The sequence below is a fragment of the Aythya ferina genome, assembly GCF_964211825.1.
Source record: "Aythya ferina genome assembly, chromosome: 15".
Lineage (NCBI taxonomy): Eukaryota > Metazoa > Chordata > Aves > Anseriformes > Anatidae > Aythya > Aythya ferina.
In genome coordinates, this window is record NC_140314.1 from 3,970,508 (window position 1) to 4,941,963 (window position 971,456).

Below are 971,456 nucleotides of genomic sequence, written 5' to 3' on the forward strand. Positions count from 1 at the left end.
AAAAGCAGAGAAGTGAATGCTGAGTGCCCAACCCTCAGTCCTCTCACCACAAGTGGTTCAAAGATAAAAATGAAGACACTTTTAATACAAACATCACATGGCACTTATAATAAAAATTCCGCAACAAGAAGCATACTACACAACTTTGGAACTAGAAATGTTTGCTTAGAACACAGAATTAAATAGATTTAGTCAGGCAAAAAAAAAAGGGGGGGCAGCATTTAATCAGCAGCAACAGACATATGGACCGATACTTGTCCCATGTAACTCCATACATAAATGGAAGCAGAGATTAATGCTGACCTTGGAAATGAGGCTTATTGATGTTTTCATTAGGAACCCAAGCACAAGGATTTGTTTTGTCCTTTTGCGAGTAGTCTGTTTTCAAAACTATAGTGACTACTTTGTTTCTGAGTGCTGTTTCTTGGTTACTTTCTTTTAAAAAGGTGATTAAAGCTTCTCTGAAATCTTTTGATTTGCATTATGTCACTTTTTTTTTTTTGTAAATAGAACCTGAAGACCATTTAAGTTAATATTTTTTTTTTTTTTCCCCAAGAGCTTTTCTCTGGGAATGTGTGTAACAACGTAAAGACAGTTTCACCGATTTTAACAGTGACAGTAAACTTTGAAATCTTCATGTTATATTTTGGTTAAAAAGCTTGCCACTTCTCATGAGGCTGGACACGGATACATTTACAAAAACTTAAGCTCACCTCACAGACACATGTAAGCTTTAAAGAGCATAAAGGAGATGTGTAACATAATAGTTCTCCCAGAAGTAACATGAAGAGCACTCAAACTGAAGCAGCACTCTTACCAAATATCTATCATTAAAGATTTGCAACCACTGAAACATACCTAGCACCAAGGTCACCGACACCCTCCTACTGCCTGGTTCTGCTAGGACTCCTGACTCCCAACCAGTTGCTTCATTTTTATCTGTGAGCTGGAGCTTCTGCCTCTCAGAGCGCCTGTCGTGCCAAGTTGTGCAATGACTGATTCACAGGGAGAAGCGTAAGGTCCAAAAGGAGCACACTAACATCGGCTGGAAGTGACCTTCTCCATGTTTTTACTTAATGAAAACGTATTACATCAAGGAGAACCCACAAACCAGCCGCTTCTGCTTTAGAGGTGGAGTGTTTTCAGGCAGAGTTCCAGTCCCAGCCAATAACTCAAAACCCTCAAGTAAATAAAGCTGAAGGCAACACGGAGTAAAGAGGCACGACAACCCTTGTAGTAACAGATACTACGCCACGAGACAATGTCACTACACAGAGCACCCATGAATGAACATGAAAAAGAACTTAAGCAGGAAAAAATAGAAAGCTAAAAGCAAGATAAAACATTTCCCAGTTGTTGCAATTCCTGGTGACTGAAAAGCTACGGCAATTTTCATGTAGGCCATATTCTTTTAAGTACCAGCAAGCCAATTTCGGGAGTAAAACCCATCCCTAAGCTCACCTCCTTCCTACAGGAGGCAGTAATTAATTATCAAATCCTCCATTAAGCCCAGAAAAGATTAGGCTGACACCTATTCTTACCAGCAAGAACTATGATCTTTTTTTCTGATGCACAGCAACTGGCTCTGCTGTCTAGGTAAGCCAGGTGGATCTGAGCAGGCGTGGAGCTGGCACCTTGCTGGAGGTAAAAGCTTTACTGCAATAACAATGCACCCCTGTTATTTTTGTCCAGTTCTGTCTGTCAGCAAGTTTTCTAATTGCTGGAACACACCTTAAAACGTGATGCGAGCCCTGCTGGCTCGTGAGATGTAAACAAAGCTTGCCTTGCACGTGCTGGCCGAAACAGCGTGCAGTTGCTCACCTTGCCAGGCTCAAAAAGGGCTTCTTTTACTTGGAATATAAATTTAAACTAAGTCAGCTTTCTGAGACCCAGCACGGGAAAGTAGTTAATCCCCAGTTAGTTCTTTTCAGCTCTTCTCACCCAGTAAAGAGTGACCTTCTAGATACTGATAACAGCATGATAATAAACCCGGACGGCTGACCGCTTGTTTCGCTATTCAAACGAGAAATTAAGAGATACCATAGGTGGGAAAAATATAGATAAATCATCAAAAACTTTAGTTTAAGATGCGTAAGGCTTACAGTTTTACACGTGCTTTTTTCTTGACCAGATTTCTTCTGAGACACTATCAGAAAGACAGGATACCTGTTCCACATCATCCATCTGCCTCCTTTGTTTCAAAGTGGCCTTTTAAGTTATTCCTCATGATTTCAAGACAACAATATGAACAGGAGCCCTTTCCTATTTATATAGTCTCTACAATGGATATCTGAAAACCCCCAAAGATACTAAGATGACAAGACTTAGTACTCCAAGATTTTCAATCACAGAGACATATAGGCCAGATTAGGATCATGTAAGATAATTGAATCACCACCAAATCTCATCAGATCATCGCAGGGTGTTCTACATATATTATCTATACACACGCATAAACACACAGACACACACAGAGCTTGTTCTGCCCACACAATCGACATTCGAATGCTGAATACCAAAACCAAATTGGCTATAGCACAGAAACTGAGTAATACTTTCAGGTATTTATGGAAAGGACATGGGAAAAATAACAAAGTTACACAGTTGAGGTTTAGAAAAGAAAGAAATTATTACTCCCTTGTCCTTCCCCATCTTCCTAACTCAAAATTAAAAATAAGTCACACAGAGAAATGTTTCAAGGTGTACAAGTTAAGGAAGGCCTAGATAAATTTATATTACATTTACTTCTGTTTTATTTCAGTCTCAGGTCTGGTCTGAAGGCAAGCCTGGCACTGTTTTGTTCAGAAGAAATGTATATTTTTTGTCACAACTCAGTGATCTGTAAATACATCCAGCTCTCACCAAAGGTAAGGTGCAACCAAAACCAGGCAGTTGCTTTAAGGAAGAAGTGGTGAAGCTTTTAGAACACCACGCGGGACAGCACAGTGAACCTCAAGAGCTTCTATAATGACCTCTGTAAATCACAGCAGGAACAGGTGACAGATTTGCCAGGTGTGATGACTTGGTTTTATCTGGTAATGGGTAAAAAATGGGTGGTATCTGAGCACAGCATGGGCACGCTTCATATGTGGAATGACAGCGAGCTGTGCGTGGTACTTGATGAAAAACATGAAGAATAGTTGGAGAAGTCTTTGAATCAACCCACTGAACTGGTAATGAGTTACTTACAAGTGCACAGAAGACTCTCTCCCTCCACCCTGTCACTTATCATGCATTAAAGTCTCCTGCCTCAGGTCTATCCAGCTCCAGTTGCTCATCTCCACCCCAGAATCTCCAACATAACCCACAAAAGCAGGGTATTTCCCTCCTTGGTGTGACCCTGCTCCAGTCTTCTGGCCTTCAACATTCCCACCTGCTACAACCCACGATGAAGAGAGTCAAAGCTTTTACAAGGGCAAGGTACTGCTTGTAAGACTAACAAACAAGTTGTTTAAAAGTCACCACAGCACATGTGGATTACATTCAGTGATGCCAACCTGAGATCATTTCCTCTTACTCACTTCCTAAAATAAAACTCCTCCTTTCACAAGTTCTTTTGGTTCCTTCCCACTGGTTTCATCTCACTGATATTTAAAACAGCCAAATCCTTCTCCAGTGCTCTGCTTCCAACCACCAGCAGTTCTTGAGATGAAAAGCATCGCTCTTCAATACCCCACAGATGAATTACTATGCTCTGATCCAAACGTACTGAGACTGTCAAATAACAGCAGGATGTGTAGCATGAACAATCTGATCCTTTGTAGATTGAAACCAATTACGGAAGCTAAATGCAAGCTCAAGGACCATATGAGAGAGGCCTCTTTCAAAATGAAAACCCAGAAGAAGAACGAGCTCATGAAAATACCTTTACACCTAAGGCATGCTGCTTCACCAGAAGAAAGCAGGTGAACAGACAAGGGCTGTATGAAAAGACAGCACCAGTGAGCTTTGGGACTATGGCTGGTAGCTCCTAGGAGAGTGCCGGAGAGCAAGGCTGAGGTCCCCTGGGCAACAACCAGGATGAGAGAGAAGACACTGTGCAGCAAGCCCAGCTCGAGCAGTGCCTTCACTCTCAGCTGCACATCCCCACGAGCGTAGCCTCACACCCTGCAGCTCCACACACAACCCTGGAAACAAAGAGGTGGGGGCATGTGCCATCCTTCCTACCCCCTCCTGCAGTGACAAAGCAAACCCAGCCCCACAGCAGGGCAGCTCGGGGAAAGGCTGTGGAGTGTTTGCAGTGGGATGGGGTGGAAGCAGCAGGAGGTGGTGGTGGTAGTGGTGTGCGGGAGAAATGTCCAGTTCCTCAGGGCCTCTCCTGTCCTAGAGACCCCATCATCAGGGCCTTCCCTGCCCCAAAGATCCTGCACCCTAAAGAACCCCCTGCTCAGGCCTCCCCCACCCTAAAGACCCCCCTACCAGGGCCTGCCCCAAACCCTTAAGACCTACCCCATCAGACCTTCCTCGCCCCCTAAAGAATCCCCGTCAGCACCTTCCCCTCCAGGACCTTCCCTCCTCCCTCAGAGCCTCCCCCGCCCCAATGACCCCCTCCTCAGGGCCTCCCCCACCCCAATAATCCCCACCCTAAACACCCCCCTCCCAGAGCCTGCCCCACCCCCTAAAGACCTCCCCCCTCAGACCCCCCTCACCCCCTAAAGAACCCCCTCAAGGCCTCCCCCTCCTCAGCACCTCCCCCACCCTAAAGCCCCCCTCAGGGCCTGCTCCACCCCCCGCCCCCCCCCTCCTCAGCACCCCCACCCCCCCTAAACACCCCCACCCCTCACCCCACCGCCCCGTACGTGTTATCTTGGTTGAAATTAGCGAACAGCAGGTGCCCGCTGCCGGCCTCGCCGCTCTGACCGGCCAAGTTCATGACGGGACGCCACAGGCCTCACCGCCCCCGGCCGGCGGGGGCGTGAGGGAAGACGGTGGGCTACTAGGGACCGGGCCGGGCAGGGAGGAGCCCTCCTCCCTTGCACCAAGGACCGGTCCGGACCTGGCTCAGGCCTCTTCTCGCCTCAGCCCCGGCGGCCCCGGCCCCCGCTGAGCACCCGCGGCCTCCCCATGGCCGCCAGCGCCTTGTTTACGCCCTCCCGCCCCGCCGGCCACCGTCCGGCCTCTGCGCATGCGCGCGGGCCCCGGCGGGGGAGGAGCCGCGCAGGAGGCGGGGCGGTGGTGGCGCCGAACTTGTGTTATGGGGGGGGTGTTGTGAAGCTAAGCAGGGCACAGCGGGGTCCGCGGGTGGATGGGTGGCTGGAGAGTGAAGGCGCGCAGAGGAGCCGCGTCCGCGCTGAGAGGGTGTTTGGGGGAGGTTTTGTGAAGCTAAGCAGGGCTCGCAAGGGTCGGGAGTGGATGGGTGACACGTGAGGAGCACAGCGTTGCCTGCTGGTAGAGGAGATTTTGTAAAGCTAAGCAGGGTCCAGCGGGGTCGCCGGCTGGATGGGTGACAGTGAGGGGTCTCGGTGGCCCCGCTGTCCCCAGGCTGCGGCCGCTCGTTGTCGCCGTGGGAGCGGCCAGCCCTGCACGGAGCCGCCCCCCCGGTGCCTCTGCAGTTCCTCCTCGTACCACCGGAGGTCCTCCAGGCTCAGCGGATGTGGCAGCAGGGGGACAGCGGGCCGCGTGCCCTGTTTTTGGGGCCGCTGGCAGCGAAATGGGCCTGCCCTGAGGGGCCCCGGCTGGCAGGAGGGGACAGCCAGGGGCACTGGGGTGCGGGGAGAGGCTCCTCAAGGGATTAAACCAGCCACCAAGGACAAGGGAACTTGGAAAATCTGGAAAATTGCATCAAAATCATAAGGCTTGTGCCTGGAGGGAATGAATCCGGGACACGAGCCCTAGTGGGATTCCTGAGCTGGTGTCAGTGGTGCTTGGACTGGTGAAACTGGGGGGCTCCAGCACCCGCTGTCACACCTGTGCCACACACAAGCCATCCCACACAGGCTGCCAGTGCCCCCCTAAAGCATAAGGGACCCCCTGGGATCCCCACCATAACCCACCCTCACCCCCAGCTGCTGCCCCCGGCCCTCAGCTCCTGCTGCCCTACAGAGCCTCTTCCCTCATGGGGGGGTTTCTGCTGTTATAGGATGACAGATTTTATCTCCAGCTCTTCCCTTACCTGCTGGCTCCATCGGCTGAATGCAGGGGAAAACCTCGTGGGAAGCCACGGTCGCAATGAGGCAGCCCAGTGCCACCACCATGGTGCCCAAAATCATGGTTATTCACACCATTAACGGCCAGGATCCAGCACAGAGGTGTCTCCAGCTGTGGGATGCCTGCACAATTTGGGACCTTACATGTTTTGGGGGAGGTTCATGACCTGTTCCTCCATTTACACAAGAACCCCCATTCGGTGACATTACCAGAATACCATTCAGAGCACCTCCTAATTAAGAAACTGGCAGTACCATCATTAGCAATTACCAGATCTTTGCAAGGAAGTGGGGACAGAGACAGGGATGGGGGAGGAAGGACAAGGAGGCATGGTGGCCAGACGATGCTCAAGGAAGCCTCCAGGTGGGGAGGGGACGCATCCAGGCTAATACTGGTCCAGTATGGGTCTGGTACTGGTCCCAGCACCCACCAGCACCCGGCCGCCCGCTCTGGAGGCAGCGCTGGTGCCGGAGCCCTTCCCCAGCAGGATTCGCAAGGCTTTGGTTGCCATAACAACTGGAGCCAGGCTTCAAAAATAGTAACTTATTTTTCATTCAATTTGCCTTTTGCCCTCTGAGACGGATCTATTTCGGGACTGACGGTTCGCTTCAGGTGCCCTCTGCCAGCACCCCTGGCCAGGGGTTCAGGGGCTGGGGTTATTTTGTTCAATGTGGCTTTTCTCTGCTTTCCCTTCCTCCCCCATCCAGGCCCGAAGAAAGGTAAAGCAGGGAACAGGCATCATTAAATAGCCTTTGCCAAAGCCTCGTCATCTTGAAGGAAGGAACTTGAAAAAAAAAATCCCTTCCCAGCTCAGTGGCAGAGCGTGGGAGAGGTTTGGGAATGATCTCACCCCATATCGTGCCTTGGACCTGGCACCCTCAGCAGGGCTCAGCTGCCCCAGATCCCGCTGTCCCCAGCCTGGTTCCCCCCAGGTGGCTTGGATCCATGATGGGAACTGTGCAGAGAGGCTGGATCCACCAGATCCCAGATCCTTTTGCACCACATGGAGGCACACAGAGCATCCCCACTCTGGATCCTACAGGGGAACAAGGTTGCATTTGGAAGGGGTTGCAGGGGATTCATTCGTGCCTTGAGTTAAGGGGCACATGTGTGCCTCTCTCTCTAGGGATTTACAATTCATCTGTACACAAAAAAAAAACACCTTAAAAGCATGATTTGGAAGATGGAAGTGGTGTGCTTTAGGAAATTTTTAATTGTTTCAGCTTTGGGGAGAGGCGTGTGATTGATTTCCCATGGAAGTGGCCATATCAGCCTGACCCTTCAGGTGGAGATGTCCGTGCCTCTTCCACCCTCCTCCCACAAATATTATTACAGCCTCAGCAAGGACAGGTTGTGCTGGGGAGATGAGCTCCTTCCCCAGGTGCTGCTGGCCTCATGTCACATTTCTTGTCCCTTACTTGCTGTCCTGAAAGCACCCACAGTCCGTGGCATGATGGGGGCACAATGCCAGCCATCTGCTCACAGACACGTCCCCAAAACCCTTTACATCCCCCCTCTGAGCATCCCAACCTCAGAAATAAGTCACAACATCTCACTGCCCCCCAGTGCATCCATGCAGTCCTCTGGGGGCTGCGGGATGATGGAGAGGACAGAAAGGGGATGAAGGCAAGCATGAATTCCCCAGGCTGGGACAAAACCACCCAGCCCTGCCGGAGGCCCTGGAACACAACAAACAAAATCCTTCAAATCTAACAAATAAAAGCAAAACCAAACCCAGCAACTCCCCGGGGATGCCGGGGTGGGCTGGCCCTGCCCCGGGGCTGGCGGGGATGCCTCGGACCTGGGACCCACAGTTGGCCGCTCCCCGCTCCCTCCATCCCCCCGCCATGCTTTAATTACATTTTCAATCCCAAACTGCTGCTATTTGATCCGCCGGGGGTGGCAGGAGGGGGTATTTTTAGCTGTGCTTAGAGCTGTCTGGGTGGATAAGGGAGAGCGCGCAGGTTGCCGCGGCCAGGCGGAGCGGGACGGGATTTGTGTCCCCCCCCCTTTCTTCTCTTCTCCTCCTCATCTTTGCCCATTTGCTGGCTGCGAGCAGGGCTGGCTCCCTCGCCGGCTGCCTCCCTTAGGTCGCCTTTGTGTGTGTTTTTTTCTTTCTTTTTTTTTTCTTTCTTTTTTTTTTTTTTTCCCTTCCCCTTGTATTCTTCTCTTGTGCAACAGGGGGGCGAGGCTGGCCTCCGCTTCTCCTCCTCGGCATTTCAGCCCCACCAACGAGCACCCTAGCCCGGAGTGGGAGCCCATGAAGTTGCCGTGGGTCCCCAGGGCATCGCTGCCCTCGGGGGGCTCGGGGACCCCCGGGAGCCTCGCTCCGCGTTGAGCCGCCCGTGGCTGCATCCCTCCGCCGGCCCGGGACGCCCATGGCAGTGCCGAGATGTTCGTGTCCCGAGTCCTGGACTTCCAGAAGACGCGTTACGCCAGGTAAAACCCTCGGCATGGTGTTTTCCTTCCCTCCTCTTTCTGCTCTGTGCTGGCAGCTCCCCGGGACGGCACCCAGCCCCTGCCCCTCCACAGGGCTCCGGCCGAATCCCAAACCGAGCCCTAAGGGACCTTCAAAAGATGCTGAGTGCCTCAAAGCCCAGGGCAGGTGCGGGCTGCTCCCTTCACCTGCGGGCACACGGTGTATTTCGGGATGAGGATGCCTGCCTTTTTGCCTCCCTAAAGGATTCGGAGCATCCCCAGGATCCCTCGCTCCCTGGAGGGGCAGAGCAGGGATGGGGTTTGCGGGTCGTTGGGGTGCTGTCTGGCTGAATTAACCCCAAAAGCCACCAGCCAAGACAAAGGGATGCTGACTGAGTTGGTGCTGGGTTTAAGGACCGGTCCTGGACTTCCCCTCGGTCCACATTGATTTTTAAACTTCACATCTGTCCTCCCCCTGCTGGGGCACCGGGAGCCCAGCTCTCAGCAGGGACAGACCCCACTGCTGGGTGCCAGCTCCCATGGGGGGGGTCCCAGCATCACCCCGGGGTCCCACTGCACCCAGCTGACCCCCCCAGCCCATACCCAGGGATTTCAGGCTCCCAGGGGACTGGCAGGGGTTGCACCATGACAGATCCTTCCCCAGAGCTGTTAGGAAACCTCCTGGCATTACCTACTTGGGGGGGGGGGGACCCAAAGGCCACTCGATGCCTGGCCAGGGTGCTGGGGGGCTTCCAGGGGTCTGGTATTGAGGACAGGCTTTGTCCCCAACCCCTGTGACCATGGTGGGGACATTTTTGTTGCTTCAGAGAAATCCTTGGGGGCACTCAGCTCTGCTTTCACCCCTACCAACCTCCCAGTGGTGCTGTTACAGGCAGATAAAAGAGATTTGGAGAGGAGCGGTGGTGGTTGCTGCACACAGAAGCACCCTGAGGCATGTTTCCCTGTGCTGGTGACCTCCTGTCCTCCCCAAGCCACCAGCTCCTCTTTTTTTCCAGCCATCCCATGGGGAAAAAAAAATAAAAAATTGCTTGCACCTCCAAAAGCTGCCTGAGCTCAAGGACCAGCCTGATGCTGTGGCTGCCTCTCGGTTACCTTCACCGGAGGGAGATGCAGAGGCAGCCAACAGGTCTGCACAATACACCCAGCCCAAAAATCCTTGGGAAAAAACAGAATCCAGGCTTTTTTTCCCCATCTGGCACGCAAAGGACAGGGGTGGGGGGGATGGAGCTGAGCCAAGCTCGGTGCCCCCACAGCAGGAGGCAAACCACACATTTGCTCCATGGAGGCTGGGGGGCAGAGCAGGAGCTGCCCCCAGCACAAGCCACCTGCCAGCCTAGAGCCTTGATTTTCTCCCAAACCAGCATCCTCAAACCTCACCGTGGTCCTTTATGGAGACAATTTATCAAAGAGGCATCAGGTGTTAGGGCATCGCAGGAGCCCACGCGCAGAACCAGGGCTGCCAGGTGGGGACAGGGATGGGGCATTCCTTGGCTTTCACCCCAAGACACACTGATGTGGTCACCAGCACGTGATGTTTGCCTGGAGATTCCTACATCACCGCAGAGATCCTCTTATCCTGGTGCTTAAAAATAACCAGTGGCTAATCCCCGTCCCTCCAGGCTCCTCGCACCCACCCTCCTCATTGCACAGATGCTTTGCTGTGCCACATCTCAAGAAATACCCCAAATCTCCCCCCTCCCTTTGTGCCAGAGATGCACTCAGCTCCCCTACACATACTGGGGACCAGGCTCTGGCATGGGGACTGGTGTGAGCAGGAGCCACAAGCTCACAGCAGCACAAAACATGAAGGAGGCACGTGCCCTTCAAGGCATCAAAGCATCTTGCTTATCTTTTCAAAGGATGAGAAACTCTTGTCTCCTCAGCCCTTTGGAAGAAAAAGAAATACACCAAAAGTTTTCCTTGTGATGGAAAAGCCTGGAACAGATTTATTTTTAATGTCTTTTATCTAATTTAGAGAGAGAACCAAGAAATTAGGAACTTGGCCATCAATACACCTGCCAACAGGGATAAATAAAATACGGCGTCACGATGAAAGACCGGTGGTGTGAGAGCTGCAGCGAAGGCACCGGGCTTTGAATGAGGAGATGAAAGGCAGTGGGATCAATGCAGGAATGATTGGAGAACCACGGGGAGAAAATTCAGGGCTGGAGGGCACCGGGGTGTTCCCAGATCTCCATCATTCCCTGCCTGATGTGACTTCAGCCACAGCACCAGCACGTAGTTACAGAATGCACATAGCCATAATTCCTCCCATGTTACCAGCCACCTGATGGTTATTCCCTGATATTTCTCCTTCTTTCTCCCAGCTGATTGTGCTGGTTTCCCCACAGAGCAACAGATGGGTGCCAGTCACATCATCCCTGAAGCTCCCCGGCCGGGTCACCCCGGGCCAGTAAGCGATACCCCCTGCACATCACTGCTTGGCTCGCTTTTCACCCTGGATTCAGTTGTGGCCGGGTGCCTGCCCGCCAGCCATGCAGGCAGCAAGCAGAGCTGAGCCAGTCTGCCCACAGACACACGAAATGCTTCCCAGGCTCGGGCCAGCGAGAGCCATAATTGAAAGGAAACACGATTACGGAGGGAGCTGCTGCATCTGGGCAGCTCCTGCAGCTCTGGAGCAGCCAGGGCAGGGGCTGTGTGGGGAGCTGGAGGCTGTACGGGGCACTGAATCATTGTAATTAACTGATAGCAGTTCAGGATTTGATTTGCCCACGTAAAAAGCTCCAGGTCTTACCGCATTTGCTTGTCTTGCCTTGCAAGCCAAGGAAAATCCACATGGATTCAGAGCCCAGGAGCAGCAGGAGCCCCTGCAGGTGGCTCCAGGCTTGTCCTCACCTGCCTGGTGCCCGCAGCGAGGACACTGGCACCTCCTCACCAGCATGAGGGGATGGAGAGCTGAGCTCTGTATTTGCCCAAAAAGTCATCTGGGTCTGATGGGAGGCAGCTGGGAAGAGCTTCCTTGTGTAATGAGCAAGGAGATGATCACTGACCCCATCCTCCAGCATCTCAGGAGATGGGAGGGAGGGGAAAACCAGCAGGAATAGGAGGGAGAGGGGACATCGGGGTGCTCAGTCCCCATACGTGCAAAGAAAACACTCACAGCCCAGGCAGAGCTACTGCACAGGGAGGATTTGATCCCCATTCTCCTTTGCAAAGAAAGCATGAACAGCCCTTGCCTGCTCCCACGCTCACAGAGATGCTTTCCAAGAGCTCTGCTTCCCCCGCAGCCTGCGTGGGATGGAGCGGGGAGAGGGGAAATGCTTCCAGCATCCGCATGGCAGCTCCGAGCTGCTCGGGGTCCCTATTGTGCCCAGAAGGACCCCCAACACCCTCCTCAGCTACCGAGGTGCTTCCCCAGGAGATGGAAGGCCCCTGGAAATACCTAATGAAAACAGGATCAACCCATCTCACCAGAGATCAGCTATTAGCCACCCTTTGGAGGCAGTTTGACTCAGATACCCACTTAAGACAGCACCGATAGGATTAATTGCTGGCAGTTCTCAGCACACAGAGGGCAGCTCTTATTATGTCCAGGTGTTTATAAGGCAACAAGTGCTCAGAGCATCACCTGCACAGCTGGCTGGCGGTTGGGGCACTCCCCAAGCCCCCCACTCCTCTCCCCTGGGAGGGTCAGGGCCAGGCAGAGATGGGCAGCAGTGGCTGAGCTGAGCCTCGTGCCCCTGGGAAGGACAGGCTTTTCCATCCTTCAGCGGGTGTTGGGTGTCAGCCTGGTGTGATTCCTTGGCACGGCTCGCCCCGGCCCCTTTCAGGAGATAGCAGTCAGCAAGGCACGTGGAAAACACAAGCCGCTGCCTCATATGGCACAGCAGGGTGCAGGGCTCTGCCAGGCCTCCCCTTGAAGCTTTCCAGGTGAAATCAAACCCCAAACCTCAGCATTTGTTTCCATAGTGCTCATTATTTCCATATAGCTCTCACAATCCACAGTCAGGGGGACTTGATGTGATGCACGGCACCTTCTGATGGTGAGACCAAGTACCATGAGCATCACAGTCCTGCTGCTTGCTTCAGACACCAATTAGCTGAGCTTTAGGGAAGTTTGGGTCCAAGGCTGTGCTCCTGCTGAAGTTTGGAGTCCAGGCTTGCTGCTGGTGAGGGGAGGATTTTGTATTTATGCAGAGGGAGCTCTCTAATGGGGCAGTGCCTCCCTCTGTGCTCAGCAGCACAAGCTGGTACAGGTGCATCAGGGCCCTGCTCTTTGATGCAAATAATCCTGACTGAAACCACAGTCCCTGCCTGCTGAAATGCACCATCCCCCAGAGGCATTTGCTGAATTATTTACAGATATCTGCTCAGTAGCACCCTGGAGTCCCCAGGGAGACCAAGGCCACGTTTCCCTGGGGATGCTACGGGGACACCTTACAGACCTGAGGAACAGCAACCCACACACTAATCCCACGGCATGGTAGAGGCCAGGATGGAGAAGGAAAGAGCCAGAGATGAAGGCTGGAGCCTGCCCCATGCATCTGCACCACAGGGCCACCATGCTTGCTCCTGGCTGCTGCAGGGCTCAGCCAAACTGAGCCTGCTCAGGACCTGTCCCACTGTCCCCTGTGCGCAGGGTAATGCAGGCGAGGATCATGCACAACAGCTTCCCAAACAAGCAAACAGGGAATAACAGAGAGGTTTCAGCTCTGGAAGCAGCCCTGCTAACATTCACCAGGCACCTGGGACGTCATTTTGTGACTAATCAGCTGTTGTCTGAGGTCTCATGAGCACCAAGTGAAACAAGAAGTCCCAGCTCGGGAAGTAATTTGGGAAACACTCCCTGATCCCATCTGTCGCGAATAAACAAGCAGCTCTGCTGGAGTTGCAGGGTTGTGAATTGCCTTGGAAGAGTTAGAGGCTGTCTGTAGAGAGAGCAGAAAGCCTGCCAGAGAGAAAAATAGATAGCTATATGTAGAGGTTGGGAAGGTGGATGGTTGTGGCCATTGGGGGTATCTCTAAGGCAGCAGGGGGACATATTCAGCATCTCTCAGCCTGCAGCATGAGGACTGTTTGGTGTCAGCCCAGCACACTCCCATGTGTCAGAGCTCTGGGAATGAATGAAATGGGGATGGGACAATCAGAGGTGGTGAGGGAGTGTTTGACCTGCAGCCTGATCCACCTTGTTTTGGGGAAACAGGGCTCGCACCGGGAGCTGGGTGCTGCAGGAACCTGGTCATCTGCTGGTGGTCTGCCCAAAAGCTTCTCTAGCTGGGATGCTTGGATGCTCCCTGTGCAAATTGTCAGCTCTCTGCATGCTGCCAGGAAGCTATACATAAGAAAACACTGTGCCAGCTTGTGCCATCAGCCCTCCTGCCCCTGCTCACGTGGGACAGGTTGGGGTCAAAGCAGAAGGAAAAGGAGAAGCCCATGGAGAGGCTCGTAGTGCCTGACCCCTCTCCCCCAGCCTCACAGCACACTGAGAGCTCACAGCACACGCAGCTCAGCTTCCCAAACCAGGAGCACCATATGTTCATGTGGGAGCAGGCAGGCACCAAGAAACGGGCTCAGGAACAGGGGCTCAGCTTGGTATCAGGGCACCACGCAGCACCCGTGTGGGTGGCTCCGCAGATGGCCAGGCAGCAGCAGCCTCTGCGCTTCCCCATGGAAAGCATCAGCAGCTTGCAGGGCCCTGCTCTGCACCTTCAGAAGCTAATTACAAGCCTCAGAGGAGCTTGATGGGATGAAGCCTCTTACAGGGACCACAGCTGGAGCATTACCAGATTACAGGGCAGCAGCAGAGCACACACCAAGCCCCAGCTTATGGGGATGCCACAGCAGCTCACGCACGGGCACAACCCCGAGGATCAAGCCCTGGCTTTTGCACCAGGCATGCTGCCTCCAGGCTCATCAAGGCAAATCCAGACCATGAACTGAGAGGGTTCAGGGGCTGCTGTGCCCTGCAGGACCACGTATGCTCCATCACTGTCACCACAAGCATCACAACACACAGAATAACCTGAGCTTCACCTTCACTCTACCAAGGGACAACCAGAAGGACCACAGCAGGACTTACCCCTACCACCAGCATCCCCTGTTGCTTCCTCCATCCTTCCTGGCAGGCTGCCACCATCAGGATACAATCCCTCAGCTATTTGAAAAGCAGCTGTGACAGTCACAAGAAGGGGAAAACCTTCTGGTTCACCCAGCCTAGAGACACTCCAGCTCCTTGGACAGGGGTGTGCAGACACACAGCAAACCAGCTCCTTCCTCTGAGGACATTAAACCAAGGCCTGAGCCAACCTGGCCCTTTTCTACACCATCCACAGGTGAAACCTGTGGCCATGAGGTGCTTGGGGAGATTCCCATCACCTGTGAGCTCCTGGCCAGCATCACCTGTTTCATGGGGCCCTTGTCACAGCCATGGCCGTGATGCACGGATGTGGCACACGTCTTGCTGGACATTAAGCATCTCTGTGCCTCCCACATGGGTCATCTTTTCTGTATGGTGTCCCACAGCTCTGACTCCCAGTCGGGGTCCCCAGGTGCCCCCAGGAGTGCTCAGGTTCTCCAGTGCTTCCCACATGAGCCGCCCCGAGAAATAATTCAATTTAATGCCATTTCTACCTTCTTCTCCCCCAAGCCTGGCAAAGCAAGAGCCGGGCGGATCTGCGTGATTTTTTGAGGTCAGAACTCTGTTCTTGGAGAGAAGTCTTAAAAAAAAAAAAACAACAAACAAAACATAAAACCAACCCAAACCCACAGAAAAACGGAGTGGGAGAAAGAGAAGGAGAAAAGGAAGCCTGGGAAGCCGGCTCTGCACTTTGCCCCGGCTGCCTGGGACAAGGGGCTCTTTGTTCCTCGGGCTGGAGCTGGGTGCATTGGCCCTTTTCAGTCTCTTTCCCCGGGCAAGGGGCCAGGGGGAAGCAGGCACAAGGAGGGCAGGCAAAAACCCGGGGGCAGCGATGAACAACCGGTGCTCATCCCCCTCCAGCACTGGGAGAAAAAAGTGCTGGGAGCCTTGGGGCCGATGATGCTCCTTAGAAAGCAGGACAGGAAAATAGGGGCAATCTCCTCAGAGACCCCCAAAACCCCAAGCTCTTTAAGGCCATTTCACCCCCAACAAAAACAGGCTGCCCATGGGGACAGCGGGGTGCCCCGTGCAGCGTGTGTGAGGGAGGGAATTCAGCCCCTACCCTGCCCAAAGGTCCCGGGGGGGGGGTTTGTGGGAACCACCCCACACCCCCAGCTCCCCGTTCCTGCCCCTAACAGCAACCACTGTGGGTCGGGGATGGAGGGGCAGATGGCACAGGGCTTTGTTAAAACAAATACATTCAAGGAAAAGGCCTTGCGCGTGTTTCCCCAGCAACTGCGACGTCACGCGGGACGTCTGGGCCTTTGTCCTCCACCCCCCCCCCCCCCTTCTTCTTCTTGTTAAAAGGGAAAAGAAAGAGAAGCAGAAAGCGAAGGGGAGCTGGGGACAGTCTCCTGGCAACGTGGGGACAGCAGTGGCCTCCGGCAGGGGGGACATGGCTGGGGCACAGGGACTCCAGCCAGGGGGTGGCAGGATGGGGACGGGTCCCCGGTGTCCCCTGGGACGGAGGTGGCAGCCCCAGGGTGGAGGTGGCAGCCCCAGGGACTCTCAGCTGCTTCCCAGCCACAGCCACCCTCGGTTTACCCAGGGCCTAATCCTGTTCGTGCCTTGTGAGCGCCGTTCCCTCTATTTGCAGCGCACGGGGAGCTGAGCCCCTGCTTGTCCATCTTAACTCGAGGTATTTGGGAGGGGACGTGGCCAGACTCCTGCGTGCACTGTGCCTGGGTCCTGCTGTGAGTGCAGGGCTGGGGACAGGGTCCCCTCGTGGGCTGTCACCGCTGCCTGCCGGGCATCACCTCGCACACCCAGGCATGCTGCAGCCAAACCCTCATGAATGCTCAAGCCTCACTATCCGAGTTTTTTAACATAAGCTGACTTTCTTTGCATGGACACCAGTGAAATGCTCAGAGGAGATGCCCATGGATGGCTCAGAGATGGGTTTTTGGGGGGCTTCCAGCACCTTCCCAGCACCCCAGGGTCACCCCAACCCCGCAGCAAGGTCCCGTCGCCCCCCCCCGAGCCGCTGGCTGGGTGCAGAAACGTGCTGCAAATCGTGCTGGAACTGGGAGCAAAAGCGGTCAGGAAGTAATGAGACCATCTCCTGCAGGGCAGTCCCCGAACCCTGCTGTCCTGAGCCTCCCACTGGCACTGCTTTTATTGCTCTGCATGTGCCCATTGATCCGACGGCAGCAATCGATACGTTCCTCCACACGCCGAGAGCAATCTGATGCTGCAGCCTCAGAGCAACAGGAAAAAAAAAAAAAAGATAAAAGTTTCCTAGGGAGCACGGTGGGGCTTCCCCTGGCAGCAATCAGTGATGGGCCAAATGAGGGGGGTCCCAGGGGGGCGCAGGTGGGACCCAGCAGCCAAAGCATCGCTGGGGATGCCCTGGTGGCACTCAGGCTGCTGTGACGTGGGGTGGCATCGCAGGGTGGTCACAGCCCCACAGCAGGTCCCCCCCCAGCCCCATGCACCCTATTCTTCTCTATGGGGCTGTGCCGGGCTCTGCCCAGAAGCTCTGGGCTGTTTCCAGCAGGGTAAGCAGATCGGGTTGCTGCACGCTGCTTGTTTTTCCACCTGTGAAATGGAGATGGGGAGAGGTGCCAGTGTTACAGAAGCTGGTTGTCACCCACACCCGGCCCTGGGGGATGCTCCACACCTCATCCATCCGTCCTTGTGGCTTTCTCCTGCCTCCTGCCCACTGCTGCCATGGGGTCACTTTGCTCAGAGCCTTCCAAAAACCCTTCCCCCGTGTGCTGTCTCCTGACTGTGTTTCGCTCCTCGCTGCAGGTTCATGAATCACCGCGTCCCCTCCAACCGCAGGTACCAGCCGACGGAGTACGAGCACGCAGCCAACTGTGCCACCCACGCCGTGAGTCCCTGTCCCTGTCCCCGTACCCGTCCCCATGTGAAGGACAGCACTCAGCCCTGTGGGGCCACCTGGGACACCCCAAGGGCCACCTAAAAATGCCAGTGTTCAGCCCTGCACCTCCTGAGGGTCCCGGGGGTGGGATGAGCAGGTGGGCCTGGTGCTCCAGGGATGCTCTTCTTCCTCCTCTAGCTATCACGGGGAGCTGGTGTGGCGCTGTGGGATGACCCCTAGTGGAGCAGGCACACATCCTCCTTGGGCCTTCTTCCACCTGGAGAAGCTCTTTTGGAGAAACCCAGCCTGCCCCTTACAGGTTCTGGCTTTTGCTTTGGCCAGAAGCAAAAAAAAAAAAAAACAAGACACCTGAAAGGAAAAGCAGGGTCCTCACTGTAGCTGCTCGGTGGAAATGTAGGTTGTGAGCAACCGGCTTGCTTCTCCCTTCCAGTTCTGGATCCTGCCCAGCATCCTCGGCAGCTCCATCCTCTACATCCTCTCCGATGACCAGTGGGAGACCATCTCGGCCTGGATCTATGGCTTTGGCTTGTCCAGCCTCTTCATCGTCTCCACCATCTTCCACACCATCTCCTGGAAGAAGAGGCACCTCAGGTACCAGCCCTGCCTGCTTGTGGCTCAGGAGGGGGGGACAACAGTCCGAGAGCCCTGGCAGCCCCTTGGTCAGAGGTTTTTCTGATCTATGTCAATAGAAAACAGCACTCCAATGCATCTTTTATTTTATTATTTATATCATTTATTTTATTTTTTATCATTTGTTTTATTATTTACATAATTTATTTTATTTTATATCATTTATTTTATGATTTATATCAGTTATTTCATTTTATATCAGTTATTTTATGATTTATATCAGTTATTTTATGATTTATATCAGTTATTTTATGATTTATATCAGATATTCTCAAGTGCATCATTTTTAATTTTTTTTTTAAGTTTCTGGTTTGACAGCACACCTTGGATCTGTGGTGCCACAGGCTCTGACGTGTCTGTCTGTCTGTCTGTCCCGCAGGACCGTGGAGCACTGCTTGCACATGTTCGACAGGATGGTGATCTACTTCTTCATCGCCGCCTCCTACGCTCCCTGGTGAGTGCCCAGCATGCGGGGCCAGAGGGGAGAAAAGCACCCCAGCAATAAAAGCTTCCTACTTTTCACAAAAACCTTCCTATTCTCCGTATTCCAACCCCTGTCTGTTGATGTTATGGGTTGGGAGGGCTGTTCTGGGACACATGTGGGGTGAGGGCCACATTTCCCCGTGCCGCCATCCTTGGGGTGCGGCTGTGCTCACCCCAGCCCTGGGTCTTGCAGGCTGAACCTGCGGGAGCTGGGGCCCTGGGCCTCCCACATGCGCTGGATCATCTGGATCATGGCATCGGTCGGCACTGTCTACGTCTTCTTCTTCCATGAGCGGTCAGTACCCGTGCCTGGCCCTGCAGAGCCCGTCCCTGCTGCTCCTTCCCCTTAGTGCCCTGATGGGACAGCAGGAAGGATGGACACAGACAGACAGACAGACAGATGTGGGGGTCCTGGGCAGCCCCCAGGCCAGCAGGAGGGCTCCCTTGAACCGCGTCCTTTCCCACCCACATCTTATTTTTGGGAGGCCACAGCCCTGGTGGCAGGGATTTGGGAGCAAAGATGTTGTGCCATGAGCGGGTTCTTCCACGGGGTGGCACCAAATAGAAAGAAAACAGTTCCCAAAGCCTTCCTGGAGCCCTGCCTTCAAGCTTCAAGCTCCAGAGCCAGTTCTGTGCAGGGCAACCCACTGTGGGCTCCCACAGGTGGGATATGGGTCCCACCATGGTGGCACCGCCACCCCTTTCCCTATAGCAGCATTTGGGCTTGATAAGCGTAAAATTCAGCCCTGCCTCCTCTGTCGGTCGCAGGTACAAGCTGGTGGAGCTGGTGTGCTACGTTATCATGGGTTTCTTCCCCGCCGTGGTCATCCTCTCCATGGTAAGCCACCACCGGGGAGCTCACGGGTCCAGCGGGGCTGGGTTGTCCCCAAGGGGGTTGGCGCAGTGTGGCCCGGAGGTGAGTAAGGGGATCTCCAGATGTGCTGTGGCTTGGTTCACATGCAATTTAGGTGCCCAGCACACCCCAGTATGTACCAGTGGGCACCTCCAGAAGACATCCTACGGGGTCTCCATCATGTTGGGAGAATCGCAGCAAAGTCCAGGGCTTCCCTGCAGGATGGGAGGACGAGGAGAAAGGCAGCGCAGGGCTCCTCACAGCCGTTTCCTGGTTGTGACCAGGCTGTCTCTGTGCTTTTATTTTTTTTTACAGCCCAACAGGGATGGCCTCCCGGAGCTGGTGGCCGGTGGGCTCTCCTACTGCCTGGGCATGGTCTTCTTCAAAAGTGATGGCCGCATCCCCTTCGCCCATGCCATCTGGCACCTCTTCGTGGCCATCGGGGCCGGCATCCATTACTATGCCATCTGGAGGTACCTCTACCGGCCCAGCACGCTGGAGGCCAAAAGGCCCCGATAGGTGCCTTAAGGACGCTGCTCGCCTCAGCGGGGACATGGGGACATGGAAAGGGGGACGGGGAAGGGAGCCCGGGTTGTGGGCTCACCCCGAAGCCACCCGCTGTCCCTGTGGGTACAGACAGAAGAGCCTTCCCACACAGACAGAAGAGCCTGAAGGTTGATTTTAAACAGATTTTTTTTTTTTTTTTTAACCATGCGAACGGTTTATTTTTTGTTTTTAGGCGAAGTTTTTGTAATACAGCGACCAACCGAGGGGTGACAGGGGAACAACCACTTGCAGGGGGTTAGGGGAGGCTTTGCCCACCCTGCTGACCCCGAGCATCCCATGGGAGCAGGGGCCCTGACCCCACACCCCACACTTGGCTGGTGACAACCTGGGTTTGGCTACTGGAGCCCTTGGTGTGGGCCACCCATAACCCACAGTGGTGGGGCAGAGCTGGCAGCACCCAGAGGTACTCCAGGTCCCTGTGGCCTTCTCGATGGGAAGGTCCAGAGTCATCAAAGCCTTACAAGTGATTAAAACTTGAATTTCTTCCTCCCAGGGCACTGCAGAACCCTTCCTCTGAGCCAGTGTTAAGCGCACAACCCAGTGCACTGCTCCTAGACAGGCCCTCGGAGCCCCTCACCCCCTGACGTTTTCTCCGTGGGGCTCTCGGTTTTCCCCACTGGTCTCAGTGCTGGTGGCACCCCAAAGCATGGCCCCGCTCAGCCTCTGCCACATGTGGGCCTCTGCCTGTCAGGGAGGAGGTTCTCAAGGTCCATTCAGTCCATCTCTGTCGGGGTATTTTCTTTCTTCTTGAGGAGGGAAGGGAAACTCCTTGAATTAGGATCACAGGCCTAGCTGCCTGCTGCCTCTGGTCCCATTTTATGGTTTGCAGGCTTGTGCCAGCCTCTTGCTCATCATCAGAATTAAATCCACTTTGAGGAGGGTTTCTGGCATTCCCAGGAACACCACAAGGAAGGGAGGCACCTGGGTGGTGCTCAGAGGTGAGCTGTGATGGGGAGATCCTAGTGATAATCAGTTCTTAAACACCCAAACGTGGCTCCACGGTGCTGTCCAAGCCAGGACAGCGAGGAAGCAGGACTCCTTGTTCTCCCCCTGGCCTTGGGGAGGGCAGTGCCTGGTGCTGCCCAGCATGTGGGATGGGCTGTGCACATACCGACCCGACAGCCAGGTCCTCCTGGATGGGAACATCCCCTGGAGAGGATCATCACCTGGAGGGGAACATCACCTGGAGGGGAACATCACCTCCTTTTCCTCCATCGGCCACTGAGGACTGAAATCCACCACCCAGCGATGTGAAAAGCCAAGCTAGACTCGATGGAAAATGAAGTGCTGCATACTGCCAAGCCTCCAGCAATTCTTCAAGCTCCTCGGGCAATTTGTCACCGCTTCTCTTTGGGAGGAAGACTGCAGACTGGGCTGAGCATGGACCCTGGAGTCCATATTGCCCAGGCTCAGCCTTGTTTTACTTACACCAGAAGAATATATCGGGGTCTACTGCGTGCCAGGGTCCTGTGCAGCCCCACAACCTCGGTGCTGCCCTCAGCCCCACCTGCACCTTCCTCGGGAGCTTCCAAAACATCGATGTCCCACTGGCTCTGCTCACCCCATGATTGATGGCAGCTACAGCAGCCTCACGCGGTGCTGCCAGCAGAGGAGCTTTGCAGCTGCCCTTCTGCATCTCCCGTCCTTCCTGCAGCCTCATGCCGAGCTGAGCTCCTGGACCCAGCCCCAGGACCAGCTCTGCACACCCAAATTACCAAAGAGAAGGCATCTCGGTACGCTTCCCCTCCTGGCCTGGTGGCTGTGGCCACCAGGTAGGCAAGAAAACCCGTAGGGAGAGCGTTCCTATAAGGGGCTGTGCCCCATGTCCCTGGCTTGGGGCTCTCTGTGGTGCCCCAAAGCAGCCTTTGGGATGGGATGGCTCTCGGGGTGACTGGTGGTCTTTGGGGCAGGAGGTGATGGACCTGGTGGGATCTGTGCTGCTGCATCCCCTGGAGTGCTGTGCATTGAGCAAAGGGCAGTTTGTGGGGTGATTTGGGGTCAGAATAGAGGGAAATGTGGTCTCAGAGCGCAAGCTGCCATTTTTGCCCTCTGGCAAGCCACTACCCTTCTCCATGCCTCAGTTTCCCCATCTGTAAAATGGGGGCAAAGACAGCGACTGACCGTGGGGGGGCTCCTGTGCGGGCTTAGTAGGCACGGGGAAGATGAGTGGGGTTTTGTGAGCACCGTCTCCTATTTTATACTAATTTTCAACAACTCATAACATTCGGGACATCTGTGGAGGAGGAGCGACCTTTTTAGCATCTTGTACTTTTTTCACCGTCCGTCCTCGTTCAGTCGCTATTTTCTATTTAACACGGTACTGGAGCGAATTAAAAACAAACCGAAGGAAGCTAACGCTAGTGAACGTCGTTTCCCGTGGAGTAGGACTGAAATAAAAACCCGAGATACCTCACTATTGCCTGCCTGCTGAGTCAGAACGAGTTTCCCCAAAGTGCAAGGAAATAAACCCATTTTCTGTCTGATTCGCCCCGGGGTCCCAGGAGGGGGAATTTCATGTGGTGGTGGCAGAGTAGGAAGGGGGAGCCCCCTGATTGCTGGGGGTCCCAAGAGGGAGCCCGATCCCTGCCCTCCCTGCTCCTCTTTTACCTGCAGGGGGAATCTAGCCCCATCCAGGGAGCCCAGCAGCCTCCCCTGGTCCTGCACGTCCCCAGGCTGCCCTCTTGCTCGCACCTTGGGGGATTTAACTCCCCATGGAAACCGTGCGGGTTGGCAGCTTGCGCTGACACCCAGGGAGGGGGCAGCCACCAAGCTTCTCCCTACACCTAGCCCAGGACCTCCACCTCGCAGGGCAGGGGGTGGCTGAACCCCTCCCAGCTCCTCTCTGATGGGAATTCCCACCCAAAGCATGACCCTCACACCGTCAGCTTGGGATTTATTTTTTTTTTATAAATAAATTTAATTTAATTTATTTTTTTTTAAGTAAATCACTCAGCACCATCCCTCCCTGCTCCCAGCCCCAACCTGTTCCGCCAAAGCCACCCCACAAAGCCAGTGCCCCACAGACACCAGTGCCCATGGGCCTGTCTTTCTGGCTCGCTGGGATTTTGATCACGCTGCCAACCCCACGCACCGGTGGCGAGGCCATTTCGGAGCCCCAGTGCATGGGCAGGGAGGTGCAGCTCCAAATCCTGCCTGCCAACTGCTGCCCGCCCTTCCCCGGGGCTCAGTGAGTTGGTTTTGAGCTGGGAGCTTCGCTTTTTGGCTGTTTTATATTATTTTGTTTTGTTTTATTTTGTTTTATTTATTTTATTTTACTTTGTTTTATTGTACTTTACTTTGTTTTATTTTTTTTTGTTTTGTTTTATGTTATTTTTTATTTTATTTTACTTTGTTTTGTTTTATATAATTTTCTTTTCTTTCCAATTTTTTCTTTCCAATTTACTTCTCTTTTCTCTTTTCAATTTTCTTTCCAATTTTATTTTCTTTCTGATTTTCTTTTCTTTTTTCTTTCCAATTTTCTTTTCTTTTCTGTTTTCTTTTCAATTTTCTTCTGTTTTCATTTTTCTTTCTGATCTCTTCTCTTCTCTTCTCTTCTCTTCTCTTCTCTTCTCTTCTCTTCTCTTCTCTTCTCTTCTCTTCTCTTCTCTTCTCTTCTCTTCTCTTCTCTTCTCTTCTCTTCTCTTCTCTTCTCTTCTCTTCTCTTCTCTTCTCTTCTCTTCTCTTCTCTCTTCTCTTCTCTTCTCTCTTCTCTTCCTCTTCTCTCTTCTCTCTTCTCCAAATTCCTTTTCAAATAATTTCTTTTCACTTTTCTTCCCTTCCCTTTCCTCAAAGCCCCCTCCCCTAACGAGCATCCCCCCCAGCGAACCCCTTCGTGCCCCCCAACACCCCGCCACCTCCGCTCCGCACCGGGGGATGCTGCGGGGCGCTGGGCGCTGCGCGGAGGCCGCGGGGTGGCGCCGCGGGGCCGCTCCGCTCCGCTCCGCACCCCCCGCTCCGCTCCGCACCCTCCGCTCCGCCCCAGCGGCCGCACGGCCCCGCACGGCCCCGCACAGCCCCGGCGGCTCCGGGCGCTGCAGCCGCCGGGGCCGCGCCGAGCTCCGGGTGAGTACCTGCCGGGGGAGAGGGGGGGGGGTACACGGGGGTGGGGGGGGGTGGCGAGGCCGTGCCCCTCGGGTTTGGGTTCTTATTTCCCCCTTAAAAAAAAAAAAAAATTAAAAAAATCCCCCCTTTTCCAATTTTATTTCCCCCTTTTTCATTTTTTCCCTCTTTTTTTCATTTTTATTTCTTCCATTTTTATTTTTTATTTCATTTTTTCATTTATTTTCCCTTTTCCATTATTTATTTCCCCCCTTTTTTTCATTTTTATTCTAATTTTTATTTTTTCATTTCCCCATTTTTCATTTAATTCCCCCTTTTTTCTGTCTCTTTCTCTCTCTCTCTTTTTTTTTTTTTTTTAAATTTCCCTTTTTAATTTGTTTATCCCATTTTAGTTTTTTTTCCCCCCATTTTTGTTCCTCCCCCCTCCTTTTACTTAGTAATCTTTATTTTTGGGGTAGCACCTCCTGGCACACATGCCACACACAGGCGCAGATCCCCTCACTTGGCCCCACAGGATGCACCTAGTGGGACCCCCCCCAAACCTCCCCAACCCCTCCCTGCCTGCTCGGAGGGGGCTGTTTGGGTTTGTTGCCTGTGGAAGTGGAGGCAGGAGGAAAGCGCTGAGAGTTGAGGCTTGTCTGGTTGCCACTGGAGACCAGCGCTGCCCTGCACACCTCTCCAGCACCTCTCCAGCCTCAGGGAGGGCACTGCCAGGAGACTGTGCCCTGGCTCTTACCCTAACACCCCCCCTTGGCACCCTCATCCCCTCACCTGCCCCTCAGGAACCCTTCCCGACTGCATCCCCATGGGATCTGTCTCTCCTTTCCGTGCCCTTTGGGGTCCTTTCCCCATTGCACGCACCCCAGGGGCTCGCTGCTTGGTGTCCCACCTCTGTCGCCCCCCCGCACGCACCTATGGGTGCCATTCCACCCGCCTTTGGCTGCTCTCGCTGCTCTGGCATCCTTGGCAGAGAGGTTTTGGGGTCAGCCACATCCCCATGAGGCTGGAGCAGTTTCTTGCTCAGCTGTAACTTTAGCAGGGAAAACTCCGGGGAGTTTGCTACTTGCTTGGGAAGTGCTTATTTTCGGCGCTCTCCAGGACCAGTTAATTATCACTGGGGAAAAAAAAAAATAAATTATTGCTAAGATCTCGTAATTAGGCAGCCTACCGAGGCTCGGCTGCTCAGGAGGCAGCAGAAAGCAAATGTATTTTGTAAAATGCTTCTTGTGCGCGCGTGTGAATAGAGCTGCACGGGCAGAGGGCTGGCATCTGTACTTGCGCCCGACTGGAGGGCTGGTGCACGCTGGCAGCTCAAAAAGACCAGCGAAATAATGATTCAAAAAAAAAAATAAAAGGCAAGGAAAAAATAAGCCCTGCTAAAAGGCCTCCTGTTGTCCTAGCAGAGCTAGGTCTCAAATCGTTATAATCTATTTGTGAAACCGTTGCTGCTTTTGGGAAAAAAAACTGTTAGTTAATCTTTGCAGGGCCAGGTCTGCCTCGATATCCTGTTGGAGCAGCCTCTGGGCCGGGGGTCCAGGGCACAACCGTGGTGCTGCTGCTGCTAATAATAACACAATAAGGAGTTTACCCGCTCTGATCCGGCTAAAGACGGCGGCGAGGCTGGCACTGACACGATCAGCCCCCGGCCTGTCCCCACGTCTGCCAGATAAAGCTCACACGACAAAGGGCCGGGCAGCGGAGCAGAGACGTGGTCCAGCTTTTTTGGGGAGCAGGCGCACGGGGGGGCTTTGGGGAGGGCTGCAGAGGGACCGGGCTGTAGGGATCTGCAGAGGGCAGGGTTTGCAGCCCAGCAGCGCACGCCAACGCGGCTGAGGCCAGGGTGTTCTCATTTCCTTTGCTCTCCGAGTTATAATTTGTTCCACATTGCAGTGCCGGGGCGGCCTCTCCCTCCGCTGGCAGCATCCAAGCTGCGGTCGTTTCCATTATACCAAAGCTGCGAATCCGAGAGGTTTCCGTTAAAAAAAAAAAAAAAAAAAAAAAAAAAAAAGGGAAATTTTCAAATAGGGATCTGAGCAAATAGCTTTTCTGGGATGGTCGCAGCTGAAATCTCGCTGCCCATCTGCAGCCGTGTGGAGCTGCCTTTGCCTTGGGACGAGCCCTGGGGAAATTCCAGCAGATTAAAAAGTGCTTTAATGGTGCTGCTGCTCTTCCCAGGAGGCAGTAAGATGACCTGGTAGCTACAGGTTGATTGGCTTGATATCATCCCCCCGGGGAGGAGGAGGAGGAGGAGAAACCTAGCTCAGGCTTTGATTGATTAAAGGCTTGAGCACCAGGAAGAAATTCCTGCCACCCAACGTGGCTGCGTGGAAAATAACTCCTGGCGAGTAGAAACGATTTCGTTCTCTGACAAGAGAGGTGACTCTGTGGATGTAGCACACTTTTGTGCAGCGTTTGAGTTATGTGATGTGATATTCTCATAGAAATCTGCACTCCGCAGTATTAAAAAAAAAAAAATCAGTCCAGTATTTAGAGCTGGCATTACACAGCATCAAGAAAGCCCCTATTGAATAAACCCGATCCATTTCAAAGGCAGTTATCAGAGGAGATTATCACTGCTGGGCACTGCTGGCTGGTAGCACGCCCTCGGTGTTTCAGTGCCTTTATCACTAATCGGGAAGGAGATCCAGGAGATTTCTGGAGAAGCCTGCGGCTCGCACAGAGCAGCGCAGTGTTAATGGTGTGGACAAATACGGGCTGCGAGCTGGGCAAGCGAAAAGCATCCTAATTAAAGGCGGGCGGAAAATGGAAATATTTCTTTGTGCCCAAAACCAATAACTGGAGTTTCACACGTTTTCCTGGCCCTAATCTGGGCGATGAATTGAGCACTCACCGTTTCGATGCTGGGAGAGGCTGAGCGGGGGCTCCCCCATCTCTCCCCATCCAGCAGGAGCTGCTGGGGGGGAACGTGTCTGTCTGGATTTCTGTGCTGGAAAAAAAAAATGAAAAAAACAGATTAATAGAAATTTTTAGTCTTAAAATAAACAAACAAACAACAACCACTGAAAACAGCCATTTACAATGCGGGTGTATTCTGTTCTGGCACTACCAGGACTGCATTTGGGCTTGTGGCAGCCAAAACCATCTCCTACTTTGCAGTGGGGAGATGCCAGACCCCTCGCAAGGGATAGAGGGGCTGCACAAAGCGCCTTGCAGCAGGAGACGAGACCAGCACCCATTAAATCCACTTATCAATAAAATCAAGGGGGCAGGGGGCTTGATCAAAGCCTCTAAATGCTCTCACGGAGGAGAAAACACACGATAGCCGAAAGCTCGTTAATTGAGCAGCGCAAAGCACGAGGAGAATCAATGCCTGGCAGCCGAACTGGACGTCAGGCATAAATATTTAAGCAGCAGGAGCGATTAATCACAGAAGCAGCCGCGAGAGGCAGTGGCGGGGGGCTCAGCACCTCTCTGCCTGGCAGAAAGTTCCTTCCATAGCCCCCACGTGGGGCTGGCCTCAGGGGCTGGGCTGAGCCCTCTCCCAGGCCTTTGTTAGATGAGTTAATTAGGTGGTTCTTTGGTCTTTAATCTCACAGAGAAGAGCCTGTCTAGTGCCCTGCTGCCTCTTTCCAAGAAATGCTCGTGAGATCGGCACAGGCACCTGGCAGGTGCTGCTTCTGCCTTCCAGTTTTTGTTACCCCTGGTCCCGTTCCTGCGGATTCGTGACAAGGAGGGTGAGGGGACGGTGCTTGGTGCTCAGCAAGATACCCAGGAAAAATAAATCCTGGTGAGCATCCATCCCAGCATCTGGAGGCAGGAGCCAGTGCAGGATGCAATGTCCTCCTCTGAATGCAGGGTTCCCAGCCTGTGTCTCCACCTGGGCATGGGAGGGGGAGCTGAGGGTCGTGGGCTTGGTGCTGGTCCCATCTCTTTCTGATAATCTTTTTTTTCTCTTTTCCTTTCCCCTCTTCCTCCTGGGACCTCCTCTTTCTCTCACAGGGCACCCGCAGGACGATGCGTGCCAGGGGAAGGCCAACTCTGAAGAGGGGGACAGATGGAAGGACAGGCGGGGTGTGAGAAGGATGGCAAGGTAAGGGGGACTTCGTGTGGGGTGAGGGGGCCAGGAAAGAGGTGTGGATGAAGCAGGACCCTCGGGACAGCAAGTCCCAGTGAGGCTTTTGGGGCCAATACTCAGCCCTGAGGGCAGGGTGCAAGCACAAACCATGTCCCAGCCCCACCTGCTAGGTAGGGCTCTCACCCCAGCTTCCACAACCCAGGCAGCAGCAGACCGCAGGGACACGGCCACCATCTCCTCCCCCTCTCTGGAGCTCCAGCACCTCTCCTTCAGAGCCACGGGGCTGTAAAAAACACAAACCTGAGTATTTTCACAGTCCTCATGGCACTGGGGCATCCCTGCGTGGGAGAGGGGTGACAGCGAGCAGCTGGCTCCCAGGCTAATCCTGGGGTTGTGGCTCTTGCCCGTGCCTCAGTTTCCCCATCTGTGGCATTCAAAGCGCCCCCGGCCCTGGAACAGGAAGCTTTACACCCTGCAGAAATCATCCGTGCACAGCAGCAAGGCTGCTTCTGGGTGAGAAGGTGACCTCTTCCATTAGCAGCAGGGATGCTTTCTCTTCCCGAATTAGATGGTGGCTTGGAGGCTGTCCAGGGCCAGCACCACTCTGCCTGATAGCGCTGGGGCTGCTGCACGGCCAGGATCCTGCTCAGGCAAGACAGTGCTGCAGATGCAGAGATGCATCCCACACCTCTGTGGCCGAATCATGCTGAACACAGCCTCAGTGGCACATTTTGGAGATCTGAATCAGATCCCTGCCCATGCATGGGAGCTGTGCACATCTCAGGCACTGACACCTCCCAGCAGGGCAGTGCATTATCGGGTTGGAGGTGAGGGAAATCCCTGTCCTGTCCGAGGCAGAGAGGCATAAATTCCTCCTGGAACGCTCCCAGCAGCGGTTTGGGATGCAGCCGGCTGCATTATCAGCGCCGTGCAAGCACCGGGTGGTTTTGCATCCAGGATGCGATTTCAGAGCTGGCCCCAGATGTTGGCGGGGACATCAAGCAAGAAAAAATCCAGCTGGCTGCTCCACCGCGGGCTTGCTCCAGGGAACCGGCTGTTGTTTTCAGGTGGAGGGGTTTTACAGTGTGCATGGGCTTTTTTTTTTTTTTTCTTTCCCCTCCAGTGGAAGCAGACGACAAATTCACATTTCAGGCACCGCGGTTGGCGATGTCGCCGTGTGCTTTAACGTCCTCTGCACACCAGTAGCAGCCAGAAGATTTGCTGGAGTAAGGATGTTTTTAGGAAGGCTAATTAAAGCCCATTTTCACCCTGTGCCTCTCGGCGAGCGAAAGCGTTTAGCAGTGACCTCAGACTAATTCAATTTGCACTTGAGCTTTCTGTTTCACCTCTAAAAAAAGAGATGGGATTGCTCCATAAACTCGTTAGAGAAAGTGACTCCCGAAACGCTGGCTCCTAACCAGGAGCTCCTAACCGCTGGGCTCTGCTGAGTCCCGCTGCAGATAAGCACGTCCTGGCTCAGCAAGAGGGACCTCTTAATATGCATGATGGAAATTAACTTTTCAGGGACAAAGCCATCCTGCGGTAACCGTGGGGATGCTGAGGAGCCTGGCTGAGCTCGGTCACTGATGTTCAGGGCTGCATAAGGGAGATCTCCTTCCCTCCTTGCTGGGCTTTTCCCACTTGGAGGTGGCTGCTCGCTACCCAAATCCCTTATTTCTCCCTTTTTCCAGACCCCTGATTTCTTTTCCCCCTTTTTCCCCAGCTGCGCCCCATGACCACCTCCCGCACCATGTTCTACGGATCCTCCTCCACCATGGCTCCGCCGTCCAAGAGCCGCCTGAAGCGCCAGAGCCGCCTCCTGTCCCAGGTCCTGCAGCGCACGCTGAGCTACAAGGACCGCAGCCCCACCTCGGCATCCCCCGCAGCCGGCGGGGACGACCCGGCCGAGCTCTCCACCCAGCTCTCGGCCCCAGGCGTCCTGAAGATTTTCGGGGGCAACATCTGCGCGGGGACCAACTACAAGAGCGTGCTGGCCACGGGCAGCTCGGGCGCCCGGGAGCTGGTGAAGGAAGCCCTGGAGCGCTACGGGCTGAGCCAGCTGGGCGCCGGGCACTACGCCCTATGCGATGTCATCGGCCGGTTTGAGGGCCCTGAGAAGCGGTGGCACACCGAGGGGCTCAGGGTGCTGGGGGACCATGAGAAGCCGCTGCTCATCCAGGACCTCTGGAAGCCCAGGGAGGGCTTCTCGCGGCGGCTGGAGCTGCGCAGGAGGGCGGAGGTGGAGGAGATGGCGGCCAGGGATGTGGACACCACCACGGCAGGTCAGCGGGTGCACCGGGGGCTTCACGGGGGATTTGGGGTGGTGCTGGCACCAGGTGGGACAGGAGATGTGTATTGGCTGTGGTGCTCTTGGTAGCGTTGGTACTTGGCATGCTGTGGGGGAAATTCGGGACCTGTGACCTGAAATATTCACCCCAGCATAGGAGCAATTAAGCTAAATGAGAAGATAATGAGGAGAGAGTGATATAGGGCAGCAGAGCCCCCCAGAGGTGCCTCATCTCCCCCTGCCACCCCTCACCACGAGGTTATCACAAGGAACCGACAGGTTTGTCCGTGGCCTGAGCACAGAGGAACCAAGATTTCCTCCTCCCACCCTCAGCTACAAGCCCACGAGGATGAGGACAGGAAGGTTTACATCAGGTTTTTAATTGCACAGGGTCCTCCATGGGCCTGACCCGGTGATGAAGGGCTCTGGTGAGGCTCAGGAGATGCTGGCCGGGTGGCTTTGCCAGGCAGGATGCCACAAGGGTGGGCACGAGCAGTCCCTCAGGCCTGTAGGACTGGGCAGGAGCTAAAGGGACCCAGCTCCCCCATGCAGCAGGAACCACATTCCCCTGCATGGATAGGGGCAGCTTTAAGGATCATCTTTCAAATTTTTGGCAGTCCTCTAGCAAGTCCCAATACATTTTATCTCCCCCTTTTAAAAGTAAACAGAACAGCCGAACCACGAGCCTGGGCATGCTGAAGGCAGACCCTGCTGGGGCCCCGTGGCTGGAACTCACTTTACTTTTCAGTCCAGGTTCCCCCATACCCCAGGGGAAGGTATATATGATGGGGAGGAAGGAATAACAGCCCCCAGACCATGCTGTAATGCATGTGCCTGCTGGTCAGAGCCCCCTCCTCATCCCTCCATCACTCCCTGTGCCCCCCCAGGGCAGGGAAGGGACGCTGGAGAACTGCTCCTGCCTTGCACGATGCACAGAGAGAGAAAGGGGCAGCTGCCACTCACCTTGGGGTCAAGGATAAAGCTGCAGAGGTGGATGCCCTTCTCTTCTCCAGCTGAGATTGGAGATGTTAAGTGCTTCAGAAGAGCAGTGACAAAAAAAAAAAAAAAAAAAAAAAAAAGTTTTTTAAATAGAAAAAGAGGGCAAGATCTAAGATCTAACACCCAGAGTTATGCAGGCAGTTGCTCTATGGACTTACCTGTTAAAATCCCACTGCTGCAGCCATTTCTTTCAGTGGCACCACTCCCATCCCAAACTCTGCCACCACCCCTATCCCACACCAGTGGCATTGTCCCCAAGGGACATTGCACAGGGACACTTCTCAACCCCATCCACGGGCTGCTGGGGGTACATGGGAACAAGCCATCTGCTTCCAGCAGTGCCTCAAAAAGAAATAAAAGCCTTAGCGTGATGGGGGCTGAGTGCCACCCACCAGGGTCACCCCCACCGCCAGCCTCAAGGTCCCCTTGCCACAAGCTGAGCACCAGCTGCCAGCCTAGGGCAGCAGGGCACTGGGGTGGAAAATGCAGCTTCTGTGCAAAAATAAAGAGAATTTGGGCTTGGGGTGACCTAGGAGAAAAGCATGGGGGTGCTGCAAAGTGAGACCCCAAGGGAAGTACCCATGGGGACCTTCCCCATGCAGGGATGCACGCGTTGCAGCCTGCCCTGCTGCTGAGCCCAAGGCTTAGGGAAAGGCCCTGCACCCATCTGTGACCTGTCAGCACCTGGCTTAAGAGTTTTATCTGCTCATTTAGCCATTATCCTAATTGGTTTATTAGCTGCTGCCCGGTGGGGAGGAAGGTGCTCGCTCCTCACACCGCTAATTAGCAGTGCAGGTGGAGCACCTCTGTGCTAAACGAGGCTGATGGCCTCCCTCCTGAGACCTCCAACCCCTCAAGTTTTGGGGAGCAATGAGGCAGCAAATAGGGAGCACGTGGGGTGTTTGGGGGAGCACCCAAAAACTGGGGGTGCAGTGCTCAGCTTCACCAAAACTGCCCCGTTTTGCCCCGAGCTCATGGGGGCTTCCCCAGGAGCAAATCATGCCTGGGTCCCACAAAGTTATTTATTTCTTGACTGATTTACGTGGCCAGGAACAAGGACCCTCTTTCCCAGGCTGAAAAAGAGGCAGTTCCCAGCCAGGCTCTCGAGCACCAAAACCCGCAGGATTTCCCCCAGGATGCAGGAGGGGATTTGGAGGCAGCAGCTTGGCGATGCTTGCCTGACTTTTTGGGTGGAATCACCCGCAAATGCTGGCAAGGAGAAAACAGCACTAGAGGACCGAAAATAAAACAAAATAACCTGGTGTGTAGACGGAGTTTGTTACGCTCAGGAAAAGGGCCGTGTTTATCTTTCCAGTGCAGCTCCGGGGTTAGCGGGGTGCCGGGGGCTCTGCTGGCAGTGCAAAAGCAGCTTTTTCCTCTGTGGTTTTCCTACACAAAGTAAATACAGAAGCTTCCTTCCCCCCAGATAAGGGGGCAGCGATGGCGTGTCCCTGTGGGCGGGGGGACCCCAGGCCCTGCAGCTCCCGGTGCCCCCCCGGTGCCAGGAGCTGGAGTTGGTGCCACCGGTAGGATCCGGCCCCTCTTGGGCTCGGGCACGGGCTGTGGGGTGACCCGTGGCCACCTGCAGACCCCTGGGGATGGCCACAAGTGTCCTCAGTGCCTTGGGTCCGCTGGTACCCGGGCATGCTTGTTGCACCCCCAAATTTCACATCTGGGGGGTGCAGGTGGGGCAGAGGCGCTGCTGCGGCCCCGTAACATGGGATGGGCCCTGTAAGGGGTGATGGGACCCATAATATAGGATGGGACCCATAACACAGGATGAGACCCTGCCCGAATCCCAAGGTGTGAAAGCAGCAGGGGCTATTTTCTCCCTCTCCCACCCCCCCTTCCCCATCCCCATCATTTTCCCAGCAAAGGAGCGCTCGACTTAAAACAAACAAACAACAAGATGTATTTCGGTACCGGCGGCCCGTTCCTCACCAAATAAGGCAGATGATGTTTTTTTTTTTTTTTCGGGGGCTGAACCTTGTCAGCATCCCTTTAAGCAGCCCCAGGAGCCCGGCTCTCCGCTCAGCCATCCCCAAATCCCACCGTCCGTCCCCAAAAACCTTCTCTCAGTGCCTGGCCGGAGCAGCGGAGCTGCGGGCAGGGCTCTGGCTCGGCGCTGCACCGACGCTGCCGCAGCACAGCTCCCGCAGGCAGAGCCTTCAGGCTTTCCCCTCTTCATCCTCCTCCTCCTCCTCGGCCAGCCCCGAATGCCAGCGCCCTGCTCCCGGGAGGCTGCCCACCAGAGGTACGAGCCGGCCGCCGACCCCACAACTTCTTATTGCTGCCGGAGCCCAGCGGGCAGCCTGGGGATGGGAAGCGGGGGGGTCCCGAGGGAGCCCCCGCGCTGGGGACGCCGCTGCTTCGGTGGCTGGGCCAGGCCTGACTTATTAATTCGTCCTGCAGACAGCGCTGCCCGGATTGATGCTCGGGAGAAGTTAATTACAGCTCGCTCCTGCGGCAGGCGAGCGGGCAGGCTCTGCTGCAGCTCCCTGCCTGCCTGGGGGGGCTCCCTGCAGCCCCCACCCTCTGCTGCCCACAAGCCAGAAGGCGGCATCCAGGCTCTATTTTTTTTCCTCATTTTTTTTTTTTTTTTTTAAAGATTGAGGTTGTAAAGCTTCCCTTTTAGCACAGCTTTCCTCTCCCCCCCCTGCCCCGAGCCCCAGCAACACGGGGGATGCTGAGCCCCTCCCCATCCACCCCCTGCTCCGTGGGGGTTTGGGGTCGTGGGGCTGGGATCCCTCTTTTTTGGTGATGGGGAGGGAAAGGGGGGGGCACAAAACTCCCCACTCTGGTGCCCTGCAGTTGGGGTTGGACACGGGGTGGGCAGTGGGACGCCAACCCTGGGGGGGGTTGCTCTCCAGCTGCACTCCCCAGGGCCCCCAGCGGTTCCACCGCATCCCTCCGGCACCCGGGATGCTGCTGGGACAGCATCAGGGCTCCTGGGACAATTTTAGGGCATTTGGGACATCGTCAGGGCTTCTCCTCCCGCAGGCATCAACGCCCAAGCGCGGAAACTGCAGCGGCACCGGGCCCGGGGGGCCATGCGGGTGCTGGCGGGGGCTAAGCGGCTCAGCACCCCCCCGGCCCTGCGACGCAGCCTCAGCGAGAGCAGCCTGGGCCGCCCGGCGTCGCGGGACGAGGAGCAGCTCCGCAGGCACTGCTCCACCTTGCCCGACAGCCTGCGGGCTCCGGCCAGCCCTCGGGGCCCCGCGGCGGAGGAGCGGAGCGGGAGCAGCATGCGGTACTCCCTCTACCAGTCCCCGCACCTCCTGCTCCTGCAGGGCTACAGCCAGCAGCATGTAAGCACCGCGCAAGCCTTCCTGCTCACCTCCCTGGCATTTTTTTCCTTCCCTTCTGTGCTTTCATGGCACCCCTCCACGCTCCTAAATCCGCGGGGATGGGGAGCTGCTTGCATGGCCGGAGCTGCTGGGGGGGTGTTGTGGGGTGGGTGGAAAGGGCAGTGGTAAGGGAATCAGCTGTGCAAGTTCAGGGTGTGCAATACCTCAAAGCACGCAGCTGGGTTGAGTTTTTTTTGGGGGATCTGGCTGTGGAGCCGTGGGGAAAGCCCTGGAGCTGCATCCTTGCCCCGGTGCGAGGCAGACCCAGTTCTGCAGGAGGAGGGCTGGGAGCTGCCCCGGCCCCGTCTGGCTGCCTCGTTACTGGCAAACGTAATGAGAGGCAGTGATGAGACATGTCTGGGTGCCTCTGCGCCCCAGCCCGGGAGGCACTGGGAGAACTGGAAAGGACTGGGACAACTCTTTTGGTTAATGGCTACTTTGTCCAGGCTGAATATCTGGCTAGTCCGAGATTTCCAGCTCTGTTTTGGCGCTGCAGCTCTCATCAGTCTGCTGCAAGCCCATTAAACACCTGGGGAAACTGAGGCACGGGGCGGTTCTGTGCACTGCCACAGGCAGGGACAGGGTCTGAGAGGGGGCAGCTGCCCCAGGGTCCCCATCCTCACCTGGGCACGCAGGTGGGATGTGGATGGAGGGCTCCTCCTGCCCTGAGCAGCCCCAGAGCTGCCCCATTTATCGCGTGCACAAAGCTCCTGCACCCACGTAGCTGCGTGCCCAAAGCAGCCCCGCTCGTTGGGCTCGGTGCTGAGCACTTGTTCGTCTTTGAAACAAAGAAATTGTCAAAGAAACGCACGTCGGGGTGCAGGAGTTACGGGGGGCTCGATGCACACATCCTGCCTGCACCACCCACGCTTCTCACGGGGCAAGGAAAATAAAGAGAGGGCTGTGGTTCTGCTGGCGCGAGGTGCGGGCAGCGGGGGGGTCGCAGCACATCCCGCACAGCCCCCCCTGCTCACGCCGCGTGTCCCCGCTCGGCAGGACAGCCTGGTGTACCTGCTGAACCGCGAGCAGCACACGGTGGGCCAGAGGACTCAGGCGAGCAAACCCAGCATCAGCCTGTCTGCCCCGGACATCCTGCCCCTGCACTGCACCATCAGGAAGCTCCGAGCATCCCGGCACCTCTCCGAGGAGCAGCTGGTGCTGGAACCCAGCGCCGGCGCCGGCGTCTCCATCAATTTCTGCCAGGTGGCCCGGACGGCCGTGCTGCGGCACGGGGACCTGCTGTCCCTCGGCCTCTACTATTTGCTCCTCTACAAGGACCCCATGAAGGCTCAGCCTCTGCCGGCGCAGACCCTGCTGCGCCTGCGGGCGCTGCACCCCGAGGGCCCCCCTGTCTGCGGGGCGTGCGGCAGCCTGCTGAAGGAACGGGGTTTTTCGGGGGCTCCTTCCAAAAAACGGGGGCCTTCGCCCACCGGCGGCCCCAGGGCTCCCCGCAGAAAGCTGCTGTTGGAGTTCGAGCCGGCGGCTGAGGACGTGCTGCTGCGGCGCATCGTGACCCTGATCGAGCCGGGGGGGGACGACCACAAGCTGACCCCCGCCTTCCTGCTCTGCCTCTGCATCCAGCACTCGGCCACCAGCTTTGAGCCCGGATACTTCGGGCAGCTGCTGCTCAAAGCGGCCAAAATGATCCAGAGGACGGTGTGGGTCAGTCACCGGGGGGGCGAAAGGGTGGGGGCAGTGGGGACCCCCTCCGGGCTTCCCCAGCCTGGTCCCCACGTGTGGCCGATGCCCCTGATGCTGTCAGGGCGGTGCTCCCCCCGTGGACCCCATGCCCAGGTCATCACTCGTCCTTTCTCCTTCTCTCCCTGCCCAGGAGCGGACACGGGAGCTGGCTGAGAAGCAGTCCCAGCAGTAAGTGCCACCCACCTCCCCTCCAGGCCCTGCCCCAAAACAGGGGGAATTCAGCCCATTTCTCCCTCCGCAGCCGGGTGTAACCACCCCGGTGCCTGCCCAGCCTGCCAGCAGTGCTGCACACCGCGTTTTTCTTGCTAAATCCCACAGATTTGGCTCTCTGGCCCTTTTTGCCAAGGTGCCTGCAAAGCCCCTGCTTGGGAACGTGGGGCTGGGAAAGCTCGGTGGGGAGGGGACCCAAAGCAGCTTTGGGACTTCTCCTGCTCAGGACCTCACCCAAACGGGACCCAAATTCCCTGGGGACGCAGCCGGGATGGCCTTTACTATAGCAGGAAAAAGTGGTTCAGCCGTTGAGAAACTTCCCAGATGTTTTTTATTTGGTTTGTTTTATTTTTGACCGGCCTGGCATGGGCAGGCCGGGTTTAACCGCCCGGAGCTGGCAGGCGCGGTGCATATTTCTCGGGGAAGGAAAACCTTCCTCAGCCACGGGCGCTTCCTGCAGCTGAGCTGGGCCCATGCTGGGGGGTGCCCCAAAAAAACGCCAGGTTCCCTCTTTGCCATCCCACAGAGCCACCAAATTGACGTGTGCAAAGGGTTTTCCTAAGCAGGGTGCTGGGCTCAGCGAGCAAAAGCTCTCCAAACTCATCCTGAGGGCTGCTTTTTTGGCTGTTTTCACCCCAAAAGCCCCCGGCCACGAGCTGGGGGGCAGCAGCTGTAACTCCCGCTGTGTCTCCCCAGCCAGGACCCCGCTGCCCTGTCCCGCTTCGGCATCGCGGACCTGCTGCCGGACCTGCAGCACATCCTCTTCTGGATGTCCAACGCCATCGAGGTCCTCTACTTCGTGCAGCAGAAGTCGCCCACCTACATCCAGAGCATGGAGGAGGAGCTGGACGTCAAAGGTGGGGGGCTCGGGGCTGCTGCTCGCCCCCACACGGCCGCTCCCGCCGCCTGGGAGTGATTTTATCCCTCTGACCCCCGGCTGTGAGCAGCTTTTGGTGCTCCCCGAGGCTCCTTCAGCCTCCTGCAGCCCTCACCCACAGCACAGGAGGGTGATCTGCATCTTTGCACCGTGCCCTGGCCATGCTCAGGAGCACAAATAACCCCCATGCTGGGGAATTTGGGGAGCTGTGAACAGGGCTGCCCTGCACAGCCACTCGGTTCTCCAAGCTCTGCTGAGCAGGGAAGGGCTGATGGAAAGAAACAGCCCCAAAGCGAGCCAGGAAGAGGGCAGCGTCTCGATTTCCACCCCCAAAATAGCTGCCAGAACAGCTTCAGGTGTGCAAGCATCAGGCAGCCCCGGGGTGGGGATACAGCAGAGCCCTACAAGGGGAGCTGGGGGTTTCTGCACCCGCTTGGAGCCGGTGGTGGTGATCTTGTGCTGGGGACCATCCCCGTAGCACCACACAGCCCTTAGATAGCTTTGCTCCCAATTTTTCCCCCTTTGCTCCCAATTTTTCCCCTCCGCTCTCACATTTTCCCCTCCGTCCCCCAGGCTCCAAGGAGTCCCTGTTCTCCTCCACCATCACCGCCAGCGAGGAGGCGATGACGGTGCTGGAGGAGGTGATCATGTACACCTTCCAGCAGTGCGTCTACTACATCTCCAAGGTAGGCACCCCCCAGGAGGGCAGCAGCTCCCCGCGGGCACCGCGAGCATCCCCAGCAGCGCTCGCGGGATCCTTTAGGCTCGTGTAGCACCGAGGAGCTTTCCTTTGGGCTGCAGCGCCCTGATTTTGGGTTGCAGCCCAGGAAAAGTGTGGAATTACCTCGGCGTGCTTCCCTGCTGGGGAGGAGGTGTTTGGGGAGAGCTCGCTTGGCTCCGGCCGCTGCCCAGCGCGGCGGCCAGCCCCGGCATAATGGTGCGATTCAGGGCAGGAGGGAAAGGGGCCCCTGGGCTGTCACCGTTGGACCGGGCGGCACCGCGGGGGAGCAGGGAACAGAGCGGGCAGTGTGAGGCAGGAGAAAGAGGGGTTGTGTGCGGGACACGGCCTGCAAGGACCCAGGGGATGCTCCTGGGCTGCTCCGTCCTCGCCTCGCTCTCAGCCGCGGCGCAGAGCAGGGGGTGTTGGATGCTGCTTCTGCAAAAAGCAAACAAACAAACCAAGAACGGAGCGTGGTGCTGCCGTCAGCTCTCAGCTCCTTCTGCCTCCCGGGCAGTGTCTGTACGTGTCGCTGCCGGCCCTGCTGGAGTGCAACCCCTTCCCAAACCCAAGCGAGGGCCGGGAGGGCTGGCGGGCGTCCCCGCCGCTGCCCGAGGAGCTGCGCAGGGTGGTGCTGACCTACCAGGCCGTGCTGGACCTGCTGCGCCAGTACGAAGTGCACCCCGAGATCACCTCCCAGATGTTCGCCTACCTCTTCTTCTTCTCCAACACGCTGCTCTTCAACCAGCTCCTGGACAAGGGTCAGTCCTCCTCATCCTCCTCCTCCTCCTCCTCCTCCTCCCAGTCCTCCCTTGCCCAGCCCTCGCCCCCGTCTGTCCCAGTTCCTTCTGGGGGAGGTCCAGGAGAGATGGGCCCAAGGTGGGCAGCCTCCAGCGTGGTTATGGGGACGCCAAGCACAAATCCAGCACCCGTCTTTGCTTCCTCAGGCTTTCCATCCTCAGCATCCCTCTTGGGTCACTCCTCACATGGGTTTGGCTTTTGTGGTGCCCATCCCCTACCAGGCTCACGCTGAGCTGTCCCCAAGCAGAGCTCCCTGTCCCCCTTGCAGCTGCCCCCTCCAGCTCCCTGTTCCCAGGAGGGGCTTAGCCCCATTCCCACCCATTTTGAGTCCAAACAGAGGTGGCTGAAAGCACTTTGCTCCACGGAGGGCTGCTTACTAAAGAGCCACCGCAGCCTGCTTTGTAATTGAGGAGCAAGGCGGTGCTCGTTAGCCCTAATTATCATGGCAGTGCTGCTGCATGGCAGAGCTGGCTCCGTGCCCCAACCCTATTAGTGCCACCGTGAGTCACAGCCATGGGACACAGGGGACATCAACCTCGGGGCATTAATTGGGGGCGTTAATCTGGGTTTGCCCTGCCATGCTGGAGCATCTCTGCCCCTTGGTGAGGGGCTGGGGGCTCCGGCTGAAGGAGGGAGGGTTTTGTTCCCCCAAAACCACGCTGACGGGGCACTGCTCTGCCTCGCAGGCTCCTCTCTCGGCTGCTTCCGCTGGTCGCAGGGGGTGAAGCTGCGAGCCAGCGTGCGGCTGCTCCTCGAGTGGCTGCGCGGCGCCGGCTTCGAGCAGCTGGCCCAGCAGTTCTTCACCAAGCTGGCCAGCGTGGCCAACCTGCTGGCCATGCCCAGCTCCCAGCTGCTGCAGGTGAGTTGGGGGGGGACCTGAGGCCGCGATGCTTTGGGCAGGGGGCGATGCGATGCCACTTGCCCCCTCCCCGCTGTCTCCTCGCCCAGATGAGCTGGCCGGCCCTGCGAGACGAATTCCCGGCGCTGAGCCCCGCGCAGCTCCACCGGGTGCTGAGCCAGTGCCAGGCGGTGATGGACGTGGGCTTTGTGGCAGCGTGGCAGCCCGGCGAGGAGGAGAGCACGGCCGCCTTCCAGCACGGTGAGCCCCTGGTTGCGTGCTCGGTGCTGCTGCGGTCACCGGGGACCTGGTGCCCGCAGGATCCCTGCGAGGTTTTTACGCAGAAATTGAGCAGGAGGTGCCCTTCCCCTCCCCGGGGCTCCTGCAGGTAGTGGTATTGATCAGGAATAACCTCAGTGCTGTGATGCTGGGGTATCGCAAAGGATGCTGAGTGCACTTAGAGGGGTGTGGGGCCGCTTCTGTGATCCCAAAGGAGGGATGCTCCTGCTGCCTTGAGGCTCTGATCCTGGCTGGGGAGACCCAACGGGGCCAGGAGCAGCCTGGTGATGCTCACCTCCCTCCCGCTGCCTCTCAGAGGGGATGCTGGAGTCCTTCGACAACCACCCGCCCATCATCCTGCCCAGCGGGGGCTTCAAGGTGGACCTGGAGGTGGAGACGTTGGACGACAACATCTACCGGCACCTCCTCTACATCCGCCACTTCCTCTGGAGCCTGCAGAGCAAGAGCCCCCACGGCGGGGAAGGGCCAGGCTCAGCACCCCCTAAGGTAGCCTCGGTCCCCGTGCCCCACGGAGGGGCTGTTTTTGGGGTGGTGGTGGTGGGAGGGTGCTGAGCCCCCTCCGAGCCCGGACCTGAGCTCTCAGCCCTCGCCTGCAGCCCTGGAGGTGGGAGCTCAGCGTGTGGAGCTGCTGGGAGGATTAATGCTGCTAATCACCCCCCCGTGGGGTGTGGGAAGGGGACAGGACAGCACAGGACAGGCTCCTTCCAGTGGTCTCATTAGCAGGGAGAGTGGAGGACGGGGGTGTTTGCAGGCAGCTCTCCCCTTCTCCCCAGACCTGACCCTGTCCATCCCCACATAGCTGAGCAGCCTTTCCCAAAAAAAAACACCACTAAGGGTAAGTTGTGGCCACAAAGCTGCAGGGTGAGAGCTGTGAGAAGCCAGGGCAGGCACCAGCAGCAGCCAAATCGCTCAGGTTTCGAAGGGGGCCAACAGCCACGATGCGCCCAAACCCCGGGGGATGGCGGGGGGCACAACACCCACCTGCCCTTGATCCCACAGAGCGTTTTTTGGGTATCTTTTTCTCCTTTTTAAGAAAGAGCCACACACGACGCCAGAAGTCCTGGAAGAGAACATGAGCCTGGTGGCAGCCCCGGGGGTCTGCACGGTCACCCCAGGGGGCTGCTGCTCCCCGGGGGGCTGCACGGAGCCGGAGGTGGACGGGAGCCCCCTGCCCACCCTGGCTGCCAACGGCTGCCCCCGGCAGCACCCTGCTGGAGAGCCACAGCTCCAGGAGAAGCTCCAGCAGCTGCAGCTGGGCAGGGGCACGGCCCCCCCGGCCCCCTCCTGCCTGCTGACGCCCCCCACCACCCCCCTGAACTTTGACTCCGCCAGCCCGGAGTCCCCGCAGGGCACCGGCAAGGCTCTGCAGGACCCGCGGAGGAATGGGATGAACGGCACCAAAAGCAGCACCCCCGAAGGTACCCAGGACCGGTGCTGCCCTTGGAAGGGGTGCAGGAGGAATTGTAAGGCTGAGTTTGGGGGATGGCAGAGCCATAATAACCTGGTGTCCCCGCTGGCAGGCTGCTCGCCGACCCCTTACGATTACCCCACGCCAGAATCCTCCAGCCGCAGCTCTGCCACCGATGACTTCTGCTACGTCTTCGTGGTGGAGCTGGAGAGAGGGCCCCTGGGGCTGGGGATGGGGCTGATCGACGGCTTGGTGAGTCCCTGCCAGCCCCGGGATGGTGCCACGGCTCTGCAAGGGGCTGCCCTGGGAGGGAACGGTTCACACCTCGAGGAAGGTGATGGCTTTGCATGGAGCCGAGGAGCTTTTATTGGGGAAAACGAGGCACGGAGTGATCTCTGGTAGATCCCTGCTGCTGTGTTGCTGAGTGCCAGGCCCATCACAGCTGCTCTGCAGCTGGCGAGAGCGAACAGCTCAGTGCTGCTGTGGAAGGAAAATGACTCAGGCGAGGTCTTTCCTACGCCCTGCAGTGCGTGGTGGAGTGAGCACAGGGGGGGACCTGCCCTGCCCGTGCTGGCGGGGTCCAGGGGCTCGCAGGGTGCCAAGCAGCACTGTCAGACACGGTGCTCGCTGCTCTCCCGGCTCTGGCACACAATCTGGCTTAGCCCAGCGGAGCATCTTACTAAGGTGGCCTTTCACCACCGTGTGTGTGTTAGTCAGTAGGAAACAAGGCGTCACCGAGCCCCAGGACAGCCGGGAGCAAACGGTTCCCAGCCCAGCTCCGGGTTAACGATGCTTCACACTAATTGAGCCAGAAAAGATGGCCTGCCTGGCCGCTCACTACTTTTCCCCCGACAGCACACCCCTCTCACCTCTCCCGGCATCTACATCCGCACCCTGATCGAGGACAGCCCCGCGGCCGCTGATGGCAGGCTGTCCATTGGGGACCGCATCCTGGCTGTCAACGGCACCAGCCTCATCGGGGCCGACTACCAGAGGTGAGGTTACCTGCGCAGGACCTGGGGGGATAGGGGGAAGTTTGGGAGAGGCAGAGGGGAGAAAATACCTGGAGGATGTTCTGGCATTAAAGCTGACCCCAGAGGTGGGTTTTAGCAATGCTGAGCTGCTCCAGGTGCAGCCCACCCTGGGCGTCTTTTTCCAGGCTGCAGGGTAGGGCAGCTCACACCCACCTTGCTGTTAGTGTTAGGGGCAGAGCTGCTCTGGACTCATTTTTTTTGGGCTGTCAGCCTGTGGCTGGGCCCCCAACGTTCACCTCTCCCCCTTGCTGCTCTCTGCAGTGCAGTGGACCTCATCCGCTCCGGAGGAAAGAAGCTGCGGTTTCTGGTCGCCAAGTCAGACATGGAAATAGCAAAGAAAATCGTCTCCAGCTCCTCTTCCTCTTAGTTCTGGTGGTACAAGGGGCTCTCTGCAGCAGCTCGTGGGTGCAGCTCCGGTTAAGGCTAACCTTGTGAAGCCCAGAGTGCAGGAGGGAGGTCTAGGACTCCACAACTGCCCTCGATTTGCTTTTCAACGCCTTGCCCTGCACTGCAGCGGACAGAAGGACACAGGAGGGTGGTGCACGCTTCTCCCCACTGCACCAGCTGGGAGCAGCATTCCTGATCCATCGCCCAAGCCTCACCTTCCAGCCTGTGTCATCCTTCTCAGGAGCTTTCCTGCTCCTCCATCCCCCAGCAGAGAGCAGGAAGGGGTGCTCGCCCCACGGAGGCTGTAAGCGGGCTCCTCTGTTCCTCCAGGCTGACAGCCCTGCATGGTTCTCCTCGCTCTGGCACAAGCGTTCAGGAATGCGTTTCAGTTCTCCTGTTACTCTTTCACGTTGGCAGGGCAGGCTTGAAACAGCTTTGGGATTTCAAGATTACGTAGCCAGGCCTGGGGTTCACCGCGACAGCAGCAGGTCAGGCTGGAAAATGGGCAGAGCCAGCGCAGGCACCCAGCTCCGGGGTGGAAAACGCAGCAGCAGGAGCGGGATCCCAAGCAGGATGCCTTGCTAGGAGTCCCAGGGGCCGTGCCCGAAGCCAGGTGCCTTTCTGCTGCTGGGCTACAACCACACTGCCCCCACCCAGGCAGAGGGATGGGAAGCAGCTTCAGCAAAGGGCTGACACCACCAGCAGTTCCCCAAGTGCTGGGGAGAAGAGGGGTGCTCTCATCCTGCCCCACACAGCAGGTTTACTGCCCGGCTCTGCCACCCTGTCTCCTACCCAGCCCAGAACATCTCAGCAGTGCGTGCTGCAGCCAGGCCAGGCTCCCTTTGGGAGGTTACGAGCCCTTTAGGAGGTCAGGATCCCTTTGGGAGGTCAGGCTCCCCTCCAAGTCCCAGCAGCAGTTCTGCAAACACAACCTCAGCAGAGCCGAGCTGGCAGCTCCACCGTGCGGCTGCCCGGTCCCCTGCACACGCAGCCTCCTTCCTGCTGTCCTGTGCGTGCTTTTAGCGACATTAACGGGATAAACCCGACCTGATTTCCACATATAGATGGATGGCGAGACCTAGTTTAGCTGAACCCTATTAAAACAGCCTGCCATAAAGCCCTGCATCACACCCTGCACTTAAACCTGCGTGGTCCAGGCTCTGGCAGCAAATCAGACATTAAGGTGGCATCTCACAACGGCTCTCTGAGGATTGTGATGCTAAAAAGGGGATGCTTAGAGTGGCTGGCCTTAATTAAACCTCAGATATTTCACTGCTAGAGTTTGGTTTCAGTGCTTAGCCTTGCACTTCGAAGGAGAGAGATGTCAAAATAATCCATACAGGGAAAAAAACTCCACATACCGGATCCGAATGGAGCCTGGCCTGCCTCTTGTAGGGCGAGATGGACGAAGCACCTTCACGGAGACACTTGTGCCTTGCTGCCCTGCTAGGCTGTGCTTGTGCCACCCAGCCTGGCTCCAGCAGGCACCGAAAACACCGCACCATTTGGCCACTGACTCAGCTGCAAAGGCTCAGGCCTCCTGGTGATTCACTCATCTTTGAATTGAGTAGGCTGGCCTGGATACCCTCTGCAGAGCTCGGCAGGAGCCCTCCTGAGGCCCGTGGAGCAGGAAATGGGTTGCCTAGAGCCCTGGGGAAACTGCATGCACTCCTTACCACCCTCTGCCCTTGAGCCAGGGCGCAGGGGACGCCTGGTTTGCACTAGACAGCATCAGGGCTGCACCCTGACCAGTTCTGGTAGTACCAGAGCAAAATCCTCAGCTCCCCATGGAGCGTGACTCCCCGGGCACACCTGGAGGCTGGAAACAGCCCCAGAGCTGGATGTTGCTCACAGCGCAGTCAGGTACTGACACAGCCTGTAAATAAGCCCTGCTATTTACTGTTGTGCATGAGAGCTTGCTTCTCCTGGGAGGAGCAATGGGACCCATCTACTTCCCCGTTTGTTAATACTGTACAGCTCTACCGTGTATAAACTCCTTGTGCAGATACAGAACGCAGCATGGCACCTGTGCGACATGGGGCTGATGTACACTACGAAATGCTCTTGGTGTCAACAATAAACTGGATCAGTAAATCTCTCTGAGCTCCTTGTCTGGTCCCTCGGATTTCTACATGTTCACTGTGACAGTAAGACAGAAGACCAGTGAGAGCTCACAACAGATTTAATGAAGTCACTTCTGCTTCCCCCACCTCACACAGGAAATGTGCTAGCAGGGGATTAACGCAGGCACTCACTCACTCACCCCATTCACACAAATCCACTGGTATTTTCAATCCATACTGGCCAAGGAGAGGTAGGACAAATACAGGAGGTAGAAAAACAAGAAGTGCTAGAAGAGAGATGTACAAACAGGCTCAGACCAAAAAAGCGGCCTCAGCTCTACTTATTCCCGGTTTCTGTTTCACTCACAATCATTGTTCCTCATTCCCAGCTCAGAGCAGGGCCTGAGCCTTGAGTGTTGGCTGTGTCAGATCAGTCACAGATGAGGTTGGAGCTTCCCAGCAACCCCAAACCCTCAGCCTGACGCAAAGCCAGGAGCTGGCTCGAGGAGCCGGGTCACTATTCTCAGGGCAGAAGGGAGGGTGTCATTCACCTCCTTCTGAAACCGGCTGCGGGACGCATCCACAGATGGCGTGAAGACGAACTGAGCCACGCTTGGCATTTTCAGCAGGTTCATCAGCTCAGTTGCCCGGGTAAGGATCTCCTCACGGTCCTCCTCACAGTACACAGAGGTGACAGCAGGGCTCTGCAGAAACGTTCTCATCTTGGCCAGGAACAAGGACACTCTGCAGAAGAGAAGGACACGAACTCAGCTGGCAGGATCTTCACACCCTGCGTACCCCAAAAGCTTGTTGAAGGCAAACACCAGAAGCCAACCACCCCTCCTGCTGGTGCACAGAGCGTTAAGTCACCAGAGGAATCCCACTTCCCCAAACTTTGCACTTCCACAACTTTTTTTCTCAGTCCTCTTTTAGTTTCAGGTTCCATCGTACAACACTGGCAAACATCTGTGCTCGGACTCATCAGATCTGTGTGTTTCAGCCCTTTGCCCTCTGTCCTCACCTGGGGATCAAGTCCTGGCTGCGAGCTGCCAGCTTGGTCAAGGCAGTCATAAGGACAGTGATGGCACGGGGAGCATAGCTGGGGATGCTGGCCAGTGGTCGGACCTGGGTGACCTCAAACAGCACGGCCTCAAGAGTCTCAAAGAACCTGTTGATCTGCTCCACAGTGCAGCGCTTGTCGTAGGACACAGACATGTACTCTCCGATAGCCCAGACCTGAAACAAAGGTGAATGTGCTCAGGGAAAAGCACAGGAAATGGGATCTTATCATTTTTAGGGAATGGCAAATCAAAGTATCTAATGCTAGGACAAAGTAGAGGAGGAAAGGGAAGGCAGCCAACAGACTGCACTGCAGCTGGAGCGCCCTGGGGCAGACGCAAGCAGGCTCCACTTACCACGTGGGTGAAGACAGCCTCCTTGTTCTGGATGTTGCTGACAGTCCCCGAGAACTCCAGAAGCTCCTTGGACAGTTCCACAATGAGTGCAGGGTGCAGCTTGCACAGCATCACCAGCTGCGAGCTCAGCACCCTGGGAAGAGAAGAGAAGAGACGGAGAGAGCTCAGACCATGGGATCCAGCAGGGCTGAGGGGGTCCCACTTTGCACCCTCCCCAGATGAGCCTCAGCAGCGACTGAAACAGCTCCTGGGCTGTCCTTGGAACCCAGGCCACAGCCAGAGGGAGGGCTGAGAGCGTGGCCATGCCTCCCTTTTCGTCTCACCTGTGCACGTCATCTTTAAACGCTAGGATGTCGTAGAGCTGGTCGCTCCTCTGCAGCAGCAGCACCACCAGCTGGTTTATCAGCGGACCATCTGCAAACTGAGAACAGCCTGCGCTTCAGCAACACCAGTGACTCCCAGCAGCCGAAAAACAAACTAACCAGCCAGAGAAGACTAAGTTAGCACAGAAATAGCCTGATTTAGCACAAAGGGAGCAGTGCACAAAGGCAGCCAGGCACTCACTTTGCACATGCACCTCCTTTACAGCTGCCTGAGAACAGTTTGAACACTGCACCGTGGAGCTTTTCTGCTTTCTGGATGGAGTGAGCAGCTCAGTGTGGGTCTAGGCTAGAATTAGACCATCCCATCATCCCCTCATACATCTCTCGACGTTGCAGTGTCTTAATGCTTTTGTGTCTGTGACTGTTCTTCATGTAACAAGAAATCCCCACAGCACACCTGGGATTTCCCCAGAAGGGCCTACCTCTGCCACCACACTGAAAAAGAGCTCCAGTAAGACAGGGACGGTATCTGCACACTGCACAACCCTTGGGCTGCTGGCCAGAGATCCCAGCAGCTGCCGAAGTGGAATCAGCCTGTGGGCAACAAAAAAGGCCTGTTCCCAACTATTCTTCAGGTCTCTCTTCCCTACACCCCCATAAAGCCTTTCCCAACAGTCCCAGAGCTGCCTCCTAGACCTGGAAAGCTGACCCAAACCCTCGTGGCAGTCCCCTGCATCAGCCTCCTACCTCTCTGGAGAGTCTTCAGGAGCAGACTCGATGCGGAGGAGGTACTGGAAGGCACTCTTGTAGAGGGGATGGCGAAAGGCCTCCAGGCAGGTGGCTGGCTTCACAGCGGGGTCGCTGGAAGCCCTCTCGGAGGCATAGGTCGACCTAGCAGGAGGGAAACACAGAACGTGATGAATTGTGAGAATGATCCAGGCTGCAGCTGGATCGTAACAGTGGAATAATATCTTTAACACTGAAACAGGGACAGCAGGTTGGTCTAATCCAGGCACCCTGGAAGCCAGAGAACCAGAGTGTCTGAAGTGATGAAAAAAAGTCCCCACACTGACCTCAGAGCCCTGGACTCAGGCAATAGTTCCAGAACTGCTTCTGTATCACTCCTGGGAAACAGGAAAATGACACCCTGCACCCTCAGGCACCAAAGCCCACCAACTCCTTGCTTCTCGGATGACTCCCTTTTCTAAGCACTCCAGAAGGAGCTGCTAATGACAGGAAAGAAAATGAAGAGCAGAGATACAGACTCCTCCACTCCCTAATGACTTCAGAAAGAACTTCTGTCTGCCTCCAGGAGAACAGAGCCACTAAAAAGGGGTAAGGGCAAGGAGGGAAAACTAGCTAGTCCACACCTCTGTGTCAAGGCAGTGGCGCATGCAGACACTCCAAGCAGCACAAGGCAACAGTTTGGAGCTGGATATAGAGAGGGGAATTACAACTCCCTAAGCCTCAGAGGCAGTCCAGTATTAAAGAGTAAGAGCTGGTTAACCTCTCTTCCCATGCACACCACATTACTGGGAAAACTGGGCTGATGCCTGTGCAGCTTTGTGTTAACCTGACTACAATAAATTCGTCTCACTCTCTGACAGCAGCAGCCAGAGGGCAGCTGAGGCTCAGAGAAGAGTGTGGTCAATGTTAAGAGTCTGATTAGCAAGTGGAAGAGAAGAAGAGAGGAAGAGAAGGTAGCGTTACCTCATCTGGACATCCAGAGCTGCTGTCAGACAGGGCAGGTCAAGCAGCAAATGGAAGATCTCAATGGCTGTACCTGCATCCAGCAGAAATGGGAGAAGGTCCACAAATTCAGAGATAAGAGGTGGGCTGTTCCACGCCAGGAACTGCAATAAAAAAAGCAAAAAAGTTCTGTACTGTCCTGTCCCCTGTGCTCCACCATGCAGCCCAGACAATTCTCAAACTGTGATTAAAAGGGATGGGAAAGGGAAAGCCACTTCTGAAGAGCAAAAACAGAGAAAACTAGGGATTCAGTGAAGAGCTGGGGATGTTGCTGGTGGCTCACCACATGAATCTAGCAGCTGATTCAGTGGCTGCCAAGCTGCAACTTTTCGAAGTTTACCAAAAGCAAACTGCTGTGTCCCAACTGTGCTCACTGCTTGTAATACTAAACCAGACTCTCCTCTCCTGGCAGTGCTAATCACAATCAGAACCCTCTTTCCACCTCAGACTCACACTTGCTTCTCACCTCTCACAGAGGCACACAGCAGGCTCTGGGGTGTGCTGAAGGGCAAACAGAAGGTTCTAGAGGCACAGAAGGGAAGTGCAGCAGGCTGTCTCCTGTGCTGTTCCTGCAAACTGTACCTTAAAGAGGTTTGGGAAGCTCTGCCTGAATATGCTGGAGGTCTCAGTGAAGAGCTGGCTGTTTTCTTTGCAGAACAGGACAAATTCAAAGGCCAGGGATGCGTTGTGGAAGAGCTGAGCCGGGATATCAGTGAATAAGTGTTTGTAGATTGCATCCGAGTCCACAGCTGCCATCTCACCTGGGAGGATACAGCACATTCCTGAGCACAGCTCACCCAGCAGCCCTGCCAACAGGGGCTCTAGGGGATATGGAAAAGCTAAGTCTGGAGCATGTTTTTCTTAAAAAGCAACAAAAACAACAAAATAAAGAAAAAGAGCCACACACACACACAGGACAGCCCAGCTCCTGGGTCTCCAGGCATGGGATCACCATCCTACAGTATAGCCAAGGCTCAATTATGACCTCTGGCAGCCAGCAAACTGCCAGGACAAAAGGCTGTGCTGTTAGAATGCTAGATCTTGGAAGAGAGGGGAAGAGCTGATGGCTCACCGTGATTCAGGAAGAACTGGGCAATGGGCAGCAGAGCCCTGGCATAAGTGGCATCGCCGCTGATCCTGCTGTGCAGGACCTTGAGGAAGGCAGCCGCGCGGTACACGTAGGAGGAGTCCTGTTTGCAGATGATGTCCATGATGGTCACCGCCTCAATGAGACACTGCAGGAGAGCAGAGAGCCAGGTCAGAGTGGGGGAAGCCACGGCACAGCTTCCCAGAGTTCCAGCCTCCACCTCTGTGTACTTACAGCTTTCTGCAGGTCTCCATCAGCTTTCTTCAGGGCCTCTGCCAGAGACAGAAGTCAAAGTTAAACTCTGGGTCCAAGCAGGAATGAGGCTGTCAGTTTGAGCACTAATCCAAATTTCAAGATAGGTGGGAATACGTACTGATCCCAATCCCGGGCTAATAAGAACCAGGCTCTACAGCCCCCCTGCAGATCAAGGGTTGGAAGCAAAACGAGGGCATTGCCTCTAAATCCCTCCCAAAATCCCAGCCCGGGGATGGTCACTGGCTTGCACCAGCAGCTGCAGCCAGTCCCGTGTCTCCAGCCTGCCTGTGGGCTCCAGGGAGTGAGATCCCAGCCCACAGAAGCAGCAAAGCAGAAGCATTTTCAACAACACTACCAAAAAGGCTCCAAGGCAAAACTCACGCCTGTTGCTCTGCTCAATAAGCCGCTGGCAGTACTCGAAGGCTTTCTCCCGGAGCCGCTCCTTCGGGGGAAGCAGGTGACTGGATGTGGATGTAGCTGAGACCATGGACATAACAGATTTGTCCATTTCTGTTCTGCCACCTACAGAATAAACAGAATACCACATATCAGGTCCCATCACAGGCACTGTAGCTCACTAGCTGCTGAGCAACAGAGAGGGAGCTGTCTGTCCCCAGGTGCACTGAGAGGTAAAGGAGGCTGGGGTAGAAGGTTTTCTCACAGGAACAATAAGGAGATGTTGTCTTCCACCCCCTGGGCCTTTTTTCTCAGGGACCCATGGCATTTTGCCTCAATCTGGGGAACCCACTGAGTTAGCAACCCCTTACAAAAGGGTCGCTAAGGATCAGTCAGGGGGTTTTGTGATATTCCTTCCCACATTGGTCTGCAGCCCTTCAGCTCGTACCTGAACTGGGTGCGTTCAACCCCTTGCCCCCGTAGCACAGCAGCCACTTCCGCAGCATGGAGAAGGTCTGCATGTTGAGCCACTGGTCCTCCGTGTAGTGCTGAGCCAGCGAGAGCACCGTGAAGAAGTCTGTGGCAATGGCACCATCCACCTCTGTGACAGGGCCAGGCTGGGAGAAAAGGTGCAGCAGGTTAGACCCACGGGGAGAGACCACAGGAGAAGGCAAAGAAACCTCCTCTGAGCCCCTCTTTATCAAAAGAAGTTGATTTGGGGGACTCGTAACAGCAAGCTGCTGACTAGAAAATGCCTGTATGAGGTAACAGCAGCAATTCAACACTGACCTGCCTGGTTCTGGGATTGGAGAAGAAGCCTCCAGAAGGCTGAGCGACTCCTTGCTGAATGCTTGCATACCTCAGCCAGTCGGCCATCTTTTTGCTGACTACATTGGTCTGCTCTGTACGAAGAAAGTCACAAGGTCATTGCTAAGACCCAGCAGAGAAGCAGCCTCTGCAACACCCCCGCCGCTGCCCTTCAATTGCTGTGGTTTTTCTCCAGCTTAGACCTGTCTCTGATCCAGCTGTCAGCAAAGAAATCCACCCCAAGGTGGATGCCCTACCCTCCTCACACCACTTTAGAGTCCTGGTGTCCTCTCCCTGCTAGCCATGTTATTGTTTTGTCTGCTTCCTCAGAGAAAAAGTCAGGGAGAAAGTGCTGGAACCAAGGACTTTTGGTACCAAATCACTCCGGAGATGGTTTTTCCTTTGTCTCCACTCACAGCTGTTATTAGGACAAAGGTGCATAAACACTGTCAGACCCATCCAGACAGCGGCTGGCTTCACCTCTGCAGACAAAGGCAGAAATTCCTCACACAGGACACACCGAAGCTAAGGCAGGTAATCCTGCCTGCTCAGCCAGCTCTTCGGGACAGCTACAGTTTCACACACCTGCGGTATCTGAAAACCTTGCCTAGGGTACAGCTTCATTTGACACAAATCTGCACAGAGCAGAGATTCCGGCCCCTGGAAGGAATCCAAGCAGCTGAAGGCCCACCCCAGTTTTTAAGGGGTGGAATGTACCTCCCCCAAGAAGTTCACTTCCCCTGTGGCAGAGATGTCACTTTTAGCAGCCGTTTCCAAGTCCTGCTCACATCCAAAGCCCTCAGAGACCCTTCTGATCAGTCCACAGATCACTGCCAGACAGCAGTCCCGGGTCTCCTATATATTTACCTTCAGTTAGAGCTTCTGGTGAAAGACTGATGACGTTGGACAAGATGGGAAGAAGGTACCGAGAACTCTGACCCTCAGGCAGCCTTCCTTCAAGGACTTTTACGACACGCTGCCCCACAGCAGCCACTTCAGCCTTGTTTCCCTTCAAAGCAAAGCAGAGGTAAAGGTAGGCAGGTGATCTAACGGTGCTAGAGACCAACACTACATAAAACAAAACTCTTTGATCAAGTACCAATACCGGTGTCAAAGATAAAAAGAACTCACAGGCTATTTTACCACCCATTACAGAGTTCTTCTGCAATGTGAATCCACAGATCACAGGGCGGGAGAGTACTTGGATGGAGCAACATGCCTGTGGACAATCATCACCTCAAGTGGAAATTAAAAACTGCAGTGGATGTCCTCACATTAAACGCTGCTCTGAGCCATCGTTTTGAGAGCAGAAAGCATTAACTACTCCCCAGGTGGTCTGTTTGCTAGCTCAATTGTTAAGTCAGGAATTTATGAACAGAAAATGGACTGCTACAACACATCAGAGGACTCTCTGTTCAGGCTGTATCCTCACAACGAGCAAAATAAAGCTGTTATAGCTGTGGTTCTGAGGTGCCATCAAACCCTTCTGTCCAAGACGACTTTGTTAGCGATGACAGGTGGGCTCAGCCTTCCCAGAGATTTTCTTTCCCTGCAAATGTCATCACACCAACAAAAAGTAAACCTTCTCTGCTGCTCAGGGTCTTGGACAGCTGGTTGCTGCAGGCAGTGAACAAACACCAAACTCTGACACTCCCCATCTAATAGCCAGATCTGTACCTGATCGCTAGAAGCAATTAGGAAATTACAGGCAAGCTTCCAGTGAGAAACTTCATGTCAGAACCTCATCTATGACTGGGGCTACTTTACGTGCTTCTCCAGCAAATAGGTGGGGATAAATTGATGAAAGGAACGTACAGACAAGGAATTTTAAGGTTTGTGGATCTGTGCAGTGAAGGAAAAAGGACGAGACAACCTCTCCCCACCCCACAGATATATTGCTGCTACCTATTGCAAATGACAGCGCTGCTTATTTGTGTTGCTGACACATCTCTTGCCCCTAGAGACTGTGTAATTTTAAGCAGCCTTTGTTATCAAATACTAGGAGGAAAATAAAAGTGCCCTTTTTTTTTCCCTACACAAAGCGGAACAATTAAGTTCCTTAAATGAGCACAGAAATAATTCTGGCTTCTCCTGGGTACGTTCAACTACTTTTCATTCTCCTTGAGCTCAACAAACAAGGAAGAATCAGAAAACAAATCCGTATCGATGAGGGAACACTTCTGGCTTGCATGTCATTTACCTGAGCCAAAAGGACGGAGGACACCAGACTCAGGAGCTTCGGGTCTTGAATGTTTTCACAAGAGAGGCTCAGGTCGTTGCACGGCGACATCTCTCTCAGGATGGCCGCACATAACAACTGAATCTGCTCGGGACACTTGGGGGAGCACAGCACCTTCTGCAGCAGGCCCACAATCTCGCCATCTAGGCTGCAACATCACAGTAACGCATCAATGCAAGGCAACAGATTGATACATTTATTTTGTGAATATTCATGGCCTTGGGATGATCTCCCGTGACTGAAACCCTGGTCAATGTGTTAATTATTATCTTCACTTTGGAATTTTGTCCCTTCACGCTTGAAGGAGCGCAGGGACACAAACGCTCGCTTCACACACTGCAAAAGGTGGTTGCTTTCTAGTTTGTAATGGGAAAAAGCAGCCAAGGAGGCTTTATTTTCACACCAAACCCAGTGTTTTAAAACCAGAGAGCGTGTTTTTTGAAGCACCAGCCCCTTGTTTTGTCCCAAACCATAACGTTTGGCCTCCAGAGAGCCGCTGAGGCCCGCACCGACCTGCGGGGGTACTTGCTGGCGGCGACAACAAGGTGCAGCCTCTGCAGGCAGGCGGCGGCCTCGGGGCCCGGCTCGGGGCCCTGCAGCTGGGCGGCGACGCGGGCGGCGAACCTCTGCAGCTCCTCCGGCTGGGCCTCCCTGCGGGGGGAGAGAGCCGACAGGGGGGGTTAGGGCCGAGCTCTGGCCCTCACAAAGCCTCACAAAGCCCGGGGACCGGCCCGATTCGTGCCCCCCTCCCCCAAACCGTGCCGCCGGTACCGGGCCTGCCTCAGGAAGCTCTCTGCCGCCGCCGAGAACATGGCGGCCGCCCCGGTCCGCGCCCAAAGCGGCCCCCCAGAGGCGGGAGGTCCGCCGCGGATGGCTCCGGGGGGACGCGGTGCTGCTACAAAGGTTCCGCCCCCGAGCGAAGGTTCCGGGGAGGTGGGGGGGGGGGGGGCATTGGGAGAAATAACGCTGAACGACCCCAAAAGGGGTGATGGAAAAACGCACTGTGTAAATTTGTTTGGAGATTATGTTGGTATTACTCCCCAGGTGGGAGAAGGGCAGCTCTGGGTCTTCATGTGGCGAAGAGCACAGCCCTCACTGTGGCCAGGAGCCCTACAGAAGAAGGGCCTTCAGCCAGCACAAACATCAGACACCTCGTTCAGGAGCTCAAAGCAAAGCTTGGCTCCGATGCCATCCTGCACAGCATTAAGGAGAAGAGCTCTCAGGATTCAAACCTACAAGAAAGCATGGCAGAAACATGGCAAAAAGCGTGACAGCAGAAGATGCCATCAGCCTTTTCTGTGACCCGTTCAAAAATGATGCTCTCCAAAAAGGGCAAGAGATGATATAAATAGCTGCTCAGCAGGTGGTCTCCACAGCTTCCAAAAGGTTAAAAGGCATTAACATTTCCCCATTAGACGCGTCTTTCCTCCTGACTGCTAATAAGCCTGAAGCTCTTACTGCAGCGCTCTGCATCAGCCTGTGGGGAGGAGAGGACGCTGCGCCAGGCAGCTTGGCGCGTTGCCCTTTGGTACTTCTCTGCCCTACGGTTCCCCCAGCATAAAAGTTCATTAACAGTGTGCCTTGGCAATTAGCCACCAAAGCATCAGCTCCCATTCGCCCTCAGAAGCAGCAGCAGCAGCATCCATCATCCCAGCTGTTAGCAGTCAAAGCTATTAGAGGCAGCAGGCTGACGCACAGAGGGGAGCAAGCAGAAGATTCAGATTTTCCCAAACGCCTTGTCCTCTGGCTGCATTAGGAAACATGCCTGATGTGCACAGGGAGCCAGAGATGAAAGGACAATTTTAGGATGCCAAAAAAAAAAAAAAAAAAAAAAAAGGCTCTGGGTGAATATCTTTGCTACACAGCAAACATTTCTGTTTTAAGCATTTGGAAATGTTAAGTCATACACAGCTACTTTATGTCAACTGTGGTCTTAAAAAAAATCCTATTCAATGTTGGAACTCAGAATGTGTTTCATTAGTCAAATAAACCAAGAACTTAAATTTTACCTCCTTCACAAAGACAAGGGAGGACAAAGGTAACTATTTAACCTCGGTAGAGTGGGTACAGAAATATTTTGTCTTTATATACATGAACAAAACAATTATAATCAATTCTAGGCAAATATACCAAAGTAGTTTACCTTTCAAAATACCACTATGTTTTGGTTCCTGATGAAATGAAACCTAGAGTTTGAGGAATGGTTTATAATCCCCAAAGGGAGGATTATGTATCTCAAACACTTGTACAGATATCTGTAAACTCTGAAATCCAGCTACTTGTCCAAACACATACTTCCCTCCTACATGATTCAAAGAAGGTAATGGAGGGGAAAACATGCAAGAATACTCTCTCCTAATAAAATCTGCTATAGGAAAAATACCTGCTTGCTCAGAGTGGAATAGTGAGCTGCCAAAATCATTGCCTTCACATTATTACGAAGGTTTGCATCTCATTTGAAGCCAACCACAACTTGTTAAGACAGTGCTGTGTCCAGAAGGATCAACTGCATGAGTTTCATTGTGAGAAGGTGGCAGGCTTGACCACCGACTGCTGCAGGAATCTTACCCCCTTCAGTACTAGACTGGAAGCATGCAAGTCTGTCACTCAAAAGCAGCAAGCTATTTCAGGGTCTCTTCTCTTTCATATATAATTTTATTTCTGGTTATAGAAACAAATGCTAAGAGGAGAAGCAACACTCCCCAACCACATACATCAAAATTAAGGTAACAGAACAGAACAGTTAAAATAAATGAAAAAAAAAAATAGTAGAAATTTAAAACTTTGTTATAGCTTTAAAATATTAACGTTCTTGATACATTAGAAATCACATTCAGATCTCAAATTACTTTAAAAAAAAGTATGGCTCCATATTAAAAAAACAAAAACAAAAACATAACCACTGTATCCCATTTGATGCGAAAATGCAGGTCCTGCTCCTTGGATGCTTGTATTCGCTGTCTCAGCAACACTGGGATGCAGCTGACCCCCTCACATGAGCCAGGGTCTGCCCATGTGGTTCAGCATCTCCCAGGAGCGGTGCTGCAACGTGGCTGGTAAAGACAAACTTCACATCCACTGCCCCAGCTGGAGCTTTCCCCTTTGGGATACGCACCTGCTTTGCAAAAAGCACTGATAATGAAAACAAGTCACAAAAAATACTTTTGATATCGGCTGTAAAAAAAAAACAACTGTTGGAGGTGTCTTGTACAGGCAAAACCATGAACTGAAATGCAAGCATGGCTTTAGCCTGCCCCATCACACGATTCCTTAAATTAAGTGCCAAATCTAGGAGAGGGGGTAAGGTTTGCCTCTCCATCTCCGTAGCAAAACCAGTCAACAAGTCCGTCAAACCACTGAGGTATTCCAGGTCCTTGTCTCACTGCAGCCTTCCCTGGAGGACTCGGTGGGAATGCATTCGCACAGAACAGGTGAAGACTCCAATTCTTGATTGTTTTGCCTTTTTTTTTTTTTCTTCTTTAAAGCAAACATTGCAGAATCTGACCAGGACTTCCAGCTTTACCATCCGTTGCTCGTGTATCTTTTGATTCATCTTAAAACACCTTTTGATAGTCCTTTGGGTAACAGTTCTTTGGATAGCTGCAGACTCTTGAGCACATTTCTCAGCTACGCAGAGGTTGGCAGGCTGGACACAGCCAGCCTCATCGCGGTACAAACAGCACGTCCAGAAACCAAGACAACCTACTGTCTTGTAAGATTTTTGTATTTTAAAACCATTCCATATTAATACATTTGAATACTTTTTTTTTTTTTTAAACTTTTTTTTTTTTTCTCCATTAAAAAGATCTTACAAACAATACTCCAGTTCCCCTCACTTTAAGACCACCAGGGAGGGGAGGAATAAACTGAGTTTAGGCTTACAGCAAGCCATTTGCTACAGAACCAACCTGCCTACTTAGCAGCCTGTCCACATCCGAGGAGCAGCACATAGATCAGCAGAACATTAGGATCTTCTGCACCAGACTTTTAGCAGCAAGGCAGTGAAACAGAAGGAAATGTCACTTTTTCTGCTCCATTTAAATCTCATTTTTCTTTAGCTAACAGACGTTTCTCCTCAACATTGCCCTTAGCTTTAGGGAAGGCTCTCTTTTGGACTGCTTTAAATGAAACCGAGTGGGGTAGAAGTGAGAATAAGGGTCTTGATCTTGGCAAGGGTGCCAAGGTCTGGGGTACTGGGTGCATTCCTTAATCCAGTGGCAGACAAAGAATCCAATACTAGGGGAAATCTGTTTCTTGCAAGGGCGTTTGTTTTTCTGCTGAGGAGGAAAGCTGTTTCCTTTCTATGCCCTTATTCTGGTTACTCTTCCTATCACCTTAATATCCTGTTCTCCCTTAAATATCTCAGCCCAACCACCAGAAAGTAAGGAGAAACGGAGGCAAAGCATTCGCTCAGGTCCTTACAAAGGAACTGCTACTTCTGTAAGAGCCCTAAGGGTTAGGAAACCAAGGATGATCTGTTTTAAGAATAGTTCTCAAAAGGCCGAAGTAGGTCAAAATGCAGGGAGTTAAACCAGGACTGAAATTTGACCGGTAAGGTAAAATTCACTCTCTGTGAATGTGAACATTAGAAAAACCTTACATATTTGCTTTTAAGGGTATACACACACCTCATGCACCACATAAAGAGAGAAAAGTATTGCAAAAGGAGAATAATCTCACCATGGAGGAAAAGAAACTCTTTCTCAGTGCACCAGTGCTAGCTTATCCACCTGACAGACGGACAGACAGGGAGGAATTCCTCAACCTCACAGCATCCCCACGGACCCTCCATCAATTTCCTCTGTTGCAATAAGGTCCCATTACTTACAGAGCAGAATCTGTATAGAGCTCCCTGATACCGCATCTAGAGATAATATGAGACTAGAAAGGCTTCCAGCTTTCATTAGTGCCATTTTGGGGATTTTCTTGCCAGAAAAGCAGCACAGACTGGGGTTGCTGAAAGCATGACAAAGCCAGAAGCAGGGCTCCTGCACGAGGAAGATGCAAGTACCATACCACATCATCTCTTCTGCTCTGTGAGAGGAATGAAAGCAACCGCTGAAGTAAAGCTGCTTCTACAGGCTGCCCACATCTGTTACAAAAATAGGAACATCATTCTTTTAGAATCAGTGTCTGGTGCGGGAATTTACTAACATATTGTATAAAAAGTCTGTGTAAAGTACCATTTAAGAGAAAGAAATAGTCATGGACCATTTATATATCTATATTTACACACTCACACACACACATTAATAAATATAAATTTTATGTTTACACAGATCTAATTTAATATTCTCTGAAAAAAATATTAAAAAGGTTTCTACCTTAGCTGCTACCCATGAATTAATTGCCAATGGTTTTTCTACCTCGAGAGTGAAGGGGTAGATGTGGCACAACAACCCTCTGCAGCTTAAAGTGACAAGTAAGGAGAGGACCAGCCATACGTTCTGAAGGATTTAATTCAGTGTTTGTGAATTTAAAAGGTATCAAAAGGTTAAACATCAAGTTGATTAAAAATTTGGAATCTAACCAATAGTGCTCCAAGAAAACCTAGTATTTTTTCCAAATGTTTTGCTCAGTCCAAAGTGAAATGCTCACTGTTTTATTACTTCCCTATGGAAAACAAGCTAACAGAGAAAGCCCACCATCACAGCTAGCTATTTTCCACCACATCATATTACTATATGTGCATATACCCACGTGTGTGCCCAAACACATGCACTGTCCTGCAAATAACCCACCCGGCAGAGAGAGAGTTTGCTGAGCTAACTAATCACAGCCCAGCAGCTGCTAGGCAGCCGCAGCGAGGGGATGCTCCAGCACAAAGCCACAGCTACATTTTGATCAGGTCCCGACCAAACTGCAAGAAAGCATCACTTCCCAGCCTCATCAGTTCCACAAACCCCAATGACATTGTAGTACGACTGTTTTCCGCAGCACAGCTGGCTCCATGGTAAGCTACGCTTTATGGCAGTAGTGTATGCTACAGTAATAGCAGCTTTGGCATAATTTTTACCCAGAAGGAAACAAGAAGTTACACGACTGAACAATCTGTTGTGTAACTGCAACCCAACACGCAGATTCTCGCCAGATGCAGACCTTCAAGCAATTGCATTAACTTTAAAGGATTCCAGAGTTGATAGAAACAACTACAAGTACAGAGGGAAAACCGGGATAGGGAGCAGAAGCAGGAGCTTGCCCAAGAGAGTGGCTGACAAGGGAAGACGGATCATTTGCTGCAGGATGGCATTTGCAACCTCAAAAGCTCAGTGTGAGGCAAGGACAAAGTCATGAAACCCAGTTGTGTTCCTTTAGAAATTCCTTCTTAATGCCCAAGTACAACTTACTAGCAGCAGGATTAGCAAACCTGTGAAATTGTGCATCAGTGTAGAAGCTCAAGGTAAGATCCACGTTGGAATAGAATTATCTTATTATGAATAGAATTATATTATTATGAACCGACCAGGTTGGTTCAGCCTTTGGAGGAGAAAGCAAGAGAGAAGGGAACCTTACTGATGTCCATTGCCTATTTGGAAGATGCTGAGAAGGCAGAGCCAGACTCTTCTCAGAGGTGTGCAGTGATACAGAGGCAGCGATGCAGGGATGCAACGAGCATCCTTCATACATCACTGCACGAAAGCTCAGGTCAGCCACCCTCACTTGCTTACACACAGTTCCCTAGCCTTCAATGCTTCCAGTTTTATTTTACTGCAGGTATTTCCCTATTAAAAAAAAAAAAAGGAAAAATGTGGAAGTAAACTCTGAATGACAGTTCTAAGTACACAAGACAGATGTCTGAGACATGTGCAAAACCAAGTTTACTCCCCTCAAAAAACCTGGAGCCAGACCATGGCATTGACTGCAGAAACACTGTGAAGGCATCAGGTGTTATTTAACTATTTCTCCTCTCTTACAAAGCTTTAACATAGTTCCAAAAACACTCTCCTGAGCAGTGGAGAGTGCCCAGCACTCCTCTCCTTGGCTGTTTCCAACAGTAACATTTCTAAAATACATTATGAAAATTAAGTTAGGGTGACCTTATTCAGTTCAAGCCCTATGTATCCCCACAGGTATTTTCATCCACAAGTCCTTGGGCAGAATTTAATGCAAGGTGCTGCTCCTGCTAGTGGATAAAAATGACTGTGTATGCTACAGGCGACAGCATTAATTGTAAGGGGGAAGGAGGGATATGGGAAGAAGGAGGAGTAGAAAAGAATATATGAGCTAATCAAGAACTTAATTTCTGTGTTCAGCACTGTGCTGTGTTATCACTATAAAAACTCATTTCTGGGTCCAGCACTGTATTATCACTGTAGAAAACTTCCTGTATCACAAGAGACAAAGGCAAGACAAAACAATGACTAAGGAATTCAGTCGAATAAAACCAAGAATAACTGCATTCAGCCTCTGCTAACTGAGGCAACAAAACTTGCTATAAACTGATCACAATCGAAGTAAAACTCTCTGTCATTGCCTTGGAAAAAAAAAAAAAAAGGCACGGTGAACAGAGAATTCACATTTTGTGAACCCAATTTTAAGGTCTTCCCATGTCCAAGTTATGGCAGGTTAAATATTCCACATGCCTTGACCTTTGTTATACAGATAGCAGAAGATGCACTGAAACCTCCTACTCCCCTCCCCATCAAACCTCCCTCAGTCAATTAATTGAGGACACGAGATGCAACTCCTTAGACAAAAAAGTTAGAGAATTGATTTAATATGACCCCACTACTGCATATAACCATTAAGGCAGCATTTTCTCTGTAGCTGAAAGCCGAACTCTACCATCACATTAATTTTCATTCCTCTGCAGTGCTCAGAGTTGAAAGCCTGGGGAATCAGGATATATGAGGAAGAGCAGTGCCATTAAAAAGAAGCAAAATGGAAACAGAAATTTCAAACCAGAGACTCTGTTTAGGATTTTCACCTCAGCACAGCATTTGATGGTACCAATAATCAATTAGAAACAGAAGATGAAAATTTTTCAATTCAACTTTTCTTAAGAAGATTCTAATGGTTTCCCTGGGGAGACAACACCGTCTTTCTTGCAAGGAAAACCCATCCCCACAGCATCACAGTTCTGTGAACTGAGCGCTGATGAGGAGGGAAATCAGGCGACAGCACACTGGGATGGAGCTGCATGCAAACACAGTAGCGCAGAAAAAGTCACTTGTTTTTCAAGATAACCTTCAAATTGTGCTGGATTTAATCAGAGAAGAACCAAGTCAAGTAAAAGTGAAGCAGGAATGACAGCCAGCTGAAGAGAGATGGCTTAGAGAAGTGAGGGGAGTAGCCCAAAACCTCCTGCTTGAATCCCAGACACTGAGAGCAATTCCACCCCCATGCCCCCACCCCATTAAGTAGGGCTTATCTAGTCTTTTGGTCATGATACCGAATGCAATCCTCAGGGCGAGGGAGGATTATTTAAATGACAGCTGCTCCTGGAACGGCAACAAACTTCTGGGAACTTCTGTCACCTCATACTTCCATCCACAAACTGCTAAGATTTGCTGATACAGTGCATTTCGATGTCCGCCTGTTCCAGCTAACATTTTTATTTTCAACTATGAGCTCAAAAATGTTTTTAAAAATATCAGCAAATGTGTAATTGGTGTATACATATGTTACCCTGTATTTTAAAGGACTGCAAAGGCATTTTAAAAGAGGCCAAAAAGTTATCTACTCAAAATGATCTCCAGAGATCCTAAACTATTCTGTGATTCAAGAACAAGCCCAAAGATTCAAACTCATTTTTATGATTTGACACATTCTGAGGCTCTTCTTGTCTGGTCTGTTTTTCTAAGCACGCTGCTATCCAGACTGAGCAGTGTGTTGAAACAATTCATCTGCAAGCCTGAAATACGATGTGCCATCCCTCCTGTGCTGCAGATGAGAACAAACATTTTTCCCACAGCTCTCAGCAGGATTTTTGTAAGAACTGATATTTTATCTAGTATCAGGCAGTGATATAAGACAACGTATAGGCAAGCCTACAAAAAAAAAAAAAAAAAAAAAAAGAAAAAATAATCAAGTGGCATGACTGCTTTCTACAGTAGCAGTGGAATGCACCAGACTGATAAAGAGAAAAATCCCGATAGGATGAACTGATGGGTTCCAGGCACCTCAAGAAGAATGGGCGAGCAGATCAGAGCTATTTGCTTATCACAAACCTGCATTTTAGCCACCAGGCACTAAGCCACAGAAGGAAGACTGAGGAAGCATTATTCCGTTCTGAAATACTGAGGAGGCAAATCTATACAGTCAACCTGAGGATGGACTTGAGAGGTATCTATAAAGCAGCAGCTGGTTTATGGAAACACCATGGTTCAGCTGATGTATTCCTCTGGTGCTAGACTAGTTTAGGTCCTAATTACTTACACTTTCCAAAAGAAGAGAAGCAGTAAAGATATCCCCCCAAACTTTGGCAGCTTCACACCCTGAACAGCATTCTGCTGGTTGCTCATCCTGTGCTGACTCACCTAACGTCCTGGAAAACCAAAGACTGCTGCAGGAAAGCTCCCTCGCCTCGGGGCGGTTTCAGAGGCGTGCCTGGATCTAAAACAGCATTCATCCAAAAGTAACGATTAATCACAGATAAGCTATGCTGCACTCTCACTTGTTTGTTCTTCCTTGAAGTCTGTTTTATTGAATTCTGGCTTTGAGAAAGCTTCAGAAAGCACAGGACACATCCATGTGCTTTTTCCACTGTGCTGCACCTCGCTTTCCTAGCGGGAAATGTGACAGCTGGAAACCTGCCTGCTTCAATTACTTTGTGGTCTGTAACAATCCTCCTTCACAGAAATGATTTCAAGGTACTAAAATCCAATCTAATAACGTGTCACTAAAGGCACACTCCTAAATTATGAAGGCCTAGCTGTAGATGAATGAACTGTCCTGAATGCTTTGTGTGCCTGTAACCATAGACTGTAACCGCGAATCACAAGACCAAGAAATTCTTTCCTTCTTTTGGAAATATTTCTCACAAAACAATTGGCTTGAGAATAAAACACACTTGGGTTTTATTCCAGTGCTAGGACTTAACTATTGAGTAGGATTTGGCAAACAGAAAGGAAACCCTGAAGTGATGCCAGCTGTTACCTTGTGGACTTTCTCCCCCTCCCCAAATTTTAGAAGACATTAACGTGTTGTGCTTTACCCCTTAATCCCTAAGGACAAACTGGAAGTATAATTTACTGCATATTGGGGAAATCTTGCCAAATGTTTATGCAGTCTCTCTGCTCTGTGACAGCATTGTCCGATTCTACAAGACAGTAACCCGACCACGTATCAGCACAGGTAGAGGGATAACCTACTGAAGACACATCCCAGCCCTGTTGTCACTTTTGCCATTAACAAAGCTGGAACATTTTCTAAGATCTCTGCTGTGTTGCCAAAGACAAGCCAGCCAAAGGAATCACACGCGGGTGTAAACCCACAGAGGTTAGCTGCAGCTATGCAGAAGTTGATTTATTTGCCAGTTCCGAAGTATTACACGCACTCAACTCCTCCCTGCGGTGAAAGTGACCCGAGTCTGCTTTACCCATGAGATGTACTTGTACGACATGAAGAGCCTGGAACACACTTTAAGTAAAAGCCTCCCTCCACTGGCCAACCCAAACAGTCCTCAGGGTAGGAGAGACAGGAGAGGGAGCTGAGGAATGAAAGGAAACCTCTGAATTCCTTTTGGAAAACCTGTTTAAGACCTCCAATGACTTTTGCCACATGGAAAATAAAAGGTCTTTTTGCCTTGGTCTCCACACACTCACAGAATTGGTATTAAATACCGTATGAACTCTGCTGCCTCTCATGATAGCCCTTAACCTCCCTCTCGGAAGAATAACACAGGAGCCTTGCTGTTAGCCTCTTCCAGCCACGGGAGAGGGGCAGGGACAGATTTCTAACCCACCTCTGGCCTCCTGGACATCATCCATCTCGTTGAGGACCACACTACCAACAGAGGGTGAAAGCAGACCGCGTTAATGCAGTTAACCAACTGACATTTTCTCAGGTTTACTGAGACAGTGGGAATGCCTCTGATCTGCAGTGCTATTTGGAACAAACCCTGCTGCTCCAGCTCAGTATGTGATTACAGAAAAAATAAAAATACACACGCAACCTTTTGGAGACACCCTTCCCCACGCAATCCTCAGACATCGAGATACTTCGGCTGTTGTCCAGAACAAGTGATGAATCATTGTAAGAAATCACTGAAGGTACAAAACCCTTTAATATCTTTACAGGAACCAAATTAACACAGTTCCTCTGTCATCTTATTCTCCCTCAGAGGGAATGGAGAGAAATTGCATCTGGAAATCCAGGTGGTTGAGCCCTTTAACTCTTCCTCCTGAATCCCCACATAAATAAACATTCATTCATACTCAGAATTTTTCTGTTTTAGGAAAAAAAAAAAAAGATCATTTGCCTTTTTCTTTAAGCTTGGTACCATGTTTCTTTAATGCTGTTATTGTGAGATACTGCACCCATCTTTCAGTATTTGATTGCCTTAGCTGGCCTTTTAAAAATGGTCCTATGTTTCAAAGCTCTGAGAAGCGCAGTATTAAGGCATAGAAAATGAGGAGTTTTCTTTCCAGGGAGCAGACTGTATTTGTGTTACATTCCTCTAGATGCTGAACTGCAAATACCATCCCCTTGGAGCCAAAAGGGGAAAAGACAGTTTAAAAAAATCCCAGCAGTCATACAATCAGTTGTCTGTATTTTTTTGAATCTTTAAAAAAAAAAAGAAGAAAAAAGGAAAAGTATCCCATATGTAAAGACAGAACAGAGTTCCAGGTATGGGTTCTTGGGAGGGGTTTTCCATTCTTTTCTTTTTGGCACCTTGTGATTCTAACAACTGTTGGCCTCCCATTTATAAAAATCTGATTTTAAAAAGAGCTCTTTATTTGCTATGTTTAGAGCTGTTACAGTTGTGGTTTGTTTTCTTTGAAAGCTGCTTTAGGGGCTGCTGCCATCCCATGCCCACCCCGCACCACTCCAGCTCCTCCCACCGGTTCTTCATTCACTGGTTGCCTGTCCTTGTGGCACTGTGGATGTGATGACTCCAGTTTGGGCTGGGACTGCTCCACTGGACTCTTCTATCCGGGGTCTTTTGACTTCGGGTTCACTGCTGTCTTGACTTCGGGAAGCTGCTGCTGGTTCTTCGGTCCCTGTCTCACATACCCGGCTGACTACAACAGGAGTGGACGAGCTGGCCTGGGCTGCAAGAAGCTGCAATGGATTTGTAAGAGCTGGCAAGAAGGACAAAAGAAAGAAAAGAGAATTAATGTGACAAGTAACACATGTGTTTGCCGTTCCAGGAAACAAGAAAACACCACAATCAAATGCAACACCTGGGCACGGACTCAACTGTAGTGTCCAAATCCATTTTGTAAAGCCCACAGCAATCTTAGCTCTGTCCAAATTTACCAAACTGGGAAACTGTTCTCTTTCAAAGGAGAACTTCATCCTTTCTATCCACTGTGAAACAAGGCATTGCCAGCTAAGCATTCTTCTCCAGATGAGGAGAACCAACCCTCTGCTAAAACTACAGCACGCCTCTTGGAGAGGTAGCCCTCACACCACCTACAATTAGCTTTTTGCAAGCTGCATCTCTGTGCTGCACCTTTGTTTTAGAGGGCCCTCTTCAGCCCCTCTGAGACTGCCAAAAAAGAAAAACACAACCTGGGGCAAAGCTTGCACAGTAGGAACAGCCAGCCTGTTGGGACACTAGATTACAATGCAAATATTGACTGTATTGACATCTCACTTGTAAAAGGGGCAGAAAGGTTTAACAGCTTACCCCAGACAATCAAATGGGTTTCCATCAGAACTGGAATCCAAATTTAAGAATTTCTGGCTCCCAGTCTTGTATTTTAGTACTGACAAAAATCTCTCACCCTCCCATTAATAGACGTTGTGAGAAAATAAAGAAGGTTTAAGTAGCAACCCTGAGTAAAAATGTCTACAATTCCTTGTTCCAGACAAAGAATGTGCTTACACACTGGCTTTGGCACACACCACCGCTTGAAAAACAAAACACATGCAGTTTTTGGACTCTGCATCAATAGGAGAAGCAGCCAAAGGGGACTCAGGAGACAGTACATCCTCTGCCCTCCAGACTGATTTGCAGAGGATGGAATGACAAAACATTAATGTGTGCTCGCTGCTAACTGCATCAAAAAAGAAGTCCTAAGATAAACAAACAGTGGAAACAGAACAAAGGCCCTCAAAGCCCAGCAACTTCTACCAAGGCATGGGAAGGAGGCTATGCAGTATCAAGGGGATGAAGGAAAGAAACAGAGTAAGGATGAGGGCAGACATCAATTACTATTTAATTACTGATAAAGAACCTAAACCTTGCAGTTGAATAGAAGTTAACTTCATACAGAAGAGTCAAGAGAGTCAGGCTCCATTTTGTCAACTAGAAAATTCACTACTTATCACAAACACAAAAAAAAAAAAAAAAAAAAGAAAAAGAAAGAAAACCACCCATCTTGGATGCACCTGGAATACTTTCAATGTTAAGAGAGAGCTACAAAAATTGGTAAGATCAGAGTATCTTCATGTAAAAAAAAAAAAACAAAAAACATTACATTAGACAAACACTACTGTAGGGTAATAGCAACTGCACCTGTTTGATTTATTAAATATCTTTGATGCATAAAAAAAACTTATCACTGACATTTTTTCATCGCTTCAATAAGATTCTTGCAATTCAAAGTGCAAGCCAGGTGATAATGCAAATACAAATATCAGAAAATTCGGTAGAAAGGCTCCTACTTTGCTTTAAGAATGCCATCAAAACCTCAATGTCCTTCATTTCAAACTCCCTGTAAGCACCAGCCTGGGACAGTAGAGGTACTTAGCATCTCTTGAGGAGGGCAGTAAGAAGCTGGGATATTACCACCCTAAGTCATCATCCTTAACTGCACAAACCTGAGGTGCTGAGCAAGCACAAGAAGAGGCTGCCAAGACATAGCTAGTATGAGATTTTAAAAATCAGGGTTGACAAATGACTACAACACATCCTGTATATAAACAATCCTACATTCATTCACCTGATGAAATAGATCTTATTTCTCTCAGGCTCTAAGACCTTAAGATGGGAAAGTATGTTATTTTCTTAATACTCTATGGAGTCATATTTCACAAGATCTAAAGAGCACCACTGAAATTTTATTATTTAGCATGCTGAAAGCAAATGCTGTTTGTCAGAGGAAAACAAATGATAAAGCAGACTCAACGCAAGAATCAAGAACGCTTTCAACAAGTAACTCCCAAAGGTATAAGCAATAATACATGCAGAGCCAAGGACAAGGAGAGAGACGAGACTTTTCAGCAACAATGGTAGATAGCAGAACTTTCCCATCAAGGAGAACTGAGCAAACCAGTGGGCAGAAGGGTATCTACCACTGATGTTTACAGCCACAGAAGTTGCACAATTTATATAACCTGTGGAATTGAACACGCAGAATAACTTGCATAGCAAAGAGGATAAAGACACAACTTTACAACTGAACTGGAAAGCTCAGAGAGCAATCAAAACAGAGCCTACCGTAAGCACTGCCCGTGATGCTGTTGGTGGGGACAGCATGTTTCCCGTTCTGGGTGACTGCCCGCACGGGGAGTTGGTGCTGCCCGATGGCCACTGGAGCTGCCTGCTGAAGGATTGTGACCGTCTGTCCCGGAACACCCTGTGCCATTTGACTGGCAACTGTCTGAATAACACGGCTGGCTGTGGGTATTGTGGCAAACGCGATTGTTGGCTTTTCATCCATGCCTGCTTGGAGAGAAGAACAGACAACCACCATTACCACCCTGCTGGTTTAGGAGCAGGCTTTCTTCTCATTAACGTTTTAGTACTAATACCTACCCCAGGCTTACAGATGTGTGAGTACCTCAGTACCACAAAGTCACTTGTCTTTGATGTGTCTTACAAGGTTTACAGAGTGGGAGTGGAAAGCATTGCTTCTCAGGCTAAGGCAGCTTAGTCACAAAAGTAACATATTTGGGCTCCAAGGAGCTCAGAGGGTTCCTAGAGCCCTGTGAAAACTGCCCAGAACACTTTAGGCAGGATCAGGCTCTAAACACACATTTTCTGTGGGCTGATTCATACAGCATAGTCAGCTCTGAGAAGGTAACAATTCACTCACCCTGCTCATTAGAGGAAGAACACTGCAACCGGGGACATAAGAATAGAGAATATTAGTCCCTCTGAAATGCTTATTCTGAAGCACATCAGAAGTCTAGGGATGAATTTTTGAAAACACTAAATTCTGTATATATATACTATAGAGTATATATATATATATATATATATATATATACACACTATGTATATACTCTATGCATATTAAGAACATTTTCTATTAGAGCATAAGCCGCCCAGCTGAAAATAAAGACCATAAATTTGACCCTTTGTCCTAAACGGACACCGACTCCCTTATTTGTACATTACAGCTGTGATATGGACAGCAGCCACTACAAAAGTAAGCTATGAGATATTCACAATTGCAAGCCAATTGGCCTGACTCTGACACCACACAGCAGCAGAAGCCATTTAAGATCCCAAACAATGCCCCAGGCATTGTCTGCAACAGCTTGCTGTCAGGCCTGTGCGTAGGTTGATTTACAAGGTCTCCGCACAGTCACAAGCTTTCGCCAGCTATGGAGTATGGGAAGAAACCAGAAGGGAATAAATAATAAAGGACAAACTAACTAAAAAATAATGAATAAATAAATAGGGCTGAAATCCTGCAGAGAAATAACTTGGAGCATTTGGCTGCCTATCTCACTTCCCAGGACAAGTAAAAAGGTTCAATTCAGCAGGTATGGAGTGGCTGCAGGACAGCCTCCTGCTGGACATGCGTGAGCAGAGAGCCACTCATTTTCCAGGGGCTCTGCGGTCTTAAAGCAGACAAGGTAGGCAGGAAGCACAAATTCATTAACCCTGTAGGGAGGGAAGACTTCTTCCATGCTAACATCAGAAGACAATGGGAGTGGAGTTGGATGGAACATGAGCATTGAACTGAGACTTGCAGGCAGGATGTTTGAAAGCAAGAGGGAAAGAAGCAAGGAAAGCTCAGAGAGTAGGAAGAAAAAACAGGGAACTAAAAGTGGAAATAAAATGGACAAGTAGGGAAAGAACAAATGACAGACAGCAAGAACTGGTGAGTGAGAGAAAGGAGCAGGTGACAGGCAGCTGCAACTGTTAGTGCTTCAACAACGTGAATGGGATCCAGACAGGAATTTCTAGAGAATGTGAATGAAATTCAAGCAGGATAACCAGTGAAGAACTAAAAATGCCAATGGTCCTGCCACTGCTGTAGAGGAAGGTTTTTGTCATTTCTTCTTTCCCTTAGACCTTGTAAATCAACCTGAGAACCTTTACACCACTGCCCACATATCATCAGTCAGAGTAGCCAGTCTTGCTGCTGGTGCAACACAACTGGATGAACTCTTATTTGTTAAGTTTTATCAAGAGAAGATCTTTTATAAAGGGCTAAGCACCCACAGAGTGAAACAGCTGTCTGACTTCCCCCCACTCCAAGCGAGCTCAAGACTTATCAACGAAGTAGCAAGGGAGGTGAAAAGCTACCTCGGTGGTCACCGGCTAAGTCCAACACTGCTCCTGCAGCTTCATGAGCTCCTCCTGCTGTGCCCTGATTTGTGAGGATGTATCCGTTTGCAGAGTTTGCAGAGGAGGTCACCACTCGGACCATTGTAACAGTGGGAGCTTGCTGAACTACGTGAATTGCGTGACACGAAGGCTGCTGAGAAGTCACTATTGATGCGGGCATGTACGCAACTGGTTTTGCCACCAGAGTAGATGGCCGGGGAGGAACAGCCATGATCACTGGCTGGGCACTGACTGGAGATCCTAAACAGAAAAGAGAAGCACACGTTAATAGGAGAGGCAAAAAAGGCCTCCACTCATTTTGCTTATACACTTCTAAATCTTCAGTACTCAATCCTTCAACATCAGCAAGGTGTGGGGGTAGGTTAAAAAATAAAGTAAGGCTTCAAAAATGTCACCTTCAATCTTCTATGTACTCATATAAAAAAGTACTTGCCATCTGAGCACATTTTTGTGAACAAACACCACGATATGCCCCAAAACATGAGGTTCTACACTAGGAGCTTTGCCTTCCCACTTCGACAGGAACACCCTATACATCAGGCCAGTTACAGTACAGCTGACCAGCAGGTACTTACCAAGGCTTAACAAATTACCAAGGCCACAGAACCACGGAGCTCTGCATAGACAAGATGATCTTATCAAAAAGCCTGGCAAATTAATGAGTGAGCTACGCACTACCAAGGCTACTCCGCTGTCAGTTCCTTAGAGACACCTAGTTTAAGGCAAGCTTGTGTGTGTCCACACATTCCTTTACCTCCTGCCCTTTAATACATAGACTAGTTAGAAAAATGATCTGAAGTTGCACAGGCATGATCAGTCTGTAACAAGAAGCCAAAAAAGAGCCCTAGATCCTCCTGTAGCAGACTGGTAGGAGCATCCCTGCAGCGTCCCCAGCACTGCACTCAGCGCAACGGAACAGTCACTTGCTGTGAAAGGAGAGCTACTCACCAGGTGCACTCTGTGAATACCGATACTCTGGAACTGAGGCTAACTTTGACCCAAAGTCGTGATCATGTGGAATGGGCGAGCCCTCCCGTGACAGGCACTCTGGAGTCTGTAGGCCACTAGAGTGAGGGGACAGCAGGCCAGGGTGAGTAGGGGAGGCAGGAGCGCTCCTGAAACACCAGAACATAGAATTGGCAGGTGTAGATGTGTTTCAAACACAAGACAGCAGCAGAGACCGAGCATGATCTTCAGCAGAGGATCCTCTAGGGAGAAGGAGAGCCATTCTTCCACATTACCCACAGTAGTCTTGCTGAGAAGAGTACACAGCGATCCCAAAAACCCTCTAGCACCACATGCAGTCACATTAATCCCTGCTGAAGGAAACTGGACCCTTCAGAGCACAGTTAGCGTTTCATTTGAAGACTCACATGGAGAAATTGAAAGTGCCTTATGTTTAGATTTTATTTTTATTTTTAACTAATTTCAGGGCATTCTCTAAGGATGTTTGTCAGTGTTTGAGGAAGAAAGACACAGTGTAGATGAAAGGTCTGGCCTCACATATGCTTGCAAAGCAGTTCCTACCCCTGTTGCCTCCCTCACCCAACCACTTGGTTCCCACCTCTTGTCCCACGTGGCCACTAAATCTGTACGGAATCCAGCAGTTCTTTAGTGACAAACAAAAAAGCTGATCAGCCAAAAAATCTCTCCTCCTGCTTTTTCCCCATTTTAAAAGACAGAAAGGAAGCGAGGTGTGGGAGGAATGCTACATGAACCTGCTCCAGCTAGGGGTGTACATGGCAAGTCCTGGTCCCACAGCTACAGGGCTCAGAGAAGGCTGTCACTGCACGCAGCTCCTCTTTGCAGTTGTGCTGCTGACTGCAGCAGTTACACAGAACATCCCCCCCCCCCCAGTGTTTCGCTGCTCACGCTGACGATCAATGTGATGTTCCCTATAGGAGAGTGCTTTAAATAACACAAAAAGTATTCCCACTGTGATCTAATCCACATATAAACACAGCTTTCCTGAAATGAAAGGCTGGCATCTGAAAACATTTACTTCACTGATAAACGTTTTGAATTTCTTTGAAATGATGCCAAAACAGATACGGTATTTGATGCATTTTTAGTTTGGTTCTGGCTTTTCTTTTTTTTGTAAACACTTAAGAAGTCGGAACAATTTTCAGATTATGCCTTGGGACTACCTAACCTATATAACCACTCAAAAACTATAAACAGAAGCATGCTCACTGTACTTCAGACGAAGTTTTTGTTTGTTTTTTTTTTTTGCAAGGAGTTTGGCACAGAGATTAGAGGAAGGTGAAGTTACCTGGAGGAGAGAGGCCCAAAAGGTGTTCGGAAGCAGGACACTCCTCTTTGCCTTCGTTTTCTAAATGCTTGCTCTACTAGCTTGGCTTCAGAGGCAGGGTCAATTCGCCAAAAGGAGCCCTTTCCAGGCTCCTCCTGGGAGCGTGGGACTTTAATAAAGTAACGGTTCAAGGAGAGGTTGTGCCGAATGGAATTCTGCAGGAAGCAGAGGAACGAGATGATTATTTTGCCATGAGGAAACATGTAACAAAGACGGACGGGTTTCGCTGCACAGCTTGGAAAAATAAAATCCATACTGCCAGAATCAGCGTTGAAGACAGAAACAAGTCACTCAACTCACAGAGCTCCACAATCATGGGAGAAACATGAGAGAAAATCTGGGGAAATTAGTGAGACAGAGCTTCTACTAACCACGCAGAAAGATGTGTTTACTTGGTACTGTACAATCACTTAAATACATCTGGAGTCTTGGAATATGGTAGCTTTTCTATGGAAAAAAAAATGAAAGCAGAGCTTTTTTCTGAGGCAGGGGGAAAGCAGTGCAAACCACATCAGAACTCTCTCAAGACAGGCTTTGTTCTAGGCAAGCGGAAAAAGCTGTCTGAGCCTGTGCTAACTGCTTACCTGCAAACGATCACTGGGGTGCCCAAACATGCCCTAAAGGACACTGCATCTCGTGGTAATCATAAAGCAAGCCAGCCAACATGCCCTCAAACATCTAGCTCCGAGAAGAATCCATTATTTATGTGGCACTAGTCTAGCACCGTAAGGCTCTCCAGGTGTTGACACGACTAATCAGCCTCTCCATTGAAAAAGCCCACCTCTGACTGGGCGTAGCACTGTCTGTAGGGCCAGGGGAAAGGCTCAGCAAGCCCAGGTATGCACCAACTCATTCCTCTTCCACTTTCAAAACAAAAGAAGAGCTTTTGTAGCAGCCTTAAACAAGCTCTTCAGAAGTAAAGCCTATACACTGTGTTGGGGAAAATAAAAAGAGGCAACTTCACCCTCCACTGAAACGCAGCTATCTTTGAAGCAGGATGCAGCAACTGGTTCACAAAGCACAACTCTGCTGAGCAGGTTACGGCAGGAAATGAATTCCACAGTTAATTAGAACTGCAGGGAAAAGCCAGGGAGGCAGAATGTATTTATTCCAATTGTACTCAAAGTGCACCAAGCCATACTGCTCCTGCCAGTTGAACACAATGAAATCAGCAGTTGCAAGGGGCTCTTCAGCTGCATTGGTGTATTATATTCAAATGACAACACCCATTTCAGAGGTGTGATGCCAAGAAAGTCTGAAAGCAGGTGGAGCTGAAATTTCTGAGACTTTGAAAACAGCCCTCAAGTGATCACTCTAGTCTGATTTAGCATGTGTTAGCTACATCCAAACCCTCCAGTGAAGCTGGTCAGATTTCCTTTAATACCACACGGAGGGCACAGATTCAAGTTTCCTCAAGTTCCCATTCTGAGATTCAAAACTCAGAAACTGACTTAGGCAACGCAGTAGAGAAATGGGGAAAAGAATACACCTGTGATGATTTAAGGCAATATTAGGATTTCAAAATACAATTTCAGTTTTAGGTTGGACATCTGCTTGGACAGACTACTCCAAAGAAAGACAATGTGCAGGATTATGCAAAATTCAGGCAAGTATCTGGGCAGGGGAGTTACCCATAGGAAGGACGTGGAAAAATAAAAAAAATAAACAAATATGAAAGACAGCTGACTATGGAACTAGAAGAGTTTCAGAAAACAGCCCAATGGTAACACTACATTGCCCTATAAAATATTTCAAAAAACTAATCACCCACAAACAAACTAGTTAGCTTATGTTAAACAAATTAATTCTGGGAATAGTCAAAGCAGCTCTATTCTCAGTGCTCCAAATCTTTAATAAATGTATTATAAAGTAGATAAGACCTGACAAAGTAGTTTAAAAGCTTGTCATATCAAAAACTTACCTGCCAGCCTTTGTCAGCAGTTCTGTAATATGGGTAATGCTTGGTAATGTGGGCATAGATCCCACTTAGTGTTAATTGCCTGTCCTGTGCTGAAGAGATAGCCTGCACAATTAGCTGAGCGTAAGAGTAGGGTGGCTTGGACTCGTCCTAAGGAAAAAAAAAAGTTTAGTTATTTCCTATGCAACCCCATAGCAACCCCAATTAAAAAAGTCCTCCTCATCCCTTTCACTCCTGCTTTACACTCTTTACACTGTCACCTCCCAGTTTAGGGCAAACGTGTGCACAAACAGAACTTAAAACAGATTAAATTATCTTCTCCCTTCCAACATCCCCACTATCAAACACAGACAAAAATGGTAACTTTAATCTGCTTCCATTCTCCAGTGAATTTGCCACATGTGCTTCTATCAGTACAAGGGACAGAACAAGGACAAGCAATTGGAAGCAAAGAGTTACAGGGCATGGTGCACATTCAGTGCTTTCAGGGTTCATGAAACTAAAGCCTTGAATTCTGCCCAATTACAACTAAAACTTTGTCAGAAAGTTTCATGCAAGATGCTACCAGCTCTCTTCCAGCCACAAGCCCAACATGAAACTTGATCCTGTCCCTTCAGTCTCCAGCAAGACTCGTTTCATTCTAGGAACTTCAATTTGTTTTACAGATCTCATATTCCCAGCCCTTCACACTACTCCGTCAAGAACAGCCCTTCTTGTCTCAAGGGAGAATTCAACCTACAAAAAGAAGTCATCTAGTGTTGTGCTTCTCCACCCAATCTCAAATCAGGTGGTTTTGAACCTAGACCTTTAACTTTGATCTGAAGATCAGCTCACCAAAATTAAGTTTTATCATAGTAACTCAGTTATTTTTTAATCTAAATTCCATTGTGACTCTCCTCATTTAACGCTTGCTTGGCAGGTGTTTGTTTTAAAGTCTGACTACAGATTTCTCATGACAAGGATCTAGTTTCTTCCTGTTTCCCTTTTCCTCAACTGCGTTTTGCAAAATACCATTAATTAAAAGGAGAAAACAAGACTGAATTCTAATGCTCCGTTTCTTTATGGGTTCTTGATTTATCAAACAAGCAAGACAAATTATTCTTGCTTAACCCTGTTAGTGAATGACTTGAATACATTTTGGGCAGCTAAGCAAAGCAGATTCATCATCTACCACAAACAAGAAGCTGGTTTGAAGGCATGGTCTTAAAACCCTGGAGGATATTGCACACAGCGCCCTTATGGCCAGGGTATTCTTAGACTCATTTAACTGCATTCAGTACTGGTAATAAACTGCCAGGTCTTAATAAGCCTCCCAATGAGCCCTGTTGGGTAAGTAATGTTTCTCTGAACCTTTGGGCTGTCCCCGCCAGATGCATCTGCCTGCTGTTCTGATGCTGCTTTTGCAGCATACTCCGCTGCCAGCTGCAGATCCGAGGTAATGTTGTGAACAAAACGATATCCTGAGGATCCAGCACCACGTGGACTGGCTGGGCAAGAGTTGGGAACACTGGAAAGACAAAAAGAAAAAAAAAATTTACCTTATTTAGTAACAAGACACATGGTTCTTATTTCCTAAGGTACAGGAAAGCTCCCAAGTTGCTGAGAAGCATACATGCCCTGAATTTATTTTTGCCTTCGTGGCTTATCCAAAGCACAGAAAGATGGGAAATAAATACAAATAATCAGAAACAATCAGAGAATAATGTGGAATTCCTACAAATCCTGACACCACCGCCCCCTTCCCACAATCACAAGAAAACAGTCTCAAAGCACTGAACAGCTTCTCTATGCAAGGGACTTAGACAAATATACACTGAAATTGGGATGAATAACTAACTACATAGCTAGAGACAGGTATCGCCTTGTTTCACCAAGCACACAAATGCAGCTAAGAAGGGAGCTGCAGTCACTGCTACAGAAGGCAGCTCGTCTCATCAGCTTTGGTTAGCGTGGGGAAGAGACATCTGAGTCCTGGGACGACCACGAGATGGCATTACAGGAACAACTACAGAGCAGGAAAGGCACGCTAAAGCTGATGAAAACCTACAAACAAATAAAAGGTCGTTGTAATTTGCAGCACCACTCAGGCACACAGAAGTGAGTGCTACAAGATGAGAACTAATCAGAAAGACTTGTCTAGGGATCACACATCCTTGATTGGCAGGGTACAAAGGACAGGAGGAGAGGGATGAGGCTGGGAAATTTAAGACCTGAAGTTCCCCTCTTCCATCTCTCCTCCATTCTGCAGGGAGGGGTGCAAAGCCAGAGTGGCACGACATAGAGCCAAATCCCAGGATTACATACGTCTTCTGCCTAAGAGCTGAGAAACAATGAGCAAGAAAGCAAAACAATACACAGAAGATTAACGCAGCAAAACAAGCGGTTCAAATTGTATGACAAGATGCAAAATGAAGCCCACAGCTGGAACCGGCAGTCAGGAAAACCGGTATAAAAAATCCTCTTAGCAGTAAAATGCCCAACAGCAGTGCTAACCCTGATGCAAATAAAGGCAGTGATACCCACACTGTGCAAAGTGCTGCACGGGAAACACAAAACACGGTCCCTTCCTCACTAAGGTGGCTGGCCAAACAGCCTTCCCCATACACACAGAGGAGAGGAAACGGTGAGACAACCCTTGTTTGCTCAGTGGGTAACACCTCCTGTGCACGAGCAATGTGACAGGGTAAAGAATGACCGTTTCCTAGCAGTCCACCCCGTCAACTGAGAAGTGCAGCTTCTCCTGCCTCTGTGACACCTCTGCAAATGGCTGTGGTGCTGAGCTCAGCACCACCCAAGGCTGTTTTCTTTTAAAAGGGAATTACAGGATTAAAGGTAGAGGCTGGGTGAGAAAAAAAAAAAGGCAACAAAAATAATCCAGCCACAACAAACCCCTGCAATAGGAAACCCCAGCTCATCCGTCTGGCATATGGGGTGAGCCATACAAACCACTGCACAGGGCTTGGTAACGTTTCCAGCACCCGCTGATGGTCCTTTGTGTTAGTGGGTGATGCTGTTCAGAAGCATGGCAGGAGGTGAAGCTTTCAGGAGGTGTAAGGCAAATAGTCTCAATGAGCCCATACATAAATCTGTCTTTGCAAGAGATAAAAGTGTTTCTTACCTAGTCTTTCAAAAAGCTGAGACCTGTTTGTGCTGAAAAATTAATCCAAGTTTGCTATTCCACGCTTTGAGCCCACTTTGGAAGCGGTAACACCACACCACAGAAGACACTCTTGATGTCTTAGTACTCACACGCAGAGCTGGTGTGAATTTAATTATTCTGCTGTCATTTTTCAACAGCTTTTCCCTATACACACTTCTTATAACGTGTAGATAATTACAAATTAAAGTAATTTTCATACATGAAACAATGACAAATCAAAAACGTGGCAATTCTTTTTATCTTAGAATTTGGCACGTGAGCAACTATTGTAACGCACAGACTAGGAATGGAAGAGCATGAAACAGTTTGCTGATTCTTCATTTGCAGAAATACATGAAAAACAATCCCTATAAACAGCACCCAAAACTAAGTTCACGGATATTGAAAACAGCAGTTTTCCAGTAAAAACACACTTCAGAGCTATATTTCTATCCTCCTCACCTCCGCTCTTTATGGCTTCAAAAATCGTCCCATGCAGTTCAGACACAGGAATTGATTCATTCTTTGAGGAAGAAAATGAAGTAGCCCCATTTTTACTGTTCAGATTTGAACTGTTGGAGCTGATCATGAGCTTTAAGTATAACTTCTTGCTTTAAATAAATAAGCAGTCAATCAAACAAACAAACCCCCTCCCCTTGCAGGGCTGTGATTCTGTTAAGAGTGCTGACAAATCCCCTCCAACCTAAAGAGCTGTTAACTCTTTGAAAAGCCCGTCTCTCCCAGCAGATAGCTGCTGAAGAGCCTGATAGTCCCCTAAGGAAGGAGCTGCCCCTTGGGACAGCCACAGCAGTATCTGAAGATTTGGGAGAAGTACTGGGCTTTCACCAGGATGGTGCGCGTCCATCCAGGTGGACCTGCCTCCTTTCAGCCTGGATCAATCATCAGATCAAGAGACCCTGGTACAAAACATACAACACGATCTTTTAGCCACTCCATGCAAAGAGCCAGGGTAACACGCTGCTGAGTGCTCAAGCTCTCCGTCAATCATCGGAGAGCTCTTAAGACGAAGGGAGAGAGAGCTGACATGGGGAAAAAACAAGGTGACACAATCTGTTCCCCCCCAAACACAGGACAGAAGGAGTGAAGAAACGGTTTTACTAAAAATACCCTCCTGAGGGTTAAGTTAAAATTAAACACTAGTGGGGTTTAAAGAAAACAAGCAAACACAATGCAGTGACATCAGTTTCCTGGAGTTCCTGGAATTCTCCTCGCCACCCAGAGCAGGGGCTGGCCAGGGACGCTGCATGTACTCCCCCCCTTATTAAGAAAAACTAAGAAACAAAGACTTTTTCCTCCAAACACCTGCCTGTGCTATAATAACACAATTAAATATGGGGATAGTGACTACAACTTGCTGGATATTGACATCCCCTCAGTGCTTGAAGGGATAACGTGACCCATTTTAAGACTACAAACATTTAACGAGCAAAGCTATGGCCAGGTATGCAATTTCACCCAGTCCTCAGCCACTCGAGCGTACTGCTGTGATCCATGCTAACTGTCCATGAGAACACTCGTTAGCTTACAAGCAATCTAAGCTAATTTGCATTAAACTTGTCTGTTTGGAAGAGGGCAGGCTGTGGAGAGGAAGCATGCATTTTATGCCACTGAAAGACACCCAGCATGTAAGCAAACCAGCTGCAGTTGGCCACAGCCTTAACCCCACGACACCATGGTTAATGCCCCAAGCCCCAGAGATCTTCAATATCCACCAAGAGGATTCAGCATCTCGACTTGAAGCACTTACTGCAGGCAGCCACCGAGACACAGTTCCTCAAACATCACGCCGAGACTCAGCTTCAGAACCAGACCGTGACCACGTGCTGAATCACAACAGCCCTTTGCTGCGTGTTTTCCATTTAATACTTAACCCTTGTTGTAGGGCCAACAAGCTGAGGGCTGAAAGCAGTGTCTGAAATACACTCACCTGTGTAACAGGCAGAATGTCATAATCACAGGGCTTACTTCTGGCTATTAAGAACATAACAGATCTCATAGCGTGATTTACTTTTGACTACTGCCAACGAGAATCCGGCCTCTTAAGTTCACAGCACTTTTTAACAACTAGAAAATCTTTAAATACCAACTATTGGAGAAGATGTGCAATTTACTGCATTTCTGCTGGAACGCTTCAAGTCACTTTGTTTTAACTGCAGAATCAGAGTGCAAAAATAGGATGCACCACTGTGTGCATGCTGCATCCACACCCAGGATGCTGGATGCTGTTCTGTCTTACTTCATTAAAAACTAAACATAAATATCACATCACAATCACCACAGCTAGGCTCAGAGAAGGTACTGACTGGGATAACTGGGCTGATCAGAGGTAGGGAATGGATTCCATACAGAAGACAAATAGTTGAAGACAGAAAGCTGAGGTGCGAGGTGACAGGCTATAAAAACAGAGCCAACAGAAGGCGCACAACTCCTGGCTTCTTCTAAGTGAAGTGCTGGTGAACATGAAATGAAACTAACAGCGGGTCCAAGCCAAGAGGAAGTCCTTCTATGTTTGTAGTCAAACTGTGGAACGACATGCTATAAGACAGGGCTGATGTTAAGTTTATGTGAACACAAAAGGCCATTATAAAAGTTTGTGGGAAAAGGAGGAAGACAGGGAATCGTCAGGGGTTTTATGAGACAGAAAGTTAAAAAGTCACTGCTCCAAGGCAGTCCTTGAACCATGACAATGGTGGAGGCAGACTGAACACCAGTTAGCATTACTGGGTATTTTCTATGTTCTTAAATTACCCCAAAGACACCTGTCTGAGGCAGAATACCGGGCTAGATGGATCCGTTGCCTGAACACACGCAGTGGTTCGTATGTAAAGATCTCCAGACTCTCTCCACCTAACCACATTTTACAGACTTGGGGCGGGGGAGCAACAAGTGCTTAAATGATTTATTTACGGTCATATTACAAGTCTGTGAGCAAGCTGGGAACAGGAACACTCCCAAATTCCAGTGCCAATTTCCCCAGAAGGACAGGCAGTAGGGGAATGCAGGAAAACTGCCGTTACTTAATTCCATTCTTTTCTGCAAGAAAGATATCTGTAGGGCTCAAGCCATGGAAGCTTAATTTAAGCCAGGTGTATGGATAAAGCACTTTCCCTCCCTAATGGCAAAGAGGAAAGATTACCTGGGATTCCACATAAAATTGTTCACCTGACTTGGAACCTGCATTGCTGCAAAGAATATAAAAAAAAAACTCTTGTGGTTTGGGATACGGTATTCACATGAGCAGTGCCTTTGAAAAATGCCTAAATGCACATTTCTGAGGCAGGTACAAAGACACAGCAGTGATAAGAAACCACCTTGGCAACACTGCCAATACAAAGATTCCTGTCTGAGCAGGCTTTTTTTTTTTTTTTTTTTTTTTTTTAAAGTCCCAATTCAGTACAAAGGGAGGATCCTTGTTTCTTAACAGGATCTTTTCTAACTGGAGGTATGCTTCCCTGCACACAAGGACTGTATTAGAGAAATGCCACAAATCTCAGACTACTCCTGTACTCCAAGTGCCTTCACATGGTATACTGAAAGATATAGGGACTTTTTTTTTCCTCTCCATGTGCAACAAGCAAGAACCAGGTCAAAGTACAGCACTTCAGCTTGCGAAACAAGCATTTCCACGATACACCAATCAGAAGTAATGGGTGCGAATCCTCTGCCACTGTCTCCTTCCCCAGCCTAGCCCCAAAAACATAACTCAAAGAAAGAAAGGCAAGCCCTTGCACGTTGCACGTTTCAGACAGGTTTCAGAAACAATCACAAGTGGCGAGATTGCCAAACCACGCTGGATTTTGATGTGAAAAGGGAAACATGAGAGCTACTCTGCCTGCTTAATGCTGAAAAAAAAACGCAAAGCTGTTGAACAAGCCACAGCGAGAGAAAGTTAGCTATCCACAAAAGTTCAAATTGTTTTTACTTGTCTCCACTCCAGCAGTTCCCCTCTTAGAAAGGAAGTGAGCTCACTCTGGCTGTGGATTCAGCGAGCGTTTTACACCAGCGCTGATCAGGGGAAGTGAAGGGAAGAGGAAGTGCTCGTGTAGCTGGTGACTTCTGCAACCCTTCCTCCAGCACATGGCTTGGCGCTTCTCCACTAGCACATGGCCCATTATCTGACATAAACATGCGTAGGAACTCCCGAGCCCGGTATAGATCGCTGCAGTTCTGATGGGATGTATGTGCATCGCACTACTTGGCTTGTGGTTTGGAGACAAGGGCGATTAAGAACAATCACCATTCTGTCCGATTGTGGGAGTTACCAGGGCTGTATATTCTGCCCGAATGCAGGAAGTAATGGATAACCAAGACAATGCAAAAGAGCCTGCAAAAATCCTGCCTTCGAGCTCTTCACTGGCTTTTCAGTTAAGTGGCTAACAGTGTTATAGGAAGAAGGAAAGCCTGAATGAATTGGAACATGCAATATTTATGCATCCTGTCCCACTGAGTGCATGCAACCACTGAAGTCAGGGTTCACTCAAACTCCCATTGCATACCTTTCAAGAAACATGCAAGTTCATTTTAAGACCCAAGAATTCTGAAATGGTGTTGTAAGGCTGTCCTAGAGCCTAGAAAAAAGCACGCCCTCGTTAGCAAGCCAAGTCTGAAGCAAAGCATATCTAGCACTTACACATCTAATATAACACGGCTCGTAAGAATACATACATACACACCACCCCCTGCCAACTTACACTTCCATGATGCTTTACAGAATAAAAGCCCAATCCATAATTTATCTACTACACAGTCTTGGAAAGTAGTTATTACGCTCTACATGCATAAAAAACAACCAATGAATTTAAATGACCTGTAAAAGGCCACAAAACACATTGGTGACTTAACCAACATAACTGCAGTTCCTGAAATGCAGGCCTCTGAATAACCCACAATCAGGGCATGCAGCATGTTACTGAGCTCATTTGGCCTCGTGAAAATAAAGTGAGTGTGTGTGTAGGGGGGCAGGGAAGCAAATAAGGTTGAAAAATTTATAGCTTCTGGAACCATAAGAGTTCAGCTCACGTCTTCTGTTTTGCTAATCAAAACTATAAAACAAAAGTGAAGAAGGATGTCAGCTGATCTTTCATTTATTCATCTAATTAATTTCACTGCAAACTAGGTATTGACTATTCTAGCAATGACTGAACATGGGCAGGCACATTAATTGCTAAAAATACTCTAAAATGTAAGTTTAGGCCCCCACACAAACATGGACTACTTTGACTATTAGCACTGACCCTCACCAGGTACTTCCCATGAGGTTCTCACAGGGCTCTAAGGGCTCTTCCTCCTGTATGTCAAAAATTTTTATTTTTATTTACTGATAAAGTCTGCATACGTGAGCTACATATCCATCCCCTTTCAGTGAAAAAGTACAAGACAGTGTTCAAACCCACAGTCATTCTGGTACACAGATAAGTCAGAAGTAACTGCTGGAAAATGTGAACATTGATACTGACTCCACAGTGCAGCACTCTGAATTGCTTTACTGTAGCATTTATTTTATGAGTGAGAACATTACTACTGTTTAGAATAGGGAAGAACATGCAGAGAAATTAGTTTTTAGAAATACCGCAAAGAAACAAACCAATAAACCTGAAGGGCAGTACTTTAGAGAGATGCTGCTGCTTCGGAGGCAACTTCAGAGTGTAAGCTCTACTTCAGAGTTAAGCTACCACTACGGGGTCACTAACACCAACTGGAAGATTATATATAAAAAAAAAAAAAACGTAACTAAACACTATAAATCTGAACTCGAACTCAGCATCTTTTCGCTCCAGCATCATACCTTGCCTCTGTGGATCTGTTTGTAATCCAAGCACAAGCTGCTCTGAAGACTGGATTACAACACACATGGAGGTACATCCACGTAGGTATTATGGATTTACAGCAAAACCAGGCAAAGTTAACGGGGTTGGCAACACAGGTGAAGAACTCATCCTCACCAAAAGAGGATGCTCCAGATGCAAGTGGAGAACCCTAAAGCCACATACTGAAAGCCAGTCCCCTAACTCCTGAGATTGATTGTGAGCATCAGATGTCTCCCAATGGGCAGAGCTGAATTTAGCCAAACTGCACATGGCTTTCAGACAGCTTTGCAGTGCCCTGAGTCTACTGAAAAGAGATTTCTGCTTGAATCCAGGCGATACTCTGCCCTTTCTTATGACGTTCAATATGGACAGGCTGCTTCTACTAGTTTCCTGCAACCACAGCAGCCTTTTTGTTTCAGACTGTGGAAGCCTGATATTTTTTTTTAAAGGATTTTTGAACTCAAAGCAGGAAGAAATAAGTTATTGCCTGTGTGTAAGCCTCACAAAGCATGCTGCCAGCCAACATTTTCCCTTAAAGCCGTACAACAGCACTGAAAACATCTGCAAAACAGCCCCTCCTGGAGATAAAACACCTAGCTAAGAAAACAGTAGAAACGCTTCTCCCTGGGAACAAGCAGGAATCTTGCTTTGCAAAGCTGCTGAGGGTGGCAGGTTTGCTTTTGTTTAACTAAAGCTCATTCCTTCTCTAGGCGGTGCACTTCGTGGAGGGAAAATAAATAGGCTGGAAAGAAACCCAGCAGCTTGCGGGGGGGGGGAACCTGCAGGGAAGCGAGCTGCAATGGGAACGGGGAGGCAGAGCAGGGCTGGGGGCAGGAATGGTTGTGGGACCAAGGGGTGTCTGGGCGCAGGAGTGCAGGTAAGGCCCCGGCCTGCGGCCTGCTGTGGGGTGGAGGCAGGAAGAGGAGGCCGGGAGCCGCTTTCCAAAAAGGAAATTTCACCCGGCCAAGGATTTCCAAAGTGCACTAATTTTCCATGGGCCAATCAGGGAGGAGCGAGGCAAACGAACCAAATTAGGAAAGTAAATACTGGAAAGGGGGAGAGGGAGGAGGAGGAGAGCAGAGCCTGTGAAAACGCCTCCCGAGGCAGCTGGGGAATGGGGTGAGGGTCCCAGCCTGAGCCCCCTGCAGCCCTGCTCTGGGGAAGGGGCTGAGGACACCGTGTTAGCCTCGAGTGCTGATAGAAAGACACCAAAAAAGATAGCCAGAGTGCACATCAACACGCTCCCGAAGGGCAACATTCCCCTTCTCAGAGCAAAACACCCAAATCGTGTCCCAGATCACAGCCCCGCAGGAGGCAAGAGCTGTGAGACCCCACGGAGGCAGAGAGGGAGGTTGAAGGGGCTGAGCAGGGATGTTTACAAACGTGTCAGCCCCTCCTCTGGAAGAGGAACTCAGAAACGAAAGGGATTTGGCAAGTGAAACCTCAGATGTCTTTTGAGGTTTTCTGAAGACTCTGCTGGGTTCGCTTCTGCTCGAGACAAACGGATGCACTCATTAATCATCTTTAGTAAACACCCCGTTAGGGGCCGAGCACAATTCAACACCACTATTTCCACTTTCTCCTTATGCAAAAGAAACATTCTCGGGGAGTCAAATATCAGTTGCAGGCATATGCCAGAGTCAAAAGATACAGCCTCCGTTAGTAACACAAACCACACTGCGCTGCTCTGCACAGGATGACTGAATGGAAACTAAATACCATATGTTGGCAAAGAAACCATCCCCCTCCCCTCCCAGCAACAAGCTTCATCTAAAAAGAGAAGGTTAAATATAAACTAAAAGCAGTGCCTGAACAGAGGGCTGAAACCACAGCTCCCTCCAGCCCCCTCTTTCTAGAATATCTGCACTGCACATCTGTGCAGCTCTGCAAGAGGGGGGAAAAACCCAAACAAGCAAGGGCCTCCAGCCCTATGCAAAACCAAACGGGCTCCACTGTGACCCTGAAGTCATTCTCAGCCATGTCGATTTGAATACTACTCACCAAATTAGCACTAACTGACAGAATGTGTTTGTTTATTACAACATTTTACAAATCTATGGACAAGAAAACAAACCAGCAGCTATTACTGTTACCAGGTACACTCTCGTTATTCTGGGGTCTGCACTTTTTAAAGCTGTAATACATCATCCTATACCATCAGCTACTGCTTATTACTTTATTAACTAATTACTACTACTTTATTATACTTTAAGTAACAGCTTCAATGTTAAAAGAGATCAGTGCAAAGCTGTAACATCAGGTCTTTGCTGAGAAAGGAGAGAAAACAGTCGAGACAGTAACTTGATGTTCAGGTTATGTGTACTGCACATTCTTGAATCGGATAGCTTACAAAACAGGATACTCGCACAGACGCCCATTCAAATCGCTACAGCCCCTCGGTGCATGGTCAGCATCCTCCCCGTTTCCTTCTATTCCCAGGAAACCACATGCCAGTGGCCACCCTCGTCCCTAGCTCCAGATAGCACCGGCACCACCCAGCAACAACAGAATGTTATTGAGATAAAAATAAAATAGGCCGTCCTAACAATATTTGCCTGCTTTCTTTTCTCCGCGTATATAGGTGGGTCTTGACAGATCTCTCTAATTCCTCTGCCAAAGATAAACAGCTCCATGCTGAGGCCAGCCCCCGCCCTTTAGAGCTCTTAAACAAAAACCCTGAGCCCTGCATTTAGGCAACAAAATTTTAGACTGTGCTCCATCATTCTGAACATCAGATATTTCACAGGTTATTTTTAATGGGGCATTTCATGCATCAAGTATAGCAGATAAAGAACACAAGGCTGATAAAGGCCGGTGTCAGAACAGAGATGGAGTTTCCAGAATACACACAGAAAGATGAGAAGAACCTCAGGAGGGTGGCAGGGGATGGGTAACATCTTACCTGATAGTGCCTGTGGGGGACGGGAGGGGACTGACCACGCTCCGGAGATCCGGCTCCGGGATGTGGATCTTCAGAGGCGATATTTGAGGGTAAAGTGGCCGAAGGGGAGGCGATGAGGCTTCTTCTTTTACTTCCTCTTTATGGTATAAAGATGTGAACTGGATCTTTATAACCGTGCTAGGGAATCGAAAAGTACACCTGTACGGGAAAGAAAGGGAAAGTCACTGTCACACATGATGCTAAACAGTTTGAATGTTTTTATATGTAACTATTGAATCATTAATAAATTAACAGCATAAAAATCCACCACCCACTACAGCATCTTTCTGCCCAGACTCCTAGGCAGGAATTGTTCATCATTCACAAATCACTGCATATACATCACAGGGATTTCAGATGCAAGCTGAAGGCTTGGGTAGGCTAAATGATTTCCCCAAGGCCATGTATTCCATCAACGACTAAGCGTGACATAGAACTACAAAGACAAACCGTTGGGTTCCTGCTTTATCAAGGTCTAGAATTTATCTTTTATTGGCTCCTTGCACATAACTCAGGAAGGTACGAGTTACTAGAAAGTATCAGGCCACGAGTAACACTCAACAAAAAAAGCCATAAAGACCAGACAGCCCAAACAGCCCCCAGGAAGACCAGACAGCACCATTTAGAGACCGGCCTCTACACACTGTAAAACTAATACCCATTTATATCTCTGCACATGACACTAAAAGATAATCTAGCAGGTTTCCTATTAAAAAAAAATACCTTTATTTACAAGTGGCTCCTTTGGACGGCGTGGCTTATAGCTAAGAGGGTCAGAACAGGGCAGCTACAAGTCTACAGGGTTTCATTTCTTTTATAAAAACATTTCTTTCCAATTGTTACTTAGAAAAAGCAAATGATCACACATCTACATGTGTAGCCTTCAAGAGATGCTGTGAAATTCAAAAGGAAATAAGCACTGACATTTTCTGTATTTGAACAGAAAGCTTTCTAATTTATAGTGTCTACAATAGGCACGGGGCTGTAAAAGCGAGTGTTCTGCAGTTCTACTTATTGCGCTTTAATTAGACAATAATGTGCAATCAATACAAGCTTTCCAGGGATCATTTCACTGATACTAAGGTTAAAGAAGCAGGAAATAAAAACCAGGTTTCACCGTGGGAAAGGCCAGCAGAGCACAGCGATTGTGCTGGCTTCCAGCACCTCGCCTATAGAAGGAAATGAGGGGACGTGGGCAGCGTTGTTCTAGCACCATGAGCACGGCTGAACATAATCCCTTTAACCAGGGTATTATTGAATCCTGTAGGTAACAGAGCCAGGTGGTAGGCAAGTAAATCAGCGTTTGTGACTGCCTCGTCTCACCTCTGCTAGTGAGAGAAATACAGGGAAACGTTTTGTTGCTGCTCTAAAAACATACTTTCCTGCTCTTGGTGTCTCACAATTTAGTTCTACTGTAAGGTAACGTTCAGAAACCTGCTGTGAAAAGAGCAAAATTATCATTCTGGCATGGGAAGCTCCTCCTCATCTCCCTTCTCATCTCGAGAGAGCTGGCTCAGCATCCGGCAGCACGGAATCGCCGTGGTGCTGCTACGTACAGCAGGAGCTTGTGCAGCTTTTCATTCCCTTCAGAGGTCCTGTGCTAGTTACTGCATTAAATAAGAACACCACTGCTGCCCATGCAGCCTGGCCATGCTTACCGAGCCCTTCTAACCGAGCCCAGGACAGTCCAGACCTCGTTTAACAGTGCTCAGTGTGATCCCAACAGGTCTGGCTGCCCTGCAGCAGCTCTGCAGCACGGCCGAGGCCAGCCCCGCACCATGGTGCACAGCAGCAAGGAGCCCAGTCCCACCACCACCACATTTTGCTTTTCAGAGGAACCCAATAATATGAGACCAGCATCTCCTCCTGTCGCTGCCTCCAGGTCATGCATCCAGCTCCTCAACTCCATTTTATTTCCTGATGCTGTAACGTTAGATAAGAAGGTGCTAACTGCACCCAGGCTGGTGCCAGCAGTCCAGGAGCAAGGACAATCTTCACAAAGCCAACTTTTGGTTTTCCTAAATCCTAAATCAAGCTAACTGTGAAGTTTAAGGCGACCCAGCAGCCGTGTGCCTAAGAGGCCTGTCTCGCACTGCGTCTCCTTGGGAGCCCTCCCCGGAGCTATCGGGTTCAGCCACGTGATTTACCCGCACTGGAACAAGGGAGAGAAACGGGGAGGCTGGGCTGGGCTGGGCTGGCTCCACAGGCAAACAATTTGTTGGCTGCTGGGATTTCATTTTTAGAAAGACAGCCCTCCCGGCCCACTGGAGCAGAACCCAGGCCGTGCAGCTAGCTTTAACATCTCGCTAGCCAGCACGTACGTGGCCCTTTTGTAAGAACCAGTCCCACAAAAAGCAGAGGGTGGAAATCTGGGAGGGTGGGCATGGTTTCAGAAGGCTTCTGAAGCTTGGGCTGTGCTAGTTCCTGCTGCCTGGCAGAGTGGGGGCAGCTAGTCCAAAGTGCCTGCATGCTTTCAGTGCTGTAAAAACCGGGGACACAAGAAATGGAAGCGCAGTGCAAAACGCAGAGCACAGATTCCTGCACAACTCCTCCCCTCCCTCAGGGGGAAGGTGCCTGGGATTAGCGTTATTGTTGCAGTCCCTGTTCCAACAACCGCAGAAATACCAGCAGGGACAGCCTCGGTGCAGCCCAGAGACACTGCCCCAGGTCAGCCGACACGCACTGACACCGGGGAGCCGTGTCACCGGGAACTCGGGACAGCCTCACCATGAACCATGTCACAGCCAGCTCGCTTTTCATTACACTAAAGCTGGATGCAGTTTTAATGAGCTTTTCTAATTGTTCCCTTAATTAACCTCTTTCCTAGCAAGAAGGATAAATGCAAATTGTATCAGGTAGTGCTATTTAGAAACCGAGGCACATTAGTGCAGGATTTAAGCCTATGAGAATTGTACTTCCCCAGAAGATAAGCTGGACAAGACAGGCAGCCCAAGCAGAACTGAGCACGCGTTCACTAAGATTACTGTATATAATTAACGTTATTTAAGCTGAATTAGACTATTTGATCCATGTTGCATGGTTCCTATCAAAGATGCACAGCAATTACCACCACGGCTTAATGTGTCCATCATGAGAAAAAGATCAATCTGAAATTTAGACTCAGCATATAAAGCATAACGAAGACAACTGCTATTTCCAAAGGTGTCTAAGATGCAACTCTTTTAAGCACCTCAGAAATTCCCAGCTGATTACAGAGCAATGAATTAACGGTCCACAAAAAGCTCTCGGTCACCTGCAGGCAGGAGGCAGCCTGCCTCGATTGCGGAAGTGCAGAGCTGTCCTCGATAACCTGCTCCAGACAGGTCCAACCTGCAGTCCCAGGCCATATAAACCTCTCCTATTGTATAAAACATGATGTAACTGTGTGTGAGTACATCTGAAGTCCTTCTGGGAAAAGGATTCTCATTTCTCCAGGATCCTTGCGAGGCGGGGAGAATATCTGTCTTAAAACCAACAACACATGCATGCAGCAGGCTCCAGAAATTGCATGGAAACAATTCTTGCCTTGTGAGATTGCAGGCAGGAGAAAGTCAAAGCAAACGGATTGCTGGCTCCCTGCTGCATGCCTGAGCTCCCTGAACGCACGCTATATATACATTGGAGACCAAGGGCAGGAGGAGGAGTGCACATGCCACACATTGCTACAGCGACGTAATAAACAACAACAACAAAATGTTGCTAGAAATGCTTGTTTGCTTTAAGTACGACAGAATTTCAAAAGTTTCCTGGACAAGCTCCTCACGCTGACAACACAGCGCCCGTGCTATTAGGCTTCCTTCATGTGGTGAACCAGCGACAGTGACCACAAGCATTTCATCTACGTAAGGCCTGAAAATAAAACGCTAGGGAACACTAGACTTTACATAAACATTCACCCCTAATGCATGCTTCGGGGAAAATGGTTAGGGGAAAAAAAAAAGGCAACATGACAACTCCATACCCTGTGTGACACCATAAAAACCAGAAATGTTCTCCCCCCTCCTCCAAGTGCCTTTTACTCACAGATGCAAAGGAGATTGAGGTGCATTTGCCAAAAGGTAGTGCCAGACTTGGTAGAAATGGAGGCTATTCACTGATTTCTTTGTTAGAGCACTCTGTGTGCTGCTCCACACCAAATGGCTTCTGCTAAAATCTGTTTCACAAGGGCAAGAAAAGGCTGCTCGAAGAGACTTAGAAAGGAGACAGGAAATGGAGCTGGATTTGGGGCTGTGCATTTACACCGCAGAAAAGCACGGTGTAAAAACAGAGAAGACAAAGATCATGAAGAAGCCAAGTAAAATAAAGAAGCTTATGTACATACGCATGTATTTATTATATATATTAAACATCATTCTGGTAAATGCAAAGGGGAGTAACCAGAAGAGCTGTCACTCGAGTTGCCATCACTGAGCCAGCACTACCTCTGCCTCCTCCATCGTGCTGCAGTTTCTGGAAGCCGCTGCTCCTGCGAACACGCCCCGAGCACCCGTGCTAGGAGCAGTGCCAGGGCGCAGGCTGAGCAAGAAACATTTCGTGAGATGCTTCATTGAGAGTAACGCTTTTCGCCATCTGAATCAGAACTGAAACACGGGGCTGTGGCTCCATTCAGAAAAATTAGTTAGGCATGATGGTCTCCCTCTGCTGCAACTGCCACCTTTTCTTTTTAAGCTCACGGCTACCGGTAGCACCCCCTGACCCTGACACCCTTCCCTCTGGCACACCACGCCAGGGGACAGCAGCCACAGCACACCCTACGAGGTGGCAGTCACCTCCCCAGTCAGTGCCCTGCTCAGACCCAGCCAACGCTGACAGGCAGAGCTCTCACCACAGCACCAAGTGCCATGGCGAAACAGAGCCATCACTCGCTAAAATTTGACTGAGGAGCCCCACAAAAGCCTTTGTAAGAGGTATTAAAATCCCCAACCAAACCGCACACACCAGCCTTTATTCTGTCCCCTCCAACTCCTCACCAGTCCCGTGCCATTCACCCAGAAGAACACCGTATTATTCCCATGCACAAAGCTCCAAAACCACGCTGGGTTTCTCAGCTTGACTGAGAATTTGCCTTCGTTCACCTTTGTTAAGCCATTACCATTTCCAGTTATTTCAAGGTACCTGATTTCACCAGAGGGCAAGATGGATCCTTCTCACCCTTTAATGCAAGGTGTAGGGTAAACACCAAAATTTCAGCGTGCAGGTAGTGCATGCAGCTGCCTTCACAGAGAAAGAAGTGCCCCAATTACCTCCTGCAGCTAATTTTCCTGGTATTCCGTAATCAGCTAAGGGAAGAACAACGCGCTAGCATCTATGAAAATCACGTTCCCATTAAGTCATAAATCCACTCCCTGTTCCTGCCATACTTTGAAGCAGCCTGAGAGGAGGTGCCTTGGCCAACATGAAAGACTCACTGGGAAAGTTTACCCAAGATCAAACTACATTTGGTTAGGAGGAGATGAGAGTTTGCTTCACTTACCTAAACACGGATCTAAGCCCTGAAGGCCTGCCCGTGGACAGATAAGCAAAACTACCTGACACAAGAACAGCTACCTCAGATTCCCATTTCTTCCAAAATAAGGTGCAAATCATTGCTGCGACCACTGCATGACAAGATCTGTTGCGTTGTGATGCTTCGCTCTGACTGCAGGGAGCCTGACCACAGACAGACAACACGTTTCAAAACAACAAAAAACCGTAAAACACAAAAAATTCAACTGCAAAATGCTTAGAAGGGTTCCTCCCCCACCCAACCCCCTTCAGTAAGGGAAACAGCCAAATCAATTTTCTCCATCTTCTCCAAAAGGAAGGTAGCCCCTTGCTCCCTGATGGCAATAATCATCAGCAGCATTGTGCTCACGACGATTATTTTGCTGGAACTGCAGCTGTCTGAAGCAGCGAGGTAAGCAAAAGCATGAGTAACAAAACCACCTTTCAATCGCGAGTGAATTATAGTGAATATTATTTTGAAGGGATGTCATGAAACCATACAACAAGCTCTGTACAGCTGTCTTAGCTGTCACAGGAGATTATGTACTACTCACCCCTCCTTTACAACAAACTAATAATATCATCAGCCAACATTTCCTGTTCCCCTCCCCACCGCAGGGATTTATTTATTTTTTTTAAATAACATTTTGTAGCCAACGCCAGTAAGAAACCTGCTTTATTGTCTACTTGGCTGGTGCTATCTGGATCCCAAATGAAAAAGTTAATTGCACCAAGACTACAGGAGGAGTTCTGGAGGAGTGAAGACAAATAGGTTTTATTCTCCTAAGTCTAAATCCACATTACAAGACAGGCATGCACCTATCACCATGGCAATTTAGAAGTCGTTCTGTTTGTTTTCTTCACATCTCTTTAGGCTAGGGGACACGGGCAGCATAACTGCCAGGTTTTTAAGACTGCCTCGTCCATTTCAGAGGTTACCACAGTCTTAAAGCAATGAGGTTTTCAGCGTTTGCTATTTCCCTTTCAATTGCACCACTGGTCTGACCAGATTTAACACAGAAATCCTACTGAAGGCTAACCCACAGAGTCCAGAGAAGTATCTGTAACGTGATTGTCAGTAAAATAACCTGCTGCTTCTACAAAGAAAGAACCGAGGGGCCTGTAGGTAAATGGTGAAGCCCCGAACCCACTGCTCCTTGACAAAGGCCACGGGGATGCTTCAGTACATTTGTTCTTCCCGAGATGGACCAACTCAAGCCAAGACAAGGCAAGATGAGCATGTTGTCAGACAGCAGCAGGATAAGGAAATAAACTGTGGAGCTCCCTGTAAACACACCTCTACTGTCATCCACTGCTGTTTAGTTAGAAGAAAAGCTACAGAAGTCACCGTTAGTGTTTCTAACGTAACTGAAGGAAAACTGGGATCAGAAAGCATGGAGCTTAACTGCAGATAAAGGAGTGCAGCGACCTCCGTAACCACCACAAAGACTGAGCAACCCATTGAAAAGTTTGGTTATGGTTATTGTGTAGGGCACGATAGGAGTTTAGATCCAGGAGGACTGGTTTCTAACTTTAAAGTCACCACAAGTTTACAAATCGCTTGCCTTGGATGCTTTGTAACGCAGTCACTGTATGTTGTCCATGCTGTCCTGCTCAACGCCACAGATACACAGAGGAGGTAATGCCAGTTGGATGGAACTGGGATGAGTGAGTCCAGGCTTGAAATAAGGAGTTGAATTCAAGAGACAGAGATCTTAATTCTACTTCACAAATAGCAGTTTTCTTCTGTTGGGAACTTTTTTCCAGAATAATGCCAGCAACCACTTCCATTGCCCTGTGACAGCAGATATATAACTCAACCTCACTGTCCTGGTCCCTGCATTAGCTGCCTCCTGGCTGTCCTGTCTGCCCCAGAACTAGCACCAAACGGTGTTTAGTAAAGGCAAACTCACCGGGAAGCAGTGAGCATTCCTCACGCCCAGTCCAGTGGCACTAGCAGCAACTAGCCTATAGCTCTGCATTACTGGAAGGATTTTCTGTCCTTCCAAATACCTGTGGAGCTGACATTCATTCTCTTTTTTTTGGAGGGAGCTGCCAGGCAGAGCAGCCCCCTGGCCTTGCCCTCCACGTGGCAGCACCGACACGAAGGAGGCGGAGGGGACGAGACTCGAGGGGAGGAAGGAGGTACCAGCAGCAGTGCTGCAGATTTCTGGCAGATAATTAAAAAACAGAGTACGTAACCACAGACTCAGATTTGAGCATCACATGATCCAAACAGCGCCTTCTCCTCTCAGAGGACGAAATGCAGCTCATTCATTTTGAGAGAAGCTCCGCTCTCTATCAGGTACGTCCCATCAGCTACCACGCCGATGCTTTCAGGCTGGAAATTTTCAAAAGTTCCTGAAACTGAAAAGTCGATTTTATTTTAAATTCAGCTTAATTATTCCAAACCCAAAGTCAACCAGCTGGGGCAAGACACCAGCGGCATGAACAGAGCCGGGAAGTGTTTTCTGCATCCCAACAAGCCTTCCCATGTCCCGTACCCACAGCAATTCTCGCAAGGCAGCAAGGTCAGGGCTCCAGGAGTGGGTTTTGTCAGCTCGAAGGGGCTTCACACAATGCACAACACGTGCTTTTCAGCATCTTCACGCTTCCAGAATTTATTCACCCATTGTCCTTGAGGGAAGCAAGCACATTAAATGGCTGAACAAGGACAGCACGTCAGAAAAAAACAGAATAAAATAAAACTGCCACTTGGTCACAGACGTGACCTTTTCCTTGGACTTCACGCTACCGCTTGCTTGGCACCGTACACGGGTTAAGGGATTTTTTTCCTTAATGAGAAGGCACCACAGGTTACACCGGGATTTGCCTAACACTGCATATTGCCATGTCTAAAATGAGGTTTCCAACACAGCCAGACAAGATTTCAAATGGGCAAAGAGCGTGTGCGGGCAAGTGTATCTATTTAAAACAAATACTACCAGCAGCATCAGGCAAAACCACAACTTATGAATAGCTATGCCTCTTAAAAGCACCAAGTAAATTAGCTATAATGACTGTTTCTATTGAGCTCAGTTGCACTGGGCTTCCCTTTATGTCGTTTCATCAAGGCTCGCAAACGCACCAAGAAACGCTTCCCCACGCAGGCTCATTTTGAAACCTTCAGCGAGCCCCTCTGAAGAAAGTCACGTTCACAGGAAAGTTTGGGCAAACTCTGGGATTCCCCTCCTGGCCAGCACCACGCACGCAGAAGGACACGAACAGAATTTTTTTTTTCAATTTTCAGCCCTCTCCGGCCGCTGCAGACATCCCAGGTGGCTGCTGCCCATCCCAGGGAAACGGAGCCAGGCAGGTGGCGGAGGGGGAAAGGGTAAACACCCCCAGGCAGATCAGGAAGGCTAAAAAGGAAAAGAGATACCAGAAGCCCAACCCCATGAACATCAAAATGCTGTTCTGGTTCACATATATCTTCCTTAAGAGCACACAGAAAATAGGCTGCTTTTTTTTTTTTTTTTTTTTTTCTTTTTGAGGCTCTGACGACTAGATGTTGAAAGCAAAACCTTCAGGAGGGTTTGCACTGAAACACCATGCTGGGCGACTTAAAAAACAATCATTTTATTCTACACAGCTTCCCTACAATTTCTGATAGGCTCTCTAGCAAACCTTTTAATTGCTGTCAGAGAGCAAACTGATAAAACGAGCAACAACACCGCCAGGAACAATGGCAGTTAATTTTTCAAGCGAGAACGTGCTAGGTTCTTCCACACTGGAGAATTAATAGCGAAGAACCAAGGGCTGTATTTTTATTTGTACATCCCTCACAGCTCTTTAATGACGTTCTGATTTTATTCTTTGAAAATTATTTGAGATGTCAGGCACAGCTTTACTTCAACATCCTCCCCTTTCAAGAATAAAGCACAGTACAGGAAAGGGAAAAAAACAAAACAAAACAAAACACAAGATATTGCAGTTGCCTTTTTTTTTTTTTTTTTCTGTGTAATGAAATACCACAGCAAGGTCAGGGAATAAATTCTGTGAGTATGAAAACAGAATCTCGTAGAAGAGCAAGGAAGAATATCATCAAAATTGCTGAAAAGGGTGTTTCAAGGAGGTGGTGGAGAGCCAGCAGGAGCGGGAGGAGGTTCCCCCTGGAGTCACCACCCTGCCCACGTTATGGATGGGTCCTGTCCAGATCCTATATCCCCAGCACTGCTGGACAGGTCTTACAGCAGAGCTGCTCGGTCCAATACTGAAAAAAAAAAAATCTACCAGGAGCTGCTCCAGAAAGCTACTAGAGTGCAAAGGGACAAGAATCTGCAGTTTCTGAAAAATAACCTTCCTGAAACTTCTCCAGAAGCCACTCTAAGTCAGCTCGTTGTGTTTCTTTATGCCTGCAAAAAAAAAAAGCTGAAAGATATCCTTGAAAAAAACATAATTACCACTTGTTTCTGAACACAGTGGAGCATCTGACTGGGTTAATCCACACCTGACTGGATCTGAATTCATCTATACATAAAAAAATAAAATAATTTAAAAAAATCTACAAACACTTATGTTAAAATTAATCCAAACTTGGGTCTGACAAATATCTCCAGGCTGATTATAAACATGCAGGATGATGTCAGAAATCAAGCCCTGCTGTAGTCAAAAGAATATCCGTAGCAGGCTTTTTTTAACAAATACCATTAAGGCAGATTATTTTTGGTGCTTGGGTCAGTGACTCTGCTAGAGCCCACCACCAAGCCAACCTTGTTAAATAGGTACGTCAATAAAAGATGGAAGTTACTTGATGCCTGTCCGCGAGGAACGGAGAAACAAAGAGGTGATGCTATAATTGTACCTCAGTCAGTTTCGCGTTTCAAAACATTGGAGTCAGCTTCAAAATATGCCATTCACTCCAAACGAGGAGCGCCGGGCACAGGACTCGCTATCAGAAGACGAATTCCTCTTCCCCTCCCAAGCACTCCCATTCCTTTAGAAACCAGCAAGCTGCAGCTCGGTGCCACACAGGGAGGATGGCACGGAGCACGGCCAGCCTGCAGCATTTTAAAGGTCTAACTCGGCTGTGATTTTACATCCATCTCAATTAATCTGCAGCATCAACAGCCACGGGGATTGGAGGGTTTTATTTGTATTATTTGTAAGGTCTCTGAAGGTGAGCTCCAGCCCCGCTTCTAGCAGCTACAGAGGCTGCTCTGTTCCCCTCGGTTCTCCTTACTGTAAACAACTCGGTGTTTCTGAGCAAACTGCTAAGATACAGTGCACTTTTTTCCTGTGTGTGTCAGATGGGAAGCCACGGCTCAACCCACCACCGCCCCGCGTGTCAATTCGAACCTCTCTCCTTTACCGGGCCTCTCGGTACAAAGGCAGGGGAGAAAACAACCTCTGTGTTGGTGTGCAAACAGTTACCTGCGGACAGCATCTAGGTGACTGCCTTTCAGGTCTAAAATTAACCGTAAAGCTGCTGTTTATTTTGAAGGCTGGCAATAAGGAGCTGGTTTAAGTGTCAGAAAGAGCAGCCTGATGAAACCTCAGAACCTGGTGCGAAAGCTCGCCACCGAAGAAGTGGGCTGGCACGAGGTGCAGGCGATGCCTCTGTTTAAACAAGGCTGGCTGCCGGCCCCAGAAAGTTTCGCTATCAACGCTGCAGATGGCTGATATGATCTGCAACACACAGCACACCCATTATGTTGTTTTGTTGTGTGTGTGGTTGTATACATAAAAATAACCATAGGTAAGAAGCTCCGTGCAACACGCACGGGCCCCTGTGTGCCCACTGCTGCCGTAATCAGGTATTTTAGCCTGTAGAGGTCTAGATCGTATCTCAGCAATTTCTTTACCAAACACTAAATATCTGATCTTCAGAGAAAATGTAAATTATGTGCAATATTGGAGGGGCACCTCTCTCTTTCATCATCCAGTCTCATAACTGCAAAAGTCCCTTTCCACGCTGGGCTGAGCAGTCTATTACATTTCTTACTGTATTACCTTTTTTTTTTAATTTTTTTTTTTAAGCTTAAAGCCTGAAAGTTATCAATCTTTTTTTTTTTTTTTTTTTTTTTTTTTTAATAAAAAAAGAACAAAACTCCAACATGCTACATACAGCGTTCCTCAAAAGCTAAACAGCCATTTAACCCCACTGTTTGCACGTAACAGAGAGGCTAGGAAACGCTGCTTTAGCTCAGAAAAGATGGATGGCTTCTTACGAACCTACCCCTTTCTAGCTCTGATGTTTCTCTATTTTCATTTATTTTCCTAAAAAGAGTGCTCGCCTACCAGCCTTCCTTTTTCAACCTCCTTGCCACCTGTACACCAGCACTGCCTCTTAAAGGGTTCGTGCCCAGCTCGGCCTTCACCCCATTGGCATGTTTGAAAGCCGGATCTCTCTCGTCACCTCGAGAAAGCTCCTGGCCCCCTTCTCGAGAGCAGCGGGGTGATTTCCGCGCCCCGAGCTCAAGAGGAAGGAGCACACGGCCCTAGCTGAGCTCTCAGCACGCCGTGCTGTGCCGGCAGGGATCAGTCCCTCGCCACCGTGCCTTTGAACAGAAGCCTGTCTGATACGCCGCGGCCTCAGACACGTGTGCGATTCCAATAACATCGCCCGCGGCTGGAAATAGACGCAGATGTCCAGCCAGCCGCTCCCTCCTCCCAGCCTCCTTTATGTCAATAAATCTTAACCTGGCTGTTTGAGCAATGTTTAATCATAAACAGCTCGGAACGGGCTCCAGAACATAAACAAAGGGGAGTAGGAGCAAAGCGGGGAGCCCAGTCCCGAGACGCTGCGGAGGAGCCAGGCAGCAGGGCGCAGAGCCTGGGACCTGCAGAGGAATGGGACACGCACCTGGTGTTATCTCAGCCAGCCTTGTGCAACAACGCTAGGCATGCAGGACTGCTACCACAGGAGCATTTCAAGGATTAAATGCGTTAACAGCCTCAGTTCCCTTAAGAAAAATAATGAAATTGCTTAGAACACCCACTTAGATGCATGAAAATAAACTCCCCTCGTTGATCTCATCCCACTGCCATCTCCAGCGCAGTCAGCTTGGTTCCCTTCTGTGTTGCCAATCAAGCTAAAATTAACTCCTCTCCTCCTGCTCACTGCACGTGCTAGCGCCGGCGACAGCAGCACGGGGCAGGAATTGCACCTTGCTTTAGGGAACAAGAAGTGCTCGGGATTTGCAGAACCTCTCCTGAGATTTTAACTGCACCACTTTGAGGGGCTGCACAGCTCTAGTTCAAATATTTCTGAATACCTTCGAGTCAATATTGGCCTCTTCTGATGGCCATGTGGAAGCCGTGGCTCCCGTCCTGCTAAACCAGGGTCCAGCTCAGAAGAATCAACACCACGCTTGTCACTCCTGCTTTGACTCTGAAGAGCGGACATCTGCCTTAAGACAGGATTTCTGCAAAGCCTCGGAGGTCTTTTCATTGGCATGGCACTTAGTGAAGTTTGGGGCATCCTTAGGACACAGAAATTCACTTTATAGGGGTTTCTCTCCGACAGCATCAGCAATAAATATCTTGTCCTAGTGTTCACTTTTAAAATTGATCCATTTTAGAGCCTGGTGTGATTCCTCAAATGGGGAAAAAAATCCAAATCAAAAATAAAATCCCAACCCTATCAGATAACCACTAAATAAAATTAAAAAACAGGTCAAATTGGCAGAAAAACATAACAGAAGCAAAAAAAACAAAAACAAAAACAAAAAAAAAACACCACACTGTGAAAACAAATATTCTCAACCGTGTGCCTGAGAGCAGCCAAGGCTTTATGCAACAAAAAGAAAAACCAATACACACCACGACAGCAAACGAGGTTATTCCACCCTTCCCCACACTAACTTGCTGCTCTACAAAGTAAATTCAAGTGCACAAATGGCTCTGTCCATGTTCTGCTACCACCACCCTCATCCTCCACGAGTCAGTGGCAAGCCCTGCGCCTTCAGACTTAATGGCAGACCCTACAACAAGCCTTGGATCATGAGCACGTTTGGCTCAGCGTTCACCGAGGTCTCAGAGCCATTCCTGCAGGAATTTGCAGGTCCTGGTACCACCCCAGTCCTGGGGACGTATGGGCAAACCACAGCTCTCAGGCTGAGGAGCACTAACACATTGCACCCAGCTGCTTTGGCACCCCCGAGCACAAAATTGGGGCAGCACCGAGCACCTGGTTTCTTTTCGGAGGTGTTGCAGCAACGGCGAGCACCAGTTCTCTAACACACACACACGCCTGCCTGCAGGGAGTTTCTGCGCAGAAAGGACTGCCCATTCCCCATTCATTCATCACGGGCTGAGTTTTTCCCCCCTCCAAGACAGCCCTCAAGATAAGAGCAGGAGCCTGGCTTCAACTGCACCGCAGCGCAGACCACAAGGGGTGACTCAGCACAGCCTGGCCACGACCAGCACCTCTCATTTCTTCCCTGCTTCTGCGAAACTTGAGAGCCGTTCTGAGCAGCTTTCCAAGCCTCTGCCGCTCACACCGACCTCGGTTAAAATTAAAAAGGTCAATATTAACTATTTTCCCTCTTTGCTCATCTTGGCAGAACCGTTCGGCTAAGTACGTTTCTCCCTCAATCATAAACCACAATTAACACCTACCTCAGTGCCAAAAAAAGCCCCACCTGCACCCACGCTCTGGGGAACTTCCCCGTAACAGCTCCTACAAAGAGTTCTGTTTTCAATAAGAAATTAAGCAGTGCACCGAGAATTAAATACGTAGTGACAGCATGGAACGAGTGGCAGTGCCAGCGCTGGCCTCGACAAGCCGTGCTGGTTATTCATTTCCATACCGAACTCAACACCAAGATTTTTCAAGCTTTGCTCAACTGCTGGGGAATTTCCAGCTTGCCACAGCTCCTGCCCCTTCCACCACAGAAATCTGGCCACGCACAGCACGCAGCATGTGTCCTATCCCCCTTTTCATGCCCCTTTCCAGCTTCCTGGGAAGACCCTTCCCTTATTACTACAGGTTTTTGAGTATTTTTATATCCCGGAGAAGGAGGAGAAACTCCCCATTTGAAAAGATCAGTTCATAAAAATCTCTCAATAACCATCCCGGAGAGGGGCACTTGTTTCAGCATCTCTGCTGGACGCACTCGAGCAGTTTGATTCTCATGTAAATCTCATTTGCAATGCCATCAACTTCCTTCTAATGGGCCATTCATCATCCTAGGGCTGGCTTTCAAGGAGCCAGCTGGTCTCCTTGAAAGGTCTCAGCAGCCACCTAGGAGACGTATTTCCAAAGCTAAGACCTACCTATAAACACATTAGCGAAGGCTGTGCAAAACAAAGTAACCTCAGTAAAGCTCAGGAAAAGATCTTAATTCCCACATCCATATGCCAGAAAAAACTTGTGTGTGGGATGTTGCTAACCTTTGCATGCAGTCAGACTCTCGAAGAGGGCTCTAACACACAGAGCATGACTATGATGTATTTTCCTTTGAGGCTGGTTCAGTTCATTTAGAAAGTGATTTGGAAGGAGCTAATGTACTATTTATGTACATTATAAAAAACGATCCATATGGACTCAGACTTTGCAAAATGTTCACTCAAGTCCGTTCTGCTCCCTCCGAAGACATTTCACAACCCATTCAATGCCCAGTAGAGGAAGCCAGGATTAGTGTTAAAGGCTGCTCCGAGGGTAATTTAGATGTTTTAAAAGCTGGCATCTTTTGGACTCGGAGCCAAATAAGCATTTGGGGCATCAGAGAGCATCCCTCACACATATGTCTACAAAGTGACACCCACCTGCAGCCTCCGAAATACTGACATTGGAAATGAAGGTTAGAAGAGGATCCCAGGCACAGCTTGGTGAGACAAAGCCTTCCTACTAAAGAAGCAGAAAAGAAATTCATCCTACTGTGGTTTGTTTTAAGGCAAAGGCATACTGGAGACTGGCTTGGGAAAGACCACGTAGCAGGACACGGCTAAGATGGCAAACAGCAAAAAATAATCCCAAAACTGTTCATGTATCCTAAATCCTGACAGCATGTATGACTGTACTGAGGAGTTTCTTCCTTGAAAAGAATTTAACCTACTGAAGTGACAGACTTGTGCAAAAAGACAGGACACTTGTATGCTGCCTCCACAATGGTTTCATTACCTTAAAGCAGGACATTTTAAAGAGTTCACTTGTCCTATTACCAGCATATTCAACTACACCCCTGCCTCCTTATAGTATACAGAGCTAGGGAAACATTTTACTTTGGTGCATGTATCTTACCTGGAAGCTTCACACAAACTTCACAGTTTGTAATACCAGCTTTTTGAGGAAGAGGACTCTAGCCCCTTTCTGCTACAATTTTGTCAATTCTCACACTTGTAATGCTTTCTGGTGAAGCACAAAGCAAGATGAAAGCGAGAAGAAACCGAATCACGTGGAAAGGAGGATGCACCCACATGTCACCCAGAGACCTCAGATTTAGTATCGCCGTTCATCAAAAAAATTTGTCTCCCGAGTTCATTTGAGGCTCAGTTTGCAGCAGAGCGCTGATCTGGGCCACTCGGTTGTAAACAGACCACGTGTAAGTCTGAACTATGTGACTGCACCGATTTCTAGCAGCCAGTTTGCTTACGCCTTGTTTACACAAAACACACACACACACAAAAAATAACCGTGCTAGCAACGCGTTTACTGAACCAGTGCACATCAGGAATATTCTCCTAAGACCTCCTGTGCCTGAAGAAAACATCAGTGCTCGCCTTAATACTCCATAAATAAAGGCATCAGCCACAAAGCATGTGTCAGTCTTTGTCTTCCTTCGCAGGTCTTAACCAGGGCACAAAACAGTTTCATTACGGCTTGTCTCATTAGCCAGTGTCTAAGGGAGACGTGGTGGAAGAACCGAGATAATAATTGTACAGCCAAACGGCCAAGACAGAAGGAGGCAAAGCCACCCAATTGCCAGGCTTGTTGACAGTCAACACCCCTTTACACATGATGGGCTGGCAGCCAAGCCAAGATATGCCACCTTACGCAAGTCATGAAACAATTAAAAAAAAAGAAAAAAAAAAAAGATCAATAAGTAAACAGCAGTTGGCACATCTCCGACACCGAGAGCCTGCCCTCGCTGGTTTGGACTGCACTCAAACTGAGTACGAAATGCAAAACCACTTCTGGCCTACCCATCAGGTGGAAACAAAATTTGCTTTCTGTGTCCGGTTCTTTTCTCCTCCCACAGCATCAGGATTGTGAGTGTTTCAAGAGTCCAGAGTTCTTGTGCCCTGGAGAGAGGAAAGGCCTTCAGTTGCTCAAGAACAAATCCTTTAGCAAGTGCACAAACTGGCTCTGCAGGGAGTCCAGTCTTGCTTAGCCAAAATGCTGGTGGCTTCCGTCCGTGGCCTTAAGGGAGACAGAAGATTAAAACAGTTTGTGTGGGAAGCCTTCCCAAGGCTCTCTTTAAAGTGGCACGAAGCAGAAAAAAAGGGGCATGGCTGTAACATCGCGTTTCAGGGAAGGGGAGGGATGCTTCTTCCACTCTGCTTATGCCACGGGTTTTGTGTCTCCCTGATCCACCCCAGAGGATGGAGTGTGCTGTAGGTGCACGTGGAGAGTCGCAGGCTCTTCTGCTCGACAGCCCTGAACGCAGGCTAAGTGATAAAAACGTGCTCGAAGTTTCCTTCCACTCACCCTCCTCTACTAATCACGCAGCGTCTATTAACAGAACCGAAGACCGTTCAGCTTTGCTCCCTCGGCTAAGGTGGAATTCCCAATTCACTTCTGCCTTATTTCTCGGTAACTGTCAAGGTGTCATCAAACAAGAGGCAAATTGCTGAGCTGCTGCGCTGAAAGGCGGGAGAAAAACACCGACACAAATCGGAGCGTGCATGCACACCCAGCAAACGACAGCCCGAGAAATTAAACTCCTTTTCGAATCACTAAAAATAGAGTGGGTAAGGGAGGGAAGGGACTATCAATCACATCTTCCCGAGAGTTGCTGAATATTCAAAGAACAGGCTTCTGACAGAGTGCTCTCCAAAGACTGCTTGAAATTTTTATGATAAGAAATGTATCAGGATGAGAGAAAAGGCACAGCAGCCTAATGAAGAGCAAAACACACAAGCCAGAAGTGGATACAGAGTATTAATTAGGCCATTAAGACCCTTAAATGTCCAATAAAATATGTATTTCATAAAAATTAAGTGCCATGCAAAAGTAATGCACGCATGCATTTTATTGAGCTGTTCTGAAGGAACCGAAGACGTAAATCACTCGCAAAAAACATTTATGGACAAGAGTGAACAGACAGTAAAACTGCATCTGTATTACGAAAACAAAGAATATACTGCTGCAAAGAAATCTTCACTCATTTACCTAAGCAGGAGATCAGTGCTCTGCCTAATTGCAGGCAGCCTGCAGTCAGCTGGAGTGGGGAAACTTGAAAATACTCAAAAAAAAGCTATTCAGTGATTAATATGGGACTAGGCACTGAGGTGAACAAATGCATCAAGACCATAAAATCATTTGTACTCACAATTAGTCAATTAACCAAATAACCTGGAAGTACGTTAAGGTGTCTGTCATAGCCCACGCATTCAGGAGACAGAAGAACTGCTTGAACCTCGTCACCTTACCGATTCCTTCAGATCCCGGCCACAAAACGAACCTGTAATTCCCCACACCTCCAGCTCCCCGTATTTTTCAGTCTGCTACATCGGGGCCTGCCAGTCGCTTCTGTTTCAAATGTTTTAAACCAACATTTAAAAGTCACCCAAGCTAACCAGCCAGAAAGCACTGAACCAGCTCTTAGAGCATTTATCACCTGTCCCAGACATATAAAATTGTCAGATGACAAAGGCCTTAACCACTTAATAAACTCTGGAAAGCATATTTAGCTTTCTTTCTTGTTTGTTTGGTGCTGCTCCCCTTTTAAGCAGGAATCCAGAAGTAGGATAGCCCAGCTGTAATTCTGCAGCCTTAGGAAACCCTTCAGGGGTTGATGCTTGGAGCAAAAGCAGCTGGAGGTAACTGTCAGATCTCAGACAGGCACCAAATCCCTTACCAGGCACCAAATCCCTTACCAGGCACCAAGCAGCCTGTGTCCTTGCTCCCCCAAAGCACACCGCAGCTCGCCCAGCTCCAGCCTCCAGTGGCTGCAGAACCTCGGGTCGATGGCAGACACCAAGGACTACACGTGGGCCAGCAATAAGAGTTTATTTGTGTCTCATGAGTAGTAAATTCAAGTAGTTTCCTGTTCTTTACCAACATCCTGTTGCCACATCTACTCCTCCAGGAAACTGCAACACCGAGCAAGAGCATTTGGCATCACACACAGCAGCTCGGACGCCAAATGGCTATCGGAGCGCAGTTACTAGGAGCTTGCTTACAAAGAAAACAACCACTTCAGGCTGGTCCTCATCTACACTTTCAGTTCGTCGGTGGAAGGCTGAGTCCCATTTTCTGAAATTAAAAAAAAAAAAAAAAAAAAAAAAAAAAAAGGTTCTTCTGATCTGTTGCCTGAAGTCAAAACAGGAACCCTGCAGCGGGGATGCTCACGCAACTGGCACCAAAATAACTAAGATGCGAATTACTGAAGGTCTCATGATTTTTATTCCTGTGTTTGTAAGAGCAAAACCTCTCACACTCATTCATCCCCTAGACTTCTGTACACAGACAGCAACTGGAAGCATCCCCGAGTCAGCTGAGCGTTCATGTCAGGGTTGAGAGTTTGTGAACAGAGAAGTTACACCAGCACAACTTGAACCCACGTTACAGCCTCAGCCTTTACAGCTGAGATCTGCACAAGAATGCACAGGACAAGCGCGGCGTGTTCTGGTTACATTAATCTTTTCATCATCAACACATCAGCTAAACTGAACCCAGCTTGGTTGAAAGGAATCCCTAAGAGAGCAGACACCGAGTTTTGCATGGCATTAGTTTACATTCGCAGCCTGACTTCCAGCACAGCTATTTTTGAATCAACAGATCGAGCACCAGTCTCACTTAATGAGAAACTCGCCTTAAACATTTAATGTAACCCATGACAAATTGAGGCGCGTAGCTAGGAATTATTACTCGACATAAATTCCGTAATTAAAATGAAGCAGCCCTTTATCACAGCCTCGCTGCGCAACAAAAAAAACCTGTTCGGTCTTTGAAATCAGAGCAGGAGAAACGTCAGATAAAGAACTAAGACAGCAAAGCTTGAAAGAATTTCTAGCAAGAGCAAAACCACCATCCACTAGCTGTAGCAAAGCGAGCGATGCATTTCGAACAAAGGAAAAAAACTGTTGTAAATGCCGATTACGCAATCTTTAAGGGCTAAAACTGCACGAGGAGTTAACAGAGTCAACAGACACACGCAGCATTTCAGCAACGAGCAGCTCTGCAGTCGTGGTTCTGTGGTCAAAGCACTTCCTTAGCACGCGTACGCAGGGCTCGCAGTTCCCTCCGAGCTGTAAGGATACCCACACTCGCACCCACCGTGATGGCATCGTCCTAACCACAAGAATGGAGGCCGAGTGGTTAGTGAGGTCATCAAAACACTGACACGCCGTGCACATCTCCATTTTTCAAGAGCGGGTCAATTTTTACTTGAAACGGAGCCTCGGGTTCCTGGCTAACAGCCTGCCCCGTCTCCCTTAGGGAATGGGAAGACTGCTGGATCCAGCTCTCAGTTTTGGGTTCCCAGACCCCAAAGGCAGCGACACCGCCGCTGCCCACAGCATTTTGTGGGCTCAGCACCCCGATAGCTGCTCGGAGCATTGCGCTGTTTATTTTTGTCAAGTTTATTAAGTGCCTAGCAAAATGCCATTATAAATAAAGCAGCATGCTCTTCGCATGCAGAGCAAGTTTTCAATTTATAATGGGGCTCGTACACATAATAGATTTTATTTTTAACTCCACGGTTTAATTTTACACATCCACATATTTACTCTCCAACTAAAAAAAAAAAGTAAAAAAAATACTCCATTCACCCCTTCCAAAATGCTGTAAGAACTTCGGGTTTTAAAACTTTTTTTACGCTTATAAGTCTCACGCTGAAAATATCAGCTTACACTGAAAAACACCAACTTTCAGCTCCATTAACAGCTCTACTGCAAAGCTACAGAACGGGCACAAAAGCAATAAGCAAATATCCCATGAAATGCTCGCAGACAAGCACCATTTTCCAATCTATTGAGCTCCCAGTTCAGAAAGCTCAAGTGCCATTATCGGGCTACGCTCGATCAACATTTGCAGTTTTTAGTCAATAGGACTTTTGTACTTCGGAGCATTTGAAAACCTGACCCATAGCTGCTTAAAATTCAGGTTAGCAAGCTTAAACTTTCAACTTCTGTTTCAGTTCCTTCGCTTCTAAGGGCGGAAAACGCTTATTTTAGTTATTGGAAGTCTCTAACTTGTTACTGTCACTTCTTTTAAAAATTGAGTCATTCTGAAGATTGCAAAGAAAAATTTAATAATCCAATGTCGCCCTGATCCTGCAAACACCTGATTGCACGGTAGATTTGAAGCTGTACCAAACAGGACTGTAGTGTTACCATTAAATAACATTCAGAGAAAAATTATAGTTTGAATCATAAAGTCTGTGTACCAAGACCCATCTTTATTTTTTCCCCTCCTATTTTTTGACAATATTATCGTCCTCAGCAGGAAAAATTACTCCAGCCAGTGATTCCAGCTGTATCTCAAGTTTTTGCTTGTATCAACAGTTTAAAAATCCAGTGCTTACCCTAACCAACAGCCTTGATTTTTTTTTTTTAAATATAAAACTCAGCAACATTTCTCTACGGATTTCCAGCCTCCACTAGCATAGCTAAACGGAGTTTCTAGCGATCCTTAATTTTCGTTAAAGCACTTATGCTCAATGTAAGTACTTCCATGATTTCATCTTGATTTATTTGTAATGCCTGCTGTAGTGCGACACTCATGTTAATTAAACAGATTAAGGGGGCTTTGGCCGGACTGCCGGCCCTCCGCTCTCCTACCCACTTTGTTTCTATCTGTCATTAACCTCTAGGAAATGCCCTTCTTGTTGGTCGTTACTGTTTAATTACACTTCACAGTTATGTCATCACATCTGTGAAATATAATCGTCCGTAACAACACAGCTGTGCAACACGACACTCCTGCCCGGCAGTGAAATCCTGCTCACAGCGGATTATTACACGTACACACCGAGGGGATGGAGGAAGTGATACGAAACTTTTCCAAGGCCCTCAATTTTGAACGGGTCTATTGTTTTAGGAGGTGCTGAGAGTCTTCAGAAAGAAACATCTCCGAACTCTTCCTCTTTCTTCCCCTCCCTACTCCTCCCTGCAAAATCTTCTGTAAATTTTAGGAATTACTTCTGGACTCAGGAGAGGGCTGACAACACAGGAATGTTTATGTAGAGCGAGTGAAACGGGAAGAAACCTCAGAAACAGAATGTGCAAGTCCAGGATTTATTTTTTTATAGTATGAATTACATCTGAAAGACATTTTTTCCATGGAATCCTCTGCTTCCATTCATGATCTCATGACCCACAATCATCTCCTTTGCTTGTAATATCAAAGCAATGACTGTACTCCTAGAGAAGAAATTGGACTTTGTATATTTTTTGCTATCCTTTACTAGAAGGGGGAAAAAAAGAAAGGGGACAGCTATTCACACAAGCAGTTCTTCGAAGTTTACCAGCAAGCATTCCCCATATCACAAGGGGCTTCCATCTAAATCACTGTGTGGAGCAGCCACTAATTCCTAAAATTTAATATAAACTGTACATTTTAGTGGCAGATGGAGATGATGTGGCTGTACCAAACAGGACTGTAATGTTACCAGAAAATGATACTCAGAAAAAAGTGTCGTTTGAGTTGTAAAGTCTGTGTACTCAGACCTATCTTCATTTTTATTCCTCCTGTCTTTGACAATATTAGTTGGCTAGCAACAGGCATACAGACTTCTCCGCAGAGAAGAAATGGCAGCGACCAGCGCTTTGTTTTGCTTATGTGGTGGGGGTGTGTTTGTGGGGGGAGCAAGGGTGGGACTGGGAGGGAGTTGTCTGGGATAGCAGTGAACAGGAGAATAGGTTTAAACCTCAATAGAAGCTGTGTATTATAAGATTTGATAGGATTTTTTTTTTCCCCTGGTCTTGATTACAAAAACCCTTGCCCTGCCAGGAAAAGAAAAGGAGTTGTTTACCTGCTAGAAGCAAGGGGGCAAATTCCTTTAGATTGATGCAAAACATTTTCCTACTCCAGAACTCAGAAAGGGAGGAGCATGGCGTTTATTTATGTAGCTCAAACAGTGACCAAGCAAAGAGGATGGCTTACCGAACAGTGTTCCTAACTGCACGTTGAACTCCTCCCTTTGAACTGATGAAGAAGGAAAATTGCCATTCCCACACCAGAAGTCGTGAGCAAATGGAAGTGGGGGGAATAAGCAACCAATTTGCTGCCTGAGAGAGTTTTCGAGCACAATGCTTATGATTAACCAAACGAAGAAACAGAGCGACAGGGAGAAGAGAGCTTGCACAAACAAACCCAGGACCAGAGGGAGCAAAACACCAGAACTGCCCTGGGCTTTGGGTGGTCTTGTTTTACAAAGCAAGATTAATTAAACAGACACTAAAGGACATCTCTTTTAGAAAATGAAACACGTTACAAACCAAAACGCCTCGGAGAGCGAGCAGCTAGGGAGTTATAACTAAATTACTAAGTACAAAATGAAGCAGCCTGCAGAGGAAATGAGTAATTAAAAAACCCTCCCCTGAGCAACAGGCTGGCGAGAGAGGGATAACTCCGGGACCCTTGTGCTGGAGGTGAGCAGTACCAAAGCCAAATGCTGCCAGCTGAAAACGGATGTTTTACACAAGCACCGAGAGGCAGAGAAATATCGCTCCCTGCCCTTGAGGGGGGGTTCTCTCGGGGATCACAGCAGACACAGCCTGCCCAGCGGGACCTGAAGAGATGCACGCAGGAATTACATCACCCACCGCCGCCACGCTGCCACCTCCGGGGTGAAGCGCTGCAGTAGTTGGACAGTGCTCAGCAACCGTAAACAGCGTTTTCGGAGGAAGAAATAGATCGGCGTCGACCTCATCCTTCTTTCTGCGCTTTCCCCAAACAAGAAAGCTTATCTAAAACATAACACAGACAACAGCTGCCCCGCTGCTAGCACCAAAGCCACTCCTGCAGCCTTCTCTGTAAGAGGAAGGTACCCGAGGTAGCTGCTCTGCGGGGGTCCCGGTGGGCAGCACCACCCTTGGCCACCATCCCCACGGGATGGGACACCACTCCCTGTTTCTCTGTTGCCCCGTAGAGACACGAAGAACAACACGCAACTTGCCAACCCTAAAATAAGCACTCAGACGAAGTGGTTTTCCAACTTTTTCCACTAGAACTTTTCCAGGGAAGACAAACCCTGGGCGTAGCGAGTTTCGGCCCACTGGTAAGAGCCTTTCTCGTTTATCTTCTGGGAGACCCTTAAGGGCCACCGGTTGAACGTGAGCCTGGTGGCAGGCAGAACCACCACGGGGACAGCTGGCTGAGAGGCACCCTACAACAACGGGGTCATGCTTCGTCCCCAAACGTGGTTCTTCTGAGTGATCCAGGCCTGATGCACGTTCCCCTTTACACTTGCAGATGCCCAGGAAGGCGAGGACACCCCTTGCAGAGCCACAGCAGGAACTAACGCCCTGCTAGCTGGCTCTTCACCGGGTGGACATCCCCCACCACCACCCTGTGCCCCCCATGGGGCACCCTGAGCACACCCCTCACCCACTGAGGCCTTTTTGACACCAGGGGTCCCTCACCACCCCCTCACAACCTGTGGCCGGCCCCCAACCCTTTCAGGGGAGTTTTAGGTTGGATCTTAGGAAGAACTTCTTTACCAAAAGGGTTGTTAGACATTGGAACAGGCTGCCCAGGGAAGTGGTGGAGTCACCATCCCTGGAGGTCTTTAAAAGACGTTTAGATGTAGAGCTTAGGGATATGGTTTAGTGGGGACTGTTAGGGTTAGGTCAGAGGTTGGACTCGATGATCTTGAGGTCTCTTCCAACCTAGAAATTCTGTGATTCTGTGACTCTGTAACCCCACCTCCTTCAACAGCAGCCCCCCAGCGGGCAGCGAGACCCCCACCTCAACCACAGGCCACCCTTTTCACCACCCCCCGACCCCCTTTCCCCAGCGGGACCCCCTCAGGACCCTCCAGCGGGGGGTTCACCCCCCCAAAACCCGACCCCTTCCCCCCTTCTCCCCCTCGGGCTTCCCGCAGGGGGGCGCCGCCCCCGGCCCAGCCCCACTCACTGCGGCGGGAGCAGCAGGGCCGGGCCGCCTCGGCGCTGGAAGGCTCCGTCCACGAAGACGCCGTTCTTGCCGAGGCAGCGCAGGTAGAAGTGCGGCTCCTGGAAGCTGAGCTGCAGGTGCCGCCGCGAGATGAAGCTGGAGTGCCCCATGTTGACGTCCACCGAGCCCTGCGACGAGTTGCGCCCGATGGTGACGGCCGGCTGCCGCATGAGGAACTCGAACTCGCGGCCCTGCAGCCGAGCCAGCACCGGCCCGGAGTTGGAGGCGGCGGTGGAAGAGGTGGTGGTGGTGGTGGAAGAAGAAGAGGAGGAGGAGGAGGAGGAAGCAGCAGCAGCAGCGGAGGAGGCAGCAGCAGCAGCACCGGGCGGCCCGGCCGGGGGCGGCGGCGGCCCGGGAGGGGGCGCCGCGGCGGGGCTGCAGGGCGCCGAGCGCAGCGCCAGCAGAGCCCGCGCCCCGCTGCTGTCCTCCCCGACTTCGGCCATGTTCCCAGGCACCGAGCGAGCCAGCGTGCCGGCCTCCGGGGCGGAGCCGGCGGGGCGGTCGGGAGGGGAGGAGAAGCGGGGCGGAGCAGGAGCCGAGCCCCGCTGCCTTCTTCTTCCCCCTGCCTGCCGCCTCCCCGCCAGCTCCGCCGGGCAGGGCCCGGCCCAGGCAGCGCTTTAAGTGGAGGTCCGGAGGTGGTGGGGGCTCGCAGCGCCGCCTGCAGGGCTGCGGAGCGATCGCTGCCCGGCCTCGGGTGCTGCTGCTGCTCCGGGGAGAGGGCCTCGAAGCGCCGTTAGGCGGGGCAGGTGGCCCGCGGACCGCTTTTAGGGGCTGGGGGGTGGAGGGTGCGAGGGCGCAGAGCACCCCCAAAGTGGCTCAGCCGCCCCTCAAGGGGGATAAGATCACCCCTCAGGCGGCTCAGTCCCCCTGCAAGGTGGTCCAGACATCCCCAAAGGGGCTCAGACACCCCCAGCTCAGTCCCACTCCAAGGTGGCCCAGACACCCCCAAAGAGACTCAGACACCCCCTCAGGTGACTCAGATACTCCCCAAGGTGGCTCAGTCCCCCTCCAAGGTGGCCCAGACACCCCCTCAGGCAGCTCAGTCCCCCTCCAAAGTGGCCCAGGCACCCCCAAAGGGGCTCAGACACCCCCTCAGGTGGCTCACACACCCCCCAAGGGGGCTCAGTCCTTCTCCAAGGTGGCCCAGACACCCCCAAAGGGGCTCAGACCCCCCCCTCAGGTGGCTCATCCCACTATTTCTTCCCCCTGGAGAGGATAAGAGGGAAAAGCCCACAACAGTGGGCTCCACGCGTTGAAGCAGCACCCCAAGGGGCTGCCCAAGTTCATTTTGTAGCCCCCTGTATCCTACAGAGGTCCCCCCTGGCCTTCCCCGCCTGGTGTGGCCCTGGGGCCCCACAGAGAAGCAGGGCTGCCACGCTTCAGGCTGGCTTACACCTGGTGAGACCACCCGGCATCACCCCTAACCATTATACAACTACACGGGGATTTAATTCCAACACGACCGTAATCCCCTGAACTGTCTGCCAAGGGGAAAACATCCCTGGTACACCGAGGTGGGAGTTTAAAAAGTAGGTTTTATACACACACAGTTCTTCAGTGTAAAGGGTATGTGTGTGTATGGGGGTTGTTTAGCTTACATTACTGTACTAATTAAAATTACCTTTTATTTTTTTATTTTTCCTGAAGTTATTTATATTACCTACTTAATAAAGATCATGTTCTTTGCAACACCACCACATCTGTGGATCATGTATACTCTACTGTTTAGGATATCCAGATTGAAAAGGTAAAACTTTTCTGCATAGGCAAGCCAGTGACACTATGCAGAATCCCAAATTGTTAAGTAACCAGAAAATGCAATAAATTTGAAAATCTTGAGAGAGGGAACAGCCATAATTGCTTATTGCTTTGGCTCACGTGGGGAGTGTGACAGCTCTTAGCAAGGCTGCTCAACAGCTTAGAGGAGATGGGAAAAAAATAATCCCATAACCGGTCAAAAGTGCAGAGCAAATTTCAGATATGAAGACTGTAATTAAACGAGCTGGAATTGGTCCAAGACCACAAGGTTAACATCCCCGTTCCTGGAACGTCTTCCTTGAGATGTTTAATGACTGCTGAGCAGTTGGGACCTGAGTTAGACATCTCACCCGAGACATTGTCTTCGGTTAGAGTGCTCTTTGCCACTACAGTTCAATACCAGTGGAAAGGAAGAAAGACCAGTGCCACTTAAAAAAAAAACCACCACCAATATCACTTCCTATGCAGCAGTGTTTGCTCTCAGTGGGACTGAGCCTGGCACAGCAAAGGGTTGTGGTCTCCAGGGCAGGAGATGAAGTAAAGGCATCCCCGGAGGGGACTTGGGAAGGAGGGAGGTGGACAGAAGTGGCCTCCCTGGAGGCCTGGAATTAAATTACTGCTAAAATAGCACTCTCAGACATCGAGGAACAAATAAATGGGGCCATGGCTCACAGCAGTGGCATGCGCTGCGTAACCTGGGCTCCAGCAGGCAGCTGCTCCTCTCAGGCATGCAAGCTCCTGTCCTGCCCCAGATTGCTCAGCATCAGCAAATGCTTGTGGCCACCAAGTAACGTAACCATCTGGTAGGTGAGAGCCAGTGTCACACGCTGCCTGACATCAGAGCTGGCTCATGCCTTTTGTCTGTTCACACTGGGGTGAGAGTACTGCTAAGCATGCTTTAAAATGGCCCCAAGCTGGTAGGCGTGCATGTGCAGACAGGCAAAGTGAAACCAGGCGCTATATTGGAGCAACTGTTGAGCTGCCCAAAGAAAGGGAAAGCAGCACTGGAGGGGTGTGGATTTTAGTTCGTGTCTAAGGCTCTTCCAGAACCCAGCACTGTGCCATCCATTCAGCAGGGCCCCAAAAATATCAGAACTAGGGTGAGGCAGTTCCCAGACAGCGTCAGTAAATATTTCCAAAGCTGCATAGGAAAATGGGCTGTGATGCAGTCGTTCCACACACAGGAGGTACCAGCAGCCCTGGGGACCCATGTGGACAACTGATGTACAGCCAAGAGACGTGTCGCTGCAAGGGCTGCATCCCATTACCTGTCCCACACTGGGTATAGGCTACAGATTACTGCAGCTCCAGTCGGAGAATAACTCGCACACAGCATCTGTGCACCAGGAGAGCGGAGCTGGGGATGCCGAAGGGCTCGTTCACACATGTCACAGCCACCCCCCACCACCGAGACACTCTCACTGCATGAATCAACCAGCGTGCATCTGCGTTTCTTCCGACAAATCTTTTTCTTTCTGACGGAAAATTTCTTCCGAGAGGAATTTGCTGCTTACGCTGGAAGCGCCGCTGAGATAAATCCCAACTTCACGCAAAATGCGATCAGGTGGCAGAAAGAAACGGGGTTCCTCTTGGCTGCCTGGCGGGTTATGCTTCGCATTGTGTCTCACCAGCCCGCTTGCCTGCGGCATCCGTTCCCTGAGCTCGGTGCGTGGCGAGCAGCAGCACGCTGTGCTCGGCAGCCTCTGACGCTCTGCTCGGCTCTAATCCACCCTGCAACAGCATCAAACTGAGGGCCCTTCAGAGAAGGAAACGCGCTGCGCTCCTCCAATCGCCTAATCCTGCTTAAAGTCAAGCCGGCTATCCCAGTGTAAACACCTGATGTAAATGCGCTCCGAATTGTTTGAATGAATCTCATTCCATATGGCTGGATTGACTTTAAAGTGGTTCATTTTCCTCGGCAGGTTTTGGACAGATGCGTCTGCAGGTGTGGCCAAACTTCCTGACTCTACAAGTTGCATACCAAAACATTCAGGTGGCTGGGAGCCACCAGATGGATACCACAAAATGGGAACAGCCGCAGCCCCTGGGGATGGGACAGGGTGGGGGGGACGACACCACGGTACCTGTGCCACCCCTTCAATATACCTAGGAACTGGAGCTGTGCAAAAAAGTGCCATCTCCAACTATTTCTCTGTGCTCCAGACCGGCCAGATGTGGTATGCCCACACCCTGCCTACACAGCCTGTGCACAGGCAGAAATAACCTGCTGCAGGCAAAACCCTTTGCAGTGACACCCTGCGCCCTTTTGAGGCATTGCCCTGTGCCACCACCCCTGTGCCAATAGGCCAGCCTGAGCTGGGAGGGGAAATTAAATGCTCAAAGCAGCTGGGAAAGGGACAGGAACAGCAAGCAGCGAGGACAGACCCAGCATCATGCAGAGAAAGGTGCAGAACCCGACTTTCCTTTGTCAAACATTTGCTTGGCAGTGTGTCATTGCTGACTGTCTTCATGTAGCACCATACAGCAGGAATCTGTTTTGTGCTATCAGTTGTGGTCAAATGAATGCAACGGGTTGTTCTGGTCACCCAGATATCACTGCACTGGGAAAACAAATCTCATAAAAATGGTGATAAAAGGCTATGTTTCTAGGTCTATCTGCTGGGTGGCATCTGCTTAAAAACACTTAATTTCTGTAAGTTAAATGCTGCGTTCCTCGAGCAGTTCGCAGGGCTGTTTCTCTCCATCCTCATGCACGAGACAGAATACATATTTATCAAGCCCCAATTCAGCAAAGAATCTGCCCAGCTTCAACACCGCAGGAAATCTGTTCTACCCCCAGACCAAAGCGTAATTGAAAAGCAGCCTCGGCAGAGAGGAAAGAAGTGAACTGCATGCTGGGCATGAGCCGCTTGATGTATTTACCCAGCAGCTAGACAACACATTGATGCTAACAATGAAAGCCAGCCTAATGCGCGCAGCCCTGACCCAGGGAAGGAGGAGGAGAGGAGCGAAGGAAAGCAATTACTCCAAGTAAAAGAGGCTCTGCTGTCTCCGTGCAAGCCTAGTCCAGCATTTCTCAGCCTGATCGGGTTAAGGGGGATGTAAAGCGTGCATCGTTAGCGAGCAAGCAGACGCTTTGGGTCCATCACACATACCTAGATGAAATAAAGAAGAGGGCAGCATTCCCTCCAATTCGACTGCTCCTGCACGGCTCCCCACAACCTCTTTCCCTTCTCTCAGCCATAAAGGCAGCTTTTAAACACTTTTATGGCTTCTGTCCAAGCTGATTGGAAGCAGATGCAAGTGATAAGCACCATGCCCTGTAAGTGGGGAGCTGCTTTCCCTTACACACCTGTGTGCGGGAGCGGCCTCACTTCTTTCTCCACTTGGATGGGTTTTAATTCCCTTTTCTGTCTCTGAAATCACAACACTGTGACATGGGAGCGAAAGGGGGTTTGCTCTCACGCTCCTTTGTTAGGATTTTCTTCTTAACCAAGCTGTTGCAAGAAGTCAAATCGAATTTGGGCTGCCAGGTTTGTTTTGAAACACACGAGGCTATCTGTCCCGCATGGTGCCTGCCCCAGCCTCCCATGGGATTTGTACCTGTTTTCTCGATCCTGTTGAGTGCTCTGTGCTTTTAACCCTGATCCGTGTGCCTCCCCAGTGATGTCCTTCGGCCCTGACCTGGGACAACCCTCATATACCTACAGAAACTTCAGCCACAGTGTGGGTGCCTGACCTGTGAAGCCTGCAGCAGCGAGGATGCAACCTGCTGCTGAGGGTCTGGGGAGCGCAGCAGAGCCCTGATCTCCTCAGGGACAGCCACAGATACCCCTCCTCAACCAGAACAGCTTTACAAATCCTTCACAGCAGCTCTGAGCCGGGGTTTGATCCAGATGGGCTGATAAGAAAGGGCTGGCCTGTGGAGGAGGTGATGCATTGATACAGGGGCTCTTTCTTTTCCTGCACAGCTTTTAAGCAGCAGAAGGCTGAGGAAAACAACACTGGTGATTTGGCGATGTGCTGGGAACACTCACGGTCCCAAAAGCTCACAAGGGGTGCCAAACACCATTTCTCCTGATGCCAGCAGGCTGCTAGGCTGAAGGGAGCAGCGTCAGAGACAGAAAAAGGTGGGCAGACTGTGGGACCTGTCCCTTGAACAGCACAGACCCCAACAGCCAGGACTGCCCCCTGTGAGGGGCTGGGGGCTGAGCAGGGCTCAGCACCTGCGAGACGGGGCTCGATGAGACGCTGCATCCCACAGCTCCCTCCTGGGAGCAGCACCACCCAGGGAGGTTGTTCTTTCTATTGCAATCAATTTGTTTCTTTTCTGAATCAGCTGCCATCCTGTTTACTGTAAGCTCCACGATGCTGGAAATATTTCCCTCACAGCTTATTTAGTTTTCAGAAAGGGATTTTTTTTTTTTTTTCAAATCACACTTATCAGAAATGTATTTTCACAGCAAGTTCTCCGAAACACAATAAAGACCCAGGAACATCTGATGCCCAGACTCTGCCGTTGCCTAAAATATTATATGATCTGCTCGTTCCCAATGCAGATATGCTGTCGCTGTTCTAGAATCCATGCCAGGGACTGCCTGATGTACGATCACCCATTTTGGAAAGCCTTGAACGAGACCATTTGTTGTCGAGATAATTTTACAAAAGCAATCCCATTTCACAGGTTGCAGTTAAAATAATTCATTAACTTTGCACTGTTGTGTGTGTTTTGAGCTTTAAACCCACTCTGCTAACTTTCTTTCAGTTTGGCTTGAAACTCAGGCCTCAGCGAAATATATAACACAAGCCAGCTCTGAATTATTTGCTTTGGTCCGTTTTTGAGTGATCTCATTTTCTCGCTTTCCATCAATGTGAACAGAGAAAGAAAAATAAAACACAAACTTCTCAACAGCTAAAAACAACTGAACCAATAAATATAAAATCTGATATCAAACATGAAACATTTCAGCCTGAAAGGAATATGTTTTTGGACTTTTATGATCAACTGTAGCATATACTGCCTGTCTGCTGCTGAAAACAAGCTCTGTGCAGTGTCTGGAGGGCTGGAAGCAGCAGATCTGAAGTATCTTGCTTTACAACCTGCCCAAGAAGCTGGAGAAGCCAGTAAAGCTACAGAATTTACCCTGTATTATTACAAAACATTTAAACAGGAAGGCCAGGACCTGCATGTTTGCTGTCCCAACATCCCTCGTGATTCACAGCTCTGTAAAGCGGGTGCCACGTGCTGCCCAAACCACAGTGGCCACACCTGATCCCAGCTTCCTTCCTGCGTTTTTACAGGCACAGAGCCCACATGGAAGGTCTGGGTGATCTGGAATCAGATCCATGACCCACGGCATGGGCATGGAAGGCATTCACGACCTCTGTGCTGTGAACAACCCAGCAGCCTCCACCCTGTGTTATCCCAGGCATTTGGAGCGGTTGCATTCAAGCATTTCTTGAGCAGATCCCCCTTCCAGCAATGGATAACCTTCTTTTTAATCAGCTTCCTCCTTTTTAATTTGATTTAATCAGCCATCAGGCTGCTGGTGAAGAGTGACACACCAAAAGATGCCCTTCAAAAGGAAAAAATAAAAAATAAAAATAAAATCAACACTGGGCAAACCATGCCAAGAAAAAAGGAAAAGGTGTGGATTCAGCCATTCTCACCCAGGCAGCTTGCTCCAAACATCCTTAAAACACAAACAAAACAGCTGGGTTGGACCTAGAGGAAGAACGTGGTGGCCGTTCTTCATGTGGCTTTGCTTCCTCTCCAATAATGGCCAGAAAACCAAGGACAGAAGTGAAGAGTACAGCATCCTATCGCTGAGCTGCTGAGGTGAGCAGGGGCCTGCATGGGAACTGCCCTTGTTTCCAGCCACTGTGCTGCACCCTGCAGAGGAGATTTGAAGTCACTGGGACCTGTTCAGAGGTCTGGTGCTCTCTGGGTTATTAAGCAGGGGCCAGCAAAGGCACCTGTAAAATATATTTATTTTCTGTGGCCTCCAAGCATCCTTTGGGATTGCTGGAGCAGACGCTGGGGAGAGTCCCCTGTAAACATCCTGCTGCTTTGCAGTGCCCTCCAAAGCACTGAGCAAACCTAACCCTCAATTATAGTTCCAGCACTAACCCTGCTTCCCAGTAAAATCCTGGATGAAGTGTGAAACTGTGTCCTATTTCCCGCTCTGCTCTGCCCCTTGCAGCTGGTTGCATTGGCTGGATATGTTAGTGTGATACAGGCATTTGCTCTACGTGCTGGAAAACACCAGATTTACAATCACTGTGTGTCACTCTAAGGGCACACTGTCAACTTTAGAAAAACATCTGCTATAAACTGTTTTACTTACTCACATTACTAATAATACCATACAGTATTAAAAGTGAAAGGATTTTAAAAATCCAATTTACTTGTCCTTCAGCCTGGCCACTGAAAAAAATCAATGAAATAGGTTTCACTTTTGTTTAGAGTAATTTTCACTTACCAGCACCCTCATGCTAATGTGCTTGCTTTACAAGCAGGAGGGGACATGTTTATTTGCCTAGACAAAAAACGTGTACCCTGGAATTTAAAAGAAAAAAAACTCCAAAAAAAAGGGTGAAAGACATAAGAAGGCACGAAAACATTTCTATTGATTTTTTTATAAATACATGTTTTGCAGAAATGAAACAGTTGCAGAACGTAACCAAAGGTCATTCTTCATCAACAAAATAATAATTATGTAAGCGTTTAATGGCTGAATCTAATTCAGTTTATGTTAGCAAGAGATTACTATTATGGAGTAATCTTTGCTAAAATTAAGAGTCCTGTTTTTCTTTTTTAAAAAGGCAGGCTTAAAATAAAAACAACACCAAACATTAAGAGTAGCCATTATAGCAAGTTTGGGTCTTAGATGAAGTTTGTGCCAGCCAAACTAAAACAGAAAATAGGAACTCTGTAGCCTTCAGAAAATGTGAACCTAACCCCAAGGGGTTAATTAATGGTATAAAATATAACCCCAGGTTATATGTTTGATTGGTGATAGGAAGGGAGAAACCAAGGGAATGCACTTTGAAACAGGTTCATGCATTTTGGTGCCTTCGTTCTCATTTTGCCCAGGGTGGAAGGAAATTTGGTGGCTCCTCACCAGCACCTGGTGGGTCTCATCCCCTCCAGCCTCCTTCCACCTGCCCGCGGGCATCATCCTCCCCAGAGCTACTGCTGGAAAACCCTGGCTCAGCATCCCCAAACTTGCAGAGAAGCAATCTGGATAGCCAGACGGGATAATTTCAGCAGGGGTTTCCTGCTCAGACAGTGCTGGTACAACACATCATCCCCCAAAACGCTGCTCCCAGCAGCTCTTCAGCCCTCACTGCTAAATCCCCATCATCGCCACTTGGCATTTTCTTTTTCTCCCCCTAGCCTGCCTGTAATAAATCGATGTGATGTTATCTCAGGCCTCCTCCTTGCTTCTCCTGGAGCGCCTCGCTAAAATTCGGCATTAATACTCTGTGCCCCTGGAATAAAGCCTCATAAAATATTGTTAGGATTGCTAGGCAACCGGGAAGCACGGTGGGAGCTGAAAGCAGCTGAAGTGGGCGTAGCGAGGCTGCGCCGGTGTGCCAGATGAAAAAGGGAGGCTATTCTTTGTCTCTTCACACCAGCAATGCTTCGCCTTTGGTTTTCTTTCGGAGGGAGGCTGAGGTATGACGCTGCCGGTGCACAGAGGTGCACATCTGCTCTAACCTCAGGTTAATCAGCCGGATGAGAGATGCACCTATCCGGAGCTTTTTGATAGCAATAAAAGTAAAATGAAGTTTTTACAGTCATGAAATTACCCATATTCCAGCTGTTTGCATCCTCCGAATGCTCCTTGTGCAAGAAGAGAGGCCACGCTCAGTAATGACTTGCTTTATGTGCCCTCCACCCCTTCTGCACACCGCAGCAGTGCTTAATGCCGACGGGCTCTGGAAGGAAGGGGAACAAATAAAAAGCAAGCGATTTATTGGCAGGGGCCAACACTAGTAATTGGCTATTTACCGATACATACGCAAGGATAAAAAGAAAATTGAATTGGGCTTGCAAGAACAAGGAGAGGAATTACGGGAGGTGTAAACAGGTGACGTTTACGGCTAGTTTCATTAGCTAAAATGATAAAAACCTGTCTCTGTTTTACCCCTCCTGTCTCCTTCCCCGTGAGTTGCTCACCCACAGCCCAGGCTCATTGTGAGGTTTGCTTCCCAGGGCTTCATTTAGCATTTTGTTTTCTGCTAAAGCAGCCAGTGCCCAAGCTGACCATCACATCGGTCTGCGTGGAGCCTGTCCAGGCTGTTAGCATCACGGCCTGCTCTCACCAAGTCGATTTTGGATGCTGTGAACAGCTTTCCCTCAATCTCCAAGTTCCTGGGGTGTCTGAAATCCATCATTCAGGCACCTGCAGAGCCTCCCCTGCTTTACTCCCATACCAACACCAGGCTTCATCTGCTCTGTATTCAGGCTGGGAGTACTTACTCATGCAAGACATTTCATCAGCACGGATGAGGGTTGCTGAAAATCAATGATGAGAGCAGGACCTGATGGTTTTGGTCCATCTCCTGTCAATGAAGATGTTTTCTGAGAGTCCAAGGCTCCTGGATATTCCTATATGGTACCAAAAGGGACTGCAGTCAGCCACATACACATCTCTCAAGACCAGTAATGAGTGCTAGGGTGAGGCTGTTGTTGGGGTCAGGCATCCCACAAGACCATTTTGTTGGAAGCTGTTTAGGGCTCCCCAGCTCCTGCCACCCTGCTCTCTGTCCCCAGCATCATGGGTGAGTTGTGGAGACAGATGAAATAAGGCCAGACCTGGGTTTTATCTCATCCATCTCAGAAAGCTCCCTCTTTGGTTGGCATCAGGGAGGAGCTGGTCCTCGTTGTAGCCATGGTAGTTATTTTAATAAAAAATGTGGCAGCTGGAAGTGTAAGAGGGATGGGAACCAGTGACCTTAAGAAAGGATAATTGCAGACTTGGAAGCAGTGCTAGAGTTAACAAAGGGACGTTTAATCCAATTCTCAGCTTCTATTTTAAGATGCTTTTAACTTTCCAAATCAAAAAAGGACAAGGGGAGGAATAAAAAAATCTCCATCGCGCTGCGATTTCTTAAGCTTGTTCGCAGCCCAAAGGTGAATTTTTGTGCGTGTGAGGAGTTTGAAGAAAATCCATTCAGCTGTTTCAGAGGTTTCAGAGCATGAAAGCAACATCTGGTTTAAAAATCAAAAATAAAAGAAATTCCCTTTGCTCATCAGAGTCAAAATGGGTTTTGGTTTCATGCCTCTGATTTGGTGTATCTGGAGCTGCCCTCTGGAGAAAGCTGGCCATTTCTATATTGATTTGGAGGGGATGAAATTGTTTTGCAAACAAAAAGAGAAGACGAGAGGCAGGCAGAGAGGAGGGCAGATGGGACTTACACCCCGAGCGTGCTGCTCGCATCCTGTCCAACATGGCACAGGCCACAGAGGCAGAGGTGCCCTCCTGCTTCCTACATCCCCACTTTAATTAATTGCACAAAGGATCTGGGGGCATTCAGGTATGCTTTGTGCCATTTGCTGTGCTCAGCGCCGCGCTATAGATGGCAGTGCAGGATGGAGCTTGCACACCCACTCGCTGCGATCACCGCCCCGCGATGCAACCTCGCCTGCAGCTCGTCCCAGGGCAGGGGATGGGACTTTCTGCAGATCTGTCTGAAATCTGTTGGGTTTTTACCCAGTTATTTAATGACAATACAACTGTCACCCCCAGAATTTACTGTGACTCCGTTGTGTCATCACAGGCAAAAGCATGAAGGAAGCTCTCTGCAAAGCAACTGCTGCTTCTAAGAGAGCACGCAGGTGCTCAAAATCCGCTAGCAAATTTGGGCATGATGTTGCAACATGGGAATAGTTTGCATTTCAAAGGGACCAAGCGGCTGATTTTTCTCTATGTTTCTCGGTCCAAGATCACATCTATGAAAATGCCCTGCTTGTACCGGAGTTTGCTGCTGTAGATGAAAGCACGCACCTTGTCAGCATGCTGTTGGTATTTATAAGGACACCAAAATCTCCACAGATATAACCATCCGCAGCAAATCTTGCCCGTTTTGTTCTCTCTTTGTACATCTTCCTGGAATTCCGGGACTAGGAGGAAGAAAAGAAGCAAAATTCAGCTCAGTTCTGCAATAGAAAATGCAATGCTGGCAGGAATAGTGATGCTGCCGAAGAGATCATGACAGGAGTGCAGAATATCATAAACAGTTACAGCAAGATGCTTTTGAAAAATCCCTCCAGGTACCCAGCTGCATCTGTTGATGCTTAAACACCTTTAGAAACCTGGCCACTGGCCCACTGCTCAAGATGTTAAAGAAAAAGGCAGAGAACAGCAACAGGCTCAAGAAAAGCAAATCTCTTTTGCCACCAGCAAAGGGAACAACCCTAACTTTTTACATGAACAGGGTGAAGAAAATTGCAAAAAAATAAAATGCCATGACAGTTTGTTCCTATGTTCATGGCAGCTGAGAATTGTCCTTACCTTTGTTTGGAAGATGGAGCCAGACTGGCACTAAGTACCAGCAGGCTTTTTTTGTTTTACCTTCATGCCCGAGGAAGAGCTGCCTTCTGCCTGCCCTGGCCCAGGCTGGCGGGACGCACCAGCACAGCCTGCCCTGACAAGGAGAGCCGCAGCACTTCTCTCTTACAGGATTTTAATGTCATCTTACACATCAAGAGGATTCAAATGACAAGAATGAATGGCAGTAGCCAACCTCATGGCTTGATATTCTGATGAAATGATGCCCTGGCACATCCATCATGCTGTTTTGCTGTCAAGAGAGCTCCCATCTCTGCAAGATGAGTGTGTTTTTCTTTCACAGTGTTGTTTCTTTTTTTTTTTTTTTTTAAAAAAAAGGAGCAGAAAAAGAAGAGGCAAGCATCTGTCCTCAAGCTTAACTACTACATAAATGTAACTTTGATACCAGGCACAGCCAGATACGCAGGATTCAGCTCTGAGCAGAACACACGAATGAACCCAGCTCCATCTGAAGGTGCACACGGGTGCAGCCCGCAGCGCGTGTAAGCACAGGGCTGAGCCTCTGCAAAACACAGCAGCTTAGGCAAGCTGAAAGACTGGAGGAAGATTCATTTCTTGCCAGCAGCATACTTAGACTCCGTGTGCCAGACCCTACCCGTTTCCCCAGCCGGCAGCTCAGCGAAGCAGAGGCGGACACGAGCAGGAGCAAAGCTCGAGGCGTGAGCGTGCAGCAAAGCAGCACGGCGAGGACGTTTGCAGGGGCTGCAGGGCTGCAGATGCTGTGCTAGTTGCCCAGGCAACACACACCCTTGCAAGGTGCCCCTTTGTCTTTCCCAGTTTTTAACTAAGGTGCCTTGCTCTAAAATGCAGATTTTCCAAGCTGTAAATAAGACTTGTCTCCTAATGCTCTTCCCCTCATCTTTTCAGTGCTCGCTACCAGCAGCACTGCTGGTGGCTAAATAAGACATAAAATTAAGAGCAGCTCCATGAGTACAGCTTGCTCAGGGTGGGAGAGGAGGTCTCCAGCAATCTCCCACAGATCTCCCATAACCAGGGCTCATCCCCTCTCCGCTGCCTTAAAATCTCAGGGTTAATGCCTTGCAGGAAGGGGGGCACAGTCAGCATTTTACCAGCGTGTCCCAGTTTTGCAGGATGCAGCCCTGTGGCTCACACTCATTACCAGACACTGATCCCATTGTTACGGAGCAAAATCACCAAGTGCTGAACGGAGCGCAACAAAAAACAGCAGAAGAGTAAAACTTGAAATGAGCTGGAAATAATGTCTGCTGTGTCCACAAGGCCCGGATTTGCTAATTCAACATTTGTGAGGTCAGTACGCTGGGGCGAGGAAAGGACGGTGCTGTGTGTGGGAACGAGGTCTGTCTGAAATTATCCTTCCTAATGGAAGGTCAAGCAGGAGACAACCAGGACAAGTGGTGTCTGTGCACCCCCGCCTAGAGAAGGGGACTGAAATACAGGAAGAGGAGCTGGCAAGGAGCCTCTGCTCCCAGCGAGGAGGTGGCAGGGGAGGGAGCAAGAGCATGGAGCAGCAGGTTTGCACATGAAGAGATGGGGAAGGAGGAATGTGGAATGAAATCATGCACTACATGCCCTGTGTAAGGCCCTGAGATATCCCCAGCCAGGTGCTTGTCAGTGTCCTCATGAGGCCAGCAGCCCTCGTTGGCAGGGTGACGTCCCCGTGCACAGCAAGGAGTGGGGAGCAGAGAGCTCGTTCTGACTCCTACGTAGCGCTTGGTCGCCCTATTTTGCTGCCTTCCCTTTGATGCAAAGAGCCTGTGGGGAATAAAGCGCAGTGGGAGACTGCTTACGTGGTTTCTAACCCATTAGTTTCTTTTATTGGCTGTTGCCTCAATAAAATAAAAAAAAAAGAAAAAAAAAAGAAAAAAAAAAAAAGAAAAAGAAAAGACGAAGAAGAAAATCAAGGAAAAGTAGTTCAAGGTGTGAAGAATTCATATGACAGGAAAAATGCATAAGATGTTATTGGCTCTGTCCCCCTTGGCTCCAACCTCAATCGTCTCACCATGCTGTGCACTTATCCTTCTATTATTACACATAATGACAGGGAAATTTTAGAGAGTCCTATGCAAAAAGCCAGCCTGCCCTCACCCCCCACCAAGCAAGGCCCATGCTGGCTCGAGCTCACATCACTTGGCATCTGATTTCAGCCTAGCGGGGTGTTTCAATACCAATAAACATCTTGTTTTCACGCGAAGAGCTGTTGCAGCTACATCCTTTCCCCTCTTTTGTGAGCATCCAAGGTTCCGTGTAAAACTTTTCATCGATCACATAACCAGCAGCTCGGCTTCCCTACAGGCCCTGGCTGCACAAAGCGTTTTGACATCGGAAGGATGCGAGGTTCGATAGGAAACTCATCCCCTCGGCTCCCCGGGGCTGTGCCCTTGGACAGGGTGTGATAGGGAGGAGAGCAGGGAGATGAATTTTGCCTTGTCCCAGGTGACTTTGAAGCTGTGTGTGGAGGCACGCAGCTGGCCTGCCACCACACCAGGAGCTGAGAGATGATCATTAAGGATTTAATTGGTCTGAAAGCTTCCTGAAGTGCTGAAGAGAGACCTACACCATGCAGCGTGGAGCGGAAAGCCTCGCGAGCTGAGAAGGCTGAGAGAAGTGGCCTGAAACCCAGGTGAGTTCCTTCCCATCCCTGTCCCCTCTGTCAGACCTGTGGCACTGTCACACCTTGTGCAAATGAGCCAGGGAGAACACAAAACCTCTGCAACAGCAGCCACGCACTGCTTGGGGGGAATAAGATTAATGGGAGCTACCGGGAGCCTCATCAGTCCTTGTTCAGGAGTCAGAAATCCTGATCGAAACCTGCCGTGACTCGTGGCTGTGTGCTGGCACCAATTCGACCTCGTTTGGATAACAAAGGGCAGATCCTGTTCCGAGCCATGTTATAAAACCATGACGGGGTGTTTATCACAGGGGGCGAAAAGGGCGCGGTCAAAATTTGCTGAGCCTGCTGCTTGCAGGTGCCAGTACGTGACAGTGCACCGGTGGCACGGTGGCATCCTCCGTGCACTGATGTCACCTTCCTCTATCCAAAGGTCCAGCCGGTGGTGGCCGCAAGGGAGTTGAACTGTGATGAGTTCCCTGTGGGATGGATGGGACAGAGCATCCTCTGGAGGTGTCTGTTCTGCCTTGATGCTGACACTTGAGGAGAGCGATTCAAGCAGCAGCAACTGCTTGATATCCATGTGTCCTGGGAGAGGAGATGCCTAGAGCTATCTTTATTTCATCTCCGGGGTGCAAAGGAGGGGCTTGCCTCTTTTCTGGGGTCCTGCCAAGTGTGGACCTACTGTCAAACAGCTCTTATCCATGGAGAAAAAGGTACAGGAGATCCCAGGCAGAATTTGGTGGCCAAACCAAAATCCAACATATCTTTCACTCAAGAATGCTCAGGCAACTGCTTTCTTATTCCTCAGCTAGAGGAGCTGACAGTGCTGGGTTATGGGGTTGTTGTTTTGTTTTTATCATTTTCCTTTAGTAATTTTTGAGATTTTTCCATAGCTTTTCTTACAGGCAAATCCACACATAAATATAAAGGTGAAGCCTGTTTCCATACCAATGTCTTTCTCCCTCTGCTTCTCATACAGCTTTATTTGTAGGCTGGTGATAATAAGAACTCTGCTACTATTGATTTTTTTTTTTATTATTTTTTTTTTTAAAGCATATATAGCTCTGAAGCACTGTAGATATTGCATGGACTTTGGAACAAGATAAGGAAAAAAAGGTAATCACATATGCAACCTTTCCAGCTCTCTAATTAATCTGGACAGCAAATCCTCGAGCTGTGGTTTCGGGTCCTAGAACAAACTGACTACCTCCTCTGCATGTTCTCATTTTCTACAGAAATTTATAATTACTCAACGTATATCTTTCAGACCCCACAGGGATCCCAATTCTGACACAATATTTTTTTAACAGATAGGAGAACTGACATGGTCCTGTCCCTCTGAGACTGACTGCCACACAGCTAAAAACCAGAAATATTTGCTTGAATTCTTCTAAAATAAAAATTTCCCTTTCTCAATACAACCTGGAGATGGAGTGAAACAGTTAAAACAAGCTGCTAGAAGTACTGCAGGGAAAGAAGGATAGAAATCAGAAAATGATAGGTCCAGCTTCCCAGTGACCCGATTTAGGAACAAATCTTTCCTTCTGGAAGAGCTTGTCCCCATGTGCTAGTCCTGTCCCCCTGCTCTGCTGCACTCCTCACCCAGGCTCTGCAGAGATCAATGGGATTAAATGAGCACAAATGAGATGGGAGCCAGGCTCCCTCGCTGCTGGGGGAAGTCAGCGTGGAAGCTGGCCTCAATACATCTATCTAAAGCTCTGTATTGAATCTCGTCTGACAGCTCCAATAATGATAATAGATATGGCCAAAGCCGCTCTGTGTTTTCTTTGGAGGAGGCCAGGTTCCTCTTCCTCCTCCCTCGCAGACAGGCTCGCTGCTCTACCAGCGCTTGTCTCCGATGTATTTTGACTGTTTGATAAGCCAACTGGGCTCCTCACACTGCCAGAGCCCAAAGGGACAAAGAAGTACGACCTGCTACCGAGCACACTTAGCCCAAGCCCTTACTGGGCTAGCTAGCCCTTCTGCATGATGACACACCTGGGAATCCCTCTGGCTCAGAGGTTTGCTAGCATCCAGGGGTGTCCCAGGCTTCACCTTTAATTTAACCTGAAACCTTCCTTGTTTGGCACAACAAAACCACTGATACCACCAGGATGCCACAAGTGCATCCTGCAAACTTCTTCTCCAGGCAGAGGCTGCTGCTGCTGCAGAGCAGCCAGCTCCCAGAGCCAGGGACAGAGATACATGGTGTGGTGTGGGCACAAGGATGCAGTGCCGCGCCTGACCACCCAAAGCCAGGCTACCCTGCAGCTCAGCAGCAGAAAGTTGAGCCACATCAAATCCCAACGTGAAAGACCTCGAGAGAAACAATAAATCATGCAGGAAAGTTAAAGCAGCCAGACTTCATTATGTCATTATCCATGTGCACGTCTCAAAAATCCCTTCCCACACTTGGCCCCTGCAGCAGAGCCGTGCCAAGCTACAGGTGGAGAAACCCTGTGGCTTAAGGATGCTCAGCTTCCAACCCATCTCACAGCCCAAAATGAGCCAGGCTTTGCGGGGCCGTGCCACTAAACGATGCAGGTCAGGCATCGACAGAGCATCTCAGGGACGCTGTTAAAAACAGGGGAGATGAACCTGAAAGCAGAGGCCATCCCATGCGTTTGGGCAGCTAAGCGAGCAGGGAATAAATTGGGCTGCTCGCACCACGAGGCACGGAGGGCAGGGCGGGTCGGCACCTCTGTGAGCTTTTGGCACTCTCCGTCTTCCCCGTGTTTGTGCTGGTGATGGGGTGCTCTCTGGAGCATCATCAGGTTTTATGGCTGGTACGCATTATTAGTGCTTCACAAGTAAATAATGTCATATTTCATTGTTTATTGCTGAAAATGCACGGTAAAAGGCTAAAGCCTGAAAAGTGCAGAAAATAATTTATGTGGGAGGAATGAATTTCCCATCACTTCAAATGGCTGCTGGAATTTATCACAGTGCCCTTCAGTTTGGGTCTCTGTCCAACATTTTTAAAGGTCTGTCTTTGTCATGCATTTAGGCTCAGGGAAGCTGAAGGTTATTGGGAAGAGTGGGAATTGCTGCTGGAGTAAGCATGTTCAGGGCTCCAAGGAGCCCTTCCCGCAGCACTCACAGGAAAACTGCCTGCACAGCAGCACCAGGAGCATCCTGGTGACGGGATACAATGGAAGGATTTCAGTAGCAGCTCTGAGAGAAGCTGAGCTTTGATATATTTCTGCAGTTCTTCTTGAAATGCAGAAATCAGTACAGGGGTGAATGAGGACTCCTGGCTGACCTCGTGGCCCATGCTCAAATCTACCCTAAGAGCCAAGCTCAGCATCTCATTCTCATTCCTCACTTAGGTACTCAGCTCTGGTAACTGGGCTGGATTGCACATGTAAAGGTTTCTTGGGTGCAGTAGCATTGCAGGATGAGGCCAGAAAACTTCAGAAATAGGTTTTGAAACTGCTGTCCCTACCGCTGCTTTTTCCTTGAGAAGCTGACACGCTGCTGGGCACGCGGGCAGGAGTGTCAACCTAGGGGAATAATTGTGCTTTAAAGCTGCTATTTTTGTCTGTGCCATTTATATAAATATACATTTATACGTGTCTTGTCAGATTTGCACCTGAACTCCCCTACCAGGCACTGCCACCAGCTCCTTTCCAAGATACACTTCTCTCTAAATTAAAAGAACAGCCGACAAAGCCAGGGGCAGCACAAGTGTCCTTATTACAGAGGTAAACTCTCCATTCCTCAAAGTGCCCAGAGGATTTGGGGCTGGACACTCCATCCTTGGTGGAACCCAGCATTTCTCATCTCTGCATATGGCCAAGGTGCCTCTTGCCAAAAAAGTTGGAGCTGGTGTTGGTAAGTAAAAACCTAGAGGGACACCTAATGGCATAAAAGCACAGGAGGCTCAAATAAAAGCCTCCTGATTTGGAGGAACCTCATCTCCAGTTTTCTGGCACTGGTAGAAAGGGTTTAGATGGGACCCGTCCTCTTCCACGCCCCCCGCTCCATGTTTCCAGGCCCAGTGTTTTGAAATGCTGTCACACAGAGTTGTAGCTGGTTAAATATTCAACAAAATAAACTGCAGGAGCAAATCAGGCAGCGAGAGATGCTTTTACATACAGACCTGTGGTCAGAATCTGTGACATTCCAGGGGACTTGTTCATACAAGCGCCCGAGCTTAGATAAGCAGGTCCCAGGGACAAAATGACCCGGATCCATGCTGCTGGGTACTTTAATCTCAGCCTTGCTACCTTAACCCAAGTCCTAAAAACTTATTACAGAGTAATCCAAACCCCACCCCATGTAGCCGTGATGACCTGAATGTCCATATTTGCCTTACATTATTCTAAGGATTGCTTCTTAAAACAATCCCATTTACATTTAACAGAAAGAGAAGATATGACCTAAAGCTGAAATTTTAGTAACTGAAGAAACACTACCTAACAACAGAAGAGAAAGAGAATATATCAGGATGCACTGGCACGTGATGTGACAATGACCTTGAGATGATCCTTTTCTAACATTACAGGTAGCGGGAACATCAGATGGATGACCAGAAGGAGTGGGGATGACAAAGAAGCACTTGTGGAAACACTGATATTTAGAAGAAATGCATTAAAAAAAACAAAAATAGTAACCTTTGTTATTGTGTACAGACCTTTCCATAACCTTCACGTACAGCAGCCCTGACACCCACCTTTTTTACACATCTTTACCGTGAGAAGAGAGGCTGCCTCACCTATCCTGGTCCATCAAGGAGCAAAGAAGCAAACCTGGCTAGTCAGATAGTGGAGAGGCAAGCGACCCATGGTTTAGAAGCACAAGAAGGAAGGATTCCTGTTTCTTCTATGGCAAAGACTTCAGTCTCATGACCCTTGCTAACTAGGATAACCACAGCGGTGGTGGAGCTGAGCCTGCTGAGTTACAGCCAGCACAGGTCACCCCGTGGGAGGCTGCAGCGGTGGCAGGGGACGTGCAGGAAGCCGTTACGTTATCCCTGCTCTCGGCACAAACTTATGCAGTGCTTTACGTAACACGGTCCTAAGGCTCTGGATGAACAATTTGTTTTGTCACTCTTTAAAAAATCCATCACTTTGAATGAGTCATGTGCAGTGACTTCACCGGGCGCTGACATACCAATGCTTGTGCAATGACTTGCACGGACACTTCTTGTGATGCCCTTGCCAAAATTATGGCATAACAAAGCAGTGCTCACATGCAACCGCCCCATCGAGATACCCTCACTGTGCCTTCTAGGAAAGAACATGGCCTTACAACTTGTGCTGGAAATACAGCTCTTTTATTTTGTATTTGCCCAGGAACATTGTTGTTGCTCGCTTCTGGGACACAGTTTTGTCTTTCATTACATCACAGATAAATCATAGCACATAGAGCTCGTAGAATTTTTTTTTTAAAAAACTCATTTTACAAGGTTCAACTGAGAGAACCTGAAACACACATTTTTATTGGATTGGTCAAAAAACCGCAGTGCTCAGAGTTAATTAGCTATTCAGGTACAATATAGCTTTTATAGGCATCATTTCTTAGTATGAAAAGGTATATAATGATATATTGTAAAGATTATGGAGGAAGATTGGTATGTATCAGGGATATTACTTTAACTGAAAAACATCAGAAAAATGTCCTAGTTTCTATGTAGTTCCAAAGCTCAGTATATGGAACAAAACATCCAGGGGAATTAATTACTTTTTTGTTGATTTTTTTTGTGAGCTTTTTAAATCCCAAGGAAATCTGTGTACAGGAGGGTATCAGTCATCCATACACAGAACTACATAAAGTATCATTAGAGACCCCTCCGAATACATTGATTTTTTTTATCCAGCAGCAGTGTATCAATATTTTAACCACTGACAACAAGATGTAGCCTTCATTATGAAGTATTTTCCTTTGGGTAACTAAACCACTACGTATCAGGGAAAATAAATAGGTTACCTCCCCACAGCTTCTGCCTATGCAGAAAGTGAACTCCTCACACTGCTCTGGCAGAGGAGTGTTGATAAGAAATTTAATATATTGCTCCCTCCTCCCACCAGCAGCTGTCTTATCTAGTCCCACTTTACATTATCTGAGCTTTTTTTTTTTTTTTTTCCCCACCCCCAAAACCATGATGGGAGGACTCCTGTGCTTTCCAGGCCTGGACTGTGCTCATTTCCAGCACAGTATTTATTCATGGCTGGACTATATCCATTTGTCTCTACGCCAACACCATAATGTGATGAAATCGCTCTTCTACCTGGCGTTTATCTCCCACCAACCACCTTCCAGCTCAGCTATTATTCAGCCAGACTAAACAAACACAGCTTTATGGGGCACATCTCCAAGGGGGCAAGGAATGCCACTGATCTGCTGAACCCCACTAATTGGACCCCAGTGGGCCAGTACTTTCAAGCACAGGGCTGCTCCTACTTGGGCACAGAAACAACCTCCTAACCCTGATGATCTTAGGAGCAGAACAAGCAGTGCTGTACCTCCAACTACAAAGCTGCTGGTTTTTTTTTTTTTTTTTTTTTTTTTTTTTTTTTTTTTTTCTCCCCCTCCTATTGGTGTGGCTTGTTTCCAGCACCTTTATTAATGCAGCTGCTCATCCATCTGGGTGTAGGGTCCATTTGTACAGGCTCTCACACAACTAGCTGATAGTATTTGCACCTCTTGACTTCTGGAGGAGTCTAGGCATAGTCCACATTAAAGGCCCAGACCTTCTGCTGGATCATTTCATCAATTTTCCTCTTAGCTTATGCTTCCACTTATGGTAAGCTAAATGAACGCATTTTGCTCAGCCCAAGGAAATTTTGCTCCTAACCGTTCTCCTATAACATCTTAAATTACTTGCCAACACCAAAGCTGAACCAGTTCCACTACTTGCCAGTTTTGGTGTTTCTTCAGTGCAGAGATCTGCCATCTCCCATACGGAGACTATCTGAGCTCTGCCGCCATCGGTAGCAGTTTTCTGATCTGTATCTAGAGAGTCTGAAGTACTCCATAATGAGATAACTCCCCAGCAATATTTATATCCCAAGTAGCAATGCAGAGTCCCTACTGCAACTGGTTCAGCCCTGGGAATCTAAAACAAATTCCCTAAAGTATCTCAGGAGATACTTTCATGATCACACTGCAAAGTGAATTAAACCTAAAAATTCAGGCTTATCCAGCCTGGCCCTCCTTATTCCCGTGCAGTCCTTTTCATCATCAACACAAAATGCTACCCACTGTGGTTTTTTTCTTTTCTTTTTTTTTTTTTTTTTTTTTTTTTTTTTTTGGCCAACAGGTCTTTCCTTTCTGAGCAGTTCTTTCTTCTCCACACCTGTTCCCCAGTCATAATTGCTATTCCACAGTGTTTTTCTTACCCTACATCATTTGGTTTCACGGCCTGTGAAAGAAATACATGTTCTCCCATTTTACAGCCCAGCCCCCTGTCATTATTATACAAGAAATCCCTGCTGCTCATCACACCTTGTTCACAACCTGGATTAGGAGTACTCCTTTCATTACACTGCAAATAACAATGTGGTGTTATTTTGCTTTCCTGAAAGCCATTAATCCATTAATCTGAGCTACTTAGCGGCATTAGAAATGGAAAAGCAGCTCAGTTCGCTTTGGAATTTGCTGTAAAGTTTGCCTTTTTAAACCTCTTGCTCCCAGGGTGCTGGAGCCTACATGGCAAGGGTGGGCACTGCACAGGCACCCTTCACTGCACACCATGCCACTGTGTCATCAGGAGGCTGTTCCCACAGGTACCATGGCACCTCCATTTGGGGAATGCCTTTTCACAGCCCCCCAGCAGCACATTGTTGCCAGCAGGTGCCCAGGGTTCACCCAAGACCATGATGAGATGCAGCACAATTCAAAACATCTGGTATGCCCAAAAGCTCATGGTGGTAAGGAAGAAGACACGTCTAAAGGACTTAGATAAGGTGAAGGGACAGTTCGTGGGAAGAAGGAACATCTCTAAAGGAGTAAGCTCGTTCTGTTCTCGTTTCCATGAAATTCTTCTCATGGAGAAACTGCAGTGATGGCAAAACCCCGTGTGTCGTTGGCTCAAACCACTGTCAAGTTAGGATATAAGCCAAGCTCTGAGATGGACTTAACATATGACGTGAAAAATCAGTCATTCATTGCTCGGTCATTGACTTTCCTCTGCCATGAACTAGGCAGAGGATTTCTTTCTTTTTTTTTTTTTTTTTTTCTTCACCTATCAAGTTCTCAGCTTTTTCTCTCTTTTCTTTGTTTCTTCTTTTTTTTTTTTTTTTTTTTTTTTTTCTTAAGGAAACAGGTACAGTCCACTTGGCAGTGGTCATAAGACCCCAATGCAAAATCAGAGAGACTATTTAGAAACTACTGTTATCCCTAAAAATAACTGACACAAGGCAAGGACTGAGGCTTATTTTTCGTGAGGATGGAAAACCCTACATCAACCTTATTTTTTGGCTAAACCGTATTAACTGGTTTCCTAACACAGAGTCAGGAATATTTGGAGCCCACTAAATTCAGACTTCAAGGAAATGTCACAATGAAAACAATCACTGCTGTGACAAACGCCTGAATGGGAAAGCACCCATTTAGTCACACACACTTTCAACATCTCTGAGTCAAGAGAGGTAGGACCCAACACAGGCTTATGTAACCATGTTATGAACTTGTCTGTTCATGCCAAGCTGGCATAGAGTGTTTATTACAAAATAACCCCTCTCTGAAGTTCAGAACAAGGGTCAGGCAAAGGTGAAGTGAGATACAAATAGTCTTGAGATAAGTCAGATGGTAACTCCCAGAAAGTCTCACATCACCACCTGGACGGAGATGCACTCATTCGTTAACCCAGCATCAATCGGAGCATCTGGTGCTCCTAATATGTGCAACACCAACCCAACACCAACCTGCGCATGCAGTCAACTTTCTTTAGAAGATGACAGCTCTGTCAACAGGAAGAGAATTGCTCATTTTAAAGTCCTGAATGAAGACCTAAAGATGTCATAGTACGCATCTTTGCAAAGCACATAACCTCATGCCACGGTGCTAAGATCACCTATAAACACCATCCAAATGGCAAAACTTTCTCCACCATCATAACCTTCTCATATCACATCCACACCTCTAGGATGCTGGTATTTTTCTGTTCCTTCCTTATGAGACAACCATTGTAAAACTAGTGTTTTCCCTTTGCTTGTGCTTTTCTTCTAACCACCGCAGAAAGATTTTTCATAAGCCTTGAGCTCCTGTTTGGAACTGATGGTGCTTCAGTCAAGATCTGCTCATAGTTGTGGAACAATACTTCTCTTACAAAATGCCCAGCCACAAACCCAGCAAGAAAAGTTGATTTGTAAAGTCTTCATGGCCTATCGGGGCAAATAGGGCAATTCCTGCATTTGTTAGAAGCTGTTCCTGACCCACCCCAGAAGGAAGCAGGCAGCACTTCTTCTTCACAACACATACAGAAATAAAGATATTTTAAACAAAATCTTAAGTTCTGCCAAAGTTAATTCAGCTGCCAGAAAACATCCTGTCATACAATATTCCAATAACCTTTTCACTTTTCTTTCCCTTAGCCTTTTGTAAACCAACTCTGACACCTGCTTTATGATTTACCTTTTCACTGTAACTTGGTTTTATTTATTTCAGTATAGGAGCCCAGGAGCATTACTCAAGAAGTTTTTACTTACTATTGCAACAGAGAAGCTAGCTGAAATTCTGAAAATGTATGTTTTAAATAATTTGAACCTTAGTTACTTCAGCCAGACATTTATCTATCACATGAACTATGTTTTTCAGATTAGCATACTGTGCTACCTTTGCCTTTCACTCCTCCTCTTTCATGAGTGGAGGCCAACCCCTAAATCATGATTGGACACCAAAGACTACACATTGTGAAACTCTCCTTTTTCCTGCAGACCCGGGACAGAGGGTCACACGCATCAAGACAGAACTCAAAACCAACTAGAGAAGAGCCAAGATGAACCTTCTTCCTTCCCTCGCTCCTGAAACCTGGGCCCTTTTGCTTATTGTTGTAGCCCTCCTGTTCGTGTGAGTAAATTATTCTTTATTGGCTCTTTGCTCTTTCTGTTCTTGCCGTTGTTCGTTCTCATGCAACCAGCCTGTTGAAGAGCAAACAGGTAGGTGTGAAAGGCTCTGGGAAGTAGCAGAGGAGTCTAACGGTTGTATGGACGAGGGATCTTACTAAGGTCTGGAATAATCCCATGGACTGTTACAATGCTTTTACTAAGTGCCAAGGCAATCATTAAATTATAATGGTGCCAAGGGTTCGTTACCACAGGTTGTATATGTTAGTATAGGTTACTGTCCACAGAAACAGCCTGAGGAAGGCTGTGCCTCTCTGACTGAGCAGCTGTAGGATCAGCTCTTACTCCTGACCCCTTCTGTAGTGCCCAGATGAGATGCTCCATGTACAGGCACCAGCAACATGCATGGCACACTGCAGAAATTCAACATTTGGTGCTCCTACAGGAACATCACCACATGTACTGCCCCCAGCCTACCCTTACACGGGGAGGAAAGGAAGCCCAGAGCAAGGTCAGCTCTGGCTCCTGGCTTTCCAGACAAATTCCATCAGGCAGGAGTTGTACCCTGCTGCTGCAGAGGCAGCCATGCCAATGAGAAATGCTTTTGTCTACTTAGCTGATGCCATTCATCACATACAGTCAGCCAAAAAACCCTTCTGCTGGGATGTGCAGCACCTCCACTGGAAGTCCCTGCCTATAAGGCTGGACTGACAAACTTTGTGGTGTTGACAAGCCCTTAGGCAGAGACAGCATGTTGGTAGCCATAAACCTTAATGATTAATGTGGTGCACATGGGCACAATACATTTATCTACCCTGGGCAATGTTCCAGCCACAGTGGTTCAGTAAGTTCTGAAACTTTTGGCCATGTTTTTTGAACCCTTTCCTATGATTTGGATCACTCAAAAATTCATTTGGGGCAGGCTTTTCCAAAAAGAAAAACCTTATTTTTGACCCAGACCTTCCTATTTCAATAACTGTGGTGATGTAGGACTGCTGGCTACCGCACTCCCCCTCCCTCTGCAGCCACTTGTAATTTCATTGGGGCAAGAAGGACAAAGCCCAGATGCCTGTGCTCTGATATCTGAGCTAAAATAGACATTTCAGTGCCATCAGCACCAGGAGGCTGCTCAGATGCCTTGTGTCTGTCCGGGGCAGTGCTGTTCCAGTTCACACATGAACAACCATCAGGCATTTCTGGTTCATTTCCATGGTAAGAAGATCTAATGATTATTCCCTGGCTTTACGCTGAATGGCCCTTCTCAGCCTGCTGAAAACCGTGTCATGTTTTAGCCATAAGAGCATTAGATTTCATTCTCCTGGCTGTGTTTCAAGCAGATTAAGCCTCGCCTATGTTTCTATAGCATCGCTAGGCTTTGCACTCAGCTGAATCTGGCATTTCCTGGTACTCCTGCTCCTCAGCTGCCTATGAACTTTACAAGTGAGAATCCGCAAATGTTTTATACTTTGCACTGAAACAACATTTGACAGAAGAGGTTAAAAATTGACAAGCTGAGCTCTGTGAAACATTTCCGCACCCACAAACACCCTGTTCCCTGGTTTCTCCCTGCTCTTTTGGACCACAGGATGAGGTCCATTTCTGTGCTTCAGCAGAACCTGTGCTGGGGATCCTGATCCTATTGGTGCCCTTCCAGGTTTGGAGGAGTAAGCGTTCATAATCTTAAGGGAAACCCCTCTCTTTCCCCAGCTTTAAAGCAAGGTTTCCCCACGACATGGGCTGAGCAGCCACCAGCTCGTGGCCCAAACAGGATCTCTGATAACAACCATTTACCAAACCTTTGCAGTTTTACATCCCTTCTGCAGTGAACCACTCACTTGGGAAGCTGCAGCTGCTTACCAAAACCAAATATTTTGAAGAGCTCTTTCAACACAGACAAAGACAAGCTTCAAAGGGCTGCAGCCCAGGCCCTTGTTGAGAAACAGAAGGCCCCGAGGTAGAAGTAATAACTTTACAGCTGCCAAAAAGGGGTGCTTCAGAGGAGAGGAATCTGTAAGGCTGTCAAAGAAATCTAAAGAGAACACCATCAAGACAAGACTTCCTAATGCATGACTGAGCTAATGCAGGCTAAGGGGAGGGAGAACAATAAATGAAATTAAAGCACAGCTTGACAAAAGCCCTGTTTGGGACATCACTTCTGGCATGACTTTGATTTCCTTTCAATGAAAACATGTAAGCTTGGTGTTCCTTCTTCCAGCTTTCTTTTCTGCCTCTCCTTCAGTTGGCAATGAGCTCCTCTTTTGCATTTTGCTGAAGGCTTTAAGGTCCTGCTTCCACCAGAAGGCAACAGCTTTACAAGGCAACAGCTTTTACCCCGAAGCCATCTCTCTGAAGGTGCATGGCAGCAGTGAGCCTTGCCACGTTTATTTTGCAGGGCAATTTTGGGCCACTTTTTCTCACCTCCTGGCTTGACCTCCGCTATGCAGAGTCAAGGGGACATTGCTGCAGTCCCAGGGCTTCAGGGAGCTCGCAGCCCCGTGGTGACACAGTGCTCAGTTGTGTTTTCTGCCCCACAGATATGGAACCTGGCCGTTTGGTGTGTTCAAGAAGCTGGGTATCCCTGGGCCAACACCTCTGCCTTTCTTTGGGACGTGCCTGGAATATCGTAAAGTAAGTGACTGAAGCCCTCCCGGCTCCAGAAATATCTGCGTTTGCTCATACAGCTGTAGCTGAGCAGATACATGGCGATGATAGGTTATCTCCAAATGCCAAGCTCCGCTCTAACGCACAGGTTGTGCAAAGGCCAGCGTGGGATAATGGCTCAGGAGCACAGACCACGGGGCCTTTCCTCTCCCGTGTCTCTAAATGAGCACTTGCAGGTGGCTGATTTACAGCTGCCCTTTTACTGGGGGCCTGGCAAGTAGCTCATCCACAGCCTCCTTTGCACAAGCACGATACGAGCGCTGCCCTTCAGTGCTTTCAGGGAGGCAGCTCTGAATATCAGCTTGAAGATATTCTTCCCAACCACCTCTCCAACACCGTCCCCTCCGCTGTGTCCTGAGTTCATTTTTAAATTGCTTTCCACAGGGTTTCTTGGATTTTGACAACAAATGCTTCCAGAAATATGGGAAAGTGTGGGGGTGAGTACTCATATAAACCAACGATCTCTTCTGAAGCTAAAAACCAGAATCCTTACAACAGGAAAGAAAAAAAAAACCTGTAGGAAATCTCCCTTCCCCTGCAGCCCCGATGGTGCAGCTTGCAATAGGGTGCAAGTGGGGGCTCACCTTAAAGCCCATGGATTGCAGGGCTGTGCCACTGCCACGCTGTACAGAAATTGCTTTAATCTATACTATGAAAGCTGTTTCAAAGACCATAACAAAAGGTCCTCACCCATTCCTAACAAAATCAATAGCAAAACTACTGTTTAAGGGGGAATGTGGAGCTGGGAAGTCAAGTTCTGGTTTCAAACAGCAGAGGAGGGTGAGCAAATTCCCAACACTGAGCAAAGCCGCAGGTGCAGATCCTGCCCTGCTGCAGTGGGAGCTTTGGCAGCTATCATTGCTCTGCTCTGGACATCTCCTATGGCTTTTGTAGCTGCTGTTATATTTTGGGCTGCAAACATACAAATTCTCCGTAACACATCTATTGGCCCCTACAGCAACTTAAAAATTTGAGCCTGGGAAAGATATCTTTGCGTGAAAGGGGATGACATGTAAACCTGCTTAAATCTATATCTGTTCCAGGAAAACATTCAAAACTGGCAGCTTAAATTGACAAAAACAAGGATCAAGTTTTATCTCTGAGGATATTTCAGAGCTGCCAGCCCAAGTCTCCAGACACCCAATTCATGAGGCTGGAAGGGGTCGAACAAGTTTCCTTCTAATACTGTAATGTGTTTAAGTGCCTGGAAAAACACTGAGTCTAGGGAGAAAGTGAAGACACTTGCTTCATTTAGTATCTGCTCCTTTGAGGGTCTGAGCCCAGCTCATTTCCCAGAGAATTTGGAAGGTGCTTAGCCCCTTTATCATTTACAAAAACAGATGGGAGGTGGCCTGGGAGTCCTCTTCTATCCCTTATTTCTACATTCTTGTACTTCAGCATTTGTAGAACAGCAAGGCTGGTGATAGAGGAGCATTTGACATGTTTTCTTTCCCAAGCATTAGCCTGCAGCTCAACTATCTGGAGTTGTTCATCCATCTCCTCTTCTTCCCCGCCAGGATTTACGATGGCAGGCAACCTGTGTTAGCTGTCTTGGACCCCAAAATCATCAAATCCGTGCTGGTTAAGGAGTGTTACTCCACCTTCACCAACCGCAGGGTAAGAGCAGCAGCACTGTGATGTACAAGAGACTCCAGAAAACAAAGTACAGGAGGAAACAAGCGTGCAGCAGGGTTTCCCATAGGGTCTGCGTGACTGCACTATGGGGATTACTGTAAGTGGCCACTGTATGTCACTGTTCCCCTGCCTTACAACAGCCTGGGGACTGCACGCCTGGGCTATATGCCTGCATTTCAAATTCTGCTCATCCCTTTGCCCATATACACACAAACAGGATGAATTTGAGCCTGTGTGAGCATGCAGGATCCTGCCAGGGTCCCGCTAGTCCCTGTGCCACCCAGCTGGGTGCACTGGGTGTCACGGCCAGGTGTGGGCATACACGTGCCCAGGCACTGGGTGTGCTTGGTTAGTTGTTCGGGATATGAAAATAGCCTCTCATGTGGCTTACTGGAGGAAAAAGCATTATGTATTTGCATGTATAATGTGTATACATTCCCATTCTTGGGAGGAAGCTGCGAACTTCTGAGGTTAACACCTTGCCTTTTCCCTCCAGCACATGGATCTAGCAGGGGTGCTGAACAACGCTGTCTCATTAGCTGAAGACGAGCAGTGGAAACGGCTTCGTACAGTGCTCTCTCCAACCTTCACCAGTGGGAAGCTAAAGGAGGTAAAACACAGAGGATCGAGTACAAGCTAAATCAGAAAGTCAGTAGGCTGTTTTCAGGCTGAGATAGTCACGGGGGTTGATTTCTGTAGTCAGAGCCTGGCAGCTGAGCTGGCCTGTTTAACTTATGCCTGATGTAAAAAGGAAGAAAAAAAATTAACAGAAAGATCTTATTTGTAAATATTCATGAAAACCCCTGTAGTCTTTATAAGCCTGTCTTAAAGGAATGAAGTGTGCTGTACTTTAGTGACCATCTTTGTTTTGTGTTACAGATGTTTCCTATAATGAAGCACTATGGGGAAGTGCTGGTGAAAAACGTTCAAAAAAGAGTGGAAAAGGATGATTCTATACCAGTGAAGGAGTAAGTAGCTGCTAGGAGCAGCAGGCTAAGCAACAAGCCTTGTTAGCAAGTGCTGTGGTTTGTTCATTACTGGCAGCACAGATCACTTGCTAGGCAAACCAGACCTCTGAAACAAAGAACAGGGCTGGCTGCGAGCCTGGCTGGAAATTCATAAGGGGAAATTTAAACTAGGATGTTAGAGAAACTTCCTAGAAGCAGAGGCCCACAAAAGCCTTCTAAAGGGAATTAGATGGGAGAAAATATGCATGAGCCTAGCCTTGTATATCCACAGAACCATGACAACTAAATTCCACAGGAAAACCCACTTTTCCCCACATATGCTTGGGGCCTATGAACTGCCTCCTCACCCTGCAGCAAGCTGGGGATGCCCGTAGGGCCATGGGCCTCCCAGCCCTACACAGCACCGTGGGGCCCTCTTCTACCACCTGCCCCCGCTGCTGGGGTGGGACTGGGCAGGGAGGCAGTTACACAGCCCCATGTCTGTTGTCCTTCTCCACATCCTTTAAATGGGCTCTGGAACAAAAGCAACTTGCTTCACAACCTGTTTCACCCCTGCTACAGCAGCTACAATGCAGAAGGGGCAGCAGCACACCAGCAGACACTGTAGCCCCATAAGGAGAAGCAGCCTGAAGGACAGCTTGTACCATCACAGGGCTTCACGGGGTCAAACGATGCTGTTTTTGTGGCATGTTTGAAGCAGGGTGTGTTACCACCCCTCCCTGAGAAGCTAAGATGCTCAAGAGCCCCATGCTGTCCTTGCACTAACATGCTCATGCAGCCACATGCTGTTTAACATCTCCAGGAAGGCTGTCTGATTTCTAAACACACACAGGCACCAAACCTTTCTAAAATCCATCCCTTTCACTCTAAGTGCCTCCCAGTTGCCATACATCCAACTTCCTTTTCAACAACCAGGCAGGGGGTCTTACAAGAATTTATATTTGAATGTGACTTAGGCATTAGGAAAAAATATATTCACATCATGCAAATATTTAATCACAGTACCTTTTCCATCTTTTCTCAGCATCTTTGGAAGCTACAGCATGGATGTGGTTACCAGCACTTCATTTGGTGTGAACATTGACTCCATGAACAACCCCAAAGACCCCTTTGTCAGAGAGATGAAGAAACTGGTCAAGTTTGACTTTTTTGATCCAGTCTTCATTGTGTCATGTAAATCACTTTTTGTTGAAAGCTTTATTCAGGTGTCAGAGTACTATTGATGTATGAGTTTAGCAAGCATATCAGACACTTGTGAATCCTATACATTGGCCAACCAACTGTTGCTTAGATAACCTCACTAGCCAGGATGGAAGTCCTAATGGCTCTTGTCTCGTTGTTTCCTCACTGTTAGCTTCATACTAGAACCCTGGGAAGGAGATGAGTAAAAGCTTCATTGACTTTTGGCATCCACAGGGCAACAAACAAGAACATCCCAGCCAATATCCAAACACAGGCTGGAAAATGATCCTTAAATTGAGAGCTCAGGTGTGAGGCTTGAGGAGAGTGGTGCTATCTGAAACGCATTTTCTGGAAGAGTTCTGAGTGGGGATTGTAATTAGATGCAATTTTCTAGCAGTGATGATGATGGACCTTAAATCACTCGCAACCTTAAGTCAAGATTAGACACCTTGCTAATACACAGGGAAAGTTGTGATCTGTGTGTAGAGGAGATTCTGGTGTTATAGATTTTTATGAACCTATAAAACAAGCCCAGGATAGAGAATTCCTATGATAAAGGAAGTGGTCTGAAGGGGATTTGAAAGTGTTTGTATGAGTACAGAACAACACTGAACAGCTCAACCTGAAAAAAAATCAGAATTTGAAATATTTCTCTTCTAAGCTACCTTTCTGTTGTAGTGCTGCACAAAGCACAGACATAACCTGCCCTTAGAAAACCATGGTAAAAGGTGGCATATCCTTTGGTCATCTCTTAAAGCTAAGATTATACCCAGTTCAGTTATGTCCAGTTAACAGGAAGACGGGAGAGGGTTGTGTGAAGACAAATGATCCCAAGGGAAAGAGAAAGAGGGGAAAAAAGCCAAAGCCTAGGCAAAAAAAAAAAAAAAAAAAAAAAGAAATAATTTGTGATTACCATGATGACTGCTTCAGTAACATCCATAGCTATCTTATATGAGGTGGAGTTTACATTATTCAATTCCATTTTCAATTTGTTTTTCAGTTGTATTTCCATTTTTATGCCCTCTTTTGGCCAAGTTCAATGTAAGCGTTTTTCCCAGTGATGCTGTAGATTTCTTCATGAGATCCATCTCCAAAATTAAGCAGGATCGTGAAAAGGAGACTCAAAAGGTAAGCAAACATGAATTTGCTAGCAGTTGTGGCAGCAAATTCCCTCTTCTCAATACACACAAATGAAATATCATTCAAGGGTGATGATATCAAAGGTGAAGCCAAAGTCCAATGACTCAGTAAAACCCCAAAGTTACTAAACTGCAAGCACTTGATTTTAATGCCTTTGGAAAGTCTGATTCGACCAGTTCTGGCATGGAAGCATGGTGGACTTCGTACATCCATGATCTGAAGTGGAGTACAGATAAAGGTTTGGCAGAATGACTTTAAGCTTGGGCTTGCAAAATTTCTGATAAGTCAGCAAAGTAAGCCACTCATCTTCCTTGAAGATTAGTAAGAGGATAAGGGAAAGCAGAGTAAGCAGTGCAAGAGCACCGGACAGCAGTGCCAGATCTGTGCCTTCCCCTCTCACTTTTCAAACACGGAAGGTGTTTCCCAACAAAACTCTCCCTCTTAGAATGTAAATGCCTTTCCTGAAACTCACTTGAGACATTACTCTCTCACCCAATGCTTTCACGAAAAGGACAGGTTGGTTCCTGAAATAAAAAGCAAGTGTCATGCTTTACTACAAGGAAGCCATGTGCATCAGGGTGATACCTTCAGTTTAGAAGCAGCGCTTGGGCTCTGGAAGCTGTTTGTGCAAGCTCTCCCTGCAGAACCTGTCACCAAAGAAACTCTCCTGCTTTTTTCCTCAGGGCAGGGTAGATTTCCTGCAGATGATGATTGAATCCCAGAAATCACCCACTAATGGGAACAATGAAGCGAATCACTCCTACAAAGGTAACTATGTCCAAATACTCATCGGGGAATGGGGGCTGTGGGAACGAGAAGAACATGGGGAGCCATTTCCCAGAGAAAGGTCCCTTGGCAGGGAATCAATCATTTACACCCAGACAATTTCCTGGATTCTCTAATCAAATGACTTTCCACACAGATTGAGTAGCTATGCATTACCAGAAATGCACCACAGCAAACCTGCCCCAACCCCACCCATTGCTCCTTGTTCCTTGCTGAGGCCGTCCACACCAGTTTTGCTCATCTCCACGTCCTCTCTCTTCACAGCCCTGACTGACATAGAGGTCCTGTCTCAAGCATTCATCTTTATTTTCGCTGGGTATGAGCCCACCAGCAACACGCTTGGTTACCTGGCTTACGAACTGGCCTTGCACCCTGATGTACAGCAGAAACTGGTGGATGAAATCGATAGCGCTTTTCCCAACAAGGTAAGGGGACGCTGAGCAACAGCAAACACCTCTGACCCTGCTGTTCTCCTAGCTCAGTCCAAAGAATGACTCTTTAGCTCCTAAGCATCATCCTGAGATCTTTTAAGAGCTCCAAGACACTCACTGACAACTTAGTCCTGTAGCAATTTTCTTTTGGCAGCTACAGCCTTACAGGCCCTGCACAAACCCATTTGCCATACCCTGCATCCATGCACAAATCAATGTGAATTTATCATCAGTCTCCATCATTCAAGGATAGAAAATTTAACCAACTCTGCAATATCTACCTTGTGTTTTGTTCTTCAGCAAGCCAGACACAGTTGAGGCAGAAGGGGTTGGGGGCAGTCTGGTTTCAGCAGTCATTTTAGGAAAATCCCGTCCTCACACCAACATACCTGACCACCTTTCTCCTGTTGTCCAAAGGCTCCTCTCACATACGAAACAGTGATGCAGTTGGAGTATCTTGACATGACCATGAATGAAACCCTTCGTCTCTTTCCCCTCGGGGGACGGATTGAGAGAGTCTGCAAGAAAGACGTGGAAATAAATGGGGTGACCATTCCAAAAGGAGCCGCTGTTATGATCCCACCTTACATCCTGCACCGCAACCCTGAGCACTGGCCAAACCCAGATGAGTTCAGACCAGAAAGGTACAAAATTGCAAAACACGTAATGAAAGGGAAGAAATATCCTGCTGCTTTTTCTTCACATAGTAATTAAGTATTAATCTGATTAGCTTCCTAATGGTGTTCTTCCTATCTTTCCACAAACAATACCAAAGAGAAATTGCAGGCTCATGGGAATGTAATTTTAAGACGAAAATGAGCTTTGCAGCTAAAGCAGGGTTTCAAACAACATAATCTAATTGGGAGAATAATATTGATACTTTACAACATCTTGTATACAGCTTTTAGGCTTGCTGAAGAGGCACATGTAGATAATATTTTGGACTCCTAGTCCATCTTTCTGTATCACCTTCATTGCCAACTTTTTTTTTTTTTTTTTTTTTTACCCTCCACGCAAGCTTTGCTTCAAAGTGTATCAGAGCTGATCTTCCAAGAGTTGTCTTCTCCTTGTTTTCAGGAAAGTTACTTATCACTAATTGGTTATTTTCATAAGCAGCCTCTTCCTCTCATTCCTAAACAAGACTGAAGACATAAGCTGCTCCTACCAAAGGTGACTCATGGTTTCCCTCTCACAAAAAGCAACAGAAAGGAAATATTTTCGGACAGCACATTGCCTAGATTTCCATGTGGTTTCTGCTGGCCTGGATGGCCAAAATTAAACTCAAACACTGGAAGGGGATCCCACCACCTGCCCTGGACTAGGGCCCTAACACAGCACTCAATTGCTGAGACACTTTGCATAAAAATGAGCAAGTTTCTGTAGGGCCTCAGCAAGAAATCTCTGAATAAGTAAATAGAGAGATTTTTGATTTCTTGTCTTCATTTTTTTTTTTTCCCCAACACGTCATTATCCAGGTTCAGTAAGGAAAACAAAGATACCATAGACCCATACACGTACCTGCCCTTCGGAGCTGGTCCCAGGAACTGCATTGGGATGAGGTTTGCTCTCCTGAGCCTGAAAGTTGCCATTGTCGCCCTGTTACAACATTTCACCTTCCAAGTCTGCAAAGAAACTCAGGTGAGGAACTTGCATTACATTTGGAAACTTGTACATGAGCCAGGTTACCCTGGGTGCTGACAACAGTTACTTTGCACTTTTGGGGACTGGATCCCTCTCCTGAGCACTAAGGGAGGCCAGAGGTGGGTGATGGGACCTGGGAGAAGGGCCTGGGTTACCAGAGCTCCCTTCACTGTTCTGGGATCGCCTGGTCCCTTAAGAGGCTGCAATGAGCAAGCACAGGGAAAATCTTCCATGAGGAAGAACAGCAAAAAAACTAGGAGGCAGGTCTGTATTTCCACTGGAGCTCAGCAACTCCCAGAAATAGGTGTTATTTTATTTTATTTTTTTTTTTGCCAATGTGAATTTTCTGAAACACAGCTCCAGGCTGGGTGGGAGTTCGACCAGATTTGTGTTCTGAAGGAAAATTAAGAGACCGCCTCAAGCCCCTGAATAAAATCACCCCTATGGACCAAGTTATGCCCAAACCATGGCCAAGCTTCCTTTAATCTCTCCTTATTTCATTTGTCTAACTTCAAGTGTGCTTTTTCCCTCTCACCATTGCAGATACCTCTCAAGCTGAGCTCACAGGGACTCCTATCACCAGAGAAGCCGATTATTCTGAAGTTAGCCCCTCGGACCAACGCCACACCCGCAGAGGCGTAAAACCCAGCTGCGCCTGCAGCAGCTCTCCAGTGCCTAATGAGCACTGCGCTAACAAAGGGATCGCACATCACAGGAAATCTCTCATACAGACACAGAAGAGCAACTCTAGTTAATTCTGGAAGCAACTACTACATATTTACCAAATAACATAGCTGTCAAAAACGTAACATGGATCACTGGGCAGTGACAATATACAGCCCCCTTAATTTTGATTGCAGAAATCAAGAAATAAATCCAAATGAGAAGCTGATCATCCACTCACTTCTAAGGGGACTTCTCCATCTGGAGAGAAGGAATTATTGTCACATCCAAGAGAAACAAGGTGTTATGGAAATTCAAATTGCTAGACCTTGCTGGGCAGGGACGGGTGACTTTCTTCTTGGTGTACTGATGCTTGAAATTTTGTGTTATAATTGAGCCGATTGGTGTGAGACTATATCCTAGTTACCAATCCTCTCTTGTGCCATGTGTTAATTAAACTAAAGTGTGTACAAATACTGTCATTAAAAATGTTTGAGAGCTGTTCTGTGTTGTGTATAGCAGCTGATCACTTCCTATTTAAAAAAACGTATTCAGCCTAAGCCCTTGAAATTACCCATGTACATTGCTTTCCACTTAATTTAATGAATCTGATCCTTCATTTAATGCGATCAAGCCCTCCCATTTGTACAGTATTTTACAAACACTATAACTCCCACCTCTTAGTCTGATTAAGAGGTTGCCTTGGGTTCAGCACTGGCCAGCCCTCAGCCACGCCGGGGCTGCAGAGGACAGACTGCAGAGCGCGTGCTCCAGGAGCAGTGACAGGAGGACGACTGCTCCTGGACACAGCTCATAGCAGCTGCCTTGCCTCCTCCCAGAGCCTTGCATTGCCATCGTGGGAGGTCAGCCTGGTGTGAGCAAACTTAGGCCATCCTCGACCACATAGATGGGAATTATATATCAAAAGACAGGTGGGAGGTTCTCCTGGATATGACTTTCACGTGCCAGTTAGCCCCACTATCTTGGGCTGGTCCCAAGACCTACAAACCAAGAAAGAATTAATAAAATGGGAAAGGCCTGTGGAAGATCCGCAAATGGTTCAAGTTACCCTTTAGCTTTATTCTGGCGTTCTTCACTCCAAGGCATGTTTTCCAATCCACTTATCATGGTCTATAATTTCCTCTCACGGCAGTGTGTTTTTCTCTTTAGTCTAGCAGCCTAAACAGCAACATGATCCAAATGCTACAACCCAACATAGCACAAATTTATTCAAGAATAAATATCCCTTTAGCTATGACAGCAATTAACAGTTTGGGAGAGGTCAGACTGTGTGGTAGCCTCCTAATCACTGGAAATCCTTTAACCAAATCTACCCCTTCTTCAGGAAGATACAGTAACATTCCCCAGGCTTTAATTCAAGAGTTAGCAGCTTGTGCTGTCCCAAAAGGCAGATAAAACAATTATAGTGCTCCCTTCTGATTCATCATCTGTGAAAAATTGTTTGGGTTTTGCTATGTACACAGAAAGGCACGGTTGGAAGTGCTGCCAATAACGCCCCTGCTCCATTTAAACTGTTGCTCATCTCTTAACAGGGGTTAACAACCCCCAGTGAAAGAGCTGGACCTGCCGTAACACTGCAGCAGCTGGCTCTGATGGGAGAGAACAACGCCCCTGCATGGACAGACTAGCTTAAAAATGCATTTTTAAAATATAGAAAAATAGTTATAGCTTAAGTTTCAGACTCAAGGAAGGGGAAGGAAAGGGGAAACCATCACAAAAATACTAAGTTGCTTACAGACCAAGCAACCCCTTCAAAGTATAGGGAAGCCTGTAGGTATCAGGTGAACAAAGTGAAGCTCCCAGGCACAGTGCTCGGAGCAGGATGGGGTTAACGCAGCCATACCCCGATGCAGGCAGTCCCTGCCCAGCACATGGCATCTCTGGGAATGAAGTCATTAGTGTAACCGTACAGATCATTCTTCCAAATGTGAAAAATGTGACTAATTCTCTAGCTTCAGCCAATTATGACCTGCCAGGACTATCATAACAGCCCATAAATAATGTGTAACAAAATCATGGTAATGAGCCTTCGAGAAGAAAATTAGATCCTCTGTGTCTTAACTCCATAAAATTACTTTGCCTATATGGGCTGCCTCCATCATTCCCAGCACTTCTCCTTGCCTTGCTGCCCGTCACCACTTGTGACCACGCGTCTACTTGTCCTGATAGCTGTGCAGTATTTGAGCTAGTTTTCACCATTTGGGCTGTTTCCTCTGAAGAAAACCAGAGGCATCACTGTTGGAGCTAAAAATCCCAGTGCATGCTGCTTTGAGTGTTTTCATTGATAAAAAAAGTTATTTACCCAGAACTTCTCAGCACATCATTGTGGGACATGGTGTTGTCCCAAGAAATCAGTATCTTTCTGTCAGAGGGAAGAGCTTCCTAACACCATACAACATGGAAATTATTTTGGAGACACTTCTGTTTCCTTCCTATCCCTAAATCCTCCCAGATTCCAAATAAGAAGGAAAATGAGAACAGAACAAAAGAGCAATGCAGCAGCATATTAAAAAAAAAAAAAAAAAAAAAAAAAAAAACAAACAAAAAAAAAACCATTTTCTTATGTTTTCAAGCACACCTCATCTTTGCCAAAGGGCTAACCTTTACCATTGTACAAGGGTAAAGGGATGGCACCCTGATAAATCACGAAGCATTGGCCCATCGCTTAGGAAGTCTTCCTGAAGCATGCAGAAGTATATTCCCCAGCCTACTGAAAGATCTGCTGGGAGCTCTTCAAAGCAGATGCATTCCCCATGACGTGAGAACTGTTCTTGCATCATTTCTGAGCAAAGATAAAAACGTAAGTGGGGAAACTTGTTTCCTCTTCAGTTAACTACGACAGAGTAACCATCAGTGTTACAGTAACTTGCCTAAATGATATAAGATTTCCAGTTGGTTGCAGTGATCAAATGGATTTTTATGAAAAAAAAAAAAAAGTTTCCTGATGCTTACAGCATAGAAATATTTTTTGTGCCTCACCCAAGCAGTTATTGGGTGTTTCAAAATCAGACTGAGCCCTGACAGACAGAAAAATGGCCTATTACCAAACTAAGTGTCCCTAAAGTATTGAAGTCTTTTGCAATTCCATCTTGCCTTTAAAGTGAAAAATGAAACATTTTCAGACATTTTTCACCCAAAAGGAGGAATAGGCAGTGTTGGTCCTTTTTCTTTCCCCTCTGCTGATGATTCCATAGATTCTCTATTGATACCCTGCCATCGGACGCCTACATGCAAGAAGGTGCACAAAGAAAGAAGCTGGCAAGCAGAACATGCTTGTCACAGCCCTTCCTTCCTCCATCTCCCTATTAGAAATAACAAGCCAGTGCAGGGAATTACCAGGGCATGACAGATAGCTTGGAAATGTGGAAAACCTGTAGCTGGATTTATGCTCTGACATAACCTTTATCTGTTGTAATGGAGAATTAGGCATATTGAATTCCTCGCCATACAGATACGGAATTTTGAAAACCCTTACTATTGCACAAATGTTGACAGCATATTTTATTTACTGCATCATTAAAGGTTAAAGAGACTCATTCTCCAGAGGATTCATTTTTTCAGTGCTTAATATCAATTAAAGCTAATTTCAGCTCTACCCTAATGATTAACATAAAATATGGAAAAAGCTCTAACTGAGCATTTCTGTTCATTACTTCAATTCTCCTGTACTGCTGGGGCACTGAAGCAGCTTTACATCACCCGTGACACACTTTTACCCCCAGAGTTCTTGGTTACCGAACAGATGATGTTGCAAAGATGCACAAAACAGCTTTGATTTTATTGATCAAAGTTTCCGCTTAACCAGTTCATAGCTGATGATCAGGAAATACTCTGTGGGTTTAGATACTTCTGCAAGTATCTAGATTCAAGTCTGCTACACAGCCTACAGCCTCCATATTGCGTGTATGTGTGCACTGATACATTTGTGCAGTCAGAAGCTTGCAAATGGAGTGTTAAAGACAGTATAACTGTCCAAGGGAAAAATGAAAAACCCTCACCTGCCACTCACAAACTAAAGCCAGTCCAGCTGGATGCATTTATCCATCTTTGCTTGGCAGAACGCTCGTTCTATCAACACACCAGGGAGTGCCAAGAAAAATAAGTTACAGCCCATCCCCTAGACAGTATCAGAGCTTCGTGCAATCCAGCTTAGACAATGCAGGTGCCAGACTCCACCATCCTAGGGCTGCCCAGCTGTTTGTGCTCTACAATCAAAGGCAATAGGACTGGAAGACACTTGTGGAAAATAGATCTCACAGACCAACCTCCAGCATGGAGAGCAGGGTCTTGCACTAACTTGCCCCAAGCTTATCTAACCTTTTCAGAACTTCTCTGCTTGGATCCTAATTTTAAAGTATTTATTGTTAACAGACACTAATCTGGGATCGATCTGTATCCAAAGGTCACAGCAAAAGCCAGAGGGAAGGTGAGCGGCGATACAGATGCTCCAAAGAAGGTCAGCTGCTGCCACTCAGGCTGCTCTCCGGTGGTAACCACACATCAGTCAGCCACCAGTAGCCTTAGCAACATCCATGGAAGTGAGCAGATGTCTGATGCTCCCAGTAATTATAACAGACTTCAGTGGAAATCAGCAGGATATAAAAGTGGGGGGTGTACATTTGCAGATGCCCCCTGCTAGGAAATGAAGTGCCTTGCCCAGGCACTTGTTTTTGTGTGTCCCATCACATCCAGCTCTGGCCCAGGACTCTGCATCGAGCTGTGAGCATCTTCCCAGGCAGGTCACCGAGCCCCCCACACTGCTGGTCTCCATCATTTCAAGATTGCAGGTGGCTTTCTGCTTCCTCCTCCTCCTCTTGAGTCCTCATGTTTAGCTTTCAATCACCAGGATTCATTTGGCTGGGAGTAAGTGAAACAGCTCTCTTAAGTGGAGGAGCTACCTAATAAAGTTTTAATGGAAGATATTATTTCTGTTCTTTACATTCCATTAAAAGCCAGTCAGGAAATGAAAGCCCAGGAGGGTTAGCCATGCTGGAAACACTCAGCAAGAGGCTTTTCTTCAGGGACTTCAGTCTAAATGTTGCCCTGAGAAACAGAATGTGCCACAAACACAGACAGCTTGTGCTGGTTCTGACTTAGCAAGCACGAGCATATTTATACACACGTGTCTGTGTGAGCATATAGAAACACCTACATGCACACTCCACATAATAGCAGGAGCCCCAGGGAAAAACCTCCATGCAGCCAGCGAGAAGGGCAGAGGGCATTTTTTTTGGCCTTTGAAAAGGTTCTCCAAAGCCAGGTTTGATATCCACCTGGGGAAAGTATGAGCACAGCCCCCGGCATGGTCAAAGCTGAGCAGGAGGCAACGTAGGGCCAGGGGGGTCTGCCTGGGGAAGCAGCAGTTTGTCTGTGCCTGGCTGCACTCAGCTGCCTGTGAGCCCCAGGGCATCTGCGGCCAAAATCCATCCTGGGAGAGAAAATTCCTGGAGATTCAAAAATCTGGGAAGTTGCCTGAGGATCTTGGTATTAGGAGAGCATCTGCTGCTCCTGTCACAAGCAGAGGAGAGCTGCAGCAGTCACAAGGTTGGGGTGAGGAGCTCAGTGCCTGAACCACAACATAGCCTAGTTTCTGCTTCCCTGTGTCCTTACCTATACACCAAGGTACACAATTGCTTCTCACCAACAACATTTAAATACCAAAAACACTGCTTATATTTTGTTTTAAATTGCAGTGGTCGATCTGTGCTTTTCACTAACCCACAACCGGAATTGACTTCCTACCTGTCATTTTCTTGCTGCACTAAAATTCTGTGCAACAGCAGCAGGAGCAGTTACAGGATTCTGTTTTCTGGAGGAATAGCAGAACTGAACGGTTCTCAGCCTCCCCAGGGAGGGGAGCTGACATTCATGCACATATCAGGGAAGACAGTTGAAAGAGGCCAAAAGAGCACTAACCATTTTGGAAATACTAAACTGAGTTTAAAAAGTCTACCTTTCAGGTTTGGGCTGGCTGAGGGGCACCTTCTGCATCAGACAGAAATCTGCAGTGGTGCCAACAGCATCCGACAAGGAGCCATCAAGGGGAAGCAGCCTGACCCACTGCTGTGCTAACCCAGGGCTAAGGACAAGAACAATAAGACATTAAAATGCACGGTCATAAAACCCCAGTGCACAGCAACTCCTGGCACTGCTTTGGTTCATTACAAAGCCACGTTGGCTTTGTGCTGGTTTTTCCTGCCTCCTCTCTGCTGGTTGGCAGCAGCTCCAGAGAAGATCTTTGGCACTTTGCTGAAAGTTTCAGATATTGGTTTCCTTTGGAGCACCTGCTCCTTTGTGAAATGATAGAAGCTACCTCCAGGCTCCCTCCCTGGATGTTTGCTGCAGCAGCACAGCTTATTATTTGCTACATTTATTTAAATTCCCAAAAAAAGTTCTTGGATTTTAACCTTCCTTGCCCCTACTTGTCCCTGTATTTGCTCCCAGGTAAACTTGGAGACCCAGCAGCCAGCCCTGCTGGGGTGTTCAGGCCCCTTGGGAAAAATCCCCTTCTCAAATTCACCCTTGAAGCCACAAGCAGGGAAAATAAACCCATCAATCAGCCTCACCTTTCCTCACATTCATAGCTGGAAGAGCAATGCAGGAAAGATCAGGCCACCCATGCACAGCTGCACGTGCCTATGTCTCAGGGCAGCAGTCACCAGGCAGGGAAACCTCCTGGGTCCTGGGCTGCTTCTGACAAATAGCTGCTGAAATTGTTGTCTATTTGAGTATTCGTCTTTCATTCGTAATTTCATTTGAAAATCATTTTTGCAGGGCTTGCTGGACTTCAACCAAAATTGCTTTCAGAAATATGGGAAATCTGAGGGCAAATTTTTCCCAGGAACTCTTTATCAGTGCAGCCTCTAAAGCACAGCACAGCCATCTCAATCGGAGGGTGCAGGAAGGATCCATCCGAAGCAGCAATCCTAAAAGCACATCACATACTCGTTAACCTGGCCTGCCAGGTGAGAGCACTGGCTAGTTCGTATCTGACTGCTTCTGCTGGAAACCAGTAATAAAAAAAATGTTTTTTTTTTTTTTTTTTTTTTTTTTTTTTGAGACAAGTGGGAACTGAAAGCGTTTTTAACCCAGGCAGTTTCTCAGTTAAAGTTTTGTGGAAGAGGACGGGCACAGGCATTGCTGAGCTGAGACTCAGGGGAGGAGAGCAAGGCAGGGAGCAGCAGTGGAGCTGGCTGGGAAGGATCTGCAGCTTCAATCGTGCTGCAGGCAATAGGTGGGCTTCTTGAATAAGGAGAAAATTCATTAACTTGATGTCAAAGATTGCATAGAAATTTAACTAAATCCTTAAGTAAAAGATGCAAAGCATTTCTTAGGACTCCTGGATCTTTCCTTGAAGATTTGCAAAGAAATGTGAAGGAACTGCTCCACTTTTAGTGCCATGCTGTGAGATTAGATGTCATCCCGCTATACATTCTTTTTTATAGCCCACTTCTATTTTTATTCCTGTTACACTGTGGAAGTGTTTGCTAATAATGTATGATAGGATGCTTTGTCATGAAAAAGCCTTGTATCATTTATCTGTTTCTGAAAAGAAATTCTCAGTACAAATCTAATAAGGAAAAAAAAATCCTATTCTAACTCCTGTTGGAGGAAAGGGATTGATTTATGGAGAGAGATGAAAAGCACTAAGTATGTATTGCTTGGCAAAATGAGGAATTGTAGAGAACTGTCTTTATGCATTTGAAGGGTGTAAACATCAAAGAGGCAGAAGAGCTATTTAGAGCATTAGGAGGAGGCACATCGAGGAGACAAGAGTTGAAATTAAATGAACATCGTTAACTTAAAAATCATACTTCTGCCTGTGAATCTATTTCCTGATATTACTACTCGTAGCACTCTGATGAGTAAAAATGAAGCCTGTATGAAAAATAGTTTAGATATTTTTTCCTATCTGATCAAACAGACCTTCCTGGAAAGTTTATAAAGCCCAGAACCTGCAGCTATTTCTGAAAACTTGGGAGAAAAGCTTCCTTTAAATTCCCCCCACTTCTCTTGCCAGTGGTGGTTGTTGATCAGAATAATGGGCTGTTTTCCCCCGTGTTTTCTGACTGCAGGCAGCCCGCTTTGGTTGTCTGGGACATGACTCACTGACACTGTGTGGGTGTGAGAGCTTTTACCCCAGTGGAGGGGCAAGTTTGCCATCGCTAATAACCCACCTGGAGAAACAATAGCATCCTTGTTCACACCCCCCAGGAAACCCGCACGTGGTCCTGCAGGATGCCCAAACTCCTCTGCCTGGGACTCCACTAATTGCCCATGGTCCTCAAATAAAGCATCAGGCAGAGGAACGGCTCCATGGGAAACGAGCATCCTTGCTCTCAGATGAGGCTTTTGACTGCACTTCAAAAGGCTGCTGAATGCTACATGTGTGGGGATCTCAAGGACAAAGTTCTGCTCCCATTAAGCCAGGCTGTGCGAGCTGCCTGTGCCCATCTGGGGGAGCGGGGCTGGGTCCTCTGCCCACGCACCAGCGAGGCAGGGGTCTGCGCATGCATATGGATGTGCTTGGATAATTGGAAGCGTACAGCTGGGGGCTGGCATCCAAAACCCAGCATTTGGCTACGTGCCTCCCTTCCGATTGCTAGCAGCAGCCCACAGTACCCAGAGACACCCTTCTCCGTGCCTTCAGTCCTCGACCAGCTGAGCAGCATTCATGGTGGCAGGTGAAGAGAGCAGGGCTCGCTGTTCTCAGCCTCTCCAGGGAAATCCCCAAATCCCTGAAGAATTATAGATGCCTTTTTTTTTTTTATCCCCAGACTTTTAGTCTAAGGGGGATAGTGGACTCTGTTCTCACATTAGCAGTGAAAAAGAAGCACAGAAGGAGTTTTCTGGGCTCCCTAGCCACCTTCATGAGTGGGGAAAAAAGGCAAAACCCAGGGGACCAGATGCAACTAAATTGCTAAGTCAGAGCACAGAGGGCACGCAGACTGAGACTTTTCTAACAGACTGCTTTCTCCAGTCAGAAACCAATCATTAAACACAGTATTTCATGTGTGTGGGAAAAAAAAATAAATAAAAAAAAATTGAAAGTTGTTAGAATAGCAAGTGTCTGATAATAGACCAGATTCAGAAGTAAATGTGTGCTATCTGAACAATAAAAGTATATGCATGTATAATAAATATGATGCCTGCCAATGACAAACTCTGATTTATATTCCTGGTGTTTCTAGCCCTAGAGCACCACAAAAACATCATAATGAAAAACATTCAGAAATAAATAGGAAAGGATGAACCTGCTTGTGCAAGCAGGGAATTACACTGCTTGCTGTGCCCCTGCCTGCAGGCCCCAGGGTCCTGTGCTTGTTCATGGCCAAAAACATCAGATCCTACAGGAATCTGGTTTCTGACGCAGTCACAGCTCTGTGCAAAGACTAGGTTGAATTCATGCAATGCAGGGAGCCAAGGAAACATCCTCCAGACTGCAGGCTAGCAAAGTGAAAAGAGCAGAACGTTGCTCACCAAACCACCAGTTTTAATCTGAAATGAGAGCCTTACCATGGTAGCAGTAGGTGGAAAGCCCCCCCCCTTCTTCATGTGGATCTTCAGGGTCCATGGCCAAGTAGTGTGGCTATGCCTGAGCTAAAGACCTGCCCTCCTCCAGCACAACTCAAAAAGGAACAAGGGCACCAAGATGAGCTTAAATGGTCCCCAGGGCCCTGGGTGTGGGTGTAATACCCAGGTGAGGCTGGTCAGGGCTGTTAAGACCAGTCAGTGCCTCGGGGCCTGGGCAGGCTCGTGCTTTGCACCAGGTTCTGAAGATTTTCCTCTTCCAGCCTCAGCTGGAGAAAATCTTTGTTAAGCCTTGACAGTTTAAGGCCTGTCTAGATGGGTTTGAGTGTCTGTAAGTTTGGTGCCTGGGTTTTAAAGCAGAAGTTTATAAAGGCCCATTACAGGGCATAAATACTGAATCTGTGTGATCTGTTCTACCTTTAGTCACCAGGTGTTTGGATCTGACAGCCTGGGTATGGCACCAGTAATTCAGAACTAGCACTGAGACTGTGAGAAGCCCCGGAAACCCAGCTGTCAGAGTAGGAACCAACTAGTTAATTTGGAAATTATTTTGTCCTTTTTCCCCTTAGCTGCAAGAGGAAAAAATATTTTTTAAAGTACCACTTCGGCTTTCAGGTGGCTGGGATGGACTTTTGATGCTCAAGTTCTGTGATCATCCATCCCCTCTTGCTGCTTGCATCTAGCTACAGAAGAGAGCAGCTTCAGCAGTTAGCAGAGAGGAATCAGTACAAGATCACATCGGGTCTGTAATAGGTAGCAGGCAGGAAAGGCTGGAACAGAGCAGCACTTTGGCAGCTGCTCCAGCGGTTTGGGACACGAGAGACCGAGGAAAATTCAAGACGGTCAAACAACACTTTGCCTTTTCACCTCCCCTCAACATGAATGTGACATTTTCACTGCAGGCTTTCATAAACTGCAGCAATAAGTGGAGCAGAAAGGCAGTAACCCATCCAAGGGCCAGTGCGGAGCTCCATTGCCTGCAGTGGAGTTGAAGAAATCAGCCTGCCACGCATTTCCCAATGCCATAGGCTGCTACAGAAGATGCACCGTGCCAGGGTATCCGGCCTGAGAGCAGAGTCCATTTATTTCAGGACTGAATTTGGCCTGGGGCTGGTGCTATTCTGAACAAAGTCGGAAATCAGTGACCTGTGGAAAACACTTGTTCAGCACCTGGTTCAGTTAAGAGCCCAATCTGCAAACAGTAAAGTCTGGATGCTTCACCAACCAGAGCGAGTCCTAAAGCTCTCAGAGTTTACTGTTGAAGTTAGGTTTACCCATCTCTTAATGAAACAGATTTTTGTTCTGGGGGCATTGTGTCCATTTCACAATGCGTTTCATTGTCTTCCAGATGTATGTCCCCTCTTTGGTCCTTCCTTTGAAAGGGTGAATAGGGAAAGGGAAAAGGAAAGGGAAAGGGAAAGGGAAAGGGAAAGGGAAAGGGAAAGGGAAAGGGAAAGGGAAAGGGAAAGGGAAAGGGAAAGGGAAAGGGAAAGGGAAAGGGAAAGGGAAAGGGAAAGGGAAAGGGAAGGCACATATGACCCCTTCTGGGGTACATCAATCAGAGCAGAGCAGCGAAAGATAACAGGCTGCATAAACTCTTCTTAGGAGCCACCTACTATTTACCTAAATTGCATTTCTCAGCACTGTTGAGAAGCATTCCTCCTTCTTTGAAAGGAGAGATGAAAGCAGGAGTCCTGTGATGTCTCTGCCCCTCATCCCTTCTCACACCTCCCACCCACATGGGAACTGCTCTGTGCTGCAGCAGCTGCCTAATCACTAACCCCTGTAACACACAACAGACTAGACTAAATTTACCGATTTGGCAACATTCTGGCTGCTGCTTTGGCAGTGATGGGCAAATCTGAGATCCAAACACACCTGTTCACCATTTTAACCCCATTAACTGGATTTATAATGCTTTGGGTGTAGGAAGATATGGGAAATGTGTTCTCTGCATCAGCCCCTTTTGTTGGGTGACAGAGCTGCATTCATCTGTCCCTTAGACCAAGAATGTTTCACCAACTGATTTAATTACATGAAGCTTATGCAGGAGTTACAGAAGGATTATCTGGGTTTTATCATGGTTATTATAGAAAATGATTATATTGTTACTATTACAGAGTTACAAAACGTAAAGAGGAATCACAGCAAACTTGGCAAGAGCTCATTAGGAGTGTGGTGCAGTCTGCAGGAGCTAATTAAAAATGCCTATATCTCATAATAACCATTTATCTCATCACAGCCTCCATTCCCTGACTTTCTTTCTCTGGATGGAGTGAGAGCGAATGATCTCTTCTCACTGGTGTATGTGCACACTGTAAAACACACCGAATATGCTGCAGTACACATGGTTTTGTTCCAGGGTAAGAAGCCACCAGCTTCGTCCTTGCCCGCCTGGGCTGTGGGCTGACTGCCCTTCCCGACCACATGAGGCCATGTTAGATGCTCTGGGGCTGCCTGGAGATGCTTTAGGAAATAACTTATTCAACTATTCCAGAAAAAGCTTCTTGACATTTTAAATTGTTGGCCCTGTGAAGCGTTATGATGATGAAGGTGACTCACAGCTCCTCTTCTGCTCATGAGGTCACTCCAACAAACTCCAGCTCTGTCCAAGCTCTCCAGAGGTGAGCACATCTCTTGCCTCCAAAGGCATCCACTTTAATTTTGTTAAATGCCGCTTATCTACAGGATCCATCTTAATTTCCCTGGATCTTCTCACTACAACTGTCACACAAGTCCCTGACTGCAGTATCACTGTCTCCTCGTGGCAATAAGGGTAAGTGTGGAGCTGCTGTCTCCCAGCGGGAGGGATTGCCATGGCTCATCTAATTCTCTCTTTCCCCCATGCCCTTGAAACAACAGAGGAAATCTTCACTAATACATAAACCTGTGTGCTCCTCCAGGAGCTCTTCTTCTCTCCTGCATCTGTCACACCAGAATTGCAGGGGGAAGGCAAGGCAGGTGACACGAGGCAGCTCGGTGGTGGCTGTCTGACCCTGCTCTTCCCCCCACGCTGCATACGGGACAACAGCTGCAGCAGAGGAGGAGGAAGGCTGAATGCAAGAAGATGGGGACTGTAACCCTGCAGGAGATGCTGGTTGGGAGACATGAAAATGGTATTAAAACAGCATAGTAACACGGGTATTTGCATTTATTGTACTCAAAGTCTTACTGAAGTGGCTGGTACCTCTGGTATCTCTCCGTTTCCAGCAATATGTTGGTCTGCACTGCTTACTATGACTGCAAGCTTTGCTGAGACATCTGCATCTCTTCTGTAGGATTGCTCCTTCTGTACGTTTTCACAACAACAGAAAGACACAGCTTCTAGTTAATCTGTGTTATCTGGAAAGATGAAATCAAAGCGAAATTCGTTTTGTCAACAGGGGTGTGAGTGCTGACAGGAGATGGATAAGAACAGGCGAAAACTAGCTGTAGTGGTGCCCGACAAATCATTTCTCACACTTATGGTGCCTGGATGCAGGGGGATATTCTCGAGATGACATTTGATGAACCTGTTTTCTTTTGGAGCTGGAATTAAAAGGCTCTGTAGGAAAAGAAGAGAAATAACTTGCAAAGGCACACAGCTGTGATACCATTTTCTGTGCAGCCCCACGACACTGGGCAGCCTGCAGGGGAGCAGAGCAGAGAGGCACAGCCTGCCTTGCTCTCCAGGGAAAGGAGGGTGTACTTACACTTCTTAATCCATCCCAAAATATCAGTATCTTGGAAACAAATTCCTTGTCATGTTTAATCTTTGCACACATTTTCAATAAAGCAGATGGAGAGGCTGCTGAATAATGAAATCCTTGAGCCTGTTGCAGCTGAAGTCAGATGTAAAATCAACGTCAGCAGCACGGAGATTGTGCTCCTCGTGACAGCAGGAACCAAGTCTGAGGTCTGTTGGCCTTCAGTGCAACCCAGCGGATCCTCACCCCTCCAAGACACTGCTCTTCTGCTTAAAATTTCTTGGTCAAATAAAGACAATTAAGTAACTGAGGAGCATAAAAACGTCAGTGTGAGTAGCTCAGCCTGTTCCCAACAGTGCCGGCAGCAGATGCTCATGGAAAAGCCTGGGAACAGGGTGAGAGTTAAAGGTACTTCTCAGAAATACTCTCTCAGCTGCCTGGCCTTTGTAGTTCAAGGAGTCCATAGATACGCTCAGGAAGGGAAATACCTCTTTTTGCTTGTACTGAAAACCTTCCAGTTTCAATCTTTCAGTCTTTAGTTCTGTTGGTACAAGTCATTCCCTCTTTGCCCTCTCCTTGTCACTCACAAGTGACATCAGGCAGCAGGAGATGGTGACTCTTAACCAGCTGCTGGAGTCCTGGCTACAGCTGAGCTAAAATAGACAACACTTAAAGTTTTTGTTTTGTTTGTTTGTTTTTTCTCCAAAGAATTCCTGCTGATTTGCAGCCAGACCTTGCTGTGTCCATAGGGAAACTTGCTGCATTCTCTGCTGTGGGAGCTGTCTGCTGACCATTGCGCTGGCTCCCCCCTTTCCCAGTCATTATTTTGACACCAACTGGCCATGGTTTTACTGGGTTTCTTTGACCATATAGACCTCATGTCCGTAACTTCAGATAGACATCAGAACTATTTTTCCCCAAACCATATATTTTAAATTGTTTCATCCTAAAAATAATTTCTTTTTTTTTTTTTTTCTTTTTTTTTTTTTTTTTTCTCCTATTATTGTTATTTATCTACACATGTGATGAAGATGATAAAATGAGTAGTGCCTACTCTTCACTTGTCTGTACAGCCTGGTGTCTCTGGTGACTAGGAACACTTTATCAAAATCAATCAATTAAACCTAAACAATCAATTAAACCAATCAACTAAATCTAACCACTCAATTAAACTTATCCACTATGCCCATTGGGCTGGCATGTCCAATATACAGAAAAAGAAAACATGTATTTAAAATCCTGGCATTTTCCCAAAAGTTGTCACTCCCCCTCTGAAAACAATGCTGGAGAAATCAGGATTTTGCTCCTGTAACTTCTGCACACTTCTCCCTTTTAAGCTTTCTTTGCCAAACTTCATTTTCAGATGTATTCCTGCCTAAAACTCTGTTGTATCAGCCCTTCTCTCAGATGTCCTCTGTTTTCAGAGGCAGTTTTGACTGCACACAAAAACTCAGCTGCTGCCCAAGATGAGGAAATCTCTTTTTGCAAGGACAGCAGACAGGGAAGCTCTTGGCAGATGGAGCAACCTGTGAGTCACTTCCGTGGCTTTTCCAGGAGATGTTGCAGACAGAGGCAGGACATTGAACTTAGCTGAGATTTCCCAACTGTCATGTTATTTGGGTGGCCAAACATGAGTCATTTCTAAACCTAGATCACACTGGTTTTGTTGTTGTTGTTTTGTTGGTTTTTTTTTTTTTTGTTTGTTTGTTTGTTTTGTTTTGTTTTCCCTGAAAACAGACTATCTACTAAAATAAAACAAAGCACAACAGATATTCCTGGTGAAATCAATCTGTGTCAGCTTTCCTGAAATCAGCACCATATAACAAGCATGAATTTTTCTCCTCTAAGTTATTTATCCTCATGCCTGGTACCAGACTGAGGAAAGAGGCTGGAGAGGCCGTTATGTCCCACCAGTAGCTGTCCTCTGAAAGCAGTCCTGCGAGCTGAACAGGGATGCGATGCTGCAGTCTCATCTCTGGATGCTGAAAAAAAAATCTAATGAAAAAATGATTTTCATATGGTCAATGACTAAGACAGTAATTAAATGAACTATATAAAATGTTTTGGAATTAGTAGAGAAAAACACAGTTTTATAAAGTGTAATAGAGGCTAAGAAAAGCAGCAGTGTGACCCCCAAGATTTTGACATGTATTCAGCGCGTGTAGCATGAGGTGTCCTGGTGTACACGTACAATGGGACTCGTCTGAAAGGAATGAAGAGCACCAAGGAGCGAGAAATTAGAAGACAGAAAAGAGGGAGGGGGATTAATCAGCATTAGTGCTGCTTTCAATCACTGTGTTCCCTATAGAAATTAAATTGCTTGACTCATATCAAGTTACCCATTACCAATACACGCCGTTGCTTTCGTTCCTCACTTTGCTGGGCAGACTGCAGTGATGTCCTTGTGCTTCAGCCTTGTCTGCAGAGTAAAGGGGTTAATTTGATCTCCCTCTCTGTCTCTTTAAATATAACTCCTAAATTTGATCGTTTGCCTTTTTTTTTTTTTTTTAATTATTACTACAATAGCTGCAGCTTTTCTGGAGGAAATAGCTCTCCCACCAATACACTGCAGTTTTCCAAAGCAAAGTTTGAACCACCTCCATCAAACCTAATGGTCGCAGCTTTTAAACCTTTCAATGAGGGTAACAAGCTATTATTAACCACAGCACAAAAGCAAAATACAAGCTCTCCCAGTCCAGTATCTGCAGCTCCAAAACCAGATATAACAAGACAAGCACATCATTTACACATACGTAATCCTGTGAATATCTGTCATATATACACATGGTACACACTTTTGGTTCTTGCATAGATATCCATATATTTGGAGTAGCCACAAATGATAGCTGCAAAAAACAAGTCTCCGATTTTCATTACCACCTGTAATTCCACCTGGGTTCATTACTTCCTCTGCTAAAGTGATAAATAAAGTAATAATTCTCCCTAAAAGCTGTGCTGTGTATTGTACTGCTTGAGCACCCTCCTGGTACATTAATGGGGTGCTGGGACAGGCATTATGGATGTTTAGATCCCAGTATATGAGCTGAGTATTCCTCCCCACCTCAAATTAAGAAGAAACCCAGCATTTTGAGGAGATTTACATTGATTTTCCTGCTGTAAGCCAAACCAAGCTAGAGCATCTGGAGTTCTTCACAAAGTGCTCGGCACGTGCTGGAAACTTGGCCTCGTGTCCCTGAACAGGCCAGAAATAGCCTGTCCCCAGGGATCAACTGACCTCCATGCTGCCTTCCCAGGTCTGTAAATTTTATCTGATGGTCTTCAAGGGATTTCCTCTGATTATTGCGGGTGCCTCTGGAGATAGATTTGAAAGGATCCTGAATGCCTGTGAGACCTCTCCCTCTGAAGCCAACCCATGGAGAAACCTGGTGGAGGAGCTGTAAATCTTGGGAGGTTTTACAGCAGCTCCCCAGACATCTGTATTGCCTGTATCAGCAAACGCTCCATGCATCGCTATGGGAGTGGGATGTGGCGAGGGGAGAGCTTAATTTAGAAAGCAACTATTTAATACCTACAGTTCTACATGGCAGCCAAAAATGTAACCCCAGACAAATAGCTTTCCTAACGCAGACTGTATTAATATGTGTATATATATAAAGTAACAGCATTGCACTCACATGCTCATTTTCCACTGGCTGATCATGGGCAAACCCTCAATCACATCCAGACCCTGCTGTGCTACCACGAATGCTGGAAAGAGGTAAATATTCACGTGTCTAGGCTCCATGTTTCCCTTCCAAAAAGAAGGCACACTACTGCCCCAGCCCAGCTGCAAGGGAGGCATTTGAATTAAGAGCAGAGCTGCACAATAAATCTTCCTGGGTGGGAACAGAGGTAGCACAACGGGGTTGAAAAAAGAGGGAGTGGGAAGAAGGTTCTGGGGCATGTTGGTATTTTGATAGCATACATAGTTTTGGCCAGAAAAAAAAATATCTCAGATTGGTTTAGTTGCAGTGATGTGATGGGTTTGCAACCTTTCCTACAAAACCTGATGTGCTTTGTATAAAGAGTGCCATAGAAATGAGAGGAATCAATACAAAGATGCCTCTGTGCGTGCATGTTTTATATTAAGACTTAGTTGATGACTTCTCGTCATTTGAAAGAAATGTTCAGCCTCAGTGCTTGAAATTATCCAGCTGCAGCATTTTCTACTCAAACCAATCTCCAGTTAATTTGATCCTTCATTTATCTTGAACAAAGCCTCCTAATAAAAACATTTGTATTACAAATGATACACTTGATCAATGGGATTGCTTTAGGCAAGTATTTGATAATTTGAACACTAGCTATAAAAAGTTCTCATTTAATAAATGTAACTGGCCCAAATTTGCAGTGAGAGAAAGCCCCAAACCTGTACATCACTAAACAAGCCAGACTGTAATTAAATATAGGGTTATTTAGATGTTCTTAACAACATTATTGTTAGAACTAGCTAGTGTAATCTCTGTGATATTAGCCGTAATTATTTTTAGGTAGCACGATTAATTATTTAGTTCAGTCCAAGTGACAAGAATGGATTGATTCAAAATAAGAAGCTGACTGGGTGCTAAGCTATTAATTTCCTTTCAATCCTGTAATTCCTTTGGTCAAATTGGTGAGATAAATACACACATGAGAAAGAGGCAGAGACCTCTCCCAGGCACGGACTCATGCACACAAATACCTGCACACCCTACCCCTCACACTACAGGCACCTCCTTGACAAATCTGCCTGTTGATGGCGGGCAGAATATTTACTGCTGTTTTCCCACAAAACCTGCCAGAAAACTTCTGACTTGCGTTTCGGGCAATAGCACCCTGGTCATCAACAGCAGCCAGGTCCTGTGCAGTACAGGAGATAACACGGGACCCTTTGCAGGGGCTGGAAGTGGGGAAACAGCCACCAATAACATTCATGTCTGCATTTCTGAGATCGCTTTTCAAGCATATGAGCACTTCAAGGTCGCAGACTGCTTTGCTATGGATGGTATGTTCCCCCTCACAGGCCTGGGTCTGAGCTAGGAAACATTACCCCTTGACAGTCAAAGCGGATTTCTGCTTTGTTGCATTTGCTGTTATCCCTCACTCCTGGATGCTTTGGGAAGCAGTCCCGCTACTTGGAATTTTATGCTGTGTTTATTTTCATTAATGGTGGCATTAATCAGCTGTTTTCCCTGGGTCTCCACAGACTGCTCAAGGATACTCTTGGAATGCAAAGACAAATTCCAGCTCAGAATTCCTGTTGCTTGCTATTATTACGGTTGAAAAGTGAAATCACTGCTCTCTTTGTTCAGACTTGTGCACGAGCACACTAAAAAACTGCCAGCAGCTCCAGCATCCCTTCTGCACCCTGGTCAAAGAACTCTGTTCCGACACAGCTACCAGCATCTGTATTATGAAAAAAATTGAAGTCTACAACAAAAATGTCACACCATACATCTGCCTATTTTGTTTTGCTTCTCCAACCCTTTTAAATCAGCATTTTTAGGACTTCATTTAAAATGAAAGACCAGGAAAGGGCACAATGAGGATTCTCTCCTGTCACATCACGCACTGAGTTGTACACCATAACAGCCTCAAATCTCTTCCAATCCATCACTTATTTCCCTCTAGAAACTTTTCCACTCTATTGTCTTTGACTGTTATTTATTTATTTGGTTAGCTGACTTCAAGGGACATTTCTCCTGGCTGGATAAAGACATTTTGCAAACAAACGTGTGGAAACATTTCTGATAACGCTGCAGAAAGCTGGGTCCCTGTGGGCAGGTGATGCTCCGTGCCGTCCAGCAGCCACCACAGCCTGGTTCAGGAGCAGCATTTTCACTGCTGGCTGCAGCAAGGGCTGAGGTGGGAGGAATTAAAGGGTTGCTTGAGGATCCACCGGGCTCTAAGGACTCCCCTGGGGAGGATAAAAAGGAATTAAGAAGGACTTTTATTGACGAGGATATGTTGCTTGTGCACACAAAAGAGCGTAATTGTAAGTATTAGGAGGGAGGTTTGCTATGGCAGAAACTATCGTTTACACCCCATGGAGAGTAAAAAAAGGTCTTTTTTAAAAAATAATTAAAAAAAAAAAGGCTGAGAACTTGGGTTGATGCTCTACCTTTTCTGGTGCTTTACAAGTCAGTCCAAAAGGCCTGAGGCCCAGATAAGGGTTACTAAATAGGAAAGCAGCAATAAATAAATAACATTGTCGCCCCTGTTCAGAGAGCTCCACATTTTGCTGCAGCACCCTGAGACACTGAGCTGGAAGAAGAGATGTAGGTCTCCATCAACAAAGTGTGTTCTGTGGAAAAAAAAAAAAAACACCTTTGGGCAACTCTGCAGCATCCAAAGGAGAGGAGAACACGGTGCCAGCATCTGTTCAGCGCCGGGAGAAGAGAGCATCTGCTTCGAGACTCTCTGACGTTTACTTCGAGTGAGAAATCGTTGCCCTAGCCATAATACTTCAGGAGCGAGACACATAAAGTGAATGGAATCCACACAAATGAGGTAGTTAGCGTAACTGAATACGCTGTTCATTCCTTCAAGAATGAAAAATATGAGTAATTCCCTGGCAAGGCCCAATTACAGCCTGCCAGCCCTAGCACATGGGTTATATCTATTATGAAATAATAAGATAACATTAATAAGATTCCCAGATAGAACATCAGATAGCCATTCTCCCAGCTGCATAAAGCTGGTCTGACTATTCAAGTTGTCTCCTGCCTGAGGAGCCCAGCACTCACCAGGTCTTTCTAGTCATCTTTGGCCAGAAAGGTGCAGGTCTGCCAGCTTTTAAGCAAGCGGCTCTGAGTGGGAGATAGGGCAAGAGCTGTGGGAGTGCTAAGGAGCTTCTCTCTTTTAGGGAATTTCAGTATCAGGCAGGAACTGGGTGCATATTCTTCAGGTGAATATTGCCACCCCCCTTCCTGAGATACCTATGGAGGTAAGCTCAGAAAAAAAAAAAAAAAAAAAAAGAAATTAATATAATATAATATAATATAATATAATATAATATAATATAATATAATATAATAATAAAAAGACATAGGTACAGTTGATTGTAACATCGCAGGTTGCTCAGAAGCCCAAAAGGGCAGGAGACAGCTGTGATTTCCATCACTGATTTAGCAAGCTGCTTCTCAGACACTGGTAGGGGGCAGCCAGCTCTCCAGGCCCAAGGAGTGAAGCTACCAGCAGCCAGAGGCTGTACATTTGGCAGGTGGCTAAATTGGCTCCGCAGCCTCACCCGGCCTTCCCTTCATGGGGAAGGGAAGATGCTGAGTCTCAGCACAGAGGGTAGTGTAATGAGAATTAATAAGGCGTGTGAAGATGCTATGTAATTGTCCGGCTGGCTGTTTCCTTTGCACCTTATGCTATCATTTATGCTCATGCAAAGTGGCTGTAAAATGCTCCTGGTCTGATTCAATATAACTCCATGGACCCTCGTACAGGTGTAAATTGCTCTGTGATGTTCAGGGCAATGTCTAAATGCCCTGAATCTAGGCTCCTAATCTAGTCGTCTCCATTGTCTTTCCTTCTGTCCCTGAAATTGCACACAGCCAATTGAATATTTTAGTGCCCAATGAGCTACAAAATGTTGGCTATTTCATGCAAAATAATGCATGAAATAAATAAACAAATAAATAATAATCCCTGCCTGGGACTCCCCAAGAGGTGAATTTTCCGTTCTAGCCCCTCAGGGACTGGAGCTGCATGGAGGTGCACAATGACCACGAATCCGAGCCAAAGACAAGCCGTGAAAAATGAAGTTACAACATCGTCTTGGAGGAAATGGTCAAAAAGCCCATGCCTGACCTTGTCCAGACATAGGAAAAAGCAACTGCAGATCAAGAGCAGCTGTAAAATGAGCCTGAACTAAAACGTATTACAGGGAATAACCCTTAAAGAGGTGGAAGGCTTTGCTCGATGCACTCCTACAGGTAATTTCAATCCCTGGCAGCTGCAATGTTTCAATAATGAATGTCAGACCGCTGGACAGCTGAGAGGGGAATAAATATCTATTTGCCTTCACTGGAAGTAGCATTAGTTTGACATATGACATTCAAATGATATGAACTTTAAAAGAGTGGTTAAATGACTGCTGTTTGACTTGAAACCTTGAATCCACCGAAGCAGCATCCCAACCGTTTACCTTCGCTCCGAGGGGGATTGAAATGCTGGGCTTAAAAATGAGAGATCAGAGCATTTCTGCAAACACAGCCCGCGGGATGCAGCGTGTCCAGCTGGTAGCATACGTGCCCCCGTGGGACGAGAGGGGGAAAGATGGATTCTGCTGTATGGCACCGTCCTCGTGTCCCCATCACTGCAGACGCCTGCTGCCAGCACAGGGGGAGCAGCACAGAGCTGGGTGACGGAAGGGGAGAGGATGGAGGGACAAGCTTTGGGGCCATGGGAGAGAATGGGGTGCGAGAGCAGGGTGCCCCTACCTGGTCCCGTCCTCTTTCTCCTGGTGTCCTCCTCCTCCTCCTCTTCCTCCACGCTGCTCTCGGAGGCTCTCCTGCACTCTGCCTCCCAGGCAGCCAGCCCAGCCTGCGCCGTGCCCGTCAGCTCATTTCGGGGTTGTCCGAGAAACCAGTGCTGCGAAGCATTTACCTCTCTATTTTGGGAGACCTTGTTAAGCACTTGTCACATTAGCCTGTCAGCTTAATACCAGCAGTCATAACACTTTTATAACCTACCTGCTGAAGTGCCTTTGCTTGCAATCCTTGCACTAAAGCAAGAGCTCAGGACCAAAGCTGCTGCAAGAAAAAAAAAAAAGAAATCGCTGCTTCCTGACCTTTGGGCAGACTCTGTGGGCTAATTATTCCATCGATTTTAACCGAATCAAGCGTTCAGTGAGGCTGTCTGGAGGCCTGCCTCTCTTCAACTGCAGGTCTCGTACCGCACCAGCAGCAATCATGCGGACAACCTTGTCGCGAGCTGGGGTCAGGGTCAGCAAAGCTCCGAGTGGCTCGTGCCTGGTGGCAGGCAGGGCTGGTGGCAGGCAATGCTGCCCTAGCAGGGGACAGCCCAGGGACATCCCCACTCGCTGGCTCATGCCACTGGGGGAGAGGACCGAGAGCCAGCAGAGCACTGGAGCATGCATTAAGCCCAGCAGTGACACCCCTCCCAGCACCATATTAAATGCAAGTGGGTGCTCTTGCTTAAAATTGGACTAAATAATTGAAGCACGAGTGAGTGGAGCCAGATTTGAATGTTGCAGCTTCGTGGTGAGCTCTCCTTAGAGCAACAAGAGCTTTCCAGGAGCTGCTGCTAAGCTGAAGGCAGGTTAGCTTCAGGAAGCAGTACTGTGCTATGGGAGAGAAATCAGCACAGCAAAGGAGCTGGCACTGAGGGCCTTTTATAGATCCTATATGTGTTTCGGGGGCAGCAGGAGACTTGATTCAGCAGCTGAAGCACATTAGATGAGCTCCTGAAGCACTTGTGGTTGAGGGCCGTCCAACTGCAACCCATTTGCTCACTCTGTGACTTCTCTAGGATCTGAGTCAAAGCATGGCACAAAGGCAGACATGCACCAGATCTCACTGTTGGTTAGCTGTAAACATTTTTATTTTTTAAATGCATTTGCAGGTAAACTGAGGCACGGCGCTGCTGAAGCCTTAAAGCTCCATTTCCCTCTGGCTGCAGGGGAGCTGTGCATGTTCAGCACCTCTGGAAGTCAGAGCAGCAAGGACAGGCACAGACCAACCCCAGAACTGCGGCACCAACCAGAGGAACACCAGAAATCAATCCCATCCCACAGGCTATGCCAGGCTTGTGTCTATATGTTGGAAGGCTCCCAGGATCAGAGCGATTCCCCACTGTAAGCTCCCACCCAGCTCCCCTACCAAGCCAACATCTGAACCTCATCATTGAAAACAGCATCCTGTTAACCTTTTCAATGCCGTTTTCCCCTAATCTTCCTTTCTGCTCTTCATCGCTACCAGGTTTAGCAACCCCTGCCTCTGTGTCAGCCCCATTAGCAGCAGCACTGCTATCGATTCTCCTGGTCACAGTGAGGTGGACATGAAGTTTCCTGGTTAACAGAGCAGAGCCTGGGAGCAGCACCACTCTCTGCCTCCCCTCCCCGATTCAAGGTGAAGGCAAACGGGCAGATCAGCCTCCTCTCCTAATCCTTCCTACAAGCCCAAGTGGGAAACAGCAAAGGCCTGCACTTGCTACTCTCCAGCGCTTCTTGAATTCAGCCAAATGGAGGTGAGATTTGGCATGCCCCAACATCACCTTGTCTTTGCCAGAACCCAGCACAAGCACCTGAAGATAAAGCCAGGCAGCACCACGAGCTCGCTGGTGGGTTCTCCGCAGGTAAATCCGCGTTGCAAGCTGCAGCTGCTGGCTCACACGCTTAACCGGAGCAGAGAAGCAGCACCAGGGTGCCAGCAGATGAAGATGCCTTTGAACAGAGATGAGAAAGGCTGAAATCCTTTGACACCTGAAAGTGAACTGTATATTACTAAAATGTTAAGCAGCTTTGTGAGAGAGATTATCCTGAAGGATATTTTCCGCAGTGTTGACATTTGTGTGTGAGTGATTAATTCCAGCGCGGGCATGGAGCAGGGAGGCAAAACCCTTTGTGCATTGCTCGTGACTTTCCTCGCTACCACCAGCCAAGCCACAGCCTTCAGTCTAGCGAGGTCATTAATGCCTCCCTGACCTGTGACACTGTGTTACTTCATCACCCTCATCTGCTCAGTCACCTCTGAAGGCAGAGACCTGGGGATTTTCCATGCCCCTTTTTTGTCAACCACTGTGGCAGCAGAGTCACTTTTCTGCTGTTTGTTCTCCCGGTTTTTGACTGCCTCTATATTTTGTTGTTATCTCTTGAGATGCTCCATCACAGCCACAGTGAAACACAGAGCAATGGCTTTAAAAGAGAGGGATGGTAACAGAAGAAAACAAAGATGAACCCTTGCTTTTGTGCAAGGGCAGCAGAAGATAGCTGTGCAGCTGGAGGTCGTGAAGGCAAACAGGGAAGCTGGAATTTTCTGACCCTCCCACCCTGCTCATTGCTGACTCTCAAGGGAAACAGCCTCATCCTTTCCCTACCCTTTCAGGCAAGGATGTCTTTCACTGGGGAATTTAATCACTGCAGAAAGGTTTTTATGTGTCTTTTGGGGTTTTCAACTAAATTCTTCAAAAGTATGAAGAAAAAAAAAAAAAAGAAAGAAAATATAAACTATAAAAAGAAATAAAAGATATATAATAATATATATAATCTATCTGTCTATAAAAATAGTATATCAGAACAGAAAAGCAATATAAAAAGAAAGAAAACAACTGCTGTCTAGTGACTGAAGTTCCTAAGCCCATTTTTGCACTGGAGACCACTTCACACTTACACCATCAATGGCTCTCCTCAGCCATTTATTTTGGACTGGAGTGTCTTAAACTCAGCATCTCTACATGCAGCTCTTACTACTGATGATATATGTTAGGTAACACCTTAGATGCGTTTAAGACACAATGAGTTTTCATCCGCCAGGAATCCAAGCATTATTATACATGGTAGTGACCGGGGTAGGTGCACTTGCAATTATTTCAGCCAGCACTGAAATTTGACAGTTTGGAAGCAGAAGACTCTGTGATGGGGAAGGGTACATCAGAGCAGGTGCATGAGTTGTCCAGGAGAAAGCACGGACAGCACTTTGAACCCTGCATGAAGTCATTGGATCTGCAGCATGGAGCAGACCCTGGAATCAAACCTCTTTGCTCTCACAGAAAGACGAATGCCTGGCTAAGACAAGCTAGTCAGCACCTTTGGTAATTTGTGTTGTTACCACGTCATAGTAGAAAAATGAACTGCCAAAACAGGCTTCTGTATCCATTCTGTGGCCCTGACTTTTGAGGCAGAGGTACATTGAGGATCCCACCTAAGCAATGAGGAAGCCTTGCTAGGAGAGGTGGTGGGATGGGACCACACTGTTTTTTGGCCAACAGCTTGTTAGACCTGCAGATGGATTAACTTGTGTATGGAGGAAAGAGCAGAAGTGGAGACTGGCTTCAGTTGGGTACAAAAGAGGTAAGCAAGCTTTTTATTGTGATTAACTTCTCTTTAGCAGTTTCTGGACAAGTAACACGAAGTGGGAGAGTACAGAGCATTAGGTCCTCTGGAATGTAAAAAAAACAAAGTCTGGGCAAGACTTCCCAGCTCTCAACAGCCAAAGGCAACGTCTTTCTTCCAGACCAGGGTTCCCCAGGACATCCAAAGGCTCTCAGTGCTACACCCTGTGTCATTTTTAATTCAGTTAATTTGGTCTTACAATGGCCTAATACACATCAGAGACTAAAAGGTGTCACAGTAGCAGTGTAGATGGTGCCTGTACTGACAGTCACTTCTGTGGGAGATGGCTGCGTGCCCGGGGTAAAACAAGCAAACAATCAGAAAATACACGCAGGGCACTTCTCTCCCACTCCACAAATCTCCAGTCATTAGGGGGAACTGCTTGTCTCTGGGCTCCTCCAGTTAACTCATCTGCAATCTGAATCACTCATAAAATCATAAGAAAATCTAAATAAATCAGCATCAGAAAATTTGCCATGGGCATTCATTCCTGCAAGGACGTGACCACTTTAACACTTGTCAGGGTCAGAGCACACAGCTGAGGAAATATCCCTGGACAACTCAGCATCCCCAGGAGTATAAAACCAGAAGACACACAGAGCTGCCCAGCAGGCAGTAGGAACAGGAGCAATGGTAGCATTACTTAACTGTGTGCAATTTGCTCTCCCTCTCCTGATTTAAATTACACTGCCAGAAGAGACTGACAGCGTCTGGAATCAAATTGCTGAGAAAAGTGCCTCTTCAGAAGTAGAAGAAAAAAAAAACACCCAAATAACTTGAGTGGAAATGGTCTTGCAAAATGCCTATTGTGATCTGGGACAGCAGGATCTGGGACTGAGGAGTTTTCATTAGGCTAATGTTCATTTAATTATGCCAGGCCAACCCCCTAAATGCCATGTTGTGAAATGGGGATTTGCACCACTGACATTTTTACAATGCACACATCAATTTGGGTCTCTGCCTAAGATTTAGGCAGACAAAGCACCATAAAACAAGAGTCTCTGATCTGTTCTTTCACTTTTCCAGGTCACTGCGGACTCTGGGGACCATCTTCAGGACGATGGGCTTCTTTGGTTGCATGAAACCTTTTGTGTCCAAAACCAGGGGGATCTTGAGGAAAAAAGAAAAACAAAAGTACCACGTAAGATGGGGAAAAGGGCAGTCATGAAAATGAGAGAACCCCTACAGCCCACACACATCTCAGCCACCCCCCATTTTCAGTGCATTTCCTGACTTTACAGGTGTGTTTATAGGGCTATCACTAGTGCTCATGTAAAACAGACATGAGCTGGAGCTCAGTAGCCCTCAGCTCTTGATGAACTGGTCAGTGAACGCTGGTGTCCACATGGATAGTAAGAGGCACTCAGTGCTTGATGGGCTGCACACAGAGGGAAAAGCAGCCAAAATCCATCCAGGGAGCAGCAGCTGAGGAGGGGCACACGGTGCCATTTTGTTTAACGCTGAAACGTGTCAGCACTAAGGGGAGCTGGGCCGTAATGGGAGTTAGAGGAACAATGTTACCTGGGAAATGAAGAAACAGAGAGAACTGCTTGAGCTGAGTACCAAAGAAAAAGCGTCCTCGTGCAGAAAAGCACCAGGCTCCCTTGGGGTGGAAATTTCAATAAAAAGAACATTCACAGCTAGTGGTGAAGGGAGTCATCTTGTGGGGCAGGGAGAAGTGCTTCACTGAACCTACTCCACCGCCACAATGCTGCTCATGTCCCAGCTCTCCTCCTCCCCTGCAGGACACAGGCAGTACACCCCCATCCGACAAAATGCGCTAAAAGCCCCAATAAGCTTTGCTTCAGGAAATTTCAGCAATGTGGCTCTGAGCCCAATGTGCCATCAGTGGAGGAGTGAGAGGAGGTGGCAGCTCCCATGTCTATATTCCAAAGGGATGTTCTGAGGTGAATTTTTCCCTTCCCCTCTGATTCAATACACACGACATCTTCTGAAGGAAAAAAGGGCTGAAAGAGACCCATAAACCTATGGGCACCAATAATACAATACATATTTAACTTGTCTCCCTTTAATTAAAGGCAGTTATAAAAAGAATCAATTTTATGGATTGCAGAGGACTAGAAAAATGTCATTAGACTTGGGGGAGGGTGGATAGGTCACCACATTGTTAATGGACTATTACAGTCTTTCACCTCCGGGTTACTAGTTGAGTCACAATCTGAATCTGCAGAGATTCCAGCTGAGTGCTTGTGCCAAGTAATAACTCTGTGAGTATTTTTGTTTTATACAACAAATGTCCTTTGAATGCACTTGCTGCCCCCTCTGCTCTGATCTCCTAAGCTTGTCTCATGAACAAAATGTATTAATGGCAGCAAAGCCAGACTGGGGCTGGAAACTGAGTGTCCACAGCCGAGAGTAACAGCAGATGCTACCTGCCTCTGAGTCATGGGGAGTTGCCCTGTTTTCAGGATATGCTGCGATGATTGCTGGAAAATTACATCAGGCATTTCCTTTATGTCAAACAGCCCCGTCCTGCAGGGCCTGTCCCATCAGCACCGTGTGCAGCAATGTGGGAGCCCACACAAAACCAAAAACGGGTGCGAAGGAGGGAGGGAGCCTGTTCCCTGTTTCTCCTCTGCCTCCGAGGACCTCCATAGCCTCAAAGGGGGAAGAGTCACCAATTAAAATTTATCTCAGATTGCACTTGGCTTAAAATTGTTATGCTTTAGAGGTCGCCTGGTGGCCCGTAAGAAATGAATTCTGCTGTCTCAGGGTCTCAAAGCGAATGACCATGCCTGTGTGGCAAAGCACAGCCTTGGAGCAGGGATAATCACTCTCTGGAGCAGGATCTGTCTAAGCTGGGTCAAGGCAGAGTGGCAGGGAACAGTAGGGGCTGAGCACCCTGCAGCTAGCTGCACCCCAAGCAAAGCAGAGTACTTCAGGGACTTCAGCCTGATATATTCCACTAACATCAATTCTGCTTCTGCAGAGGCTTAAAAAATGTATCAGTAACTTGTGTCAAAACATTTAAAATAACTGAGAGCATTTAAATACGGTTATTCCCACATGCCTCTCTAATCCACAGTGAAATCTTCCTCCCTGGTCTCTGTGTGAAGCAGTAAAAACCCAAGTCTGCAGACAAGGTTCAGTGGTCGTGAAGCTATCAGTCTCTGAACTCCTCGGGGATGGGGGATTTAATGTTCAAGTGGGACAGTTCCCTATTTGTCCTGAGATGCAGGCAAAAGAGAGTGCACAGGACCACCCCAGTGGGGCCAGAGAGCAGGTAACAGCACACATCATCCCAAATCCTCACCGGAGTGTCTTTGCAGGGTCTGAATGAGAAGTGTTGCAGAAGGACAACCACAGCCATTTTCACCACGAGGAGAGCAAACCTCATTCCGATGCAGTTCCTGGGGCCGGCCCCAAACGGCAGGAAGATGTAGGGGTCGATGGATTCTCTGTTTTCTTTACTGAACCTGATTACAGAGAAATATGTAAGGTTAGAAAGAGCTTCTGTTCTAGGCTCTCAGATCTGAAGAGATGAGGGGTCTGGGAAGGCAAAGGCTTTTTGTGTTTCTGTGCATATTAGAAGAAACCAGCTAAGTCCCTTATTTCTGTCTCAATAGGTGCCTTATGCCTCTGCTTTTATCCTGCTGTTTGGAGTTGGCTGCGCATCTCTGGGTGTGTCAGGTGAACAGGGAAGACCTGAAATATGCTAACAATTTCATAACTACTCTTTTCTCAGAACTCCCTCTAAGCTCGAAAACTGAACCCAGATTTCAAACCCTAAAACACACAGGTCTACAGCCTCACATCTTCCCTTTAGATCAAAGGCCTGAGCGAGCACAAAGACGTTCTCCCCCTGTGTGACTAAAAGGAGGGTTGCTTTTGAGACACACCAGCCATTCCTCTCCTCATCATGAAAAACAGGGAAGAACAATCAGCTTCACAGAGGAATTTTCCACTGAGCATTTTCAGCAATGCTTTTCAGTGATCAGTTAGTTTTCACGTCAGGAAGCTTTTCATTCCCAGTGCATGAGGTCTGGGTATAAACCTTAACCACGTTAAGCCAGCAGTGAAATATCTCGCTACCAAGACACCAGCACAACCCGATGATGAGTTTCCAGTGAGGCAAGTGATCCTTAAAGAGTTCCTGTCTACCTACCCTTCCCTGTTTGTCACCTGGTGTAAGAACCAAGCTGCTGGAGTTACTGAGGTGCAACACGCCCCTTGCCAGATGCTCCCACTGGGGTGGTTTCTTCGGCAGCCAGCATGAGGTACATGGCCCATAAGGGTCCATGCTGATTTCAGCAGTACACGTCCCCCTCTACCTTATGCCTGATTCCGCTGCCATGCTGTGTCCTGCAGGGGACCACATCCCCACACCAGGGTTAGCTTCCAGAGGCATTTGAGCTTGCGGTGCAAGGGCACAGATCTGGGCCTGCCCTCCCTGGGCCAACCCTCAGTGCCTTCTTGACCACCTGAAGGTGAGCAAGCCCAGGGTCTCCCAGGCTTGCCTCAGGCCTTTGTCTCGTTTCCCAGAAGCTGGCAGAGCCTCCAAAGCAAGGATTGTTTCACAACTAGAGTTGAAAAATTAAGTTTTATTTCCTACCTGTCTTTGCCCTTCCACTGCTGATTTGCACGGCAGCATGCCAGTCACCCAATGGCTCTCGTTTTAATATCTGGCCATAAACCCCTCAGTGTTACAGCTGCTGGGAGCTGCTCTCACTGTCGCTTCCTTCAATGCAGTTAATTAAATTCCATGCACAGTTTATGGATGTAGATCATAAAACTCCCCTCACAGTAATGCTGGGACTAGATGTCAGACAATGATAAATGCCTAATTTAAATGTTATAATCATGCATTCCCCACTTTCACTGCCATTTCCCCTCCCAGGAACCAGGTCAAATGTGCAGCTATTTCTCGCACCAGGCCCTCACCTCTCAGGCCTGAACTCCTCCGGCTCAGGCCAGTACGCTGGGTCGCGGTGCATCACATAGGCTGGGATCATGACCACCATGTCCTTTGGAATAGTCACCCCATTGATCTCCACTGTCTTCTTGCAGACCCGCTCGATTCGCCCCCCGGGGGGGAAGAGCCGGAGGGTTTCGTTCACCACCATGTCGAGGTACTCCATCTGCATGACAGTGTTGTACGTGGGAGCAGCCTGGGGACAGCAGGGGAGACAAAGGTCTCAGGATGGCTATGAACACAGGACCTCAACCCCCCGCCAGAAACCAGAAAATGGGAAACCTCAGCCCCAGCATCAATTCCATTCTGGGTTGCTTCCAGCCTGGTTTGTGGTTCAGGATCCAAAAAAAATATGTGGGAATGAGCCCAGAGTTTCCCCATCCTCTTTACCTTGTTGGGCAGGTTTGCATCAATCTCATCCTGGAGCTGCTGCTGCACATCAGGGTGTGTGGCCAGGTTATAGGAGATGTAGCTGAGGGTGGAACTGGTGGTTTCGTAACCAGCAAAGACAAAGACAAGAGCCTGGGCCAGAATCTCATTGTCACTTAATGCTGAAAAGAGGCACAAGAAACGTGTAAGAAGCTGAAATCTACAGCACAAGTGTGATTAACCCTCAGAAATCCAGGATCCCACTTGTCAGTCCAGGTAATACTATCAATAACTACTTAACACCTGGTGAAGGAAATGTCCAGCTAACTTAGACTGGTAGCCTCTGGCACAGGGCAGAGTGGGTCTAGCACTGGTGTGAAGCCAGAAAAACACTTTCAAGGTCAGCAGAGTTACTTTGCTGTATTTAAGGGTAGAATTGCACCAGCAAAGATATGCATAGCCTGAGCCTGATTTAGAAAATCTGTTATCTTCTGGAACTGTGCTATCTGAGCAAAAAAAAAAAAAAAAGAAAAAAATGGGTATGTGCCAGGAAAAATTGGAGGTGAGGAGATGTCCAGCAACTGCTCTAAGCTCTGAGGTTAGCCACATGCTGCTGAGGGATTAGTAGCCCTGAGCGTAGTTTGACAGTGGTGATGAAGACAATACAGGATTGTGGTATTGCAGCAGCATCCCAGTGCAGCCTGCAGTGCAGGGTGCCACACAAATTCCCTGTCTGTGAATATCAGAAGTTAACAAGCTTCCTGCCTTGATAGAGGCTGATGGTCTGGGCTATGCCTTGGCTGACCCTTTATTTTCTGAATCTAACAGTTAACCTGGGATGAGCAACAGAGATGAGCTTATCGATGAGCAAGGTACGTGCAGCATATGTGGTTTGTGTGCTTTATGAAATACAGCCAGCATCACTGGCCTTCAGAGAAGACAAAATAAGAAACAAAGAGGCAAGGAGATATTCACTCTGTTTGCTTTTTGTTGGATAAACGGCCCTCAGGACTCACCCCAGCAAATGGGATATAATAAAATATGGCTGATATGTGATAAGCATCATTATGGCCCTGCTACTGAGACCTTGAAACTCCCATAGAATAAATGACTACAATCCTCTCCTACTTCCATTCTTTAACCACATGAAGAACCACCTGCTCTCTGCTGAGGGCAGGACAGCTCTCAGGACGTACTTTTGTACGAGTCATTCTCCTCAGCAGACTTGGAGTTGTTCTGTGAGTCCACCATCAGCTGCAGGAAATCAACCCGGTCCTGGGGAGAGAAGGAGGCAGTCAGAGCAGAGGTGGGTGGGCAGGGAGCAAAACTTGTTCAGCACAAGCTCCTTGAGGAGATGCCTGCTCCACTTGCAGCCCCCCAGCTTCAGAACATAATCATGGAGAGGAGCAAATGAATACCCCACAGCTGCTGAAGGCATGACCAGGGCCCTCCTGCACTCAGAAGGACAGTGCTACGGACAGAAAATGCCCTCTGGGCAGGACTCACCACGTGGTAGCCATTGTCCCGTTCCTTCTTCATTTTCATGAAGTTGCCATTGAAGAAATCCATGACTTTTGAGGGTAACAGAGTCACTTTCATCTTTTCCAGTACTGGGACAATGAAGGGGAACAACACTAAAAGGAGAGAAGTGAACAACATATTATAGCTCAAGGAGGACGTTATGAAGCGTAGAAAGAAGTGGGGTGAATCTGAGTCCTGACCCAACGAATTGCCTTTCATTGCCTTCAGATCTTTTTTCTTATAAAAAAATAATTAAAATAAATAAAAATAAAAATTAACAGGCCTCAGCTGACATGCAATAGCATTTGAGAATCTTCTGGCCTTCTACTATGATATGTCCTCAGTTCTGCACTGAGTGCAGCTCTTGGTGACACACAACAGCAGCTTTCCACTGCAAAAAGGATCTCTGCTTGTAAGATGATGGAGCAAAGACCCACATGGGGCTGTGCAAATCTTGGCTGTGATTTCCCAGGGGAAATATTTCCTCAGTCCTGCTAGGGTGAATGTAATCCTGCAGAGTGCACCTCTCAGATGTCAAAGAGGACTCTGAGGTACTGAGGGAGATAAAACGAAATGCAGGTGGTCACTGCACGTGGCCGATTCAGGGCTGTATGAAATGAGGTGTGTCATACCTAATAATAGGAACACGGGGTTTAGAAAACTGAATTTGAGAAATTTCTTTATGTTGGTGACAAAGGGGTCATTGGGGTTGTTCATGGAGTCAATATCCACACTGAAAGAAGTGCTGACCACTACGTCCATGCTGTAGGCTCCAAAAATGCTGAGTAGAGAAGAAAAAAGAGTGAATGGGATGAGTACAACCAGAGCAGTGAATAATAGCCAATTTAGGAGCAATCCTTGAGAGAGGGAAGCTCTTTTACATTTTTATCTGTAAAAGAGACTGTAAAAATGGCATGTAAAAATACCACATCTGTGACTTGCAGGGCTTCTGGAATGGGCCCAACTGCTGCCTTGAAATGCATCCCCAATAAAATGAGATGGGGAACCGAGCACTGTTACCCAGCCTGAGCTGAGCAGAGCACAGCAGGCCCACTGCAGAGGAGCACAGCTGAGAAGGGCTCTGTGCTGCAGCACGGAAATCACAGAATTGTAGGGTTTGGAACGGACCTCCAGATAGCGTCAGGTCCAACCGCAAAATGGCTCTCCAAAACAGCTCCTTCCCCACACTGAATACATACTCTTTCCTGTCAGCCTCACAGAGTTACTCACTCCTTCATGGTCACGAGCTCATCGTTAGCCGCTTTCTTCTCAATGTTTTTCACTAATTTTTCACCATAGAGCTTAATGATAGGGAACATCTGAAATGCAAACCAAAGCAGAAGGCACTGAGACTCTTTCACCTTCTCTAAGCAAGGCTGGGCAGCTCCACGCTGCCATCTGCAACGGGCCACAGTGAGCGAGTCTTTGGCTTCTGGCGGAAGGGGAAAGGTCCCAGCACTCCTCCAGCTTTTGGTGCAAAATACCAGCGGCCTCTGCTTTACCTCCTTCAGCTTCCCACTGGTGAAGGTTGGAGACAGCACCGTGCGGATCCTTTTCCACTTCTCATCTTCAGCCACATTGAGAGCTGACTCCAGGATCCCGTTCAGACGGAAGTTCTGCACGAGAATTTGGCAGGAAAAGGGACGTGGTTATACAGGGCAATGGGTGAAGGTTTCTGCCCCCCTTTGACATTACAGCAATGCAAAGAGGCAAAGAAAACAACAGCAACAACCAACACAACAAAACACACAAACAAATATCACGGAGCATTGACTTGGCCCCTAAAGTCATAGCAGCTCTACCTCAAACAGCAAACAACAGAAATGGAAACAGCGCAAGAGGCAGAAACAGCTCAGTTCTAGCATACATCCAGGCTGATGACCCAGTCAGAATGGCCTCTCCCACCTCCCTTGCATAGTTTTGTTGTCAGTCTTGTCAATAAGCTGGGGCACAACAGAGAGCAAATACTTGCTGAAGGGCACATAGAGACTCGGAAGCAGAGAGTAAGAACAGAAACCAAGAAGAAACTCTTCCTTTCTTGCTGCATTTGCTCCCCACCAGAGAGGAAAGCAGAGGACGAGATACCCACCCGGCGGTTGGTAAAATTGGTATAGCACTCTTTCACCAGGATGGTTTTGATGAGGATGGGGTCGAGAACAACCAGCAGAGGCTGCCTGCCGTCAAAAATCCTAAGCCAAGAGAAAGCCACGGTCAGTCCATTGCTCACAGGCAGCTGGAGTGAGAGCAGGCTGCTTTGCCCGGGGACAGAGCACTGCGCAATGAGCGCTGCAGCCCACGGGGTTTGGGCCAGCTGAGTCCCCTCTGACAAAGCTGCTAAAGGGATGGGGCTGAAATGATTTTATTATGCCGTAAAACCAGAGAGAGGGGAAAAAAGGGCAGTGCCAAACACGGACAGCATGAGCACTTCTAGCCATCATCTGTGCTGTTACAGAAGGATTTCCAAAGCAGTGTGAGTTCAGATAAAAGGCAGCTTTGGCTGCGACATTGATCCCTGCATTTGGGCTGTCTGAGCTGTGGTTCGGTAACTGGTGGCTGCAGTCAATAAGCCCATACTGAATGGCCACCTGTGGGGTAAAGAGATTTCCCTGTGTGGCCTACAAGGCAATGAGAGGGGAAAAAAAAAAAAAAATCTCATCTGCCTCTTCTGTTTTCCGGTCACCAGAGGCAGGAGAACTTAAAAGCCAAAGGGCAGGAGCCTTGGGCCACAGCCGAGGGAAGCTGCCGTCTTCAAGAGGTTTGAGAAAAATTTAATCTTTCCAAAAATATGCTTAGTTTCATGAAGCTCCTACGATCTTTGTGCACCAGTTTTGCTTTGGTCTGCAGGTTCCCAGGAGAAGCACGATAAGAGCCCCGTGCCTGTCTGCACAGAGCCAGCGCTGGGCAGGGAGCGGGAGGAAGGTTTAAAGGTGGCTCGTGCCCTGGCTCTGGGAGAAGCAGGGAGCAAGATGAAACACACCACGGCAGCCTGCAGCTCGCTTTCTGCTCCAGACAGACACAACAGAGGCTTCAAAGGCTTGAGGCTCAGTTTGACACCAGCACTGGAGTTTTCTGGGCAGGCTGCGTGGCTGGGAAATGATCGGTGCCTTCCCTCGCTAACGCAGCTGGAGCTAAGAGATAAAGGCACGGCTGTGCTGATGTGGTGGGTGCTGGAGGATGGGGGAGCTGCCTGTCCCCAAGGTCACTAGCACCACTGTTTAGCTCTGAATGCTCCCAAAGTGGGGAAAAAAATAAAGACTCCCAGCTTGCTGCCATCATCCCATCCCAGCAAGAGAGAAGTCCTGGAGAGAAGGCTGGAGACTTCCCCAGCCATGAAACTGTTTTTTCCCCATGCCCCAAGCCATCACTGCAGGAATGACAGTGCAGGGACATGGTAGCAAGCCACCCTTTCCCATTCCATTTTGGGACAGAGAAACACCCCAAATAGAGAATTTTGTTCTGCAGAAAGAAACTCACCCCCAGATTTTACCGTATTTTTCAAAGCACATCTGATCAAAATTTAAGAATCCCTGCAAAAGAAGAAAGGAGAAACGAACGGTTTGTGAGCGAAGAGTGATCAAAGCAGGTCCCAGCCTGCAGCTGGGAGCATCCCACGGACCCATCCTCAGAGGCAGAGGCTGGCGGGTGCATGGCAGCCCTTAAGAGCCACATAGACTCTGAGGGGACATTTGCGCTGGAGGTAAAAAGAGAGCAGAGAAAGAAAACTGCACTTTTAACTTCCACCAGCCAACCAGCGCTAAAAATATAATGAAGACAAGGTACGACAGGGTACACAGCTCTAGTGTGAGCAGAGTTAGCAGGCAGAACTAGATCCCAGTGTGTCCTTTCATCTTCAGCTCAACAGGTTAGAGCTGCTACTGCCTTGTCCTCCTGAGATCTTCCACAGCAGTTACTGAACCAGAGTGATGAGGGCTCTTCTGTTTTCCTTTGTTCCCATTAAGGTTTTAACTGATGTTACATGTAAGGATGAAACTTTTGGGACACATAACACTCACCATGCATCAACTAAACCATTAGTAAGAGACCATGTGTCATGCTGTAAACTCAGCAAACACAAGTTTAAACTCCCCTTTCATTGAAGCTGAAGCTAATACATTTCATCCTGCGTTTCCAGGCAGTTATCTGGAACCAGCTGATACCCAGTTATTTGATAAGGTTTGCTAACTTGGTCATACTTGTTTTATTTGGAAATCTATTCAGCTGGATTAGTTTTAGGATGGTGGAACAGATGGCTGGACAGGGCATTGCTGGGGTGTGACACAAAGCACGAAGAAGCACACAGTTCTCAGAAAGTGGCAGCTCTAGGTAGCTCCTCAATATATTTTTTCTTTGTTTCCAACAGTTCTTCAGCTGCTGAGGAGTGGGTAGAAATCTAAAGGGGATCTAATAGCTCAAATTATGAAGTGAGTGAAAAACACAACACCCCTTGTTCAGGTCAGCAAGAACCTTAAAGTAATTTTTGGGTTCTCTGTGTATCCACGGAGCTTCCTACCTGGAAACATCATTGCCATTACCAAGGAACCAAGGATAGGGGAAAGATGTGACCAAAGAATGGAAAAAAACAGCACCACCTACACGTAAGCCCCTAAGGCAGATGTGGATCAGCAGCTGCCCATACTCACGTGCCGGTACTCCAACAGTGTTCCCAAAAATGGCAGAGGCCGTGGCCCGGGGATGCCCAACTTCTTGAAGGTCTGGTAGGGCCATATCCCATAGCTGCCAAGCAAAGCCAGTGTATGAGATGCATTCATGTAACAAGAAGAGAAGGCTCTTCACCCTAAGCACAGTGAGCAGCTTACATAGCTGCTTCTTGCCACACAGAAAAAGCTGAAATTATGGACAAGCAGTGGCAGACCTGCTGAGGCTGCTCTGCTACTGCAAGAAACCCAAGAGCATTTGGGGTACATCTCCATACAAGACAAGGGCTGATGACAGCTGCAGCCCAGCCTAGGCAGATGCAGACATCTCAGACCTTTGCTCAGGGGCTGCATCCCACTGCCCAGGTCAGACAACGGTGACTCAGGAGGCTGAAGGGAACCTCAGAGGGACCAAGTTCCCAAGCTGAGACCTGCCTTTGGCTTTGTGAAGCCCAGGTGGAAGAGCCAGAGCAGCCCAGCAGCCAAGCAGGGGCATAAATTAAAAGAGCCAAATTAAGTTTTTGCCTGCGTAGCTCACTGCAGCTCCCACGACTGCTGTAAGCAAAAGGGCAATTTTTCCAGCATAACTATTTAAGCAGGGGCTTCTGCTTGCAGAAGCAGGGCAGACTTTACTCGCTGCCTACTCCCAGCTTGCACAGCCCAGCCCTTTGCAACCAGGCAGTTTGCTGCAGCAAAAATAGAATTACTCCTCCCTTTGGCTCTGTGTGGCAAAGCAAAAACAACAAACAAAAGAAAGAAAGAAAGAAAAAAAAACAAACAACAAAACACAGAGGTTCCTTTTAATCCTCCCAATCGTTTCTTGCTGACAGGGAGGCAGGAAATACTCTCTGACTTCCTCCAGCAAAGATTTCCTTCGTCCCACCCACCTCCTTTATCAGCCCTCATCTCAGCCTTGCAGGTAGCACAGGAAGAGTCAGGATTGTTTTTTTTAACACTAATTAATGCACCAGGGCACTTCCTATTGAGTGTGATACCCCTGTGAGCCCCGGCTGCCCACGCACAGGGACTTGTCCTCCCCAGGCACCCGTCAGGACTAGCCTCTACTCACAGAATCAGGAGGCTAAAGAAAATGATGAGGAGTGTCCAAGTGGTTAGGGAGAAGTCTGGCAGGAGATTCATCGTGCCTCCCGGCCTGACAGCACCTGTCTCCTGCACCGCCCAGGCCTCGGTTTATGAGGTTTGGGGCTGACCTTCAGCTGCAGCCGCGCTCAGATGACGCGGAAGGAGGAGTTGTGCTGCCTCGGTTGCTCAGACTTTAACCCTTGGGCAGATTTGTCCCTGGATGGTGCCAATACCATGCCCAGCCCTGAAAGTTTTGTGACATGAAACTGCTGAAGGTGCAATTTTCAGCAGGGGAAAAGGTAGCGAGGGGGGAAGACATCCATAAAACACCTTCCTGGGAGCGGTGAGGCTCGTGCGGGGAGCTGCCAGCTGCTCTCACCGTGGCTCGGCTCACCCCCAGCTGTGCTTTCACCACGTCCATCGCTTTTATCAAGGGGTGTGATCGGGAGGGGCTAGGCAATGCTAGGAACTGCCAGGTTCCTAGACAGATTGCATGGGGCTGTGCCCCTGGGCCAGCAGCATTTTTTGCCTCTGTCCTACTGTTCGCAAAACAGGTCCAGGCTCACCTCCAGACCTGTACTGAAGAGCCAAGAGGCAGCACTGACACCTTTCCTAGGAAGACATCTTGGACGTGCCCAGCTTTGCACGGCCATGATGTGCTTGGTGATTTATGTAATCAGTGACAGATGGGAATCAATTAAGCAGTTTACAGGGGCATGTGCCTGAGTTCTGCCCCCTAGCCTGCACTGAGCAGCCAAAACCCCATCAGCATGGGGCTACAACTGCCACGTGAAAGGAACCTTACTTCCTTTTTGCTGGGCTCTTACAAAGCAGCTGGACCTGAGGAGGCCATGCTCAGGCACTCATCCTGTATCTTTGCATCCAAAAGCAGGTTCTCCCCACACGGGTTGATGCTGGGGACCTCCAGCAGGATGTCAGGGGCTGCAGTTTTAGAGGTGCTCGGGGGCAGATGTGTCCCTGCGAGGGCTGCAGGCACGGGTTAGCTGCCTTGCTTCCCTCTCACAAAGCCTTTGATTTTCCAATTACCTCTGCTAATAACTGGTGTGATATCTCAGCAGGAGCTGGGTTTGTGGTTGGGTATTTTCTCCTCTCAGACAGAAACTGAGGCAAAGCCTCAGCAGAGGGAGAGGCTAGCCCCCCTTCTTGCTCCCTCAGAAAGTAAATAAACTGTGCAGCAGCTTCACACACAAGGAAATCACTCCTTTCATCCCAAATGGGTCTGGTGGGAGCAATTTACTCATCTGTAGGTGACTGACAATCTAACAGACCAGCCAGGAGTAGGAGCAAACAAGATGCAGAGCCCAACAAACCCACGGTGCTGCCGTGCTGGGGCTGGCAGGTGACAGTGGCACCATCCTGACCACACCAGGAGCACATTCCCTCCCACCAGCAACCTCCCCGCAACCTCATGGTGATGAAGAAACCACATGCAGGAGGGGAAAACACGCTGCTGCAGCTGGAGGTGTTCCTGCAGCTGGGCAGTGGAGGGTCACTATTGAAAGCCACATCCACTGGGCTCCGCACCTGGCTGCTGAACTTTTACAAAGTCTTTACTTACCCAATTTTTCAATATATATATATATTTTCTTGCTCGTCTCCTGGAGCACTGTTCTGTCTCTGGCTTGACAGACTTTGAGAAAAATCACAGTCAATAAAAGTCATTTCTCCTCTGAGAAGTTGCCCTTCATGGTCTTCTCAGCCCCTGACCACCCAAGTACTGCTGTCTGACAAGAGAAGACTCAGAAGGAGAGGGGGGAATTTATCCTATCTTACTAAATTAGGTATTCCCCCCCAAATTGCCACCACCGGTCAGAGCTGCAGATCCTGAACACATCACATAATTTTATATGAAATGAGGGTATTAAAGCAATCCTGCTATACATAGACAGTGCTTTGGACCAGACGCGATGGGGGAGCGTGTCCTTACTGAGGCTATTTCTGTAATGAGAATATCACTGAAATGGCACCCAGGAGGGAAGAAGCAGAGCAGAAGGCTCTCTGCAGGATGATTCTGGAAACATCTGAGGGCTTGGAGGGCACCCGGCGAGTGCCTGTACACAGGCACGGTCCAGAGTCCTGCGGTACTGACCGGAGTGTGCCGGGTGCTTCCCACCTCAGGTGTGCAGCAAACAGGCTAAAACAAATGAAAAATAACTGCACCGAGCTGATGTCAATTCTCTTAATTTTGAGTGATTCATAAAATTGTCCCTTTTTTCCCCCTCTCCCAGCTCAGCTAATGGTTTCCTTAATAAGCAATATCTCCGTGAGAGCTGTTAACCCCAGCAGTAAGAGTCACGCTGGTGACCAGCAGGCTCTTGGTGCACAGGGTCACAGAAGACACACGAGACAGGGATGGTTTGCAGCCACAGCCACATTCCCAGGGTTAACGGCGTGCGACCACAGAGGAACCAGCACGGTCCAAGCAGAGCCTCTTCCTCCAGGTCACGAGCAGCCGTGGCCTCAGCTCCCCTGACATCACCCTCATGCTGACACCAACACAGTGCTGCTGCTTCTCCCATCAATAAGAAAGCCCAAGGGCACTTGAGAAGCTTGTGAGAGCCCTGGCTGTCTGCAGGGAGCTGTAAAAAGGCTGTGCTATTGTACCTCAGGGCGAGCAGGGGGAGCTCAGTGTGACCCTGTTCCCCATGGCAGGGCAGCAAGGAAGGTATGGGTAATTCACAAGCTGCTGGTCACCACGCTTAACACAAACAGAAGGTGATTTGGGTGGTGATAGCTGGTTGCAGTCACCGGTATTGTCACAGCTGCAAAAATGGGCTTGTCACAGGAACAGCAATTCATCTTGGAGCATCAGGGAACTGATGACTGAATTGATGGGGCATGGAAGATGCAGAACTTCAGAGGAATGGGGCTGACAAATGAAAATGCCCTTCTGCTTGTAAAAAATCCTGGAGAGACAGAGGTTTGAAAACCACACAGCCTTTCCCTGAGGAGAGGTGATGTTACCACCACCCGGCTGGCAAAAACAGGACCGAGAAACACAAGGGGAAGAACAGTCCTGCATGGACACAGACCACTGGGCTGATGACCACCCCAAGCAGTATCATAGACCCCCAAGGTTTACATTTCTTCCACAAGCTAGGGAAAAAAAAAAAGAAAAAAAAAAAAAGAAAAAAATAAAGAAATACACACAAAAAAAACATACTGTAACACACACCAGACTTCTAACGGACAAAGTATTTGCATTGACAAACTGCCCTTCACTGACTGTCACACATTTAACAACTCTTTTCTTATGTTCCTCTCATCTCACTGTAGTCTTCTGCCTGAAGTCAAATTTCTGACCAGCTGTGCTCTCACACGAGCCTCCAGAAAGGCCTCAATGGGCAAGCACCACGCACACAACTCTTTACTCTGGTAACACCTCTGAAGGCTCCCGAAGCGTCAGCAGCTAAAACCCATCTCCCTTTCACTCCTCTATAATTTCCTAGCAAAGGCAGAAAATTACAACCCACAGCCGGCACTCCACATAAAGCCAATTACAAGAAGCGTGGGGGTGGCAGTGCTCTCTGACACCAGCCCCGCCAAGGACGGTCCATCCTTCGCACGTCTCGTCTGGTGCGATGGAAGAGCTCTTCTCTGCACCGCAGCCTCTGTTAATGAAGTACACTCAACAGAGAGCTATCCGAGGGTGAAGGGGCAACACCACATTCACAGTGACCTCAATTTGTGCCTAGCCGCTTCAAAATCTGCCCAGGCAGATAAACAAACAAATATGTAAATGAATCATGGGACGGCCTTAATGACACCAGCTCCAAACATGCAATACCCAGCCTTTTCCACCACGGTCCCCTTAGCCCAAACCCACCCCATATCATGGGACATGTTAGGAACATATGGTGATTGCAGAGCCAGACCCGGCTCTCAGCAGGGCGTTGAGGCCCATGGGCAGAGTTAGGCCCAAGGCTCCAGGGCTGCAGTGGCTCTTCCTAGAGCACACCACGACTGCAGGTCGGGCAGCATGTGCATGACAGGGCTGCTTGGCCCACAAGTCATTCACTGCCAGCAGCTCCTTATCAGCGGGAGTTGGATGTGAGCCTTATCCAAGAAGGCCGGGCACGATCCCTCCTGAGAAACCCAGCAGGCTCAGCTGGAGGCTTCTTGCTCGCGCCTGGCTGGAGGGTTTCTGCTGTAACTAAAAGCCAGCACTGGGCTGTCTGGGCTAAGCCTGACCTGCTCAGTGAAACACAGACATCTTCTCACTTTCTTTGTTTCTTCTGTGGTGGGGATCAGTGGAAGCACCTTCATCAATTGGCCTGGAAGGCTTTTGCCAAATGGAAGACTGAAAAGCTGAAACCTTCTTTTCCCGGTCACTTCAACGGTAGGTGGTTAAATGTTTCCTAATTTCCATCTGGTTGCATGAGGTTGTATCCCAGAGGATAAGTTCTCCCAGACGATTAAGTCACAGTCCCACAAATCAGTCTGGAAATTTGCCCTGCTTCAACCCATATTTTCCACATTTCAGCTTCTCTGATTACTCTTAATTGCCCGTCTCGTCCCCGGCCCCTACCTCCAGGGTGTTTGTACCAATCAGATGTGCTTGTACGTACACAAAAAAAAGAACCCAAGATTAAAAAAAAAGTTTGTATTTACCAGTTGAGTCTTGTACTGCTGGAATTAATCTCTAATTAGGTCAGTCATGTTCCCCTGGTATGGTATGAGTGATAGCACTGGAAAACAAAGACAATTTATTGAGACCCAAAAATAACTCATCCTGCTGTTTTGTAAGAAAGATGGGTTTTCTTTGCCCTGCACGGAGGACGTTTGCAACTGAGGCCACTTGGGCACGCAAACTGCGGCTTGGTCCCATAGGCAAAGCTGCCCTGTGCCTCAATTTCCTCCTGTTAAACAAAGAATATTAATCCTGTCCAGTCTGACAGGGTTGTGGTGAGGTCACCTGTATTTGTAAGGCTTTTTATCACTCTTGGCACAAGGCCCCGGGCTATATTACACATGCCTTTTTTTTTCAGGACCGCCTTTCAGCCTTATCTGCACGTTCTGTTTAGTGCACAAAGTACAAGCATTGGCACGGTCTCATGTTATCAAGGGTTGGGGTGAAGAATAGCAGAGCCATTTGTGCAGCTACTGCACGGCTGCTTTCCTCAAGTGCATATCACAAGGCCCATGGTCACGAACAGTGACCTCAGCCTGCAGAAGTTGCACAATATGGAGAAGTCTCCTCTCATAACATCATGGGCGTTGGTTGCTTCCTCCTCTGACACACTGTTTTCGCTGTAAGGCACTGATAATTTGCAGCTTTTTTTTTTTTTTTTTTCTTTTTTCTTTTTTCCATATATAGGTGCAGATTCTCCAATTTTGCAAATGACTTCATTGGTGTCAGCACTATTGGCAGCTGAGACATTTGCGTGCCTAAACTCTGCAGGATGACTTCATGCATTGAACTCACCTGACTTAATAACGCCCTGCCTAACAAACAGCGATGCACATGCCAATTGCCTACCTAACAGAGGTTTTTACAGGCCTGGGAAGTCAGCACCAACGCTTCAGCAACCACATCGCCAGGGCTCATCGCCTACATTTCTAAGGAAATGGCACAGCAAAGCAAAAGGACCCCTTTTCTTGGGATGTGGTGGAAGCGCAAGAAAAATGAACAAAAGCATGTGTTCAGATAAAGTTCCTTTTGACATGGTGGGAACTGTGGGTTCAAAATGAAAACAATTAACAAAGCAAGATGAGGAGAAAAATATAAAAAACAAGAGGCAGGCTTAAAATTTTAAAATAAAGGGAGCAAGGAGAAAAATAAATAACCCCAGAGCAAAACTGCAGGGGTAAGAAGAGGAAACAAATGAGACAAATAGCAGGAAAAGGGCCAGTAATGAAAGCTCAGATTACTTGATTCACTCAAGCCATTGCTTTTGCTGTTCAGGGCAGGGCGGGAAGCCAATCTGTTTTCTCTGGTATTGTTTAGGCTACAAATACCATGGCAGATTTCCCATCCACTCCAGTGTTTATGGCCATGCTCCACTCCTAACCACGAAAACATGTGCAGAGGAAACGTGTCCCGAGAAGAGTGAGGGCTGGAAGCAGGAGGATGATACATTTTGGAGCTGAATGACCTCAAAAAAGCACTTCTGCGTTTTTCTGGCAATTTTGTAGAATAATGTCTCGTTCACAAAATTCTACAGTGCAAGGATTTTCATCTTCAGAATGGGTACATTGATACCTCTGGGTTATTACAAGCTACCAGCCACAGAGGGCTGCCTGTATTTATACAACACTGCATTGTTTATAATATCCCTTTCAGAAGCAGGAAAATAAAAGTTCTTTCCTTAGCAGTTTGACTCCCTCCCCATCTCCCACTTGGAAAATATTGATTTCCCACCATCGCCTCTCCCAGCAGAGCTGCAGCCAACCTGGCTGCACTTGGTTTACTCCTCTAGGCCTGATCCTCACCTGTGTAAAGCCACAATTACTCCTGAATAGCAGCTACACGGATTTACACTGGTTGAGATCAGGCCCGGCCTCACCAACATCAGCACGCTTGTGGGACCTGAATAATGGCTGCTACAGGGCTGCAGGGGATGACAAATATTTGTGAAGGGACAAAATCATACAAACTGGTGGCCCCCTGGGTTTTAGCTCTCGTGTACTAAAGATGTGGGGGAAGTTTATCACCATCAAACACCACAAATTTCAGGCTGATCAAATTTTGGGTGTAAACTATTTGAGAGTGCCATTTTAGCTGAAAAGCAGCAGGGGATTATAAGATTTTATAGTCCAGAACTAACAGCGTGGAATTTCAGCCCGTGTTACATTTTCACTGTCCTGAGCTGTTAAATCGTGAGCATGCTGGCAAGGCACCAAGACATTTCTGCAAGCCAAAAATAACAGAAGAGGCTTGAACCCCCCCTCCCCCCCCCAACCTCCCCACCAATAAAAGTACCAAGGACACACACATTCAAAAAGGGTTCTTTTAATTAGAAGCAATTTTGCAAAAGAAGAAGTAACTTTCTCATATAAAATAGTGGAGTGGTGAAGGTGAGGCTAACGAGGGGTGTGAAACAAAAATCCAGGGCAAATTCCCAAGGAGACACTGAAGTAAAAGCAACGGCCCAATAACCATAGTACACTAAAGGATAACTCTGAAACAGCTGGGTAAGGTGTTCCTACCCCTAAACTGACAGCAGATACCAAATCAGAGGACGGACTCCATCCAGAGAGTAGCAAAGCAACCGGCTGCCAAGCCACCCTAGCACCGTGTTCTTGCACCTTTCTGCTACCCGAGAGCTGCTGCAACATCCCCACAGGTCACGCCACTGCCCCCATGCTCAGCGTCACCAATTGGGGAGTGCTATATGTCCTATGGGACACCACCAGCAGAAAGGTGGCACTTCCAGACATAGAGAATCGGACATAAACCAGAGAACACTTTGACATAAAGTGCTGCAGTCCCATTCCAGTCTCTATATCCAGTGATTCAAGCCCCGAGAAAGTGCACAGTGATCAAACAGTAATCAACCGAAATAATGAATTTCGTGTCAAGTCTTGAGGCTCTGAAGCCATTTAAAATGGGCAGGTGGCAGCTCCGAGAAGATAAAAACTTTGAGTCAGTGCCCAAATCTCAAACCACAAAGGTACCTCGCCCCTTACTCAAACCCGTCCCACCTGTCCCACGTGACACTTGTGTGCTTATCAGTGCTGGCTCTACTAGAGTGGGTGGCAAGCTTTGCACCTCTACAAAGTCCACACCGACTTTATTTGTCTGGGAGGGCTGGGGTTGAGATGTGAGGGAGAAGAAGAGGAACGTAGAAATATGAAGAAATTAAGGGACTTGTCAGGTGAAGCCGCTTAAGGCTCATGACCAGCCCAATCTGTTCAGTCTCGGGGTTAACGTGCTCCTAATTGAAGGGTGGCTTTCTGTGAGAAGGAGGTTTTAATGGATTCTGTACAACCACATTGTCATGCATGTGGCTTCTGTGTACACTCAACAGCAACAAACCTCTCCCCACGTGACCTCTAGTAACACCAGGATGTCGTACGGACTCCACACACACTGGCAAAAACCTATAAAAACAACCTAAGAAACGTGATTGAACTAGCAGGAACTCCAGGCTGAATGAAACTCCTTTACAATACAACCTGCCTGTCTAGCAACCGTTCTGTGACAGCTTTTCCTCTTCAAATATAATCCCTCATTGCATGTGCCCTTTTGGCTACTACTGATAAAGGAAATTGCCAAAGATAGGGGGTTTGGGGATCGAGTTCTCTTCTGTCTCAGGTTTCTAGGGCTGCTGATTTCTAATGGCCCTGCCAAAAGTTCTTTCTTTTTAAAAATTCCCTGACAAATTCTCTCTCTAAAAAGATTTTTCTGAAATAGGTTGCCTTGTTTAGTCTGAAAATAGCAAGTGGGAAAAGATAGCAGTGCTCTGTATGTATAAACAGCGCTCTCTCCTCCCTTTTTGGAGAGCAGATTGGATAATCTTTGGATGACCCAATGGATTTCTTGAGGGAAGCAATGACAAGGATAATAAATGTAACCCCACCTCACGACAGACATGGATATTTATTCTAAAATTTGCTAAAGCAGCTTCTGGCAGAGACCTGGGTATACGCAGGAGAAATGAGATCTTGGCCCATCTGCAAAGCATCACTGCTTTTAGCACTCCAAATGATGAGAAAAAAAAAATCTTTTGGGTAATGGATTAGTTTCCTTTTCTCCTTTTCTTCTCCAGTAATACCAACTGCCTCCAAACTGGGGTCACTGGCCACAGTGTGATTCCTTTAGTACGTGCTGCTGAACTCCTTTGCCTTGCATGTTGCCCCCACTCCCTGCTTTCCTCCCAAAGCAGTTTCCAGCTGGTGACTCCCAGGATGGGGAAGGAGAGGCTGTCACTGACTGAAGTAGGAGAGTGCCCCCTCCTGTCCCTTCCCACCACTGCCCCATGCACCCCAGCAGCACCAGCCTTGCACCAACCTCAGAGCACTGAGATGGGAATGGAAAATACCCCACCTGAGGCAGCAGGCTCTGGCTGGGGACACTCCATGTGAGAGATGGAGTTTTGGAGGACAAAAAGGCTCCATTGGCAGTGGCTTGGAACAATACCAGGGGCTGTGGGAGGCTCCTTCGTTCCATATGCACTTGTGCACATGGTTTGTAATAGCGCTGAGCCGATCCTCAGTCCCGTGGGGAGGGCTGCGAGCATCGCTGACTGATGGCTGGTGTCAGCTCAGCCCTGGGAGGGGGGCGAAGGCTTGGGCACTCTTTTCCTGCAGCGAATGGGATATTTCCATGGCTATTGCATGAAAAATGAGCTCCTGTTAAACTGTTCCCTAAAATGTCTCCCTTGGTCATTTCATAGCACTGTTTTTATTTTTTAATAACAGTCACCCAGAGACCTGAGAAACAAGGCAAAGTAAATAAATAAATACAGATAAAATATCCTAACAAAGAGTTTTCCATAGAAGCCTTCATTTTTCAAGACTGTTCTAAATAGAAAAAAGGAAACAGAAGTAGATTTGATGGGTGAAGTTATTGTAACATGACAGCTAATGTTTAAAAGTTATATTTCAAAGCTGTAATTCCCAAAGATTACAGCTATGAAAGAGAGCTTTTCTTGCTAACTGATGGAGTGTTTCCTTCTAGATAGAACAATTTACCTGATATTAGAGGTAAATAAAACCTACCTATTCATCATATTTTGCAAGTGCAGCATATGAATAGGAAGGCACAGGCATCATGCACGTAGCTATACACGTCCTGGGCAGGAGAACGTATATCCTCCTCTCATCTTAGGAGTGAGCAGGGTAGTGCATGTCCATGATTAGTGAATGCCTATGTAAAATAAACCCACACGTACAAAAAGCCAACTCCTAAACAAAACAAAACCAGGAGTGATAATAGCCTGGAATGGAACAGAAATGGCTTTGTTCAGATCAACGGGTCCTAAAGGAATCCAATCTAACCTTTTCATTTGGTGGCAGTCAGAAGAAAAGGGCCATACAGCCATGTCAGCAGGCCCACAGCAAGCACAAGCACTTTTGTTGCAGATGGCACTGAAAAAAAAAAGGGATTGTTTATTCTCCTCACTTTGTACAGACTGTACTGCTCCCCATGTTTTCCTTCAGTCAAACTGTGGCCACAAAGTCCTTTTTCTTTATTCCCCATGGTTTCCTTGCCCTTTTTCTCAATGTGATATCAGAACAGTCCTAAGGAGTAACTTCACCTTATATCAATTCAGATCTGACAATATTCAGGAGGTATGGAGCTACTCACACAACACTATCCTTTGGAGCAATGTCTTCAACATTTGATCTACCTTATTCTAAACTAGATCTTTAGGTCCCTTAGTGATCCTTGAAAGGTTCCTCCCATGGCACTACCTCTGTTGGAGTTAAGCCCCATTAAAATTCCAACATCAACGGCATTGTTGTGTCCCACGTATATATAACAAGAAGTTCAAAATACGTAATCTGATGCAGAAAATAACAAGGAAGAAAGAAAACAAATCAGAAAGTCACATAGATAATTTTGCCTAAGAAACAAACAAAAAATAATCAGACTGAACAATTTTTTGTTCAGTTCAGTAATTAAAGCAAAGTCCATATGGCTTAAGAGAACAGTCAAAGTGCACAGAAGGCAGCAGGGTTTTTTTGTTTGTTTTGCATTCCTCTTCACATCATCCTCTTTGGAGCCTCTTCTCCATCCCACACACATCCTACCCAGGTGCAGAGAAGGGGGTGCCTCACAAGGGTTTTGGCTCAAGCTTGTACCTTTGCAAGTCACTTGTTATCTAATGAGCTGTGGATAATTATCCCAACCTCAAAAGCACTTAAACACACCCACCAGAGTTTTCGGTTCTGAACCTTTTTCTTTCTGGAGCCTGTGGAAAAGAACAGCAATCCAGTGCCAATGCTATCCAGAATCTGTATGCACCAAGGGCAGCAGTGCTCAGAGGTAGTGCCAGAGAGTAAAGGCAGTTCTGAATTGGTTTGCCCTGTCTGAGAGGCACTGAAAGGTGACAGCAAGGCTGAGCATGCCCTTGGACCTTCCCTGTCCATGTGAGGTGCCACCAGGCTACTTCTAACCAGTCCCAAAAGGCGGGGGCAGGCAGCTGCTGAAATGAGCGTTAGGTTGGTTTCAGCAGCCTGCCTTGAAGACACCACCAGGCAGTGCCACAGCTGTCCCTCAGCCCTGCAGAGAGGACAGGGACAATTTGCAATAGGAGCAGTGCCCACACGTGCCCCGATGCGACGTTAGCAAGTAGCAGGATGCCAACTTTCCTGGCTGACCTACATCCACCTGGGAGGAAATGCCAGATGCTGGAGTGGCAAGGACGTGCCTCCTTCCAAATTTACCTTTCAAACTCTCGCAGTAAAAAGCGTAGTGATTCAGGACTGCTGCTAGGTCCAAGGGCTGGACTCGGTTTCTTTAAACCCCTGACAATTTTCATGTGAACAAAGAACATGCTGCTAAACATGGCAGACTCAGGAAAAGGACAGAAAACAAAAATAAAGCTGTACAAAAGGAAGGAAAATAAACAAACCATCTCCCTCTTCTTTCCAAAGCCTGTAGCTTCAAGTGCACAAATCAGCCTGTAAATGTGCACAAGGTAATTCATGACCCCAATGCTTGAAAAAAATGTGTTAGCTTTATTTGGAGACACTTTGTTGCTTTTCCTAGATAAGAAGCTGAAGAATCAATAAAAGGCACCTGTGGACACCAAAACTCACCCAAGCCGTGTGACGTGGCTTCAAAAATCAAACAAACCCAACTACCGTGTACCATTTTTACAGATCAGCAAGCAGTACTGCAGAGTCTGGGCAAGAAAGGATGCTCAATTTCTATTGACAGGGCAGGATAACTTTCATGATCAAAAACCTCATCAATTAGTAGATGCTCTAGCTTGTCCCTGCAATCTTAATTGAAAGATTCCTCTGGCTTGCTGGGTTGTGTCCCTTGACTTTTAAAAAATGAACAATTCAAATGGCACATGCAGTCCACAAGGGAGGATTAGAGCCACACCAAAAATAAATCGACCTCGCATCTGAATTCTTCCCACTTGCTTCACCCACTGCTGCCCACAGTGCTCTTTTGAGCCATCAACTCTTCTAGAGGCCCTGGAGTTGGAATATTTAAAGATTGCAGCAGGCCCCATTTGAACAAGAAAGGAAAGCAGGTCAGCAATTCAGCATACGGACACCAGTAGTGAGCCTAGAGCAGACACAGTGACACATCTGAGCCTAAGTGAATCAGCCAGTGCTCCTAATGTGGGGAGCAGCCACGGGGAGAGGGGAGAGGAGGGGTCTGCTTTTCACGTCAAAGTCTGTCCCTTCTCTGTGTTTTCCTACTTGACCCTGATGGTAGGGAAAAATTGAAAAGAAAAATAAAGAGAGTAAAGCAAAAGGAGCCTGGGAGGTTTTATGTTCTCTCGTCAAATCACATCACAAAGTCACTCATTGCATCTAGGGAATTCACCTCCTTGTTGGACATGGGATAGGAGGAGGGCAGAGAAAGAAAGAGGGAAGAGAAGGGCACGGGAGCTGCTTCCTGAAGCAGTGTTACAAAAAAGTGGTTAAAAAACCCCTACTATTCACAAGTGGTTAAAATCATCACTTTGCAGAATTCCTTTTTTTTTTTTTTTTTTCCTTTTTTTTTTTTTTTTTTTTAAACAAAGGTTCGGCTAGTTCAGCTCCGTACTTTTAGAGTTGATTGTCTTCGGGAAAAAAGGAAAACCAAAACCAAAACAGCCTCATTCGTGTTCCCATCCGCTCTACCCTGATAGAGAAAGTTATCACCCCCAAGTTCACCGCCCCGGCCACGCGCACGCGGTCGCTGCGACGGGGCGCCCCGCGTGCTGCCGGCGGCTCGCCTGGGCTCTTCTCTCCCGGCCCGTGTCAGACGAAGGAGGAGAACCCTGTCACTGGAGTCCGGGAGCCGGGTGCGGGCTGTCCCGTTGGGGTGTACACCCCTCCTGAGCTCTGTGTCGTGATGACAGTCTGGAAATAGGGTTCTGTCTCGCTGGCTGCGCACTCCTCGTATCTGTAGGACGCCGGGTGTTTCACCCCTTTCTGCTGCCGCTTCCAGGAGTTGTAGTACGTGGGGTCGCTCATGTAATGGTTCACAAAGGAGTGCTTGGGCAGCTCATCTTCGTAATCCGAGTCAGTGGCCTGGAGGAGCAGGGGGAAAAAAATCAGCCATTAGCATCTGTGATTTAGCTTGCTCTGCTCTAAAAGAAATCAGAGAAGTTTAATATCAGCAGCTGACAAAAGCTGTAATTTTAGGGTAAGGTGGGTTGTAATCCAAGTGTAATACATTCTGGACTGAAGGAAGCAACTGCTCTGGTTTAGCCAGGCTTTGTTGCTAGAGGGAAGGTTCCCCAATGATCTCTGATGCTAAGAGATGCAGAAAAATCCATTCTAATTCACCGCAGAACACTGCTGCAAGTGCTACAAGTTCCTGTTTTGACAGAAGATGCTGAGAAGGGTAGAGACACTGTAGGGAAACCAACAGCTTTCAACCATATAATCAAAAAGATTGCAATTACGACAGCAATTGAGAATCTGTCTTCTTCTGCTGCAAGGACTGACAGAATGCCTCTCATGCAAATGCATACAAGTTAGCCAGACGTGTTGTTGTTTATGCTGGTCAGATCAGGGCACCTGCACAGTGCTCCGAGTCTGGCTTGCAAGCCCCATTAAATATTGAAAATTAGTTATATCACTGAAAGGGAATTAAGCAAAATTGCAGTTTATTTCAGGCAAACAACTCCATTCTGTATGTTCCAGCTGATTATCGGTGGTGTAACAACGCACCCAACCAGCAGCGATACAGGAAAACAGAAATGCAAAATCTGGGAAAGAACTGCCAGAAGGAGGGGGTCACTCTCCTGACATGGCTCACATATAGGTCAGCGTTCAGAGAAGATCTTGGCCCTTCAAACATTTACACACAGTGCCTGGTAGCTTCAAAGCTTGTATCAACGTCTAGCTGGAGCTGAGGAACTCTACTGAGATGCAACCAGATCGGCTTTGTGTGCCTGCCCCTTCCCCCGTACCACTGCTGTGATGCAGCTGGAGGAAGCACAGAGGGCTCATCCATCTCCTCTGAAGAGAGACCACAGCAAAGCCTTGGCCACTGTATCTGAGCGCACATTTTCCTTCTGTTCCCAGTAACATTCCCACCGATAACAGCCACATCCCATACAGCAGACAAACATTTACTCAGTCATTGCCATATCTCACGCCTTCCCTCAAAATCTCTTGTTTGAGTATGCAAAAGCTTTCACTTCTCTTTTTTTTTTTTTTCTTTTTTTCTCCCGATAATCTGCATAGCCAATTCAAAAGGCAATTAAATATCAAAGCGGTGGCTGCCTAAGACATACAAGAGAGAGATGGGTAAGTGCAACTCGCAACTGTTAGTTGCTGCAATTAGTTTCAAAAAGTTGGTATCATTCTGATCTATGACACCCCACAGCAAACACACATCCTCCTTGATCCTGCCTGCCACACAACTAGTCTCATCTTCTCTGAAGCTCCTTTTTAATGGTCTCTGAAGAACAACCCTCAAATGCCTTGCAAACCATCATTTGAAAAGGGCACCGCATCCATCATCCTACTTCTTTGCTTAGATAGCTGCTTCAATACTACTTCGTGAACGTTTTCCAACACAGTGGGTGATGGACAGGGATGAGAAAAATTTCCCAGAGTTTTCCAAAAGCCTGAGCAACGCAACTCTTAACAGCTTTGCAAAATTTCCCTTCTGCTGTTAACCATGCTCTGGCTTTTTCAGAATTACCTCGTTTGATTATTTTATGAATGTGAAGCTCCAGGTGCCTTGACACGTAATTAATATTACAACAAAACCCCACCAGCGTTTAACAATTATTCCAGAAGGAACCCAGCAAGTCTATCACCTAGAAAAACCCTCCTTTGCACCAGCTGCCAACCTCAGGAAGCCAACACCAGACTCTCTCCAAAGGCCATCCTGAACAGGTGGTTTTTGCAGCATGCCTGGAATATCCCCAGATTTGGAATACTTCACAGCCAGTGGGTGCAGAGAGCACTTCCAGAGTCTTGGCACTGCTGCAGGAACCATCCTGCCAGCACTGCCCTGTCTGTTTTGTAAGGCGCTCCAACAAAAGCGCCTCTGATGACTGCAGATGTGGCAGCATGACAGGGAGGGAGGGCAACAGCTTGGGCAGGCCAGTCCTCAGCTGCAAAGGCAACCAACCTTTCCTGCAGATCTGATTTCCTCGTTCCTATCAAGAAACAAGTTGCACTTGGCACCAGCCTACATCTCCAAACATTATGCTGCAGCTTCACAGTCTGATGTTAAGGTAGAAAGTGCGTGGGGATCTGGGGGATGATGGCAGCACCCAGAAGAAAAGTCTCTGCATCCTGAGCAGAGGCAGGTGGCTATGGTTTATTACCAGAAACTTGTAATTGAGCTCCCAGACGCCATGGATGGGCTCCCTCTATCAAAGGTACAATGCTACCACTGCCCTTACCATGTATTCTGACTCCTTCCCCAGTCCAAAGTCAGTCTTAGTGCCTTGGGCACGCTCAGCCACCCCCAAAGAAACAAGCCCCTGCTGAAGAGAGGGATCACATCAGCTTAGTTGAGGTGTCACAAGGTGACACACTAAAAACAAACAAACAAAAAAACACACTTAGTGGTCTTTCTGATGACCCCACAGATGTACAGAAACATAAAGATGGTTAAAAGGGCAAGAGATCTAAGAAGAGATGCTGAGAAGCAGCTGTATCCAGAAAGCAAACTCATTACTTGCTAGGTATAACAACACCGATGCAGCCACTTGATTTCTGTCCACTGCTAGGAGAAAATACTTACCCACAAAACTAATATAATTTCTGTACCCAAGCCAAATCCTTCTGAGACTGCCAGAAGTCAACATAATAAAGAGGAGAAATACTGGGAACACTTTTAGATGGGCTGCTGCCACTTGAAATAGTGTCACTTGGACTTGCCATGAACAGAAAGAGGGAATTTAAAACTAGGCCACCTGCTGATAATCTGTCCGCTAATTAGTCCATTATCCCTACTGAAAGAGAATACTAATTTAGTGTAAATAAGGCCAGTGCCTTTCAGAAGGGACTTGCATGAAACTTGTGTACCTGCACAAGCATCATCTAACTTCAGCCTTTCACCTTTGTTTGTGTTGACGCTGGAAAGGATAACCTACTCATTAGTCTTGATACATTGTTTTTTCTTTACATTTCCTTCAAAATAGGCAGGATCTGATTAATCTGGCCATGTTTCCAAAGTATCTTCTAAGGTCTACTTCGAACAAGGTACTAATAACTGCCCTGACCAGCAAGGAATTCTCCAAATTACAGTCCTACATCCCCCTCTGCCCTGATGAAAATCAAGCACTAGAAAGATAAACGTTCTGCATGACAATACAGACAGCTTATACTAGGGGATTACTTTCTAGTGTTTTTTAAACTATTGAGTAAACAGAAATGCTGCAGGGCTTTTTGCTTTGTTTTTCCATTTTCCCCGCTCTGCGTCGCCCTTCAGTGCGGCTGTGGCTTTGTTACCTTGGAAACCTCCATAGGCTGGAGCACGATTGGGTGTACTGTGACATTACCGACTGTCAACCAGGGGTGCGTGGATGCCTATGCAACAATAAATACAGAAAATGAGAGGCTTTTTACGTATTTTATTGATAGCACAGAATGCACAAATGCTGTTCGGAGGCAGAACAGCCACCAGTGCCGGCTAGCTTAGTCCATGGGAAATTTGAAAATAGTTCCAATTATGTAAGTTTATATTTATATTAAATTATGGGAGAAGCGGCTTTTGGAGATTATTTCTAAAAACGTAGATAGCAGCAGCTTCTCTTGGTTGACATGAAGTGCATATGCTGTAAGAGATGAGATGACCTAGAAGGGCAAACAGATTTCTCTGGACATGGCAGCCCTTGCTCATTGAATGTGTCATCTGCAGCTGACTTCCACATGGTGCCCAACTTGTCAAAATCACTTGAGAACTTTATTGGAAACGAGTTAAATCATTTTCCCTAACAAATGTTAAGTGGGAACTTATAATATGAGAAAGGGAAAATCAGTTAGACTGTAGAGAGCAGCCTGGAAGACCAGAGCATTGCCAGCAGTCAGCACTGACTGATACTGGGTGCAATCTGTGAGAACGTTATCTCCTGAAAACAGTTTTTCGAGACCAAAAAGATGCATGAGAGCAAGCAAACATACAACACCCTTCCCTACCCCCCAGTAAAACTGCTCTTCCATGGCTGGATGACACTGCAGATATATCATCAAGTTTCTGCACGTGGTGAACACCAAATTTCTTCAGATTGTCTGTCCAGAGCTTTGTCCACTTGACTCATTATCTAAAAGCCTATTATTATTAATCATTTAGAAATTACACTTTTAGCACTCTCTTGCTCCATACCTGCCAATTAAACTACTTTAACCTCATTAACAGTACTGGTGCTTGGCTTTCGTGACATGGAGTAAGTTAACCACTTGATTTATGAATTTTAGAGTACTGCTTGGTCTGCTACATTTTCTCGTCATTTCTCCCTTGTTCTCCTCTTCAGGAGGGAGCTCAGAGGAAAGCTCCCAGGCAGCTGTGTTGTAAATGCAGTCAGTCAGCCTGAGAGTTTCTCACAAACTTCTTCTTCATGTTCAGTAAACCCCACGAGACTTGAAGCCAGCGAGCTCCCTTCTTTTCCATGTAAAATCTTGACACCTCAGGCAATAGGGGTAAAACTGAGAAGCAACAAGATGACACGTGGGTTGAAAGCAAAAGCACAGTTTTTGTCCTTGCCTGCCCTTATGTGCATTGTATTAAGTGAAATTTGAGCTCCACACAAAGACGTATTAGAGGAAAACAGCATCAGGACCCCACCCTCCTTTGCTGGAAAGAACCAAACGTGTGGAGCTCCTATATAAAAAAAAGATATCTTTAACTTTTCATATAATAGGAAACACCCTCGCCCGCTAAAAGAGATGGAGATTCTGAAACTCTCAGAAAACAGCTTGTCTGTTAAGATATCCTTTGAGAACAGAAACCAAAAGAACAGCAAAGACAAACAGGAAGAGCTAATAGGTACACAAATATTTGAAAACAGAGCGGTCAAATATCTACAGCCACCTCTGCCCCCCTCCACCCTCACCTCCTGTCTATACCAGCCAACGTAAACAGCATTTTCAGGCTGATCAAAAGGCAGCATCTCCTCTTGCTACCTCTACTGGGAGCCTATTAACATTTCATGCCTAAAAGCACTCCCCACAAAAAAAAAAAAAAAAAAAAAAAAAAAAAAAAGCAAGCATCAAAGACATTATACAGAAGGGCTGCATATCTAAGCCCCAAGGAAAAACAGGAGGCACATTTTGTTCACATACTCACATGCACACACAGATTCACGAAAACACAAGAATCTCAACTGAGACCTTCAGGCTTGACAGCAATACACAGTAAATAAATAATATTAATAATAGCATGAGAAAACAAAACAAAACAAACCCCACTTTCTTCTGTGTTGCACAAACAGTGCATATAGAAGGCAGTAATGACACCCTGTAAGACAACTTCTGCGCATTACCAGGAAATACCACACGGGGCATTGAAATTAATGTCAGAAGGTGCTAGAGCTAAATTCACGATCATGCTCAGCGAACTGTTTTAATGACAGGTTTAATGCTGGGTTGTTACAGTGACATGACCAAAGCACTGTGGGTTTAATCTGGAGGTAACACTTGTGCCTCGCGCAGACAGCAGCTCCAGCTACACCAAGGAAAGCTGCCGACACGCTGGGTCGGCCATAGGGCAGCACAAAGCAGCAGGCTGTCCGTGGTAATTAACAGGAGGTGAGAGCTAGGTGGCCAGGAAAAGCAGCTGTAGCTGCAGGTGCAGAAAAGCTACAGATGAAAACTGTCATCTTCTTTCACTACTTGCTGCTCTTGATTTATTCTTGCTGGAAGGGTAAGGGTTGGAGTGGTTTGGCCCACTGCTCGCTTCTTGTGCTGTCAGCTCAGATTCGTCAGGCTCTCAGCTGACAACACACAATTTGAGAGACAGATTTACCTTTCTGTACGTCCCTTGAAGTCTGCCTATTCACCCATGGCCACTGTTGGGCTTCTGCAGACCAAAATCACTTTACTTCTTCTTAAAGGGGACGTGAGATAGGGCACAGCCAAAGGTATAATGCTGGCATACAACCACCTTCCTTGGAGAACAGTGTCTGAAAGCAACCCGAGCAGAAGGCTCCTTTAGTGCTAGCCTAATGTTGTGGACTGGAGTGTTTCGAAACCTGAATGCTGGGCTCTCACAGCAATTGCTATCCCTGGCAGGTTACTCATTCTTCACTTACTCCCACTGTGCCTGTAGCACAGGCAGCAGTTATCACCACTGAAGACCACACTTCCGAAGCTTAGTGTTTGCTGCAGCTGTCTAAAAAAGGCACTGTGAAAACTTCAAAGCACATCCCATACTTCAGTCACTGCAGCCATCCAGAGCGTGTCCAGGCAGTAGCTGCAGCCAGCTGGTTGTTTTGCAGCATGTACTTGTTTGCCCAAAAACACTCCATCGTTACAGTCCATGCGCAGAAGGGGATGTGCAGCTCCTTACCAGAGGAGTCAGCACACGCTGACTGACTGGTTGTGTTTGCCTTTCTGTGTAACACTGGAAAACTGTGAATATCTGCCAAGGACAGATCTGGAATCTGCCCTGGCTGGGTCCTGTTTGTGATTCCCTCTTGGGACATTTTAATTTTAAAATGTGATGTGAACAGCCCGAGGAATAGGACATTTTAAAGTCACCAAGACAGACAAATAATGACAACGGTATAAGGCAGGCATGGGAATGGCATTTCAAAGACTTTCCATGATTAAGGGGGGAAAATTGGTAAGCACTTGGCAAGGCAAAGGCAAACACTTACTTCTGACTCTGATACTTCTAAGGTCTTCTCGTTCAGGCCCAAGCCCTCGGTCAGCACGGCTCCGTTGTACTTGTTGCAGATATCCTCATCAGAGTAGTGCAGCCCTCCCGGGCTTGGGCGAGGTGGAGACCTAGGAAACAGTAGGTGAGTGTATAGGATACTGTTTTTTCTCTGAAATGACACAGTTAAAAATACAATTAAATCATGCTTAGAAGCCAGCCTCAGCCTAGGGCAGTGACTCGGGTAGTAAAGTTCTCCCTAGATCCTCCAGACAACAGTCTAATTTTGTCTATTTAACAGCTGCCTGAACCTAGATGAAAAGCCATTTCCAGGAGCATGGTGTTCCAAGCTTCTTACCTGGTTCCATTTTTCTTTGAGAAAGTGCTCTTGATGTTTAGGTGTCTGCTGTTGAGCTCCAGGGCAGTGAAGCCTCCGTTATCTAAGGTGACCGACTCTTCCACGTTGGAGATGGTTTTACCTGGAGCCAGGCAATGAAAAATTCAGCTGAAACATGGGTATTTTTCCCCCAAGTACAACTGTAAGGAGTCGCTATCTTCCCCTTCTTTATGTTTTATGACATTATTATTCTTTCTGAAAATCTCTTTACCTTTGTTACTGGCAAATGAGTACAAAGTGAAAGAAAAGAGCGTATCAGGAATGTAAAAAGGAAGAAGGAGCCAAAAGAGGGGATGAAAGGAGTCATGGATGGATGTGTTTCACTTGGAGGTATCTAAAATAATGCAAATGAACAGTGCTCCACATGTGATTATTCTTGTCTTTTGTCTATGAATGGAATACAGGTGAGTAATTCAGGTAGCCACTGAAGATGCCCTAAACCAGGTGACAAGAATCCCATTTATGCTGATGGAAAGAAAGCAAGAGAAAGTAAAACTAGGATATGCAAATAAATAAATAAATAAATAAAACTAAAAAGGAAGGACAAGAAGACAGCAAAGAAAGAGAAAGGGTCAGTGGGCAGCAAACAGGAAAAAGATGTCAGAGCTGTAATGAGCGTAAGACATAGGTGTGAGACATCACCAGACAACATAAGGCAGGGAAAAGGACAGGGGACTGGCAGAACAGGGAAAATACAGCAAAGTACACCTTTTTTTTTTTTTTTTGGTGATCAAATATAGCAAGAGCTTATTCTTTCCCATGCTCTTCTTTATAATCCCAAAGGTGTGAGCTCAGCTAGTGTCCTGGGGAGAAAGACCGGTTGCACATTGCCACTTTGCAGCAGACAGGTACTTTATCCTCAACTTCAATTTCAATGCTACATTAAGACTCAGTGTGAACACTGATATCTGACAGTACAGGTCAGACCTGTCTTTTCATGTCTGTCCCCCAAACACTGAGCAAAACTAAGAAGATGAGCGATTTCCTATGAGCTATGCATACAAATATGTAATAGCATTAACTTGGTAAAATGCCGTGGTATTCTTTCATCTCATATCGCATGGGACTAAAATCTGATTTTCTAACGCTTTTTAGAAGTGAATTATAAAGAAAGAAAAGATCTTCTCTTTGGGACTGAATTGCTAAATATTGCCTGGAAGATTCTTTCAAGACTCCTTCATTACATTAATCCCTCAGAATGGGTAGTGCAAAGACTCATCCACCTGATCCTACTCATTAATGTGCCTTTTTGGTACCTTCTAGCAGCAGAGCAATTTCTTGCTGGAGGTGGAGAAGGCTATCTGAGAATTAACACACGTGAACAACCCTTCCATGTAAGAAGAAGAAAAGGTTCAGAACAATATTCAGTGCTCCAGAACAAGGTGCTTTGAAAGGGGACTCTTTTAACATTCCTAGTTACAGAGCAGGTAGTTCCTGTTTCCTTTCAAAAAGGAGACTGGTAAAAATTGTAAGTAAAGGAAAATTCTAAGCTAGATGCTCATGGTGCCTTAAAGTTTAACAGGTCCAGATAACAAAGACTTCTAAGCTCCTTGGTCCCAGCCCAATAACTGTAGCTTGGCTTAGGGAATGAATGTGAGATGCTGGGCACCCTATTTAATGTAAAAGAGTTATGATGTAGTCCTTACACATACAGGCATAGGATATTTGCACTGGGTATGGACATGGAAAAGCAGAACCCTTCTTCTCCCCATCTATCAGGGAATGACAACTAAGCTAAATAAAGTCTCAGCTTATGTCTCAGCTGTGGTCTTCTGCCAAGCATTTGACCCAGACTCCTTGGCTTTTGCTACAGTCCCTGGGACTTCCAGATGCTGTCCTGTCCAAGCCCATGGCTGGTTAACTTCCAAAACCTGATAAGATCCAGCACTCTTTGCCCAGTAAAGCTATGGGCAAAAGCCATTTCTACCAAATTAGATAGTAAAAATATCCAAGTCTTCTGCCAAACAAAATACCTATAAAGAGAGTCCATGCTGATGAAATCACAGATTCAAAGGGAGGACATTTCTAATTCCTGCAGCTCTTGAGAGTATGTGTACAGCGCAGAGATGATGTCTTACCTGTGCTGCAGTTCTTGTACTTCTTGCTCTGGCCATGCAGGACCAATGCAAACACCACCAACAGGATGAGAATCAGACTTGAGAGAGCCATCACCAGCAGAAACCACCACTCCTCATAGAAGGGGGCTTCTATTTGTGCTGAAAGAGCAAAAGACAAACAGCAACTCCTTACACTCCTTCACAATTTCCCCTTCTTCCCCACAGTGAGCGACATCCATAACAGTACTCAGTAAAGAGGTGTTCAAAGGAAATAACCTAGTCCATGTGAAAATAAGACCCTCAAAAGGCTTTCTGACACTTCTAGATATATAGGACCATACCACAGCTCCAACTTCTCCACGAGCGTCTCTCAGACTTGGAGCAGTGCTGCAGAATCCCCTAGCTAAGAAGCAGTTATCACCAAGTGAAGGTAAGAAGGTTTCTTCCCACAGCCCATCACACCTGTATTTCTCAGCTCCTGTGGTATGCTTAATACTCCCTGGGTCAAAGGAGCCACTAATATACTTGTCATGACCCATGGCTACTCCACTTTTTAAGAGGCTTGCCTTGCCAAAATGCTGCTCAATGGCTCTTTGAAAAATACAGCTAGTGCCAGGGAGCAAGGTACATTCGAGTCAGTACCTCCGTAGTTTAAACCCCAAATTCCAACATTGACTCCTGTTCTATATGGTATTGTCAGTGACTTAAGCCAAGCCCAACATGCGGCACATTGACATTAATTCAGTTCCCTGAATTTTGTGTTATCTCAAGTCATTTCATTCCATTTGACCTCAATTGTAGGCACAAAATGATACTAACTTCCTTTTTCTAGAGTTATCTTGCCACTCTGGTTTGAAGTAGTAAGTACTATTATTTTTTTTTCAGTGATATTCTCTTTGTCAGCATCCCTCAGCTCTGAGAAAAAGCGCTGCCACTGTAGCACAAATCAGCAGTTGTATATTATTTCCCTGTAGTCCATAAGGTAGAAGAACACCCATAAGAGTGGGTGATGCCAGGAGACCAGCTTCAACCAAAATCCTCATTATCACTGAATCCAGGCACACTTTTTCCCCGCATCATCCTGGACCCTGGATCTAAAAATGTCTGTTGTAAGCCTTACGATATGGGCTTAAATTTGTTCCAGACTGCTGGGTGTTCTGTAACAGTGAAAAGTAGCCACTATCTTTCTTTGCTAGGAGGCCAGTCCAGGCCAACAAAGACCTAAAGGCAAACTGCACAAGCCATGCTGGGCTGAGCAGATTCAGTGCAATTTATACCTCCCTGCGCTAGCTGAAGTGGCCAGCCTAAAATACTGTATACTTTTACAACTGCGAATCTCAATGGAAACCTCTTACGTTCATGCAGCAATTTGAGATGAACACTGAAGCATCAAAAGGAGGTGAATTAAATAGTTCTGTTCAAGCGGAGAACTTACAAACAAGCAGTTTATTTATAAAAAGCATCAGAAGGAGCTGCATGCCTGGCTTCAGGGGAATAATGTCTTCCGGGAAAGGAAAGATTGACATGATTACTGACCCTTTACATTGTGTTACAGCCTCTGTGAAACCACAGATAGGAAAAAGCACTGACTCTTGGTGTTTGAAGTAGGTTGTCTATGCCCTTGTCCTGAAGGAGAAAAGGAAGGGTAGCACTCACACTGAAATCCATAGACAGCTCTCACAGGTTAAGTGGTTAATTGTGTAAGGACAAATGCAGCCGTGATGGAGATAGCAGCATTTGCTACTCCAGCCTGCTGGGTAATCGCTGAGTGGTGTTTATGCTTTTCACTCGAGAAGCAGAGATAAAAGCCACTCCAGAGACTGGATCATTGCCAGGTTCTCAGGACTCTCCAGAACTTTGAATCACAAAGACATTTTATCAGGTTCTTTTATTCCTCGTCTGTCTTTGCTGACACAGCAAGGATGAGACCTGTTGCTCAAAAGCAACCTGGAGCACAACCCTCTCTGCAAGGGTAACAGGAGAACTGAGAAAAACTTTTACAAGGGTGAGCTTCCCACTTCAGAAGAAGCCATCGAACTTGAACTGTCCAAACATGGCAAGCTGAGTGGAATTTGCTTTTCAAGGTATAGAAGCTCCTTCAAGAAATCAGAGTGCTGGTCAAAGGGACCCTGGAAGCATGCTCACATAGCCCTCTTTACCAGGAATAACCACAACAGAGCAGGTGGGTGGAAAGAGTCCGTGAGCACCACCAGCAAGCTGTTGTGATGGAGGCTGGAGGTATCACAATATGCTGGAATTACCAGCACAGAGGATATCATGAATAATTTGGGGAAACTATAATTCTACATTCTTGAGAGCTAAATACAAAACAACACAGAAATTGCTTATCACAGAACCTTGGGAACAGAGAAGAAAGGAGAGTAAACAAAACAACAGACTAGGAGAGGAGGAAGAAGAAAAAGCAAACACACTGTGGACTTTATAAATTAGTCTTAGGCAAGAAATCATATATGTAAACACTCACAAACTTCCTGAGAAGTTTGTCAAGCTTAAAAATGGCACATGACTATTTTTCCCCTTGAGAGTAAAGTATACTGTAATAACAAGCCTTGATTCACTCTGCTTTTGTCTTAAAATAAGTGAAAACAAGCTGGTCTTGATGATTTATTGTAACAACAGAAACTTCATTATTTTTTCTCCTCCACTCCCACTAATTCCATTGGAAAAGGTAACAAAAAGCTTGATTACCTGATACTGCCACAGAGGGAACACTTGGTTCTCCATAGCCAATTTCATTGACAGCCACCACCCGAAATTCATAGGTCACACCCTGCTTGAGTCTGTCCAGGCTGACTGTGTAGGAGGTAGCGCTGCGAGGGATGTCCTTCACAAACATGTCCCACAGTCCTTCATCTGGGAAAGCAGCAAGGAGAGGAACAGCATTAACTGTGTGACTTGGCACTTCCTTCTGCTCGTGGAAAATAATTGTCATTAATTGTGTGCTTTAACCGCAGGCAGTGGACATGCTTACCTGAAGGCTGCTCAGTGATACACACAGATGTCAGATTGCCCTGCAAGACCCCATCTGTAAAAGGATTTACTCGTGACAGGGGTCTTACAACAGCCCAGATGGAAGAGTTCTCTGCTAAAATCTGCAGCAGCACCCATGGTGACCTAAGCTGGCTAGAGCAGCTGCCAGCCATCTGGGTCCCTCCTGACCAGGTATGGTTGCTGCATCTGCATGCCCGTTATTTGACAGAGCAACTAAGCCCACAACAACCTGGTATTTTAATGAGTCCTAACTGCAAAGGATTTGCCTACTTTTTACATTGCAAAACTGACTTCACTATCCCAGTGCATAGGTTAGGTTTGCAGACTAATGTCAGATTTGGGTCTTGGCAGGAAGCACTGTGGCCTTGCATGAACTGGTGCCTGGTGGACTGGTGCCACTGGCGTGCTGCTTGCTTCACAATATCAATATAGAGACATCCTTTTGCATGGACTGGTCTGCAGCATGGCACAGCCCACAGAGAGAGGCAGCAGGCACTGCACTTCTGTGCCATGCATTTTTAAGCAGGAACGAGTTTTTGTTTGTATTATAAAGCTCTAAAAGTTGCTGGAAACACAATGCCTTCTGCATAACTGATGAGAGTGTTTCAGTAGGGTAATCTCGATTCTCAACAGCCTTACTGACATTTATCCTGATGTGCATCCTGACGAGGCACCGTTCCGGTCCCTGATCCATATGCGTAATCTTATATTCACTTGACTTCAATGGAAAGGACTTTCAACAAGATGGATGCTGTTACCAGTAAGAACAAAACCAACTATAATTAAAGATGCCAGTCAATAATTTTGAGTGCAGGAATCAAACATTAATCTAAACAGACTGCTTTTCTATAACAACCGGTGCCCAGCACTTTTTTTTTTTTTTTTTTGCCACTGACAAAATGGCTGTCTACACAAGGTGCCAAACTCTCAGCTAGCTTAAGCCAGTACAGCTCTTAAGGATCTGACCTGATCAGGCTTTTACTTTTAGTTATCAAAGCTGTTCAAGTAATGCCTATTTTTCTCTGTATGTCCCACAGCAATAGAAGTACAGTGATAACCTCTGCACAGATACTATTGCAGCGCAGGAGCTGCCTGCTTTGAAAGAAAGCCCTCTGCACTGTGAGACTCAAGCATCAGCATGACTTCTGTAGCTTGAGGTGTTATCAAGGTAACAATAAAGCTGGAGCCAGCAGCACCACCCTTAGCGACTTCTGCTGCTGTGACAATGGAAGGCCAGAATCAGTTCTCGTTTGCTTTGCGTTTACCTGCGTGTAAACTAATTGAAGTCACTGCAGCAATTCTGAAACTGTGCTGGTGTAACAGAGCAAAATTTGGCCCTCTGCCTACTTTCTGTGCAACAGGGAACAAAAGCAAAGATGGATTGATTAACACTGCAGGTGCATTTCCATGTGAATATTTTAACTTTGGCACCAGTAAATATTGGCTCTGTAATTTGTAACGTGCTGCACGTCTAGCAACGCACACATTGACTAACAGCCCCCAAACTACATCTTTTCTGATCATGAGCTTTGGCAGTCTCAGTGGATGCAAAAAGCAAGCTGAAATGTTATTGTTCCAGCTACATTGAGAAATACTGAAGAACAATAAAAATAGGTAATTTTTCTGTCATGCTTAAAATTCAGACCAATACATTATTCACCAGCATGATCAGAGTATAATGAAGTTATCATAATGTACCATTGTTATGTATTAGTTGGATATTACAATGGCTATAAAACAAGAGATAAAATATTGACTTCCCTTTTACAGGGCAATAGATGGCTAGATTATTTCTACCACGTAAACTTACAATGTAATAAAAAGGGGGTTTGGGATTTAGTTTCTCCGAAAAGGGTGGAGTGAGGGATGCATTTTCAAAGTTGGATTGTTGCAACCACCAATACTAAGAAGAAGCATCTCAGACTATAAAATATTGCCATAATTGCTAGAATTGCCTGAGCTTTCATAAACACATTTGTAAACAGCAATAAGAGAATTTGAGCCCATTGTGAATTGTCTGAAAAGCAATTTGTTTGCATTGAAAGACGCTTAAATGATGGAAGAAAAGGCAACAGTAGAAATGAAATGTTCAACGCTCATTGTCACAAACACAACTGTACACACACACACTTCCTTGCTCATTTTCTCAAACCTATCAGGGTGCACAGTGCAGAACATCAAACAGACCAAGGAAGTGTAAATTTAACCACTTGGTAAAGCTTGCAATAACTTGGTAAAACTACCCTTGAGAAGCTAGTGTGACATTTCTACCTCCCTGTCCCCTTGGCTATTGTGATGATGGTGTGAGGCAACGACGGCTGCTGGTGGATGCTTTTTTCGGGGGGATTCCTGCCTCACTGGGACTCAGCAATGCTCTGGAAAGACGGGGACATCCTTATGACTCCCCCATTGCTGACACCAAGCAAATGTTATGCGCAGGGTAGTTTGCAGCTTCCCCAGCTCTGGCCAATAAGGTTTTTAATTACAGAGCTTCAGTTTATCTCATCTCCATCTGGAATATTCAGGCCTCTCTTTGTAGACAGAGATTGCAGTCAGATATATCCAAACTAAAAAAGCATTTTATTTCAGTACTGAGCTCTGTAATTAAATATTGAACAAAGACTTGTGAATTCATCCACCACATCTCTTCCCCCATCCCTTAAAACTAGGTTTGCTCTAAATGTTAGAAGTTCAGCTGAGATAGAATTCATTAGAAGGTCACCTGTGATAGCAAAGATTGGCCTTTAAGTTCAGTAGAAAATCATTAGTATACTGTACACATCATTTTCCACTCAAGTTTGGGGAGGAAGGATGTGCATGCCATGGTTGGGATATCAGCTGAGTATTAACCCAAGGAAACTATCAAGATAAGCCAAGTTTGCAATGCTGGACACCTGCAAGGAGGTACAAGACTCAGCCAGCCCCAGTCAGCTCCTGGTTCATGTCCTGTGCCACGCAGCACAGCTGGCATTGCACTTGTATTGGAGCAGAAGCCTTTGTGAGCAGTAACATCTGTACCCTTCTGTATTTCACATAGTCTTTCAGTGGGCTCTCAGCCTCTTAACAATGCATGGGGAGAAGACCTAAATTACGAGAGAAGTCACAACCATCTCCAACCTACCATGAGTCCAGTGTGCCCTGGACATCCTCCTGTGCAGGCAACTCACCACCCTGGTGAGGTGTAGCCCAGGCACAGCACCCACAGGCCTGTCTGTTTTCACCAGCAATTAATCGGGGGCCAAATAAAACTGTCACGAAGCTACGAGGGCTCCTGGCTCTGCTAACTCCAGCTGCTAACAAACGACTGTAGTGCTGCAGCCAGGAAGATGGAAAGCTGTCAGTTATTTGGGTCTTAAACACCAGCCTTCCCCCTTGGAGAAAGAGGAGGGCTGTGCTGTAAAACTTTCTCCTAATTACGCATTAGGTGGTTTATGAGGGGAGAAGCAGCTGAGAGTTAAGGACCAGCTGAATGCGAGTAGCATTCCTCCTACAGAGGGAAAAATTAAAATGGGGATGCATTTGTTAGAGGGCTGGATTATCATGCAAACTAACGAAAGGACAAGAATGGGAAGTGAAGGCTGACAAACTGTCAGCCTCAGCATGTTGTTTGCAAGCAGAAGCGAACCAAAGGCCCCATGGCAGATGCTGGCAATGCAGCTGCACCCTTCACTTTGAATTTACTGACTTTTGCTGGTTTGAGTCCATGTTTGACACTGCACTCCCTCATTTGTTTAAAAATAAATAGAAAAGGAAGAAAACATGAAAACATTACTCAAGACACCAGAAAGAAAACTGAAGTGAGATCTGCCCTTGGGGTGTGGGAAGCGAAAACCAGCATTTATGGGAAAGACAATCCTCACTCCAAACAGACAAGTTCTTCCCCAAAACGTCTGCCGCCTTCATGGAACTGATCAGCTGAGGGAACAAAAGAAAACACTATTCTGACTTGTCTACATCCTGAGCATATGATTTGTAGCTTATCTGAGGCCTAACCAGCCTATTCATGCCAGCCAGAGCGCTAGAAGTGTTATTATTGGAAACATATTAAGCTGCAATTAGCTCCCACTGGCCCGAAGTCATTCCCTACTTGGGGAAAAGCAAACAAACAAAACCCAAAACACATGGTGGGGAGAGAGGAAGCACAAGAGGAAACCTCTGCAGTCGTATCTTGGGTCAGAGGCTTTCCCGAGATGCCACCAGCTGTAAAACAGATTGACTGAGCATCTGCTCAGCTGTCCCACAGCTCGAGACGACCGTAGCAGGCCAATACGTGCGTGAAGGCCTACACATGCATGTGTCCTCCTGGCAGAGGGGGTCCCTAGGACACTGTGCAGAAACACCTGCTTTGTGAATAGGGGATAATTGGGAAGGAAAGCCCGAGTGGGCCTGCTCAACGCTTTACAGGCCACGCAGCTGCCATTAAAGCACAGTACAGAGAGAGGAGCCTTGGAGATGGCACACAGTGGGGAAAAGAGGGGCAGACCCACCTTTCTCCACGCCCACCAACAGTGCTGGGAACTTTATTGATGTGCCATTTCTGTCTTTTGCTCTGCACATCGAAACAAAGGACATGATCTAATACCCATTTCTTAGCCAGGCTAGTCGATGTCTGGGGAGTGCTTACTATGGCAGCGACAGAGGCTGCTTAATTGCATTTCTTGTAATGCACAAGAAGCTAAACTGGAATCCATTTCTCCAGGGACAGAGGAGCTGAAGGAAAAGAAAAACAGTTCTGTTTCTGTACTGTCTTCCTCTAGCACAGATCACTCTGGAAAAAATATTGGTTTGCCTGCTCCATGCTGGTGTCTGAGTATATTCAAAATGCACAAGAGGTAGTCAGTCTGGTCACCTTCCATAAATCCGAGGGAGAAACGGGCAGATCAAATGAACAATCTCAGCTGCCTGCTGCCACCACTGCTAAACGCAGCAGGACGGCTAGAGCCCTGTGAAACACAGCAGGGCACTGAAAAATTCTAAGGGAAGTGACAAAAGGGGGTAGGGGCTTGCCATTTATGACAGAAAGCCACCCTCTTACTCTGATGGAAGAGCCTTGGCAGGGAGCTACAGCAGGGAAAATGAGATGATACAGCATTTAACGTTTGGGGTAATGAGGCCTATAATAGATGACACTTGAGATGTGAAATACTAAGGTAGTGGTATTGCATTTGAATATTGGCAACAAGCTAAAGCTTTTCATCTGTCTGTTCAATGCCCCTTTTTTGATCTCGGAAGGATGAATATCTTCTCCTTCCTTGATTTTATGTGAAGGGCACAAGTCAACTGCTCTTCTCTTGGACAACAAGTACTTAAAAATAAAGGTTGCTCCAAACCATGCTCTACTACCCATATAAATCAACATGCAGAAGCAAATTCTTAGAATTATATTAAAACACAAACGGCTCTGAATGGCCAGACCTGACAGGAGGAATTAGTTCTCTGTCTTTGTTAAGCTCATAATTCAGATTTCAAACTCCTCCATGCAGAGATGAGGAAGAAAAGTGGTACTGAAAGGAAGCCGACACTTGCGTGAAATAAGCAAGTGCTCCAATTAGTTCGTCTCCTCTCTTGGATCACATTTCACGCTTTCTACAGCTGCAACCAGAACTAAGGGTGAGAATCCAGCATACAAATGGCTAGTTCATTTGGTACAGCAGCATGAATAGGATTAAAATAATCTGAGGAGGAATTAAATGCCTCAACAGTCAGGTTGCAAGAGCAGGAGAATAAGACCTCTTCTGTGTGTTTCCAAGATCAGTGGAGTGGGGCCAGCTGGAATGACCCAGGGTTAATGCAGCTCAGACCTGCTTTGGAAGGACTATTTTCTTTCTACTCAAAACGAGTGGACCACAAATCCTACATCGTTAACCATGAACTGTAAAGTGTTGGTGCACATCCAAAGGTGAGACAACCCCAGAAACATCCAATCAGTTTGCAGTGCTGCAACTCACAAGTTGAATTTTAAGCTGCAAACAATCTGTACATATGGTACAGGTTTCCCCCCAAAACAAATTTACTCTAAAAATTGTGTTTGGGGAAATGTAAGCTGGTAAGAAAGCCTCAGTGAAGGGTTTTGTTTTAACTTTACCTGTTAACGTTTTTACCTGTAAACAGCGTTATTCAAATGAGAGAGGGTATTTTCTGCATACACGGAGATAAAGACAGAGCCAATAAGCTGATGTAAAGCAAATGTAAGCACTGGGTGTCATGCTTCTAATTCAAAAAACTCTTGATCACTCTGGGGAACTCCAGTGCTTTGAAAATGCACACATTTTCCTTCAATTTGTTTTTGAAAAAAAATTATGTTAAATGACAAAAATTAAGAAGAAATGTTAGAACTTGCTCTGCAGTGGCCCTATCAAAGGCAACTATGATTTTGCTCATTTGCAGCTTCAGTGATGACCAGAATTTGTTGATTTTGTTACTGGTCTGGTTAAATGCAATTAAAATTGTTGGGTTTAAATACAACCTTACATTTAAGACACATCCAAGAAACAGTTAGGATCCTTTATATAGTCAAACAGATAAGCATTCACTTAATCAATATATAATCAAGCAATGTGTAGGCACCTAGAAGTAAAAAAAAGGAAAGAACAAGCAGCCAACATGGATATGTCAAGTATAAATCATGTCTAATTTCCTCCTGTGACAGGGTAGCAGACCTTGTCAATAGAGGAGAAAGAACAGACATCATCTATCCTGACTTCAGCAAAGCTTTTGACATCATGACATTCAAACACGGCCTACATGAAACAAGTATCTGGTAGATGCATCAACGGCTGAAAACTGTACTTGGAGAACGGTTATCAGCATTCCCTGTCAGAGTGGAGGGAATTTATCAAGTGAGATTAAACAGGGGTCTGGCAGCATTCACTGTTTTTGTTAATGACTTGGCTACCAGAAAGTGTGTGCTTAGTAAATATGCAAGGGGTACCAAACTAGGAGAGGCTGCAAACAAGCTGGAGAGCACACCTAAATTTAATATGATCTTCTCCAACTGGGAAAATATTTGGGGAAAAAGCAGAAAGCAGCTTCAGTAAAATGCAAATGCCAGAAGCACAGGAGCTCTGGGAAAGCACCAAAAAAAACCCAACACACGGTGATGAGGGGACTCCTCTCACCCACTTATGCCCTCCCAGCAGAACAAACAGGGGAAGCCATGTGTGCATGCTGCTTCAGTTCTGGCCCTGCTATTAATGGTGATTAGCTGCTGAGTTCTGCTGCCGAAGGATAGATCTTTATCTGTGGTCCTCAAAACACAGTTTGCAAGTATTTAAAGGTCCTTGTGCATGAGAGATGCTGTAAGCATTTAAATGAGTTTTAATTATTAACTCTATTGGTTCATCAGTTGGATGATTTACCAGTGATGTGGCACAGTGGAAACTAGAGCTCTTAGGGTAATTTTCTGTGACTATTCCTAAACAGGATAAAATCTGGTAAACCATGGAATAAATTAGCAAAGGCTTAATACTGGGTGGTGATGGTTTTCTCTCACAAAATCCCAGCAGCTTACTGGGACGACAAACAATCCCTCCACTGAAGGATAGGTTTCAGCATGGACCAAAGGAAGGGAACTCAAAACACCAAGCTGTCCATGTTTCCCATGGCTTACCTGAGGGCCGTGCCTCTATAATGTACCCGGTTGTGGGTTTTTCTCCCGAATCTCCTTCAGTCCATTGTAGCGTCAGCCCAGAAGCAGATTTTGTCACCAGAATTTCCTGAGGGGAGCCAGGAGACCCTGAAGGATGAAATGACATGGCAAATGTGGGTGGTATCAGAGACACAGTGTGGTATTATTCATTTCTTCTAGTGACAAAGGAAAAAAATAATCCAGAAATATTGGTCAACACACATACAATATAAAACAGCTCAATAGGCTACTGGCCTAATTTTTGTACTGGTTCTAGTCCCACCAGTTACAAACAGCAATGGCTAGGTTTTACAGATGTGCCTGTTAAGAAAAAAAAACAATATAATTTGAGGGATTTTACCCTGTTAGACTATCTGGTATCACTGATCAAATAGGAGAACCGACTGTTTTGGTACACACACTGTATCAAGCAGAGAATGCTGAATTTCAGCCTCCTCTTGGCATATCAGGATATCTGCAGACATCTCCCTGTGCACAAGCCAAAGTATTAGGAGGAAACAATTGTAAATTCTTCCTGATTTTACATCCAGGAACCTCTGCTGGTTTAGGCAGAATTATTCTAGTTCTGACTCCAAAGCATAGCACTACAACCAGAATTATGAACCACGCTGTCTGGCTATAGCTTTGAATTCCCTGGGTGGCTAGTTTGCGCTATGATTTATTCACGCTGTTTTGTTTATTCACATCAGTCTTTTAGATTTCAGAAAAAAAAAGGAGATGTGTTTTTCATGGGTAGTTGTGAAACCCACTGAATCATGCCCTGAGCTCTTGTGACTCAACTTCTCCTTGGCTTAGAAATCCATGTTAAGCCCCAAGTGCTTTATTTCCTGCTGCTGCACTGCGTTTGCATAACTTATCTAGCTCATGACATGCTTTTATGGTTCCACTTACCTTCTGCTGGCCCAGCTGTGACATTGGCTTGCAGTTCAGGTCCATAGGCAATGGTTCGGGCTTGCACTCTGAATAAATAGGTCATGCCCTTGGTGAGATCTCGGACCTTCAGCCAGCGTTGCCAGTTCCCTTTTATGTCCACAGTCACCACCTTACTGACCCCTGAAGTAGCCACAAAGATGAAAAATAAGAGAAGGTTGCAGTGATAAAAAAAAAAAGGAAAGAAAAAATTAGCTTATTACATCTAGTTGGTAAGTAAAATTATCTAACCGTTTGCTAAGAAAGTATTTCTTACAATTAGAAGGAGTTTAAGTAGTGATAATAGCCAATTTTCAGCACTGATAAGTATAATTAGAGTTTAAGCTTGATAAGTGGGTACTGACAAGAAAAAAAACTTACAACACAACTGGGAAATTACCAAGAGACTACATGCAACTTCACTAATTACTCTGGGAAGAAGGGAAGAGGTAAATGAGGAGGACTGCAGCGTTGCAGATTGCTTCCTATGCAAGCATTTCTCTGCTCTTTCTTTGCCAAGTAACTTGCAATGCTGCCTTGGAGGAGGACGTAAGGGAGGATGGTCTTCCCTTTGTTCTTGTCCTGGCTTCCACCATTACCAAGTGAATGCAGAATGAGGGACAAATATCTCACAGGTAACTTCTGGGTATAAATACCACTGCAAAAGGGGATGCAGTTAAAGCACTACTAATTTGAACAAGGCTAAAGTCATGACTTATGTTTCACTCTTCCTCACTCTTTAAGAATTTTTCTTGCATGGATGATTTAAACTATAGTTCTTGCTGATATTTTCTAAAACTAAGTTAATAGGAATAATTTGATACATGAAGTATTTTACAAAACAAAAAACATTTGAATTAACAGAGCCCTTTTGGCATTTTTTGGTCCTGTAGATGTACGTAACATTTCAAACCAAAAAGATACGAAGTGGAAAAATATTTTTCCCACTTGAGAAAGCTGTCTGCTAGTTTCCTCTCCAGAAAAAATACAGAATGAAGAAGTGTTTCAATCTGAATGCTTATTTTATGCAAATCAAGGTGCCTCTTTCAGTTTTTATCAGTTAAATAAAGAATAATGTCCAAGTGATTTCTGTTCAAAGTTTTCTTCCAGACAATTTATAATTCTGAGAATCTTTCCTCAGTTAACAAGGAAGCAGTAAAAGTGCTCCTTCCTTCCCTAGGTGTACTATTTCATTTCTCAGAGACAAATCATGAAGCATTTGTCATTTCAAAGTAACGTTCTGAAAAAAAAGAAGGAACTGTTAAAAAAAGGCTCCAGGGCAATTTTGTTGTCTATTATGGTGTAAAACATAACACTGTAAAGCTTAAACAATAAAAGGTCAAACAGGGAGAAGACTGCACTACAGGACAGATCACTGTTTGAAAGTTTTGCAAAACGTGCAGGTTTTACTTGGTGGCTCATGAGCAAGAAAGCAGGAGGTGTCACAATGGCAAAGAGGCTCAGCCAAGAACCACAGATGGGAGAAAAGTCAAAAGATACAGGAAAATGGTCTGGTCTGGGTGTTTTACTGTAGTGCAGAACATGAGACCTGGGGCTGGGAGGACCCTGCAGGATGTGGGGATCTGGCAGGTGGTAGCCCACAAGCCCTGCTGCCTGGTGGCATTCAGCACCACTGTGTGCTCCATCTTCAGTGAATTTGGCTTTGCCTTGCCCCCTAAATAAATGAGCATGGGTTTTCTATCTTTCCAAGCAAAATGATGGCTTTGAGGGAGGGATTACTTACCACAGAGGGAGAATAAATGTTTGATGAAAGAAAAATGTTGGCACAAGAGTAAATGGGTAGAAACTGGAGAATAAATGTAGGCAAAAATTTAGAATTGAAGGAAAAACCCTCTATAACCTCCTTGCTCGCCCCAGAAATCTTCTACAGGGGAAGAGGAGACAATGCAGAGTCAGAAAGAGCACAGGCAGAGGTGGGCAGAAGAAAAGAAAACAAAGATTCTGAAGAGGTTAAATCAAACGCATTTAGAGAAAATATGACCTGACACTTCCATACTTTCAGGGAAAAAAATGTATTCTTAAATATTGTGTAAGAATGAATCTAAGGCAGAAAATGTCCACAGAGCCTGAACCTCCTGCATACCCTGTGCACATTTCTTGGTCAAAATTAGAAATGCTTTCCGCATTAGCTCTTTGTGCTTGGATCTGCCAGCCATAAAGGCTGAAAGTGCTTTTATTCTCATGTTTTCATTCCTGAGTATAATTTTCTCAGTGCACGAGACATGGATATTCAGACAATATAGATCTTTATTCCTTACAGAAGCAGCAAATACTGGTGGTTGATATCCTCATTTCTTTGGAAAAGAGTTCAAAATGGATTGGCAATGGCTGAAATTACTCTCCGTGCTGTCACACTGCCAAAGTTGGACATACTATTGAACTACTGGCAATCTACCAGGAATACAAAAATATTAATAAGACCATCCCCAAACTGCAATCTTTTCTAATTCACCTTTGAAATTAATTTACATTTGTTTTCAGATAAATTGCCAAATTATTTTCTGTTGCTGTTCTGGCAAATGAAGGAAACATTTGTGGCCACCACATTGTTGTGGTGTAGCTTAAATCTAGTGCTGGGTTAAAAATGCTGCCTGAAAACTCTGTGTAAACAGACACGACTAAAACTCTATCACAGTTATTCTCCCCTGTCAAAAGTAGCAGTGGTACCAGTGATGACTAACACATTTGATGCCCAGGCAATCTTTGCGATAACAGAAGTGACACATGATGTGATCAGAAACACAAATGAGCCTGACGACTATTCTGGGATGGAGCCCACTCAGCAATTTTATAGTGCAACACGGGGAGACAATCAGGCACGCTTAGGCTGAGTTTCCTCTTCTCCCACACTGGGTAACAATGGCAGTAAAATGACTTTTCAAATCATGCAGAATATAGTTTGTGTAAGAAAATGAGAGAGGACAGACAAAAGCTATATTCCACAATATTACAGTTTGCTGAATAGTTTTGGCAAAAGCTGAATTGTTTTACTTACCCTCTGCCACCTGGCCTCTCTTGGAAAATGGCAGAGAGCAAGTAGGAAATTGGGCAGAGATAAAAGATGCTTCAGTGCATTTCTGTCATTTTCCTATGAATATGTATGATCTTAGGTCTTTCTTACCCTGGACGGGAGCCAAAGGCTCATAGACTACTCGATAACCCTGCAGGACTCCATTCGCTGCTGTCGGCTCGCCCCAAGACACGTTGAGTGTCGTGGAAGTGATTTCAGAGAATGCCAAGAAGCTGGGAGCACTGGGTGCTGAAAGGATTACAAATATATTGAGTTGCAGCAGGCATAGTGAATCTGATATACATATGTATTATAGAACATTTTTTTTCCCAGACTAAATCTAAAGGACACAAACTAAGAATGGGATTTACCAATTGGATCAAAATTTCCCAGAATCAATCATAAATACAGCCTCTCCTAAGAAAACCACCCACTCCACTGCAAAATTGGATCTCAAAAGCAAGCAAGGAGACATGACAAAGAAGGAAAAGACTCTCACAGGGACACTAAGTTTGTCTTCACTCTCTATCTAGCTGCTGATTTTCAGAAAACTTGCAGCATTTACATGTTTGATATCCCCCTGTCATTTCTGGTGGAAACGTGCTGCAGATGCTGGGATTTCTCAAGTTAACTCCCTCAGAAGAGTAGCAGAATTATAGGGCTGACAGACAAAAGGGTACTAAGTGAGCACACGGATCAAGTGCATGCTTCCTCCTCATGGCCAGCCACAACAGTGCTGCCTGCTGCACTGCTGGAGCGCTCCCACTGCGGTCACATCCAGCACAGCTCAGCCTGTGTGGCTTAAAAAAAAAAAAAAAAAAAAGAAAAAAAAGATGAATTGCAAAAATCTCAGCACTTCTCTCACAAGACTGCTTGGGGAATTTCCAGGCTCTGTAGACAAGTTTAGATTTTCAGATGTGATAGCAGCGGCCGCAAAGAGACCCACAGACAGTTTCATTCTGGATCAGCTCGCAGAGGGATCAGTCGTTCTGCCTGCCTGTTCTAGCTTCCACTGCACTGTTCCCTTTCTCACGATTGCCTTTTCTGATCCCCTTTTTTCCCCCCTCCACAACCATTATAATGTAATGTCCTATCTAAAGATAACTCTAAACACCAGTACAGTCCTCCTGGACAACCACCCCAGCTGCTGCCCAGTTACTTGCTGGTGACCACCAAGTCCATGCTTTGAGGCAAAAAAGCGATCCCATACCAGCCTGGTGTGTCCTGCCCTGCGAGGGGCTGCTCCTCGGGCCATCCCCGGCTGCATTGAAGGCAGAAATGCAGACCATGTACCGCGTGTGGCTGGTCAGGTTTTTGAGCCGGACAGTAGTCTCCGGAAGGAAAAGGACCTTCACTTTCTCCGTGTCATTTTGGACGTCGCTTTCCCAGTAATAAATCTGTTGGAACAGGGAGACGTTTTAGCACATCCACACCTCTAAAACATCCTGGCTTTACAGCTGTAAAAGATCAGGAGGATGGAGCAGCCTTGCTAGGATGCTAACGCTTTTCACCATAGGCCCAATCTTTTCTTCTCCTTTGGAAATTACCCTGAGTCTTGTGACCATGTAACTGAGCACATCATTCAAAAATAGAGCACAAGTTGAAGAATGTGGCCTAATGACAATAGATAGGAGCTGCCAGAGCTCAGCAATGACAGGTCAGTTTCTGAATTCTTCCTAAAATGCTATCTGCCTGTCAGCACTGGCACCGTGATACAATGCTCCCATAATTTGCCTCCTTATGCACACAACAGATTCACCATTTGTGTTCACAGGACAGCCAAGCAAATGTCTTCCTGAAGATGGTAATAAAGACTTTCCCTAAAGTTCCTTGAGGTACTTTTCCCCATTCTCTCCTTACATAATTTTTATCCCGATGCCATAAAATTAGTCTTTGGAGAAGACGATTCCAAGAGAAAAGTGGTGCCAGCCCTACTTATTGGACAGGCCTGGCACGGAGAGCATTACAACAGGCCAAAGCAAGCCAGAAAGTTGAAAGAATGAGCCAAGGCAAGACTCTACCTTGGCTCTACAAGCCAAGCTGTTAGAGCCATCTATATACATAGAAAAGGAAAAGAACATGAATTGATATATAAGGTTGCTTGTTACTGCCAAGAAGGGATGCCAGATTATTCACATTGGCTTGGCTTTTCTTCGCTTATGGATCTAAATTCATGGAGAGAGGCAGAGCCAGACACTGAACCCCAGCCAAGCTCCAGTGTTTGTAGACTTGCCCATTTCCACTCTCTGAGGGTCCATTCTCTTGCTGGAGAAGCTAAACAACATGCCTGCACAACGTCCTTGTCCCCTATGAACCAAATGCAATTAATACTATGATTTAATTTTGTTAAAGTTAAGGAAATGAAATAATTCTTGTGAAATCTGACCTGGCTCAGGCTTCTAGCTTGGAGGAAGTACTGCTTTTCCTAATAGCTTCGGAACAATTGATAGATAGAAAGCTCAGTTAGTATTCTTCAACATTTTTTTGCCCCAAGCTCTGCTGTCTCTGTTGCTTTTTGGAGCAGATATGTTGCCTGAGTAAGTGTAGCTGCCTCCCTGTCTGCATGCCCTGTTTCCCCGTGCTCTCCTTTCTCTGCAAATAGCAACACTCTTTTCCTTTTCTCCCCCCTTTCCCCTGCCTCATTTTCTTTCTTTAGATTTCAGGACACAGTGCCATTTCCACACCACAGTCTGAATGCTGTTTTAATTTGCCTTGTGCAGTGAGGGCAGCTGTAGTTATAGAGCTATCTTACAAGTCAGAGCAAAGCCAAGCAAGACAAATGAAACCAGCAGAAGCAGAAGTATTGCCTTGTAGCCTTGTATATTCCCATTTTGGCTGTCGGCGGGAGGAGGGTCCCAGGTGAGCTCCAGCTGGCTCGCAGAAAGGGAGTTTACTTGGATGTTCTGTGGGGCCATCGCCGGAGCTAGAGAGAGGAGGACAGAAGAATTAATAGTGACAAGCAGAACTAGTTCATATCCAGGCTGCAATGTTCCATTTGCGGAAGGACCCAGGACAGGCTCTGTTTACGCCACCAGCCAGCTAACAGAGCTGGCCCTGGAGGCGTCAGCATCGCGGGGAAGTCTCAGGTATAAAGCGGCAGCGCGCGTGGACTGAGAAGCTGCCGAGCCTCCAGAGAGTGCGATGCTCTGTCTCACACAGACCGGGTTAGACAGTGAATAAACTCAATCCTGTCAGCAGCTTTGGGAAATAAAAGCGAATCTTTTCTTTATTCTGTGGTGATGTTTCAGGCTTGCCTTTGGCAGCGATGCTGGGCTCCTCAACAGCCTTGAAAGCAACTGTGGGAGCGAGGTAGGCCCCTCGCATCGGCAGCCCGGCCTTTCTTACAGGCCTTTGTAGCACTGAGAATGAGGACCAAAATGCTGCTGAAAACCACCTCCCAAAACAGATACTAATCGATTCAACTAATATTTTATGTATGACAGAATGGCTTTTAGCTTGCTACTTGTTAGCCTTGATTTCATTACACCTACCCATACACATACTGGATCTCCTGGGCTCCCGGTGGCACTTCTTTGCATTGTGCTATGCAAGAAAACTAGTATTTGGCTTCCTTTGAGTGCACCTGGGTCACACCAGCTTTCCCTTTTGTTGGGATCCAACTCGGTGCGGATGGATTTTCCTCCCCAGTGGCTAGCAAGGTCTGCTTTCCAGACCTGCTGCCTCTGCCTCCAGCAGATCTTAACAAAACAGCACGTTTTGTTTACAGGAGAGATGCCGAAGCGTGTCATGTTCAAACTCCAGAAGTGGGAAGGGAAAGGCAGGGCAAAGGGCACGCTTCCCCTTTCTCTGTGCTCGTGATGCTGCAGCCTTCACCCAGCCTACCTGAGAAAGCTGCCTCTTTTCTCTCTGCCCGTTTATGGGCCATAAATAGAAGTGATAAAACATTCACCACTCAAGTAAGATAGCCCCGGTTATCTGTTCCTCTGGAGACTTCCTTCTTTAGAGAGAATGACCTTCATAAGTCACACTTTTCTACCGATACTCCCTCCCCCCAGCGTTATAAAATAAAATAGTAATTAACACCCACTCAGCCTGACACCAACTATTTATTTTGTTCTAACTGTGTGGTTTCCATATTATCACTGCCCACCCTGCCGTTAATGGAAATGTTAATAACCAGCGCCAGGTTGTTGTGACAGATGCTTGGGCTCATTATCAGAAATTCTTATTTACCGCTCCATTAAACGACAGAATCGCACAAAAAAACAATTCAATCAAAACTAACTGGAGGAATTTTAACAGCCACATTAATAATCCAAAACATAAATAAAGTTCATGTCTTTTGCATGTTTGCCACCGGCAACTCTATTGCAAAATTATTGCTGTACAATTAAAATGTGAAAGGCAAAATTGAAAATAGCCATTATCCCAGTGCTCAGCTAAAACTATTTGTTTGTTATATTTTTTTGTTTCTTTTTTTGGCTGGATGTACCGAACGCACTAGGTGACAATGACTGTCAGTAAAACATAGGTTTGGCTTGTTCACAGGGGTGCTCTCGTCTAATTGCTGCCCTGCCTTCCTCTGTTTCTCTGGGGTATTGAAGGGGGCAGCTAGCTGGCTTGCTGGCTGCATTCACTGCAATGTAGTGCTGCTAAGGACCAAAAATCTCAGGATTTTGAGACTTTTGCAGCACATACCAGAGTGCGAAGCCAAACCGATCACATAATACAAACCTGAAAATACATCTCAGAGATTTGCAGATGATGACATGCTCAGAGAAACAGGAATATGTACAATCACAGGAAAATGGATCACTTTAGCGATGTATTTTCTTTCTAGGTAGTCACACTACTGTCTGTCCTGAGTTGACAGCTTCAAAGTGCTTTCAATACCCATGTCTGAAGCGGTGTCTGCAATAGCATTTTTCTTTGGATCCTACACACCAGCCTGGAACAATTGCTGCTTCCGAGCTGCGACCATTAGAAGAGCCGGCGTGTGCAGCCTGCTGCCACAAAAACACCATTTTTCCTCAAACCCTTTTTATAGAGCACGTCTAAGAAACACAATGGTTAAAAACTGCCAGTGATCACTCTCCACTGACACCGTCGCTGCTGGAACTGCACTTTTGCTGGCACGGCGGTGGAGAATTTGATGGGAGGGGAAAAATAAAAAATAAAAGACTGTGGAAAAAAAGACATTTCACCACCCCAGAGCCTCAACAACATGCAAATTGTGTTGGTTTTGTGCCCTGTGAGTCTGTCCCTGTGTTCAACTTTCAAAGGCTGATCTGTCCCTCCTCTTCTAAGCACAGATTTCTTGTTGACAGCAAGGGACAGCAGAAAAGTGCTGCTTGCTCTTGCTGCGGCTCTGTGCACACAGCACATTACACTAACAGTGAAATGAAATACTTTAAAAAGGAAGAAACACATCCCTAAAGACTCTACCTGCTTGAAACCCCAGACCACTCACTGAATGTATGGACAGCCTGTGCCAATAAAAGTGAATGCATTTTAAACGTGAATTCAAAAGCCTTTTACCTTCTAGGAATGCAGTTCAAGATTACCGAGCTCTGATTTTTTCATGGCTGTTGAAATCACTAATACATAAAAAGCGAGGTTAAAGCCTCATACCTCACACTGCTTTAGGTGTTAGTGACATTATCAACTACAGCAGGAGTGACATAGACCCCTGAGGGTCCAAATTCAGGTCGTGGCAGGTGGAAGGCATTTCACTTTCCCTGAAAAATATGTATGCATTCATGAAATCTAATTCTCTGCACGTATCCTGCTTTGGAATCTCCTGCAGATATTTACAAACATTTCTTATCGGATTTCAATTCACCTTTAAGATAATCTCCTTGAAACTCTCAGTAAAAAAGTAAGGAGAAAAGCCTTGTATCGTAATTAGTATTACAGCTATGGACTGGGTTGATGTTGGCACAGTTGTGAAAAGACAACAAGTCTATCTGGAGTTAGAGCAACAAGAGAGTGAAAATGGATGCATTAAAAAAGTTACACATCTACATCCAAATTTAAACTTATCACTGTCCTCATTTTGCACTTGAACTGAACAGCCTCTGCTCATGCTGCAGACAATTTGAGCTTGGAAATGCTTATAACCTTTAAAGAGAAGGTGCTTAAAATCCCCAGTGGCTCTGCACTAGATCTCCATGCACCGCAGAAGGTTCACCTTAGTTCTTCTCACTGCTTGCCTGGGATATTTGCTCTCTGGGCTGTGTGGCACTACGAGCTTTTCATCAATATGAAAGTACTGTTCCTTTTCTTAGTGACAGTTGCCACAGGTAGGCTACAAATCCTTGTGATTCATCGGGTAAACTTAATAACTGTTTTTATAAAGCATTCCTTGCTGCTGCTGCATCTGCTCAAATTTCTGGGTAGAGAAAGACTTCTCCTCTACCGTCTTTCAAATTACATAAATAAAGCCAGTATTATGTCAGGCAATTCACAGACAAGTCTGGGACAAGATGCCCTGATACTCACGTCATTTGAATAAACATGCAGACAAAAAAATAAAAAATAAAAAAATAAAAAGGCAAAAAAGCAGTGAAAGAGACCGAAGATTTTCTGTGCAACAGCTTGATCCCACAGTTCCAAACAATCCCGAGCAAATTTCTGTTCTATAAAGACCTCTGATCCTTTTCTATCTAGCAAGCATTTCCCCCCCTCCTTGTTCATCAAAGCATGCTTTTGTGAACATGCCTGCTTTTATTCCCTAGTAATCAATATATTTGCATTTTGGTGTTAGCACCTAGAGGCCAGAATCTCATTGCACAATGTGTTGCATAAACACAGAATAAAGACAGCTCCAGGCCCTAAAAGCCTCTAATCTGTATGTCTACACATTCTAATGGAGGGGTGGTTGGAGCATGTTCTAGCATATCAACTGTAATCTTAGCTACCTTCTCTGTACAACAAGAGAGAAGACACAGCAATATTTAATGTAGCATAAGCGCACAATTACAGCATGAACACGCAGCACCTTCCAGGTTTACACAGTGGTTCCTGGCACACGCGGTCCTGGAAAAATGGAGCTGGAAAGGATCCTGAGAGGGCTCAGACAATCCAGCCTCCTGCATCACACTGGGCTCAGTTCTGCTGGTCAGATGTTTGTGTAATCTTGGCCACTGTCCCCTTTCCAAATTCCTCTGCCATCCCCACACGGACTCTGTCTATTTTAATAACTCTTAAAGCGTACTCTTGGGTTACTTGTTTTCCTTAACGTCTGGCCAAAGCCAGCCTTGCTGCACTGAAGTTCTGTTCCTGCAGTGGGATGGAGAACAGATCCTTCCCGCTCCCTCTGCAGCCGCTGCCCTCAAGTTATGGCAGAGATAAGCAACTGTTAAGTGGATTATAAAAAGCCAAACACAACAAAACAAACAGAAGGTCACAAGATAAAACAGCTGAGGCTGATCAGCAGAATGGGCAAAGGGAAATATAAGAGGCTTTCTTGCAGTCTGGGCTTAGAGAAGAAACACAAGGATGGTATCCTCCCGAGAAAGAACAAAGGGGTGTATTTGCAAATGTTTGCAGTCATTCCTTCCATGAAGGAAAAGCAGCATGAGAGAAAAACATTCTGTGCTTATTGGCCATTTTCTTACAGTGCCTGTGAAAGAAAGGTGGGAGCGAGGAACGCTTCCTCTGTGCGGCAGTACCTCTGTGCCATTAGGAATGCTGTGTGAGCTATGCTGATTAGTTCAATAACAATTAGTTAATTGTGCTTCAAAAACAGCAACTGTGAAGCTGCTTTCTGCTGTGACAAGGCAGTACAAGCTATATTTAGAATGTAAAAGATGTTTCCCAGCAATTTCTGCCTGTTTTAAGCAAGGCTACATTTTTGTGATGGAAGTACACACCTTTTTTTTTTTTTTTTTCCTTTCCAAGAGCTGCTCTTTCTGGGGCTATTCAGATGTATTTCAGATGCAGTAGGACAGGCAGATCCACATTCAAAAGCACACATATTGACTGACATCCTTAACCCCTCCGACACAACTCTGTTTGCTAACACCAGACCTGATGATGCTCTTACTCTCTTATTCTGCCATCACAATTTGGCACCAAAACCTAGTGCTCTGCCAGTTACCAGCCTCAACAGGCTTGTGTCACCCTGCGACTTGACCTGACTCTGAGAAAAGGAGTTCTCTGATCTCTCTCACCTTTGAGAAGCCCAACCTCCTACTGGAGGGCAGCTGCAAACAGACGGCTTTAAGTAGGAAATAACCCGTTCTTCAGCATGGTGAATTATGTGCTGATTTACAAGATTGCATAGATCAGTGTTAGAGAAATTGAAACATTTCCTAGTGTACAAGAGACCAAGAGAAGTCAATACAAGACTAACTCGAAGAAGAACTCTCTCACCTTTGCGAGCACTGATGAAGAGGGAGCACAGTCTAATCGAGCCAAAAAATAAAGACAAATCTACCTTGGTGGAAAAGAAGGGACGGTGAGAAGAAAAACGCTGTCAGGATTGAGATTTGAAGAACCTAGAGCACCCACCACTACTTTCTTCTTTGCCATTTTATCTGGATAGACAAAGACTTGCCCCCTGCCTGAACACTACATTTTGTGCAGTAGCCACATCACATTTTTAAGGGTATTAAGGTCATGAAAAAATGCAAATAAAAGCAACTGCGAATGATACCCAGGAGTAACACACCCAGCTTCTCTGCTAATCACTGAGAGGCTTCCCAACATCCTCTAGGCATATCATCAGCCTTCTGGAGAGGTGTGTAGACTGATGCAGGTAGTTAGAGAAGGAGAGATCACATTCAACACACGTATTGGAAAAAAACATTGAAATGAAACAAGGACTAGAAATGGGTATTCTTTCCATGGACCCAGACTCTAGGAGGTTATCTGCCAGTGCCATTTTTTCAAACTAAGGAGGCAATCATGTTCTGAGGAAACCTCCACGGATATGACTTATTCATGAAGAACCTTTATAAACTGGCAAGTAAATCAAGCAGAAGTAATTCTCATCCTCTCCCTCACCATCTCTTCCAGCAGTGGTGAAAACACTGGTGCAGTGATTGCTGATCTTTTAACTCGGAGTTCAGTTTTCCCAATGAGCTATGTGCAATCTGGGATGTTCCTGGGGCAGACATGACCCGAGTGATGCAGAAAAGCTACTGTGTTCACAGCACAACGCCTAAACCAAGATGCATGCTATAGAACGGTATTGTGAAATAGACCCTGCAAACAAAAGCTACACGCTTGGCTTTTGCTGAAGCCCGCAGTTCTACTTAGCTAATAAAAACCTAAAATAGGCTATCACATTGCATACTGAGATTATCCATCAAGAGACCGAGAACAACCGACCCAGAAGTAAAGCCCTTACAAAACTGTCAGACTGCCTCTGGAAAGGGCATGCAGGTGGTTAAAACGGGAAGGGGAAAATAATAAAATATGCCTTTTTTTCTCTATTTTCTCTGTGTCAACAAGGATACTCTCACACAAAGGCAGCCCATCAGTCAGCAGAGATAGACCCACGTGCAGGAACAGCAAGAGTCTGACACGCATTAGGTACGCGCAAGCAAACATGCCGGCGTAAACCCTCACACTGAAATCCCTTCTCACATCGATGTAAATTAGGGTTAGTTCCACTAAAGCGAGTGGAGCTAACCCAGTGTGAAAGTTGTGTAACTAGGAGCAGTGTCGGCTTCGATGAGCGCAGGATTCAACCCCAGGAATGTACTGAAGGTTGTTCAAGGACACATGGGGTGGCGAAGGACTGCTGAGTGTTTGGTGCTCCAGCCCGACTCCTCTCCCACTTGCACCAGGAGTGGGAGCAGCACCACCTGGGAAAGCACCACTCTCAGTTCTCTTAAAAAAGTCCATTAGACAGCAGCAATGCTACCCACTTCAGACCATCTCTCAGGCTGATACCCGAGACTCCTCCTCTGCCATTTACACTCATGTTCCTCTCATTATAACTTGTTAATCCCACACTCCAATATCATAATACCACAAGTTCATGGCAGCAGACAAAAGCACCCACTTAGTGTTCGCTAACAGCAGCACCTACTACAGCCTAATAAGCGCCAATATCTCCTTATGCTCCACTAAAGTCAGGAGAACGTATCAAATAATTAGGGTGAATCTCCACTGGGTTTGCCATATCCCAAATGTTAAAAGCTGTATCAAAAAAGTCAAACTGAGCAGGTAAGATCTGCCACTGAGATAACCTTTCCCTGTGGCTTTTGAAGCAAGTCGTATAGTTGACCTCCAATGAGGGATTAATTTAGGATTTACAGATTGCAATGGTCAGGGAACCCCAGGGAAACCTTTGAGGACTGTAATCCCATGGTCCTGGGGAGAGAGAGTCTAAATTTGTCTTCTAAACTTTTGAGTGAAAGTTTTCTCCTAGTTTATTTTACAATCATAATATCTGTGAATTCATTACTGTGGTCCTCTGTTGCTGACACCATATTAGTGTCTGGATCTTTGTGGCCATGATGGTTTAGAATATTGCTAATTCATACTTTCATAATAAGAATGGCAACTTTTTTGCTTTCAGTCGACAACAGGCAACCTGAAACGCCTCCAGTACCATGATTGACGATGGATACAGCAAACAGATGTCAGAAAAGAAAACCAACTGTGCATCTCTACAGCTGGCTTCACAGCAAAGCCATTCAGAGGAGACAAAGCCACAGGAGCTGAGACCTGTGTGAAAAAAACTACATTTTGCTCACATATCCCAGGATGAAGCAAAACAAGCAGAGCAGGACTATGCAATTAGAGTAAACAGAAATTTGGCTGCAAATATAACCCTTTAGTCAAAAATACTCCAACTCTAGCCTGGGTCTGCTTGAATATGAGTTATCGGGCAGGGGCTTCCCCACTTCTTTACCAGTGCGATTTATGGTCCGTTTTACTTTATTACAGATTGCTCATGTTTTTGAAAGGAAGGTTAATTCCTTTGCTTTTAATGGAGTAGCTCTGCTGTCAGCTCAGTAAGGCTCTGCATACACGATCAGCCTTCTCATCCCTCTGCCCCCTGTGCAGGGATGTCCCCACACTCAGCTCTTCACAGGCCATATAACACCGCAGCAGAGCTGTGAACGGCCAATTTGTCCTGTCGCTCCCACTGCTGCTTGCACCAGCTACAGAACAAAGGCGGGAGTCCTGATGATGAATTCAAGCACAGATAGTATGTCTGTCTCAAGCTATGGTCAGTGCTGAAAATCGACATCAAATTGGTGGGTTTGCGAGACAGAAGTTCATCATCCCAGCAAAACATCGTGTGCCAATTGCAGCCCAACACCACCTACGCCAACAATAGCAGTGGAAGAGATAAGGAAGCTCAGTTGATCAAAACCCGATTAGATTTTTGGTTGGACAGAAACATCTTTCCCACATTGAGATGTGATAAAAAGAGGCAATTAAACCAGAGCTAAGCAGGAGCTGCTGCACTGTATAAAGCATTGTGCTGTACCAAAGGCTGCTTATGACCAATATTAACAACTTAATGAGCTGTTAATGAGGCGCACATTCAGCTTTTACTTGCAGCATGAAAACACTGCAAATCATTTTAGGGAGCTTCTGGATCATCAATGGAGAATTAAAGATGTCAAATAAACCCATCAAATCTATGTCTCAATCTGGCCACTGCTTTCTAGTAAATTCTCTTAAAATTCCTTTTCCTGTATGGCAGAATAACTTGCTTTGACAGCAGTATGACTCCCACTTAGAGTCTGCTTCCTTCTGCCTTGACATTAGATTTCAGTCTCCAGAGAGCTGCAGGGATGTCTTTTTGACATGTTGACATTAAGGACACTTTTTCCACAGACTCACACTGGCACGGTTACTTGCTGTTTTACCGTTCTAAGATCAGCTACTGAGCTAAGCTACCAAATTCTGAAGTTTAATTCTGGAACCTCTGCACTCATCTATACACAAATTAAGAACTTAAAATTACCCTGCAAAAATAGCCAATTGGAGTAGGAAATGGAGGTAAGGTTTATCGAGAAAATTCATATCCATAATTCCCCAGCAGCGCAGCTCCACCGGTAACAAGCAACGACTAATGCTCTAATGTAGGCACGCTTTAGTTTGTTATTTTTTACTATGCTGTCATAACCCTGCAGAATTAGATAATGCAACCGAGTGCTATCTATACTGCTATTACCACCAGTGGAGCAGTGATGGGAACAACAAATCCAAATTGGACTAGCTGCAGACAAGCCCCAAGTGGAAACCATGTATACAGTGAGTCTGGAGTTTAAAATACACCACAAAATACTGATGTGATCTACCCAGTGGCTGATCCTGCTGTCTGAAAGGGAGTGCTGTTGAGATTTAGGGATTGCAGTTGTAATGGCTTGCAGTAACGCAAGAGAAGCAGAAAAGAGGTTTATATCCTGTTTGGAGTGGAAAAGGTCTTTTCACTTCTTTTCCCCCCAGCATCTTCCTATAGTTTTCCTTCCTTGCTCTGTTCTGATTTTACTCTGTTCTTTTAGCACGTTGTTGGTGAACCTCGTTTGGATCTTTAACTCTGAGCTCAGTGGCTTAGAGAGAAAGGCACTGGGGACAGGATGAAAACCCAGTGTCAAGCCTGGAGCAGGACATGCCTGTTATTGCAACAGCTCTGCAAGATTTTTTATATTGAAGATGAAGGGAAAGTAAAATCAATGTTTCAAACACCCTGCTGTCCCCCAAAAGTAGCCTTCTGCTGATGTTCAGAATTGTCAAAAATTAAAATGCAAATACCCTAACATATCAAAGGCTTGGCACTTCCAAAGCGCCAAGGAAGGTCAATCCCTTTGTTTAAAGTGGAAGAAAGCAAAACCAGTGATTTCTTTATTATACTGCTTTCCAATAGCTTCCCTCCCTCCCCTTTTGTTTATCAAGGGAAGATGCTGTCCCTAGGCTGACAGGTTTCAGACAACTGCAGTGTGAAACAGCCACGATAATCCCTCTCTTCCCTCCTCCAGTGGAGTCTGGGATGGAAATGCCCACCCAGTTCTTCTAGCTGTGCCAGCAGCAACGCGGAGCCTATCTGCATAGGCACAGCCAGCCACTGAGAGGCAGAACGCACGTGTCCCAGACAGATAGGAGAAAACAGCCGAGGGGGCCACAGCAGACTGATTGAAGCTGCCAGTTCTAATGTGTTGAAATGCTGTCATTCTTCTTGTAGGCTGTTAACAAGGAGGCACAGGGGACTTCTCCGTACAGCATCTTCTCAGCTATGTTCGGGGCACAGAAGGAGATAAAGCTTCCGTGCTGTAAGAGAAAGGGGGCCCGAGGTAGTGCTGAGGGACTCCCTTCTCCAAAAAGTGACCTGGAACAGGTAGGCGAGTCCACATAAGATATTTTATACAAACACACAACAAGAACGAGGCCTGCAGGTAGAGATGAGAATACTTTGGCATTTGCAAGCTTCACATCAAGGGGTAAATTCAAGTTTTTGAAGAGTGTAAGAGAAGAGAAGCAGTCATCCCTCTGTCCCACGCCTGTTTCTTTCTAAGCTATGGTTACACTTTGATGAAAGCAAGATGGAGAGGAAACCTGCTTTTCCGAAAGATGATGTTAGCAACAAAAGCAGCGTTTCAGCAGAGGACTTCTTAGAAGGGGATCTCCGTTTCCCAGCTCTTTGCTCCTTCCCTTTCCTTTAGCAGAATGAGCACTGAGAGATCATTATTAAAAAGAACATTATTAAAAAGAACAACAAACCAGCCTCATCAGTTCTGGTGAATTCTGAAGGTCACCAATGTCACCATCAGTTATAATGACACACATCACTCCCCTCTCCACACGAATGGATTTACAACCTGTTCAAAGCCAAGCATCTCTCAGCGTACTTCACCCCTTCTGCTACCTCCTCTCCACACACACACTTGGTCTCCTCCAGCAGCAGCTGCTGGAAGAAATTATGAATTCCATTATTTTTCATCCAGAACAGCTTTGCAGTATGTAGCAAAAGCACTGGAGGCTGCAGGCTCGTTACTGCAGGATTTGTATTGCCGCCTTCCATTTTATTCACCATCCCAAATTAGGTGAAGCACGCGTGCCCCAAACCTGTGATTTCTGTTTAATTAAAATGCAGGTGGTGGAGCCTCCTGAACTCCAGAGCCCACCACACAATCAGATAGCGACAGCAAGCTGGTAAAATAATGCACTTGATGTAGTGGCTGCTCTAACAGAGTCTTAATTTCAGTCAAGCAGAACAGCACCTCTGGTAGCAGCTGCATTTAGGGCTGGGACGACTATCAGTACCCAGCCTCTCGCTGCACACTCACTGCCTTCCCAATCAAAGCCGGAGTCCCTGACAGCTCAACTGTTAAATGAATTAACAAGGCGAAAGGGGGGCTTGCCGAAGGGGCTGCAACTCCCTTCCTCGTTTCTGCAAGTGGCAGCTTTCAGTTTTTCTGTCGTTTGTCAGGAGCTGCACGTGGCTCTCTAATGAGTAGGGCAGGGCTGCAGCCAGATCTAAATAGGCTTTTTTTTTTTTTTTTTTTTTTTTTTTTTTTTACCTATTCACCTATTACATGGAGCTTAAGGCAGTGCAGGGGAGGAATCCAGAGGCTCGATGCAAGTGGGAACAGCACCGGCTCTGCTCAGAGGGACCAGGCAGTGCAGTGCCCCTGCACACAGCACAGTCCCTGCCTGGTCTCCTGGTGTGGGGAAGGTTTGCTCTCCACATCATGGAGTTTTGCAAACACCCAGACAGAACACAAAATGGAGCCTTCGTTGGGTTATTTCAAATTATGGGAGAAAACTGCTGGGAGAAAAGTTTTGGTCCACCTATAGCAAACAAAACAAAACTAAACAAAGCCTGCTTGCATGTAGCCCCTTAGTTTACCTGGCTGCTCAGGATACAGGAGCTGTCATTCATGTCTAGCCCTTCGCCTACCAGCAGGTTGTTCTTACGGAGCTCCCAAAATCTCTCTCTACCCCTTGGTCAGAGCCAAATGAGAGCTGAGCACACAAGCTGCCTGAGGAGGATGCTGGTTTGGGTACGGCTGAACAACATGCTTGAAAGGAACTCCTCGTTCTGGTGCTTTTTACTCGTTTGATTTGCAAAACTGCCAGAAGGGTGATTTTAATGGTGTATTTATTTGTTTATTTATTTCTGAGTTTGTTAGGGGGCTCCATTGCTCACTTGAGTTCTTACTGTAAAAATCCAGGTACAATGATTGGACAACGTCAAATCTAACAGGGGAGAGGGCAAGAGCAAAGAAAGGATTTGTGGATGCTTCTTCTTCTGCACTGATTATCTGACTGCACTGAACAGAGACGGGTCATTTACTGTTCTCATCCTGCACAGTACATCAACCGTCAGTATGATTTTTGGATGTTCCATGCTGTACAAAACACTGTGAATTCAACAGAGTTGGGTATTTTCGCTGTGCTGGCTTAAATACAGCACATTCCCCCTTAAGGCATATGCTGTATATTCCTTTTCACAACTGAAAGGAATCTTCTCACACCTACCAGAATTACTGCAACCCTAACAGCAGAACAAAACACCATTTAACAGTATTTGGACTTAAATTATCCAGGGTCTTCCTGGGGCTGGTCCCCTTCAGTAATTTTGTGTGCAGTGCTATGATCTCATTGCCAGCATCTGTTGTTTACTGAGAAAGATTTCTCTATTTTTTACATGGGTGACCCATCATCAAAGCTAAACAGACCCATTTTTTCCAGCTTGCTACTTAACTGCCTTTACCACGGGTAAGAACATCAAGCAAACAACAATAACAAAAACTTGTATTTCCCCAGCACACTTTAACTCAAAGGTGTCACAAGTCAATTTAAAACTTAAATTGCCATACCAGCTCCAATCACTTTGCTCACAGTATAAATCACAGTCGGCTCTGGAGGTGGAAGAAGCAGTTATATAACAAAGCATAGTAACTTCACACAACAAGTGTGAAAATCTGCAGGAAGCTCCTACGTTCATCACTTCTACTGCATGAATCCAGATTGTCCTGAAACAGAGGTAAATCCAGGATCTCTACAAATCGCACTGAGTCATGCTACAACTTCAGAAACACTAGCTCTGCCTGCCTGTGAAAGGTCTCCTGCATATCTGTTTCCTCCCAAGTTTTGCTCCTTCCAGTGCTCTGTTCCCTGAGTTACAATAAGAGAGACATGATATACCAGCATCTCTTTGTTTTCCCCAGCTGATTTTCTGTGCTGTGTACACGTGTAGAAATGTAGTTGCTGGCTCAGTTTGCAGCAGTGAGATTTTTAGTTCTGAAACAAAAATCTATTCTGAAGCCAGATACAGTTGGCTCCACTTGGGGCTTCCTTTGCTGCAGTTACAGAAGGAAGTTGGAGCAGCAGCAAGCTAGAAAAAATGTAAATATTGCCAACTGTTTCTCCAGAACCATGCTGCTCTGATTAATTTATGATGTTTTCAGAGAAAGATAGCGACTGGTACACCTTATTTGAAATGCAAAGGTTAAGCAGAGTTTAAAAAAAAAACAACAACCTGTGCTTTACTGAGTTTTGAGCAATATATTTAATGAATAACAACAAAATGTATTAGCACCGAGTTTGATAACTTTTACAACCTAGCCTTGAGACAGAAGAACAAAAGTGCAATCAGATTTGTTCCCGGCAGCAGACTGAACAACAGGAGGGTGCATGCTGCTGCCTAGTCTTGTTTTAAGCTTCAAAAAGATGTTGCTGCAGAAAATTGATACCATAACTAACAACTATTTCAGCACCAGCCTCTCTCCAGCTGGGGTCACCGTAAATACCGCACTGCCACTGGGGTTGTGAGGAAGACATCAGCTATTCCAGTCCTGCGCTGGCTGCTCAGCTAGAGTTACTGAGAAGAACAGGCTCAGCTGTGTGTTATCTGTGCTCTGCAAAATCACCTGTTCCACAAAGCATTCAAAGAAGTGCCTAGTTAACTCTCTTGTCCTGATTTCTGCCTCTGGCCTTCCAATGGAGGGATTTAAAATTGATCAGCCAGTTACACTTCAGAAATACAGCCCGACTTCATGCACTACAACCATAATAAGTAATGGCATGAATAGTGCACTGAAACACAGCTTAGGTAGAAGCTGGATGCAGGCACAGAATGTCTGCATGTTCTTGAGAGTAATCATCATCTGTGACTCCAGAGCTACCATTAAACCGGACACAATGTCTTCTTGACTTCAAGAGCATAAAAATACAGCAAGATGTGGGGCACAGGCAATGTCTCTACAGAGCTATAAAATAAAAGAACCAGCTTTCCAAGTCTCCCTTGTTTTGCAGTTTTGTTTCTTTTCCCTTGTGGCTTTCCTATGCTCTACTTTTTACTTCTTTAACTTGAGTCAATTTTCCCCTCAAGCCAATTTGGTATGAACAGTCATCCTCCTGCGACTCCAAAAAGATTTTCTCTTCTTTCTTTCAGATGCACTCTCTTCCCTTATTCTTGTAGACCATCTGGCTTTCAAATGGCAAGAAGCTGTCAGAGCCAACCTATTCCAGGAGAGGACACTACAGAAAACCTGCTAGTGAACATGCTTGTACAATTTTTCAAAGCAACCCTTTCCCAATATTTGGAGAATATTAGAACTTGCTGGTACTTTAAAAAATAAAAATAAATTATTTTCTTTTTACCTACCTGCTTCACCCACAAACACTTCCACTGGTGTGCTGGTAGGGCTCTCACCAATGACATTATACACAGTCATCAGCACTTCATATCTCTTGTATTTCTTCAACTCTGAAAATGCAAATTATATTAAATATTATTACTTACCCTATATTACTTTATTGACATTTCTTATACTCTGTTACTTCTTTATCACCACATCTCTCTCGTGAAATACAGCATTAGAACAGTGCAATATCTACTTCCATCCTTCCTTAATACACACATCAAAGCAGAAATTGCATAATTAAGAAAGATCTTTGCAATGAGATGACAAAATTTTCCAGCATTTCTTCAGTCCATTGTTCCAATAGGAAGGATCATCCTTGATGGGTAACTAGCTAGGGGAACATCTCTAGGTCATTCTTGGTGACAGAGAAAAGGCAGGACTTTGCTTTGAATGTTCACCATTTGAGCTCATTCTGATTTCCTCTACTGGTAGGACAGAGCATGGCTTCAAGCCTTTGCCTAACCCCTGGGACTTTCACCTGGGGAGTCATTTAGCAGCTGCACTGCTAGACAATGTCACTGCTGCAGCAAGGAATTCGGAGTCCCATGCAAAGTATTCAAGTGTATCTTGCTCCCTCAAAGTGATCACAGTTGAAACATCAGACACAAAGAAAAAGTGGAATTTGAAGTGTGGGCTCTGTTTGGCCACCAGGCAACCAATTTCTTTGTTGGCATATAAAAACTGCTCTTACAGATGAGGTATGAGAATGAAAGCAGTGTGAAAAAAGAAAACACAATGATATGGGGGTAATTAAATGATGTAAATGGGGGTGGAGTAGAACCGTGTCAACATCATTAGATGAGGCAGCAGCTCAGCAGTTTCAGATTTTGCATATCCAGGATGAAAGAATCAATCCTAACAGAAAAAAATATCATCTACAAATATTTAACAGTGAAATTAATGTAGGAAAGAGATCGATACTATAAATTGCTGTATCTAAATGATCATTGAATTGATTAAGACATGCAAGCCCAAGGGTCCAAATTTCTCCCTTTGCCATAAATTTTCTCTGTTATCTACAAATCACATTGTACCCTTATCTCTGTTATACTATGTCATTGGTTTGGTAAGGTTCAATATGTCTAATCATACAGGATTTTCAAGTTTCAGTTTCACAGAAGCATGTAAAAGTGTCTTGCTCCTTTATATGACACAGAATTCAGCATCGTTCCCTGGTCTCAGGTATACTGTGATACCCAACATATCACTAATGTTTTGCTAGTCTGTTAATAAAAAAAAAAATAATTAAAGATATATAGCTCTTGATTGGAAGTACGGTACTAGGCAGCTGGTACAGAGAAACTTTAATCGCTGCCATGAAAAGCCACAAGGGAGATTTTAGTGTTAACTGGATGTGGAAGAAAATGGAACATATGAGAGTTCATGCATGCAAGTTTCAGTGGGGATAGGGTTTCATATTTTTTTTAGCCCATCACAATCTGTGACTCAAAAGCCTTGGGCAAAACCTATCTAGTGAACCATCATCACTACAAAGCAACTTGCCTTTTAACTCTGTCGAATGCTATTTTATTCATTTCCAATTGAAAACACCTCTGGAGATGCATATAAATTCATTGGGCCCTCTCTAAACTGGCCTCATACTCCACGGAAAGCTTGAGCATTGCGATGTTTGAATCATAAGACTAATGATGTGATACAGCTAAACTCAGATGGACTGCAGAATATGTAGCAAGCATATCAAAATTCATTTAGCATCAGCAATACTGGGTTGTTACAGTCAATAATGTTTTACCTTCCCAGCAGCCACATTTTTACAACAGCTACCTACTTGCATCATCAATGTCTTTTGATGTAGGGAAAGCAAAAGCTTAAAGAAAAAGAAACTCAAGAAAGCAGAATCATTAATCTGTGTTGATTTCTGCTAGATCCACTGAGGAGAACCATAGGAGTTTGCCTATATTGTATTTTGAGCCATTAAAAAGAGTCTCATCTAAAGGCAATGTGCACTTACGTGTTAATTCATACGTCGTTAATGCAGAGCTGCTGTTCACTGTCTTGAAGCTGCTTTGGGCTATTCAGGGTAAGCAAAGCAGAAAGCTTGTTACAGTGCAAGGAAACAGTTATTGCAAATGATGTACAGCAGAGACAGAGGCAAATGATGCAGCACACACATACACAACTTGAGCTTTAGGACTATACCTTGAAGGGCAATAAAACCACATCACTCTTGTAACACATCAAAAGCATCTCTCTCACACGGGTTCTTTCATTTCCTCCTCAAACAGAGTATCTCACAAATATACAACACAGAAATGTTCTGACTCCTAGATTAAATAGAATAAATGAGTGAAAAGGAAACAGTTTCTAGGGGGGAATCTCTCAACACTGGATTGCATCCTTGTTTCTCAACATGCAAAATTCAGAACATGAGGAGCGGCAGGGTAAAGACCTGGAACACGGGCCACAAAGAGCAAACACTTACAATAGGACAAGACCTGATTCTTTAAACGTATGTTAGATTTCCCACAGTTTCACTTACAGAATTCAACATTCCTGCTGTGAACAAACTGTAATAATATGCTAAGCTGTGCAAAACTGCAGGTCAGTGAGGAACAGAGGTGTACTAAGGTTAACACTGTCATATTATGAGGAGAAAGAGGGAAGTTTCTATTAAAATGCTCGTCTCCAAACCTTTCGTTCTCTCTTGACTCCCTGGAGAAGTACAGCAAGGTGTTTTCTACTATACAGCTATTAGGAACATAGCTGCAGGGCCAGCCAAGAAGAGGGAAGAGAGGAAAACAGTAGGCTTTACAAGCTCCATGAGACTAGAGAGCATCCAAAGTCATTATTTTATGATAAAACACACAACCGATCATTCAGCTTTGTATGGAAAAAACAGCAACTGTGCACACCCTACACCTATAGGAGTTTTACTTCTCTCCTCTGGCTAAAGCTCTGTACCCTCCCAGAATTCTCGTTCAGAACTGATGATGTAAACGAGGGCAGAGTTAGAAGCTTATGCTACATTTAAAACATCCACTTTTTCCACACCCACACAAAAATTATCCTTGCTTTTGTAGAAACCATTTGTATGGGTTCAGGGAAACAAGGAAGTCAATAAAAGATATTAAAATAGTCTTATTCAGCCATATTCTGCTGCTCACAGAATATTATCTTATTCTGAATATTCCACTTACATCAAAAAGGACAAAAGCTGGTCCTGCCCTGAGCATGTTTCATTACTGGGCCATACCTGTAAAGTTACTGAATGCTCACATCTTTACCTCCCATCACCTTATTCTACCTATTATTCCATCTGATTTTCTTTCTATCCTTTGTCTAAAAGTCCTTTTTATTTTTCTATTACCTTCTTCCCTCTCTACCTTCTTTCCATGAGAGCCAAAAAAAAATAGCAGCCAATACAGCAAGCATGCACCTTCTTGCTCATTTTTGCTATTTTCTTCCAAAATAGGGACTAGCACCTCAAAATTTTAGAAGTGCTACTTGAAATTTCTCATCTGTTGTTTTTATACCGCAAAAAGAAAAACAAAGTATCAATATTAGAAAAATTAGAAAATATTGGAAAATAGCAAGTGGAGGAAAATGAAGTCCCCCTCTTCTTCATCTGACAGCAGAACAAAGTACACCAGGGTAATCATCCAGTGAAGACAGCAGAAAGTAGGAAATCAGAGGGTACATGGAGGACAGAACATCAGTTCAAGCACGATGGCACAGATTAGAGTGCACCATTACAAGCGATGCTGATCATACAGAAGTTAATAGCATTTTCCAGCATCTTCACTCTGAACGTGTAAAACCCAAATTATCCCCAGCACTCTTGGACACAATTGTGTGCTGTTTCCACGTGGTAAGAGTGCACGTAATGTCTGTGCATGGACAGATTTTGGGATATTACAGTGTTAAAAACATAGGCTTACGTGTGAGCTCTGCTCTTAAAGCTGAAGGGTTCTTGATGGTTTTGGATTCTGTTCCAGACCCGGTGTCGTAGTCCAGCTCCCGATAGTAGATGCGGTATCCCAAAAGCAAGCCGTTCAGACTCTCAACTTTAGGTGGCTGAAAGACATTCACCCGAAGAACACTCTTGTTAAGACATGCACTGCAACAAGCATCCGACACGACAGACAGGAGCTGGCACCAGTGCTGCACAAAGGGACGCGGTGCTGCTCTCTGGTGAAAACAGCCATTAGCAACGTACAAACTCGTGCAATGGGAAAAACACAAGTTAAAGGCAACTTTGATGATTTCTCTCAGCTGTGGCAATTACAAAAGGCTCTTTACTTAAAAATTGATGCCTAATGCATTTCTCTAAGAGATAAGCTGCCTTCCTTCTTGGTCCAAAAAAAAAATTGTGTGATAAATAACATAAACAGATCGCTGAAAATGCATGTCACTGGTCTCCAATGCAGCAAACCATTATTTCACTTCTCCTGAGATGACAAAAATAAATTATTTTGCCAAAGACAAGCTATTTTCCTTGGGGACTGCTCATAGACTATTGCTCATTTGGCAAGGTTTTACTGAAAGACTGATGAGAGAATAACCAAAACGTGTTATATCCTGGCTTTAATTAGGAAGATGAAAATAGGCATCAGAGAGGCTTTTAGAGAAGAGTCACAGTGTGATGAACTCCGATGAGTTGCAAAGTTCAGTCCCATGGGAAAACACAGGTATCCCTCCACAACAGCTTGGAGCAGCAGAGTACGTGTGACCATTGAGCTGGCCCAAATGCACGTGGTTTGCTCCCGTGGAAGATGCTACTAGATGCCCCAAGACATGGTACCTCAGCATGGATTCTTGAGCAGTCCTTCACATCTTCCTTCAACTACAGATACACAACCATGATACTAGAAGGAGCTTTTTGTCTGAGCGGCTTACTTAAGGACAAGCAAAGAGATTCTTGATGTTGGGGAAAAAATGACTTTTATGAGTCTAATGCAGGCTAAGAACTGCAGAGAAGAAAAGATGCCCTGAGCCATTTATCTTCTAAAGATTCTTGTACTGAAATTTAAGGGGCTGAAAGGATAAATGAAAAGGGTTTTAATGATGATCTTGCCTTTAATCCAAGAAGATCCCTAGCAGTCTTGAGAACTTTACTACAGAAACCTTCTGTCCATCATTAAAAAATTAACCACTGGTGTGATACGCTGTTGGAGTATAAGGTAATACCACATGTAATTTTAATGCAGAAAGTAAGAAGAATATTTTTACAGGAAAGAAGGCAGAAATTTGGTAATAACCTAACACTGCTTCTAGAAATGACATGAATCTTCCATTACTTCCTCAGGATAGTAGAAGGTAAGAAACAGCTGTCCTGTCTCCTTGGAAATAAGTTTTCTTTGGGCAAGGGCTGAAGGAATTAAGTAGAAAGATTGTAGTTCATGGAAAAAAAAAAAAAAAAAAAAAAAAAAAAAGTATGTGATCCAGTGTATATAATAAACACCAAATTACCAAGAAAAGGAGCAGAAAGTGCTCTTGCAAGAAGCCGCTTCTTTTGCGGTTGTCCTGTGCAGAATCTGTTGAAAGCAATCCCAGACTTCCCAGGATCTTCCTTTACTTGCTATGCATGGAGAACCTCATTCATCATGATGTTTCATGCTCATTATTGTGCTCCATCCTTTGCAGAAGTTTTGACCGCCTTTCACTATTATCTAGCAATTGTAGTACAGAATGATCCAGGAACACAAAATTGTGAGGGACCTTGGGAATCATCAAGATGAGGCCTTCATGACTGCAGAAAACAACTTCTAAAAGTCCTTTTCATAAACAGAGCAAGCTCCACCAGAAAATAAGCTAATTTTTCTGCTTCCCAGTATTTTTGTGGAAAGCTGTTCCAAACCTCCCTACTTGGGTGGTTAGAAACTTCATTAAATTTCTCATCTAAATAATTCAGAGAAAGTCTGTAACCATTTGTTTCTCTGCTAACATTGTCTTTTGGGTTAAATTGTTCTTCTCCCTATAGGGTATTTATTCCTTTGCTATATTTAAAAGAAGAGCAGCCATACCCCCTCTCAGAGTCCACTTTACAAGGCAAATAAATCAACCCCTTGTACAAAAACCTTTTCCAGTCACAGGTTGAAGCCCTGGTGTAAGGGACTGAACAAATAAACCAAACAAAGTGACAGCCTTGTCCACGGCTGCCTGGCACCATCACTCATGGACCAGCTGAAATGTTATCCTCTGCAAGATGGAGAAGAAGAGATATTGTTTATTGGCAATTACTAGCATATGTACCATGATTTTGATTTTTTTCCCCCTCCTTTTTCAATCTTATGACTTTCCTTTTTTGTTTTCTATATTATAACAAAGCTGCTTTAGCTCTGACAGTGCCCTAGCTGAGAAAGACCCGACAGCACTGTATAGTCATCACCTCCCTCTGTCCTAGAAGGGAGGAGTCAAACCACAAACCCGAGGACTGTTTTCTACACAGACAAGGTAAAGGGAGACATTGTCCTACCCAGGTAGTACATTGCCACAAACGAGGAGAAAAGCTGAAAAAAAAAAAAAATCTATATAATAAAGCCTGTCCATCATTGAAAAAACTTCACAGAATGAAAAAAAATAAAGAAGTATATATTACATGGATTTGCATTTCAGTTAATTATTATCTAGAAGGAAGGTGCTATTGCAAGGATTCAATGTCTTTTTCTATTTACCTTTTAATCAAAAACATTTTTTACTTAAAAAAAAAAAAAGTTGAAATGGAAATCCTACAGAATCTTAAAAGAAAAACACTACTGAAGCTGTTCCTCCCTATCCTGCCATACAGCTGCTAAGAGATAAAGCTTAATTCCTCACTGCGGTACAACACTGATTTGTTGATAGCAGGCATTGTTTTCTTACGCTTTCATGTGATTCTCCATTTTCCCCCTTCTTTAAATTTAGGACAGGAAAGCTCAGAAAATAAATGGCTTGAAATCTGTCTTTCTCCTTCCCACAGAAATGATGATTCTCTCCTGAAAAGGGTACTCTGCTAAAAGGTCAGGTCTTCCCCTTCCTATGCGTCTCTCATGGACAGAAGTCTGCTTTTGATGTAATGGATTATTTAGGGTTTTGTATGAAGGCCTGAGGGATCTGCTGAAACAGGTAAAATGATCATGAGTGGCAGGCCATAAAGCTGTACAGAATTAAGAGAAACAGTTTTGAGCTCTTGAAAAAAGAAAGAAAACAACGTAAGTTTGAATAATTGCTGTCTCTATGGTAGAAGCAGAACAGTACGTAACCCTGATGTTAACTGTAACATCCACCAGAACATTTGAAATAACCTTGCATTATTGATACAGCTAGCCCGCAATGGAAATTACTTATTTTCTTCCTACTTTAAATTTAAAAATAATGGACTGATTGGACCAAGCAGCTGAAAGCACAGATAGTGCATCTAGAGTTTGTTTTGTGAATTATTAACATGGCTCAAAGTTAAAAATTTAGCTTTGCTTGGAAATCTGCTCTCCCATTTAGCTTGACTGCTGTTTTCAGTTTACATTATTTCTTAAACACTGCTGTGAAACAACTTCTTAATTGGAGGCTATTGTGGGACTTGAAGATTTTTGTTTATTTGAAAAATATAGTGCGGCTGAATTACCAGGACCTATTAATATACATGTAGTAATGACATATAATCGCCCACAACTCCCTTGAGATGGCTCTGGCACAACAACCCCATTTCATTTTCATGAAATAAAAAGCATCCAATTACCTAAACAACCACCTATTTCACATTAACTACACACCAATAATCAGTCAATTGGGGGAATGTTTATTTCTACAGTACATCATGCCTCACATTCTCTTTGTCCTTTTTTTTTTTTTTTTTTTTTTTTTTTTGCATACCTTTTCCTTCACTGTGGGTTTTATTTGGAGGTGGGGCGACAGATTTACATCTCTCCACAATTCCTTTGGTAAAACCGTTCAACATGTCTCCTATTTGTTCAACATGCTGTAAGCAATGTTGTTACTTAGTATTATGCTGCATGAACTTGGGCCAGCAACCCAGTAGTAGAGCCAGGCATATTTTTAAAGTGCTGCTGCACAGCAATAAACAGACCCTCATACATACATTTTTTTTCCAAAATGCAAGGAGCCCCATCTGTACTGTAAACGCATATGTACATTTTTCACTCTAATACAATCTGTCCAAAGCCATCCTTATTATGTGTGTGGGACATTGTCTCAGGAGTAGGGTGGGCAGAGGCTTTGCAGCAGAGGTTACAGATAACGCGCAGCACCCCACTGGGCTCCGTCTATTAATGCTTACTCCACAAAAAGAAGCCTCAGGCACTGGGTCACAAAATGTTCCGGCATATCCCAGGAGGCCAGTATCAGATTGAAAGATAAAGGAAGGCACAGGAAAGACGTATATAAAATGCAGACTCGGCACGAATTCTTTCACATCCAACTCAGAGACATTACGGAGCGCTGAAACTTGCTTTCCTCTACTCTGAAGAAATCTCAGCTTTTAGCCCTCAGAAAGCCAAAAGGGCACATGGAGCTCCTCAAAGTACGAGCAGGATACCACGCACAGCATACACTTCTGATTACTTCAGCAGCTGGAAGAGGCAGTGTGCAATGTGAACAGCAGCGAGCTTTTCCTGATCCTTACCAATACCACACACCGTTAAATGCTCTCAATGTAAAGATGCACATCTATTGCCCAACAATTAAAGGACAGGAGAATCTGTAAAAGTAATGATCTTGGGCATCTCTAGAGAAACTCTTACCTCCCAAGATTTTCCTCACAGGGTACAAAGTAAAACTAACACACAGAAATTTCTATCCATCACTAAAATATATGCCCAGAGCAGGAAACCAGGGAAGTAGCTGCAGTCCTTCAACTTTACTACACTCCTTCCAGCTCAGAAAAACAGCCATTGCAATGAACCATTGCGGCCAACAAGTCAAAGCAAACAAGAAACATCATGATTTTGCATTTTACCTACCTGCCATTGCACAAGGACAGATGAAGTAGTGTGGGGAGTTACTAACACAGAACTGGGTGGCTCATCTGGAACTAAATGAGAAAAATAGAAAGGTAACCAAAACAGTTATAGCAACAGGGTGAAAAATAGGCAGCTAATTCATCAAATTCTTCACTGCTGAAAGAAGTCTTCTATCCCAGTCACTATGCGGTGGGTCTCAAATGCAATGCTGCTGATATGAATATTGCGATCCAGGCAGAAGCCAGCCATTTCTCATACACTCCTTGCTCTACCTGTGGCCTTGGCAACTTGAGTAGGAATAAGAGAAAAGCTCAGGGCATAAATCTGGAGGAAGCTGCATCATGCCAGCTGCTCACAAACAACTAGCTAGAAATTCAAAATGAAGTTAAACCAGCTGAGTGTGTGCTTGAAAGCATGAACAAACCGCTCCCAAATTTTCCATGACATTTTTGCCACAGTTGGGGCAAGCCCACGTTGTTTTTAAGAGTCCATGTCATGCATTCCCAGATTATTTTAATTAGGACAGCTTGATTTACCACGGGTTAACCCATTCTTGTGTCCATGGCCTGTAACACATCTGCACACACTCCAGCAGCTCACGTACAAAGAAGGGAAGGCTTATCAGGAGCTGACAGCCCTCTGCAGTGTAATGCTCTAGTGGCAGCACCAGGTTTGCTCAGCAGAATAAATGTTCACAGTTTGTTAAGGAGGTGAGAAGCTTTCACAGCCTTTCCCGGTTGTATTGTGAGGAGGCCAAGCACAACTCTGGATTCACCATAGCTAAATTCAAAGAGAATTGAAAATAAAATTTTGAATTCCAAAATAGTGAGTCAGTATTGCCTCATTAGTACCAGTTACAGCCTGCACCATGGAGCAGCTCGTTCTGGAAGGTGGAGAGTTGAGATGCCTTTAAAAGGCTGCTAGGCACATTGTTTTTTCAAGTACTACAAAAATACTTGTTTAACTTAGGATACCCCCAAGCTCTGTCCTGTTTTTCTAATTTCAGTATCACATTCTTTAAACATTCCTTGGCAATTTTTTTTCCTATTTTTATATCTCCATGTCCTATTTGACTAGTCATTCCTTGTGCTGTATTAAATACTAAATCTGAGCACTGTATAACACAGGTATCCCGGTATTATGCTATTTCCCAGTCTAAGGGTAAATGCCAATGCTTTTTCTCACTTTGCAGAGTTCATTTCTCCATTGGTAGTCCCATTCAAGACATCAGAGCTAATTCTGCATTCAGGCATTGGCTTTATACAATCAAGGAATTAGAAGCTGATCTCTAAGGCTAAAAATAAAAGCCTTGTCAATGTCATTCACAGTTTATTAGTCCTGATCTGCAGGATTAAATGCTCGTGTTTCCAGGAGCTTCGTGCTCTTTCTTACTTATACCTCAGCAATTTTGCCGTACTGCAGAGTGATATGGATTGTGAGTGAAAACAATTGAAGAAACTTCTTCAAATGTATTCACGGTTCTACATTTATTTTTAATGATCTCCTGTAAATTATTCAATTTCTGCAAAGATAATGGTTAGTGCAGAGTTTGGAAGCCAATCAAACGGAGTTTAATTCCATTTGGAGACTCCTGAAAGTATGATTCATTCCGAGGGCACAGCAGGACACTTAAGACTGTCTGTTATTAATTCAGCCCAACCTCGTTACTACCTGTATCAATCTCCTAAGAACAAAACCACATTTGATGTTGAATCTTCACTCCAGGCACCGTGGAGATCACATTGCAGTGGGTTCAGCAGACCCAGGAGCATGCCAGAGCACCCATCCCATGGCAACGTCCCCGACCTGTCTCTCCTCCACGCTTACCATCCTGCAGAGTTGTGACCGCTTCAGTCTCCGCACTGAAGTCACTGTCTCCGATATCGTTGGTTGCTTTCACTCGCAGTTTGTAAGAGGTGAATGGATTCAGGCTGTGGAACATAACAATAAGGCATCTATGAAATCTCCCTGCATCATCACAGATTGCTTCATAACAAGCCTTTAAAGACAGCCTGCCCATTGGCAGCTTCTCTTCCCCATGCCACCTTTTCTTTGCAGCCTCCCCCAGCTTCATCAGGACACAGAGCTGTTCACACCCTCAGTGCCACCAGCATCTTCTCAGATTGCCTTGGGCCTGAAATCCTGAAAACACGCATGGATTCAGAGCTGAATCATGCTCCAGAAAACAGCCATTAAGGTGCAGTGCATGGAGCAACCTATGACTGCTCTGCTGCATGGGGATGCAAAACCTGGCTTTCATGGTGCTGCATAAGCTTTGCCTGAGTTATCCTCTGAACACACCAGCAGGTTTGCTCGTCCTCAGTGCACAGAGAGGCAGGTGATGTGCAGGGTCAGCCGGTGAGTCAGGATGAAGCTGGCATTGGAATTCAGAGCGCCAGCCTTCTGACTAATCCTCTACAGCACGCCGTGTGATCAGCGCGTTTTATTCCTACTGAATTTTAAATTAATGTTATTACCTAGATTATTTAATAAAGACAGTAACAACAGGTTCCCTGCAGCTCTTTTATCGACACAGGGCTTTAAGATATGCAAAGAGCGATTTCCAGCTGACATAACCTTAGCAAAGACTCTTCTGGCTTGGTTTGGCAGGGAGAAGGTGTGGGGGAGGCTGCCTTTTGATTCAAATGCAGAGTAGAAATGCAGAGCTGTAAGTTATGGGGGATTTATCTGATTAATTGGAAGTGTCTAGCCACCAGCTGGCAGATGTAACACTGACTACAACCCAAGTAAAGATGCTTGTAAGGAATGATTAAACATCAAGAGATAATGCATTCTGATGGGCAGCACTCTAGCACCATGCACATCCTACTCTTCTGGACTTTCACAGGAAAATGCTTTTAGCAAGTGGGAGAAGAACGCTTTCAGCAGTACCACCCTATTAGGACACCACTACTTACCTACAGCAACTTTAAGAATTTGAATCATCTTCCTTGAAATACAGATCTTTTGTTTTCAGTAATGTCAATGTCAAGTCTAAAGGACACAGTTGGTCTCCTTGATTTTAAAAGTTTTGACTGGAAAGATACTGGGTATAATTCGGGGGGGGGGGGGGGGGGGAGGTATAACACCTCCAGGGTTAATGAATCTGGTTTATATCTGTACAATAACTGTCAGGTTTTCTTTTTTTTTTTTTTTCTGCACAGTCAGACAAAAGGATACCAATGTATCTGCATCTTCTGGCACATGACCAGAGAGCAGCCATATGTCACAGCCACTGATATTTTTATAACAGACCTGAAAAATCTGTATCTGAATGCTTTGAGCTGAGTATTTTGCAGAAGCTCTCAGCCTTTCAGAAATAATCTGATTTGTACTAGTTGGTCAATAGAGGAAATGGACAGCAAAACAAGTACCTTCTCATAGACACTCAATTGTTTTCACAGATGTTACAAGGACTTTAATTACAACAGCATTGCCGAGGATATAATGAAGTCTGAATAACAAAGTTGAGGCATTCTGATGCTATCTATAAACTTCAGTATGGAAAACGCAGATAAAAATGGTTCTCATTTCATCTGGAAAAGCTTATATAGAGATAATTGCAATGCAGCATTAAGAGTGGATTTTAACATCAGTCACTACTGAAAGGATTTTTTACTAGTTGTATTTTACAGAGCACTGCATAGCTACATATGCTTTAGCCTGAGTAGCATTATCTACCGTGCTGAGCTTTCATAAGGGCTTCAAAAGATGCACTGCAATTCAAATTTAATTAGATTTATTGCATGACCTTCAGCAAATCTCTGAATTGCTTTTCATAACACCACCTCTACAATGGGATCGGTGACCCTCACTTAACCTATCTCCCTCCAAAAGACCGTGAAGCTGAGTGATGCTAGCTTTGGCCTTCTAACTGCTCTAAGTGGAAAGCACTGGAATTTCCATGACAGGCTGGGATCATACGGTACCTTTCAATGATGCAGGATGTTGCCTCATGGCTGATAGAAGAGGAATAGGTTTGCCAGTCTCCGTTTGGCAGCTCTCGCACTTGCACCGTGAAATACCGTATTGGTGAAGATCCGTCACTTCCAGGGACCCACTTCAGCTGCAGGCTCCGTGATGACACATCCGACTGGGGGGTCGTCAGCTGCCTGGGAGGTGCTGGCCGTTCTGCAATTAAACCATAAATTGGTATTGCCTTGAGAGGCTATTCAAGCTAATAGAAAATGCGATAGCATAATTGGATTTTCATAGTGGTAATGCCACAGGAGATTGAACTTTTGGATTTGCCCCATGAAGTGTAAAAGCCATCCCCTTCCTTAACCTTCTGCAGCAAAGATGTGCAGTAAAACTGATTCTTATCTCCCTGCATAAAAGGTCATAACCGAACATATACTTTGCTAGCAGCAGACCTCAAACTTGAGGGTCATAACCTGGCAGGTTAAGGAAGAATCATTAGGAGCAGCAGCCAAGCAAACCAAAAAAGTCTTTAATGAAACTCAGGTGTGCTCCCAGCTACAACTGCTCTTTGACAAAACTTGCCTGTGAACTAGCTCACTTTTTAACCTGTGCTTTCTGCTTGGTACCAGAGGATTTTCTCTGTGCTACATCACATCTTCTTCTACCAGTTGCTCCCCAGTCAAGGCATGAAGAAGAGGAAGGGATGAACTGGACCAGGCTGGTGTGTAGCAGAGTCCAAGTCCACAACTTACAGTCCATCCCAATACCTGCTTCAGTTCACTTCCAGACCTCCCCTCTTCTTCCCTTCTCATTTACTAACTTTGAATCTGCAAAGTCAGACCAGCCACTGCCAATGCTGAGGGAGATCTCCCTGAAGTAATCAACAGTACACCTTTAGATGAGGCAAGGAATGGTAAAACGCAGGTGTGAGCATGCCAGTCCCCAACTGTTTCAATATAGATCTCCTTTCCAATCACTGTGTCTCTGCACTCCATCGATTTCAATAGAGAAACTCTATAGAGTGAGGAATAATTGTTTAATTGTTTATCATGAAGATTATTGATTCTGATTAAAATGTGTGGCATGTAATAAAGCAGAAATTGATTGGAGACACTGCAGTGACTTGCTTTTGAGAAGCAATTCAATTCAACTTCATCAGCACTCGTTTCCATAAACATTCCTCTGATGGCATGATTCCTCACAGCTCTGTATGGCGAGCACATTATTTGTTTGCCATCCCCTGAAAACATTTCCTATATGTTTTGGCACCTCTCTGCAGCATGCTCTTGCTGACATCAGTGCCAAAAGATTTGTAAGCTATTAGCTGTAGGAAGCCCTCAGTGCCAGCTGCCTGCGATCCAGAGTACAATGCAAAAGGTCAATGCCTTACACTGACAGGCTGAGACAGGTATTCAGGGTTATTCTATCAAAGGAAGTGAGTGTTATGTGGGGATTTAATACTCTCTGCTGATAAGCTTTAACCAGCTTGCAGTTTTGGGCAGGTCAGATCTTGCAGTCAGTCTCCCATGACTGGGTTTCCTTCTGCTGCTAATGGGAGATCTTAAAATCTCCTGTATTGCAAGATACACTTTGTGACTGTTTGTACAAAAGCATTAGTATAAAGAGTTTATTTCTGGGAATTTAGCCACAAGCAAATGTTCAGGTGAGCTGTTTGTGCAGGAATGTAAGACCAGGCCATATGACTCAATGGGCTCCTTTTAATTTCTTGCTACATTTACATCTTCTGACTCAGTTCTGCCTGGATCCCTGGTGCTAACTAGTCAGAAAGGTATCATGCCATTATGTAGATCCAGAGCTCTACAGAAGCATGTCTGGAGAATACAGCTACAATACAGCTCAGGACCTGTAAATCAGAGGTATCACTGTAAAATATAAAGGTTTATACTATGGGAATTTAAAGGGCAAGAATAAGTGACCAATTTTGCTGATCTTCGAGGGAATTTTCATGCCTGCTTACCTCACTATCAAGGTCAACAAGGATATTAAATATGTTTTTATTAATGGAAAGTAAATATCTGTTCACTCTAGAATATTTATCATGTATACAAGTTCCAGGCTTGTTTGTTTGTTTACTTGTTCACAGAATAGCTGCGCTAGATAAACTTCTTTATCATCTCCTCACACTAATCTTGTTGATGTAAGATTATACGTTTTTCTCTCTACACTTTACATATGGGATCACTTCAGTTAACTCTCAGTGCCTTGGGACTCAGTTCCATAGCACATGCACAGACACAGTAGAGCCATCCATCAAAAAGAGAAAGAGTTCCTTTTATTTTATGACTTGCCTATTCAAGATAACCCTAAAGCACTGACAGCAACAAGGGATCATTGTTCCTGCAGTGGAGCTGGGAGTTCTGCCTTGAGCTATTGTGTATCTAGCAACAGCCAGTGCATGGCCTGGGAAATCTGAGCACGTTTTGTTGAAAAGGAGAAGTTCTGAGCTTTGAGTATTCACTTTATTGGGCATGCCTTTTTTTTTTTTCTCCCCCTGAAACTTATACATTTGACTTTAAACTTCCACTTTGACAGCAATCAGACAGGGGTGGAAGAAACCTTGAGCTGATAAACCTGCTTGATGGACAGTATCTTTAGCAGAGGCACTTTAAGTTTCCTAATACAGCTCTAGAGGTTCTTTCTCTAAGGACTGCACTGTTACACACTGGGAGGCTGCATGTGACCTGGAGAGCTATGCTGGTGGGAATTTTAACACCAACCACACAGGATTTAAGTAGCTGAAATGCAACCCATCGGTTTTCCCTGCTGGTGGTTGAGTATCAGGCCAATGACTTTTCTTTTTCAGAAGTGTTATAGGAAAAGAGTAAGGAAGATGTGAGCAAATAGCATGCAAAATCCTTGCTCTTGCACTAACTAATTGGTGAAGTGTAGAAAGGACTTAAAATGAGAGATCACTTTCTAGTCGCATTTTAAGAACCAAAAGTAAATATTATTTGTAGTATTAGTGTGCAAATCTTGGGCTAGAGTCAAGACCACGTACATGTGCACACACAAAAGTGCTAAGAGTAGTTGAAAGATGTCTACAGAGGTCTGCTCTAGCTACCTGCTGAAGTGTGCTTCTCTCTGAACAGTGCTTTTATAAATCACAGAAGTTGTATGGTAGTAATATTTGAGGGTGAGGTTTTATTGAAAATCAATATGAAAATTGTACAATTGGTCAAGGTGGCACATGGCACAAAAACTAACTGCACAAGGGATTGCCCCAGTTAGTTTTGACTTCACCAGCTCAAGAGACTAGATAAACGCTTTGCAGTAGAACATGGCATATAATGTCAGAACAAAGTAAAGCCCACACTCTTGTTCTCTACTAATACCTTCTATTTTAGCTCTGAATGAAAAAAAAAAATCTTCACAAATAGAAAATGTTAGCTTCTGTTAGCTCTGGAGATCCATTCTATGACTGGATAATTGAGCTGTTACTTGAGCCAAGGCATTAGAAACAAGCACTGATGCAGAGCAGATTCTGTAATAACTTATATTACTTATAACTTTTACATTTTGATACATTTATCTAAGCATCTGCATTCATTCATGTACATGGAGCTCTTGCTTTCTTCAGGTAGGTTCCCTACAGAACAGAATTTGAGGATGCAGAATGTGAATAACCATTTTGAGCCTGATACAAGAAGTAGAAAAATTCTGGACAATCCAGATGCAAACACTCTGCTTGAATTTACAGCAGTGAAAAGGCCAAAGTAATTACTAACACACTAGGTCGGATTAAGGTGTAATGGAGGAACCACATGAAGAAATCCTGCAACATCACTGACTCTCATTTTGTGTTCCCTAATCAATGTAATTCATCCATCATTTACGTTCTTAAGCTTGCAATCTTTCTAGAAAAGAAGAGAGCTGAAAAAAATAAAACTATTTGACTGCAGAAGGAGGCTGCATATGGCCAATATAGCAGCTGATGGAAAAATCAATCTCCAACAGCCCGGCAGGTTAGAAGAACTGCCTCTCATAAAAGTCTGTCTTGCTCACCAGGTTTCTAAAATCATGATGTTGCTATGGTTTGGAGCAGGTTTATGGTGTGAGAAGGAGGAGGTGTACAGGCTGTAGCTTGTTATTAAAATTCCCCTAAGTGCAGCACAGGCTCTAAGGCATGCAACAGAAAGCTCCTCAACCTGTGGCTGCAAGCATTACCTCTTTTCTCTGTCGTGATCACCGTGGCTTCCAGAGGCTCCCCCCAGCCCTGCCTTGTCTTGGCAGACGTCCGAAAGATGTATGCTGACTCAGGGGTGAGGTCTGTAGCAGTAAACTGCCTGACCGTTGAACCAACCTCCACTGTTGTGAACTTGTTAGGGCTGCTGCTGGCCAGGCGGTATGCGATCTGATAACCTGAAATCACAGCGAAAACAGAAGAGAGTAGAGAGGTTAGGATGTTTTTCTAGCAGGAACAAAAGAGCACCAAAACTATTACTTTATTGTAATTACTTGTTTAACTGGACCAGAACTAAGTAATTTGCTTCCTTTAGGGCTTTAAAACTCTGCTACATGCCAGCCGTCCACAGTCAGGTGCAATACCTTATGGACAAATTACACACTGCGGCGCACACAAGGGTCTATTCAATATTATCTGCCCTGGAACTGATTTCGCTTTCCATCCTTCATCCCAACAAGACACAAAAACGTATAATCTTTCCTGAGCATACTTATACTGTTTTGGAAAGGCAATGAAATATATAGTTTATGCAATTCATCTCACCTGGCTCAGCGAGTTCAGGACAACACTCTCTCAGCTTTCCACCCAAACCCACACACACACACTGTTCTCCCCTCTAACATGCACCATGATAGCACTTGTTGAAACTAAAAGTTCTTCGGCTGTACCCAGGTAAATGTTTGCCCCTGCTTTTCGCATTTGCCTTTCTCTCAGCTCTCTCACTCCCCTGTAACTGTACGGTGAAGGCTGGGACTGGCAATAAAATCATTCTCCTTCTGTCTTTAAACATTTCTGTCCCTGTCCACACCCCAAGGAAGAAGCCTGCAAGCTGTGAGGTCCTGCTTAAATCATGCCGCACTTAATAATCAATTTTGTGGATGCCTGCAAATGATAGCCCTCATTCCAACCTGCCTGCCTGACGATTACGAGCTCGCAGTTTAGTGTGTATTATTAATGATCCAACTGTGCAAAGGAGGGCGTCCAGAGTTCTCATGCACCACTAGCAACAACTGGCCCCCATAGAGGGTCTGCCAAATGTTCAAACTCATTCTGTATATTCAGCAATTGAATCAGGCTCTCACTCCTGGAGCTTGATGGTAACTTTCAGTCCAGCTGCTAACTTCCAAAATCAATTAATACCCGAACTGGTGTGGAGCTTTATTGCTCAAGCTGAATACAGTTGTATGATTAAATGCTTCATGAAGTTACGCGGGGCGGAGGGCAGCCAGCACATCCAAATCAGAGCAGCTGAAAACAAAATAGTCATGACACGATTCTGCCAACCGTCTGCTCATCTTCTGAAAGACAAGGGGGTCTGCAGACACCTGGGACCATCTTTTTCTCTTGGAATTAATATCCCAGCTAAAGTTTGAACTCCCACCAAATTTTGGCTGAAACAACAAGGGGAGCCAAGCTCAGTGTGCTTCATTCTTGAAGGCCAGTGCATGAAAACTGCACATCGTATCTTACCTGTAGCTACTAGACAAAATCAAAGGCATTTATTTTTCACTGTGAATATGCAACAATTGCCACAGCCCCACTCGCAGGAAAGACACAAACAGAGTTTGTGCGCTCTCTTGAGTAAATGCCATACTTGTGTGTGGTACATGCTGTCATGAACAGTGAAATTTAATTGGGATACAGATGGTAATAATTTTGGTGTGCTGGTTCTCATAGTGCTGTTGATGAAACCCCAGCATTTCCTTGCCTTTTTTTTTTTTTTTTTTTTTTTTCTTCTGCAGCTGTTAGGAAATGGAGGGCAACAGCCATAGCTGCCTTAACGTAGAACAAACCTGGCTGCACAGCCACCTCTAAGAGCGACCCGGCCTTCAGAGCACCTGCAAGATGTGGTTACAGCTGAGACAGAGCTGTGTCACTGCACTGCCCCAATATGCAGCAGCCACCCACACCTGAAAACATGCCCCAGGAACAGAAAGCTTCCTGCACCTGACCTGCCTCATTTCGTACTGCTGTGGGTATCCAGTGAATGTTCTGGGCACATTTGTACACCAACTTGTCCACAGCTGGGTGGGTAACGTTGGATTAACAGGGCCTGATTTTCAGAATGCCAGAGCATGCTTACATGCCAGCAAAGTCTTAGGGTCTTAGTCTTTGAAGATCTCATTTCTTCTCCTGCAAACTACCTTCTTTCACCCACCAGCTCTCCCATTGCTGGTCTCATATGTTTCTTCAGAATATTTCTGTATCTTTAATACTACGGCATTTTGATCTTTTGAAAAAGTCCACAGGAAGATAGATAGCAGTGGGGAGAAGGAATGGATACATTATGAGCTTTCTTGTTTATACAGATGTGCAGAACACAGGAGTGAGAACCCCAATGTAAGATCTCAATAAAGGGGAAAACAGAAAGAGAAAAGCACTGGGGCAATTTTTACAGCAGCAGGGAAGATGAAGGAAGAAGCAACTAAGATGGCTAAAGAAGTTTGATAAAGCGACTTAAGATGTAAAGAATAAGACCTGGAGGGAAACAGACAATATTAAAAGAATAGAAAACTAGATTTATCTAGTTATTAAAAGATAAGTATATCTGTGAAATATCATTGTCAAGCAATTTTCTCTCTTTTCTAAATCATTCTAAAATATAAAGTGTAGTTAAAATGTGAGGAGGAAATAGAAAGACAACTATTTACTGCTAAATGGTGGTACTCATGCTAGAAAGCCAATTACAAATGTGCACAGATCAGGCAAAGGAACACACTTATCTAGGCCATCATAACAACTTACACGGGAGTGGATCCTTGGCTAGCGTAAAACCTAATTTAGCCACGAGAAAAAAGAAATCTCTCACACCATCTCAGACAGGTTCTGCAAACTCCCTTTCAATGCACCCCTTCGAAAAATAGCACCGGCCACTGCTGTCCCCTCCCCTACACGTGCCATGCCGGGTGACAGCTGGGGTAAATATCTATTTTCCTGGGTGTCTCAGGCAGACTTTACACAGCCATAGCCTGCATCTTTAAATATTTCTTCAGAAACTCAACACTTCCCTCAGCATGATTCAAAGGTACATATCCAGCCTCTGCATCTGAACTCAGCTCACTCTTGTTGCTGCCTACAAACCTCCTGAGACACACTCAGTATCTTAATTTTGATCCCCTACATCACCTTCCACTATTAGACAATTTGGGCAGCCAAGATACGTTCCGTCATAAAAATCACTGCTCTGAGTGACACGGAAGATGTAATATTAAACCACAGCTCAGATAATAATTAGGGCTAACACAAGATCAAAAAGATAAAATTATTAAGTTGATGAATTTCAGCAACAAGGGAAGGGAGAAGACAGGAAATGTTGGGTGAAATTAAACGAGGCAAATCAATAGAGGTAAATGGAAAGTGTTCAAAGAGAAATTAATGTATGCTTGAGGGCTGTAAGAGGCAATACCTGTGATTACTGCAGAGGATGAATAAGGAAGCCACATTTCTTTACTAGATTACGACAATAAGATGTTACAGATACGTTAGATAAAAAAAATAAAAAATCAAAGCTTATGAAAGAAAATGAAATCTTTAAAAGATGATTGCAGCAAACTTTTCTAGGAAAGGAGTATCTTACAGAATGTTAATCACCTGGATGGTCAGTCAGAGGGATATGTACCGTTTTCTTCATTTTTCTTGCCCTTTTTTTTTTTTTTTTTTCCTACATAGCCTTAGACACCAAATTTCTTCTGTTACTGGGAGTTCTGCTGTTCACCAGGCCAAACTAGCATAACAAAAAACCTGAAAGATCAGCTCCTCAGGAGTTTATTTATTCATTGAAACAAGGCTTATTTTTGCATTAGCATCTTCTTAAGTATTTTTTGCACAACTGCAAGCAGTTTCATGAGCTATGCTTTCTGAACTCAATAAATGGCAACAGTCTGAACTGCCTGTTAAATGTTAGGTCACTAACACAGCCAGCAGATTCCCCAAAGCAAACAGGCAGGAAGATGACAACACACCATGAATATAAAAAAGCTTTCAAGCTCATCACCATACAAAGCCCTTCAGAACTGACAGCACCCGCTCATGCAGGCCATGGTGCAGCAGAGATACAAACACTTATTAATTTGTCACAGAACTTAGGGAAAGCCAAACGATACTGGGAGGTTACGGTCTGCCTAGTGGAGCAGCAATCCAGTTTGTTGATTTTACTGCTTATCTGTTTAAGGGCCAGCGGGTGTGCAAATGCAGCCTAGGATCAAAATACGCATTTGCAAACATGGATTACATCCAATTTTGGTTCTAATTCTCAGTGGAGTTCTTACACTCTTTTGCAATAAGCTTCAGGTGAACGCTAAATACAAGCGTACCACGAGGAATACTAACCAGGAAGGATGCTGCCTGAGCTCTTGTTTTCAGGGGAAGCTCATGGATAGACTTGCATATATGCACATTAATGCATCATTTTCCTTTAATAGTGTTTGAAGGAGCTATGCTGGGTGCTAGCTGAATGGAGTGCAGAAAAGAAGACAGAATTAAGCCTCAGATGGTTACTGTAACATTCCCGAAAGGAGAAGTGGAAATATCTAGCAGTTCTCTACAGTAAAATATTTAAACAAACAAACAAGTAGTTTTCCCTCTTGGTGCCTGCCAGTATTTCATCCTGCTAATCTCTCTCTGAAATGCTAGAACATGTTTTGATATAGATTACAAAAATGTTAGCTGCAAAGGTGCTTGTATACTCAGAGGACAAAGCTAGCAGAGCAGGAACATTAGTTCAAAGGCTGTGAATATAAGTTGCTCTTGCAAAAGAAAAAAGTATTTTTTCCTTGCAACCCCACTAGTGAATAACAGGGCACCTTGCAAAGTAATATTAACTTATTATTTTCCAGTAATTCTACTTCAGTGTGCTAGAGGGTGGTGGTTACACTGCTCTTTCAAAAGTTCATTGCAGTAATAAGATTTAAAAAGTGAACAAGAAAGAAAAACTTGCAACCTTTAGAATGCTACTTTTTTTTTTTTTTTTTTTTTTTTTCAGCTATTTTTGAAGCACTCCTCACTTCTTATAAAAGATCACAGAAGTAAGTACCCAATGTAATTTTTACTTTTTCTCTCTGACACTGGCAGCTAACTACTTCCTCCAGGAACCTCAGTTTTTCTACTATCAAAAAAATAGAGGAGTGAAAACTGTTGAATGAAGACAATGGATTTCAAAGAAGTGGACTGGGGAAATTGGTAAAGCCCCCTGGGAAGGAATTCTAAGGGAAAAAGGAATTCAGGTTAGCTGACAATTTTAAAAGAAACAAAAATAAAAGTTCAACTATCCCAATGCAGACAGAAGATGTTAAGAGCCCAGTACGTTTGCATTCAGATCTCACTAATGACCTGAAAATCAGATCTGAATTGTACTAAAAGTTGAAACAGGACAGATTACTAAGGGAGTGTATAAATAGACAGCACTAGCATGTAGGAACAAAATCAGAACAGCTAAAAGTGCACAGTGAGTTATAACTTAAAGGGCAAAGGCAGTGAGAAAGATTTTAGAAATACATTAGAAATACAAGAAACAGAAGGAGAGGTCAACTACTGGGAATAAAAGATGAACACAAGACAGGTGACACAAAAGAGCAGAAGCCTGGTACCTCTGCTGCTTCACTTTCACACAAAACCCGTTGATATTGACTAGATACTTAACACAAATTAAAACTGACAACAATAGAAGTATGGATGTAGGCTAGAATAGAGAATAGGTTAACGAATATTTAGCTAAGCTAGATGTAATCAAGTCAGAAAGGCCTGATGAAATTTGCCCTGCAGTGCTTATATAACTAGCTGGAGCCATCTCTGAATAATTAGTGATTATCTTCAAGAACTTGTGGAGGGCAGGTGACATGCCAGAATATTACCGAAGGGCAAGCAGAGTACCTTATCTTATAAAATGGAGGAAGAAAAAACAAAGGAGTTCTGAACAAATTAAGCTAAAGTTTAATACCTAGAAAGATCCTGGAAAAAAAAATATTAGGAAATATATAAACATCCATGAGATAATTAAGTGCCAGGGAACAGCTAATACGTATTTGCCTGGAACAAATAATAAATAACAAATCATTTGTTTTCCATTTTGACAGCGTAATTTGGCCAGGTGGGAAGAGTAGATATGATCCACATTGACTTTAAGTAAGGCTTTACTATGGTTCCACATGGCCCTGTCAAAAGCAAGCTAGAGAAACAGAATTTAAGAAAAATACTGCACATTTTGCCTTGATCACTTAAAAAAAAAAAAAAAAAAAAGTCAAAATGTTGTTAGCAACAGTTTGCTAACACATTGGTAGGACATATTAAGTAAGGTCTCATGAGAACAAGTTCTGAGTCTGTTTCTGTTCAGTATTTCCATTAGTGACCTGGCTGATGGAATTGCCAGTCTACTTGCAAACTTCAAAAATAAAGCCAAATTGTGAGTAGTTGCAAGCCCTTTAAAGGACAAGACTGTAATGTGAAGTGATCCTGTTAATGAGAAGAGATGGTCTGGAATCAGTAAGATTATTCAATAAAAATACATGCAAAGTACAGCACTTACAAAGAAAAAGCTTAATGTATACCTGAAAGAGGGGCTGACCTGCAGAAAAGGGGAAGAACTTAATAGTGAGCCATAACTTACTTCATTACAACACCAGTGCTGTAAAAAAGTCAATACTGGACCAGGTACCCTGTGATGTGTTCCTGGGTATGGAGTGTGCAAGACACAGGAGACAACAGTCTACGTGTTAAACATGACAATCATGCTAAGGGACACCTTTCACCTTCCCTTCCAGCCCCATACTTGTATGATTTTGTCATCAGTGTTGTGGCACTGACCCAGAATTGAACGAGTGGATGAATTGCACAGGGCACTGTGCAAAGACAAAATAAAAGAGAGTTCTTACTCCACCGAGCTTGCAACTCCAGCAAATAAGGCTGACCAAGTGCAGAAACGGGAGACATTGCAACAGTCCAGAGAGCAAAATATCTTTTGTACTTTCTCATCATTTGTAACAAATGATTTTTTTTCTCCTTAACCACATCCTGTGATTCAAATCCCAGTCTCTACTAAGAGCAAACTTAAATGACACACAGTTCCTTACAAGAAACACAACAAATCAAACCCACAAGACAACCTGGAAGCCAAGCTTCCTTGAGCTGCAGAGAAACCCTGCGTGGATCTGTCTCTGACAACTAAGCGGTGCCAAGTTTCACGCAAACTCTCTTTCTTATGCTAAGAAGATCCCTGCAGAGGCTGCCTTTGGACCCCATTTGATGATTTTCTTGCAACTTCAGGTGTCAGGATTACCCCCTGAGCACCCCCTGTGAGAAACTACACACCTAGGCAAAGACTCCAGCTTCTTGACTCAGGATCTAAACACAAAGACAGACTAGTCCTTTACTTAAAGGGATATTTAGAGGGATAATCCTTACTCACCTGCTAAGACTATCATAGAATGTGTTGAACATCAGCACAGAACACAGACAAAACTACCATGTAAATATTAGCTACATTAATTTAAGAGGCAAGAATAGATTATTACATTGTAAAAGCCTTTGACGTTTTAAAGGTAGCTGCTGGTATATTCCTGGTGCAAAGGCAACCCGGGAGTTACAATAGCAGGAAAGTGAGAAGGTTTTTCATGAATTCCTCTCATTCCTTGCTGCCCCTGTTTACCTCAATAAAATGCCAAGTGTGAGTTAACTCCTTGCAACCTGAAGGAAGCAGTAAAACAGAAGCACATGTGAAAATGACAAGTTAGGGATGCCTGGCAAAGGCAATTGGGGGGGAAGGAAGGGAAAAACCAACTCTGTCCTGCTGTTGCTCAACAGGCAGCTTGCCAAACAGCCCAGCCAAGCAGGTTACAAATCCAAATGGAGATAGAAAGAGAGATGACAACTCAAACACAGTGCCATGAATGAAATGCAATTCTGACTCAGGAAAACACGCGCCACGGAGCCTGGCAGAATTTTCCTCCTCACCGCAGGACACCGTGTTTCTCAGCTGATATACCAGCCTATTTTCTTTTCTTTAGCCATGGATCTGCTTATGTGGGACTTCTAATCTGATGTGCAAGGGGAAGGAAAACCCAACAGCCTTTGGTCTCCAGCCCTCTCCTGCCAGCCCTCTTTGCTGCTCCCTCTTACCCAGGATAACTCCATTGGGCTCCTCCGGCGGCTGCCAAACAATTCGCACCGACGTCAGCCTCACCTCGGGGAACACCAGCCTCACAGGCGGCCCTGGGGCTGGAAAGAGAAACAGAGATCACGCTAGCAGGCATTGCGTGTCAGAGGAATTACAAGTTTTCTGCTTATTTTACATGGAAGGCAGCCCAAGGTGTAGCTCACCAATAATAAATAGATGGTTAGGAGCACCCACGTACATACATAACACATTTACTCCAAGGGATCCTGTCCATGGCTGAATGCCTCCAGCACCCACTAGCTCCAAGCACAATGCAGAACTAGTACACCCTACTGTGTTTTACTGCACATGTGAAATGAGTTTACCAGGATGCTCTGACAAATGAGCTTGACCTCTGTGAGTTATCTCCCAGTGGCATAGCAGGGAGCCCCTGTAAGCCAGCTGCATCACTGCCCCATCACCAGATAACCGAGCACATCCCACGAAGCAAGTCACCGAGCTGCCTTTACGGACAGGAGTTGTGTCAGCTTAATCTACTTCACACCTGCTGGAGCTGAATAATATCTCCTCTCTGTGTCATCGGTGCTAGCTTTGAACTGCTTTCTGATTTTACACGTGCATTTTAAACACGTAGGTCTGAGCAGGAGAACCCGAGGCAGGTGAGGTGCACATTAATAAGGATGGCTGGTGGCTGCACTGACCATTCCAGGTTTGCAAGGTGAGGAGATGTTAATTCACACATTTGCATCCACAAAATTTCCCCTTCAGCACAAATTCCACCTGCGTGTTACCCCTGATGATACATTTAATTAAGCTGAGCCCAGAGGAGACACAACATATTTATGTCAGGAGTACGGAGATGGAAGAACAATTTGTATCATTTGCCAACATGCACTTAAGGAGGGAACTGCTATAATGGGGTTATCTTAAACAAACAGTTTTAAATATTTCTCATTAAAGTCTGATACATACAATTCCGTGAGTGCTCTTTTACTCCCTGCAGAGTTCTGCTAACAGCAATTTCTCTTTGTTTCCTTTCAAAGAAAAGCCATGTCACTACAGAGGCTGAATGCTGAGAAAACGGCTAAAAGAAATGCCTGGGAGCTGCTGTCCCCGTTCTGTCCCATTCCTGTCCCTGCATGCTCTCGCACCTTCCCTGCACTCTGCACAAAATGCCTGGTTAAGCCAGGAGTCTGAATGCACTTCAGCCCAACCAAATACCCTTAATGAATTTGCTTGTAGATAGCAATGTTTATTCAATTTCTACTGGGAACATCTTGACAAACTTGTTTGTTTGTTTTTCTTCACTGGGAGTAATAAACAGAAGCCTCTTGCACAGATACTACCCTTCATAGCAAAAAAGGTAATGAAACTAAAAGCAACTATAGCATCTGCAAAGCAAAAAAATGCTCTAAGAGTTGAATTAAATTTCTGTACAACCCCACCAGCAGGAATTCTCTCACCCTGCAGGTGTGTTCAAACAGAACTGGGGTGCGGAGGGTTGCCCAGGGTTTTTCAGCTTATGAAACTGCACTCCAGAGTCCCTGAGCTCATGGGAAGCACTGGAGGGAATTACAAAAGGAAGATGGTATGATCACCATCCACGGTCAATGCCTTATTCTTTTGGGAAAAAAAAAAAAAAAAAAAAGAAAGAAAAAAAAAAGAGAGAATGGATTACTGAAGCTGCAAATTCCATATCTCTCCTTCAGTCCAATCAGACCCAGATTTGTTTATTGCTTTCAATTGTAGCACTCTACTTTTTCTTTAGAGCATGATTGAACTTCAATAGACATTTATAATTGGGCTCTATAAATTGTCTTCAATAGAAATAGTCTACATCAAGCTTCAGAGTACAAATAATTTTAGAAGAATTTTTCCTCTTCATTAGCTGTGGGGAAAGAGGAAATGGTGACTATAGTTTTCAATGTTTTTGCCAATTCTCATCCCATGATTGATGGAACAGTTATATTAGGTAAGGATCAAGTCCTTTTAGTTCAAAGTTGAAAAAAAATCCAAAAAGTCTGAGTGTGGACTATCTTCTACACCTGCATTACTAAAAGAAAATAGTGTTAAAATTTGGATCAAGACAAACCCTTATTTTGGCAACCTGTACACTTACCATCATCCTTGGTTCTTTCTATAACTGGAGGAGAGCTGGGGACTCCATCTCCAATGCGAGTGAATGCCAAGACCTGGATCTCATAGAGCACATATTTCCGCAAGCCAGACAGCAGGCAAGACTGAGTGTGGTTCCCTCTCACTATTTGGCTCTTTGGTTCAGAGTCTAAATCTTTTGCTTTGAAAAGTATCTGTAGAATAAATGCATACGAATATGGAAAGAAAAACATATTACCGAAAGAAGGGTATGCATTTTAGATTCTTCCTTTTCACATGATATAAAATGAGATTAAATTCACCAGTCACCCCTTTCAAAAACAGCACGCTTCCGCTATCTTATCTGGTTGAGTTATGGATAATATTAACATCCCCCAAGTGAACAATAAATTACAAATGCAAAAACGTATCCAGGTAGTGCTTTAAAAATGTAGAAAACATGAAACTCCACTTGCATACCTTGTAACCTAGGACAAGACCATTCTGCTCTGACTCAGGGACTGCACTCCATGTCAGAAGGATCTGGGTTGAACTCACAGCTTCAGCGGACACATTCTCAGGAGGAGCAGAGGGAACTAGAATCAAACAGCATTACCAACAGCAGAAATAGGTAAAACATTCCAGGTCATTTTGCTCCATCTCCCTATCTGCTTGGGATTGTTTCAGGATCCCTTAGAATACTACTCTAATCCCAAAGGACTTGAATACATTCTGAACAATCCCTTCTTTTCTAGTTTCATTATACATCATCTTCACATTTCAGCCTACTTAACAATTTCTCACCAGTTTGTCTAAGAAATCACGATGTTTGTAAAGAGCTAAACACTCAACGCTAATCACAGTCTACAGAAGAACAGTAAATATAGACAGACATGAATAAACTTGAGGTTCTATATATTTGCAGTAATTAGAATCAAGTTTAAATTGCTGGACTTCTACAAACGTCTATCTCCTAGCATTTCTTTTCCTTATGCTTCATTTCCCTATGCCAAAAGCTAGAAATCTTTATGAATGAGAGTTTATCTTACAGTATGATCTACTCTATCACGAAGTTTTAAGCCACCCTGGCTTCCTATACTATCCAAAAGGAAATTATAGCATCTTGTCTAGTGTTAGCAATAATTCCAACCACTGGATAGCACCCAGACCTCCCAGTTCAGTAAGAAGTGCTTTAACCTCTAAGCCTTTTGATTATGTGATGGTGCTTAACGTTTGCAATACATCAATTATAGACAGATACATTAATGCAAGGTGTATTTTCAGGGATTGATACGGTGTAAATGAAAGATATGCCTATTTCATTTCTGTTGCAAAATTGGCTCTTATGAAACTAGAAACATTATTAGAACTGATGGCACGGGAACACTGTAATTTTCTCTGACTTGAGAGAGGAGCAAACTTGCATTTTCTCATGCCATTAAAACTCAAGCCACTGCAAAACCACCATACAACTGCAAGCTTTTGTGGGCAAGCTTAATAGCACGCAGTGTTATGCAAGCAAAATTGGAGGCTATTTTTAAGAGTTCACATTTTATGCTGCCCTTTCACATTTTTTTCCTGTGGCATTTCCAACATCTGAAGGGTGCAATCTTTCCTAAAGCGTGATACACCTGTCAGACCTCAAGAGAACACTCACCAAGTTATGTTACACAAGTACTTATGGACAGTAAGCCTTGATTAGGTGCTGAATATATCACAAAAAGGAGCACAAGTCTCTGCCAAAAGTAATGCTGTCCAAATGAAAGAACAGATCAGCTGTTTTGAAGGCTAGCTTCTGAAGCTCCTAGCAACATGAACAAGATAATGAGTATGACACCGGAATTAATATAAATGGGGAAAAAAAAAAGACACTAGTCCTCACCCTTGTGCACTCAAGGTTAACCACAGAGATAGTCATTTCTGAAACAATTTCCCTGTTACCAATTATATGGGACATGAGGAACAGAGCACCATCACATGACACTGCAGCAGACTAAAATCCCATTTTTTTCCCCCTCCAACGCTGAAGTGCTCTTCTTTTTTTTTTAAATCTTCTCCTAGATTTATCCCCCACAAGGATATAATTATGTTAAAGGAAAATAGATTGCCAGGAGCCATGAATGTCTTTGGATAGCTGCCATAACTTTATCTGTAGATCTTCACAAAGAGCTACTCCCACATGAATCACTTCTGGAGAGAGAAAGGGTGGAGGTGGGTCGCAGGAAACCAGAATGCATAGAGGAAAGAAGCCCTTTCCAGCCACATTTATTTTTATTTTATCTGCTTTGAATCCTTTCAAGAGTGAAAGTTCCTTTATTTTACAAATATTTCTTTTTCTCTTTGATCAGCAGCCACGAGATTTCCCGAATTCACAAAAGGTCGAGGCTGTGCCCGGGCTGGCCCTGTGTGCATGCTTTCTTTGAGGTGTGTGTACAATCACGCTGCTGGCAGGGGGACTCTAAAGCTAACAAAGGAGAGAATGGTTTGTTGGAAGATTTATTAGCTCAGACTCCTCCTAATTCCCAGTGACAGAGCAGCTGAATGTCCCCTTTCCCTGGGGAGGGATATAAACCCAACATCTAAATGGCAAAAATACTTGCATTGATCAAGTATTTTGCTCCATGTTAGTTTTCCATTGCTATTCTCATATTGGTGTTGAGAATTTTATTTTAATACGGATGTATGAATTCCAGACCTCTGACTGGTAGCATGGATCTTATTGTTGCCTATCTTTTGTCAGGTAATGCAGTTTGATCAGCCATTTAAGAATGAATTGAAATGTAACCTTCATTTCTTTGACCTCCCTACTCTCTTAGGATATCCTGTTTCAAAGTAATTATAGTTTGCTAAGACTGATTAGTGACTTGAGTGAGGCATATAGATCCTTCTGTCCTCTGCAAACTCTGTTCTCTAATGCTGTTTCCTTAACTATTGCACTGAAGACTTAGTTAAAAGCTCCAAAGCAAAGTTCTCATTAGCAACCTACAAGAACAGTGCAGAAGCCAAGCAAGTCTCCATAATATCGCAGAGCTTTAAGGAAATGAACCAGAAAAACTGAAACTAAATGATTAGTTAATCCAGCAAACTGCCAAACTGTACTTTAGAAGATCAAACATTAGAAATTATAGAGTTTCTGGTACTTTGCACTTGAACTTCAATAGGAAAACAAGTTTTTAAGGTTATCTGTCTTGGCATCCAAGATCGTGCATCCTCTTTCTATAGCTGATATAACCATATTTAATATACAGCAAATGATGCTGTTTTATGTCTCTAACTAGGCCAAAAGCATCTTTCAATAAGACAGTCTGAATTTTGGCTAAGAAAGCTAGACGGTATGATACAGTGGTTCTCTCCATAGCAAAAAGCACCATAGCTGGAGCACGAAACCATTTTGTGTATAAAATTAGATACTGCAGGCGACATTCTCAGCATGTATCAACTGACAAATCTTGCAGTGACATTGGACCACATTTGAATTATCAACTGATGCTTGGTTGCACCACGGTAACCGCTTCATGGAAGTCTGTCTCTGACTTTCATCAGAAATTGATCCTTGTGACCATGCTTGTGTAGGAGCTGATTTTGAAGACAACTATACACATTCATGTAGCTGAATACCAGAAAATATGAAGGAACTGGTTAGGTGTATCTGAGATGAACTCTTTGAAAATAAGGTTTGTATTTAAAACAAATCAGCCCTGTCATTGTTGCTCTAATAAATCAGATATCTTCACATTTTCTTGTTTTTTCTATACTATACCTACTACATATTCAATTCATAGAGTATGAATTCAGCTTGTTACTTTGTACTTATTTTATGCTGTAAAATCAAGTAAGGTTTTTTTTTTATGTTAGAAATTAAATAACACAAAAACAAAACAAAACAAAATCAGATTGATAAAACCTGTCCTGTTTAAAAATCCTAACTCATCCCCCTCCATTTTTAGCTGCTTGCATTTTTAACCCAGATTTTCATTTAAGGGCTTCCCAACTTTTTTAAGACTGGGTAACCAAAACCCACTGCATTATTTATTCTTCCTTTTTCTTTGTTTTAAGATGTTTCAAATTCAAGTGCTCCAGAATCAGGAGAATACCTGTACCAGCCTGCTCCTTTATTGTTAGAGTGTGTGCTTGCTCAGCTATTAGTGATAAGATCTCGTATCACAGTAAAGTCTTATTTTTAGTACAGATTTTGGACTCCAGTGACTGCATGGTCATTAGATAGCATGAGCTAATTTAGTGCCTGGGCTCTAATTTCTGAGGCTCCTCGGATGGTGTGAAACCCAGAACTGAGAGTTCTGTCAACAAACCAGCTTGGACAATGTCACCTCTGGCCCACTGTGAGGGATGTTTAACATCTGCAGCATCAGTCAAAACCCACTTTCCTAGGACTTTGTATCTATAAAATGGAAAAAGAAATGTTTAGGATACCTGCTTTTGAAAGCCCAGGTGATAAATGTAATTTTTCTCATAATTCAAAAGACAGGTGTAAAAAATGTTTTGACCTCTTTCGCCAGCTTTTGATAATTTTATTCCTATTTTAACCTTATTCTGTGGTACATGCAGGTTAACTGCTGATTCCCTCTCTCATGCAGATTGCCCACGTACACTGCTTTTTGTATACTGCAAATTAAAGAAGATACATCCAAAAGGCTGAGCCCTGACTTGCTCTGTTCAAAAAATCAGATGTTAGTATCAAAGAAAATACATGAAAAAAACCAATGAGTCCTTATGCCTAGATCACAGCTTTGTATTATTTTGATCCTGGTTTCAGTGTGCCTCCTATAATCATTTTCAAGTCAACCTTCTTTTAATACCGCAAGAGAAAATGCCAAATACACACATGTAACCTCTGATCTTTAGATGCTGAGCAAGAGCACTATAATCCTAAGGTTTTATGAAATCACTTAATCTTAGTATTTACTACATTTCAAAAGAAGTGTTTGAAGAGTAGTGGAAAGGAGAAAATGGAGCATGCGGTATCTTTTTATTATGATACAAAACACTTCAAAACTATTTTGTCTGGGTCATGCTATCTCTAACTCCAGTACAAACATGCCCTGTTTAAAATACCTCTGGCAATAGCTTTCCAATTACTACTTCCCAAAAAGCAGCACTTTAATGGAAGGGGATGACTTTGTCTGGCCTTCTTCTCAGCTAGTTCAAAGGACAGTTATCTGAACCAGCAGACCAAATCGTGCACTACACACAGTGCTTCCATTTCACGCCAACCAGCACTGCATGGTACAGAGGGAACACACATGTACCTGTGTCTGTAAGTGTAGGGTACGCATAATATTAAACTGAAAAGCATTTTTATTAAGAAAAATGAGAAAAAATAGTAAGAAAAAATATCAGCGTTGGACCATAGGTCACAAGAAGCTTTTATTATATAACTTTTAAAACATAAGTGTCATCCTTTCTTTTAATCATTCACTTGTAATATGAATTTTAATTTATCAGGTGCATGTAGGGCAGGTTTGGAAACAGGCTATGTGGAAGTTAACAGCTAGAGAGCAGCTTTTCAAGATCTGCTTTACTGTTGCTACTGAGCTAACAATAATTTACTGTTGCCTGAAATTGTGAGTTTGCTTATGGTATTTGAAGTCTCTATGCGAGTATGGATGAATAAGCTAGGCAGTACAGTACCCACGCTCTATGTCTACATGAAGGTTATGTCTATATAACCTTGTGTACACAATTTTAGAAGGTAGTTTTGAAAATGTGTCATCAAAAGCTCAGATAATTATCTTATTTCTATGTGGCTAATCAGCTCTCTAAAATAATTTGTGCCCTTTTAGAAATGCTTGGAGTTTGAAATTAAATTTCAGATAATCGTAACTGCCAGAAAACCTGCCCCATACCAGAAGGAGATAGGGGAAGGGGGAGAATTAGGAGCAATGGAGCTACTAGGGAGGGAGAGGAAGCATGAGATGGCTGCTCAGTAAGAGAAGGCTGTACACAAGCTTCTTGTTGTGCTACCTGTTATGCTGCCAAACTGGGGCAGGAGTGGGGAGAGGTTGTTTTATTTGCTTTAAATAAACAACCCTCAGGTTTATGCATGAAAACATGGTAGGAGTAAGACAAATAAATAAATAAACCCCCTCAAATGTCTACACGTCTTTTTGCCTTCAGTGCGTCTAGAGATTGTTTTTTTTCCTTTCATTTTTGATTTAATGGATCAACAAGCAAAAAAAAAAAAAAAAAGCTGAACAAAAAGGCATAGAATGCTGAAAATTCTCCAGCATGTCCTTCATAGCAGACACAGTGCTTTGACTTACCAGACTCCCGTGTACGACCTCTCACTACTTCACTCCATGGTCCCGCCCCAATGGCATTGAAAGCCTGGATCTGCAGTTCATACTCCGTCCACTCCTCCAGATCTTCGATCGTGTACTCTCTCTCCAGTCGGTTGTTAATAACCTTTATCAGGGTGGGAGACTGCAGATCCGCACGCCAGAACTTTATCCTGTACCCCACTGATTCTGGATTGCCATTATACTGTGTGTCGGGGAGGGGCTGCCAGAGAAACAGACAAAGAAAAGCACAATATTACTACACAGAACACACTGCCAGGGCTTTCCACGCTGTACGCTAAGGCTGTCTAAACTCGTATAAGGCCACAGGAAGGCAAAAGAGAAAGGGGGATTGATTTCCAGGTTTATTTATCTTTCATTTCTCTAATTTCTGTGTTGCTTGAAATTTTCTTTTAATTTTTACCTTTATTTTGTACCACGTAGATATGCTGACAGAACTGTGCCACTTGCTGTGGGTGTATCAACAGAGATGATACCAACAGAATATATTCAGGGCTTTGTGATTAATTATGGAAATGAATGATAAATTGCTGGAGCATGTGACAAATTCATTTATCGTATTTTTTAAAAAACTTTTTTACTGACTCTCTCCCTATTCATTTATCAGCAGAGATTTATTCCAGTATTCTAACTCCTCAAGCAATTTGGGAGATTAAAATATGAAATAATTAGCCTACTTCATGAAGTTTCAAGTTTCTCCTCATAAAACTAACTACACGATGCCACGGATGGCTGAGATTCAGTTCTGATTCACTGGCAAAGTTTGATATACATTAACATTTCACAGCTTAGAAGACTATATCCCGCAGGCAAGCAGGGCTAAAAATGTGACCCTTATTCTGTTGGAAGGAAGGAATTCCCAGCTCCCAGAGGGACACAGATTCACCTGTAGGTCTTGAAAAAAAGAGATTAAACACTTTCAAATGCTGATGTTATCAAGCATGAAAAAGGTATGCCAGGGCATTTTTAGCTGTGGCTGTTGCTCCTTCTGAACCTTGCACAGTTGGACTCACGAAAACCAGGCTCCCAGATAGTGCAGCATGGAAACACAATCTTAAAAGTTTTTAAAAGTCTCTAAAACAACTTTGAGTTAATTTTGATGTAAGACGTGTAGGTCTGGCTATAGTACCAAAGGTTTAACAATGTGGGCACGTTATTCACACAGTAAAGCCATGAAGGAGTTACATGGGTCCTATCAAATGAACTGCAAAGGCTTTTCTACACATCCTGAGGTGATGCCTTCGCGTTTGATGTTTTGGGCTTTCAAGGTTCAGAACTAACTCCTGTTCCATTGACAAATTAGAATTATTCCTGGCTGATGGGAGAAATCCCCTCCTGTTTCTGTAGCCTGATTTTGACTTCTAGATGTAATGAGTTTATGCATGGAAAAGCTAACGTTTTGGCAAAAGAAAACCTGCGCTTCATCAGCTTCACACCACAGTAACCCCAGCGGAAAATCCGACCTAACAGGCGAGAAGAAAAACCATTCTGGAGCAGGTTAATTGCCAAACAAGTCCCAGTGTGGCCACCCTACAGGTAAGTGAGACAGTTAAAGGGGCACAGCAGTGTCATCAATCACTGCATCTTTGCAATTAATCAGTTGTGTCTACGCTTTATCACATAACTCCATAGCCTTTCACATAAATATCTTCCTACAGGAGCGTAACATGCAAACTTTGCTGTCTTTGAACTGCAGCGATTCAGTACGGGCAGGATGACTGTCAACGGCCTGTGTGTACCTTCTGGGGGCTGTTTTATACAGAGCAAACAACTGAGCCCTAGGAAACTGCAAATTGGCTCCAGTATTATATTTCTGTCCCACATGTTGACCCAGACTGTGGAACTAGAGTCTCAAAAGCCGAGGCTTTACACACAGGCATATATTCCCCTGATGAAGTGGCAGAGGCAGTGGCAGTAGGTAATTTAAGTGATTAATAAGGCACTTAAGGTAAGTCTCAGATTTCCGAGTAGTCTGAAAAAGGAAATCATTTTGCCGTCACTCCTTATGCCAAACGCAAGGAAAAAAAATAGCATCGCTGAGCTGGGGACCGCCTCCGCGCCTCGGGCGCTGGCACCCCCCCATCACCACTCGATGGCTCACCACCCAGCGCATCCACAGGCTGGTCTCGCTCGCCGTGCGCACGGTCACGCTCCCAGGGGCGACGTCCGGAGGAGCCTGCAGCGTCTGGATAACCCGCGAGGGCTGGCTCAGAGGGCTGGGGCCCACCACGTTCACTTGCCGCATCCGGAACCTGCAGCAGAGGGACGAGGCTCAACGAGAGGCACCTTGTGTTCCCGAACACCCAAAGGGTGGGAAAACACGAATGGGGTCTCTCTAAATGTTCTGCAAAGGTCATCGCGTGTAGGTCCCCTTTGTATTCACCGCTGAATGGCTGATGGTAACCGTTTTCTGATCCTCTCAGGTATTTAAAAAAATGAAAACGAGATTAGCTTAGGGTCTATTAGAAACTTAGGTATTTGTGTGAGAAATTCACGTTAATTATGCTAAGTCTGATGAGCTTATGCTAGCTGTAAGTGATTTTCTCTTGCAGCACTTACACAATACATCCAGAAAGGTATTAAAATATCAAACTTCAGATATTCTCATTCCCTGTCAATATAAAAAATATTCTGGTGATAACATTTCCCCTCAATTACTGGTTGAAAGAAGCTGATTTATCCCCATGCTGCATTTTCAGGTTTCCTGCACAAGTAAGATTAAGTTATTTAATATGGATATGGTTCTTTAAAAAATAACCTGTCTGCTTGAAACCATCTCTTCTACAATAGAAATCCCTACTGGGTCAGAAGAGATTTAGAGAAATCTTTTTTTCAGGAAGCACCAAATAATTAAGACGTGCTGTACATTTCAGATACTCTCACCCATCATAAACACAAGAAGGTACTGCAATTAGAGGCATCCAGCACTTGCACATAAATACATGACCTGCTCATATTAAACAATTCAATTTTGGACCTAATGACTGAACTTGGGGAAAGGGTGAGCTAGTCAACATAGCTGTGTTTACTTATCTTCCCTGATCTCCTTGGAAAATGCATTAAAGGAAACACATTAAACAAATACTGTCCTTGATTCTAGTGTCAAACCTTGGCACAAAATATAGAAAAGAGGCTGGCCGATAAAGATGTGGTCTGATAATTAGCTTTCATGATTTATTTCCTAAGTAGGTAATAAGTAAAGCTGACTAGAGAACAACAAATCCATTTGGCAACAACACTCGAGGTTTAAAAAAAAATTACATAAAATTGTTCTAGACAAACAAAATAAAAAAGCTCATCTTTGTGAGAGAAAATAGGTAAAATTCAAGGAGCTGCTTTAGTGTACAAATGATGATGAAGAAAATCAGAGGGTTCAGGGGTCACTCTAATATTCAGTAAGTATGTAAGGAAAATGAGTGTGATGCTCCAGAGAGAGAAAAGAGATGTAGCAGCAAAATAAACCAGAAAGTTCGATAGAAAAATGTGTGTATATCTATCTATCTATCTATATCCCAAACTCATCATACACTTTGTTATTATTTGTTAGCCCTAAGACAGTTCTCAATGCCTCTGGTATGTGTGTAAGTGATACTTTGCATGGACACTGAACACTGAGCTCTGGTACAATCTGCACTTTACTATCACCTATGCCTCTTCAGCTTTAAAGATCTACCATTTTGGAGAGCAAAGTCTTTTCAACCTAGGTCATTTTTCTAAACTTCTGTACAAGATATCTCTGCCCATGTACCAAAGTTTAGAAAGAGCTTTTATTTGGAAAAAAAAAAAAAAAAAAAAGATAAAAAGTAAAGTACTTTAATAAAAGGGTGAGGTGTAGGACACTTCAGTGGAGAGTTTGTGTGAAACTCTCCAGTATGTTTCTGGGCTTTTGACTAAGGGAAGAAGACTAGTGGTGTACCAATTAGTTTTAAATGATACAAACTTTACTTTGGTTTTATCTAATGCTAGCTCTCTACAGCACATGGGATAGCTAACTGGCCTTTCAGCCAGGGGAAAATGTACAAAGCTTCTTGTAAGTTGATTTAACACTTGTCACTATATCTCCTTGCCAACGAGACTTTATGTTAGCAAGCTATTTCATAAAGTATTTTTGTTATGATTGAATATCTCAAATTCTCAAATCTTATCTATACTAAAGCAATGCATCACTTGCATTGCATTGATTTAAAAATCAACCTCATTTAACAGGGGTGCACCCATAACATAGATGCACTTCAATCAGCTTAAGCCTTGCATATATCTATTAAGTTTAATTTGGGAAATTCTTATAAACAAAGGCTTCATCTAATTGATGTTACCAAATTAAGCTAAATCAATAAAATGATGTTTGAACTGATGTAAATATGTAATTACAAGTTTGCACCAGTTTAACTACAATTGATTTGTCACTGATTGATGTTACACTGGTGCGCCCTTTAGCTGAGAGAAGTCACAGGAAATCAGTTACTCATAATACCATTTCACTTTGCACTTGTCTTCCCTTTTAAATGTTATGAACTATATTGCATGCAAATTATAATTAACAGTATCAGACAAACAATTTTAAGTATAAACTGTGGAAACAGTGAACCTTTTCCCTTTTGTTCGGATAACAAAATACAGCCAGCTGTTACTGATTAGGAAAGCTGTTCCATGATGCAATTAACTTTTTTTTTCTTTCTTTTTTTTTCCCCCCCACACTGCAGCTAATTACCTGCTGTTCTTACCTGTAATGAGTGTAAGGAGTAAGGTTTGGTACCTCCAGCATCTGAGCATCAGGTTCATTCTCCACCTCATGGAGATTCACCCACTCTTCTTCATCACCTAGTACACCAACCTGTATAAAGAAAAGGTAAGAACAAATATAAAGCAGACTATACGTGTGTGTGTTGCATACCTATGTGTGTGTGTGTATATATATAAAATCTGTGTGTGTGTGTGTATATGTAATTTTACATACCCAATTTTGCAATTTGTGCCATTCAGTGCAATGGAAGGACAAATACTTCTAAACATGTGATATCCATTTAATATTTATTTTCACATAACAAGACATTAGTTATTTGTAAGGCAACAGCATAGCCAAGTTAGCCAACTTGTACCTAATTGGTACTTCACCGGGATTCTCTGATAGGATCTATTCCAGAAAAACACCATGAGTGCTATTACCCCATTCAATCTCACTGCCGCAATACAAAAATATTAAGGAGTAATATAACAAAATGAAAAATAGCCTTGATAATAACTTACATGAACTGATGCATACTAAGTAAGTCTCAATGGAGGTAAAACGCTACACAAATGAAGACAGAGAAACAAGAACAAAGTCAAAGAACATAAGTGTTTTAACCTCATCTACTGGGCTGCACTTAGACCAAGCTCTTCCACATGCAGCGCTTTGTAATAATTAATCACAGCACTGCTGAGAATCAGCCCAACACGTCCCTCAGCTACAGCGCTGTTAGAAGGGATGGAAGGGTGATGGGAGCCAAAAGCATTACTTTCCGTATAGATTTTTGGAGATGATATTAAGATGAATGAGGACTTAAGAAGGAAATCAACAAGACACGAGAGGAAGGCCAGCCTGAAATGGGAGCCTGGTAGGCGGCAGTAAGAGCAGGCAGGGCTGTGTGCTTAAGAGCCATAGAAGGAGATGTACGAGAGGTGGTAGATGTCTGAATTTCACATTGGAGATTCACCAATGTAGAAACACAGAGGACCTTAGAAAATACTCCCTGCTATAATTGCCTAGCACCATGCGCTTTTTTACTCATGTGCTTCAGCCCTGCCACAATGAAAGAGGGTCTTTGCTTCAATTCAATGAGGGAGTGATGTTCTTATCACTATGTTCTTTCACTACAGCTCCAGGAAGATTCCACTTCATCAAGATTTAAGAACATAAAAAATATCCTTTGGGGTAGAACAAGTAGACCAGGAAGAACACGTAGACCATTTCAGCTCCAACACAGCAGCAGCAAGTAGCATTTTGTGAGAGCCGCAATCCTGGCCATAGCTGTAGTCAGTTCCCTCACCCTGCCCTGGTATCCACAATTCTGGGTTGAGGGATATTAGAGGGACATACGCAGCTATTGCTTTAGTATCTATTTATGGACTTCACGTCCATTAAGGTGACTAATCCTTTTTTAACCTTCTGACACTATCTACTTCCACAGCCTGCTGTGGCAACAAATTTCAGAAGCTCAAGACCCAGTGTGTAAAGAGCTACTCTTTTTAATCTTTTTTAAATAGATCCCTACAAGTTCTGCATACTAGCTACAGCCATTGACACTGTCAAGGCACTTGATAAGCAACATAGCCCAAAGTATCTAGCAAATCCCAAGTATTTTGAACAGAAAATGAGGTTTCTTGCACTCTTTCTTTCTTTCTTTCCCCTACAGGAGAAGCCGCCTGATTTATTTATAGATGTTTTAGTTCTTTGCTCACTCAGGAGTTGATGTGCTGCATATTTATGTTTGTGCATGAAGAAATGACACAAGGAAAATTAGGCCAAAGAAATAAGTTCTGCATTGCACAGCAAAAGGAAGCCTCTGTGATCTTCCTAGCAGAGGACTCCTTTCATGGAGGAACGTGGTTGCAAAGGTGTTGGTGGGTCTTTCAGTCTTGATGGGTATCACAGACACTGCTAAACACCAAAGATCTTATAATCTACACTGACATTTATTTTATGGGCCTTTGAAATTCCCAGTCCCAACTGTACTCCAGAAATTCTAGTGAAGTTCATGGATAGAGAAGCTTAAAGGAAGCATCTTGAGACAGGTCCGCATGGTAAAACAGAACAGACCTAAACACAACACCGAGACCAAAGCGATGATAGAGATGTTTTTTCACAGAAACACAGAACACTATTAAAAGAGTTTCTGATTAATTCTGTAGAATGCTTATTTTTACAAAATTCCTTGCTCTTAACAGTATCTCCTCAAAGTGCTGCAGTAATTGTATAGCAACAATTCAGTGTTTTGGAGACTGCAAATAATCTCCAGTAGTGAGTTAGAGTCTTCTTTTTATATTCCAAGAACAATAAGAGCTTTTAAAATATTTCTTGCATAGGGGAAAAAAAAAAAAAGACCACAGGTTTCGATCATTATGCAGCAGCAGGCAGGTCATTAATACGCATTAAGGACCACATGGTTCAGACCCAGAGGCCCACAGGGCTGAGAACAATTGACATTGACTCAAGCTTGAGAGGTGTCCAAAACCCCTGCCTGTTTTGCAGATATGCATTTACCAGCTGGCTGCAAAGGTGAAAATATTAAGGATCTTTTACTGATTGAGAGCTGGTGAAAGCTTTTATGCTCACAGGACTATGGCAAGCTCCCCAAAGGCTATCCCAGGAGATAGCTTTCTAATTTTAAATGCATTCCCTGCTAGGAAGGATGGGTGTAGCCTACTAGGAAATGGCAGATGCCAACCAAGCCCGCTATACTGATTGTCTCTGAGCTCAGGAGCCAGCTGGCAACAGGTGGCCACTACTTGGTTCAGGAGCTGGGGGACCCTGGGCAAAGCAGCAGCACAGACAATCCCAATTAACCTCTTGCAGACTCCTTCTCTGCTGAAAGGCAGTGATAGAGAGGGAGCAGGCGAAATCAAGCACAGGCGTATTTCTGTAATTCAGGAAAAAAAATAAATAAATTAAAAACAAATAGTTCAGGAACTTGCTTTATTTAGAATAATACCTGGTAATGCTCCAGGATCTGCAGTCAGCATTTCACAGAATCACAGAATCACAGAATTTTCTAGGTTGGAAGAGACCTCAAGGTCATCGAGTCCAACCTCCAACCTAACACTAACAGCCCTCCACTAAACCATATCCCTAAGCTCTACATCTAAGCGTCTTTTGAAGACTTCCAGGGATGGTGACTCCACCACTTCCCTGGGCAGCCTGTTCCAGTGCCTCACAACCCTTTCAGTGAAGAAGTTCTTCCTAACATCTAACCTAAAACTCCCCTGGCTCAACTTAAGCCCATTCCCCCTCGTCCTGTCACCAGGCACGTGGGAGAACAGGCCAACCCCCACCTCGCTACAGCCTCCCTTGAGGTACCTAAAAAGAGCGATAAGGTCACCCCTGAGCCTCCTCTTCTCCAGGCTGAACAAGCCCAGCTCCCTCAGCCGCTCCTCGTAGGACTTGTTCTCCAGGCCCCTCACCAGCTTCGTCGCCCTTCTCTGCACCCGCTCAAGCACCTCGATGTCCTTCTTGTAGCGAGGGGCCCAAAACTGAACACACTACTCGAGGTGCGGCCTCACCAGAGCTGAGTACAGGGGGACGATCACCTCCCTAGCCCTGCTGGTCACGCTGTTCCTGATACAAGCCAGGATGCCGTTGGCCTTCTTGGCCACCTGAGCACACTGCTGGCTCATATTCAGCCGACTATCCACCATCACTCCCAGGTCCTTCTCTGCCTGGCAGCTTTCCAACCATTCCTCTCCCAGCCTGTAGCTCTGCTTGGGGTTATTGCGCCCCAGGTGCAGGACCCGGCACTTGGCCTTGTTGAACTTCATGCAGTTGACCTCAGCCCATCGGTGCAGCCTATCCAGATCCTCCTGCAGAGCTTTCCTACCCTCAAGCAGATCGACACACGCACCTAACTTGGTGTCATCTGCGAACTTACTGAGGGTGCACTCGATGCCCTCGTCCAGATCATCGATGAAGATATTAAAGAGGACCGGCCCCAGCACCGAGCCCTGGGGGACGCCACTAGTGACTGGCCTCCAACTGGACTTGGCTCCATTCACCACGACTCTTTGGGCCCGGCTATCCAGCCAGTTTCTAACCCAACGAAGCGTGCGCCAGTCCAAATCAAGAGCAGCCAGTTTCTTGAGGAGAATGCTGTGGGAGACGGTGTCAAAAGCCTTGCTGAAGTCAAGGTAGACCACATCCACAGCCTTTCCCTCATCCACCCAGCGCGTCACTCTGTCATAGAAGGAGATCAGGTTCGTCAGGCATGACCTGCCTTTCATAAAGCCATGCTGACTGGGCCTGATCGCCTGCTTCCCCTGCAAGTGTTGCGTGATGACTCTCAGGAGGATCTGCTCCATGAGCTTTCCTGGCACTGAGGTCAAACTGACAGGCCTGTAGTTTCCTGGGTCTGCCCTCCGGCCCTTCTTGTAGATGGGCGTCACATTTGCTAGCCGCCAGTCGATTGGGACCTCCCCTGATAGCCAGGACTGTTGATAAATGATGGATAGTGGCTTGGCCAGCTCCTCTGCCAGTTCCCTCAGTACCCTTGGGTGGATCCCATCCGGCCCCATCGACTTGTGCACATCTAAGTGCCGTAGCAGGTCACCAACCAGTTCTTCAATTCTTTCAGAATTTGGGCCATTCTGCTACTGAAATCAGTAGCACATTTAAGAGTGTCCTGCTTTTGTGGGGATTTTTTTTCCAAAGCAGGAAGACTGGAGGGTGAACAGCTCTAGGGGAGCTTGGTAAACAGCCTGGGGACTTCTGCATGACTTCTGCCTCATGAGGCCAGGCGATTCTAGGTCACTGTTACTCAGTACAAGTTTCACTTACTCAATTATCTCAGAAATGAGTCTTGGAACAGAAATTTCAGTGATGGACTCCTGTATTTTTAACTTTTGCAAGATCTATAGTAGGTTCTGAGTTTCAGGCTCTTGAAGGAAAAGGAAATTATTTTTCCTGAAAAACTGTGATGTTAGATCAGAGGAAATGTATCCGTTTCAAAAATCAGAGTACAAAGGGATTCCCACGAGGCAAAAAGAACTGTGAGAAATGGTTAGGATAAGAGTCCTACAGGGGGCCAGAGAGTCCACTGTGAGCCAGCCTGCATTACATAAAGTTAATTTGGAGGCTTATTTCTCATTGTTGTTTTTTGGATGACAGTAAATGCAAAGTTCAGAAAAGGATTATGTTTGTGACAGGTGCACATGTATTCGTCTGTGCATTGTTTTAGGAGGCAGATGAGAACACCAACTGCTTTGCTGTTGCCATCAGCATAAAAACTCCTTAAGAAATGCACTCTGCATCTTAACAGTTCTCAATATAATAGGGCCGTGATCCCCAGGAGATCTGCGGGGACTGCCACAATTAAAATACCTACATCCGCCAAGTCACTTCATATGATTCTCCATAACTATCAGCCATCACAAGCTGGCACATATATATTTCCATCTCTAGGCTGGTCCCAAGGCATTATGTTCAATAAAAGGGCACATTCATTTATTATTACAGAAACGAGACAGTAAAAAACAATATTGGAAATGATGTCAGACCCCCTTTTCTACGCATTAGTTTCTCCATTTCTAAATGGAAAATTTTACATATCTTGTCAATTGATTTAACGTTGTCTGATGGATACTATGTGAGTGAAGTTGCAGAATTTTGACTTAAAAAAAATCAAAAACAAAATTTGGAGTGTAAAATCTTTTTTTTTTTTTTTTTTTTTTTTTTTTATGACAGTGATGCTACCAAAATTGTGAACAGTTATTAAGAACTAACTGCAGGATTGGGAAACACAATGTTTCTGTACATTATAGAGGTACCTTGTGTTCCACTATAGTTCAAGATATGTCAGAGTTTTCATTATAGAGGCTATAACTCAGGCATTTGAAGTCACTTTGGGAGAAATTCGGTTCACAGGATGTCAGCCTGGGTGCAATTTTTTTTCTTACAAAATCCTTAAATCGATTCACCCATTTTTGATTTAAAGATTGGCAAAGGCATAAAATTGTCAGAGTTTCAGACACTTTATTTGCCAGCTCTGAAGTGAAAACGACACCAAGAGAATCACCTCATACAATGGATGAATCCTATCTGGGTCACTGACTTAACCCACAAAACCAGAAAATTCATGGCTAAAGTTACAGATGTCCCAGCTCATGGTTTTACAAGAGAATACAGTGAGAATACTTTAAAGGTTTTACTACTTTGAAACTTCCCTTTCCATTTCTGCTGCTGCTCACAATAATATTCAAAGGAAATCTTTCTCAAAACAGCAGAAAGGCTTTAAGCAAAAACTCTACATTAGTCCATATACTCATCAATTAATGTTAACCAGAAAACAAATCAAACTTGGCAGAAGTTAGTCAGCTTCTCTAATCAGCCCATAGAAAGCTAAAACATGTGGACTACCTACCAAGGCACAGTTACAAAACTCTCATTTATATAATCTCACAAATAAACCACAAGAAAAATATGCTGAAAGTGGGCTGCAGCACAGACAGAGTGCAAACATGAAACCATGTGAACACTAGCAGGGATTCATACTCATTTGTGGTTGCAAATTGCCAGAAAAATATGTCCACAATAACTCGTCAAACTGCATCTGAGTTCAGGATGATTGGTGGCAATAAGAACTTACTGAAATTCTTTCAGATGAACATGTTACTCATGCCAATCCCACAAGACAGTTACTGCTGGACCTTCTGAACAAGTTTCTGCAAAACCTTTACAATACATTAGACCCTCTTTTTCTGTAGATTATACTGTATGTAATGGAAGAGCAATTTTAGAAACACTTTTAAAATGGCATTGGTATTTTTATTTAGCAGTTTGGAAATCCACTTTGCTACAGTTCTCTCAGTCTAGATGCAAAGATGAAGAAGAAACTGCTGCTGATTTTTTTTTTTAATTTTATTTTAAGAAATCCTTCCAGAAGTACAGAAAGGAGCTTTACCAGAAACACAGAAATGAGATTTTCAACACTTGGTATTTCAGTATCTAGTAGCAATAAACTCTTAAAGACCTAATTTTCCTTCTTATGTTCGCTGACACAACTGAGAATTAGTTCCACAGAGGATCCCATGAATTTACACCCCAGCACAAAAAGCAGAAGCCAAGGCCATATGTACAAATTTTCACACAAACTGGAATTCCCAGCTGTGTTTTCATACAAATTATTCATGAAGTATTGGATTTCAAAAATGGCACTTAGCCAAAATGGAAAATTTGGAAGACTTTCTAAACCTGTCCTCATCAACAAAACCTCATGCCACATGAAGGAAGAAAAACATGTTGGTGGCAGTGTGTAGATGTGTGTGTGTAACTTCTAAACTTCTGTTTAGAAAATACTGTGGGTAGGTTGGGTATAACCACTGCCCTTCAGCATAACACAGTCCCCAGGAACAATTATGGTAATATGTGCTAAAATACAGATGATGCAACAGTAGTCTGCATCACGGCACAGAGGTACCTTTGCTTAGAACAAATGTAAGTGGAAGGTCTAAGTGAACAATTGGGTTTCACTGGAAGCTGTTTTGTGAACACGTGTGTCTCTGAAAGGTGAAGCATAAAAACCCATGAAGTCCAGGTGGTAGGTCCATGGCAGCTTAGATCCAAGCCAGGATGTAGGCATTCCTGCCCTCATCTCTGATCCCACCATCATGTTCTCATCTCCTCCCCTACAGTGATGCTCTTCTGATCACACACAAATCCTGAGTGGAGTCGAACTGTCTGAAAGTCATTTGTTCTTGGCTGGATCACGTCCTGTAGCAGCTCGGGATATGGCTGCACCAGAACTGGTGCAGGCAGAAGCTAAACAAGAGGAAGTCTTGCTGGGGGTGATGGGGATGACAAAAGAGAGCAGGACAACAAGACCTCTTGGTCTACACTGGCTAAAGGTGCTGTGAAATTGCACTTTGAGAGAGAAGTTTAAGTTGGAATGCTGGCAGAAAAGGGCTGTGAACAAAGGATTATATGCGGCTGTCATCCTGGAAACAGGATTTGCTATATCCGTAAGGAATCATCAATTTCTTTGCATAACTGAAAAGATTTTTTGTTAATCATGTGAGCAAGATTTTTTTTTCCAAGTATTAAATCCAATTGGAACAACATTTCTTGCTGTGCCAAAGCTGAACAGTGAGGTATAGCGCAGGAGAAACTTGCCAGGATAGCTGTGGTGAAAAGCATGACAGACTCTGCTGTGATTTTGGCTGTGCCCCTTCCCCAGATGGAGCAAATATTGGTGGACGCAAGATCTATAAGAACCACCAGTCTTTTAACTTTACTAGGGATGCATAGGATGTTATGGTGTTTGTGAACAGGAGAGATCCTCCCTTCTTCCATCCCCGCACACCAAGAACCCTTCAACCACTATCTGCACTTGGGGCACTTCAAGGATGCAGATGAACGTCATGGTAATTATTATTGCAGTTTTCAAGTACTCAAATATATTTCATTTCAGTGGCTTTCTGCAACTCATGTGATTACAGAATTAACAAATTCCAAGCCGTATCAATGTGGTGCTCCAGCGCAAAAATGTTTCTCAGAATGTGCCAAGCCACCATATTATAGGATTTCAGTGTTTAATTCTGTAATATGTGATCATGTGTATGTAAATTGTACAAAATGTACCAACTTGTTCACAACAGTCTCATTACCAAGTGAAGTGATTGTATCAACATGTCTAATTGGTGACGATGATTTAAGAAGTCCAACATTTGGTCTTAAAAACAGATTATATTATTTATAAAGATCTGTGGGTGGAAAGGAAGAAGCAAAGCTCATCTGTCACGAGAACAAATGAGGAATATATAACTACTCCAAGGCATAATGACAGCAGAAAGAGGGATATTGTTTAAAGCCGATGAAGAGAATTCATCCTACTCATATCTAAAGACCTGGATAGAAAACCTCAGTATATTTCATTACAAGACAGCACATATGCACTCAGTGTCATGAATAATGGTATCTTTACTGTTCGGGTGCAATTCTTCCTGTACTTCTGCTCTATGTGATAATAATTTTAGTTTGCATCTGGTTTGAAAACGCACCTAACAGAACCTAAACTCAGGTTTCAAACCATTTTTAAAATAACTTAAACGTGCTGAAGAGCTTTGATACAATTAAACAAAAACTGTAATCCAAACAGAAATTCATTACTTGGACCCTTTTCAACTCCTTGGAAACTTCATTAGGAGCCTTTCATCAGGGACATACCTGGCCTTCAACTATCCACTTGCAGATGGAGGTTTTGCCGTCATAACCTGGCCGGAATTGAAGTGTAGCAGAGCGAGGGCTGATGTTAGAGATCACCAGGTTGGACGGAGCACCTGGAAGTTCTGCAGAAAAGAGAAATAAATACACATGAGAGGTGGAAATGCTCTTGGTAATAAGGCCCTATAACAGGCTGACATTCAGTGTTTCAGCATATAGAGCACCTATTACTATAGATAAAATATTGGTTTTTTTTTTTTTTTTTTTTTTTTTTTTTTTTTTTGGCAGAGTATTAAATAAAGCACTACTATTTCTGCTGCTCTGAGCACGCACCACATTTTACAGATAAAAAGAGAAGAAAGCCCCTCTACAGAATTACAGCTACTATTTTAGAGAAGTTGAGTAACAGACAAGGCATGGTGGCTCGGGGGAAAGGTACTTCCCAGCTCCAGATCTGCCAATCACTTGTCAAGTCACCTAGTTTCTCCGCACTTCTGTAGAATTAAAATGGCAATAATACTTACTTAGTTCTTACGGTAAACACAGCTTTAATATATTAACAACTGAAAAAGACTACCTGAAAAAGTTTTTCAGGTAGTGTAAAGGGAAGACTTTATGCTTCTCATACTGACCTGTAATAGGTGGGTTTTAGGAGCTATTTCTGATGTTTGAATAAAGCTAAAATATATATATATATATATATTATATAATATATATATAACATATATATTATATATATATATATTATATTTTATATATAATATATATTATATAAATATAAATATATATATATATAATTTATATTGTCAATAAAGAGGGTGACCTTCTATGGGGAAAAATCTGGATCTCCAATAAGATCTTTGCCTCACATCAGTCAAGCTTAGAGTGGCATTTACATTTTTAATACTATCTGAATTATCAACAAAAGCAAGCTCAGGAAAGGGATTAAATGTAGATTGTTTAGAATAAATTCCCAACAGTACCTGCATTCGTAAGTAATGGAAATTAGTATTATAATCAGTAATCATTCATAATGTTGTACTATGTGCAAATGCAGCAGGCAAAAAATGGGCAGATTTTTGGCACGTATTTCAAGTACACATGAATACACAATATTTCTTGATTCTTACTTCACATTTGTGGGAACTATGATCAATAAACTAACTCTGACCAAACAGGATAATGCTGTTATCTGGGTAACAACAGGCAGCATGGCATTGATCCAGTCTGCAACTTGTCACAATTACCTGTGATTAGGGAAAAGAAAGGCAAGCATACTTCAAGACACACAGAAAAGTTCAAAAATACTAGAAAGGGGAAAAAATTGATTACCATCAGGGATGTATGTTAGCTGTTCCATTTTGGAAAGTTCTACTTGTACAGCCTATAAATTAACTGAAACTGCTGTTTTGAGGCTTGAAATGGCTTTTGAGTTTGCTTTCTATACAGGATGAAGGAGAGTAACGAATTTTAAAATCCAAATGAAAAATGCTAAATCAAACAATTCACAGGTACCTAAAATGCTAAATCAGACAATGGAGCATAGGACTACCTCTTCCCAAGTCTTTTTCAAGCCACAAATGCCAAACCTTGCAAATATTTTAGTTTCATTATACAAATGTCCTCTCACAGGTGACATAAGCTATACTACTTATAAATAGAGAAACTATTCCCTTTTAACAGCATTCAAAGTCTATTTTTCCCAAAAAGCAAAACTTTCTGATTTGATTTCTTCTTCTTATGTTACCTTGTAAATATCAATAGATTCTGTATGGTATCCACTTCATTACTTTGACTGCATCATCTTGCACACTCTACTTTTTTTTTTTTTTCCATGTGTACAAAACAACCTCAATTTTCTGGTAATTTCAATTTGTGAATGTATTCATGTTAATATTTTAATCTGTTCTAAGAATTAACTTTAAATTATGTGGTAAAGAATTCTGATGCTTTATAAACCCACCCATATTTATTATCACAGAATCACAGAATTTTCTAGGTTGGAAGAGACCTCAAGGTCATCGAGTCCAACCTCTAACCTAACGCTAACAGTCCCCACTAAACCATTTCCCTAAGCTCTACATCTAAACGTCTTTTAAAGACCTCCAGGGATGGTGACTCCACCACTTCCCTGGGCAGCCTGTTCCAGTGCCTCACAACCCTTTCAGTGAAGAAGTTCTTCCTAACATCTAACCTAAAACTCCCCTGGCTCAACTTAAGCCCATTCCCCCTATATATTATAACTGAATCAAAGTCACTTGTGATCTTTGGAATACATGTGGAATGAGCCTGCTTTAATTTGTTTCATGATATTTTACCAACCTGGAGGCACACCAGAAGAGATGGTGGAGGATGTGACCCATCCACTCCCTTTTGCTGTCACAGCTGCCACCTCGATCGTGTATGTGGTGAGAGATGACAGCCCCGTGATCTTGTACTCAAGTGTTGTGTTGGTTAGCGTGCGGGCAAGACGAGATTCATTTCTGCCATACACCTCCCAAGAGATCTGATAGCCTGAAAAATAATTACACAAAGTCAGGGGGCTGTAACAGTGGTGGGAGTCTAGTTTTTCTTCTAAAGCACTATTATGCAATAACCCAGAGACTGGTAAATTACTGCTTCTGCAAGATTTGTTTGTGGTCTATTGTAGTATGATTTATTTCTTACTCTACTCCATTACGTAAATCTTTTGTGAACAGTAAAAAAAAAAAATAAAAATAAAAAATTGAGGTAAACATTGGCTAAAATACCAAGGCATTTTTCTACTACGTTTATTTCTAACAAGCAATTGACATAAATACCCAGGGGGTGTCATCTGCCCATCAAATTACAGGTGGGGGAGGACATGGAGTCTCAATGGCCTATTTGTATTTTTCTATGAATATACAGAGCTTGCTGTGAAATCTCTAGGAAACCTGGGGATAAACTCAAAGAAAGGTGGACTTTCATTTTGTGAACCCCACGAAACGAATAGGAAGAAACACTGTAAAATATAACATTTTCTCACCAGCCAGAATATCTAATTAAAAATCTACATGCACTTATACACCTACCCCTTTTCCAGGCTGAAGCAACCTTCACTGCTATGTATCTACAAATCTAACAATAATGATCATGCAGAAACATTGTGGGACTCTTCTAGGAACCAAAAAAACCCTACTCCCCACTGCTTGTTCCTCGCACAAGTCCTTTAGCAAGGTGAATCATTATCCTTTCTTTCAAAACTGTAGTGTAGCCAATCTATTGTCCAAAACTGCACTCACCCTGACCTCCATATTATTCTTATATCACAACCAGGCTCTGAAACCCTTTCCTTTTTATCACTTTTATAACCATTTGCCTTCCAAGAACTTTTGAAACTTTCTACTGTCTGATTTGCTCAATTTTTACCTCCAAATCTGCTTGTCCTTCTCCTGCCCAGTCCTACTTTATTCTCATTTGAACCCACTTGAACCTTACTGTGCCAGTCTCCGGAGAGCGTGTCTGAAAAGTTTGCTTGATTGCAGCTCTCTTTGTGATTTGACTCAGGGGAAAAAAAAAATACACATAGCTCTTGAATGCCTGTGAAATGGAAGTGAGTGAAAAGGACTAACAGAAAGGAATCCCACTGAGAGAGCCACGCATGAGGCAAGCTGGCTAGAGAAACTCCTTACTGGGTTCCTGTTCCCATCATACGAGATGAGGAATTCAGACCAGTTGTGGGGGAGGAGGGTTTTTGTTTTGTTTTGCTTTCTTTTTCCCCCCCCCCAAACATAAGCTGATTAACATATTGAACTAGCAAAATACCTTATGGTCTTGATCAACAAGGAAACATCACCTCAGGAGCTAAACGCTTGGTGAGACACACATTTGTGAGAGAGCTTGAAAGGTGTGATATGGCATCCTCCCTCTGGTGCTAGCTGCCATCACTGACGGAATCAAGTTAACATACTTGTGCATGAAAATGGGCTCAGAGTAATCACATAGTAGTTAATTATGCTTCAAGTGAAAGGACAGTGATAAACAGCCAAGAGGCGATGCTTCAACCAGTCCGGCTACATTTCAACCACTCGTCTGACTACAAACTACCTAGGGGAAGGAGAAAAACTCCCGAATGCTCACCTGGAGCCAGTTTTAAGTGTCCGAAATGTCCCATCTGTTAAATAGGATTTAATTAAGGCAGTAATTTACCAATATCTCAGAGACTCTGCAGTGATTTGAGGCTCTCTGCTTGAGAATCATTTACCAGTGATCAGTTTTTATAGTACAGGCAAGATTAAAATCTGCATGAAGATTTTGACAAAACTTAAGGACTTTAAGGACTTTATAAACAGAGGGTGAACTGAAAGGTTGAGTGAGAATCAACGAAGGAATTGCAAACAGAACCACATCACTAGCATCCCCTCTCTTTCAAAATCTATGCTTGTTCCAGACAGGAGAACGTGGATGAGTGAGAAACAGTCTGAGGAAGGTGCCCTTGTGCATTTTCCCACTTCTCAAGCTGTGGCACTGAGGACACAAAACCAGCAGCTGGGAGCCCAGCCAGCTCCCAGGAACGTCTGCGTGCAGCCGTGGATGGGGCAGAAGCTGGGCAAGGGCCGTGCAGCGGCTCATCTGTCTGCCTGGGAGCTGCGGGTGACCCTGCCGTGCCTGCTTTGAACCCTGTGCACGGGCTGGCAGAGGGAATCAAGGAGTACCACCCCGGAATAAAACAGAATGCATTGTTCAGAACAATAAACAGAATAAGAGATAAGCAGCAGACTTCTAATGCTCTCCCTGTCTGTTTGTGACTCACAAACGATAGGAAGTTTCCTGTGCCATGCACAAGACAATCTGAAGTGGCTGAGATTTCTTCTCTCCCATCTAGATAAACTTCGCATATACATCAAATGTTGGTGATTATTCTTTGAACATTTTATGTTTTCTCCCTTGTGACTACAGGGATGAGACACAGCTTTCCTGCCCATTAGGCACATAGTCTCTATGTATTTATTTACTGAAAAAAAAACGTTCACCAGGAAAAATATCATAAATTCACATGCAGACTGAAGAAAAGGCAAAGAGGCAGCATTTACTGTGGATATTTCAGTCCCGAAAGTATAGTTAAATTCTAGTATAAACACAGAAACAGAAAATACATACATATATGCCGAACTGACACAAAGCCAAACGTAATCATGCATAACAAAACCAGATGAAAAAACGCTGAAGGAAAGGAACAACAACAGGCGTACCCCCAAGTAGCACTTAAGCCACAATGACTGACAGATGGGCAGAACTTTAGGACATGTGGTTGGTAAAAATGTGCTCGCTGATTTACAGACGTGATCACTGCCAGCAACACGCACAGGGAGTCCGATCGGGCTGGGCAGAGAGCGCTTCCTCTGCCTTTGGCGTACATGAGAGCAGGAGAGGTGCCGCAGAGCCCACCCGTATGCTTTGGCTCTGCATCCTCTCCATAAAACGCTGCCTAACAGAAACTAATGACCAGAAGAGTTTCAGAAATAATTTTCCGTTGATCTGGAGTAAATTCTCTACAAGCAAGCAGTACACCCAATCACGAACTGTCCATCTACATCCAGGTGCTCATAAATCAGTGTTTACTGAGGGAGGAGGAAGATACGGAGATTTACAGCAAGAGTAATGGGCAATTTCCCAGAGCAGGCTGGCTGCCGGGCACCACCCTCCGTGTTTTCCTCCCCCCAGCTCCGGTGCACGGAACAAGAAGTTCCAGTAAAGATATCAATGAGCAGAAATGAAGAAGAAATGCCTCCCTGAGCGCTCAGACCTCCAAGGGGCTCTCTATAAACCTCTGAGGTACTCAGGGGCATGAACAGTTTTGCTGCTCTTCTAGCCCAAATGTAATTTGCAGCATTAAGGACATTTTTGTTTCCGTATATACTTTGTTGGGCATTTTTACATCAGTGTTCCTTCATGAAGGATATAGCTTCTCGAGTTCCTTCTCGCTAAAACAATTTGCCCCAACGATAACACAGTTAATCATTTCACTCCACTGGTTTTCAACGTATTCTGGGAGGTGGCAGCTCGTTTCTAGGAAAGCAATTCTGCAACACTAAACACAGTGCTGCTAATTGGTGCTTTACAAGGATGAATATTACATCATCTTGCTTAGATAACTAGATTTAGATTTAGGTACCTAAATTTAAGCACTCGGGCTTGAAGGCTTTGGCCATCCTTACTGAATCAATACTGCTCTGCTTTCAGAAGTCATTAGTTTCTGATCTTGAACCACTTAAATCAATGCATATTTCAGGACAGCTACTATGGTAAAAAGGAAGATGATAATCTGCGTAAAGAATCCACATGTACTATAAACAGCACGGAAGACATGCATAAATGGTACATGTGAAGAAAAGACACTGACAGAAGCAAGTCCAATCCAAATACTCAGCCCTGTCAAAATTAAAACGTTTCATGAAATTGGACTGATATAACATTTTAATGCTCAGGAGCCAAAAAAATTATTTTGTTTGTTGTTGTTCTGTTTTGTTTTTTGTTTTCCCCTAAAATATATTTACTTTCTAAAAGTATTATGATACTTTCCTTAAAATTAAATGTTGATACTCCCCAAACAGAGTATTTTGGTCCACATAAAATTACCTTCTCCCTTCCCAACTATGATTTTAACTTCAGCAATTTTAAATTTGGGAGCTTTGTTGCACTTCAAAACCTTGAAAGCCTTTGTTAAATAGAGTGTCCACCCTGTGCAACAGTAATAGGTTCCCTTTTGAAAACAATACTGCCTCTGTTGATAAGAATTAGAGATTTTCTCAACTATTTATAGCTGCCTTTATGAAAAATAATGAAGTTGCTGATGTTACATCTACATTGGCACACAATAAATAGATAAATAGCATGGAACTGTCAAATAGCCAGCTCATCAAAGAAACAAGAGAGTTCTGAACTGCTGTGATTGTTTATACAAAATTAAGTAATGACATGCAAATTCTGTCATGCAGTCCACAGCCAGACCACTTGATCACAGATGAAGGATACTGCTGATTTCAGGCTTGGACTTGATTGCAAATCTTAGCAATGCCAATTCAGATTTTGCAGCTGTAAATTCAACATAGGAAACCCCAACCTCTGTGGCAAAGGACAAACACCGTCTCACAAAGTTTCAGAGATTAAGTAACAGAGGTGGAGGTCGTGGACAACTTAACAAGACTGTAGACTCCGTGGGGAGCTGATTTCTAATACAGGTTGCCATTTCAGTGACCACAATCATGAGCTGCCAGTAATTGGACCCGTACTTTCTATAATGTGCCCTAGCTGACATTTCAATTACCCAAAAGATGAACCAGGAAACCAGCACTCGCAGCAGCCAGTTCTCCCTAAATGCTCTATTATGCAAACATTTTTTTCACTGCAATGATACATTCCTCCACCACCACCCCCTCCAAAAAAAAGGTAGCAGCTGATACTTGCCTGTAATGATGCCATTTTTCTCTACAGGTTCTTGCCAGCTGACCTTGAGAGATGTGTCCAGAATCTCAGTGAAACTCAGGTGTCCCACAGCTCCTGGCTCTGGCAATCAGAAAAGGAAATCTGTTAGCAGGAGAACCCCACTCACTTCTGATCTGATTCATGTGGCAAGGTTAGGGCTGAAGAAATAAAACACTGAGCCGGGGCCAATAGAAGCCTGCTGGAAACATCAGTGAGAGCTGCAGGGGAGAGGGGAGAATGCAAGGTGTTAAGAAGCACTCTGGCTATCATCACATAAATTATTTTATCCAGTCGCCATCCTAACTGTGCAGAGAACTAAAGTGAGCGGCAGCAGGGGACTTGCACACAACGTGTTCTCTCTCTTTCTTCTTGATCTAATCTAATTAGAACAATCAAGCTGGCAATCCTGGAAGTGATTGTGTTTGTTGTTTTCCCTCCACTACAGCATGCTGTGGGTACCCGTGCTGCTGTGGGCAGCTCCTCAGGCCTTGTGGCTGTGAGCAACACCACCTGCACAACCCTCATCTGGAAAGAGCCTTTTGCCTATGCAAGGTCAGAGCAAGGACAGCATCACTACTTGGATAGACTGTCTCAAAACAACTCTAAAAACGTCCAACATAATGGCAACTACCTTCTGTAAAATGAATACAAGTGTGTGAAACTTTTAAAGGATTTTTATGATGTAGCTCAAGAGCTCTTAAAAATTTCAGCTCCCTGGTGTGCAATGAAAGAGCATAAAATGGAATGACTGTCAAGAATATGCCATCCTCCCTCAATTTTGATCTTCAAGGAAGACATCCTGACTGATTTTTGATCCAACTGCGGTTCTGTCTTCAATCGATGTACTGGAAAAAGGAGTTTTTGTTCACTTTATATTCACTGTGTTTCTGTCATTGGATCCCTGCCTGAGTATCCTCCAGCTCCACTGACATCAGTTGGCAATTTCTCGTCTGCAATTTCATATTTTGTTTCCTCTTCACTTTAGTCCAGTTTCTCATTCCCCTCCAGCTAGGATGAAAAAAAAAAAAAGCCTGCCAGTAGGTCGGCTACAACCACATTTGCAATTCTGCAATCCTAGTGAGGAAAATTTCCAAATCCATTCTGCACTATCTAGTAGTTGAAGCATTACACAGAAAGAACTGCTGATCTGGTAGTGATCTCAGGAATACCTAACAGGAGCATGGCAATTATGTGCTATTCAGAAACACGTATCTACACGCATGCAAGCCACAGAACTCACAAAGCTTCACTCCAATTAGCTCCTGCAGTTGCATTCCAATTTTAATGTCATAATGAAAAACAGGTGCAGGTTACACCAAGCCAGCACACATTGCTTCTGACTGGATGTCAGATTTTATTTGACCTACAGTTCATCAGCAAACAGACTTGCTTGCACCACTTTTTTTTAAAGGATTGCCTAACTTTGCTTTACAGACAGAAAATTATCACCTGAAAACATGAGTGACAGTCCCTTCAAACCTTTTCCCACTATATAAATCCAGAAACAACTTAGATTCAACAAGTTCTCCACAAAGACACATTATACCGTACCACACTTCTCAGTCATCATAAAAACAATTCTAAAGGACCTAACATTAAAAACAATCTTGGTCATCTCTACTGCCTAAGATCCTTACAGCATGCAGCTGCATATGACAAGAAATGTTTACAAAATAAAAGTTTGGCCTTCTCTTGTTTTATATTTCACGATGGAATTTTTTCTTGTGTTTAAAATGGCATGTGATCCCAACGTTTCCCTGAGATATTCCCAATATTTTGACCGTGTTCCCCCTCCCCCCTTTCTACAAAGTCTCTAGGGCTCATTTCTGCATTCCCTCTTCCATGAGCAGAAATATTAATAGTCTATTTTCCTCTTCCCAGCAGATTAATTTTCACGAAATCTTAGGAGTCTCATATCTTTGGCTTCTTGCTCTTCTTTACTCTCTGTAATTAGCCATGGAATAAAAATGCTTTTGGAGGGAGAAAGACAGATGGATCTAAGACAGACAGCCAAACACATTTACACTGCCAAAGCCTCATTTCCTAAAGAAAACAGGCAAGATGGTAATACGACACACAGGAACCTAATGCATGCTTTTCTTTCCTCCATGCCTTTTGCTTTAACTCCAGGTAAACATATGAGTTTATATTAGTTACTAGGAAGAAAATTAACTCTGTCCTAACTAAAACCAGGACACTCATAGATATCTGATACTTACAATGCTGTCTCTGTGACCTTCTAATATGCAAAGGTTTAAGTCCAGAATCTGTTCTTGGGACACAGGTCTAGCACACGAAGGAGGTGAATCACAAAAGGAAAATCCATGGGAAAGTACTTAATTTTCTTCATACTCTTTCAAGAGTATCTCATGAAAAATTGGATTAGCACTTTGAGCCTCACTTCTGTGAATGTTAATGTTAATTAAATTTTTCTTTACGGGAACATCGACTAGCCTAAAAGGTCCTTATTAAGGCAAAGTAGTATTTCTAAAAACAATACCTTAATGGCTGCATTAGACTTTTTAAAAATTCTGATTTGGATCTCTAAATGTGCAGCAGTGTTTATGATGCTTTGTGAAAGGAAGACTGAAGCCCTGGCCAAAGCCAAGATCACTGCAGACACACAATTAGCTATGATGGCCACTGCAATTTAATTACCTGCAACTGACAGACTAGACTTGTTAGCCCCAAACGTGCCTCAAACACACACTTTCAGGGAGCCACAGAGGTCAAAACATTTTTCTGATGCAGCAAATAATTTATAAGCTAAACGATCCAGCTCTTTTTATTTCATTCCATGAATTTGACTTCAGTTTTAGAGAGTAAAAGCTACTGAATTGTCACGATGTTGGCTGTTCTGTTTTACACAAATACTTGCAATATAATATAGAGATTTTCAATATATTGAATAGCAGAAGGAAACAATCTTAAATTAATAATTGATCTCCACAGGATGTTCTGGTGTTCAGTTCCTCAGAAGATCAATTCCTATTTATCTGGATGCCTAAACATGGACTTCTGAGCATAAGGGTTCACAGACAAACAACATATTGTGTTAGCTGAACCACACTATGGAGCTTTCAGCTCCTAAGCAATATAAAATAGTTCAGTCCATAATGAGAAAAATATTAAACACCTTTCATTTTCTACCTGCGAAAAGAAAACATATGGACAACTGGCTGAGGTCATCATCTGATGCAAAGTAACTTAAGAAGAGACTACAAACTGCTTGTAAACTTAAGGTCTGATTTTAAGTGCCCAGATGTAAAAATTCTGGCTTTTATATTGAACCAGACAGAATCCGAGCACTGAGATTCTCTACCAGTGCTCACTACTCACTGTCTTCAAGGGTGCGTAGCAGCTGCGGTGTGCTTCGAGGTCCATCTCCAGGTGTGGTGAAACACAGAACTGACGTATAGTAAGTAGTGTATTTCTTCAGGTTCGTGATACATCCGCTGTGAACACCATGGAAATCAGGAGCAATGGTGACCACAGTCACAGTCTCTGGAGCATCCACTGGCCATGCTAGAAGCTAGAAAATTTAAACATAGATGAGCTCTCATTAGAAGCTGCGTCTATTCAGAACTAAAGTATGCTTGGCTGCCAAAACCATCTTAATCTGATTGTAAAAAACAAGCAGTACTGCTCAACTATTGTCAGTTCTGATGCTGAACAGATGGATATAATGCTGTTAATATGGTAACAGGAGGGATGTGTATAATACTTACTAGTGATGGGGGATGTACCAATTCCATGAAGGTATTACAATTCTCAATTTCTGCTACTGAACAAGGCCAAAATTATTGAGTGGCTATTTGTGTATTTTGTACAACATGACTCTCTTGTCCCCCACTGGGCTGCTCTGCCTACCCTGAACAATCTTTGCCGCTGAAAGGAGGTGAGTTTAAAAAAAAAATAAATAAAAATAAATCATATTACAGGGTTCCCTGAAAGATCCCACTGGGCTGGGAAGGAGAAGAGAGGAGAGGGAAAATCCTCCTTCCCTTTCCATAGCCCTCAGCATCCCACTGATCAAGAATTTTACAGTGATTGACTGTGTGCGGATAGCCACACTGTGACTGATTCAAAAGGTTCTGGAACTACAGAAAGAATAGAAAATAATCAGAAAAACGATTAGTACAGTTTTCAACAACTAGGTCCCAAAAGTGAGATTCCTGAAGATATTTTCATGCATTTAAAGTTAACATGCTTGTCAAGCCACACTTCTTCCAGGTTTTAGTCATCTCAGTGGATCTTCTGGGTGATCAACGTTTTTTAGAGTAGAATACCTTATCTCTAAGCACTTAAATGAAGACTTCAAACTTTGAATTTTAAAACGATTTCTGAAATCATCGTAACAACGTAGGGGGCTAAAGTTTTAAAGTGCTTATGAAACTTCTGTTTTGTCCAAAAATCCTTATCCTGTAGGTGTTAAAATCTTAGCACGTTAAAATTCTAGGCCTTACTCAGTATCTGTGTAAATCAGGCTACTTGTATTGATTTCAGGCTCATAAACATGAATAGATACCTGAAATTATTGAGCTGTATTTGACACATTCAGCCGTCTACTGGCTGATAATCAGACTATACTCCTTATAGTCAGAAAGCAGTTAGAGGACTATAAGGACTCATTTTGCTAGAAATATTTCATATTTGAAAGGTGCACTTTACAACTTCTTGAAATGCAAATAAATTCCAAAGAAAAGATAAAAATGGAATAATGGTTGATGGAATAGTAAGTTTTATTTTCTTTTCTAAATCACCTTTGTGGATTAGATTTGGCATTTATAACTTTGGGGGACTGAACTTCTCTTTCTCAAGGATTTCATTGCACATTCTTCAGAAAACATGCGCAGGAAATAAAGGTGAAGAATTTTGTTAGTTAAAGGACAAAATGGGTTTAACCCTTAGGAAAAGCAAAGGCCTAGCTTTGGCTACTACTGTTTATAAACTATACAAAATAAACTATGCAATAGAAGTAACTGTCACAAAAATGTTCTCACACAGTCTTCATACTGTAATTCCCATGAAAAAAGCCCATGAAAAATATGAATTACAAAGCTGTTTCAACCTAATGCAATCAAGGAAATACAAGTAAAGAGAAATCGATCATTCCAAAAGTTTTTAATGACAACTGACAAATACAAATAAAGATCTTCGTTATTTTATACAATTGATAATTACATTTAAACTTAAATGAGAAGCAGCTATGCAATTAAACTAATGATCTTCATACTGAAGCTCTGTGTTTGAATAAAACAAAGAATAAAAATCTAAAATGTGGCTTTTCCAAATCTGACTGAGCTCACCACGTTTGGACTTGCACCAGATAATTATAGCTTGTTGCAGTCCGCTGATCCCCAAAGGGCTTTTATTCTCCACAGTCCAAACAGAAGCCAGGTACTACCTCTGTATCGAGGTTTCAGGCTACATTTTTGCAGTCTAAAATCACTGTCAGCAACCCAGTCCTGACAGCTGATCATATCTCTGGGAAAAAGAGACGTATACATCTACTTGTAATACTACTTCAGCAGGGAGATTATGAAAACACCACTGTTCTTTATAAGAAATATATAGATCTGTGCAAAAGTACTGAAACACATGTGTACCTCTGTCTCAGTTTCTCCATCACTTTCAGACATTCTTAAGAGAAGGATCAAGTCTTCTGAAACTCCTAAAATCCACCTACAATCCTCCAATTCACAGCTTGTCTTCTGAACCACACATCCTTTTCAGCTCAGCGAGCATTTCCTCACACAACACCTAAATCCAGCTCCCTCCTCCCTGTCAACAAAACATACCTGTCGTCCCTTTTCTTCTGCAATTCCTACAAGGTTTCTCTTTGTTCTTTCTATGAATGTTTTTAAACCCTTCCTTTATTACGTCCCCACTGCTGAACCATGGAAGGAGTTTCTATTAAGCAGTCCTTCCTGAGAGACAGAAATAAACCACTCCAGCTACACTTCACTGGGCAGAGGACCACCAAGTGCTCTGTCAAGCACCCTCTACCTACTCTGCACACTGTAAGACATTGCCAGCTGCCCCATCAACAGGGACTCACCATGCTATCACCACGCCATTGAGCACGATTTAAAATTTTACATTTTTACATCTCCAAAATCATCACAGTGGGAAAGTTAAGACAAATATTTAGTGTGACATCTTGGTTCCTAATGAAATGAATGGGAGTTTTGCATTAGAGTAAATAGAAATTTCCAGGCTGATTGAGTGGCACAATGATGTGTCACATTTTAGTGGCACAATGATGTGTCTCCTGCACTATTTGACATCAAACTGCTTTTTGGCTTTGGAAATTCTCCAGGCAAATGATAAAGGTATTAGAACTTTTATAATTATAGTTATTATAATATATATAGTATCATAATATATTACATATATAATAATATAAATATATTAACAATATATAAACCAGCAAATGTTACACGAAGAGTAGCAACTGTTGAGTCCTCTCTTAATTTTGCTTCTTAAAATACAGTCATTTTGGACATTCATAGATTATTAAATTCCTAATTTTTGTATATCAGGACTCTTACAGGAAACATTATTTGAAGATGTAGAAATCTTGTTCCTATTTACCTTGTATCCTTGGTTAATACCGTTGATGAACTGCTGGGGTGGAGGGTTCCAGAGGAACTGGATGGTTGTGGAGTTCACGGCTTCGACTTGCACGTTTTGCGGTGGAGCTGTAGGCACTGCTCCCAGTCAGGCAAGAGGAACAGAATATGAAACAGAATGGAAGAGAGACGAGAGGTCAAAAGAACCTCTTCACTGCCACTCATTAGTCTCAAAGTAATACCAAGCCTGAGAAAAGGATGCACTTCCTGTGATATGGTACCCATCAATGATTTGCAAAGAATGGTAATTGAGTTATTTCTCATTCTGTATCAGAAATTCTTTCAGGGGGAGGGGATGAAATGCTTTCGGTAGCATATGACTCCTCAGATGAGTTTTTCATAAAACTTGACACAGGAACTAGGTAATGATAGGTGAACACATCTCTTTCAATTATCCATGACTGCACAGAGAATGAAATTTCACTAAGAAACTTCCTGAGAATTTCTCTTAATACCACACAATTCCCCAGATCAAACTAGCAAATGTGGGGTCCGCACAATTAAATTTACAATTGTGAATTATAATCTAGCAACACCATTTATTATTTACCACTGCTTAAAAATTAGGACCAGTCATATAATATGCAATAGATTTTTCTTGGGAATTGGAGATATTTTATCTTGATACTGTATTCACTCACATATATTAAATTTATTATATATAATCCGAACCAATACAACCTCTAATCTATTTAAACTTGTGTAAACTTTTCATGTCAAGTACTTATTTAGGTAGATTATTTCTTCAGTACAAAAGCGAAAAAAAAAAAAAGCTTGGAACATTGAGGCATACTGGCTTCAAAAAACAACAACAACACAACCCACGATGTAAGTATTTTACCATTTAACATAATGTCTCTTTAAATATCTTCCAGGCAATTTCTTCAACTCATTGCTTTAGGATGTCATTTCTTTAGTTCTCAAGAGGAAGTAATACTAATAGTCAGGTCTATTTTTCCGAAATTATCAATTTCATAGTAAGTTTAAGAAGAAAATTGCTATTTGATTAAGAAAAGAAAAAGTACTAATACCCTTTGAATCCTAAAAAATAAGTTTAGTAAAACTTCAAAAACATGACTATTGACAGCCACACGTATTTGTATTCTGTAAAAGAGGATCAATCCACAAGTGATTTTGAAGCTTGAAAAGCTTTGTTCCTTCTGCTTCCAAGAGAAACTTTCTACCAAAGCCCAATGACCTATGCTTCTAAAAAGTAACCACAGTTCCAACTGAGAAATGCTGGTTTGTTCCATACTTTTCAAAAACAGGTCACAAACTTTAAAAGCTTCAAAGTACTTTTTGGAAATTGAGTCTTTGTATGGAGGAGAAATCAAGACATTAAGTTCAAAAACGTAAAAATGTCCCTTTGTCCACCAAAAGCTTTGTGTGAAAGAGACATCCAGGTCCATTATTCTTAACTGGTGTACAAGCTATAGTGAGGTTGCTGCCAACAGTGCTAGGACAGCGTACACCTAGTCAAAGACATCCACAACCTAGAAATATCAACACAGAAATCTGGAGAGATCCAGGAAGATGTGAGGTTTGAAATGATAAGGATATCCACTTTCATGCCTTGTGGCACTAAAACTCTCTGATGGCTTCTGGCTTGAAAATTTAGCTCTGCACATTTCTTTCTTTAACCTCAGAAATATTGTATATTATTCAGAATTGCCTTGCCCTAATTTAAAACCCAATGTCACAATTTATGAACTATGTTTAATTATTGAGTTCTAAAACCAGAATTTATCTGATACTACTCTGATTTCTTGTTAGAATCTAGGTCCTATTTCCAGCCATGTATCATAATTGCCTGTATGTTTTTGGAAAGTTACAATAATCTTACCAACCCGTAGACATCAAAGTTTTTGTAGTTAAGAGATTCACCAAATCATCCTGATATACAAGTCACTATACAGTCATAATGAGCTGCTTTGGCTACATTCCCCTACTATTTTTTTTTTTTTAATTATTCATGTTCTTTGATGAAACTGTTTATTATGAGAGCCATGATTTACTTCACTTTGCTTTTGTGTTCAATGCTTTGTATAATTGATAGCTAATGTAAGAATTTTTAAAATCAAAATTCATACTTTCCTGCATATTGGAATATTTTGATGTTGTAGCTGCCAGAGATTTGTTATTGCAGAAGAAAATTGTATAGGAAACCTTCAAGTTAGTTTATTATCAGAAAGTCATCTGAATATCATAGGGAGATTAATCTCCTTCTGTCATTAAGGCTGAACAGCCGAGCATCCTCCTCTCCACTCATTTCCTTCTGTCGAAGTGCTACATTACAACTCTATTTATATGTGCTAAGTTGATTTTGTAACTTATAAAAACTACACAGAAAGTCTATATCTAACCCATACGCTGTTCACTGACAACCACAGCCAAAGAAATACAGAATTTAGCAGAGGTATGAAGAGTTTGTTGTTCCCAGAACACCAGTAACATACAGGTGACCACTGACGGAAGAGTCAGCAGTACAACCACTGCCAACCAGGGTACTCCCACTGTCTTCATCCTCCTAAAACACTTACTAGCATGCACACTGCTCGCTTCATTTCTGGGGGCATTTTCTTTACTGCAGAACTCCACAAATGCTGTACGATCAATAGCAAATTTCCAGTAATTTCAATAACACGAGGATTTTATTCTAGGAGTCTGACAAAAATACTTTTCATAATACTGCAAATTTTTCAAAATACTGCAATTTTTTGAGAGGAAAAAACCTGCATCAGCACGCCTCAAGTTTTCATTTATAGTCCTTATTGTAGCACATCTTGAAAGAGCCCAGGCAGGCACTTTAGGATAGGTTTACTGTAGTTTTGGAAATGTGGAAAACCAAATATACTAGTTATTTATTTTAAATAGTGAAATATTTTTCTTTCATTAGAGGATAATTTTCTGAAACACAAATAAATAATCACAGCACAAAGAGTACCTGCTATGATAAGAGAAGCGGTAAAAATTATGACCAGAAAATATAAACCCTTCAGAATACTGGAAACCACGATTTGTATTACAATTCATCTTTAAAATCTTTATTGAAGAATCAACATCTGCATCACAATGAATGAATTTAAGAGATGGAAAGAATATGGTCTGTCTAAGATGCATAAGCTTAATTATACTGCAGAAGATGTAATATAATACATTTCTATATTTTTAATCAGTAAAATATTGGCATCATGACCTCAAATTTACTTCAAAGTGACAGGATAGAGTTCTTCTTTTATGTCCTGATCTTAAAGACTTTCTTGGTATTTGAATAGTTTTGCATTAAAAAGAAAAAGTTTGACAGAGCTGACCTTCTGGTCATTTCTAAACTCAGATACTTTTCCAAGATCACAGTTAGCACCTTGCTGAAGCTGCAACTGTCTGCATTAAGAATTTCCTAATTTAGTGGTGGATGGTTATCCTCCTCCTACAAGTTTCTTGTTGTCAAGCAGTACAAGAGCTACCAATGTCAAACAGTTGTTTCAAAAGTAATCCCCATGTGTTTACATACTCAATTTTAAAATCTGAGCTTCATGATGTTTGCAAGTATTCCTAAACCATCTCACACCGGAGACCCACCTGGGAGTCATCTTGGAAGTGCAGATCAAATTGGTCAGACAAAACCAACTGTTACTTTCTTCCCTATAAAGTTCACGCGGTTGGAAATCTGTTAAGAGCTCAGCTCCCGGGACTGCAAGCTAATGTGCAGCATTCTAAGTAGAAAAGGTCATGGAAGCACTCTAGATAAAAGCCATTAAAAGGGTTTGGCTGACAAGATAATTGAGAGAAGAGAAGGCATTAAGGTTAAGCATGTGTACATGTAATTATTCTGTCTGTAGCTATGTGCAAATAGCATGTAAACCCTGCACAGATTCCAACGGACAGACTGCTGGTCTTAAATACCGACCTTCAACAAAGGCTTGTGGAAAAGTGCCCTGCTCCTTCCAAGCTCCTTGTTGGCAGCTTCCATGTCTTAGCAAGGCAGGCTCAGGGAAACGCAGGTTTTCCTCTATGTGAGGGTTCAGTTTTTCCTTCAATGCACTGGCTTGAGGTGCTAAGCTGCACCCACTGGGAGCCGTGGGGAGAGCCTTGTACAGGAGCGTGCTACTCCTTCTGCAAAGCCTTTTCCCCTCCGCACCTGGCCGACAACATTTGCTCTGCTTGGAACTGCAGCAGGTGCACAGAAACAGTGGTCTCTGCTGTTCTACATGTGCCAATATTTGAAATTCAAAAGTGTGAGGTTTGGCATCAACTGAAGAGTTTTGCTTCCTGCAGCTGGGAAATGCCTTTTTCCCTTTCTCACATGCTTCTCACAAGGACCAAGTTTTACTTCTTTAGTAAGAGCTGGAAGCGAGAAGCCTCACCAAAAACAACTGGTAATTCACAACCTTTGTGAAATCATTAAAAACAACAACAACAAAACAATAGATGGGAAATGACACCTAACAGTGGTAAGACTGAAAGCTATAAAATCCAGATGCTGCAACTCCAACCTGCTTCTGCTCAGGAGCAGCTGGGCCAGAATGACATTCAGGGATGCTTCCTGGCTGTTGGTAAGTTCCCCAAACAAAGTGAATAATGAAGATGATTTTAGCAAAAATGTGTAAGGGAAAATTAAGGACTCTTTTACCTGAGGCAAACTGAAATGCTTGTAGAGGACACCCCTTATTCCGAGATTTCCATTTCAAGATTACTTCCTACATAAAGGAGGAAGTTTTCAGTCAACTGAAACAGATAACAGATTTGTCCAGTTCTTCTATCTCAGTCCTTATGAATTTATCTAATTCAACTCCTACTGCCTGTGGAAAAAGCCACTTTGGACCTGCTGAATAGTACCTTGTGCTTCTGTCCTTCCCTGTACTCCATCAAGACTCACTAGTCTGGTGACTCTCCCAGCCTTTTACTCAAAAAGGGCCTTTTCTGGCCTTTCAAGGTGTCCGTACACAGCAAGTAGGGAAAATAAAATAATATCAAACTACATGCTGAGGCTTATAAACTTCAGGATATAACACTGGCTTTTGGAATATGCATCAAAAGAAACACTTAACAGCTAAATTAGAAATAAAAGTAGGTTAATTCCAATGTAAATTGTCTAAGAAAAGCTCTGTCTCTACTTACAAGCCTTGCCTTGGCTAAATCTAAAGAGTGTTGGATGTTTTTCAAGGAGAGACAAGTGCAGAAGTATTCATGCTAGTGAGATTAAAGGGACAGTAAAAAATGGAAGATTCTCAAATCAGCCTGCAGGAAAAGGTAAACATGTCCAACAGTACTGAGCAGAGACAGTATCAGCGCTATCCACAAAGATGTTTATACATCTCACAAAGCTACTCATATGAAAAAGTATTGGAAAACTTCAGTTTGTCATATGGCAATGAGAAGTCCTGCAGGACACTGTTTAACTAAGAAAAATTTGCCCTATGCAGGAGGCTGGCACAAATCCCTGTGAAAAGTAATATCAAAGTAAGGAACAGCTGGAGAAGCTCTGATGAAGAAAGACCTATATACCCAGAGCATCAAAGGATTAGGCTGAATATCACTCTGAAAAGACTTTCAAGATTTAGAGACAGTCAAACTGTCTGACCCTAGTGCTAGGAAGTTCAGTGCTTTGCCAGTAAGTCTTTCTGACATTTTATCTAGCTGACATTATGTGCCAGTCTCGTTACAAGTTTAGATCGCTCAGCATCTTGCAAGTTTGGCTATATTGTAGAAACTGGCGATTTTTGAAGAGCTTTGAGCAGCTGATTAGTTATCAGTGGCTAACACAATGCCAGAGGACTAATAAGGGATTAATGGACTGGGTTCTGGTATAAATCCACAGCTTATATGGCCAGTCAATATTCTTCCCGACGAAGATGCCAATGTGCTGATCTGCTCCTGCCAACGGCTTGATCTGCTCCCAGTGTTCATTTCCTGCCAGGCTTTGACTGCACCGCACATTTGATTAATATGAGGTATTTCAGGTATTTTTCATCAGCAGACAGACAGGTTCTTGCCAGCACAGCTCACATCATTTAATGCATGTCAGAAGAGAGGTGGTGGTGGTCATAGTAGGAGAGGGGGATGGATGGGAGTGTGTCTTTGACATTTATCTCTGCTCACATTAAAATCGGTGTATGATTTACAAGGCAGTTTTACACACTGCTTTTTCTCACTCTTGCTGGTTTGGTTTAGGAAGGACAATCTAGAGCAAGAAACAACCACTGGCCTTTCCTGTCATTTCCCAACTACGAGACAGACAAATAAGCAGGGTTATGGACAGGTAGGGCGTTACTTATTGAGACTTTATTTTAATCCAATTTCACATGATCCTGATACCACTCAACCTTTCTTCTTTTCAACTCTAGATGTAAAAAGGCTTCAAACTCTTTTTACAGCAGACTTCAGTGATTTGCACAGATATCCAGAAGGGCATTGACTAGAAAATACAGCATCCATGAAGTAATTATTTATTGCTATTATCAAATAATGTTATAAAATAAATAACAAAGATCCTTTTTCTGTTGTTGTTGTTCATGTCTACCCACACTTGATCAGTTAGGATATAGATAGAAACTGTATAAACAGGCCACTGCAGGTTGTACTGCAGTCTAAACATTCTTGATAGTTAATATGAATGCAGGGCTGATTACTCTTAATTTATAACAGAGGATTTATATCCTTATAAATGACAACAGACAGCCAATCAATAAAGGATGATAATAACAGCACATAATATCAAGGGAAATTAGAGTCAATTGCAGGGTTTAAGAAAAAGAGTGCGAAGTCCAAACCTGAGTCTTAACAGATGGAAGGCTAAGGTGATGTGATAGCCTAAAATGTCCAAATAAACAAAGTAATGAACTGCAAACATATTCACAGAATAGATTCAAATTCTTTGTGCAAACCAATTCTCAGCAGAGAGCTGGTCTTTAGTGGGATACAAAACATTAATCCTGGCTGTAGAGAGAAGACTTTGGAAAAAGCATTTCAAGGTCTGCTATAAATACTTCTAGAAAGAGGTTGAATGTGTCTAGACTCCTCTAAACTGTGAAACTTCAGATGCCCTAAGACAAAATATGGATAGCTTCCTGTTTTAATTATTGTGGTTAATTACTATTGCATGCAAATAATCTTTTCTTAAAGATCTCCCTACAACTCAAACTGTATCTAATCACATTATAAAGTACTCCTACTAACAATTAACAAACAACTACACAATTTTCACTGATTATAAATTAACTGATGTACTATAAACTGCAAGCTTCTAAAATAGTTTAATTGTTTTATGACCAGTAGAGACCACATACTGTCCAGTGCTCAGAATCCAGCATAGCCCTGCCATTATGAAATATAAAAAAGCTTTAAGGGCTTGGTACTTAATTATCCTACAGATTTTTATACCAATCTAGAGGTGTAAACATGCCTTACACTGGTTGTAAAAAGTAATTACATATCCTTTTTTTGATGCAATTTATATTCTTTTTAAAGCACTTACCAGAAAGGTGTGGAAGAGCCATAGCATAAAAATTAAGGCTCTGATGATCATTCTGTCTTCCTCTTTGCAAATGTCTGAAATGCATCATCCTTGAACTGCTATCAAACATACTTTCTCCAAAGGCTCTATTTCTCTTTCTACAGTTCCTTTCAAATTTATTCCAAATTTCTAAATCAAGTTATTCTGTGATGATCAAAAATAATGATGCTGGTTTGCTCTGCATTTGTCTCCTGTATTACGTATGTGGCATACTGCATATCTTGACTGCCATAAACCCAATTCCTTGACATATTTCCTATGCCTCTCCTGTCAGAGTAGTCTCAGCCACTGCATGTCACATATCCTATAAATCCATTCCACGGGACCCACAGCTTTTTCTACAACAGAGAGAGCAATAGAGTCTCTGCTTAGGCACTTGAAACTTGTAGGTGTTTTCTACTTCTTTCCAACCCAACAAAGATGTCTTTCAAATATGACTGAACTGACCATTCATTTTACAATTGTTAGGTGGGACTATCGGAGAGTGCATATTCTCCTTAGGAAATTGTGCTTTGACACATACAGTTCCGATTTGCTCACCTCCCTGTAAAGTGTACTCTGTCACAGGTCTGCTGAATGCTCCCAGCCCAGCTCCATTGTAAGACGCCACCTGGATTTCATACTGGGTCCAAATGATCAGGTCTTTCACTAAGCAGTAGTTAATTTCTGCACTGGTGATGTTCTTATACTGGTATTCTCCAGGGAGGCCAGCCAGGCGATACCTACCATATGGGAAGAAAAATTTGCTGTTAATTATTCAGTATCAATTATAGAAAATATCCTGACTAGCAAAATAGCTTCCTTTGTGAAGAAGCAATATTCACACTTTTACAGCCAAATTATACAAAGAATAATGAAAAATTATCAGAAACAACAGACTAACTGCTGATAAGACCACATCTTGTTTGACTACTATAGTATTTATAATGGGATCTCACTGAGATTACATGCATAGACCTAAACAAAATGGGTATTTTAACCTGTTTTATGGCTGTGGAAAAATTACAGCTTTTTAAATGTGGCTTGTCTAGTAAAAAATGTGATTTAGGAGAAAAAAATAGCCCCAATGTGATTTTTATCAGGGTGCTGCTGTAAATCAGCTTGAGGAATGTTTTTTTTCCTTCTCTGAAATCTGAAAAGGAAGAACTCAGGCAGGCTCTGACCTTCTAGAGCTACAGGCACTGCCATCTCTGGCTTCCACCAGGATTCACATCAGAGCATGATTAAAATAAAGACTGAATACATTTGAGATTGAAGGACTGGTTAAGCACAAGAATTCCTGGAGGAAGGCTGTACCAAATAAGGCTGAGTTGTAGACATCCTGATAAACTTTCTACTAAGGCATGGAAAGCTGGAAAATGGAATATATTTTTCCCTGTAAAAACTGCGTTGCAGAAAACAAAGCCCTTTTGATGCATCTATTTAGGCCAAGAAACTACGAAGAATAAATAAATTATAGAAAACAAACAAACTCTGCAAATCTGTGAATGTGAATAATACTGTTTGTTTTCCTTCCTTTATTAAAATGGTACAATGGATGCTTACAATATGCTAATTCACATCAAATCAGAAAAACAGAGACCAAGTAGTAAGGGGCATGAGGCATTACTGTTCCATAGAGCAGACAAATTCAGGAACATTTGAATTCTTATTCACGCACAACTTGTACACGCTCATATTCATCTTTTGCTTCACAATAAGCACCAAAATCTTATTGGCACAGAACAATTTCACTGACATCTTACAGTCTGATCTTAAGTTATCTGAGTTAAATTGGTACAATTTCTACAGCTAGACAACTTCTGCATGTACTTCAGCCGCAAATTTTGTTCTAAAATCTCCTCATAAAGAGATCAGTTCTTAATCACTGACAACCCCTCTTCTCTGTTGAGGAGTTGCTTGCCTGACTGTATTTTGTCACAGTTAATAACATCTGTGATGTTACAATTCCATTTGTGAAATAGAAATGGAAACAAAGAAATATCAGCTCTCAGCTGAACTTATTGAATCATCTTCATCTTTTCTTTTCTCTTTTTTTTTTCTTTTCTTTTTTTTACTTTATATATCTACCGTCTCCTTTCTTTTGTCTCCTGCGAAGGTTGCATGCATCCTGGCAAAGTCAATTCTTTGTGCAGCACTGTTTTGTCTCACACCTAGCAGACAAGGTGTGGAGTGCTCCTGTGATTTAATCTATTATGCTGTTAGCATGGCACTCCTCTAAATGCAATACTGCCAGTGAGAAAAAGGGCAGAGGAAGAAGGCCAGTTCAGAAATGTCATGTCTTCACAATTTTTCTCACCATAGACTTTGATGTATACTCTGTATGACTTGTGCAGTGCACCTTCACTTTTAAAGATCAGGTGCTCCATCAATTTAGTATCTTGTATGTCTTCAGCATTGGGTCTGTAGGATGCACAGTGGTTTTCATTTTGTTATACCTTAATACTATAGATATCAGCGCAGGAAGACCTTTCTTCAGTGCACATATTGTTGTGGCCATGTATTTTGACTTAGAAGAACAGCTTGGTTTATTGCCTGGGACAGTTGTGCTTTTATACGATAATCTTAAATTCTTTTTGATTAAATGCTTTCTTTGTGGTCTAGACAAAGCACATAGACATCAAAAACATTCACAGATTGACCATAATGAATATGATCAGTCTCTAGTAAAATAGAAAGAGACGTTATAGGGAGGACCAGGATCAATTATGCTAATAATTGTTGGCATCACTGAAAATGCTCTACAGAGAAAACAGATAAGATTGCCAGAAGTGGGAGGCTATAGGATTGCTTTCTCAAAGGACTTAATGTTGAGACTGGTTAACTCACTACGAGTAGCTAAGGAGTTAATCCTATCATCAGGTAGACTGGTTTGAAGGAAAGAACTGTACAGACAACATTTGTACCCTGTGCAAACTGGTACCCAACTCTCATGACAAAATTTCAGCTACAGACAGAAGCTAAAGCATCTTTCCCCACCTGTCACTAATGACCAGCACAGCTTTCAAATTGAGTCCATCTCTTAAATCCACAGGCACTTGCACAAGTGGCTCACTACTATAAAAGCTTCTGTGCAGGTGACAGGGAGATTAACAGACTTCAATTCTGCCTAAAGAGCGAAGGAACTTTCCAGCTCTATTTTGGGAACTCACCAACACTAACATCGCAAAAGCATTCCCACCCGTGCCAGCAGAAGTAGGAGCACAGAATGAACAGGGTGTTGGCATTTAGACTGTAGCATTTAATTATATTTCAGTAGGTCTGGAGGACACTACATTAAAAATGTCAGCAACCTGCCTACAATAGGCTGTAACCATCAGTCGGAAATATGTCAGTGGTGGTACAGTGCTTGGGAATTTCCCACAAATATTCTGATTTAGATAATGTCTCCCTTTCTAAAGGTAAGGTCCTAGCTGGCTGCTAGTATTGCACAAAACATAGGAAGCCAGTAGACTGTAGATGAATTGGGTGTAGATGAATTCTGTTTCTCTTTAATAAATACAGCTGAGATTGAAAGAATCGTACTCAACTAACCAATTTTCAAAACCAGATCAAGGTCTTCCACAGATCAAGGTCTGTCATGAAGCATTACCTGTCATTCCTCCCTCTCCATTTTGTTTGGCAGAATACTGAAGGTTATTGATTCTATTCTTGCTCTTCCATAGAGCAGGAGCCCTTTGTGACTTTGTTACGGTAATTCACCTCTCTATCAGTAGGCTGAGATTGCAATACACACGTATACATCTGCAGCGCATAGGCTGCACTGTACCAACTTCCCTTGTAAACACTTTTAGTTCTTGGTGTTTCACTTCACTTCACTTTAAAAATGGAAAAAAATTATCAGGATGCTGAGAGTCTCCATAGGATGCTAGTCCACACAGCAGGCCCATTCAGAGTAGCTATCAGAGTAAAAAACAAACCAGTGTTCACTAACTCTTTAGTAAGACCGGCCAGAATTCAAATGTCTGCACCCTTGGGATCATTTGAACAGAGGCAATTTCTCATCTGTAATAAACCAACGCAGCAATGGCATTTTTAAATAATAACTAACATATTTAATGGAATTAAGAATAGTTTTTCAATAGCTTATTCAAACACAGCATTAAGAACTCCCTCATGCATACAAGAATTGAGCTCCAGGCTTTCCAGGGTAGGAAATTGCTTACCTTAGGATGTACCCATGAAGAACTCCGTTATGTTCGCTTTCAGGAGGAGGTTGCCACTGGACCATGATAGACTGATTAGTGCGCCCACTGGCCACTATGTTTTTAGGTGGGGCACTAGGTGGCTCCTCAGGCAGCATCAACCTGAATATAAAACAACGTGAGGGAGGTGGGTGTTGAAATAAATGATAGGTAACATTTCTATTTCATGTATCCAACTCCATGTGAACCAGTATCGTTTATCAAAGTCTGATCACTAGAAAGAAATATAATGCTGATCAAACTGCTGAAGACATGCATGAAATAGTTACAACAAATCAACATAATAAGAAATCAGTTAAGCAAGCAACAAGACAGACAGCTGAGGTAACCTTATTCTCTCTGAATCACCCAGGCTGCTACAACTCTTTAAAAAGATTACAAGCCTGAATGAGTTAGAGCTCAGGTCCAGTATCTGTGACTCCTTCCAAATTGTTTCTTTCAGCTCTTTCAATATTTTTCATATCAAACTCTTACATTTTGAAAAAGCCATTTAGAGTTCTGCTGTTCTGCAATTCAAGCTCACAGCAAGCTTCGGTTCACATAGGAAGGGGGATGCATTTGAAACCAAATTTGATGAAGCCATCCTTCTATGTCACATCTGGGTGAATTGCAGAAGTGACATTGCAATGATTGGGTGAAAGCTGTACTCCTTCCAGGGCTAACTGCAGTGACTTAACACAATAAGAAAAAAAATATTAGGGTTGCACACACTTATTTGACCATCTTCCAAGATTCTGTTCAGCTGATACACTGGAAATATGAGGGCACCTCTCCCATTGTGTGCTGATATCCTGCACCACCTAATTGCCATTATCACCAATTACTAGCAGCTGCAGAGCACTCTCCAGAGGCTTGGGTAATGATAACTGCTCCACTTCCCAGTTACTGTGCAAAAGATAACTTTACGCTATTCACTCACAACAGTCAGCATTTTTTTTTTTCATGGAGTACATAGGAATGTATTTTTACTGTACCTGCTGGTCTCAGCGCTGTACTGGCCTTTTCCCACCTGGTTAACTGCACATACTCTAAACTGGTAGGTTCGGGCTGGAGTTAGTCCACTCACAGTGACACCAGTCATTTTGGGGTCAAGATTTGATAGGTGAACCTTCCAGGGAGAATCTGTTGGAATAATTAACATTTGAGAGAGACCGGAGTGCTTGTTAAAAGCGCTGCAGAAGTGAGAAATTGTCTCTGACTACACAGAGCTCTTTGTGTTTGTTTTCCTCAGAGGAACTTTGGAAAGAAGTTTCTTTTTCAGCAAAAGAAACCTTCCTGTCAGCACACACGGTTATGCAGATTGCACATTTGTCTACTGGAAAGTGATGCTGCACATGTCATGGCATAATAAATAAAAACTATATTCATTAACATTTTAATAAAAGAGGAAACAAGCATGATAAAGACAGATGGGCTGTGTATTTCACAACCCATCTGTTTGGCAGGCCATTACAACACCACACCCATGAGTGGCTCTGGTGGAAGGACTGTAATGAAATTCACAGGCAGTTTGGAATATTGTTGTACCCAGCTTGCAGGCAGGTGTAGAAGCATTACACTCTCTGCCAAATCAGCCCTTTGCTGTAAGACTTGAGAAAGCTTCTGCTGCAGATCCTACGTCTGCAATTTTTTTTCCTGGAGATAGTATATGGCATTCAGTCTAATCATTTCCTAGGAAGGTTCCCTGATATAAACAGTCCCAGCAGTACCATAAAACCCTTGTTGTCAGTTCACATACTTCACATGCCGAGCTCCTCTGATGCCCGAACTATATTTTCAAGTTTTCAAAGAGGTCAGAAATGAAACATGTTGAAAATTAAATATACTGACTTCTTTTCTTCCTGGGCTGATGTCATATATTCTCTCCAAAGTCACGACTGAAACCGTCAAGGAGATGTGACATTTGGTCTGCGTTGCAACAGTACAGCAATGGAATCAGCCAACTTAAAGATTTGCTCAGATTTTAAATAATACCAGCTGTTTTCATGCTCCCTGCACAAAATTACAAACACTTTTGGAAATTACTGAGGAGCTAGCTGTAGATTTTGGCAACATATCTGTGCATGTTGCTCATCAGAAGTGCATCGCAGCTCCTGGCAGGTGACCTAGACGTCTGCCTGAAAATGAAGATGAGATGTCCCACATGTAGAAAGCTGCTAAACTTCACACCAAGATGTAAACCACCAATTTAGTGCTTTTCTGGCAGATTCCTTAGAAAGTTTAAGTCCACTGGGGTGTGATGCCTTTTGGGTTATAAACACTGCATCTTCAAGTTATTCAGGATATATTTACTCCAGTAGTGGCTTTCTGAGAAAAAAGTCCTTTTTAACAGGAAAACTGACAGAGCAGAATACTGGGAATGTTGGAGAGGGACATTTGCACAGCAGTCAAGTTCCATCTTTGCCAATTGTTGTTGATTTGCCATCAGTCGCTTCTGCTGCAAGATCTGGAGCGCAATTCATCTTAGCTGAACAGTGGGCTTCTTTTAGAAAAAGGATACCTGTGCTGACATTGGCTAGGAGTTTTGTGCACTCTAGTTCCTTCTTTCTTTAATCAAGCTTCTCATGAGACTTTACAAATAACTGTTTACCTTGTTACACCCAGAGTGCACAGTAACAAATCAAGACAAGCCAAAGTTAAGGTATGGCTGACTTAGTAAGCTGCCTGAAGCAGCTGCATTAAGAAAACGGAAGAACAGACAACACTAAGAGAGCAAAATACCCTTGTATGAGCTACTTGGGTAGTGGTCCATTTCCTAGAGCAAATCAGTTTCATTTGTTTACTGCTAGTGTAAACACCACCTGAGAGTGCTTAACCCAAGCAGTTCAATGTAGTGAGCAGTTTGATTCAACAACAGGGCCTATTAATCTCTTCAGCACCTTGGGGCTTTGCTCTGTTTATATGCTGCATCTGTAGAATACTTTATTTATTCTTTTTCCTCTCCTGGTGGAAGATAAAAGATCTAGCAGGAAGAGAGATTAAACTGAAAACTAATATAAACGAACCCTATTCATCTCTTGGGCACTCTGATTCGTAAAGGAAAGTGGTTTGGGGGGGATTTGCTTGCTCATGGAGCAGTGGATACAGTGAGAGAGTATCTTTAAAATTTAAATGTCAAGGTTTTTTTCTTGACAATTAATAAACTAAACATTTTGAGAGTCTGTTTCCCCACTTTAAATCCAGAACAAACCCCAGTATTGTACAGAAGTTCATTTTACCATGTAGAAAAGCAATTCTAGCATTGGAAACGTTCCATAAGATTTTCAACACTGACTCTCTTCTCCTTCAGGGATGACTGTCACTTGCCTGTCCCAGGAAGCCTGGAGAAGTTCCACAGTGACAAGAGACTTGCCAGGTCAAACTATTAAATAAATCTCTGTTATATTGAGCAGACTCCACTAATCCTTCATTTAACTTAAGCTGCCCAGAAAGTACGCTGGGCTTTGCTTGCTTGCTCTTCTGCTGTAATTGCCACTCTCCAAAAAACTTTCATGTTTAGTTGTCTGTCTTCTTAAGGATATTGGGTATTTTGAATTAACTCCGATGGCCTCTCCAAGTTAATTTATTGGAAACCAAGAATCTCACAGGCTATTCTCTAGCTTATAATATGATTTTTCACCTTTGAGAAATGACTTTTGTTCTGTTAAGAATTTTGGATTCATTTTTGATACATTTGATAACACTGGTTACTCACCTACCAAGAGGTATTTCTTCTATATTTTCCTATCTATCTCACAACTCTTGCACTAATTGCAAATTCCTCAAGAATCATTTCCAATTTGATATTACAGAATATATCTATTGCAGAAATCTAATTTTTGCAGCTTTGGAGTACATTTCTGTCTCCTTTCTTCTCCAAGGGTTTAGCACTGACAGTACTATTGGAATTTACTGTCCTACTGGAGTTTACTGAATTTGTCTTTTATGACAATATGATATTGCAAAAAGCTCAAATAAAAATGAATTGGCTCATCCTTCCTTTGGTAGGACTTCAACAAGGTATATCACTGGCCTGAGAAAAGTATCTGTTTGCACTATCGCATATAGGCCTGCATCACTGTTGTAACAAACAAGAGTTTTGCTTTGATTTTTGCAAAGATTTACCTATGTGTTCAATTTTTATCATTGGAATATTCCTACCAAATTCAGCAAGACAACTCACAGACTTTCAGTTAAGCTCGTACAGATGCTCTTCATAGGAGCTTTAATTATCTCCTCATTGAAATGACGTGATGAATAGGGAGAGTTGTATCATTACATCGCACAGATATCCCAGAATACAATAAAACAAAAATGGGCTTTTGTGTTAACTGTACTCAGCAGAACTCTCTAAGTATTAATTCACTTGTTCAGATAAAAAAACAGTCAGCATAATTTTTGATTAATCCTTGAAATCTAAACTTTTTTTTGGAATAAAATATACGGAATTCCTTCTAACACCATGAAGATTCTCCGCTGGAATTCCTCAGTATGCTGCAACAGGGGTTAAACAGGTCACAAAACATCCACAAATTATGTTGGTGCAAATAACAACTTATGCTACTATTTATTTGAAAATCCTATTTCAAATGGAGGTTCACTTTCCCAGCTCTGTGTGGGCAGGAATACTTAATGACTGTGTTTCCCTGGAACTGTGCTTTTCAAATTAGATTATAAATTTGCCCCCAAATGTTTAAGGCCATATGTCTCAAATCACCCACAGACACAGTCTACTGTGAATACTTGTAATTTGAGAATTATTACATTGTGCCAAATACATTCATTTTAAAAATTAGGTGACTTGGTGACTGGAGTTGTTCATATTTCCAGCAATTTATGTGCACGATCTGTCACTGTTTTTTTCCTCTAATTAAAATAAGGTTTTTATATCTCTTTACTGAATTGAAATTAATGAAAAGGAGTTCTAATCCATGCCAGGTGGATTGACACGCCTCTCTCTAATGTAGCTAGTAATTAGTCCCCTGAAATCTACACTCATTATTTTGAACCCTCTTCAGCTAGTTCTCTGAAACAGATACTGTTATTATGTATTCACTTACGGTATGTGCTTCAAAATGTACAATGGATCCTAAATGCTATTAGGAAATAATTCAAAGCAAAACAACTAAAAGGATGAAAAAACTAGGCTACATTTTGGCACCTGTAGCAGTAAAGCAAAGCCCATGTATTAAAACTCCACAGATCCAAGAATAAACTCTTCTGTGCAGATTTGCTAAAATAAATCAGAATTCTGATGTCCCTCCCTAACCTTTAGATGGCTGAAAACAAACTGGGATTGGGATGTTAAGTATATTGCACTGCTGCTGACAGTGAAAGAGCTACAGACACAAGGATGTGAGCACAAGGAGGGCACATGCCGAATCCCTGACAGTTGCTCTTTTTGCAGCACAAATGGGACCGATAGAAAACCTGAAAAGAAGTTTTCTTTGAAAAGCAAAGAAAGATGCTGCACAGTCATATCAGACAAAACTATACCTACATAAGATCAAATGTCAGCTTCATTCATGAACATCACATGGGGGGTGGGAGGGGAACATGACAGCACCAAGGAAATATGCTGTTTTCCAAAGGAGTGGCAGGTCTGTAGAAACTAGATATTGACTACATGCTACTGAGATCAAAATGATCCTCAAAAACAAATACTTCACAAAAATAAAAGCAAAACAAGACAGTGACAGTATGTAGACAAAGTCAGCTTTGCAAACCAAAGTCACTGCTGACACTGTTCCACTATTCTGTTGACATCTCTAAAGCTGAGCAATAACATATGAAATTAAAGAGCATGGTAAAAGTGGAGTATTCAGGGGCTTAAATTCCTCCCTATCCTACTCCAATGAGTAACCATTTAGAGACCAGGCATAAAAGCAAAGTAAATATAGAGATGAAAATCAAAGGAGAGCAAGATCTTGGGTATTTCTGGGAGTTCAGATGCTCGATGCACAAGAAGACTGGTCTGTGTTTGGTTTTTGCAGCTGCAAGCTTGCTGAAGTAAACATACCTATGATTTGTGATAATGAGACTCTCTCAGTGGTTGATTGCAATGCCATCAGCCAAAATTATTGGATCTATCATGGAGCGAGCAAGAGTTCACAGGATCCCGTGGAGTTCTGAGAGACTGCATAATTTCTGGAGAACTATTGTTGATTTTCGCTGAGCCTTCTACAGATTTCAGCAAATGAATTATAGCATTTTTGAAATGATGGCACATCTAGCCCATTCTCTTACTAGAACTGCAAAACATCCGTGCGGTAATGACGCTGAAAGACCTTCCAAACCTCACCAGGACACCAAGTGAGTTGCCTCTTCTCTTATGGCCCCAAGTGCGTATGCTCGGTCAGCTCTTTGCTGCCTCCACGTAAACACAGCTCTAGTATCTTTGCATCATGTCCCCAGACTGGGATTTTATTAACTCAACTCTGTCAAAGCTACTGGGAGCCATGAAACGCAAGGGTAACAACCCTGGGTGAAAGAACATGTAAGGAGAAGCAGACATGCAGTACTGGCCTGTAGGCAATAGGAAGAGAAAGAGAGAGAAGAGAGAGAAGAAAACAGATGGTGATAAAATGGTGACCACCAGTGGGGTGGGAGCCAGGAGCCCATAACACTGTGAATTTTCTGAGTCATCCATTATAAATAAATAAATAAATCAGGAGTCTTAGCTCTAAGACAACCGTTTTAAGGACAGTGGTCCTAGGCACGACTTCAGATTTCCATTAGAACACTGCACTTTGCTCAACAGATGTCAAGATCATCAGTTCTGGGACCTCTGTATCTGAAAAGTTAGGTACTCCAGCCTGCAAAGCACAAAGGTTTATGTGATTGGAAGCTCAAGCTTCATCTCAAACTCCCTGTGTGGCAAAACAAAATGCTACTCTCTAGATAATAATAAATCAGCACTGTTTCACATTCAGTTATGCAGTGGCTAATTTCCACATGTCAGAAGAAGTGATGCTCTTAATTTTTTCATCAATTGCTAGGCTTGGATTTCCAGTTCCTAGGGTGATAGAGATTAGAAAGTATTGCCAAGGTGACTGATTTCCATATAACCTCATCTTTCAATCAATTCAGAAAGAAGCATTTAGCAGTGTCCCTGAATAACCTTGCAAACTGACAGCCACAAAGGACCAGACATGCAGCATGACAAAATTACGAGAAGTGGGCATTCACAAAGACCAGGTTTGCAATCTATGAAGCTAGATATTTGTATATTTTGCAGCTCTGTATCCTCAGCCACCTACTTAAAAGAAGGATATGAAATAAAAGCCTAGGAAAAGTGGAGAAAACATATGAAACCATATACAGATATGACAGTTGCTCCTATTGACATCCAAGTTGGTTCCTCTGACAGACCATCAATTCCTTGTGTTATCATACTGCCTGCACTTTTCAAGTGAAATTGGGGCTCTGAATGCATCAGGATATCTAAGAACCCAGAGCAAAAGACAACAATGGAAAGAAATAAATATGACTCCTTCTATTTTACAGATGTCAAATAGAAGCACTGAAGGATGAGCTGACATGCCTGAAGTCAGGCTGGCTGGAGGTAGAACTAAGACTTTCCTGTATAGCAAATTCACCATATTAGAACTGTTTAACTGTTTTTTTTTTTTTTTTTTTTTTTTTTTTTTTTTTCCCAAATATTTCAGGATGTTAATAGCTGAGTGTAAAACCCAGGGCTTCCCTGCAAACTGTCGCTCATTTAGCAAATTACAATAGTATTTTGTTGGTGGCTCTGGTAAAAGCCAAGTCTGCAAGAAGGCTGAATAATTAAGAAGTATATGAGATTGAAACATATTTGACTTTACTCACTATTCTCAGAGAGCTCGACCATGTAGTAGAGAACAGGGCTGTTTCCATCAAAAGGACGCACCCAGGAAAGCATCACACTACGGCTGTATGAGGAATTCAGAGTGGCCAGAAGATTCTGAGGGGAATGAGGCAGCTCGCTGTTAAGAAAAAAGAAAAAAAAAAATGCACAGAAAAATCAATCTACATTTCATTCAGGACAATCTTATAGGCAGCTAAAGGCACATGGCATCAGACTTGTATGATGATAGATATAAAACTACCAGCAGCTATTGTGCAATTAAATAAATGAAAGACATCTCTGAATTATTCACAATTTTGTCCTATTTGGGGAAAAAATAACTTGTGCTGAAAGTCCCAAGGCTGATGCTTAGAACAGCTAATGGAAATGTTGCTAAATGTGGGAAAAGCCAATTTTCATACTGTTTTTTGATTGAGACAAGTTGGTCAATAAATTTCTCTCTCTCGCTTTTTCTCCCCTTCTTACAATGATGTCCTAGCAATGTGACAGCAGTAATATGTATAAACAGTAAAACACATGGGAGATGCGATTTAACATGGAATTATTCATACTCAAGGAAGCAGAAGACATTGACACTATCCATATAGAGCTACTAATCAAAATTACCATATGTATTCTTAGGCTACAGAACAGCTTGATTTACTCATGGATTCAGGCTTATCCTGTCATGGGTAGAATCTTTCCTTCCTATAATAAGGATTTTTTTGGAAGCACCCAGCCAGAAAATACAGAGAAAATGCCTGCAGAAACCCCATGAAAATACAAAACGAAACATTAAAAAAAAATAAAAATAAAACAGCAGCTCAATTAAAACGTGTAATTTCTCTACATAAAGGCAATTTATGGAAAAACATTTCATTTGGACTCATTGCCTGAAAGTCAGAGGCTGCACGGTGCAGTGAGAAAACTGAATTCTGCTACATCCCTTAAAGGCTGATATGTATTAAGTGATAAGAGCCCTTCAGTCATTATAATTAAGCCTGATTTTTGCTCCTTCTATCCTGGTTCCTAAGGAGGATGAGCATCTCTGACAGGGAAGGAAGAGCAAGGAGGGCCAGATTTTGCCCATTCAGTCTGGTGCTTCTCCCCAGGAAAGCTGAGCAGTAACCCTCCCTCAGCATGAACTACTGCTAATCTGCTCTGGCCAGAGCAGAAAGCCACAAGGGGACTTCATATCCTTAATTTAAAAAATAGCAATTTCACATCGTAATGTATCATGCTACTGAAGGCTTACAGTTATTTAAAAGCCGCAACTCCTTAGCCACTCACAGAAGTAAATACAGAGTCTGGCTTTAAGCCAGAACAATAAATATGCTCTGGATTCAGGTTTCTACTGGAAGACTGAGGAAAGTACAAGAGTCATTCCGTACTTTTATTATTCTTCTGTTAAAACTGTGAATGTTTTTGTTTGTCGTGGCCATATGCTGTGGAGTTGGTGAGAAGGAAGCAGGGAAGGAAGAAAGAGGGGAAGGGAGGAAAGAAAGTAGAAAATGCAAGAGCCAAAGAATTGCCAGGAAAATACACAGGTAAGGAGACAACACAAGTGGAAGGCTCTCACCCACCCACACCTATGCTTCCTAAGGCTAAACTTGGGACCCAAGTCTTATCTTATCTCATTTGATTTAAATTCCTAACCAAATTAGAAGCATGGTAACCCCAGTCTTTTTCTGAGGAATGACACCTCAATCTGACTTCTGGAATGACAGAAATTCAGGTATTAGCTTTATTAAATAAAGACTCTTTGATCCTTCCATCAATTACAAGGAGCATAGGCTGGCTATGTTCCCACTTAGTCTGGGCCTGCTGCACCCAGGCTCCAGAATTTGATACAAAAACAGCTAAGACACGGTCACTCTGGGGCTAGAGGAAACGTCAGGCACAGGGAAGAACAGGAACAGGCCCAACAGATGCAGATTTTGAACAGAGTGCTGCAAAATTAGCAAGTTTAGGGAAGAGGGAGACCCGGAAACAAGGTAGGAGGGCAGATGGCCGCAAAACAAGAATAAGCTTGTTGTTTGAAAGCATGGAGCGGGTGTTTAAGATGTGGCCATTCACACAGGGATTACAGGCATGTGCTACTTCATTTTGAATGAAACACTAAATTATAATAAGCATTAAACCTCCGCTACAATTTATCATCGTGTCCCTGAGCAAGCTGGTTGGAAAAAATGTTTTTGTGATTAAGCTGGCAAAGAAAATTACTGAAGGAGAGTGAGACGTCTTGTTGTGACACAGCTCAGAGAAGTCGCAGTCCCCACTTCATTTATCACCAGGCCCCGTGGGACAAGCTGCAGCTCCAGCCTCCTCCAGAAGACAACTCTCACAGGGGCAGCAGCACAGAAGGGATGGCTGAGGGGGTGCTCCCTGCAAACATACCCCTAGTAACTCCTTTGCTGGGAGCTGAACAAACACTCCTGGAATACATTAAGGATATTTTCAGGGTGTGTGTTCACTGGCTAATCTTGTTTCCCCATGCATTTCGAAGGCTTGAACTAGCAGCTCATTTGACTAACAGCTCATTACACGAATGAAAGAAGAGACTACATGAAAGCAAGAATCTATGGATCAGTCTTTTTTTGTAGGGCACAAATATCTAAGTGCTTCTGGAGGAGAGGAGACATTCCCTTCTTCACATTTTTTAAAGCACAAACTTAGCTGAAGTTTGTTTTTGCTCATGATTTTAATTGAGTTGATTATTCTCTTGGATTGACATAAAATGGTAATCAGTCGGCAGCATGATGGAAACAGGCACTCTGTTCAGAGGCTGAATAACGTGAGTTGCAGCAGCCATACAACACACCGATCTCCACTAATATCATATTCTTTACCCATGTGTCCACACTGAACAGCAACAGATGGTGCTTACAGATTTAAATCCCTCAAGGCAGACATAACAAGTGCCTACAAAACACACCTGGACAAAAATAAATAATTAAAACTACAATGACATTTCAACACAGAAGTGAACTTCTCTCTTTGTACTATACAAAAGCAGAGATTAATAAATAGTAATTCCTACTTTAGCAAGCACTTGCACTTTGTCCCCTTATCATTTTCAACACATACTGTGTGGAAGGGATGATAAATGAGACCTGTGACACCACCATGAATATTCACATTCCCAAAAACAGATCACTACTGTGTTTTTTTTTTTTTTTTTTTTTTTTTTTTTTTTCCTTACAGAGAATTACTTTTCCTTGCTGCTATCATCCAAAGTCATTGCAGGGAATGGTAATTTCAAGCCTTCTTCAGGATGAAAAGAACCTCAGATGACAACTGCTCAACTTCTGATACACCAAGAAGGTTTAGGACAGTAACACGTGGGTCACATAGCAACCCTTGATCGGACACTGGAAGATTATAATTCATCATTATGATCCTTTTTTATTACTATTATTTTTATTATTATTCACTGAAGCCCCACATTGAAAATATATGAAGGTTTTTCAGTATCTTAAGGCCTTACTCCTCTAATGCTGAAGAGTTGCATGGAGTCAAACTTTTCATAACTTACTTTGTGTGATAGCAAAAACTGTATACAGACACTTTTGAAATCTGTAATTGATAGATAAGCCCAGGGTTAATGGCATAGCCACCAAGGTGACCTAAGGGGACTCTGACAAAGCAACTGAAAAAGCATATTTTCAAGAAAAGAACATGAAACCATTGTGACAATCTAGGAGAGAATTATTAGCTAGTTACTGATGATACATGTTCAAAACAGAAACCCTAATGTTTGAGTCAGCTCATCACTGCCAGAGGGTAGCTGAAAAATTTACTCATCCAGTGTTTTATAAAATTAGCTAAAAGCAGAACTATTTGCTACGGGAAATAAACCAGACATAGTTTGGAGAGATTTCTGAGAAAAATGGTCCAACAGCAGGTAATTAGAGAGATTGTGACTGAAGAGGGGATTACTAAAAAGGCAAGGGAGATTAAACAAGTTTTCTTGTCAGTTTATAAAAAGCCCTGCTCTTACTTCATAAATGATTTCCTAAATCAGGTCCACCATACAAGTTTTACTTGGGAGCAGGTGGTTCATCTGCTACACCTGATAATTTTCTAAGAAGTTGAGGCAAGAAGACTAACAAAGCCGTCAGCCTTGATGGCTTTGCTCATAAAAGTTTATAACATTTTAAATAAACACATCATCTGTTGCTCAGGACTTTCCAGTTTCTCTTGCAAAAGAATCCTCTCTGATTTTTAAACACAGGAAGGACTGTTACAAGGCACCGATTAGTTCTGAAGTTTTTTTTTCTTTTGCAGGCCTATATCAAGGTGGATTTTTGAAATTAAGCACTTGTCAAATCCCAGAGCACAGAGATTTATTTCCTGCATCATTCTGGCAGTTACCACAAGCTCATGTCTACGGATGCCTTGGGAAAGGTTTCCAAATTTTATGCTTTCTTTTTGCTAAGAATGCCTACATTTCTAAAACATGCTCAATAATGAACAGACAAAATTGTATTTCCAATTGTATTTCTGGGTGGCATTTCTTTTTGAGTATCAAGTGTATTTAGACTCAGCAGTGAGCTTTATTTCTTGGATAACATCTCAATAGAGAGCTTGGAAAAATAAATAGAAGATTTCTTTTTAGTGATGAAGGAATAATATATTTTCAAGTTCGATACCCTTCTTGTTTTCACTCCCTACAAAAAGAAAAGAGATAGGTTGCTGAAATTGAGGGACATGTGACCATATAAAAATAAGTCTGTAAAAAGCCATCATTTTCATTTGTTACTCTGCATTGGTCTTGGTGATCTTGTTTTTAGTAATCAAGCCATTTTATGGGATGTATTTGGAAGAAGTAGCAACTACAAATATCTCAAGCAAAAAGGGGTATCAAAATTCATTTTGTGCATTCTTGGCTTCACACTGGGTTTCATTGTAAGTGGTTAGCTCACCTCTCCTGCTTTTGAAGAAGACAGAACTATAATAGTACTTTGGTGAAAGAGAACTGAAAGAAGATGAACTTGCTGCCAGGAATAAATTGCCTATTTTTGTATTACATTGTCCTCCCCATATTTTTGCATAGAGAAAGAGCCTAAAAGATTTTACTCTATGTTGTGACATAACAGAAGCTTGTACAGGGCTTTGATTTTCCTACAATGTAGCATTACCATACTTTTTAGTCACATTCATACAACAAAGAGATCCCTTAATATGGACTGCAGACAGGCAGATATTGAGCAGCAGGCACAGATAGTGGTAATTCTGCATATTTTATATACACTGAGAACCCTCAGGATACTTTGAGCTGGAATCATCAGTGTTTTCTGTCAGGAGAGTGATGCACTGTGATAACTCAAGCTTATGCAGCTTCAGGAACAAGCATTTTTTTCTCTGTATTTCATTCTGTATAGTATTTACAGGAATATAAAAGCAAGCTAAATGAAGTTAGAAAGTTTCATTATATGCAATTATTTTCAGGATCAACTCTTATAACTTGGAGGAACACAAGAGAAGCACTAGCTTATCACCAAGACTTGCAATTGTTTCTTTATTTGCAGTTGAGAAGCTCTTCCAGAAAAACAAGTAAATAAGTAAAAAATTAAAATCTCTCTCTTGCAGGATAGAAACATCACTTGTGAATGTTTTACCTCGTGCAAATCAAATCAAGTGATGTACATGAAGATTAAACACGTTTAGAAGAAAGACAAATGAATGAATAGAGTATCTTGACTAGCAATTAGTCTCTGTGCCCAAGTACCATCAGTGCAAAATTGATGAGCAAGGTAACCTTTGGCTGCACTTTAGCAAGTTCTTTATTAGTTTTCTGGCTTTTCTTTTCAAATACTTTATTTCTTCATAGACGCGCTGAGAAAAAACGATCCATCCTTCTTGCACTACCAATGTAAGCCACAGTAGAACTCTACTGCGCTATCACCATACATTCTTCTAGCAAGAAATGGTACATTTTTTCCAGGCATGCCTTCAAACGAGGGAAGAAAAAGGAGGAAAAAGTTTTCTTTCTTTTTTTTTTTTTTTTTCACAGATTAGAAAACCAAGCCACTCACAGATTGAATAACTGAAGGTCACCCTGAAGGTCGATGGTTTTGAATTGAATCAGTTTGAATAGAAATCAGTAACAAACTTATTTGTGCCTTTGAAAATTTCCAGTTACATGCCTAGAGGTAGAGGAGGGATATGCAGGATCCTGGGGGGAAAAAAATGGTGAGACAATTAGAGCTGTCAGATAAGGCTAGGTAGGCTATGATATTATTCATTGCTAGACTGCTCCAGTCTGTAATTGGTTGAGAGGCCTCCTTTGAACATTTGTCTGACATTAGTGCTACTCAAGGCACTGAAGTGTAAGTGCTCATCGATGGAAACGTACATGCCCTGTTTGTTAATGTTCTGCACAAGAGAATTATCTGGGAGAACTGGGAATGTTATAGATCTGTCATTCGTATACTAGCTAGAATTTAATTTAAGCTTTACTTCAGACATTTCTTTTCCACATATTTTCTTCCTCATTTCATTTCTGTTGTATCATGTATCTCTATTTCTCATAGATTTGTGCTGCTGAGCCAAATGATAATGACAAACGCTGCAAAGGAATGCAATGTTTTTTGGCATTATTGCACTACCTGCAGCACCACTTTGAAATAAAATGTCACATTTCAAGGTATGATTGAGTGACTTATCAGTTACTGAAGACCTCTAAAGGAGTGGGTCTGATATATTTCTTTAATTCCTTCAGGAAAGGCAGGTTGTAGGCAATCAACAACAGAACATTGGAGGAAGCAGAGATGCAGGATTAAGAGCAGGTCACAGTGCATGGGGTCGTGAAGAGGCAGCCAACAGAACTGCAACAAGGTGGAGTGCAAGGAAAAGCAGCATCAACAAGATGTGTCTCGCCCAGTTAACTTCTAGAATGAGTTTTAAGAAGTATAAAACTTACTGGTCAACTGGAACCTGCAAATAAATATATCTTCTGGGCTATACTGGGCTGCATAGGACATCTTCTGATATTTAGGATTAAGACTTCATAAGTGTTTAGCACATATTTGTAGCTTTACTTCAAAAGCCGGGTTTTAACATTCTTTTCAGTCTTTACTCTATAATTTTCTGCCCTCCACTCAAAAACAGCCTCAGAGAAAAAGTATGATTATATAGTAGCAGTATATTTTGAATTGTCTTCTGCTCTTGGACTCATACCAGCAGTAAAATGTACTCCGGGAGGAGAGCTGAGGAGTGCTTAATTAGAGAAAGAATGTATGACCGCTCTCTGAAAATGGGCATCTGATCTAGCCTTGGCACTGTCAGAATAATGCTGTATCAAACGGCGCTCTGCATAGCAAATCTCTGAGGTGAACTCATTATACTGCCAACAGCAGAAGTTGCCATCTTCTCAGAGAGATCAGGCATGACCAGCAGAAACAGATGCAATTTTAGTTAAATTAAAGCATGGGGCACTACTCAAATGAAAAAAATAAGACTACATAAAACGTTACTTTCTTATTCGTTTGATCTGCTCCACACATGTACCAAAACTGCAGTTGTTGCTTTTAGTGATAAAAATAAAATGGAAGCTTACTTTGCTCCAGTGAATGACAGAAATAGAAAATACAGAACCCTGCAATGCCATCTTTATAATCCTTTTTCAGAAGGGAAATGTACTTTAAACATTTTTTTTTCTAAATTGAATTTTTAAAGATCCTTAGGAATAAAGAAAGGCATACATAAAAATATTTTTCCCTGGAAACCTATGTATAAAGAGAATGAAAGAATAAGCAATGCCTGCTCAGGGATCAGCTATTTTCATATATGTTTAACAGAGAAAAAATACTAAAGGAGGGAAACAATTTCCTATAACCTTGGCATCTCCTGGACTTTATGGGAAAGTCCTTTAGCATGGTGTGACAGAAGGATTCAAGTTGGAAGGGATGTCAGGAGGTCTCTGGCCAAAACTTCTGCTCAAAGCCGGGTAAGACATAAGCTCAGACCAGTTTATCCAGCCTGGTCTTGAAAAACTCTAACCTCTGTGGGCAAAGTATTACAACATCTGAATGTCCTAAGTGAAAACATTTTTCCTTATATCCAGCCTGAATCGCTCTTGCTTCAGTTCACGGCTTTTGCTTCCCATCCTCCCACCACACATATTGCAAAGGGACTAGCTCCCCAAACCGAACACAGTATTCTAGATGCAGTCTAATGACTTTCAACAAGTAAAAGGGGGTAATCCCATCTGTCAATCTATTGTGCTTATTTTAATACAGGTCAGGATGCTCTTCGCCTGTTTTGTTGCCAGGGCACCCAGCTGGCTCATGTTCAGCTGCCGTCTACCAGGATCCCCAGGCTCTTTTGAGCAGAACTGCTACCAGACAGTCAGAGCCCAAATTGCATTACTGCAAAAGGTTATTCCTCCCCAGACGTGGACTTTGCCTATGTCCTTGTTGAATTTCATGTTTCCTGTTGGCCCATTCCTCAGCCCATCTCAGCCCCTATGAATGGTGGCTCTACCTCGCAGCATATCAACTGTTCCCCATCCATTTTGTGCCCTTCACAAACTTGATGAGCTTGCATTCCACCACCTCCTCTAGATCACTTATAAAAGATGTTGAACATGACATATCCCATTTTAGTCCCCTCCATCTATTAGTGGCCTTCAAGCAGACTACAACCCGTTAATTATTAATCCCTAGGTTTGATCATCCAACCAGATGGACATGTACTCATGGTGATGCAGACAGATGCAATTACTTGGAAGTATCTTCCAGGGCTTCAGTTACTTGAAAATCCAACCGGCATGGCAGCATGCAAAAGGGAGGACATTTCAAGGCAATTTAATTTGGAATGAACCAGACTTAACTTCCCATTAAAATAAATGAATAAAAAAGTAATAAAATAAAACTTAAAAGCAAACCAGATCTCCTAGAATGAACTTCCAGAAAAATGTCCAAGAGCATCCCAAAACAAGCATAGCATTATCTTACAGGTAGAATACTCACATGACTTCTAGTCTAGCCATTCTGGAGTCGTTTCCTCCAAAAGAAATGACTTCACAAGTATAGTCCCCAATGTCACCTGACCACGTCTGGCTGATGAGAAGGGTTCCATCTTTCTCTACTGTGATCCTGGAACTGCTGGATGGATTTATTATGACACTGTCCTTCTTCCAAACGTACCTGAGTGTTACAACGTTTTCGTCAGTAATTACTCAAAAGAACTTCAAAATAGATTTATCTGAATTATGCAAGAAGATACCAGCTTCCATAAACATATATTTAAAATGTCAGGCCTCTGTGGATACTTTCAGGAACAATGCCCGTTATAAATTTTAGTTTTAGATCAGTGATTAGAATGAGTACTGTAATTACATCCAAGATACTATTTTATAATACTTTGTATTTTATATGGAAAAGATGTACTCATAAACATTCAAGTTTGCAAGTCCACCTTCACCAACAGTTTAAGTTGTAGGTAACAGCTGAGGTGTTGGCCCAGCTCTGCTAAGACTGTAATAACCTTACACTGCCAGAATCAGTAACATCTTAAACTATTATGACAAAGTTCACTAGAGCTCATCTGTTAAAACAAATACATACCAACACGTCACAGATCTGTGTATAGTCCATGGTCTTACAATTAAGTATCTCTACAGAACACTTTTACATCTGTATTGCTCTTTCTGAAGTTCTTTCTGTAGTTGGCCCTTCTGGCTTCCTTCAAGCTGTCCCTTGCATTTTCTTTAATTTGTGCTGCTTTCAGACTACATAAATTTTCATGGTAAATTTATTTTAAAATGGTGAGCTTCGTCTAAGTGCTCTAGTACAAATGTTAATAGTTCAGACAAGTTCTGTTTTCCTTTATGCAGTAAAAGCAGAATATAGCCCCTAGTTATTGAGTTGTTTCCAAGAACATAGGCTTCTCACATTGCTTTCATACACCCCCAACGTAAACACTTCTGAAATCCTGTTCCTTCTCTTTGGCTTTTACTCTCATTAAGTATCAGCTTCTGACAAGTTGCTTTTATTGATAGTGTATTAACCTTGACAGTAAAATCATGGAAGGCTATATTGAAGTCATGAAGTGGAACATAGCTCATTGTAAATAATACACAAGGCTGAAAAGGAAGATGGGATTTATATGAATAATGATACAGTGTACAACCTTACAATGCAGTAATAAGGGGTCTGGTGTTGAAATCTGAGGTCCTGGAACTTTTCACCTAATGCTATTCTTATAGCTTATAAAATTAAGCTCAGATAAACCACACAAACAAGAACCGACACCACCAACCTGATTGAAATTCTAGGATCATGAGTTGCGTCACATCGCAGAGTGGCTGTAGTTCCTTTGATCACAGTGCTATCCTCAGGGGGGTGAACAATGAAAGTCCGATCTGAAAGGAACACAAGCCATAGTTCAGGTGAAATTACAGCATTTTGACTTGGATATTCACTCAGGGAGCAGGCAACTGAACATTTGTCATTCAAAGCAAGCAGGCCATTCCTCTTCAAGTCTTTGCTGTGAAGCCTCCCCTGCCTCTAATGTCATTGTGTCAAGAAGAGGTTGTACACCGTGGGGTGCAGAGAGGCAAAAGCAGCACAAGGCATGAGTCTGAGCCAGCAGTGCTCTGAGCAGGAAGAGTGCTAAAGCTGTACTAACTCTCACTTGTCTTTGTGGTAAGTGTCTAAGGCAACTCCCTAAAGTCACAAGGCAGCATGTATGTTTATAATGCGTTACGAATGAATCAAAACAACACAGATTTAGTTGGGAAACAAGTCACGCTATTTGGAGTGGAGAAAACAAAAACAAAGAAAATCTCTGCAAAAAAAACAGACACTAGAAAAATACCCAGAAAGAGGAAAACTTGAATGGCACACTATAAAGAGGTTAAGGGAGGAGGAGTTTCTGATAGTCTGAATTTTTCACGTAAGAAAGATATTTTGTTTACTCAAATGTTTCAAAACATCTTTATTCAAGCACCTCCTGGAGACCCAGGACACAATAATTGCTGTAACTACAGCAACCTGATCAGGTGTGAAAGATCTCTATTATGCTTAGCACACAGTAGTAGCAGCAGATAGCATCATTTGAAGCAGGTAGTCAACCAAGATGAATATAGAAGATATGTGGATAATGTTAATCAGTCCCAAATCCCTACAGAGATGATCAGCATCTACTGAGATCTCATAGATGAAATCATCAGCAAAACCAAAGGCTATACCTCATAGCATGGATTTTTTGGCATTATTCCTGATGTGCCTATCTATGCCTTCCAGCTTTACAAGGGTGCTGTTGCTACATAACTGCTAGGTTGAAGTCACTTTTTCCCCCCCCCCTTCAATGCAGTACATTGAACAGGAGCTGTCTTTAATGCATATTAGAACCATTCCCTTGAGAATTAATAGGAAGGATCTCTTTTACTTGATCCATGTACCTGGATGTCAATCAGTTTATAACATCTGCATAAATCTACTGACTTTATATTGTCATTGAGGTATAAATATGATAGTCATATGACACAAGAACATTAGGTTTACTGCCAGCACTGCTTTCACGTATTGCCAAGTTCAAAAGGCAAAATGTTGCTGATGTAATTTGTACTTTTTTGGCATTAACAGATGTCAAATACATACTGCACATCAGCAGCATAATCAGTCTCACAGTTACAGCTCAAGTATAGGAGAAGAGTGAGAGCCACAATACTTTTGTATTTATCATCTTCATTGTTTTTAATTACTCTTAGCTCCAGCTCAGGGATTATTATTTCCTATCATTACTAGCAGAAAAACACATTGCACTTTAACTCTTCAGCTGCTGGTTTGGATCAGTCACACAGAACTTGTATTTCACCTTGCACTTAGACGTAACACAGGTAAACCTGATGAATCTGGTTTCTTACCAGAGAGATAGAGAGATAATAGAGATCAAGGGCAAACAATAAAAGATGGAATTTCATGGGCTGCCATGCCATTTTATGGCTGTGCCATGCCAATCTGTAGTATGAGACAGTAGCAGAAGTCTGCTGTACTTTGCTTTGGCTTCCAACAATGCCCAGAATCACAAAGAACTACAGTTATAAGAAACAGCACATCTACTGAACCTGTGGCCACAGCCTTAGTAACACCATAAGCTGTTCTATACTGCCCACAGACTCCTGGAGGCAGACAGAAACTGCAAATAGCCTAATCTGCAAGGTAAAAGGGCTGATTTGCAATGCAGGCCAATGCAAGATTCACCAATGAAAAACCTGAGTAAAACTGTAACTATAATTTACATGCTCTATTTAAACACACTTTCTTTCACAAACTGTATCAGATCATATACATGATTTTACAAACAAAAAGAGTACTTGTGATAGGTTTCCTACAATAAATACATTATTACTATTAAATTGTACAAGTATCCCTATTAACTAGAAAAGCATAATTGTGAAAATTTCCTGGGCATACACCAAAAACTGGTTAGTACTTGATTAAAGTTAGACTTTAAACAAAGCATTGTCCTTACTCCACACTGTCAGCGTCACAAAAGCATTCAGAGATCCCTCAGAGTTGACTGCAAAGCAAGTATAATTGCCAGCATCGTGAAGGAAAACTGGTGTTATCTGGAGCCCTCCAGATTCAAGAAGAATGAACCGAGGAATCTGAACTGAGCCACTGGCTAAGATCTGGTTTCCTGAAACACAGAAGGGAAAAAAAGCATGATTACTGTCACGTAGACTGCTTGGATTAAGTACTGTAAATTCTAGCTCTTCCAAAACACTGTGATAACCCATCCAGGTCACTGGCTCACAGCAGGATCACCACAAACCCTCTGCTCACAAAACTAAAGAAATAAAGATATGTTAAATGGATCTACAAACCCTTAGGAATAGGAATGGACAAGAAAACAAGGATTACAGCTGTTCCATGACAAGATAGTAACTGGCTACCTTTCTTCCAGGATATGGCAGGTTTTGGAGCCCCTGAAACTTCACAGGTCAGCACTGCAGTCATCCCCTCAGTAACAGTGGTATCCTCTGGAGGCTGTATAAATGCTGGCTTAATGTCTAGAATCAAAAATTTAAAAAACTCAATGGATCAGCTATCAGAGAGATCCCTTACCTATTATCACGGACTGCTTTAAATCCACTTTTATAGAGCTGATCATGGAGAAGGACATGACAATAATACATGAAAACCTCTCAGCAGTGACTGTAACCTTTCATTATTCACCTCCTAGGAATTATCTAATTCAGTTTATTACCTACCTGGAAAATTAAAATCTATCAGTGTGTACACGTGTACAAGTAAGATGGCTTACAGATAAAGGCAGATAAAGCTCAAAATGAGTGTTTGGGGGGAAGTTGGGAAATCTAGATAAACAAAACTATTTTCTTTCATCTTCATAACAGAGTTCTTTAAGATGAAAAGCAACTTGAGAAAGGCATTAACTTTGAAACTTAAATGTCAGCCAAAAGAATTTAGAACCTGAGTCTCATCCAAGACATTTTCCAAGTTTTTTTCTCTCTTATTTTCCCCCAGTTGCATTTTACTACATTTTTTGCTGCAGTTTCCTAGATATATATTGAACTGGGGCTGATGTAGTTTCTGAAGGCCGCAGAAATTCTGGTCAGTATGTGTAAACTACTCTTGGGCTAAAAATCAGCCTCCTGAAGAGGCGTTAAAATATTATGGATATGCCTGTTAATAATTGCTTTTAAAAGAGACTACTAGGACTTGTAATTCTTCCATAGAGAAGAATGTATGTCATTAACAAATTACTTAGTCAGACTTTCTGGCCAAAAAACAAAAAAGACATTTAACTTGAATTTACTTTGTTTTTCCTGCTAAATGTAGTTGTAGACAAAAGGCAGAGAAAATGATACCGTGCACAATCATGGAGCATTAGCTCCAACTCAGAACAGAATTACACGATAGGAGTACTGAATAATTTAAGTATAAAGGAGAACAGAAAATATTTTACAATTAACCTTTCTTTTTCTTGTCTTAGTTTTCATTTTTTCAGCGTGAAATAAGAGAGCTCACCTCAAGCCCCTAATGTCAAAGATAGATTTTCTACAGGCTTCAGCAAATTGTTTTCAGACCATACAGAGAATCTGGGGGTATCTTACAGACAGGACAGCTACACTTTATAAAAAATGAAGGTTCTGGGAGCCGAACTACACAAGCACAGAGAAATCTGACGGATGTAGGCTCAACAGAAATGACAACACAGCTCATCAATCTCTATCACAGCTCCTTACTCACTAGTCACATCCAGGTAGGTGTACGTCTGTATCTCCCCGCCTTTATTACTAGCAAAACACTGGAAGATTCCAGCATCCTGAGGATGCAGAGCCTGGATCCGCAGCCCGCCACTCAGCAGGACTTTGTAGCGTGGGTTTTGCAGCTTGCTGAGAGGAACAGAGTCCTTATACCAGACGAGGGAGGGAATGGGAACTCCTGTTAAAAAAAAAAATAAAATAAAAAATTGCTATTAGTCTTTGCACAACATGCTTTAGATAGTGGAAACACACAATGCTCTTATGGTCATATCCCTGGTATCCCTTCCTTCCACACTACTTATTTATATTTCTACAAGCTGCTTTTGATAAATGGGAGGCTGCATCTTACATTATCAATGGTAATAATACACTGCAGAACATATGGGAATAAAACCAGCAAACAGTGAAAGGGGGAATGTTGAGAAAACATGTTATCAAATTACTTCCTTCACCCAATCATATTTCATGCTACTACAAAATAAGATTTATAGCAATTTCACATTGAAAGCCAGAATCAGGCTACTTAAACAGCAGCAGTGTGGCAATGCAGCAAGCCTGTAAGACTGTTCCATCCCAAATAAGATTTTTCTGTGCTACTGTAGCTAAGATGTCAAAATAAAAAGGAAATGGCAAATTACACACAAGCAATGAAATGCTCACATGACTGTACTCGAGTTCTAATTCGGCAGCTTATTTTGAGTTAATGTGCAAGCAGCATGTTGCCACAATGAGATAACTTTAAATTATTATTTTTATTCACTTTCAAGCTTCACCTGTTATTTGAAGAATACAGACATTAGGAGAAAAAAAATAAAACTGCCCTAAACATAACTTACAATCCCATTTCCTTTTTTTTTTCCTTCATGTGCATAAACACTGACACACTTATTTCAGTTTTGCTGCAACCATTTCCCAGTCAGCAGCAATGAAGCAGCTGTAAATTCAATATTTACAAACAGTGTAGGATTCTTTCCTTCAGGAGATGTCAGGGGCCTAGAACAGCTGTACACAAATGTTCCTATCACACTCTTCCTATCAGAAACTGTTTTGCCTTTAAATCCCAGAAATCCCCAACTGATCAAATGCTAAGAGCCCTCGAGAGAGAACTGAAGTGAAGCAGATATTTTATTATGTGATTGGATAATCATAGGATCAGAAGGGTATCAAACTGATTTAAGTTACCTCAGCCCAAAACATAACATTATTTTCGTAATCAGTACCTTTTTCTCAAAAAGTATCACTGAAAACCTGGGTGCTTCACATGCCCTTGCTGCATGCATCACACTGGAACCACAGAGTTAAATTCACAGGTGAATGAAGTTTGCCCAAGCAGAAAAATACTGAGTATCACAGAAGCATTAAGGAAGGGATGTCACTGATGAATTGAGCATGTGCCGACCATGAATTTCTCTGTAATGCTGGCAATGACTTCAGATCCTCCTAGGGAAAGCACTACGGAGGATCCATATTATCATTTAAAAATCCCAAAGTTAAATACTGCTGTATTCTACTTCCATTCATATCTCCTTTCAATACATGTATTCTCTTGCTACAGACAAAAGCTGTACTAGCTCTCAGAAAAAATGTACAAACAATGTAAGGAATGATTGAAAAACAACATTCAATTGCTGCTGTTATTTTTATAAACATGTATCATTTACTACAATCACATCTGATGCTTTTGTTCTGCTGATAAAATAAAATGTACTCATAATCTAGGAGGTAATCATCTCAGAAGAAATCCACTATGTAGAGTGCATTGTCTGATAAAGAATAGATGCAGTGTAGTAGCTTGCAATAGACATAATTTAAACTTCCCACAACAGCCCATATACAGAATTAGCGTAAACCTCAATGTTCAGAACTCTCGGTGAGAGTGCTATTCATCTCTTGAAAATCCTCCTGGGCAAATACAAATTATCACCGAGTAATGAAGAAACAGATGATGCAAAATGGAATAGTTCTCCTGATGCAGAGAAGCCTGGAAATGATTTCAAGTTTAAATAATAGCAAGTCCATTTTCCCACACATTAGACTTGATGGGCACCTAGGAAATAACGAAATCCTGCATTCGATACACTCAAACCTTTAACACTGGTGTCATTCCATAAATCCCATTCTACTAACAGTATTAGCAAACCTTCTAATCCTACAATCACTGTGAGATACACCGTCCTATCACCACCTCAGCTGACAAACTGAATATTACCATCTCTATTTTTCTACATTTCGGTTACGGATATCTTCCTCTACTCAAAGTTATGAGTCTGAATAATATGATCTTATCTAGGCATTCTGATGCCTGTCAGCAGCATTCATTTGGGCTTTAGTGATCTTCCCAGAGAGATTTGTCTTCCAAGTTCTACACATTTTCTTTTATCATTTTGCTACCTCTTTAGCTATAAAAATGGTTAAAAACAGCTTCCTTTCTTCTCTGCTTCTCCTACAGCACAGTCTTTCCTCCCTGCCACCCTCCATGGAATTTTGCTTCTTTTCCTCTCTAAAAATTCAGCTGAAAAAAAAAAAAAAAAAAAGAAGAAAATATTTTAAAGACATTTTGGACTATGCCCTTCCCAGCAGTACCATTTTGTTTGAGAGATTACAGAGCAGCCTAAAACACCAGTAATATTAAGTAAAACAAGCTTAATTCTCAGCATGTATATAAAGTGCACTTCATTGTTTCAAAGACAGGCTGACAAATCAATCCAGTATTATGGAGGAGAAGGGAAAGCAGGAGACTGAGTCTCTGGTCCTGGCTTTTCCACTTTCTCTGTAACCTTGGGCAAATGATTTATGCAATCTGAGGCTCAGTTTCCCCATCTGTGAAACAGATGCTTGACTCTTTGCCAAATTTAACTTATTTAAGAACCCGGATAACAGACTCTCAATATTCACTGTGTCATTTTTGTTATTTATTTTTATAGCTTTCTCTAGCTCCCAGTGGACTACTGGGGAGTCCCAAAAGCATCTTTCCACCTACTTGTCTAAACAGGTAGAACTAAAGTCCAATTAACTGCGCTCCCCAGACACCACCACCACTGCCTGCAGCCCTAAACTTTCTATAAGCAAATAAAGAAAAAGCATTTAAAGGAAACCCATTGAAAATGCACGCAGCACCAGCAACTGCTGAAAGATATACAGCAGAGCACAGTTACTGTGCAGTCTGATACATTGAAACTCCATTACAGGGAAGTATAAAGCTAGTCTGTGCAAGTTGCAATTTTATTTACAGTTAATCTCTCCTTATACTGTGAAATTAATCTGTCTCTCACACATTCAAAGTGCACAAAGCCTGAGCAAATGGGCTTTGTGCACAGAACTTGATGGGGATGGGGAAATCCAATCTGTCTTCCTATTTGCAGTGAAGGTGCAAGGCAGCTTTGTGGTTCCCCTCGTGCTTTATTCCAGCTCCTAGCTTGCAGCAGAGAGACAGCAACCTTCATTTACCCTCTTTTTAAAGGCTGGTGATTGCTAGGTCTGTGTAATAATGGATTAGAAGGCCTCTATGTTTAATACTGTATATAAGAGCAAGTACCTGCCCCTCACAAGTCTGGGTTACAGACACTCAGCAAAATAATCCACGTGAAGATAGGTTTTCCATGCTCCTGCACCGCATTCTTCAACAAATCAGACATGCACTAGAAGAGTTCAGCAGAAATAAATTATTTGGTCTAGTCATGGTTCCCATATCTCCAATAAGACCTCATCTTGTGAGAATGATTATGAGTTCCCTATTAATCCCCTTGGAAGCTAAACTGCTCAAAGGAAGAGTTAGGATAGAAGTTAGAGTTTAAAAGTCAACCTCTTCTCTTCCTGACTCCTCTAGGATTTCTTTACTAATACACAAAAAACATCTGAGACAGCAGATTATTTTTCCAGTAACAGCAGTGCGACAGTTCAGAGATTTGTCAAATAGATTGAAACATTTTCCAAAAATCTCAGAATGTTTTTTAAAATTCAATTTTTCTAATGACATAACACTTAAATTCTGTTACCTAAAAATCTCTGATAAAAAAATGCCTATATGTTTGCAATTGCACATAGTAAAACAAAAACTTGGTGGTACATGGCCAGAATAAAGATCTATCTAGTCACATTTCCTCCCTTTGAAATTGTCTTGTCCTTGCTGCTCAAGGCACAAAGCACAAGAACAGCCCAATGACAGAACACTATTTACAACTTCTCAACTCCATTAATCTGTGCTTTAGCCATTTCCTGAGCTACGTGTTGCATACACACAGCTGTGTTTAATAGTTCATACAGGATTCTTCTTCCATAAATATGCTTAATATTGTTTTTCTAAATAATATAATCTCTATTTCTGATCTTAACAACTGCCTGGGCCCATGACATCCACAGTTTTATGTTTTCTAAAAAAGTACTACCTTTGTTTTTTTTACAATTCCTACCAGAAAACTTATTTTGGTGCCTCTTCTGCTTCTTGCACTAAGCAATACAGAATCATCTATTCACCTTTCTACATGGCAACAGCCCTTGGGTCATCTCTTTCACAAAGTGTTCCACTCAGTTTAATTTTTCAGTTTTCAAAAACCATGGTAGACCTCTAATTATAATAAATCCTACTTTTTAGTACATTTTCTAGTTTTCCTATATCCCTTTCTATAGTAGAACAATTAGAATTGTGAAAAGGTTTTGAGATGGGGGTGTCAAGCATTTATACAGTGGCATTCTTTTATTTATTCTATTCCTTTCTACCCACTACCTAGCATTTTGAACCACTGCTTGGCATGGAACTGAGGTTTTCAGAAGACATGGCTTTTCTGCAAAGTAATAGGTAATTTCATCTCTGTCAATAATTTCATGTGCCAGTTTACTGTCCAGTCAGTTCAAATCATCAAAACCCTCTGACTCTTCAGTGGTTATTTTTAATCTTGATTATCTTGGGTAATTTTATATAATCAGCAAATATTATCACCTTACCATTCACTCTCTTTTCCAGGGCATTTACAAGTACATTCCACATCACAGACTCCTGGGGAACTCCACTGACAGCAGGTCCCAGCTTTGAGAACTGAGGATTTGTTCTCTTTAAAAAGCTATTAATTCACAACAAGACCTTGTCTCTTATAACCTGATAGCTTCGTTTCTACAAGAGCCTTTGGTAAGAGACCTCATCAAAGGCTTTTGAAATTCCAAATCAACCACAGCATCCTCACACACGCTTGCTGATTGTGCTAACATGTTTGCTAAGCTTCTCTCTAGAAAAGCACTGTTGACTCTCCCCTACATGAAGCAAAAAGTACTGAAATCACGATGCAAATAAAATCGACGTGAAAGATAGAATATCTGTATTGGCTCTGATCTGAAGAATGAACCCATCCAAATAAGCCATACGTTTTACCTAAGGATCTCAAGGCATTTTTATGTGTACTGCCTGTTAAACTTAGTGTCAGGGAAACTGAGACATCAAAAAGTTAAGCAGCTTGCCAAAGTCATGCAGCAATTCAGTGACAGAGTCGAACCTTCTCTAATCACAACACTATGATGTCTCCTGTCTTTCTGGAGTGCTAAAATAGGATGTGCATCCATTTCTCTGGAAATAAATCTTAAACAGCAGTTTATCTTGGGTGGAATTCTAAACATCTGAAGGCTTTTATGCAATTAAGACACCTGTCAATTAAAAACTGCCTGTAAGAGTGTTCTGCAGGAAGACTATTAACTGCACTTAAAAGTCAGAGCTACTGACAGCAGCTATAGAAGTTCCGTAATTTTTTAGAAAAGAGGGCATTTGAATTGTTGAAAATATTGACTGTTTGCATTTCAAATCATGGGTTCTGAAACCATAGTCTTACTTCAGCTAATTTATTGGCTCAATACACTAATGTTTGCTATGAAGCAATTTATGGCAGATTTTCCAAAGGCAAATGTCCTGTCCCCCCCCCCCCACCTTGTACCTGGATCTGGCAGAGTTAGCAATAACGCACAGACCTCAAGACATTAAAAGCTGACAAAAGATGCATTCTTCAGAACAGGATATCCATCTACCTGTCATCCGAGGTACAATACTTCTGCACACTCACCCATCGCTTGGCACAAGATGTCCACATCTTTCTCCACTTCAGCCAAAATCACGCTCTCAGGTTCAGCAGTAAAATATGGTGGTTCTTCAAAACACAGAAAACAAAGAGAAGTAAACAAAGAAACCCACAGCAAAATGAAAATAGGTATTGATTAAAGACATTCATATGATGTCTCCATAGACATTGTATTTAATGTGCTGTATTATGAACTGTCTAGCTTGTCTAAGTTTGTCTCTACTCGGAGGCTTTTTTTTTTTTTTTGGTAGTAAAAGCATCATAAAAAAGCCAACAAATTTTTGCTTTGCTGAGTATGAATTCAAAAGACTTGAGTCAATGTTCAGTAAGATTTAGCATTTTGCACTGCAAATTAATACTCAGAGCAGGGGCTACTTTTCATTTTATAGGTCTGAATCATGGAACATTTTAATTCTTCATTCAGAAAGGCCCTCCCGAGAGGTTTATAAAGGTTTATATTTACAACTTAGCATTTTATAGGATAGTTTGCTTCAGTATCTAAACTGAATTCAACCTCATGAAGGCATGAAGCATGTCAAATAAAGTGCCATAGTATGTCAGAAAGCCAACATCAGAGGATAAATGCAGTATAATTAAAAAAATTCTTCTCAACTGTTTTATTTCTTGAAAGCAAACAGATTTAATGCTTTAATTGAAGTTATAGTAATAATCATAAAAAGCCACACTTTATCGTTAGGACTAAAGAAAAGATATTAGACGTTTAATTAAACAAAGACAAGATTCCAGAAACTACAGTATTCTGTCATGTTACTTTCTTTTCTATGCAGCATAAAATTGAAGAGCATCATGTCAAAGTCCCACAGGCATTAAGGTTGCAGTAATTATCATGGTAACTAAAAACTGTCATAGTCTGTTCAATGCAATTATCATCCGAATACTGTTTTTAGAAGCATTTTATTTGATTATAACTAGAATTCTATTGTAGCATACACAAACTCAGTGCTAAGTTTTAGAAAACACAGAAAAGATAAAATAAGTAGCTTGTATGAACAAGTTACTTGTATTTTCATTTCAAAGAATTCAAGGATGTTTGAAAAAATGTAGCAAGCCACAAGGTCATCTGAGCTGATTTCTCAAATCTCTTCCCCAACTGTATGTTAAAACTGGATGTGCAGTTTGTATTATTGATAGGATGTTGGTATGTTCATAAATGAAAACAAAGTCATATTATTTTACTCCACAAATACCTGCTGTATCACCTGCCACCACCTATAGTATAGCAAGTGTTGCCATCATCATCTCAGAGTGAAACGCCAGCAGGCACACAACACTAAGCACCAGGACTGGACTGCAGAGCCCTCCCCCCCCACCCCCCAGCAGTCCTTCCCGCTAACTACAATAAAATATTTGCTTGAGTGTACAGAACTGGGGCTTCATTTGGGCACCAATGGATATTACCACTCTGTATTAATTCCAAATAAAGTCAATCAATATTAGTCTTCAAAATCCTGCGCTGAGGAGAATGTGAGGTTGCAAAATAGCTTGGAATATTAATTTACCCAGCAAAACCAATAAAACAAGCTACATGATTTATTATATTCTAATAATATACATGTGTTAACATTATTGATCCTCGCTGCCTAAATATAACGCTATTAATAAACATGCATAAGTTGTGATTTATTGCATATGATCTCATGCATTAATCTAAACAACAAATTGAAAAGCTGAACATTTAATTGAAATTCTCTGACGGCACACAGCGCTTGACATGTTTGATCATCAAAGTTGCCAAGTCCTCTACAATACGACTAAGTCCATGTTTAATTATGAATATGCTCTCCCATCTCACTGCCATCCACCAAGCTTTGTCTGAAGTTTCTGCTCTGCTTTGCAGAATTTTAACTTTTCGACTTCTGAGCTTTTAGCTTAGTCTCATTACTTATCTATATGTCTGGACGCACAGATCCACGTCCATCTGTCCATCTTTGTTAAAACAAAATTTGAGTCTTTCCTTCTGTGTCAATTTAATTTGATTGAGAGGAGAGACAGAGGGAAAAGGTGGCCAAACCAGCATCCAAAGGAGCAAGACAGCACCAAGACACACACACCCCTACCTAGACATTCGCTTCTAACTCTGGGCTTCTACAAATGTCTCTTCAGCCAGTGAGGTTCAAGCATATTTTCCTCCTTTCAGGGAAGTCACGGAGTACACCTCTTGCACCCTCCCTTTTTATAAGGCACTCTGACCTTAACAGGCCAAGTTTTAACTTGGCAACTTTCGGCTGCCAGCTCTCAAACTTTCTCCTAGATCAGCAACATATTCACACACCAGTGATAAATCTGAAGATTTATCTTCAGCATGGGCCCGCAGTCCACCTGCAAAGCATTTAATGTGACCTCAAAGATGCCATTAGCGCCAAGACCACTTCTTATGAACTCCTGTTGCACAGTTCCTGCAGTTACACTTGGCATATTTATACAGTGTTTTCCCAGTCACTCCCCCAAAACCTTATCCTACAGTCTGTGCTCCTTCCTTTAAATCCCATACAGGCTGTTATGTTACCCTCAAAGAAATTTACTATATTAAGAGATGCTTACGTGAGCTTATCAAGCAATGAATTGCCTGACAAGGAACTTGAAGTCACTGACAACTGTCACTTAGCAAATAGGACTGTGATGTTATAAAAGGAAGATTCACGTTGGCTTTTTTGAAAGCAGAAGGAAGAAACTGAAGCAGACAAGACAGAAAAAGAGCAGGAGAAGCAGAAAGATGCAATCTAAAGGCCACAGACAGTTCCCAGAGGACTTTCAGGGTGTAGGTATGCCAACAGATATGACTTCCAGTCTTCATCAAGACCAGACCCACTTTTTCCCTTACCCTAAAGCCTGCTGAGCTCAATTCTCACAGCCACTCCAGCAGCTGGAAGCTCTGCTAAATGCTGCAATTGGCATACGAGGGGTAGGGAGGCTGAGGCAACAACTGCATGCAGAGCTCTCAGATATTATTCTTGTGAGATAAGTGCAGATACAGAAACACTTCCAGAAGCAGTTCCACAATATACTGATTGGTAACTACCTGCCGCTGCTGCCTGGAATTAAAGACAAGCCTGGATGCCAAGACAAGACTAAACTGTAAGGGAATTCTGAGAGATCTAGAATACCTTGTGGACAATAGTGCTGTTGCATCCCAAGTCTAATAGACATGGAAAATTGGTCTTGGTGATTTAAGGCACGAAAGAATCCCAGCAGTACTGCTGGGGGCATACTCTTAGGGCTATGTGTGAAATGAAGCAGTGATTGCCATGCAAGCTGGGCTACTTTTCCACAAGCTGTGTCCCTCATGTTAGCAACACAAATGCTCAAAAGGTCCTTTGCAAGCTCCAGTGTGCTTGCTTACTCTGCTGGGTAGCAAGGGTCTACGGCTTCAACAGAACCCAGGTGTAGATGAAATTAAGGCAAAACAGCTGTAGTTACACATCATGGACCACTAAGATCTAGGCTCCCCACATTTTAGATGTGTCAGATTCATGATCTGCACATCAGGTGTGTGCCTAAAGGCCTGCAGGCCCAGCATAAATTGCTAGTGAAAAATTCCTGGGATCTGAATTTGGGTGCTACACACCAGCTGGTGAAAAACTGTCAGAAAGAGGCCATAAAAATGCTGCAGTATTTGTAGGGGTCAGATGGCATTCTGAAGGGGTATTCTGGTTTTCTGTATATATGACTCTATTACATATTTATAAGGCTTGGTTTGAATCACACTGTGCAAATTTGAACATTTATTGTTGCAGACAATAATCATGTGATGAAATTTAATGTGTGTGGTGAAATTAGAATGTCTTCCAAACTATATAACATGCCAGACGCAAGCCCCCAGACACAGCAGTTTCTAGGAGCAACAGTCATCTGCTGGTACCAGGTCAAACATTTGATTTAAATTATAGAATCACAGTAGTTAGAACAGGGAAGGACCTATTACAACGAGTTCACCCTGCTGGCACTGCAGCATCCTATGCAATGAGAGGGGGTCACATCTCATATTAGACAATGAAATGGATACTATATTGTTCAGATATTGTTTTGGTGTTTGAGTGATTTTAACTAAAAGGTCAAGAACAAGCAAAGGGGAAAAAGAATATTTGAATATAAATGCATGCTTTTAATAGTTGTCGAAGGTTTCAGGTTTTTTTTTTTTTTTTTTTTGCACTACAGAAATCATTGAAAAGATAGCCGCTTTGCAAAGCCCCTGGGAGCCTGCAAAATTTGATACTGTTCTAACTTCCCCCACGCAGAGTTACATGGTCACTGATTTTAACATTCAAAAGATAGCAGTCAGCATCCATTACATACCCTTCAAGCTGCATTGGAGATGTGTGACCTAATCCTAGATACATACATGAAAGTCAGAAAGAACAGAGAAAGCCCCAGGGGCTCCTCCAAAGCTGAAATTCCTGCATCACTCAAATTCAGGCCTGAATATTTAAGGAGAAAATTGAGCCCTAAACATGGAAGCCTTTCTCTAACATTAGCATAAACTAATTTATTTGGGGAATATCCTATAAAGAAAGTGGAACTGCGAACTTGAGAGCCGCTTGTAGGTAACCAGGTCCCTAACTCCAGACAGCAGATCAGACTGCCTGTGCTGGGAGATGAGCCACGTTACATATGCAGGTGTAACAGATTCCTTGAAGGAGGATTTGTCTTTGCACGAATATCATGTTAAAACAGAAACAGATAAAAAGGTACTCCTTGTTTCTTGCTTTCTGCACTGCATTCTCTCAATCATGGAAAACAATCCTGTTGAAGGAGCAACTATTTTAAAAAACAGATACAATTATTACATCTGGGGATCTACGGGGTATGACTAACTCCCCTACCGTTAGCTGCTGTCTGTGCATTGAAAAATCTCGTAACAGCCCAGGAAACACACCTCCTGTCTGCAGAACTGACAGAAAGGGGAATTTCTCATGAATGTCACAGCCAGAACTGAAGTTCCAAAAAGTCCCCTTGTGGGATAGACCCCATGGGCATTTGGGCCCAACATGCAGGGAGACCTCTGTGGTGCACCACACCAAAAAATTGACAACTCAAGTCTAGACGTGTCCAAAGAGACTTTATATTTTAAGTTTTCCTGAAAACTCTTTTTCTTATGTGCCATACAGGAGCACAACCATTGTGGCCTTTTCTTAAGCACAATGTATGAGCACAAACATCATGGAAAAATTCTTCACTCTGCTTTCAAGACATGGTTTGTAGTGTTTCTAAGTTTCCAAACAAGAACCACAAGAGCTATTGGGTCCAGAGAACTGAGCACAAAGTTTTGAGGTGGCTAGCAGTCAACGTTGCAAGTTCAGTTCAAATTCACAAACAAGAGCAAGCCACAAAGAAGGCCCTTCTGCATCTCCAGGCTTGCTCCTGGAGAAGTACAGTGAAGGAGGAATATCCCCACAGTTCCTCTCATAGTCCAGCCAGGTGGGCTCTCCATGCTAACGTTATAACATTTCTGCTGTATTCCTGAATCCCAGAGCCCTGTGAAGCGGTATCCTTCCCATTTGGTGAAAACCAGGGTAGCCTTTAAAAAAGAGAGACACCTATTACGCTCCCCTATCGTCCTATTTTCAGAAAGTCACATACCCAGCTGAGATACAAAATTCTCTCTTGAAAACACCAAGATGAGAATAATATATCTACTAATACAGTTCTTTCAGGCACAAAACTGCTCCAAAAAGAAGGAAAATGCTCAACTGTGATTCCACTTCATTCCGACAGTCCTTTGGATAGGCCAACAGGGCTTCAACACTCAGTTCTGGGCAATACTTCATCATACAAAGCCATTCCTTCTCCTTGTTTTCTTCCTCATTTTATTTTGATTTTACTTTCTGACTGCATCTGACTTAAAGAGCAGTATAGTTTTCATGTAGTGGAAGGGATTCATTTCTTGTTCTCTTAAGCTCCGAAAATTCATAATTTCCCAAAGAACAATCACTTAAAAAATGATGATTGCAATTTGTCGCTAACAGAACTTGCAGAACCAGAGCAAAAGAATTTAAAATTCGTTCCGTCTCCAAATTGGTTTGCTCATGAGAGGACTCCTTAAATTACTTAATCTTCAAACTGTTAGTGATAAAACAAATGTGCTCTTATCTAATCTGCAACAAATCTTCCCCAAACTGTTACTCTGCCAACTAAGGAACATGCTACCCTTTAAAAATTTATAACAACTGCAGCTAATAAAACCAGAGTTTGGAACCACCTCAGTTTATCTTTGCTGGAACAATATGAAGATGTCAGAAAGCTTTCTGCCACATCCAGAAGAAAATTGCAGTGCAGCACAAGACTACAGGATATTCTTCTTGCTCATGCAGTATTATTCTACTGCATTAGATATTCAGAATTTTTCAAATGCTAGTGTGATTTTAATTTAAAAAACTAAGATGTACTCTCAGAAGTAATACTGTAGGTCACAAATAATAATTTGAACTGAGTGCATGCCTTTGTACTAAATTCCACTGCCTTTTAATAAAGCTCTTGTCACCATCTGGGTACACACTCAAATTATGTTATTTCCTTTAGTTAGGAAAGTCAAGGACTGATATATTTGTAAAATAAATAATAAAATCCATGATTAACTCAATATCTGTGATAGCTTTGATGCATCTTTTTATTACTACCTCTTTTCCACCTGTTAATAGCAATATTTTTTTCTATCAATCCACAAAAGCTCCTATTACCATACTATTGAGTGTCTCTATTTGATTTACCCAAATCATTTTGAAAACAAACCTCTTCTATTAACACAAATTCATTTTTCTGTTAGTCAAGACCCTTATTTAGTCCATGCTGTATTATTCTGCAGAGAACAGCTCATTATCAGGTCACTATCAACATGTACACACTGTAAGTATTTTATGCATGCAAATGGACAAGCATACTTGAGTCTCTGTGAGTACTACTCCAACAGACTACAAGGGACACACTACAAAAAATCCTTAGGTTTGTTTCTCACCTGTACTTTCCCCTAGAACCCATTCCTTGACTAATTAAACAATGCCTGAATCCATTCAAGAATTCTAAGGCTGAATATAAGTTATGCCATTAACTATTAATCCTATGATTTGGCTTCCTGTTTTGAATTAGATCCATCCTGCAGCTTGAGAAACTTATAAATAAATCTATCAGGCTTTGCTGACACATTGAGTAAACACCTGCAACTGAAGTGTCTTGTTCCATCAGAAGGAAATAAAAGTAATGGGTAACCAATTTGTTTCTGCTTTCTTTCATCTGCTTGTTCTTATCTACAGGCCTTTTCATAACTTCATTCCCTGACAGCCCCCTAAAACTGGATAAGAAATAAATAAAACATCTAAAAATAAGAGAAGAGATAAGCTACTAAATAAAGGCAGCAATGCTATTTTAATATCATTTCCCAGTGATCGCTCCTCAGTTTTATTGTAACTGTATTTAAGAATCTTTTACCTTAACTGAGAGGCTGCTTTAAGTATTGTATTAGGCTGGATCTGCCACCACAGCAGCAAAATTAAACTAGTTACAATAAAATCTTATGAATAAAGGAGAGTTTAAACCAAAACCATAAATCAGTGAAATCCGTCTCTGCTCCTTAACGGGTAGGAAAGCTGTGAGGTAATTCTAAGAAAAGAAGTATAAAGAAAAAGACTGGAACCAAACTTCATCCAGTAGGTAATAAATATAATGGAGATACAATGCTACAGATGAACCTGGAGCACAGCTTTGTAGAGAGAAGAGCTGTTTTCTCATTTAGCATGAACTACTTTAAATTACTTTAGTAGAATACAGACCATACAGTGGAGTCGTTAAAATTGTATTTTCTGAAGTCTGAAAGAGTGTAAAGAATTGTTGTGATGAATTCTCACTGCAAGGCACTACAGAAATTCATGTTCATGAATTCTGATCACTGAGACCTGTATCATTGCCAAAGCAATACCCTGTCCAGGACATTCGCAGTTGCTACTGGGACTATTATATAAAAGCTAGACTTGACACAATCAGCTCTGGCTTATTGTTCTAAAACATTTCCTTTATCCTAAAAATACCAAGCAAACCTCTGTGCAGTGTCCAGTGAGCTCATTTGTGCTGTAATATCAGAACATGACAGACGTGGTAGCTAGGTTTTCAAACGACAACCCCCCTGCTACAGCAAAATTCCAGCAGGGAGGTGATAGTGGAAAAAGGCCAGCCCCTCCATCAAGAAAGGGCTGAAAAGCACTAATGTTCCTTTAAAACCTTTAAGTCCAAAGCTTCTCTTGGAGTTGGAGGTCAGGCATGTAGCATTCATTTTAATGTTATTTTCTTCTCCCTTTTCTTCCCTCAGTAAAGACGTCTGCCTGCCTGTGAGCTCAGGAATGTCCTTGGCCCCCTGACTGGCACTTGCAACAGACAATGCACAGAAGTGCACCTAAAAGGCTTCTTTCAGAAATACTGGCACTTGACATATTAGAACTAGATGTAAGCAAGCCAGGAGTTAATCAGGGTTTAATGCAGCTAAAAGCCGAGATGGGGAAGCTACACAATAAGGATTTTACTACTGTTTCCCCAACTTCTGATTAAATGTATAGTTTCAGAAGAGATTCAGAATCAGATCAGTGTTTAAAAGTATCTATTTGATGAATTTATATTCACGGGGAAGAACTGCTGGATTAATTTGGAAGATAACCCCCTTCCACCTCTTTTGTTTTGTTCTCTGAAGAGAGGTTCAAATGTAAGGTCAATGAAATATTAAAATATCAATTTTATTTCCTACTATACCTCAGTCCAGAGCCTATTTTACTAAAAAATGCAGTGCATTGAGAATTACCTATTATAGAAAGGAAGGCATTTGCTCTCGCTGGTTCCTCTGTGCTGTCTCTCAATTTCGCTTCACAGAAGTACATCCCAACATCAGCGGAGGTTGGGTTGGTGATAGTGAGTCGTCTCCCAAAACTGCTAATTCCACTGGTTATTTTTATTCCATTTCTCTTCCAAGTCATGCTTAGTTTCTCAATGGGTCTACCAAGGTTTAAAAATAAACAAAGAAAGAAAGAAAGAAAGAAAGAAAGAAAGAAAGAAAGAAAGAAAGATAAAACATCTTACAGAATAATCTTTTCTATAGCTACATACAGATTATAAAAACTTCCTTTATACCCTATTAATCTATTAGCTGAATATCTAATATCGAATCTAGCTTTATCCCCTATTAGCTACTCAGAAATAAACGTGTATGTAACTTCCACACACTACTCAAGTAGCATAATGCAAGTACACCTAATTGATATGGCAATGGAAATTAAGTACTAATAATTTGATTTCTCTAAGCAAAAGGAGTAAATACTGTTATGGGAATCAGCTGCATGGGAAGTGCTTTCATTATAACTCAGTTAGCAAGAAAATATTAACCATATCAAGAACATCTCTGCCCTCAGAGGATAAAGCAAATCAGTTGGTCTCCTATCATGTGAAGACCTCAACTATTCACTTCCTCCAGAATTCAGTGCTGTGGAAGGCTAACTAGACGGAAACAGCCACATGCACAGAACAAATGCTGTGAACCCTGTTACGGTGCATTATGAACAGTTGAGCAATAATCACTGTAAACTAACAACATCTGTAAGAAATTACTCCATAGGAGAGCCTCCCTAATTTATTTACTTGGAAACACAGACTGTTAATTTAAACAGTATCACCTTCCGTGTCAGTACGCAATACAGCTGAAATATTATTAAACCTTAACATAATTATTTCCTTAAGATAACGTTTGCTGCTTGAACAACTATACTTCTTTACTGTGTATGTAACAGGTAGAAAAGTAACTCACTCTATATCCTTATTTTGCCAAAAAAAATCAATGCTTAATTCAGTAATGTTGGACAAATAAGATTATTCGTAAGGTTACTTTGAAGAGCAAGCGACATGCTGCATGCGGCTTCAGTCGTTAATATAACAAAAAATGAAAAGAACTTCCTATGTCCTTTCCAATAAAGGACAGGCCATTAAAATTAGTTGCTTATAACCCCACTGCTTTTACAGTACCTTGCATTGGCCACACATTCCAGGGTAATTTCACTGCTCCCTGCTATGACGCTAGTATTTTGTGGAGGGATTACAATGACAGGAGCCATGGTGTCAGACAGGTCTACGGCATCTGCACGGGCAGAAAAGAAATATAGTTGTGAATACTCTATACATCTGCAAACAGCAAGGACTGAAACATTTCAGGTAAAGGATCTTGTCAAGTGACACAGCTGCAAATTTCACTCTTCAGCCTCAGCACCCCCTTTTAATCTCCTCATTAAAGGGAGATCTTCAGCATGACCATTTCTGATGGCTTTCATTATACTGTACAAACACACTGTTTCAATACACCCAGCTTGGCATCATTCAAAACACACACAGCTCACCAGAACTGCTCCCAGATGGAGTGCAGAGGCCATTCTCAAATAGAAAGCAAATAAATTAAGCATCCTAAAGGTTTTCTATTGTTGAGCACTTTTATTTTTATCAAACACTTGCTGACTTTTATTTTTAAGACCGTTTCATGTTTTGTTTAATCTTAGCACTTCCATACCATTTCAAAAGAGTCTGCCAATATTCATGTTAGTTCTTTAAAAAGATTTTACACACTGGGGAACAAATATAAAATTAACAAAGCAGCATATCACAGCAACTTCAATCCCCTTTTCTTATCAGGAAAGTAAATAACCCAAATCTGCTACTCTTTTGTGAGGCATCATACTGTAAATAATTTAGCTTATGCAACAGTCAGCAGACACTTAAAAAATGGTAAAAAGGCTGCTTGTAAATTTTCTTTGTATACATTTAGTAAGTGAATTAAAATACCCATGTATTCATAGGTACTTTGCTTCAAGCAACTCATTTGGGAAAGAAAAATTAGCTATTTTTTAGCTTGAATAAGAGAGTAATAAAAATTTCTAAAGACACGGAATCCAATAAGCAAATTATGGAGAAAAGTAATGAAAATAAAACTAAACTGATGCAAACCCAAGCCAATTCATCAAATATTTTCTGCAAGAGAGGCTAACCCATGCCCATTAACTGTGAAGTAGAATGGTAAACTGGCAAATGCAAGGTGTGAATCCTGATATCCTCTTTTAAGATACAGCCCTAAATAATAGCAAATAGATAGAAAATTCTTTGCTTATCCAATAACTGCATGCCAAAAGCCATTTCACATTCTACTTCCCTTATTAGATGGACAAAATTTTTAGTAATAGGGCTCAAAGTTCACGAGGTCAGCAGATCTCTGAACTGTTGAATGACAAAATTTTTACCTTTTGACACTTTTGTAATGGGTAGCAAATAGTTGACTAAGGGAGATGAAAGCATATAGAACAGTTCTAAAATTTCAGGAATACCATGTGCACACCTGCATAAATTCAAGCATTCAAGGACAGTGCTTAAGGAAGGGGTAAGCACATACTTATTTCTTTCCATATGTATGCTCTGTTGACCTGACATGGTGTACATATTACAGCTTGCATAGGATCTCAGAAACCAAACTTGTTGTAGATTTTAGGTTTGTTTAGCAACATTCCTGGAAACATGACGTTATCAGGTCCCACATCTACTTTCTAAGAAGATTTCCATGGTGCTCTTAGAAGTACTCATGACAGTAATCGTCCAGATAGCAAATGAAAAAATATAAACCAAGTGCCAATCAGATTAGTAACTTGTTACTGATGAGAAGAAACCTCAGCATTACTGTTCACCGCTATTTCTGCGCAAGATGAAGGCTTACAACAGTAAATGCTAAAAGATCAACAAACAAGTTACTAATTTGGCAATGATCACCTCTTATCTCCATCTGGAAAAGAGGAAAACCGCTTGTTCAGCTTATCAGCTCCCCTGAAGAATGGCTCAACCACACTAAAAACAACCAAAGAACAGAAGCCAGCTTTGTTGTAACCTCTAAGAGTGCGCCACATGGGAAAGGCTCTTTGTGCAGTGAGCAGATAAGCAGGGGAAATAAGAGAACTTTCCTCTGCCTGCAACCAGGAAAACATGAGGTTTCTTTGACTTAATTGCTAACCATAACAAGAATCTAAGCAAGGTATGTGCATTTATTTATTATTTTTTGTTTTCTTTTCATACCATCCCTGAAACAAATATATTAAAAGCAGTCTTTTGATAAGGATTTTGAGTGGGTGAACTAATAAAGATGTTATACTGAGAGCTCACCAAAACAGCTATCACTTGGATTCTAAGTAAAATCCTACAAAGGTCAGCTGCAGATATAATGAGCATGAATATAAAACAACTTTTCCAAGTAATATCTAAACACTACCTAGATAGCATATGTATTCCTGTTTCATATTCAAAGGCTGTTTATGTTTCCCTTTGTGGCACAAAGAAACCACCTGCTGTAACTCAGTCCAGCCCAGTCCTGCTAAATAAAACTCAACAAGGACATTCCCACGGCTCCTTGTGCAGCTTGCAGCTTTGTTTTGTGGCTGGTCAAAATATCAAAGGAGGAATTTAGTCTTACTTTACATTAAAAATCTCAATAGGGCTGAAACATGGAATCTGTGTGTCCACCCCATCCTTTCAGAACCTCACTCCTTGTAAGAAATCCACAGGCTGGATATTAGAGCAGCCAGGCTCCTAATCTAGATAAGGAGTAGCACTGTGATTTGGTTTCCACGATGTGATGCAGCAAATCAGACTTCAGCCTGGCTGTGGAAGGTAGAGAGCTATTTCAAACAATCAGATAATGAAAAACTACCCAGCCTTCTACGTTTCTTATCCTTCCTGTCAATAAGCCACTCCATCCCTCTCCTACTTCCAATGTACAGCACTGACGTGATTTTACTTGACTGGTGCTGCACTAAATTGCAATGCAGAATGTCACTGTTAGTAAACAGGTATTTTCTTTGAGAATCCTTTGTAGAAAACAATTGCATTTTTTCTTTTCTTCAATACTCCTTTATTTATTTATTTTTTACTTCATCAGACTCTTTGTTCTCTGTTTTCTACATCCTTGCCTCTGCTGTTTCTGCCTGCGTTTTCATCTCCTCTTCCTCTGCCTCCCTTTACTCAGGCAACTTCTCTGCCTTCATCACTGGTTATTTCCCTTCCCTCAATCCCGTGGTCCCCAATAGATAGTTCACATTATTAAAAGGCTGCTCAATTTCTCATGAATCCTTTATTTTAATGATTGAGCTTCAATCTCTCAGTTTCATATCCATTAGTAGGAAATATTTATTAAAGACACTGAAATGTGAGAGCAATACAAGGACATAGTTATAATAAGATGAATACGCTGTCAGGGGACCACCATTCCCACCCAAATTCCATTTTTTTTTCTGAAATAAAAGATTTTTCCTTTCTATCTGCTTTCTGAGCCCCTTTACTCTGCTAAGAAAGCAGAGCAACATTAGGGAAAGACACTGACCCCAGAATTGCAGCCAAGGGATGCCTAACTGTTAGACATAACGAGTCTGTGGGAACTTGTAGGAAGCTGCAGAGATGAGAAGGAAAGGCACTGAAGATAACTTAAGGGATGTGCTTTTAATCTGATTCTAGTCCTGAAGAAAAGACTGGACAGAAGGACTGCCACAGGCAAGAGTCCTAATCCAGATACGGAGCTTTCTCCAAGAAAGGGCTCTTTGCTTTATTTCACACTGCATCTATTTCAGCCCCAGCACTCACAGTACTTCCAGTCTTTCCTTTGCTTCTAAACTCATCAGACTGCCTGAATTACTACTGCTATCTCTCACGGCCCAAGAACCAAAATGCTTTTGGGACTGGCCCTAACCAATCTCTGAGGCTCGAGGCATGGAGGAACTTACCTTGGAGCCATTTCAGTGTTCCCACAACTAGCTGCTCATGAAGCAGCTCCTGAAATGCTGCCATTTACAGCCCAAAATATTAATGTAAACTAGCACCAATATTATTTTTCCATATTAAACAACAAGAAGAAGAGAGACAAAGGAAAGTGAAAACAGAAAGGGAAGATCTGGGGTCTTCCTGTCCCTTGGAACATAAACTCCCTCAAGACTGTGCAGAACATATGGCAGCTCTGCACCAAGCAGATATATAGAGGGAAGAGAAAAAAGGGCAAACACCTCTTGCACGGTCTATTTCTTTTTATCACTAGTGGCTGCGTATGACTGCACAACTCTGATCCTGGATCACACTGAACTTCCCCTTTTTCCCTTCCATCTGACCAGGAATGAAAGCTGTCCCAGGTGGTCTGAAACATATATATATATATATATATATATTTAATACCTGTGTGCTGTACAATTTTTAATTTCTGTTATTTAAGTATGATAATTATGTAGACTGCCCTATCATCTCAGGAAAGTCATAATCAGCATTTTTATCTCCCTATATACATTATCATATAAGGCTCAAGGAACTTTAAATATTACGATTTACAATTTATAAATATCCCAGACTTTGTCAAAGCCACTTGGGTGCTTAATTTTCCCAACAGAGATGAAATCTCACTCGGGCCATATGACTGAAGATACAAAATGTGCTTTCCCCTTCAAAAATGTATAAACATCAGCTCCTTTCCCAGGTCTTACATTATGGCACACAAAGTTTATCTACATCTGTGTTTGCAGCGCAGAATATTAAGAGCATTACTTCATGGATGCTCAAATTTTTCTCAGAGAGATACTGTGCCAACCAGCCTTAATAAAAGGTGAGAGAAAGCGTTTATCTCTTGAAAAGAAGTAATAGCTTGAGCTCAGACCTGAGAAAAAATGGCAAGTCTTATTTTTGAGGCTGAGATTAAATTGCTTATAGGTCCCAACCTGTTGATGACACTTAACACAAACGAGGTTATCATGAGCAAGAGGAGAGAGAATTGCCTAAAGAAACACCCTCATTTACATGGCATGGGGCAGAGACTGGAGCATGATGTCAACTGCTAGTCATTCCTACTATCAGTCTTAGTTACTACTGCAATTACTTCTCAGTGTCCTCTTGTCAGTGAAGAAGGAATTTCACCGGAATCAGTGTCCAAAAATGGATTTCCTTCTTTATGTTAGGAAATTCGTCGAAGGGAGAAAAATACTTTGCAGAAAAGATCACCAGTGTACTAGTACACCCTCCAGCTACTGGAGAAATTAAGTACTTCAGCAGAACTTTAAAAACAATTATAAATTAACCTGGAAGAAAAAAAAAATAAAAAACTTGCTATAAATTTCCTACAGACTTTCAGACTTGCATTGTATGCATTAGTGCCTTCTCATTTACTATGAGCTTCATTTACAAAATTATGGTTATTTTATTATAAAAAAACAGAATAGGAGGAAAGAGTCCAATACAAATAGCAAAAATATTACATATAATGGCATATTACATATTATGGCATCAAGGATGTATGGTCAGCCTATGTAACATGGAATATGATGAAAAAGGAGAAATGACACTCGTGGCACCTCAGAGATTGCTCAAGGGGAAAAAGACCTTAAAAACACAAACTATCCAATGGAATAGAATTAACTTTTTCTGTAATGAATTAATTCCTCTTTTCAGTACAAGATGCACAACAGGAATTGGATCCCGATCAATAACAGATTAATTTCCCTTCCCCTTTGCAGTACAAGATGCACAACATGACCTAGAGCCTGATCAACAGACTAGCAAACACTGACAACCACCTGTCAGCCCACGAGAGAATCATTACACAAACAATAAAAAAAAAAGGGTATTACCAACCATAAAACTCTACTTTAAAACACAGTTTATTTGTTCCCTACTTATTCGACTGTCTATTAACAGGTTATGCAATGGAAAAGTGTTAAGATAACAACTGTTACCATTTCATGTTCTCGCTTCTTTTCTAGCAAGGATGGTATGAATTTTCAAGAAAAGGGAAATGGGTGATGTTGCTGTACACCACTGTGTACAATACAGGTCTCTGCTTAGATCTCTAGACAAAGAAAAATAACAGATTTTCCTGCCTTGATCACATTTGTTTAGTTTGATAAATAACATTAGAACTCTAGATGGAGTATTCTGAGACAAAAATACATATGTATAAAATAATTAGCAATCTAATGACATAGAGTTGATATTTGAGGAGTTATTATGACTTGTCAGTACCCGCAGCTATCTTAAGAATTCCCAGACATGTAGGTATTATTTCTTATCTTCAAACCCTTGAGAAACTGGACTCTAGACTGAAAATAGTAAATAAGCAACAACATATAAACTTAGTTTTGTGGGTCAAACTTACAGCAAAAGCAGCCTAGTTGTTTGAATCAATCTCAGCAAGTGGATTCTTATATATACAACCTTTGTCTTGATCCAGACATCAGGAATGGTAACATATGAATAAAACACCAGATATGGAAAAGGTTTACAAAACACAGTACTAGCAAAACAAGCGAATGATCTAGGTCACTTATATTTATTGACTCAACATACTCCTGTCAATGTGACTAAGCTTTGCCCACATCAGATCAAGAATGATTAATTTCCACTGCAAGTAAACAAATAAACAAACAAAAAGTGAATAAAAGAAAACAATAACAACAAAATACAGCAAGTAGATCACAGATTAAATACATGGTGTGTGAGGGGGGATATGGTGAAGAGCAGCAGTTGCCAAAGATTTCATCAGCAACTGTTGAGAAAGCCTTGCCTAAATTCATCTTGGCTGAGTCACCCATGCCATAAAGCAGTCAAGTGTCTGAAATCTTCCACTCCTTGCTTTTTGATCCACCCCTTCTGGGCCCATGTGATGCACCATACGTGTTACAACAGGACTACTGATGCATTTAACTTTAAAAACTCAAGTTCCCCAAAGATGAAGATAATTAAGCTACAAGATGTATTTCATACAGTCAAGCTTGCAGTTCTGCAAGCAGTTCAAAATGTGTGTAACGTCAGGAACTTGATGATCGGTTTGAAGAGAAAGAAAACACATTCCTAAATTAAGCAGACGCATCATCTTACAGAAACAGACTTCTAAAAGAGAAAACAGAAAAATACATTATGCAAAACTTTGGCAAGGAGATGTTTTATGCATACAAGCTTCCTGCTAGCTGTGTGGGGGGCAGAGGGATAGAAAGCCTTGCTCCCTCGCTGACGTCCCACCCTATGATCCCATTGCTGAGCACACCGAGCACTTTTAACTTCACTTTCTTGGATGGAAGGTTTCCTACAACCCTGTTCAATCTGTTAGAAACACTCCTAATTTCCAGCTTAAACATATTCACGACCAATGTACCCCATTTGTTCCTCTGCCAAAGCTGTCCTTTGGCTCAAATCTCTCTTTTTTCCCTCTGTGATTTTTACGTCCTAAAGTATTTATAGGCAACAATCATACTCCTTCACAGTCTTAGTTTTACTTAGCTAAACAAGCCAAACTCTTCTTGCCTGACAAGTCTTAAAGGATTCATTGAAATATATACAAACAAAAGAATAGGCGCAAGGGTAAAAAGAACAGCTAGCATCACACTATAAATGTTTCCAAATGTTTAAACAAATAACAGCCACGTTTGTAACAGCTTTTTTTCCCCCTTTGTAAAGACTTCACACAGACTGCAAGAGCTGTTAGCTTTAGCCCTAGGGAAAGATTAATGGAGAACTCAACTCTATCCACAAGATGACTTATACCCTTTTGTGTGTAGATACTCCAGCAAAGAAGAGCTTTCTATATTTTATTAGATAAAACAGGCTAAAATACAGGTTGAAAAGCTTCTAAAATCTTGTTGAGGGTTTTTAGGATTTATCCCTGGGCATAACGAGAGACGGGGGCCTGACGTGCAGCCAGCCAGCACTGCTGCCGACCACAGCCGCTGCTGAGGCAGCCCAGCCTGATGGTTGCACAGTGCCAGCCTCTCCAGGTTGTCTTGCACCAGCTCTGCTCCACAGACGGGGAAAGGGATGGCACATGTAGCTTTCTTCTTGATTTTGCCCTTTTTCTACAGGCCGTTAGTGCAGCAACTGCTATCGTTGGGAAGCCCTCTGCAAGAGACCCATTCCTCCCTCTTTTCTGCTACCTGAGGGCTACAAACCCATTTTATATTTTAGGTCTACTTTGGAAATAAATTTTCAGTGTTGTCCCATGTAGTTTTAAGGAAATTAAGGCACTGCTTAGTAACACAGCTTCCTGTGATGACTCAGCAGCTCGCTTCAAAAGCAGACCAAATTTCTGCTCCGACACTCTGAAATCCCCTTCTCACAACTCCTCGTGCACAAAAAGCAATTTGGAAGTTCAGTCTCTGTCACTGACCTGACCTTCCCCCATGCACAGTGAGGGTTTTTTTTCTGCCGAGAAACTTATCATCCAGTACATCATTAGAGCTTTCAACATTAAAAAATATAGAGCCTCAAGCTATTCTAGCTAAAGAACACTCAGGTGGCTTTTCAATTCACCAGATAGCTTTAATACCCGCTATATAAGTGGATAGTGTGTAATCTTATTCAACGGCAGTTAAAAGGGAAAAGAAAAAAAAATGCATGGTCTAGCAGTGGAATCTATTAGCCTCAGAGTCATCTCCAAAGCGATGCAAGGAGCCACAGGTAGAGCAGAGCAGAGCAGAGGAGCCCACTGCAGCGAGCCGGTGAGCGCTGCCCCTGCAGGCAACACCCAGAACCTTTTCAGCATCATCATCGGGAACATGCTTATGTTTAAAAAGATTTTAAAATAACTCATCAGTGGAAATGATTTTAAGAGGTTGTATACTTTTACGACGCACTTTAGCGCATCATAAGAGAAGCATCGTTTTAAATGCAAACAGGCATGCGCTTTGGGGGGGGGGGGGGGAGACAGGTTTGAGACAGCGATGCTTTGCTGCCCCTGTATTTCTGCAGCAGACAGCAAGAGTCACGTCCTACTGAGGACAGAAAGGAACTTCTGACATCTTACAGCCCTACTGCTTCACATACCTCAATATTTACCACTTGCTTTCTTGAGGAATGTAAATTAGGTTAATAAACCACTCATTAGTAATTGGCTGTTAAATAAACTAGAACTGTCAGTTAATCAAACAGTCCAGAAATGCAAAATTCACTGCAAAGATAAAAGCTGAGAGAAGAAATGAGGAAGGAAAGCTGAACTGGGACATGGCTGTGTTACACGAACCAGAGAACTGCTGGCGTTTTAGATGCTGCAGTTCTCACCAGCAGCTTGTGGTTTACTGTCAAGCAGCAGGAAAGAAAGAGAAATGGGAGACAATAAAATGCTGCCACACTATATTTTCAAACACATCTTCACATGTGGCTTTTTCTTTTTAATATAATTTCTTAACTCCTTGGCTTAGCAAAAGACAAACCAAAGTCACACAAATGATGGTCCATTTGCTTCTTCTCATACTCGCAACAAGTTTGAACACTTCTACTTAGAAATGAAATTGTGGATAAAAAGAAAAAAGAAAAAAAGAAAAAAAAAAAGAGAGACAGACAAAAAGACAAAATAAAAAATAAAAAGATAAAAATGACAGTTCTTATCTGTCCTTCATCAGACTTTAAAAAGAAGGATAAAGACAAGAATCCCCAGTGACTCTGGGGCAAAATTACTTAGGAAATGCCCCTCAGAATTTATTTTATGACAACAGTAAGTACATTTTTACTGGGAAGACGTAAGACTGGATGTGCTTGTAGAGCACTACAAGTATGTACAATCCATCATATGTGAATTTCTAAGATGTATTTATTTGTAGCACCCTTTTAAGTGAACCTGATGTTTTGAAGAAGTACAATGGAAGCAGACACTTGCATATATATATACTGACAATCTGACAAGTGGTGCTAATAAAGCTAAATTTAATACTAAATTTCAATTTAGTTTCAGAATTTGGGTTTTCCTGGTATCAACTTAGACTCAGGAGAATGCTACTAGATACCTGGAAAATTCATGAAAATAATAAATATTATTGAATTTTAGAGATTTCCTTATACTTGGATGTCTACTGTATCTGGCTGCTTAATTAAAAATCTGGGCTCTTCCCAGATGATGAAAGAATTTAAATCTGTCCTCACTGAAAATAAGCAAAAGACAAATCTGAAAGTGTTCCATGGTTGATTTCTCCTTCACAATGAAAGGAAGGGCTTCTGCGTCAGAGACAGTTGGTGCCAGTAAATTTGTACAGGCCACCAAATTGGCTGTCATTATGTAAAAAGCGTATACAAGAGTACTTACATAGATCTGAGCAAGACAGCTTAAATCCATGCAAATACATTTTTGCAGTTACTGGATAAGCAAGGTGTTGATGAAAGCTTTCTCCAGCAAATCCCCTCTCAGAACAGGGATTAAAATTTACTACATTTGAACTTCAAAAAATAAAAATCGCCCAAATTTCAAAAACTGTCCTCAGATCCCATATGCTACGGACATGGAGCAATTTGTGAAGGCTTAAGAGAGCACTTCTACAGATATTTATAATGTTGAACTAAACAGGCACTTTTGTTCTTTGTTGCTGAAACTCCTATTCAAACCGAGATGCACTCGCTGAGCAGTATTTTAAGCTCAAGGTCAACTCTTGCCGCATTCTATTTATATATTTATATGTGAAACATGTTTTGGGATCCAGATTGCTACCTTGCTCCCAAAGGTCTGCTGTTTCAAAGTCTTCACATAAAGAGAGCAGATCTGAAAAACAAGAAGATACCCCACAGCCTTCTTCCAACAGCTAACTCAACCAAACATATGGAATGACTTGTCAAAATAATATTTTGAGAAATAGGTTATCAGGGGCCTCGGGTCCATTCCATATGGTCTGAAGTTCTCCACGCCCCCTGACCACATCATGCTACTTTGTCCTTTTCTTCTATAAAGGGATACAATCCTTAATAGAAGTAATGTTGTTCAGGTCACAGGGATTCAGAAGCAAATAAAATTTCATTTATATGTTTAGAATACTGTAAAATGTAAAAGCAGGGCAAAATCACTCAGAGCTCAGAATCCAAAGAAATAATATTGTACCAAAAGAAAGAATTTTTCTTCCTCTTTAAAGCACAGATGTTCTTCTAAATAAAGTGGAGGCTTTCCCTTTGCAGCCTTTGTGATTATCAATCTTTGGTTATTTTATAATATAAGGTTGCCTAAGACCTCAGCAGGGAGAAAAATACACATTGCTTTATTTCCTCTGTAGCAAGAACAAAACAACTGTGAAAGCAAAGAATGTTCCAAAAGAGCAAATAATAACCCAGCTGAAGAAAGTCTACAAACTTATTCATTCAAAAATAATTCCACAGATGGATAAGCATTTAATTTTCTGAAGTGAGAATAAAACAGCATCTCTCTTCTCAGGAAGATGGAATAAGTTTTTGTCTGCCTATTTATACACAGTACATAAATGCATGCCCAGAGAATGCTGCAAGTACTGTAAAAAGAAATCTAGGGGGAAGTTATTACTCAGGGCTCTTTGTTAGTATTTCTGCAGTACGGGTAGTGTCAGCATTGTTATAAATAAATTGTTAGTCGTACCTTGGCCAGTACAAATGCTGCTTGCATTAATGTACTTATGATTTCCTTTCTGCTGCTCCCAGATAAGAGGGGAGTTTAAGAGCATGATGTCTTTTCGATCTTGCATTGACTTCTTACCCTCTCAGAAAAGGGCTAGGTCATTGTTTTCAGCTGTATGGACAGTAAACAGCCTTTTCTACAGATGACAAGGACTCATTGCTTCAATAGTGAAAAACAGAAGCTTATTTCTGCAGGGTGTTCCTGTCTCCCAGCTCACCCAAAACTTTGCATTTCATGCTGCTGATTATTTCAAATTTCTATTATCATAATATGACACTAGGATGTCACAACAGAATTACAGTTAATAAGGAAATTAGGGAGAAGAAATGAGAGATAAAATGAGAAAATTATATACTTCCTTCCTTGTCTAAGATGTGAATTTAGTTCTTTTTGAGATACAATTGACATCTATCTTGTTTTATGTTGTAAAAAGAAATAAATTCACCCCTACATTTGCAAATGTGCAGCCAGTTTCAAAAATGTCCTTAGGTTACCAGTTTGAAATTAATTGGCAATGTGCAATTAGGCAGAACACAGCGACATTGTTTAGTCTTAAGCAAACCATTTATTTGATCTGCCCTGGAAACAACAGTAACAATATGATTTTACTATCTGGATGGTAACAGGCTGTGCTGTTAGTGCAGAACTGTCAAACACGAGAGCAAGTGAAACAATAAGAAAATATTTTGGGGTGCACTTTGCAACAAAACATTGTCTCTTCCTGTCTCTCAGGCACATAAAATCTCCTAAAACTTCTTTTATATATATAGGGTGAAGAACAAATCACTCTGCTTAGACGTGCACGAAACGCATTTAAATACAGATTAAAATTATATTAAAAAATATAAAATATATTATAACAGCAGAAGCAAAGATGGGAAGAGCTAGTTGTATGCTAGTACCTGGCAACCTGAATTTTCTGTAAGGGATGCCCATTAGCCTACAAACCTGAGCAAGTTTTGCCTTGTGTTGCTCTGGGACTTCTGTCCAGTTTGGGAGTTTTGGTATTCTGTAAACTCAGTGCATCCACACCAATCTTCAATGAAATAAAATACTACATGAATAAATCCTACACGGTATAAAAAAGCAACTGATGGCCACTCTACACAGCTACTGAAAACAGTGAGTGCAACCTAATTGACCTATCTTCTCTCCCTTTATTTCTTTCAAAAGTAATTACAAAGAAGAGACTTAGGTGTGCGAGACCATTTAGCTATTCAGGAGACAAAGAATTTTAAAACATAGACCTAACTTAAGACAACAAAATGTATTGCATGTGGAACCACAAAATCTCTGAAAAAAAAACTCAAAATACAAGCGGCTTTTAGAAATAAACTAAATCTCCCCCTCCTGCTGCTTCCAAAGCCTTAACCAGAAACAAAACAAACAAACCCTACCCCCCCACCCCCCAAACCTGAAGGGATATATAAAAATAAAAGTACAACCGAAGAATTTTTGACATTTCTCTATCACTCTCAAAAATAGTAATAATCCTGAGCTATTGAAGTTGCTGAAAGAAAATAAAAATCAATGCGTTTTCACTTAGTGCTTTTGAAAAGGATTACTTGGTATTTCAGCAAAATGCTTTAATGCAGCTTTGTAACAGAGCCCACCATAACTTACAAATAAAGCTCTTCACACTCCGACATTTCACTATGTGTTGCTGCACGCCAGCGCTCGATACCCGGAGGGGTGCGTGGGCAAGGCCCAGCAGGCAGAGACACGAGGAACCCACAGCACCTCGGCTGCTGTGCTTGGGTCAAGCACAGGCATGGTGACACGCTGCTGGGAGAAAGCGGTTACTGGTACCAGTATCACATCCAGCCTCTGTAATCTACTGGTACCAGTACCATGTCTGGGCTACGTAACCTACAGTGTTCTGGGGCTCCACAAACAACTGCTCCATAGCACAGGGATTTTAGACAAGGATTTTATACATGTTATAAAGCAACGTTATTTCAAACAACCTGGAAATTGCCTTGGGCTGGTGTTTTCCTTGCTTACCCCTTAGTCTCAATTCAGCAAGCAACAGTGCACAAATGGAAGATGGTGTGTTTTCTTTGTTTTTCTTTTCAGCTTTTAATGTAAATAGAACAATTTACAAGCCTTAACTTTAGCGTGCACCCAAATGTTTGGAAGTGTTAGCTTTCAAGCCAACTGCATTTCGGATTTTTTGTCTGGTCATAACTTCTAGGCTTATAACTATGATCAGACTTAAAACGACCAAATAGCTGACAGACATTAAGAAGCTCCTGTAAATCATTGTGAACTATGCAAAACGACTTTTGAAAGGGGTAAGTGGTTGATCTTTCCCTTAATACAGGCAGGGTGGATATAAAATTGTATATTTTACAATGAACCACAAGTATTGCCCCAAACAATTAATATTGATAACCAATGCAAAAGACATGAAAAAAAAAAAATAGGCTCTTGCAAACAAATCTATTTTTCTTAGCTCAAATGGGAGACCCAGAATCACCAAAAAATGCTTTAAAACAAATGGTTTAAAATGCCATTTTTTTCCCCATTGTTTCTGATTCCTCTCTATGCATACAAATACAGAAAATATAAAACCCAGCAAAGAGGGAAAGTGAAACATTTAAAAAAGCTGATTTAATTCTGCACTAAACCTTCATTCCTACCATTAAAAAGTACAATTTATTACCACTGGAAAGCATAAGAAGTAGAAAGTGCTCTTGAAAAATAATAACTACTTCTACCAGCACACCAGAGACCTCTACAGAAGATGTAGGAACCATTATCTCTATTTTACATGTGGTGAAAATGAGGCAAGGACAAACATTACTGAAACAAGGCTACAGCAGGTAGAAGCCTGACTTGTTCATTATAACCCTTCCAACATTTTAGGATATACTCAAATATATGATGGAGAACTTTTTTTTCTTTCTACTCTCCAACTGGAAGAAGATGCTATACAATATCCATGGGGATCTTGCAAGCTCTGAAGCCATCTTTGACATCTCATAGTCCCTTTGCAGCTCTGTTCTTGGTTGAAAGATTTGTTAATGGGATATGGCAATCAAAATTAAATTCTATTGCAAATTTTCAGACAACAGTGACTGGGCAGTTATTCACAGCATCTCTGGTCAACAGCTGACAGGATGCAGAAAAAAAGACAGAGTATTCTCCCAGGTTTTATCATTGGCAATGCCAGTACAAGAATAAAACAGGCAATTTGCATTTCTCAGCATTATTGTTTCAAGCTGCCTGCAGACTCTGGCACATGTCATCACACCAATTTAAATGAGCTTCTGCTATTGGATCAAGCATTACAAATGAACGTCTAAACCCTTGCTCATAACGTATGTTAAGGCCACTCAAACAGCAGGTTACAGTCTAGAATTAAAAATCTGCTTTCCTGCTCCTCAATCTCTACACTAATTTTCTGCCATGTCTTTCTTGTGTACTTGTTTTGAAGGGATCAAATGTATATATTCAACATACTTCAAAATAAAAGGCCAAAATGAAGAAGTGTGACACACTGCAGAAGATGAATGTGGCGGGCGTGCAGTTCTGCCGACAGCAAGGACTTGACTTCATGGCCTACACTGCCCTGAAACTGAGCTGGTAACGGTGCCTGGGGCAGGAGGACTGCTGTTCTCTTCTCGGGCATCTGAGCCGAGTCCTTCCAAGATGCAAACTATCAGCTTTTTCCCTTAGTTTTCCTACAAACAAAGCAGCAGTCAGCATCAAACACTCGAAGATGACTCCTGGCTGCTAGTTACTTCCACAGAGCAGCTGGAGGAGCCTCAACCCCTGACATGAACATTGGCCAGCGCTGCCAAAAGGCCAAATTGAGGCCTGGAGCACACCAGCAGGCTCAGCAGCTTCCTTCTGGCTGTTGCTGCCTGAGGTTGAGGTCAGCTCAGATACGGTACAGCTGCGTAACCTTGGATCAAAGTGCTGGAAAAACAGCTCAGCTGAGAGAGCAGCAGCAGGGCGAGCTGTGAGAAGTTACACCCAGGGCCTCCACCCCATGACTTGGGAGCTATATTTAAGCTCTGGACTTTGCCTGCGTGACCCGGTCATCAAATCTGGTGATTTCACATTTATTTTTCCAGTCTATGTCATTCATTGTAATTCATGATAGACTACCAACCAAAATGGCAAAATGAGATGCTGAGGAAACTGCAGTTGCTTTGCTTATCTTTTGAGTGCTTCACTGTCAGCAGCTGGATGAGTACACTGGATATAGCAGATTACATGGATAGGGCCACTGGTATATCTGTGGTGAACTGCGTATACTAGTAGCACTACATGATTCAAAGATAATTTATATGAGGGAAGTCTCCTGGGTAGCAATTCAGATTTTTCATTTGCACATTGAAATGGCTTCTGAGGACATAACTTAGGATGAGTTGGTTTCTCCCTAATCACTCGCTTACCACAACCAAAAGTTGGAACTGGGACAAGAGTACTTAGAGAGCTTAAACGACAGATGTCATCCCATTTCTGAGAGGATGTTAAGGGATATTTGAGAAGGGATATGACTATCTCTTTAGAAAGAATGAAAAATAAATTGAATTTTCTCCCAGTAACCTTTATGAAACACAGTTTCCCATTTGTCTGTGGTGACAGATTCCTGTATTTCCCAGAGGAAAGTAATTTTCCTTGAGGAAGGGGAAGCAAAAGAGAAGGTGAATCAAAATGTTTTGATTCTTTTAGTTTTTTCAAGGACCATTTTCTAAGGAAACAATTTGATGAATTCATCTGTATGACCCCTTTCCCAGGGGTCTTGTAACTACAGATGTATCCACAGGCTGGGATTAAGTCCCACAGGCCACTTGAAAGAAAAGGGACACAGTAAATATGGTACTAGTTAATACATTAGTCTTTGGCATATCTCTGAAGACATGATTCAGCAATCCATCAACAAACTATTCCTTCCAAGGCAGGAACATTAATATGAGTTTGATCTGGATGGTCTCCAGACATCTCCAGCCATTCTTCTGACCACTGAGTATTTCTCTGACCACTGACAGAGCTCACGCTGAGCTGCCTCACTGAACAGACATGTATACAGCCGCATATATTTGGTCAGTTTTAGACATTTTACTTTTTCATCAACCTGATCAAAGACTATGAGAAACAGGGAGTAAGCAACACCCTGAATGTGGGGTATGCATAGAATAAGCTGTGCATTTTCATAAGAACTCCTCACCTCCATGAGTGCCCCTGATTTAAGGGGAAGAGACTTATTATTAACCTGCAAACTTTTATAATGAAGGCTAGAATTCTCAGCCCTTCTTATAGCATTACAGAAAAGGCATCCAAAGATGAAAGGGCACATTCAACAAAGCACAAATATATGTTAGCGTTATTTGATGATCAGCTTCAGGTTAAACCTGCCTTGAGACTGGAGATTAATAGTGATAGCTTCTTTTAATGACTGTAGAAATGCCACAGTGCCTGCCAATAACAACTTGAGCAATGAACAGGTTGCTATAGAATGTATTGTTTATGCACCACTGACTGCAATCTCTATACAGAAAATTTAATAGACCCTTTTTTCCCTCTCAGCAAGCTTATGTGGTTGGGGATTTAGAACTGCATTATTCCTTATGACCTGACTTATTTATCATGTCAATCATAGTAATGATGTGTCAAAATTATCACAATTCTGAAGCTTTCCCTTTATCATCATTTTGAGAGTGTTCTTCCTCAGCATTATAAGCACATATGACAGAAGAGACATCAGAGGCACAGATTTCATGCATGGCTCTAACAAAATCACAGGGTTAAATAGCTACTTCTAGAGCCAAAGCACCATGGAATAACTTCTTTCATTTTTCTAATTCAGTTCCTTGTAATAGCAGCTAGACACAGCTGCAACTGTAATTAAGGAGAAAAGATGGGGAATAAAACCACAGAGTCAATTGCCAAAGGTCAAATTTGGTTACTGGAATTTGCAGGTCCTGACCTACCTAACAGCATGCAGTTGGCCTTCTGATACCACCAGTCAGGTTTAAAATTACAACTTTTGTGATTAGTAAGACTGAAGAATTAGACAGGCACGTTGCTTAATGGTGAGATTGTCCTTCCCCATCTAAACAAACAGCTTTGCCAGGGGGTCAAGGTAGGGAAAAGAAAACAATGTAGATGGTGGAGTAAGAATTTACTGAAACAAGTTACAGCCAAGCGTGTATTCAAGGTCACAACCACGTTCATGAAGGTGACTGGCTCAGCAGTTCAGGTGCAGCATTCCTCAGAATAGGTTTCTGAGCAAAATACTGGACTGCATCAGCACCAGGTTACTGACTCAGAGAAATTAAAGGATGAGAAATAGTTAACAACAGGAGTTCTGTCAGAGGTACAACATATATTCTTTTGGTTCAATTTTTCTAGAGCCTGAGGTCTGAAAAAGATGGAAGCCTCCTTGAAAGGGCCTGGACAGCATTCTAAATTTCATGTACCATAAGTTTCTCTCAGTCACAGAAGATTAATTCACCATTTATTCTGTAGGCTAGCAAGAACACGGAAAGCAGATAGTGTGTGCTGTCCTGGAGGAAGGAGACAGTGAAGCCCTGTTCCCTCTGGGGCTTGTAACTGTGGCTGGAACCATTTTTAAATGCAGTTACAGTCAAAGAGAGTTTTAACAAGTTTGAATGCACACCTAACATTGTTATATCCTGAAATATGGATTGTCTAACTGGTAGCCTGTGTTGCAGCATAATTTTTGCTAGAATAGCTGTCTGAAATGATACTAAACCAAGCTAACTCCAGACACGTTGAAAAGTACCTGTCAAGTGCAGTTCCGGCAGCATCACCACGAAGCCTATTTGAAGTGTCCAACCTATGGATCAGCAAAAATACGTAGCTTAACGCAGACTAATAAAATAGAAATAGGCTGTTCTGTGGAAACCCTAATGGAGCTGCAGAACACTTACTGCTGAATTACAAAGGTGAGTGTGTCTCAGGGGACCCTAGAATCAATAAAAAGGAAATGACACAGCCCTCCACCAGGTAGAGTTAAGGCAGACAGGTCCACAAAATGAACTGACAACAGCCTGCAAGAACTGCTTATTTAAGAGGCATAAAGCTGTAGGAGCAGCTACTCATTGGAGGGAGTAAGCAACACCTAATGCTAATTCAGAATTAACTATAAGCAAGCAATCTTAATCAAGCTCCTCAAAACTATTTATTCTTACAGAAGTTAAGATTTTGGTTGGAATAAAATTAAGATTTCACCATTTAATATACCTAAAGCATTTGCTGATACTTCGGCGTGGTTCCTTCAGAAAATAGATTAGAGAGTAAAGGCACTCTCACACTGGAGATTCATTAGACTTTTAAGAATCACAATCAACTTATTCTTATCTTAGGGAAATCCATCTCCCTGGGACACTTCTTTGAACATGGAGAATGCCACAAAATATAACCAAAAATAACCAAAGCTGACCTGACCACCAATGCGTCTACCACATCTGCCCACCTGTGCACTAATAAAACATTTCATGTAGTCATTATTTTAGCACCTATTAATGGGAATCTTCTAACTGCATTTCCAAACCCCACTTAAAAAATAGACTTTTCAAACATGTACTCGCAAAACAATTTTCATTCTCATGTGCAGACATGCACCCTGGTACATAAGCCAAGATTTGTGCTGCGCCTGTATACAGGTTTAAAATTGCACTACTAAATATAGGCATAGTGGGTCAGATCCTCAGGCAGAATATTTTGGCACAGATCCATTTCATTCGGGAGACAAATTTATTTATCTTAGGATTTGGTGCATACCTGTATCTGTATATAAATGCACTCATGCAGACTGCATCTCACAAAGAAATGCTCTCATCCAGAAGTGAAGGAATGGTTTGCTGAATGAGTAACACCTGGCAGAAAACAAGATTTATTCGGAATGTGATTTGAGAAGAAAATGATGAGCACTGCTGCTTGTTGGAGTTTTCAGGCTTAAACCACAAGTGCATGCTTCACCAGAGAGGAATTCCCAATGGGAAAAGCTGGTGAAGACCCAACAAGGTTGCTGCAGAAAGGGTCACATTTGGAATGTGACAGAAAAATCATTAAAGTCAGGTCACAGTACCACAGGTCTTATGTTACGGTATAAATCCGACTTCCAACCAAAGGTTCATGGGTCACAATGAAATAAAAATGAAGTCAAAACAGTTGAAAGGGAGATCAAACTAGATCTGCTCACTACATTTATCTGTTCTCCTATGGACAAAAGAGTTTGAGAATCACTGTTGCAATTATATTAACTATATATATACAAACTTCATATGCATATGTAAAACTGAAGGGTACATTCCAGAGTTCATATTATACCATTATCTTGTGGCTAAGAAAGTATCAGCCAGATGAACAACTGAAGAAATGTGCCTTAACCTGCCCAATGGCGCCACTCAAAACCCTCGTTCTCTTTCTTTTCTTTTGGAGATCTTCACTAATTTGTCAACAAGGTTTAATATTGCTAAGGTAGTAACTCTAACTGCGATAGCATTAAGATCAATTTTCCTTGCTGGTGCCATGATTACCTTTCATTCATCCCCTGAGACAGCTCTCTAAGGAGTAAATGTTTGCAACACAAGTTCTATTACCATACATTTTTGTTATCTTGGTCAAAAAGAGCAGCTGGAAAATTAACTTCTAACAGACTTCATTTTTCTTTTAAAAATTGATTTTTGTAAATGAAAACTGTAGTCTCACCATTCCAATACCTTGACTGGGAACTGATAAAGTTGAAACTTCTGTCTAAACCTACTTAAACAAAAGGAGGTAAAAATCAGCCAGTCTTACAACAATAGAATCTGTAGCATAAATTTCATGTAATTAGTTTCTTGTCATTGGAGGGTCCTCAAATGTACTTTGGTGTCTCTCGATCTATTCCTATGACACATTCCAAATTAATCACTTAAAGACTGAAGTACTTTGATGGTGTGCTCACTGCAGGATATCTCAGCAAAGTATGATGACCTGTTATATACAGAAGGTCAAATCAGATTACTGCATACGTTCATATAGCTTCAAAATAAGAAATTTGTCATCAAAAGGAATGCCCCAATATCTCTGGAAACATTTTCAATAAACACACCTTTTAGCATCACAATCATTTAGAGCTAGACTGAGCAACAAAAGCAAGTAGCAAGGAGGATACCAGAGCTGCCTCTCCAATTTGCAACCCATTCCAAGTCTGAAGCGTACACTGGAACTGCACAGGGAATGCCCCTGTATGCCTGTGCTGTGGTGCAGGTATACCCACACCAAAGGAAACTCAATTATCTTTGCTCTGTCCCTGTAGAGTTCATACGGACAAGTAATTTGGGTCATATTCCTTAGGAATTTCCAAATACAATATCCTCTCAATATGAGCTCAAAGGACAACAAAAGTGTGGAAGTATTTCATGGGATGAAAATAATATATAGAAAATTCATGAAACCAAAAAAACTTGACATGTTCGTTAACATCACAGTCAGGCTGAATTTGGTTTCATGGTGGTTTAAACAATAGGAACCCACTTTAAAAAAAAAGTTAACATCATCTTGAGCAACTTAAATCTACAAAAGTGAAGAAATTAGCCAATCCAATTGTACGGATCATTTCTCAACGTTCCATTTAGCTTTTAATTACCCAACAGACTGTAATAGCTCCTTTGGAGCTGTTACACTCCATCGTGTCAATTTGGCGGCTACAAATGCACAGCACAGAGTCCTCAAGCTAAAAATCATTATGAAATTATTGTTGAAAAAGATTGTTGGGCATGTGCAATAGCTAGCTTTTGAACTTCTATGTTTTACAATTTCTCTTTTTTATAAATAGCTAGAGCAATTAGATGCTGTTATGAAGCTATTCAAAACCTCTCAGTTTTGAGATCCCAGGCATTTCTTGAGTTATAGAATTGTAAAAATTCAGTTAAATTGGTGAACTTCTGTTTGCAGTCTGTCACGGTCTCGTATTTTCTCTTTACTTTTGTACACAATTTATTCAACTCTTATTTTTACATAATGTTCCATCAGATAAAACACCAGAAAATATTTTAGAAAGTAAATGTAAGAAATCTGAAAAAATATAGGCCTGCGCTCAGAGCTACACAATACCAAGAAATATGTGTGTATAGATGAACCAAATAAATTCACAGAGTTAAGTAGCACACCTAGCCATTCTTGGACATTAGATTAAAAGGGGAAAAAAAAGGTTTTAGGAACATGAGAATGCAAAGACAGAGACTTGATTTCAATCACAAGCCTTATAAACAAGGAAATTGTATTGGCGGGATTTGCAGAGAATTTATGGATTTGAAGGAAAACAAACTGTATATATATGAGACATTTTCTCGCTTGTGCTCTCCAAATCATGGAAATTTCAGCCTAAAGGCACTGAGTAGACCTGAACTGGAACAGTCTTGTCAAGGGCCTGGACGAAGACTTCATAAAGTCAACAGTTCAAACCAAATAAAACAGACTGTACCCATCTCAAAGATCTTGCAGTGTAAGTATAAGATAGAAGTCCCCCTCCCAAAGACGATACAGCCACATGAGAAAGTCGAAGGAAATTATTCAACTATATTTGACAGCTTATTAACTGCTGGATCATACTCGAAGTTTCTTGTAGGCATCCCAGCACAGAAATGCTTCCTGAAGATATTTTGTAGTAATAATGAGGTAGCTCTGCACAATATTTTTTTCCCCTCAAGTATAAGTGAGGAGCAGCACAGGAATGAATGCAGGTGTGCCTGTTCAAAAACAGAACAAGAAGGTAACAGGCTGGCAAATGACTGACTGGAGCCAGGAGCTGATGTCTTCTTGCTGCCTTGGGGATAAGAAAGAGGCTATAAACCACCTCAAAAGTGGGGTTGGGGAAGACAATTGTGGGACACGAAACAGGAGTGTAAATGTCAAAGCAATAGCTAAGAGCAGTGTTCTGAAGTGATACAATCAAGGTAAGACCACATTTCTTTAGAGAAAAAAAATGACAAGACATTGTAGTAATTGAAATACGAGTTGTTGAGAGCTTGGACAAGAGTTTTAGATTTATTGGAAAGGCTGTATCATCACAGGAGGATTAAGTAAGACAAATTTCTAAATAATAGATGCAACATAAATGTGAGGGTCCAGAAAGATGGCAGAATAAATAATTCCTAGGCAATGACACCCCCTGGGACAAGCAGCATGTTTATGTTCTCTAGGGAAATTGGAAAAGAATGAGAGGAAGAGGTGTGGCAAGATCTGGAAGAACTGCTACGGCAAGATAAATCTGAGTTGTCAAATGTTGTTGATAAATAGTTGATATGTATCAGAGACATTAAGAGAAAGGGTAAAAAAAAGATACCCCAAGAAAGCTGAAATTGCACTAAAGTGGGGGTTCTCTGAAAGAATGATTAGATCGATGAGAAATCAAGTGATGATGTTGTCTGAGCAGCTGAACGTATCAAGATTTCAAGGAAGATATGCACCAAAGCATCAAGGGAGATTAACATCCCTTGTATTATTAGAAGGGGTATTAAGGCACAATAGCAAAACATAAAGGATCAGGTGAAATGCCTCTGCGTACTATCAGCTTTTAAATAAATTTAATAAAAATAAGCATCTTGGAGAAATTGTGTTCTTAAAGTCTCATAAGGCTTACAAAACTCCCCAGTCTTCTTTCAGTGTTTGGGTATTGAGAAAACTAAGAGGATCAGAAAAGGTTAAGAGAAGAAACGTACAGTGAATGAAGACGTTGGAAAGGTCCGAAACACAGGGCCACAGCTTTAAAATAGATGTATAAACAGCTAGCAAATAAAGTATCAGAGCTGAAACATGACTGAGATGACATGGAGAAACTTACTGAAACACATTATACAACACAGAAATTGTTGTGAAAAAAATTAAGGAATTGGAAGTTTTCGTTCCTATAGGCCTGTATTTTAGGGACTTTATTACATGACAATTACTACAAGCAAAGTCAGCTCGCCAGAAAACAGACAATGCCTTTGTAGGCAGAGAACAATTTGGGCGCATGTAACTGCTGGAAAAACATTTTTTTTTATAAAAGGTAGCTATGAAACGCTATTGTTGGGAAGTAACACCACAGTATGGCAGTCTGTTTTTGTTTTGTTTGCCTTTAAAGATGTAAGAAAAAACAAGCCAGCAAACAATGTGCAGAATTGCAGAACACCGACACAAAGCTCTGCACACTCCATAGAAAGCTGCTGATGCAGCACAGCGCCACAGAGGCAGTCACATAGTGTGCGTGGCATTTCCCTACAGCACAGAAACAAACAGTTCTTCCATCGCTATTTTTAGGAAAAATTAACAGCATTCTTGGACAGCCTTTCAGCTTCTGATTTTTTTTTTTTTTTTTTTTTAAACCAATCTCCTCTGATTTTGCTTTCAAAGAAATTTTTACCTCACAGTTCATCTAAGTACAAGACATAATGTAGGGCATATATCTTAGAAGTATCTATAAATAAAATAATAGGCTTAACTTCTATCTGATATTAACAAGTAAATATGGGAGAATAAGGAAAAGTATAATTATCTCCCAAAAGAAGAAGAATCAACATTTTGATTAAAAAGAGTGAAAAGGTGGACAACTCAATACAATGGACAAATATACACAGTGAGATTGGCAAATCCTCATTATGCTAAATAGAGATGTGGTCTGGGTAAAAAATACAACACTCAACACGGACTTGGTCTAAAATAGCTCATCTGTGTTTATCATTGAAGATAAAGGTTGCTCAGTTTTTGCAATCAAAGTGAATTTCCATAGAAGTGTAAAACAAGAGGCTTCTCTCACTGTTATATCTGCCACCTGATGCTCTCAGAGTTGCCAGTATAGTGAAGTGTATATTAAATTTTCTCCCCCAGGTGCTGAGAAGAGAGAGCCTTACACACTTCTATTCCCAGAATCAAGCTGAAGCCACAAGTTTGAATTGATACACCCTGGGAGGAAAGAGAATCTGCTTCCCACTCTCATGACCAACTCAGGTCACTGCTTTAGCCTGTTAACTCCGAGGTTTTGGCTAGCAACCACAAACAATGAACCTTTCTTCCTAGCTTAACAATGCTAGAAAGTTCCTAGCCATTTTCTTACTTCATTTCTAGTTGTATAAAAAATAATTAAAGTTTGCGTTATCAGACTATTTTGGTACATATTTTACAATGTCAATACTGAAGATACAAAAGGCCCAGAACAACTTCTTCTGAAATAATTTCAGATTATTGTAAATATTTTGATGACAGCATAAAAGAACATCTTTCAGAAACTCTTGATTAAAAACAAACAAACAAACATACAAAAATACATACCTGTTACTAATGGCAAAGGCAAAATAAATCTTACTCATGTCCATCTAACTGACCTGTATAAAATCAAAAGCAACTATATCGCAGGTACAGTAAGAGATTCAGAAAGTAACAACGTATTTCTTTCAGAATTAGTACAGAATCTGTGCCCTGGATCATATTTTGGTATCCAAGTACTACCATCTGAGATTGAACAGAAAATGGCACTGCATTATATAATTTTAATTTTCCACACAATTATGTCTCTAGAGTTAATGTTAATAAGCACATATTATGCAGCTATTTGAAAGTCCACACAAAAGTTCAGTCAGATACAGAGCCCTCTTTCATTTCACCCCTTGAGCTACTGTGTAATTTGTTATGAGCCAGATTGCTAAAAATGTAATTACAGAAGTACCTGGTACTGTATAGAAGAGAAAGTAAAATATTCCCTATATTGAAGCTTGTAGCACAATTACGACAATTGTGGATTACAAGTGATATGCAAACTATGCAATAAGTAATGCACATAATTTTTTGATTAGTGCTGGTGACAGCATTTAACTTTAGCACTGTTGCAAGACTTTGATCTATCACCAATATAACTGACTGAAAGCCTTTCGCTTAATTGCCATCACTAGGAGAATCTAATTAGACCAAGAAATATTAAAATAGTGTTAATAGTTAACATAAAGCTTCATAAAAACAATCAGTCTGGTTCAAGGACACAACAAATAGCCCTTAGTTTGAAAAATATTGTGGTTACAATTATAACCAGACTGGTGCTCAATCCATCCTCTCTCCTTTTTCATAAAATCAGTATCTTGAAGAATGTTCCTATGGCACTACATGCACTGTAATTTTTCACTCTTTCTCTAAATCTCAGAAAATGTGCTGTAGATGGCCCCAGGAGCAAACACAGCAAAGATGAAGTAAAACTCGAAAAGGAGCTGTCTAGTTTAATCTATGAATGTTCACAGCAAGGGCTTCGTGTAGAAATTTGTAATCAGGATTTCCACAAATGATGGTGGCAAGGTTTCATTGGAGCTGGTGTTCTTGTCATCTGCAGAGCCTGTCACAGCAACCTGCAAGCATTTGCTGCTTCTCTGATTTGAGAATCCCCAAGCATTATGTTTCTCCCCAGTGCCCAAACACATACACTATATCTTTCTCTTTAGAAACCACCCTGGCTTAATAGCCATGCATTTGTTATGTACTGCAGGGAGAAGTGCAATACACGCTCGAACAAGCTTCTGTAGTTTCAAAACACTAACCCAAAACCTACCAAATTACATCTGTGCAGGGTAAAAGTTAGCACGTCAATTAGGAGCACTCCGTGTTGGTGATGGGTAGGTGAGGGACCAGGAGGAACGCCTGGGAAGGAACAGCAGTTGTCAGGGGATTTTAACAAAGATGACTTCACCCTAGGCAAACAAATAGCATGGAGACTATGGGTCTTGTTTCTTCAGCGCATTTGCTGAATAGAAGTACCTCAGAAGCAGGATAACAAGCAATCCTCTAGCTATCCCCACCCTCTAATCTTTTATTTCATTTTTGTAAGTTTACTTCAATGTCATCAGCTTTACATGGAACAAGGCAGGATTTTCACAGAAATATCAGTCCAGTATGCTTCAGCAGTATCAGCTGAATGGCAGTGACTTGTATTAAAAAACAATAAAAAAAAGTGTGACTTACACTTATCCACAGTCACATAGTAGTATCACATCCCAGTAGATTCTCATCCACAGCCCCATATACAGAATGCACACACAGTGCTTCAGAAGCTGCCTTTCCTTGTAACTGCCAGACCTCAAACAACAGCTAGTTCAAAAACATTCTTTATCAAATGACAAATTAACTCAAACAAGAATAATCAAGTTAAAGTGGTACAAGAAAGAGGAGAATCAGTTCCTTGCTGTCCTCCTTACATCAACCAAACCCTTCAGGCAGTTTTCAACCTAGTTTTCGGTGACGTTTTCTCACCTTTTATTCTTTCCATTCTCATATTTGCCTGGTGTATAGCCTGTATATAAACATCACATTCAGAATCATCATGTCTTAAAGCACCTCTTATATACACATTTAAAAAAAAAAAAAAAAAAAAAAAAAAAGCACGCTCACCACAGGGGCTATTTGCACATTTTTATCTAGAGCATAATTTCACTGAGTATCAAAGGTAACTCTTCTCTCCCTTATCTTTATGAGAGGCTTGAAAGTTTGTACTAATGATAGGTTATACCCTGAAATTATCATCACCCTAAACATGACTGATACTGAACAATGACAGGGAGCTAATACAACTGAGGCACCAGCAGCCCTCTGCATGTGCTGTACCAGATCACTCGGCCCCACCGGTACCAGCAGCAGAGCACAGAAGCTGTGCAAACATCACGTCTCTCCTCATTCCCCAGCAAGGAGCTGCAGCAGAAAGTTGTGACTGCACGTGGATCAGTGGATCTTTGAGGAAAACCAGGGGAGAAAAGGGATTACACTGGAATGTGAGACTTGGCTGAGACTTGGGCTGAAACCTCCATGGGGCAATCTTCTACAGTCAGATCAGACCAGCTGGGGTCAACACGGAGAAGACACAGATTGACAGCCTCCTGAACCAAAGTAACCTCTTGTTCCCAAAGGTTTAATATTAACATTTTAATATTGCTTCACGCAATACACTGTGACTTCATTTTCATGACATATTGAAATGGGCCCTTTATCTGCAAAATTTGCAGCCTGTGCAGTAGTCATTTCCTTCTCAACACTGATTAAAACCAATAAAAAATTGCTTGTAAATCCTCACAAATAAGAATGCAAACACTTCAATAGCACATAAGAATGTTTCTTCCCCAATAATTTACTCATATTTTGCAATTTCAACTTATGGCAGTATGTGTAGAGAGAATGGGAAGGTACAGGACAGCGATGGAGTTTATATCAACAATTCCCATTAACATTGATGGGAATTACACACATAAAAATTCTGGTCACTGATGCTTTTCTTTACTCATTAGGTAATTTCCAGCATTTTATTCTTTGGTTTTATGTTCTCTGCCCTGTAATTTCTAATGTAGTGCTTAGATTCTGCCAAAAAGCTTCATTGTGTGCTAGCCATCTCTTGCAAGTAAATAGCACTATGATGAACTTAGGAATATCTATTTCTCCTGTAATTGGTTGGTACAAGTCAATGCAGTCCTGCAACACAAAAAATAAATGAGAGAAATATGTTGCAAAAAATTAGCTGATTCAAATATTTTCTGAAAACAGATATTCTACTACACATTCTTACTAGGAGGAAAATACGAATGAGGGAGTATGAATCTGTATCACCAAAAATAGCTGTACCCAGCCTGAAAATCAAGGGACTAATATCAGTGTGTATGCAACTGCTTTCTGCTAAGAGAACCTAAAGCAAGAGCTGTCTTTTCTCTCTAGCAGTAGGACACATTGCTCAATGCTCCTGTGGACACCATGCTGGCTATAGTATCCACAGTCCACTTGATGGTCCATCACAAACTATCTTGTCTACAATGTAATCTACCTACAATGTTCATTCTTCACTTTATTGAATTTATTTACTTATTTATTGAATTGACCCTCTGATCAGCTATTTCAATAAAAATGGCTAATGAACCAGTGTCAGATGCCAAGGATTACCAATCAGAAAGTTCAGGGAGAAAAGAGCTACTCTTTCCAAAATCCTGGATGGCTTTCCAGATGGGAACACACCAAACTCAAGGTAATATATTCTAAAAGGCCATGTGTTCGGATTTCACTGATCACACAGAATCAGAACGGCTGGTCTTCACATTTATTACCCAGATCAGGTCACAATCGCTGCTGATAATCATCTTTTAACAGACCAGCGAGGATCAGTTTTGATCTGTTAAGTGCTTTTGCCTTACTGTATTACACCATTGTCACCTAACAGTGACAGATACTGAGTTACTTTTAATAGAAATTATTTGACAGTTCTCAAAAATTCTGTAAAATAATTATCCTTGTGTTGTATAGGAGTCAATGTTGTTAAATGAGAAGAGCACGGGATTGGGAATTACAAAATGCAATTTCTAACCTTGTTTCTGCCACAGATTCTAACTAAGTGATCTTAGGCTAATCACTTTTATCTTTCTGTGCATCTATTTCCTCATTTTGATATTGAAATTAATGACATGCACCTTGGTAAAGACTTTTGAGGAATACTGATGAAAAGCATTAGATATGAATCAGGCCTTATTATTAATAATAGTAAATTGCTTTGGGATCCTTGGATGATAAGTGCTATTTAAATTCAAAGAAAATATTAGTACTTTAATTGCTTCAGCTTTCGGATCTACCCCAGTTTTACTTGCTCACACACTGACAGGTAAATTGAACTTAAATTACCTCATACCAGATACACAATGTTGTAAGTGTATAAAAATATTAAATTCCTTACATTATCATTGCCCCAGCTTCACAGGCTTTAAAACATTTACTTTGTAGCATTGAGGATTTCACACAGCAAACTGATCGAAATTTTTGCTGCTTTTGGAATATTCAGCATTAATGGAACTTTTCCCACAAATACTCAAATCCCCAAATTCCATCAACAGTCAAATTTCAGGCCTTCCATTCATGCAACGTTTTATCAAAGTCATTATAACTATGATGAAACTGCTATTGTTTTGAAATGATATACTGAACAAAATGACATTATCAAGTAGTTTCCCTGAGTAAATGGAGAACAGAGCCATAGTCTATTAATGCATTGCCATTGATTTATTCACTAATGTGCCCTATATTTTCATTTGCAAAAGCCTTTGTGAAATCCACAGTGTCTATTAGTGCAATTATCCAACATAACTACTCTGCAGGGCACAGCTCATTATGTTTCTTTTTTTGCTTTTAGCGCTGAATGCTGCCAATAACATCCGGGCTACAGGAGAGCTGACTTTGGCATGTGATGACAATATGAAAACAAGCACAGCATTGGCTTCAGGCTGCTCCGAATGGGAGCTTCACCCACTGTCTTCATAACAAACTGCAGAGAAAACAACCGTAAACTGATATTATCTTCTCAGTGGTATCCAGTGATAAAGAGGCTAGGGACACAAACAAGAAATTCTGATTAAACATAAGAATTTTTTATTTTTCTTTTTTAACTGGGAATTGTGATCAAGCACTGGAAAAGGTTCCCCAGGAAGGCTGTGAGGTCTCCACGCTTGGAGATGCTCAAAATCCAGATAGGTACAGTCCCAAGCAACCTGCTCTAGGTGACCTGCTTTAGCATGGGGTTGGACCAGATGATCTCCAGAGGAGCCTTGCAGCCTCCTCCATCCTGTGTTTCCATGACTATTAATTCCTCTCAGATCACCAGGTTGTTGCTGTGTGACCTTTACTTACTACTGGAAATTAAAGAGAGAAGCTGCAAACCTGTTAGAAACCTGACTGCTTATAAAAATGTATCCCCTCATAAAAACAGAGAGAACTTTTTTTTTTTCTGTTTACCCATCCTCCACTTGAATGAAGTGAAGCATAAACATAGCTCTTTTTAGTCATCCTAATTCAAGCAAGACAGCAACAACAGACTTAATTACTAATCAGTTTGCATCAGAAATTATCAGACAAAACCAAGAGTGCTTTATCATTCAGTTTAACACTGTCAGAATAGAACTTTTCATTATTGCAAAAATATCTCTTCACCTCAACACTACCTAGCCAGATAACATTACCTTACAACAGCATTCCCTTCCAGTAACATTTTTTCTTCATTATAACCCAGATTGCAGGTTGAAAGCGAGCAGAGGCAACCTCGCCGGCTGCCTGAGCATCTATTAATTACCGACGAATCCCTGCCTGTCCCAGTGCCACCTTCAGACAGCTTGTCTTCGCAGTTCTCAGAAGCAAGGCGAACTCCATGGGAAAACAGTAACACATTTTAGTTTTGTTAATAACAAAACAAATCAATTAGATTAGCAATGATAGCCTTGGCCCCTGGCACTTGCGAGGAACCTTCTGGAGAATTAACAAGCGACTGGCACTTATGGCCTAAAGCAAAACTCCTCCAGGAGTTAGGGATCTGAACGAGCAGCCTAATTTTCAGCAGTGTTTGTTTCTCTGTGGGGAGGAAAGAGAGAATGGCTAAGGAAAAATATTCGGATCAAAGAAACATTTTATTCCACCAAACATTAGTAACGCCCCTTTCTGTCATTCACTAAAATTGCGACCCTAGACTAAGCAGCTACCATTTCCTCTCAGTGTAGCTTTATACTTCAGTGGAAGTGATACCAGACTTCAGGACACAGACATTTTTTATAGCTCAAGGTGCTGCTGCAACAAAACCAGCAAATCAAGTCAAGATAGCTTGCCATTTGGGGCTTGAACTATACGTGCTGTAAGACATAACTACTGCAAATGTCCACTTAATTTTCCAAAACAAATATAAAAACCACGTGCATAAGGAAAAAGAATGATTTTCCAGTATCTCGTTTCCTGTATAAGGGGATATGGGCAATGAGAAGTGCATTATTTAAAAAACAAAAGGGCTATGTTCTAGCTATAGTCAGGCACTATAAATATTTCAGCTACTATTATAATTGGGTTCGTTTAAAATACTGTCTACTCACAAAACACTGCATTCAAAATGCATTGTGTGGAAGAACTACCATTTATTTTGGTCACATCAAAATATCACTCAATTTTTTTTTTTCTGAGTTGCTGTAAACACCATCTTCTGAGAGGAAAAAGTGCTGATGTAGAACATATAACTCATCTTGTCTCTGGATAAAATGACTGCTATTAAAAAAAAAAAACAAAAAACAAAAAACAAAAAACAAAACTTTCACCGCAGAGGTGAAATAATATATATTATCTCAAGAAAATGTAAGGTCTTTGACAGCACGTTATCTAATCTCAACGGTTACATCCCAAATAGTATCCTTAATAATGAATTCTCCTCACCTTCCTAACAATCAACCAAATTATGCAAGGCCATTATTATAAATACAAGACTGTAAGAAAGAAAAGGTTTGTCACCTGAACCTTGAAAGCAGGTACTTGAGGACCTGATTAAGCATCTCAGCCACTGCTGTGCTACGTGGGCTGCCCAGATGCTGCAACAGGCAGAACGACAGCGCCATAGGTACTGCACTCGTGCAATAGCACTAGACACAACAGAACAGTGGAATAAAAAGCCTTTTGCTTTGAATTCTTGGCTTTTGGTGGATTAAGTCAAAATCTTAAGATTGGATTTTATCCTGTTCCACTTTTATGGTTTTCATCTTTTAAGTGGCATTGAGCATTTTTCTGTAAGAAGTTAGCAATGAGAGAGGCTTACATGCTGTATGAAACAGAGTATCCTTTTAAAAGATATATATTTAAATAAAAATTAAAACAAACCACCTTCCATTAAATAGGAGGTTTCATGGTTCAGATGCTATGGATGGCAATATAGAAAAAAAAAAAAAAAAAAAAAGGTCACAAGTTAGCAACTCCTAACAGAGGCTTCTAAAAGAAATGGTTTGTTTTGTAGCCAGCAAAAGCATTAATATCCTCTGCACATTTCTTAACTTCTAGATGTTATCAACCATGAATGTGAGAAGCAAGAATAAAGAATAATCTCATAGGATTAACTGAATTGTTGGCTATGGGGACAAAATTGAAAACTCCTTAACACTTTTTTCTCCTAATACAGCCTATATGTTTTCTCACGAGAGCAGCCCACTATTAACATTAACTTTTGTACAAGCGTCAACTCTGCCTTTTTAGCACTTTTAGACTTCAGTCTCAATGACAGACATATCTTTCACCATTTCTAATCTTGAAAGCATTGCACAATTAAGTTAAATGTGACGGTAAGCAGCATTATTTACAGCGTCGGCTTTTTAAGCGTTCAGAATGTCAGCTTTCATAAAGAAGCTAAAAAGCTTTTTCACCTCAGTTCAGAAACAGCAAAAGAGAAACCCACATCTGAAGTATTTTTTGAGAAATGGAATTGTGGCAGGTTGAAATCACACCAGAAAACATGTTTCAGAGTCCAAGGAACTGCCTCTGTGCAGTTTGTGTACCTGCCCTGCATGCCACATCTATGGCAGCACCCAGAACAAAGAACTTCAGGGGAATTACATGCGATGCTAAATGGTTGTCTTTGATGGGACCAGATGAAGAAGAACTAATGGTACCTGGTGTATGTTTTCACCACTGTTTGTTACTGTCCTTCTGCACCTCTGTTCACCTGCCAGTCCCCTAAAACAGCCTTTCCATTGCTATTGTATGAGCCTGGGATGATTGGTGGCCCTCTCCTGCAGCACATTCCCAAAACAGCTTTTGTCTGCCGTGGTTATCCTGCTGCCCTAACCAGCTGTTAGAAAATGATCAAAATGGGCCGGTTATTACTTCAACCAAGAAATATTCTTCCACCAGGAACAAGAAATCACATGCACAGCTCCGGCCCCAAAGTATGCAAGGAAAATTATGTTCATTAAAACTCTTTTCATAATGACATCCTTACTATCAAAAGGCTCAGGGATGATTGACCTTGGCATCCAGGATTAAGCCAGCATTATTTTTCTTGATTACCAGCAGCAGAATAGTGGGGAAATTATAAAGCCATTGAGAGGATTAATACAGCCCTGATCTCTCTCTCCTGGCTCTTTATCTCAAGCGATTAAAGTTCTCGGGGGGGGGAAGTCATGTAGCATACGCCTGCTGCCATGGACAGATATACTATCAGCTCCATGCATCAGCTCCCCCTGACAGCCAGGCCAAAGGTTAATTATGCATTCTGTATATAGTTTTAATCATTTTAATCAGATCGCCACTCTGCTCCATCTCAGGCCTTAACTTTCTGAACGCAAGAGAAGCACTTCAAGTGTGGCAATGTTTGCTCTGCGAAGGGGAGGAGGGAGGAAGAGGAGGAAACACACAACATTACCCACAGACAAAAAGAGATGATGCAAAACCTATCGACCGAACAAGACGGCTAAACCCAATCATTTGTGTGAATAGAGGCAGAATGGCACTGAGCGGTCAAACAGAGGACACGAGGTCCTGTTCTAAGTCAGAGCTATATCCAGAGAGCTTTCCAGGAGCCTGGAACAAAGCATGTCCTCAACCAGAAGCCTTCACACTTCTCTCCGCTGTTGTCTCTGCTTTCAGTGCCCTACTCTAGCAACGGCAAAGAAGAAAAGGGAAATAATTGCAGAGTAGTAGGAAAAAGCCATTAAAAGAGACGGAACTAACTGGTTGGGCACCACAGAAGTCACAGCTCTGTGGTCTGACATCAGAACAAAGGACCGCTCCTTTGAAAACTTCTGTTGTGATTATTACAAGCTCTGTTCAGCGCTTTGTGCTTACATCTCATGCAGACAAATCTCCCATTTATGGACATTTAGTTGGAGAAGAAAGAGTTGAATAGGGCTCTGTTTTAGTTATTAAGGAATACTGGCCCTCAGGATGAAGGGAGGAAGCGCCATCCTTGGAATGACGTGGGAGAGCAAAGTCTGCCTTTGTCTCCTCCGGAGCATACAGAGGCATTGTTATGTTCTCCTGAGATGTTTTCAAAATGGCTGCAGCAAGGAGAGCGTTCGAGCTTCTCACCAGCAGCCAATATTTACTATGACACAAGAAACATCAGACACAAATGGGTTCTCACTTTTAATGATGTGATCTCCCAGCCAAAGTTACCCTGATTACACAGCTCTGATACACCACCAGGCACCGCTGTAATACAAGGCCACCTGGTATTTTTCAAGGTACTTTACTCTTATATCAGAAAGCAGAACACTAAGATTATCATCTGGCCCCTCCAGCAAGTTCCGTTTTATAAAAATATCTAAAAATATTTGACAATTCCTTTGGAATTGAGGCCTCTCCAGTGTTTTATCAAACAAGCAGAAAAAAAATATATATATATATATGATTTCTCTTTACTCCATAGCAGTCCTTCAATTCTTGGTATAACGTTTGGATATACCTGACTATTAACAGGGGACTTTAAAGATAATTTATTCTTATTGAATCCAGACATCTAGATGTACAAACACACTGACAGAATTATGGAATTACATAATAAAACCAATAACTAACAAAATCCTCCCACATCTGCCCAGGGGAGGACTCCCTCATCCATTAAAACCAACTTATCCTTACTCCTAAGGCCACCATATTATTAGCCCCATTTTATTTATTTATTTATTTATTTATTTATTTTTCCTGCAGGTGATTTTCCTACACACACTAAAACCCACATTTGAATTACTTTTATTTCTGTTTTGCCCTTATAATCAATGGTCTATGCATTTAACCTTGAAAAATACTTTGGTAAGATCCTAAACAACAGAAGTAACAAAATCAACATGTTTTGGGTGTTGGGGAACAGGAAGCAAGAATTAGATCCCCATCAAGAGAAGTGTATTTGCTTCTCACTGTAAACCAGCACACATTTTAGTTCAAGTACCATTGAAAACTCACTACAACAAATGCTGTTCTTTCACATTCCTGTATTTCAAGGTGTCCAGAATTCAGCAAGATCTTTATTGCACAAATTCTTAAAATCAGATGCTGCAGTCAAATCTCACAAGCATTAGATTCAGCTATCAATTCTGAATTGAAACAACTCATGGCTCCAACAATCTAATGCAATAGACTTCGTATTTTGAGTGCCGTGAAAGCACATATTAAAAACTGTAGTATGTCTAAGGAAAGAAAGCACAAAAGCACTGGAAAGAATAAGGTCACTTTTTTTAGTGTAGATTTGTAAGCTATTTATTCAGTTCCCTACCTGCCATGATGGAAGGTTCCACCAACTCAGCTGAAACAAAAACTAGAAAAATCGTTCCTTTTCCTGAGTATATTGTGTCAAATTGGTGAAATATTCACAGCGCCTTTTTATTCCTATTTCTTGTTTTCCAGTTTGTGATGTAGTCACACAACTGTGTATACTTGTACACACTCAGATTATCATTCTTGGAATAAGGTGATCCTTTCCAGAGAAAGTTTGTCTTGTCAATGTCTTACCAAGTTTGAAAACTGATGGTAAGAAGAGCAGGCAGCCTTCTAGCAGCACCCATATATCTATGTCGGAAGTTGTCAGAGTCATGAAGCTGCAAGCTCTGACCAGTTAGAATGGAGTTCTCCTTCACCCATATATTTCTAAAACTAAGAACCTCAACCGCCTGGGAAGTGGAAGATTCTGAAACTATTTTTCCGACATTGGTTGATAAAACAAAACATTTGACTTTCCAAAGAAAACTGTGCGATGAGAGCATTGGTCATGTCCAATGTATGGTGCAGCTTATCACCAGAACCTGATGGATCTGACAAAGATAATAGGCTAATTTCAGAGTACTGTCAAGACTGGAGTTAATAAGGGCAAGGTCAATTCCAAGTGTCACAGTATCTTTATGTAACATGCACTACTGCAGTATAAAAATGGGCCCAGCTCGAAGATTTTGCAAGTTGATATTATCACTATCAGAAAAATCACTTTAGAGCTTAGGAAGTAATGAAACACCTTTGAAAAGCAACTTAAGAAGAAGGGAGATAAAAGCAGGGGAAACAACTTTGCTACTCAAGAAAGATGCTGTTTTCAATAAATAAAACAAATGGCAAAACAAAATAAACCCTATTGCACAGAGAATGACCTTTAAGAGAGTCTAACCTTAGTTCAGTGTAAAGGAAATTAAAGTCTATCGTACTGATGCAGGCACAGTCAAGTGTCTTGTGCCGGTAGCAAAAATTCCCACTGCTGCTTTTCTTCTGACCTTTTGCATCTAGTAGGAGGAGAGGAAAGAGAAGGGAAACCATCTGGATTTCCTGTAGACAACATGTCTGTTAACATACATAATGACCCATCTAGTAAATAAAGGAACCTTGTGATATTTGTGGTAAGCAAAAACCTGTCTCGCTAATACTATTTTGCCAGGTGAGGTAATAACTCTGCATAGACTCCCCATTCTGAATAATCTGCTCTTTGTCTCCCAGGAAAACAGATTTAACATTTATTTGCCCTTTGGTTACTAAAGAAGCAGACCGACTGCAGACTGCCCTTTTTCTCAAGTCATTAGAGAAGCCGCCTTTCTAAGCTTGTTTCTCTAAGAAACTTGCTCCTTCATCTCTCAATATGACATTTGTCTAAAATGCTGTTTGCCCATCAACACAGGAGAGGAAGCTAGCTCTGGCAGAAGAGAAGACTCCTACCCTCCCCAGCAAGTCATCACCTACTGCAATTTGCTTTCTTCCTTGAAATATATGTGCTCTAGACTTCTCTTGATCTCATACAAATGTCTTCTCCCTCCATACTCAAGTCTGTGTGAAACATGACCAAGGCCAACCCATTTCAATATATCCTTTCCATGAATAATGTCAGAATACCAACTAGAAGAGATGGCTATGAGAAGGAAGAGGAACATTTGGAATGCTTTAAAGAAAATTTTGATCAGTAATAAGAGTTCTAGGTCAACAGCCCAAAAATTCCTCAAGCACTGTAAGAAACAATGTAGAAGACTGCTAAATGTTAACAACCTTTTCCACAGAAGGATTCCACTGAAATCTATTTATCCGAATGGTGCAATACCTAACAGGGCTTCAGACGAGAATTTGGCTGCAGACCCAGAACTTCAGACTCTCTGCTCCCAGTAAATCCATAATAATTGCATAAGTAACTGTGATGCTACTGAAAAAACTGTGACACAGTGAGGTGATACACAACTTGCCCATAGCACAAAATGCTTAAATGAGTTTAAAATAAATTAGTCTGCATTATCTCTTACATTCTTGCTGACCAAGTATACCTTTGTTTTAGAACACATATTACTGTCTGTTCTCTCCCATTTCATAATCCCAAAAGTCATCTTTGCGGGATGTGTTTAAGTAAACCTAGAGATATGTCCACAGCCTAATCTCTGTATTTTCAGTTCTTTACATGGCATCCCAGGAATGCAACCAATTCTCTACTTTAAGTGCCCTGGTGCTTTTTGTAAAACTAAGCAGCAAAATTTGACACTGATGATTACCAGCCCTGTTGCACTTATGCTTGTAAAGCCAGAATAAAGTAAAAAAAAAAAAAAAAAATCCTTGTAAAAGTTTACTTATTCATCTAGTCAGCTCAGGAAACAAAGGCAAACAGTTTAAGTACAGTTGTTTTTCATCTCTGAAGAAGGTGGTGTGCTTGTAGGATCCTGCCAGAAGCAACATAACCCAGCAACTCTAGATAGCATAAGTATTGAATTAAGAGTGTATTAACACTAAGGGTCCTTGGGGAACATCATATATTTCCTCTCAAACATACCTATCATTATGGATTTTCTTAATTTAAAAATGAAATGCAGCAGACAACACCAGTAATAATTACCTTTATGATAATGACACAACCCATTTTATTGCTCTGAAAGTCAAATATATTTATTAAATCTGCATAAATTACAATATTATTAAACTCTAATTTATGTGATACTGTGTAAATGAGAGACTGGTTGGACCTTTATACTAGTGTGTTCTAGCAGATAGGATGTAATTTATATTTGTACAGTGACTGTACTTTTAGTTTATTTAATAATAATATAACTATTCTCAAAATATAGTAAGCCATTAATTGAGTATCACCAACACTATAAAATCAACCTTCTATAAAGCAAACGTGGGTGAGACAGCCTTATCTCTTGCTGCTTAAATAAGGTTCAGTTCTCTTATGGAGACAGTTTTAATCTCATTCGACTGAAAATTTTGTTCAACAGTATTTAATAAACCCAGTACTACCAAGAGACACATATGCTATGTAGGAATTATACTATTTATTGGAATAAGTTATAGCACATTTTTCAGCATCAATGATTGGTGACAGCCTTGTTTACTGCTCATTAATAAAAAATAGAGGTATCACTCCTGCTGGATAATAGTAAGGTTTCTTGTTTACATTTCCTTCCAATTACTGTAATTGACCAATAACTCACTGGCGTTCTGGGCATTTACTCTGAACTTCATACAGAATACAGCAACAACCCTTCAGTGTGGAAGCTAAATATGTCAGGATTAACATCGTGCTAAACATTCAATCAGAAATTACACTAGCATGGTAAGCTAGGGGTTTATGAGAGGTTTTGTGCAATTTGTGGATTTTCATCAGATCAGATAAGCATAAGTAAAGGTCGGTCACAAATCTGTATTCATCTCTCTACTAAACCAAAAATATAAATTTTATGAAACCTAAGTCTGATTTGAGAAAGAATTATACGCTACGTTTGGTATATTTCTATAGGCTCTTCTCACTTTAAATCAAGCAAAATACCAACAACTTAAAGTAATTTCACTTGGTAACAGGAAAACAATACCACTGAATCATTAGCTCATCAGTTTGTTCATGCAGAGATGCATTTCCCTCCCTGTTTTCTAGAAAGGTTGTCGTCGTGTGGTAAAACTAAAACATTAATTCCTGGCTTCCAGAATTTGAAGATTTTTGCAATCACCAGATATAAATGGAGCTAATGCTTGGATAAGTAATTACAAATGAGACTGTGCCTTGAAAAGAGAAACTTATTTTGCGCAAAGGCAAGAAATGCACTCTTGGTTCTAGATTCGTATAGTACATTACAGAGGTGTCAAGCCATAGCCTCCAAAACTTCACATATAGATATTGTATGACAGCTGTTGACTACAAACCTCTTCCAGAACTGTCCTAGCAAATACCTACACTGCACCTTGCAAATCTTGGCAATTTAGTAGCTGCCTCAAATTGTTTTTCAAAGTAGATTTCTCCTTTTATATAGCAATGGAATAAACACAAACTCTTCTAATTCAGTAATCAGGACAGATAATTACATCTCCTTAATTGTTTTCTTTTTCCAGCTTAGGTTCGTGTTGATGGGAGATGGTAAAATTAGTCCACGAGCCATCCGAAATTTGCTGCTTGCTGATTAAAGCCTTAATTGATTCAGAATGTTTTACAAATCAATCTCTGAATTCAGGATCATGGTGGCATATTGTAAAAAAAATTTCTCTCTCTCAAACACACACACTCCCCTTGTGAATGCGAATCACATTCCCATAAATCTGTAACTGCATGAGCAACTTGCTTATGTTGCTTTCACAATTCACTGTTTGGTAAAAACAGAGCAAAACTGTGAAATAAGAATTACTTATAGCAGTAACCTGCTGTCCCTTACAGAGGAGTCTCATTCCCTCTTGTGCTTGTCTTATAATTTCTGAATGGACTGCATGCAATAAAATAAATAAATAAATAAATAAATAAATAAATACTGTCCCGTCTTCTGCAGAGCTCATAAAACTGAGATCTACAACCTGATGTAAGTAATGCATTCAAAGCAGTATGTATTTCTATGATGCAGTGCGTTCCTTCCCTGTATCAGGATCTGCACTTTTCATTGACATTTTTTATATTATCTATCAGACAGTTTTGGTGAGCTTTGCATGTTTCCGGGGACTGCTACCCAGGAGTCTTTCTGAAACACACATTCTGAAGTTCCCATGGTGATCAAACATGAACAGGAAAGACATCTTACATAGTTCATCTAAAGGAACAACTCTAGCAATAAAGACAAGGCCCATCCTTTTATATTGCTAAATCTGCAGAAGACTGAGTAAGTGCAAGATGACTTGGATGCAAGCCTCTCTTTCCACATTGATTGTTCAATTCAGTTCAACCTTACTTCATTCTAAACACAAGCCCACCACAGTCAAGAATGAGACAACTTAAAACCCCACTGTATCCTTTAAAAATAATGAGAAACAAAAACAAACACAAGCTGTCTGGCTTTCTGTCATACACTTCAAATGCTGTCAGATTTCACAAAATGTCCTATTCTTTAGAGCATACGCTGTCTATAATAATTGTAGTTGTCATCGTCTCCCCTCCCTTTTCTTTTTAATAGTTATGTCTGAAAAAATGTAATTGGATGCTAAAATGACCTAAATTGCAGAGCAACTTGATTATAGGCCAGTGTTTTTCCCGAGACCATTTCTTCTGAAGTCAGAAGGATCAGCAAATGCAGGCAGGTTTGCTGTTTATGTTCCTTCACAAGGCTTCCCATAAATTACTTAGCTATCGTGCACCATGAAGGTTAACTTTAGGTTAGAAAATTCTTCTTAAAAGATGTGGCCATCAGACTTCTGCATCATAAATATTGCTTCTGTAAATCATATTCATTTCTGAGGAATATGTTTAAAAATACCACTCACTCAAGTATAAGTACTTACTACAAATGTAATACCTTTAACGTTAGCACACGAATTAATGGTTTTGTTTTTGTTTTTGTTTTACTTCCTGTTCCACTGGCATACTACGTCATGAAGCATGTGTAAATAATGTGTTAAGATACTAACAAGTTATCAAGGTTGCTTGCAATATTGTCAAGTGAAACTGTAATGAAGTAATGGATCCACACCAAACTAAAACGGGATAATTGAGTCATTAAAGCTCAGTCTTTTAAAGATGGCAATAGACGATTGTCTACTGACTTCATAAACCTCTAATTTAAACATACAGTCTCCTTCAGAAAACAAAACAAAACAAAAAAACTTTATATATTGCTATAAAAGCAGCAAAATATAGATCTGAAAAGAAGTTGCCTTAATGAAACAGAGCTTGCAAAGACTTTCAGGAAAACAGCTCGGTCATTATTCACAGTAAATTCCTAACTTGAATGTTTTAAATTTCACAACTTGAAAATATTTTGAGAAAATTAAAAACACCTCCTGTGGTATATGTGATACAAGAGTGAACCAAGAATAATGGTATCCACCTGCACTGGCCAGCCATAAACCCCAGATGCACAGTGTTATTTCATACTCCCCTTTGCTAGAGTTGCAAACTGCCATGCTAAGCAGAGGGCTGTCACTTCTTCCATTACAAACACCCTCTGAAAGCAATTGTGCCAGTCTTCTACAAAACCAACCAACCAACAAAAGGACAATAAATTTTGTTATTCACTGAATGCGTGCTGCTTACCTGTCTTGTAACCAGAAAGCAAGCCCTCATCAAATCACCCAGCTGAGTACAGGTACTAGTGCCACCACAGCTTAGAACAAATCCGTGCAACTAACCTGTAACTGCTTCCCACTCAGCTTTGTGAAAATAACTTCTGCATTATCCTCAGGGTAGGATTTCAAGTGTTATCCTGAAATGCAAAGAGGCCAGCCAGATTCTGTAGTACCTCTCCTCAGCAGCCTGCGAAGTGCAAATCACCCCCTTCACGACCGCAGAGCTCCGACCCATCAGCCACAGTTTCATCACAGGCGGTCTTCCTCTCCTCATCACATGTAATGCAAGCCTTTGCTTTTGTTGGCAGCACAGCCAATAATACTGGTTTTCAAAGTATCCCAGGATCTCACAGTTGTAACATGATATATCAATCATACACAGAAGTAATCAATACCCTTTCCAAAAAGCAAAGTGGCAGGTGATAATCCAAACTCTATCAAGACACTTCCAATTTTGAACTATTTGCCATATTTACTGGGCTTATATTTCATACAAGACACTTCTTGAAGACCTGTAACTTTGAAAAGTTAAAATTTACATGTCCTGAGACTGCATGAACATAACATTGTCATACTTCAATCCACTGCTTCTTTCAATTGAAACATTTTTCTATTTTTTTTTTCTTTTAATTCCTCATTGCTTCTTAGATATTACCTATTTTCATTAAAAGGTTGAATTTGTCTTTTCATGGTTAAAGGGAAGTGCTGAGTATCTGTTTAGACAATCCCTTAAAAACACGCCTGCTTCATTGACTAGGAATTAACTAGTAAGAGGTTTTTGAGTTTGTTTCTTTTTTTAAGAATAGCTTTTCACAACACTTGCATGCAACAAACATTTTTGTCAAGTAGGCCACAGACCAGTTCCTGTGCCAATATGGTTAGAAATAAGTATTATTGTAGTGGAATAAGCAGAATTCTCTACCAAATATACCAAGGGAATACCCATAAATGAAATAATATTAATTTAGACGAAGAATCAATATGCAGCAAAACCAGTAACATAACAATGACCACAAAATTCAGGTAAGCAGAAGAATTGTCTGTAGGGAAAATGATTAAACAAATGATTCCTGTCACACCAAAGGTAATAAGCAGTAATTGCACAACACATCTTATATAAATCTTTACAATAAATCCCATGGCGTTTTACAGTTCACCGGCAGACTAGACAGTCCAGCATGAAGTTTGGGAATCAATACACTAATAATACACTGAAGTATAAGCAACCATAGAAAATTGTTTTATTTGAAAATATGAAATTGGTCGGAAAGTGATGAGTTATAATCACAGTATGCACATGAAAACACTCCCTTGGGCTGTAAGTTCAATGCTATTGAGACACATGCAAGTTCTCTGTTCATTTATTAATATATATATACATACACACACAAAATGAGCAGGGCTCAAAATGAAGACATTTATGTATTTTTTTTCAACTTTCCCTTCATATATTTTTCCTTACATCCTGAATTTCCATTTTAAACTACAGAACAATGTGAAACTTAGATTTTGAGCTAAAATAAGGTTCCCAGATAACCTTTGCTTTGCAAGATAGTCCCCAAACGAAATTAAGTCGCTCCACAGTAATTCTTGGCCTTGTTCCATGGTTATGTGGTAAGGAGCATTTGTCATAATCACTTTTAATTGGAAAAGAACAGGAAGAGATCACTGTTAATTACACTACGTTGTGTGTGTACATAGGACTTTGCAGACCCGTCGCTGCTCAGTGGTGACAGTGATGACCCGGGATAACATACTTCACAAAGTGGAGCGAGACGCGGCAAGTTCTCTGCACAAAGAGATTCCCAGTACAAAAAGGCAGATATTTAGTTCCACCTCCCTTGATAACAATAGGCCTATTTGAACTATGATGTTGCTTTTTGGGCTTTTTTATTTTGCTTGGGCGGGTGGTTTTTTAGGCGAGCATGGCGTATCTGCTAGCATGAGAATGCAAAACGCCCTTTTCCTGCAATTATCCTCAGCATATTCCCTTTTCGGTTTCATGGGCCTTTTTAGCTAGCTTTTACAGACTTGATTTAATATTCATAATCACCTTGAAAAGGCCATCTGCAATTTTAATCACTCACTACCAATTACTTTCTGTAATAGCTCTGACAGTATCACTCTCAGTGATCTGACAAACCCGCGAGGACAGGGGAAGGCAGCATGCGGGGAGGATACAGCACCGTGACTTTTTGCACCTTTCCTGCCTTTACTGAGCCAGGTTTATGGGCACATGGCTTTACCGAGTGGATCCAAATACAGCCAACATGGAATCAATAGGCCAGCTTTTATTTTTATCACTCTTTAGTACATTAGGAACAAATGGGAATTAAAAAACAAACAAACACACTACTACACACAACTTTTATTGTCTTTCCTTCTTCAGGCAACAGATCCTCCAACTGCAATATTTTCCCTATACACAACAGCAGTAAGCTAATTTTTCTCAGCTTTTAAACATTTTTAACATATATAATCAGCCAAAGTTAACAACAATTTTGCAAGAGCAGGGCCATGGAGTCTAGGATGTTGCGTGCACCCTCCTGGCTGCCACAGTTCTTCATTTTTAGCACCGAAAGCCTTCAGTTCTTTATGGATATACCATTTAGCAACCATGTTCTCCTGCTTAGAAGTGTAACTCGGTTCCCATATTCAATTAAAAAAATGATTTATCCACCATACAAATACACAATTTGGGGTTGTGAATTATTTTTGAGGTGCTTAGGCATATAGACAATAGTCTGCACTTGAAAAATAATTCAGTGTTTTTATTACCTTACAGCGAAGTTTGTATGGAAAAAAAAAAAAAACAACCAACACCACAAAAACAAAACAAAACAAAACAAAAAAAAAAAAAACAAAACAAACAAACAAACAATCAAACAAACAAAACAGAATGCGGATTACTTGGACATCTCACCCCTCTGCAGAGGCGAACGCCAACAGGCCAGGCTGAACAGCATGAGCATGAAGGCTTACAGACAGCCTGGGCTGGCAATTTCCAGCTCCCATCGTGCAAACAGGGAGGCAAGAAATCGATGCAGCTTTAATATACATCAGGTGAAGCAACCCAGGTTACAGTCAAATTGAGTTTCTCTTCCTGTTATAAATGAGGGAGGAAAGTCCAATTATTCTGAATTACTTTAAAATTCATACCAAGTCCTTACTAAAAATCCAAATAGATTTCCATACTAAACATTTTTGTTAAAAATTGGAGCAAAAATTGGTTAGGTGTTTTCGGAAAAACACGACAGTGGAAGTCCCTATTTGCACACTATCCATCTTTGCTACCGAACGAAACAGTAACAGTCCAATTAAATGCCTTAACCATAACGTGCCTATGCAAAGGAGGAGTTAAACTGAACAGATGACATTGAGTCAGGCATGTCCTAAGTCTCAAATGCTTATTTTGCAGTTTTAATATTTTTGATTTTTGTTCATATGCAGACTAGGCCTTGTACTTTTCAGAATTACTTAGACAAGTATGTCTGGCAGAACGATGAGACAGTGATGTGAGGAGTTTCTATTCTTATTTAATTTCCCTGCTCTGTGATGTATATTGAGAAGAGATTAAAAACATCTTTAGTATGAAAACTTTTAAAAATGATAACCCTCAAGCAACCATATGTTTGTGAAAGAATGAGATGAAAATTAGTTTTTGTAAATATGCTGGGGAGGGAGGGGGGTGTCTGCCAAGCAAGCCTTTAGCATGTGTAAGACAATCTTTAGGAAATAGTTAAGCTTTTGCAGTAAGTGAAAAAGTTATTCTATTAAACAGCTGTTTTGCGCTTATTTATTATGCCTAATCTCTATTGTTTATAAGACATTTCAAACTTGCCTAACACAATGACAGTTTAAAGAACATCAAATTACATCCTAAATTACTTATTGTTTTTTATACTTAAGAGCAAGCACTACTCCTGTGAATAAAAAGTGACATTCTGTGAGTTTATCCAATTTATAAGAAAAGATGCTCCTCACTATTTTATTAAGGAAGAGCTTTGTATCTTTTTATCCTCTCATTGACAGAAGAGCCAGGACAAACTGTCTCATTACAGAATCATACAGAGCTGTCACAGCCATATATTACATGGATTTTTTTTCCCCCTCTGAAAGAGATTTTTCCCTTAAAACAGCATGTTTAAGCTAAGGCTCCCTTCACTAAGTTTAAAAAAAAAAAAAAAAGTATTTTATTATTAAAAAGCATCTCTCAGTAGAGTTTAGCAACTCTAAATAAATTAAAATGATATTTTAAATACACCCAACTTTGTAAAGATGTGAAGAGAAAAATTTCATGTCAGCTACTTAGAATACTTAGTCAGGAGTGTAGCATAACAGAAGGGGATTCATAAGATATCAAAAGGGGTAAATTGATATGAGAGCCTTCAGTAGGTATTCCTTTTAAAGCTTCAGAGTAATGACACTTATATAAACTGAAACTCAAACCTCTCTATGAATGCCTACAAATGGCTATATTTTTCTCCTCTAAGTTTATATAAGGGGCAATTTATCTTGCCCATACGTGATAACAAAGAAATAGAGTTCTAGGGAAAAGATGGTGCGCCAGTCCTACAGTACCAGGATGGGGCCAACACTGGATGTTGTTTTTCTTAAAATCTTCTGGTTTATGATTTCTGTTACTGTTATATTATTTATCATATCTATTTACTTAATAGTATTTTTTGTAGTATTATCAGTACATTTTAAAAAGCTTTTCAAAGATTCAAAACTACTGCTTAAACTTACACCTATGGGCAGCCACTACTATTTTCACAACAACTAATCATGGGTATAAAGTTTCTAAGCAAGAGACAACAGTAAATTAGTTTATTTCCTCGCTGCATTAAAATAGAACAAAGAAACTAGACAGAATTATTTTTACAGCAGAAGGCAGTTAAGTTGCAATTGGTCTATACAGTCAGTTTTACCATTTCCACCCCAGTAAGATGACTGAAACTTGACTGGCCAACATCGTTTTATGTCTGATCAAAATAATGCTTATTTCAGCAGCCTCCTTTCATCTTATTCAATGCTAGATCACTAGTACAAGACTGACTCTGAAGAAAATTTTTGATTCTGATCAAAAATATTTTCTTTGTAAATTCTGAAATACTATTTAAAAGAATTGTAGGTCAATCAGTGAGATTAAAAAGCATATCCATTGAACTAGCAATACTTTTCTGTCCAGAGAAGTTTTCTGGCATTTCTCTTATGTTGGCCTTCTAAAAAATGATCACAGTTTGTTCAAGATGGCATTTTTCTGTATGGCATGTATAATTGATGTATGTCACTTTTTGTAAAATGATTGCAAGGTAAATTCAATTTTCTCTTTTCCTTGTTTGTGTCCTCTAAGAATCTCTTATCTCCACATATCAATTACAGAGCAGTGACAGAGATAGGATACAAATCACTCCAATGAATGTAATAGCAAAAGTGATTAGAGATAGGAAGAGATTAATTGCATGTGTCAGATATAAATAAAAGGGTTTAGAAGACAACCTAGGATTTTGAGAGTGTGTGTGTATTCCAGATCTCTTACAGACAAAAAGAAAAACAAGCCTTACAAACAGACAAGTGTAACAAGAAGCTATGTTAAAATAATGAGTTGGATTTCAGAAACTCGACATTTGCCAGTTTTTCAGCTTGCATAATGTATGTACATATGCCAAAGGAATATACACTCAACTGGTGTGCATTTTCCCAGCTTCGCAAGCTAGGGATGATTCCCCATAATAACAAGTGTTATGTAAGTGGCATTTGGGAGAAAAAGAAGGAACTATTTCCATAAAGTATGCATTTAAAGCTTTCCACATTTTTTTTTTGACGCAACATGATTAATCAAGTACCAGATATTTAAATATGTTACATGTTGATTTCTGCTGTTTATATTCTCAGTGAGACTGGAAAAAAAAAAAAAAACATATAGAAAGTTTATTTTATTGTCTTTCCATTCCAAAAATACATCATCCTCTACTAGGGTTGACGTACTTAAAATCTTAAAATGAATCTGAGGAAAGTCAACTGGAAGTCAAGTCCTACTAGCAGAGGGGCCACAAGTCACCTGGAAGGGGGTGTTGCAGCAGATGCAAAAGTGCACCATGGGTGACAATAAGTGTTATCAAAAATAGTCCAGAGGAAGAAGCTGGAGACAAACCAGCCTTCCTGCTGTTTATCAGAACACTGATAGAATATTTGAGCAAAGCCAAAGAAAAGTTCAAGCTACCACAGATGTTTCTTGCCTAATCTAGTTCCTGCAGCTTACCAATTTATGACTTTATCCATAGGTTTTTCTTTACATCACTACAATTAAAAGTGAGAAAAGTTTTCCTTTAAGGGGAAGAAAGGCTCAGAATTACAGAAAAGATCTGGCAGCACAATTTGGAGCCCAAGAATGTTGTTAAAATGAGAACATAATCTGTTATTTCTTTGTAATGCATATAATATGATTCTACATTGCAATTATGTCTCGCAGTAGATAATAGGGCAAACCATTGAGAATATTAGCCTTCAACATAATTCCTAGCCCTGGACAATGCTTAAATCAATGTTTGTTCCAATGCCTCAAAACCGAATCTTTAACACTAACTCAATTTAGTCCTTTTTGTTACAGCTATAATTGTTACTTAAATGCTTTTGACTTAAACATATGCATATCAAAGCATAGTTAATTTGTATGCAAACTATTATCAAAATCAGAATAAACAAAAATTCCTGCTTAAAAACATATGCCCTTCAGTATTAGAGCAGATTGGAGCTACAACTAAAGAAAAAGCATATAGCAGTTTTCCAGGGTGTTAAAGATGGCATTTACACAGACTTCATCCTTAAGGTTCAATTTCAAATCCCAAACACTTCTACAGCCTCCTTCAAATTAACTTTTTGGATAACAAAAAAATGTTAAGTGATCATCAAAGTGAAGGCACACATTTGCTCATGAAATCACACATGACAATTGCCAGGATATCTTCCCTAGAAATTCTGCCCGACAAAGAGAAAGCAATGCCTGTGCAGAAAATGCGAAAGGAGAGAAGTGTCATTATCTCAAAGAAGGAATTAAAACCAGTGTATAGAGGGCCGAGCTGTACTCAATTGGACTTCCCCACTATCTGATCACAACCTCAGGCATATACGGTACAAACACTGGACAGAAATGCAATTTTATTTCACCCCGTTCCTTTTCTTTTCCCCCATTCAAAAAAAAAAATTAAAAAAAAAATCATTAATTTCACCTCAACAGCATTGACCCACAGGGGCTAAGTGGAGTAAATTCCCTTGGCAGGAACTAAAAACAGTTTGACAAGTTTATAGGACTTGCACGAAATTGACCTCAGAATAGAAATCTCTGTTCTCTAGGGGGTCCTGCCCACTCCCTTCCCTCTGCTGACACCTGAAAGCTAGAACTAGCAATGAAAAATTTATGCAGCAGTATGTTTCAAACATAGCCATGAAGGATCCTCAACATCTGCTGACTTGAGCAAACCTCGGTGGTTAATATGAAAAATTACGTGTGTGAAATGCTTTCTTCGGAGAGGAAGATGTCTGCCCAGAGCCTTCTGAGAACTTATCTTCTCAACAGACCTGACAGAAGGGTGTCAAAAGCAGCATTGTATCAACTACACTGGCAGGCAAAATGGCACGTTTTCCTCCACTTTCTTTTCTAACAGTGTAAAGAATATTTCATATTTACTGCCACTGGAAGTGGCCTAAACATCTTGTGCTATAAGAACTTTTCTTTATAACCAAAAAAAATGAACAAAAACTTTCACTGCAAAGTCAGTACCCTGTCAACCTGGAACTGAACTCCTTCCTTCCATAAAATTTTGTGTTTGATGATACATTAAATCAAAAAACAAAATAAGCCTCAACCAGAGACAAACAGAGACTGTTCAGCCTCATTTCAATGGCTACCATTACAGAAGAAAATGTCCTTTTGTAACAAAAGTGTAAGCTGGGCAGAACAACATGACACCCTCATATTTTAAATTAATTGCAACCAAGCCAGAAGTTTAATGTTTAGTCCCCAATTTACCCCCAACTTTTTTTTTTTTTTTTTAAAAGCAACATTGCCAGTGCTCAAGGGAAAAATTTATATTTGTTAAATGATAATTGGCTTTATTATCATTGACTCTTCAGAAATGCTGGCTGGCAAGGTTTTTAAAATTTTCATCAGTCTTGTTTTCTGTTTGTACAAAGCCTGCGTCAGAAAAAAGACATCAGTCTGCAGAGCACTCCACATCTCCCGGTATTATGAATAGGTGTTGAGACTACCTAATTTACTAATAAATCTATTGAAGCGACATGCATCTCAATATTTCACAGCTTAATAAGGAGGTCCAGAAGTAAGGCCCCAAATTGCAGTTCCAGATGATTAGCGCTGCAAAACCAATTGAAGCAGGAGTATCTAAGCTGTCAGAACAGCTTACACATAGCCACCTTTTGCAAACTTGCCATTTAAATCACTTACCGGGAGACACTTACTCAAGTTTTTCATAAAAATCCTTGGAACAAGCTGAAATAGCAGTGCATACTGTTAAAAGTTTGCAAGTGGGCCAGGGGTGCTCACGTCTATAGCGCTGTATTGTAGTTAATAATAGAAAGATCTCAGCAGGGTTTTTCGAACTTCTTAAGTGGCACTGGAGTCTTGCCGTGTCATTAAATAACAAAACAAGGACACTCGTTGCGTGCATTGCAGTGACTACCTCAGCCAGCAGCTTACGGTAATAAAAAGCTCCCTATTACTTGTTCTTAAACACTTTTTAAATTCCTGACTTACATACCAGAAGCCCTAACAGTTACATTGGGAGGGTCTTCATAACTCTCTGCAGCCCATAGTCTCTCCCCAGTTTACAAAAAAAAAAAAAAAAAAAAAAAAAAAAAAAGAATAAAAACCTCACCTTCACATGTAAGTGGCACAGACTACAGAAAAGTGCCATGTATCCTGTTTTTGGTTTTTGTTTAAGTTCTATGCTACAGCCAAAGGAAGCTTGCGGCAAGGTTTACGAGAAATTTAGCTGATATACAGTAGCATGACCATCAAGGAAATAAGAGCTTTATGATGGCCTTACTTTAATGAATACTTCCATCTTTAAGTGTCCTGCCAACACTGGTAAGATCAAAAGCCTGCTATTCTATCCCCCTGACAAGCCAACAACTTCTCAAGGAAGAAAACTGACCATCTGTGCTGTAATGTCTAATTGGGAGAAGGAACAAAAAAAAAGAAAAAAAAAAAAGAATCAAGGACCACTTTAAGGTATTATCATCAAACCTATTGATGAATAGATGGAAGCAGGGAAGAACATTACAGTAAAAACAATTGGGAAATCCTTAAAATGCTACTTGCATCTAAGAAAAGAAGGTTGCAATAGCTCAGTGACAGGTTAACTATCTATGTTAACAGGTTAACACACCTCTGGTCAGGTTGGGAAGTTCCAGTGATGGAGTTAGCACTGAAATCCTCCAAAAACAGGAAATCTGCAGAATTTTTGACAGGCAGCAAGTGATGTATTTGAAAGGAAAGAGAAGAAAACTGGTTTTTGTGAATATTACTGCTAGTAAACCCTTAACTTTCATAGCTGCTTGGCCAAATTTTTCTTTTGTTATTAACGAGGTGGCTCTATACATAGCTAAAAAGAAGTCAAGATTTCCATTAGCTTTATATACATTTCAACTGATTTTAAGACATTTTAAATTCAGGACTGATTTATAACATCTCATTCTAATTTCAGACATGACATACTGGCTTTTGGGTATCAGTTTGATTTCACCAGACAGTTTGGTATATTTTCCAGATACTGCTCAAACTCCATTTACTTCCAGCCACAATTCAAGGCTGTGACTTCCATCTGCAATATAAAGGCCCTGCAACTCATGCTCTGCTTACCTTAGGGCTATACCTTTCTCCTAGTGTCAGTCTTATGTTTGGGACCAGAACAGGACTGCTTTCTCAGCTGTCAGAGTTTGATTTTGCAAATGTGTTTTTTCTGTAGGCTGGAGCAAGTCCGATGCTGATGTCCTTCAAGGAATAACAAGCTGTGCATCTCTAACAGTGTGTTCTCAGTGGATGACTACCCTGGGAATTATCTGTATTTTTTTCTGTCTGCCCTCAATAAAAGTGGCAATGTGTGCCGAGTCATGTAGCAAGGTTGCACTCAATTAATATATAAATATAGTCACACAGAGATTGGATATTCCACTTCACACTTGAAATAATGAAGCTGGTTGTCTTTGTTATTATTCTTGATTATTTTAGACCTGTCCTAACAGAAGATAACATGTGCCATCTCTTAAAATCTGATAGGATTCAGACAGTGACAATTCAATGTAGTATCTTCCAGTCCTGTATGTCCCTTTACAAATTTGTTTTCAACTGCTTGCTGGAATTATTTATTACTCTTCCAAAATACACCATTTTCCTGCAACCATTCTCTGCATACTCTATCATTCAGGACCCTATTTTTGCCTGATTATTTCCTATTATTGGACTGAAGGGGTTTATTCACTTGTATCTAATCTATCACACATTTCTTTTCTTCCTCAGATCAAAGTTCACGACCACCATGTTAATCTCATTTCCTTTACAGACACTGCAATGCCTAATGGACAGGGTCTTTCTTCAACTCACGTAGCGTTACTCATCCTGGCTCAATTTATTAAAATGTTTATTTATCTCTGAGGTTTTATGAGGTTTTAAATAGTCCTCATTGATTAATATTCATTCTAACAAGCAAATCCATATTTGGCTTTCCACCTTGCCTCATTCCTATTGTTCGCATTCCAGATAGACTTTGCATTCATGGTATCAAGTCCGCATGCATTTAAGTATTTTCTTTTCCATATGCTGGTATTACCTTCTGCTTTGCACAGAACTTGTTATGCATGCATGATCGCAGACTATTTCTAGCATTAATTAAGATATGAAATTAAAGTGAGAAGTATATTATTGGTTGCATAATACAAACAATATAAGTTTGCTTTAAAAACCAAATTACTGAAGTGTTAGCAAACCTCTTTATACTGTTAGAAACAATGTTTACCATCTACATGCCACAGTACAGATGGAATGCACACAAGTGGATTTGCAATATTATTTCCAATTCAGAAAAACGTACAAAAAGCATGAGGAGTTCATTTAATCTATAAACATAGCTAAGAAAACACAGGTTTGTCTCTCCTGCTCTGCGTTCCACCAGGCAGTCTCTGCCCTCCGTGACTCACTACACAATGTACTCCTGAACCCACTAGCAAGGCTTCCATTGTTTGCAGAAGAATAACTTTCCCTCAAATCTGATGAGGAATTTTACTGGAGAAAAAATCATTTTTTTGTTAGAAATTAAATGTTTCACAGGTACATAATGTTTTTGATGAGCTTCTGATAAAAGCATATAATCAACAGCAATTTGCTACATTTCCTGCCCCCAAACCAAGAGACTCCCAAGTTTTGTTCTTCTGAGGAAGCTAGCCATGTGGACTGGCTCAAACCTATTAATTTCCAAGATCAAAAGGGCATTTTATCATGCTGATTGGCAGAGATCTGAGAGCACTGCATCTTCTAGAAGCTTAAACTGAAAGAGTACCCTGTCAGTAATGCTGCCAGCCTCATAGACAATTTACTTAATCATCTCTTCCTTATCTCTATAATCAAAAATAGAAACCTCCACATTCACTCAGGCTAACATACTCCCTACCTCACTGTTACATTAAAAACACCTCTACCAAATGCCCTCAAAGGGAGTCAAACCTTTCTACGTGCTTAAATTTCTTTATGCAAACACATTTACCAAACAGTTTACAATATTTAACATATGCACATTTTACTGATCGTACATGTAAATATACGGTGTGCAGCCATTTTTCTGACCCCATTGCTCTGCTGCTTTTGCTGTAAAACCTACTTATGGAACGTCTCTGTAATGGTAGGTGTTAATACAATTTGTGCAAAGTAAAATAATAAGTAATAACAATGAAATGTGTGTTCCCTGGGACTCCGTGATAACTCCAGGTAAAAATAATGTCATAGACTGGGAATAGACTCATTAATAAAATTGCACTCAGAAGAGTGACTTGTTTACTTACGCACAATGGAAAACAATACATTATCAAACCCTGTATTAAAAAGAAATTATGATCACAACAGCACAACAAACAGCCAGGGATATCATCATGTACCTGCCTTGCACAAAACAACCAACCAGACAAAAGGCTTTGAGGCTGATTTGTCGAGGGCCTGTACTCCCCCAGGTCCCTCTTGCTGCACAAGCTGTTCAGCGTGCTCTGAACTAACCAGGAAAAGTCAAACTCCTTTAGGAATCCAATCCTTTGTTAGTAAGGCTGTTTTTATTAGGGCAGAGTTTTGGGAATACCTTCTGTAACCTCAGTAACACGGCATGTTTTCTAATATTTGGATACTCACTTGCTACGCTGAGCTGAATCAATGGACTTGTCTTGTTCTCACCGTTCTTTTCATTGACAGCCTGGACGTAGTAGCCTCCCGCATCAGACACTGATGTTGCAAGGATCACCAGCTGATTCTCCAGTGTTATAGCTCTGTTTAGGAAAGTAAAAGATAGTGTTCAAACCAAAGAACAGTATTCACTATGCAGAAATTGTACAGTGCTTCAGACTCAACAGAATACTATGACATTCATTGGGCATTTAAGGCAAGATGTAAGGCAATCCAAAACAGCCTAACTTCAAACACATTCACAAGTAACACAAGATCTTCGATGCTTTTAGTTTTTTTCTCTGTTTAGATCACGTGACTTGTTTATGGTAACATGCAAAAAGCTATAAAAAAGCTATAACACATGAAATCAAAACAGTTTCAATGGTTTTAAGAAGTTCCAGATGAAGTGACGAATAAAAACAAAGACACCGTGCAACTGCATCATTATGGGCTAATGGTCCCAGCAAATATCAGCATACTGCAAAGTCAAGGTGACCGAAAACCTTTCCAACACATGAAAGCTAGCCTTTTAAAAGGCTGACACTCCGGGAATAACACCACCTAGTTCAGTGAAAGAAAAAAAAAAAAAAAAAAAAAAAAAAGGCAGCTGAACCCCAGAAGGTAAACTTTCTGTGGATACGGCATCAGTAATTATTGCAATACCACAGATGAAGAACACTGACAGGTTAGAGCCTAACCAATATCCTCAGATGAGCTGTGTGTACATAGGGAGGGAAGAGCTTTCATTTAACCTAAAGCAGGTGGGAAAACACAACCCTGCGGTTAGCACCGGCGTAGACTCGGAGGAGTCAGTAAATGTAACTATATAACCCAAGTCTACACTTGCTTAGTGCTGCTATACATCAAATGTCTCTAGAAATCCCCTCGTAGGCCAGAATTACTCATTTACATTGCAGTAGGGTTGGCGCCTTTGCATTTTATATGTATTGAATAATCTTTTCCTTGCCTATGCAAGATAAAGTTTTAATCCAAAGAAATTATGTAAAATTCTAAGGGCTGAATTGAGCAGGACACAGGTAGCTGAAAAACAGATAAAAGAACATGTAGAGTTCCATAGCAAGCCTGAGGAGCTAAGAGATGACACAAATGCCGACTGGGCCAGGCACAACTTCAGTAATCTGAATGCAGGTCTTGGAGCACGAAACTCCTACCTGCACTTACATCACTTGATGAGAAACCCCACTGAGTTCAGCTGTGCTATTAGGCAAATCCTTGAGGATGAGGTTGAAACACAAGATATAAAGTTACACAGGATGAAAAAGTTCGTATATCAATAGGCCATAAAGAGTCAGATGCCAAGTCAAACTCTTTGTACATTAATCAATCAGTATTGAAATTTCCTGCATGTCTTCCTCCTGTTTTGGTAAAGTATTGTTAACATCAGTAATTCACAATTATTTTGCTTTTGAAAAAGCATTTTAAAGCAATGGGGGAAGCCCACTCCTACTGTAGCATACTAGTTTTTGTTTTTGTTTTAATGTAGATGGCTGCATTGGAAATGAGAAGATAACAGTCTCTATTTGAAGTGTGTTCAAATGCTGTGGGTATCATTATCACTTCAGTTTTCTAACATGGATACAAAGAACACAATTGCTATAAGGCTATCAGTAGATACCAATAAATCAAAAATATCTCCAAAATACATAAAGCTATTTTCCAGCACTGATGATGGTACAAGTCCGTTAAATTCAGTCACTGCACACCAGCTAAAGATTTTGTTTGCATTATCTTTATTGATAGCTTTTATTATAGAAACTGTAAGAAATATGATGGCATGATTTTTTCTTTATTCAATGAACCTGTAATTGCTTAATTGACTTAGAAAATCAAAGATTGATAGATTTACAGAGTGGGGATATAAAATGCAATTAATATGACATTTGATAAAGCAAATAAAGATAAAATTCCAGTGAAGTGCTAATAATTGAATATTAAAAGACTATGCGATTATAGTCATTCCTACAGTAGTTCTAAAGCATGCAGCATAAGAAAGATTCTTTGAAAATACTGAAATACATTTCAGACTGCTTTGAGGCCAGCTGCCAGTTTTAAAACTCAAAAGTATTAAAGTTGATCCATGAATACTGGTGAGATGCACACTGATACTACCTGCATGTGTGAGCAAAATAATGTTTGCAAGTGAAATGTGAAGATTTTATGCACATAAGTGTATTTGAACTGAAAAAGCTCAGTGCAGAAGGGCTGAACGTAATATATTGTGTGTTCAAATTAGTGTGAAAAGTTTAATATTAATTTGTATAGCAAAAAATAATGAGAGGATAAAGAAATTACTGAATACAATTCTTTGGGGTCATCAATTCCACAGTCAAATTAATGATAAATTAAAGAACCCCAAATGAGTTATTAATGACTAAGAATTCTGTGAAAAATCAAATGTTTCAACTTTGGTTACTAAAGACAGGAATAGGGTAAGACATGAGCATTCAGAGGCCACAGACTCTGGGAATTTTCTTTAGATCAAGTAAGAGCTGTGTGCACCAGGAAAATCAATTAGTCACGTTTTAAGGACTCATTAATGCCAATGTTTCTAAACATCTGAAGATTCATGCCACATCCCTTATCAGGGTTGCAACCACATTTTGCACAACAGCTGCACAGAGCGCCCTAAAATTGGCTTAACATGTTCCCCTGGGTTCATTGTTTGTTTTCATTGTCTGTTGTAACTTTTAAATTATGACAGCACCACACTCATGTTCGAAGGAAAATCTGATTGTCGGCTGCTCAGCTCACTAGCAAATTTGAGGAAGACAACTGCAGCAGATGGAGTGGTCCTGTCAGAAATTCATACCCAGAATTTATGGAAAACAAATATTGGTTTTAAAAAAACAAACGAACAAAAAAAAAACAACACCGAACTTAACTCAATTTAACATTTTCAAGACAGAAGCAACCAGCAAATAAACTAAACAGAGTGATCCCTTGGGGTTCCTTAAGCATAAGGAAAGAAGCATTTTAAATCATGTATTTTAATAGAAGATATTTTAGAAAATCTCCAGAGCTCAGTGGAAGCCTGTAGGGAACAGCAGCCAATATACAAACAACGTACACGTCTGAGTGGTAAGCAGTTACAATGATACCTCAGAAGCATTTCTACAACTCCTTTAGCACAGAAGCACCCACAGACTAGAACAGATGAATCTGAAAGGGAAGACAAGTTGTGCTTTCGAAACTGCAAGCCACGTCTATGACACGGTGCCTAACCAATGACTATGATCTGACAGGACAGGAAAACAGCAATGATGGAGATCCGTAATTTCATATATATGTATATCCAACTCTTCTAAGTATCTGAAGATGTAAACAGACACCTACTGAGATTTTCATGACTTCCATTTACTGAAACCAGAATTAAGCACTTGGACACACACTGGAATTTTTAACTGTAGACTTCTGAATTGAGCTAATACTTTAAAAAAAATAATCTGCTGCAAATAATCTCTGAAGTTTGATCTAAAGCTTAAGGAATTTATGTTAATATCAGTGCGACGTGAATCAGGCCAATGGAAATAATAACACTTTGGAAAATTTTCATGGCATTTAATACCATATTTTTTTGCTGTTAAAGCTTTCCAGCTCTAAAAATTGAATCATTTATTAAAATACTGGAAATGAACTCTGCAGTATCTCAAATTGGTGGATTTCATATTAAAACCAATTATTAATGGAAAATAGCAAAATCTACTCTACCAGTGGATAATTGTCTAAAGTTAGAAATTAACTCGGTTATTAGTGTACCAGATTACACAATAAGTAGGTAGCACGACATCACAAAAACATCACAAAACGAGAATCAGAGTAACCTGATTAGGCTTCCTCTTAGAAGGCAGCCATCTGTTCCTGAACAAGGGTGCAATATTTTAGTAAAAAGGCCTTCATAAAGCCTCTTTTCCTCCAGCAAGTACCAATATCCAATCCCTCTCTCCCAGGTATTTTTACGAGACCCATGTCGCCCTCAGAGCACTAACACCGGCATTACTGACAGGTGTCCTCGCGGCTCTTTCCTGTTGGAAGAGGCAGACACTCCGTAGTTATAACACAGCTGTTCAGTGAAATCCTAACTCAGAGTAGGGCATGCGTGGCTTAGCAGTGAGCATTTCACCACCCATGTGTCTTCCAATTCTGACGGGAAATTATTAATCAAAGTTATTTAAATGCATGTAAACAGTTCTTGTTTTTCAAGACGTAATCACAGGGCAAAATATTAGTGTATCTGCTACAGAGCATGGCCATAGCAACAAAGCAAGAGGAGCTGTGACCGGATGCCAATTTTACAAAACAGTGCACAGGTTTCAGTTATTTCATTGCAAATCAACTAAAAATAAAAGAAAATTATACTTACTCAGCTGCTGAATATTAAGTACAGCTACACAAATTAATGCATTGATTTTACAATCAATGCTAGTTTATAGCATCGCTTCTTTAACTGTGCCATGGCACAACAAGCAATTCTGGACTGGGATTTCTAGTCATGAAAGCAAACCAAGGTTAAAGAACAACAACAAAACCAGTCGGGATTTCCAGGCACAGGCTGAGTACCACTGTGTAATGAAAGCAGCCCAGCTACTGACAAGTAGATGAGGCCGACTGCTTGATTTTGGCAGACATATTTCCAGGAGGAAACAAGGGTTAGGACAGAACTTTGTATTCTAAGCCTCGCTTCCCTATTCTCTAGCTCTGGTTTTGGTGTTTGCAAGACCTTGGTTTCATAAGGCTACTGACATTATTCCCCATGTTTGCTAATGAATCCCTTATGCAAAACCCCACCTGTGTAAAGCAAATGTAAAGCTGGAGCAGATGTGGACGGAAAACTGTACTTCATCAACGATCAGTGATCCACTGCCTGACTGAACATGGTATCAAGTAGAAGTCTACAGGGTCTGTCTTTGGCAGTATAATGGTTTTAGGAGTGACATCATATCACAAATTAAACACAAGCCCATAACATCATGATTTATGAAACAGGTAAACCTCAGAACAGGTTGCCACAAAAACACTGGAAGACTCAGGAAACATTACTGGTTCTAGCAAAGTGAGGCTTCCACTTAGGTTTGGCTACCAACCAAAATAATAAATAAATAAACACCACACAAAAACATTAACCCCACCCTCTGCAAAAACAAACAAAAAATAATAAAAAAACATACAGTCATCCAGAAGGCATGATATACTGGAGATGACTCAAGAAACCTTAATCCACAAAACACAAAAATTGTCACAAGTGTCTTAATATTTATGTACAGGGCTGCTAGAAAAAGTATCTCAGATTTAAGCAGAGCCATCAAATATTGAGTGTTGTTATAAAATTCTTAGCAGTTTGCCCTTGGAAAAGCTTATTTCTATTCTTTTGAGATAGAGGCTCCCAGAAGGGGCTCTTAGATCAGTTATCTGAAATATATATTTAAAATCGTGCCCATATCAAGCAATTACTGGTCTAGAGATAAAACAAAACAAAACCCAAGATAATCACTACATAACTGATCATGAAATAGATGTTTGCAGTGAGACAATGCTACCGATCCAGGAGCAAGCAATTACAACCAGAACAAGCAGTAATATTCATAAGCGCACTGCTTATGTTAAAATGTTCCTTCTCTTCCCCCAGGTTTTCAGCAGCTTTAGTTCTTATTTAATACAACTTAATTATTATCACACAACTCTACTCCTTTGACATTTTAAAAAAATACATTAATTTTTAAGCAACAAGACAGTGCAGCCCATATAAGTACCTGTGTGTGCCTAGATGGCAGCTCTGAGGGGTTTTGTTACCCAGCCACACTGATCAACGGCTGAACTGCAACAGCAGTTCTCAAACTACAAGTAAAACCCAGAATTTCAAGATAAAAGGTACATCTCAGTCAACAACAAAAACCAGAAACTTGGAATAAAGAAAGTCAAATTTCCTCCAGCATTCTTGTCTTCCCGAATTGTTACTGCATTCAAGGTACTGGTGTGTAAGTAGAGCACCTATTCTCTCCTCTCTCCAGTTTATCATACAATCAACATGTTGAACTCCACTTGCGACATCACTATTTGTTGTATTTGTTGCTATGGCCATAGCTAGCAACCACTGGAAAGAGAACTGGTGAAAAGTCTTAAATACGATTTTTATTTTTTATTTTTTTTAACAAAACATTGCAGTTAGAAATTATCTTAGGTTGTTGATCTACACAGCTGGCTGACTTCACTGACAGCAAGCACAAAGACTATTTGTAATCATTTGGGATTTTATAGCCCAATTTACAAACAGACATGAATATTGCTCTGCTCTATGACATTTCTCCTGAACTGATTATTCAAGGTGTTGCGTATTTGTTTGTTTTAAAATGCTGATTTTTTCCCTTTCCTTCTCTGTGAAAGGAAAAGTTCGGTTATTAAATTGCATCTTCACTTCTGATAAAATATGTCAGCATAATGGTATGTGGTATCATAGTTTGTAGTTAAGTATTAAAGTTTTCTGCCAGAGATATAATAATCTTCATATCATTATTTCACTGACAGGTATACTACTGAATAAAAACAAATGTGAGGCATGACTGTGAACTGCACTAAAGATAAAACAAATTAGCAGTGGCACATCCCTGTCACAGGGCAATGCACTGAAAAGGTAATTGATTATACAACAAAAACTTCAACCTCTAAATAGCATATTTAACAGATAAATTTAGACATGCCATAACTTTGCCTACTTAGATGCTCCCAACCTCTGCTTATTCATGTTCCTGAATTTGCCCTCAGCCATATTTCTGCCATTCTGTGCTTGATTCCACACCCGTCTCATTTTAAATCATCTTTTTCACTAGCTGAGAATAATATTTGACATGGCTGTTTCTGTATAAACATACCTAGTCTCAGTGACCCAAAAGACTGCCTCACAGCAACTAAGTACCCACACAGTCTGAAAGTAAAATTTCAAATCTTGGGTCAACGGGGAACACTTTCCAATACATTTGGTCCATTTTCTCATACTACAATTCGATACAATTCATACATTTCAAGCTACATAAATGCATATGAGGATTTTTAAAACCAATATACTGAGTACATGGTGCTTTGACAAAAGTCTGGCTATAATCACGGAACCCAATGGCAGCTGCCTAACAGCGATGATGAAAGAGCCACACACATTGTGGAAGAGGATCACAGGAGCCAATGGCTTTGTTGGTTTTTTGTTTGTTTGTTTTTAACTAGTGCCAGGAAAATACTAGCCATTCAACTGTTAGGTGGTCCAATATACAGGTATGTTGAAATAAATTGGAGAGTTTCATTGGAAAGGAAAATTTGTACAGCTGTAACTTACTGCATGCTTGTTTTGTGGAATAGTAGGGAATTCTCCAGAATTAACATCCGAGTAGTCCATCACTATTTATATGCATTATCACTCCTTTTAACAGCACCAAATCTTTGTTAAAAGAGAATGGATACGGTAAAAAGTAGCAAGTGACTCAAGCATTAACCTTTACTGCTGCTACCTGTACAAAGAGCAGTGGTACTGGGCAGCAGTAGAGCAATTTATTTAGCCAAGTTTCACTATGAAAGATAATTAAAGATTTAGTGGCTTGGATCAATACAACAGCTCATGCTATCTATGTACAGAACTGCAGTTTGCTGAGACTAGCACGTGTGTTATTGCTGCAAATTCACTGTACAATTTTATTACACAATATCTTGGAGGTTTGCTGTCTATATCAAGATAGGGATCTTGTGAAGTTATTTCTACTCACACACCATTAAGACATATATTATTGCTACATGGTGTGAATTGAGCAGAGGCCTGGGAGCCATGTATATCCAGTATTTTGCTGGTGATACGTAGCCTTGAGTTAGTTATTTAGCCTTTTGGTCTCTATGTTCTGCTGAGAGAGAAAAAGGATAATACATATATTTCTTTCTTTTTATGCTGAAAAATTTATCTATAAGCTTAAATAGTTAATACCTCTAGCACTCAAAAGATGTAAAGGATTATGCAAGTGCTAAATCTTAATACTCTTTACTTTCCCCTTGCTTTTCACTTTAGCTGTATGGCATTTTGTTATGACTTTAGGCAAAACTTCTCACCTACTGTCTTGCAACTGCTTGAAAATCTCCTGAATTATACAGACCAAGCAGGTGAGCATCGCTTTCAAACACCAGTCTTCTAGTAACCCATGGGACTGTAGAGTACATCCCTAAGCAGAATCCCCTCATATTTAAACCTACAAATCTGTATTGAATAACAGCTGCATTTAGTAACAGATGCATCTACCACAGATGCCATAAAATCCTGGTTATTATTGAGAATAATACAGCAGAGGAAATTTCAAGTCAGATAATCACACACTTTAACGCCATTAATGCAAACATTTCCAAGCACTTCAGGTTAGTGACAGTAAAACAAAGAAAACACTAATAAAAACAATACCACCATTCCCACAAATACAACTCCAGCAGAAATCTGCAGGAAAGCAATGACTCCCTGTATCTACTGTAAGAAGGCGATGCAATGACAGAAAAGCAAAGCCAAGTTGGGTACATTCAACCATATGTGGAACATCCACATGAAGCCAAACACTGGAAACTTAAAAGACAAAAAGAACAGAACAGCGTAACATCCCAGTGGCTTTTATGTCATGGCTTGTATCCAACAAGATTTCCTATCGATACTGTAGGAAACAGACCAGAACAAACAACTGGAAAATCCTATTCTATCGATAGCTTTTTATCTATTATTAGGTCTGTGCTATACACTCCTAATTTAAAAAATAACACAAGCTAAAAAAATCAGAAAATTTAATTTTCTAATAAATGAGGTTAAAATACATGAAGCTATGTGTCACAGCAAAGCTGTAGAACTCGAGAAAGTGGAAAGCAAAGTCAGGAGAAGCTTTATGTAAGAGGCTGAGAGGACAGACACAGTGGCAACTAAACCTCACCCTTTGACCATCCCTTTCTCATTCTCCCCAAGCATCAGCACGTGTGTACGCTGAAAAGAAAGGGGTGAGAAGAGCAGAGAGAAGCTTTCTGTAACCTTCTATTTTTACTGACTTATTAAATATACTACAGCACTGCATATGTTAAAATCTATGAAACCCCAGTAAGTGCATTAGCATCTTTTAAAATAAAGCATCCTGGAAGATAGCCTTCAGACACTCAGAAGTATAACTCCCTCTTGGGATCCATTTGTATTTTGTATTTGAAACCAGGTTACTGCCCTCGACTCTAAAACCCATAAAGAAAACTTCAGTAGCCAACTAAAATGTAAATAATGCATGACTCAAAGAGCAACAGGCCACATAGATTTTTTTGCTTTCAACTTCGGTGGTGTTACCAAAAACAGGAAGATAGGTAACTTATCAAATCCATTTATTTTTAAAATTACCTGAAATCAATACACGGGTGTATGACTTATTGTGTATTTGGCTTCAGAGGCTAATGACACAAGTTTCCTTGTGGCGGGGCAGCAACATATATTCAGGCCTTCTGGTTGTAAACCTTAAGCAAGTTAGAGGCCAAAGCCTCTGCAGTAAATCTTGCCAATCCTCTGGTAGAATGACAGCAACTTCTACTTTAAAAATAGTCCCAAAGGTAACGTAGAAGGAAAGAACTTCAAGTCCCTTCCATCCGATACTGAAGCTGTAAGCAGCACACATTCCCTCTAACGAAGAGCAATACAGAGTATGCATCCGAGAGACTGCCTTGTTTACATTTTCTGGATGATCCATAAACACTCTGCCTATGGAGCAGAAAAATGAAACCCAGAATTGTCAGTAGATGCAATTTTGTTTCTTTGATTTTATGGCTACAATATGCTTTGCAGAGCATTTTTATTTTCAGTGCTGAAGAAATACGCAGCTATGAGTTACATGGCACAAGAACTCGCAAATCCTGGAAAACACGCATGCGAATTACCAGATTCGCTTATATGCCTTACGTCGTGAACAGAATGCTCAACATCTTGCCGATGCAAGTAATTCTACATAATAGTTAGACCAGAACAGGAAACCTCTGATGCCCCCAAAGTCTTTACTGCAATCTATCTTCACATATTTATCTCCCTACTTGCAGACGTTTCTGCTGCAGAGGTTTTAGGGATTTGCTCCTGCAACGCAGCAAAACGCTGCTCCCTGTGAATCCCCTCATCTGGAGAAGAGGTGCTATTACTGAGTTAATGGACAGTAGGCACAACAGTTCCATCACCTTCAGTTACTGACTCTTTTTATCCACTTCACTCTGTAATGAGGATCTCTACTTGCTCACATTCTCGTAACAGCAGCATCAGCTATCCCCTAATCCTACAACACATTAAAATCGAAAGATAGATGCAGGAAAACATTAAAACGCCCTTATCACTTGGCTGCAGGGGTATAAACTTAAAATAGAAGATTGTTTTTCAGTTGAAAACAAGCAAATAAATACATTTACTTAATTTTCTTCTTAAACAATCCTTATAGGAGTTGAAAGGATCCTTTGATTACTTTTGTAAAGATAAACAGTGAAACATTCCATTATATCTTACCTAGGTTATAGAGAAAAAAAATCAATTCCTTCCTGTACATGTTTTTCCCAGGTGTATTAACACACTCAAGAACCAACATTACACTCAAGAACCAACTTTTTTATTACAAGCCGAGTGGGGGGGGGTAGTGGGCTACAGAGAAAGAAAACAGAATGAACAGAATGCTAATGAGAAAGAAAAATGCAACCCCATTAGCCAATGCTTTTAATTAGACGTGTGCCTGCATTTCTAACTTCCACGTTCTTAATGCTGTCATTACTGAATTCAGAAGATGGAAAATCGAAATAATGCTCACAAATAAACCCTGCAGACTACTTTGTTAAAGGAAATACAAGATAACAGATTAATTTTCACAAGATGAAAATTTGACATAAAAGAATGACATACAAGGATCTTATGAGGCCAGAGAGCAAGATGCAGAAACTTCAGAATGAAATACTGAAAAAAAAAAAAAACAACTAATAAATAGGAGATATAGAACAAGGCACATACACTGGATGCTTAAGTAGACCTCTCGTTTTCATCTCTATACACTTTATACACAAAATTAACAGCTAGAACATATTTGGCTATTCTACACCTTTCCCAAATCATGTAAAACAATCAGAAAAGTTAACACTGCCAACAAGCCTCATTAACTTAATATTAATAGTGAAGGAGTGTTTCTTGCAGGTTTGTAGTACTCGGATAAATTCCCATTTGTTGTTAAGATCTTTTATACAAAAGACAGAGATAAGTTTACATAGTAACCTGTGTTTTCAGACAGCAAACACAGATTGTGAGAGTGCTAATATTTAACCGAGAATAGAAGCTGAAGCAGGACTGTAACACTTCTTAAAGCTAAAACAATTACACGGCTACTCGAGCTCTCAGTTATTCAATACATCTAGAGTCTACGCATTGGCTCAATATACTCTCTGCAAAGTTAGAGAGACCACTGGGGGTATTAAAAAAAAAAAAAAAGTCAAGGCATGGCTCTTTTTTAATTGACTGCAAGTGTATGAGAATGAGCAGAAGAAAGGGCACACATCCCCAGTAAAACACGTAGGTACAGATCTCAGGAGATGTGTCTGAGCTGCTTCTTGACTGATCCCTCTGCCAGCCCCCATCTACTGAAGTTCCTCTTTCAGCTCATTCAACAGGCTGAGTTTTTGAAGTAGGCACTTCAAATTCAGTTTCCCAGTGCCACAAATAAGCCAGCAGCGCCTACATGAAGACAGAGATTCTGTAATCACAGAATCAAGTTTCAAGACTTAATGATACTGCTCCACAAATAATTCCAGTGTTCTTAGTTTAGACAACTCCACCTAAAAGGAATGGAAATAATGCACTTCTTCCCTCTGTCTTTATTACAGCACGGCAACTGCAGAGGACTGTTCGAGAAAAGAAACCTAGTTACCCACAAGAGCAGAAGTAGCACCAACACCACCAGCACCACCTCAGTGGCTTCGCCCTGAAGAAGCAGAGGGACTGTCAGCTTAAAGAACCTCCTCACCTTGACAGCATTGGACACAGGGGGGAAAGAGACCCTGAAGCCACCCCAAAATCTGCTCTCTCACCCGCAGCATCAGTTTCTGTTGCACCCGCTGCCAGCCCAGGACACAGCCCGTGCTGCACTTCCCAACCCCGAGACAAGGCACCAGTGATTCCACTTACAGGAGCCTTCAGCAACACGTAAAGGGTAATGCTAAGGTGATCCGTGAAGATGGATGAGCAAACCCCAGTGCTCTGAATTTCAATGCTGTGTTGGTTTACACCATATTTCATCCATTTAACATAGATCTAAGAGAGGTCCTTGGGATTGCTTTCAAACAAGTAAGTACTTAAAGAGAAAAAGGACACAAAACAGTTGCTGAAACACGATTGTAATTCTACATGCCTAACATTTCCATTTGCATTATTTTCTGCAAACGTATACATGTAGTGCCAACAAATGCAAAATTATACATGTTTGTTGTTAAACTGAAATTACCTCATGGGGTAAAACGGTGCAGAGGCCAACCAGTGAGTGTTGAAACAACAGCTGCTGTACTGCACTCTGCTTCAGCAGCACAAATACAGCCCATATTGCAAAGTAGCATCCGATACTAAGAAGACAAACCTGCTGTTCTGAGCAGCACATCTAATAAGCCCTTTTCTCTTGCATTGTGTGTCCCTGAATCTCTCCCTGACCCTACAACCTCTCTCTCTCTCAGAGCTGAGCTCAAGTGGACCCTTCCTGCCAGTGGGGTACCTCTGGGGTTTCTTCCCTAGCACCCGATTCATAGAGAGCCTGGGGGAACTTGTTTAAACCCTCTGCTCAGTGGGGCTAACATCAGCCCACAGATTAAAAAAAGATTTGTAAGAACAAAACAGAATTAGAGGTGGAGAAGAAGAACAAACAATACTGCAAAAGTTTCAGTCTTTTAGGGGAAACGTTTGTAAACATGTCCACATCCTACCAGACACCGTTTATTTTCTGGTAGCTACATTACTTTGCACAGTATTACACTGAGTCTTGTGGATAACCTCTTTACCTCTTTATAACAAATTCCAGTGCTTCCTTCTCAGAGCAGAAAGATACAGAACTGAAATTCATGCTTTTATGATTTTTTTCATGTCTGGATACAAGCTCACATATACTTCTGATCCTCAGATATATAGTCTATATATAGAGAGTAGACCTGTCTATATATTCTAGATCTATAAAATGGATATATAGAGATATTCATTGAATTTATCTTTGTATATATTCTGTGCCCATAACAAGAAACCTATAGTATATTCTATACCTACAAAACAAGTTTCTGTTTGGAGGTTTGAGTTACAGAAACTAAGCTACTATTAATTAAAAATCAAATTATAATTTCCTTTGGTCTTTTTATTTATTCCTTACACCGACTGCATTTCATTCTTTAAATAGTTGTTTCAAGAACTCCAGGGAGAAGAAAAATGTGCTACTGTTGATGATATGCCTGCCCTCCTCTATAAGCTTTAGGCTTTGCTTCCAACAGCCAGATAAGTAGCAGGAAAGTGGAAGGTTAAAAACTTTGCAGTTCATCTCTGCCAAAACAGTAAAAGAAAAATGAGATTGTTGAATAGCTGACAATGACTGCAGAATCAACGCAGCAGTGGTCTGCCTATAAGCTGCAAAGGGCAAAACTGAGGCATCTGCTTAAAAGCTTATACCAACTGTGGGAGCCGGTACAAAAAGAGTAAGGGAGCCACAATAAAACATAATTGTTACAGGAGCTATAATTATGGCATTATTCTTTGACATATTCAATGTTGTGCACATTAAACGTTGTACACTGTGAATATTTAATAATTATATGCTTACTCAGAGCACTTAATGTCCTTAAAATGCAGGTATTTTTCATGCATTAAGAAGAAATTACACATAATTTTTGTCCTAAGGATCTGCAGTTGAAACAGACGGACAGAATTCTGAGTGTCTTCTGCAAATGCAAATCTCAAAGCTTTGGAAACCATGGGTGTTTACAGCCAATGAAGGTCAATTTTCAGTTCTGTTTGAAACAATAATCCACCACCTTAGCCTCAGGAAAGCAAAATATAACCTTCCAGTGGTCAATTATGGTCACCGAGAATTCTTTATGCTCATACTTTAAGACTTACTGCTAAACAGCTACCTCCAGTTACACTAGCACTGGATCTCCAAGAAGTTTAAAAAACTTTAGATAAATACGAACACTCTTCAGTAGTAACAAGCAAAAGATATATTTTGTCAATAAGGACTAGCAAGAAGTTAGACTCACTAAGTGCCAGCATAGCATAAAACATCGTAGTTTCTGCTAAACTATTTTTCTGTAAACCATGCAGCCAGCTACCACATAAAGAAGACAGATTTTGGTATGCAAGGTAGTGTAACAGGGGCCAGGCATATCATTTTCAGTGTGGTATAAAGATATAGGTGAAAAATTACTAGATTTTTCTAGCATACATTGAGGCTTTACTACAGAAAATATTAGCAAAGGATTTACTACATTCTGTGCACTGCATCCTTATCTGAATGGTAAGCATTACAACTAGATATACCTGATTTTTATACTAGAAAAGACCGACATTTTTAAAGAGCTTATTTAACTTTTTGTCAACAGCTTGGGTTGCGTTTTGCTCAGAATTTGTCTTTTTCCAAATACTAACCTTTAAATCACCACAAACTCAGAAAAAACAGCCTCCAAGACAACTGGTTGGTTCAGTGTATCGCGAAGAGAATCCTGCAGGTCCTACAAATGATTTCACTTTAGCAGAGAACTGCTGGTAACTATTCTCAAAGTGCAGTTTTTCAGTTTTCTACCCCCTTCCTAATGACTTCTAGCAGATCAGACTTTCTTATGACTTACAAGGTAGTATCAAAAGCCTCGCTGAAATCAAGATATGTGACATCTGTTGCTCTACTCATACCTACAGATCTTGATACCGAGTTACAGAAGGGTTCAACACAATCTATTTCTGGCATATATATATGTGTATATATATACAGGTTGTTAAATGACCTTTCTTTTTCGTTTGAGGGGAATAGCATTAGTTTCTTTGGTTGCTTTTTATGGTATTTTTCCAGGAATGAAAGGTAAGCTGACTGGCATTTCATTTCCGATTTTCTTTTTCCCCTTCTGGAAAGCAGGCATCACATTTCCTTTCACATTTTTCCTTTTTCTTCTTTTTTTTTTTCCCCTTCCCAAACTCACATTCTGCATTCTTTCCCAAGGATAACTGCTAAAAGTTCCAAGATTATTCAACGGCTTACCACATAGCCTAGATACAACCTCAGATGGCCTATTGATTAGAAAATATTTAAGGTATGACATCAAGTAAGAGGGAGGGTTATTTATGTAATAAAGATGAAATATTGCTTATTTATAAAAGCACCATGATCTCATGGTTTTTATTATTACTCATTTCCATTTTAATATCTCAGCATCTCGGAATGCTCTGTCATTCTAGCTAGCTAGCTGGAGAGCTAGCTCAGCCCTCTGGATCTAACACTTCTGATCCTCAGGATATAGTTTGAGGCCTTTGAAGGATATTGAGTTAAAAGGAAAATTAGTATGAACTAAATTAAGCTTTTCACTGCATGGTTTACTTTTTAAAACAAACTAAATCATGCTTGACAACATTCCCCCAGATGCCTCCACGGCTTTTCTTACATCTCTGTGAGCAATTCAGCCGTGGGTGCTCTGCGCAAGCGCCGCTTGCTCTTTGCTGCGGCTGCTTGCAGCTCTCCAGCTGGATGACTCCCATCTTTCAAGTCCCAAGGCAAACCTCTGACTGCAGGAGCTCCTAAAAGTAACATTTCTTCATCCCATGTTTCGTAACCCTTCAGGTCAGAAGAGAGGATATGAAGAACCTGAAAACCAGTGAGAGTTTTCTGCCTCAATGATGCCAGCAGGACTGAACACACTAAGCCAGACACTGGCAGCCAGACTCTGTCTTTATCTGCTCTAGAAAATGTAAGGAAGGAGGAAGAGATGTGAATTTGTGATTGCTTTCTGTGGTTACAGTACAGCGAAGGAGAACACAACAAAGAATCTGCTCCACAGCATTGTCTTGGCCATCAACTTCTTGCACTCAAACTGAAAAAAAAAAAAAAAAGCCAGCTGTTGTTCTCAGAGTTATAAAAACTATGAAAGCATGGGTAAACATCTGATGTAGCTGTATGCATAAAAACATCAGTGAAGAGCATAGGAGCAACTCAGCCCCCCCAGAACACCTGGATAAGTTAGCTCCTCAGTAGTAATGCAAATACCACACAAAAGAGCTAGCCAGTAAATTATATAACTAATTAAAGTAACTTAACACATAGAAAAAGACCATTTACTCAAGCCTTGTTGTTTGTAAAATTTCTTCAAATGATGTTCAATAAGGTTACAGGTGCACTAGGACCAAGAATGGGAACTCTGGTAGTGAACACAGCATTCCAGCGCACCCTCATTGGGAAATCTCTCTATATCCCATGTAGCGGAGCTACAAGGTCACAGAAGTGGCATTTGGTTTGGTGGGTAGGTTTTGGCAACACAATGAATGATGTAAGACTTTTTAGCAGCCACATTTGTAGTATTTGAGGTCATCTTGATGCATTGCCTTCTACTGCTTGATATTTAAGGGTACTTCCAAATAATTGTGGAATTTTTTTAATAGTATTTGGCAATGTGTCTATTGTTCATAAAATATGTATTATCAGGTGCAGTGTGCATGCTAGACATAACAGTTTAACAAATCTATGCATCACCTTGAGAAGCACAAGCATTGTCTTAACTTATTTGTGCATTTAAGAGCACATATATGCAATCCTTGTAAATACATCTGTAAATGAAAAGGAAATAGAACGGATAGGTGATTTTTCTAATCATGTCTTTGAAAAAATAATGATACCATTATCCTTCCCAAACTACATAACTGTAGAATATTGCATTTTCAATTAAATACCATCACTGTTTCTGTAAAACATTTTCTTATACCTGGCAGAATTGCATAGATGTTATTTTAAAGCTGTAATTCAAGAATACATGCTCTAAAAATATCTCTGTTATCAGGGTTTTCCAGGAAGTAGATATACAAAGGGAAAACTAGTTCTTAGATTATGCAGTATTACTGATATGAAATCCATTTGATTAAATAAAAACATTTTTTTTTTCCACCAGACCATATTTCTCTTCTTCTCCTAGTTTATGCAACTAAGAGCTCCAACTTGTTGCTTCATTCCAGCCTCTTTTATGCCTCCAAGTCTAATGCAAAATATCTATAGTCACCTAAAATATCCCATTTGTCACTATGCAGCATACCATAGCCACTCAGAACTTCAAAGCATCAGGACAGACCAAATTGGGATCCTTCTTTTTCAAAAGCACTGGCTCCGCGAGATAAGAAAATCTTCATTAGCTGCTTGCTTTATAGAGTCGATGAGTCAATTAAGCAATTCTAAATCCACGCAATGAAGGGCAATAATATGAATGTATACACCAGATAACTAGCAGTTGTATAACTTGTAAAACTTTGCATGGTTTAGATACTACTGATATTACAATTGGTTGCATGATAACTTTTTGTTTTCTGCACTATTTGTACTACTACTTATACTGAACAGCAGTGGTGTATGGCCAGAATCCAGACTGTTTGTTTCGTCCTTCTCGGTGTTCTCAAAGTGAAGGATTTGGATGAGTGTTTTTTTTTTTTTTTTTTTTTATTTATTTTTTTATTTTCAATGGAATATTTCACAGATGAGAAAAATTCAAATGATGTATGGTAAACATTTGCATTCCATAGAAAGCATCTCGTGTGATAAGACTGTTCTTAGTTTTCATAAGTGGAAGCATTCCAAGTCACTTTCCGGTGCTTGCAATTGAGCTGCTGAAAAGATAGTACTCAAAGATTCTTACGCTAGGAAATATATTTAAATAGTTCATTTTCTGGAAGGGCTTGAATAAGTAGATTTCTTATACATTTATTCTTCAAAATTACTTAGCTTAATACAGTCAATGCTTTTTTTTTTTTTTTTTTTTTTTTTGAATGTTGTTCCTCTTTTAAATTTATTTTTAGCACCAACATGCAAACAAAGCATTATAACTATAAAAAGCACAGGCTGATTTAACTTGGAATTAAGAAAACACAATGTTAATAGTGGCAAATGGGAAGATACTATTTTTCAGTCACATAAAACAAGAAGAAAAGTTGCATTAGAGAGGTTTAAATTGAGATATGATGCTGCAGCTCAATAGCATTTTGCAATACTTATTATCTTTAATAAATACAACAGTATGGTAGAATTATTAAAAATCTCAAGGTAAATTAGCTGCTCTGCCCAAAGCTGACTGTGTAATACTGCAGAAGTTATTCCACTTGATGAGAGTAAAGCCCCACACAGAAAAAAACACACTCCTTTCCAATTTTTTTCCTCAAAAGAATTATTACTCCCAATTAAAGATACTGTTTTAATCTTGAAAACTCAAGGTTGAAGTATTCTTGCATACCTCCTGGAACCGCTGTATCACCAATGCACAAAGGAACTCATCCTCAAAATTTTCCATGGAATTAACCTATTTGAGGGAAAGCTCACCTAAGAATGATATAAAAAGTTCTTCCATAATACAGGAGAGTCTTTTTTCCCCCCTAATATGGAAGAGTAATTGTTTTGTTTCTGAATTCTAAATCTGAATTTAGCATCTAATAAAGACATAATTATTCTCAAAATCAGAGTGAGCAAGCATATGATTAATGTTTTGGACTTTTTTTTTTGCCTTCTTCTATTATGCATACAAGCCAAGAGCAATACGTGTATATATGCACTCTATATATAATTGCATTAATTAATCTAATCCCTCGACAAAAGCACAAATAAAAATGGCAAGTTGCAGTACATTTCTTGTCAAGTAGGGCAAATAGCAATTGTATCTTCTATGATTAAAGCCAAATTTTGGTTCTCCTAATTGATACCCACCCAACTTCATCTGACCCCTAGATTCACAAGCAAAATTCAGAAGATTCAACAGAATTGCCTAAACAGATCTGAAGCGTGGCAGGCATATGAGCAGAGCTTTTTCTGTTCTCTTTATAAACATCCATTTTTTTATGACTAGTCCTAATCCCTTTACTACACCTTTTATTTTTCATTTTTTTCTTTCGCTGCTTCAAAGACCTTTCAACTTCTTCAGAAGTTCTGAGGTTTTGTTTTGTTTTCACCCGTTGGAATGATTGCTGCAGATGTTGTGGATTGCAGGAGTGCCGAACATCACACGTTCATGAGGGCCTTCAACAGGCCTGCAGCTACATGCGAACATCTGTGTGTTTCTTCACCAGCCTAGAAACCCATCCACACATTCCAAAAATCTCTTCTTTCAAAATAGGAAACTTACAGAACTTACTTTCCAATACCAAAAATGAAGGTTGTGGCTATAGATAAAAATTGGAGAATTAATGAGGGGTTTCAATACAACTCTAAAATGCAAACACGACAGGTTGAAAATGCTGTGGAAGTCTTCCTGCAAAAGAAAAGTCCCAAATCTCCAAGGAAAAAGGCAAGAGACCACCCACATCCACATGCAGCCACTGTGATAGTCATTAAAGTGCTGAGAGGAATTCAATTTCGAGACTGGAAGCAGAAATACCAGGCATGAGAGGGGATTTCTGCAGAGAGACTCGAGTAACTGCTTCGGCTTACAGATATCGATCAGAGCATGCAGATGAAAGGCAAACACATTGCTGGTCTTACAGACAAGTCAGAATGTTATTACTGTAACAAAATCAAGCTATCTGCCTTTTCCCCTTTTTAATTAGATACTTCAAAAAGTATGGAGTGTACAGATTCTCATCACCCCACCAGTAACTAGAAGTAAACACTCTCTTCAGTTTAAATGCAGGATTAAGCTCAGTGCTGAATCAGCTCACCATGCCTCTGGAAAAGCTCAGACTGCTACAAATTTAGGAACAACTTCTAGTTAGCCAAAATAAATCCTGTACCACAGTTCCCTCAGTCGCTGGGCCTTTTTGGCTTTTGCTTTTAAGAGACACAAGCAAGGAGCTGCCAGAAGTCGAGCTTGTGCTGTTCCTGTAACATTTTTTTTCTATTGTTGTTTTGAAAGTAACTGGGCCTCAGCGATCCTGCCAGGAGGCCCCAGAAAGCCCATCTGTCCTTTGAAAATGTCTGAAAAGCAGACACTCCTGCTTGACTCCAAAAGTTAGTGGGTCAGGATCACAGCATCCTAGAACAACAGAAGAGGGCAGGGCCACAACACTGGAAGGCATCACTATATGGCAAGAAAAGCACATTTTTTGGCTTTTCTTGGGTGTATATGTATTCCTTAGAAACAGAGAAGTATAAAGAACTTTCTGGTGCAGATACTGCAGACAATTAATGTCCAAATGCGCAATGTATCTGTCTATAAACAGCCCCTCTCAGCAGATTGTGTAGCTGCTTAGGTACTGTGCCATTTCATTAATCAGCGCTTGCCTGAGGCACAGCACATGAACTCACTTAAATCGCTGCCAGGGTTCCTAGATCATCCTTTGGCTTCCTAGGACGTTTCAGAATGATAATTACCCTTCAGTCACTATCCTATACTTACCAAATCCATTCATACAACATCTGAATTTATGCAGTACACACACTGTAGACAGCAGGCAGTTGCTATTATGTAAATTAAGTCTCCTAAGAACAAGGTGCAGGCAGAGAACATGACTTGTTAGAGACAATCAGCAGTGAAGAAGATAGAGCAAAGGAGACTGAGTAAACATCATTTTATCTAAACTGACTATAAATTACCATTCTTTTAAAGACAAGAATTCTGAAAATGTCAGATAATTAAGAGAGAGATGCTACAATTCCTGACTTTAAAGGAAGTCAAGAACATTTAATACTTTGCACAGTCGGAATATTAACCAAATCTGATATGATTGTAACATATATAAGAAACAAGAGACAATGCTCTACAGCCTTACTCTGTTAAAATCAAAAACCCCTCTAAGGAAGGAACACTCAATGGATTCACACTTTGTGCTATCAGTATATCTCCTGATTCAAGTTACATTTCTGTGCACCACAATGAACAAACAAATAAGCTCCATGAACTTCAGATATTTCAAGCATGTCTTAAAGACCCAAAAATGATATCCTTCTAATTTTTACTTTTAATTAAATAAACACAACTCTGGTTTTTATTCTTATACACCTACCCACACTCTATAGACCCAGAATACTTAAGACAAGAATGCAGTTGCTCTAACCTTTCTGGCACTGCCATTTATGACTAGATGCAAGGGAACCTCAAATATGATAATCTAAATGATCTAACGTTCTCTGTTTTCTGTTAAAATCACCTCTTATTATTTCATATCATAATCTTCAATAAGCTGTAGGGCAAAATATGAATAAAATTCCATTTCAGGAACTAAAACATTGTCTAGGAATCTACGTTCTTTAAAATACAAAGGTGGTGTTTAAATAAGAAATCCAGTAAGAGTGGAAGGCTGAGATGTTTTAAGGAAGAGTATCAGAAGCTCTGAAAATCATTGTAAGTTCCAATTTCAAGGAGGAAAAAATATCCACAATTACTGAAGTTAAAAAAGGGAAAGAAAAAAGAAAAGAAAAGAAAAAAAAAAAAAAAAAAACACCAAAAAAGAGGGAAAAAAATCCAGATGTTTAAAGAAAACTTTTTTTTTCTCTACATAGCAAACAAATGTGAGATGGCTTTTGACACCATGTCTGTCTACTTAAAAAGCTCTTTTTGTACTGAATCTGCAGAAACAGCTCTCACTGATGAGTTATGTCACTAGAATGTGGCATTTTGATGATGTGTGATAAAAAGTCATCACCCCATTTGATAACATGGTAGGGAAAACAGCTTGAACAACACTGAAAAGTGGTTCATTTCGATAAATACTACAGTAAGAAGTTTTATATGGAAAAGAAACAACATGCTTTTATTTATTTTTACACATTATCTCCCACAAGTGTTACACTGTTCACTTTCTGGCATAGACTAAAAGCTATTATTGAGTTCACGGACATAGAAGACTTAGTGAATTCCAACACATGGTCTTGATTTTTCTCATGTACATAACAGTATTTCATAATAACAGAGAAACACTACTAGCAAGTGACCACAGTTTCCCCCTTTGAAAGATGCTACCTAGAGCGAGTAATATGTAATGTTCTTCCAGAATATAAATAAAAATTACATCTTCTAGCAATTATCTTGAATTAAAAAAGTATATATATTATATACTGTTTTGATATTATCAAAATCCCCAGCTACACTGTAGGTATGCAACCTACAAAAAGTTGTTCATGTTATCCCTATTTTTTGCCCTTTACGATAATTTCTAATCCTGAAAACTGTACACAGAGGACAGATTTGTCTACAGTACTCACCCACACCAGAACAGGGATTTATTACAGGTTCGTTGCAAACAACTGCAGACCTAATGTAATTCACTTCTCCAGCCTAAGATGAACAACCTGGAAGTCTTAACATCTGTACTTTTTCTAATCAAAATCTATTTCACTGATGGATGTCAAACTGCATTGCAAGATGTATTATGCATTTATTTTATAAAAGTCAATACACAGAATAACTTTGCACATGAAGACAGAAAAGGAAGGAAAGAGAAAGAATGTTAATATTTTAGTGTTGTCTTTGTTAATTTAATCTTACTCTAGGGTATTCTATTGAAGTGCCATGTACTAAATGCACCTCTTAAAAAGGGATGCCAAATTCTTCCCAGTGTCAAGGATGTTAAGCCTACAAAACAAACAGATACCTTAATCTAAGGCCATTTAGCTACTTTGCATTCCTGCCTGTGAACATCTCACGTGAATTGCTTTCAGTGGTATCATTTTGCCTGTAATGCGCAAGCATTACAGCACGTTGAAGTAATGAAACCCAATGGACCCTTCAACCTTGTTCTGTTTATACTATATAATTACGAAAACATGATTTTTAAAAATAAAATGCTATTCTAAGCTAGGAAAAGGATGCTACAAGATATAGCAAATGTATCTGTCTATCCTGCAAACCAAATAGCTGTCTGATAACATTTGCTCTGTTTGGAATGTTTTTTGTTTGTTTGTTTTTTGTTTTAGTTTTGATTGTGAATAGCAAACTTCAAAACTAAGCTGAAAGTGAAGCTGAGCTCTTTCTCTCTCTTTTCTTCATCCTCACCAGTAATAAATGTTCTGATACCTAAACACTGCTTACTTACACCTGTGGAACATCACTGTCTGCAAAATATGACCTGATGAAAACCGCAAGAGTCACTCAGCCACCGTTTTGTCACTCCCAGTGATCTCATATTAAAAAACAAACAAACAAACAAAAAAACTGGCTCTCTCTCTTATACTTGTATTAATACCTAACTTTGAAACCCATTACTATGTATGTATTCAAATGATTTTTTTTTTTTTTTCAATTGTGCATTATTTTTCACTTTTACTATGTTACTCTCTTTTGGCTGAGTTAGTGAACAAAATTCTAAAGATTGTGTTTGGTCCTTTTTATAGCTTTCATTATAGACATTGTGAAAACAGCTTCATATCACTGGGATTTCTTATCAGTTGTGTAATTTTACCAGAAGACAGACTGTGACAGTCACCACCATAGTCATCACTACAGTAGTTAAGCTTCTGTAAGAAAATCTCAGCATGCTTGAGGTTTGTATTGCAAAACAAAACAGATAAAGAACAGAATATGCATGCACAGCAGCACATTCATTGCCTCACCGATAACTGAGTCAATGGTACAAGATGTATCAGCTCTAGGAAATACATTTTCAAGGCAGCTGTACTCCTGCATGTGCAATCCTTATTCATGTAAGAAGAAAATACTTTTGCTGTAAATTTTAAGGAAACTGATAGGTATTTTCAATTAAGCAAAGGTTTGTCTAGGAACTAATTATATTCACAGGATAACACAAAAGTATGGAACTTAAATTACATGTATGTATGCTACAATTACTATGATCAACCCCAATCTTATTTCATCTCTGACACTAAGATTTGTGAGACAAGACTATACTTGCTCTAAGTGCATTATGCTTAGTATCTTCTGCTTAGAACCGACATCATATAATCCAGAAATATAATTGTTCCATTTAGCTGCTGTCAAAGCACATAGATAGGCAAGCATCAGTGAAGAAATAAAGGAAGATGTAGTAGACCAATAAATTATTTCTCTATATTACTATTTTTTATCTGTCTTGCAAGGATTTTAAAGCAGTTTATTTTTACGATGTTTTATTTGCTCTGTAGAGTATAGTTTCCACAGTGTCTACACTTCAGTTAATACAGAGTAATCCTGTTATACAACACTAGCCTGTATTCTCTAGAGTTCCAAAATAACAGCTTTTGTGTTCAGACTCCAGAAGATATTGTTTTCCTCTGCTATTCTTCACACTTCCAGCTGCTTTGACAATACTGGTATTTACAACTGGGAAAAAATGGTTAACAAAATTACAAGTATCTGCTAAAGAGGGATTAAGACAGCAATGGACTGTCAGCTTGGTCTCACTCTAACATGGAAGTCATCTTTTTTTCTGAAACCACTGTCCAGAGGGAAGTCAAACTACACATTTCCAATTCTGCCTGGCTTTCACATTCACTCTTTAAAATGTAGATAAATTTCTTCTTTAAGACAGCATGTGAATCAAGTGCAGAAAAGGACATATATGATCAGAAAGAACTGTCTCACTTCTCACGCCTTAATTAATCAAATTTCAATTTTTATATCATGTCCCCAGGTCCCTTTAATAATGACTGAGCATTTGAAGGTAAAAGCTGCAGTTATTCCAAATGCATGGCAATGATGCAATGGTAGGATCAGTTTGCTGCTGCCAGCATCATGCAGAATAGTGTTTTGCAGATTACAGTATGAAGCAATTTGCAATAAAGAATGTATGTGCAGGACATAAAGCAAAATTAGTCTTTAATGTTTTTAATTCCAGACAAATATAATTCATGTTGCGGTAGGGATATGAGATGCATTCACATACATCAGTGTGTCTGCTAAAAGCTCTGTTTTTAAATAGGTAGCTTGAGCAGAGGGTCCAAGATCCAGAAGAAATATTAAGCAATGAAGACACAAGATAAAGCATTGCCTGTCTCTGGAAAAACAGCAGGTAGGAGAGATCTCAGACACGGGAAAACATATCCTCAGCATTTCCCAGATAGCTTCAGACAACTATATACATCTACCTTTGGATGGTCCTTTGGAATTTGGTTTGTGGTTATTTCAGTTCCTTCAGCCTGGACGTTGGAGATTGAGAAGAAAATGAAAAATAGGTGAAAGAACAAAGGAAGGCCTTTGGATGGAATTTAAATTTTCAGTCACTGGAAAAGAAGACTAACCATAAGCTTATATATAATGTGATACTGATATATAAAAAAATGTTGGGACATGTAATTGTATTTTATGCATTTAATGTTGTGGATTTAATAAAATATAAATACCGGTAAGTACCCAAAATACCAGTGTTTGGTACATGTAAATAGCCAGTAATGTAAGGTGGTCTTACATTACTGATCGTTACCATGGATCCAAATTTCCCTCTTCTGTAATACATAAAAAACATCATTTTAAAAAATCTAACATTTGCAAAATAGCATGTCACAATGGCTTTACCACTACTAGATACAGTTTCTGTTCCTAAATTCAAGCAAAAAAAGAAATAAATGTTTCCAGTCACAAATGTCATATGTGATGCAGAGTCCTGTTCCCTAGCCACTCCTATTGTCACATAAAAAACAGGGGATCCAGTATATATTTCAGCCATTTTTAAGATCAGTTTATATTATTTGAGCTTAGCACTCAAGAAGATTTGTAAACAAGCCCAGTCAGTCTCTGGAGAATGCTTTAGTAGTTTCAAATCTTAAGAAATAGTAACTTAAATTGACTTGACTTGCCTTCCAACATAATAGTCTGTTCCTTTCAAACCACCATTTTCCTTCTGAGAGCTTGTTTTCACCTGTAATCAGCATATTTCCAGAGATCTTACCAAGTCACGATAAGAATATTAACCAAGGCAAAACATTTCTTTCTAGACATCCCGAGTTCCATCAGTTCTCTAGAATTTAATTAGTATTAATGTATAGACAGATCTACGCGCTGTGTGAATAATGCATGCGGACAACAAAAGAGATGACAGACTTAATAGTCAACGAAACTAGAAGAGTCAGACAAGTTTCCAAGAAAGCAGAAAAAAAGATTTACCTAGTTTCACTTAGTCTTTAATGATCGCTTCTAAATAAATTCATACTATTGCTAAAAGTAGTATAATGTGTTCAGAAGTGAGTGAAAAGGTAAAAGACAAGACAGATTTTAACAGACAGCCCATCAGGATGTACTGAAGACCACAATGTAAGCACGGAAAGGCTTTAAGGATAGGAAGAAAAGGATTTTTAAGGTTGAAATAAATATCTGTTGATATGACAGTACATCCTCAAGAGCTCCTGCTTACATATTGAGGCACGTTTCATCAGCAGAAAAAAGCATATTAAATACTTTTCTGCTTTTACTCCACATATAAGAAGCAACCGGCCACCATTAACTACTCCTGTGTAGAATGCAGATTTCAGACTGGTTCAAAACATTTAAATCAACAGTAAAGTTTAATAAAAACACTCACGGAACTAGACTACTTTCCTTGCAAGACTGTTAATGGGTATGGAAGGAATCTAGCATATAGCATCAGCTGGGACAGATGCTTAAAAGAAGGGGAGAACACAATTACTCTGCCTGAATTTGTAAGTTCGCTGTATCTGCCAACTAGTGGGATTTCAGATCTGAGAAAGAAAATCAAAACAAAACAAAACAAAGCCTAAGAGAACAGTCTTTCATTTCCATCGGCCAGTAAAAATATATTCACTGAGTCAAAAAGCAAAAATGAGGTGGTGTTGGGAATTGGCTTTTCTGTACATAATGATATACTACAGGCTTTGGGCAGCAGAAGCAAGAGCACAGTGTGTTTCCTCAGCTTTCACGTTGGAAATGGCTGCTTCCAAACCACCCATCACCACAGAGAAAGCTTATTTATTAATTCAAATCAAAGGGAAATACTGAAGAACTCCAGAGCACAACCATGTGACATAATGCACTGCTTAAACAAACAAACAACAGAACAAAACAAAACAACCCAAGCCACTGTAGCATGTGTGGAATTACATATTCATTTTTCAAGTAAAGCTTTAAGTTTAAGCTCTAGGTTCTGTCTCATGGGAACTCAAGATACTCAGAATTATCTGAACTCGAAAGGTGACAATTTGGATGGCAGTTCCTCAGCCCATCCCCAACACCTTATCTTTCAGAGTATGCCAACCAAGGAGAAAGTGCTGTTCTCTCTGCTCCACATTTGATTCTAGAAATTAAAAAAAAAAAATAAATCTTTGTGAGACACCATTCTCTGTACTGCCAAAGCTGCTTCTAGCTCTTCTGCACAAATTCTTTGAACTTAGAGAAATCAGAGTTTAAACTGGGTCAGAAGACACAAAAGATAGACTCTTAAATATTTCCTCTCCAACAGTTTATAATATAGCCAACAGGAAGCAACACCTGAAGAACAGACAACTTTTAAAATTCAACGGTAACTGTAGAGATCTGATAACTTTTTTTCTTGAGTATTTTTGTGCAAAATAGAACTAGAAGAAAGCAAAAGAGAACTAGAAGAAGCATAGATAACAAACTCCTGGGTCAGACATTTCCAGTCCTTTCTCACTAGGAATTAGGTGAGGCAAACAGGAAGGCAGAAAGAACCAACTCTGAAAAAGCTTTCATCAGCTGCACTAGGAAAAGCTGTTTGAATTTAAAAAAATAATTTTTTTTTCTCCGTCCCCACAGCACCAGCTAACTCTCTAATCTCAAATCTTTAAAATAAAACATCCGAGGAATAGAAGGACGAGCAGTTTGCAGGTAATAATATTTGGACTGTATGCCTAAAATCAGATTACTGAAGCATGAATTCACAAAGCTTTCAAATTAAATGGATGAAAAACTAGTTTGCATATTTTATATTGTGAATGTATAGGAAATACTAAGGTGGCAAAGCTGATCTTATTACGCAGTGGCAGTACTTTCTGCATGTGGAAAGTTCTGGTTACCTCGTTTGTACAACTTCAAGCACAGAACACTAGCGCTGCCACTGAGAGATGTAGCAATTTGTCAGCAATGTCCATCTCTGAACGTATATCAATGTTAGTATCCTTTCTATAGTCATTAGAAGCCTTACAGGTGCCAAGCGCTTACAAGCCCTCTTGAAGTAATGTCATTAAACTATATATGTAGATTGATTGAGAATTATGGGTTTAGTCTGTTAAATACCAACTCGTATTCATTCTTTGGCCTACAAAAGATGAATAACAACAAATTTTGTTCAGTTTTCTCCTTTAGATTTCATATTTGTTTAAGATTTTATAAATAAATAATGAAAAAGTACTATTATGCCAGAGAATGTTAGAAAAGAGACAAAAGTGTGCTTCTCCCAATTCTGAAGAGATATTCAAGTTTTATACCACTATAAATGGAGTAGTATCATAAAGTTTGAGAATCCACTGCTGAGCATGACAGATCAAAACTAAAAACTGTTCTAACAATCCCAAGTCTAGCAAGAAAACAAACAGGAAGAAAAAAATCTGTGGCTTGGCTGCTGACCTCTATACGTGAAAATAATTTAGGAATTTCAATAAAGCAAAGATCCCCATTAACATGTTAGACTATCATCAATATTAACTAAATACAGAAAACAGTGCACTCATCCGAATAAACAAAATTCAGTCGTGTGCCATTTGATTATGATTCTATGATTAATACTCTCAGAAGACTGACCCAGTTCCAACTCAGTGGGAACAATGAATTCCTCTAAAAAATCATTTTCCTTTTTTTATTTATAAAATTGTAGGCAAGGAAAAGGTAGTCAAGAATCTTAATGGGATATTTCATTTTTTAAATCCCATAAACTCAATGATGACTCTAAAGACTGTTTTATTAGTAATATTGATCCTCCTTAGCCAGACTTCCATTTTAAAAATAGATTTAATTACCTCTCTTTTTACTAGACTTCTACATTGTCTCCTTTATCTGTCATATTAAAAAAAAAAAAAAAAAAAAAAAAAAAAGAAAAAGCAGAGTCAAAAATGTGTTTGGATACCAAGCTACTGTTGAAACTCACAATACTCCAAGCAATTGGGTTCCTGCAGCTCCACTGAAAACAGAAGTACTTGCAAACTCATCTACAAAGTCCCCTCTCTTTGCTTGTCCCTAAAACTTTGGCATTTTTCAGCTCCAAACAGCAAGCAAACACAACCCAGTCTCTCTAAAAGAAAAGTAAATCTTTATTGCTTGCTCAGTTTAAGAAATCTTTGATATTAATGAGTATAATACTGAGACTTACTATACCATGAAGTTCCAAAGAGAAGGCCAAGAGGAGACCTTGTCAGAGAGTGACTGGGACAGAAGAATGCAGAGAGACCAAATGGAGATGGCAGACAACAAGGGGGGGAAGTAAAAGGATGCAGGCTGCTTTTTTTTTTTTTTCTTTTTAATTATTATTATCATTTTTCAATCTTCTCTTGAGTGCTAATTATAGCTTAACATTCATCTTTTTCTTGCAAACATAAATCAATTTACTACTTTTTCCTGTTTCAAATTTTGTAGATAAAACTATTTCTCCTCATTTAACTTTTCCGACTAAGAGATATACAAAAATGAGGTGAAGTGGAAAGAGATGATAGCTCATTATCCTTCTTTAACTTTTCTGTTCAATATGTTTTCATCCTACATTTATTTTGCAATTCAGTATGCTACCTATTACTATTTTTTTTCACTTTATTTTGTTCTTGTTATTGTTTTAATTTAAAAAAAAACTACTTAGATTACTATGTATGAATAGGTGCTTTTGGAGCTTTTCATTACCAATTTATTTTGTGCATGTACATAGCTGCTAGTATGATTTTTTTTTTTTTTTTTTAAATCTTCTTCAGCTTTACCTACTGGAGATGCCCCACATAAGACACTCATTTTCTTGCCAACATATTTTTGGTCACTCAGAGCCTTGATTAAGCTCCAGTGATTGACTGCAGGTGAGAAGCCCTCTGAGCCCCTGGTTCCCAAGCCAGCATGCCATCAAATCTCCTTCATCGGCATTCCGGTTTATGTAACTAAATTCCATGAAGATAATATTGCAGCTGTCTGATTAATTCATTTTCGTAACATTTCCCACTGTAGCGTACCATTCCTGCTTTATTTCACCATCTGAATATTTCAGTTTTACATATTTTGCTTCCCCACTGAGATGCTTCTGTAATTTCCCCCGTCTTCCCATTTCTTTTGCCGTACACTGCTTTCATGTTTCCTACTGCTTTGCCAGATTTAAGTCTTCTGAGTCATTTTGGTCCCCGCTGCACGTGTTCTACTCCTGTAACGTTAGATGCTCCCCATACTCTTCTCATGCATTTCTTCAGGCCAGAAGATTATGGATGTACTGAACTCTGAGCTAAGTGGTGATTCTCAGCAGGGGAAATGTCGATGGACCAAGTAACTAAGATGGCCCGAGCACTGTGGGGCAGAAGGCTGAAGGAATCACCCGAGTACTGTGGGGAGCAGGCCACTCATGAAAATGGCCAGCAACGTAACCGTTTTCTCATTACACACCGCCGTTGTCACATAACTTCTTACAATTCACATCGGTAGATATGTTCAGTGTAAAAAACACTGTTTACTGCAGGGACATAAGCCCATACAGGCCTGCCACTGGCCATAGCTGAGTGCAGCGAGTGCGAGCAGGAACAAAATCATAAAAACTGGCTACCAAATAAATAGGAGCCATAACAACGCAGCTCTGAAGAGGAAGCTGGTGACAGCTCCCTGTGCTGCAATTCGCTTTCAAAGTCACAAAAACCCTTTTGAACTTCTTGTATTCCCCTGACTAATGCCATCATTATTTCAACACTGGCTGTTCAGAGTGAAACAGGTGCTATCTTGTCAAACGAGACTCTCCTGCTTTCATCATCCCGGAGTTATTCATTGTGTATTGTTACCGCTGACAAGGTTTTGGGTTGCCTGGATACCAGGTCATGCTGATATAACTGCTAGTGATCTCTGCATAACCAAACTTTTGGGTGAGAAGTAAGTGAGGGGAGGAACGGTGTGGAAAAGAGTCGCTTTATTCCCATCTGTCGGCCTCCCCGCCAAAGAAGTTCCACGAGCTTCTCTCAGAGGGATACGGAGTGAGGAGCGGTGGAACGCTTCCAGCACCTGATTAAAATGATTCACTCTATAATAAGCTAACATTTCTCCTTTCATTTCTAAAAGCTTTTCTTCCTCACTACTTACAACAGTCTGCCAGATTCCTAAATAGAAGGGAAAGATTAATCTGTGCTAAATTACCTGATGTGGTTTTAAAATTATCCTGACAGAAAAGTAGAACAAAGTTTGCCTGAGGAAGCAAAGACTGGAGTACCCACCTCCTCCTCCAAGACAGCATTCACGTACAAACACCACGAGCCGCCAGCCCCATCCAATCCGGAGAAATGCTTCCAGCTACCTCACAAAGGTGGTTAGATTCAGTTGAATCAGTTTTTTGTCCTGAATTTTCTTAGTAGCTCTCAGGACAGATGGTTTTCAGAAATAAATGTTTTTCAGCCACCTGCCTCTCTAAACTTTCCTAGGAACTTTTCCTATAAACATGGTATGTGTACAAAGACTGTTATAGAAGAGGTTTTAATTTATGTAAACCATTCTTTGTCTGAGCAATAATTAAGGTTTTACTTATGAAGCATTGTTAGCCATTCTGATGCTGGAGACTCTTACTGTCATTGTCCTGGGACAGGAATTTTTTAACAATAGTAGACAGAAAAAAGCCTGACCTTACCTGTTGTCTACAAGGTGCTAAAAATGACAGAATTAAACTCTGCAAAATTCTGCAATTTCTTGCAGAGATCTATGATTGAGCTCTGTAAAACAACTGTTTTGTTGTTTCTATAAATGGTTCTGATTTCAAGATGTGAAGCGTAAATGTCCAAACTTCTGAAGACATACACACCAGAGAAATCCATCTAAGTCAATGGCAGTCACTCTCATGTAGCCAGATAAAAAGGTTTCTCTTAAGTAATACACTTTGGCAGCTTGCTCAGGCATATCAATTGAAATGCTCAAGTTCCTTGAAATGCTACTCAAGCCTTTAATGTATTAAGCTAATTTTACATGGGAGACATCATTTATCATACACAGCTTAGAACATGGTAGAATTAGAAAAACTAACAAGTTTTTTTTGGCTGATGCCCTGCTAATTCTGGGCAGGCGGGTGTTGAAGAAGTCACGAAAACCACCTGCTCTCAAATGGAGAAAAATATGCCTGGCCATGCTTTTATAGTTAATCTAGTCTATTAATTAAAAACAATCTTCTCAATGTCTCCAAGAAAGTCATTAGAACAGCAATTGAAAAATACAGATAAACACTCTTGACCACATCTGGTGAAAAGAAAGATGCAGAATGGGTGAGGTAGCATGCAAGAATGAAGAAGGCACGCCTGAACTTCCAACCAAGCAAACAAATCTGCTTTTAAGTCCTGGATATCAAAAGAAAATTGGTAGGACCAGGGGAGGGAGAAAGAAATTCACTAATATGTAGAAGTTGCAAGAGACTTAAGTGGATTGTTTTACTAATCTAAAACCATATTGAACATATAATTGTTTACAAAGGAATAACTGTATTTCTCTCTTCAAAAAATTTCATCAGTTTCATTCAAAAGGAAATGTCAAAATATAAAAGTTCGTGTCAGAATTCATGTGCATAATTGAATATATCAGGAGTCATGTGGAAAGAGTTCAATTGACTTCCTCCTCCTACGGCTACCATACAGCTGAAAAACAAACCCTAAAGTAGGGAAAACAGTGGCGAAGCAGCTTTAAAGTGGAGCAGTGCATGTTTTCAGAACTTGGAAGAACTAGGAAGCAAAAATGCTTTAAAAATGTTCATATCAACTGACTGTTGCCCAAAGTCTGTAAGAATTTTTGAACATGGACCTGTGACTTAAGTACGTACGTAAAATTCCCTGAGACCCTGATGAGCAATACTAATAGGCATGCAACTTGCAACACTTTTTAACATGTATTTTTAATTTAATCCATTAGAGCCACAAAGGAATAACGTATTAAAGTGATAAGTCTGTACATTCAGTAAATAAATATCAAAGTGAAAGTCATGAAAGCTTTAGGAAAAAAAAACTACCAGTCAGAAAAGAAAAAAAAAATTAAAGCCCTTGAAGGAATACATCACAGAAAAAATAAATTGATCTACTAAATTAATTAAGTAAATTGATTGTAAAAATTTACTACCCTATGCAAGTATAGAATAAGTCTCATGGGAGGGAAGTTACCAGAGTCAATTTGAGCCTTTCAACCATAAGGAACTTGTAAAGCACTTCATAAACTCTTTCAATACCACTGTCGAAGAAAAATAAAAACTAGCTATACACTAAATGCTAAATACCTCAAACAATAACCTGCAACGTAACTGCCTGTATTGCTTTTTGTTCAGTGTCCCTAGCTTGTCCTTTTTTATTAAAACCAAAATAAAATATATAATTCTTTCAGTGCACTTTTAATTATGCTCACAGTATGTGAAAAATGCTATATAGAGAGCATCCACTTATTAACCTTTTTTATAGTTGACTTGGTGTGTATTTATTCAATTGAAAAACATAAGATTTCCATTTCATAAATTCACCAGTTTTGAAAAGCAATCACCTTCCTAAATTTCCTGTGCTGACCTTTCAAAGGACCACCCATGAATAACAAACAACCCATTTCTCTTAATCACAGAGCTGTGCCCATGAATCACAGAACCAGCTATTTCTAGGGCAGCCACGAGAGACCATCTGGGTAAGTCCTCCAGTGTAAGGCAGGACAGCAATACCTCAATTATTCCAAAAGAGAAATTTGTCTTATCACACTTTAAAAAATTACCTATAAAGGATATGTCAAAAGCTCTTCTCTCAGGGAAGTATCAGTATCTATTTATTCTTTCAGTTAAAAAAAAAAAAAAAAAAAAAAAAAAAAAGCTAACTTAAATCTTCCTTACAATAAATTAAATGGATTTTTTCTTGTTCTATCTCCTTTCCCCACAAGCTACACAGAAAAACTGATCATCGTCCACTTAATAATCTAATATACATTAGGAAATGTTATCATGTTCCTTCCTAATCTTCTGGAACTAAACAAATCCCATTTCTCCATCCTGTCATCATTTGCCAGTTCTTCTGGGAGAACTGCTTACCCCCAGCCTCACATCTCTGAGGAGACTTGATCTTCTTCCAGTTAACCCGGCAACAGACACAATGAAAGAATTTCCAAGTTTATAAAAAACTGGTTGTGATCATGAAAAGCACTTCAATGTTTCTAACAGATATGCTAATTAACAGAGATAACCAGCCTTAATCACACTAATTACACTACAGATTAAAGGTATTTGGAATTTGACACAGCTTCTTCCATGTATCTATAATACATTATGGTGACCTTAAGCAGCAACCTGGAATAAATATATTAGGATGTTTCTTCAAAGAACGCTTAACATAATTTAACCATAAAATTTAAAAGACAAGAACTAAAGAAGAAGCAATCATAGTTTTTATGATTTTTGTTCTTGTTCAGTACTGGGGGGAAAGAAAACCCTGTCAACTCTGGTGAAGATCAAGATATTTCTCATACTCGCTGACTGGAATTTCAGTTCCTTGTTATTGATTCACTGAATGTGCATGTCAGGCCTGTGTAACAGCTCAAAGACATGGGGGAGCTGGAGGCAATGCTATGAATACATAACCTGTTGTACCTGGGGCGCCGCGGCTCGACTGCGGGCATCACCTGCCACTGTGGCATCCATGGATTGTGCAGCTTCAGTATGACAGCAGCAAGAGCATTTTACAGAAAGATGGAAGCCCTGCATCCTAGCAGAAAGGGTTGAGTTCAATTAATACAGCACAATCACTGTCCCAAAGCCATTCTGTTCCTTTCATTACTATGAAGCTTCCAGAGTATACAAAGGAACAGCATCAACAAAAGCAGACTAACACCTTAATATAGACAATTTTTGTTCATTTCCCAGCTATGTAGCCCTCTTCATAGCTCTCACTGTTCACCTAAAGTTTTTTCACTTCCTTCATAGCATATCTGGCAACTCTCAAACTGCCCTGCATATTTTTTTCTAGGAAGGCTGGCCCAACAAGGTGATTCTTAATTTTAGAGTGCATGAAATCACCTTCTGTGCTGTCAGAGGTATTTTATTTATCAGCTTTCTTGCAAAAATCTCACTGCTCCTTTTAGATTGCAATCTCTTTGCTGTCCCTATTTCTGATCCTCAGTGGCATCCCTCTTTTCAACCTTCAGTACCAGAACTTTACATGAGACCATCTGATTAAGGTCTGAGGTGTGGAATGATGACACTGTGACCTATAAAATATTCTCTACCCATTTTTTTTTTTTTTTTGCTTTCTGCATTAAATTTTGTTTCTTTTCTCATTTCTACAATAATAAATCCCATGACAGGATCACAGTCTCATTGATGCCCAAAGGTTTCCACAGTAAAGAAGAGTACGAACATAAAAATATTAAATGTTTGTAGAAGCTGGAAGGAAAACAATGTAGTAATTCTATTTTAATTGCTACCCACACATTGTCTTATAAGGTCAATTCAAAATGTATATAATTTAAACTAATTAATTGTAAACATTGTATTTGTTCTGTTTTTGCATTCAAAGATTAAGAACTGAAAATGATAAGGCAGCTACAACCTCTCTGTACTACACAAATTAATACAGACATGCACAGATGAACTACAGGAGAAAGGAATGGTGCAGGAGTCTTTTCTTGGCATTGCAGTTATTATTACATCAGTTCAGAATTCCTTTATGTATCTGTGAAGCCTTAAAAAGTTCAAATCACTCAGAGCCCTATTCTAGGATAGACATGTTGTTTTCCACAAACAAATTATTTGTTTAGGCACAACTCAGAAGTTATACATAACACAAATAAAATAGTACCCACTCAGATTTACTTCAATTGCTTTAGTCTACTTCACCCTGTTCTTTGTGAGGTATGCAAGGATATATAACAGTTGTAATGCAGGACATGCACATGTGAAGAGGCAAATTAAATGCCTGATTAAATAAGTTAGTTCCTTCACTGTTTGTTCTCCTCCTCTTCCTTCATCAGCTTCTTAACTGCTCGCTTGTTCGAGACAGCTTGGTAACAGAATACATCTTCACAGCTTTAATAGGAGCTAATACCTCTACAAACAGATACAGACACGTGGATTTAGATCTCCTAATCTATTTTAGATTGACTTCCTCCTGAGGTGTGATTAATTTGCCTCTAAACAGGCATCTAACACTATGAGAGGTGACTTGGGATACGACACTCCACAGGCACAGCACAAGGCACAAGACATTCCGGAGACCTGTGCCCTTCTGGAGCTGCACCTGGAGGGAAGGGAAGCTGGACAGCACCATCTGTCCAAAACGGCACTAGGCTCTACCCTCAGGCAACTGACTCGTGACGTGAGTCACTGCCAACACTCATAAAACCAGAGAAGTTGGAGATAAATGGCAAGATACAAACTACTGAATTGATGTCAGCTTAGACAATATTCTTCTAGGCATCAGATATGTACACACAGGCTCCCTCAACTGTCAGTGCAGCAAGTTTCAGTCTAACAGTGAAAAATGAATTCCACTAGTTGCAGACAATGTAGTTCCTCTGCCATCATTTCTAAATTTTATTATTTATTTTACCTTTTCTAGTAATTACCTGCTACATATGCCTGATAGGTCTCGACAAGAAGAAGCGGGATTAACCCAAATCCTAGTTCCATGTAAACATTCCTTTAACAGGCAGGTATATTTGTGAAGTCTATCTCAAAACATCAATTAAATTGTTTCGCTAGATCAGAAAGTGTTTCTATGCTATCCTCTCACTTGTTTAGAAAGGCCTCTGGCTTGAACATCCTTGTGAGCTAAGTAATCTGTTCAGAGTTACTTTCTAAAAAAACTGAGAATTTACTCTTATTTTTATTTCCTGATGGTGATAGGATCTCAAGACAGGAATTGAGTTAGAGAATGTTGAAACACGTACAAGTAACCTGAAGTTAAACTGCAGCTGCACAGCTACAGGCAGCAATAAGAGGGTTCAAAACCACCACGTGCTAGAGACAGTCCTGTATTCACTGGGTGAAGCTGACAAGTACCTGGGAGAGCGATGGCCTTGCCTGGACTTGGCTGAAGTGGCTGAACACTCCTTCTCCCCTGCCTCCCAGGCAGAGGTTATTAAACCACAGATCAGCTCTCCACTTGCTACAATGTCAGTTCAAGCTTATTAGCTCAAGTCTTCCCCTGTGGTTTAAACCAGGATGGCAGACTGCGCTGAAGCACTTGGGGAGTGTTCGTATTACCAGCTCTACTCCAGGATGAATCTGCAGCTGATGGGAGACACTGATACCAAGGCGTTACAACTTCTTAAATCACACCAACCTATCAAAAGTGAACTAAGTCTAAATCCTAATATATATTATATTCTTAAGTAGTCAGTGTTTGGTTTCTTCAGTTTAATGAAAATCTGAGCAGGAAGGCAAAAGCATCTGTGTTCCCCTCGGGATTCATGTTTACCTGGAAAAGTTAGCCCAAATAAAGCTCAATGGGAACTTTAGTGTAACAACTATTTCATAAAAGTAACCCACAAGAAAACTCCTATTTTAAGGGAGAATTATTCAAAGTAACTGCTCCTTCATTCAGGTACAGGATTTTGGGAAACGGTAAAAACAGTAAAGTTCCTGTGATGCTTTAGTTGACTGAACACTACTCAACGGCTGCAGTCAATTTAGCTCGTGCTGATCAAATTACTGGTAATTCGATATAACTACCATAATATACTGACCTTTTTCTCGATACAAAGTTTAATGTACAGAACATATTTTTCCATTATCTGACATCACTACTAATTTAGTAAGTTGAAGCGTTCTAAGTTTTTTTGTTTTGTTTTTAATAATTAAAATGATTAATAAAGGGTTCTACATGGTTAACTGCTAAGCTTCCTGGTTTTGGCTGGGATAGTGTTAATTTTCTTTAGAGCAGATTGTATGGTGCTGTGTTTTGGATTTGTGATGAAAACTATCACAAAAAATCTGCTTACATTGCTACAGCTGATTACAGTTAAATTAACCAATGAAAAAAATTTACAAAAAAATAAGAAAGTTTCTATGTTTTTTTCCCCCTATTAACAAAAGCATACAAGTTCTACTCCAAGCTTACCAGTAGTATCTTCTGAAGAACATCTCTATTGAAGTGCTTCATAAGAAAGGCAATTCGCATATTTCTGAACACAGCATGCAAACCATTAACTTCTGTCAAGTCACATTATTTGCCACTGTAAGCTGGCAATATTAAGCATGTATAAGACATGGATTAAAGACATAAATAAAGAACTGATAGTTTACTACTGTGATTTTGGAGTTCTGTTTAACACAAGCTGTTTTCTGAGCCAGCTTTCTCTTCTTGTGTTAAAAGATGCCTCAAACGTGTATAGTCCTCAAGACACGAGAACTATCCAAAGATACCCTATGCCATACTCATCTGTTCTCCTATTAGATGTTAAAATAACTTCAGAACAGTTATTTGGTATAGGTTAGCAACACAGTACCCAAACTACACACCTCATCATTCCCCGCTTCACTCTCCTCTGAATGCACTTCTGGCCTCTCTCTTCAACCTGCCAACAACCCCGCCAAGCCCACTCCTCCTCCTAAGCATATGTAATAAATAACTAGAAAAACTTCTTAGTGCTAATATTTTATCCTGACAATCTTTTATTTAGCTCAACTAAACACACGGTGTTGAGGTGATATTTATATTCTTGTGAATTCTATCATCTTATTGTTGGAGATGACAGTTTGACTGCAATAAGTGAAATTTATCTACATAAAGCCCTTTGTGAAGATGCATGTGAAGGTGAATCTCAGTTACAAAGTAAATTAAAACATACTGCATTTGAACAGAACAAAATCGTGACTGAACATGTCAAAGTATGCAAAGGAAAAAGCAAATCTGTCATCATGATAACTGCAAGCTTCAAAACGGGCTTCTTTTCTTTTTATTACATTACTTTAACCATCAGAAAATGACTATGAGGAAAGAAATACTCCAAATAGTAAATACTCTGAGGAGCCAATAAAATTTAAACCAAGCAGATCATGTCACATTGTCCTCTAAAATTACAGAAAACGGTTGACTGCATTACTCATGGTTCCTGCATGCTGGTTGCTGTAGATCCCTAATGTAAACATTTCTAAAATGAAGTGCGGTTACTCTGTTTATCCTAAACCATCTCCAGTTACACTCATCTCCAAAAACCACATTTATACCATCATCCTAAGCCTTCCATATTTACAATTTCAATGGGATAGATCGCAAAATCTCTCAGTATATGGACAGATGATCAAAAGTGACAAATTATCAAGGCTTAGAAAATCTCTACTAATCATCTGAGCCATCACAGCTGACTGTATAGTCAAGAATTTACATCAAAAAGGCTGAAAAAAAGTGAAGACTATTAAAAAAAAATCAGCACCAGAAATTAATCTTAGACATTCTTGCTGCACTTTTCAATATTCTCCATTTCTTTAAGTCTTTCTAGCAACATCATCTTTCATTCCAATTCCTGGCTTTTCTTCTTAAATGCCTTGCAAACAGGTTTTCATTTGTTTTAACTGGATGAGAAATACATCTCTCATCTCTCTTAGGCAGCTGCTCACTTTCCATTCTCTATTCCTGTAACCCTCTCCTTCAAGGACTTTTCTGTTTTAGAAAAAACTGACTGACAATTAATTTAGCGCACTTATCACAATGATTTAAGTGGTTAGATGAAAATTCTTCCTAATTCAGACAGTTTTGTCATGTAAAGAAGGTGCAGAAATCCTCTACACACAGTATTAATGTTAAAATAATGTGAATCTACCCCAAAACTTTTATCTCCTCATCACCAGACAGTTTAACTACTAACGTTTCCAAAGACAATTTGGATAAATTAAAGCCAAATTTTATGATACATTTCTAAGAACAAATCTCATACTTTCTGCTACTGTAAAACAACACGTAATTCGATTTACTGTGTTCCCCATTTAGTGATTCCAATTATACATTAGATCTGTACACACAAACAAACAGCAGTCAGATAAAATCAATGCAGCAACAAGATTCCCTTTTAAATGAAAAGTATCTCAACTCTCTTTTGCCAAGCAAACAATCATTGAGTGGTACTTTTTCTCAGTGTCTATTTATGATGCGAGCCAAAATGAAAAAATCAATGCCCTTCAACAGAGGGAAGCATCAGTGTCTCTTTGTAACCACAGTAAATGACCCATTCTTGTTCCTTATCACAGCCATGCCACCTTTGTAAAGCTTAAAAAACACATTCCCAGGAATGTCAGTCAGAAGAGGAAACCTCTCTAATGATCCTTCACTAGGAAAGAGGTTGTAGAGCTTTCAACAAACTGTTATGTGCTGCTCACAGACAGAGAAAATCTCCTAAGGTATCACTTGGTTCATTTTATCAGAAAGGACAAAGAAAATTATATTAGTGTTAAAAAACACTGATACCACCAAAATTCATATGAAATGTTACCTCTGTGGTGTTTTTTCAACCTGTGTTTTCTTTGAACTTGATCATCTACTTTTTTTTCTTTTTTTTTTTTTATAAAACAAGCTTTCATAGATCATTTGAAAGCACTCACAAGAGATTTTGAAAAAGGCAGAAAATAAAGTTAAGCATATTTCATTCTACAAAAAAATTGTCCAAAAACCTTGCATTTTAGGGTTAGCTGAAGCTACAAAACAAACACATCTGGTAATAATTTCTTGTTGTGTACTTTGCCGATGTTCAGTGAATGGCATAAACTCACCCAGTTATCTCTGAACTTATGAACTACTTCAGAAAACTGAGTGTTACTAAGATTAAAAATAGAACCATTTTGTATAACTTTCAGCAACAGCACAGAGTGTAAAACATTGAATAAAGGGTTAACTTGCTCTAGTATAAGGAACCAAATAAGAGGTGGCACTTGAGCTATGAGACCATCTTCAGGCTTAGGAAAAAAATAGAAGATATTTTCTCTTAGCTCTAAGAGCAGCTTACAGCTGAAATGTCTTTTCTAATCTTATTGTTTACATATAATCTGCATTTAATATCTTCTCTGTTTTTATTTTGCAGCTACCGTCCTCCTTCAAGAGCCTATTCGTCTCCAGATGTTGATCAGTACTAATTCTTTTTACTAAACGTCTTCTAGATCTAAACCCTTTTTCATACTGGGGTTTGGTAATCACAACCTTTTGTACTTTTGCCGTTAGCATAAACCAAGGCCTCCCAGGAACAGAAAGTGATGGCAGTGAATTGAAGTCAGGTGTCCAGCAAACAGATGCCATGCAAATGTTTTAAAAATAATTTTGCAAATGTACTTTATTCTAGCATTATAACTGGCAAGTAAAATGGGAAATTTATAGATTCCCCTCTCTTTCTTAATGTTGTGTAAGTACATTTTAGAGCAGACTCCATTTAATGTTATATGAAATTGGATTTTGACTGCTGTAATTTCAGATACTTAATTGCAATTACAAGCTCTGTTTTTAAGGAAACTGTAATCCAGTAGTCACATGGTCCAAAAACCTCCCTCCTGAAGAAAAAAACAGATATACTGTTGCCTTGAAATGTTTACTTAATAAACATCTCCACTGTTCCCCAGAGAAGATTATTACTGGGCACGGAAATATTAGAAGTATTTCCTCATAGGAGAAGTGGCATTTTGTTTAGCTTTCTGTTGTCATCTGCTCTTCAATGACTGATGAAGGAAGTTCCAGAAAGTCAACAGCCCTACAGCTGACATCCAAACACCCAGGAAACTGCTGGAGTTTCTTTCTCCAAGTCTTCAACCACGAAAGAAGCTGATGAACTGTGTTTTAACCCAAGAAAACATCCCATGCTAAATATGGCTACACAGTGCCTTTTTCTGATGATTCACAAGGTACTGCTCTGGATGCAGAGTTAATCCCCACCTGAGTGGAGGGTCACTCTAACACGTTAATCCTTAATCAACTCAATTCGGTGATGATAGGGCAGATTGAGAAAATGCTGCAGCTGGTGTACAGTGGAGTAAGAGTTCAAGAAATTTCTCCCACTCCTATTAGTAAAGGCTTCGAATTTTTGCCAACACAGTAAATTCAGCTAGATTTAAAGGCATCTCTTTATCAGAAAAAGCACTGATATATACATGTATGCAATTGTATCATAAATATCTGCATAGGGAGTGTAGAAACCTAAACTCTGAACCTCTGTTGTTTTTTAGTGATTAAAGGACATTTTTATTCTGGGTACAAGTATAAGCATTCCATTTTTACTAACACACAACCATATATGTTAGGAGATTCGGTCCACATAACACTCAGGAAACCTTTTCTAACTCAGCCCTTTGTGAAACAGCCAAGCAGAAAAGATGAAAGAAATAGAGGAAACGCATATTGCCCTCTTGCTGAACAAAGTTTAGAGAGTCAGATGAATACCCTGAAATATCATTCAAGAAGTTTTAACTTTTTTTTTTTTTTTTTTTTTTTTTTTTTTATTCCAGAACTCCTGGACTCCAACACTCTTCTACTACCAGGAAAAGTGCTAACACTTGATCATTAAAGTCCTGGCCAAGATTTTTTTTATTCCCCTTCCCCCCTGTTTTTTGAAAGATCCTCTGGTTTTCAACCAAATGTGATCCTGCATTTACCTTGTCTAATACCTCCAGATGTTTGCATAGGTCCTTTAACTTTCCATCAAATTCAGTATAATGTGTGAATGTTGTTTAATGTATTATTTAGTCTCTTTCCTAAAAAAAAAAATCTATAAATATTAAACAGTAGATACATTTTCATAAATCTGTGTGGTCATACTGAAATGGTTTGCTGTTTATATTTTGATTTTTTAAGTCTAATTTTTTTTTAAGAAGAGAATGTGAATGTGCTACTCTCTTGCTTTGTAAGTGGACAAGGTACATAAAACCCTTTTGTGTTCACAAATTTTTAGTTTTTACCACATTTAAATTACATTTATGATTACATAAGGGTACATCAATTTTAATAATAGCTAACAACCAAAAAAACAGTGAACTCACAGAGGCAGCCAGTATCAGCAGGTTCAAAACGGAATTAGACAAATGCATGGACAACAAGTTTATAACCAAATAGTGGAAGAACTGTGCAGGAATAAACAACCAGCATCAGTAATCCAAAAATCCCAGTTGCCGGAAGAGAACAAGGGAGAAAGCTATATGGCTGTATGCTCTCACTTTGCTAGTGGCAAGGCAGAATACAGGACTTGATGGACCATTAGTCTGAGCCAACAGGGCATTTCTTATGTTCTAATGGAACACCTAATTTATCTTTTCTAAAAGCCAATTAGACACCACACAAAACAGATATTACCATCAAGATACGACAACCTGTAAATGGAGTATTCAAAACTAGTAGTGTTTAGAGAAATGCAAGTTCTGTTAAGTGAATGCTGACAGCACTATACGTGCTGTTATTTTGGATTAGACAGGGCAGTAAGAGCATGTTATAAATTAGTGTTCAAGGGATGTTGATCACTTTAAAATCAGAACAAAGTAAAATGACTGGGTTTGCGTATATCATTTTACATATATTTTTCTATAAAGTTTTTCATTCTGCATGATTCAAGGTAATTTCCAAGATTTTTTCCCATAATCTGGATTTCAAGGAGAATTACAATGGACATGCAGAAGTGGAAAACTTGTTCCACTCTAGCTTGTAGGGCTGTAATGCAGCAAACATGAACAATGTTGGAAATTTCATGAGGAGATTAAATGTATGTCACCCTACCTCAGGTACCATTTTACAGAACTGTCTGAAATATACCCCAAAGTTACCAACATTCAGAAAAGTAGAATAAGATCTTTGAAACAAAGGTGCTGAGTACATGTAATTTCTGTGATTGTGCAAATACAGCTTTATCAAGGGCCAGATTAAAGCACAAAGCACTAGAAGCCTTTAAATAGCAACTCAAATGCTGGAGTGGAATAACACAATTTGAATTCCATGATATGAATCTAATTAGCAAATTTCTGAAAATCACACAAGGTAAAATTCTGATTTACATGGTAAATAATGAAACCTTACAATCTTGTCACTGCAAGTGAGAGGAAAAAAAGAAAAAAAAAAAAAAAGCAAAATGAGAAATGAGTCAAGGCAGAAAAGTTATCATCAGTATTAGAAATTCCTTAATTTTTCCACTGTTCAGGGCTTTGCTTTTCGAATCTGTATCACTTCACTGAATTTGGTTTAAAGGACAGTATTTTTTCACATTTGTCTTAGCTACATTTGTACACCTAAGAATTTATATGAGAATTCACCTGAGAAATGTTATCCTTTACACAACTTATTGCTACTTATGCTATATTTTCTTCTTATTTTAAAATGCAAAACATCAGGTTAATCTATACAATGGATATTCTAGAATTAATGTTGCATTTCCCAATTTATCAACTTTTTATTAAGTTTCATTTATCTCTGTGCCTGTAGAAAAAAATATATATATAAAGGGTTAATTTGAAAAAAAATAAAATACACTCAAGTCATAGGAAACTGCATTATTACAACTGAAAAAAAAAAATAGTTACTAAAGTATTTAATTCTATGGAGGGAGCCAGAGAATGCAAACAATACAAATGTTTCAAAGGGTACTAATGTTAAACATTTCAGATGCTTTCAAATATTTGCTTCCTTATTTTTGTTTCAAGAGTAGTAATAACAGTAGAAGCAATGAATCTGAGTACTAAAGTTTTAAAAATGCTATCATCTAACTGGTCAGAAGAAAATCTACACAGTAAGCTGCTAAAAATGAATGGGGTTACTATTTTCTTTCTTAGCGCCCATCATCTTAGAGCTGCATCAACAGAGACTGTGAGGAGAGGAAGAAGAATTCATCCTGTACAGCCCTGGTCCAAAGAAAAAAATAAGTGCATGCCAACATCAGGTAACATGGTCAGAATAAGGAGAGAAATTACTGTAGTACTTCCATGTATCTCCAAACTCAATCTTTTTTTTTTTTTTTTTTTTTTTTTTTTTTTAACTTAACCTGCATACATAGAAAAAAGGCTCACACAGAAACAAATCTGTAATCGACAGGCTAAAGAAAAATGTGATGGATTTTCTTTTTTGTTGTTGTTATGGTTCTAAATTCAGTTACTTTACCAGGACTAACAACCTCTAATGAGACTGTCATTTTTTAAATACTGGAAATATACTGCCAGTCATATAAGCCTACAGGTTTTACCCATCTTTGAAAGATTTGTCAAAAATTAACTTTAGCAGATAAGAACCAATTGGTTGGTTCCTTTAACACATCTGGAATAAATTCACACATAAGCCTTCTATTTAGTCCACACTATTATATGGATCATACCTACCTATCTAATTTTATGCTATTTGTTCTGCCTATTCCTAATAAGCATTTTTAGTTTGTACCTGATAGATTCATACCTGACTTAGTTTACATACGCTCCTGCTACATTTTAAAAGCTTTTGCCTTGTCCAATACTTTGAAATGAGGTCAGCTATTAGTTAAGACCGAAATCTCTCCTTCATCAGAGCCACCCGTTTGCAATTTGCACAGAGGAAACATCTTTTCACGTAAGTCAGTGGCACATCAGTGAAGACTGTAACAGCTTCTGATTCAGTCCATTTTTACTGAACGGTAGAAATTGAGCAAAGTAGGTCAGCATCATTGCCCCATAAGGTTTATCAGTAAGTTTCCTAAGTGAAAGCTCAAACGCTAGATCAAAGCCTCACCTAGACTGACACACTCAAGGATCCCTCTAGGATGTGCTTCCTTATGAAAAACTCTTGTTAGGTTCCATGGGAGCTTAAAGCCCGCACAAATGAAACGCTACCATTTCCTTGTTGTTGTACTTTACAGCTCCTTGAAAAACGCTGTTATTCTCTCCAAAGACTGTAATTGAAAGTTATAAGTTATAAAAACTGATTTATTCTTGCTGAAGGACTATTTAAAATGATCTGAACTAACTGAAATTTAAAGTTTAAAAACCACATCAATAGTTCTATCCTCAACATTTATTTAAAAGAGGTTTCGAACAGAGCAGTATGATATAATTTAAAAGTGAATTCAACAGTTGTTTTTGCTCCCTTAGAGAGCAGTTACTGCCTGTCATATAATTAAGTGAATATGCCACTGACAGAATACACAAAGCAGCAGGGAGTACAGGAAAATACAGAAGCTTCTTGTATATCTGTAAGCCTTTCGGCTCACCACAGTGAGAAAAACCTGTCTAATATATTAAAAAGAGCGAATTAAAAGACATGATCAGAAACACAAGAAATTGCAAAAGAGAAGTTCTATCATTATATTTCATACTGGGTGTGAATCAGTCCAGATGATGCTCAATGAATTTTATGACATATTACAAAACATGCTGTACATTTTATCTCACATAAACATTTCATCTTGCATAAATTTAAAATTGATAAAAGTCAGCTAAAAATAATAATGCACCTTGAAGAGCTATGTTCAAAGAAAGAATTTCACATAGCTTCCATCCAGACTGAACACTGCAGTATCTAGGGTTTATCTACTCTATTTGAATCAGCCTAATATGTATATACAAGTGTAGGCACCTTTGAATTTTTTTTATATTCAATTATGAGACCCTCTACAATAAAGAAAAGGAAACAGAAGGTTCTTCCTCTTCTCTAGACAGGCACGCAGTGAACAGAAGCTTTGGACTAGTGAATTTTGCTTCTCAAACAAGTATATATGTAAGTTGTCATTAAAAATGTCCAGATTCCTCAACACAAGGCGAGATGTTTAACGTTACAACTACAAAGCTAGAAGACTTCCCCATGAGATATAAAACTGGCATTAACATGCCATATTTTAGACAGCAGTCAGTAACTCTTCCAGCAATATTTATTAGGCTGTCTCATCTCTAGTCACTACTCCAGTGACACAGTATTCTCTTCTTAAGCATCACCAGAAGATATCATTACATGTGTTCAGAATAAAACTACAAATATGATAGACAGAAACAGGATAGTAAAAAATATTTCCATATGTAATTTTCTGGAAAACAAATTACATTTTTTTTCTCATAAAAAGGGACCTTTTCACAAATATAGGTATTGTTTCACTAAGTTTCAAAAGATATTCAGTGTGCTCACAATATCGTTCCATGTCTTTACTCTTTTCTTTGTATTGTCTTTGTATTGTAAATAAAGGGTTTTATACGCATCTTCCACAAGTGTCTAATTTACATGCACTCTGAGAGATTAAAAAAAAATAAAAATCTTAAGATGTTTTAAGAAGTGTGAGCAAGGTAGAAGAATGTTTTGTTTTAAATCTATGTTTTACCTACTGATGAAGTCCCAAGAAAATTTGAGAGCTGAAAATGCTTGAGGTCACCTAACCATCAGATTAGAATGATAGCACTGCTCCTTTGGAATTTCTTACTCCCTTCCTTTCTGCCTGTTTCACTTATTTAATACCTTAATCGAGTGCAAGTTTCTCATTATCTTCCTATAGTGGAGGACCCTAAATGAATGGAGGACCCTCAGTGGAAGTGCCAGGGCTGCTGGCAGCCGCGGGACTGCTGGCTATGACAGGGGAATGGCTGTGGCCACATGCATCTGGGGGAGCCACGGAGGAGACCGACACGGGTGAGCCCCAGCTACAGTTTTTCTCACTGTTTTCCACTTCAGGGGAAATTCAGTGAGCATTGCTTCTATTATGATTCCACTATGGTCTCATTTATTCCCATACTCTGTAAATAAACTTCATGCTTTTTGTTTATGTTTTTTAATCTCTTGTTGAAAAATCTGAAAAAGATTCATGAGAAATGCCTCCATAAGCTTAGACTAAAATTGCAGAAGCTAAAGATGAAACTCCAGCATAAAAGTTAGCATGTGAGCCAAGTTAATAATAGACTAACTGCTTTTCAAGAACAGAAACAACCCTTCATAGTCTTGCCAGGGAAGATGAGCACAGTCACAGAATACTAAACTCAAAACACCAATCTCCAAAGCCATCGATACTCTCAGCATGTGGCCACATCCCACTGCTGCAGTATCTGGAAACAAGAATATATTTTGAATAAACATATGGTTGATGACAAATTAAGGTGCATTTCCTCTGAGATGAGCTGCTGTTATATCACCCATGTTGAATTCCATCATCCAAAATCCCAAACCAACCAGCAGATTTTGGTCCCGTGATTCTTACCGCAGTGTTCTACACAGCGATGCTGCACACGTGAGAACATTTTTCTGGAAGCTTCCAATTACCATGGAATTTGGCTTAGGGATTTTTTGCACCGTTGATTAAAGATAATTATGAAAAGAAAACTATGGCTACTAATTGTTGAAGTTGTAAGGGAATATATTGAGATGATTATCAACTTAATGAAGCTGGCACTGAAATACATTTTCCTGATCTGCTTACTCTGTGTACTGTGTCTTCTAACTGAATAATACGCTGTGTTTTTACTCAATCTCAGTAAATAACAGACTGATCTCTCTTGTTTACAAATGACAGCAAACAGTTCCAGGAAAAATAAAACAAACAAGCACAACATGCACTGCAAGAATCAACCATTTCAGTCTCAGTGAAAACAAGCTTTACAGAGAAAAGCTTGTTTCAATATACTTAAAATTTGATGCTAATTTGTAATTACAAATATAATTCTGAACTACTTACTAATTAAAAATAATTTAGAGTGGAAATTTCATATGGATGCCTTTGTTTAAGTGCAAATACACACAGACTGATTTAGAAAGCTAGGTTATATACACCTTCTAAGGAGGAAAATAAAACCGTTTTTAAAAAAAGTCCACCTTCCTCTGATTTCAGTAAAGGTTAACACCCCTGAAAAATTTTGCAGCACTTTGTTTCTTGTTCTGTCTTTACTACTTATATTGAGAAAAACCTTTATTTGAATATGCACAGGGAGAAAACTGGGTGGTTTTGACTTCCTACCACCAATTTACCACAACTATTCAAAGCTTTGCCTGTGAAAGCCTGTTAATACCCTATGTATATATTCCACTATTACTAATATAAACCCTCCTTTTGATCTTCCGATGAATCTCTCCCTTGCAAGAACAAACTCTGAAGGGCCAGAGCCAAAACTCTGGACTACTAAATATTTCTGACTTATTTTAGGTGTGAATATAAAGCAGTTAAAGGTGCTTTTTGGAGTTCATAAGAATGCTATGATCTAACGTGGACATAGCCAGAGTGGTACTTCAAGTGCCACAATGAGCAAACTCATCAGGTCTTAACATACTAAATGTAGCATGTTATTCTTACAGGACAACTGATCAGTGAGAAACAAATTATTAAAAAAACACCCTAATGTTCTTTACTTGTACAGTATTCATCTGTGCACAGATGAAATTAACTCCTAAGTTCACAGATGATCAGCCTGTAGCAGTACTTGGCATAACTTCACAATTGCTTATGTTTTCAATGCTGTGCGCATAGTAACTAATTAATCCTCAGGATACGTGAAGCATATGTGTAAGTGTTAGCTTATGCCCTGAAGCATGAGGTTTCATTACCTTTACCACTGCTTTAGCTCTTGTAAAAATAAATGTTAACAGTAAGATAGAATGGTCCAAGAGAGAAAGAGGTAGTTACCTGCAGCTAGAGCATTTGATTTCAGGAGCAGCAATATTCCAAACATCGAGTGCAAACGCACATTTAATTCTGCTGAACATATCACTGTTACAAGTCAGAAAAAGTAACCAATACATTATATCTTTTATTATCCAAATATTGTACTCCATATAGCCTTTCTAATGCCACAAATCCTGCTCCAATTGCCAAGGAGATAACTAAGATGCAGAGTTGATTCTGAACAATCTTAATGTTTCTATAATTGGCTGATGTTGAATTATGAATTGTGATATGGCAAAAACGCAAAGGACAAAGCAAATTTACTTATTCATGACTAGAGAAGGCTACAATTGAACAGGGAAGGTTGAAAAAACAAGTGCTAACTAATGTAAAGCACTACGGGGGTTTTGAAAGAATAATGTGAGTTATTCATATACCAAAATGGCTCAGAACAATACTGACAGGAATTCATGGGCAACTACAGCTGCTCTTCCAGTTTGTTCTATTTTAAGCTATTCTAGAAAGGTTTCCATTTTTATTCTCCTTGCTGATCCTTCTCACTGCTTTCACCTAAGTTAAAATGCCCCTGCTACTACAGAGGTGAGTGACTCAGAAGACCCCTGTTCTTTACTTATCTGTGCAGTGCAACGAAGCACCTTGTTGTTATTGTGAGGCACGGCATGGCCTAGGGAGGAAATACTTCACTGTTCTAAGGATTTCCCCACCCGAACATACTTCAGCCTCTGCATAGCCCTGCCCTACACACCCTCCCTTCCCCTTTACAGCTAGCATTAACACAGTGTGCAATCATCTCTGATAGTCACAAGATGAAACAAATACAAAGAACTTCTATAAAGCATGACTGTATTCAAAGAGTAGAAAACTGCTGGAACAGAGTGTCAAAATGCGAGCCCAAATCTTCAAAACTCAGAGTACCATACTTAAAAATGTAAATTTAAGAAACCTATTAAAATACTAGATTTTACATTAGCATTTATTGAGCACACTTTCAGAGTCCTTATCGTAATTCTGGTAAATCCCTCCTGCAGTTTAATAAAAGAAGATACTCAACATTTGCATGTGAGTAAAGACCCAGTGGATTATTTTTTTTAAGGTATGATATTAAGAAAAAAAAAAAAAAAAAAAAAAGCAACCCTTTGAAAAGTCCTTTGATGTTACACAAACAAAGAATCACAGAATCACAGAATTTTCTAGGTTGGAAGAGACCTCAAGGTCATCGAGTCCAACCTCCAACCTAACGCTAACAGCCCTCCACTAAACCATATCCCTAAGCTCCACATCTAAGCGTCTTTTGAAGACCTCCAGGGATGGTGACTCCACCACTTCCCTGGGCAGCCTGTTCCAATGCCTCACAACCCTTTCTGTAAAGAAGTTCTTCCTAACATCTAACCTAAAACTCCCCTGGCTCAACTTAAGCCCATTCCCCCTCGTCCTGTCACCAGGCACGTGGGAGAACAGGCCAACCCCCACCTCTCTACAGCCTCCTTTAAGGTATCTGTAAAGAGCAATAAGGTCACCCCTGAGCCTCCTCTTCTCCAGGCTGAACAAGCCCAGCTCCCTCAGCCGCTCCTCGTAGGACTTGTTCTCCAGGCCCCTCACCAGCTTCGTCGCCCTTCTCTGCACCCGCTCAAGCACCTCGATGTCCTTCTTGTAGCGAGGGGCCCAAAACTGAACACAGTACTCGAGGTGCGGCCTCACCAGAGCTGAGTACAGGGGGACGATCACCTCCCTAGCCCTGCTGGTCACGCTGTTCCTAATGCAAGCCAGGATGCCGTTGGCCTTCTTGGCCACCTGAGCACACTGCTGGCTCATAAAGGTTTTATTATTAAGTCATTTTCACAGGGATAAATGAAATATTAGGGAATTAAAGATTTGAACTATTAGCAAATTATCTGGCATCTAGCTGGGTGACTTAGACCTGCTGTCATACCATTTGACAAATGTACATCATGCATATGCTCTATGTATTACTCATGCTATATACAAAACAAGGTGTTAAACAATACATCATTTTTGCTTTTGGTATGAAACAATCTGCCTGTGCTACCTCATACTAAGGTATCCATATCAAAAGAAAAATATGTATTGCATTCAATGAACATACATATTTTACTTCAAATATCATTACATTACCCCTACCAGTAACAGATTTTTTAAGACCAGTTTAAGTGAATATCCCATTTGGTACAGCAGACTTCAGAGCTGATGACAGAATTCTGAGACCCCACAATTCATTTACTAACTTCTAGTGAGTAAAAAGAGAATTCAAAAAGGTGCTTCACAATCCATAATTTTCCAACCAATTAAATATTTTTTTCTTAAATAAATGAAAAAAATGAATAAAAAAGGATTGATAGTGAGGTTCTTAACTCATCCAAGACTACCTCAGTAGGTTTCATGAGAGAAAGTAAGGTATGTTTTACAAATTATTTTTTTCTCACTTCATGCTTGGTATTTCTTTTCCATTCTGGAATTTTTTCCTGAATAAAAGTGGCTTCTCAAAGGGGCAAGAGGATGAGAGGATGACAACTGAAATTTTACCTTTATGAATCCTGATTAGTGAACCTTCAGCCCCATAAACTTTTTTTATTTAGTGGAATCAACACTGACAGTTATGGATTAAAAGCTATCAGGCATTAAAACGTTAACCTGTCACTTCTCTTTATTTCACTGAAGCAAGGAGATTTTGCTAACTCCCTGGCTTTATTAAATTATCAGTGACATATTAGCTTATTTCTTTGTACTGAAATTTTAAATTATCAACATACGATAAAGGCCTATTTACACAATGCCTTTAAGATATTTTCAATTTTGCTGCTAAAAATTTTCTTAAAAACAAATTTACTCCTCAGATAATGCTGTTGAAACTAGAGTTGTATCCAGTTCATACAAGATCTAGGACCCACTAAAATGGTTGCACAATATTCTCTGTACATAATCTTGCTGTAACACTTAGACAATACACACCAGGTATTTATCCTCCTCCTTATTACATCATTTTTATTTTATTTTTAACTTTACGTATGAATGCAAAAGTAGATAAATCCATCTCTTTGAAAATATAGCTTGATTTGTTTATAATTATACAAATATGTGAATGACAATAAATATGAATAAGTTATTGATAAAACCAATACACAGATGCGAGGGCATATATTTAGTTTAGGAAGTTGTTATGGTAGTAACAGTAAATTCTAAAAATCTAAGATAAGCTCCTGTGAAAGCACAGACCCCATACAGAAGCCTTAGAAGGTCTTAGAAGACCTTATGGCTCTCTATAGGTACATTAAAGGAGGCTGTACTGAGGTGGGGATTGGTCTATTCTCCCATGTGCCTGGCGACAGGACGACGGGGAACGGGCTAAAGTTGTGCCAGAGGAGGTTTAGGTTGGATATTAGGAAAAACTTTACCGAAAGGATGGTTAGGCATTGGAATGGGCTGCCCAGCGAAGTGGTGGAGTTGCCATCCCTGGAAGTCTTTAAAAGACGTTTAGATGTAGAGCTTAGTGATATGGTTTAGTGGGGACTGTTAGTGTTAGGTCAGAGGTTGGACTCGATGATCTTGAGGTCTTTTCCAACCTAGGTGATTCTTTGATTCTGTGAAGCAAGAACTGAGAACTGGTGGAGCTACACTAGCCTCTGCACACTCCAGACATAGGACAGAGGGATAAGATTACCAAGGAACAACGTGTACCTGACACCTGAATGTGGGACCCTCTGCCTATATGTTGCCCCCTCAAGGCAGGACATTTTTCCATTCTCTTTTGTCATAGTCCTAATAAAAGAATAGGAATGCCTGCAATTCGACTTTGATGGAAACACCCAATATTGACTGCACATGTTGGAGATTATTGACATTTTCTCTCTCCTTCATTACAACATTTTTGTTAAGTTGTGAAAAACGTGAATAAAAATTAAAATAAAATGTACATAGAAATTTAAAAGCGTATTATGAGCTTCTTGCTGCAGTATATGTTGGGTAAACATAAAATGCAGCTGTAGAACAACAGCCATTGAAATTTATAAGTATCCCAATAAACTCTGCTTCTTGCTGCTGCTAAGGCCAGTTTCAGTTCCCATGGAAACAGATGACGGATTGCCAAAAATGAGTTTTGATGTTTTAAAATAATCAGTGATTCGAACTAGTGATTATTATAAAAGTATTGCACTCTTCTTCCAGTGAAGAAGTATTACACTGGGAGTAGGAACAAGAACACATGGCAGCTGGCAGACAGCAACAGAGTTGTTCAAATTCTTGCAAACAGTATTGGTTGCTGAAGGACAACAACAAATGCAGTTTCTTGAAAAATTATTGAGCAAAATCTAGCAAAACTCTATTTTAAAAAGTGAATAGCTTTTGGCGTTTTGCAGAAAAAAAAAAAAAAAAATACATAAAAAGGCTTTGCACAGATCTTACCCTCAATGCTTTCCCCAAATAAAGTCTCCTTTATATCTCTGGTTTGACAATTCACATAGCCAGGAACATATAACAGAAAAAATGCCACAACGTGCCAATACTGAATCCATAACCTAAGATGTTTCCTCTCTTGCTTTTTAACCTATACATTTGTTGTTCAATCACTCTTGGTTCCAAGCCTACAGATCCCCAACCACACAGACGAAACGTGGGCCACATTCAGCTCTACCAGCAACAGAAGGGTATGGCTGAAGGGGAGCAGTGTCTAGGAGGGCACAGCAGAAATCTCTCCCTCTTGTAGTGTTTGGAACCCTTCCCCTGGCCAGGTTCCTCTCTGCCTTGCCTTCTCTCCATCAGGGTTGGACACCACACAACCCACATCCATCCCACCCAGTCCCCGCAGACTTCACACTTGCCTTGACCCAGCTGCTTTTCTTCATGGCTGCACTGACAGCACGTACCAGCAGAAGGGGTGGAGAGGCATGGACATCTCCCTCTCATCCCAACCCCTTGCCACTGCTATGATGACAATTAGGCTAATCTGGCTAGTGGCTGGATTTTGGAGGGGAAGGCGAAGAGCATGAAGGTGAGCAAGCAATGCCTGTGGTCACTCAGCAGCCAGATGCCTTTTGTCTATGTCTGGAATTGGTCCTGACATCTATAGCAACAGATCTGGCTAACACATATAAATAGCCACAGACATATAAACAAATAAAGGGTAGTGCTAATGTGCAGCAGACAAATTCTGTATGAAAACTGGCAGTTTGACTGTTTTTTCTCTTTTAATTGCGAGATGCCTTTAGAAAGTTTCACCAGAGCTAAAAATCACCCTTCTCATACAGATCAGATAGGCGTGTGAAAGCTCAGACAGGGCATTTACAATCTATTTAAATTCATTTGGAATCTGTTAGATGAAGGCCAGACAGAAAACAGCTAAAGATTCCACTCACAACTACGGATCAGAGATAAGCCATAGGCAGGCTGCCAACTTCTTTCCTTCTCTGTAGCGTTAATTAATGTAAGGTCTGCTTCACGTTTGCTTCCCTGTACCAAATTCTTTAAATCAAGTTGAATACTGTTAACAAACTAGACTTGATGCAAATCAACCACAAAAACCGCAACACATCCCCAGTGTGCAAAGTTCTGCTTTTTTTTCCCTCCTCCTGAATCACACAAGTTTTCAATGTGAAAATAAATCTGCCAAAACGATAGGCTTTTAAGATGGTTCTACATAAATTCATATTATAAAATTACAAACGTATGTCTTAACACCCTCACCCATCATATAAAAACCCAGCAGAATCATGAGGAAAGACAGTATTTGTTTCTCTGCATAGAAAGAAAATTAATAATCCCTTGTAGTAAACAGCCAAAGTACTGACAGATACATTTTACTTCAGTCAGTTTTGATTAATAAAAGCTAATTGGTAAACATAAGACATTACCTGCTGCTATACTTGATAAGTCACTAGCATTTTGCATCTATTTCCATAAAGATACAGATATGTGAGGGGTCATAGGAAATAAATTGTTCATAGGGATTTGTAAATAATTGCTATTTGTTAAGCATAAAACAAGAGCTCTATCTGGCATATTTGCTCTTAGAAATGATTGCAACACTTCTAAAAGGTCTTATCTTGTCTGCACATAAAAATATTTCAGTTTGAAGATAGGGTAGTTCAAAGATAGAAAAAAAAAATGTTTTCCCACAAAAGCACGTCAGCTCTTAAGGAATTTTATTAGTGATTTGTTCCTAATAGTATAATTAGTTCTGGAAATGTAGCAGGTGGAAGGAGTGAGCCCCAAAGTACAATGACAGTGAGTCTTCGTATCTATCCACGTCTAGATCAGATATGATTTTTAGAAAAATAGTGCAAGTTCCTTTCAGAGGGTAATGCTATTAACACTTTGCTCATAGTCCACAGTTTTTTTTCCAAGTACATTTGTCTCCAGAAAGCAACAGAGTCATAAATCAATATCTCACTGCAAGCAGTGATAACTAAATCATACTTAGAGCAAAAAGGTTTCTTTCTAGTGACACTTCCATCCATTCCCTGTTGTTTTACAAATTCTAAATCTATGATTAATAAGCGTAGTGACACACACACACAAAAATGATTTTATTCTTTAAATGTAATCATCTTGGAAAAAGCAGTATCTAGTAGTCAGATTTTTCTCTTAGCTATCTTTAAAGTTTCACTGATATTTACAGCTGTTGAAGATTGCACTGAGAGATACCAAGAGCAGCTGAGGCCCATTAAAACAGTAATAGTTCCAAGCATCAACTCTCAAAAGCACGGGTTTTGCAGTGCTGGTGTAATAGCAGCAACTTCCCCTGATTCATAAATAAATAAATATTTTATATATATATATATATATATATATAACTCCATGTTTTATGGTCCAAATTCATAATGAAAAATATTGGTCAAATCCCAAAATGTGCGTTGCACCTCCTCAGAATTTCTCTCTTGGGAACAATTTGCTTTCAAATGAGCCCTTCAAAGAGGCATGGTTTTGCAGCATTTTTTTCTTCTACTGTCTCTCTTCCTTGCTGTGATGGGCTGTGTCCCTCCTACACACCATGAATTCAGCACACATGGTCCACAAATACAACTCCCTTCACCTAACCAACTAGAATTTTCATCCTAAAAGTTAAGAGGTCTGAATAAATTAATAATTAAAACACATATTTAAAGCCAGTGGCAAACTTTGAGCAGAGAGGAAAAACAGCAAGGTTGAATCTAGACAAGTCAAACAGCTTTAGAAAATAATCCTGGGATTTGTTGTTAACTGAGGTGTTAATGTTTTCCCTCTACTGAACACAGTAGACAATAATACTCAAAACAGTCCACTGACAGCACCCAGGAATCCAACTTAGTAACTGAGAAGATGTAGGGAGGTTTCCCTACAGTCTTTTGTATGCCTGCAAGTCCTGGGCATAGCAGTAAAATTGTGTGAGATGATTTCTTGTGCTGCTTGTTCCTTTAAATTTGAATCACTCAATGCAAAAGTTTACTTAAAAATTAATAACAGAATAGTAATGTATTTCAGTTACAGGGAGTAATTTAATTCTACCATATATTCTTCTTTCTCAGGTACTTAGAAGTTGACTTGAAAATTAATGTGGAGCATGTAAAAGGTAGAGATAGATGAAAGCGACTCAGTTTTCTTGTCATGCCTCTTACTGTTGAGAGGTGCCACTTCATAACACGTTAGCAGACTGGAGAGATCTGCAAACTTTATTCTTTAAATTATTAGTCAGCTAATACACAGCAGAGTTGACAGTCTCTGAATTTATTGTTCGTTAATGCTAATCATCAGAATTTTAATTAAAGTATTATCTGGTGTATGTGAAAAGTAATTATGTGCAACTAACGTAAGTTGTATGACAGGCTAGTATTTGCAGAGAAATGCATTGTTGGCTCTAGAACTGCTCATATAAAATGAAGTGGTGTTTGTTTTAAAGTGAAAAATGTATACATGAAGCATTAAGTGAGCTGTTATCATCCAAAAGTTAATCTAATGCTAATATCAACCCAAAATCAAATATATTACTCCCAGATACTTTGTTCTTTCTCATTTTTCAAGTCTGTTCAGCTATAGCTACTATTCTTTGTTAGACTGTCATTAATGTATGTGCCATTTTACCTTAACAAATGGCTAGAAAATCTGTACCAGCTTTGCTTAGTTGCAAGGTATTATGAGTGCCCAAAACCAAAGCAAGTCATATTTGAGGACTGCTTGTGCCTAACATATTTTTGTTGCACAATCTGTCAGCACATTTAGTCTCTGTAAGAGCTAGTAATGACCACACACATTCAAATGCATAATTAATTGTTCTTACTGGAAAAAGAAAAAAAAAAAAAAAGATATTAATGTATATCTAAAGGCAATGCAATTCATCTTCACTGTCTGGCAGGATGAAGTAGTGCATTTGTGAAGTGTTTTGATCCATTTACAATTAACTGGGTGGCAAACATCCACCCAGCTAAAAAGGACACCCCAAAACTGATTTTACATGACAAAAAACAACTTCCCTAATTTGCAACAGACAGAATTCCACTAGCAAAAGAGTTAATATTCATCTATCCATAGCTTGCTAGGGGGGAAAAAGTTTCACTCTAGAAAGTTACTGAAGATAGCAAAAATGTCCTTATAGTACAAGTTTTCTTCTTAAAGAAGAAATCGAGAATAAATGAAATGACTGCTCGAGTGAACCTTTTCAGTGAAAAAGTCCTTCACTTAGAAAAAAGTGTAAAAACAAACAAAAAACACACCTAAGAATACTAAGGATTTAATTCCTCACAATTTCAACTGAAAGGCAATTGTAGACCTGGACAGTACTACCATCCTGTGTGCCTCTTCAAGGCGTAGATGCCTCATGTAAAGAAAGTGAAATGCTCTCTGCTTTGAACTCTTGCTCATCTGCCTGATGAAGTACACCCAGGCAAGGTATGCTGAAGACGTGACAACTCAGAGTAGCAATTTCTTTTGATAGAGTTACCTTTAGAGAGGTTATTGTTTTCTGTAGGATGTGAGGGGAAATAAGTGGAATCATCCCATCAGTCAAGTCCCTGGATAACAGCACAGTTGTTATTCCACATTAGTCTACTTGTGTATCTGGAAAACATTAATCTGTCAAGGTGTAATATGAAGCAACTTCTAAAGCTCCAATGAAAAATTTCACATAATTTAACTATAAAAAAAAAACATCCCAGAACCTAATTCCTCTCCTTGCTTACTTTCTCCTGCTACTGAACTTCTTGTCTTCTCTCTCTGATTCCCCATTTCATACTTTTCTAGCATGTCCGCAGATTCCTACTGATGATCTAGGAACATGCCTTTAAAATATTGAATTGAGACTTTGCGAAGGATAATGCACAAAAGCCAAAATGAATATATATATGCACACTGCACTAAGTGGGGGAAGAAAATCGTAGAAGTTAAATTTTTAAATACATGCCATCATATCACGCTAGCTCTGCTGCAGATATGTTACTGGCCCTAAGTCAGAAACTATATCAACAACCCCCTGAGTATATGCAGGCCATTTGCTTCACATTCATATATTATAAAGAGATTTGTTAGTTTCACATGCCCACTCATTTAGGAGGAACTTGTCATTAGAAAGGTTATATAAAAAAAATAACACCCATTATTCTTATGTTGGGTCTTTGACAAATATTATGGCATAAACAACAGTGAGGTAGGAACTAATACAGTTATTTGCTACAAATTTCTGCCATGAATTATACTGCTAGTTAAGTTAAATAGAATATGCAGTTTGGAGAAAAAAAAAAAAAAAAAAGAAAAGCCCATGTCTCAAAATGAAACTTTCTCCCAGCAATATCGTATCTATGCTGGCTCAGAGTAAAATTGCCATTCTGACTTTTCCTTCATAAAAGGCTGTGAAGCCAAAGCTATCCACTGAATCAATTCTCCCATTCTCATTCTAAACAGTTGGCACTTTCCAGGTTAATGACCAGTAGGAGAAACAGGAAATTACAGGTCTGTTCCATCTGGTCATCAGAATTCATTAGAGCTAGCAACTGTATTAAGGCATACAAATAATATTAGAAACCCCAAAGTACAAGAGTCTAATTTGATATATTTGTAAAGCATCTCCAAAATAATACATACAACAATACCAGAATTTTGTGACAACTCAGCAATACACTTTGTTGTCTTAGCTCCCTAGAAATACAGTACTATGGGAACACTGAAGAGGTGGCAAAAGTCCTCCCCTAAATGTCCTAAATAGCAGTAAACAGTAAGAGAATGACATCAGTATTTACTACTTTAAAACTGCTATGTAAACCTTGCTGCAGAGCCAATTAAATGACATTCCTTGAAACAGCTCAAGACACCTTTTTCCTTTTTTCCAAAACTACTCCTCACTTTTGATGTTTCATATTTCTCACCTCATGAGAAAAGTCAGCGCATTGCCTGTGTCTCTTTCCACATCTATGAAATTAATTCAGTCCAACAGGGACAGTAGTCCTTAAGACTTCTGTGTAAGTAAAAGTTAACTCGAGGAACTATATGAATGAACAGTTTTCTTAGAATTCGCTACAAATAAAAAAAATGGGACAATGCCAACTTTGCATTCAACAGGCACTTACAAGAAATTATTGTGTACCATAACCACCTCTTCTATCCTTGTCTTCAGCACTGTTTATGTCCTCAGTCTGCATGCACTACTGTGGTGTCACTTGGAAATCGTTATTATAGCTGAATGACTAGCTGACTGATTCGGCTAAATCATCATAAGCTTAAGACGATTAAAAAAGCTTTATATTGATTTAGCAATATAAGGGACTTTTAACCAGTTTAAAGAGCATCTCTACAAGGTGGTTGCATCAATTTAACTGATCCGTTTAGCGGTTGATCCTGTTAGATAGATGCATCAGTCTCACTGGATCACCTACTAAACAGATGAGTTAAATTGATACACCTCCTAGCGTACAGAAAACATGACTTGAAATGCACAATCTCCTCCACAGAGGAGAATAACAGTTATGGTAAGAAAGGCTATTTTTACATTTCTCACTTTTTATGCACATCCCCTGTGTGTCTTGTGTTTCAAGTATTTTTTAGGGCTGCCATATTTACTTCCAGAATTTCACAGGCAGCAATGTGTGAATGGGTGCCCTACAATTTTTCTAATACTTTGAGGGAGCAGCAGACCTACTGCACACAGAGTGCGCAAGTGATTAGTGTGAGTACCATAAACCTGTCATTTCCTGAACTTATGAACTTAAAAGGCTTATTATATGAGATACATTAAATTTCCAAGGAGGTTTACACTTTCAGCATGTGTACTTCTAAAAAACAAAAGCAAAAAAAAAAACACTCAATTTCCCAATTTCCTAGACAGCCACCACATCTGTGGTGGGAAATTCCTTTCAGATGAAATTTCTGACCAGGTAAATAAAATATATGTTGAAAAAACTGGTTATATTCCACCCCTATTATAAAACAGAATTTTACAGTTCTCCAGTTCTCCCTTTCATAAACGTTAATGCAGTGCTATGAATTAAAAGTGATTTTACCCTAAAAATCCCAACAGACAAGGAGTAAGAGTAAAGCATAACATATGAAAATAAGAATTGAAAATTAAGAAATATATGAAACACATCTCTACTTGTAATTTTCCCAAACTGTAAGAGAACCTAACTGAAACTCATTTTCAGACGCTACATGCTTGTCTAGGTCACTCTGTTCTGTTCCCCAGCAATTGTTTCCAAGAAACTGCCTGATACCTGGACAACAAGGCTTTTTCACTATCTGCAATTATTTTTTTAATTGTGTATTCTTAGCATTGAGAAAAGAAAATTTGTCATGCAGCAGGAGTGCAAGAAGTAGGTTCTTAATGGTTAATAACTCAGGATTTGTCACTTCACTCTCTTCAAGAGATTGCCCAGAAACCCATTGTTTCAGCTTCCAGCTTGTTTCCCATCAAATTACTATTAAACTACTCATAAATTATTACACATTTGCTTCACAGCCTTGCAATACCAATTTTAACAGTTTCAAAGAGTCTGTAATACCAGCTTTTGCATTTACAAAATGAACATGAGCAGCAGTAAAATATGCAGTACGGATTAATAAAATTAAAATCCAACAAGAGTTTTCCCTCTCTAGTATAAAGTCTGAAGACTCAGCAGCCTTTCTGCAGCTTCCTAAGATCCCATAACCATCACTTGCTAGCATGTCTTGAAACTTGGAACACATGAAAACACACTGCAAAGATGAAATAACCACCAACATTCTTGGCATTCCCTAACAAATTTGACAAGATATATATCTATATATTTATATAAATATATTTTATATATAAACATTTTTTAAATTTTACAGCTAGCCTCCGCAGTCTTTAAATCAGTTTAAGGTTAAAACACAGAATGGCCTTACAACCTTTTCAGAAAATGATAAACAAGCACATCTTGAGATAACAACTAACCACAGTGATCTTCTGCCATTACTGGGTGAGCTGCTAATTAGTCAAAAATAAACTTTCATTGTAAGCTAAAAACACAAGGAAAAATAACATTTGCATGATGAGGGAAACAGTATTGAGCATAAGTCCATGTGAGAAAATCAGACCCATCAAAAAAGAAAAATCTAAGTATTCATTTAGTCCACTGAAGTAAATATAATCGAGAGATGAGCATTTACTTTTCCAAAATGTATCACGGAAATGAATAGCATGAAGGAAATGTAGGCATTCTACATATCTGCTCCCTTATGCTGCACCAGGACCATTAAAACCACATGAATTATTTTGTCAAACTGCTTAGGATGTTCAGAGATGGTCTTAAAATAGTAATTTATCTCAAACTTAGTATGAACGAGGCTACTTTATTCTCTTTAAACCTTAATTAGCTTACTTTAAATGTAAGTTGTGTTATCAAAGGTAATTAATCATATTGTAGGGTGGGTTTTTTTGAGCTTTAAATTGACTTACATTCTGCTGCTTGGTATAATCTTGTGCCCGTCTCTAAACCATGTCACTTGTGGTCTTGGATAGCTGAGGATGTGCAGGAAATTCAGAACAGCAGCTTGCCCTTCAGTCACTGTTTTTCTCTGGTTTGTGTCCATGAAGTTTCCCATGTCTGTAAAGACAAAAATTACATTGAGTCCTGGAAGTTCTTGTCTCACTCCCCATTTCATTTCAGTGGCCAGAAAAAGAAATAATTCTGCTTTACAATAGTCATTGACATTGCTATAATTAGTCAATATTACATGACATATAATGAGACAATGTTAATTAACACGGATTTGGGTGAGCAGTAAGGCATAAGGCAAAGCCAAGTGTTGCTAGTGCATGCAAGAAGTGCATCAGTCAGCAGTACAGAATGACAACAGCGTTCTTTTCAAATACCAAAGTGTTTTTAACCAAAAGTGACATTTTAATGCAGTTTTTGCTGGTTTTATTATTGTTTTTAATAAGTCCTTGTGGTATATAAAATAAATTCCTATGCAATGCAAGGAAACACAATTGGTACGTGTAATTTGATGAATTTCTGTTCACTAAATATTTTTATCATAGCATCTTTCCTTCTATTCTACACAAATAAGCAGCTGCATCACCTGTAGTCAAATGAATGAATAGCCAGATCTGAGTAAGCCATTATACCCACATGCATATCAAAATAACAAGTTTATAGTCATGTTGGTAGCAATTAGTTCTTCTGGCACTATACTATGATTCAAATAGGTCTTCGACATTTACAAAAGCATTAGTAGTATTCAACAGCAGCTTTTAGCAAAAATATTAATGGAAGAAAGAAAACAACAATTGCAGAACTCCTGTTGCTGAAGGTTTCATTTCACAGACAAGTTCATGTATCTATGGAGTCCTTGTTAAAAATTCAGTGAACATTTTTTTTCCTTGGGTTTCTTTTGCTTTTTGTATCTTATTTCTATCCATTAAAATGAGCAGGGCTGTAGGCTCCTACTTATTCACCCTCCAAAGAACTTCTATGCATTTTAATTTGCTTTAAACCAAGAAACCAATACACATGACTATTCTGGTTTCTGCCACTGAATTCTTTTGTTTTGTTTTTAGAGGCCACGGGGTTCTTTACAGGCTCTCTGGGGCAGAGAGATGCAAGGGACATGGAAACATGGAAGTACACTATCAGGTCTGTGGATCAAAGGAGATTAGAAGAGATGGAACAAAACCAGGAATTAAAAACACATGGTATTTTACAGCTTTAATTATCTTTCTGATTTTCACGTTATTTATTCAGACATAAACATCACCGTATTCCTCTGTTGCTCCTTATTTCTTACAACTGTAATCATATCAGCTACTTGAAGTTTCAAACCACGTAGGTGGATCTAATTAACTTCCCTGTCATAGTTATTTTAGTCTTCACAATCCAAGAGTTTTAAGCCCATTCTGTAACTAAGATTTACTCAGCAATTTTCACACACATACCTGTTCCCATTCAGTTAAGTCATACATTAGCATGCATTAAGAACATTTTAAAAATTATTTAACAAGTTCCCTGCTACTTCAGATACAGAGGACAGGGAAAATACCTCAGATCTTTCTCAATCCAGCTTATTCTGGTGCCTTACAATTTTCCACTAGAGATCTTAAGTTTCTTAAAGTGTATCAGTGAGCATTTTGTAGCCAGTGGCAAAAAATTGTTCATTTCCTGTAAACCTTTCTGAGTTAAACATCTAATACATAGTTCCTTGTAACTCTTGATAAGCGGATAAGCTGACTTGAGTGACTCTTCTAATGCTACTTTCCAGTATGTTTTCAGAAATAACAAAATAAAATTTGGTAAAATATCAGGTAATTTATTATTCCTATGTACCTTAAAACAATTAATTTAGATTGAAAATGTTAAAACACAATCACATAGTGTCAGTAGCTACTCTGGGTATAGGAGAAAGGATGTTTAAAGCTGGTAGAACACTGGAATCCATGCGAATAAAGCGCAAGTCTGACTGAGAAGTTTCACAACAGAAGCAATATAGGTCACTATAGGATCAAGACCAAAGATCTCCCAGGTCACACAAAATCTGCTTTGCTTTGTCTCAATGGCTTTATCAGTGCAAATAAATAAATAAATAAGCTGCTTAACTCACAGAGAGAAGTCTTAAGAGACAGCTTTTTAGCCTTGTTCCCACTGCAGAACTACATATTAAATGGGGGGAGGGAGGGTGGAATTTGAAAACTGAAAAGTAAACTATTACACTTCTTTCTCTCAAGAACCACCAAATACACACACACACACAAAAATGAAAATAAAAGCCTGGAGAAATAAAGCACTTGACTGAACACTTTTTCCTCATTCAGAAGGGAATACAGCTGTCTTTTCAGAAGACAAAATTCTTGAGCAGTATCAAGGTAAACTATTCCTGTGCCGCCTCCTCCCCATCACTCCCACAAGCACTTCCTCAAGAATTGCTCCCTCTGCTCCGCCACTACAACCGTGGTACAGCTGTGTGGGGAACCAGATGGGGGGGACGAGAATGAACAATTTTAACAAACCCTACAATTTTTATTTTCCCAAGTATTGGAGAAGTTTCTCAAGTCTACAGCTGCACAAACAAGCTTTCCAGCTCAGCCTAAAGGGATAATGCACTACACTGCGGTACAAGAGTGGGAAGAATTAGTGGGAAGGAGGAGGAGAAAATGAGGACATTTCTCCAGTACTGGTGCCAGATTTTTTGCTCCCTGAAACCACACCTGTGGATGCACCTCCTGAGGCTTTCAGGCTAATCTAATGGCAGTCTGTGATAGAAAGAAAAGCGTCTCACACTCACCTTCCCTTTTCCTTCTTGATCCATCTTTCCCCACTGCTCCCTTCTTGCTCCATCTTCCCTGTTGGAGCCCCCCACCCCATTCACAGCTGCCTCACTTGTACCAGCTTTCACTAGATCCTCTGTGACCTGATACAATCCGCTAAAGCATAAAAATATTCTGAGAATTATCTCCAAGGGTCTGACACATGTCAGACAAGATCACTAAAAGAAGAGCATGCAGCAAGGGCATTAGGGGTGGGAGACGGCAGAGGAGGAAAATCCCATTCTGACAGCAGAGAATTTTTATATTAGTATCTCTGAAACAATACCACTGAGAGATCAAACATCAAATTATGTGACTATATCTGTAATATCAGTAATTTACTGCAATACAGTAAGTTAGTGAACGACACCAAAACTTACATAGTACCAACTTAAAACTGTTTTTACTTTCAAGCACAGAAAATTCCATGCAACTTCCCTCATGACAGAGTTAATAACTTGCATCAGCTCCTTGGAACTTTTTTCTCATAATTCAATTTAACTGAACTCCACTTTGTCAAGACATTTACTACCACTGAATTTTCATTTATTGATACAGAGGATGAGAAATTTGATCCCATGTATCAGATTGCTAACATCCAGGATAGAAAACTGTCTCTCAATTTATTTGTTTTAAAAGACTAAGGCTGAATTTTATGATTACTGTTTCCAATAAGTAATGAAATAATAAGTCTGCTTGGGGAACAGACTTTAATGTTTGGTTAGCATGGTTTTGGCTACGAAACCTGTACTTTTCTATCATAAAAGTTATAATCTGAAATCTTCATAGAGCTGTCTGTCCACCACACTGTTTTCTTTCAGATATCCTCTCCTGTCTGCCGGGCTTTTGTTTTTGATTATTTTGTGCTATATAGACTTTGTTAATCCCTGCATATTAGAGAAAGACAAGATTTTTCACTCATCCTACAGCCATCTCCACATCATCTCATTTTGATTGTGTGGAAGAGTTTAAGTCTCCCTCTAAAGAATTAATATTGCATCATTTTCTGTTTGTTTCCCAGAAGATATCTACAGTGAATGTGAAACTTCTTGTAAATATAGTAATTTTAAAAATTAATTTTATATCCAATATATTTTTGAACTAGCAAATATAATTAGAACATTGTGTTTTACCCACAGAGTCAGTTAGCTAATGCATGACCAAATAACATCCAAACTTACATGCCACTTGAACTTCAGATCTTCTTTGCAGCAACGCCCCCATCCTGTTTCGTACAACGCATTGATAAAAGCCAGCATCGGACCTCTGCAAAACTGGGATGATGTACCTGCAAGACAGAAGTGCAGAATTACAACACTCTTCTTACCTGTCGATCAATGCTACTTTCTGTGGCATTTCTTATTGCTCCTTTAATACTTTACACATTGTCTCAAAGACATACTGTATTTTATCTTATGAATAGTAGTCACATAGTCTCTCGTCTATGGCCACAATATTATCTGTATTGTATCAAATTAAAGATACTTTTTTTAATATGCATTAAAAAACCCTGTCTTAAGAACTACATTTGGTAAGTACTAATTAGTCTCCACAATTTTTCTTAAAATATAAACTTAAATGTTTTGCTTAGATTCCTCTGCCCTCATTCATAAGGCAAAGAATGCCTGGTATTTTATTTAGAGGTGGTACAAGAAGACTGCCACCTAAATGGAGGCAGCAAAAAACCTCACAAAAATATCAAAGCTCTCCAATGAAAATAGCTTTTTACTATGCTGCGTGACCAGCAGAACTCAGAAGAGCACTGGAAAAGACATGTTACCCTGTACATTGTATTTGTTTTGCCCTTCAGTATCCTTAAAAAGTCACTTATTCTGCTAATGCTTACCTTCCTCATTCAACTATATCTGATTATCTAACATGAAAATGAGCTGATAGGCACAGTTTTAATGTGAATAAAACACATGAATAATATAGATAATCCTGCATTAAACAAATATTAATCAAAGCACATATTCCCCCTGGTCACCTTCTGGAGATATTATGGTAGGATTAATGAAAGTCTTTATGAAAAGATAAGGGGAAATAATACTGCTGAATTTTAATCTTTGAAATTTAATTCCACTAAAAGAAAGGATCTCTTCCCATACTCGCACATACTATAGACACCCACATACAGAGCTAATATGTGAAAAGGATCAGACAGCATAAAAACAAAGGATATACAAGAAATCTACTTTAAGTGATAAGTGAAGTCTATAATCACTGCATTATAATTACAATCAAAGACATTGTAGCAAATAGGTCAGACAACCTAAAATGGCAAATAAAAACAGAGCCCAACAAATTTCACCAAGGTGATACCTAGAAAACCCTGGCTCCCTAGGAGCAATTATAGGCAATTGTGTCGTCTGCCTGCACGCCTGCCTAAGCTGACTCCTCCTGACCTGCTTTGGAGCAACCAGCAAATTTTCTTTACTGATTACAGCAATTTGTATTGGGAAGAGAAGGAAGACTCAAACCAGTGAGTGCTCTGTTAGGGAGCAGCAAGCCAGACAATCAGACACAAATACTTGCTGTCCAGTGAGTATACATAACTGAATTAGCCATGTTGCCTCATCTGACAAGTGTGACATAAGAAACACAAAACAGGTGAAAAAACAGGGTATAGGACAGAAATAAACACAACAGAAGGCTTCCTAAATTTCTTCCAGATTCATTTGCTTCTCTGCCAGGCAGATGACTGCTGCAAAGCATCGCTAGCCAAAAAATAATATTTGAAGATTCTGACAAATATCGACGGTTCTTCGTAATATTTAATTTTACCACAGTTTACAGCTTTACAAGCTTTTCTTCCTCCCATAAAGACTTGGTATTGTACTTGGCTAGCATTTATTTTTCTGTTTATCTATTAAATAGAGCCAAAACTAAAGGCTTCTTTCTTTGCTATTCCTCTGCACCAAGACAACGCAGAGTTCATTTTTCTGCTATTAGGACAAAACAACTCAATTAGATCAGAAGTATCTTACACTGGTTTTCTTTTGTGACTTATTAATGTTTCAAGCAGGAAACATTCTTAATACATAGCCTAAAGAAAAATCTTTTAGCATGAACACTTTTAGGAGCTTACGGTAAAAATCCCATCTGTGCTGCCAATTTCAGCACAGCCCAAACCTGCTGAAGCCCAGTGCACCCACCAGCCAGCGCCGTGCAGGTAAGGCAAGCAAATGGGCACTCGCTGGAATATGGTCTTGGAAATTGGATTATTTCATTTTTTTTTTTCTGTGTAATTGTACAATGGGATATGTGCAGACTGTCAAAGAAAAAAAAGGGCAAGAGGTTGAAAAATATTTTGGAAGGGTGTTGTAAAAGGTAAGAAGCAAGGAGGAGGAAAGTAGTGTGACCTCTAAGGAAAGAAGTAAAAGGACATAAAAAAGGTTTGGCTGGTGCATGGCTCTTGTCTGAGATAAGAGGGGGAAGAATGCTGAATGAACAGGCATACAAATTTGATGCCGGTCAGATACTTTTAAGTAGTTTGCAAAGGAAGTGCACTACTGCTTAGACATAACATTGGTTTCTTAAGCTCAATTTAATTAATATCCTCGGGCCACAACAGCAACTAAGGAAGATGTCTTCAGTCCAGAACTTAATTCCTAAGGAAAAAAAACTGGAAGAAAGTCACTGCCTGAACTTTGAACACCCTTAAATTATAGACACAACTAAAATTGCTACTTCAGTCAGCAATATTGATTTGTTTTCATTACATGCATCTCAGATCACAACAAACATATAAGGTTGTTTTATAAATTCTTAATAGAAACTAGTGCATGCACAGTCACTATAAAAGCCAGGCTATGTGCATAATCAGCATCGTTTACAAAGAAAAGCTGTTCATTCAGGGTCACCAATGTTAAAATGCAAAGACTCCAATTAGTTCTTTACTCACTTGGTGTGTTATAATAAGCTTTGGATATTTCCAGCCTATTACAATATAGACATTACTTTAACTAAGACACACTAAGTAATATCAATTACTGAAAATCTTTGATCGATGATTCAACTTGTAGCAGAAGTCACTTACACAGGAAAGATTCATGCATTTAAACAGAGTATTTACCTAAGAGCTGCAGAACAAACTATTATGGGGTCAAAGTTCAACTTTTGCAACTGGAATTTTAATGTCTAAGCATATTTGTTCTTTGCTTTAATTCTTCCTAATGCACCTATGCCATGTACACTTTCTTGGAACCTTAAAATCTTTGCACGGCCACAGAATCAAAACCCTGTTTGGCTATTCTCTGGTTGTGGTGACGAACTACAAATTACTCCTGGGGTTGCAATATCTAAATTAGTATTTTTTGACAATGCTATTTATTTTTGAAAATTAGTAGTTTACCATCTTTTTAGTCACCTCTGTAGCAGATGTTTTAATTACAAATGGAAAAGAGAACATAAACAGAAAATGAACAGCTTGTAGCATGAACCTCATGTTCACCTGGTGCAAAATCCAATGACAAGAAACAGAGCACTGTATTCAGATCTGTATACAGACAGCTTAGGAAAGGTGATCCAATACACTAACATATACTGCAATGCACAGTTACATTAAAAATTTTGGATCTTGATTAGAGATGTGCATTTACATAATGAGAACCACAAGACTGATCTAAGTTTCAAAATGTCATACATGATTATTCATATTTTTTCTACTATCATGAAATGTGTGTCTCTCGGACTAGCACAGCAACAAAGCTCAAGTTCTAGCCTTTGCTTTTTGTTATCACCCCATGATTGTGTGTCTCGCCCTCCTACACAGTTTCTTTCTGTTACTTTCTCAGCACTTTACAAGGAGAAGAGCTGCTGTCAGCTCCTTCTACCAAGGAACTGCAATGGACTCCGCTATTGTTGATCAAAACAACAGTGGCATTTATCCCAAATGATGTTCAAACACTGTGATTAATTGGGCTATTAGAGATTCTGTTGGTTTTCTAAGAAGTATTCACAAATCTTTTCTGTAAATTGAACACCACCCCATTGCATGTATGTGGCTTATTTTGAGGTATCAGCATATCCCAAGGCTTGAAAACAGCAACCATTAATTGATGCCATTATTCAGGGCTGTGTTCTCATCTAAATCTAGTCTTGACTTTTTAGGGAAGTTCAGATAGAAATGTACATTTTGTTGGAAATGGTTGCTCAGTATTTTATGTGCTAAATGTCCCCCAAACATTTTAAAATGCTGTTTAAGGGATTCTTTGCTACTGTTCTGTAAATGTAAATAATATATAAAATAAATTTTCAAAATTGTAATGCAATGTTAGTTAAAAAATTAATTATGGACTACCTCATGTAATGATATGGAATTTTTTACCATTATCCATATTCTTGTACTAATCTATACTTAAATTTCTTTTTATAGTTGTGGAACACAACGTTTCCCTACTTTTAGTAATTATATTGCTTATATGCAGTACTTGGCTTGCTTTACTAATGACAAGTGTTGTTACCAGGGTTCTGTCACATACCTGCCCCTTACAACTTCTGAATTCACTAGCTAATTCCAACAAAATTTGAAAGATGCACAGAAGCTGCATAAATATTAGATTTCTACAAGATTATGGAAATAAGCAGTTGCATAGGGGAGGCCCAGTTAATGCTCCCGCTCAGGAAAAGGCAGACAAAACTTGGCTGTTTCACACTTTGATGTTTGGCCAGCCATCTGCTGCCTATCAACAAAAACGTAGCTCAGATTAGCCACAGTGTGCTTTTTCTCCTACCTGATGGGATGTGCTGAGGAATGAGGAAGGAGTCAGTGAGGTCCAGGGAACAAAGTGCATAATCACAAAAGAAACGTTTCTTAAACTAGAAGACCTACGCTTTATCAGAAGTGAAACTGAAAGTTGCATACAGAGTTGAAGATAGACCACGCTCTTTTTTTTATCTTGCTAAAAATAATAATCCCATTGAGGTTAGTTCTCTACAAGGAGGAGTAGCATAACATATGTAACATTTAGCCAATGCTTGCCCTGCTTTCAGCATGCTGTACTTGGTCTACAAGGTAGAGAAGCAAGGTTTCTAGAGTAGCAAACAAAATGACAAACCTTTTTTTTTTGATTCTGAACAAAGTCCTGATTTTTAATGAACAACGTCTATACAAAAGCTTCAAGGAATACGCCTGCTCTTTATTACGAGTATAAATTTTCATAACCAGCAAAAAGCTTTTTTTGGTACTTAAAATATTTTATGTTAGAACCTTTATTTTAGAATGTTAAATATTGTTTTTAGTAAAAGAAATTCTCTCAGAGATCATACCCATATACGAAAAATGGTCTTCGTAAGAAAACATTATCAATATGTTAGTATTTACAGAGGTGCTTTAAGATATTGTAGTTTGTCTACAATTACACTTAGAGAAGGCTATGATATGGTTTTTATTTACTTGTATTCACTGGAGTAGGCAGTTATTTCGCTGTCATTGTGCAACCACTTGAATTCCAAGGGCCAGCTGCCTTCAGCAAGGCAGGTAAGTACAAGTCTGTTTCCTTCCAAGTGTATCTGGGGCAAGCCTGGTTCTGTCTTGAAGTATGGTGCAACATCATCTGAAACAGAGACAAAAGAGTTTTGTAAATTGAGTACAGTAAAAGGCACTAATATTGAGCTCACTTTTTTCTCAAAATAAGCAATAAGAGAGACGACATGACTCAGTAGTTAAGGCTTAATTATTATTATAATTAAGCTTTCTAAACTAAAAAAACAGAGTTCACAAGTGTTGAAGATCTTAATAACCTCAGTCCTTGGTACATATTTAGAAGGGAAGTGCCCACTCAGACAAGTTTTTGTGCACGTTTAGTAATTATACTTGAGATTTTTCAGCATTGTCTACCATAGACATCTGATAGGCATGTTTGCTGCCTTCCCCCCTCCCACCCCCTTCCTCTTTGAGGATTAAATCCACTCAGAAGTTTTTATTTTTTTTGTAGAAACCACAGGAGTAATTTTGGAGAGGAATGTTTATCACAGCAGGAGAAGTCTCACAGTAAATGAGGAATTTGGATAGAAAAAAAGAGTTTAGAACAGAAGACCTCAAAGAATTGCAAGATTAATGTGTTTTTCAATGTTATTGCTAACCAAAATGCATTAAATTATATTACCCGAAACCACTAACAGATTTTCTATTAGGGTACTTTAATAATGTTCAGGGGTCACACGTGGTCCCAAACTCTTGTGAATCACAAATGTTCAAAATACTCCAAGCAGCAAAACTCTCAATTCTTAAACTGCCATACATCTACTAAAAGGCAGATTTAACGCAATTCAACACCTGTTGGAGACTCCCTCTTTATTCAGTTCTGGAAGATCAAGGTTCTCATACCTCACACCTAACATTTGTGCTTGTAACCATCAGAAATATAGATTAATATAAAAATTTGCAAACGCATCCTGTCATCAAAAAGAACATTCATGCATAAAAATACCTAAGTGTTTCATTCAAGGTCAGAGATGTAATGCAAAATAATAAAAAATAGTATTATGGGCTGCCCAAAGGTTGTGGAGTCTCCTTCCTTGGAGGCTCCAAGAGCCACCTGAACGTGATGCTGGGCACCTGCTCTGGGTGGCCCAAAAGGGGCAGAGTTGGAGCAGAGGGACCCAAAGGTTCCTGCTAGCCCCAGCCCTTCAGGGAATATTTTAAAGGCAGTGTCAATCTTACAGCCCGACTGGGTTTCATACAGTTTTATGTATTTGCTCCATCCCAATACCCCAAAGTTCAATGGAGCAGCTGTTACAGAATAGGCTAAGGTACATTAAACTTGTCCACTTCAGTGTTAATTCACAGATTAATTTCTTTAATTAATCTTTTCATCATGCAGGACAGAACAATACACTAAGTGTATAAATTAAAAAAAATGGCTCTCTAGAGGTGATTACTACTATTTATTAATACTAATGAGTTAGTTTCCACTTGAACTTCTATTCTTTTTTTAATTTAATTTTTGCCACTGAAAAATAGTTAAGAAATTAATAACTTCACAATTAAGACCACCTCTTGATTTGACTTGCAAAGACAAACTGTCTCACTGGTTTAGAATAGTTCTCTAAAAATAAATAAATAAATAAATAAATAAAAACATTAACATCTTAGAGCAATACTTTCAAAACTATTACATACAATCTGACTATAACACACCTAATTAACTAAATTGAAGAATGTATTTTGAGGTAATGTCCTTCTCAGATTTGAAGCATTTTAAACAATTTATCTTTCAAACAAATTAATTGATAGTGCAGATCACGAATATATATGTATTTTTTAATTGGATATACAGGAAACAATGAAAATTGAACATGAGAGAACAGGAACAGTTCAAAAATGGCAGATATTCCCAGGCTAACAAGTGAGATGAAATTCTGCAAAGCTTTTTTTTTTAAACTGTAAATATTTTTTTATACTTAGTCTCAATTCTCACACTTCTCTAGCTAGTAAAAACAACCTATATTTTAAAACTCTATAATAAAAAAAATGAAGCTAAACAAGTATTAAACAGTTATTTCACCCAGAACAAAATGTAAATTGTCCTTTTTTAAAAAAAGTGATTGAAGTATTGTATGTAATACAATCATTATTGGAACAATTTATATGCTTTTTCAGTCTCCAAATAAAATTTTCATATAGAAATTTCTAAACAAGCAAGGAAGCGTTTAATCTTTCCAGAGGCTTCAAGTATACTTTTGGGAGTCTCCCAAGGGAGTTATGAGACAGACTTAATAATCATACACTCGCCAGATGAAAGGTGCCAGGCTTCCTTGTGGAGATGAAAAGACAGTGGCAGAGTTGTTCTCGTACCTAGGGGAGGGGGGCGTTACGGGAGTTTCCACGAGTCCTACAGCACAGAGTCCAACTGCTGAGCTGAAATGATGAGCACTGAGTTTGCTAAAAACAGTTATATGCACCTGCTAGTATAGCAAGGCCCATGAAACGAGCTCATTAAGTTATTCCTTCCTGAAGAAAGCCGAGCCATTCAGTGAGATCACAACGAAGCTGGTATCTGCACTATAAACCTCTACCCAAGTAACCTGTTTATCCTCTCTAACATGGATTTTCAAGACTCAAACAGCACAGAATCTTTCATTATTTCACTCATAATTATCCATTTACTCATTACACCTCATGTTTTTCCAAGAACAAATGATTTACTTGAAGACAAAGACTGCTGCCCATGGCTCCACCATTCAGTCCTGCCACCACAACTCAAACGATGCCAAGCCGGCAATGCTGCAACCCCTTCAGAGCTCTCTCCCATTTGAACTACCACAATCAGGCTGGCGTTACATGAAAATGGTTCTCAAAATTCAATCCAATTCTGTTAGAAGGTAAAATTTAATAGACCTACAGGAATATTTTGATAAAGAATATGGCATGCTTTATGAATTACCCCAGCTCTCTGGAAGATTTACTTAAAGCCTTAAAGTAATTTTATCTCCTAATCTTTTACTCACGAATTTCTCATCAATCACATAGCATCAGTTTATCAAATTCAATTATACAATCGGAACTCACTAAATACTCACTGAAAGCAGAAATGAAAGTAAAATACTGGGCAAGGATTCCGTGAAGAAATGTGGCAGTAAAGCTTTGACGACTTTGGCATTTCTACAGCTCTGCACAGACAGAAGATCAAAATGACGTTACGCTAAGCTCTGCGTTCCATTCTAAGCTGCAAGGGTAAGCAGAGTTATAACTGGACCTCCAAGTTGAGCTGTTACAAACCATCACAAGGAAATGGGAAAATTAACAGGAAAAATGAAAGCCATTTCAAAAAGAAAACTGTGGGAAGGGAGGAACTGACTACGGGATGGAAGATAAGCACTTCATTTAACAGTATCATGAGATACTTGGACTTCATATATATTGGAAGGTCTCAATTAAGCCTAACATTGGCCACTCAATGGTTTATAAGCCATAAGAGCATCTCTTAACTCTCATTCACTTGAAAGATGGAGCAAACAGATAAGAAAAAGTGCATTTGACTCCTAGAAACAGGAGTAATAAAATCATGGAATTAGGGTTCTTAGCTAAAAGACTTCTTATCCCCACAAAAAGTCAAACGTTCATATTGTATGCTGATGATTTCCTCTGAACACATGAGGGTTAACACTTCCAGCCTCTCTGGCTCTTCAACTAGGCTGATCTAAAACCAAAAAATAAATTGTCAGAGTTGCAAGGAGGAGTGAAGGGATAAGGTCTCTATCTGCTGGCACATACATACAGCTTCTGCAATTTTTCATTAAGTCTGCTTAGCTTACCCAATTCACTAACGTTCTGACTGGTATCCCTTAAAAAGGATGTTGCAGATTTATTTTCATGAAAATCTTCGGGAAAAAAATAGGACTGAATGTCAAAATTATCTGTGTATTTGCACTAAAACCTGTCTGCCTTGTGTTTGTGCATCATTAAACAGCAAGTTACATTATACTGCCAGGTTAGCCTGTCTATTTTCTTTCCTTGGTACACACAAAGCTTAGATGGATTTTATCTCTGTATATTTTCAAGACCTAATTCAACAATGCACATACACTTCTGTTTGGATTAATGCTGACATTTAAATATAAAAAAACTGCTGTATGGAATTGTTATCTACTTTGGGCTTCTCCCGGGCCCTAGCAGACAAGGAGCATCAAAAGACCCGAGAGCTCTCTCATACTCTATTCCCCTGTGAAAACCACATTCAGGTACAAACTTGCGCATAAAATTTGTAAGAGGAGAAGGCAGTCTGGCTATAGCTTTGTACTGAATGGAATGGGAACAAAAATGAGTTGCTACTCATCAGCTAGATAAGAGAACTTCAGGAAAGCAGAAGCAAACACAGCTTCAGAAACAGAGTACCGTCATCTCAAGGAACTCAAACACACCCTCCAATAAACACATTAACAAACTTTGACTAATGAGTTTTAGCCATCTAAGAGATTACATTATTACAACACATAAATCTGAGTCAGATTAAATACATCTTTCAGTTACTCCAGGTTACCACAGAATCTTGAAAGCAGTCCTATCACCCAGAAATCTATATGTTTTAATAAAAGATGCAATTTGATCTTGAGCACATCTGTCCTACTGAGAAAAAGGAAGTTACCAGACTCCAGAGAAGTATCACATCATCTTCACCAGCAAAAATCACTGCAACTACTACCCTATTAAAATCTCAGCAATTTTTTCTCCAGAAATCACGATTGCCAACTGCTGCAGGTTAAAATCACATGCTTGTATCCTGAGAAAATCAGTTACTGAGGTTCTGAAGACACTCAGAGGAACGTTGCAGTGAATGCAGAGAACAGGTTAATAGATCCTTGCTGCCATTACTATTTGTCTTTCTTATATGTATCTACTCTTAAATCATTTTAGATGAAGCAATATTGAATATTAAAAGTAGATTAACCTGTTCATAAATCACCAAGTCAGAGTAAATACAGTTCAATCACTAATATATGTCATTTTAGCATATCTTCCCATCACTCAGTTTACTGAACAGATGATACTGAAAACAAATCTTGACTGAGATATATTTCAGTATAACCTAGAAAGAATACAATTGGTTTATTAAAGAATACACCTATATTGATTCTACTTTATTAGACCCAAGTCAAAGCATGATGCCCATCACCCTTTTTCACGTGTGTCTAAACCATGATCAACTGACACAGAAAAATAAAGATAATCTCTCTGAGGAATTTTCCAGGAAATGAGACTACAAAAACTACGGAGAGAATGAATGATGAGTCCAGAAGAGCCACAATACAGAAATGCATTTTCACTCACTGTTTGCAAAGAAAAGAGATGTGAGCCATCTTCAGGTAGGTTAATGATAATTGCCACAAAGAGCATTTTAGATGATCTGTCTGGGGGATTAAACACTTAATATAAAAGAATAGTTAAATTAAAAAGGAAACTAGAGGCAGGAAGCCCAAACTGGAGACAGAAACACTTTTCAGTGCTCCAAGCAAAGTACATAGCTGCAACTATGGGCAGCAGAATCCCATCAAAAAGATTAAAGTTCAGCTGTGACATTCATAAGCCGATGCTTCAGAGTGCACACAATTGACTACGAGCTGCTCTGTGCTGATTGACAGCTGATAACTGCAACCTTCTGGGGAACCAGAACCATTTTCTTCTTATTCGTGACTCGGATAGGCAAAAGATTTTTCTTTTTCAACTTATCCTAATTCCTAACATGCAAGCATGCATGTACAAGCTCTGGATGCAAGTTGTATTCTCTGACAAAAATGAACTTCAATATCTTGTATGGCATAAGTATTTGGAAAAATTACACAATAAATCTTGAGAAATGTACCAGCAAGTCAAATTGAATTCAGATATATTTGAGTCGATCTTCTTTTTATTTCAAACCTTCTAAAGTATGTTGGTGAAATGCTGTGAAAGTTAGTATATGATCTATTCATAAACTGTCAACAACGTCAAACATACATTAGAGCGTTGAGTCACTTTAACCGTATTGATTTTCAGGAACGCTATTCTACCCAAAATATTGGATATTTGAGATTCAGATTTTCTTGGTTGGAAGTGTGACATAAATCACTAAGTACAACAATTAAATTAAAATTGCATTTTACTACCTTATGCTAAGCCTGGGTTTGAAAGGACTGATATATCAATAGGGAATATTTCATTAAAATATCAGGTTATTTTTCCAATATACTGCCATGGCTCAGAAATTTCACACAACAGTATAAAACATGCCCTTAAAGTGGATTTCCTGAGCTTTTATCAGAGCCAATATCTGATTTCATATTGAAATAATACTGAAGCATCTATATTTAAATCAAGTCTTCTTCCTTAATTTCATAGTCAACTAAATGAGTGCACATTACCCATTTTTTGTACTGCTATAGACAAAAGAGATAACCTGCTTTGTGGGTACATCCACTACAATCTCTAAATGCAAGTACAGTAAGAGCTGAGGTTGATGGATAGTGCTTTTAAAGGTTTAATTGAGGATGGAATTAAATTGTTTTAGGACTCAGCAAGTTCTGTGAGGAAACCTGCATATTTCTAGAGTAAGTGACATTTATTTCTTTTAAATGTACAGTCAATGGAAGACAAAATTTCAATAGGTACCTGTTTTCATCTCGAATAGGTCAAATAACTAATTGGCTTGTCAGTTATTGGATAATTGCCAATCATTTGTTCGATTTGGGTGGAAGAAATGTTGAACTTAGATTACATATGTGTTGCACACTATTCCAAGAGGAAAACTAAACGTTCTGAAATGTACAGATCTGGTTGCCTTTTACACAATTAACTAGGAGTCCCAAGTGGCAAGAATAAGTGTTGCACACTAATAGTTAAGTAGACTTAATCAAAAACTTACTTTGTTTAAAGAGAAAAATAAAGCAAAAAAAAATCAAGTACCAGTTTTCTATTTCAGAATTGCCCAAATGGCATTGCAAATTCCATTTTGCTTTCATGTTCCTCATTTCTCAATACAAATAGATCAGATGTTTTTCCCAAATCATGACTAATACATAGCTTAGTTTTCTAAAGGAAAAAACAAAAACAAAAACAAACACCATTCATTCAAACACCTTCAGAAACTTAAGGAATGCTAACATACACATCATGAAATGTATTGTTACAGGAAAACCTGCCTCAACATTGCAACCCTTCTACTTTGTTTTAATGCACAAACATTTCATGTTTTATCTGCTTCCTTCCATTTTCCCCTACAAACTACTTAAGAAACTAGAAAAACAGCTCAGTGTAACATACAAAGCTAAGACAGATGAACAAAAGCCAGAGCAGTTTTTTGATGATTAAAAAAGAAAATCCTATCACCACCTGTTGCCTAACAAAACCCTTAAACATAACCTGTTGTGTTCACAAAACCTAAACCTATTCCTGAACACTGTTGTCTGTTTAAAAACAGTCTTTTCAAACAGCACAGATTTCTTTCCCTTTTGAGAAAAGATTTCTTGAGGCTGGCAGTGTTTTAGCAGAAACACCGAGAACAGGACCAAAAGGAGAGGGCTCCTACAGAAGCCTGGAAGAGACATCTGGATCTGGGAGGAAACACACAGTGGTCAGTAACATCATTCTGTTCAAAATTCCACAAGAAATGCTCTTGGTTCTCCCCAGCGAGCAAAATTTTCCCACCTGCAATTATATCATTTTTTTCTTAAAATCGATTTCCTTAGCAGACCAGACAAGAAAAAGAATGAGCTGATATCATTTTATCTGAGCCTCAAGCAGCTCCTGATATATTAACCAAAAGTCCTGTTATGGTTTCTTTCCCAGTTTAATTTCTACATCTCACATTTTAGTTTCTCTTTCTGACCTTCTGTAACACTTCAGCTGAAACAGAGGAGGGAGGAAAAAAAAGAGGTTTATTGTATCAGAAGGCAATAACAGCTGATATTCCATGAATTCATGAAACTGACTTGTAAGATTAAAAATCAAGAAGCTACAGATCATGCTCTTAAATTATGTTTAGTAAAATTCATCCTCAAAAGAGGCTGCAGAATTATTCTGGGAAATGCTCATAAGCACATCTTGAAGTTACAAAGTTTCTGAGATAAAAAGCAGTACAGTGTACAAAGCAGGCAAATAAATGAGAACCCATTAAGTATCAAAACCAAACAAAAAACCTCCAAAGAAATATGACCTCTCTAGACTGAATTTGGTATCAAAGCATAACCTCCATTGTTTTTATATTCTCTTAATATTTAGTGATGTTTACAGAGACTTGTGAGGCTCCCAAGGAAATAAGCTGCTATAGTTTAAATCACAGCACACAGCAGGTGGAAAGCAAAGACTGCGTTACAAGGGAGGAAAAAAAAAAAAAAAAAAAAAAAAAGCCAAATATTTCATGACTTGCTTCCTTATCTAACCACAAAGGAAACTACTGTTGCCACTACACAATCTCCAGCCATTGGAGGGCCAGCTCAGATCACACTGGTATCGATGTAGATCCACTAACCATAACAGACACTGGGATGGAACCCTGCAGACAAATTAACAGAACAGATAAAGCAAATCACAAATATGCCTTTCACAACTTTGTCCTTGGTGCAAGGCAGATTCTCGGTTGTTTTGTAGAAGATGAATTAAATCAAAAAGGTAAACAGCAGATGAGTGCCTGGAAGTACCAGAACAGAAACACTAGTGCAGCAGTGGGAAACAATGGCACAGCAAAGGCACTGCCAGACTTGAAAGGCATGTAAGGTCACCTATTTATTATTTCAAGGACAAAATTATTTCTAAATAGCTAGGAGACTATGAATAACCATAAAAGATATGAACACATCTCTCTTGATGAAGGGGATTGAATGGGAAATGATTCATGCACAAGCCTTTGTTAAAACAACACCCGCTCCTTACTGCTATTGTTGTTTTGTTTATGTGTAGCTTGTAATTTTCTTTTCTGCCCTTTAAACTTGGAAATGTAAATAGGCTTATAAATTGGATAAGGCCTGCCTCAACAAACTCAATTCAAAGGACCTCAATGGTGCTATTGAATTCAAGGGTGGTAAGCACACGATCACATGCCATACCAAACAGACACGGAATTGTTCATATCCTTATGTGATGCTGAATTAGGGCAAAAACGCAATCAAAGCAAAGCCCAAAGTTCACAGAACCCAATTCAAGTACTCCCATCATCTTAAGCAAATTCTGCAGCAGGCACCTGGTTAGTGCTTGAGTCAGGAACAACAGTTCACAGTGATCCTTGCAGAGCTCTCGAACTATCTCATTGCCTGATTTGCGTAGACAACCGGAGAGTACCTTGCACCGTGCACACAGGGAGATACAGCTTTGCATACTTTCACAGAGGAGAGCAGGCACTAATTAAAGGCCAGTTCAAAGGCTCTTTAAAAACCTGACATAAATTAGCTACCTTAATTTTCCCTAATACTATCAGTTATTCCTGCATCTTTTACACCAAACCCTTTCAGAACTATCCAAGTGGAATCCTTTCACCACCTCGGGGATAATGCACACACCTAGGGACTACAGAATTATTTTCAACAATACTAACGAAACATATAATTTCTCCTTGTCAGAAGTTGGAAGAAGCATATCACTGTTCTTGAAAATTTAACTCAGCTTGACATATCTGAAGGCAAAAAAAAAAGCAGTTACTTTATTAATCTGGATATTTTATTTAATTTTCTTTGGATTATAAATAAGCAACAAGTTAATACTATTCTCAACTTTTGACAGTTCTAATGTTAATTACGTGTACTGGATTTTATAAATCAATACTTCTTACATAAAGTGTTATTTAAGTTGCCAAGTGTAGCAATAGATCAATGCATTTACTGTTCTTGCTAACATTGATGGACGACATGCATCAAAGGGATATGTAAAGAAAAAATATAAGATTTGTAAATCAGACAGGGTTAAACTCCAGTTAGACAGAAAGGGAATTTAAATAGTATTTTGAAAATAATGTCATAACTTTATTAAGGTTTAAGAGGATGTAGAAGTTTGGGAGGCACAATTCATTACTCCAAGCACCATATTCCTGTGTTCAGTACACAACGCCTCCGTCTAAACACACAGTTATGCGACCAAAAAAATTCAGTATGGTTGATAATTACGATTTCCGACCTTGTGCTTAAAATTTCATCATAGTACAGACTGAGGTTACTTTCACCAGGATCCACCAGACAGAAGTCTGAAAGCAGAAGCATTTCTGCTAACAAAAAAAAAAAAAAAAAAAAAAAAAAGCAGCAGATTTTTGTGGGACAATGAAGGAAAGGACATCTAAATTATTTCCTTGAGTAGATAAGGCATGTTTGTTTGTTTTTGTTTTGTTTTTTTTTTTTTCCCTACCCACAGAGGAAATAATTACATTCCCTGAAAGGACTGAAGGACTAGGAATTTCAAATATTTTTAAGCAAAGAGCAGTTCTGTGCCTAACACAAGCTCTAACCTGTGTCAGGAAAGCAAGAGGTGAGACAAGATCAGCAGAAGTAACTTCAGCACTCACCACACACCTAATGCCAACCTGAGCTATTTGATGTTTAAAATTCACAAATAATATTGACTGCTCTCCCTCTTCCAATACTGGAGTTCCTCACTTATTTATGTATAGGGCTAAAAAATATCTACGTAAACTTTCTGGTTTTCCAATCGAAAACCCTACAATGAAATCAATTATGTAGAACACGTATGAAAATGTTCCAAATCTAACACAGAAAAAACTTGTACGAACAAATTGAAGAAATAGCATCCTCTAGAAATACCTGAAAACAGTTTCTAAAATATCAAATGGGGATTTATAAGTGTAAGGAAAAGCCTGCAGCTATTGTGTAACAGCCAAACATACAGCTTTTTCTGTTTTGAGATTAACTGTTCTGGAGGAGGTCACTGTATTTGTAAGCACTTGTAATCCCATAGCGATACTCTGATACAGTACTTATTGCAAAAAAAATCTCATTTTGCAAATTTCTCTGGGAGGCAGAATGCAGGTGCTGAGGCACAGCCAAAATCCAAGCGCTGCCTACAGGTGCCAGGAACAGGCAGTCTTTGGGTGCTTCCCACCAAGGAGAAAAAGGGAAAAGAAAAAGCCCACGAGACACCCCTGCTCTAACTCTTAAAAGATCTGGCATCTGAATTGCAAAAAATATACAGAACGGGTTGACTCCCAGATTTTTCAACGTCCTGTGACATATTCGAAATACTCTACAGCCATATTTTAAGAGGTTATCCCAAATACTTATTCATACATTTTTCATGCAGCTTTCATCGACATAGTTTATGGCAATGTCTTTTATTAGCATTGATTTTAAAAGGCTTGTTTCATGGAGTAGATCTTCAGAGATACATGCTCAACCAGAAACCGTGTCTGACTGAAATGCTAGCACATTACACTGGCTCATTAAGAAGCAAATTAGTTGTTTTTCTATTTGTTTAGCAATACTCAACAGGTACTTACCGTGACACTGTTTTAATGTGGAAACATTAAATTAACATGTTCCATGGTTATAGGAGACATTAATTGGACAAAGGCTAACCCCCCAGCTTCACATCAAAAATGTGGGTTTCTAAATTAAAGTAACATACATTAAATTACTTCCCTGCATGTGCTTCTTGCCAACCCATTGTATCTGACAAATGGTGAAGAATTCTGTAAATATGAAGGAGAGTGTACCTCAAATACAAATATAAAAATTAGATACATGACAAAAACAGAGCCACCGTCTACTCTGAATACACAGCTAAATCCTAAAAGCTGTAACAACCTCAGCCATTTCTCTTCACTATGCATATAAAACAAGCAACATTAATAACTATTAAGCCTAAATTAGCATATTTTTTTTTTAATTTTTTTTTTTTTTAAACTTTTGACATTTGGCCTTTAGTTTATACCAGCTTAGGAATAGCTAGAAAAAGTACAACAATGGCAAATAAAGCAATGAAACTGTAAAAAATAGTATGATGGATTAAAATATATTGTTCTCATTGGGTGTCAATAGGGCAAGTGCTTTCTAAAAATTATGTTTCCCTTTGACAAAATCAGTACAATACTTGCTGGTACAAGCAGTAAGAAAACCTCACATAGAACACTTCCGACTTGGCTTTCCATTTTAATGGCTGCAGGCAAAATTCAGAATACATTTGTCAAGTTGATATTATCAACACAACAGGGGCATGCCTGACTTGTTCTACATTTGTTCTCAAAGTTCACTTTCAGAGGCCATCAGCCAAGAAGGGAGAACACAGGAAACCAAAATCATTCATACTAGACAGACACAGAAATATACCTTCAAATATTTAAGAGAAGTTTCAGTAAATGTTATCACATATTTCTCTGCAAGGCATCAATCACATTCACTTGAACATTAAATACAAAACACCAACCAGTCTGAAAATTAAAGGTGATGCGCACTCTCTCTTTGCTCAGTTTAATGAGACATCCTAGTCTGATCTGTGACAACTAGTGCCAACATCTTTAACTTTTTGCCTGACATCTGAAATTGATTTCAAAGACAGATCCTTGAGAAGGCAAGAATACTACCGAAAAGGAGGAAAGAAAAGCATCCTAAAAGAGAAAAGTGAACGTATAGACCTAGCCTTTTTTCCTTTTTTTTTTTTTTTTTTTTTTACCCCTTTAGTACTTAAAAATCATATGCATCATTAAGTAGCCTGAAGGAAGATTCCATTAAAAGTTCTTAAATGTATCTAAACCTTGCTCTTGTGCCTTTGAAATGAATACTAGACAAATATATTAAAAACAATTCTTTGCCTTTATATTGTTCATGTTCTATTTTTATTATTCTTTGATAATATGTGGAAAAGGATTTTTTTCGCCACATACTTAGTGAAAGCCTATTCTTTCATGAAAATAGATGCCTTTGTGCATGTATTTTATCTTTTAGTTTCTTAGATGTCTTTTCCAGCCTAAAACATATACAGAGAGAATATATTAGAGATCAAAAAGCAATCAATTGTGTAGTTCTATGATTCACCCATAGATGTAATGAATACATAGTTAGTATGACTTAATAGGAACAATACCTACAGAATTATTTAAAAAGAACTCTTTTTTAAACATACATTGGATGGAAATTCAACAAACCCTAGCACTGAGGCTCTACATAAAGAACTGCTATACAACACTGTTGTTGTACCAGGAATTACAATAGTATTTAATGGGCTTCAAGTATACTAAAGCTCTTGGGTTGCTAATTTTTAAATGAGGGCACAACAATATTAGGGTAAGAAGCTTCACTTTGGCACCAATGCAGTGCTTGTAAGAGAGGGATTTCAACAGCTGTCCTGTACAGATGGTTGCTTTTACTTACAAAGCTTTGAACTGAAGACAGATTAGGTCTATGGATGAGGGACCTTTACCTTGCTGCTTTACTTGCACAGTTGGCAAAGAGAAAAAAGCAAAGAGAGTACAATAAACATCTTGTCTACATCACGCACATTTCTTAAATGTACAAAAATATGTGTTTATTTGATTTTAGCAGTATGCTGGTCCCACTGAAGACCCTGAAGTTTTTTGGGGTGGGAAACCTAAAATTCACCTTTCTAGAATTCCTATCAGAATGTCCAGTATTACAAAAAAAAGAACACCCCAAACAAACAACAACATGAACAACACAAAACACACACACAAAACCCAGCAGATAAATAGAAATTACAGAGGAAATGAACCTGAGTCAAAGTGAGTCAGAAGCAACCAGTGTAACAGCAGCATGCCACACATTGCATGACTAACAGTACGTGCCTTGGTTCCAAGATAATTAATCCTATTTTTCATTGGAAGTTGAAAGGTTTGAAAGAGTCATTCCCAGGAAAAAAAAATCTGTTTTTCTTTAAAACAAGGTATAATAGCAAAGCATTATATTTTGCAGTGTTGACATAACCTTAGAAAGTGGAAATGTACGCCATTCAGTGAAAATGTATTTGAATCGAGTTCACAAAACACAGAAACTACTTTACAATTCTGACCCAAGGTTTCATTTTTGAAATCTGTCTCCACACTGGCTTTTTAAAGATCCTGGTTTAGCAATTCCTTGGTTTACTGCAAATCATTGCCTGATAACAGTTGTTCACATCACGCAAGTATCTACATCAGTAACAGCTCCTCTTGAGCCTTAAAATAGGATATCAATACACCTGATAAAGGAACTACCCGACCCATGGCAGTTATCACACATCTTCCAGCCCTTTACCTCTAATGAGTGCATCTATTGCGCACAAAGGTTCTAAGGAAATATTAATTAATTCTAATCTGGCAGCTATATACTATCTAAAGGCCAAAATGGAAGGAATCTGGATGGAATCCATACAGCGTAAGGTGAAAATTTATTTGAAATTGTACATGAGAATTTGAAAGCTCTAAATCCTCTCAAGAGATTTAAAACTGAAACTGATCTTTTGATCTCATCAACTGCATTTATGAGAGACACCTTTTTATGAAGGAAAGTGAAACAATAAAACACTATTCAAACACACACACACACAAAAAAAAGAATTCTTTGGAATTGTAAACCCTTCCTGGAAACTAAGAACCATGTGTTACTCATCAGCTTACACTAAACAAATACAAAACAAACAGAAACAAATAGTTCCCAAACAGAAAGGAAAAGCATAAAAGGTTTTGGAACATGGCATATTTCTCAGTCTCAGGGCGGATCAAGATATTGGCACAACTGATTGTAACTATAAACAAGAGGAGCACACTAGCAATTTCTTGTAATTTTTGAGTACATCTCCCATGAGTAGGTTCTAGACCAATTATTCTCATAGTGACTGTTGCACAAGGCCACACACTAGCTTCCTCCTTCTACAAAACCCACTTGGAGAACTCTGTGGCATCAGCCTACTGACAAATATTTTTGAAAATATGATAAGTTATGGTTACATCTTCAGGAGTGTTCTGCAAGATAAAATCCTCAACATATCACATTACTCCCCCCAAGAGGCTCATTTCAGATGAGATTTCAGATTGTGAATCTTTCCAAACACTGAAGCCCCTGTATTCATACCATTTGAAAATCTGAATTAGGAAAATGATCACAATTGCTTTTTTCTCCTCTTTCAGTGAAAGAGCAGTACACCGATGGTTCGACATTTTCCTTCTGACCTACTCGTAGCTCCATCACACTCCTTGTAATGCTGCAGTGCTTTCAAGCACTGCCTATCACCGACATCCCAACTGGTGAGTGCGCTTTGGTCTGCTTTCTTTTTCCCTTTCCCTGCAGATATGATAGCCACTGGAAGCTGTTGTGACCATTCCCTCCTTTCTACCTAGAACACACTTTCAAATCCACTCTCGAAGAAGTTTCCCAAGTGACAGTAAATCATTTCCAAGTTTTTTTGCCACAAGCGGCCGATATAAAAAGTTCATTTCTTTAACCCTGCTTGCAAAGCAAGCTTTCTTACTTATCTCCCCTTGCCACCCAAATAATAGATGACAGTCAGCTGTTTTATGTTAAGACTCTCATTCCCAGATCCCTCATGCTGATTCATTCTCAGCTTTCACAGTGTGGGCAATAGTTGTCAGGAAGAGCTATGCTGGCTACATTTCCCATATGGAATCCAACAGCTGGAGTTCATTCATTAGAGCAAGCAAGAAGTCCTGGTATAAATTAAAGATAGCAAAACAACACTGACAAACCCTTCTTCGTGTATCTCAAGCACAATATTGAAAAGCATTGTAAAGAAAGCACATTGTTCTCTGAGGGAGGGAATTAATAAAGTCCAATTATCTGTGGGAATGCATGTTTCTATGAAGTCCCCTCACTCTCAGATTCCAGTAACCCCAAAGTCTTTCCCCCTCATTCACGACTCCCTGAATACCAATGGTCCAGTCCCACATTTAACACCAGGTCCCCTCCACACCCCTATACCTTCATCCAACCCACAGATTGTCACACTCCTGTGACACTTCAGGCTACAGAAATCCTGAGATGTGGTGGGAGGCTCCTACTTGCTGCTGGGACAACTGCTACAAGTAACCGGTGAACCAGTAAGTCCACCACCACAGACAAATGCTGAGGTTATGTTTAATGGAAACAGTAATTAGAGAAAAATAGATTGGAGGCTTCTGCCTTCCCTCTGAGTGTGTTATAAGTTATTGGCATGGGAAGGATTAGTACCAGCAATCAGTCCTGCTTCCTTGAAGGCACAGGATAAAGTAACAAAGCTGACATACCAGAATTAATTTGAAATGCATAATTAATAAACATTAAGATGGTGTTAGCACCCTTCATTCAGATTCTGACCCTCAATATCAGAGAACCCCTCCTGACACAGCAGGACGGCCGATCGGGCTCGCTCACACTGTACACCCTGCTTCCCTCTCCTGGGTGGCCTGACATCCCTTTAATTCTGAAACAGAGGAAGCCAGCAGGATTTCAAAGTACTCTAAGTTACAGAACAGAAGCTTAGTTTGGTTCTTTTCAAATTCACACTTTGCATACAGAATGTTACTATAAGCTTTGTTTCATTTTTATTTATTATTTTCTCTTTTAGATGCATCAAACCATTCATCTCTAATATCTGCTTAGAGAAGGAAAATTTCTCTCTCCTTTACTCTACAATACGACAATTTATTACACTGGTAAACCTATACTTTTTTTCTTCCTAGAAGTATCACAAGATTAAATTGTCTAAAATCATATATACCAGTATTACATCAATGCACACACATGATGGAATATACCCTTACTATATTCAATGTGGTTAATTCTTTTGATTTTTAAAGAGTACAAAAAGAGTCAAAGGAAACATCCCAGACCTTAGATAAATGGTAATCAAATTATTTTTCTGTCTCTGGGTTATTCTCAAGCAACTCAAATTATTTAACTTAATAATTAACCTAACAATCACTTTTAACAGCTTTTTGAAGTTAACTACTATGACAACTTTTATCTTTAATAATAATCAGCTTTCTGCTAGTAAGACAAACATAACCCATAATACTTCCGAAATGATTTTGAGACAAGCTACTTGCAAGCTTTCTCACTGATATTTTTAATCAAACTTTCAAATATCTGTCAAGGAATTTCCTAAAATTCTTTCTCTGTATATTTTTAAATATAGCAGCATAGCATTCTTTTCATAGTTTTGGGTTTTGTTACTTTGATAAAAACATCTATTTAAACTTGCGAAAGGAAGTATTTTGTTAAACTATTATGGAAGTAATGAGAAAATCTTCTACGACATCATTTAATTTCAAAAGGGCAAACCGCCTAGAATAAGGAAGCTTATTAAAAGGGTCAGAAAGGTTAAGCACAAGGATAGATAAGGCAAGTAAGAAAAGGTCTTTCAAAAAAATTAAAGTTCATATGATAGAAAAAAACACAAAGCCTTGCATAGTGAATGCAAAAATACAGCAAGAGTGTCCCAAAAATAGAGGTTCAAGAACATATGGACTTTTTTCCCTCCTAAATCAAACACACTATCTTCCACTCTGTAATGATATCCTAAAAGAAGAGCTCAAGAAAAGGTCCCAGTAGATAAGCTAAGTAAATTCTTCCCATCCGTGTTACCCATGTAAAAGCCTAGAAGCTTCTCAGGCCATGTATCTTGTTGTTTTGTTGTTGTTCAAGTTAGAGGAGTTGACTACAAACACTGAAAGCAAGACGTCCTGCAGCCCGAGGGCTGGTTAGAGCCTTGGGGCATCTCTCACTCCAAAGGTTGGTCCCCACAGGCCTACTGGGCAGCAGGGATGGAGGGGAGCTGCCCAAAGCACACATCCAGCCTCCCTCCTGGCAGCGTGGCACACGAGCTCGGTGGTTGTTTCTCTCTGCTAATAAAGCTCCTCAGCACCAGCTTAGGGCTAGCCGATGTGTTTCTCTCACTGCCTTCTCTGCTCCATGAACATGCTCTTTTCTGATGCCCCACGTTTGCTTTACCGCTGCCAGTTCAGCTTTAGCGGTAGCCCCGTCCATTCCAATTGCCATCATTAATATTGTATATAATGGAAAGGCATCACAACAGGGTCTGCAAGACTGCACTAATCAACAGTGACTCATGATGGAAAAAGAGATGTCATTTTGATTGTTTCTTATTTTTTGTTATTGTTGTTTTTAAACGTGCATTGCCTGCTTTGTATCGCTTGAATCTGAATACAGAGGAATATGAAGACATCACAATAATATAATGAAAACTGAACAGCAATCTTGTTTGTACAATGTTGATGTATTTTGAAAAATAAATTAATGAATTGGGCTACTTTAGGTAAAGACCTACATGACAGGCAGAAAGAAGTCTCAATAGACACTGAAAAAAGCTTCATACCAATGAATACAATACGAATCAGCCCTTCCCAGCCATAAGGTAAAAGGAGGTCCATACAGAAGCACCACACCACTTCAGGTGTGTTCAGAGCACTCAGCTCTAATCACCACATTATGTGGTATCTGAAGACACAGCAACTAGAATAAGAAGCCGAATTGACAACCTAATTTTAAGAAATGCGTTTCAAAACCTTGTTCAAATGTGGTTCAAAACTGAAGGTGCACAGCTAGCACACAACCTTGGAAACAAAACCTTTTGCACATGGTGCAGGACTTGGTACTATGAAAACATGCACTGCCTTTGGTTCCTCTTGATATATGTAGTTTTTTCCACATTCCTCTGGAAATTATGCACATTAAAGAACAAGCCACTTAACCACTGGCTAATGTTTCTTTTACAATGAGAAAAACAACGCTTTAGCATGAATAATCATCGTTAACATCGCCTGAATTTTTTATGTTAAACAGCACGTTGTCAGACTAAAGATTGTAAAGGAATTATTTAAATGGAAATATTAAATATGTATCAGAGTAGGAGATAAATAGTAGTTGTGACCTCTCGTCTACTTAATTTAATGCCAAAAAGGCCAAAGCACCACAGCATTTTTATAGATTTTTGTAAACACTGAAAGAAGGCAGCTATTTTCAGAATTTTGATTCCTATTTTTAGATGCGTTCCCTAAGTTCTGCCTTATGCTAAAATTATATAAGACATATTATTAACATGATCACAGTAATATTAATGGTTTTAATGAGCTATTTCTTAGAAAAAAAAGGAAAAAATGTTTCTTGATTTTTTTAGAAGACTTAAATCTATTCAATAAATGATAAAACTGTTGCAGATGGCATTAAGTGATCCACAACTCTTTCAATACAGTCTCAGCAATGAAGTCTAGCACAAATAATGCTACAGCGTTCAAGTGAAAATCTGTGAGCCACCTGCAGATTTAAATTCTTGTTTCTGTGAGAACTGTAGCACAGATTTTCCCATTCCAGATTTATTATGATGTTTCAAGTATTTTATAAACCTCTAAAGTGCAGCAGATTTTATCATCTGCCATGATACAGAATAATCTGAACAAACACGTCTCTAGCTGGCTTTTGCAAGAAGCAGAACAAATAATATTTGATATATACAGAATCATCAATGCGATTTGTATTAACTAGGAATAGGTTTAGTGTTAAATGGTCAAAGACTGCCTGATAAACGTCAGAACCCACATACTAGATAGCATAACTGAAGTTTTTTACTCCATGCTACAACAGAAAAAACTCCAAGACACATTTATGTTTCAGCATGCAGTTCTACTGTAGCTCCATAATTATTATTGTTCCTGTTGTAATAATTAATATATCCATGTGAAAAGTTTTAGTATTGCACTGACAGTTACCATGGAGAAACCTAAGTTTGACAATATTACTCAAAATACTCCTTTCTTTGCTTTTTAAACTTTTTTTTTCCCCATGAAATTGATCATGAAGTTTTTTCTAGAAAAAGACACCAGTATGTGACACAGTTTTTGTGCATGCTGCTTTTTTTTTGTTCCAAGAACAAGAATCTGAATACTTAAATTGAGTGTAATTATAATTTATTTAGATCAAATAACTTGAAGGGGGAGATATCACTAGGAAGACAGCTTTGAGATGAGTCACAACTTTCACCTTAGCTGAGCAAAACCCAATGTTTCTGCATTGCTGAGGAGATTAAACAGGTAAGATGGAAGACCGTGAAAAAGTGGCACATCAATATGGAAACAAACAGAACTGTCCTTTAAATATGAAGCAGAGGAAAATGCACCATATTTCACAGGGATATTGATCGCAGAACACTGACGGGGAAGTGTCCTAGCACCTTTATTTAAAGGCAGGCTTCAGTGAAATTGTTGGTCTATTTTTAAGAAATTATAAAAAGAAGATAAAGGCCATGCATGATGAATTGGAAAAAACTTCTGATGGATGTAACAGACTCGTGGATCAAAAGCTTTAACACAAGAACTGTAAAACGGTAAGTCAGATAAAAGTCATACCAGCAAACATCGAATTTATTGGCTGGAAAAGTAAATTGTCAGCTTACACCCTGGCAATACATCTGCTTTGTCAAGTTTTAAAAATGACTAATATTAGTGGAGCCTTGGCCTTGAAATTGTATTAGTAATCAGATATTATGCTGTGAGTGACAGTCAAAGTTGATTGAATAGAAAAAAAAACACAAAGATGCAGAGAAAGGCATGCCCAGACCAAATGGGTTACTTTGTCTAGACAGAGTGCTGAAATTAGTTAGCTTAAGGGCATATCGGAAGACCTGGTAAAAGAAGATTATGGTGTAAGGGAGATATGCACATGTACATTTTTCTGCTTTCTGGTTCTTGTTCTACCTTTCACTCTGTACCTTCAGAAAAATGAGTAATTAATGCTTTATGTTGCTGACGATGGCTTTGAGTCATTTTCATCAAGTTCCTAATAACAAATTCAAAAGGGAAACAGCTTGCAGATGTCCAGTACAATCGGGTGCGTGGTAGGAAAACAGCTAGACCAGACATGTCTGGGACAATGGATACAGCGTTTTCATCTGAAAGTGGAAAGAATCAAAAGAGGCATCACTTGAGGTACAGAATAAGGGAATCGAAGCAAAAAGTTTCTCCCACCACCATGACGCATCTAAATAATGAAAGACCTAGAAACAATTCTCTCTGCACTACAGGCAGAGAACCCTTTGAAATAGAAACATTTCAAAAAATACTAGGTTTAAAAGTCCATCTTTCCTATCTAAACCTCTAAGGTAAGGAATGCTTAAAAAAAAGCCTAGGGGCTTCCCAGGCCAATTTAATCCAGTTTTGTAGAACAATCCTTGAGAAGGATGTGCTGCCATTACAATTAAGCAAGTTACTTTTCCAAAGTTTATTATTTATGATTCTAATAGATGGTTTGCACTTGTACTGTATCATTGCAATGCATATCTTGGTATCATTCTCTCCTATGAAGAAAAACTGTTGAAGTGTTTAGTGATTTACCATTTTCAATTATATTACAAATTCGCCTGGAAGTTGATTTTTATACTTTGATCTAAAACTATTACCCAAGTCTTGTACAATGTAATTAAATAAATTAAACCAGCCCTTGGGGACCTTTTGCTCTAAAATGAAATTTCAGATCCAAAGAGTGCCTGTAACCTTTACTGTAACCATGTCTAAAATGCTACTTGTAATTTCACAAGTAATCAGATCTTGACAGAACGGCAGACACTTGTTGATGGAACCCCTCCTTCCTGATATCCCCAAGGATAAATTTACCACATCATGATTGAAACAAATTCTATTATATCAGAGCCCATATTTTCAAAAGGATATTATGAGTCCTGAAGAAAGGGTTTTGGAACAATTCTGGTCAGTTATAAAGCATGTGCATCACTCACCCCCTACGCAGCTGCTGGCCTGGTCAGCTCACTGAAAAAAATCCTATTTAGTGACATATAATATTCTTCTTCCAGATCAGCCCTCCTAAAAATCAGTCTGACTGCAAGGTAGTACAGATAAGCCATAATAAGCCGAAAAAAAGCCATGCAGTTGAAGCACTAGTGTAAAAGGCCAGCTTTAAACATGAATCCCTGGCCTTTCAAATTAAGTTAAAAAAAATAATAATAAAATAGAATCCTACCTCTCCCAAAAATAGTCAACAGTCACTAATTAAAAAGCAAGAACTACACTCAATAATCAATAATTTAAAAGCAAGAAATAACTGAGCAGACAGCGTTTTTGTCATCATGCAACTGTGCAAACAAAATATATGCAAAAAGCTGTAGTGATATAACGCAGGTACACAATGAAACGTCAGCTCAAGACAACACAACAACTAGTCACAACTGATTTTTGCGTGACACCTGAAAATTTCACATTCTTCTCCCTGCAGTTCATTAATCAGAGCACACTCAACAGTATTGCTACCACTTGCAGGACATGATTTCAGCCGTTTGTGCACAGAGGTTAACAGGCACACACCAATCAAGCATGTGGGGGAGCTCTGGGCTCCTACCTGTGCCCTTCTCCAAACTGCCCTGCACGAGCACGTACTAGAAGTGCCAACTGAACTCAGACACAGCACTGGGTCTGGGGCACCACATGGGACTGAAAGTCACCTCACGAACACCAAAGACCAAGGAACTGCTCCAACATGACACTGTTAGTAAATCCTCCGATGTTATTTGTTCTTACTGACATATTGGAGTTCAACAGCTGTCAGTAGCTATTGATCAAATATATGGTTTTTTAAACCTGGGTATCATCAGCCAGAAAATTGCAGGAGTCAGTGATCGCTGTTCAAGACTTTGCATACTTCACTTAACATGCTTTTCTTTTCATTAGAATGTCTTTTATATCGATGACATTGAGCAGGAGAATGTTCTGCCATCTGAAAAATCTGTCATTCTGTCCACTGAAATTGGAGCATCAGCTTTCAAGGGCAGCCTCCCACCTTTCTGCTCCCTCTGACAGTCACCACACTCACGTACTCTGACAAAGCAAAATGCTTAGCTTCAAGGTGTTCCTATGCAAGGTGGCACCATAATTAAGCACCAGTTGTAATCCCTGAAGCTCTGCTAGAGCAAGCCTTGGTTTCTCACCCAGCACCGTACCTTCATTTTGCCAATTAGAAAACAGTTTATAAAGCACAGATCTCTTACACCTGCTCAGATATCTTCTATGTTTTAACTTAAGCAAGTACTAAGCACTTAGCTGAACTGAATATGTAGTCACTTCACTATAACAAAATACAGAATATCAATAAACAGATATTGTACAAAAGGAATCCTTATGGAGATTCAAAGAAAGTACTCCAATACAAATACTTTAGTTCTTTCCAGCTATAGAAATAATGTGCTATCCATCCTGAAAGAAAGGTAACCAAGGAAGTTTGTCATTTGCAATAGGTTCACTATGTGAGAGCAAAGTGGTTTTTCATTATTATTATTTTAGCTACTTCTGTGTATTTCAGCGTTGAAAGTAGTATCACACAGCATCAAAACATTTCTGATGAATTACAGGCATGTAACTAAAAATATAAGTGAGAAGATATTAAGAAAACATTAATTCCTTCACATTACTACTTTCAAAGGTCATATCTGAGGTTTTTCCATTTTTTCTGAGAATAATCCTACCTTGTTTTTTTTTTCTCCTCCCTCCAACTACGGAAGAACTATAATGCTTGAGGAATTTGATCTCCCTAGGAGATGAATCAATATGTCTGAAGAACAGCACTTATTATAATAAAAATACATTCATTAGTAATATTAAGCCATTTAATGCATAACTGAATTTTAATTTTTCATACCTATGGGTTACAGAATACGCATACCCAAACAAATATAATTATAATGTACTTAGTATGAAAGACACCATCATATCGAGGCATAATCCCAAAGTGTGCCTACATACAGGGAAGGCATATCTAAACAAATAAATACGTCACAGCCAGAAAACTTAAAGCAGCATGTAGCAAACCACTATGTTCAGGAAAACAGAAGCAGAGAACCACAGAAGAGTTTGGGTTGGAATCGCAAATCTTTTTAAAGATCATCAAATACAAAAGCATTAAAATAAACCATTTATATCAATAATATAAATAGCAGACACTTCAGCCTCCTTGCCAAACTTTACAGCCTGATTGTGCCAGCCACTGCACTTAACAGCTGAGGCTACAGACCAACCGCCTTGTTTTGCACTGCACAATGAAGAGACCAAACTCATCCTAGAGTCTAAGGTTTTGTTTTTCCATAGTGAACTAATGATTGAGGTATACCCTGTGTAATAGGAAGAGTTAGAAAGAGGCTTTTTGATCTCATTCACTGCTCCTTGCAGGGCAAAGCAGCAGCAGACACATCACCTGAGTGCCAATGAGCCACCACTCTCCAGTATTTGCAGTCTTAGCTTTCTAAGTATGCTTGGGTAATATAACCATGCTGCCACATAGAAAACAGCTTTATTGACATGACATTACTCACTAGGAATTAAAGACCTGGGTGAAATGACTCCGGCTTCTTACTTATAAATCCATTAAATGGTTTAAAAGGGACAAACAGTGGAGTCTCAGAGGGCTTCTTTCCTATCTTCCAGGTGATCTTTTACTCACAGGGTAACAGCAGGTAACAAGATACTAAAATTTTGCTCTCTGTTCCCTGTTTCTCCCAAGGCCTAATGTCTCTGTGTGGCTTCGTAGAGGTTATAACCTCTCTAGATTTCATTTACCCATCTCTAAAATGTGAACGCTGCTGCATTTCCTCCTGGGAGTTCCATGGAGCCCTAGAATATTAATCCCGGTAGAGAGCTTTGAAATCAGAGAATTGAAAACAGCACAAAGGTCCAAGTTTTATCTTGTGAAACTTTCTTATTGCTTTTCCACTGTCAATCTCACACAGAATTAACTACAGGCATTAAAATCATTATACCTTCTAATCTTGCCCTTCCCAAGATTTTTATTTATTTTTTTTTTTTAAAGATAGACAGAGGTAAAGTAACTTAAACCAACATTTCATCTGTTCCTACTTACAGATGTAACATGCATCGTGATGTGATGTTCCATATGGTGTTTCTGTTGGGCCAGTGTTGTGTTCAACACTTAAAATGGCATCCTCCACGGCCTTCTCTGTCTAGATGAACAATATTTAAGGAGCATTCTAAAAGCAATAATCGATTTCATTACGAAAACGTTCTTTAAAACGATTACAAAGTGGTCCTTGTGGATCACTTTCTTTGATATCTAAAAGCTTTTCCTTATTTTTTTTTCTTTCCAAATGAATAAAAGACATTGAGTACTTAAATTCTATGGAAGATTAAACATTTTGCTAACAATCTTACTAGGCATTACTGTAAAATGTAGAGTATTTTTCTACTTGGTATATAAATTAATGGACTCGTTCAGAGCTGAAGAACAGAAAAAAGAATACTTTAAAAACATCTTTGATGTCTGTTATAAGAAAATACAGATGGGATCTGTTAGATTTAAAAAAAAATAAAACAAAAACCTTAAAATTTATGAGAAGTATTTATATTTTGAAGCAACTCCAAAGGACTATAATAATCCTGAAGTTCCTTTCATAAGAACTACTTGCATTTGTTTTCAGTGAACCCAATAGAAATGCAATAAAACACAATAAAATATTGGACCAAAGTCCACTAGTAGGCCCAACATTCACAACGTATAGACAACTAACTATAACGAAACATCACAGGTTAATTAAGCCCTCAAATGAGAGAATGACTTTTTCAAAGCTTGTACATGTTAGTACTTCTGTTGTTTTATTCGTATCATCTTCTTCTGGCTCACAAAATTATTATGATTTCATGATCTGTGAACAGATCATGAACAAGCTGCCCTTTCCACATTCATATCAGCTAGGCCTTTATCATGAAACCACTAGAAATGCTCACGAAATTTCAGCTTTTTGCTGTAACCGAACTCCATCTTGATCCCATGGAATTTCCTTTTATTTTATTTATTTATTTTGCCAGAAGTTTGCCTAGATAGTCCTCTTCAAACCTTCAACAGAATGAGAACATAGGAAAATATGATTAAGCCCATTTTGTACTACATCACAAAAAGGAGTTTACCAGTTATGACACCTCATCAGAACGTGGCTGGCTGACAAGATCAATCCCTAAAGCACACAAGCCCATGCAAGAGTGTATGAACAAGGGAGACCTGGTCAGTTGAATTGGTGAGAGTCCTGTGCAAGTTTCTGCAACACATCTTCCTAGATAATCATGGATTTTGATCCAGCAATAAACACTAATAAAAAATATATTTTTTTCTACAGATATGATTCATGGTGTTAAAAAACACTTTTAAAATTCAGAATTTCCTTTGTAGGAGATGATTAAGATATTAAGAGAATTAGGATGTAAAGGATATATTATATTAGGTTATAAAAAAATATTAGGAGAATTTTAGAGATATACTAACCAGAAATGTGGGTGATCTTTCACTACAAAGTCACACGTTTTGACGTTAGATTTAGTTTGTTAAAACAGATTCCTTCAAAATAAGTGAAAACAACTTAAACATTCATTCTTTGAGAACTACATGGGAAAGTATTTATCTAAGTTAGCTGCAATAGATCTTAAAAGCAGGCTCAATGTAATGGCAGTTAAAGCTCTGAGAAACTACTCCACATTGTTCTATATTGTTTTACTGAACCCATGGGAATATGTCTTTCTGTATGCTTTAGTGATGCACGCAGCTTTGACGACACTTCAATTATCTCCGGCTGAAATTGAATCTGTTAAGAACACTGTAAACCGAATAATCCAATTCCTTCTAATACACCAGACTGAATCCCTGAGCCCTAATGAACATTTTTGCTTTTTCATTCCCTCTCCCTAGAGCTAACTAAATTGTTGAGTCAAGAACCTAGCAATTACGTATCATTTAAATATTTTTAGTTTATACGCATTCATCATTTGCAAGTGAGGACGTGATTGCAGTAAGCTTCCCAACAATGCTATGCAATTTTAATTACCAGAAATCCAACACAGTAGGTGAAACAATGTCATCGATACCTAAAACAATGTACTCAATGTTGCTAGCAGTACTACAACTACAGGAAAACAAGGTTTATCATACAGGTGAAATGTGTATTATATATATATATATACACACACACCTTTATGCATTATTTCATACATAACAGTTTACAGTGAAAAGAATCAAAAATCAGTGTCTAAAGCTTTAAATTCACTATTAGCATCTGTTCTCCAACAAACCTCGAATTCTTAAATACAGTATCAAGAACTTACCAGTTTTGAGGATAATTCTCAGTACTCCTAACTCAAACTTCATGCAACTCACCTAGACAAGATAACGAGTAACAGATTTAACCCTGAAGATATCCCTGCTGCGAGCGAGAAGCTGAACTCCATCAGCTCCTGCAGCCTCTTCCTGCTTAGCTTCTTCAGGAATTCTGTAATTGCTACACTTGAAATCAGAATTTGTGGTCCCTGTTGCACACAATGGCTAAGAAATATTTAAGCAATCTTTTAATAGAGTACTCTGTGCAAGTCTGTGCAATATAGTCTCAGACCACCATTACTTTCAACTCTTTCATAATTTTGTATTACAGAAATTTTTATATTACAGGAATGCTCAGGTTTTAAAGACAATCTTTATAATGCTCTTTTATACATAGCACTGTTATTAAGACAAGAATTAATGCCTTGATCTTCCTCATGACTGAAAGAGTCAGATTGAAGTCCACAAGATGGTCTTTTCCTGTACAGTTAAAGAATTTAAAACAGGGCTAGTGACTACTATATACAGTGATTAGTGATCCCACTCCTTTGAGGAAAGTCAGATACGTCCCAAGTTTCTGAAAATACTAATGAAAATAAATGCAAATTTAATGACTCAGTTTGTTAAATGTTATCAATACTTATTTTCTCTAGAAATAACCTGCAAACTACTACAAGTGCCTTTTCAAAAGTAAAATGCACAGCATTTAGATTAGCACACATTTGAAGTTCCTAAAAGCCATCTTAAAACGATGCAATCTCAGAAAGCATTAGCTTTTAGCTAATATTCTTCACTCTTACAAGTTTAAAAAGTACCTTCACAGTGTATTCATGCTGAAAAGTAAAAGCCAGTAATTCTTACGATAAGCAGCAATATAGCATCTGAGAAGAAAAAAAAAAAAAAATTGGCTACAAAATTCAAAATCCTGGGAACCAAAACTGAAGAGTGTGAAAGCTGACAGGAACGAGCTCTTTAATGTTAATTTTCTACTTCAAAACAATTATGCAGTAGCTTTCCACAAACAGTCAGATCAGCAGGATGACAAGACCCACCTGTTACATTAAGCCTGCAACACACACAGTTTTTGTGTTTGAAATTCAGCATGAGTTAGGTAGTTAAGTAGAATGGCTCTCGAAATGCCTGGTATAGAGCCTATTTTGGAGAACCCTACAAACTGCTGTGGGATTTCAGGTTATTAGCTAGAATCAAGGGAATTCAGTTGTACAAATTACTGTATTTTCATCAAGGTCATTACATGTTTAAGCAAAAGCAAGGGCATGCTGCAATATTATTTTTCAAACAAAGCATAATAATAATATTGATCAAAGTCTGATGATGCTTTAAATACCTAACACAAACTTCTCCAGGATGTAATTTCAATCAACGTAAAAGCCTTTGAATTATAAAGACAAAAAATAGTTGGATCAACATTAATTCAAAAATATTGCCCTCAAGAGCCATGTTTTCTAAACTGTGATTCTGTAAGACCTTCAAGATACTTGGATGCCTTCATCCTCACATGTTACAAGTAAATAAATATCTCACTTCAGAGATAAATATCTCACTTCAGAGAAGGGCAGCACTCCAACCTTCCCTTTTGGTGACTGTCCTTTTACACACAGATGCATCTTTCCCTAAACACACAGATGCATCTTTCCCTAAACCTTCCATTCAATATCATGCGTACATTAAAACCTTGCATTACAAACACTTTGAGCCACTCCAGAGAACGCCCACCCTCCTTCTCTTAGGCAAATCAGAATATTTTGATTTATTTAATGCTATTAGATAACCTCTGTGAATTTCATCTAAGTTTAAATTATACAGTCACTGTAAAAGAGCACTCTTTGGGAAAAAAAAAAAAAAAAATCTGAAAAAATCTTCACTTCTTTTTCCAACAGCCAATTTAGTGGCTGATCGTATGATACAGCACAATCAAAACAGTGTCACAGCATGGGAATATTAGTTCCCAGCCTAACCAAACTAGAGAACCTCGAGTACAGGCAATTATCGGACACTCAAGACAGTACGAGTGCCTTCCTACCTGTTCATTATCTCTATTTAGACAAAGGAACAATGTCAATAATTTCCACAAGGAGGCATATATAACCTTCTTCAGAATGGGGACACCTCAACATACCCTTATTTCTCTTTACCCAGACCTAAATAAAGTCTAAACAATTAACAGGTTTCCATGGGAGTTGGTTATCTCATCTACTTTTGTATTATCATTCATTCTCTGCTGTTCATGCTGTAAATAAACTTTCTTCTTAAATTCTCTCACTGATGTTAAATAAATGTTTTTCCTATAGGCACCCAAGCCATCCCAATAACTAATACTAGTTTACTGTGTTTTGCAGTTATTTTTGTATTTTACATGCAAGTTCTGCTCTGAATTTGTTTTGGTATCTTTCCCTTTGATACCACCCTTACTGACACCGCAGTATGTGAATTTCAGAGTTTTATCCTTTTAAAAGTTTCAGATATTCTACGTGTCTTCTTGTGAAAATAAATTGGCACCATCAAGAGCCTAAGACCTTTTTGTTCTTTTTAAGCAAAGCTATAATATCATACGACTTAGTTATGATTTGAGATGGCTTTTATCCAAGGCAAAATAGGAATAGACGTTTAACAACTGATTGCTCGGGGCTAGCAAAATAATTTCAGTATGCCATATCCTAACCACTTTGCCCGTGTGACAGGCAGGTATTAGCAGCGTCAGTACCTACTTCCCTGAACACTGATAAATTTCCTCTTCCCATTGTTTCCATAACACATCTCCTTGTCCCATGTGTCTCCTTCCAACAGCATTGTGATAGCCTACCTGATTCCCCCACTCGTTGGCAAACTCCACTGAGATCATCTGCTTCCCACTTGCAGCACTCGTGTTTTCACAGCAGCATATTTCGCATACGTGTCTGGGAGGACTTAACACAGCTCTCACAGCGATGTCCTTCAGGACTACCCATTCCATTTTCATGCTGGGTAACGGACATATTATGTCCAGAGAAACTCCAGGTAACTGTTTCCCCAGAAACACATTAAGCAGCAATAAAAGGACTGCATTTTCACTTTTTGCAAGGGACTGAAAAATTAAGCCCTAGAAATCAGTGTCCATTAAATAGCCCTGGGGGTGGAGGTGGTCTTTGTAGGAGGATGGTATTTAGTGTTTGGTGTGCCTGGCACTTGAGGGTTGTTTATCTGCAGCAGCTCACAAGTCTCTCAGGGTTGCCAGCAAGTGCTGCTTTACTCAGACTCATCATCGCCAGAACAGAGAGTGCTTTTCTGATATGTCGCATTCATCCCAATTCATCCACATCCTAATGTCATGCAATTAATGCTTAATAGCTTTCACTTAAAATTCTCAATGTGCCCTAGTTATTCAACCTGGAGAGTCAAGTGTCCAGAGTAAGTCCTCCTCCATGAGAAACTCAATGCTGACTGCCCCATTCAGCCATTCCCAGTATTTGGAGCTACATTTACCTATAAGGGCTTTACCTGAAGCCAGGCATATAGGGTACCTCATAGTGACGCTCCCCTAACACCGTTCCTTATGTGGATTTGATCTGCCAAGGACTATATGAACTTTATCAGTGGGCTCAATCACTATGGCTCTCAATTCCTTTTGGCTCTAGGGGACCACCAATGCTTATTTCATTTCTGTTCTGATTCATCCCAGATCTACCCATTTCTCATCCAACCTGAACTGTTCCCTTTACATAATTGACTGATGACACCTTTAAAATACGTAATTTATTGCATATATACGCTTTACATTATACATTATTTTATGTGCTGCCTTTTCTCCCCGTTGAGACCACACATAAAATGCTATTAATACAAATGTCCCACAGTATTAAGTTATTCTGCTTTAAACCATTTGAGACAAAAATCCTCCTTTCAACAGTTCCATCACACATCACATTGTCGCATACTTGAAGTCCCTCCTCAGCTCTCACGGGTTTTCAGAAGATATGAAGGACAGTTAGGTCTTCCCTATGTGGTTCTGAAAATCTTCCCTCTGGAATTTCTAAGAGGGCTGAATTGACACCCCTGGTTGCTAAAGCCCTTCATCCTCAAAAAAGGTACAAAGAGCAAAATTGCAAGTTTCCTTAGAACTGTCCTCCTGGTGAACTCGAAGAAATCATCCTTAGGAATGCAAACAGGGTTCAGACCCTGTGTCCACTCAGTTCTTGAACCATGGTGGCTGCTCTGCTGCTTCAGCAAGATACAACACACTTCAGCTTCTGAGCAAACCTATGCTACAGCCTCTCTGTACAATAGCAGCAACCCCTGGAGACAGCAGAAGTTTCACTTCTCAGTGAAGAGATGCTTATTTACTGCTTCAGCGTGTTCCAGAAGGGACAGCATTTATACATTCTGCATTACAAGGTCTCTCTGTGGCTGCCTCTCTACTACACATGCTGCAGGATTTTAGCGTAGGATTTACACTCCGTTGAAAGCAATATATCTTAAATGAAATGTTGTTACATATTCAAATTAGAAATGTAAAAAAATGAAATAAGTTAAAGTTATAACATTATTAATGTATTGCAAACAAAAATACAACTGGAAAAAAGTATTGATTTACCTCAGGCCTAAAAAAATATGGAGAAATAGACAGGAATATACTGCCAGTGAACTATTTCAAGATAGTTTAAATTACGGATAGGAGCATTTTCATACAGGTAGTATTTATATGAAAACAGTAAGAGCTGGAGAACTGGATATAAATGTCTTTACTTGGAAAGTTGTTGAAAAGACCCTGTCACTCTTCAGGACCTGTGAATCGTTGTCTACCATTTCAGCTCCAGTTCTGTTCTCATCCTTCTGGAATTTGAGTCACCTCAGATATTTAACGCTGTGCTTTGGAAAGACAACAGCAGTTTACAACCAGAAGACACATTTTCAGATTATATTTTAGAAATCTGATTGAAACAAGTGAAAAAAAACACCCTAAAGGTTAAAGTTTCCAAATAAAACGACCGTTTAGCTGTGGGGCTTAACGGCAGCAAGCTTTGGAGGATCACTTTCTTTAAATCAATTATGATCAATACAAGCCAGATGGCCAGCCTGTCACACCGGATTGAGCTGTCTAGATGATAAGGTCACTGCATCTGTTGGTGGGAAAGTGCCGCAAAGGCGTCACATCCAGAGCTCCCGATGCTCCCAGCCCATCTCTTTGAGGGGAGCACATCAGGGATGAAGACGTGCGGTGCAGGAATTAGGCAAGGTTACCACATTTGACAGTGTCAAGTTATCTTTTACTACTTTGGTGGAAAGATTCAAGAACTAAAACTATGCTATATTGCCCCTTTAGCCAAAAGAAATTTCCAACTATTTTCTCCCGTGGGGAGGTATTTTCTTTCCTTGCATCTGCAAACAACATTTTCATGTAATTTCCCACAGACTGCATAATTTTAATGCACACCATACTGTGTATCAGCTATCAGAAAAGTTATTATCATAATTAAATGTCATCTCTTTGAGGGGACAGAAATACCAAATTCCTTCTGTATCGTAACTAGTATTGTACAGCCACTCGTAAAATAATCTCTCCTGCTGCTCCAAATACCCAAAAATACCAATGACTACCAATTTTTGTTACTTTTATTATTGCTGTTATTGTACATATGGAGATGTACATATTATAACACTGCAAGGAAAAAAATGACAGAAATTTAAACACTTAAAACCAAGTACTAATACAAACTGTCTGCAGGTAAAGTTTGAAAATACCCAGATCTTCTCTTTGGTGCTTTTATGTCAGTTTTGGTTACATACGCTGAATCATAGGAGATTAAAGTCTGCTGCCTTTCAGCATCCTCCCAAGTGGCTTCACAGAGTTTTACCTGTCTTCCCTAACACCGTAATTAAAAATAACAGAACTGATAGGACTCAACTGAGAACAAGCAGATGTACCTGTGTGCTTTTTTCCCCTTAAAATATGGATTAGAAGAAGTAGCTCTGTGTTGTTTAATAGCCTGAGTACTAATAAATAATTTACTACAGAAACACTAAAATATTGAAACACTATTTGAATGGGATACTTAGCCCATAATTTACATGCAGTAAATTACTAACTAAAACTGTTTTCCATTCAATTTCTTTTCAAAGAAACAACGAAAACAAAAAATTGGAACTACACATCCTCTGACATAAACAAATATCCTTACCACATGTGAAGAAAATTAGAGCTACACTTCATGACTGCAACGTTACTGTCTAAAGATACAAAAGTATTTCTCAGTTTAGCTAATGAAGAAAGCCTTGCATGCTTCATGAACTGCTATTAAAAATATAGTTCAATAAGCGTATGGCAAAGTAGGCACATTCAATATCAAATGCACTTGTGATACAAAATTTCTTAGACTTTTAGATATTGCAAATTTATTAGATTCATAATAAGTAATAAAACATGACTTAAACTTTAAGAAACGCAAAACATGCTGTTTCAAAGCGAATGTGAGAGCTAGGAAAGGCAATTCATTGTCCTAATCTCAAAGCCTTGGGTATTGTTTAAATCTCATTCTATGTTCAACCAGTTTCTTCTTTTACAATAAAAACCACATGTTCTTTCTCAGGGTTTTTTTTTTTCCTCCATGAACTGCAGGGTACTCCCTTTTCTTTCAGCAGGAAGGAAAGGAAAGCACATTTTCAGAGGGCCCACTTTTGTGGTTCCGTTAGAACATCAACAAGTCAATTCAAGACTTTCTGGACAAGTAAATCTCCACTTATTTGTCAGAACATCTCTTCTACATTTTCCTACTAAACCAGCAAGAGACTTGTGCATCTTTCTTGACTTGTCTGGACAAATTACAGAAATGCATTGGTTAAACGTCGTAGAGTCGTTTGGTTTTAGTACATAATCTACTGCTAAATTAGATCAGTGTTGCTTTTCATTCTACTGACTTAAAACTAAGTTTAAAGTATCTGGGTGAATTGAAGAAAAGTAGTTCAAGTAAATTGAAAAGCATTCAAATTCAACAGCGGTCTGCAAAATACCTTCGGATGCATTAATGTCTTATGCTGTTTTTATTCATACTGTGCTAGGAGAGGTATAAGGTAGTCAGAGTTTCTCAGTGAATAAAAATCACCCCCTTGTGTCGCTGAGCTTGTACAGAATTCCAGAGCTCTGGGGTTTGACAGCAGAGGGCCCGAGGCTCTTTCCCTAAGGCCTCTCCCAGTCCCTTGGGTAGGCATCAGACTGGTTCAGGAAATTCTAGGCCTTGACTGCTTGTTGCTGAGCACTTGTTCTGTACATAAAATTACCAGAGATATCTGCACATGAATAAAAGCAGAAGACAAATCGCTAACAGTAAGCGCTGTACTAATACAAACACACAGCTGCAAGTTCCTTAACACCAATGCTCTGTATTTCTGTGTAAAAATTTTAAATTACATTTTTTAAATTAAAAAGACTCTCCACTGATTCATCCATCTAAATTTGCACCTTCCTGAAGAGTTTATATATACCCAGTAAATTAACAGATGATTCTAAGAAGCCTTCATGGGAACAGGGGAGGAGTGAAGAATAAGATTAACAGGTTAAACACCGAGGATGACTGTGAATGCCTCATCTGCCCTACAGCAAAGACAGACATCTTGAGAAAGCACGTAGAGCATAAAAGTCACTCAGAAAGAGGAATGTATGAAAACTATAATAAAATATACAACTCTTGCTTAACTCAATTGGAAGGTTTCTTAGATATCACAGCTTTGAAATGTAAACTAAATTTCAAGTCAAACAAAAGGGGTTCCACAAAGCATGGGTCTGCAGAAAGCAGAAAAGCCATGCTTGCATCTTATATGTGTGGTCATCACCTCAAGCATTGCTGGTAATCCCACACAATGAGTGACAGTAGCATTGGGGCTTGCCTTTTTTTTTTTTTTTTTTTTTTTTTTTTTTTTTGAAATAAAGCCAGCTCTTCAGGCAAACAGGCCTTTAAAAGAACAGACCAGCATTCATATTTTTATGTAAGTTATCAAACAAAACATTCCAGTCAACTATATTTCATCAGCTTTACAAAACTACACTGTGTTCTTTTCCATCTCTTCCCAACATCTGTATCACAAATAGCACTGCTCGACCTTATGATTCTTGAGCTTTCTAACCTGTAAACTTCCATGCTCACCGATCAGGCCCTAATCTTTTGCTGCTACCTAGCCTTACAAATATTAATGCTAATATCCCTTCTGAATTTTGAAACATGACATAATACTCTGTTCAATTAAATACTTCTTTCTGGTTTCCTTATAAAGAATAAAGAAGAATCCCGAGGATTTGAAAGCGTGAAAAATATTTCATGCTAATCCTTACCACCAAACAAAGCCTCTGGTTCACATAATTGTTGCCACTGATTTTAGCTCATTTGGCTTCCATTACAATATAGCTTTCTCTCCTCTTATTTTGGGAGTAACTTTAAATGGCTATTTCATGATGTGATAAGTATAAGTTTATTAATTCACTTCATATTTTTATTAATCACTAACGCAATATAAAGAAGGGATAAAGACTTTCTTCCATTTTTATATCGTTGCCACTGACTAATCCCCTTGACCCTGAACAAAACACTTCTTTGTTCTCACGCTTTTGCATGTAAAAAAAGCACGTAATTTTTTCCTCAAGTTTTAAGTAACAGGTTAAGCCTACCTAACAGCCTAAGGATATTAAGCTCTACTTAAGTTGTCAGTATTAAGATATTTTCCACTTAGCTGCTACGTGTTCCACTTCTACTCCAGTCTATATTTAAAAAAAAAAATAAAAGTCTTAAGAAATATTTCAGCTCCTCAATAATCATTAATCACAAAAATCTTTTCAGAAGGGAACCGGTATTCCTTTTTGAGTTGCTTTCCTAATATAGTTCTCTCCACAGGATTAAAAAATGAAGCAGGAATTTAAGAAAAAATTCTGTGATATGTGTACAAAGAGAAGTGCTTTAGTAGTCATTCACAGGTGGAGAGATGGGGTTCACACACAAAAGGTAGTTTAACTTTTAATAAATTGGGAGGTTGGGGATGCATAAGTTATGCAGTGGAGACCACTGAAAAAGAAAAATATATTTTTGGAGTTAATAATCCTATTCCCTTATACTCAGCAGGTATAATCCTCAAACACAGCTCGATAAATCAGCAACTTGATTGTATTAACAGGCAGATGGGATCTTGAAGTTTCAGGAAGGCTGTGGGACAAAGCAGCAGCGTGAGCCCCATCTGACAGCCCGAAGGGGGGCAAAGCACAGCTCTCGGTGTCAGACAGCACGTCCGAGGAGGAGACTGGCCACCCAACGTGACTGAATGGACCACTCCACACACCACATCTCACGTTTGCAATTTAAGAAGTGATTTACAAGCTGTAATTGCAATGCCACTGGCAATACAGGCTATATTGGTTCTACTGAATGTGACAATAACTTTAAACTTGCAAGTTTATGAACCAACAACAGCATATCTACAGGAGCAAGAAGCTGCTGTGATTTGGAAAAATCTGTCAAATAACTTGATTAAATACTCTGGTGGCCATTTTGTGCAGAATATTGGGCTACTGTGGCTACTTCTGGCTAAACTGCTGCTGTTTAAGTTAAGTACTTTAGAGTTGGACCCAAGAAGTCTTTACAGGCTGTGACTCTGGTCAGATCCTTTTCATCGCATAGGCATGCCCTTGTCTTACCTTCCTTTCATGCCTAGGAAGCTAATCATAGAGGATGTCGGACATTCACCTTGTCTTATCGATTCACAAACCAGCTCTGTAGCTTCAGCAGAGGCTTGCTGCAAAATACGCTGCACATACTTGATCTGGACAGTATAACATTTCTCAAATTGCCAGCAATTAAAAGCTTGAGTCTGGCTGCTTCCAAAGACATTCCTATCCTTACCAAATTTACACTTTGGGTTTTGAAGTAAGTAATCTAAGTGGCTTAGTTACTGGTGGAAAGCAATGCCAGCCTGTAAGCATGGTACAGAGCTTGACAAATACAACAGGGACCTGTAACAGCACTGTGACACTAGGGATAAATACTTTCAATCTTTTTTTGGTGTTTAGGAGGAAATAAATTTAGACCTAAAAATAGTATCTACAAAAGGTCCTCCCCAGATGTTAAAGAAAACAGGGCAACCCAGAATAATCTCTTTAGACCCAACTAAGCAACCATACATACATATATATATATATATATATTATTAAAACAGTAATATATGTATTTTCATATCAGAATATGATAAAGAAAAAAAAGTAGCAAACACCTGTAACATCTCAGCAAGACAGACAGTTGTTCTGTTAAAGATGCTGGGAACTGAAGGAAAGTAAGTAGAATCATTCTTTCCTCTAAATGCCTTTTGATGATGAAGAATATCAACCCAAAACGTTTCTAGTTCCTTTAAGAGCTATTTAGTAACTCAGTTACTAAGGTGCCCATACCATAGCTAAGGAAGCATTGTAGCTACAGAATTAAACAGTTACTGACAAGCCCCCACTTCGCTGAAGGCATATTTCACAGCTAATTGCCACCTAAACCAAATATTACAGGAAAAAAAGAAAAAAACACAAACAAGGAGAAAACGCATAATATATCATTCTTGATATTACCTTCAACAGGAATAAAGAGGCAAAAAAACACCATCATTTACAGCACCACCCACCAATTAGCTCTTTTCATGTTAACCTTCTGTTGCCTCATGCCTGACGGGTGTAATTGGTTTTACTGGAAGAAAGTTTCTTAAGCTTCCTGCTACATATTTTCATATAAGAAAGCTTTTAACTTTTCACTTCTGAAAAAATCATTTTTGTATCTCTGGATAAAAGACAGATCAGTGCCTAATTTTAAGTACTCACAGCTTAATATCCCTTCTTCATTTTCATCAGCTTAATATTTATCTGGTAAATAACTGACACAGCTTTATTTAAAAAATGATTATGTCTAGAATTTTCCCTACTTTTTATTTCAAGAAAAAAAAAAAAAAACAACAAAAAAAACAAAACAAAACAAAACAAAACTTTTCTTTAATAATTAAGGTCCTGAAACTACATAAAACTTACTGAAATATTACTAGATATTTAGATAGTAATTTTCAGACCTTTCTTAAAATTTGTTTCTTCAGACTCAGGACAATGTACATACACAACATTTTTTATTTTTTTTATTTTTATTTTTTCCAAAAGAAAGCAGATAAATTACTGGTTCTTTAACCAAAATAATCCCCAAACCTACCAACCGGTGTTGAAATGGAGATACCTAGCAGACACGAAGCATACAGTATGATTTGCAGAAGATCTTTCCGAAGTGAAGGACGGATGCCTAACACTTTCTCAAGGATACCACGGACATCCTATCGCAGCTCTGAGCATTTTCTCAGTACAAGCTGTCTTGTTCTCACTTGAGCTATTTAGTGCTAAATCCCACTCTGGAAAATGACTGTACAATGATAGGAACATCTTCCTCCCTTGTGTCTTAATCAGGTGGTAACAAAAGCAAGGTTAATAATTCCACTACAGAACAGTGGTGTCATGCTGAATAAATCCCTTCCAGATGTTAGCAGTAACACCAACACATCATGACCTAAAAAAAATATTTTTTTTATATGTCTACACCTTTAATGGAAGCCTTTTAAGCATCCATGTTAGGGGAGAAAGAACGTATGAAAAACATTGTTAATATGCATTTGAGACTGTACGATTATACATCCAAGTTTCTAAGCTAGGGGAAAAGTTAGTTCCTTGGCATCCCTTGGTGTACTCACATCACAGTCACAGTAAGGCAAACTTCGTTGCAATACAGGACTAATTTATTCTTATCTCCAAGATTAATAGAAGTACAACTGCAAACTCATCCAGAAATATCAAGCAAAATCTAAACAGTAGCCTACTTGTGTTTTGTTTATTCATCAGAAAGGCCTTTTAATTTGATGAAGCTGGCATTGCCATTCATTTTGGCATAACATTGGGCTCAATCCAATTGCTAGACAGCACACACAAAGTATTCGGGCAGAAATAGTGTACTCAGCAGCCTACTCCAGCTGCAGTTTCCCATTCTATTTTTCCTTCAAACAGCTCCTGCAGGTGCCAGCATAAGCTTCAGTCCCACCCGACAGCAAGCAACATCCAAAAAGCTACTTCACAGCTGCTCCTACCGAGAAGCTTTGCTGTGTTGTGAACATGCTCCCATGCCTGTACCACCTTTCCCCGACCTCACATCAAGGAGCAGCAGTCGTACATGTCCCTGGTTAGCTGTGGCCTCAGTGGAAGTGAATTGCACCGTGACAAAAACACACAGGAGCAATACCAGAGCACTATTTGGGCAGAAAGCTAATTTCACCCAAGTTACCACTGCACAGCTAAAAGAGTTCAGACAAACCCACAATGGGAACTTTTCACTATTATTTAATATGAAGAAATTTAAAGAAACCTAAGTATTAAAGGAACCTAAATAAGAGACAATCAACAGGAAAGCTTATTTTACCACAGAGACCTAGACAGAAGAAGGAAGAAGAAAAATCACATGGTTAAGATTCAGGAACGTGCGATTCTTACATATAAGAAAAATACAGTTGAAGTGTGGGGGGTGAGGAAATCCTTCACTTTGTTTATATAGAACCTTTTTAACTTGTAAATCAGCATCACGTCAAAAGAACAAGACAAGTTATTGCTCATAAAACCTGCCATACAAATGATGCAAACCAAGCTGGAATGAAGTTCTTGTTTACAGAAAAGTGGATTTTAACAAGCCATTAATCTATCATTTTATATCACAAGTCAAGCAATTTGCAACTGAACATTAGAAAAACTTGTATAGGTCACACCTGCTACTTACAAAGTGTTGACATTCTTGCCATGTTTCACAAATATACTGTCAAAGCTTCAAAGTACAAGATAAATTTATGCAATTAAGTTTTTGTTTGGATTACTAAAACAAGCCATAATTGATTGCTCATATTCTTTGCTTCATTAATGACTCTCTAATTAGCTAAAACTTATCCATATCTGTGGCTGGAGGGTTAGCAGTCAGTGATAAAAATACAGGTGTGAAATAACCCAATTTACAGTATCAGATGATGTTAATGATTTCACACAAAGAAATAAGGTCCCATGAAATATACTCTCAATTCCTATTACTACCTACTGACAATCACAGTTTTATATCATGAAAAGATTACTATACTTATCTTCTCATTAGTAGCTAATTTCACTCATTCCTCTTGCCAAGCTAATTATAAGATTTTTTTTTTCCAGGCTGAAATGAATTAATAGGACACTTGGACCCCACTCATTTTTCTCATGGTAAAATAATTAATAAGCACTTATATACAAAAAATCAAAATAGTTGTGTTAGCTAATTAGGAACAGTAAGGACAATAAAACCTGTAATATACTAAAGTAATAAAAACTCATTTTAGTGAGTAATCATAATCAGATTTTGGTAACTTGCAGTTCCATTATAACAAAAAGAAATGAAATTGAATAAGGCTGTCATAAAAATTATTTCCCTTTCCAAAATCTCACCAGCTGTTCCCCAAAGAGAAAAGGTTAGCAACAGTGCACCCCTGAAGCTAGTTCTGAAGTGTTTCAAGGTATTAATGATTTAGACTGATTATCAAGTTGATAAATTTCCCTGATTATCCTACATTATTTTTACCAGAAAAATGAATGGAAAAAAAAAAAAAGTGAACTCCATTAGGTACGAGATAAAAGCATGAAGACAAAAAGAGATCTTTGAGTGATATGTACCTCCTTTTGTAGCTGTGCTGAGGACTGTTACTGGTGCATGGTATACACCGCATGGCACAATGAAGACTGGTACATGGGTGGGAATCTGAAAACCAGGCCTTACAAAGAACAGCCTTTAGTTTTGCCACCAACCACAACAACCTAGAGCTAGGTGATTATGGCATTCTGTTGGAAGATGAGGAAACTTAAACAGATCCATTATGAACTGAAGAAGAAATGGATCAAACGATAAGGGCTATGAATCCCATTGATTCTGTGTACTGACTTCACATTCAGCAAGCCTTAAAGTCCTTGTGCTGCTCTTTAAGTCACATTGCCTGCACTTAGGTTTCTGAGAAACAGTAATAACTGGCATTGGTGTCTCATCCACAATTAAACTAAAAAGTAGTAGTTAGAAAAATGTCACAAATAAGGCTTTCGGGAATATGAAAGGACATTTCACCGGCCACAGGCCAAATGTCTTAGAAGAGCACAACTGGAGGCATGGACACTCAAATGAAACGCACAACTGATATCCTGGATATCTTGATTTGTATCATCCACATGGGGTAAATATTTCCTAAATACAATGTTACTGTATTGTTTATGTATTACCTAAATACAATTTTATTGTATCGTAAATACAATTTTATTGTATTTAGGTAATACATAAAAACAACTCAATTTTGTTGCCTATATGTATATATAATTTGCAATAGTCCGTATTGCATATTTCCATACAACCATTAAGAGAACCCTATCTGGAAATCACGATGCATTTCTGGTGCTTATCCCTGTGAACACCACACAAATGGTTGGTTGCTTCAAAAATTTCCCCGCAGTAGGAAATGTTCACAACTACTGAAAACAAAGTGAATGATTTCATGGGTCAAAAACACAAATAGATTATTTGAAGGTACAACCCAAATTGAAATACACATAGGAATTTCTATCCAAGTCTTAAATGAAGAAAAATGTAAACGTGGATTTTCAAATTAAAGGCACTGTAGGCGTGCAATTGCAAAGTCACGTATCGTTTTAAAGTTTTGGAGAATAATGTAGTCTGTAAGCATAGATTTTTTTTTGAACTTGCAGGAACGAATTTTGATTTATCTGAACATAAGCACCTCAATATAAAGCTAAGCTCAGATTAGAGACAGATTCAGTTTTAATTACTTTACTGGAACCAAGCCCCTTGCTAGTCTCTTTAAACGTCACTTTGTCCAGAGGATACTACATTTATCATCCCTCTGGATTTGAATTAATATAAAGCATTCCACAGAGGGTTGGTTTGTTCTTTGCTTTGGCTTCTCCCTTCCAAAGGTACCATGCACATTTATTTTCAGTTTTTGTTAAAGCAAAAAAAAAAAAAAAAAAAAAAACAACAACAAAACACAACTATGATCAGTACTCCAAATCTCAATTCCCTAAAAACAAACAAAAACAGAAAGTCAACAAAACCCTCCAAAACACCATCTGACTTGAAATCATAGGCAGTATTTTTATTGGGAAGAGATGTCTGGTAGCTTTCTTTTTAATCTATCTTTACAAAGCTCTCTGAAGATCAAAAGAAGTCTTGCACAGATGTATTTTCATGCCAATGGCTAGGAGAATGAATAGCCTTCAAGGAAACTGCTCACTGAATCCCTAAGTAATCAGGCAGCAGCACACAGAGTATAAAAACCTTCAAAAAAGGTCAATGGATAAGGGAAAAAAAAATGTTTACTTTAAAATGTTGCGTTTGTTTCATTTCAACTCCACTACTCTGGAGTTAACTGCTAACTGGGTAATTTAACCATATTTGGCAGTAATTTCTTTAAAATAAAGAAATGTGTTGAAGAAAATAACTACTGAGAAGAAAACAAAGAAATATGCAAATCACCACACTATTTATCAAGATAAAATGCTTTTTGTTACCTACTTCTAGCACTAATGCTTAAACATATTTAAAGAACAACAAAAAAATCCCTCAGGACATCAAATAACTGAGCAGATGATTAACTTCGTTATGCATTTGATATAAACAATTAATAAAAAATATACAGTGCTTCATAAGAGTCAATTAAAGTTATCTTTTTGCAGTGAAATAAGTATGTAACAAATGTATTCTAATCACATATTCAGTATCGCAATTTGAATCTTATTCTTCGTTATTGTTTGCCCCTAGGAGCCTCACGTGTTGTTTACCTACATCTCCGTTCAGGATTTCCATGTGAGCCTTTCTGCAACACACTCATATCAAAGCTACACTAAGCAAGCCAACAGCAAGCGTCCTGCATTACTGGCCCGGTCACACGCAGTGATTCCGATTCATCCCACTCTGCATGTGCCATGGAACTGAACTGAGCATGGACAACTGCCAAAAATCTTGTTCTACAAACAGAAATGCCAAACAGAAGAAGGGAACATGTCCGTTCTAGCATAATACATGCTTCCTTGTACTGATACCATGCCCTTCATATGGGGCCAGTAAATGCCATTGCCGTTATCTTTAAGTAACTTAGGAGCTTTCCCTTTACTACATATTACATGTTTACTCCTTAACTTGAATCATTTGCAAGTTTTCATTGTTTTTATATATTTCCCCCCCAAAATGTGTTCACACAATAATGCCTGTGATATACTCTTCAGCTCTGGCATGAAGCAAGGTGACCTTAAATCCTCCGAGCTGCACAAGCACTGGGTATTAGCACTAGTCATAGTCATTAGCACTAGTCACTTTTTCTGCTCCCTTTTCCTTTTCAGATGCATCGTGAAAGGTCTTGCAACAAATTTGTCATTTTTCAAAGTGTGTGAAACAGTTTCGGAGTATGGCTTTTAGGACCTGGAACACCTTTTTATTTGTTTTTTTTTGCTTGCCTGAGTTTTGAAACAAGGATATGATGACAGTTCTTCAACTGCTGCAACGTGCTTTGTTGTGTTGTACCACTGTTTCAGGACAAACCAAGTTTGGGACAATGCAGGCAGGACATGGAGAGGAAAAAAAACAGTATAAAGAGAAGTTCTACTTGTAGGTCTTATCAGAGAAATCAAAAAAAAACCAAAAACAAAATCTACGTACGATGATACAGAATGAATTGTAGAACTATTTATATCAGATTACTTTAATCATACATGCCCTCCTACGTTTCAAAATAGACCTGATATAAACATCATGCTTCACAGCATTAATGGCAAAATTAACCTAATTACTAAATAGCACTCAATCTCAACTATGATCCACCACGCACTAACTCTATAGCTGCTAGGAAGCCTGAAAATCAAGCTACAATTCAGTTAGTTTTAAGGAAATCTGAGTATTTAGTATCCAGTACCTCTCTTATAAAGCATTCCTTTTTTCCAAGATGAAAAAATGAGATAATTTTTATGGTTTTCAGTGGAATTTCACAGAATTTTCACCATGCAGTACAACGCTGGGAGACCAGAAGAGCTTTCCCATTTGAGACATTCTTACCAAGAACGATCAGTGTTTTGTACAAACAGAACCTGTACCATATGCACGATTGACTTTGTTGTTCACTATTACATGCTAAGACCACCTCTGCAAGACAGTTTGCATCCTTGCTCATATGCTAGCGAAGTAAATGAGAAATTAAAACAGGTGTTTAATGAGCATTAAGTTCAGCAAGGACATCACCAATACTTGTTAACTTCCAAATACCATCCCCTAGCTGTAGCTGTCTCGGCTTGTAGCAAACGTGCTTTGTCAGACCAGATACTGGGAGTTTCAGAGGTGTGCGACAGGCAACAAAGTCACCTTAGGCTATCCTGAGGTTTGCAGAAACTGCTACAGCACCCAGCTCAAATGAGTATTGAAATACTCAAATGAGTATTGAAAAATGTACAACTGTTCACTTTTAATAAAATCCAAACACATGCAAACTATTGCAGCAATGAAAAATATAGGAGAGAAGTTTCTTGTCTCGGCAGAACAAACATCAGGCTGGAATTCTAATACTGAATGAAGCCTTGAAGAAAAAGATGTCACAGCCTTCAGCTAGGAGAGCAATCCTTCCTGGGCTGGGGGAAAGGACACACCAGCAGCTTTCGATACCTTAGTTTAACATATGAATTCATAATCTCCTTCTGATTACAGATCTTATCATTCATCCTCCTTAGCATAATACAAGGACTCAAACTGCTCTCTCCCAGTGGGCTGAGCTAGGCTTCACCTCCAATGCTTTGTACTTGTGACAGGTGTCAGGGCCGCTGTCAGTGGGATGAGAATTAGCTGTGCTGCCCTGACCACCCGTGTAACAGAGAAAGGAAATAACAAAAAATAAATTAAAAAATCCTTTGAGCACAAAAGAAACCGGCTGTCATGATCTTTAGCAGTCTAAAAGCTCAAAGTAAAGGAACTTGTGTTCACCATGAGGTTGTGTTTTAAAAATTGCTCCAACAAAATAGAATCCGTTAATCTGAGTTGCTGAAAATTCTAAGTAATATTTTTAAATGTTTGTATACAAATTTGACAGCTGAACAACTTCCCAGTTACTTCATTTGAAGTTTTAATCAAACAATATCTTAATATTTTAAGAGTTCAGTCATCTTGTCACATTAGCATGCATTTCAAAATGCGCATATGTAAAAATTATCCAACCCTTGGCTCATACACATCTCAGCTTGCTTGATTAAACTTCTCTTTGAAACTCATCCATCTTTTGCTCAATCTCCAGCGAGCATTCCTCCAGTACACTGGATGAGAACAGAGCAAGCTACCAGGAGTTCTAAGGAAAAAGAAGATACAAACCAAAAGAAAACCAAAACCCACCAAAATACTATGGGGGCAGGGGGAAGAGATGACACATACACAAGAAACTGCAACCCCTAACCCCAAAATAGTTGCAACATGACTCAAATCTTGAAAGTCTGAACAGTGTATAGCAGTTCTCAGGCTTGTGTGGGGAATACTTTATGGGGTCCAAAACCAGGCAATAGTAAAGCACACACTAAGCAGCAATTTGCATGTCTTTCCTCATGGGAAGAAGAACAGGAAAAAAAGCCACTAGTCTAGTAACTATTTCAAGTATTTCTTGAGAATACTGAATTCAATAAGTAAAGTTTCAGTATTAATCTGTCATTGTTTCTGTCAATGAATACACACTCAGACAAATATATATTTAATATACTTTTCTAATACAAAATTATCAAAGCACAAGATTTCACAAAGGAAAAAGCAAAAAAACAACCCAAGACAGCTGAATAAAATTAAGCTCCATAAATACATTTTCATAAGTTTACTATGACAGGTCCCTAAATTTCACTGGTTTTAACAGCCCCAAGTGAACTTGGAACCCTACAGCTCATTTAAAGTTAACATTCGTTAACTTTAAAATCCATAAAAAGCAAAAGCTGCAGAGAAACTACTACTGACATAAGAGCTTAGACCAAAGGTCTTGCTGCTCTCATACTGTGTCTGAGTGACTAAAAGAAACTACTCCTTTCCGTGCACAGGTCCTGCAGATGTCTGCTCACCTGGCTGCATTACCAGCACTTCGGTTTTATCTTGAACAGCTCATTCACTTTGGCAGGCCTCAAGGATGAAGCAATTCCTTTTTCATCCATTTTTGTCATCTACAGCCAAGAACTTCACAAGTCACAACTGTCTCCATTGTCACATTTCTTCCTCATGCTTCATCAAGATACTTATTTAATAGTGCCTCAATGTAGTCTGCTAGATAACTTGCACATTTCTAGAATGCATACACATTGAAAAAAGGTGATGTTGGTTTTTGTTCTTTTTAATATAACAAATATTCTTGAGTCAATATTCTTGAGGCAAAGCCTTACACAAGGTCAACTGTATTAATGTTTAACTAAGCCTGTTATTTCTACTTTTATATCATCTTATGATCACAAGTACTAAGGGCCACTTGAGTTTAACTATGCATTCCCATGCACAGTCTAATTAATTCAGCATACAAACAAGTTCTCATTGGAACAAAATGATCTTTAAGGTCCCTTCCAACCCAAGCCATTCTCTGATTCCCTTTTGAATAAAGCTGAATTCTGCCAGCCACACAAAGACCATATTTTTTCTACTCTTACTGTAGGTTATGAAGTACCTGTCTGTAGTGGGTTGACCCCACGCAGCAGCTAAGCACCCACACAGCCACTCACTCACACACCCAACAGGATAGAAAAGAATAGAAGAGCAAAAACAAGAGAACTTTTAGGTCAAGATAAAGACAGTTTACTAAGGGAAGGAAATGGTGAAGGAGAACAAACAAGTGATGCAAAGGCATCTCACCACCTCCCACAAGCAGACTGATGCCCAGCCAGTCTCCAAGCAACAACTACCTCAGAACAACAACAGAGGGAAAAAAAAAAAACACTAAACTAGTTTTGTGTTTCTTTTAATTTAAATTTTTATTTTATTTTATTTTATTTTTTAACCTCCAAGCATGTTTCTTGGGATGGGACAATGCTTTCACCAATCCAGGCCAGCTGTTCCAGGTGCCTCCCCAGCTCCTGGCATAACACTGGGGAGGGCTGGGGGAGAATCAGTGAGGAAAAGGCAGCATTAATGCCATACAAGCACTGCTCAGCATCAGCCAAAACATTGGTGGGTTATCAACACTCTTTTAGTCACAAATTCCAAACACAGCACCATATGGGCTGCTACTGAAGAAAGTTTACTCCAAACCAGGCAGAACCAGTACACCATCCAAAAGGATGGGGCTTGTTATTAATATACAGTACTAAAGATAGGAAAAAATGCATTTTAAATCCCCTTTCCATCTGCCTTCTCTATACAAATGCCAGTATATACTGTGAATTCCACTTGTCATAGCCAAATTCTTTAAGAATTTCTTAAAACTAACAAGCAAAATTCTTATTTTTAAGTAGCATCTTCGCCTTGAAGGCTAAAAATGCTTTAAAATTCAGGAACTCTTCTCTCTCAAGTTTTCCTCTTCCCACCAATGCAGATCACAAACATTAACTTATTTTTGTATCCAAAAGAATGCCAATGAAATTCTCTCATTTCCAGAGTAACCATAAATGTAACATTCATGCAAAAGCAATTTGTACACTACTGTACTGAGTCGGGTACACCGTATATATGTTAAGCCATTAAAAAGCATCTACAGTATTCATTTCTGCAAGCATCCTGTCACCTACATACATGCCTACTCATTTCAAAGCTTCAAGCTTCTATATCCAGGAGAAACATAACTGGAGCATCCACCGTAAAATACTAATTTTCCACAGTTCTCATCTTTTTCTTGGTTGGGGGAAAGAGAGAGGAACTAAAAATTCTATCAGCAATTTGAGAAAGAAACATTATATACTCTAGGTTATCTTGAGGAATTAAAATGTCCCTTGGTTATCATATTCCAAAGCAAAACCTATTAGGCTTATTCTGCATATATTATGAAAGTTTTAAATCCCATCTGACAAATTCAATTAAGCATATCCTTAGAAGATGGTTGCATAGGTAATGGAACACTCTTAAGGATGTTTAAAACTTCATTAAGGGATACAGGTAAACTGCATTAAGATTTATTCAACAAACTCATCAGTAAACCAATTCAAATACACTCCTTAACAGGAAGCATGCTAGTTGGCTAAACCAGTACTTTCTGAAAAGCATGGGGAAGTTCTGAAAAGCAAAGGAAAATATGCAAACACCTAACTCATACGGTTCCTTTAGGATTAACCTACACGTCACTTAAGTGGCCTTATTCTGAAGCCACATCAGGTCCTCCCCAGGAGGCCCCACCACAAGTGCAAGGAACATCCCTTGTACTTTCACACCCTCAGGTCCTCATGTGCCCAGGGCCTCTACGTCATTCACAAACACAGCTATACAAGGAAATCACACACTCTTCTCTGATTGTTTTAAAACCCCATAATTACATGTCATTGAATGCATAATTTAAATCATTTCATATGTATATAGTGGTTCTGGAAAAGCCTTGAAAATAGTCACATTAAAATAATTACAATTACAACCAAAAATTACCTTTATCTTGTGCACAGAAGTAGTCAACCAAACTACCTTAACCCATAAAGCTAAATAGAACACCATTTTATCAAAGGTAGCTGGCTCAGATTCATAATGAAGTACTCTATTCATTTAAATATGGTTATCAGTACATGTTAAAATTTTATGAATATATTTTACTAGCATCCAGTTTAGGACACTTTCCACTCAATAAAGAAATTTCATTAGAGATTTTAAATTGGAAGTACTATTCAGGTAATATCATTTCTTTCTTTTCCTTTACCCACTCACTATGAAAGAACGTCTTTTAGCAGTGTATAAGGCAACAATAATTCTTTTTACATGCTCTCAGAAGTCCCATATTTTTCGTTTGTGGTTAAATGGAACCGAACAAATATACTATAGACAATTGATGAAAAATGAAGTGAATGATTAAATTCATAACCATTTTTTATTGTCTGCAAAATTAATACAAAATATTAGCAAGAGTACATACTAAAACATTTCACTAAGCTGATTTAGCAGCCAATCAGAGGAAAAATCTATTCTTTATAAAGTACGATAGTTACTTTGCATACTCTGAAGTCAAATTCTCAGGAAGAATTTCAGTATATACATCCATAGTGTTTCAAAATACATCTTTCCTTTATTAACTAATTTCAACCACCCTGCCAAGTAAAAGAACATCCTCTTCAAATTAAAAAAGTCCATTTGGAAGAGAACAGCCTTGCTACTTGCATAAAGTTGTTCTCTCAGCAGAGCAGCATTATTGCTGTACACAAAATCTGTAGTTTGATTTTTACTTTACATGAGGTATTGATTACAAAACCTGCGAGGCTGGCAACAGTATCTGCCAGGAAGATTCTGCCAGACCAGTATCTTGGCCTTCATGTAAAAAAGATTTAGTTTTGTCCAAAATAGTTATTGTAATTACTGAAATTCGTTTTTTTGTTTTGTTTTGTTTGTTTTTTGTTTGTTTGTTTGTTTTTACAAATTTCATGAACATGCATGGGTATATATGAAAAATCAAAATTTTCAGTCAAACTACACTTTCTCTGTCTATTCAAGAAGAGTTCTGAGTTCTAATGACTCTACCTCTGAAAGCTTTTAATATTCTACTTTATAAAGAAATTTTGTTGGTGATTTAGCTACTTTTTCCCATTTTTGGAAAGCTTACTTAGAGAAAACTTTTGCCCCCCAAAATTCAAACACAATATATGGATTATCTCTAATTTTATGCAAGAAACATAACCTTTGTTTAATGCAAGTGTAGTATAAATTCTTTAATCTCCCCAACAAATTAATTTTAAACCATTTCACTCAAATAACTTCACATGAAAGTGAAATAATTATATTAGCAAGTGTGGCTGTTGTCCTAAAGTTTGAAGCAAGAAGACAGTTTTCTTATATCAGAAGTTTTACAAATGCTTAAAAAAGAAAAGAACATTGCTAGCGTTGAAGCATCCTTTTCTTAGAAGCTAAAATGAAGACAAGTTTTTCATTTAGCTTTGAAACCATCACACTGATGATAGGAACTTATCAGAAAGTGAACTTCAGGACTTTTCAGAGTGGACATAATTGCCCTCTTCAACTACTTAATAGCATTTACTTTAAAAAAGATTTTAGATCATGCCAGAAGCACTAGCTCCAATAGTCACAAAATTCCTGAAAAAAAACGAGATCTGCTGACACCGTGAAATTAGCTGCATTGACTTCTCCATCATAAAGCTATGCCTTAACCTTTTGAACAGTCACTTCCATAACAGCAGTTAAATTTATGCTTCAAAATTTATTTACCTAATACATATGAAATGCACAAAGTTTGGGTTTTTTTTTGCACTTTCAGCAGCAACAGAGGTTAAAAAAATTTGATCTTCAATGGGATTGTTAGTAAGCATAGCTTTCTCTTAAACTGCAAAAGGTTCTTCAGCTCTCATCCAAAAATGTATTTGCCAATTATCTTTGTGAAAAGCAGAAAAAAACTAACTATTCAATTTCACTAATGTTACATGTATTTTTCCTACTAAAGGAAATAAGAGCAAACAGCAGTGGAAGACTAATCACATTCAAGACTCAGATGTGATTTTGTCCACATTGTTTGGCTCCATTCCATGGGCAGAAGTGAAACTCATTAATAATATGGAAAGTAGAAGGTCCCTTGAAAAACTACTGGGTAGAGTTAATTACTGGAAATGGAAAATGTCTGGTTATTTATTGATTATGCTATTGTATTTAAGAATATCCTTACATATAAAGTACCAGTTTGGGAAAGTGATATTGATTTTTAGCTTGATAATTACAACCAGAACAGTCCCTTTGTAATAGAAAGCTCTATTCAAAACAATATTTGCCACAAAGTTCTGTGCCATGCAGTACAATCAATTACCACCCACAATCTCTTTAAGTCGCAAAACATTAACGTGGACATTTTAACAAGTACGGTGGTTTGTGGGGTTTTTTGTTTGTTTGTTTGCTTGTTTCCAGTTCCTTGAGGGATTTTTTTTTTAATTTGATCTAATGACTAAAAGCCTGAATGACTGCTGCAAGAATGTAGAAACTAACAAAATACAAGTCAAATTCCTCATCGTGGCAGACCATAGTTACATATTCCAAGTGTCACACCCATTGTCCATAAATAGCCATCTTCAAAAAACATGAGACATGCCACACACGCTTCCAAATTCCTTTGAGATTAGGAAGTACAATTAATGTTAAACATTTGGTATTTTTTCATTTACAGTGATCCTGTGAAGATCAGGAGCACAAGAAGTTGGAGGGTAATTAAATTTTGGTCTGGATACTCAATTTTTGCATCATTTTGTTGAAATAGCATGGTAACTGCACTGTGTGGCTTTCTAAAGAAAACTGTGGGTTGCATAGAATCCCCTAGGTATGTCAGGAGAAGGCTTGTATTTAGAGGTCTATTATTGGAAAAACTTGTTAGACTTCAGAATACTTTTAAAATTGACTCACATTTAAACTTGCCATTAATGAGAAACAAATTATATAGTCATCTTTGTATACAAGAACAGAAGTCCAGATATAAACACATGTAGTTTTTATAGATATTCATTCCTATTACAAAGTACTCTTTCTGTAAGACCAGTTGGTGATCTAATTAGAATGCACTAAAAAAGAATGATTGATAACTCAACTAAACCCTACCTTTTCCTGATCATAATTTGCTTTATGATTACCTGTAATTAGAGATGGCTTTCAGTCAATTTAAATAAATCTACAGTCACTTAATGAAAAACAGTCTGAAAACATTTCTCAGTCTCTGTTTCTCAGCAAGGAGGGTCAGCAGGCCATTAGAATACTACATCTGAATGGTTACAAAATATTACTCAAGATAAGAAATAATATTTGAGTTCTACCCAATATATCAACAGTAAAATGAAAATATACCCACTATATTAATTCTCATTCAAAAGTGAAAATAAGTTTAAAATTATGTATTCTAAGATAAGCTTTTCCAGCCTAGGACAGCTGCTCAGGTCCAAATAATCATTTCCCAGATGCTATCTGCCAGAGTTCAGGTGAGGTCAGTAACCATCAATCTTTTTGGCAATAAAATGTAACAAGCTTTTTTGTTCAGGAATAAACGTCTGGACTAAGTACTAATACTCTTTATACAACATAATTGAAGTACAACATCTTGTGAAAACAGTAATCTATCACACTTGCTCAAAAAATAGATAAATGCATTGTCTTAAACTTTGTTTCAGGAATCCTTTATTAAAAAAAATTGTCAGAGGACTGGTGTCTCTTTTCACTTTTGAAATTTACTCCTCTGACAGGGAAGTATAATTCTGCAGAACCTAAGAAAGCAACAATAGCCTAAAGAGCATTTGTGCCATGCTGGTTTCTTCCACTATGTTAGGGAAAATCATTTTTGAACCTACAAGATATAGTCAAACTTTCAGCTGAAAATTACTTCAAGCAAAGAAACAAAACTTTGTCACTTTTTAAAAGCCTATTCTATACAATATTAAAATGGAAACTTTAAATCTTTTTAAAAAAGGCAGTATCATGAAGTCTGTCACTTGCTGTCACCATAGGAGTAATTCTATCTTTTATCAGAATATTGTTGGTACTCTGAGTTCTACCTGCAGGAGAAATAAATATAATTTGTGACAGAAACTAATATTTCTAAGTCTACACCACTTTTCCAAGGTACTTGCATGAAGCAGTATCAGTATGTTTTACTTGATACTTCATTTGGCAAAGATCAAATTAGAACGACATATGAAGTTCCCCGCATCTTTTAAATTTGCTTAGTGTATCACCTGTTTCCCTGATTTATGTACTAAGATGAAATGCTGCTGGTGGCTATAGAGACGTCTTTATCTGCTGTTAAGAAAATCTCTCAGCAATAATGTTCAAAATATTTGACATGCTTCACAAATGAGCATTTACAGATAGAAAGAGAAAACTACCAAAATACAAATTCAAAATGCTCACTGAATTTTTGTAGAAGATTTTGTAGAAAGATTTTGTAGAGGAGTGGCACTCCAGTATCCCCCTCCGCTTTATTTCATAAATGCTAATGGGAGTCTTTCAAGAGAAAGAAAGCTGCACAACTTTTTATACTACCAACAGAACCACAGGCTACTTAGAAAAGCCTTTACTATTCCAAGGTCCTTTTAAGTTCTAAAGATTCACACTAATTTAAAGAATAACATTACATCTGACAAATTTTCCAACTTGACTTACTATTTAAATCACACAAAGTTAAAATAAAAAAAAAATAATACAAGGCTACGCTGGTGTTAAACGCTTAGTTACTTAAAAGCAAACTAGCATTTGTAGCTTGTACTTACATTACTTCATTGTTGACAAGAACTGAGCCAGGATTTTCAAGCATTTGTTCCCAAATTCAAGCAACTACATCCAAATATACCTCTAGTCTTCCAAATAGTTATGCAAGTATTTTGATTATTTGAAAGTGATCATCTTGAAGTATGTACATAAGCTGAAGAGATGCCAAAGCAATGATGTCTGTGGTTTCAGATTGGCACTGCAGTCAAGGTGAATTTTCACTGTACATCATCTTTAAAAAAAATCCCATCCCTTACACAGGCAACTGTATTTTTTTTTTCAGTGTTAAATTTAGACATGCATATTTATATGAACATTATCATTTATCTCCACATTGTTTGCTTCTAAGATGCTGCACAGTCAAAATTTAAGACATCCTACTCCTGGTTATATCTTTATTTGAACAGCACTGCATTTTAGAGAAAAAAAAAATCTGTATTTTGTGTTTCTACGTGTTCATAAATTATTCCAGAAAACATGACAGTGTCCCTTTAAGATGCTAGATTAGGTCATGTTCTCATTTCAATTTTTTTTTCCCCTGGTGTTGACATTTTCTTCCTCTTTAGCTGAACATAAGTAAGATAGCTATAGAATTTCTTGTTGAATCAGCACAATTAAAGACAAAAACACATATGGATTCTTATAACAACCTCAGGTACAAGCCAAAAGGCAGAACACCTCTCCCACGGGCATTGCTGCTTGCGGGTGCTGAAATGACTTCTCTGACTCATTCCTGTGCAGTAACAAGGAATCTTCAAAAGATCATGAAATGTTCTGGTATTAGAGAAACATCTCCAACTAAGCTCAAAGGTTATTACTCACAACAGACTTCTATTTTTCCGTATCGATGGATCCACTTTAGAACAGGACCAAACCAGTGACCATATCAATTACATGCAGCAGCAGGACAGAACATTAAAATGACTACAGCAGGCATCTCAGTATGCATAGATATTTACCCCCTTGTTCCTCCTGTGTTCTGAGCTGAACATGAGCCAGTTCACAACAAGGTTCAGGTGTGCAGACATTCAGCAGGCCTCGTCAGCTCACGTACAGTCACTCCTACACTAAGACACTCGTTTGCTTTACTACCATGATCCACACAAATTCCTGACCCAGAGTATAAGGACAAGAACCTATTCTTCTAGGCATGCGGTCACACACTTAATATTAACAAAATATATGTCTTGCTTCCAAAGTTTAAATGAAGGTGATTATTTTGGTATTGTTTACACTTGCTTTGGGAGAGTCAATTCCTTCTCCATCCACCTGCTAGTTCCACATTAAATAGTTTATTTTAGGCAGGGGCATGTGTATTTTATTTTGTATTAGAAGCTACAAAACTCGTAAAGAAAAGTCATGTCCAAACCTATAATCAGTTACTAACATTTAAGCATAATTCCAGAGAACCTGATAACTTGACTAAATGAGTTAATTCTTGCTGTTCCTTATCTTGGATTTAACCATAAAAGAACATATTATTATGACAAGAACAGCTCTCACACCTTGAAGCTTCTACAATTTCTCCCTTTGAATTGCTACCATTCTTTAATATGTCCTATCACACACGCCTGAGGCAATATAGTATTAAACTACAATTTAAAAAGTTTGAGTTTGCATCTGCATGGTACTTAAAATCTGCACCAGCATGAACCTTTTATTGAAGAAATCACAACCTGTGTGGGATACAACCCATCAGCTTGTGCCATTTTATCAAGCATCTGTATTTTGGTCATACTAAGGATAGACAGTATTTATTCTAGAAACCTGAAGAGAAAAAATTGGCACAGAAGCCTGGCTAAAAATGAAGGTAACAGAGGTGCTATGTTCCTCTTCTTCCAACTCCCCTTTCAATCCAATTAAAAAAAATAAATAAAAAATATCCAGTTTTCCATATTAAAATGTTAGTTCAGCTGTTACTCTACCAATGTTTGGCTCACACATCAAAAGTCAGATATACTTTACCAGCTGCATCCATGGTTTTCACGGTAAGTTTGGAGAGTTTTAGGAAACAGACTCAGCTGGTAGATAGAACTTAGTCTTGCTATTTGAATGCATCACTGTACACTGTAATCTGTCTGTTTTCCAATGCATTAGATTAACATTTATCTCTTTAAGCACACAGCTTATCTGTCAAAAAAATCCTCTACAGTGTCTGGAGCTATGTCTCCAAACAGAGTGTCCTAGTTCTGCACAGACTTATTTAGTGTCCCAATTTTGTTCACTTTGATAAAGATGAAAACTATTCAGTTCTGACAAGTTGATTAACAACAATCAGCATTATTTTCAGAAAACCAGATCAGCTATTCCCAGAAAAAAAAAAAAAAAAAAAAAGTGAAACTATTCACATCTATTTTTGACAAGGTAGAAACGTACATCAATTCTATGAATGACAGCGATAGTCAGAGCAGAATTAAAGTACGATTGCTTGTATGAGAATTACACCTGCTAGCAAGTACTTTCATGCCCCAAATTCATGACTTGACCCCAAAATTACAGTTTGAAAGATGAAGTATTTTCTACAGATTCTAAAGCTTTCATTTCAAAAATAAATCTTTGTAGCCTTGTAAGCACAAAAATAACCTCCGCAAAGTAAGGTGAAGCTGTTTTGATATATTAACACGAGCCAACAATGTACATTTGTATTTGCCTTTCCTATTTCTATCCTTTTCTGCCTTAATAATGTATACCACAACTCACACAATCTCAGGAACTTGGCCTATTCTCATTTACATACCTATGTTTGCTGTTATTGCTGCATCATGAATTATTAGGCCAATTTTGACTTCTACATTCCCATACGACTCCACTGCTTTTTCAGCTAATCCACAAACAAGATTCAATAGATGTGCTGCTTCACAATATATCTGTTTCAGAAGGGTATAATTCTGCACTCTCAAGTGTTTTCCTATCTTGCTGATGACTATGAAGTTTTTCCATCCAAAATCAGATCTTAAAGATCAAATCAAATTGTATCTGAACTTCTAGACTTGTTATAAACATAATCCTCTGCCCACAGACATATGGTTATGGTATCAGGGTATTTCTGAACACTGAGATTATGAAAAATTTATTAGATATTATATCACTTCCAGGAATGTGCAGCATTCAATTTTTTTATTTATTTTTTAAATAAAATTGCATTTGGGTTGAAATTTGGGCTAATGAACTCTTATTTCCCACTGTGTTCTTGGCTCTAGGTTGAAAAACCAAATGATTCTGTAACAGAAAAATATCTTGAGGTAGCTTCATGTAGCTTGGAGGAGGAAATGGAAAGAGGTCCTAACTTCCTAGACCCGATGGTTTAATCATGTTCTGCTGTACCACGAACAACTGCGTCAATCTTGACTATCATCATTACCTCCACGGAGTTCTTCTGTGAACAGCATACTAAAAATTTTGTATCGATCACAGTAACTTATTGTTCAGTAATATGGAAGTAAATCTCAGAAGCGTTATACCTCCGATATACATCTCAGATGTACTGTCTCAAACGGTGATCCTGTAGGGATAATTTTTCTTCTAAAATGGGGAATTTAGTAAAGGATTAAGTACACTAATAACAAAAAATATTTGAATTCAAAATTTTCAACTTTGTTCCTCTTTTACTCAGCAGGCAATAACATTCTTCTTCAGAAGCCACAGTGTTTGCTACCACATGCATACATTTGCAGTGGATTAACATGGTGCACATTCAAAAACTTCTGTGAAGTGCTAGAGAGGGATTAGACATGATAACCATTATAAGTGACTCAATATGTTCAAAATCAAAGGCCTTAAATTTTGCGAATAAACAACATAAGCTTACTAATAAGCTAAAAAGTTTCCTTCAGCACACAGAGGTATATTTCTGTAACTAAGGCTAAAGAAAGAGGCTAGAGGCAGTACAGTATTTTTATATTCTTCCTCAGGCAGCGATGGTTGTTTCCTCAGGAGCGGATTGCACAGCACACTTCTGAGGCAGGAAAGGCATGAACCGGAGTGGGGACATGACAAGAAAGGTGACCAACAGAAATCATTCAGCAGTTCACGATGCTGCTGTACACAGCCATCATTGACAACTGAGAGCCACCCATTCCTAAACAGCAGGCTGTAAGCTGCAGAAAGCCTTGCTGACAAACACCTGGTATTCCGACTGCCCCTCAAATCCCTGTTTGTATTCAGAACACTCAGCACATGCCACAACAGTAATTTAAAGCAATATTACTCAGGTGATCTTTTAGATTATTATGATTAAATATAAATAGGTCAGTTCTACTCTATTTCTTCTCTGATAGGAATTTTAGAAGCCAATTTTTATTTGATTATGTATAAAAGTCACATCTTCAAACATCAAGAGACTTTCTGAATATCAGTACTATAAACAGCACTGAAGAATTCCAAGATAAAAACCAAAAAGCTTGTCTGTGGATTTGTTGCTGAAAACCTGGAATCATGTGCAATGCTAACCCACAACAGAAAGTAGATAGCTTCTATCTCTTTTCCAATGTTAATAAGTCACCAAATAATACAGCCTTCTGGGTAAATCTTGAATATAATTCTAAGCTAGCCTAAATGGGTGCAAATGGAAGTGATACAGCACTGGTACTGTGAGACTGTAGGGAAGTTACAACACCAAGGTGAACACAAGGTGCACCACACCTGGCATTAACCAGGGCAGCACATTGTCACGTGTGATCACCGTAGCTCAGTTATGGCACTGACTGTGTTACCTAAGCTTTGTTCCCAAAGTCTAAGTCATCGATTCACTTAAGAGTTCCTACTAACTTTCTGAAAGCCACATCCCCCAAAACATTTGAAAACCACTAACCACTAAATTTGAAAGTGGTCATCACAATAACATCTGCCAATAGTCAGGTTTTAGACATTCTATTAAAGCGACCTTTAAAAAACAAAAAACAAAAAACAAAAAAAAAAAAAAAAAAAAAAAGAAAAAAAAAAAAAAAAGAAAATACAATATAGATAATCCTGTATATAGCAGTTGCCCAAACACAAAAACAAATTCATTTCTAAATTAAATCACTGTAATATAAAACAAGATGTAAAACCTCAAATGGTATTCAGAGTATTTTCTCTAAAGGCAAAAGTTTTTCACTAAAAGCAGAAAGGTTTTCTTTATAAACAAATACAAAATTACTTGATAAATGCTAACATGAAAGTAAAAGCATGCTGATTTAAACCATTTCAGGTTCAATGATGCCAAAACCATGCCATAGTCTTGAGGCATGAAAACTGATTATTATTTCAAACAAACATACACTGTCAGGTCCTACCAATAACAAATTTAATAACCTTCAAAACAAGTATCTTATGTGAGATAAGACTAGTTGCATTAACTGCAACAAAGTTAGTCAAGGAAAGGAAGCACACCACCATTCTTTTGACTACCTTCCAGCCTATGCTGACGACATTAATCAAGCATTATTTTAAAATAAATGCAAGTTCTACAAAGGACTTATTCTGTTTTGCCTGTAATAATCTCTCACCTAAAACTTGTACAATTGCGAAAACAATAGTGCATTAGTAACTCATTAGATGTGAATTTAAACTCAGTTTTCATTTCCTTGCAAAAATGGAAGTGAAATTTCTTGCCAGTTGAACTGTTTTCTTTATATATTTCCAACACTGAAAATTCGCAGAACTATGGAAAATACAGTTTAAACAAAGAAGAGATGGGATTTCTGTGTTTCTAGTTTTAAGCGTCTCACCTGTGCCATTGGAATTTTCCTCTTACCCTAGACTTTAGGAAAAAAGGAAAGGATTTTTTTTCTATCTGTCTAGATACATTTTCCTACTAGAAATCAAAAAAATACATCTGATCTCAGTATGGCATCTGTTAAAGTTCCAGCAAAAACACAGATCTAAAAAGAAAAAAAGTTGAGTAAGTTATTGTCATTACTTTTCTCAGTCATCTTACACCCCAGAATTCATTGTAATTTACGAACAACCAATTGCAAAAACAATTTCCACAAACAAAATGGAAATATTAAAAGCATCATGGAAATAGAACTGAAGTGGAAAAAAGTTACAGGTCTGATACATTTATCTTTCAAATTTGCAAGAAAGCAAGTAACACTGAAACATTAAGGAATGTTGGCTGGAATTCAAAGTGAGGCAGAGATTGCAAACTGCCAGGAGCATTTGTGGCAAAAGCAAACCAAGACTTGAGAAGGGAGTTTCCTTCTACAAAAGAGACAAAAACTTCATCAGAGAAGAGATGAGTATTGCACACTGCTTGGAAGGCAGGAAGGTATTAGGCAACTTCCTTTTTCAATTTTTATTCTGTTAAGTAGAGTCTCAAACAAGCATTCTTTGTGTAAATGAAGTGACAATGAGTTATAGCACTGCCAGACCATCTGCCAGTATGCCTTTTATCTGAACTTAACCATCTCCTCTGCTATGGTCTAACCCAAACACAAATTTCCTGAAGTATCCCATTTTCCAGAAAGAAAGAGGATATGAAGAGAGGAGTATGAAAGATGCTTTGAGAAAAAACAAACAAACAAACAAGTTTAAAACCATAGAGAGGAGATTAGAAGCATCCTATTTTTAAAGAAATGGATGCATTATCTCTGGAATATAACCAGAAAAAAAAAAAAAAAAAAAAAAAAGTAGCAGCAATGGCATGTGGAACACCTGGCTCTGCAAAAAATAAACATATGCTTTAACAGAACATCTTGTAGTGGTTAGAGAAAAAGGATCAAAGATCATACATCAGCACTGTCAGTTTCCTCAGGATGATGTTTTTCTACTGGGTATGTGGCATGTCTGAAGTACCCCAAGAACTAAGCTTCCCAAGGAGGCTACAGACAGCTGTTTCATTTGCCTGGAAAAGGAGGGTGTTTGATCCATATGACAGCACAGAGCTTAAGTAATTTCATCTTTTCATGAGATTGTTAGAGACCATAAAAAATACATCAGTCCATGAGGACAACAGCAACTGTCAGGGGATTTTCTGCTGTTGTTTTTTAAAAGTTATGGCATATTAAACAGAACTGGTCAGATTCTCTGGTCCCAGGGGTGTCCAGCAAACTGGAATATTGGCGTGGGACCCAGTAAGAGTCTTCTGGCCAGCACACAGGCTCAGCCACAAGTTACAGCATTCTGGAGACGGTGCTGAAGCAGCTGTCAGATGCAGCACGCTAGACTGCAAAAACATTGTTTTTCACTTTATACATGATTTTCCTTAGCTGCCACACACAGCCTGCGTGAAAGCTGCCAGGATGCAGGTGGTATTTACACCAAACAAGTTTTTATACTGATTCTGAGATTTTAGGCAGCTACACAGCTCAGAGCAATCAATAAGAGTCCTCCTATCATTATTTCAAGCTTCCTTTATTTTGAAGAGAAATGAACCATTTCAGGTTGTTGCTATTTATTCCCATCTAGGCTCTAATTCAATGCTTTAAGCAGCAAATCATGCAACCATAATGAAATTCAATGGAAAGTTAAATAGAAAAAAAAAAAAAAGTTAACTTCCATGACCAAGTTGTAACACCCCTCTAAACAGAATCTGAGGACAAAGAATTACCTTAATTTTTTCCTTAACAAGTACTACAAGTGCACAGACCACTTGAGATCAATTCATAATTATATAGAAAACTGATTTTCTAGAGATTTCTATAGTATGCCTGTTTATCTGCACTTGACTATCACCTTCATTTATCTCACAAGTCAGCCATCATTAGCTTTCTGACACTTTCATAGCAGAAAAAAAAAATAAAAAAATCTGTCATCCCCTGTCTTAAATTTTTTATCTATGTAACAGTTCCTGTGCCCAACAAGGTATGTTCAGCTGCATGACATTTTGGTTTAACAGCTGGGAGAAGCAAGGCTGGCAGGCTGCAGGGGAGAAGCCTACACCTAAGCACGGTGACACACCACACGAGCCGAAATTTGCGTGTGCTTGAGAATACTCCAGGGAATCTAATTACTTGGTAGAATTCACTAGCATTATATACAGGAATACTTGGAAATGCCCCTATTTCATGCTCTTAGTCATAATGGCAACCTCTAACATGATTTCTAGAACAACCTACGTGACATTTTCATCGTTCCTGGCAATGCTTTTCCAATACGGTGAGTAAGCCATCCAACCAACCAAAAATTCACCTAAAATACACTGTGCAACACTAAGTGTGAGGTTCCTTTCAGAGCTTCCTATATAAAAGTAAACCGTGCTAGCACATAGTCGGTGAAAACTGAAAGCTATCATACCTTTCTCTATTAATCCTGCTGGTAATGTGCATCGTACTAGGTATTAGAAACACAGCAGAATGGTGCAGAAGACTAGAGATTCAGAGTCCAACTGGAGACAAAAAACTGAGAATCCAGAGGTGATTTTCACTTCCATCATTAATCTCTAATTCTAGTCAAAACACTTCCCCCCCCTCCCTCCATCAGTTTATTACTTTCACAGTCCACTGAAGGTTAGCTCACACTTATAAACAAAAAGGGATTTACCTGTGATTGCTAAGTAATAGAATTACTCATGTCTTCCTTCTGAACAGAGACAGGAATTATTTTAAGCAATAATTTTCTTTTACAGCATGGTTGTTGGGATTATGGTGTGATGGCCCAGTAACAATGAGAAAAACAATTCATTTATTTTAAACTGGCTTTACCATTTACATTAATATTAAGTGGGACCTTGGGGTCCAACCTAGTTTTCTTCCTTAAAGAAAAATAAGTAATATTTTAGAGGAAAAAAGTTTTTAGGTTTTCTGGTAGGCTCAAAACAAACATAAGACCTAAATCAAAAAAACAATCATTGCTGTAACACACAGCAATAATGATTCTCAAACGATGAGTTTTCCTAAGATATTTTCACAAGCATATTGCTTTTTTCAACTTGAGCAGGATATCATTTTTAAGTGAAATTCAACCCATGTCCTCAGAAGCATTTGCAGTAGACTACCATTAACATTAATGCACAGTTCTGTGTAATGATGGCATAAAAGTAGCTCTCCATCCGCTTCATCAGTAATCTTGGCATCCATAACCCTAAATCTGTGCCAAACATAATTTGCATGGAGAACCTTCTGCTAGTTTCAGGTAAAAAAAATCAGATGAAGCCGCATTGCAAAGAAGTCAGCCAGAACTGTAGTTCTTCCACATGTTTGGAAAAAAAAAAAAGTTTCTGTTTTCTGGCACCGAGCAACATATTTACTAATTTAGCACAGATCTAAAAATCAAAAAAAAAAAAATAAAATAAAGAATGGTGGGGTGGGGTGGGAGTGCTAAATGCCTTCCAGGCTTTAGGATCTTATCAACTTATTTGAAGAGTTCATTAGTGAATATAAAACCGAGTGGAAAAACATAAAAGAAAAACACTATTTTTACCAAATGACCTCAGTCTGGTCTCTCCAATTAGGATTATAAAACAACAGTACATGAGTAAGAAAACAAAGTGTTTAGTATAGTTAATGTTGACAAGTTCTTCTAGAAACTCACCTTTCTCATTGCAATTGCTTTTAAGCCAAAGGAATGGCATGAACTTCTACATAGGAGATGAAGAAAAGATATTGTAACATTAACTGTAAAGGTACTCCAACCTTACACATTCTCATCCCACATAATTAGTAGTGTAAAAGATAAAATGTACTCTCAAATCAAGTAGACCTATAATTTTAAACAAGCCCAAGCCAGTACAAGATAGATACCAGGTTGTCAAGACTTGTAATAAAACTGAAATGCACTAAAATAGCGAACAGTTCCTGTGTTCTTCTAGGAACAAAGGATTTAAGCTGCATCCAAAAAATGCCTTAACAGGAACTAATGAGATCCAAATTAAAACCTGAGAAGATCACAAAGGTATTGAAACCATCTGCACTGTGATGCCCTTTAGCACCCCCATCCTGGCAACTCAAGCAAAAAAAGTTAATACTGGCCTAGCTAGCCACTTTTAGTTCTTTTTGATTAAAATTAAGTTCAGAAAGTCAACTCAACGTACATCCTCAGAGTTAAAAAGTCACAGACTTCATACAGAAACGATTTATAAAAAATACTACGATGAACATCACTTAAAACTTCAAATTGAATAAAGACATTTTTTCCATTACTGATGCCTTTTCTGTTATGAATGTGCCAGGTTTCCTCTGTTCACTCAATCATTGCAGAACAATTGCTCAGCTGACTTCAGTCAACTACTAATCCTCTACTTTAAGCAGATCAACTGCATGTAATATCATTAAGTTCCTACCTTTCACAAATTTAAAGATCTTGAATGACTTTTGAGCCTGGCTTCCAAAGCCACAAATATCCTCAGAAAACATGAAAACCAAAGAACTGCTTTAGAGTTAAAATTCTTAAAGAGCATTTGTACAGTTTTGAAAGATGAGACAGTTTTCAACTACAGGTTGATTTATGCTCTCCTGCACTTGTCATTTCCTTCCTGTGATATCAGCTCATTGCAAGCACACACTTGCCTTACAAAATTATTGCTATGTTAACTTCTAATTAGATATAAGCTAACATTCTCCTAACACAGTACGAAGAAACAGGAAGGCACGCAACACTTTATTTTACCTTTTTCACCTTTAATTTCCCTCACCAGATGACAGATCTCTCTATTCTACCACAGTGAAGAGGGGACGACATGACATGGGGAATCTATGCCCAAACTATTTTTTCTGCAAGAGGGCTCAGGGCTGTGCAATGTGAAGTTCTTGTCTCTACCTGCTGTTGCCCCTCCTGGCTCTTCCAATCAGCCCAACAGAATCTGAATTCTGACCGAAGATTCACCTACGTCCAGACATTTTCCATACGAACCCACGTTGATCTGCCCACTAAAACGCAGAATTTTAGTGTTCTTGCAGAAGGAAAAACTGTACTCTACACTGCACACGTACATTAGCAGTATTGTCCTCCCCTGCACGCTGTCATGGATTTTATTTCTTTCACTGTACTTGTCCTTGGAACGTCAAGTATTTAACAGGATTTTGACATATTGGTTCCCCCTCCCTGCCCCAAGTTAAGGCACAGCCAATTCATGTGAATTCCCTCTGTTGGCTGATAATTGCTAAAAGCTAGTGTCTGGTAACTGTATTTCCTAGATAACTCCATTCAAATGTTAATATTTCTTTATAGCCTATTCAATTCATTTGGACATGGCTATCTGACCAGTACCTCGTCCATGTTCTCCTTCCCCTCCTCCTGCCACAGCACTGCATGAGCCCTACTTCACTGCTATGGAATATGTAAAAATCATATATTTTGCATTCATTATCCATACAAAACCATTATTTTTTTCTTTACAGGTCACTGAGCAGAATATTTCTCCAAGTTCATGTGCAAGACAAGCTTTCTGATAAACTCCCAGAAAACCAGCAAGTTCACACTGGAGGTTTTTTTTGTTGTTGTTTTTGTTTGTTTTTAAACCAACTGTTGGAAGCTGTTTTACAAAATTGAAGCTTAACATTTCTATTTTTTTCTCTGACATTACCATCTAAAAAGAAAAACAGAAGATGAAAGAAGTGCAAAAAAATGAATTTTCTTCCACAGAGACCAACATACCCACAAGTGAGACTGTAGGAGCAATGTCACTGCAGTAGAACGAAGCTGTCCTGCTCTATAAAAAAAGGCATGCCTAATTGCCATTGATCTACCAGACAGCCTGGGGAATGGTGGGTGCCTGTCTTGCTCAGGGTTAGCTGCATGTATTCAGCAGAATCCTATACTAACAAGGCACAGTTAAGAACAGGAGTTGGGATTACCCACGGATTGTTTATCTCTCTTTATAGTTGCTTGTGGAGGTTGAGATGGCATGTAGGCATGTTTGAGGGAACTGGTGTGACTAAAACAAAATAAAGGCATAACAACAGTTCTCCTTAAGAAAGTTATAGATTAGCTGCATGTAGCAGCAATTTTCAATTTGTTCACCCTGCCCTACTCCCAGCTGTCTGATCTACTCTTCTGCACTGCTAGCAGAGACGGGCCTTGCCAGATATATAGAATGGAATTCCTACTTAAGGGCCCCATACTACAACAACTTGTAGCATATTTTAAAAAAATATATTAAAAAACAAGCCAAGTACCATCCTTATTGACAACTCTCTCAGACTATACAACACTGCAGAATCAATAACAAACCTCTTGAATGGTAGCGCACACACTAAGAAACAGAAATTAAAAAAAAAAAAAGTAATTGGAATGAGATGATTGGCATGCACTCCTTTAATATTAGCAAGTACTTTGCAGACCACGCTTTACACATTTTTTGTGTTGTTTTTACCACTCATAAAAAGTTACAAAGCGTAGTATATAAGGAGGAGCAACAGCGAGATCAGCTTGGGTACAAAGAGGATTATACCCACATGGGTCCCACATTCATTCTAAATCACTGTGGGTACATCAGCAGCCAAGACAACTGGATGAAGTAGCAGCTAAGCCAGCTGCTCTCAGAAGTAGCAGAAGTAGTGCTCTATACCATACCAGTGATATCTGAAATTGTCCCCCCCCCACTTCTTTTCTATAATACAAGAATTATCCAGCACTGGATAATAGCATGAATGTGCTCTACAAACTGCATCAAGGGCTCAGTGATCAGATAAAAGCATATTTGGACTTCCAGCAGAAGATAAAATTCACAGTAACTTCATAAATTTATGTTTACATTTCATAAATGTAAATAAAGTGTAATGCATTTTTTAACAACTTCAGGTTTCCATATGCATATCATGTTTTCCCAGACATCAGTCATTTTGTAGTTCTTTGGTTCCCGACCAGCACCACTCCCAGAAGACATTTATTTCCAGGAATTCTGAAGAACATTATATAAATAATTACTTTGGTAGAATTACATTCAGAATATAAACACAAACCCAAACCATGTTGTTCTGCAAACTCTTGACCTCATTATTCCTGAGAAAGGTACAGTACAATAAATCTATTGATTTCTCTGTACTTTCTTGAACAGTCAAGCTGAAAGCACTTTTCTTTTTTTACACTTGAAAAACAAGATTAGCAAGTTAGCCATGCTAAACTTTTTTCTTTTAAAATTCCAGCATAGCTTTTACATTTGTTTCTGATTTTAAAAAATAGTGATAATTACATCAACATTGAAAGGATTCAGACACTGCTATTGGTTAAATTCAGACTACTTACTGGATGTGCAGTTGTTGATACTGCAGTTATTGATCCCATTCACGTAATAACACTGACAAAGAGATAGATGCATTTTTTAGACTGCAAAACCACCTCTCAGTCTCTTACTATTTGAGTACATTTCTTCCAGTTTCATACTTATTACTTTAACTATGAAGAACAGGAAAAAAAGCAAACTGTGAAGACCAATTTTCTGAAATTTATTAACACTTATTAAGTATTATATGGATACAAGTCACTAAGTTTGTTTGCTTTACTTTTCCTTGTTTGAGCAATACAATCTTTGTTCAAAACATTATTCAAAGTGGTTTTTGTGATACCCTAAATTATAATTGAAATATCTTGTACTGAGACATCAATAAAAGAAATTACCAGGTAACAATCTTAAAATTATTAATAAAATTTAAGAAACTTGCAACTGTAGCTGTCAGCTTTCTTGTTTACATAACCTATGTAAACGAACACATGCTCACTATGGAACTAGTAACTATCTAGTATGTGTACAATAGCCAGCAGTAAGTAAAGTGATTATTTCATTTCTTCCCTTTCACTTTTCCCTCTTTCAAATCAGAATCCACTTCATGTTGTATGTAATCTCAAGAGCTTTCTTATCCTTAGTTTCAGCATAAACTGTCACACTTGTGAAACCTTTGTTTTATAGTTTTATAATTGCATCATGATTGCTTTTTAAAGAAAACCAACAAGCGAACCAAACCAGTGTTGACTTCCTTATAGCTGCACCACTCTGACACAACATCTCAGATCAGTATGAAATTAGTTGAAATCTGTTATCGACTCTGAAACCTAAAGATGGCAATTTAGATGTCAACATTAACTAACTTGATTTTAATGTTAACATACAACAACTATGACAAATGAATTGATGACATGTACAAATTTCTGACATCTGTAACTTCAGATAGCAAATGGAGTTGACAAATGGATCTGATGGCAAATATTATGTGACTCCGTAATTAAGTACATACTGAAGTTTACACTGAAGCTGCACTGGGATAACACTGAATTTTCCACTGACTTGAGTATTAGGTGGCTATTTTCAGTTATGTGAAGTATATGCAAGTGAAATCATTAAAAAAAGCCTACAACCTGATAGCACTGTTCATCACCTGCTTCACAAAGGTGCAAATCAGCAGACACTAGTTGTTTGACAAAACAAGCAGACAATGGCTCACTATTTACCTCACTTATACTACAGTGTTCTAGAATCAATTCAGTTTTCTACAAAAATTAAGAGAATTTATAAATTGTTCATTAGAAATAATAGTTTTAATGATTCAAAATATATTTACTAAAAACAAGTATTTAAGTAGTTTAGTGAGTCACTGAGGGATATAAATACAAACAGAGCTTGCTTTCTGTATCCAAGGAGACCCATTTTCTTCATTATTTCTCTAACTAATGTTATCATTGCATGTACAACTTCCAGTCACAGATGAGATTTTACCACACTGTGAAAGCATAAAACAAAAAATAATTAGGCACCAAAAACATACTATAGAATTCCAAGGACTTCTTTTTAGACCCATTTTTACAGATGCAAAAGACAGGATCACTTGAGCACTTTAATACATTAAAGTCCATCCATTTAACAAAGCTTTTAACAAAATGTTTAAGTCCAGTTGATTTCACTAGGACACATGCATCACTTGACAGTCCCAGCACAAGCTCTGCATTGTACATACTGTCATGGGCACACGCCGGGAACAAGCCTTCAGTACAGGACTATCTGGGGTACCACATACACTCCAGGAGTTCTCACGTAGCAGTTTGCTTCCTCAGAAACATAGGGCTGTGAAACTGGAAAGCAGCCATGATGCTACAGTAGGAACAGTGCTGAAGGGCAAGGAAAAGAGAAGCAGGGACTAATTTGGAAGGTTTATGTACCTTCAGTTCCTCTATTAATTCCAAAGCTGATCTTAAGTACAAGTTTAAATAATACCACAAACCGAGGAATAGTCCTTCTGAGTCTATAGAAACCCCAGATGTCCTATGAACACTGTCACTTTTCTATCCTATTTTTGGGTTTTACCATTCAATTTGCTATTTCAAAGCTGTAACCACAAATGATCTAGTTATGAAAGCATCTTCAGTGAGTATTATTTACAGGCAGTAGTCCTCAGCTACAGAATCACAATTTCTCTCTCTGTACTGCCTGTAATACCTCTAATTGAGTTGGGTCATCAGTACATAGCATACTAAAAACAGTCACCAAGGCACTCTAAGCTAGGCTTTGCGTAAACATTCCAAATGCTACAAGTGAAAGTTCTGCTAAGTTATTGATTAGCACCCTAAACATATTTATTCTAAGGTAAAAGCCTTTCCACAACGTGCATTGCTGATAGATGTACTCAAGTCTTCTCCATGTATTGTGAAAATATTTTTTACTAAAGCACAGCTTTTACTGGGAAAAATCAGGATCCCAAGATATCGGTCACATTTGTTTTACATTTCTTGCAACATTCCAGCATAATCCACTGAATAGTTGTAGATCTAAATTGCAAACCTTCTAACATTTATATTTAAACACCAGAAAAAAATTAAAACATCTGATTCCTTTAGGATTCCATTAGAAATCAGAATTGTTATCATAACACATCTCCGTATGAAAAAAAAACATTTCATACTTTGTGTTCACAGGGTATATTGTTTCATTTGAGGAAATATAATCATATTCTCATGTATGACCTTTACAGCCTTTGTCACAGCTTGATAACAACTTCCTGATAATTTCTTTCCATACAACATTCAACGTGACTTCAGGAAAAAAAATTAAAAAATTCATATCATCAATGTCAATTCTAGGAAGTGTTAAATTTGAGCTTTTCTACCTCTCAAATTAATATTGGGTTTGACTTTTAGGCAATGCAAGTACAGAAGGCATAGGCAGGCTAAGGTACCGAAAGCACTCTAGTTTTAAAGGTATTAACAATGTAGTCAGTGTTATGTCAAACACTGCTCATTTAAATCACAGCTAAACAATATTTAATTATGACAAAAGATTTTGTTCATATGTTAGCTTAGAGACCATTGATCTAATGGCTTTCATGATATTCAAATTGTTTCATTTGCTGTGAATCTCCATAAAAATCATGAGGAAAAACTAGTTTAAGCCACTGTTGTTTTTTTTTTGTCATTGTTTTTTAGAATTACTGCCATAATCAAAAAACGTTTACTTCTTGTTAAATACTGCCCTGCACTTATGGTTTTTGCCTTTGCCCAGAATGACAGAATGAAAAAGCCATCATTAATCTTTTTAGTTGAGATTTTTTTTTTTAAACATTACATGTGCTGCAGACTTATGAATTAATTAGCTTACTGAGCCTGCAATTACTAAAAGAACCTGGGATATTTAAAATAAGGGTAAGGTTCCACATACCTTCTCCTCAGTAGCAATGCTGACTTAAGGATTTTCCCTTCCTCCTACTCTGCTACTCATCCTTGTCCCCATCCTGCCCTTCACAACTGCTGCTATGGATGCACTGGGAATAACAGGAACTAATCCAAGGGGGGGGGGAGGGGGGAAGAAGAGTTTGATTAAAACAAATCAGCTCCCTGATTCAGTTCAGAGCACGCTCCCAGAAATAGCTATAGGCACATGTCTAGAGGGACAAGGTGAGGAAGTGTAGGAATAAACAGAATGGAATAGTAATATCATAAAGCAATGCTACTGATGCATTCAACTTTGGGTAAAACTACTGATTAAAATACATCCAAAAAATTCTACACACTTGAAACTCTTGGTATTTTAAGATATTTTCCCTCCAGATTATTTTTAAAACTTATTTTTCCCCATGTACTCCTGTTACTAAAAATGCATCCTCATCTCCCACAGGCAAAATACTCTGTTCATGTCAGTGAATGAAGGAGTACTAGCAAAGAAGATTTCTTAAAGATACCTCATCTTTTACCATTTATTTATCATTATTCCTTCTATGGTTATACTCATCTCAACTAAAAATAACTGTGTTATCATACTAATGTTTATCAATCGTATGTTCGAGAGCACATTGACATTTTCAGTCAATATTTGAGTACCAAAACCCAATTTGCATAATATGATTAGAATTTGCTATGAAAGCAGGAAAAATTATGCATTATATTTTAATATCCAGAAGGCTTATACAGTACCAAACTCTACAAAGGTATTCACATATTTTATTGTGTGCATGTTTAACTATGTCTTTGCAACTTGATAATGCAAGCACCATTCTTTAAAACACATATTAATACATAGTATAAACAATTATAAACAAATACTCCAAGAAAAGGCAAAGTTACAATAACACAGAGCAACCTGTGCTAAAGCCTTTGTCTTCAGAAAAGAGGAATGTTGCCAAGCCTGCTGTAATGCATACCATACACAATTTTACATTGCTGTTGATTAAGACCATTAGGCATGAATACTAACAAAAGTGAGCTTTATAGATGAGCAATAAATCAAGGTTCACTGCAGAAGCTATTGAACAAAACTGAAATTCTTTCCCTAAAAACAACTTTGGTGTTCATGCAGTACATGATTACAATTATCCATTTAAATAAAAGCTTAGGCCAACATTTCCATAGAAGCACTGGTTCATAGTTAATACAGTCATACTGTATCTCTACAGAAGTCTTCCTTGAAATGTTTCATCTCCACTAACAATTTCAGATGTCAAGTATGCAGGCCATATACTTATAGATAACAGCCAGCTCCGTTAAACCCCACAGAGTCTTCCAGGCGGAACGATGCAGACATCCGCTCTTCATACTAATTTCAAAGCTTCCGAGAAATTCTGAACTTGCTTAATATGCAAGACTCAAATATAGGCAGAAGTCATCCATAAAAGTTCCCAAAATATCAGACTTCCCCCACAGGAAATACTGAAGCTATATATGCACAAGGAGTCCAGTGATATCCAACAGCTTTTCCGATGTGCACAGCTGATGTGTCTGGGATTGTCTGGCATGCAGCAAACTGACTACCAAGCAGTAGCTGTGTCCAGAAATACTGGGCAAATACAAGAGAGATACACATGTAAATACACGTGTGCGTGTATGCATATGTTCCCCCAAAATACATAAAACAGATAAATTTATAGGTATTTGTCTGGGGGGAATACAAGCAACACAATTCTAGGAAGAAAAATAAAAAAGATAAGCTAAGGAATCCTCATCCTGCATAGTGTTATATTTATACCAGCAAGACTTCCACCCTCTGCAATTAATACAGAAAATTAATTTTATGCTTACCTGTCAATTTGTTTTCTGAAAATTAGTACTTGCTCTAAAGCTGAATCAAGTACCTTCAAGGCCCTAGAGCAGTCAATATGTCTAAACAAGGGTAAAGGAAGCCAGAGAAAGCATTCATCTAAATTTAATATCTCTATGAATATATAATTTAGTACATCATATAGTAAAACTGAAGAACTAAATCTTGTAGTTAACATTGTTTCCAGAAATAAATTAGAAGATGCATACACAATTATGTAAAGATGACATCTGGCTCTCTAGCAGAAGATGCAAACTTGAGAAAAATCAATGAGATTACATTGGAAGACTGGAGAGAGAAAAAGTCAACGTGAATTTTTGTGCTGCCCTCTCTACTAGTTCATTACATATCCATCTTTTAATTTAAGAAAATAAAAGAAAAGCCTTTGCTCTCCCACCCTCACATGAATAAGAAAATCATTGGGGTACTACTAAAATAATAGTAAGAGAAAAATTATTGTGCTACTATAATTAGAGTTGAAGTACCAGCTATATAGATATTTGTCTGGAAATATGAGGGTCAATGATTTACTACAGACATCTTATTTTCTGGAATATAAAAATATTGTGTTTATAGCATTTATTAAAAAAAAAAAACTAAGTTGCATGCTCCATCTTTCTGGTTATCTTTTTTTTTTTTTTTGGTTGGTCAAGCAGTATGATTCATTTTCATACAGTTTTATGTTGATTTCTGAGCCCTCAAATTAGACTTAATAACAGAAAGGTTGATTGTTTTGTTGGTTATTTTCTTGATTTAAAAGTTAAGATAAGATTGAAGTGCAAGAGGTATATTGGCCTCAGATTTTTCAAAATCTGAAAAAAAAAACATGGTAAGAGCATGTATTTTTAAGTCCGTAAAACCAACATTTTAATCTGATGTACTTCCAAGGATCATTCATTAAGTAGGCAGTGCAAACTGACTGACTGACTTACAAAATCACTTTACCAGTAAGGAGTTACTAATTAGCATGATAGAGTTAGTAGCTAATAAAAATTTCATTGTTCAATTTGAAATAAAGCTATTTCAGTAAACGCTCCATGAAATGTTTTGCTGAAAGGCAATATATTTCTGAACTTAAGTTTATCCTGTGACCTTTCAGTTTGCCTACATCTGCTCATTTCAGAGTTTCCATTTTCTTTGTGCTATAAATATAACCAGATCTGATCCTCACCATTTTTTCTGCCTTTTGCACTTGTCCACTTAACAATAAAATGCATAATTCATGTATTACTGACATCTACAATACCATGATTTTGACTGATGTTTTCAGCATACTATCAGGTAGAATACTTATCAAGGGCAATGACTCTTTGCACAAGAGTCAAAAAAGAATTTACCCTCTATCTCTCAAAAGTAAAAGATTTAAAAATATGCAAACTATTTATATATAAAAATTTATAAGAAAATCCTATTTTATATAAATAACTAGTCTTCAGATGAAGACATAGATGCTGTTTTCAGTATCAGTAAATCACGAGCAGCAATAATTCAATGGTATGTTTAACCACATTTTTTTCATCATATTATTGAGTTTGGACAACAAGCAAGGAAAAATGAGTGCTAGGTTTAGAGAAAGTACTGATTGTATATTTTAAGCAAGCTCTTATGCCTTTGAAACTTGACTTCACCTCCCACAAACTCTAGCCCTAAGGTCTGTGTTTTAATCACATATCATCAAATAACATTTCCATAAAGCTCTGAGGTCCACGGATCAATGCTATCATAGCCTCTTCACTGTCCTTGTAGAGGCCACTGAAATTCATTCATTTTTATACGTATATATTCATAAATGTAAAGAACATTAAGGCAGAAAGTCTATTTCCTTATTATCTTAGGATACAAAGTACGCCAGCAGGTAGAAATCAGCAACTTTATACTCCTATGAATCCGTAATCACCTCATTCTATAAAAGTATTTAATAATTTACTATGTTTGTACTAAACTCAAACATTGTCGTCCGTCCGTCCGTCCCGTCCCCCCGCACCTTTAGATAAAAATTTATGTCCTCAAATTGGTTAAGTTATACCAACGTAAGACTAAACGACACTCAAATGTAGCAAAATATCATGTATTTGGTGTCACCTTCAAGTAATCAAATTCATACAATATAAGAGGGCTTGAATCAAATCTTACAACCCTGACAAATCAAATAACATCTAACATTATTCCTTTTTGCTACACAGCTTCATTTTACTTCAGGTTTAAAGACCAGCAGCACTCAACTCCTAAATGAGGCAAGATACTACAATTCATAAAACCCAGGATGCATCACTGTGTTTGCAATTCCTTGTTGACCGATGATGTTTTCATGTGTTCTACTGAGGTGCTGAGCTTCTGCTTGGCACAAACAAGCTTAATGAAATTCTGCACTTGAGAGTTTGTGCCTGTCTTCTGCTGAACTAATGGAAAGGAATGAGAGGTGGGAGAAACAGCTAGGGAATTCAGACAGCTTTCCTGTTTTTTTGTTGTTCAAAAATATATTTCTTGGACTATTCTCTCCCTGACTGTACACTTGAGCACTTGAGAAAGGAGAAAGACTTCACCTAGCAAGATTGTTCTCTACTTGGTGAATTTCTCCTTTCTACTTAGCTTCTTCTAAGGACTGCTCTGATTGCAAGAACAAAGCACTCAGCCTAGTTGAATAGATTCACTGCCTGCAAATGAAGTGTCTTCAAGATCTCACTTTTTCGAGGCACTTTGCTGCCAATGTCTTATGATTCCTTCTCTGGGATGAATTAATTTTCTTGTCAGATTGCTTTCTTCTGAGAAAAGCCTTCTCTCTGCAAACATCATTGTATCTTTTGCTAAGACTTACCAGTTTTATCTAATTTTGTTACTTGAGTAAAGCAAGTATCTTCATTTTGAAATGTGTGATTTTAAATATTAACTACAATAAAATCAACTTTTTGCCATCAGTGTATTCATTGAGAACTCAATTTTTGCAGTACTGCTCTCAAATAAAAGGCTTTTCAAAGAAAGGAAGATCTCTAATGACACATTCTGAACTTCTTTGCCTAAGCTTCTGCATTATCTCCTTTTAGCTTATGTTGATTTTTCTTTAGACTTGCTTGCATGCTTAATATTTTCTTTATTATTTTTTTTTTCCAAAGCTGAAACATTATGAATCTTCCAAACAAGGACAACACACAGCGCTCAGATTCATTATCTAGGGATAAACCAGAATGTTGCATACATTCATAGTTGAGAAACACATGCCCTCAAAGAACATGACCAGAAGCTATTCATTCAAGGAATGAACACCTTAGTGCAATATTCACGTCCTCATCCAGTGCCTCCAGCATTCAGCATGAGACTTCAGAAGCAAATATTGGTTTTACTGGCTCCAGGTTCCTAAGTGCTATTAGAACTGACATTTTATCTTACTCCAGTGGTATTTTCTGATGTGTCTAGCCTCTCCACAAGATGCTTTCATTGGGTATTTTTTTTCCCAAGCAGCTGTATTTTTAAGAGGTCAACTGTTGCTCAGAAACAGTCTTGCTTTTACCATTAACATTTCAGAAGACAGGCTGAAGTAGGAAAATTTTATCCCCAAAAGCGTTTCTTTCTGGGTAATGTCAAAACTCTAGAAATTTAGCACAAGATGACATTTGCACAAGAGAATAAGGTTTACCTCACTTACTGAAGTAGTAAACTACAAGGATTTCCATACTTTCTTCTCTATCATTAAAATTTAAAGAAGGGGGGGGAAAAAGTACTCATATAGAAAATTCACACCCATGACATAACTCGAAGGAAAAAAAAAAAAAAAAAAAAGCATCTCAAAGCAACAAGATTCTCAGAATTTAATGTAAGACCCAGGTTTTAGATGAACAGTTTTGTCTATCGGCATCTCTGATGTTTAACATTTTAGATCCTTTTTAAAGACATTCATAGCTGACCAATTTGGTAATTTAAAGAGTTTTGGATGTACACATGGGCTTCCATAAACATACACTAACAGCAGGTAGAAAGAATATTTCTTGAAACGTAGCCGAGTCTTGTGTTTTTTTCTAGATCCCTAATTTTAGATGCACTAAATGAGAACAATCCTAGTGAAAACTCTCCCTTGTCCAAGAAGTTGCTTTCAAAGTGGGAATTCATGTATTTTTTTTTTTACAGTTCAATTTTTTAATTAAAAAAAATTGATCTCCCTTTATATTTATCAAGGCTTGATCTGTTTACAATGAAGAAGGTAGCTGACCATCTCTAGAAGCTCCAAGAGTCCTAAATAAAGCAGCACAAGAAAAAGGAGATTTATGATTAAATTATCCAATTAAAGATGTCTATGTGACATCTTGATTACAGAAAAATAAAGGCACTGGAAACATCTTTCATTAGTGCTTTCCCAATTGTAAAAAGTTGGCTGAAATACATCATACTGGCTTGGTTGAAGGCTGAGCCTTCTCCCCAGAAGTCAGCTTTTCTGCTGACCTGCCAGCAGTCACCAGGTGAACCACATTTTCCTCCATTCAGAAGTATACCATAAACTTTTCTAAGCAACAGTCCTAATTCTACATTGTTCTCAAATGTGGAAAAAAAAAAATAGATTGAAGTTCTATTTCACAGTATAATTAGCCATCAATCGCTGCTACAATACTCAACCTTTGTATTAAAAAAATGTGCTGCATACATGTAACAAAATAATATAAGTTGAACTACTCATTATTTTTAACTAGAGGTCTGAAATAAGAACTGTTCTCACTTCCAATTGGTTTCTAATTGGATTGTGAACCACAAACCAAAACGATTCAAGAAGAGCATTTCTGTTTATTTAAGTAAAATTAAGGGTAAGGGTCTCAAAATCAAGAATCAGAAGTTTACAAAAAAGTTACCCAAACCAGATAGAGGCATCATGGAAAAGTTTGCCCACCACTGACAGCCAGGAAAACAAAAGTTGATGTTTCCACTTCAGAAAAGCGAACACACAATCCTACCACCACCTTGCTCTTAAATCTAACCACCCCTTTGGAGGCCACTGAACAGCACAACTTCAGACCAGTTCTTTGCTTTCTCTATTCAACAATGCGCACTTCTATCCAATATTTTAGTATATATCAATCAGAAACACTCTTGGTAAACATCACACACCAAAAGAAAAAACTATGGCTTGTAGTAGGGAACACTTGAAGACAAATGAAAGTTTAGAGAGCAAAGAGTCTGAAGATAATCTAGAAAGCAGACATTTCCTCCTCCTTCCTTTCAGAAGGCACTACACTTGGTAATTGCTGCAGGTGCTGAAATTATCCTTCCAGCTACAGAAAGCTATGTCAATTTTTATGTGCTGCCCTGTCCCAACTCATTTCACCAGAAACTTAGCCTAAACTCTACTTCAACAGCAACAGGAGCAATTCACAGATTTGCAGCATTAGAGCATAAAAGACACTGCACAAGTTAGAAATGAAAAACCCTACATAAATAAAGTATAGTACCTGGTGTCATTTCATCTGAGATTATTTTACTGTAGGCCAAGGCCAGGAGAGGAAAAGATCAAGTGTAAGCAAGCTGACAATTCCATCTTAAAGAGGCACTTTCACAACTTACAGATCTACTATATATAAAGAAGAAAACTGACTGAAAATGGGAGACCAAAAGAAAAAGAAAGCTTGTGGTTACTGCTATCATGAGTTAACTCAAATTCAGAGTGTATTATCAAAAACATGCTGACAAGAAGTTTGCAGAAATCATTTTTGCAATAAAAAATGAGCAAGCAGGCAAAAATGATGTCAAATTGGCTGTCTAAATAAAAACAGTTAAGCAGCAGTGTCCAAAACAATGAAAGATTCACTGATCATTAAAATTATTTAACACTGCAGGTTTTTCTTTTAATAAAATACTTCCCTATAATATGTTTGATATTACATTAAGTCTATTATATTCATACTTGAATTTCTGCAGAGTTTCAAATGGAATAACGCGTAATTGTTCCTATGTATTCAAGAGAGAATATAATCACATGCAAAACTCAAACACTTTGATTTGAAATATTTGCTAGCAGAACAAATCTATTAGTATTTATGATGTGTCTTACATTAAATATGAATTCACAGTTGTAACTAACATAACCAAATAAAATTGGAAATGAGCTGATGGAACACTTCAGATTCATTTTCTCCAAAAGTAAATTAAAAATATGCAAATTAAAAAGGTACAGTAACTACCGTGGTTACAGTGTAAACAACAATCACTTGTATTTACCTCACCATATCATCTTTTCAGAGGCCATTTTTGACCATCTGAAAGAAAAGCAACTGAGAAAGTGTTTTAGCCTCCTTAGGCGTTCCTCCTCTTCCTGTTCTTGTATTCTGATGGAAGTATAAGGAATTGCAGCAAGAATTGGAATGGTGGCAAAACATTTGCATCATCTCAGAGCTAATGCATGGCCTGGCCTGCCCAGACCCATTCTGATGCAAGATAAGCAAGCATTCAAGTTTGCTTTGGAGCAGAAAAAAAAAATAATAAAAAAAAATCACCATCACCAAAAACACTACTTTATCAAGGTGGAATAACCAAGAGGCTATAAAGGATGGAGCTGTTGAAAGAGTAACCACATGGGTGCAGAAAAGTTTCAGTTCTGGTATGTGCTTTCAGCCGCAGTGCACAGTTCCAGTTGTGGTGAGCTGTGGTGCCAGCCTGTGTACCATCCACGCATCAATACAAAATGTTTCTTGCATATAATTGGCTAAATTTCACATTCTACCCGTCATCTTCAATTACTAGCACATTGTGATTCATATATTAATTCTTAGATGGACTAAGAGTACTATAGATGTTATCGAGGCTAGCAGAATCCAGAAACAAAACAAAACAAAAAAGCAAAAAATATCTGTGATGATAACAGTGAAATAAGCGCAATAAAAAGAGAGAAAACTTAAATGAAGCATTAAAACGATAGAGTCAGGATGAAATTTAACCAACATAAAGCTAGAAGTCAGTTGATTTCTGTATTGTTCAGTTTTCTGTAAATAAGGTTTTAACTAGATTTTGTCTTTCAAAAAACTTTATTGCATCCATACATAACTTGAGTTTCTATCCAAATCATTAATTCCAACAGTAAACCCTCCTCCATCATACTAACAGTAAGTAACATTTACATAAGCTTACTTTGCAATTTATCCATACCATCTTATTTTTTTTAGTATTTTAAATTTAGCTTTTTACTGTGAATTAACCTAAAATAGCTAGCCACAGCTATTTTTAAGCTTCACAACACCTACAATCTTCCTTATTTATTTATTTCTGAGCTAAATGGCTAAATCCAAAGTGACAGAAGCAGCGTAAGTCAAAGATTTATACTTTCAATTAAATGAACACTGCAAACAAATGAAGCGTCAACTTCCTTCATCAACATAACTTTTGTTTTAAAAGTTCAGGGTTTAAGTTTAGATTAGAAATATTTCAAGAGGTAAATTATGACATGAGCATCTGAATACAAAAATAACTTCCCCACCCTGCAAAGTCTATCTTTCAAAAATTTGAATGAATATGCAATTGCTATAGGAGATGTAGAAAGTGGAAATTGAATAGGCTAATATATGGAATTCTTATTATCAGACAACTAGCATAGTAATAAGACTGATATCTACTCAAATGAAATGAAAACCAAGGAAGCATGACTGCAATACCATCCAACTCTAAGTGCTCTCTATTTTATTTTGACTTCTGAAGTTTTGTCTCATTCTGGAAAAAACAGATTCCTAGAGTTTCTCAGTATGTTATTGTCGGGCCAAAATCCATAGTCTGTGCTAGAGAGACGAAAATCAACATATGCACAGAGAAGAAGCACAAGCATGAACTGAAGTTACTATTTGTGATGGAGTAAATTATCCTGTCATCTCAAAAAGATATCATTCCATGAAATTCAGTTACTGGTGCAGGGTTTAAGCGTTCTGAAATATCCCAGATCCTCAAACTCTGTTCTCAATATATTTTTTTCCTACTGCTTCATCTCCACGTTTCTTATTAGCATTTCCCATATAAATATATAGGTGGTGTAGGCACATATGCAGGGGAACGTTAAAGATTATCTGCCCTGTTTAAATAAATATCAAAATTCAGAGGAACTCCAGTGAGATAGGAATTTACCATATATAAAATCAAACAAAAAATCTTCAGATTCTTCAGAATACATTTCTAGGTTCTGCCATTTATGATATGTTTTTTTAATTCTCTAAACTAGGAACAATGATAATGTTCATTGGAAGGGAAACAGAATAATATCTGAAACACCTTAAAGGCCAAAGAACTTTAAAGAATGAAATTGCTGTTTTGAAATTACAGTCTTACAAATGAAACTAAATCCTGACACTCAAAGGTATATTCTGTAATTCTTACTACATTTTTTCCAAGATTCTTAGTTTTTAATGACTATTTCTTAAAGTAATTATTTTTAGGCAATAGACTTCTTAGACTTCTATGACTTCAAACTTCCAATGTTAGTAAATTATATAAGATCAAATTAATTTACGTAAGACCAAATTAATTCTAACATCAGAAAATATTTACAGCCCAGGCACAAAACAGACTTGCCTCTCCTACATATACATTAGCATTTTTTTGATGCTGCAATAGATACATACTTGACCTAAGGCAATTTGAGGTTTTGTACTTCATTACCTACTTTTTAAAGAACAGGTAATCAACTGCCTCATATTTCTAAACAGTTGGTTTTTGTTTTCTTTTTTTTTTAAGACTATGTTTGGAAACCTACATTTTTAAAAATAGAATATTGTTCAGTAATTAGATCTAATTTGCTATGTTGCTTTTCTTTTCAAACATGCAGTCTAGGGGGTGGAAGGGATTGACAGAGATTTTTCTATCCCTTAGGGGTTAACATTTGTATAGCTGTCTCTCTTTGTTGGCACAACCCAGTTTGAAAAGAAAGAACCATCTGCCCAGCTGTCTGGAATGCAGCTCTGTCTGATAATTCCCATGGTGAAAAATAACATTTCACAAAACCCATGCACTGAGGAAACCGATTTACTCTTCTAATGACTAGGCTATCAAGCAACACCTTTGGAAGCCATGCAAAACACAAAAACTTTGTTTTCAGTTTGAAACTGATGTTTTCCCTTACTTTTCTATTGGGTACTATTTTTAAGCATTACAAGTTTTGCAACTTGACTCATTGAATATAGCAATTATATTTAAAAGAGTCAGTATTAATGTATTGTTTTTTGATTACTACCAGCACTGTTATGATTGGTCCTAAGAAATGAATGGTCTAAGTACAATGTTTTAATAACAACTCCGATGTGCAAATATAAACTAAATAAAAAATCTATAAAGTGTTAGTAGTAACATGTGTGATTACTATCAGAAAACCACTTGTGGACATTTGTATTGTTTTTTTCCCTTCTGAGCTTATGCCTCCTACCCCCCCCCCAAACATTACAGCTACTGTTCAAACCAACTCAGAAGAGTACAGAATTCTAAATTATATACATGTTCCTAAGCATCTTTAAGTAAATGGCTTTGTTTTTACTATTTTTGACTTCACATTTCATCCTCTTTCTGAGAGAGCAGACGGAAAATATTTACTTATGTAGTAGGGAACATTTCAACATGGAGGATGCAATGACCTCCCTTGTCTTCTGAAGACCTTGAATACTGGTTGTACAAAGCCTAGCTATTCTCAGTTGTTACAGTTCACTAGATTTAAGACTGAACTAAGTCTATCTTTTGGCCGATCTTTTTAAAACTCAATCGTGTGCAAGGTTTTCCAGGTTCCAGAAAAAAAAAAAAAAAAATCAAATACACAAACTTTGGCTCTCAAGCTAACCCAGCACCATAGGCCTGTACTCCAGACAGTGTCTTCTACTGTTTCAGGTATCATTAAATAGGGTATTAATCATAGAGTCATTCAGGTTAGAAAAGACCTCTAAAATCTTCTAGTCCAACCCTTAACCTATTACTTTAGTCCACCGCTAAACTATGCTACTAAGTTCTACATCTACATGTTTATTGAAGACCTCCAGGGATGGTGACTTCCCTGGGCAGCCTGTCCCAATACCACACAACCCTTTCAGTAAAGAAATTTCTCCTAATATCCAAACTAAGAGCTCCCTCGCTTAGTCTGAACTGCCTAAGGATACCTTGTGACTGAAAAGGTTATGAAATGAGGAAAGGGGCTTGCAACTGCATTCTAGGTATACATGTACAATCGCTAACTCAGTGCTTTCACATATCTCATGTATTCCCAACACAATTAAGCTTAGAATGAAGTAACACTTCCTTTGTTTCAGCATCAGAAGTCAAAACTCACATAAATGAGCTATTATATTTGCCTGCCAGTTTGCAAACTGTAGGTTATCTGGCTAAAAAAGCTATTGCAAGATCCGTTGCTAGGGACAGTAGAAGATTTCAAATCTTGTTCTGCTTATTAGTGAGAATAAAGTTTGACATCTTTTCCTACAGATTTTTAAATCTTTATATCAGGACATTGCATATGCTTTGATTCCTAAGTTTTGAAGCTATGTCAGACAGTGTCAGTCAGAGGAAACTAGGTTACTTCCTAAAGGAAACTATGATACTTAGTAAATCACAACAAACTTGCTTTCTTCTGAAGTGGATGTTTGCTTGAAGAATACATAGCTGCCCCCTTTTCCTGTATTGTTGGGTATTCCTTGCCTTTTTGTTTCTGGTAGCAGGAAGAAAAATTGTTGAGATGAGTCAGATATGTTTGTGAAGCAATTGTCTATTTATAAGAACAGCATATATACACATCAAGGATCTTCTTCTTGAGCAGAACAAAGAAACTGCAGTCCTCGTTTAGAGCTTCAGTCTCTCTAATTAGAAATTAGCTTCTTTTTCCAAATAACTTCCTGCCACGGATATAGCCATGTTGCCCCATGACCATTTTTCTCTTTCTTGTACCCATGATTTCTATTTTCTTTTACATATACAATTGCAACAAATCATTAACTTGAGTGAAGAACTTCTTCCAGGACCACTGTTTAGGTTAAGTTAACTGTTTAGGTTAAGTGCTAACACACTGACTCCCTTAGGTCTATAACTGATAAATACTGATATCACAAGCATATGCATAACCATTCCTGTGATCTAGTAGCATAATTAACCCACTGCCCCAACTGGTCTTCAGGACAGTCTTGAAATTTGGAAGTTATAAAATCCTTCACCTTTACTCAGTGATTAGTCAAATAGCAATGAAACACATCACATCATTTATCAGTGCAAGAGTTTTCCACTTATCAAAATTAAACTAAACTAAAAGGGTAGTTGTCATGTAACAACAAAAATAAGAAAAGGCACCTATAGCAGAGGAATAAATAGTGGTATGACTACCACTGAGGTTTGCAGGGAAGTGGGAAATAGAAAGCACCAGTAAAATTAATTTCCCCCCACATTTCTTTGCCATCCAAACAATTTAAAGCAGGATTCAACAGAATAAGGAGTATTCTTGTATTCTATATTGTACAGCATTATTCTGCAAATTTTTGAAGGACCCCAACACAGATTAGCTGTCCATCTGAACTCTAGAATACAGTGTTGGGAAGCATTATTTTAAAAGTCTGGTGGCATTCCTGAGACTGAATCCCCCAAACGCACACACAATTGGCAACAACTTGTACATTAAAAAAATAATAATTCTTACAACTACTAATTGTAGGGAAATAAGTAACTGTTAAGCATGCAACATGTTGTTTAGCCAATTATTTTTATAAAGGACATTTTGACTAGTGCTCAATTCCAATACATTGTCCCAATCAGTCTGAGAGGGCACTTACTGTTAACACAAAATGAACATGCAATACGGAAAAGATCCCAGAACTATGAACCAAGTCTCTTTTGTTATCTTTCCCTCCCCCTTTAATTACAAGCTATTATGCTGTTCTAGACTGTCTCTTATCTTCACTTCTGCATCCTTGGCGTTACAATAAACTTTTATCAGCTCCTCTCCATCTTCAAAGAACAAGTGGAAATTTTTGTATTGAAATATTTAATTTCACATTGCTCCAACACTATATGTGCTCTGTCCTCTGATTTCTCAATCCTGCAGTAAAATTATGCTCCAATTTGTATGCATGAAAAACTCAAGACATAACCTTACTACACCACATGAAAAGGGAGACTGCTCTCCTCTTTGACATGATAATTAAATAAAAGAGATATGTAACTGCACTGCTCCCAAGCGCAATACCATTATATACCATCATATATCCAAGATTAATTCCTCACTTGAGTGGGCGCCAGGCTAAATTCAGACAAAATATAGTAAATTAGCTTTTGCACTTCATTAATACTGCCAGTTTCACGCTTGATGTCCAGTACATAAAAGATAGGAAGCTTATATGAGGTTAAACAAACAGCAGAACTAGATGACAAAACAAAGTTACTGGGATTAAAAAAATAAATACTGTTACCTTTAAAAAAAAAAAAAAAAGGAAAGAGGAAGTATATGATGTTGAATATATAAATATGAATTGCTCAATCTTAGTTCTTCACTAAATAATGCTTTTCCATACATCACAGTTCCAAATTCTGATGCATATTAATTGTGTATTGCACTCAGATTTCAAGATTTTCTTTTGTCAATTCATGGCAAATTGTTCAGTGGTCACACATCACCATAATACTCAAATATAAGATAAAAAGGGCAGAGCAGAACACACAGTTGAGCTGCTGAATTCAACTCCATGGAATGTTGTCCGTCATCAGACGCAAGATATTTAGAGGGGAATAAGCAATGCAGATAGCAGAGCTTCTTTAGGTGTGACAGTTTCAGAACCATGAAGTAAAATTCAAAATGCCAGTACATGAATCACCTCTTCATCACAAATCCCAGACTTGCATTAGTAACCTTCTCCTTAATCAGGAAGGTAAAAGAATTCAATTCAGTAGCATTTCAAAAACATTGATGCCTTGATGTCACACATTGCTTTCCTGAAACCAAGTAGAAATGCTGTTCACCCTTCCCACTTCAGAAGTAAAAGCAGAGAACACAGAGGCTGGGAAATTATACCCTCATGTAACGTAACTTTTTGGAATTCCCATAAGCAGCAACTAAAGCCATCGTATCTCCAACATGTCAGGTTAACCCTTGACCAATCTGACCCAGATAGAAGCCACATAACATGTAAAAAAAAATTTTGCAGGCATCATCTGACACCTCCTATAAACAGACCAAAACCAGCTCACACATAATGTACTAATAACTTGTCTAGCCAGGAGGCTGAATCTTCCTAAGTATGGCTCTAACATCATCAGTCCCTTATCTAACATTTACAGATAGATGCAAAACACATGCCTAAGCTCTAATAAATTTATAAATGGAGTCACGTAACTTCAGCTAGATGACAGACGCACTGAAAACATGCCTAGCCATTTTGTATATAGCTATGTGGAGAGCAGCCTTACTGCATCAGTTCCTTATACAGAAAATGTCATACCTTCTCTTATTTGGGGAATAGCCAGATTTCAGGAAAAGAAACTATGCTATATACAAGGTTTTAAGTTCTCAAAGACAGATGTATGGAATGTGTTTTGCTATGGATTACTTCAAAAGACCTTTTGTTGCACATTACAAGTCTACTGCAGAAATGATGAGGTTAAGTATAGAAAAACAATCTCATTAAACATTTTTATTATTATTATTATTTTTATTTATTTTTTTTTTTTTAACTTTTCTCTAAGGTTCAACTGCTATTCCATAATAAAAAAATCTTTGATGCTTTTCAGAGACATTCTACTCGACTGGAGAGTACAGGAGATCTGATAATTTAAGTAGATACAAGGCAAAAAGAGCTATTATTAAAAACTTGACCGCCAACATAGGCTTTCTTCCTCTCTTCTCTCACTGTAAACAGGAAAAACTCTGAGGTTAAATATCAACACAATACTTATTGAAAACAAGGGCCTTCATAAGCACTGTGACACTATTGCTTAAAAAACACTATTTCTTTTTTTTTTTTTTAAATAGAGAACTTCTAAATTGTTTGTCTTAAATGTGAGAAAATTCCACGCATTCCACGTGTTACAGTTTGAGATATATATATTTCCAAGTATTTTAATATAAAGGTAAATCTTATTAAAGCTACCTGATGTCATTACGATAATTAAAACGTTTGTGTACAAATGAAGCAAAGCTGTTTGGTGCTGCAACTGTTTATCCTGACAAATGCTTTAACTTGCTATATGTGTGCACATTTGTGCACACTCTGACTTGGGATTAGTCATGTATCTGGCAATGCTTCTTCAATCTTCAGAAACACTTCCGACAAGTACACAAGTTCTCATGGTTGGTTCTCTCAGTCATAGCTTCGATGTCCATCAATAAAAAAAAATAAAAATAATATTTTCTCAACTAATTGAGCTTCACTTCTCCAAGTGCACCTTTGCTCATTTTGTCACGTGTAGGCAGGAAAATAAACCATATCCTTCAGTGTGTTCCATCCAAACTATCAGAAATGCATGAAGGAAAGTAGAAAAGCCAAATTGCAATGAAACTCTGACCCTGATAAAGTTACTGGGACCTCAGCTGTATATATTGGATTTAGTGGAGCAACTTCGCTGAAATGTTGTTGCCTGTGAAACACAAAGGCCATTTTCTAGGGATCATTTTCTCTCAGGAAGGTTGCTGGACAGCCAACAGGCTACCAGGTAACCAAGATAGTTTTCTGGAGTTCCTACCGCATCAAATCCTTCAACAGGTTACACATTCTTCAATTAAAAATACTTTATGATGGAAATAATTTATCTTGGTTCATTTATTGGATTAGTCTATAAGACTCTTGGACCAAAGGGAGAAGATGGATACAATTCAAAAAAAGTTATTGCAGAAACCTCTTTCAGATTTTAAGTTTTTATTCACACAAACTACACAAAACCGTTCATCTCCCTAACTTTAAGCACAGCCTCGTATGATTTTTGCCATGCAGTGCAGGTTACGTGGAAAGGCTCTGTAGCCCCCTGGGCTGCACTCCAGCCCCTCCGACCCGTCCCTGGAGGGGAAGGCGCCCCGGAGCGCCCCGAGGCAGGCCGCAGGGCCCAGCGCCGACGCCGCCATTTCAGCCCGCGTGCGCGGCCCGCCCGGGCCTCGGGCGCCCTCTGGTGGCGCTGCCGGCCGCAGCACCGCCGCGTCCCCCCGCCTGCGCCGGGCAGGGCCCGCTCCGGCTGGCACCGCTGCCTCGGATGCTTTTCGGGCTTCCTACAACTAGTTACTGTGCGTTTTCTTTTGGCAGTTTTAGGACTTCTGAGTACCTTCTGCAGAAGTACAAGTGCGGGGCTCACAGCCTAGCCCCTCGGATGGGCGGTGAAGGGCACGGACACCGACACAACGTGCACACCGAGCTCCAAACCCAGGGGTATTCCAACATACACCTCGCATCCTCTAGCTTAAATTGAGAAACTAAAGCACAAAACAACTTCCCAGCTGAGTCACACTTGAAGAAACGTATGAAACACGAATACACAGGCAAACAACTATCGTCCATTTGCTAGTTCCCTTGCACCTTCCTTCTACTCTTCAGTGTTTTCTATAATGTAGGATTCCAAACTTATCTTGGTTCTCTGGCTTTCTGATGTTTCCTTAAAGGAAGACTCCAGTCCTTCTCCAGATAGCTTTCTTTGGAGAATGTAGAACCTCCTATTTAACAGAAAAGTCACTTCCTGGAGGGAGGGGGGTTGTACTAAACCGGACAGGTAACAAAACACTGAAATATGAAGCATGGCTTGGGCAAAATTTGCATTAAACGCTGAAATCTCCTACATTATAAACAATTCTGTACATTTACCATATAGCTAGTCTGCAGACTTCACCTTCCAGAAGATGGAAATAGTAGAACATTTTAAAAATTTGAGTTTCATCTCAGTTTCACCCTAAATAAAATTGTTACTTCCTCCCCAGCTGAACCTTCTCTTAAGTGCCGCCTGCCATGGGGAGGGCAGTCTGACACTCATCGGCATGAGTTCAGAACTGAAGGATTCTGATTTCTGACCCCTGAAAGGAGAGAGATGTTCCAGTACTTCACATCCAGAAAACACATCAGACTGAAAAGATGCAACTCTGAAAGGAGTATAAAACTTAATCACTCCCTCTCTGGCAGAAGGCTACAGATGTACAAGATTACAGGAAGTTTTGCCTTTTTTTTTTTTTCTTTTAATTAATGAAGGTCCTAATTGTTAACTCCTCTGCAGCACTCTCATGACTTCCCGAAACTTGGCTGAACAATCTGTTCAGAACACATTTTGGATTTTCACTTACTTTACTAATAAACAATATCACAGTTCTCCTCAAATTTCAATTCAAGAAGCATTGGGTCATCAAAACCATGAAATGGAAAAGGATTTTGTATAGCAGGTATCTGAAATACCATCTACTTGAGCAATCTAGAGTACTAGTAGCAACAAAAGCAATTAGACTCTGAACTCAGGAAAATGTCTTTGCAACTTGCATAGTTAAGTAGTGAAGAGACTGATAACAGAGCCTCTGCAATCTTCCTTACTGAAGGGTTTAGAAAATACATGAAATAAATATGTCAGGAGTCGTACTGGTATGACTAATACTCCCATAGCCCAGGAGAATATAATGCTGAACCTCAAAACTCCTCTTCTAGTCACCCACCACTCACCCTTTTACCTTTTCACTGCATTTTAGTTAGTTTACCTTTTGAAAACACGCTCAAAACTAAGCATATTTAATTCAGCCATGGAGCAGCAGATGATCAGACAAGTCTTATAACCTTAAAGCAATGATAAAGAAGGCATTACTAGGGAAGATCACAATCCCAAGGGAAGGCAGAAAAGAAGGACCAACAACCAAGAGGTTGAAGAGTGGAGGTGAGAGGCTGGAAGGCGTACTGGTGCCAGGAAACCACAGCCATGCCACACAGCTGCGTTTGCTGTTCCTGCCACTGAGGCAAGAAAACAAGAATAAAACTATTGGGCAATGACACTAAGAAAATCTGTTCATTGTGGTACTCATCCTGGAGCAGGATGCTGAATATTCAGTAGCAACAGGCAGCACCAAGGGCTGGCTCTTCCCAAATGCAAAACAAGTCAGGATACAAGGGTGACCCCAGCACAGGCAGCACCCCCCCAGTGCTGGCTGCAAGCCTCCAGCACAGAGCACAGCAGACAGAGGTGGGGGCAGGTAGCAGAACCCACTGACAATCTTAACCAAGCCATAAGACAGCAATACCCAGAGAGCCCCTTCAGAAACAAAAGCTGACGTGGCCAGAAAGAAACAGCATTAATCAGACACGACACCATGCAGCCGATGGGACAAATCACCTACCCAAAGGACTGATGCAGGATAGGACATAGGAACATCCACAGCAGAGCTCAGGCAATGACTAATCCCCCAAACCTAAGGCTAAATTGGGCTCTGGGGGCAGAGGATGTGGGGTGGAGACCCCAGGTGAGGCTCATCAAAGCAGTTTGGACTAAATGTCCTCCAGGCCCTGATAGTTAGACAGTAACACACCTAATCTTCATTTGAGAGAGGCAAAGTTGGCAAGTGAACCACAGCCACACCTTAACAGTCTATGTGTTCCCCTAGATAGCTGTTAGTTATCATCAGCTGAAGTTTATATCCTCCTAAGTGCAGATCACTTCATGTTAAGATGAAATCGGAGTAGAGAGTTCAGTGTAAAAAAAGAAAAGACTCTCTTACTATGGCAAAACATTTAGGGAAAGAAAAAAAAAAAGCTTCAGTGATGTTCCTGCCCATTTTTGCACAAGTAACATTTGTGCTCAATAGCTCGAAAGTACAAGAAATTGTATACACTACTCAAAATCTCACAATTTTTTATTATTATTATTTTAAATCTAGAGCAAAACCAAGCAAGACTAATAGGATGTTACCCATTTACAAAGAATAATTTACAGAAACTTTTCACCGTGAAAGACATCAAATGAGTGGGGGATTTTTTGTAATACAAACGATGATCCAACTTCAGTAAGATAAAGCATGCTTGACTTACCAATAATATCACTTCTCATGTACTTGAAATTAAGCTTTTGCTGAAGTACCGTACTGAATTGGGCCTATAAACAGAGCATTCATTTCATTAGTTTTAATAAAATTGTATGGAATCTTTGCTCAATGATTTGGGGATGGAATTTAGCTAAATTAAAATCATAATCAAATCAACCTTCCAAAACCAAGTGTAATAAATTAATTCTTGGAAATGTTCTTCATTATCATTTTCTAGCAAAGAACTCTTTAATACTAAGAGTCAAGTCAAACAGCCTATAGTTGTCATTCCCTGGCTTAATGAGCTTATCTCTTGTTAAGATGGAGCAACGTTTGTAAGAAAAGGCAGAAGTATCCACATAACAGAACCTAATTGCTTCTAATTTGAACAAAAAGTACTTAACAATAAAAGCACCTCTCTTTTTTAATATATTCTAACTTTTAAGACATGAGACAGACTCACAAAAGGGTTTATGCGATAACCTAACTTTGAGACATCTGCTTGTGCAGTTTGGGTACAACTTCTTAGTTATTAGTCTTCCAAACAGTGCCTGAACATGCCTTCAGGGTAGTGTGTCTAGGACATATTTCTGACATACAGTTTGCACGTATTTGTTCATCTTTTTTTCGGTAGGTAAAAGAATTTAATATATGGATTCTATCCTATTACGTATCATATTTACTGTGTTCAGTTTTGGGCCCCTCGCTACAAGAAGGACATCGAGGTGCTTGAGCGGGTGCAGAGAAGGGCGACGAAGCTGGTGAGGGGCCTGGAGAACAAGTCCTACGAGGAGCGGCTGAGGGAGCTGGGCTTGTTCAGCCTGGAGAAGAGGAGGCTCAGGGGTGACCTTATTGCTCTTTACAGATACCTTAAAGGAGGCTGTAGAGAGGTGGGGGTTGGCCTGTTCTCCCACGTGCCTGGTGACAGGACGAGGGGGAATGGGCTTAAGTTGAGCCAGGGGAGTTTTAGGTTAGATGTTAGGAAGAACTTCTTTACAGAAAGGGTTGTGAGGCATTGGAACAGGCTGCCCAGGGAAGTGGTGGAGTCACCATCCCTGGAAGTCTTCAAAAGACGCTTAGATGTAGAGCTTAGGGATATGGTTTAGTGGAGGGCTGTTAGTGTTAGGTTGGAGGTTGGACTCGATGACCTTGAGGTCTCTTCCAACCTAGAAAATTCTGTGATTCTGTGATTCTGTGATATTATGTTCTGTGCAACATACAGTTGTATCATGCCACGTGGCCTCAGTGCAGAGCACAGGCCTGGTCCATTTTGTTTACCAGCACAGAGGTAGTATTAGGTTCTGCAATTGCCTTTGGGCACAAAAAACTAGGCCCACTGGTTTTTCCAAGGACAGCATCTTTATCTCCAGGATATCAAAATGTGGGTTTGGTCATGTCCCTCAACACAAGAAGTTCAAATCTGAAATTCCTGTATCCTGTTCCTAGAAAAATGCCTGTAGCATGATGCCACAGGACAAGGCTGGAAGTATTTCTGTTATGCAGTTGAAGCTGCATACATACTCAAGGAAAAGGATCACTAAATAAAAAATAAATGGCAAAAGCATAAACACACTAAGATGACTGAAGCTCTTTATAATATTGAGCAGAAAATTCTGAAGAGGGAGTAGTCTTGGGTTCCTATGCCTGCCTCCAATATTGACTATGGATTTTGTGTAACATCTGTTTTAAACTGCAAACATGACCCTGAGAGTAGGGTCAAGAACATGGGACTTCTCTGGCTGAGAGGTGTTACCGAATTAAGCTCTGCACTGTTACTGCTGGACTATTCCGAGCTACCCGACATAGTTTTTTGATTTATAAGTTATCTCTGTGCAGTCCTGTAAAATGGGGATCCAAGATAGATTAACACAAAGTTAGAATACACTAAATTAAAAATAAATAATCTCATTCCATGTAAATAGCAGCATGGCAACAAAATTAACACCACCACCACCACCACCCCAGGCTTTTTTAGATTATTTAGTTCAGTTATTTATTCATTCATTGGATCTATACTAGTAATATAAAAAAAATAGTAATTAAGATATGAATTTATTGTTTAATTTAGCTTCATGTCCCAGTACAATATTGTGCTTATGTGTGGCTAAGCTTTGACTGATAAATTAAGGAGCAATTTAAAGCAATCTTTTCAACTTGTTTTGTATTATGGTTTGTTTTTTTGTTGTTGTTGTTGTGTGTTTTTTTTACTTGACACTGCTCCATCACCCTAAGAAAATTATCTTAATTACTTCTGAGGTAAATATCCCCTTTTTATAAAAATATTTCAAATATAAACATATGTTTAACTGGGCTTTGTTCTTTTATTCACAAGTATTTATCTGCAGCTTTTCCATCAGACCAAACGGACCCAAAAGAAATGCTGTCTGAAAAGGAACAAACATACAATTAACAGACTCTACAAGTCCTCATCAAACAGCTGTCTACTTATAATACAGATGAATACTCTGGATACTTCTCAAAAGTCTTGTAAGAATCATGTCACTGAAGGTACTAATTTTCCCTGCCAATCCTACATTTTCATGTAAGAGTAACTAGGTTGATGTCAAAGAACTGAAACAAAATTATATTCCATATGTCATACCAGACGCAACTTGTTAAGATTAGCATATTTATAAGACAAAAAAAATGCATTGTAAGTAATGCAAATATGAAAAAAACTTTTTATTTGTAAAACCATTTTCTCCAATTAAAGTATGCTTTTCTACCTTTCTTTTACAGGATCAAAGAAATTTAATTCCATGCCGTAGGAAAGATCTGGGAGGGAGTAACATCTGATATTGAGCAGAAAGTCAACTATCAGTAATTTATCCTTTCAACCTGTAATGCCATGGTCTAAACAATAATCCATCTGGCTGAAGACAAGGAAGTCAGTCTGGTAACGGTCACAACAGGCCAAAACGTTCCAAGTTCAACTATGTGGGACAAGAACGATATAAATAACTCTAAGTTTCTAACTGAGATCTGGTATTTTTCACATGAGTCTATTTTGGCAAATTTTGAATCGTCTATCTGAATTCATTTAGACAAACTTTTTCAACCAGCACTCTTTATACCCCCTTGTAAAAATCTGAAAAGTAATGCTAATTGAAGATGAACAATTAAAAGCATGTGCTTTCAGCAGAAGACCATTTTGCAAATAAAAAAAAGTTATTAAAAACAAAACTAATGGATAGCTAGCAAACTATACTACCTTTATTATGGTCATTAACTCTGAAAGCAGCAATAAAACTCAGAATATTATTTGTCTACCTCCCGTGACATATTTCTCAACAGAGCTGATGGACTAACATGTATTTCAATGTATTCCACATGTATTTTGTTATATTGCCTTTGGTCATAATGTATAATTTAGCTAACCTAATTTAATGTCAATATCAAAATAGCTTGCCAGAGGAAACAGTATGCTAGTTAAATATATACTTTGCCTAGTAGGAACATAACTTGTTATCTAAAAATCTTCACAAAAAATACTTACAATTCTCTGACAAACATTTTCATTTTCAAAATGTGAAAGCTGACTACAGATTAGTTGCACTAACTTCAGATTAATAATTATATTTCTGGAATAAATTATAAATCTCCTTTTGAAGGAGCTGAAGCAGACAGATGAAATGACCCCAAAACATTGGATTGATTCATCAACTACTAATCACAGAAGTACTCATTAAAGTATTTTTAACCAATATGCTCAATATATAACAAGTAAAGGTTACTCTGTGTTTCTAGTACTGATAATGACATGGATAAACTATGTAGTATAAAATTACGCTTACACGGCTTATAACATAGTACCAATAACTATCCACTATCTCAAGGCAACTTAATTTTAAATGTAGCCTAACCTACAGAAAACATATTGGCCGCTACTATTCAAATGATTGTTAGAGGGGAAAATTGACTAAGGATGATCAGTATGTCAGATAAACATGGTATATATGTGAATGTTTTTGGCAGAAGACAACCACACACTGTTTTCCTCTAGATTCTAAAGTGACAGAAACTGAAAGGAGAGAAAGGTTATTTTAATGGCAATCAGAAACTGTCTAATTTTCTCTATTTTCTAAGATGAGGTCTATTCAAATCTGATATACCTGGTTCAACCAACAGCCACCAGAATAGCTCAGGGTTACTGGGTTCATTAAACCTGATACGGTTTCACCTCAGGCTACAAATGGATACCCAAAAACATTTTAGACTAGTGAAGTAAAACCTATTGTTAAATTCACAAGCATTAATTAGGGAGTTTTTCTAATGTAACTGCAACACAAAGAAAACACAAAACCAGACTTAACTTTATTATTATTATTCCCACAAACTACCAAATAAAATACATTCATACATTATTTCTTTCTACCCAGATTCCTGTGGAGAAAGACATTTCAACAAGACTAAGGAAAAGAGGGGAGAGGGGAACTTTAGGTTAACAAATTCCATAAAAAACCATAGGAGTCAATGGAAGAAAGTTTCATGAGTCAATTCTTAAATCTAATGGAGAATCTTCAAACAACATTAGCCTACGAATACAATTAAAAGGCAAAGGAGGAATAATAAAAAATAACTACTGAGAAATAATGACCCTCAAAGGTGTCGTCTGCTACACATGGCACAAGGGAAAGATGCTTGGTGAAGGGAGAGAATGGGAAACATCAGTGTGTAAAAGCTTTGTAGTTACTCCACTGAAGTATCTGTACAACTGAAAAAGACACATGGAAAAGGAGGCAAGCTAACTGGAGCGACTTACATATGCTTACATATAGCCTTCAAAACATCAAAATCCTGAGGAGTTTGTAGTCTGCTACCTGATACTTTGGTCTTCAAAACAGAACTCTGCTAAGAGCAGTGTAGGTGACCCAAGCCCTTCCCACAGAACACCATAAGAAGCACCAGTAGACAATAAAAATGTCTTATAAAATGATGTGATGACCATTTCATGGGGATATAAAATGGAACCATCTTGTTCAAGCATTATCTACTCTACCGATAGCTGATACACTCTAAACCCTTACAGCTTGCCAGTTTTTCATATTTCTGCTCATCAACTAACCTCCATGGTACACTAAATGCTTTGTGGCTGATATTTTTGCTGGCTCCTTCAAGACACTAAAGTTACAGATATATGCATATTGACAACATCCTCAGTTAAATTTTGGAAACCTGTTCAACATGGATGCTAACTACCTTTCAGATAAACATTTATGTTAACAGCATTATAAACTCCAAGCATAAGGAGACTGAGTGCTGACTATTTAATTCAACAGCTATATTGTAGAGATTTGTAGAGAGCTCCTAAGGCCAGAAACACCTCAGATTGCACCAAGCTCCTATCTTTGAATTATTAACTATGTTTCAGGTTAACTACTACATTTCAATACTACTTCAGCTGAAGTACTGTGTTTCAGGTTAAGATAACTACTAGGGCACATGGCAACAAAGTTCCAAGGAATATTCTGTAACCTTATGCATTTTCTGAAAACCACCATTTCTGAGTGCTCAGGAAAGCCCCAAATGTTTCATGATTATTTTATGCTGTTACAAGCATCTAATGAACAGCACACTGGGGTAGCTATACTGCTTCAATGACAAGCAACAGTTGACATCTGTCCTTGCTTCCACAAGAAAACAAAGCTGTCCTACGCTTTAGCATAGAACAAGTCCCCAGCATGCTTTTTCTGTGGTGCTGGGGAATTTAAAACACACACAAATTCTAGGAAGCAGCTACACATAAGGATAGGGGTAGGAGGATTCAGCATGCATAATTCCCATTCTTCATTGCCTCTTGAACAAAACCAACCAACCAAAATAATAATAATAATAATAATAATAATAATAAAAAAATAGACATTCCTCCCCTGAATACATGGCAGAATCAGCAGTCAAGCCAAAGAATACAGTTACTTATAAACACACAATTTTAAAAGAAATTGTGAGTTCCTGTTGAAATAATTTATCAAGATTAGATGTGATTTTTCTAAATTCTCAAATTGTCAAATTTGATCATATTATAATTAAACTGAGTTTAGTTTCCTCCCACTTTACCACTTTTCACCTCCAGAATCATGAAATTACCTAAACATTGTCCTAAAAAACTGCTATTTAATAATTACTATTCTTATTTCTCTACATATTTTGTTTTCCTGCACTATTGCAAGAACTTCCTGATGTAGAAGAGGAAAAAGAGATAAGTGATAAACTGAATACCCACAAAACTTATTACTCTTATTACTTATCATATTGTAATTAATATTGTTACTGCTCAAACTTAGTTTTCCAACATAATAAATATTTTATTTCTCTCATGCTCAATACTGTAGGGCATTTATTCTATCTATAATTATTACATTTTTACATAATGATTTTTAAGTTCTTTCAAAGTGAAAGGAGACAACATATTACAAAATTATCTGGGATGAAGACAAAGCTAATTTCACTCTTATGGATAAACAATCAATATTAAATGAATATTTGAGGGAGCTGTCTGCTCCAGAAGTCAGAGAAACAATCAAGAAAACAATGGACATTACTATATTTTTCCTTGTTACTGAATAGCCCATGCCCTGCAGCATCAAGTACAAATCTGCAACGAAAGGAAACCATTCAAATTGGCATAATATGCTTTCAAGTTTACTATCACTTACTGATTTTCATGCCATATATATTCTATTACAAATCAAACTCTCAACTGACAGTCCTGTGTTAGTTATCTGAGAATAAAAGCTACTATCTGAGAATAAAAACTCTTTAATTTTCCAAGACTGTAACCAGTCATAGAAGTTATGCCCAACAAATTTAATATTTGCAGTATCAATGCAGTATTATTACCTTCACCATCACTTGCAAAGGCTTTTGTGCCTTGAAAGAGTTTGCATAGGTTAATTGCCTGGAACTTGATAAACAATTCTGATGATAATGTACAACAAGAAATGTGATCCAAGATCAAATAGCCATCAGGACACTAAAGAAGATAAATGATAACAGATTTGTGTGCCACTCTTGTCACAGTAACCAAATAAAACTCTTTCACCTATCTCCAGTCTTAAAAACAACACAGACAAGAGGGTATCCGGGAGAACATACTTGGTAAGTAAATGAAAGTGTGATGCAATATGCCACACTTCAGAGTCACAACACTAAGAAAGATACATAAGAATATTAGACATCTTTAATTGCATTTTTTTTTTAAATCATGGCAATTAGAGGAAATCCTTTCACTATTTTATTTATTTATTTAGGACTGTGAAATACCTTAAAGTGGGATAAATCTAAATATATGACTGAAAATGCGTCTTTATTTTGAATCTACTAAAAGAAAAGGATTAGGCTTAGAATAAATAATGTCTTCTTATGGCTGGGCATTTACATATCTGGAATAGCCAAGTAAAATACAACTCAAAAAAAATCAGTATTGCTGTTTCTGTTTTGAATAGCTTCATAAGCATCTACATTTAAGACTTAAGAACTTTTTTAAGTATCACACACATACTCCAATATAAGACTGAAGATTGTGATTGTGATTTACTAACTTTGTGAGCTATCAAAAGTGCTAAGCAACATTATGTAAAAATATTAGCATATTTTGACTAACAGTACACATGAAGATACAGTCTCATGTCATATCTTTTCCTGGTTCAGGCAAAAGTACTATGTATTATTCTTTTTCTGCTTTTGATCTTCTCAACAACCTGATTGTTTATTTTCTTAAGTCTCTTATATAGAGACGATATATATATATATATAAAATTATTTGTAAAGAAAAAAAAAAAAAAAAACAACACATAACTCCTTCACTTTATTATGAACTTCTGTAAAAAAACATATACCCCAAAAGACAACTATTTGCATCATGAAGTACCTACGTATAAACTTTTTATGTTTAATGGGCATTACTGCCCACTAGTCGTATGAGTGGATAGACTAATTTCTCAGTTCTTGAAACCTGCTGAAGCACATCCTTTTTCACACACAAAGAAACACATTTGCTTCTGTGCAAAAAAAAAAAAAAAAAAAAAAAAGATTAGACTGACATTAAGAAGAGCAATACAATTTACACACTGACATTAAAGAACTTCATTAGGATTAATCTGTGTAACTTCAGTATTTACTAGTTACCCCTATAGTATATATTAATTACTCTACCAGAAAAGTTTTAAAACTGCCTCAATGCAACCAAAGCTTTTAAATGCATAGAGCAGAAACTATTAAGAACAGTATAATAGCAACATAAAAATTTAAAGCATAAAAACCTTCAATATATTAAGTAAAAATCACTGGAGAATATTTTTAATATGTAAGCTTTGCTGAACACTACCTAAATTAAAATCACCTACTTTTATACACATTATTTTATTAGTAAAATTACATTACTTATCATATTCAACAAGGCCACAGAAAGCTTAACCTTTCTTGTTATGATATTAGGTTTGATGGTCATTAGTTTCCTCCTACCAAAAGGATTCATTGCAATCAGTTGTAGATTAGTGCAAGTCCTAAAATACTGTAGACATGTACTAGATGAGCCGAAAACAAAAACAACTAAAAAAAGCCAACAACAACAACACTAAGACCTATTCTGTGCTACATGAAAGTGTAATAATGCACTTCACTTTTTACCCACAAATTTAATACCACACTTAATGAATGAGCCATAGTGGCAATTGTTCACCCCTTTACCAAGGACTCAGAGCTTGAAACCTGTTGCATTTAGCTATTTCTTCAAAAACAGTAGGTCTGAAAGATCTGAACACTTTGTTTCTTACAGAACTACTACACAGTGATATGAAAAAGCACAACTAATTCAATAACCACAAGTGCTTTGACTCTAACGTTATTACATTTCACCATGTAGATTTATGAGATTTAAGATCTCCATTTAAGATCACGCAATTTCACAGTTTCTCTCTGCCAATATACAAGGTATAAAATCAATAAATAAATAAAGCTCACAAACAAAAAGAGGAGGCCTCCAAGATGAGTTTTTTAAAACAGATGTTATTAGTTGAACTAAGTTAAGGATGTAGATTCATAGTATTTCTGCATCTCACCTACATTATTTTAATTTATTTATTTTGGCCCCCATTTCTTTATCACCACCTTGCTTGTGTCAGAAGGATTTGGAGGATCAAGTGAAGGCAAGTGAGTAGGGGAAAAGGAATTATGGGTGGAAATTATTATTAGGACATTTTCCATCTTATGCTCCATGCTGAAGGTCATAGTTCTGAATTGCCACGGAGCCAAAAAAAATCTGGGAAAAAAAAACGAGTAGTTATTTAACTCGATGCCAAATGACACAAAACATTCTTTTAGATATGTTAAAATAACCTGATAAAAAAGAATTATTAAAGAATAAAAAAAATAATTAAACAACCAGATAAAAAAGGAATGAATAAATATTAAAGAATTATTAAAAACAAGGCAGATACATTAAAATCAAATTTTGGAAAACATAATTATGCAAAGCACTAATATGTCTAATAACATGCAAATTTTAATCTTTCTTTTTTTCTATGTAGAAGTAATACTTTGTATAAAAAATTAGAAAAAATAAAAGATCTTTTGACCAGCAACAGTAAGACGACTTCACAGGTCTGGAACACAATGAAGGCTTTGAAAATTCCAGTATATCAATCACTATAGACAGTTCTTCATACATACAGTGCATTCTACTTGTCAGCTTACACCATGACCTCTGAATAGTTACGTCTTACGTTTTATTTGCTTCAATGCAGCATCTGACCTAGCAGGCATGCATACAGTTTATTCGGCACGTAGCCTCTTTTCCAGAACCTCAAGGCAGCTGAGACTTAGATATCTGGAAAAGCAACTGAGAGTTGCAAATTTGTATGAAATCGACATTTGCCTTTCACGTGGGATGTAGGATTTGACTGAATTATAGGAAATCTATATCTAGCATCTCCCATACTGGTTTTGGGAGCTCTTTCAGTCTAGGCAGTCACGTCCTTAAAACAGTACAACATCTTGTCTTGAAATAGAACAGTAGCAAACATTTTCTTCCCCAAGTGCTACAATATCCACTGTCTTTGGCACATGTTACTAGTTCAAACAGAGCTCTCCTGGTAAACACACTGGTTTGGATGTTATTAAATTCAAGTGCCAGTGACAACTACATACCCTGCACATGCCCAACACCAACACTCACTAATTGCTTTTAAGAAATGTGCAACATGCCATAATTTACCAAAGCACCAATGCCTATTCACTTCATGCTGCAATGAATTCCAAGTAAACATGGGTAGCTATGCCATTAATTTTAATAAAGTGACAGCTAACGCTTACTCCATTGCACTGAACATTTGCACAAAAACTGGCTTATGAGTAGTTAGAAAGCCCAGCAGCTCTACAGGAAGATATTTAGAATTCCTGTAACAAACCAGGTATTTGTTCACATGAAAGTGTGAAAATCCACACATAATCAACACTTTATTTGTAATAAACAATATTAACACTGTGACCTCATTTGTTTTAAACCATCAGGACAGATATTAACTAATTAAATGAATAATTGATCATTTCTTAACCTAATAACTCTTTTTGACCAGACTGCACAAGCACAAAGTGACAGTTAACTCAGAGTGATCAAGCTTGTTGTTAACCAGCTACACGAGCACGTGGTTGAAAACTTCTGGGCACGGAACTTTCACTGAGATCAGAATACACTCTCGTGGAGAAGTTCTTCCCAAACTGAAAAGTATATTGGCAGCAGTGAAATGGAGACACAGAACAAAATTAGAAGATTAAAAATACTGTCTCCCAACTCAGCTGCCAACAATTCACATTGATAAATCACTTCCCTTTATTACTGTACTTATCAGTGGGTGAAATCTTTTGTGTTTTATCATTTGTAAGTGCAGAAAAATAACTCCTGTTTGCTCTCCAAAGGACATCCTTCATTTAATAGCTATCACAAATGAAACTAAGCATTCAAAGGACAATGAAAACAAAATCCTACTTAGTTGCACCTCAGTGAGAGTAGAGCCTAGACCAAAGAGTATCTTCATTGCACTGAGCCCTTCTGCACTCAGCCATTTAGGGGAAAACACCCGAAGTAATTTTGGAAGCTCCCTCTGCCAACAGCTTCCTCTGCTGGCAGGTTTTCATTTTACCGTGACATATGCCTGTTTTAGTTGTGTTTGTGTCTCCTCACTGTCTGCCAACGTACAGAGGAAATTGTCTATCGAAAGGAAATATTAAAATAGATGTATTCAGAATAATGTCAAATGCATTAAAAAATGAAAAAAGTGTTTTATCTCTATTCAGTCAAAGAGCATTTAGGCTGAAAGTGATAACACATTTGTTGGTGAAAGCTATTTTGCAGGCATCAAGCTTCAATTCTGCATTGTTACAGATAAAAGTATTCATCTCTGCCCAAGAGATTAGGATTGTCCAGTTGCAGAGTCATATTACATTTTCTCACTAGCTAACCCACTATTTTTTGTTTGGTTGTTGCTGTTATTTAGATAGTATAACACCAACAATTTTAAACTGTCAAAATTTTAAATTTTAGATCTTGTCTGGATTTCTGCAATTAATTTTCAAATTTACCAAGTACAACAGTTAGCATAACAGACTTTTACTGGCTAGTGTGCCATAAGTATGTCTGTTCAGATTCTAGGTAGCAGAAGACAAACCTTAATCCAGAATAAAAAAAAAAAAAAAAAAAGCTGAAAATTATACTTGAATGGAATTGACCAGGCATCTTATTTTAATCATGATATATTTACATAGTGAATGTAGCATTGAACTTCCAGCACTTAAAACTTTTGAGTTTGACATGCTTTTGCTCTCAATTCTCAACTGAATATTAAGAAAAAATATGTATAAATATTTTACCAATTAAATGCTATTAATAAATCATATGTAATGAAAATGTGAGAAAGCTTGATATTGACACAGGTATAGGGGAACCTGAAATAAAGACACTGGGTACTAATAAGCCTGTTTTGCTTTTTGAGCTAGGGCAAAATCATTTAATCTAGTCTCCCATGGCAATGAACAAAACTGTTTAAAAGTAGAATTTTAGTCTTGTTTTAGGGATAACCAGCACTAGCACAATTAGGCTCTGTGAAAAGGGAACACTGTCTCTCAGCCTACAAATTTCAGGAAGTTTTTAAATAAAATACATGTTTCTTTTCAAGAGCAGAAAGTACAGACCTCTCAGGAGTAGTTCATAAAAGCCGAGAGTCTTGCAAACTCTCCCAGAGAGAAGACAGCACAGAACTTAAAAAAGAAATAAAAGAGCTTAAGATAGCTGTAAAGAATATTAGTTTCTCTTAAAATATGTTCTTAACATGATGGTTGCACATGCTGGTTCAGGAAATGAATTTAACAATTATCCATGATTTTTCTGCATCTGAGACACATTTGACGTTGCTAATGATAAGTAACCAATTATGTTTGCAAAATATATTTTTAATGGAAAATGGGAAATTAGTAGCATTTGCCTTAAAATCTGCTGTTTGATGTGGTATATAATAAAAAGTTTTTTAGAAGTATCTTCAGTTACTCCCTCTTCAGAAACAAAACAACAACAAAAGGCAACTAACTTCTTAGCAGTAAAAACAGCATAAGGCAAAATACAGGAGTTACTATTCTTGATCTTTTGTCTATTAGTCTTACCTAACATTTTTGAAAATCTTAGTCTTTCTGGTTACCTGTTGTGAAGAAGGTCTTCTAGCACAATAAAAGCCCTGCTTCAGACATTAAGAGTGTCCTAGAAAACCTATTCTGTGGCCAGTTAGAGGATAACTAAGGAATCTGTTCTACATTTCACAAATAAAAAAGAGGATTTTAAACTATCACCTCAGTCATTTACTAGCAGTAGGCATTACGTGTGTTACAGTAACTAATACAATAGCCAGAGACCCAAACTACATTGTGGTAGAGGTTATATCAACCTGGGACAGAAAGATAAAGCAAACAGAGGAGAACAGCAAGGGACACAGATGGGCATGCACATGAGCAATTAGACAGTGCTCATCAGTATGAACAGCAGTGTTTCCAGAGCATTATCAACTAAGCAACGGTAAAGTTTCTGTGCGTATCATAGAAGAAAAAAGCGTGCTCACAGAGTTTAAAGGCCATATTTGCTGATGGACAAAGAGTTTCTCCTAAGCAAGGAGTACAGCAGGGAAGAAAACACCAGGGCGCTATTTTACAAATATTATGTTAGCGTGATAGGTTAGAATCAGTTAACCTCTGATGCTGAAGGAAAGAAAACAGCCCCAAACAATCTGCAAGAAAGGTCAGTAGTACCTCTACACACGCAGATTCCAGAAAATTTAAAAACACAACAATCAGTACCCCCATTTAGAAATGCCGTGAGGTAATTTCCTTCCCTCCTCCTACCCACTTCAATACTACAGCACTGTGTCACTTGCCATTCGTTTCGTGTTACAATGAAAGCATTATCTTTGAAATGCAGCTATGCCATAGTGCTACACATTTATTTTCCAATCACTGTATACCATTTAGTTATTTCAGAACTACTTAGTCATGACTGTACTTTGCACTTCCTTAAAGATAAGTAAGAACGAAGGGATGCTCCCCAACACACAAGTAAGATAACAATGATTGTGTTCTACCAACTCTGTATTAGATGCAAATGTTAGACGAGCAAACAGTCCAGTATAAAGAAATGTATTTTTCTGTATGTCTAAATGTTAGACATATTTGAACTATAGTTTCATTATTTTCTTAGTACTTCCCTTAAGAGGTAGTAATGCTGCTGAGCAGACTTCCTATAAACTCAATGCCAAAAGCACTCATCAAAGCCACAACATATACAGAGTTAGATAAATATGAAAATGAGATTGGAAGTAGCATCTACCAGATCTTCTGATGTTTTTGTGTAATAATGAGTTAAGAACTCTTCAATTTCATCCTGGAATCAATGTGGGACCACTTAAGCAACATGTACTGGAGCTATGTATCATTACTGTCTACTTTCTGGTCCAAGAAGGCTATACCCAACAAATTATTTTCTAGATAACTTGTTAGACCTAGAAGTTTATTAAAAAAATATATGGCTTATTGCTTGAAAGGCCATAAAGTGGTTTAAATAGACCTAAGGGACAATGATTTATCTACCAGAATCAACTTTCTCTTCAGGCTGCTGCAATAGAGCATGGAAATGTGAAAAACAGGATTAAAGATTCAAGTTATCTGCCTAAATCCCACAAATGCTTTATCATTTATCAAGAATGACACTTCAGAACTTATCTCAGTGCTGTGACATACCATAAGATTGTACAATCCACTTCCACATTTTGCATAAAGTGGTGTTAAAGATTTCATTTTATCAGTTGTTGGAGCTTGTATCATCATTTTCACCTGCTGAATCTGCATATTTGATACCAATGTTAACAAGTAATACCTGTGGAATTTGCAACTTTAGTAGACGAGACAGAGGAAAAAAATACATTATTCCCCTTTTAGGTTTCAAGAATTTAAATGTAAGGGGGTTAAGGGGAATATTCATATTGCCTAACTTTACCTGACAAGCTTCTCTCTAACAGAAACTCCCTTAAGTGTCTTTCAGAGAAGAAATCCTATGTTAAGTCTTCCAAACCACCCCTCTAAAGGCACTAACCTTTCTATTTCCTATCCAGGAACACCAGCCTCCAAATGTTTGTAAGTTAGGCTATGCATATTCCCTTGCGTTTTGTCTCAACCTGAAAGCTCTCTAACAATTTAAACTCATTTTAGTGATGGCTGCCAGGATCATGCCCCTGACTACACATTCCCATCACCTCTTTCGCATCCCTGATGCTTTTGTGACCCCAGTTTCAGCTAGTTCAGGGAGCCAAAACAGCTGAAAATTAGCCTTACAAACACTTACCCTTTCAAAGCCTACATTTTCAATATTACTGAGGGTGCCAGTTGTATTACAGGGCATTTCACAGAGAAAACATATGATTAGCTGCAGACTACTATATATTGTAGTAACAGGATTATTATTTTTTGGAGCAAGAGCAAAACAAAAAAATAACTTTAAGCAAACCAAAAACACTAACACTCAAGGTACGGTATGCAAATACCATGTATGCCTACAAGCCAAGCATCTGTATAATGCATAACTAATTAAACACTGTATTCATAGATTCATAAAGGTTGGAAAAGACCTCCAAGATTATCTGGTCCAACCATTTCCCTCCTACCAACATCACTCACTAAACCACGTCCCCAAGCACATCCAATCTTTCCTTAAACACCCCCAGGGACGGTGACTCCACCACCTCCCCAGGCAACCCATTCCTAGATCTTACAAGAACAGCCATAATCGTTTAAAAGTAATAAAGCCAGTATATATGTTAAAATAAAAGGTTCTTCCCTCCTCAACCATGTAACCCCTTGAACTCAGACCTGTAAATGCTACATTATCTAATCCCTATAGAACCACTGAAATTCCAGGGCTCTGGCATTTCAAAGACCATGTCCATAAGGAATCTGAAAGTTTTAGTTAAGTGAATTTTTTTTTTTTTTTTTAAATCATCTATTTAATACCCATTCATAACCAATAAACTGAGAAAACAATATGCCTCCCATACAAAAGCGTGCCAACTACTACACATCTGCAAAAGTGAACTTGGCTATGTGTGTAACCACTTGACTACTTATCAGAGTTAGAAAAGTATTATTTCCTAGGGAACAAAAAATATGAAATTGTCTCAACTACTCTGTAAGAAGACCAACATCGCCACAGGCAGAAAGAATTCCAGGAGCCCCAACTTCTTCAGGAACAGACCCTTCACGGAGTTATATTTTTGTTCTGCTTGATCTGTATGGCTGGTGAAGGGTCATCTTTGAGGCACATGGAGAGAAGTGTCTTTATTCACTACAAAATACTCACTCCTTAGTCACTCACACATAGAAACCAACTCTCACCAATCACCTGCTTTCCAGCTGTAAAAACTCTAAGTAGTCTAATCCAATGCAATGCTATAGCTGCTAAGAGTTCTTCCTTTCGTCCACACAAAAGTCTTATTGTGTAGAACTTAAAAGATTTGAAGTAAACGAAAGATGGGTCCAAGCACTGACAAGAAAACAAAATACTGAAAAATTGATCAGTGAGCACTATTCAATCTTAGTTCTAAGGTAGGCTGTAAAATATTATGTATCAGTTTAAAGTTAATCATAATGCTCACGCATAAGAAATGAAGATTAAAGATGCACTAGCTATCTTAGCTCTGGCATGTTCTAATCTCTGAGCAACTCTTTCTGAAAATTAATCTAGTTGATATAACTTCAAGAAAAAAAACATTTTGAAGACCACAAAGGGATCAACAAATCATCGATTTGTTCATTAAAAAGTATTTAAATACATATTATATATGCAAAGGATTTCAGCATATACAGTAGAAAAAGCTCTTTCTGCAATGAGCTCAGCAGGAGCAGGATTTTGCTCCATGCGGAATCTAATTGCCTTCAGCCTGCCCACAGACTCATTACAGCAAAAAGGCCCCAGTGAACCCAAGTAACCAGTCCCTTCAGAATGTACACAGCTTCAGGTAAAACTATATACAAAGTTGGTAAATGGTTGAAAATCTTTTATGTTCATCAACAGTGCCTTCAAGATTGTGTTGGTAAGAACAGTAGAAGAAACAGACAAACAGAAAAACACCCTGAGACATCCCAAAGCCCAAGCCCTTCACACAGATTCATAATAATTAATTTTAAGATTGCTTATTAACATTTCCATAGTTTGTTTAATCAGCCAGATAATCTTTAAAATATTAGCCAATATTTGTCTCTGTTGTTCAGAATAGACAAGTACGCCACTGAGATGGCAGAACCTTCCAGAATAACCTTTCAAAGGCAACGAGCTATGGGCATAGCAGATTCCCTTCCCTTTTTCTTAAGTGATGTGAAAGTTGCACTGCAAAACTCTGAGACTGAACTGCCACAACTTCCCTCTGTCCCTAGGTCATCACTAGTCTAAGTATCTTCTGATAATACACGGAAAACACACTGATAAACACCTATTAGATATGGTTTCCTGCCGTGCTAATAGCACTGTAACGGTACAGTCTTATGAAATCATCTGAAACACTGTATTTTAAATGTTAACAGGTATGTTTGAATTTGCTTTAGAAAGTAGATTAAGTCATTTTTTGGCAAAAATAAGGATAGAGAGCAAACTTAGATCTACCACAGTAGAGTTAAAAGTTGGATGATAAGGCCACAGAAAAAGCCTACTCTCTCCATCCTGTTTCTACATATACTTGGCCTGTAACACCTCCTTCAAATCCATTTTTTATTATTATAATTATATACACAAGAAAATTACCTGTTAAAAAACTAGCACACATTTAATACGTTCTTCTGAAGAAAAGGAATACAAGTAAATCCAGTATACATTAATGAGCGTCCAAAAAACAGTACCAGAATCTCTTTCAATTAGAAATGCACCATTCAACATTTAATTCATAATGCTTTTTCATTCTTCAGTAAGTATTGCCTTCACATGAAACTCTCTGTCCTTCCAACAGCTAAAAACTCTGTGCAGGTTGCTTATCTTCTCTGCACATCAAATGCAGTTGGAAATTTGCTTGAAAACACTTCCTACACTTAGCATATTTATAAGTTACAGAAGATCAAATATTTGAATTCGAAAAGCTGGGCCCCAGAAACATTTTCTACTGCCTTTCACATCACTGCTTCTGTCAAAGCACAACGGATATCAATACCACCTTAAATACGCATTCAGGTCCTTGTAGAATGCTGAATTATAGATTTCACCAAGTGGCATAAAAAGATTACATTTCCACTGCTGTTAAACTAAGAAAATTCAGACAAGCTTCTCTTTCTTAATATTTAAAGATACCATCTCCTACTGGGGAAACTTAAAGCTATGCATTGGTTTTTATCTATTTTAAGATCATTCTGAACTACAGCCATCAATCCAAAAGAAGTATATTTTCTAAGTATTAATTCTTTGACAGAAGTAAGATGTTGGGAAGGTACTTAACTCCATTAAGATGCACGTAGAGTAACCTAGCACTACTGAGATAGAGGTCACTGCAGAATAGTATTAGTTAGTTACTGTGTTGAAATATTTCACCTCTGCCATCACCTTGCAAATTCTGATTTGATAATGCTGGTGGTTATCAATTAGCACCTCATTGCTAGTTGATGACACACAATGACTTAAGGCTAATTGGCACCTAATACTCAAATTTAACAAAATTGCCATGGAGAGGGGCATCAGGCAGAGGCTAACTAACACAGAGAACTAAATAAGCAAAGAAATGTACACCAGTTTTCAGACTCTCACAGGCTAGTTTGCCAGACAACCTTCACATTCACAGACTGGGATGCTAAGTAGAGTGAAATGTGCACAGTCTGCATGGATGCCTACGCAGATCTGCCACCAAAACAGCCTAGAATGGTACTCCCACCGCTATATTCATGGGACAGGCCACAGCATTTGTCATTCGTCGGCTTCTTCCACCAGAAAATCACTTCCATGATGAGCAGGTCTGCACCAACAATACTAAGCTTTGAAGAAAATGCTTGATTATGCAGTACAGTAAAACAATGTATGATTCATAACTATTAAATTTACTTGGAAAAGGAAAACATAATCCTGTAAATCCTTATAACTGTTTAACACAGCTATCAGAGAAGATGGAAAGCTGAAAAAATAACAAGTAAAAAATGAATTTATGAGTGGTTCTACCTACAGTTCACCTCCAGATCTTCTTGTACATGGATGATGATTCCAAGTCTAGATAATTCTCAAACCACCTGTTGCAGTTGAAAATACTTTATTCCATTCACTTTACAGTACAACACACTTAATCTCAACGACTATTTAATCTGTTTCCTCTGAATTTAGAACCTATATTTCAGTATGCCTGAAATATTTATTTCTTTAATGCTGAAGTAGTTATTACAGAAACATTAGCTGGTTATAGCACAGTATTATAATTCATCAAAATAGCCATGGCCCATATATTTAGAACATTCATTTCTTTATCACATAAAGAGATTGGAGTCATGTAATTCTGTCATGCATATGACCACATCATTCCATTAAAGTTTTTTTGTGGCTGAACGTCTATTTTCATGAAGGTCTTTTATAAAAATGTCATCTTATCTCCAAAGTAAATTTTGGCATACAAATGATGGGTGTATTAGAATCCATTAGAATTCAAAGAGCCAAAAGAACTGTGAGTTATAAATTAACACAAATTTTGTGAAAACCTCATAGAAGCACTCTGCATTAAGACCTCCACGTTGGTTATCTGTCAAAGAATTTTTAAAAGACTAACTGTCAGATGCATTTTCTGCACTATATTATGCAGAAATATATAAATGTTTTCTTTTCTTTCATTGTTTAGTGTCTTCTAAACTCCATACCTTTATCTACACCCATATTTCTCAGAAATATTGTATCTTAACTCTTTCCACTTTCCCTCCCTTCCTATTTACTGGTGGGTTAAGCTGGTGTTAGAAGTTTTCTTTAGAACAGTTTGTGACCACCACATAACTCCTCAAGACATACAGGACCTAAAACTCGTAATGCTGCAAATGCTTAGTAATCTGAAATATGCTATTGAAATATTTTTTCATAGTTTGCGTTAAACAAAAGTTTCAACTCACTTTTTAATCCAACAAGATGGCTAGTTTACTACTAAATCATAAAGAACTGTTTTACATGACATTCACATTGATTTCTGAATCACTTGCCCTTAAAACTGGCTTAAATGAAATTTTTTTGCATTTTTAATGTAAACACCAAGAATGATCAGCTTTTTTTTTTTTTCCAGAATGAAGCATCATGTTGGCATCTATCAACAACAACTACCAAAGGCAACAAAAAAGTTATGTGAATTTTAATTTGCAGGGAGAATTATTTCAGGTATGTCCTGTTTCAAAATAACAATACCCTGTTAGGGCTTGCAGGCCTCAGCATAAGTAGTTTGGGAATGGGAATGACAGCATAAACAAAGCACTGAACAAGGTTTATGAGGGTGGAGTCCATTATTAAACACTGGCTCAAAATTCTTCTGTATCCTGCGGCTCCAAACTTTCAGAAGGTGCATTAGTAAGCCCTGAGCAGACAAACTAGAGCAGACTTGGCTCTGTAACCACTCTTCCTAAACTCATGAGCCCATCCAGTTATTAAAACTGAATGCACTGTTGTTCCCTATGAAATACTCGGAAACAAAGAACTAAAGCACAAAAAGCATTCCCCTTCGGAGAGTATTAACTTCCGCTTTTAATAACTAACTCATCGTCCCACACGATACAGTTCAGCACTGTACGACACATACCACTTCTGCCAGACAATGCACACTGCAATAAAACTCAGCCCAGTGAAGAAAGTGAAAGCTGCGTTTGTTCAGCATGTTATTTTGCGCAGCGAACTGTAATGCTTCTGCCTGCCATTTATTGTTTACTCTGTCAAAGGATTATTAAGAATTAAGCTACATTTGGTGATTTTTTGAGAATTTACATGCAAAGTGACTGACACTTGATATTTAGAGTCTATTGGTGGACTCTGACCCTTCATTTACAAGTGACTCATTTGACTGTAAGGATCTCTGATGTGGAAATGCTCAGATCCGAATCAATTGCAGTTTTTGTCTCGGGTAAATGTTACTTGGCAATCCAAAAGAAACGAACAATGCTCAAACCAAGGTTCACATAGAATAGTCCTCATATGCTTAAAGAATTCCTTTTACATGCCTGATTTAGTTCTAGTCGGCGGATTTATGAGTCCCCTTCTCCTAATAACTTATCCCAGTGCACAGTGTTTTTAAACGCACACAACCAGCAGTTAACTCTTCTGCTGCCTAAATGAAAATGAACTGACATGACAGACTTATTTAAGTAAATAAAAATGCAGACTTGGTTATGATAAGGCTTTTGATTCTCCGTGGGAGATGGGGATAGGAGAAAGAAGGGAGGATGAGAAAGGGAAACATGTAGGTACAGTTTTCAAATCCCTGCTCCATAAAGACAGGATTGTGTATAATGAATGACCATTCCTACATGAAATCAGCTCTGTGCAAATCCTGCAGTTTGCCTCTGACAGGGATGAAGTAAAATAGTATATCTTTACCCTAGCGAGATTTCTTCCCTATTAGAAGGCAGATGCAGCATTTCTATAAACAAAAACGTCTCTAGCCGTACCTTGTGCCAGTGCTTGCAACATGTGGAGCTGAAGCAACAGAAACGCCCACCATCCCCGACAGAAGAAGAAACAGAAGTTTAACTTCATCATCATTCCGTCTCGCCTGCTATTCCTCCGGGCAATAATTTCGCGATCCACCTTTCTTTCAACCATTATTGCCTCACTGATCCCCAACGGATCCAACCGCCTGCCACTCCTGACAGGGCTTTGGTCATTGCTCATCCCGCACCCCGAGGCCGGGCTCTCTTTGGTGGGTTGGGAACATCGCCAGCTGCCTTTGCCCCGGAGTTTTGGGGGAGCAGAAGCCCCCACGTCACGGCAACCGAGGACTCTTTGATTTGTGCTCACTTTGCATGCAACCCGAAGGCAGCACTCTGTGTGCCTCACTGTATTACAGTCGCCACCTAAGTCAATGTTTCTTGTGGAGGTATTGATTGCGCCAAAACAACCAGTCAGAAATGTGAAACACATGTTTCTCTGCGCTGTCACATCCAATGCCTTCAACAGAGAGGGAGCAAGTTTATTGGCGTCAGTATTTCAGTAAATCCGGATCCTTCAGCACATTTGTAACAGACACAGAGAAAGCCTGATCCATGTTAGCCACCAGCAGACGATCCAGAGTACCTTTCATACCGCAAGGATGACGGAAACTGTTACCCCTGTGATATTCATGAAGCGTGATGAGTTTTCCGGCATGTGTCCCATTCTCCCGCAAAACCTTGCTGTGAAAGTGTTAAAATCTGGTGCTGGGGGGGAGGGAGGGAGGGGAGAGCACCAAGGAAAAAAAAAAAAAAGCTAATTGAAAGTATCTCTATTCCTTGTGCTAAGGATTTATTTCAGACAATTTCAAGATTAGCCATGCAGACAGAGTAGTCTCCAGATATCCCCGCAAAGCTCTGCATAGTTTATAGTAATCCGATTTTCCTCTGGATACAAATCTCCACCGTCAACAGAAGGCTTTGAAGGGTCCTCGAGCAGGTAACTGGGGCGGCTCTGGCCGCGGCTCCAGCCGTGCAGTCCGCCAGCCACAGGCCAGCGGCGGTGTCACTTCAACTCTCAGCCGGAGGTAGGGAAAACCTCAGTTGGTCGCCTTTCCCTCCTCCTCCTCGCAGACCGGTGCTGATTTCTTTCTCGCTGGGAGACCGCGACAAAAAAAATAAAATAAAATAAAAAATCACCTCTAACACGGAGAGCGTTTCGCTTCTGGCCGGCTGCGGACGCAGCGAGGAATGAAACCCTCCGCTGGATGGTCTGCGGTGCGGGGGGAGGCAAAATCTCCCGAAACAAGCAGCAACAAGGTGAAATCCTCCCAGCTTCGCCCGGCTGGGCTCCTGCTCTCCTTGTTTACGCAGCCCGGGGATCCTGCTCCTTCCTCCGAGCGTCTCTCCCGCACAGAGGCTGTAAACACAAGAGGGAACGCGCTTGCCACAACGGCAGCGGCGGCGGCAATAAAACCGTACCCAAAAAAAAAAAAAAAAAAAAAAAAAAGGCAGCAAGCGCCGAAGGTTTTAACGTTCAAACAATGCACCGGGTATTGTTTCAGTCCCGCCTTCCGTAAAAGTTTCGTGCGAGATGCCCTCCCCCCGCATCAAAAAGAAGGGCTGCGAGTAGCCGGGCGAGGAGCACCCCGGAGAAACGCCAAGTGCAAAACAAAGCACCTAGGCTCCAAGTTGATCAAACAAAAATCCTGCCAGCTTCCTCCCCCGAAGAGCAGCCTGAACTTTTCTCGCCCCTTCCAGCCCAGGCTCGGCGCCCACCCTCTCTCCCTCACCCACCCAGCCGGGCGCCCACCTCGGCGTCCCCGCCCCGCTCCCCTCCCTCAGCCCCTCAGCGCGCAGCTCGCGGCCGCGCCTCAGCCCACCTTCCCCTGCCCTACACCTAAACGGGGCTGTGTGGGGGCACATCCTCCGCTGAGGGAGGGGACGGGTGTGTGGAACTGTCAGGACTTGGTGTGGGGGGGACATTTTAACACAGGTTTCCACAGGCGAGGAGGAGGAGGAGGACGAAGCCGCCCCTCCTCACTGCCCGCCTGCCCGGCGGGACCTGCCCGCAGCCTCCCCTAACGCTCCCGCTCCACCCCTCGTTGGCTCTGCCCCCAGCCCGCCCGCTGATTGGGCGGCGGCCGCGCGGGGCGGGAAAGGGCGCCGAGGAGCCGCGCGCAGCGCGCGAGCCCTAGCGGGACGTTACCGCGCGTGCCCGCGCTCCGCTAACGGCCGCGCGCGTGCGCCCCCCTGAGGGAGGGGATTTTTTTTTTTTTCCACTCCCGCGTGCCCGCGCTCCCCAACGGCCGCGCGCGTGCGCGCCGGGCTCGGCCGTTGCTCGCTGCGCCCCCTTAGGGCCGTGAGGCGCCGCTACTCCGGCTCGTGCCTCCCCAGCGGCTGTTTTTTTTATATATATATATATATATATATATATATATTTTTTTTTTTTTCAGCGGATGAGGGAAATGGGTGTGTGACAACAGGAGTTAGCGCCCGTCCTGCTCGCTCCTCTCAGCCAGCGAGGTGGCTGAGCTCAGTTTTGCTTTATTTAGGGAGTGTAAGGAATGTTTGAGTCAAGACTGGCAGCCAGCTTCTGCTCTTTTTTTTTTTTTCCTCCTTTTTGACAAGCTGTCTGCTCGTGATAGAGTCAAGTAGGCAAGCACAGTGAACCACCACATCACATCCAAGGTCACTTTTTTTGGGTTAACGCTGGCGTTTTGAGTGTCTGCCAGAGGCATGTTGTTCAAGACAGCACCTTCTTCACGTGCCTTCGTCCCTTTATGGCAGCAAAAAGGTGAAGGTTCTGTTTGGATGCCGCCCCAGTGTTACATGAACAACATGTACAAGCAGAACCAGCCCTGTGCAAACAATGCATGCTCCTCTTCTCTCCAGGACTTCCAGCCCATGCAAACTGCTGCTGCTCAGCCTTCCCTTTACACCCTCCCTTTGTATATCACAAGCACACCTCGTCTGCCAGACTCTCACCACCACCACCATCTTCTTCTTCTTGTATCTCACAGATTACAGAAGTTAAGATATCCATTTGCTGTCCTTGATTTCATCTTCCATGTGTGCGAAAGCTTGTTGCTTCCCATGCTTAAGAAGTTGCTGTACTTAAATGACTTCCCTGCTCTGATACCTTCTCCTAGTAACTCAAAGGAAGGAGATGTAGTTGAGTTATCTCTTACTCGTGGTCTCCTGCATGTAACAAGCACTTCCAAGATGTCTCACACCTCACATTTCCGTGTGTGTGTAGATCACCTGAATAATTATCTACAGGATCAGGACCCAGTGCTCACCCAGTGCTTCCCTGCAAGTTGCCCTGTTGCCAGAACAATACAAGGATAGCCCAGATTGTTTTTGGCTGTGTTGAGAACAGGCCTCAAGGAAGTGCCACTGTATTTGTAATGCCCAATGCGCCATTCAGTAATGGTAGCCAGCTTACTGCCGCGTGAGGAGTCTGCTTTTCTATTCAACTTGTAAGTTTGGGTGGTAAGTCCTGTTTCATCTTAACTAGAAATAAAAAGTATATTTCATTGTGGTTTTTGTTTGTTTTAAAGTGTTATTAATAAAGTAGGATAGGGCTGTTGATTTGCTAGCTTAAATATTCGTTTAAAATGTTACATTCAGTTTGATATGTAAGGAGGTACTTACTGCTTACTTGTAAGTTATAAGGGAGGCAAATCGAGGATATTAATGTCTAAAGTCTGCTGAAAGGCTCATTGTCAAGCAGTTAAGTTTTAAAACCAAGATACTACAGAAGAAAAATACTAATTTCTGTTACTGTGCTTAATTTAAGTGAAAGCTTGTATCTGATTGGAATTAATACGTTTTTCTAGTAGCAATTTAAATCTGTTCAATGTATAAATGTAAGAACAATAAGTTAACTAGTATTCACACTCAAGCCTTGCTTTTCAATCATTATTTAAACATGGTAGTGGTGGTTTTTTTGTTTGTTTTGTTGTGTTGTTGTTGTTGCTTTATTTTTCCATAGTCTCCAACTCTCCAACTTCTTATTTAGGGTGAAATGCTTTTAGTTGGATATTACCTTCTCTTTAAAAATAATACAAAATCCCTTTGCTGTGTTACAGACACTTGTGGTTGTTTTTCTGTTTGCCTTGGTTGCAATACTGGTACTTAATAGTGGTTAAAGCAGAAAAATGTCAGTGAAGTCTTGTTATCTAGATCAGTAAAAGGATTCCACCATTTCAGTAACTCTGTTTTGTGCCTGCTTCTTCACTTTCTTGCATACATATAACGAGTGAGGAATTAACCTGTTGAACATGCAGCAGAAAGATTGGTAGGAGAACAGCTCTGCCACCTGAAAAAGCAGAAATAGCAATATGATGCTTGTAAAAAGAAAAAAAAAGATGGATTTTTTCAGGAATTATAAAAGAAATGAAGAAGTGATGTAGATAACTACATTTAAAGATGGAGAAAATGAGGTTAAAATATTTTTCCAAGGACTGCTGTGTTCTGCAATAACCTATAAATGTTGTAAGTCCTCTAAAGGCTGCAGATTTGCATAATTAGTACAGAATAGTGAGAAGTTTTATTTACCGATGTGGTGAGTCTATGAGACAAAAGAGAAAGGAATAGAAGGTTCTACTACGCAAGTCAGGCTGCTAGTGAAAGGCAACTTTCTAGCCTAGAAAATAAACCATGAAACTACTTCCAGAGGAAAATCTCACCAGTGTTGTACAAACTTGATTCTTATTTTCATTCCACAAGTATATATATTTTCTAAGGTATAGCCTATTGACTTTTTTCTAGCATTTGGAGTTTAGCCAAGCTCCTTTAAAGTGAGCGTTCTCATATACAAACATTTATGCGCTTTTTGAGAAATGTAGCAGGTTGTTTTGATCCAGTGCATCACCTGTTGTAGTCTTTGGTTCCTGCAGTCATTGATGGGTAATATCAAATTAGGGAAGCGTGGATTATACCATACTGAAAATTTTTAACCTGGAAATTCCTTTTTTTTTTTTTTTTTTTTTTTTTTTTGTCTGTTTAGACCTTTAAACTGAGACATTATCTTGCATTTATTCTTCTTCAAAATATATAATTCATTGATTGATTTTGTGCTAGTGTATGGTATTTTCCATGGGCGCACTTCTCTGGAGGATGACTTACTGTACCTGAAAAACTTAACTGGTTAAAGAAAAAAAAAAAAAGCCATAGCAAAAACTACGAAAATTAAATGGAGGGAGATATGAATACACTGACAGGTCAATATAGTCTCACAATCTAGATATTAATACTCTATTAAGACCGTCATCAGAAGTGTTGTAGAACAATTAGTATTTCTAGTCTGAAGGTAGGAGGACTTCTACTGAAGGTATAGATTCTGTGGGTACCCTGAAAACATTGCTTTGTGATTTCTTCCTTTGCTTCCATTTTCCTTCACTCTGAAACTGAAAGTGCAAAACTTAGGGCAAGCAATTGCATTAACTACCACATGGTTTTCCCAGAAGATTTTTATATTGCTTTTCCTCTTCTCCCAAGGGAGACAGAGCTTTAGAAAACAATGAGTGTGTGAGTAGAAAGTAAGTTGCTTTCAAATAGGATTGTTTTTCAGCATACTAAATCAACTTGAATGCAGTAAACTATTGGAGGGGGCTAAAATCTTCGTTAACAAGGGTATATTCCCAAGGGTCACTAGCCAGCTGCTCTGCTTTTATGGTGTAAATATGCTTCTGCAATAATAAAGATTGGAAGAGCAGAAAAAAAAATATCACATTACATAGCTGGAAGTCTCAGGGGAGACATTAAACAATGACTTCACCACACTTCTGGAAGTATCTTCTGCAATGAACGCAGTCACAAGAACAGGAATAAGTCCCATTAAATTTTACTGGGCTTAAATAACTTAATATGGTGTCACTTACAAAGCCCCAAAACAAACATAATGACAGATTTTTGTTTTCTCTATGTAATGTGAATTTACATAAAGGAAATTAGAAATAGATTTATAAACCTTTTAGGTCTCATTTTAAATTCAGAAATGCTAGCAAGTTCAGAGTTAAATTTGTTCACTTGCCACTTAATTTGATTGTGCTTAAGAGTCTGAGAACAGGAAAGGTACAGTCCTAAGGCACAGCGGTAAAAGTTGAGGGCAGAGTGAATAGATTGAAATGTGTGTTTAGCAGCTTTCATGAGTCCAAGAGCTATCCTGATAGAGCTGTTGAACAGATGTGTTTATATTAAAAAACCATTAAGCAGATACGGACAATGTCTGTACAGTCAGGAGAAGGGAGTCATGTAGTTACTGAATCATCCCATCTTCTGTATTATCCCAATGTAACAATAGGCTTTCCTATTTAGCTATCAGAAGGAATTCACGATGACCTAGCCACGTTGCCCTGCTGTGTTTTATGGAGTAGAGAGTTAGCGAAGTAACACAAAGGATCAAGACAACAGGTTCTGCGTTTTTGAAATGTAGACGTTTGAAAACATTCTTAGAGCCTCCCAGAGGAAGACTACAGGGGCTGTAATGATTCTACTCCAAACAAGTTTGGCTAGAATGTAGAGAGACATCTTACTTTAAGAAGTCTGTGTCTTCAAACACCAGTCGATCTGGCTATCCAGCCATGGGTTGCGGGGACTACTCTTTCATGATTCAGATGGTGCCCCAGGTGTAAGTGACCTGAGCACTTTGAGGAATGTCTGAAATCCTCCATAAATGCTAGGGAGGACTTTAGACAAAGACTAAATCTTCTGGTTGTACCCAACCTTTATACGTTTGAGTGCCATCCTGCAACTTTCTCAACCTACTAGTTGATCAATGGGAGAAAGAAAAAAATATAATAAAAAAAAAAAGCAGAACCTGAAACCGTAAGTACAAAAAAAATCTACTGTGTTGCAATTGAACCGGCAGCAATAATACTACAGAAATGCAATAATGCATCAATTTATACTTGCTCACACTAAGTAGAAGATTTTCAGAGAATACCAACACGCGTAGAAAGTTTGGTGTTGGCTGCTTTTTTTCCCCTCCAAAACTGAACAAAAACCCAACCACAATAATAAAAGGTACTGCTTCTACAATAGATGTATTTCAGGTAGAATGTAAGATGTCAAGCACCATGAAATGATACCAGATTTCCTTTTTATTTTTCCATTTTAAAAGTGGTAACTTTGGTATATTAAAAAACAAACCACAAAGCAAAAAACTGAAGTCATTGTATACCATCTAGGAGCAACTGTGATTTCTGTTGGCTACACTTCTCTTAATTTCTGGATCATCTTGTACTAAGATGCTATAATACGGCTGTGGTATCACACAGAGAGAATGCTAGTTCAATGTTTAGTGAATTGATGACTGTCTCCTATATGCTTACTCACAAAGATACTGAGAAGACTTAGATAACATTATCGTAGTGTTGTAGATCGTGTTTTTATGAATGTGTGTGTTATTTTCCGATGTGGAATAAACACCTTGTCTTAAGTAAGCAAAGGCATCTGTTGAACATTTTGTGATAGGATTACATTATTACTGTGAAGAACAATGTTACTGTGAAGAACGGTGTTAAATGTATACATGGATATATTAAAAAAAAAAAAAAAACATACTGTTGATGTACTGGAATTAATTGAGAAATGCCATGTAATAGATGTGATGAGTTCATGATTATAATCATGCATTTTTTCTGAATCGATCAACGTGATTTTAATAACCTTAAAATAAAAACCCCATTTATTGCAAGGTGATAAACAGTTAACTAGAAGGAGGATGAAAATAATTACCATGAGGATTTGCGCAATCACACTTGCTAGGAAGGGATATAACTGAACATCTCAGCCATACTACTGCTGCTATTGTCTACAATTTCCTCATCATGTAAAACAGATCATGAAATGAAGAAGTATAAAAACATATATAGAAGTTGTTTACAGAGATTTCAGCACTGACCACCTCAGTTACGGTGTTTTTGTTGTTGTTGTTTTTCTATACAATATGAAAAGGTATTGATTAGTAGTGTTTTAAATTAAGATTAAAATCTAAAGGAATCTGCCACTATGGGGACTTCAGCAGAAAGTTTTCTGCAATGCTGTGACTATTGCTTGTCTTAATAACATTGTCTTTATTAATATTTTGAGCTTGCATAGTTGTGTATTCAAGGATTTTCCAGCTTTATTGATGACCGAAGTTGAGACACCAAGCTTAGATACACTAACTCTTGTTTGTGTGTATGGGGGGGGAAAGCTGAACCAGGCTGTGTCACTTCAGGAAGCTGATATGCAAGTAAAAGGATTAACATGAGGGAAACAATGTACCAGCTCGTTTTTACAAGCACTGGTATTTAGCATAAAACTAAAGTTAACAAAAAAACTTTTCCCCACTTACTTGGTGCACATCATCTCCACCAGCAGGTTCTTCTCTTTGGTAGGTAAAATAATTTTTGTCACCAGTGTTCTCCTTGGCTGCATCCATGTGTATGCCAACTCACTCCTTTTCCTGAGTGACTCTATAATTCAGTTGGCATCTAATCAGTGCCTCAGTGCTTTTCAAGGCTGGTTCTACTGAGTGCTGTGATTCTTCCTTTATATGTTTATTTTTTTTTAAGGTGATCAGAAGCAATTATATCTTTGAATCTGTTCAAGATAGGACAGGGGTCCAAATTAACACTAAAGATCTCTTTTCCACAGATCTCCTATTATGATTCTACTAAAATAATTAATTTTGTAGAAATTGAGACTGTGGACATGAACAGTATATTTTACTGTTTTCATAGCTTTGGCTCAAGGTTATTATCACTGTTCTGTGCTCAGAAGGGAAGAATATATCTTACTCACAAATTTGATCTTAATTTCCATAGCAATTACATGTTATTTTAAAGGGGTAATCTGAAAGATCTTCTGTGTGATCCAATTGGATGACACCCTTGCACCATTTTTAGGAAATTTGTGAAAACATATTTCAATGTGTAATAAGGCTCATCTGGTCTTTTTACTTGATTCAGAATCAAAATCTCACTTCTTGGTAGTAAACACAATATGGAATGTATGTTCCTTCAAAAAAAGCACCCACAACAAAGGAACTCGCACCAGTGGTAAATTTAAACAGGAACAGCATCTTATGATAGACTTGACTTCAAGCAGTAGCTGAAGTAACAGAGAAATGTTGGAGTAAAAATTAAAATAATCTTTAATAAAGAAATTTATGTACTAAAGAAAGTAGTAAAGGTTTGTGGTTATTTATCATAGAAACCACTGATTTTTTTCAACTATTCTGTGAAGCATCTATGCAGTAATTTGGAATGCTTATACTTAAAACAGATGCTAGCATTATTCTTCAGAGAACGTTCAGAGCAGAGGGAGCATGAGACAGATGGACACACAAGAATCAATAGTTCAGAGAGCTATCTCAGATGCATGTATTTCACATAGGTCAAGTTTGATGAAACCTAAGTTTCTTGAATCAACACCTCTGATGTAAATAATTCACAGTAATGGGAAAAAACACTAAGCCTGTATGGGATGAATGTAAACATACTTGAAAAATAGTTGTTTGAGTTATGGTATGATCTAAGCCTTGCTGTTGTTTTATATGTAGATATGATTATATTAATGGGGGGGGGGGGGGGGGGGGCGTTGAAACAGCAAAAGATTGGAGATTTTCTTCTTGTAATGAATTTAGTAAGATATGGGAAAAAAAAAATCATGAAATTTCAACTGAGTGGCAATTGTAGTACAATAATGCTATAGTATGGGTTTTGGTCTTGTTTGTTGTTCTTTTTTTATGAATATATTGTAAAAATCTCTGTAATTCTTCACATTAATATTTAAATCTGATCTCATTCCTGACTTTGTATGCATATCATCGTTTTTTAAGTATTCTAAGATGACTATAATGACCTTCCTTTGGGAGTTGCTCCACAGTGCTCTCATAGTTACAAGAGGAAAATGTAAGTACAAACTACAAGGTGATATCATGCTATATAAAGCACTCAGTAATCAGGGCAGCGCTTCTGTTGCCTCAGCTAACAGTGAAATAAAGTAAGGCCCACCCAGTTTGGATTGCAATAAAAAAGTAGAACTTCATTTTGATCTAACTGAGCTGTTGCAAATATACAGATTTTGATGTTAATTCTGGTTTACACTGTTAAGCTGAAAAACATAGCAAAATTAATGTAATTTTCTTTCCAAGAAGTATAGTAGAATCCAGGCACTATATAAGATCAGAATAAGGGCTACTACTGTGTTTTCCTAAGACTATATTGTTGTTTTTCATGGCAGACTTATAAAAGGACCTTTTAAACATCCCTCACAAGGATAAAAGTTAAGCAGGTAAAGGTGAAACTTCAATACAAAGCAGTAATTTGTTTTCGTTCAGTTGCAACTGAACTGAATTATGAAGTTTATAACCTCTGAAATCTATAAAAGCATGATATGAACTAGGGCTAGCCAAGTTGAAGATGGTGTATACATTACCAATTAAGGACACAACTCTAATATTTTCCTTCTGTGTTTGGAAACAACTAGTGATATATCTCTTAATTAATCAAAATAATACTAAAATTTACATGGAAGAATATAAAATAACTTCAAGTCTCGGATCTTTTACAAATACAGATTAATAAAAAGTAAATGGGCATTGGATGTTGGCAAATCTCAGAACCATATGTTCAGAGAGTTCTTTCATTTGTTCATAATTAATTTTATTTTTATTTTTTCAAAATAAGTAGCTTTAATCATTTAGATACCTGGGTGAAGTCTGAATCCTGCTATGGATGTTTGAACTCTCAGGGATTTGCAATAGAACAAGAAGAGCTTTCATAGATGTGGCCTTATTACTTTGATTATATACACCTGTTCTAAATAATATCAAGGCTAATTCTGCCTATAGTCATAATGATATAATTCCAATATAAAGTGTTAATACTGCAAGGACTTGGCACATAAACTCCAGGCATGGGACAAATCCTACGTATTACAGTAGTAATGTTCATCTGCCAGAAGCTGAACATGTCTTTCTCTTTGCAGGTTTTAACGTAAGCAGACACTTCTAGTATAAATGAATGTCACCTAGAGCAGAGCTTGCTACTGTAGCTAAAGGCATTATGCCTTGCTTACTATTTTTTGTTGATCTTACAAGTTGCACAGACTTATAGTCACCTAGTGTTCTTTACTTCAGCAAAAAAATCATTAAAAAGGATCCTAAAAACTACTGAAATATGGGTAAATTATACAAACTCTAAAGGGGGAAAAAATACATCTTCAAGTGCTGCTTAAAGCACTGCAGATGCAGAATTTCTGTGGTTACAAGCCATTTAAAATTATTCCATTTTTAGTTACTTTTATATATATTTTCTAGTAACATACATAAATATGTCCCCAGAAGAACATTGCAAAAAGTTAAAAAGACTCCTTGTTTTAATTGTGCTCCTGTGCTGACTGGTTATGCTTTGCATTGGCTCACGATAAACATTTAGGTGGAGAGTAATTCTAAAAAAGAAAAATGGAAAAGAAGCTTTCCTTCTGGCACTTTGCAGTATATTGTATTATGACACAGCTAAGTATAGCTAATTTATTTGGAGCAAAGGGGTTATTAAGATGAAGATTAATGCACAAATAACTCTTATTCTTGGAAGCTTACTGTGAAGCATAAACTCACAAAATCTGTTGCATAGGAGGGTTTACAACTGTGCCCACTGTAGCTGTGATCTTTATATCAGTGTAATAATCCTCAAGGTACTCTTCCAGAACCTGTTGTTGAAGAAGAGGGGAGGATCTGGAGTTTATTTTATGATCAGAAACATATTTTAGCATGTATAGTGGAAGAAGAAGAATTGTATCTAGGGTTCAAGATGGTTTATGATTGCAAGAGGAGTTAGTACCATGATTCCATGCTGATAGAGACAGCATAGAGAAACCATAAGTCAGCACATGGGAATTGTTTTTTCTTCTGATAGTCCTTTTGGTTTGCTTTTCTTTGGAGAACTGTGTATTAGGTAGAGACAATATTGTGATTTTTAGTGGATCCAGTATCTTGTTCAGAATACCCCTCCTGTAACTTCCTGTATGGGTCTTACCTGGATCTTATGTCTACTGTAATAATTTAACAGTCATACAGCAATTTTTCTCTAGTAAGGTTGAGAGTTATAAAATGGTGTTAGCAGTTCCGAGGCCACATAATTAAATACAGTGTGATAGAGCATCTCAGGCAGCATGTTCTGTAAGACTGTAAATGCCTAATATGTTTAGGGAAACTGTACCACAAGGAACATATTAGGAAGAATTCATCAGTGGATCAAAATTGTCTTGGAGCCTTACTTATTGGGGACCAGTGCAGTTTTAAATTATTGCTGTCTTAAGAAAAGCCTCAAGACAAATTGTATTTCTTAGATTAGCTTTACAAGAATGGGTCAATAATTTCTATTGGAGAGTTTTGAAGGTTTTTTTTTAACACTAGCATGAGCAATTTCAATAATTTGAACTCTGTAATTAAGTTTTGAGTCTTTTCCCAAATGATTTTCAAATTGCTTAATAAGCTGTTTATTGTCTGTCATTCTTTACAGATGAAATTGGACATATTTGTGAAGTGTCTTAGCAGTGTGCCTCTAATGACAAAGAACTTTAATTATAAAATGTTTCTGCAAGTTTTGCATTAATTAGACATAAAATTAACAAAGTGTAAAGCGTGTACACATGTTCACACACATACAGAACATCAGCCAAGTTTCATCCATCGATGTTTAAACATTTGGAATCATACTGTTTTAAGAGTAATAGCAATTAATAAGAATTCTGCTATTCCTAATCATTGGAGCAGAGGTTGGAATTGACATCTCTAGAGTCCAGCACTCAAATTAGTGCCAAATTCTTTACTGAAGTAAAGTGCTTCATCTTGCCATCCCGTTTCTCTCTGACCTAGTTTATCCTGTCTTATAAACATTGTGCAGCTTCAACAGCTAAGAAGAATGCACCCCCTAGGAAGCTCTGGAACCTGAAAAGCTTTGAATTTCTTCAGGCTAACCCTTATGTAGATTCTTCATCCATTAGCTTGTGAAGGTGTTGGTATCTATGTTTACTACCATTTTTGCCTGAATTAGGAGTGAGCTTTTGAAGTGAATCTACCAGCTGCCCATACTTAGCATGCTTTGGTTTGCAGTATGGGCTTAGCTCTTGTGAATTGGATTCATGTCAGATAAAACTAAATTGATAGATGTGCTCAAGTGTCCAATACATTGGATGAGACAGGAACAAGTCTGAAGTAAATACTTGTGAAACGGGCATAGATGTTCAGTCTTCAGCATCTTTATTTTTTTTTTCATTTTGTAGGTCTACTCCTGTATCACAGTAACAATTTTTTACAGAACTTCATTTTACTGAAGAAAAGCAAGGACGTGTTCTTTTTTTTTTTTTTTTTTTTTTTTTTTTTTCTCCTTTAAAGCCTGGGAAATCTTGTAGGCTCTCAGTCCTAAAAGAAGTTAAGTAACTACCTGGAATCTGGAAGTCTAAAATCTCAAAAGAAATTAAAGTGTTAAAGGAAGGTGTGTGTTTTAAATCTCATAAGGTTAGTTTGGTTACCTTCTCAACTTGTTGACTGTTGAAAATTCTATGTTGAGTTGCTTGGTTCTTATGTACATTGTGTAAATAATTAATAAAACACATAGCATATAGTCATGGAATCTACAGGTTTCTGAAAATTAAAGCTTGATATGACTTCTATAATGATTACAACACCTTAATGAATATAGTCTTTAGTTTAAATTTTGTGTTTAATAAGGAACACATAATAGCTGTCCACAAGGCAACAATTTGTTATTCTTCAGCTGGACTCTTCCTTCAATACAAATGTCCAAATTAAAAGCTTATTATGTACTGCCACTCAGCTGTATTAGCTCTATTACATTCATGCGGTTTAAAATCATGATGGACTATAATGCACAACTTAAACAGAAAAACTTTATACCATGGAGCAAATAAATATGATTGAATTAATAATCCTCCAGTTTTGGTGTGACTGCTGTGTACAAAGAACAACTTACTATTGTGATCTAGTGATGACAATATTAGAGAATTGCTATAATTAAACTTAATATTGCCTTTATTTTATTATGACTGCCTTGATCTGATTTGTATAGGCATTCATTTGGAAGCTAGGCATTTCTGCAGAATAAGATTTATTTATATTTTTGGTGGCCTATGTTCCACACAGTAATTAAGAACAAACTTAAAATTAAGTATGCATTTAGCTGTTTTGTTGAGATGTTGCAACTTTTATCACCTTTAATTCAAATTTATGCCTCAAATTCAAAGGCTCTGGCTCTCATGATCTTACTGATGTTGAGTAATGACTTACTTGTTAGACTATAATTTTGACCCAGACTATTCTAATCTCAGAACAAGAAAAAACAAATGCAGGTCAGTTAGCAAGCTGTGTTCAAACCTAGAATTAAAATGTTTTGACAGAATCGAATAGAAGAGGAAATAAGGTTTTATGTTAATCTTTGTTAGCAAATATAATCCATGGTTTGTAATCCATGGAAAGGACTAATGAGGCTTATACATCAAGTACATACTGATTTTTATAGCAGAGTAAAAGTGATCAACCAAAATGAATTTAGAGAAAAACCAGTGTTTTTTATTGATACCTGGGATTGTTAGATCTCTGATTTAGTAGTTCCCATAACAACATACAAATGACTGAAAAGTCTGTACAATTGCTGTCCACTGAACCAATGGGATGTAGCAAACTATTGTTCTGACTTCCTTGTTATCTGAGAAAGGCAAATGCTTTTCGGAAGTTGACTTTACATTTACATTCTCTGTAACTTTCTACCTATAAAAATGACAAAACAAAAATACATAGTGTTGGAGTCCTTACCTACCCTATATAATTCAAGTCTGTCCTCCTTTGAGTGCCCAGAGAAATGCTCTACAGCTATATATTTGTTGACTCAAAATTATGAAATAAAAGCACTCTTTTTGTAAATATCATTTCATTTCCCAGTAATAACAATATTTCTCTGCCTAATCGTATCAGATTAGGCAGAATGAGAGTAGAAACCAGCACATTAAGAGGTTGAGGGACTTTTCCTTTAAAATGATTTTGATCCTTTCTGACATGAGTAAAGAGCATGTAAATGCTGTAAGGTGAGGAAATGATACTTTTGTCCTCCAACTTATGCTTTGCTAAGTTAGATATTCATTTTCCCAAAACTTTTTATTTCTCCAAATAACAAAACAGAGAGGTGCATGAAGTAAACCTGAAGCTATATTCAGATGTCTGTTTGAACAGAGCGGTTTAGTCCAACAAATTGACAGGACTCATACTCCCTCTAGTCTGCTGACAGTACAACTAGTTCATTCTGCCTTGAATTTGCTAAGATATAGACAGGAAAGGGATTTGCAGCTTGGGAAATGTTGTTTTGTTTATCCTGCTGGTGATGAAAATAACCCTCTAAATATCTGATGGCAACCTGCTATTTTAGAGATTAAAAAGTGCCTGAGCTGCCTGTAAAATAGTTAATAGCCTACTTTGCAAGTAGCCACAATCTTTAATTTATTTATTAAAGATATTTTCATAGAATATCTATGTTAAATCTGACAGCATGATTGCGCTGGGGTCATGCCCCAGGGCAGCTATTTGGATGCATCATGGACACAGAATATCAACACAAAGTAGTTTTGCTAGAATAAAAAGTCTGTTTATCATGCTGTCCATATTTACTGTCTCAAGTGTACAATTCAACAGTTTTATAAAATTGAATAGTATATGCTCCAATTCTCTCTTGGAATGTTGTGATGTTAGAAAACTATTGTATTTCTGTGCAGAAGGAGATGAATCTTTATTCTGTAGAAAAGCCTTGCCTGGAGCATGAAAATTTTTCCCTACCCTTACGTTTAATATGTTTCTATATACAAATTACTTTTAGGCCAAACTTCTTCACAACTAGCTTATAGCTATCTCTTCCAAGCTGTTGGTATGTTAATAAAGCAATTTTTGTTACACCCCCTCCCCGCAAAATACTAAGCCAAGAAGGAGATAAGTTTGACAATGGTGTGAGAAGGATGCTAATACCCAACAAATGCACATATATATGTCAGTAAGGGAAATGTAACAGTTATTCCAAAAACAAGAATTACAAACCTAGAAAATTACGTTAGCATGTTTGGATTTAATTTGATCTGTGAGGCATGGAAGCAGACTGAATTTAGAATAAATAGTCTGTCAGCAATGCCGTACAGTAAAACTTAGAAATTCCAAAACAGAGGAAAAAAAAACTAATGTTTTGCAGCCTACTTCATAGTGGTGTGCAGCAAGGAAACAGTGTTTTCATCCCAGCCAAAAACATATATTTATATATATGTATATATAAGATTAGGAATTTCTGCAATAAGTACACAATTATGATCAAAATAAGTTTGTAGCACTGGTTTAGATAACACTGAGTTTTGAGTTCCTAGTTTTCAGATGTAGCAAGCAGTTGAAATCCTTCTTAAGGTGCAAAATACAACCCCATCTTAACTATGAGCTGTTACCTGATATTGTCTATAATAAGTAGTTATCCATGTTTACTCAATGCTTTACACAATACAGCTATGTGCCTGCTGTTATTTCCCCCCACAGGCTTCTTTCTCTATTCAGAATAGAGGAATGTTCGTACGTACTTGCTTGAGTACGTCTGCATAGTATGGCGAATTGGTATGCAGAAAAGACCATGCGAGCTCTTGAATATGCGTTTATGCCTGAACTTTAATGCAGACAGTTTGTAGCAGCCAAGAGCTGCAACTGCATTGGGAAGTCCACTTAGGTTTGAATATAGTACACTCAAGGTGGATCGAATCTTGCTGCCATTGGCAGATAAACTCAGTCTCCAGTTAGCTATCCAAACTCATTTGCAAAAGATTTGCAGCAACTACATCTGAGCAAATTTTCAGAAGAATAGCAAAAGCTAAATCCCAGAGGTGAATAACACGTTCTTGCCAGTATCTGAGTTCCATGCTCTAGTGCGAGACATTCAATGTTGTTCAGTCCACCAATAAGCTTACTTTCATATTTTTATGTCAGATTATATTATGTATTAATTGTTCATAACCCCCTTGTTTTTCTTACTAGATTGTTTATTTTAACTGAAATGTAATGAACTCTCAACCCAGAGAGGGCAATGGAAAGAAAATGCAGATGTGTTCTTAAAGTTTTCTAATTTCAACCTATTTGATAAGTTCGTTGAAAAATGTAGGTGCACCTGTCTCTTTTAGATGACATTGGAATAATTAATTTTATGAAAATGACTTCTATTGGAGGTTAATTTATTTTGGCTGACAGTCACATACATTAGTAGACATGTTTAATGCTGCAGTCTGAACTTTATTTAGAAGAGTTTATTTATATCTTTGGGTGATTTCCTTGGTATGAAAGACATTTAGGATCATCAAGCATGAACATTTTTCATAGTTAAAAATAAAATAAATGAACAGAACAAAAAATAAAAATAAAAAAAGTCTACTTGAATGTTTTTACTTTATGATGCAAAATTATTTAATTTTCTTCACCAGTGAAGTTGAAGCAGTTTCTTCGGATGACACATTTGAGTTCTTTTAAGAGTAAGCAAACATCGCATATCTTCTCTCTTTTCATTTCTTGTGGTGGGTGGGTGTAATGACAAGGAGACGTTGTGAAAGTTCAGTATATGAAGTAGCGTTTGCATACACTTCAGATGGTTCCGCTTACCTGTTCTGGCCATAATTTGGTGTTTACAACCATCTCATTTGTAAATAATTTAATGACACCAAAATGGTCAAGCACAATAATATGTATTTTTAACACACATATTTTAAATAGCTCAGATATGATAGAATATAATGACTCTATACTTTAGAGAGAGCAGCAAATCTGAGAATATTGAGTGCATTTAGATACTATTTGAGTGTGAAAAATCTGTATCAAGAAGATAATCTACATGCCCATCCCGAGTTCTAGGTTCATGAGGCCAGTACAGTAGATTTCGTAAGTGTGTATTACAATAATGATTTCCCAAGAGGTAGCTACTCCTTATACTTTTTGTGCATCTGTGTGTAGGTGGATGGAGGCTAATGTAATTTTGAAGGCTTAATTTTAACCTGGTTTATACTTGTGTTTTCACTGGCCCCAGCTAATAAAGGAAACTGGTGGATTATGGTTTTTGTGTAATTAAGGTAATACTTGTCTTCCTAAGTTTGTGAAATGCAGGTAGTTGGTATGTATGGGGAGAGGACATGCTTACAAATTCCCTTTTTATAAACAGGGTTATGTTGCCTGTATCAGGAAATTAATTCTTCAGAAAAATTATTGCCTTTTTAGTAATTTATGCCCATGTTAAATATGTTTTGTATATATAAATATGTATTTGTATATATATGCACACAGAGAGGGATTTCGTAATATTCAGTGGGATCATTGTAGTAGCATTTTACAGTTCTTTTTGCAACTGTGTGACAGGTAGTGAGAGTGAGATCTAAGCTATTTAGAATCAGATTTATCTTAATTTAGGTACGAATTTATTCTACTTGTGTGGAATTCCTGAGATACTTAAATGCAGAATACATATCCTGACTGCCTTAAGGTTTAGGACCCAATATTGAGATCCTGGAACAGATGCCTCCACAAAAAATTAAGCAGGGATACGTATTTCCAATTACAATTCAGTAGGTTAAATGATGGGTCAGCTGTTTAGTCCTCTCAAAGGCAGCCAAGATGAATGGAACTGAGTGTAAAGTTTGACTAATGCTTTTCCCTTCAGAGTGGTTCCCGTTGCTCCTGCCAGAATGCCAGCCCTGTGAAGTTAACCAGATTTTTTATGGTTATGCTTCAGTTTCTCAACTGCAGTTTCTCTGTAAGAGTCATACTATTCGTTGATCGTGCATTCTCCTTGGTTACTAATCTGAAGTAAAAATCAGTTCAAATTCAGAGTCTTTCTGCACTGGTGATCACAGTTCTCAGTATATTTGCCCTTTCTATAGATTTTGTAGGTTCTATCCTAAGTGTCCAAGGTCACTGAGTAAGGGAAGGAGAGAGGCAGACAATGATAATTCTACTGCTGTTGAGTGCTACTTTGGAATAGACTTAGAAAAAAAATCATTGAAAAGGTGTCAGTGCTAACTCCTAAATGAACCAGAGTGAAACTATTGAAATGTGCCAAGTGTCAACTTTTATCTCATCTAACTGTTAAAAGACTAAGTAGTGTTGTTGATGTAGCAAGGACTTATAGATCCTCACCCTAGAGGTTACTCATTAGAAGAATGATTATTATGGTAGTAGTATGGCAAACCTAAAACCCACAAAACTTAAAGTAATTGTAGTAAGTAAATCACTCATTCTGAAAGACTCTTGAAGTCCCTGTTCTCTATAATAGTCTATAGCATCAGTTGGCAATGTCATGATGGATTTATTCTCAAGGAGGTTGTAGTTATATGCACAATGCAGCATATTAATTTTGACTTTTTGAGGACTTGTTGTGGGGAAAAAAAAAATTCCAGAGTAGTGGAAATCATTTTTTTCTTCTTTTGCCCCTTGGTATTTATCTCTGCTTTTCACTGTTTTTCTTTTCCTCGTTGAACCTAATTATTTTCCATTGTTTTTCTTCAAGCTTTCCCTGAATTTCATCTGTATGGTTTTCCAACTGCAATCTTGTCAGATAGGAAAATAAAACGCATCACACGAAAACACAGTTTTGTGGGAAAGGTACTGACTTATGTTACAAGGCTTGCTAGATTTCAGGCACCTTTTTCTCCCAGTACAAAATACAAGATTTTGCAAGAGCAGTAAGAGAAAGGTGACCTTTAATCTAAGATGTAGTTTGTCTAGTTTCTCTTATGTCCGAGGCTTTAAGTATAAGGTAAGCCTACTTGCCTTTCTCTCCTCCCATGCCTCTTCCTGGTGAACTGCATTAGCAGTTCTGACCAGAGAGAATATATTCCCTTTGGGTTAATGCTTGCGTGGATACTGCCTTACAGCCTTTGTACATTCAGAATAATACATGTTTTATGTCTGAATACCATTCTGTGCTTCAAAAGGAGATGCAGTACTGACGACATAAAAGGTGGAGCGATTTATAAATGGCAGCAGAACTCTATGATTAAATTACAGGGTAACTATTTAGCCCTGAAACTATATATTGTTATTGGCCATGTACATTAAGAGATTTTCAGTAGTTAGTCTCCAGGGGCTATAATTTATAGTTTACTTTGCAGGTGGAAAAAGTTTATAGTTTGAGAAACCGTGTGTGTGAAACCGTGTTTGTGCCATTGTGTGTGAAGGGGTTGTGGAAGAAGCAGAAGACATCAAGGAAATCTTTAGCTTAATGGAAAAACCCATGGAGTATATGAACATAAGGTAGAATGATCCTTTTTTTTTTTTTTTCTTTTGAGTTTGTACAGTGTGCTGTTATCTGTGTAATTTTGGAGTCGTCATAGCATTATGCACTTTTACAGAGAAGTCCTTCATCTGTAGTAAGGCAGTTTCATGCTTGAAAAGATGCTAAAAGCCTTCCTATAAATTTTTCACTCAGTATTATTCAAATATACATGTAGCTCAGAAAATATACAGTACATTAAGGAACATTTAATGATTGTCATATAAAAATTTTGTGTGGTAACATGATTATTACATTTTAGGCCACTAATTATCTGGATATGAATTGAAATATATTGTACCCAATTGTCATATTTAATAATAAGAAAAAGGTTAGGAATTCAATCAAATTATTAACACTGTTGGTGCTATTGCACATCCATTCAAAACAAAAATAGTTACTGTTACTACTTGATTGTGGTTGATTTGGACTTTCACAGTGAATATTGCAAAACCTAGTCATTTTTTAAGCAGCTAAGAATTGACATGACAGATCAAACCGACTGTTTAAGGCTGTATCCTCTGTTGCATTTGAAAGTATTAAACTTACTGGTGATGGGTTCAAAACAATCCACAGTGTGATTGTGTTAACAGCCAGGAAGCTGGCCAGAGGACTGAAGCATGGGTGCTTGTATCCCTGGTAATTCTATCAGATGTAATTATGCTTCAGTGTAAATGTTTGATCCTTTATTTGAATTCTGCTTGATTTTTGGCCTTTGGTTTTTATAGCAATGAGTTCATGCAGCAAGTGATTCATTTTTAGCAGTAATTTTCATGGATTGTCATGAAATGCTACTAATGAAAAAGTGGTTTAAAACTTTTTGCTGGGGAGGGTTTTTAAAAAATAAAAATTAAAGGATTTTGTGCATTTTACCATCTTACATGCTTACTTCTTGGGATACAATGTACATGCAAAGGTAGGGGACTTAAGTCCACTAGATAAGCATTTAACTTATTTATGTGAGCAGTAGGCTTCATCATGGGGAGGAATCAACAAGTAGCTTGTGATAAGCAGCTTCCACTAAGTTGCAGTGAAGCATTCCACAACTGTAATTCTGTGAAATGATTAAAATGTGCTTATATGTATGCCTTGCAGCAGCCACAATTTAAAAGTAAAGCAGAAGATTCAGTGATGCATTGGAAGGGCAAGGGTTATAGTGTCATTTCCAATAGTAAATTATTCATGAGGATCAATTAGCCAGCGTTTGTACTGTTCTTTGGAAATGCAAAGCTTCATGGAAATAGCAAGTCACAGTATTAAGTGATGAATCTTAGTTTTCTGAGATCTATAAATAAATTTCTACATTGGTACTCTTCTTTCCTTTATATAATATGATTTTTCCATTATGTACTGCAATTTTTAGTCTGCTTTCAAGAACAGATACCAGTGTTTGTTGTAACCTCCACAAGACAAACAACTGACAAGAAATAATACTATTTAAGTAGCTTCTTGCTATATGTAATACAAACTACCTCAATCTCTATTTTCTGTACGCTGCTGAGCTGCTTTTCTTCCTTGGGAGCCTGGGTTTTAATATCCTACATGTGAGCTGGCAGTGAATTGTCAGTCCAAGATAACTGTTCATTTGTTATAGGAATTGTGACATTGTGTTATGTGCTATAAGACAGTGGCATGCTTTTAATATGGGGTGGTTAGACATGGCACAATGCAGGGCCAATGCCAGCAATGCTAGGGAAAAAAAGGTGCATGAATTTTAGATGAGATATTGTGGTGGATTAGACTAGAATAATACGCTATTTGTTCAATTTTCATGTGTGTGTTTGCTCATTTGTTTGTTGTGTTAAGCGTGTTGGTTTGTTTTGTTTTTGTAGTGGTTATGAAGGTGTTTTTCTACAAGAAAACCATGTCTGAGCACATCGTCCCCTAAGGTCCATGAGTGGCAGTCATTTTCCTGAGGGCTTAAATATTTTGGCCATTTAAAAAAAAAAAAAAAAAAGACAACAAAACATTGCTGTAACACCTACATGCAGAAACTAAGTTGGGAATGTCTCAGGAGTATGGCCCTAGCCCACAGATTTGTTGACAGAAACGTTAGAAACTAAGCCAACTTCACTTACTTAGGAAGATCATGTTTTTAGCTCACTGTTGTCCCAGATCACCCATGCACTTATAAAACAGCAGCAGATGGTTCCTTGTGTTTGCACAGCTGCCAGTACCAGTGGTAATAACAATGATGCTTTTCACTTCTGTAATACCTTCCATGTGACAGTCTTATGGAGGTGCATAGGTTGCTGTGTGGTTTTGTTGTGTTTTTTTGTGTGCTATCTTGGGGAACATCCCCAGGGGATGTAATTTACCTAAGGCTCCCAACAGGTTTTCTCCACTTTGTGTCCCCATCCCTAGTTTCCAAGGCAGGCCCTGGCTACAGCTCTGTTTGGTATTTATGGCTTCTTGTGTTGATGCTTTTTGCTCACACAGGATCTTCTGTTTGCTCATTTGTATTTTGATTTAAAAATCTTAAGGTACATTAGATGTTACTGAAATGGTTAGAAGTTTCACAGTAGTGAAAAAGCTTATAATTAAAATTGATGTTTTACCTGTGCCACAATAATACTTGCAATATATAGGCTTGTTATATGATTTACCACTACAGAGTAGAAAATACATATTGTAGAGCTTTACAGGTTTTGTTTTTTAATGCTGTATGGGAGAACAGTTTCATTTAAAGAAAAAAAAAAAAAAAAGCCTGCGTGAACTCTTGCATTCCCCACTATATAAATAGTATACGAATGCATATGTATATGTCTGCCTATAAATATCCTATAGATAACATATACAGCATGTGCACATTAGTAGATACAGGTGTGTATATGACTGTATACTTAAGTCACCCTGTGTATGCAGGTGAAATCAGACGACTTTTTTGCCCTATTTTCCATTTCATTAGAGAAAGACAACTCTGTCCATCGCTGTTATTAGGAAGCAGTGCCCAGTTCAAGATGAGCCAGAAAGGTTAAAAGCAGAACATACTGCAGCATGCCTGAGGCCTGTTGCTGAATGATCCCCTGCCTTCATCAGGAAAAGGAGAAGAATTCAGCATCAGGTAGAGATCAGTGCAGTGAAGGGAATGAAGGTGTGTTTGATGTGTTGCTACCCAGCTGCAGTGTGGAGTAGGAGGCTGCTGAGAGCATCTGGCCAGTAAGGGGTAAAACCTTATCTGCAGGGCTGTGGAGCCTGGCCTTGTCCACCCCACAATGTGTCCCTGGGGAAGGGATTTGAGATTGGAAGGAACTTTTTGGTGCCCTGATGCTTGCCTTTTTCTTTAGCTCATATCATTTCATGTGGTAAAAAGAGATCCTATAAACTTTGCCTTGGTAGTAGGAAGAACATTAATATTAAAGTGGAGATGAACAGATATTCTAGTATTAATGAATACACATATATAAATAGACATAGGTCTGAGGATCCTGAGTCTGTAGCTCAGCTAAAAAAGTTGGCATACATTTGGCCAGATTTTACATAGCATAACTTTATGGAATTTGCTAGATATTCCTTGGATTGCTAATACTAGATTTTGTGATATATTGCCTTTCTTTGGTACTGATTGGACTGTTTTCATATATTTACAAGTCTTGCATGTTTTTCTCTTCTCTACCTCCTTTGCATGAAAAAAGGTAGTTCTATGTGCTCTGTGATTCCCCAGACTACTCATCAGCCTGTGCATCGTTTCCAATACATTAAAAATAAATAAATAAAAACAAACTTGAAAGTAAATATTTCTGTCTATATATAAAAGTAGTATTACTATTTCTAGTGAGGGATATTGAATGTTCAGGGGAAATCCCAGTGCCTAGCTTGAATAAATAAAGGCCTGTAAGTAGGCTTTCATGACAATCTGTAAATGAAAACATATGGGGAGAATGGGTTTTATCATCCACTTTTTTTCTTGTTTCTTTTTATTTCCTGCTTCTCAGTTGACTACATTTTCTACCCATTGAGCACTGCACTGAAGTTGTGTTTTGCAGAGGTCCAGTTGCAGTTTCACTCAGCAATGTAAGCTGAGCGTCCTGAGACTCAGTAATAGAACCCTTTCACAATAGGTATGGCTTTTTTTTCCACTAAAAAAGCAGTTCTGCTGGTTTCAATGTATAGAAAGCCTCCAAACAATAACAACAACAACAAAATCCTTTGTGTATTTAATAGAGGTAAAATCATTGCAGGATTATACCAAAAAAAAAAAAAAAAAAAAAAAAAAAAAAGTACGCTGTAGCTGTAGAACAGCCGTTCTGATAAAAAAAAAAAAGTTCTGGACAGATAGATTGAGAATACACAACAAAAGCTAGAGCCTACCTTTTATCATGACTTTGCTGAAAGTTTTCCTAACTGTTATTTTCCTCGTTTTCACTGGCCCTAGCCATGTACTTATATTTTTTCAGCCTTTACTATTTTCTAAAAGTATTTTACACAATCAGTAAGGAACAGCATATGTACAGAAATTAATAAATTTAATATGATATGGCTAACAAGCTAAAAGTGGGCTTATTTTAATTAAAGGTACACATCATTATAGAACAGCTAACACATTCATCAATAAGACAAAAGTGTGACACAAAAACAAAAATAGAACAAAGAGTATGTTAAAGCATTAAGGCAAAAGAACTCTGGTTGACAGAATTCCAATTGCCAGTATATAAAAGAGACTGTCATAAACATTCTTTTGAGAGGGTATGCTATAAGTCATATTAAAGAAGGAAGGGTTTTACAGCGCTTTTAAATATTCCCAGAGTTCTGGAAAGAATCCTGTAAATAGGTCTGTAATGCTTTTCATCCAAAGATCTGCAAGTGCTATGCAGATTGATGAATTAAGACTCAGAGTACTATTAATATTTACTTTCTCAGCTGAGAAGAATTCTCTGACGCTTTAGTGATTAAGAAGATCCTACATCTATATTTAGACACGCAAAACGGTGATTTTCCAAATTGCTGAATACTCAGTATTTTGGGGGCAGAAATGAATTAAGAGTATAAATACTTAATTGTAGAAATATTGGACAAGGCTTTATAAAGTTGCATATTACAGAGCCATCAGCAGCAAACTGGCAGTTAAGGTTGCATTGAGATTTTTATGCAAAGGAGGACTTTGTTCTTCATGTTTCCTACTGAGGAATTCCTTGGTCCATCAGAGCATAAGTGTGTTAAGCTTCATAGCACCCAGTAAAACCTTGCTTCCTCCCAGGGACTGGTTAAAAGACAGCACAGTGGATTCAGTGAATTTCATACGAGTGACTGGAGACATTTTGTTTTCAATTAATATATAATATACATACTTTCTGACTGTTGTGATCTACCAGAAAATTAATCAGTGAAGCTACTAAGAAATAAGTAAAAGCTTACTTGGCAAATTAAATGTTGAAATCCATGAAGTTGTTATGGAAATCCATACCACCTTTCTAATTTTGTGGGGGGAGGGGTGCGGGGGGGGGAATAAGCAAGCTTTCAGTTGTGAATAGGAGGTTGTAGGGCCAAATCTCAGGTAAGCAGTTCAGGAAAGCCTGAAAGAGTAAGAAACACCTATTACGTAACAAATGTAGAAAGCAGTTAAAATCAAACATGATGAGGTTTGAGTTGGTTTGTTTTGTATTGTTTTTTGCTTGGTTTGTTTGCTTGTTTTTCTTTAATCATTTTACAACTGCATTCTCTGTCATTTAGGCAGCTTGACAGAAATTACAACACTGGAGGGGAAATGGAAAGCAGTAATCTATAGGATTCTAGATGACAGTCTCGGGCAAGGGAAAGCTCACAAATGCTAATTATGTAGGGAACAGGCACAAGTGCTGATCAGGATTTATTATAGACTGTTTTGTGGACAAATGAATATTGGTTTGCCTGGAACTGTGCACGCATGGTGTGCTCTCAGGGCCATGGTATCTCTGGACTCACACGGAGATGCGCTTTGCGTCACACGCAGTTGCACTTCCAGAACTGTGTGGACCTCTGCCATATGTCCAGGGTTCTGGTGCCTTTGTCTCTTTTTTTTTTTTTTTTTTTTTCTCATGTTTTATATCTAGAACTATCACTTTTAGTGCTGTGATGGCTCGTTATACTTCCAGAACGTTTGAAATGCAATGATTGACAGATTTACAGCAAAAATTATGACACATGGAATAAAAGAGCAACAGTATCCAAAACAAATGTGTGCTCATAAAGAGAAAAAAATAAAAATCTTATTCCCTACTCCTTATCTGAACTAGTGGTTAATGAAATCTTTCCCCCTCTCCCCCCCATAAAGTGATCTAATGAAACCTACAACCTGCAATAAAAATCATTTCCACAGGAAAAGGAGGCTATGAAGAGGGTATTCTTCACCCTATTCTATTTAAACTGTATCTTTGGTTAATTGTAAGCACAGTGTGAAATTCTGTATCTGAGTTGTCACGTTTTGCTGAGTAAATTACTTACCAGATATTATGAATGGCTATTGAACACATGATGAGTTACGCTGTAGTACAAAGAAAAGTTTTGCTTTACAGAGGTATAAATTTTACTTTAAAAAAATATATATTTTTAATTTCTAAATCTCATCTGCCTTAACAAATTTTGCAAGATCTAAAGGAAATGACGTAACCCAGTTGAAAAAGATGGTTAAGCAGTATATATCATATGCATCAGATTCTGTATGTGTGTACAGGACTGTATGTTGGGATGAGTTTTCTTGAGTATACAAAGTTGAGTTAGAGATGTTAGGGGGAAAATAGGAGATCAAACAAAATTTCTAAGGGTAAGATACCACCTAAAAAAAAAAAATATTTTAAGGAAAATAATTATTGGGCTCTTTATTGGGAAGGCCTGCCCTCCTGTCAACGAAAAGGCCCTACTTTAACAAAAATGAAGCCTTACTTTGTCATGGAAAACATATAAAAGATGGTGAATAATTAAAATGTGTTTAACTGGAAGAAGAACAAGATCATTTGTTACAAACCTCTGATGAACACAGAGGCTTATTTGAAAGTTGTCTAAAGGATTTGGGCTCCCAAAGGAGCATCAGGGAAATTGTGAGATAAAGGTAGATAAGCTTGCTAGTAAATACTCAATTTCTTCTGTTATGAAGTGATCCTATTGCAGAGAAAAAGAAGTACTTTTCTTTATCAGGCCTGTATAGTGCAATCAATATATTAATGATCATAGCTTCCAAAGAACAGGCTCGCAGATACTGAATTCAAATCAGGCTTGTTGAGGTTAATACGCAAGGGATTAATACATGGAATCGTGTTCTAAAATGATTCCATTCAAAGAGATGTTGTTTTGAGGCTTGTCATCAGTGGGACTGGAGTCAGTACAATTTAGAAAGGAGAGAGCAGTTGTTTGCCTTGACATATATGTGTAAAATACTAACATTCCTGCCTCTGGGCAGAAGACAAGAAAGCATATTTATCTAAGATCGTATTTTTCTCACTGACTGAGGGAGAAACAGTGTTGGTTCTATCCTGGTTTATTCAAATGTTTGTAGCACTTACATAGTGATGATAACATAGCTCATTCTAGAAATCTTGTAGGCCATTATAACCTTAAGCAAAAAATCATTTTCTCCTTCTCCCCTCCATCTTGAAAAAACTATTAATGGATTGCAATTATTCATAATGATTCTACTGTGGTTTGCTTCATGTATTTTTTTCTTTAAAAACAACAACAACAAAAAGTCTTTCATGAAGATTCTTTTGCAAAAGCTAGAAGATTTGTGCTTTGCTCTTGGTATGTAATTGAAGAAGCCTTATGATGATTCTACAATACTGTGGTAGTGTGAGAGACTAGACCCAGGAAAAAAAGAAATCTATTCTGCAGAGAAAATCTATCTTTTTTCTGCAGATACACTAGTCATTCTGGGTGTAGGAAGTTAAGACTGTGTTTCTCATCATATTGAATCAGGAGATGGTTTAGATTAAGAATTCTGTCCAACAAGAACCTGGGAAAGAAACATCAAGTCCAGTTTTTTGTAGTATTCTAAATGTTCGTAGTTAAACTGGTCAAGGCAATCCAATGTAATTTGTCACTAGGAATGCTTAAGAAATTTTTTAGTCATTCTATATTTCATGACATGATGGCAATTTCTGGTAAAGTATGAATTAACCAAGCACATGTCAACATTGATAGTAATGGAAGTTTGTCAGCTTTAAAATGTGCAAATCCTCCTTTTCTCAACTCCTCTAACAGGCTTCTAAGACATAATTTGTTCTCCACGAACTGCAACATTGCCACATTTGTTTTCAAAATGTGTAAAGTGGAAATTGCTGTCAGGCTAAAAATTTATCTTACAAGTCCCTGCCTCCAGCAAACTTTTACAGTTAAATTATCCAGGGTTTATAATTTGTATAGACTTTTTATTACAGTTAAACCAATGTGAGAACCTCTAGTAGAATTTTTTGTGTGTTTGTTTTCAGAGATATTTCTGACCTTAGAAGACTTGCTTCTGTCCAAGTAAGGTGTTAACAAGTGACCACCTAGGCAACAAATTACAACGGTAATTCTAACCTGGAGCTTCTGTGTCCTGGCTGAGTCTGGTGACTATTTGTCTCACTAATGACAATTTTCTGCTTGAGAAAGAGTTGAAACTAATCTCTTCATTTTCCCTGGAAATGTGAATGCTTGAAAATGTTGTGAGATCTCAGAAACTACTGTGGCTTCTTCCTCCTTAAGTACTCTTTATCAGGAACTTATGAAGACATTTGTAGGCATTTGCAAAGATGCCAGGCAACAAAAGCTGACTTAGGAAAATCCATTGCTTACCGGAAGCCTCTGATAATTTTAACTAAAGTGTTAATGCTACATTTGTATGACAAGTTTTCCTACAATTTTCATGATGGTGAAAGAGTGCTGCATAGTTTTACCAGGAACCTATGGGTATGCTATCTATTGCATGTCTTTTGGGTGATTGTGGTTAAGTACGAAAAATCTATAAAGCCTAATTGTAAGGGACATAAGCGGTATTTTTTTTTCTTCAATTTGATAGACCAGGGACTGAACTCTCCATATGTGCTTTCAGTGTAGCTCAAAATTGTTGATTTCCTTGGCTCTGTTTTTGGGGTATTTTTTTGCTTGATGGTTGGTTTTGTTTTTATTTTTCCCAGAGAAAGCAAAATGAAATAGATCAGCTGGAAAATATCAGCTGTGAATGGATGATGCTTTTTAGTAAGTGAATAGCTCAGATTCTCTGCTGTTCTGTCTTCCAAACATTCTTTTATTGAGCAAGTTACATTCAAATGTTTTGCAATAACATAGGTCATCTTTGGTTAGCTAGATTTATGTTAAGGAATTTTACTTCCTTAATGTAAATCTGGTATCCAAGAAGTGTTTGGATAATGCTCTCAGACATGTGATCTGATTTTTGGGTGGTCCTTTGGGGGCTCAGGAGTTGGACTCGATGGTCTTTGTGGGTCCCTTCCAACTCGGGATATTCTAAGATTCTATGAAATCGTATGAAAAGCGTGTTGTATGAAATGAGTAGCACAGAGATGCTTAGTAAATGGAACTGTGGTATGTACAACTCATGTAATTTGTTTCTTACCTAAGGACTGAAAAACACAAGTCTGAATTTTTAAGTTGAACACACAGACCTGACTGAAGTGTTGCTCCACATCAGTTCTACAGTTGCTCCCTGCCACTTACCTTGCCAGGTTCTTCTACCACACTTTCATTGCCACTCATTGATGTAGTGATGTTGGCTGTCCACAGTGATTTATAACAATTTCACCACCACATATGAAACTGAACCCTTGCTTCAGGAGATTTGCAGATTAAAAGTTTTAGTGGTGCTTGCATTTTGAGGTGCTGGCTTTTATGAGAACCAGAATATTGAAAAAAACACTTTATACTACCAAAAAGTGTTAGAGTTGCATGCTACACAGTATTTCCATGACTGGGATAAATTCCTCAGTTTCTCTACCACCTCCCTTATCAATTATTTACCTTTTGCATGGCACATCAGTTTTGTACCCTCCTTTTGCATGTAGCTTTCACAGCTTTATTATCCTGTGCACACAGCCTTCTGTAGAACTTGGCCAGCTCTGTCTTCTTACTGGGGATCCTGGCTGAGAAGAATAATGATAATGAGATGAGAATATAGATATCATGTTGCTTTGAGTGACTGCGTGGCGACCACTTTTGCCAAGAGCTGATTGTGAACACAACTATTGGTCTTTCCAGAGCAGGCTCAGTGATGGCTGACAGCGCAAGATCGCTGCCAACTGCAAATTTGGTGAACTAAAACAATGATTATGTTACAACGGACTGGAATTCTAATTGCAGCTAAATGTGTGTTTTCTTTGCCCTCCTGCTCTGGCCTCGTCTCTAATTCTTAAAGCAGAAGCTAGCATGTATCGTTGATCCTTCTGAATTGTGCTGAGGGAGTAAAGCTGCCTATTGATGTATTTAACGTCTTTGAATGAATGATGTTTTATAATGAGTGAACAATCCAGACTCCCTTTCATCTCCTTACGTGCTAGTTTTTGATATTCAGTATGTGTATTAGAGCATAGCGCATCACATGAAATAGAAAATTTTAACCAACTTCTTCACATTTAGGAGATGAGAGCCAAGTGGCAGGATTAGAATGGCTGCATCCCAGAGGCAGGCTCAAACAGTCTTTATATTGTGCTCTGTGTCAATGATATGTAGTGCCTGGGTGGTGATTTTCATAATAGGCTAATCTTGTTGGGGAGAAAAGCAAAAGAATCAAGTCCAAATTGTAATAAGTTATTCAAACAGAGCAATTAGCTTTTTCTTTTCAAATGTGTAATACAAAACAACTGAATCTTATCTCTACTAAACCTGAACACAGAGGTCTGGTAGGGTAAAGCAGCCAACTGACAAGAGAAATGCAAAGCGATGAGGAAATGCTAAAAATGAACTGGTTTTCATCCTTTAGAAAGATAGTATTTGGATTGTCCAGTTGATTTCAAAGCTTAGGGAGTCAAATGACAGTTTACTTTTTTAACATACCTTCTTTGAGGAAGCATCCTTCATGACATGCAACTAACAACTGGCGTAATTCACTCAGCCTTCTGGTGTGGTGTGGACTAAATTCTCTGTTGTTGAGTGTGCTGGGAAGAGTGATATTCAATGTTGCATTGTGCTGTGGCTCTAATGTAACATGAGAGAAAAGCATACTAAAAGCACCCTCCTTTGATCATTATTATTTTTTTCCTGTAGCTTGGTAATTAAATCATTAAAATTTTATCTTCACTTATCCATGGATAAAACCATTTGAAACAATTAGTATGCTGCAAGAGATGTGTGAAACGAGAAGCGTTTATACGGTGTGAGTGACAAAGATAGATTGAGAAAGAGAATAGACGAGAATGTAACAAAGCTGCCTGTACTTTGTACTATTGGCAGTAGGTGCACTTCCAGTTGAGATAGTGGCACCTGTATGAAAACACCAATAGCTAACACATAGGTTTAAATGTAAATAAACTGTGAATATGTTTTGCATTGACATTTTCCCTCCAAGTAGCATGGTGAGGGAAGTTATGGCAACTCATAGAACTTGTGCATGAGTCATTTATGTAGGTTTGCAAGAAAAATGGCATGGAGCTGAGTATCTGGACAATTTCTGCATACCTACTTAGGAGCTTTGCAAAAAAAAAATAAGCTCTTTTTTTTTTTTTTTTTTTTTAAATATATTATTTTTAACTTCATCATGTAGTATGAGATTGCAGAGAGGTGGATTTATTGGCCAAGGCTCATTTGATGAGTGCCATAAGAAAAAAGGACAGGAAATGTAATTTTGATTGTGACATTTTGATACATAATACAATAATTTTGCGGTCCATATCATACTTGTTCTGTGATTCCTTCACTTGTTTTATAGGAAAAAAGCCTGGCAGTAAAATTAGGCAGAAAAGAATTCTACTCTTTCAAAAACATTTGCAAGATATTGAAAAGAAGAATAGCCATTATTAAGAGCACTGATGTGTAATTCTGGTGCAAAGTCTGACAGCACAATTCAGGTCTGTGCTTGCAGTTGGAGGTGGGTTTGAGTCTGAATCACACAGACCTCCAGTGAACACCAGTCTGTTTTATTTGGGAACTATTTATTGCACAGGAGAAAGTTCAGAAATAGTTAGCCCCTAAGCAAGCATATAATATATTGTAGGAAACTATAGGAGACACAGTATGGCAATTTCCAATTCTATTCTGAGTGTTGAGAGTCCTAATTCTTTGGGACAGTTTTGTTCTAACAAGGGGGGAGATCAAGAAAGGCTCATAGTCTATAGCTGACTTTCCTTTTGTTCTCAAAAAGGAGTATATGTCTTAAAAAAACAACAACAATAACAAAACACACAGACAAAAACCCCCCATACCTCTGTTCTTTCCATAAATAATTTTTCCTGACTGTTTTGCTGACAGACTGGCCTCCCCCAGGCATTTCTCATATGTCAAAAAAGTTGTAAGAGTTGTGTAGGAAACAACACTAAATTAAAACGAAGAAGAAACACTTCTGTTTTTTTTTCTTTCCTTTCCCTTACCAAATCTAAACATGGACTTTACTAAAATCTTTTAAGTTCTGCAAAAATCCAAACATCATTGCTATCATTGTGTGAGGTTACCGAAGTTCTGTAATAGGGATGTGTGCCTGTCAGTTCTAACAATGTGTTATGATACAGTACTCCATTTAGAAATGGCAATGACAGCTATTAACCTATCCTGTTTGTTATAGTATAATAGTGGAGACTAATCCCTTGATTTCAGTTAAACGCCATGAGTTTAATGCTGCCCTAGACAACACAATTGTTAGATTCGTTTAAATGAAACTATGGAATACTTTTTGTCTACATCTTTATTTTGAAAAATCTGAAAGAATTATAGTTTTGTCATTCGTCTTGTCCAAGACTTCTCCAGTGGTGAGAAAGAGGGATCTCAATTTTATTTGATCTGTACTTTTCATTTCTCAGTTCAAACGTTCATTTTTCCCTTTGGTGAAACTTGATTTGCATTTAGTCCTGACTTCTCTGTGTCTTGATTCATCAGTGAAGCTGTAACTCTGACCTAGCAAGACTACTTTGGCTGAAGCAAACAAAGAAATTCTCCTTTTTTTTTTCTTTTTTTTTTTTTTTAATTCCAAACTGATCATTAAAGTCAGGGACTTCTGAAAAAACTCATTGTTCTTTCCATTGATCTGAATGTAAATCATCCATTTGCTTATGCAAACAAGGTAATATTAAATTTCAAGTTTCACTCAACCTTTGTTTTCTGAAAGCATATGCTGGCACGAATCTGGAATAACTTCTGTTAGATTTTAAAAACTCACTCGTGTGGCAGGAAAACACCTAAATTTAAGGCAGTTTTTCCTTCTTTGGCCCAGTATAGGCTGCTGGTTTTGAGAATAGATGTGGTTAGGTATGGACAGCTGTTGCATCAGCTCTATTCAACTTCTTGCTTGGCATAACACAGACCTGCTGTCTCAGCTCAGTTAAGAGGTGTGACTCAGTGGAGGCCTAGGAACAGCAGAATCCATCCTCACCCCAACCCCAGCATTACTAAAGTGTCTTCTGGATCACAGCCAGTTCATTATGTAGGCAGACTTGAGGACAAAGGATACTTGGTGCGTGGTTGTGTGCAGTTCACAGTTAGGCATGTCCTGTGTTTTCCTTCTCCATGTATAGAATTAGTTCACAATGCCAGTGTATAGGACTGAGCTGTAACAGTCAGGGATTGAGAAGGTGTGCGCTGTTCCCTTTGGTCTGTAGAAGCAAGATTGGTCCCTATATCCAGAAATTCCAGAAAAACACTGCAGTATCCATAGTCTTCTTCATAATGGTTTTATTTTGTTTCTGCCACAAATATATTCACATATGCTCTTCACAAGCCTAATTTGTTGCAGTGAGGTGAGTTTAATTATCTTGTATCAGTCGTTTTGAAAATCCAAGTTTAGGTATACCTTGATGGTATTTTCATCAGGTTCTTCTGTATCCCCTCCCCCAGCAAATCCTTTGCTCCAAATAAAGGACATCTGAATGATCAAAAAAGAGTAATAGCCAAATAGATGATCCATTTGCAGCCCCCTTGAGAATTGTCCTGCTTGTGTATTCTGTCACTGGTATATTTATTCATATTGGAGTCAGAGGCTCACTATAGAGCAGCTAAATATCAGGACAACACAGGTGCAGACTCCAGCACTATATAAGATTATTTATAAATTGCTGATAAAATTCTACCCGGAGTTACATTTGTGCAGTACTAGTAACTTAAATTGGGTTGTCTGGATGTGGTAAGGACAGAAACTGCCCCCTCAAAACTCTCATAAAGGTGAGACATTTATCCTTTGTCATCAGTTTCCCCACATACACTATGGAAGAACATCTGTTAGCATTAAAATGACAATTCAAAACAGTATTGTACCTTCTTTATTTAAGGTACATAGAAAAAAATACTACACGTTTATTTTATGATGTGCTTTATTTGGGGGGAATCGCACTCTAAGTATGAAGTATAAGAGGGCTGCTCGCCATCTCCTTGATGTCTACTAGCCTAGCCAAAGGGGGAAGGCAGCCAGAGCAGGGCTGGTTAGCCTGGCTGCACTGGGGTTGCAGCTCTTGGGCCTTGGGATCATTCTGGATCCTAGGCTGTTCCTAGGACATGCTGCCAATTATTTCCCCAGCTCTGCAGGCCCCGTCTGCTATAGATGGTAAAGTTATTGCCCTTCCTGAGCAGACACAAGCGTTCTGCAACCACGAGGGTGGTATAGGAATGGATGAACTAACTACCTGTGGGACTAGAGCCTGGTCACGCTACAAATTGTTTCTTTCTGAGGAACGTTTCAAACATTAGTACACATTTGGCTTTATTCAGGACTCTCTGCAGGCTTTTCCCTGAGTTGACAACAATGTTCTAATGAGAATTCAGTGTGAATAGGGTTTTTGTTGTTATTCTTAGCCTACCCTTTACTGACAGAGTAGTGTAGGTACAGCCATTGTACATGCATCCTGGCAGCTTTGTGACTGCAAAGTCTCATAACATGAATGAAAAATGTTTTACAAGTTCCCTTCATCTTTTCTTTTGGGAGAGTTGTTCAAGATAGCACCCATAAGGAAGGATAATTTTGGAGGGATAGGAATGTTCAACAGGCACATGAGCTGAAGCAGGATTTGCTCTAAAGTGCTGAGAATCCTTCTTTTGGAAATAATTTTTGAGCTTACTGGTCACGGTGGGATGAGTAATATTGATGGGAGTAATGTGAAAGTTTACAGCAACATTCTGTAAGTGCATATCCTGTTCCACTGAGCTAAAACTGGATTATTCAGATAACGTGGTTCTTTGACTTCAAGATCTTTGGAGCATGATAGGGATGGAGGAAAATCTGCTAACTATTTGCTCTTGACAGGAAGACACCTGGCCCATTCCCCTACCTTGGCAGATATGTCAAATTTGAATTATTCACTCATTTTAGTGACTTATTTTGACCTGAACTCTGAGCCATCACAGTGCAATTACTGTGTGTGTTTTTTTTCTCTGCATGCTTAAAATATGAAAGCTCAGTGTTTGTGCTCTGCTTTGCATCAGCAAACTTTTTGAGCCTGATAAGGAAATCAAATTCCAGCCTCTCAAGCAGTTTTATTTGCAAGTTTTGCAATCCCCTCCTCTCATCCCAGTGTGTCAGGCTGTCTTGCAAATGAGACTACCTGGTTTAACTTAATGTTATTATTTAAACTTTTGCAGAGCCCATAGATATCTGTATATATTCTGTTTATTTTTTCAGTTCTTGTTAAGAATGAGGATTTTGCTGGTGAATTATTTATATGACAACAGGAAATGAGAGGGGGAGTGGTGTGAAAAATTTCCATAAAAACCTCATGCAGTTTTCAGTAGATTTCAGTAAAAACATTTTGTTCTCTTCTTTGCAAATTCCGTTTATATTTTGTCACGAGAGAAAGCTGCCACTGATTTATTTTAAATATTTATACAGAATTGCAGTCTTAAGATATACACACACATTACGAGAACCATACATTAAGGAATTTTATCTTCAAATAAAGAGTAGGAAAGGTGGTGCCAGTAAACATCAACTGATTCATTCTTTGCTAATTACCAGCACCTGGAGCAGAAATAATTCTCCACTGAGACTAAGTATTCTGGTCAATATTGGTAGTAATTATAGATGGAAAAAATGCATCTTCTTTGTGTTAGCAAAATATCCCAATTGCAAAACGCACCAGATGAAGTATGGGGTGGGATGGGATGGAATGGAGGATGTCTTGTTCATCTTTTCATAGTAAAGGAAATACTGTAACTCCGTGCACTGCAGCCATTCCTAGTCTTTATGTGGCCAGCTGTAGAATAGCCGTTGTTGTGACAACAAATGTGCACAAACTGAATTGAAGTTAAAACTACTCTTTCCCAGAAATGCCTTGCCTATGACTTACATGATTCCCTTTTTTTTATTATTATTATTTGTATCTTTTTCTCTTTTATTTTTTTTTTTTCATTTTTTCCCCCACAAGCAATACTGAGACAGTAGTAATTTGTGAGACAGCATGCTCTCTCTTTGGCAGCCTGTCATAGAAATGCAGCCTTGGGGGGACCTGGGTTTGATGGCTCCATGTGGAATTGTCTGAGTATGAATGTGGGAACAGAGGTAAAAGTCCAGTTATCAACTCCCTGCTGTCATCTACCCTGACTCACCTCATTCTTGCCTCCTCTTCCTACTCCTGTTGGGTTAGGCAACATACAGAGTGTTAGGCCAGCTTCATCATTATGGCAAAAGAAATCAAGAATTTATACGAAAAGCAAAATCTTTTCTATGATGTGTTTTTCCATCTCTTACTGTGTTAGCAAATTGAGAATTCTGTGGTTAAGCTGAAAAAGTATGTCTTGATGGAGGAATGTCTTCAACCCCTGTCTTAGGAAGACAAATGTATGAGCAGCTCTTCTTTGCACAATGCCCGCCTCTTGCTTTGAGGAACAAGTTCAGTTCTGTCCTGTACAGGTAATGCCTGGAAGGCTCCTGGAGATGAGATCTTCTGGAGCAGAGTGGCTTCCTTGTCAGTGGGGGAGTTAGAGTTTCGAGCTTGCTTGAATATTTGGTATGGGGTGCCTTCAGGAACAGCACACTTGGATATAAGCGTGGCCTAAAATCATGTTTTTGGTGGTTTTCCATTTATATTCCCATAGTAGCATTTTCCACTGGAGTTTTGAATTTCAGCATGAAGTGACATAGCTTACCAGCTGGTAAGCCGAGCAGGCATCCATAAACAAGTGCCTGATTAACAGTGTAAATTTAGCTGTGTATTGTGGGGTGTCTAAATACCCCCATAAGTATGATACTACTTTTCTTTCAGGCTCAAGCTCTCTGAAACCTCTCATCAAATGGTACCGTTGATTTACAGATCTTCAAAATAAGCAGAGTATCTAAAGTTCAAGCATTTTTCCCTACTGGGATTTAAAAATATATGGAAGGAAGAGACCTAGGGTGATTTGCACACACACACATGCACAAAATGACAGAGCTCCAAAATATGAAGAAGAAGGTTGCTAGATTTGAAATTAACATGTATACATTGTCACATACAGAATGTAAAATATATGTGTTAAAATGCATGGGATTTTGAATGATTTTACTGAACGTATTGGTTCAGTGAATGAAGTTCGTGTGCGTCTCAGCTCATGGTAGACTGTTGGAAGCACACTGTTTGCATAGGCACTTCTTTATTGCTGTACTTGTGTCGCTGATATAGTCAAGACATTTTCTCAGTAATGGCTCCTCCTAAAGTGCCATAGTTACGAATCCTGGAGATATTCGGTAATGTTACAGCTCCATAAAACCGATATAATTGTTCTGTTACTACTGTTAACGTTACTACTGTTAACATTACCACAAGATTGCTTTCTCTTTATCTACTCATGAATTTGTCAGAATCAAAAAGAGTATATAATTCATCCTGCCTAAATTAAGTATGATGGTGGAGTATATTGTGGCAAGAAGGGCACAGAAATCAAGCATTTTTGGAAGTAAAAAGAGAATTACTGTAAGTTATTTCAAAATAAATAATATAAACACTGTCTTGACATAAAGTTTTATATCTGATAAATATCTAGATTAGGATTTTGCGTTACCAGTTAAAGATAATGAAGAGGAAGCACTAAGTACATGTGAAAAAAAAATGTTAATGTTACAGAGTATTTCCCATCCCTTGTTCACATGCAGGCATACTGAATCTTCTTTTCAAAGGATAGAAAACAATGATTGACATTAAGCTATTCTAAGTCTCAATGTAAATTCCAAACTCTTTTCCAAGTGTTCAGTTTCTTAAGTAATCAAATTAATTTCCTTAACCTATAACCCCTGCACCACATATGTAATATGGTTACTTTTCTAAGTGATTATTAATTAGCTGTGTTTCCCAGTAAGACATGTTTTATAAAATAAATTGCATCTGTATTTTTCCTTTTTTTGCCTTTATAGTATTTTTGGATGTTTTTTTTTTTAGAACTTTTTTGACAGCTAAGTTCATTAGCGTGTGTTACTCTTATATTTAATTAATAATGTAATTATATTCTCTTAGAGTTCATATCTATTACGTCTCATGTTACTCTACAAGTCATCTATGTTGTTGTGTTTTTTTTGCCTGATGCCTCTTAAGGCACATGTCTATCTTGGTGATAGGACTGCAGTGTTAAACAAATGATACCAGCTGCAATGCACTTGCCTTCTGTAAGTACTTAAATAGATAAAAGAAATAACAATTTCATTTAGCAGGGTGGATCTATTGCTGCTACTCACTACATGCTCATTTCACTTGAAATTGCAGTCATTTCATAGTTAGATTAGGAGTAAATAAAGGGAACTAGGACATGAGAGTTTTGGGGCAATTTTTAAATTTTCCAAGTATTAAGTAATTTTGCATAGCTTTAACCTCATAGTCACGTGCTTATCTAAAAAGTCTCAGGTGTCTGCAAAGAATAATTTTCATCTGACCTTCAGAATTACTAGTGAAATTTAGTGGGTTGGTCGTTCAGAAAATCAATGATAAAACTTTCCTTCCATCTCAACAAATGAAGCTATGCTTTCTTTAGATTTTTGTTTGATGAATTAGTGCAAATGTATTCTTGACTCCAGGGCCATTAGGTGGCACACTTGGGCTATGGGTTTGGCAGGGCATGCCATGAAATTGTTTGTGGAACCCAAATGACAACTGATTAATTACACATCTTTTAATTCATATGGAGCGAAGCAGGGAGAATGCAATAAAATGATGTTTAGATATGAGGCAGTGTAAATATTTGGTCAACTGGAAACCAGTGAGCCTTCTGCATCTTTTGTTTTAGAGCATTAGCAAAGTGATGTCACCAGGAACCTTAAAATAATTTTATGGACTTTGTCACTACATTAGTTGAATTCGCAGATGTACTCAAGTGTTCAACTCGCAGTGAAATCAATGCGAGTTACATAGCTATAAACTTGTGAGGATCTCCAAATGCTTAGAAAAGTGCTGTTGGTTTTGTTGTTTAAAAATCAAGTAGACCAACGAGAACTTAATTATTTAAATCTTTGGTTATAAAGTTATATATAAACCATATAGAAACACATCTTTAGGATTAGGAAGGATTGTTACACAGGATTTAGTATTTCTATAGTGCACGCAATTTGAGTAGGATTCTTTCTGATGTGAAGAAATTGAAATTAATACAGAATAATGCTTTACATGTGTCTGAGACCTTTGGCCAATCCACTCCTAAATGCTAATGATTTCCAGAGATCCAGCTCATGTTAAATTTCTATTTCCCGTTCTCATAAGCTTCTTTCAGTTGACTTGACAGTTTCTTTATTCTAATGGGATACAGCCAGCTTATGAAGTCATAATTATGGGTAAATTTAGTGTCATTATTTCATATTCATCTCAGGTGAAGAATGTGCGAGGAGACAGTTTCTACCTGCTAGCTCTCAGATAGCTGAGAGAAAACTAGTAGAGAACCATTCTGAACACTAGGACAGACACATGGCATTTCACAAGGTCCCGTATTTTTGATTTTCAAAGCAATGTGGCACCAGTCTGAACAGTAGAAACATGGGAAGACATTTTCATGGTCTCTTGTATTTTCTGGGTTATGATACTTTTCCCTAGTTGGAAATTGTTCCTAGTTTTCATTAATTACAAAATTTGCTGCAGAAACAACACCTGAAGGAGCCAATATGTAGCTGACTTGGCCAGTGAGTGATTCCTAAAGCAATCAGGGAAGCGTTTGTATTTGAGGAATGTCTACTGGTGCATCCATTTTTATTGGACAGAGAATTCAAAATTATTAATAATTAATAATTTATTAGTTATTTTGTATTGTGTGGCTGTACAGTACCTAGGACAATGGGGTCACACCTAGATGTGACTCTAGTGCTACTGTATAAAAATAATAATAAGACTGTTAATATGTGCATTATTATGACTCAGAGATCCCATTTCCTCTGGAGAGAGAAGCTTGAGTTACTGTTATTCCTGCATTTGGCCAGAGCTTTTCATTTAAGGTTTTTACATCTGAAATTCCTTTTGGATACGATTGCACATACACATTCTCTCCTATCTGCATTCTGATGTGAAAATTAGGTGCTCTGCTTATGTGGACTCTAGAATATTTATTTATGTTTAAAATTTCATGGTTTGTGGATGTCTGTGCATGACGAGAAATGATTTGGTGTTGCAGTTACCTGATAAAGGTATAGTACAAAATTAGTCAGGATGAAAGTTGTATTATGATTTCAAATTCTTTTTGGAAATAAGAATCAGTTTTCAGAGAATACCCTGATGGGGAATGTGAATAAACAATAAGCATGCAAGTAACATCGCATTGCTTTTCATTGATAAGAGAATATTTTTAATTTGTGTTCAGTTTACAACTATTAATTTAAAGCTCTAGATACATTTAGGACTCTTCCTTTGAAATACTAAAATACTGAAAAGAAATATACTCAGAAGGCGGTGGTTTTCCTAACTCACCATTAGTCTCATAGTCTCTCTGATGCTTTTGCCCTCGTTAGAAATAAGTAGTGTTATTGTAGCTAAGGGGGCACAGACTGAACTAAGGCAAGGATCAATAAGGACAAGAACAGTGTCCAAATGATAAAAGTTTCCATCTAGCCGCTCCACTCTTCAATTTCCTTACCACAGGTAGTCTCTCTAAGAGAAGGTAATGGTCTAGCAGTGAAGTGTACTATAAACTTGAGAAAGATGAATGATTCTTGTAATTTCTACCATAAATCTGCCATGCACAGAAACAGGATGGAATTTAAACGCTGTTTTAATGATGACCGAGAAGGAAATCGAGAGGAGTGCCACAAGTTCAGATTTTGGTGTATTGACAAAGGGCATATTGCTTGAAAAGGAGAGAAGTTACAACTGTCAGTCCCAAAATATATTGAAAAATGTAAGAGTTAAGAGGAAATACTTTGGGACTGAAAGAGGAGTGAGTGCTCTCTAGTTAGAATTAAACACATTATTAAGCACATGGGTTTACCAAAGGTGAGTGGTATTGCTTAAGATCCATTTGCAGAGTTGATGAAGCTGGGGCTTAGACAAGTTTCATGTCATGATTAAGGTATTTAGGCAGAGCTCCTGAGGACAACACATTTTCTAAAAATACTACAAAAGCCATTGTGTGAAAGACATTTGAAGCTTTTTATTCTAAAAGTGAAAAATGTTACTTTTTTCAGTATTTGTATGAGAAGAGGGAGAATATTAACTAATTGGTATGCGAATAGTGATTGATCATGACCCAGTTCTTACCTGTCACTTGTCATCCTTTCAGACAATCGAGCCATTATTCCAGTTTACATAGCTAATATTTGCACAACCTGAGATGACAGCAGGAGGGAAGTTCACGTAATGAGCTCTTGACCTCCCCAGTCCCCTTGCATTTTAGTTAAATGCCTCTTTAAACTTCTGCACCTTTTGCTTCCAAAACTTTTCCTCTGGGCCTTTGTCCTTATATGTGACCAGCAAGAGACCTGATTTAATACGGACTCAGCAGCCCCTGTGCTAAAAAAGAAAATAAATGCTGAATGTCCTAGCCACAGAGAAGTTACTTACTAGTGAATTATCACAAAGTAAGTTTTGTCTTCTGTTGTGTTACAGGATGGCACGGCTGAGAGCATTGGATCTAATTTCTCTCTGAATATAAGATCTCAAAGACACAGATATTAGGGAGAAGAAGACTTGTGCTGTATGAGTTTCATTCCTTGAGACTATGGTAATTACTTTGATCACCACCTGAAAATTCTATGACACTATCAGGGTACTTCAGTGCCAAAAGAAACGTGACAGCCTTTTTTCTTTGAGATCTGCCAGTGGCTGTTTTAGTGGATATTGTGGAGAAAGATGTTACATGGACAGAACCAACTCTATTTCTGATGCGAGTGTTCTTCAATCAGTGGATTGAGAGCAGGGCTTTATTGCCTGCTCTTTCGAAGAGGTTAAATCCCCTTCGCGTTCGATGTGTGTGCAGAGGATTGGGGCTTAGGCACCAGGGGGCCACGCGGATGAACTGCGGCACGAACACTGCAGCAGCTCTGCAACAGTGCAGGCAGCTCCTGCTCTGCCTCAGAATTGAGTTGAAAACTGCCTGGTTTGAACATGCACATTTCTGAATGTAAAATGTATGTGTGTCACGTTTATTCTTTCAGCATGGAAAGAAGTAGGTTTTATTTCAGTGATATATTTCTGTGGCATATGCTGTAGCATTGTTCCACAGATGCTATCACCACCCAGATGTTATGAAATTACTGTTCCAGAGCTCTGATTGCTCACAAGAAGGCCAGACCTATCAAAACTATTCAAAGACATTTCTAGAGGAAAACTGTACTCCTGCGCTATCTTTAGAAGAAGTTAGCATTTTGCTACTCATATTCTGTGTGTTCATTTCAACTTGTAGTAGTTTGCTGCAAAAATACCTTCTGGTGGTGTTGGTTCTGGACATAGTATTGCTGCATTACTGAACTATTCTGCAGGTCTGCTTAGTAATAGTACAGCACCATCTTGTCCTGTGTTACAACACAATAAGTCCTTCACAGGACAAGTTTGTAAAACTGCTTTCTTATTTGAGGTTTGTTCTTGTGTCTATACACACATGTGCAAACAAACAGTGTGCAGTTTCTGTATGTTTTGTATTTTATGTGTTGTGCATCTTGGGGAATTATTAACTATAGCTTATTAAAAAATAATACATGGAGATGACAACTGTATTTGCAAGAACAAGTATGTGCAGCAGTTACGTACATAATGCTCAAATAATGAGCAAAAATGCCTGTGGTGATATTCAATAGTGGAACAGTTGTTGCTTTTTCTGTAGCGTGTTGAAGTAGAAGAGGTGAAATGGTGTTGAAGATAAGGATAAAGACTAGTGGCTGTGTGGCATTCCTGATGCAATGCTTGAGGGCTGATAACAGGCTTGGGTTTAGAATTTGTAGAGAGGGTCTATAAATCAGACAAGTGCTTAAAAATTCTGATCTTATATGCTTGGCCTCTGGGGCTTATTTTTGTTTGGTTGGTTTTTATTGATTTACACACAGTTAATGTCTTGTTGGAATTTACTCTTAGTCTGATGTAGGATGTAGGGATATAGTATAAGGATGAGATACCTCATCCTTTCAAATCCCAGGACTGTTGAAGGTTAAGACCTTGTAAAAAATGTGCAACTAAGGAGTGTTAGGAACAAATTGCCCTCTATTTTCTGATCCCAGTCACCTGACGTAGGTCGAGGTTACAAGAATTGAATGCCTCCTGTCACATGGGTAGATTATTATCCATGGACTGGAATGGTTTCTGTCTCAGTGATTTCTTTTTCCAAATTCCAATCACTTTGCTTTTGCAAATGAAAAGTGTTTATACTGAACACAAGCATTTCTGTGGTATAGTCCATATAGTTAAGAGAAAACTTTAGTCCCACATTTGCAATATCTTACCTTCATTCTTTCTGCCATTGCTCATGATTTGTGTTCTTAAGGAACACAAGTTTCTGGCTTCCTGTTCTTTACCCTTTGAGTCCTCTTGCAATTCAGAAGTACTTAGATACGAGATGTTTTTCTCTTCTTTTCTGCCTTCATCTATCCCTGTGTACAAGGAACAATACACACATTCAAATAAATTAAGGATGCAAGGGCAACCTCAGCTGTGTCTTTCTTGGCCTCTGAAGTGATTAGTTTTACAGCTCTGTTTTTCTTATGCTAGCTTGTGGAATGGAGCAATGTTCACTGCAATGTTGTGCATATTACATTTCCAGAAAAAAAGCCCTCAGAATTCCTGTGTATGCCATTATACACCTAAATCAACATTCATCCTGAAATTGTGCTCATTGATTGTGAAACGTCACATACAAGAATATCGGAAGTTTCCAGAAATACTTGAAGAGAAGCAAGGAGCAATGAAGGTCAACAGACTTGTGTATGTCTGGGGCATGGTACTGAGGAAGAAGAGTAAATAGTTTTAGTAGCATTAAGAAGCTGGTAATGGCACAGCTGGAGGCAGCAAACAAGGTTCTGGTCCTCACCAGCATGTATCCAGACTGTAGTTCTTAATCACATGGAGCCTTCTTACGCTTCAGTTGGTATAGAGGTAATAATGTTACCTCTATAACCTCTAAAATCAGTGGAGGTAATAACGTGGGACAGTAACTTGGATGTTGTTTTTCAGATTTTATTTTATTTTATTTTTTTAATAAAAACAAAGGATTAGATTAGGGTGCTGCTATGACTTTATTATTATTATTATTATTATTTATTTTTTTTTAACAAGGAATTATTAGGTAGGAAGAGGCACCCGAAACTCTTTGAAGGATGTTTTATGGTGTTACTGGCTTCAACAGGAGTTGGCAAAGAGATAGGGACCAAGGAGGTGGAATCTCTTTGTAGGAGAGAGAAGGACCCTGGATCCTGCATGAATATTTTGTCTGAGATACAAAGCAGGTTTCAGGCTTGAATTACAGAGCTATAATTTGTGCTTTGGGCTCTGTTGATTACACAATCCACTGGAGCTTCTCTCCCATAGTTTATGGTGTCATTAGAAGCCCCAGTGGAATTAAAGCTCTGTAATTCAGTGCCTGTTATTGTATGTACACATACACATGCGCTTGCACATTTTTTATATTTAGTATGAAATTCTGAGTGAAATTAAGGCCCAATCTGAAACAGAATTAAATTCCTTTGGAAATAATGGGTCATATAAACAATATGTTACCAGAGTTGAATCGTTTGGTGTCTGTAGATGCAGACATGCAGTTGAGAACAGTGGTAGCTATGAACGATTTTCATGGTTTTATGCTTGCAACCTAAAAACAAACCAAAAATCCACATAAACATCCCCCTTGAAGCAAGTGCTTGGAAGTGGAATTTAGATAGGGAAGGGTGAGATGAAACCTTGTAGGTTTTGAGTGCATCACCTTGTGGCGGAACTGCCCATCCACCTGTGGACTAGAATTACCCAAACATATTAACATGATGTGTGTCAGTCCTGGCATCTAGGTAAGTGTGGATCCAAGGAATGGTTTTCTAAGTGATTGTCCAACGTATTAGTAGAGGAAACCAGTGTGAGTTTTGCAGTTCTTTCCATATAAATGATAACCAGTCACACTATCTTACATTCAGTCTACACCATAGTGTTGTTTTGTACATACTTTGCAAAGCAGTATATTTTAAATCTGTCAGTGCCTCAGCATTAAGTTAACCACTACAGACATTTAAATACTATCATCTGGTTAAGAAATTCACTATATACTGGGGGAAAAAAAGATTTTTTGCTGGGCATTTTTGACTAAATAAAATAGCAGCAGTGTAGAACCACATGATACCTTAGCAGATCGTAAGTGGTTGGTTATTGTTGTTGGTAACTAGATAATTGCAAGGATGAAGTCTACATAATAGTTTGCTTGGTCATATGATGGCAGAGGTATGAACATGTATGTGTCAATCATCAGGTGTACAAGCAAAACTGCCAGCGGTCAGCATTAACTTTGATTTTCACAGCTTCTGTCAGCTTAAGTTACATTTATAATGACGTTCTAACATGGTTTTCCAAAAGTAATAGAATCATGGAGGAGAAATGATACCCTATGTCACATAAACCTGGATGTAAGAGGTATAATACTGCAGTAATGGGGCTTCCAACCTGCCAGGATACCTTTTGTAAATGGAAATTGATTTTTCTCAAGGATTCTTTACTGGGTGAAATAAATTAAGTATACTTTTAGTTTTTCTTGTTTAAAAATCTCTTTGTTAAAATAAGAACCAGTTATACAGACACAGATTCTAATAAATTAGAGCAAGATAAATTATATCAAGCAGTTTGCCGAATACCTCAACTTAAAAGGTTTTTTTACATCTGAAGAATGCTATAGGGGCTTCATAGCAAGACAGCCTGTGGACGTTACTGAAACACTTGGACTAGCTATAGATTATTTTAGCTTTGATTATGTAATTATGTGTCTAGGCTCTTTTTTCCTCTTTTGCGTTAGGATTTTAATTTGATAGGATTTTTCTTGTGAATATTTGAGTCGGAAAGTCAGTTTGGTTTAGGTCAACAGGCCCCAGTTTGACCTTAGACATAAGATAGTCAGCCTCAAAATGCTACACAATTTATATTCAGACACTTAAAATGTTAATAGGTTTTTAGGGCACAGATGAAGCTTTTGTACTCATTTTGCTGGCATAATTTACTACATTAATGATCAAAAAAAGAGTGAAAAAAAAAACAGAGTAAAAATGTTAATTTCAAGCACCATTACAGAAATACAATACAATAAAATAAAAAATCAGATAAATGTTCATTTGCTGCAAACTGATGATTGTTAAGAGTCCATTGCCCTAAAGCAAGTTATGCTTGTAGCACTAGAAGACCTAGGTCAATATAATTTGTGAAATGCAGATTACTTAATGGGGATTTTTGTAAATGTTTTAATAGAAAAATAGTGATTTAAACAGTGTTTCTTCAATAATGAAAAGTCAGCATTGTTATGGTGATTGTGTTAATACACAGCTGCCTGTTGCTTTAGCAGCTAAGGCATTCTTGAATAAATAGACTAAAAAGTCTTAGTGTAACTCATTAGTCAGCATCTTGTGCATCCCAGCCAGGTGCTGGGTAGCTAGCTCTTCACCTCCTGTTGCTCTTGCTCATGGTCCTAGGTATGGAGATCTCACTTTCAGCCTCTAAACACTGCTGGGGCTGAGTTTAGAGTGGATGTGTAAGCCTTGGTATAACATGCGCATTGCCTCTCTCCTGGCCTCTTTGCTGGCAGACCTGATTCTCTAGCTAAAGATGGAGAGTCATGTATTCTGCTTCCCTTGTTACTGGCTCAAACATTGTTGTCATTTAACTATCACAGTAGTCATTTAACTATCACAGTAGTGTATGTCTCCCCAAGCCTAAAATTAGATACCAGTTTCTGACAAAGCCTATGTCTATATAGGAGATTTATGGTGCTCAGGTGACTGCAGTAGATCTTTGAGCTGCTGCTTCTCTCTGATGAAAATTACGTACAAAGCAGAAAGTAAGGGATACCAAATACAAGGGGCATTCAGAGTTAAAACAGAGTAACATCTGTGGGGAAAACGGGTCCTTAGAGAAGTGTAAGATTTCAGGGTCTGCAGCGTTTGTTGACTCAAATAAGAGATGTTTCCCTCATAAGAACTGGAAGGCACCTTAACTTTTCATATTTGTTTACAAACTCAAGTATGATAGGTTTCCTCAGTTTAAAGCTGTTGTGCATATATGTATATCAGTCTAGATCCAAGTCTTGTTAATTGTTAGGTGTGCATTACTTAAAACTATCTAAAAATCAGTATGGATTTAAAAAAAAAAAAAAAATAGCTATTGAGTGCTGAAGATGTAGCAGGAGAAATATAGTTTGGAGTAAATGTATTTTTAAAATAAAAACTTCTTTAGTGTGCTTTTGCATACCAAAAAGGCCCAATGACGCTTCTGATATACTTCATGCATTCTGACATTTTTGCATTTTCAGCCAGATAAACATGCAGTACACAGCAGAAGGGATTGTATTAGTTTCTTCGTTTCTTCACTGTCTATTGTATTAAATAATGGCTTAGAAAAATAAAATAGACCCAGGTCATACATAAAGATGATTAGAATAAAATAATAATTATGTGCATAAGTTCAGACCTTGAGTGGTACCTTCTGGGAGAAGCCAGACTCCATGTTGAGTGAAGGCATACAAGGGAAATGGATTTCTGGCATCTGAGAGAGCTGTATCAAATCCTGTCTGCAGAGGTGGGGACGTAGGCACTTCTTGTCGAGGGATTCTAGTGAGCTCAGCTTCTTTTCCACAAAGGCTTTCACAATGGACACTATAAAGACATTCCATCTCACCATGAATTAGGCAGATGATCTGCTTTCTCCCATCTCCATACATCTTAACTCACTAAATACTCATTGCTTTGGCTCTCCTTGTACTGAGTAGCAGAAAAGCCCCTCGTGTTGTGGAGCATTTGTACTCATGTCAGCAATGAATACATTTTTCTCAAAGTCCTTTTTATCCAAGATGGAGCTCACTTTGCAGATTGTAGGTCTGTGCTTGCAAATATCCACTCTGGGGAGCAGTGCACTTAAAACTGGTAATTTGCCCAGGTATCAAGGAGCAATTTGTGCAGGGAAACATCATGCATGACAGCAAGTTGTTTTCTGAATTAGAGGGTCTGATGCCTAATTCTGCATTCCATTCATTTTAATTGGTATTTTTGCTGCAATAAAGTGGCAAGAATAAATTCATTAATTTCAACAGTGCACTTAGAATATAGGTAAGGGTATACCACTGGTTCATGAATAGCAAAACTAGCAGAAAAGTGGTCTGATTTGAGTTTACAAAACACTACAATTTCAGTGTTGTGAAAAGCAAAGGAACTGAACAGAACAATGCTAGAGTAGTATAGAACAGAGTACAACAGATTAGAAGCTAAGCCTTAGCTTTACTACTTTTCACATCCATTTTAACTTCTGAGAACATATTTCTTCTTTTATGCCAAGAAAAAATAGCCCAGAGAAGCTCATAGAAATCTTAGGAAAGATTTAAAATATTCCATCTCTGAAGCTGTTTGCAATTAAAATATTGACACACAATCAATAAACCCAAGAAATTTTACCAAATATAACTCTGCAGTAGCTGCAAAAGTGTTGTAGGATAATTAATATTGGAATAGTATGAATTAATTTAGTCAGAAGTATTAAAAGTACACGCAGAGAGTTTGATTTTTTTTTAATTTTATTTTTTTTGGTGGAATAAGAAGAAAAGACACTTGAGAGAGATGAGCATTATGCTTTCTCATGATTCTCACATATGTTTGTTCTTTCCAAATTTCTTGGACATTTGTCCAGTAAAGAAACACTGATAGGCTCTTTCTGTTACAGGAGTCATTGCTGTCAGAGGCTGAGCTGTAAAGACAAACCTGGCTTTGAAATGAAATGAATGATATTGGAATGGTCCAAGGTTATTCCAGGATTTTATTTTGCCATGGGTGCCTGTATATTCATTCTAAAACAGTTTCAATCATTGTTTTTAACCTCATTATGATTTCATTAATTTTGAGGAACTGTTTTGCTGTTCAATATAAGAATTTGGCTATAGGTTTGCATGTGCTTCAACACAGGATATGTTTTTTAAAAATGTGATGGAGTAAGAAAGCAGTAGTTTTTTGACAGTATGACTTTATATTACAAACAGTAGTTCTGAGACAATATGCTTATTTATCCTCTCCTATGTTTGATACCAGCTGTCTTGTGAAATATAACAGTGACACAGATAATGACAATAGCAACAGCAATAATGGAAGAATGTCTGATCACTACTATCATAACCTATACCCCCAAAAGAAATCATCACCCAGTGAAACTGAACCTTTAAAAAGAAGCAGTGTTATTTATGATGCTCAAAACAAGCATACTGAAAGTCAGAGAGCAGCTAGGATAATATCAGTCTCTCAAGGTGTAGATATTAGCCATATCTGTATTTAAAATTATTTCTGGTTAGAATGTGATTCTGCATATTTTGTACCTCTATGCAAATGCAAAATGCATAAAAGGCTCTTAAAAAGAGGCACGCAAAATAGTATACACTTGGAAAACACAGAATGTGAAACCAAGAAGCAGTTGGTTGTTAATTTTGTGTATTCTGTATGGTCTTTTATTGACCCAAAGAGATCTGTTTTTTTATGAGCCTGAAGAGCAGAGACAACCTCACTAACGTTGTGGAGACCCACTCTGTGTGGGCTGCTGGGTTTTGTGAATTAACAAATGCTCTAAACGAATGCTATAAAAATAAATCAGGGATGCTGCATTGCAAAATGGGCTTTGTTCATTTATTTCTGACACGAATGGTTTAGTTTTAATTATTTATAGTACTTCACAGTGCATTGGTAAGTGTGCTGCAAGATATTTTGTAAAAGTAATGAAGTTTTTGAAACAGCAGACCACAGTACATCTGTCACACCCATTTGGTACAGTGGGAAGTGACCACGCTGGGGGGAAGAGGGCAAGAGAGGTGCTATTTGCTTTATTTTGCTTGTGGCATGGAAACAGCTGCAGTCACAGGCTTTGCGATCTGGGCTTTTTGTTCCATTCATGCTGGTTGGTAGAACTGGCACATCAAGTGGAAGAGCTGAGGGCCTTGTGCTGGGGATTTATGCAAGTATTATGTTTGGGAAAGGAGAGCTGCTGCTAGCCCTTCTAGCCAACACTGTGACACTCAGTGGCTGAATAAATCAGTGACACGTGCAGATGGCAGAAAGAAGCAAGTAATACCAAGACACATGAAGCAATTCTACTGCTGGTTCTGGGGAAGACTACACAAAAAGAGCACACAGCACAAGAGACTGGGCATATATGGGAAGAACTTTGAAACTACAAACTGTATACACCCTCTGATTTCCTCTTTTCAGGTCATTGCTTGCTCTTTTAGGTCAGCAATGGGAACCAAGGGCCTAGTTTTGGAGGCAAAGTTACCTTAAATAATCCCAAATCTCTTTCATATGATTTTTCACGAGAATTAGGGGATGGAATCACCTCCTTTCATGAAGAACAAGGAGAAAGAGTGGGGTAGTTGGAGAGAAGGGGGAAAGAAAAAAAAAAAAAAAAGAGAGAAAGAAAGAAATGAACAGAGTATAATCCATCTTTCAATTTATCCAGAGCCTGAAAGTTCACTTTTAGTTTTGAATGTGCTAACTTATGAGTTTGTTAACTCTAAAAACATTCCATTTAAATTTTCTGATTTTATTCTATTTTTAGCACTTATTGTTTCCTTGAAGTCATTAACTATCTGGATAAAAAGCTGATGTATGAAATGACCTGCTCTGCATCCATGTGGAGGTAACGGAAGATATTGGGGGGAGGGGATTGATAGTTTGTTTGAGGCAGTGAAAACACTTGTATAAGTGCACCACGGAAAGGACCTATTTTTACCTTTATTGTGGGAGGAAAAAAAAAAAAAAAATGAAACAAACCAACCAAACAAAAAACCTAAACCCTCACCTTTTCTCTGCATCTGTTGTTGCATCGATAATAAACATCTTCCCCTCGATTGAATGAAATGCTGGATCTGCACAGCTATTTATAATGCATGTTCTTGCTCCTTCTTTCTCTCCTGCTTTTATCTTGCTGTTTCACACTATTGATATATTCAACATTGGAAATAACCCAGAGAATTAGTATCTTCTTTTTACCACTTTATGATGTCAGATATATCAATATAAGTATGGAGATGCAACACAAAGGCAATCAAATTTGGTCTGGATTTATATGTATGTAAACGTTTTACTTCTCAATAGTATTTGCAGCCCTTTGTAGCTGCAATCGTGTTAATCTCTGATGACTGGGGAATAGCAGCAATTTTAATGAATAGACCAGCTTGTATATGCTCTAAGATCATAGGATTCTGGGAATATATGTTGCAGGCTATTTTATTCCAATGTCTTCTTCATGAAGCCACCTTCATGGAGTAGCATGGGATTTAAAATACAAATCTTGATGCTGATCTTGCAGAGACTTATTAATAACCTTAATTTTATGCGCTCATACTTCAATAGGACTGCTTACAGTATGGAAGGTTAAGAACCAACATGAGTCTGCAGAATCAAGATATAGAATACTGTATCTTGTTTTAGGCTGTTTTTCCTCAATTATAGTAGTGTGCTATTATCAGGGACAATTGCCAGCTACCTCAGCTATAGACAGCTGCAGAGCAGCAGGTTGCGTTCATGCATCGATCCTATAATCTTTGACTTTACAACCCTGGTATCATCCAGTCAGTGAACTACAGACAATACGTATCCTTATTTTCCCTTGCTCTCTTTTGCACCATGACAGAATTAATTACCCTTTGCTTCTGACTGTTCTAGCAGCATAGCTGGGTGCTTCCTCCTCCCTTCCAAAGGAGTGTTGGGTATTCATTAGAAAAAAAAAGAAAAAGAGAATGGATGACATACCCAAAGGCATCTTCTCCATCAAAAATCTCAGTGGGTTAATCTAAGTTCTGTAATCAAAAAGATGCAGTTTGCCTTTGTAGTGCCCCTTTCTCTCCTCTCAGAGTCATGCCAGAAAGAATCCTTCCTTACTGCATTATCTTCACCCCCCACAGCACACAGAGACATTCTGAACTGTTAAGCAGTATGTGTATGCCTCATCCCAGAAAAATATATGTCTAGCATATATACCATGTACACGCTCCACAATACATCCCGATGCTTCTCCCTGTCATCCCTCCTCTCTTCAAGGATGCAGGGTTCCTGTGAAGTCTCCTGTGGTGATCACAGTTTCCTCTAGACTTGTAATAGTAGACATTGTGTCCCTGCTTCTCTATTGTAAAATTGTTGAAATTCATACAAACAAAAGTAGCTGTCCCTGGTACACTGATTCATCCAGCTGATGTAAAGCTAAAATGTTACAGATAAGCCTGCAGTAGTTTTGTAGGATACCATGTAATGGGCCGATAAACCACACAGTTACTGCATTCTCAGATGTCATTTACTTTCTCCAGGGCAGAGAAAGCCAATATGGGGTGAGCAGTAATGGTCTCCAGCAACTATAAAAGCAAAATGAAAAGTGACACTTTTCAACCCAGCAAAAAATACAAGTGAGCTCCCCTTCTCCATTCCTTGGAACACTTGAGTTTTAGCTTCCAGCCAAGTCTGTCACTTTTGACTAGGCTCAGCAAAATGAAAGCCTCTGCTGGAAGCATTATATCATCATTGTAATCTTTCTTTTCACTTTTTCTTTCTTGCTAATTCATCTTTATTGACTTTATTTACTTTACTAGTCCTTTATGTACTTACTATCATATTTGTTTTCTTTCTAATACATTGGACACCCACAATGGTTTCCCATATTGTTTAAAGGTTGGCCACTAAAGATAGCCCATACTTTAGGTATTGTTGAATTTGACAATGGTGCCGTGTAGCTTACATCACTCCAATGGATATCCCTGGGAATCTAAGACAAAATATATTTTTATTTTTTAGTTTACTTAATGAAAATATCCTGGTGAATCTAAATAATTCCCTAAAGATCTCCTCCATTTCATCCTTTTTTCCCTAGGGCAAGAGATCTCATACAGGTACATTTTTTGACTCTGATAGTTCAACTTACTTGTGACATCCCTTTGCTGCTACCTATTCTGATCACTAATTCTACCTCAATTTTGTCTGTGTCACCACTAAATGCTATTACCATATAGGTTTTTTTAGATAGAGATCTGTAAATGTTTATTTTAGTTACGGAAATTAAGGCATTAAATATATCTGTAAGATATCTGTCTTGAAGATATATTGTGCAAATGAGGATTGGTATATTTCATGCGTTGAACAGAAGCCAGGCATCAGAATTCATGATTCCTGTATTGCTTTCATGGTTTCCTGTTCATGTTGGGCAAATTGCTCAGAATTCACCAAAAAAAAAAAAAAAAAAAAAAAAAAATCTAGAGTACTCAAACACTTTATTTTTTTCTGGCCTTCTGAATTTGGTTCCCTTAACTTCTGTGTCTCACTTCATCCACTTATGAAATTAGGCATTGCCTGTCTTCCAACTTCCTATGTTGTATGACGCTTAGGTATAGAGATCCTCAGATGAAGGACTCATAAAAATGCACAGTACTATTTATAGCAAATGTCTATTTCTTAATTTCGCTGAAAGCAAAACACTACCATTTTCATTAGAAACGTAAGCTAATGCCTTGCCTGTTTCAAGAAATCAGTACAAAATCTCCCTGATTGTGTACATATTTTCAGTTTCATCATTACTGATTCTTTTACGCCTGCTCAACAGTCCTTTACACCAATGCTTTGTGTCCAAGATTTGGTTTTGCATTCTGCCCTTTCATCATCTCAAATGCAATATTCATGAATTATTTTTTGACTTCCTGCAGATTCTGTATTCAGAGCTTTCCCTTCTTCCTTGCGGTCGTATTTTCTCTTTTTTCTTCTCTATGAAGCCTTCAAATACCAGAGTATTTCTTATGCAGGTCTTAGTCCAGTGACTGCTGTAGTTTCAGCAGAACAATATTCTTTATGTATGAAATAGTTACAAGACAATTTTAATATCTTTTCTTTTCCATTACTTTATTACTATTATTTTTTTTTTGCTTCCTTGTCTATACAGAAGTATAGAGAGCTATAGCTTCTGGCCAGAAGATCTTCATTTGCTGGCCATTAATATCTTCTACATTTGTCTTCACAAAGATTTAAATTTTCTGAAACTTAATTTATGTACCTATCTTCATTATATCTCTTTTTGCTCTAAATCCTGTTTTGTAAGATATTACCTAGTTTGCTTGTATTTACATACATAGACTTTGTTCAAATGTGAAGTATTTTCTTGACTTTCTGTTTTAAAGAATAAATGAGATTATACCCCAGTGGAAAAGCTTCACCCTCTTTCAGATCCTACATTAGATTCCAGAAATTTGTGGTTTTCCTCTTTGTTACTGTCACATTTTGGTTAATTCTCTGTGCATGGAATATTTTATGTATGCTCACTATTTTAGTAGGATCTTATTTATCAAAATTGTACTCAATGATCCTTGTGGGTCTCTTCCAACTCAGGTTACTCTGTGATTCTATGATTCTATAATTCTGTAAAAGTTAATTTTAATTGTACCACAGCACACTTGACAGTAAAAATGCGACTTTTAAAACTGTGTAGTAGTCTTCCAGTGAGTAATGATTTTAAATTACAAATGTTGAAGAAGTCCAGTCACACACTGAAGGAGACAATTAGAAATGGCTTGCTGGACAGAGCTAAACTCTGATGCAGCCATATACTGAGACACTGTTCTAGGGGTCTCGTGAGAGGGCATCCTGCTTATGTCTGTATGGGGTTTGTGTAGTAGTTTGTTTCAGTTTCAAAAGCTGGTCACAGTTCTGCCATCTGTCTCATTCGCATCTCTGGCAGGCAAAACTAAAGATAGCATTAATGTAATGGTTTCCAGCCTGCTAGAAATGCAAGCCTTTTTGTTTCCTTCACATTTCACTCTTCCTACTCATCTTGCCTGCACATGGTCAAAAAGCCAGGAGAGGACTTCTTGTTTTTCTGTCACATTGTGCTTCCTTAAGATGCACCCTCAGACATTTGTATTCTGCTGGACTCAAATCCCTAATCACATGCATAAAACCAGTTTAGTTTAATTGTCTCAAGCAACCACCTGTTTTTCCTTGAAATATACTTTTGAATTCTTTCCCGTATTAGTGATAATATGTGATTAAGAATGTACTGTTACTGAAATCACTTTTGATATAAAAATACAATTTCTAAAACTAAAAACCAGAGAAAGATTAGATTCTGTTTCAAGTCTTTTTTCCTACATCTTATGAGCATCTTGCATCTAACAGTTACCAGAGCTGGGCTCTGTAAGAATAAAATAGGGCACAGATTTCGGAACACTTGCTAGAAACCCAATTCCCTAGTATGTTAGTATAAGACTAATAGTTTTCAGAATATCTTAGGTCTCATCCTCCATGACCACCTAGCATGAATTTTTTGGTCTCTCAAGACCCAGACCATAATATGGTTCAAACACTTGGCTTTTTCCTTGGGAAGATAACACACCTAGAAGTGGATTACTAACCATTCTTCTCAAAGGTGTTTTTTGGCCTTATTTAAATGGATGAGGCTAAGTAAAACATGAATCACCTGTTAGTGATCTGTTAAATAGAGTGCATAGCAAATATACTCTCCCCACACACACATTCGTTTTTCATGATACAATAACCTGCAGTATAACATGTGTATGGCTTCTATTCAGAAGGGAAAAAAAGCAACTCTCTAACAATGGGTATGTAATTAGTAAAAGACGATAGAGATATGTTCTGAGAAAGAACTATTTCACAGTGGATAAATCTCAGGATTAGTGTGAGTAACAGCTAAATTCCTCAATTATACTGGAGTAAAGAAAGAGCACAATAGATCAATGGTTATAACATACAGTGTAGTTTGTTTCATCATGTAAGGATAAGAATTTGATGCAGCAGTTGCAAGGGGAATATATAATTCCCTGAAGCTTAATGTAAAATGGGAGCTCCCTCTTTCTGTCAATACTCTTAAGATCATTGCTGCTGCTTCTCACCAAAAGTCCAATTTTGGAGTCACTGCAGGTTTTTTTTAAATACACTGTTTTTACTGTTTTCCTAAAATACACTGTTTTTACTCACTGGCAGTTTAAACCTAAAAGTTTCTGAGCACTTCTTTATATTTCAGTGAGCTATAAGAGGATAAATGCATAAATTGATGTCTTTTCAGTAATAGACACTACAGTTTCTTTGTTTTATCCAAAACTTTTTAGACTCTTGAAGTGCAGTGCTGTACATTTAAGACAAATGTATTTTTTCAGGTTTAATTCTTAAATGAAAGGAATGTGTTCATCTCTGTGCTATTTCTCTCTACATGGAAAAAGGAGTGTAGGCATACTTCTCTGAGTGAATGTGGGTCAGTAAGCAAAGCAGTCTTTGTGTTTTTCATTATTGAATCAGGTAATTAGTATAATGTCTCAAAATCAGAGTTGAGTTTTGTTAAAGATCATTAGCTATTAATATAATAAATTTAAGAAATTATTACAATCGTATCTAACAAGATCTACAATTTGGATCTATAGACAAAAAGCTGGACTCAGTCTACATATGCTTAAAGCTGTTTCATTTCCATTACTTATTTTGATATGTGATATCTGCATTCTATTACATCAGATGAATCAGAAATAACTCTATGAATGACAAGTGAATTACTGTTTATTACAAAGTTTATGGCCTGTAATTTGTGTGGGTTATGAGTATTGGAATGGAGTGAAATGGAAGTCCTATATATAGATGTAAAAGTATTTAATATTCTAACACCGAGTTGTCGTGTAGTGAGAAGGCATAGCTTTCAGAAATCTATACCATTGTTTCGAAGAGAAGTATAAAAAATTCAAAACCAGGTATTCATTTATGGTTCAATAAATAGCAGTCATATAGTTTTATGGCTATGTTTAATCTCACATATGTAAAAACTTCAGTGATATATGAGTACTATTTATACGCAGTTTAAGAGCTCTTCTACAAGCGTGCTTAGCCTCCTTCACTTGGGAGCTACACAGTTAAAAGGGAAATGAACATGAGTGTTTGGAAGAACAAATACAGTCAATGATGAAAAAGTCATTTCATAAGTAACAAGTCATAGAGGGATCAGACATACTGATCAAATATAACACCAAGATTTTTATAAACTCAGGGCAGTGCTGCAAGCAGTGAAGGGCAGTTCAGTCTAACAAGGTGTTAAAAAGCACAAGTATTCTCCATTCCCTACTGCTTCTACCTTTTTTTTTTTTTTTCCCCCAAAGCTACCCTTCTCCTCTTTCAGTAGGCATCTCTTGCTTGGAGCACATTATGTCTTTACAGCCTCCCTCTGAAACCTCTGCTTTTGCAAGTCATTATTGCTGTTTAGGCAGAATACTCATGCATATGTGGCTGACTACATCTTGATCTGTTTTAAAACAAACAATAAGGAGAAATAACATGAGAATATCTCATTCTGACCTCTGGTATCTGATAACTTTTCTATCAAACTACTGACCCAACCCAAGCTGCTTTTGGCAAATTCCTGTTTCATAATCTCTGTGTCTCCTCCATAGTGAGCCAGCTCATGTTCCTGCAGTGGTTTCTTTGCAGGAGAGTAGGTGTGTTTCCTTAAGGATGGGTTCAACTTCCACTTTGGGGAAGTTACAGTTTCTGTTTTCTGGCAGAGGTGAGTCTTTGGTAGACTCAATATAGTCATTCTTGTTTTCATAACAGTTACTTATCATATGCTCACATGGCGTTCCAAGTTCTGGTTTTGGCGTGTCTCATTTATATAACAGTTTCAAGTTCAAGCCTTTTCATGGTTCTCTTAACATCTGAGGAAATTGAAGCACACTTAGATTATGGGAGCCACAGAAGATGTCTATATAACACCTGTAATGAAAACTAAGAAGTCTTTAACTTTCGGGTCTGTGCTGCAAGCACTGGACGGTTAAACTATGGAAAATGTTGTTACCACTCAAACTATATGGATTAATATGTAATTATTGTTTTAGACATTGTATCACGTTATTAATTAATCCTAATATTATTTCTGTGAGGTAAATTGTCACTTTGAGCACAGCACTCAGCAGAAGTTTTCTTCCTTCTGACCTTTTATGGAAGCTGTACAGAATAAAGAGCAAAGAGGGAGAAAATGCAAAACCATTAAAACTCTGTAGTTGTTTTCAATTTGTCTCTGTTAAAAATATGCATGCTTCTTTAATTAGAATAAATGTTGACCTATAAATAAGACAAGAAACCTTCTAATTTAAAACAAACAAGCAAGAATAAGTAACTTGCCTCTCCTTACTTCTCCTAACTTTCAGGTTTGATAGATTATCCTTCAGATTCCAGATATGTTAAGTCCTTCACAGTCTAATCCTCATAATACATATTGATAATGCTATTATTTTATAAGTGGAGAAAGATGACCTTGTGTTTTAAGCAAAAGATGAGGTATGAAAGTGATTATTTAAAAATATATTTTAAATAAAATTTGATGAACTAAAATTATTTTTCCAGCCTATTTTCCAGTGAGAATGATCTGAACTCTGTTCAGTTTCTTTCAATAATATTGAGTAGATGCCTTCCTTTTCCTCTTCATAGGAAACGTTAATTTATAAGTGCTTGCCTTGAGTTTCTAACTTTTGCCAGGTTTTATAAAATAGTCCATGAGATTTTTTTTTAATAAACTATGTAAAAAAAGCTCTTTTATCACTCTTAAGAGGTAGTAAATGTTCTTTTATCTCCCCAAAATTTAGTTTCATCATCTATTGATTATGGATATCAATGTCTAACTCATTGGTTGCTGTGAAACTTAAGTATTTGTCTAGAAAGTTTAAAGTTTCTTGGATTTCAAGCACTATGGATATATAATTAAGAGCATAAGGAACACCATAAGGACCTGAGCTATGGCTCATACCCAGTTGTGATGAATAATGTATGTGTAATGAAGAGGAAATGGTTGGAGGAATCACAAAATTAACTCTGCCTTTTCTGAAAGAAGTGTCACAGAGCCTGGACCTTTTCTCCATTTGGCCCCAAGAAGTGGCAGAATAGGTCTGACTTCTTTGCTTCAGCAGAGGGCAGATCTTTCAGCAAGGCACTGGCTGCTGTGCTGTGGGATGTCAACCCAACTCCTGGAATAGATTTGAACCTAACTTTGTCATAAAAAGGAGAGCGGATATGCTCACGACTTACGCAGACAGATAAATTGTCAAAGTCGACAGAGACAGAACATTTTGTGCAAAAATATGTAAGCCCCAACACTGTCAAATGAAGAGAGAATTTTATACTGTCTGTTTCCCACTGATATATGTTTGGCTGTCATCTTATTTCATAGTTCAGGCAATTGAAACACTGTTTAAATGTGTATCATAAACCTATAGATGGGAGCATTTCCCTACTGGATTTAAAACATTACCCCAAAGGTGCTGAAGAAACCCTGCAGTGTGTCACTTTTTAAGATCAAGGGGCATTTTTGATGTTAATGTCTAGAAAAGGCAGATGAACACTAACAGCTGCTTATCCACAGGCTGGTGAATTGAATAGGGAAATACTTCTGTTCTGGAAGTCAGATCTCCAGAGAGAAGTGATAAATTATGAGCATCTCTAAGTAAGAGTGATAGTCTCTAAGGACAGTTGAGCAAGGCTGATAATATAAAATATGTAAAATGTGGAAAATATTTAATACTTCTGTTTCTTTGCTCTAAAGAGTTGGAGGGGTTGTGTTAACAATATATACGGTGCTACTGAGCTAAGACATGCAGGAGAAATGCAATATATTAATTCTCAGATCACTAGTTTGTAAAATGCTCTTCTGGTACCCAGGGATTTTCAGGACTATTACGCTGATAAGGAGTCAAGGGCAGTCTCCTCATGGGCTGGGATGGCTCTCTTGGGAGACGAAGGGAATAGAAGAAGAACAGCAGATTAAGAGGTGGACAGTTTAGTATTTTTCTGCTTCCAAATGCTGATTTTTTGAAAATTTATTTATTTTTAGCTTTCCATTCTCCAACTACTTAAAGATATCCAGCAGCTTTCTTTCTGAGTTACGGCCTGCCCTCCCGAGTGCTGATGAATCAACTCAGTAAAAAGGCATTCTGTAGGAAGTCAAGCTGCATGCAGAGAATCTTCCCCTGGATAAACACATTTTGCACAATTCCTGTGGCACAGACAGAAGGAGAAGCTTTCCCTACAGGCTCTGACAACAGTGTTATCATGTGAAAGTTTCTATGGGCAAAATACTTTGGAGGCTGGCAACAATGTAGAGAAACCTCTCAGATGCCAAGTCGTCTTCACTATTTGATGGCACTAATAGAAGGCATAGGATAACCTTGAAATGTTGCTGGTTTTATGCAAGGATACTAAAGTAAAAGCCTGGAGGAAGGGAAGGTACAGCATTATCAAAAAGCTTAAGATCCTCATTAATCAGGTTTTACCATTAAGGCTCAGATCATGCAGAATTAGATATACCTGTATCTTAGGTGGAACATCAGCATTTTCTTGAATTTTCTAGTTGCCTAACAGAATATAATTATTTTCTGCACTTGCATTGTGTGAAATACATCACCTCAGTCTACTAGCTTCAAAGAACTGTAACCTCAGCCTTAATATGTTTATAGTTAGAGAATATTTTTTTAAAAACTGAAAACTGGAATTAAGATTTGAAATTCTTATGAGAAACGGTTCATACTCAGTTATGGGTAGTTTTATGATTGATAACTGGATCCTACTTGACTAATCTCAATTTACCAGTAAAGTCTTTATGATTAGGAGAATTTTGCATTCTTCAGGTTTCAGTGATAGACTCCTTTAAGCTGCTCAGGCTTTACTGGGTAATTGCTTCATCTCTAGGGCTTCACTTTAGGCCCAGGGAAATGTGGGATCTTTAAAACAATTACTGTACCTTTTGAAAGCTGTTTGTAGTCTACAACATTAAGCAGAACAGAAGCAGGAACAGGAACAAATGGTATCTAACACTGCTTTACTCAGGAGGGCACTTTTGTAGTCTACTGTCTGATACCCAATTTGCTGAAGAAATCAAGGACAGGAGGAGAAACCTGTAACAAGACTTGGTAAGTTTTAACAAGAATTCTGTCAAGTTTTTATTTTCAGGTTAGGAACTGAATGTGGAAGACCTGTGTTTTTTAAATTGAAGTGAAGCCACAAAGCCTGCTTGTCAGCAGAGTTAATTTCTCTGGTTGTGCTGAAAATGGTTCCTCTGTTGCATGCACAAATCGGCTTCCTCTATGAAAGCAGTCGAAAGCTTGGATCAGAAGTAACTTACTTGTCTTTTGATAGAATAATGGTAGGCCACAATTCGTATAGCAGTAATTTATAGTATTTCTCCAAAGTATCAGTGGCTTTCCCCTAGTTGTGCTGGTCACATCAAAAACTGCAGAACATTGTCCATGCAGTTGTCACATGGATAGATTTCGGTTGCTCAAAGCACGAAGCTTTCCTGCACCTTGTCACATGCAGCTTGCTGTTTATTTAAAGGTGAATTTTTATAAAGTTTGCCCAAGAACATCAGTAACACATTACAGTATAGTCCTCAATGGAAAATATATATATATATATTAAGGGAGATAGCATGTTCTACTGTTGCCCAGTGGGAGAGAAAAATTCCTGCCTTCCTCAGTCTTTGAGTTCTTGATTTAGAGAACTGGAATCTCTTCCAGAATCCCTTTCATCCTTATGGCTAAACTTAGGCTCCTATTGGTCTGGCTACAAACACATGAAATCAGAAGGATGATAAGGCAGAATTAGAGCAGAGCTGCCCCACGCATTTTGCTGTCTAGAATATATTTTGCTCCCTCCCAGCTTTCACAGGGCTGAGGTTTTCAGTTTGATAAGAACACTTTTGAGTGTTACTGTAATGACACTTTGAGCCATATATTGTCTCCCTTACATTTCTTCTTTTCAGTTTATCATCTCACTTCCTTCATTCTGTTTTCTTTGTCACTGCTGTATCCTTTGACTCTGTTATATCATTTGATAGTTTTTTTCCACTGCACTTTCTTTCCATTTATTGTTTTCCTTTAGTCTAACAACTACTTTTCCTTTCTCTGTCTCTCACTCCATTACTTTCCTATTGCTGACTCCAGTGAGTCTTCACTTATTGCTGACTTCCAATGAGTGCATCCATCCAGTGCAAAGGGCAAAGCCTAGGTAACGGCTGGGAGTAGAGCATTATTTGTGTCCTGTTTTACCCCTGGAGGTTGAATAGGCAATTGCAGAACAAGGGTCAGCAGGAGTGGCAGGCACATCATGCGAGTGAGGCAGGCTACGGATCCCTGAAGAACATAGCAGCATTGAAGGACAGTTACTTGCAGCGGTGGTGTGTCCTGGTCCCCCAGGACTAGAACAGGACTGGTTTGCTTTGTTCTTGTTGGCTTGACTGCGGAAGAAACCTCCCAGCCCATAAATGTCCTCAGTGAGACCCAACAGTTGTTAAATTTGCCCGTGTGTGGCCTTGAGCCCAGAGCCCAGCATTAAAGCCATTCAAGATCCTGCAGCTTATTTATGTCAGCAGAGACTTCCTTTGGAAAATATGTTGTTTTTAAGTACCATTCAACTCTACAATATTCTAATACTTGCATGAAATTTCATTGACTACCCTTTTAGTGACAGTAGCTGCTAATTAAATAGATGTTTTCTTGAAAACCCTTTGAAACCTTGGGAAACCACTGAACTTCTGCATGGAACTGTTTTTCTTGAAACTCTCTTCTGTTCAGACCTTCCTTTCTCTTTTTCTTTCTTGCCTGCTTTCTAGCCAGCGTGTGTACTGAGAAGCAAAGGCTGCTGCTTTGTGCTCAGAGAGGCACAGCACCAGTAAGGCTGGCATTCAGCATGTCCCCTTTTGCACAGGGAAACATGCCCTAAAAGTCCAGGAAACTAGAAGTGAGGCAGCAAAGACAATCTGCTTTTTCTATCTGAGCCAGTTGTTTGTGATTGCGCTGCTGCCTGCTCTGCCCACTGCTCTTCCTGGGGAAGGGGCAGAAGTGTCTCTGTATTTGCTTACAGTGGTACTTCAGGGCTCTGCTGTCACCTGCGTGCAGACTCATTTGCAAACAGGCTGTATCACTGGGGAGCAGAAATATGTTTTTTTTAAACCCTAAGCAGATTTATAGTCTAGTTTCCTGTCAGATCTTTGCATTTTCCTCCTCCGCCCCTCCCAGCCTCTGACACACTTTTTCTCACTTTCTGTGTCGCTCTTTGCTCATTCTGACACTGGTGCACTTGCTTCCTTTATTCCTGATTCTCCATAAACTTTTGGCACATTTGGGGCCAGGGGGTGTTTTGCTCCTTGTGTTTCCTTTATTTTTAACAGCTGCAGAGCGCAAATAACCTCTCCAGGACTCCTGGAGAGACGGTGGCAATTGCATGGAGGCAACATAGGGACTCTCAGCCTGCGGCAGCTGCAGCAAGACAGCCTGGTCACTCATGAGCACCCAAGGTAAGGAAAGCAGCTGTCAGATCAGCTCCACCTCACTGCTGGCTAGGATGGCATTTGACTCTAATCACTACGAGTTCCACTTTCACCTTTCACCTCTTTTTTGTGTTCATTTTCAAGAGCGTGTTTCTTTGAGAATGATTGCATTCGTGTCTTCCTTGCCCTCAGCAGGTCTAACTGTACTCTGCATGCGCGGGTACACGGAGCTGAGGTTTCTGCGAGGTAAACAGGTGGTAGCTGGAGGTGAAAACATCTTCTTCAAGAAGTGTGCGCTGGGAAGGAGGATTGAAATGGAGGCCTAGCGGGGGGAGATGAAAGGACTGATTGTCAGCACTGGTCTCCAGGGAATTTCTGCTTCTATTCGTAGTATGTTGAACCCTAGCTCTTTTTTAAAATCCTTTCATTGGGGATTTATGCTTTCTATTAACTAGTAAAATCATAAAATCTTTTTTTTTTTTAATTAGTTCTTCTCACTTCCTTTATTTACTCAACACTAGTGGATCTCTTACTATCTTTTTCACCATCTTCTTATGCCTGTTTTTCATCAAGCATATTTTTTGTGTGTGACAAATGTTCCCCTTGTTCCTTTCTTTCTCTTCCCTCCACCTTCTTTTTCTTGTCTGTGCAACAGACTGTACATCCTCCCCCATGTTTTCAGTCTTTCTCTCCTTCCCCTCTGTGATTTCCTTCTCTGTCTTGTGTTCCCCTTTCCTGTTGCTTCTCACATGCACTCCTCCTTCCTGCTCCATCCTCTTTCTCATGCACACAGCATACACTGCAGCCCTGCAAAGTTGATTTTGCACACGCCATGGTGTTGCCTTTCCACTGGACTGTCCTTGTACATATATGCTGCTTTTATATCTGCCCCTTTGCTCACGTACATATTCAGGATTTGCATATTTGCAGTTTTGGAGATGCATCCCAAAGTAGCAGACTTTTATTCTTAAGTAGCTTCCCTCCAATTCTCAGACTCATACTTAGAGATTCACAACAAATAACCACTGTCATCCTGTCTCTGTTTCCTTCTCTCTCACAACAGAATTTTCTAACGCCTATAACACACCATAGCTTCCTTTCTACTCACAAATACAGCCTTCCCTGACGTTGTTTTTTCTATCCCTGCTCTTTATATCATCCCACTCTTTTTACCCCAACCCTCCATTAGATTTTTCTATCTGTTTTAATCTCGATATTACGTTTATGATGGGAGGAGCCACTGAAGCAGATGGTCTTACTCTGCTGCCTTGGCATCTCCCCACATACTTGTAGAGGAACTGGAGGACTTTTTGCAGTTTCTCAGCTCCTCTTTCCTTTACAGCATATGCAGGCTAGAGCAGAGCAAGAGCTTTGTAAAGCTCTTAGATACAGAACTCCTGATCTGACACTAAGGTAGTTTATGTCCCATTGAATCCCACAGGATTTCAAATCTCAGGGGTAGAGAGAGGTTCCTTGCTGTAATGCTGTAGTGGGAGTAACTTTGCCCCGTGGATTTGGAGACAGCTCATTTTTTAAATACCAGAAGTTGCCAGGATCAGATATGGTTAAAACTGCATCCAAGGGTAGTGTCTGCTATTATTGTGTATTTAAGTTTATAAGCTTTGAACCAGATATGACAAAGCAGTAATTTTTTTGATGAAGCTTTTTAGCCTCACCTTCTTAAGCAGGGCTATTGAGACTGAAGATTTATTTCTAGGGATGTTCTGGTTTGGGCTTTTGGGGACTGAATAAGGATCACATATTAAACTCAGCTGAATTAATAAGAGAATTATTATGTGAGAGAATTCTCTTAACAATCTACCCTTCTCTCTCAAATTGTCTATCTCCTTATGAGTGAAAGAAGCTTAAACTATGTTTGCAATTATAATATATCCTTTTTGATTCAGAGCTAGCAAACTGTGGCCTTTGAGCTGTGAGCATTCTCTTCTGAATACTGAAGCAGGTACATTAAAATATCTTTGTCTTTTGGATCTGATGAAAAGTCCAAAAGCCTAGAACAATAAAATAAGAGATGTTAGTTTTATTCGTACAATTTTAATATGAGTCCTTACTCTGTTACAACTTGTCTTGTGACATGAAATGTTCTGGTGTTCCTTTTAGTCATTCTGCAAAACTTGCATGATGATTTTGTGTTTTGTGTTTTTGGAATCCTATGCCCCCAGTACTAATTCTTCTTGTGACGCCTTGATATCTCCCAGAAATAAATTGGCTGAGACAACATTTTGCCCCTTATCCCTTCCCTCTCACCATCGTCCCTCATCATCGTGGTTTGCTGTGGGTTGAATTTAAATGGACATTGTCAAAATTGGGTTGACAGATACAAGGGGATGTGGAGCTAGAATTCAATATTTTTTTTCTAGTTTCTTTAGCCATATACCTGGCAGGAGTGAAATTTCAGCTGGAAAGAGCGTGGAATCTTTCCACCCACCCAGCAAATTGCTGTATTGGGAGGGGCACCTCTGGAACAGACATTCAGAATCACATGTTGGACTCCTCATTCTTACGCAAATAGTTACTTCCATTTATATTTAACTATGAACTAAGAGTAAAGTAAAAATTCAGCATGAGTGAGAAGAGAACCATTTGAATGCAGCTTTACCTCTTAAAATTAAAAGCAACTTGAACCTTCTCTAAAAGGATGCATCCCAAATTACTGGGATATGCGAAAGAAATCTGAATGTAGTATACCAAATGATTTAGTTTTATACTGTCACTTAGTCAATTTTTTAATGAGTTATGTGGCATGATGACTCACAGAGGATGAAGCGTATAAAGATCTTTCTTTCTCCCAATATTATGTCTATGTTATTGAAAGAGAACCAGCTATCCACTTATCAGGTGTCTCAATTCTCTTTGGTACTGAAGTGCATGTTTCATGAGAAACAAAAGTTTCACTTAGATGTGGTCATTAAGGTTGTGTAACAGGTGGTGGAATTTGACCTAGCTTTCTTTGTAAGTAACCCCCACAGTGATCTAAACCATAAAAGAGTAAGGAATATGGGTTCAGGTCTTGTGGCTTTCAAACTGGAGGGTAAAACTCTAGCCCTCACCAAGTTTAGTGGAGTTTTGCCACTGGTATCAGTGAGATATGATTTTTGCTTTGGCTGTTTATCACTGCTGTCTGTAGGATTTGCATTCTCAGAACGCTGTCCGCTTTGCTGAGAACAGAGTATCTGCAGTGAATCTGCAATTCCCTTTTCAGAACAAATGATGGGGTTTTCTCAGGTGTATGTATAATAAGATTCTCCATCTCCTCTCTTCCCCCAAACTCTCACTTAAGTGCTGCCTTCACCCTCTAGTCAGGGTCAGTTATTTAATGGCAATGAACGTTTTCAGGAAGGTAACCTTTCTGCTTGTGATTTGTTCAAGGACTCTGGAATTATAATGGTTGATGTCAAAAGTATATAATTGGTCTCTGTGGCACACATCCAACAAGTAATAAAAGGCTCTTTCTCTCTACTTCTTCAGTCAGTATTCTCTCCCTATATTACCCTCTCACTTTTGCTCCTCTCAGGCAAAAGGAGAATACAGTGCTAATCTGTTTAAAGTGCGATTTGACAGAACGGCCAATCTGTCATACACCCAGACATGCTGTGTCCCAGCCATGGGCAGCAGTGGATTGCTCCCTGCCTGAAGGTTTGCACACAGACTTTAAACATAAATGTCTTCTCTGAACTTTATTTTGGGCACCTTTCTTCCTTCATACTCTTCCGCCAAGTAGTTGGGCTCTAGTTTGTGAGTATCATGAATTCTCACATGCTCATTGATGTACAGGAGGGGTGTTTAAAAATTTACCAGTAGGTAAGGCCTTTGTGCTCTTTTATACAAAAGGCAAACACAAGGTTTTTTTCACAGCTCATGGAAATGTATTACCAACAGCACCAGAAGCTGATCATGTGTTGTACATTGTCTGCTATCACTGGTGAATGTGTAGTGAAGAGAATATTCTTGTTACATTAGTCCCACAAAACCTATTTGATCTTCAGTGCTGGATGGAGCTTTACTTTCTAATGCTGTTTACTTCAGTGAATCTGTTTAGCAACTCAACAGGAAAGAAGAATTTGTCAAATCTCACTGGAAATCTATCAGAAATGTCAAAGTAAATGCTGTAACATTCTGGTTTCGTCAAAAGGGTAAATGTATATACAGCTGTGTATGTGATATTATTGCTAGTAATTGTTGCCTTGGTGAATCTGTCTGTATAAAGTAGCACTGGTGTGGTATTAACAGATATTTTTGTTCTGGTCCCTGAGGCCAGTTTGGCCTTACACAAAGATACTTGTTGTTTGCTCAAGCCTGATAAGTCTGCCCTGTTCATTGTAGTTCAGGGGAGGAATACATCTTCATTGCAACCAGTGAAAGGATCCCCGCCAGCCCCCTCAGTGCTGGATGTCTGCTGGCAAATTTTCAGCAGGTTGTAACTGAGGCACTGAAACTTTAATGTAGGCTTTCTGTCTAAAATGAGATCCTTTTTTTTTTTTTTTTTAATCCATATGAATGCCGACAACACTGTATGCAAGCAGGACATATATGGTTGTCAATAGCAGTTAATAGGTTGTTTCCACTTCATTTCTTATGGCTCTGTATGTGTATAAACATTTCTAAGCTACCTACTTGAAATCAGTGAGCATGCTTAATAGGTTGTTACACACATTTAATATATTTGAGCACAAAACCAAGTCCTCCGAAGTTTTAAACACCATTAAAAGGCAAAAGATTTTCCCTTCAGATGTTTTCCTCTATGAATTCTGAATCCTGAGAGAACTGGGAAAACACCTGAAAGTTGTTTCAATTCTTTTTCTAAAGCTCGCACTAAATACACCTAATTTCCAAACTGCAGTGCAAATGGTGATTGAGTCTTTTCTTCTTAATCATCAACTGAGAATATGACATAAGATCAGTTTGAGGCTTTTGGCTTTTAACATCTCAGTTAAACTACCAGGGATGTTTAGAATTCACTAACCATACTGGCCTGTTGAATGAAGCCATGGCGGTTTTGCATGGATCATCTCCATGCAAAGACTGGTGCCTACAGTCTTTTACAAGAACAAGGTGTGGGGTCTATCCAGCAGCTACTGCCTGCATCTCTATTTCTTGGCTTTTTGTGAAGATAGTTGCAACTCTGTACATTTTTCATAGTTTATAATGAAGTAGTTGGTGAGATCATTAAACTCATTTCACTAATGCCTTGCACTGAAGGAAAATAGAAAAATTCATAAACTTTCTTGTCTTCTTTACTATTGCAGAGCTGATTTTCTCGGGTCAGGGGGGTGGGGTGGGGGTGGGAAGAGGAGGGAAGATCATCTCTGCTACTGCTCTGGTAGTTTCCCTTCACAGTTCCTGCCAAAACAGGACAGAATAAGTCTCAATATTGATTAGTTTAAGAATATTTTTGACATGTTGCATCCTTCCAGTACCTGTATTTTCAGTTATGTATTTTTCAGGAAGATCCAAGGCTAACATGTTTTATTGTAGAAGGTTTAATTTCCTTCTGTCTTTTATTCACTCATTTTTGCAATTTAAGCCATGAAAGCTATGAATGCAGTATGAAAAAAAATATATACCTAAACTTCTGTCTTAGGTCAGAAAGGAGTGTGTTTTTCTTCTGCTTTATTTTTTAGAAAAAAAAAAAAAAAAAAAAAGTGAAGGAGTATTACATTTCCTGTAAGGCTGGAAACACTGAGTCAGTTTCTTTTTAATCTGAAATTCAATGGTTTGAAGGAAAAATGATACTTGGGCATTTTCTTATGGAGTGTTACAAAACAGAATGATGTTTTTGTGACTTGCCCGTATCCATAGTGAGAGCAATATCAGTCAGCTTTGCTGGAGTAAGTGCTATTGACAGTAACACCTTCACTGAATCACTGAACAACTGGGGTTGCACACCTGGGAGAGTAGTGTCTGGCTCAATAGTTACTTTAGAAGCTGTATGAGAATACAGTATCAGGAAGGAATGAACTTTTTCACCTACAGAGAACAATTGGAAAATGCTAGGTGTAAGGCAGAAATGGTCAGGATTTGAATGCCACTTTTTGAAGGCTGAGAGTTTAATGACAAGCTCTGATACCATTTAGAACTTCTACAATGTGGAAAAATGCAAACTCATTGCAATTGCATTATTATAAGATAATTGCGCATAAATCCCAAACTATTTGAGCAGGATAGTATTAGAAATATTGGATGCAAACCCATTAAACAGCTAATGTGATCATCCCATATTTAAGTGCAGTCTCTGTATAAAGGGATAAGTATAGTAAAGGTCCTTTGAACATTCAAAACTTTGAAGGAAGAACATGCAAAAAAGTGGAGGGTGGTTAGTTGCTGTTATCTTGGTCCTCACTGGACATCCCAAGTGCTCTCTACCTTCAGTCTGATGCTTTTGTCTGACTTCCCTCACTTATGTTGTTTTACATCTCCTTTCCTCTTCCTCTCTGATTCTTGTTATCATCCATATACGGTAGTTTCATCAGGTGAGTGAAAACAGCTAACAAACTTCTCCCTGCACAGCACACTTCAGAGCTGAGGATATCTGTCACCTCTGGTTTGCTACTGATCCTGAAGGAAATGAAGCAATACATAAAGCATAGCAAATGAAAAAATCAAAAATCAGAGGGAAGGCATAGACGGGCTGTGGTGCTTTAATAAGTCTTCTGTACCTCACCGTGGAAGTTGTATTTTCATCTGGGGGATTCTTGTGCATTGTTTTCTTTCGCTCTCATGGAGAATACTTAATGCATACAACTGTAGTGGGGGGAGGTGGTTGTGCTGTGTTTCAAACATGGTCTAATATTGGTTCTCTGTGGTCCTGCATTTAACATGTATAAAAAGCCACACGAGATCATCAGACCCTGTGGGCTGCGCAATGCCACATCCTGGCATTCTGTGTTACGTTCTGCGTGTCTAGAAGTGGTTTCTTCCCACCTTCCTCCTGCCCTCACGTGGAGGCAGTGAACTCAGTAGTCTCAAACCAGAAATTTGTTCTTCCCTGGGTTTGGCCTGACACAAGCCCAAGAGGACACATGCAGCTGCCTGCAGCCCACACTACCAACCTAGAGAAAATCATAGTGAATTGAGTTAGTCTTCTGTCTGGATATGGGTTATGAGCAATCAGCTGGACCATTTCTGACCTGAAAACGTATGGTAACATTTTTGGCTGAGAGCTAAAAGTTTGCATATAAAAATCTGAGAGGAGAATATGGTTATTTTAAACTTCCTTTATGCTTTAAAACATGTTTTACTAGAATTATCCAACTCAGATCCTCAAACTGTGAAGTGAGAAAGTCTAATTCTTTTTTACCTTGCTAGGGTGAATGATATAATAAATATTAGAAAGAAATGTAAAGAGTTATTCCAGAAATTTGAATTGAGGTAAATGTGACTTACTAAGGCTGATGTCAGCACCCCAGTGGAGATACCAGGGGCTGCAAATGCCAGGTTCTGATCCCATCAAGAAAGGTTACCAACTTTCTGAGTGAGTCCTCACTCAGCTTACCTCACGTCCACCACTCACCTCATCACTGCCATTGCTAAGAAATGCCCAGTGTTTATGAAGTCAACCCTGATGATAGCATTTTTGGGTTGTAGTTGTTGGCCATTCCAAGTGAATAATTATGTGAGAACGAAAGGAAGAATTCTATTTTTAACAGATATTCTTTGTAGCTTTTTACTTTCTGAAGTCAGATTTCATCTCAATATAATTAAAGCTTTCCAGGTGTTTATTTAAAAGTTTTGCTGAATTTTATTCTTTTCAGAAAAGTCCTTTCTGTCCTTGGTAGCTCTGTTTTCACTATTCCTGTTACACCAGTCTTCCTTCTAACAGCTTCCTCAGTTCCAAGTAGGCAGGGTTATTAGGACAGAAAGGGTTAATGCTATGGGAGAGAAGCAGTCAGGATGTCATAACAAGGTATATGCTTCTCCTCTGTGTTTTTACTTTCTGAGAGCCATAATTTTTCCTGCAATATGCAAGGAAAAAGGTGAAGACAGGATCTAGAAAATAAACAGTTCTTAAGGCAGCTTTTTACTGCTTTTCATCAGAATATAAATAGACTGTCGCTTCTGCAAGGAGACACTTTGATAAGAGATGGAGGGAGATACTTGAGGTATATCAGGGCAGCCAATCATCAGAAGTGGAGTGCACTTGGTTTTGGCAATGCAGACACATGAGTATCATCTAACCAGTCCGTCCACCAGTCTTTACAACCGGTATGAAAATACTGCTGTACTCACTGGGGGCTGCCCTAAAGGCTGAACAGTGCTTTTAAAGGGTTATGTGATTCTCAAGAGAAAATTAGTCAGAGTATCTGAGAAACCTTCATTGCCCCTGAACTGCTCTTGCCTTCCTCTATTGAATACTGCCTGATGTATAACCTCTGCTTTCCATTACTGAGAACAAGAAAGAGCTGCAGGTTTTGTCAAACTGCAAGACAGTAAGTTTTTAGGATGCTGCAACCACGTTCTTGGATGTTTCCAGCTTTCAAGTCACATCAGGGAACACAGAAGAATAAAAGAGTTGTCCACCCAGAAGCAGCCATGGCCAGCACTAATAAAGCCCTTTTTACCCTAGGGAAGGCTGTCACTTGAGAGCAACCAAAGGGCATGCAAACACCCAGAGCTACTTCAAAAGCTTTACTAGCAACCAGGAATCATTAATGATTACTTTCTCTCAGGACAGGTCCTGCAAACACTACCTCCCACACTCATTTGCTGTGAACAATTTCAGTGTGAGTATAAGGAGAAAGTACAGTTCTGTGGTTACTGTAGTTCATCAGCCTTTTCAGAGCTCTCCCACGGTACTTGCCCACTTCTCACCGAGTTCTCTCTTCCGTGATGTTCTGCATTTTGTGCTCCTTCACCAAGGCACCTCATGGAGCAGGAATAAAAGAACCCCTGGCTCTTTTTTCCTTCCTCTCAAGTAACCATCTGTGTTGCTGGGTAGGGAAATGTCACACAGGTAACCCTGTCATACAGGCAAGGATGGACAAAGACAGATCAAGAGCTCTTGTCCTCTCATAAAATGCAGAGAGAAGATTTCAGAAGTAGCTCTCAATAGACAGGATTTCACCCAGTAATGCCAGCAGCAGTGCTGGTTGGTGTCTAGGACATTTCTTCTAGGAATGCTAATAATAAAAAGGCTGGACAAGTTTCATTTTTAAAGAGGCTTTTTAAATTCTCCATGGGCTTTTTTTTAAAAAAAAAATCCTTTAATCTTTCTGATGTTTGCAGTACCCTGGAGAATAATATGAGTTCTTCTCTCAGGTGATGAGTGTATTGCTTTTATAGGATTTGAAACACTTATTGACCTGTTTATCTTATGACAAAACAGGATTTTGAATTCAGATCCAAGTTGCTCTACTTTGCTTCTGTTTGTAATCCCAATAGAACCTTGTATGATGTTATTTTATTATTTTGTTTTATGCTATATCGTGCTAGAATAATTTCTGCCATAGAAGATAGAAAGGCCTTGCCATCAAAGAAGGAAACCTGTGAACAGAGTACACAGTTCTTAAAAGAGCTGAAACCTCTGTGAAGGAAAGCAGGAGTTAAACTAGCTCCTGCATAACAATTGTTTTGCTTTACGCTTGAGGTTCCATCTCTGTGCCTGATTCCTCAGTCTCGCCTTCCACGGTGACTTCGTTAGCAATGAGATGCTAATTAAATTTCATATTTATGATTAGAAAATAAAATCATTGGACCTTTTTAAAATAGATTTTTATGAGTTTTGGCTCAGTCAGCTGAGTCAGCAGTATAGAGTCTGCAAGGCTGAACTTACCGGCTTTGGAAAAAAAATAAGATAAATAGAGCAAATAATGATAGAAGGAGAATCTAATCTAAAACCTCATACTGTTTCTACACTGTATTAATTTTTGAGCATAAGAAAAATAACTTCGTTTTTTTTCTCCTAGAAGAAATATTCATAGAAATCCATAGTCATGTAGTCATGTATTCATAGAATTTCATAGTCATGTGGAAATGAACCTTTTTTTCTTTTATCATTTCTCAGAGGGTTCAAAGCTTCAAATTTAATCTAATTCTTAAAATCTCAATTGTAGGTGGAGATATGTTGAAAAAAGATTGATCTATCAGTAGTATTTATCACCATTTATTAACTAGCAAAATATGTATTTCATGGATTCAGAAGGATCAGAATTAGCATGAGTAAGCACTGACAACACAGTGTCAGCCCTCTTCCCCATGGAGCACGTACTCCTGGGTGGTTTGTACAATAGTGGGGAATCAGAGCTACCTAAATACTGCTGTTGGCCAGATTTATAGGTGCTATATAGAGAGGTTTCTTATTAATGTAGAAATTAGCATTTCACAAAGATTTAAAGGCCCATTTTTCAAATACTTTAGCAGTCAAAGAATGCTGCAGTTGACAAAAGATTTTTGAAAGAGCTCAGCTTCAATCTGAGCATGTAAGAAAGCCCTGATTTTTAAAAGTGCTTAGCACTCAGCAGCTCTGTGATTCATAACACTATCTTATCCCACACTCTGAGGCAAGTCTTGCAAAGATCTGGCCATTTATTTTAATGCCTATAGTCCATCTACACTCTTTGAAAATCTGACCCTAATTACAAGTTGTGCCCTTGAGTGGGAATGAGAAATAGGGGAAATCAACCCCCAGGAATCAGAGCCATTAACTAGTGCTCATGTCGCATGTAACCTTACTTCATATGCACACACAACACTGCATTTAAAACAAATGCTTTTCTGCAGTGTTGTTAGCTTGCAATACTTCAAGCTACAAGGTACAGTTAATGCAAATAGCACGTGAAGAATTGTTATGCTTAGAGGCATAAATTAGGAGAATGGGGGAAAAAAAAAATGCTCCCACTGACTTTTAGTTGATTGTGATGCCTTACCACCCTTTGTATTGTGAAGCATCTCATAAAGATCGGGATTCGGGTGAATATAATCCTGCAAATCTTGCTTTTGTAATATTGCTCGTAAATGCTGCTTTACAGCAGCTGCCCATGCTTAAAGACTGGGATGCTCACAGATGGAGTGTAATTCTTGCATCACTTTACAGTTTCTATTTTCGCAAATATTTATTTCCACAGTCAGCAGAGAATTCAATAAAATATGGTCCCTCATGCTGATTTTTCTTCATACTTCTTATGTTGACTCATTCTGAAGAACCACACTCAGGTGAAGAGAGAGACAGATATCTTGCTATTTTAGTACTTTGCTTCTTCAGTCTTTTCCAAAAATACAAGTTGACCATGAACAGAACTGCCCTGAGTTTCCTGATGAGAACAGAGTTTAGTGTCTTCGTATGGTTAGTTAATTCTTCTGGGATAAGCTTTCCACACCAAAGCTTTATAGCGTTTTATTCTATATCGTTAGAGCAATGGTCTCAGTTTTGGATAAAGCAACAGAAGATACTTAATTTCTCCTTGCAATGCTTTGGAAGTAGAAAATACTACAGAATTGCTAAGTATTTGGTATTCTGTTCCCCAAGACAGCAAGACAAGGTCGCAGAGAGGTTACCACTTACAGAAATAAAGTACAATCCTATTAAGCACGGAATCAGATTATTTTTGCTCAAAATTGCTATAGATGTGACTTAAAGGAGCCCTCCTGCAGGAGGCAAAGTGGACTGTCTCTATTTTCCAGAGGTCGCTTTCCTGCTTTTAACTGCACGCCTTGCAGTGAGGCTTTGTTGATGATGCAGAGCTGTTAGCTGCCCCCAGCTGTAGTATCTTCAGGAAACAAGGGTCTGTACGAGGTAGTGCCTCTCCTGCTCCATCCTGGGCTCACAGCTCTCTGTGGCTCTGAGAACACTTCCTCTAAGACTTTCCTCTACAATGTTGACAAATTTGAAAGTCACCCACAACCTCTGTTCAGAAGAAAAGGGAAGTCAGGCAGCCCCCAGCACCTTTCTATCTGCTATATATAGACAGTGAGTTTGAGAAAGAGGATGGTGGGCGTATGTTTCCGGAGCTACGTGACACGGTCCTGCTACACCAGTACAAGAAAGGAGAGGACACAGAGCAAGAAAAGGAGGTGACCAGGAAGCAGAACTGGGAAAAATATGATCATAAAGGAAGTACAACCATTTCCACGTGAAAGGGGAATTTTGATTTCCAGCTATAAAATAGTGAGCTCCTTCTGATTCCTGGTGAGGTTCTGTTCTTAGGCCGGGCTGTTCGTATCTTTTGTATACTTTCTTGTCAAATGACATCCAATTTTCCTTTGTGTGTCTTGTGCTGGGCTGGCTGAGAAGTTCTTTAGGCATGCTTAATAGGACAGAGGATTTGGTCAATGGCAAGTGACAGAACATCAAGAAGTATTTCAGTGGCAGTCTGTGACTAGAAGGGAAGCTTGCTTTTTCCAGGGGGCTTTGAGGTGCAAAAACTACAGGTACTTGTTATGTAGGGCATGGTGTTCCTCAAGCAGCAAACTAGCATGTGCGAGAGAGTTCTCTGTTCTTTAAAAATTGCAAGTGTTTTAAAGTAATAGTTAAAGAGGTTACAAAGTGGCTTAAATTATATATGCCCGTGTTCTATCTACATCAAGTTCTTCGTTTACATAAAATGAACAAAATGCATGTGAATGATTGCCATCATCACCTCAAGGAGACCAGACAGTGTTTGATCAAAAAGAATAGATATTAAGCAATTAAGAGCTAAACAAGATTGCATGTCTTCACAGAGCTAGGTACAGACCTATTATACCTTTGCATAGTGCATTGAGATAGTTAAGTGATTCATACTCTCATCCTGTGTGTAAGTCAAAATGTGCGCTGCTGTCATAATGCAGTATGCAGTTGGCACAGGGGTTATTTTTCATGTGTTTGGAGTAGTAGTGTTTGTTAAGGTCCATCCTTATAAAGGCTTATGACAGTTTTTTATTTGTCCATTCTTTGAATTTTGTTTATTTTGCCTAGACCAACTTAACAGTGGGACTCCCAGTGTAGGATTCTGTTGTATTTTTCTGTTCATTCAGAACAGTGTTTAAAGCCTGCTGAATGAAGTATTTTTTGCAAGCTTTCTTGGGCCATGGTGAATTATGGTGAGATTATCTGACAGTGTTCAAGACAGGAGCGTAACCTTTTCTGTTGTAAGAATGGCCTACACATTTACTGGCAGTTGTTGCTGAATTTGGAGACTGATAAACTAGAGTGCAGTCCTCCCATCTGATCCGCTGTGCATTAGCATTTGACTGGTTAGGGATGAGAGTACCACCTACATGGAATCATCATCTGACTGCATGGAAAATGTCCTTCTCTGAATGTTTTTTGTTATTGTTTTAACTTGTGTAATGTAGCTGCTTGTAGAAAGTGCAATCTTTTAATAAACAGAATGAGTAGCGGTTTTGGGTGGCACAGCAACACTTCTATTTTCCTGTTTTGTGTGACTCATTATATTAATAGAAGTGAAGTGTTAATAACACTGATGAGAACTAGGCTATCTGTGATAGAGTTGTGTGAGTTTCAGATATATGTATCAATGATATGAATCATTGTCCTAACCAGATTGTTATGTAGTTCAGTGCATGCAAATTACCTAGGAACACCCACTCTCTGAACCAAGGAATGTACTGTTTGTTGTACAGGGAGCACACATTTGCTGGGACCTTATCTGCAATCATCAACCCCATTTGCATGTTGGGCTAACTTGAGTTTTGAATTCAAGACTCCAGATCTGATGGCGGGAGCTCTCCTAATTACACTCTACTACCTCCCTGCCCCACGTTGTGTCTCCTCCTCCTAAGCTAGTGAAAATCTCATTATCAATTGTAAAACAGAGTGAGTTAATCTCAAAGAAAAAATTAACCTGAGACCTAATAACTAATCCTGAAGCATTTCTTAGACCAGCATTCTCATGAGCCCTTGGCAGCCTGAGGATGACAGCTTCTTCTTGAGATCTTTGCTTTTAGCACACATTAGTTGAGAGGAAATGCTCATGTCAGTAGTTAATGCTGCACTCAAGAAAGAAAGGCCAGACATATAAACATATTTGTACTACATTAGCACAGTGATTTCTGTTGTCCTCATCATCATGCATAACAGCATGGAGAATGTGTAGATTAAAGCATTTATTAAATGTCAGGCTTTCAGCTCTCCACTGTTACTTTTCAAATCCTTTTAAATAGATGCACTAAATCCCTGTGGTAAATTATTTATTTAAATTATTGTGCCATTATCTTGATTTGCATGCTCAGAACTAGCATCAATTTCTGATGTATCAGGGTTTGTGGCAGGATCTTCCTTATTTGTCCCTTCATTTGCTTTACACCCCGCATTCTTTCCTTTGGCCTTTAAAAAGGCTTTTCCTGTTCTCATCTCTATCTCACTTCTGCTCCTCACTTTCATTCTGTTGATTTCCTTTTTATCTTTCTTTTTCTTTTTTCCTGTTCCCTTTTTGTCTCGTTTTCCCATGTCCTCACTATTTTTCATCCCTAAATCTTGTCTTTCTTTCTTCTCAGATTTTTTTCACCATTTCTCATTGCTCATCTCTCTCAATTCTCATTTACTTTCACAAATATTACCACTTAATAATGCTAGTGTTAATAGTTTCTGAAATCTGAGCATCAGATTATTTAAAAATATGGAAGATCATAGTAGACCAATACCAAGACCAGCGTAGACAATGACATTGAAAGAGGCAAATCACTCTGTTGACCCCAAAGGAAATCTAATCAACAATTAGATGCAGATAGGACCAAAGTTCTAAGGTAGAAGTCTATGAGATGAAGTTCTAAATAGACGGATTTCTTTTCCATTCATTAGAGAGAAACTAGATTTCTAAGTTAAACTGGATGCCTTGTCCAGGTTGGTGAGATGACTCCACCCTCTGTCTCTTTTTATAAATTCATTCCTCTATCTGTGGTGCTTAGCAGGTATGCTGCTGAGGGTGCTAGAATTAGCACGTAACATCTTTCATGGTATGTAGAAAATAGTGACACAGAAAAATGACAGTGTCGTCAAAACATCATTGCTACTTTTCTTTAAGCTATTTGTAGAGGAGGATTTTTCCGTTTTCTATGTTTATTATTGGTAATATATGTTCTACAACCAAATCTGATTGGATCGTGCATGTTCAGGGTAGCACAACTTGCTGTTGGTTTGCTATTGAGACAAAATTAGTCATTTCCTTCCTGTGTGATAACATGATAAGAGCTGTGAAGTTCTAAGCTGGCAGACCTGAGGAGGACATAGGCTTTAGATATTCTCACCAGCCAGAGAGCAAGGTGGTAAAGCATAGATCTGTGCTTTTTATGAAGCCCCAATGATTACAGGATCCTAATAAATACTGCTGGAGTGATTAAGGACTCACAACAATATTTCATTGGGCAAAACAACATTCTTAGTATGCAAACAGTTTTTTTCCTTCAGGAAGTGATAGGTACTTTATAGCCTTTTGTGTGCAATTTCAAAAGCAGGCTAAAGCTACATGTAGTAAGTGTGGAATTCAGTGCAAGGACTATTAGAGTATTAAGCTATATTATCCTGCAGTTCTGAAAAAACTAGTATGTGTGTTGTATACAACGTTTTCTGGTTTAGGTGATAATAAACAAACCATTGGTTCTGCTGTATTAACAATACTAATAATTGATCCTTGCTTTATCTGTGCACATTTCTTTTTCACTGAGATAGTTTTATGTGGGTCTATTCTTAGTAGAGTAACTAAAGGCAAAGAAAGAGGTAATTAAAGAGAATTCCTATAGCATTAATTCTTCTGGCCCTCTTGTGTTAGGGGAGGAATAGTGATTAGAGACAAATCTCTGATTTATTCTATTGCTTTCATTTTTTCATAGAGCAGAGATACTGAAGGAGCAACATGATAAAATTCTTCATTTCTTTTTCTCTCATTTGGTTGTTTTTGATATAATACTTATGAAAATGAGGGGAAATTTCTTTCCCTCTTATGTTTGTAAATGCAATATGAATATGCCTCTTGAACAAGTTAGGCAGGTTGTTTGGGTTATCTCTGTCTCTCTCCTATTTAGAAAATGGAAGTAATATTTATGACTGTGGCTATCATCTGGCTTCACTGAAGATCCAGGTTTACCTTGCTGAAGCTTTGCATGTCTAGTAATGGTTTGGTTTTGTTTTTTTTTTATACATTGTATGTACAGGAAGATTGACTCAATGGACAGAAAATATTTGTGCTAAAATAATCCTACTTTGTGTTTAAAGCTTCCTGCTCTTCTTCTACTTTGGAATTCTACTTTGGTATACTTAGTCTATATTTCTCTTTTATGTTTTATTGGGTTCATGGTGGTCTGTGGGCTGTCTGAATCTTTCATATAAAGAGGAAGTTCTGCTATATACAAAGTGGTTCTTTCCATGTCCAGCCACAGTGACCTGAAACAGAAATACAGCCCTATTTTTCAAGTGTTGTTTGCTTCAGAAAGTATTCTAAGGCTTAGAAAACCTGAAGTAATAAAACTGTGCTAATAATAAACGTTTTTCTATGGCCTTCCCATCTTAGTGGTTCCAAGTGCTTTGCAGTCACTACTGAATGAGTCCTACCTTGTCACAGAAATACTTGCTACCAGCCTCAGTTTCAGGTGTGGACACTGAGGTAGAAAGAATATAAAGTGCTGGTTCTCAAAGGCGGGTTAAGGCTTTGTCTCCTCTCATTTGCAGTCCAGATTTAGGCACCTGTATGGAAAGCAACTTGAAAGTGTAAGTAAACAAATTGTTGTTTTAATCAATGTTTAAGCTTTTCAGAAATGGTTTGCAGTACTGTAGAACATTCAGCACTGCAGCTAGCATAATTGGAAACTGCTGGTAGTGAGCATTTGAGAAAACCAGGATGTAAATAGAGCTCTCCTGTCTCCCTAAGCAAAGGAATATAATTTCCCTATCACACTTTAAGCTGTGGCTTTCCTCTAAAATTAAAAATAGCACTAAATCCCTTTGTGGTTTTGTGGTTCTCTGATATACAAATCAACATCTATCCATACAAGCAGCTTTTGAGAAAATTTCCTTGTTGTTATGCTTATATCATATGAGTTGCTACACAAACTTGAGGGAGAAAGGGCATCACCCCATGAAGTCTAGAGATATGCACAGAAAAAGCTGTAATACAAATAGCCTCAAAATGTTGGGGATAATATACATAGTTTTTAAAAGCTTTTTGCATCATTGTATTTTGCTTTAGTGTGCTAATTCATATGTGATCCTTTTCTTTTTTATATGCACATATTTAGTATTTAACACGAACAAACTTATGTTCATATTAACTTTTAATTTGCACGTTTTGCACGGTGGTTTCTTTTTAAATACTGTTAGTCTGTGAACATCTGTGACAAATGCAGAAGTCCCAAGCATAAGAACAGTTCACCCTTCCAAAACAAACTTCCTCCTGCTCCTAACCATGAGTACAATACCCTTTTTGTGTGTGTGTATTTCATGAAGGGCATATCAAGAAATCAGCAATGCTAGCTGAAGCCCTCATTTGCAGTCTGCTACATGGTGATTTCTCAGTATCGACAGGCTGTCAAGAATTCACAGCAAGGGCATGCAAATAATTAAGGAGCTGAAGGGTTAATTTTTGCACCATCATGAAATTAAATCCCAAAAATGAAGCCTCAGGATGTGCCTTGATGAAGAGCACTTTATAGAACCCCTGGTTCTGAAGCCTAGAGGCTTTATTCCCTTGATCAGTGGAGAGTGTCACTGACGTATGAAAGCATGGAGTCTGGGTGAGAACAGAGAACAGCTTTAACTGCAAGGTGATTTGTTCAGTTGAAAAATATAACAAAAAAATAGCAAACACATAGAAAGATTCATTTGTGTGTAACAGCCAAGAGAAGAATATTCCCCGAGAGAGCAAAGGAGATGAGGGGAGTAGAGCGTTTCTTTCAGTGTAAAAAAGGGATTCTCTCTTTTATTTGTCTGCATCTATAGAGACCTTTGAAATAGATGGGACTAGCTGAGATTATTACTGGATTAAGATCTCCTGCGGTTAAAAGCTACGTTGTATACTAACTACTGAAAGGAGCAGCAGGAGAGCAATTTTTTAACTGCTGTGGCAATTCTTATTTCTTTTTGGCTACTGTTTGTTGAAGTCAGTCCAAGTCTGTGATTTCACACCTGTGATTTGTAATGGACATTGTAGTATTTCTGACATATCACAACTTCTGAATGTGTCAGGTTACAACTGGAGAGGTGCTGGAGTCAGAAACTAACTAGATAGTGATAATGAAGGTCAGATGAAATGATTACACAGTTGAAAACTTTTTAAGTCTGTCATTTTTAATTTGATAAGTAAAAACAACTTCTGTGCAATGTCATTACAGGAAGGAAGCAGGGAATAAGATCCTTTAAAAGACTGCAATATACATGTGCTGCTGAAAATCTCCTTTTACAATTAAAGCCACTAATGCAATACCTTTATTAGCTTCCCTCTGAGTTTCAGTTGTCACATCTGGTTTTGTACCAGCATAATAAAATTTCATCTAATCATAAGTGTTTTATTTCTTATTCAATATTATGTTATGTGCTAAATCTAAATATTAAGTGGTTACTATGAAGGCTGCTCTATTAGTATCAGCTATTGGTTTCCATTGTCTCTGGAAAAGCTGCAAAACACAGTGGAGTTACGTGAAGATTATATACTCATAGACCAGTCTAGCCAAGGAAACACAACAGGCAATACCCAAGCTCTGGGAAGGAGAAGAGTGCTACCCATTATGCAGTAGTAATCCCTCAAAGGGGGGTGAGTAACAGCACGGAGAACTAGGAGAGAGCTTAGCTGTGCTTCTGGTAGGGTATTTCCATCTTGAAAATGTGAAGAAGAAAGCAAAAGGATGATTCTCACATTGCTACATGGCAATGACAGACTACTCCACTGAACATTGTTTCTAAGGGCTTGATCCTGACAATAGGCTGTGCTTAATAAGTCTGCTACCAGAAATGCGCTTTTAAAATTCTTAACCACTCGTACAATATATTTATTACTTTCCCATTAAATGTTATATCCTCAAAATAACAGTATAGATATGTTATGCCCGTACATGAAGGACTATTTGTTAAAGGTATTTTTAATGTAATGTAAAAAATGTATTCATGTTGAGAATTATGCTGATGAGTGAACTTTTCTTTGAATCATTTAATGAAGAAATCCCTTACTAATGTCCTAAGGGAAGTGCTGACAGAGAGTGTAATAAGTTCTGGTTCAGTGCAGCAGACTGCAAGATATTTTGCATTTTATAAAATTCAGGCAAGTGCTTCTGAGGTCCATCTGTGAGCTTACTGGAATGCTTTGAAAAAGCAAAGGGCCTGCAACATACCTTTTTTTTAGATGCAGTAGCTGTGGCTAGATGACTAAAATACTGTGACCTTCTGCTTTATTGCCTTCTCCACATAATTCAGCTTTTTTTTTTTTTTTTTTTTTTTTATACAATGTTTGTTAAATTCACCTTTGAAATTAAATATACATTTTTTTCCAGAACAACTGGTGGACAGTAAGGTTCATGAGAATGTATGAATATTTCAGATGAAGCTATGTTTCACCATCAGAATTCCTCCCACTGCTACCTACTTTATATAGCTTTATCTGTTGTTTTACCTTTATACTGTTAATTGCTCCAGTGTCAATTTTACCACATGCAAATGCTGGAACACAGTAAAAATTTATTCCATCCTGTAAGCAGTTCATAGTCTCAGAGAGACTTTCTCCTAATGACAGCCATGGCCCCATGATCCTAGATCCCACCAAGCAAATGTGGTCTTCCCTGCCCTCTGAGGATGGCTGTCTCTTCTGGCCCATTTAATAGCAGCCAGTGGAGTAGTAAAATGTACATGCAATCAGCAGAGCTAATGCTAAAAAATGGTTCCTGGGATATGAAATTACAAAGAAAAAAATTCTGCAAGAGCTACTGGAGTACAAGAGAGAACAGCAAAGCTTCTGGCACTTCTCCCATAACCTGTCCATGATATGAGGAACTCATTCAATTTTTTCTCATAGAGACATTGAACCCCAGCCTAGAATTCTGGACAATTTGGGAAGACATTTGAAAGCACAAGGCAAGGAACATGCGTTCTTGTAGGACTATTTTGCATTTTATTATGATAGAACACTGACAAACACATTATCTAGAAGATTAGCACTTGCATTTTTAGTTTCCAAAATGAGGAGTTAATCGCCTCTGGCTATACAGAATAATAGCTGGTTCTGCCCAGTGACGTTCAGTGTAATGTATCATGCTTTGCAGTTCCTAAAGTTGGAAGCTGAGGAAATTATAACACAATGCAGAGAGCTTTTCTGGTCCAAGAAAAACACCTTGCTTTAGTTACTGATTACCACCAAAGCCTCATAAAGCACTGATCTCAACTCTTATGACCTAAGAACTGCACATTCTTCTTATACCATGGTCTCTGATAGGCTAAAATAACTTTTGAAACAGAAGCTTAACTTCCATGTGCCACCTGGATTGCAAGATCTTGAAAAAGCAAGAATGTAAAAATGAGACTTTTTTGAGATCTGACATTTATCACAAATTTCAGAGGGAAAGATTTTTACAGTTTCCTTACTATTAACTTAGCTTTACTACAAGTTTTTTTTCACCTTGTTGCCCGCCTTGTAACCTTCTCTAATGAGATGGTTACAAATTAGGAGTTGGCAGGAAATTGCTTAGCAAGCACTCAAAGATCATGTGATAGCTTTTGCATGAGCCAAGAACGTTTTCAGGCTTCAGTGATACAATGCTCATACCTATCCACTCATGCAGAGAGAGGCAAGGTCTGAACTCACGGGTACTGGCATTCGTGCCCACATGTCCATCAGTACACACACAGCTCCAGGAGGCAGGCATGCATAACTACTTGCCTATGAGTTAACTCTTCTTTAGGTATAGTTATTTTCATCATTTGGCTTGTCACAGATATGCAGGGAAGTTGCATGTTCAAATCAGTACAGCTGAGAGGAGCAGGGGAGATGAGAATGAAAGCCGTAGCTTCCTGCAGTGAGTATTTGTCTTTGTTCTGAGCTTTGTATGTTCATACCCTTTCTTGCATCGCACCACGTCCTTTACTATTGCTTCTATTATGAAGAGGGATTCTCTGACTTCTGGAGACCTTCATGGAGTTAGCTGAGCTACAGATTCATCACCAGAGAGCAATACACAATAGTTCATAGACTCAAGATAGCTCTTGTCTGAACTGTCACTTTCCAGATGAGCTGTGGACAGGCTGCACTTCAGTTCAAACAGTTTCAATATAGGGCAGACTCAGCATTAGTCAGAAGTGATTTTAAGCTCATTCTACATGACATGGAAGCACAAAACCAAAACAAACCAAAACAAAAACAGGATAGAAACTGTCCTGTTTGATGTTCATTTGCCAATTGTTTCCCTTGTTAAGGAGGAGAGCTGGAGATGGATGACTGCCTGGAGACACTGAAAGATGAGGAGGAAGCTTTGTGGGAGAACGTGGAATGCAACCGACACATGCTGAGCCGGTACATCAATCCTGCCAAACTGACCCCCTACCTGCGGCAGTGTAAAGTAATCGATGAGCAAGATGAAGATGAGGTGCTTAACTCGCTTATGCTGCCCTCCAAAATTAACCGAGCAGGTAATTATTTTATGAATGGCTACATCTGTATCCCTGTTTGAATGGTATTACTTTGCTAAGTCTAGAGGGAGCCCGTAGCAAGTTACAGATTGTCAAATGGAAACCATATATCCCATTTATGGGAGGTTTAATGTGAAGAGGGGGAATCTGCTGCTGTTATTTTGATAACAATGACTCTTGCCAGTGTTGTGCAGACCAGAGCTTGTGGGGTACATGTTCCCATCACAGCCTTGGCAAATATTTCATTTAACACAAGCAGCAGCCCTTGTCATTCCAAGGGTAGATTTTCAGCTGTCTTGTGGTGCTTCGTGATTTGTCACCGAAGGGTCTACCATCCTAGCATTTCAGTACTGCCTGGTAAAAGCTGCACTGAATAAGGCATCTTTTGAAATTCCTGTTCCAGCGACAAATTTGCTTGCACACCTTCAGAAAAACGATCAGCGCAAACATAAAGAATGTGTGGCATTACTTCATGAGTTCAGCTGAACTCAATTAATCAGCCAGATTTTCCACAGTGCATTGCTGTGTCAGAGACAAACCTTAAAGAGATTTGACTTCAGGGATACGCCGCTTGCTTATGCTACTCATAGTGCTGTTAAGTCACCTCTCAGTCTGTTCCCTGTGGGTTGTTCTCAGGGCGGCTACTGGACATTCTTCACACCAAGGGCCAAAGGGGCTATGTGGTTTTCTTGGAGAGTCTGGAGTTTTACTACCCTGAGCTCTACAAACTGGTGACAGGGAAGGAACCCACAAGGAGATTTTCCACTATTGTTGGTGAGTAAAATCAGTCCCAAAGCCTATTGAAATGAGGACTATCTTGAAGACTGGGTTTGATCTTTTAGGCAAGAAGTGCGAATAAAAGCTAGTGTTTTAGTAGCATTGTGCAGTTTTTCAGTCCTTTTCAATGCACAAGGAACGAGCAACAGCTGAGGTACAAAGAAAAGGAAGATCCCAGTTGTATGAATGGGGCTGTAGAGCTTCCAATGAAGTGACAGCCATTACAAGAGGTCTCAAGAGAAGAAGCACTGGAACAGCAGACTTAATTTACGTGGATGAGTGACACATGCAGAAAATCTGAAGGATTCAGATTAATTGTATTTGTACAGATCCATTTTACAATGTTTGTGCTATTTCCATAGGCATGTCAGCTCAGCTGCAACAAGACAAATTTTAAGGCTTCATATTCTATCTAAGCAAAGCTGTATGCATGTATATTGTGATTCTGGTAATAGTACGCTGTGTAATACTTGTACTGTTCCCAGTTAGATATATAAATGTGTATGTATTTGTACATAGGCTACATCTCTGTATATAATTTGGGATACTTATTTCTTATTCAGTTTTGCTGACCCTACTTAAGTTACTTTAAAAGAAGTTGATAAACTGTTCACACATTTCAGTGGAGGAGGGACATGAAGGCCTTACCCATTTCCTAATGAATGAGATCATTAAGCTTCAGCAGCAAGTAAAGGCAAAAGATGTGCAGCGCTATGAACTCTTGGCAAAATCTCGCCAGTTGGAGGATGAGAGAAAACAACTAAAGCTGAACAAGATAGAGCTGCTGACCTTTCAGGAGAGATACAATAAGATGAAGGAGGAAAGGAACAACTACAATGATGAGCTGGTCAAGGTGAAGGATGAGAACTACAATCTGGCCATGAGATATGCCCAGCTGAGTGACGAGAAGAGCATGGCTGTGATAAGAAGCCGAGACCTCCAGCTAGAGGTGAGAGAAATGCTCTGGGTACCTTTAATCAGGAATAGTAATGGAGGATGCCAGTGGCATGTGGCAAAAAGAGACCTTCCCTGACAGTAGAGAGATGTAGAGCTCTCATTCGCTTTGCTTGTCCAGATGATTAGGGGCACCACTGTACAGAAATGCCTACTGCAGTGATGTGTATTAATGGCAGGTAATTTACATACTTATAATGGATTAGGAGAAAATAACATACATAAAAGCAAAATTTTAAAAACATAATTGTTTGCTAGAATAATAATTTTAGCTTTTCGCTCAATAATGTATTAAGGCAGTTATCCAGGTTTGCATTACAGTGTTTTACTGAAAAAGTCTCACATAGAATATTGAAATATCTTGGGGCCATTTAGAAAACAGAATTATTTCAAGTGCACTAAAATTTATTCTTGTGTGTGTGTCACAGGTGAGACAGAGTAAACAACTACCCACAGTGGATATGGATACTGAGGTTTATTTTAGAACCAAAGAGATTAGACATTTTATGCCACTTTGCTTTTTCACACAGTCATTTGTTCCCCTCCCTTGGTGCTGCCTTTTATCAGGCTCAGTGCTCCTACTCTGCATGGAGATCGCTGCTGGTGCAGGAAGCTCAGGCAGAAATTTGTGTCAGTTTCTGCTGCTTGCAGTCACCAGTCGCAGGTGTTACTGGCCAAGGATGCTGGGTTTCCAGGTTTTCCCTGGCATTCATATCCATGCATCTCTGATCTCCAGGATACTCCACCACTTCCAGGTTTTTCCTCCAGCCAAGATCATCACCTTCTTCTTTCCACACTCCATTCCTTCTCAAGTTACTTTTTGGGAACCCCTCTATTCTATCCAGAATCCCAAGCCCCCCTTTATTCCCAATCCAAATAGTTTATGTGCAGAAGCACAATGTGTGGTCACCCTCCTAAGCAGTAGTTCTGTCTTGAATCTCTATTTATTATAGGATCAAGGATGTGATGCTTTTTTAGTCCCAAATTTATCAAAATTTGCAACCAGTCCATACCAGTTACAGCGAGCAAGTAGCAGGCTTCTGCTTGAGAGTTCAAAAGTTCAATACTGGACTTTCACCACACACACATATATACACAATTATCTGCTGCTTGTTAGCATTCGCAGTTTAAGTTATTTTTTCCACCTATGACAGTATGTTTTCACCTGAAAGTGAGAGTGTTTCCAAAACAGTCACTGCCAGAGCTAGAAATGATTTCTTTCCTTTCTTATTTCTCCTTTTCACTGCTCCCTGGCTGTTCTAGATTGACCAGCTGAAACATCGCTTGAACAAGGTGGAAGAAGAATGTAAACTGGAGAGGAACCAGTCACTGAAACTGAAAAACGATATTGAAAACCGACCCAAAAAGGAACAGGTGCTGGAGCTGGAGCGGGAAAATGAGATGATGAAGACTAAAATCCAGGAGTTACAGTCCATCATTCAGGTATAAATGCAGAGTACTACACTGAAGAAAGCTACACACTTCAACTTACCCTCCCTGCTTACCCAGATGATGGAATCAGCAGCCTTTGACTGCTCCTTGCCTCCAGGCATCCCCACACTCACCTCCCATACTGTCTCACATACTCCATTTCTCACAGCCTGCTTCACAGTATCTAAATATCTGGAGGAGGCTGGGAGTGTAGACAGAGAAGCAGCTGGTGGTGACAGCTCCCACACAGTTTTAGTAAGGCACAGGGGGTTGAGTCCACAGTGGGGAAACTAGAAACTATGAACAGGAGAAGTTGGCATGGTCTCTGCTACAAAAAATATTGTCGTCTGATAAGTCAAGCTGTTGAGAAATTGGCTCTTTCAAGGTGCAGAGTGCAGCTGCTTAATTAATGAGCATTCAACTCCATGTTTTAATCCTGCCGTGGTCCTTTTTACCAGTAGGTCAGTACAAAGCTGGGCCTATTAGCCAGCCTAGAAATTTTTGACACTGTCCCTGTGTACCTTGTTCTATGCTATTGCCCCACTTGTGCCAAAAAGTCCTGATGAAGCAAAGCATAATAAAGGTTTCTGAACTTGGGTGGTCACTGATTTCCAGAATGCCCCATAAAGAACTGCTGTAACTTGCACAAGGAGCTTAACCAGCCCTTTTTTGGGAAACAAAATTGGGAACAAGGTTGATACGCAGCTAATTTAGCACTGCATTACACTTCGAAGAGCATAGCCAAGTATTAGGATATATGTGAAAGTGATCAGCGCTTTGCTGGGCAAGACTAGTGGCCTTTTAAAATAACACTTTAAAAATTATCAATAGAAAACATTTCAGAACATGGCTGTAGCCTTTAGCAGTGCCTAACAGTTCTTAGTTTTAATACAAATCCAATTCAAAGGTTGAAAAAGCATGTGGTGTAGAAGGTTCTGGGAGTTCTGGTCCATGTAGACTCTCTCATATTGATTGAAATGGTCTTATACATGTAGCACCTAAAGTAATAGATGAATTATCACTAAATGTCTAAAAATAGGGTTGTAATTCTCCTAAGTGAAAATATAAATGAACAAAAGGCAGTTTGTTTTAGAAATATTTACTTTATTAGGTAACCGAAATGTCACTGAAATCTCCAACTTAGTCTAGGTATTTTAAAAATAAATATGCATGTTACTTGCTTGCATTTTGTGCCTTTTTCATCTTGCATTCATTGTTAATTTTGGATGACAGTTTATTTGTTGGAACCTGCTCTGGTAATCTTGTTAATTTTAAATCTGAAAGAAAAAATATTGCTGGACACCATAGAAAATGAAGCTGTGGTACAAGCGAATTTGGGCATGTTTAATATTCTCTAAGCATAGCCCTCTAAAGCCTATGCATGCTTTAAAAATTCCTCTGAATGTTTTCTTAGGCCCTGCTCTTTGGCAAAGGGTGAATTTTGTGTTCAGTGAGAGCTGATTAATAGAGAAGAATTTTAAATGCAGGGCTTGGAGTGAAGAATTGTGACTGCATCCAAAATGGATCAAATTATAGCCAGTACAATAAAACAGTAAAACTGTTCCTTCATCAGACTATTCTGACAGCAAGACAGACCTTATTCATCTTCTCTGACAGTATTTTAAAATATGAACAAATGTCCATCTCTTCTGCTGCTTTCCCATTGCAATACCATGTTCATTTTATATTCCTCTTGTTTGTTACCATCTTTGTTTCTTTTTTCCCCTACAATATTCTTTTCTCTTTCCCTGGCCTGTCTCATAAAAATGTCTTTCATCAGGCTGACAAGCGGAGTTTACCAGATTCGGACAAAGCCATTTTGGATATTCTGGAACATGACCGTAAGGAGGCACTAGAAGATCGTCATGAGTTGGTCAACAAGATCTTTAATCTCCAAGAGGAGATTCGTCATGTGGAGGACTTAAGAGATAAGGTGAGAAACGAAAGGATGGAAAGAAACAGGATATTTCAGGCTAGTACCCAAAAGATCTTTTAGAGCAGTAGTAGTTAATGGTCTGCCATTTTCCAGTATCTTGAAGAGAAAGAAGATTTGGAGTTAAAGTGTTCAACGCTAGGAAAAGACTGTGAGATGTACAAGCACCGTATGAACACTGTGATGATACAGCTAGAAGAGGTGGAAAAGGAGCGAGACCAGGTATCTAACAGTTAAAGTGGGGAAAATTAGTAGCAAAAGCCTATATCTCTTCTGTGTCACTTTGGGGGACTGTGGGTAATTGGACCAAAAATACCATTAAAGCATAAACATTTACAAGAAACTCTACTCATTGGAATTTGCATTATAATAATTATATGCAGGATGATATTGGGTTGTTACCACAGAGTAGCATCCTCTTAAGATCTTAACAACTACTGCAGGCTTCATATTAGTGTCCATACAATTTGCACTCTGGAGTATTTTGCCACCAACCCAGAGAGAACTGGAGATGAACCACCCTCATCATCATATTTTTAAATGGTACTACTGTGGCACGTCCTGGTCTTCACTGCTGTGTTAATTGGTGGATGGTTACAATTTCTGAAGTCCCCATTCCAAATGCCTTACAAACAAAACCACCGGGAGAAAGTATCTGGTGCCCAGATACAAAACAGGTTTCTTCTCTCCACTGCAGGCATTCCGCTCACGTGATGAGGCTCAGACACAGTATTCACATTGTCTGATTGAAAAAGATAAATACAGGAAGCAGATTCGAGAGCTGGAGGAGAGAAATGATGAACTCCGAATTGAAGTGGTTCGGAAAGAAGCTTGCATTGTTAACCTAGAGTGCAAACTCCGACGGCTCTCTAAGGACAATAATTTTCATGACCAGGTAGGGTTGAGAAAGACAAACATGAGTTATTTATTTAAGACTTCACTTGTAAAACAATATAATATGGAAGGAAGAGAGGACTCCATTTATTTCCTCCATTAATTAACTAAAAAATCTACTTCTACTAAATGCCAACGCTCTGACAATTTTTTCAGTGCAATGGGGTTCAAGTTATCCACATCACACACATAGCTTCTCAAAGGCTGGAATTTCACATCTTGATTTAAAATGGATGGGAAAAATTGTAGAAAGAATGAATTTCTGCACTGGGGTAGAAATTGTGAATTCTTTTTGAGGAATTTGTTCCAGTAGACAAAAATCCCCACAGATGTCAATCTGAGTTACTTTTTTGGGACTGGACCACATTCTATGTGAGCTGAAGCACTCAAGTCACAGAAAATTCTATCAGATTACTCTAAAGGGAAGTCATGAGCAATTGTACCAAACTCTTCTCAGTAGTGTTTCCCTCTGATCTTTAGAGTTTGCCAAGGAATCTACCCATTACCATTATCTCCCAGACCTTTGGGACTTCTAGCCCAAAAGCCAATGGTCAGGAAGCAGATGACTCCTCCACTTCTGAAGAGTCTCCAGAAGACAACAAATTCTTCTTGCCTGATCAAGCTCGACTCAAGAGAAGAGTGAACCTAAAGGGAATCCAGGTATGTTTTAATATCAGTCTGGAATGGTACAGTGCAGGGACTGTTAGAACAAAGAGATGATACATGTTGTGGTTATGCCTCTGGAGCACTGTGCTATAAAGATAGGAACAGATTTGTATAATACTGTCAGTTTTTACCCTGTGGTGATTTGTGTCTTGAGGAGCAGATTTAATCAGGTTTCATTGACCATTTTCTGTCCCTTTTCTCCATATTCTCCTTGCTTCTGCTGTTCATTCACATTCTTGGAGCGCTGTCAATAAATTGATTCGTTGCCTCCTTAACAGTAGTGAAAAAAAATGACATAATGCCGGAAGTCTAGCACACAAGGAACTAAAGGTGGAAATTGAAGCATTGGTGGAAAAGCTCACATCAATAGGTAGAAATAATACAAAGAAATGGACACAATCTAGAGTCAAATTAACTGTCTAATTTAGAATTAAATTATGGCAATTTCCTCTCACTCAAAAGTAAGGGGTAGCATGAGTTAGATCCATGATTTCACCAACTAGCTGCATTCACACTGCTATTATCTGATGCTATGTTCATGAATTGTAAAAAATATACAGTCTAACATTTGGGGTTTTGAGCTTCTCTTCCCTTTCATCTGCATTTGAATTCTCCCTGCCCTTCATAACCTTTCTGAGCTTTTACTGTCATTATTACTTATGGCAATAGAGCTGCATTTTTTACATTTCATGCTCCAAAAGGATGCCTGTTGTATTAACAGCTGCCTGAAACCAGTCCCAAGGCACCCACTTAGCTTTTTTTTTCTTACTTTGTTCCCTCAGCAGATTCTGGAAATTGCAATACATTTAGGCCAGATTTTGAAAGTAGTTAGGTAGATAAATCCCATTCATGGAAGTGACATTTAGATACCTAAATATCTTCAAAGTTTGAGGTCCTGTTGTTTAAATGAGGACAAATATGCAGCACAACAGTGAAAAGGGGGGTGAAAATCTCTTTTTTACAGTATGTGGCAAATATCCTGCATTTGTTTTGATTTTTGTCCTCTTTCTTATAGATAAATCCAAGAGCTAAATCCCCTGTCGGCATGAAAACAACATCAGAGTTTCAAGGTCAGAAAGAGCACCTATGTCCTTATTCCTTTTCTGTTGCTTTGTCTCATTCATTCCATCTCTTTAAGTTATTTTAACAAACATTCCAATTCTGGATGTTCTTAACCAAGTCCAAGCCAGTAAAACAGAGAGTGTATCTCACAGTGACTAATGTCATAATCTGAAGTAGTCAAGTGTTCTACTCAATCAACCTCTCCATCCAGAGATACCTCTACAAACACACAATATTGCATTCAGTAACTAAATTTTCAGTTTACTTAATTTTCCTTTTAGCTTATAAAAATTGTAAAGGCTGTTTTGTGATACCTGTACTAAAAGTGATACTATTCTCTTTTGGCTGTTGGAAAAATCCTTTGAGCTGTATAGACCCCAATCTAGTGATCATCTAATGAGTTTCCTTGTCCTTCAGCAAAAAGGAAGGACTTTTTAGAAATTATTTTTTAAATCTAAAGCATTGCAGAGGCTGGAGTGGGGGAGGGTTGACCCACCCATCAGCCAGCTGCCAAGTTACCAAATTAGTTGCTGTATACTCCTAATTCCTCTTATTTAGCTAACACTGTTCTCAAAGCAAAGATCTTAAGCGGCACTTCCTTTATTTTTATCTGCTGCAGCATGGTAGCTGTTGTACAAAATAACAAGGTAAACGTGGTTTCCTACTGTAACACATCGTATGTATGTTTAGTATTAGGTGATGGCAAAGTTAGTTTGAATTAGAGGTGCTGGAGAAGGGAGGAAATCCACAGAGACATTAACCTGGGGCTGCTGAAGGATCTCAGACTTCCTGGTCCCAGCTGTAAATTTTTGGTTGTAAAAAAAGAAAAAAAAAATTAATTCAGTGAGTCAGCCTTAATGCAGATTGTCAGATCCAGATGATGAAGGTAAAACACAAAGGAATAAAACAATCCTACTCTAATCTGGTATTTAGTATTCGTAGAGCTAACAAAAAAGTGCAGGAAAGAATTGAAAGGAATGGTTGGCAAGAGGCTGTTCAGCGTGGTGTGCATTTCTGTCCCAGGGCAGGAAAGGGTGCCAGTGCTGCCGAGTGCCTCCTGCAGCCTCTGTCCAGTACAGGAAGGACAAACATGATAAACTGAAATGGGAAGATAATCTTAGGTGTTGTTGCAAATCTGTGAAAGATTCTGTATTGAAAGTGATCTAACATCATTTTCTTTGCTGTCTGTATTTTTCTCTGTCATCTGTAAGCGCAGCAGTCAGAGCACAGGATGAAGATGGGGCTGATGCCAGCAATGGCCGCACAGACACTAGTTCCTCTAATTCTGTTTCCATCAGCAGCTGTGAAGTCAGCAAAATTGTAAGGAGCCTTCTGATGCCCCTTGCCTGTCTGCAACCTTCTCTCCTAATGTGGCTGAGAGCTTCTGCAACGCGGTGTTATCGCTTCACTAGCATCCCAGCTGTGATCAAATTCAAGACCTTTGTCAGAAGCTCTCTTAATCCTTTTACCAGCATTTTGTTAGAACCATGTGATTAGCCTTTTCCAAAATTACAGAACTGCTCTATGTTTATTGACAATTATTTTAGAGGTATTTATGACCTCTCACTGTCTCCTTATACCGTTTCACATTTGCTGTTAGGAAGATGAGATTCTCTTTGAAAGCTGCTTTGTAATGTAAGAAAATTTTCAGGTTATACTTTTTTTTTTTTTTTTTTTTTTTTTTTTTGATTTCTCTAATGCTTCTTCTGTCCGTAAGTAACAGTGAGTGAGAAAAGGGGTGCAGATCACAGCTGGAAGTTTCTGCATGCCATAGCCAAACCATTTCTTCCCTGCTTGCTGTATCCCCATAATCTCTCAAGGTAGATATTCCATTATACATATGTGAGCACTGACACAGCAGGACAAGCAGACAGAGAGAGTGCTCTTGCAGAGTGTTAATAACAAAGAACAAAACATCTTTCTAGAACACCGTGAAAAATGCTGCCCCCAGGAAATTAAAATTATACCCAAGAATAGCCAGGAAAGAACTCCCTGCCACTCGTAATAAGCTTAGCTGTTTTAGGAATATTCTTTGGAATATCTGTTGGATACTTCGATGACTTACACTATCATCCCTGCAGTACAATTTAAAGTTGAGACTCCAAACCAGTGTACTAGATTAATAATTGACTCTATAGAGATCTGTATTTTTCTTCCTCATTCCTACTATGTGTATGTCTAGAAATATATGTATATATGTGTTTACATTCTACTTCTCACCCTCTTCATCCTGTATGTCAGCTGTGCAATATTTATTCTGCATATCAAGGATAAAGTTAAAATTCTTCAGTAAATCCACTCACAGAAAAAGGTATTTTGCCATCATACAATCTGAACATATAGCTATAATGCTGGAACATATGAATGTGAGTCTATAATCATTTTTTCATACTTTTGGATATGTTTCTCAGTGCAGAATACTACTGGCAAGCTAACAGACTAATGCTTCTGTAAATTAAAAATGATACCATGTTTAATACAGACATCCTTTCTTTTGCTGATGTTTTTTAAAAGCAAACCCTGAGAAATCGCAATGACAGTATCATGTCTACCACTCCTGAGCCTCCAGGAAATGACTCGATTGTCCGACGCTGCAAAGAAGATGCCCCTCATTGCAGGTAGGTAGCTGGTAAAGTACGTCCAAAACCTGGTGGCACAATGAGGGAGTAAAAAGGGCCTTAAATGTCCTTTTGTGTGTCTCTAGCTGGAGAGTTTCTGTTAGGAAATGGGGGTAACTTCTTAAATGCTTTTGGGCTGCAGCCATTCATCCCTAATCTTGTCTGTCTCACAGACATCTGAATGGCATTGACCCCTTCTCTGAAAGCTTTATAGCAAAGTGATACTTAGAAATAGTGTTTTGGTGTTGGTGTCAACAGCATTGGTGTTTGTATCAGAAATATCAGTACTCTGGCTTAGCAAGGTCTGAGTGTGGCGTTATTTTCTTGAGCTAGTAAGCACTAAAGTCAAGTATCTTGAGAGTATGCCCAAAATTCCACCGTAGTTTATAACTTTATAATCAGCCTGCAAAGGTTTTTTTTAAATTTGTTTGTTAACATAATCCAAAATAATTGCTATTCGCATGCCAGGTTGTTGTTTTCACAGTTCATCTGATCTTGATTTGTGTGAAAAAGGTGAGATCATAGTTCAATATGTAAGAAATGGTATATTATTTCCTTGCTTATGCATGGTGTAAAAATAGCTGATTCTCCCCAGACTGACTGAAGAAATTCACCCTTTACCTAAAGCCAACTATGAAGAATATCAGCTCCACAGGAGACCTACAAATCATTCTGAATGGGAAAAACAACAAGCTGTTATTTAGACAGTTTTGCAACCGAAGGACACACTTTAATGAAGTCTTTCTGGTGAAGCAGACAAATCACTTGGCTGGACATCACCAATATCCCCTTAAGAGCAAAATTTTGGTGCATTTTTTCTGTTTAGTTATAAGGCTGCCCATTCCAGTCACCCTCAAAAGCAAAGGTTTTATCTAAGTAGTGTTAGTGGGAGCTAGGCTGGGACTAGAGCTGTGGCATGAGTTTCTTTGCAAACACTTGGTACACCTTGCCATTCTGTTACTGTAGGCATCTAAATAACCATGTGAGGTACCATTAAGCTGTTATAAAGTCCTTCAAGTACTTTAAAACAAGCAGCTAAATTGCTCTTAAACATGTCATTATTCCTTTTTTTTTTTTTTTTTTAAGCTGTGCTGTTGCCTTATCTAACACCTCCAACATTTTTCTTTGTCACTGAAAAGTTTCCTCCTTCAGAACTTAATGAAATCTGCTGAAAATGGGAAAGTGAACATCTTTTTCTCTCTCTTCTGTTATCTTACCTTTGTTTTTAATTCCAGCCTGGTTGAAGAAGATAATGACAGCTTTGGATTTGATGCTTTGGAGCTAGATGGTAAGAAAGAGGATATCATATAGTTTAACTGTGAGATGTGATGAGTTTACCTGCTACAGGTACTGTCAAATTATCAATATACCAGATAAGATGGGACACATAGTCTGGAAAAAAAAAAAAAATCAAGTCAGATCATCATAAAAAGAAAGCAAACCTTAAAATAAGGAAAGCATCAGACTGAGAGGGGCAAATATAAAGACAGCACTGAGAAGTATATAACTACCCAGTGAGAGGACAAGAAGCAAGGGATACAAACTTAAGCGTTAACACTTATTAGGAAAAAAAAAAAAAAAGAAAAAAAAAAACTTTTTTACTGCAAGATCAATCATGCAGTGGAATGAGGTTGTCTGGAGAGATTGAGGTGCCTCCGTGGTGGGAGATACACAAACCTCAGCTGGACCAAGTCCTGAGCATTCCCCTCTGTTTAACCTTTCTATGAGCAGGGGAGTTGATTAGGCAGTCTCCAGAGATCCCATCCAAACTGAATGGATCTGTAAGAGCGAGTGGGTAGGTCTAGTAAGAAAGACTGGAATTCCTTGCCATGGTCTATAGAGGTGAATCATGGCTCTTATCAAGAATTTCCTCATTCAGTTTTGGCTAGGATCAAACTTCCATTTTCACCTCTTCCATCTTTGTCACTCTGTCTTGGACTCATTTTCATTTTTGTTACTCTTTTCAGATGACAGTCATGACAGACACTCACATGGAGCTCCTTCAGTTCACTCTTCCTCCTCTTCTCATCAGTCAGAAGGCCTGGATGCCTATGAGCTTGAGCATGTCAACTCCATATTTAGAAAATTCTCTCTGGAAAGGTATTTGAGATGCCAGTTTACCTGTCAAAAACAGAGACCCCCATTGATCTATTAGTTACTGGAGATATATATTGACAGGAATACCATGTCACAAGTTGTCACTTGACACAAAGATCTCATGGTATTGTGCTAAGTCTTTACTTCTTTATGTTGACAGCAGTATAACATTATTTTGAACTACTTTCATATCCTGTAATACATTGAAAATCACCTTAAAATTTCAAAAACTTCAAGGTGGACAACATGTTCTGGAAATTTAAATTTATCCCTGTGTTCTTCTTATCTTTCTCCAAGTTCCTAGGTGAGGTTGCCATTTTACATCTGAGTACTTGAAGCAGTTGCTGTTCTCTAGAACTTAGGCAGTAATAAGAAGAATTTCTTTTAGAGCCCTTATATTCCAATACTTGATAACATTAAAAGCTTATTTATATGTCTCTCATTTATCATGCATGCATTTAACTCTGGATTGGTGGTTAAAAGATGAGATAACAGTGTAACTCTTACTTCCTTTCACAAACACAGACCTTTTCGTCCCTCTGTCACATCAGTTGGTCGCATCAGAAACTCCTGCCATACCATCCAGCGCATAACACTGAATGGAGACAGTCTCAATTCAGAAATCACTCTTGTTGGAGGTAACGATAAAGGGAGCTTTATTAGCTCTGTCAAGACAGAATCACTTGCAGAGAAAGCAGGTCTTCGGGAGGGACACCAACTCCTACTGGTAAGCATAAAATAATCAACACACAGCATTAAATGTCTGTGCACCTGCACATCATGCTCATCACAATACTTTCCTTCGTGTCTTCCTTCACCTTGTGTTAATGGCAAACCATACAATTCTTTTAGAGAAAAAAATAATCTGATATTGACTATGAAATTATGGGAGAATAGCATTTATGGACATCCAACACAGAGACACATACTCCTTTTCACTTTACACTACTTCTGTATGGAAGAGATGAGAGTAACTGACACGTTCCTAAATGCTCTGCCCTTCTGAAAAGAGTAGAGTGGGAGTTGCTCTCAGCTTCCCAGTAGTTGCCTGAAAGGAAGTTCATGCTACTTAGCTCAGCATGATGACTCCTAAACCATTATTTAACTGGCACTGGATGTGCAATGAGACAGAAATGTATACAGCTGCAATATGAACGGGAAGAAGGGCTGCACAGCTGCATAGCTGTACCCAGCATCATGTAAGCACTTCAGTGATGTTTCTGCTAAGTTGCTTATTGCTTAGAGTTTTCCCTCCATTGCCAATGATCCCAAACCTTTTTATCCCATTAAAATACCTCAAAGGGAAACAAACAAACAAACAAACAAAAAACAACTGATATTCTTGCACTACTTACTACTGGATTTATCAAAGACCTGCAGCTTGAGTCCATGACTGCTAACATTCCTAATTTGAGAGAAAAGAAACTACGTAATTGGAACATAATCTGCATCTTGATAGCAAAGTGTCTGGATTGATTAATGAGAAGATTATGCCGTTTTAAAAATGGTATAATGGACTCAGAGATTGAACCTGCACTGGATAGTAATATTTCTTTCATATCTAGTTGGAAGGCTGCATCAAAGGAGAAAATCAGAGTGTTCCCTTGGATACTTGCACAAAGGAAGAAGTTCACTGGACAATTCAGAGATGCAGTGGTCCAGTAACACTCCAGTATAAATCAAATCACGAAGGTAAGACCAAAAGTATTTCTCATCTCTAATAGCTCCAGGTCTATTGTACTAACTAGTGTGGATGAGAATAACAGAACCAAAATATCTTTTATATTGGCATAAATCTGAAGCATGTCCACCCATATTAGTTATCCTGTGTAACTGCTCCAGATTTAGCTATGAACTGAAAACAAACAAACAAACAAAAAAAGCCCATATGCTTGTCACTACAGGACTCTGAAGAATTTACATGGTGGGCCAATAACTACATGACTCACAAAACAGAAACTTATTTTTATATACCATTTTCTGTAATACAGTGTGGTGACCTGAATCGTCTTTTATCTAGCCAAAGTCCATTTAGCATTTTACCTGATGGAGTTGCCCTGTTTATTACCTTTGTGGCTTTATCTTTTCCTTAACATCTGGAGTTTGTGTGTGATGGATAGAATTTGATTTTAGTGTTCAAGGCTTGTGATGATACTTTGGGGTTGTGAATCAAAAATTACATTCCCAAATACATTTTTTACCGGTATAGATGAATGTTCAGGTTTTATTTATTTATTCTGGTTAGAGAATTTCAGCTGAATAAATCACACAGGAAGTGATGTCTTTGCTTTTCTTTTATGTTTTCAAAGGTAGGAAAAAATATTGTAAATTTTTGAGCACTGCTTAATGGTAGATAAAGCATGTTATAGTTTGTGGGAGTGCCAATTAGGGGTAATAATAAAGGGAATAGCTTGTCATTAAAACTGGTGGCAAAACTCAAGCTGTACTCACAGGATAGAGTTACAGCTATGTCTGCATCTTTGCTGAGAAGTTCTCTGTTTTACAGGTCGAGTTTGGAGCACTGAAAGTAGGGTTATCTGTTATAGGTATCACGACAATGGGAATATTCTCACAGATACTGATACTAACAGCATGACCTGTTTCTGAACCAATGCCCTGTTGGTGTCTTTAAGGTGCAGACCCATAACCTTGCTGTAACTGGTGCAACTAGCACTCTAGAGGTACAAACCCTCTCTCAGAGGAGTCTCTGAAGTTTCTGCTGGACTTCTCTCAGAGGATGCCCCAGAATACAGCAGTGCTGAGGTTTTGACCAGTGGCTGATCATGCTTTGCCCCTTTCTTTATTGCTGCAGGTTACCGAAAGCTGCTGTCAGAACTGGAAGAAGGGCTTATCACATCGGGGGACTCGTTTCATATCCGCTTGAATTTGAACATCTCCAGCCAGCTGGACTGCTGTTCCCTGTCAGTGAAATGTGATGAGATTGTTCATATTCTTGACACCATGTACCAGGGAAAGTATGAGTGGCTATGTGCCAGAGTTGATCCTTTCACGGACAGGGATCTGGAAACAGGGACCATCCCCAGCTACAGCAGGTGAGTGTAATGCAGAGTGACCATGACTGAGAGCAGTGGTTCTGTAAATAGGAAAGTTAATAGCTGCTGTAGAAAAGAAGTGTATGTCTTCATTTTTAGGAAAAGACCAGGTGGTGTTAAGCTGTAATATGAGCTGTAAAACTTTAGAAAGGAGGCTGCACATCTCACCCAAAAGAATAATGTGGGTTTCTGAAAAAGAAGCATAAGAAAATACATCATGGAGATTCTTTAATCCTTAACTGCACTGCAGTCCTGCTCATTATTTTATTCCTGTATTTACTATGTCATTTATTCAGTCCTCATTGCTATTTCTATTTAATCTTTTCTGTCAGCACAGACCCATTGCAGTTCAGCCTTTTTTCTAAGGGGTTTCAAAGGTTTCTTGATCTATGAGATTTCATCCTTTCTTTCAGAGCCCAGCAACTTCTTCTGGTGAAGCTGCAGCGGTTGATGCACAGAGGAAGCAGAGATGAGACAGAAAGCTCATATAATACCCTTCGGGCACTCCGGGTAAGGACCTACAAACAAGGTCTTTTTAAAATCCATTACTCCACAGGTAGTTGTTGTTCATCATGTTAATTTTATGGGAATTCCTATTTACACTCTGTGTAGGTTTTGATTGTCTCAGGTAATGGGTGACCTACATTTGCTTGAAATAATATTGTCTCTGGCAATGTACCTACCTCCAGTGCACTATTAACCCTTCCTGCTATAAGGTAGAACACTTTAAAAGTATAGTATCTGTTCTGTGTCATAGTTAATCCCTTTCATTCTTCTCTTCCCATAAGCCTCTAACACAACATCACATCCGTATGAGGAAGAAGCTGTGTCCTTGGAGTTAATAATCGGAATTATTTCTTTCCTGCTGTGAACAATTGTCTAATCCAAAGAGCTGTTATTGTCCCACATTAGAAAAATGTTTGTCTCCCAACCTACACGCCATGGAGAAAAATGGGATTTTCAAGTCTTCACACACAACAGCCCTGCCAGTTTCTTCTTTTCCGTCAGTGAAAGAACTTTTATTTTTCTTTCTTTAACCCCAAGGATTCGATCTTTCCACAATTAAAAACTAACTTCATGATGTATTACTTACCAGAGTTCTTTTCTAGAACTTTTAATGGAGCTTAGGAGACATACACGCTTCTAACATTTGCAGAGACACTGGAGCCACATTATTTGATTTCAGTCAAGGTTGTGCTATGCATTCATCCTGTACTCCAGTCCTCACTCATCAAAGGGATGGAGAGCACCAGCAGCGATGCCAGTGAGAGCAAAAGCTTTGCATGCTATTTCTTGATACAGAAATTACCTCCATCATAAACTGTGGAGTGCAATCTCCTGTGAAGAAAGGAATGTGGAAGAGCAGTAACCGAAGTGCTATAGCTTGTTTAGAACATTGTATTTGGGGTAGATATAAATCAGTCACTATCCCTTTTACTTGGAAATACAAAATATCTGCTTCTGCTTGTTCTGTTTCTCTGATGCTATGATTAAAAAAAATATATTTTTTTTTCGCTAGAATACATTGCAGCCAGAGGAGCCTGCACCACCAAATGACCCAAAAGCCAGCCCTCGCCTGTCCAGAGCAAGCTTTCTTTTGGGTCAAATATTACAGGTAATAAAGTTTAAACACTCAGTGGCATGTCTAAAATAGTAGATCTGAATAACAGATATTCTCAGGCTATCCTAATCTCCCCAGAAACTCTACCTCAGGTATAGAGATTGCATAAAGACTTCTCTGTGGTACACAGAAGGGGCAGAGCTGTGGGTATGATCTGCAATGCTGTTGTGCAGATACTCAGTGTGTGTGTGTTAATCTGCTGTGGATACATCAGTGCTTTGACTCATGATAGCAGCGAGCTCTGCCAAGGAAAAGAAAAGCATGCCACTTAAGAGCAGAGGAGAAAATAAGAAATCCCAAAGGGCATTAACAAAGGCTGTGAATCAGATCTATGATATTTAAAGAGACTTAGAATTTAGTCTGCAGATCCATGGAGTTTTGTCTTTGATAGACATAGGTAATTCAGATCTCATAGATAACAAGCGTGGACTGATGAATGCATAGGAGAATAAAGAACATAAGTAATGAGGGTCAAATCTCTTTGTTCACCTTTTCAGTTTGTCAGCAGGTCTGAAAACAAATATAAGCGCATGAATAGCAATGAGCGAGTCCGTATCGTCACTGGCTGGCCCTCTGGTCTGGCACGGACCTCATCTGAAGCAAAGAAACCCTCACCTGATAAACTGGAAGGTATGGATATAAAATAATGATAGCTTTTACACATGGGGTGCTGGTATGAAGGCCTACTGTGTAACTAACTGCATGGCTTTAAAAAATGTTATAGGACTTCCCTATTACTAGCTTCTCTGTTCTACTCTGTGCAAAAATTAGGCAGTGTTTGTTACCAAAAGACTGATTTTACTAAAAGTACTTTGGGGAACCAAGCCTTCATGAGCAAGCTTACAACACTGAAACTTCCTGTTTTGTTGGCAGTTCTTCCCAGGTTCTCTCTTGCTCTTTGTCTAAAGCAATTAACTTATTAGCAGAAAGATTCTCCTAGCAAGTCTTCTGTTAATGAAATGCTCTCATGAAAGCAAAACGCACTTGAATTATTTAGTGTTAGACCGGACATTTTACTACTGGATATATAGTAAGGATAACCCTGGCATTAGAGAAAGGAGAACCAGCATGAATAACCATGTCATTTCTGGTTCACAAGTTTCTTCTTTTTTTTCTCCAAATACTGATGGAGAGGAAATGCCAGCATGAATGTCTTGTTTTCTACTCAGATTTGGATTCTGAAAGTGAAATCAATAAGAGGCTCAGCCTGATCCCTTATAGCTTGGTGAGACCCATCCACTGTGAGCGCAGGCGCCCCGTTCTTTTCACCCCCACCATGCTTGCCAAGACCTTGGTACAGAAGCTTCTGAACTCTGGAGGCGCCCTGGAATTCAACATATGCAAGCCAGGTAATGGGATAAAGACTGCCAACCCTTGGTGTTGGAGATACGAGCATACACGTATGTGCACATACACAAGGGCATGCCCTATTGCACGCTGCATGAGGTTTTTAAGTCATATCAGAGTGGTGTACAACTACAAATCTTGTTTTTTGAGACTGAGATATTTGAATGTTTTTGAGACAGCCAATGCACACAGTTATGAGATTCTGTGTCTGTGAATATTATCCATGTGTATGCTGTGTGGTTGCTAGGATGCCCCTCAGAGACTGAAATGCTGTGAGTGCTCTTTCTGTTTGCATACTGTTTGCATACTGCATATCTAGGCAATGTGAAATTTTGATTAATTTGTTTCTAGTATTTGCTATTATGAGGAATATCTTCCCTAGAGCGATTTTATGTTTCTATCTCGTCCAAGGCTGTGAAGATTGTGCATTTGATCTGCTTGAAAGACTGATTTTCTTCCATTCTAAGTATTTACTATTAAAGCAATATGCAGTACTGTGATTGCTGTAGGGCAGGATTGTATACAACACAGCATTAAACACAGCTGACGTTTCATTTTTACACTAATATTGAATACCCACCACATAGTACAGTCTTATAGTTATCCAGACAGAGAAACTGAAAAGTTAAGTATCATAATAAATATCCCCTGTCTTGCAATATAAAACAAAAGCTTTGATGTAGAGCTGCAATTCACAAGGGGACCAGTACCACACATTGCAACCTAAGCCAAAATTTTTTGAAACTTTAAACACAAATGTTGGAACACTAAATCCATGTTTTAGGATCCTGTACCGAAGCGACCTTCTTTTTTTAGCATTTCTCAGCATCCTTTAGCTCTGTAATCTTACTCTGTAACATGAGGTGCTGGAATTGTATTTACTGTTTTAATTTAATGCCTTCATAGTGTTGTGGTAATTGCCCAAGGACTCATTGGTGCAGGATATAGCTGAGGTGCTCAGCTGTGATCAGATTAAGCTTTAATTGAATTTAATGGAAGAAATGAGGCAGCTGTTAAGAAGACAATTCATTGTTCATCTTCTTTCCCTGAACCATCCTGACATCCTGGGTGAAGTACTATTGGACAGTTGTTAGGTGTACTGCTGTTGTAATCATGATTTTTGTCCTCATCCACTTCTCCTACCAGATATTGTAACAAAGGAAGAGTTCTTAAGGAAGCAAAAGATGGAGACTATCATCTTCAGCAGAGAAAAGAATCTGAACACATATGAATGCATTGTACCTGCCAATATTGAGGCTGTCACTGCCAAGGTGCTGAGAGTACTCTGTATCCATTGCATCGGCTGTCTGTGAATCTGTCTGCAGTGTGTGTTTCTTCTTGAATGAGAGATTGACCAATTTATAGTTGCATGTTCTTTTTCTTGCCCACCTTAAATCTTAGATTTGTATTTGTTCTCTCACATGGCTTTTATTTGTGCTCCTGCTTTTCCTTTTCCTTTTCATCCTCAGCTATATCCTTTTATATTCTCACTCATTCCCTGTGATGACCCACATTGATGCAGCAAAATATCCTTTCATTTTCTGTGCTTCATCCCTTATTCAGTTCCTTTTCGTATTGTAAGTATATGTGAATGCGCGAGAGAGTAAGAGATACAAGGACCGAGACAAAAGAAAGGATAGCCTGAAACACAGACACAGGGGTGTACAGTACAAAGATAACGATGTCAAAGACAGAGATCTCATATCAAGTAGAGTAGATTTGATGCACAGCATGGAGAAAAGGAGAATTAAAGTGATGTTTTTTCTCATACAAGTAGTTGCAGTAGATGTTCTCTCTGAACAAAGACCATGTGTGTGTTTGTGTATATATGTAAAACTTTTATCACACTCTTCAATTTTAGATCAATCAATTTCTATTTAAAACCTTTTTAGAAAGCTATTAAGCTTCACTTTTATTTGACTGGCCAGTTGTAAACCAGTAGGAGGAGTTGGGACTTTAAATGTATATTTGATTAAAAGGTTTTAAATCAGTTCAATGGTAAATGGAGAGCTTTTCAGCTGACCCCATAAGGTATGGATACCTTTATCTCAAGATTCTACAGCAATGAATGTTCCTTTGTAACGCTGTTATAACTTTGTTTTTAGAATAAGCATTGTCTACTGGAAGCTGGAATAAGCTGCACAAAGGATTTAATCAAAGCCAAGATATATCCTATTGTTCTCTTTATCAGAGTCTCAGAGAAAAACATCAAGAGGTTCAGGTAAAATATCAAACCTTTTGCATATTTGATATTCTGTCTTATTCAGTGAGTGATTCTCAAGTCCAATAATGTTATCACTGAGAGAAATGCAGGTGCTCTTCTTTCTTCATCTGGTGTCTGTGTGTGCATTGTTTCCTACCATGTCTCCTTCCTGAAATATTGACCAGGAAGAAGAAGGAATTCCCCAAATTTTACATTCTTTCCCTGTGCCTGATAGCAGTGATCATTGTGGGAGGATAAAACTGAAGAATATGTCTTTTTCTCTATGCTTAACACTCCCACAGCATTTCTTAAGGTAACACTAGCTGTAAGAGGAAAGTTCACAAACACTTGCACTCTCCCTACATTCAGCCCTCTTAAATTATTTTCCCATAGCAAGTATTTTTCCTTGGGGACAGGATGGAGGTGAGGGGGGGGATAGACCTGGAGTAGCTGTATTCTCCACTGCTTTTATTGCTTGTATATAATCAGTAGAAAATAAATTCTTGATAGGGCAGCTGGGACTACGGGATTCACTTACAGTGCAAGACATTTATTTTTGGTCTGCTCATTTGATACAGGAAACTACTGCCAAAGCCAGAGACCGAAGATGAGTTTTTACGAATGTGCCGTCTGAAAGAGAAAGAACTGGAGGCACTGCCATGCCTTTATGCCTCTGTAGAGGCAGATGCATGGAGCAGTATTGAGGATCTTATCCGAGTAATAAAAGACAAGATCGGAGAAGAGCAGCGTAAAACCATCTGGGTAGATGAAGATCAGCTATAAAAAAATAAGCAAAATGAAGCTCTTTGGTGACAAGAGGACATATCCAGGTGGAGCAGGGGCTCACAGAATTCTCTGATTCAGTGCCCAGTGCTCTCTTCTGTTTCACCCTTGCTGGCTGGGGACTTGCTACTGGCAGAATGCGTGTATGGAATGGAACTGGAACTGTGCTGAACAGCCAACGTCTCAGATGCTGGGGATCTAGGGTGTGGATCGGAGCACAGCCACCACCACAGCTTCTGACCCACCAGCATCTTTTAATGGACAGCAGCTGTTTAGCAAGTCAGAAGGACAAAGATCTTGCAAAGAAGCTTAGGGTAATTTATTATGTAAAGACATGGTTCACATTTGGCCCATCAAACACTTCTGATGAGACCAAATAAGTGAAATATAAGAGAAATAAAGCATGAGGATTAGACTAAAGGATATGGAATTGAGACGTGTCCTGCACCCATCCCGAGGTGAGGTTCCAAAAATACTCCAGTAAGGAAGCTGTATGGTAGCAAAAGAAACACTACCGCTGGTGGCCGAGGCAGCTCTGTAGCCCTGTTTCTCTGTGACCATTTCAATCAGAAGGGAAGAGAATAGCTGTAATTCCTGGCATTAATTAAAATGACAATTTTCACTTCCTCTTTAAATCCAGTCCTGTTTAACAGTTTTGTGGGTTTTCTTTTAGTCTTGGCACTTACAGAAAGAAAAAATGAAAAGACTCCACAGTCCCAGTGACACATCAGATCTTTCCAGATCTGCCAATGTTTCATTTAGTTTTTCCCTGCCTCTGTATTGTATTAATTTGTATGTCTCTCAATTTTTACCATGTTTTTTACTTGTGGAAAATTCTATTGTGCCTTCTCTAGGCAGCAAGGTTCTCTGTTTCTCCACTGAAATCTGTATTTCTGTACAACATCATTGCCTGCCAACATGCCTGCTCTCAACAGGAGGGACTGTTCTGAGAAGAGGAAAAGGAGAATTTCATAAGCCAGTAATCGCTGTGAGCCACTCAGTCCTTGACCTCTCTGCCATGACTGACAGCAAGGAGACCAGTGAGTGTCACACTGTGCTGTGGCCAGCTAGTATAATATTTTCAAAAGTGTGTACATGACTTAGAAGACCACATCCCATTTTCAAAAGCACTCGACTCCTCAGAGAGTTTAAGTTCCACCAAAAAATGAGTGGGACTAGGACTCCTAAATCTCTTAGGGATTTTACATTTTTTCCTCTATACATCAGACACTGCACTGAGACTGCCAAATTGATTCAATAAAACTGATCAGATAATTATGACTTGCACAGTTGCTGATCTGAAATGCAATAAAATCTGACCTACGGATGAAGAGGTACACATCTCATTATCCTTAGATCTTTCATCCCCTGCCATATCCCTCCTTTTTGAGATGCATTTATTAACAAACAAACTTATCTCTGCCTCTGTGTTCATCCCATGTCCCCTGTCTTGGTAGCTCAGGCCAGCATGCAGCAGCTTGCAATAAAAATAGAGAATCCAAGCAAAACATCTGGCCTGGTTGCCCTCACTACATTAACTGCTGCACTGTCATGGTGACAAGCTTCTGATGTTGGGGGTGTCTCCCAGGTGGGCTGGGTCAGTTCATGTTAACTTACATGACTGTGCTTTTCTGCTCTTCTCTTACTTCTATGCATATCATTTTTTTAACTAATGCTGTCTTCCAGAAGTCATTTATGTCAGCTTACATCTAACTTTCTGCTGCTGTGTTTTTCACATTATTAATGTTTGAAAGACTGCTCATAGCTAGCGTTTCTCAGAGAATAGCTTTTTACCTTCCCAATGCCATCTGTTTGGACTGCGCAAGCAGGGGGATACTCCTATTTTGCAATCTCTTCACAAAGTGCAGGCTGCATCCGCAATTTGCAACTCCCTCCAGGGCAAAGAATAACAGCTGATTGGGGTATATATAGAACAAATTGGACGATTCTTCATAGAGCCTCTGTAGCTCAACAAGAAAACAAAGTGTTGGCTGGGAAAGCTGAGCCTTCCAGGAGCATTTTTGCAGACATTCCTAATGTCCTGATCATGCAACCTTGTGCGACAGCTGCCTGTGCTTTGTTACCGTGACAGTTTTGAGTCCGCAGCTGAGCAAGGGGTGAGCCTGCGAGAACATTCCTGGGCTGCTTCAGCAAAAAAAGTTCAGCCAGATCAGCTTCAGAGCCTGCAGGAGCAGCCAGCTGCCTGCCTACAGGACAGAGCTCACCCCGTGTCCCTGCTGCAGGGATCAGGAACAGCCGGTGGGGTGGCTGGGACAGACGGGGAGCTGGAAGGAGGGGTTGAAGGATCTTCATCTCTCATGGCTGCTCCTGCAGTGGTCTTCTCTCCCCACTGCCTTAGTTCTGAGCCCTCTTTACACAAACAACAGCTGTGGATGTGATTTATCTCACTTAACTCCAGACATGGAAGAGGTGGATGCCAAAGTCTGAAGGAGGTTCCTTTCACAGTGAATGGAGATACACCTCCCAAGAGCTATTTGTCTAACTTACTGTAGATGGCTATCTTAGGATGAGATAAATTGCCCTCTGAACTGTCTCTTTCTTTTCATGGACTACAGAAGAAAACTAGAAAAATTGCCTGGCCTTTAGCATTTAGCTTTTTGATCTGTATTTTAGGACAGCTAAACCCACCTTATGGAAAAGGTGGGACTAGAGATGGAGGCAGGGAACAATGACAGATCTAATTATTTCTGTGAAATGAGAGGAGCAAATACACAGAACACATTCTTCTTCTCGATATCTGAGCAAATCTGTAAAATCCCAGTCCTGCAGATGCTGTAAGGCATTGAGGTTGTCTACTCATTTGACACAAGACAACCAGACTCTTAAGCGAAGTTCACTGGCAGAGCTATGTACTGTGGCATTCATAACCCTCATCTCTCTTTGACTAAGTGGAGAAGGACTGGAAACTATATTCCCCCTTGACTTCTGGATGTGAACTCAAAAAGCAAATCTGTAACTGGAGCACATTCCCAGAAGTGCAGCAGAGCAGTAAGGGCCATCATCATTTACACTAGCTGAAGAAGTGCTTCTGTTGTAGTTCCAAATGCTGTCCATCTAAACTGGAAGAAATTAACCTCTGTGTCTTTTGAAATATATTCAAAACTACAGGCTTGAAAAGAGGCCATGAATTTCCCTAAATGGCAGAGTATTGGAGACTGTGTGAATTCCAAGTCCTGAACTGGCAGATCTGAAGTGCAAACTTTGAACTTGGGCTGTAGATTTTCTCAGTATTCTTGATTCTGCTAAGTCTTACTTACGAGGTATGACTTTAATCTAGCAACCACTTCCCTCTTCACATGCACATGTAATATGTTTCTTGAGCTTCTGATCACATAAACAAATGCCCACCCATGCATAGTCAGCTTATTGGTCAAGGATCAATAATGATCATTTTGTTGAGAAACTGGAAGAAATTATTAATAAAAGGCAATCGAAACTGGAAATATTGTAAATGTTTGTTGTAAGCAGTGTCACAACTGAGTCCAAAACAAGGTCTCTGCTGGATCTCATGGAAGTGTAAGGATTTGACAAATTTTCAGTTGGATTTTCTTTGGGTGTTTTTGTATTGTTAGCCAGCACTTGGTATAAGATTTGCAATCAACAACAGGACTTGCAGGTACCACTGTAATTCAGACAAATTATCCGAGACTAATAAAATCAAGCTGCAGACCCACGTTACAGCTGGCTGCCATGGCTGGACGTCAGAGTTCAGATCAAGCCATCTGACAGAGACATGTGTGGATACCAGTTGTATTTGTCTGTCTGAGGTAAGCAACATTTACATTAATCCATTTTAAAACAAACCTCACAACATTTCTAACTGTAGTCTGTGAACATTTCTCCATAATCTGTATTTTAAGCTAAAGAGGGAATTATCAGAAAATCAGGGTAATTGTCCTGTATTCAGTATGCTACTTTTTTTTTTTTTTTTCAGAAGTTCTAAAGCATTAAATAATAACAGTCTTTCATAATATATTACTGGAAAACTACTTCTTTCATTTAAGAGCTCACAAGAGGTGGATGAAAAATTTTTAGATGTGGATTGTTCTTTGGAAAATGTCATTGAAAAATTGGCCACTAGAAAATTCAATTGGAAATTTTTTCAATGGAATATTGTGCTGTTAGAAAATGTGTTTTCATCCAAATCAATTGTCTGTAAAAATGTTTTAATTCTGACATTTCATTAAAAAAAAAAAAAAAAAAGTTTTTAAGTAATACTGAAGTAGTTGTTTTCAGTATTTCACATACTTTCAGTCTCTTACCTAGAAATATTTCTGGCTTTATTTTTTTTAATTTTTTATAGTCGAAGTATTTTTAAAAATCTACATTTAAGCATTTAATTTGATTCAAGCACGTTTTGAAGAAAATCTTGTATTTGATTTTTATATTCTACAAAGTAATTGAAGTAAGGCCTTATAGCTATCAGATGTGGAATAATTTCTGTGATCACAAGGAAAAAAAGCACTGAATCTGGCTTTACATTATATTTAACTCTGCTGCTAAAATGATGTGTTATATAAGTCAGTATCATGCAGTTCAGCACATTTGGGAATTGTTGCAGGTAAAAATTTCATGCAAACTTTATTACACAGAATTTGATATTCCTTTGAATCAGAATTCTGGCTGGAGGCTAAGCTGTCAATTGGTCTGTCTGCAGCACAGACAGCTCTGGCAGCACAATTTGCAGGGGGGTAGGAACACACACAAAGCAGACTTTTGCTTATGAACCTTAAGTGGAGATACTTGCCAAAGCTGGAAAAATGCCTGTAAACCTGTTAGAAGTATTTGTATTTTTTTATGCCAAGCTATTTTCATGGGTTAGGGTTGGAAAACTCTGTAGCAAGGGTGAAGGTAGAGAGACAGTATTCAGGTGGGCCAACTTCAGCTCTGGGGGTCCAGAACTGCGTGAACCCTGGAGCTGCTGTGAGGGTACAATGCTCGGTCACCTAAGGGGAGATGTTCAAGCAGCAGTTACCGTGCTGGCTGCTGTAGACTCAAAAAGCAAGTCACAGTTAGGGATTTGGGACTTCTGGGAGAACAACATTCTAGGATTTTGCAATTATTTGAATTGAGTACTCTGAATCATTCAGCATTAATCAGCTTATACTGTGAAGCCTATCAAATGTGTTCCCTCTTGGTGTAGCTGCTATCTCCCTTGCTTTTTTTCACTTCTGAGGACTGAATGGTAATGTGCTATTTGTGCTGTTTTCCATTAAAAGGTACACAGGATTTCAGCTGATTCCTTTCTTATAAGTTCCTCTGCTTTCCCCACATCTCCTGCCTTGCTCAGTTTCCAGGGTTCTTGTTTGCTCCCTGCTCCATGTAACGCCCAGGCTGATTCAGGGTTTGCAGCACACTTCGCTTGCCTGAGTTCCTTTCTCAGAACACTGCTCCATGCAGTCATGTCCAGCGCACCGAATGATTAATGTGCAAATTGAAACTGTAATTCAAGAAAAACCTTGTGCTTTACTGGGCTCGTCCCCAGAAGAAAAGAAAAAGGAGGCTCTCATGTGGATCAGTGCGATGTGCCTTTTGACTTTGGAGACCAAATCCCAGTGTGGTTCTTGGTTCAAGCTCAGTGAATACGGTCCTTTGGCTCTGGCACTTGGCTAGCAGCACAGCTGTTGGCTGGAACTCCTGGCACAGCAGGAGTTACGCTGACAGCGCGGTGCGAGTCCTGCCCACGCAGGACCTGAGGGAACTGGGGTAACTTATTCTGTCTGACACCTTCCTGAACGGAAAACCTAATTCAGCCAAGAGACCATGACAGGAAATTTCCTCCTGAATCTTTCAGGAACCACAGAATTCTGCCTTGCTCCCAGAAATCACACTCGATATTTCTGCAAAGCCCTCTGCAGCCCTTACCCCCCAGAAAGGAATCTGTGCCATCCTCATGGGCTTTCCCTCACGTCTTTCTAGTGAAAAATTTTGGTCTTCCCCTCTGATCCTACAGAAGCAAATGGAAGGCTTCCCATCCCAGTTTTCATCTGTAGTGTTCATGTTTCTTTACGAAGAAGGTGTTGTTAATGTTCCTGTGCAAACAGAGGAACTGGACAGAGGGTTGGTGTGGCCGGCCTGTCCAGGGTAGCGCCACAGGCTGGCTCCTTAAACCCTGCACAGAGCTGGCTCTGGGTCTGCGCTGCTCTGGCCTGAAGACTGAACAAGAGCGTAATGCAAGTCTGGCAGCACTCTCAAGGATTTGAGTGGTGGCTGCCTTAAGTGGTGAGATTTCTAGTTTGATTTGAGAACCCTACCAGTAAGCCAAGTTCAGAACAACAGGAAACTCGTCCACCCTCCCTCCCCCGCCTCCTTTTTTTCTGTTCCTCTGCTGCAGAAACCTTCTGATGTTCAGATCACAGGCTCTCCGGGGTTAAATGCACCATTAGTCACTGGAAAAAGAAAAAGAAAAAAAAAAAAAAAGAAAAAAAAAAGGAAAAAAAGAGACCCTTTAAAAGCAGATGGTGGGTGATAGGGAACCTGTTTGAGAGTAAATATCTACACCAGCATGTCTGCTTCATCAGATATTAGCATCAAAAGCTGTCTGACAATTTAGCAACAAACAGCAATATTGATTTTCTTCCAAACTGCAGACACAAAAAGCACAGAAAGACAAAGATGGAGAGATGGCTCTTTCATAGGATCCCCATCATGCCTGGGCAAATAACAAGGCGGGACTGCCAGGCAGTGAAGCACCTGCAACACCCAGGTCAGCATGGTACCAGCAACCTGCAGGTTAGAGGTGACTGAAAGACGCAGGGGATGGTCCAGCTCCTGGCCCTGAGGGTGTGCAGCACGCAGTGATACCTTCCCAGGGGTGAAGAAGTGGGGCTGAGGCTGGGCTGTTCCCACCACGGCAAGTGGGAGCTTGTGGATGGAAGGTGAACTGGTGAGCTTGCTTCCCTTGCTGTTTTCAGAGGATACACGAATTAATCACTACAAAACAGATGAACAGTAATAGCTACCTCTCCACCCAGCAGCCATCCTGACTTTTCAGGGCACTGGCAAAGTAGCCATTTTTCCACCCTGGCAATCTGGAAGAATTCTACCAAAGAACTAAGATGCAACTGGTTTTTGTTTGTTTGTTTGTTTGTTTTTTTCCTTTGTTCTCTGTCCCATTAACTTTGTTTTCCCATGTTGGTAGAAAAGTCTTCTCATGACCAGCAGTCAGATCTCGGAACCACTTCTTTTATCACAAGTGTTTGGTATATCCAGTCCTCTGGAGAACAGCTTTCTTTTTTCTGATTTAAATTCACCACAGCTATTGGTCTCACATCAATTATGTACACTTTTCCCTTGTCTCTCAGTCTGAAATGCCAGTGAATCTGGTAGTTTTTGCTCACAGAAGTGGGGAACTAACAGGGATCTGATCTTTGGCACAGCCTGCAGTGATTGCAAGCACCAAGGCATTAACAAAACAGCGAGGAAAGAGAAGCAGGCACTGAAACTCACTGAAGTACAATCTCCTGCTCACAAACAAGTATTCAGAGAGTAACTCATAACGTAGTGCTTCAGAAGTACATCAGGACAGTGCCCAGGAAGGGCTACACAAAGCAATACCCAGCCCTGGTCATAGGGACATCCAGAATGCTCAGGATAGAACAGGACAAGAAATAAGGAATAACTTGTGCCTAAACTTCCTGGCATAAATGGACACAACTCCATTAACTTTTAGCTCTGTGCACCAGAAGGAGCTAAGCTGGATATTGGCTCTGACCTAGTTGGAGTTCTTTATAGCAACATTACCGTATTGTTAAAATGCTGTTTTAAGAGCCAGTTTTTGGTTGTTGCCTTCATTTTTTTCACCCTAGAGAAAGCTGGTGGGGTAAACTTCTATTAAATGAATGTGAAAAATTGATGCCTGGGTCTAAGTGCACATTTATAAATATAACATCAAATTCAGTGGCTTACAACAGCAATGTCTCCCAAAGAGCTCTGCCCTCCAAGCACTGCCTACCCTGCTGTAGTAATGGTCTTTCTCTTACCAGCCTCCCAAAACACTCGAGCAGTCTTCCAAAGGCAGCCTTATGCTGGTGAGATTTAGCTCTGTCATTGTAGCATGTCTGCAGCATTTACTTCTCCATATCCTGGTGCTGAGCTGATTTGCTCATTATCAGATTGCTTTTTATTAATCACAGCAGTAACAATGGGACAGAGAAGCTAGAATACAGCATAGACACTGCTTCATTTGTTCCAATTGATTTTCCTATCACATTTTATTACTACTATTTACTTTGTGCGCCTCAGAAAGATTGAACTGCACTGTGCAGTAGGGGTACATATTTGAATTTCTCCTCCTTTTAGCTCTTGCTATTTCTATTATGATAGTCAGAACAGTGGGTTCTTCCAGCAACTAAGCCATGACCTTCTCTGCTATAAAACAGCATATAGAGGTTTTGTGATAATTAGACTCCACCGGCGTGTGAAGTCCTGCATGTGGAGTCCTAGGGAAATCCATGAGAATCATGGATACCGAGCACATCTGAAAATTAGACTGCCAAGATGGTATTTTACAAATTCTCAGCTCTGACCAGAACCACAGCTATAGCTAAAACAGCCACAAGGTATAATTTGAGAGTATGGGAATATGTGTATGCGTCCTATACTTGGGCTTGGATGTTCTGGTGGTTTCAGGATGAGGTTTTGATTTGCAGTAAAAATAACGGAGATGATGGTGATGAATATGCTTTTTCTTTTTTTTTTTTTTTTTTTTTTTCTTCCTGCTTCTTCCTAGCTATTTTCTAATGTCTTAGATCACTGTTCACAAGCTGGATCTGCCAAACTTCAACCAGAATATATAAAACATCAGAGAAGACCAAAGGATTACCGTCAGAAGGTATTTGATGGTTTATGGAAAACAATGCTTGAGTCAACGAGAAGACAAAGGATGGCAGGTGCAGTAAGATTCATTAGTTGTTTCCTTTCCATAAATGAGGCTCACTGAGAACCAAAACCAACTTAAAACTTTGCCAGAAAAAAAAATACCAAATTCTGTGGTAAAGCTCCTATTTTCAGCACAGCTAGGATTTCACACTAGAGATTTATATGCGTTTGAACTATATTTATTCTGAAATTGCCCTATTCAATGAGTACAACAGGAAATCCATGGTTGGCTGCACCTGTAGGTGTGAGATACAGTTGTGTGGGGAGGTGATGAGAATATGTAAGAAAAAAAAAAAAAAGCTTTGTTTTGTAGAAATTGTTTTACAATTAGCCTAGTTTAGGAAGGAGGAGGAAGCTAGCAGGTGGTAGCATGTGTCATTAATAAAGTTTAAAACAGAAACCACAAATAGTCAGCTGAGCTGAAAGTTTCCGTGGGCTCTTCACTCTTACTGGAAATGTAAGAGTCCCTCACGCAGGAATTTCTTTCTTATCATGTGCTTTATCTTGCTGAGGTGCTGTTTTATAACTTAAGCAGAATGTGTGAGTGTTTGTGTGTGTGTGCGTGCAAGCACGTCTGTGTACATGTGCACCACGGAACAGCACGTCTATACAGATGTGCAACATCATCCTCTTTGGGAACATGCCATGCACCACCAAGTAGATGTTTTTTTCCTCCTAGCTTAACCAGTAGAATGGCTTCTTTTGTTCTACCAGCAGAAGCTTTTGTTTCTTAGAGCAGAAGATGCTGAGCTCGAGTGCCCTGGCCCCCTCCCTGAGGTACATACATATACTTGTCATTTGTCCAACAGCATCATCTGAGCTGTGTGACTTTGAGCTTGTATGATGGTTTACTATCCTCCTACAGCTAGTGACCTTGAGCTGCATCAAATAATTATTTTCTTACCTTTTTTTTTTTTTTTTTTTTGAGCAGTAGTGGGGGTAATTGAATGATTGTAAAATGGACCACTAGGCAACTAGAGGTTAAATGAAAACTAAAATAATGTCATCTACTGGAACATTTTTGGTCACATTTAAGGTCACAGTCAGATAAAGGGTTAGGAAATATCAGCCTGAGACTTTAGCATTGCAAATGGGTTTCTGCAAGCACAGCTTGTGAGTGATGGGAGGGGAGAGGAAGAAGGGAGGAGAATATACAGATACTGGTGGTGGATTTAACCTCGACTAAGTTCAGGCACCTCAATAAGATTCACTTGAGCAGTATTGATCAGAGTGGAAACACTAAGTATGTTTGTTAATCTGGCACTATTTCCTTCATGCTGTGTTTTTATTGTTATTAGAATCTGTGATTTACTGTGTCCAGCCTGGATCAAATTCAGCAGCTGTATTTCTCAAGATTATTTTTTCACCCTTTCTTACTGAAGTACATTTATGGAAGAAGTTTTACAGCTTTTCAAAAGAATCATGTCTCCCTCCAGTGGTGAAGTGATACAGCTTGGGTTTCCAAAATCAGTTAGGCCATGTGACTGTATGAGTGTGCATGACAGTACACTTTTACGTGAAATAATCCTGTGACGCACATGAGGAGAACATGAACACTCATCAGTAGCCACCTATTTTATAACGGTTCTTCCAGTAGAACACACTGTTTCTTTGAACAACCCCTGTGGTACACCACATCTCATTTTAATACTCTTTGTTTTAACAAAATAGCTTAATATTGCAAATTCTCACTCAATTTGCATGTTTTGCTGCTTGAATATTAGTAGTTTCTGTCTTCTGATTCCACGGTTGTACAATAAAATACTGGGTTGAGCCCTGTCACCTTGTGGCGTGAGGTAAAACAATGTTTTAGATGTCATGTAGAAAAATCTCTTTGGATCAAGCTGTTTTCAGTTCAGAAGAGACATATTCAAGCCCTGGTCACCCCATAACAGAAAGCCATACGATACAAGTTCATTGGGGTGAGGAGATATTGATTTACCTTCTGTAAAATAAATGTAAAGTCAAAAGCCTGAGCATTTTTCAGCACCTCTCCAGTACTCTGCCTGATTTGTGTGCAAGCCCCAAGTCTCATACCTTCCACTGTACGTCCCACATCTTTTGAACCATCCCTGAATTGCAGGTTCATATTATGAGCTGCAAAACTTGTTCAGCCTGTGTTGTGAGCCACAAGTGCTCCCTTACTCATCTGGTTTGTGTTCCTTACTCAAGTTCTTCCTTCTTGACCTCATTCTTCACATTTCCAAATCTGAGATGAACTTCATAAAGCACTTCTCTTAACCTCCCTGTGCCTTACTGTGTTCCCAGTTGAAACTGTGCAACATCAAAATAGATATTAAAACAGTGATACCTCAGTAAGGGAAACAGCAAGAAGCGTTACATTTAAACCGGTATTTATTGTTAATTATGCTTTTCCTTCTAGTAGTGAATAAGCACTCAGTGCTGAAATTGGAAGACCTGCTCAGAAAGGGTTCTGTGTGATTATCTGATTATAATATGTTAGCAGTGCTTGTAGTTACCGTTCTGCTGATTTCATGCCAAAACAATGGGCTGTGATGGCTTCAGAATCAGCTAAACACTTCACCATCTTCTGAGCATCGTAAATGGATTGGAGAAAACATATTTGTGCATTTTCTTTCTGAGCTCTTTCATCATCTGAACTGTGACATAGTTTTCCTCAATACTCACTGTATCACAACCATTTACTAAAATATGAATATATTTTTGAAGATAAAATGTTATCTTGTCTCTTCAGGAGAATGCATTCTCCTCCTGTTTACTTTGGGTTTCAGGTTGTGCTTTTCCCTGTCACCCACAAATATTCAATTGTATGTTCCCTCCTCCTTCTCTTCTAGCCAAGGTTATAAATTAAAATTCAATTTCATTAAAATCGTAAGTAATCATTCTCTGCCTCTCATTAGTAATGATTCGGTGCAGGGGGATCCCGGCTGCTCCCACAACTGTAATTCAATTGGACTCACCAGCTCTTGTTCACAAATCGCTTGAGCTGCACTTTCTTCACAAATTTATGGCATCAGCACTGTCCAGAGGTTGAATTACAGCTGCAGGTTTGATCAGGGACTGCATTATTCTGCATCTAATCCCTGCATTCTGACAGCAGCAGGGGGGAGCACTGTTGTTTTACAGGAACTGTGCATTGTTCTTCTGCTTTATGTCAGGGCCTGAATTGCCTTTGGAATCAGGGAACTGTCAGCCCAAAGCTACAAGCAAACAACAAGATCAGAATGACATGGTGTATAAATAACAAACATGGAGACAGTCGAAAGCTTCATTCCTTCTTCTGCACTCTCCTAAATTACTGGAATGGTGATTGACCACAGACTGTGCTCTTTCATCATCTGATGCTATCTGAATATGCGATGCTAGCTGAGCATAATGGTGAAATATCACTCCCAGCTTTTACTCAAAACGAGGAATGTTGATATTCACTCAGTGTTGATATTCACTGGTGGCACAAAGTCACCATTAACATTAATTAAATCTTTCAGCCAGAGGCCATGTTCATGCACCCGTTCACACATGAGCCCTTCCTCTCGGGCAGCGTTCTGCAGCCTACGGCATTCTTGGCAAAAAGGATCCGTCAGCAGATCCGGAACGGCAAGCAGCAGGACATGTGTGTGCCATTTACCCCAGAGGTAAGACGTCACCCATCAGCTGACAACTTGACTGCTTCAAGGCGATATAGCCCCAAAGCTGCCTGTACCCGGGGTTTTAAACCTGGTGGAAAGCAGAAGCCCCTGCCTCTTGTAGGGAGGTGGTGCTGCCATGCAGCTGACCTAGCTCGTGACTCTCAGTTTGGAATTGATCTTCTGCAGGACTGCAGAGACACATGGCCTCAACACATTTAACATCAGTTTGGAATAAAAATAAAAATAATAATTAAAAATGAAATAAAATTAAAAAAAATAAAATGGTGCATTGCCTTTGGGAGGTTTTCCTGCTTTAATGTATCCATATGCAGGTGGTCCTACAACAAAGAGCAGGTCCAAAGCTGGCACATGCCACTATGTAGTACTCATTTCATTGAGCTTTTCTTTTAAATCATTAATGGAAATCACTGAGTGTAAGGCAATATGGTAGCTTTACCACTGTTCTGCTTCTTGGGGCTTCTACTAATTTTCTTGTTTGTTTTAATAACAAAATCTGTCATATTCTAGTTTTGCACAAACCCTAAGAGGCAAATTACAAGATGTGTCAAGCAATTCTTGTTGACTTCAATGAGGGTTATGTTTTTTTTAAAAACTACTTCCCGTGGAAACTGAAAGTCCTTTTATTTCTTCATGCAATCTTGCCATTTTTTATGCTTTGTTGTCAGAGAGACTCTGACATGAGACAGGATAAGGGAAATGTCTGCTTTCACATGACAAGTCAGAGCAACATCATCTGGCTCCTGGTTTGCAGCTTGCAGCTGAATCACCTGTTGTGTGCAGTCCCTTGTGGCTGCAGGCTCCCCCAGCAGGATTCTCAGGCACGGTTTCCCAAGTGTGTTCCAATATGTTTTCAGTGTATTTTAGATCCTCCTTTTGCTCATTTTTTATCCCTTTGCAAACTGAAATATATTTTTCCTTTCCTAATTAACTCCCTGCCACCCCACTTGTGGTAAAGCCTGATTTATTTCTCCGTCTCTGCACTGAGAGGACAGGATACTTAATCTCCTCTGGGTGGACGCAGAAACACTGTCTGAATAAAATGCTGATCACTCATCTGGTTAGCTCCTGCCAGCTCTTTTCCGCGTTCCTGCCTCCCAGGTTTTGCATCATTTGCTATCACTTCTTTAAAATGACCGAGTCCCTTCCTTCTCCACTTCTGAAGACTAATAATTCCTCGGTTAGCCAACAGCCACATTCAGGTGTGCGTGCGAGTGTTTGTCCTTTCATATTGTCTGAAGATCATGAATATTCACAGGCTAAAAGGGATTGTTTGGATAAAATCTTTGAAAGGACATTAAGCCAATGGCTGCAATTTATTGCACTTGCTGTTCTTTTGGGAGTTTTTTTGTTTGGTTGGTTGGTTGGGTTTTTTTGGTTGTTGACAGGGACCTGCTTTTTGTGCTTATGTCCACTTGGTAGCTGCAAAGGAATAAGGAAGCTTTGGGATCCCCTCATTTGGGGAGCAATGAATAAACATGGTGTAGAAACAAACAGGAATAACAATGAATTTGCATTTTGAAAGCTTCTGTGTTTGATGCCCATCTGCAAAGTAAAGAATGAATATCAGATATATGTGGATGCATGCATACATGTTTGCAGTGGCAATCTCTTTCAGATGGCAAACACTTAACTCTAAGTGCCAATGTTTTTGCACATCTTGAAAATATTTGTGTAAAAATGGAAAGAGAAAAGTTGCCATCTGCACGGTGTAGTGGAAAATGATGTGGGCAGAATGCACAACATGTGTGAAGTGAAGAGAGCCAGGTGAATGAGGTGAGGAATCAAGATTTTTCTTCTTCACGCTGAAGCCCTGAGAGACTCATTTAGTGACGTCTCATAGCACACTTTTCAGATGTGCATCCATTCTGCCTTTCCTTTGAAGTTAACCTGGGCTGTGAAACGTAACAGTGAATTCAGCGAGAGGGCTTGGAAGCCTGGCCTGCCAGACCATTAATGGTCTCAGGCAAATACTGTGGACTCCTTTCTATTTATTTTTCCTAAAGTGTAGGTGTTAAGAAATACGAGGCTGGTAAGCGGGTGACACGGCATCTGCAAGCATCACCTCGGCAATTCTGGTTAGCAGACAGCCTTGGAGTAGGATTGTAAAAATTGCATCATTTGTAACCTTTTCCGCACCAGCCTTTTTAAAAACAACTGTAACCAACAGCTTTCCTTTGGACATGAAGAGAATAACTAAAGCGAACATCTGTTTTCCCTTTAGATGTGGAACTGCAATAGCAAGCCATGCATAAATTTTATTAAGGCTTGCTAATTTCCTATGAGTTTGGGGAGCTACATGTTACCCATGGAGATATTTGGCTCTGCATCTCCAGATGAAATGTAATTTTAAAAACAATGCAGAAAAAACAAGGGTATATAATTTGGCAGCAAACATGTTAGATTCTGTTCTCAGGGAGCTCCATTTTCTTTGACTTTGTTTTTATACTTTTTGAATTTTTTACCTTTTCTTTCCTTGTAATGTTATTCTCCTTGTTTTCCAATGACTTTCTGTAACATAGACATCTAAACGAAACAGGCATCTGAATTGGATATACTGCTTAACATTTGAGGCTTTTGTACTCAAAATCAGAGCTCCAAACATATTTAGGACCTAAGGCTGGTTTTATGTTGTTTCTTAGATGCCAGACTTCTTGTGCATGCTAGGGATGTATGCTCTAGCCAGCATATGCCTGTTCTGTCACTTGGGGCTCTAGGAATGTCTCCAGATTTAGAACTCAGAAGCAAGGACTGTTGAGACATAACCTCATGTGGATATAAACCCGCTCAGACCCCACAGGCGCAGTTTCTGTGCCCTCCGAGGGCACCTTCGAGCAGAACCTCACTTTCTGATCTTTCTAAACTCTCAGAACCAAGGCACATCATCCCTGTGCATAACCAAGGGAACTTCACACTAAGAACTTAGAGCCTGCAGGATGCTTAGCAGGACATGCCTAGAATTACACAGATCATGCCATCTTATATGAAATAAGTAGAAAAGTCACGGCACGGGTTAAAAGTATGCTTGTCTTCTCTTAATAATTAATTGTTCAGGGATTAATATGAGGTTTTGTGTTTTGAAAGTAAACTAATCCACTCGTTGGCTGGTGTGTAATGAAGGAGAACAGGCTACTGTCAAGCAGGCTGAAAACAGTGAAAATTAACTACAAGAAGTGCCACGACTCACATATTTTATGTATATGAGTAATGTATTCTCTGTGGGACAGAAGATGAAAATATCACACAGAAAAGAAAAACACTGTGGCTACAAATTTAATAAAAGAAGCAGGCATACTTTGCCTCACAGCATATTTTGGCATTTTTACTGCCTGTTGGTATCTGGGCTGGGCAATTGTGAGAGAATCCATGTTTGCAAACCCACAAGAAGCATGAACAAAACCTTCTGCAGCCTCCCTGCCTGCAGAGATAGCAAAGAGAAAAGAAAATATAATTAAAAATGAGAATACGCTGATATCAAAAAATTATAATTTGAAAACACTGTTTGGTCCTCCATTCTTATTCCAGTCATACTATTATGAGGCTGTTCATGGTTTTCACATTCTTTGTCTAGGCCTGTTTGCGATACCTTGATGTTAATGCTTAGAAGCTCAAGAAGTTTAGGCAAATCTGGGTCAAAAAAACAAATGCATGTACAAAACAACTGTATATTAAAGCAATGTTAAAAGGGACAACGCAAATACTGAGAAACAAATTCCCTTTTAAATGTATTTTTTGAGAGATGCCAAACTACTTCAGTTTTCTTTGACTTGATGGGAGTTGAGACTGCAATCACTTCAAAGAACTGGGACTGCTGAAAAAGAGCAAATTACAATAGAGATCATAAAGACTTGCAGAAAACATCCAGCTAACGTGTCAGTACCCATAGCAAAACACTACTGTATTAGTCCTGGAAGGTTCCCATATACTTAATGAGGTTACTAGAAAATAGTTGATTTATTTGAACTGTTTTTGTTTTATTCCTCCACGGGAGAGCATTATTCAGTTTTTCTATTTTTTTCATGCTGCTGTGGGGAATGTGCAGAGAGGTGGCCATTGAAAAAGCCGCATAAAACCCCTGAGAATGCAGTAAGCAGAATATAGCTCTTTTAACATTACAAATCTACCAGCTTAGGTAAGGGCTTGAAGTGCATATAAACTCCTGCACATCCTCAGATAGGCAGAGTCACGATCTCAACAATGGAGTAGAAGCAAAAGGAGCTTAGATCATAAATCTTTTTCAGATCTACAAGCTTTGCTGTCTGAATGCACAACGAGCAATTCAAGGGCCCCAACATCTTTTAACAAGTCTGGCTAAGCTGGGAGTACTTCTGCCCTGTGGTAACAACAGTTCAATATTTTGACTCAGTTCGCTCATCTAGCACAGTGGTCAGTAAGGACAAGGTGGGTGATTTATCAGCTCAGGTGATTCCATTAGTGCATACTTTATCTTGCTGTTGTCTAAAGACTGCCAGTTTCGTGCCTAAACTCTGAAGTTTAAATTGCATTCGAGCTAGCTCTAATATTGCTGCATGGTGCTGTACTGCAAGCTGGTAGGCATAGCCTCATTGTTGTTTGCTTTGCTTTCCGGTTTCACTGAGCAAAATATTTTTCCTGGCAGTGACAGTGTCTGGTAGTGCTCAGGAAGACAAGAGCAGTGTCTCAGGTGTGGACTAACACTCAGTTTTGTAGCAGTACCTCCTTCATACTGTGTCTCCTGCACTGATGTTGATGATGTACTTTCAGAGCACAGAATGTAGTCTTTAAGGTATGGGTCACAGCAGGCTGGATGAAGAATGGGCCATCATCCAGGGGGCTGAGGAAGAATTTGGGGTTGGTCAGCTATGGGCTTCAAGACACTAGAAAGATAGCTCTGCATGCTTTCAAGGGCTTAATCCATATATCCCCTCTGTGCTCAACCCAAGCAGAAACAAGTGACAGTTGAAACACAGAGAGAACCAAGTTCAGGCACCTCAGCCCTCCTCATTCCCTGTATTTTGTGCTGACATTCATCAGTGAGGCCATAGCCTCATATGAACTTTCTGAAAAAGTCACAGAAATCACAGGATTTACAGACTGATGTTCAATATCAGGTCTACTTCCATAACTTCTTGCTCATCCGCCTGAGCTGACCAGATGTCATGCCCAGCTGCAGTAAGGTCTGTATGTACACGCAATCCAACAGCTTCTCCAAGTCCCATACAACTTTTCAGCCTTGATCTTCTGCCGTCTGTTTGCAGATCCCGGGGGCACAGAATTTTGTGCTGCAGTCCTTCCCCAAGAGCTCCCAATTTTCCCGATCATAATTCATATTCATTTTCCTGCTCATTAAAAGTCTGTAGCCAACAAGGGAAATGGAAATCATGTTGCCCTCACTGCCTCTTCTCTATTCCTCTTTCTCAGAGCCTCCTCTCCTCTATTCCATCTTTCAGTCTCCTTTTTTCTTTCTTTACATCCATGGGAGTTGAAGGAGGGAGAAATAGAAGCAGGTGTACAAGTCTTTCTTAATCCGGGCAGAAAGAGAAGAGGAATTATAGGAAGTAACAGAGATGGCGAAAAGAAAAATAGAGTTGAAATAGGAAAAACATGTACCTGAAAAACTGAGAAAGTAAATAAAGAAATGGAAAGCTGAAACATTAGTATAAATTTATTCTGTTTTGTACCAAAAAAATAAATAAAAATCAGTACAAGCCCAAAAGAGGGAGGTGAACTAGGAATTTTGAAATATGAAACTAGTAAATGATAAGGAAATGGAGAAAGGGAAGCTGTAAAGACTGAGTACAGACCTCTCTCTTATAAGCTTTTACATGGATGCTTACACCTACTGCTTATGCTCATAACAAAATATCTGCAGAAACATCAGCAGGGATCACCACATGCATTTGTGAGGTTCTGCCCAGTCCCTCAGCAGGGTAACAGAAAGTGTACTGCTGCAGCTCCGCAGTAGTAAACAAAATTGTTTTGTCCTGTTTTTAGAGCAGCTTCTGAATGATTAGATGAGCAACAACAGTGCTGCGGGGGAAAGAGGGAGGGGTGGACCTTTTCCTTTTGACAATTAGATGTGAGCTATTGAAAGCTGCTTTCATGGATGGATGCATAGAGAACTAAGGACATATGGTAGCTGATTTGTCTGATGAGGTTATTGTATACCATAATTTCACTCTCACTTACAGACGAGGCAGGCCTATCACGGGAGTTGCACTTCACAGTTGTTTGAATTCTCTGCCAAATACTTTCAGAAGCTCAGAAGTCTGAAGAGGACCTCAAGCAGGGCGCAGACAAAGCTAGTGGGGCAGGAGTAAGGGAGCTAATCAGAAAATACCAATCTGGGCACTTCACAGTTACATAGGGTCTGATTTTCAGGCAGCTTAGGCTCTGTGGATTCCAGCGGGAGTCCTGAGTGCTCAGCTGCTCTGAAAATCAGGCCTGAGAGCATGGGGGATTTGGGGGCTGGTTTGTTTGCATCGTCCTGCTCTGGCTGGCTTCTTCTGGGGCAATGACGACCTCCAGCGGGGAATCTGGTGAATTGCAGCAGTATTTTAGGGTGGAATGAGCCGTGCTGCCTCAAACTGCAGTCAGAGGGCAAGATCCTGCGAGAGGAAACAGCTTTTTCAAGCCATGTTCTGTGCTGTAGTGAATGGCTCGTGGCTTTGTGTTGTTCTCCTGACTACTACAATGCCTAAAGGTGTTTTTCAGTTCCCTCTCTTGGTAAGGAGAAAAAGATTTGCTTTTTGGGTAAGTTGACAACAGCACTTCGGTGTGATTAACAGCCAGAGTGGGCACTCCCAGGGAGGGTTTTTGTTTATTTTTGTCTCTTTTGCCTAGGCTTTCCCCAGCGCTTGGTAAAGGCCTGGGGAAGACAAAACAGCTGGAGCTGGATGAGGTCTTTATGACATAGACTATCAGAAGCAGAAACAAAGGAATAAGCACAGGAAAGGCCTGAAGCAGGCCGTGGGGCCCCTCACGGCCCGGCCGCCGGGGCTGCAACGTGCCGTCACGACCTGACGTCACACTCTGCAGTCGCGGTCTGACGTCACATCCCTTCGCCACGCCCCCTTCGGCCGACCGCCCCTCTCCCCCCAGCCCGGCGCAGGCCACGCCCCCTCCACCACTACCGCGCTCCGCCCCCCCACCCGCGATTGGCCCTCCCTCGCTTTGCCCCGCCTCCCTCCGCGAGGCTCCTCCCCCTCCCCCGCCCTGCCCCTCCCTCCCCCGCCCTCTCCCCCTCGCACCCCCGTCCCCTCACGGCGCTTTTATCCAATCAGAGCCGAGAACCCCTTGAGCGACGCTTCCCCCGCCCAACCAGACGCGGCGTCGGCGGGGCGGAGCCCCTCCCTCCGCCGGCCGCCTGAAGCCACCGGGGGCTCCCCGACACCCCCCCCCCTCATCCCCTCCCCTCCCCTCCCTGCACCCCCTCAGCGGCCGCGGGGCTGAGGCCGGGCCGCGGCGCTCGGGGGGCGGCTGCCCGGGCCCCTGGGCGCCCCCACGGCTCGGAGCGAGCCGCCGGAGCCCCCTCCCCGGGCCTGCGGGCCGCGCCCCGCCGCCACCGCCCCCCTTCCTCCTCCTCCTCCTCCTCCTCCTCGTCGTCGTCGTCGTCTCGGCGGCCTCCGCCCGATGCTGGCCGCGCAGCCGGGGCTCGGCGCGGCGCCGTGAGGCGGCTCCCTCCTCCCCTCCCTCCCCTCCTTCGTCCCCCTCCGCCGCCGCCGCCATGTCCGGCGTGGTGCGCACCCTCAGCCGCTGCCTGCTGCCCGCCGAGGCCCCGGGTCGAGGCCCGGAGCAGGCACGGAGAGAGGGCAAGGAGCGGAGCCGCGATGCGGAGCGGGAGGCGAGGCGGAGGAGCCGGGAGATCGACGCGATGCTGGCCCGCGAGAGGCGGGCGGTGAGGCGCCTCGTCAAGATCCTGCTGCTGGGGGCCGGCGAGAGCGGCAAGTCCACCTTCCTCAAGCAGATGCGGATCATCCACGGCCGCGAGTTCGACCAGAAAGCGCTGCTGGAGTTCCGGGCCACCATCTACGAGAACATCCTCAAGGTGAGGGGCGAGGCGCGGGGGGCAGGTGCCTGGGCGAGGCGCTGCCCTTTGTGTGCCCGCGGAGAGCGGCTCCGGGATCGCCCCCCCCTTCCCCCCCCCAGGGCCTCGCCGAAAAGGAGTCGGGGGAAAAGTTTGCAGCGAACGGGGAGTGGGAGAAGAGGGGAAAGGTGTGGCCTGCCTGCTGGAAAAAAGCATTAGGAGAGCATCCTCCCGCAGCTGGAGGGGCTTCAGGGTTTGGAGGAGCGAGGAGGGGTCTCTGTGCGCCCCGGGGTGAGGCGAGAAATGGTCCCGGTGTGTGTGCTGTGGCTAAAAGTGGCTGTGGAGCATGGGTCCTTCAATTTGGGTGCTGTGGGGTGTCACCGAGCATAGCTCAGATATTGAAATAACTTTGCTTCGGTGCCTTTGCAAACAGGTTATTGTTTGGTGCTTGTGCAGGCTCTTAGTGCTGGTGGTATCTTTAGTGACTGGAGGAGGTAAAGGCTACTGGTAGAGCTGGCAAGTTGAGCCCTCGGTCTTCAGACAATGAAGGGAAATTATCCCTGACAACTGCTGTTCCCTTCTGGGGAACCAGCTTTGATGCCCTGTTCAGGTAGAAGGGGTTGTGTTCCAGAATATCATTGAAGATGTGTGAATACATTACTTACGAATAACTCTCTTGTAATCGTCATAATCTCTCTAAAAGACTAGAGACGGCTACTTTCCTGCTTAGGCTTTCCTGTAGGACTGTCTCCATTCTTGTATGGACGTGGATTTGTGAGGCGCTCTAATACCTCATAGAAAACTTGAGTGAAGGCAACTGTGTAAGTTAAGGATGACAAGAGTGACTTCTGAATTTCCAGATTTGTTTTGAATAGAAGTTTATACGCCCTTAATAAGTGCACGCATACACAGTGATTCTTGGTTTTTAAGAATTCCAGTACTCTGTCAAGAACCTTTAACTTCTGTTAGTGAACCAGAACGTTGTTGGCTGATTTTCTTTTCCTTTACTTTTTTGGTCCATTTTTGGAGCATGCTGTTTATTACATGAGCACATACATGAGTTACAGGCCCATTAACTGCAAGGAAGTTGAAGTTCAGAAGCTTTTCTTTTATTGAATTTAGGTGGAAAAAAAGCGTTGTTACAAGTTTTTTATTTGTATATCTAGAAGCAAGGATTCTTATCATAGAGGACGATGCTTATTTTGGCACTGTCAGTGGTATATTTAGTGGTACTGCTATTTTAAAGTAGCAACAGAAGCTTTTAAGGTAGAGATCTGTGGAAACAACAACTTGATGAGACTTTCTTCTTTAAGTTATAGAAGCAATGCTATTTATGGTTAAAATATTATAGTATTTTATGTATAAAGAAAGTATACAGCTTTCAGCAGTAGAATTTATTGTGCTTGGGAAAGGAAAGTGTCTCCATCATCTTGGGGAAGCTGAGTGACACACTTGAAGCACTTGTCTGCTGGATGGCTTTGGGCAAATCTGTGGAATCCGGGTCCTCAAGGTAGCTGGCTGGTGTTCTGATTTCAAGACCAGTAGTTACAGCACTTCATGGAGCGTTGTCAGCTGAACACCTTTTTTAAGCCTCCCAATCATCAAAGTAAAACATGGAGGTATCATTAAAGGGAGATAACAGGGTTTAATGAACGCCCTTTTGGCCTTACAGATCATGGTTTGGGAGTGTTAGGGTATGGCACCCTTGTAGGTACGCGCTCAGTGCTCATTGTACTTCTGCTTTTTTGTTTCTCTGGATGACAGAGATGGCGCTTGTGTAAAAATACAGTTTGTATTTCATCCATAGTTTTGGGGAGTGGCTTGGGAATAGCTGCTATGGAAAGAGCATGCAGCAGGGGAAAGAGCAAACAGAGGAAACAAAATGTTTTCTGATGGGAAGGTCTGAGACTGGACTGGGGAGAAGGCAGTAGATGTTGTGTTTGTTTCTTGCCCATCTGAAAGAATCCTGATAACACCTTGAAATTCTGCTGTAATCATCAGGAAGAAGTAAAGTACCAAGACAGATTTAGGGGGCTCTTAAAACAGTGATGTTGTCAGGGAAATTTAGTGTAGTGTAACGCTTTCTTGTATTATGGTTCTGTGGAAAACCATAAAATGTTTTAAGTAAACTAATTTTGCTTCTCGGACAATGTAAATTGTCAAGTGAATCTGATTGCTATTCTTTCTATAGCAGTGTTTAGACTACAAGTTATTTCCCGTGTTTCAGGAAGTTCAGACTCCAGTGATCATCCATTAACACTAAGTGGAGCGGAGATCACTGTGTAGCTAACTTACAAGAAGGGGTTTAAGATCAATTTTTAATTTAACGTGATATGTGGACCACATGAAATGTAAATGGTCTTGTAGAACAGCATATAAATCTGTTGGATGTTGCGGAGTACAGCTGCAGCAACCTTACCCCTTTTTCTATTCAGTTCTCAGCGTCATCAAGTAATAGTTCTGTTAAGCTCCTACGGCGCTGAGATCTGAGATAGAAATGCAGTGTAAATCTCCGGGATTAAATGGTCAATTTTCGTTTTCCAACCATGACTAAACTTCTGTCTGAAGGAGAGAGGATTACTAGTCTCTCAGCAGTACTTGATATTTCTAAAGTGCTTATTGCAGTAGTATTTCAGCAGTCTACATGGCTCTTGGAAACCAAAGGAACTGATTGAGCGAACAGAACCCGAAACCTCTCTGGAAATAATGGTGCTAAGTGTGAATTGACATTATTGTCGGCTTCGACTTTGAGTTTTCAGCTTTCCTTGCTCCTTTCTCTCCATTTCTCCTCCCCTCCTCCTTGGGAAACCCTAGTTAGAAACAAACTGCTAAAACGGAGTAAATCCCTGGTATAGGATTTACTTTTCCATTCAGGACAGGTGATAGTTCAGGGCCTTGCTAGCTTTTTCTGGTGTTTGTGGGGCCGTCTTCAAATACATTAGTTTTGCTTTGGTTTAAGGTAAATAGTCATCGGTTAACTAGGGTTTTGCTTGTTAATCGAGGCTAAGTTTCAAAGTAACTTTTTGGAACTTTTTGGTGATTGAAGTGAAAAGCAGCAGTGTTAATGTCCTGGTATGAGTACACAGGCTTCGCGGCTTCAGCACACCCACCTGGAGGAGGCAGGCGGGTAGGACAGGGCCGTGCTGCAGCGTGAGCTTCAGGACAGCTCTTGGGGGAACAGAGAAGCCTCAAAAATCTTTGTGTACCCTAAGTCCCAAGTCTGAGCAACATCTGGTGGTGTTACGTGAGCGTTTTGATACCTTCTAGCTGTAACTGGAGGGGTGATCTCCTGATACCTTCCGAAATAGAAGGGGTGGCCTTGCTCTGCTCTATTTGCTTCCTTTGATAACAATTAAAGAGCTTAGGGACTTGATGAATCACGGCTCTGATGTTCCTTGTCTAAATGTTTTTTTGTTTCAAGTATGAGAATAGCATGCTGCTTGAAGAAACCCAGCTTAGCCGTGTAAGAAAATAATTAATGTACGAGCACCAGAGTGGTGCTTGCAGCAGCATGTTTGGGAGATCTCAATCTGAAGGGAGGAAAAAAAAAAAATCAGTTTTTAAAAGCCTCAAGTATGATCTGTTGATATTTTTGGTAGCAGTATTTTCTATGTTGAGATTGCAGCGGCCAGCTCGAAGTTTCAATACATCTACGAGTGTTTTCTTGGTGTCTGTGGGCTGAGTCGGGCCGGCTGGCTGCAGAGCTGGGAGCCTGGCCTCGCGGAGGAAAGGACTGCTCAGGAAGTGATGTGTAACTGCTTGTGGGCTCTGACGGGGGGAGGAACAACCAAAGGTCTCAAACATGCAAACTCCCTGAGGATATATCTTCGGGACTTCTGGATGTAGCTGCAATACACGTGGGCATACCTGAGAGCGTTTCTCCCCGATGGGTTGAGTCTGTGTAAGTAACAACAAAGGCAAAACGCGTAGCCTGTGCTGAAGTCCATCTTAAGAACTTTGGACGTCTGAGCTGGTACCGAAACCCAGACTGCTTATGCTCCATTGTTTCTGGTACCCCCTGCCTTGAATGGGCTCCTGTTGTGTTTGTCGGCCCCGAGCAGAAGTAAACCTTTAATGAGTTACCAAATAAAATTGCTGGATTAAAAAAATCTTGTTGGCAACTTGCTGGTTTCAGTCGAGCACACATTCTGGGAAGTGGGAAGAGGATTCCCAAATTTAGATGAGCTGCACTGCGAGTCACTGACAATGCAAATGTGTCACTTCTAACAGCCTGCAAACGCAGGGGGACCGAGGTCTTTCCGATATGTGAGTTCTTGCTGCTCGCTGAATTGACTCCCAGTTTCTCTGGGTTTACATCGAAATGAATTGGGTAACCTGTTAGGTGCTAATGACACGCAGTCTGTAGGTGGGAGCCTGCCTACACTCGAGCTGTTTGTTGCAGGACGGCGTCCGTCAAATTTCCACTGGGACGGCTTCCTTTGAGAGGAATGTGAAGGAGAAGGCTCGGGAGGAGCTGTGGCTAATCAGGAGCTTTTCTATTAAATTTAACGTGCAAGTGCTAAAGCTCCATGTTAGAACTGGTATTTAAATCTGGTTATCTATGGTCCATGCTTTGACTCTTTGGTGGCTCTTTTAATATGAAAAACAATATTCCCAAACATGAGGGAAAATAAACACGCCAAACTTCTGAGTCGTCTTTTTGTTCCAGGTTCATTTGATCAATGAAACACTTGGTAATTTCCACTTGATGTGGATGTTGTCTTAAACCTAAATTCTAACACATCTGGTGGTCTGTTCACATTTTAAGGGTGGGCTAGGAGAGAGCGAACTTCCCCATGGTGGACAGTGGAAGAGGAATAATGGTCAGTAGTAAGTGATAAATATTAATTGTTGCTTCAAAACAGAGCCTACAGTGCTCTTGTGATGTAGTCATTACTCTTGCAGAACATGAGTTAGTCCCTGGAGACTGGAGACACATACTTTGATGTTTTCCAGACAAAACTTTAGTCACTTGAGTGACTAAATCTGGGAGCGTGCATTGCATTCAGCTGTTTCGGTACAGATATATTTTTATAATTCACTTGGAAACAGTATTGGCAAGGAAATCTCCAGATTCTGCTACTAGGAGTGTGTACAAGACAATTTCAGAGCAAAAGCAGACTAGCAGGCATTATTTTAAGAAGTTCAATGCAAATCACAGAAAGAGGAAAAGCTGAGAGCGTAAGCCATGGGGCTGCAGGGTTGCCAAATGAGTTTCCTTCACTTGTGTGTGTGTCTTTGCCTCATCGTGGGGCTGGGGACAACAGTGAGTCCTGGGGTGGAGAGCCCTGGAACTGCAGGTGCTGCTTCAGCCCCACTGAAGGCATGAAGGTACAAGGATGATAGTCTCAGGAAAAGGAGCAACCCAGTAATGTAATTCTGGGAGTGCTAACTTGGAACCTTTTTCAAGGACCTGCATTACTCATCACCTCCGAGGTAAATTGTCTCACTACTTTGTGCCTAGCTGCAAGTAAAGCTTACATCAAGAGGACTCTTTTTCTTCTGCATTTATCGTCATTTTGCTGGATTTAGTGAAAGACAAGGACTCTTTTCAGAGCTGCCAGACAAGCAGACATCACTGCTGCTCCCGGGTCAGAGATTCAGTGGCTAATCCAAATGCTGCTTAATGTTTGCATTCCCATGGACTAAGTAAATGACTCCTTCCCTTTGTTCAGGTTTTTATTTGTGTGTTGGGCTGGAAGGTAGGTCACCTTCACTGCCTACCCTGCTTTCACCTGGCTGGGATTGGGATATGGGAATGTCAAAAAAGCACACAACTGGTGCTGCTTCCTCCCCTGCCTTGCCTCTCTGATGAGGCTTTGGTTGGTGTTTGGTTTGTGGGCTCCAAAAATTACAAAGCCATCAAACAGGAGAGGGTGGAACCACGCTGCCAGGAGGGATGCCCCTCTAGGTTGTACCCCAACAGAGCAGTTAGAGGGACTGCTCTGATACGAAGCCTCATCCTTAAGAGCATTGGGTTCTTTGCTGCTGCTCGGATATCAAGTTCCAAGGGCATAGATCAAATAAAAACACCATTAATGCCTTCATGATAGCGTGCTGTGTGAATCTGATTGTCTTTCAGCTAACTTTGTTAGCAGCGGATCACCTTTATTCCAGTGTTCCAGGCAGCAGTAAAAAAAATAAAAATAAAAAATGTGAGTATATTTAGGAACACTGACAATTGTGTTGTTCAAACTCGTATTTGAAAATGTCTTCTTTTAGAACGTAAAGAGTTATTTTCTAAAAACACACACAGGCTACATTTTATCATCTCTGTTTGCCAGTAAGAGCTGCTGCTGCTAAAAAAGCCAGCCCCATCTAGGGCTGCGAGGTTGAGCCTTCTTCTCTCGTGCTGGCACCAGCGGTCCCAAAGCTGTTGCAGTTTTTTGGTCCAGCCTTCCAGTCCAGCTGGCCCCAGCTCACCCAGCTGCATCGTGTCGTGCCGTTCCCCTGGCACCAGGGCACAGCAGAAATATCTTACCAAGGTGGGAGCGCTCCCTTCAGCGTTAGCTCAGCTCTATATTGGTCTCCCTGAATTGTGATCCCCAAACATTGCCAGTTTCTTGTCAACAACAATGAAGAAAAACACGCAGCAGGAAACACGTTTCAATCTCCCTGTTGCCTGCAGCGTGAAAGCCATAGGAAGACGGCGCTGCCTGCGAGCTGTGATTTGGAGTCTCCTGATAAAGCACTAGGCGATGATCAGCGTTTCTCTTGTGACAGCCATTTCTGTAAGTGACATGGTTGCTGGGCATCTGGGGCTTTGGTGTCAGGTTGGGCGGTGTAAAAAAAAGCTTAAAAAAAGCATCTGCAGCAGGATTTTGTGTGTAGCAGTTCTGTGCTGTCTGACACCTCATACACAGCTGTAGTTCAATGCAGGTATTCGGGGACAACTCCGTGTAGAAGGCTTTTCTGACTATTTTTGTATGTTATCTCTAGACCCTTGACTATGATACTCAGTTCTCTGAGTCACTTCACTGTCACTTTGGGCATGGACCAACCTGTCTTTGCTTACAAGTGATCCCTAGACCCACGGCTTGGGGCTTAACTGCGTTGTGCTCACTCAGCCTGTGGGTTGGCCAACAACCCTGATTTGTTTCAAAGCGCTTTGAGAAGCGAAGGAGACAAAATATCCTTTAACCAGCATTTGTGGAAATGCCCATAAAACCTTCATGCTGGTGAGGAGCAAACGTTCTGCTGAGCGCTCCATCAGGCCAAGGATCCAGCGCTTTGTCTCTGACGTGAGAGGGGAAAAGAATGGGTAGGAGAGCAGGGCAATGTGATATTTTGGTGTACTCTTCTGGCAGCCATGGGTTTCGGAAACTTCTTGAGCCAGGAGTCGCATCTGGAATGTAACCGAGTAGTCCTTCTTGGAGCACTCTGCTGTCAATTTGTCTTGGTTGCTTTCTGAGTCCATGTGTTCTTTTGGCCAGCATCCTCTGTAACTCTGTTAGGCTCACTTGGGGTGGGTAGGAGAAAACCCTGCTTTTAGTTGAACCGAGTTGTACTGCTGTGCCAGGAGTACTTGTGTCCTGGGGGGTGGTGGAATAATCTTCTATATTCCCTGTCTCTAAGTAGTTTGCAATTTCTGTAGATTTCTGGTGTGTCAGACCTTAGTTATCTTTTTTCAAAGCTGTAGGTTTCTATATCTATTTGGTGTCTCCTTCAATGTAAGATAATTCATGACACGGATCACAGCACACCTCTGGTGTACTTTTTTTTGGTTCCACCCTCTCTCTGTTCAGGTTGTGTGTGTGCAGGGGTTTGTGCAGTGACTTGTACATGTTAAAAATTGCTAGGAGAGGAGTAGGGCAGAGAACTTTGCTATTTCTTACCTGGTGTTTCTGGTATGCTGCTGTTTTGCCTTTTTTAATGCTTGGCAGTATCCTTATCTGTGAATGTGTATTCTTTGCACCTGTGCTTAGTCTGTGTCCTGCTTTGCAGCACAAAAGCTTTAGATCAGCTGAGCTCTTAGGAAGTTTATTTAATATCAAAAGCATTTGCCACTTTTTTTCTGTATGCCAGTTTAGAAAATGCTACAGTAACGGGCAATATTCACTCTTCTGAATGAAAGAGTGAATTGTTAATTTCTTTAAGAGTAGAAAATGGGAAAAATGTTCAGTGTTGGGAAGCCTTACTGTGAACTGGTTACTGCAGTTGAAGGCTGCTACCTTTGTTGCCAGAACTTGGGAGGAAGGGTTGCACACTGGTTATTTTTAATCTTTACTGATGGTATGAGTCCAAACTGAGTTTTGACAAACATACTTTAATAATGTATTATGCTATTTTAAGATAGAATTTCCTTAAAATACCTAGATTTTGTATCTATTTTCTAAACAAAATGTTTACTTCTAGGCATCACCAGCGTGTATAAGCTGTTGAGCAGTTTTACCTAGAGAAGAGTTGCTGGCTGGCTCCTGTGAGGGTGGGTTATTTGGAGGAAAGAGGTATGGAAATCTTTCCAGAAGGAGGGAGCCTGTCCTATGGCAGCTTGTGCTGCAGATTATTGGGGCAAGGATTATGCAGTGCTTGTGGCAGCAAAACAGCAGTGTTACTCTGAAATGAGAGAATAGCCATACGTGAGATCTAATTTTGGAGATGTTTGTCCTTGTTTTTGTGACATCTGCTTGGAGCATTTATCATTTTGTGAGGATGCAGAAACACTTGGTTTAGACTTGCTTTACGGGGGCACCTTGCTGAGACACATTTTTAACTGCCAAGAGTTGGGGGTAAGAAACCCTGGCTGTTCTTCTTACGTCAAGCTTCTACCCATGATGCGTTTTAGGCAGCAATGTCAAAGCTGGTGTGTTCTGTAAATTCTGATTTTGAGAGGTGCTGTTCCTGTGGATGTCCAGGACAGCATTCCTGCTGCCCCATTCCCTATTTTTGATGCTCTTCATTCAGTGTTTAAGGTTGTTCTGTGTGTTTCTGCAGGTGTCTGTGTTTGTCAGTGCTGATGGCTCTGCCTCTGGCTGCCAGTTGGTCCCAGCTCTGTCCCTGTACGTGACTCTGTGGCAATCCTCCCTCTAAAACAGTGGGAGGACGATGCTGATGCCACATGCACCCCGTGGGTAACCATGTGGTTAATGCACGGCGTAGGGTCTGTGGGATCCAGGTTTAATTCCTTCTCCTGCCCCAGGGAGATTCAAACCTGCATTGCCAAGGAGCTGCAGCCAGTAGATAAGTGACTATTCTGGGACCGGAGCAGTCTCTACACCCTTGATTGAAATTCTGCTCTGTGGTTTTCTCCAAACAAATGATGAAACTTTCCTTAACAACAGCCTCTCGAGATCCTGCACGTCCCCGGTGGGAGCAGTAAAATGCAAAGTGACTGTATGGGGAAAGGCATCGAGTCTCAAGTCCAAATGCTGCTTCATCTCGGTGGGAACTCAGCAATCCTGCCGTCTTTCGCTTGAGATGCTTTTAGGGGACTGCGGTAGCTGTGAGATGGTGAAGAGTTAAATCCATCTGGACGCTGGAAGATGGAAAAGCTGCGGCTGAGCCGGGCGGTGGCTGCGGGAGCTGGAGCCGGGGCAGGTGAAAGGTCGGAGCCGGCTGAGCCCTGAATGCAGACGGAGCCCCAGTTAACTGTTTCTGTCCATCAACATGACTTCTGGCACAGAAGGAAACATGGCATTAAGCATCTAGAAATAGCGGTGTGCCATCGGCCCCGCTAACCACAAAGTTTTGGAAAAAATTCCTTGTGAAATTCTCATCTGGGAGCGGGGGGTACTTTGCACCCGGACGGAGCTCAGTGCAAGTGATGGGTTTGCAAAAGCATCTCAAGTTCTGGAGTGCGGACATCTGTGGTTCAGAGGGAACCTTGCGAGTGGTGCATTTTCATTTTGGCTTGCATTTGTTGACACTGTTCAAATAAAGCAAATCTCGGGACTTGTGCTAATAAAGCAATAAACTCTAACTAGGAACGAGAGTGGGTTTTTGGTCTGTCCAGCAAGGTTACCAAATAGTTACTTACGTCTGGAACTTAAACTAGCAGCTTGTAAATACATTCAATTTTAGTCTTTCCATGGTATTGTCAGGATCTGTTCTCTACTTTATAAAAAGAAAGTAACAATCACCAGAGAAACAAATATTTACATTTCTGGGAGACTGCACTTCAGGAACACTTGCACAGTGACAACCGAGATGCTTCATTTTGTGTTCTTGTTCTGTGACACTCAAACTGAAGTTGCTTCTCACTTCCCTTTCCAATCTTGATTTCCATTGGAAAAGTTACTGTTTGCATTGTGTGGGGCTGTTAAGGGACTGGAGGCATGAAAGGTTCAAGAGTTGAAAAAACATGCTTGCTATCTTGGTAGCTTAAAGTGTACAAAAAGGACTCGGTCCCATGATGCGGAGGCTTGTGTGCGTAGCTGTGGAAACAAAGCTTCAGTTTTGGTTTTTATTTTTGTTTTCATAAACTGTTAAACCAAAAGATCAGCACAGTAAGCAGATGTTTAGTACAACGCACAGATCTTACTTGTGAATCAGATAGTGCTTGAGACGCGAAGCCACCATTAACAGAATTATCCATTTTTAAAATGATTCTTACTATTGAGAAACAAGTACTGCCCATCTGAAGCCAATAAGCACAGGTGTGGTTAGATTCAAGACTGAAGTTTCAAAGTTATTTAACCTCATGTGTTTGGCTCCTTGCCATGAATAAGAAATTAAGTTTCCGTAAAAATGGTAAAACGTGCAATTGAGTGGTCTCAGTAATCCTGAGTTAAATTAGAGAACTGGGTCACCTTCCTTCATTTTATTTTATTTTAATTTTCCCCCCCCTCAGAATTGGGATATCAAAACATATCTGTCATGACTTATCAAACATGTGGCAAGCTGGAAAAGTTAGCTGGTGCTGATGGAAAACTGCTGCTGCTTTACTCAGCCTAGCAGCTTGAAATCCCTCCAGAGTCTCCAGCTTCCTCGCCGCTAGGCTTTCCTACTGGAAGGAACTGCTTGGATGAAGGTCTCTCAACAGAAGATGCTTATTTACAGTAAATTTTCAATAAGTCTGTCAAGTTGGATAGACGTATTTTCTTGTGTTTTATAGCATCCAAGTAGATTGTGTCAAAACCACGCTTTACAGCAACGTGCTTCTAGGATCTTGCTGGCTTGGTATGGCGCTCTGTTTCTGTGTTTAAAACTACATCAGTGAGGATCACAAGTTAGTTCCCAGGCACTTTTTTGTGCATTTGATGCTTGATTTTATTTCTAATGTGTTGGTAATAATCTTTGTTTTGCTGTTCATATTTTTTCCCACCTGAAGAAACGCATTGTGGCTAGGCTGCTTATACCAGCAAGCTCTTTCTGTTGTATTTCTGGTGGAGATGTTCCAATAAATGATGTTTGATCCCCTCCTGACTTCAGGCTCTCCAGAGTAAGGTCTTAAAAAACAAAACAAAACCCTAAACCAACCCTGAATTTCAAGCACCTCTGAGTCCTTGTTCTTTTGTACACTTTAATCTCTTTATCACTGACTTTCTTATCTGACCCTTTCTTTAGGGCTGCAGGGTTCTGGTTGATGCACGGGACAAACTGGGGATCCCTTGGCAGTACACGGAGAATGAGAAGCATGGGATGTTTTTGATGGCTTTTGAAAACAAAGCTGGAATGCCCATAGAGCCTGCCACGTTCCAGCTCTACGTACCTGCACTGGGCGCCCTGTGGAGGGATTCAGGAATCAAGGAAGCCTTCAGCCGTCGGAGCGAGTATCAGCTGGTGAGTACCACTGGTTTTGTGGTGGGAAGGGGGAAAAAAATGTTCCCTGCTGTATAAATATCTCCTCAGTTGAAAGATCGCTCACTACGTGCAAGATTTAGCCATCATACGAGCCGTTCTTAGTTATGCTGTAAATCTGAACACTTCAGCAGCAGGAACAAGTGGTAATTGGAGCCAAACTTGAAAAACTACATGGCAGTAAGAGGGAGTGGAAAAGTGCACATGACTGGATAAACTGGAAGAGCAAGAGGAACCAAAAAAGGCAGGAATTGGTTGAACTAAAAATATTTTAGCAGCTCAGTAGTTCTGTTCATAGTAGGTCACTGATGAAGGCACACTTAATTTGTAACTTTCCAGTCCTGCCAGCTTGCACTATATTGATACTGGCAAACTATTCCTGCATGCAGATCTTTTGAAGTGAATGCAACACCCATTCCGGCTGCTGCTATTTGGCTGTTTCTTTTCATCCTGACGTCTGCAAGTGAAATTTGGATAAGCAACTGGAAGATGACAGTGAGCTTTAAAAATGTGCTATCTTCCTTGCTCTCTTGTTACTTAGATTTTTGTGCTGTAGCACCAGACTAACTGCAGTTCTGGTGTGGAATATGTTTCTAGCAGCTGTTCATAATCCACTCTTTTTTCTTTCTCTGTGTGAGTTGAAAATGTTTTTCCTTGTTTTCCACTTCCTTGTTCAGTGAAGCAACAGGTCCAGAAACTTAATATTGCTGTGACTAGTTCTTAGAAGGTGATAGGGGATGATTTCCTAGTTTTTCTAATAAGTGATTTGTGATTCTAGAATATTGATTATGGTTTAATCTGCAGGTAGAATTCTTTGTTTCAGGTGTTCTGTCCACAGACTGAATTTAGCTATGCTTAAAATGAAATGCTGAAGGTGAAATTCTTTATACCTGCATATATTATGAATGTTTACTTAGAAGAGTTGGGTTAGAAGCCTGAATTATTAGACTCTTACAAAGGAACTGGATATAACTATAGAAAAACCTAGAGAAACTCCCAGTGAAAGTCTGTTTTTTCATGCTACTGCTTTATTTTGTAGTGTTTAATAGGGTAGTTAAACTCATGCTGCAGAGCTTAGAGAGTCATCTGTCTCTGCTACTAAGATGCCTGTTTGAGTCTTGCTGTTGTGTATATTTGATATCTGTCTGAAGTATCTTGAGAATAGCTAAAGAATAAATAAAATGACTAGGTAAAATTGTCACAGGATGGTAGTAAAAACTGCATTTCCTTAGGCTAAAAATGTTAACAAATTGCATGTTACAGCACTGGGAATGGGGGAAGGATAGATTGTTTCATAATTCCTAGCATCTGTAGAAACAGACTAAGCCTTTGCTGTTCTGCACTGTTCAAATGTGGAATAAAAAGATGGTTCATGCCACAGGGGACTTGCATTTAACATGAGACAACTACTAAGAGAATCCAGTATAATGAGCAGTAATTGCATCAGCAGCCTATTACAAATCTTACTTTTTCTGGGAAACACTGTGATCAAGCAAGGGTTTTGTTTTTAAGGGGAAATGCAGATTGGGATCATGTGGGGGGTTCGTCCTATACTGGTTCAAAATAAAATTACATCAATTACTGGGGGGCTGAGGGGGGTCCAGTTTGAATAAATAGCATTCCCTGTCTAGTAGGCCTACCTTGGCATTCCCTCACATTGAGAGCAGAATTAAATAGGAAATACCAAAAAATAAAAATGCCCCACAAAAACAAAGCATACAGGCATGGAAGTGATCATTTAACACACTGTCATCTTCAGCATCATGGTATAATTCTATCGTGTGTCTCTTTGGACAACATTCAGGTAACCTGCCTAATGCTACTAGTGTGACTGAAACTGCTGCAGCACACACACTGTTAACTTCTCAATAAAGCAGAGATAGTGTGCTGCCAAAAATACTGTTCATAACCCACTCCTGTTGGGTTAGGAAAAAAAAAAAAAGCTCTTATTGTGGTAAAGTTTTGTAAATTTACTTGTTTTCAAGGATACAAGCGCTAGTTTTGGATTGCTCCCTAAACAAATTCTTGAGACCTTAATAATTTGAACTTGTTTCTATTCCCTCTAGTTTCAGCAAAAGTCTGATTGCCCAAGTACACGGGAATTAGAAGCAGTACAGTTCCTTTAAAAAATAAATAAAAAGCTGAAAACTACCGAACATTTTTACAGAAAGCAGATAGTTTAAGGAGCAGCCTTATTTATAATTGCATATAGGATGTATAAACCCATACCTTAATTTAGTTTAAGCCCTCCCTGGATACCGACACAAGTAAATAAATAGAAGCCAGATTTAGTCGACTCAGAGAAAATCATTCTGTTCTGAACTGATTTTAACCAAGGCTAAAGAGAATCTCTGTATCAGCACTCCCTTTCTTATTTAGAGTAAGCTACTGAATGGAATATGCTTGGTTGGAACTGAATTTATTATCCTTATCCTAGTTTTAAAATAAACTCAAGTTTAAAGCTTTAAATTGCTGCAGTTTTTCTGGATGTTTCTGGATGATGTTTGAAGTCATGACCTTGCTCAACACTCGTGTTTTCCTCTCCCATGTCTTACAGGCAACTGAACACCAGCCTGTTTTATTGTTGTTAATACTTTGCCTTTAGTAGTTGCTCCTCCAGTCAATGCTGCCCTGACTTCTAAGCCAGAGGATTACGTTGGTTTGCTTTTGAACTCTTTTTCCAGGAAGTTGCGTAACTTTACTTAAAAATAAAGCATGGTTGGCTGGTTAACTACAGCTGAAAACTGCGGCGTGCAGGTGTCCTCCTATGGGCTGTAACGCCGAGCATAATGACTGACTCAGCAGCAGAAAACCTGTTGAAAGAAAATGGCTCTGACCAGAACATCGTTCAATCTGGAGGCTTCTTCTCTGGGATTGCAGAAGCTGCCTCTGGGCATTTGAGTGTTTTCTGCTTCATATTCAGTGCCTAGAAGTGCTGGCTGTAAATCCCTGTCTGGGTCTTTGAGCCTTTCAGAAATGAGTGGGTGGATTCTACAATAGCAGGGTGCTTTTCTGCCTTTTTTTTTTTTTTCCCTTCGCTGTCTTTCTTAAAGCAGACTAACCAATTTCACTTTCTTTTCACAAACATCAGCCTCTCACGCTTCCCCCCCACCCCAGCCTGTCCCCACCGCCCCAAGTTCCTCTGTTCCTTGTATGCAAGCCAAGTAGTTTGGGGACAAAAGCTTCATTGTACGGTTGGTTACATTGTCACGTCTCTGTCCTCGTTTTTTAACTACTAGAATAGGAATTCCTTTGTAATCAGTATGTGATTCTTCTCCCTCGCCTGCATTATCCTACCCCATTTTCTCTCTGTATGTTAGAAAGGAATACATTTATCATGTGTCTGAAAATGTCCTGTAACGTTTGTTCTTTTGAGGTTGCCTGTGGTGGTCTGGGCAACTGGGTGTCAGTTCCTCCTTGCCGGCAGGTGGAGACAAATTCAATTTTGAGTGGCTCCCTCATAGGAAAGGATTTGGGATTACGATTATGCTTTAGCTAAAGGGAGGGAGTTTCTTCACTTTGAGCCTAGTAACAAGTAGTTGGGTGTACTTAGGAGTCCAGGTGTGTGTCCTAAAATAAGCTGAAAGCTTTCTTACACCCCAAAACAGTGCAGGCTCCTTTTAGTAGTAAAATGTGAAGACCAAGGCCAACGTAGGAATCCCTTTGGTCAGTTTTTTTTTTTTTTTTTTTTTTTTTTTTTTTTTTTTTTTTTTTTTCCCCCTTCCCAGGATTTCAGTGGGAGAACGTGAGAAGCCATTCGCTTTTGTTTTAATGTGTCCAGAACAAGCGTAAAAACTGACGGGAGGTCAGCTACTTTTGGGACTGCTTGTGACTTTCTGTCATATCCTTTTTGGATAAAGATGGGCTAAATAGGACTTGTCGTGCAAGAAAGTGATACTTAGGTCATGGGCGCAAAAAATAGCGGCATGCTGTGTGCTAGCTCATTACAGAGCTCATGGCAACAATGAGCAGTTTCGAAAAGACAATCATCTGCCCTTCATTGATTTGTTAAAGGAAAATTGACATTATTTTAGCAGATAGGTGTTTTTTAAGCACACATACTGTTTATCTATGTCCCAAACACTGAAAGTCAAAGCAATATCTTTATTTCAATTATTCTTGCTCTCTTTTCAAAATACCAAGTCTTTCTAGCCTGTAACTATGTATTTGAAGAGTTCTTGAACTTCTGTTGTACAACGTATCTCTTCAGGGTTGATAGGATTATTTACTCTGAACTTCAAAGACTGTTTGCCTGTTAAGGTGACTGTGCCCATTTATTCACATGTTGCCAGACTAATTTCTGACTTGAGTTTACAGATACCCACCCTTCGTGCAGAGGAGAGAGCGTGGCCTTGCTGTGAACAACATCTATTTTAATGCTTTTTTTTAAAAAATACAGGATATATTGATGAGCCATTGCTACAGTATCAATTTAAATGTAATTATTATTGATGTTCTCTACACTTGTGAAACAATTCCTAATGTTTAGTAGGTGCTTTTAAAAGTCAGCATAAATGGGAAGTAGTGGTTCCTGAGAGGGATGTAAGGGGCTTACAAATACAGTTGAAAACTTACTACTGTGTCCGTAGTTATTTTTAGATCTCTGCTCAGGGAATTGTATGGAACACTTCCAGTAATACTTCAAATGCTAAGAGCCTCTGAAGCCTTGGATGTGGGAAGACTCTGGAAAATGCTTTAAAGACTGTTTCTTTATTGATTCTCCATTCTCTGGGTGTCTTGGGGTGTGGGTTTGGGGGGGAATATTTATAATGGGGTGTGAGTCGCTCCCCTGTGAGTTAACTGTTTGTTTTTTTTCTTCAAGCAGTTCCTTGAAATAAATGGAGGTGGTTAAATTATACCTGACAGAACAGACAGTGTGTTGGAAATGTTGCACAGTGAACAGCCTGCTCCTTGCATTAGTATAGCTACGGTCAAATTTTGTAAGGATCTGATGGCTTCAAAGCCTTGTAGGCAGCCAGCTGTGTCTTCTGGGCAGTATGGAGGTGAGGAACTGGTCTCTCACATGAATTCTTGATGCAAAGCAGACAAACTGCTCCCTAAATGGCTTACTTTTGGCACAGACGTTCTGGGTATAGTAATGTAAGGTGATCAGGAGTTGGGCTGTATACCAGTGTATGGGGGTTGTGGGACCCTTTGGCTGCTTCCATAAGCCAAGGGAACGGAAAGGTTGGGCAGTGAAACAGTGCTTGCTTGACATGGGAATTAAGTGACTTCTAAGGGGACATGCTAAATGAAGTCTGTGAGAGAGTTCTCTGGCTTGGTCATATCCTTCAGTGCACTTTAGTAGAAATTCCTCGAGTCCTTAATTTAAAAATTTCCTACTGATCACGTATCTTTACGATGCAAGGGAAGAGTTTGATGAGCCTTAGAAGTATGTTTCTAAACATCTTGTTCTTTCAGCATGCATGTTGCAGCACTGAAACCCAGGAGAACTTGCATCTGGTATTGACTTAATGCACTTAGTAAGAACTCATTGGGAAATACCAAGCGTTAAATCAGCTTCAGCTTCTGCAGTTGACCATAATATAAGCATAAGCTATTTGCTTTGCAAATCACTGTTACACTGTCAGGAACCTCATGAAGATGAAGTGCAGTTCTGCACCTGGGGAGGAACAACCCCATGCAAAAACATATTCTGAGGGCCACCCAGCTGGAAGGCAGCTCTGCAAGAAAGTACCTGGTGGTCTTGGTGGACACCAGGCTGAACATGAGCTGTAAATGTGCCCTTGCAGCACAGAAGGCTATTGGTATCCTGCGTTGCATTGGGCAAAGCACTGCCAGCAGGTCAAGGGAGGTGATCCTTCCCCTATATCCAGCACTGGTGAGGCCACACCTGGAGTGCTGGGTCTAGTTCAGCGCTCCCCAGTATGAAAGATGCTTGGGGCTACTGCACATATTCTGATGAAGGGCTGTGAAGATGATGAAGGGTTTGGAGCACCTCTCCTGTGAGGAAAGAAGGAGAGGAGAGAAGGCTCAGGAGGAGTCTTACCCACGTACTTAAACACCTGAAGGGAGGACGCAAAGATGACAGCCAGGCACCAGTGGTCCTCAGCAACAGGACAAAATCCAGTGGGCACAAACAGAAGCATGGGCAGTTCCATCTGAACATCTGGAAGCATTTCTTTACTCTGAGGGTGACTGAGCTCAGGCACAGGTTTCCTGGGGAGGTTGTGGAGTCTCCCTTCTTAGAGAGACCCAAATGGGCATGGTCCTGGGCACTCTACTCTAGGTGGCCCAGCCTGAGCAGGGGGATGGACCAGCTGGCCTCCAGAGGTCCCTTCTGACCTCAACCATTCTGCAATAACTTGAGTATAAGCTTACGCAGGAGGTTATGAATGTTCCTTATTGTGTAAGGATTTTTTGTTGTTTTTTTTTTTGTGTGTTTTTTTTCAGAGCCATGAAACTTGCATATTTTGTCAGTGAGACTTACTGGGGCTTGACCAATGTTGGTGAGATGTACAAAGGAAATAGTTGCGCTGTTCAAAGGGTCAGCGTGGGAAATCTTGTTACCCTTTAATGCATGTAATTAGGACTAAGCAATAACTCTTTGCAAGTTACTTGTGAACTTGCGGGTATTTCTAGTTCACAGAATTCCTGTGAAACTAAATTATTGCTGAGGAAGGTCTACAGATTTTTTTTTCTGCATCTGGATGGGACGTAGACCCAGAAAATCTTAAAATACCAATGGGCTGAGAGGAGCGCAACAAACTAGAAACTCTCCTACCATCATTGAGCCTTGATTTTTTTTAATTCCACTGTTAGTGCTCAAAGTCAATTACATCTGTATTTAACGATGTTAGGTTCATTTTTTTTATTTGACAAAGCTGATTGTGAAGCTGAGGAGGGCATATAGACCAGTTTCAATTTAGCTATTGCTCTTAAGGAGTGATAGTGCTCTAAGTTTTCACTTAAATTAGCCTCATTTTTGTTATTATAAAAATAACAGCAAGTTTCTGTTATCTCGGTTATGTTAGAATTCTGAAACAGGTTTAATCTGACATAAGATGTCACGATGACTTAAAGGATCGTTGACTTGCTGACTTTATCTCTGCAACTTGCAGAGATATCTTGTTCTGAATTCATAGCTGGGTCAATTATGGAGATGTTTCCCTTCAGTTAAATATCTAAGCAAGGCTTTATGCCTGTAACGTGGCAATTAAATGCCAGAGGTCCAGATTTAAATTCTTAGTTCTAGTTCTGTCCTTTAATCCCAAGACCTCAGTTGTTCACAGTCATGTTATGTAGTTTGACTCATCTTTGTACAGCAAAAGAAGTTAATTGCTTGTTTAAGCACAATAGTGTAAAGCATTGTGGCTGGCCTGTAGTAGGAGGGATTAGCTGTTGGAGTCCCTGGCTTCTAATCCTGTCTCTAAAACCAAATAAGAAAAAAAAAAGTAGATCAAAGTCTAAAATAAAAACTGTCAAACAGAAGTGGCATTTTGTTAAAGGAGGTGAGAGTTAGCGAGTTGTTATAGCTTGGGTTTTATTAAAATTTGAGAGAGAACATGAAGCAAAATGCAGCTGGCAGCCTTTACACAAGATTGTGTGGATATTGGCTAATACTGTGTAGTTTGTCAGTGTTCATCTACAGGGGGTAAATGCTCACTCTGCTATTATATTTGCACTACTCTAAAACTAAATCTAAAGCTTCTCTTGATAATGTCAATTTTGGCATAAGTGGCACTGAGCAAGAGGTGAGAACAACTTGCATTTAAAGTAGGCTGGAAGGAAAGGTCATAAATAATTTTATATTTTGAATTCTAGGAAAATCCACTTGTACGGTATCTGTTGTTAATGAGAGAAGCCATTCTCACAAGCAGAACCACCCACAGGAAGCTGTATGATGGCTAAAGCAGTTATTAGCTGTTTTTTAATAATTTCTGCTGTTGGAGAGAAGTAACAAGAACCAGAAAGGTCATGAATTGTGACCTTTTCAAAGCAGTGCAAATGGAAAATTGTTAGAAAATAGCAATTTATTACCTTAGCTACCAGAAGTCTTGAGCAAGGATTAAAGCCCTCTGTACTGAATGCTCTGCAGAAAAATAAAAAGATTCCTGCCACTAATTGTCCCCAGCCTTAGGTTATGACAGCATGCAACAGCTGGATGAAATGTAGTGTGCATGGAACTGGGAGGATAATTTGGAAAGTAACAAGCAGATCATACATAATAAATAAGAATGGATAACAAGAAACTGATACGCCTGCCATATGGGAACAGAGACAGATGCTGAATGAAATTAATAGGGAAAGACCTGTGCTACTGACTGTTCTAGTACTCAGTGAATTCCTGGCACTCTACAATTCTTCCTCCTTTTTTCTTCTTTTAAAGGCTGAAAACTTAGAGCAAAATCACCTCTGAAGTCTGTAAAATGTGCAGTGTGTTCGTACACTTCATTACTGCACTGTCTGGATACCAAACGGTTGAAATTTTAGCCTTCGTGTGGTCCTGCTTTTTACTTTCTTAGGTTCTTGGAGGTGGATTAAGAAGCCTTGTGTTTTTATGGCACTGTGTAAGCCTGTCTGTAGGAGCTCTTGCTTTTGGCCCATGGATGCTAGTTAAACTTGACTTTATTTTTGGTGTGGTTAAGGTGAACGAGAGAAACAACTTCATTGATACAGGTCCCGTGTTGAAAATGCTTTACTATTGTTTGCATCTTGCATGTTCCTTTGCTATTTTTGTGGTCACAAAGTTTCTTTTTCATCATGCGTATTTGATTAAGGACAAACTTTTGTTTTTTACTTCGTACTGCTGCAGCCAAGTCGGGAACTGGCTGGGTGTCCCAAAAGGTTTACAGAATAAGTACTGTACTCATCCTTGCCTGTGTGTGGTAGTGGTTATAATCTGATGTCTTACCTTCAGCAATAGCGCTGCAACACAAAATCTAATATTCCGAGAGTGGAAAAGTCCTTTTGGCTCCCAACTCTTGAGAGTAAATGCCACCCTGCTTTGGGAAAGAAGCTTTCATTTTATTATGCATAAAATAATTCTAAAAAATACTTCTGTCTTTGCAGAATTGTTGTTCTAAGTCCTAATTAGCACTACTCTAAATCTTGCGGGACTGTATTGAATATAAGGATTTGTTCAGAGCAAGTACAGCTGTAATTAATCTTTGCATTCCCATCAAGAAATGCTGGCACATGCTGTGAGAAACAAGGAAGGAAATTTTCAGTTCAGGCTGTCTGAGCCAGTACCCAACTGCAGCTAAAAACCACGGGAGTAATCTTTTTATCCCTTTCTAGTGCCCAGGAAAGATCTGGGCAGACACAAATTCAGCCCAGGGAGCAGACTTGAGCTTTCAATTGTACCCTTTAGTTTCCACCTTCAGAAGGTTTCTAATGGAGCTCAGTAATTCAGGAGACTTCAAAACCGGCAACGAGCGGCTCCGTGGAGGTTCCCAGTAATGAGAATGTGTTCCAGAAGTCTGAACAAGTCAGGGATGTTTAAAGGTGTGCTCTTTGTGTGACTAAAAGAGACTAATAAACAGTTCCCACTGAAATTTGGTGGAAGCTAGAGGGGACTCACATCAAATACAGCAGGATAAAACCACAGCAGTGCATGAGGACAGTGACTTTTCTTCTAGTCACAACAAAATACATGCATAATACAGCAGTGTATGTTAATATTTAATTGTTTACATTGGAGACTAAAACAATTACAGAATGCTGCTTCTGATGGAAGGGTTCCACTTGTCAGATGGGATTCAGTCCTTTAATCTTGAAAATCTAGCTGAAGTGGAGACTGAATTCATGTTCCCATGACACAGGTTTTCAGAGGTTTGGGTATATTAAAGCTTCATACAGTTCTTCAAGAACCAGCATAGCTCTGTAAAAGAAAAGAGGGAAAGAGGGCTCCTGCTACTCCTGTGTGCTCTGTTTGTGCTTTTCTGCCCCTACAGCTGGTTTGGGGTGTTGGGAGGTGCTGCAAAAGAAGAGGTGAATAGTTTTCTGTACACCCTTCTCCCTGGCTTGACTCACTGTGCACTCAGAAGTGTGGTGCTCTGCTTTTTCATACTAGTTCTGGACCTTGTTCTCTGCCTAAATTCAGGGCTGAGAGCAAGGGTGACTTCAGTATCTTTCCAAATGCTCTAAGATATTGCCTTGAGAGGAGAAAAAAAAAAAAAAAAAAAAAGAGAGAGAGGTTAAGGCTTGGATTTCTCGAAGGGGCCACTGAATTTGGTAGAATAAGGATTATTGAGTGCTTTAAAGCTTTCCTGAGTGTCCTGGTTTCTTGATTCCACATAGCTTACAGTAACAAGCACAGATGAACAAATAAGTGAAACATTAAAAACTAGGAAGTCTCGCTTTCATATTTCCTGGGTTTTTATGTTCGTAAAATGAGAGCAGATTTGAAGTTGTTCTTAATTCACTGTCAATGTGACATGTTACGTTCAGTAAGTCTATTTTTCTTAAGAAGATGGGACCTGCTAGAATGCTGAAAAGGAAAATGCAGGTAGGATAATCACATAACGATAACTTGCCATTTTGTGTTCATGCCAGCTATCCAAACCTCAATCTTTTTGCAACAACTTCTTGTAAAAAGCAACTTTCTTCAAGCTGCTGTTCTTCTGTTATCTCCCCCTCTTCCTACTCCCTCCCTCCCAGGCCTGCTGTGCTTTAAAACACCGAGTGTTGCACTCAGCATGTCTGCAAGGCTTGAGCTTAACGTGGGCTGTAGTTCTGTGACAGAGCAGTCACGGTGAGTGATAGGAAATGGTGGTTGAGGGAGTTCTGCCCTGCACTGTGTTCTTGTTTCTGTTGGCATAACTTTTTTTGGAAGCTGTGCTGTAGTCTGGGAGGCTGATCTGAGGCAGGGTGCAGCCATAGGACTGATTGTAAGCGCAGCTCAGGCAGTGACATGCTGGGGCGTTGAGGATGGACAAAGCAGCTGGTGTCACATCTGAGCATAAGTTTAACATCAGGCCTGCCAGGGAATGAGGGTAAGGTCTTTCTCTGCTGGCACTTCCTCCAGGCAATTGTTCCTTTCCTTCATAAAACCTTCCTGAGGCCAAATGAAGATGTCAGTTCCACAAGGATGCCATTTAGTTTTTTCAAATGTTTGTGCTCCAGGTTATCAGTGTATCACAAGTGTTTGTGTAATATTCAAAGGCAAGGCTCAGTTTCACGTGTATTGAACATAGAGAAGGAGGTAAGCAGAGGGAGGGAGGAAGCGTAGTATTTGAGTTGTATTTTTTTTGAGTCTGTGAAATTACAGTTGTGCAACAGTGGAAGGTTTTCATACCTTAAGTGACTTAAGGATGCATCTGAATGTGATAATGCTGCAGAAGATCTCTTGGGGTTCCATAGCGCCACAAACTGACCAGTTGCTGATTGAACAGCTATGGGAGGAGCAGAGCTGTAGCCTCCTCAAAGGAGGAAGAATAAGTTTGGTTCAATACTTTTCTCTTTTTCTGAACCAGCACTATCTGGGAAAGCTTTGTATTACAAAGGCAGAAGGCAGCCTGATTTCTTCTCACTAGTTTGAAGCTCTACTTAAAGCAGCTCTGTGGAGTAAACATGATTTGCTCTATTATTGACTTAGTATTTAAGGGAGGGGAAGAAAACTTCTTGGAAACATCATGCAAGATTTTCTGCTTGAGAAAGTGGAAAACATGTTGCTCTGAAAAGTAATTTATTGACACCTTTCAAATGTCTCCTCTGTATACAACACGGATTCCTGCAGTTCAGACTGTGGCAGACTTGTGCTTCACTTGGCTTTACTCCTGAACAAACTGTTGGTGTTTGTCCTTAGAAGGTCTGCTCTTCACCCCACCCCCAAAGCCTCTTAATTTGACTTGCTTTCCATGATACTCACTTAATTCTAGTCAGGAAAACTCAGTAAAATATCTAGCTGAAAATAATGGTGGTTTATTGATTGAACTCTTTCACATTTAATTCTGTCTCTGTGTGAATTTAAGACTTTGATCCATCTATTTTCGGTTTGGTCAGAGTACAGTATTGAATTAATAATGATGTTATGTGTGGATTTATTGGCCAGGAGGCAAGAGAAGAACTTACTGCGTCCTCTTTTTCTGTCATCGTCCTCCTGATCCAGCACATATGTTCTAGGTTGCAAGGAGTTCAGATGGCTATGCATGTGGCTGGGCAACTTCCCCATCTGCACCTCAGTAGGATGTGACCAGGGCTTTAGTCAGGATTTTTTTTCAATAGTCTAGTCTGCTCAGCTGCTTTTAGAAATTTGTTAAACCTACTTCAGTTCCCACTGTGGTTTCATTAATTTGCACATGTAAATCAGGCCTTAAGGAGAGAAGGTAAGTTACTTATTCCAAGTCACTTATTTCAATTATTAGTAATTTACTTTAGATTTGTTTTAATATGCTTATAGTACTTGGTTTTTATAAGGCAAATGCATTTATGCACTTCAGGGTGAGTAAGAATAAAGCTTTCCATTTGATACAGGTCTTCAATATCACTTTCCGTGGAGCGAAAAAGCCCTCAAGTGGTTTCTAAAAGCCTGAACTTCATGATAGTAGTTTTTAAGGATTAAGGGCTCTGTCAAAGAACTAAGATGTAAATGCATATGAAAATTGGATGGATTTGTCAATAATACAGCTATTGTTCATGCAGTTAGCAATCCCACCTCATCTTGTGAGTGTTCACCCAAGGATGTTTGATCCTTTAGTGAATCAGTACCTGAGTAGGTGTAGATTTCAGCTAAGGTAAGTCCATTCTTAATAAGTTAAATTAATAATGTGAGTTTGTGCAGTTGGATGGAGTGAAAAATGCAGAAAAAGCCATCCTGAATATTTTGAAAGAGAACAAGTCCTGATATCAAGTAATAAATTTAAGTTACTTGAAACCCTCTTACCAAAATATCAGTGGTGCAGATGTTTAAGTGCATATTTAGAAGAATGTCCCCTTCTCCCACCATGACAACCTTCATTTAGGGGGAATATATTTGTAAGAACGGATATATCATGACTGGATGTAAGTAGATGCTATACTGAGGTAATAACTGCAAATCAAATCACAGAAAAAACTTGAGATTGTGAATAGAAACTGAATTCTATTTCAGATCATCAGAGGCAGAGAGATTCACCATCCCTCAACTCGAGGGATCAAGATGTGCTGTTGTGACTGGTACTGGAGCAGGAGAGATGGGGCTATAGGGAAGGCAGTCACTTGCTGAATTCCCATCTCACTATTAAGTGGGTGAATTGAGATGCCGAGTAGCTTCTCAGTACTGAGAGAAATTCCACTGATTTGAGCAGTCACTGGGAAAGCAAGCAAGCAAAAAAGTTGAATTTTGTAGTTAAACATTTGTCAGTCTCGTAGAATTAAAGAAAATTAACCAAAAGCAAGCTGTTATTGAAAAAGGTGAGGTTACTTGTTCCCAGGGTAAATGAAAATTTTTCTGAAAATACAGATGCAGAAAGTGGTTAGAGAGGAATTCCCCAAAGACTTGTAAGTCGTGTGTTCTGTGTAGCTGAGCCTGCTGAGAGCTGAGGTAGTGCACATGGTATAAAACTTGAAAATAATGTAAGCACAGTGGAGTGTGCTTTTTCTGCACTTTACTATCTGCATAGTTGCTTTTAAGGGAAATTGCTAAATAGCACACCGAAGTGTAACTAAGACTTAACATTTTACGTTTTTGGTGAAAATCAGACTGAAGGAACTTTCAAATAATGAGCAGCTTTCTTAGTCTTGCGAGATCATCGTTTTCATCTGCACTGTATCTAAAAATGTCCTAGTTACATACACAAAAAATGAATCTTTTTAAAGCTTTTTTTTTTTTTTTTTTTTTAATAAATGTGTGGGGTAAACGACTCTTTCCAATCCCTATAATTACCTTAACAACAAATACAGAAAAATTAAGTAAAACGTGGCTGAGGTGATGTTTTTACAGCAAGTGGAGCATTAGGGCACCTTGCAACAAATGCTGTGGTGTAGAAATGGAGTAGGAAGCATCCTTCTGTGCAATACTCAAGGTTATGCCTGTTGTAAATGCATTCAAGTTGCTTAGCTTTCCAGCTGGCTGCCTGCCATGGAAAAGTCCAAGCTCAACATTCTCTCATGGCTGGTGTTAGCTGTTTTTTTCAGCCCACAAGATCTAAGATATTAATTTCCCATCCCTTTATCTGATAAGGTTTGAAAGGGAAACTCACTGGTAAACTTGTGATTTAGTCTTGATCAGATAGTCGGCACTGCTGACTAGATTAATTAGTAAGTTAAGGCTTTTCTGTCAGCGTTTTTTCTAGTTCTGCAGACGTCTTCTGTAAACAGAGCAGGTTCAAGTCTGCATACTGAGCTGCTGAAAACAAAGCATGGGACTAAGGTCACCTAATGGGATTGTTCATCGCTCCTGATGGTTGTAGAAACATCCAGTTCCTTTTAAATTATGCATTTGTTGCAAATGCACATTTTTGCATGGCAGCTGCCCACTGAGAATAAATGAGATAACTTGCCAGTGATTGACCAGGAACTTGGATCTATCTATCCAGCTACTGCTCAGGATTTTCTTTTAGCTGCTTTCAGTTGCCTTCCCTTCTGGGTTTCAGCTGACTGTGCTTGGAATGAGAAGTTGAGTTGGCGTGCATTAGTTCAACTTCACGGAGAACCTCCGGTGTTGGAGATGAAAGGGTTCTTGCAGCAACTCCAGACAATGTGGTCGCTTGGACAGTTGGCAGGGAAACAGGAAGGAATCCTTTCATGGGGTGCTGGGGACTAGGTCTGTCGTCTGCTTGTGCCAGGGTGAGTGTGTGAGCTGGGCACACAGCTGATGTTGGATACGGGCAGTCGAACTTTTATCATGGTTTAAATATAACTGTGTTTATTCCACATGAATTAGGTGTATGTCTCCTTATATCTGTTCCCTGCTTCTTGCTAACTGCTAGTCAGTGAGTGCTAGGAAGTGCTAAATCACTAATGTGCAAGTCCAGATAAGGGTTTCTCTAGATTTTTTTAAAAAATAAATAAAAGAAAAAAGCAATAACTTAACTCTATTGTTTTGCACCTGTGCGTCTTAGTTTGAGTCTTAGTTTTGTGGGTGGCCAGTACGAGTTGCTTGGCTGTCCACACCTGCGTTTCTTCCTGTCAGTGCAAGTCTGTGAAGCAGGGATAGCGGTGAAGAGGAGGCAATAAGTAGGAGTAAAATCAGAAGGACAGGGATTTGTGCTAATGTCTCCTGAAGCTGAGAGTGTGGGATGAGCCTGCCTTAGTCTGAGAGAAAATTCCTTTCCTCCTTGAGGCACTTTTACTAGCTCGCATATTTGAGACAAATGGACAGAATTGTTAACATACTATCGAGTAATTTATCTCCTCTACATCCTGCTGCAGCAGAAACACCTAGAGTTTCAGGGAAAAAATGTTCTTTTTTCCTTGCATTTCCAGAAAGAGGTGCTGTACTCAATTGCAGCTAAAAGCTAACGGATGTAGGAGTTGAGGAGTGCTTGTGGTGAAGGGCTCCTGTGAAGGGTGCTTCTAAAACTTCCCTCACAGGGACCCACAGTTCTTATCGATGATGTGGGAGCTCAGATTAACCTGAACTTTTGGGGAGGAACGAAATAAATATTTGATCACATATTTTTTTTCATGGGCTGTGAAGCATACAGCTTGGCCGGCGTGTCCTATCTCGGAGCAGGATGAGTTTATAGAAAGCCATCCTGACTTGGACAGGCGAGCAGATTTTTGCGTTGCCTGTTTGTACTGAGCTGACAAAGGATTTTAAAAATATTTTTAGACTTCTAATATCTGATACTCGCACTGTACGAGTACAGCAGAAAGAAGAGGTAGCTTTTTCTAAAAGCTTGGAACCGAATGGTGCTTTTTTGTAGGTCTTATGTTTGTAGGGTGCAGATAGCAGCAACTTGGATAAGCTCTGGAGGCACTGGATGGGAGCCAGTAGCTCAGGCTGTTGTTAAGGAGGAAGTTAAGCAATGTTAGAGAAATTTGATATTGCTGTTATGTATGGCTTAAATAGCGAGAAGTGGTTAGTCTCTGCCTTGGAATTGGTGATTGATTGAAATATTGCTGCTTGCCTTGTGTCAGTAAGGGTCAGTGCCTGTAAAGGATGTAGATAATATCTTTAAAAGGGAATTACGGTAAGAACGGGCATAAACATTTCAGCATTTCAGGGCAATTTAGGTTACTTCAGCATCCTTCTGAGTGAATTCTGAGCAAGCACAGGCATGCTTGTCTCCTTGGAAAATAACGCTTTAGAATTCATCAACTGCTGTTGTAGAGTAGGGAAGAGTTTAGGCTGTGGTCAGTCCATGCCCTGTTACTAGTGAGGCTGAACAGAAGGACAGATTCAGAAGTAACCTGCTGAATGAGCGTGCAGGTCATTTGTTCATGAGCGGGGTTATTTGTCTGTAGTTGTCCCTCCTGAGAATTTTCAACTTGTTTTTTCAGGGTTTTTAAAGGACTACTCTTCCCCTTGCACCAAACCAGGCTGTGTAAGCTGGAGTTGTGTCTGCATGTTTACTTGCAAGGGTTGTACGGATTATAGTGACAGGATGTTAACCTGCTCGTTATATCCAGCAGGTGTCTCTAAGGAAAGTATTTCCAGCATCTCTTTTTGCTGGTTTGGGGTTTTAATCTCAGTACCCAGAGAAGTGGCTGCTTCAACAGTCTCCATAATCTCTAATTCTTTTATTGTAATTCTGTGCTAGCAACCTTGCTGTTCCTTTGGGCATCTTCCTTGGATATATTGTTTTTATACAAAATGCCCCTTAACAATCAGAAAGTGATTGAAATACCAGGAAATATGGAAAAGAAAAAAAAAAAAAAAAGAGTTGACAGCATCTGTCTGAAAAACAAATACATTACTTGCAAATTAGCATTGCATTTTCTGGTAGTGTGTCTTTGCCAGTGCTTTATATAAAGGCCAAATTTGGATGAAATTATGTACCAGTGCTTAAAATCCATCCTCTTCAGAGCATCACAGAATATCCAGGATTGGATGAGACCCGCAAGTATCATCGACTCCAACTCCTGACTCCACACAAGGCCACCAAAGAGTTAAACCATATAGGCACGTCTTGGACATCTCCAGGGTTAAAGGCTGGGAGATTTCCAGACTTGCTTCTGGGCTCTTCTGGATTTCCTCTGTGCTGCTGGAACATCTTACACCATCTAAATGGAGGGTGTGATGCAAACAGCACCGTGCTTGTAGTCAGATCCCCATTGCTTCCACTACACAGGTTCAGATGTAGCTTGCAGTAGTTACAGGATCTGTTCCTCTGTGTCTATTTGTGGGAGTCCTGTTAGATCTGTATTACATGTTCCTTGAAGTATAACATTTCCTTCCTGTGTGGTTTAATTCATCATCTGAAACAAGCAAAGACTGACAGGTCTACCTTAAATTGTCTGCTCTAAATTTAGCAGCTAGAGACAGAATGATCAGGAAGGGCTAAATTAATATTATGTCAAAAAGGCCTTGGGACAAGGAAAGGAAAAAAGCCAATTTGGAACAGAAGGTCTGCTTTTCAAGTCTTTTAGCATTTAAAGGAACTGCTTTTCAGAAGAAGTTTGAGACGAGCCTGTATTTTAGGGAACTGAACAATGGGACGTTTCATTATTAATGATCTAACCAATGTCACTTTGAATAACTGGCTGAGGGTTAGCGACAAGTTGATAAATTCTGGCCTTGCAGAACATTTTTTCTTATTTCTGAGCTTCTGGGTGTATTTTAAAGTGATCTGCATATAATCTATTGTGCATTTATTTTCATGAAATGAAAACTATTTGGGAACTCTGCCCAAGTGTTTTCTACTTGTTTTATGCAACAGGGCTCATGAGCAGCAAAGGAAGTGATGCCAGTTTTGTTCTAGTATTTCTTTGGGGAGATTTCCTGTGTGTTATGAATCTAGCCTTAAGGGACAGAGGAGTTGAATTGAGTTAGTTATTTTGTATTATAATTATTTGGAGTTAAGATGATATTCGTATAATTCAAAATATATAGAAGTAAATGCAATAGATATTTCTTAATATTGCGACTTTTGTCCCTTGAGAATTTTACTTGCCATGTTCGTAGTAATCTAGAATATAAAAAGAGCTTTAGAGCACTATTTCAGGAAGTGAGAATGTTTTCACTTTTACCTTTCCTCCCTTTCTCTTCCACCAATCACTCTTTAAGCAAATTGTACTATTTTTGTTGCTTCACCAAACTTTATACTGCAGATAAGGCAGTTTAAAAAAAAAAAATAGAAATAGAAAATGAAGTCCAGTGGTGATGCTGCACTGTGGAGCTTGTGGGCTCGTTATAGGCCTTGTGTTTGTGTTTCTCGATTCCCCCAGTTCCCAGATGTGCAGTGACTCATCCTGCTGAACAATGGGAACGGAGCCTTATTCCTTCACTTGGTCCCAGTTGGCAGAACAGTTACTCAGAGGATATGTGTTGCAGAGGGAGAAGAGATTAGCAGTGGGAGAATGAATCATCCGAGCATTTGTGGTAACTCTTGTGTGGTGACCAAGAAGTTAAGAAAGGCTTAGAGTCTGTGCTGTGCTCTTGTGTACTAAAAAGGAGTATCTGAATTGCGTACATTTCATAACACAGAGCGTATTCGTCCCAGACAGTACTGAGCAAAGATGGATGACAGCGTTTTGACATCTTGATTGATTGTCAAGGGGGGGAAAAAAGCTAGCAGATGGCCGTCATTTATTTTGCTGTTGGTACACATCTCAGGATTTGTTGATAAAACTTCTGAAATGTGAAATGCACTACTAGATCATCAGGTAAAAAGTAACAAAATCCCAGCACTGACATGCTTCACTAACACGCATAATGCCACGTCAGCTGAAATGAAATGATGCCTTTCAGATTTCAAAAACACTATGTATGAATATTCTTAAATTGTTTCTTTCAAAGGTGGTAGTACTCCAGCAGTGGAATACAAGATTTGAGTCTTCCTTGAAAAGCCAGAGGCTAGAAAAACTTCTATGAAGGTGGTTGATCTTCAGGAAGTTTTTTTGAGCTGCTACAATTTTCCAGCCTGTTAGAGCTGTCCTGGGCTTAATTTGTGTGATTTTTGTAAAAGATGCATCATGGGATGTGTTTCCTTAGGTATTTAAATACAGTATGAATAGTATAAAGGTTATATTGCTTGATTTCTGTTTTGCTGCCTGCAAGCATAGTTCAAAATATATTGCAGCGCTTGAAAAACCATTCAACTATTTCAGTAGGACCATTAAAATACGTTGAAATAGTCAATCTATATAAAGATGTCTTTAATATCAGAGTTAATTGCAAATATGAGCTGCTATATTTGCTGCTGCTTCTAAGGCAAGTTGTGCTGGTGAAGCAGAAATAACTGGCTGCGATGTGGAAAAGGAAGTGCTGAGCCAGCTCTGGAGTGCAGTTGACTGGTTGGGTGACTTTGGAGAATCTCTACGAGCTTGTGCTGAAAAAGCCAGAACAGGTTGCTGTTTATCAGTGGCCACAAGAGAAAAATAGTTCAACATGCGAGGGGCTGCTGGTACTTTTTGGTTTCTGTATTAATTTGTACTGAATGAAAAACCTGCCCTGATGACCTATTCTTAAACTGTATGTGTACTTTATATATATACACACACCCTTTACAAATGTATGTATATAATACCCAAAGCATGGAAGCATACTCTGAATAATATTGATGGCACTCAAAATTGTGTTCAAGTACAGCTGGTTAGGAAGCTAAATAACTTTAACTTTTAGATCCAATTAACATTGCTTTCTATTTCCTCTGGATGATAAGGAAAAAATTAAAAGCTAAATGATTGTTCAGTTAATACAATTGTTATGGTGAAAAATATTAACATAAAACAGTCATAAAACATGAAGGTTTTTTTATTTCCCTCATTTTAAGTAATCTGTGTTATTGCTCAGATCAGTTGGCGCTGTATGTAGTTGTTCTGCTCTGCCAGCCTGATGAACTGAAGTGTCCCCCCACACCCCAGCTCCTCAGAAGCAAACAGCTTTTCTGTGAATCTGATAAAATGTAGAAAAAAGGTTACAGAAGAAGCCTTTGAGCAGGAACTGACCCCATGCTGCTATGTTCCTGTGTTAGGGCTTTAATCGGGGAATCATCTTGAGAGTAGGGGATTCTCAGTGTTTGTGTTTTGTTCAGCTTTTTCTTTCTTTTCAGGTTTGTGTGCTTTAATGTTGTGAGCTATTCTTAACTCTGAACCCTCTGGAGCTTTTGGGGGTTTTGTTGTTTTGACTGGAAACAGATATTTTGACTGAAATACTGAAGATCTTTGAATTCTGCGCTGGAAGAGAATACTCAGACTTGTTCAGAGCTGTCAGTCCCATCATATGTTGAGCACACCTGTTTGACAGTCCGACTTGGTTACCCAGCTATCCAAGTATTTTGTAATTACTGCTTAAAATTTCTCAGAATTAATTATTTGGCGTAATTACAACATTACGCAGAGCTTCATAGGAAAATGGCAAAGTCTAGTTTCCTTAAATCACTAAATAAATAAATGTGTATTTTTCAAGAACTAGATTTTCTCTTGTAAATGTGCAAAACGTTAAATTGATCAGTGTGTGAGGCAGGAAGCAGGGGAGGCGCAGGCCATAAATCAGGTAAATTTGCTTGTGTGTCGCAGCAGTTTACGTGCATACAGCTGTTTCCTGTTCCCAGCGTGGGAGGGTGTATGAGCAAGGCAAGGACTCTTAAAGCAACTGGTTGGAAAAAGAGGAACTAGTTGCATCAGAGACAGCCTGTTTGCCATCTTGTTGCACATCTAAAAGCATTGTGCAGGACAAAACACAATAGATAGAAGGATTTATTTTTTTTAAGCTTTAGTGACCTTTTCCGTTTGGGCTCTCCCATCTCCTAAATATGACTAATGCTGTACAGGAAGACCTTTTTCGTATTCATGCAGTCTGTGATATCTCTTCTGATCCCAAAGAGTGCCAAAAAATACAGGAAATTACTTTCACCTTATGAAAATTCATGATTGTAAGGAAGCTCTTAGAGCAATTGTTCTTTACAAACTTGCCCCCACCCCTGGAAAAAGTCCTTTTTTTAATGCCTTAATATCTTTTGTGATACATGTAGCTTTTTGCAAATATGTATGTTTTCTCTCCTTTATGAGAAGATGCTTCCAGTTTTAAATGTTAGGAAATAGTAAGTTGCAGTAAGTTTTGTCTTTGCCTGATGCTGAAATTATGTCCTCGTGCAGTACACTGAATCCTCTGATCTCCAGTCTGATACTTCAGAATAAACTGTTGTGCTGGCATCTGTTTGAAGTTGTACTGGAGGGAAATAATTTTGTTCCTCTGTCTCAGGCCTATGGTATGGAGGAGAATGTTCGGTTTAAGGATTTATATTGCTGTTGGAATCTGTGAGATGATATTTTGAGAATGTTCTCATCCTAAGTTAGTAACATAGTGAAGGCACCTACTGTCAGTTTTGTCGGTGCAGAGTAGCACTCACTTGATTCGAGTGTAATAAACAGGCAAGCTTCTTAAAAAGATAAAAAGTTGACAAAAATACATCTTCTTTGTAAAACATTGCTTATTCTTTTCAATATAACTGCTAAGGGGTCTTGTATGAGATCAGCAAATCTGTTATTGAAACCCTTGAGCCTAAAAGGGTTTGGAGAAGAGAACGTCCTTCATGATTGTGAATTATTATGAATCTTAGGTGACTTGAATCTTTCACTTTTACTAAAGATACGCCAACTAGTCTAGCATATGCTTTTGTTCACTGTTATGAATTTCAAGCAGAATACATTGGTTTCTAATGAAGGTGTTTATTTTTACTCCCACCTGGTGTCATTTAACTGCCTTGATAGTACAAGGGAAAAAAACTACTTAAATCCAAAGCAAAGAACTGCCTTTGATAACGCTTCCTTTTCATTGTAAAGATCTACTAGATAGCTTTGAACACTTTCAAAATTCTGTGCAACTTTGTTTTTTCTACTAGTAACAGAACTATTTAGAATAAATACTAGCTCACCTACTCGTCAGTAGCAAATTATAGTAGCTCTGCTTCGTTATCAGCAGTTTATGTGAGTTAAGCAATGGGGTATTTCTATTGTTGCAGCTCCTTAAGCATATCAGGATGTAGTCCAAACTACTATTTGTGATACAGCTATGTTAGACCTCAATGTTGGAAAGTTCGATTTGGATTTGCTATCCTAGAAGTACACTAAGTTTCCATCTCTTTTCTTTTCTCTAGGGTGAATCAGTGAAATACTTCCTGGATAACCTGGATCGGATTGGTCAGCTGGTAAGACATAACTCTTCTTTCTGTACCAGAAGTGCTCAAGGATGAAAGCCTTGGTATGCTGTGATGAATGACTTAATAATAAACATTAAATAACTCAATCGAAGTTCTTCAGGAATAGTGAACTCGAGCTTTGTGAAACTGAAGCTTAGCATTTAATCAGTGTTTTTTGACAGATGAATGTTGCTTATGAAAGCTGCATTTGTGCATGCTTTGTCAGCCCTGTGTAGTCTCTGGATCTCGTTCCCTTTTAATTGTAATCTGATGGTTGGTACTACTAAAAACAGAATGAAACCCTAACAAAAATTTACAACTGTAGAATTCAAAATGAGTAATGAAAACATCTGTCGGATTTGGAGAAGAAAGAAAAGAGGTGATTTTTCCAAAATAGTAACTGTAATAAGCTTGTGAAGAACAAATTGCTACAGCAGTGGGCTGTGCCACATCCTGCAATAGAACGTGTTGCTTTGCTCACTGGTCAGGGACTGTGAACCTGGAAGAATTAACCAGCATTTTTGAAGGATTTTTTTTGACACTCTTCTCCTTTCTTTTGCAGAATTATTTCCCCAGCAAACAAGATATTTTGCTGGCTAGAAAAGCCACCAAGGGGATAGTAGAGCATGATTTCATCATTAAAAAAATACCTTTCAAGATGGTGGATGTAGGTGGACAGAGATCTCAGCGTCAAAAGTGGTTCCAGTGCTTTGATGGAATAACTTCAATTTTGTTTATGGTCTCCTCCAGTGAATATGATCAGGTTCTCATGGAAGACAGGCGCACAAATAGACTTGTGGAGTCCATGAATATCTTTGAGACAATAGTCAATAACAAGCTTTTCTTTAATGTTTCTATTATCCTATTCCTCAACAAGATGGATCTTCTTGTAGAGAAGGTAAAGACTGTCAGCATTAAGAAGTATTTCTCGGACTTCAAGGGGGACCCTCACAGGCTAGAAGATGTTCAACGTTACCTGGTGCAGTGCTTTGACAGAAAGAGGAGAAACCGTAGTAAGCCGCTCTTCCATCACTTCACCACTGCCATAGACACTGAAAACATCCGCTTTGTGTTTCATGCTGTGAAGGACACGATCCTTCAAGAGAATCTGAAGGATATTATGTTGCAGTGAAGGAGAGCAGTCCATGTCTTGTTAAAATTTGCTGGAGGGTTAGATCGAAGTTTTTATCCTTTCTTTATGGCCCTTGCATGTGGTGTAGGACCCATGCTACTTACTTGGCTCAGGAATGCTGTAAACTAGCCAGTCCAAACAGAGGAGCTATAGGCCGAAGGAATCAAATGTTGATGTTAGCTACTGAATCATTTGGACTAGAAACACTACTGAAACATGGCCGTTGTAGGTTCTGTGCCTAGTTTGGAATGCTGAATAACACAACCACCTTCTGCCTTCCTAGAAAACAAAATCTCTGACAAACCATGTATGGAAGACACTATGTTTTAAATGAATATGCTTATTTTTCAGAGACACCAGTCATACAAACTGCCTTTTTTGTAGTTTGGAGGTGCTGAATTGATCAAACTAACCTAAATATAATGAGATTGGTAGCTGTCTTGGAGAATGTTAATGGAAGTTGCGTTCTTAACCCTAGGAATATAACCAGATCTTGTATGCATATTCAGTTTTGCCAAGGGTCTGGAATCCACTAATTAAGGTGGATGCACAGCTCTTGTCTGAAGGTTTTGCATGAGTATCCTGAAGCAAAAGTCTGAAACTGTATAAGGAAACCCATGTTGGAGTAAATTGGATGGGAAGTTGAGGCCTTGCTGGAGAAGGGTTTATTTTTGCACTATGTGTAAAGGGTATTACATCATGGGGAAACTGATTTCCTTGGTGAAGCAGCCTGTCCTAGAGCACCTGACCCCGTCTCTGAACAGGGGGTGCTCAAGTGAGATGTACTTGGTGGAAATTCAGCACTGTGCTCACACCTGCGGTTTGGCAGTACTTGTGAAGGTTCAGTATCTCACATGGCAGAGCTTTATCTATATTCGGAAGTTTGGAACTGATTAAACTCTTACGCAAAGGCTTTGGTAGTACAGCAGCTGCTTGATTAGTTCCCAACAGTTGACTGTATAGGAAGTCCAAACACCCTAGAGATCCCAGTTTTACAGCTGCACTGATGGATTTGGGCAGCAAAACCTTGCTGTAAAATTAGCCCCTAATCTGTGTCTTAATGGGATCTCTAGCCTGTAGTAATGCACATGTAGTTCTGAATACAGTCAAGGTTGGAGTTGCCCCTTTTGGGCAACGGTTTGTGCGTAAAATTGCAAGAGGCTATGAATAGCGTTGATATGAACTGTTAATTTCCTAGCTCTCTCAGTCTGTATAACTATCAGGTGCCTTTTTTGTGTACAGACATATCAGGTCTTTTCTGTAACAGTGGGGTACATGGACAAACTTACAACCTGCCTTTTATCTCAGCACTGTAGTGCTCCTCTTTAGATAATTCTCAAAGGTAGTTTACTGTTTAATTTTTGTCATGGTTTTTATCCAAGAATAAAACCTGAAGGGCTGTTTGTACCCGTACAAAGGCAGCAGATTCTCTGGAGTTCTTAATCCCCACTGAGACTGCAATGGCATGTCAAAACAAGCAACGTTTTACTTCAGCTGGTGATCCCATGGGAAATGTGGTCTAAAAAACATGAAAGGACAACGGAACAGGATTTTAATTTGGATAAAATCTGGAATCTTTCTTCCCCTCTGAAGCTTGCAGATGTTGTATCGGTATTTTTGTGTAGCTTCCTAATGCAGCAGTCTTTTTTGTGTGTGCAAACTTCAGAGTGGAAAAGATGTGGCTATGTTGGCGTTACATAACGCAGTGTTGAGGTAAGAAGCAGTGAAAAGTTACAGACAGGAAAATCCAATTTAAATTTAAGCAAACTTAAACAGGAATTAGCTTCCTTGTTACAAGTCTTATTTTGTGCCAGGACCAAGTCTGTCTTTTAAATGTTTATTCATTTTTAGCCTTGAAGGGGAAAAATCCCATGTGACTGGTAGTCAGATGGGAGAGCTCGTAAGTTTATTACATTTGAAAAGGTAAATGCTGTAACCTTGGTTGGTGCAAATAAGTTTACTCTTTGTATAAGGCTCATTTGTCTAAGCTAGCCCATTTGTTTGGCTGAAGATGAAGATTATGCCAATGCTTTTATTTTTTCTTGGAGATCCTGATAGTGGTTTCCACTTCACATGAGACACTGGGAAAATAGGAGGCAGTCATGGGCTGACCTGACGTCTAGGTTGACTTGATTTTATTTCCTAGTCTGCTGTGAGCTTTATTCTTTCCCTAAGTTTTCTAGATGGGCTAAAATGATGCTTGTTTTCTCAAATGAGTTAAGCATTCCCTTTCAACTCTATTTTTTTTTCTCAAGAATTACCTCAGTTTTATGTCTGAATCTACTGTAGTTTTACCTGGAAGGCATAGTGTGGAATTTCCTGTTCTGTTTTTCTTTCCGTGGTCATCCATGGTTTTGTATCCATAGTCACCGTATGGGTTTAGAACTCTAAACAGAGCTAATAATGCAACATATACTTTAAGTAGCTTGATCTGCACCTGGAAAAGAAACAGCATGAGTTATCTCATATTGAGCTGTCAGTCTTGCTAGTGATTTTTTGTATGAAGCAGCAGTTTTGCACAATAAATCAGAGTTCTAGGGAACCAGTTTGCTCACCTGTTGCCCATTATTGCCTTTCTTCCTTCTCTTGACAAAATGGGCCTAACTAAGCATGATGCTCTAGACTGCGGATGAAAATCAGTGGTTTGGCTCAGTAGGCTCTTTTGTGTGTAACTTGGGTTTGATAGCATTGGTTTGTACCAGGAACCCAAGATCAGGAGACTCTTCATGCAAAAGTGAAGCCCTTCTCAAACTTGTGAAGGATTTGGACTGTGAGTGAAAAGGATTATTTTTCAGGTGGCAGGTAAATTTCTTTGCTAAATATAGACACTACTTCTTGCACAACTGAGGTATTTTGTTTTTGTTTTTCAAGCTAAGTTGTAGTATAATAAAGCCAGAAAATCATGTTATGGTAAATCAGTTAATTACTAAAGCAGAATGTAGGTAGCTTAAGTTGTACAAACATCTCAGGACAGGCTTGATCAGTTGCGTAGTCCTTTCACAAGAAAAAAAAAAAAAAACTTTAAGTGACATCCTGGAGAACTTTGCAGGTAAACACAGCTGGAGAGAACATCTTTTTGTGTTAACTTTATAGAGTTATTGTTCATTTGGCTAGTCAGGAAATAGGTCACAAGCAGGATGATAATCAGATGGAGACCTTGAACAGCTACTTTAAAAAAAAAAAAAAAAAAAAAATGCTGTCCATTCTCTGATGCTACAGGTCAGTGACCAGTGACGGGGTGTTGCAAATGGGTTGTCTCTTGCAAGGACAAAGAGAGGAAGTGCTGGCAGCTTGTGCCTGCAGGAGAAACTTACGTAATCGTGCAGTTTAAGTAGAAAAACTCACTAAATGGGAGTATTTCATCAAGCAGTACTTTGTATTTATTTTTAAGCTAACAAATTGCAGTGCTGTCACTTTCTGAACAATTCTGAGATGGCAATACCAGATGACAGTGAATTGGAATTTAATAAGGAAGAGTAGGAGTAATTTCTATAAATGACATGTTTAATAGGCAGTTATCACTTTAAAGCAATTAAATAGTTCCTAGTGTTGATTACAGAAATTACTGGCCACTCAGCTTCACACTACAACTCAAAGATGCTTTGAGTTTCATATGAAGAATTGAACTTACTCTGTTTGGTATGGCAGCATAGAGTATTTGACATGATAATAGTGTTTTAAAAAACTGAATATATTGCTGCATCAAACCTAGAACTAGTCATGTTACAAGCTTGAAGGAGCTCCTAAAGGCATCCATTTTGACTTTCTGAGCTTACTAATGCCTGAACCAAGCAGAGTGGAGAAATGTACACTAATTAAAAAAAAATAATAATGAAATGGTGTAGGAAGAGCTCATCTGTATGTGGCACTACAGACTAAAATTTTGTTCCCCTGGGACACTTGAAATAGGTTTTGATATGAAAAACTTTCCGTTTGAAATGCTACCCAGGTATTCAGTAGTCCTGGTTAGTGGGGGAAAAAAAAAAAAAGAAAAAAGAGAGAAAGAAATTAAAAGAATAGACATGGAACCACTGAAGAAACTGGCAGCCTTCCCCAGAAGATCACTTTAGAAAACATGCCCTTTGCCTTCTTTAGGTGGCTGTATTCTGGATAATAACTTCGTGTTTTGCAGCCTTTTCTGTGAATTTACCTTTTCAGTTCTGAAGAACCTATTGTGCTGGATAGAACTCAAGGAATTCTGTAAAAGCTCCCTTTTGATTTTCAAGCAGTGTGTTTGAACACATGATTTTTCTTATCAAATTTTCAGGAGTACTTTTGGTTGATGGACAATTTGATGCATGCCAGCTTGAGGCAAAAAACGAGATATGCAATAATACCTCCCTACAGTGCAGCTTGTCCTGCAAACCAGACCTCTCATCATGAGACCTCTCTTGGGTTCCGATGGGTTCAGTAGTAGCCTTTTTCTATAACATTTTTCTAGTATAAAAACACGTGGGGTAGTCAGGGATTTAACATAGCACTGCCAACGCTTTACCTCAGTACGCTCTTCTTTACTTCTGTAACACGGGAAGTGGTGGGTAGGGTGTTTTAGCAGCAGCCATAAAACATCTATGCCTACTTTTGTAAACGAGCCTATAACAGATTTCAGGAATCGTGAAAACCGGCATCGCCTGGGCCAGATCTGGGCTGGATTAATACCGACTCCACGCACTTCTAGATGAGGGCTGTCTAGCCTACTGAGGAAGTAATTGGCAAGACAATACAAAACGTAGTGCTTCTTAATATTACCTGTTTTGTAACTAGCTGGGGTGATCTCTGTGCTGTGAAGTGGGCACTTCTTTGTTTTGACACTAATTTATTTACATAGATGGAATTGACCAAAGCCAGGATGTTCAGAGCTGAAACTGCTGTTGTGCTAACCAGGTGATGCTCTCACTTCACTCATCTTGGTGCCTGAGCAATTTAGCTGGACTCTTTAAGCTTTTGTCTTCCTAACAGCGTTTGGAAAGCGGTATTGAAGTTTGTGTGTTGATATGCTTGTTGTCTTACTGGGTGGGGAGTGTGGACATACTGGGTCGTCAGTGCTAGCGGTTCTGTGCCTGGCTTGACAAACTGTATCGCAGCCTAGCTCTTGGCATATGCCCAAAGGTCATGTCTTCTGTCCGGCATGAAATTAATCACGGAGTGAAAAAAAAAAAAAAAAGAGCAGCACTGACTTCCAAGGTAGGCATTCTGGTAAAAAGCCAAAGTATGTTGGAAGGGAGCAGGAGAGAGGAGCGACTTCCTAAACAGATCCCAAAAGCTGATGGTGCTTGAAGACTGACTGTGTTGAAAAGAAATGCCATCTGCATTGACCCCAAAAGGTTTGAGTGACTCCAGAGAGCTATTGGCTGTGAACTAACAGCAGCAGGCTGGCAAGGCTGGCCCTGCTGCAGCTGCACACCCTTCCGCTGTAAATCTCTCTTCATCTGCTCATAACTGGGTGCTAAAACTCAGTTCCTGCTAAAATGTGGGATGCAGATCTCTGGCCAGACAGTGCATCTTACTCCTAACAGCTACTTAACCTTTCTTCAAGATACCAGAGCACGAGAAGCATTTCAGGGGAATGGCTAGATAAGATACTGTTTCCGTTATTGGAATAAAAACTACAATTGATGGAGAGAAAACTTTTTTCATAAGTGGGACCTAAGGGAGAGATTCTTCTGAGGGAAGGAACAGATTTTGGAATGGCACTGCTGCTCTGCTTGTACCTCCCGTCAGTCTTTTGTGCTGAGCTTATGTGTGGGTGGTTGGGCACAAAGGCTGGCAGCAGACAGCAGGGAGAAGGGGGACGTGGAAGAGGAATGGTCTTTTTGGTAGTTCACAAGACTTGGGAAGCATGCTCGGTGGTTATAGGTTTGAAGACGTGTTCAAACTCCCGCTCACACCGAAGCCATTAACGGTCTTTAGGATAATGAGCGTTTTTCCAATGTACAGGTTAAGTTATCTGGGATGTGTAATGAGCTTGAATTGATGATCCATGTTAAGCAGTATTTCTGGAGACTCCACTTAACAAAATGGCTAGTATTTATTGCTCTTGTGATGAGTTGTCTTGTTTATGGAATCAATATATATGAAAGCAAACTGACAAAACACCAAGTTATCTCGTGACACAATCATGTAGCTAGGAAGCCAATTAATGTTATCTTTTTATTCTGCAATTTACTTGCTCTGTGGTGCCTATGCATTGTAACACACATACTATGCAATATCTTTTTTTGTTTAAACCAGTTCACTGCATTGGGCAAGAAAGGCCTGAGTTTAGCCTTAATTCTCTAACAATCACAGGAAAGTACTTTAGAAACAGTGACAAATTAAAGAAGGTTAAAAAAAATGCATAAATTAAAAGCACAGTTCCAGACTGCTCACATAAGTGTCTTTATAGCACCAAAACAGCATCCACAATAGAAGCAGCTACTTGCTGTAATAGTTTCAATTTATGAAAACTGTGTACTAGATAAAATTATATTGTGATGTGTAAAAAGTGTATTTTATAGCTTTGGTGACTTAGTTTACTGTTTTGTATATATGAATTTTATAAATCTATTAAAACTTGACTTGTTATACTGTTTTTCATGGCTTTTATCTTTCAACAGAGTCTAGAGAATGACTATTGCCTTGAAAAAACTTCTGCAAAAAGCTGCTTTTTGAATAAATTACAGCACGGGCTGCATGGAACTACAGCTGTCATGCAATAAAACGTTGTTCTCTAATCTTTATGCATCTCCCACCTCCCCGGTTCTGGTCTGAATAATTCTTCCTGAATGTGTCCAGGAATTGAAGGGTGGTGAAACATTAACCTATAAAAAACTTCCAACTCATTCATCTGTGACGTTTCAGTAAATGTTTTAGACATTAGGACTGATGGGAAGGGGAGACACAGCTTGAGTTTGTGTGTATGTATTTTAAGCTCAGCAAGAGAAGACAATTAGGCTTGAGCTGGTAACACCTGCTGGAGATTTCTCTTCTGCTGTGTAGTATCTGATAATAGCCATAGGAACTATCCTTGCTTCTTTTTCTGGTGCCAGTCCCCTCTTGGACTTCCTTGCTTGTGTGCTGTGGTATCCTTGTGCTACGGTGCAGAACCGTTGACCTTTGAGGAGTTCTCAGCATCCCTGTTGCACAGGATTGCCGTTGTGGTATCAGCTAAGTCTGCCAGAATTTGAGCTCCAGTTCTTAGGAATGCTGTTAACCTTTCATGCTTCTACTCTGAAAGGTCACAGCTGACAGATTTTTGTGGCAAATCGTAATTGTTTCTTGTGTGAACTGTTAATGCCCAATCAATTTCATTGGCAGGTGCACAATTTGAAAGTCTATAGAGCAATGTTTGTCCTTTCACTAATCACTGGGAATGTTAGGTCCTCAGCTACATCAGGCTTCTGGGAATGGCTGCCTTTTTTCCCCTGGAGGTGCTGAGCACTTTCAGGTGACAATGTGTTTTGCCAGTGGTCGGCATCCCTGAAAATGAGAGCAAGTGAATGGCAGATTTGTTACCAGCTTGTAAGAGGTTCCCAGGTGTGATCACATTCTCCTTAGTATGAGACCCTCAGCAGTAGCACGGCTCCATGTGACCTCTTTTGTCGGCTCTGTGAAGGCAAATCGTCCCTTTTCCAGGAAGAAATATTCCAGTGAATTACAGCCTTAAAAGATAGAGTGTAGAGAAAGTTTGGGCTGTAAGGGACCTGAAGGATCCTCTAATTCCACCCCCCTGCCGTGGGCAGGGATGCCTACCGCCAGCCCAGGTTGCCCAAAGCCCCATCCGGCCTGGCCTTGAGCACTTCCAGGGATGGGGCAGCCACAATTTCTCTGGGCAGCCTGTGCCAGTGCCTCACCACCCTCACAGTAAAGTATTTCTTCTGCATATCTAAACTACATCTACACTCCTTTAGCTTAAAACCATTACCTCCCGTCTTATCACTCAACTCCCCAGTAAAAGACCTTCATTTTTCCTGTAGGCCCCCTTATGTACTTAGTATTCATTACAGTTTCTTGAAGGAGAGACTGAGGAAATAAAGTAAATCCCTGTGGTTTCCAGCTCCTGTCTTGTATCTGACTATTCTGTAGGCTTGGGAAGAAGTTTTATACAGTTACTAACAAAAATTACCACGTTTCTTCCCATTTTCCTTAAGACTGACTGGCATCTTGTGAAGCCGCATGGTGTTAAGGAAAGAAGTTAGGAAGAGTATTCAGAGATTTTTACAAGTAGCTTTAAAGGCTTAATTTTGCACAGCAGAAATGAACTTCAGCTAAAAGCACCATTATTAGGAGAGGGAGGTGGTCACATCTGCTGCTAAATCACAAAGGGCTGGGTATTGCTGATGAAACATCTGCGGAAGGCACTGGCTTCTCTCCCACCTTTGCAATCAGTTACAAGCAATTTTACCTGTAACTAGGAGAAAAGAAAAGGTTTTCTTTCACCCCGTGGCAGATGTGTTGTGTCCCTGCTACCTTCAGTTACAGCAACTTCTTAAGAGTAAGAACAGAATGTTTTGCCAATTTATTCTTGAAAAAAGATCTTTGTCTTTATGAGCTCGTAAAGCTATTAAAAGGCTGTGCTTTCTACTCTGTCAGGGATTATGGACCTCAGAAGTTGCTTCAAAATAAGTTGGGCATCTCCTGAAGGCAGCAGCGAGGTAACATGCAGGGTTCATTTCTAGATCATCCTGTCAGGGCAGCAAGATGCCCTGTCAGGAGGCAGGGGCTGAAGGCACTGCCTTGCTGGGGCTGTGAGGGAGGCTGCTGCTGATCCTGCTCTTCCCAGTGACCTGCCTTCATCCCTGTCCTGGTACCCTGCTCCTTTTGTTGCTCATCTTCCTGCAGGAGGCTCAACGAACTGAGGGGCTGCTTAATGTTACACCTAGGTTCTCCTGCCCACCTCCTACCCTGTGGTGAAACTCTTCCTGGCCCACAAGTCAGCAGTTTATTAGCTGCAAGTTATGTTGCTGTTCCCACACTTCTCTGTGTAGAAGGATCTCCTCAGAAACCTGCTTTATTTGATAGTATGGCTGCTGCTTAAAATGCAGGGTATCTTATTTAGAGGCTTACCTTTGATATGTTTTTTTTATTCTGTCAGCTGTTTTCTACCCCACTACAACACCAGTACCTGCAGGTAAGAATAGGAACGGCCCCTTTGTGCCTTAGTCCTGGTTACCACCTTCATTTTTCTGTGTAGCCCTGGCCAGTCACGTTCCTCTCTGCAAACCAGGCTGCCCACGGGGAAGAAAGGAGAGGGTCCTCGCTCACACTGGTGTAGGCTTTGTAATGCAAGGTGAAGTATTATTACTCCCCTGTGTTTCTCTCCCTGTGCTTGAGTACTGCTGGCTCTGGACAGTTGCTACAGCTCCGTGTGCTGGTGTTGGGAGCCTGACCAGAAGCTCCTGGGCACCACAACCTTCGTATTCCCAGGGACCAGCAGCACTCGGACCCCTTCCTCGCCTCCACCTGCCGAAGGACGTGGACATGTAACAGCCATTTTCTTTCTGCCTGGCACCACAAGGCTGTGTCCGGCCTGCAGGCCCCGCTGAACTGCCACGCAGGTAGGTGAGTGGCCCTTCTCATTTACTTCTTTCTTTGGGACACACTGAGCTGATAAGTGGTGGTTCTGTCACTGGCAGTATGAAAAATATCTGTTAGTAGTAAGTGACAGCTCTACAGCAGGCGTTGGTGCTCTCACAGCAGAGCTAACACAGGTCTATAAAGCGAGTGTCACACAGAGAGTTTCCCATCTGTGACTTCTGCAGCAGTGCAGGTTGGGTCTGTGCCTCCCCTGCTCTGTGTTGCCTTTGGACTTTATGACAGAAAGCCGTCTGTCTCTCTCCCTCAGGCTGTATTGTCATCCTGAGTTTATGGTGTCTTTGGGGAAAGTTTCGAAAGTTCAGCCTCATGATTCACTACGGAATCAAGCAAGAGCAAAAAAAAAAGTAATCTCTTGCTTAAAATAGTAAATCTGTTACAGCAACGCATGAGCAAGCGTGGGGCGGTACGCGGGTTTGTAATTCCGGTAGGATTTGCTCGGGGAATTTCTGCTGCAGGGCAGGATGCTGTGGCCGAGAGCCCCTCGGAGGCACCAGGAGAGGGCGGCAGCAGCGGCCCTGCTGCGCTGAGCCAGGGTGCACAGCCTGGAAAAGGAGCTGCCAGGAGCTGCCATCACCATTCCTGAAGTCAAATTCCCTTTTTCTCCCTGCCTGAATCATGCTCAGGTGGAGTTGCTTGTGTGTCCTGCATTCGGCTGAATTTAAGCAAAATCTTTTGAACTTTCACGAGTAAATCTCAAGCTTTTCTTGGATGTCTTCCTCTGATTCTCTCCCTACCTACCCCAAAACCGCGTTGCGGGGTTTTGGGTCCTCTTGCCTTCAAAGTGCACAGGGCAAGCACTGTGGAAAGCCCTAATTATTAGCTCCGCTGAGGCAAATAGCCTCTCTCACCCCCCAGCTGAACTGGACCTACCTGCTTTCCTGTCCTTTGCAGTTGTTAATTCAAAGATATTTTTAGGTGGGGGAAATCTGAGTGTGGCCATGGCCCTGCGAGCTGTAGGGAGCGTTATCAGTGCTGCGGCCTGAGTGAACTGTGGGAGGAGAGGGCCAGCCTTCCCTGTGCTGCTATTACAGGGCTTGAAAGCCATCAGCCTCTTGAGCTCCATCTATAAATAGCTGGAGGGACACAGCGTGCCCCCAGCAGGGGAAGGCAGCTCCTGGGGCCAGCACAGCTCCCGTTCCCCTTCAGTGGGTGACTTATGGAGCAGAGAAGAGTGAAAGGAATGGGGTTTTGCCTTCTTAAGGCAGGGAAAGGAATGCGTGTGTACTTCCCCCTTTTAAGTTAATAATCAATGTGTGTGAGAATGCTTGCTTCTTGTTCTGTGTTGTTTCTTTTTTTTTTTTTTTTTTTTTTTTTTTTTTTTTTTTTTTTTTCCCCAAAGGTTTTCTCTCCAGTGCCAATCTGCAGAGGATGTGAGTAGTTCTAGCTCACAGCTCCAAGCCTGGCTTTGAAGTGAAGCAGCCTTGGAGATCCCCCAGAGTGTCCGCCAAAAGACAGCCGTCACACAAACGCTGTTCTCTAGGGGAGACGAGCTGCCTGGCAGCTTTCTGCTTTGCTCACCGCCTCCTTGTCCGTCCGCCTCCATCTCTCCCCCCCACCCACAGCCGTGGTCTGTCGGCCTCGTTTGTGCTCCCGCGCTGGGCTCAGCCTCCAGCCGATGGGGCAGTGAACAGAATAGAGATGAAGGTCTGGCAGGGGGGAGAGAGGGAGGAATAATAGCCCTGCGTCAGACAGAAATGCTAAGTAGGAGAGCTCTGTGTATGGGAAGAGAGCTGCCCTGGTTAATTTGCATCTGTTTGTTCAGATGGCCCGAGCTTCTGTGTGAATGTGTTTAGTGTTTAGCATAGACCTCTTCCCAGCTGACTTCAGACCAAATGAAATACAGCATGAAAATAAAGTGCCTACATAGGACTTGACAGGAATTTAGAGTCGTGCTAGAGCTTAGACCAGCACAGGAAAAACCCTTACCAAAGAACTGATCATGTCAAAATGATGTTAGCAATCTCAGAAAAAGAAACACCTTTTATTCCTGGGGGGAGTTCCTGTTTCCCTCTGACAGCAACAACTTGTGGTGACACAGCTCAGGAGCAGGACAGTAATGCAACCAAAGCCCTGGGAGCAGAGCTGGCCCATCCCAAGGCAGACCCTCGCTAGTTCTCCTCCCACCGCCAGCGATGAGGGGACGATTCCCCTTTGGACAGTTTTCTGGAACTCAGTTTCCTCCGCAAGGAGGAAAATTTGTCTCCGAGAACTTTCCGCAGCCCGGTGTTGTCCCTAGCAAAGGGCTGGTCCTTCTTCATCACGGGCAGCTGTCCCGTGAACATCTCCCACTTGGCCAGCGCGTCCACGGCCTTGTCCACCTGAGCCAGCTCCTCCTCGGAGACGTTCCTCTCCAGGGCGGCGATGCAGGTCTCCAGCCACAGCTCGTAATCCTTAACGATATCTGTGGCCTTGGCGGGCCCGGCGAGCTGGGGCTGGCTGTGTGCCTCGGCCAGCGAGCCCGACTGCTCATCCTGCTCCAGCTCCTGGCCGATGGACAAGGCCTGGCTACACGTGTCCGGCGTGAGCGGCTCCGACAAGGAGGTCACCGCCTCTGAGTCGTTCTCACAGCACATCCCGGAGTCCGAGCTGACCGCGGGGACATCCTCCGAGGCTGACAGGTCCGCCGACTCTTGCCTCGGCCACGTGGACAGCACGGTCTGCGTCCAGGCGTAGAGCTTCTGCGATGAGAAGGGAAAAGGTGGCGTTTTAGAGAACGAGAGAAAACAGGTAAGCCTTACCTAATGTTTTTGGGGAAACCTAGCTGTCTTGGGATGCTGTGGTGCTCCCTGCCAGGAGCAGGGGCTTTCTCTTGTCTTCCTGCAGTCTGGCCATGGCAGAGCCGGCCCCATCAGATGTGGGCTGAATCTGCCACGTTATTGAAGATACTTGAGAAAAATGGCACAAATTCTCTCCCCCGTTTCTGCACATGATTTCCACTAGAGCCAAACCCGCGCATCCCTAGAGGAAGCTGTGTCACCACAAAAGCTCCTGAGATAGCGGGGAAGAATTTTGTTTCATGGTGTGGTTGGCTCCGGTGGCAATGTGTGTTGTATTCCCAAGAATAGCTCCTCGCCTCTCGGGCTGAAGCGCACAAGTTGGAAGGCCGGGCTCCAGGAAAGAATTAATGAAAGGAAAATGTCTGAGACAATTTCCTTTTTAAATATTAAACGCTACAATGTGGCATATAGCGGGTTGCTTCTGGCACATTTATTCCTTGTGCTCTGGGGGGATGAATCACTACTCCAGTCATCACTGGATAAAAGGTGATCTCCCCGTCTGCCTTGTTGGCATTTTTTGTTTGTTTTTCAGCTTTTTCACGCCCTCGTGGCCTATTTCCTCAGCCTTCCTCTCTGCAGCTCCCAGCTGGTACATTTGCAAAGCACTGCACTTGCCTTGGAAAAGGCAGGGGTGAAAGGCACAGGGCATTAACTTGGGTTGTGGCCCCAGTGCACTGGTCACTGTGCTGGGTCCATGCACACAGCAGTGAACCCAGTGCTGTCATGTTTGAGAAGTGGGCATGAAATTTGCAGTGCTACAGAGCTGTCGTCTGTAGGAGCATCCCCCCTCTCCCTTCCCCCTCTCCTCCTCTATTGCTCTCTCTTCAGGCAAGTGACAGAAAAGATAAAGAGCTCAAATTGAGTGGGTGGGAGAAATCGGCCCTGCTTCTTGCTTCAGTCTGTGCATGGAGCCTCGGGGAAGAATTTCATACAAGAGTAAAATGGACCCTTTCAGCTAAGTTAGTCTGCCCTGCCCCCTCCCTCTGGGGCAAGTCAAAATGCAAAGGGACAACTTTTCTCCTGCCTCATCCCACCTCCAGCAGCCCCTCCATCCCTCTGGGCTTAAAAAACAAAGAATGCACCAGAAGCTGCAGCAGGAGCCAGACTGGGGAAGGGGACAGTGGGGCTGTTTGGAAGCTGCCAACAGTCCGTGATTCTGTGTCCCTTTCAACTCCCAAGACTGAGAATCTGGGAAAGAATCACAACTGCTACTTAGCACAATTCCCCAGAAGAGGAAACGAAACTGCTGAGACGAGGATGTTCACAGAGAACATCTGGATTATTATTAATGGAAGGAATAATTGACTCGAGATCACTACCAAAACCCAGAAATCTTTCCTGTTTCTCGCTCTTGGGTGGCTTATTGCCTCACAGATGTGAAGGGTTTGTAGGGCTGCAGCCTTTTTTTTTTCTTTTTTCTTTTTTTTTTTTTTTTAGTGTTCACAGATATAACTGGAACGGGGCACCTTCTTTACAGTCTTAGTTTACCTGCAAGCAAGAGCACGTGAAGTCACTAGGACTGAAATCTGTGAGCTGACACTTCAGGGGACTCCAGTGGGGAGGCAGTGGAAATTTTTTAAGCCCCTGTGCCACGTCAGGGCCACCATGCCCCATCCGCAGGGTGGTCACACTGAGCCTGGGAGCAGATTTAAGCCATGCTAATGCAGCCCGTGGAGAACAAACAACAGTACTCTAGGGCACGGGTCTCTGCAGCGTTAGCTAGACTCAAAATATTATCCTTGCCCTTAGCCAAGCTCCAGTCCTCAAATATTCATGATTTAGCTTTGCTAAACCAGTATTTGTACCCTAACTAGTGAATTTGCAAAGGCTGCAGAAACTGTGGTTAACACCAGGGAGAGGATACAGCTGTCCTGTGCTGCTAAGCCAGACTCTAAGGGCAGCTCGAGCACTGGTGAGTCGTGTGTTCTGGTTGCTTTTGTTTTTCAGCGTGGCCGTTGCAATCACTGCATTCTGGTGCAGGCCCTACGTGCAGAGCGGCCCGGGAGGCTGCAGAAGCAGCAGGTGGAAATGTTGGTTGTGCTGAGGAAGCGCAGTGAGAATTGGGTTGCTTTCAATTTTCAAGACAATTCATCGCGGAATGAGCAGCTGCGATGACAAAATGGAGTATGTTTCTGAGTGCAGCTCAGATAAATAAATTGAAGGGCTCATCCTCCTACATAAGGACTGGTTTCCTGTCCCACGTGCTCTTCTGCCTGTAATCTTGTCTCAGTCACAGACGTTCGCAGCACTACCTGCTCCTGGGGGGGAACTGCTTCGTGTCTGGCATTTCCTGTATTTATTGGGAACGTCTGGGGCTGCTCTGCGGCAGGTGGGGATTCGTGCTCCAGAGGGAGATGTGACTTCACCCTTGTACTTGGCTGGCCATGACCTCCCAAAATATTCTTTGCAAGTAACTGTCATCTGATCTGATATTGTCTTCAAGTGCTCTGTGCTCTCTTCGCAGAGAGTTGCTTAACTCCTGGCTTCATCTCTGACGTTCCTATCTCCTCTCTCAAGGCAGCAGCAAAGCCTCTCGCAGAGCTTATCACAAGTGTCTCCTACAGGCATGTTCTATATCTCGCTGAGCTTCCACTCTCAGGGAAGCAGATGTGATGGTTGGCAAGTGAGGCTTTTCTTCAGCTTTGTGTCTGCTGCTGCCAGGGGATGTTGAGCCAATTACAGTATTTACCGCAGGTGTAAAGGAAAAGCATTTCTAGAAGGGCTTAATGCAGACAGCAGTTCTCTTCTAGAAAGCAGTAGCTGGATGGTGACAGGCCAGGCATTTAAATAAACCAGAGCATGTTCCCCTGGTGTTCTGGGCGATCTGGGCAGCTCTCAGGCAGAAGCAAGCACCAGACGGGTCTAACACTGCACAGACACACGGGCGAGCAGCAAAACCACGCAAGCGTATTTTCCCCCGCATGCTTTGACATGCTTCTGTGCATCTGATTGCGAGCTGAATGAAACTAGAGGCGTCCCCGTTCTCATTCTGCACGCATCTCGTTACAAATATAACCCACAGACTTTAAAACAGGCGGCCGTGGAAAATCCTGTCTCTGAACATGATGCTTGTCAGACAGGAATAATAAGCAAGAAGATAGGGTACAGAATGAGAATGGGGAGATTATTTATATTCCACTAGCTGTTTGGCTGCTGAATCCAGCTTTTTAGACGACAGAGGCAGAAAACCCCTTCGAGAGCTATGGGAGTGTTAGCACTGCGTGTGGTGGCGTCCATGTGTGGTGTTAGCAGATCGGTGGGCTCCGAAACTTGCCCTGAGAGCAGCATCTGCATTTAACATGCTGCTGTAGTGCATTTAGCACTGTGGTTTGGGGTCAGCAGCCTGGCAGCTGCTGGGGAAGGGCCGGGGGCTCTGTCGCTCACCCTGTAGCGCTCGACCAGCTTGAAGCCCACGACGTACTGCAGCTTGCGCAGGCAGATGGGGCAGGGCTCCAGCGGCCGCAGCAGGGCCTCGTCCAGGCTCAGCGCGCCCTGCATGATGCACTGCAGCCAGCGGCATGTCCCCAGGCCCATCAGGTGGCAGATCTCGTGGCAAGTCACCTGGCAGGAAGGCAAAAATCAGAGCAGCAAGCAGTTATTCCTGCTTCCTTGTCCCTTCCTTTCCTGTCACTGCTCTGGCAGTCTAACCAGCTCAGCGTGGCCATCCTCCAGCCTTGGCTTTTCCAAGGGGAACACAGCTCCCTGCTTCCCAGGTACCCAGCATCCTGATTTGGGGGAGTGGAGGAGGGGGGATGTATGTTTTGGAAGACCCCATAGGTAGTGTTTCAGAGCTCTGCGGCAGTGCTGCTGGAGCTTTCTCCTCCAAGAGCAAAGTGTTTGGTATTTTTTTGTTTGTTTGTTTTGTTTTGTTTTTTAAAGGAGAAAATCAGTCCCAGCGGGGTCAGAAAAGAGCAGCACAATCCATGTGAGAAACCTGTACGAAATTATTGGCAATAACAGATCTGGGTCCTTTCAAAGCACAATGTCTGTGCCAAAGCAAAAGCTAAGCTGGAGTCAGCTGGCCAAGCGTGATTGCCTGGGGAACTGGCAGCTGCAGGATGGCCGAGGATGGAAGGTTCTCCTCCTCCCATTGCCACCTCATTCCCTTTGAAATTCTACAGGAAGAGACCCCAGACTAGAACATCCTGAGCAAACACAAGGCGAGGCAGAGAGAAATGGCACTGAAGGCATTGGTGCAGGTGTTTGGTGTGGGCCAGCACTGCAAGAAATGCTAGCAGCAGCACTGGGCATAGGGTGAGGTGTGAGAGCACTCATGAAGATGATGTGCTGGGACTTAAGGCATATAAATATACGTGCGAACTTGTCTAATATTTTTTTCTCATCTGTTCACTTAAGCAGGTTGGACAAGTGTTAGTGCCCGGTCCTCTTCCCTGATGGATGCCTGTGTCTGAGGAAGATGCACCTGCCCAGCTAACCACTAGCTGACACGGAACACCATTAGCTATCCAAATTAATCTCCAAATACTTCATCAGCTAACAGGTCCTACTGCCTGCACATCTCCTGACTCAGATGTCCCAAGCAGGAGGCTGGGAGCTGGGCAGTTGTCCCAGTGCTGCTGTGCCGTAAGTCCTGTCACCTCTCCATGCAGCTGATGCTGCAGTTTGCTCCAGTGGCAAGGGGAGTAAGGGAGATCTGCGCAGTGCACTGAGATACAGACTGCCTAGGACTGTGTAAATGCATGGACCAGTACAGGAGCAGAATCTCAGGCTTAAATGGGCTGACAGGTGGATTATGCCCAGGTCTGAAGTATTAAACCCCACACTGCCAGAAATACAGGGTGCAGGAATGTGCCAGTCCTACCTTACAGCACTGGACCATCTCCTGGGCACTGAACGGCACGGTCCGGTCTCTGCTTTCCTTGCTGACTTGGCCTAACCGTTCCTTCTGCACCAGCGGGTTCAAGCTGCTACAGCTACCGTGGGGGAAATCCCCGGAAAATCTGGCAAAGCTGCAGACTCCCACTTCTGTAAAGAGAGGCGCATTTAAGCTTGTGACTGTCTCTCAGCTTAGGCAGCACAAGAAGAAAGCTGTGAGAGCGCAGTCCAGTTTAGCAGTGTGGTGAGCCACACTTCCAAGGTCTGCAGCGCCTCGGTTACCTTTGCCTGAAATAGCAGCCCTGGATCAGGAGCCCTGAGATCCCAGTTTTAAATTGGGAAAAAACAGTTCCTCTCATCAAGGAGTGGAAACAAAAAATAAGGATAAGATTTGGTTATTCTGGTCTCCCAGGGAAGGCTTTTTGGTACAGTGCTGCCTTATTCACGCCCTGTGCTAGGAGATCATTGGACATCAATCCCACCTTGTCCTGGCAGGAATTTGCTGAAGGTGAAGCTCCAGGTCTCACATGGGTAAAGGTCCAAGAGAGTGAGTCCAAGGACACACAGAGCATCCATGGGCTTGTTGTTCTTCAGGAAGTTCAGGATCCCATCTGGACAAACACAAGAGAGATGGTCATTAAAACAAAGCATCCTTGGAAGGCACGCAAGAGCCAGAATTCCTCCTGCTAACGGGAAGGAGCATGTAATCCAAGCTGCAGTGAGGCAGAGCTGCTGGACCAAGTGTCTCGGATGGAGAATCGCAGCTGTGCAGCCTGTCCTCTCAAATCAGAGCACAAGCGGACCTGACTTTTCAAGTGGTGCTGAGCACAGCGTTAAGGCTAAGCAGACCCCAGGGCAGAGGTGCAGATGAATTCTGCACCGCCCCATGGAAATGAGCACGTGGAACTACCAAAACTCCCCCAGGGGTGTTTCAGAGCTGTGCTGGAGCAGCCCCATGGCCGTGGCATGGGGGCCAGGACAGGCACATGCTGCCCCTGCTACCTGTTTGGGTGTTTGTGCAGCTCAAGTTTGGCAGCTGGTGGACCCATTGCCCTGGGGAGCTGTGTGACACTTGAACCCCAATTTCCGAACATGAAAGGCTGCTGAATTCCCCACCTGCACCACCCAGGCCATGGATTTACTTTGGCTCTGGACAGGAGGTGGAAGAACTCAGCCCGCATGAGATCTACAGTGCCTTCCCCCAGAGCTGATCCGAGCGGGATCTAAACGAAACAGTGCTGAAAAACACAAACAGCAGAGGAAAATGTGATGAAAGTCACTTTGTTTTTTATTCCTGTTTCCAGCCTCAGAGTTCTGGCTTTTCCATGGGAACAGGATTTCTCCCTTTTCACTCCCTTCCTCGTCCCCTCCCTGCGCAGGCAATGAAGGGATATCGCAGGCATTTCCTATTTTCCATGGTGCCAGCACGCCAGGCTGGTGCCAGGACGCTGCCAGGTCCTTACCTGCGTGAAGCTGCACCCTGTCCGAGTCCTGGCTGTGGCGGTAGCAGCAGTGGATGGAAGAGATGGGAATGGAGGGAAGGCACTTGACACGGAGCCCCAGGAAGAAGGACTCAACGCAGCTCTGCAGGGAATCCAGCAGCGACAGCCCAGCGGGCCCTTCGATCAGGTCTGAGAAGAGAAGCCATGGTGTCAGTGCTCTGACAGGGTTTTGTGGGGCTGGTCACAGCAACTGGGCACAAGGCAGGCTCGTTGTGAAGGTAATTGCTTACTCTGGGATGTGGCAGTTACCTCCAAGTGGCTGGCCAGGTATGGAGGAGATGGGGGCTCTTTCAGAGGTCACCCTGAGACCTGGTGGTGTCTATCACAGCAAAGCAGATGTGCTCAGAAGGTTATCTCTGAGATAAGCAGCCCAGAAGGATTAGCCTGGGGACAGGGAGCTGTTTGTTTTTTATTAACTGGCAGGGATGGAGTTCCAGAAATGCTGTTTTATCCAGCGTTGTCTTATATATATATGCATATTTGTGCATACATATATTTGCAGCAAGTCTCACCCAAGGGCACACATGGTGCCGTGTCCAGAGAAGAGCTACGAAGCTGGTGAAGGGCCTGGAACACAAGTCCTTTGAGGAGCAGCTGAGGGAACTGGCGTTATTTAGTCTTTCAGGGGAGACCTTACTGCTCTCTACAACTAGGGGAGGTTCAGGTTGGAAACAAGGAGACATTTCTTCTCAGAAAGTCATTGGGATGGGTTGCCCAGGGAGGTGGTGGAGTCACCGTCCCTGGGGGTGTTCAAGGCAAGGTTGGGCCTGGTGATTAGGGACATGGGTTAGTGGGTGACATTGGTGACAGGGGGATGGTTGGATCAGATGATCTTGGAGGGCTTTTCCAACCCTAATGATTTTATGATTCTGTGGAGTCATCACGACTTGTGACTCTGGACTCGGGGCATGGCAGAGCCTTTGGTACTACTGACTGAACTTCCCGTCCACAGGTTAGTCCTTGGAAGAGGCTGATGGGTTAGTAGCGTTTGGCACCACCTCCCTCCCATGCTTTACCAGGGGACACCCGCATTACCTATAGGCTGCAGGTAAATGTGCTTCCGACAGAAGCTCTGCTTCCTCTGCAGCATGGCGTGATAGAAGGTTTCAAAGTCCTCGGGGGCATCGGGGTGGCTGAGGAGCCAGTCGAAAGCCGTCCGGATGAGCAGCGTGCAGAAGAGCGTTCTCTGCGGGTTGTAGGCTTCGGAGAGGAACAGCTTCTCCGCCCTGGAGAAAGCTTTGGCATAGAGCTCCTGCAGGGCTGGGTTGGTCGAGATCAGCGCATCCTTCAGAGCCCGGGGCCCGAAGCTGAATTCCTGAGCATGTTTGCACTGCAGCATTGCGGAGAGGCCCGCAGGCTGTGGCACTGCCTGCAGGAGCAGAGGCAACCATCAGCACCAGGGACCTGTGAGCCTCCTCCAGCTTTGCTTTCGGAGCTGTTTGCCCCAGGCTCCCAGCTGTAAGGCTTGGCTGGGAGCTCGTAAATGCTCAGTGCTGGCCAGGAGCCCTGTGCGTTTACGTGAGCGCAGCTGTGACAGGGTGCTCTACATCTGCGTGCCTCTGGTTTATGGACAGCATACCAGTAGATGGTGCTCAAGAATGCATAGCCCCGTTATTGCTACCACATGTCTGGATTAAATCAGGTGGTTTGATTTTTTTTTATTTTTTGGTGCTCCATCCCAAAGTCCCGATAATGTGGTAAATATCTGTGGTGTGTATCTGGCTGTGCTAGCCCTCATTGTTGAAAGGTGGTGCTCCTCTTTGCTTAGGGCTCTCAAATGCCACAGTAGGAAAAGAGAAGAGGTAGGTCTTGGTCTTTTTTTAATCTATTAGAAGCCTGAACTCCTGATTTACCAGGCACCAGTAACAGCAGCTGTTCCTGTTGACAATTTCCTCTAACAACTTTCAATCCTGGCTCCTAGGCACTGACCCAGGGCACCTGCCTAAGGAATTTTGCCCAGCCTGATCCACAGGTGGGATGTGCTGCATGAGCCTTGTGCAGCTGCTGTGCCTCTCTAGTTAGATCTGTGTGGGCCCCCTGCCATTGTGTCACCTCACGAACAGCTCATGTCAGATGTGTGACATCAAGAATGCTAAACAAGGCAGCGATGTTGAAGTGGTAAATAAAGAGTAAATGAAAGCCTACAGCAGAAGGAAATCAAGTCATAGCATCTGGGAAATATCCTCTCCATGGTCTTTTCTAAGGCCAGCAGCAGGAGTCAGGCACCTATTTCCTGTTGCAATTTAGGCAGCAATGGAAATCCCAGTGGGCATCTCAATGGAAATAAAAAGAGGAACCAATATGCTAACCCTATGGCTGTTCTACATCTTGATTTTACTGAAAATGTGTGTGTGCGCCAAGTAGAACTCAAGTATTTTGCAGCAGTGCTTTGGGCAAAGCTCCCTGCCACAGGTAAGAGCTCCACCTGTGTAGAGCAGAATGAAAATATACAGGTGTATATGCACAAAAGCACAGAGTTTCTAGGAAGAAATATTATCTTCTATTAGGCAAGTTATACTAGTTTAGAAGAAACCAGGTGAGCTTTCTGGGTGGATAAGCCCATGTATCAGCTGCTGACCATCAGTGTTGTAACAGCATTATGCAATCACAGGAGAGAGGATAAAAGAAGGTGAAATATTTTTACAAGGAACTGGTTAAGTCTGTAATTTAAGTAGTTCTACAGCCCAGCTCTGTCAGGTAAGTGCCAGTCAGTGGCCCCTGAGGACAGCAACACAACAGTGAATTCAATGTTTAACGAAGAGCACCAACACAAGCCAAATTCTTTCCTCAATTACACAGAGATGGCTCTGGTCATTTCACCGTAAGAGAAAAGTGGCAAACCATTAAAATTAATATTGAATTTCTTTACATCTAACCCTTGGGAAGATATTTGTATGTATAAGCAGTCCTTAGAAAAGACTCTTTTTGTAAGATCTCTTTTGGAGCTAAGGGTATATCGCACAGGCAATGGCGCAGGTAAGCAGTTTGCTTTTATTTTTGCAAGCTTTGTGTTTTGCTAGCATTAAAGCCTGACGGCAGACAGCACAGTGGGATTTGAAGTAGTACGAGGGTCCTAATCCAAGGGAAGTTTAGAAATAAAGTCTGGGATGCTTTCTCAGCAACCTCTTCTTATTGCCCCCAACATGTCCGTGTTGCTTCTGCAGGATTTTTACTAGTAGCAACAAGAGTACACGTGAGGTTGTTTTGTGCTTTGTCACCAATATCTCTACACTTCTGATTTGCTTCCAAATTTGAGAGTGTGAAGGGAGATTCTAACCCCAGAAAGTCATCAGAAGTTTTGCCTGGGGCTTTAGTAGTGCCAAGATTTCACTTGTTCTGTGCAAGCTTTAAATACCAGCATCATTTTTTTTGGTCATATACAGAACTTACACTAGGAAACTATTCACAATGTTAAAATCACTGAGGATGTGTGAGCCACTTGGGAGCCTGTTGCTCTGAAGGAAATCAAACAGAGGCTTTGTGCTTGGTCCAGGTTACAAGTGGTCTTGTCAAAGATCACTGAGAAGCAGGAGCTGCTTTCATCAGCTCTTCCTGGTGAACAAGTGGGTATGCAGGGGGAGGAGTTGGTTAGAGAATGAAGGGAATTTTTTTCTTCTTTTCTTTTCTAAATGGGAAGTAGCAAAGAGTGAATGTATGCAACAACGAATACAATGAGCACACAGTCTTTGAGCATGTGTTCCCTCCGGCTCTCTCATAAAATATAGTGTGTGCCCAAAGATATGGAACATACGTTGTTTCCCAAGGCTTCCTAAATGGGGATATTCAGCCTGCATCAGACACTCCCAGCTATGAGCATGGGCATTTTGTGAGCATCCAACATGCCTAAGGATGTCCGTGATTATGCTTTGATGGTTTGAAAGCTGAAGGGCAGGAATTCTCTTGCAATGTACAGTCTGGAGCAGCGTGTGCCTCCTCCCTCTGGGCACTCTGCTTTTGCTCCCAACAGAACAGCGGCAACACATTGTAATGGCCACATCTGACACCATTACTTCTCTTTAACAAGGTTTTTGAAAATACTTCACTGGGAAAAAAAAAATCAGCACTTTGGAAAAAAAACTATGGACATCTTTAGCAGCTTGAAAGAAAAGAAACTGGTTTACAACATTAACTGTAGTAGATTGTATTACATCAAGCGCAAATACTTGGATATTTCATTAACTGAAGTAGTGTGAAAGGGCTTTGTAATTTTCATCTCTTGTGTCAAGGATGCCTTGTATTACCCCTTGATGCAGTGCTTCAGGAGGCAATGGCATTTTAGCTTAGGTGGGCTTTTTTTTCTCCTTGGTTTTTAGGATGTTAAGGTGGTGATGACGGAGTGGAAGTACCAGTGCATCTATATGCACTTCAGGTATGGAGGAAGAAGACATTACATCTTCAAAGCAAAAAGCAACTAATTTGACCTCTTAGCCAATGACAAGCCCTAGAACTTGATTTGCAAGTCCTGAGGAGGAGAAAGCAATTCTTATTATTTAAAAGGCCATTAACTTGTAGTTGCACTTGAAGAAATCCTTTAAGCAAAATTATAACAATTTAAAGATCTGCTGCAAGTGGAGGCACACACTGTGTCCACTCTATCATTCTCTACTTTTACCATCAGAAAAAAAAAAAAAAGAAAAAAAAAATTCCTACTTCCAATCTGAATTTTATTATTCCTACTTGCAGCCATTTGCCACTGTTACATTTTTTCCACATTTAGGAGCACCCCGTTACTGGGTCACAGGGAGGAGTGATGCACGTCTACGTAGCAGGAAACATGAGACTACGCCCTGTTGGCACCCTGCAGGGTCCCTAACAGGGCAAGAAGGAGCCAACCTCTGCCAGGAATCCTAAACTAAACCAAAACCAGGCTCATTGGGACCACACAGCACGCACAGGTGCTGTGCTGCACCACGCCAGCCTTGGTGCAAGAGTGATAATTCTGCGTCTGGAGGCTGGCTAGTCCTAGTCCCATCAGCTCACCAGTACACGTGGCTTTTGGTAACTTGGGGAGGTTTCAGGTCAGATGGGCATATTCCCCAAATCCTTTCACTGTGGAATGTGGAGAGTTTTTTAATGGTGGGTGTTTGCACAAGAAATGCCTCACAAATCCAGTCTTAACACAGCTGTGCAGCCGATATATTCCCTTTGTTACACTAACCTGTAAATACTTTTTATGTGCAATTCAGGTTACTCATAAATTATTCCCTTTACAAATCAGGCACCTATAAATTATTCTCTGTAATTGAAAATTACCTATGAATTATTCCTTTCCTTATCCACATATATGTCATTTATTCTCTATTATATAGACATTGCTTTCTTGGATAGATAAGCGTGGGGCTGGCACCAACAGTGTAATTCTCAAAAGCCAAGGCAGCACCATACAGTGCGGGATAGTCCAACAAAGTAGAAATGGACTTGTGTGTTGAGAGTCCGTGTTACATAGTCCAGAAAAGGGCCTCCCGTACCAAATGGATTTTTGGGCTATTTTAAGAAATTTCATCCTAACATTGTAAAGATTGTATTTTATATTTATTTTTTTATAAAAAGAAATATATATGTTATACATGGATAAAAATTGGTCATTCTAATGTCATTTATTTTCTAATAAATGTAAGTGTAAGTCATTTCTGTCTCTGCAGGCTGTGCTTATCCTGTTTTCTTCCCCTCGGCTCTTGGATAGTATTTAGAGACAGAGTCATTTAACTGGGCTCTTCGGATGTCAGAGGGACATTAGCAGAGTCTGTTAAAACTGATTAATTGCTTAAGTTAGGTGCTGTACTGTAAACAAGCAGTGGTAGTGCAGAAAATTCATAGCCAGTCAACAGCAGTGTAAAGCCCAGAGCAAGCAGAACAAGCGTTAGCTAATTATCAACACATGCCCTAGTTGCTTAATAGCTCTTTTCTTGAGATTTGCAATTGGTATCTGCTACTGCTACTCCGGGAGCACTCTCTCCTTCCCCTGTATAACACAGATGACAGCCTGAAAGCAATTTTATCAGTTTGCTGATATGTAATAGAAAGATATTTTTCCTGAACACTCAGTGGGTGACAAAGTCTGATGCAAGGGGACACAGAGAAGACACGGAGGTGTGTGAGCTTGTAACCCCAGTGCAAATAAAGTTCTTGGTATTCCAGCTCCTTCCTCAAGGAAGGGAATGCAGTCCCTTGCATGGAGCAAGGCGTTGCATACTGAGTAAGCTCAGTTCCCGAGGTCAGAACAAATCTGTATTGTCGGGTTCGGACCTGAAAAGGGATAACTGCTGGGGGCTGGGGGGATTGCGGGACACTCAGCACTTCTCAGAATCCATCTCTGCTCACGGAGAAAATACACCCTGGGCCTGACTCAGCCCCATACTTGTACCCACAGGGAACTGCAGCAGCTTCTGTTCCCTTTGCATTCAATGGCCACAAAACTTTTAATCAGATCTGTGTGTTCCCACCCATGAAGTTAGATAAAAACCTTCTGGCCTCGTGTGCTGCCAGCTCCCAATAATATTTGTGTGTCATGTCTCTAGAATATGCTTGTGACTCTGAAACAGATGCTTTGTGTGGTCTCTCTGAAAATGAGTCATTCCTGGAGCTGTGGAAACCTTTAGGGATTCACACGTGCATTTACTGGGAGGAGAGCCTACCTGCCATGTAAGTGTGATGGATGTGTTATTGCCGCAGGGCTCAGCCCTGGAAGTTCGTCCTCACCTGAATCTTCCTCGTGAATTTACTTGGACTGTTGGGCAAGGCAGATGGACAGCCCATATGCAGGAAGGTTTGCAGTATTAAAGACTAGATTTGTAAGGGTCATCGAGTACCTAAGATGGAGGTGTATGCTTGCAGAGTATTTACAAATGCTTACACAGCCGCTTTCCCCTTGATTTTGTTTTATGTTAAAGCCTGCTCTCTTCAGTACACTCTACTTCACATGAATATGTATTAAGGACATGCGTTATCCACAGTTTGTCTCCTATCCTAAGGATCTTATTTATTCTATGCTCATGCATAATGCTACATTTTTTTTAGCACTTTCTATTTAAGGATCTCTAAGTGCCACACTAATATTAATGAACTTATCTGTGCTATCCTCCAGAAGGAAAGACAAAAGTACACACCCTTCCCCCCATCACCTATTTATTCATTTTTGGTGCTCTGTGATTTTCTCTGTTCATTTAATCACATTAAACTTTCTGTGATGTTTCTCGCATGCACACATGTGATGGAGAGCTGGCTACATTCTTCTTTCCTTGCTCTTGCATACAACAAACCTGCATGGTCATCTGGTTACTTCTTGTGCATTTGATAACCAAAGACCCAAAGGCACCCAGAAGCAGAGCACACCACCTATCAGCACTGTACAACAAACCCAACATTGCAGAGAGAGCCAGGCTCTAATCATTCACTGCTCTGGGCACTTTGCTCTTCATCATACTTGTCTAGACAGACTAAATGGTTTCTGCAAGACAACCCCGGTGTTAGCCAGGGAAGAGGCTGCAGAGTTCCCATACAGATGAATGCCCAGACAGGTATGGCTCTGGTTAGATGTTCCCTCTGGCACAGGCGTTATAAAAGTGGTTTTTCATGCAGTATAAATGCACTGTAATGCCGTGCTTTTTTCCCCAAGAAACCGAGCTCTTTGGGAGGGCAGGGGATGCTCCTTTTACAGGGGCACCGAGGTGGTACCTCCACCAAGGAGCCCCAGAGGTGTCAGGGCTGTGGTGTGCAGACCCCAGACCCGAGGTCTCGGTGTGCCCTAACGGGGGGCAGCTCTGCCAGCCGGGAGGTCGGTGGCTGAGGGGCGGCTTCGGGAAGCGCTGCAGCCCCCAGGTCCTGCTCTCGGGACACCCGAGCCCCCCAAGCCCTGATGCTTTGGAAATGGGGCAGGGGGCAGCGGCTGGGGGGTGTCAGGAGCCGCTCATCCAGCACCCTGGGAGGACTCCCGGAGCCCAGCCGGGTGGGGTGCACCCAGCTCAGCCCTAAAACGCCTGAGGGGCTGCTCCAAGGACAGCCCCGCACTCCGGGTGGTGCCTTTAGGGCTCCCCCCAGCACCTCGGGGCGGGGAGGGGGATACCCTCCGCAGGACCCCATCACCCAAGGAAGGGACACACACACACGAGGACCACCCCAAACACACCTCCCAACCCAGGACATTCCCCAAGCCGGACCCCGACCCCCGGGGGGCGAAGCCCCGAGCCCCGAGCCTGCACCCCCCGGAGGAAGGGGACAGGAGGGGACAAAGTGGGGGCGCCGTGAAGGTCCCGGCGCCCCTTCAGCCCCCGATTCCCACCCGGTCCCCCGATTCCCTCCGGCGACGACGAGGCCCCCGAGCATCCCCCCGGCTCCCCCCGGGCCTGCAGGGGGGGCTCAGCACTCACCGCCCGCCGGGCCGGGGCTGCGGAGGCCGGGGAGGTGCGGCAGGGCCGGGGCACCCGCTCGGGGCTGGCGAGGCGGAGCGGAGCCGGGCAGCGGCGGCAGGAGGAGCAGCAGCAGCAGCAGCAGCAGGAGGAGGAGGAGGAGGAGGAAGAAAAAGGGGGAGCAAAAGCCGCGGGAGGGGGGCTTGGAGAGCCGCCCCCTGCTTCTCAGGGAAGGGGGAGCCCCGGGGGTGGCCCCGCTGTGCTCACCCTTTTTCCCCCCCCCTCCCTAAAAAGGCCCGTGGCCAGGGTGCCCTGAGGGGTGCTCGGGGTGCTGGTGGTGGTGGCAGGTCCCTGCCGGGCTTGCTGGAGCCTGGGAGAGCAGCAAAGTCAGCCCTCCTCTGGGAAAGGGTGCTCCTGGAAGGGCCTGGGGGTGAGCAGCGTGACAGTGGCACCAGGAGCGAGAGGCTTTTCATCTCTCTGCCTTCTTAATGAGAGCTGAAGGAAGGAGTGGGTGTCTGGAGACCAGGGCGGTAGTTATGTGGTTACGCCGGAGCCTGATGAGATCTCCGCCATGGGAGTGGCGTTCGTGTTCGCCTTGATGCGCCTCTCAGGACTGGTCCCAGGTTGTCCTTTAATTTGGGGATATTATCTGTTCTTGGGAAAGTTAATTATCCAAGAGGAGTGGATCTCCAGCCCCATTGCTTCATATATTCTAGCTTTCATGTTTTGATCCCTTCGGTGCTTTGATCCTTCGTTTCTGCCATCCCTACAAGGAAGGACAAAGGAACATCCTGGCTGGGACCAGAGCTTGTCCCCGAGTGACTCAAGCTGATGTAAAAGAATAAAACTTGTTTACAGGCTCAGGAGCTGCAGTGGTCCTTGCAACCCTCATGCTGCAGGCACAGCTGAGGGCTTTGTGGGGGCCAACAGAAAGTTCCCCCAAGCCAAAGTGGCCGCAGAAGAGAACAAATTGTCCCGTGCTGTGCTGTGGGGTTAGCAAGAACTGACTAAGAAAACCACTGCATGCTGCAGCCTGCCATACCTGGGCTCTGCATTGCTCTCAAGGCACTGAGATGGTGAAAAACCTCCTTAATTTGCTGCTGTCCTAATCAGGACAAGAGGAGTAGCGGCGGCTTCAGCCTCCTTGTGGGAAACCTCCCCGGGATGCAGCAGGGCAGGACCAAGTCCTAAGGCCTTGCAACAGCATCCCTGTCATCTGCCCGCCAAAGCAAAGGAGATGTCCTCTGTGCTGCTTTAATTGGTTAGTGCTTATAATTAGAGTTTATTTGTATTAATTAACTTAAATGATCTATTTGTGAGTTGCTTGTTGCACACCACCAGCCTGCTCAGAACAATACAACCCCAAGCAGGTGGCTCCTGCCCTGGGGAAGCCAAGAGCTAAACCAGACAAAAACACTCTCCAGACACGGTGTGCCCAGGAATGCCTCTCCATGCTTGTTTTTGCTCAGAAACCTATGGCATCTAACCTCAATATTTAATATTTGGCTTAGCTACCAGCACACTGGCTGGCCAGCAGAGGTAAATACGACAAAACAGGATAAATGCTGTTAGTGACGTTCCCGAGATGATGCACTGATCCTGGGCAGGTACGGGGGGAGCTGGGGAGGCCCTGAGAGAGGGAGACTGGGATCAGGAACAGAGTGATGGGTGGGGAAACAGCCACACATCCACTCTGAGGCTTTACAGGAGGTGAGTGGTTCTATTAAGAGAAGATCAGTGTGACAGGAAGGGGAAAAGGGAGGAGGAGGTGGCCAGGAATCGGATGAGAAGCGAGCCAGGAGTTATAGAGGGCAGATGAGGAGTGGGTCAGAGGGAAAGAGTTTTAAGGCTGGCGAGGGAGCAGAGCAGCACCGGGGTGGTTGCACTCAGCCTTAGCTCAGCTGTGATGAAAGCTGGTGGCTGCGGAGACGTGCTGCTCACCACAAGCAGCCTTTATCTGCAGCAAGCTGCAGCCATCGTTATTCTGCACCAAACTCCACTCTTTGTGCCCAGTTGCGTTTCCTGGCCAGGCCGTGGTGCATTGCCTCCGAGCAGGGGATGTAACACAGCTGCCTCCTGCCTTTGGTAGGTGAGCGCAGGGCAGTTCGTGCAGCAGCACGTCCTCGGGGGAATGCAATGAAAACACCCCCAGAACAGTGCCTAGGACTGGAACTGAAGAAACTGCAGTGTTCATCTGAAGAAAATTGTACAGCAGAATATAAATATCACTCCTAGGAGAAAGGCCAGGTATCCGAGAGCTGTTAAAGTGAGGGAGAAGAGATGTGGCCCAGACTCACAGCTGCAAGCTGAAGCCAGACAAATTGAAATGAGAAAATAGGCATTAATTTTTTCAGAATGAAGCTGATTAGCTGCTGGAACAAATCACTGAGGAAAGTGAAAGTCTCTCCATATGTTAGCGTTTTCCAATCAGGGTAAGATGCCTTTCTGCAAGATGGGCTTCTGCCAAGCACATGTCACTGGGTTCGGCACAGCAGGGAGGGGATGAAACGTGGTGCTTTCTGCTCTGCTCTGCAAGGTGATCTTGTGGTTCGATCTGGTCCTTTTGAAATGATTTGCAGATTGTATTCCTGGGGAGTGTTCCTAAATCGCTTCTGGGCAGCTGTGGTGGTGCTGCCCTGGGTCCCTGCAGGCAGCTCCTACGTGTCCCCTGGGACCACAGGCGACCCAGCAGCCTGCAGGAACAGTTCCCCGTGCTGCCATGGGGTGTCTTTCCCCCTGTGTTCCCGCTTCCTTCTTCAGCTTTGCTTACATTTCAGATTGATCAGGGCTTCTCGAGAGGCCATCCTGGTAGGGCTGTGCTCTGGATATCCAGGCAGGTATTTTTCAAATAGCAAATTGCTGCAGGTGTGAAATACAGTCCTGTTGCTGGATTTTGGGCTGTTCAAATGTCAGCATTACTTCTGTATTCTTGTGATCTGCAGGTGGTTCTGAAGAGGCCAGTGTGCCTTTCATTATCAGTCTGTACCACCACAACAAAGCATAAGTGCACATGAGCGAACCTCAAGAAAGTTTGGGTGTTAGTAACAGTCTAGGCAAAGCACCACGGGTTCATCTCCTGTTCGCTCGCTGCTCGTTGACCACAAAGAGCTGACCTAGATTTGGTCAGCCTTGCAGAATGCTGCATCACGAGCAGTTACTTTGCTCTTGGTCCAAAGACAGCCACGGCCATTCAAGGAGCTGCTTCACCCTGGGACTGTGCCACGAACCAGGGGGAGAATTGGAAGAAGAAAAATACCAGTCTAGTCTTATGTTGCTGCTCTACAAAAAGGTGGTTCTAGCTAGAGAGTCTGAAGCAGGAGAGGAGGAGTTATTAAAGCAGGCATTCTGCTTGAACAGGGCAGTCTGAAGGGCTGTCAGATGAGGCCACAGGAGCTTTGTGCTTCCTCTCTGACATCAGTGGTTTTGGCCTTTTTTGTACATCAGAGAGCATGAAAGGGAGATGAAGCGTTCCTCTTCTCTTCCATTCACTCAAGGATACCCTCTAAAAATGTGTTGTATTGTCCTGGTGCTTGGAAGGGCTCCTCCTGTGCCCAGCTGCTGCTCTGGGCACTACCCAAACCATCCTCATCTGAGTGCCAGGATGTGCTCAGGGATGCTGCCTTGTGCCCCATCCATTGCCCTCCCCTAAACAGCCCCAGGGATAAACCTTGTGGAGGTCAACAGTGATGCGAGTATCATACCTGGGTCATTTTGTTTTGTTTTTAATTCACGATTCCTTTCAAAATCCCCCATGGAGCAGCTAGGAGCAGCAGCAGTGAAGGATGGTGGAGGAGAAGAAGAGAGCAGCAGGCACCTTCTGGTAGGTGATAGAGTGGAGACATCAGTGTCCCCGAGGCAGCGCTCGTGCTCCATCTGGAATTGTGCCCGACCAGCGAAATTGTCCCTCTCTGCTGTGTCCTGGCACGGTCTGGGCTCCATTGGCAGGCTTGGGGAGCAACATTAATGAAAACAAGTGTTTGGCTGGTGTTACTGTAGTGACACAGACATTAAGAAACAAACACAGAGAGCCCGGCCCCTCTTTGATTAGCGAGCGCAATCTGCTGTTACAAGCTGATGCTGGGGGAAGAGGGAAGGGAGGGGAGGGGAAAGGAGAACAGCTATTAAATGAAGATGAAAACACTGGGCAGAAGATCTGCGGGAGCCATTTATTTGCAAATCTGTTACTGGATCGTGCTTCCACGTGTAATCTGGGCAGCTTCTCATGCTGTGTGTTTATTCAGATTTAAAAGTTGTGTTTGAGACCCTTGAGAAGGGACTGCCTGCCCATGGAGCTGGGTAATGACTGCTTCAAATTTGTCTTTGTGCTAATCTAAGGAGAATGTATCTTTCTCCCAAGCTCTGCTCATATGCAGGGTCGTTTTCCCTTTTTACCACCAGTCTCATGTTTAAAATCTCCCAAATCTCCCTGTGGGAAGTCAGTGTGGATGCTCCATGGTGTCAAGAGAAGGAGCAATTTCACGTTCTTCTGTCTTCGCAGATGAGGATGCAGACAAGTTTTCACAGCAAAGAGAATGCAACTTTAGAGCAAAAATTTGCTCTGGTGTAGGGTATCTAGGGATTGTACAGACTGATTATCCTTTTTTTTTTTTTTTTTTAAATTAATTTTATAATTTTTGCTGCTGGAAATGTTGAAGATTGCTACCTCTTGGCTTCAGACTAAGGTTTGGGACCCCTGAGGAACAAGGCTGCTGCCTGAATAACCCATCCCAGGCTTTAAACTCAGCCCAGGCTGTGCCTTCCCTGGGATTCAGCAGAGTTCACGTATTGAGGCCAGCAGAAATAGCATCTCGCTTCCTGGTTCCAGAGGGGGTGCTAAGTAGGACATAGTTAAATTTGGGATTATTAGGAAGAGAAGAAGAGCAGATACTTCCTTTGTAATGCTTTTCTTTGATAATAGATCTTCTCACAAATAAATGCAAAGAGAGCCACCCTTTGTGGAGTGCTAGAGGATGAGAAGTTTGCAGCAAGCAAATTGTCTCAGATGTAGTGAGTTATTGGGCAGAAGTGCATGTTTGGGAGTGCTTCGTTATCCCTCCTGCAGCTGGGGCTGGCACCCAGTCCTGCAACATTTAAGCCCAAAGAGCACCTTGCTGATAGCTGCAGCTGGTAAAGGCTGGGGAAATTCCTGTGCTGGTATCTTGGGCTGGAGGAATTTGGGGGTTGCTGTGTGATAGTGCTGGTGGAGTGGCTCTCCTTGGTGCTGTCTCCATTTTAAGCTTTGTCAGAGTTTTCCCTAAAAGAGAGGCACCTAGACATCAAGTTTCACATGGCCAATAATCCAGCTGGAGACAGTGCACTCTATAGAAAAATGTTCACAGATTCCTATGTTTCTATGTAGGGTACAAGCCCCGCATTGAGCTGTGTAATTAAAAAGCTGCAGTGAGATGAGATACAAGATGGAGGGAAGATATTTTCTGGGAGACACTAGGAAATGGAAGCACTTCCAAGCGTTTCACTGCAGAGACATCTGGAGAATTCACCAGGACTTTCTCCTTGCGTTGCTTTTCACCTTGTGAATGGTGCTGTGCATCCAGGTGGATGCTGGTACCGGTATTAGCACTAAATTGAGCCCGGGTGTAAAGGCATGAGGCCAGGGGGAGTTGCAGGGCTGTGGAGCTTTCAGCCTGAGCCCACATCCATGTCCTGTTGGTCTAGCTCCGTGTTCTGGCTGGGACTTGGGCTCACGGGCAGGCTGCTTTGCTCTGGGCTGGGTGCTGATCCGCTTGTGCACAGTGATGCTACGAAGGTGGCTAAAGGCCAAGTGCTGTCATTGGAAGCCAGCTGTGAATTAATGTGCAGCGTGTGATTAATGTGCTTTTTAAATGCGTTCATGTCCTGTCGCACTGGCTGAGGCTCTCATGTCACACTCAGTGTTCTCAGAACACTTATTAGCCTTACAGATCCCCTGATTATTGCTTTCTCTTTTATAATTAAGCCATGAAACTCAGCATGGTGCAGCTTATGCGGTATTAATTCATGCCTGGCATATTCTGCCTGTGCCCTAGGATAAGGCTAAACACTGGCAGCTGGGTTGCTCTCTGCACAGTTGCTATTCTGAAATTTCTTAATATGATTATAAAAATAACATTCTGTGTGCAAATGGGCAACTTGGGGCTCAGCACTGCTGCAAGCAGTAGCAAGATGTAGTGTGACTTCTGCGGGAGCCAGATCTGGCCCCGACAGTGCTGCGAGACGGATGGGGCTTGGTCCTGCCCCAGGCTCTGCCTGATGCTCTCCAGGTCAGCGCTGTCAGCTCCGCTTTGCTGTTTGCTTCTCTCCCTTCTCAGGACACATCCATGAAAATGTGAGCCTCACAAGAGGGTTCTGCTTCTCTTCTTGTTGTTCTGGCCTCTGCTCTTACGAGGTTTAAGCTGAATCCAGAATTTCTTGTGGAGCTGCAGTTCCACGTCTACTTTCTGCCAATGTGTAGTTTCCCTCCCAGCTGGTCGCTCCTGCCCACAGTGCAGCGGTTCAGCAGCTTGTGTGGCCATGTGGTGAGCTGAGCAGGGAATAAAAATGTCATAAACCATGTCTGTCTCCTTTATTTCTTTTTATTTTCCCTCTCCTGGGACTTAGCTGTAGGAGTGACTGTGCCGGAGGAGTTGGAGCTCAGTGCTACCAGAAGGGAAATCACTGGAGTGACCCAGCAGCTGTGCCCCCAGCGGCTGCTACTCCTGAGGGAGCAGTATGAGTGCAGAATTCATGCAGGCTTTGCAGGGCTGGGTGTTGTGCTGCTATTTGTCTCTGCTGGGGCAGTCCAAATATCCCTGTAGATGAGCTGTGTGAAGTGGGAGGTGATGGGCTCTAGCCACTGCCCACCTTAGCCTAGGCTGTAGGTCTGCTGAAAGTCCTACCCAGTTTTGGATGTGGGAACAAATGGCAGTAGATGATAAAAGCTCACTGCAACAGGTATGGCGACTCCCTCCTGTCCTAGCCCTAGAGCAAAAGCCCACGAGTTACAAAACACATGCCTAATGGCTGTGTTGCACAAGGTGTTCTCTCACGAGTCCTCGTTTCAGAGGGAATCTCCCCAAATCTTTAGTGAAACCCTTGAACTTGCCGTGCTGTTCCTGTTCTGTGGCATGTGCTATTTATACACGTGCTGCTCGTGCTATCAATTTTTACTAATCAAGCCATTTATGTAGAGACCCGAGTGCTGATACATCGAATCTCAAAGCTTCTGTTTCAACAAACAGTGCCAAAGCCTGTGAGCAGGATGCAGAGCTGTAGTGCAGAAACTCTTTGAGCTCAGACGTTTCCATGGAGATGGATCTTTTGATCTCATCGCTATAAACAAGGGGCGGAGAAGATGCTCCCAAACTAAGGAGGAAGGCCCAGCTGATCCCTCTGGGGCAGAAGTTCCCAGCAGCAGGAATTAGAGAGGCTGGAGGTCTCTCTGCTTCTCTCCACGATGACATGTCTGTAGTACCAGCGTGGTTAAGCCCTGCTGTGGTATGCAAGGAAGACATGTCTCTTGTTTGGCCGGGCTGCACCTTTGGGCTGGTTAATTTAATGCTGCTGAGAACTCAGACCTTTGTCTGCACTGTGATGTTTGCTGTGTGATTTGGAGAGCAGGGGCACAGGGCTTTAATGCTGGCATGAGGCACTCCTGGCTGTGGAGAAGCAATTTGAGCAATAAGGAGAACAGCTAGAAGAACCTACAGCTAGCTAGCTGCATTTCTAGGTAAAATGGAGAGAAAAATAGAGTTTTTCTCTGGAAGAATGCACAAAACAGAAGTGTTTAATATGTTAACATGGGGACTGACCAAAGGCAGCAGTCAAGTTGGCTTTATCTGCCTGGACAAGCCCTGATCCCACTGGCACGAGCTCATGTGTTAAAGCCATCAGCAGGGTCAGGGCTGTTACTCCTGGCGTTGGAAATTGAGGCTTCTGGGGCTGGAGCTGGAAGAGAATTCATTAGAAAAGGGCTTGACTTGGTCCAGCAGTCCCTGAGAATGGCTGCTTGAAGCGGCAGTGGCCACACGCGCCCTGGCCGCGTGCTTCACACCAAGATGTGCTGTGCTGGCAGCAGGAGGTGGTCCCTCGTGTTTGGCAGTGTGGCTGTGCCGGCACGGAGCACATGCGTGCGTTGGGGCGTGCTGAGCTGCTCACGCGTTTGTGCACTTCTCGGGCACTCGGCAGGTGGGTGGTGACGTATCCTGGTCACTTCCTATCTGTTCACAGGGTGTTGATGGATCGGTCCCTTTGTTTCTGCTGCCAGCACAGCCTCAGACAGTTTGTGGTTTTGATTTTTTGATTTTTTATTTTTTTAAAGTCTGTAGTAGTGTGTAGGGTGAGCCAGTTCTACACAGCCAGGTTGTAATACTCTTTTCTTTTCTTTTTTTTTTTTTAAATGTTTCTTCCTTGGTTGTATTAAGCTGCCAGTCATGCTAATTATATTCTCTCCTCTTTTGGAATTTGCAATACTTCACGCAGGCAAAACGGTATTTAGGGACCTAGTACGGCTTCCTCCCACCCCTTTCACTGGAGCAAGTGACCCCTCTGTGCCCTGCCAGATCCCAGGCTCCTCAATAACTCACCCATCACTTTGTGTACTTTTCAAGGTCCAGTTTAAATATATATGAGGACATATGTTGTTTGCAACTCTGAAAAAGTTATCATCTTTTTCAAATATTACAGAAACACTTGGTGCTGAATGTAGCCTGTGGGTTTGCTTTGGAAGCTGACAGGTATGGCATTGTTTTTTGTGTGTGTGTGTGTTATTATTATTATTTTTTTATTTCAAATGACCTTCATGGAAAATTTTGTCACTTATTTCCTGTTAATCAGAAATGGACTCCTCCCAAGATAGCCATGGTGTTGTCTTGTGTGCTAGTTCACTGGGGATGAAAAAAAGTAAGTTGAAAGAGCATGCAATATTAAAGGTATTTTTTAATCAAACTTTCTTGCTTTGGTTTCAGTGGAGGCCTCAGCTTTTTTCTCACAGGGCTCTTTGTCAGAACCCAAACCATACAATATTCTGGTTAAGGTTACCAGAAAGTAATGAAACCAGCATTTTTTCCCTCAGCTCTACAGACAAGATGGAGTTGTTGCACAGCTGCAGCGGCCTGTCCCGTGGCTGGGACAGGCCTGTGTGGATGCTGTCACTTAGCAACAGCTGCCATTTGTTTTCTAACCACTGCTTTTCCTTGTTGGTGCCTAATGAGAGCTTTAATTGTCAGACCCATCCCAAAAAGGGTGCACCTGAATGCAGTGAACCCCAGGGTTCACCTGTGTCCATATCAAGGCCTGCATACACCTGGAGTGCAGGCGTTATGGCTAATGCAGCCTAACAAGGGCTTATTTTGGAGCCAGCATGGCTGGGCTATGCCTTGTTTTGAAACATACAGCCTGGTTTTCCATCTGCCAGCCCTGGTGATGCAGCTCCTCTGTCCAGGGCCTGTCTGTGGCTGAAATGTCACAGCCCAGGGCCTGGTTGTGGTTGAAATGTCACCTCCCCGAGCAGCGGTGGGGTGGTGGCGGTGGGGGACAGTGGAGGCCAGCCCTGGTGTCCCCATGCACTGCAGCATGAGCTGTCTTCTCCCTTCCACCAACACAGCCTGAAAGCTCAGAGTATGAGGTGAATGTGGACAAAACTGTGAAGACCAAGAAACAAGGAAATGGAGGAATCTGAAGGTCTGAACGTGTATCTGCATCCTATGGGTAATTCCCCCCATAACTAGCACTAAAAGGGTGTGAAAGTGGGTAGTCCGCAGCTCAGACTCTTTATGATCACAGTTGTACTTTACACCTGACCTGGGCTAACTGGGGAAAGTCCCCAGAAGGGGCTGGCACAATCTCTGTCCCGCATGATATGTTCCTGCCCCTGCGGTCACCCCCCTGTGGCTGCAGAATGAGCTGGGGAGTGACTTGGTTTGGCTGGGTTTGTTCTGGAAGCAGGCACGTGAAAGGCATTTCCCAGCCCTGTCACCTGGTTGTGGTAAATACATCCTTTAAGGCGTGATGCTGCTGAGCTCTCAGCAGAGATTTGGTATTACTGCTGGTCAGGCAGCAGCAATTACTCCTTTACTATTGCAGGGGCTCTTGATGTGGGCTGCTTGTTTTCCCTTCCATCTGGGGGTGAGTTACAGGCATATCCAGGGTGTATTTGCAGAGCCCTGAATGCTTTCATTGCAGCAGCAGTGAAACATCACCAGCTTTGTTCCCCCTTTTCTGCACAGGCACATCACTTGTCTGAAAGACACTTCTCTGTGTGCCGGCTCATGAAGCTATGTGCAAGGTCTGGCCTGTCTGTGGAGAAGCAGGTCTGACGCAGGCTGAGGTCTGGACATGTTAAGTGGTGCTTTATTTCTCGGCGGAGGACAGAAACCACTGTGCTGAAGGGAAATGACACAGACTACAGGGGTGTTGCTACTGATACATTTTTCCATTGTAAATTACTGAGAGCTTCAGCAGTGAAGCTGGCTGATGAGTTTCCTCTGTAACACACAGTGGCTTTTAAAAGCCTTGATGAATATGTATTGAAAGGTAGAGCAAATTTTACTAGATGGACGAAAGAAATTTTGAAGATATGCCTGAGCTGATCTGTAATCACAGGTCATGTATCTAAGCTAAAGCAACAGCCTTAGACACTTATGGCTCATTTTTTTACTTACATGATGCAATTAGTAGAATTAGGCAAAGAATACTCTTTGGATTTTAAATGTCCAGTGTATTAAAACAGAAAATTAATTACCATACTCTTGGCAGCTGTTGTATAGCCATTACTATGTAGGAATGAGCCAAAGATGCTTATTCACCACTGTCTCCATTTGAGTCTGAGTAGTTAGAGGATAAATCCTTTTTTCAGAGTTTTGTTGAAATGCGTTGAAAATGACTCTAGGAATTTCATACCTGTGTACAGATCAGGAAACACAGCTTAAGTTGCCCCTGTTCAGATAAAGGGCTGGAATAAGCTCTGTCATCTTCATTCACAGCATCAGCCATCAGAGATGTGGATTTTACTTATCTGTGATGTTCTGTGTTGATACCACTTGTGTTGCTGCTGCCTGCCACCCGCAAGCCACATTAAAGTAAATGACAGTCCTGAGTGTTGGTGCCTCTTACATTAAATGAAGCCCATGCCTGGCACAGGCTTTGCTGAAATCCGCTGTAGCTTGAGGACGGGGAAAACTCTCTCGGTGGTGCCTGCCTCCTGCAGGAGCTGTTCAGCCACAGCGCTGATGGTGTGAGAGCCGCGGTTTCCACAGAAACTCATCCCAGGAAGGCAGCTTGCAGCTTTCTCATGTGTCTGTAACTGAAGGCCAGGCAGCCAAACCTTCTTCACATCACTGGGGTCCTTGGCATGTGGCAGAAACGTAAAGTTTATTCAAGGACCACTGTTTTCATTGTGCAAAGTGGTAAGCAGCAGTGGCACCGGGACTGAAGGGTCAGTATGCATGTTGGAGGGGTGATGAATCTTGTTTCTAGAGTGTGACTATGGCCTTGGAAGGTAGACCCTACCCCTCCACGTGCATCAGGCTCACAATTCTTTGGCGGGGAACAGCAAACAGCATAAATGCTTATCCCAGCAGAAAGCTGTGTGGTTGGGTAAGGGTCAAAATAGCTTTGGTAGCTAAAAGGTAGGTAACGTAAGTCAGTGGGGTAGAGATTGCACATGTGCTCTTAACGAGGTCATAGAGAAGGTGTTGCTTCCCAGCAAGATGGATGATTTGCATTGGTAGCTGTGGTGTGTTTACCAATTCAGTAGCTAAACTTTCAGCTTGCAAATCCCACTGCAATCTTTTCTGTAGAAAGTTTGTTTATTTATTTATTTATTTATTTATTTATTTTTCCTCTTTTACTTTCATCTCCATTAATCTCTCTGTTCCCTGGCATTTGTTCCTCATGCTGCTCGGATGTTTATGACTATTTCTCCCAGTTATCAGGTGAAGGATGTCAGTACAAGCACCTCAGCAAGACTCTTCTATAGCCATAGAGGCAGAGAAAACAAAGTAAGGGAATGCAGTGAGTTGGGAAGTACAAAATCAGAATTGAGTCACCTAATTGCTGGAGATGGAGACCTGGTTTTAATGAAACATGAAAGGAGTCTTTAATTCCCCTTCCAAAGATAAGGAACTTGTTGCTTAAGAGTTTGTTACGCATCTGATTTTTAGTGGAACAAGTATCCTGTGTTTAAACAGGACTTTGGACCACAATTAGGAAAGCAGTATAAACTTAGCAATGTCACCATCACCCCAGCCTATACAAAAAGGGAAAAAGTTCCATTAAAAGTTAATAGGACTGGGAATCAAGAGACCTTGGTAGTATGTGCTGGAGTCTCCCTTCTGTAAGAAGACATTTGTTCAGTTTGCTGATGTTTGAGACTCCAAGGAATAATTCAAACTGCACAACCCTGAAATCTCAAGAATTCTAGTGCTGAACAGGAGGAAGGTATTTACTCAGCAACCTGCTGCCTCCTTTTCTGAAGCATAACTGAACGTATCCGGTATTGCCGATATGTAACGCTAATTTTGGAATTCGAATCCCTTTACTAGACAGGCTTGCTAAATCTCCACAAACAATCCACGCTTTAAAATCAACTGTCTTCTCTCCAACTAACTCGGGTTCTGAGGAAAAATGCAATGGCAGGCAAAGACCTGATTTTATTTTTTTATTCTCTGTCTTCTGTCTCTGACTAGGTATAGGACCTGCCCAGGTAGAACTGTATAGCAGCAGAGCTGGTTTCTTCCAGTAACAGCTGCTGTTAGAATACCCAAGAGCTCTGTCATGCATAAAGGAATAGGTAAGTGTACTGACTTCGTAAAAAGGCATGGAGTACATCTTCAACCTCAGCAGCATGAAAGTAAAACTACATCTCACCCCACTGTACTGCTGCAGGGGTTATAGTGAAGGATGAAATGGTATGAGAAAGTTACTTCACTGCATCAAATGCTACAGCCTCCGTTAGCCTAAAATGAGTATTGTGTTCCTGTCCCTCTCTAGGCTGAGGGAGAATAAATGAGGCAAACACTTGAGCACTGGAAAGGAATACAGCATGGTTTGCCCTGCTCCTAAAGGTACTGCTTTTTATTCTAGGTTATGGACGGCTTCTTATCCGTGAGACATTGGAGTAAATCAAAATCTAGTGTTCCCATCTTCCCTGAGCTTTCTTTAAAAAACAACAACAACAACAACAAAAAACTTTCCCCTCAGAAGAACGTTGCCATTCTCCCTACAGCTGCTGTTTTCTAATTGGTGGTGGTGTTTTTTTTGTTTGTTTTTTAACCAAAGCTAAGGATGGATCTATTTTCTGATAGGAAAAGCTGCAGGTGTTGATTTCTCATACTACTTAAAAGCTATCTTAGTTCTTCAGGAATGCAGAATACAAGCACTTGATAAATTCAACAAAATAAACTTGCTTCTAGCTTCAATTAATGTCAGCTTTTTTAGTGTCATTGCCAAGATTGAACTGGTACATTATCTTTCTTTATGAAAGAACATTTGTAATCAGTACGCTTGACTCTCCAAATGTTACCTTCCCGTGTGGGCCTCAAAACATAGCAGGGAACTTGAGAATTCTTGTTTCTAGAATGGAGATATGGACAAGGTAAAAAACAAAACAGAGTTTCTTAAGACAAGTCTTGATCAGGTTTAGATACTCTGGCTCAAAAAGGAGCATGCAACACCTTGTTTTCATTCACTGTTTTGTTTTTTAAAATGTTTCCTTATGTAGGCAGGGTCTGGTGCTTTCTTAAGATACATACAACTTAAAAAACAGAACAAATGAATTTATTTACTTTAGAAAAAATGCAGATCAATTCCTTAGAGACTGTACTTAAAACAAAATCATCAGTATTAAAGCAAAGATTTTCTAACCTCTTCACAGCTAACAAAACCATCCTTTTCTCCATTCAGAGTAACGCTTTTTTAATCTCCTCTCAAGAAAGACTGAAGACTGGTAGCAAAAATTCTCCTCCGGAATAGAACTGTTTCAGCACTATTCCCTCAGAGCAAAACATGTCTTTAGTAACAGTCAGCTTCATTCTCGTCTATGGTCCCCACAGTAGCAAGGATGTCCTCTAAAAGGGACTGAGGGCTTTTCTCTATGTGGTCACTACTTTTATTTAGTTCATCATGTAGTTCTTCTAAGTCTATCGTTCCCAAAGCTAGCATCATGCTCTCTGGATCTTCAAAGTCCACCCCATTACCACCATCTGTTGGGAAGTCCTGAGCCAGAGAACCCTGCCTTAGAGTCCTTTGCAACCAAGGAATGCCATGTCCGGCAGATAAATCTCCAGCTCCTTGGCAATCTTTCAGCAAGCCATTTGGAGAGAGACTAGCTCTTAAGACGAGCAGTATATCACAGGCTTTCTGACCCACTGGCTTGTCATAGTCACACAAAGACCAAAACAAAAACCTGAACAGTTTTGCTTGGCAAAATATCTGCAGCGACTCATTCTGCTGAATGGAACTAGTGACTGCGGATGAGGCAGCAGCAGAGGGGTATTTAGGAAGGCCAGCTCGGCAAAGTGTCTGGACACAGAAAACTTCAACCAGTTCCAGGCCACCAATTCTGACTTCCCAGTCTAAGTCACGCTCTACAGTTTGGATCACTCTAGAGATGAACTGCGCTGTATCTTCCACTTGATCTGTGCAGCCTTGTTTCAGCCACTTGGTGAAGATGCTGATCACAGCCCTCCGAGGAAAGCTCTCTGGGTCTGTCGACAAGATATCTTGAAGCTTTGCTGTAGTGTCCTAAATGTCAGAAGACAAAGTACAAAGAGGGGAGGAACATGCACACACAAAATCTAATATATATAGATCAGAAAAATTCAGTCCCTTTTCACTGCTGGTTGTGTAATATGCCTGCAGTAGACTGCAGGTGACTTAGAAAGAAAGTTGTAATACAGCTGTAAACTGATGTGTGGTTCTGCTCGAGTCTGCAGTGGACTACACAAAGTTATCATACCTCTTTATTGTACTGATTCCCTGCAACAGGTGTCTCTGGAAGAGAGTAAGTAATGAAGGTCAAGTGTCCCACAGCAGTCACAGCGCTCGCTCGCACATAGCTCTCTGGATCCTCAAGAAGATTTTCTGTAAGCTTTGGCACCTCTGAAGACAGGAGGGACTCCCTGAACTCATTCTGGTCTGTAAGCAAGACAGCAATCCAAAGAAGCGAGGCTTTATTCTCTCAGAGTATGAAGTTTTCTCCAATGCAAACAGTTCTTTGTGTCATACAACGATGCCTGCTGACTGCAGGGACAGCTGCCAGTTGAGTTGAGCCACTGCAGAGAGCAGGCAGCTGCTCACAGGAGCACAGACACCCTGTGTAAGGCTCCCTGTTTCGCAGCAGCTTGGTGACTTCCAGTCAAGCCCTGCTTAATGTTAGAGTTTGGACAAATCTACCTGCAGTTGTTCTAATGGTGAGAAAAGACTTGCTTCAGGTAAATGGCCACCTGGCTTCAGCTCCATCAAACTTTTGCTTAAAGGTAGAAAAAATATTGTCATCCCTTATTGGTTTTGAGGCATACGGCAAAGAAAAAAAATGCAATTACAGCAGTATCACTGGGAAAGGCTGCAGGGTAGAATGCTAATAGAGCTGAGTGTGCTGGATACTTCCTCTGTGACCTGGGGACAGCAGTGGGAGACAACATCCTCCTCTATTCTAACATCACAGAGCTACTGTAGGAGAATTAATGTTACCTTAGTGCTACCCACTGCGGTGCTTGAGCTACCAGTAAAGCGGAGAAGCAGTAGCTAATTCAAAGCATGCAAAATAGACCCAGGCTTTCAGAGCCTCCTATATCACAGCCCCCAGCCTGCTGAGTGGAATCTGTTTGTTTTCACTGCTGAGCAAACTCGGTAGAAGGAAAGTATTATCTGCTTAAGCACTGTCACCTCCTCTGACATATGTCTCAACAGAGATGACTGTCTCAACACCCCTCAGCTTAACTTGCCAAAACTACCATTAAGGAAGACACAGCAATCAGAGTTCTACAGAAAAGCAGGGTAAATTTATCAATCTTCTTGTCAGATTTTTATCATGATCTGAGAGTAAAAGGTTCAACTTTTTTTTTCTTTCTTACCCCTGCAGTTACAGGTCAGAGATGCTGCACAAGACTTATTGGCTTCCACAGCATTAGAAGAAACACTCCTCTAATCTGAACAATTAAATTTCTGCACATACCTCTCATGCTTTTAATCAAGGAAGTGAGGAACTCCAGAGAAGAATCTCGTACTTCCCAACAAGGACTGCACAAACGCTTCTGCAGCACCAGAAACACATCTGTGAAAGCCAAGTGACAAGTTTGAATGGACATGAAAGGTAACAAACCTAACCGGAGCAATCTATGTACAACCTCTGCATCATTTTATCTGATGCAATCCTTTTTGTTGATGCTGTGTGCTTCTCCCAGAGTTCTTCAAAGCACTATCTGAGCAGATAAACCTAAATTCACCATAACTGCAAATAAACAAATCCTAAGTGCTTTGAGTGGGAAAGGTAGGTGAGAGCAGATTTCAGATGTACCACTAGCTGTGGTTTGTCCTAACTAGAATAGCTTTGTTACCTTGCAAAATCTTCTCAGTTTGCCACTGATTGTTGAAACAGGACATTTCTGGCAAGCGTGCCAACCATTTGGACATAGCTTGAAATGACTTCTTCAGTACCTGAGGCAATATAAAGCAGATTTACAATATTGCAGAAGGCAGTGTTGTTACTTTTACGCTAGATAAAATTTGTTTTGGCTCAGGATTACAGAGAACTTCTCAGAGGAAACAAAACATATGTTTCCACACTAAGAAGTAAGCCACAAATAAATAGTGCTTATATAACTTTGTAACATCTCTAGCAGACTCCTAGATAATGCCAGTTCTCAAATTTAAAAACAAACTGTTAGTGCCTCCAGCTTTTGATTTGCATTTGTCACCCGGGTCATTGGGACAAAAACAAGAAAACAAAAAATTAATGCAAGGTTGTATCAAGTTGAGTATGTTGGTCCTACTCTCAGATGTGAGGTCTCCTGTCTTTTCAGGAACACCAAATTTACTGGCTCATTACTCGCTCACTAGTATTTTAGTTATTTTCCGCAAGCCACCCAGAACAAGTCTTCCAGATAGTCTAACAGAAACTGTGCTAAGAAACAACTACTGTCACACTATTTCTTAAGACTATCTCCCACTGGGTAAGCTAATAGAGTTGGATTTTTCTTTAGTGTTATACTCACAGTAGGGCTGGTGTTTGGACTCTCCAGGTATACCAGAAGGATGTCAAATAGACCTCCTATGACTGTGTCACAGCCTGAAACATTTAAAAAAACAAACCCAAACTGAAAAAGCAATATTGAGACGAAGGGACAATTCAACTCTTGTAACACAGAAAGAAAGATCATAATACTGTTTTACAGAAGAAAGTACAGTCCTCAAAAGGAGAAATATTCAGCTTGTCATAACCACTAAGCTTCTTCAATTGCAGCATTACCTGACCTAAATTATCAACAGAAAGTAAGGTTAGCCAAGACAGTAGGAAGAATGGGGAAAACCAAATGCATTTCAAACAAATCGAATTAATAGTCTTCATTCAGAAAGACTGGTGAAGGGGAATTGAAAATTCTGTGATTATAGATTAGTCAAGTAACTTCCAAAATTAAAATGAAGAGCTAGGATTAACTCACCTTTCCGTTCAGAAAGTGCTGCCAAGGCATCCAGAGCTGACTTCTGTACTCTGCCGCAACCAATCAAAATTTGGCTTATCTTGCTTCCCAGAGAAGTAGCTGGAATCAGGAGGCCACTACAGAATTGCAATATTGTCACAAAAGAACGTAGCAAAGCTGTATAGGGTAAATCCACTGGCAAATGAATCTAATGGAAAGGGGAAAAACAGGAAAATTTCCAGCAAATATTTCAAGCATGCGTACAGAGCAGGAGTTTCTAGTCAAGACGCAGCAAAAATTACAACTTCTAGTATTCTTAAGGTAACACAATACTAATAACTACAAAAAAGTGATCTTCCTCTCTCCCAACGAACTACTGGACAGGTGAAACGAGATTCTTTACTTGGGAAAGCAGTTCAATCTATGTTTGTCACTGGATCAGTAATTGCAGTAGATGGGATGTATGGTAACAAAGCTTGTGAAGGTGGATTTAAAAGAAAGTACAGTGCCTCTCTACAAGCTTCAGTGTTCCACTGCTCTCCCATTTGGACTCATGCTACATTTTATTTTTTGTAACATACGGAAGCCCTTCTGCCAACTCCTCTCTGTGTTAAGATCTACTGCAAATGTTTGTAACTACTCTCAATACTAGCTTTCAAGGACAACTTGACCCCCAGGCTTTTTTCTTCTCCAAACATTACCAGAGACAGCAGCTTCTCCAAATGAGCAAGAGTCTGACACAAGAGACTAGCGCAAGATGACTTGGAGGACAGAAGGCTTTCGACAGTGGAGGGATCACTAACAGACTCATCCAGCAAACCTAGAGGATCAAAGAAGGGAGAAGCTCAGGTTATTACTGACTACAAATGACAGTGATTTTTAAAGTTGATTTTTCAAGTTACAGTTTTCAGGTGATGCAGTGTGAATAACCCTTAAAATGCAACTGTCAGCAGGATGCTGCACTTCAGCACAAACACTGCTACTGACCTTGACTCCTCCTATTCTTCCTCCTCCAGTTTTGCCTGCACCAGACATTTAAAACACTGGCAAGCAGACTAGCCTCTAACTTTTGTATCCCAACTGTACCTGCATATTCCAGAGACTGGGAGGCTGCTCTCAAAATACAGTCCATTGGCTGAAGTAGAACAGTCATTGCCTGAATCCTCACATCTTGTGGGCTTCAAGGAGGAAACAGCAGTTACCATAACAAGAACACTACAAATCTTTCCCAAACATCTGTCCCCAAACAGTGAGCAGATTAATGTTTTTCACACAGGCTTCTTAAAAAGCCAGCAATGTGACAGCAATGTGTGTTATCATAATTCAAGCCGCCTTCCAATCTTCCTTGGCTAACTGAAAGGACAGCAGAAATGAAATTCGTAAGCAGCCTCATTCAGCAATGAAGAGTAGAATCCTGTGTAAGAAGAATGTTTAGACAGAGAGCCATTTTGTGTCAAAGAAAAAAAGTATCCTTAACTTAAGACACAGGTATTAATTAGCCTGTAAATCAGTATCTGTGTGTATTATAGTTGTTTAACATCTGATGTTTTCTTGATGCTTTTTCACTACCTAAAGGGGATTTACAGAGAAGATGCCAGTAGATTTCTCAGAGATGCATAACTAGACAAGAGGCAATAATCTTAAATTGCAACAGGGTAGATTCCAACTGGATATATAGAAAATATTTTTCAGAGTGAGACTGATTAAACGCTGGAACAAGCTGCCCAGAGAAACTCTGGAAACCTGGAACTTGACTGGTGAAGGCCCTGAGCAACCCGATCCATCTTTGAAGTCAGCCCTGCAATGAGTAAGCAGTTGAATTAGATCACCTCTACTGGTTCCTTCTAACCTAAGCTTTGCTATGACTGTTGACAGAGATGATGTCATGATGTATGCTTCTGCTGGACAGCAGTGAAAGTTCTTACGCTAGTTTGGCTTGGTGAAAGAGAAAACTGACCAAATACTATTGGATTTGACAGTCAAATTGTATCCATCATGATCAACCTTGGCCTAACTTCCAAAGTTAAAGGAGTCTGGCATTTCTTTCTGAGATGGGCTGGTTGTAGATAAGCTCCAAATGTATACATGTGAACGTGACATTGGCTCCTTTCATTTGTGTCTTTAAAACTACCTTTCTAATTATCAGTGTCTGAAGCTCATTAACTACTTGCCTGGTTCTTGCCAACCCATCCTACATATTAAGCAACGTAGTAGAAAACACAGTGCAGGGAAGAAATAGCTCTTAGAAACACACCAGATACATTGCAAACATCTACAGAGTGCAAAGATTTCATAGCAGCAACTCCTACCATTTGTGGAGACTCAGAATTCCTACTGCCAAAGGACCTGCTTGTACTGGGGTTAAGTGTTCCAGAGCAGATGTCACTAATGCCCAAAAACTGCCTTCAGTGTCAGAAAACACAGGAGACCTGTGAAGAAAGAGAACTGTAAGTAATATGTCCTACTAATACAGGTGGTGGAAAATAGGTATTTCTAATCACTGGATCAGAAGATCCTCACCTTGACATGTTTAGCAAAAGATCTGCCAGCATGTGCCGTGTTTGAACAGAGTCTTCTGTCAGGAAGGATTCTACTTGCTTTGCTATACGTAACCAAAGTACTTCTGTCCAAGTAGCTCGACAACTGCCAAACAAACTAGTTAACAGCTTTAATGACTGATTGATCTGAGAGGCAGAGCCAGATTGAAGAGAGTCTTCTATATGCTTTATAATCATTTGGGCATATGCTGGCCAGTCGCAGTCCTTTTCACTGAGAGGTGTAGTTGGTTCACACTCTACAGAGAGGGTAAGCATGTGCACCAGAAGCTGACTGGCAGCTGAAGCCACAAACAGGCTGGGATCTCCTTGCAGAGTGAAGATTACATCTAGGCCTCCTGTGTGAAAACAAAGCAAAAGTCAGTGGAAGGAAAAACAAAACAAAATAGCTGCCCTCTTATTGTGGAGCCTTGCTGCAGTCTGACTGCATATTATTCAAGTACAGGTATCCAGTGGGTTTAAATGTGGCGTTTTTTTCCTTTTTTTTTTTGGTTTCGTTTTTTAACATTTTATTTTGTAGTCTCTAATGCCTTTTTAAAGTTATCCAGTCCTTAAGTACAAGCAAACACAAGAAGAAAGCAGAGGTTTTTTTAGATCCTCAGGTGTGTTTGTAACTCAGGAACAGAAGAAGACTTCTGTATAACGTTAGCAATCTCAGGAGAGTCGACAGTGTATTTATGGAAGGAATTTGTACCATCCGCAGACACAGCCAGTAAGGAAAAAAAAGGGAACTGCAGCAGCAGTACCACTTAACCATCATATAGCCAGGACTACATGCTGCACAGTTAACACTAATTCAGTCTTCTAGACCCCTTTATAGAGGGAATCTAAAGCTGTTAGCAGAAGAACTTAAATAGCTGTATAAGGACAATGGGACTGCAAACGTAAGCATTAAGAAACGAGTCCCAAGTTTTTCTGCTCTAAAATTACACCAAAATGTACCAAAACATAATTTGGCATGAATTGTAAATAAAAATACAAAAGGTTTTTAATAAGCTATTCTTAGCCTCTGTTTCATAAGATTGACTTCTCCTCCCTCCATAAGGGGCACCATCATCACTGTTGAAAAAAAGTTAAATACATAACCAATTTAATAAAAAAAACAACTCTCTTTCAATGACTTCAGAATTTTTGATAAATGGCTTTTTATCTTGCATAATGTAAACTTCTCTCTCTCTCTCTCAATCAACACCTGAGCAACAGTCTGGAATGGAAGGGACGGAGGGAATTTGAGGAGTTACCAGTCCTGGAAGTACTCACCACCGTTGCAGAGGAAGTGGAGGGCAGGCTGGTGATGCATCATGCTGTGCACGCCCTCCACCCAGCTGCTTCGCACAGATGCATCTTCCCATACTGCCCTGTTCAGCGTCCCACCTGTGCCAAAGAGCCTGAACAACAGGTTCTCCTGCTGAGGACAGAGAATGCACACAGTAAACAGCAAGCAAAGGGACTTGAGGGGTGCAGAGAGGTTGCTCTGTCATCCAAGTCACTAACACACTTTCATATCTTATACTTAAACGCAACATCTCTGTCTTTTACAGACTAAACACTGTAAGTGCTTAAGTGTTTGTTTCTTAAGATTCCGGGGGAAAATTGCATACACACAAATTCCATTAGTCTGCTTTATGTTACATGTATCTCCTCCCTGGAGAAAGCCTTTCAGATTCTCTGGTTTGTTCTACAAATGTACTCTGTTGTTAAAAGTTAGGCTTTAAATAGTTCCCACGTTTCTGCAGGAAATCAAAGATTTCCTTTCAACCTGAAAACTACATCTGTTATTGCAGTTTAAATCTAAAGGATCTGTCCGGGTATATGGGATATTTTGCAATTACTATTAGAGATACTGTTATTCCATGTACTGTTTTGCACTGAAACTGAGAAGTACTACTTATCAACATTGATAGTGCTGTTTGGTGCAAGACGGAAATAAAATGACAGCTGCTTTATGTGGGAACTGAAGGGATAACTTGATTGTAGGTCATCATAGCAGTATCACTGTTCTTGACTTGTTCAGTGCATGCAATATTGAAATAGAAATAATATTGGTACATTTTCACAAGTTCTCAGTAGAAGAGAAGGCAGAATTGAGGTACCTGACTCACCTGCAAGTGCTGGAAACAATCTTCCGAAGCTGCAAGTAACCCGGCCAGCCTCAGAGTGAAGGAGAGGATGCTCGGGCTCGGCTCTGGTAGCGCCAGGACGGAAGTGAAGAACTCTGTCAGACAGGGGTTGTCCTGCACCACGTTCAGGGTAGGCTCTAGAGCAAGCGGGGACAGAAAAGAGCGTCACTGCCAGCACTTGTGCCACAACCCCACAGCACTAAGGCTCGGGATGATTGTACCACACAGCCCCCTGACAGGAGCTGGGCTTTATTTGGAGCCCGGTACAGGCCTCAGGCACCAGCAGCGTTTCTGGAGGCCAGCAGCACCCCTGAGGGAGGCTTCCTGGCCCTCAGCCGAGCCTCGGCCACCCGCGGGCGGCGGCAGGAAGAGCCCGGCGGGCCCTCACCGAGCTCCGTCAGGTCCCGCAGCCAGTCGAGCAGCTTCTCCAGGCAGGTGTCGTCGGAGCCGGGCTGCCGCGGGTCAGCCAGGGCGGCACAGACGCGGGGCAGGAGCTGGGAGCACTCGCGGCTCATGGCGAACCTGCGGCGGGCGCGGGCGACGAACCAGGCCTGCCAGGCCGACATGGCGGCGCGGCCCCGGCCCCCAGGCCCCGTCGCCAAGGGAGACCGTAACCACGGCGACCGTAACCATGGATACGCGCGTTGCCAGCGCTGGCCGTAAAGCGAGTGTCGCGATGGCTGTACAAGGCGGCCCGCCACGCTGAGGGCCGCTGGGGGGCGGTGGCGGCCCGCGGCACGGCCGGAGCCCGCCGGGCTTCTCCCGGGGCCCGGAGGCGGCAGCGACGAAGCCGCGGCGAGGGCGAGGAACCCGTTGGGAACCCGTTGGCACCCTGCGTAGGCTTGCGGACGGCCCCGTTGCGCCGACACGGAGCGCCGCTAGGCCGCCCCGCGGTTGCCATGGTGACCGCACACCCGGAAGTGCCGTGAGGGGGAGGCCGCGGCCGCCCCGGCCCCTCTGAGGCCGCCCCCGGTCATGGCCCGGGGGGTAGGAGAGGCGGCCGCGGAGGGGCAGCTGGTAAGGAGCGGCGGGGGCAGGGGGATGAGGAAGAGGAGGAGGAAGAGGAAGAGGAAGAGGGCTCCCGGGGCCCGGGGCTCGGCCTGGGCCTGGGGTCGTGGCAAGGCCCGGAGTCCCTTCAGGAGAAGGGCATCGGCCCCTAGCGTGAGGGGTTTTGTGGCCCTCTTCCTCTCCTTCCCCAGCCAGGAGGAAGCTTTGGGTTTTGCGCAGAGCTCCCGTGTTCCCTGTCTGGGATGAGCCTGCCCTGCAGGGGAAGAGGGGCTGTGAAGGCTTCCAAGGGTGTTCTTGTCAGGGCACCTTTATATCCTGGTGAACTGGAGCGTTTTTGTCACAGCACCTTTATATCCTGCTGAACTGGAGTGGTTTTGTCATGGCACGTCTATATCCCGCTGAATGTTCTCTAGGGGCCGAGTGCCTTCTCGTTCTTTATCTGATTCCTCCTGCAATAGGTGCAGTTATGTGAAGAGATCGTGCAGAGCGATTAAAAGGCCTTAAAAATAAAAAGAACCTCTCAGTGTGCTGCGGGGAACATTGCCTCAGGAAATTAAAAACTAGACGGCATGGCGCGTGAGATGTGTGCGTGCCTGCTCGCAGCCAGCACCAAATGCCGTTGTATCTGCTCTGGTGTTGTCAATCCCATCTCCTTTTCTGTCAACTGGGGTTCTAAAAAAATACTTCACCCCCTCCCTGCCCCTCAGTGAGATAGATCAGCATCTTTCCAAAGAATGGTGCCGCAGCTGTAAGCGCCATGGACTTGGCAGCTAGTGAAAACGTTCTTTCTGCGAGGGCAGCCCACTTCCATGTAATTTGAAAGATAAGTGCAAATTTTCTTTCTGCTATGGATATGCTCACGTTTGAGAAGCAGAGAAATTTGTCAGCTTAATATGAGGAGAAATTAAATGCTTCTTTTTAATGCGTTAGCTGTGTCTTTTTTTCTCAGCCACATCATTTCTCCAGTCTAGTTTACTAAATGTTCCTTCCCATAGCTTAGCAAGGGAGGAATCACACTGAATGTTTGTGTTAGAGCAAATGATACTGTGTTTTGTAAAAGTAGCAACTCATTTCCCATTTGAATTTGTTGTACTCAAACTCTGTTGTGATAGTAACAGAAAATAAAGTTTTCTGGACATGCATTATAACCACTTATTTGGAGAGTAGCAAACATTGCCGTTTGTGTTTATTTCCCAGGGAGATGACAGCCTGTCCGTGATAACCTGTGAATCAGATGCAGAAATGGTGAGTTTTATTAATGGCATTCTGCAGACAAATGCCTTAAAAAGGCCTCTCAGAGTGTTCTTTCACACGCTACACCCACGTGATGTCTCCTGATCAATAAGACATCCTTCAGAGAGAAGTAACAATGTTATTGCAATGCAGTTGGATATGAAAACCTCATCTAATTCCAGCTGTAATCTTGGCTTCTAAATTCTCCTTCTCCAAATTCTTCTGGGGGCTGAAATTATGTTTGGCTAACTAATCATTTTACAGTGTTTGCAAGGAATTCAGCAAGCCTTTCTTTTAGCTAAATGGTCCTATGGTTCGGCCTCTGTGTTGTGATCATCTTGGACTCTTGTTGTCACTTGTACTTAGTACTGATGGGGAAGGTCTTAATGTTCTGAGCACGAATATGCTTTTTTGTAGCCTAAAACTTCAGTAGTTACCACCTTAATTTTGGTGACTGTTGCTGTGGCCAATCCTGCATGTACTTAATGCTACAGGTTTTGTTTTCTACACAGGTTTTGTGTTATTAGAGTAAGTGCTCTTAATATAAAATTGGAGTCAATTTTGCAGTTATATGCTCAGGTGTTTGAAGGGTGGAATGTTTTAAATATACATAATATTTTTTTTCCTTCCAGAAGTTGAAGAAGAGAATTTTTCACAAGCCTCCAAAGTCACCAAGTAAGAGTTGCAAAATCTTTTCTTCTGTTTCCATTACGCACAACAAGATAGGTTTCTACGGGACACAGTAACTGCAAGATTTATTTGAAAAATCTTATGATTCTCCCTAGAATTACTCGTTGGTGTGTGCAGAGCACATCTATCTGAGATTTGTGTTCTATAACTTGTGAAGTTAGATTTTTATAGGCTATATATTGAAGTGTATAGCTTACTTGGAGTTCTTGATTATTTTCATATTATTATTTTTTATGTTATTTTTATATATTTTCTAAGTGATAGCCCTATGTCTGGGAACCTTGAAACACATGGCAGAATTTTTGTGATCTTGAACTTCTTAAGAAAAGAGATATTTTCTTTTGTTTAGAGTCTCCGTACAGCTCTAGCACACAACTGTATCCAAAAAAACCTGCCATTTGGAGATCTCTGCAGGGAACAGGCAGTGCACGTTTTGAGAATGCAGCTGTAAAAAACCCAAGGCAGATGTGGCTGGGATCACTGAAACAAGGTATTAGTATAGAAATTTAATCTGCATACGTGGATAAAATTTACTGTTGGGGACAGCTTAACATATGATTTTTAAACAATAAATATGTATTTGTTTAGAGTACGTAGGAAGTAATTTCAGTATTACTTGGGTGGTTGGAACTGTGAGTTATCTGATCTTGAGCATTGGAATTTGTAGTAGGAATGATTAACAGCATCTGGAGCTTTCTGTGTCATATTTGCTCAGAATAAATCCACAAACGTAACTCACAATTATCCCTGACTTTTGCATTTTGTTCCATTTTTGTTGGCAGGAGTGAGCCACCCCCTGAAATCAGATGTTGACGTGGGGCATGCGCGATCTAGTGTTTCTAGTAGCACTCCAGAGTATTTGAAGGAAGCTCTAGGAATGAAGAAGCCAAAACATTCCCGTTCTTCTAGTAATGGTAAACCCTGTGATCGTGTGGTAGATAAAAGTTAGTGATGTCATCTCTTTTTCCATGTAAAACCACACGTTATTTGTTTAAGATCTTAGCTTTAGTAAAGCAAGACCCGTTCAGTTTAACCTGTATTAAAGTACATGTGTCAAAATGTGATCATTGGAATACTTTGGAGATTTGTAAATTGGTTAAGGCGGCTTCCCAGATTTTTGTGAGCAATGAATCACTATTAGCTTTCAGAACTCCTTGCAAATTGCTATGCATTTTCAGCTGAAAAAGCTGCAAATATAATATGGTTCAATGGGCCAGCTGTAGACAATTTATTGTGACTTTGCAAAGCATAGTTTAGGAACCATTGATAGAAACCATCTGCTTGCCTGAAATTCTATGTAATTGACTCCTTTTACTTCTTTTCTAGAAAGTGTTTTGTCATGTGGTTGTGATATTAAAATCAACTGTTTTTTATGAGAAAAGCAAAATATAAAACTTCTATCCTGTTCTTCTTCAATGAGAACTGTAAAGTTAAAAATCCCAGTCTTAAATTCCATTTCAAATGATACCTATGCTGGTATTATACCTATACTCTTATGCATAGGTTCCAGCAACTCTGAAAGGCAATAAACTTTCACACATTAGGCATCAATAGAAAAAAGTCTTTTGGACATCTTTTAGAAATCTTTTGTAAGTAATTGACTTCTTGGGATGGAAAGACTTCAGTCTTCTGTGAAGTGTTTGTTTTTCTTGAGATGCGTATTTTAATCTAGCATGAGAGAAAAGAGAGATGCTTAAGAGAAATTTCACGTATAATCTGGCAGAAGGTTCATAAGGTAACATCTCCATTTTCATTTATAAAATTAATTCCTTTGATCACGTTTCTTTTTAAAATGGTCTAGTTTTCACTTTGGCGCTGTTCTAAATATTTTCTTTAAATTAGAAGATTTTTATTTAGGAAAAAGTACTTTTTTTTTCAGATCTGCTTATTTTATGTACCTTTTGTGTAGGCTACATTCCTGGAACTCCTGACTATAAAGAAAAAGAAGATATGTATGATGAAATAATAGAACTTAAAAAGGTACTGTCTCTCTGATGCTTACATAATAAAAGTCATAGGGCTGTTCTGTCCATCTCTAGATGTCCAGACCTTGTTGGTTCAGAATACTTTGGTTTCTACAACTGAGACATCCACCAAATTTTATTTATTTTTTTTTTTGTATTTATAACGCAAGGTCTAAACTAAACTTGCATCTGTTTAAGGCAATTTCATTGTTCTTATGGTGTGATAGATACTTCTGAGTTCTGGAGGTGGAAGCCCTGAAGTATACCCAGTCCTGAACCCCAGCCATGGCCCTAGCTGGACACTAAAAAGGTTCATTGCATTGGTTTCTTTGACTCTCCATGCAAACCCCTCCTTCCCTTCCTTTTTTTTTTTCCCCTTCTTGGCTGTTATTCATCACATTTTAACAATTTGTGAGTTGATCTTTGTGCAGTGTATGAAAGACAAGGACAAGTTGAACACTAGGCAAGTTGAACCCCAGGGATACCTATAAACAAATATCTTGGCTGTTGTAGATCATTTGTGGAACGCTGCCTTTCTGTTAAAACTTTCTTTTTTGTCTTTTCCCTGTCATCTCTCTTACATGTCAGCCCTGGCCTTAGTGTAATGGTCTTTTTTCTTTTTTTTTTTTTTTTTTTTTTAATCTGCTTTGTCCTGGCCATCATAAGTGGATCGTTACCGGAATCAAAACATTTCCATGTCAAAATTCAGTGTCAAAATTTCCATGTCAAAATTCAGAGACAAATTTTGTCTCTGAAATGAGCTTAGGATTTTTCCCTCCTCTTTTAGACAATACAAGCTCAGAAAAATGAAGGAGATCGAATGAAAACTAAGCTTCGTCGACTGGAAGAAGAGAATAACAGAAAGGATAAACAGATCGAGCAACTGTTGGATCCTTCCAAGGTGACTATTGGAGATGGGGAGGTAGAGAAGTGTGGGGAGAGGGATAAAAATAGGCAGAAGAGTGCTGAGTGGTGTGGTCCTCATCTCTTTGTCTCACTGAATTTCAGAAGTCTGTAGTGTGTTGACTCCTAGGAGTGATGAACTTGAATATGAGAGGTGGTTGGTTGGTGCAAAGTGATTTCCGTTTTGTGTATCTCAGCTTACTGTTCCAGCTCACTTTAAGGGAAGATAACACCATGCTGTGCAGATAAGCTTATTTTGCAAAGATAATTTTCATTTCTTAAGGAAAAATTGAATTGTTGTCCCTTCAGACGTCTGCTTTTTGAATGTTTTGCCTGAGAGTAGAAGGGAGTTAACCTCTTGCATGGTGACTGTTGCATGCAGTCCCAAGACCTGACCCAGGAAACAAAAATGAGCTTTATTATCAGACCCGTGAGGCTATGATCCTAATTGTTTCTCAGAAGACCTGAATTTCACTGAATTCCTGTAGTATTTTCACCCTGATGATCAGCTACACTCCACCACAGCCGTGCTCTCATTCCCTTTCTCAAAGGAAGAGGGGCAGAGTATATGATGAAAGGGTTGAGATAAAGACAGTTGGGGTCAGTCCATAGCACTTCATCGCACTTCATCATCTGCTGCTCCTTTGTGGTCATTTTCTTCCCCTGCTCCAGTGTGGAGCCCCTCCCATGGGATGCTGTCCTCCCCAAACTGATGCTGTGTGCACTTTCCACAGTTGAGGAACTGCTCCAATGTGGGTCATACAATCACAGAAAGGCTTGGGTTGGAAGGGACGTTAAAGACTAACTTGTTACAACCTCCCTGCCACAGGCAGGGATGCTACGCACTAGATCAGGTTGCTCAGGGCCTCATCCAGCCTGGTCTTGAACACCTGCAGGGATGGGGCATCCACAACCTCTCTGGGCAACCTGTTCAGTGGCCCTCTGAGTGAAGAACTTCCTCCTAACCTCTAATCTAAATCTCCCCTCTTGCAGTTAAAAATCGTTCCCCGTTCTCATGTCATTATCTGACTGAGCATAAAGATGCTCTCTGTCTTTTTTTATAAGCCCCCTTTAAGTATTGAAAAACTGCAATAAGGTCACCCCGGAGCCTTCTCTTAGGCTGAACATTCCCAGCTCTCCCAGCCTTTCTTCCTAGGAGACTATGAAGGGTCCGTACCACGGAGTCCATCCCTTAGGAGCAAACTGCTCCAGCATGGGTCCCCCATGGGCAGCAGCTCCCACCAGATCACCTGCTCATTTGTGGGCTCGTCTCCACAGGCTGTAACTCCTCTCTCTCAGCTGCTGTGTGTTTTTTTGTTTGTTTGTTTGTTTTTTCAATTATTTTCTTAAATATGCTCTCATAGAGGCGCAACCAGCATCGCTCACTGGCTCAGCAGTGTAGCAGGTCCCTTTTGGAGCCAGCCGGAGCTGGCTCTTATCTAAGATGTGGCGTCTTCTGGACTCTACTCACAGAGGCCACCCCTGCAGCCCCCCGCTACCAAAGTCTCTCCGCATAAACCCAATACAATTCCTTGTGCCTGTTGTTTTCTGTCTACTCTTCTTTATCTCCAGAGAAGCATCCTAATAGAAACTGGTGAGCATAGGGACTTCTAAATTTAAGCTGTTGAACTGTGAAATGACTACGGAGACAAAGTAGATTAGAAAATTCCATGGAAAGAGCTGACAGTAGAATAAAGTAGCAAAGTTGGTCATTTGCATTATTTGTCTTCTCTTGCAGTGCTCTGAGCTGGCACGAGCTTTGTCAGAAAAGAAGTCTGACAATGGATGGGTAATAGTTTGCTACCTTTTGCTTTCATTTATCTTTTTTTGCTCTTGCTAAGTTGAATCACTACTGAATAAAAAAATAGAATGAAGTAAGAAAGAATAAACAATTAGTGTAACAATTATTTTTATAGTCAGGTAACAAGGATCTGGAATTAACTGATTTGTAGAGAGCTTTCTTTGTCACTTCTTTGAGTCTGTTTGCATCTGTGTTCTCCCTGTTATCCTGCTACACTCAAAGCAGCAAATAATGGGCAAAATTGTTTTTATTTAGTGATTATGTGTAAATATTATAAAACTGGTTATGTTACCATAGATAAAAGTTAGGGATCTAATTTCTTTAGTGTCCTGTTTGAAACAGGATAACAGACGTGCATGTGATTTATTAAGTGCTAAAGTAAGTAGGAATAAGTATGTCTGATAGGTACAATTTATAAAGAGAGGGTGAGATTATGGAGAAATGCAACTTCTGTGAAGAGATGGATTACTGTAGGACTGATGAGCTCTTTGTTCTTTCTGTAGGTGGTTAGTGGATTAAAGCAGAAGGTTCTCAAGCTAGAACAACAGTGCAAGGAGAAAGACAACGCTATCAAGTATGACTTTGGAGGGGTAGGGGCTTGTATTGGATAAGATAATCAAGGGAATGTGAAACCCATTATTTTTTACCTGTATTCTTCTGTTTCTTAACGCAAACTAGCAAACTCAGAGAACATCTTAGAAATGATAAACCACCCACCCAGAAACTGTAAACCAACACTGGTAAAGCCACAGTAATACCTGTGATTATTTTTTTTCTTCTATTTTTAGCAAATTCCAGTCAGACCTGAAGACCAATAATTTGGAAGAAATGAGGATAGCAATGGAAACCTACTATGAAGAGGTACATCTGACAAGGCTTTCATCATGTGTACTAGAAAGAAAGTTTTTCAGTTGTTGAGTTGAAGTATAAATAGAAAGTTTTAGATGGGTGCAGCTAAGCTGTAAGAAACCTGTCATTAGATTTTCACTGGCATTCTTACAGCTCCTTCTATATGCACTGAAAAACCTATTTTCCTCAATAAGTTGAGTGTATTAATCAAGAAGGGGAAATAATGAAACCAATGTACATCTATGTGTAGTGCATAGGTGAAAGGCAACATAACAATAGCCTGATTTTCAGCGATGGCATTGTTGCCTCTACTACTACCCAAAAGGTCTTGCTCTGATTTTCACCTGATGACCAAGTGTATTTCATTAATGATGTGAGTTTTCCACAGCTAGCACATTAATAGAATCTATGTTTCGTACTTCACAGGTTCATCGTCTCCAAGTCCTCCTGGCAAAATCTGAAACTATGAGGAAAAAGTATGTTTCATTCTTTTGAAGCAAATATTAGTGTATATATGTTTCATATGTCACTCATATACTACTTTGGAAAACAACTACATGGGAACTGTTTATTTTGTCATTTAGATTGCTGGATTTGCTTTTTCATACTGCTTTGGTTAGCTTCACAGCCTTAGCATGTGTCTTAGTCACATTTTTTTCTGGAGATAGATCATATTGTGGATGTGGGAAAAATGCTAGAGCTATTTAAAAAGTCCACAGAAGCTCTGAAAGTTTATTTGTTAAATAAAATCCATCTTCCCCCATAATTATGCTTATTCTGATATCACTGCTGATTAAAACAAACTCAACAGAATTTTGACATTTTACTGTTGAGTCAGTTCTGGGCCTCGCTCTATGGTGCGTGCTGCACTGAAGTTATTTTGGAGTAAACTTGATTTTCTTGCGGTACAGAGATACAGATCCAAATCTCAGAGTATCTTTTGTGAGATATCCATGAGTGGCGCTAGTAAGACACTGTCAGAGAAGCTTCTGCTGGAGCTTGTCACCAGTGCGCAGGTGTACAGATGGTGATGAGGGTAAACATGCTGTGAGAAGTTGTATACAGAGGAAATAAAAATCAAAGCACAAAAGGCAAAAGACTGAGCTACAATAAAAAAGGAAAGTAAGAGCAAGTAAGTGTTAGTTGAACTGAGAAGAGGGTAACAGTCTTGTGGGGTAGGAAAATGTACTGCACTAGTGACGCACACCATTTCCAAATTTGATTGTCCTCTGTGGTTTGTTTTAAGCACAGGCAGCTATCTTAATTTTGGTTGTCATTATATGGATTGATAGAAACATGAGAGCTCTTTGTAGGTCGTTATGTGCACTGGTTGTGTTTTGTTGATTTCTGTTGACTTATGTGGATTAAAAACAGGAATTTGGTTTGCCACTTTAAAAAAAAATTAAAAAATCTTCTCTTGGCTAAGGTATGTGGTGACTAGCTCTCAAGGCTGTAAGCCATCACACTTAATTTAGTCACAGGTGAAAATTAATCATTGGGTCTCTTCCTTGTCCTCATTTATTCATAGCTTCAAAAAGTAGTGGTCAGGGCAGTCTCTCTCAATTATATGAGCGTCAGTCTCTCCTTGAGAGGCCAAGCACTGAAATAATAGGTGCTGTTGAAGGTCAGGACTCTGGCACATAGAAGGAGTTGTAGGTGAGTGTTTCTTTCATGATGCTTGCCTACATTATTTCTGACTGAAGTGAATGGCGTTTAGCTCCTCTTTTCAGTATTTACACTGAACTCTGAGTGTTTGTATGTGAGGCTGTGGTTCCCAATTGTAGCAAAAGATGAGACAAATTTTCAAACCCCTAACATGGTCTGCAGTGGTTTCCGTTTGGTTTTGATGAGCCTAAAATAATGGCACGCAGTCATACAATTATGATTTTGATCGTTTCTGTCGTTTCCCACTTTTGGTGATTTTGTTTCCCCTAATCCCTGCTTGGGACAGTTTTATGAATAGTCATCCATGATACCTGAACAGCTTTATTTATTTGTTTTCCTGCCTTCCTTTCCTTTTAACTTCCAAAGGTAAATTAGGTATCTTTTTGCTTAGCCTAATTGTAGACTGTCTTCCCCTTCATCTTATAATTATTTCAGCGAATAAATGATGTAAGATTCCTTCACAAACTGTTCTGTGATTGTCATTGGCATTTGTCCAAAAGTAAATCCATTCTTTGTTTTCAGAAGTAAGTTTTCAAGATTTTTCTCACAGTGGTAAGGAACAATTATTTCATCCAACTAGAAATCTGTTTTGTGATCAAACTTTGCAACTTTGAACATCTGGAAGCTGAGTTTCCTTTTATTAGAGAAAAAAATAAGCAAAATCAGACATTTAAAGCATTCTTAACACAGGAAAGCAGACTTTCCCTTTTCTGGTGCCTCTCATTCCCACCACATCAATGTAAGTTATATCCTCCAAATCCATTTCAAATTTCTCATTGATTGAAATGTACCTTAAAGAGATTTCTGAGGGGTTCACAGTCTCGGGACCAGTTTCTTTCATATTAAAGTGTTTGTAGTTACATTTATGTGTAAAATACATTTATATGTTGGATTTGAGTTATTTTTCCTGTCTATAGCCTGCACTTCCAATCTCAATCTGCTTGTTGAGTGGGGAAAAAAAGGCAATTCAGTAAACACAGGTTAGCTTTCTGTGCTGAGCAGCTTTTTGTAGAAGTCTCTCCATAAGCAGTAGATAAGTGGTTTTTAATCTGTGGTCCATAGATCACTGGTAAAGCATTATATGATTGGTTAACAAAACAAGTAGAAGAATAAATAAATGTAACTCACACAACAATTGTGAAATTGAGCAAGACAATCTTTATTCTTTTAGGAAAAAGTGTTCAACTCCTCATATCAAGAAAGTTGTGCAATGCTATCAGGGAGGGAGCTGCAACGGTTAAAGTAGCCAGCCGACTTGGACAGTGAGGCTGTTCCATTCCTTCTGATGCTGCTTTTTTGTTCTCTGCTTTTAAGTTAACTTTCTGTTCTTGACTCTTTTCAAGTACAGAGGGCAGAGATACCCAAAAACGACTAAAGGCACTGAACGCAGCTGTCCTGAGATTATCCCGGAACATCAAGGAATTACAGGATGAGAATCGGAGTTTGAAAGAAGATCTAGATCATGTAGTGAGCACTTCTCTTGCATCCAATAAAACAAAAAGTAGGTGCTGAAAAGTTGGTGAATGAGGGACGAGGGATTTAGGAACATTTGAAAAATGTGTTTGAGAGGGAGGGCAAGACGCAACAATGGTAGAAATAAGGGAGATAAGACAAAGGTGGAGGTTTGTGACAGGCAGAAGTTGGAATGAGAAGTTTCTTACAATAGTCTCTCCCTTACTTGTGGGGATGCTGCTCCAGTAAGACATTCCTTTATTATTATTCCTGAGAATTCTGGACTGGAATCACTTAAGATTAAGCTTCTGCTGGAAAACTATTTTTATCTGTTGGAAATGGATAAACATGAATGGTTTATATTGTTTTTTGAGCTAACTGGTATAGGAAGTCAGATATTTCAAGACTGCTTTCTTCTTTTCATTACTGCATCTTTAACGTTGAGGCTCAGTGATCTTTAGGTGGTCTTTTTGTATGGACAGAAGTTTAAAAAAGAAATGTTAATTCACTAATATAGTTTCCTGCTTAAAGCTTTGTTTTGTGTTTAGATTACAGTGAATGGAGCAAGCAGAGGCTGGTGAGGCGGATTTTGGAACTAGAAAAGGTGGGTGATTAAAGTCACATGGCTGTCTTACTTATCACCAAGCAGAAAATACAAAACCACTGGCTTGTGCTCATGGCATGTATCAGCATTATGTATTGTAGCACACACATGTGAACTGATGTCTGCACTGTGTCCCCTTCCTCCCTTTTTTTCTTTTATCAGACTTGAAAGTAAATGCATGTTTTAGAATTAAGTTCTGTTTGATCTTTTCTCATGGCCTAAGTGAAATTCTTTTATGCTAGATTTAATTTTCCTCTTCTTTTTGCATTTGTGGTATTTTTCTTGTGTATATAAATTTATCCTTTTTAGAAACTAGGTGCCATGGAGAACACCAGGGTATCACCAGCAGATAGTGAGCCATCCCAGTTACTTGCTGTGTCATCTTCACCTTCTGCAGACCTGGATCATCCAGATTCTCAACAGGTAGACCACGTTAAAGAATGCCATCACCTCCGAGGGCTAGTGAAGAAACTGAAGAGTGACAGGAGAGCACTTCAAAATCTCCTACTTAGTAAAGAGTAAGTACAGTGCTTTTTGAAATGTTGTCGCTTTTGTAGGTAAGAATTATTTGTATTACCTTACAGAACAATGCAATAAGTTCTTCACATTTTCAGAAAGAAGACAAATTTTTAATGATCTCCTCAGCTTTTGTCAGAAGCTTTTTCTAGACCTGTTGGTGTTGTAAAATTAAGTTATAGAGGGGGGGAAAAAGTAAGCAAGATGATGGAAAATGAGAAATTCTGCGTGTTTCTAAAACGTTTTTCACACCATGTCATTTTGCCAGACACAAGTTGAATGGTTATATGCTGCTTTATGTAGCACTTCTTGCATGTATTTTGCTGTAAAAATTTTCTTTTTGTTTTTGTTTTTGTTTTTTTTGACAAACTTTTTTTTCACTGATCTGCCGCTTTCTACATTTAAGCCTGCATTCTGCCATGTGATGCCATGTGTCTTCTTTTCTCTCCAGTAAGCAACTGATCTGCAATTTAAAGTGTTTAGACTAGTTTGGTGTGTTAGTGCATGAGGGCAGGCAGGTTAATCTGATCATGAGCAGAGATGTGCACAGAGCTATGTATTCTAATAAAATGCTCTGCCCCCCATGTCAACTCATCTTTGAACAAAAATGTATAGTGAGAGCACACAAGGAGAGTGCCTGGTTCTGAAAAATGTGTTTGCATTTTGCTTTGTTTAAAAGGATAAATTAAATGTTTAGTTACTTTCCAATTTTGTTTTATTTATAAGTTTAAACAAAAATAGTTACTTTGTTCATGTGAAATAAGATTTTTTTTAAAAGAATTACTTAGATTTTCTTATACCTGTATAGATTAGATATCAAGCAGTTGCTACAGGCAAAGGCTGAAGTGGAGTTGGAGCTGCAGAAGTGGCAGAATAAGAAAGAAGAAAAAAGTATGGAAGAACAGACTTCAAGGTATTGTATTCTGTATTAGTAGTTCCTTTCAGAACAAAAAAAAAAAAAAAAAAGAATAATCTCTTTTGAAGTGGCTCAGAATTCATAGATCATACAAACTGCAGGAAGCTGGGAATTTATTTAATGAAAAATGTTTTGGAGGGATGGAATATGTTACCAGGGGAGGAATTCTACAGAGTGATTTTAGAGGAAGTGGAAGTCTGAGATATACAGTAGAAAGAAGAATTAGATTATAATAAAAATGAATGGGAGAAGAAGTGCTATGCTGTGCTTGACACATTTCTTTTTACAAGAACAAACAACCCTCTTGTATCTTTACCTTACCTTAGCCTATGCTTCTGGACCACTGTCAATATGTCATTCTATGTAGTTCATTTATTTTGTATCACTGTTGGTAATAATCCTGCACAGAGCTGGGGACTGGAAAGTGATTGCATTATCGCTCTGTAAGACAGGACTTTGCTACAGTTTCGTATTTATCAGTCATCATTTCAGATCTAGAGGCATTATTAATAGTATCAAGGGTACCATTGTAACCTTGGGCCGCTTTCTTTTTAATTTTAACTTAGGACTATGCTATCACAACTTGAGAATTAATGCTCAGTGTCTGTAACCGTGAGAATATGTATCATGTTATCCTGAGAACAGTTTCCAACTTTGGCCTTTTTTAAAAAAAAAAAAAAAAAAAAAAAAGTAACCCAATTTTATGAAAATAGGTTCAGCATATTCAAAGCAGGAAAAACAGAAAATTTCTAGCTACAAACATCTTTGCTTTTCCAACCATAGTGAGGAAATACAGATCCTTACACAGAAAGTTGGGAAATCAGAAGCAACATTGGAGGAAGAAAAGAGTGAAATGACAGAAGATACAATGGAAAAGCTTAATAAGGTACAGAAAAATGTTTTTTTGGTTTTGTTTTTTTTTTTTCATTCCATCTTAGACCATGCAAATGAAGCTTATAGTCAAAACAGCTGCTAGATCTGTCTTTTCGGAGAAGCATCTTGTTATAGAGACGCTGAATGATGGTTAAGTTGTCTCAATAACCGCCACTGCGACTTAGGGTTTTTTTTTTTTTTTTTTTTTGGAGCTACCTGAGTAACTACCTACCTGTTCTGCCATCACTTTTTTTCTTATTCAGTGGAATATTACAAAAAAGCTCATACTTAAGTATTTTTTCCTTCCTTCCTAAGAAGAGAAAAAAATTATACTTGTAATATTAATTTATGTCTTCTTATAACATCTAAGCCCATTAGCTAATTTCAATCAGATACCGTAGAGGGAGGGAGGTCTTGTAAGTTTTGAAAGTTAAAGATGGACAGACAGGTAAGTGCGCTGTCTGTCAGACTGACAAAAGACAACAACAACAAAGACCCTTTGCAGTGTTTTTACTCTGACCAGATGATCAATTAGGGCACGTGTGCTGTCCAATCAGAAAATACTCTTTAGCCCTTCTGTTTGCATGGAAGTTGGGCGTTCTTTCATGGGAAGGCTTACCAAACAGAGTACTAATCATGATGAAAACAAAGTTGTTGGTTTTTATTTTCCCTGCTGATGGGGCACCATACTTAAGTAAAACAATTAAAGAAGATGCCAATACAATAAAATAAACTCTTGTCCCTTTTGAAGTTTTTCTAGAGTTGAGATATTCACAATTGGATTCATTTCTGGATTTACTGATATCTAATATCTGTATTTGTGCAGCCCTTAATCCTTCTGGCCAGTCTTAAATAGGCCTGTGTACTCAATTGTGTGTGTGTTTTTTGTTTTTTTTTGTTTTTTGTTTTTTTCCATGAAATATGCATGAACTTGATATCTTTGCAATCTTCTGTCCCTTTGCCAAATGTTGTTGTAGCTGGTCAGTGGAGATGAGTGGGCTCTGACAGAAATGCTTTCAGGTGCAGGGTGGTCATGTTAATCTCATTTCACTAAAAACCAGCTGAGAAGTGTTACTGGGGATTTTGGTTATTTGTACTTTAAAATTAATATACCCTGAAATTACAGGTAATATGAAAGTATAAATAAAAATGTCCATAAGCTTACGAGGGTACTATTTTTGATATACTGTGCAATTCTGTAGGAATTTGGGTTAGATTTTTTTGTGGTGTAGGCTGATGGATGCTAGATGATGTTTTGAATACCAAGTAACATGTTTTTAAAAACAGCCAATGAACAGCCCCATTTTTTCCTTCTGCAGGCTATGTATATTCTTGGCCAGTAACCATCTATTTATTGAAATGTTCCCATTATTTGTAATTATCACTAAGTTCCTACCAATTTTTCATTTTAATAGTAGGTTGTCATTTTTAATATAACATGATCCATTTGCTAAGCTTAAGCCTGTAACTCAGTATTTTAAAGGTTATAAATAAATCCCTCTTACAGAATCAAGAGGCTTTTTTCAGACTCTGTAAAATCTCTTGTTCCTCTACTTAGAATTTTACACCAACTGATTAGTCTTTTAAAATTGCAGTTATAACTTCTGCTTGGCAAGTGAAGTAGAATGATTAGTATGGGTATGATACTTAGGGATCAAAAAGATCAGATAGCCAGAGGTGGTACGTGCAACCACACCTCTGGAGAAATAACTGGAACAAAATCTTGTTTTGTTCTTGGTTTCTCTCTTTTTTTTTTTTTTTTTTCCTAATTAACTAAGGTCTTCAAGACAGAAAAGTAGAGTTTTATCAATTTACACAAGCTTGCTTTCTTGTCAGTGTCACGTGATGGGCAACACAACACATCAGCAAACTTAAAAAGATGATTGTGGGGTCTCAGCTATCAGGAAGAGACTTGAGAGAGCTCCTAGGTTAATTAATATTAGCGTTCTCTGGAGAAAAATTGTAAAATTAGGTACTCTGACATTTGTTCTCAGTCTGTCAATAACAGATGCACAAAAAAAAAATTCTTATCAACAAAGCATTGGTTTCCACTGTGGGAATTCTTACTGCTATAGTAATGCATAGAAAAGTAGAAGTATGTGTAAATGAAAACCTTTTTGTTCCCATGCTCAGCTAACTGCAAAAATGGGGACAGGAATGTGTTTTGCATTAAGTCATCCTGATGATGAACTTGAATGTGAGCAGTATTCAGAGCTAAGATTTTTCCCCTTTAACTTTCCTCTATCCAGTAGGCAGGTTGAATGTTTAAAAACTCAGGTTACAGCTGACTGAGAAAATTCAACACTGATTTCCCCTTGCAGAATTCTAACTTTAGGGTACTAAGCTAAAGGTTCTTCTTCTTAGTCCTCACCAGTCTGCACGGTTAAAGGCGAAGAAGATCATAGAAAGGAACAAGCAGCCAAATGCATTCAGAGATGGTGGAAGTTGTACCAAAACAAGGTGAGAGTCCCCTGTCGGGAAGCAATGAGGACACCCACTTCTGCATTTTACTCGTTTCAGAATCTAGAGTAACCTGCTGCTGGGCTCCAGGAACTACAGCAGTGCTTCCCAGTTCTTTACCACCATCTTTTTTTTTTTTTTTCAATTCCTCCCTGCTGCTGCTTTTGCCTTTTTCCTCTAGAACCCTGTTTCTGCTGTGAGAAGAACAGTTTCTAAATGGGGAAGTCTGGGTGAGAAACTAAAGGGAGCTGTAGCAGCTCTCCCTTGATAGTGTTGCCTCCTTGGATCATCTTCTCATGGAGTTCCTGCCTGCTGCATCTTGGCAACAGTGTTAGTACTGGAGCAGAGCCCAAGCTAATAAGCACAATGTATTGCTGATGTGTCCAGCATCACTAACATGCCTCAGAGAAGATGAAAAGTTCCTTTCTGGGAACTAATGCCTGTCACACCAATGCAAGCTTTCATGATAACTGTTTGACCTTCTTCCTGAATGCTCTTTTGAAGGATAGATTTAGGGCTTTGGCTAACTTTCCAACTGAGGCTACAGGTAAACTACACAATAGCTAAAGCTAGAGTAAGGGGTAAGAGTCCTAAAGGCATTGAATTATTTTTCTTATTATTTCAACTGTTCACTAAAGTATTATTGGAATATTGTTCAAGCTATTGAAACTACTTGTTAAATCAAATTTAAAAAAACAACAACAAACAAAACCACAAGCAAACATTCTTTGTAGTTAAAAATCATTCCTCCTTGTCATGTCATTATCTGACTAAGCAAAAAGTTGCTCTCCATCTTTTTTTATAAGCTCCCTTTAAGTATTGAAAAGCTTCAATGAGGTCATCCCACAGCCTTCTCTTCTTTTGGCTGAACATCCCCAGCTCTCCCAGCCTTTCTTCCTAGGAGAATATGAAAGATCCGTATCATGGAGACCATCCTTGAGGGGCAAACTACTCCAGCACAGGTTTCCTGTGGGCAGCACCCTTATAGTAAAGAATTTCTTCTGAATATCTAAATCTACCCTCTTTAAACCTATTACCCCTTGACCTATTACTACAGTCCCTGATAAAGAGCCCCTCTCCAACTTTCTTGTAGGCTCCCTTTAGGTACTGAAAGGCTGCTGTAAGGTCTCCCCAGAACCTTTTCTTTTCCAGGCTGAACAGCCCTCATACCTGATGCCAAAAAGCTATTTTCAAAGATGAAAGAACTTCTTTTTCTCAAGCTTGCATTTTGGGTTTGGGTTTTAAAGTTGGGTGGTAGAACACATATTTTCTTTGTGTGTTTGTTGGGAAAAATTTGGCAAATACTTGTTAGATAAAACGTATATGTTTCTGGTGTTAACTTAGGCATTTTCCATTTCAGAAAGAAGAAATTGCACTGGATGAGGTGAGTATTTTTATGATACCAAACAAAGCAGTGAATCACATTTAACTTGTATAAAAGCATAAGCAAATAACTTTTTTTTATTATTATTTTTAAGGAGGTTTTATTGTGAGATGAGCTGTGGTACTGAGACTTTGTTTTTCAGGCTGGCAGTGTTCACCTTTTGGTCTCAAGTTTTCTATATGTCTTTCATTTTCACTATTAAGAATCGTCAGAAAGATTTCAAGTAGGAATTTGAAGCCTTTCCTAAGGAGAAATACCGCAGAGTGTTCTGAAGAAATTGACTTTGTGACAATTTAGTCACTTTTTGATCAGTGTTTTGCATAAACATTGCACATTTTGGTTAAACTGTTTTTCAAATTGCACAACATAGCATCTTTAACTTGCTTTTTCCAGAAAATTAGGAAGTCATATTTTCAGACATTAGAACAAATTTTATGTGATACAAATATGCTGTGTTACAACTAGATGCTTTTTGTTGATTAGAATCTAGTAAAACCCAAGTAAAAATCTGTATCAAAATCTGCAACTTGTACATTCAGCATAATCACTGCAGTAGTCTGCCAGGCTTGGCTTGATTTCTGGTCAAACCAGAGCATCACAGAGCCTGCTGAGGAGCCACCATGTAACATGGGAATGGGATGTTTCTCTATTTGTGAAATATAGGCTAGTGCCGGTGGCCAGAAATTAATTGCTTTTAATGGGATCAATCATGAACACCTCTTAGACTGAATTTAAACCCTGAAGGTGCATGTCTATGGGTATTTTTATCCCCCTTGCTGGGGATTCTCTGGACTCTGGCACAGTGTCTGTGAAGTAGATGGGTGGGATTGCTTAAACCTAAAAAATGTCAAGACATCAGTATAGTATCTACTGCATGGGGAAAAGTTATTTTGCTCATGTGCCTCTTTCCTCTGGACTTTTGTTTTAATTTGTAGGTGCCATCTTCCAAGGGAGCTAATGTTTCTTTCTTTCTTTCAATGCTAGGCAGTTGTTGTGCTTCAGGCAGCTTTCAGAGGACATTTAGCTCGACAGAAACTGTTACTGAATAGTGGGATGCGAGATGCAAAACCTCACAACAGGCATAGCCCTGGAAAAACGGTAATTGGTATCCAGTAATTCCATTCTTTTTAGTTTTCTATGTGAGGTACTATACTTCCACGCTTAATTCTCCATGTCACACAGTAGAGTTATTTTAATGCACTGGTTAGCAGCACCGTTGTAATTCCAGAAGGATAACAAATGAATTCCCTAGCTTTACTTTCTGTCTTCTTTAGTTCACAGAAGTAGAGTTGTAATTTCACTGCGTTACGGACTGTACCTAAATGTCCTGTGGTTTTTGTTGTTTTGTTCGAGTTTTCTGGTTCTTCCATTAGCTAGTAACATAAATTTTAACTCATTAATTTGGAATGTGATTGGAAACTGCACTTATACTCATGTTTGTTGAGTCATTGTAGTAATAGGCAAACCTTTGTCACTGAAATTCAGAAATAGGGTTTTAGAGATCTTTGGCTTAAAAAGTAATCTTGCATGTGGCTTGCTCTGCTAAAGACTTGCAGTATCTTAGTTATGTCAAATGTGCTCCAGATAGCTCAGCACTTATCAACTAATTTTTTTGTCTTCTGTAAATCATTTGCCAGCTTACATGAACAACCTTTTGGCCTTTAGCAGGCTAAAATTAATTTGGAATTCTCCATACAAGTTGTCCATGTGGTCGCACTTTGAATGCAATTTTATATAAATAGGCCAAATGTGATAGGACTGAATACTTTTGCTTGATACAAGCAGAAAGCATATCCATCATAAAGGTTGCCTTACCTTGTTTGACTTTAGGCGGTTTTCTTCCTGGGAAATAAATGAACTTTCCTTGCAGGTATCCAGTCTCATTAATTGAATGCAGGTGCTTCAAAGCTTGTACGACAGTCAGATTTGCATTGCTGCTTATAGAACCATAAAGACTGCAGACCAAAAGACAGAAATGTTTGTTCCACTGCAGTTTTCAAAATTAGGAGTAAAATTGTCAAAGCTTCTGTCAATTTCTAAAAGGTCAGTTCTCTTTGATCTGATTACTCTGCAGAACTCCTGTATGTCTCGTGTGTCAAACTCTTTGAGCTCGTCTTCTGACTGCGAGGAGAAAGAGGAGACTGTGACATTCATCCAGTCCATTTTCAGGGCTCACTTAGCACGTGCTGTACTGCTTGAGGAGAGGTAAGTGACAAATAAATTATTTTTTTTAATTATTTTTTTTTGCGATATGTAGAAGCAAAACTGTGCTTATTACAGGCGAGGAGTAATTTTTGAATGGGATTTTAGTGTGGGTTCCTTGGCAGAGAAAGAGAACAGGGCCATTGTTCAAACACACAAAAGAGCTTTCTCAGAGTAAAATGCTGTGGGTATGCAACTAAAGAGGTTTCTTGCTGCAGCAGTAATCTTCCTATATCTTGTTGCATGTTTGCTATAGAGATGAGGGAAAGCGGAGGAAAATAATTACTTTTTGGAGAAAAAAAAATTATACACAGTTGCTATCGAACTCAGTGCTGCTACATTAGCTTAATTTAAACGAGTCTGAAGCTCTGACGCGTAAAAGTTAAGGATTATATGGAATAGGAACAGGGAAGAGCTAGGATACAATCTTGCATTCAGTCTACTGGCTTAACTCAGGAAGAACATGGCAATTTGCTTACTTTTTGTAAGGTTTTTTACAGGTTTGTTGTGACTGCCTTGGAAAATACTTTTTCTCTTCAGGGTTTACTACACCAGAAATTTTTAATATTAGTTCCTATGGTTACAAGGCGAGTTACATAGTTTTCACCTCACATGTGTGACCCAGTTCACTTCTTCAAAAGATACACTTTTACCTCTGTGGTGCTAGTAACACAAGAAACTTCCCTGTATGCATTCTGAAGACAAACTGCAGTTCCTGTTCTATACTATAGGCTATGCAATGTGTAATTTTGCAGACCCTTTGTGTCCAGTGCAACAAGTGAGAAAGCAGATTCTGCTGTCTACGTTACAGAGAATAAACCAGTCTCAGCAGCACTCCAGAGAACTCCTCCAGTCATCATGTCACCTCTTGGTAATCTCATTTCCTTCTGTGTTCAAAAGTATGTGGGGTTTGAGTAAGTGCAGACATAATTTGACAGAGCATCTGCACATACGCACGCATTTACATGCATACTTGCACTGTGCATTTACTCTTTTAATTTGATAACATGTTCCTTGTACGGGCATATTTTCAAATGAAAGATTAAATCTTTGACAACGTCAGTACCAGCTTCCTCGCAGTGCTTTGCCTGTTTGTCAAAACTGCAGATTGGATGATCTCTTTCTGTGGTCAATAGTAATTATTTAAGGAACATGGTGTTCCTCTGTATTGCCTTTCTACTTCCTCTTCAATCCCCCACCCCCTGCCCTGTAGCTGTAATATGGTACTTTCCATTGTCTACGGCTTGCGGCCCACAACATAAGTTGAATGAGTTTTCACCTTGCTGACTTAGTTTCTGATGGGGACAGACATCTGGTAAAAATGAACCATTCTAGTCAGCCATCTGTATTTAGTCATGTTTTTCATCAGTCTTTAGTTGCTGTATTAAGGGGAAAATTGGAGTTGTAGGTAGCCCTGCCAGCTAGCACTGCTGTGGTATAAGCTGGGAAAATGTCTTTGTCTTTTATGGCTGATATTCAGTTTTTCCTTCTTGAATTTTGCTTGCTGCTTCTGAGAAAATGGAGTTAAAGCCAAAGAGGCTTCTAAGAGGATGTTAGAAGTACTGAGCAGGAAAAGCAAAACAATGATGTAGATAATACAAGTTTAGACATGCAGCTTCAAAGGAGTTAAAAACAAGCTGAAGAAAGCTGGTAAATAAAATAATAAAATAAAAATATCCTGAGCAGGATATTTTAGGTTTTATGGACCAGTTGGAGAAAAAGAGCAACTTTGAGGGTGACCTGAAAAACATTAGTTTGTTGTTGTCAGTGAAAAGCTGACAGTCCCTGCAGACTTGTGCAGAAACAGAGCATGCCGTAAGCAGCTCAGGCTGTTCCTCTAAGATATGAGATGGGGAATAAGCCAGATTTACAAGGGCTGCAAATACAGAGATTACCCTTCAGTGAAGGAGAATGTTTGTAAGAAAGTTTATTGTATTCCATATTCAGAAGCACGTTCTACTACTTTGTGAAGGAGTCCCTAAGACTTGCTTCTGAAGATGTTACAGAGTGACTTTTAGTTATATCTAGCAACAGTATCCAGAAAAGAATCCTGGCAGCTTCCTGTTTCGCTTGGGCTCTACTGCAGTAGTCTTTGTTGGTACACTCAGTCTAAACCCAGTGTAAATCAATTGTGAAATTCTGCCCAAAGAGAAAAAATCTTTTAAAAATGAAAAAAATAAACTGTTTAAAAAAAAAAAAAAGTTTTGTGCCTCTGAATAAGTATTTCTAAGACCTTGATAAAGTGCTATAAAATGAGGCTAGTCTGGTAAGTGCAGTAGTCTGACCATTAGAATAGTACTGATAGGGAGGGCACTGTCACTACCTACCTGTGAAGTCTCCAAAGGTGATTGTAGGTGATGATGACAATAAAATGATGAGTGAAGAAATTCTGGAAGAACTGATGCAGAGAAGAATTTCACTTAACTAGAGAGTCATGTTTCTTTTCTTCTGTAGGTTGAGGTCAATGTAAGTCTCCTGCATTCCTTGTTTTCATTCACAGACTCTGTCTGTCACCCTTTTTCTATTTCTGGGCTTGTTGTGCTTTCTTTATTCCACATTACAGTTGCTGTGTACCAGCAGGTTTTTTCTTTGTCAGAAACCTCTCATTTCATTATGAAGCCCATGGCATGTTTGTTCTTCCCAAGTAAGATTTTCTGTGTGCCCTCTGTTGTCTTTTCTATTCCAGTGTCAAACTCTCAGTGTATGGCCTCATGTGTGTTTACTTTTTGTACTGCAGGTCATCTTGATTTATTTTCCTTTTGTCTGGGAGATAGTCTTTTTCAGAGAACTGATATTTGAAGCTGAAAAATAGGTGAAGTTGAGGAGAAGATACTGTCCTAGCAGGTATTAATAGCTGTAATCATTAAGTTCACAGATCTCTTGTAGAGGGGATAGAAGCTGCTGTTCCTGCTCATCACATGTAAGGGGCCTCATGTATCTGACTTCTCCCTCTGATTTTCCAGTTCTTACTGGAATCATTAGGATTCTGTTTATGCCATAAACATTTCTTCAAATTGGAATTGAGTTGCATAGAACCAATAGAACTCACTGTCTTTAAGGCAGTACAGCATGTGAACAATATTTGTGGTATTTTATAGATATAAGAATGAAAGACATTGTCACTCACAGCTTTCATCTTACTGTTTTCCCTTTTCTCTATCTATATTTGACTGAACTTTTCATTATGACCTTCCTGCTTAAGCTTGCTTGGGTCAAGCTTGCTTGCTTGCTTTTCTGGCCTTCTAATAAATATTTATTTTTATGGCCTGAAATAGTTTCAGTATCAAATTACTTCACTTTGTGACGTGTAACCACTTGCAAAGATTAAAAGACAGTAAGACAAATCATGCATGGTCAGGATGTCATCTTACTACTTGGTATGCATGTTCTTTCGTTAAAGAGGAAAGGGTAATAGTTGCAAGTGGAAAAAGATAGATGAGAGCTATTCATAACTGTAAGCAATTCTGGAAACTTGATGGCTCGAAGAACATTACACTTCCCACAAGGGCTTGTTTTTATCAGCGTTGTTTATTGATGCCCTTGTTTCCTTTTGCAATTATTTCAGCCAGGTCTTCTGAGAAGCAATCGCAGCCCACTCTCTCTCTGTCTGTGGATGAAGCTCACTCAGATGATTCAGATGATATTGTCATCGGTTCTCCATTGTTATGGATGAGGAAGAACTCCACCCACTTTTGTAACGGGCCCCGATGATCTTGAATTATTTGATTCACAAACAAAAATATTTCTACGAAGGTAAAGCATAGCAAAGATGAAAAGGAGAAGTGTTAGCCTGCAGTTGTCATTATTTCAGATGTAAATGAAGAATTGTTTGATATGTCTGACTACATGGCTAAAAGCCTCTGACTGTCCGTTATGCTTATCCTTCTGGTATGGAGAGTTTGAATTTTAAAAAAGACTAAAACAAAACAATGTTTTGTCTCACAGATTCAAATATCAATTTTAAATGAAAGCAATAGAGACTTAAAATATTTCATGTCAAACAAAGTCTTGTTTCAGATTGGCTGAAATACTTTGTTTAATCAGAAAGTGAAAAATAACTTGGCTCCATTTTTCAGCTTGTGTATGTGAAGGGGAACAGCTTGTATGTGCTACAAGGTCCTCTCTATTTAAATTTTTTATAGTGTCATATTGTAATATGGTGTGTTTTTTTTTTCTTTTTACACTAAACATTTAAAGTCTATGCAGACCAATAAGGGCTTCAAGGAAATCACTTCTGTGTCATAGGGCTACGCTAGGCCTACTGTGGCTGCATGGTTTCCTTTATTTATTGCTTTTTCCAAACGTGTTTGCTATAATATGTATAGCACTTCTGTATTTGAAATGTCTAATCATGTAATCACTTTTTTATATATTTGTCAGAGAAGGGTGTAATAGCAGGAGTGTTCTGTGATGGATGCCCTTGTGACTGCTTTTTCTGCTTACATATCAGTGAGTGGAGTATGCAGGGTCATCTCTAATAAGTGCAAACATTTGACAGAGAAGATACGTTGCTTTATGTCTTGTTTTAGCTTACATCACTTGACTGAAACTTTGACTAACTAGATTGCTCATATGTTGAGTACTAAGGGATTTTAAGTCCAATTTTGCTCTGCTGTTGTTGATCTCTCTTCTCAGCACTGCATTTGTGTGCGTGCACATCAGCAGTACATGCTGCATGTGCACCGTGAGACCAGTTAAAGGCTAGGAGAGGGGTCACAAGGGACAGCCATCTTCTGTCATCAGGTAAAGCTATGAGGCTTACTGCTGGAAAGCCTGAGCACTACCCACTCTGTTCTGAGGGATGTAGATTGGGATGAGCAACATATTCAGACCCATGTAGCTTGAACAGAAGTAGAAGGTTGGCTTATAATAGATAATGAGACTACATCCAGAACAAACACTATTTGACAATGTCTTTAGCAGGCTTCATGAAAGGACCAGTGACATAATGGAATGTGGACAATATGATCAGAGGAGTCTTTCCAAATCTTTTACACAAACTGTACCTCTTCTTGCTGGAAGGAGGAGCTTTTAGTCCAGACTATTGTTCCAACACCCTTCAAAGGCATGAAAATGCCTTTTTATGAAAGGTGAACCAGGTAAATCATGTGATATTTACTGGAAGTAGAATTTCATTTTGCAAACAGCAGAGTTTTTTTTTAGAGACCCTAATGGTTCTTTGTCATCAAGGAGTAATAAAGTCACCTGTAAACAGAAAGCACACTTTTAAATAGAAGATTTTTATCACCTTTTCCCTCTTCTTTTTTTTTTTTTAAATTAAAAATCAGTCACCGCTGTTTTGCAGAATACTAATAAGCCAGAGCTGTCTCAGTTCTCTGATTTCAATGAAGCACTATCTGAGCTTATCATAGTTCATGCCAATACTTGCAGCCAAAGGAAACTGGATGGCTGCAGCACAATGCAGCTGATTTCATTTAATCCCATCAGTGGAAATGCTGCCTTTGCTTTTTCCAAAGGCAGTTTTGGGAGCTCTCCATACCCAAAGCAGTCTGAAGAATGTCATTTATACTTGTGTTGGGTAAATTTTTCCTGCTGGTAGTTTGGTCACATGACTGTCATCTGCAGCAAGGATAAATATATATAAAATAAAAGGGATAAAATCCTCTCAGTAGAAGCTTAGACTGTTTCCCTCTTTTTCTGAAAGTCAGGTTATAAAAGAGTAATTTTGCTAAATAGAAGCAGAGCTGTATTGAGTTGCTTATGTATAATATTTCAAGTCTGTAACTGTGACTATGTCATGGATACCTCCAGAGAGAGTAACTAGAGCTGAGGACTCTGACACATCAAGGAGAGAGTATGTAGTGTACGTCAGGACCAAGACTGATACAAAATACCTACCTAACTGTTACCCTTTAGGGAAATACTTGGACAGAAAATATGATGAAGATGACATTTACTTTACTGTACCATAACAAAGAACAAATATGAAAGTATCGAGTAGATACGGAGTAGAAAGACTTCTGTTTTAACTGGGCATACAACTAGCAGTAGAATAGCAGAGTTCCAGGATAAAGGAGAGAGAGTTGCTTGGTGTGACCCAAAGTCATAGACAGACAGAAGGATGAAAAGGAGCAAACGCCTTCTGAGGTTAATGAAAATGTCTTTAGAGCTTCCTAAATTCAATTCAATCTGATAACCATTAAAAACAAATAAATCTGATACCTAATTGGGCAGGCTTCAAACACATAACTTTGTTTGAAAGATAACTATATGCTCACAGGATATAGAAAGTTTGGTTTAGTACACTAGAAAGAGAAACCTCTGCAGCATTAATAGCCTTTAATGTTTTTTCATTATATGCTGTAATGGAATGTGTTGAAAGGAGTATTAATTGACACTGTAGGTTTCATTCTGTGGCTGTCTGAATGCCAGCCGTTGTAAATCTGGGGAGAGGTATGGAGCAATGAAGGAAGAAAAAATTAATTTCAGAGGAAATGGCATTTTTCTTTTCTTTGACTCAACAGAAAGCTGAGGACAGTAAATATCTGTGTGGCTGAAACCAGCCAGGATATAGGCCCTATAAAAACACTCAGCTTCATTTTAAAACAAACAAACAAAAAATGTTTTCTGTACAAGGTACTGGTAACCTTGTAGGGGCATCAAGGTCCTGAATTAAAATGAAATTCCACCATAAGCTACCTAATAGCACACTTTCCATCCTGCTGATACACAAGTTCTGTATGGGATAATGCTGCCTACTTAAAACCTTTTGCTGTTTACCTACTGTTTAGTTAGGAATCGTGAATATAGAGATCTGACTTTTATGGGATGTGATCTCTCTTGATCTCTTTCTGTCCTTAAGTGCCTATGCCTGTAAATTTTTATTGCACCATCAAGACCTGAAAAATATAACGTTTCCTACGTAGCTATACAAATAATCCCTACACAGGCAACTTTTTATGGAGTTGTAATGGAGTAGTATTAATTTTGGTGTATATATAAGAAAGCCATTGATTTTTATGATCATTTTAATAATTAGAGCTGTGCAAATCTTGCATGTAAGCTACTTTGGGATTTTTAAAATGTTGAAATAATTGCAGTGTATTTTCTCCTGACTATTGAACTTTCAAATTAAATTCAAGCTTGTAAATTAATTGTTCATGCATTCCTGCTGCAGTTGCTGTGCTTGTATTGCTACTCCAGCCTCTGCTGCTTGTTCCTGTGTTTTCACTTTGCACCTAGGTTGACCTTTTACCTCAGGCTGTTTTGCTGAGCCAGTCCTGAGTAAGTCCAGTCTCCTCCATTCTGCAAGACAGGTAATGAGGCTAGTAAAAAGTTAACTCTTAAACACGTAGGGTGTGAATTTCCTCTTAATATAAGTTTAAAGTCCTCCCATCAGTAGGATGAACAATGCTCTTGACCAAATCCTAGTGCAATTGCCAGCAGTGATGGGCTCTTGCTTTCAGTCTTGGTTTCTGGTACTTGATTCGAGAGGAAATCTGTCACGTGTTTCTAAAACTAAAAGCCATACCATTGCCTCAAATATGTGTGGCTTTGTGCAGAGTACAGCAAGTTTCATTTATGTCTATTGTGCTGCTTGCTTGCTGGTTGTAACAGTCATAGCAACCAGTTATTAAACCAGTGAAATGTGAGTAATAAAATAATTAAAAAAACCTGTGATGATTGTTCCAATTAATCTGCCAGAGGGAGTGGAGGGCAAACAGATGTGCATAAGGCGCATTGGCTGGTGCTTACATGTGGCCTTTAGCATTCATTCTGTCCTCACTGTGCTTGAAGGAATAGCCTTGAACAGCAAGTGTTGCTATGTTCTTGTTAACTAAACTCTGTTGTATTCCACTGATTAAGTTGTACCCTGCTCCTCTTGCCCTTTCCACTGTTTGGCCGTCCTAATGACTTTTTTAAACTCTGAGAGCATATGTATTCTACATCTGTTCTGATCTCCAGGAAAGTGTTCATGTTGTTCCCCACACTGGGGCTCTGTATAAACAAAACTTCCTCCCTCAAGATGTTGCTCAGATTGTAACAGCTCCCCTACTAGTTGGTAGATTTTTTGCCAGCGTGCCTCAGAAGACACTTCACACTGGGTGTCACATAAGCCCCTTTAGGGCTTCTATTCTTGATGGTATGAACAGATGTATCATAAAATCTTGATGCCCAAAATGATCTGAAAAGAACCAGGAGGGACATCGTGCCTGTTGTAAGGGGCTGTATTATCTCTCTTGCTATCAGCCAGATCATACCACACCTGAGTCTTGCTCTTCTGCCCCACCTTGGTTTATCAGTTCTGCAGAATGATCTTCTGTTTCAGTAATGCAGTGGAGCTTGCAAGTCTTCCCTGTAATATAAGTTTAGAAATAATATACTGTAAGATCTGCCACTTGATTACAGTGCAGCTGTAAAAAAAAAAAAAAAAAAAAAAAAAAAAACCTGCTTAAATGGCCTCTAGTTGTCTGCATAGAAAATTAGAATAGCATTAAATAAACTGGAGGATTGACCATGAATGCTTGCAATTCAAGTTATAACGTCCTGTACAAACATTAGTTTAGCATTGTTGTTATCTAGCAATGATCCTTATTTATATCTCACACAAATTATGGCAAAGCCTATTTATCTAACCTGGAAATATTTCCTAAACAGGCTCTCTGTAATTTACATGGACTTGTCAGTTTCTTCCTCCTCTTGGCAGATATTTAATAGCCAGGTATGGCATTTCTGTGCTAGTAAACCTTCATTATTATACAAAATGTACTAGAATGTTATGAAGAAATATCTTAAATAATTAAACAGAAACTGACTGACAAAACAAAGTGCAATTTGAGCTGTGTTATTCTTTCTTTTTTATATTCACTTACTTGCTAATTTGCTGAACTTACCAAACTGCACTGGGTCTCACTGTGATTAGAGAGAATTTGCCAAGTTCCTTTGTAATTGTTTCTTTGCAATTAACTAAATAATAGAATGTTCTGTGTGTAGCTCTCTGGGGAAAGGAAAGGAGCGGGCAGGTGCAATAGGATTTCCACATCTTCCACCCATTTCCCTCAATCTCACAAACTATAAAAAGGCCAGTAGAACATGAGAGAAAGGGAGTATTGCCTCAGGACTGGAAATGACAGAATTAACCTTTTCATACGATTTCTTTGAGTTTGCTTAAAGCTTTTTATGTTGGCTCTGGTTGTGGCTATTCTTTGTTTAAACCCAAAAGTCCCTAGGAGGACTTCAGAGGAAAGTAATGAAGATCCAAATGTACATTCCCTTCTCCACTCTGGGGAAATACCTCAAGCTGGGAGGAGAACTCAGCTGGGAAGAGCCCTGGCAGCATGGCTTTGCTGGGAAGAGCGAAGGCTGTGGACTGAGCTGTCAAGGGGGCAGTGAAATCTGAGGGGGGCTGCAGAGCAGCCCTGGCTTTATTTCCTTTGACTTTCTGTAGAAAAATACAGAGGAAGCCCTGGGAAGGGAGGAAGGGTAATCTTGATTTGAGGCACAGTCTAGCTCAGTGGGAAGGAAACATGACTTGATGTAAGGGCAGAGCTTACAGAGCAGCAGAGGCAAGCAGGGCTGAGGTGGTGTTTAACAGTGGCAGCTGAGTGCTGAGACACGTTTGTCTTGCTGACCTCCCTTTGACTGCCCGTAATTTAGCCCCTAGTCTCGAGAAGGTAACTCATCCATCTGCTGGCACTTGAAATTCAAACTTTTTTTTTTTTTTTTTTTAAATCTGCATTGTTGGTTAAAACCTTTCATAACGCATATTAGGTCTGACAGTCAGGGGAAGACTCCTCGCTTCACGGTATATTAAAATCTGAATTATTTCATCTCATAGTGAATAAAAAGAGCCAGGGGTATGGGATTACTGTTACAAAACGTGCTCTCATTGCACAAGTAGGAGTGTCTGAAGTCAGAGGGAAGCTTCTGAAGCATGGAAAAAGATAGATTTGCTAGTAATGTTTTTTCAGACTGCCTGATGGCCTCAAGGGGAGAGGGGTCAGCAGTGGTTGCCTTAATTTTGGAGGTTTAAACTATTCTTTTCATGTTCATTTTCTTTAATTTTGAACACCTCATCTACATATTTTGTCCAGTGATTCTCTAGCAAAGCCACTGTCAAAGCAAGTTAGCGAATGCTAATGTGGCTCTTAGGGTTACTTTTCAGCAGGATTGCCATCTAGCAAGCTGACATTTGCAGTTTGCTTTGGTTGATTGTAGAACTGCTTTCTATGCAAGGGTGATTTACTGTTAGCTTTTATTCCTGGGATCTCAACAGCAGTGGCTTGTTTGTTCATTTTGCTTTGGCAAAACGGAGAGCACCTATTTGTGTGGGGAGGGGAAAAGGCAGCTGTAATCTATGAAAGCCTTGATAGCTGTTTTGTTGTCATGTAATCAAGAATTACCTGAACAGGACTGAGTGAGAGATGCTAGACATCTAAGAAATGCAAACACTGCTTCCTGATGTGGTACAATAGTATGAAGCGCCCTTTCTACCATGAAAGTATGGCTAGAGCTAGATCCTGTGGATTGTCTCATTCCTACTTTGCTGAACTTGTTTTCTGCTTCTTTTTCTTATTTTCCCATATCATTATAAATAATAGTGGGGGAGAAATTAAAACTGTTGATGCCTCTGTTTCTCTCTAATCCCAAATCCTCATTCTACTATAATTTAATCCAGTTGTCTCTGCAGCAAATGACCGTGAGAGAGGCATGCACACGAGCGCTGCAAAGCCTGGTCCCTTTCCCACTTACCCCCGCCCCCATACGGCGCCTCAGACTGCTGTGCTGATGGGCTGGTGCTTACACCCCCATTTAATAGTATCCAGCTTTTCCTGTGATTTGTTCCAAAACATTCTGTTCCGTTTGATTTATATCAGTGCTGTCAACTGGGATCTCCGTGTTGAGTGGCTGCTGCATCTGCTTCTATTCCATGTCCATCATATTGCTGACAAAGGTACTTGGGCTTGCAGCCTGTTGGGGTTTCTCTATCCAGAGGCCTGTGGCAGCAGTAACATCTGTAGGACAGATTCCAGCCTTGAGTGTTTTAGTGCCAAATTGCATAAACTCTGTGGCATAAGTGGTTTACGCGGAGAGAGCCCTTGCTCAGAGTGAGGTCTCCCAGCTCCTTGTGTTAGAGTTGTTTGAACTGGAGGTGAAATATGTTAGATCATTGGGCTTTAAAGTAATTTATTCCCCATCCTTGTTGGCACGGTGAAAAAGGAGGGGGTGGGGGAAGGGAACAAAATAAAATTGGCTGCTGATCTCCTGTCCTTCTGCGAAGAAGTGAGAACTCTTCTTGCAGAAGGCTGGAGGGAGTTGAGGTCTTCTATCTCATACCCTTGTATATCTTGTACTTGTGTACATACTGCGTGGCTGTGAATTCTGACGTGTGTCTTAGTGCTATTTGTGAACGATAAGATTTCGTTTTAGCAATGTTGATAAAACTCATATGAAAATCTTGTCCTAGTCAAAAACTATTAAAGTTGATGTTATAGTTCAGAACATCAGCAGAAATATGTTTATTTTATCCTTATGTATTAAATAGCACCTTTTAGCTTTTTGGTGTCCTTATTTATAAAATGCATCTGTAAGAACAGTGTAGAGTATAAACTCCTAGCTGCATCTAGGGAATGTAATAAAATTGTACTTGCAAAAGAGGCATCTCTATAATCTCTACTGACCTGCCACCAGTTAGGAGAAAAAAAGCAGTTAGTATTATCCTTTTTTTTTTTTTTTTTCTTTTATCCTTTATTTCTTACAAATAGGATGCACAGCACTCCAGTATTTTGTATTTTTTCCTGGGTCATAAAAGTTTCTCGTTCTAATAGGGATACTTTAGATGAGAGTTTCTCAAACATTGATATGTGAGATGTTTGCTTGAAGTTTGTTAGGAGGCTTTTTCCACTTTTCAAATCCAAGTTGCGTGAAGTGATATTTACAATACATTGTTTTCAGATTTTCAAACCTGCAGGTGAAGTGTGCTGCCTCAGAGCTGTGATGGGGAAAGTGTGGTTCACGTAACCATGTGGAGAGAGCTGGACTGCAGCACGTACTTACAGCAAGAACGAAAATATTGGATCATTTCCTTGAAAAATAAAACAAATATTTTTATACCTTTCCGTCATAATAGGAACAATGCAATCTTTGTAACAAAGCAAATGAATTTGTGATTGCTGCTGCTTACTGTTACTTTTTTTTTGTTGTTTAACAAAGCTCTCCTCAGGTTATCCGGAGTGTTTATTTACTTACTCGTTTCTGACACATCCCCCCAAGAGGGTGTGCACGTATTTTTTAACTTTAATACTGCGAATAGTTCTGTTCTGTTCGGAAAATATACGAACATACTTTCTTGTCTGGTTGGTGTGTAGTCCTTGGGAAAGCCATAATGTCTGAAGGGCTCTGGGGAGAGCACAACGCCGGCACTGCTGTGTTGTGCACAACTCTGTTGTGTTGTGCAGGAAGCGACTGTTATCGCTTCCATACCTGGGTGTTGAATTCAGGGCTGATTTATGTGGTCATCCAGCCACCCTGCTGCCTCCACGTCCCGTGGAAGCTAATGAGGCAACGTAATTGGCTTTGGGTCAGCAGCTGGAAGAGGCCAAGCCTTTGTCTGAAGAGAGAATGGTGAAAACTAAAGGAGGCCGAGTGCCTAATGTCTGTGTGGACTGGGCATGCTTGGAACTGTCACAAAGAGCTTTTAGCCGCGGCTGTACCTCAAAAAACTTGCTCTGATTTGGGAGGAAAAGCACAAACACAGGGAGCGAGCAGCGGGGGCCCCATACTCCCCTCAGAGCCCCCCAGGCTTGCGGGGGCTCCGTGAGGGGCTTCGGGCAGAGCCTGGAGCTTCTGGGGGGCCTCCCCCCTTCCTCAGCCGGCCCTGGGGCTCCCAGCCTCGGCGTTTTGGGGTCGATTTCGGGGTCTTTTATAGGCGGTCCTTGGCGGGGAGCGGGGCGGAGCGCGGCGGTGCCAATGGGAGCGGGCGGGCGGCGCCAGGCGCGGAGGCGGTGGAGCCTCCTCGGCGAACAAAGAGGGAGCGAGCCCGGAGCCGGCCATGAGGGGCCGCCGGCCGGCGGGGAGAGGGTGAAGAGAGCGGGGGGGGGAGGGCTCCATGGCCGGCGGGTCGGGGTGAGGAGAGGCCGGTGAGGGGAGGCTGAGGCTGAGGCGAGGCATGGCGGGCGTCAGCTACTCGCCGCCCTGGTGGGTGAGTCTGCTGCACCGCTTGCCGCACCTCAGCCTGCGCTGGGAGCTCACCTCCGCCGATTTTCGCCCGCAAGACGCCGAGTACCAGCAGGTGAGGGCCCCCTGAGGGGGTTGGGGGTGAGGGGCGGCCGGGAGGAAGAGGAGGAGGAGGAAGGAGGGGGCGCCGTGCCGGCGGTGGGCTGCGGGCTGCGCGCCTGGGGGCTGCCTCCCCTCCACCCCCGCCGGCTCGGAGCAGCTCCTGCCGGCCTCGCTCAGAGCCCAAATTCCTCCGGGAGAGGTAAAAAAGAGCCGAAAAGGGATGTAGGGGAGCCCCACAGGCAGCCCTGGCCCGGGGGGCCCCGGTGGAAAGGAGGAGAGCCACGGGAAGATCAGTGCACAGCGCGATGCTCGCAGAGCGCTCGTGTGCTGCTGCTTTTATTTTTCTTTCTTTCTTTATTTTTTTGTGTGTGCTGTGTGCCGTGCTTGGTTGGCTAGCCACCTAATTAAAACGATTACGGAGGGAATCAGTGTGCTCCAACAGCTGTGTGCTCTGCTGTCGCCTTGGAGCAGAGCTGCAGTGGCTCTGCTGCCTCGCTGTGCCACGGGCTCTGGGTCTGGGAACACCATTTTGCTTTTTGGAACATGCAGTGTCCTGTGTCTGCAGCCCTTATGCTAACATCAGGGGAAAGGCTGGGGCAGCTCAACAGCTCTCCTTCATCCCAGAAGTGTAAGGGGTTGGCAGTGCTGTACAAAGCAGTGCGCTTTGGCTTTTTGTTGTGATGAGAAGAACAGTTGTGTGGGCTGAAGCTAGAGCAAAACGTGAGCAAGGTGTTTGGAGAGCGATGGGTAGATGCTAAGAAGCCTCTTTAAACCAATAAACAAGACAGGCTTTTGACCCAACTCGAGTGTTTGGGGTGTCAATTTATCAATTCGCTTTAGTTCCCATGGCTTAGCAGGGTTCAAGATGGCCACACACAGATATAACACCGCACAGCAGCTTAGCTGGATTTCCATGACCTCAGAGGGTAGCTGCCTTTACAGCAGGCGACACGAGATGCTGAAGAGCAGAAGTTCAGAGTTCATGCAAGGATGTTCCTGGGAGCATATTGTCACGAAGCGAGCGCTAGCTGACCTGTGAATGGACAGCCGACGCACCGGTTTTCACTCAAAATTGGTTAAAAACGCTTCTCACAGCAGTCTGGGGTTGTGTTCATTTCTCAGATAATCTTTCTACTGTAATCACATTCAGGCTTCTGCTGCTCCCCTCCTCTGTGTTTGCTTCCCCTTCCATGATGACATTAAGGACTTCTCGCACAGCAGTGGATGGCCTCTTAAGTCTTAACATCAGCTCGAAAGAAAATGTCTTATCAAATCCCAAACCGACCGTCTGGATTACTGAAGCGCCTGTCTTCAAGATAATGATTTGAATAGCAGCTTTACTGATTTCAGCGTCGGTGAGGGGTAGCAAATAGGCTCCAGTAATGCAGGCGGTGTTATCTGTGCTGTTGGTTATATAACAAAGCTGCTGTGGCTCTGCAAGTTGGCTCTGGAGTTTGTAGCCACATAGATTAATTCTAATGCAGTGAAACTTATTCCAGGAGTGGGAACTGTAATGCTAGATGTTCTCTCATGCTTTAAATTGTTCTGAATTCTAGCTTTTTCCATTAGCTTTGTTATGAATTTGCAGCTCTTGCTGTGTTTGCAGCCTGTGCTGGCACAGTTTCCCTGTTTCTTTAGGCACATTTCATGTTTAGGAGCCAAAATTGTACAAAGTCCTGAAAATAATGAAGTCAATTTTTTTGATTTAAATCCTGTTTGTTGTTCTTTTCTTTGGAAGTCTCATGAGGTGGCACAAATTGTGCGTGGATTTGTTTTCAATTCCATTCGTGGTTGATGCCCTTGTTCTGTAGTGTAAACTGTGAAGCTGCACGCTGGATTTGAGGTCAATGGGGGATGCTAGCTGGGAGTGTGTGGGAATGGGAAAGGACAGAGCGTCCCTAGCTGCAGTAAGGAAGGATTACCCTTACTAAACTGAAAATACCTTCAAGTTTCCATGACTTCAAGACATAGGGTAGTTAGGCTGTTGTCATAAAGAGGCAGACGGTAGGGCACAGTGTCCGTTCTCTCTCTGATGCGTTATGAGGAAGGAAGCAACATGTGCCTTCTGATTCTTCACTGGTTCTAGGGAAAAGAGAACAAAATGTGAGATACAACGGCTTGGATTTGAGTGCTGTAATGTCACTTGTTGAAGTGCCACGTGCTCCTGCAGGTGAGGAGCCTGCTGATATAACAGGCTTTCCACCTCTACCTATCAAGGATTACTGTAATGCGCAAGCAGCTATTCCACTGAAGCAGCAGACAAACCATTGTCCCCCGAAACCTCTCTGGGACACGTGTAGCTCTCAGATAAGCACATAGTGCCTGCCTTTCAACTCCAGGTCTTTGTTGCGTCTTCTGGGACCCTGGATGGTGGGGCGCATCTGTAAGGACGTAGATCTAACAGCCAGTTGTGCTGCTCTGTCCCACTGGCTGTGCGCATTGTGTACCAACGGGGGCTTCCTCCTTTTGTCTGAGAGCTTGAGATATGCTTGGGGCGATGCTGTGCCAAGGGCTGAGATCAGTGCAGCTGCAGGCTTTGGCCACGTACCTTCTTCACCTGAGTCCGTCTCCGAAATGCTCTCTCTGGGTATTATTTACTTCTTATCCACTCCTGCTGCGTATCGTGTTGCATTAGGCTAGAACACCGTGTGCAAGTGTGGAGGAGCAGAACAGATCCTCCCATCAGGACTAGATTGTTTAAAAATGTATGTGTGTGTCCTTCAGATGCTCTGCTTCAGTCACGACTGTCTGCAGACTTCAGTACAGCTCAGTGCTTCATTTTGGGGAGCAGGAAGCTTCATCCTAGCCTGATCTGGGGTTGTGATCGCTCTTCTCCAGGGGCTGGCATACCGGCGAGTCCCTTCAGAGCTGCCTCCAAGTCCTCCTTAAAGGACATGATCCACGGAGCCATCCCTGTAGAGGATCTTATCAGACCAGTTCTTTTCCCCATCTTTCCATGAATCATTGGGAGTGAAGATATCTCGATATGAACAGTTTTGTTCTGGCTGTGCTCTCATCTGAGTCATACTGCAGTGCTCTGCAAAGCCTTTTCATTGTGTAGTGAGTCACAAACTCTGGAGTGAAGGGAATGTAAAAATGGAGCAAAGCCTGTGTTCCTCCTGACAGCATGATGGTAATACCAGTTCTGGTTTCTGTGCCTTTTGCTGCTGAACAGATAATGATGATCGCAACACTATTGTCCACTTTCTGATTAACTGAACTGGGAAGTTAAGATGGTCCTGAGACTGCTGGCATCACTCACTTAATCTGCTTAGTAGAATAAAGTCTTCTACTTGTGATTTATTTAGTTGCGTGGCACTGAATTCACTTTAATTCTGAGGGCAGAGTTGGTTAAGAGCCTTGAGGTAGCGTGGAGGTCACGGGCTGGAAAGAAGTAGAAAAGCTGAATAGCTTTTTAATACGGTACAACAATAGGTAATGGGATATCTGATTGAGACAGGGTGTCTTTGGTACCAACAGAAAAGGAACCTAAAACACTTCATTGTTTGCTCTTAAGTCTCGCTGGATGCTGAGAAGTGTATTAAACAGCGAAGATGAAAAGAGGCTGCAAAAACCTAAGCTACGGAGTACCTTGACTTGAATTTCTATGTTTTTTTTTTTTTTTTTTAATTTTAATTGCTGCAAAATGGCAAAGTTGACTTGAATCTGTGTAAACACATGAGTTGTGTGAAGCAGGCTAGAATAAAGCAGAATGCTCCAGCACGTCTTTGAAATTCTTCCCTTGTATCACACCAGTGCTTTTTCTGCTAAAACTGCAAATGCACAGACAGTAGGTGCAATGGCAACTGTATGTGCTGGGAAAAAAAGACGAGCTGATTGATTCCTACCAATTAAGATGCAGAGCCACGCTAAAGGAAGCAGAGATAAGAAGAGGGGTACTCTCTGGTCCTTGGTTTTGAGATGGTCTCTCTAGTGTTGTCACCCAGGAGTTTCTTTTCATACATCTGTCAGCGCTTTTGTGTTGTAATATTGTTTTTCTCCTAATATATGTGTGCCGAGGGGAATCCAGCAGTGAAAGGTGCTGTGTAAGCCCAACGATGCTTCCTTTTTTTTGGCTCGCAGGCTCTAATCCGAGGCATGTGTGTTTGAACCTGTAGGCAAAGGTTCAGCGTAGAATTAATTCTGTCAGGTACTTGCTGGCGCTGCGAGGCTGTTTCCCTGCACATAACAGCTAATGTCATCTTTGGAAGTATTTCTTGGCTGCAGAAACACGATGAAGCCTAAACTGCCAAAAAACTTGGATTAGAGAGATTGTTTTAGAACTTCCTCTACTGTACTGGCGTCTTATTTCAATTTTGAAACCAAGAGTCTTTCTGTAAATTGGAAACATGTGTATTAGTCAAGTTGGATGACGTGTTCTTGTCTCGTTGGCTTGAAGTCAGGGGGTAATGTGCCTTTCTTAAAGGGGGTTAGACTGAAGCTTTCTTTCAAGAACAGATGGACCGCTTCCAAGGCCTGATCAGCTCTCCTGCCATAGCATTAGTTTGTTCGTATTTCCAGAAAGGTTAGGTGACCCTGGTTAGTAGAATCCAGCGTTTTCTAATTAAATTGAAGTTGCTTTTAGGTTTTTAAGAACTGATGGTAAATCCGGGCTTCCCTTTTCTCATCAGCCTTGGTTGCACGAGTAACTGTAATAATACCTCACATCAGCAAATCGGAGCTGGAGCCCGAATCCGCTGCCCTGTTTGATCTGGAAGATCATCTACTGGGGAACTGCAGCGTAATGAATAACCAAAAAATGTAGAACTAAGACAATTTTTGATGGTTGATTTACCAAAGCAAGACATAGAAGGGTTTCTGTATACCATCCATCGAGTCGTGCAGCAGCATATGGTATACAGACAAGAAAAAAGTCAACCTCTGCCAGCTTTCTGTCTGCAGCCTTACTTTTTTTTTGCTGACCTGTGCTGTGCTGCTACGTTTCAGATGGTCTCCCGAGAGCTGACAGTTTCTGGAAACCCTGGCTGTATGTTTCCGTGCTCTAGTCAGAAGAGCGACTGCTCTGAATGGGTGGTTTTAGCAAACAAAAGTACATGCAGAGGGGTAAAAAGTGACTTGAAGAAACGTGAAGCGCATTGTAGGGGAAGGAGATGTGAGCGTGCAAAGGTGTACACTATGCTCACTTTGGGTATAATCCTGAAAGTATTAATCCTGTGCAGAGAAGATGCTTTTTCCAGGCCTGCATGTGGCTTGGAGTAGAACCAGGTGGTGGACAGCCACTGGCATCGTGGTGCTTCTGCTGAAACCAGTTGTCCTCTTGAAAATCCCTTTTTCTACAAGCGTACAACAGCTACGTGTCCTGATCAGGTTTTAAACACTAATAAAGTGAATCTTGGGGGATGCATCCACCTCCTTTGAGTGCTACCCATGTATTGCACTTTCCTGTATGGACGCAGGTGCTTATCGGTTAGGAAAAGAGGTTCAAGAACCTTGGGTTTTGCTTTTGCTTTAGAAAAGGAGTGTAAACAGGAACTGAAAATGTAGGTGAGGTTCTCTGGTGTTGTTTGCCACCAGAATGATACGGCTGCTCAGGAAGCTCATCTTGGTATCTAGCTACAACGCCTGCTCACTGGTGTTCTGGAGAAGGGACCAAGCAAAATCAGTGTCTTACTCCATCTTTCCTTTTTTTTTTTTTTTTTTTCCTTGATTCTTAATGCCTTTCTGAGGGAGGAGAAGCCATGCTTTTCAAGTTCACAAAAAGCCTTTGTTTAAAGGTTCATTTGATAAAATGAGCAGTGCTTCAAGCAGACATTGGTGTGGGCTTTATTGCTTCTTATTTTTCATTATTAGGGGAAGTGAGAAGTTCTCACCCAGAATATATCTCATTGGGCATGACTCTGGCGACCAAGGGGCGGAAGTCAGTTGCTTTCCTCTGATTTAATCCCAAGGTTTTGAATGTGGGGTATGGGAGCTGTGCACAACTCTTCTTGAGATCTGTCTTGCTTGTATTTTGGGATTAGATGTATTTTTGAATATGTAAACAAAACCTTGTCTATTGAGAATGAGACACAAAAGTCTGGGGCCTTTGTCATGTCAGATTTCTTGACATAGCGACTTTTAGACATTTGGAGGGACAGGCATCCTCAAATCCCCTGGCTTTTTTTTATTTATTTTTTTCCTTCTTTTCTGCCTTTTTCCTCAGGACAAGGCTAATTTATAGCTCTTTCCCTCCGGTTCCCACCCACCTGCATACGTGCTGGTGGAAAGGGTGAAACCCGGGGTTGACACTGTGCTTTGGGTGTTGGTGCAGTAAGACAGTGTCATGGCAGAGCACGTGTGGTCAGCTCTTTGTGACTCTCCTGTGGGACACCTCTGTACCTCTGTGGTCAGAGCCCTGAAGAGGAAGCCGCGTTGGTTAACGCTTCTCCTGAAGTCATTCTTTTATGAGCCAGCACTGAGTAAGATGGGGCTCACTCTCTGTTTCTGGGAGGTGGAGGGCAGTCATCTCATTCGTAGCTAAGCTCTTGATGGCTGTCACTTCTCTGGTTTCTGTTTTCTCTTTTAGTAGTAAGCTTTCTACCGGTTACGTTGAGATTTCCCATTCCCCTTGAGTGGGTAGGAGAACTTGGCTTGTTTTCAGCTGAATGTAGTTCCCATAGCTGGGGGAAGGGACGTGATGTCTGGGAATTTCGTTGCTCTGAGATTCAGACAGGGCTCGAGTAACTTTGGAATACATCAGGATTGCCTTCTAGACTGAACTTTCTAAACTAATTCCCGCTTTTGAGACTTGAATAGGACTCAAAATACTCAGGCACATATTGACATGCTGGAGAGTTGTCTCAAATAATTAAAGAAAAACCAATAACCCCGCTTCCCTCTCAGCAAGGCTGTCTGCGCTTTCTAGCATGTCATCCTACTAGTTCTTTGTTTTGGAAGACGATGATTAACAAGACAGGTGAACTAACACCGAGGAAGATCAAGGTCACGCAAGACTTTCAGTCCTGGGGACACACTCGGATGATGGTCTAAAAAAAGAAAAAAGTCATCTCTGTTAGAAATCCTGCCTTTTTCTACTCCTCAGGGAGCAGCTGAGATAATCGTTGTATTACAGTAGTGGATAACTAGGAGTTGGTTGCATTTATCCCCAAACTAGCAATAACCTTTGCTGCATGGTGAAGGGGTCAGCAGGTATCTCATGAATGGACATTGCAAGGACAGTGTCATGCTGATGCCTTTTCCTTTTTTATCGGATAAACTGGGAAAGAGCAAAACTCAGCACACTTTAATGCTGCAAAGTCTTTAATTTCAAATTTGTCTCTATTTTTTTTTTCTTTAGATTTCTGGGTAGTGAGCCACTTGTAGTTTTTCAGTCTGATCCCATAATTGTGAGCTTTAGGATTTGGTAAGCCACAAATGTACATGCTCTTGTAAAGTAGTCATTTGTGTGCTATTCCCTTGCCAAAAGGGGAAAAAAAAAATAAAAAGCTAGCCTGCATGAATGGACACAAGGGTTGGTGTAACTCAGTATAACAATAACTTGTATCCATGCCTTCCTCTAAGCACTGGGAGATGCTGGTAACATTTAGAATAATTCTCGCTTTCAGGTGATTATCAGGTTGTTTTCTTTAACAGGTGTAACATGGGCCAGACTTCTGAGTTACCATCTGAACAAGTGAATATTTTTTTGGTCAATAGGAAGAGCAGAATTGAATCCAGCCAGGAGAAGGAGCTGCCCCCCTTACCCCCTTCCCTCTAACTGGAGCCGTACCCTCAGGTTGTGATCTCCAATCTCCTTGGGTCATGCGAAAGGCTCTTTCTGGCTGATGTGCCTCAGAATGGTGCCCCGCGTGCATCGCCATGGAAGTCCTTTGCCGTGTGAAGTTGGGGATGAAAGATCCTGCTAATCGGTGCTAACAATGCCAGGCTTATTCCTGGAGAAGGGGGACCTGGAATGTGGGGAATGGATGTTTCACAAACGTGTAACACATTCAGATGTGTTGTTATGCCAGAGTTGGTGCCTGTGCACGGGCACCCTTTTCAGGCTATGAAACGCCGCTGTTCATGCGGAGAATTTAAACAAGCCTCCTATTCAACGCCGAAATTCAAAATAACTCCAAAATCCAAATGGAGGCACTTCACTCACATAATAGTGTCTGTTACAAGGAGACTCAGTGTGGCAGATGATGTAATGCCCCTTCAGATAAGGCCCAAGCTGGGGGAGAGGAAGAGGGAGCCTGTTACAAATATTGCTAATGGCAGCAAAACTGTCCAGAGGGTGTTAATTAGCAAAGCTGAATAATCCCAAAGTTGCTTGGGTTATAACTGGACATGTGAAGCAAAAATGACCCCTTGCTTGCTGCTGTCTGTTTTCTCTGATAATTATAATTGCTTCAGTGTTGAATGGCAGTTTTTTGAGTAATGTAGCAGGCGGAGCATGACCGCACCATACTTCATGCTCTTTCCTTGGGGTAAAATCCCTACAGTGCAGCAGATCTCTTGAGTTTCTGTGGGGCTTGGCTACAGCTGATGACCTGGGGTAGTTTGGACACGGGCTGCAGCTGCTGGGATTTCTTCATCCTGCTGAGGAGGTGCTTCCTGTCCCATTGCTGAACTTGTAATGCTTTCTTCCCTCTACGCTTGTGTTGAGCTGTTCCGTACTTATTTCCTTAATTTTAGGAACAGCCCCTGTGTCGCTGCCTCCCTGGAAGTGCCTCTGTGCTTTTGGGGCGCAGGCAGAGGGGCGGAATGGGGCCGCTGTCTCGTGCAGTCCCCACCTCCCCTCCCCTCTCTTACAGTATTCACTCCAGGAAATGCTGAGAAAGTTGAGAGTAATGGAATTCATGAAATTCAAGCTGTGCTTCAATGGAAACGTGTTTTCAATTTCTGCCTCCTTGGGAGCTTGGGACTGAACTGCAATTGTTAGGGCTGGGGGGGGCTGGGGCTGGGATGAATGGGAGCGGCGGAGTCGGCGCTGCACGGTCTCTTGTGCAGGATCTGGCCGCTCCTCTGCATTCAGAGGCTGGTGTGTGCTTCGCGACCGCTTCAGGAAGCGTTTTTGCATTCAGCTGTCCAAAAGGCCCGGGTGTTTTCCTGCTGGGTTGGCTCTGGCTGCCAGCATCTGAATGGCAGCGACGTGCTGGAGTGGGACGTGATGGGGGAGCGCCAGCCAGGGTCAGGCTTTCCCCCCTTCTGCTCTTGATCCTGCTCACGTTGTCCTTTGAGTGTCCTGCTGCTGATTAAGGGTGAAAATTATAATGTTGACTTGAAAGCCTTTGGTAAAACTCATTAATTCGTTCCTTCTTTAATCAGACACCTAGCCATGGGTTTGTAATTACTATAGCCTAGGAATGTTTGCAGTTGCAACAAGCTATGCTGCATCAATTGCAGGAGTTGCATGTTTTTTGGTGAATGTGTATTGGGTGAGCTCTTGGTTTGGTTTTCGGTAGAGACCATAGACAGGTGTAGTGATAGGGGAAAGAGCTGGGAGTGCTTGGTGGCTGACCTGGCCAAATCGTGCCTTGTGGTGCTGAGCGGAGAGTGTATTTACTGGGGAGTGCAAACAGGTAACTTTAAAACAAAGACATGAGGGGTAATCGAATCAAAACTGATGCAAACATCTCTTAAAACTCTAGCTTCTTTGCAGATTTGGACTTTTGCAATAAGAACATAATGCACAGTTGCTGGCTTTGCAAACAGTGCTCCTCTTGCTGTTTGGAAGCCAGGGAACAGCTGAATGTTTTACAACAAAAAGCACCAGGTACTTTTTTCAAGTCTTCTGGGGGAAAAAAACAATAATAAACTTCCATTATTTTGTCATCTCTTCTTGTTTTTTAAAAAAGGAGGAAGGTGACTTCCAGAACTAAGCTGTGTGGGTGACCCCAGCAACACATGACTAGGGTCTTATTGGAGAAGTTTTTGTTGCTTCTGGTATTTTTGTAATACTCGTGCTTTTTTAGAGAAGGAGAACAGGAGGGAAGGCTAACAAGCCTTCAGAGAAGGACTTGTTATTTCTACCCTGTTCCAACTGTACGTGTTGTTAGGATCACTGTGAGTGCAGTGGCAGCCCCTGCAAACACGATCTCCCTTTAGCTTTGGACTGACAGGCTGTCAAGTGCAAGCAATACTGAAAGACACAGACCTAGCACAAGGCTGGGGATAGAGATAGCTGGCTGTCACTGTGCGTAGACAGGGACAGTTAAAAAGATAGGAATTTTTTTCTTAGGATTTGAAGTTAAGTCAGGTTAGACTGAACGCCTTGGACTTCAGTAGGTGGCAGTTACTGCACGGGACTAGATGAGAGGTACTCTTGTTCAGATTGACAAGTATTAATAATGTTCATGCTCCCGTAAGAGGGAGACCGCTTCAGTTACTGTAGGTGGCAGGAAAAAACGGATCATCTGTGTTTTGGGTCTGTTTTTGTCTGGATGTAGAGGAAAGCACACACGGCACATCCAGTGAGGACGGAACAATTTGCTTGACACTTCTCCTGTAGTGAAACAGAAGTCTGTTTTTGATGAGCAGGCTGTTTTAAAAACACTACATCACACTTCCTGTGTGACTTTTGCAATTTCAAAATGGGACCTGGGCTTTCTGCTTGCCCTGCTGTCCTGCCTCTGTCAGGGTACGAAGCCGAGCAGGGCGTGGAGCTTGGTGGGACAGGGCCTCACCCTCTGGCTGGCTGAGCGTTGGCCATGTGTGGTACAGCTCTTACAGGTCACACAGCAGATGTTCAGTAGACAAAGTGGTGGGAGCAACAAATCTGCGAGGTTAAAATAGCTTTTGAGTAAGTAGAAATGGGTGAAAACCTGGCAGAATCCTTGGTTGCCCTCAGACCATGTTCTGGGCCGGGCTCCCCGTGCTCACCGGCTTGTCAGCGGCTCTCCCAGTCACCGCGGGGCCTTTGTCAGCCTTTTCAGCTTGACCTGCTGCAAGTTCAAATCACTTCAAACACCGGTTCTCTCTGAGCATTATAAACGCTTTAATATTAAAGGGTAAACTAAAGGTGATGAGTATAAAATATGTCCAGTCCTTGCTGAGGAAACGCTCCACGTGGCCGGGCGGTACTCGAGGCTGTGCTGCCGGTGCTGTGTTAGCAGGCAGCTCCCGGAGAGGCAGCGTGAGTGTCAGTAGTGCTGGCAGCACTCTGCTGAGGTGTAAATAACAAGGCTGGACAGTTTACTCTAGCTCTGCTGTTTTTATTAGTGCAGCTTAGCTGTAGCCTCAGGCGGCATGGAGGTTCTGGGAGAAGGAGGAAGGGACAAGCTGTGAACTTGCCTCCTTTCCTAGCCTGTGACGCTGAGAGGCAAGGTATGGGGATCTCTTTACCCTAATCCCCACTGCAGTGTTAATTCTTCCTGTCCCTGTGCTTAAGACTGAAATTTTTACCAAGGCAAGTGCTTGCTGGGTCACATGCATGGCTCACTCCAGTGTCCTTCCATCCTTTTGGTGTTTGGGTAGATGGTTAGCATATGTTAAATACAATAGCAGCCAACTGAATTTTTGTTGCTGTTAATTTTTTCCTTTCCCTAAGCAAACATTGATCTGTGAGAATGCTGCTTGTCTTACTACTGTCCCTGAATACATTGAATTGCTATTTGCTAGCTGTTGTCTCTTCTGTCTGTGATTGACCCACCTCTTAATGTGTTCCCAGTGCTGAGGAAGACTACAGATCCAAGATTGTTTGGTGGCTAGATCTGAATGCTCTTCTGCTGCTGTCAGCAAAGCTTTAGGCTGGGAGGAGGCGTGCCCCTTGTACCACAGCAGTGGCGTATTCAGCAGGTGAAATGTAGTTCTGCAGGTATAACCCATGGGCAAGACTTTCAGGACTTAATTATTATGTTTGGTTGGTTTGTGATGGCTGTGCTAAGAGTAATCTTGATTACTTGATGCAATAAATTACAGGTCCCTAAGAAAGAAACAGTTTCGAAGATAGTCCTTGAACACATATCCAGGTTCAAGTTCAAACCAAGCACGTCTGTATTTCTTTTCCTTTCCAAAGTGATTTTTGCTGCTGGATGTCTGATTTAGTGAGTGCTGAGCTTTCTTTCTCACAGCTGTGCCTTCAGACCGAAACCACTGACAGTTTAGTTCAACTTAGTTCATTACTTCCTATCCACAAACGTGTACACCACCACAGCTCTGATGTTAAAACACGTCCTGCAAGACTTTCCGTGCTGGGGATGTTCTCCGCGAGCCTTTGACTTGCTGTTGCCTTCTGACAAGTCACTGGTCGCTTTTGGGAAAACCGATCCTGAGCGTTTTGTGCAGCTTCCCTCAGGCCCTGGTCAATGCAGAGCCTGCCTCCCATGTGTGATGCACTTAAGCTAACTGCAAAAGGGCTGAGGGCATTAGAGCTTCTGCAAATGACAGTGTAATTAATCTTCAGCTTTATTCTCAGCATGGAATATTTTTTTCCTGTTACAACCTGACACACATGAAATGAAACTGCAGCATTGCTCTGATGTTGCAGTAAGGAAGTATTAAATGGCCCAACCTTTGACATTACCTGCAAGCTATTTACTATTATTTGATTATATTCTTGTAGTCAACACATTAACTGCCCTGCTGTAAGGTTCTTGTCTTGGTGCAGCCGTGTTTTGGATGATGAGATGGGTCTTCAGGTTCTCCTGCAGTATTTCTGAAACGGGTTATGGATTGCCTGGTCTAGGTGAGTGCCCCGAAGCAATGCTGTGAGCCATGCTGTGAGCCAACAAGCGTTCAGACACACACGTACCAGCAGCTGGGGAACAGTGCTAGCTGCTGGGTGTGAGCATCGATGCTGTATTCAGGGTGCTTGCTCCCTGTACAGCCCTGCCTTCAATGATCTGAGCTCCTCCAGCCCCAATGAGTGGGGTCTCTATAGGCAGGCAAGTGTCTTGTTTGATTCCCAGCAGCTTGCAAGGAATGGGGTCTTTGGGCTGCTTCTGCTGCACTCCTAGCCATCACGTAGTTAACTTCCAGCCAGCATCCAGATAGCCCCCTCTCCTTGTCCCCTGGCAAATAGGGCCCCCAGTGGAGTTACGCATTCAGGGCACGTTCCCCATCCCGCCCTGCTGGCTCGGGCTGGGTTAGTCATGCGTTTCACTCAGTGTGTCAGATCTGAGGCTGGCTGTCTCTCTCCTGCTCTGAGTCCTTGCTCTGTAAAAGACAGTAATCAACAAAAGGGCGGTTAAAGACACGGAGCTCAGTTATAGGGTCCTGTCACTTCTTTCACTGTAATCTCAGCACTAAGGAGATAGCATTCTGAGTACAAAAGGGTTTGAGTCCTGGGAAAGTGGCTGAGGCTGTACTGTCCAACTGTGGGGCACTCACTGAAATTAGTGACAGTGATGTGCAAATTAAACATCTGGTTATTAGGAGAAAGCTAAACGAAGACCTGATGCGATGGTGTTCCTCATGGCCCAGTTTTACTTCTGGGAGCTCCTGTTAAAGCTCCTAGTCACTAGGTGGGGATTGCATCGTGTCTGTAAGTGTACGGAATAAACTGCTCAGGTTCCTTCACTTGCATGTGTGCCACCTTCAGGTATAATCTTGTGACAATTTAATCACTTCCATAGCAACCAGCCTGTTGTAAGCAGGATTACGGAGCCCGGTAAGGATGGAGGACACAAGGAATTTAGGAAGGAAGTGTCCCCCGGTGTAAGTATCCGTGCTGACGTGGAGTGAGGAGGGGTGGGCACAGTGATGTGCATTCAGGGAGGGGGCACACATGTGTGGCATGAGCCGTGTCCTTGAACTGACGTGCCAAGGTCTTAAAAAGGTGAACCTGTGGGGTTAGCAGGTAAACCCCACACAGAGCTGGTCACTGATCTCAAGACGCAAATGTGCAGACTGCCTTTTCTCAGCCAATGTGATTAAAACCTTGAAGACACCAGGGACATATTCGAGCCAGCTCTTTTCATTTCATGCCTTCCTTCTTTCTGCTCCCCTGTCAAGAACACCCTAGGCCCACCAATCTGGATGGGGTAAGGTTGGTGTGTTACGAAACACTGACTGCGTTATTTCCACCAGTTCTATCCGGAGAAGCAAATTAAAATGCTTTCTCAAAACATACTCAGCTTACTTCTCCATTTAGTAAGAACTTGAGTTGGCAATTTTATTGTTGAAGCTGATGGGAAGAACCAGCAAAACCAAAAGCTTCCCTCTTAGCTCCTCCTGCAGTGAAGGCTAACGGTGTCTTGTGAGGTCCTTGTGAGGTCTTTACATAGACCGTTAAGGGGAAAGGGAACTACTTTACTTGGACATGGCTATTGCCAGAAGTATCGTGGTGGGTTTTATGCTGCGTGGAGTTAAGTGAGAACAGTTACTCAATGCTTTGTCAGAACATCTGAGCAGATGCCCTGGTCTGCTTTGAAGTTTATGCACCACTTGCTTGCATTAAAGTAAAAAGCTCCATGAAGGTACAAGAGTCCTTGCAGGTATTTGTTTTATTGCTTCAGGGTATGTTATCTCAGGGCTGCTCAAAACTTTCTAGAGACTTGTTCCCACTTCTTGCAGTGTTCGGGTGATGTAACAAATGGTTCAATGGCCTCAGTAACTCAAAAGTGCTGCTTGGCTCTTTCCCAGAAGCTTTAACACCTGCTAAAAGGGTGAAGGATTCCAGGCAACTGCTGCCAGCCCGTGAGGGCTTTGAAAAGTCTCTTGTCAAAGATCCAGTTTCCTTCATAGCTTGGGAGTCGGATAATGTTCCCCACTAATCTGATGCAGTCGGTCTGAGCAGATCTAGCTGTGTGTTGCTGGTGTTCTTAGTGAGCTGATCCAAGTTTGTGGCATGCAATTGTGATCACAGGTGTTGACAGGGAAGAGGTGAGAGGGCTTAGGAGGCCATGACTGTCATCTTTTTAGCTTCAGAGAATCTCCGATGGCTGTATTTTGACTGCTGGTCCAGTAGTTAGTGAGGCCTGCCAGCCTCCCCTGGGCAGAGAATAACTTTTAGTAAGAGATTAATAGTCCCGTACTGGAGTTTATACTTTTCACTTCTCTTCATGATTAGGATGCTCTGTGAAAGGCAGTTCACAGATGTGGTGTGAAATACCTGCCTATGAAGAGCAGAAAGAAGAATTGTGTGTAGAGAAGTATGGATCTTAAGTATAAGATATTTGAAGTGCCTGGAGGCACTGAAATAGCCTGGAGGATTTTTGTGAACAAGTTGGTGAATCCCACATTGTGATAAAGTCCCAAATAGGCAAACTGCTGATCTTCACGGGTAAGGATACCTGGTGCTTCAGAAGAGCTCTTTTCAGATGGGAAGTAAACTATGAAGAGAAATGTAGGTATTAACACCGAAGGTTTTTATGAAGCTAAGGAACGTGATTCATCACTCAGAAGCTAGCTGGCCAAAAGTCCATCCAGCTGCAGCAGTGAACTGGAAGACACCAAGTTAAAAATAAACAAGAGAGGAAATGGCTGCCAGACAGCAAATAAGGAACCAAGCCCCAATTCCTTGTGCAGATCTGATGAAAACGCATTTCAGAAACAACAACAGCCAGAAAAGCTGATATAATGTATTTTCATGTTCAGCGCTGGGGAACATATAAATTCAGAATGCTGATAGGGTAGCAGCACTGAAAGCTATTTTTAAAATGTTTTTTTTGTTTGTTTTAAGTGGAAGTGGCCAGTGTGAGAGACAACATACTGAAATCATTGAAGCGCCACGAGGTGTGTGTTGGAAGGCAAGCCAAACCAAAGGCAGAGGAACCACAAGGATGGTCCATAGCAGGAATCACCCATTGCTTTGCTGCCAAAAGGCTGTGGCCTGGATGTTGTACGGGAGGCTGGAGTAGTCTTTTCCACGAGCAAAGTCAGGATTTACCCTGACTTTGTGTTGCTTTGCACTGCTGCAATACGTGATTGTGTAACAGTCAATGGACGAGGCAGCTGGCTGCTGTGCAATACCTGAACGGGATTTAATTTATTTTTTATTTTTTTTTTGTTGGATCCTTCCTCATGTTCTGCTTTTAATTTCAGGAGGCTGTATTTCTAACTTCAGATGTGAGCATAAAAACAAAACAGCAGTGCGAAGAGTGCGTGCCCTTGAGTTTCCTTTTGAAAGACGCTGTAATCCGAAATGTCACCTCGCTGCCAGTCGTTAGTTACGAAGTGCATGGAGGAAAAGAGCCTGGGTTGTGGTCAGAAGTTCAAGTCCCTCCTGTCACCTCTCCCCTGGGTGATGGGGACCTGCCACGGGGGGAGCACTGCCGCCTGGCTGTTCAGCTGGCACTGCTGAGCCCTGCGTGTGGGTGCTGTACTGGGGGAGCCCTCACAGGGGCTGTTTTGGGTGAAGGAGCCTTTCCCTGGAGGGTTGTTGGGTGACAGTGCAACACCGTGGTCTTGACATGTCAAGCTCTTTGGCTGTAGTGCTTCTGGCTTAATGTGGTTCTTTACGTACAGAAAGAATTCATCTTGAAGGCTGGTTATAAATCTAAAGGTAGCATTGGGAAGACAAGGAAATATGACTTAATGGTATATCCAGCTCGAGACAGAACAAAACAACAAAAAAAACAGCTCAGGATTATGCTGCGAGGGGGGAAGTCTCAGTCAAGTTAGGACATGAAAGCAAATGTGCTTCCTTCTATCTCTTTATAATTTTGTCCACAATGAGTAGTGCTGCTGCTGCTATCTGAAGGAGAGCTTCAGTATGTTTCACATTTTCAAGGTCAGAGCTGCTGACTTTGGTGAGACTGTGTTGGTGGGAGGATGCGATGCTTTCAAAATGTGAAACTGCAGCGGTGAGATGAGCAGTTCGGGAGGGATGGGGGAAGCTGCCTGTCTCAAAAGCAAGTGTCCAAAAAAGCTTAAATTTCCCAATGAAATACAAATGAATAACTACAAAGGATAAGTTGATCACAAGTGGAGAAACACATTTGTGTTCAGTGCTTTTAAAAAGGCACAAGCTTTGCTTTGAGCTGCTGGGGATTGCTTTTACTTTCAGACATGCATTGGCATGTAGCGCACCTCTGCATCAGCAGCAGTATGCACACCAGGCATCGAATGATCCTACAGGAGCAGTGCTGGCAGATGAAGGCATGTCACAATGATGGCATGCCCCCCTGGCTACCAGCAGGTGCTGAGGTGTGACAGTAACACTCATGGCTCTGTTAGTTTGGAGGCACGGGGCATGGTAGCACACGCAGAAGACGTTGGATCGACAAAGCTCCAAGCACCTAAAGCTTTGGCAGGGCATACAGTGTTTGTATTTCTTCCTCTAAAACCCATCCAAATAGCACCTACCTCTCAGCAGAGTGCTTTGCACCGATTTCTTCCCCAGACGTAGCTGCTGTGCAAACAAATGCTGGAGGACTTCGTTTTGACAATGGCCCTCTCTGTCAAAGGCGCTTCAGCGCTCGCAAGTTCCTGGATTAGCATAGCAGGGGCGGTGTGAAGCAGTGCCGATAAGCGCAGAGTGTTTCCTGCTGAAATTATGACAGAGTGACTTAGAATTCTGCTGCCTTGCACATTTTTCAATCCCTGACTTAATAGGAAAGTTTTGGCTGCCTGAAGTGTCGCCACATCCCCTCTTGCATCTGTAAATTGCAGGAGGATTTTACGGTGTCCGAGCCTGCAGTGTGCACAGGCTGGGGTTGGTGCTGGAAGAGGTCATGCTTTGTTCTGGGAACCGCACAGCATTACAAAATGCTTCCCCCTTTGTGCTAGATTTTGGAAAACTCTTCTTTCTGATAACCTAGAAAGTCAAGGTTTTCTCAAATTCTGTGTGGTGTATTTTTTTTTTTTTCATTGTTCAGGAGCTTAGGTATGATCAGAGGGTCCAAAAGAAAGTTTATTGTTGCCTTTTTCTTTACAAAACCTTTTTTTTTTTTTTTTTTTTTTTTTTTTTTTTTTTTTTTATAACAGTAAGGCTGCCTTTAACTTGTAGAAGTCAGCACAAACAAACCAACTTTAGTTTTGCCTGGTTTTACACTCCAAACCCAGGAGATACCGTAGTTTCACGCAATCTGTTTCGCTGCATGGTTCGCACTTACTATCTGAATGTCTGAAGAGTGACTCTATTTCCCTGTGATGCATCAGACTCTTTTTTTTCTTTAAACATCCTGTTTCTAAGAAGCAGGCGATGACTGATTCCGAATGGGTGCTGTAAATCATGCTCGTGTAGCACGCAGGGGTATTGTGCTGTGCGCAGGTCTCTGTGCTGCAAAAAACAAGCGTGGAGCGTGCTGGTGCTGGCGGCTCCTAAACTACACGGAAGTCAAATGCTGTATGTACTGAATTATTTGTCGTTGAAATTACAAGTCAAACAAAGGGTGAATAAGTCAGCACAGACGTGCAAAGAGCGTTGAGGTGAATGCCGTGTAGGAGGACACGGGCTGCAGAGCCGTGCGGTGCTTTCTGGAGGGGTGGTTTGTGGGGCACAAGGGTCTGGCTCGTGTTCTCTGCCATTATCTGCAGCTGTGTGCTCCAAGTCCTCCCTAGTAGCTTTCTCTGTGGAAGTGCTCGGCACAAAATTCAGCATTTGGAATCCTAAATCTGACGTGACTCTCCCATCCCAAACGAAGCGTGCAGCTTCAGACCCTTTAATCATCGCTGTTTGAAGTGGAAGCTTGCGGCTTCTGAGGTCATGGTTATGCAGTCGCCAGCAAAGGGAAGGCAGAAGGGCATGGCCAGGACGGTGGCAGGCACGCTTTGCACCCTGCAGTTGCTCAGTGATTAAATCAAGGAACTGATCTGGCTGAGAACAGGTTTCAACACCGGGGCAGAGGCAGGTCTGGGGGAAGTTACACTATAACTAGCCCTGGTGCTAACCAAGGCTGTCTGCAAACTTGAGGCCAGGGTGAATGAGCTGCTGGCCACGGAACTGGATTGAGCGCCCAATCCAGATGTAAAACACAGTTTTCTTCTTATTGTTTAATTATTGTAACCCTGGTCTGGCTCACTGTGCACCCACACAGAAGGTTGGGTCTGGACATAGGTTGAAATAAATATCCCCTTTGCAAGCAAACCCCCCAGTGATTTAGTGTTCTGTTGTGTAATACGTAGCCCTGGTCTGTCACCATGAAAACACACCTGCGAAGCAGATAAACCAGAGGCAGGAGCGAAGTGCCTGCGTACCATAGTGCTTCATCACTCAGAGAATCGGGGGTAAGGTATAGGTGGAAAAGCCCTGCATGCACAAAGCTTCGTGTTCAGTCTCTCTTTTGGGGTGTTGAAGCAATAAGCAGAATTCAGGAGACAAATAAAAAGTTCTTGGCTGACTTCTGTCTTCATGTGACCCTATAGCTCTTTCTAAACCACAGTTGTTTTATTTCTTTTCCCCTTTAAATCATCATGGGGGAAAAAAAAAAAGACACGCTTCCGGCTTTGGCTTATAGATTGGCTGTTTCCTGCTCTTTATGGCTTCTTTCTGGTTTGGAGGCAGGAACAATGTGGGGCTTGGAGAGCTGATAGAACAAACCACTATACCGCTGGTGACAGGAGGTTTGTGATAACATTTTATTTCTGGTTATTCTATGGCTGCAGACTTGTAACTAAGCAGGGGAATATTGCCGTTAAGTGAACCAACACATCCTCTTCCGAGCTTGTTCTCTCCTTCTTTCTCACTGAAGACCATACTCTCCATCACTTTAACAATCTCGAGCTGTTCTGGCTGCCATTTGAGCACATGATTGATTTTTGATTTCTTTCCCTTTCTTCAGCAGTGGATTGTATGTGACTTGATTGTGATTTGATGCTGCCACTGGCGTGCGCACACCTCCTTACCAGCAAAGCATATTGCAGCTCCAGGAATGACACGTGAAATCCCACAGAGCCGCGTTCTGTTGACACCAAAGTCTGAGGTGGTGGTGTAATAGCATGCTACAGCTGGCCAAGCAGTAACACAAATGACTATCTTCACTAGATCTGCGGAGTTCAGCTGTGTAATGTACCTGCCGTCCCCACCTTCCCCGCGAGTTTCTCTGCTGCAAGGCTGCGTTTTGAAGCCCTTTGCGAAGTCACACCTCTTTTAAAGAGTAATGAGGTTGAAAGCAAGATACAGGGCTGTGTGACTAGTTACAGCCCATCCATTTATCAGTGAAATTGTTTTCCAGTGCTGCATACAGAGAGAAACTGTCAAGCCTGATAAATATGCTTGAGCTTCTTCACTTCTTCATTCTCCCTAGAGCCGAGTTTCCAGAAAGAAATATTGATATGTAAAGGATTGGAGATGCTCGCCAGGGACCAACCTAGAGTGGAGACATGGCAGGAATATTTTATTTGGAAGCTGGCTGGGTACACAGTCAAAACAACAAACAGTTTCTTTTGTTTTATGAAGATTTTACTTGTGTTGTTTTTTTTTTTTTATTAGGAAAGGAAAGGAACTGAACTCTTCATACAGTGAAGTGTCTGGGAGGGGACATCCTTTCAAATGTTTGGCACGTTGGAGATAACAGCACCCTTCCTTTAATCAGTAAACCTTTTGAATGCTTTTTTAATGCGGTGCAGAGCCAGCGAGTCTGGGGTTCTGGGCATCTTATTTCTGTGCTCTGGTTGAAACAGCTCTTCCTGCCGAAATTAAAATCGGAAACGAGCTGAGCTACACATGCTGAACGAGAGGAAGGTGGGGAGTGGCTTGGTGGCAGGAAGCTTGCTAGCTCTGTTTATCTGTTCAGCAGTTTGGAAATAACTACTTTGGAAATGCCAGGAATTCGGCTGGATGGGAGCCTTTGCTGTCCTGCTGTGTGTGCAGGTTCAGTGCTGGGAAGAAGTGGTGCTCTTCTTGTCAGCTTTTAGTTCTAGTAAAACTTGTGACTAATACGGAAATACACACACACGCTCTCATAGGGAGGTGTGCCCTGACTGTGTCAGAGCTGTTGGTCTGAACAGGGATTTCTGCGTGCTTGGTGGATGGGAGTCAGACGCCAGCCGATGCATGGGATGTAGCTGGATGTGCTTTAACCCCAGTCGCCCTGTTTTGCCCCACGATATTTAAAGGTTATGCTGTTATTTCTAGTGTCCGTGGATGAAACTTTAACTTTAGAACCCCAAACTCCTTGAATAGTTTGTTTTTACAATATCAGCATCCAGGTCTGTAGTTGAGTTCAAATTATCTTAAAGATCACAAGGTAAATGCCGTAGTGTGAAGTAAAATATAAACGTGCTTTTCCCCCTTGTTTATCATCCTGGAAGTAAATTCTTCCTCCGAAGGAGGAAACTTCTGCTTCTGAAGGACAGACAGAAGTGTTAAACGTGTCTTAAACATAAATGATGAGCCCTTCCTAAATGTCAATGCTTTATATTGTCAGTCTATGGGCGTTTGCTGTTTACTTTGGGATGATCAGTAACTTCAGGCTAGCAATAGTTCTCAGGGGTGGGTTACGTTTTCCAGAGGGAACCATGAGCTCGAGGAATCATTACGTTAATAGGATTCCTTGGGTAGCAGCTTCTTCCTACACCTAGGAGAGCCATTGTGCCTGGAGAAATCACTAGGGAAATGAGCAACAAGGAGAGGAGGCTAAGCCTAACTCGCCTGGAGATCAAATGCTCCGCCGGAGCGAGTATTAAAATAGCCTGGGGAGCCAAGAGGGTCTTTGGTGCCTACAGCAATGAGCTACATGAAATAAAGCTGCTAGAGTCCTGGGACATCACAGGCTGGTTTTGAGCGGGCCTCCTGTTAAAGGACTTGAAAAGACAGCCCTTACAAGGCAGCTTGTCCAACTTGATTAGATTTTATCCGGAGCTTGATTGAATTTGTGGACGAGATTATGAAAAGCACCACGACCGTCAGTGAGGTGAGCAGTCTTTTGAGGGAAAATTCTCTAGCATCCCATAGGATAGTGCCTTTAAGTTTGCTTATGGATATGAGGATTCCTTGATTTAGTTTCAGCTTTTTGATACGACGTTCTTGCTGTTGTGCCATCGGCATGGATAGTCTAACACATGTTTTGCAGGGTGCTATTTCCTGAACTTGCTTGAGCCTGTCCTGCTAGTGGAGAATTTTTTTGTGGTCTTAGTCCCTGGGACCATGGGAAAAGCTTTGATCCTCAAGCAAAGCAACAAAAATAGACTTGCCTTGTTAGGGTGGAGTTGTGTTTGCTGTGCTTCGTTGCTCTAGCAGGTCAGATTAGACAGATAGTGACCTCTGGATAGCTTGCTTAAATAACACATCTCGATATTTGTGTAGTGGATATTGGGCAGGCGTTCATTGGAGAACACGGGGATTTTACAGCCTTTTGTAAGAGGAGAGGAAAATGAAGGAAAACCTCAATATCTTTTTCTCTCTTTTACCCAGGGTGAAGTAAATGATAAGTTTTTAGAAGCAGCTGTGCCTCCTACCCCATTTTTTTTTGCTGGTTTTGTTTTGGTGAGAGTGGCATTGCCTCCAGCCAGGGGACTGCACCAGCGGCGTGCAGGGACTGCAGGAGGGCGAACCGACAGCTCTGCGCTGAGTTGTCACAACCCACCCTCACTGGTGTTCTTGTCTGTCGGCTGGTGGTACGCGTCCAGCAGTGATGCTGGAGAAAGGTCAGAACAATCTCTGACACACTTACACACAGCTGTGGCTGTTAACGAGGCAAGCGGTACTCTGTCAGCACCGGGGAGATCCCACTCATTGAAATTACGCTCCCTACCTCTTTTTTGTAGGGGTAAAAGCAAGCTGATGCAGAAATAACAGTAATTTCCAAGCCTGAGAACTGTGCTCATGTAAATGACTACAAACCATGTTGGCTACTGCACTAAATAATGAAGAAATCCAATCCTTAGCTGTCTGCTTATCAACCGTTTCCCCACCTACTTTTGTTGTATTTACCTTGAGGGAATTAACAAAAGATGTGACAGATATTTTTCATGTGAATTTGTACCCTTAGTCCGTAAAAACTTTAAAAATGTTTTTGTACTAGGTGTGCTGGCAGTATCTGCCATTTCTCGCTGTCAAGAACGTGTGTGGGGAAGGTGCTGTATTTCCTGGAGCTTTTTTCCTTCTCTGGCGGTGACAGTGGTGCCTCTCGGGGACTCCTGAGGTTTGTAGCAGCCAGACTATGGAAAAAAGCATCTGTTGTTCTAAAACACCTTCTCCCTGTCCCAAAGTCCTTTCTTCCCCAGCTGTACGCTTGTAGCTGACCTGGGATCTTAGATCAGATGACTGATATGGGCCTCTGCAGTATAATCATTAACCTGTAACGCTCTTCGTAGCTTCAGCGTGCTGCCCAAAGACCTTGCTGTGATCTTTGGTTTTGTTTTCAGTCGCCTCCTTGCAAATGTAAGGACGGAGACCTTTGGTTTGCTTTCTTTCCAAAGTAGTAGAAGTTAGGCTGTTGGTTTTGCTATTCAGATTTCAGTGGTCTTCCTCCTGTTCGTTCTCTCTCCAAGAGAGCTTCGCAGGGTGAGCAGAGGCTGTGGCAGAGGTGGACCTGACCTGCCCGGCAGTGGCTGTTCAGACGAGGAGCTGAGCTCCTCCTGCCTGTGCTGGGAAGGGAGGCAGACTAGGGCAGGGTGTTCAGGTGGCTTTAACCCTCTCCGAGAGCTTCTGGGACATGGTGGTTTGGGGACTGGGCTGAAGGAATCACAGACCTCTCTCCACAGCGGGTTGTGCAAAAGACCGCAAGCCGTTCACCTCATCTTTGAGTTTTTTTGTCCAATTGCTGCACTTTTTCTTTTTTTTTTTTTCCTTTTTGTCTTACCAAGAGGTTAATTTCTATTTGCTCACATCTAACGTTGGTTTGGTTTAGGCGGTTGTGCTAGAGGAAAGCTGTAGCAAGCTCACCCGCAGTGAGCTGTCACACTCAGGAGCTAGAACTAGTTTTCCTCCTCCGCATCTGTATTGTATTTCGCGATCTGCTTTGTGGCTGTGGCGGTGGTAAGCCCAACGGCTGCATCAATTACTTTCCCACATGATGCCAGCTTCTGTACTCTCTCCTGCTTGTCCTTCTGTGAGAAGCATTGAATTATTGTTTTTTTAATTTATTTTTTGTAAATGCCGGTGTGGTCTTGGCCCTTGGAGTTGGAGCCCTTTTTGCAGAAAAGCCAAGGCTGGGTAGCGTCCCCTGTTGTGACTGTTTTCTCCCTCACTTTCCCAAGTTAATGGAGTGAAACATCTACAAGAGCAGTGCTGATGCTGTGCAGTGCTGATTTTGAGAAGCATTAATGCCTTCTGGGTGTCAGCACTTCTCTGACTGTCAGACACGAGCACAACTGCACACATCGTACTTGTCCCCTCCATCCCGTCCCCGTCTCTGCAGTACCTGCTCACCGGGGACAACCAGAACCATGGAACGAGGCAGAACATGAGCTTGTCCCACCTTGGCTTTGTAGAAATAACCCAGAGCAGCCGCTCTGCGTTGGTCCCATGATCCGTGTCCCCAAGTCCTGCCTGCTCGGGCTGCCTCTCCCTGCTTGACCTCAGCTGGGGGAGCGCGATCGATCAGGCTGCGAGGCGCAGAGCCCAAGCGATCACGGTGCTCGTCACGCCTTGCTGTGGGTCTGCAGAGGAGGGGTTGAGCAGGGAGCTCTCATGCGTGCTGGCAGCCTCCTACCTCGGGCTCGTTGCTGTGCAGCTCTGGCAGGCAGCAGCCAATGGTAACCACGAGCATCTGTGAGGCCCGGCTCACCAAATAGCTCCTGCAGCACCTTGGTTTCGGTCTGAAGCGTGCGACTGCTCCATCGTGGCTTATTTTTCCCTTTCCCTCTGCCTCTCCTCTGCTTTCCACCCCCCTCCGCTGCCTCGTTTTGTTGTTTTGATGAATAACGTTCACGCTGTTGAGTCTCTTGTTCAGTCTCAGGTTGAACTTGCTGCGTTTATCACGCCCACGGAGCACCTGCCTGCGCCTTGCAGCGCGTGGGGGCTGAGCTGTCACCTCCTGGTGCTTCGTGACCATGGCAGGTGGGGTAGGTCATGCAGCTGGAGGCAAACCTGGGCCAGAAGGGCTCGTGCTTTGCCTGGCTTGCTAAACAAGCTGAAAATAGCCCTAAAATGGGGTCACCAGCCACTTTGCACGCAGAGGCTCTCCACCAATTATGCGTGCCAGCGTGCGTGCTGTATGGCTGCATAACCATTTGGGGCCCCGGTGCAGGAGGGATGCCAACTGACTGCAGCGTGCCTGGAGGAAGGTCACGGAGCCGGTGAGAGCCTGACCTTCCCCTTGACCCCTCCAGCATGGAGAGGAGAAGGCGAGGAGGATCTGGATCCCCAAGCTGCCATCCCCTACCTGAAGCAGGAGCTTGGAGAAGGCAGCATCAGGCAGTTCTCTGAGATGCACAGCAGAAGGATGAAGGAACTCTAACCATAAGTTACAAAGGGAAGCAGCACCCGGGTGTAATTGCTCATGAATATTTTTTTCCATAGTGCTGGAGCAGGGTCTGAGGGAAGCTTTGGAAACTCTAGCCCTCGAGACACTTGAAACTTGCCTGGACATGGCTCAGAGCAACCTCATCTGACTACGAAATTAGCCCTACTTTTAGCAGCAGGTTGGACTACAGTGACCTCCAGAGGTCTCTTCCAGCCTGTTATTTTCTATCACTTCAAGGGACCTGTGAAATTGAGGTTTCTCTCTGGAATCTTGTAGCAGTGACATGTTGACTTAGTGGAGTGAACGCTGTAAAACTGGAGCTGTAAATGTGCACATTTAACATTTATGGGAATTAATCTTTCAGGACTCTGTGGCGCCTGTTTTCAAGTTCCTGAGAAAGGAGACCAGACAGCTATGAGTGCTGCTTTCCCCTGCTCCCTGGGGTGCTAAGCTGAGGCTGAGTGCTGCTTCTGTTTTCCAGTTATCCCCTACCCCTCATTAGTGTGATCTCTGTTTATAAAATTTTCTTTCCATTCATACACTTCCCATATAATCCTTCTGAAATGTATTGACTCAGGGCAAGAGAAATGTAAAGAAAGTCCTTCTTATTTTATCTTTCACTAATAAAGTCCAGTGGTGTGCAGGCGAGTTACAGCCTAACTGTAATGAAAAGCTAATCAGCAGCCTTCTCCGCCCCCTGGGATCCCAGGGGGTTACTGGAGCAGCACACTGCCCCAGTTTCCCGTCCTCATGTGTGTGGTGTCCGAATTCTTTCTTGATTTGGTGTTTTCAGCGTGACTCTTGATAAGCTGGTTTGATGCTGGTTGGCTGCTACATGTAGGGCCAGCATCTGACATATGACTTTAGAAGGGGAAAGCAACTTAAGTAGCTTAATAGGATTTAGCTCTGTCTACACTGTCCTGCCAGAGCACGTTATAAACCACTTTAGTGGGATTCCTTCTTTAAATATAACCATGACATCAGCATAGGCAGAACCTCCATAAGAGCTCTGGGAACTCTCTTGTAAAATCAATCTCAAAATGCACTTGAGAAGAATTAATGAATGAATGAACGCCCGTGCAGGACTCGAGGTCTGGGATCCTATCCATGAGCGGGGTGGAAGAGTATCTGAAGGAAGGCTGTGTGCATTAGTTTACCTTTTAAAGTGCCTTGGTTTCTAGTGTAAATGATGTATCTGTCTTGGGAAAGTAGAGCAGCTAACAAGCAATCTTGTTAGGACAAAGAGGTGCAAATATGTGCTTCTTTTAACTGATATAACTGCCAGTACAGCAAAACAGCTCACTGTCCTTATATGTTCCCAAAAGTTGGTGGTAAGGGAGGGTAAGTGAGGCATATTTGTCCCTAAATACCTAATATAAAGCCAGTACTGTCACTCTTTTTTTATTTTTTCAGGCCAATGGCCTTTGACATTGTTCAGCTTTGCAGGCAGACGAGCCTTTGTAATGACCCGCTTTGCTGAGACCATTTCACCTCTTCTCCCAACCCACTTGGGAAACAGAAACCGTGAGAAGAGCTGCTCAGACCTGGAGCTGCATAGGGGGGTGCCCTCTGATTCTTGCTGTAGCCCCACATTGCATTTGTATCTGCGGAGATTTTCAATCTCTATGCACTCTTACCGCTACCTCTTGCCCTTCTCCCGTGAATGGCATTCGGGATGCGAATTTAAAAGCGTGTGGTCCCCTTCCTACAGCGTGCTGAATGGGCAGCAGGGGCAGAGGGTCCAAGCTGGGCTTGCTGACCCCTTGCCAGGACGCTGCTCTGGAGGGAGCGCCATCTGATTTCCCCCTGCTCACTCAGAGGACCATCTGCAGCTCTGCTCTGCTGATGGCGAGAGCTGTTAAAGAAAGCATCTCTATTCAAACTGCATTTCCCTTCAGCATAGCTGCCGGAGGCCCTAATCCCTTCTCGGCGCTTGGCGAGGAGCCTGCATGGGGCCTTTCTTAGCTCCGCAGCTTCCCTCGCGCAGGCCGCGGTGTCGAGAGGAGAGGTGGTTAATGACGCTCCCAGTCTTGTCAGTGGTGCAGAAACACAGCTCCAGCTGTGACTGTGGTGGGTCTTGGCTGGCTTGGAGAGGGTTTTTTTTGATCTGCTTCCTCTGTTAGTCTCTCGATGGTAGTTTTTTCCTGGGTTTGAAGGTTCCCCATAGTGCATATCAGTTGTCTTCCTCCCTGAGGTGTCCTTCTGGGTTTTTTTTTTCTCCTTTAATGAAAGAGAGGAAAAATAACCAACAACAAACCACCCAACCCCCAAAAAAACACAAAACAAAACCGAGGAAGAAGTGGGGTGGAAATGCTTCCTGCACATGAATGAGCCTCTCTTTGGGAAGGGAAATGCACGGCTTCAAGTCGAAGGAAGAGATTTATTTTATTTTTAAACAAACAACTGTAATAGACTGCAAAGAGGAGGTTTGGGAGTGAATTTAGGGTGAGAAGCGTGGCAGCTGTTTGTCACTGCCAGCCTGACAGTTAATGGCATGTCCACATTGTTTGTGCAAGAGGGGCAGCTCAGGGCCACATCAATAGGTGGGTCAGAGGTCTGTGCTCCTCCTGCCCCAGCGAGTGGGAGGAAATCGCTGGCCCTATGGGATATTGCCCCTCGTCAGTCCTTCGTGGCCTCTCCACATGACTGACATCCTGCATTAAAGCTGGCTTCAAATAGAAATTATTTTAAGGAAGATGTCACGTGGAAAGCTAGCAATAGCACCACGGGTTGTGACTTTTTGAAGATTTAGGGCAGTTCGCCCTTGATTTTGCTCTCTGTTCCTTCCCAGAGGTCAGCCAGCAGGGCAGCTGTACCAGTGTCGTTTGCTAATGTAATCAGGAGAGCTATTTCTTTCACCTTGTAGCTGGCTTATTTTGTGTTATGGACTACAGTAAGTTTTTGCTGTGCAAACGGCCATTTGACCTGCTTTAGTTGTACAGAAAAATGCCAGTAAAGCTGAACGGGGCAAATATAAATGGAAATGCAGTGCCCCCCACTTTTTTTGTCATTATTTTTTGTTGCTGCTGTTTTTCCAAACTTCTTGCTTTAGATTCTGATGGTTGGCTTCAGGTTTTTTATGCACACACTGGACATGGATCTCCAAGTCAAAGACCCCTGAACAGCATTGGTGGAGCCCGTTCACATCACTTCTGTGCAACAACTTGCCTTCCTGTTCATTCAGTGCTAACAGAAGCACGCTGAGAAGCCACTTGAGGTAGATGTGTTATCTTGACCAGGAAAGTATCCCTTTTCTTCTTAATTAATTTTTTTTTAGACTGAAGTGCTCCCAAATGCCAAAGTGTGTGCTAGAGCTTCTTAGTTACACTAGAAAATAGTTCAACTGGTGGCTTAATCCTTTTGTGTGATAGCTGCTCTTTAGGAAAAGACCTTTTCACGGTGCCAATGATATGAAGCAAGCTGTAGAAATGTTAGTAGGCGCGTTGAGTTGCATTTCAAGTCTAACATTAGTAACAATTTGACGCTGGGGTTCCCATTCCAATTTGGAATCGCTCTCATTACTCTGCATCACTTTATGGTTCAATGCAGGATTTTCTGGGTAAGATGTCATTCTGTAAATGATTCAAGAACACAACCCCACTGGCCCAGCAGTGATCATGTTTTCTACATTTGTCTTAAGTATTTTCATATCTCTTGGGTTTCTGCTTGCTTTCTATATTCCTGTGGTACAGTCAGAAGACTTTTACAGTCCTTCTGATTGCAAGGAGTTCTGATTCCTTGTTTCCAGTTATAGTAGTTAAAAAAAAAAAAAGCGTTTAGTGTCCTTTGCAGATCAGTTATGAGTGGCACAAAGCCACGGTCTACCCTGAAAAGTCTCCTTAAAATGAGCTCATTTGGTAGGTCCGAGTAGACATTGGAGTACGTTATTTGCACACAGTGCTTGGGAACAAAGGTAAAGCTGCTGCTTTTCTGTTGGTCTTGGGGTGCCTTTTCTCTCCAAAGCAAATGAGCTTCTTTACTTGCCTGTGTGCGATCAGTGAGCTTTACCAGATCCTGGTTCCAGTCCCACCAAAATTAGTTGGAGGTGGAAGGCTGCAGTGATGTCACTACGGGGATGAGGCACTGTGCAGGGTCTAGTAGTGGAAAAATATAAAAAGAAGCCTGCCTGACTTTCCAAAATCACTTCAGTCCAAGTAGGGTTGTTAAAAATATCTTCTGTTAAAATGAACTTCTTTCATATGGAAATTTTGGAGACAAATTTGGAAAGTCAGTGTGTTTTTTTTTATCTCGTGGGGTAGACGGGAAATGGCCATACTCGATCTGTTTTTCCCTACTTTGATATGTCTGCAAATCATGAGATGCACAGAAAAGATGCCAGCAGAATCTGCAAGGAAGAGTGCTTGTGTGCACGCTCTGGATGCAACTGGATGCTTATGCTGTTAAAAAACTTGAGGGAGTACCTTCTTTGTCCAGCAATGCTTCTTGACTTATGCATGTGATGCGATATTGAATTACTGAAGGCAATCCATCGAGTCCAAAATAATGTAAAATAATGACCGAATCAACCACATTATCTACAGCTGTCATGCTTGTGGAAACTCCTGTCCCTGATGATGGGATGGGCTCACCCTGTTGATGGCTTGCTGTTCCTCTGGGCAAAGTTTCCACAACTGGGGTAAGATTTTGTTTTCCATTCCACTTGTGGGTGGCTCTTCTCATTTCCGCTCTTCCCCAGTGCTTTATTTCCTCTTCCAAACAGAAATGGTGTGGGAAAGCCTCTGAAAGCAGACTGGAGGCTGGCTGTTCATGAGGTACGGCACGGTCGGTGCAGCTGGCAGTAACCTCCCTGCCAGGCCTCTCCTGCTCTGCACGTCCGAGCCGAGCACTGAGCCCAGCCTTCAAGCTCTGTAGTGGCTCTCTTCTGGTTTGGGTGGCTGTTTTAGGAGAAAGTGATAAAGCAGGACAAGTAACACTGCTGTGATCCTAAATATCTAAAGCACTGCTGTGTCATTCCCTGCTCCGTGCTGGAAAGGACAGGCTTTAGGTCCTGCAGAGGAACAGGAGAGAAGAAGGGGGTGCATGTGGTCATCTCTGCTGAAATGTCCTATCTTTATACAGGACCTCTGCAACTTACAGGAGCACTGTGAATACTTGGGTTTCAAACCATATCTAATAAGAAACAGTTAAAGAATAGCTAAAAAGAGCTGGTAGCTCACAGTAAAACACAGACTCCTTGCAGATGGAGGCATGAAAGAAAATCCTTGAGGTTGGCGTCTGCTCCAGCATATGCACAGTCAGCGGAGATAGGTAAAAAATGTGGTGTCCCAACTCTTTGCTTAATAGTGAGTAAGGATAGGTTTAATAGTAAGGATAGGCTTAATAGTGAGTAAGGATGAGATTTTTTTTCCCCCTAAATGAAGTGCATTGTCTGAGAGCCCACATTGTAGGAGGGGGGAGGGAAGAGGAGGGAAATTGGATTAAGTCACTGGGCTGCAGGCCTGAGCATTTCCTGCCTTTTTTCTTCCTTTTTTTTTTTTTTTTTTTTTAATATACCAGCACTGCCGAGATCACGTGCTGAGCTGTGCAAGCCTCCCCTGGTCCCTGGCTGCGTGCAACAGGCAGCTTGGCAGCACCGCACCTCGCCTTTGGGGAGATCCAGGCCAGCAAGAGCAGAGCTGGGGCTGGGGACTTGGCTTGGCAGGGGAATTTGTGCAACGCCTGGGCTCGGGCCAGGTAACGCAGGCACTGCTTGCTTATCCCCGAGTTGTAGGAGCATTAAATTCGTGCTGCCTTTGTAGCACGGAGTTTCTTTCCATTATCCAGTTTGCTGGAAAATTACCTTGTGAGGAGATTGGGTTTTAAGGCTTTTATGGGTGATACAGCTTTCGAAGCGAGGAAATAAAGCTGCTTCTAAAAGGCCGAGTAGAGGGACCGCCGTTGGTCAGGAACGCGTGAATTAATCTGTTGTGGGAAGGGAAGGGCTGGAGAAATTGTGCTGGTCTGGCATGGGCGAGCTGAGCGTGCACGCGAGCTGTGTGGGAGAGCTGTGCAATTCTTCTGGCGCTCCTCTTAATGCCCTTCGCCTTAATATTCCAAATATTTATTTGATCTTTGTCTTTAAACAAAGCTGGCTAATACTTTTAACGTTATCTGACCGGGCACGTTAGGAGGGAGTGAACTTCTAAAGCCAGAGGCCCGTTCCCAAGGGGATTCCTTACACGTTTTGCTGGTCTGGGATTTGGAGCAAAGACCTGCATGAACACTGATGCGCCCGTGGTTTTTTTAGAGCCCTGCAAGGGAATTTGCAGAATCCCCAGAAAGGAAATCCTCCTTTTCAGCGAGAATGCTCATTTGACAAGCTGCCAGTTCTGAGCTAAGCCTCATTTAATAAAGATTTAGTCTGTGGGGACCTGTCAGTGGAAACTGAATTTGGTGAGTGTCTCATTCTTTTCATCGCTGCAGCGCATAGAGTTTTTCAGCCAGCATTATGGAGAAACGAGGGATAAGAACATCCAATTTAGAGGACCCCCTTACCTCTGGGAATGTTTCCTTGCCGTGTAAGATGGAGATTGCTGAGTTGGTAACAGCTGAGGGAATAAAAGGATTGTTATTTGACTTCAGCCCAATAGGATGCCGGTGTTCACCGCTGATTAGTGTGGCTTAGATCTGCATTTGTGGGCAGGAAAAAAAAAAAAAAACACAACCCAATTGTTAAGCAAATCCTTTCTACTGGGAGCTCTCCTCCCTTTGGGTTGCGATAGGAGGTGCTCTGATGAATTCTAGCACCTGTCCCCACGCAACCTATGGCAGCTGAGGTGTGTAGATGTACCTGCACTATAAATTGTTAAAGCACAGTCTCAGCCAGACTCTGGCAATGATTGTATTTCATGCTTGGTATTGCAGTAAACCAACTATCAGCAAGGTTACATCTTTCTGGCCTCTGCGCCGGTGGCTTCTGCAAATTGTACCAAATATAAGGGCAGTGTTGAAAGTGTTTAATTATGAAGTAAGGGATCAGAATGTTAACGTGGAGGAAATGATGATAATTTCTAATCAAACTAGCCTTGTTCTCAGTCGTTGCATGTACAAGGGCACTTGAGAAATTAATCTGAATTAACTGGAGGAATAAATTCAAAGCAGATTAGTTAAACCACTTTAAATGCACTAAAGTGAATTAAACTGCACTGAATTAAGACCATTTTAGTTAAACTACATTAAACCCCTGTGTGAACACTCATTTGTAATTAAAGTGACTTTAGTTCACGGCTCTAATTCCAATTAACTCTGGAATGCCCTTGCCCATGTAGATTGCCTCTCGGCATTAAGGAAGCTAGCTTGGCTGTTTAACCAACCTGGTTAACCTGCTCTGGGCTATCTAGTCGTGTTACACGTTTCGACTGTAGATCTGTTTTATTCCAGTGTCTGCTGTCTTGTCCTCAGGTGATTAAATGAAAATAAAAAAATATGCATGACATAATCCTTGGCATTTTCCTTTTTTTTCCAGCAAGGAAAGCCAGTAGCCAAAAAAGCCAAAGGCAAAGCGTTGGCCTACATTGCCGCTCCAGTGTGGGCTTGCTCTTAGTGCGTGTGTCTGTAATCTGCTGCGCTTCCTTGCAGCGTGCTTTCCCTGGGAGATGTCTGCAGAAGGAGATGAGACGGTGGAACCTGGCCTCCGTTTCCATGGTGCTCTTCCCCGCTGCCGAGGGATCCCGAGCAAAGGAGAATACGGCTCAGTGCCGTGGGAAAAGGCTCCTCCACAGCACGTTTCCTGCCCAGCCTTGCTTCTCCGCTGCGCTGAATGCGGCGATTGGCCTGGGAAGGCCTGTCCCCCAGGCGGAGGAGATATGGATGGTTTAGTGCTGAGATCAGTCGTGGTTTCCACATCCTTCCCCCCCCAGGCCCCGCAATTACATTTGCCAATACGTGGCTGGCTGGGTTCCCTAGAAAGTCTGCATCCTTCTGTGGAGGCTGTGGGGTGAATGACATCCTGAGACAGTTCGGTGTCTCGACAAACGCCACACAGAGCACTCTTCACCAGAAGGGAGATGAAATGAAAATCGAGCCTCTGAACTCTCAGCACGATCAGAGCGAGCTGATGAGGGGTCAGAATGTGCTGCTGCTGCTGCCAGCATTACACAGAGATCAGTTTGGTAGGATGTAATTATTTATCATCTGTGAGTACATGAGCTTCTCAGATGTTCTGAGGTCTGCAAAAAAGGTGTGGAAAGTAGTGTGGGCATGACACTATCCCACAGCAGTTTCTTTTCTTGCTCAGAAGACTTCCGTCCTTGATGGAATAAATAGAGATGAGTGCTGCTTTGGCAGCAGCCCAGTTTGCTTCATTTGTTCTTCTGGGTGAACGTTTTTCTCTTCCCACACTCCTTTAACCTCTTCTCTCTGTTTTATTATCGCAATCTTAAGTCACTGCATGGAAATCCAGAAGGAACATTAGTTGCAGATTGAGTGGAAAGCTTTCTCTTGGCAAACGCTAACTTTAAGGTAAAACTATAAACAGCTCTCGATCTGGAAATGATTAAGGCAGCTGTGTTGTTGAGATGCTCAAAAGCTATAGCTGGTAGGTTTTATATTTTGTCCTGTGGGTTGAAATTACAAAGTTTAAGATGAAATAATTTTCAAATTACTGATGGAAGCTTAAAAGCAAATCTGCGTGCTTTTCGAGAACTGTCGGAAGACTTTTAGGTTTCCTCTCAAGTTTCTTCTTGAGGTTTTAGTGGACTTTATGACTAGTGGTAAAATAGCAATGCTATCCAGAAATAGCTGTCATCTATTTCATGTGAAGTTGCTCACTGTGCCGGACTGCTGTTGGTATAGTTTAGGCCAAAAAAAGTGGTAATTGGAAATTGGATAGGCTGAAATTCATAAAAACTTGTACTTAATATGGATTACTTGGAGTCTCTGTGTATTCAGGATTAACTTTCTAACCCTGTGCTGCTGCCAGGACTACCTGTGCCAAGTAACCTTTGTGGCAGAGGGGAGGTGGTGGGAGGACAAGGCCCTAAGCCAGCACTCTGCTGTCCAGTGAAGGGGCAAACCAGCAGGCTTCAGGCAATGCTAAACCTTGACATCTGTGTGCAACCCAGTGTTTACCTCCTGCATTGCAATGCTTCATTTTTTATTTTTATTTTTTAGGTTTTCATTAAGAAATGTGCCTAAATATATCTTGTATATCTCCTTTCTCATCTGTGTAGATCACTACTGCTCTTCTTGACTACCTTTGTGATTGCAGTTCCTTACATGAGGGCACTTCCTGCTGGGGGACGATGGAGTGGCGTGTACATCCCTTAAGTGCAGTTTCAGCAGCAGAAATTAGCCTTCCAGGACCACAGAGATCAGAGAGATACTCACGGAGATAATGATGTAGATCACAGCTGGGGACTTGGGGGCTGAGAGAGCTGCAACCTTCTGTTTGGTGTGGGATTTTTCATCCAGTAGGCAAGTCTGTGTATCGGCTGAGTCAATCCTGGAGACTGTGAATCGTGCTGTGCTGAAGGCTGATCTGCATCCACGTCCTTGGGTGTTACATCAGCACCCAAGGTACCCTCATACCATGCGAACACTCCTGCCTCTGTAGAGCTAACCAGCCCCAGGGGTTTTAGTAGGGGATGTTTTTGCCATGACTTTTGTTTCTTACAGAGATGGTGCCTCTCTCTGCATGGGAACCTAGATGTTTTCTGCCCCTTTTTGTCCTCTTATTCCCATTGAGAGGGTGAATGCCACGAATCCTGGCAACCCAGGCAGAGCTGAGAAAAGCCATTAACACTGCAGCAGGCTGTTGAGCACAGTGCATGCACAAGACCGAGTGTATTCAGGTTTCACGGTGCCTTTCCAAGCTAGCAGTGCTGCTCGTGGTTACTTCCCTGTGCATTGCTATTAACTTTTATTTTGAAAGAGCTGCTGAACACTGCAGCTTCGTCTCCTGCCAGTCTGGCTGATACCACTTGGATTTACACTCATTTTCAGGGACTGCTCTGTCTCCACTTCTGCCATTAGTGTCAGCACAGTGGTAAAATGTTGCTCCTTGAAGTTGTCTCCGTTTTCCTGTAAGGGCAGTTCATGCATCATTCGCTATAAAGGTTCTGGTAGTTCAGCAAATGTTCGAAGACGAATTGATGCTCTTTTGTGGCAAAAGGCCCAGTGCGTAATTTTGCATTTACTTGGGATAACGTGGCCTTGGATAACCGAGTCCCAGATTTAGTGTTGCAGGATAAAGTCTCGGAGGGTTTATCCAGCTTCAACCCCCTTTTTTAAATACTGTTATTTAATCCCAACAAGCAGGCACAGGCATATCTTTGGTTGCGACCAGGCTTTCACTGCCAGCCAGGCTCTGGGTCCTAAACTGACTCATCAGTCAGAAAGATTAACAACCGCTCTGCTGGATGATTTCACTTGTTGTCGTGGCACATATCCATTAATGGAAAACAAATATTCTCTGCAAAATGAAACACAGATCTGGGTGTACTGGCCAGCCAGCCCCTTTTGGCTAAAGGCTTATATTTAAGCACATATTAAAGCGTCCCTTCAAAGTGAGAACTCCAGATTGCTTGGTACATGGCAGTCTTTGTGTGTGTGCTCTTTTCTGTTTGTTCCTTCTCAGTGAGGCTGTTCCTTTCCACCTGGAGCTGCAGAGTGATTTCTTTGCTAATAAAGTCTCTGGGAGGACTTTTTGGTGGGTTCTTCTTTCCGGAGGCAATGCCTGTTAGCAAGCAAGGAGGGCCGAGAGTGCAAGCGAAGAAGTGCAGGCAAGCAGCGCAGGCAAGCTGTGTGTTACCCAAGCCTGAAGCGTTTAAAAAATAACCAGTATCCCCAAGGAGCTTCAGTAGGCTGAATGTGTTGGTTAAATTAGTACTGAGGGCTTGTACATGGCAGGTCTTCAGAAGTGGGAGAAGTTGGGTCTCCGAATGCAGCTTCCCTCTCGAAGGCCTCTTTGTGCTCAGGAACTCGAGCGGTGCACACACCATCTGGCGTAATCATGGGAAAGGGGGATAGTGCTTTTTCCCTTCCAGCCCCGCTTCTCTTGCTTAAAAATCCCAATGTTCAGTTTCAGCTGTTGAGTTTGGGGAAGGTGCACCTGTAAGCTCCCCACGTCCCCAGCGCGCTCAGTGAGCTCTGGGTCTCTTTCTTCAGGCCGCGAAGGCACACAGCACACAGCGACGTGGATCATCTGTCATGCAGCAAGAGAGCCCTAACTGGTGTGAATCTCATTATGTACATCTGATGGGCACTACAGCCCATAAATACTGCCATTTGCTGGGCTGGGAAGTACGTTCAAGTATTGTGTGGCTTATATAGCTTGCCAGAATTCAAACACAGCTGGGAGTACCTATGGAGTAAGATGGGGGAGAAGGAAGGGAAAGAAAAACCTCAGAAGAGGAACTTGCTACCAGATTCCCTTGGAAGTGTTCACAAATTTTGCTGAGAATCTTGCTGCAACTGCGGCAATCTGTGTTTCACATCTTTGACCAGGAGGCAGTTGTTGCTTCAATCAGAAGGAAGCCTATAAATATTTTAAAGGAATTTCTGCATGGGGAGAAAAGAGAGACCGAGTAAAAAAACTTAAACCTTAGTGTTATGTTTGCTGATACAGATCTATGCCTGCCTTCCCAATATTGGGGCAGCAATAGGTATCTTAGGTCCTCTACAGATATTAACGCCATTTTTACTACATTGGCATTTGTCACTGCTACCCAAGGGTTTGCCCAAAAACACTTCTGGGTAAAATAACATCCTTTTACTTCATTCATTCACTTGAGAAAGAGTGGTTGGATTTAGTGTTAGAATTCGTTTAGTTTTTTTATTTAACAAAAATGTTTTGCATTTTTGGGCTTCAGCCAGGATTTTCTGAATAAAAATAAATCGGAATGGAGTTAAACACTTTCTGCCTTCCTTTCCTCCCAGGGAACATCTGAATAGAAATAGGTGCAACAATACCGAAGCTTGTGACTACTTCAAGCTGGTGTGTCTGTAGCATCTGCATTAGTTTTGCTGTATCTGTATATGTGGATGGTATATGGAGGGTTTAGCATGTATTCTAGGTCTACCTAGAATAGAAGCATTGCATGGAGATTTTCTTTTTTTTTTCTTTTTTTTTTTTTTTAAAAAAAAATTCAATATCACACATGCATAATAAATTCCACCCCCTTTCAAACCTACTCATGCACTTGGGTGTCTAATGAATAAGCCTGCATATTTATTCATGAGGATTAAAGAACTGTACAGATAGAGGCAGCTGGCTCAACTATTCATTTATTTTCTCTTTAAATCTACTGACCTCTGATCTGCAGTAAAGAGGGAGCCCTCCCTGATTCACTTTGGCTGCATGCAGAGGGGGCAGACAAAATGGCTCGGCTCATCACAGCTCAGAGGCAGGAGATGGTTTCATAGAGCAGAGAGGCAGGGCAAGGAGAAAGCAGTGCTTGGAGCCCCCTGTTTGTGGCTTTTACAAACAAAACCAAAAACAACATATTAAACAACCAGTTTTCAGGTTTGGCCTTTAGTACTGTCTCACAGTTGAGTCCTCAGACCTCTGGCTGATGGCCTGCGCTGTGGGTGCTCGGTGGTCCCATGCTGACGACTGGTTTTCTTTTCCTCAGGCCCTGCTGCTGTTGGGTGGCGTGGCGCTCTCCTGCCTGGCTCTGGACCTGCTCTTCCTCTTGTTCTACTCCTTCTGGCTGTGCTGCCGCCACCGAAAGAGTGAAGAACATCTCAACGCAGACTGCTGCTGTACAGCGTGGTGTGTCATCATCGCGACCCTGGTGTGCAGGTAAGGCTGAGCACCTCGCTGCACAGGACGTCGTGTGCTGCGTCGTGTTTTCATGCTTGGAGTGCTGTGCCTGTAGTTAGTAAATGTTGGCAATAATCCCTCTTTCCGCTTGGTAGGTGTATGTTTTAAATGTCTGTAATGCATTTCCTTCCTCTCTGCCACTTGCTGAACTGCCTAATGGTTTGAGCGATGTGAAAAGGAATAGGTAATGGGCTGCTCTTTGATGCTTCAAGTGGTAAATCAAGGACGCTGTGTCCTTGGGAGCTTAACACTTAAATGGGAGGGAGACAGAGTTCAGGTATTTGATGGGTCTAGATGGGGATTTCTTAGAGTCTGGTGTCTGAAAAGAATGACTGTGGGGGAGAGTAGATTATGAAGAAAGAGGCACAAATCGTTCTTTTGGATCTGGAAGTACTGGTGTTTGGACTTGGATGTTCAGATTTTGTAGCCTGTATAAGGCACTGCTACATTTTGTTGTATGTACTAATGTACAGAGCTCTCTCCAAGGGTTGCTAGTAATGCTGCTAGTGTCAGCAGTGTTTCATGTTACGACTGAACAATAGCCACTCTTGGAGATGTTCCTGGAAAACCAGCGAATTTAAGTAGTTGGTGGAGAACATAGGCAGAAGAAGTTAAAATGAATGAGTTTAGATTTTGCATTCTGTTTTTTTCTCTCTCTCTTTTTTTTTTTTTTTGCCAATGCAGACAAGGATCCCATTTCCTAGAAAGATAACAATGGGGCATCTGAAAGCAGGAACATGTTTGCAGGCCCCTGGAAAGAACTTTGGGCTTAGTCTGTTTTGACTTGAGCAGAATGAGTTCTCTGGGATCCGTGGACATTTACACTGAGCTTTCTTGCCAATTCTAAGCATCAGCTACTCCAAAAGTCCAGGTGGTCTGAGTTGCCCCTCTGCAGTTCTGAGAGCAGTTCCCTGTTCAGAAAGGAGGTAACAACGAGACAGTTGTATTTTGTTGCATCTCGTGGCTCGCTTTTTCTGTTAAACTGCTGATAGACCATGTCCTGGATACATCACCCTTTTGGAGGCGTACATGTTCCTTGAAGGCCAAGCTTAGCTGTTCAGGGGCTAGACTGTGCTATTAATGGACTTCTCCATTAGAAAGCAAATGGTATTTGCTCTTTCGAGGCACATACTTGAGAGACTAGAAAACCCCTGGAGTACTGGAATAAACACCACAGAGCAGACATTACTATGTTGTGGGTTTAGCAAGCTGGGGATGGATTTGCCTGTAAAAGCCAGGGCTCAGTGGTTTGGAGGAGAGCTAGTGTGTTTGAAAAATAGTGCTGTCTTTGCAGGGAGCTCTTCCATGCTTTGCTGATTGCAAGTAAGTGCCTGGAACAGAAAGGCAAACTAGAGAACAACTCACAAAAAGAAATCTCAACCTCAGACACCTTTCTTTTTAGTGATCTCAGGAGCTTCAGCTGCATCCATTCCAATCCACTGAAAATGCTGTGGTCCTAACCCTTCCTTACAGAAACACTAACTGATGCTATTTATAGTTGTGTTGCTGCTACAGGCTCTTGTTAGCTATTGTTATGCAGCATTTGTGTCCAAGACAGCTGCTGCAGAGTGTGGTAGTTCTGTTTGCTTTTAATTGTAGGCAGGGTGAGGAGGAGGCTTTCTGCATATCTCCCCAAGTGTGCATGAGACAATTTAAAGTTGGAAGGTCAGCATTTAAATTCTGGTAGGCTTGATGTAACTCCCAGTCATGTCCACAAGCTGGAAAACGGCTTAAGCTTGCTCAAAATCTGAACAGTTGATTTACATCCTTGGTGTACCATTTGTTTCTGCAAGTACTAAATGCAGGAGTATCCTTAAAATTAAGATTCTCCTGGAATCTGCGGTGATACTGCCTGAATATTTGGTCTGGCCTTTTTTTAAAGTTCCCCTCTGAAGCTGGCACTTGCAGCGGTAGCAGGATGGTACCAGCCATGGGAGCTGCAGGTGCTGTCCAAGTGCTGGGCTCTCTGTGAAGCCGGGGTCTGTTTTCTGCCCCTCTGACAGCAGCTGGATGCGACAGCGCACTCAACGCGGCGCCTTTTGGCTCTCTGCGCCCGACATCTGGCTGGGAATGCAGATACGGCTTCCGACAAGCAAGGAATCCAATCTGCACTAGCAGGAAGTCCCAATTAGGTACCGGCAGTTAAAGATCAGTCAACTGGAGATGTCCTGTCCTAGCTGTGCGTGACACGCAGCAGAAGTGCCAGACCGGCAGATGCTGTTAGGTTCCAGCGAGAGGGAATAAAGCTCTTCTGAATGTCTGCCTGGGCCTGCAGGCTGACCTGGGAGGCAGTTTGTACCAGGGGGAACAAAGGTGGCTTGGATGCTCAGGCAGTGAGAGGATCCAGAGACTGCTCTGTTCTGTCCAAGTGCCATGGAGTGGGCTGTTGTCTTCCTAGCTGAGAACTAGGTAACTCTGGTTGATCCCAGCCATGCCTAGTACTTGCTTATCTAGGTAGTGGTTAAACCCAGAGGGCAGTTTGTGAATCCTGCTCAGTGCTGGATCGCTGTGGATCACTGTTACCTCTTTTCCTGCTGAGCAAAAGGGAGAATGCTGAGCCAGCAGGAGGGCAGAGCTGGTTAATAGGAATTCTCCAGCAAAATACCTCTCTAATGAGTCCTCCCGGTTGCTTTAATGACAAAGCTGCAGGAAGGACTTGCATAGATTATTCCTTGAAAACCTAGTTCGTTGCTAGACTTTACTAATTTTGATTGGTTTGTGTGTATGGGGAGTTGTCATCTCATATAAATCCCCTCACCCTCAGATCCCTGTAGGTCATGCTAACACACCCGCAAGGGACCTCAGCTCCGAAGGTGGGTAGGAAGCTTCATGGAAAGGATACCTGAAAGAAACGGGTGCAATTAAATGGTGAAAACTTGCTTTCTCAAGTGCTAATAGTGCTTTCCCTTGGTGCTAAAGTGCAAGGTGGTAATTAGACAGACAAATTAACATTCCTCCTGAGAACATGAAGTCTAAAAAGGGCTCTCCTTATGAAGTTCCTGTAATTAAAGATGACTTGGTGTAGTTAGATTATTCATTTCTAAAGATGTGATGTGAATGGCTAGTGCTCATCTTTTCAGACTAGTGACTGGATGCCCACGGGGTTTTCACTGTGTGTGTGTGTTATGACTGGAAGATCTCTCCATCAGCAGGCATGAGTATGTTCTCTGCATCAGATTAATGCTCTGCTGTTCACGTACACCTTGTGTAATCCAGAAAACATTTTTTGCAGGTTGTATTACAAGGAAATGTGGAATTACACCTGATTTCTTTTGCTGTCTCCTTATCATGGAATGTCCTAAGCCCATGCACCTCTTGCATGCAAATAATAGGGAGGCTGTGTCCTTGGGGAAATTCAGCTGTGAGCCTTTCAGGAAAAGAGAGAGGGAAATGGGTGTTTTTTTCTCCAGACGTGAATTTCTTGAGCCTTGTTGAAAAGTGAGACTGAAGTGTACGTACACAACATGCAGTAATTAAAACCATAGTGTTGTCTCTGTATGAATATGTAGAAGTCGCAGCATGCTGCTGGTCTGTCTCTTGTCATATCACTGTCTGAAGAGCTGGTGCAGCACATAGTCGTCTCTCCCTAGTGTGCATCTGTGGGTATGCATTAGTAATGACAGCGTTAATCTTAGGAGTGTACTGTTTTCTTCTTTTAACATACGAGGGTGCCTTAAAACTTACCAAAATGACTGAGTAACCAAGTGGCTTTTTAAATGCTGTATCAAGCATCAGGAGAAATTTCTTAAATGTCCCATTGGAGCTTAGTAGATAAATTTTAAGATTATTCTTACTTAAAAATACCATCGAGAAGGAAGGAAGAGGAGAGGTGGTGCTAGTGAAGGGGGCAGGAGAGTGACAAAAGTAGGTCTGGGAGGAAGAACCGAGGCTGGGGTGGTGTGGACTGAGGAGCTGAGGTGTGTGCGTGCTGGGGAGGGGAGTGCGGCAGAAGGAAGAATAGCACAAGCGGAGATGAGTTTCCTACAGAAGTGTTGAAAATGCGTTGGAGTATCTTCCAGAGGGTGCTAGGGTGGGAAGAAAGCTGTGTCATTCAGGAATGCTGTTCTTGTATCCACGCTGCATGACAGAACTGCAGGCTTCCTCACTGGGCGATGGTTTTGTCATCATGGACTGGGAGATGTCTGCGCTGTCTGAGGCTCCGGAGCCGTCCGGGGTCTGTGCAAGAAGCCATGAGATCGGTCCTGACCTCAGGGACTTAACACTGTTGGGTTAGGATGAGTCGATCTATTTTTACTTTAAAAGAGTGAGCTCAAATGAAAGGGAGCCCCTGGTTCTTTTTAATCAAATAAAAGGTAGTTAAAAACTGCTTCAAATCCTTAAATCTGCTTTGAACAACAGCAACTTATACCGGGGTGTGTAGGCAGGGATTTGAAACAACTGTTGGATTTAGATAGGCCAAATGCAAGCAGAAAGCAATAGCAGCACTTCTCTCTTCCCCCGCCGGCGGCTCCCCCCCTGCCTGCCCTTTGGCTCAGCTTCCCCCTCGGTCACAGCGTGGATCCAGGCAGCTGCAACCAGCCCGTGCCTCTGGGCTGCAGGGATGGATGGCTTCCCTCCCTCTAGCATGATAGGAAGGGGAACTGCCACAAAACGGCACACGGCTTGCTCCTAGAAGGAATGGCTCCGTGTAAGTAGCTCTTGCTAGCACAGCATACGAATGCAGAGCTGGCTTTTGCTGCGCAGTAATGGAATAATTAATGTGCTGTCTGTAGGTTCTGGTGGATGTATGGTATGCACATCTAGAGGAATGTGTTGCTTGAATTAAATGGCTTTTATCCTAATTCCTGTTGCTCCAGGAAGAGGCGGATGCCCAGCCTAACCCCGAGCAGCCGGTATCCCTCCCGTCCCTCAGCCAGCCACCCCACATTAATTAATTGTCCTGCATGACGCCCTGTGGTACGGAATACCCCTTTGGCCAGTTGGGGTCGGCTGTCCTGGGTCTGTCCCCTCCCAGCTGGAGGGACTCTACCAGGGAGTGTAGCTGTGGAACAAAGAATAATGGCTTTGAACAAAGCCTTGTGCCGTTAGCACAAGAGGCACCAGTGCCCGAAGGACCTGGGGCAAAGGCAGGAACATCAGACAGACAGCCGTGGGGAGCAGAGGCTTGTCTACCATCCAGAACACAGTGGGGGACCCAGCCACAAACGTAAACCAGATGGCAGCGTTGAATGCATGCATGAAAATCAACCTGGCAGTGGCATGGGACATAGGGGTGGAACTGGACGACCCCCTGGTTCGGCACCCTGACCACCAAACACCATGGGCATCTCACAGGCTTACCTGCAAGATGTCCCAGCAATAAACAACTCCGTTGCCGATTCTCAGGGGTTGAACGAGTGCTTCTTTTTTTGGGAGGGGGCTAAAGTTGCACCAATGGGAGGTTTAGGTTGGATATTAGGAAAAACTTCTTTACTGAAAAGGGTGTTAGGTATTGGAATGGGCTGCCCAGGGAAGTGGTTGAGTCAACATCCCTGGAGGTCTTTAAAAGACGTTTGGATGTAGAGCTTAGGGATATGGTTTAGTGGAGGACTTGTTAGTGTTAGGTCAGACTTTGAACTGGGTGATCTTGGAGTTCTCTTCCACCCTAGGTGATTCTGTGATTCTGTATGAGTAGTGACAGTACCTAGGTGGTTATGGGCGGCTGGGGGTGGTAACACGATGCTGGGCAGGACACCTGCGAGGATGGATGGCTGCTGGGATGATTCTGCCTCTCTGATATGGTAAAGAGGTTTGAGTCAGTTGCCTGTAGTTGGCAGCACTTGATAAATGTTTCTCTTGTGTAAAGTGGCTAAGGTACCTAGCAGTGTTGTATCTTTAAGGACAAAATGACTGCTGCCACTTCATGCAGAGTGCTGTTTCTGAGCCTTTTCCACCAAAAAAAAAAGTGCTACTGTGGTGGGAATACTGAGAACCAAGCAGCAGGTTTTGGGCACTCACCAAGCCTTTGCTGAAAGAATAGCATTCTAGTAGCTGTAATGGGATGAATAAACATCACTTGCCAATTAGAGGGTTCAAATCTGCATATTCAATGCCTGGAATGTCCTGGAATTTATTTGGTGTTGACAGTATAAACAACTGCTAAAGTTTGCTGCTGCTGTGGACAATGAAATGGTTTGTCTGAATTTGTTTGCTCTGATAAGACCAGGGGAAATTCAAGCCAGAGGTTTGTAATTGCAGTGATGGGATGCTGAGCTGTCTTATCCTGGGAACAGCTCAGGATCTGTAATCTCTCTAGTTCTCAGGGATGGGGAGTGCTGTTTTTTTTTTGTTTGTTTCTGTTTTGTTAATCTTCATCACCACCACCTGCATCCTAGGCATGCATTATCAAGCTCTGATTATAGCTGCAACCAGGGAGGAATGCAGAGGGCTTTTCTCTCTTCCATTATCAGCATTGTTGCCATTGTGAAAATATTTGAGGAATGTTGTTCATGAAGAAAGAGACTGAATTCTTGTATTAACACTAAATATTAGGAGTTACATACGTGCTACCTCTCTTTGTGTATGATGTAGCTGTCTCCCATCCCTGGGAGACTCTTCAGCTAAGGCTTATAGACCAAGCCCCCTGTAATTTCTGGAGTTTTTATTGTTGGAAAAAGCATGGGGCTGACGTGGATTTTCATAGGGGCTCTGCTTCCAGTGTGTGATCTTTACTTCTATTTCTTGCACATGTGAAGAAAACGTAGAAGTGCAGCCAGGTGACTATATTGTTCTGCTCACTGGTTTTGGGATGCGTGAGACATGGGAAGGGAAGGGTGGATGCTGTGTTCCTGCAGAACAGGAGTGACAGCTTAAACAGTCATTTGGACTGCAGACTGGTGTACATGCCAGAGCAAATCTAGGCAAGTTTCTGTTATCCAGACAAAGCCCACCCTGGCCTGCTTAGGTTCATTCTCCAGCTGGGTGATGGAGGTGAAGAACGCTGAATGTCCTTTTGTGACCCTTCCTGTTAAACCAAGACCCTGCACTTCCTTGTTCTGGAAGCTGTTTGCCTTGCTTCCTTCCTCTTTCATACCTCCTTCAAACCACCTCTGTGAGTGTGGTGCTATAACCCAAGCACAAAGTTATTGTGAGGAAATTGCTTCATCCAGAATTTTTTTAACATATTTAAATAAATAAAAAAAAAAATCCTTTCTCCTACACCACCACCAGCTTCGTTTCCAGTTCCACCATCTTGGTGTCTTGAGAACCATCCCGGAAAAGATTCTGGATGTTCTGAAGACAAAAGTGACATGAGAATGGGAAATGTGTATCCTGGTAATGTTTGTTTCCCCTAAGTTCAGTTGTATAAACCCTTAACAAGTTCTTTCTTCCTCTGTTATTAGTAAAAATGGGCTTGGGAAGAGGAATGGTGAGTTCCTGTGGTAATGCCTTAATAGAAGGGGTATTGCTGACTTGCTTCAGATAATCTCCTGGTTGTAACTCAGTTACAGGATCTTCCTCCTGTAAGTGAGGCTTAAGCTAATATGGTTTACTTCATAATTGGGGCAGACTGATATGTGTGGACAGTTACGGCAAATCAACTGATAGGTGGTAATTTGCCAAGCAGCTGGAGTTGAATTGTGTCTGCAAGCTTGAAAATCACTTGCTTAAAAATAAATAAGCTTTTTGTCCTAGCAAGTTATTAAGCTTTGCTTCCAAATAGTCTGAATCAGTACAACTCAAATGCTTCTAATGGAAGATAAATCAAGATAGATGATGTTCATGCATATTTCAGAGTGTAGCTAGAGAAGACATGGAAAATAGATCCAGAAGACACCACCATAGACAAGTAGTCAATGCAAGCTCTCAGTATCCTTTTCTTAAAAATGTAATGAAATGATCTGTATTTCATGTCCAGAGAAGGCATGGGGTTCCTGGCAGAGCAATGGTAGCACCCATTTCCTCTTGCAGGAGCCACTGGAGTGCATGTTGGCTGTCTTGATTTCTGCTTGCCCATGGCTGGGTCTGAGCTCTCTAATGGCTCTCTAACAGATTGTCATTCATAAATGAAGCTCATACATTAAGAAGGGATGGTTCATTATATGGATGCTATATAGACAATTGTTGGCTGCGTGGGAAATGCAGGAGAACATTCACAGATTGACTTTTCTGGTGGTTGCTGGGGAGCATAATTACCCCAGCTGCTCTTTGTGGAGGCATGAAGCTTTCCTTCCTGTAAAAGGTGCTGATGTGACCATGAAGGGCCTTGCAGAGGTAAGCGGTGCATTGTATTGCTACCCTTTAGCTTTAACTATACCCTTTCTTGCTTTTTTACCTCTGCAGTGCTGGAATTGCTGTTGGCTTCTATGGGAATGGAGAGACCAGTGACGGTATTCACCGGCTGACCTACTCGCTGCGCCATGCAAACCGCACTGTGGCGGGTGTCCAGGACCGGGTAAGTGCAAGGGAAGGCACCCTCACAAATGGGGAATGAGGGAATGAGCAGACATCCTCGGCACCTCTTCTCCTGAATCTGTCTGTGCCTGTATCTCTGCCTTTTTTTTGTTGTTGTTAGTCTCCAAGCTTAGAGATGTGCTAAAATTTCCGTTAATGGAGTGATGCTTTCTTCAGCTCTTCTAAAAATATCAGAGCAAACACAGCTTGTTAAATGAAGTCTTCTCTTTGCGATTGTGCTTGATTTAAACACGGCTTCTGATCGGCTCTATTCCATGGACATGGAGGCAGGCCAAAGCAGATGAGTCTGTTAGTAGAATATATCATTTTAGCACAATTGGTTATTGCTGTAGTACCTCAAATTTCATGGTACCTTTCTGCAACCCTGATGGCTACAGGTACTAATATCAGGGCATTGTAACCTTCCACAAATGTCCCTCCACTAGACTTAATTGTAGACATTTTTAACCTGTTTTAGAACTAAGGTGAACAAATATTAAGGGAAAAAAAAATTGCCTTCACAGCCCTAGTGGCTGTGTTCTGGGTTTGTGCTGTTCTGTTCTATATTTCGATATGGAAAATGACTTTTAAACCGTGTTTAAAGCAAAGGTACAGAAGGTGGTTAAAAAAGGGATGGCTATTGTGATTTAAGATTTCCTGCTTATCAGCAGAGCCTGTTTAACACGTTGTAAAGTGTGTAGGTATGGTGAAGGCTCAGCTGAGATACCATCAGAGGACAACTTGCAAACAATCAACTTTATAGATGCTTGTAGGTTGTTTTTGAAGGGCAAGCAGTCTCAGCCTCTTAAGACAGAAAAGCAGTAGTTTGGAAGCTGTCCATAACTCACTAGTAAGAATGAATCCTCTTTTACTTCTGTGACTTCCTAAGCTTTTTTTCTTTTCTTTGCCACACTGTAGGTGTTAGATACTGCAGTGGCCCTGAACCAAACAGTGGAGCCAAACTTACTCGTCCTGGAGGAGATGTTTGCAAAGCAGACAGACTACCTGCACATTATCCAGAAGTTACAAGGTCTCTTGGATGATCTGGTCAGGCAAACCACTGAGATCCCCTTTTGGAAGAATGAAGAGCTGTCTCTGGAGGAGCTGGCAATTCAAATTGACCTCTATGACTGGTACAGGTGTGTACTGTGCTGTAGTACAATGGTTGCATTTGTTTTGGCCTGTTTTGCAATAATTAAGTGCGTGTTCTGGGTGGTTGAGCCAAAGGCCATGTATGTTACTACAGGTGCTCTTGGCCCAGTCCACTGATTTCATTTCTTAGAGCAAAAATGCATTCAGTTTAAATGAAAATGCATGGCAACAACTTTTCCCTTAATTTTCAGTTGGTTAATTACCAACTGAAGGGAAGCTTATTCTCCACATAAAAAATCTTGTACAAAAGCTTGTGTTCTAAAACTGGGGAATTGTTTGTATATTAACTAGATAGAGTAGGAAACTGAACTTGTTCCTTGGCTAACTTCCCTTTTTACTAAAGTTATTGAATAAAAGATCACACCAAGTGTATTCCATGAAAGAATGCCTCTATCCACACGTATGGATTAACTGAAGCACATTCTGACAAATGGCTAGTTCAAGAAAGTGCAATGCTTCTTTGCCTAATGGTGTCTAGTTGCATATAACTTGTACAGTAGCACAAGATTAGCAGTCTCATTTCTCAACAACTGTGTATGCTGAGCACGTTGTTTAAAGGCTTTTGCATGCCTGGTCTCCATACCCAGGAAATAGCCAGTGCTTTCTGCAGATAAACCATTAGCAGTGTCTCTTACTCAAAGAAAAGTGAGGCTAATTTTTTTTTCTCCATTAGTTACTTTACCTGCTTAATCTATTGTTTGTATACACCAGTTTTCCTTTGCCAACTATGTTTTTATTTGCTGCAGGTGGCTGGGTTACTTGGGCCTGCTCCTGTTCCACGTTCTAATATGTTTGCTGGTGCTCTTCGGACTCATTAGAAACTCCAGAGCCATTCTTTTGGGGTAAGTCCTGACCCGGGTACAGTGCAGAAGGAAGGCCAGCTGAGTGCAAGTGCCTGATAGCTTAAACCTCTAGACTCTTGTCCATTGATTTCAAGGGCTTTTGAGGCTGAACAGTTTAAATCTGTCTCTTAACGTAGAGAGCCTTTGTAGCACATTGCTCTGTGGTTTGGATTAGGGCTACATGCAAGAGAGGTTCACAGGCAGGAGCTATAAGATTCAGTGGTACTGTTGTCACTTTGCTTTCGCATCAAAACCAAGTAACTCCTCTGGGTAGTCTGCCTTTTGCTGGATAGCACTGGTAGCCTCTGTTTGCCTGGGAGTCAGCTGGTAGATAGTAATGTGGACAGCCTCCCTTGAATTTACAGGTTTAAAAAATTTCCCTGTAATTCTCTACAGTGGTGAAGGCATTTGTTAATGGCTGATAAGCTTTGCATGTGTTTACACAGCCTGGTAGCATGCCTTTTGTGTCACGATCTGCTCTTGTTTACCTTTGGCTGTCACACCTGAAGACACTTTAAACTGAGAACACACAATGATTTGTACAGCTATGAGGAGGAGTCTTGTTGCCATGGTACTGCAATATTAATGCATATCTGCTTCTACAAAGCTCTGCAAATGCTGCCATGCTGAGGCCCCGCTACAAGAAAAAAAATATTTCTCTATGTTGAAGCTTGGTTTAATTTGGCACATTTGGCAAAGATACTGGTTTCGTGAACATAATGACAGTTTGACAACTGACGTAGCCAAGAGTTTATCCTGGTACATGGTGATACCATTAATAATTGGAATGCGTATTCAGATTTGTTATTTGCCAGATGACTTCATACCTGGCAGGTTGTACAGACAAAAGTCCAAGTGTATGCACAGATGGTAAACCCAGAGTTTAAATTAGAATCTCATTCCATGTTAGCCAGAAGTTCATATTAAGGCATTCCCCAAAGGGAGCACATGGCATAGAGAAGCAAGTGTGTCACAGCCAAGCAAGATGGTGAAATGCCAGTTTTCGATCTTCCAGCCAAGCAATCAGTTACTGACCCAGTCATCTTCATTTAAAGTAAAACAACGACTGTGTCACATTGAACAGATCACCACGCTCAGCTGAAGGCACCAAGTGGTGTTGTCCTTATGTCATAAAACCACAGAACCTTGCTGATCCATGACTGATAATTTTTGTATCCTTTTTAAAAAGCATAATAAGGTATTCAGCCACTTTATTCCAGAGTGCTGTGCAAGGCTCAGTCTGGTGAGGCTCCATGACTTCTGCAAGGCGAATTCCCATCCTGTGAATGGATCTGTGGTCCCTCAGAAATATGTTGTTAAACTGAGGAATAGATCTTTTTTAAAATAAAAATAAAAATCAGACCCACAAATATATTTTTGTAAAGCTCTAGTCTTCAGTGAAACAAGTGTAGCAGAAAAGAGATGCCCCTTCCTCATGGCTCACACTAGGTTTGACTAAATAATAACTTGATTATGAGTTTGTTGTGTTTTTTTTTTTGTTGTTTTGTTTTGTTTTTGGAGGGAAGGTGGGAGGAACCTCCTTGTATTACAAAGCCTGAAGTCAAAAGCATGCCTGAGAAAGCAAGCCAGTACCCCTTTACTCTGAAGATAGGGATGCATAAAATGATACAGCTTATTAGTCTGCATTCCCATACCTGAGGGAGTTGAGGAGCACTTTTGCCTAAATGTCTCTAGCACTCATACTGACAGCAAAGGTGAAGAGCTAATGTGCTGGTTGGGGAAGTGCAAAAGCTTTTCCCACTGCTGTGTGCTAGCTGGGTATCAATGAGATGACCGCTCCATCATCTCGCTGCTTTGTGTGTCTGTCTTGGCCTGATAGCAGCCATTTCCCACTGTTTGTGCCAGTAATGAGGTCCGGCTGCCAGAACGAAACTTAAGTCTGTGCAGAGATGTGCTCACGTGGCATCTGTGGAAGGGATCTGAACCATTGCTCTGAGCTGTTTGCCTACAGATGCTTGGCTCTCTCCTTGGGCTATGTGAGGTGCTCAGGTGGTGTTCAGATGCTTACAGCTGGAGACCAAAGTCAGGTATCCTAACACGGGCAAAGTATTCCTTCCACTGCATGTAGCCAATGCGTTGCTTACACCAGACAGCCTTGTTTATTCTAGAAACAGAAGGAATTTGCCCAATTTTGTTGTTTTTATATATACATGTATATCTATAGGGTGGGAGGGTATTTTTCTCTGAATATCTTCTGGGTTTAGAAAGTAATGTCCAGAGTGAGACTAGTTCAAGTGATAGGATTGTAGCCATTTGTCTGCCAGTCTGCCTTCCCCTGGATCACCCCTGTGCCTTTGGCTTCCTTGCTATAAGCAGACTAAAGGCTTCTCTTTGGGCATCTTCCTTCCCTGCAGCCCCAGGGCCAGGAAACATGGGAAGCAACAACTGGACATAAACTTTCCTGGTTGCTGCTGTCTGCAGCATATAAAATGAGATGATTTGTCTGAAGATGCAGTATTTGTTAATTTTTTGGTTTTGGTAATTGCTTTGGACTCCACATAATACATCCTGTAAAAGATCTGGATGCTTGAAATCAGAGCTTCTACATCTGCCATCTGTCTGTCTCCTACAGGGTTTGTTTGCTTGGGGTGTTTGCCCTGATTGTCAGCTGGGGATCCTTGGGTCTGGAGTTGGCTGTCGCAGTGGTAAGTGGCTCTTGTCCAAGTCCCATTCACCCTTTCCTGCAGAGTTATCAAACACAAGATTAAGTAGCTATTAATGCATATTATGGTGTGCCTGTTTTACTGTGTCTCTTGTTCTAAGAAGCTGTCCCAGTAATTTGCGTCCATGAGAAGTACAGAGCTACTCCGTGGTGGGTTGCACTGGCTCGTACTCCAGCACTGCTGCGGCTGTGTAAAGCTGTGCTAGAGGGGATGGTGATGAGAGACTTCAGTGTCTGAAAAATCCCTATAGTGGAGGGTTCCCTGATGCTAACCTGGCTCAACTGCTCTTTGATATTAGTGTTCTTTGAAATTCCTTTTCCCTTTTGTCTTGTCTCTACCTAGGGTTCCAGTGATTTCTGTATTAACCCTGATGCTTACGTCTCCAAAGTGGTTGAAGATAATGCAGTGCTTAGTGCTGGTAAGTGCTGGGTCTGGCTTTGGCACAGGGAACTGTGGCTCCAGCTGTCACATAGGAGCATGGCAGTGTCTGAGAATTTGTGGCTGTGTTTGGAACCCAGCAACCTGCGTACAGTGGGAAAAGCAGATGTGTGTGGAGCTCTGGAAAACCAGCGTTCTTCCCAAAAAGCATTTATACTCCAGTCAGAAGTCCATACGTACATTTTAATTATTTTTGTCAGAAAAGCCTTTAGAATCTTTATTTCATCTTGGCCCTAAGATGGAAATGGCTGATATAGTGGAACAACAGAACTCCATGGATTATTTTCTTTAAATGTAGCAGCCTTGGTCTTGTTTCTCCTCCTTTAAGTGACGGAACTGTAGCAGTATGAGTGTGCAGTTTGAGTTGTCATTTTTAAAATCTGCTCTTGGGTCTGTATCCCAGCATCTAGAGTATTTATTTTTGTATTTGTTATTAACAAATATATGTCAATTTGTCTCTTAATGGTGGTTATAAATAGGAGTCTTTTGAAAGCTAATTTAAAGGGTAAATGAACGGAAACAGCAGGAAAGAGAAGTATGAATTTCCCTTTCCATTATAAATGCAGTATTTTGATTGCTTTGTTTACCCTGTTCCATTTCAAGCAATATGCCTGCATCACTGTGGCATTCAGCTGAAGCACTGATGGATTTTGTGTTTATCACTCCTAATTTAGACTGAAGTGGTTGGTTGAGATTAGGGGTGCCTCCAATTTGGACCTTGGGGGCAAAACAGATATTCAGAACTGTGGCTTAACAAAAATATGGCTGGGTGCTTGCCAGCAGAGATAAGTGCTAAAAAGGAAAGGTATTTTTCAGGGCTGGGTCTGCTGCTTAGCTAATAAAGTGAGCTTTTCTTTTCTCCCACCCTCTCTCCTCCTGATAATCCCTCTATACATTTCTGTGATGATAAATCACAGATAAGCCATGATACTGATTTGTAAAAGGAGCCACATGTGTCTTTGCTGGTTCTTATTTGCTGGAATCTGAGAATCTTTGCCATGTGTACCCAAGATCTAGTGTTATTGCTGTGTGCTTAGCCAATCGCTGCCTCTCACTGCGTAACTGATGGGGAATTAGGTATGTAGCGATGGCTGAGGATGCAGGGATTGGAAGCAATAAGAAATATTTATGTCTGGAGGCAGAATGTAGTATAAAAGAGTACATGCCAGTTGATATTACCACAGTGCAGCTTATTCTTGGAGACCCTTATTTATTGATTTCCTGGAGGGAAGAGGAGAGAGCCTGGCAGTTCACAACAGATGGGTCTTTGTAACAAAGAAATGCAATAAGGGAAGAGAATGAGTGTTTAACACTGCACAAGATGAAAATCCTCCCTTGGTTGTGAGGGTGACGGCGATGTGGCTTCAGGTGCCAGCTAGCCTCTGTGTTGTTCGAGGAGATGAACAGGCTAGGGAGGCCAAGGGGAAATATGTGACACTAATGTCAGCTGTGTGCTGTAGTAACTTGGTAACCCAAACCAGAACATTTGGAAACAATTTGGTTGACCCTGAGAAACTGAAGGAACACCTTTCCATGCAACTTTTCCGTTTCACTTGTTCTTGTCAGCTCCTGCAGGTTTTTGCTCCTCGGTGTCGTGCACGTGGAGGCTGCTGGTGGCTGGGCCTGGCACTCCCCTCCCTCCTCCTGCTTCCCCCAGCAGGGACAGTCAGCTCCCCGGCGTGAAATAAGGCTCTGTTCTGGCAGCTCCGCCAGCTCCAACAGTTGCTAAGACTCCATAAATAACGGTGAATGGGGCTGAGTGAGACGCTGAAGAGGAGGAAGAGCAGGTGTTGTCACAGGCCTGAGCTGGAAGGCCGGCCTCCTCCGTGGGCTGCTGGTGTGTCAGCTCCCTGCTGTTCGGCAGCCGTTCCGCGTTCACAAGCACCTTTCCTTCTCTACAGAAGGAAATCAGCCTTGCTTCTGAGCCTGCCATCGCACCAGGCAGCTGGTGGGGAGGTGATCAAATGTTCCGCCTTGCCATATGAATTTCCACTGCTCTGCTGTAGTTTATGGTCAGGAAGCGATGGAAATAGGCCTTGGTCCCCTGCGTCGGGAGCGTCCTGTGCACCTGAGCAGGAAGGAAGACCACGATATCAGTGCTGTGATGTGGAACTGTTCAATGAGGCTTTAATCCCAATGGCAGTTCTCTAAAAACACCTTTATAAGTCTGAAAAAAGTGTTGGTATCCCTTAATACTCTTGGCTGTGAACTGTGGCAATCGCTTTGTGATCAGTTGAGCTGTGTCTGTGACGGGGACAGGCTTGAGGAGGCAGGGCAGGCGGCTGGGAGCCAGACCCAGGGCTGTCCTCCTGGGGGAAGCTGTTTGAAGGCTCCCAGATCTAGTGCACAGGCTCTTCACACACTCTGCTTTGCTGCAGGATAGATGGATGAGGCAGGAGTGTTTCAAGATTGTTCCAGCTAGTTTCACTGAAGTGCATCCTGCTGTGAATTTTTCAGTTCAGAAAACAGATCGCTAAGAGAAGGTGTGAGTTGAAGGAGGGGCTCACAGTCAATGGAAGAAGAATCCAATAGGCGTTACCATACATGTAGAAATCACGATTATTTTGGAAATCACTCAAGCTGAAATTGGACTGGGAGAGCAGTCATGTTTTTTATTCTTGCCTAGGTGTCTGCTTTTTACTAGTGCTGGGGTATAAGATACTGGGCTGGGCGTTGTTATCTGCTTTTAAGGACGTTTAAGAACCAACAAAGAATCTTAAATGTAAAACAACAGGAAGCTTTATAGTGCTGGGTCAACTTTTCCCTTTAATCACTACTTTAAGTTGTTTTTAGATATGGTGGATTGTAATATTCCCAGCCTTGTGTTCTGGCATTCAGACTAGCACTGAGTGGCCCAGGTTTGTGTATTTGCAATGTTTTTTTTTGCTGTTGGTTATCGTATTATTTTCCAGAAAAAAAAATAACATCATTGGATACTGGGCAACTAGTATGTTAATATTTCTGTTTATGTATTAATTGCTGTTTGCCAATCTAAATAGAATTAATGGAGCTGAGAATAATCTGATTAAATGCATCATTATTGTTGTAATGTTTTTAGCTGGCAAGTAGATGTCCTTGTTTTGTAGAGAAAATGTGCTGCATTTAAAAAAAAAGGGGGGGGGGAGGTGTGCTGGGATTGGGCAGAGAGCCTTAATACAGGTTTCCTGGAGGAGAGGCTTAAATCATTTTGCAGAAGAGCATGATATATATGTGCCTAACTCGCCCTGTATTCATTAATTGAGATAAAGCCAATGGAGTTGAACAGTGGCTGTATAATCAGCTCCTGCTGCTAGTAAAAAGGCTTGGTGCAGCCAAGATGTTTATTTTCAAAGCAGGAGGCCATCTTCTAGTCTCATTCGTTTTCATTGATATTATGTTATTATCAGATGACTTATTGAATAAAATTAAATAAAAAGACAATCTGTCTAAACAACGGGAAGAGCTTTCTCCAGATTCTCTTACTGGAAAGCTACATTGTGAAGAGACATTCACTTCATCTGAAAGAACTGCTGACCACAAGGGATGGATAATGGAGCTTTTTACCTCCAGTCCAGCCAAGTTTCTCAGGCTGGATGCTGCAATTTAGCTGCTCAGATATAAACAGCAGTCCTTCTTGTTACACACAGCTTCCTAATTGGCCTCGCTGATTCTCTCTCATCTTTGAAGCCCAGAGCTGAATGAACCAGAGGACTGGGACCACCACCACCATCCTTTCCTATCTGAGAAGTAAGGCCAGGACAAAACCTCACGTGGGGAATGTGGTGGCTGTGCTGTTATTGCTTGGGCTGAGTGGGTGCTGCAGGAAAGAGCTTGTCCAAAGAGGCGCTCTCAAGGCTTGTGTTGAGCTGTTGTTGGTATCGAGGAGCTGTGTTTTCCTGCATTGTTTTGTTGGGCTCCTGATGAGCAGAAAACTTTGCGTGAAGAGCACTTGGGATGCCTATGAGCTCTTTACTGAAAACTCATGATCAAGTCAGCCTGCTTTCACCAGTACCAGCAGTGTATATAAGAGAAATATAGCTGGTATGCAGATACATCCCTTTGCCTTAGGAAAACAAAACTCCTAATGGGCAAGAAAACCTGGCCAGGAAAGTATCCTTCCTCATTGACTTCACAGGCCATATAGTTCAACATCCTCTGGTGATTGAACACACAGATGCAGTCTCATCTGGGTATATATGTAAAATGCAAGCTGGCTAGAGAATGCTTGAGTAGAGATGAAGAATGGCTGGGAAAAACTACTCAAGGTGTGGATTTTCTTTTGTTAACTAGGATTTTTTTTCCTGATTGCTCTTTACCCTACAGATCTTCTTGCTGCCTTTTGGCAAGTGCATAATGCCATTTTCACGTTTCTGCTGAGCTTTGAAATGAATAGTAAGTCTCCATGGTTGCAGAAGCAATGCGTAGATTCTAGCAGCTAAAGCTGTCTTTAGTAGGCAATTCAGCTTTCCTTTCTAGGAAAAACAGACTTTACAAAAATAACGCATTTCGGATAGTTCCCTTCCGTGCCTTCTGCTCCCACACTGCCTGTGCACTGAGAGAGCGGGTCAGGAGGACTGCTGCTAGCAACAGCAGGCACAGGCAGCTGCCACTGTGACCCTACCTAACCCTTCTGTAGACTACATCTCCTCAAGGCTGGCTTCAAAAATCAGATCCGGCCTTCAGGAATTTTCCTTGAGAGGAAAATGCAACAGGAAGATAATTACAGGGGAGAAACAAAATTGCCTGGAGCTGTTAGCAGAGCACAAATAATGGGTTAGCATAGCTGTTCTCTGGTCAGAAATGTGAGACTTGCTGTTGTACAGGGCGGCCTCCATAGGGATTAAAAAGTGGTGAAGGTGCCTCCTGTTCTGTCCTTTCTTCCCAGCCTGGCGGTGTGGAGGCAGTGGTCACGCTCCTCTTCATTTACAGGCTTCACAGCACAGGATAACCTCAAGGCAGCCTCAGTGCCTATTATAGCATTAGTTTTAAAGCACCGCAGCTATCAACACACTGCGTTCAGTGCAGGGGAGAGCTGCTCCTGCTGGCTTTGCCATTTCGGAAAACACATTTTACATACGGAATGTCACACTAGTCGCCTGCAATGCTGGTGCTACTGCACTCATTTCGCCGTTCTGCTTTTTACTTCACTTGTAACCAGCAGTCTTTGATTCTGGGCTCACAAGTTGCAAACTCTGATGGTATCGGGAACTCTCATCTGTAATCTGCCCACCAGGGATGATCCGGAAGGGCCTGAAAAAACATTTGTGGAGCAATATAATTGCAGTGCGTCATGCAACTTGATGCATTTATAAAGGTGATGTAAAATTGATACCACTGTGGGAGCCTATGTGAAACTTTTAGTGGTTTGTTGGTTTAAAATAAATAGGTGTCAAGATCACAGCTGTATGTAAAGTTCTTGCTATGCTGTTCTCTCAACACAGGGGCACTTTAATCCATTTTTTCTTTAGCCATCCCATGGGTTGGGGTGACTTACGAGTGTGGGGGAGCAGTCCTTTCCTTGGCACAGTAGTTGTGCATGTAGTTTGTGTGGTCTGCTCGAAGTGAGGCCCACGAAGCAGTTCCTGCTGCCCTCCTAAAATCTGCTGCCCAGATTTTGCTAATTGCTGTTTAGAGGAGGCAGAAGTCATCCCAGAGAAAGAGACGGTGAGGGGGAGATGGAGCATCTGGCAGGAGCTGCCCCAAAGTAGGCTAATGAATTATAAATCACAGCTGTCAGGTTGCATCGCAGTGTGCAGGAGCTGACGGTCTGTGTTGCACCACTCGGTCTCTGGTGCGCTGGCTTGCCGAAAGGTGCATTCAATATTTATGGGAAGTGCGGCAGAATCGGGATACAGTCAGGTCTGCTTCCTTCACAGCTCCCCTTGCTTTTGGTTGTGCATTTTGCTGATTTCTGAGTTGGGACTGATTAGAATACCTTTGCGACCTGGAATATGTTTTATCGAGAGTCACAGATAGAAGATTAAAGGGAATGGAAAAAAGGGTACAGGGAGAAGGGGGGAGGCAGTGTATGTGTTTTAGAGCTTTTGTTATCTTCACTGAGCAAACTTCACCCTTGATTTTTCTGAGCTGACATGCTCCCATTCATCTCAAGAACTGTAAATGTTTGAGAATTAATCTAACAGTATTGGGACGATCAACTCTTTGACAGAACTCCTTCCCTCTGTAGCACTATTGAGAATGGCAGGGGAAAGCCTGGTATTTGTGTTTTGTGCATGCTGACTTTCTCCAGGCAGTTGTAGTGTTATGGAGGGCTCATGAAGAGGGCAGCAATCAACTTTCACACACACCTGAACAAGGAGAAATGAAACTGTGTCTTCAAGCCTGCAAATAGGAGATTTAACAATCCTACTTACCTGCGTACTCATAAACATGAGTACTCAGTGAGCATACTGCGATTACTGATAGAGCTGCTGGTAAAACGCACCTTTAGGATGTTACCAGCAAGTGATCTGAGAGCCCTTGAACAGATAACTTGTTGCTGGTATCCTAACATGTGGTAGGAGCTTTCTTTCCTGACCAAGTCTGTGGTATTGATTTAAAATGTAATATACCTTCTTAGCACAAGTCAATAGAAAGATGCAAAGGAAATTATATGCACTCTTTTAAGTAGTCTAACTAGAGCCTTCTAATTAAAATCTAATTACATGCAAGTAACATCCATCAGAAAACAGACTGTGTTTACTTTTTCATCCCTAATGCACGTCAAAAAGACAAGAACTTGTTCTTCATCCTTTTCTTTTCCCAGCACATTCCATTACGTTGCTTGCTTGCTAGGTGATAATGTTGTTAGGAAATATTACTGAAAGTTACTTTCTTGAACAGGGAGGGCTTTCTAACATTCTTCTACAGAACACTGCCTAAAACCAGTCTCTGAGTATGACAGAAGAATCCCCAGTTGTGAAGATTCTTTTTCTCTTTGTTTGTTTTAAACACATGAGCTTGTCTATTTAGGAAGTGGTACATTTCAGCATGGTGCGGTAGCACGGGGATGTGTGTCTGCACCTCCTTTGGCCCAATGTTGTGCTTTCACAGGTATTTTTGTTAGCAGCCTGTATTTATATCAGCACTGCTGCCTCTCCTGTGCCAATGTTTCTGTGGCTGCTTAGTGACCTAGCTGGTGAACAGAACTGGCTGAAAGTTGAGTTGTCTCTTTGCTATATTCCCTAGGCAGCACTCTACCTCTGGCTGCTGTCAGTGACCGTAGAATGTTATTCCGACACTCAGAAGTTACAGAAATTAACCATCCCACTGGGTTTCTCCTAGACTACGGTCTGGTAGTGTGGTTTTACTGTGAATACTGCTGACTTTGGAATAAAACTTTTTTGATGGTTCCCCTGACTATGTAAGTGGGGCAGCCATGTGCTGCTTTATTGTTGAGAGCGAAACAAAAAAGTAGCAGTCTTAATTGCGGGGAGGGAAACAAAGAGAAAACAAATCTTTCTTCTATCCCCAAATGCAGCCTACATCCCTTTTTCTAGTGCCATCCATGCCCTGTAATCCTGCACAGAGAGAGGGAAGTGATTCCATTTATATTGCATTTTCATTTTGTGTATTGCTTTCAGAACTCAACACCTCCCTTGTGGCAGTCGTAAACTGTTGTAAAGCTGGAACAATGTACCTAGTATGACTTTCTCCTCTTTTGTCTTTGCAGATACCCTCCGCTATTACATCACCTGTAGTGCTGGATACCCCAACCCTTTCCAGCAGGTGAGTGGAAGCACCCTCCCTCCCTCCCTTCATCCCTTCTCAGCGTGCTGCTCCTCGCAGGGCATGGGTTAAACGCTTCTGATGCCAGCATGCAGCAAATTGCAAGGTGTTAGCTGTAGGAAACACTCCACCTGTTGGTAAAGCTTTGGTAGCTACTTTCCAGTTGCGCAGATGATTTAGTGAGCAGTTTTTTTCCACCTTCATCACTGCCTGCATAGCCTCAGGTCCACGATGCCCTCTTACAGAGGCCTGTATGTGTTGTGGTGAGGGGCATGGCTTTGTTCATGGTATCTCTGTTTACATGGTGCACTTCTAAGAGGAGCAACATGGAGACAGAGCACCCATAATTATCGCCAGGGTGGGAAACTACAGGCTTCCTGCTTTGAATCCCTTCTTATGGGTTCTTTTAGATTAAACACTGGCAACACTCCACTCCCAAACTGCAGCCACTTCAGTGGGTGGAGGAGTGATTCTCACATATGCCTTCTTAAATCCCTTGGATGTTGGGGGGTTTGTATCCTGAAGTATAAACGTGAGTCATTATTCTTTTGTGTGGGGGCTGAGGAACAGCACCTGGGCCCATCCCAAACTTTGTCTTGTGTATCAGAGGCCAGAAGGAACCCACACCACCCACTGTTCCGCAGACACCAGCTGCTTCACAGTTTATATTTAGGATTTTTTAAATCCTGGCTTCCTCTGTTTTCAAGGGTGGGGGAAGACCACTTCAGTCTGTGCGCTGTTGCCATCAGTTGCATTTCTGGTTGTTCAGTGTAGTCTCTGACATGCTATAGCATGTGAAATTCCCATGGATGCTTTAATGGGGTGTGAAGGCTGCACCCCAATGTAAACAACTTTCAGTATTAACATTAACTTTTTCTCAGCCATCTGGTTTAGTAGAAAAATCCAGCTGTGTGCCGTGGTGAGAACATGAGTGCTTTGTGTCTTGTCTTTTCTCCTTCCTGTCTCTCTTGGCACTGGCCACAGCTCTGAGTGTGTGTTTTCTGCTTGCCCTTCCTACAGGTTGGTAAAAGTAGAACTTAACCCTATTGGAACTGAACCCATGTCAGTTGAGACATCCTTAGCTTATACCATTCATACAGGTGCTTCAGTATTTGGGAGCAAGACATAAGTCTTAATTCCCAGGAGTTCTGTTGGTCCATGAGTCGCTAAAACACTGCATGTTTTGTGTTGAGCAGAAGCTGTCTGGAAGTCACAAGGCTCTGGTGGAAATGCAAGATGATGTTATGGAGCTCGTGAGGTCAGCAAGCAGAGAGCACCCCACCTCCAAGGTAACTGCTCCCCCTCTGCTTCCCTTCCATGAGTACAAAGCCTGAGATCAGATTCTGTAAAACCCTTTCCATTCGATAATTACTGGCTTGTTGCTTACAGGACTATCTTATGCGGATCCAGGAGGTCTTAAATACAACAGAGATCAACTTGCAGCAACTGACAGCTTTAGTAGACTGTCGGAGTCTGCACTTGGTGAGTACTCAGTAACTGTGCCTGCCCTAAGAAAGCACAAAGAGGGGTGTAGAGCCTATAGCATACTGATTATTTTAGAATTTCGAACCTCTGGTGTGCCAAAACAGTTTATAACAGCTTTACTGATTGACTTCTGCAGAAAGGAAAACGGGATTTTGGAGCAAGCTAGCTTTCTATTTTTGTGTTTAACGATCAGGGTAGGAAACTGGATAACATGCCTTTATACATCTACAAGCTGCAGCCATAAGGCTTCAGGAACTGCCAGCTTGTTTCCATAGCTCATAGCTTATTGCCTTTCCCATGAAATGCCTTATAGCTGCAGTAAAGCATGATTGAACTGTTGCCCTAGCTGCATCTGTGAAGGCAGAGAAATAGATAGTCCGTGCTTGTGTTCACAGGCAAAGGGACTGAGTGAAGGACCTGAGAGGCTTATTGAAAAATGTGGTGTCTTAAGTTGGGTACATAAGTTTGTCTTGGCTTTTTTTTTTTTTCTTTCTTTTAATCTCTTACTGTGTGGGGCTTAAAAAACTGCTATGCCTATATCTGATTTGGGCTTTGTGAGGGAAAATAAAGGTTAGATAAATTATGAAAAACTCTTGAGGACCCTGAAATTAAAATACAAATATGGTCTGCAAAAGGAACTATGAACTCTTAACTTATTTCAGAGAACATAGTCCAGGGGGAGGGCTTTTGAATTAGAATTCAATGTTAACTCTCTAGTGATCAGGAAACTCTGCTCATTTTTTCTCTCCAGGATTACGTCCAGGCTTTGACGGGCTTTTGCTATGATGGAGTGGAAGGCCTCATCTACCTGGTTCTCTTCTCCTTTGTCACAGCCCTCATGTTCAGTTCCATTGTGTGCAGTGTCCCACACACTTGGCAGCAAAAGAGGTATAGAGAGGGTTTAGATCCTGTAGTGTTGTAGAGCTCTTTCCTAATGAAGACTGGCTATTGGATTTGTGCCCGTGAGCATCTGGAGCTCTTTCCCATATGATCCCAGGAGTGTGAGGCCTTTTAAGCACAGGTCCAACAGAAAAAAAAAATCTGCTGGCTTTGCTCTGGTTGTGGTTAATATTTACATCTGAACCTTATTGCACTAGAACATTATGTGTGCAAATTATTCAGTACGCTGCAGGACTATGAGTCAAGTCAGAGATGAATGTTGATAGCTGTAGAGAAAGGTAATGCTTGAACAATGTGCCATCTCTTACAGTACCTATTCTCTTGTGTTGCTTTGAGTCATTTGTTCTAGTATGGGGAAGAGAACTGGAATGAGAAGCAGTCCACACATGCCTTTCTTGTCTTTGCTAACACTGGGACAACTGACTTACATAGCTAATAAAAACTGGAAACAGTCTTGTTTGCAATAGCATGGGCAGATGAGGTGCTTGCACACTGGTGGCACTCATGCTACAGCAGAGTTGTTTGGCACTAATATTAATGACAGCAAGCAGGCTGATCAGGAAGTCTTGAACAAACCTTCCCAGGGTCTCATTGACTCACTGCAGCACCACATGCAGCTACTGAAATAGCTTTGATGTTTCTGTTCTTGTAGAAAAGCAGTAGGCTGTGCAGCAAATTCTCTTCTGTGGTCCTGAAACATGATTTTTGTGGTCTAAGCCTGAGTGCAAGGTTCAAAGTAAAATGGAACATCCTGAACAATGGGAGGAAGCCAGAGCCCACAGGCCTGCAGTGCCCACAGAGAAAGCCTTGGGAAATGTGTCAGAATAGCGCATAAGAAAATGGCTGGTTTCTTTACCTCTTCCACATGCAGCTGTAGAGGCATTTTCAGGAGGAGAATGGCAGTCTGCCTGGTTGAAGGAGCAAGGTTTATGCAGTGTTATCTCTTGTGCTGCCTTCCGTGTGAGCTGCTGCCCATATTGCGATCCCCAGCAGGCTCAGCCTGCTGCTGTGAACTGAAAGATTCCCTCTTGCTTTCTCTGGAGCACCATTTCTTCCTCTAGCTCCCTCGGGGAGGTGATGGATGTCATACTTTATTGCCTGTAAGAGAATGTGCAGGCTTCAATTCCCTGCATAAATCTTCAGTGCCACCTTGTGGTACAGAAACTGCAAGCGATACTTGGGATGCTACAGCTATGGCCATGTTGTCTCCTGCAAGCAGCAAAGCATTTCCTATGGAATGTTTTACTAGCTTTTTTCAGCATCACTAAAACGTATTTCAAATCTTGAAACTTCATCCCCTAATTAGGGAGATAAAATAATAGTATATTATACATAATAAGGAAAGGAGAATAATATGGGAAGGCGGGGGGGAAGGAACCAGCTGACAAACAGCTCTGCTCCGTATTAAAATTGATTTAAATTCCTGGCCTTTTTGAGAGAACAAAGGCGCTAGAAGCAAATGTTGCAACTTACTACATGTAGAGGTTTGTGGAGTTTTGTTAGAAGCTGAAGCATTCACTGTGTAACCATAACGGAAGTTCAGAGAAGTCTCCAGAGACATATCCTTAAAAGCTCTGTGGATATTGCTACAAGGAATGGAAGGACACAGACAGCAGCTCTGAAGGTTGCTTTGAGTGATGCATGCCAGTATATCTTCACTTCCTCTTTTACATATATTTTTTTCCTCTGTTTGCTGTGTATTTTGGGATGCGTGTCCATCCTTCCGTTATATGGCTGGGCAGTTGCAGAGCTGTGCTGTCTGCCAAGCCCTGAGAGAAGACCATAGGGAGAGTGTTGTAGGGGATCGTGCAGCCGAAAAGTCCAGATGGTATCTGTGGGAGGTCTGAGTCACAGTGGTGTAGGCTGTGTTTGACACTGCCGCCCTGAGGCATCCCAAATGGGTATAAATGTGGAGGTGTGGAAGATGGTTGGGAGGTTCCTAGGATTGCCATGGTTTCCTGCAAACCCCACATGTGGGGTAATTGTAGGGTTCTAGGAGGAACTTTTTTTCCTTCTTGCAGAAGCTCAGATGATGATGGGGAAGAAGAATCAGCTGCTCAGGGGAGCAGACAGACACACGATAATCTTTACAGAGTGCACATGCCCAGCCTCTATAGCTGTGGGAGTAGTTATGGCAGTGAGACCAGCATTCCAGCAGCAGCACACACAGTCAGCAATGCTCCCGTCACAGAGTACATGTGAGTATCCTGACAAAAAGGCCATATTGCAACATGCCTAAGCTGCTTCACTCAGATTTTGTCGTTGCTAAGCGCTGCAAGGCTGGTGCTTTCAACCAGGCATTGGAGGTGGTAAGGGATTCTGTCTGAAATGTCAAAAGGCATGTTTCCCGATTAGCATCTGCTGGGAGAAGGGGATTGCTTAAAAGTACTGCAGTAGAAAGGGGTTTATTAGGCAGCATGCTCAAAAACATGAATCACTTTGTACTGTGGGATTTAGACATCTGCCTACAGAGAAAAAAAAATAAAAAATAGTAGTATTGTCCAGGCTCCTTATTGCACAATCTGATCCCCTGAAGACTAGACTCTTCAGATAGAGCAGTTTTGCGAGAAGATTTTAAGCCTCCTGAGACACTGAGAGCCACAACAAAACCTGCAGGCTCTTTCCTTCACAGTAATTGCAGCCAGCTCTGACATTTGTTGGAGTCTGGAGCTACCTAGTTCAGGTGGGACCTTCAGAGCTTTCTCCACAAGAGCTGAACTCTGATCACACTGACTCCCTTCAGGGCCCGTCTCTTTTGGGCTGCCACATCGTTTTCTTCCCCTTAGGCTTTGTCCTTATTTTATCTCCATTTCTACAGCACGGCAGTTCTGACTCTGCAGAGAGGCAGATTTTTCACACGAACCTATTTTTAAATCATTTGACATGATTCAGTGTGGGCTGTTCTGAGTGTAAAGATAGTGCTTAATCTGAGGAAAATAATGCTAGTTTTATGTCCTTAACTGAAAAAGGGGATCCACTTGGCCTGTAAGAAAAGCTTTGAGGGAGACAGTAGTGCTGGGGGGATGTATACTCTGTCAGAGACCTTCCCCAGAGAAGTGTGGCACGTACCCCCATTACCATGTGTGTCTTCCTTTCCTAGGAGCCAGAATGCAAATTTCCAGAACCCCCGTTGTGAGAATACCCCGCTCATTGGCCGGGAGTCCCCACCTCCCTCAGTAAGTCTCTCTTTACTGCTCCTCTCTGCTTCAGCAACTTTGGGGAATACACATTTACCACTCCTGTATACTCTCAAGGGAGCTGGTTGTGTAGCCAAGCACAGGATCTGGCCCATAAATGGCAGCACTTTGAATAGACGAGCCGTGTCTCACCTGCCATGGAGAACAAAACTCAACTCTGCTACTTTTGACATTGCACATAAAAATAATAAAACTAAATCTGTTAACACTGGTAATCCTATGGGCCCAGTCCTGCCACCACTGAAATGCATGAGTGTCTTGGTGGGTGACTTCAGCAGGATGATTCACTTGCATGCAGTATTCTTGCTATCTGTGGCACTGGTTCCTCAAGTTTACAAAGAAATTTGTTAAAGCAGTAAATTCAGAGTTATTGCTGAACCTCTCTCCTTAATCTGCCCTAAAGAGACAGTAGGATGATATTTGTATTTTTTTGTTGCTGTTGAGATTTTTTTTTTTTAAATCTTTGTTTCACAACTCTTTTACTTTCTTTAGAATCTATTTTTGTATTTAATTTCCTACGGAGGGAAAAATAAAAAAAAAAAAAAAGAAAAAAAAAACCACTTTCATGGAAGGTTTTGATATTTGGAGTGGCCTGGTAGCCATTTCGGTGTGCTGGATAAAACATGGGCATGCCTTCATGTATGTGTAAGAACTAGATGAATCTTGCTCTCCTTCACTGGATCCTGTGAACCTTACGCCAGAACCTGGAGAACATGCCATCGCAGTGCTCGTTAACTTGGTGGTGTGATTACAGAGGATGAGTAGTAGCATGTTTAATCAGCAGCTAGTCTCCAGGTATAGGTAAAGAAAATACACTCAGTGGTGCACGATTCAAAGTCATGGGGAGGATGTTGGAGGATGGAGTAGGAACTGTGGTGGGAAGGGGGACATCACATTCATGTTTTCACTTCAAAATGACCAGTTCATCTCACCGTAGAGAAAGACGAAAACTGGAAGGTTGCCAGGTTTCTTGCAGCCTTCTTAGAAATACAGATGGTTTTTCCCAATCCCTGGTGTTGTGAACCACAACCTCTGGTAGCATTATCTGCTCTCAGCAACGCGACAGTCCGCGGGAGGAGCTGACGTGCCGCACACAGTACAGTATGGCAAGAGCTTGCTTTTCCACTGCCATTTCCTGCCTCTAGGCCTGCCAAGGCATATGTTCGTTCAGTGTCTGTAGGCCAAGGTCCTGCCTCCCCTTCCCCTACAGCTCTCGTGCTTCTGAAAAAGCACGCTCCTTTCCACGGGGGCTGCAGTTACGCAAGACATTCCCTGGTTTTTCAGTAGCATTAATACCCTGAAGGGGGATGTGAGTCCTGGTGTCCTGGTGCCTTTAGGCTGGCTTCTGAGAAGAGGTTTATTTTTTGAGGTTTACGAGATTTATTTTTTTTTCCAGAGGAACTTGACTTGACAGACAGCAATACGGTCTGTAGGGAAGTGTAGGAGCTGGAGGAGGAGAGAGCATCGCTGCTCCTATAGACAAGGGGAGCTTCTGCCTAGGTGAAGCAAGGAATGGACTGTAACATCAATGTCTTTTCTGGAGGGATGTGCTGATAGTAAATGGGCAGTGAAGAGAAGTCAAATACTGTTTGCTACCGTGTTGTACAGACAGGCAGCAGGGGACAGGGGGATTTTCTGTTTTATTGTTATTTGGTTGTTTTTTTTTTTTTGTGTGTTTGGTTTTGCTCTTTTTTTTTTTTTTTTTTTTTTTTTTTGTTTGGTTTTCTATTCACAGCTCTCCACAGTAGATTTCTGAGGCTGTATGGAAGCAGAAGAACTTGCAGGACCTGTTTGTAGCAACTTATCTGTTAGAAGGAGAGCGATAAAAAGAGAATATTAATGTGCATGTCCCTGCCTCCTTCTGGGAGGGAGGAGGAGGGGGTTAACCATCTCAGCAGGGTATGCCCAGTGTGTGGACAGAGCTGATATATTCCATTTAGCTTCTTTCTGAGAACAGATGGTGAAAACTAAGATGTGATGATCCTGCTGCATTGTTTGTCCATTACTTTTCCTGGCTTTTTGTTTGTTTGTTTGTTTTTCCCTCCTCTCATTCCTTCTGTTTTCTCCTTCTTGCCACAGGGCTATCCCCTTAGGGTTGTAGAGACCACCTTGTCACCGACACGCACCACAGCGTTTCACTTGCTTGCACTGTGTTTTTCATGCACGTTGAGGCTGCACTCTCTTTTTCTCTCTTTCTTGCGTCATCACAGTTGTATTTGGCTGCCATGGACAGTAGCAGCCATATGAGCTGGCAGCTTAAGCCCTCGGACAGTGCACGGACATACTGGTAACAGCGCCCGCAAATGGAACAGGTACTGGAAAAAAAGGTCCTTCTTGCTCAACCCCTTCTCCACTCCCAACCACTCCTGTCATCCCTGCACTGTTTATCCCAGGCCAGTGCCTTTTATTTCTTCACATTCCTTTCCTCTGCACCTCCCACCCCATTCCCTCCTGCCAAGGGTTAAAGTTACTTAGTTGTGCTCTGGTGCAGACTCAAGGAACATGATTAACCTTGGAAGGGCTTCTGGTGCACGATGTGATGGTTGGAGAGGCCCGTGCCTCCTAAAGGCTAACTCACGGCTGCTTTAAATCAGAGCCCACGCTGGAGAACAGCTTGAACACTTAGTACTGAGCCCTGCTTAAATGCACAAATAATGTTGCACTTCAAATGCAGCACAGAAGTTCTCCCATCCCAAGAAGCCATTTTCTATCAAGAACCAATCTAGCAGCTTTTCGGTCAGGACAGGGTGTCTTTTTCAACTTTTTGGCAAACTCTGAGCCCTGCTGCTGTCCTCTTTGTATTGACTGGTTATAAAAGCATGTGCCCACAACCACAGATACGTATCTGCCACATGCTTTAAGTTCCTCAGTAGGATTTCTGATCTGTTGAAAAATCCTAGCTGATGATGGTGACCTGTCCTAAAGAGTTGTTTCAATGCCTGTTAGATCTGTGTGCAGCTCCTCCTTTTATCCTCACATTTAAAGTCAGAAAGGAGTAAGTTTAAAAAAAAAAATCCTGAAGGGTCCAGACACGAGCACTAAGATCTATTTCATTCTGTTTCCAAACCTTTTTACTGTTTTGTTTGATCTGTGTGTGTCCAATTCATTCCATCCATCTCCCATCGGCTCTGAACAGGGCCCTCTTAGCATCATTTCACCGTCTGAACTCCCAACGTGCTGCTGTTGCTGGTGTTCTCCAAGGTAGCCAGTGTGTCCTCCCTCACGGTGGTCCATGAGGAAGCCACGTGCAGACAGAGAAGAGCAGCTGGTCTGCCTTAGGCCTTGTAGTTTTTAGCTTGGTTGAATACAGGTATAATTACAACACCCATGCAACTCACCTGGTGTAAAGGACAGCGTGCTCCACCAAGGGAGCCACAGCCACAGCTGGAAGGTGTTGGTTCCAGTTGGAATAAAGGCCTGCTGCTTTTGGCCTATGCAGCCAAAGGCCCATATCTTACAGTCTGTTCCCAGAAAGACACATCCATAAAGCTGCTGTTCCTCCATTTCTGCTGTTCTTGTTGGGACTTAGCCTCGCATTGGGTTCCTTTCTGTCATGCTGCTGCTTGGTCTGCCTTCTTGCTGCCTCATGCCATTTGTCTGCCTGCCTTGTGATGTGCTGGGAGGTGTGCTGTCTGAGTTGGGTGTCTTGGTGCCTTCTCCCATGGTGCATGAACACAAACTTGCCTTGAAGCATGGTGCTAGCACCCTTGAAAGGGTCACAACTTTCTTAAGCCTTGTAAAGACTGCTCTTGGGCTTGTGGTGTCTTTTCTGCTTTCTAGTTCCTGCAGGTGGTATCGTAGCAAAGCTAGAAAACTGTTTATGGGTCTATCCAATAAAATATTGTCTGGGGGGAAAAAAATCTAGTCTTCATTCTGGATTTGAGATACCCTCTGGGCTGGAACATGACCTCATTTCAGACTTCACTGTCTTCTGTTTACCTAAGGTCACACCCAGAGTTTAATGTGGCTGTCTGCAGGGCTAAGAAAAAGCCATCGCATTCTTTCCAAGACTTTAAAAACAAACAAAACAAACAGAAGCTCTGTTCTTTTGACTTGGAAAACTTAAGTCCCTTTGAATTCAGAACCCACTGGCTGGAATTGGCTGTTTCCCTCCACGTTGTACCTCCCATACATAATGAAACCAAACCCTGTGTGTTTACTGTGCTGTAGCTATTTGAGAGGTGGATCAGCTTTTAAGAACTTGACTCCAGAAGCTTTGGTCTTTATTGGCTTACCTGAACAGCTCTGGCAGGAAATCAAAGTCAGGGTAGCCAAAGAGAGATGTGGTTTTTTTTAACCACAAACAGTAAATGGTTTTTACTTGGAGTCATGGTTTCACGTGGTAAGTGATCTTCCAGCATAGCTCAGTTAGCAGTGAAGTATTCATGATCTGCACAGTTCACAGGACTTGGTAGAATTTATGATCTCTACAATTAACTGATTATTCTTATTAATTTGTATTAGCTTTTGCAACCAGTGATACTTTTGTATGCAGGCTACATGTGTTAAGCACCTAACTTTTATGTGCTGGCAAATTATGCCTATCAAAGTTTTTATGCCCTCAACAAGGCTAAATGTGAAGGAGAGACTCTTTCTTTTAAGAAATGCAAAAATAAATTTGCGTGCAATCAGCTGTGTTTGTCCTAGCTGACTGGTAAGTGACTGAGAGGTGTGTTGTGTGGAATAACACGAGACACCTGGAGACGTGGCAAGAAGGCTGTTTGGTGCTCAGCTCAGGGGAGCTAACAGCGTGGTGAAGGTCCTGTCATCCGTGATGAGTTTAGAAAGGTACAAGAGGGCATATAGGTACCTGGGCACTGAGAGTACTGGAAGAATCAATGCACTGTGCATGTTCTTTATCCTTCTATGAAAGCTCCTCTTTAAAGGAAACTAAATGCAACTGTGTACCTTATGGCTGTGTCAGGCACTGTATCCAGGTTACCTCCAAGCAGGGACCAAGACCTCCTGAGCTCTGAATTGTTGTGCTCAGGCTTAGAAGTCTTTATTTTTTTTTTTTTTAAAGGAACTGAAGTCTAAAGCTATTTTAACTGTGGATAATATATTTTGATTTCATATCCATGTGACTGGCAAGTTTGTGCTGATACATCTTCATCTATTGGCCTGTCCGGACGTAGGGATCTGTGTATTCCACAGCATCTTTCCTTTGCTTCCCAGCAGAGGACTGAAGGACTTGGGCGAGAGACTGCCAACAGCATATGGAGCAAAACATTCATGCAGTGAACCTAACTCAGTGACAAAAGATTCAGTGCATGCTTGTAGAGCTGTGCTGCTCATGAAGGGTGTGCAGAAGTGTTAGCTCTCTGCTTCCAGTTTTCAACCATACTTTTCATGGTCATTAAAATTATACTTTAACAGAAGGAGTAACTGGTTCAAACTGTAATGGGAAAAGGTTCAAAGGTGCAAAAATCCTGCGTTAAGGAGAGAACATCAGCCCTAACTCTGACTATTGAGTCTTGATTTGTTCCTTGTGGTGGATTGCAGGTAGGTTTGAATGTAAAATGCTCTCTGCTTGACTGTCCAAATCTCATAATCTTGATTACTTTGTTTCAGTGACTCTTAAACAATCATATGTGTTTTTTTTCTTGGAGGAGGAAGGAGCAAATTCTTTTCAACTTCTCCCTCCACAATGAGTGTACTTTGTACATCATTGAAATGCATCAATTGGCCTTCCTTGATTTGTAATGTTCTAAAGAAAGTTGATGCTGCAGGTTGTGTGCTGAATCTATGATTTGTCTAGCAAGATGCACAATGACCTTCCATGATCCTTGATTTTTTTTTTCTAAGTACTTCTTGAAAAAGCTTAGCAACTGCAAGTTCTGTGTTCATACTCATCTCCTCTGACACTTCACATATAGAATACAAATGGAAAATGAGCAATCAAATGCCTTCGAAGACCCTCTTTTTAGCATGATGCTTGGCTGGTAATTTCAGCATGATTCTATCTGAAATGTGTCCTACTTATCATGAGAAAGCTCTTTGACTTCTAAGCTTCTTTGAGCCTGTTGGGTTAGTCCCATATGTTTTAATAATGCCCTAAGCTTCATTTCTGAAACAGTAATCATACTTCATAAACTGTATAGAATATACAGTTCAACCGGCTCAGCTTGGTATTTTCTACTTTTTCTTTCTCAGTGGCAAAAATTACATCTGAAAAAGAGAAAGAACATATGGACCCTTTGTCTTCTAAATATAGATGCCATTTCTGGGCCAGAGTTTTATATTAAGATCCATTTTCTGCAGAAAGTTTTCCAATTATGGAAGACACTAAAAGTTGAGTGTGCAAATAAGCCTCAGGTGTCTTCATCTTGTGCTGGTAGGGTCAGCCCTACTAAAGGAGCAGTCTCTCTCTTCTATTGTGCAGAGGTTCAGCCAGGTTTGGTCTTTGAAGGAAAACTGATTAAAATACCGTTAACTCTCTGAAAACCCCTTTGAATATCTGAGCTTTTGAGAGCCTAAGGATGCCTCATAATGTTCCTTCCCAGCACGCAAGCTAAATCCTGCCTCCTGGTGGGGAACTGCCTTTCACTTGTCTCTTTGCCAGCTTAACTGGCTATTTCACGTGGTACAATTTTAAAGGTGATAAAAAGTCGGTATGCTGAAAAGCACTCTTGGGAAGTAAGATATGGATATTATAGAATTATTCAAGCTCTTGCTGGTATAAAAAGAGGAGAAAAGTACCTGTCCTCATTGCTTGGTAGTTAGTATCATGGTAGCAGAATCCCAGAAGCAGTAGCATGGTCATGATGAAGGCATTGAACACATTGGCATAAAAAGACAAAGAGTTTTGTTCTTACTGCGGTGTGTGATTTGCATGCTTTTCAGCTCAGTAGTCAAAACTGAATGGCCTATGTTCCCCTTGTAGTTTCTGGGAGCTGTTTTGGATTACCTTGCTTGGAATAAAAAAAGAAGAAAACAACCCCCAAAACAAAGGCACCTCTCATCTTTGTGAATTTCTTTTCTCACCCCCAGGCTGGAGTCTTGTCTACCACTGCGTGGTACGCAGGCTGGATCCCAAGCCATTGGTGGATAATTAACCATCTGATAACTGTTAGCTAATTTCGTCTTGTGGGATGGCAACCTGTTGCCGTTCTGGCGGGGGTCTCTTCTTTCTCAGGCATAAATTGCTCACAAAGATTCATTCTTCTACACTTTCCTTTCAAACTGTCCATCTGCGACACATGCAGTCTTCTGATGCCCTCGTTGCAGTAAAATGCAATGAACTTTATTTCCATTTCCTTTTCAACCTCCTTTTTCTGGCAACCTGACTAATTGAGGATGAAGGTATGTGCTGGGTTTTTACATCTGCATCATTTCCATTTCCCTCTCTTCTCCCAAGTGAAATATGGCATAATTGGACTCAATGACTGTTGGATTTCCTTCTCCATCGAGAGCTTGGTTAAATCATTAGCCCATCTGCACTGACCTGGCCAGCAACCTTGCAACAGGCTTGACAGTATGTTACTCAGACTTGGCTACTCAACGATTTCTGCAATTTTCCTTGTCAGACCAAGCCAGCAGCTCCTTGATATGCAGTAAATACAGACCATTTTATGCTGGGAGGCGGTCGTAGTCTGTCGTTCCATGTTTACATTAGTCATTATGACTGACTTTTCTGTTCTGTTGTTTGTGTTTTGTTTTCTTTTCTTGTCTTCCTCCAGTACACCTCCAGCATGAGAGCCAAATACCTCGCCACCAACCAACCTCGTCCAGATGCTGGCAGCGTGCATTAAAATGAAAAAGCTAAAGCAAAAAAAAAAAAAAAAAAAGGCAAAAAAAACAAAAACAAAACAACAAGAAAACCCACATGTGCAGTCAGACAAAACAATGTGCCAACTGCTGTGCCCCTGTGCTGTCCTCGAAGAACCATCCTGCTGTTCTGCCCAAAATCCAGTGCAGCTCCTGTTTCTCCAGCCCAGACCACCCCTCCAACCTGGTACCTGCCTACTGGAGTGGAAGCCCCTTTTGAATTTAAGCCTTCACTTTGCTGTACCTGATGTGCGAGAGAGAGCAAGCACGTGCAGGCAAGCAACCAAGAGGTTACCATCCTGTCCTGAATTCCAGCTGCCTGGGGCCAGCTTTAACAGAGTAGCCCAATAGAAAATGTTGGTGAATATCTTCTGCCCCCATTTTTTTTCCCCTTCTGTTCCTCAGAGGGATGCGGTGAAAGATGGTGGTAGATCTTCTTACTTCTGCAGTGAGATCAGCAGAGCTGCTCAGTCTGTCAAACGCTGAAGAGGAAGAGTTTCGGTGTCTGTGACTAGCGAATGACGAGGGGAAGCTGAGCCGATGCACAGCAGCCTGGGGGGAGTCCTCTGGTCCAGCGCCCTGTGTGAGGGAGGTGGGAAACCCCTGCCTCTTGGTGTCACTGTATATCCACTGTAATCTGTGAGCCTGTGGCTCTTTTCTAGAGAAAACCACTCCACTAGCATGGTAACTTAAAAAAAAAAAAAAAAATCAATTAAGAAAGTGCTGTCTTCTTTCCCACTCTATCTAGCATGTGAATTCTCCAGGAGGAGCAGGGGGTCACAGCACCACCTAAGTACCCGGTCCATTGCTCTGAACCTGACCTCTCTGCTCCACCAGGGAAGCCCAGGTACTTGCAGATGGCATTCTCGGTGCTGCTTTTATGAGGCCGACACACAGAACAAACAGGAGCCAGCCACCACCCACTTGGTGCCAAACTTTTCCAGGAAAAGAACTTGTAAGACTTTATGGTTGCATTTTTTGGGGCTTTTTTTTTTTTTTTTTTTTTTTTTGCACTAAAGATTTTCAGCTCTCTGATATTAGGTCTTATGGGACAGTCAGCTTACAAAAGCAAGAGGGACTGCAAGCACCAATGGATTTATAGCAAATGCAAACTCCCTGCAGGAGTGACCTGTGAACTCTGGTGGACTTTATTTTTCTTTTTTTTATTCTTTTTTTTTTTTTTTTTAAATCACAGTTTACAGCACAGGGTTGCTGAACTGGCACTGAAGAAAGTTTTTTGGAGCCTCAGTTCTAACAAACTCACAAAATCCTCAGTATATCTTCTTCTGTGCTCCGGAATCAGAAACACAAATGCCATCATTTGGGCATTTGGAGAACATTGTAACTGTCAGAACATATTTTTTTCTATTTGTTTTTGTTTTTCAAGGCACATTGCTAACCACTATCTGACCACATTCAGGCACATGTAGGCATTTTTCTAGGCATGAGCTAGAACAAGGCTTGCAAAGGGGCAGCTGGGTGCCTGCAAAGGGCAACATCCTCCATTGGTGCTGTACTTTCCACTGAAGAGCAGTGCTCCAAAGGACACTGACCACTTCCTACTGGAAAACCAGACTGCCTCTTGGGCAGCTAATAGTACTGTAGAGTACTGGCCTTTCAGTAGGGAAACTATGATGTTCCTTCTGTTGTTGTTTTTTGTTTTCGTTTTTTAACCTCTGAGCAGCAGCATCTCAGTGTGGCTGCTGAGCATGATATTGAATAACTGGCAGAAGAAATAAAGTGGGAAATATCCCTCAAACTGGAGTTGAGCCATTGGCAGAGGCAGTTAATCTTCACGTCGGTGATGTTCAGGCTTGGTGTCCATTTACCCCACGTTTGCTGTACGGGGCGCAAAATCTACCAATCTGCCTTTAATCAAGTCAGTTGCCTTCTTGCAGTGAGGTAAGGATTGCTCCTCGCAATGATGGTGTTTGCTCTCAAAGGGTACCAGCTCTGTGGAAAGCAAGCTTTGAGCTCCTGTTAAGAAGATAAACCACTAACAGAACAAAAAGCTGTAGGCCAGCTTGTACCATTCAAAGGAGTGAGGGGGAAAGGGAAGACAAGGCACCGCGCAGCCAGGAAGAGAAGGTTTGGGAGAAAACTTCACACTTCACCGTAAATCTGTGGAAGCAGGATTTTCTTGCTCAGGACTGACTAGGCCTTTCAGACACATTTGATGGGCTTCACACTGAAACATACCTCGGTGTTATCAAATAACAAGGGCAGGGAAACACAGCCACAGGTTGTATGGAGGGATTTCTGTGGCTCTCGAGCACCATGTTTTCCACCCTGTCTTAAAGCCTACCAGAAGACCCCAGGCGCGCAAGCACGTGGCATGGTTAGCTTGCAGGGCCCAAAGTATGCAACTGCTATCCAGGGGGGACTGAACCTTCCCCTCGCTTTGACGAAAGAAGCAAGAGCCATACAATGCTTACTAAGAACAAATTGTTCTGCCGTCATCTGTCCCTGCAAGGGTGTGTCCAGATTGCTACTTCGGCTGTCACTTGTAGGGGAGTTGCCCTAAAATCTGTGGCCTGATCCTGCTCGTTGAAGGCAAGCGTTTTGAAGGCTGGAGGGTGTGGGGAACCCTGTGAGGACAGGTGCGTCTGTATACTGACATTGCTGTATACAGAAAGCATCCTGAATATGGATGTGATTGCATTTTGGGAGGGGTTGGATCCAAATTGCCACAGTGGCATTGTCTGTGCCAGCAGGGGCATGGGGAGCCCATGCCTCCTGTTTGCAGCACCTAACGCAGCAGCCACCTTGACCTGCTTCCTTCCAAGGCTTGGCGTAGTCACTCGTAACACCCAGAACAGCTTCTGACAACGTTTGGGGCTTGCAGCAAGGCACGGATGTGGAGATATGTGCTCTGTGACTTCAAAATATAACTGGAAAGAATGTTATGGAGATGACGTTTTGCTCTCTGGAGGCCAGCATAACATGACTGCAGTGTGAGCTGTGTACTTTTGTCCAGCCAGCACTTCCTTTACTTGACATGGATATTGCACTTTTGTAAAGCATCCTGGAACTCTGCTGCCCCGCTGCATGCTGTGCAGAGCGCTGGATAGGAAACACAGACAAACGGTTTGGTTTTGTTTTATTACTGTTGTTAGTACTTTTTCTTTTTCCTTTTTTCCTTTTTTTATTTTTACTGGAACTTTGAGTGACAGTGTGGCATTTCTGCAGGCTGGTCTGAGTGGATCTGCTGAAGAACAGATGGCCTTTGCCTATTCTTATGGCTGCGACGCAATCAGTCTCATCCATACGGTCACACTTTGTCTGAGGAGTGGACTTTGGAAAAGCCAAGATCTCCCAGACTCTGTGCCTCCCTCTCGGGTGAACAGCAGGTGCTATCTGGCGAAGACTCATCTGTTCTGGATGGCATTCATGGTTGAGGGAGTCCAAACTCTTCGAGCTATAGGAGGGAAAGCTGTAGAGACCTCTCTCTCTTCCATTGTGTGTCTTTGTTCTTAATGTGACAAAGCGCTGAAGCCGTATCGCTTGGCGTGTCCCAGCTGACCTTATCAGAACATGAATCGTGTTACTGGTCGCTATCAAAAAGGGTCCAGGAGTCAGGGGAGCTGAGATTGGCCTCTGGACACCTCACTGACTGCAACAGGGAAGGCGGCTTGTCCGGTCGAAGGTGACTGCATCGGTGAAGACACTTCATGTTACTTTTTCAGAAGCACAAATGTGGTCATTGGCTTGTCTGGTTGGCTTGGTTTATTTCCACTGCATCATCATGTGTGAATGACTTTTTCTTTTGGAACTGAGAACTCTTCCAAGCACACGAACATCTCCACAATGTGAAATGTAAATAGCATGTTGGACTCTTGCGTCCAGTGTTCAAGACTGCATTGTAATTGTAAAGGAAATCAAATCAAGACTTGGCTGTGAATTTCTTGTGCTGTCTTGGGAATATAACTGTAGTGTTTGTATCCTGTATGTACTATTAAACTGAGTTCATTTTATGTGCTGATAAAAGGGTTCAAGCTAAGATTTTTAGCGTGCATCCATGTACCCAAATGTGAAGGATGGAGTGCTCCCTTCCCCTCCTGTCCTTTTTTAAGTTCTCTCCATTTGATAGGTGTTAATTTTCCGTGTACAGTCATCTCAGCCAAGATGCAAGGATGTTCATTTGAGTGCTTTGAGGAGGACACAGTGCATGGGGATTTCAGTGATCCCAAGTCAGGATTTCCATAGCAGTTCCCTAAAAACTATGTAGTGTTCACATGAAAAGCTTGGCCTTTCTGAGAGTAAACAGCTTCTCGGGGGGCTGCTTAGCCATCGCTCGTGAGAGCTCTTGGTACTGCGGGGTGACAGCAGGCAGGAGCGCGTGGATACCCGTGCGAGCAAGGTACAGATACCCCTGTGGATAAACCCACGTTAACTTCTGGTCCCGCCTTCCACCAGCAGCTGAAATTGCGTGCTGAGCCCTTTGAAGAAGAGAGCAGTGTCTTGGCTTGTTGCTTAGAGCCACCCCACCTGATCGAGGCGTAGATTAGGTGGGTGGGTTTCTCCTTAGGTAGGGAGGGGTCTTTGAAGTACTTCCTACATAGGGACCAAGCCAGGGTCTTCCCCTGGCAAATAAATCTGTTAGTAACTCACTGAACACCTCCGGGTGGGAGGGGAGAAGCCCTCCAGGCAGATACTAAGGAGTAGATCTAACACCTTGAGAGAGGGGACCCGACCAGGCTTAATCTGTACCTTTGGCCAGGTGGCTTCTTTCATCACCAACTACTCTCATTTTCCAGAAGTGATCTGTGTGCGTGCGATGGATGGCTTCTCTCTAGTCCTTCCAGGAGGCCCAGCAGAAGCGTGGGATGCTTTGGTAGCAGTTCCTAGATGGCTAACGAGCGGGCCGTGCTTTTGGGGGGAACAGTGGGATCTCCTGCCGAGCCGTGATGGTGAGTGTGTTGCCCAGCTGGGAGAGAGAAGGGATGGGTCACCGGTGGCCCCGAGCTGCCGGGTGCTCACCCAGCCCCTGTGGCTGCATGCGTGAACAAAGTGGAACATAAATTGATGTACAACCAGAAAGTTCAAAATACTCCTTTCCTAAAGAGGCTAACTGTAGCATGAAGCTCTAGGTGCTCTGATTTGATACCACATTGCTCCTCACTATGCAATTCCAAACTCCTTCCTTCCTCTTCCTCCTCTAATCTCCCACGAAGACTTCTCCAGTGGCCTCTGTGCAGGAGGGCACTGGGCTCCCAGAAAAGCTTCATTTCTTTCATCATCCTCTGCGCTGGGGCCGGGTGCCCAGCTGCCACGTCGTGTGCCTCAGGTCCCTTGTTAACGGGAGGCCCCATGAGTTTCATTCACGTCATTCAGAGGGAAGTTGTTTTCTTTTTTTTTTTTTTTTCTTGGACACTGTGCACAGAAACCTAATGGTGAACATGTACCTGGCCTTTTTGTAACTTTTCTGTTTCTTTTTTTTTTTTTTCTTCTTAACCATAATGGTTGTATATCATACCACTTTATATACATATATAATATATAAATATATATAATTTTTTTTTAAAACTTTGAACCTGCTAGTTTCTTTGAAGAGTTCCTGCACTTACCCAAAATGTTTTTAAATTGTGAGGGTTAAAGAGGATTGAGCCCATTTTTGTATCTTTACTTTTAATTCTGTAGTTCTATTGATTGTAATGTAGCTATTTTTTACTGTAACTTTTTGGTTTGCAAATACTAAAAAAAGAAAAAAAAAAAAAAAGAAAAAAAAAAAGAACTAAATGTAATTTCTGTGGTTTCTATTCAGCTTGGGTTTCATGTTTTAAAAATAAACAATATAAAACCACTGTTCCTATTTATTGATTCACATTCTTTCCCTAGTTCGTAAACCTGCCTGAATTTTTATTACCTCCCATATGTAGTGATACATCCATGGGCTAAGGACAGGAGGAAATAGGTCCATGAATTCTCATAGCTGCTAGGGAATTGAAAGAACAGGAGCATGAGCATCCTTTACTACAGAAATCGAAGCATTAGTGTCAGTCCTGCTAATGTTTTTGTGACGTTAAGTCTGTGCAGGTGTATTGGCAGGGCTGCTTTCTCTGGTTGCAGCCCTCAGCCTAATCTGGTTGCTGTTAGAAATCAGAATTTGGCATTTCTGATTCGATTTGAACTCTGGATTGTTGCAATTGAACCAGACAGCTTCAAAACCAGCCCTCTGAAGAAAAAGGAGCTGTGCAGACGTTCCCTCCAGGGGAAAGTTGCACTAATCCTGCTTCAGAAATGAGCCCATCCGTAGTGTCTGTCTTGGTGTTTTCTGCCTGAGTCAGTCGAATGAAGGGACTCGTCTACATCCCAAATTACCTGGTGCTGCTGTAAGGACCAGGCGAGCAACCCTGGATGTCACCACCATGTGGCACTGCTGGTCCGAGGGCCGGCTGCCTTCGGCCCCATGGATGATGGAGCAGCAGGGCCTGTGCACCCTTCTCTGTGCTGGTGTCCTGCCCTGCTCCGCTCCCCCAGATTGTACGTGGACTTATCACACTCCCTTGGCAGGCCAGACTGGTGTGAGTGAGGGTTTCATTCTGTTAATTCCGTATTTCATTAAGCACCGTGTGTATTTAGACTGAAACCCACTCCCATGGTCACGAACCCATCAGTATGGTGCAGAAACACCGATGGCTTTTTGCTGCCCCTTTCACCCTCGTGTGAACCTCAAGAGAAACCACTTTTCCTCCCCTCACTAATAATTGACAGACCAACCTCCCCCCTTATTTTTCCCCCTAATGGAGGAACCTGTGCCTTCCATCTTCGCCCTGAGCTGATTAAACCTGCTCTGAGGCACAAAGGGCTTGGAGCAGCCAAGGGAAGCCAACAGCACGAAGGAGAATAAAGCCCCTACCAGAGTCAGCACGTAAATATTTTACCAGGTTGACAGACTCCCACCGGGGATGGGAACATGCGAGGCCACCAGCCTGGTGACCTTTCCCAGTGCTTTCCAGCCGGCCGTGCCCGCAGCCACAGGCTTCACGCGCCCTCCTACACAGGTTCCCTTCTCCCCCGGGAGCCGGGGTGAAATATGTGTTTGAATAAACCTCGCCTTCTGATCAGCCTTCAGTAGTGGGCTGTTAGATCTCTGAACTCTGAGATAAGGGAGGGAGGGGTGCCCCGGGGAGATGCTTTCAAAGATCTTTGTTACTGGCGTGTGCTGAGCTGTGCCGACAGGAGCGGTGCCTCCAGGAGGGGATGCTTGGCGGCTGTTCTGTGCTGGAAAGGCAGCACGCTGGTGGCTGCTGTGTGCCTGCTGGGACCAGTTACATGCCTCTGTCCCCAGTCAGTGGCTGGGTGGTGACTCCTGCTGCCCATGGCAGCGTGTGTGCCGAGGCTGAGGCTGCATTTGCCCAATTTCTTCCATCAACCGCACCTGAGAGCTGGATCCGTGGTTCTCCTTCTGTTGGGTCCCACCAGAGCTGTGATTCTCGCATTTCCCAGCCCAGTGAAATCCAGTGAGCAGCCAAAATTGCACCTTGTCCTCTGCAATCCTTTCTGAAGCACACCTGTCCCTGAGACCTGACCCTGTCACCCCTTCATGGATGCTCTCGGGAGCTCAGCGGCCTCCCCTTGCATGGCAGAGGATGCAAGGAGCAGAGCTGGGAGCCCTCTGGGCCTGAACAGCTGAGAGCAAAGCCTAAATGGGGAGAAACAGATCTGTCTGACCGCATGGGGATGCTGAAGTCCTGTTCTTGGCAGCCAGAAGGGTTTGAAGCAGAGGCAGCCACAGGAGGAGCAAGGGGAGAGGCGGCAGCTCCTGGGGGCTCTGCAGGGCTCCTCTGCAGCTTCGTGGGGCACAAACCGTGGAGCAGAGGCTGTGACCTCCCCGCACATTTACTGGCAACCTCCTGCCTGCTGGGGTGGCCGGGCTGGGGAGGAGGAGAGCCTGGATGCAGCCACCTCGTGTCACGGGTCCAGACACTGTGATAGAGCAGCTGGGCACGGTGCTGTGCCATCGTATGCAGCGTGGGGAGAGGGGCTGGGTGGTAGCAGAAGCAGAAGGACTTTCTTGTCCATGCCTCGTGTCTCTATTTCTGTATGCGGGATCACACGGTGGTTTATCTTGGAGCTGCAGTCGGGAAGGGTCCTGCCTTAAAGCAGCTTGGGGCAGGCTGTTTCTCACAGAGAGCCCTGTGAAAATCCCTGCTCAGCCCTCAGGACAGGCTGTTAATCCCTCCCGGGTCCGTGCAGGGGCTTTGGGAGGTGTTGCAGATGCTGGTGGTGAGAAGCTTTTCTCCCACCCACCCCCTTCCTCTTCCCACCAGCTGAACACCACAGACTGGGATGGGATGGGGTGGGATGGATGCTCTTACCCCATAAATCACCAGGCACGCAGATGAGCTGCTCCAAATGCAGCTGTGTGGGGCTGCTGCACGGATGGGCTGCTCCAGCCCCTGCTCCCCAAGGGGCTTCTAAATCAGTCTGTGTGCCCCAAAATGCCCAGTGCCTGCACTGATGTGTGCTTAGGACCTTGCAGGATATGGCCGTGCTGACCACAGTGGGGCCTGGGGAGAGGTAGTGCCTGTGTTGGCCATGGTGCACCCGCAGTCATGTCTTTTATGTTTTGGCTCTCGGGAAAAGTGCAGGGCAGTCCCTAGGATGTGGCCGAGCATTACCTACAGTGTCACTGTGGTTTCCGTCCCCTGTACCCACTGGGGACGAGCACAAACCCAGCATGGTGCCCCCAGTGAAGCCATCGCAGTGTGGGGAGGGTGGAGGGGGACACACACACTGAGGAGGAGGAAGAAGAGGAGGAGGATGAGGACAAAGGGGCCGGCAGCAGGGCCATATAGCAGTCCCAAAGCTTTGGCCGGCAGTGCTGTGGGAAGTGTTTCCAGCTGTGTTTAAGATGCTCAATTCATCTCCCGCTCGCCTCCTCCCTGCCAAGCAGCCAAAGGAGCAGAGGCAGCCCCGCTGCACGGCTGGGGAACCAGAAGCAGCAAGGATCTGGGAACCCCGGGGTGGGGGGGCAGGAGGGGACTTGGTTTGGACAGGGACACAGCCAGTCTTAGAAGGCAGGAGGAGAACACATTTTTGGAAGGTTTGGGGGTGTTTTTTTTTTAATTCATCTTTGAGGGATACAGGGTGGGAAGCAGTAGGAAGGTGAAGCTTCAGGGGAAGCTGCTTTGGGGGCTGGCTGCCCTCGGCTTTCCAGCCCGTCCCACCAAGACTGCAGATGCTAGCGGGGGATTTTAGTGGACATTTTCCTGTCCCATCCATGGGCTCACCCATCCCAGTGCTGGGATGCACAGGTCCCAAATTCAGGTCGATAGATGACAGCCAGGTGGATTGGACAGCCAGATGGCTGTGTGTGTTGTTTGGGCTCTGTGATTTGGCCACTTTTACGCTCGTTTCCCACAAATGTTCCCCATTTGCTGGCCAGAGCGGCTGGAAGTGGAGCTTGGAGAGGATTCACACAAGGCTCTCCATCTCCCGTCATCCCTTCCCATCCCGATTCACAAATATTTCTCACCGGGGCTGCTGCCAGGACTGGTGCTCATCCCATCGCAGCGCAAACACGAGTCCCCAGCGAAAAGCCTCTGCGAGCCAGCTGGGAAAGCAGCAGCTCACACAGCGTCCAGCACACTGAGTGACCCAAATACAAGTTTTATTATTAAAAAAAAAAAAAAAAAAAAAAAAGGGAGGTGAGAGAGCAGCAAAAATGACTAATGCAGAGCCTCACTCTCCACCCGTGATGCTGCAATCCTCCCTGGGGGGGCCGGGGAAGCCTTTGGCACAGTGCTGGAGCATCTCTGGGGCACGGCGGTGTCACAGAGAGGTCCCTATGTGGTGAGATGTCCCCACCAAGCCAGGCTTGTCCTCCCGCTGTGTCCCAACATGGTTTTGCTCCAAAAGGTACCGGGAGTTATCAGGAGCAGCCCCAGCTGCAGCGCTCGTAAACAGGATATCCCACAACAGCGCCGGGGGCGCAGATGAAAGCGGGCTGGCCTGAGGAGCCCGCCAAGTATGTGAGAGCAGCAGGGCTTGCTTTTGTTTTCCTTTTGTTTATTAATGCCTGTATTTATTTACTTTTCAGCCCGCGAGTAAGGAGGCTGGGAGCCTGGTGTGGGATGAACTGGCGGGCTTGTGTTCTGCTGGTGCTGCTCCCAAAGGCTTGCTGGGGTGCTTTGATAAATAAAATAAATAAAAATAAAATAAAATATTTTTATTTTATTATTTTATTTTATTTATTTAATTTTAATTTTATTTTATGCACCAGGCTGCAGCCTCCGTCTCCCCTTGGCCTCCCCCCTCGGAGGAGGAAGATGATGCTGATGATGGTGAACACACGATTTGAGCTGGTTTTGCCAAAAACGCACCCCTGGCACCCACTTGGCAAGGGTGACCCACGGAGGGCAAGGCTGAGGAAGGGGTGAGGGCGCCTGGAGCTCCTCCAGCCTGACCCTGTGCTGCCGGGAAGTGCCCGCGGCCCCATGAGCAATAGGGAAACGCGCGGGCGAGCGGCGGGTGGCACGGCTTCCTGCGCCTGACGCAGTTTCCCTTCTGTGACCCCATGCCGGGAGGGGTGCGGGAGGGGGGAAGCGGGGACAGGGGACCGAGAGGTGCCAAATCCTGTACCCGCTGCACAGCTAGGGCCAGGCGGTTTCGCAGAGCTCGCTTTCTACCACCCCGTCTTTGTCCAGGGCACTTTTGGGCTCTCTATTTTTTTAGGGGTGCCAGTTTTGGGGTGACGCTTGGTTCCCTTCTGCTCACAGCAGCCCAAGAGGGGGCTGCTTGGGGGGGCTTTTGGTTCGTTTTGGGGCTGCCTGAAGGGTGTGTGTGTGTCAGGGGGAGGGGGTTGTTGCTTTAGCACATGCTGACTTCCTGCTAGGATGTATTTTTAGCAAGGCCAACCCATGATAACCGAGAAATTCAAGCGAAACTGTAAAGTAAGTGTGCCTTGAAAAAAAAAAAAAAAAAAAAAAAAAAAAACTGTAATAAAAGATGCTGGGTAAAGAGGAAGGCGGGGAGGGGGGGCTGGGGAAGGAGATGACTGTGGCAGATGAAAGCTGCTCTGGTTGCACAAACAGTGCTGGGTTTAGGAAGCGGGGGGGGCAGACCTGCTGCTGGTGCCACAGCACACGCAGGCTGGGTGTCAGTGGCGCCTGCTGTGAGAGGGAAGGGGCTCGGGCCCCCCGCAGCCCCCGGCCTTCCCACGCACACGCCTGCCGGCCGGCTGTTAACACCCCCCCGCTAACAACCGGCTCTCACCTCGCCCCCGCCTCCGCTCCCACCCCAGAGCCTGGGAAAACCCATTCCCGAGGTGCTAAGCCCTGATGGAGCCTTTTGGGGAAGGGAAGGGAAGGAGGAGATGACCCCCCCCTCCGTGGGATGCAAACGGGCTGGTACCCGTGAGAAAAGAGGGGGATGCAGGGGCAAAGCCTCGCCGTGCACCCCCAAGAGCTTGATTAGGGATGAAAACAAGCGCAGCCCATCCATAAAGAGACACCAGAGCCCAGGACCAGGTGACTGTGGTCAGCAAAAAGCTGCTTTATTGGTGACGGCTCCCACGGGGGCCCCGTGGCAGCGATCGGGTTCAAGTCCCTGAGAACACGCTGTCCATGCTGGTTCCCCAACCCACACCTATTGCTTTTAAACACATCCTAGTTACAAAAAGCACAGAGTGACATTCCAGATACTGGAACATATAAATTAAGGTAAGTGATAGTTACAAGACATCGCAATTTTTTTTTTCTTTCTTAAACAGATTATCAGAAGGTTGTTTTTTTTTTTTCTGATCCACAGAAAACGTATAAAAAGCATTTTAAAATCTACATAATTCTCAATGTTGCTGTTTTTGTTTTTTTGTGTGTTTTTTTGTCTTTTTTTTTTATAAAAAAGGCACAGTAAAAAAATACTGGCACGATAACATATTTACAATGCACCCATTATGGGCTATCTTCTCTCAGCTTCAGGTTGGAAACATTTGGCTCCGGCTCTGACCGCTTCTCCCTGGGGAGCGCGGGCTGGCAGTGGCCACAGGGGGATGCAGGACCCCCATCCCTGCCCGTACTGAGCTAAATCCATCCCTGGCTCACGGCAGATTTTGCTCTCTGGCAGCGTTTCCCAAACTGGTTTTGCTCCTGATGTGCCTGGGGGGAGTGGGACCCCACTCTTCAGTCCCCCAGTGCTGGCTTTGCTGCAGGGTGCGCCCCACGTAGGAGCAGAAGCAGAGCCAGGGGAAGAGCCTGGGATGGTGTGGGGGTGACTTCTGCTCTTTTGGGGTGCCCATTGCCCACCAGACACAGGCAGAGAGCAACGGCCGGGCTGGGAAATGCTGCTGGCCCCTGGTGGGTGCCCACCCAGCCAAGCACCTCTTGGGCACTGCAGCCACCCCAGCAGCAGTCACTGGAGGATGCTTGGTGGGGAGATACCCACATGGCCTCAGGGACAGACCCCAAAGTGCTACTTTGCAAAGGTGCAGTGTGCCCGTGCTCAGCCTGCTTGCACCCTTGGCCACCTCGCTGGCAGGCAGAGAGGTGGCACTGGAGGGAGACACCTCGGCGCTGCGCAAACACAGCTCCGGAAAAGCCCTCCTCCCGCCCCCCGTATTTATAGAAAGCCTTTAAATTAGTCTCTATAAATAGTGCATAGATTTACACCTCTGAAAACATTTCAGCAGGACGTAGGGAGCTCCGGGGAATGGAGCGAATGGTGGTGGTGCTGGGCTCACCAAGCCACCCGTCTGCCCCATGGTCTCCCTGCAGGGTGGCTGATGAGCACCCAGCAGCTTTGCAGCACTGCGGTGTGTCCCAGCATTTGCCGTGCCCAGGTTAAAAAATTATAAAAACTTTGCCTATGAGGAGCCAGAGCCTCAATGCTGAGATTTGGGGGCTGGGAGAAAGGATGGGGACAGGTTAGGGGTCTGCAGGAGCGAGGAGGGGTTAGAGCTGAGGGTGGGGAGGCACACACCGAAAAACACAAAAACACCTTAACATCTGGAAGGAAAGAAAGAAAAGCAAGCCAGGGTGAGGCAGAGCTGCGCAGCACCGGCTGCCGCTCCCCACGCATAGCGCGGGGCTGGCCGGCGGGCCCGGGGCTCGACCCAGGCGAGGCAGCCCCCCCGTGCCCCGGGGTTAAGTGCTCAGGACCCGTCCGTGCCCGCCATCCTGGAGCAGGCAGCGGGGGCGCGCGGCCGGGCAGGCAGGGCAGGGGACAAGGGGCCGCACAGCAGCCTTCAGTACACACACACTGTGCAATACCACAGCAACGACAGCCGGCCGGAGGGCCAGCACGGCCGCACACACACACGCGAGGTCCCGCACGCCCGTCGGATACCGGGGAGACTCGGGACGAGGTTGGGACACGCGTCTCCCTAGTACACCACGTTGGCGGGGCACCACGGCGTGTCGGGGTACAGCAGACAGTGCACGGAGCGGAACCTGCGGAGGAGAGGAGCGGCGCTGAGCACAAGGTGGTGGTGGCCACGCGGTGGCAAGGCCCTGGAGGGGGTCCCTGCCGGCAGGGTGAGGGATGGGACCCCCCCGTCTCACCTGGATGGGTCCTCCTCGACGGAGAAGGCTCCCTTCATGTGGATGGAGTTGCGTTTGTTTTCGAACATGCCGTAGCTTAGTGTCACCTAGGGGAGCAAGCACGAGAGGGTCAAGTGGCCGACGTGGCCATGAGGATCGATCGGGGGGGCTGCTGTTTCTCACAGCTTCCTGGGACAGGCTGATGGGGCTTGCACATCTATCATGTCTCGGCTGAGATGCCCAATTTTTAGGTGGCTCAAGATAAAGCTGACCCCTCCTTGCACTGCAAAGGGATGCCACCAACGAGCCTCAGCTGAAAACCTCATTGCAGGGCACTTCGTTTGAGGATTTTGGCCTTTAACTCCAACCCTGGAGACCCTGCTCCCAGGCTCCCTAAATCCCATTGCATGCCTACCCCACAAAAACCATACAAAGGTACCATCCATCATCCCAACCCCTCCACCCAGCCCAGGGCCCTCGGGGCAGGGTTACCTGTTTGTGGATCTCCGTCTTGGGCACCTGGTGGAGGTTCTCCAGGTGTGAGTGGAAGAGGTTGCTCCGGATGAGCTTGACGCCCAGCACAGACTCGATGATGTAGCCAATGGTGCAGTCATCGGGCAGGCGGATCTTCTCCGCCGTGCTCATGAAGTGGCCCCCGCTGTGGGGAGACAAAGAGGAGCTGCAGCAGAGCAAGACCCGGGGGGGGATGTGGGCACCCCACGGGGCCCGCGCTTGGCTGCTGGGCACCTGGCCTGGCTCTAATTAAAAGACAATTAGGGGAATTGAGGTCCTTTCTAGCTCATTTCCAAGCCCCTGCAGAAGCCCCCATCAAGGCAAAGCGAGCCAGGTGGTGGGATATGTTCAAACATCCCCAAAGGTGCTGTCATCTCTTCCGTGCCCCGCTGGGACCGTGACGGGTCCCCCTGGGTGAGCAACGCCAGCGCTCTTACCTGGCCCACGGGCTCATCTTCAGCGCCAGCCCCCGGCTGATGCAAAACCCTGCTCCTCCCGTGGCAAACCAGAAATGCACAGGGTGCTGTGAGAGAGGGGAAGCAAAAGCAGTGAGACTTCCTCGGGCTGGCCCAGACCCCGGCCCACATTAAACCAGCCCCAACCTCCCTCACCCCCCTTCCAGCACCACGGGAGCTTCCCACAGGGTGCTGCTGCCACGGCGGTCCCCCCGTCATGTTCCCCCCTCACCATCTTGTTCTCGCTGATCCTCTCCGTGGCCTGGATGGGCCGGTCCAGGCTGGGCTTCCCGATGTAGATGTCCTGCGTGTGGGGGTAGCTGGAGAGCAGCTTCACCAGCATCCGCACGTTCACGTAGTTGTCGTCGTCCACGTGGCAGAACCACCTGCGGCGGCGGCAGCAACCACGTCACGCTAGGCCAGGGCAGCTCCCCAACCGAGCAGGGCCGCCCAGGCCCTGTGATGAATTTCTGCCCCAAAAGGCAAACCCCGTTCCCCAAGCAGCGCTTACTTTCTCCCAGACTCGATGAACTTGTCGTACTCCACGGCCATCTTGCAGGACAGGGCCTGGCGGCTGTGGGCGGCCGAGCAGTTGGTGTTGATGACGTTTCCTGAGGGAAGAATTGGGGTTAAAACGCCGGTGCTGGGGCAGCCCGCTCCCCCAGATGAGGATGCTTCACCCCAGGTGTGATAGGGGGCATGAAACCCCATGGGCTTCATGCTCGGTGGTCTCCATACCACATTGCTTTGGGCAGATAGCACTTTGGCTCTTAGGTGTACATGAGATAGAATGGGGTTGAAGTACCCCAGTACCCCAGGGCTGCCCATCCTACATGTAATGCCACCCTACGTCACCCCACCTGTCCTTGGGGCCGTGCCGCCAGCACCCTGGGAGCAAGGAGGATGGATGGAGGGGGCAGGAGGGGATGGGGCTGGCTTCTCCGCCCAGGATGTGACAGCCAAAGCCCTCGCTCTGTTCCCACTGCCTTTTCCCACAGCAGCCACCTGTTATTTGCTTGCCCAGCTCAAAGGGAATCGCTTCCCGGCCTGAAAGGGACTCATTTGCATGGGGAGAATAGGCTGAGCTGACCCCGACCCCGGGCAGCGGCTGCCAGATAAACGTCCCCGCGAAACCCCAGGGTCTAAACTGCAGTGTTTTATGATTGTTTTTTGTTGTTGTTGTTGTTTTTTATTTCACCATTTTTTGACTTTCTGTTTTTTTGGAGTTCCCCAGGGCAGGCAACACAACAGCCGTGCTCCCAGGTTGGGGGAACACCCCAGCACAGCCCCAGGCACCCGCCACGCTCAGCCAGGTCACACACACAAAGGGCCAAGGGCCACAGACTCACGTGCTTGCTTCTTCAGCTCTTCATCCTCCCCGTCTGTGAAGATGAAGGTCTGAAAGATAAGATGAGGCAGCCTTGAGGCTGAGGCCACGTGGCTCTGGGCATGTCCCAGCATCCCAGGGCAGCGCCAGGGATCAGTCCCCATGGGGCACTGTCAGTGACCTCTCCCTCCTGGCTAAAACCCAAAGCAGCACCAGGGCGATGAGCAGCCCCACAACACTCTTGCCCTTGGATTGAGAGGTTTGGATCAATCCCCTATTTACACAGCCCCTTCCTAGAGCCTGGAGCATCCCCATCCCACAGGGCAGCAGCAGCAGCCTGCTGGCACCCATATGGGATTTTGGGAGAGGCAAGGGCTGACCCAGCACAAGGTGGGCACATGGAGAGGTGCAGCTCTGGAGCTCCCTCCTTCCAAGCAGGGACTTCAGACTCCAGCTGGAGGGACCGGCACGTGCGGTGGAGATGCCAAAGCATCCCCGGGCCCTGCCCAGGCAGGTGTGTTTGCCCACGGCGCCAGGTGCCAACCGTGTCCCCACCTGTGTCAACACCACGCTGCAGTCCTCGGCCGCTTGCACAACACCCCCGGGGTGGAGGAGCCAGCAGCACCCACGGGTGCCTCCGGCCAGCCCCAAGGAGGGGACCGTGCCCCAGCACCTGAGCTGCCCGCCCGGCTGCACTCCTCTATTTACACAGCTAATTCCTGGCATATGTCGCCCGGGAAAGGGGGGGGGCGGGGGCCGCTGTTCAGGCTGGATTTGGGGAAGGGCGAGAAGCAGGAGCAGAGAATAGGGGGTGGGAAAGGCACCGCGATCAATCAGCGCGCAGCAAACAAAGCTGGGGGAGAGAAACCACAACCAGCTGCCAAGCGCTATTAAAAACCAGACGTGCACAAAAGGGCAAAGGAGGAAAGACAAAAGGGCTGGGGGGGAAGGCAGGAGGCGCGGGGGGGGACACGGGGCCCGAGCGCTGGGGCTGAAGAATTACAAGCGAGCTGGAAACTCGGTGCCACCCCGCGGGCAGCCGGCCCCAGCAGCGCGCTGGGGTTTTGTGGTTTGTTTGAGGAGGGAGCGGGGCCACGACAATAGCGGGTGCGCGGGGCTGACTTTACTCAGCGGAGGAGAGTTAAGCGGGCAGCAGCAGTCATTAGCATACAGCTGCGCTGGTTAACCCGGCGCTGGGTTTGCTCAGGGCCCAGGCAAGCAGCAAGGGCGGCGAGGAGAGCAGGGACTTGCCGGAGGGATGAACGGGAGGGTGTGTTCCTGGGGACAGGGCTACAAGTGGCCTTTTGGGCTTAGAAATGGGAAAAGAGGGAAAAAAAGAGTGTGGTGGAGGAGGTGGAAAGGCAGTTCTCACAAATGCATGGCCAAGCGCCTGCTGTGCATCCCTGGTTCTGGGATGGACAAGGGTCAGCCCCCAAATGGGTCAGTAAGGGTTAGATGTGGGACCTGCTGATGAGGGCTGTGGGATGGAGACCTTAGTCCATCAGCTGTAGGGCCAAGGGTGTCCTTGGCACCCCAGGATTGTCAGGAGGAGCTGCTCAGGGACAGTGGAGATGATCACAGCACAAGCACTGCCTCACCCACCCCAAGGCACGTGGGGCCCGGCCCATCCCCATCCACCTCTAGCCCTGCCTCTGCTCAGGCGAGACAGAAAATGTTTGAAAATGTTTGCTTGATTAGATCAGAAGTGCCGTCCAGCAACTGTGCCTTCAGCCGCTCCAAAAATAACCCCGCAGGCCGTCCTCCGGCCCAGCCGCTATAAATAGGCCACAGGACAATTGTTTATTGCCGGCCGCACCAAAAGCCCTCATCCAACGAGGCATCTTCTCCCCTGGGCACATCCCCACACTTTTCCCAATGCAGGTGGGACCAGAGGACACGTTGGGGACACCAGGGACCAAGCAGAGGGGCACCCAGCCCTGCACATCACCCCACAGGTTCCTCACCTCCCTCTGCCAGAGCCCAGCCAGAAATTTCAACTCAAAACCAAAATTTATATATATTTTTAATTAATTTATCTGCCTTTCTTCTACAGGAGCTGTGCCTTTCCTGCACAGCCCTCTGGCCCTGAGAAGGATCAGGCACCTAAACGTGTTGGGGAACTGGGGAGAAGAGGGACCAAGGAAGGAGAGGGACAAGAAGGCACCGTGTCCAGGGGATGGGGGAAGCCGCGGCTCAGCCCTCTCCTGGGACCAACCATCCTACAGCCACGGATGGGGCCAGGCTTTGCAAGTATAGCCCAGAGGTGGGGAAAAGGACACGGGCAGGACCCCGCCAGTGGCTTTACAGGCAAAATGTGGCCAGAGCTGCAGCTCCAAGGGCTGGCTGTGAGGGGCAGCACCCCGAGCAGGCTTCGTGCTGTCACATCCCCTCGCACCCTCACCCACAGCAGCCACAGCCCTGCTGCCGGGACCCATTTGCAGCAGGGTGGGACACCGCAGCCACAAGCTGTCCCCTACCACCAGCCCCTCTCCCACACAGAGTGCCCCCAGCCCTTGAACTCCCCCCTCCCCATCCCCAGGGATGGCACTGAGGGGGGGACCAAGACCTCCTGCCACCCCACACAGTTAATTCCCCAGCGGGGCAGAGGAGAGGAAGGGCCAGCTCCCGGCACGCTGGCGGCCGCCCTGCCTGCCCAGACCCCTGCCCCGGGAGGCGCAGGAAGCCTCATTGTTCTCCAAAGTGCAACTTCAAGAAACACAGGATGCCAAATCCCCGCCGAACAATAGCTGCCCCTGCTGAACGCGCCCCGCCAGGCAGCACAGAGGCACCCCGGGGTCCCCACGGCCAGGGGATAGTGTCAGTCCCCGGTCTGACTGTATGGGGATGGGAGCCCCCTCAGCTGCCTCTGGTGCCCCTGGGGAGGGCTGTTTCTTTATTTTTTCCACCCTCCCCTCCATTTCTCCTTTCGCAGTGACTCATTTCCCCTCCTCTGAGCGAGCTCGTGGGTTGCTCTGAGCTTGGTGCTGTGCAAAGCACCCTGTGGGCCGAGCCAGACGTGGGGGCAGCAGTCTTCTTCCTCTTATGCCACATCTCAAAGCAGTCCAGGGGGCTGCCAGGGCTGACACATGCCCAGCAGATACCACACCTGCCCCCCCTTCCCCTGCCCAAAACAGGAACATGAGCCAGGAGAGCCCCGCGACCCCACAGCGCACAAATCCTGCACCTTCCCCATCACGTCTCACTTCCCCATGCTGGAAGGGGATGGAGCACCCCAGCACCCCCCCCAACACCCGGGCGGGCTGGCAGCCCCTTTCACTCGAAGAAAAAGAAGGAAGCAGCCCCTCGCTCAGCACGAGGGCCCTGGGGCAAGGCGGTGAAGGGGCGCTGGATTTGAAGCCCCTACAGGGATGGGGTGCGTTGGAGGAGCAGCCCCTCAGGGAGGTGTGGGTGCTGCCAGAGCAGGTCCCTGGCCAGCTTTTTGTCCCCTCCAGCAGATGTTTTCTGCAAACAGCCCCGCTCCATCCCGCAGCGGTTGGGAGGGAAAATCCCCACCTCGCTTCAGCGGGCAAGGAGCAGCATGGCAGCCGTGTCCCTGTCCCTACGGCTTTCCCTGGGATGGGGTCCGGGTTGGCACAGCCCCGCAGAGCCAGGGAAGGGGCTCGCAGTGCTCTGGCGAGAAGCCGAGGGCCCTTCCTCCCCCTGGCTCCTTGCAGCAAGAGGAAGAATCCTCCACTGTAATTTTAAATGCTATAATTTTTTAATAACCTCCGTGCAAACAATGAGCTCATTGTGCAGCCGGGGTCCCCCGCCCTCCCGCCCGGCGCTCCACGCACGCCGCTCGCCCGCGCCGAGGCTCTTATTGACTAGGCCGGCAGCATCGTTAGGGGCAGGCAATTAACGGGCAGGCAATTAACAGCCCAGACAGCGCCCTTGTCCCTGCTCAGCTCCCCAAAACCACCTTGCCTCCCGGGCTGCCCGGGGAGGGATGCTCACATGTGAGCCGAGTTGAGCAGTGCTCAGCACACCCCAGGGCACGGCCAAGGGATGGAAGGGACCCAAGGGATGGAAGGCACAAACAGCCTCCCCCATCCCAGCTCCCCAGGGGGCACCCAAGCAGGACACGTGCCCATTTCCCCCAAGGACACGAACTCTGGCCAAGGTGCTAAAGAAATTTTGGGAGCCGCCAGCGGAGGAGCACTGGAGCGTGCTCTCCGGAAGGCAAATGCATTCCTCGGCGCCCGGAGCAGGAATTTTTCAAAGCCTGCAATTATTGTGCCGAGCTTGGGGGAAAGCAAGCAGCTCCCACGCAGGCGGGATGGCAGCCCAGTACAACCCAGCACAGCCCAGTACAGCCTGTGGGCACCGCAGCGTGCGCCGAGCACCCGCTGCCCTCGGTGCCCCGGGGACCTGGATGTTTCTTGTGAAACTCTGCCACTGCAAAGCACCCGACTGAGCAGGAAACCCGTGGGTTTGGGTGGTTTGGACTAGCTTGGCATCCAGGACTTGTGCATAATGGCCACTTTCCTCCTCCCCCCTCTTTTCTTTCAAGTGTAAAGTTTCCCCCAGGCTGCACTCCAACAGTCCTAAGGATACAAATGCCGAGACAGCTGGAAAAGCTCCCCAAAGCGAGGAGGGGAAAACCCCACAACCCTTCCCCAGTGCCGCCTGTCTGGCCTTGCTTGTGCAAGGCAGGGAGCAGGCTCTGAAGGCAGCAGGGCTCTGCCCTCTGTGCAGAGAGAAAAGCAGGAAGGAGAAGGGGGTGCCCAGTTTGTGAGTGAGCCCATTGCGGGGTGGAAGGGACAGACCACAGGAAGCAGGGACTATTGTAGGCAGAACAAAGAGTGGGGAGGAAGAACACAATAGCTATTCCCCCTATCTGCCAGGGTGCAGGCTGGAGCTACCTGCCAGATTTAACTCCTTCTTGCCAGAGCTCGCATCACCCCTCCATGGAGCCTGGCTAACCAAGAGCCACGAGGGAGGCTTTGGGAGGAGGAAAAGGGGGAAGGAGATGCTGTGCCAGGCGAGGGGATTCTCGGCCCTCGGGCAGGAACTTCCCCACACCCTCCTGTGCCGAAAATGAGAGGGCCGGGATGAGACAAGCTTGACTCAGACCCAGAGAGCCGTTGGGGCGCAGGCAGCCCCACCGCAACGCGGGGCACCAGTGGGGAGGTGATGCACAAACCGCATAGGACAGGGCAGGGATGGAGAGCAGCCACATGGCACCACCACCAAAAAAAAAAAAAACACCACCAAACAGCTTAGCCCCAAGCTCAGAGCAGCCCAAAGTGCCCTGAAGTTTCCCAAAGCAGAGGCAGGGTCAGCGTGGGAAGGCTGGAGCCGATGCCAGCAGCACACGGGCTCATCCCCTCTGTCCCTGCAGGAGTTTGCGCCGCCTCCAGCTCGCTCCGCAGCTCCTTGTCCTCAAGTGCTGCACAAGAGCCGTCACTCAGCGGCTTGGCTTGTCAGTCGGGCACCTCGCCGGGCTGCGGCCCCCCTGGCTTCATGGCCCTCATCTCTAGGCAACCTGACCTGGACACGGCCGGCTCCGGCTCCCCCGTTCCCATGGAAAGTGCCACACAAGAGGCTGCGAAGCCTTTTCTCTGCGCCGGGAGAAAAGGGGCTTTGTTAGCTTGCCCAGGGGGACAGCGTGAGAGCCGAGGCTCGGGTCTCTGGGAATCCAAACGGACAAACGAAGCAAAACAAAACAAAAAACCCCCAGAAGAAAGCCGGGGCTCACAGGAGGGAGGGGAGGGGGGAAGACCAGCCATTCCCAGGATCATCTGTAGGTGCTCAAAGAGCGTTTCCCCCACCACCACCGCTCTCCACCCCCTCACAGTGACAGCGGAGCATAAAAGAGGCTTCCATTAAATAACCGTACCAGGGAGAGACGGCAGAGACACTGCCAAGTCCCGGGGACATGAGCAAAAAGAGGGACAAGATCCCCAAGAGAAAAAAAAATAGTAAAAACGAAAAAGAAAAGCACGCTTGGAGTAACGCGCAGCAGCCAGGAGCCAAGCACACCCACAAGGTCCAAGGGAACTGAGCGGAGGAGGCACGGGCAGGTCGAGCCCCCTTCTCCCCTCCCAGCCACTTCAGGCTTCCAAAAACCACCGAGGAACAATTCCAGGCCAGGAGGAAACACGTGAAGACAGTAGGATGGGAGGGTTAGGATGAGGCGTAACTTACTCGGGAAGCTGTCTAAGGCTAGAAAAAGTGCCTTAAAAGCAGAAGGCAAGGCACATTTCCTAAGAAAGTCCCTTTTTTTTTTTTTTCTTAAATTCTGTTTCAGTGCTTGAAGGACAGAGCAGGGCTGCCAGGACAAGGTGTCACCAAGCTCAGGGCTGGCACCAGCTGCAACTGCCCCAGCACAGGCAAGCTGGAGCAGACCAGTGGGAGCCTCCAGTGCTGCCCGGATCCTGCTGAGGGGACTGGGAGCCTGAGCACAGCTCTGAGGCCGACGTCCCCAAGGCAGCCGAGTGCCTGCACCCCCGGGAACCCCCCAGGGAAACCCCCAGGGAAGCCCAGGAGGGCGCCAGGGCCGTGTCCCTGCTCCGTGCCTCAGTTTCCCCGGTGGAAACCCTTCGAGGCAGCAGGGCAGAGCCGGGGGCTTAGATTTTGTGCACCACTCATTATGGGGAGCCCGGGGCAGGGGTAGCCGAGCCCTCTCCATCACTCACCCACCCATCACTCGCTCCCCCCAAAACCCCCCAAACCTCTCCAAAAACACCCCCGGCGCTCCGTGCCACCGGGCGGGCAGCCGGAGGAGGCGACACCCGCCTGGTCCCCGGCCCTGCCCCGCCGGTCGCGACCTTACCATGTCGCGATTGCGGGAGATCCAGGTGTCGAGCAGCAGCTCCAGGCGCGCCTTGTGGAACTTTTTGGTGGTCTTGACGGCGATGAAGACGTCGCGGGGGGAAATGTCCTCGGCGGGCGGCCGGGGAGGGCTCGGGGGGGCGGCGGGCACCTCCCGGCGAGCCCGGCTCAGCCTCCCGAAATAATCGGCGAAGCTGCGGAGGCCGCCGGAGCCCTGCGCCGCCTGCCCCGCCGCCCCCAAGCTCTGCAGCGCCCGCTGCGCCCCGCCGGCCTCTCCCCGTGCCAACCCCGGCCTCCCCGGAGGCTCCACCATGAGCACCAGGAGGCAGGTGAACATGGAGCCCACGAGGGACAGCAGCAGCTTCCTGCCGCAGCTCTTCAGCATCCTCCTCCACCACCGCCTCCACCTCCTCCCTGCCGCCCCGCTCCGCCACCGGCCGCGCTCCGCCCGCGCCGCCGCCGCCGTCCCTGCGGCGCGCCGCCGCCGCTGCTTTTAAACCGCCCCCGGCCCACCCGGGGCGGGCCCGGCTCGGTACCGCCCCCACGCGTGGCCGTGGGGCGTGGGCAGCCCCTGCTCCTGCCCCTGGCCCTGCACGCCCCCTGCGCGCCCCCTGCGAGCCCCCTGCGCGCCCCCTGTGCGCCCTGTGCGCCCTGTGCGCCCTGTGCGCACCCCTTGCGCGCCCCTTGCGCACCCCATGCGCGCCCCCTGCTTGCCCCCGGCTCGGAGGTCGCCTGTGCCACAGCCACGTCCCCCGTGTCCCCCCCCCCGGGGTGCTCAGGGGGCTGCCCGCTGCTCCTGGCCCCCCATCGGGGTACCCCGGTGCCCGCACGCCGGCAGCCCCCAGCCCACCCGCACCCCTCGCGCTTCCAGCAGGCTGCTGGGGAAACCGGAGATGGGGAGAGGAGGGTCAGGTCCTGCCCTGCTTGAGCAGAGCTGGAGGAAATGTCAAGGGTGGCGGACCCCATCCCAGGTATTAGGGAGCTGGTGCTGGCGGGCAGCCCCCGCAGGCTGAAAATAAATCCTATGGGGGTGTCCCCGGTGACTGCTAACCATGGTAACGACGCCTTGCGAAATGAGACGCTGTTTTCCCAGCCAGGTGGTGGGAAAAGTGGGAGCTGCGAGGGGAAATTGATTGGGAAGTGCTCCTGGATGTGCCACCAACCTGCTATTTTACTGACGCCAAATGCCAGGGTTTCTTTCCCCTCTTATCCTCGTCTCGCCAGGCCGGGAGCTCTCGGGGTTTTCTCTCCCACCGCATGCTGTGTCTGCTACAGGGAGGCGGATTTGGGTTTGGGCCTGGGCTGCTTGGTTATGCCATAATCAGGGGCTGCTGCATTTTTGGGCAGGGCCCTTGTCCAACTTGCATTTTTACTGCTGTCACGTGCTCCATTCATCTCTGGCACCGCATAAACAATGCTCATAATACCAGGCAGGACGAAGCAGGGAGGCAGCTTCCTCGGGCAAGCCCCAGCATTTGCCTTCTGCTGGGTTTGGGATCTGCATAACCCTGCTCAGCCCTCCAACCCTGGCCCCGGGCTGCGAGTGCCGGGGGAGGCTGTGGACGTGGGTTTGGTTTTGCATGGCACTGCCCACGTCTGGGGAGGGACCTGTCCTGCCAGAGAAGCCTCCGATAATAAAAGAAAAATAAAATAAAATAAAGCAGTTAGACCATACAAATACAGGAACCAAATCCCACAGTCGCCACTTCCCGCTATTGCTGCAGAGCCCGGCCTTCAAGCCTCAGCTTTCTTTCCCTCGGGCGCCTTTTGTCTCCAACCCGATGGCACAGCAACCGTGGCTCAAGAGGCAGCTGAAAAGCCCGACCGGCGAAACTCGGAGTGAAGAAAGAGCGCCTTTCTCCGCGAGCCAAAAGGGGAGGAAACGCACTTGTCCCCCGACCAGCTGCTCTCCCGCTCCCGCAGCCTCGGAGGTGGCCGGGGACACGTGCCACAGCCAGATGTTGGGGTCCCGGCCGGCGCCACGGGGCCGGTGACAATGCGGGCTCTGTGTGCCCCGAGCGACGTGGCGGGGTCTGGAAGCCACCGTGCCACCGGCACACGGGTCCCCTGGGGCCACCCTAACCCCGTTCCCGAGGCCAGCGTGCCGTGGTGGTGGAGGAAAGCTTTCTTTCATCGGCATTGTCCCGCCGCAACGCGGCTCCCCGGGGATCAGCCGTGTCCCCGCAGGCTTCCTCTGCAGGCGCCTGGCCTCCTGGCTCAGCCCTCGCCTGCCACGCGGATGTCTCCGGCCAGGCACCGTGCTGCTCGGGGAAAGGGGACAGGGTGATGGGGTGAGCGGTCCCCATGCCTGCCCCCGCTGGGTGGCACCTGCAGGGCTGGGAGCCAGAGGCTGCTGTGGGGAGGAAGCTCTCCAGGGTGTCCCGTGCCTGGTCTGTCAGCATTCAGCCCCTCTACTGGGTACCAAGAGCCTCGCCCTAACCGGGGTGGCACCAGGGCTGGGAGAATTTGGGTGTCCTGTACATACAAGGGTCAGGGGAGGAGGAAGGTGTGATGTCTGCTCTGCAGGTGGGACAGCAGGGCTGGCCCAGGAGGGGCATCTTCCCTCTGAAAGGATCCTGCTTTGGATGCACCCCATAACTTATACCCCTGAGGTGCCATGGGGGGAGCCTGGCCATGGCCACAGGGGTTTATGCAGCCTTCCCTGAATCAGACCCCTACCCAAACCTCAGGGATATGCCTTTTGCTCATCTCCCCCATCCCAAAGCCAAGCCTGGCAGTCGGACAGCAGGCGGAGGCACCACCCCAGCTCCTTCCCACTGCAAGATACCCTCACCAAAACCCCGTACTGGTTTCCAGTGGAGCTGGCTGCACTCACCCCACACCGACCCAGGGCAGGGACTGGCGTGGGGCACCTCCCATCCAGCCACACCGCGGGATTAGGTTGCTCTAAATTGGTTTAAACCTTCCACATTGCCCCCTGCACAGCCTGACCCCGGTGCTCTATAGGTGGTCCCTAAGAGGCTCACAGCTTCTCAGGGCTGCTGAAACGGGTAAATAAATTCCCTGTAATAAAGCCTTCGGGTCATCGGGGAGAAACGCCGTGCCGGGGCTGCGGATTGCAGGATGATTTCCATGCCTCGTCGGACAGGGGTTAAAAGCTCTGTCAAATGCGGGCTTCATCGGGATCGTGGTGCTGTGTGTATTTAGTGGGGTTTGGCCCTGTGTGTTAGGGTATGCGATGGAGGAGGGCGGCTGGGGAGCCACAGTGCTGCTGCAAACGCCACCCTCCTCGCCCCCCCTGCTTTTTTTTTTTTCTTTCTGGGATTTTGTGACAGCACAAAAGAGACTTTGCATCAATTACTGGTAGGAAGCCGGCAGCGCCCCGCGGCAGACTTCTGCGCTCCCCATCCTGGGCTTGGTTAACTTCCCATTGTGTGAGCGAGGGAACAGGGCAGCGCTATTCAGCCCCAGTGTGAGGCTCGGAATTTTTTTTCATGGCCTGGCATTTTCTACCCCGCTGGGACCACAAAACCTCCCTGGCCTTGCAGCACAGGGCCTGGCGGTGCCATCGGGGTGGCTGCGCAGAGCCCAGCACCCAGCCGTGCTGCGGGTGCTGTGGGTGCCCGCCTGATGCTGAGCCATCCCCGTGCCCCTCGGTGGCTGTCCCCAGCTCCAGCTCCTGCACCAGGACCTGGCGCAAACCCCACCATCCCTCCCCGACCCCAAAACCCTCCGTGGGGCTGCGGGTCCCCTTGGAGCAGGGAGGGGGAGACAGAGCGATTCGTGCAGGGCGCGCCGGGATCCCACGGGGGCCGGGGGGCTATAGAAATGCAAAGCGTTATTATTTCCCTGGGCTGAAGCAGAGGCCTGAGAAAGGTTGAGCGAGAGAGGCAGCGAGCGGGGAACAGCGGGGGATTTAGCTCCTGAAAGGGAGCCGGGGAAAAAAGCGGGCGAAGAGCCTCATTGTGCGCCGGGCAGGGGGGGTCACGAGCGAGTTAAACTGGTTAATGTATTGGAGCAGCTTCCTCCGAGCCGCTGGGAGAAAGCAAAGCGCTGCAACAAAAGGCCGGGGGAGCATTCTTGTGGGGAAAGTGGGCTCTCTTTAAAAGGATTTGATTTCTTTTCTGTCAGTTGAATGGAATTTGGTGGTGACTCCTTCAGGTCTAAGAATTTCGGGCTTTGGTGGTGGCGGGAAGGGATGGTTGTGTGTGTGTGTGTGTGTGTCCCTTTTGCTCGTCCCCATCCCACATTCTTCTCCTGCCAGGGCCATTTCCAAGCCCCCTGCCCCCCGGATCACGGCCCCCATTGCTGGGGGGAGAGGGGCTGGGGGGACACCAGCGGCCCCATGGCCACGCTGCTCCTGAGAGAAAGGCGAGGGCACGGGGCAGCCTGCAGGGCCTGGTTTCTCATGCTCACTGTTCAGCCAAAGAGTGGGGGATGCTGGAGGAAAGGGGAGTCCCTCTCGGGGGGGTTGGGGTCCCTCTTGGGCTGGGACATGAGGGGAGCTTTCCTTTGGGGAGAGAATTGTAAAAACAAAGGTAAAAACAGGAGGGGAAGGGAGCCTGTGCTGAAGACAGACAGATGGACGGATGGATGGACAGAGGGAGGCCCCAGCCGATGCCAGAGTGGGTGCCTCGGTTTCCCAAGAGGTGCCTGTCCCCAGGGCAGGCGGAGAATGGGGTTTGGTGTGCTGTGTGCATGGGGTGGTCAGCGTCCCACAGCTCCTTGGAGCTGAGAGGAGCTGGGCAGCTTCTGGCCCTTCAGCTCTGGCTTCTCATTCTTCCTAGCCCCCATTTTTGTCACGTTCCTCTCCCGAGCTCTGAAAATGAGCCAGGAGCTGGTGTCAGGTTTGCAGATTGCCCCAGGGAAGAGGCAGGAGCCAGGTTTTATACAGGGCGTGCCCAAGGCACCTGCCTTAATAACTCCCTAAATCTCCTGGTTTAAGGTTCACACGTGACGGACGGGGCACCAGCCTCCCCCTTGCTGCTCACAGCCACCGACCTCCCCACGTCTCCCACATTTGCTGCCACAGAGGGAGTCAGAATCACTCTGGCTCCCTGCCCCAAGCATCCCCATCCCCACAGCTCCCCGGGGAGATTGGGGCAGCCCCGGAGCAGCGATAGCTCCTGCAGCCACCCGCGTGTATCCAGCGCTGCTCATGTATGTGTCACCCCAGCTCAGTACGCTCCTGCCAAGGCTATTTCCAAAGGCTGCCTGCCCCCAGGGAGCTTGGCTTCTCTCTGGGCCATCACAGTTTCTTGGCTTCTCCCTCACCCTTGGGGTCTCCCGCTGCCAAGCCCTTTGCCAAAGGCGTACGGGGCAGCGTTCGTTCACCCACCACTTTCCCTGGCTTGCCTTGGTGGTCTCCAAAAGCCCCTTCCCCACGGCACCCCTGGGAAATGGCTTGCTCCTTTCCCACTCCCCCCTCGAAGGGGATTAAAAGCAGCAGTTCATTTTTCATGTGATGTTAGTTTAAATTGGAATTTCGCTGCTCTGGCTTCGGCCGGTTTCCGGGAGCCGAAGCCGAGAGGGTGGTATTAGCGCCGTGCGAGGAGGGGAGGAGGAGGAGGGAGGTGGGAGGTGGATGGGGGGGAGCGGGGGGACGCGCGGGGGTGAGGACAGGATTAAAACATCCCATTAGAATTTCTGTTTTTGGAAAGCTCACAAAAATGTTGACATGTAGCATGACTAACATAGTGCAAATGTCAGCCCGGCTCTGCGAACGGGGGCCCTCGCTCTCCTCCCAACACGCTGGCCCCCTTTTAAGGCAAAAACATACAATGAAAGGCACAATGGCTGGATTCCAGCAAGCAGCGCTAATTGTTCCTCGCTCACGTCGGGCTAATTGCTGCGCTGAAACCATTCGTGCCTGGCCTGGATCCCACGTGTTTTTACCATTTAATTGGGAGCTGGGACTGGGAATCGGGATGAGATAAAGGCAGGCAGAGGCTGAGCCAGTCTGGGTGCCCCAATCCAGGGGGGGATGTGCTGCGTGCCCCCCGACTGAACAGTCCAGCCCTGTGCCAGCTCCGTGCTCAGGCTCTGCAGAGGAGCTCTGGGATGCTCGGGGACCTGGTGAGCCCAACATGATGGAGAAACATCTCCAGCAGCAAACACGTGCAAGAAACGCCTTCGTCCAGCTGCTCGGGGATTTCTCCAAGGGTGATGCACACAATAGGGTGTGCGCAGCTCGTCACCCGGTGCCGTAATTAGAAGGTTTGTCCCCCTGCAGTGTGTGCAAATCTTGGTCAGGGCCTGGAAAGGAGAACAATAGGAGGGCAGGAAATGCCTTTTAGTGGCTGCCTATTGTCTTCCACCTTCTGGGGGAACTGGAAGTTTAACTATAGTCTTCCTCTCTCAGGTATTCCTGTAGGGTTTCATCCTCGGAGGATGCGCTTGGACCACAGCATCGCCCTGGCGCGGGGCTCCATTGTGCTGAGGAATGTGCACGTGGTTTTCCCTTTAATAGCTCCTCTGAGACCCAGAAACACTGCAGGGTCCCAGCACAGCCCCTCTGGGGCAGAAGGGCTTGCTTGTGTCTCCCCCAAGCATCTCTGCTACCTCTCACCCCATGCTGCCCATAGGGGTCGGGGCACAGGGCTTAACGTTAGCACTTCTTTGCCTTTCTCCACATCCATCTTACAGCATGTCACTCATTCCACAGCACCTTCTGGGAAGCCTTCATGTAGGCTGTGAAGCTTAATAGGCAGAGAAAGACACTGTATACGTATAAGGAGCCACTTATTCTGACACCAAAGTGCAGCATCCTCGAGGGTGACCCTGGTGGAGCTGATGGAGCTCCTGCAGGCACTGATCCCCCCGTGAATGCAAACAGTACGATTTGCAGTACGATTTGCAAGTTTAACTGCTCAGTGGCCTCCGGGTCAGAACAGCTCTTGGCCTTACAAGCGATGCCCAATGGCTCTGGGGACTCAGCACAATCATTTCAGATTGGTGTGACAAGCCTGGAGATGAGGGATGTGCTTGGGCTCCACAGCGCTCCCAACCCAAGGCTCTCAGCTTTCAGGTCTCTCTGAAATAGAGACCGACCGTGAACAGATGTGGAAACCACTCAAGACAGGGAACCCAAAACGTAAAAGGTTCCCCAACAAATCTTCAGGTATCTGTCTCAGCACAGCGAGGGTGATCCTCTCTTTGTGTTTCCATGAAAGCTCTGAGCGCACACCCACAGCCTGAGGACAAGGATGTTACCAACACTAGAATTAACAGCAGCCATTAGTTCAGGAGAAAGGCTCCAGGTGGAAAGGACTGATACTTGAAAAAGAGAGGAAGAATTTTTCACAGATGCGAGTGGAATACTTGTTAGTCAATATTTGCTCCTGCGATATTGGCACACACAGAAACGATTTCACAACGTGAACGCATTTCAGCCCAGCTGCTCCAGGATCGCCTTGTTCAGAAGCACTCAGATCCACCTCTTAAGCTTCATTAAAAATGCACTTTTTATAGCCTCTGGGGAGTTGAGAGCCTTTTATGACAAGTCCTTCTATCCCTTGAAATCCACCCATGCCATGGGATGGCCTTGTGGTAGCTAACCAAGAACAGATGATCCCTTTGGGAAGAGAATATTTTAAGCCCCAACACATAGACAGGCCAGAACAAAGCCATGTGACAATAAGAAGAGCATTCAGAACATTTCTTCCCAGCTCAGTCAGTCCCAGAAATCCCCTCAGATGCTGTTCAGTCCAGGGCCAGCCCCCAGCTCCACAAACACTTCCAGCTCCTGCCCTGTGCCAGCCTCACACCGGGATGCCCAGCACCGGTCACTCACTGGGGGATTTGAGCAGGGCCATTAAATCACTGTCCCATATGTGTGAACCCAGTGGGAAGAACACAGGCAGAGGAAGAAAAGGTGCTCCTGACACCCAGAACCTTGCTTCAGACCCATATTTATTTGCATGAAATATATGGCTGGGAAATCATAGTGGAGAAAATTATACGGCTGCACACCCCCGTCACCTAGGGGAAAGTGAGGCCAGTGACCATCATCAGGACCCGGTAGCAAAAAGCAAGGAAACTCCTTAGTGCTGTTCCCCAAGGCTTTCCCTCAGAAAGGTTCACATCAGGAAGGGTGGAGGCACTGCATTTTGTACTCTTGGACGGGACGAGGCGTCCTCGCCAAAGCGATCGCTCCTCTCGCTGCTGCAGGGCAGCCTCTGTCCTGTCCCTGTGAGCGTCCCCTTTATTCTCCGACCTCAAAGGGCTGCATCTAAAGAAGACAGGGACATTTCTTTGGGGTTTGTCCCAGGCGCTGTCCAGAGAATTAGCTGCCATCCCCGTTTGGGAACAGTATCCTGGTGTGGGTTATCATCTCTGGTGGACAAAAGACTTTAGCCAAGAATCGTTCTCCTGGGTTTTACAGAATAATACAGCTTTTATTCTGAAGGAAGCAGGGAGCCCATGTGCTGAGCAGGGAGAAGCACGAGGGCTGGCCACAAACAAGCTGTCATTTTCCCCAAGCTCGAACTTTGTCAAATGCAAAAGGGGAAAGCCCAGGGAAGAGCAAGACCTGCTTTTCCTTGTTTCCCAGCTAGATCCCAGTCTCTGGGGGATGAGATGCTTCCACAGGCAGGTTTTCCTCAGGACCGTGCTCCTGGTGCATCCCCAGGGATATGGATCAGAAACATATGGGGAAAGGGAAGCTCAGCACCCGAGATGCTCGCCATCATGCTCTCCCCTTGCACTGCGTGCCCATCCCGTCTCTTTTCGGTTTAAGCTCCTGACATCTCAATCCCCGGGTCTGACCGAGTGCGTGGCTGTCAGCTCTGCCCACCCTAATCCGCTCACGGGGCTCCTCTGCAAGCTCTCAGGAGCAAGGGAGGCGGCTTCTCCTTGTTCACATCGAGGAGATTCATGAGCTGGTTTCACATTTGTTTTTCTTTCAAACTTGAGGCTTTGCAGATATTAAAATATAATCCAGGAAGAATTTGCTTTGTGAGGGAACAGTGTGGGATCACCAAGGGGAGAGGGGTCATGGGGGAGCTCAGGGAGGTGGGGGAGCAAAGGGATTTTCATTTCCCCTCTGTGTCCCATTGGGATCGAGGCCCTGACCTCCCTGCAAGCCAAGCGTGGCCAGTATGGGACTGGTTAGAGGCTTCAGGAGACTCCAGGCTCTGCCAGGCAGGGTATTACTGCTTGCAGCAGGGATTTTAGACATTGACCATGGTGAGGACAGGAGCAAAGCTCTCTGCAGGTGTTAAGAGCTGGAGAAGGTGGCTGGGACCATGGAGAAATGGGCAACAAGGAGAGGGGAAAACATTTCTCCTGGTATTGAGTAGTTGCTTTGGGTTAGGAACAAAACAAGCAAGCAAACAAACAGAAAACAATCAAATAAACAAGCAAAACATAGGAAAAAAAATGTATGATTTGTGTTATAGGTAAACAGAGGAACTGGCCAGGCAGGACAGGAAGGCAGGGCCCCGTCAGAGCCCCATGCCGCACGGGGAGATAAACAAGAATTCAAGAAATGAGAAGAGAGTCTTAAGGTGATTGCTCAACGCGTGAGGAAATACGGGGCAAAAGTCAGATATCAGGGAGAGGAAGCTGGAAAAGGGCAGGCTGATCCGAGCAATGAGGTCAGTGCTGCAAAAATAGTGCGGGGAAGCTTCCTGGAGGCAGTGAGCTGGAGGAGCACACGCGGCCCTGCTGCTCCGCCTGCCTCACAGGCACAGGTGGCAAGGGATTACCAGCCCGAAATTGGGCTCAGCTCTTTCATCTCCAGTGATTTCAGTCCACGAAGAACCCCTCAGCTAAACCCCCTGCTCTGCAGCACCTGCAGCTGCTCTTTATTTCCAAGGGAGCACTCCCAGGCTGACACAGCGCCACTGGGGACAACACTGGAGTTGCCCTAGCTGAGGATCTTGCCCCAAAAAAATGAGAAATGCACAGCCACATCCTCTTGAAACAGCTATTTTTCTTGAGTGAGTGTCGGAGCTGGCCCTGGCTCGCTTCAGAGCCAGCACGAGACAGACAGCCTGCCGTCCCGGCATGGGTCTGCTCTCCTGCTCCGTTGTGTGCTGAGCTCATCTGTCCTGGAGCACCAAAATATTTGGGCTCCCGATGTGCCAAGGGTCTTGAGGCTTATTTTGAGTTCATCTCAGTGTGGCGGGTTTGATGGAGTCTGCCTTTCTGGTCTGGGCACAGGCAGTGGGATGTTCATACCAATCTTGCTCTGAGACTAACCGAGTCCATAAATCTCTGGGCAAAGCCAAGAGCCTTGTGTTTTGTTGCTCCGTGCTGTCCCTTTGGCCCTTTGAACCCCCAGTGCCCTCACAAGCATGGAAACCTCAATCGATGTCCTATCAAAAGGAGCAGAATAAATCTCCTTATCTGATGGGACAAGGTCACACTCCCTGTGTGGCCATTTGGCAACAGACGGGGCTGCTCCTGAGTTGTCTTCTCTGTGCAGGAAGTCTTCCATCAGCTCTTGCAACATGTGAGACTCCATTCATCTCCAAAATGCAGCTTCAGCACTTGGCCCTGCTGCCGCTCGTTCAGGGGGGTCACTCCTCTCACTGGAGGATTTCCCTTTATGGCCCACCCTACCAATCCATCCTGCTCCACCACCAAAGGGGACACCGTGAAATTTTGCCTCCAGCCTTGTCCCCAGGGTCTCATTACTGCACAGGACCGCTGGATCCCTCTGTGCCCTCTCTGCTCTGTAGGCTGGCCGAGGGGAGGACAGGTGTCCCTTCCCTGCACACCTTTCAGTCCAGAACCACACATCCCAAACCCAGCTTTCACTTCTCCGCTTTCTTTGAGATATTTATTTCAGTCACTGATAGAAAGGGGGATCCTTTTAGGAGGAGGCAATGAATTAGAGTGCCTTGAACCTGGTTGGATTTGTTTCTCTAGATCATTTTCCTCCTGTTCCTGCCGCTCTGCCTCCTTCCATCCTCCCAGTGATGCATTACAAGGTTGCACCAAAGCCTGACCACCATCCCACTGGCAGACTCAGCTGGACACACGCTCCCTTCAAGGGACAAATGGACACGCTGTGAGAAGAAGAAACCATGTGTGGGATCCAGGAAGGAGGGGGCTGAAGAGGACTTGACTTCACCGCCAGCAGGGAGGGCAGATAAGGATGGAAAACCAGATTGCATCCAGCTCACACCATTCAGTCCGTGGGGAAGAGGCTGCAGCAGCTGTGCTTGAAGGGGCTGCTCAAGAGGCCACCAAACACATCCAGGAGCAGGGCCCCTTTTCTGCCTGTCACCCTATAGCCATGACCCAGTTTCCCCGTGGCATTTCTCGACCGCGGGCTTTTTCCTTTTTGTCTCCTCGCTTGCCATTCCCCACCCTCCCCTCCAGCACCGGCATTTGATATTTACTCTTAGGCCGGGAGGGACAGAGGAGGCTTTTCCTTGTGTTGCCCCCGCATTGTTCCCCGCTGGTATTTGGGAACAAGTGTGACATTCAGGGGAGCCGCAGCGGACAAAGCCTGCCTGGAGGTAATCGTACCGCAGGCGGCCGTATCGGGTATCCGCGGACGCAGGGCATCCGAGAGCTTTTGACTGTGGCTTTTTTAGGAAGAGCTTTCTCAGCCCGGTATCTCTCAGATTAGGTTTTGTCCCCAGAGGAGCCTGTTGTCTCTCCTTTGTCGCGCAGCTGTGGGAACCCGCGGCACGGCTTGGGCCGGGAGCTGTAGGACAATGCCGAAAGGCACCGGTGCTCCCGACCGGCCCGCCGGCCGGCTCGTCCCATGGTCCGGAGGGACCTGGTGCCGACAGCTGCTCGCCGGCGCTTGCTCTTCTGTACTCAGACGTCCGTGAAAGAGCAGGTATGGATGGAAGCCCTGCGCCCTTGGCAAGCATCCCCTGAGCGTGAGCGTGGAGATGGAGAGGGTGAGACACACACACGTTGAGGGACGGATGGTGATCACCATACATAAGTGGGGGTGGGGAGGAGGATGCATCCCCTCATCCCTGGCTCTGACAGCAGCAAGAACCCTAAAAACTCAGTGAGAAATGGGGAAATGCAGGAGAAGGCACAGGGCTGTCTTGTTTTCTCCCCCATGCCATTTGGCACTGCCATGCACAGAACACCCACAGCCCCTCACGAAGCTGGGGGGACACCTGCCTGCTGGGTACGCAGGAAGGACATTGGTCCTCAGGCTGTGCTGCAGCCCCAGCTCGTGTGCCAGGTGTCCCTTTTGGGGACGTCCAGCCCCTTCCAGCATCGACATGACCTGGCTGCTGCATGCCCATGCCCATCCTGGCTGGGAGGACATCGAGAGCACTGACAAGTTGAAGGAGCCTGCAGCGCCTCTCCTTCCCAAAGAAATCAGCAGCCTTCCCGGCCCCGATCCCATTAAACCGCCTGATTTACTGCAGATGCTAACTGTGCTGAGTCCGTGTGAAGCCACTTGTGGCTCCTCGCTGCTGAGGAGCTGCGTAACCCCGGTGAAGCCTCGCTGATAGAAAGCAGCCTGCGACGCATCCCTTATCTCCAGCCTTCTCGCGCTGACTGATCAGTTCCTCTCCCCTCTCTTTTCTGAGTCTCTGCTCTGGATTCATGCAGACTTTTCATCACTTTTGAAATCCTGGCCCAATAAAACATTAAAGCACTTGAGCGTGAATGGGACTGTTTACTTGCTTAAACCTAAACACGGGATGTAGTTGGATCAAGACCTTTCTCTTCCTGCCCAGGGCTTCCTCTGAATGCCTCAGTGTCCTGGCTCCTCTCCTCGGCATCATCTGTGGTTTCTCTCCTCTGCAGCACACTGTCACAGAGAATTTGCAGTTTCCCATTTGTGACACGCTGGTTTTGCCTAAGGTGACAAACGACCTCCTCCCTTTGCGATAAACCCATTTACTCATCCCAGGCTGCTTCTGCGGCTTCGTCAAGGCCTGCCCTCGGAGAGGAGGCTTTCATTTCTGCTCAGCATCTGCACTGCAGCTGCTTGCCATCGACTTTCCCCCGTTGTCTTTAGCGCCCTGCTACCCGCTTCCTATCGCGCTTGGGCTCATTGCGTTGCCTTTTATTATTCTCAGTTCTCTCAACCAAGAAGGATCCTTGGTATGGGTTCTGGGAAGAGCAACGCTCTGCCCTGGTGCCCTCAGTGGGTTGGTGTGGGTCAGCACGCCGAGTTTGGCGGGGAATCATGCACGTGAGCATTTTGGGGACAACAGAGCAGGCAGGTGGGGGACACCAGGGGCATCTGTGCCATCCAGGATGGCTCTCCAAGAAGGAGCCAGGACCTCTGGGCGTGCCTCCATCTGGGGAGGGATGTTTTTGGATGAGCAGAGAGGTCTGTGCTGCAGCTGGGGAGCGCAACGGCGAGGCTGGCGCGAGGCCGGCCTCCCCCCGAGGCCGCCTGCCGCAGCTTGTGCGAGCGTGCGGCCCGTCGGACGTGGCCTGGGCCAAGGTGTCTGGGAGCGGGTCCAGGCTTCTCTGAGCCAGGCCGGCTGCCGAACGCACACACACATCCTCCGCGCGAGGAAAAAGATGTCCTAGCGGGGACAGGCAGCGCGCGATGGGCAGGTCCCTGGATGGAGCCACTTCCCTCCAGAACATCTGGAAAACCGCTCCCGTCCTCCGGTAAACAGGCTTCCAGAGGAAGATCCGTACGAGCGTTGTCCTCCCTTTGGGACGTGGTGGAGCCAAGGTAGGAAAATCCAGAGGGATGGGAGGATGTAGGCTCTCCGAGAATAACTTACAGCTGTCCTGGAAGCTGGGAGACCTGGAGGGCTGAGGAACGTGCTGGTAACGCTGCAGATGTCATCAGTTCTCTTTATTCCTGGCAAAGGAATGGGGGAAGATGGTTTCCATGGGATGTTGGGGATAATGGAGGCCCATCTGAAGGCCCAGGCGATCTCAGCCATTTCTCCTACCTCCGTGGGCACAGAGAAGGTCTTCAGGACAGGCTCAGGAGAAATCCTTGAGGAGCTCGCAAAGCCAATCCTCACCCCCTGCACAGAGGAGGCTCAGGACCCTCCAGCAATGCAGCATCTCTAAAAATCACTGTAAAATAAAAATCACAGTAAAATAAAAATCACTGTAAAAATAAAAATCATGGTATAATAAAAACAACTATATAATATGAGGACGGGTCATTGCTTTAAGAGTCTGGCAAGAGGTGTCATGATATGAAGTCCCCTAAGGAAGGGCAAAACCAATCCTAGAAAAGGACCTCACATCCTCCACCCTGGTGCAGAAATTTGGAAGAGGAAGGGGCTGCTTCAGAGCAGCGGTGAGAAAGTGCTGCAGTGCTTGGAGAGCACAGGGATGTTTTACCCGAATCTCTGGTAACAATAATTATGTCACAGCTGCTCAGGAGACGGCCCAGAGCTATTTTGCTGGAGATTGCAATCCCAGATATGGATAAATCAGGAAGCTCGAGTCTCTCTGCAGAGAGGGGTTAGCAAGGGGGCTATTCTCCAGCATGGATGGAGGTGGAGCCTGGCATGCCCCAGCTGGAGGTGACATGGGAAGAGAGAGGCACTTTGGCTCCCTCCAGCCCCCTGTTATCAGGGGACTCGGGACAGGGCAGGGGCACAAGGCAGCTGATTGCAAAGTGCTCCAGGCTCCAATGATAAATGTCACACCTGGTACCACAGAGAGAAAACAACCCAGAGGTACAATTCATGCCATGGTGTGTGTGATGCTGAGGTCCTGCTCCAGCACCATGCTCCAGCCTTGCCCAGCAGCCCCAGGCAGGGAAACCTCCAGCACAGCACGAGGAGGATCCTCTTAGGAAACCCAGGAGCCTGCTGAGTTCAGCTCTGCTTACAGCACTGAACCATCACATCGTAAATCTTTTTTTGTGGCATCCTTGGCAAGGGTGCTCTCCACACAATGCCTTGCTCAGCCCCGTGGTGAGTGTGGTGGCTGGTTTTGGGGTGGACCTCCACAGTATGGACACAGGCAGCCCCACAGCAGCCTGCAGGGCGCGCTTGGACCTTGTGAGCCCAGCACTGTGGCTCTGGGTGAAGGGGTCAGCCCTGAGCTCTGGAGGCTTTAAAAAAATCACCTACAGGAGCTTGTTTAGGCTGAGAACTCCTGAGAAATCCCAGGGACCTCTCCTCTCTCTCTCCCCCTCCCCATGGGACTCAGCGCTGCCTCCTGCGAAATCTCCGAGTGACAAAAGGCTCCTCGGGCTCAGCATCAGCCCCAGCCCCACCGCCCAGGCCGGGGACAGAGGACAGGACCATCTGCTCTGGGGCAAATGAGCCCCGTGGCCAGATGCTCCGCTTCTGTAAAAGCCTTGGAGCCAGTTCATGGGAACAGCTTCACTCTCCCCTGCTCCCTCCTCCCGCTCCCATTAACCTCTTTACTGCCGCTGATGCGTTCGCAGCAATAGCCGAAGGAGGAGGAGGAGGTGGCGGCGTGCTGGGAGCTGGCCTGACACGGTGGTGTGAAGTTTGCCATCCTGCCTTCCCCGCGCCGTGGCCGCGGGCCTGGGGAGCCCCTGCCCGGCAGGGGGCCATGGGCAGCACGGGAGCGGGTGCGGAGGCGCCGCAGGGGTGGCAGGAGGAGGTGGCAGGATTGACACTGCCTTTGGGAAATGACCCCGCGGGGGTTCCTGCTCCAGCCCATTCCCACGGGCTGCCCCAGCACCAGTCCCCGGGGCCTTTCCCAAGGTTTGCCTTGATGATGGAGTGAGCCCACAGCAGCAGGACGGCCCGTTGGCTGAAAAACCCCTCCACAGCAGGGAATAACCGTCCAGAGACACATCCTGTCCTTCTACACTCACCAGCCCTAGCTTTTGGGTGTCCTCACCTCCACCATGGGGCACAGCTTCTTTTCTTCCCAGCTCTGGCATCCACCAGCACCAGCCCTGATGGTTCCCATCACTGGGGGAGCGGTGCTGTGACTGCTAAGGAGGGAGAAGAACACACAACAACTTGCACCAAACCACAGGGTTTTAGAGGAATGGGGACCCAGAACTCCCCATCATGCCCCTCGTTGTGAAGAACCCACATAGCCTCTCCATTGCCCCTATTCAGTAGCAGAAAGGGGGTACCAGTGCCATCCAGCAGAGTGCCCCCATGTAGCACCCGGTTCTGGGGACCTGGAGCAGGGACACACTGCCCACGTGCTGCTCGGTGCTGCAAAGCCCACGGGGCAGCAGGGTGGCAGGTTGGACCCCAGCTGGACCCAAACCTCCCACAATCACTGTGTGATGCAACCTCCACCACAGCATCTGCCTTTCCCCTCCTTTCCCAACGCGTTTCCCACCCCTCTAACCTCATTTCCAGTGACCCAGCCCACCAAGGGTTAATGCCACCAGCTCCGCTGGGCTGTCCCCAGCTTGGGGACACACACACACACACAAACACCCCAACCACATCACAGGTGGGACGCGAGCTTGCGAGGCACGGTGGCCTGCTGGAAAAGACCTTGACTATTGAACCCTGAAAAATCTCCCCCTTTCTGGCAGAGCCTCCCTCGCCCTGGTTCCCACAGGGCTCCGCACCCCCGGAGGGTCACACGCCGCGGCCGCATCGCGCCCGGCGCGGTGGGAATCCGATTAGCCACCATCCCCGGCCCTGGGATTGGGCAAAACGCGGGCGAGAGAAGGGCCCCGCGCCCTGGAAAAAGCTTTCCCACACTCCGTCCCCCCTTGCGCCGGCGACGGCGGAGGAAATGGTCCATATCTAAATGTGTCCTGATAGCCGCGCTAATCTGGGGCTGGGTGCGCGGCGTGGGGCGGGCGGGCTGGCAGGGCACATGGCCCGCGTTCAGCTCACACAAAGGGATGCTTTCACCCGCTGTCCTGCTCCTGTTTCGCCCGCTGGAGTGGAAAAGCAGAGGGGGAAAAAGGGAAAAAAGGGACAGCACCCGGGTGCGCGGGGGCCTCTCCGCAGGGAGGCACTGCATGGGCAGAGCAGTGGGGTGCCGCAGCCACGGCTCTGAAAATCAGGCATGGAAAGGGGCAAAAAGCAGCTTCTAAGCAGCAAAGGGGCATTTTGCAGTGGTTGCATTGCAAACTCCATCCTCAGTCCATAGGGATGCTCTGTGGGATGGGATTTCTCCGCTCACTCCACACCAAAAAAAAAAAAAAATATAAAGAGGAAAAATGTCGATCAGACACCAAAAAGAGTCGGCTCAGCTCGACCTGAAACATCCCTCCCGCCAAGCCCACAATGATCTGTTCCCTTTTGGGGTCTTTTGCACCTTTTGAACTCTTCTCCTTTTGACACAGAGCGCTGTTCAAATAGGAAAAGTTATTTTGAAATGAAGAAGCCATAAATGTTTTGTTTTGAAAAGTGTTGAAACAAGATGTTTCGACATCTTCCAAATGATTTCCCTCACTCATTTTGGCTGAAGCCCTGCATTTGCATTTGACCTGAATTTGCACATTGTTGGTTCCCCACAAAAGGGCACATTTTTTGTGAACTCAATCCTGTTCACCAGCTCTGGGGCCAAGCTTCTGTAAGCAGAAGTTTTCACAATGACGGACTAAGGGGCTGGTCTGGATAAAGGTGAAGATCCTCTTAAAACATGCCTCTTAGCCCCACAGAGTTCCTCTTTCCTCTTCCCCCTTTTTCTGCACTGTCTCTTCTCTTTTTTGCCTCCACACTTTGACCAGCCTTTCACCTAAGCCTCTTTCTTCTGCAAACTGCTTTTTTTGGATGCACGTAGTGAACAAACGCTGCTGCCAGGATGGCAATTCACATTCTTGGAGCTGATTCCCCAGCCCCGGAGAGCCCAGAAAAGTGTAAAGCCCAGCTTCAGCATGGGTTAAACTCCCCTTGGGGACCACCCTGGGCCACCAGAAAACATGTCCAGTGCTGGGTAAAGGAAAATTTCCACCTGGGAAGGAAATGCCCAAACCTCAACCCCACGCCCCAGGCCTCGAGGGACACCTGGGTTCGGGTGTGAGGCACATTGTGGGGCTGCCGGATGAGAGCATCCCTCGCCTGCTCTCCCGTCAGTTCACATCAGCAGCAAAGTCCCCACCCTTGCTCCGAGCCCCATCAGACAGCTCCCCATGCCACCATGGGGTGACTTTCCCCACCTCACCAGGGCCCGGCTCCACGCTGGGTGAGAAAATCCCAACATCTGGAGCTGGGAAAGCACTGACCTTCCCCATTTCCACTGCAAAGGACAGGGAGCGAGGGGAGGCAGCCCTTGTGTGCCTGGCAAATCCTCCGCCATCCTCTTTCTGGGCCCTGTTGAAATGTGCCTGTTTTAACTTGTCTGCATGTCTCACTGGGGAGATGGACTGGAAAACACCAGGCGGATCCAAGCAGCTCGCTCCACAGGGAAAGCTTTCAGCACATAATAGTCTTGGGCTTGTTTGATGCCTGGTGCAAGATGCAGTTGAATAAAAACATGTAGAAGGAGCTTGAATAGTAAAGGGCATCTCGAGAAACAAGCGGCCTTTTCTTCCCTTGCCCACTGCAGAAGCTGCCCTGGAGCTGCTGTGTGTGCGGGGCGAGGGGCTGGCTCCCGTTTAATCTCAGGATGAAGGCTGCCACTAGAAATGAAAGTAAATATCTAATTCCTCCAATTCTTCCCCCGTTTCTATGGGGACCATGATTGAATTAACCACAACTCTGATGCCCTGCACACCACAAGGCTGCCCGGGTTAATATTACGGGCATCTCTGTGTGTGTCACTCCCGGGAACACTTCTTGGTTTTAGTCCCAGCGCTTGCCAAAAGCCCTCGAAGGACACGTGGTGCAGCACGGCATCATTGGCACACAAACCATGCCCACGTTTCCCACACGGGACAGACTGGGAGAGCAGGAGCTACCAAAACTGCATTCCTTGCCACACAGACTGGGTGGAAAACTCATACATTGGGAATTTCCAGAGAAGAAAGGGAGAGAGAACAACCCTATTAATTCTTCCTGGGGCTTCCCTTGGAAAGCCCAAGGAGACAGAACTGGTGCAATCCCAAATACTTCTGCCTTGTCCACCACGGCTTGGTGGGTGGTGGCAGGGCTTGTGCGGGGAGCATCTGCGCTCCTATGTGAGGTGGGCTCCTCGCTGCATGCAAAATTTACCCAAATTTACCCAAACTCCTCATCTGCAGGCACCGGGAGCTGCATGGGGACTGTGGGGAGACCCGTGGCAGGGAGCTGGCCCAGGCGCAGGAAATCCAGCTGTCAGGGCTCCAGCGTGCGCGCCCGTCCCTGCCCTGCAGCACCTTTTTCTGGTGTGCGTTCATGTTTCAGACGGCGCTGATCCTGCCGGCCAGCCCCTACCTGCCAGCATCTGTCAGACACCGCAGCAAAGAGTAGCCCCAAGGCACGAACAGCCCGCCACGGGGGCCGCACCTACATCCACCTCCGTGATGCAACGCCTTGCTGCGCAGCTGCTCGCCTCGCTGCCAACAGCCCCCGCGGCTCCGCCGGAGAACGGGGCTCCGAGCTCGCCTCAGAAATAGGAGCCTGGCACCTGCCCAGCTGTGTGCTCAGCCCCAGCTTTGAAAGAGGAATCTCAGCAAAAGCCAGCAAAAACCTTCTGTCCTGGGGAGAGGCAGCAGGGTGAGGAGCATCTCTCGTGGCGCAGCACAGGGTGTCCTCCTGAGGATGGGACTGCGGTGTGGGCACCTAGGTGTCAGGATTTGTTCCCTGAGAGGACCTCAGTGCATCACCAGGGCCAGCTGTACAGGGCTGTGTTCTCCCAGGGATTACAAATTACTGGCTTTTCTCTCTACTTGGACTTTTGCCTCAATTCGCACTGCCCCAGCAGGGCTATAAGGAGCATCAGGACCTCCAGGCTGTGCCTCATCCCTTGTGCATGTCACACACCGTGGTCACCAAGAGGCTTCACTTGAGCCACCTGAGTGAGGAAGACAAAAAGGACGGGACCCTTCAGGGGATCTGCTGGGTGTTGGGGACCTGCCTTCTTCTAAGGGCTGGATACGAAATGAGAAGCTCAGGGTACAAGGCTTGACCTGGTCAGACAAAGGCAGGAGGGATGTGCTATACCAAAGACTCATCCCCATGGCCCCACAGCTGCTGTCAGGGAGAAGTGGACACCCCAGCTCGGGTGCTGGGTTGGGGACAGCCACCCTGGCTACTTCATGGGGACCCCGAGGGGATGTGGTGGGAGGCTGAGCTGCGCCCTGGTCACACAGCCTGCTGTCACCCAGCATCACCACGGGGCTGTGAGCACCACATCAGCTGTGCTGCTGCTTTGTGCTGCGTGCAAGAGCAGCTGCCAGCTGCCAAATAAAAGGACGGCCCCAAACAGGGTCAGATTTTACCATCCGGGTCCTGACAAGAGCTGGTGTGGGATGGCTGTGCTGCTCTGCTGCCAACGGAGCCCAGAGGGGCTGCACTGCTGTTACTGCTCACATACCTGGGAGCAGCACCAAAACCACCACAGAAAACCAAAATACTTGCTCGAGGACATGGGACACACAGACCCTGAAGGACATCATTGGGGGCCGAGAAGGAAGAGCCATCTGGCAGCCCCGGGTGTCTTGACCTCGTCTGGAAAGACTCACCTCTCCGGCTCATCTGGAGGGTTTATTTGTCCCTGGGTGCTTCCCATTGGAAAATGCAGACCCTCATTCCCATTCCTGAGCTCCCCAGGGAGCTGGAGGATTCCTTTGCTGTTTTTACAGTTTGCGTCGCTTCCCCTCTCCCTGTTTTCCTTTTCCTCTTATCCGTGACACGAAGCTTAACCAAACCCAGCGGAGGGGAGAGGCGAGGGGGGACAAAGCCCTGCCTCTGATTCCCTGCTCCCACACAATCTCTGGGCACAGAGGCACATTTTTGGGAGCCCCACAGGGTGCGGTGGGGCAGAGAGCCAGGGCACTGCCCTGAGGGTCAAGAGGGCTTGCTGTGTGCCTCCCAGCCCTGTTCTTCACCTTTTCCATGGGACTTCCCCATCCCCTCATCTGGGCTCTGACCAGGCTCCAAGGAGTGTTTTTTTCTGGGATGGTTTGCCTTGTGCAGGAGATATCAATAAATGGGGTTTCTGCCCTCTCTGCTGTCTCAGGTAAGATATTAGGATAGCAGGAGGGGTTATTGCCAAAGAAACCTACCAGCTGCTCTCAGAGAGCTGCAGCTTGGTGGTTCTGAAGCACGTTCGCAGCCTGGCCAGGCTGCCTGCCTGCTGCACCTTGCCTGGAAGCTGGCACCCTCTTGGCTCACATGATGGGAATTTAGCTGCAGATCTCCAAAGCCCAGGATAGCTTTAAAAAGCTGTTTAGCCAGGGGCTGCAATCGTGACTCTGATCCTTGTGGGACACAGAGAACCAGGTGTCTGCTCAGGCTGGGCCTGGCACGCAGCAATGCTGCTGGTTTTGGGACAGGTACGGGTGAGGCTGGCAGGGAGACACCACACAGCTCACATGTACCCGGTGCCTCTGCTGAGGCCTGGGGACAAAAGGGACAGCTCTCTTGGGAACAGCCCCGGCTCAAGGGCCATAAATCACAGGCAGTGGGAACAACAAAGGCGCTCGTTGGATGGGGTGGGGGCAAGAGGCATCGCTCAGGGCTGCCTGGATTTATGGCACCCTCTGGCTCCTTTAGCAATGGACGCATTCGACATAGGACTCAAAGCAACAGCCTTAGAGAGGAAGATAAAAGGCTGGGAGAAAAGAAAGGATCATCTTTTTTTCTTCTCTTTCTTCTTTTTTTTTTAAAATCAGCAGAGGGAAAGGAGGAACCATGGCAACGCCACCTCCTCGGGCAGGCGGCGGAGGCCCCACACTCACCATCCTTCCCTGCTCGCATGGCCCAGCACCCGAGCATCGTGCACCCACCACCCATGCTGCCTGACCTGTTGGCAGGAGAAACCCTTCCCGAGGATGGGATCAGCCACGGCTTTGGCTCCCCGGAGCACTGCAGGAGGAGGCAGAAAGGGAAGGCAGGCGGAGGGCAACCCTGTTAACAAACCTCGGCTAAACAAGCTGCCGGGGGCTCCACGAGCACAGAGCAGAGCCGATGCCCTCATTGATATTGAAATCAGGTGCAATCCATCACGGGGGAACAGGGCCCTTTCAGGGTTGGCTGAAAAGAGCCACTCTCAAAGGGAGGGGGAAAAACTTGTCCAGGGGAAGGGCGAACCAAAGCGTGGCAGGTGTGGTATGGAGAGGGATGCTGTCGGCGCCGGGCCGTGATTCATTGCCGAGCGGCGCCGTGCCATCACGGGGAGGGCGCAGAGTCCCCAAGTCCCCGCTGGAGGAGTTGGAGGGACCCAGCTGATGCTGGGACAGGAGGTGGCCGTGGTGCAGCCACAGGGGGCCCGAGCTCCTTCCAGCTGTGCATGAGTGAAAACCCAGCTCTGCACTCTCACCCCTGGGTGCTGCGGATCCCGGAGGCTGGAGAGCAAAACGCTGCCAGGCAAAGCCCCAGGAGGTGTCCTTAAACCATTCCAGTCAGCATCACCGAGCCGGCTTCCCTGGGACATCCCCACACAGCGACAGAGCCCAGACTACAAATGCCCTTGAACTCAAGGTGCTCACCCATCTGCAGATCACACTCAGTGTTAGAAAAATAAAGAAAGCACAACACAAAGTGAAACTACCGTTGGTTTCCTCAGTCTCAAACCAACCTTCCACCCAGCTCGAGGGCCACGTCTGGCTTCTGCGGGTCTCTGAGTGCCAGGGACTGGCTCCTGCTGCGGCTGCATCAAACCAGCACCGGTGGGAGGAGAAGGGACCCGTGCATCGCAGATGGGACCGGGCCCTGAGTTCCCCCCAAACCTCCCCTTTTTCTGCTGCTGCAGATGCAGCATGGGCTCAAAAGGCAGCCCCACAGGGTGCTGCCTTTCCACTTATGTTGGGGGGTCAGCCCGAAGTCAGCCCTCCCCAGCCAGTGTTGTTAAAGCTGAGCAATGCCAAATCTGTCCCCGCGTCCCAGCGCTCAGCCTTTGGCCCCGGCTCCCCGCACCTGGACACAATCACGGAGCCATCCGGGGAATGGGAAAAAGCCATCACGATGCACTTCACCACCAGCTGCTGTTTATTTACCCGGGGTCCTTCCTACCCGGCACAGACCGAGGAGGGGGGATGAGGCTCTTCCCACCAGCTCTGGGGATGATGTTGGGCACGGGGAATGCTCCGGTGGCTGGGGGGAGCTGTGGAAGGACCACGGCAGGTTTGAACTTTCCCAGCACAGCGTAGCAGCCCGGGGGAAGCCCACATCTGTGTGCGGGGAGCCGGGCCAGCACCGGTGCCTGCGGGGGCGGGCAGGGAGGAAGCAAGCTGTGGGGCTGCAGCCCCACGCTACCCCGCGGAGGCGGGGGGCGTTTGCAAAAATTGCATTCTTCTCTGCTTTTCTTCCCTCGATTTTTTTTTTTTTCTTCCCCCAGAAGAAAGCCATACAAGCTCTGGAGTTAATTAAGCAACGGACAGAAAGGCTGGGATGTGCTGGCTGCAGCTATGAAAGCAATTCTGCTCTGAGGGGAAAACAATTTGGCTTCTCAAAGGCTGCCCCTTGCGCGGTGCCACGCTCTGCATCAGCCCTGGGTCGGACCCAGGGGCTGGGGGGGTTGCTCTGCACCCCACAGGACACCCCCCATGCTCCCCCATGCCTGGGGCTGATGGGGGGAGCGGGGCTGAGCTTGGCTCCAGCACTGCCACGGGGTTTTGCCATGCAGCAGATGCCAGGACTCTGCCAGCTCTTTGCCAAGAGGACTTGGCTGTGTCACGCTGCCACTTCGTGCCTTTTGCCTGCTGTGTATAAACTCTGAAGAGTTTTTTTGTCAGAGCAGCTATGTACAGCGCCCTGCACCACGGAGCACTAGTGAGCCCTGCAATACTCCCACTGAAAACTTAAAACAGTGAACCAAGTGGCACATGAGATAGCAGCCCCCAAGGGAATCCCCTCCTGTAGCCTTGGGGTTAAGGGATTTGTCTGAGGACCCAGGCTCTGGCACCCCAAAGCAGTCGGGCATCCCTCGCAGGAAGGAACAGCATCCCAGGCTGCATCTGTGCCATTGTGCTCGGCTGAATGATGGGAAGAGGAGTGAAGGGGAAAATTAAATTTGCACCCTGATCCGGGAGATTAGTTTCCCCTTATTGTTGTAGGAATAATTAAAAATCGTTGGCTGCATTGTTCCTCCTCACCTCCTCATAAACCCACTCACTGTATTCACCTCCCCAGCCTCCTCCTGGTAATTACACATTGCAGTGTGGTTTTATGGCCGGCACCTTCACTGTGAACATGGGCTCCTCCACCATGCCACCCTGCCTTGCCACTCCACCACTTGCTTGGACAGAGGGAGGGGGGTCACCAAGGAGCAATGTGGGACAAGGACAGACACCCACGTTACCCTAAATGACCGAGAGCAGGCATCAAGGGGACGGAGCCACCTCCACATGATGCTTTCCCAGGCTTATCATGTCATCAGCTTAATAACCAGATGCTTTATTCCCTAAAACTTGCTCCACTGCCCAGCTGACACGTAAGACATACAGCTTTGCTGTGCATCACTTTGACTCTATGGCGCCGTGCATCACTTTGCCTCCGCATCACCTTCATGGCCCTATAAATACTCCAGGAGAAAATCACAGAGAAAGCCACCTTGCTCTGCAGCCAGCTCCATCCCCAGCCCTGCAGCTGCCCCACACACTCAACAGAGCCCTGAAGCCCATTTCCCAGTGGGACAAGCCCGGGACAGGCACACTTCAGCCCTGGGGACCGATGGCGTGATCCTGATGGGAAGCCCGAGATGAAAGCTGCCAGCCCAGCCAGCCCTTCGGGCCGCCTTGCACAAACAAACACAGGGCCCTGGGCTGGTCGGGGCTCACAGGTAGTGACTGGTGGCAGTTTAACAGGTTAACAAGTTAACAGGTCACCGGGACCCCGCAGCTGCCATCTGCCACTGCAACCTGCAGGTCCCCCCGGGGACAGGGCATGCTGCACAGGGGGGACCCCGACAGGACAGGGATGGAGGGATGGGGAACGGGATACGGCGTATTCTGGCAGAATAAATGTGAAAATAAACCTCGCCAGACTTATTTTTAGCCCTGCTGCTGATGCTGGGACTATTTAGAGGCTGGCTGACACTGCAGTCTGGGGCTCTGCGACGAGCCCCAGTTATCTTCTGTTTTGTCCCGGGATCGTAAAACTTGGTGGGAGAGAGAGGATCTTTTCTGTGCATTGGTCAAGGACCCCATGCCTAGGATGCCTGAGCCCTTTGGTGTAGCAAACAATAAATAGAACTAGTGATTCATCAAGAATTTACTTTCTGATATGAGCTGTCCAGCTGTGGAAATGGGGAGAAGGAAATCCAGAGGGAGGAGGCTGCCCGGGCATGGGCTTGGGACAGCTTAAGGTGACTCACCAGATGACAAGGCAGAGGTTAGAAGGCTTCTGCAGATCCACACGGCCAATGTTAGTGAAAAACAGCCTTTGTGGAAATGAAATGCGAGTCAAGGAGGAAGAGGAGGTGTCAGGGTCTTGCCACGGGAGGTGCTGGACATGCAGATGGGGTGGCTAGGTTTGAGTGATGATGGGAAACCCAAGAAACCCTGTGTGCTCCCACGAATGGAAGGGACATTTCCCTTCCATTCTTGCAGGGCACAAGCAGCCCCAGCACAAGCCCCAGCTTTACAGAGCGGGGTCAGAGGAGAGGGACCTGGCAGCACAGTGATGCACAGCAAAGCTGGAGCTCTCACATGTCAGACCGTGCAGCGAAACAAGTTTTAGGGAAACTAACCCAAACCATTTTTGAATGGCTTTAAACCTTCTCTGTAAGAAGGTTTGACAGGGCGAACACATGCAGACCCATAAATAAGCCGTAATAGCTGAAGCCCCATTGTGTAGGAAATGGCTCGCAGCACACCACGGCTACTCACAGCTAACAATGCGAGGAAAGTCACTGCGCACATTTTTTATCCTTTGACACAAAGTGCAGCTGCAGGAATACCTCATGCATGATTTTAATAAAAGGCAATCATGTTCCCTCTGCTCCACGCAGTTGAGAACGAACCCGTGGAGATAACGGGCCCAGGCTCACAGTGATAAACATGTCAAGATAATTAAAATTATGTCTTTCTTCTAACAGAAGGGGCAAGATCCTCATCTGCTGTAGGCTGATGTAGCTGCGTACAGTCACTGCTGCTTGCCCCACTGGACACTGAGCCCACAGCAATGAAATGGGAGCCAGCAACCAGGCTCTGCGAAGGCAGCGTGGTCAGAGAGGTCGCTCTTTGGTTGTGCATGCCAAATTCTCATCTTTCCCCATCCAAAATAAATCCGGGATTTTTGTCTGTGTGTGCAAATGTCATCTGGGAGCCCGTCTGAAGGCAGACGAGCTGCCTGGGCAAAAGCAAAACAGGCGCTAGTTTTCAGGGTGACAGGGGAAGCACAAAGGGCTGGGTGCTAAGGGAAGGAGCCACATGAATTTTTCGAAGTGGGGATGATGCCAGAGCAGGCGGGGAGGTTGTTGCAGGCAGCAGGGACTGCAGGGTCACACACATGCTTGGGAAAGCCTGGGGACAGCTTTTGTCGGGATGAGAAACCAAAATCTGCAGGACTGCCAGAGCGCCTGGAGGATTTGCTGGCAGGGAGAGGTGCTGGCAAGTGGCAGCCCAGAGGAAAAAGGCCGGAGGAGGCTCCAGCAGCAGGAGGGGTGAGCAGGCAGTGCTTGCCTGCAGAGCAGGAGCAGGAGCATGCACAGGGCCGGTGTTGGGGCTTGTCGGCACAGAAGAGCCGAGTGAAGCTGCTATTGTGGAGTAAAATATGCTGGAATGTGGACACGCCTATTCCAGAATAAAGCTGCTTTTTCCTAATTTAACTTAATCCACTATTTGTTTTTATTATTTTTATCATCATCAGATTCAACTAATTTGGAAAAGCTGTTCCAATTAATTTCCCTGCATAGACAAGCAGTTACACGCTGGAAAGCTTTTGTTTGTTCGGTGGCAGCCTGACCAGCAGCTCCTATTCATTTCAAAACCAGTTCCTTTCTTCTTTTTTCCTCTGACCATTTTTTCTACTTTGTCTCATCAGACCACGAGGGGAACAGGAGTGGGAATTTTTCTGGGAGCATAGAGCCTGGTAGCCCTGGTTAGGGGAGAGAGAGCAGCAAAAAAAAGTGCTATTAAAAGGAGAAAAGGCAAGAGCCTCAGGAGAGTCAGCCCAGAGCAATGGTCAAGGAGGCCACAATGACCTCATGGATGGCCACCAGGGATATGACATGAGGTAGTGTCTGCAATCCCTTCTTTCTGGGCCATTTAAGCCTTGGGTAATGCATGACCTGAGACCTCTGCAGGGTTCAGAGGCTGGAGCAGGCAGTCAGGGTGCCCCACGTCACCTGCTGGTCCTCCTCCAGCCTTTGCCAGAGCTTGTCTTTTTTCCCACTTCTTCCTCTTTTTCCATCCCTTTTACTTTCGGGCTCTGCTGTCTCCACACCCCTGTCCCCCTGTGGCCTTGCTCTTTGGCACTTCAGAGACTTGGCTCGTCCTCCTCCTGGCTGGCAAAGGCTGGGAGGCCACAGCTTTGCATTCATCTCCAGAAGCAACCTGAAAAGGGTCCAGTCTGTCGTCCCCTGTGGTCTGGGCAATGGCGCCAGTGCCAGCAGAAAGAGCCAAGTGTCCCCATTGCTTGTGTGGCATGACAGTGGCAGAAAGCCAGCAAGCTAAAAACCCAGTCTTCTGCCAGATGTTGGGTGCACCTAAAGAGATAGCTGACAGCACAAGGAAGGGCAGCCAGATTTTCTCCCTTCCAGGCAATTCCTATGCTTATGGGGTCTCTTTCCCTCCTAGGGCTTGGCTTTGAGAGACACTAAACTCCTTAAAACCTCAGTGCAGGCCTTCGGGAGCTGTTTCAGTGCACACTCAAGTTATAATTTTTGTATGGTGCCTCTCTTCTCCCCTCTTATCACTGAGAAGGCTGTGCTCAGGGAGAGCTCATGAAGAATTCCCCATGCCCAGCCTCTGATGAGCTTGAAAATGAAGTCTTCTGCCCCACCAATGTATTTGCTGCCCCTAACACAAGGCTTGCTGGAGCTGCACCTCCATGCTGATGAAACCTGGTACTCTGCAAGACAACAACACCCAGCCTCGAGAAAAGGGATGTGCTGCCAGCCCCCCTCCCTTCTGCTGCCCTTGTTTGTGCGGTCCTGATTTCCGTACAAAGGCTCAGATCTGCAAGTTGTTATTTGCGACCATAAACCAGAGATTAGTTCTTATCTCTGGCAGGCAGCACGAGCAGGCACCAGCCCTCGCTGCAGAGCGTTGGCAGCCGAGAGCTGGCCCGGCACGCGAAGACAACCTTCTTGGAAGAGGAGGAAGTAAACAACTGGAGGAAAAACAGTTGTGGGAGGTGAATTTAGAGGAAGGGACGGTGCCAACCCAGCCAGGGGAGCCCCAAGCACCAGCAAGTGGGCGAGTGGCAGGGGAGGAAGCGGTGATCAGCACCAGCATCTGCAATCAAGAGGCAGGAAGCGCCATCGCCGGGAAATGCTCGCCTCACTCACCGGTGCTGATAAGGAGGAGGAGGAGGCACCCAGCCCTTCCACGCTCCCCCCGTTGTGGCACCAGGCCCTGGGCATGCAGGGAGGAGGCCTTCAGCCATCAGCAGCACCTCCCCTGGCTTCTGGTGGCCACGCATTGCCAGGGCTCCTGCAGAAATCCCCAACCTGTTGGCTTGCAGGAGGTGTTCCCAGCATCAAACCTTCCCTCGTAAAACCCGCATCTCCCTGGTTCCCTTCCCCTCAGAAGAAAGAAGGTTTCATCCTAAGCCTGCAGCCCTGGCTGCAGAGGTGCTGGAAATTAGGTATATTTGTACCTGTGTGGAAGAGCTGGGCCGACAAGCAAAAAAAATGGGGTCAGTTTGGAGTGTTACAGGAAGAGAAGTACCCTAATACACAGCTCTGCTTGTGGAGGGAGTTGGATCCATTCAGCAGGGTGGGAGCAGGCTTCAGTCATCAGGTGGGTGCAGGAGAGAAAGAGAGAGAAAGAAGGGTGAGATAAAGAGTGGGGGAGAAAAGAGAAAGGCAAAAGAAAAGACAAAGAAAAAAAAAGAAAGAAAGGAAAAAAGAGAAGAGAAGAGAAGAGAAGAGAAGAGAAGAGAAGAGAAGAGAAGAGAAGAGAAGAGAAGAGAAGAGAAGAGAAGAGAAGAGAAGAGAAGAGAAAAGAAAAGAAAAGAAAAGAAAAGAAAAGAAAAGAAAAGAAAAGAAAAGAAAAGAAAAGAAAAGAAAAGAAAAGAAAAGAAAAGAAAAGAAAAGAAAAGAAAAGAAAAGAAAGAGAGAGAGAGAAAGAAAGAAAGAAAGAAAGAAAGAAAGAAAGAAAGAAAGAAAGAAAGAAAGAAAGAAAGAAAATATAGAAAAAGAAAGAAATAAAAAGAAAAAGAGAAAGACCAAGAGAGAGAAACCCCCTTTTGAAAGCCTTAAACCTGTCTCTTTATCTCCCTAATCTGTATTTCCCCCCCAAAGCCTCTTTCTGTACGGGATGAAAGCAGATTTCTCCTCTTTATTTTCGTTTTCTGTGTCCTTTAGGGAGGCATTTGCTCGAGACTAATTGAATTTTCTGCCCATGGAGAGAAAGACACGACACAGAGTGAGTTAAAGTCCGACACCAGGACAGGGCGCAGGAGCCGTGTTAACTGGTGTGGGGGACAGCCCCTCACTTAACAAAAGTGTTTAATTCTGTCCCCTCTTGTTAAGAGGGGGCGGAAGGAGGGGATATTTATTCTGTTCCTTTCTCAAGGTTTTTCCTTTCGGGTCACAAAGTGCCCCCCACGCTCCCGGCCCCCCTCCTCTCCCCGCTTTTGTGGCAGCAGCAGCTGGTGGGTTGCAAAGGGGACAGGCTTTGTCTTTTGACACACTCGAGCATTTCTGCGCAGAGCTGGGGAAACCTTTCCCTTCCCCACCTCTCGCGTTTCCGGGCGAGGAGGAGGGAGCGAGGAATTGCTGCGGTGCACGTTTGGGGACGAAGCGGCACAAAGGAGCGGGGCTGCAGCGAGCAGATGGCCGTGGGCACCGGGAGGGGTGGGATGGCCAGGAGCACTAGCACGGTTTGTGTCAAGGAGAAAGTGATGCGGGAGGAGAGAGCAGGGACTGCCCCATCCCAGCACCAACAAGGAGACTTCTTCTGGACATTTGTCTACCCAGGGATGGGCCCTGGTTAATCTTCTGGTCACGACACGTGGAGGATTGGCTTGGTTTGTGCTACAAGTCCATAAGCAGAGGTCCTTTTTCTGCAGCAGCTCCCTCACGAGCTCCCCAAATGGTGTGCAAACCCTTCAATCTCTCCACCCCTCCTCCAGGGATGGGGCGTCAAGGCTGAACTGGGTGCGATTCTGCCACATTTGACACCAGGACTGCTGCTGTTAGGCATGAGGACGTCATGGTGTCACCTAATGGAGGTGGCCTGGGGCTGGCTGGGATCAGGCTCCTTGTAGGCATGAGCAGGAGCTGGGGCTCGAGCCTTAAGCCCCAGGCACAACCTGCCTGCACCCATGCTGTGCCACGTGGGTTTGCAGCCTGCGAACAGCCCCGGTTCTTCATCCTCAACAAAGCTGTTCTGAAAAGCTGCACTCTGCTTTGGGTGGCACCGGCCATTTACCCGAAGCTTTGGGAAACGGCTGCTTCCACACGAGCTTTCGGGAGAGTCCTTATGAGTGGAAAATAGATAGACACATTCATTACCCAAATTGTCTTATTTTTGTGGTGCCTCTTGAGCAAAGCCACTTCTGAGGCTGTCCTAATTGCTTCGCAATAGAGCGGAGATAAATATTTATCAAACAGCTGCATCAGGAAACCACAGTTCAGAGAACCTGCATGGGGCGATACGTCTCGGGAAGGATGAGTCTGAGTGGTTTCACCTCGCTGACCTGCCAGGCTTCCTCCTGCGCACGAGGCAGAGCTTCACCAAGCCCAGACCCACACCATCACCCAGAGCCGGCCATGGAGAGTCTTTGGGGAGCAGCTCTTCTTCACGTTCGAGTCCCTCCATTGCCCCATCCCATTGACCCGGTGTTTTCTAACACCTTTTCTTCCTCTGACTTCACGGCCCCGCTTGCTTTCTATTAAAAACCCCAGAGATGTGGCTCCCTCTGGGAGCCCGAGTGCTAAAAGAGGCCTGCATGCAAATGTTTAGCTGCACTATTATTAGCGCAGGCATGTCCAACCAGATGGCAACAGTCTAGGTCCTGCTGTGCAAAAATTGGCTCCTCGGCATAAACCAGGCAGGGAAGGAGCTCTGGGATCACTCCCTGAGGTCGCAGAGCGCTGTGCTGAGGCAGCAGGGCACCTGGGGTGAGGGCTCCAGCATCGTGCCCATGTGGGACATCCCCTCGGCAAGCAGTGGGTCATTTAAAAGGCAAGGAAGCGATGCTGACAGCCAAATGATGAGGTTTGGTGGGTTGAGCAAGAAGGTCAGCTTGCATGGGCTGAGTAGGGCTTTTGTAGTAACCCTACCACGCCATGTGCTGACCATAGCTGGGGAGGGCAGAAACCTCTCTGCTAAAGCTAACGCTGGTGTTAAGCAGCCTCAATAGCCAACAGGAGCAGAATTTCCTCTGCTGCACTGTTTGTTCCCATCCTCTACAAAACCTCTTCACCCTCTTGAGCTCGAAACGCCCAAGGAGATGATTTTAATGCCCAGCACGAGCCAGCTGAAGTACCAGCCTAAGCTTCAGATGGATGTTGTTCCCTTTTAATTGAGAGCGGGTGCTTTTTTGACTCATGCAAAGGGCATGCTATTTTTATTATAAGCTGACTTCAGATCACAGCCTCCTTATGTTAGGCTCTGCACACACATCTAATGAAAGCCAGGCCCTTCCTAGACACCCGCACAATGGGCTGAGATTTGGGAAGAGCACTCCGAAGCATCTCACCCAGGGGCTTTGCGAGGTTGCCTGCCAGGGTCTGTTTTTTCCATCCTCACTCATGTTGGAGAAGTTAAATATTTACTGGAGCTATTAAATATTTATGCTAAGCTGCTCGTCCTGCAGGGAGCCATCCCATTGTGGGCTCCCGGGGGTCTGCAGCCAACTCGCTCACGTGCCGGAGCCCAGCTCCAGAGTGCAGACACGTGGGGACTGCACAGGGCTGCCGTGGCCCATGGGGAGGGAAAGATGCAGGGGGTGGCACCCCAATCTATCCATCTGTGATAGAGGGGCTGTTTTTGGGGTGTTTCTCTGAAGTGTAGAGACACTGGTCAAGCCCTTGGGGAAGGAGTGGGTTGCTTTTGCTGTTTTTTTTCTCCTGTGGTTTGCAGAGTCACCTTGTCCCCAGTGTGTGGGGAGCAAGGGGGGGACGTCCAGCTCAAACCAACCCCGGCTTCCTCCATCCTCCCAGCACCTCACCACCACCAGGAGGGCACCAGGACCCTAACCCACAGCACCCAAGGACACCCACAACGAACTGCAAGCTGGAAACCCGTTGCAATGCCAAACCCCGCTGCTCCACAAAGCGCTAACAGGGCAGGAGAAACCCCATCCCCAGGGAAGCTGATGGCAGCCCTGGGATGGACTCCCCCGTTCCTCCTGTGCCGAGCGGGTTAATGCCGCTGCTCTGCTCTGCTGGAACAGGGCCAGAGGAAAAAGGGCTCCGCCGCTTCCCCGTCCGCCTGGAAAACAGGCCGGCTGTTTTCTCGGGAGGGCAGGAGGGCCGGCGGCAGGAGGCTGTTTATTCTGGGCCACATTCAATGGCGCCTCGTGCCCCTGGCCCGCAGGGAGGCTGGAGGGCACAACCTGCCCGCGGGAGCTGGGCGCTCTCCCCACCTCGCGTGGCCTCCCCCCGGGCGCCACTCTGCCCTTCCTGTCCCCGTCCCTTTCCTCCCCTCCCGGGGCTGGGGACGCCCTTTCCTGCCTGGCACCTGGCTGGCCCCATGACTGGGACAGTGCCAGCAGGACACCAGGACATTGCCCCCCACACACCCCGCCACCACCTTGCACCCCATCCTGCCCATTATTGACCCCAAAAATTGTGCATGGGAAAGGAGGAGGAAAGGGAGAAAGAGAGAAGTAAGGAGGAATGAAACCAGCCTTCATCTCAAGCGTGCTGAAGGGACAAAGGCAGTGACAGCGTGTAGGGATTTGGCTGACTTCCTCATCAGCTCTGTTCCCAGCGGAGCGATAAGAGCCGGGGCGAGCGCTATCGCCAGCGGAGTGGGTCCCAGCGGCTCAGCCGAGGGGCACTGCATGCTCCACAGGGACATATTTCTGAAATAAAGTCATTCTGGTGCTCCTCCAGCCACGCCATCCCCTGACAGCCTGCTGCAAAGCATCGCTGCCGCCCCCGCGGCCAAAATATAGCTGTGAGGAGCCCTGACCCGGCGGGGGCACGTCTGACAGCTCCCCACACATCCTCTACCCTGGCTGCAGAAGCTTTTGGTGCCCTCTCCCTTCTGCTCTCTCCTTCCCCAGTTCTCCCCCTGCATCAATGCTCTGAGGCCACCTTCCTCGCTGGGTTCATCCAGCCCTGCTCAGCTGGGCATGGGCCCTCAGTTTGAGTACGCCAGCCAGGTTTGTTCACTGTGAAGGGATTTTTCCTTGTCCTGAGCACAGAACAGATGTTGTGGGCCCAAAATATGGCTGGTGTTGGACACGGGCAGCTCAGGGGTTTGTTCTGACACTTTCAAACATGCAAGCCACAGGTGTGAGATACCAGTTGAATCAGCTCTGGAGGAGCTGGCTCACTGGAAATTAAGGCTGGGAGAGTTTGAGACCCCTCCAGGAGACACAGCCATGAGGCCCGGCCTACAGAGCCTTCAAAGTCCTCCTTGTCACCCCAATGTCCCCCTCTGCTCCAGCCCCTCCTGGACATGGAGAGGATCCCAAGACCATCCTCCCTGGTGCAATGTTGCCAGATACAGGTCCCTGGAAGGTGACAACCCCAGCCCCGAGCTCCTCGTGGAGCAGGCTCTGAAATCAGGAGGCCCCACAGCTTGCTTAGTCTCCAGCCCTGGAAATGCCACCACAAGCGGCCGGCACGCTCCCCGAGCACCGCTCCCCATCCCTTCCTATTAGTCACTTCTTCCTGACCACAAAACATGAAAAATCAGATGGCTGTTACAGCACTGGTGGCCATTCTCATTATCCCCTCATCAGCATTAAATGAGCAACCCTGACAATGCCCTGATAGCGGCACCAGCTGAGATAAGCAGCAGTAACATAAGAAAGCAATTCCTCTGGAACAGTTTGTGGGGCTCGGGGTGTTCCAGCAGGCACTGATGGGTACTCGGGGCTGACCCTCCAAAGAGCCCATTTCCCCACAGCCTCCACACCTAGGGGTGCTCAGCACCCCATAAAGCACCCCAAGAAGTGGCTAGGACCCACCCCCAGGTGGGTCTGGGAGCCTGTCCCATGCACGCTGCAAATGGGATGGAGGAGAGACCCCAAATCCCATTAGGAGAGGGGAAAGCTAACGATGTCCTTGCAGCAAGCACTTCTCTCCAGGACAGGGAGGCAGGGAGAGCTGTGGGACAGCCTCTGCTTGCAAACCTGCTCTGAAATAGCTGTGGATGCCTCTCAGGCATGGCCCATCCCCAGCTGCTTGAGCAGGACTTGCCTTGAACCCACCAGCAAAGGTCTTGGGGGTGCTTTGCCCAGAGCCTCCCACCAGAAAGGGGCTGTCAATGGGGAAGCCCACCCCTCCTCACCCCTCTTCCTGGAAAATGGGCAGAAAATGAAAAGTTGCAGTGGTGGAAGTGAGTTTCCCCCATCTTGGGGTGAGGCAGGCGCAGGCAGGGGGGCACGGGCTGTCCCCGTCCCCAGAGAGGTACACGGAGAGGTGGGACACACACCCCTCGGGAGGGGTTCCTGTTTTGAGGGAAGAAGGAAAGGACACGGACGTGGCGGTCAGGGATGTACTGTTGGCCCTGCTAATAGAAACCCTCTGTATAAACAGGGAGAGGATCCAACAGAGATCAGAGATGGTTTTTCTTTCAAGAAAATTAAACATTTAAAACATTTGAGAACACACGCCCTCACCCCCTGGACAGTAATTAACTTCTTCCTGTGCAGAGCATGGAGCACTTTCCAAAAACAGAGTTAGATGGATTATTTTTCAAAGGAAATGTTGTTGAAAGGATCTTCTGTTATGTCCCAAAGTGGGAAAACAGCCACAGTGGCTGAGGAGGAGCTTGCTCCATGCATGTGCCGTGTCGTGGCTGCCCAAGGAGATGGTGACAATCCGGGTGCTGCAGGTTTGGCTGAGCAGCAGTCACGTTTTTTTGATTGGAAAAGTCTTTGTTTGGTCATCGTAGAACCCCCCCTCCACCCCCCCACCCCCCCCCAAAAAAAAAAAAAAAAAAAAAGCAAAGCAACCCAGTCATCAACAGTGAGAAAAAATAAAAAACAACAACAAACTCAACCCACGAGGATGCGTGGCGTTTCCCCAGCAGGCCACAACGGGGGAATCTTGTGATGAGAGAGAGGATGCAAATTCAGATGCAGATGCAAATATATGCAGTGTTTGAGGGGATTTACATCCCATGTCCCCGTCCAAGCCCATCTTCCTGTGAACTTCAGATGAGCTCTGTCCTTGTGAATCTCCGTTCTCAGAGCAGTAGCATGAAAAGAGGCAGCTGGTATGTGTGTTAAATAAGCACAGTGTGAATGACATCCCAGCAATAAAAGGACTCCACAGCTAGCCAAGGTGTTTGGTGGGAACAGAATAACTTCCCAGGCTGATCCCACCGCACTCCCCAAGCCCTCGGAGAGGCGGGGAGCAGCACGGGGAGGCAGGACCGGATAGAAATGTATAAGAGCTGCCCTGGAGAGACAATTGTGCTTTGTAGCAAAGGCTGAGGTTTGGATGTTTGTTTTCAGTGCTGCATTGGGAGGAAAATAAAACACAACTTTTTTTTCTTTATTTTTTTATTCTTTTTTTTTTTTTTTTTTTTTTTTTTTTGTGAAACGGGCTTGCAGGGAAGCAGCCATTCCCTGGTTGAAAAGGTCAGGTTAGCTTTCCATATCTCCCTCCCATCAAAAATGTTCTGCAGTCCCTGGAACTCGGGAGAAAATTTCCTCTTGCAGAGTTAAGTGAGGGCAGGCATATGGGGAGGGCTGGTTTCTTTTCCTAGAGCAGCTCACAGCAGCTGGAAGAGACCAGGGTCTGCATCCGAACACCCAACGTTTTCGCAGGGTTATTGGGACAGACGGACAGCCAGAACCAGGCACAGGACCCTCAGTGACCACACAGCAGCTACAGCTGAGCAGCTCAGAAGGGGCCTGCCTGGGTGACATGGGCAGCCCAGGACATCACAGCACGGTGTCCCTTGTGAGTCCTGCCCCAGAGCAAGGGACAGCAGGAGCTGCTGCCACCCAAGAGCAGCCCTTACACCCATCAATTTGGTTTTTAGCATCTTTGCTGTAGGCAGCATCCCTCTGCGTCACCACCACGAGGGGCCTGGCGCCCTCAGCCAACTTCTCCACTATAACAAGGCGCCCTGTGCCGAGCCTGGGAGGACAGCAAATGAGTATGGAGAAAAAAAAAAAAGAAAAAAAAAAAAGAAAAAAATAAACTAAAAGAGACAAAGACAAAAGGAGCTGTTGGATGGGGACCAGTGCATCTGGGGAAACATCTTTGTTTTAGAGGGGGAAGAGAGAAAGACGGAAAAAGAGAAAGAAGAGGAAAAAAGCATCCGGAGTAGGATCACTGCTTGCCTGCAGTTATAATTGCAGGGAAGGCAGGACAGCACCGTGCATTTGTGACACTGAAAGCATTTCAGGCTGGTCACCTTAGGCAGCTCACTTCACGCTCCCTCCTGGGGTGTTGGTTTCCCATGCCCACAGGCTGTGCTCCGTCCTTTTCTCTCTTCCCCACCATCTGCTGCCGCAAATTCCCCCTGCCCCGGAGTACAGTTTCAGCCCATGGTGGAAAACAAGAGGGAGAGAAACCCAACCCCAACCTGCAGCAGGGTGGGGATGGCAAGGACGCAGCGTGTGCCCTTGTGCTGCTGCCAGCGGGGAGCTGTGGGTGCTTTAGAAACACCCCTGGGTGCCAACGGGTGCCGGGGACTCCTTGCCCTCGGCTGTGCTGGGGCAGGATGGGGAATGCAGCTCCACGCACACAGTGGGATCCTCTTCCCTTGTATGGCCGGGGCCGGCGGCACATTCCCAGCTAACCCCACTGTTTCAAATTACAAAGCTGCCCCAGTCCCCCCGAAGCCACCTCGCATCCCAGGAGAGAGCCGGCGGCTGCTTTGAAATCCGGGTTGGAGCGTGGCCAGCAGCAGTGCTCAAAGCCACAGCTGGGCTCCTCTGCGCTGCGACACGGCACACGCAGTCGGCTCCGGCACCGGGGAGGGGACCATGAGTTTGGGGTGTTGCTGGAGCAAGGGACGGGGCCATTTGGGTCTGCAGCCCCCCGAGAGAGCACTGCCAGCACCTCCTACATCCCACCTGCCTCTTATCCATCTCCCACAGGTGCCTGGAGCAGACCCTGGGTCCTGGTGAGCCCAGCACGGGGGTGCAATCCTGCACCCCAATGAGTCCTGGTCCCTTTTGCCTTGCCCATGCCAGCCTCTCCTCCAGTGTGTGATCAGCCAGTTGTCCCCTGAGAGAGAGCAACCAGAAGGCACTGAAATAACCACACACACAAAACCTATTGTCCTAAGCCAGGCTTAAACCCCTTTGTGCCCACCAGCGTCCCCAGCACCCCCCCCAGCCGCATGTCCCTGACCTTGGGGGAGCAGGGCCATCGCTGGGACAAGCTTGGTCACGCTCAGCCAAATTCCTGCCTTCAAAAGGGCCTGGGGTACGCGGGCCTCGACGGACAACGGCCCCAGAAGCTCACATTACTACAGCCTTTGTGGCCTTAACAGCCGTGACAGCGCAGCAAAAACCTGTTAGTGCACAGGGCTGAGGGCTGCGAGGGGCGGGGGGGCACTCTCTGCAGCTCAGCCCGGCATTAACGCCCCCAGCAGATTAATGAAGCACTTTGTAGAGGAGAAAAAGGAGATGGGAGACTAATTGGGGGGAACAGTGGGAGGGAAACACCCATACTCCCCCCAGTGTCCCAGCCCACCTTCAGGGGATCAGCTTCCCCTTGGGGTCCCCAGGGAGCTCAGCTTTCCCCCAGGGATGGGGTGAAACCTCCCTTGGGGTGTTCCGACAGCCCTGACATGGTGACAAGGACCAGTGGTGGTAGCCAGGTGCCCACCCAGGGCTACAGAGGGGTTGCTGAGCCCCCAGTACAGCCCCCAGAGCCAGCCCATGCCAGGGGCCAGATTCGGCTCTCACCACACGGCCATAAGCCATTAGCTTACACAGCAGCTGCTCCTGCCATACAGCATCCAGCCTTACTCAGCCCGTGCCCCCTTCCCAAGGTGATACAAATATTCCTAAAATCAATTTACCCCATCTGCGTAGCAGAAAAAAATATATTAAGGTATACCAGTGACATTGCAAGCAGGAAAGCAAAACAAACGGGGGCAGGATTTCAAGGCAAACCCGCAGCCCCATAGCAGGAGCCGTCATCCCCGGGTGCGTGGCCAGGCGTGCCGTGCCCCGCGGGGCGGACTTGTCGGCTCTGGGTGTTGCTACTGTAGTTTGCTCTGAGCTGGCACAGGTAGAGCTGCAGCCTCCGAGCTGGAGACATAAACACTTCCAAAAACTGCTTCCTAACCCGTTTTACCCCAAACTTGCTGCCCCAGCCTGCACCCAGCAGGTGGGATGGGTGTCCTGCTGTGTGCTGCGTCCCAGGGGGGATCCAGGTCCTTTGTCCCCCGGTGTCTTAGCTCCAGTTTGAGCTCTGGAAGGGGGAGAAGCAGAGGTTGCACACCTTTCCCTTCCTCCTGCAGTGCTCTGGGGCTTTCCTTTCACCTGGCTCCCTCACGTCCCCCTTTTTGGGGTATAACCGTGTGCGTCTCTTCTTCACTGAGCTGCTGAAATAGCCCCTCAGTCCTTCGGTCACCCTCCAGTGCTCGACCACAGAGAGCCCCTGTTCTGCAGAGCCAGGAATTAAAGCAACTGGCAAGGCTTTCAGGCTCATCTAACGACTTCCAGAGCCTTAATTTAATTTAATTACCATCCCCTTCTTATCTTAATCATCCCGCCTGTGTTTATAAACAAAACACTTACTCCCTGCCCCACGGGCTGCAACCTGAGCGCAGCACCTCCCATCTGCACAGCTCGTTACATTCCTTGCTGCCTGCATGGCCCTGCTGCCAGATGTCCGCGAGGAAGCCCGTGCAAGCTGCGACTGGAAAAGGGCTCCGTGCTTTCATCCTGCATCCTCCCGGGGAGAGGCACTGGTGCTGGGGTTGCTTTGCTCGGCTGCTGGTGGTGATTCCCGCTGCTGCTCGCTCGCCCTCTCCTTTGGGGTGTTTTTTGCCGAGCAGAGAGCGCGGCTGGGTGACGTGGGGAAATGTGGGGTGTGGGAGAAGGAGCAGCCAACGTGGTGCCTGCAGACTGCTGCCCTGCCAAAACTCAGCGGTGAACATGGAGCCATCCCCGCTCCCGCTGACCCCTGCCAGCAAGCAAGGAGCTGTCACTGGAGGTCACGCAGGGGCTCTGCAAGCCCCAAATGAGCCAAAAATCTGGAAACCCACGGTAAACCCACTGTTCCTGGGGATGCTGAGGGTTCCTTCTTCCTAGTGTGGAGCATCGTCTCCCTGCAGAAAAGGTTGGGGACGAAGGATGGCGTGGCTGGTTCAAAGATTTTAATTTTTTTTCCTATTTATTCTAGAGGACAACCGTCTTTTAAAATTTTGCCTCTTCTCCTCCACGTCATCCTGATCCTGGTTATCTCAGCTGAACAGAGAGCTGGGATCCCTCCCAGGTAACTGTCTTTTGGCCTCCTTCATGGTGGTTGGAGTCCCAGATCCTGCCAGCCTGACCAAACACTGCTCAGATCACCCCCTTGCTCCAAAAAGTGAGGTGAGCCCCTGCAAACAGGAGAGGTTCTCGTAAACACCCCAGCAAGGGACTTGGCTCCACGCAGACACAACAACAAACGTTGGCTTCTACTTCAAAAGCCTCACAGTTTAAAAAGCAGCTATGATGCAACCTCACATGTATGTGAGCGTGTAGGGCAATACCAGTTGCTGTAGGAGGCTGCAGTTTGGGTCTGTTGGCCCAAAATACTTGGAATAATTGGTGGTGCCAGGTCCAGGGCAGCCACACACCCCAGGTGACACCGACAGCACAGCCATGGTCAGCAAGTGTCTGGGGGCATCTCTCCTGGGGACATTTTTCTGTCCCCTGTGATTTAGAGAGCAGCCAGGGAAATATCTGGGTGCCTGGCACCCAGGAAGCAGAAGATCTGGAAAGGGCACCCATCAGCTCTGGTGCCTTTGGTTGGGCAAGCACAAGGTGAATTTTGGACAAGGTGATATCTTGTATCAGACCAATGGATGAAGCAAGAAGGCCGCGCTCCCTGAAAGCACTTTTATTGTGTTTGTGCAGCTCAGACCGCAGCATGGATTTCGGGGAAGATCATTTCAGGTCCCTGTGGTGACACAGGAGACTGGGAACTGCTTGGAAGAGAGGGCATACAAACATCTTCCTGTCCAGTGTTATGCTCCCCAGGCATTTTGGGGCTAAAGGAGGTTGGAAACACTCTGACATGGTTGCAAAAGTGGGGAGCTTGGGGAGAGAGCTTGCCACGAGCTGTTCCCCGCGCACTGGGAGCTGGCAGGAAGGGCACAGCTTTGTCCTATTGTAGCTCAGTCATGGGATTAAGAAAGCTCTTTAATCATTGTTTGTTACACACACACAACGGCATGCTCAGAGTGAAAGTGCAGAGGGAGCCAGCACCTGGCAAAGCCATTATTGGTCACTCCAATTTATTTCTAGACTGATGCTGAAAAAAAAAAAAATCAAATGCAATCCCCTGCCAAGAGAAGATCTCAGCCCGCGCAGTTGGAGAGGTTTGTGGGCTGTGATGGAGGTGCACAGAGGGATGCTGAGGTGTGGATGGGAAAGGGGGACACCCCCTTCTGCCCTGTTGGAGCTGTCCCCAGGCAGATGCCTGCTTGCAAGACACGGCCACCACTCGCCCCCTCAGCCTCCACCCAGGTCCAGGGTCCCCACCTCTTGATTCCAGACATCCCATAAATAAGGCCGGTCGCAATAAAAGCTTATCAACCCATAAAACGCACCCTCCCGAGCACATATTCCCAGGACAAGGCTGTGATAAGGGGTTCAAACACAGGAAACGGGAGGGAGAGCACAATAACAACGGCACTTTAGGGAGGCCCTACATAAACAATGGCCCGTCTGTGTGCTAAGCAAGAGGGCAGATGGCACCCAGCTCTATGGTGGCATTGCACAGGCATCTGCAGGGTGTGATGGAGGTGGCTAAGCCCCATCCGAGCTGCTGCCCCTGCAAGGATTCATCCCAGGCCACAATCAGTGGTGATGGAGCTGCTGGAGCTTGGTGCTAAGAGAGCAGGGAGGTTTACCTGAGGGCATCACATCTGGTAGAGTCCAGTAGCACTATTTAATTTTATTTTATTTTTTGTAATTTAATTTGGAATAACGTGTACTGCAAAGCCTGGTAAACGTTATTCAAATATTTGTGAAGTCAGGGTGTGCTCCAGTCTGCCAGCAGCTCCCTCGTGTCCTTTCTTTGAGCTAGGAAGGATCAACCCATCTGAAAGGAAAATACTTCAGTGACATGTTTACTTTCTTCACAGCTTGTTTTCTCGCCTGGATGGGAAAGCCTGAGGCCATCGGCGGGGTTCACAGCCCTCCAGCCTGCTGCAGGCTGGCAGGTGGCGGCACCCGCTGCAGCATGCCAGAGCCCCTCGCCCTGTCTCCCAAATGCTCCATGGACAAATTAAAGTTTTCATGGCTGCTCGTGCAGGGGTAAAGGGTGTCCTGGTCCCAGCTTAAATCCATCAGGATGCCATCCTACAGCCACAGTAAATAAAACCTCCATTCTTGCCTCCCCAAAGCCAAGACAGGTAGTTGTCCCTACGGCTGCTGCATGGTACCAGGGACATGGGCATAATTGCTGCAACCACAGACCTGGGACTCTGGCAACCTGGATTACCTCTGAGAGACCACTGAAAAGTTTTTAGGGATTGTCCCACTAAAATAAGACTAAAACTCATGGTTCTGCCATGGCTTTCATACCCTTTGCTCCCCAAGACAAAGGTTGTCCTGTTCTATAAATGCATCTTCCCTTTTCGTTCCTAGATGTAGGACTCTACGTGGTTGTACTAAATAAAGGTGCTTTGGGTTTGTACCAAGCTGAGCAGTCTGGCTTACCCTGTAAGAACCATTTATAAATAATATTTAAATGGTTTTATTTTCTCCACCAAACAGGTAAAACTTGGGAGGCTCAGGAATTGATTTTCATCCAACCCCACCGGAAAAGTGGCTGCGTGACCACAACTCCCCATGGCAGCAGCATTTTGCAGCCCACAGGCAGCCACTTTTGACCTCCTATGAGGTATGCCATGGTGGTTTTATATCAATAGAGTTTATCAATCCGTATATCAAACTGAGCAGTAGACTCCACTCCAGCTCCATTTGTACTGTGGCCAGATGCCAAATCAAATCACTCGAGCAGGCCGACTGCATTGACAGTATCATCTTTATCAGCCCAAACTCAAGCCCTGTAGAAATGAAGAAGTTAGTAGAGATCTGTTTTCATCATCTTCTGGGATTGGCATCAGTTACACTCCCCCTTTAATTAACTTCACTTTGCTTTCTCTAAAAGCCGTCTCAGTATTTCAGCCGTGATGGCTGTCAAGCTGGCAGGCTCCAAATAACCCAGGGGGCCCAGTTGCCCTTTCCAAAATAGTGGCTTCTTTCTAGACCTCCTCCCAGCCTGCCACAGAGGAGAAAATTTTGGGTCTGGAAGACCAAAACACCCACGCTGCCCTTTAACAGCACAGTGCCACATCCATTCCCAAAGGCAATGGGCACCAGTGAGCGCTGGTGGGACCTTCTCCAGAGACCTTCTCCAGTCCTAGTCCCCAGGGAGGAGGACCTGGGGACAAGC

The 971,456-nt window shown here is 42.6% G+C and overlaps 16 protein-coding genes and 5 long non-coding RNA genes across 42 annotated transcripts in view; 10 read left to right on the top strand and 11 right to left on the bottom strand.

The window, feature by feature from the left end:
• Positions 1-5,090, bottom strand: part of WIPI2 (WD repeat domain, phosphoinositide interacting 2) — a 23,173-nt gene extending 18,083 nt beyond the window's left edge. For all 3 annotated transcript variants that reach the window (XM_084536263.1, XM_084536261.1, XM_084536262.1), the window contains exon 1: positions 4,800-5,090. In XM_084536263.1, coding sequence (XP_084392389.1) covers positions 4,800-4,873 — 74 coding nt within the window. In that variant the 5' untranslated portion in view covers positions 4,874-5,090. The remainder of the gene's footprint in view (positions 1-4,799) is intronic.
• A 3,227-nt stretch (positions 5,091-8,317) lies between these two features.
• Positions 8,318-22,474, top strand: MMD2 (monocyte to macrophage differentiation associated 2). Its single transcript, XM_084536267.1, has 7 exons — positions 8,318-8,586; positions 17,435-17,516; positions 17,959-18,119; positions 18,538-18,612; positions 18,835-18,936; positions 19,410-19,479; positions 19,810-22,474. The coding sequence occupies exons 1-7, from the start codon at positions 8,540-8,542 to the stop codon at positions 20,011-20,013; spliced, it is 741 nt and encodes a 246-aa protein (XP_084392393.1). The 5' UTR covers positions 8,318-8,539; the 3' UTR covers positions 20,014-22,474.
• Positions 22,475-24,069: 1,595 nt separating this feature from the next.
• On the top strand, positions 24,070-45,161 carry RADIL (Rap associating with DIL domain). Its single transcript, XM_084536268.1, has 16 exons — positions 24,070-24,123; positions 28,081-28,171; positions 29,880-30,438; positions 34,443-34,750; positions 35,786-36,451; positions 36,621-36,658; positions 37,397-37,557; positions 38,151-38,263; positions 38,813-39,056; positions 39,783-39,955; positions 40,045-40,195; positions 40,530-40,720; positions 41,268-41,652; positions 41,755-41,894; positions 42,498-42,637; positions 42,938-45,161. Exons 2-16 carry the CDS (start codon positions 28,136-28,138, stop codon positions 43,041-43,043), a joined length of 3,411 nt encoding a protein of 1,136 aa, XP_084392394.1. The 5' UTR covers positions 24,070-24,123; positions 28,081-28,135; the 3' UTR covers positions 43,044-45,161.
• LOC311444861 lies at positions 28,948-32,133 on the bottom strand. Its single transcript, XR_014698110.1, has 3 exons — positions 31,601-32,133; positions 31,407-31,478; positions 28,948-30,550 (listed from the first exon to the last, which is right to left on the bottom strand). It is a non-coding gene; the product is annotated as an uncharacterized lncRNA (long non-coding RNA).
• A 66-nt stretch (positions 45,162-45,227) lies between the features above and the next one.
• AP5Z1 (adaptor related protein complex 5 subunit zeta 1) lies at positions 45,228-54,224 on the bottom strand. Of its 2 annotated transcripts, none has more exons than XM_084536269.1 (17): positions 54,169-54,224; positions 53,911-54,048; positions 53,359-53,545; positions 52,026-52,167; positions 51,141-51,253; positions 50,800-50,968; positions 50,337-50,477; positions 49,935-49,972; positions 49,686-49,848; positions 49,196-49,374; positions 48,575-48,717; positions 47,612-47,755; positions 47,347-47,458; positions 46,865-46,962; positions 46,542-46,674; positions 46,148-46,362; positions 45,228-45,870 (listed from the first exon to the last, which is right to left on the bottom strand). In XM_084536269.1, the coding sequence occupies exons 1-17, from the start codon at positions 54,207-54,209 to the stop codon at positions 45,600-45,602; spliced, it is 2,427 nt and encodes an 808-aa protein (XP_084392395.1). In that variant the 5' UTR covers positions 54,210-54,224; the 3' UTR covers positions 45,228-45,599. The 2 variants fall into 2 exon arrangements, with proteins under 2 accessions (XP_084392395.1, XP_084392396.1); XM_084536270.1 differs by having other exon boundaries at positions 53,911-54,038; positions 54,169-54,200.
• A 1,809-nt stretch (positions 54,225-56,033) lies between these two features.
• On the bottom strand, positions 56,034-111,583 carry FOXK1 (forkhead box K1). The gene is made up of 9 exons (XM_084536271.1): positions 110,844-111,583; positions 86,132-86,329; positions 75,613-75,769; positions 74,266-74,412; positions 72,306-72,499; positions 70,982-71,148; positions 69,992-70,273; positions 67,949-68,173; positions 56,034-65,642 (listed from the first exon to the last, which is right to left on the bottom strand). Exons 1-9 carry the CDS (start codon positions 111,323-111,325, stop codon positions 65,410-65,412), a joined length of 2,085 nt encoding a protein of 694 aa, XP_084392397.1. The 5' UTR covers positions 111,326-111,583; the 3' UTR covers positions 56,034-65,409.
• A 24,021-nt stretch (positions 111,584-135,604) lies between these two features.
• On the top strand, positions 135,605-147,396 carry LOC311444863 (cytochrome P450 3A9-like). The gene is made up of 13 exons (XM_084536272.1): positions 135,605-135,788; positions 138,319-138,412; positions 138,830-138,882; positions 139,963-140,062; positions 140,577-140,690; positions 140,960-141,048; positions 142,073-142,221; positions 143,231-143,358; positions 144,054-144,138; positions 144,421-144,581; positions 145,005-145,231; positions 146,063-146,225; positions 146,772-147,396. The coding sequence occupies exons 1-13, from the start codon at positions 135,718-135,720 to the stop codon at positions 146,868-146,870; spliced, it is 1,533 nt and encodes a 510-aa protein (XP_084392398.1). The 5' UTR covers positions 135,605-135,717; the 3' UTR covers positions 146,871-147,396.
• Positions 140,160-156,547, bottom strand: LOC311444864. The gene is made up of 4 exons (XR_014698111.1): positions 156,429-156,547; positions 146,106-146,209; positions 144,977-145,105; positions 140,160-140,681 (listed from the first exon to the last, which is right to left on the bottom strand). It is a non-coding gene; the product is annotated as an uncharacterized lncRNA (long non-coding RNA).
• A 7,985-nt stretch (positions 156,548-164,532) lies between these two features.
• On the bottom strand, positions 164,533-168,955 carry LOC311445184. 2 transcript variants are annotated; one of them, XR_014698267.1, is made up of 4 exons: positions 168,811-168,955; positions 168,559-168,728; positions 166,230-166,412; positions 164,533-166,025 (listed from the first exon to the last, which is right to left on the bottom strand). It is a non-coding gene; the product is annotated as an uncharacterized lncRNA (long non-coding RNA). The 2 variants fall into 2 exon arrangements; XR_014698268.1 differs by lacking the exon at positions 166,230-166,412 and having other exon boundaries at positions 168,811-168,889.
• A 3,173-nt stretch (positions 168,956-172,128) lies between these two features.
• LOC311444865 (cytochrome P450 3A30-like) lies at positions 172,129-184,915 on the bottom strand. The gene is made up of 13 exons (XM_084536273.1): positions 184,738-184,915; positions 183,654-183,747; positions 182,488-182,540; positions 181,103-181,202; positions 180,516-180,629; positions 180,244-180,332; positions 179,646-179,794; positions 178,999-179,126; positions 178,689-178,767; positions 177,514-177,674; positions 177,093-177,319; positions 175,465-175,627; positions 172,129-173,300 (listed from the first exon to the last, which is right to left on the bottom strand). Exons 1-13 carry the CDS (start codon positions 184,806-184,808, stop codon positions 173,205-173,207), a joined length of 1,524 nt encoding a protein of 507 aa, XP_084392399.1. The 5' UTR covers positions 184,809-184,915; the 3' UTR covers positions 172,129-173,204.
• A 6,793-nt stretch (positions 184,916-191,708) lies between these two features.
• On the bottom strand, positions 191,709-589,721 carry SDK1 (sidekick cell adhesion molecule 1). 5 transcript variants are annotated; one of them, XM_084536274.1, is made up of 47 exons: positions 589,578-589,721; positions 588,895-589,114; positions 587,716-588,462; positions 476,656-476,815; positions 471,440-471,546; positions 467,415-467,562; positions 404,741-404,874; positions 350,691-350,802; positions 349,480-349,670; positions 340,668-340,751; positions 334,610-334,804; positions 333,292-333,408; positions 332,868-333,035; positions 330,651-330,753; positions 329,360-329,536; positions 320,387-320,523; positions 313,552-313,699; positions 312,539-312,679; positions 308,913-309,094; positions 300,822-300,937; positions 297,564-297,756; positions 294,207-294,305; positions 289,101-289,292; positions 286,782-286,903; positions 277,597-277,706; positions 274,974-275,124; positions 272,837-273,074; positions 267,036-267,151; positions 266,581-266,770; positions 264,464-264,562; positions 256,336-256,530; positions 252,159-252,360; positions 250,057-250,160; positions 248,230-248,300; positions 243,214-243,349; positions 241,287-241,346; positions 239,275-239,376; positions 224,537-224,652; positions 222,940-223,126; positions 221,841-221,978; positions 218,681-218,842; positions 217,751-217,876; positions 209,839-210,003; positions 207,151-207,288; positions 205,034-205,154; positions 204,677-204,806; positions 191,709-197,918 (listed from the first exon to the last, which is right to left on the bottom strand). In XM_084536274.1, exons 3-47 carry the CDS (start codon positions 588,185-588,187, stop codon positions 197,646-197,648), a joined length of 6,828 nt encoding a protein of 2,275 aa, XP_084392400.1. In that variant the 5' UTR covers positions 588,188-588,462; positions 588,895-589,114; positions 589,578-589,721; the 3' UTR covers positions 191,709-197,645. The 5 variants fall into 5 exon arrangements, with proteins under 5 accessions (XP_084392400.1, XP_084392401.1, XP_084392404.1 ...); XM_084536275.1 differs by lacking the exons at positions 241,287-241,346; positions 589,578-589,721 and having other exon boundaries at positions 588,895-589,439; XM_084536278.1 differs by lacking the exons at positions 587,716-588,462; positions 588,895-589,114; positions 589,578-589,721 and adding an exon at positions 584,544-584,579.
• A 1,433-nt stretch (positions 589,722-591,154) lies between these two features.
• Positions 591,155-696,252, top strand: CARD11 (caspase recruitment domain family member 11). Of its 4 annotated transcripts, none has more exons than XM_084536283.1 (24): positions 591,155-591,176; positions 673,320-673,532; positions 674,169-674,306; positions 674,933-675,258; positions 676,527-676,706; positions 678,475-678,627; positions 678,724-678,849; positions 679,325-679,522; positions 680,002-680,181; positions 681,203-681,257; positions 682,466-682,569; positions 683,764-683,867; positions 685,103-685,155; positions 685,835-685,967; positions 686,490-686,691; positions 687,530-687,656; positions 688,777-689,017; positions 689,431-689,527; positions 690,537-690,632; positions 691,136-691,268; positions 691,808-691,987; positions 693,132-693,256; positions 694,091-694,206; positions 694,767-696,252. In XM_084536283.1, the coding sequence occupies exons 2-24, from the start codon at positions 673,334-673,336 to the stop codon at positions 694,969-694,971; spliced, it is 3,471 nt and encodes a 1,156-aa protein (XP_084392409.1). In that variant the 5' UTR covers positions 591,155-591,176; positions 673,320-673,333; the 3' UTR covers positions 694,972-696,252. The 4 variants fall into 4 exon arrangements, with proteins under 4 accessions (XP_084392409.1, XP_084392408.1, XP_084392406.1 ...); XM_084536282.1 differs by having other exon boundaries at positions 591,170-591,189; XM_084536280.1 differs by lacking the exon at positions 591,155-591,176 and adding an exon at positions 651,614-652,006.
• An 18,622-nt stretch (positions 696,253-714,874) lies between these two features.
• On the top strand, positions 714,875-757,138 carry GNA12 (G protein subunit alpha 12). Its single transcript, XM_084536907.1, has 4 exons — positions 714,875-715,527; positions 727,012-727,227; positions 749,394-749,444; positions 749,998-757,138. The coding sequence occupies exons 1-4, from the start codon at positions 715,207-715,209 to the stop codon at positions 750,565-750,567; spliced, it is 1,158 nt and encodes a 385-aa protein (XP_084393033.1). The 5' UTR covers positions 714,875-715,206; the 3' UTR covers positions 750,568-757,138.
• AMZ1 (archaelysin family metallopeptidase 1) lies at positions 753,240-777,694 on the bottom strand. Of its 3 annotated transcripts, none has more exons than XR_014698243.1 (7): positions 770,294-775,286; positions 769,220-769,387; positions 768,239-768,367; positions 767,743-767,906; positions 766,305-766,481; positions 758,672-762,821; positions 753,240-758,025 (listed from the first exon to the last, which is right to left on the bottom strand). XR_014698243.1 is itself a non-coding variant. In XM_084536905.1 (7 exons), the coding sequence occupies exons 2-7, from the start codon at positions 770,595-770,597 to the stop codon at positions 762,252-762,254; spliced, it is 1,512 nt and encodes a 503-aa protein (XP_084393031.1). In that variant the 5' UTR covers positions 770,598-770,627; positions 777,625-777,694; the 3' UTR covers positions 753,240-762,251. The 3 variants fall into 3 exon arrangements, 2 of the variants coding, with proteins under 2 accessions (XP_084393031.1, XP_084393032.1); XM_084536905.1 differs by adding an exon at positions 777,625-777,694 and having other exon boundaries at positions 753,240-762,821; positions 770,294-770,627; XM_084536906.1 differs by lacking the exons at positions 753,240-758,025; positions 767,743-767,906 and having other exon boundaries at positions 762,568-762,821.
• Positions 777,695-784,957: 7,263 nt separating this feature from the next.
• On the top strand, positions 784,958-791,204 carry LOC311444870. 5 transcript variants are annotated; one of them, XR_014698113.1, is made up of 6 exons: positions 784,958-785,076; positions 786,265-786,314; positions 786,415-786,480; positions 787,184-787,287; positions 790,266-790,369; positions 790,570-791,204. It is a non-coding gene; the product is annotated as an uncharacterized lncRNA (long non-coding RNA). The 5 variants fall into 5 exon arrangements; XR_014698112.1 differs by having other exon boundaries at positions 790,266-791,204; XR_014698114.1 differs by lacking the exon at positions 790,266-790,369.
• On the top strand, positions 787,607-788,670 carry LOC311444871. Its single transcript, XR_014698117.1, has 2 exons — positions 787,607-787,704; positions 787,806-788,670. It is a non-coding gene; the product is annotated as an uncharacterized lncRNA (long non-coding RNA).
• A 135-nt stretch (positions 791,205-791,339) lies between the features above and the next one.
• Positions 791,340-800,474, bottom strand: BRAT1 (BRCA1 associated ATM activator 1). 2 transcript variants are annotated; one of them, XM_084536285.1, is made up of 13 exons: positions 800,282-800,474; positions 799,876-800,030; positions 799,034-799,178; positions 797,739-798,111; positions 797,528-797,647; positions 796,305-796,396; positions 795,920-796,038; positions 795,240-795,426; positions 794,793-794,866; positions 794,136-794,235; positions 793,754-793,852; positions 792,536-792,714; positions 791,340-792,321 (listed from the first exon to the last, which is right to left on the bottom strand). In XM_084536285.1, exons 1-13 carry the CDS (start codon positions 800,457-800,459, stop codon positions 791,590-791,592), a joined length of 2,553 nt encoding a protein of 850 aa, XP_084392411.1. In that variant the 5' UTR covers positions 800,460-800,474; the 3' UTR covers positions 791,340-791,589. The 2 variants fall into 2 exon arrangements, with proteins under 2 accessions (XP_084392411.1, XP_084392410.1); XM_084536284.1 differs by having other exon boundaries at positions 799,034-799,181.
• Positions 800,475-800,631: 157 nt separating this feature from the next.
• On the top strand, positions 800,632-832,727 carry IQCE (IQ motif containing E). Of its 3 annotated transcripts, none has more exons than XM_084537414.1 (23): positions 800,632-800,910; positions 802,099-802,146; positions 802,767-802,809; positions 803,174-803,314; positions 803,607-803,738; positions 804,734-804,804; positions 805,576-805,689; positions 807,430-807,480; positions 807,996-808,066; positions 808,281-808,353; positions 808,768-808,817; positions 811,350-811,507; positions 812,007-812,062; positions 812,372-812,580; positions 813,387-813,491; positions 814,278-814,380; positions 816,732-816,827; positions 818,188-818,211; positions 819,196-819,309; positions 820,286-820,416; positions 821,169-821,284; positions 823,151-823,257; positions 823,979-824,114. In XM_084537414.1, exons 1-22 carry the CDS (start codon positions 800,869-800,871, stop codon positions 823,210-823,212), a joined length of 2,010 nt encoding a protein of 669 aa, XP_084393540.1. In that variant the 5' UTR covers positions 800,632-800,868; the 3' UTR covers positions 823,213-823,257; positions 823,979-824,114. The 3 variants fall into 3 exon arrangements, with proteins under 3 accessions (XP_084393540.1, XP_084393539.1, XP_084393538.1); XM_084537413.1 differs by lacking the exon at positions 823,151-823,257 and adding an exon at positions 832,330-832,727 and having other exon boundaries at positions 800,633-800,910; positions 823,979-824,166; XM_084537412.1 differs by lacking the exon at positions 823,151-823,257 and having other exon boundaries at positions 800,633-800,910; positions 823,979-829,202.
• Positions 832,728-833,430: 703 nt separating this feature from the next.
• Positions 833,431-906,931, top strand: TTYH3 (tweety family member 3). 2 transcript variants are annotated; one of them, XM_084537260.1, is made up of 14 exons: positions 833,434-833,665; positions 871,400-871,569; positions 879,874-879,985; positions 880,903-881,123; positions 881,883-881,978; positions 884,572-884,644; positions 885,005-885,080; positions 892,752-892,807; positions 894,004-894,096; positions 894,197-894,289; positions 895,044-895,180; positions 897,214-897,390; positions 898,293-898,368; positions 906,069-906,931. In XM_084537260.1, the coding sequence occupies exons 1-14, from the start codon at positions 833,543-833,545 to the stop codon at positions 906,138-906,140; spliced, it is 1,575 nt and encodes a 524-aa protein (XP_084393386.1). In that variant the 5' UTR covers positions 833,434-833,542; the 3' UTR covers positions 906,141-906,931. The 2 variants fall into 2 exon arrangements, with proteins under 2 accessions (XP_084393387.1, XP_084393386.1); XM_084537261.1 differs by lacking the exons at positions 897,214-897,390; positions 898,293-898,368 and having other exon boundaries at positions 833,431-833,665.
• Positions 906,932-917,635: 10,704 nt separating this feature from the next.
• On the bottom strand, positions 917,636-929,145 carry LFNG (LFNG O-fucosylpeptide 3-beta-N-acetylglucosaminyltransferase). The gene is made up of 8 exons (XM_084537415.1): positions 928,708-929,145; positions 921,955-922,003; positions 921,117-921,216; positions 920,838-920,991; positions 920,588-920,673; positions 920,130-920,295; positions 919,659-919,744; positions 917,636-919,547 (listed from the first exon to the last, which is right to left on the bottom strand). The coding sequence occupies exons 1-8, from the start codon at positions 929,089-929,091 to the stop codon at positions 919,481-919,483; spliced, it is 1,092 nt and encodes a 363-aa protein (XP_084393541.1). The 5' UTR covers positions 929,092-929,145; the 3' UTR covers positions 917,636-919,480.
• Positions 929,146-940,389: 11,244 nt separating this feature from the next.
• GRIFIN (galectin-related inter-fiber protein) overlaps positions 940,390-971,456 on the top strand; it is a gene marked incomplete at both ends in the record, with an annotated part of 41,207 nt that continues 10,140 nt past the window's right edge. Inside the window, 2 exons of the mRNA XM_084536997.1 lie at positions 940,390-940,467; positions 961,922-962,020. Coding sequence (XP_084393123.1) covers positions 940,390-940,467; positions 961,922-962,020 — 177 coding nt within the window. The remainder of the gene's footprint in view (positions 940,468-961,921; positions 962,021-971,456) is intronic.

Excerpts from the sequence above, each read along its gene's own strand:
- RADIL (XM_084536268.1), top strand. The coding sequence starts at position 28,136 with ATGGAAGGACAGGCGGGGTGTGAGAAGGATGGCAAG. Across the intron at positions 28,172-29,879 it reads GGTGTGAGAAGGATGGCAAG|CTGCGCCCCATGACCACCTC; the intron begins GTAAGGGGGACT and ends CTTTTTCCCCAG. Across the intron at positions 37,558-38,150 it reads GGAGGAGCTGGACGTCAAAG|GCTCCAAGGAGTCCCTGTTC; the intron begins GTGGGGGGCTCG and ends TCCGTCCCCCAG.
- IQCE (XM_084537413.1), top strand. The coding sequence starts at position 800,869 with ATGGCCCGGGGGGTAGGAGAGGCGGCCGCGGAGGGGCAGCTG. Across the intron at positions 804,805-805,575 it reads AAATAATAGAACTTAAAAAG|ACAATACAAGCTCAGAAAAA; the intron begins GTACTGTCTCTC and ends CTCCTCTTTTAG. Across the intron at positions 812,063-812,371 it reads GGATTTTGGAACTAGAAAAG|AAACTAGGTGCCATGGAGAA; the intron begins GTGGGTGATTAA and ends TATCCTTTTTAG.
- LOC311444865 (XM_084536273.1), bottom strand. The coding sequence starts at position 184,808 with ATGAATCTCCTGCCAGACTTCTCCCTAACCACTTGGACACTCCTCATC. Across the intron at positions 180,630-181,102 it reads CCAATTTTACCAACCGCCGG|AACTTCCGTCTGAACGGGAT; the intron begins GTGGGTATCTCG and ends ATTCTCGTGCAG. Across the intron at positions 179,795-180,243 it reads GAGCTCGTGACCATGAAGGA|CATTTTTGGAGCCTACAGCA; the intron begins GTGAGTAACTCT and ends TTCTCTACTCAG.
- BRAT1 (XM_084536284.1), bottom strand. The coding sequence starts at position 800,459 with ATGTCGGCCTGGCAGGCCTGGTTCGTCGCCCGCGCCCGCCGCAGGTTC. Across the intron at positions 800,031-800,281 it reads GCGGGACCTGACGGAGCTCG|AGCCTACCCTGAACGTGGTG; the intron begins GTGAGGGCCCGC and ends CGCTTGCTCTAG. Across the intron at positions 796,397-797,527 it reads ATTCTGAGTCTCCACAAATG|CCCACAAGATGTGAGGATTC; the intron begins GTAGGAGTTGCT and ends TCCTCCTTGAAG.
- LFNG (XM_084537415.1), bottom strand. The coding sequence starts at position 929,091 with ATGCTGAAGAGCTGCGGCAGGAAGCTGCTGCTGTCCCTCGTGGGCTCC. Across the intron at positions 921,217-921,954 it reads AGAGCTGAAGAAGCAAGCAC|GAAACGTCATCAACACCAAC; the intron begins GTGAGTCTGTGG and ends TTCTTCCCTCAG. Across the intron at positions 920,674-920,837 it reads GGATCAGCGAGAACAAGATG|CACCCTGTGCATTTCTGGTT; the intron begins GTGAGGGGGGAA and ends CCTCTCTCACAG.
- MMD2 (XM_084536267.1), top strand. The coding sequence starts at position 8,540 with ATGTTCGTGTCCCGAGTCCTGGACTTCCAGAAGACGCGTTACGCCAG. Across the intron at positions 18,120-18,537 it reads TGGAAGAAGAGGCACCTCAG|GACCGTGGAGCACTGCTTGC; the intron begins GTACCAGCCCTG and ends TCTGTCCCGCAG. Across the intron at positions 18,613-18,834 it reads GCCGCCTCCTACGCTCCCTG|GCTGAACCTGCGGGAGCTGG; the intron begins GTGAGTGCCCAG and ends TGGGTCTTGCAG.
- FOXK1 (XM_084536271.1), bottom strand. The coding sequence starts at position 111,325 with ATGGCCGAAGTCGGGGAGGACAGCAGCGGGGCGCGGGCTCTGCTGGCG. Across the intron at positions 74,413-75,612 it reads CTGGCGGGGACAGCCCAAAG|GACGAGTCCAAGCCACCCTA; the intron begins GTTCAGAGAAAC and ends TTTTTTCCTTAG. Across the intron at positions 70,274-70,981 it reads GTATTCACAGAGTGCACCTG|GATCTCCAGTCAGTGCCCAG; the intron begins GTGAGTAGCTCT and ends TTTTCTGTTTAG.
- GNA12 (XM_084536907.1), top strand. The coding sequence starts at position 715,207 with ATGTCCGGCGTGGTGCGCACCCTCAGCCGCTGCCTGCTGCCCGCCGAG. Across the intron at positions 715,528-727,011 it reads TCTACGAGAACATCCTCAAG|GGCTGCAGGGTTCTGGTTGA; the intron begins GTGAGGGGCGAG and ends CCCTTTCTTTAG. Across the intron at positions 749,445-749,997 it reads TGGATCGGATTGGTCAGCTG|AATTATTTCCCCAGCAAACA; the intron begins GTAAGACATAAC and ends TTTCTTTTGCAG.
- CARD11 (XM_084536280.1), top strand. Across the intron at positions 678,628-678,723 it reads TGGAGGACTTAAGAGATAAG|TATCTTGAAGAGAAAGAAGA; the intron begins GTGAGAAACGAA and ends GCCATTTTCCAG. Across the intron at positions 694,207-694,766 it reads AAAAACATCAAGAGGTTCAG|GAAACTACTGCCAAAGCCAG; the intron begins GTAAAATATCAA and ends CATTTGATACAG.
- AMZ1 (XM_084536905.1), bottom strand. The coding sequence starts at position 770,597 with ATGCTGCAGTGCAAACATGCTCAGGAATTCAGCTTCGGGCCCCGGGCT. Across the intron at positions 769,388-770,293 it reads CATTTACCTGCAGCCTATAG|ACCTGATCGAAGGGCCCGCT; the intron begins GTAATGCGGGTG and ends TTCTCTTCTCAG. Across the intron at positions 768,368-769,219 it reads CAGGGTGCAGCTTCACGCAG|ATGGGATCCTGAACTTCCTG; the intron begins GTAAGGACCTGG and ends GTGTTTGTCCAG.
- TTYH3 (XM_084537260.1), top strand. The coding sequence starts at position 833,543 with ATGGCGGGCGTCAGCTACTCGCCGCCCTGGTGGGTGAGTCTGCTGCAC. Across the intron at positions 881,979-884,571 it reads TCCAGAGCCATTCTTTTGGG|GGTTTGTTTGCTTGGGGTGT; the intron begins GTAAGTCCTGAC and ends TGTCTCCTACAG. Across the intron at positions 894,097-894,196 it reads GAGAGCACCCCACCTCCAAG|GACTATCTTATGCGGATCCA; the intron begins GTAACTGCTCCC and ends TGTTGCTTACAG.
- LOC311444863 (XM_084536272.1), top strand. The coding sequence starts at position 135,718 with ATGAACCTTCTTCCTTCCCTCGCTCCTGAAACCTGGGCCCTTTTGCTT. Across the intron at positions 138,413-138,829 it reads CGTGCCTGGAATATCGTAAA|GGTTTCTTGGATTTTGACAA; the intron begins GTAAGTGACTGA and ends TGCTTTCCACAG. Across the intron at positions 143,359-144,053 it reads GTGAAAAGGAGACTCAAAAG|GGCAGGGTAGATTTCCTGCA; the intron begins GTAAGCAAACAT and ends TTTTTTCCTCAG.
- AP5Z1 (XM_084536269.1), bottom strand. The coding sequence starts at position 54,209 with ATGTTCTCGGCGGCGGCAGAGAGCTTCCTGAGGCAGGCCCG. Across the intron at positions 49,849-49,934 it reads ATGGAGACCTGCAGAAAGCT|TGTCTCATTGAGGCGGTGAC; the intron begins GTAAGTACACAG and ends GCTCTCCTGCAG. Across the intron at positions 46,675-46,864 it reads TTTAAAGATGACGTGCACAG|GGTGCTGAGCTCGCAGCTGG; the intron begins GTGAGACGAAAA and ends TTCTCTTCCCAG.
- SDK1 (XM_084536274.1), bottom strand. The coding sequence starts at position 588,187 with ATGTGTTTCACATTTCTGACTGGTTGTTTTGGCGCAATCAATACCTCC. Across the intron at positions 349,671-350,690 it reads GAATGTGTGGCCAATGCAAG|ACCCATTGAGAAACTAAGCA; the intron begins GTACTGTAAAAG and ends AAACCTTGGTAG. Across the intron at positions 300,938-308,912 it reads AGAGTACACTTTACAGGGAG|TGCCTACAGCTCCACCGCAA; the intron begins GTGAGCAAATCG and ends GACTGGGAGCAG.